Genomic DNA, 1126838 nt, shown 5'->3' on the forward strand with positions numbered 1-1126838 from the left:
AGAATGGGAAGAAAGAAACAACTCAGGCCCTGTGGGTACTGCAGAGTGGAACTGCAGGCAACAAACAATTTCCCTCAATATTAATGGGAATTCATTGGGACAGCTCAGATGGGAGTACTGGTTGAGAATCCATGGTGCTTTGGGATGCCTAAATGACAGTTAAGCCCTAATAGCCAGGAGCACGTCAGTCACCCTGTTGTGTGAAGCCAAAAAAGAGAAAGTGCTTTCTGGTGTCAATTTTTTTATCTAATACTTTTTATCTCCTTCTTATTGGTATTTGCTGACGGCAGCAGAACTGCAGTTGCACATGAGCAGACTTTATTATCAGCCAGAAGATCTCTGCCGTGGTTCAGCCTGAGTGAGAAGTGAGGGCCCTGTATATAAACATAAAGAATTTACAGACAGTTAGAAAATCCTTTTTATTTATCATTTCCACAGTTGCATTGTAACCAAAGGCCTGCAAGCATCTTTGTTTCAATGTGAGTGAGTTCATCTAGAATCTCCTTTTAAGTAGATTTCAACTGTCTAGGCAATCTGGGGATTTATTCTGCAAACTTATTGTGGGGCTGACATGAACAAGCTGCTCTATAGAGACCTGGGAGGAAGGAATATATTACCAATATTAGTCTCCTTTCTTCTCATAGGTTCCCCATTTTGTTATTTTATACCCCTTTTTAATTCCAAAATACCAGTTTTAAAATCCCAATCTATTTTATCATGTAGTGAAAACATCTATAAATGTTTTTATCTGTCAGAAGAAGAAGTCATTGTGGGTTTCTTCATGGCAGAGCAGTGTTCATTGTCAAAGTGGCTCAAGGGGCAGGGATTTAATTCAGTGGCATGTGCAAGGCAAAAGTGAAATGTCAGAAAGCCACGCTGAGCTCATTGCCTAATTACCCACTTATTATCTGTGTGGAAGTCCCAAAGCTTCTAAACAAGAGCTTGGGGAAGTTCTGGCTGATATCCTTTTCTCTTGGACCCTGTGATCTATTCCAATTCAAGAAGGTGCAATGACTGACAGGCCAGAGCACCTGGGGTCCAGGAGTTCCTGGCATCTCACTGGCTTGTTTCCATTTCTGACAGTGGTAGGATCTTCCTCAGCATGTTCCAAATCTGAGACAGGAATCCCAGAGCTCACCCCTATGCTGTCAAGTCACCAAGCTAGAGCTCTGTTAAAGGATTGCATTTCCAGGTGCAGGATGAATGAAGTCTCAGGAATTTCCCTGATATTGCTGACTCCATGATAACCTCTTTATTTTTTCTATGCCACCTTGCCTGCATGCCTCCTACCTTCTTCAGATGGTTTGTGCAAAGAACACATCAAAAGGTGTAGGCATGTCTCTCGTCAACTAAATACCGGCAGCTGGGTTATCTGAAATCTTTTTCTTTCACAGGAAAGAAAGTGCCTTCAGGAGTTTTCACTGTGTACCCTGAAAGTACACAGCAAAACAGCTCTTGAGTAGAGGCAGCAGCAGCACCCCCATCCTGCTCACTGAAACACTGTGTTCACAATAACCCCCCTGCTTTGATCTCTTGCCAAGAATAACACAGACAGTCTATTAAAATATCTTTAATGACATGATATAATTAAAAATATCTAACGTGCAACTCAAAGAAATGAATATGAAGCTTGTTTAAGTCTGTTTCCACAGCCCTCTAAACTTGACTGGCAGGTTCCAAACCTTCATTAATTGGCCTGAAAATGTATGAATATCCCAATATTATGGGGTGTGTGTGTCCCGTATTATCAGTTGGGAGCACAAGGGACGAATAATCAGATTTGAAAGGATTTAGGTGCCATGGTAGTTTTAAAAATCCTACAAGGCTCACCACTTCATCTGTGAGCATTTACATTTCTGTTTAAAGTGGTCTGAAAAGCCTTGGAGACACTCCTCCCTGAGGCTCTTAGCAGTCTGTGTATTTTAAGTCTCTGAAGCAGTTGAGAAGTGAGCTCTAAATGCCTTAGTAAAAGGACTGCTTGTGAATCGATCCCTTTTCTTCACAGTAACACAGAATTTGTACAGCACCTCATCTTTCAGACATGCAGAACAGACCAGAGGAGCTGGAATGACTGCCAGGTCCCAGGGGAATGCTGATTATTAGATCATAAAGTAACTCTGGTCATGTTGAAATATGAAAGTGACAATTAGGAAAGCTTCTGTTCCTGAGTCTGCTCAGGTCTAAAGGGCAGTGTCAGCTGAGACACTTCCAAAGTCAGCAAGAGAAGCAGGTCAGTGCAAATGAACAAACAGTTGAACCTCAGCCCAGTGTGAGACCAGATTTAGCAAATGTGAAATTAAATGTTAATTTGAGTCCTTGCTAAAGAGTTTAAATTGGCAATTTTAACCCTGTGTGGCCATGACTCAGCTGAGAGACAAAAACTCAGCTGTGCATCTGTGCCCTTTGTTTCTCCTTTGATCCTCCGCAATTTTGTAGAGGCCAAGACTAAGAAGGATTGGTTTTGAAGGATTCCTGGTCAGCAGGAGTGTTCATTGAAGAGACACATGGCTGTCATCACTTAGATGGAAGCACAGACAGATCAGGCAGAACATCCTTGCATTTTCCCTAGAACATGGAAGCAGTTGGCTCTTATATTCTGACTGTATTTTAATGCCCTTCCAGTCTTCACTAATGGCAATACTGCAGGTATCATCTCTTGAGAGGCCACAGAAGAGGACAGAGCATGCTTTTTAGACACCACCTTTTCTGATTTGACAGGAGCATACAATATTAGCTTCACAATAGCTAATATTATATTATATATATGTATAATAATAATAGCCTGCCTGCTCAGAGGCATAATTTCGTGTCTGACATGAGTAATCCCAGCTGTAGCCCAAGGAAGAGGCATGCAGGCTGTTCTTGTTTGGAGAATGAATAGCTTGCCATCCACCAGGAATCACAGACTTCCTGTGGAGCAGGATCCATTGTCTCAAAGTACAGTAGTGCAAGTACCAGCAAGTTGCTGGGAGCCCTTCAGGAAAATCACTTGCATCCTGCAGTGACTTACACCTCTGTGATTTCTGTCTGGACCCTGGTGACTGTGCTCTGACAAGAGTCCTGAGTCACAGAAAACCGTCAGTCATCAAAAACACTGCTGTTCCTGTGACTGGAGCTGCTCTCCTTGGCCATCACTCGGTACGAGATGCGCAGGAAGGAGCCCATGAGCAGCACCACGAAGAGGATCAGGAGCAAGGACCAGACCCCCGGCTCGATCCCCTTGAGGAAGCTTGGGCTATCCTGGGGGATGGTGCTGGTCAGACTCAGCAGGTACCCAAGAGTCCAGCCAGATGATCTATCACCCATCTGTTGAAATAAAAAGGAGAGGTCAGAAGAGAAGCAGGCAGCCTGGACCCCAGCTGTGTTTCTGTGCATGGGCCCAAGGCTTTGTATGCATTATCTGAGACTGATGCAAGGATTTGGCTTGCAATGAGGAGCTCTCCCGCTCTCAGTGCCCTGAGTACATCAGCAGGCTTTAATGGCACTTCACCCACACCCCTGCCCACGGGCATGGGCACTCCATGTAAGCTCTGGCCTGGACAGGTCCCTCTCTCCTAAAGCAGACTGTTGTAGGGAGTGCTGTTCTCTGCTTATTGATGGGTTTTTCTAGTGGATCTCAAGTCTGCATTGTGGACAGTTGTCTCTCTGGCCCTGGTTGAACTTCAGATGTATGGTTTAGATTGCTTGTCTCTGTCTTTCCAGGCTGGGCTCCCTGGGTGTCCTGGACCTACCTCATTACCTGCCTTTTCTGATGGTCACTACTTGGCCCCGCTCATGAGACCATGGCTGTGATTGTCAGTTGTGAAGAGGTCTGGGAACAAGCTTTCTTTTGTGAAGGGAATGATCTGAATCAAATCTCCCTGTCCTTAGGGCCTCCAGATCCTGGAGCAATTTCATAACTTATTAGAGATTAGGTTAAATTATTAGATATTAGGAAGAAATTCTTCTCTGGTAGGGTAATGAGGCCCTGGCACAGGGTGCCCAGAGAAGCTGTGACTACCCCTGCACCCCTAGAAGTGTCCAAGGCCAGGCTGGATGGGGCTTGGAGCAATGTAGGATAGTGAAAGGTGTTCCAGTCTATGGCAGGGGATGGAATGAGAGGAGCTTTAAATTTCCTTCCAATCCAAAATCAGTCTAGGATTCTAAGATGATAAGGTATTTATCAACCCTCATGAGTATAAAGGCGGTTGCAAAAAGGTAGGGAAGCACCTTTTGGTTCAGGAAATATTATCAGCAGCTTGTCCTTAGCGTTAAGTGGAGATCAGGCTGTACTTCCTTCCCTGTCAACACAGATTTCTAAAGATGGTGTTGAACCAGACAAGATTTTTGACCCATGTGTTTTTCAGAGAGGACAAGTGTAATCTCTGGCTCTTTGACACTGGTTTTCTTGTTTATAACAACTGTGAATCCATTTTACAAAACTGTCCTGCTGGAGAAGCCCAGCTGGTTAGGGCTTGGCAGTGTGGGAACAGACTGGCTGTACTGGGACCAGCCCTCCTGGTAACTGGGAGCACTGTGCTGTAGGAACTGACCTTCTGGAATGCAGTCCAAGCAGGCCGGTCCAAGTCAAGTGTGTATCCTCTTGTACTGAGATGGAAGATGAAGGCAGACACAGTGCAGTAATCAACAAGTGTATCCAGGCTTGCTTGGGACTCCCTAATCAACTGGTGCCATTTCCAGAACAAAAAAAGACAATGGGGGAGAAAAATAAAAGCAGTAAATACTCAATAGTCGAATTTCAGGCCTGCTACAACCTCTCCTTTCCTGTTCTGAAGCTGACTCTGGGACTGGAGGAGGTGTTTGTCCTATGCAGGCTGCAACCACATTTCATGCATTCACTGGGCTGTGGGGTAGAAATCCATGTCATCTGTTACTGCCTTTGTTCCCATCTTACTACGCCAGATCCAAGAGCAGCAGCACTGACAGCCAGGTTGCCTTGCTGGTGAATTGCTTGGTAGGATTGATTCCCTGCTCTCTAATGAGGTTGAGCTGATGCTGCAGCCTTTCTCCCAACTGGAACTTGGGGATCTTTCTCCTCTTTCCAGAAGAGAATGGTTTAGGGGACTGCTTGTGTCTCATTAACAAACCCTGGAGAAATTGCCCCATTTGAATGTTACTGTGGATGCTCCATTAGTGTAAATGCAAATGAGGGTGACCTCATAACCACCAATTCAGGGGAAGAAGTAACAAACTCCCTCTGGCTTGGGCTCTGTGGACCCAGGTGAAATGGGAGTAACTCTGGAGTCTGAGTGCTCATGTCCCTTGCACTTAAGGACAGAAGGATAACAGAAAGACCAAGGTGATGTGCAGGAGCGAGTAAACAACCTTCCTGTTTACTCCTTAAAATACTGTAAAAGGTGTTTATGGCTTTTTATTTAATTAGGTCCAAGTGTTACCAGCAGCAGCTGGGATTTAAGAGGAAGGAAAATAAGTGGAGCCTGTTTCCTCAAAAAAAAAAACAAAAACAAAAACAACCCCCAAAGAAAAGCCCCACAAAAAAACAAACCCCAAAAAATCCAGACAAATCCAAATTTTTCCCTGAGGGAGTCAGTAAGTTACAGCTCTTTCAGTCTGAGCCCTGAGTGCTTCTGCAGCAAACTGTTCCTTGCTTCCCGCTCTCCCTGCACACCGAGTTACTCCACAATTACCTCTTTGACGGACATCCCACACAGCCTCTTGACAGCCTGGCCCAAGTCAGGAGAAGGTGCAGTTCCTCTCATGAAATCCATGGCCTCAGAAACCACCTACAACAGCAGCAGAAATAATATCAGGTGGGACTGTGCTCTGTGTCCTTGCACTGCACACCAGAAATTACCCCTAGGGAAGTGAGGGGCAGTGGCTGAGCACTGCCAGGGCGCCCTTGGTGTGCAGGGTTGGTTCCAGTGCCTTGGAAAGGGCTCAAAGGGACATGGGCAGAGCTGTTGCTATCTGGAGATGGAAACAGGTCTGTTCCTAGCATGCATCCAGCAGCCTTCCTGGCCCTGCCTGGATAAGTAGACTGGTCATAGAATCAATCATATTGGTTGCAGAAGATGTCTAAAATCAAGTTCAACCATTAACCCAGCACTGCCAAGCCCACCACTAAACAATGTCCCTAGGTGCCGCATCCTACACAGCTTTTAAATCTCTCCAGGGACAGTGATTCCACCACTGCACTGGGCAGCTTGTGCCAGGGCTTGACAACCCTTTTGGTGAAGGAATTTTCCCTAATATCCAGTCTAAACCACCTCTAGCACAGCCTGAGCCTATCCCCTCTCCTCCCGTCCTTGGGAGCAGAGCCTGATACCCCCGGCTGTCCCCTCCTGTCAGGAGCTGTGCAGAGCCACATGGTTACCCCTGAGCCTCCTTTTCTCCAGGCTGAGCCCCTTTCCAGCTCCCTCAGCCACTCCTGGGGTTCAGCCCTGCTCTGTTCCCTTCACTGGACATGCTCCAGGTTCTCAGTGCCGTTCTTGCCCAAAACTGAGCACAATATTCATGGTGTAACTTCACCGGTGCTGAGGACTGAGATCCCGATGCTCCTCAGCACCACGTCCATGGGAGACTCAGGAGCAGGGAGCTGGGGAAATTTCCAATTACCCTCCCTGGAAATGCCCTCTGCTTGTCCTAGGATCTTGAGCTACTCCTGGCCTAAGAGTCCAGTGACTTTGGCCAGGTTCTTAGGTAGAAGGGTGCTTGTGGTGCAGCATGACCAGAATTTTGCTAAGAGAGGGGCAGAGGTCTGTACCACAGACCTTCTGTGGGAAGACCTGCTCAGCACACAGCTCCTGACTGTCCCGTCCCTGCTGGCTCCATGGAGCCCTAGAGTTGGTCTCAGCAGCAGACACTGGGGAGACAGATGAAAAAAGCTCCCCCACAGTCACTGTGGGAAGCCGTGGTCCATGTTTGAACAGCTGTGTGGCAATGACAGGGAGAGGGCAGGACTGTCATGGTCTGGATGTTGCCACTATATTTATTAATGGTCAAACTGGTCCCATTTCACGTGTTCCTCATGCAAATTGCTTACCCCAGTGTAAATGAGAACTCACCAGAAGCCTGGTCTGAAGGGGTTTGAGATCACTGCTGAGGGAATGCTTGAAAAAGCTGCAGGAAGAGGAAGAGTTGAGCAGGCTTTGCACGAGGTTCATGCAGGCTGTGGGATTGCTGGAGCCTGTGATGTTGAAGATCTCCTTGGGGCCAGGGATGTCCCGTGTGTCATCACTGGCAGCACAAGGCCCAGCATGCAGTGACTGCCACTGCACTTCCTGGGAATAGGTGAGGGGCCAGCAGGGATTGGACACGGTTTTAGCACTTCTCTGATCCTGGAGGCAGAATAAAACAAGGACAGAGGCAGCAAGAGAGGACATTGGTGTCCCAGAGCTTCACACAGGAAGAGAGAATGTAACATGGTTAGAAACAGCTTTCCCCAGGCACCACAGTGCTGAGATGGAGCAGGGAGGCTGTGAAAGCTTTGCTAAATCTTATGTCATCAAGTCAACCACGAGGCCCAGCCAGGTCCCAGCTCCTGCTGAGCTCAGGGCCAGTGCAGTGACTGGACCTGCTGAGAGGTGATGAGTCCCAGCCCTACCATCCCCCCTCAGAGCACAAATACAATTTTGTGCATCCTGTGCTCTTTCTAGTTGAAAAAACGAAGCTGTTCTGATCTGCCTTCAAGATGGTTCAACCTCACAAGAATCAGTGTTTCTTATCTCCAGCAATTTAGCACTATAACTGTGGTGAAGTTGGTGTTCAATGTGCAACATTCAGGTCTCAAATAAGGGCAAGTGGGGTTTATAGGGAGGAAAGTGAATGGGTAGGGAGCAATTAATTCCTGAAAAACACAGTTTTGATGAGAACTATGGCAATTCTTGAACTTACACCATCATATGCCACTCTTTTCTTCCCCCCCATCCATTCCCCAAGTGAAATAAAGTTTGGAAGAACCAAAACACTGGCATGTTTTCAAAATAAAATATTGCTCTGTTAAAGTCAGCAAAGGAAATACCCCAAATGGAAGATCCCAGTTGGTTTCTGGGTGCTCCCATTCTTGGATGGAGGAGCAGTTCCTAGGAACTGCCAAGGCAAGGCTTGCCTCTCCTCACCCTGAAGGTGATGTTGACACTTCTGAAGAGCAATTTTTTGCTTGTGTGTATTAAGTAGGAACCAAATAGAACCTGTAAGCAGGAAACCTTTGAATTGGTGCTCATGTGTCTGCTTGGAGGGAAAGTTTTACAAATGCACTGGGTTTTTCTAATATATGCAAACAGCCTCCACTGAGGAGGGATTGACTTTAAAGTGATTGACACTTTGCCCATTACCACACCTTGTGCAGCTGCCATTTGGTGGTGTTGTGCCCCTGAGCAGACACTCACCTGGATGAGCACAGAGGCTGACCTGGATGAGAGCAGAGGCTCACCTGGATGAGCACAGAGGCTCACCTGGATGAGCACCCAGAGCAGAGACTCACCTGGATGAGCACCCAGAGCAGCCTGTGGCGGAGCTGCTCCGTGCCGTGGCAGGGGCACTGGCGGGTGTGCACCCTGCGTGTCTGCCCATAGAGCTGCAGCCTCACTCCCTCCTCTGGGGCCTGCTTCTCTTCTTCCAGCTCAGCAGTGAGCTGTGCTGAGGTTCCTCCCACGGACAGGACTCCTGCCATCCCCTTCTTGGAGGGGACCAACTGTCCTTGCCAGTCATACTGACCCAAAAAGAACAAGAGAGGTCAATCCTTGAGACTTCTCCATCTCAGTCACAGCCAAATGCCAGCATTAGTGCACAGAGAGAGAAAGCAGCTTGAAAGTGCCCATAGCCCAACACTTTTTTGACCACATAGGGATGCTGAACCAGTGGCTTCAGAGGGAACAGAGGAGCCAGTATACAGCCACTGTCACCTGCACAGAGCAGCCTGTGGGGGCAAACAGGTCTGTCCAGCCTGGATGGCTGCACTAGGCAGTGCTCTCAGCAGGCAGGAGAAGGGGACAGTGGTGAGGGTGGTGAGGAGTGGCAGCGACATTTCCAAGAGGGCAGATACGGGTTTCAAGTGCTGCCTTGATGCTAAAGTGATCCTTCTGTCAGAAACCTGTGGCATCATCTCCTGCAGTCCTGCAGAACTCACTTTGGCAATGCTGAAGTTCACAGGACAGGCAGGAGAGTTTACATGGGGTAAACACTTTGAGCCTGGCTGGAGGAAGTCTGAATCTGAACACTCTGAACCTACTGTCAACAGGTCTGACAATTCCCTAACCAGTGTGTGCTTGCTGCTGGCTATCAGAACTGCTTTTCACATCCCTGATGAAGAATAACTCAGTCTGACCCACCTTTCTCTTGCCCTCTGAGTTCTTAGGCTTAAGAAGTGATGGGTGAAACAAGAAAACTGAAATTATTTTCTTTTTGTTTAACAAGTGCCTTCTAAATACAGAACAGGTCTCCCTGCTGTCTCACTGAGAGTGGCTTTTGGTTTGGCAGCAACAGAATCTGCTTCTCTACCACCCACAAGACTCCCAATGGGACAGCTGGACTCCAGTGGCAATCCCACAGCACTCCACAAACAGCAGAAACTCCTGTTTGATGCCCCATGGCCAGGCTATGTAAGGTCATCTACATGAGCATCCTGGATGTGCTGGCCAAAAAGTCTCACGTCTGTTAGGGCAACTGCATGGATGTGTTCATGGAAGGCCAGAGCAGAGATTGGGTTCTTCAGCCTAGTTATGACCATGGAATCCAATAATGGTTTGGGTTGGGAGGGATATTAAAGCTCACCTCATTCCAACCCCCTGCCATGGGCAGGGACACCTTCCACTGTCCCAGGCTGCTCCAAGCCTCGTCCAACCTGGCCTTGGACACTTCCAGGGATGGGGGGATGGGGCAGCCACAGCTGCTCTGGGCACCCTGTGCCACATCACCTCAACCAGCTGGTGCTGGATCTAAGCTGCCTCCTCTGAAAGGCAGTGGAAGTTGTGCTGAAGCATTGTTTTAAGTACAGGGGTTTTCCCATCCCACCACTTGTCTCTGTGGCTGTCTGTTAACAGGAGCTGCTCAGCCCAGCTCTGTGTGCCCCAGGGAGAATCATCCTTTACCTTGAAGAAGTTCTCCAGGACATAGTTAACAGCAACCCAATTGAATGCTTCTTCCTCTGGGCTGGACAGGATTTGTGCTCCTTGAAAGCTGAAGGGAGATGACTTCAGGGTGCCAGTCAGAGCTGCAAGGAGACTGTCAGAGAGGATGGGATGGGTGAGGCTAAACACAAAAGAAAAAGAAGGTACATTTGATGTTACAGGACCCTGCCAGGAGCTGCCTGCAGTGAGGACACACTGCAGGGCTTCTGCTGTGCTCCCTACTTTGGGTAGTAGCCCAGAGACACAGTGACAATCCCACTCCTGCTTCCCTCTCTCCTCGCGTGGCACTGGAGGCAAGAACAGCAGAGGGCTGGTTTGAACAACTGTGCCACTGTTTAAGAATTTAGGACCTTAGTACCCTCTGTCACTGAGGAAATCCTCTGGCCCTATCCCACTGGCCTGGTCCTCTCCTGACCTTAATTTTCCCCAGTGTCTAAAAGGAGATAAAGGTCCCAGTAATGTGGTGACTGAGAAGAAGGTCCACAAGACTGTGTGATAAGGTGAACCTTCCCACCACCATTTCCAATTTGCTGACAAGAAGCACTCCTGCAAGCCCATGTGGGCTGTCACACAAACTGAAACCACTTCAGCTTCCAGACTGATGGGTGTTTTCCCAGGCACTAATTGTGAAAGTGTAATAGTGAAGGAGACACTGTCAACCTGGCAGCAGTTGCAGGACTGTCATCTTCATGGCTGCCTGAGGCAACACATGGAGACACAGCCATGCCATGCTCCTCTCTTCAGGGCCTGAGGAAGGTTTAGCTGGCTAGCAGATTAGGGATGGCTCATACTGCAGAGCAGACAGGGTGAGATGCCTGTTACAGAATGATGCCTTGATGTGTGCTGGTCTCTGGGTGTGGGTTTGAAACATTCACTCACTTCAGCTGCCTCATGCTGGCGGTGGCTCCCAAGTACAGGGGGGTTTGGCTGTGCTGCTCTGCTGGGATCTCGTTCTGGGCCCAGTTCAAACATGGCTCCAAGCTCTTCCCAGCTTTCTGAGGAGAATCTGAGTAGCTGGAGATTCCTGGACCTGAGGACCATGGAACAGAATGGAATTTTAAGGGAAGTTATGGGAGAACTGTGAGAGCTGTTACCCCAGAGATTGCTATCCATGGGTAAGACAGAACCTGTCACAGGTGGGATGAAGGAGGTCTTCCAGGTATCCATCCTGCTAAAATATGGAACTGAGACCAAAACGTGCATAGAAATCCCAAATTACATTAAGACTACCCTTGCTCTGCAGATGAGACATCTCTACCAGCCACATGACTGCTGCAGCAGCTGAGGCTGTCTCAGCCCACAGAGGAAGAAATGTGGCTTTAGTTGCTATAGAAATAAGCAAAGGACACACAGAGGCTGATGTATCACCTCTGTCCTCCCTCCAGCCATCAAGCCCCCTGCCCTAGAGGAAGCCAGTGCTCTGCAGAGGGAAGCTGTGTGCCAGCCTTGACTCATTTTTCCAGCAGTCAGTGGAGTCTTAAATGTTGGTTTTGAACTACTACCCAGGAAGAGTCTCCCTTTGCTGTTCTCCTGATTCCCTCACCACGTGCTTTGCTCTCTGTGGCTGTGCTGCCATGCAGACAGGGCCCCTCAAACTGGGGCTTGAGACCTGCCTGGGCCTCTTGTGCTGCTGCTGGCAGCAAACTGCCTCACAGAGCTGCTGCTTAACCCAGCTGCTGAACGAGGGACATGTACAAGGTTTCAGGGAGCCCTTCTTGCATCTTCTCTGTGTGATTTCAGTTGTTTACAGCCTGCAAGGGCACAAACCCTGTTCCCTGCTTGCTGTGCAGCTGCCCTCCCACAGCACATTGCTGCTGAGGGCTCAGTCCTTCCCAGCATCCCACTATAACCAGGCTTTAACATCAAAGCAAGATTAGGAGATAGGGAAGGAAAACCCCATGCATTAATGCATGAAACCCTCTCAGCTGGCATTGGCAGGGCCAAACTGATTCAAATTAATGAGGAAAACCGCCAAATTCTCTGAAATGGGAACACCTAAAGGCAAGCTGAACTCAGTTTGTGCTGTCAGATGCGATATAGGGAATTGGAGTTTTGCAGCTCTCTTGTCCTGGAGCTACCCCACTTACTGCCCAGGGCACAGTCAGGAGGAGGCCAGGAGTCCTCCTCTTCTCCACAGTCAGGAGAAGATACTAGGAGTCATCCTGCAGTCAGATTTGTCTCCATTGCTGTTCACTGCCTCTCCTGGGTGAGAAGCTCCAGCAACCTTGGCTCTATCACTGATCCATGTGCACATCAAGACAAGCCACATCCTCTCTGCATGTTTCCCTGCCTGCAGCAGCCCCAAAATCCTGACACCTGCTACTGCCAAGGGCCTGATGTGCAACTGTGTGTGGCTAAATCCACCCAGTCGAGAAGAGTCATGCTGAAAATAAGCAACTTGTGCTTTACTATTTCTGTGCACAGCTGGGGGAGCCAAGGAATTTATGGCACTGGTCCATGCACAGGTCTCTGTTTTTCCATCCATCCCATGCCAGTTGCATGGACCATTGAGCAGGAAATGGGCACCTTACCTTGCACAGGGCAGGAGCTGCATCCTCTGATCACCCCGGTCTTGTTTGCCTTGGTGGTTGTCCACTGGTAGATGAACAGGATGGTGCGGGATGGGCCAGCATCCAGAACAATGCCATACTGGAAGAACCCCAGAACATTCTACTGAAAAACACTAGTGAATGCATGCTGACTGATTCTGTAGGGTTACCAAGCATATATAGGTATTCTGGGTCTGCACTGCAGTGCTTGAGTTTGCTTGTGACATTCAAAGAGCAGGTGAAGCCAGAAGATGATGAGGATTTGCAGGGAACCATCTGCGTTTCTGAATATATATGAGGAACAGCAGGAGTGAAGAAACGCCCAGAAATACATCAGCCCTACAGTGGCATGCACTGGAGCTGCTCCTGAAACCAGGCAGAGGGCTTCCCCTGAGAGCTGAGCCACCTGGAGCTCAGGAAAAACAGGTCCTAAAGCAGTGGGAGATGGCACTCTTCTCCACTGATTCTGGGACTCAAACTGCTGCTGGTTGGTTTGCTCAGGTTTTTGTGAAGGAATTGGAGGGCTGCAGCAGACTTGTCCCAGGAAACCCAGGACTCCTGTGTCTCTTTGATGTCCCACTGCAGTGAGGGTGTGACACAGGCTTAGGTTTGTGTGCAGAGCTGTAGGAGCTGCAGCAACCAGCACAGACGCTGTTCAACACAGCAGCCCCTCAGAGACAGAGATGATGTCTTGGCAGGAAGAGCAGCAGCAGTGGACATGATCAGCTCACCCCTTGTCCCCGGGCAGCTCTGCTATTGCCCAAACCAAGGGCTCTCTGTCTTCTTGTCCCCAGTGTTTGTTTGCTGCTGACCAAGCCTTGCTGCTTCCAGAATATGAAGGAGAGCAAGGGGAGGCCACTGGACTACCCTGCAGCACAGGTCTGGCTGTCCCCACACCCAAAATAGCTCCAGAGCTAACCTAGGGCTCCTCTGCTCCTCTTACATGACCCCAGTTTGGGACATCTCCTACACAGACAGGAAGAAAACTCATGAGCTGCATGCTAGTGCGTGGTCAAAGCTGGATCTCACACACAAATAGAGCTGTGACTGAGTGGGAGGAGAAACCTCCTGAGAGGTTGATGTTAATGCCACCAGAAGGGTTTCAGCACCAGCCAGAGCTGGCTGCAGGCTCTGAGTGAGGCTGGCTGCCTGCTGCCCTCCTGGAGCTCCCAGTTGCACCAGTCCTGGCAGCCAGGCCAGGGGCTGGTGGGGCTGGGCTGGAGCAGCAATGCGGAAGGAGGCTGGAGCTCCCTGCCCCAGCCTGCTGGCACCCTCCCACACCAGTGACAGCTCGGATTTCTAGCAGGGACATGTTGGCTGCTGCTGAAGAGGAAGAAAGGAATGGCATTGGTGGAGAAACGTGGAATTTTTTTTCTCCTTCAGAAAATTAGAGGCTGCTGCTGAGACCCCAAGGGAGAAGGGGAGGGATCACCACATTTATGCCCAGCTCAACACCAGGAAAGGACAGAACAAGGAGCAATAAGAGGGGTTTTAACTGAGTTTTGTTTCTGAGAGGAACATGGAGGAGGGGTGCTATTTCTAAACACCCAGGATAGCCTCCTTCTGTTGGGTGGAACCACGATGTGCCACTGAGCTCACCTCAGCAATGGGAGCATCAAGAGACAGAGCAGGTGAGCATTAACCCCCCAAGACCTGACCCAGCTGTGAGGAGCACACCGGCTCTTTGACTGAAATCAAGACAGGACCAAAGAGAAGAAGGCATGAAAGACAATTTGTTTTTAAGACAGAAGCAGCAGTTCAGGGGCACATTCCTACAGACTTTTGAGCGGGACCTAGCTCTTTCCCTGCACTGACACCACTGGTTCCTTGTTGCTCTGGGGCAGCTCCTGACATGGGCTGCCTCCCCTCAGCCTGCCCTGAGCATCTCCACTGATCCATGGACCATATCCAGCCCGCATTCCATGACCAATCAAAGGAGGGGGCTTGTTTCTGGTTTGAAAACCTACAGCGTGTTGAAAGACGCCAATCTGTCCTGACAGTCTTGTTTCAGTTCCCTCCTCGGTTTGTAAGTAGCTCAATAATAAAATAATGTCAAAAGCAACAAAACAGCCCAGCTTAGCTGCCTGTCTCCCCCCTGGAGAGCCCTTACCTTGGTCCTGAGTGGGGCCACGGGCACATCTTTGGTGGAGACACAGAGCAGCACGATGCCCGTCAGCCCCGCTACGATCACCAGCCAGGGGGGAAGCAGCTCTCGCCAAGACATGAAGAGTGTTCTCCTTTCACCAAAGAGGAAGCAGTGGAGCAGCAAACCGGCTGCTTTAATAACCTTTAAAAAGAGCAGAAAGGCGTGGCCAGGGCCCGGCTCTGACTTCAGCCCAGCCCCAAGCCACAGGGACCACAGGGACGCGTGGGCCTGGCTGTGATGTGTCAGGGAGCTCTGCTTTCCCTTCCATCCCTGCTGCCCATAAATAACAGGAGGGCTCTGTGCCCATCCCTGTGCGAGCTGTGCAGCGGCACCGCTGCAACCTCGAAACTGCCCCAGGCAGCGGGGTTGAGGTAAACACAAATGTGGGGTTAACTCAGCAGAAGGCAGGCAAAACTCATCCCTTTGGTATTCCACGTCTGGCAGCGTGAGCTTTCAAATTAGAAGCTGGGGAAACTGCTTGTCATTGGATTTACTTTGTTTCTGAGGGCATGAGCCTCTCTGACAGCCTCCCTGTGGAAAACAACCAAGGCTCAGGCTTCTTGAAACACACGCCTGCTTTCTCCTGACAGTGCCACAAAGTCTCATCCCTGCAAATGGAAATTCAGAAGAAAACTCCATGGCTGCTTGCACTGAGGCATTTGGCTGATTGCTCATGTCCACAGACTGGTCGTAGATCTGAAGGTGAAACCAGGAATAGGGAAAGGCCACATCTCTGTTTTTGGTGGTTTCCTCTTTTCATTGCTGTCTGCCCATGAGGAAGCCTCAGACACCCCCAGGAACTTGGAAGTGACCCATGTAATAAATAAAAAGGTTTAAAAAGGAAAAAAGGACTATTAAAAAAAAGTCAAAGTGGGAGGGCATGCACCATGATAGAGAAGAGACTCCCCAGCTGCCCAGCGCTGCCTTTTGCTTAATACCACTTGCTTAATAAATTCTTGTTAATTAATTTATCTATAATTAGCCTCCCCAATTGAATTTGTCCATAACAACCCACAAGGATCGAGTCCAACCCTTAGCCTTGCATAGGACACTCCCAAGAGTCCCACCATGTGGAAGCTCCTGGAGCAGGGCCTGTGGAGAGCTGCAAAGTTGGCCAAGGCTCTGGAACATTTCCCTTGTGAGGAGAGGCTGAGGGAGCTGGGTCTGTTCAGCCTGGAGAAGAGACAGCCCAGAGGGGACCTCATCAGTGTGTATGGGTATCTAAAGGGTGGTGTCCGAGCATGGACCAGACTCTCCTGGTGCCCAGCAGTGGACAAGAGGCAGCAGCTGACACCCAGGAAGCTCCACCTGAACATGGGGAAGAATTTCTTTGCTGTGGGGGTGACCAAGCTCTGAACAGGCAGCCCAGAGAGGGAGTGGAGTCTCCCTCACTGGAGATATTCCAGAACCATCTGGTTATGTGTAGTAAACATAATTCGCGCCATTCCTTGTATGAAATGTGTAATATTGGATACTTGTTAGATTATGCTCGTTTGTATTAGGCCCCCCACCCTCGCAGGTGAGACCGGGTGTATATTAGAAACTGATTTACAAGTAAAAAGATGTGGCTTGGCCAGGAGATGGGGATGGGCCATGTCTAGAGAGATTTGGGGACCCCAGGTGCTGATCATGGCGTGAACGACCCGGGATGGATCTCATGGAAATCCTCGGGCAGATCCATGGGAATGCAGCGTTCCCGTAAACTTCATCAAGGGATTCACCAACTCCTGACACTGAATTGTTCTTCATCACCAAAAAAGAAAATCTCATTAACCTATGGACTCTGAATGGAAGAAAAGACTGATTGCTGAACTCTTGGCCTCAGGTGGAATTTTCCCTATAAAAACCGCTCGTGCCAGGCTGGAGGTGTGTGGGCACAGAGGAAAACCTCTGCTGGGGCTGACTCCTTGTGGCACACCCAGGGCTGACCCCGGGCTCGGCTCTGTTCTTTCCTTGTGGCTGGCTAGATAGAATTTGATTGCAAAATAAATATTTTATATTTCATTTTAATTTGGCTGGACAAATTTTCATTTATAACAGTCTGAACACAATCCTGCGCCGTGTGCTCTGGGATGACCCTGCTTGGAAAGGAAGGTGGGGCTAGATGACCGTCTATGATCCCTTCCAGCCCGAACCATTCCGTGATCGCATGTGCTGTCCAAAGGCTCCCTGAGCCCCATGCGCCCTGCCTGGCGCTCAGCCGAGCCGCACCGAGCTCCTCGGGCCGCGGGGAGCCCGGGGCAGCCGCCGCGGAACCTTGGTGCGGCGGAACCTCCGTGCTGCGGCGCGGGGCCCGCCCGCGGGGCGGCTTGGGGCGGACCGCGCGGAGCCGGGGCGGGAGCTGAGGCGGGACCGGGAACCGGATCGGCACCGGGACCGGGATCGGGAATAGGGCCGGGAACAGGGCCGGGAACGGCACCTGGAGCGGCCCCCGCGCCCGGCCGGGCCGACATGTACGCGGGGCTGCAGGAGCTGGGAGTGGCCAACGGCGAGGACCTCAAGGAGACCCTGACGAACTGCACGGAGCCGCTGAAGGCCATCGAGCAGTTCCAGGTGCGCTGGGCCCGTGTGGGGCCGGGCCGTGCGGGACAGCGAGCACGGGACGGCCCCCAGCGCCCTCTGGGCTTTTCCTGGCTGTATTTGTAATCCCGAGTGCCGTTGTCATTCCCTCGGCGGGTTGTGTTGCAGACGGAGAACGGGGTGCTGCTGCCCTCGCTGCAGTATGCCCTGCCCTTCCTGGACCTTCACGGCACCCCCCGGCTCGAGTTCCACCAGTCCGTGTTCGATGAGCTGCGGGAGAAGCTGCTGGAGAGAGTCTCTGCCATCGCTTTGGAGGGGAAGGTCGAGGAGAGGTTTGTCAGCAGCCTCCTGGGAGTTCTGTGTGAAAATACAGTGGGTGGGTGACTTCTCTAAAGGAGAGTTGGGCTCTTCAGGGTCCGAGTTCCAGTGGCTTTGAGGTGGCCACTTCGTTCCTTTACTGCTGCGTGGTACCTAGTCTCATGTTTTCCCATGATTTCAGATACAAGAAGCTGGAAGATCTCCTAGAGAAGAGCTTTTCCCTGGTCAAGATGCCCTCGATACAGCCCGTGGTCATGTGTGTCATGAAGCACTTGCCCAAGGTGGGACCACTGCACTGGTTGGCCTGGTGTGATGTGGTATGTCACTGGTGTGACATCTCTGGTGTGACATCTCTGGTGTGACATCTCTGGTGTGACGTCTCTGCTGTGCCTCTGGCAGGGAGGCTCTGCTCCCTCTGCTCCTTCTGCAAGTGTGTTTTTCAGTGTCAAGAACTGACTGAGGATTCAACACATTCTTGTATCTGCTAATAGCTCAGTGGACTAATTCAAAAAGCCTTTCACATTTTCATTATCAGACGAGACTATTTCCCTATTTTCTTCAATCCATGCAGCTTCCTAAAAAGTCAAGTTTGCTGATAGGTGAATTTTTCCACAACTGTTTTGCAAATCTTTGACAAGTGGAAGGTAAGGCTTGAAAAGTGCAATTAAAAGTAGGCAGGAGGGAGAATCAGGTCTGTGAAACAAAAATCCTTACTAAAAGCATCATGTTGCACTCAATGTAATGGACTCAAAACACTGCTGGAACTTCAGTAAATTACTGAGCTTGGAAACATCACCTCAAATCTCAGCACTGGAGATTTAAAGTAGACCTTTTTTCTTCTTTGAAAGAATCAAGGGTGTGTGATTTGGGTGTTGAAGTCTCTTAGGGCTGGTCTACTGCTACACCAGGTGGGTGAATGCCCAGACTGCCTGAGGTGGGGATCACGGCATGGAGAGGATTGCCTCACCTTGAGTCCTGGGGCTGTTTGGGCACAAGATGAAAAAACATCTAAAGCTGTTGGAAAATGTTAAAAGGATGGTGCAGGGTGTGGAGGGGCCCGTGAGGAGCAGCTGAGGGCACTGGGATGGTTCAGCTGGGGCAGGCTGAGGGCAGAGCTCCCCGGGGCTGCAGCTCCTCCTGGGGCAGCTCCAGCTCTGCCCTGGGACAGGGACAGGAGCCAGGGCACGGCTGGAGCTGGGCCAGGGCAGCTCAGGCTGGAGAGCAGGAAAGGTTCTTCCCCCAGAGGTGCTGGCACTGCCCAGGCTGCCCAGGGAATGGGCACGGCCCCGAGGCTGCCAGAGCTCCAGGAGCCTTTGGCCAGCGCTGCCAGGGATGCCCAGGGTGGGATTTTGGGGGTCTGGGCAGGGACAGGGGCTGGGCTGGATAATCCTTGTGGGTCCCTCCCAGCTCAGGAGGTTCTCTGATTCCATGATTTAGATGGTTACATGGACAGGCAGGGAGGTGAGGTGCTGCTCACTCTGTACCTGCTCTGTGGATTGCAGGTCCCTGAGAAGAAGCTGAAGCTGGTGATGGCTGATAAGGACCTGTACAAGGCCTGTGCTGTGGAGGTGAAGAGGCAGATCTGGCAGGACAACCAGGCTCTCTTTGGGGATGAGGTGTCACCCTTGCTGAAGCAATACATCCTGGAGAAGGAGAACATTCTCTTCAGCAATGATATTTCCTTCTTGCAAAATTTCTTCAGTCCATCTCCCAAAACGAGACGTCAAGGAGAGGTAAGGACAAGGAAACCCTCACAATGTGCTGGTGAGGGGAATTACCAGCTTTCAGTCAACCATCACATAAATAACCTGAGCTGTTTTTTTCTGCCCATCTTCACTGCTGCAGTTGTTTAGCTGAACAAACTCTTTGCAGGAAGCACCAGGCCATTTTCTCCTGCACATTTTGATAAAAGCAGGAGGAATTATTTTAATTGTTGTGTAATAAATGATGAATGTTCTAAGTTGTTTATACACTTCAAAAAAAGAAAGGGCAGATTTTTTCTCTGGTGGTCAGTCTGGTTTTAATACACTTCAGCTGTTCTGAAGGCTGAACATCTCTTACCACATCAGTTTGATTATGCTGATATGTTAAATTCGCTTTCTTAGGACTTTTTTTAGTAGATGTATTTCAACTGAAGTTGCTTTTTTTAAAAAAAAACTATGTAGAAAGTTGTAGTTAATTGGCATCCGGAAAAGTTGAATTAAATTAAGGCAGTATAGTTTTAATTTCAGAGAGCACAGCACATCTGTTACATGAGGGTTTGTTTTAGGCTTGTTTTGCTTTCAGAATCATTTGGTGTAAATGCCCTTGTGCAATTTACTCCAGGTTTGCACTGCAGAGTTGTGCTTTAACCCCAGCTGGACATTCAGCACCACACCTCCACTTGGTCACTCTCCTTGAGGGGATGGGGGGAGAATCAGAAGGGTAGAAGAAAGAATCTGTGGGTTGGGACAAAACCAGGTTATGGCAGCTTTTAGTTTTTGAAGATCTGGTGAACATCTCTTGAACAAATGCTCTTGGAAATCTTGGGGTAAACAGTTCCTTTTCAGGACCTCATGTCCCTGCAGATGCTTCAGTCTCGGTAAATCAGATAACATAATTAATTGACATTTGTGTGTGTGTAGAATGAGAGCCTCTCTTGGTGCTGAGCCCACGTGTTCCCTCTGAGCTCAGGTGGTGCAGAAGCTGACGCAGATGATCGGGAAGAACGTGAAGCTCTACGACATGGTGCTGCAGTTCCTCAGGACCCTGTTCCTGCGCACCAGGAACGTCCATTACTGCACGCTGAGGGCAGAGCTCCTGATGTCACTGCATGACCTGGAGATCAGTGACATCTGCACTGTTGATCCCTGTCACAAGGTACCAATCACATGGGACAGACAGGGGTATTTATGGACAATTTTCTGCAAAAAGCCCAGAGAAGATGAATCCTTTCTGTAAAGAGATTTCAGACCTTAAACCTAAATGTCATCTTACACTCCTTGAACTTTTGGGTGAAAACTTCATCTTGGTTAACCAGCAGTTTGCTTTTATCTCATAACCCATGAATCGTTCAAGCTTAGGGTACTTTGGCAGTGTTAAAAGCAATGTCTAATCTGACATCTATTCTATGTAGATGCTGCAGAAATAATAAAAAACACCAGCTGGCCCCAGGTTCTTACTCCAGGCTCCCCTCCCAGTTTTGGATATGCTCCATCTGTCAGTAAACTGTGTGTAACAGTAAATACTTTGGATATTGAATTATAAGAAAACATGAAACTATTCAAATATTAGGAATTACAGATGTGGTAATGTCACAGCAGGATCTTGTTACTGGCCCCTTGTTCATGATAGCATCACTCTGACCTGGAACAAGGCCTTTTCTCTGAGGTAGTTGTTAAGTTTTACATGTATTCTGCTTAAAAAATAGTTCAGTAATACAGCTCTAAAGCAGGGACCCCTCCACTGTCAATATTCCTTTATTTAGAGTGTGGGAGTGCTATTCCAATTACCAAAATAAACCACATTTTTATTTCTAAGTGATGCTGCTTCTTTCTCAGTCCCCTACTTGTATAAATCCACAGGTGTGCAGGACGGTGGTGGATTTAATAACTGCTTCTTAATTGCCAGGGAATGCCTTCCCTGGAAGTGGAGAAAGCGACCCCAGGTTAACTTCCCTGGGCATTCCTAACCTCCTTTTGGGATGTTTGCCTTTCTGGCCTCTGTTAGTCACCAGTGTGGTACTGTGCCCAGGTGCATTAATGAAGCACCTCAATTGGAGATATTTTGAGGTCATTCTGAGCCTGTTTTCTCTGACAGCATGTGTTTTATTGCTGGTTTAATGAGTTCCTAAAGCTCCCTCCATCTGCTGACAGTTCACCTGGTGCCTTGACGCCTGCATTCGGGAGAAGTTCGTGGACAACAAGAGAGCTCGGGAATTGCAAGGATTCCTGGATGGGGTGAAGAAAGGACAAGAACAAGTGTTGGGGTAAGGCACTTGGGCTGCTAATTGGGAAACTGAAAATGGCTTCCTAGCATTCACAACACCTGACAGATGCTGTAGATGTTAATTCTTCCCTAAAGCCAGCCAAACATCCAGCAGCCCCTCTGTGCAGTCACATCCAAACATCCCTCAGTGTGCTGGGGCACAGCCAAGCACATCCTGGTGGTCTCCCCTGTGGCCTCATAACAAAATTCAGGAGCCTTTCTTAAAGAGTCAGAATAACTTATTACTAATGACTTGTCTGGCTTTAAACCCAGAGAAAATGGGCTGGTGATGTTTGTCAGTTAAAATGCTTCATTAGCTTCAAATGACAATCCTGCTGTGATCTGGTACACTTATTCTGGAAGGTTGTCTCACAGTATTTTATTTAGCTGGTACTTTTAAGATTTTGTCCATTGGTATTTTAAGCTACTCAAGAATTCATTTTTACTTGTTGTTTTTCAAAAACCTCTGGGACCTTTTGGTCAAAACCTGCCAGCTCGAAGAGCTGGGCCCACCAGAGCCTCACTATCTGTGGGCTGTCTCCCAGTGGACCTTCAGCTGGCTGTGGGAGATTTTGTGCTTGATCTCAGTGCAGAAGACTTTGAGCAATTGTTATTTGTGTTCTTTCACATCAAAACCACCATGAATGTTACTTCTTTACAAGGCAGGACAAAGTTTATGAGGTGCACACAGCTGGGTTTGGACCTGTACAATGGGGTTGTTGGTTATGTATGACAAGTGTTTGGTTTTTACTTCTTCTCAGGGACTTATCAATGATCCTGTGTGATCCCTTTGCCATTAACACCTTAGCCTTGAGCACCATAAGGCACCTGCAAGACCTGGTTGGGCAGGACACCTTACCCAGGGTAAGTATTGCAGCTTGTGTAGCTAACCTGAATTATTCTCTAGGCTGACTGACAGCCATCAGGGAAGGAATGGCACCATCCAAGTCTCATTAAGTTCCCAAATGTGGCAGTTGAAACAAGGGAAACATGATTCCTGTCCATTTGCAGCACCTGCTGCAGAGCTCTGCAGGAGCTCTTTGGACATGGTGGGCATTTTGGAACTCTGCAAACGTTGCATGGCTCATTCTGCCTGGCAGCTGTGCAAATACAGAATAATATGTAGAATCTGTGCCTCCCTGCTTTGTCCCTCCATCAATTTGTCTGACAGCAGCACCTTTCTCCTGCCATGGTGAATGCCATGGGTTTGCTTGCACAGTTCTGGTCTGGTGGCTGAGATAAAACACAGTTCCTGCAAGTGGAGTCTGCAGGAGGTGCTGAAAGGTTAAAGAAGGGCACCCTGACAGGTGCCTGAACAATGGGAGCCACTTGCTGTTTTATCCCTGAGTTGTTAAATGTTCTTGTTGCATGGAGCAACTTCCTTGTGACAGTTTAAGACTGAAAGTCATTTGGATTTCAGGACACAAACAATCTGTTCTTACACACCCTTTCTCCTCCTTTCTTCTGCTGAAATGACTTGGTTTGTCCTCTCACACATTATATTCTAGTGCACTAATTGGGCTGGACACATTTTAAAAAGATGTGCTCAGGTGGCTGCAGACTTCCTGGTGCATTATAAATTTACTACCCCCCACAAACCCTGAGGTGTGGCAGTTATTTGATGCCCATTTGAGGATCAGTTTTCAATTAACTTGAACTGAATGCCTTTAGCAGTCTTGGACAAAGCTGCTAATCCAGAACAGCTTTGAATATAAACCACTTCTTCCAAATAAATATCTCATGTGAAGATCAAAATAGCTGTTTTTCTTCTCCCCTTAAAATTGGAGGAAAGCCCGGATCTGCTGCTGCTCCTTAGGATGCTGTCTTTGGGACAGGGGGCCTGGGACATGATTGACAGCCAAGTCTTCAAGGAACCAAAAATGGTGAGCCCTTTTGATGTTAAGAATTCAACACAATTAATCAAATTTAGACTTGTTTGTTATTTTATTGCATTCCTGATTAAACATTTGTTCTCCAAATGTCTCAGCTTTCTTGGGGAAAAAACAGTGGTCACAGAGCAGCTGTTCTGGACATGCTGTGAGCTTCCATTACCCACCTTTTTATTTCTATGGATGCCTGGTCCTTACTGTTCTAAAATCAGCCTGTACCTCTGCTAAATGCTCCACTGGTTGCTCATTGCTCTCTCATTTTTCCTGGAGTCTTGCACACAACTGATGTGTTTGTAGAACACATCTTGCATGAGGAAAGCAGGATTTCCAGGACTGGTCTCAAACTCTGGTAGCAGTTCAGAAGCTTTTCATTGACAAGAAAAATGTTTTTTTCCTCCCAGCTCTCTGTTACAGCAGTTTAATGTAGTGCCACATTGAACTGTAATCTTTACATGCTTTGGAAATCCTTTCCCAGTGTTACAGGAATCCCTGGTGTAGTTCAGCTGAGGGTAGGAGGGCCAACCCTGGTGTTGCACAGTGGGGCTGTTCCTTAGGAGGAATTTGCTGTTTCTGTTCTGAACTATAAAGCAGTAAATGTTTTATAAACACCTAGGGGCACATTTGAAGTCTCCAAAATGCATCCACTCCTGGCTGCTAGGATGTTTAAATTCACCCAGGGAGGGTGTGCATAACACCGGGACTGTAGCAGTAAGAGTGACCAGTAATTCTGAAGGTAGTGCTGTGATTTGTGCTACCTCATGAACCTATAAGGGAAAATACTCAGTTTCTTTCCAAAGGGAGTCTCTGAATCAGCTTTTGAAACCTGATTTATTTGTGGTTATGTTACCACAAATAAGCCTGGGCCATGCTGGCAGTGAGTGATTGTTGGTATCAGCAGTTTGATGTCATCCTGAACACATGCCATGCCTGCAGCAGTGCTGGGAAGGGCCTCTCAGAAGAAATGCTACACAGTTGTCCCAAGAAAGGGTTTGAGCAGCAGTGTTTCTGTAGTGACATGAAGTAGAGTTTTCCTAATTACCATGGAACGCATGGAAGTGAATTATTCAGGAATTTTGACTGGAACTGGCTGGTTTTCCTCAGTGTAGGATGAGGCTACTCACACTGCCTTGCAATTGTCACAGCACTTGAGGACGATCAGGTAGCAAGAAGTGACTGATGATGGCTTTGTTCTCTTCCCTCTCTCCAAGGAAGCCGAACTGATCACCAGGTTCCTGCCCCTGCTGATGTCCTTTGTGGTGGATGACCACACCTTCACTGTGGATCAGAAGCTGCCCTCGGAGGAGAAGGGACCAATCCCCTACCCCAGCACCATTCCCGAGGCTTTCACCAAGTAGGTGCCTGGCCATACCCCCTGCAGGGTCTGGCACCAAAGCAGCAAGGAGCCAGCCAGACCTGGCAGGGAAAACTGCCTGTGGTAAAGGCAAGGCTTCCTGGGATAAGATTCAGTGCTAATTAATCAAGTTTGAACTTTCCTTTTAACAAAACAGGTTTCCCTTGTGCCCCTCAAATAAAATCTATCTACACGAAGTAATATTTCTATAATGGGCAATTTTGTCATTGAATCTGAGAGTATTTGGTGTTTCTGTCAGGCAGTGAATGCTGAGTTTTGGGTGATATTTGGGTGCAGCTGGATGAGTGCCCCTGTTGAAGAGCACTGTGTAAATCATAAATTTGGCATTTTTGACACCCACACTCTCTCTGTTGATAACCTGTCACTCCAGGGACATCAGAAAGATAATTAAAACCTCCGTGTGCTCTGCTGTGTTCAGATCTTCCACTGATTTCTAGCACCATTCTTGTCTGTGTGCCAGAATCTGGTATACTGGGTCCTGGTAGCTGTGCTCTCCTCTATCACAGTGTTAATCTTTGACTTTTGGGAGACTAAAACATTATTGGATTTTTATTGGGCTTATTATAAAGCCCATTTTGAACAGCACTTTTATCATGAATACATTATAAATGTTGACAGTTGAATCCAGCTGTTTGCTGAATGTTCAAATTCCAGTTTTTCTGGAGTATGGTAGTGAACATAAGGATGATCCATCTGCTCACTCACTGAATAGCTGCTCTTCAGTGGGTTTGAGGTTAGCCACTGCTATACCTGCTTGATAACTACCCCAAAAGTACTTCAAACCTCTTAAAAATAAATTAAAAAAAGCTTTATTGATGAATAAACTTTGCTTGTGCCATAACAGGTTCATGCAGGAGAACAGAATAGCTTGTGAGATTGGGCTGTATTACATCCTTCACATCACCAAACAGAGGAACAAGAATGCTTTTCTGAGGCTGCTGCCAGCACTAGGTAAGTTTTTGTCTCATCTTCTGTTCTATGGCTGTTTGCCTCGTATTGGATACCCAGGAGGGCACTAAACCTGGAGTGACAGGGATGTCAGAGCCAGGAACATAATGGCTCTTCTGGTCACTTAGTTGTGAGTCCTTGCAGGAGTGTTTGGGTTCTGCAGTTTTCTGCTGATGTGAGAATTTAGGGACAGTGGCTGAGGTCAGTGGTTCCTTACATCAAGGCCTCCACTAACAATGAGATCAGTTGAGAACCATTTGCGTGAATTCGAGGGGTAACAGAGCAGGTGCCCCAATTCTGCTGCTGCCCACACTGGTCGCAGGTGGCCAGAAGTTGCTGGGACTTGGCTTTGTGTGATGGGAAAACTGGTAACAAAATAGGACTGAACAGAGCCATATTTTTTTTCACCAGTAGTATCTTGTTCACTGACTCCTCTGGGATGAGTTGCAGGAGAGCTCTGGAGCAATCTGCTCCTAATCTTTTGTGTCTGAAAGATCAAAGCCACCTGCCTGGGCTGCCTGTTACCAAAGGAAATGAGAAAAAAAATGAAAGGAAGTAGGCTTAGATGAGGTACTGGGAAGAAATTCTTCCCTGTGAGAGGGGGGAGGCCCTGGCACAGGGTGCCCAGAGCAGCTGTGGCTGTCCCTGGATCCCTGGCAGTGCCCAAGGCCAGGCTGGACAGGGCTGGGAGCAGCCTGGGACAGAGAAAGGTGTCCCTGCCCAGGGCAGGGAGTAGCAGTGGATGAGTTTTGAAGTCCTTTCCAATCCAAACCATTCTATGATGAAACCTCACTGCAGGGTTTTCAGCAGGAACAGGAGCTGTGTGGACAGGTTTTGGCACATCTTTCCTTCCCATGTTTTGCAGTTGAGACATTCAGTGACTTGGCCTTCAGTGACATTTTTCTGCACCTGCTCACTGGTAACCTCACCCTGCTCAGTGATGAGTTTGCACTCGAGGAGTTCTGCACCAGTCTTTTTGATGGCTTCTTCCTCACTGCCTGCTCCAGGTAAAGCAGATTTTTCTCACTGGAGAGAAGGAGTTTTCAGAATGCCTGACAGAGTTGAACTGCTTTGAACAATAGTTTAGGAGTTCACCAAATTCTTCACAAGCAGTGGAAATACAAGCCTGATGCCGTTTTCCTTTATAGAAAGGTCTATGTTTGGGAATGAAGTTTTTATCAGCAAAGTGGTTATGTCTTGACTGTGAATTATTATCTAAACTGCTATTCATTATCCCTAAGATGGAGTTGCAAAGGAGAATATCCTTCAGGCTTTGCAGGAGCTCTGGCTATGTAGAGTTAACTTCAGCTCTTTGCAGTATCACCAGTGTGCAAAAATCTGTTGTTACCTCTGGTCAGTCACTCTGGTTTAGCTGGTGGCCTGCAGACAAGTTCAGCCTCCAGAAAGCTTCCCTACAAGTGGCTGAAATTACTGCTGGAGCATAGCAGCATGTGCTGCTGCCTGCTCCACACACTCTATGCTTAAAATCTCCTTCTCCCTCCTCATGGTTGTGCAGGTAATCCACTCCTGTTGAACAATTTCTTTGAATCCTTGAAGGTCTAAGGCAGTGTATAGTGCTTACACTGAGTTAGCCCCTTCCAGAAGCTCAATTTCTCAGGGCTTTTGGCAACTTATAATAAAGTCTGTGGTGGGGTGAATTATTCTGGTGTTGTTGCTGTGGCTTTCTTGCTCTCAAGATTGTGTTTTTTTGTCTTGGTTACTGTCCTTTCAAATTGCTCTTGCAGGAAGGAGAATGTACACAGACATGTGCTCAGGCTGCTGCTGCATCTGCATCACAAAGTGGCCCCAGCCAAACTGGAGTCTCTCCAGAAAGCTTTGGAGCCCACCAAGCAGGTAGGAAGGGAAGCAAGGGAAAGGGAATACTGATTGCAACTGAAAGCAGCTGCTTTTCCAGATGTTGTTTAATGGAACACGAGCTCTGCTTTCCAAGTGTACCAAGCTGTGGCCTAATTACCTTGTGGCTTCCTCCTCCTCTGTTGGTTTGTGCTAAACACCCAGAGTGAAGGCACACTTGGTGTTCTGGCTAGAATGGAGTGTGACTGTCCTGTTTCCCTGTCCTGCAGAGTGGGGAAGCTGTGAAGGAGCTTTACAACCAGCTCAGCGAGAAACTGGAGCTCCACAAGCCCAGCCCAGCTGAAGTGACTGAGACTCCCTCCATGGAGCTGCCCCTGCCCACCGTGCCCACTCCAGCCTCACGCTGAGCTGTGGCTGCAGGGCAGGACTGAGGGGAGAGGAGCTGAGCCTGTGCTGCCTTCTGAGTGTCTCTGCCCACGTGGTGGAAACAGCAACAAAGCCACTGAAGCTCCTTCAGGAAATGCTGCAGTTCACCCGACTCACTGCCTCTGGCCGGGTAGAAAACTGTATGCAGTGCATTGCAAGGTTTACTTTTTTTAAAGATAGCTGAGTGTCTTCTTGTAGATCCACTTAAAATCTGACTGTACATTTAAAAAAAAAAGGAGAAAATGCATATTTTTAAGCTTAGCATCCTATGCTTTTAAGCTCTGCTCAGTGAGTGTGGAGCCCTGGTGTGGCTGAGCAGGTGGTGTAGGCTCTTGAGGCTGATCATGGCTCCCTTTGGCCTTGGTCTGCCCCTTGGGGTCTCTGGACAAGATGCTTAAGAGGAGGAAGAGTCAGAGGAGATGAGCTCCACTGCAACCAGTTCCTGTTTGAGGTTCCAGCTCTTGAGACACTTGGTAAGATGTGCTCCACTATCAGAGGTGTCCAGTGCTGTCACCAACCCAAGCAGCAGTCAGGTAGCCTCTTCTCAGATGGGCTTTCACAAAGAGAGCCAGAAATTGAACCAGTCTCCCCTTTCCTCCCAGCTTTTTCTCCAAAGGAGTAGCTCAAAGTGAGTCCTGGAGCCACTTACAAAGAGCAAGACTGTGATGTTCCTCAGTGACAGTAAGGGTTGAATGTAGGTGGAGGGACATTCAGTTTGTGAAAAAATAGAATTGTAGAAATTTCCTGGGTTGGAAGGGACCTCCCAGCCCCTGCCATGGCAGGGACACCTTCCACTGTCCCAGGTGGCTCCAAACCCTGCCCCAACTGGCCTTGGGCACTGCCAGGGATCCAGGGGCAGCCACAGCTGCTCTGGGCACCTGTGCCAGGGCCTGCCCACCCTCACAGGGAACAATTCCCAATTCCCAATATCCCATCCAACCCTGCTCTCTGGCAGTGGGAGCCATTCCCTGTGTCCTCTCACTCCAGGTCCTTGTAAAGAGTCTCTCCATCTTCCTTGAGGGCTCCCTTCAGGCACTGGAAAGTTGCATTTGGGTCACCCAAAACTCTTCTCCAGGCTGACAGGCCTGTTCTTCATGGCTCGCTTGTGTCACTGTTTCTGTTCCACTTCTGCTTTTGCTTCTGCCTCAGCTGGAGTGTGCAGGGTCCTGTTCAGTACCCAGCCACCCTCTGAGGAAAGAGCCTTGTCCTGATACCCAACCTTAACCTCCTTCCTTTTTTACCCCCATCAGCTCTTGTTTCCTGGGACTTGAGCACTCTGGGTGCCAAGTCATGCTCAGGAGACTCTTCTGTTTCCTGAAGCTGTGTCCAAAAAAACCCAAACAAATATGGTAGTTAACTAGAGGGGTGGAACTCCCTCCTCAGTGCTGCTCCCTCCCCTTCTGTGTGGTTTTCTTCCTCCTGAGCTCAGAAATGCTGTGTGAGGGCAGTGACACCCCTCCCTTCACCACCTTGGTGCTTTATTTCTCCTGTGTGATACCCTGTGGGGAACAGGAAAGGTGGGAGATGTTTATGTTTGACACAGGTGCACTGTCCTGCGTCCCACATTTCCTGTGTTCCTCTTGTCTCCCTTGCAGCTCCTGGAGTCAGGGTTGCCTTTGGGAGCCTCTCAGCAGTTCTGATACTGGATTTGTTGGAAACAGGACCTGGGTGTAACAATTGGGTCTTTCCTGCAGAGTTTTGGTTTCAAACTGTTTAAATTGTCCTGGTAACTTAGACAAAATAACATCCCACACTACTGCCAAACCTTGCCCATGAACCTGCTCGGCCCCATGCTCTGCTCAGACTTTGAGGTTGTTTTAGGATTGTTTTGGGAATTCTCTTGGTCACTTGAGGTTCCCCAAATCCCAAGGCTAATGTGGTGCTCTCCTGCAGCAGGAATTTGAAATCCAGGATGATTATTTTTTTACTGCTTGGTACAAAGCCCTGTACCTGCAGAACTGTCACACATAATGATGATTTTTCCCAGTTTTTTACATCCATGAAGAAACTGAATCCCAGAATACGAACTGACCATTCACAGTGCTGGTGGCAAGTTTAGCTGAGGAGGGGAGAGCTGGGCAGCTGGGAGGGAGTGGCTGCCAGTCCATGCTCTCCTGGCCTGGTGCTGCTCAAGAGTGTGAGAAGAGAGACAATTTCCAGAAAACAGTTTTAGTAGTGAACATCTTCTGCATCCATGTTTTGGTAGTGAAAACCTGCTTCCATGTTTTCAGATGAGAAAGGTTTCTCTCCTGTGCCAGGAATTCCACAGAACCCTGTTGTGCAGGTAAACCCTGCATGGCAGGAGCTGGGCTGGCTGCACTGGGGTGTGGGGTCTGGGATTCCAGGGATCCAGGAGCATGGGGTGTGGGGTCTGGGATTCCAGGGATCCAGGAGCATGGGGTGCAGGGCCTGGGATTCCAGGGATCCAGGGCTGTGGGGTGCAGGGTGCTGGATGTGCAGGGCCTAGGATTCCAGGCATACAGGGGTTTGGGATGCCATGTGCTGGATGTGCTGGGTTTCCAGGGATCTGAGAGTATGGGGTCTGGGATTCCAGGAATCTGAGAGTGTGGGGTCTGGGATTCCAGGGATCTGGGCTGCCAGGGCTATGGGGTGCAGGGTGCTGCATGTGCACAGTGCTGGGGTGCAGCACAGTGGCTTTTCCCTGTGCCAAGGCCAGGATGCCCCTTGGTTCTGCTCTGGGGTTCCCTCTCACAGGAGTTCTCTCCCTTGTGCTCCCGCAGCTGCTGCTGCAGGGCTGGGGCTGGCCCAGCTCCGGGGGAGGTTCAGCAGGGCTGGATTAGGGAATTTTTCCACTTTCAGCACAGGCACTGCTGTGGGTGTGCACTAGAGGGTGGTGCAGCCTTGCGTGCCCTGAAATCCTCCCGGACTGGCACACGGGGAGCTGGAATCGCTCCCTGCTCACACTTAGAGGTGACAATTTGTCTTTATAACACGGGTGTGATCCCTGTGACACGAACAAACCGTGTGTTCTCTCCAAACCCACTGAGCTTGACTGCTGAGAGAGTTTTACAAAGAATTCAGGTCTGTGGGTTTTCCTGAGGGAGCAGAGGTGAGGCCCTTCAGGCTCAGTCGGGCTGTGATTTACAGGATGACAAGAGGTGGGGACCTGACAACTGAAGCCATTGTCAGGCATCCTCACGCTCCTGACTGCTCCAGAGCACCTGCTCCTCGGCAGAACAGCCTGTTCTTGGTGCTGTGGGCACTGCACCCATTGGAAAATGGTTGGGAATAATGAACAGGATGTGGTGCAGGTGGCTGGAGGGAAGATGGACATTGAAAGGAGTGTCTGATAAAGGCTGGAGCAGATGCTGCACAGCAGAAACTAAGTTATGTCTCTCCAAGAGACTTTCCTGGCAGAACTTCTGTAAGATTCAGGCTTTGCAGTCTCCTTTAGGTTAATTCTGGTGAGTTGTGTGTGGTGGGGAATTTGGTTTGTGACTTCTGTAAAAGAGGAGAAGTTCCCCTTATCCAGCTTCTTTGGATGAATGTCTGTCTTCATCTTTGGAAGAGTTGCATCTAGCCCAGAAAATGAAGTGACATGAAAAATCTTGTTCTGTCCTGGTTTCAGCTGGGAGAGAGGTAATTTTTCTTAGTTATTTAATTACTTTTTCAGTATAATTCAGCCATTTGAGGGCAGAGAACATCCCCAGTTTTGCCTGTAGGTGCATTAAAGGTGTTTCTATTTGCTCTAAACGCTATTTGAGCTCTCCTCAGGCTGAGGCTGTCTCAGGAGGTGTGTTTGGAGATGCCACAGCCTGGACCTGCGTGCTCTGGGTCTCTCTGGAGGCAGAGACAGCATGTGGGGCTCTCCAGGCTCTCCAGCCTTTATTCCAGTTTGGATGGGTGACACACAGGTGCTGCTCTCTGTTCCCTTTTGTACAGCAGTGAGAAGCCTGTCCTGCCACACAACTGCCACTGTTCTCCAGCTGTGTCTGTGGATAGGAGCCTTGATGGAGCAGCTTTGCAGGAGGATGAAGTATTTCTGCACTTTCTGTCTGTGCAGCTCAGGTAGATCCTTCTGTGACCTCTCTGCTTTCTCCACTCTCCATTCTCACCTTAATTTCCTCTCCAGGCTGTTTTGTTAACAAGGACCAAGCTCCTTCCCCGTGGCTCTGAACCCCAGGCATGCTCTGGGTGCCCTTGCCAGCACTCCCCTTCCACCAGGGCCAGGCTCAACATTAAAAATGAGGCAAATCAGCATCTCAGAGCTTCAGGTGGGTGCAAAACCTGGATTGAGGGCAGCTCCACCCAGGGTCACTCAGTGCTGAGGACACAGGGCTGCTGCCACATGGTTGTTCCAAATCATGGACATCCTCTGCGTTCCCTGCTCTTTCCCACGTCCCTTCCCTGTTCTTGCCCTCTGTGGTACAAAAAGGACCATCAGCAAATTGAGGAGAATCCAGCAGCATGTGGAGCCCACACAAAAGATAACGAGGTCAGTGCAGCTGGAAAGAGAACTTCACCAAGGCAGCTGAACCATCTGGGTGGGTGGATTTCAGCCTGCTGGACCTGCCAGGGGAGTTGGAGAAGGACGAGGCTGAGCAACTGGAGGCAGTGAAACCTGCTTCCTTTCCTAGCAAAACAATTGCACAAGGGGCAAAGGTGTCTCAGCTGGGCTGACAGAGCTACCTTGGGGTGAGTCTGTGCTCTGCTTCTCACCAGCAGGGTCTGGGCCCAGGGATGGGGAAAAACATCCCTGGGAGATCACAGCTGACATCTGCCTGTGTCTCCCAGGCTGCTCCCAGCCCTGTCCAGCCTGGCCTTGGGCACTGCCAGGGATCCAGGGGCAGCCACAGCTGCTCTGGGCACCCTGTGCCAGGGCCTCAGCACCCTCAGATATTCCTGTGGTAATTCCTGTAACCAGCCCTCCAGCTTGAGCCAGAATAAATCGTGCTGGTTCTTGTGCCATTGTCATAAAAAACCAGTCCAGGACTCAAGAGACAATTGTTATTGTAGTTTTAATATTCATTTTTTTCCCTCAGGCCAGCATCAATTTGCTGTGCCAAAGCTGAGTTGCCTGACGAGGGTTAACAGAACAAAGTGGTAAAATGTGTACAAAATCCTGGTAATGAATCATTACCAATCTGATACAAAGCAACCCAGTGATTAGGAATGCAGTTTCATATTACCACTTTTTCAGGCACAGTGGTAGGTAGAAGCAAGTAAATACCCTCAGAAGAAATGTGTCTCATAGCATCTGTTCTTTCTTCTGTTAATTATTGACTCATGTGAGCTTGTGGAAGGAGCTGTCAGATTCTGCAAAGCCCCTTGTTCTTTTTAACTCTGAAACTCCATTTTCCTCTCTGCTCTGCAGGCTGAGAGCTGCTCTGGCAGTTTGTGTCCCCTCTCTTCTCTGCTCCCAGACATGGAAGGAAGGGAGCCCTGGTGTGCTGAGAGGGGAAAGAGAGCTGTGGCTGCAGTGCTTTATTCCCCTGAGCTCACACCTTGGTCAAGGTGTCATCAGTGACTTGTCAAACCAAGCCTGGGTGCCAGCAGCAATAAAACATCAGCTCCAGTGGGTCACGGGCAGGTTTGTTCCCAGCCCCGTGGTCTCTGCTCAGTCTCCACTGAATAATCACAGAATTGCAGAGGGATTTTTACAGGTTCTTTGAAGAGCAGCTAAATGGCAAGAAAGGGAATCTGTTTTCCATCTCACCTACACGCAGCAGGACAACATGCATGGGCTTTGGCTGTGGAGGTGCAGGAAACAGCCCTGCAACCAACAGGGCCCTGCTTGGGGGATTTGGGGACACCAGGACCTGCAATCCACCTTGGCCAGTGCTGTGTCTGAGCAGAGGACTTGCACTTGCAGGTGTTTGTGGCCTGACTCTGCCTGGGGGGGGTCACTGGACCTTTTTGGATGCCACAGGAATTTTGAGCCATGACCTCGTGGCCTCTTGCAAGAGCTCCTTGTCCTGATGTTTCAGTTTGACCTGTGTGGGAGGTTTGGTGTTTCCAAAACTTGTCTACCCTGGTAGCTGGAGGGGTCCTGCAGCCTTGGGCTCCAAAAGGGAAATGCAGATCATTGTCTATGTAGTGAAACTCAGGAATTCCTTTTAAAAAGCCAAAAATTGCAGCAAGGTTTAGGTCAAGCCTGATTTACTGTAAAATAAAAAAAAAAAACACAACAGTTGTTGCTGCCTTTTGGTGATGCACCTTGGGGATTGTGAGAGTTCTGGGTCAATGGTGAGCCTTAGGAAGGTGGGTTTTCCTGTTTGTAAGTCAGCCACACCACATTCCCAGTGGAAGAATGGGATGGTGGATGCTTCCCAGGAGCCTGGAGGAATGTGACTGTTGGTGTTGCAGAGTGCCCTTGGGGCTGCAATGAATATAAATATTAACTGGCACCTACCACTTCTGGTTCTTAAAATCTCTTTAGGAGTACAGAGGCTTAGACTGACAGCCAAACTGAGGAAAAGAGGCCCTGGGGAGCAGAGGGACACAGTCCTGTTCCTCAGGGCCTTTGCTCCAGCAATGCACAGCCCAAACAGTGGGAATGCTGCAGCTGGGCTTGCAAGGGTGAAGGGCTGGTGACTACTCAGTTATTCTGGCTTTTAATTCCAGCCCAACCAGCTGGACTGAGCCTTGGACAAAGAGGCTTGGCCTCGTGTCCACCCTGGTTTTACAAAGGAATTTCAAACCTGCCCTGGCTGCTGCTTAGGAATGAGATGTTGTCATTGCTGAGGAGCTCAGCTGCATCCCTTCTGTGTCTGCTTCAAGCTTCTCCTCGCATGGCTTTGTGCCCCACCAGAACTGGGGCAGACTGCTTTGTCTCCCAAAGTTTGCTTTTCATTCCAAAGCCTGCCTGAGTTCCAGGCCCCCTGACCCCACCCAGGTCCTGCTTCCCTGCACTTCAGGCTGGGAGCTTTTCTCCTCTCCCACAGGCCCCACGCCGTTCCAGCAGCTCGCCATGGCTGTGGGGCTGGGTGCAAGCAGCAGCAGGGATGGGTGAGGAGTGCTGGCTCTTCACTAAAGCCCTTTGCAGAGCAGGAGAACTGGGGAGCAGCTCAAGGCTCTGCCTGCAGGTGAGCTCTGTTTGGTGCCTGTGTTATGTGATAACGCTGGATACACATTTTATTGGCTTATCTCTGGGCACTGTTGGTTATCAAACAGGGCAAGAGCCCAGCTGTTAATTGCTCCCAACCCTTAGGAATCCACAGGGAGTTGGCAGAGTGCTGCTGGGCTCTGCTGACAGTGGTTGGACACATGAAGGATCTCACAGGTCCTTCTGCTCCCACCAGACTTCAGGAGAACACCGAGGCTGTGCCCTTGGGCTGAAGCTGTGGAATCACAGAATCCCAGACTGGTTTGGGTTAAAAGGGACCTTAAAACTCATCCCATCCCACCCCTGCCATGGCAGGGACATCTTCCACTGTCCCAGGCTGTTCCAAGCCCCATCCAGCCTGGCCTTGGGCACTGCCAGGGATCCAGGGGCAGCCACAGCTGCTCTGGGCACCTGTGCCAGGGTCACCCACCCTCCCAGGGAACAATTCCTTCCTAACATCTCATCTAAATCTACCTTCAGGCTCAAACACCAACATACCAGGGCTCCCCACTGCTGAGGGGGGCCCTGTACCCTCTGTACCCCATGGCCACCACAGGGGTCCCTCAGCAGCACCCTGCCCTCCCAAACTGGGCTTTATTCACTCTAAAATCTACTTTTTTTTTTTTTACTCATTTGTCCAACAACTTACTGCTTGTGGCTAGTCACAGTTTGGGAATCAGCTGCCGTGCTCTCAGCTCACAAATCATTGGCTTTTCCACTTTATGTAGTATTAAGTATTATTTTTGTTCAGATGTTGGAGCATCTCTTACAAATCTGAGTGAGCTGTTAGGAGTTATTCTGCTGCTCCTGCCCTGGTAACATCTCTCCCTGTGGGAAAATCTTCTCTCCCCTGGAACAAAGGAGTCACGTTGGGTTTACTCATCAAAAATTGCATATGTATAAAATATCAGTGTTGTCCTTGGTCTCCAAGCCCCCACCACGTCTGAACTCGTGCCATACATTAAAACCCATCACCTGCAGCCTGGCAACTCTCTCCGTTGCCATGGGAACAGCTCCACTATCCTTTCGTGGAGAACCTCAAATATCCCCATTTTCAGAGCTGCTAGAACTCCTCCAGTCCTGGCTGCTTTCATTCACTTGCTCACTCCCAATTTAGAGTTACTCAGCACTTCTGGGCTCATCGTGAGTCGGCTGAGGGAAAGTCCCTCAGCACTTTGGAGGTGCACGTTTGTCTGGGGCAGTGATGCTGCCCTTGGGTTGATTTCATGTGCAGATCTATCATGGAATTAGCATTCCCCAATGTGTGTTAAATTATCAATAGAAAATTATCAGAGCCCTGGCTACTGCATGCTTGTCTGTGCTTACACACCCAAGGGGAAAAGTTTCTGAGGAACCCCTGACCTCGGGTGGGTGAGCTAAGCTGGGCAGCACCTTCCCCGTGGTGAGTTTGTGGTGGGAGGGTTGTGAGGTGTTTGTCACACCTGAATGGCACTGCCCAGCTCTCCCTGTCTGTGTAGGAGCTGTGGGATGGAGGATCCTGGGGGTCCCTGGGTTTGCCCCTCCTCAGTGCCCCCTTTTCTGCAGTTGGCACAGCTCCATCGGGCACAGGTTTGGTTCTGTATAACCATAAATAGTTATTGAGCACTTATTATTTCACTTATGGAAATATTGCACTGGAAGAGCAGGAATTTTGAGTAAGATGGTTTTAAAAACAATTCTTGGGGGAGCATTTTTTTTTTTTTTTGCATTGTGTCCATGAAGGAAAAAAGGGAGAGGCTGAGGGCATCTCAGGGTGTTCAGATCCTGGCACAGCTGCCCAGAGAAGCTGTGGCTGCCCCTGGATCCCTGGAAGTGTCCAAGGCCAGGCTGGATGGGCTTGGAGCCACCTGAGATAGTGGAAGGTGTCCCTGTCCATGGCAGGGGTGAAACAAGATGAATTTTAAGGTCTCTTCCAACCCAAACCAGTCTGGGATTCTGTGATCTGGTGACACAACCAAATGTCAGCTGGATCCTCCACTCTAAGGGAAGGAGGTCAAGGGGCTGTGGTTTGGGGATCCTGGATGCTGTGGGCACAGCTTTCCTGCACATCAGGAGCCTGTCAGAGCCTCCCACCAGGAAAACAGCAGCTGAAGCTTCAGGTAAGGGATAACAGCGAGGAAAACAAAACAAGAGAGTGAGAAAACAGCAGGAGAAAAAAAAATATCCCAGCTGCAAAATACTCAGTAACACTCCTAAACAAGATTAGCTGGGTGCAGCCCCAAATCCTGAGGCACTGCGAAGAGCCAGCTCGGAGGATCCCCGGGGGTTTGATTTATCCCTGGCAGCCAGGCTGGGCCACGGCAGCCGGGCTCGCTCCAGCCGCGGGAGGAGCGGCCGCGCCCGCGGGCAGCTGCGAGCGGAGCGGGCACGGCCAGAGCCAGAGCCGGGGGATCGGGCTGGATGTGCCCGAACCGGGGGGATCGGGCTGGATGTGCCCGGCCAGAGCCGGGGGGATCGGGGCTGGATGTGCCCGGCCAGAGCCGGGGGATCGGGCTGGATGTGCCCGAACCGGGGAGATCGGGATGGATGTGCCCGGCCCGGGGGGATCGGGCTGGATGTGCTCGAACCGGGGGGATCGGGCTGGATGTGCCCTGCCCGGGGGATCGGGCTGGATGTGCCCTGCCCGGGGGGATCGGGCTGGATGTGCCCTGCCCGAGGGGATCGGGGCTGGATGTGCCCGAACCGGGGGGATCGGGGCTGGATGTGCTCGAACCGGGGGGATCGGGCTGGATGTGCCCGAACCGGGGGGATCGGGCTGGATGTGCCCGAACCGGGGGGATCGGGCTGGATGTGCCCGAACCGGGGGGATCGGGCTGGATGTGCCCGGCCAGAGCCGGGGGATCGGGCTGGATGTGCCCGAACCGGGGGGATCGGGCTGGATGTGCCCGGCCAGAGCCGGGGGATCGGGCTGGATGTGCTCGAACCGGGGGGATCGGGGATGGATGTGCCCTGCCCGGGGGGATCGGGGCTGGATGTGCCCGAACCGGGGGGATCGGGCTGGATGTGCCCGAACCGGGGGGATCGGGCTGGATGTGCCCGAACCGGGGGGATCGGGGCTGGATGTGCTCGAACCGGGGGGATCGGGGCTGGATGTGCCCGGCCCGGGGGGATCGGGCTGGATGTGCCCGAACCGGGGGGATCGGGCTGGATGTGCCCGAACCGGGGGGATCGGGGCTGGATGTGCCCGAACCGGGGGGCTCGGGATGGATGTGCCCGGCCCGGGGGGATCGGGGCTGGATGTGCCCGAACCGGGGGGATCGGGATGGATGTGCCCTGCCCGGGGGGATCGGGATGGATGTGCCCGGCCCGCGGGGGGGCTCCGGGCTGTGCCTGCGCCGTGCTCTGAGCCCCGGGATCTCCGCAGCGCTCCCTCGCCCCGCACGGAGCCCAGCCCGCTCTCAGCGCATCCCTGCGGCTTCCCGCAGCCCCGGCCGCAGCAGCGGCTCGCCCCGAGCAAATGTCACCCGTAGCCGATGGAGCAGACCCCGAGGTGCCGCGAATGGATCCCAGGATTCTCATTTTCCTTCTCTACGTGATGATCCTGCACGAGCTGGTGAGCGGCTGGATGGAGTACCAGAAGCAGATGGCCAAGCCCAAGAAGCAGGCGGGTCCGGTGTGGTCCTCGGGGTGAGTTGTTCCCGATGGGGCACATCGGGGATGTTTGGATGGGGAGGATTGTTTTTGTGTGCATCCACCGGTCCTGAGAGATGTGTCTGTGGCTGTCTCATCTGCTGGGCATTATGCACTGAGGGGGGAATTAAGGTCTGTTAATCCTTTGAGCCTGCATTGTCTGAGCATCCAGTGCATTTGACACACTTGCAGAAAAATACGCCTGTCATTTGCCTGGGGATTTTTTTGGGATTTTTTCCAGTGGAAATGTGCTGTAACTCAGCATATTTGCTGTGACTCAGGTTCCCAATCAGCAGACCTGGAAGAGAAAAATGTGGGTAGCACAAGGAGCTACGCTTCATGCATGATATTCATCAATGAGGCACAAACCTCCAGAGACTGCTTGCAATCAGAGTATTTCATGTTAAATCACTACTGTGCATGTCACTATCTCTCTGTCTCCTCCCACTCCCTGGGCTGTGCCCACTACACCAATCCCTTGTTTTCTGCCCAACAACAAAAATGAGCTGGAGAAATAAGGGCAATTAAGGAAAAATGCTGCATATCTTTAAAATTCAGATCTGTTCCTGCAAACATTATTTACGTGCTGTGCACATGCAACAGTGTTTGGGGTCATGGTTGGCTTGGTTGGGGTCTGATCAGGAAGAGTATCTGGACATCAGATATTCCTTATCTTCCATCAGCCCTGGGATTAGGGAATCACACCCCAAAATCCACCTCAGGCCATGGCACAACAGCCCCTCAGAGCTTTGGACCTAAAAATGTGCCCGTGACCCAGTTTGCTCCAGGTCTGGCTGCTGTGGCTCGAGTGCACAGAGCTCTCGGCTCAGTCCTTATCCTAATCCTCTGATGTGCATCACTCCCAGCCACAATTCCAGCCCTGCTGTGCCTGGTGCTGCACAAACCAACCCCAGAGGTGGCTCCATCGATGGAACCCCCAGGGAAAGCAGTGAGGATGCACCCATGGCTGGCTGGAAATCAGCAGCTCCCAGCCCCTTCACCCACAGCTCAGGAATACAAACCCTGGCTGGATTTCCAGACCAGCAGAGCTCAGCTGCACCTTGTGCAAGTGGAATTATCAGCACTGGGAACACTGCCACGGGTGGAGACAGCACAGAAATAGCTTGAAAGGGATGGGGCTGGCTGGGTTCTGATCGAGGTCAGAGGCAGATTTCCTCTCTGTCTCCAAGGCAGAGTGCAGGGAGGAACTGGGACACAACTTGCACTGAGCTCGGGGCACCCTGATGCCAGAGAGAAAACCTAATGGAGTTATTTGGGTTACTCAAAGCCACCAAACGACTTGCATCAAGCAGCTGGAATAACGTTGCATGGCTGGGGTTTTTTAAAGAGAATTAGGTGCCCCGTCAAAACCAAAAATCCCCAAGAGCTGCCACCTCCCCCAGCCTCCTTTGGGATGTGGCACCACGCTGGGTGATCTGTGCAGGGCTCCACATCCTGGAGACATCCTGGGGACATCCCAGCCCTCTCCATCGGAGCTGGGTGTGCAGCCCACCCTGCTGTCACAGCCCTGCTCCTGCTGCTCCTCCAGCTGCCCCCAGCTTGGGAAGCAGAGCCACCAGGTCTGTGTGGATCACCTGGATAATCCACAGGTGAAGCAGAATCACAGGAGGAACTGGGATCCTTTCAGTGGAATGAGGGCTGTCCCGTGTGGACTCGCTGGTTCTGGCCTAGCCTGGTCTCACACACCCCTGCTGCAATAATGTGAGGTGTTCTTGACTGACGAGCCCACGAGGTTTCCAGTGCCCAGACAGCACAGCTGGAGCCAGATGTTCATCCTTCACTTTGGTCCTGGCCTCAGACAGTGCTCAGGAACAGCTGCCACATCTCCAGCCTGGCTGTCCACGGAGCTCAAGCTGTGGCTCAGCAGTGGGGAAAAGCTTCCTCATGCCTTGCACCAGGCCAGGACCAGCACAGCACCTGCTCCAGTGCGAGAACAGGGAGCTGGGACACCCATCCCATCCCATCCCATCCCATCCCATCCCATCCCATCCCATCCCATCCCATCCCATCCCATCCCATCCCATCCCATCCCATCCCATCCCCAGGGCTGGTGCCATCTCCAGCCAGGAGGGGCTGGTGTGCTCCAGGACTCAGGGGTTGTAGGATTTGCAGAACTGCCAGAACAGCCCCCCAAATCCTTCCTGGAAGAGAACCCTGAGGTGAGAGCAAGGCAGAGCTCCGTGGATGGGCTGGCTGGGAGGGCACTCTGCTCCTGCACAGCCTGGAGCTGGGCCAGCTGGAGAGGTGAGGCTCCATCTCCTGCCCCTGGGCTGAGCGCCACCTCCCCAGCCTGGTGAAGGTAATTAACATCAAAACCAATGAGGAAATCCAGTTATAAACAGCCAGCTAATTAGGAATTAGGACAGGAGAGTGCTCTCTCTCGGCTGTAGCCTCAGCCCAGGCAGATTTCAGGGCTCTTCCTCCTTTCGTGGCTGTTGAATAGTAGCAGGCTCTGTTGTGAGGCAGCTTTTTCTCACATTCACAGCTTTTCCACAGCTCGTCTTCCTCCGCTCCTGGAGTGGCTGGCGGCTCCTCCGCCCCTGCTCCATTCATCAGCCCCGGTCCCTGCTCGCCCTTCCTCCATGGAACCCACCCAGAATCCCGGGCTGGCCTGCGTTGGAAGGGGCTGTAAAGATCATTTCACTGCCCCCACAGTGTCACTGGCCCAGGCTGCTCCAATGCCCAGCCTGGCCTTGGGCACTGCCAGGGATCCAGGGGCAGCCACAGCTGCTCTGGGCACCTGTGCCAGGGCCTGCCCACCCTCCCAGGGAACAATTCCCAATTCCCAACATCCCATCCATCCCTGTCCTCTGGCAGTGGGAGCCATTCCCTGTGTCCTGTCCCTCCATCCCCTGTCCCCAGTCCCTCTCCAGCTCTCCTGGAGCCCCTTCAGGCCCTGGAAGGGCTCTGAGCTCTCCCTGGAGCTTCTCCTCTCCAGGGGAGCACCCCCAGCTCCCAGCCTGGCTCCAGAGCAGAGGGGAGCCCTGGAGCAGCTCCGTGGCCTCCTCTGGACAATGTTTGTTGATGAAGCCACTGGGGATCACAGGACAAGTGCCTGAGCAGGATCTAGAAAGGAGAGAGGTCTCTGATCACCAGAGATCACCGTGGGCAGCCCTTTTGGCAGGGATGGGAAGGGGCTGTGACACCCCGTGTGAATATCACCCCAAATTCCAAGAGACCCTTCTGTGCCCACATCACCCTCTGCGCTGGCAGCACAGGGTTGCACGTCTGCTGTGCCAGTCCTTTGCCAACTTTGCAAATCTAGATGGGAACCTGAAGGTGTTAGCCAAAAGGGAGGGGAGAAAAGCCTGGACACAGTGCCCAGGGAGAGGAGAAATGCTCAGGGCAAGTGGGTCTGAGTGTTCAGCTATCCCAGAGGAGCTCCAGGTGAGCAGAATCCCACTGCTCCTGTGCTCTGTGGCACTGTCCCACCTGCATGTGGGGTGGTGAATCGGGGTGTGCTTGGATCATGGAATGTTGGTTCACTCCCAGATCACCCCCTGAGAGAACCCAGGGTGACAAAAATCCCAAAAAGTGCCAGGAGTGCACATTGTTTGGTTTAGTGGTTTGAAGGAAAGCTGCTCAAGGATACTGGAGCTTTTGAAGGGGGTTGGTTTCTGTGGCCCCCAGCCAGAGGGGACGGTCCTGGGGGCTCTGAGTATTTGTGGGGTTTATGGGGTTGTGTTTAGGGGGTTCTGAGCTGCACCTGTAGCTCAGCAGCTCTTTCCAAGACCTCCAGGAGCCGGGGCAGAGAAGGTTCCCATCACCCAGCAGGGGCACAGCCCTGGGAGAGGCTCAGCCCCGAATCTGCCCACCCTGAGCACCAGGGCAGGATCCAGCACTCCATCCCTCGGCAGCAGCAGTGCTGAACCAAAACTCCCTGTCCTTTTAGGAGCCCCCATGGGTGCAGGTGTGCCCCAGGCAGTAACAATGTCTGCGGGGACGCTGGGCTCCAGGATGGTTTGGGTGGATGGAGACCAGAGATCTCTGAAGCTGCTCTTGGAATATCTGGTTTATTAGAGAGGGTGGAAGGTCCTGCTTGGAGTCACCAGACGTGACCCGTGGCAGGTCCCAGGGCGTGGGGGCAGGGAGAGGCAAGGGGCAGAGGGAGATAAGAGAGGATCCAAGAGGATGCTCCAGGAGAGGGGCAGTTCCAAGAGAACAGAAGTTCCAAGGGAGTGTCTGGCTCCTCAGGACTCCTTGTCAGGGGCTTCAAGGTGGGCTGGAACAAGACTTGGGCCAGGGGTCACAGACTCCTGATGCTTCAGGGGAGGTTACAGGTGTGGATGAAGCACACATTGGGGTGAGATAGAACAGTTCATTTGACCCTTGGACCTCCCTGTAGGTAAGGGGGGATTGTCCTCATCCTGGCTGTACTCTTGTCTTCTACTTGTTCATAACTAAGGTTGGGTATCTCAAAACTTGTTACCATCTCAATCTCTGTATTTTCTAAATCTTTTGCCATGGAATCATATTGATATCATATATAATCATATTCTCTCTTCCCCAACAATGTCTTCTTGCTCTGTTCCTCAGCAGCAGCACCCCCAGGGCAGCCCCCTCGTCCTTCTGCAGGCCGCTGGTGCACTCGGTGCGCCGGGAGCGGCACCGGGACTGGAGGAAGCCGGGCAGGATCATCCGCAAAGCCTGAGCAGGACCTGCTGGGGGCGTGGGGAGGCTGCTGAGGCACAGCCAGCCCCCCTCGGGTCTGCAGCGCCTCCCTCACCGAGAGCATCCTCCGGGCATCCTGCGGCTCAGCCCCTTCCTCCCGGGCATCCATCCCTGCCTGCGCAGCGGCCACCGCGGAGCAGGGGACAGCCCCAGCTGGGACACGGACTTTACCACCCAACACCACCCAAGCGACTTTTCTTTCTTCTTCCTGTTAGAAATGAAAATTTGTCCAGCCAAATTAAAATGAAAAAGTAAAATATTTATTTGCAATCAAATTCTATCTAGCCAGCCACAAGGAAAGAACAGAGCCGAGCCCGGGGTCAGCCCTGGGTGTGCAACAAGGAGTCAGCCTCAGCAGAGGTTTTCCTCTGTGCCCACACACCTCCAGCCTGGCACGAGTGGTTTTTATAGGGAAAATTCCACCTGAGGCCAAGAGTTCAGCAATCAGTCTTTTCTTCCATTCAGAGCCCATAGGTTAATGAGATTTTCTTTTTTGGTGATGAAGAAGAACAATTCAGTGTCAGGAGTTGGTGAATCCCTTGATGAAGTTTACGGGAACGCTGCATTCCCATGGATCTGCCCAAGGATTTCCATGAGATCCATCCCGGGTCATTCATGTCATGATCAGCACCTGAGGTGCCCCCTGTATCTCTCCAGCCATGGCCCATCCCCATCTCCTGGCCAGCTGCACCTTCTTATTTGTAAATCAGTTTAAATATAAACCCAGCCTCGCCTGCAAGGGTGGGGGGAATCCTAATACAAACGTGTATACTCCAACAAATATTCAATATCACACATATCATACTAGAGACAGTGTGAATTATATCTACTACACATAACACTCCCCAAGGGCTGAGTGGATGGAGAGCAGATTTCCCAGGGGAAAATGGAATTTGCAGGGAGGGCAGAAGTCTTCCTGGGAATACTCCCAGTGGTTTCAGGCTCCTCTTCTCCCACTCCAGGACTGCGTGGCCAGTCAGCAGCATTTCCCAAAGTGGCTGCAAAACCTTCAGTGTCCAGTTGGCCACCACTCCCAGGAGGAGCTGCCTCCCCTGGGACACCCAGAAGTCACTTTGGGAATGCTGGCTCCCTGTTAAGTCTCATGCACTAAGAGCCTGCCAATTATTTTCTGCTTTTCCCCACCTTTGTTAAATGAATTGCTCCAGGGAAGAGGAGGGAAAAAGTCCTGAACCGGTGACTCAGAGTTATGTCACCAAATGCAATTTACTGCAATGGCCTTGTAATTAGCATTTTTGGAGCCTTCCCAGCAGCTGAGGCAAATAAATGTTAAGAGCCATTTCTAATGAGCAGATAGGTGGGGAAGGAACACAGTCATGCTCTTTAGACTCTGCTGTTTAGGCATAAAATCAGATTTTCGAGGCAAAAGTCAGTTGTGCATCCTGCAGCCCACAGAGCTGGAATCGTGGAGCACGGAAGGATTCTGACATTGGGCTCTAACAGCAGCTGCCCATGGCAAAACTGCTCCTTATTTGCTGAACATAATGTTTGGCTCAAACACAGCCTGTTTTCCTCGTTGCCAACCATTTGTGAGCCTGACTCAGGCTCAGACACATTATCCAGAAGCAGATAGGAAGGGGAGTCAGAATAGATTATGCATTCATTATCCAGAAGTAGCCATCATGTACATTTGCACATTTGTCTGCTGCTCAGTTGTTTGCAAATCGTTCCTGGTGGTTGATGCTGTGTTTGTTCAGTCACCCAGGGCTGGAAGTTCCCAATCCTCTCTCCCAGGCAGGCTGGGTCAGTGACTTGGATGTAAATCTCTGCTTTCACCTAGAGGAGATGAAGTTTCTACCTTGGAGTTCATGCCTTGTGTTGAGATGGTTTTGAAAAAGGAGGCAGAAACGGCTGTGAACAGTTTCTGCACATTTCAAAGCATAAATTCTGTAAAATTGTGAAATTACATTCTAAAAAATTGTGTAATTCAGCATAAATGTTGAAATTGTGCCTCAGCTCTGGGACACTGGGGCTGTTCCCTTGTCCTGATCCACGCAGGTACGACAGCAGCAGATGGAGATGCCAGGAGGGAAAAAACTCAGGAAGTGTTCCTGTGTGCTGGGGGAGTTTCCTATCCAGGAGCTGAGTGTGTCTGGGGGATGTTCTCCCCACTCTTCTGCCAGAGCCTGGGTGAGTTTGGAGCTCTGGCTGTGGAAAAAGGGTTTGAATGAATTCCTGCAGTGGGGCAGGGTAGGGCTGGCCCCAGGACCACGCTGGGCTCCCAGCCCCAGCAGGACAGACAGCCTGGGCAGGGACAGAGAGATGCACCTTAAAGGTGAAGGGCCAGGGCTGCCTTGCCCCGATGGTCACATGCTGGTTTTATCCCTGCAAATATAATATTGTTTATTCCAAATAAACTCTACATACACAGGACTCACACTGTCTCTGTTCTCATTCAGCCCTTCTGTGTCTCTGCTGGTTTTGCCTTTCCCAGCCTGAGACCCAGTGGAGGTGTTGGCTGGAATCTGGGGGTAACCCAGTATGGATAAAAGCTCAATTTACAGCACAAATGTTCATGTTCTCATCCTTTGTGCAGAGGAACCCAGGACTGCCAACCAGAGCCTGGTTTCGGATGGTTGTAGGTTTGTTTGTTTTTGTTTTTTTTTATATTCAGGTCACTCTGCAGCTCCGTTGGAGAAAGTCCTGCCCAAGGAAGGTGCCCTGGGGTGGCAGCTGGTGGTGGTGGAGAGCCCAGGACCCGTCAGTCTGCAGAGGTGTGGGCCCAGAGCCCTGAGGGAGTGGTGAAACCCAAAGCTGGGTCCAGATCCTGTAAGGACTCACCTTCCCCATGGCATTTGGGCTGACCAGGGTGAGGAGGACACAGCCAAGGGTGGCCAGTGGTCACCTGGCTCTGCACCCCTCAGCACCCCTGGCCACACCTTTCCCCCGAGACTCCTCTGCAAGGACAGCCTGGGCTGCGGTGTCACAATACACAAGGAATGCCTCTGGACAGGAATTCCCAAAACCCCCCTCATGTGCTGTAACCAGCAGTGCCTCTGACCCAAAACCAGCACAGCCACTGCACTGAGCTGGGGTATTTGGTCCAAAAGAAGGCACATGCCCCAAAACACCCCAAAAAGCCCCAAGAACCAGCACTTTATGGAGGTGCAGGTCACGATGTGCAGCTTCCCCTGAGGGGAATGGGGGAAGTTGCCTCGTGTGGCTTCAGCTGGGGCACGAGGCTGTGGGGGCTGTTGGCTCTGCTCAAAATAGACTCTGTGGGTTGCACCCTAAACCACATTTCTGTCAGAAACTTCCCTTTTAGCTTGAATTTCAGTTTGCAGCCCTGTCACTGTGAGCCAGTGAAAGCCCTGGTCACCCTGGAGCTGCTCACGGGAGAGCTCAGGGAGGCTTTAAATCATCAAATTTGGACCATCCATGGACTGACCTTCCTGCAGGGGCTCTTCCCATCAGGTCCCAAAGAGTTCATTGGGATGGAGCACCAGGATTTCACTCTCTGGGTTTCACCCTCAGCTGTGGATGTGTCCTGCCTTGCAGAGCAGAGTTGGTGTCAGTGAAGGTGGAGGCAGTTTCACAGGTTGGGCTTGGATCTGCTGGAGTCCAGACACTGGAGATCATCTTCTGAACATCTCAGCAAAGCCCTCTCTGGATTTCCTTTTGCCTAGGAAGACATTTTCAGAAATTCCCATTTCCTGACCTACCACATGGTGCTTGTTTGGGGCATTTGGTGTGACCTGGAGACACAGCCCTGCATCCACAGCTCGTCCTGGGCAAGCTGCACCCACACCTGCTGGGTTTCGGTGCTGCAGCTGAGCTCGAGCCAGGCAAACCCCTGTTGGTGTCAAATTCTGCCCTGGAGGGCACAGCTGCCACATTGATTGGTGTCTGCAGCAGCTGGCAGCCCTGACTGCCCAGCTCCCCTGGCACTGCTGCTGTGCACGCTCACCTGCGGGCTGGGAAGGGAGGCCAGCCCAGCAGTTTGGGAAGGGAGCTCACCCCAGCAGTTTGGGAAGGGAGGCCAGCCCAGCAGTTTGGGAAGGGAGCTCACCCCAGCCCTGCTGAGCTCTGCCCCCCTCGACGTTTCCCCTGTGGCTGGACCCTGCTCTCAGCAGGGCCAAACATCCCCTTCACCTCCATCCTCAGCTGCGCTCTGCTCCGAGCCCAGAGGCTCCCGAGAGTCCCCGAGCCCAGAGGCTTCTGCTTTTGGGGCATTTTGAGCAAAACCCAGCTGCTGTTTCTGCTGCCTGCAGTTCTCCGAGCTGCTGGAGTTTCACTGCTGCAATCTCCCAGGCACTGGACAGCCCCAGAGCCTCCTCCTGCCCATCCCTTCTTGCCTGGGAGCCTGCAGGAGCTGCTGCTGCCACGCTGCCCTGCAGCCTGGCCCTCGTGGGAGGACAGGGTAAGTGTCCCCCGGGGCTCTCTGTGTGCTTTCTTCACATTCTGCCTTCACAGGAATGATTTCTAAAGGCAAAGCTTTCCGTGGCTCTCACCCCAACGCTGCTGGGGTTCGGAAGGGCTGCAACAGGTGAAGGGTTTTTACATAAAGGGTGAGAAAATCTCTGTCATGCTCAGAGCTCGAGGGCAGGATGTGGGTCTTGATTCCTCCCCTGCACATCCAGATCAGCTCTGATTATAAAATCACAGAATTCCTGACTGGTTTGGGTTGGAAGGGACCTTAAAGCTCCTGTTCCACCTCCTGCCATGTGTAGGGACACCTTCCACTGTCCTAGATTGCTCCAAGCCCTGTCCAACCTGGCCTTGGACATGCCCAGGGATAGGGAATTTCTACTGCTGCTCTCCAGGCAAGTTTGTGGCTAATGGTTTGTGTGATTCCCCTCCAAGTTAAACAAAAAGTAGCTTTTTTTTTTTTTTTCTGCTTTGCTTTGTTAAATCCCATTTCAAATTCTGTAGCAATTCCGAGGTGTTTTCATCTTACCACTCAAAATTCTTCCTCTCTTTCAGAGTACAGATCCTCTGCCTCTTGCATTAAGAAATTATTGTATATATTAAAGCTTGCTTTCTGCAGAGTAGGCATTGAAGCCAGGCTATGGCTGCCAGGGGGGAAATAAAGCTCATGACTTTGGGGATTTTTGTCACCCTCAGCTGGTTGCTGTCACAGTTTTGGGTAGAAAAGCAAGGACCCACTTGCTGCCAGCTCTCTGCTGTGGGCTGGGATTCTGCAGCTTTGGGGATGACGGTGCCAGAAGGCAGCAACAAAAAATTCTCACCAAGCCCTTGATTTAGAAAGGTTCACTTTTTGGGAAGGGCAGTGAAAGACAGAGGAAAGCAAAGGGTTAAAGGCTGCCTGTGTTAGGAGCCACCGTCCTTAGCAAATAATAATCAGCACTGACAGGGCCTCTGGGCCAGACTCCCAAATTTACTGAAGTGAGGGTTAAAGGCTACACTGAGGAAATGCCACCCTGCTTCAGCCAGGCTTCAGGAGGCCCTGCTGGGGACAGAGGGGCTCTCAGCACCTCCTGAGCTGCTCAGGCCAGTTCTGCCACCACCACCAGGAGCACAGGGAGGGGACAGGCTCATCTCAGGTACCTCTGGCTGCCCAAACCAGGAGAGCAAAGGTGCCTCTGTCTGAAAACAGCAGTGTCAAATGCCCTCAGGCTGTTCCCTCCCGGGGATGTGCCCCTCATCCCCGGGGATGTGGTGCAGGGCAGCCTGAGAGCATCTTTACACAGAGCCCTGATCCCACAGCAGCCCTGAGCATTTTGGGGAGGTGCTGGGCTGTGCCACAGCGAGCAGCAATGGGCACAGGAACCAGGCTGGAAATCCCAGTGCTCAAACACAACCACAAAGTGATTTCTGGATCAGCCACAGGTGAATGTGAGGCTGCCCAGTGGCCAGGGAGGTGCTCCCCAGCTGGTGAATGGGCTGAAAATCTGCTTCCCAAAAAAGGGCAGCTGGGTCCCTGCCAGCAGAGCTGGTGCTGCTGTGCCAGCCTCATTCCTCACCCTCTGTCCTGCTGCCAGCAGGAGCCTGGCACAGCCTGGTCACCCCAGGGTTATGAGTGCCCTCCATGCCAAGGGCAGCTTGGAGGATGCTGTGCTCCCAGCCAGCCCCCAGGCCTGCTGGTGCAAACACTTTTGGAGCCCAAATCAGCTCTTTGATCATCCTCCCTCAGCAGTGAGTGCTGGGGAACCTTTCCTGTGCAGCCTTTTCTTCTTCCTTTGCGGCACAATTGTGCTCTGGGGTGGGGCAGCCTCACCTCCAGTGCTGGGGGCAGTTTGGGACACCACAAGATAGGAAAGATATTGAAATGTTGTAAGAGAGATGCTGAAGCATCAGAGTGTCCAAAGGAGGTGGTGAAAGGCCTTGAGGGGAACTGTCATAGCACAGTGTCCCTGGCCAGGTGATGTTTGCCATTGACTCCACGGTTCCAGCAGGCTGATCAATCACTTCATTATAACAAACTCATTAATAAACCATCACCCTCACAGCCAGTCTGACCTAATTGGTCCTTGATTCCAAACATCATCACCGGTGGCCAATTAAGAAATCACCCTTTGGTAAAACAAATCTCCATGGCACATTCCACATGCTCACAACTGCAGGTGCAGCAAGTGGAGATAGGAATTGTTTCTCATCCTTTTCCCAGATCTTCTCCCAGCCTGGGAAAGCTGTGCCTGCTCCCTGTGCCAGGAGCTGCTGCCACAGGGAGCTGTGAGGAGCAGCTGAGGGCACTGAGGGGACAGAGGGGACACTCATCACAGCTAGAATTTCCTCACCAGAGGAAGAGGAGGGGCAGGCACTGATTCCTGCTCTGGGACAGGGACAGGAGCCAGGGCACGGCTGGGGCTGGGCCAGGGCAGCTCAGGCTGGAGAGCAGGAAAGGTTCTTCCCCCAGAGGTGCTGGCACTGCCCAGGCTGCCCAGGGAATGGGCACGGCCCCGAGGCTGCCAGAGCTCCAGGAGCCTTTGGCCAGCGCTGCCAGGGATGCCCAGGGTGGGATTTTGGGGGGTCTGGGCAGGGACAGGGGCTGGGCTGGGTGATCCTTGGGATCCCTCCCAGCTCAGGACATTCCATGGTTCTGTGATGAAAAGCTGAGCACAGCAGATGTGCCACTGACTCCCAAAATTCATGTATTTGCACGTGAAAAGCAAGATTTGGCCCCTTGAGCTGCCAGGGGTCCTGTGGAGGCAGAATGCAGAGAACCAACCTGCCTGTGGCCACAGCTCCTCGGCATCAGGATCCTTGGGAAGATGATGGATAAGGTTCCTGGTGCTTTCTCCTGTGTGCTGTGACCTCCTGCAGGCTCTCTGCTGTCCTGTGCAGTCCTGGGCCATGTCTTGGCACCTCTGGCATTGAGCCATTGCCCTCAGTGTGAGTGGGTGCCCACCCTGGCATCGCCCTTCCCTGGTTTCTGTGTTTGCTGATGACAGCTCTGGGCAGCTCTGCTGTCTCCTTCCACACCTCCTGGGCCCAGGAGCAAGCCCAGACACTCCTGGGAGATCTCATGGGGTGCCTGATGGAGATCCAGACCCCGAGGTTGCTCCTCCTGCTCTGTGCCAGAGCTCCTGGGAGCAGCACTGCAGGATTTTGGGGGTTCTCTCTGTTCCTCCAGTGCTACTGAGGGGTTGTTCCCGTGGGCAGGGACTCCTGGGCTCTAAGGAAGCTCTGACCAGACACCTGCACTGGTGGCTGGATCTCCAAACGTGGGATTTTCACACTGCTGAAGACCCAGACCCTGTTGGATGCAAGGGGTGAGCAGGGGAAGGATTTGCAATTAAAGTCATAAATCATGGGTAAGTCCAGCAAAAATTGCCGTGGATCTCCTGCCCGTGAATATTTTGTGTTCTTTCTCTTCCTCAGGATGAGATTCTGTGCAGGTGTGAATCCAGCACCCCAGCAGAAGGGAAAATCACCCATGTTCAGGTCCCTGGCTGTCCCTTGGCCACCCAGAGCAGCTCAGGTTTTGGTGACCCCAGCTGTGGGAGAGGAGGGAATGAAATGAGGGCTAGAGCAGGAGGCAGAGAGGAAATGCTCCCTAGGCAAGGCAACAGCTTGGGAGTTGGGGTTGATTTTTAGGATTTGCTGTAAACTCAACCCGTGAGCATGGCACAGGATCCACATTTCACTTCTCCATCTCTCAAATCTGTCTGAATTATCCTTCCCCTTTCCATCTTGCCTCTTTCAATGGAAAACCTGTAGTTAGCAGAGAAACTGGGCTTGGCTTTTTGCATCAGCAGAGCTGGGCACAGAGACCTGCCTTTGCTCTGGGCTCCTGGAGAATGCTGTCGTGAGTGCTATCCACATCTGCCAAGAGGAGCTGGGCAGTTGTTGGGATTTGCATCAAGGCTTTTGTTCCCAGTACCCCATTTTGGGTTTGGGGTCTGCTCTAAAGTGACCCTACAAATAACCTGTTAATCCTAGAACCTGGTATTGAGGGCAGGGCAGATAACTGATGGCAGATCTGGTTTCGAACTTGGCTTCTCTCTACTAATTAATTCCTTGATTTATCTCCACCTGTCTGCCTCACTGGGGTTGCTGTGAAGCTTAATTGAATTTGTGTCTCTCATGCACCTGGCAAGCTCAGAGGAAAGGTGTTGTTCCCTGCTGTCAGAACACTCTTGTTGGATAACTCCTGTCACCAGCAAAGTGCACCTGGGATCTGGGCTCTTTCTTAGGTGAGGAAATACTTTTGGATTGCTGATTTGATTAATAAATCAGAGGACATTTGTATATATCTGTGGGATAAATTTCTGTCCCTGTGCCCACATTTGCCAAAGTGGCAGCAAAAAAAAAAAAAAAAAAAAAAAAAAAGCAAAAAGCTTCATATTTCAACATTCAGCTGAGCAAGAGATGAGGAGGAACTGAATCAGGATAATCCCTTTTTATTCCACCAGGGAGCATAACTCTAATGATTTTGGTACTGAATACTTCTGCAGGTCAGCAGTCACATTTTGATTTTAACTAATTGAGCACTGGGAATTCCCTCGGGACTGGCAGCTGTGAAACCCAGACTTGCTCCCAGGCATGGCAAACAACCAGGAATTAAAACCTACCTATAGTCCTGCAAGCATGGTAGCTCAGGCTACATTTAACCCCCAAAATCTACCCTAAGCACCCTCCAAACCCTGTTGTTCTCCTCAGCTGGAGCAGTTACTCAGCATTCAGTAACTCCAGTAAAATCCTTCCATTCCAGACGTGTTTGCTTTAAAGGAGCATTTGGGAATATGGCCCCTATTCCCTTTGAGGAAAATGGTTTTGAGCTTGTAGTATTTTAAGGTGATTTCCTTATGCCTTTCTGAGGTGGATTTGTAAGGATTTGATGGATTTCTTGTCAGGAGCATGACCACCCCATTCCTTGGCTCATCCAGATTATCTCTGCCAGCGGGGAATTAGGAGCAGATCCCGCAGCCAGGGCTGAGGGTTTCAGCAGGAAGTTAGGGCTGCATTCCCTGCCTTCCCCACAACCCTTCCTGCCCAGAAACATCCGCTATTTGCATATTAACCCTGCTAATGAGCGGCTGGGAGCTGCTCATGATGTCAGAGCCCGGTGGGCACCGGGGGAGGAGGCTGGAGGCTGCAGCCCTGGGGCTGGGCAAAGCCCTGGGCAGGGCTCAGGCTGCTCCCAGCCTTGCTGCGGGATGCCAGCGGTGCCAGCCTGGTGTGTGTGGGCAGCCCGGGCTGCCGGAGGCTCCTGCCCAGCAGGAACCGTGGCCATTTACCCTCGTTTTTAGGTGGTGACTTGCAAAGGTGCTTCCTGCTGCTGAGCTGGCAGAGCCTCAGCAGAGCGGGGATGGACGTGCCCTGCCAAAACTCATCCCAGGCTGGGGGAAATGAATCTGTGGGACATTTTGGAAGTTTGATAGGAGGTTTCAATAGTGTGTATTTGCATGTAAACTTTGAGATAAGAAATACTGACTTAGAAATGCCTCTCAGTTGCCCCATCTCTAGGTCAGAAAAGTATATATCTCTATATATGTATATGTATATGTATATGTATATCTATATCTATATCTATATCTATATCTATATCTATATCTATATCTATATCATCTATATCTCTCTATATATATATTATCTATATCTATATCTGTATAATCTATATCTATATCTATATATATAACACCAGGCTGGCTGCACCCATGGGATGCTGCCCTGCCTGGGGGCTCTTGGGAAAGATTTATTCCTTCTCCACAGAGCTGTGGAGGTGGAAGGGACCTCGTGAGGCCACCCAGTCCAAACTCCTGCTCGAGCAGGGTCAGCCAGAGAGGATTGTCACGTCCAGGTGGCTTTTGAGCATCTCTAAGAGTGGAACATCATCTTCATCACCTCCCTCAGCCTCAGGCAGCACCTGGCAGCTCAGGGTGCCATCAGCTTTGTTGGTGGCTCATATTCAGGTCAGAGTGCACCAGGACCCCCAGGTTTTTCCTGCCTTTCCCTGGTCCCTCTCTGAAGCAGAACTTTTTATTTCCTTGCTGTTGAGCTTTGTAAGATTCCTGCCTCCCATTTGTCTTGGACCCTGGCAGGGGTCAGGAACCCCCCTGGACAGAGCCCCCAGAGACACTGGCTGTGATCTCTGCCCATGGAAAAGAGTTTTCAATCTCACAGGATGAATTACCAGCTCTGAGTGTTTGATATCAGTAATAATTAAGTGTGGCATGGGTGCAAAAGTAAAATTTTAGGATTCTAGATGAGGGGTCCAAAGGGGACAAGCTGGAGGAAATTGGGTGTGCCTTGTCCTTTTTCTCCTTCTTCATGCCCTCCATGTCTCACTGTGGTGTTGGCATTTTTCTGTTGGTTCAGGCTGGGGACACACTGTCCAACGTAGGTGACAGATATTGGCACGTTCTTGTAAATCCAGCCCAGGGAGTTTCTGGTATTTAATGTTTGTCACATCCCACTGAGGGCAGAGCCCCACACGCTGCCCTGCAGGACAGAGCTGGGCAGGGCAGCAGAACATGTGAGAGATCAACAGAATAAACAACCTGGAAACCAGCACAGACCAATTATGGCTTCTGCTTTGGCAGTGGGGCTGACAGACAGAGACTTTTACAATCTGGGAATCATCAATAGCTCAGATTCCTGCCTCCCCATTCCCAGCCTGTCCAGGTCCCTCTGGCACATTACCCATCCCTCCCAGTTTGGTGCCAACAGCAAAAAATTGTCAAAAGGACATTCTGCCCCATCATCCTGATCAGTGAATGTTAATCAGGACTGGAGCCAGGATTCCCAGGATTGACCCCTGGGATACAGAATCAGTCACTGGCTGCCAACTGAATTTCGTGCCACCCATCACCACCCAGGCCCTCCCCCAGTTTTCAATCCACTCCCTCTGCTCCTCCAGCCCCAACAGCTCCCACCCCAGGAGTGAGGGCTCCAAATCACCAAATCTGTTTTGCAGTGTTGCAGGGGATGAGCTGCATTTTCAAGTTTATTTTGCACCCAAAACAGCTGGAAAATTGACCTGGGGAAATCTGCAGGTCAGTCAATCATCAAGGATGACTTGCAGGGAGCAGAGGCTGGAAACTTTAAGGCCACATCCCCTGTGACCTGCCAAGCAGGACCTTGGTGGCTTTTCCTGCTCTGAGCACAAACAAAAGCATTTTTTAAAGCTCCTGTCCTGGCAAGAGGCCACTCGAGACTGCCAGCGCCTCCAGGGCTGATGGAGGTGGGAGCAGGAGAAATATTTACAAGATGGATTTGTATGAAAATGTGCCTTTGGACGTCCCAGGCACGAGTTTTGGTTAAAACCCCCATATTCATAGAAATCTGCCCCACTGGCCTCTGTGCAGCCCCATGCTGAGCTGGCTTGTGGCCCCTGCTGGGGTCAGTCCCCCCAAAACCAGCAAAAACCATCCCAAATCCATTTCTGCTGGAAATGAAGTGATCAGTGGCTGTTTTGCACCTCAGTTTACCCCAATGTTCATTTTGGCCCAGCACCTCCCTGCCCCAAGGGGGTACCAGCCCTTCCAAGCCTCACCCAGATAAAAAATGATGAGCCAAAGAAACCCAGTGCCAGCCACGGCCATGAGATTGTCACCCAGGTCCTCCTGGTTTCTCCTCCTGCTCCTCCTCCAGCCAGCTGGCATCGTCCTCGTGCCTCAGTTTCCCTCCCTGCCCCCTGCTGAAGCTCATCCTGAGGAGGGGGAGCAGCATCAGGGCTTTCTCCCTCTGCTCAGGGGCTGGGGGTGCTGATCCCATCCCGCTGCTGGGGCCGTGGGGGTGGCACAGAGGGTGAGCACAGCTGGAGCTGGGAGGTGCCCCAGGGTGGGAGCAGCCCTGGCCAGCCCCAGGGTGCTGCTGGAGCCTTGCTGGGAGCACTGGGAGCTGCCTGGTAAGGGCCAAACACGGTGCTGCTTGGGCTTTCTGCAGAGGTGAGTGCTGGGGACGGGGTCACAGGGTGCCCAGGCGGTGCCAGCGGTGCCCAGGGGACTGGCACTGTCCCAGCAGCAGCTCCAGGTGGTTGCTGAGCTGCCCAGGGCTGCCCAGCACAGACTCTGCTCCTCCTGCAGCCCCGTGACTCTGCCAGGTCCCCAGATGAGGCAGGTGCCAGCAGGGATGTGCCAGCAGGGATGGGGAGTGCTGGCACCTGGGTCAGGGGGCAGGAGGAGGTTCCTGGGCAGGGCTCCCCTTCTCCCTGGCCTCTCAGGACGGGGAGAGCCTGGGCTGGCTACCCCAAAACCTGCTGTGCCCAGGCACGGTGGCACCCGGCTGGCCAGGGGCTGTCCCTCCCCAGCAGGATGCCAAGGCAGTGTCCCCGTGGCTGGTGGAGAGAGGCCACTCCTGGCTGGGATCCCTGGGTGGCACCACACCAAAATTTCCCTGCTTCATGGCTCCTTTTCCTGGGCTCTCCAGTGGGCTGCTCTGGCTCTGCTGCTTCCTTCCCACCTTCCCCCATCCCTCTCCTAATGGAAATGCAGGTGAACCCAGTGGGAAGAAATTACAATGTCTGATTCAATTCAGAAGGCTGAATTATTTCTTTATTATAAATATGCTAAAATATATTAATATACTATATAAAAGGAGGATACTAAAACTACCTACTACTTTCTCTGACTCTATTTTTAACTCTAACACAACTGGTGACTCTCTCTCTTGTCTAGACACAGGTAGATTGGATTGCCATCAGGCTCAAACAGTCTTCACCAAAATCTAATTAAATATTCACTCTAAGTAAACAATTCTCTAAACACATTCCACATAGGAAAAAACAAAGGGTAGAAATAGAAATTATTTTCTCTTTCATTTCTCTCTGTATACCTTTATGAAAAATCCTGAGAGTGAGAGAAATGTGCTTACTACACTCTCCCTCCTGCCCAAAGCTGGCTCAGGTGTGAGCAAACACGTCCAGCCAGGTGTGAGGGATTGGCACTGCCCAGGGCTGGGGTGGGTGGCACAAACCCCAGAGTGGCTGTGGGGGACCAACAAACCTCCCCTGGCTCTGGGTGGTGTCTCCAGTGCTGTCCCCTCCCTCCAGCCTGGGCTTTGTTCTGTTTTGGTGTCTGGGGGGGTTTGGAGCCCAGTGCCACTCCCACTGCGGGGTTGGGGACGTTGGCATCCCTGGAGCTGCCCTGGCTCCTGCATCCATCCCCTGGGGCAGCCTCCTCTTCCTCCTGCCTGGCCCTGGGAGGCTGAGGAGGGGCTGGGCTGCACATGGGGCTGTTCTCTGTGCAGGTGTGGGAATGCAGGGCTTCCCTCTGGCTGCCCTGGCAGGTCTGGGACCCTGGCAGGTCTGGGACCCCCCTGGACAGAGCCCCCAGAGACACTGGCTGTGATCTCTGTCCATGGAAAAGAGTTTTCAACCTTACAGGATGAATTACATGCTCTGAGTGTTTGATATAAGTAATAATTAAGTGTGGCACAGGTGCAAAAGTAAAATTTTAGGATTCTAGATGAGGGGTCCAAAGGGGACAAGATGAAGGAAATTGGGTGTGCCTTGTCCTTTTTCTCCTTCTTCATGCCCTCCATGTCTCACTGTGGTGTTGGCATTTTTCAGTTGGTTCAGGCTGGGGACACACTGTCCAACGTAGGTGACAGATATTGGCACGTTCTTGTAAATCCAGCCCAGGGAGTTTCTGGTATTTAATGTTTGTCACATCCCACTGAGGGCAGAGCCCCACACGCTGCCCTGCAGGACAGAGCTGGGCAGGGCAGCAGAACATGTGAGAGATAAACAGAATAAACAACCTGGAAACCAGCACAGACCAATTATGGCTTCTGCTTTGGCAGCGGGGCTGACAGACAGAGACTTTCTGCAATCTCAGAATCATCAACACCTCAGATTCCAACATACAGGGACCCTCTGTCCCCCTCAGTGCCACCACCCAGCCTGGTCACTCCAGGCAGGACAGCCCAGTCACTACTGACTGATTAAATGAGGAGCTGTGTCCTCCTCCCCCCTGCCCCGGCAGTACCAGGGCCAGGAGACAGCACAGCTGTGGACGTGTCCCTGTCCCCAGCCAAGAGGGACACAGCTCTGCCAGCTGGGGCTGTGTCAGGGCAGGGCTGTCCCCACCGTGCCCCTGGCTGGGGACCAGCAGGGAGATCCCAGGGAGTGCCCTGAGGTGACAGTGACATCCGTGTCCCCGGGCTGTGCCAGCACCATCCTGTCCCTGCTGCTGCTGCTGCTCTCCAGGCAGCCAGAGCTGCTGAAAGCCTGAGCTCCTCGAGGAGGAGTCAGGGTGTCCTGGGGATTTATTTAAAAAAATCTGGATATTGATCTAGTACCGATATCCAACTGTGACGACAAAAACTCTCTAGCAGTTTAAAGTTAGAAAGTGTGTGTTTATTGTGTGTGGGATAACTCCCAAATCCACACCACAGCTTCCAGGTGGTTACAGAGCCCTTTTAGCCATACAAGTATTGAATACCCAAAATACAAATGCATATTCATCATTTTGGTGCACCCCATTCCTTGCTTTGTATGCTAATCACTCCAAAAGCCATTCAGCATGCGTGGTTTGTTCCTTGAAATGGGTCGGTGTCCCTTCCATGGGGAGTGGTCCCAAAATGAGGAAATAAATGAAGTCTTCCTCGTTCTGACCTTTCTGCCTTTTCAATGCCAATATGACAAATGAACTCTTGGTATTACTCCCATACCTTGTCTTCAGTTGGTTTCAGAACAGAGGAGGCCACAATTGTCTGATGTTCCTAAAAGCTCTTTGTCAATTTGTGTATTCTTCATTATAAACCCAGCTAACTCAACATTGTGCTGACAAGCAATCAGTTATTAGTTAACTACAAAATCCTAACTTCATCAAGGCCGTTATTTATTATTATTATTTCAATTAACTCTAGTAAGGCTTATTTCTAACTAAAATCTTAGCTCCTCTAAAATCTCTAAATTCCTTAAAGTTTACGTTTCACTGATCTGGAGGAGGTGGCAGCTGTGGGGAGGGGATGTGGCCCTGCCATGCCCACCCAATGTCCCCGTGTGCCACCAGGCAGAGCAGGGGGCAGCTGGAGAGGGCTCGGTGCAGGAACCTCTGCCTCAGAGGGGCAGAGAAGCACCCCAGGGTTTGCCCAGAGCTGGAACAGGCTCCTGCTCCCACAGAACAGGAAATTTGACTTTGCTCTGTGACTTTTCCTGATTTGTTCTGTGGCCACTTGAGCAAGAGGGCAGCAGAGCCTTCAGCAGCACCTTGGGTGTCAGATCATACTCTTTTCTGGCCCAGAGATGGCACAACTGAGAGGCATTTTAAAAACTTTTATTCCATTTTCAGTCTCATGTGAAAGGTGAGACAATACAGATGTTATAATTCACACCAGAAGCCAGCTATTTCTTAATTACAATAGATTATAAGTGTTTCTTGGCCTATCAGCTTTAATCACACTCTGCTGTAAATGCCTTAGTCACACTCTGTGAGCCTTCTGTCACGTTTTGAGAATTTTCTACAAATCCATTTCCCACATTGAGCACGGGGGAAATGACACCTGTAAGGAGACTGAGCCCATCAGGGACAGCCCAGAGCTGCTTGTGTTCCCTGCCAAGGGTAATTAGTGACTTTGCAGCCTGGAGAGGTGGGAGAGGGTGATGGATTTAAGGTGCCCTGGCTGTGCGAGGAGCAGTGCAGATGCAGGTGAGAGGGGAGCAGGGACAAAGCTGCTCCTTGCAAGGGGATTTCACTGCCAGAATTTGGGCAGCTGAAGGGGGAGTGCTGGGGGGTGCTTTGTTCCATCCTAGGGGGTAAAACAGGAAAGGGGATGGAGGCATTGACTGCTCCAGCTGCACGCAGAGGCTCCCAGGGAGCAGCTCTGGGAATGTTGGGGTCTCCAGCCTTGCTGGGGTGTTGCACCCCACTGGAGGCTCATATTTGGGGGTGCAAAGGGGGCTGCTGTGCCCCTCAGGGCCCATCAGCCCCACGTCACTGGTTTGATGTGTTGGGTTTGGCTGCTGGGCCAGGTAAATCCCCAGGATCAGCCATGTCCCTGCTCTTGCTGGGAGCTCGGGATGAACATCCAGGGAGGGTGAATATCTGGAGTTTCTGCTGCTGTGGCAGGAAAACAAACCTGTGTCAGCTTAATCTCAGCTGGGAAAGGGATGGGAGCCAGCATGGACGGGGATGCCCTGCTGGAAAGTAAAAGGAATTAAACAAGGCCAAAATGAAGTGCTTAAGAGAGTGTTTTCACCCAGAACAAGGGATTTTCTAGGGCTCTGATTTTGTTTAAATCCACATTAAAGCCCCACCAAAGGGAGCTTCTGGTTCTACCTTGGTAGGATCTGGATGGAGTTACAGCCTCTGGAGTTCAAGGCCAGTGCCTGAAGTGCTGAAGCACATCTGCAGCTTTGCTGTGCAGGAACCTGCCAGAATTTACCTTTCCTTTGTGAGGAGCCCTGCAATAAGCTGGCAGCAAGGTGGTTTTCCCTAGAAAACAAACCTTTTTCCCCCAAAATACCCACCCAGTTGCACCAGAGGCCTCAGACGTGGCCCTCCTCAAGGAGCTTGTTCTGTGTGGCAAAGGCCAAACCCTGCAAACTCTAAAGTTGCCTTAAAAATCCTTAATTAATTTTTTTTTTTTACCCTTTAAAAGTCCCAGCTCCTGAAATCATGTGATTGCAAGGAGATGACATTACTGAGGAAAGCACAGGGTTTGGGTAAACACCGAGAAAACAAAAGCCAGCAGCCAGGAGTCTCCTCCTATTTTCTTGGGAAAAATCCCCTCCTGACTGGGACAAACCCCGTGGTGCTGGCCCGGAGACCCTGGCAGCAGCCAGGGCTTGGGGAGGGCAGGGAGGGAAGTGAAAAAGCTTTGCCTTTGTGTGAGCCTGCAAAATGGGGCTGCCAAACAGGATACAGGCTGGGCGAGGAGGCCGTGGCTGCCCGGGTGCATCAATTGCTGGTGCTGATAATTGTATTTACATTAAAAGGAGTTGATCTTTTTGGTGGTTCTCTGCTTGTTTGGACTCTGCTCTGAGCACTCTGCTGCTGTGGGAGCTTTGGTGCACTGAGATTTTTTTGATATTTAGTTTTGCTGAAACAAAAACACTGCTGGTTAAAATTTGCATCCCAGGATTCTGGCTGGAGCCTGGGGAAGGATGTCACAGGGCAGCAACCACAGAATTATAGAATCATTAAGGCTGGAAAAGACCTTTAAGATCATCAGGTCCAGCTGTGAGCCCAGCACCATCACTGTTCACCACTAAGCCACGTCCTCAAGAGCCACATTCTCATTTCTTTGAACACATCCAGGGATGGGTGACTCCATCTGTTCCTTAGGCAGCCTGTGCCAGTGCTTGACAAGTTTTAAATGAATTTTTTTCCGTTAATATCCAACCTCAACCTCCTTTGTTCAACTTTCTTCTCTTTCTGTCACTTGTGCTTTGAGACCAAGAGCCGGGTGGGAGCCCATGGGCTCCTGCCCCAGTGTAAGGAGCCCCAGCTCATGTTTCCTCTCTCTGAAAACATTTTCTTTCCCCCTGCGAGTCAGATCCCAGGGAAATGGGTCCCTTTTGTTGCCCAAGAAGCCCTGGGGTTCCCTGTGAGCTGGGGCAGCCCTGCTTTGTGCCCCACAGGCAGCTTTTCCTCCCTGGCTGTCAGTGACCCCAGGGAAGGTTTGGGTGAAATTCAGCCCAGTGGCTTTTGTGCTCCTGCTCCTGCCTGTGCTGCTTGTCCTGCCCTGGCAATCAGCTCTTTGGCTGGAGGTTGTCCCCTGGCACTTGGGTTTCCTGAGGTGGGGCATGTATCACAGGCCCCCTCCTTTTCACCCAATGTCTTTTCCTGCAGCCTGAAGTGACAGGAAAAGTAAATTCAAATGAAAGGCTGTCAGGGGAAATCTGTTTTGGATTTATTCTGTCTGTGGGCTGCAGGAGTGGGGCTGCCCGAGGATGCTCAGGGCAGCTCTGCTGAGCCCTTTCTGCTGCCTTGAAGCAGAAAAGCCTTACCCTTACAATGTACACACACCCCTGCAGCTGAAAATAACCTCCAAAATGCTGCTCAGCCTGGAGAAAAGGAGGCTCAGGGTCTTTCCCAGCCTCACCGATTCTGTGGCAGTAATTTCTAAGAGCTTTCTGCAAACAGACCCTGCGCTGGGGGGGAGCCTGGCCTGCACTGGGGCTCACAGAGCTGGGAGGCTGCAGGGCAATCCCTGCAGGGAATTTTCAGCTTTACAGAGCTGGTGCTGGGTGCTTTGGAGTCTGCTTGGGTTGGGACTGTGACTTTCCCGGGCGTATTCAAATATGGCATAACATAATCATAAACAATGATGTGTATGTGCATGTATATATGTATTTATAGGTCGTATATTTGTGTATGTATAGGCCATATATGCATATTTATATGCCATATATATGTATTCATATGCCATGTATATGTATTTATAGGTCATATATATGTGTATGTATATATGACTTATAAATACACATATATGTGTATATGTCATATATATGTATTTATATGTCATATATATGCATATTTATATGCCATGTATATGTATTTATATGACATATATGTCTTTATAGGTCATATATTTGTGTATTTAAATGTCATATATATGTGCTTATATGTCATACATATATTTAAATGTCATATATATGTATTTATATGCTATATATATGTATTTAAATGCCATACATATATATGTATTTATACGCCATATATATATTTATGTGCCATAGATATGTATTTAAATGTCATATATATATATGTATTTATATGTGTGTGCACAGAGAAAGGTATGGCAGCACTATTTGAAGGAAAGCAAAGCGGTTTGGGTGCAAATCTAAGGAGACTTGCTGTTGCCTAAACGTGTTTTAATTGTAAAGGAAAGCTGTCCATTCAGCAGCTTCGCAGCAAAGTGTAAAAGCGGGTGAGTACCGGGACGGGGGGTGCCAGCACAGCCCCCCTGGCCCTGGGTGGTCTCTGCGGGACCCCTCAGAGTGGCTCGGACCCACCTTGGCCACCTCCTGCCCCATCCCTGCGCGTTCCCAGCCCGTTCCCGCAGCATCCCCCGGCTCCCTGCGCTGAAGGAAGCTTTCTTCCCTCCCGGAATCCCCACCGGGCTGCCGCAGCCCCTCTAATCCCTTTATGGTGTTTGTGCCGGGCTCCTCCTGCCCATGCTGCTCTTTGCCTTCCCTCTAATCTCCCACCGAACTGTTTGGCAGGACAAAAACCAGCCCGGGGTGGTCACACCGATGCTGGGGAGAGGGAATGCTCTCCTGGGGGCTCCAGGCTCTGGGAGGTGCCCTGGGGGGTTAACGACCAGGGAGGAACTCCCTCAGTTCTGAGCAGCATCCTGAATCCTGGAGGATGATCTAGAGTAAAACCCAAATTCTTCATCCCAAAATCCCTTTGTGCCCAGGGATGATCCTGCTTGGGCAAGTGTGGGGAGGGATGTGGCAGCCAAGGCCCAGCCCCCTGCCCTGCTGCAGCACCAGGGGAAGGTGTAAGAAGCCACCCCATGGGGTAAATTAGTCCATGTTTAACCCATTTGTGGTAAAACAAATTGTGTTACTGAAGATATTCGATCTGAAAATTTTTTTTATTTATTGCTATCCTATCAAAGCAACAAATATCTTTGTTGTCTTTTGGCAAGGCTGGAAAATGCTCAGGCTGATAAAGCCTCGAAGTCAGAGAGATAAAAACTGGAAGAAGTATTTAGGGCTTGGCTAGGTCTCCTAGGATGGGTCTCCAGGATGATAAAAAAAAATACCCTGGGAAGGGGAGCGGCCCTGCTGCACCCTGCATCCCTGTGGGCACCAGAGGCGATGGCTGGGCTGGGCTGGAGCAGCACAGCAGAACCTGCTTCTCTCCCTGCTGCCCTCCATGTGCAGAAACCCCTCTGCTGCAGCTCTGGGCTTCACAAAATCCTCCGGAGATTTATCTGTGACCTTTTCCTTCTCCAAGGACACCCCTGCTCCCTTTCCTGCCCTCGGCTCCGCCGACCTTGGGCCAGTGACTGATTCCCTGAGCCTCGTGGTGGTTAATATTTACTGTACCTGGCGAGGAGGGGAGCAGGCAGGAGCCGCTGATTGCAGAGCCTGGGCTTGTTTGGGGGGCAAATGTTATTCCAGAGCCCCAGGGACCCAAGTGTGAATTGTGCTCGCTGCTGTTGGTGTAACAGGGTTGTTGCTATGGAAAGGGCTGGAATTAGGCTTGGTGAGGCGAGGCTCGATCCCAAGAAAAACTGACTAAGCAGGTGCCCAACTTTATATGGCAGGAACTCTTTTTCCTGCTTACTAAAATCCTTTTTGGTGTGAAATAATTGTGTCTATTTGGTGAGCTGCCAAATAGATGTGATGTTTGGGTGGGATGGTGCCACGGCATTTGGTGTAGTGGTAGCACTGGGGTTACAGCTGGGCTCAGCGACCTTTTCCACCCTTAGGAATTCTGTGATTCCACTCCTGTGCCTCCACAGGCTGCTGTTGTCCCTGCTGTCCCCAAACACCACAAACCCACCGTGTTTGCTCTCCTGGAGCTCTCCTGGTTCTCCTGCACCACTCTGATCAGGTGAGGGATTATTGGTGTTTGTTCTGCCTTCCTCTTTTGGGTGTTTTGATGCTCAGTGATTCCAGCTGCTCACAGAGGAGCTCTGCTTCCCAATCCAGGTTACTGGGTTAACTCAGCCTGGATTTTGGTTCATTTCTCCCTGGATTTGAGCCCACTCAAGCTCTGGGATATTTCTGGCAGGACAAAAACCAGCCCAGGGTGGTCACACCGATCCTGGGGAGAGGGAATGCTCTCCTGGGGAGCATGTGTCTGCAGGTGGGCACATGCAGGAGGGAACCAGAGCTTTAACTGGGAATAAATTGAGCCTCTCCCCACCCAGCTGAGTCAGGAAGGTGCAGGGTCTCGGCAGACCCTCCTGGCACAGCGAGCACACCTGCTGTCTCTGAGGGGCACAGCTCCCCTCTCCTCGGATGCTCTTTGCAATCCTTCCCAAGGGATGCAGATCCATCTCTGTGCCTTCTGCTCAGCATCAGCCGCTGCTTCTCCAGCCCTGAGGCCGATCCCGCGGGCTCCAGCTGCCCGGGCGGGATGGGGATTCAGATGGAGACGGGAGCAGGGAGGGATGGGGATTCAGATGGAGACGGGAGCAGGGAGCGATGGGGATTCACATGGAGACGGGAGCAGGGAGGGATGGGGATTCACATGGAGACGGGAGCAGGGAGGGATGGGGATTCAGATGGAGACGGGAGCAGGGAGGGATGGGGATTCAGATGGAGACGGGAGCAGGGAGGGATGGGGATTCAGATGGAGACGGGAGCAGGGAGCGATGGGGATTCACATGGAGACGGGAGCAGGGAGCGATGGGGATTCACATGGAGACGGGAGCAGGGAGCGATGGGGATTCAGATGGAGACGGGAGCAGGGAGCGATGGGGATTCACATGGAGACGGGAGCAGGGAGCGATGGGGATTCAGATGGAGACGGGAGCAGGGAGGGATGGGGATTCAGATGGAGACGGGAGCAGGGAGCGATGGGGATTCACATGGAGACGGGAGCAGGGAGGGATGGGGATTCAGATGGAGACGGGAGCAGGGAGGGATGGGGATTCAGATGGAGACGGGAGCAGGGAGGGATGGGGATTCAGATGGAGACGGGAGCAGGGAGGGATGGGGATTCACATGGAGACGGGAGCAGGGAGGGATGGGGATTCACATGGAGACGGGAGCAGGGAGCGATGGGGATTCAGATGGAGACGGGAGCAGGGAGCGATGGGGATTCACATGGAGACGGGAGCAGGGAGGGATGGGGATTCAGATGGAGACGGGAGCAGGGAGCGATGGGGATTCACATGGAGACGGGAGCAGGGAGCGATGGGGATTCACATGGAGACGGGAGCAGGGAGCCGAGGATCCGGCGGAGCCGCGGACGCCTCCCCGGCACGGCGCCGGCTCGGTGCTGCAACGCCTCCGGGAAAAGGGCTGCACACCCAGGGGTGCATTTCCTCCTGCCCTGGGACGGTTTCCAAACAAGAACGAGGAAATGCTGAGCTTTGCAGCCACGTGGATGTGTCCCTAAAATACCCCGCAGAGGGAGGTGGCTGCTTTCGAGCTGCACCCCGGCTTCGGTTGTAAAACACCCTGAATGTCACCGGGGCAGCGTCAAGGACACGGGGGAGACCTGCGTGGCTCTGCCACCGCTGCTCCAGGGACCTTGGGCACATCCTCGTGTGCCAGCCTCCCTCCCAGGGCTCTGCTCGGGGCAGCACCCAGCAGTTTTGGGGGGTGACGTCTGGCCCGCCCGCAGCCCGCTGCCGCTGATGTCACCGCCCGGTCACCGAAGTTGCTAATTGAGTTTTGCCTCTGTCGCTGCCAATCTCATTTCCTGGTTCTTGTGCAATCCCAAGTGCTTTCAGGTTTCTTCCCGATTCTTTATCTGCCTGCGGGACCAAAACACCTTCAGAAGAAAAACAGAGCTGATGTCTTGGGTCAGTGCCCGGGGAGGAGATGTCCTGTGGGGGGCAATCAACCGTGAAGCAGTTTTTTTAGCTGCCGTGTTGTTTTGCAGAAAAACATTCCTTGGGGTGAGTCAGGCAGCCACAAACTGTCTTATGAACCGGGGAAATTAGCAAAAACCCAACTGCTTTAGAGCCCAGACATGCCTTAAAGCCTTTTCTCCTTTTATAACATCGGAAAACTGCTTAAAACCCGAGGCTGGAGAGTCAGGCGCGCTCACTCCGCCAGGTTTGCTTGGGGGGGAAGTTGTTTGGAATCTTGCCCTCCTCCCAGACACAAAATCCGGGAGTGTTTGAGATAACCCCCGGCGGCGCCGGCACGGGCTGTGCCCGTGCTGCCTGTGCCCTGGCACGTTTGGGGTCTGTCTGCTCCCACTCGTGGGAGCCTCTCACGCAGCATCTATGGAAAACTGGGAAGGCAGCGAAGCGTTTAATTCACCTAATTGGATCTGCGTTCGGCTCAATAGCTGGAAATTGCTGCTATATTGAAATAATCGACTCAAATTCACACCTGTTGGCTGAGGGTTTTTAGCTGACTTTAAATCACAGCACAGCCTGTGCTAAGCTTGGCTAGATTGGGAGTTTAAAGAGACTCTACTACGCTCTGGTGCTTAAAAATTGTGCTTTAACTCAGCGGTTTATTTGTGGTGTTTCCCCAGCAGCTCTCAGCCTTTCCTCCCTTCCAAGGAAAGCCCTGGGGGCAAACCCAGCCCTGCAGCCACGGGGGGCTGAAGCCGTGTGGGAAGGGGTCGTTCCTGGGGTGTCCAGGGCAGGATGGGGGGAGAGAGGCAATGGAAGGGCTGCCGGGCATCGGTCCCTGTCCCCACGGCTTGGTCTGTCCCTGTCCCGGGAATCTGGCTGCCCCTGTTCCAGGGATCTCGTTGCCACTGATGTCTCCAGGACCATCCAGATCCATCCCATCACACATCCACATGGTCGCAGCCAGGTTTTGGGGTGCTGGGGGACCACAAGCCAGCAGCCTCCCCAGCTCCCCCCTTGACAGCGCTGGGAGTAAAACACCTGCACGCGTGTACGAGGGCACCCCAACACAAACAGGGATGACACACTCAGAGGGGGAACTGGAGGTGGTAAACATAATTTTCAGTGAGTAACACCCGTTTGTTTTAAATAAACAATAAGTTATTGAGCCAACAATCCACTACTTTTTAAATAAAGTGGTGCTTTAGCTGTGCGATAGCCGTCTTTTTAAATAATTAATATTTTAATAAGTAAATAAAACAACACTAAACGTCCTCAATGGGTGTCCCGGAGGTGGGGAGCGGGGCCCGGCCCTGCCGCCCCGGGGCGGAGCCGCGTCCGCGCCGCCCCCGGCCGCGGGCGCCTTTAAAACGCGGGCGGAGCGGGCGGGCAGCGCCGGGGCTGGTGAACCAGGGGGTGGCAGGTTCGAATCCCGCCGGGGGAAACAGCCGGGGTGGTGGTGGTGGGGGAGTTTGGGTGGCTTTTTGTGGGCTGGGAGGTTGGTTTGTAAAACCCCCGTGGGGAGATGGGCAGGGGTGATGTGGCACTCACCTGTGCGCCCTCGCAGGGCCGTCGCCATGTCGGTGTCGCACAGCTCCAGGCTGAACAAGCTGGTGCGGGAGCAGTACATGAGGCTGCCCCAGGATGGGAGGGTTCAGGTCACCTACGTCTGGATCGACGGCAGCGGCGAGGGTGTGCGCTGCAAGAGCAGGACCCTCGAAAAGGAGCCCAAGAGCATCGAAGGTAACGCGGCTGCTTGTCCCTCGGGTGATGGATGGTGTGGTGGAGGGCCCTGAGCATCGCTGGGAAAAGTTTTGGGGTGCCTCGGGCGGTGGGAGTTGGGCCGGGCTCTCCCTGGTTGTGTGGCACCAGGGGTACCTGTTGCAGCTGTCAGGTGGGGTTGCACCCAGCAGCAGGGTGAATATCCAACCTGCGTCCCTGCGCTTTAATCCGCTAATCTCTGCTGTTAGTGCTGGGTGGGAAGGGGAGAATGAGTTCCTCGCCCCTTTCCACAAGGCAAACAGGCATGGAGACGTGTCGGCATCTGGATGGGGTTTTGCAGAGGGAGGTGGAGTGGCTGGGACTGATCCTGCCCGTGCCTGATGGTGCTGGGGTGGGGTGAACACGCTGACGCTCAGGGAGCACCGACGGGCTCCGGGGATGTGCAAGAAAACCTTTGCGGCTGACATCCCATGGAGCTCGGCACCCTTTGGGTGCTCCGTCCTGGGTCTGATCCGCCAGCACTTGGCACAATCCGTATGTGACCCTTTTCCCAACCTCACTCCCACCTCCGTCCCCTCCTGCCTCGCAGATGTCCCCGAGTGGAATTTCGATGGCTCCAGCACGGCACAGGCAGAGGGCTCCAACAGTGACATGTTCCTGGTGCCGGTCTGCATGTTCAGGGACCCTTTCTGCCTGGACCCCAACAAGCTGGTGCTCTGCGAAGTGCTGAAGTACAACAGGAAACCCGCAGGTGAGCACCCCCAGCTCCCGAGGGTCACCCCCTTATTGTTTAGGGTGTCGCCTGCTCCGCACCGCCGGCGCTGGGGCGCAGCGGAGCGCTCGGTCCCGGGCTCCGAAATCCAAGAGCTGCTGGCGGTGGCTGTTTGCAGGAGCCTGGTTTAGTGCACAGAACGAGGAGAAGAGCAGCGAGGTGCGGAGTTCACTCACGGCGCTCGCCAAAAGCGTCTCCCGGCTTGCCCAGCCTCGGGGCGGGGGGGAACAGGAGCTGGAAGTGCGGGGTTCTGACGTGCCGGGGTTGTGGTTGCTCTTCTCGCTGGTGGGAGGCTGCAGAAAAGGAAGGAGGAGATGCTGAGATGGCGTGTGCTGCCTCAGAGTGACCTTTTGCAAACTGCCCCGGAACGCGCGGCTCTCGGTCTTATCGCCGGGTCTGCAGTCGCAGGAGTCTGCAGTCCGTCTTGTCCCCGTGATAAAGCCCCGGACACAGGAAAAGGAGCCCGTCTGCAGGGACGTGCTGAGGGGCTCCCGGAGGGGTTATTTGCCGGTAAATAACCGGATATTTGCCACTCGAGCAGGGCCGTGCGCCGCTGGGTGTGAGGGGGAGGGAGAGGGCATCTGCTGGTGATGCAGCTCTGCTGGGAGAGCGGCGGGCAAGGATGGTGAAAGACGGGGCTGGTTCCTCCTCCGGCAGCGTCCAGACACGGCTGGGGGACGTGTCTTGGGTTGAGATTTCTGCCTGGCAGCTCCTCCACTGCAGTTTGTAAAGGGAGCCTGATCCTGGGGCTCCTGGGGCAGAGAGAGCTCAGCCCAGAGCCCTGATGGTGAGAGGGGTGAACCCTCCAGCCCTTCCCGTGGTGGGTTTCCGTGGACCTCAAGGGCTGTGTGGGCTCAGGGGAAGAAAATCTTACCCTTGCTCCCCATCTGCCACTGCTTCCCTCCAGCCCCACGCTCTTTTGTAGCTGCTCTGGGGTTTTATTGCAAGTTAGGGCAGAATGTGCAGCCTGGAGCCTGCCTGTCCCTGTCACAGCAGTTTTTCAGCCTTTTTCACTGATGTCTTGGTCCAAGCTCTCATTCCCCTTGCCTAGCTGGTTCATGTCTGGACAGTGCTCTGCTCTCTGTATTTTCCTGGCAAAGCCCCAGTTGCCTTGAGCACCTCAAAAGGCCAAGGCAGGGCCAGCCAGTCTGGATGCTAACCAAAACCATGGAGCTGCAGAAAGATGAGGATAATTAGGATGAGGCTGGTAGAAAGGATGGGGGTGAAGGAGTGATGGAAGTCCCTGTTCTCAGGTCTGCTGAATGCCTGTAGGATGGGGTTGGGGTAAGGCTCCTTGTCTCACCGTGAGTAAGAGGAGGAGGATGGACCATCAGCAGTGGTTTGGAGAACGGGGTAATTAAACCCTTTTGACCTGTGGCCTGATGCTCTGGTGATGGAGTAACTGTGAGGAGGAATTTGGTGAGCAGGAAGGGGGATCCACTCATGATTTCCTTAAGGCTTCTGTGGGAAGCCCTTGGCAGTGCTGGAGCCTCTCGGGGTGGGATGGAGCAGAGCCTGGTGGGTGCTGGCTCACAGCACGGCTCTAACCCGGACCTCTCTGCCCCCAGAGACCAACCTGAGACACACGTGCAAGAAAGTCATGGACCTGGTGAAGGACAGCCACCCCTGGTTCGGGATGGAGCAGGAGTACACCTTGCTGGGCATCAATGGCCACCCCTACGGCTGGCCCGACAACGGCTTCCCTGGCCCGCAGGGTAAGAGCTCCCCCCTGCCCCAGCCCCAAATCCCCCTCAGCTCCCAGCGTGCTGCCTGTGGGTGCTGGGAGGTGGCATCAGCCCATCCCAGCTGGGTGCAGCTCTGCTGTCAGGGATGGCCCCAGGTAGGGGCTGTTTGCCGAGAGCACCTGGCGCCCCTGGCTCAGGTGAGCCGCGCCGCTCCCCCGGACCCTGCTTGCACAAACAGCTCAGCTGCACGACTTGTTTGGCAAGGGCTGGGAAACCTCCTCCCCTCGGCTGCTGGGGAAAGGGCTTGGCATGGCGCGCTGTGCCCTCCTGCAGCAGCGAGCCAGCTCCTCGGCTGCCTCCTGGAGAGAGACGGAGTTTCCCCAGCCTGATTTTTGTGCAGACCCGCTGCTTGCAACACCTCCCTTCCCCGAGGCGGGGAGAAGATCTTTGCCTTACCTGCTTGAATGGGGGTGATATCAAACCCCAGCGAATTGGATTTTCTTAGCCGTGAACAATGCCAGCTGTTGTCAGAACAATCTCGGAGGTTTGATGTGCTCAGAGGGTGAGGGAGGTGCCCCTGGGCAGACCAAACTTTCCTTATCTCGAGGTCACCTCCCAGTTGATGTGTTACAAGTATTATTGAGCTGCCAAGATAAGGCTGAGGTTTCACAGATGAACTGCTCACACTGCTAGTCCTGGAGCTGGGCTCGGTGGCCCGATATCCTGTGGAGAGAAACATTTTAATTCCCATGAATCCTCTGCCCATGGCAGCAGGTATCTGGGAGCGTGGGATTATGTTACAGTGCTGTTGTTGCTCCCTGAAGCTTTCCTTGGGTGCTGACTTCTTGTTCTTTCCAGGCCCCTATTACTGCGGGGTTGGAGCAGATAAGGTGTACGGGCGTGATATCGTGGAGTCCCACTACAAGGCTTGTCTCTATGCGGGGGTGAAGATCTGTGGCACCAATGCCGAGGTGATGCCCTCCCAGGTAGGTGTGGATGGCCCCAGGCAGCCCATTCCCAGTGATGGATAGGAGTTATCGTGGGGCTGGAATAAGCCAGCAACTCCCAGCTCCTCTGGAACACCAAATCCAGTGACTCCTCACATCAGTTTTGCTTAGCTGGGAGCAGTTGCAGTGCTGCAATGGAAATGTGCACTTGATTTTCTCCTAACTCACCCTGAGTTGCTTGCACAGCTCAGCCTGAGCTCTGGCTGCCAGAGCAGAGCTGGGAGCTCCTCTGTGGGAACAGGGATGTGGGGACAGCAGGAGCTGGGACAGGCTGCAGGAGCACCATGTGGAGTGATGGGGTCTGAGCCCTGTTCTGGAGCTGGGAACTGGGAATGTGGGGTGGGACATGGCCTTGGGGAGCAGTTGGGAGGATTTGGGTTTATCTAGGCGTGAGCAGCAGGGAGCCCCTGATTGCGTTAGGCAGGTGGCCAGACTGACCGACTGCGGGTCCTGGCTCTCCTGCTGCTGATGTGGTGGTGATAAGCAGGGGCTTATCAGCAGTGGAGCTGAGGCAGGACTTTTACCCACCCCGCTGTTTGCCCCAAATTCTTAAAGGTCCTTCTTGGTTGCCTTCCACATCCTGAGCTCGGGCTCTTCCATGCCAGCAGCCACAAAGACGTCACCCTGTGCTTAGTAACGTGGGTGGTGCAAGCCTGGCTCCAGCCAGGCAGGGAGCAGCCCTGGGAAGGACTAACAGGCTCCTTGTTAATCCTCTGCCTTGTTTGCAGTGTGGGCTGGGGGTCCTGCTCACAGCAGCTCCAGCATCAGGCAGACATGGTGTTTATTTACCTCTGTTTTGATTTAAAAACCCCTCTGTTTTTGCTTTACATAGCAACGAGCAGTTTCTTCCCATTTTTTTTTTGTTTGCCAAAGTTGTCCTGCTGCTTGCCTCAATGCTCCCCATCCTTGTTGCCAATTCCCAAGGGTAACATTCAGCCACGGCCCAGGCTGGGAGTGGCAGGGATGTGGTGGCTGGGGAGGCGCCCACCTGCCCATCCTTACCTGTGCCTCTGCTCGTCCCTTCCAGTGGGAATTCCAGGTGGGCCCGTGTGAAGGCATTGAGATGGGGGATCACCTCTGGATGGCTCGCTTCATCCTGCACCGTGTCTGCGAGGACTTTGGGGTTGTGGCCACTCTGGACCCCAAACCGATGACCGGCAACTGGAACGGCGCTGGGTGTCACACCAACTACAGCACCGAGGAGATGCGCAGAGAGGGGGGTCTCAAGTGAGTCCTGGGGGGTCTCAAGGGGAGGCTCAGGACTCGAGTGAGTCCTTGGGGGCTCCCTGGGATGTACCTGGGAGGTTGGGGGTGTCCTGAGCCATATGGAAGTGTCTCCCCACCTGTGTGGCTGCACCAGGCAGGGTTGGGGTTGTCCCAGCTCATTATTTTAAGAGCAGCTGATTATATGAGGGATCCCCTGAGCTGTCCTTGTCCCTGCACAGGAGGAGGGGGTGACAACCCCCCAGATGGACCTACTGAACCCCCTCTCCTCTCCCACAGGCACATCGAAGCTGCCATCGAGAAGCTGAGCAAGCGGCACGATTACCACATCTGCGTGTACGACCCGCGGGGTGGCAGGGACAACTCCCGGCGCCTCACCGGCCACCACGAGACCTCCAACATCTTCGAGTTCTCCGCCGGCGTGGCCAACCGAGGCGCCAGCATCCGCATCCCGCGCCAGGTCGGCCAGGACGGCTGCGGCTACTTCGAGGACCGGCGGCCGGCGGCCAACTGTGACCCCTACGCCGTCACCGAGGCCATCACGAGGACGACGGTGCTCAACGAGACCGGGGTGGAGACCAAGGACTACGCTGGCCACTGAGGCACCAGGGTGGGTGGAGGTTCTCGTGCCTACAGTGCCTTCTCACCTGTGAGTTGTCTCCAGCTGCAAGCTCAGACTCTTTAGGAACCTCGCTTCTGGTCTTGTGAAACTTCGCCTTAGAAATATGTATTTTATAGCAAGAGGGAGGGGCCCAACCCATTTTCTCAACCACTTTGTTTTTTCTGGTTCCTGGTTTTAGGTCATGAGGTTTTTAAAAAAAAAAAAACAACTTGGATTGAATTTTTTTTCCCCAATGGACTTTACACTCTGATGTACAGAGATTCCAATGTGGATGCTGCAGCTGCTGTTGTTTGCACCTATGGAGGGTGGGTGCTTTTTTTTTCCATATCTCTGTTACAAGGAAATGATAATAAATAATTTTCCTGGCTGCATGGCAGCTGGGTTATGCTGTGGCGAGTGCATTTTCCTGTAACTCCTAAAGCTCCGTGGAGTTTTTAATTTGGGTGATGCTGGTGGGTTGCAGCTACTGAGCAGCCTGGGCAGGAGCTAGAGGAGCAGAGATGCTGGAGGATCCTTGAGGCAGGTGCCTGGAGCTGCCTTGCCTCATTTTCTGGACCAAAGGCCATCTCCTTCCATCGTGATCCCAAAGGCAAACAGAGCAGCGTGGGCTGAGCAAACAGCGGCTGGAGCAGCAGCAGCTGGCGGGCGTTTACACAGGGTGTGTGCTGCTGAGTCAGCACAGCCAGCCCACCCCAGCACAGCCCTCCCCTCTGGGGACATCTTTGGGTGGAGCAGGGGACCCTGGGGACTTCCCCCTGCAGCCTGGGTGAGCCACAGGGTCACGGTGCAGCTCCTTGGGTTGGAGTCTCTCCACAAGGTGGAGGTCAGAGATTTATTGATAGAATCACAGAAGGGTTTGGGTTGGAATGGAACTAGAGGCCCATCCAGCTCCGCTCCCTGCCATGGCAGGGACACCTTCCACTGTCCCAGGAGCTCCACCCCCAGTGTCCAGCCTGGTCTTGGGCACTGCCAGGGATCCAGGGGCAGCCACAGCTGCTCTGGGCACCTGTGCCAGGGCTGCCCACCCTCAGAGGGAAGGATTTCTTCCTAATATGTAATTTGAACCTACGCTCCTTCAGTTTAAAGCCATTCACCCACACCCTATCAAACTCATGTAGTCAAACCCTGAGGAAGGGCATTTCCATGTAGACGGGATGTTAACAGCATCTCCAGTCCCAGACCCTTGGACATCTCCTCAATGCAGCTGTGGGGTGATGGACACAAGCACAGGGGACATCCCTCTAATCCCAGGGACATCTCAGACAGGGATCATCTCATCTCTGGGGCTGACCTGCAGGATGTGACCCAGCTGCAGTCACCTGCAGGGAGTCACTGTAGGTGAGAGGAAGCAGCAGCATGGACAGAGGACATCCAGCGCAGTCATGTGGATTTTGAAGCCGGATTTATGTTTATCCTTGGCTCTGACACAGGTGACAAGCTGGGCTGGAGGGAGGCCTCTGAGTCCCTCCTGCTGGCACAGTGCTGCCAGTGGCACAGGCAGTAAGGGCCATGGGACATGGTCAAGCCCCGGACCACAAGCAGCCAAGAGTCCTCTGAGCTGTTCAAGAATAAATGTAACCCAGTCCTCATCCTAAAGAAGGAAGGTTTTTCCTTTCAGAAGTTTCTGTTTGGGATGTTTAGCATTTTTCATCAAAACCACAAGGCTGTCTTGTTTTCCTCTCATTTCTATGGTATCTCTAATGGGTAATTTTAGCACTGGGACAATGACTGATGGATGCAGCTGGAAAATCAATAAAGAGCTAAATCTGGAGTGAGGAGACTTCTGTTTGCTTCCCTGGCTGTACCAGTGGCTGAAGTACTTCAGTTTTCATCACTGTGCTGTACAGACACTGTTAAATTTGGGAATCATGTGAGTTCATATTCCCAGCATGGGAACGTCTGTGGCTGGACACAGCACTGTGGGACATCCAAACTTTTGTGTCTCTGGCTTTCACCCTGTGCTTCCCCTGCACCAAGCCCCATCCTCTCCAGGGTGGGCTAGTGGGGCTCCAGGGGCTATCCAGGAGCTCTTCCAAAGCCTTTTCTGGGGCTTTGAGCAGGGATCAGTCCTGTCCCTACGTGCCAGGAGCCACTGTGTACTTGGAGGCATTCATGCTATCCTCTGCCAAAACACAGATCTTCTCACTGGTGCTTTTTTGAGGTCAAACTGGGCCAGAAAACACATGTCAGGGTTTTGGTTTTTTCCTAAAGCAGAAGTGATTCCCACCCACAGAGCCTGTAGCACAGGGGAAACAAGGACAACAGCACATTCCCACAAGAGTTTTTTCAATAGTTTTTCTGTGTTTGCCCCTGTTGGATGTGGATTTTTGGGTTCAGTGCAGTGCTGGGGATGGAGCCAGCCATGGGGCTGAGGCTTCAGGCTGTGGCAGGGGTTACAGTGTCCACATCCCCATCCAGGGTTTGGACAATGCTGGGAGGAGACACAGCCAGCATCACCTGGTGCTCCATGCTGGACTGCGATGGGTGGGAGCAGTGCTGGGATCCCAGCTGGTGTCCAGCCTGGAATGGGGCTGCTGAGGCTGGGTCACTTATCCAGGGCTCTCCTGAAGGACTGGCCTGGGTGGCCGGGTCACTGTTATCCAGGGCTCTCCTGAAGCAGCATCCTGAGGTGGCTGGGTCAGTGTCACCAGAGCATTCCCTGGGAGAATCCCTGGGTGGCTGGGTCGGTGTCACTTGGATCATCCCTGGGTGGCTGGGTCAGTGCCACCAGGATCATTCCCCGGTGTCATCCCTGTGTGGCTGCGTCGGTGTCACCAGAGCATCCCCCAGGAGCATCCCTGGGTGGCTGGGTTGGTGTCACCAGAGCATTCCCTGGCAGCATCCCTGGGTGGCTGGGTTGGTGTCACACGGCTCATTCCCCAGGAGCTGGATCAGGAGCTGGATCAGTGTCACTTGGATCATCCCTGGGTGGCTGAGTTGGTGTCACCAGAGCATTCCCCGGAGCATCCCTGGGTGGCTGGGTCGGTGTCACTGGGAGCATTCCCTGGGATCATCCCTGGGTCGGCGTCACTGGGAGCATCCCTGGGTCGGTGTCACTCGGAGCATTCCCTGGGTCGGTGTCACTGGGAGCATTCCCCGGAGCATCCCTGGGTCGGTGTCACTGGGAGCATTCCCCGGAGCATCCCTGGGTCGGTGTCACTCGGAGCATTCCCTGGGTCGGTGTCACTGGGAGCATTCCCCGGAGCATCCCTGGGTCGGTGTCACTGGGAGCATTCCCCGGAGCATCCCTGGGTCGGTGTCACTCGGAGCATTCCCTGGGTCGGTGTCACTGGGAGCATTCCCCGGAGCATCCCTGGGTCCGTGTCACTGGGAGCATTCCCCGGAGCATCCCTGGGTCGGTGTCACTGGGAGCATTCCCGGGAGCATCCCTGGGTGGCTGGGTCGGTGTCACTCGGAGCATTCCCCAGAGCCCTCCCTGGGTCGGTGTCACTCGGATCATTCCCGGGATCATCCCTGGGTGGCTGGGTCGGTGTCACTCGGAGCATTCCCCGGAGCATCCTGGGTCCGTGTCACTGGGAGCATTCCCCGGAGCATTCCCTGGGTCGGTGTCACTCGGAGCATTCCCTGGGTCGGTGTCACTGGGAGCATTCCCCGGAGCATCCCTGGGTCGGTGTCACTGGGAGCATTCCCGGGAGCATCCCTGGGTCGGCGTCACTGGGAGCATTCCCCGGAGCATCCCTGGGTCGGTGTCACTGGGAGCATTCCCGGGAGCATCCCTGGGTCGGTGTCACTCGGAGCATTCCCTGGGTCGGTGTCACTGGGAGCATTCCCCGGAGCCTCCCTGGGTCGGTGTCACTCGGAGCATCCCTGGGTCGGCGTCACTGGGAGCATCCCTGGGTCCGTGTCACTCGGAGCATTCCCCGGAGCATCCCTGGGTCGGTGTCACTCGGAGCATTCCCTGGGTCGGTGTCACTCGGAGCATTCCCGGGAGCATCCCTGGGTCGGTGTCACTCGGAGCATTCCCGGGATCATCCCTGGGCCGGTGTCACTCGGAGCATTCCCCGGAGCATCCCTGGGTCGGTGTCACTCGGAGCATTCCCCGGAGCATCCCTGGGTCGGTGTCACTCGGAGCATTCCCCGGAGCATTCCCTGGGTCGGTGTCACTCGGAGCATTCCCTGGGTCGGTGTCACTCGGAGCATTCCCCGGAGCATCCCTGGGTCGGTGTCACTCGGAGCATCCCTGGGTCGGTGTCACTCGGAGCATTCCCCGGAGCCTCCCGGCTGTCCCGGCGGTGTCGCGCCCGGTCGTGCCGGGGGTGACGGGGACATTTGGGGGGCTGGTGCCCTCTGCAGACGCGGACAGGGATCGCAGGGAGCAGCGCCCGGTTTGTGCTGGGAAAATCCGCCTGGATCACCGAGTCCCTCCATCCCCCAGCGCTGCCGAGGCCACCACGAACCCGTGCCCCAGGCCCCCATGTCCCCACACCCACAGGGCTTTTAAAACCCTCCAGGGACGGTGACTCCACCGCTGTCCTGGGCAGGGCTGGACAATCCTTTCGGTGAGGGAATTTTCCCTGATACCCACCCTGAACCTCCCCTGGCCGGGAGAAGAGCCCGAGCCCTGCGTGCCTCCACCCTCCTTTCAGGTGGCTGTAGAAGGCGCTGCATAAAACATGGATCTCTGCCTTACAATTTTTACTCAAATAAACATATTTGACAGACAGAAACCCAGCAGCTGCCATAATGCCAAGAGAAGTAACTAGGACTAAATGACAATCTGATCCCAGATTTGATTTGGCTTTCTTACACCCTTACAGAAGTACAATGGAATACGAGGAGGTGAAGGAAAATAAATCTGCTTAATTCCCTCCAAATTACTTCTTGCTGCTGTAAAGCAAAATTCAAGTTAGATGGGAGGAGATTGCAACAGAACCTTTACCTGCATCAACCAGAACTGTCAGAAATACTTTTAGGGAGAAAAGCACCACAGCAAGCCAAAACATCAAGCGCCTTTGGTTTAGGCTCTGACCATGCTCATGTGCCTCCAGAACCACCCTCACCCACAAATACAAATCTTCTATTTTCACACAGATAGTGGCAAAGAAAAACCCTGTGGGGCTGCATCCATTCCCCATGCAGGAACCCAGCTGGGTTCTGCTGGGCTCTGCTGAGGGACATGTCACCCCTCAGGAAGGGCTGTCCCCAGGGCTGTGACCCTGCAGATGGATTAAAGACTCCGAGATGTGGCTCCAGCGGGTGACCAAGCTGGGACATCCTCATATCCTCCTCCAGGCATCCCCTGGGCTCCCTTCCTTCACCAAGCACCCCAGGAAGGTGCTGCAGAGAGGCTGCCCAGGGTGGGTGGGCACCGTGGCCACCCCATGACAGGGAGCAACAGTGCAGAGGTTTGCACGTTTCTCCCCTTTCAAGTCTCTTTTTACCACTATAAATTCCATTACTTTGAATTTTGCGAAAGCCTTCAGGATTTATTTTTTTTTCCAAGCCAGTTATAAAAAGGACATTGGAATTACAGTTCCAGTGCTAACAATAGCATTACTCAAAGCTGCTGCCGAGAAGTAGGGAGCTCTGGATAGAATAAAGACCTAAACTAAAATGTCAATATTAACTCCTTTTTTTTCTCTCCCTGTCTTCCAGCCCACACAATCTGCTTGGGTCCCTCTATCTTAATGAGCATTAAAATGGTTTCAAATTAGATCTACAGAAAATTGAATTTTTTTCCCCTCAGAAGCTTAGTCTGGCCTTTCAAGGCCACTGATGATATTTTGGTTTTGTGTAAGAGCATCTTTGATCTCCAAAGCTCTCCGCTCACAGAGAGACACAGCTCATTACCAGCAATTTGTTGCTGTTGAAATGCAAGTGGAGAGAGAGTCAGGGAGAGGTTTGGCTGGGGGGTCTTTGGCCCCAGACCCCACTAGCCCCCTGTGTCTCTCCTGGCCCCCAGGCTGGCAGGTGGGTGGTCGCCAGGCTCGTCCTGGATTTGCAGCCAGCTGCTCTCAGCTTGGTTTTATCCCCAAAAATGTGGGATTGAAGAGCCTCTGAGCCCAACCTGAGCTCCAGGTGAGCTGTTTGGGGAGTCCTTGGGGACACTCCAGGTGACAGCAGTGTCTTGCTGAGATGCAGCAGTGACCTGGCAATGCACAATGGCTTTTCTTGTATTGCTTGTGCTGAATCCCTGTCCACCCCCTCGGTCCCAGGGGCTCTGGGGAAGGGGTCAGGCTGCCTGAGACCTGCTGCTTCCTCAGTGCTGGGAAGATGCAGCAATCAGACCTTCCAGGAAAGCCCGTTACCATGGCAGGGTCTGGCTGCTGCTGCTGCTGCTGCAAGAAGAATAAATCTAGATGGTGCAAAGCTGAGCAATCCTGAGCACTGCAGTGCCCTGGGGCAGCACTCACTGTCTGGGGATGTTTGTGTGGCACAAATGGCCTCAGGGTGAGCAGCTGGGTTAAGTTTGGGCTTGTACCTGGGTGTAAGTGGAGCCACCAGGCCAGTCCTCCTGCTCCCAGGAGAGAAGGCAGCAGAGGCTGTGACAGTGCTGGGCAGACCTGTCCCCACTTGTCTCAGTCACACTGAGATGGGCAGAACCCCTGTGAGGTCACAGCAGCACTTGGTCGTTGGCTTGGTCATTCTACAGCTGCCCCAGGTGCTCCTAGAGCAGCTTCATCAAAGGAATCCTTAATGAGCTGCAGCAGCTCCCTCTGCCCACCCCAGCACCCTCCTGAGCCCTCAGTCCTGCTGCTGGGGGAACAGGGCCAGGAAAGGCAGCACAAGCACCCACCAGCTGAGAGCTGCATGGGGTGGCAGGCCACCAACAGGCATTGATGGCTGTGAGCAGCCTCACCTGGATCCCAGCCCATGGGCCCCGAGATGTTTATTTGAGCTCTGCCAGAACCATCTCTCCCTGCTCCAGTTTGACTGGGGAGTGTGGGTCTCCTGTGTTGGTTGCCCAGACCTTCACCCAAGGACTGCAGAGCTGCCAGGAGATCCCCAAGCTGTGACCTGCAGGTTAATTCTTCTGGCTTTATTTCAGACCTGCTTTATTGTAGGGAAATTTAGTGATGATCTGGACTCCTGGATGAACAATCCTCCCCTCCTGGATGGGTTCCTCGGGAGCAGAGGGACAGGCCTTTGCTGCTGACACTCTGCCCTGTAGCTGTGGGGTCTCTTCTGGTTTCCTGGACCTCTGGGAGCCCCTGGCCTTTGCTGTGCTCTGATGGGTGGGAGAGAGGGTTGTACAAAGATCTACAGGAGAAAATCAAGTGTTGGGTGTGGGGAATTAAATTTCTTCCTCAGTCCTTATTCCTGCAGCTGCTGAGGAGCAATGGCAGTGATGGGATGTGCAGAGGATGATGAGCTGCAATTGCCATAATGCCTTTATCTTTTCACTTTAAGTTCTTTGCAGCTTCTGCAGGTCCTTGGGTTGCAGCAAGGGAGGCCAGCAGTGAAATTTTATCAGCAGAGCTGCCCAAGAGGAGGAGGGAGAGGCTGGGCTGTAGCTGCAGCCAGGCAGGTGTCTAGTGGAGAGATGATCCAAACCCAAATGAAGCTTTCTCCTGGTATTTATAGATGAAGCTATTTCTCCTGGTCTGATAACTGTAATAACACAAATTGAATGCATTTGTTGGCCTTGACTCCCATCAGGGCAGGTGTTTTCAGTGGCTGAAATGTCAATGCAAGGCAGGTTTTAGAAGGACTCTGTAAAAATAGTTGTAATAGGGCTGGGATTGTGGTATTTGCCCATGGCAGGAGTGTGCAAAGGTGGTGGGTGCTGTTGGGAAACAGCTGCTAGTAAAAGAACTGGTTTAATTCTAAACTACATTCAGCTCCCAGCATAAAGGGAGGGTGGGGAAATAGAACTGTGATATTGTAGTTCAGGGAAAGTAAAAGTTTGACAGATTTGGCAGCAACTGATCTAGAAGGAAACTCCAGCCCTGAGGGATAAAATCAGTCTGGGGGAGATGTAGCTGGGGTGACTTTCTTGTCCTGGAGTGAGCTCCATGGAGATGGACCCAGGATGTGCCTGGGATGTTTTCACCTCACCCACATGTTCTCAGGGAGCTGAAGCATGCTGTTAACATTTATCCTGCATTAATTCAGGCATCCCAAGTCCTTTCCTCTCCTTGTCTTCAGACCAACATCCCAAGGCTTACTAACAAGCCTTTCAGTGGTCAGCATGTGTTTTCTAACTGCCACAAAATTTGGGGAAGGGAGAGGCTGTTTGGGTCTTGTACATCCCTCACTGCTGCTCTGTCCTCCTTTGCTTTCTCATGCTGTTGGAACAAGCTGACCAGCTCTTGGTTTCAGATTAATGATGAACCTCTTGGATGTCTGTAAGTGGTCTCCAAGGCTCTGCCCTCCTGGCTGCACCCACTGGGTGTTTCTCTGCCTCCTTCTGCCAGGCTGCACCCTCGTACCTGCCCTGGCTGCTGGAGGCTCTCACTGTTGCCCCTGATGTGCTCCTTTTGAGTCAGGACATGTCCCTGGGGGCAGCACAGTGACTTCAGCTCCCACTTTCCAGTGGGAAAAGCGGGTGGTGGTACCTTGGCAGGCTTCCCCAGAGAGGCAGAGTTGGAGGAGTGGACAGGGATGTGTAGAAACACATCTTGCTCTGCTCCACTCTGGAAGGAGTGGAGGCTGGCAGAGTACTGAGGATGCTCTGATGGCTCTTTCCATCACTGTCCCCATGGTGACAGGTGCTGCCTGACTCCCCAGGGCAGTTTTGCCCTCAGAGCCAGCCCTGGGCCACACCGAAATCACCTGTATTTCAATTGTCACCACCCTGCAGCCCCATTGGACCTGTGAAGGTGGGATAAGCAATTTTCCTCCATGCAGAGAGCTGGGGCTTGCTGGCAGGAGCAGTGTCCCAGGGGCTGCTGATAGAACCTGTCACAAGCTGCTCCATCCTGTGGGGACGGTGGATTTGATTTTTGGCAATTGGCCCAGTACAAGTGCCACAAAGCAAGTGGCTGCAGAGGTGTCATTGCTGCCTGGTGACTGGGTGAGGGCACATTGCAGACCTCCCCTCAGCTGCTTTACCTGCCACCAGCTCAGCTGCAGGTGGCACGGGCTGGGGGTTCTGGCATGGGCAGGGACTCATCTCATGTAAGCAGCACAGTGCCAGGGTGTGGATGAGGTGGGCACCGCTCCTGTCCTGGCAGTGGAGGATGTTTTAGTGCTTCCTCCTGCTCTGGCCAGGGAGGGTTTGTCAGGTGTGACTCACCTGTCCCTCATGCGAGCAGCGCTGTGCCAGGGTGTGGATGAGGTGGGCACAGCTCCTGTCCTGGCAGTGGAGGACATTTTGGTGCTTCCTCCTGCTCTGGCCAGGGAGGGTTTGTCAGGTGTGACTCACCTGTCCCGTGACGGCTCCGGCTGGCCTGGAGCGGTGACCTTTGAGTCTATTAGCTCATGGAAACCCAAATAACCACTTGGGAAACGGAAATACCTGCTGAGGGACAATCCCCGGGCAGCTCCGATGAGCCGGGATAGGAGCAGCAGGGTGCCGTGAGAGGGAACACCTCTGCTCTCCCAGCTTTTTCCCCCAGCATCCCTCTCTGATGCAGCCAGCCAGCAAACTCCTTTGGAAAGCATTACTTCACAAAGAGAGATGTGCCGTGGCTGACGGTGCCCTCGGGCAGAGCCACAGTGCTGCTTCAGCAGCAGCTTGGGCTGAGGCATTAACTCCTTCCCCTGCGTGCCTGGCTCGGTGTGGTTTTCTGCTCCTTGTGTCAGCACTGCTGGGGTGCCATCCTGTCCTTACCCAGGCCCTGGGTGACAGGGAGGGCTCTGCATGAAGCCTAACACCACGAAGGGGTGGTTTTGTTTGGAAGGGGACCCTTGGCTGTGTCACCAGGTGTTGGTTGGGCTGTTCGCTCCACTGGAGCCACTCACATCAGTAGGTGGAGGGGGATCAGTGTCACCCTGAGCCTTGTTCCTCTGGGTGCATCTGCTCCTGCACCAAGCCACGGTTTGGCTCAGACATCCTGCTCCAGGGTGTGCCAAGAGGGATGCTCTCTGCATTCCTGCAGGAGCAGCTGCTGGGACATGTTTCTCTGTACTGGGGTTGCTGTATTTTGCTCTGGACACATGGAGTAACTGGTGAGGAGCAGGAAAATGAAGTGTATTTCTCAGCAGTGGGGTGAGGAGATGTGAGCTGAGAGAGGGAGTGGGATTGTCTGTGAGCTCTCACAGGCAACCAGGTGTGGGCGAGGAGGAAGGGTGCTTGTGGGGACCCCACTCCCCAGGGGTCTCCAGCTGTGTCACTGAGGTAACCCTTGGTGCACCCTCTCCTGTCACCAGACACCTCCTCCTGGGTTTCGTGGAGAGTTGAGGGATTTCTTGATGACTTTTGACCCTGGCATGTAGGTCAGGGGCCATGCCACAGCTTTTTATCAGCTAGAGTTGGGCTGCTCGAATGAATTAATCCTAGCAGGGGGTTGCTGAGCCACACAGAGATCCAGTGCTCTGGCTGGCAGCAGTGGTGGTCTCATATCACCATTGTCATAACTGGCTCTCTGTCACAGGCTGTCCCCCCTACCAACAATTGGGAGTGTTCCTCAGCCACTTCTGGGAAGAATTCAGTGGATTTAGGTGAAAGTGCTGCAGGAGGTGTGATTGTGGACCTTGTCTGGGAGTGACTATTGTGATATCCCTTCCCTGATTATGAGTCTGTGGTGGAGAAGTGACTTCCCCACTGGGAGGGATGGGGTCAAACATCAGGAGTGTGGGAAGAGCTGTGGGCTGGGGCTGTAGTGGATCACTGTCCTGGGCAGCCATGCTGAGATATTGTTACAGGAGAAAAGAGAAGGAGAAAAACTGGGCAGTTAAAGGGGAGGGAAGGCATGAGAGCCAGGTCAAATACAAGATCCAAATGACTTGTACCTCAGGTAGTGTCAGTGATCTCGTGCTGCTGGACCCTCTGCCTGCCCAGGACATCTCTTGGGATGGGAGACAACCAGGGATGGGGCTGCCCTGCTCCCACAGCACAGTGTTTCCCTGGAAGAAACCTCATGATCCATTGACCCCAGCCTGCTCCTACATGTGGAAAAGCCACTGCTGCTTTCCTTGGCCCTCATAAACTTGATACCATTCTTGGTGTGATCCTGTGCAGGGCTGGGAGTTGGACTTTGATAGTCCTTGTGGGTCCCTTCCAATTCAGGATATTCCATGAGTCTATGAAATGTCATTTTGCAGTGAGGGAGAAATGCAAAATCCTGAGTGGTGCTGTAGTATGAGACTTCAGCCTCTGGTTTCAGTTTTTTCTCAGGCAAGGTCCCACTGGGATCACTGAGGTCGAGTGAATCCTCCTATTCCCACACCCTGTAAGTTGTGCAAACAATCTGCCATCCCTACAGATGCTGAACCCCACAGGGAAAGTAGGACAAGTATCCCATCATCCAGTCCTTCTCCCCAGGCCCACACTGAGCAACAGGAACTCTTCCAGCAAAGGAGAGCAAAAATACAGGCAGTACAATTAGAATTATAATAATAGTAATTAATGCCTTGTCTCTCTCTAGGGATTTGCTAGTGAGGCTTGCCAGGTGCTGGCTGGGCATTTACTGATCAAAGCCACAGCACCCACATGAAGGGGATGGGTGCCAGCTGGGCCACGGGACCTGAGTGCCTTGGCTGGGGACTTGCTCTCAGTGCCCTCATCTTTCTCCATGCTTTGGAGGGGAAGACTGGGAGGAGCTGCTTTAAGAATCCCGGGGATGAGGGTTAATGGATGGGAGAGAAGACCAGGTGTCAGCCAGGAGTGCTCATCTGGCCCCAGTGATGTGAGCTGAAGGGCCTGTGTGTGTTTCTGTGTGTGTCTGTGTGCAGGGGCATACATGAGCTCTAATGCATCGACTCCTGTCTGTGCACGTGTCTGTATGTGGGAGGCTGCTCCTGCACACACGTTTCAGTTGACACACAAATGCCAGTCCGTGGGCTTGCACAGGCACAAGCCAGCAAATAACATGGGGGCTGGAGAAAATGCTTTCCAGGGAGAGGCTTGAAGAGCTCAAATTACTTCGTTTACCACAGACATTGAGAGGTGTCTTTATTCCAGTGTGTAAACACTGTCACAAGAGAAGGATGTGGCACTAAAGGACTCTTTAACATCAGAGAACAGCAGAACAAGAAGCAAAGGCTGAAGCTGCCCAAGCTGGCCTGAAGGGCAGGTGTGCATGCTGGCACAAAGGGGATACGCAGTGGAAACAAACTGCTGGGGGGGTATGGCAGGGTTTCTCTAGCCTGGTGAAGGGCAGTCCCTCTGGTGGTGCCTCAGCCAAGTTACTCCATCATCAGGCACTCAGTGTGACGGTAAGCCAATACTATTTGTTATGCTGTTAGAGCCACTCACGTTTCAGCCTCTTTCTTACCCTTTGGGTGAGGCCTGGGCACAGTCTCAGGGTACAGGCTGGTGAGGCATCTGTGGGATGGAGCCCAAAGCAGCTTCCTGGCCTCCCTGCAGAGCCCCTGAGCAGTGCTGCCTCCTGGCTCTGCACTGAGGGTGGTTTCTGATTGCTTCCTGCTCTCATCCTCGCGGGGTTGGGCTGTGGTGAGCTGGTGGCCCTCATGTCTGGGGGGCTTGGTGAGACCAATAGGCTGGTGGACTCCAGCAGCAGTGGGGAGCTGCTGCAGAGTCCCAGGACATTGTGCCAGAGCAGCTGGAAGTGTCAACCAAGGCCTGGTTGAACAGGGCTTGGAGTAACCTGGTCTGGAGGAAGGCATCCCTGCCCGTGGTAGGAGGAGGAATGAGATGGTCTTTAAGGTCCCTTCCAACCCAAACCAGTCTATAATTCTATCATGTATTGATCCCAGAGATTTGTACTCCACTGGTGGGACATCCAGCTCCAGCCTTGAGGAAGCTGCCTGGGAGCTGCCTTGCAGATGAACCCACAGAAGGGGCACAGGGGACTTTGGCTGTGGCCTCCTGCGAGGAGAGAGACTGTGCAGGGAGGTGTGGCTGAACGGTACCACCTCTGCCTGAACTGCTGGAAGGTGTCAGCCTGAAACAAATGAGTAATTGTTGTTGCTGTTGGTATCAGATGACGTAGTTTACCCGCCGGCAAATCAGCTGAGAAGAGATGAGGCACTGAGTGAAGCAGGGAAATTATTTAGAAAGGTAATAAACCTGTGTAATATAAATATATTAAGGTAATGGATTTTATGTACACAGGAATACAGAATGGCTGTCAGTGGTGTAGGTAGCACGGGGAGCCCACCACGACAGTTCACATGTGTCTTTTTTCGTTCAAAGGAAACTTTAGAAACCTAAAGGTCAACTTGCACAAAGCTCTGCTGCTTTACTTCCCCCTCCATCACAGCCGCTCCGGTGCCTGCCCTTATGGGGCGGGGTGGGCTCACGCCAGTCACGCCCTCGCCAAACCAAGTAGGAGTGGGGGGAGAGATTGCAAACGCAAAAGAGAATTTGAGGGCGGAGAGACAGACTCATCTTGTCACAAGAGAGCAGGAGAGGCTCTGGGTGTCCCCGCGGTGCCGCCTGCCAGGCTCGCCCCTGTCCCCTGCAGCCGCGGGGCGGGTGGAAATGACCTGGAGGTACGAAGTGCCCCAGGGGAGCCGCGCCGCTGCCGCCGCCGGTACCGCGGCGTCAGCCACGGCCCGGGTGCGCCCAGGCATTTCCGCGCTGCCTCTCCCGGAGCAGCCCCGGCGCAGGGGAAACTGAGGCACGCTCAGGTGGGGCTGCGCCTCCTCCGTGTCAGCGTCCGCGTCTGGAAACTCCTGGAAAGACAAGAGGGGAACAAACAGAAGTGACAAGCAATGTCTGTGACTTAATGGTGGAGGCTTGTGCGTCTCGCACTTGCGGCCACAGCTGAGCCCTCCGTGGGCACATTTTCCCCACATGTGGCACCACTGACAGCTGCTCTGCCAGCACCTGTGCTTCCAGCTCGTCTGTGCTGCTGGCAAAGCCCGGCTCAGGTGCTGCTGAGAGGGAGTTTATTGATAATTTTTTCCCCTTTTAATAACTACTATGTTCTTTGTCAGAAAATTTCATGTTCCTTGAAGTTAGGGGAATGTGGTGACATCTGAAAGGAAAATTTTATTCTAGAGCTTGTCTTGACATTTTTCTTCTCTCTTTTTAAATTTCCCTTTTAATAAGGGGGAAGGGAAGCAGGGAGAGCACACAGAATGCAGAGGAAGTGAGATTTCCCACCACAACAACAAAACTCTTCAAAACATTTTTTTTTTAAGCAAAACAATAGTCAAAAATATCAGAAAGCAAACCATGGCAGTTTACTAAACATCCTTAGCTTACTTTTTTTTTAACTGCTCTGAGTTTTAACTCCAATGAGTCCTCACACAAGTAGATAAGAGGAATGGCTCTGGGGTGAGCAGGGAGGTAGGAATGTAAATACACGTTTTGACTGCAGTGAGTAAAATCCTCCTGAATATGGCATCACTGGGGGGATGATGGGCGCCCTGGAACTGCAGGCATTGTATACATTGAATTATAGAGTCACAGACTGGTTTGGGAACTTAAAGATCATCTCTCATTGCATCCCCTGCCATGGGCAGGGACACCTTACACTATATCCTAGGATGTTTCAATCTCTGTCCAGCCTGGCCTTGGACAATTCCAGGAATCCAGGGGCAGCCACAGCTCCTCTGGGGGACCTGTGCCAGGGCCTCACCTTCCCCTAAGAAGGATTTTTCTTCCTAACATCCAATCTAACCCTGCTCTCTGTCAGTTTAAAACCACTGTCCCTTGTCTTGTCACTACCTAGCCATATAAAAAGTCCCTCTCTTTCCATTTTTAAAGCCTCCTTAAGATACTAGAAGGCTGTAATGGAGTCTCCCTGAAACCTTTTCTTCTCCATGCTTCAATTATATCAATCCAGTTACATTTTACAGACTGCTCTACCCAGTGTAGCTGTGATCCAGGGGATGGAGCTGTCCTGTGGCATCGCTGCTGGCCATGGCATGACGAGGGACTCTGTGTATCTTAGCACAAATCCTTGCAGAACTGTAGCTGTGCCTGGGTGCTTTTGTTCAGCTCCTGATGCAGGAATCCTTTTTACTCACGTTGTGACCTTGGGCAAGCAACTTTGCTGTGCTTAAAATTATCTTCTCTGCAAACAAAGTGCATAAATCTCCATGTCAGGTGAAGCTGCAGCATGGCACAAGGGGCTTGGGTTTGGTGAAGGGTTTTTCCACCCTGAGTTGTCACATGTGTGGTGTCCCTCTTGGGCAAGGGTGCCAGTGCTGCCCCAGAGATGGTGTAGCCCTAATTGTGCCTCAAAGCATGATCCTTTGGCCACTTTCCATGGGGAAAAAGGGTTCAGTAAAATCTGCTGTAGCTCAGGGTGTTTTCAACCCCCCTCTCTTCTCCTAATTTGCTTGGTTTTGCTGGCAGAGCTAAATAGGGGCTGCAGAGACTGATGAAAGAGGCTGCAGGCTCGTCTTACAAAATAAAAAGGCTGGAGCAAATTGGCGTGCCTAGCCTGGGAAAACAGAAGCTAAGGGCAGCACAAGGAGAGCGGTGTGCGGACGGATCCCAGGGTACGCCCTGCGGGAGGAGATGAGCTGCAGAAAGCCTTGGCACAAGACTGTTGTGTGTCTGTAGCCTGTGACTACACGCAGCCTGGAAACCAGAGGAGGAGGGAGGCCCTGGAAAGGCTTCCCAGCAGGAGCCCTGTGTGCCTGGAGCACACAAACTCCTTTGGTACCCTGTGAGGATTTTCAGGTTGCCACAGCCACCACAAGGCAGCACGGAGAGTCCCACAGCCCCACATCCCCAGGCTGGTGTCACTGTGGGGCCGTGGGAGGATGTCTGTCTGTCCAGCCAGGTCCGGGCTGGGTGTGCTCTGCAGATAAACAGCTCCTTTTACACTTATTCATTCTGCCTGTGTACACAGCCTGCTCGCCAGCGGCCGGGAGGTGCCTTTTCCTGGCGCTGCCTTTGGTGTGGGTTTTACAGATGGTTTTTATTCAATCAGGCAGAGATGAGGGGAGAACATGGCAAATGTATGAAGTGCGCTGGTCATCCCTGGCTTCCTGGAACACTCTGACCTTCACCCACTGATCCACAGAGAGTACGGGGTCATCAATGACTCTTCAGCTCCAGTCCCAGTTTGTTGTCAGGTCCCTTGTATTTGCCTCTTACTGGACACTTAAAGCAACTGGGGTCATACAAACAGGAGCAGGGAGAGGTGACAGCTGGGGCTGGAGAATTACAGGGAGGAAATTAGATTAGAGGGAGCAGGGATCACCAGGAGGCAAGACGGCCCCGTGTTGGGCAGTCAGCTCCTTCCCTCAGAGCCCGACCCCACAACCACTCCTTTCCCTCACATCCGACCCCACAACCCCTTCTTTCCCTCAGAGCCTGCCCCAACCACTTCTCTCCCTCAGAGCCCAGCCCCACAGTGGCTCCTTTCCCTCCCAGCCTGACCCCACAACCTGCTCCTTCCCTCAGAGCAGTCAGGGACCCACCATTCTCTTTCCCTCACAGCTCAGCCCCACAATCTGCTCCTTCCCTCCCAGCCTGACCCCACAGGCAATCCCTTCCCTCCCAGCACAGCCCAGCCCCTGAAGCTGCCCTTTCCTCCACGGCTCCTTCCCTTCTAATAGTCAGGGCTGCATCAGCTACCCCTTACTTCATAGCCCGACCCTACAGCAATGAGGGGTCCATCAGCTACCCTTCCCTCACAGCCTGGCCGCACAATTGCCCCGTTCCCCGGGCACTCGGCACCGCCCCGCTCCCTCAGCGCGGCCGGGGCGGGGCGGGCCGGGGCGGTCCCGCCCGCCGGGGCCGGCACAGCGCGGGCCGCAGGTGCGAGCGGAGCGGAGCGGAGCGGCCGGGCCGGCGCGGCCATGGGCAAGGTGCAGCTCTTCGAGATCCGCCTGGGCGACAGCCGCGTCGTCTACAGCCCCGGCGAGCCGCTGGCCGGCACCGTCACCGTGCGGCTCTCGGGCTCGCTGCAGTACCGAGGTGAGCCCGCGGCCTGCCGTGCCCCGCGGGGCGGATATCCCGGGGAGGGGCTCGCGGGCTGCCCCGGCCCGCGGCCGGGCTTCCTCCCCCGGCTCTGCGGACCGGCGGCTCCGGGGCTGCCCCATCGCTGCCGCCCCCGCTGCCATGCGGCGGCCGGGAGGGGCTGATGGGAGCAACCTGCTGGATTATTTCCTCCTTCCTCCGCTTCCTCCTCTTACTTTTTGCTCCTATCCCATAAAATAAGGAAACATCCTCCCAACCCCCTTCCCACAACGCCCCAGCGCGGGGCTGTGCCACGGCAGCCTCCGGAGCTGGCGGGTGCCCAGGGTGGCAGCGGGAGGTGGCGGAGGGGCTCGCCCGTCTCGTTCGGCTTTCCCGGAGTCCTGCGGCTTCCCAGGGCTGCCGGCATCGCCCCGGCACAGCCCCGAGCCTGGTGCCCTGGGTCGGACGGACGCGAATGTGTTGGGCAGGGAACTGGGCGGAGGTGGGCGATGCCGTGTCCCGGCAGGAGCGGCACCCACCCACCGGCTCGCAGGCACCGTCCGCAGCCAGCAGCCGTGTTGTAAGGTCTCGAATGAACTGGGGCATTGGAGTTGTGGCTCTGCGAGTGTGGGAGATGTCCGCGGTGTGTACGAGGTCCTGTGAGTGCCAGCAGTGGTCTGGAGCAGGAGTTGTTGTTGCTCCACGCAAGGCTCAGGCCATGCTCGTGGCTGGTGCAGTCCGTCGGAGCAGAGGGATGGGGCTGGACTGCAGGGAAATGAGCTGGTTGGGCTCGGATCATCCAAACTGGGAGCTTCCTCCCCCGCCTGAGAGAAGTCATTCGCATTTGCAAGTCAGCTTTGTGCTCAGTGCTGTGGAAATGTGAACCAATTTGCTGTTTTCCCTGAGGTCTTGCTTGCTTCTCGTGTGTGCATGCTGCTTCCTTTGTAACAAATTATTGGAGGGGGGAAAAAAGACCAAGTAATGTAAAATGTGAAGTCTCTGTTCAAGAGCTGTCAGCCTGGATGATGGTGCCTCTGCCTGCCGGTGCCTTGCTTTTGAGAGCACCTCTCCCAGTTGTCTGCAATAGCTTTTGGAAGCTTCTTGTGGAAAAAAAAAGTATCTAGGACAAGTGTAAACTTGTAGCCTGTTAAACTCCTGTCAGAGCAAAACAGTCGCAGATCCAGCGTTTATCTCCTTGGAGAATACTCCTGGATGCACTTCCAGCAAAGATGTTCCTAATGAACTCTGGCTGACTTCCCTCGGCCCATCCCATTGACTTCCATCCATTCCTGAAGGTGCTTCTTGGGAGGGATGAGAGTTTGGCCTTAGAGGGTTTGGTGTGCTGGCCCTTTGTGCTGCCAGCTGGCCAAAGCTACTTGCTGCTGCCTCTACAACTCCCATTTGAGGAGGACCTGCCAGGTTCTATTCTGCACCAGCTCTCCTCTGCTTCCTGGTGTTGTTGTAGGGAAGGAGAAAGGCTTCTCTTTGTTCTAGACCTCCTTTCTGCATCCTTATTGCCTTGATTCGGAGAAGTATCAGGGTCTGGTGTTAAGTACAGGTCCTGAACTCAGGAGGGGTTTTGCTGTGGGATCTGGTGTTTGGGGCTAGTGCAGGGATTTTGGTAAGAGCTGGGTAAGAGCTCTAGGAAAGCTGTCAGATGCATTGAGCCGAAATCTGATGTGGGCTCCATGTGATTGATGCTTCTGTTGTGCTGAGATCACTGAGCAGCTCTTCTAGACTGTTTCATGTACAGTGGCTTCATGAGTTGGGCTAGAAACTTTCCATTACTGGTGTCAGAACTCACCCAGTTAAGTCACATTTGGGTGTGAAACCAACTTCTGCCAAGCACAGGGTGACACTTTGCTGTGTGTTCTCCCTCCTGCTGGTGCTTAAACCTTCCATACTTCATTTCTTGGGCACCCTCTCCTTCTTCCTGGATGAAGGAAGTGTCCCACCCTCAGAGGAAGAGGTTCCTGTGGCTGCTTGAAACATCCTTTTGCTGTAACAGCAAAAGAGATCTTAAAGAGACTTGTGAGCCCTGTTGAGCACTGTGGGCTCGGCACTAGAGGGATCAGACAACCTGACATCCTCTGGCTTCCTACTGGGCTGTGAGGAGAGCTGTGTGGAATCAACTCATTTTACATTGTATATGCCCCCACACACCTTCTGTGGCCAACTGTGACTTTCCAGGCTAATAAACTGCTTCCAGGAGAAGACACAAAGTCTCACCCCTGGCAGGTCTGGCCCTCAGCACCACGATTTGGTGCTTTCCATTTCCTGAGCCAGGCGAGTCTGGCGCGGTGACTTCTCGGTGCTGTGGTGTGTGAGATCACAGCCGGAACCAGCCTGGAGGTGACTCCTCACACGGTAACTTCTGGCTCTTGCAAATTACACCTTCTGAAAGGTGACAGTGCAAACAAACACAGCTCGTTGTGCCTTGCTAAACACGGGGGAAATCTTGGGTCATGGGGCAGCGTAGCTGGGGACACACCTTTTTGGGATCATTGATGTTCCCACTTAGACTGGCGTCAGTGCCAGCCCTGCTGACTGGCACTGAGGGCTGTTCTGGAGCACATCTTCTTCAGCTGACCTTGCAGCAGCATCACAAATACTGACTGGTCCTTGGTGACTCATGTGGACCTTCTGAGGAGCCACATTTCTTCCTGTGCCTGTGCCAGGGTGAGGGACCTGCCCAGAAAACTTCTGAGCCTCAGGGGAGAGCGCTGATGGAAATGGAGAATTCCTGATCATTGTGCCTGGTTTGCTGGGTAAATCATCAAACGTGTGTGCACAAAGAATAATTAATCTTACAGGAAGCTTGCGCAGGGACAGCTGGAGATGGAGTTAATTTGTGGGGAAGGAGGAGGGAAGCCAGTTCATTTGGAGCAGGGCAGGCAGTCCTGGTTGCCGGCAGGAGCATGTGGGAACAAAGGCTTGTGCTGCCTGGAGATGCTGGAGCACTTTCCTCTCAACTCTGTGGCTTCCAGGGCCCATGTGGATTATTTTGGTCGTGCCTGCCATTCAGTGAGGCTTCAACAAGCGTAATGTTAAAATAACAGCCCTCTCTGCCAGGCCACCAAGAGCAAAGAAACAGCAAGTGCTTTCCGGAACAGATTTCAGCACTTTGCTATTCTCCACTCCGTTATTTGGCTGTCCAGGTTTATGCAGGGATAAGTTGACTTTAAAATCACTCCCTTGAACTACAAAGCTCTAGACACTGCTCGTGTTTGTTCATGCTCTAGAAATACACATACATAATTCCCATTTCCACAGAGCAGAGAGCCCATGAATCATAATTTTCTGATCTTAAATGTAGTAAATATTCTCACTTCTCATGTGGAGGACAGAGAAAGCTGGTGGTGAAGGGGAATGAAGAGCAGGGCTCTGAAATTCTGGGTCAGATGTCCAAATTAAAAGGTAACTTCTGTTCCCTAGAAGGGCATTAGGGAGAAATTTGGGTTTGGTTGTTCTGACATGTGTGTAACCTGTGCCCTTCCTGAGGGGAAGGGATGACACCAAAGGGCTTGAATGGCCACAATTCTCCTAGAACTTGACCTCTGGTACAGTGGAAAACATTGTTCTTGCAGGAAGGCTGTGGCTTGGGAAAGTGCTGGGGAAAAGGTGGATTCGGTCCCTGCATAGTGGTCTGGCTTTCTCCTGAGTCAGAAGTTTGTGTGTAAAGGAGGATTGGAAATCCCTGTGCTGGCAGCATGGGTCACCTACTCACCATTGGGGCAGAAGGGACCCCATTGCTGGTCCCTGCTTTGGGGTGCCTTGTGGGGAGGGAGCGTGGTGCCGCAGAGCTGAGCGAGGCCTGGCAGTTTGGAGGGCACTGTCCCTGGTGATCCTGGCAATGTCCCATGAGGTCCTTGAGCTGTCTGGTATCCACCAGCAGTGGTGGGTGGCAGGATGAGGCCAGCTCAGGAATGCTCACGGATGGCTCCACAGCATCACTCCCTCAGGCTGGATGGCTCCTGCTGTAGGGGAGCTGGATTAACTTTCTTTTTTCATTGTGTGAAGAGAGATAACGAGGAGCTGTGTGGCCAAGTCTGTCTGAGGCTGGGGAACAAAAGAGGGATTTTTGCTCTCCTGGCTGGCTTGCTGCTGGAGCTCCAACTCCTCTGGAGTCAATAACTAATCACGAGATGGGTTTGTGTCTCTGTCGCTGCAGCGAGCCGCTCTGCGCTGCTCCCCCCGCCTGCGCACCGCTTGCGCTCGGCTGAAAAACTGCTTTCCTTGGCGAGGAGACATGCCATGGCCTCCCATCCCTTGTTTAACAAAATGGGAGGACAAGTGAAGTGGAGCTCTGTCTGTCTGATTTGCTTCCAAGTGTGACAAACGGGGTGTGAGTGCTTATCCCTTCCCTGGAGCGGTGCAGAGCTGTCAGAGATGTAGCTTGTCTTTCTGGGCTGGAGTCAGGTAGGCGGCAGGGAGGCTCCCTGGCTGGGAGGAAGAAGCCTGTGGGTTTCCATCCCTCTCATCCCGAGGCAGCTCCCTATCCCTGGCTGTGTTGGGAGAGGAGGAGCAGCCAGGGAGTGCATGGACGGGCATGCTCCACTCGGAGCGTGTTGCGGAATGCTTCATGCTGTAAGTCATCCCCAGGGAAGAAGTAGGTGTGTAGAAGACACAGCTGTCACTTGGCTTGGTGGAGTCTTGCTAGAGGCTCTCATAGCCAGTAAGAAGAGGATGGACATGTGGGTCATCCTCTGCTATCCAGAGAGGAGCCCTTTCAAGAGAAGAAGGGGGTAGGGTGGTTGGGTTGTGCTGCAGGGCTGCTGCAGACCTGACCTGTGCCAGAGCATAGAGAAAGGTGCTCTACCAGGCGTTGGGGAAGGTCTTCTCCTGCTTGGGGCAGCTACTCCTGAAATGGCCTGGCAAACATGTCAGGGGCTGGCCTTTGGTTTGGTGCCTCTTTTCTTGAGGGCTGATTGCTAAGATATCCAATGTACAGCCTTTAGGCTACTGGTGTGACCTCTGGAGTCTGGTGACAGGAATTGCTGTGGAAGTTAATTGCCTCTTTGTGCTGCTCTTAAAATCTGTCACTCTTCAAATCTCTTGTGGAGAAATGCAAAGTGCTTAGGAGAGGAGAAAATGAGCAAAGGACCAGACTGTTGCCAGTCAGCATGTTTTATGCCTTGTGCACAGTTGTGCCTGCATGTGCTCAGAGTCCCTGGGCTGTGCTCAGGATTCAAAACAGAGGTGAAATGGATCCATACCACAAAGGTGTTCAGGCTTCTGTCTGCTTGTGATGGCTTTTAAGCAGCAAATCCACATTCCCCACTCTCTCTGATGGTAAATTAAAAGTAAGTGATGGGGTGTACAAGTCAGCTGGGAGTGAGATGTTTTGCTGTCCCTAAGTTTGTGGGTAGAGGCCTTTCACCACAATGTGGGTACCTGTGGCTGGCTATTGCTCTGTGCAGTGGGGTGGCCAGTGCCATGGGTTTGAATTGCTTAGCATGAGTAAATTCTCACAGGTGTATTGGGGTCTCGAGATGCTGGATGATGGCAGTGAAGAGGACATGGGGTGTCCTAAGGTAAGTATCGAGCTGCTTTTGACCCCCTCGACAACATGAGGGCGGCAAGCTAGTGCCAACCTGGAATTAATTAGAAACACCCTGATCTTTGAGCACCTTATCTTGATTAAAAACTGGAGTTTGTCAGATATCCATAGCAAAAGCTGCTTCCAAGAAGCATGAATCATTTCTGGAGCACTAATGCTTATGACTTCCACTCCTTTGTTCTTGCTGACGGCACTCTGCTTTCTGACAGTCGTTCTGGCTCAGGCAGCTCAGACCAGAGGTAACAATGCTGCAGCAATTCACTGTTCATCCCTCCCAAAAACACCCTCCTGATTCCCAAATATTCCCTGCAATAAGAGTGGGATAAAACTGGCTTGTAAGGCAACAACTCTAGGAAGGAATGCTCAGTGTATGGGTAGAAATTGGAGCCTTCTTGATGGAGGATTATCAGCAGGGGTCTGAATGTCAGGGCCAGAGGTTCAGCTCAGGTCCCAGATGTTCCTTTTCTGTCTGCTTGGATCTCTGAGGAGCCCAGCCTGACCATGAGGACTGTCTTACCAACTTGTGGCACTCCCAGCATAGTGAGGATTTGTTATGTATCTGGTGCTCTGGTGATAACAAGAGCATAAGTCATCTTTCCAAACTGATGATCTTGCTATAAATAGAGAATCCAGCTGCTTGTGTTGAATGGCATCAAAGAAAATCATAGGAGCAGCTCTTATCCTTAGTGAAGTGGATTCTGGCTGTTTTCTCTGAAGATGCTGAGGTTGGGAGATTTCTTGACAACTGAGACATGCAAAAGCAGTGCACGAGAGCTCAGTGTGACATGGGGAATCTTCAGCAGGGAGCAGGTGGGGCTGGGATCTCTCATCCCATGCTGGGATCTTCAGCAGGGAGCAGGTGGGGCTGGGATCTCTCATCCCATGCTGGGATCTTCAGCAGGGAGCAGGTGGGGCTGGGATCTCTCATCCCATGCTGGGATCTTCAGCAGGGAGCAGGTGGGGCTGGGATCTCTCATCCCATGCTGTGCCTTCCTGCCTCCCCAACAAGAACCTACCTGTGCTGGTACCCAGCCAGAATGAGGAGGCACTAAATGCAGGCTTGCTTTACTGCTTTTAAATAAGGCTCTTCAGGAAAAAGCCTTTGAAACCTCCCCTTCTAGGAGGAGGGGAGCTGGCTCCTGGCTCGTGCTTGGAAGCTGCAGCAGCACTAAATTATTTGGAGGTGTCTCAGCAGTTCTGTGTGCTGAGTTGTGAGTTCAGTGCCTGGAGTGGCAGGAGGACTGACCCTGATGTGGTTCCATGAGGTTGCCTGAGTCCTTGCTCCTGGCTCCTCTCCCTGTAAGTGGGCTCCAACCCCTCACACCAAAGCTCCTGTTTCCAGGATGGCTGAGCAGGCCTGAGTGTGCTGCTTTAGTTCTTCTCCCACCGTGGAGGCAGAGGCTCGCTCAGGATGCCGGGTTGTGACACTGTGCTCTGGGCTGGGTCCTTGCAGCCCCAGGGGTGTCCAGCCTGTGACAGACCTTCTGCCCCACCAGGTGCTGGGCTGACTTTGCATGTGCTCCTTGTCTGGATAGTGGGTGACGGGGAATTCGTGCCCAGGAGCATCTCTTGAGCCCCAGGAGGGGATGGAGAAGTGTCATCTCTCCTGAACTTTACATCTGCAGGGCTGTCTGTTGCTGAGGCCAGGAGAGCTGTGTCTGGCTGTGTAGTGGGTGGCAGCGAGGGTCTCCCAAAATGAGCACCAGCCAACAGGATTTGTAGCCTTTCCCCTTAGAAAAGGATATCTGAGAGTCTCAGAAGAAAATGAGCGTGACTCAGTCCCACAGCAGAGCCTGGCCCACAGGAGCCTTGGTGCTCTGGTATTACAGTAAGCCTGTTAAGCATGAATTTCCAGAAGTCTTTGAAGCATTTATTTAGAAAGAGTCTGAAAAGGGAGTAGGCTCTGGTGAATCAACCTCTTTGTGGTAAGTAGGGAAACCTGATCAGTCGGCTGTTTCTCTTCTGCAGTGGCTTTTGCACCCAGCGTGGAGGGTGATGCTCCTGCGGCGGGGGCAGAGGGGTTGTCTGGGCAAAGAGCTCGTCAAACCTGCTCCAGGCTGTGGGAAGAGTGGAGCAGGGCTGGCAGGGGTCGCACACAGAGGCGTGCTCCCGGGACAGAGGCGTGTTCCCAGGACATCAGAGAGCTCAGCCTCCCTGGCTGCTCCTTTTCCATAGGAATTGCAATTGTTCTGCCAGCAAGGTGGGAAAAGGTGCCAGGCTTTGCACTTGCTGGGGAAGAACAATTGTGTTTGTTAATGAGTTTAAGGGGCTTTTTCTTACACCAGCATCCAGCACATCCCCCCTGGCACCTGCAGTGCTCTGTGGTAGGCTGTGGTGAAGTTTTTTTGCTCAGCTCTTCCTTTTTTAGACAGCCAAGTCAATTGTACCAGAATATCTTAACTCCTCTGGCTTAAAGTAGTGTTAAGTGCTGGGTGGAAACCTATTTCACTTTGGGCAAGCTATAAAAAAATTTACATTCTTCACTTCTGTTTTAGCACTGCTCAGTCTAAGGAAGGGTGGCTGTGGTCTCTGTCTGGCTGAAGTGCTGAGTGCTGGCAGGTCCTGGTATCTATCAGCATTCCTGTGAGCCAGGGTGAGCTGCTGATTCTGTTCCACTTCTCTGGCTGCATGTTGGGCATCTGGGACTTGCATTCCCTTCCCACGGGGCTGCTGTAGGGGCCAAGTGCTGAAGAGTAAGATGCCCTGAGTGCTTATGTATGTACAGCCTTATTTTGCTTTGAAAAACCCAGTTTACTTAAATTCAGGGCTCACAAAATCTAGCTTATTACCCAGGTCCCCTGAGAAGGATGGAGTAAATTAAATCTACATTAAATTTATTAAAATAAATCTGTCTTGTGCAGGGGATCATGAGTAAAACTTTTCTGCACCCTGCTGAGATCTTAAATATGAAATGTTCCTGTGCCAGGCTGGCAGCTGCAGGCCCTGCCCGGAGCTTGGTCCCATCCCAGTCCATCCCACCTGAGAGCAGCAGAGGCTGTTTCCTCATGGATGGCATGAACAGAAGTGAGCCTCAAATGCAGTTCTAGGAGGGGGCCAGGCACTGCAGTCTCCAAACAGGTCACAGTTTCCCACTCTGAATTTCTGTCCAGAATAGCAGAAAAGAAAGAAATCTTTTGAGACAAAAGTTGGCTTCACACCCTGGAGCAGTAGAAGCTCCACACAAAATGCTGCCTCCATCTCTCCTCCAGCCTTCTGCTCCTCTGCAACCTCTCTGCTTTTCCCCTCCAATACTTGGAAGGATGGATGCTGGGAGAGGAGGAGGCTGTGAGTGCTGGCAGTGTGGCTCAGGTGGGTGGCTGGCATGGAGATATTCCTGGGGAGCTGTGAGATCTGCCTCTCTCTGCCAAGTAGCTTCTCACTGCTGTCTGATCTGGCTGTTCCCAGCACGTAGGGGTGTCTGTGTCTGCCAGCCTGGCCTGGGAGGAAGAGGATGGTGCCTCAGCGTGTTGGGGTGGGACACAGTTGGTCTCCTTGCAGGAGTACCCAAAGAATGACAGCGCTGATCTCAGCCCTGTGTGTGGCACCAGGCACTGTCTGGAGCAGCTCTGCTGGACTGTGCCAGGATGGGATGGGATGAAAGTCTGGGCTCCCAAAACTGGTCTGAGGCACTGCCAGGACATGTCCAGACTCTGCTCTGCCTGGCTGTTATGGTACAACCACCTCTGCCATTGTGGGCTCTCGAGCAGAGCAAGCCCACTTCTCCCCACCTCTTCCCAGTCTGTGTGCCTCAGCTCTGGGCCCTACATCAGTCTGAAGCTTAAAAAAAAATCCCAAACTTGTCCTTGTTTTGCAAGAGGCAGTTTTGGAGGAAGGATTACCCCAACATCCCCTTCTGGAGCGTGTTTGGGGGGCAGTGAGGGGGTTGTAGCAGCAGTAGCATGATGGGGATTGGGGCTGCACCTGACTGCAGGTGCTGTGGTGCTCTGTGCCTGTTGCTAAGGAGCTGCCTCTGGCAGATCCAAGGCACAGACTTTGTGGCACGTATTCATCCCCCTGCCACAGCCTGTGTGGCCTTGCTCACTGGTGAGTTTTCCCCCTGCAGCCCAACATGTGCAGAGCCAGGCTTGTTAAGTGTGCTCAGCTGAGGATTTAATTCCAGATGTTTGAGATGACCCCCTTCCTCTGAGGGCAGCCAGCATGCTGATAAAACACTGTGATGCTATAAATAAACCTGTCTGCTCCACAAGGGAGAAAAGCCTTTGGTTTGAGCAGGAGTTTGTTCTAAACAGGAGCCCAAGAGTTGGCTTTTTTGTCTCAGGATTTATGTTGACCCTTGGTTTTGGGGAGGAGCTGGAAAATGTAGGTTTTCCTGCTGCTCTCAGCCTGATGGAAGAAAATGCTTGCAACAGGGGGAAGAATTGACCTAACTGGGAAAGGACTTAGAAGATTTGTTCTCCTGCTTTTCTGCAGGTACACACCTGCCCAGCCTCCCTTTGCAGGCTTCTGCATTGCTGAAATGAGGACATCCTTGTGTGTCCATACTGCCTGCCCCTCCTTGTGCTGGGCTGGACTCTGGCTGAAATAATTCATGCATAGCCAAAATAATGACTGTGGGTCACTTTGCCCCTGTGGCAGAGCTGGCCCTCCCCTGGGGTTGCTACTGGTGGAGTTTTTCTTGAGGAGCTGCTTCAGCCTTCCTACAGTGTGGGGCTGCTTTTGGAGGGTCTGGGCTTCCTGCAGGTTGGGTGGGACATCCAGGTGGGTCCTCCTGCCTCAGCCTGGCACTGGACACAGTATAACAGTATAACCCGGTTGCCACAGCCAGGGTAACAGGCACTGCTGGCTCTTGGGGTTGCATTTGCTGAGCTTGGATTTGCAGGGCTGGCTCTGCTGCCCTGGAAATCAGCACACTGAAAGGCTGGGGAGGGAGGGACTGCCCCTTGCGTTGCTGTAAGGGGTTTGGCTGGTCCAACCCCTTGCAAGGTGGAGAGGACAAGTGCCAACCTGGGGAAGGAATGGCTGACAGCAGAGGTTGCTCTTGCTCCTAAATGATGCTAAAGTTTGTGCCACTGCAGAGGGGCTGCAGCTGGGCTCATGTGTGGCAGGAGCATTGCCACAGGCAGCAGCACAGGGACAGAGAGGGGGCAGACACAGCAACCATGCAGAATTTCACTGGGAGCCTGTCTGAGCCTCTGAGCAGAGAGCTGCTCTGGCTGTGAGCTTGTGATGGCTGTGGCAGGTGGGATGAGCCCTTGGGTCACGGGAGAAGCAGCCAAGTCCTCCAGGATCTGCAGGCTGCTGGTGCTGTGGGAGATGTGCTGCTCCCTGTGCATCAGCTCCAGACAAGTCCCCTCCCAGGGCCCAGCTACAGGCTTGGATTTGATTTGAGATTGAAAGCATAGACTACTCTTCTAGACACCTCCTTTCCTTCCACGTTAGAGGCCAGATCCCTTTCTTGCTCCTGTGCTGGGTTCTTGTGAAGGAAGAAGATAAAACCTCCTCAGACAATCCTTAACCTTGTTCCAAACCCACCACTGCCTCCAGCACTTGTTGTAAGCTCTGCTCTTGCCTCACTGGCTTGTGAAATGCTCAAGACTATTTGTGTCTCAAGAACTGACAGGATGGACCCAGAAGGATGGGGATAGCTGAGACTTAATTAGGAGCTGTTGGTTTAATTAGTAGTGTCACAATATATTCATGCACGAGGGACTTTTGTATCTCATGAATTTCCAGCCTTCCTGCTCAGTCCTTTTTGTCTGAAACTGTGTGGGCGTGTTTCTGTGTAAAGGCCATCAGTAGAAAAACCTAATCCTGCCCCTCTTGGTGTCCACTTTTCATGGAAATTTTCTAGGAATTACCAGTCTTTACAAACTTAGAGTAATTTGCTCTGCCTATAGGTCTTGCTCTCTCCCTGGCTTTCCATTTTACCAGTGCTATCTGGCAGGGTGGGGAACCTCAAACCCCTCATCTTCACACAGATGCAGGTTGGAGGATCTCGGGGTGTACCCAAATTTGTGATCTTTGCTGAACCCAGAGGTGTCACTCCAAGGTGGAGCTGTGGTGCTGTATGTTGAGGTGACCTCCTGCTGCCCATCCTGTGACAGCCAATCCTTCTGCCAAAACCAGGTCCCTACTACCATGCTTTGGGGAGGGGTTGGGGCTCAGGGGGATCCTTCATCCCCTTTTCCCAAGGCTGCTTCTGTCCCCTGGGATGGAAAATGGCTCATTCCCAGCTCATGGATGCTCTGAGTCCCTGCAGCTCAGAGAGTCCCTGTCAGCTCGAGAGAATCAGTTGAAATGTGGTGATCATGGTCTGCCATGGCTCTGATGGAGAGGGATGCCTTCCTGTGGCTGGTTTCCATGAAATGAAGACTTCTTTGATGCAGACTCACTTGACTCTCCCAACTCCCACAGCACTTTCTCCCACTCTGCTCCCTTGTTAGCTGCATCCAAGCATGCAGGAGTTTTCCAAAGGGTATCTCAGTCCCTGGGTGCCCTCCTATTCTGTCACTAAAGCATGCCCTGCTCCCTTGTGCTGCGGGGGGTCACTGTAGGCACAGTGGCTCTGCCATCCATCTCATCCCAGCTGTGCAGGGCTGGGCCCTCCTTCCCTGCAGCAGGGACGGCTGCAGCCTCTGGGTCCAGCAGACATGGCTGAGGCCACGTGGTGACCCGGCTAAGCTTCAGCTGGCAAAATCCCAGGCTGTTTGTAAGTGCCATTTCAGAGCTCAGTTGCCAGCTCTTCGTCCGTCCTCATGGAGGAAAGAGACTGACAGGAGGGTCTGTTTGTCCTGCCTAAGCTGCTGCCAACTGCAACAGCCACCACCTCCAGCTGTGCCAGGTTGTGCCAGGGGCAGGCTCACGCTGGAGAGCAGGAAAGGTTCTTCCCCCAGAGGTGCTGGCACTGCCCAGGCTGCCCAGGGAATGGGCACGGCCCCGAGGCTGCCAGAGCTCCAGGAGCCTTTGGCCAGCGCTGCCAGGGATGCCCAGGGTGGGATTTTGGGGGTCTGGGCAGGGACAGGAGTTGGGCTGGGTGATCCTGGTGGGTCCCTTCCAACTCAAGGTATTCAATGATTCTCTGAACCGGTTTTACTGCTTCCCCTGCCCAGCCTAGAAAATCCAAGCTGACCAAGAGACAGCAGCCTCTTCCCTCCCCCTCTGCCCATACCTGTTGTAGCAGGTGTGTGACATAGGTGGGACTTAAAAGTCAGAGGCATTCACTTGGGACTGGGTCTGAGTGCAGGGTGACCATTGAGCCTCTGCTTGCTCAGCATGTGGCTGGATTTTGGAAGGAGGGATGTGCACCCACAGCCTGCCCCTGGCAGAGGAGGGGATGTGTGTGCTGGGCTTTCCTCATGCCTGACGTGCCATGCCGGTTCTTCCCCTGAGGAGGGCAATGCACTGGGTCAGGAGGAAAAGCAGTTTGAAATCTACGGCTGCTCTCCTTAAATCACCTTGGAAGAAGGCAGACGTGCCCAGCTCCTGGCATCTCTATTTTTACTTTGTGCAGAGATGGATATGGCTGAGCTGTCTCCTTTTATTTCCAGCATTTGGCACATGCTGCAGCGCATTGCTAAAGATGTGTCTGGCTGGATGTGGAGCTGCCCGCTTCCCTGAGTCCCTGAGGGACTGTGGGGGTGAAGGGCTCTTGCCTTCTGCATGGCTTCATCATTCATTTCTTCTCTTTGCTTCCCCCTTCCACTCTACAGTTTTTGGACTTTGTTTTTTTCTGTATTTATTGAAATCAGTCTGGGTAAACAAGGAGCAGAGCAGGAGGGAGGTGACTGGGGCCACTGGTAGCACTGGATTCCAGAGGCATTTTTAATGGGTCTCTAATAACTGGAACTAGCTTATTCTGATGCAGAAACTATTCTTGTTTCCTCTGTCTGCAGCTTGGCAGTTCCAAGATTTCCTTGGAAAGGTTCAGACTGTGCATTTTGCTTCCTGATAGGCAGGCTGACAAACTCTGTGCTCAGGTGCTCATTTGCAGCAGCTGTGATGGTGCTGATTTTGCCAGGTCCATACTGACCATGCCATTTTTAGGTCCCAGCTGCCCCCAGGGCACGTGCATGAGCTGTGCTTGTCACACATCCCTGTCCTTCCTCCTGTTTGTGGGCAGGAACCTGTACAAAAGAGAGCCAGGCCAGCTCCCAGTATCTCCCTCTGCACATGGGATGTTCATGGAGAGGCTGATTTTATGGTTCACTATTCCAAAACCTGATAAGGAGTGAGATGAATGGTTTGATCTGTTGGACCAGGCACCTCTGAAACATCCCAAGTAACCTGGCCCTGTAGCTGCCAGTCTTTCCTGCTCTGGGCATGAAACTGGAGGGCTCTCTGGCTGTCCTGGACCTGCTGCCCCCAGCATCACCCACCCTGCAGGGGCCTGGGGATCTGCTGGCTCCTCCAGGAGCCTGGGGGATGAGGTGGGTTATGCAATCCCTGTGTCCAACCACACTGACAGCTGTGGGGCAATAGCTCAGAGCTGTTGTCCACCCCATTTTTCCCCAATGAGGTGTGGGGTGCTCAGGTATCTGGAGCAGGTTGGAGAAGATGCTCTGTAACAAAACTCTGCCCCATGAACTGCTCTAAGGCTTGTCCTAAATGTGGTGACTTGGTGTGCCTGGTGAGGGGACACTGGGAGCATAGAGGGAAGGGGAGAATTAAATTCCTTCAAACTTTTCAGCTGAAATGCTGCTTTCTGTTGCTTGGGGCTGGAATGGCAACCCCAGGGTGTGTGTGTGATGGTCAGGGAATGTGGCTGGAGAGGGCTTGTGGTGGGGCTGAAGGACTGGAACCCCTTGGAGGCCTCAGAGCAATCCCTCCAGAGACTGTCCCTCCTCTCTAGGCACAGGCTGGCTGTGACCGTGCCACTTTGGGATGCCAGTGGTTAATTGGGAAGCCTTGGAGCTGACAGCTTCTCTTCTGAAAAACTCCTTAGCAAGCTGTAGAGGGATTTTTGGACACAGTCTGACTTTAGCCCTAGTGCTTGACCATGGCAGCAGGGCCCCAGCCACTGGCTGGCTCTGGGTGTCAGACCAGGCAAACCCACTGCCTTTGCTTGCTGAGCCTGTCTGCTGTGGGAAGGGAGCTGTGCCACAGCGTGTGTTCCTGAGCATTCCCACCCACCTGCCTCCCTGGAACAGGAGAGCCTCCTCACCACAGTGCAGCATTGGGCTGCAATCACAGTTTGTGGGCCCCTTATCTGGGCATTGAACAGATGGTGGTGATCTATAAACTCCTGTGGTGCAGGGGAGCCTGCTCAGGGGCTCTTGCTCCTGAAGGATGTGAACATTCTCCAGTTTTTGGTTGGGCTTCTCTTGCTTGCACTTCCTGTGTGAAAATGAGGGAATGGAGTGGGTGAGTGTGGGCTTGATTTGACTGGATCCATCTGTGTTATGTGGGCTAATTCAGAGTGGGACAGGCTTGTTGTGAGCCCAGAGATGTGGCAGTATGTCCGAGGTGGGAGCACTGATGTGTAGATACACAGGACACCACCCTGTTAAAACCATTCCTGCTCCTGATGCTGAGGGCTCTCTGTGGCTTTGGCTCTGCCATCTGGCAAAAGAGAGTATTGGATGTCACCTGGGGGTATGGGGAAGGTTCATTGTGATGGTTCACCTCAGGAGGCCACCTGTATCAGCTCAGGTGTCCTCTGTGCTGAGGTGGAGGAGTTCCCATCCCAGACCATGCTATCCTGTTCTTTCCCTGCCTTGGAAATGCTGAAGCACATTACGGACACAAGGCAGTGATGTGTCAGCCTTGCTGCTGTATTGATGTTTGGATAATGAGAGTTGGCATCTGGAGCTGCTTATCCTTTTGTCCTTGAGTGTAGAACAACACTTGGACTGCAAGGGGCTCTTCATCTCGTGGTCATGGTCAGCTGTGAGGGTATGGCAGGACATCTGGTGGGGGAGACTGTCCTTCCTTGTGGGATTACAGACTTGAAGCCCTGAGGAGCTCATTCCACCTGACTTCTGACTCCCCTTGCTGTGACTGGGGTATGAGCTATGAGTTGCCCCTGCAAAGAGGGCTGGATTTGCAGTTCTTTCCACCCTGTCTTGAGTCAGTCATATTGGCCAGGCAGATGCTCTGGAGAGCTGTTGGAGGTGGCTGCAAGCAGCAATAACATGCAGCCCTCAGTGTTTGGGTAGGTGGGTGGAGGTGTTGATATCAACAGGGCTGAGAACACTTGGGGAGGAGAGGGGAGAGCTCCTAAGCCAAGGCAAACTGGCCACCTGCTTCCCAGGGAGATGCTTCCTGTGGATGCAGCTGGAATACAGGGGAGCAGATGGGTCAGACAGGCAAAGTGTCTGTCTGGTGGGTCCTGTCACCTTTCTGCCAGCAGAACTATTCACCTGGCAAATGGAGTAAGGGAGTTCTGTGGGCTCCAGCTCTTGCAAAACCTGTTGGGATTCAGGTGGGAGATGTTCAGGCTGGTACAGCCCTGATGGCTGTTTGTGCCACGATAGGTCTGCCTGTGTCCTCCCTGTGTGGGGGTAGCAGTGCAGATCATCTCTTGCTGTGCAGCAAGGCCAGTCTGTCACGTTTGTCTGTCTCTGTGGTCCAATGTCGACATCAGAATCTAATTTCAACCTGCTGAGTACTGGCCAAGACTAACTGAAGATGTCTGTGGGGAGCTCCTCTGAGAGCCACGCTGCAGGCTGAGTGACTTTCTTGGGGTGACTTTCTCCAGGCAAGGCACAAACATAGCTCAAATTACTGTCCTTGCTTTTGGGAGGGTCAGATGACACCTCTGATGCTTCCAGACCTTGCTGTGTGGTTTTGCTGAGTGGTGTGTCTCTAACAGAGGAGGAAACCACTCCCTTAGAACTGGTGTCTGGCTGGGAAGTGATGTGTGGATGGACATTTTGGAGGTCCTGATGCAGGTCAAGTGTTAACAACAAAATGATTTTGCTGCAAGCCATTGAAGCTGAGCTGAGCCCAGCAGCTGGGAGCAGGCTCCCAGGGGCTGGGAATGTCCTCTGAGGGTGACAAGCCTGTGAATTCAAGCAGCAGAGAGCTTGTCCAGGCTGCAGTGGGGGGTCCAGCTGTCTGCTGATGCCTTACACAGGGCTCTCTGAACCCCTCGTTCAGCTGGTTAATGAGCTTGTGCCAAACGTGTCTCTCCTCCCAGGGATGGTGAGACACTTGGTGGGATGCCTGGCTCCTTGTGGGGTAGGAGGCCACAGAGTCTTGGGCTGCTCATCCCTGTCTGGACAGTTACACCCAAGGTTCTGCTCTCAGCCAGAGTGATGAGGCTGGTGCATGTTTTGGGACCCAGTCCTTATTTGGGAGGGAGCACTGCTTCATTTGGGGAGAGGTTTACCTGTCAGGGAGCTGCAGTCGCTGCTGGTAAGGGCTTCCACAGTGCAAGGAAACCAGCCTGAGGGTTTCAAGGGTGATAATACCTTGGCATAGCACTGGGGTAGCAGGGAGTGCTCAGTTGTGCTGGGAGTGCTGGAAAACATAATTTTGGAATGAAAGCATGACCTGATTCCTCTGCTTCATTTTCCCACCCTGTGTGTGTTTTCCTGTATATCCTCCTGCACATACAGTACCTGAGGCAGGTATGAACCTGAGGTTTTTCTTTCTCCCAGTGCTGACATGTGTCCTGTCTCTCCACAGCCATCAAGGTGAGCTGCATTGGATCCTGTGGGGTGTCCAACAAGATCAATGACACAGCATGGACTGTGGAGGAGCAGTACTTCAACAGCACACTGTCCCTGGCAGACAAAGGTACTGTCCACAAAGGCCTGGTGCAGATCTGTGCTCAGAGAAGCTTTACAGAAATGTATCACCAAGACTTCAGCATCCCCTCAATGTGAAATATCCCTCACAGGCTGCCTTGGCCTGTGCACAGAGGATGGGAGCCAGGAGTAGAGACTACAAGAGTTTAGCAGGAGCTGTGCAGGGAAGGATCCTGAGCAGAACTTGGCAGCCACCCTGCAAACACTGCTAGCATCCTCTGGCCCTGGTCTTTGTGAAGCAGAGTTGTCACGGGGCTGCTCCCTGTCTCAAGGTTCTGTGGGTTCACCTTGCTCCACTTCCCACGTGTGTTTATGGTGCTCACAAAACACTGATCAAAGCTGCTCAGCAGAAGCCAGTGGTTTGCTGTGAAAGAGGACGTGGATGTGTCACTTGTGCTTCAGGAGAAGCTCTGGGAGCGTGGCAGGATCAGCCTAGCGCAGTTACCCCTGCTTCCAGTGAGATGGACAGAGATAGCCATGGGGTTGTATTGTCTTGTGGGTAAAGTGACACCAGCAGCCTCTGGGGGATCTGGGCCTGAATGAATGCTGTCTTTCTGCTGTTAAATAGGTCAGCCTTACCACAAATAATTCATGCTGTGCTCTGGCTCCTGTTGAAATCAAGATGTGCCAGTATTCACCTGCTGAAGTCAGTGGCCCTAACATGAATGTGGCAAAAGCCCAGGGTAGCAGGAGCTCAGCCCTCTGGTACTGTTTTATCAAATAACAGGAAATGGGTAAAACAGAAATGGCAGTTTCTGCTAGCTCAGCAATTTTCCAAGCAGAGCTTGTAGCACTGAGGGGAGACTGAACACCATTCTTGCAGCAACTGGTGAGAGGGCTGCTTGCTCTCAGGGCCCTGCCAAGGGAGACAGTTGGCTGGCTGGCTCTTGGCTCACAGCCTGGGGACTGCAGTCAGAGATAAACTGCATGGGAGGGCAGTGGGAAACATTCCTGCCTGATTCTGGATGTGCTGAGCACAGAGAGCCCAGCTCTGGAATGTCAGGGTGGGGGCACAGTCACAGGGGGTCTGTAAGGTGCTGCAGACCATTGAGCTTAGATGAGTTGGGAGTTGTAGGCTGCAAGTGAGTGTGGACTTGTGGAGAGGTTTAAACCTACAACTGCACTGAAAAATGCTCCTTCCAACTTTTGTTTCTAATATTTAATGATTTGAGGGAGAGCTGTGATCTTGTGGTCACATCTGTGTGCTGGGCAAGCTGAGCAGTGGCAAAAGACAGGCAGGAAGGTGGAGTGGGAAGATGTGGGTGTGCTGTTTGTTGGGTTTGCAGCCTCTGGAAAACTTTGATAGCTGCTTTGGCAGTCAGTTCTTGTGAGGTTGCCCTTGGGAGCCATCCTCTTGATAACTAGGACTAGAGAATTGAGAAGGATGGAAAGAAAAGCCATGTGCTGATGTGTGCCCTTTGAAGGCCTGACATCCAAATGTGGCCAAAATTTAGTAGTCCCAGTTCTTAAAGTGTTTGTGGAAAACCCTGGTGTTTTGGCTGTTGGTTTTCTGGAGCCCAGACTGCTCTATCCCTCCCAGTGCAGTGCTGCTGTCTGTCACTCACTGGTGTCACAGACTCTGCCAGCCTTGAGCGGGTGCCTGGGGCTGGCAGCAGGGCTGGGCTGCTGGCTCTGCACTGGAGCTGGTCACAGAGCCACGAGCCTGTGAGTGGGGCTGAACAGGCCAGCTGATGTCTCCCAGAGCTGCAGGCAGCTGAGGCAAGAAACAGCAGTGCATGATTTACCTTAGGTGAAGGGAACTCAAGGGAAAACCTGTCCCTGTGGAGTTGTGTGATTGGAAACTGAGGTGTGTTGTGATGTTGTTCCTGTCCTGCCTTGCAGAGCTGCTGTGAGATTATGATGAAAGCCCAGCCCAGGTATCAGCAGTTGGTCTGGAGCAGTGTGCTGGGTACTCACAGTCACTGACCTCTGCTTTTCAGCTTTTTGTGTCCAAAAAATTGTGCAGACCCAGCTGCTGGGATCTCAGCCCAATTCCCAGCTGCAGGAAGCAGAGGAGGAGAGGGTGGGCAGTCTCTGTCTGGGATTGCAGCCAAGGGGGATTTGCCTTTCATGTTCAGGAATTATTACCCTGGACTTACAGGTTTGTCCCATGTCTGCATCCAGACAGGACAGCTGGGCCCCTGGGAGGATGGGAGGAGAGCAGTGGGATGGAGATGGAAAGCACAGTGTCAATGCTGCCTTTGGACCCGAGTCCACCAGCTTTGAAGCTGACCCTTGCATTTGCAGTGCTGGCTTGCAGGGGTATGGAACAAAAGCCCTGGGGGCTGGCAGTGCTTCAGCCTGCAGCACAGGGACAGAGAGCTGTCTGCTGTCACAGCCCTCCCTGCGACATTGATGTGTGTCTGGGCTGGCAGAGCAGAGGGAGCCGGGCTGCTCCTCCACGTCCCTGCCTCTGTGTCTGCCTGTCTGTCTGCCTCCTCCGAGGGGCTGCTGGCACACAGTGTCCTGGCACAGCTCAGCCCTGCAGTGGGGTGGTGGCAGGGCCGTGCTGGGGGAGCCCTCGATGGCCTTGTGCAGACAGAGCCTCGGCGCTGACTCAGCCGTGGCGTTTTTAGGCTTTCCAGGAATAGCTCTCAGCTGTCCTGGCCTTTCCTAAAAAAAGCATGGAGGAGCTTCAGACAGATGGAGTGTCCCATGTGGGTGTTCCCTGGGTGCCTCCCTGCAGGGCTGACCCGGCTGGGAGGGGAAACTGAGGCAGGCTGGACTGCTGGCTCTTGGAGCATGGGGTGGAGAAGTTGCTGATGGTGATGGCAGGAGACCAGGGTGAGTTAGGGGAGTTGGAAGCATTTCCAAGCTAGGATTCCTAAAGGAGCATGAGGCCAGCCCAGCTGCTGGTCCACACTGCCAGCACCAGCAGCCACCCGTGACAGAGCACCAGAAGCAAAGGTTACTGTGGTGGCACCTGGTATGGTCCTGCAGATGAATAAAACCCACCCCCAGGGTGAATCCATGCCTGCGATTCCAGGTGTGGGCTGGCTGTGCCACCTTCTCCCACCAAAAAGCAAACAGCAGAAGGGAGGGTGGGACTGTGGGAGGCCCTGGTCTCAGGTGGAGGGGCTGCCTTCCTGCCATGCCCCCAGAGGCCTTATCCACACAGGGGATGCCACTGCCTGAAAATGAGTTGAGGAAGGGAGGAATTTGCTTCTGCCTCAGGGATCTCTTCTGTTCCTACCTTGCCCCACTACAGGTAATGCTGTTATCTCTTCTTTTTGAACAAGTGCATTGAAAAAAAAAAGGTAAGGAGGAGCAGCATGTCCCTGCTGGAGGGAAACTGGCAGCAAGGCTGTGCTCTGGGGCAGAGGGTGATTCCAGGCTGTCCTGTGACACCATCCCCAGCTCTCTTGAAAGGGGCTCATCCAGTCTGATGGCATTGCCCTGGATTGAGGAAGGATCCCAGGTGTCCCCAAGGCCACACAGTGAATGGGGCTCTGTCTTGCCCATCCCTGGTGAGTGGCTCAGCTCCAGTGGTGCCACTGCTGTGCTGGCACCAGTGGAAGTGGTGCAGGGAGGCAGGCTCAGCCTGACAAACAGCCCACCTCCCTCTATCCCTTCCCACATCCTGAGCAGTAACTTCCAAAAACACCCATCTGTGCTCTTTGAGGACGTGTGGGGGGAGGGGGAGAGGACGTTTGCAAAACTGTCGAGGCTGAGATTGCTCTTTAAGCCTCTAAGAGTGACTCCACGCTTCTCCTCCCACACACCTTTGCATTGAAATAACTGAGGGGGCAGCTCGTCCTCTGGCATCAGCTGCTGCTTGTATTACACACTGCTCTGGGTTTTTTTTTAGGCTGTATATTACATGAAAAATGAGGTAGGCCCTGAAATAACCCAGATGTCCACTTTGGCACTTATTTAAGGCACTTTCCTATCTGTCCCCACCTTGGAACAGGGTGTGGAGGACCTGTCTGTGCCACTGGAGCAGGTTGGTGAAGAGTGCTGATGCAGAGGACCCTGCTCCCCTCAGGGCTTGTCCCTAGTCAAGCAGGGCATCCTCTGTGCTCTGGGAAAGGCTCTGGTGGGGCTGGGCAGGAGCTGGAGGCAGCAGGCAGCCATGAGGAGCAGGGGATTGTGCTGTAGTCTTGGCAATCACACACAGGCCAATAGTTTAATGAACTCGGGCTCTTTACATCAAAGCTGCTGGGAAGTGCAGAGTGTGCCAGCTGCTCCAGAGCCTCTCGCTGCTCTGTTTGCTGGAGAGGCTGCTGTGCCACAGAGGTCACTCAGCCACCGAGGGCTCCCAGCGGGGCTCCTTACTTGCCTCCTGGACGGGAGCCTAAGAGGGTATTTACTTTTCCCACTTGGATTTGATTACTCGCTGGTGTTGATTTTTCCTTTTGCAAAGAAAGGCAAGAGGGGCGGGGGCTGCAGGGTTTCTGTAGGTGGCAGCGGCGCAGGGGATCGAGTGGCAGCGAGCACAGAATGGCACCGCTTGTACCCGCTGCTCTGGGACACAGAGATGCTTCTCTTGATGCAATATAATGGAGTGATTCAGCTCTGCAGAGCCTCCTGCTCCTCTCCCCCTCCCTGCTGTGGCTCTGCCCTTGTTCAGCCGGAGAGGAGCAGGTCCATCATACCCCCGTGGGGCTGTCCCTTCCCTGCAGCTCCAGCTGCACACACAGCTCTTGCCCTGTGGAAGGGTTGTGCATCCAAAGGTAGACTTCTGTTTTTTTTCATTCCCTCCTTGTACCTGAGTTGAACTCATGCAGGGAGCTGGCTGTAATTTCCAGCTGACCTTTCTTTTGGCAGCTTGTTAGTTAGCTTGAAGGCGCTGCAGGGATTTCCTGGCAGCTCCACATGCTTCCTCTGCTGGAAGATTTCTTGCACAAAGAGCTAAAAAGGGGCAGCTGTGCATCATCTCTTCCCTGGGGTGGCTCTCTGCCGGCCTGGCACAACACCTTCATGGCCAGCAGTTGGCACAGGGTAACAATCCTGACTCCCAGCTGAATTTAAAAATCTTGGTGACCTGACTAAGCAGAATTGTGAGGCTTGTGCAACTTGTTCTGTGAGATCTCAGAGCAGCAGGTGATGCTCATGGACAGCCTCTGCCCAGGTGAGAGCAGCAGGGTGTCTGTGGGCAGTGGTGAGCCACTAAGGATGTTCTGGTGCCAGCTCCTGGCCACACTTTGCTGCTGGGTTCAGGAGCAGTAGCTGCAGGTTCAGCCCAGGAAATCCACACTGAGGGATCTGCAGTTGCCTTGGGTCACAGCTGCTTCCTCAGCACTTCCCAATTTCTTGCCTCAGTAGAGCAGTTAATCCTCTGGGCTTTTTTGCAGCATTGCCATACAGCCAGATCCTGCTAATTCATTGAGAATGTCTCTGGAAACTGCTGACGCAGAGGTTTATGAGCAGTGGAGCCCTCACCTCAGTGCTAGGCACTCTGCTGCACCTCCTGTGTTACAGAAAGGTTGATCTCAGCAGCATTACCTGTGGGGAGGTTGTTCCTGCTGTGTGTTTGTAGAGCTGGAGCAAGCAAGTTGCTGCCTTGAAAGGGAGCGTGGGGCCTGCTGGGGCTGTGCTCCATCACTGCCATACAGAGCAGGAGAGCTCTCCTTGCAGCTGAACACCGAGGCTTTCCTGGCAGCTTTCCCTGTGCTTGCTGGCAGGTTGCTTTTCTGGCTCTTGGCTGCTCCCTCTGTGGCACCTGTGCCTGCTGATGGCATGAGCAAATGTGTGCATTTCCCCTCCTTTGTTGCAGTTTGTAATCCCCTGTATTAACTTCATTCACCAGAGGCTGAGTCCTGTGCTAAAGCTGCAATGGCTCAGCGTCACCTCAAGTGCCCTGGCACAGACTTAATGCTTCCCTTCTGACAGCTCTGACAGAGCTCCTGAGAGCTAAAGAGCTCTGGCCCCTTGCTTATATCTAATATTCAGTTTTCTGGCTGCAAAAATGGATGAGGAGAGAGGGCAGGACAGGGGTGAGTGGAGTGCTGGGACTGCAGTGAGATTGACATCTCTGCCTGTAGCTGGGGACTCGGGGTCTTAGGCACAGTGCAGAGCTGGGGCTGCTCATTTCTCCACCCCAAAGTGGAAAACACAAACCTTCTGCTTTCCTGCTTTCTTCCTGGAGAGGAGTGTACTCAAGCTGTGCTTCAGCAGCACCAGAATTAGTCTAATTCAGCACCTTTGGAGGAGCTTGCCTTCCCCAGAGCTGACTTTAGGCAGGAGGAAGAAAGAGACATATTGGTACAAGCGATGGCACAGGGACCAGCAGGCACCAGGTACCTTTCTGTACTGCTTGAAGTGGCCAACACAGTTAATGCATCACTTGTTAAGTAGCCAGGGAGAAACTGCCATATGGTCTGGCCTGCTGTTGCTCTGCTAGAAGAACCAAAAGAATCTGTGTACTCCAAAGGTGTAGCCTGTTCTCATTCTAGCATCCAGGAGGGAGCAGAGCCTGGCAGGGACAGGGCTTGGGGCAGGAGCCCATTTCAGCCACTCCTTGTCTCCTGTGCCTGGGATGCAGGGACATTTTCCAGGCTCCTAGAGGTGCCTACAGAGCTGATATCATCTGCTGCCCCTTCTCTGTGGGGGCTGGAGGGAGTGACTAACAGAACTATTTACCTCTTTTTCTGTGTGTAGCTGTGGGTGAAGCGTGGTGAGGCAGAGGTGTGTGCTGGGCCACACGCCGTGGTTCCTGGCCTGCTGTGTGTCACACATCTGGGCTGGCTGTCCCAGCACACTGCAGTGTGAGCCTTCACAGGGGAGGAATGAGACTCATCTGAGTCTGTTGTGTGACCAAGGCACCTCCCGACTCCCTTCTGCTGTCCTGGAGGTCGTGGTGGCTGTGACCCTTGTGCAGAATGGCTGTGACCACCCGTGACTTCCAGACAGAGACCCAGGGGCTGGAGCAGCCAGCCTGGGAGGAGGATTTGGCAAGTGGCCCCACAGTGGCACTGGTTGGAACATGCAGCCCAGCAGAATTCCACCGGTGCTGTCAGACTGGGCTGTTTGCACAGAAAGCTGCCAGACAGCCCTGGGAGGGTGGGTGGGACACAACAGGTAGGGCTGTGGGGCTGTGTCCTTGTTCCTGTGGGGTTGGCTCCTCCTGAGCCCCAGCCCAGCCCTGTTCTAGTGCCAGGCAGAGGCTGCTGGAGGACATTTCCCAGCCCTTGGCCAGCTGCAGACAGGGCAGGGTGTGGGCAGGGAGCTTCCCCTTGGTCTGGAGGGATGATGCCTTTGAAGGGCTGGGACTTCTCTGGCAGGGGCCTGGCAGCACCTGCCAGGGAGGCTGCACTATCAGACCAGAGCCCAGACACTTTCAGCAGCTGTGGAGGTGTGAACTTGGATCACTGGTTTAACAGTGTAGATACACACTGGTGGTCATTTCAGCCCCAGTGAGCACGATGGTGGCAGCTTTCCTATGCAGTGGGAAATGTGTGCATTTCCCCTCTTTTGTTGCAGTTTGTAATCCCCTTCAGTGATGCAGCACTGTGCTGGTTTGCAGTGAGTGCAGGGAAGCCTTTGGGTGAGAAGGGACCTTACAGATCACCTTGTTCCACCCCCTGCCATGGGCAGGGACCACTCCCACTGTCCCAGGCTGCTCCAGCCCTGTCCAGCCTGGCCTTGGGCACTGCCAGGGATCCAGGGGCAGCCACAGCTGCTCTGGGCACCCTGTGCCAGGGCCTGCCCACCCTCCCAGGGGAGAATTCCTGCCCAATATCCCATCCATCCCTGTCCTCTGGCAGTGGGAGCCATTCCCTGTGTCCTGTCATTCCATGCTTTGTCCCCAGTCCCTCCCCAGCTCTCCTAGAGCCCCTTTAGACCCTGCAAGAGCTCTGAGCTCTCCCTGGAGCTTCTCCTCTCCAGGTGAGCACCCCCAGCTCTCCCAGCCTGGCTCCAGCCCTGGAGCAGCTCCATGGCCTCCTCTGAATCTCTCCAGCAGCTCCAGCTCCTTCCTGTGCTTCCCAAGGCTGAGGCAGCTCTGCAGGTGGGGTCTCACCTGAGTGTGAGAGGGGCTGAATCCCCCCTTTCCTGCTGCCCACACTGGGGATCAGCCCAGGGAAGGGGCGTTTCTGGGGCCAGCACAGAGGGCTGGGGCACACTGAGCTTCTCATCCACCAACATTCCCAAGCCCTTCTCCTCAGGGCTTTTCTCCATCCATTCTCTGCCCAGCCTGTGTTTGTGCTAAGGATTGCTCTGACCCAGGTGCAGGACCTTGCACTTGGCCTTGTCAAACTTCCCAAGGGTCTCACAAGCCCAGCCCCTTCAGCCTGGCAGGGTCACTGCATGGCAACCAGCATCACCAGGGGATCCAGAAGACTTGGCATCAGCCCTCTGGATCAAGGCATTTATTTTCTGTAAATGAAGTGTTCCAGGACTCCTCCACATCCTATGGTGCAAATGAACAACCCCAGTCCCAGTGTGGAGTGGAGGGGAGCCATGAATGAGAGAGACCAGACCTATCTCTACTGGAGTCAGGGAAATCTCCAAGGTTCTTCTGCCCTATGAATGTGTTGTTACTGCTCCTGCTATCTGGACTTGAGTTTTTCTCCTGGCTATCTGGGGCGGGAGCTTCTTTCCCTCCAGGAATTTTTTGGGAGGAAGTTTCCCAAGGCTGTGTGGGGGTGGCTAATCTCTGCTGGCTTGACTCCTATCAGGGGGACAGGCTGCTGCAGGTATGGCCCCACAGCAGAACCCTGCTAAGCCTGCTGCCTAATGACTTTCCCAAGGTATTTTTAGCTGCACGTAAACTCCAGGAAAAGCTTTTTTGCATCTGAGGACACTGTGGCCTTTGTTCTGGCTTCTGGGAATGGGGAGGTGCTGGCTCGGCGTGGCTGCGGTGGCTGGCACAGCCCTGTCCCCTCACAGTGTTCTGTCAGCTGCCCAGGAGCCCCTGTTTGAGGGGTCTCAATGGCCCCTCGAGCAGTGCTGAACCCCTGCTGACCTCCCTGCTCAGGCTGGGAGTGCCTTGGCAAAGCCTCTGGTTCTGGAGGGGCATGGAAAGGGCTGCTCTTCCCAGGTGTTGGGATGGCCACGGGCCCCCACCATGATTGGAAACCAGCTCACCTCTGCCTGCTGCCAACAAAGATCTCTGTTGCAAAGCCCACTTGCAGGTGGAATTAGCCCTGGATTAACGATTAAATGTCCTGGATTGTTGAAACTCTCTGGGCTGGAGGGACAGGGTGATGAGTGCCTTCCCATGGGCTGGGTGTTCCCCTCACTGCTGGGATGCTGGAATTGCACAGAGGGTGCAGCTGTGGGATGGCTCTGGGCACTCTGCCTGATGCTGCATCTCCCGTGCATGATGTGGGGATCTGTTCAAGGCACGTGTATGCCTGGTGAGACCCACATTGCCCTGTGTCACCAGCACAGTGGCTGTGCTGGACTGACACTGCAAGTGACCCTTGCTGAGGGGGCGTTTGCTCCTGTTTTCCATGGCAGAAGTACCTGGGTGTTGGCTCAAGGTCAGTCTGTGCCCTGCCCATGCTCACAGGGAAGCTGGGACCAGGGAAATTGCAGATTTTCCCTATTATAGCAAGATTAGTCAGCATTTGGTAATGAAAGCTCGGCCTTTTGGAACTAAGTTGACAGCTGGAGAGTTTAAAAGCAGTTGCCACCTCCCTTCCCGCTGTAAGGGTGCTTGGTTTGGGATTTGCCAACTTTCCACCAGGCAGCAGGCAGAAGACAGAAATGGTTTTGTAATTCCAAGTTGCAAATGGAGCCTTTGCTGTGCCCATGCTGGAGGAGCCTCTGCCGTGAGAAGCAAGGAGGAGCCCAGATTACTGCTGAATATTTGCCTCTCCTCCTGGTGCAGTGGGAGGCAGGCAGGACCTGAGCTCACCTGTGGGCTCTGCTGCCTTGTCACTCTGCCAGGCACTCGGGATCAGGCCTGTGCTTTCACAGGAGTCTCCTGTCTCAGTCAGGATCATCAGCTTTTCCTCATCTTAATTTTGTTAACCCTTGTCTGTGAAATAGCCCTGGCGTTGAACTCCTTTCTGCACCAGTGGGTGCCTTGGAATGCCCACTCTGGGATACTGAGGATGCTTGTGCCTCCTGGGGGAAGGAGAGAGTGGGCTGGAAGGAGCAGATCTGAAAACAAGATTTGTTCTTAGTCACCTGCAGCATGTCCCTGCTCCGTGGAGTGGAGAACGGGGCTCACCGTGCTTCCCTGGCTCCCTGCTCAGCCCAGGACTGGGGTCAGGGCTCTGTGGCCACAAGCCAGGCACTGCTGTGATGCCCTTGGTCTGTGTGAACTGTGGCAGCACACAGCTTCAGTCTGGGCTGGCTGGTCTGGGAACTCTTCTCTGGCTGTAAAGAGCAGGAAGGGCCTTTTCCAGGCCTTGTGGGCAGCTTGTTGGAGACAGGAGCTGCAGGAGGGATTTGCAGGCTGTTCAGTGGGTCACAGCCAACAGGTCATTGGGCACTTGGGCTTGGTCAGGACCATCAGGCTGGTCTAGGCTGACCTGTGGGCAGTTCCCATCTGGTGACCTGCTCAGAGCTTGGATTACCTGTGCAGAAACTGCCTCAGTGCCAGCGTGTCCCACGGTGGCTCTGAGAGCCAAACCACATCCTCTGCGGGTGATGCTGCCCACATGTGCTCCTGGGAGGGTTCATGGCCTTGCTCAGTGATGCTGTGGGAGTTAGAAACTGTGAAAGTACTCACAGGTTCACTTCCAGCCCAGCTTTCTGTTGGTGCACCTGAGCTGGGCAGGACTTGGACAGAAATGACTTGTTGGAAATATTCTACATATACATATGTAATACATTACAGAATACCTGTAATGTATTCTACATTACAGGTGCTGCCTGTAATGTAGAATAGGGACTTTTACTTGGTGGAGGCTGTGGGCTCATCCTAAGAGTTCTGGAAAGGCTGTGAGAGACTCAGAATTACTGTCTGCACTTTCATGTGGGGCTCTGCATGTCACACAGCTGGGAATTCTTTGGTGGAAATTCTCATTGGAATTCTCTCAGTGACCACTACCCTCTGGAACTCCTCCCTCCCTTCTGCAGGGCAGGAACAGGATTTGCTTCCACTCCTTGTCAGGTGGAGAGAGTCCCTGTACTGCAATGCAGAAGCTGCACAGGACAGTGGATGTGTTCCAGTTATCCATTTGCTTTCTAAAAGTAGGGATAATGGAACAAGATCAATGTTGAATGGTGCCCGTTAAAAGACAGAAACCCTCAGGGCAGCAAACAAGGGCTGGCTTCATCGGGTCATTCACGTTCACCAGGCTTTATCCAAGCAGCCGAGGCACCTGCTGCACCTCACCTGGCACCTTTACTGGGGCAGGCTGCCCAAGAAGGAGCAGGAGAGGCTGTCCCGGGCCTGCCCAGCTCTGAGCATTGGCGAGGGCAGAGCCTGGCTTGGTGCCTCCACCTGGTGACAGCGCCGGGTGCTGCATTTTAGCCTACATAATTCGGGTTTGTTCGGGAGACAGGAGGGAAACCTCCAGGGAGGGGACGGCAACGAGCAAATCCTGCTCCTCTCTGTGAGGCCAGTGTGTACAAATAGACATCTCTGCTGTTCTCCCTTTGCAGGGATCCCTGATGAGGAGTGTGTTGGATTGTTTATCCCGTTGTCCCTGCACTGCGGGCAGGACACACTCGCTGACATCCCCATGGGGCGGCTGAGCGAGCAGAGAGGCAGAGATCTAGCTTTTCACGGCATGAATGATGCACCAAGTCCTGCCTGGGCTGCTGTGTCAGTGGGGGGGATTTACTCTTCCCTTCCCCACCTCCCCCTTCCCTCTAATCCACTTAATCCCCTGACAACAGGACTCGATTACTGTCAGCTCTGCAGAGCCCGCGTTGCTAACGGGCAAGCTGCCTCCCCCTGTCTTGCAACAACAAAAGCACCAGCCAGAGCTGGGCTTTTGGTACCTCCAGCAATGATCCTACAAAGCAGAACAAACACGGCTCGATTTACTGCACATCCAAGTCTCCTCTCAGCTCTGCCACTTTAAAAACAAAACCTCTTTTGTATGCATGGATTTAACAAATATGGATAAACCTCGGTGGTTTTCTTACTGAAGGCAACTTTAGGAGCTGCTGGATCACACTGTGGGTTCAGTTCAGCTGTCATGCTGCCTTAGAGGGAATCTGGGAGTGATGGAGGGTGGATGGAGTTGGGGAGTAGTAATCTGTTGTTTCAGCCATGCACTGGATCTTGGCTCTGCCCTGTGCCCTCGAGGCTGTTGCAGAGCAGTGGTTGAAGGAAACAAGTGCCAAGGTTAATGTTGTGGCAATATTTCTCTGAGCTCCTGCTGTCTCAGCAGTCTGGCTGAAGTATTGCAGGTCCCTTCTTGGGTCCAGGGGTAAGTGGACCTCTGGTTCCAGCTCCTGAACCCTCTGCAGTTTGTGAAGGGTTTGGTATGTGGCTGGGGATGGACTGGCTTGATGCCCACCAGAACTGCCTACCACTCTCAGACAGTGCCTGTGATTTCTCACATTCCCCCTGTCTGCCTGACAGAGAAAAGACTTGAGGAAAAATAAACCCACAGCAGCCTTGCTCTGTGTCCTGTGTTAATAGGCTGGGATAACCAGTTGCTGTGGCGCTGGGATCCCTTAGAGCCTGCCCTAAATGACCTCATTTACAGGATATCTTCATACAGACCCTCTCCTGTCCCAGGGAGGGATGGGTGGCAGCAGGTGTTCCTGTTGGCTCAAGCACTGCCCGTGGGATCTGGAGCTGTCCAGTGGCTGTAGGCAGCAGAACAGGCAGTGTGTGATTCCCTGGGTGGACGCCTCTCTCCCCCAGAAGATCACACATTCCAAGGTAACAGCCTGTCAGCCTGTGCCATGTTCACTTCCCTCTTGTTTCCACAGGGGTCCTGACTGCTGGAGAGCACAACTTTCCTTTCCAGTTCCTGCTGCCAGGTAAGATGTGGCTGAAGGCCCTTCCCTGTAAACCTTGGATTTTGTATATACTTCCAGTTCAGAAACTGGCCTGGCTAAGCCTTATGACCTCTTCTTTCTCTCTCAACTCCAGCTTCTGCTCCTACATCATTTGAAGGCCCTTTTGGCAAGGTCCTGCATCAGGTGAAAGCTGTGATAGACACACCTCGCTTCTCCAAGGACTACAAATGCAACAAGATCTTCTATGTTCTCTGCCCTCTCAACCTGAACGACATCCCTGACATTGAGGTAAGAACAAGGAGGGGCATGGCTGGGAAATGCCAACACTTCAGCACTGGTCCTTGTCCTGCTGTCTGAGGAGTCACTGAGTGGCTGGACAGCTCTGACTGTGTGCTGTGACTATGCAAGAGCAGGACAAAGACCCCTCATCTCTCGTGCCTACTCCAGGTGATTTCTGACTCTTTTGGGTGTTGCTCTGAAAGATTTATCTGAATTTTCAGCATGCAGAGAGACATGTTGGCCAACAGCTTCAGGTGCTTGGAGACACTTGGGTTTGGGGAACTTGCTGTGGAGGTGAAAGCAACTAATACGACAGTAGAACTGTGGAGCTGGAGAAGTGAGACCTGTTGTCTGTGGCATTGCCATGTTGCTGGTTCTTTGCATCCTCTTAGGAGTAAATATTTCTGCTTGCTTGTTTTGAATCTCTTGAGTGTTTTCCCAGAGGCTCTCTGACTCTCTTGAGCCAACCCCTCTATCTCTGCCGTCCTGCAGCAGCCCAACACCATGTCCATCACCAAGAAGTTCAACTACAAGCTTGTGAAAAGTGGTAACATCATCCTGACAGCCACATCTGACCTGAAGGGCTACATCGTGGGCCAGGCCATCCAGCTCCGCACTGACATAGAGAACAAATCTGGCCGGGACACCGGCGCTGTGGTGGCCAGTCTGCTCCAGGTGGGTGTCCAGTGGGGCCATTCTCTGCCTTGTGCTGCTGCTGCACCCCATGGAGGCCTCTGTGAAACTGGGGCAGCGAGGAGCCAAATCTCCACTTCTGGTCCTCCCTACCTTCCTGGGGAAAGAGGACCTAGAACTTGTCTTGCTTATCCCTGCTCAGTCTGTCACACAGCAAGGGTATTCCTGCTCTGGAACATGCCCATTTGGTCTGTGCTTGTGCCTGTTTGACAAAGCAGTTGGGTGGGGTTGTGTCCTGGCTTACATTTGTGGGAGACAGAAGACCACCTGCAGCCTCTGAGCAAGCTGTGTTTCCTCCTGTCTGTGCAGAAGGTGGCCTATAAATCCAAGCGCTGGATTTACGACCTGAGGACCATCGCCGAGGTGGAAGGCTCAGGGGTGAAAGCCTGGAAACATGCAGAATGGAAGGAGCAGATCCTGGTTCCAGCACTGCCCCAGTCCATCCTGCAGGGCTGCAGCCTCATCCACATTGACTACTACATCCAGGTGAGTTTATCCGGAGTATTGTTGGGCTGGGCCATGGCTCTGTGCCCCTTCCCAGGCTGAGCAGTGTGGCCTGAGTGCTCCAGACATCAGGTGAACCTTCCCACTGCCGTGTATAATGAGGATGCCACTGTTTTCCCTTCTCTTCCAGGTTTCCCTCAAGTCTCCAGAGGTTTCTGTCACCCTCCCCATCTACATCGGAAACATTGCTGTGAACAGGGTCCCGCTGAGCCCCTCCCGCTCCATCCAGCACATCCCATCTGTGGTGGTCCCCAGTGCCCCCCCAGAGGAAGAGGAGGCTGCCAGTGGCTATCACCCCATGGACAATGTCTCCATCCCCACCAAAAGCCATTCCCAGCAGCAGCCCTTTAGCTACGCCCCAGGACTGAGCTTCCAGGAGATACGGGCGGACTCAGAGCAGACGGGCTCCCCAAACCACCCCACACTCTGCCTGTCCACGGGAGCCACTGTCCCCTACTATGCTGAGGGGAACGTGGTGCCTGTCCCCACAGCCAGCTCACTCATCCTGCCCCCGGAGTACAGCACGTGGGGATACCCCTATGGTGAGCAGGATCTGCAGCTGGGGGGAAACAGCTCCTACCAGCAGTCTCTGCTAGCTGTGAACTGCTGGGAATCTGGGGATTCAGTCAGTCTGCTGCAGGCTGCTGTCAGAGGGGATTGTGACATCTCTCTGCCTGCTTTAGCCTTTGGAGGAGTCCCCTCTTCCAGCTGTAAAAGCCAGCTGTCCTTCCCACATCCACGCCCATGCCTGCCCTGGGCTTGTCGTGAGAGGATCTCCCTGTTCTTAAAAGAGCTTTCAGCCTCCCACTGGTAGAAAAACTTCTTGGCTTGTGGTGAGACTGGTGGGAGCACAGCCAGGAAAATGATGTCACTGAAATCTTCTGTCTGACTTGGAGTGGGCCTGCAGCTGGTCTGAAGCTGTGGGGGTGGGAGCTGAGAAAGTGCCCAGGGTGGAACAGCTCAGGGAAATCCCAGCGTGCTGCATTCCTGCAGCCATGCTGGGGTGGCAGGGCCAGCAGTGAGTGCTGCATTCCTGCAGCCATGCTGGGGTGGCAGGGCCAGCAGTGAGTGCTGCATTCCTGCAGCCATGCTGGGGTGGCAGGGCCAGCAGTGAGTGCTGCATTCCTGCAGCCATGCTGAGGTGGCAGGGCCAGCAGTGAGTGTTAGCACAGTTGTATCCACATCACCCCCTCTCTTTGCACTGGGGTAACAGAACACTACATGTGGTACTTCAGCCCTGGGTTTGGGCACACAGAGCATGAGTGATCCGGAGGTGCTGGAAGACAGGAGGATGCTTGGGAAAGAAAGGGAAGAACACAACAGGACTGTGAGGTGGTGATTTTAACCTCCATGGGCATCAGGGCAGGGATGGGACTGGCTGGCTCGAATCCTACAAACCCCCTGTACCTCAGCTGGGCAGGCTGTGGGGCCCTGGCAGGGAGTGTGTGTTGGTGAGCTGCTTCACTCTGCACTGGGTTACACAGACTGGGGTGAAGGGAACCTCCCAAACGCCCACCATAACCTCTCTCATTCTTCCTTTCCCCCACAGAGGCACCTCCATCCTACGAGCAGAGCTGCAGCAGTGCCAACTCCAGCATCAGCAATGGCAATTAGCCCTCCCCTGCTCCGACCCCGCCGGCGCTGCCCACCCTGGCACCGCGGGGCACCCGCCTGTGGCAAAGTCTGGTACAGCACAAGGCGTCCTCTTGTCTCTCTGGCTGCTTTGGGGGGGGAACTGCCACATCCCAGCCTGGGCTTTTTATGTCTCTTTCTAGGGAGGGGGTAAAAATACCAAAAAGGGCAGCCAGAGCAGCCTGCATGCATGTAGGAGAGGTCTGGGAAACTGAACAGTCTCCTGCTGCTGCACCAAGTGCTGGAGGAGCTGGAGGTGCCCCTGGGATGCCCTGGGCAGCAGCCAGTTCCAGTACTGTAGTCAACACTAACTGCTTTACTGTCAAAGCACCTGCGATGCCTTATCTGAAATGCTCCTGACTTGGCACAGCTCCACTCTAGGGGAAGGCTGGGCTGTGTGGACTTGCTCTCCTCTTTTAGGGGCTGTGTGCTCTCTGCAAATGGTTTTGACAGCCCTTCCTCCTTGTCCTCTGAGGTCCTAAAGGTAGCAGGAGGTTTCTTGGAGTAAGCAGGTTTGGAAGGTCAGGGACTTTTAATAAGCCAAAAGCACAAGCCCTTGCTGTACCTGAGCTGTGGGGGGAGTGACTGGCAGTGTGAGTGGCCATGGGCACAGTGGGGGCTTGTGGGGGCACTTGCTGATAAGCCCTGGTGAGCTCTGGGGAAGATGCTATGGGATGGAGTGCCCTTTTCCAGCAGGGGTGGCTTTTCCCCACAGAGCCCTGTGGGACGCAGCCCAGCCTTGCTCACTGCTGGGCCCTGGCACACAGGACAGCAGCACTGCTCACTCTGGAGCAGGGCGACCACAATCCATGTCCCTGCAGGGTGCCCTGTCCTGCCAGGCCGCAGTGACGTGACCATCAATCACAAAAGTCTGTCTGATGCTACCTCTGAGCCTGCCCAGGGGCCCTGCCCGTGGGATCCTTCCCCCTGGGCTGCTCTCGTGGGGCTGTCCCTGGCAGTGGCTGTCCCTGGCAGTGGCTGTCCCTGGCAGTGGCTGTCGCTGGCAGTGGCTGTCCCTGCCCAGGCAGCCCACAAGGGGCTGGGCCAGGGGCCTGCAGTGGCACTGCTTTGCTGTGTGTCCCCTGGGCCTGAGCAGAATGTGACAATGAACACAACCCCAGTGGGAGCTGCTGCGCTCCTCTGCAGCCTCCACTGCACCTGGCGGTCGGGGCAACAAGCTGGGTTTGCTTGCAATTTTTCTTTTGCGCTTTTTCTCCCCCCACCCACACCTTGTTTAGCTTGTTTAGCATTGACTGCCCAAGCTGAGGAAACCACAAGCCACATCCTTCAGAGCCACAGGTGCCCAGCCAGGCTGGAGTTGTGGCCTCCAGACCTTTGGCACCTCAGAGCTGGTCCCCACACGGCCCCAGGCTGGGCAGGCACTACCTGACAGACCTTTAGGAACATTTCCAGCCGCTGCCTCCTTGCTCAGCCACCTCTGCACACCCTTCAGGCAGCTGGGACAGGCCCTGCTTTGCACTCTTTCTTTGCAAATGCTTTTTTATTTTATTTTATTTTATTTTTAAGCATTGAACTGCTTTAAGGGTAGTGTAGCAAAGGTGCCGTTCTGAGCAGTGCTGGCACAACATGCACCGATGATGATAGAGTGATTGTCATTGTCCCTGAATATATATAAATATATATATATATATATGAGATGAAGTTGTTTTTAATGATTGAATTCAGAAATACAAATTTTAATGCTGTATTTAATAAATTATTCTATGAGAAATGCTGTGCTTTTTCATCCATTTCTGATGCTGATCCATGTGCCTGTTCATGCCAAATCAGGAATGCACCTTGCTGATTTTTTACACAATGAAGTGTATTTTTTTTGCCCTCACCAGGAAGGATGGTGAACTCTGCCAAGGCAGCTCGGGGAAAACAAACACGGTGTAGCCTGACCACAGTGCCAGGCTCATAATTCCACATGGCTGGAGGGAATTTGGCACCATGTGGGCTTGGCTCTGGAGAGAGCAGCCACTGCACTGCTGCTTCCCAGGCCCTGTGTCCTGCAGCCTGGATTTGTCCAAGTGGCCCGGGGGTCCTGGGCAGTGCTCACTGCTGGCAGGGGTGGGCTGGTGGGGAGGAGGGGGAGAGCAGACTCTGCCTTTAGGAGGATGGAGATGGCATAGCCAAGGTCTGGCTGGAAGGGCTGGAGACCACCAGCCCCAGCCCTCTCCTAAAGAGCCATTTGCAATAAACTTATTAAAAGTGGAAGAAGGCTCCTCCCCACAACCCCACTTTGGTCATCCCATGTCTGAAGCATGGCAATGTTGCCTAAATGTTGTCACTGCAGGTAGCCCGGGGTGTGATTTGTGTCTCAAGCACAAAGATCTTTCATTCTCTTCTCAGCTTATGCTTCTGCCCAGCTTCCATAGTTCAGACTCTCCTTTGCCAGGTGGTCCAGCCTGCCATGAGCAGCATTCTTCATGCACAATGGGCCAAAGGCAGGTACAGCTCTTCCCCAGTGCTCCTCCTCTTCCTCCCACTTGGCTGAACCTGTCTTGCCTGGCTCAGTCTGCAGCTCCCATTGCCTTCCTTGCTGTTGGCTGTACATATCCTTGAACCCAAATCCTTCCACAGCTCTGGAAGAATTCCTGTGAGCTGTCAATGCTTTCAGTGCTTCTGGACTGCTGGGTTGGGCTGCAGCCTCCTGGCCCAGCCAGGCTCTGGAAGAGGCAGGCAGGGCTGGGACCAGGACTGGTCTCCCAGCTCCGTCTCCATCCCTGGGGCTGAGCTGCTGCTGATGTGTCCAGCCCATGTTCCTTGGCTGGAAGATGGGATTGCTGTTTGGTTGCTGTGGCCAGGGCTGTTTTTCCAGACTCCCAGCCAGCATCTGTCCTTGTTCCACCTCTGTTTTGGGAATGGCCCATCCGTGGTGGAGGCTGTGGGGGAGGGAGCCCTCACCCAGCCCGTGCTGGCCCTGTCTCTGCAGTGCTCCTCAGCTCACTCTCCCAAATTATATTTGCTACAAACAGGTCTTTGGGAGCTCTTGCTGTACCCTTTGCAAAGCAGGGAGCAAATGGGACCACCCTTGTCTGGTGAGGACTGTCCATCACCACCGGCTGCTGTGGAGGCAGCAGGAGCTGCACCTCAGGGTGGTCTTCATCCTTTTGGAGGCCAGGGCTGCTCCACAGCCCAGCTGCTGTGCAGGGGCCCCTCTCAGCCCTGTGTGAGAGGTGGCTCTGGCCAGGCTGCAGCAGGTCTGAGCAGCCTGGTTGTGCAGGAGAATTGACATAACAAGTGACAATCAGTGCTTTCCAACCTCCTGCCCTGCCTTGCCTGTGCCAGGCTGTGCAGGGAAGTGAAGCCTGACAAAAAGAGCCTTGCTGATGTTTTATGGAGCCCTTTGAAATGGGCCAGGACTGCAGGATGGAGGGGTTGGTCCAGCTCTCCTTGAACCCCCTGCTGGGCTGGCCCCAGGGCACTGTCAGCAGGTCTTTGGGGAGGGCTTTGGGTGTGGGGCAAACACTGGTTTTGTTTGGATTTGGGGTTGAGGTTGGACTCACCCTCTCCAGAGAGGGTCAATCCCCCTGTCCTCTGTCCACAACCTCTCTGGCTTCCACCTCTTGAAGTCCTGGGGAGTTCCTTTAGGCCCTTATTCATCCTTCTCTCCTCTTGCTGAACATTGAAATAAAGAGGAAAAAAGCCCATTTTTCTGATCACAGCTCTGAGGAAAGAACTTCAGCACGCAGGGATTCATTCTAATTCCTGGCTCAGATTTTTATAGCAATTGTTTTTGAGTTTGTTTGAAATGGGGAAGCGGAGCAGTGGGGCATGAGAGAAGTTTGTGAGTTGTTTCCAAACTCAGTGTTCAATGGAAAACACCAAAAATATAATTAGTTCTTTTTTTCTTTTTTTTTTTTTCCTGTTGCTTTTATGTCCTTCATGGTTTTGTTCTTTTCCTGCTCTCCATGTGTTTCACCTCTATATCTTTGGTTTTTCAATGTTGTTTGTGTCCTAAACTAAACTCTGCTTTGGCATCTGCTGTCCCATTGCCTACAGGAGATGGGGAAAGGGGAGTTGAGGGATGCAAAGACTCTTTCTTTTGGACAATGATTCTTTTTTAGCTTTCCACTGAACTTCCAGGAGTTTTGTAAAAATAAATATTTTCTGCTAGGACATTTTCCTGTTGAGCCAGCACAAGACAGGAGACACAGGGTGTTCTAGGCTCCATTTGAGTTTTATTCTGTATTTTAAAATATTTGCAACTATCTGCAACAGGAATGTCCCATCCCTCTCCCCAAGAGAGACTGGCAGGGTAAAACCCACAAAACTTGTGCCCGTTCTTGTACCACTACTTGTGGCTGTAATTCTTTATTCCTGTGGGTCTCTTTACAGATTTTGGGGTTTTATACAACTATTTATGATGGCTCTGTACAACCTAAGACTTCTGTGCAATTTATAACCGGGTTTTGAAATGCAAACTCACAGTTTTCCATGTTTACCAGGGCTTCTGGGGAGTATTTTTGTCCTGGGTTTTAACCCCCCAAATGTAAAGAACTGGAAAAATGTAAATAAAGATGATCTTTTTTTTAAGACCAAGGGTGTTTTGTTCTGGGTATGTGACGATCATAAATGATACCTCGGCTGAGACCTGACGGTGAGCAGGGCTGTCAGTGGAGGCATCCCCACTGGAGCTGGAGCTGAGCTTAAAGCAAAGCTACGGCTCCTCCAGCTCGGCGGGGGAATGGGCAGGGACATCCCATCGCTGATGGCTGGAGTCTGCTTGAAGTGGTAAAGTGAATCCAACAGGGAATGAAGAGTTTGGTGTGGCCCTCCTAGCTCTGGGAAGTTCATAAACCCAGAATAAACCATGTTTGGAGGAATGCTCAGTGTGGTATTGCTGTGTCTGAAATAGAAAAGCTTTTCAAAGCTTTGCTGCTTTTAAATAAGACTTTGTAGCATGGCAAAGTATTGAGCACATCCAGCACATCCTCTTTTCAAGTAGGAAATGTTGCTCCAGAAGGATTCCTGTTTCCTTAATGCCCAGCACAATCCCCACCATTGTTTTGCCATTTGCTTCTGTCTCAGCCTGGGTTTCCCTTTGGGATGGTTCAAAGCTGCTGCCTGGCTGATGGCACAGGCAAATCCTGAGCCAGGTGAGCCCACCTGAGCTGCCTGTGTGTACCAGGGGCTCCTTGGGGGTGGGGATGGGCTATTGAATATTGAATCCATCCTTTTCAGTGTCTCCTTCTGGGAATGCCCTGCTGCGCTGAAGGAGCTGTTGCTCGCTCCCATGGTGAATCACAGAATCACGGAATAGCTGAGCTGGAACGGACCCACAAAGATCATCCATCCCAACCTGCCCAGACCCCCAAAATCCCACCCTGGGCATCCCTGGCAGCGCTGGCCAAAGGCTCCTGGAGCTCTGGCAGCCTCGGGGCCGTGCCCATTCCCTGGGCAGCCTGGGCAGTGCCAGCTCCTCTGGGGGAAGAACTTTCCTGCTCTCCAGCCCAAAATCCCCGCAGCACAGCTCCGCGGGCAGGTGCCGCTGGGAGGACGCGGCCGCGGCCGGAGGAAGCGCCGGGGTTGGGCTCTTCCTGCCGGCCGGAATCCCAGGATGTGGAGCTGCGGCTCCGCTCGCCCGGCTCGGGCGGGAGAGGGCGATGTCCGCCCGGCTGCAGCTCGGAGCGGCTGCGAGGCGGCTCCGGCTGCCCGGCCGAGCCCCGAGCCCTGCCCCGGGCCGAGCCCCGAGCCCTGCCCGGGGCCGAGCCCCCAGCCCTGCCCCGGGCCGAGCCCCCAGCCCTGCCCCGGGCCGAGCCCCCAGCCCTGCCCCGGGCCGAGCCCCCAGCCCCGCCCGGCTCCCAGCGGCTGCTCCCGGAACGGGGAGCGCTGGCACAGCACGGCCCGTCCTCACCCCGCTGCCCTTCGCTCGGGATGGCTTTGAGGTGGACAAGAGCCGTAGCCGGTGGTGATGGGCTGCAAAACCTCTGTGTGTTCCTGATTATTTCGGCTTCTTTTGGGAGCCTCTCCCCTCCCTGATGGCTTGGGGAGGTTTGTCCCAGTGGCCGCTGCGTCTCTGTGTCCATCTGGGAAAGACAGAGCTGCAGCAAATGCTGCAGAGGAGCCGCCAGAGCCCGTCCTCAGCCCCCGCCCTCATCCCTGTCCCGGTGCCACCCCTGCGTGGCAGGTCTGGTTTGTAGGAGCAGGGATGAAGGAGGCAATTCCCAATATCCCACGTGGGGCATCCCCAGTGCCGGGTGGGCGATGCTGGGCATCCCCAGTACGGGATGGGCGATGTTTGGCATCCCCAGAGCGACATGGGGAGATGCTGGGCATCCCCAGTGCCGGGTGGGCGATGTTTGGCATCCCCAGTACGGGATGGGCGATGCTGGGCATCCCCAGAGCGGGGTGGGCGAGGCTGGGCATCCCCAGTGCCGGGTGGGCGATGTTTGGCATCCCCAATACGGGATGGGCGATGCTGAGCATCCCCAGAGCGGGATGGGCGATGTCCAGGCTGGCCCAGGCCGTTGCTGGAGCAGAGGTTCCCAGATGTGGCTCTTTGTGCGGGGAGCAGCCGCCCCATCCCGGGGGGATCCCAGGGGAAGGCCACCCACCCCGCCACCGTCCTCCTCCTCCTCCGCTCATCCCCCGGGAGCGATGGGACCCCCGGGGCCCCTCCGTGTCCCCACCGAGCGGGAGGCTCCGGAGGGGCCGCGCCGGGGGCTCCGCGGGGACGCTGCCACGGCCCCGCCGGTGCGCAGGGGGTTCTCCGGGGGGTTGGTTAATTAATTAATTAATTAATTAGCTAGTTCATTAATGAGCTATTGCTGCCAAACGGAGGGAGAGGCTGCTCGGAGGGGATGGAGCGGGCGGGGGCGGGTCCCCAGGCCCGGGGACTCTTATTTTGACCGCGGCGCTGCCGGGCCGCGCTCCGGGGCCGCCGCCTCCTTCCCCCGGCGCTGCTCGCGGTGCCGCGGCGGCTCGGCCGAGGCTCTGCGCGGCTCTGGGAGCCTCTCGGGGTCCCTCACCCACCCCCGGGTGCCCTGCGGGGTCCGGCTGGCCCGGTGGGGACCGGCCCGGGGTGACCGGGGGGACAGTCAGGGTGACCGGGGGGACACTCAGGGTGACCGGGGGGACACACAGCTCGGGATGACCGGGGGGACAGTCAGGGTGACCGGGAGGGACACACAGCCCGGGGTGACCGGGGGGACACTCAGGGTGACCGGGAGGGACACACAGCCCGGGGTGACCGGGGGGACACTCAGGGTGACCGGGAGGGACACACAGCCCGGGGTGACCGGGGGGACACTCAGGGTGACCGGGAGGGACACACAGCCCGGGGTGACCGGGGGGGACACACAACCCGGGGTGACCGGGGGGACACTCGGTGTGACCGGGGGGACAGTCAGGGTGACCGGGGGGACACTCAGAGTGACTGGCGGGGACACACAGCTCGGGATGACCGGGGGGACAGTCAGGGTGACCGGGAGGGACACACAGCCCGGGGTGACCGGGGGGACACAGAGCTCGGGGTGACCGGGGGGACACAGAGCTCGCGGTGACCGGGGAGGACACAGAGCTCGCGGTGACCGGGGGGTACTCTGAGAGTGACCGGGGGGACACTCGGGGTGACCAGGGGACACACAACCCGGGGTGACTGGGGGGGACTCTGAGGGTGACCGGGAGGACACTCAAGAGTGACCAGGGGGGACACTCAGGGTGACCGGAGGGACACACAGCCCGGGGTGACCGGAGGGACACTCAGGGTGATCGGGGAACCGAGGGGACACTCAGGGTGACCGGAGGGACACTCAGGGTGACCGGAGGGACACAGCCGGCAGGGCCCCGCTGCGGATGCTCCGGCGGAGCTGCGGGCTCTGCTGCCCCAGCCTGTCCCGCCCGGGTCACCGCGGTGCCTGCGGGCAGCGGCGGCAGCACCAACCCCCGGGCCGGGCAGTGCATGGAGACAGCGACAGCCCCGGAGCTGGCACGGCTGTGCCAGGAGTGTTCGGGGTCGGAGCTGTGGGTGGGAGCGGGATAACCCCGGCTGTGCCCCGGCCAGGGCTGCCCCCGCCCGCAGCGCTGCAGGGCCGGAGGTTCGCTGTAAGGCACAGTAGGAACCTCCTGAGGGGGAAGGGACCCCCAGGATCATCAATCCCACCCCTGTCCCTGTCCAGACCCCCCAAAATCCCACCCTGGGCATCCCTGGCAGCGCTGGCCAAAGGCTCCTGGAGCTCTGGCAGCCTCGGGGCCGTGCCCATTCCCTGGGCAGTGCCAGCACCTCTGGGGGAAGAACCTTTCCTGCTCTCCAGCCTGAGCTGCCCTGGCCCAGCTCCAGCCGTGCCCTGGCTCCTGTCCCTGTCCCGGAGCAGAGCTGGAGCTGCCCCAGGGAGGAGCTGGAACAGAAATGTCCATTTGTCCACTCAGAAGAGCGAGGTGTCAGCTGGGGCTGCGGGAGAGCGGCCTGAGGACCAAGGGATGGGGTCTGTCCCTTCAGAGAGCAGATAATAAATATGTAAATTGATTTCAGAGAACTCAAAGGCTCCTGTTTCCCTCCAAGAAACATGAACTGTCCTGTCCAGGAGGCTGGTGCAGCAGTACCTGCTCATCCCTGTGTCTCCCTGGGCAGGTGTGACTTCCTCAGGGTGCCTCCTGATACAGCTGTGGGGCCAAGGAACCCTTGCAGGTGTTTTATCTCCCCTCTTGTGCTATTTTCTGCTTTACTGGAGAGCTGTAAAAGGGATAATTGTTTTACAATCATGGGTTTAGGGCCTGGGCACTGGGAGGGGCCCTGTGGGGTTTGGGTGGGCTGCAGCTATTGCGGGTGTTTGAGGTGTGGGAAAGGGAATGAAGAGGCTGCAGGAACCCCTCTGTGGGGCAGAGCCAGGGCGAGCTGCTCCCTCTGCCCCATCCCTGCCTTGAGGTGACACAGACACCAAAAACCTTGCCCAAATTGGGCTGAAACGACCCCAGAGTGGGAGAAACTAAAAAAGGAGGTGGTTTTCCACGGTTAACCTTTTGGCAGTAAAGACAGAGGGACTTTATGACGCTTTCTGTGATTTTTGCAGGGATTTTATTTCATGTAGCTTTTTGGGCAAGCCGTGCTGCTGGGCGCTGCTGGAAGTTTGGGAAGCTCACGGTGCGTTCCGCTGGGAACGGCGGCTGCTCTTCCCCCGCAGCCTCGGGGTGTGGGGCACTCGGGGGCCTCGCCAGGACCAGGGAGGAGCCGCGGTCGGTGGGAGCCGGTGCGGGGAGAGGGGAGCGGGGTCCGTCCCACCGGGCGCTGTCCCCGCGTCCCCGCTCCGCCTGTACGGCACCGCCCGATGGGCGCCGCCATGACGCCGTACGGACAGCGGGACCCCTGGGGGCCGCCATGCTGCCGCGCGCATGCGCAGTGCCCGGCCGAGCGTCTCCATTGAGAAGAATGAGGGGCAAGGGGCGGAGCCAAGGCGCGAGGAGCCGCCGGGGGGGCGGGGCTGCGCTCCGGGGCTCCGGCCATGGCCACAGTGGATGCCGAGGTGAGTGAGAGCGGCGGCGTCCATCTACCCGGGCGGGGGGAAGGAAGATGGGGGAGCGTGGAGTGGTATCGCCCAGGGCCAGGCGGGTTCTGTCGGAGGCCGGGAGGGGGGCCGTGCCCCCGCCGCCCCATGGTTCAGTCCAACTCCTCTGAGGGGAAGAATGTGGGAGCTGCTGCCATTGTGTGTAGGGGGGCCCGGGACTCTGTATAAGTTACACCCCTCCACGGTGAGTCAGTGGTATGTGCCATACAGATTCCGGGGCTCCCCCCAATGGGAGCGAGTGCGTGATGCGGAGGCGGGAGGGGGGAGCGGCGGGGCCGCCATCCATGTTCCGGGGCCGCCCCATGCGGCGGGGCGGCGCTGGTGCGGCTCCATCCAGAGCCCGGGGCCCGGCCGGGCGCGGCGGCGGCGGCGGCGGGCGGGCCGGTGCTATGAGCCATGCAGGGTCCGGGGCGGCGGCGGGCGGGAGCCATGCAGGGTCCGGGGCCCGCGGGCGGGAGGAGCCCCCGGGGGAGCCGGGGCTGCGCGTCACGGGGAGCCCGGCCCGGGAGGCGGCGGTCCCGGGGAGCGCGGCCCGGGAATCTGTGCTGGAGCCCGGCCCGGGAGGCGGCGGTCCCGGGGAGCCCGGCCCGGGAATCTGTGCTGGAGCCCGGCCCGGGGGTCCGTGCTCCCGGCGCTGCCGGCCCGCTCCTCAGGGCAGCGCTTCGTGCCTCCCCTGAGCCCCGCCGACCCGCCGGGGCTGTCCCGAGCGCGGCCGGGGCTGCCCTGCCCGTGCCCTGCCGTCCAGTCACGGATCGGTTCGGGTTGGAAGGGAGCGGAGATCCGGTCCAGCCCTGCCGTGGCACCTGCCGCCATCCGCGGCTGCTCCGAGCGCCGTCCGGCCTGACCCGGGGCGCTGCGGGGATCCGGGAGCAGCCGCCGCATCCCGGGGGTGGCGGTGCCCGCAGAGCCCCTGTCACCCGCCGGGCTCGGGGACACCGGCCCCACAGCCCCGGGAGAAACGCGGGGTGACGGCAGCGGCGCTGCGGCCCTGCCCAGAGATGCGAGGGCACACGGGGCTCCTTGTGCCGGCCCGGCCTCCTGCCCCGGCTGTGCGGAGAATATAAACTTGTCTGTGCCCTCAGGTGAACGCTGGAGAGCAGCTGGGCTGGCTGTGAGCCTTGGTGCACAGAGAGAGCCACCAGGTAATGACACAGGTGTGCATCGTACACAGGCTGTGACACAGGTGTGCAGTTGTACAGAGGCTGTCATACAGGTGTGTATCATACACGGGTTGTCATACAGGTGTGCATTGTGCACAGACTGATACCGGTGTACACTCGTGTATGGACTGTCATACAGGTGTATAGCTATGCAGAGATGTCATACAGGTGTGCATTGTGCACAGGCTGTCACACAGGTGTGCACTTGTACAGAGACTGTCACACAGGTGTGCATTGTGCACAGGCTGTCACACAGGTGTGCACTTGTACAGAGACTGTCATACAGGTGTGCACTTGTACAGAGGCTGTCACACAGGTGTGCATTGTGCACAGGCTGTCACACAGGTGTGCATTGTGCACAGGCTGTCACACAGGTGCGCACTTGTACAGAAACTGTCATACAGGTGTGCACTTGTACAGAGGCTGTCACACAGGTGTGCATTGTGCACAGGCTGTCACACAGGTGTGCACTTGTACAGAGGCTGTCATACAGGTGTACAGTCATTCAGAGACTGTCATACAGGTGTGCATTGTACACGGGCTGTGACACAGGTGTACAGAGGCTGTCATAGAGTTGTGCATTGTGCACAGGTTATAACACAAGTGTACATTTGTACACAGACTGTCATACAGATATGCACTGTACACAGACTATGATCCAGGTGTGCACTCGTGTATAGACTGTAATCCAGGTGTACATCTGTACAGAGGCTGTCATACAGGTGTGCTCTGTACACAGACTAATACAGGTGTACACTCGTATGGACTGTTATACAGGTGTACAGTCGTTCAGAGGCTGTCATAGAGGTGTGCATCGTGCACAGGCTGTCATACAGGTGTGCAGTCATTCAGACTGTCATGCAGGTGTGCATTGTGCACAGGTTATAACACAGATGTGCACTTGTATGCAGACTATGATACAGGTGTGCACTGTACACAGTAATAGAAGTGTACAGTTGTGCATAGGCTATAATACAGGTGCACACATATGTACAGGCCATAGTACAGGTGTGCATCGTTGCCAGACTGTCATACAGCTGTGCATCATACACAGGCTGTCACACAGGTGTGCTCTTGTACAAAGACTGTCATACAGGTGTGCACTGTGCACAGGCTGTCACACAGGTGTGCACTTGTACAGAGATGTCATACAGGTGTGCACTGTGCACAGGCTGTCACACAGGTGTGCACTTGTACAAAGACTGTCATACACGTGTGCACTGTGCACAGGCTGTGATCCAGCTGTGCATCATAGGCTGATCCCGGTGCACACTTGTGTACAGACCAGCTGGAGCTTGTGCCCACAGCCAGGTGTGGTCACTGATGTGGGCCCAGCCAGGTGTGCCAGGCTGGCTGCTGCCTTTCCCAGCTCTCTCTTGTTGACAGGGCTGTGCTCTGGCCCAGAATGTCTGCCCTGTGTGGGGTGAGGTTTGGCACAGCAGGTGACACCGGCAGAGCTTTGGAAGTGCTGCAGACAGCTTGGATTTATCACTCAGGCAGGATTCCCATCATTGTTGCAGGCAGATTGTCCAAGGCTTCCTTTATGTTTTCTGTTCCATCCCAATTGTCCTGATCCTGCTGCCTTTCCCTGGTGCTTTTGCAGAGGATGAGTGTTAATTTTTCCCTGTGACAGAGGAATCAGCCCTTGAGTGCCTCTGTGACTCTGTGGTCCAGTTTTGCTTCCAGGAGAATGGCACGGCTGTAACTGGGGCAGGAGTTGGCTCATAGCTCATCAGCTCCTAATGCACAGGTCAGTCCAAGCCCTGCAGAGGTTTTATTTTGGGAAGCACCTCCCAGGAGCCCTGGCTGGGTCTGCCCTGTGAGCAGAGCGTTAAGAACCACTGCTCTCCGAGTCTGGCAGAGTATCCCCAGATGTTGCTGTGGGTTATGGGAGGGAGCAGTGACTCATTTGGAGTTTAATTCCTCCCCTCCCCCATGAACTCAGTTCTGTCTGAAGCCAGATCTTGCTTATACCCCTCTGAGGCCAGAGGGGCAGAGGGGAGGAAGTTGGTGTAAGTCAGACTGGAATGTGGGGACTGGAGGAGAAGCTCTTTGCTTCCCCAGAGCTGGTGTGGGAGAGCAAGGAAAAACATCCCACATCCACCGTGTTCTGCCAGGTGCAAGATGGAATTGTTTCACTTGGTTAAGAGAGGTGCAGAGCTGTGTTTTTGGGAGGAGATCCTTGCTCCCAGCAAAGTGCTGGGAGGGAGTGGGCAGGTTGGGAAGGTGATGTCTGTGTGTCTGCAGGGAGTGCCCAACTGAACTCCAGACAAAAACTCCCAGTCTAGAACAGCTTCTTGCCAGATATTAGTGTTAATGGGTGAGGGAGGATCTCTTTAAACAACAAGTTCTTGCTAAATCCTGTGACCTTCAGTTGTTTTTCTCTTCTGTTACCTGTCCCAGGTGATCTGTGTTGATGCATGGCTGTGCTGTGGTCCTTTGGTGCAGTAACCACGAGGCTGCAGAAAAATCTGATTTTGCTGTTGGATCTCTAGTAGATATCTTGTATGCAGTCCAGTTTGGAGTTGTTAGGTGCTTCAGACCTACTGCACTAAAGTTTAAACTTTAAGGAACTGAGATTTGAGGAATTGAGCTTTGCTCTGCCAGCATGTTCATCAGATTTAGTGCTGATCCTCCAGTTTGCATCAGTTTGCTGGAGAGCTGCCCTTGTGTTTGTGTGTTTCCCAAAATCCTTGTTGGATGCAAGTTTGAAGTTCAAGCTGTGGTGTTTTTCCTGGGGCTCGTGGTGACCTGGGCAGGCTGGTGCAGGAAGTGAGGTGCGTGTGTGGCTTTGAGTGAAGTGGTTCCCTTAGAAGTCACGCTGCATTTTTCATCATTTTTTTTCCCCTTCTGTCTGTTCAGATCTGTAAAATCTCTCTTCTGGAGGTGCAGCTTTGATCTCTAAAGCGACGAGCTGGCAGAGCGGGCAGAATTCCTGGCTGGGGCTGGATCTGGGATGGACTCAGCACCCAGCAGCTCCCCACGCTGGGGCTGATTTGGGGTGGACTCAGCACCCAGCAGCTCCCCATGCTGGGGCTGGATTTGGGATGGACTCAGCACCCAGCAGCTCCCCATGCTGGGGCTGGATTTGGGATGGACTCAGCACCCAGCAGCTCCCCACGCTGGGGCTGAGCAGTTCTCAGCTCAGCAGTGATGCTGAGGCCTCTCCCTGGCTTTGATCCCAGCTGTCATCCCCTCCAGCCAGCACTGGGAGCTCCCTGAGCCCCCTGCCAGCTCAGTCACCTCCCCACAGCATCAAGGGACAACATTTCCCTGGCTCTGCCTGGACTGAGGCTCCTGCAGCCGGTGCTGAGTGCAGGAGGGATCCCAGGAGCAGCCAGGAGCTGGGAGCAGTGAGCAGGGAGGGAAGAGCTGCAGATTGCCACTCTGTGTCTGCCAGGTGTCTCACCATCCAGCTCTGCTTTCAGGCCTGCCCTCGCTCATTCCCTCCTGCCAGTCAGGAGAGGCCTCTGTGGTTTTTAATTCACATCCCATTTCAGTCACTTCTCTCTCACCTGGTGTGTTTCAAACCCCACCACTCCTCCTCGGAGCTGTGTCCTGCAGGGCAGCTGCTTCCCTGGGGATCCTGAGGGCTCTGAGGTGTGTTCACACCACACTGAGCACACACAGCACACCTGTGTGTCACTTGTGTTGCATTTCTCCTGGGGCACCACGTTAATACATTTTAAGTGTGTCTTTGGACAGAGAAATAAGGTTCCCCCCCGTCGTCCTGATACTCATAAGGAGGTTTTAGAACTTTTTTGAAGTAGGGGGGTTACTTTGTTAACAAGATTATAATTACACACAGCCCTGGCCCTGGCAAAGTCTTACCCTATGTCAAATGGGTGCTAACTTTTATGTTTTACATGAATTCTTACTTGTTGTGGGCTGGCAAAGGCCCGTGGGGAACTCATCCTTTTCTTCCATCTAGAGGAACTTTAATAATAACAGAATGAGCAAATACGACTTGTGAAGCTTTAAGAAAGCCTTAGAAGTGCCCTTCAACTGTGCTAAGCTGATGTGACTGAGCCAATGTGACTGAAGAGAGCATCTGAAGAGCATTTTGTCAGTCGAGGCAGAATCAAAGGCCTGGGTTATACTTTAAATAAACTCTTCCAATATAATTATGCTGGCAGGAGAGAATGATTTTTCATTTCTTCTTGCTGAAATTGTAATAAAAGTCCTTGCTGTGGATGCAGCTTTATTAGTTTAGAGGTGATCCCAGACCAAGGTGGCTTATTTTTTGCTTTTCAAAGCAGAGCCTTGGTCTCCCATTTGAGGAGTTTTGCCCACTTAGTTCTCTGTCAGGAATACAAAGGAATTGCTCTCCCACTGCTGTGTCAGCAGAAGCCCTGGGAGAGATGCAATTACCAGCAAAACCCCAACAGCAACAAGGGGAAGAAGCAGCTCCTCCATGCAGGGAGCCCCTTGGAGTCTCTGGAGAGGGATCCTTTCCCTGGGAGCAGCTGAGTGAGGAGGGCACGAGCATCCCTGAGCCAGTGCTGGAGCCCTGGGTGCCCCATCTCCAAACGTGCACCAGGGCAGCTGGTACTGGGTGTTCAGGGGCTGATCTGGAGTGCCACTCTGAGGCCTTGCTCTTTATCAGCTTGCCTGGCTTTTTGTGCTCTGTCTCTTCCCCTCTCCTCCCCAGAAATGTTCTGCCCTGTGGGAAATGGATTTATAGCAAATTCTCAAAACCTGACAGAAGGTTCACATAGTATCTGTATGCAAACCTTAATATAAGAAATGCTGAAATTTTCTATAAATTCATTTTCCACAATTCCCCTCTTGCTTTTCCCTGGCAAAGCGCTGGTTTGGGCCACTGCATTCCAGAGAAGGAGGAGGTGAGAGGAGGATTGTGTTTTGTGCAGGACTGTGAGAGGTTCAAGGAGTCTGTTTGGGTGCTTCAAGACACATTTTGCTGGAGAGTTCTCTCTTCCTGACTGTTGTGGAAGCCAGAGGTCACCACGGAGCTCAGGCAGCTGTGTGTGGATCAGGTGGAACAGGGAGCAGTCCTCTGAGTCTGTGCTCCCTTGATGTGGGGCTGTGTGAGAAGGGACATCCCATTGCTGATGGCTGGAGTCTGCTTGAAGTGGTAAAGTGAATCCAACAGGGAGTGAAGAGTTTGGTGTGGCCCTCCTAGCTTTGGGAAGTTCATAAACCCAGAATAAACCATGTTTGGAGGAATGCTCAGTGTGGTATTGCTGTGTCTGAAATAGAAAAGCTTTTCAAAGCTTTGCTGCTTTTAAGTAAGACTTTGTAGCATGGCAAAGTATTGAGCACATCCAGCACATCCTCTTTTCAAGTAGGAAATGTTGCTCCAGGAGGATTCCTGTTTCCTTAATGCCCAGCACAATCCCCACCATTGTTTTGCCATTTGCTTCTGCCTCAGCCTGGGTTTCCCTTTGGGATGGTTCAAAGCTGCTGCCTGGCTGATGGCACAGGCAAATCCTGAGCCAGGTGAGCCCACCTGAGCTGCCTGTGTGTACCAGGGGCTCCTTGGGGGTGGGGATGGGCTATTGAATATTAAATCCATCCTTTTCAGTGTCTCCTTCTGGCAGGAGAGCTCTCTGAGGCAGTGTCAGTTCAGGACAGGAAGATGCTGAGTGGCAGAGCAGAAAATTCAGGTCCACTTCTGTTTGCATAAGGCTGATCATCCTGCAGAGCCAGCACATGGACCGGGGGGAAATTTGCAGGTGGTGCAGCTGGGAAGGAAGTAAATAAGGAGCAAGATAACCAGGCTGACATGGAAAAACCCAAAATAAAGCCAGGTAAGTGACTGAACGTTCCAGGGAAATGTGAAATTTTGCGAACAGGGATAAAAATAATGACAGTGATTATATGTCCTTGGGTCAGCTGGGCCAGAACTTGCTCCAGAAGGTGCTGTGAGCTCAGTGCAGCATTTACAGCAGCAGCAGGACCAGGGAGCTGAGCTGAACGGGGATCAGAGGTGCTCAAAGACAGTGCAGATACATTCCTTGTGGTGTGGGAGAGCCAGTCCAGGAGCCCTGGGATGCTGCAGCAGCACTGCCTGCTCCTGCTGCCCTCGGTGGTGAAAAGAAGAGGAATGAGGTGTTTATTGCTTTGGGGGCAGGCAGGGTGAACCTGATGGGCTGAGCCATCCCTAGAGAAGGGAGCAGGGCATGAGGGCACCTCCGTGGAGAGGGAATGGCAGTCCAGGTGTCCGAGCTGCTGCAGGCTGGGCTGGGGCCCTTATTGTGGTGAAAGTTCTTCAGACTGCTGCTTCAGGCTTTTAATTAATTTGGAGCTCAAGTGCAGATGTGGACAGAAGGATTTGAGCATGTTGTCTTGCAAAAGGGAGCCCTGATCTCCCCAGGCTCTTGGCCATGACCTGCAGGTGCATTTGAGTACAACCCTGAGAGCAATTAAATACATATTTCCCTCCTTTTCATTTTTAGAGCATCAGCTCCTGGTTTCTTGAGAATCTGAGCTGCCTTCTTCCTCTCCAGTTGCACATTTCCAATCCTTGCAGTTTCAGAGGAAGTTTTAATAGGTAATTTCTCCCACAGGCTCAAAGCCAGAAAGCAAATTACCCCAGTGCTTTATCCAACTTCAGTGGGAATTGGGGATGTTTCATACTGCTGACCCAGAGCATTCAGAAGCTCTGCTTCTCTCAAAAATCATAATATTGTTTCAAGAAGTGGGAAATTAAACATGCACATGGTAGAAGACTTAGAAAGGATTAATGGGTTTCAAAATTACATGCTTCATCCAGCTGCTGATTTGGGAATTGAAAGCATGCCTGTTGCAGAATTGGGAGGGAGGTACTGAAACGCGGTGTTCCTCAGCATCCAGTGAATGCAAATATCCCAAATCTGTGCTTCCAAAGCCTTGCCCAATTGCCAGACTGACTCCAGGTTTGATGCTGGATTAGCTCAGCCCAGGTGGGAGCAGCTGGGTGGGAAAGCCCTCTGTATATTTTATTTTGTCTTCCCTGCAGTTTAATTTGTCCTCTCTTGATTATCTCAGCTCCTGGGGTGTCACCCAAGGCATGTTTTTAGGCTGCTTTGACTGAAGTTCATTCCCTGTGTGTGAGTTTTGCTTTAGGCACATGGAAGGGACTCATGGAAGGTGCTGGAGGCTCCTCTTGGCTCCTCCTGCCTTGTGAGGATATTTGGGGCAGCACCTCCAGCCTGGAGGTCACTGGGACCTGCACTAAATAGGAGATGGATATTGAAGTCACTTGCATTTTTGGGACCTGGGAAATTATCTTACTGTTTTATTGCATTTCTTATGTCCACTGGGGTTGGCAGCAAATTTACAGCCTGTCAAGTGTGGGTTTGGAGGTGTAAAGTAGAGAATATTTGTGTTTGGGAGATTAAAGCATTAACAATGGGCTGGTAGCTGGTTTGTGTGGTTCCATGTAGGATCCTTGCATTTTGCACATTAACCTCCAGATTATGAGAATCTAAAACATGAGTTTTATTAATTGAAGAGTATTGTTAATATTTGATGGCTTAAATCAACACCCAGAAGGCTCTGCAAAAAGCACCACTGCTGAACTGGTAACCAAGACATGAGGTGCTTTTAATTGCAAACTTGTTTGTGATGGCTCTGTGTTTTAGTGTTAAGGGTCTGTGAATCCCATACATTAGAAATCCTTTTGTTGTTTGGATTAGGAATGGTGTTCTTTAGTTTTGCTAGGCTAGATTCAGATGGGTGCTTTAATGCCTTCTTAATATGCAAAGGTGATTGTTTGTAAGGTGTCCTGTCGGGCCTGGAGGTGACATCTGGAATATTTAATCCTTTTTGCCACACTCCGAGGACAAACAAGGACTGTTCCTTTAAAGATGGCCCTCAGATGAGCTGGAATATTTCCTCTTGCTGTAGTGCCAGCTCCTGTAGCTCCGGGAGAATGTGTGGAGAGGTGAGGTGAAGGTCCTGCCTTTAATTGACATCCCCCTGCACCAGAGCAATGCCACCAGTGAGCAGACAAACTGCAGCTCTGTCTGCTTTGAATTTGGGAATTCACAGTGCCAGGAGCTGCCGGCGTGCAGCGTTGGGAAAGGCCAGCGAGGGGGGATCATATTCTGTCTTTTATTTCCACTCTGCTTTCTAGGAGCTGCAAGTTGTATTTCTCATGGATTTTTTTCCAAGATTTTTAAAAGATTTCTGCCACACACAGTGAACTCCACGCCTATCTCGCATTTCTTCTGGGTTTTTATTGTGAGGTTTGTTGTTTCCTTCCCTGTAGAATGTGCCCTTTGTGCTGGTGATCTGGTTATGTTCTTGTGTTTCTAGGAGTTTGCCTTTGATAAGAGCACGTTGGTATTAATCATTTATGGCTTTTATTAAAACCTTATTGGTTTGATGTTTTCTCAGCCTTCCAGACTGCCCTCACAGAGGCTGCTTTATAGACATCATTTATCTCCTGCCCCTGGCTGACAGCAGCCCCAAATTTTCCCTCCTCCTGCAGATGCTGGTGCTTTGTGCAGGGAGGACGTGCACATTGTGTGGCTGTTGCTGCTGGGATTGTGGCTCGTGTGTGGGCTGGAATTGGGGCTTGAGGCTGTGTCAGTGACATGGGACACACGGATTGTCTCCATGCTTATCCCCATCCCCTCCCCATCCCATGCCATCCCATCCCCATCCCCACTCAGCGTGTAGCTCAGGTTCTGACCCGGTGTGATCCCAGGGCTGTGCAAGAGGAGGAGAAGGGCAGGAGGTGATGAGGATTGAGGCTGATCTGTCAGGTCTGGGCCTTGGCCAGTGATGGCAAGTTTCACCAGCCAACTTGCCTTTCTTCTCCAGGCCTTTGTTCCCAGCCACGCTTCCCATGAAAGGCAGGAGCAGCGGCTGCTCCATTGGCTGCAGGAATCCTCCTCCCCACAGCCCTGCAGGGATGAGCCCCAGGGCTGCCCTGGGGCTGGGAGCCCCGGGCTAGCACTTGTGGGGTGCCCAAGGTGCCTGCTTGTGACAGGGAGGAGAACCAGCTGGGAGGGGGAATTTCCATTGTCTAGGAAATCCTCGGATGAGCCTCAGCACCCTGTGCCTCGTTAGGGTGGGCAGACCCTAAGGAAATGGTTTGGATATTCCCAGTGAGCTCCCAAGAACAGGGAGGTTTGATCTGGTTCCCCCAACTCGTGACCCAGCAGCTTGAGGCCGACGTGGGCAGAGCTGCAGAATTTGCAGACGTGGCCAAAGAGCTGCAGGAGGAGGAGGAGGCCCTGTGTCTGTGTATTTATACTCTGCATGACCAGGGATAGCCAAAACTCTTCTTTAAATGACCAAAACTCCACAAGTGTATGTTGGTGTGGGGCTGCCAAGAGTACCTCCTGATGCAATAGTGTCTGCTGTAAGGAGATGTGAATGTTTGTCCCGGTGACTCAGAGCCCTCCCTGCCCCATGGTGATGCTGATGCAGTTGCTGATGCCTGCCAAAGCAAGCAGTCCACACAAGGAGATTAGACAACACTCCCTGCCCCCCTGCTGGGGGCTCCTTAACATTTCCTTGCCCATGTATTATTAATTAAGCTAATTTTTATTGTCCTGTAAGTGTGGAGGGTTCTTTGCATGCTCAGAGCTTGTGTCCTAGGGTTCCTGAAGCATGGAACCATGTGTGAAACGTGGCTTGGACTGTGTGGTTGAGCATTGAGGAAAGGTAAATCTATGGTTGGGTTTTTTTTTCTCTCTTAGCAGCTGCCTGGCTTCATGTCTGGGGCTGGGGAGTGTGGTGCTGTCTGAGCAGGGGGCTGAGGAAACGCTGTCTCTGCAGAATAGTGCAGACAGACAATGGGACTTAAGTGCAAGCAGAGTTTGCAGCATTGACCCTCCATAAGACAGAAGATTACCCAGGCTGGAGTATTATATTAAAAAGAGTTTTGGGACCTGATCCAAACCTACAGAAGTCGGGGAGGGATTTGCCATCAGCTGCAGTGAGAGCAGCCTCCCTGCAGTGTACCCAGGCAATGGGGCAGGCAGCAGCTTAAACAAAAGAAGTTAAAGAAGTGTCCAGGCAAGGCTGGTTGAGGTTTTGTTGCCTGAGGTGCTTTTCCCAGCTGTAAAACAGAGGTAATTTTTTCTTAAAGTTCAGAGGTTTGACTTGGTGTTGGATGCCTTTAACTAGAATTGTTGAAGAACTGCTGAATGTTAATTTTTAAATGTAGAGATTATCTTTGTTAGGTAAGAGATGGCGAGTTACATAACGGTCACTATTATATATCTGCTTTGGTTTTGGGCTTTGTTCCTTGACATTGTGGCCAGGCCTGATGAAGGGAATAGACAACTTCTAGAAGCACTTTGTAAAGTATGAACTATTTGTGATCAAAGCCAGTGGGACTCTGAAGGTTCAGCTCCTCATCTTGGACTTGTGATAGCAGCCTTGGATTCACCTTGAAAATGGGACCTGTGATCTTTCAAATGTTCTTATTTTGTTCTTAAATTAGGCTAATGCATCCTGTTCCAGCCAGTGCAATTATTAACAAACCTGGGCAATTATGACATTTATTGTACAGACATTCTCTGCTCCTTGCTAGGAAAAATACACTTTTAATAAACAAATCCACTTTGACAACCTGTCGAGGACTTTTCTAAAGCAAAATTGAAAGAGTCACCTCAGTGACCTTTCTTTTCTGTTCTGTTGTGTTTGGATTTTTTGCGTTGTCTTGCAAGAGTGCAGCAGCTGCAGCTGGAGGTTCAGGCCCAGTTTCAGAGGGCAGGGGAGTTCAGGAAAGCAGGGAGGGGATCCCAAGGGCTGTATGCCCCCACCAGCATCCCCTGCCCTGCTGTCTCACAGTGCAGCATCCTCCCAGCCACAGGCTGCATCTGGCCTTGCAGAAACCCTGGGAAAAGCTCTGCTCTCTTGGTTGGTTCAGCTGTCTTACTTTTTATTTTTTTTTAAATGAGGAAAAGCCCTGAATGTTTTGGTACAAATTCTCAGTGCTGACAAAACAATGTGGTTGCTCAGCCTGGGTAGGATCCACTCCATTGTGGGCACCAGGAGTTCAAGGCAGATCTTAAATCATACATTAACCTTCCTCTCCAGCAAATCAGCTTTGTTTGGCTCTGGGCACCCGAGTGGGAAGGAGTGTGTTATATTCAGTACTAGAAATTAAATTGCATAGAGGGAAAATCAGCCAGGATTGTTTTCTCACTGCATTATCAGAACTGTGTGAAGGTTTGGCCAATGGAGGGTTGTGCTAACTGGAAGTATCCCTGTGTGTCACATCACCCAGGGAGGAAGGGCAGGAGGAAAGAGAGGGTTTCCTGCCTCTGCCAGACATTCCCTGCTCCTGAGTATCCCAACAGATTATTCTTCCCTTGGCACACAAGCCACCTCTGCAAGGGAATTCCCAGAAGAATGAGTAACCACAGACTCACTGGATCAATCAGGGTGGAAGGACCACAGTGGCTTATCAGGCCCATTTCTTTCTGTGGGAATACTTGAATCAAAATGGTTGTTAATCTCCATGTGAGTTGAGCAGTGAGTTTTCCCAAGCTGAGTTTCAGAGCTGTAACCACTGCCATTATCTGGGTGCCGTGTCTCCTCCCCTGAGCTCCACAGCTGTGCTGTGGCACTGGCACATCTGTCCCTCCCCACAGAGGCTGTATCACCTCACTGCCTGCTGGGCTGGGCAGCTTCTGGGTGGAGCAGTTAACATCTCTTATCTTTTCTAGTGTCATCCTCTGAGCTGCTGATGTGACAGCAGCAGCTTCTCCAGGGACATGGTGCCCAAAATCAGATTAAAACCCCTTTCCTTGCCCTGACAGCCTCCGGGGGTGTGATGAGGGATCTACCTGTGGCATGGGCTGTTTATATGAACACAGTTCCATGGGGGAATAACCCATGGTCCAGGGCAGACCCCAAGCAGGAGCAGGGCAGTGCTGCTGAGGCCTCTGCTCTGGAATTACCCAACGAGGCCATACAGCTGGGTTTGGGACTTGCAAACATTAATGCATCAGAGCAGTAATTACTAATTATGACAGTAACACTATTCCAGAGCATTCAGCACTGCAGGGAGAGCTGTTTGTGGTGGCACAGTGGCACTGGGAACAGGCTGCAGGTCCAGGCCCTGGCTGTGTGGGCAGGTGTGAGCCATGCCTCCATCCAGGAATGCTGCCTCGGAACGCTGTGTGGGTGTCTTGGATGGCTTGAACGTGGCTGCAGTTTTTGCTGGCAAAATTAGCCTTCCTGAGTGAAGTGAGCTGCTTCCATGGCATAAAGATCCTTCTGGATGGGCTCCTGGGCTCCTCCTCAGCAGAGCAGGAAGAAGCAGATGTGATGTGTTTTCCCCTCAGTTACAGGTTTTAGCTGTTGGATTTGTAGAAATAATTGCCAGGATGATCATGGCAGTTCCTTTGCATGTTGGAAGCAATGAGTATTAATGAAGATTGTGTTTGTATAGTGTTGATACCCAGGTTGAAGCTCCTTGTGAGAAGTTTTGGGGCACAGCTGTGTTGATATCAGAACATTCAGGCAGGAGAGCATTTCTGTTGGTCTAACTTTGACCTGTCTCAACAGAACTGTCATGTATAGAGGTGCCTTTATCAGGAATGCCTAAAAAGATGCCAATGTGGATTGATCAGTCTTCAGATCCTTAGATTAATTTATTTCTTTTTTTACGTGATACAGTTCCAGCATTTGTCATTCTGTCTGTTTGAATTTTTGTATTTTTCTGTGGTTTTTGTTTTAATGGGTCAAATGAGGAAGAAGCTATTTTGGAATTGAGAAGCTGGACTGGAGGTGCTAGTTGAGGTGAAGCTGGAGCACATCCCAGTGCTCTGCTCTGTGTGCCATGGGCAAAGTGCATTGCTGAGCAGAGCTCGGAGGGGACAGAGATTCTCCCAGAGCTGTGAGCAGGCACGAGGAGACATCTGAGCATTGATCCTGGGCTGGTTTGGAAGGTCACAGTCACAGCCATGGGTAGCTGGGCCTTGGATCAAGTTGCAGCAGTTTTCCTCAGGTGTGGAGTCTCCCTGAGCAACCTTGGCTCTGTGTTCCAGGGCCAGGCAGGCTCTGCTGCTGGGATCCTCACAGTTCATGTGACTTCTGCACCTCTGAATTTTAATCCAGAGAGGGGAATAAATACTGTTCATCCTCTTTGCTGCTTGGGTCTGTAACCTGTGCAGGTGGTCACAAGGAGGTGAGGCCAGCTCTGAGCCAGGCTTTGAGCCTCACTTCCCTTGAGCTGGTCCTGCCTTTGCTCATTTTCATAATCCACCCTGAGGATTTTTGTGTCTTCATCAGCTTCACTGATGAAGGATTTGCTTAAGCTTTGAAAAAAATTTTTTTTCTTTGGTGCTTCAAGCCAGACACCTGCAGGACATCTCCTGATGCTGCTGCTTGGTTTGTCTGAGTGGTTTGTAATCCCATGTAGCAAATGTGACTCCTGCAAGGGGCTCCCTTTCCTCTCAGAGCCTTCTGGAAGCTGTTGGCAGAGCCAGGGTTAAAGCCACAGGTGCAGATGACAGGAAGACCAGGCACAGAGAGACAGTTTTTGTTGCATAACAAAGGTTGTCTTTAAACTGTGTTCTTTATGATGAGCTACAAATCACAGTTAGCCAGCTCCTTGTGACCAGTATAGTGCAAAGGAATCCAAGTGTATGTGAAGGATCTTCTGAGCTCTTGCAGGGTTCTCCAGGATCAGGATTGGGCTGCAGACAGCTTGATGCTGCAATCCTCCAAGGATGGATTTTGGCAGTGGGTTGCCACCACAAAACAGCCTGATGTTTGCTGTCTGTCCAGCTCCAGGGGTGACAGTTCCAACCAGGACATCTCCACACATCTTGGGTGCAGTGTCCCCGTGCTGAACATGCCAGAAGGGACAAAGGGAGTCCCTGAATCAGTCTGCTTTGAGGGTTATTTCCTAAAGCATCCATGTTCCTTACAGCAAGGGCCCCTCTGCTAAGCCCTGCAAGGTGCACGGTTGTCTCAGTGAACTTCTGGAATGTCAGCTAATTTGGATTTGTCCAGTGAGAGAAATTCTGACCACGTCTTCTGCTGCAAGGACAACCTGCTGGACACACAAGCAGGGATTTTCTCTGCCTAATGTCCCTAATTGCTGCAAAGTCAGCTGCGAGTGGCAGCCTCATGCTGGGCATGAAAGGATGGATCATGGAGAGAAGCAGGGCTCTGGTCAGTCATGGGGCTCCTGATAAGAAGCAGACATGGGGCTGAGCTGCTGGAATTTCCTACTGGGATGATCTACTTGCTAAATTGTCATTCTGCCCAGCAGAGGATGGGAGATGGCAGTTCCCTGCTCTAAGGGAGGTCTCTTGGTCCTATTTTACATTGTTACTGTCTCCTTGATCACATTCTCGGTGGGGCTGTGGAGTCCTTTTGTTCTCTGCTCTACTTTCCAGCATTTTTGTTGCTCTAGCAACACTTCCAGCCCCAAAGCAGCAGGATCCTGGTGCTAACACAATGCTGCATTTGAAAGAAGGAAGCAGAGCACGACAGGTGATCTCCAGCTTTTGTATGGAATGGCTGTGCCTTCAGATGGGAGGATGAATGGCAGGTTCTGATATCTTATTGTCTTGCAACTGGCATTGCTTTTGTCATAAAAGGTGAGAAATAGTTTTGTGTTCCTGCCACAGCTGTAGTTTGTAAACTTGCTGTATTCTTTTCCTGGTGTGGGATAGGTCAGCACTGGTTTAAGTGGGGCTGTGGGAGCCAGGCCCATGGCAGGCAGCTCCTCTCTGGGCAAATAAATAATGTTTTCCATGCCCAGCAGCTCCAGCAGCTTTGCAGGCTCCTCCCCAGAGATGGGCTGCCACTGGACTGTCCTTACAGTGTGGATCCACTGACCTGCTGGCCATCTGCACATCTGGAGGGGGAAGGAAAAGGGTCCAGATTTTATATCAGAAAACTGCAGGTATTGTGTGAAAATCTTTCTGGTAGGTCTCCTGCAAAACTCAGGAGCCACTGGTGCTCTGCAGTGCGGTTTGTGGGATCCTGTCAGCTGCTCTGGCATTTTGTAGCTTCTCTATATATGGTGAGAGTGATACAGGAAGATGCATTTAACACCTTTTTTTTTCCTCCTGAGTGCTCTCCCATGCTTTGCCACTGTGCTGCAGACAAGGCTGGCAGTGTAAAAGCCACCTGTGGGTAAGAAGAGAAGAAATCTTTTTTAAATTTTGGGCACAACTTCCCACAGCTTCCTGCTGGCCCAGCCACTGCTGCAAGGACCTGAGTGCACTGTGTGTAGATGGAAGTAAAAACCTCAGTAGGCTCCTCAAGAAATCTGTCCCAACTGCCAAGTATAGTTGAAATAATCCATTATCTGCTGCCTTTCAACCTTCCCTCCCAGGCCACTGGAAGGGTTGAAGAAAAGTGTTGAAGACTGAGGGTATTTAGAATGTATCCTCAGATACCTGAATTTTGTGGTGAGTGGAGTGTGAAGTACCAGCTATGGGATTGATCTTGTTTCCAGTGGGTCACCCCTTTTTATTTAGATATTAGGGTCAAAATCTTGGTTTTTCAAGTTGGTAGGACTGCAGATAGTCTGCAAGATTTGATCATCATTATACAAACACTTCCCTTCCTGAGACCAATGGTAGGGTATTCCCAAGTCATTCCTTTTCCTCTCTTGGGTACTTTGCACTTTTTGGGCCCCTTGCAGCCAGCCTAGACTGTGGTGTGGTGGTGGAGCTGCCCCAAACCTGATAAATCTGGGACATTTCTCTAGCACTAAAAGCTTCACAGGCTCCAAGGGGCTTGGATTTACAGTGCTTGGGCAGCTTTTGGGTGTCTTGGTTACATCCTCCTGTGCCTCTGGTGAACTCCTGATGTGGAGGACAGGGCATCCTGCAGGCCACCACCCTCCTCCAGCAGCACAAACAGGATTATTGAAGTGTTGCTGTTCTTTTGGTACTTTTGGGCTGTTTCCATGACTTGTGCAAGAATCCATGGACAAACAGGGAAGTTTCTAGAGTCTTCAGACCTAGATAGAAGGTTGTGTTTGCCCTTGCAGTGATAGATAAGTAGATAGATAGATAGATAGAGATAGATAGATAGATAGATGGATGGATGATAGATAGATAGATAATGCCATTGCACTGGGCTGGCATTCCAGCTTCATGCCCAGTCTTCTGCAAATTAAATGGGCAATTTTTATCTCTTTTCATATAAATGATCCTTTAAAGGGGGTCTGCACTGAGAGCAGAAAATGCCTCCCTGAGTTTTCAGGTGGTTTTCTTTGTTGCACTTTTGGCACTGCTGGGTTTAAAGAGTTGCTTCTGGGTCACACTGAAATGCTCAAGAGGAGCCTATGGCTCCTGTGCTTGTGTCATGTTTAGGCCATGAAAAAGCAAGGAAGTGCATTTCCTGGGATGAAATGATTAATTGTACACCCAGGGTAGAGAGGTCACAGCAGGGGGGTAAGAGAGGTGCCATTAATTTGCTGTCTTGGAGGTGTTGAACACGTTTTTATTGGGGTTTGAGGCTCCCAGTGAGCAGCAAGGTGTGTCCCAGGGACTGGGGAGTGTTTTGGGAAGGCTGCTTTTCCCCTACAAGTCATTGTTCGAAGGAGAAGGGGTTTGCTTCCTCCTCTCCCTCTCATCATCTTCGTCCAGCTGCCAGTCATGTTACTCCTGAGAGATGAGGAGTGTCAGGGGTGGATTTCAGCATATCATCTTCTATCTCCCCGTGCTGTAAATTAGTGATAGCCACCACACTCTTCTGCAGGAAACCCCCTGACCTGGCTGCTCTTCCAGCCAGTTTGAAGGCTGGGTGGGTTTTTAAATGATGATATTTTAAAATTTGAGAACAGCTTTGATTTATTGACCTGCTGCCTCCACAAATCGAGCTGTCTGGGCTGGCATCTGCAGATAAGAGGCTGTCGAGTAATTGCTTATTATTGACTGATTGCCAGCTTGGGCTGTTTGCTTGCAGAAGAATCAATAGTAGTCAATCTTCAAAGTCTAAACTCTCAGGGAGTATGACTGGTTTCCAAATGAGGAATGACAGGTCAGGATAACTCCATAGCTGCTATCCCACCTTCACATGTGGGTGTAATCCTGCCGTGGAGGAGGAAGCGCAGGACGTGATCTTCCTCCGTCGAGGCTTTTTTACATCTGCCTTCTCCAAAGTCTGGGGTTTTCTTTGCTGGGGTTTTCAGGGTCACATCCCACCTGGCTCCAGACCTTCCCTGGAGGAGCTGGGGCAGGCTCAGCAGCACCTGAGATGTGTGGGAGGCGAGGGGAGGATGAAGCGGAGCCATCAGTCATTAAGTCCCCGAAGGATGGAGCAGGGAGGGGTGGCTGAGCAGCCTGTGCTCTGACACATCCAAACCAACCAGTTTGGATGCTTTATAAATAAAACAAAGCCTCTATTTTAATGCATGGTAACAGAGATTCCCTTTCTGGGGGTGATTCTATTTAGGTGGCAACAGAGCAAAATATCCAGTGTCACCATAGGTTTTATAATTTCTTGTGAGGACGGTCGCTATGGTGAGCGTGCATTGACAAATGCAGCCGTAGTCCTTCTTTAACACTCTCCTGGCATCCTGCCTTTTTGTGGACTCACTTGTAGGGCTTCATGGCATCAAAGACAGTCAAGACTTTTTGCAAAATAAATACATGTTTAGGTGGTTGTAATGGCTAGGGTGAAGCCTGGCACTGGATCTAGGAAGTGATCTCACACCTTGGGCTGCATCCCCCTCTGGGTTTTTTCTCCTTGAGCTCAGAGGCTGTGATTCTCCCTGGACTCAGAGGTTGCAGTCTGGTTTCTGCATGTCCTAGACTCAAGCTGGGTTTAAAACTTGAAATAAGAGCCTTTGGGGGGAGGGGGAGGCTTGGATCTCTTTCAGCTACAAAGAGCAATTAAGCAACAGGACATAAAATAGATAAATGGGAAGGGGAAGGGCAGAACCCTGGAATATGAGAAGATGAAAATGGAAGAATCTATTTCTGCAGTGTATTTGTCCTTAATGTTGGAGCTTTATTTTCACCAGGAGGGCTTTGAATTTAGGGTCATCATTTGAGATGAGGGAGAAATATCTCAAATAGAGCAGTTTAATCTACAGTGGTCTAGGAGAGAATGGACAAGATTACTTGAACAGCCTTGTTTAGATACTGGATTTGTTGTCTACCAGCAAATCCTCATTTGCATGGGTCCTTAATCTGTGGAGTTAAGTGTCTCAGGATCTGTTACTGTGATGCAGAGTTGAGAACTAGATTTTTAAAGCTATTCCTTTTTATTTGAATGTTTCCCCTCCCCCTCCCTGCACCCCAAATTATCTTCCTGATTTTTTCTGAAAAGCAAAGATGAGCCAACAAGTGATGCAAAAGGAAAAATGTGCCAGCGAGAAGAAGCTATTTTTGACTCCAGATTCAGTGGATGAACTGTCCACCAGGCTGTAGAGAAAAGCCAAGGTCAGACATTTCAAACGAGTGTCGCAGGGAAACCACCGCCCCCCTCCTTCCTGAAAGGGGCCATGGACGTGAAATCTTCCAAGCTCCTTGGAGCTGGAGGCTTGGGCAGAGATCCTTTGTGGAGCCCTGGGAAGGGCTTTAGCCCTTGGTTTGGGGGCTGCTGGCTCTGCCTGGAGCCCTGAAATGGCATTTCCTCATGTGTGCAGCAGCCCTCACTCATGAAATGGATGCAAGTGCTGAAAAAGCTCCCGCGTGAGCATGCTCACTGGAAGATTAATCCTTTAGAGGGAGTTGGAGAGTTAAGCTACTGTAATTTCTCTGCAGTTGGCTGCAGTAAACAACTGCTCTAAAGACACGAGGAAAAAAATTGACGGAGGTATATGGCATTAATGTACATATCTTTTTGTGTTTCTCCTTTCAGGTTGAGGGATTGAGAAAGATTTTTTCTCTATGAGCCGGGGAAGAGGGAGCTGTGTAATGATTTTATGGGTGACCTTCATGTTGTGGTTTCTTTTTTTCCTCCAGGCCAAAGTAATCCTATTTCCGTGCAAGGCCATACTGAGGCTCGGGCTGGCTTTCTAGAGCTGGGGTAGAGCACCAGGGTGGCTTCGTGTTGAGCTAAATGATTAGAGGAGATGAGGCCTTGCTGCTCGTTGAGCTGTGTTGGCAGAAGGGAGCTGAAACACCTCGTCCTCTTTAGTTGTGAGCAGAACCCAGTGGGACTCGATCTATCTGTTGGGAAGAAAATGTGTAACAGGATTAGCTTTGCCTACAGAAGACTAGTCTTTTGCTTTTGATTATTACTATTATTTTGCTCCCCCTCCTCTCCATGCCTGAGGAGCTGCAATCCCGTGTCAGATGGGGGAAGGAAAACAATCCTTGAGCTATTTTGGCTTTGCTTTGAAGGCTGATGACTCCCGGCGTGTTGAGGAGGGATGCCTTGGCAGCCAGGTAAGTGTTGCAGGCACAGGGATTGTGTCAAGGTGAAACTGAGCCCCTTCCTCCCCAATCCCTGCTTTGTGGGGGCATCCCAGAGGAAGGGAAACCTCGGATGGTTCCTAATAGCGAAGAGTGTTTTCTCTACTCGCCTCCAGAAGCGTGGGTGAAGGAGGATGTGATTTACCATCCCTGGAGCTTTTATCAGCTTCCTCTGAACGCAGCACAAGCCATGGAGGGCCAACCTGGGGCTCCCAGGACATCAAGCAGAAATGCCTGGGTGGCTTGATTTTTGTCAGGCTGCTGGAGCTGCTCGAGTCAGTGCTCCCTGCCCATGGCTCGTGTCTTCACCTCTTACAAACGTCGCTGTAATCCTTGGGGATGGTGAGGAAATGGAGGTGATCTGTCAGCAAAACTTGCCTGCCGTGGGGGCGGGGGTGGGGCAGGGCATTGTTCTGTTCTGTACCTGACTGGAATGAGTGGGAGCTGGAGGGGCTGGAGGTCACCCCTGGGCATCCCCCAGGACTGAGCCAGGGCACACCCTTCCTCCTTGAGGAGGGGATAACCACAGGTGCAACTGCAAATCCCGGGGTTGCCTGGCTCTGGGAGCACTCCTGGTGTGAAATTTATGTCCAACGGCTTTTACTGGAAAATGGCTTCATGTTTCCTTGGAGTGGTGTGAAGAAGGGAATAATAATTCAATAATTTAGCAAATGTCAGTGGCTCCCACTAGGTTCGTCCTGAGGTTGCTGTCAGCTTCCATGTGATACCCAGGTGGATTCTAACACTGCTGGATGAGTTCAGAAGGGCAATTCTATTACAGACTTGGCTGAGCTCGAGATGCTGTGGATTTGAAGAAAATTTTGCCACCCCAACGTTGAGGTTTTTTTGCTTAGTCCCTCCTTTTCCCCTCCTTTCCAGAAGCTCTGGCTAGCACAGACTGTCTGTTCTGTGGATGGTTTTAGGGAACATTGGTGGCTGTGTGCGTAGGGGGAATAAATAGCTACCAAATGCAAATAGATTGTTTCTTGCTGTTTCAAAATCATTGTAATTTCTATTGATGATGGGTTAATTATAACTTCATTTTGATGGGCGTGAGAGAAATTATAGAGATATAGCAATATAAATCTATATAGGGAAGGATGTTGTCAGAATATTGTTTTGGAGATGATTGTGAGAACAAAGACTCGTGTCGAGGAGGACCATGGTTGTGTCAGGATTCGGTGGTGCTGCTTACTTCTCAGTGGTGGATGCGTGTTTTCTCTTTCACATTTTTAACTGATACCAGTGGTGTATCTGTCATCATGACAAGGGGTTTTAGTTCAGAGAAAAAGGATCAAATTCTATTTAAAAGCACGTTTGGTGGAAGAACTGGGAAATAGGTTTTTGGAGAAGCAAAGTTGAAAGCAAGAAAGTTAAAGGAAACTAAAAATCTGTGATCAGGGTATAACAAAAATGCATCCTCAGGCTGAGGTGTGTAGGGGCTGCTTTACCAGCACAGAGCCCAAGGTCCTTGGTCGGAATGAGGTGCTGGGCCCTGGCTGTCCCCCAGTGCAGGTCATTGCTGTCCTTCCCTTTTCCCACAGGGTGACTTTAGGGAGCCTGGATCCATCATCTCATTCTTTATTTCACCCTCACTGGGAAGAATAATCAAGTTCATCCCTGACTTTTCCTCCTGTTTCCAGTCCCATAATGAGGCAAAGGCTCAGCAAAGGGACACAGGTCACACTTTCCTTAGTGCCATGGGTTTTGGCTCAAAGCCAGAGGATAAAGCCCTCCCCCTCTTCTTGTTTTAGGGTAAAATGGGGGAAATGAGCCATTTTCAGTGGCTGAGGAGAGTCCCCAGCACAGGGCACCATTCTTCAGCCTTACCAAGCCTTTGGTGGCCTGGGGACTTGATGCTTCTGGATCAGAGTAGCTTTGGGACACCCTCATCCCACAGCTGCTTCTCTCCTCTCTTCCAGGGAGTCCTGGAACTGATAAGTCTGGAAGGAAAAAAGTAGCTGCAACCAAATCTGATTCAGTTTGTGGGTTTGTTCTTGGGCTGAGCCAGAGGAGTTCTGCAGGTCCCTGCTGGAGGTTCCCATGGAGGGGGCACCTCTCTCTCCTTGCAAACCCTGAGAACTCTGGTGTGGCTGAGCTGAGGGAGATCCTTCATCCCATGAACTGTGGGCAGGGATTCCTGGATGCTTTCTTTGAGATGGGTGACTTGGACTTTATAGGAGGATTCATTGCTTGAATTTGTACATTCCTGTCTTTAGATTTGTATGAAAAATTTTGCCTGTGTGGCAAGTTTTGTCTCTTTCTCCACCAGCAGAGCTTTGTTCAGTGGAGGAACTGAAACCTGAATTTGGGACTTGCTCACTTTTTTTGGTATCATATCAGACCAGGACTGTATTCAAACCAGAAAGAACAAGAGGGAACTGAATCCTACAGGTGTATCTAAAGAACTCTCATGCAACCTTAGCAGTCCCAGGGAGGAGAAGGTAACTCTGCTGAATAAACACAGCATGCAGGTTCCAATCTTTAATAATCTAATGGTGAACCTCTTCAAAGCCTGATGGCTTTGCTTCTCTCTCTCTTCTAACTGCTTCAGCCAACCTGGACTCAACTGGCAATGCCTTTAAGAGCAGATATTATGGCAGGAATTGCAATTATTGTAGTTCTTTGCTGTGGTGAATCCTCTCTGTGGTGACACTGTGTGGGAGCGTTTGCTGTCACGTGCAGCATTTCTCCACCTTCAGAGGAGTTTTACCTCCTGCTCTCCTGCCTTCCTGGCCATTTTGAAATCCAATATATGGCTGAATTTTGGCTTCCTTAGCACCCTGGGCTCAGTCCTTGCTGCTGCATCCTTGTTTTGTGTCCTTTGGCAGTGCTGTCCCCTGCCCAAAGGCTCCTGAGTGAAGCAGGGAAGGGTCTTGGGGCATCCTGTGCTCCTTGGAGTTGATGGAGCCCTGCATGGAGAGAGGACCTGAGGAAGTCTGAAAGCACCAGCTGGCAAAGGGGACTCCTTACCCCCCTTTCCCCTGAGGATTAGTGAGTGAAGTTACAGGCAAAGAGCTGTGATTTTTAACCCAGATGTGAAATTATAGACTAACTCCATTCCCGTGGTGGATGGGGTTTAATGCATCGACCACCACAAAGAACATCCAGGATTCTGAGGGTGAGAGAAGCAGTGCAAGGGGTACCTCATGCTGGGAAAAACATGGCTGTGGCAAGGGGAAGATGGAAGAAAAATCCTGTTTTAAGGACCTGCAGGAGAGAAGTGGAGTTAAACAGCTGGGAGAGAGCAGAAAGGCAGGAGACAGGGCTGTAGGGATGGATGGATGGATGGATGGATGGATGGGGTTTGAAGGTGATGGTGAAGTGATTTGGTGGCTCCTAAAAAATCAAGAAGGCAAAAACAGAGAGAGAAAATGGACTGCAGGTGATTCTTCAGGCACTGTCTAGTCCATGACCTACTTGCTGCCATGGTGCTCTGCAGCTGGAGGAGAAACAGAGGAAATGGGAAATGGCTGTTCCCTGTGGGGAGCACAGGCTGCTGGAATGTGCAGGAGCTCTTCCTTCAGCTGCTGGGATGTGGCTGTGCCAGGGCACCCCAAGTTTGTTACTGAGGAAGGACAGGGAGAGTTTGAGCCATTCCTGCTGGAGGAGACAGTGCTGGATCCTGGAAGCAGGCTCAGATTTGTGAGCTGCCATAAACACACGGGCTCCTGGATGCAGGAGATCCTTCCCTTAGGGATGTGGAGCACTGGAGAACTGTCCTGTGTGGGGACATAGCTCACCCACACCCCCTGGACTGTGGGGGTTATCCATCCCCCACATCCTCATAATCAATTGCAAACTGAAAGTCTGCCTTCTCCTGCTTCTGCTCCTTCAGGAGCCCCCACTAACCTGATCATTCTTAATCTTGTGTTATTTTCCAGATCATCAATTTGATTTTTCAGTACTTCCACAGTCCATAGTGTTCCTGGGAATCTGTGCCTCCATCTATTATCTCTATTTCTTTTTGAGGCTATAGCAACCTTGAACCACAGTTTCCATCCTATTTTTATAACTCATTCTGCTCATTAGAGGAGTCCTGCAGAAAGAACTCTACAGTTCTTACCAAGATACCCCAAATTTTTCTCAGTAAATACTTTCATCTCTTGCTAATATGAACTTGAAGGCTCTCCTCTTCCATTTGTTCCCTTCTCCCTCTGGGGCTTGGGAGTGAAATACCTTTAACTAAATTAATGTATGTAGGTGTACATGTATGTCACAGGGTGTCAGATCCCCCTTTAGCCACATTAATTGTGATGCTGCCAAAGGCTGGTGTCCAGAAGTGGCTGCTTCAGTTTTACCTCTGGTCCAATTGAGATTGGGAAGTGGCCTCTGTATCTTTTTGGAGGGCTGTTCTGATTGTTATAATAAATAAATATATAAAGTGGCTCTAAGAATGAAATGCCAGCCTTCCTCCTGCTGAAGGCATAGAGGCAGTGATTTGTGAGTCAGCAGTCCAAGGTTAACTCCAAAACTTCTGCACTTCCCTTGCAACTGCCATCCCAGGAAATAATTTCTCTGGAAAGGAAAATCAAAGAAATCTGTCCTCTGTTTTTCAGAAGTTGTGAATTGTGCTCTTGTTTAAGCTGATTATTTTATTTATTCCAATAATCCTCTCTTCCAGAATAAAGGAAAATTAATTGTCTTCCTATTTCCATAATGGTTTGCCCTTCAGACAGTTGCCAGGCAAAGTGCTTAAAACTGAAATGAAAAGGTGGTGAATGCTTAAGATCACTGAGCTACTGTAGGAACATGTTTGTATTTAATAGGGTGGTATCACACAGTCCCAGAGTGTTATTTGCTCTGGGTTCTGTAGGATTAGGAGGGTGGTTTTTTTTGTTTTTTTTTTTTTTTTCTTCTGCATATGAAAACGGGGTCAAGCCTGTTGTGGTAGATAGTGCAAGTCTTAGGTAGGATTTTGCTGGGGAGATGGACTGCCTGTAGCTGAGACCCTAAAATTATCCAGCATTAATGGGGAGAGCTGTCATTGGGCTTGGTTGTGTGCATCTGCAGGGACAATGCCTGGAGATGGGCAAGGACTTCCTTCCTTCCAGGTGTGGTGGGACAAGATTTTCCCTGCTGGAGCTTTTCACTGACACCTACCTGGATCTTGGTTATTTTTAATTCTGTCTGGCTTAAAGAAAAGTTACCTGATTAATGTGGGAAAATGCTGGAATGTTTCCTTAAAAGGCTCCAAAGTGATGCAATATTCAGTGATGAATCTCAGAGCTAAATGAGTGCCTTGGTGGGTGCGTTGGGTGGGGAAGGGAGTTCTGTGTTTTATCACCCAACACATTTATTTTTCATCCAGGGCTGCTCTGGGGAAGGTGGTGTAGGAGCACTGACAGAGCTCCAGCTCCAGCTCAGCATCAGGGCAGTGCTGGATCTTCTCTTTGCTGTCCTGTTTTATCCCAGCAAGCTTTGGGAAATAGGTAAAAACCTGAAGCTGAGGATGGCTGTGCTTCCAGTGGGGTTTATCTGAGGGTGGGTGAGGAGAAACCCCAATGTGCTGACCCCAGAGCCTTGTGCAGTGACCAGGGCCTGTTGCCCAGTCATTCATGACCCCACAAGCACGTCCAGATGGGGCTCCCAGGCCTGGGGACAGTGGAGGTGGAGCTCATCTCTCATCTCATCTCCAGGGAGGAGCTGCTGGCACCACCACACCTGGATGTGGCCCTGGCTCGTTGCTCCTCTGGCAGTGTGGCTGCAGGCACAAGGCAGCTCCAGAGTTGTGTGTCCACAGGAGAAACCACATGGGAATGAATTCCTCCTGTGTCTCCTGGGTCTCCCTCTCCCCTTATGTGGAATTGCTCGGAAGGAGCAGAGTGTAATCCATCACAGAAGAGAGAAGGGCAGGAGTTAATTCATTTTCATGATCTCTCTGTAGCACTTAGTCCAGCTAATAGTGAATTGTCGTGCTTGGTCATGCCTAATCTCATAAGGGACCCACTGGGGGAAGGCTGGGCAGGAAGGACCCATGGCCCCTGGGTGTTGGCATTAGCTGAGGAGCACATGAGATCATCTGCTGCATTTCCAGCCAGTTTTGAGCTGCCATCCCAAGCAGGAGAACAGCAGGGACATCTCAACACCACTCAGCTCCAGGAGACCACTGTGGCTCATCACCTGAGTGTCCCTGAGCACAGGGCAGGGAGGGAGCCTCTCCTACTTCGGGGGACCCTAGGGAATATAAAACCAGGTGTGTGAACAACCTCCCCAGGTCTCACCTGCTCTGCCCTGCATGCAGCAATCTTTTTTTTTCCTTTAAGCTTCATAAACCTGGCAAGGGAATTCATTAACACGAGTCCCCACAGACTTTGATTTTGCCAAACATTGATTTCAAATCACTCTCCCTCCATCTAATAGGTGAGATCTCTCTCCTCTCCCTTTTCAGAAGTCTTGGGAAGGTGTAGGAGTGGGCTGCAGCAGAAACCTGCCCAGATTTGTTCATTCTGTAGCTGACAGGGATTGCTTTTTCTTGTTGTTGGTGCCTTTTGCTCGTGCACGGCATGGACGACGTTATCCCAGACAGAGAACACCCGTGTGGCCAGCTCCTGTCTGTCAAAAGCTGCTGTTTATTTCAGTATTTTAGGCTCAGTCTCTTCAATCCCAGATGGAGCTGTATTTCCAGCTAGTACCCACCCATACAGTTCATCGCGGGAGGTGAAAATGCTCCAATTGACAGCAGTCAGGGCCCCGCTCCGTGGGCAGCGCAGCTCCCTGCGCATGACGTGGGGAGAGGAGCCTGGAGGGATCAGTCACGCACTCCTGGAAAACAGCTCCATGCTCCTTGCTGTGGCTGCCAGAAGGGCTTTTGAAATGGCAAAGGTTGTGAAATCATGGCAGGAAACACCAGAGGCCAGAGCTGAGCCAGAGGAGGAGCTGCCCTTCCTACAGCAAGGCCAGGATTGGAAAAGTGAACGCACATGGCTTTGTTCTTGCAAGAGCCTTCCTTGTGCTGCAGCCATGCCATGTGCCAGGCCTGTAGGTCTCTTTCAAATGGCAGGAGCCTCACAGATGCAACCTTTGCTCCTGCTCTTGGATGGCTCTGTGCAGCAGGAGCTGTGTTTGGGACCTGGGGGCTGTTACTGCTCCCGGGAGACAAAGCAGCTTTTGAAAATTATTAACTATTTTCTAGTCCCACCACGGTACTGATAATCTTGTCCTTTTGTCTCCTGCTCCTCCCTGAGTGGGTTTTTGCCTTTTCTGGATCTCATCCTCATCCCTTCTTGCAAAAATAAAACCTGGACTGGTGCTGAATGAGGTCTGATGTGCTGCACTGTCTGTGGCTGTGCAGGGAGGGGAGGAGCTGGTTAATGTTAAACACTTTGTTTTGGCCAAGGGCACCCAGGCTGCCTTTCTGTGTGTCCTGTCTAGCTGAAGGAAAAGAAGCTGATCATATTTGGGCATTGGAAGGGGCTGCTCAGGGCAGTGGTGGAGTCACCATCCCTGTAAGTGTTTAAAAACCGTGTGGATGTGGCACTTGGGGACACGGTTTAGTGTGAACTTGGGGTGGTTGGGCTTGATGAACTTGGAGGTGTTTCTCAGCCTTAATGATTCTGTGATTTTCTCCTGGTCCTGTGGTTAAGATTGATTATTGCACAGCATTTCCATCATCCTGTCCCCTCCCAGCACATCAGGGCAGTGTCACATCTGTGCAGGAGGTGGATTGAAGGGGCTGATAGATCCCCATCATTAACCAGGAGCCTCTAAATGAATGTTCAGCACTGGCGGGATCACTGTGGGTTCTGCTTTCCATCCTCTGCAACTCATGGACAAGGAACATCACAGAATCCCTGACTAGTTTGGGTTGGAAGGGGCATTAAAGCCCATCCAGTGCCACCCCTGCCATGGCAGGGACACCTCCCACTTTCCCAGGCTGCTCCCAGCCCTGTCCAGCCTGGCCTTGGGCACTGCCAGGGATCCAGGGGCAGCCACAGCTGCTCTGGGCACCTGTGCCAGGGCCTGCCCACCCTGCCAGGGAACAATTCCTAATTCTCAATATCCCATCCATCCCTGCTCTTTTCAGTCTGAGGCGATTCCCTCTCATCCTGTTACTCAATAATAAAAATGCTGAGGAGCTGAGGGTGCTCCTTGCTCATGCAGCTCCCTCAGGAAACCCCCTCCAATCCTGCCTTTGGGTGGGAATATCTTCTTCCCACTGTCCATGGCCTGCTCTGACTGTTTTTTTTTTGGGGCACCTTTTTGGTATCCCAGGGTGGCAGCTCCATTCTGACCCTGTGGGGAACTCCAGGAGAAGAGGAATTCACAATATAGGCTGCATCTGTATTAAAAGATACAGTTTTTTTCTCCAAGTTTTGTAAGATCTTCACTGTTGTTTGCTTGGAATGCTGTATTGTGTCTCTTCATAGTTGTGGTTTCCTTTATCTCCTTGCACCTGTAATGTCACAGGGCTGAGGATGAGCTTTAAATATAAAATTTGAGCCATCTGGTAGGTCTGGGACTGGGGGTGGGGAGGAAGGGGAGGAGTTACTTCCAAAAATCTGGTTAAAAATCAAACTGCTGGATTTTGAGTGACAGTTCAGTCATAGCTACCTCTCTCTGTTTCCTTTTCCTTGAGATTTGGAAACACACAGGGCCTGGATGCTGCAGTAGGAGATGGACCCTAAATTTGTGGTGTTTGCTCTTGAGCTTTTCTTTAGAAAGAGATAATACATATTTATATATACATTTAATATATATTTATATATACATTTTATACATCAAATTGATGGAACAAACTCCTCTTACCAAGTCACTGCTGCATTTTGAAGCAGGTGGAAGAGTTGCCATGGCTGCAATGATGGTTATTGAGCTTTTTTGAGGTTTCCACGGCTCAAAAAGAGGGGAAAAAAAAAAAAAAAGATGATTTAGGTTTAGGGAAACACCATCAACAAAACCCCCCAAAACAAACAAATCTTTATCACATTTCCAATCTTCCATCTCCCCCCAGTTCCAAATGTGCTTTTTAAAGAGTTACAAATGCTTGTTGGCATAGAAACTGCAGAATGGAAGTGAAGCATGCAAATGCAAAAGGAGCCATTCTGCTGAGCAACATGGCCTGAGCCTCTGCAAAGCTGACTGAAATCTTTTACGAGGCAAAGAAAATTGTCCAGATGTTGCTTGAATTATAATGGCACTAAATATTTCAGTTTTTCAATTTACATAAATCCAAAGAGGTTTGAAATGTAGGGAATGCAGTTCCATTACCAGTGGGCTTTCTTTTCTTATGAAAGAATTTGTAGTCCAAAAATATTGCTAAAATGTGTTTGGCTCCGAGTAGTGCCAAATCCTCATTAAAACATGTGGATATTTCTGTGGTTTAATCTGTTAGAAATGCATTCAGGATCCAGTTATGTTAAATTAAGCAACAATATTGGCCTGGATGTTGTTTGAAATATTAAATGTGGCAGTCAGAACACCAAGCAAAATGTTTGCACATTTTAATCACTCGATGAGCAATTTTTAAAAATATTTTATTCCAAGGAATGATCAAGAGTGCTTAAAAATCGTCCCTGCTCTTCTCAAGCTGCTTCCTTGCCCCTTTGAGCATCCTGGCTCCTCCATCCCACCATGGGGTGGGGATGGATTTGTGTTGTGCCAGGAGGATGCTGCTCCCTTTGAGCATCCTCCTCACCCCCTTCCACACTGTGGAGCTTATGGATACACCTCTGTAGGCCTCCAAAATCCTTGTTGGGAATGTAAAAACCCAGCCTGGCCACAGGGATTTGTCACCCCAGGTGGGAATCCAGGGCTTCCCTCTGGCTGCCCTGGCAGGTCTGGGACCCTGGCAGGGGTCAGGAACCCCCTGGACAGAGCCCCCAGAGACACTGGCTGTGATCTCTGCCCATGGAAAAGAGTTTTCAATCTTACAGGATGAATTACCAGCTCTTGAGTGTTTGATATAAGTAATAATTAAGTGTGGCACGGGTGCAAAAGTAAAATTTTAGGATTCTAAATTAGGGGTTCAAAGGGGACAAGATGGAGGAAATTGGGTGTGCCTTGTCCTTTTTCTCCTTCTCCATGCCCTCCATGTCTCACTGTGGTGTTGGCATTTTTCTGTTGGTTCAGGCTGGGGACACACTGTCCAACGTAGGTGACAGATATTGGCACGTTCTTGTAAATCCAGCCCAGGGAGTTTCTGGTATTTAATGTTTGTCACATCCCACTGAGGGCAGAGCCCCACACGCTGCCCTGCAGGACAGAGCTGGGCAGGGCAGCAGAACATGTGAGAGATAAACAGAATAAACAACCTGGAAACCAGCACAGACCAATTATGGCTTCTGCTTTGGCAGGGGGCTGACAGACAGAGACTTTCTACAATCTCAGGATCATCAATACCTCAGATTCCAACAACCCCAGACTTGCCCTGAGAGATTTTTCCTACTGATGCTTTGTTCTGTTGGGGTTTCCTGAAGATTTCCTGGGAAAAACACCTCTGAATTTGCCTGGCTCCTGGTTAGTTTATCCCTGTGCTGGTGGCTCTGGCAGGATGGAGCCTCTGTGCTTTATAAGTCTGTGGCAGGAGGGAAAGCCATGGATTGCAAGGACACTTTGGCTTGCTGAGGATTTATTTCCTATTTATTTCCCCCCAGGTGGTTAATTGCCCCATGGTAAGGCAGGTCCTGCTTCCTGCTTTAATGCAGCCTTGCCAAGGAGGGAATTTGCAGTTGGGAATGTGGGAGTGGGTGGCACAGAGAGCCATGAAACTCTGCCTGTGCCCTGGGACACGTTCATAATACATGGGATCTAGAAAATATCCCTGTGGGAGGGTTTCTAATGGGGCAGGAGGGGCTGTTTGATTTGATATCTGACACATTGCCAAAGCAATTCTACACCGGTGCTTTGTAACCCTCATTTAAAGTTCAAAATGAGGGGAGTGGGGTATATGGGCCGGTTTTCTAAAGTCTTTGCTTTTGGGGCTTTTTGAATTGCATGGCAGCTTGTGCTACATCCAAATGAGCCCAGAGCAGGATGGTTCTGCCTGTACCTGTGTGTGATTTGATAGCATTCACACCTCTTTGTTGTCAGACATCAAAAGGGTAGGAGGTTGGTAGGCTCAAAATTCAACCAGGTTTGACTTTCCCTTTTTAGTATAAAGTTTATAATTTTCTGTGGGATAGTTTTGCAGCTTTGTTTTTTTTTTTTTAAACCCCAAAGTTCAGTGCAATTTTCTTTATTCTTTTAATTTCAAGCATATGCAAAGTTTTATATATATATATATATATATATATATATATATATATATATCAAAGTCACACCATATATATATAGATATAACTATCTGATGTTAAATGGGAATGGTTAATGATTCATGATGGAAGAAAGCAAGTGAAAGTAGGAGGCACAGTGGAATGGGGTCATTGCTGAAAATGTCTTCTGCAAAAGTAAATGGGAGTACTGGGGAGAGCAGGCAGAGCTCCAGAGTGGGGAGGGAATCAGCAGCAATCCCAGTCTGGGCTCTGGAATGCACCTTTGGAGGATCCCCCCAACACTGAGGGGCTGGAGCCCCAGGAGGGGCTGAGGGAGCTGGGAAGGGGCTCAGACTGGAGAAAAGGAGGCTCAGGGGGACCTTGTGGCTCTGCACAGCTCCTGACAGGAGGGGACAGCCGGGGGGTCGGGCTCTGCTCCAGGAACAGGGACAGGAGGAGAGGGAACGGCTTCAGGGGGGACATCAGCAGGAATTTCCTCATGGAAATGCTTCAGTGTTGCCAAGCACTGCAACAGGCTGCCCTAGGAGTGTTCAAAACCATGTGCCCCCAAAAACTTGGGGATGTGGGTTAGTGGTGGCTTTGACAGGGCTGGGGGAATGTTGGGACTTGATGATCTTAGAGGGCTTTTCTGACTTTATGATTCTATGAACTTTGGGAGGTTTGATGAAGCAGGAAAGCCTGGGTTTTTTAAAGGGGGGCAGCTGGGGCACTCATTGGGCTGTGGGGAGCAAGGGGAGGTGTCAGTGTCACCCCATTTTACCCACCAGCTTTATTTTTATTATTTGCTGCAATGGGATCTTTATCCTTGTCTTTAGGTTGGGTTCCTGGTTTTGCTACACTAATACTTGCTTAACAGTTAATTCTCCATGTGGGATAGGGGCAACTCCTTCAAAACTGCATTTCCTGACAGGATGCAGTATGTGCTTAATAGAGAAGCATCATTAGTTGGGCAGGACAAGTTAGGCCAAGCTTGTAGAAAAATCTTAAGTCTGAAATTAAGGTATTTAAGCCTTGTTGCTGCCTGTACCTCAAGGTAAGCAGCAGCAGGGTCCTCGTTTTTAAACCTGCCCCATCAGGAGAGTAAGAAAGAATTAGAGAGAAAGAAGTGAGATGGAGAGAATAAATTATTAACAGAAGTGTGAGAAAATACAGGAGTTAAAAATATGGGAAAGAGTTTTGAAACACGAGAGGAAACTTTGAACTCTGAGGAACTGGGCAGCTGTGCAGGTGAACAACTAGAAATAGGAAAAACTTACCCAAAAACTTGGGGATGGAGGTGGGAAACAGGTGTGGATGGCAAAGGGCTGGGAGGCAAATGCTGCTGGTTGTGTCTGCAGCGGCTGCAGGAGATTTCCTTTAATTGTCCTCCAGGCCAAGGACTAAAAAGTGACCCAAGGAAGTTCCCTGAGCCCTGAATGTGAGTGGGTGGGAAGGTCTAACCCTTCCTTTCTCCACGGGGAGCATCTCAGAGAGGACAGGGCTTTACCAGGCTGAGAAACCTGGGTTTGAAGGTCCCCCACAAACCCTGAGAGTGGTTGAAGGGAGAGGAAATGGAGCACAACTGCCTGTAAGTTGGTGTCCCACACTTGTTTTATGGTTTTGTCACAGTCTTGCACTGTCCCCAGTGCCAAAAGTGTTCTGTGCAGGTGGCTATTCCAGCACTGCAGCCCAGTGCAGACAAAACGAAGAATCTTTTGACCTTGAGAGCCAATTAAAGTTAATTTCCAACTTGATCCTTCCTAGCAAATCAAGGTAATGTAATTTCAACCTGCATGTAACCCATCTTCAGGTTGGCCTTTCAGCACAGATGTGGCTTTTGCAGTGAAGACAGAGCCTCCATTTAATTATCAGTTATGTGGCAATAAAGAAATGGATTGTGCGTGGGTAGATTTTGTGTCATGGTAAGTCTGGAAGGCCCGAGCTTGGTGGAATTTGGTTCTTCCCACAGAATTTGGCTTTCACCTCTAGAAAAATACATGAAAAAAAATTTGATTAATTTTTCAATGAGATACAGGCTGAGTTGACCCTAATTGTGGAAGGATCTTGTTGCAATGCAGCTGTGCAAATCAGCACAGCTGGATCCATGGGGAAGTAGCTCTTTAAAACAAAATGATGGCAACAACCTTCCTTCTTCCCAAGCAGACAGACTGAAGGTGAAGTCAACTGCTGAGTGCAAGGCAACTTTGCTGGGATGGAAATGAGGTGTAAGGACCTGGGAAAAACAAACGAATCACTGGAGTGGGTTCCTTCCCTCCCTGCAGAGTTAATCCTGCTGTATAAACACCTGGCAGTTATTTAGGCTGGTGTGTACAGCTGATGCTGTTGCAGGAAGATTTGTGTGTACTTGTGGGTTTTTTGCTTGTGCATTGCAGTGCATGCAGCCTCCAAACTTTGATTTATGATATCCATTCATTCCCCTTGGGAATGGGCCATGTTTAGATTCATAGAGGGATATGCAGGGCTTTACAGGACCTTCTGCAATGCTTTTTTTCTGTGTGGAGAGATGCAGTTTGAAATGACAGGCACTTTGGGCTGCTTTAGAGTTGATCCTTAACTCTGTTCCTTCTAAAAAGGACTTAGGAAAAAAAATATTGGTGCTCCAGGCAGGTGACAGAATATTGACCTGTACATATCCAGCCTTGCAGGTTTTCCACATGTCAGGAAAGGGGAATATCAGAGATAGTGCAGTGGTGATGGCAGTACCTGATATTCCCTTTATATCCACCCGGCTGATGTTGTTACCATGATGTGAATGGGGCTTTTCTTGCTCCTTCCCTAAAGGAGGGAAAATTGCCACGGAGCAATTCCTCTGCTAGGATGGGAATATTGTGCTCAAGGCTTAGAAACATTTGTGTTTATCTCAGGTGCCTGCTGAGAGACCTGACCCAGGAGGGAGGGGACAGGACAGCTGTCCTAGGCTGGCTGGAAGGTCCCTCTGTCCCCTTGGGGCTGCCACTGCCTTGTGGGTGGGAGAACAGGGCAGGGTGCACATGGAGGGAAAAGAGCACGAAGGATTTGACTTCCTCAGGGGTTTTTGCTGTCACACACTCTATCACTCAGCCTAAATGAGGGCACTTCTATTCCAAAGCTTTCCCATGAGTGGGATTGTTCTGGGGTGTCCTGAGCAAGCCCTGTCCATGCCTGTGGCTCCCAGTGCTCTCCCAGTGCTGCCATGGGATCTGTGCTGAGATCTGGACACAGCAGGGAGGTACTGAAAGCTGAGTGATGTTTGCTGGGTGATGCAGCAGCTCTGGGCTCCACTCTCAGTCTGGAGAAGGCTCATCCTGCAGGCTGTGGGTGTAGGGAATGTGCTGTGGTGACCCCATGAAGATCCCCCTCTGCTCCTGAGGCCTGCCTCTGTATCCTCAGCTGCTCACGGGCAGGGGATCCTGGAGTTCTTTTTTGGAGGGCCGTGTTCTGCCTCCCTGGCTGGGTTTTCTTGGCTTTTACATAAAACCACTGCTGCAGCTCCATTGCCCAAGTGCAGCAGAGCCATTATTGAAGCTGCCTTGGTGCACTGCTCTGGGCCTGGCTTTGAGGTCATGATCCAGCTGCTGAAAAGTTCGATGTGAAACTCCAGAGCTTACAGCTACCAAGTTAATGTCCTACAAAACTGCTGGAGGAAGGGAAGCTGACTCCAGCAGTCCTTCAGTTTGTTTAACTGGAGCTCAGGAGTGATCAAGGCTGGCATTTGGCTTCCTGTTGCAGAAGAGAAATACTCAGGATGTATTTTTTATCCTTCTTGCTTATTTTATTTTATTTTATTTTATTTCATTTTATTTTATGTATTATCACTGAACCAGAACCAATAACTTTTGCTTGTTTTACCTCTGGGGTGAGGCTGTATGAGAGTGGAGGAGAAACTTCCAAAGGTCCATCATAATTCTGATGCACATTTGAATTCAGCAGATCAGCATTGGGAGGGAGAGTCTGGGCCCTGTACAGCCCTTTTCTGTTTCTTGTATAACAAAAATAGTGCAAATGGTTTTTTTCTCGGTGTGCAGAACTTCTCCTTGGTAGAATCCTACCTTCCCTTGCTTTGCTTCCCAAACAGATTCTCGTTCCTGTGGCCAAGAGTGGGCAGAGGAGGAGAGGGGCTGCTGGGCAGACGTTCTGCAAAGTTCATCTTTCCCAGCCTCTGGTTCACAGCTCTGAGGGCTGCTTGTTATTGCAGCATTTTGTGGTTTGTTTGGTTTTTTTCTTCCTAGTGTTTCACTGTATTTTGAGTCCTTCAGTTTAAAATGTTAACAGAGTGAAGCTCTGTGCCTCCTTGTGAGGCAAATGAATGGGTTTTATAGAGGGGGGTAGGAAGGGGGGAGAATTGGAGGGAAGTTATTTTTGAAATAGTGTTTCAATTTTTGTTGTGAAACCACTGCCTAATTTTAAAGTGTACTGACCATTTGCCTCTTGCTGTAATGTCTGTACATGGGGAGGAGATGTTCTTCTAGAAGAATAGTGTGGAGCTGGGCCAGGGCAGCTCAGGCTGGAGAGCAGGAAAGGTTCTTCCCCCAGAGGTGCTGGCACTGCCCAGGCTGCCCAGGGAATGGGCACGGCCCCGAGGCTGCCAGAGCTCCAGGAGCCTTTGGCCAGCGCTGCCAGGGATGGACAGGGTGGGATTTTGGGGGTCTGGACAAGGCCAGGAGTGGGATTGATGATCCTGGTGGGTCCCTTCAACTCAAGATATTCTGTGATTCTAAAAATAGATTTGAAAAACTTTACCTGAACTGGCCACCCAACATCATTGTGTGACTCTTGATTTAAAATTTATTTTTTTATTCTGCAGAGCTTTCCTGTGGGGAAACATCACAATGAGCTCGTCAGTCTTAGCCTTGAGCTCCACAGACTGTCCTTGTCTCTGTTCTCCAGAATACAGCAAGGCTGTACTGTTGGGGCTCTGGGAGCACAAGCAAATAGGATGATTTAATACCTTGGATATTAAAATAAATCCCATGAATGTCACCCCAAATTCAAACCTGAGTTCAGAGGTCTCCAGAGACACCTGGGGCTCTCAGCATCCATCAGCTCATTGTCCCTGCCACACCTGCAATAGTTAAATTTGATAGGAAGTGGTGTCATCTCCCTCTATTTCCACATTTCCTTTTGTTTGATCCCATTTTTTCACCCAAGCCTTTGCCAGGTGTTTCATGCATCTGCATTAAAACCCCATAATGGAGCTCATGCCCTTGCCCCAGGGGCTTTGACTTGCAGCCCAGTTATCTGATAAAACATTTCTAAGGAACTTCCCAGAATTTATTTCTCCTGTTGGTTGATTCCAACGTGTCTGACTCCTTTTATGAGTCTGGCCTGTGTCCTGATGTCACAGATTCACCCACATGGCATCCACCCACTTTCAAACTTGGCAATGGGCATAAAGAGCTCCTTAGTGATTGCTAGGTCGCTGTTCTGCATAAATATTTCCCCTCCAAAAACATGTTGGTTAAGGGAATATCAGACAGAGGGAGAAAATACTGATGCATTTGTTACGTACATTATGTGGTTTGGGGTTTTCTGGTTGCTTTTGAATAATGGAAGATTTTATTGAAGGGAGCTTGAGTTGCTCAGACTTCAGTGGAATTTAAATTTGACTCAGCTCATATGGGCTGTCCAAACACATTCCTTGCTGGCCCAGCTTGTTCAGTTGAGGTGACTCAGTAAATCAGCAGCTGAGTATGACTTCACCTCGAGTTCTCCTGTACCCTGTTCCTCTGCTCCATACATTTGTGAAGGCCTGCTCCAGAAATTTTTGGCAGTTAATTCTCCAAACCTTGATTTTCCTATCTGCAAAAGTGGATACATTAATATTGCCTACTCTTCCCATCTTTTATTATAAATTGCTTTATAAAGTCCTAATTATTGTTACAGTATCTCAGAGCAAATCACCATGTATCTATCAAGTTCTTTTTTACCTGGTGATATTTAGAAGTTTTTTCAGTATTTGCTCTGCTTTTCATCAGGAAGAGCTGGATGGCTTTTCTTGGTCTTCCCCCAGAATTCATTCAACTGTCTCCAAAACTCCTTCAGACTGTGGCATTGGTTGGAATAAAATTTAGCAATTACAGTACTTGAGAAAGGGTGCACATTTTTGGTAGTCTGGGAGATTTGTTTCCAGGATTCCTTGACAGCAGCAAGATTGGAACCTTGAGTTGGTGGTGCTGAGAGTCAATGTACTGAAAAAATACTTATTATTTTAAGCTTCAGGGTGAGACCCTGTGGGAGTTCTACTGGACATTTGCAGGGTTTGGGGTTTTTATGGGTGCTTTTTGTTTACAGATTGCCCTCCAGGGGGTTGGTCCTACTGTGGGCAGGTTAAAGAGGAGAGCAAGGCTGCTTTTTGGGAAAGTGGCCTTGCCAAGCTTGGAACCCCTTTGGGATACCTGGAATGCTGGAGTCCAAGGCCTGAAGTATGAAGCATCCACAGTTATATCTGATTTAGTGCTGGCCATTGGCTCCAGTAACAACTCTGGGATTCTCCAGGGACAGGGAATGGTGAGGCTTTGTCCCTTGTGTGGAGGAAGGAGGGTTTTCTTGCTTCTGTCACCTCCTGTCTGTGTAGCTCCTGTGCCTTTTTCTACACAGTGATCCTAACAGGAGCAGGAGAAGTTTGGAGCTCTGTTTCCTTGGATGTGAAGGTCACTTTCTCAGGTAGAAATTGCAACCCAGCCTCAGCCCAAGAGTGCTGGGAATGACCTCTGTGCTGAGCAGGCCTTGGGGAGGGCGTGTTTGAGGAGCCATCATTTTATTTGCTGTTCTCACGTGTCTGTATTTCGCTGTGTCTGAAGGATTTGTGAGAGGTGTTGAGCTCCTGACAGAGGCTCTAGAGGCTGGGGGCTCTGACTCTGTAAATGAGCCTTTGGATAACTCAGCTCTGACACTTTTGCCCTCCCTCCTGTTTCATGCCCTCACAGAGAGGTTGTGTGTCATTGCTTTAGGATTTACTGCCTTCCCTGGGAGGTGGGAGTGGGTCTGGGAGAAGAGTTATGGCTGCACAGAAGGTCTGGATTCCCAACTTCCTTACTGCGTGTCTTGGGGAAAAGTTGGACTTAAAACTGCCAAAACATATCTACAAGATGTTATCACTTTTGGTTTTTTGTGAAGCTTGTGTTGACTCTTCAGCCTGTGTTTGAGGCAGGTGTGTTTGAGCTGTGTGTCCTTTGGAGTGGCGTGGCAGGAGCAGGACAGGATTTCCCTCTTAGATTGCTCCTCCACTGGCCCCAGCATCCCAAGCCCAGAGAAAGGAAATCACTCTGGGTTTTGCTGTTTTCTTCTACCTGTCCTCAAGGGAACAATATAAATGCTATGCTTTGAGTGTGCATCCATTGAGGGAAAACAGGATTTTAAAATAGTAATGTACTCTGGTTTTCCCTTAGTGCAGCAAACCAATGGTTCATTAGTGAAATACATTAATAATTCTCTTATGAACCCTGTTGGTAGGTGAATCTGCTTTAATTCCTTTGTATCAGCAAGAGCTGCAGGTATGGATGTCTTCGTTACATAAAATAAAAAAAAGGGAAGAAAGCAATGCTTGCAAATTGGTCGTTGTTTCCAAGGAAACAAATTTGACATGCTTGAGCTGTGCGAGATGCAAACACCGCTCGATTCAGCAGACATGCCTCGGGATTTTATGGTCTGAATATTATTTTTAAACTACCTCCAATTTCCAGGCAAGGCAGAGGATGGGAATAGAATTTGTTGGCAGGGTTTATCAATCTGTGCTTAATGAAGGCACCGGGCGGTATCTGGGGTTGCCCAGTGTGGCGTGGAAGGAATTGATCTTGTGTTTGGAACAGAGGGCCCGGAGGGAGGTCCCTGGGAGGGGACAGCCTGGGGCCAAATGGCCTTTGGTGACATCCTTCAGCAGGAGGAGAGGTCTGAGCAGAGCTCAGCACACTGAAGTAGTGTGGTTTATCCTGGGTCACTTTACCAAATGTTTTTGTTCTAAAAATATTTTAGTAAAAAGCAGCTCGCCTGCGCTTGGCGTGCCAGGCTGCCTGGCACTCCCGAGGGCCCAAAGAATTTGCTAAAAAGCTGTGGCTTGGTATTGAGGACTGGGCTGAATTTATCAGAGAAGGGATGAGGGAACAACATCGTGAGTTGTTTGTGTAGTGCATCTGGCACTGATGTGCTGGGGCCTGATGAAAACCTTGGCTTGAACTTTGCTTGTGGGGTTGTACAGTACGGCTGTAGCGTTGTTGCGATTCCCTCGGAAGTTTTGTTCAGGAAAAAAGCTGGTTTGGTGTTCAGCTGCCAACCTGGTGTTTCCTGAAACGCTGTGTTGATAAAGTCACTTGTTTTATTTTTGAATTTTCCTCCAGCTCTGGAGCAGACAGTGCTCGTGTTCCACGGGAAGCGAACATCGCTCGGCAGAGCACACACAATTAATGGATTTCAGCATCCAGAGCTGGTTTTGGCCTGGGCCCAACAAGAGGAACAGGATATATATGTTCCAACTTTGTTGGGATTGAATAACCAATTTTTGCCCTGGCAAAGCTTTACTTTTGCACCAACAGTCTTTGCTTTCTGGGATAGTTCAGTGAGCTGGAAAGGATCTGTAGGGGACATGCAAAAGATATGTAGGGAAATAGAAATTTTTAAGGAATAGTCAAGCTCCACATGCACATCATTCAGAGTATGCAGGGCTTTATTCCCCAAGTGTGCTCCAACAATGTGTGTCTTTCATATTTTGTTGTTTGAAAACCTGGGAAGGATTTAAAAAAAAAACCCTAATAATTCTTCATTGAAACATTCCTACTGCATCGAGGGGACAAGGCAATGATGGAGGAATTTCAGTGGAAAACAAACCTCTCTTAAAATTCAGGTCCTTAGGAAAGCATAGCATGAAGTATGTTACACTGCAGTCTCTCTTTCCTTCTCTTTCATCCTGCTGTTTAACTTCCTTGCAAATGGAGTTAAAATAACCTTCAAGGAGTTCAGGGTAGACTGGGGTAGGTTTAGCTTTAAGGTGGCTGGGAAGCACTATTTGCATTGCCAGCTAAAAGCCTTTCTTGAAGCCTGTTGAGGGAAAAAAGAATATTAATGGTATTTCATGAAAATATTGTAATTTGTGGAAGGCCCAGAGTGACAAATTGGCTGGTTGGAATGTCACTGGGAAATGCTCCTTTTGCACAAGGCTTGCCTGAGACAGGATTTTCCTTGCTTTTGTTCTAAAACAAGATGCTTGCTGCCTAAAAATGCCTGCGATCCCCGCAGTGAGAGCTTTGCCTCCTTGACAAGAGGATGGGAAGAGGAAGGTTGGCTGGATCGGGATGAATCCTGCACTTTTTTTTTTTTTCCCTTTTTTTTTTTTTTTTTTTTTGCTAATGACACTTCCTTATGCTTACATTTCATTAAAGCTCTGAAATGGCTGAAGATCAGCCTGTACTGAGCATGCTCCGGGGTGGAGGCTGCACCCATGGAGTGAGATGGATTTGTGGCTGGAGGAGGGATAGGCCTGGAGTCAGGACCTGGAGGCACCCGCAGCCGGGATGGAGGTAGGGCAAATCCATCGGTTCCTTGCCGTGCCCCTGGGCTGGGGCAGCCAGGAGGCCGGATGGAGTGCAAACTGTTGGAATTGATTCAAAAGCAGCGTAGTTAAACCACTGACACGAGATGGCTTCAAACGCTTCCTGCGGATCCGCGGGGAGGGGTTTGGAATCCTGACCTTTGCTGGCTGGCGGGCCTGCCTGGAGAAGGGACCTGTGCAATGTCAGGGTGGTGACATGAGGTGACAGCAGGCAGGGGCTGCAGCCAGGGCTGAGCCTTCATATTGGCACGCACGTGACTGCGGCTCATCGTGGGCTCGGGCACTAATTGTTATTAATGGGGAGCCTGGCAGGGCTCAGAGCTGCTCTGGGAGGTTTGAACCCAGATCCTCTGGGATTGTGGGAGGGTGGAAGAATGTTAAACTCAAACTCCCCTCTTTCAGATTTATTTTGCGTTCCAGTGATGGCAAACAGACCTTGCCACATCAGGTCCTCCAAAGTGGCATGGAGAGGAGGGAATATGCACGTTTGTTCCTTTGGATGAGAGATTTTTCTGTGCTTCTTGCAGGGGTTTAATGTGTTGGTGAGTGGGTTTAGGGGAAGGCAGTGCGAGTTGTGCTCGGTTGGGCTCTTGGATTTCACCCGTAGTTGCCAGCTTTTTACAAGGAATGTGTAAGCACCAGCAGGTATGTGCTGCATGAGCCGATTGACTCCAGTTGTTGTACAAGCACTCTGCGTGGTGAGGTGCCAATAAAACATTTACATTGGCTCTGGATGTTCGTGTTAGTGAGGTGTAGGGGAGCTCTGGGTTGGTGTGGAGCAGGAGGACGTCAGCTCTCTCTGACCTGTCCCCTCACACATGGGGAGACCCACCGGTGTTCTGGCCTGGCTGTAGGTACAGGTAAGGCGAGGGGTTTGCTCTGTCAGCACTGGGAATCCTTGGGTGATACAGCGTTGCTGGGTTTGACTTTCTGAGCAGAAATCTGTGTGCTGTAAGATTGATCAGCTCTTCCTTCAGGGCACCTCTGGCTACTTTTCACAGCACAGTTCAGGGGGTGACTGGCATGGATTTGATTTTATTGCTGTATCCCAGGTGATGGGCATTATGCATGATGAGTCACTTCATTACCTAAAGTAATTTGCCTGTTTATTGCCTGGTTCCATCTTTCTTGTGAACCCAGCTCTTCTTCAGTGCTTTCTGGGCCTGTTTTGCTTCATCAGCCCAGTGCTGAGCTGGTGACCAGCTTGCTTACTGGGCTGGATTTTATGTTCCCTGCATAAAATCCTGCTGGAGCCCAGCTTGCTGGCCAGGCAGAAGTTCTCCCACTCTTTAATGGTCACTGGCTTGTTTATGGCTGGATGAATGCACAAAGAGAAGCATTTCTGTAAAACAAACAGCATTGTGATTGTACAGCGAGAGGGAAAAAGGGTTGATTTTCTTTGGCTCAGATGGGGGCTGCCTTTATGGCTTTGCAGAATTCACCGCCGTGGCTTTTCCTCCTTGTGTGACTCTGGCAGTGGAGGTGATCTCAGCCCCAAGTTTTCATGTAGGGCCTGGTTCTCTTGATGAGGAAATTTGACTTAATTAGTTTCAGCTGCTGGAAACCCACTGGTGTGCTGGCTCCTATTGTGCTGTGGGAAGGTGTAAGGTAGCCTTAAAGACCCACTGCCACCTTATGGCAGTTGCTGAGAAGCAGCGTCTGTGGAGCCAATTCTGTACACACATCATGCTCGCTCTATTTCTCTGCTCCTCTTAACCAGGGATATTTGCATGGAGGCAGGAGCTTTGTTTTCACCGAGTTCATCTGCTCCTTCTGTTCCTTGCAGAAATTTGATAAAGTCAGCAGGATGGCTGGGAGAGCCGTCAACAGGCGCTGTTCCACAGGAGCTCATGATCTGGGGAGAGACACAAAGGCTTCGTGGAGCACTGATTCTCCTCCAGTGAAGAGCTTGCTTATTTTCATGTCAGTGCCTTAATCCTTAAAAAAAATAGGTGTGAGGTCAAAGAACAGGGCCACACTGAACACGTGAGGCGTGTTGGCAGGATCTCCAGCGCTTGTTGCAGCAGGAGGAGGATGGAATGTGCACAGCCATTTTCCCAGCCTGCTGCTGGCAGGGCACTGCAGGATGGCTTTGCACTGACAAATGGGGCCACTGTCCCCAAATAAACCAATAAAACATTGGTCTGTGGAACAGTGAGTGTGCTGGAAACAAGAGCCTGCTTGCTGTGCTGGGGGTAGAGAATGCTAGATTTAGGACCCTTCTCCAGCAAGGCTCTGTTTGTACTGTAGGAGCTCTTGATATGCCATAGCTGAATGAAGGGGAGAAATGGTGGATTTAGAACTCCAAAATAGAAAGAGCTGTGGTTACTGTAAGTTAAAGCTGAAGGAATTTATAATTGGGAACTGTTAGGAATACAGTATGTTCTAAATTACAGCTGTCTGGCCAATATGCTGCTAAATAAAGATCTAGGATTGCCCTGTAAATGAAATATTCAACGCATATTCTTATCAAAACATAGCACCATCTCCCAGAGAGCTCACATCTCAATTGCTGTCCAAGAGGATCTTTATTATGTTCCTTTTTTTTTTTTTCCTTTTTAGCGTGTATGATTTACTCAGTGCAGTATCCCAGGGAACATTTCTGGTTTCCTATTAAGTAAAAACAGTTTTCAACTCTACTGGGGAAAAGAGGAGAGGAAGGGAAATGGCTTGGAAGCTTTAGGGATATAAAACCAGGTTTTAAAAGATGGGGAAAGCTATGATTCCAAAAGATGCATTAATGACTGCCTGTTGACTGCCTGTTCTTTCAAAGCTGTTACCTGAGCCTGGAGGTGGACATTGGAGGGTGCTGAGGATACCCAGTATGTCCTGAGCTATTCTGATTAAGAAATGTTGTATATTATGGTTGAAGAGCAGAAGGAATGTTTGAATAGCTTGTGGTGAAGCTGGAGAATGGTTTATAGCAGTGCAGAAACAATCAGGATTCCAGCAGAAATGCTCATCTCATACCCAAAGTCCCTTCAGCTTTTGGGATTGTTTCTGAGGAGGCTGAAAGGGAGCATCAGATTTGATCAAGGGGAGAGTCTGCAAGAAGAGAAGCCTGATGGAAGAAAGGAAATAAGGAAAACCCTCTGTATTTTGCAGAGCTAAATATTGTTCTTCCTATAAAAAGAAAAACCTCCCTTTGCCTCCCACTTAGGCTTCCCTGCAAGGGAGCTGTGAAAATGCTGGACTTACTGGTGTCATTAAGCAAGGGCCCTGAGGAACCTGGTGTCCTTTGTGAAGGGAGGTGTTTGTGCTGCTCCCTTCCTCCTGAAAATGTGGGATTTCTGAAAGGGGTGTTTGAGCCTTCAGTCAGAGAAGGGAGGCTGGAGAGCTGTGGAGTGAAAATACCCTCTAATCTGTGGGCCCTGGCAGGAATGTTTGGAAAGGGGGGTGTCACTGTGCTGGGAAGGCTGCTGGAGGGCACTTGGGCTAAATAAAGGGCACAGCATCTCAGGGCACAGGCCTGTTCTCATCCTCCATCATCAGCAAAACCTTTTCCTCAGCCAGCCTGGAAAGAGGACTGTGACTGCTGGTGTGCAGCACCTGACCCCTGCCAAGGGGGGACAGGGGGGTCCCGGGCAAGAGACACCTCTCCCAGTGCCAATGGCTGTGCCCTGCAAGCTTCTTGCTGCTTTTGGATGACAGAAATGTGAGGTTTCACTGAGTGACACCCAGGCATCCCCCGTGGCAGAGATGCTGCTACGGCACCGATCGATCACTTTACTCAAGTTGGTTGTTGAGGCATCTGCAGTACCCTGGTGAGCTCTGCTTTCTCCTTTTTGTTTCTAAACAGTGTTTAGTGCTTTCAAGGATGGCCATGAGATGTGAAAAGTGTCTCTGGTAGCATCTGCTCTCAGTGTATATTTAACCTCAGCAGTGAACACGTGTCTGGTGTGGAGATGCAGTGGGGAGGCTGTGGCTGTGCCGCCGTTCTCGGGCGTTATTTTATCTGAGAAAGGGAATGTTGACTGTGGTGGATCATTGACACTGCCTTTGTTAATATCTTAGTTTCTATTTCTGGGCTTTTAATGAAAGCGTGGTAATTTCATGCTGCAAGGAAGGGCAGCAATCAACTGCATCAACTGTTTTAAAGCCATCTTTGGTTTGAAGTACAGTAATCTTTTGATGCGGTGGATAAGGCAACTCCTGTCTACATAGCTGGGGTTTGTTGCTTTTGTTTGAGGATTTTTGAATTTGTCTTTAAATGAGTTACCTCTGCACCTCTCAGTGACTGAGAGAAAGGCCAGGAAAACCTCATTTTGTGTATATTAAAACTTAAGACTCATGTTGGATGAAAACCTGGTGGGTGAAAGTGATCCTTTCTTTATCCTGTCACCTCAAATACTCCTTGCCTATGAATTTCAATCATCTCAATTTAGCCTTGTGTGTTTTAACTGTTTAGTAGTGAAACTTCTCCAGAGTGTGGAGAGGAAACAACATCCTCATAGCCAAGGGAGATCTGTAACAGCTCTTTGCTGCTTTAATTATTGCAGCTCTGCAAACGTGCCTGACCACAGTGGTGAAAGAGCTGCTGGGACTGGAGGAAACGTGGCTTGTGGATGTTTCCAGCCTGGCAGAGCCGGCCATGGCTGTTGTGCTGTGCTGAGGCCTGGACTCACCTGGTGCTGGGGCAGGACAAACTTCATCCCCAGGCTCCCCCAAACCTCCCTAGGGATTTGGATGGCTTGTTCCTCCCTGCAGTGGAGTCTGCTCCCTGCCCTCCCAGCTCACTGTCACACATTGCACTCCACTCATCCTCACTGTAGTTTCTACTCTTAAAGAGAACTCTCTCTTTAGGAGGACGCTCTCCGGTGCTCTCCTCTTTTGGAAAGCTGTTTTTCCTTTGGCCAAGAGCACGCGGGTGGTGCCACGGGGCCATGTCAGAGTTTCCTCTTCTTTCTGGCCTCTTCCTCGAGGTTGCTGGCTGCCCTCCCCCTGCTCGGGGGGAGGTTCTCCAGCCTGACACCCGGCTCCAGCAGCCTCCTGCTCCTGCCTCCAATAAATGCCAGTCTTCCTTGAATCCCTTCCAGCCGAGCTCTGCTTACAGATGTTCCTGCGAGCTGCTCTGGCAGTTTTACTGGGAGCCTGAGCAGATATGAAGGTTGCCAAGAGTTTATGCTTAATTGTGAAGTGGAACAGAGACAAACTACTTTTATTTTGAAGCTAAAATTTCTTCTGTTATCTTGCTGGCTGGGGCCAGCAGTATTGTAGGGTTTGACATAGACTGAGCTTAGAGCTCCTGTGCCTCGTAGTGAACTATCCCTTCATTAGGGTGGGGATGAGGATGGATCCATGAGGATGTCCCTTCATTCTGTTCCCCCCCTGCTTTTCCATGACTGTGTTTGTGATACCCTTTCAAAGTCAGTTGTACCAGGTCAGGTTATTAATCCCCAAAGTGAAAATGATCTCCCCTTCAGATCAGCAGTTCAGATCTCGAAGAGACGCTGTCTTGGGCACTGCTCCCTGCATCAGTTTAACCCATGTGCCTTCATCCCAGCTCTCAGAGGTTGGGCACTTCGTTAAGCACAACAAAATCAGCCCAGGGACATCCCCAAGCCACTCACATCCCTCCCTGTCCTTCCTGCCTCTCCTTTTCCCACGGGCAAGTGCTACTCTTGAAGGCCACGAGACAGCACTCTGGTTTAAAAAGCTTTCTCTTTTTTTCAGGCGAGTGATCAGTTTTGAGGCCTGGCGCCCTGTCAGAAAGTTGACAGATGATCTGCATTACCGGTGCGTCCCGGGGATGCCCGGGATAATCGCGCTCCAATGGACGCCCTGGAGCCGGCAGGTTCTCTGTGAAATGGCTGCAGTGGAGGGAGCAGTGAAATGGGCTCTTCTGGGCATGCTCACTCTGTAGAGGGAGCTTTATCACATGAGCAGAAACTGAATCACTGCTCATGAGGATCTGGAATATGCAACTCTTGGAGTCTTCACCAGAAGAAGACAACAGCTGCCCGCAGGTACCGCAGGGTCCGTCCACCTCCCGTGCCTGGCGAGGCCCTGGCAGGGCAGGGCTGCGTCCTGCCCGGGAAGGAGAAGCCTTGGAGAGGAGAGGAGGAGCAGAGGCCGGGGAAGCATGGCCGGGGCTGTTTGTTCATTTGTTTGGATATTCCTGCACGCAGCTGCCCGGCGCGGGCGGGCATGGCCCATCTGTGGGCATGGCCCATCCTGCTGGCATGGCCCATCCTGCAGGCATGGCCCATCCTGCTGGCATGGCCCATCCTGCTGGCATGGCCCATCCTGCTGGCATGGCCCATCCTGCTGGGATGGCTCTTCCATGGGCTCCGAGGGGCCTCGGCGCCCGGCAGCGCCGCCGGCAAACCTCGGGCTTTGTTTCCTCGTGCCTTTCGTTTGTCTCCTGGGGTGGGGAAGCTCGCTTGGGGTTGGTTTGGTTTTGGGTTTTTGGTTTTTTTTTTTTTTTTTTGGTGTTTTTAGGATTTGTTTGTGCTTTTAAAGTGTGAAGTTTCTGGAAAATTCTCCAAGGAGCTGCTTGTAGCTGTTAGAAGAAAAAGGCACAAAGCCTGGGGTGCCCGAGCTGCTTGAAGACTGAATGTCTAAAGGGGAGGAGAGGGCCTGTGGCCACATGGCACCTCCTCACTGGGTCTCTTTTGACAGCCTCTGCCTATGGCTTGCTGGGGTGGAGGCCAGAGCCAACAGCATTTTACCAGGAAGAAGCAATCCTTTTTATTTTGGGGTCACTTCCTCCCTTCTCTCTTCTTTTTTTTTAATTTTTTTTTCATAATAGCAATCCAAGGAAACATCTGATGCAAAGGAAACATCCGTGGTTGACTTCATGGCAGGAACATGCCTGCAACATATTTTAAAACTCAGCCCCCCGGTTCTGCCCTTGGGATTTTTTTTTTTCCTCTGTGATTTGTGTTACATGCAAGAACTGTTGGCTGCCACAGACCTTGGTGAGATTTGGGATGGACACAGAAGGTCCCAGGCCCCTGGAAGGCACAGACAGCCCTGCAGAACACTGGCCTGAGCTTGCTGTGCTCCAGGGAGACCCTCGAATCTGCAATGTTGACACAATATTGAACTTTCAATCAAGGAGCAAGATGTGAAGATGGCATTTAAAAGATCAGGGAGCTTACATGGGACAATCTGTGATACCTAATCTAAATATCTGTTGTTTCTCCACTGGACGATAAATGTGCTCATTGTTCATCATTCAGAAGAAAAGGAAAAGGCATCAGAAGTCAGGAGGAGAGAGCTGAGATTTCTCTTTAACAGTGAAGAGCTGAGTTCTTGACCTGCTGCCTGAGCAGCTTCACTCAGGGAGAAAATGAGCTTTGGGCTTGATGAAGGCTGAGGAGACAACCAAAAACCCTCTGAGGTGTGGGAGGTGTGCTCCTGTGTGGTGGTGACACCGGCGTGGCTCTGGCTGGAAGTGCCCAACGCTCTGTCCCTGCCGGCTGGGGCCCTTGGGAAGCGTCTGCAGAGACGCAGAAAAGCCTGACCTACTTTGGAGGGAAGAGAGCCGCCGAGGTCTGGGCTTGGCACTGCTTCTCAGCAAGGGTTAAGAGCCCAAAGTGGGGCCTTTGGGTCTTGGTTTTGTTCTGTTTCATGTATTTAACTGCCTGTGTGGTGCCAGCACAAGCTCTTGCCCTCGTCCCAGGACATGTTTGGGTAGGACTAGGCTCTGTGGCACATATGAGGCATATTCCTGCAGCTCAGCCTCTGTGAGACCAGCCCTGGGCAGGGGGCAGAGGCAGCTCCATGACCTGGCTCCTGGGAGCTCTCCCATGTGATGCCATCTCCTGAGGAAAGAGAGTTGTGTGCACCTCATGCAATGGCAGTGAGTTGTTTTATTCAGGTAAACAAGGAGTTTTAAGGAGCTTTGCTCTCCTGGCCAGCTGGTTTGGGGGAGGGCTGACTTGGTTCCTGCTGCTCCTCTTTGTTTTCCTTTTGCTGCTTTTCCCTGAAGTTTTTCCTTCTCGCCTTCCTGCTCCTGAAGCTGAGAGTGGTCGAGGAATGGCCGCAGCGGGAGAGTGACCGTGTGTTGGGGTCAGCCCAAAAGCTCAGGGCACTGATGGCGTGTGCTCCCTGCTTGCAAGCCTTGGAGGACCATATGTTCCTGCAGTGACATGGAATGTCAGTGATTTGGAAACAAATCCCTGAATTAATAATCCTCAACTCCCATTTTCAGCCAGTTATTTTTTCTGACTCCTCCAAACACTAGCTCCCTCTTTGCAGACCCTTATGGCCTCTCATGTTTCCAGTGGGATTTGTCCCTCTTGTGCCCCTGTGAGCTCCTTGGTCTCTTGGGTGGAGGATATGTGTCTGGCTTTGCTGTAGGGTGGTGTTGGTCCTGGAGGGGGGCAGAGGAGGAGGGCAGCCTGCCAGGATTTACAGTAGTCAGGAAAGCAGCAGGAGCGAAGCTCTCAAACTGTACAAGCTAATTGGAAAGCATCCATTAGAAAAAAGAAAAGGGAAATATAAAAGGGGAGAAAATGTTGAGCAAGCTTTTAAAAAACATCCTGGACTGCAACACAACAACTTGCATCCTCCAAAACAGGTGATTTAAATATGTTTTTCCTTCAGTCCCCATCAGGAGGGGGAAGGAGGTGAGAAGGGCCGAGGCAGTGGGGGTTAAGAAGGTCTGACGTGCAAGTGTCCTCCCTGCAACACTGCCATACTGTGCCTGAGCAGCACAGTGGCTCTTGCAAAGGAAGCTTTTCACAACTTGTCCTTGTTCCAAGGATGAGGAAACCTCCAGCTCTTCTGGCATTTTCTCTCTGTCATAAGTCAGAGCTGCTTTCACCTGTGAAGTATGATCAGCACAGACAGGGAGAGGGCTGGAATGGAGCGGGGCTCTGAGCAACCTTAAAAGGCTTTTCATGGAGTTCTTGGTGTTAAATGAAGAACATTTCCCCTCCTCCTCTCCTCGTTTTCCTGTGTGCCTGCAAAAATACTCTGGTTTGCATTTAAAGGAGAAAACTGTATGTGCTGGGACTAAGCCAACTTGTTTATTTAAGGGAAATACCGTATTTCCAACCCCTTCTCTCACAGAGGAAGGCTCAGCAGAGGATGGCAGACTGGGCTGGGGATTGTATTTTTAGGTGTCATTGAAGCACAGTTGTGATTCGAAGAAGCTAAAAATCATGGCTGGCATTTTACATCGAGCCCTGTGAGTTCCTCCTCCCCACAGCCCCCACAGGGATTAACCTCACCCTCCAAAGCAGGTGGATTTTCACCTAAATCAAAGAGCAAAAAAGGAGAAAAAAAGAAACAAAAACCATCAGAAAGAACAACAAACCCATCCCCATCACCCCCCAGGCTTCTGCATTTCCATGCTTTCGCCTTTGCCTGCCCCAGGGGGGTGTTGGTGGCGGGGCTGGGGCAGGGACACGGGCCCTGTGTCCCTGTCAAAAGATGGCAGGTCCTGTGTCCGTAAACAATGCGGTTATGAAATGGCAGCGCGGCCGCGCTGAGCATGCTCGGGAGCTGCCTGTAGGGGGAGGCGAGCCAGAAAGATGATCTAATTCCGTGCAATTCTTGGGATTGAAGGAAAAGACCAGGCTCCACTCTTAATGACAGAGCAGAAAAACCAGGCCCCACGCCGGGGACGAAGCCCGTAGGCCATGGAGGAGAGGGTGTGAGGATCTCCCACCTCCAGGACTTCGGGTGCTGGGCAGCGCTGTGTCGCTTTCTCGCCCTCCAGCAGAGTAAGGCCTTGGTGAGGTTTTGCTGTAGATATTAGAGGGACAGGCCCGAGGGTGCAAGTTTTATGATTATGATTATTTTCATTATTATTTTGTATTTTTTTCTCCCCCCTTCTCCCCATCCGCTTTCCCGGCTCACAGGCACCGCTGTCTCGCTGCTTGGCCGCTCGATGGCCGGAGGTGACCCAGGTGGAGGTGGTGTGGGCAGCTCAGCCAGGTCCTCGTGGTCCCACGGGAACCCACGAGGGGCTTTCCCTCCACTGCTGCCCCATGTGCCCTTTGGCTGGGCACCATGGGGATGGGCAGGGGTACAGGGACTTGTTCTGCTGGCTGCGGTGCTTTGGGGTGGGAGGAAGAGGAGCACAGAGGCTGAAGAGGTACCTGAGCCCCTTTGATGGGGGCAAGCTGCCTCCCAGCTCCCCTGCCCTGGACTGCTGGAATCTGCTTGCTCCAGGCTCCTCTTGATGCTCTGGTTTTGGCCTGGCTTGGCCAGTTCCTGGGGACTGGGTGTTTCTGAAATGGCTGGTTTGCTTTTGCTAGAGATAGTGATGAATCTTGATCTCCATTTTAGGGTTTTCTACCCCCCCTTCCCCTCCCGTGGGCTAGGAGAATGCAGGCAGCTGCTGGACTCCTTGCTACCCTCAGCTCGTGGAAGGAGGGGACGCCTTTGTCTGCTCTGGATTTACATTTGCCTGCACACAAGAGTTGCACTGGCTTTTACTCTACTGGGATGCAGCTAGATGGGCCTGGAAGCAGTGAGGAAGTGTAAATTGATCTCCCCTTTCCAAGAGGGCACGGGCTCTGCAGACCCCCCTTGCCTGAAGCCTGCATGCCGTCGTGGAATGCCTTGTCTTGGGAGAAGTCACTTTAAGTCCTGTTGTGTTTCATGCACGTGTCTCCGTGTTCCCAGCTGTTGCATGCAGGAACTTGCACCTCTTTCTGTGCTCCCCCCCTTCTTGGGGAGTTGATGTGTGCGTCTGGAATAGGAAAGAGGACATGGGGGTTGAGAAGGAAATGTTTCTTTTCTATGGCGAATAGTCTGGATGAAAGGATTTCAGGAGACAAAAGAATTGCAAAGAATTTGATTTGGGAGCAAACTTCAGGCTGAGGGCAGTGCTTGTGAACTGCAGATAAAATTCCATGTTCACATGATTGCATGAGGCTTATAAGGAAGTGGCCTTAGCCTGAAAAGAAGGAGCTTTGAGACTGGTGACTGCTTTGTAGGCCAGGTATGCTGGTGGTTGTGTTTCCTTCCTTCTCCAGATCAAATGCTTCTGTTGTTTCTAATGACAGGCCCGTGGTCAGCGTCCCCGCGAGCCTTGAGCCCAGGCCTTGCCCAACACAGTGCTGAGATCTGAAATGAGCAGCCTCCCCGTGCCTACAAAAGAAGCACTCTCTTTCTACAAACATTCTCTTAATCATTACTTCCTATATAATTAACTACAAAATATTTGTCTTCTCTTCAAGGCAAAGGTTATTATGAGCAGGCTGGTTTGGGTTGCGTTATTTCAATTTATATTTTTTTTTAGGAGAAGGAGGGAAAAAATGAGTGAATAAGAATCTGCTGCTGCTGAGGTTGCATCATTTGTTGAGAGATTTGCCTCTGCCTTGCTCCGGCATTGTGCAGCCCTCATTTTTCTGGCTGGTGGGAGCTTTCCTTGGGGCTGTGTCCTGACTGGGGTCTGGTGTCACCTCGGAGGGGCTGGAGGCTGGATCCTGGCAGGGTCAGTGCTGTCCATCCCACAGAGGTGTTGGTGCATCCTCTGCCCCGGATGGGAACAGGCGCTTTGAGGGGTCTCCTGCTCCCAGCCCTCTACCAGATGGACCTGCTGTCTGTGCACAGCTCTGCTCACAGTAACGCTGCTGCGAGCCTCGGGTTCCCAGACCGTTGATTTTTAAGACATAAAAAAAAAAAAAAAAAGAAAAAAAAAAAAGACCCTGGTGAAGGTAGACATCTTGGCACCTCAGCCTGCGCTCCTTCCCGGGCTGCCGGGAGAGCAGGGAGCTCGGGCTCATGATGTAACTCTGGTCCCTTGGGCTCGGTAAGCTGCAATATGTTGGAGTTTTGCTGTGCATGTGTTGTCTTTGCCTATAAAACCTGTTTGGACCTTTGCGAAGGGCACCCGGATGGCTGATGAAAATACCAAGGAGAGGAGGCTGTGAAAGCTCTTTCTGTGTTTCCCAGCTTTGTTCTTTTTCTCCTTTCTTTCCCCATTTTGTTTTTTTTTTTGATGGGCTTATTTTTTGCTTTTAGGTTTTTTTTTTTTGTTTTATTTGTTTGATTGTTTTAAAGGCACCACTGTAGTTTGTAGTCATCATCTGTTTGGAAATGCTGCAGAGCCTTTCCTTGGCCGGTCTGACCTGTCTTCCATCCCCTCCAAAGACCTCATGGAGGAGAGGAAGCTTGTTTTCTTGTAAACAGAGGCAGAGAGGAAAAAACTAAACCAGCAGTAGCTCCTCTGCTTGGCTCCTCATGGCTCTTAAAACCCTTTCAAAGACCCAATCAGTCTTTCTTCAGATGCACTAATTTTTTCTACCATTTGAAACCTAAAAATTAAGGGTTGGGGCGGGGGGGCAAGAATGCTTCGTGGCTGGTTGTGTGCGCTCTTTATGGAGGTTCTCCAGCCACGGATGGTTAATAATCAGTCTGGGGTGGGCGAGGGAATGGAGGCAGACGGCTGCGGGAAAGGGGGAAAGGAGGAAAAAAAAGAAATGGAGCGAGTGAGACTTTTATTGTGAAGCAGCGTGTGCTTGGCAGTTGGCTTTGTTGGGACTGCTGCAAGAGCAGACATTTCTCGGCGGGGAGGGTGGGTATAGGATTTCCCTGCCAATCGGGAGCGGACGGATGGGGCATGGGGAGGGTGAGCAGAAAGGGAAGTTTGCTATGGATTTAAGGGAGGGGAGGGCAAAAAAACCCAACACACACGCACACACAAAAGCTGGAGGTATTGACACTTGCGGTGAAGTTGGTGCTAAGTTGGCTGGGTGGAGCTGGGTGGGAATGAATGGTGCTGGGTGCCCCATGGGTGCCCCTCGGTGCTGGGTGCTGATGGAGCAAGGATGGGAGAGTGCCGGCCTGGGGGGATGAGGCTTCGAGAGCTTTGCAGGGATTTCCTATAGCTTCCTTCTTCAAAATTCACAGTTGACTTTTGTTTTTATTTTTAATTATTCCTTTATTCTCTACCTCGATGCTGAGCTTTGTTGGGAAGTTGTAACCTTGTCGCCTCGCCTTGTCTCTGAGGAAGGAAGCATGAGAGCCTGGGAGATGCCACCTCAGCCAGCCTTGCCTTGGCACCCAGCTTTTGTACTCTCAAAGGACAAAAGTGATGGTTTCTTCTCTTGGAGTTGGGAATTCTGCTTTGAGAACTGGGCAGGCAGCAATGAGCTGCTGGTGACTGCAGCGAGCAGGGAGGGTGGTCAAGTTCTCATTGACTCCAGGGCTCCTGCACTGGCTTTTCTTCCTGGGCGAGCAGCAGCAACGCCTCTGTGGAAGGGAGAGCGTGAGCAATGTGTGGAGTGAGGGTACTGCTTAGAAAACACAGAAAAACTCATGCTCAGATGGTGAAGAATGGCCCCTGGAAATCCTGGGGCTTCTTGTATGAGTCAGTGGAGTAGCAGGAATATCAAGATCTCTCCTTGTTGCAACAAAGGTTGGGAAAACAACCTGGTCTCTGTTAGAATGACTGAGGCTCTTTATTTGCTGCTGGTGCCTGTGGCCAGGGCCTGGGTGCCCCTGGCTGTGATGGGAGCCAGGGGTGCCCTCGAGCACCCTGAGCTCTCTTTGCAGGATAATCCATGAGAAAAACTGAGGTTATTCCTAGTTTACAAGAGGTCTGGCTAGAGGAGAGGTAGGGTTTGCAAGTTCATGTTTGCAGCAAGGATATGAATTACTGGCTCAGCAAATAAATAAATAAAACAGCTGCTCTATGTTCAGAGTTTGGGCTGTGTTTTTATGATCATTTCTCAATGGAAGCTGTTGGCCAGTGTCTGCTGAAGGTAGGTTCTGTGTCAGGCTGGGCTGAGCTGAGCTTTTGAATGCTCACAGCAGCTTTTTGGTCTGTGACTGGAGATCTGAAGGTGCTGTGCTTGGAGCACAAGTTGCTGGTGCTGAGAGCACAGTGATGTGGCTGGGTTTGTGTCTGATTGTGCTCGGGGCAGGTTGGGGACAGGCAGGGACACGCAGCCACCCACAGCCTCTGTCCTGTGCTGCAAGAGCCATCCTTGAAGTGCCCTTAGCTCTGGGCCTGGCAGGTGGTGGAGGCTTTCCTAGGAATCTGTCTCCCTTCTTCCCTTGGTGTGTCTCTGCCATGGTGGATTTGGGTGCAGGACAGGATGGTCCTGCAGGGATTTTGGGCTGGATGAGCCCTGCATGGGGCTGGGGGCTGCTCTGCAGCACCTGCCAGCACAGGGCATTGCCCTGAGTTCACCAGGCTGGCAGGGTGGCTGGTGACAGCAGCAGCAGCACCAAAGCCCATCTCCCCTGCCAGCTCTGGACAATCCCACACAGGCATGGGCGAGCTGCTGGGAAGGGTTGGGAGCTGCCACACCGGCTCCATCCCCCTCACTTGCTCTAAGGAAGGTGGGCAGGTTGTTTTTCTTTCTTTATCACCCAGTGAGCTTTAAACCCTGTGATTTGCATGGCTGCAGGCACCATCTGCTCCCTGTGCTGGCCTACAACAGTTGGCTTGACCTGGGCTTATTCTTGTTCCGTGGCGCCAGCAGCGCACGCTGAACCCGCACCGACCTCCAGCTCTGCAGGGCACTCCCCATCCCTGCCTCCACCCCAGATCTCTCCTTAAACACAGCTGTGGCAAAGACCCTTTCTAGTTCATTTTTTAAAATACCATTTTCCTTCTGGTTTATTTTGGTCTAGGTTTGTTGTTGTTGTTTTTTTTTTTTTTTTTTTCTGTTTTGGTCTTGCTACTTCAAAATAGAGAACGAGAAGGTATTAAGGCTGCAAACCTGAGCTAACAATGTGATGCCAGGCGTGTGAAAGGCACAGGAGATGAGCAGGTGTTCCCTGTCTACATTTTTTTTTTTAAGAGGGAGAAAAAGAAAAATTGCTTTCTATAGAATTAAAAATAGAGCTCATTAACTTTAATAAACATGGATGTTATGAATGAGGAGGTAGCTGTAGCTGACTGATGGTTTGCATTTTTGGATGTTCATTTGAATGAGCTGCAGAAAAACCCAACCAAGCCGCCAAAAACCCATGGGCTGGAAATGTTGATAAATGAGGTCGTAGTGAGAAGTCTGATAGATCTGCCTCCCCCACCCAAAGGCTGAAAAGTTTTGGGGGAGTCAGAGTCACCTCCTCGAGATGCCTTTCATGCAAGATGGACTTAGCTGGGTTCCCAGGCACGTTGCACTGGGAAAATCTGTCTGGCTGCATCCAACCCTGAGCTGGGAGGTGCCAGCCCTGGGCACAGCTTGGAGCCCCTGTGCTCCTTGGGCTGTCAGCCTGGGCCAGCCTTGCCGTGTTTTATCTGTGACCTGTGCCTTGGTGGCAGCTTCCTGGCAGCCTTTATTTTGCAGAGGGAGGTTTGGCCGTGCTGTAAACAGGATGTGTCCATGATTGTCTCTTCTTTTGAATGCACCGTGTGTCTGAGCACTTAGCTCAACCCTGATATTTCTGTTTTTTCTTCTCCCCCACCACAGCGAGCAGTGCTGAGTAAAGGAGAGCCAAGGAAAGACGGCTGCATGAAGACTGAGCTGCTGAAAGACATCACCAACAACAAAGAGGAAGGTGAGCACCTGCCCTGGTTGAGGGTCAGGGCTGGCTCGTGTGGTGGGCACGTGATGGGGACGAAACTGGGGGTTTGGAGATGTGCTCAGTGCCCCCAGCAACTCAGGTGTGCTCCCATGAGCACAGGCTCCCTTCTCTGTGTTTATCCTCAGCAGGGCTCTTCCACTGGACATGCAGATTTGCTTTTCTGTCCATCCCTCACCGCTCCCGTGAAGAAGGAGATTTAATTTTCACTTCTGCATTGGTGTGAAGGCACAGGAGTTACTTTGAACTTCCTGTGTGTGACTGGTTTTAGCTGAACTCTGATCCCTCCCCACAATGACCTTTTCCTCCCTCCAGGAATATTGACTTTCTGTTTTGCTGTGGGTTTCTCTGTTGCAGCAGAGCAGCTCCAATGGCTGCAGGGTGGCTGGAGGGGTCAGACACCCCACACCTCGTGGCTCCTGTGTGGGTTCTGCAGCTTTTACTGTGCAGGATGCAGCACAGGTTCAATTGACAAAGTCTTCTCCTGCAGGGTTGTCTGCGAGTTACATGCACACAAATCTAAGGGCTTAATAAATGTGTCAGTGGGATTAGGGAAAAAAAGCCCACCACCCTTTATCTTTCCTCTGACTCCCTCCTTTCTTTCCATGGTTTTATTATTCCTGGACTAGTTACTTCTCATAGCTCTTCAGGGATTTGGTGTATTTTTGTTCTCCTTTCCATAATAGAACATTATGAAAGCACTGAACTGGCCCCATCGAAATCCCTACTCTTATCTAGAAGCAAAATTTTGGGCTTAATTCAGTTGTGTGTGAGTACAGCATTGCTTTTTCTTTCTTTTCTGTCCAGCATGATGTATTGTCAAGCTGCTCTAGTTAGAAAGTAAAGCTCAGAACAGGCAGAAATACTGAATTCTGTGTCAGGTGCTTGGATATTAACTGGGAGCACAGGAATCTTGCTGCCAGCAGTGATGGCATAGGGACCTCTGGTCTGGGCAGAGCAGAGACAAAGCCTTAGGTGTCAGGAGGTGCTAATGGGAGATTGTGTTGCTCTGAGGGAAACTCACTTTGATCCCTTGCCTTTCTTAGCTCAGGATTATAAAGCTTGTTTGTGTAGCTCTTGGTTGATGTTAAGGTGTCAAGAATCTGTGGACGTAAAAAATCCAAAAGGAGGGTGGGAAGAGACATTTCTGTGCCTCTTGACTGATTTTGACTTGCAGCAAATGCTGTGTCAGAAGGAAGCTGAGAGCCCTCCCTGTGCAGGGACAGTCTCGAGGCTTCACAAGGTGCAGAAATTCCAACCACTCCAGTCTGTTGTCCAGCTCTATTCCCAGGGAGTGGAGGCTCTTAAATGTGAGTCTCTGTTCTTCTGGAATGTTCAGAACATGTCCTTGCCTCCCCAGGCACACCATGAGTGTCCCAGACCGTGGTGTGTGTGCGTGCTGCTGTGCTGGGACATTGTCCCTGCTGCCCCTGGCTCCCCAGCTGGGATCCTGGGAGGATCATCACCACCAGGACTTTGGTTCAGAGCCCAAAAGCCTGTTAATAACAGTGTTTAGTGCTGGCACAGAATTCACATTTTTAACTGTTGCATGAACATGAAGTCATTCCAGCAGGCTTGCAGGATGGCATGGAATAGTTTCTTTGAGCCCAGTTTCCTGCCTCGGGGATGGAGCTGGGATGTGTGGACTGGAAAAGCACCCTGAAGTCTCAGCTTCCTCTCCAAGTTCTCTTGAGCAGTCATTTCCCTTTAGTGAGGAGGGTGGTGCTGTTAAATATCTTTGTCAGTGGCACAGACTGGGTTGGTTTGGGCTGCTGAGGATGTGTTTGGTGGGAGCCATGGCCTGCAGTGTGTGACTGAATCTGCTCTGGATCGTGTTCCCTTTGGGAAAACCCCTCTGGCAGGTAACCTGTCAATATTAAACCTGGCATCTAAACTTCCAGGGGCTTGTAGCTGCAGATCCAAAGGCTGACTAAAAGTGTTGTTTGGGCTAAAAGCTTACTGTGAATCGCTCTGTTTTCTCCTCTTTCCACTCCCCCCTGACTCAGAAAGGTGCTGGTGCTGAGGGCAGGTCAGGTCCTCATTGGAATTGTGTTGGCACATCCCATAGCTCCACTGCTGCCTCTGAATGGCCTTGCACCAGTTCCACCTCTGTAGAAACTTGAGCTTTGCCTGAGTCCAAGACAAGACAGGAAATTCAGGTAGCTTGAAGCCTTGGCTGATATTTAGGGGTCTGACCCCAAGCAAGGCCTGTCAGCTGCAGTGGTGCCTGTGAGCACTGCCTGCCTCCTGCACTGACAAACATCATCCTGGTGGGGATCTCCACAAAGATCTCTTGCAGGGAAGGTTCCTGCTCTGGTGGGGCAGTAGCTGAGCAGCCCCTGCTCATAATCACAGAATCACAGACTGGGCTGGGCTGGAAGAGACCTCAAAGCTCATCTCATTCCACCCCTTGCCATGGGCAGGGACACCTTCCATAGATCAGGATGCTCCAAGCCCTGTCCAGCCTGGCCCTCACTGATGTGCTGCTTTGAGGCAGTGGACCTTTCCTGGTGGTCCTTAGCCTTCATTTGGGACATCTCAGCAGCTGGGGATGGATTATTGGTGGGTGGGTGGCCCTTGGGTGGGCAGTTGTGGTGTTCTGTTCTCTGTTCCTCAACAATGACGTGTTGCAGAAATGCCCTGTGGTTCCCACCTGGGCTGTCCTCTTCTGCCTTCATTGAGTTCTAAATGTAACATGTATTTGTAGGAACAAGCTCTTTGCATGTTCTAGCACTTTCATTTCCAGTTCTTGGGGTGAGTCCCAGCCTGTGGAGGCTGTTCACTAGGCTCAGTGTCTCTGTCTGTGTAAAATTGCTCAATACAGATAGAAAAAAAGCTGTGGATGAGGCTGTTTTGTGGTCCATGGGAAATGCTCCAGTTCAGTTTTACATGTGGGTGTGAGCTTAGGTCCATACTTCCTTTGACAGGGTGGGGAAGGGGGCAGGGAGAAGGGAGATCAGTGGAAAAAAGCTTTTATTAGGCCATGTTGTCTCTAGTCTGACTCAGAGAGAAACTATTAAAAAGTGGTTTCTTTGCAAGGATTGCAAGTGAATTCAGCTCTCCTCGTGTGCTTTACTCCCAGCTCTGTGTCTCCTTTGACCTTTCAAGGCAAACCACTCCTTTTCTGATTCCCCAAGCCCAGGGGTGGAAAGTTCTGATAAAGCAGCAGCACAAAGGAGCAGGAATGGGTGTTGGGAATGAAATTCTCCATTTGCTCCAGTGTTTCTGAGCCTTCATCCAAGGCAACTCTTTTACAAGAGCCACAGTGCTGGAGCCTAGTGCTGGGTGAGACCTGCACAGTCACTGCTCTCAGATAAACTTCAGCCTGCTTTGAGAGGCTGTCAGGGGATTAAACTCCTGGAGGGGACTTTTTTTTTTCCCTTTTTCTCCCTCTTATTGCAGGTAGGAAGCTGCTGTGAGCACAGGAAGTGCTGCTTTCCACTGAGCAGCTGCAGCCTTTGCAGTCCCAGGTGCAGGGATGGCAGCTTGAAAGGAGGGAAGGACTAAACTGCTCTCCTCAGGTACTTGGCACTGGGATCCCCTGCTGAGGCTGCCAGCAGGAGGCCAGGCAGAGCAAAGTGATGCTTCAGGATTTTACATGTTCACCCAGCTGTGCACCAAGCACTCCCTAGGCTTGGGACCCTTGCTGCAGGAAGGATGTGGCAGCCCTGGAGCATTCCTCAGACACAGCTGGGCTGTGACACCACGGCCCCATCCCGTGGCAAAGGGATGAAGGAGTTTCATGAGGCTCTTAACCTGCTCTGAGTCATTAAACTGTTGAGCCAGATTAACTGTTAATGTTCAAACTGTGCCCTGGGGGCCAGGGGAAGGCTGGAGGGCATTTTGGTGTGGCCAGCAGGTCAGGGGAGATGATCCTTCCCTTCCACTCGACCACATCTGGGGTTTTGGGTTCAGTTCTGGTCTTCATGGTTCAAGAAAGACAAGGAGCTGCTGGAGAGGCTGCAAAGGTGATGAGGGGTCTGGGGCATCTCTCATTTGATAAGAGACTGCAGGAGCTGGGTGTGGTTAGTCAGGAGCAGAGAAGTCTCAGAGGGGATCTGATCAGTGCACATAAATATCTCCAAGGGGTGTCTGAGGATGGTGCCAGACTCTGTTCGGTGGTGCCAGTGACGGGACAGGGAGCAATGGCCATAAACTAAAACACAAGAAGTTCCACCTCAACATGAGGAAGGGAAAAAGAGCTCTGGATCAGGTGCCTGGGGAGGGTGTGGAGTCTCCTTCTCTGGAGACATCCCAAACCCACCTGAACATGTTCCTGTGTCACCTGTTCCAGGTGACCCTGCCTTGGCAGGGACTTGGACTGGGTGGTCTCCAGTGGTCCCTTCCAGTCCCTGTGATTCTGAGTCCCCAGCAGCATCCCCAGCCACTGGCCAGGTGCTGAATCCCAGTAACCCAACCTGTGTAACCTCAGTGCTGAGCACCCACAGCAGAAGTTGATGCTTCCTGTTTTTTACTTTTCCTGTTTTACATCTTGGTGTGCAAGGTCACAGTGCTCCAGGGAGGAGTGACATCTGAGTCTGGAAGTACCTGGACACCAATCCATCTTCACAAGGGCTTGGGGGCAAGAAGAGACCATCAATAACTCACCCCAGAGAGGAACTTTTGCCTGTAAACACATTTGTCTGCATTTCTTGCCTTTGAAATGCTCTGCTTTTTGTCTTCAGTCCCAGAATCCCAGACTGGTTTGGGTTGGAAGGGACCTTAAAGATGATCCAGTTCCAACCCAGTGCCATGGGCAGTGATGCCATCACTGGGTCAGGTTGCTCAGGTTGTTTCCAGCCTTCATTGATGGAGGGGGTGCTTTCCTTCCCAGTGGATTCAGGGTCTCCAGCTGCCCCCTCTCCCTCATCTCTGTGATTTCAGCCCCAACATCTTCATGCTGGGCTCTCTCTGCTTGGCAGTTTTCCTTTTTGTTGGAGTTAGAGGAGGAAGAGGGGAGGGAACTGCTGTAACACAAAGATTAAAAGCAGGTGCTTTTCTCACTTTTATCCAGCAGGACAGTTGGGTATTGAATCAAAGGCTGTGGGATCTGTGGTGTTTTAAGGATGGTTAAGGTAGAACATCTGTGAGATGTATGTGTGTATAAATACAGCTGTATGCACTTCTTGGACTGTAGTTCCAAATCCTGAGCTTTTCCTTTAAGCTCTGTCTTTGCTTAGTTCATTTAAGCTAAGTTCATTTAAGCCCTGTCTTTGATTAAACATTTCTCTTGCAGCAGCTGAAGCCTCTTGGCTGTGCTTGGGCTCTGGAAATGCATGGAAAATCCCACAGGCAGAGAGTGTCTTGCCTCCACCAGTCCTCAGCACCAAGATGCTCAGAAAAATGTGGAAAAGTTCCAGATAAGATAGTATTGCATTTCTTGCAGAATATATTTTTATTTCTGTTTCTTTTCTTTTTCACCCTCTTTTCCCTCAGACCTGGTGGCTGCACTTTGGCCTGGAGTACAAGGGCTAATTTACATATTTTTCTGATTTTGTTTCACCGAGCAGTGAACTCCAAACTTTAAAAATACATTTAAGCCTTTATTTTTTCAGAGCATTGTCCAGGTAGCACTGAGTTTTGAGTTGATAGCTGGCCTCCCTCAGATGAGAAGTTCCTGTGGTGACTGTGTCCCCTCTGGCTGTATCCAGGATGGCTGGTGGGGACACTAACACATCTGTTAGGCAGCCTCTGCCCACAGAAAGTTTTGGCAGGCTGGACCAGCTCTGGGAAGCTCCAGGACAGGACTGCAGCCAGGTCTGGCTCTGCTGAAAGGGCTGGAAACCCCAGCAGGCAAAGACAGCGAAGAGGAACCAATGTCTGGGCTGGGAGAGCAGAGGTGGCTTTAATTTTGCCTAATTTAGGTTTTTTTTTTAAGTTATCATTCTAATTCTGAATTAATCCAGCTAGTTTCTGCTTAGACATGGTAGCAGGCAGGTTAGACATGCCTCCAGGCAGGGGTGAGTTTGTCCAAAGATGTTTAAATCAGCCTGTGCTGCTTTTGAGCTCTGGGTTCTCTCTATTGGTTGCAGCAGTGGCTTAGGGACCCCTGGAGTCTGAGTTGCCTTTTAGACACCTAAAATTAGATGAGGTGGTCTCACCCTGAGTTAGCTTCTCCCCTACTTTCATCAGAGTCTGTTTTCTTTGGGGGAATTTTAATTCCATTTTGAATGACTGTGGTGTTCTGAGATGAAAACTTGAGCTTGACCCTTCTGCCTGAGCCTGGGGAGGGCTGGGAGCTCTGCAGTGCTCTCAGGGAGTTGTTAAATCTGAGCAGGGATTTACATTTATTATTGGGTATTCTTTGCCACGTGGAGTCACAGGGATAGCCCAACTTCCTGAGTCTTAAATTCCTTGTGTTGCTAAAATGTACCCAGCCCCTAAATAATATGTATTTACTGAAGTTTTGCCAACTTGGTATCAACTTCAAATACAGCAGTAAATCTCTTGGGCACGTCACCCAGGTTTTAAATGAATCCAAGCTCAGAAGGGCATTCAGGCAGTGGTGGGGTCCATGGGAGAAGCTTTTCCTGCTGCATCTGGCATGGGGGATGCCTAAAGGAATTTTGAAAAGACTGGGATGCTTCTAATTAATAAGGTTACACTTCATGCATGCAGGCTAGAACTTCCTACCTTTTATTTCTTTTTAATTAAAGAAAGGATGGTTATAGATTAAAAAGCAGTGAGTGAGTTGGAGAGAAAACTGAATGTGGAGAAAATGTTGTTTTGACCTACTTAGAAGGGATGAATGCTGTAAAGTCACAAAGTTTTAGAGAAATAAAAACTTTGGTTTTATAATTCCCTTGCACTTGCAGCACAGGAGTAGAAAAGCTGCTGAACAGCATTTTCAAGGGTAGAACTCACTGCCACGAGGTGTATTTGAAACGAGGATTTTAGCAGGTTTTCAGTGAAGCTTTTTTTGGGGAATGAAAGAGGGGGGATGAAAAGGTCACATCAGGAAGAAGTGTTTCTTTAGGTGTCTGGAGCTGTTGAAGAGCTTCTGGGGGCTGTTTGATTCAGTATTGTCACTGGGAGGCTCCTGCTGGCTCTGGTTTGTGTTCCCATCCCTGTCTGCAGGCCAGAGTTCAGCCAGGGTGTGAAATATGTTGAGTTGTGCCTATTCAGCAGTGCTGTGCAGGTGCCCTTGGTGAGCCTGGGATGGCAATTCCTGTTTTCCTGGTACCAGATCAGGTGTCTTGGTTGGGAAAATCTGACCAGCTCACTTGAGTTGCCATACAAATTGTGATGCAGCTCTTGGCATAAACTGCTTCTCCATGGGCAGCACTTCAATTTGTGTTTGAAATGGGGATGATGGGCTGGAGCCTCTTGCAGGAGCCCAGAGCTGTGCAGGAGCTCTGTGTGTAGGGAACAATGCCATTCCAAACTGTTCAGGGGTTTGTTTAGTGCTGCCAGAAGAGGCAATGGGAGAATGGAGGGGTTTTACCCCAGAGAAAGGGAGGGTTCTGCTTGCAGTGTCTCAGGCTTGTTGGAGGCTGGAGGGAAGCATGGTTTCTCTTCTTGCTCAGTCCTTGGCCTCTGCTGTGAAGTTCCATATCTCTGTTTCTTCAAACCTCTGATGACACAAGGTTTGGAAGGCTGGTCCCACTTCCACAGTCAATCAGGTTGCATTTCACAAAAAGGGAAATTAAGTGTGTGTGTGTGATTTTAATTTTAGCTCCATGGATTTTTCATAAAGCCCATGATGCTTTTTGGGGTAATGCAGTTACTTTTTCCCTTGGGCAGTGCTCTAATTCACATTGTTTTGGTTCCTTTCATGGCAGGTGGAGCAATTCTTGCCCTTTGCTTACTCAGTTTATCTCACAGTCAGCCACTGAAGTTATTTGACTGCTGTGGTGGGAGAACACATCAACAAATCTTGGAGGCTTCATTGCCAGGTGCCTAAAGCTGAGGTCTAGAAACTTCCAGCTGTGGTTAGAGAGCTTACTTTTTGTTGCTTTGCATTTATTTTCCTGGCACTGACTTTGCTGCAATAATTGCTTAAATGGCCTTTTAAAGACCCTGAATGCAGAAAGAGAAACAAGAATTGAAAGAATAAAGGCATAGCTGTGGCTCCCTCTGCCCACAGCTTTTCAAATGGCTAAATAAAACAGTGAAAAAAGGAGCACTTTATCTTCTCCCAGAGTTTTTGCTATCAAAAACAAACCCTTGTGCCTCTTTCTGTACCCAGGGAGGTCTGGGTGGTGTGAGAGGGAGCAGGTGGAGGTGATAACTTTGGATCCTGCTTGGAGAGCCCTCAGTCCTGCTGGTGAGGTTTGTGTCTCTGTGTGCTCCTGCACCGGGGAGCAATTCTTGGATGTTCTGGAGCTCTCTCTGGAGTCTGTGAGCCAGCAGAGCCCACATGGGAGGCAATCCCAGGCTGGGCTGCCTGGAATTAGGGGGAATGGATCTCTTAGTGCAGTGTCTCATCAGGAAAAATGGCCAGAGCTCATTCCCAGGGCAGAGTGACGACTCAGGGTTTGGAGGGACTTTCCAGTACATCAGCAGACATTCTTTGTGTCCAACATTTGTGGCTTTCAGCTGGAAATCAGGGGCATCAGAGGAACTGTCCCCTTCTTAATTGATGGGTAGTCTGAGGCTGGAGGGGTCAGATGCTCCAGGAGGTCTTTGAGACACCCCTGGGCAGAGCCTGGTGTGAGTCCAGCACTGACCCTGTGTCCAGCCAGGGGTTGGATTGGATGCTTCACATGTACTGACCAGGCCTGAGAAGGCTTTCAGTTTGCTGGAAACATCTTTAAATCTCAGATGGGCACCAAAACCCAGGAAGTTTAGGGAAAAATAAGGTTCTTTGAGATACTGGAATGCATCACTTTTAGAATCTAGAGCTGCCAATGCTGTTTGGGCAGGAATTGTACCCAAATCTTTCAGAACAATGCAGTGGGAAGGAGTTATTAAATACCAGGGAAGGTTCTTTCCCCAGAGGTGCTGGCACTGCCCAGGCTCCCCAGGGAATGGGCACGGCCCCAAGGCTGCCAGAGCTTCAGGAGTGTGGGGTTGTTGGGGTGTCTGGGCAGGGCCAGGAGTTGAACTGGATGATCCTGGTAGTCTTCTCCAGCTCAGGATATTCTGTGATTCCATGATTAAGATGGACTAAAAAATGCATTTTAAAAGGGTAGAAAAAGGGGGAGATATTTTTTTTTTCCCAATGGAAATGAAAAGAGAATTTGGGTGGGTTTTGGGAAGAGCTGTTCTGGTGAGCTGGGTGGTGCTGGGTCTCCTCCCTGCTGGCCTTTGAAGGGAGCTGCCTGTGCTTGGAGCTGGTCCAGGCACACTGGACTTGTCACCCCAGGGTCCTGGTGGTCCTTCATGAGCCAGCCTGGCACCACATTCCTGCCAGGTCAGAAGAGACATTTGTCTCCCAGAGGCAGCTGAGGGAGCTGGGAAGGGGCTCAGCCTGGAGCAAAGGAGGCTCAGGGGGACCTTGTGGCTCTGCACAGCTCCTGACAGGAGGGGACAGCCGGGGGGTCGGGCTCTGCTCCAGGAACAGGGACAGGAGGAGAGGGAACGGGCTCAGGGAGGACTCGGGGTGGATATCAGGAGGAATTTCTTCATTGGAAGGAACTGCTCAAGGCAGTTTGGAGTTTCCATCCCTGGAGGTGTCCAAGGAACACCTGGAGGTGGCACTCAGTGCTCTGGGCTGGGTGACGAGGTGGGGATTGGTCACAGGTTGAACTCGATGGTCTTGGGAGTTTTTTCCAGCCTTGATTCTGGGATTCAGAATGTTGTTCAGAATGTTGTTCAGAATGTTGTTCTCCTTGCCCGTTTGTGCTCCGAGGGCAGTGTGAAATGAGATGCTGGTACCCAGCGGTCTGGCTGTTCCTCCAGTGTGACTCCAGCCCCTTTGGATCCTGTAGGTGAAAATTGCTTTGATGGGAGCTGGTTTGAATCAATCCCCCCTGCTCTGACAGAGCTCTCCCTGTACTTCTCGTGTTGCTTTTCATAACTGTCTGCTCTCTGGAGGGAAAACAAGCCAAGGAATCCCTAACAGCAGGTTGATGTAATCATTGCACTGAGCTGCCAGTGAATTGTTATCACTCCTGGCTGCCTGGGGAGCTGCTGGGTTGTCATGTCAGAAAGTTTTTCTGCAAGTACGTGACATTCATAGTCGGATTTTTCAGCTTGGATTTGAAATCTTTGATGGGACAAAGTCATTGATGGAGGAGCAGGGAAATGTTTGGAAGGGGAGGAAAAGGAATGTTTTATATAGGCATTGCTGCGCGTGAGCTTTTTCAGGCTGCAAAGACCTTGCTGCATTTGAATCATAGAATTATTTTAGGTAAAAATGCATTTACTACACTTCACTCCTGTGTTTACTCCTGCTGTTACCTCTGAAATGACACCATGAATCCTGGTCCTGTTGTGACTTGTCGTGCTGAAAGAAACAATTCCCACTGAAGAACATTCCCAGGAGAGCTGGGATAGCCAGGGAGTTATTCCTTGTGATGTTCTCTGCAGCAGCAGAGCCCTGATGTGGACACTGGGCTGCTGGGCTGTGTGTAGGCCATAAAAGCTCACTGGGACAGCCCTACCAGCAAAGCTTTTCCATGTCAGACTTGCTTTGGGAAGGGCTTTGCCAGGGATCCGGATGCAAGATGGGGCAGAGTTTTGTTTGCCAGTTGAGGTGTTGACATATGGTGCAATAAATGCAGTTATTGGAAAAGCCAGAGATAATATTTACCTTGAAAAGTCCATTTTTGGGAATAAATGGCCACATCTGCAGCTGGGACTAGTGGGGGTAAGTGCACTGCTGTCACCTGGGCCACCCACCCCAGATGTCACCGTGTGAGGATCCAGGAGGGCCGGGCAGGTGGGTGAGGGAGCAACCTGACACCCAGTGCTGTGCTTTAGTTGATGTGGTGGTGGTTGATCCATGGTTGGATGATCTTAGAGGCCTTTCCCAACCCTAAATATTCTGGGATTCTGTAATTTACACCAGGCTGGAGGAGAGGGTTGCTCTTACACTGTGAGTAGCTGCACTTGGAGTACACCTTGGGAGTTTCAACACCACTTGTGACCCTTTTCTCCTCTCTTCCTCTCCCTCCAGGGTTTAATGCCATGGCTGCAGATGAAAGCGCTACAGAAAAGCAAGTGGGGGAACCAAAAATGGCAGTAGATGGTGAAACCAATGGTTCCTGTGAGCACAGCGAGGGTGGGGCCCACCCAAACCCAGCGAAAAACACTCAGGACAACACAAAAGTGAGCCAGCAGGACTCTACTACTAAATTAAATAGGATAGCAGAAAATGGCATTTCGGACAGCGAGCCTGGGAAGCAAAACCATCTGAAAGCAAATGACTTCACACAGACTTCTGTCACAGGGAGCAATGGATATATCCTAACCAAGCAGATGGCACAGGAGCAGCCTCTAAGGACTACCAGCTTTGCTTCTCTCACTGGCCATGCTGCAAAAACCCTGCCAGGAGGAGCAGGCAAAGGCAGGACTGTGGGGTCCTTTGCCCAGCTCCAAGCCACCATGCCAAGCAAGCTCGGGGAGGGCAGTAAGGACACGGATGCTAAAAAAGCCCCTGCTGCTAACGCTGAAGTCAAGGTCCACCGAGCACGGAAGACAATGCCTAAGCCCACCCCCAGCCTGGTAATGTACCTGCCCAGCACGGAGCTGCTGCTGGGCTTGCTCTGGGGGTCTGAGGGATACCTGGCTGCATGGCAACACGTGGTGTTTAGAGCTTGCCTGCTGAGTGGATTGGTGTTTTTATTATTTTTTCTTTTTTAATATATATATGTGTGTGTGTGTTTATTTTTATTTTTTTCTCTTCCTACGGACAGAGGTGTTAAAATAGTTGGTCACATGGCCACCATCAGCTCTCGTCCTCAGTGTGTTTCTAAATATATAATTGATCAATTGGCTCCTCCAACAGATCTGTGTGAGACACTAAATGGCCTTTCTCTCATGGCTCTATTGCTCATCAGCCTCTGCTGACAACCAGAGCTGCTTGTGAAACAAATTAAATTTCTCCTAAGGTCAACCCAAAGGAAATTAAGCATAGCATGTAAAGTTGAGGCTCCTCCTAAGCTCAGAAGCTGTCAAGGAGCTGCTGATTTGTGAGGCAGCTTGATTGCATTGCTGTGAGAATCATTACAGGGCTAAAACAGATGATATTTTCACTCCATGTCATTGGGAAATGTTGTCTCCAGAATCCTTAGGGTGGGTTTACCATCACTTAATAGAACAGAGCCCTGCTTTTTTTTTGGAGGCATAACGAGATGTCATTTGGTGCATTCATGTCGTAGTGGGGAGGGCAGAAATGGGCTTTTCCTTGTCATGGGAAAAGTTTGGTTATTTTTTGGTTCTTTGGCAGAGGTAGGGAATAGATCCTGCAACAGGCAGATCTCCACTGTAAGCAGCTGGTTTTCATTCCTGTGATGCTTTATATGACTACAGTGAGCTGTATCCTCTCATTGTGTGTCCGAGGGTGGAGGGACACTGGCCTTTAGGTCAAGGGAAGGGTTCCCAGAAATGCATGGAAGCTGCTGCAGCCTTGTCAAGGTCAGTGCAATGCATTGGTGCTGTGATCCAGCAGATCCACAGGAACCCTCAGATGTCCCCCTCATTTCAGCATAGCAGTGGTGAGGGGTGAAGGGCTCGAAGCTGGGAGTCCCTGTGGTCTGGAGCAGGGAAAGAGAGAGAAAAAAGGGAAAAGAGAGGGTGGCACCTCAGCAAGGCCCACATGGGGGAAGGTCCCGTGGCTGCAGCACCACCTGTGCCTCGGGAAGCAGCTGGGAGTGCAGAGAGCACAGCAGGATCACAGACTGTGGGCACCAGGCTGGGGAGAGGGGCAGAAGCCACAGCTGCCTGCCAGGATTTCCAGCCAGCCCCCCTAACCACTCATTTCCCCTCTGCCTTGCCCTGGCTGTGTTTGAATTCTCTGCTCTCACCCCAGCTGTGTTTCCTGGCTTGCACAGGGAAGCCCAGCTGCCATCAATCTCCCATCAGGGTGTCTCTTACCCAGAGAAAGCTTGGCAGCCCAAACTGCCTCCAGCCCCCAGTTCTGCACTGGAATTAGGCCAGGCAAACCCCCAGACCCTAATGGAATTTATCAGAGAGAGATCCCGTGGGGCTGAGCAATTGAAGGAGGCAATTCCCTCCTAAAAGGCGGCTGCTAGGTGGGGAGGGAGTGCTTCCCTCATTCATATTTTATGATACATCAGAAGAATATTTGTATTCAACCCCTTGGGCTTCGAGGTTTGTCTCTGGGAAGTGGCGTGTGGTGTTTGGGAGTGCTGGGACACAGCTCACTGGGATGGGGCTGCTCACACCACAAAAGCAGCTTCAAAAAAGCAAAGCCTGCACTTGTTGGGCTGCTCTAGAAAGTACATAGACTGTCCTCAGCTCCTCTGGGCATTTGCCTTGGGCTTAAAATAGGGAGAGAAGCAACGTTCCCAGGAAGGGTGGTGAGGAGAGGCTGTTCCCATGTTCTCTGCTCAAGCCTCTGCAGCTGAATGGGAACCCAAGATTTGATCTCAGTTCTACAAGACAATAAAACATCTGTGTGTTCAGCCTTCCTGATAATTACTATCTCATTTTCCCCCATTGTCTCTGGAATTTACATGCTATTTTCTTTGGAGCAGCAGAGTCCTTGCTAGCTGTCATTTTTCTGTCCCAATTATTTCTTTGTTGAGTTGCTTAGAGGAGGCTCCTCAGCTCAGGAGCTTTTCCTGTACCAACCTTCACACTTTTTCCCCTTCAAAGCCTCCATGAAATCAGGTGCTGTATCCCAGGAAATAAATTGTGGAAATCACCCAGGAACTGATATTACAGGACACAGTAGTTTGCTTGGCTAATATTTTTTAGGGCATTGTTGTTTTCTTGGTGAAACTATTCTTGCAGAACTGTTCTGCTTGGGAGGAGGAGGGGAAAAAGGTATTTTGCTGCCTGCAAAGTGTGAACATTTGTTCCCCCTGGCTCCTGCAGAAACCCACTGGGGCCAAAAAATTGTTTTCTGTAATCCAATAGCTGTCAGGGGACCGTGGTAACCTTTTCCTGCACATGTGAATTGGTCTCTGAAAGGAAGAAGAGACTTTTCTCACCAATTTAACCAGCTTTTTCTCTGTTTAGGAGTTGCTTCCTGAATTGGGATCGAAGCTGAATCTGAAACAGGTGACAATTTTAATTGATGTTGTCGCATGTTAAGGTGATTTTTGAACAGAGAGCATCATTCCTGCTCCCCTTCTGAATAGAGCAGTAACACAAGCACTGCCCTTTTGGAAGAAACTTTCTTTCACTCCTAATCCATTTTACAGCCCTGTTAAGAACCTGAAAGTTTCCAGGGCCAGGCAGCAGACTGAAAGGCAAGTGTGTGTCTGTATGTGTGTCCTGTGCTGAGCTTAACTTCAGTAAAACATAAGGATACCTTTACAACATGGTAAAGGTAGTGAGAGCATCCCAGAGTTACCTTTGGAGACAGGAGGAGCAGATGGATGAATTGGAAGTCCCAAGTTGTGTTTCCTTTCCTTGGTGACCACAAGGCTGGAGTTTGGGGTGTGTGTCTTTGGTGGTATTTTTTTCTGCTGTGCAGAGGACTGGGTCAGGAAATAGTGCAAAAATCCTTTAAATGAGTGTTTTGGCCTGATTCACAGTGTGTCCCCAAAATGCCAGGTGCCAGTTTAAGTGGGGGAGGCAATGTGGGCAGGGAGGAAGAGCTTGGAGCAGGAGATGCTTTCCTTATGTTGGTCTTTCTACCAATTTCATTAAACTATTCCCTTAAGTAGCATTGCCATTAAATACCTGATCCCAGAGCTTTTAAACTGCCTCCTTTGTGGTGCTGCTGTGCTGGCCTGGGCTGGGGCTGCTCTGCAGGAGCCTCTGGCTTAGGGAACAGCCTGTGGCCATCTCTTGGGGCCATGCAGGTGGCAGCCAGGGTATTGCAGGGGTCTGGGATAGCTCAGCAAGCTCTGACCCTCCCATGTGCAGGAAACATAAGCAAAGGGGCAGGGCCTGATGGGGGTGATGGTAATGGGGATATTGTGTCCTTGGGGAGGCCTTAGAATGTCCATCCAGGAGGTGTGCTCCACTGGGCTGAAAGTGAAGTCTGTGTGTGTGAACTTGGGCAGAGTTAAATATGGAATCACAGAATATCCTGAGCTGGAGGGACTGACCAAGATCACCCAGTCCAGCCCTGTCCCTGCCCAGACCCCCCAAAATCCCACCTGGGCATCCCTGGCAGCGCTGGCCAAAGGCTCCTGGAGCTCTGGCAGCCTCGGGGCCGTGCCCATTCCCTGGGCAGCCTGGGCAGTGCCAGCACCTCTGGGGGAAGAACCTTTCCTGCTCTCCAGCCTGAGCTGCCCTGGCCCAGCTCCAGCCGTGCCCTGGCTCCTGTCCCTGTCCCAGGGCAGAGCTGGAGCTGCCCCAGGGAGGAGCTGCAGCCCCGGGGAGCTCTGCCCTCAGCCTGCCCCAGCTGAACCATCCCAGTGCCCTCAGCTGCTCCTCACGGGCCCCTCCACACCCTGCCCCATCTTCCCTGGTGGGAAATCTCCTTCAGGAGTGACAGTGCTGCCTTTGGGTTGCTGCAGAGGGAAGTGAGAGTGAAGGCTGTCGTGCAGTACATTTAACCTGATATTTAACTGCTGGTGCTGGAGGCGGCTGTGCTGGCTGGAGGTGCTGCCCCAGCTCTGACCACAGCCCACAGAAATAACAGCCCTGGCCCCAGCAGAGGGGTTGGTTAAAGTCAGGAGCCCTGGTGGCACATCTGCTCTGGGCTCCCCTCTTTCGTTTTGACTGATGTGTGATGCTCCCTTGCCTTGGGGCAGTTTGGTGCAGGAGGGGACAGGGATGAGATCCACACCCTGAGTGCTCTGCTTCAGAAACACGATTAGTGCAGGTTTGGGGCCACATCTACAGTTCAGCTCAGTCTACCTGGCTGCCTAAATCACAGTTTTATGTAGATATGTGACTGCATTCACATCAGTGCAATTGCAATCAAGCCACTGTGGAATCCCCCCTCTACTGGGCACATATTAATCAGCAGTTGAAAGGTGGCTCAGCCATGCAGCTGGTCTGGTCTAGACTAAGACCAAGCCTTGCAGGTTTGTTGCTCCAAGCTGAGGCTTGATTAGGCTCCTGAAATTCAGCAGTGAAAACCACAATCCTGCAGCAGCAGAGAAAAGGCAGAGCAGCACCACCACAGCTCCTACAGACACTATCATCTGCTTGTGATCAATTTTTTATAACAGACTGACATTTCTTGCTTAACTACCACTCACCAGTTGTTAGAGGCAGATGCCCCTGGGAGCTGCTGCTTTGTGCTTTTCAAAGGCAGCACCTTGGTACGAACCTCCTGACCCTGCTCCTGGTGGATGGAGAGGCAGAGCTGCTCCCTGGCAGCTGCCCTGTGGCAGTGCTCTCAGCTCACCCCTCCTGCCCAGCTGGCTCTGGTTTGCAGCTCCTTGTGTGCTGGAGATGAAAGTCCTGCCCAGCAGATAACTAAGAGAGCCCATAATCCAAGCCTGAGGTGGTTTCAGGCATCAAGAGCCCTTCTGCAGAGCTCTTAGAGCTGCCCTGCTCCCAGGCAGGACCTGTGCCTGTGTCCTTCCACCAACACTCTGGTTTCTCTCCCAGCTTGCTGGTTTTAGTGATGGAAAAACCCTTTAAATGCTGGGCAGTGGGAAAAATGTCATGTGGAGTTTATACAGCCAACACAAGGGTCTGTTAGTTTGTTCTGTAGTTTTGCTTTCAGGGAAAAATCCAAAATAACTGAGGATATTCTGTCTTTTGCCATTTTAATAACTTCTCCCTGCTGCTGTGGGGGACTTCTGTGCCAATTATAGAAATGTGGTCGATGACATTAAGATGTAGACAGCACTTGAGTTTTAATTTTTGTAAACACATCAAATATCATGTTCTTGCCCCAGTCTAAGCAGTTTTCTTGGCTGTATTTCTCACAGTGGGGTTAGACATAGTTGTGGTCCCATTTTTGCTGTTTCCAGGCATAGCCATTACTAGAAATGTTGGAATATCTGCCCACCTTCTTCACTATTCCCTACATGAAGTTGTGACTTTCCAGTCTTTTGCATAGGATGAGCTGATAGCACCTGAGAAGCTGCAAGAAGGAAAATGTTGGTGTTGCAGTTCCTTTTTCTCTCTCATTTGCAGTCCTTTCTTGGCCTCCAGTGGCCCATAACATGTGGCCACAGGGAGCTCAAACTGCATCCTGGAGTTTCCTTTGCATGGCATTCTGCTCTCAGTACTTCTCTCAAACTGTGGACAAAACCTGTTTAATAGCAAAGATGTTTTATGTAGCTGAGAACCAGGAAAGGTGGTGAGAAAACTGACTTAAAATTTTTTTGCTGATCCTTTTTATTACAATCCTTAGATGTAATCGTTTTATAAACACAAGAAATCTCTTCACCCCTTTCTGGGAATTCTTGTTTTTTACCATTGCTGCATATGCCTCCAAGTAAATCTTTATAGCACGAGACTTAATTTTATTTAAAAAAAATTTTAGCAGAATTGCCATGAAAAAGTCACATTTAGCTGTTGTCATGCAGCCTGTTGAAGATTTTGAATTTATTTCTGTGTTGTAATTATAGAGACTGAGACAAACCCCAAGCTAATAGCATAATACTTTTAGATTTAAAAATTGGATTGTATTCTTCCACACAGCCTGGCATGACCCAAGTGTGAATTCCTGGTGTTTGGGAGTGACAACACCTTTTATCAGAGACCAGCTGAAAAAAACTGCACTTAAAGGACACAAAATGCAGCCTTTGTTTACACTTGTGCCAGACCTGCCTGTCCCAAGCTCATTTTCCTAATTTTAAGTTAGAATTGGAAAGCATTGGATATATCAGGGGACTTGGGAATTCTCAGAATAATTGTGTAGCCAAGAGTTACTGTTAACCTTTAGATCTATAAACTCAGGACTTTTAAGAGGTATAAATAGTATTGTTGAGACTATTCTTGGCATACTGTGTCCTGCACTCCTGACGTGCATTTTTAAGGGGTAGAACAACTGGGAGCAGACTCGGGAGTGATCCAGAATATGATCCTATGACCACTTCATTTGCTCATTCTATTAAAATTATTGAAGAAAAAGTTTAAAAAAGAAAAAAAGAAGTTGGTCATACTCCATAAGTATCTCCTGGGAGTGAGAGGTTCTGATGAGACAGGGCTTTTTAATTTAGTTGCAAAAACATAATGCATTTAATTATTTGACAGTGAGAGCAATTAAGCATTGGAACAACATATCAAAGGCTGTGGTGGATTTGTCGTCTTTGAAATCGTTAATCCAAGACTTGCTGCCCTTTTAGAAAAGCTGTGGCAATTGAGCCATAAGTTATGGGCTTGATGCAGGAATCATTGGCACTTTGATGGCCTTTTGCTGTGGGTCATTTCTGATTATCATTAGGGCTTTGCTGGGGCTGGCTCTGCCAGCACCACACACGTGGCACAGCCTAATTAGGGGAATCAGCCTCTTCCCTGTTTGTTCCCAAGGTCACATTGCTGGAGAGCAGTGGCTGGGCTGCCTGTCTGAACCTGAGTGCTTTTATTGCTTCCTGCTTTTTATTCCAGCCTTGCTTCCGCCTGCATTCCTCTTTCTGTTTGGGTTTTTCAGCTGTTGCTTCACAAGTCCTGTAAAGAAGAGCTCTCCTTCAAGTAGAGCAGCACTTAAACCTTAGAGTCATGGAATGCTTTGGGCTGGAAGGGGCCTTAAAGATCATCCAGTGCCACCCCTGCCACTGTCCCAGGCTGCTCCAGCCCTGTCCAGCCTGGCCTTGGGCGCTGCCAGGGATCCAGGGGCAGCCACAGCTGCTCTGGGCACCCTGTGCCAGGGCCTGCCACCCTGCCAGGATTCCTAATTCCCAATATCCCATCTAAGCCCATCACTCTTTTTCAGTGTGAAGCCATTCCCCCTTGTTCTGGCACTCTGTGCCCTTGTGAAGAGTTTCTCTCTTTCTTGTAGCTCCTTCAGGTACTGGAAGGCCACTATGGGGTCTCCCCAGAGCCTTCTCTTTTCCAGGCTGAGCAATCCAAATTCTCCCAGTCTTTCCCTGTGTTCTGCTGCTTGGTCTCATGTTTTGCTGGAGCAGCTCTGCCAGACCTGCCTGCTGTACAGCTGGATGCATTGGGATAAATCAGAGGGCAAATCCAGTGTAAAATGGCACAGCAGAGGCAGCTTTCACCCCAATGTCTGCTGGCGCTGTGGGAGAGAAGAACAAGCAGAGACTTTGTTTCATGTTCCTCCATGTGTTTCCTTGTCTCACCAGGTACCTCCTTGCTGGGCTGTGACAGGAAAATCTTTCAGTGAACTGGACTAAGGGGCCTTGCCCTGACCTTGGCTTCCCTTTGCCACACTTGACACAAAAGGCACAGGAATAAAAGCACCATCAAACCAAGCCATGGCTGTTTAAAGAATAAACACAGATGGGAAAAGGAAACACAAACCCAGTCTGGACCTCTCTGTCTGAGGATTTTAGAGTATATAAAATGGAGTTAGACACACAGGAAGGGGATTGTTTCCTAAATTAGAGGAGGAAAACATTGAAATAACATCAAAAGCTGAGAAATGGCACTCAGGGACATGGCTGAGTGGTGGACTTGGTACTGCTGGGTTAATGATTGGACTTGGTGACCTTAAAGGCCTTGTCCAACCTAGATGATTCTCTGTGAGCTGTAGGAACCCTTCCTTCATAAGCAGAGGTGCAGGATTTGACTTTGTCTTGGGAACAGGCTCAAGTCAGAGCAGGTGTGAGTGGCTGTGGTGCCTGGGAGGGGCTGCAAGAGCGACTACAAAATTCCCTTGGTTTGCAGTAGGAGCCTGGAGCCTGCCTGGGGCCTGGAATAGCAGCAGCTGGAGTGGGAATAGGGGGTTAAGGGAAGCCTGGACAGCTCTCTGTGGGTGCACCTCAGTGTCAAGGAAAGAGCTGCTTTGGCTGTGGTTGTTGTGTGCTGGGCTGGAAGGGGGAGCCTTTGCTGAGGTTCTGTGGTGCCAAATGCTGTCCAAAAGGAAAATCCATTTCCTTTGCTGCCTGCTCCTCTAGAGCAGCTCTGCAGGAGTGTTGCTGAGCGTGCTTGGTGTGACAGGGAATAAGTGCTGTGGTTGAGTTGGATCCTCTTCTCCAGAGGCAGCCAGAGCTGTGTGAGCAGGGTCTGCTCCTTGTCACTGCCTCTGTGAGGTCACCTGTCACCTGCACAGCCTTCAGCCCTGGGGGAGTCAGGCTGGGGGTGTTTGGGCAAAGCCCCCTGACGTGCTGGAGGAGGGGCTCTGTGCTCCTGCTGGGAAGGTGGTCCTGCCTTCAGATGAAAGGCATTTTGGTTGAGAGAAAGGAATTATATTAATTTCCTAATTTTTTAAAATTACTTATCCGATGTAAAAACTCAATTTAACTGCCTTTTGTTTTCCAGCATGTAAGTAAAGACCCCAAAGATGGGAGAGACAGCAGAGATCAGAAGGAATCCAAGGAGAAGGAGTTTGAGAACATGCTGGACTTTGTGAAGCCGTTGTCGTTGCCCTCTCTCCCGGGCCTTCACCAGTCACTACCTCAGAACCAGAGCTATGTGGCCACCACCAAGTCGCAGACAGGTAAAAAGGAAAGGGCTGGAATGTTGGAGTCCTGAGCAGCTCTCACCTCCCAAACCTGTGTGTGGGGCTGAGAGGGAGATGAGGAGGTTAACAAGGATTAAAAGTCTGGTAGTACCTTTCTGCCACTCCTCCAGGACTCCCTTCCCTTTTTTCTACTAGAAGCTTTTCTTAGAGGAGACACATTGATCCTTTTTTCCTCTTGGATGTTCTGAAGAGGTTTCTATCAGTTCTGTAGGGCTTTGAATATCTCCGCAGCTGCTTACCAAGAATTGCAACCTTATAAATAAAATTAATTGGGTTCACAGAATTTTTTAGCTGTCTCTTGATAAATTCTGGTGAAATTTCCTTACCATGGAAGATGAAAAAATGCTTCCAAGGAATGGGCTGTGCAAGTGAAAACAGTAACAGTGGTGCTGAAGCTGGCTGTTTCTAAAAGAGCCTGCACAGAGCATCCTTCTGCTGTGCAGTCACCTAAGTCAGCAGCAGGCAGGGAGCTGCGATGTCTGGTTTGATTAGAAGGCCAAGAGGGAGACTTAACAAATTAAAACCCAATCACAGGAGTGAAAGGCATCAAACAGATTTCCATAGTAGGTGTGAAATGAGGTTAAATGGCAAGCAGCTCTTTCTGTAAGGTGTCTTTTCCTGTGTGTTCTCCAGTTATTGTCAGATTGCTTCCATTGTCAGTTGGTATTGTTGGCCTTGCAGTCTCAGTTTGAGCAATTGGATTCCATTCAGCCTCCTACAACATCAGCAGCACTGCCAAATGCAGGATAATTTAAGGATTTGATGCTGTGTGTGCTGATGGAGAGGCAGGAGTGTGCAGAGGGCACTCAGAGTTTGGGCAGCTCTGCAGCTCTGGCAGGAAGCTGTCTGTGTGTCTGCACATCCGTGTGTTGTCTTCTGCTTGACTGGTAAATAATCTGTTGGAGTGGGAAGTTTTCCCAGGTGTGATTTCATAGAATCACAGAAGGTTTGGGTTGAAGGGACCTTAAAGCCCCATCCATGCCACCCCTGCCATGGCAGGGACACCTCCCACTGTCCCAGGCTGCTCCAGCCCCAGTGTCCAACCTGGCCTTGGGCACTGCCAGGCGATCCAGGGGCAGCCACAGCTGCTCTGGGCACCTGTGCCAGGGCCTGCCCACCCTCCCAGGGAACAATTCCCAATTCCCAATATCCCATCCATCCCTGCCCTCTGGCAGTGGGAGCCATTCCCTGGGTCCTGTCACACCAGGCCTTTGTCCAAAATCCCTCTCCAGTGTAGCCCCTACTCTCTATCTCTTCCTTTCATTCCTGAGCAAACTTTGGGTTCCTTCTGCTTCTCTTTTCCAGCTGCTGCAGTATCTCGGAAGAAAAAACGGAGAATGGGAACCTATAGCCTGGTTCCCAAGAAAAAGACCAAAGTGTTAAAACAGAGAACAATGATAGAGATGTTTAAGAGCATAACTCATTCCTCTGTGGGTGCCAAGGTAAGGGCAGCAGTGAGCCCACTGCATGTGTTTGTTGTCACTTACATGTCCCTGTTTTTGGACACCAAACCCTGTGGAGGTGCAGGGATGTGCTGGCTTGTTGGGATCAGCATCTTCCCTTCTGAGTCTCCTCTTCCTTCTGGCAGCAGCTTCCTGCCCAGAGCAGCCTTGCTGCTTTGGGAATCCAGAGAGGCTGTTCAGGTACCAGCTCCTCAACAAACTTTTCCCAATGAATGTTCCCCTTCTGTCCTGTGAATCCTGGGCAACTGGAGAGATTTCAAGCATGCCCCTTTTTGGCTTGGTCCTCAAGGTCTCGTGTTGCTGCCTGAGGCTGTACAGAAAAACACTTGGTTATTTATAAAAGTTTAGACATGGATTCACTCCTGATGAAATTCTGCTTTTGCTGTGACCTGTGTCCTGCAGTTTTGGTCTTAGAATTCAAGGAGAACAGTGCTAGGATTTCAAGGAGTGATATGAAAATCCCAGTGTGATGTAACTTCCCTTTTCATTCCCTAGAAACCTTCCTGCATCCCTGGTGGAGCTGCCCCTCCGTGCTGGAATGGGGCTCTCCCCTAACACCCCATGCAACCATGTGAGTCTGGAATGACTCCTTGTGGTCCCCAGGTCCAGCAGGGTGAGGTGACACATGGCAGGAGCTCTGGAGGGACACAGAACCAAGCTTTAGAGCTCCAAGCACAGAGGAGAATCTGGGATGGATCCAGCTGCTCTGTCCCAGGAATTGATGTTGTCTTTGTGTCTCGTGTGCTTGGGCGACATCCAGAGTGACAAGGACCTGGGGGATGGCAGCCCCCACGTGAACGGGGAAAGCATAGATGTGGACTCTGAGGAGGAGGACTCGGATGAGTTGGAAGAGGAAGATGATCATGGAGCAGATCAGGCAGCCATGTTCCCTGTGGATGACAACAGGACCTCCAAGGACAGCGCGTCGGACGCAGACAACGCCAGGAAGGTGATGCCTGTGCCCTGAGCAGGGCCTGAGGAGCAGGATGGGGTGTCAGGGATAGGAGGGGCATGGATTGAAGCAATTTCTAGGGGTTTTTTCACCTGCAAGATGACAGAAGGATCAGCAATGGTAGAGAGGCTGTTTGTGACCATTTCCTGCTTCCCATTGCACCTGTGAGGGTCTCCCCATCTCCCCACCCAGTTCCAGCCCTACACAGTTCTGGGATCCACTCTGCAGTACCCCCACCACTTGTAGTTCTGGGATTCCCTGAACCAATAGGAGACATCTTCCCAATCTTGCTTGGAAAAGCACTAAAATAATCTAATTGGGTTTTTTTCCCCCAAATTTTGATATGCAATACAGGCATGAGGCTGGTTTGGGATTATCAAAGAAGTTGAAATTTAGTTGGAAGACTTTATTCTGGAGTTGAATTTTCTTTTTCTCTGTCTACCATCCCCTTGGGTGTTCCATGATGTGATTGGAATTCATTGAGCTCAGTGCATGTGCAGGCTGGGGCTGGGGTTGGGTTGCTCTGATGTTTGTGGGGCACAGCAGGATGGTGGGGGTGCTCTGCTGGGATCACCAGGGTGGAGGGGGATGCTCTCTTCTGGGAGACCCGACCTGACTGACCCATTCTGTTCTTGGGCAAATGGTGGCTGCAGATCGATGATGGCGAGTCTGAGGAAGAGCAAGAGTCAGTAGAATCAGGGGAGGAGGAGGAGGATGGAGACGAGTCTGACTTGGTAAGCTGGGCTGCTAAATGTGTTTTTCAGCCCGTGGCCTGTTGATAATAATTTTCCCCCCTTTGCACTGCTGCCAGAAAGAGAGAGAGAGAGAGGGAGCAAAGCCAAAGCCCTGCAGTTTCAAGTCTCCTTGACAAAACTCATGCTCTGAAACCGCCCACACACGGAGTATTGTTTTCCACAAGGTGCTTAACCCTGATCCGTGGCACAATTAATTACTTTCTGATGCTAACTAATGAGCTTTTGTTGTTTTCAATAAGGTGTTGACTGCTTTTAATCATTTGAATGTTAGCAGAGGTGTTTAAGGGTGCCTGAGTTCCTCAGATGCACAGTTGGCACCTGGTAGGAGCCAGCAGAGCTTTCTCACCAGCCCGAAGTTCTGCTGGGGTGGGGTTGTTTCCAGATCCACTGGCCCAGCCCACAGCCTAAATTCACTATTCCTGGTGAGCAGCTCTTACCAGAGAGACAAACAGCACTCAGACAGACAGACAGACACCCTCCTCTCCCTGGGACCTTGGTTGTAAAGCACCAGGTCAAGACTTTCAGCAGCTGCTGGGGATTTCTTCTTTTTATTTTTAGATGGTTGGTGAAGAGAATCTGATGATTTTTTTAATTTAGATTGTTTGTTGAATGTCTCTGTCTGCTTCCTTCCCTTTTCCTTAAAAACTGTCCTTCCACAGCCTCTCAAGTTGAGGAGCCAGCATTTCAGGCACCCAACTCTTCAGTCACCTTGAGAAAATCCTTGATGTTTTGAGCTGAAGGTAGAATCATGCTCAAAAAACACATCAAGAGAATCCCTGAAGCTCTTTAGGGTCTCGTTCCCTGTGCTGTGACACTGCAGCAGCCCAGGAGGAGCAGGGGTGTGCAGCCTGGCTATATTTTGGGTGGCTCAGGCCAGTCTGTTGTGTTAGCCCAGACCAAGACTTGGGCTGGAACTCACATCCAAACTCCCAGGTGGGATCTCCATGTCCTGGACAGAGGTTTGAGCTCTGCTGGGTCACTCAGCTCCCAGACAGGACTGGCTCACACACAAAGCTCTCTCCCACGAGCAGAGTGATGCAGTTGGGGTAAAGCCACGTGCTGAGCCCACACTCAGGGATTTTGGGACAGCCCAGACACCCTGGAGAGCCAGGACTTGGCTCCATGTGTTCCCTCACTGGGACAGCAGAGCCTGGCACAGCTGCTGTGGAGGTGGGGCCTGATCGAGCTGCTGGTGGTGGTACCTGGAGGTTTTTCTAAGGCTTTGCTGACAGCTGGATAAGCATCAGGAGCTGGGAGTTTCAGTCTGAACATGAATTTTATGATTGATATATTAAACCCTGGTAGGGTTGAGGTGCCTGATTCCTGTTCTGATGTTGACTTTGAAACCCCACCCCAGACAACTGAATTTTTTTTAAACCAAAACCCAAAGTCTGTTGAGATTCATACATGTGGCTGAGTATTTGCTGCATGATTGGTCTGTGCTGCCCTGTTCCTGGCTCAGGGAGGGGGCTGCTCTGCTGCTCTGGAGTTCAGTTCCCCTGGGTCCACTCCAGCCCTGCCAGGTGGCCCTTCAAGTGCAAAGTGGGGTATTTTTTGGGAAGAAACATGAATATTTTAGTTTGAAAACCCAACTGCCAGAGCTCAAGAAGCGTTGGAACAACCCTCAGAAGCACAGGGTGGGGTGTTTGTGCAGAACCAGGAGCTGGACTTGGTGGTCTTTGTGGGTCCATTACAGCTCAGGATATTCCGTGATTCTACAATTATTTTTTGGGAGAAGCTGGAAGTGTACACGTGCCTGCCCACTTGCAGTGCTGCTCATGAGCGTGGTGTGAGGGCCTCCATGGAAGAGAAAGTGCAGCCTGCCCTGCTGAACAGACAGGAAATCCACCCACACGTGTGCCTGAGTTTCCTTTTCAGTGCTATAAAGGCATCTTAGCACCCCTTGGTTTCAAAGCCCTGGTCCTTCTCACACAGCTCGAGCTGGGTGAGGGCTGTTCCACAAAGGGACCCTGGTGCCACCATGCCTGACGTGCACGTGGCCTCTCTGGTTCTTCAGAGCTCCGAGTCCAGTGTCAAGAAGAAGCTGCTGAAGAGGAAAGGGAAGACGGACAGTCCATGGCTGAAACCCACCCGCAAGAGGAGGCGGAGGAATAAAAAGAAACAAGGCGGTGTGCTAGGTAATTAAAGGGGTTTTGTTCCTAAATTCCACCCCACTGAGCCTCCCAGGTGCAGGGGGAAGGACCTGAGGCTTGTAAATCTGCAGTTTCACTCTTCCTTCCTGAGGTTGGGCTGTGATAAGCCAGGCTGTGAACTTGCCCCTCACTGGCAGGAGCTGCTGGTGTCACTGTCACAGCAGAACTCGTGGCTTTGTCCTTGGAATGCTGGAGGAACTTCATTTTGTTCAGCAATCCATTTATTTTAGAGTATCCCAAAAAAGGCCCCGTGAGGCTTACAAAAAGGAGGAAGAGGAATTTTATATGGGGAGATAGTGACAGGACAAGGGGGAATGACTTCAGACTGAAAGACAGGAAATTGATGTTATCTATACAGGAGAAATTTTTCCCTCTGAGGGTGGGAAGGCCCTGGCACAGGGGTGGCTGCCCCTGGATGCCTGGCAGTGCCCAAGGCCAGGCTGGACAGGGCTTGGAGCAGCCTGGGACAGTGGGAGGTGTCCCTGCCATGGCAGGGGTGGGAATGGGATGGGCTTTAAGGTCCCTTCCCACCCAGAGCAGTCTGGGCTTGTGTGACGTGTCCATGTGGACTCCTGTCCCATGAGCTCAAGGAGCATGTTTAGATGCAGAAGGAGAAGAAAGAACCATCCTGGAATAGTGCTCCATCGCTGTTGTGTGGGTGCTTGTGCAGCTGACTGGAATGTGCAGCTTGGCTTTGCTCCTTGTGGAAGAACCCAATGTTTGGAAGGAGCTGCCTCGGGCCCATCTCAAGTGTGGGTGTTGTTCAGGGGATCCCTCTTGTTTGTCCCAAGTCACTGAGCACCAGAGAAGGTTTCAGTGAGCTCTGGTGAGAGGCAGGAGTGCAGGTTGGATGTGATGCTTCTTCTTTGGGAAAGGTAACAACATGGGAGAGATAAAGTGGATAGTGCAGCTGTGCCTTCAGCCTCATTGCTGAAGTGTCATACATCCACTGCCACCAAAAGATTTATTTTTATTTTTCTGGGTTGCTAATTCAGTGCAAAAAGGTCATTTTTGTATCAGCAGCTTTTTGGTACTTCTAAGTGAATTGACCATTTTTCAGCCCCTGCTCTGTCACTCACCTGACTCACTCCTCTTCCTCCCAGGGTGCCATGGGGACCCATTATCCCTGTCACAGCAAATATCTAATTCTGCATTTCACATGCAGGCTGGTTTTCTGCCCCTTCAGTAAGGTGGGAGCTGGTCTGGAAGGGTAACCATGCTCTCTTGGCCAGGCTGGACTGGCAGGAGCAAAGCAGGAGAGAAGTGAAGCCAAGGGAGTGCAGAGACACTGTCAGTTCCCTCTCCCACGATCTCTTCCCAGCTCTGCTCACTTTGAGGCACAACTTTACTTTTTTGTGTCCCCCTCCCACTCAGCTGGGTTCACCTGTCTCATCCTCCTCCTGAGCTGCAGCTGGCTCTGCCTGGCCAGCGTGTCCCTGAGCCCTGTGCAGCACCTGGGGGCAGGAGGCTGCTCAAGCCCTGCTTCATCCCTTCCTTGTGCCCTTGCAGAGCCTGAACTCATCTCATTTATTCCCTTTTCTTGGTCCCTGCCCGGGTGGAGGTGGAAGCTCAGTGTGAGCAGAGCAGTGCCCGGCCATGCCCAGGTGTGGTGGTGGCACATTCCGTGTGCTCTGCCCTCATGGCTCCCCGGTGATCCTGCCCGGCCCCACAGCCGTGGGGTGGCTTTTCCTGTGGGGTGTGTGTGAACCCCCTGTTCCCACCCAGGTGCTGAAGCCTACAAACCCTCGCTGGGCAGCAGGGAGGGCCCCAGCCAGGAGAACAGCATGGAGTACATGGAGGTGTCCCTGGATTCCCTGGACCTCCGCGTGAAGGGGATCCTCTCCTCGCCAGCGGGAGGTCAGTGCTCGGCCTGGGCTTGGCTTTGGGGTTGGAGCTGGAGTTGGGGATGGGTTTGAGAGGAGATTGGCTTGGGGTCATCGTTGGGTTTGGGGTTGGGATTGGAGCTGGGTTGGGGGTCAGGGCTGGGTTTGTGTCTGAGTTTGGGTTTGGGGACAGGGCTTGGTTTGGGGTCTGGTTTGAATTTGAATGTGGGGCCAGGTTTGGGGTTGGGACTATGTTTGGGGTTGAAGTTGTGTTTGGGGTCGGGTTTGGATTTGGGTTTGGGGCAGGGTTTGGATTTGGGGTCAGGTTCAGGGTCGGGTTTGGGGTCGGGTTTGGATTTGGGGTCAGGTTTGGGGCAGGGTTTGGATTTGGGGTCAGGTTTGGGTCAGGTTTGGGGCAGGGTTTGGGGTCAGGTTTGGGGCAGGGTTTGGGGCAGGGTTTGGGGTCAGGTTTGGGGCAGGGTTTGGATTTGAGGTCAGGTTTGGATTTGGGTCAGGTTTGGGGCAGGGTTTAGGGTCGGGTTTGGATTTGGGGTCGGGTTTGGGGCAGGGTTTGGGGTCAGGTTTGGGGCAGGGTTTGGGGTCGGCTTTGGGGCAGGGTTTGGGGTCGGGTTTGGATTTGGGGTCGGGTTTGGGGCAGGTTTGGGGTCGGGTTTGGGTCAGGTTTGGGTCAGGTTTGGGTCAGGTTTGGGGTCGGGTTTGGGGCAGGGTTTGGGGTCCCTTTGTTCGGCGGGTGGCGCCGTGCGGGGCCCCGGCTGCCCCCTGGCGGCCACAGAGAGCGCAGAGCAACGGGAATGGGGCGGGATTGGGATGGGATGGGGTTAGGGATCGGGATTAGGGATGGGGTTAGGGATCGACAGTAGGGATGGGATGGGGTTAGGGATCGGTATTAGGGTTGGGATGGGGTTAGGGATTGGGATGGGATGGGGGTTAGGGATCGGGATTGGGATGGGATGGGGTTAGGGGTCGGGATTAGGGATGGGATGGGGTTAGGGGTCGGGATTAGGGATGGGATGGGGTTAGGGATCAGCATTAGGGATGGGATGGGGTTAGGGTTTGGGATCAGGATTAGGGATTGGGATGGGATGGGGGTTAGGGATTTGGATCGGGATGAGGGGGAAGATAGGGCTGGACTGGGGATGAGTGTTGGGATACGGAAGGGGATGGGGATGGGGATGGGTCTGGATTGGGGATAAGGCTGGATATGGGTCTGGGTTGGGGATGAGCATTAGAGATTGGGATGGGGTTGAATGCATCTGGGATGAGAATGAGGAGGTGGGGATGGGGCTGGGCTGGGGGTGAGCATGAGAATAGGGATGGGGCTGGGATGGGGATGAGTGTAGGGATGGGGCTGGGATAGAAATGGGGATGGGTTTGGAATGGGGGTGAGGCTGGGGATGTGGGTGAGGATAGGGGGGGTGCTGGGATGGAATGAGGCTGTAGATGGGATCCCAGTTCCAGTGAGGCACGTTAGCTCAGGGATACTCTCACCAAGGGTCCAAGGTACTGCCCCAGCCCTCCTGTCCCACTCAGCAGCTCCTCTCCATTCCCTGAAATATGCTGATTCAGCATCCCCCCAGAATTGCTGCTGCTGCCCCTCAGGAATGGCTCGTTCAGCCCTTGGAGGAGGAGGGGCTGGTGCTGGGCCCTGGGTGCTGAGCCCCAGCTGCTGCTCCCAGTGCTGAACTCTCCTCAGATCCAGCATCCCCTGGCTGCATCCGCCCGTCTGCCCCACTGCTCCCTCAAAGCTTGTCTGGCTCCTTTGATAGAGGCACATCAAAGAGAGGGTGGGAGCCTTCCCCAGCAAGGGAGGGTCAGGAGGGATGAGGGATGCTTTCACCAGAGCCTCTGGATGTCAAACAGATTAGGGAAATGACAGCTCGGAAGGCAAGGAATGAGCTTTGTGATTTGTGCTCCCAGAGAAAACTCTTAAACCTTTAAGATCTTGACAGGATTTTACATGAAAACAGTGAGGACTTTCCCTGGCCTTGTATGTCTTGAAATATCCCTTTGCTAGGTTTGGGCTTGTAACTTGTTGGCTCAAGGAATTCCTGATGGGATGAAAGGGGTTTGTGCTCGGCTGGCAGGGTCAGAGCCACGGGCAGGATGCTCTGGGGGAAGGCTGCCATTGCCAGGGCAGCTGAAGAGGAATCTCCCTCAGGGATGAAGTTAAATCTGCAAAACCTCCCAGCAAGAGAAGTCTCCATTCCCATTCAAAAGCTTGAAAAATAGCAGCAAGCTTCCTTCTCAGTGTGAGTCAATCCCAGAGCAGTGGGCAAGGAAAGCTCGGGATAAAAGCTTCAGGGTGAACCAGCCCTAAGGCCAGAGGATTCTGTGTTGCAAACATTGCAGAGATGGTTTGGTGCAGGCCTGGAAGAGGAGGGTAGGACTGGAATCAACCCTTTTGTCACTAGGCCAATGTTTGTCAATCCTGGGGAACCCAGTAGTTGATTTGAATCCAGAGGAACCACAGGAATATTCCCACAGTGACCCTCCTTGAAAGCCCTCATCCACCTTTCCATAGGCTTGTAAGTGTTCAACATCTGAGAGATGAGGAAAAGGCAAGAACATTGGAGCATCTTGCTGCTTTCTTTTCACTGGTTTGTTCTCTTTCCAAAATAAGCAATTTGTGCTTGGCTGACACCAAACAGTCCCAGGAATTTTGTTTTCCCATCTGTGTAATAAGCCTTTGCAAATAGGAGTTTGTGCTTTCGTGATCATCTCTATTTATCACTCCACTGCCTATTCAAATTTCTAGCTCTGAGTGGTTTCCTGCAAATTTCCTGGTGCCAGAGCCCAGTGTTGTGGGGAGGGGAGAGAGGCTGATAAAAACCTGCACCTCATTGCTTTGCCTTTTTGAGGTTTTCTCAGAATAAACTGATCTTAACTTATCACTCTTGATCTCAGCACATTCAGCTGAGTGTGGCTGGACTGGGAAAAGTGCAGGAGGCTTTTGCAAACTCCAGCTGGTGTAAAAGGGTCTCTTTTACAGGGTGGTGCTAAAGCCTGGAGAGCATTTCAGGACATGGAATGGGAAGATGTCACGGGACATGGCTGGTGTTGGTGGACTGAATCCTTTCTCCTGGCAGAGAACTGGAGTTAATTCACTTAATTCACTGTTTTTCTGTGCCCCAGGTCTCTCCAATGGCCCTGAAGCAATGGAAGTGGATGGTCTGCAGGAAGTGCCCCTGTGTAGCTGTCGAATGGAAACCCCCAAAAGCAGAGAGATCACCACGTTAGCCAACAACCAGTGCATGGCCACGGAGAGCGTGGATAACGAGGTAGGAGCCTGTCCTTTAGCTCCCCACAGCCTTTCCTGCTGAGGACAAGGCCACAAAGAGTAAAAAGCTGTGCCAGGAGCACGTGTGGGGTCACGCAGGGGCTCTGGGCCTGCTAGACTGGGACCCACTGGTGTGAGGAATGGCAGGACTGTCCCCCTCGCTCAGCTGAGGGTTTCAGCACTCTGTGCCTGTCCCAGCACTGGGGTGAGGCCTCTGGGAAGGGAGCAGCTGCTGTGTCTGCACTGGGAGAGGCTCTGGGTGGTTCTCTCAGGCTGGTCCTGGCCTGTGTGGCTGGATCTGGTTGATGGAACATTCACACTTCAGGCCCTATGGGCTCAAATACAGGAACCTGCATCAGAGAGAGAAAATCCAGTCAAGGATTTGAGCTGGTTTGCCTTGACTGTGAAGGAACTGCTGCAAACCTTTCTGTGGCCGGGTGTTGAGTTCAGGAGCTTGGCATGGCCTCTGCTGCCCCAGCCTTTCTCTCTCCTCCTCTTTCTGTCCCAAAGCTTCCATGTCCTGGCAACTGTGCAGCCCCAGTCTGACTGCCTGGCAGGGATTGCACTCGATGCCTTTGGGTCACAGCTGGGCTGCTTGGGTTCTGCTGGTTCCAGAAGTGTGGAAGGAAGTGGCAGAAGTGACTCCACTCCAAAAATCTGGAAAGTGAGAACTGCAGGACAGGAATGCTCTTGATGGATTCTCCTTTTACTGGGAGGCACTTGGGTTCCTTTTCAGCTCCAGCCTCACTACAGCACTCTCACACTCACCAGTGGTAGAACAAGGAATGAGAATATCCCTAGTTCTCCTCTAGGATTCCAGGAGAAGGGTGGATGGAGGGACAAAGGGATAATCAGGTTTGTAGACCAGCTCTGCTTCTCTTGGTATGTGCTGATACCTGTAGAGAGAGGAATTTCCAAAGAATGGCAAAATTGTTTCATTAAAGAGAAAATGTCCTGGGAGACTCATCATAGACAGGGGGGACCCCAGGGTTTCTAAACAAACACAAGGTGTGTGAAAGAATTCCTGCTCCTGGCTATGGTGAGTTGACAGTTCTGTCCCTGAATAAATCACAGGGAGGAACAGCAAAGACCATGCTTGATGTTGGATTCTTTTTGATAATGGGATAAGTGACTCAGAGATGTTAGAGGAATATTATATGCGTGAATAGTGGCTTCTCCAGACTGTCATGTCCTTGGAGAGTGTTATAAATAGTTCTGAGCACCTGCTGCACTCTCTAATGGTTGCAAAATAGCAATTAATCATGTTGAACTTGTTTTAGGGTTTCTAACAAAAAGTGTGGCATAGCAGTGCAGGGTCTTGCTCACATAGGTAATGCAGCTTTCCACATGTCAATGGAATTTTCTCACCTCAGTAAAATTCCTCCTCAGGAAAAGATCAATGGTCCCCTTGTGCCACCACTGCAGCCCCTGGGCTCGGGGTGGTGACAGGGATCAGTCTGGCCAAGGTGTCCCAACCACAGAAGTCTTTGCAGCTGGAATTTGGGAAAGCTGAACTGGAGATGCTGGGGTAGATGATGAGCCTAGGTTAAAATCCATTCTCTTTTCCTACAGGGGTGTTGCGTCTGCAGGGGTGGAATTAAAATAAATAGAGAGAAAGTTTAGTTTTGTTGAGAAAAAGCAGCAAATCCTTGGCTGGAGCAGAGGGACAGTCTGTGGCACTGAGTCCCTGACTGTCATGAGCACAATTAATTCTACACCTTCCCTCCAAGGGACCCTTCCTTGGAGCAGCCTTTCACCTTGATATTCCTAGTTTATAAATTTCCTTTACCAGGTATTTGGGGAAAGCAAGATTATTATCAAGGGGAGCTTGAAACAGACACAAAGAGTGTTGTGTCCTGCTGGCAGGTGACAGCTGGGCTGGAACAGTGGTGGCTGTAGGAGATGCTGCTCCCTCTTGGTGCAGCAGAGCAAGGAACACTGGCTGGGGACAGAGAGCCCCAATTTTGGAACCTGCTGCCAGTAAAAGGACAAGGTGGACCATAAGAAAGCATGGAATGGTAGGAAAAGGGGGATGGCTTCAAGCTAAGGAGGACAGGTGAAGATTGGGAAGAAATTTTTCCCTGTGAGGGTGGGCAAGCCCTGGCACAGGGTGCCCAGAGCAGCTGTGGCTGCCCCTGGATCCCTGGCAGTGCCCAAGGCCAGGCTGGACAGGGCTGGGAGCAGCTGGGACAGTGGAAGATGTCCCTGCCATGGCAGGGGTGGAAGTGGATGAGCTTTAACGTTCCTTCCAACCCAAACCATTCCATGATTCTGTGATCCTCTGATTTTTAAGCCCAGAGCTGTAGATTGGTGAAATCCTTTGGAAAACCTGCTCCAAACATGACTTTAGCTGAGCTCTCATGAAAGCCTGGCTCTTCATCCCTGTGGTCTGGGCAGGGGCCAGTGCTGGAACCAGTACAGACGATAACTTCGCTGGCAATGAGGAGCAATTATTTCTCCCTTTATCTTCCTGTGACTGGGAGTTTTGAGCAGTAACAAGATTTAGTGTGTATGGTCTCCTTCTCTTGGTCACTGACACCCGCTCTTCCTGGCAAGAGGAGAGTGTGTGTTGTGTGAGTCAGGCCCCTGGGACTGCCCCTTCTGCTGCTTGGCTGTTGCCTATTTCCAGTTATGATTTTGTTGTTGTTGTTGCAAGGAACAAATGACTCGGGGTGCGCATGCATGTTAGTTAGTAAATGATGCATTCCTTCCTGAGAGCAGCTTTCACAGCTTCCTGCTGCACTGCTAATGCTCTCTGGCACACAGCTGAATTCCTGTGAACAAGCCAGGGCTCCTCGAGGCAGTGTGCAAAATCTTCCTCTGCACAAGCACAGGGAGTGTTGTGGTCTGCAGTAATTTCATTGCCTTTAATTTCTCCTGTTCCAGCTGGGCCGATGCACAAACAGTGTGGTTAAGTATGAACTGATGCGCCCGTCTAACAAAGTCCAGCTTTTGGTGCTGTGTGAGGACCATAGAGGGAGGATGGTGAAACACCAGTGTTGCCCTGGCTGTGGATACTTTTGCACTGCAGTAAGTTCGTGCTCTCAATCCAGGGAAGGGGGTACCTGTTGCAACAGCTGGAAGCTGAAGGTGGAGATGGTCCCTAAAGGGGTGTCCTGACTTCCTGGCATCAGCCCCACCTCGTTCCACAGCACATCAGGAGGTGTTTTCAATAGGAATGTGTGTGAGGGCAGCTGAAATCATCACCTTTATCTTCCTGGAGACCCTCAAGGGGTGTTACCAAGGGGATTTCACATGCTGGAAGTCTTGCCTTTGGAATTTCTTTGGAACAAGGGTTTGTTGTTTTTCTTGGTGTACGGATCAATCACATCCAAAAAATGTCTTAGCTTGTTTTGTAGGGGAAACTGTGCCCCCTCCTCTGTGTTCCCTCAGGATGGGGAACCTGAGTGATGGCACTGGACCAAGGCAGTGTTGGAGATCTCAGTTAGATTAGATATTAGAAAGATCAAATATTAGGAAGGAATTCTCCCATCTGAGAGTGACGAGGCCCTGGCACAGGGTGCCCAGAGCAGCCGTGGCTGCCCCTGGATCCCTGGCAGTGCCCAAGGCCAGGTTGGTCAGGGCTTGGAGCAGCCTGGGACAGTGGGAGGTGTCCCTGCCCATGGCAGGGGGATGGAACCAGATGAGATTTAAGGTTCCTTCCAACGCAAATCACTCTGTGATGTCCTGCTGCTTCTTCCACCTGTTCCACTGAGGCTTTTAAGGGACTTGGTGCAGTCCTTTAGTGGTCAGTGCCCTGCTTTCCCTGTGGATAAAGCTGAAGGGCACCAACTGAGGCCTCATGGAGTGATGGTGAGGCTTAATTGTGTGATGCTGGTATTTTTCAAGATGACTCAAGGAAAGATGCTGCAGTTGTCTCAAGCATTATTGTAGTAAGTGGAGCCGTCCTGGGTTTTCTTGCTGAGTCAAAGATCATTTAGAAGATAAAATCCTCAAACCCCTTCAAGGCATTTGCAAAGCTGAAATAGAGTTAATTAGATTGCTTGGGAAGACTGGATTCAGGAGAAGAGGGGGTTTGGCTGGCCTTTCCTTGCACTGTCTTCCATCTCTTAGTGCTGTGTGCTGGTGCACAGAGGTGAACCTGGAGTGTTTGTCTGTGCCACCATCACCAACCCAGAGCACAGCAGGGCTTCAGGCAGCACTGACACCACAGGCAGGACTTCTGGGCTCCTGCACAGCAGTTGCAGGGACTTTGCTAGAAAGGGAAAATAATTTTAAGAGGAATTGCCCAATTTGTTGCATGAGCAGCGAGCTTGTTTGGGTTAATTAGGCTGGTCCAGGCAGAAGAGTCAAATAATTTGGGTTACAGTGGGGTCAGTGACAGATTCATGCAGTTCTTGAATGTTTTGTGTAAGCTGTGTTTCAGGTAGCTTTAATGCTGGCTCAGCACAGGTCTGAAGGTTTCTTTTCCAGTTTTGGGGGCGTCCTTACAGTGCACTGGCACTTCTAGAGACACAAGCGAGAACTTCAAGCGTTAGAGGGAAGAGCTGGAAATCGGGACTTCTTTGTTCTGTTTCCCAAGCACAATTCCAAATCTTGCTTTGCAGTCCTTAACCAAGTGAGTTTTTCCCCCTTTACCTTGGTTTTGTTCTCTTCTAAAGAAGTGGCAGTGCTTGCTTTACTGTACTGGACGCAGCAGGGCCGAGAGAGGTGGTGAGAGGAGTGGCATGGAGCATGTGAAGGGGCGAGGCGCGGGCCGAGCAGGGGCTGAATTCCTTCTCTGTGGTTTTTTAAGGGCACTTTCATGGAGTGTCAGCCCGAGAGCAGCATCTCCCACCGCTTCCACAAGAGCTGTGCCTCGCAGGTGAACGACACCAGCTACTGCCCTCACTGCGGGGAGGAGGCCTCCAAGGCCAAGGAGGTGACAATAGCCAAGGCTGACACCACCTCCACGGTGTCCCTGAGCTACGAGCAGCAGAAACCCGCCGCTGTGGAGGGCAGGGCCGACACCACCACGGGGAGGTGAGCTCGGGGGGATCTCAAACCTCCTGCCAGACCAACATTTGGTTTGAATTGGGCTCAACTTTGAGGAATGGTTGGGCTCCTCCCGATGAGCTGGGTGCTGCCTGGGCTGGCTCAGCTGCGGGAATCTGCAGGGTTGTTTTGGGTCGCTCGCTGCCCCAGAGCTGAGGCAGAGGCTCTGGAGGTTGGGGGGTTCAGGAGTTAAACCATTCCTTCCTCTTACTGTTAGGAATGGAATAATAGTGGAATTAGTTGTTGTTGTGAGGTTTGCTAAGTGACAGCCATTCCCATCTGCAGCTCCTGACTCGCACCCGTGAGAGGAGGAAAACACAAATCAAACCAGCCCTGTGTTGAACTCTGCTCTGACTTCCCATGCCATATGGGCTTGTGTAGGTGGCTTTAAGACTTGCCACATGTGCCTTGGTCTCCTGTAGCATGGAGTACATCAAGATGTAGTCAGAGGGCAGTGCAATTCCGTACTGGGCAAGTTCTTACCAAAAAAGCTGTCAAATATATTGCTTTGGGTTTTGATTTCAGTTACACTTATCTGTGTTTAAAATGCATTTGCTTTTCTTTTTTGGCATAAGAGAAACATTGTTGTGTATTTTTAATGGTTGTGCTTTGGCTATCTCTCATTTCTCCTCTTCAGTGGCACTGGGACGAGGTTGTCAGAGGAAGACAAGCCAGAAAGTTCAGCTGCTGAAGGGTTTGACATCCCTGGGTCTTCAGTTTTTCCAAAGCCTACTACTAGCTTGACCCAGGGACCAGTGAAAGAAACCCTGGAAAGTGCCCTGATTGCCCTGGACTCTGAGAAGTAAGCAAAAGACCACTGGGGTCACTCCAGTTCCCAGCAAAGTTTCTTAGCCTAGTGAAAAGGAGATTTAGCTTTTCTGGATCTTGGTCCAACTCTGAGCTTTTTTTTCTTCACTTCACTCATTAGTCATCCCCAACAGATTTGGGAGAACTGTAACAGCTCTAAATGTCTTATTGATTTCTCTGGAGGATTTCGTTTTCCACTGGCTCTTCAGCTGCAGCTGTAACTTCTGGGCTCCTGTTCACAGTAATGAGACCCAGAATGTGTTGCTGAGCAGCACTGAACAGATCCAGCCCTCACTGGAACAGGACTGCCTCGGGCTGGAGCTGGAAGTTTTAAAGACTCCTTCTGGAAATTTTTTTTCTGGAGCTGTACACTGAAGCTGTATCAGAGAATCACAGAAAGTTTGGGTTGGAAGGGACCTTAAATCTCATCCACTTCCACCCCTGCCATGGCAGGGACACCTCCCACTGTCCCAGGCTGCTCCCAGCCCCATCCAGCCTGGCCTTGGGCACTGCCAGGGATCCAGGGGCAGCCACAGCTGCTCTGGGCACCTGTGCCAGGGCCTGCCCAGCCTCCCAAGGAGGGATTTCTTTCATATATTTAATCCTAAATTTCCTGGCTTTCAGTTTGAAGCCATTCCCCGTGTCTTGTCCCTCCATCCCTTGTCCCCAGTACCTCCCCAGCTTTTTTGGAGCCCCTTCAGGCCCTGCAGGGGCTCTGAGCTCTCCCTGGAGCTTCTCCTCTCCAGGTGAGCACCCCCAGCTCTCCCAGCCTGGCTCCAGAGCAGAGGGGCTCCAGCCCTTGGAGCATCTCTATGGCCTGTCTGGATTCACTCCAGAGCTCCACGTCCTCCCCGTGTTGGGGACCCCAGATTTGGAGGCAGTTCTGCAGGTGGGGTCTCACCTGAGCACAGGGGCAGAGCTCCCCAGCCCTGCTGCCCACGCTGGGGATGAGCCCAGAGCTCTGCCAGGCCCAGGGGTGGCAGTGAGGGGTGACACTCCTGTTCTTCCCTGGGCATTAATTCTGCTCTCTCCCCGCTCCTGCAGGCCCAAGAAGCTGCGGTTCCACCCGAAGCAGCTGTACTTCTCTGCCAGGCAAGGGGAGCTGCAGAAGGTGCTGCTGATGTTGGGTAGGTGCCTCCTGCCCTGGCCTCCTGTCTGGCAGCACTCCCAGCTCCTGCCAGGCAGTGCCAGCGGCCACTTCCCAGCATGGCACCACGTCACCTTCCCATGGGGGGGGACTCGGAGCAGAGGCTCCTGTGGGTGATGTGTCACTGGGAAGGCTTCATCTCTCTGGGAAATGTGCACTGCTCCCCACGTGTGTCTGCATCTGAGCGTGGTTCCTCCACACCAGCTGGTTGTGTCCCCACAATGACCTCCATCTGGTTTGTCCCATCCCCTCTCCATGCCTGGGGTACATACTTGCATCCAGTAGAGAGGGAATAGATTTAATAGATTTCAATTTAAACCAAGACCCATCAGCAAGAAAGCAGAAGGGAAGAGCCTTCAACCATGGGGTTTGTTTTGGGGCACAGAGGTGCCTATCACCTTTGTACTGCTGAATTTGTTTCTAGCATCCAATATTCCCCAGGAACTTCCCCTTCTGAAGGACAAAATGTTTCCTCAGGATGCTTCCTTTTCACTCCAGTACTTTGCTGTACATTTTTGGATGCTCTCTGTTCTCTGTTCTTGCCCTTTATTAGTTCCTTTTCTTTTTTTTTTTTTTGTCTAGCAAGTGTTTGCTCCATTGTTCCTGTTTTCAATAGCACAGAAATGTTATTCATTGATATTTAACTACAGCCTCATCATACACAACATGTTATCATGCCCAGACATCTTTGTCTGGCTGTCAGCATCATCTGTCAGTCTCTGCACAGCTGTGGGAATCTCTGGCCAGATCCTGAGCCTGTGTGAGGAAATTCCATCCATGTCGCAGCTCTGTATTTGCAGGGGTGCAAAAAGGATCACTAATTTTAATTTCAGTTAATAGTGGTGAGACAGAGCCCAGTTGGTACAAACTCTTTGTTGTTCCCAGTTTCTGGGTTGCTTTAAACCAAGCAGCAGTTTTTCTCTTTTTATCCTCGTGTGGTGTTTGTTGTTTTTGGGATGAGTTGTGAAGCTGAGGGATGTGGCCTTTGGAGAGATAGTAATGCCTTAAAAAGGTATTGAATTTCCTGGTGTTTCTAAGCTCTGGGTCTGAGGGCTGTTGCATATTGAATGTGCAGGGGACTGCCCTGAGAGCTTTCTGGTGAAATGTGCAGTGAGACATGAGCAGGCCTGAGGATGGGCTGGGAACCCATCCTTTAAAAGCCTTTAGCTGAGACATGATTCTCCTGTTACACTTCAGTCTCTGAACTGTGCTTGAAAGTGTCTCTGCTCTGTTTTGCAGTGGATGGAATTGACCCTAATTTTAAAATGGAGCATCAGAGTAAGAGAACCCCTCTCCATGCTGCTGCCGAGTCTGGCCACGTGGACATCTGCCACATGCTCATTCAGGTCTGTCTGCACTTCCAGCCCTCAGTACAAACCATTTTCTGTGGGCTTTGATCTGCCCCACATGGAAATCAGCAGTGGAAAATCCGTCCTGTAAAAAACCTCCTCAACCCCAGGGTTTGCTGAGAGAGGAGTGGGGCAGAGTAAGGGGAGGGCACAACTGGAATTGTCCTGCTGGGCTGTTCTCCAGGCAAGGAGCAGGGGAAGATTTGGTGTGGGGCAGGTGGGGATCTGTGCCTAAGCACAGCCAGAGCTGGGCACTGCCAGATGTGCCAGCACAGCCTGATGCATGGCCACATGTGCTGCCAGGCTGCAGGAGATCTCCAAGCTCTTGGTTTTGAGCTCCAAGCCAGGTTGCTCTTGGTGATGAGGGCAGGGAGGCTCTGGAGCCTGGAAGCTGCCAGGCCCTGTCTCCCCTTCTGTCAAAACCTGAGGAGCTCCTGCAGGATTTTCCTCTGCAGCATAAACGTCTCACATGTGGAAAGGAGTGAAGGGAAGATTCAAGTTTGGTTTGTTGTCTGGGATTTGGATTCTAACTGAGGGAAGATGGTCAAAGCTGTAGGGGTGTTGTTGAGCCTGCTCCGAAACGATGTGAAGAAGAAAAATAAGCATTTAAAAAGTTCTCGTTTTTCTTTTTTGTACTGGTGTCCCTGGTCTGGAGGTGTGTTTTGTTTACTCTGTGGGATTGGGAAACCTTAAAGGGCTGCTGAGAAGGCAGCAGTGACTGGCCCTTGGAAATGATCCTGCTGGGCTGGTGCATTTCAGCACCTGGAACTCGAGGCTTTCAGGTACTGTTTGAAGGCAGCAATGGACCTTCCTGGCTGCTCTCACTGAAATTACTGCATGTGAAGACAGTGGAATGAGGAAAAGGAGCAAAACTTGTGAGATATCACAATTTAATTATCTGTAGGGTTGGTTTGTTTCCAAAGTGTTTCATCTTGTCTCTCCCTGAGGTCTGGCTTCTGCAGCAGCCCAGTGTTTGGCTGGGTATGGCCCCAGCTTGTTCCACTTGAAATGCCTCCTCTGCCCTGGTTCAAATTGCTCTGGCTGGGGGAAAGAGTCAAACCAAAGGAATTCAGTGGGAGGCACCTGAAAACAGCTCCTTGTGCCAGGTGAACCTGAGTCAGGTGCTGTGAACAGGTGTGAGCCTCACACACACCCCCTACCAAGAGCTGGGTGTCTGAGAGCTTTTGGGTTTAACTTTGGGTGCTTCCTGAGCTCAGCCCCAACCTGACATTGCCATGGTTTGGAAAGGAGTGAGGTGTTGGTTGGAGGCACTCTGGGTTGAACTGAACAGATGCTCAGAGACCTCTGTGGAACTGGTGCCACTGACTTCCACAGGAATATTTAGCCAACCCCCAGGATACTTTTTACAGCTCCTGCCTTTGTTGTCATCAGCAAGTTGTTCCTACTGCTTGTGACATTGAGAAGAGCTGGTTGTTGTAGGCTAAATGATAGACCAGGGAAAACAAAGCTGCTGGAGAAAGGAGGAGGCTGACTTTTCCAAATTGTTACACAAGCAATATATAGAAAGAAGGAGTACAAAATCTGGTAATAACAGGAGTTATTTAATACCAGCTGTTGGCTTCCTTACAGTTCCTTCCTGGCTGGGGAAGGCAGGCAGTGTGTGCTGTTTCTAGAGCAGGTGGACTTACACTGCCTTCTTTCCTCATTCTATTTCTTCTTTTTCTTCTTCTTCCCCCCTGCTTAATATGGCTAAATTTCAGGAGAAGATCTTGGTATTAAATCTCTACTCCCACATCCTTCCTCTGCTAATTGTCCTTGTCCTTGCCCTGGCCTCCCAACAGGCTGGTGCTAACATTGACACCTGCTCTGAGGACCAGAGGACCCCACTGATGGAAGCAGCAGAAAACAACCACCTGGAAACTGTGAAATACCTGATCAAGGCTGGAGCACTAGTAGATCCCAAGGTAGCAATTTATTCCTTCCCTTTTTCTCCTGAGGAAGCCTCTGTCCAACATTTCTTACGTGAAGTTTTGGGTAAAAGTGCCCAGGCTGAGTACAAATGAACTGGTTTGTCTTGGAGTGAAGGCTGGAGTTGTCATAATCTCATTTTTCTGCTGGCCATGAGCTGTTTGGGACAAGTGTTGCCACTTGTCCCTCTAGTTTGTGGCACCAAATGTCATGGGGATTTCATTTCATAGATCTTAGTGTCACAAATCCACTGCAGTGGAGCTGATTTCAGAGTTCCCTTCTCTGTAGGCTCTCATAATAAGAGTTTTGGGGTGATGTTTTAAAATAGTCTGGTAATTAGGTGTTTGCCAAGCCAGGAAAAATGACAGAGGAAGCTTTCCTTTCCAAAGGACTGATGTGTGAATTCTTGCAGTCATGCTGCAGTGGCAAAATTGAACCCCATCTTTAAACTCTACCCCTTAATTTAAACGAAAACAATAAAATGCAGCTGTCTCTTTGCCTTTAGCATGCTCTGGTTGCTTTGCAATCTTGGAAAATGCACAGACCATTTATTAGTCCCATAAATCAGATGCTGTTTGGAGCGCAGGAAGCCTCCCCATTCAAACTTACTGTCACAACCTGCTGCTCCTGGCTGGGTTTGGGAAGGAACTGGCAGCATTGCACAAGGTATCAGGTGCTGCCCAGTCCAGGCCCCAAATGGATCCTTGGGAGGCTGGTTCTGAGCTGGGAAGGGGAAAGGACAGGACGGGCACGTGTGGCTTTGTGCTGGCCACTGTCCCAGGTACCTTGGAGCAGCCCAGACATCGTCACCCGATTTATTCCTGTGGAAGAGAAAAGAGGGGAGTTTGTGCTTCTGAAGGTCAAGGGAAGGAGATAAATTCTGAGCTTGCAAAGGCAAATTAGAAGCCTCAGATCTTAGCTAGTTTATGATGTTAATTAGTTTCTTGCACCACCTCAGGCTCTGTTTGAAAGCAGCAGCATTGGTCTGGAAGCAGCTCCAGCCCTTAGCTGGGGCAGGTGTGTGCAGAGCCCTGGGACTGCAGGGCAGGGAGCTGGGTGGAGGCTCCCCAGCCCCCAGGGTGAAGCTGTTGGTCCTGTTATTAGCATGGAAAAACCCCACTCAAAACCTGAAGAAACTTTTCAATAAAACCTGCCTGCTCTCCCAGGGCTGAGGAGTTGCACTTGCTTCTTGCCCATCCAAGGGGAAAGCTGTGGAATTATTCAGCTGGAGCAGGCACATATGGGGGTGTAGAAATCTTTCTGTGTCCCCAGGAGCCCTCATGGTGCAATCCCTGACCTGAGATGTCCCTTCCTTGCTCAGAGAGTTGCTCTCTCACCCTGCAACACAATCAGCTCCATCCCAAAGCTCTCACCTCCAGCGTTGCTCCCAGGGATTTAGCTGGAAGGAGTAATTTCATTTTCAGTCTTTCATTTCCTCCTCCTGATTTCCTGCTCTCTGGGCCTTGCTCTGTGCTAAGTTCTTGGGATATGAATGCCTGATAAAAGTCAGGCTGCTGCCAGAGCTTTGGTGTGAGGGTGGGAGCATCTCCTCTCCATCATGACTCACAGCCTGTCCATCTCCTCCAGGCCTTGCATTCCCAGCTCCCAGAGGCATTTTTCCTTTTAACCTTTGGGGTTGCTTTTTATCTCCTGTCTGTGCAGATGGCTGTGAGCAGGCTGAGGACCTGGTCTCTCTGGAGAGAGACACCACAGCCCTGGACCTGCTGCCAGGTGCTGGGATAAGGCCTTGGGCTAACACAACCCAGCAAAAAAGCTGGAGGAATGAGGAATGGAGCATTTCAACTTGAGACAGAGCAATTTTTCTGATGTAAAGTGCCAACTTTGCCTGTGTAAGGGATTTTTGCTTCCCTTTGGCTCTCCAGCAAATGGAGAGGAGTGGGAAATGGGCTGTTGGAGAAGGGGCATCACTGCCAAGGTTTGGGGCTGGTACCTTCCCCAGGCTTTGCAAAGCCCTTTCCTTCTCTGCAGGGTGGCACCTCTTTGGTATAAAGCTCCCAAGCTCTGCTTGGAGCTGGCTCTGGCTCCTGCTCTCTGCCCTCCTGGCAGTGGGGTGGAGACTTTTGGAGTTCTCTGCTCCATCTGGGAACTTCTCTGCTGTTCCTGAGCATCCCTGAGGGTTTGTTCTGTGCTTGTGTGCAGGATGCTGAGGGCTCCACGTGTCTGCACTTGGCAGCCAAGAAGGGGCACTACGACGTGGTGCAGTACCTGCTCTCCAACGGGAAGATGGATGTCAACTGCCAGGTGAGGCCTTCCCTGGGGCAGGAGCTGCTTGCCCAGGTCAGGGACTCCCTCAGCACTGTGCTGTCTGCCCAGTGCTCACTCAGGTACAGTCCTGCTGCTGGGGGACACCTCCAAATCACCACAGGGTGACAATTCCGTGCCCCTCCCGTCTGCCAGGGAATGTGATCCCTCACTGACCTCAGGGAAACTCCCCTTGATTTGCAGTTTCTCCTTGGCCTTGAACTTGCTGTGGAGCCTGTTGCTCCAGGGTGTCTCTGAGCTTTTCCTGCTGGGGAATCATGGACAATGGTGTGGGATGGGCTGAGCTTGGCACTTATCACTGTGGGGTTTGCCCATTGCTGTGGGGTGAGACAGAGCTGCACCTGGGGCAAGAACAGGTCCCCAGGCTTCTCAGGGGGTTTCTGTAAGATATCTTACACACCCTGGGTGTTCCTTGTGCCTTTTGGACAGTCAGTGTACTTGAATAAGCTGGAGAGGCAGTGCCAGCCTGCTGAGCTGGAATAAACTCCAGGCTCAGCTGTGCTGCTCCCAGCCAGGCTGGGCTCTGCAGGACCTGCAGCCGTGCAGGCAGAAGGGGAAGGAGCAGACAGACAGGGGGAGGGCAGGGCTGCCTGGGGGCCACAGGAGCTGTGTGTGTGCTGTGTGTCACCCGCTGTCCCTGCCCAGGACGACGGTGGCTGGACGCCGATGATCTGGGCCACGGAGTACAAACACATCGAGTTGGTGAAGCTGCTGCTGGCCAAGGGCTCGGACATCAACATCCGTGACAACGTAAGGCTCCCCTGGAACCTCCTGCAGAAATTGCAGTCTGTGCTTAAACCCCAGACATGCCAGGTGACAGATTTTGGGCTCAGTCCATTGCCGTGATGTGAGTGAGAAGTGTCTGGTGAGAGTTTTCCTGCATTCTGAGCAGAAGTTTGGCAGCTTGTGGGATGTGCTGTCCCTGCAGCTGCTCTGCCACGACCTGTAAGGATGCTGTGTGAAATCCTCAGGCTGGACTCTGAGCCTCCCTGGTTCCCATCCCACTGTGCTGCCCCTGGACACTGCACCAGGCAGATCCCCTTCAGTCCAGACTTACCAGCTCCGTGTTTGTCAGGCCAGTGACTCTGGCTGTGGGTTAGGGGCACCCTGTGTGCCTTCTGGGGGGAATGAGCTCCTGTTTGTGTTTCTGGATGGGCTGAGCACTCTGCCAGCAGCTATCAAAGCCTGGCTTTTCCTGGGCATCCCTGGCACAAAGCTCTGATGTGTCCAGAGCATGGCCAGGCTAGCAGCTCAGGCTGGATCTGCCCTTCCCCTCCCTAAATCCTGCTCCAGTGGGACAAACTCAGTGCTTGAGTCACTGGAGCTCCGTGGGACCCCCAGCGCTGCCTGTGGGGCTGTGCCAGGTGCTTTCCCAGGGATTTACAGGGAAATAGAGAAGATACAAAGAGATACTGTCTGCTTTATTTCCAAGCCTTCTTCAGGGGAATCATGGTATCAGCACTGCTCCTCTCTTTTCCTTATACTATGTTTATCTTTTGTTTCGTGGAGTCTCTAAGGATTTTGAAGTGAGGTGTCTCGTCCCATTCCTGGAAGTGTCTAAGGCTAGGTTGGACAAGGTTTAGAGCAACCTGGGAATAGTGGAAGGTGTCCCTGTCCATGGCAGGGGGTGGCACAGGATGAGCTTTGAGGTCTCTTCCAAACTGAACCACAGCAAACCCCTCTGAGTTTCTGTGATTGTGTGGTCTAACCCCAGCCAGGCACCAAGCCCCTCACAGCCCCTTGCTCACTCCCCCACCAGTGGGGAGAGAATCAGAAGGGTAAAAAGTATAAAAAGGCTTGTGGGTTGTGATACAGTTTAATGGAAAAGCCAAAGGCACACACACAAGCAGAACAAAACAGGGAATTCATTCCCTGCTTCCCATGGTTGGGCAGGTGTTCAGCACCTGCAGGAGAGCAGGGCCCCACCCATGGAACAGTGATGTGGAAGACAAAAACCATCACTCCAAACATCCCCTTTCATCATTCTTTCCCCACTTTTTATCCTGAACTGATGTCAGGTGGTCTGGAATATCCCTTTGCCTGCCCTGCTGTGTCCTCCCAGCTTTCCATGTCCCCCAGTCTCCTCCCCAGTGTGGCAGCAGGAGGACCAGAACAGGCTCTGTGTCAGCCCTGCTCAGCAGTGACATCTCTGTGTCCCCAGCCCTGGGTTCAGCACAGCCCCACACCAGCCACTGGGAGAAATATTAACTCTATCCCAGCCAAACACAGCACACTTAGATGGTTCCCAGTTCCCAGGCAGGTCTGGATCCAATCTGTTCCTAAAAGGAGAAGTCAAGGTGAGAGGGGGCTTTTTGGGCTGTTACATCTGCTTGCTGACTGAACAAAACTGTCTCTTTGATCTGTCACAGCTTCAAGATCACACATTAATGATGAACATCAAATCAACTCAGTCAACAATTGACTTGAAAGAGAGCTGTGCTCTTAACAGCTGTGTGTGTGACACATCTATCCTGGACCTGCAGCTGGGGTGTCCTGGTGGATGTGGTTAAGGACAAATGTCACTGGTGCTGGGAAACATCCTGCTTTGGGAGAAATGCTTTGATTGTGCTGATGCTGCTTTTTAGGCAGGAGCAATGCAAAGCAGAGACCAGTGCAGGTGTCTGTGACCTGTGTGAGCTGCAGCATGTGGGTGCAACCCACAGGATGGATGTTTTCTGTAGACTGTGTGGGGTTTTGCTAGATGATACTGTAAAGGGAAGCAGGAGCTGGGTAGAAGAGTGTCTCCCTCTCCCTGATGTGTGGCAGTAGCTCCCTATTTAAGGCAGGACCTTAATTTACATGGTAACAGCTCAAACACTCCAGCAGCAGCTTTGTTTTTGCTTTAAAAAGAAGGAAAAAGAGGGAATAGCTGGGTGATCATTACTATCATTTCACTGTTGTCATCGACATCTTTAGAGCCTGTCATGGGGAAGGGATCGACGTGTGCTGCAAATTGCAGTGTAACAGAAAACAGGATCATCCCTTAAAATATCTCCTTCAGAAAGATGAGTGTTCAGCTATTTCCAGTGCTGCTAGTGAGAGATGGGTACATACAGTATTTAAGAGATGCCTGGAGTCAGATTGATTGCTTAGCCCATGGCTTCTGGTTCTCTTTTTGGTGCCTTCACGTACCCTATGTGCTCTTTTTCTCCTTAATTTCATGCTGTGCTCTTTTTCTCCTTAATTTTGCAGCTCTGGGAGGCACAGTGGCTTTCCTGGCTGTTGGACCTGGGGAAACCCAGCATCCAGCCTTTTCCAGCATGTTTGTTCATGTCTGTCACCTCTTTCCTGGATTGATCTAGATTGGTTTGTGGCTCAGAGACTGACGAGCTGTGTGTGTGTAGGGAAGGTGATGGATTGCCTTGTGTGCAGCCTCCCCATCCTTGGTGTGCAGAGGTGGATGGAGTGAGAACTCCCTGTTTGGCTGCTCTGAGGTTTCCCTGTCCATCCTGGCATTCCCAGCCAGCCAGAGCAGGGTGGGGATGGCAGCCACACACTGAACGCTGCAGGTGCAGAGCTGAGGAAGGAACCCCCAAAGCCATGGGGGTTTTGTTTTAAACAATCTCCTCTCCGTTTTCTTTCCCTCCAGGAGGAAAACATTTGTTTGCACTGGGCTGCTTTTTCTGGCTGTGTTGACATAGCTGAGATCCTGCTGGCAGCAAAGTGTGACCTGCACGCCGTGAACATCCACGGGGACTCGCCCCTGCACATCGCGGCACGAGAGAACCGCTACGAGTGTGTGGTGTAAGTGCACTGCTCACCCTCCCTGCCCCCTGGCTGCTGCCTGGCAGGCTCAGGAGAGCCTCTCAAGTGTCTTTGGTCTTTACACACAGCCCAGAATTGGGATGGAGGGCTTGTTTTTCTCCCAGGGGTGAGGGGTGTGAGGTACCAGCTGCTGCCAGAGCTGCTCAGAAAATGTGGCGTGTTTTGGAGTCTGAGGGGCTGTGCTCAGCCTGGGCTTCCCAGCAGGAAGGTGTCAGGCTTCCTTGATTAAAGCTTTTTTTTCCCCACCACTAGCATGGTAACAAGGTGCCCTGTTACCTTTGTTTTATTGCTTCATCCCTGCTCTGAATAAAGCCATCATGTTCTCACCAAAAGCTGGTGAGTATAAACAAGGGCCAAGTCCACCACCAGTTTTCTATGGGGCTCTTCCATTTCCAGCCTGCTCTTCCCACTCCATATCTTTCCCTGCCAGAGAGAGTTTCAAGCCTGCCTGAAGTTAGGCTGGTACCAGCAAGGTACCTGAAGCAAGGCAAGGTTTGCCCAGAGCTCTCATGGGTGCCCAGAGCTTCTGTCAGAAGGATTCACTGAACCATGCTTAATAAAGCAAACTCAGGTGATTATTCACTACTACAGATTCTTCCTCGTCCCTTAAGGGCTGGCTGGAGGATGTGATTCAGCTTGTTTTCCCCTTGCCTGGTTTCTCCTGGGGAATCCTTATCCTTCCTTGCTGTTTTGCAGTCTCTTTCTTTCCCGTGGCTCGGATGTCACTTTAAAGAACAAAGAGGGTGAGACCCCGCTCCAGTGCTCCAGCCTTAACTCTCAGGTCTGGGTGGCCCTACAGATGAACAAGACTCTCAAAGAATCTTCTTCTGAGAAGCCTGCCCAGATAGAGAAGGTGGTGAGCAGGTGAGAATAGGGCTGGCTTTGCTTTTGGGTCATGAAATGGAGCCCTCGCACAGGGAAGGCTGGGGGCCCGGTTTGAGAAAGAACTGTGTACCTTCTTAAACTGGTGTGAAGGTCAGTGTGAGCTCAGCAAGAACTAAGCCCATGCTGATTCAGTCCATGGTTTGCAAATTCATCCTCCAAATGGAAATCCACACAAGCACAAAGAGCCATCTGTAAGGCAGGGTGGGAAAACACAACCTCTGTTCTAGTCTGAATGGCTTTGAGTGCTCAGTGCTCCAAGGCAGTGATTGTGCCCCAGGATGGCATTTGAATGGCCCCTTGTCTGGGGGGCTTTCCTTCTGTGACAATTCTTTCTCCATGACAGAGACATTGCCCGGGGCTACGAGAGGATCCCCATTCCCTGTGTCAATTCCGTGGACAGTGAGCCCTGTCCCAGCAATTACAAATACGTGTCACAGAACTGTGTCACCTCCCCAATGGACATTGACAGGAATATCACTCATTTACAGGTGAGGGATTATGCTTTCTTCTCTTCTGGGCTCTGCAGTGCTCCTCAGAACAGATTTGGCATTCCAGATGGGAATGTTGAGTCCTGATATTGCCATCAAATTCCAGCTAAGGTTGAATGTCTCACCTCCAGCTCTTGTTGTAGGAGATGGGATTTTGATTTTCTTCAGTTTTGAGGCTTAAGCTGAGCTCTGTGTTCAGCTGTAGCATTGGCCATCTGGTGCTGGCTGATGTGGCTCCCATTTACCCTTGTCCTCTCTTCTGAGGCTGCAGAGTTGGATTTGTTGGGAGACCTTCCCCATGCTGCCTTCCCATGGACTGCAGCAGCCAGGCCGAGGTCTTGGCTGTGATCCTGCAGTCCTGGAAGGGCTGGGTGGGAAAGCAGAGAAAGTTCAGGGTGAGGGTGAGGCCACAGCTCTGAGGTGACTGAAGTGACCTTTCCTGGGCCAGTCCCTTCTGTGCAGGAGCCTGGTGGCAGGGCTGTGCTGGCTTGGGGATGCTGGAGAAGCATCAGCTGGAGACAACTGCATCATTTCCCAGCTCTGGTCCCTCCTTGGAGATTTCCTTGTCTTCAGGTGTGGAGAACAGCTCACAGGGCATGGGGGAGGGTTACAACAGGGTTACAACAGGGTTACAACACCCTCCCCTGAGCAGTGAGACTGGCTCAGAATGAGATCCTTCGTGCAAGGCAGAGTCCTTTGGTGCTCATTGCACACAGAAATAAACAATGGAGTAGAACTGGCACTGATTGGTGAAGCTGGTGATCCCTCTGGCCCAGGAGCTGCAGCAGGAGGAGGAGATGTGGTTTCCTGACCCAGTCACCAGTTGCAGTCTCAGTTGTGTGAGTGGTGTGGAATTAACCCTTTGCTTCTCTTGCAGTATTGTGTCTGTATAGACGACTGCTCCTCCAGTAACTGCATGTGTGGCCAGCTCAGCATGCGCTGCTGGTACGACAAGGTGAGGACACACAGCCCCCTCCTGGCTCACACCAGGGCCTGGGAGATGAATTTTGCCTAATTCAGTTCCTTGCACAACTCAAAGCCAGGTTGGACAGGGCTTGGAGCAACCCTGCTCCAGTGGGAGATGTCCATACCCATGGAAGGGGTTGAGATGAGCTGAGCTTTAAGGCCCCTTCCACCCCAAACCATTCCCTGTTTCTGTAAATCCAACTCCTTTCTTCTTGACTTAAAATGCCTGAAGTTATAGTCTCAGCTCTGAGACGTGATAATCCAAACTGCCTGCTCAGGGCAGCTTTTCTTGTGTTATTTATTTGTGTTCCTCTCGTGCCAACTGAGCCATTAATTACATCCATGTGATAGGGAGCATTTAATAATCCAAGCGTGAAATCAGCTTCCATTTCAGAGCAACGTGGAAAGTGCTGTAAGATGTAAACAAAGGGAGGGGAGTAGAAAGAGAATTTTTTTAATCTGCTTTTATTTATTGTTATTCTTCTGGATGAAGGCAGAGTAAAGATGTTTTCACTGCCACGTTGGCAGAAGTCAGGTGTGTTTTGGGTAAATGCTTCCACTCTCCAGGGAGGTTTTGAGATTCGTCTTTGGACAGGTGCTACAAAGATGAGAAGTTCTGTGAATCTCTGCAAGTTTCTCCCAGGAGGAGTGTTGGTATCTTTACTGGTTTTGTAGCCATTTTATTTACACATTAATAGGTGATTGCACCTCTCAAGCCTTAAAAGCCAAATTTGTTAAATATGATAAATTGAATCCATCACTTCCTTAACTCTGTTTGTTGATAAATAACTGAGTTGAAGGTTTTTTTGGGAGTGTTATTTAGGAAGGTAGTGTGATTCACAGAACTTGGGTGTACTGGCCTTGGACTCTGCAAGTTCAGGCTTTATTCCAGAGGCAGACTAAGCAGCCACTCTCCCCTCCAGCACAGCAAATGGCAATAATGATGATGATGCACACCAATTTTCTGCACAGCACTAGGAGTGTTTTTTTAAATGCTGTGTAGGGTGATGGCAGGCAGCAAAAATCAAAATTCTCTGGCTGTTTGTCAGCTGTGGGTGACAGTGGTGACTCTGCTGCTGTCAGGGTAGAGCAAAACCCCTGCAGAACCTGAGCTCTGACGCTGGGTTTGGGGAGCCTGGGGCATCACTTCACCTGGGGCTCTCTGGCCTGTTTTTACCCTGGGGGGAATTTCTGCCTGTGGTTTTGGGGATCCCAGGAGCAGACAAATAACCCAATCTGGGGCGGTTCTCTCCTTCAGGATGGCCGACTCCTGCCTGAGTTCAACATGGCTGAGCCCCCCCTGATCTTCGAGTGCAACCACGCGTGCTCGTGCTGGAGAACCTGCAGGAACCGCGTGGTGCAGAACGGCCTCAGGTGGGCACGAGGGGCAAACACAGCTGCTCTGAAATGTCTGTACCCCAAACCCATGAGCCTTCTGCCTCTCAGCTTCCCCATAATCCCACAAAACCCAGCATGGAAGCTGGAGCTGGTGGGATGGAAGTGGGTTCCTGCATGCTGCCAGTGGGAATGGAGCAGCAGTGGGTTGATGAGCTCAATTAACATCTCAGTTAATATCTGCAGCCTGCCCATGGCACCATCAGGTGGGAACTGCAGTGTTCTTTCATCAGCTGACCATAAAACATACAAATGGCTTGTGGATTTGCATGCACAGCCCAAGTGTGTCTCGGGGAGAGCTGAGAAGGACATGACAGCAACAGAGCTGCAGAATCTGAATTGAGGAGATCTTGTAAACCAGTACTCTAGATTAGAAATACAGGCCAGCATGCCCAGACTTGGCTGCTTAAAATTTACAAGTTCTTGGCACGATTCCCACTGAGTTGGATACCTGAATGCCTGTTGGCCTTGCTGCTCCAGGTTAGGCTGCTGGGATTTTGGTGCTTGGCTAAAAATGTCAATGTTTTGGTTTGGACTGCTATAGAGGAGTTTGCCACTGCACTAAGTTCAAAGGTATCCCACTGGGAAAAAAACCCCAACTTTTTAGAATTTCTTTGTAGTGCTGACAACACTCTTTTTGCAAGCTTTGTAGTTGCAATGACATTTTGCACTGTTAAAAATAAGCAGGGAAGAAACTTGATGTGTTTCTTCAGAACTTTACCTCTCTCTGGTTTTCCCTGCCAAGCTCCGGTGCCTCCGTGGGTGTTTTTTCAGGAGCTGTACAGATAGAGCTGTTGCTTTTGCATTTTTTGCCTTGCTGAAGTTTTTTCTTTTTTTTTTCTGAAAGATGGGAAGGGCTAGGAACCCAACATGAGCTGAGGAGAGCAGCTCTGCTGGGAAGGAGGGTCAGGTGCTGGGCAGAGCTTGTGGTCCCTGGGGTGGCAGTGGGCAAGGCTCCTGCCTTGGGGCTGCAGCTGACACAGGGGTGCTGCTGCTTTGTTTTCAGTGCTTCCTTTATCAGATTGGCTCCAAATTAACTCTGCCTGGCAGAGCACACGTATCCAGCTGGCAGCCTGGCCCAGCTCAGCTGGCAGGCTCAGCTCAGCCACGGCCCCACTGCCGCCGGTGCTGGCTTCAGAGCAGAGCCCAGATCTGAGCTCTGATGGACAAGCCAAAAGCTGGGGGCCTTCCCCAAGCCCCAAACCCAGTGTTAGACCCTGCTTCTCTGAGAGCAATCACTCCCCTGAGGTCATGGTTTGTCCTGGTGAAGCTGTGGGCAAACAGGATAAAATTCACATCCCTTGGTTTGAGCTGACAGTGCAGGAAGGAGTGGGTGTGGGGAAGAGAAGTACTGGGAAAAGCAACAGGGTGAAGTTAAGGTGAGCATCAGATTTCACTTAATTCCAATAACAGCGTTGCTGAGAGTGGGTTTTGGTTCCCTCAGGGATAGAACAAGCTTTTCCTAGCCCTGGAGACTGTTCATCCTGCACTTAACTCAGGTTCTGGCTGAGCAGGAGGCAGAATGACTTACAGGATTGTTTCTCTGCCTATAAGCCCCATCAGTAAAATTCCACAGAGCAGCTATTACACCAAGAAGTCTCAAGTTGCAGCTTTTCTTTCTTGTCTTTCAGCCAGGCAGCTGGATATGATGGAATTGCTGAATGCCCTGGCTTTGGCAGAGGGCAGAGGGGTCAGAGCACTTAGCTCAAGGTGTTCTTTAGTCCCTGGGAGATCCCTGCCTTCCTCCTCAGCTGTAAATCCCCTTCCACCTTCCCTGCTTCCTCCAGGGCTGTGTGGAGGGGAAGGAAATGCTGCTGGTGGGATCCTGATAGCCTCTGTAAATCATCATCACACAGAGCACCCACCCTGTCCCCTCTTCCCCAGCCCCTTGGTGTGCACCTGGGCAGGCAGAAGGGGCTGACTGGCACTTGTCCCTTGTCTCTGGGCTGTTTCCATGCCAGCATCTGTCCACAGCTGGGAGCTGTGGGAGTGGAGCATCCCTGCAGGGTGAGAATGGGAGGGTGAATATTAAAATCCTCTGGGAGTGTGTGCTGATGGAAGGTGCTGGCTTTTTGCTCATCTCTCCATGAAAATTCATTCTTTCTATGGAGTGCTGTCATCAGTGTGGCTTCATTTCCTCTTTTCCTCTTTTCCAGGACTCGGTTGCAGCTTTACAGGACACAAAAGATGGGCTGGGGAGTGCGGACGATGCAGGACATTCCTCTGGGAACCTTTGTCTGCGAGTAAGTTGTGCAGCTTTCACCATCCCAGCAACCCAGCACTTCCCAAATCCTTTACTGAGTGAGTTGTGCAGCTTTCACCATCCCAGCAACCCAGCACTTCCCAAATCCAGCACTGAATTGTGCAGCTTCCATCATCCATTCCCAAACCCAGGAGTAAGGTGTTTAGACTTCACCATCCTAGCAACCCAGCACTTCCCAAATCCAGCCCTGAGTGAGCTGAGCAGCTTTCACCAGCTCCAGCACTTCCCAAATCCAGCCCTGAGTGAGCTGAGCAGCTTTCACCAGCCCAGCAACCCAGCACTTCCCAAATCCAGGAGTAAGTTGTGCAGCTTCCATCATCCCAGCAACCCTAGCACTTCACCAGGTCACACATGGTTTGCTTCCCTTCAAGGAGAGGTTTTCATGTAAATCAGGTTGGCATTGAGCTCAGCTGCCTGCCCTCAGCCAGAGGTTTCCTGACTCCATTTCCTGCTGTCTGTCCTTCTTTTCATAGTGTGGAGCTTTCTCCATTGCCCTCTGTTTTGCTGGGATCTGTGCTCAGCTCTTCTCCGTTTGAAACACAAGTGATGGGGGAAAAACATTTTTGGGTTTTGCTGCAAAATGTGCTCAACTCCCATGTTTGCCACAGATATGGGACACTGCAGGCCAAGGCAGTGGAACAACTTCCTCTGCTTCAATCCTGACTTCTCCAGAGGTTTTCCAGTGTCACAGCTCTGGCTTTAGTCTGATTCAGCAAAACAAGGAAGCACTTGGGGTGAAGCACATGTTTTGGCCCTGAGTCAATAAAGTACTTAGGCACAGAAATGTTCAGATTTATGTCAAGTGAAAAACCTGTCATCAGACCCCACAGTTTGAGGTTCAAGTTGTATATGTACTTTATTAAATAGTTTGGAAAGTGTTTCCTTCATTGCAATATTACAGTGACTGAGCATCTACTAAATTAGGCTGCACTCATGTCCATCCTGGAAATGGGTGCTGGTGGTTTTTAGAACTAGTTATTGATGTGTTATGGAGTTGGGTGGGGGATTGAGGAAGATTATTGCAGTATTTAAAACTAAAAATAAAGAAAAAGATAATTGGCCAAGTATTTCTTCTGTGTCAGGAGCTGCCAGCTGCTAAAATATTTTTTTAGAGATAAAGCCAAAAGCTGCTGTCTCTGGGGCCTGTCCTTATGCAGGGCTGTCCCTAAGTGCCACAGGTCCCAGAGGTGTGGTGCAGGGCCAGGAACAGGCCAGAGCCTGTGAGTAACTGCTCCCAAGGAGAAAAGGCAGTGGCTTCAGCAGGTGCTGCTGGGATGCCAGCACACAGGAGGAGCAGGCAGCGAGGGGGCAGCCCAGGGAGGGGGTGATGAACACAGACACTGCAGAGCACGTGGGGCTGAGGGGGTGCAGATCCCACAGCCTGGCTGCCCCCAGCCTTGCCAGGAGCTGCTGGCACTGCTTCACTGCTGGGTACTATCTCCGTTAGCTAAATGAGCTGCTTACTAAATAGCTGAGCTAATTAATGTCGTGCCCGTGCACATTCCTGCTTTGTCACACACTCATTTTCTCACTCATCAAATTCAAGCCCTCGGCTCCATGGGTCCTTCCTGTGATTCTCTATGAGCATCCCATAGACCTGTTCCTTCCTTTCCTCCTCTCTGGAAAGCAGCCCCAGTGCTGGCAGTGCTTGGGGCTGCCAGGACAGAGCAGATCCCAGCATCAGCTTCTCTGGAAGAGCATTTTGTGTTAAACATTTGGATTAGAGCCCTGGGTGGGCAGTTGCTGTGTCCTGTGGTTATTGCTCAGCTTTGGAAGGATGATTGTATTGGTGTGACCTTTATCTTGTAACTCTTCACAGGCACCAGGAGAGGCTGAGGGAGCTGGGAAGGGGCTCAGCCTGGAGCAAAGGAGGCTCAGGGGGACCTTGTGGCTCTGCACAGCTCCTGACAGGAGGGGACAGCCGGGGGGTCGGGCTCTGCTCCCAGGGAATCAGTGAAAGGACAAGGAAAAATGGCCTCAAGCTGCACCAGGGGAGCTTCAGATCAGAGATGTGAAAATGGCTTTTTGCTGAAGGAGTGATCAGGCACTGGCCAGGGAGCTGTTGGAGTCACCACCTCTGGAAGTGTTCAAAAGGCATCTGGAAGTGGCAGCTGGGGACGTGGTCTGGGTGATGTTGGTGGTGCTGGGTTCATGACTGGACTCAATGGTCCCGAAGGTCTTTCTGAACCGTGATGATTCTGTGACTCTGTAGCTGCCTCCTGTCCCTTCTGCACAGCCCTGGAAGCAGCAGCTTGGCAAGGGTGATGCCTCAGGTTTCAGCTTTTCTATTTTTCACATTCTCTGCTGCTTTAGTCTGTGGGTCTGGGCTTCACATGAGGGGATGCTGAGCTCTGCACAGAGCAGGGAGACAAAACAATTCCTGCTCCAGCTGGGCACCAAGGACAAATGATCCAAATCTCAGCCCAGGAGCACAAACACCGTGGGCTGGAGAGAGAAAAACAAGCAGGATGGGACTGCCTGGGCTGAAGCTGGAATGGGACAATGAACTCCAAGGTGCCAATGGAGCAGAACTGATCCCAGGGAGAGCCCCCGGGAGCACTCGTGCATTTTGGGACCATTTTGGGTCATTTGGGTGCAGCCCTGGCTGGGCTCTGGTGCTGCCCAAGGTGGATCCATGGAGGAGATCCTTTGGATAAATCCCTGCTTTGTTCTGTAGCTCTGTCCAGCCTCTGTTCCAGGGCAGCCCTCACAAGGGGAGGTGTGACAGTGCCACCCTCCTGTCCCACAGGGCTCTCATGGAGCCTCCAGGCTCTGCAGCCCCTCAGGGCTGTGCTCATGGGCAGGTTTCTCCCTGGCCTCAGAATTTGGTGCTGTTCAGAAGCTGCTGTTGCTCACCCTGTGCTGCTGCTGCTGTGGGTTGGGTTGAATCTGTTCTGTTCATGCCTGGTTGGTAGGTGGTGGAGCTGCTCCTTGTGCAAACAGCACAGCTGCTGCTGACTTTTGTTGGAGAGGCTGGGAATTAGTGGGATGCAGAAACCAGAGGATCTGGTCTGTTCCTTTTGCATCCATTTATGGTTTTTGAATACTTGCTTTCTGTTCCAGTGGTGCTTTAGGAAGGTACCAGCTGCATCAAGCCAGGTGTTTGTCTTCAGGCAGAGAAGCCCCAGGCCTCCTGTCTCCCACATCCTGTGGCAAACACTGGAGCCTGTGCTAGGGACTGCTCCTTGCTCTGGGTTTTTGCACAAAGTCCCCTGTGATCACAGAATCATTAAGGTTGGAAAAGCCCTCCAAGATCATCTGTCCCAAGCTCACTCGAGGCTGTTGGAGCAGTGATGGGCAGCCCTGGGAAGCTCTGGGATGGAGTTATTTGCCATCAGTGTGCTGAACATCCTGCTGGGGAGAAAGACACTGCCTTGACCACAGGAGTTCTTAAATGAAGGGGCTCCTGCTGGTTTTTGGGAGGAACATGCACCTCTAGCACACCCTTCCCTAACTTTGGGCCTGGAAAAGCAGGGACCTGTTAGTAACTTTGAACAGCCTGGAAAGGAAATGAGTTACAGGAATAGGCTTGAAAGGAGCATTAAACCAACGATTTTTAATTTGATTGTGGTATTTTATTTCATGGAATTATAAACCTGCAGTGGCTGTCCCTGGGCAAGGGCCTCTTTGAGCAGAATTATTCAGCTGTTCTCAGCTGCTGCTGCCTGCTGGGCCTTTCCACAGCAATTTCCCTTCCTCTCTGGCCACCTTTCTATGCTTTAGGCCTCCAAGGAGTGGGTGATTTCCAGTAGTGGAGCAGTGAGGGCAAACAGGAGGCTCCCAGCCAAAAATCCCTGGTCACAGAGTGCAGAGATCCTCTCCAGGCTCATGTTTCCTGGCTCTCCTCCTCCCCAGCCTGGGAGTTAAATGCTGCCTTGAGCCCTGGAGGATTGGAGGCAGTTGTTTAACACTTGGAATATGCCTGAGGGCTGCAGGAATGCTGTGAGAGCAACTGCTGGCTATGGAAGTTCTGTTGATGCTGCAAAGAATATTTATCCATGTGGTGAATCCTTTGCTTGAAATAATCACTGTTTCACTGCAGGCTTGGAACACTTATATACTAACCTCACAGAAACACAGACTGGGGTGGGTTGGGAGGGACCTTAAATCCCATCTCTGCTATGGGCTGGGACACCTTCCACTATCCCAGATTGCTCCAAACCCTGGCCTTGGACACTTGACAAGCTGTTGTGCTGCTGTTTTTTTCTCAGACCCTCCCTCAGTCCCTCCACTCTGAGTTTCTTCCTTTGACTAAAGCAGCTCAGGGCAGGAAGTGTTGAACCTTGACTGTCGGAATCTGAGGTATTGATGATCCTGAGATTGTAGAAAGTCTCTGTCTGTCAGCCCCTGCCAAAGCAGAAGCCATAATTGGTCTGTGCTGGTTTCCAGGTTGTTTATTCTGTTTATCTCTCACATGTTCTGCTGCCCTGCCCAGCTCTGTCCTGCAGGGCAGCGTGTGGGGCTCTGCCCTCAGTGGGATGTTACAAACATTAAATACCAGAAACTCCCTGGGCTGGATTTACAAGAACGTGCCAATATCTGTCACCTACGTTGGACAGTGTGTCCCCAGCCTGAACCAACAGAAAAATGCCAACACCACAGTGAGACATGGAGGGCATGAAGAAGGAGAAAAAGGACAAGGCACACCCAATTTCCTCCATCTTGTCCCCTTTGGACCCCTAATCTAGAATCCTAAAATTTTACTTTTGCACCCATGCCACACTTAATTATGACTTATATCAAACACTCAGAGCTTGTAATTCATCCTGTAAGGTTGAAAACTCTTTTCCATGGACAGAGATCACAGCCAGTGTCTCTGGGGGCTCTGTCCAGGTTGGTTCCTGACCCCTGCCAGGGTCCCAGACCTGCCAGGGCAGCCAGAAGGAAGCTCTGGATTCCCACAGTTGACAGTCCAAAACCAATTAAAATGGAAACAGGGAGACAGAGGTGGGAACACCAGTGCTGTGGGAACTCCTGCAGCAAGGGGGTTTGCATCAAACCCAGATCTCTCTGGCTGTGTGGTCCTTCTCAGCAAGCCCAGGCCAAGCAGCACCTGCCTCATTCTCCGTGGAGGACCTGCCTGTGTCCTGGTTTTACAACAGGGTGGCTGTGTCTGGGACCACAGCTCACATTTATCCTGGTTCAGGAGGGATTTAGAAGGGATGCAGGGATCCTGCCACGTTAGGTTAGACCTAAGACTTATAAACCAAAACTTTTGAAGTTGTGTAGCCTATAATTGCTCAAAATATCCTGGGAAATGCATGAGGGGCAGACACAAATGTTTTGTTTTAGGGTGTGAACAGCATGAGCACTGCAGTGGCTGTGGGACAGCCTGAGTCTGACCAGGAACTTCAGGAGACTTGGATTCATGTGTTGATCTTGGCCAACAGAGAGATTTGCAAAAGGAAACTTAGTCCTCCGGAGAAAATAAATAAATTTTAATATTAAATAGGTTTTAATATCATTAATGTAATTTAAAATATTATTTAAGTGTTGCTCTGAAGAGGTGGAGTTTGGAGCCGGATTCTCACTGCTGGGAGTTAACAGAGCTCAGTTTGGTGGCTTGGAGCTGGCCAGCACTGTGGCTGTGGCTGTCCATCTGTGCCCGGGCTGCATTTTGGGCTGTTTCTCTCTCCCCAGAAAGAGGTGTTGGAACCTGTGATGACATTGCTGCCTGTCCCTGTGCCCACAGTGTCAGCATTCAGGAGCACACATAATCACAGGATATGATTATCTGCAGGTGCTTTTATTGACAGCTCTGGGATCAGGGGTACAAACCCAAATCTGACTCCAACACAGCTTTCGAGCTGAACATATTTTATATTACATCCTTATATAACTTACATATTATTAAACTCATATTGTTCTATTGTATACATTGACATGAGTTTCTCATGATCTTTCTTAGGCCCCTGACCACAGTTTCTCATGATTATTCTTATGATTAAACAGTAATTATATATAATTACTAAACAATCATCACATCTAACAATTATATCATTTATCATGTACTAGCTACACAGGTGCAGTTCTAGCAAGTACAAGTTCTTCATGTGCTTAGGGTGTTTATTTTTCCAGGGCCTACTAAGCTTATTTTTCCTTTTAACCCTAAATCCCCATGATTTTAAAACCCTTTTACTATCAACAGGTACGTTGGGGAGCTGATCTCCGACTCCGAGGCCGATGTCCGGGAGGAGGACTCCTACCTCTTCGACCTGGACAACAAGGTACTGTCTGCAGTGTCCAACCAGACAAACCCCAGGCCCTGACTCCTCCAAAGAGCCCAGAGGATGATTGTCTCCATCTTGATGTGCAGCAAAACCCTGCAGAGAGCACAGCTGCTGTGCTTTAGTGGAAAGGTGGTTGAGGTGAGAGTTAGGGCTGCTTAAAAGGGCAGCAGAACCAACATGTGCTGCCCACGCCACTTTTGAGCAAGATGCTCTTCTGTCCAACCCCTTGGAGCATCCTGAGGTCAGTTATCCAGATTTTGGTACTCCCAGCCTGGCACCTGTGTGCCTGGCAGCTCTGTGAGTTCTTCATGAAGTGGTGATGAGCTGAAAGATTTAAAAAAAAACCCAACAAACCCTCTTCACTCAGGAAGGATCCATCAGGCACCCTGGCAGGGGCTTGTTCTGCTGTTTGTTCCCCTGCTCTGCTCTGTGAGGGCTCTCAGGGCAGAAATTTTGATTTGCAAAGTACAATCTCAAAGTTTTAAGCAAGGGCATGACTTCAGGCTCCCTCTGGGAAAGGAGAAGTGAGAAAAAGTGAGCTGGGGACTCACAGGAGTGGGGAGGCTTCCAAGGAAGGCTGTAAAACACTCTGTGCCTTGTTTCTGTCATCAGCTTGTGACAAAGAAGCTTTGATTTATTTTTTTTCTTCTTATTTTTTTTAAAGCAACACACATTTCAAGAGCTGAGAAAAGATAAATAATGAGTTTGGTGTGCAAACAGGGGGTCAGACTGTAACTAAGAAGTTGAAAAGGACTTTAGCCTGATTTATCAGGAAGAGCCCACCTGGGCCTTGCCCTGCCTCTTCCTTAGCCCTGACTGGCAACCCTGAGGGAGAACCTCTGTGCTGGCTCCTGGGAATCCTTCAGGGAAGCAGGAAGGGAGACCAAGGTGGAGCATCTGGAGAAAAGCAGGCACCAAATCATTGGGGCTGGTTAAAGCTGCCCATCAGGCTGGACAGAGAGGGGCAGGGCAGAGGCAGCAGGTTTTGTGTCCTCCAGAGTGATGGGGCATTGCAAGGGTGTGAATCCCAACCCTGGGGGGCCTCGAGGTCCTGGTGTGTCTTGGCTTGAGTGGACTTGGGCTGTGGTGAGAGGGGCTGGGCTGTCATTTCTGTTATCTGGGTTGCCATTTCTCTTGTCTGGGTTTTGCTTTCTGTTGTCCCTGTCTCTTAAATTGTCACTCACAGCCCCATGTGAGGTGATCCTGGAGTGTCCCAGGTCCTGCTGTGGGTGTGGGTGCTGTCATCCTGCCCCACCATGGCATTTCTGTGGATGAAACGGAGGGAGTGAAATCACTGATTTATGAAATCAGAGCTGGTGGCACCGTGTGTGCTCGAGGCCCGTTGGGGTGATGCCTCCCCCAGTTCTGGGGATGTTTTCCTGGGCTCCTGCACCCCCAAGTGTGACCTGGCACAGCACATCCATTAACGATCGGAGGTGCTTGTCCAAAAGGGACTTGGAGCACCACTAATGGATCCTTTTGCTTTTGGCCTCTTTGCAACTGAAATTAGCTTCTGTAATTAAAGCCTCTGCTTTGCACAGTCATTCTCTGCTGGAATAAAAAAGCCCTGAGGGGGGTTCTTTTATTTTCAAGGAAAACAAAGTATTACTGCTCTCTGGGCTCTCTGGAAAGGGAATTTTTATGTTCTCACTTTCACTCTTATCTGCAAAACCCTGTGTTTTCTCAAGGCTCTGGCTTTGTGTTTCCAAGCTGTCATGTTCAATTAGAGGACAGAACAGACGCCTGTTCCCCTGTCCAGGGGCTGGTACCAGTAAGGTGCCTGCACTGAGCATCAACCCCATTGTGCCAAACTGGTGCTTGGACTGGGAGAACTGGTGTGCCAGGGTGTTAAAAAACAGCTCTTGGGGTGTGGGGGGTCAGAGTGCTGCGCAGTAAACTCTGGTTTCAGGGTACTCTGGAATATAAATTGCACCTAGAAGTCTGTGTGTGCGTTTTCAGTCCTTTCAGACCCACAGTGAGTGCCCTGCCCTGGCTGTTCCTGGAGCTCTCTGCAGCGCTGATGCAGAGAGCAGCAGCCTGCTCATTTATTTAGGGCAATAAACCCCAGGCCAGCGTGCCTAACGAGCGCTGCCCCGTGTCTCCCCAGGATGGAGAGGTTTACTGCATCGATGCGCGCTTCTACGGCAACATCAGCCGCTTCATCAACCACCTGTGCGAGCCCAACCTCATCCCCGTGCGCGTCTTCATGTCCCACCAGGACCTGCGCTTCCCCCGCATCGCCTTCTTCAGCACCAGGCACATAGAGGCTGGAGAGGAGATCGGGTACGTGCCACCCCGCCTGTGCCGGGCACAGCGAGAGCTCTGCTGCTCCCCAGCTGGGCCGCTCCGTCCCTTTCCTCCGGGGCTTTGTCCCCAGGGTCCCTCGGAAGTTTGCAGAGCTCCGGGATCAACCTGGCCGTGTCCGCTCCCAGCCCTGAACTCCCTGCCCTGGGCTGAGCCCAGCCTGGGCAGTAGAGGAGGGGGGATTCTGCCCCTGTGCTCAGGTGAGACCCCACCTGCAGAGCTGCCCCAGCCCTGGGGAACATCATCAGCAGGAGCTGGAGCTGCTGGAGAGATCCAGAGGAGGCCACGGAGCTGCTCCCAGGGCTGGGGCCAGGCTGGGAGAGCTGGGGGTGCTCACCTGGAGAGGAGAAGCTCCAGCCAGAGCTCAGAGTCCTTCCAGGGCCTGAAGGGGCTCCAGGAGAGCTGGAGAGGGACTGGGGACAGGGGATGGAGGGACAGGACACAGGGAATGGCTTCCCACTGCCAGAGGGCAGGGATGGATGGGATCAGATAAAGGAAGAAGTCTTCAACCATGAGGGCAGTGAGGCCCAGAGCAGCTGTGGCTGCCCCTGGATCCTTGGCAATGTCCAAGGCCAGGCTGGATGTGGCTCTAATGGAAGGTGTCCCTGCCCATGGAACAGGATTATCCTTGAGGCTGCTCCCACCCAAACCATCCCGGGTTCTCTTTAGATGTCCTCCTCACTGACCCCTCCCGTCTCTCTCTTGCAGCTTCGACTACGGGGACAGGTTCTGGGACATCAAAGGCAAATTCTTCAGCTGTCAGTGCGGTTCACCCAAGTGCAAACACTCGAGCTCGGCGCTGGCCCAGCGGCAGGCGAGCACCTCTGCCCAGGACACGCAGGAGAACGGGCTCCCCGACACCAGCTCGGCCGCCGCCGCCGGCCCCTTCTGACACCGACCCCTCCCACCCCCAGACACACCTGCTGTCGGAATTTCCACTTCAAGAGCGAGAAGAGAGAGAAAAAAAAGCGACACAAAACCACGCGGAAAACGAAAAAAAAAAAAGAAAAAAAAAAAAAAAGAAAAAAAACCCGCTCAAGGAAAGCCAAGGGTTTGTGACACTTAGGGCTGTGCCACCGACTGTTACTTGAGGAAGGAGTGAAAGCAAATCCCACCTCCGTGATGTTGTTCTCCCCTCCCTGCTCCTGGAAAGCTGCTGGGTTTCACAGCTGTGTGTGTGCAGGGGTGGCTGTTGCATTTTTTTTTGCCACCCGAGCTGTGCTGGCCTCCTGTCTGAACGTGCTGATGTTGTCAGAGGCAGGGAGAGCCGCCCGTCCTCGAATGTCGCTGCGTGCTGGATCCCTCCCACCACTCACCCCCAGCTCAGCCACAGTGAACTCTGGATACTTGATGGGACTTCCTTTCTGAGAGGGAGCTGGCTCTGGGTTTGCTTGGCACAGCCCCAGGGCAGGTTGTGCTGGTTGGTTTTTTGTTGGTTTGGTTGGTTTTTTGGTTGGTTGGTTGGTTTTTTGGTTGTTGTTGTTTTTTTTTTTTTTAATATATGAATGAATAATTCCTCCCCCATCTCGCAGGACGTTGTGGTGGGGCCCTACAAATACCCTCAATTCTCTCCAAACCCCACGGCTTTTTTCTCATCTGATGAGAAGAATCCCAGAATCTTTCCAGTCCTTGTGATCCCTGGCTCTCTCCTGGATTTTCTCCATCAAACCAGCTCTGGTCCACGCCCTGCTCCTGTCTCAGTGTTGGGTTCCTCCGTGAAGGAATTCCCCTCACCCCGTCCCATGAGTGGTTTTAGAGAAAGAAGGCTGAAGAGGATTTTACAAGACACTAATTCTTAAAGAAAACCAGTTTTCCCCCCCCACTTTTTTTAAAGATAAAATGAATGATATATATATTATAGAGGACCTGGACTGGCTGGGGAGGACAGACGTGTCACGGCGAGAAGATCCCAGATGCCACCAGCTCGTCTATTCCCATCCCTTTGCTCCACGCTGGGCACCTTGGATTGATTTTTAAACCACACGTTATGAGGTTTCAATAAACTGATTTATTTTTTACCATTATTGAAACATCGGGGACAAGCATTAAAAACGTGAGAGAAAAAAAAAAAAGCTTAAAAAAAAAACCCACAAAAAACAACAAAACCTACAAAAAAACCAAAAAAAACCAAAATGACAACAAAAAGAAACCACAAAACAAAACGGTGCTGATTCTGGTGTGATTTTTGCTCACCACGTGAATATAAACTTATCAATTGTATAAAAAGAACAAAGTGATTTTAGTATAAAAATGCAGGAAAAAAAACAAAACTTTTTTTAAATTGTTAGTATTGTAGTGTGAATAAATTTGCCATCACCTTTTGTGTGGTGGCTGGGCAGGTCATTATCTTAATTTTTTTTTTTTTTGCATATATCTTTAAATACTGTAATTAGTGCAGTAACAAGTTTTTTTTTTTGTTGTTCATCTCTTCTAGAACATTCATAATGCCATCATGTTTATTATTATTATTTTTTTCTGTTAATGTTTTTGACAGTTTTAAAGGGGCAGCCTTTTGGCTCTGATCATTTTCTTGTTCTGTTTTCAATGAAATCAATAAAAAATGAAAAAAAAGTTCTTTAAAAGGAGTATGGCTTTTTTTTTGTTTGCTTTGGAGGAAGGATAGCTCAGGGTGGGGCTGAACTGCTCCTTGGTGGGCTTGAAAATGAAGAAAGCAACAACAACAACAAAAAAAAGGAGTCTGAGTGAGTTATTTTGCCATTTATTCTGGGGGTTTGGGGTTGCTTTTTTTAAATTTTGTTATTAAAAGTTTGTGAGCCTGAATTCCAGTCACTGGATGGGCAGCATTGAGGTTTGGGGATCTTGGGATGTCTCCCCACCCCTTGCCAGTGGGGAAATAAAATAAAATTAAATTAAAACTAGCAAGGAAGGAGCTGAGAGGAGAATCTGCCTGGAGCAATCCCTGGGGATGCTCCCAGCATGGAGCTCTGGGGTTTGGGGCTGAGCAGAGCCCTCCATGGCACTGGGGACACACCAGCTCTGAGGCACTGCCAGCAAAAAATCCCAGAAAAAATATTCCTAAAGGGTTAAAAGATTTCTAAAGGCCCAGCCCACCCGGTGCCAGCCAGGATGGGAAGGACACGGAGGGACCTCATCACCCTCCCAAAACGGGGCAGGTGGTGAATAAATTGTGTCTGTGGGCTGGTTTGGGTTGGTTTGGTGAGAAATGATGGATTTTGCTGCTGGAATTGTGAAATATTCCTCCCCCAGAGCTGTGGGGACATGAGGACCCTCAAAGGCACCCCTGACCCCTCACAGCTCCAGACTCTTTAACCACGGGTTAATTACAATATACAGTTCAATGCTGCATAATGAAACATTGTCACTAAAAGAATGTGCTTTAATTGAAAATGAGAAGTGCAAAAACCCCAGAGAAATCTGATTTCTGGGCCTGATTTCCCCAAAGTCAGCATTTCCCTGAGGTGGGTGGAGGGTGGGACGCACACGAGGTTTTGGGGTCACACCAGGGTGGGACCTGGTGGAAGTCACACACAGCCCCAGTGACCCCCCACTACTTTTGGGGGATTCCTGTGCTTTTCTGTGCAAATAACTGCAAATAATTAAATAAACACAGTTTGTATCCCAGCACTTTTCCAGCATTAAGGGTGAGCTGGCAAGGGGGTGTTTATTTTAGCAGGCATTTCTGCAATGCCAGCAGGCCCCAGCTCAGGGACAGGGGAGGCCAAAAGGTTCCTCCCAAAAAAATCTGCTGTGGATTTGAGGGGTCGGGAGCCAGGAAATGTGGGCAAAGCCACCTCAGCCACGCTGCTGACTCCACTCAGCTGGTGGCAGTGGCTTGGTGGGACACCTCACTTGAAGGATGCACAAATTTCAGTGTGAATATTTTGCCCTGGAGCAAAATTTAATTTAACATGAATACTTTGCCCTGACTGCTCTGTGCTCAGCCTGGCTGCCCGAGCTGGTTTTTGTTTTTTTCCTTCCTTTTTAACACATTGGCAGCAGCTGCTGCAGGCTCTGGGGCAGCAGGACTTGCTTTGCTCGTGGCTCCAGATTTTGCTTTTCCTTTTGAGCTGCCTCCCCTCAGCTCTGCTGAAAATGCAAAGATCCTTCAAGCACTCCTTGGCTTTTTCCTGGGGATTTTGGCATCTTTGTGGTGTCCCCGTGGTCCTGCAGCTGTCCCAGGAAGTGGGACCATGGTTGGATGCTGGATCTGGGGTAGGGTGTGGGGGAACATCCCACAACATCCCCCACTCATCCCTGTGGCTGCAGGGAGGGTTTTAGGGCAAACCCCTCATTCCAGAGGCCTGGAGGAGAAGCCACTCTCCTTCCTTCCCCATGGGACATCTCTGAGTTCCTTCCTTCCCCATGGGACATCTCTGATCTCCTTCATTCTCCCTGGGACATCCCTGCTCCTTCTCCCTGGGACATCCCTGCTCTTTCCCTTCTCCCACCAAACCCCCCCAGTGAAGGTCAGGAATGCCCAGGCCAAGGTGGGGCCCCCGTGGGTCTGCCCTGAGCTGCAGGATGGGGTGTGAGGTCCCTTTTTGGGGTTCTGCCCCACCCTCAGAGCTCGGGGGGCACTGAGGGATGGGGTCACTCACCACAGGAGGGGCAGCTGATGGTTTGGGGGTCTCGGGCTCCTCCAGGCACGGCTCCCTGCCCCTTGCACCCCACCAGAGCTACGAGGGAGCAGCACCCGGGGTCTGTCCCCTGCTCCCTGAGGGTTCCTGCTCCAGGGCTCCAGGGATGGGACATGGAGGGGTCAGATCCAGCTCTGGGGGGTCACAGGGCACTGCAGACCCTCTCACACCGAGCTGAGGAGCTGTCCTGGCTCGTGATGGACAGGGGGTGTTAGAAAAGCACCCAAAGGCAGCACCCATCGCCCTGGGCTGACCTGGGCGAGCAAAGCCAGAAAATGATCCTGGATACTGGAGCTAATCTGGCTTCTCCTTATAGACTCCTTCCCTCTCTTTGTGCTGCCGTGACCTCCTGTGACGAGGAAATATGAGCGAGGCTGATGGTTATCCTGCAGCCCAGGTAAGAGTTATAAAATCCCGATAAATGTGGAATTTCACCCCACGTCTCATTTCTGTGCCTTTGCCAGAGCTGGAAGAAATATTCCTTTATCTCCCTGCTAGCACAGAATATTCCCTTGTCTGCTGAAGGAGCTCCCTTATCACCCTTTTAATTTCCTTTCTGCTGCTCCAAGCAGGATGAAAACTTCTGCTGCTGTCACTGGAGGAAGGGCAAGGCCTGTGGGGGAGAGAACCAGCCTGAGGTTCAATTTAAGGCTGCAGGAGGGATGGCAGTGATGGGGGGAAAGGAGCTGGTGCCAGGGGAGGTCAGGCTCAGCCTCCCTGTCCTTTCCTCAGGCCCAGAAATGGCCTGAATGCCCAGAAAAAGCAAATATTGTTGGGTGCTGCCTGTGGGGAAAAGTGTGCTTCACCTGGGAAGGGGAGGCTGGACAAGCTCAACCCCACCCCGGAGTTTTTGCTCATTTAACCCATGTGAGAGTGATTAAAGAAGGCTCAGCCCCTCAGGACTGGGTAAGGATCTGCTGGTGGCACTGGGGACACACACAGGGTCTTGCTGGAGGTACCTGTGTGCCACGGGAGGGGACAGCACCCGGCCAGGGAGTGGCACCTGGGTCACCTCTGCTCTCCCTGCAGCATCAGAGGCACCCCCAGCTCCCAGAGCACGGAAATGCCCCTGTGCCAGGAAGGTTTTCATCCAGAAGTGCTCTCCAGCCCTCTGGGATGGCTGGGGGAGTGCAAGGAAGGAAGTCCAGGCCTGAGGAGAGTCCCCAGCAGTCACAGCCTGACCAGTCCCAGCCAAGGGGGGGTTTGTGAAGCAGCTCCTCTCCCTGCTTGCTCCTGGAGGCTCTGGAGGGATCAAGGTCCCAGCCCGGCCCTGGGGGTTGCCAGTGAAGCCAGCAGAGGCTGGTGCTGAGCTGGGATTAAATTCCCATTACACAATGTCCCAGCTGAGCTGCTGGGAGCCGGGCCTTGGCCAAGCCAGGCTTTGTTTAAACACCTGGAGCTCCGAGCTCCACCAAGGATGACCAGAGATTGCATTAGAAAGGTCTGGTTATGCTGAAATGCATTAACAGGGGTGCATTTGCCAGCTTTGCTGGCTGCAGGGCTGCAGCTCTGCAGGAACAGACAGTGCAGCACGTGTGGATCCTCCCAGCCCCTCTGAGGGGGTTTGCAAAATTCCCAGCAGAGCCTTTGGGATCAGCTAATGCCCAGGAGGTGGCAGGGAGCTGTGGGCATGGCAAATGTTGCATTCTGTGTTTGGGATGCTTTTTCCTTCCCCAAGAAAAGTGGGGACAGGGGAAGTGCCACCCCCTGATCCCCTTTTCAGACCAATTTACCCCATTTCCAGCCCCGCTTCCAGGCCATAAACCCCCACTGCAGGGAGCTGGGGCCTGACCTGGGCTCTGCTGTGTGAACAAAGGCTTGGGGAGATGCTCTGTAGCCTGGAGCAGAGGTAAAATGAGCATTTGTGCTGTTGATCCGATAGAAAACAAAACGATTTTGGGGCTGGATGTTTTCCCTCCTGCAGGTTTGCTTTTTGCTCTGTGCTCATCCCTTGGGAGCCTGGGAGTGTGGAGCCCACTGTGAGGAGGATGGAAAGCACCTGGCTGTGGAGAGCTTCCCCTCTGGAGGAGCCTCCATCTGTGTGCTCAGAATGAGGCTGATTTCAATGGTGATTTATTTCTCTGCAACGTGCAATAAGCTCGGAAAAAAACCCTCAGCAATCCTGGCTTGAAAAGCAAGAAATCATTGAGGTTTTTCTCCCTCCTTTCAGAAGATACAGAGGCAATGAAACAGCAGTGATGGGTGAATAATAAAACTCTTCTGTGGAGCTCACTTGTGCTAGATAAAGTATAAAGCCTCACTGATGCGGGGCTCAGGGTGAGCAGAGAATATTCTACCTGAGCAGCAGCAATTAGTGCACTTGGCTTTGCCTTTGTTGTGCTCTGTAAATACAATTCTGAGCAGCAAATAAGCAGATAAGCTTTACTCAGACATAATAAGACAAATATCCTTTTCTCCTGCCTCTGCTGGGAAGAGAATTTCTCTCTGGTTGTGCAGCTGTTGGGGGAAAATAGCTGGAATAAATTTGTTGGGATCTTGTGAGCAGCAAACACGGCCTGCACCATTAGCAAAGTGACTTTATAAATGAATAAAAGGGGAATGGGGAGAATATTCTCATTTAGATCGTGAAAATCCCTTTGACACAGGCTTGAGCTGGAAGAAGTTGAGGAACTTCTGTGGCATTTTATTCTCCCGATGCCTGCATTTCTCTCCTGCTGCTTTTCTGCCCTGGAGCAAATCCCGGGAGTTCCCGAGGGGAGCAGGAATCCCGAGGATGGAGCTGGGATGGAGCTGGGATGAAGCTGGATGGACCTTGGTGGACCTGGATGGACCTGGGATGGATCTGGGGTGAACCTGGGATGCTCAGGAGCCCACGGGATGCTGGAGCCGGGCTGGGCAAGGAGCAGGAGCTGAGGGATTTGAAGTGTGCCCAGGGACCGAGGGGGGGGGGGGTGGGGAAACTCCAAAATGATGGATTTTAGTGGGAGGCAAAACTGAATTCAGCCTTGCATTTGGGTGTTTAAATTGCTCACTGTGTGCCCCACCCTGGCCTGCCCTGCCCCGGAGCTGGCTGGGGTCCGTGGCGATCAGCAATTCCCTCCCTGGCTCCTCACTCACCTCCAGGAAGGTTTGGGGTGTTTTAGGTGTTCTTGGAGAGCTCTGATTAGTGCTGTGTATCCTCCTAGTCATGCTCTGCACAGCGTATCTCACTAGCTGGGAGATCCCTGCCTCAGTTTCACTAGAGAAATATAAATATAAATTATAAATTACAAATATAATAATATAAATATGAATAATAACAGAAATATAAAATAAAAATTTAAATAAATATATTTGTTTATATTTATATTATGTGTATATAACTATAACTACAACTAAACTATAGCTATAGCTATAAATATAAACATAACATAAACACAAACATAAATATAAATGTAATAATATAAACTTCTCCATGGGTTGTGTGGTGGTCTGGGCTTCTGGCTTTGAAACCCTCACCAAATCATTAACAATTAACGAGGTGCTGGGTCCTGGATGTGCCTGGGAGAGGAGAACTTCCCTACTACACGTGGAGACAGTAGAAAATCAGGGATCTGGGAGAAAAACTTGGGAAGATATGGGGGGAAATAAAGAGCAAGCCTGCTTGAATATTAGTTTGTGAGAGGACCAGGCTGCTGCTGTAAAACTACCTTGGAAAACATTCTTGATTGTTTCAACAGGTATTTATTTTCAGTTGATATTTTTTATGGAAGTGCTGTTGTACTGAGGGAAAAGAAAACCGGATTAGCTGGGAACTTCTCATCCTTTTGTCTGTGCAGTGAGGGGCTGGTGAATGGGCTGTGAAACCCAGGGGCTGCCTGGGTTTGGGGCTCTGGGTGCACCTCAATGGGCCTGGGATGGACATGGATGGACGTGGATGGACCTGGGTGTACCTGGGATGGATCTGGATGGAGCTGGATGGGCCTGGATGGACATGGATGGACCTGGGTGTACCTGGGATGGATCTGGATGGAGCTGGATGGGCCTGGATGGATATGGATGGACATGGATGGACATGGATGGACATGGATGGACTTGGATGGGCCTGGGTGTACCTGGGATGGATCTGGGATGCTCAACACCTCCCAGCTGCTGTGCTGGACCCTCCTGCACCACAGACCCCCCAGTTCAGCTCTCCTGGAGCAGGCCCCCAGGAGAGGGGGATCAGAGGTGAGCCATCTCCTCAAATGTCAGAGGTGAGCCACCTCCTCAAGCAGCATCCTCTGCCTTGGGGCCCGATGTTTGCAGGGTTTCTCTGTGCAAAGCTTTGCCTTTGGCATCTGAAGCACCTCACACTGAGGGTTGTGTCCAGAGCCCTGGGAGGTGACAGCCTCTGGCACTGCACCTCTGCTCTCTGCCAACCCTCTGCTGTTGAGGAGGAGCTGTTTGCTGCCTCTGTGTTTGTCCTTTGAGTGGGAACATCCCCCGAGGGAAAAATCCACTGTGGTTTGGTGTCTGGAGCTCAAGGTCTACTGGCCTAAGCAAAATCTGCTTTCCCCAGATATTTGCAAGTCTTCCATAATTCTTCACAAATTATGTGCACAAAACAAGCCACACAAGGGCTGCGTGGGTTGGTTAAACCTCAAAGGCTGGAGATCAGGAAAAGGTTCTTCCCCCAGAGGTGCTGGCACTGTGTCAGAACTCAAAATGTCCCTCAGACATTTATGGAGGTTCCAGGCCCAGGTCAGAGGCATTTGAGACCCTGGCAGGCAGCTGGAAACAGCTGTGATTTTGGGTTTGAACCATGGGATGATTTACCAACCTTGCAGGAAGAACAAGAAGTCACAAAAGTTTAGATATTAGAGTAGAAGTAGTCACAAAGTAAAGGGAAGAATTTTTGAGTGCTGTACAGGGGGGTTTTGGTTTTGTACATGGGGGTCAGAGGTTTTAAGATGGATTTGGGATCTGGGCCTGTCCTGTCCTCCCTCTTTCTCCTTCCTCACCTCCATGTTCTTGGTGATGTTGGCACTCACAGGTTGGTTTAGAGTAGAAAAGCACCATTTAATATAGGTAATAGGCATTGGGGAAAAACTGTAACCATGTCACACGTAATGTACCATATAAAAGATAGAAAATCCCCATTTAATATAGGTAATAGGCATTGGGAAAAACTGTAACCATGTCACACGTAATGTACCATATAAAAGACAGCAGCAGCTCTGGTGGGGAGAGAAGAAGCAGTCGGGGTCAGAGAGGATGTCAGGGTGTGTGTGTGCCTCTGCCTGAGCTGTGAGCAAACCACAGCAGCCCCAGGAGAAAATCTTTTAGATAACTTACAATAAACTGCCTTGAGACCCAACAACAGAGACTGCTGAGCCTTTCTTTGGAAGCTCGGGCTGGAGGAGAGACTTTCCCAGCACATGGAGCCACCCCTGACCCAGGGTGGGCTCCGGCAGCACTGCCCAGGCTGCCCAGGGAATGGGCACGGCCCCGAGGCTGCCAGAGCTCCAGGAGCCTTTGGCCAGCGCTGCCAGGGATGCCCAGGGTGGGATTTTGGGGGGTCTGGGCAGGGACAGGGGTGGGCTGGGTGATCCTTGGGGTCCCTCCAGCTCAGGTGTTCTGTGGTTCTGCCAGCTCAGCTGCCCAGGGAGCTCCTGGTGCTGACCCGCCCAGCTCTGCTCCCTGAGTGATCCCATCCCACCCCACAGCCCCGCACTGAAGGAAATTCCCCCTGCCATTCCTGGCTCCTGCTGGTGCTGGGCAGAGGAGGGGGACACAAAAGGGGTCCCTGAGCTCCCCCCCCCAAATGAAGCATTTCTCTGGACCAACAGTTTTGCTGTATATTGGATTCTGTTAAAGGAATTCAATTTAGAGAACAACACGCCAGACAGAGGAGCAGGAGAAGGGCAAAACATCATGGCTAAATAATTCCAATTAACCATTGCAGACCTTTCTGGCTAATTCAGTTGGAGTAAGTGTTGCCTGGTGTAGGGATCTGCAGGGCTGAGATCCTCCCACAGCTCCAGGGAATGTCTGGGATGCTGAGGGCTGGGCTGGACCTGAGGAGAGCCTGGTTTGATGTCATGGAGCTTTACTTCTTGGAACAGAACAGAGAAGGAGGAATCTGGGCTGTGAAGCAGAGCTCGGGTACCTCTCCTGCAGCCACCACCCTTGGCACATAAAATGATTTCCAGGCTAATTCCTAAATCAGTGTAAACATCAAAGCAGTGCCTGGAACGGGGCAAATGATCCAGCTCAGCTCTGCTGGGGAAAACCAGCCCAGATCCCGACGTGAAGCTTCACCAGAAGGTTGGAGATCAGCCCTGTGCTTTAAAGCCAGACATTTGTGGTAGAGAAACTCAATTTCACTCTTTAGGTTATTGATTATTCTTCTTTGACTTTCTAAGTAGCTGCCCCTGGTATTGAGACCAACAAGTGCCAGGCTCTTCTCTTTCTCCAGCTGCACTTCAGGGCAGTGCCCAGGTTTGGATGACAGGAATATTTGCTCATCACTGAGTGCTACAAATTCTTGATTTCAGCTCAAAATCAAAGGAAGCTGAAACACGTGGAGGTTTGGGAAGTGCTTTGCAGCTCTGAGCAGCCTGTCTGGGTTTCACCCTGCCCAAATCTCTGCCAGAATCACAGAATATCCTGAGAAAGGGACCCACAAGGGTCAGAAAGTCCTACTCCAGCCCCTGCACAGAGCAGCCCCACAAATCCATGTTCCTGCAGGGAACATCTTCCCTGGCCTTCTAAACCATTCTCATTCCTTCAGTCCCCTCCTGTGACATCCCAAAAAAAGTGACAATAAAGACTCACAAATTGTTGTGGGTTTTTTTTCTCTCCCCTAAATGTTTTAATAGCTCCCCATGCCTCTTGTTGGACATCATCTTCCCTCTTGTTTTCCTTCCTGGTTGAAAAATCTTAATTTTGATTATGAATTCTTTGGGTCACAGCCCCTGTGTCTGTGTAAGTTCATGAGGTTTATGGTCACTGATTCAAAAACCTGAGAGGGTAAAATCTCAAATATTTTGGTTTTCAGCATCATGGAAAACAGTGGTTTTGTGTTTGATTTATCATCTTCTCCTCTTTTCCATTCTGTGTTTTCATTCTCTAATTTGAAATTTCTCTCTCCCTCCTGAGGCTTCTCCCCTCTCTGGGTCTGTCGGGGGAAACACAAAAATCTTGGATTTTCTCTGAGCAGCAAAGGCAGCTCCCACCCAGGGTGATCCAGCCCTGAGCTGCTCAGGCTCTGCTGGGGCTCAGGGCTTAAAAACAAACTGTTGCTACTGTTTAACAACAAAAAAAGATCAACAATTGCCATTAGCTTGGGGGTTTTGCTGTTCTGAGACCTCCAGCTCCCCACCCAGAACTTGGGTTTCTTCAGGGGTTCTGCAGAGGCTTTTTTCCTCTTTCTCTTGGCAAAGTAGCTGAGCTCTTGATGTTGGTTCATGAATCTTCGCTCTGCTGGAGAGATGCAGGTCTGGAAGCTGTCAAGGAGCCTCTTTTATGAGCACTTGAAAGCAAAAAAAATATCAAGAAATGGGTGCTTGAAGAGTAGATGGGACTAATGAAGCTTTTTTATCTTGGCAATTTGTGTCTACACAGAGTGGGGGCAAGGGGAATCCTACAGAGTGTTGCAAACCCATGTAGGGCAAGGCAGTTAATAGGATGAAAATGAAATCAATATCCAGGGCTTAATTAAGGAGCTGTTTTTATTCACAGCCCAGGAAAAAGCTCCTCCACCCCACATCAGAGGTGCCAAACACTTGCTGGGTTGCAGCCTCACATGGGCTGTGTCCTGCAGGTCCCTGGCAGCCCCACGAGCTTGGCAAGGGCTGTTTGTGGCTGTTCCTTCAGGAAATAACAGGGGGAGAGGGCAACGAGGGAAGAAATGAGGATGCAGCCCAGTGGTCCTCCAGCTATGGCTTCAAACTGAAAGAGAGTAAATTTAACTGGATATGAGAAAAAAATCCTTCCCTGGCAGGGTGGGCAGGCCCTGGCACAGGTGCCCAGAGCAGCTGTGGCTGCCCCTGGATCCCTGGCAGTGCCCAAGGCCAGGCTGGACAGGGCTGGAGCAGCCTGGGACAGTGGGAGGTGTCCCTGCCATGGCAGGGGTGGATGAGATGAATTTTTAGGTCCCTTCCATCCCAAAGCACTCTGTCATTCTATGATCCCATGAGATTTGGGATCAGCCCCAAACCCCTGAGCAGGGAGGGGACTTGTAGAGCCCAGGTGGGATGAGAGGGAAGGACTGAGCTCTTCTGCTTTCATGCCACTTGCAGAGCCAGCCTGATGTGTTTATTTCTCAGTGAAGTGAGAAATGCAGATGCTCCCAAGAACTAATCCTCCCATAAACTGTCTGAAATAGGAACACTACAGACCCACTAAAGAGAAATATTCTAAACAGTGACTGGGCTGCTCAGATATGGGGTGTTACTGAATGTTTCAGGACTAGAGCAAGCAACCAATTTCTGATTACAATACTGATTTGTTGTTGTTGTTATTGCTGTTCTGGTTACCTCTAAAATGAACAAGGCACCTGGAAATGTTCAGAACTTGAGGGACGAGGACCACTGGCAGTGTGAGCATGGGCTGGACCTGCTGTTTGTAGGGAAGCTGCTGGAGCTGGGAGTAAATGGAAGAGCAGAACTGTTCACAATATCCTACAGGGCTGTCCCCCATCCCAGCAGCAGGGTGACACCTCAGTGCGGGCAAAAGGGTCACGTTCCTCTCAGATTTCCTCTTCCCAGGCAGTGTAAATCGGTCTCAGGGATGTTTGCTGGTTTATGTGGGATTGGTTTCCCTGGTCACTGCCCCACTTTGTGCCCTTTGCTGCTGCTGGGATTCAATTCACGCTGCTCCCAGCTGTCCCTGCTTTTGGGAACCACCCTTCCTGCAAGGTGAGCTGCTCCCTGGGTGGTTTTTGGACAGCAGAATCGGCCGGTGAGGCTCTGGCTGCCTGTTCCATGCTGTGCTCCCTTTCCCTGCCCTGTTTGTGCTGTGTTCAGGGGGGCTCATCTGGGCTGTGTCACCCCAAATCCTGCCTGAGGGGCTCCTTGGGAGCAGGGAGGGATCCTGGCAGCTTTGGGAGAACAAGGATGTTCCATCCCCCTTTGTTCCCACTCAGCTCAGCCCCCAAAGCCAAGGGGGACTTGTCAGGGGTGTGTTGAGGACACTGCCACGACCCTCTGCCCGTACAGGGGGTGTCACCAGCTTTGCTCAGCTCCCCAAATCCTGCTCCAGCAGGAGCTGCTGTGGCTCTGAGCTCTGTCCTTGTTGCTCTGAATTGTGAAGTGCTCACTCTGCTCCCACCAAACCCTTCTGGTGCTCGACTGACCCCTGCCCCTGGTGGTTTTGGCCTTCATTCCTCACTGGACAAATGACCCGGGGGGGTGGCAGTGCTGGGAGCTGAGCTGACCACTGGCACGAATTCTCATTTCCACTCCACCCAAGTGATGATCCCTCTAATTCTCCCATTCTAGGAGAGGATGTCGAGTGCATTCTGAAATCCCCGTTCCCTGGCAGGGAAGCTGTCCCTCCCCTGAAGAATTGGGAGCTGTAATTATGATTGTGTTTAACTGGCAGAGATGGCAGTGCTGCAAATCCTGGCTGTACATCTGGGTTTCTCCAAGGAACAGCAAACGCCATCACACGACAGGAGCACGGGGAGGGAGAGACAAAAATCCAACCTGAGGAGAGGAGCAGCCCTGGCTGCATCCAAGGCTCACTGAAGGAATATTTGATCTGAGGATCACAGAGGTTTCTTGGATCTTCAAGAAAACATCAGACACTGGGCATGAAAGGCAGAGTGAAAGTGCCCAGCCCACCCTCCCCAGCTGGGCCACAAGCACCAGCTCTCCCTGGATTTTCCAGGTTTCTTCCTCCAGGAAAAGTCCAAGTCCTGCAGCAGATTGAGTTAGGGAAACTGCCAAGGAGAGAGACAGAGGCTGTCACACCATAATAGAGATTTTTGTTATTTTAAGACCGTGGAGAATTTCTGCAATTGCAGAAAACCAAGAGATGGCACAGGAGAAATAATCTAATGGAAATGCTTTGTAATAGAAATAATAATGCAAGCATGGGCTTGAATCGAACCTTTAAAAATGCATGTGACCTCCCTTTGGAATCCCACAGGTTTTCTGCATTACATTAATTTTTGTCCTGTAAAAACTGCAGTCAGATGTAAAAAGCCTTGGAGCTCCAAGCCTTGGGTGCCTCTTGCTGAGGTGCTTGTGGGAATCCCACAGGGCTGCAAACACTTCTTGAAGCTTTGCCTCAATTTTTAAAGATGGAAATACTTGAGGGGCATTGACAGTGTGTTTGTGTTTCCAGAAGCTGGCAGTGGGTTTAGTGAAAAGCTGCCAGATCCCTTCAAGGCCCCTCTCTGACCACTGGGCTCTGCTTGCTGCCAAAGCTGGGACAAGGAAATGGCCCTCCTCGTCCTAAATGTGCTTTGCTTCATTTTATTTCTTGTTTTTAACCCCAGTTCTTGTGCTGTGAAACTGTCAGCTGTGGTTTCTTCATGTAATTTCCCATTTTCTGGCATTGCCAGGCCTCTCCTGTAGCACTCCCTGCAAAAAGCTTGTTCAGCTCTGCTACATTTGGGCAGCATTTCCCTGTTTTGGGGCCTGCCTGTGCAGTTGAGGCACAGGCAGCTGTACCCAGAGAGGCTGGAACACATCAACTCTTCAGCCATCTGAAGAAACAAATGTTTGGTGGTGGCGTGTGCTCTGTTTGCTGATTAAAATGATTTTCTCAGCAATAGAAGCTCTCAGTGTCTCCTCTGATGTGAGGAGGAATAATTAAGTCCTCTCAGTAATGCAGATAAATAATGCCTTTGGAGAGTCCTGAGTGCATCATAAATCAGCAGCCGTGGTCCTGAGGTGCCACCTCCTCGTGTCCTGGTGCTGGGTGGTGGCAGCAGGCTCTGGTCACCTGCTGGCCCCCAGCGCCACCTGTGATGGCACTGCCCGGAGGCTCTGGTGGTGCCCCGGTGTCCCCAGGGCCTGCCTGGCACCCAGCAGGGTTTTATGGAAGCTGTTCCTGGGGATTTGGGGCTGTCCCTCCTCTGAACCATGAGGAGTGCTGCCAGCCCTCCGTCAGTTCTGAGGTGAAACCTGGCCTGGCCTGGCAGAATCCAGGGCTACGAACACATAAATACACATTTGCATGTATGCAGTTTTATATATCTATATGTGTGTGTAAATAGCAACATTGCAGGTTTTTTTCTTTAGTTTTTTTGTTGTTTGAACTTTGGGGGCCCAGACTGAGAATGTACCGGATATAAGGGAAGAGAAGGGTGCCTAAAAATGTGATTATCTGGGGGAAATATGGAGAAAAGTGCAACTTTACCACCAACTACCGAGCAGGACATGGCTGTGCATTCTGAACTGTTCCTATTGTGCTTATTTATTGAATCTTAATTTATTTGCTCTCTGCTTGAGGTTGTTCTCAGATTTTCTGGGTCAGAGGAGATGATGGTGGCTCTGTTTCAGAGCATCAGGAGCTCCTGGCAGGCTGCATGGTGGTGGAAGGGAAATGTCTCATCCCTGTGTGTCCCTGCCTGTGTGGGGGGCTGCGGGCATGAACAGAGGTGGGGGTTTAGAGGTGGAGGAAACATTTCTGCTGGGAACTCGGCGTGCAGATTTGGGTGGGGATGTTCAGAGGTCCCCCCTGCCCAGCTGCTCTCCAGACGTTTCCACCAGAAGTGTTCCTCCAGGAGGAGGAGCTCAGGGTGGGCAGTGCGTGCCCTGCTCCAGCTGCTGCCTCCCGCGGGGCCCTGGGGACGGCAGGGAGGCAGCAAATCCCTCGTGGAGCCGAGGGAGCAGCAAATCCCTCGTGGAGCCGAGGGAGCCGTGCCGGAGCTGGCAGCTCCTCCATCCAGCGCCGCTCCGGGGCTGTGTCCTGCTCCCTGAGCCCTGCAGGCAGCAGAGACACCCCGAAGAGCCGCTGTCCCCCAGCTGGGGAGACCCCTCCACTGGCGATTTCCCTCGCAAATAATTAACCTTTCGAAGTCGAAGCCAGAAAGCTGCCTCGTCGGCGAGGCCGCCCTCCTGGGTGCCAGGCTGGGCGAGGGGAGAGCCGCCGGTGACATTCAGGGTGGCACCGAGGGAAGCCACCCCCGGCCGTGGCTGTGGGGGGTGGCACCCCCGGCCCCTGCCCCACTGCCCCGGTGGGGTGAGCGGAGGTTCAGTTCAGGCCGTGCCGGAGCAGAGGGCGCTGGAGCCCCAGAAAACTCCCGAGGATGCGGCGAGCGGGGCCGCGGGGCGGATGCTGCGGGATGCGGGCGCTCCTCGAGCCCGGGCAGGGATGGGCACTGCTCCGCCCTCGCCGGGGCTGGTCCCTGGCCCGGGGGCAGGGCCGAGGTTGGGGTGATGATTTTCCTCCGAGGCATTTTCCCGTGCGAGGAACCCAGAGCCTCGCTGGGTTTCTGCCCCTCGGCCACCAGCTCAGAGCAGCGTGGGCTACTGGCCCCCCACGGCTCCTCCTGGGTTTCCAGAATCTTTTCTTTGGCATCCTGAAAGCGAAAAGCACCTTAAAATGCGGGTGATCACCTGCTTATGTATTTGGAATGGGCACTAATTAGCAGCCTCTTAGGCCCTCCCTGATGGCTCTATAACTCGTATAAAATCCTCACATTGTTTATTTACCACTTTAATGCGGTGATCTTGGTCCATTGATAGTTTTTCCCTTTGTTCCGGCAGCCTGCGAGCTGGTTTTCGGGCTTACCCACCTTCGTGTTTGGCTGTGCTCTGCTTTCCCCAGGTATCTTGGTAAGAAGGTAGGAAAGGGTCTCAAGTTGCTCCAGGGGAAGTTTAGGTTGGATATGAGGGAAAAACGCTTCTCTCGAGAGGTGTCAAGGACTGGAATAGGCTGCCCAGGGAGGCGGTGAAGGCACCATCTCTGGGGGGATTTAAAAGTCCTGTGGATGCGGCACTTGGGGACATGGTGGCCTTGGCAGTGCTGGGTGAATGTTTGGACTAGTGACTTTAGAGGCATTTTCCAACCTAAAAATCCCCTGATTCCATTTCCTGAGGAGCTCTGGCTCCTTCCCACGCTCCCGTCGGCAGCGAGTGAAAACGTGGCTCCTGCCTGAGGCTCGGGCTGCTCCCATGGCAGTGCCAGGGGTGGCACCCCCGGGTGTCCCTGGGGCTGCAGCTGCCCGAGGGAGGCTGCAGCGGGGGGAAGAGCAGCCCGAGCCCCCCGAGGTGGGGCAGGTCCCTCGTTCCCAGCCAGCGCGGCCGGGGCTGTGCCCTGTCCCCGGCCGGGTGTGCCCGGGTGTGGCCCGGTTGTGCCCCGGGTGTGGCCCGGGTGTGGCCCGGGTGTGGCCCGGGTGTGCCCCGGGTGTGCCCGGGGTGTGGCCCGGGTGTGCCCGGGGTGTGCCCTGGGTGTGCCCCGGGTGTGCCCGGGGTGTGCCCGGGGTGTGCCCGGGTGTGCCCGGGTGTGCCCCGGGTGTGCCCCGGCTCCCAGCGCACCCTGAGCGCTTCTGCTGCCTCCAAATCCCGATTTTCTGCCATCAGCGGGAGGGAGCAGCTCCCCTTCGCCCCTTTCTCCCGTCTGTGCCCTGGGGATCAGCTGAAGGGATTGACTCCTCCTGCTCCTCAGCCTCTCCTCGCGGCGCCGTGTGAGCCAACAGAGAGAGTGATAGAGACTCTGCGTGACCACAAGAGATTAATTAAACAGTAAGCCCTAATTACCGAGGCTAAGGCTGACCGACTTACTGCGTCTGTAAAATAGCTGAATACTTAATTTGGACGGGAGTGTGGACATAACTTTCGCCATTAGCTGAACAAACAAGGAGCACCCGAGCTAAGCGGATCGGCTGCCTGATGGATGTGCGGCTTCCACCGGAGCCGTGGGCGCCCTCCTCCTTCCGTCTGCCTGGCCTCGGGTTTTGGGTAAGGGGGAGCCGCTTTCTAAAGCACGAACCTGCCCCAAGGGATTCCCTGCCTGTTAGTGTTATTCAGATTTCAGGCTGCTCCTCAAAGTCGCTGTCTCCATTTCATTGCAGGTTTGGAAAAAAAAAAAAACCAAAACAACAAAACAAATGGGGGAGAGACTGAAAGGCGTAAAAGCAAACTCAAACCCCAACTCCCAGTGCAAGGCAGTGGAAGTAGGGCAGCCAGCTCCCATTCCTGCCTCTCAATATCTTCCTTTATAACAATAACAGACTCTAGGAAGTGAGGGTTAATCTGTAGCTGCAGAGCTTTTTTTTGTGTTTCTCCCTTTCCGTGTGCATTAACCTTTCAGATTTAGAACGCTGTGCAGTGGGCATTGCTTTTTTTTAAAAAAAATCCTGTTATCTGTGCGTGCTGCATGGCTCCTGACCCAGTCCCAGACAGTGACAGCCATCCCCCATTAACTGCGGCTCATTGAGCACTTCATCAGACCTTGAATTGGTGTTTTAGGTGGACTGGAGGTCCCGGGAGGGTTTGGAGTCTCGCTGAGCTGAGCACTCTGCAGAGGAGGAGAAAGCATCCCAGGATCATGGAACAGCTGAAACAGGGAAAAAGGAATCTTGATTCCGAGCAAAGGAATCTTGATTCCTGTTTTGAGATGAGAAAAATGGTGATTTAAAGGCTGGAGGGGTGGCTGTGTGCCCGGGGGTGTTAAAAGTGCTCGTGACAAAGCCTTGGGGACCCTCAGGTGTCTTGGTTCTGGTTTCAGCACTTGGCCAGCAAACCTCAGCTCTGTGAGAGCACAAACAGCAACACATTGGCCACAACAACTCCTGCTCCTGCAGAAAAAGGGCAGAAGTTACCACTGCCCTGGCTTTGCTTCTGTGTATGCCACATGTGAGTGAAGGCATCTGCAACCGCATCCAGGAAAAGTTAATTAAATACCCAATTTTTAAGGTGCCTTGCCCACATTTTTGCATGCATGATCCATTTTGGTTGTGCCATAATGAACTGAAGATCCCATATGGGAAACTGATCCTTGTTTTCTGCCATCTGACCACGTGGCACTAAACCCTATTTCCTTTCCTGGTTAAAAAGGCCAAAACCAACTTGACAATGGGAGTGTTTGGGATGGCTTCAATGCCAGTCCTGGGAACATTTCCCTGTGGTGTTTTCCTGCAGAGGTGATGATGTGTGAGGTGGGTGCCACCACCCTGGCTCGAGTGTTTTCAAAGGATGAAGGGTGCAGGTGAACTCTCGCTGACTGCAGCTGCAGAAATCAGTGCTGTCACTGCTCTGGGTCATTCTCTGCTCCATGGTGATGCCTTCTGAGCTGGACTTGCCCAGCCAGCTGGTTTCAGCTGCTCCAGAGCAAAGGCTCTCTTTTTTTAGTGCAAGAAAACCATAGAGGTTCTCTGTTCCCCCTCCATGCCCTTCTCAGGTGTGTGGTATAAGCCAGAGCCTGATCACTGATGTTGCAAAGACATTTTGGCCACATTTTTGCAGCTGTTGGGTGCAGAAACCTGCATGAAAGCTGCAGAGCTCTATTTTCTCCCTTAATTCCACAGCAACAGCCATCCTCCAGCTGAGGAAGGGAAGGCTCCGAAATGTGGTGCTCTCCTTGTGTGGTCTTCAGTCCCCAGGTTCTTCAAAACTTCGAGACCTTTGGGAATCTGGGCTCTCCTGCACTTTGGGCATTTCATCCCAAAACGTGGCAGCTGTGAGCATGGAGCTGTTTCCCTGGCTGTTCATTTCTTGTCTATGCCTGAAAGGTTTCCCTTGCCCATCACTGAGAAGACGAAAAGCTCTTGGTCTTTAATCAAGAACAATGCTGAAAACAGCCCAGGCAGGGTGTGACTCCTGCTGCAGTGGGATTTGACACCTGATGCACGGGGAGCTTTGAGCAATGTCCAGCAAACTCCTGTGGGGACAAGCACAGAAGGGCTGGGTTTTGGTCATCAGCTTGCATTAACTTTGGGCGAGTGACTGGTGAAATCCCCAAATTTCTCTGGTGTTTTTGCCCACCTGGCTCTAGATCTGGGCATGGTGCTCTGTCAGTTCCCAGGATGCTTCTGCCTCTTGGATTCCCAGAGTGAAGCTCATGCAGAGCTGAGCCTGTACACGACTCCAGTTCAGATAAAGCTGGATTTGAAAAGCTGTTTTGACATCGAGATGCTGAGAAGCATCCAGGCAAATGTTCAGAAGAGCCTAAGGAGAGGAGAGACCTGAATCTTAAGGAGGATTAGATGTCTAATCATTTACCACAGACAGATATGTACTGAAAGACAGGCAAAACTCCCCAAATCTCCCTCTGCTGGTGATCAAGTCCCCAGTTAAATTGAGGTCTAAATAATGAAAGAGAAGGTGTGAAATTGTCTTTCTCTGCTGGCCAGTCTTGGAGACTAATGGGGTATAAATGATCTTAGAAATACTGTGGAAAATAAAAATATGAGGCTCAATATTCTTTAAAGTCCCTTTTATGTCTCATCTTTTCACAGCTGCCTGCCACAGGCACTGTCTATGTGCAAACATGTTGCTTCCCCACAGACAAAACCCTGTTCTGGTGGTGCTGGAGCTCAGAAGTGAACTCTGAGCCCCACTGAGGTGTCCTGTGCCTCTTCAACCCATGAACAGCTTTGTGTCCCCGTGTCCTGTGATTTCCTGGTTATTTCCTGTGAATTTTCCTGCGTGGTATTGTTCAGACATTGGTCCTGCTTCTTGAAGTCTTTTCTGAGCTGAAAACATCGTTTTTGAGCTCGCTGGGACTGAACTCAGCTGGCTCCTGCCACAGCCAGGGTTTGGAGTCGTGATCCACCTACGGAGGGATTCAGTTTGGGAGGAGCAGCGCGAGCACAAAGCTGCTGCTCCCCTGGGCTCAGCAGGGTGGGGAAGGTGCTGAGCGGGCACTGCCAGCTCCTGATGCTCTCCCTGCCCTGCTCTGGGCCCCAGGCACTCTGCCTCCATTCCCTCAAACCCATCTCCGCTGATCCTTTCAGCACTGCCTTGGTCTGTGGTGGCCTGGAGAGCTGCGTGGGGCTGTGGGATGGGGATGGCTCCAGCCCCCCGTGCCGAGGTGGAATTGCTGTGCCAGCCCGGGGGCTTTGCCAGCACTGCCCCCTCCCCAAACAAGGAGCTCAGGGACTCTCTTGCTCCACATTTGTGCAGCAGCTGAGGGTGATTGGCCCTGGGGGTTTAGGAGACTAAACAATGCCATGATCAGGACTCAAGGAGCTGTATCTTCAAAAGGCTGCTTTTCCCTTTGTTCACTCTCTTATTCTCGAGAAAATGTATCAGAGCACCTTCCTCAAGGATTTTACATAAAGCCATTCTACATCCTCTGGCAGACCTGAGTGCCAGCTTTAACAATTTGCTCTGCCTTCATGGCAGCAGGATTTTCCTCCAGCACAGCTGGTGCAAAATGGGAGTGAGGAGAGCAGGAATTCCTGGCCAGGAGCACCTCGGGAAGCTGCTTTTCTTGGCCTGAAGCTCTGAACCTTCCTGTGGGCTGGAAGGAGATGTGCAGTCTGTGTTGTTTGTTTATTTTTAAAGGAAATGTGCTCCTGGGAGCTGCTCTGTTTGGCATTACCCTGGATCCAGAGCCTTGAGATGGGATTGAAAGTGCTCCTCTGCTCCTCAGCCTTGCAAACTCTGAGTAAATAACAGCCTACCTGCAGTTCCCCGAGCTCACCTGGACAAAAGGTACTCTGGAGAGCTTTGACCTTTCCTCCGAGCTACTCCAGGTGTAGGGCAGGTTCCAGGGAAGTCAGAGCATGGTGGGACTCCTTTCCTCTCTTAAAGGAAGAAATCTCCTGTCCTGCTGCTGTTTTTGCAAACGTCCCCACTCTGTCCTGCTCGGAGGGGGATGTTGGGGGCTGTGTCCCTCAATTTTAGCCGCTGTCCCTCACGCTGGAAGCCTGTGCTGCTGCCTCTGGAGCACAGCAAGCTGGAAATTCACTTTGTGATTTCCCCAGCAACCCCTGCAGAGATGGATCCAGACTGTCCCAGCAGCTCCTGGGGCAGGGCAGACACAGGGCACGGGTGCCTGCCATGGTGCCAGAGTCCCGGGCCCCTGGCAGGAGCATCCTGCCACCCTGGGCCGTTTTCTCTGCCCTGCCTGTGCCTTGCCAGATGGAAGTGCTGCTCCATTGAGCCCAGTCACCTGCCTCAGGCTCGGGATGGAAGTGAAAGTCCAGGGAAATGCTTGGTTGCCTGGCAAAGCTGCTCGGGGAGGAGGAAGGCTCCTTGCTAAGCAGTGCTGGAGAGCAGAGTGATTTACTCACCTCTGTCTCCGGGGCTTGCGAGGAGGGGTCACTCATGACTGAGCCCATTTTTAGAATTTTCCATGGAATGCTCTTTGCCCTCCCGTAATGGGAGATTATGGATGTCTGACCTGTTTCGGTGCTCCAAATTTTTTGCTTTCTCTTAACTCGCCTGCTTTTCTCCTAATCTTAAAAAGCCTGACTAAATCCTGACGCTTCTCCTCTAAAAGCCAAATAATCCTTGCAATTGCAATCTCCTTCTCTTCTTTAAGGCTTTCAATGCTTAAGGTCTGCGTGATCTTCCTTAGGGTGTGAAAAAAAACAATCCAGGAAAAAAGCCCTGAGCATGCAGATTGAGGAAAGGGCAGACTGGTTTTACAGAGCATCCTCATGACACGCTCACATCATTTTCTCACTGTCACGAACACCCCCACTGCCCTGGCTGCTGATTTCACTGCAGTGCTGTGGTGGGGAGTTTGTTCTGGGAGAGGCAGTAGGAGGATAGAAGAGGGTGTGGAGGTCAGGATTTTCCCTGATTCTCAATAAGACCTGATGCAAAAGACAGTTGTTTTTTTTTTCTTTATAATTTTTTGTCTTTTCAGAGCTGTTGTGTCATCCATCCCTCTGATTCTGTAAGCACAGGAGGATGAAGATTTGTGGAAAGCAATGTATTTTTTTTCTCCATATACTGATTTCCATCTGGAGAGGTGAGGGGTTATTGAAAATGACATTTCTTCTTCTAGTCACTGAGAAAAAGTCAGGTTTTTTCACTGAAAAAGGATGTAGGAGATATAGTGGCCAGAAGCACAAAAGTGGAAAATTAAACCACTAAGTAAGTAAATGTAATAAAAATGAAATGAGCAAATATGTCAGCTGGGGGAAACTTGACTTTCAAATGAAAGATAAATCCATCATAGGATACAATGTAGTGAGGATAAAAACGTTTTTTAGGGGAAATTTTAAAGAAATAAGAGTTCCCTGCACCCTCCTTCTCCATCCACAAAATAAGGGAACTTCCCCGTTTGTGTGGATCGGCTCAGCAGCGCTCGGGGGTGAAGATCCTGGGAGGAAACACTCGTCTGAATCTCTGCCCAGGGTCCGTCTGAGCGGAACAGGGATGCTGAGCCACTCCGGCATGTGTCTCCGGGCAAAGTTCTTCCCAAAGCCTCCAGCTCTCAGCTTAATCCGCCAATTACCCAAACCTGGGGAGGGGAAAAGGTCTTTTATTGCACTGCCAGCGAGTGCAGGGGAAGGCAGGGCGCAGCCTGGCGCTGCCCCGGTCCGCAGGGCTCGCAGACCTCAGCCGGTGCCGGGGGCTGGCGGCTCCGCTGCTGCCACCCTGGAGGCAGCGGGCTGTGATTCACGTCCTTCCCTCGCTGCTGCCGTGCTCAGAGCCGCTCCCGGCTCCGCTCGGCTGCCGCTGCCGCCTCCGGGAGCGTCTCCTGCCTGTGCTGCAGTGTGCGGGAGCCCTTCAGACTGCGAGCCCCGGCTCCCTCCGGAGAGTCACCCTTTGCGTCTTGCCTGGCCTTATTTGTGTCACTTGTGGCTGCTGCCAGCCTCTGGCTGGCTCCTGAAGCCAGCAGATGTTACTGCTCCAGGCTTGCCTGGTCGGTGGGTTGGTTTTGCACTGAGCTTGGATGACTAAGGCAAAAAACACATTAGCGGCAGAGTCCAGGCTTTCCTTGCTCTGGAGCAAGTGCAAATGTCCCCCTGTTGACAGCCCCGACTTCTCCGGAGATCCCTTCTCAAAGTTAATAGTTTCTACCCCAAATTTAGCCTAAAATGCAAAAGCATTTCCTCGCCAGCTACTGCAGTGACTGTTGCCGTGCGGCGCTCCAGGAACAAGGAGGAGTTATCTCTCTGACTTGTGCTGGAGGGAAGCAACAGAGGGTGTTGGAATAAACAGGATTAAAGGATTTCGTCCATAAATACAGGATTAAAGATATCCAGCGCTCTGCAGGAGTCATTCAAACCAAGGAGAAACAAAGTAAGTTGTGCAGAAGGGCGCAGCTCTCCTTGCAGCCAGCCCGTGCCGCACATCCCCGCACCGCCCCAGCGCCCCGAGCGCTGCGGGGACCGCATCCCCCGCCCCGCAGCCGCCCGTGCCCCAGCCCCGAGCCCCGGGGGCTGCCAGCGGAGCACCCCGAGCCCCGCACCCCATTTCACACCGTGACAGCCCCGCGGGGTTCAGAGGGCACCGGCGGGGTGACGGGAGCCGCGGCTCGGGGCGCCCGTGCGGGCAGCGGCCGGGCCGTGCGCATCTGGGCAGTGCACATCTGGGCAGCCACATCTGGGCAGCCACATCTGGGCAGCCACATCTGGGCAGCGGCGCGCAGGCGCGGGGGCTGCCTCGCTGTGCCCCCCACCCATCCGAGCGGCGGCACCCCCGGCCGGGGCGCTGCGCAGGGGCGGGGGGGATCGAGCCCTCCTTCCTTCCCCGGGGAGTGGCCGCGGCTCCGCCGTATCTACCGGGGTGGGCGGCGGCGGCCGGGCCGGGCCGGCTCCATCCTCCCTCCTCCCTCCCCGCCCGCCCCCCGGTGCCGGTGACTGGAGCGGGCGGAGCCGCGGCGGCCGATTGGCTCCGGGCATCACATGCGGCGGGGCCGGGCCGTGCCGGAGCCGTGCCGGGCTGGGCTGGGCACGGCGGAGCGCTCCCGCGGCGGGCACGGCAGCAGCGCAGCCCCTTCCCAGCCCAGCGCCCCGGCGCCAAAGGGACCGCGGCCACCCCGCGCCGCCCCGGCCATGAGGTCGGCCCGGAGAGACGCCACCTGTGCGGGGAGGTGAGCGGAGCCCGGCGCCTTCCTCCTACCCCCGGGCAGCCACAGCGGCGGGGAAGCGCAGGGGGTGGAGGAAGGAAAAGGGATATTTTTTGTTTTATTATATATCGATCTATTTTTGCCGCGGTCGATCCCGATCCCGCTGCCGAAGCCCCCGGAGGGAGAAGTGCTGCGCGCTGTGATGCGTCTTCCTCTCGCCTCGGCTGCCAGTTTGGATTGTAGCGCCCGGCTCCGTGCACTGCGAGGATGGCTCGGTTTGGGGATGATCTGCCAACCCGCTATGGAGGTGGAGGGCCGGCCGGGGCTGGAAGAGGGAGCAGCCGGCAAGGTGGCCCCCAAGCCGCCCAAAGGATGTATAAACAGACGATGGCTCAGAGAGCCAGGACTATGGCTCTCTACAACCCCATCCCTGTCAAACAGAACTGCTTCACAGTCAACAGATCCCTCTTCATCTTCAGTGAAGATAATGTTATACGGAAATACGCCAAGCGAATAACAGAGTGGCCATATCCTTTCAGGGAGGCTGTGTGGGCACGGGGGGAAGGTGGGGAGGGGGAGAGGGAGGCTGAGGGGCAGAGACCCCTCCAGGCAGCGCAGGGCGAGCGGCTGCTGCTGCTGCAGACGGTGTGATCGGGCTGTGCCATGGGTGTGTGTGCCGGGAGCCGTGTGCCCGACATGATGCACGGCCATGGCAGTGGAAATATGGGAATCAGAGAATCAGAGAATTGCTTCTGTGGGAGCACCGAGGGTCCTTTCGGTGTGCTTGGTGCCTGGGGTGTATAAGCCATGTCAGGGTGTCTTTAGGGGTGAGATGTACAGGTGCATGGATTGACGTTTCCTACAATTCAAGTCAGGTCTGTGAGATTTGTGCCCGTGAATCCTGATTTTTATTTCCATCTGGGAGCCTTTCAACTCTTCGGTCTTCCTGTGAATAGAAGAAGGAATGTGGGATAAAAATGGTGACACCTTAGCACTGAAGCTGCATTGATAGTAGGGACATTGAGAGCCCAGGTAAATCCCAGGAATGCAATCACTGCAGCTCGGTTTGAGCACATCCTCCCCGGAATCCATTCGAATCAACATGAATCATGGCACTTCGATTAGGTGCATAGCCTAAGCTTAGGCTGCCTGAAAAAAAAAAAAAATTAAAATTAGCAAAACCTTGTGGCAGAAGGAGGCAGTAAGTGGGGAGAGGGATCATCTGCTGTACTGTGAAAGGGGCAGATGCTTTCTGTCTGCGACCCAGCTCCCAGGCCAAGTGAGCTGCGGTGAGAAGGGGGCTTTGCTCAGAATGATTTTGTAAGCCGTGAGCAGAGGGGAGCAGATTTTGTGTGCGTGTACACGAGTGCTTTACACTGGGGGTCTCAGGGGAGCTGGTTGTTTTCATTTCATATCACACCCCTATTGATCCTCATCTAACAGCACCAGGGCCTCCTCCCAGCCTCCTAGCAACACTTTCAGTTGCCACACAGGCCAGCTCCTGCTTAGACTTCCCCAGTTTTCACTTCCTGAGGGGCTAACAGGAAAAATACACCAATGGAGTCAATGCACTTCCCTTCTCTCCGAACGCACACAAACAAGTATTGATCTTTCTGTCTATATTATACAATCCCAGCGATTGCTGCATTTCCTCATCCATTTCTCCTTCCCTTGCGTTTCAGTCTGGATAAACAAGCCCCAAACCCCCGGTGACAGGCAGAGCAGCGCCTTGACTGCGCGGGTAGATTCAGGCTTTCCCTTCCCTGCCTCTTGGGCGATTCGGCCGCATCTTTCCGGGGGATGTGGGGAGGGGACCCCCAGTGCGGCGGGGCCGGCGGGACCGGCGGAGCCACCGGCGCTTCCCCGCGCCCGAGCGGCGGGGCCGGCGGGCGGGGCCGGGCGCTGGCCGCGGCGTTGGGTTCAGCTGAGCACGGCGCTGAAACCCGGCTGAGCACGGTGCTGAAACCAGGCTGAGCACGGTGCTGAGCCGAGCTGAGCACGTTGCTGAAATCAGGCTGAGCACGGTGCTGAGCCGAGCTGAGCACGGTGCTGGGTTGAGCTTATCACGGCGTTGAGCTGAGCTGGCCATGGTTTTGAAGCCAGGCTGACCATAGTGCTGAGCTGAGCTGACCACGGCGCTGAAGCTGGCTTGACCGTGGTGCTAAGCTGAGCTGATCGTGGTGTCGAGCTACCCTGGCCATGGTTCTGGAGCCAGGCTGGCCACAGTGCTGAGCTGAGCTGATCACGGTGCTGGGATGAGCTTATCACGGTGTTGAGCTGTGCTGACCACGGTTCTGAAACCAGGCTGGTCCCAGTGCTGAGCTGAGCCGACCACGATGCTGAGCTGGGCTCCCCGCCGTGCTGAACCAATCTCTCCACGCTGCCAAACCGAGTGCTGAGCTGAGCCCTCCAGCGTGGCTGTGCCTGCGGCGCGGCTCGGCTCTGTCCCTGGTGCTGAGCTGAGCTCTCCGCCGTGCTCAGAGGAGCTCCCCATGGTGCTGAGCCCATCTCCCCGCGGAGCTGGGCCCATCTCCCCGCGGTGCTGGGTCCATCTCCTCACGGTGCTGGGTCCATCTCCTCACGGTGCTGATCCCATCACTCCGTGTTCTTGGATCCATCTCTCTGCAGTGCTGGGTCCATCTTTTCATGGTGCTGGTTCCATTTCCCCATGGTGATGAGCCCATCTCTCCATAGTGATGGTTCCATCTCTCTATGGTGCTGGGTCCATCTCTCCATAGTGCTGGTTCCACCTCTCTATGGTGCTGGGTCCATCTCTCCCTGGTCTGGGTCCATCTCTCTATGGTGCTGGGTCCATCTCTCTATGGTTTGGGTCCCTCTCTCCCTGGTCTGGGTCCATCTCTCCATGGTTTGGTTCCATCTCTCCCTGGTCTGGGTCCATCTCTCCATGGTTTGGGTCCATCTCTCCGTGGTGCTGAGTGGAACCATCGCCCACCCTCGGCCCCTGCTACCGCCTGTGGGACGGCTCCACCCTGGGACAGCTGGGGCTCAGCACAACTCAGGGTGGGAGATGGTGGCAAAAAGCAAGAGGAGACCCGGTGCCAGATTGGGATTCTTTTCCCTCCCCACTTCCCTCCTACATCCCAAAAGGGCGCTGAGGGTTTTATTCTCACTGAGAGCAGGCATTGCAATTGAGCAGTAATTCATGTTTTAGACCTGGGTAGGTACTCTAAATGGAACTTTTTGTGCCCATCACTTATTTGCACTGTGTGCTGAAGTTAAATGTCTCTGAAGAAAAATTCATCAGATGGTGTTTAGTTGTATAATCTGTTAGGAGGCAATTTAGTTTATCAATCTCATTGAAAATCAATACGTATTAATAGTTGTTTATTTCCTTTGGACCTTGCACTTTCTTGCTCCTGGATTCCTTGAGCAGCTCAGATTGTGTGAGTCTCTAACTCTCTTAAAGAAGAGAATTGCCAATTTCCTACTTCTCTTCCAAACACACCCCAGAAAGAACCGAGGAAGTCAAGGAGACCAAATACACGAAATCTTAGAATGCTCAATTAATGCAACTTTGTGGGTAGAAACAGAATTTGAATGCGGTTTTTCTTGTATTGTCCAGTGTCTTCTTTAACTTCTGGTCCCCACTCCATTTGAATATATGATATTAGCTACAATCATAGCCAATTGTATTGTGCTGGCTCTGGAACAACATTTGCCGGATGGAGACAAGACACCAATGTCAGAAAGATTGGTGAGTTGCATTCATTCATTTTCTTTTTTATTTTTTTTCTCCTGGTCTAATACAAAAAGCAGTTGGCCACTGAGTATTGGGAGTGTTTGTATCTATTTTAAAGATCCACACGTAAAAAGACAGGCATTGATCTGACAATCAGAAAAAAATCTGTCGCAGCAAGGTAATGGTCCCCTCCTGATCCCATCTGCACAAGAATGCTTCATCACTCCAGCCAGCCCTGCCCAGCCACGGAGAGAGCTGGACCTTGTGCTATGGTCAGAAGGGCTTCAAACTTAGCTTGTCTCTAAACCAGGACAGGAAGGAGCTGAGGAATGCTTAGAATTATCTTTGGAGTCAAATTAATTTCTTTGTAATTTTAATTTTCCCAGGGAGTGGTAGAACAGAGTAACCTTTTAGGATTTGTGTGTCTCTTCCTGCCACAGCACAGATCCTTCAAAGCAAACTTTGGGCTCAGATGATTACACTTTCTTTCCCCCCAAAAAATGCAACCAGCTTACAGAGAAAAATAATTTACCCGCAGGCTTTATGGTAATGAGACCAATTACCTTATTTCAAAAGAAAATAGAAGAATGGCTTCAAAATAATTCTCCCATTTATCATCCCTGTAGGAAAACTGTGTAATTCTTGGTTTGATTTTTCTCCTACTTTTAATGATCTGGAACGTCTTGCATGCCCAAATGCATTAATCCTGGTGCACGTTCAAAGGATGGATAAATAGGGATCCATATGTGTTTTCCATGTAGATGCTATATTATGCAAACAAAGATAACATTAGGCTTGCTGCCAGAAACAAGAGCCTCTGAATAGTGGTTGCTGCAGTTCCCAAGGACGGCCCATGCCAGTGGGCAACTCTCAGAATCTCATTCTCCAGAAGCAGGAAAAAGTGTGTAAGTGAGCAGTCTGGAGAGTCAGGGTCAGAATTTGGTGCTGGTTTGGAAATGGAGCCACTCCTGCTGGCTATCCTCCTGCATGGAGCTTGTTTTCTCTCTCTGCTGGAATTCTTTTTAATGAAGAAGACATGAGAATAAAATGAATCAATGATTGTATGTAGATCTTTCTGCCATTGAACCTGTCTTTGCGTGCTTTGGGGTGGTTGGCAAGGCCAGCCTGGGGGTGTGAGCAGAGCAGAGGTTCAGAGCCAGGAGTGAGCTGGGAAAGTGCCTTCCGTGGTTATAAACGTAAGGAAAAGCAGTTTCAGGGAGGTTCTGGCTTGGCAATCCTTTGGTTCATGTTGGTTTTATGTTTCTCTCGATTTATAAGGGCATCCCAGAGGCATTTTATTGTCCTTTCCCCAAGTGCATTAATTCCATTTTACAGCGCACACACCTTCAGATCCTGCCTGAAGCATTCCCAAGGGGGGCACTGGCATTGCCACCGAGCATGCGAGAGCTGTGTGAGTTCAATGTGCAATCTCTGCCCTGTTGGCTCTGCCTTGGAGAGGAAGGAAGAATTAACCCCTCATTTTTGTCCCAAGCACTGTTATGTTTGATCCAGATACCCTGAAGCCATTTTAACTACAGCACATTTTTAACTCTGAAGTATAAAGTGATTTTTCATAGAGTAGCACTGAGAATCTTTACAAGTCATCAAATACTTTTTATTTTCAACATAAGCTGGAAAGAATAAGCATTGTGAGTAAGAAAAACTGTCTTCTAGTTTTCAAAGTGGAGCCTCTTTAGAAATCTCCTGTTACTTCTATGAACTGGAAGTTGTTTCATCAAAAATGTTACAAATCCACACTAAACCACAGTGGGGAAACGTTCCCATACATTTCCCATACATTTTCAGGTTTGTTCAGCCAAATTCTAAGTCCATGCAGACAGCAGGTGCTTTACTGCTGGCCATTAGCAGGAATGGAATTTGTCTTTTTTTTGGGCAATGGTTAATGGATATGGCTTTTGTTTTTTTCCTCCTGGATTCATTAAAATCTCATAATTTGAGATAATCAGTGAAGAGTTAATCAGATATTAAAGATATGAGGGGTGCACGTCATAAAACTTTTGTGACTGGGAGATCTTGGCAGAGTTTTTGAAGGAAAACTGAAGTTGCCCAGATAATTTGTTCCATAGAAACAATGAAAAAAAAATATAAAGTTGTCTGTTTGTTAAAGCTGAGGAAAAAAGGGAGGACCCCATGCAAACATTTTAATTATTTTTGTCCTTTAATCAATATTTTATTTTATTTATGTCCCCAAGGCCCAGGATATGATCCTGCAGTGCAATCTCATCGGGCTGTTTTCTGTGCTCCTTTTATTGCCAGACAGGGTTAACTGAGCACATGTCTCAGTACATGCAATATTCCAAGATTTTGAGTGTCTGAGTTAGGAGAATTCTCAGAATGCACAGAAAAGCATTGCTTGGCTCTGGGCTGGAAATTCTGGTCAAAAACAGCGCTCTGAGAAAGCACCAGCCTGGTGACCAGAGGAGTGGCTCAGCTCCTCGATCATCAAACGAGGAACAAACTCATTCTCCTACCAGCAGCAGACTGACCTGCCCCGAGGCCCTTTCCTGCCCTGAGCTGGAAGTCTCACATGCTCTGGATGCTGGGAATGTTTCCCTCCCACCAGGAACTGTCCAGTGCACCAGGCTGGATCCAGGATGGAACAATGTCCATCTCCAGCCTCCCTCAGTCCCACAGAATGTTGCATTGTTTGTGCACACGGGGGTGATGCAGCTGCAGAGAGGCTGAGGGAGCTGTTCTGAGCAGCCCAGAGCCTGCTGGTGAGAGCTCCAAATGTGGGAATGGGAACTTCCCACCCCAGCCCCCCATGGCTTTGTGGTTCCCTTGCTCACCTTGCTCAGCTCTTGGCTGTCCACACTGAGACCTCCTTGTCACCTCATCTCCTTCCTAATTGCTCAGTTTACCATGAGGAGCTCCAGGAGACCTCTCCCAGAAGGACAGGGATGATTTCAGAACTTGCAGGACAGGAAATCTCTTTTCTGCCCTGCCCTGCCCTGGGACAGGCCCTGTTGGAAGGCACCAGAGTGTCATAGTTGAGATGGAGACAATACAAAGCAACACTCCATTTTCAGAAGGCTTCAAACTGTTTTTATTCTAGCATACATGCTTTTTCTACATTCCTACAAACTCATAATTTACACTTTACTCATTGGTCAGGAAATACAAACCAAGTGCTCATTGGAACAGGCAGTGGCAGGTTTCTCTTATTTATCTCTCTTTCTTTCTTGGTTTCTATGTCAACGGCCTTGGTAGAAAATTCTTCCAGGGGTAAACATGGAGCCTCTTATCAAAGTTCTCTCTGGCTCACAGAAGTCGCTGTAAAACCTCTTCCACACCAGAGGGGCTGTGGGATGTGGGCTGCAGGCTCGGGGTGCTCGGCTCCCCCAGGTATTTTGGACGTGAGGACAGAACATCACACTTCTCAGATTTTCAGCTCTGTGACAGCTCTGGCAATTTACTAATGGATTTAATGCTTTCTCCCATCCACAGGCACTTAGAGCAGTAATATGTGAGCTGCTCATACTAACCTTTGCATGAACAAAGCCTTTCACACCCAAACCTCTCCAGGCTCTCACGTCCGAAGGCCAAGGAAAGACACTAGGACGTGAAGTAGGGATGGTAATGACTTTCCAGACTCAGAAGTTGTTTCTGATCAGAAACATATTGATTAAATGTGTGTTTGGCCCAGCCTCAAGCTCTGCTGTGTCCACAGCAAGCAACTTGCTGGCACAGCTCTGGCTGCTGCCCAGATTCACTGCCCTCCTTCCAAGTACACGCAGGGATCCTCACCATCACCTGCTCTGCCCCTCTGGAACCCGAGCAGGGCCCCAGCCTTCGGTCTGAAGGGGCTTCAGGGTGTCCTGGCAGGGTGCCTGGGCTGAGGCAGGGCCATTTCTGTTCTGCACAGGGCATTCACCCCCGTCCTTCCCTCCTTCCATCACACACAGTCAGGCAGATCCTTTTTATTTCCAGCTGCAGGACCTCTCCCCAGTGGGGCATGAATTTTATTTTTCATCTTGTTGCTACTGCCCTGATTCTTGGGCTGAATCAGTGTAAATTTAGGCAGGCTTTAGAAAAGACCCTCTTTCTTTTGCCTCTTATTTCCCCAGCTACTCCCTGCCAACCCTACAGATGAGAGTTTTTCTTTGTAATGAATACCCAAATCCATCTGCGAGCCTTCCTGCTTCCCTAGAAGCTGACAAAAACTCTGACCCACTTCCTAGGAGCTCTGTGTAGCCCTAGCTTTGGGGAGAGCACATCCCATCAAACCCTGGAGTACCTGGAGCCTGGCTCTTTAAAGCTGGGAGCTGTAATCACCAGGCACCTGACCTAGATTGAGCAGAGACTGGAGTAGATACCAGGCTTCAAGGAAGTGAGGGAGTAACGTGGAGGAGTGGATGTGGGTAAAGGTAGCTTTTTTTGTGTGTGTTAGAAGAGCTATTTTTAGAGGCACGCGAGTAGTGGTGGGATGGGGATTTGGGATGGGCTGGGAGGCCTTTGTGTGCAGACATTATCTGGAGCTCTGGAGCCAGGAGCTGTGGATTGGGCTGTCAGAGGGCTCCTGGGTCCGTGAGGAGCTCTAAGGAACTTCTCCTGGAATCACATAGGATGATTTCTGACCCCTTCTCCCTTTTCCCCTCTTTTCTGTACCGGGTCAGAGCCCTGGGATGCCTCCAGCTCTTGCTGTGGAGCAGCTGGTGGAAGAAGATGTTCATTGTAGGATTTCTGCTGAAGGTCATAAAATTGTCTGTGGGTAAAGAGCTCTGAGATGGGCAGCTGGAGGTCTGGCAGTGGTGGCTCCTGAGTGCTCTGAGCAGCACCTGTGAGGGACAGAGGGCTTGGAGGGCTTGCAAACCCCTCCTTGGCTGGAGGGGGAGCCAGTTTGGGGGCTGGGTTTTCATTTTCTGGGCTCCATTTCAGCCAGAGGCCCAGTGTGAGCTTTGCAGACCCCTGCTCTGTTTTGCTGCCTGGCCAGCCAGCACCTGTGAGTGTCTCTGCAGGTGACTGTCACCTCACCACAGGGGCGTGGCAGGTGGAGCTGCTGGGGCTGGGAGGTCAGAGAGGTGGAGGGGAATAGAGGTAACACAGGGTGAAAGATGGAATGTGTGGAAGAGCTGTTCCCCCTGAGGTGTGTAGGGATATGGGGAACAGAACCCGAATTCAGCAGCGGATGGAAAAGCCTCTCCAGGGTTGTGTTTTCCAGCACCTTGGAGGCCTCCTCGGTGGTTGGAGCTCTCTGCTGGATGTGCTGAGCTGGGTCATGTCCAGCCAAGCCTCCTTGGCTGTCGTGTTGCAGATGGGTCAGGAGGAGGGGACCGCAGTGGGGTCACTGCTCCAGCCGGGCCAGCACAGGGCACGGGGCTGATGGTTCTGGAATGTTCCATTCAGGGAGACCCCAGAGCCTCCCTGGGCTCTGCCAGGGCTGGCACTGCCCAGGGCAGCAGTTCTGCCTCCTGGGCAGGGAATTGCTGGGCTCAGCCCTGCCCGGGGCTCTGGGGCCATCGCTGGGCCTGGAGCAGAGCCTGGGGCTGCTCTGAGTGCTGCACACAGGGACAGACTGGGGGACATGGGGACAGACAGACTGGGACACCCATGGACACACAGGGACAGACTGAGGGACATGGGGACAGACAGACTGGGACAGACTGGGACAGACAGGGACAGACAGGAACACCCACAGACAGACAGGGACAGACAGACAGGGACAGCCAGGAACACCCACAGACAGACAGGGACAGACTGGGACAGACAGACATTGATAGACAGGGACAGACAGACAGGGACAGACTGGTGGACACAGGGACAGACACACAGGGACAGACAGGGACAGCCAGAGACACCCAGGGACACAGAGGGACACAGAGGGACACCCAGGGCTGAGGGCCCCTCTCAGTATCACCTCTCAAGACTGAGCAGGCCCAGCTTTAAGGGTGAAAACCTCAATTTCTGGAGCAAGTGCTGTCCTGAGTGTGGGTCTGTGCCGGAGCTGAGCAGGAGTTGCTGTGCTTGTGTCAAACTTGCTTCTTCCCTGGTTCTGGGACCACAAGCCTCGACATTCCTGCTCTTTTCCCATCAGAAAACAAACAATCTCCTATTGTCATTGGGAGAATTGCAAAATACAAACAGCTACGCCTCAAACAGCAGCTCAGCTCTTTGGTTCTGGTGGCCAGAAATGCCAAAGCCACTGGAAAAGGGATTTCTAATCTCTCAGCGTAGAAGTTTGCTTCTTATTTGGGTAGGGCTGCTTTGCTTCCATTGAATTCAACTGAAAACCAGGCTCTAAGGCACATTTGGAAATTGGTTACTGGTGCCAAAGCTGATGAACAAGTTCTTGAAATTGATGCCCATTGCTTTTACATCTTGCTTTATTCTCGTTTCTTGCCCAAAATCTTCCTTCCAAATGTGAATGCTTCCATTTGGCACTGAATTTGTGTTAAAACTCCAGTCAATAAAGTCTAATCCTGAGAGATCTGGTGCAGAGATGGAATAAAAGGTTTGGTAAAACTGTAGAGACCAAGCTTGATTTTCTGTGTAGTGAGCAAGGACACGAATCTGCAGTCCCAAGGGAGGTGCTAGTCTGCACCATGGACCCCAGACACAAATCTTGCTGCTCCTGCTGTTCATGGGAGGGGCTGGGGATTTCTCCCTGAACCAGATCCCCAGTGAAAGGAAAACAAATGAGGCTGCAGCTGTGAAAATTGATAAAATGGAGGAGAAGGAGCAAAGAAAGAACTGATGGAATAAATGATAAATAAATAATTTCCTGTTAGTGCAGTCAGGCTTGCTGTGGCTGACTGTTGCTCCCAAAGACACCCTCTTGTTTCAGGTTTCTGGATGAATTGTGGAACATCTTCCATGCCAATAACTCCAGAAACCTGTCATCTCTAATTTAAATATACACTTAGAGCAAAATTTCTGCATCAAAATTCCCTCCGGAACATTCCATAAAGGTAGAAAGCGTGGCATGAAACCACCAGGATGAAGGCCAATAGGATTGCCAATTTGTACAGAAAATTCATTTCAGAGAAATAACAATGAAATTCCTCTGTGAGCTTAGTTCCAACAAAGTTAAACCTTTTAAACCTTCCATTTCAGCTCTGTTCAAAGAATGGAAAAGGTGTGAATGGCTGCCTGTAGCTGTTCAGGGGACTGGTTATCACAGCAGGAACATGGATATCTCCTTGACTTCTCTAATTTCCCTTTTTTCCAGGACGACACTGAGCCGTACTTTATTGGAATATTTTGTTTTGAAGCTGGTATCAAAATCATCGCTCTGGGCTTTGTTTTCCACAAAGGCTCTTACCTGCGCAACGGCTGGAACGTGATGGATTTTGTCGTGGTCCTCACAGGGTAAGTGACCTCCTCTCCCCCCGAGCTTAACGGGGCTCTCACCCTGATTTGTGGGGTTTGTTTGCTCTGGGTTGGGCTGGGATTGACTGGAGTGGAATAGCACTAAAATCCTGAATTTCTGCCTGTAGCAAATCCAAAGAATGGCTCTTGTGCTGAATGAGTCACTTGCCAAGCATTTGAACCAGCTCAAAAGTGATTTTGAGGATATTTCTTTGTAGATATTTCAGTGTGTATCTGATCCAGACACTTCCTGACATTTCTGTGGCTTTGCAGGTTCTAATTGCCACTGGTACTTGAACCTGATTTAAATCAATTTATTTTCGGACATTACAGGATGACTTTAGAAGTCAACATGGAGCGTGCTAACAAATTAAATGCATCCTGGTTTTAAGCTGTTACAACTTTGATATCAGCCAAGTTTCTGCAAGAATCAATTTATTCCCCTATGAAATAACTTTTCTCAAAAGAATTTGAAGATATTTGAAAATAATTCAAAATGTCTTATTAAGGATGGAGGTGAAAAGGTTACGTGTGCATTTTGTACCCTGGTTTGAGATGATATCACTGATCTATGCCTTGGAAATGCTGACAATATTTTACATTATGCATTGCAGCAGTTTCTGTCTATTTATATAAATAGAGGGTGATGCTGGTGGGTAATGAAAACATAAACATGAACACTTCTAGTCTACAAATTGGGCTTTAAAGCTTCAGAGGAAACGATCCAAAGGTCTGTGTGAGGTCCTGAGCTTGCAGCCTTCATCTTGGAAGGATTTCAGTTCATTTCTCCCCAGAAACTGCAGCCTGGCTCCTGCTATTGATATGCTTCCCATACCCATCCTTTCCCACAGCTTCCCTGCCCGTGTGTGTGCTGAACGTGGATATTCCCTGCTCCTCGTGGTGGTGTGGAGTAGGGAAATGCTTGCATACATATACAAATGTATTCATTAGCTACATGATCACTGTAATTCCATTTGCATTCATGGCACCCTGTGATACAGCACTTGAGAGGCCAAAGGGAATTCTTGATGTATTAAGAGGAAGAGAATAAATATTCAGGGCTGGATTCTCCTGCTGCTGGGGCTGGGTATTTAATCAATATAAACTTCATTGGAGGCACAAGGAGAATCAGATTTCCATACTTAGAAGCAGGGGGTACCAGGATGAAAAGAGAATTAGCACAGTGCTACAATTATTCTCACTGACGCTCTGTTCTGACTCCTAGTTAGCTCCATGCCATTGTTTGTGTTAAAAGAAAAAAAATAAAATCAAGGCCCTGATTCTGGAAAGGACTTTGGCATTGGCTGAATTTATCCTACAGCAAAGCATTGCACTATATGCTGGAATTCAGCTGACTCCAGTGGTTCTCTACTTAAAGTTCAGGCTCCACAGAAAAGCTTTTCTGAATCCCAGCCATATTGCTTAGGCATGGCTTGAATTCCTTTTATTCTTTTTTTCCCTCCATAAACACAAGACTCCAGAGTTGGTTGGTTTTATTTTACACCCGAGACATTCCAAGTATTGCAGCTGAAGCGGCCACGGGATCCTCCCGGAATGAGCGGCGTCTCCCCGGTGCTGTGGGAGCTGCTTGCAGCACTGTTTGATCCTGGAAAAGAATTGTGGAATATCAGCTTGATGAGACAGCTGGAACAAGGACCCCCGGTGCCATCTGCAGCCCCGCGGGTTCCTTTGAAGTGCCATCCTGTTAACGTCACCGCTGCTGTTTCCAATGGTGACACCAACTGGGCCCTGCTGAAATCGTCTTGTACAAGGGCTTCCCACCAGGCAGCAGTGCAGGGGTGGCAAAGGCTGAACTCATCGGCTTCAAGTCCAAGAGTCATCTCCACTGAGGAAATCCAGACCTCTAATCCTGGTAATCCGAGGGCTGGATTTAACAAGGAACTTGAGCTCGTGCCCAATTTTTGGCGTTAGGGGGAAGCTACTGAAAATAACAGAGTTACTCATGCTTGGTTTGATGCTTTTCTGAATATTTCCAGCCCAGGTGGAGGGAGCATTGAAAGCTCTGCAGCTTCACACAGGGGGTTGAATTAGTGTTTTCTCTGTAGCCTGCTGTGTTTTGCTCTGCAACGCCCAGATCATGATGAAGTTCTCAGCTCACTCCTGTGTTGCCATGGGGCTGTGCTGGAAACCTGGAGTTCCTCTTCCTTGGGTTTCCTTCAGTGGCCACAACCCCTTCATGTGCCCACTGCCTCATGGGCTCAGGTCAGAGGGAAAACCTGTGCAGGGCTGTTTATTTGAGAAAAAAATCCTCCTTGTTTCTGCATTGAGACTTCAGAGTCAGCTTGATGAGTGAGAAATTTCCTGCTGACAAACCCTCCAGGGGAGGGCTGTAAGGTGGTGACACGAGTGGGACCTTCACTTTCATTTCTGTGGAAGGCAGACTCGGATCTGTGTGTTTCAAAAAATGATCAAGCTGTAATTTATTAGGGAATAATAAAAAAGGACAGTGCTAAGCCAGTACTTAATGTGTTCTTATAAATATAGATAGGTAGGACATCAGTTTTTGAAATATCATTTTGCTACTCTATCAAAAGCTTTCCTTTGCCATATGTGCAAGATTTCTACTTCATGTTTCCCAGGCAGTGCTCAGCTCCCAAGCTCAGTTTTACATTGATCTTCAATTTTATAGAAGGATTTTGAGTCCTCTTCTTTTATTTTTTTTATTTCTGTGTAAGCATGAAAGATCATGAAAATGTTCCATGATACCCCACACAGAGCTGTGTGCCTGCTAATCCTGCCGAGTGCTTGTTTTTATTAAGGTAAATGGTGAATGTCAGAAAACCTGATCTCATTTTCAGCTTTTAGCTAAGCACCAGAAAAGCGAAGAGCAGCTCTGCTCTCATTCTCTGTTTCCATAGGAAAAAGGCCAGCCAGAGTCTGGGTGTGCTTTGGAGGAGGCTGTGGGGGAAGGCTCTGCATTGATTGAACTTAGCCTTGTGTAAATATTCCAGTGATCACGCAGCAATCCTTCCCACCTGCTTTTTCCAACCCTTTATTTATTTATTTATTTTTTTGGGCTACTCAATGCCTGCACCCTGGAATTATTGATAAATATATTTTTTATCTACTTGCAATGAGGGAGATTTCGTTTGTCAAAAGCAGACAGCAGAACTTGTTAATCAGGAAATACATCAGGGCTGTGTTCCATGCAGCCAGGATCAATATCTTATTGAGCTAAACTCGAGTCTAACAGATAGTGGCCCAAAATGGCTTTGGTTTGTTGTTCCAGAAAACACTCCCTCAGTTTCTTTTCCCAGCAATGCTGTGGTGCCTATTTCTCATTTGCTTCCAAGGAAACCTGTGGATGTGCTGTTAACAAAGGCCTGGGAAAGGAATAAGTTAGTTGCTCTCTTTGGAAGATTTTGTTACCTCTGTGATTTTTTTTTAGTTATTTCTTGTGATCTCCACCAGTTGTAGACTAGTCTCAATGAAAGCTGCCCCTGCTGGGATGGGCCTGTTGCTGCTGGGGACAAAACCACACATTTTATAAATCCTGCTCATTTTATTTCCACGTTTCTGTGAGATTGCACTGGCTCCAGTGGTGACATCACTCATTAGCAGCTCTAAATCACACAAAAATGCAGTTTCTCTTTGGCCTGGGACTGGATGATCTTAATGCACTTTTTCCAAGGTGGAAGCAAAGGGACTTTTTCACTCTGTTGCTGCCACGTGTTTTGGGTTGAATATTTTAGAAATCCACAGTTGTTTTGGGAACAAATTTGTCCTGTTCCCAAATTCCTCAGCTGGAGCCATGAGCTCTGATTCAGGGCCTGGAGGGTTCAGACCTTTTCCTCTTGGAGTTCATGGGAGGTTTTCTCCTGGGTTTTGGATGCAAAGCCTGAAGAACTGCTGGGTTTGCACGGAGCTGGTGTCAAGGGCTGTGTGCTGAGGGGAAGAATGGGGAACAAGGTGTGGACAAAACAAAATTGATCTTTGATTCCCAAAATTCAGATGTCTAGGGGTTTTTCAGGGGGATAAAAGGCTTTTGAACTGTGATATCCAAGGGGTCTGCCCTCAGTTGTGTTTTGGAGCTTGTTTATACTTCTGGTTTCCCATATCATGAATAATGGGCTTTAGGGTTTAATTCCATACCCCAAGAAAGGGGCTGCTTGTCCCTATTTCATCACCAGCTACCTGAGATTCCCCTCGGTGCCTTCTAGTAAGGTTTGAAGAATAATTATTTTTTCTGAATGCCTATGGTTTTATGAAATGTCAGCTTTTCCCCAGGCAGAGATTTATGCTGCTCGACCTCCCTAGACCTGAGGGCTTTTCTGTGCACCACAGCCTTTGCTGCTGCTCTGGTCCTTTCCCAGTTCTGCCACATCCCCATGGAGTGACCACAGCCATGTGGTGTTTGTCCAACACCAAGAGTGGCTAAAGGCCTCTATGAAATAATGGAGAGCTTGACAGGATCGTGCTCTGCCCTTTATGAGCAGAATTAATTTCTTTTGGCTTCAAATCAGCCTGGATTAAACACTCTCGAAGAGTCCTGGTGGCTTCTTGAGCCAGTTGGATCAGCAGCCTGGATCTCTGGGTGGGACTGGCAGAGACAGCGTGTGCCAGGCCCGGAGCTGCCAAATGATGTGCACAAAGTCTCCGTGCGGGTACGGATGTCTCAGGCTGTCTGGAACAAATTACAAAAGCCAGAATTATCTTGATTGTCTGAGAAATGTGCTCCCAGCTCCTCGATGCTGCTAATAATTTGGAAGGCAACTCATTTAGTAACAGCATAAAGGCCTGCTCCTCCTCGATGTGAGCGTTGCTGGTTACCAGGATCATCCTGCTATGTGGGCAGTGGGAGCTGCTATTCCTGGTGCTGTGTTTGAGGAGCAGCAGCCTTGGATGCAGTGATGAGTGACAGAGTGGGAGGCACAGGAACCACCCAGCCTGGGCTGTGCAGCAGGTTTGCACCTTGGATCTGCCCCTTTCAGGTGGATGAACCTCCCAGACAGGTGTGGGGGGAGATGTGACCAGGGAAGTGTTGGAGAAGGAAATGCCTTGGAGAGGGCTGGGATTTCTTAAAGCTGTCAAATACTCATAGAAGCTTTGGCTCCAGCATTTCTTTCTCTCCAAATGCATGTTCCTGTGCTTCAGAAGCCCTTAAATGAGGGTATCTGAGCTCTGGGCTGGCTCTGGTGTCCTTTGTGTACAAGGGTGACAAGATGAGGGGAAATGCCTTCAAACAGAAGGTAGATTGAGATGAGATATTAGGAAAAAAAATCCTTCCCTGTGATGGTGAGGAGGCCTTGTCAGCTGTGGCTGCCCCTGGATCCCTGGAAGTGCCCATGGCCAGGCTGGACAGGGCTGGGAGCAGCCTGGAGATGTCCCTGCCCATGGCAGGGGGTGACACTGGATGATCTTTCAGGTCTCTCCCAACCCAAACCTTTCTGTGATTCCATTGATTCTGTATTCCACCTGCAAATAACCACAGAACTAATTAGAGAAATGAAATTCAAATGAAATCAGCCCCCTTGGCTGCCCTGCAGCACCCCTTTAGGGAGCTGTTCAATGCTTTGTTTACCAGCTCTGGGTGTGGAGATGTGGGGAATGAAGGGGTGGGAGCAGGGAAGTGCAGATGTTGCTCTTCTTTCCCAGTGTGGAAATTTTGGTACTTGTGTGCTAGAAAGCAAAGGAGGGCAAAAACAGGAGCTGGGGAAAGGGAACTGGGAAGGAACAAGCTCAGTCCTGGTTGGCTGTCACAAGGAAAAGGAGCTGTTTGCTTGGGGTGCTGATGGACTCGGGGTGAGTGCTGTCAGCACCGTGCATGAGTCATGAAAGGAGCAAAGCCTTTATGGATTTTAATGCAGCTGATCCTTGTGTTCAATTTCTTTTATGCTCCAGTGATGGATGGACACTTGCTGGCTCAGAAGAGCAAAGGCCACCTTCTGAAATTAAATCAGATAAAGGTGGACAAGACACAGGGAATTTACCTGTCAGGTGTTACCTGGTGTTCTAGCTGGTGTGTGAGGGCAGGAAGGGAGGAAGCCAAGCAACCAGATTTGCATTTTTGAAGCAGAGAGAGTTTGTAGCTGGGAGGGAGGAGGGTGTGTGAGGTCTCAGGTTGAACAGAAGTTGTTCTATCCTCTGGCCCTTGGCTGTCTGGGCTCTTGGGGAGCTGCAGAAGCTGTTCCCTTCAGAGAAGACTGGACAGAGAGGAAGGGTTTGAGGCTTCTAAATCCATCTGGCAGATGTCCCCATTTCCTTTTTTGCCCAGTGGGCAGCAGCTTCCTTGGGACTGGAGCTTGTTTTCTCTCTGGGCTTGTTTCTCTGAGCAAAGGGGCACCCAGGCCGTGCTGAGCCTCTTGCTGTGTTAATTAGGGCTCGTGTCTTTTTTTGTTGCTTGTAGTGGCTTTTCTGCATCGATTTTGGTGGGGGTGGCTGGAGGCAGGTTGAGAGAAGCGGGTGGGTGATAAATTGTGTGGCTGGCTGCTAAATCAGGAGACTTTCCTGGGCAGAGGAGGACTCCGGGCTGTGCTCAGAGGAAGGCTGCAGATGGTCCCACCCCTCAGAGGACCTGCAGGTGGGGACAGCCCTTCCCTGGCAGAAATTATCCTGCTCTGGCTCTGCTCTGGTGGTGGCAAACCAAATGTTTCAGGTCAGAGAACCTCTCAAGGGCAAACAGATAATGAGATTGATGTGCTGCTCTCTTACTTTATTAAAAGGGACCGCAAGGTATGGAATACCTGGGATGAGAAGTGATAATGATGGAACAGCACAGGGAGCCTGGAAGCTGAGGCACAAACAAACCCCTTTCTATTAAAGAGAGAGGAAACAAAGCCATCCAGGTTTCCATCTTGTATCCATTTCCATGTTTTGTGCCTGTTTGTCCTTCCTGGAAGCTTTGTGCTCACAGAGAAGGGCTGCCAGACAATATTTATGGGTGTTTACCTCTCCCTGCAGCTGGGCAGCTGTCAAGTAGAAGTGACCATCCCGAGTGAAAGCAAGGGTTGTTCTCATGGCAGCCAGAGCTTTATCAAAGGCAGGCAGGATCATTAGTCCAGAGTCCAGACAGTATTTTTAGCTTTTTATGGTTCTTGAAGGCAGGTGGGTGGCAAGGAAATATTGTCTCTTGTGAGGGAAGCAGCTGCACAGGCAATTGTGGAGCCTGCAGGTGGGAAGAGGACTCTGGACCTTGGGATCTGCTCCTGATGTGATCCTGCCCTGGCAACCGTGTCCTGTGGGCACCTAGAGGTGGAAAACATTGGTAGCTGCTCTTGGAGCTGGGTGTGGATACTGGGAATTCAACCCCAAACCGGCAAATCAAACTGCAGCTCCAAAGTGCTTAATTATTTTTAATGCTTCCTGGTTTAAAAACAAGCAAACAAACAAACAAAAAAATCACCAAGCCCAAAATACCCAAGTGCTGTGTGTGGTGTTGAGTGCTGTCCCAAAATTAGATGAGGAGGAGGGTGCAGGTTACCTCAGACTCCTGTTTCTCACGTAGGGCTTCTGCTGCTGTGTCCCAGTTCCAAGGGAGCAGCTTTGGATGGCAAAGTGCCTGCTCATCCGAGAGGAGAAGAACCTGCCTGCGACTGTGGAAAAGGGTGAGGATGTGGAAAATCAGCCTGGTTTTACTTGTGATCTAAGTCTGAGTGCCAACAGTGAGTCTGCAACCGTGTCCTTGGATCCACATCTCACCCCAAAGATTTTGGGTGCTCTCAGACCATTCTCTTCCTTGGGGCTATCTGAAAACATCAAGAAAACTTGGATTTTGAAAACTTGCATTTGGAAAACTGGTTTTCCATTCTGTTCTTGCTGAACCACCAAAGAGCTGTGTAGGATGTTCTGGCCAGGGCCAGGCTTCCATACTGGAAGCTGGAGCCAGAGGATGTGTGAATCCCAGGTCAAGCCAAGTCCAGGATCAGCACCTGGACATGCTTTTCCACACAATTCCACAAGATTTTTTGCTTAACTTCAGCTCTCTTGCATCTTCTCTGTGCTGAAGGGTCTGATGGGGTTGGGACAGAGGAAGGGATCCCATGTGAGTGAGGTCAGGCTGCAGGATGACTCCTCTGGATGAACTCCTGACTGTGGAAAGGCCACTCTTCTACCCTGGGCAAGCTCAGGGGGAGAAAGCCCTGCCTCCTGTGGCAAGCATCAAACCTCTGGACTGGTCTTAGAGGCTTTGCAAAACTCCCTCACAAAGGAGCATGGCCACCTGAACAGTACACAGGAGGAACCTTTCCCTCCTGGCATGGTCAGCATCAGCTGAATGCATGTCTGACACAATCGTGTCTCCTCCCTCCTCCATCTCCCCATATTTCAGTGGCCACAAGAGTCACCTGTCATGGGTTTTGGATTGACAAATGAAACAAACTCATTTGCTCCATGATCTCAGGGTGGAGCATTCAGGAAACAGGTCAGGCTTTTCTGGTGGCTATTCTTATTCTGTCAGTGCTCGAGTTGTCTTGGTTTCCGAGCTGGCTGCAGGGCTGGGTGTGTTTGTGTAGGTGATTCTCGTGATCAGCTGCAGAATTTTAAAAGCCTCCCTCTGGAGCAAGAAGTTCAGGTCACTCCTGAGTTAAACCCAATTTTAGACAATAATGGGTTTAGCTCTTGGCTCAGTTCAAGTCAGTTCAGGCTGGGCTGAGTGAGATTTGAGCAAGGAAAGGATCAGAAGTAGAGACTGGAGCAATGCTGGGCTTCCCTGGGAATAGAAATTGTTCCTGGGGCTCTCCAAAGAGGGAGGGCAGCTCTCAGCCAGGAATCTGGGGTTGAAGATTGTTCCTTAGGGAAGTTTCTGAAGAGGGGTTGAAGCTGACTCCCCTCCTTTGTCTCGTTACACAAATTCCCTGTAGGGCTCTGCACAACTGGAAGGGCCCAGAGCCAGACTGAGGCTTTAGGAGAACATTGATGGTCCAGGGATGATGTAGAAGTACAAAAGTGAAGGACAAGGATGAGCTGCTTGGAGAAGACTGAGACTTTTTCAGCTACAAAATGTTCCTGCGCTGAAGAACTCCAATAATCAGAAATGGTTGGATGTAGCTTGCTTCTGGTTCAAAAAGGACATAATCAAACTTAAATTTGGGCTCTCAGCTTATTTTCCAATTAAAAAGAACCAAAAAAAGGAAGACAGCTTAATCTTTCAGCCTTTTGGATCAGTTTCACCCTCTCAAACACCCTGAACCAGCATCCTTAAATAAAGTTTGGGCATGGGAGCTTAGGATGAAGGCTGTGAAAATGATTAAAGCATTGAAAAAATGTCCATTTAAGGAGAAGTGAAAAGGCTGAGAGAGTTAAAATGAAGAGCAAAGTCTCATAAGGGTGAGATAGATAAAGAAAAGCAGAGAGAAAATCATGTTTCCCTATCTATTTTGGTAGGACTCAAAAAGCATCAGTGACAAAACTGAAGTTTTAGAACTTCACTAATGGAAAAGTAATTAACTCATGGAAATCATCACAAGCATTTGCTGGTTTGGGTCTTGAGACCAAAGTAGCCTTAAGATCATCTTCAGATCCACCAGAGTGGAAATGATTTTTTTTGAAGGGGAATAATTAGGTCTTTCCCTGGTGCTCCCTGAAATAAGCTAGGTGGAAATGTGAACAGGCTGTTTCATAATTGTCCTTTTCTTTATCTTGTAATTTCTTCTGAATCCTGTGGAGCCACGGCTTGGGAGCAGGATCCAGCCTGTTCCAGCCTGACCTGGGAATGTGACTTTGCCAGTTTAGACATGAAACAACGTCGATAGGAGTGCTGCTATTTCATCACTTCATGTCTGATTTAAAGATCAAACATCTTCCTGCTCCAGCTCAGAGAGAAACTTCAATGCTCCAGTGCTGAGTGTGCTCTCCAACCCCGCGAGCCTCAGCTGTGGGAAAAGATCTGGGCTTGAAAATTGTCACTCGATTCAGATGAATCCCAGGTGGTTTCTGGTAATGTGGATGTCCCTGTGACAAAGGGGCTTTGGTTTTGTGGAGGAGGCAGGTCTGGCAGGCTCCGACTTGGTGCCTCAGGGATATAACTGCTCCCTTTGCATGGTGGAACATCCCCTTGACCTTGCTTTGGGAGGATCTCATCCAAGCCTCCCACCTTCGCAGGATCTGGAACACAGGAGAAGGTTCTGGCAGGTGAAATTATCTAATCAGAGGGTGGCCCTGTCCTCAATGAGGCTTCAGTCAGAGCTGAGAGCTTGTCCAGCTGCCACAAGTCAGGCATGAAAGCTGTCCTGCTGGGGAGGAGCATTAACAAACCTCCCTCCCAGTGCCAAAGACAAATCTCTGCTGCTTTTCTGGCCTCCAGCGCTGGGAGGAGAGTGGCAGCCAAAGGCTGTGGGAGGTTGCAGGGAGTTATTTCCACACTGGGAAGGGATCTGCACTCTTGGCTGCTGGTAGGTGGGTAAGACCTTTCCTGAGGGTCATTAGAAACAGGCCTGGAGAAAAGATGAGGTGAAGTCTCGGCTTGGATTGCTGAATCCTGGCTGCTCTGCCTATAGGATGAAGACTAGTCTCCAGAAAACTCCTCACATTTCTTTTTAATCCCATTATTTTCAGAAGTTCATATCCATGTGCTCCAAGTAAGTGATGCTGTATCTGTTCAAAAGCATTTAGCTGATAACACAAATAATCTCATCACAGATCTTTGCAGCTTATCTCTGCTCTCTGAGAAATGTGCTGAAATGAAAAATTTTACCTTTCTTCTCTTCTGATGCCAAATCTCAGCCTTATTTACCCACTTCCTGGGCAGAAGCATTCCAAATTCCTGGAGTTCTGTGGCCAAAATTACCTCCTGGACTGGCTGGATGAATCCTGAGCTTCTCTGAATTTCTTGTTTTGCAATAATCAATAAAGTACTAAAATTGGATAGGTACAATAAAAGAGGATTTGGAAATGCTTGGCTTTGTGACCAGTTGTACAGACAGGACCATCCCAAGCCTAGTTTTAAAGAAACACTTAATTTTTTTCACTCTCTGTTCACAACTTTAAAGCCAGTTATAACAGGTACAAAATGATGGTAACCCCTGCCTTTCACGAAGGGTGAATAAAACAAAGGAAGCTCGGCATGATCCAGTTTCTCATTTTAATTTGAAGTATGAAAGAACAGGAGACCATGGGAGCAGTTAGTGCTGTGTCTGAGGCAGATCCAGGATAATGCAGTTCTGGTTCTCTTCTGGAGCAGACTGGGCAGTGGATGGGATTTTGGGTGTTCTGTTTTTCTCTTCTGCTCATGTCTTTGGCTAATAGGGGATTTTAGGCCATTTTCCCCCCCTTTGTTTCCACATTCTCACCTCTTTAAAAATGAAGGCAGTGCTGGTACCTGACTTTGTAACGTACTCGTGAAGGAGGCTGGCTGTCAGCACTGAAAAGTAGTGAGTTTAAAACATCTCAAAAGAAGTAAAAATAAGCCTTTAAAAATGTTGAAATGAAGTGTGGGGAACTTGAATCAGAAGTAAAAGAGATGGTAACGGCATCATCTTTTAGAAATCATCAGCTAGAAAATCTTCTAGCTGCTCAGTCACTGTGAGTGGGAGACTTGCACAGAGCTCAGCGTTCGTGTTCCACGGGGAATGTGTTAAATCCACGACGTGGCACACACAGAACTGCAGCTGTGGGTGTCTGCCAGAGCTCAGCCCGAGGCAGGATTGGACCTTTGGGGGAGGTGGCATGCTCTGAGTCAAAATGTCCACGAGTGCTGTCACTGACCTGCGGTGTGAAAACGAGGGGCTCCACCTTGGATGGAGAGAGGGGAATGTCCTCGGTGGCAAAGCCGGTGCTCGGGATCACGTCCTGGCTTTGAAATGCTGGAATCATGGGTTGATCTTCAAAAGTTGTGGCTGGTGAATAGAAGGGAGGTGTTGGGAATGTTTTCCTGGTGCCTCTCTCCACAGGAGGATGGGGCTGTACAGGTTTCCTGCAGCAGAAGCCTCCCCAGGGTTCCAGCTATGCTGAAGCCACAGCTGTGACCTCAGGCCAGGTTCAGCTCTTTGGGTTTCAAAGGCCACATCTGAGCAATCAGCTGAGGCCTGCTTGGCATGAAGGTGCCCAGGGGACAAAAGCAAACAAAATTTGTATTTATTTTTCCTTTTTCAAACCTGGCAGCCCTCTAGCTCATCAAACAGCACTTCTGCTCCCTCTAGGGCTGCCCTCTGATCTGGCTTGTGTGGGAAGGATGAGAAATCCTTTCCTTGTAACTACAAACCTGTGGTGTCCCTCTGTGAGAGCTGGAAAATGCAGAATTAGCATCCCTTTTCTTCAAATCAACCTTCTTGTCCATTAGCAGGAATGGAATAGCCCCCCTACATCTTTGGAAACCTTTGTTCCACGGGAGGAAGGTTTGGGTGAGGCTTAATTTCCATCTAATAGCCTGTTAAAATCTTCACATGGTTTCTTGGAGAATGCCATTAAGAATCAATTACATTAATGGGGCTCAGTTGGAGCTGTGCTGAAATATGGATGGGATCAAGGAAAGTGACTTTGCAAAACAGGGTCCTTGGTGCTGCAGCCATTTATTCCTCTTGATCTCCCCAGGTTTCTGTGTGGACCAAACCTGCTCTTGCATGTTGTCAGCTCTGCAGAAGCGGAGCTTGTTCAAGGTTGAGCGATTAGTGCCATGAACTGTGGTGTAAAGCCACTGCCAGGGGGAGTAATTCTCTCGCCCTGGTAGAGATGGTGTTGGACTGCTCCACCAAAACCACCTGGCAGCACCAGGAGATCCTCCAGGCCTTGCTCATCCAACTGCACAGCCTGATCCGACACCTTAGAGGTGTCTGGGACTCTGCTGCTGACACTGCAGAGTGTCCACGAGCTTAACATGTGACAAAGGGCCTGGAGATATGAGAGGATGAGAGAAAGAACTTTCTGTCCGTGGCTGCTGGGTTGTTAAACTGATTATAACGGAGGTTGTGAAAGAGGATCCTTATCCATGGAAAGAAAAGAGAAGCTGGATGTCCTTGAAGGAGAGTGCATGGAAAGGTGAGTCCTGAGACTGCTCAGGATCTTGTATAAAGGTGGGACTGAGAGGTCACTGTCCACTGAGAGGTCACTGTCCACCGAGAGGTCACTGTCCACTGCCCCTTCCATGGGGTGGGATTTAATGAGTGCCCCACTGCTCACAGCTGGTGTTGGGCAGTGGTGGCACTGCTTTGGTCCTGCTGCTGGTGCAGGAAGCGTGGCTGGAGCTGGGATTGCAGTGAATATGCTGGGGAAGCTCCACCTGAATGCTCGTGGATTGGGATGAGGGATTCAGGTGGGGTTGGGAAGGAGCCTGTAGTGGCCACAGTGACTCAGGGTGAAAGCTCAAGAGAGGGACAGAGACAAGGCCTTGGTGTCCGTCTGTTGTGTGCTTTCCATCGTACTTTGAGCCTCTTGGATTGTGTTTTTTTGCAGGAATGTTTGTAGAAAGGGATCTGTGGAATCCAGCTGCCTCATGCCATCCACATGCTGCGTGGGCAGCTCAGCTGCCAGCAAGTGGCCTGAGGGACTGAGGCAGAGCCCTGTGGGGTTTGCATCCAGGTGCCAGGCAGTGCATGGGTGTCTGTGAGGTGCAGGGAAAGCCACAAGTGTTGGGTGCTGCCTCTTGTCCACGAGAAATTTGTGATTTACAATGATTTACAAGTGCTCATCTGTTGTAATGTATTTGCAAGGATTAGGCCATAGTGTGCACCAGCCAGCCTGCTTCTAAGTTTGTTATCAAAGCCTCAGGAATTTTTCAAGGCTACTGGAACATAAGTTGTGCTGAATTAACAAAGAAGAGGCTGAGAAACTGAATACCAAGTGAGCAAGAACTGGATAACAGAGGGCTGTGAAACACCTGGATGTAACCAATCACACACTCTGAGAAATGCAGGCAGAAAACGAGGGAACAAGACAGAGGCACCAATCAAGAAGTGTGCACTTAGTAGCTTGTAGAATCTATAAAAATGTGTGTAATACAAACAATAAACGGCTTCTGCTTGATCCTATTGCTCAGTTGTCCAGGAGCCCTGGACTCCCTCAATACTCATTATCCCCAGACTTTCACACCTGGGTTTGTCTTCCTCTTTACAAACGAGGGGCTTGAGTAAAACCAAAGCAAACAAAATCTTTAAAAGATATAAAGTAGAAGTGGGGTGAGCACCCCCCTGGCTCCCCTGCATGCCTTGGCTGAAGGACTGGAGGTGCAGCTGAAGAGCAGCCCTGCTGCCAGAGCCGAGGCACTGATGCAGGCGATGGGTACGAGACTGCTGAGCTGGTACCTGTCGCTGTCGAGGCAGGACAGGAATGAGAAGACTCTGACCAAAAGGCTGCTGAGAGTAAAACTCCAGTTTATTCAAAATACACTGCTCTTTTATACAGAGCTTTGTGAGGACCAACTCCATTGGTTCTGAAGTGAAAACAACCTACACCATTGGTGCAAAGTGCTTGACACACAGTGATCGAATTATTTACATTCTTCTCCAGCTCTTTCCCAGGCTTCTGCCTGGCTAGAAATTCTCAGTTTCTTTCTTGGACTGAATCTGAGACCCACAGGTAGCTGCCAGCAGAGCTGCATCCTGGGCAAGGGCTCCACTCGGTGTCTGATCACCCTGAACAGCCCGGGGCTGGCATCTCAGCTGGCACCGGAGCTCCTGGGGCTGCCCACCCTGCCTTGGCACCGCTGCCCTGTGGAGCAGCCGGGGCTTGGCGCACGCCCGGAGCTGCAGGCCCCATAAAGGTGACTCCATGGAAATGACAACTTGGTGTTAGGAGTTGGAGGCTGGAGAGATGTGCCTTTCTTGAGCTCCTCGTTAGGGAACCGGCTCCTGTGCGCAGCCTGTGCTGGGTGCAGAGCCTGCCCCTGAGCTCTCATCAAATCCCTCAGAACCAAACCCACCCCTCGCCACTTCCCACCTCATCCGGCCCGAGCTGCGCGTGCTGGGAGGATCCGTGAATCCCCGAGCTCAGGCTCGGCGTAACCTTGGAGCAGAGTGATGGAGACCAGCCCCAGCCAGACTTCACAGTGCCTTGTTCTTGGAAATGAGCTGTGTTTCAGGCGAATATCCGGGAGCCGGGGATTTTTTTAGCCTGTCTCTTGCTGTTCATTTTCTCCCTGGCACTGGGACTGCAATTCCAGGAACCCTGGCTATACTTGAAAGTGCCTCTCAGACAGGGATAAAAGAAATTAAACCTCTCAGCTTTCTCTTTTTTTTTTTTTTTTTTTTTTTTTTTTTACTCATTGTAGTTTTTCAAACGTGGATTTAAGATGGGGACAAAATGTACTGGTTGACATCTGCCAGCCTGTTCCAGCCTGGAGCAGGTGAATGGGAGGATGAGGAGGCTCCTCCCTGAAAGGCTCCGAGCTGCTCCTGGAGCAAGCAGAGATGCTTGTCTGCTGCCAGGTGCAGCCTTTCTTACACTTCCCCTCTCCTCCTCATGTAATTAACTCGTTAAATTTAGCTGTCTGAGAGGTATGGAAATGCATGTGGTGCAACTGCTTCGGCTGTGCAAATAACCGTGATTTCAGCTTCCGTGAAAAATCAAGGGAATTGTTTCATGCCATGCAGAAGCACTGAAAGAACTGAGTTTCATACAAAAAGCAGATTAAAAAGGCAAGAAAATTGGGGAAAATGAGGAGTAATGTTTTTGTCTAATCTGGATTGTGATGATTTCGAGCTTTTAATGTTCTCAGTTTTAATTTTTTAACTTCAGTTTTATTTGGGAAATTAAACTGTGACATCCTTTCAAGTAGAAAAGACCAGACTCTCAAGGTTTTCATTTAACAATGTTGGCACACAAAATGTTCTCCGTGCTGCCTTTCTTCAAGGAAAGGTTTTGGCAAACTTGGCTTGAGTTACTGAAGCGTTGTGGTTGACCAAAATCCAGGGGGAATGTGTGTGGGGGAATTCAGTAAAAACTATCCAGCAAAGTGTTTCTCTCCTGCTGCTGTGCTACTCCATCTTTGGGCAGATGGAGCCAGCTGAGAGTCAGAGTATCCTTAAAAATGCACTTTTTGGATGAAATGCTTTCTCTGTTAATAGCTCTTCCTGATTGCTCTGTGCTTACAGATGTGGAGGGATGGCCCAGTCTGCAGAAACTGAATTTGAACATACCTAGGTTAATTTTAGGGTTGCATCCCAAAGTTGTGGCCACTGGAGATTTTTTGATCTATTACAGAGTTATTTAGGTTGGAAAACACCTGTGAGATCATCAAATCCAACCCGTGACTGACCTCCACCTGCTTGTCACCCAGTGAGTGCCTTGGACACCTCCAGGGATGGGGACCCCACCACCTCCCTGGACAGCCCTGTCCAATGTTCAGTCATCCTTTCTGTGAAGAAATTCCTGCTGCTGTCCACCCTGAGCCTGCCCTGCCCCAGCCCGAGCTGTTCCCTCTCCTCCTGTCCCTGTTCCTGGAGCAGAGCCCGACCCCCCGGCTGTCCCCTCCTGTCAGGAGCTGTGCAGAGCCACCAGGTCCCCCTGAGCCTCCTTTTCTCCAGGCTGAGCCCCTTCCCAGCTCCCTCAGGAATTCTCCAGCCCCTTCCCCAGCTCTGTTCCCTTCTCTGAACACGCTCCAGCTCCTCAGTGTCCTTCCTGCAGTGAGGGGCCCAAAACTGGCCACAGCACCCAAGTGCTGAGTCCAGGGGGATTTTTTTGGGTTTCCATCTGCTGAGGAGCTGGGCCAGCCTGCCCTGGCCACCCCTGATGGGAAGCCCTTGGTTGTGCTCATTGTGGAGAGGGTGAGGGGCTGGGGATGGAGCGCAGGAGCAGCTGAGGTCAGCTCAGGTGGGACGAGCCTGGTTCACCCTGTGCTCCCGGGGTGCTCGTGGTCTCCTCACGCTGTCAAACATTAACCTGCCTCTCCACACACAGCTGTTCCCGAGCCTTCACCACCTGTGCATGCAGCACACACCTGATGGATCCTGCCCCAGCTCTGTTTGCTCTCAGGGCTCAGCTCCCGTGGGGATGAAGGCTCCAGGTCTGCCTCATCCTGAGCATGAATTAGAGGAGATGATCTTCCTGGGAGCACAGACATGCTCAGTGGGGACAATCCTGGAGCAGGGAAACCCCACCAGGCACCTGCTCCATCCCCAGAGTGTTTTATCCAGGTGCAAAGCAGACTGGGTGCCCCAAACCCATTTTCTGCTCAGCAGTTTGCTGGCAGTGGGGCAGTGTTGGCATTAACCTGCCTGGCTCTCTTTGGTCACCCCCACACTTCTCCACTGGGCTCCAGCTTTGTTTGAGGTGGCAGAAGGGATTTTTCTAATCTAATTTTCCATTTTTATTGTTCAGTGCACAGCCCTAAGTCTAATTTACAGGCTTATTCAAACTGTGGGCTGAACATGGGAATCTTCATTTCCTTCCAGACCTCTTTTTTATGGACCTCATTGCCACAGTCTGAGAGCTTCACACCAGCATTAACTCAATTTCACAACACCCCTGTGAGACAGACTTTGATGTTTCCTATTTTATGGTGCAAAGGGTGGTATAGGAATATCAAAGACAGAAGTATCCATTAATTTTCCCTTAATACCCTCAAAACCTGTTTTTGGGAACAGCAATACGCTCATTTCTCCTGCATGGGCTCACATCCTGACAAGTTTTAGGGCACCAATCCAAATGGAAAGATTTCTAGGGCTTCTCATGAACTCACACCAGAGTTTTCTTATGATTTTCCTTGATTTAGGGCTCATACAACACCTAGAAAAGTCCACCTTAAGGTAGAAAGCTATAAACAATAAAAAGAGGTGGGAGTGTGTGGCTTTAAGCCTTTTGGTAACTTCACGCTTTTCCTGTCTCATCATGCACACTGGAAACAAAAATCCTGCAGGTGATGGTGACAAAGAATGTCCTAGTGGACATTTTAGCTTAAAGCTGGCAGTTTATGCAACTTGTACTGAATGCTCATGTGAAACTTTCCACCACCCATCCCATCTCTGAACCCCCTTTGCCATCTGTTCGTCCAAAGTGGTTGCTGAAGTTGCTGCTGGTGGAACTATGCTGTGGAGGAACAAACTTTTTGGCATTATTTCTTCCCTTGGTATATCTGTGCTTTAGGAGGAAAATGTCCAAGAAAAATTGAGATGAATCAGGTTTCTATATGTGGCTTTTTTGAATATTTAACATCTTAGATCTTGTGAAGCAAAAGGGGCAAGGAACAAACGCTGTCTATTTTTAGGGCTGGGGAGTGGATGAAGCTGCTGGCCTAGATCCTGAACTCCTTCCAGGAGGAGCAGGGCAGAAAACAACCATAAACTGAGCCCGTCTTTGTGTGCTGGGCAGGATTTCTTGTGCTTATTTGAACTGAGAAAAACCAGTTGGTTTTCATGTTGAGTTGTTTGAGTTGTGGAGGGAAAAAGTAAAAAAGGGATCACGAGAACTTTGAACAAAACCTCTTCCCTATCTGGTTTTATTTCAGTTGTCCAAACTGAGAATTGTCTAAATACTTGAAAAGGATGAAAGTCAATAAATTAAGGGAAGACTTTTTCCCTGTCTCCTCTTCCCCCATTCAACACTGGGGTTATAACTTGCTCAGGAGTTACTCCAGTGTTTTGCTTTTCCCAGCTGCCAAAATATGGAAATTTTGGGAGTTTTGAGGGCTCTTCCTCTTTCCCTCCTCTTCCCTGTGCCAGTCCTGATACTTTGCACTGGTTCCAGTGAAAATTCATCTTAACTACTGACCTGCTCTCAAAAATTCAGCTGGGTTTAAACAGCCCCCAGATAAATCTCAAGTTACAGGCTGGGGAAAGGTCTTTGTTTGCAGTGCGTTTCTTACTGGGAGCTATTGCCGTTACTTTAAAATTAAAAATAAGAGCAAGATACACTGAAAAAAATAGAAATAAGTGGGGTGAAAAACTGTTCTTCAGCTGAGACTGAGAATGGAAAATTTCTACCCAAAAGAAGAATATTTCTGGAAATGACAACTCAATGGAAACATGGTTCTCTAATGCATTCACTGTTAAGTGAACATTATTTATATTGCAGGAGAGAAACACAATGTGGCAGAAGTTATTTGGCTGAAAAAAAAATAGAAAATCCATGAGCAGACATTCATCGTTTGCAAGTAGGGAGCCTGGGATACAGATGAGCTAGAGGATGAAGACTCCAGACTCTTGCTCTTGCAATTTGCATTTTGTTGGTATATATAAAATGAAATGAGGTTTATATTTGTTTCAAGCAGAAGTGCTTAGCAGGCATAGGAAAAGCTGTCTGCAACGTTAAGCATATATTCCAAATTTTCTTGGAACGAGACCATTAGGAGGAAATAGCTACTCTTTTTCTATTCTTGCTGAGGTAGGATCATGTTCTCTACATTGTTTAATAGCAAGTCTAATGCTACTTTGGAGACTCTTTTTTGGAGAGGCAGCACATTCTCAGCCATGTGATCCTGCAATCTGCAGTTGTTTTGGGGTAGAACTTGGATTGCTCCAAAGGGGAGATGCAAATCCCACCTGATTTGGGCTGATTTGTGGGACTGACAGGGGAATTAAATTCTGGGACAAATCTACACAGGGGGTTTATTCTTCCTTCTCTTTATTCATGCCTTCTAGGGCTGTTGGAATGCTTTGGGCCCTGCAGTGGTGTGGTGCTGCTGCTCCTGTAGGCTCTGCTCCGAGGATTTTGGTGTGTCAAATTCTGCATGGAGAGTGTGATGGGAAGCTGAGGGAGCTCCCAGTGCTCCTCCTCTTTCCCATCTCAATAATGTCCTGGTGTGCAAGGGAAGTTTTCCAACACATCCATCCATCCTGCAGTCTCTGGGATGATAATCTGGCCAAACTCCTGAGCAGCTGCCTTTTCAGGTTCACCACCTTTGGAAAGAGCTTTTCCTTTTGCCAGTGGGAAGGGCAGAGGTTTAGGGTTTACATTTTAGCAGTTTGCTGTGGGTGGCAGATCCTTAACCCTCTTACTGCTGATTTCAGTGGGTTTCAGATCAGATCTGAAAATCCTTTAGCCATGTTGCAGGACAGATTTCCCAGCTCAGAGCTCCTGTATCCCCTGGAATTATTCCCTCAGCAATAAAGACAGCCAGATTGACAGCTAGAATACTTTTTCTCTTTGTAATGACTTTTTAACATTCAAAATTTATGGATCTCTTTATGCCATAAAACATAGCAAGTCTATCCTCTGTCCCATTCCAGCATTACTTGCCTAAATTTGAATCCATCACTTTGAAATGATTTCATTGCAAATGGGGTGCATGATGAATAATGGAATATCTTGAACCCTACTAACTTCAAATTAATGTTCTTTTCTGCCAAGTAATTACTGTCCCATAAAGGAATCCTTTGTACCTCTGGATGAGGCTTTCTAGTCCCTCATGCCCCAAAATCCTTTAAACTGTCCCTTTCAAGCTGGTCTGAACCAAAAATATACAAGGACTGTGGGTCCTGATAAGTTTTTATTTCTTTAATTGGTTTTGTGGAACTGTTGGAGCCTGGGAGTGTGTCTGGAGCACATCTCTGGATGACTTTGTCCTGGACACCAGAGTAATTAGCAAGAGCCCTGTTGCTTTTTAAGGCTCAGCCTGGCACTTGTGAAATCAGCTCATTCTTGACCCTCCTGGAGCAAAAAACCAGATTGTTGTTGTCATTGTTTTTTGCAATTATGTTTTACCTTGTCCTTATGGCTGTGAGTGGGTGCTCCAGGAACATCTCAGGACAGGACTTTTGCTGCTGAAGGGAGGGGAAGAACTCCAGCTCTGGGCCAATGTAACTCCTGTCCTTCTGCCTGCCAGGTTCACTTCTGTTCCTCAGTGCTCCAGGCACAAGGATGGAAAATCTGACCCCGCTTATTTCATGTCAGAAACAACTGGTGGCACTGAGCATCAGGAATTTTCAATCTGCTCTCTTCCAGGAAAGCCTGTTCTCCCACTTCACCAGTGCTTTGTGCTTGATCTTGTTGAATTCTAAAATTGCTGTCCTGGCCATAGATGAGGAACTAACTCTGGTGTCTAAAAGAAGCTGAACCAATATGAGTATCTCCCCAGTTTCTAGGATGCTCACTCTGTCTTACACTCTAACAATCAGACTTTCCCCCATTTCTCCTTTTGTGGTTTTCACCACCAGATTTTCAATTTGTTAATTTTTACAGTGCCAAGTCAACCTATTCTGTACAAATCTGAGCTCCATGAGGGGGCTTTTTACACTTTCATATCATTTGATACAGAAAGACCATGAGCAGAAAGTTACACAGACCAGTTCCCTTTATCCCACCCAGGGCATTTAAGGATGCAGAGGGATGGACAAGGTATGTGGAGTGACCTGAACCTGTTTGTGGGCTAATGAATCTGCTCCATCATTACCTCATGTTGTAATGACTACTTGGTGCCAGAATCCTCAAGAAAAGTCCACCCCAACCTGAAGGACCATCAGTCTGTGTCATTAAACATGCCCTGACCCAATCAACCAGAGCTATTTAAAATTTAAATATAAATTTAAATATAATCTCTCGGGTGTCTGTTTCCTCATGAGTCTCTGGAGGCTGCAAATCTGCCTTAGTTCTTCTAACAGAAGATTTCAGAAAGGTTTAACTCCTTTCTCTCATGCTTAGGATCACAAGCGAGATGGCTGTGACAATCTAAATAAATAGATGTGCTGCTGTTGGGTTATTTCATCTTCATAAGGGCCATTTAACCCCCTTCTGCTTTTTCTGCTGGAGCAAGGGAGTTTTCAAAGGAAAGGGTCAAGGAACAGGATGCAGAAAATTGATGTCATCCTCAGAGCTGTCCTTGCCAGCCCCCAGCTTGAAATATCTCGGGTGACACTGAAAGACTCCCTGCAGGGCTCTGAGAACCAGGATGAATGAGGATCCTTGCATTAAATGATGATTAAGTGCCTGATGAAATGGGATGAATGAGGTGCTGCAGGCAAGAACTCCTCCATTATCACAGCTGACCCCGGGCCAAATTCCCTCCGTTTCCCCATCTGTAAAAATGGAAATTTATTGCGTCATCAGTTAAGGATGAAGTTGTGTCTTAGAAACCTTCATGCTCTGGAGAGCAGAGAACACCTTTCTGTTCACAGCTCCTGCCCAAGTAATTATGGGATCATGGGTTGGAAAAAGACTTAAAACCATCTGTTTCCACCCCCTGCCATGGCAGGGACACCTTCCACTGTCCCAGGTTGCTCCAGCCCTGTCCAGCCTGGCCTTGGGCACTGCCAGGGATCCAGGACCAGACACTTCCTGGGTACCCTGTGCCAGTGTTTTTTCCCCCTTATAACAAAAAAACTTCTCCCCAGTATCCCATTTAAACCTACTCTCTGTCAGTATAAAGCCATTCCCTCTTGTCCTGGCACTTCATGCTTTTGGAAACAGTTCCTCTTCGTCTTGTGGGCTCCCTTCAGCCACTGCAAGGTCACAATGAGGTCACTCCAAAGCTTCTCCTCTGCAGGCTGAGCAATCCCAGCTCTCCCAGCCTTTTATCCCAGCAGAGCTGCTCCCTCCAATCAGTGAGAAGACCCATTACACTGTCCTGCTGCTGATGTTTAGTAGAAACTTTCACAAAATGGGCTAAGTCAGGAAGCATTTTTTCCCCTGGACTGAAATCCTCTGTGTGAGCCATGTATTGAATCCAAATGCTCCACAAAGACCCCCTGAGTGAGTCTTCATGAGGCCTGGTGGGGATGGACACACTTCCATCTTCCCTGCATCATCCATCAGGGAGCTTGAAGTAATTGGGAAAGAGATGATTATTGAATATCCCATGAAAGATGAGAGAGAAACAGAACTATTACCCGTCTTTGAGGAGAGGAAATGAAGGAGGGAGTAGTAGAACAGTAATCAAGCAAAGAACAAAACCACAGTGACCGTGGTGTTTGGTTTAGACAGCTGCCTGCTTTGTTAGGGCCAGGAAGAGGAGTAAGTACAGAGCATGTACTTACTTCTCCTCCTCCAGCACTCACTATGAAGTTCACTGCAGATCTTCCTAGTGCAGAGAAGTGGGGCCCTGACCCAGCAGGGTCCTTGAGCCCACTTGGCATTTCCAGCCCCACTGGCTTTTTTAGCCCTGCCACCCTGGCAGTGGCACATCTTAGGATTGGCCTCCCTAAGCCTTCCTTGCACCTTTAATTGTTTGTTTTCTTCCTGGCTGGAGCCTCAAAGCCCCACAGGACATTGGGAAACAGCTCCCTGCCATCCCTCCTGGTGGTTGCATCCATGTGTTATGTAAGGTGACTGTTCCAGCTGGTAAAACATCCTGGGGTCATTTCCTACTGAGGGGCTGAACAGGTCTAGGATCAGGATTGTTAATTCCAGGCTGTTCTACCTGCACGGTTTGGTTTTACATAAAATCAATTACTCTCTGAGTGAATGTTGGGAAAAATGACCGATTGCAGGCTGGATGAAGAATCCCTGGTTCTTAGAAAAGCTCAGTGCTCTCACTGGGAATTTCGTGTTAAGGAACTACACAAATCTGAGAGGTGAAGTCAAGGAGTACAAGTGTGATTTCTGATGAAAAACTGCTTTGCTTCTACTCTGTCTTTGTACAAGTGTTATCTGCGGGTCTCAAACCCTGCAGGAAACATCTCTGATACTTCCTGAAGGAGCTTGCTGATCCCTTCCCCTTTTGTAAAGAGGGAAGACAAAGGAGGGACATAAAAAGCACATTGAAAATGGCTCCATGGCAATGACAGACACCCGTGGTGTTCTTCTGGAGAGTTTGTTTCCTGGAAGGGATTGTTTCTTTCACAACCAGCTGATTCCTGTCCCCTCCTGGATAATCTTGAATGCTGTCCCAGTTAGGCAGAATTATCAGCTGTGACTCTGATCTTGTTCCACGGTGTAAGTCATGGGCATCAAGAGAAACTTGTCCTCCACATGGCTGAGGGCAGAATCACAAGAGCCTGGTGTTTTTGCATTCCAATATATTTTAATTACTTTGGACCAAATATTGAATGATCCTTTATTTTAAAGGAAGCCAGAGATCTCCCTGAGATTGTTCCAAGTGAGCTCTACAAGCTTCTTCATCTAAATTTTACTCTGGGAGCAGCTGAGGTGGCACTTTCTGCCCCTTTTGCACAGATGGATTGTCCAGGAAACCCTCAGGAAAATCTTGGTGAGTCGAAGTGGAAAATGTTGACCTGAAACAGCAAAAGATCACAGCAAAAGGTCACAGATGGGCCCTTCCAGCTCTGTCCTGCCCCTCCCACCACAGCAGCATGGTGGGAGGGACAGGGAGGGATGGACAGGGCTGCTCTGAAGGGCTCCAAATGGTTGGGCCCAGGTGATTTCCTCAGTGCTGTGGAACCTGGCTTCTCCAGAGGGGCTGAAAAGTGGATCTTGGATTGTCTTTGATGTCAGGTTATTCGGCTGGGCCCGGTGGCCGGAGATGGCTCGGGTGAGAAGTGACAGGAGCTCTGGTGGTGGGTGGTTGAGTCGTGTGGTGCTGGGCAAGGCTGAGATCCTCAGGTCAGGTATCCTCTGAAGACAGGGCTTACCTGGGGAAAGGTAATATTGGCTTTTCCAATTTAACCAAAAGTTAACTTGAAACGAGCTGGATTTGCAGGTGATGGTGTTTCACAGGTTTGGGAGTTTGGCACAAGGTTGCTCTAAGGCTGTTGGCTCTCACCAGGGAGAGGCAGCAAAGCTTTCTCAGCTGGGCTGTGACCTTCTGCAGGGGCTGGCCCAGCCCAGGTCTCCTTCATCCTCATTTTCTAAACTCTCCTGTGTTCATTAAGAGCTGTTTGTAATTTGTTCCAGCCCTTCTTTGCTGAACGAAGAGCTCTCCTGAAAGCCAAAGAGCCCATTAAGAGCATACACAGGGAAAAAAATAACACCATGAAGAAAACATGAGATTTCTTTTTTGATCTCTTAATCCATTTGGTGAAATATGGATGTTTCAAGCCAAAAATGGAGAAGGAAGAAAATGTAAAGTGTTTCATTTTGAAATATATTGCTTTTACGTACTTGAAATGTTTCTTTTGACTTTATGCTTGGAAAGAGCACTGATCTAAACTGTAAATAAAAATTAATTAAGTGACTCAGACACCATAAATCTGTTACCTTCAGGTCAAATGAAATATTTGGTTGGCCTGAGGTGGCTTTTCTTGGATGCTTTCTCCCTGGGAAAGCACAATGTTTGCAAATGGGAATTTCCCTGCCCATGGGGTTGGAATAAGATGGGCTTTAAGGTCCCTCTCAACCCAAACCATTCTGTGATTCTATAAAATTATTTTATCCAGTCCATTTGGATCATCCAAGTGAAAAGTTTGTTTGGATCATCCATCTGAAAAGTTCCCTTGCCCAGCTCTAGGTGGCAATGATTGTTTTTTCCTGTTGTTTCTGCACTCAGAGATACGGTTTCCCCCTCAGGAAAGTGCCAGCAATTGGGATTTTCCTTTGCCAATCTCCTCTGAAGAAGGAATCTGCCTTGGGAAGACCTTAGACCTGACAGGGAAACACAACAAAGTAAATAGAGAATCAGGAAATGAAGATTATTTGTAATTGAGATGATTTGTCTCCCTTTCACCAAGCCCTGAAAGGGATTCTGGGGAATATAAAGGCATGATGTAAAAAAGAAGAAGCTTTTATTTTGCTTATCTGGACTGTTTTGAAACCTTTTCTTTTAGGAAGGATATTATTTTATGCAAAGCTTTGTTGTGTCTGTGGCCTGTAATTCCAGCAGAAATACCTGGAATAAACCCAATTCCTCAGTGCAGCATTTGGGCATGCTGGTGGCAGGTCATGGCTGTTCAATTCAGCTGAAAACATCTGAAGGGGCCACTGAGAGAGTTCAGGCCTTGGAAGGAAACAAGAAAGGGATGCTGAAAGGTTATGGATGTCCTGCCAGCATTTTCCTGGAAAACACGGAGCTTTACAGGCAGGTTTTGTGCAATAAGGACAAGATTGAACAGGCTTCAAACACAGGAAATCACAAAGGGCTGCAGCCAAGGAGAGGGTGAACCCAAGGCAGACAAGAGGCAGGAAGATGCATCTCCAAGCAAAATTCCCAGGGGATGGAAGCACAGGTGTCTCTTGCCTCACAGAGACCTTTTATTTTCTCTTTTTCTTTCCTCAGGAAAATGTTTGGAGAAACATGACTCTACGCTGATTATCTCAATTTTGAGATGTTTAGAAAAAAGACAGTTTCTATCCTCAGGTCTCCTTGTTCCTCCCAGGATAGATGAATTGCTGGAGAGGCACTTGAAGATTTCGTTCCATTTTGGCTTTCCTTCATCTTCCTCAGCCTCTGTGCTGATGATCTGGAGGGGCATGGAAGTTCCCCCACCTTTCCTTGGATTTCAGTGAAGTTGTAAGAAAGTTGCCTTCTCTTCATTTTATCCTTCGAAATGCTCTGAAGCTTTCATTCTCTTTCAGAAGCTGTGGCTCATAAAATGGGGCTTTGGTGAGGAAGGGGAGGAACAAAATAACCCATTCAATAACCACCCCCTCTGCCAAACCAAGGATTCACAGGTCCTCTCTGCCTCTCTCTGAGAAGGAAAAGGAGCAGAGTGAAGAATGAGCAGAGTTTTCCAAAAAATTCCTGGCAGGAGTGAGCGTGGCAGCTGCCGATCACCGCCCTGAGCACCATGCTCCCCTCTCCTTCGCTCTGGTGTTTTTTGGGCTCTGAGCTGGGCAGGATTCTCTTAGAGCTTCTTTGTAACTCCTCTACAGAACAATCTGCCCAGGATGGCCCTGGACCAATTGTAGGCCAGTCCTGGAAGCCCTCAGGCAGGAGAGGAGCAGCTGGACTGTCCCTCCTTTTCCAACAGGTCTCTACCTGGGATTTCCTCCACCTGCAATGTGTGCTCAGTCAGTATTTACAATTTTGTTGTTGTTTTGAGCTGGAAGGTTTGATGTGTTCATTGTCTGATTTCTCAGGTTCTCTTCTCTCTGGGTGTTTGTCCCACAGGTTTCATGCAGGACGGATCAGCACAGGTTTCATCTGATTTAGGAGGAGGAATCTAAAATACAGGTTAGGAAGGATGATGAGATGCTCGAGCCTGTCCAGAGGAGGCAACGAGGCTGGAGAGGGGCTGGGAACACAAACCCTGTGAGGAACCACTGAGGGAGCTGGGGGTGCTCAGCCTGGAGAAAAGGAGACTCAGGGGTGACCTTGTCACTCTGTGCAGCTCCTGGAAGGTGGCTGTGCTCAGCTGGGGCTGGGCTCTTTCTCCAGGAACTGACAGAACCAGAGCACACAGTCTCCAGCTGCACCAAGGGAAATGCAGGCTGGATATCAGGAAAAAGTTTTTCCACAGAAATGGTGATAAAGTTCTGGAATGGCTGCCCGGGAAGGTGGTGGAGTCACCATCCCTGGGTGTGTTTAACAAAGTCTGGATGTGGCTCTGGGTGCCAGGGTTTAGTTGAGGGGTTGAGGCTGGGTTGGTCTCTTCCAACCCAGTGATTCTGTGAGTTCTGTGATCTGCATATTGTTGGAAATTTGAGGAGTTTTGCATGGTGGTTTGGTTTTTTTCCCCCCAGGGTTTAATCAGTTGTATTCCCCATCCAGGACCAAGAGTTTTTTTTATTTCACATTGGATATTCCAAAGAGGAGCCATTTCTAGAGCTGTTAAGGTGGCAAAGTATTTTTTTATACAGAGAATCATAGATAGTTTGTGTTTGACTTGTTCCCTCACCTTCCACTACCCCAGGGTGCTCCAAGCCCCATCCAGCCTGGCCTTGGACACTTCCAGGGATCCAGGGACAGCCACAGCTGCTCTGGGCACACACAGTCCCCCTTCCCCTGCACACACCACTGCCTTTGAGTGTTTTCTTTCAGTGTTCCTGAATTCAAAGCATCTGAAAAGGCCTTTGAATTAAAGTGAATTTTTTGTTAAGAGTTCTTCAGCAGAAGCAAGGCTCTGTCCTGGGTAATCTCACCTTCCATCATCACATCCACAATATTTTAATTTAAGAAATTATTACCTAACATTTCATTTTATGAACCTATTTATTCCCATTTGTAAAGAGCCCTCAGATGATCCAGGCCTGTATTTTACTCGGTCCTATACAAGCAGGAATTGGATCTGAAAGCAATTAGAGGCTCAATTGCAACCTGTGGGACAGTTATTAATCTCTGGTTTGCCAGACAATCTAACTAACTCCTTTCTCCTGCACAATGACGTCGCATCTAGATTTTGGGAATGGGATTCAGGAGAAATGAAGCTTTCATGTAAGGCTGTAATTGTTGCATCTCCTCTGGCAGGAAACATCGATTAGCACTGAGGGACAATGTGTTAATGGCCCAGAGAAGTGGCTGTGAAGATGCAAGGGTCAAAATCTTATGGAATTAGTGAGTTTAGCCAAGAATTTCAGGAAGAGGGGACCAGACAGGATGGGAACAGGAGGAACCAGTGGTGACAGCCATAGAAAGACAGCTCATGCCATGGAGGGGATAATTTGAGTTTCTGGATGATAAATGCGCCCACCCTAAGGGAACTGTGGGAAAAGGGTGAGAGATCCAGGTGAAGCTGTGGAGAGCAAGTGGGAAATCTCAATTCCTGGCAGTAGTGAAAATTGTAATGAAATAAGTGAAAATAGTAATAAACCTATTATCATTACATTAGGAAAAAGAAATAGAAGTCAATATATCAGCAAAAGACCCTTTCCTGAGCTGCTCACTGATCCCTGGGTCTAATGGAGTTCATGGAGAGCAGTGGAAGTTGTCAGGATGAGAACCAGTAGCACTGGAGCAATATTAATGAAAATTCAAGGGTCAGTTAATGTAAAAGATGCCTAAAAGGAGACATGAGAGATTAAAAAAGAAGAAACAGTGGGCCAGTGGATCAGCAGCTCCTTTTCTTTCTTGTGAAGCACAAGGAGAAATTGCAGGTAATTCTTGAAAAAAGGAAGGAGAAAGTAACCCCACATGGGAAGAAATGTCATGTTTGTACTCACAGAGGAGCCAAGGACTTCTCCTGAGTCCTGAGTGATGGGAGGGTGGAGCACCTTCCCTGTGAGGACAGGCTGGGAGAACTGGAGCTGTTCAGCCTGGAGAAGAGAACTTCATGGAGACCTAATTGTGACCTTCCCATGCTTGAAGGAACCAACAGGAAAGGTGGAGAGAGACAACTTACAAGGGGTGGAGTGCCAGGACAAGGAGGAAAGGCTTCCCACTGCCAGAGCACAGGGTTAGATGGGATATTATGAAAAAATCCTTCCCTGGGAGGGTGGGCAGGCCCTGGCACAGGTGCCCAGAGCAGCTGTGGCTGCCCCTGGATCCCTGGCAGTGCCCAAGGCCAGGCTGGACAGGGCTGGAGCAGCCTGGGACAGTGGGAGGTGTCCCTGCCATGGCAGGGGTGGGATGAGAGGAGCTTTAAGGTCCCTTCCTGCCCAGAGCATTCCATGATTCCAGGATTCCATGGCACTGGCACAACCCAGGATCTCTGTCTCTAGGTCCTGTCAAGGAGCTGTGTCTGTGATGTCTCCTCAGTCCAGCATCATGGGTGTTGTCATGGCTGTGTTCCACGGCACCTGCAGGCCTGGAAGGGAGGCAAGGAGGTGAATCTGAAACTCTCTGGCATTTCCTGCCTTTGCTTCAAGGAATCTGGGCAAGACCACAGTTGAGGATGGCTTTCCTCAGACATCTCTCTCTCCTGAAAATGCCCTGTCACACACAAAATTGACTCCAGAGTGGGGATGGGTTTCAATTTGTGCTGGAGGTGGAAGGTCCAGGGGCTCTGTGGTGTCATCCCAGGCTGGTTATTCCCTTCCTCCTCTGAAGGAGTGAGAAGGAGAAGGTGTTTGGTGCCTGTGGGTGCAGGGCCAGGCAGCATCCTGGGGGTGCTTCCAGAGGGCTGGTGGGTGGCTGGGGAGGAAACCTGCCTGAGGCTAAAAACACAGCCCAGGGGGAGCGGGGGATCTCCCCACCGGGGCTGCGCTGCTCCAGGTGTGCCCCTCGCCCACCGCAGCCCACCCTGGCCCAGAGGGGCTGGGCTGTGCTTCTGTCACGTTGAAGGGAACTGGGGAGAGCCTCTTCCCCCAGTTCCTCGCCTGGTTTCTATGGTGATGTTGCACTCAACTGTGCTCAGCAGGTCTGGGTTTATTTCCCTGCAGATAAAACAGCCTGTGCTAATACACTGCAGCCTGGGCTCTGGGGCTTGGCAACAAGTCAGCCTCGGTGCCACTGAGCTGGAATGGCTCTGGGTGGAAGGTTTTTCATGCTGGATTTGGCAATGGGTGGAATTAGCTCATAAAATAATATTTGGAGTGTTTGTTGCGGCTGTTTGCTGCCCTGAGGCTGGAAGGCCGGGGTGCACATGGAAATGTGCCTTCTCCTGCTCCTCCTCCAGGTTCCCTGGTGCAGAAAGCTCAGGGACAGCCAGCTCGGGCTTGGCTGGAATGCAGTGCATGGTGTGGGAGGGAAAACGTGTGAGAGAAGGGTGTTGGAAGCAGAGGGAAAGGGGCTGTGCTGGGGGTGTTCAGGCTGGAGCTGTGTGGACTCCAGGTGAGTAATTCACACCCTTTCCCTCCACCAAGGAGCTGCTGCAGTTCCCATCCCCACCCCACACAGGGGTCTCTGGAAGCAGACCCACCCGTCTTCTCCTCCTTCCTCCAAGGCCTGAAGGCTTTGGGTGCTGCTGAGGGAAGGGGATGGCAGGTGATGGATGACTCCATGGGGATGTGGGGTCACTTTGTGCTGCTCCTGGGAATGGACACCTTCCCTTCTGTTGGCTCACATGGCTCCAGCTCATCCCTCCCCACGGGAGCTGCCAGCCAGGGACATCCCCGAGGATCCTGTCCCTCGCTGGGAGCCCAGAGAGCAAGGCTCAGTCCCACTGTGGGGTTGTGCAGCAGCTCAGCTTTGACTGGGGTGTTACTTGGGAACAGAAATGTTTTCTTTAGCTTTCTCCAAAGAAAACAAAGTTCCAAACCTGCCTTTTGCCATGACAGGGAAGTCTCTTCCTTTTGCTGTGTGCAGAGCTTTGATCCTGCCACACACCAAGATGTATTTGCTGAGGTTCTCCCACCTGAATTGTGCTTGTGTATTTGCTGCAGAGGGAAAAGAAATACACCTGGGGAGAAAATAGGACCCCCCCCAGCTCAGCAAACCAGGCTGTGGCCTTTGAAAGGACATGAAAAGTGAATTATTTTAACGATTTAGCATATTTTTCTGCATACCTGGGGGGAAGAGAAAGACTGGGAATATTGCAGCAGAACTCATTGCAAAGAGTGATGCTACTCCTCTGAGCAGGAGAAAGGGGGCAGGCAGTCCCAAATGCTGGGGCTGTGTTCTGGACACCCTGCAATCCCAAATTCTGTGGCTGTGTGTGCCCTGGGGACCCTGCAATCCCAAATGCTGGGGCTGTGTGTATCCTGGACACCCTGCAATCCCAAATGCTGGGGCTGTGTGTATCCTGGGCACCCTGCAATCCCAAATGCTGGGGCTGTGTGTATCCTGGACACCCTGCAATCCCAAATGCTGGGGCTGTGTGAGTCCTGGACACCCTGCAATCCCAAATGCTGGGGCTCTGTGTGCCCTGGGCACCCTGCAGTCCCAAATGCTGTGTGAGCCCTGGGGACCCTGCAGTCCCAAATGCTGGGGCTGTGCTCTGGGCACCCTGCAATCCCAAATGCTGGGGCTGTGCTCTGGACACCCTGCAATCCCAAATGCTGGGGCTGTGCTCTGGGCACCCTGCAATCCCAAATTCTGGGTTCCTGCAGTGCCTGGTGGAGCTGGCAGTGCCAACATCTCGTGAGCCACCCCACCCTGGTGATTATCGGGCTCCCAGCTCCGTCTCTGTCACTGTCACCCCTTCCCCCATGCTCCTGGGCTAAGGCCCGGCTCCAGGGCTGGTTCCCATCCCGGGAGGGCTCTGGGATCCTGGGAATGCTGCCTGGGAGAGGCAGAGGCTCTGCTGTGGGCTCACACGGCGTCTGCGCCTGCAGCAGCGTGGTGGCACAGGCAGGCTCCCGCACGGTGACGCAGGTACTTGGCTGCCTCCCTGCTACACTTCACACCTCTCCCAGGCACGGCTGATCTCACCAGTGGCATTTGAGCATCCCCACCACCGCCACAGCTCCGGGATGACGCTTCCAGCACATTCCATTCCTTCGCAAAGGGCCGCGCTTTGGAGCAGACCTGTGAAAACAAGGCAAGATTTCACTTGGGAAGTTGCAAATTTAAGCTCATCCCAGAGCGCTCCTGGAGCTGCTGCCCACGTCCCACATTCTGAGGGTGGAGCATCATTTTCAAAGCAAGGGCTCAGGAGCAGCCACCTGTGATCAACCCTCAGCTCCTTGGCTAGTTTGGCACCAAGGACCTGGTGGCAAAGAGGTGACAGTGACAGAGACGGAGCTGGGAGCCTGATAATCACCAGGGTGGGGTGGCTCACGAGATGTTGGCACTGCCAGCTCCACCAGGCACTGCAGGGCCCCAGCATTTGGGATTGCAGGGTCCCCAGGGCTCACACAGCCCCAGCATTTGGGATTGCAGGGTGCCCAGGGCACACACAGCCCCAGCATTTGGGATTGCAGGGTCCCCAGGGCTCACACAGCCCCAGCATTTGGGATTGCAGGGTCCCCAGGGCACACACAGCCCCAGAATTTGGGATTGCAGGGTCCCCAGGGCTCACACAGCCCCAGCATTTGGGATTGCAGGGTCCCCAGGGCTCACACAGCCCCAGCATTTGGGATTGCAGGGTCCCCAGGGCTCACACAGCCCCAGAATTTGGGATTGCAGGGTCCCCAGAACACAGCCCCAGCATCTGGGATTTGCAGGGTCTCTGGTCCTCCAGGCCTCAGACTGCAGAAGGGATTGAGGGAAAACCACCCCTGTTTGTGCAGGGCTCAGAGCCAACTTGGAATGACAATCAAGGAGAAAACACAGCACATCTTGAGGAAGCTCCTGAATCCAGAGCAGCTCCCTGAATGTCTGGGTTCCATAAGGAGTATGGGCAGGATGAGGGTGGGCAGGCCCTGGCACAGGTGCCCAGAGCAGCTGTGGCTGCCCCTGGATCCCTGGCAGTGCCCAAGGCCAGGCTGGACAGGACTGGGAGCAATTTGTCACAGTGAAGTTGTCAATACCCATGGCAGGGGTGGCACTGGATGACCTTTCAGGTCCCTTCCACCCCAAACCATTCTGTGATTCCACTGCTATTTTTCCTCTGTGTTTTCAAGACCAAAATGCTGTCTTGGAGGCAAGCTGAGGGTATTGATGTAGCAGGTGGTGTTGGACAGCTCAGAAACCTCCCCAATTTACTGCAGGTCTCCAGGACACTCCTGGATCCCGAGCACTGCCCAACTCCACATTTCCAGAGGAAAGTTCAGCAAGGTTATAGTTCTAGCCAGTAAGAACTCCAGACAAGTGACCTGTGGTGCAGCTAATTGTGCAGCTTTGGTTTATTTTTGTCCACCCCAGACTAACAGCTTGTATGTCTGACAGAAGCCTGCTTTTTCCTTTCCCCTTCCAGTGAAGGATTATTAATAGATGAGGCTTCAACAAAGAAAAGACCATTTGAGAAATAAGATGGGACACTTGCTCTACAGTGGAAAGAAAAAAAAAACCCAAACAACAGCACACACCCACATGAAACATTCTTTTCTTTTTAAAGCACATTGACAATGAAGACCTCTCTCCTTGGGAGGCATTTGTATTCCCCAGAGTTCATGATTCAGCCAGCATTCCTGCCCTCTTCAAATAGATACAAATCTGAAGGACTTTTTTCCTCCCCACCATCGTGCTTGAATGATTTTAACTCAGGTCAGATGCTGACTTGCAAAAGACTGGGCTTGAGCATAATCTCCTTTTATTGCTCCTTTCTGAGACTTCGTGGTCTCTCTTCAGGCTCAAAATAAAATGGGACTAAACATAATAAAATCCCATGCTGCAGGGCAAAATATAATTACCTGAAGGGAGTGGGGAGAAATTGTTTTTCTTTTGTGAATTGCTCTGATTAATACAAAGTGGGCTGATGATGGTATTTCTGACAAGCAGTTATGGGCCATCACTGGAAATGGACTCTGTGTGCCAGAGGTCTTTGCTGCTGATACACTGAAGGCTCACTCCAGGGGGCTGGGAGATGGATTGGGAGGAATAAAGGAACTTTAGGCTCTGGGAAGCTTTTGGATTCAGAGCTGAAGGAGGACTTTGCAGCAGAGTGGTACAAAGTGTCTGTGGAGAAAGACAGGAGGAGCTCAAAGTGTTTGTGGAGAAGGAAGGTGCTGCCTCCACCCAGGCACCAGGCCATTCCCAAGGTGCCACCACCCATGGGATGCTGCGTCCTGGTCACACGTCCTGCCTGGCCACCTGTGAGACCCAAGGGATGTCTTTGTCCTCCAGTCTTGGCCCCTGTGGTGCTCTAACAGCCTTTCCTTCAGCTCAACAAGCAGTCTCCAAAGGCAGGAATTGTTTCAGGGCGGAATTTATTCTGTCAATGCAGCACCTGCCCATTTCCCCAGGGATCCTGGTGAAAGATCCCATTTGTTAGAAAAATGAGAGTGTGGGGAGCACTGATGGAAAAGTGAGAGATCACTGGGTTCAGCAGCAGGGGTTTTGTTTGAAAGCCTTGAAACACCTTTGGCTCAGCTATCAGGTGATGATGGCCTGGAGCTGATCTTGTCCAGGTGGCTCAAACCCTCCTGGAGTCCTGGGAGCAGGGGAGGGAGGGGAAGGTTGAAAAAGGCAGAGGAGGGGCAGCTTCTGCCCTGATTCCAAAGACAGAGCTGATGCTGGCTGAGCTTGGGCACCAAGGCTGAGACCTGGACTCTGGCATCACTTTGAGGCTGAAGAGCTGTTTGCTCCTGAATTCTCCTCTCTGAGAAAAGCAGGCACCAGCAGGTATCTGCCTGTTGTGTCTATTGAGAATGGAATTTGTTGGGGTTTTTTTACATGTCCTTTGCATTTAAAAGTCTCTTTGGGTGAGGTGAGGCAGGGTGTGGGATTATGGGGCTGCTGTGGTGTCCCAGGATGTGCTGTGGGAAGGTGCCCAGTTTTTATCTCAAATGATGCCGTAGCACCCCTTTGAGACTGGATCTTGTTTTCCCACAGAGGGGATTGCTGGATTGACAGGGAAAGCTGCTGAGGCTTCTTTGGAAAGAGGAAAAAAAGGCTCTGCTGTTATCCTTAAAGGTGGGCTGTGAAATTCATGTGCTCCAGGATCCAGGAAGGCAGCCAGGTCTTTCTGCTGACTCTGAGACTTTTAAAGACCTTTCCTCCTGAGTTAAACCCAACAAGAGCTGTATTTCCTTGGAGAACCAGAGCTCCACTTGTTATTTAGGAGTGTGTCTTGGAGAGACTCAGCCCCACGTCAAGTTTTTCTTCCTTTGCTCTGTAGCTGCATCTTTAATGATAATTTACTGAGCCAGGCTTGTCCAGCCCTAATTGTCCTGTTTGTGTGGTGCAAGTGAAAATCAAATTGCCACAAGAGCAGGTTTATATAACTCCTCTGTCCTGCTGGGCTGTGTCCTGTTGGCTGCAGGTAATAGGTGGCTCTGTTGCCATTAAAATTTTTAAAAAGGCTCGAAGAAAGTGATAGAAACTGTTAAAGTTTTGGAACTCAGCTCTGAAATGTGCAGAAAATAAGAAATATAACCTCTCCAGCAGTCCTGTTAGCTCTCCATGTGAAATATAGAGATCTGCTGAGATTCCAACTGTTTTGCCAGAAGTATGGCACCAAAATGAAAAACCTGTGGGCTATATGAGGACATGCACAAACAAGAAGGATATGGAACAGGGACCATGTGATTCATAACTTGGCCAAGTGGGTTTTTTCTTGGAGTTAAATTCTTAATCTTATTAAAATTTTATTTATAAAGTACCTTCTTGGAGTCACTTAAGGTGTTGCACAAGCTATAAAAATGCACTAATAAAGAAAATAGCCTCATAAAAAAGTACAGAAATGAAAAAAAGTACTAAAATGGTGCTATCATACAGATAGCAGCTATTACAAGTCATATATTGATGTCAAAATTGTCCCTCCTTATGTTGTAAAGATTAATAATTTGCCACTGGGAACTCGGGTACCATGGTGACAGGGCCAGGGTTAGACTGGGAGGAGAGCAGGAGAGGTGGAAAAGTTGAAGGGAAAGCAGAGGATGCTTTGTTGGCTTTGGGAAGTGGGGAATGCAGCCTGGATCAAAGCAGGGACTGGGGGACAGGAGAGGAATTGAGCTTCAGCCTGAAGTTTTAATGACCAGAGCAACCTGGGAGAGTGGAAGGTGTCCCTGCCCATGGCAGGGTGTGGAAGGAGAGGAGTTTTAATGTCCCTTCCAGCCCAAACCAGTCTGGGATTCTGTGCACACAAAAACCTGTCCAGTGAATCCTCTTGGTGCTTGTCTTCAACTGGGAGCTCGTGGCTTTGTGCTTATTTAGAGGTAGAAAATCTGCATCACCCACCCATCTTTTGCTGTTCCTATCTGTTCCCATCCTGCAAAGTTTCTGGGCCAGGGAGTTCCCAACCTGTGGCTCCTCAGGTTGGGATGAAGCACCCCGGGGTGATGGCAGGGACGTGCTGGGTGTAGGAGGTTAAAAACTGCATGAAAAGTGACGGATCCAGCTCCCTCTGCTGAGCCTGGAGACAGCCCCCACTATTGTTCAACACTGGTGCTCAGCAAATCATGCCTTTTGTAAGAAAAGTGGGTTTTTTAATCAGTGGCAATTGCTATGTGAGCTCGCAGAAAGAGGAGCAAAACATCCCCCCGCTTCCCTCCCCACCCCCGCTTGCAGCCCCCAGTTTATTCTGCCTGCTCTATTTTTGCCTCCCCAGAGCTACTGGGAGAACAAGATTAGCAACTGATCATTTATGCTGATTTTCCAAGCGCTGAGATGTCTTTCATTAGAACTGTCATTCAAGGGAAAACGTTCAATTGTGCGTTCGCTTTCGCCGCGCGCTACAACTCCGCACGCCGCTCGGATCCACGGCTGGGGACGTCTGGGTGCTGCTGCCTGGGAATTTGCTTTGTCTCGGAAGGAAGAGATGGGTTTGTGGGCAGTTGTGTTTGATTCCATCCCTCAGTGCTCCCTGGAAAGCTGTGCTGTGGCTGCAGGAGCTGGGTTTTGTGTGATCCTGTCGGAATCTGAGGTATTGATGATCCTGAGATTGTAGAAAGTCTCTGTCTGTCAGCCCCGCTGCCAAAGCAGAAGCCATAATTGGTCTGTGCTGGTTTCCAGGTTGTTTATTCTGTTGATCTCTCACATGTTCTGCTGCCCTGTCCAGCTCTGTCCTGCAGGGCAGCGTGTGGGGTTCTGCCCTCAGTGGGATGTGACAAACATTAAATACCAGAAACTCCCTGGGCTGGATTTACAATAACGTGCCAATATCTGTCACCCACGTTGGACAGTGTGTCCCCAGCCTGAACCAACAGAAAAATGCCAACACCACAGTGAAACATGGAGGGCATGAAGAAGGAGAAAAAGGACAAGGCACACCCAATTTCCTCCATCTTGTCCCCTTTGGACGTCTCATCTAGAATCCTAAAATTTTACTTTTGCACCCATGCCACACTTAATTATTACTTCTCTCAAACCCTCAGAGCCGGTAATTGATCCTGTAAGATTGAAAACTCTTTTCCATGGCCAGAGATCACAGCCAGTGTCTCTGGGGGCTCTGTCCAGGGGGGTTCCTGACCCCTGCCAGGGTCCCAGGGCAGCCAGAGGGAAGCCCTGGATTCCCACATGATCCTTGCTTTTATCCAGCCCCAGGTGAGGGTGCTCCTGTGGCCTCAGGAAAGCACAGCCTTGTTTATAGCTGCATCTGCAAGGAAAGCCTGCATTTGCCTCCCAAGGCTGTGGAAAACGCTTCCCAGCCTCTGATTTAGAGGCACTTATGGTCTGAGGCTGGGGGTGTGCTGGCTCCAGGACGGAGGTGGGGTGGAATTGTGCCAGCTCTGTAAAAGCTTTCAGGGCTCCCCCGAGGCACTGCAGCAGCCCTCTCTGCAAGCTGGGGTTGGGAGGCTGGGAAGGGATCTGCCTCAGCTCCTCCAGCTGTTCCCTGCTCCGTGCCAGACCAGGAATTCTGCTCCTGCTCCCTGGCACCTGGAGTTTGCTGAGGGTGTTTCTGTGGCTTTGATATCTCATGGCTTTGATATCCCACAGCTCTGCTGATACCCCACCAGGCTCCCAGCCAGCTCCCCCTGCCCTTCCAGGCTCCAGCACTGGGCTTGCACATGGGGATAATTGGGCCTGGCCTGTGATCACCTCGGTTATTATTCCCTTTGTCACCACAAGCAGCATCCAGCGTGCAGAGGCTGCTGCCTGCCCCCACCTCGCCACCCATCGCTTCTCTCCACCAGCTCCATTTTGATCTACGGCACTCCTGGCAACTTGTAGCGTTACCTACCCAGGCTTTGATGTGCAGAGGCTGAAGTATGTTAGAGGCAGCATAAAAATTGCATGTCATTATCCTTGGTCTAGTTCTATGGGAACAGGGAAACATCAATATTGATGGGTGAGAGCATTTATGTTTTATGTGCGAGCATATATCGCCTCTCCTCCATATTCAGCAGGAGTTTTTGATCCCTGCCCGTGTGCTGCACCATTAGAGCTGCTCTTGTGCTGGTTTCTCTCCCCCTGGGGTTGGGGACCGAGTGCTGAGGTACTTCCAGAGCTCATTACACTGGCTGGAGCCTGGCCCTGGGGGATCTGCAGCTGGGAACGGGGCAACAGCTTCCCAAAGTGAATCGGAGTTCCATCTCTGGCTGTACTTCTGCACCACTGCTGACACCGTGAATAATTCAGGCTGGAGGATGGAAGGGGAGGATGAGTGCTCTCAGGGCTGGGGGAAGGGAGGTGCTGGGAGCAGGGGAGTGGTGACAACCCTGTACATGGGTGGGGCAGGGCGGGGGTCAGGCTCTGGTGAGAGTTCTGGCGTTTGTCCCCTGGTGCAGAGAGGGCAGTGCTGTCCCTGGAGAAGCTGAACTCTCTCCTCACCCCGAGGATGGAGGGGATGTGCTGCAGCAGGAGGATGGGTGGTGCAGGGAGGGGCTGGTGATGCTCAGCAGTGTTTGGGCACACAACACCCACGTGGGAGAGAATCCTCCTCTGCTCTGGTCCTCCCTACTTGACCTAAAATCCCAGCCAGGACCAGGCATTTCCCACCTCACTTTCCCTTCTGCTCCTGCCCTGGCTTTTCTTTCCCAGGGGGATTGTGTTTGGACCACATTGCTTAGTAGGCAGTTGCACTTGAGGAATTTGTGCCCTGAATGTCTTTAAGGGTCTGATCCTTAACAGGAATGGGCTGGGAAAACCCTGGGGGAAGCGTTTGGCCAGGAATGGGGTTATTGGATGCAGCACTCCGGGTCATCCCCAATTTCTGATGTGACCCCTGGGGTGTCTGTGCAGGGCCAGGGGCTGCACACGATGGCCCTGGTGGGTCCCTTTCAGCTCAGGATGCTCTGTGGGGACAGGCCAGTGGCAGCAGCCCCAGGGTGGGACCTTCCCATGGCCAGTGGCGTTTGCTCTGAGCCAAAGCTTAGGAATGAGCCCAGACAAAGCTTTTGAGAGGCTTAAATGACAAAGAGCCACACAGCAGAGGGACACAGTGGGACAGAGGCATCATCCCCTTGGGGACAGAGCACCAGGGACAGTGGGATCTGTCTGTCTGCTCCCAGCCCTGCCCCAAAGCAGGGGCACCCTCAGGCTTCCAAAGCCCCAAACTTTTGCAGCTTGAACAAACATGGACCTTGAATCCTGTGTGCTGGAGCATTGCTGAAATCCATCCAGCACATGGAAACTGCCTGGGGTTTCTGGATGGGGCAGGAGAGAGACAAACTGGTGATGTTACGGGTCTGAGGCATGGACAGACAGAGGCTCTGAGGCTGTGGGGTGGATTTTGGGGTGTCAGTCTAGGGACTGTGTTGCTGTTGGTGTTTTATGGTGCCTTGGGATAAAGAACACATTCCAGCTATGCTGTAAAGACATCAATGCCCCCCTGAGGTTGTGCCTAGCCCACACTTCTGGCCCTGGAGTATCTGTGCTGATGATTCCAGATGTGCCCAAGCCTCCAGGGAGCTGTGCCCGTTCTGCTGGGATGGCTGGAGCGGGTCTGGCTGGGAGCAGCTCCGAGCAGAGCCCTGCAGCTCCCTCCTCCTGCCCCTCATTGCTCCTGCTCTCAGGACGGCTGGATGGGAAATGTCACTGCTCTGGTATTTGTAACTGTGAATGGCTGCTCCCAAGGGAAGCTGCTCATCCTGCATCAAAATGGATTTCCTGCCCAGAGATGGAGGAAAACAGAGACCCAGCAAACAAGGAAAACACTCCCTCCTAGTCACTGTGAAATGTATAATCCTCCATATGTATGGGAAAAACCAGACATTTTCCTGCTATTTTGCTCCTGTGGTCACTTAAAAAAAACATCCTTTGGATGAGATACCTGTATAATTTTGTATAATATTATAATTTGTATAATAATTTTAGTAAATCCCATGTAGTATAGAGTCACAGGATACTCAGAGTGGGAAGGAATCATCCAGTCCCACTCCCAGCCCAGCAATCCCACCCTCTGCATCCCTGAGAGTGCTGCCACAACACTCCTGGAGCTCTGGCAGCCTTGGGAGTGCCAATAGTAGATTCTATCATAGTATCTACTACCTGAATACTCATAATATATTATCTATTATGTAGTGTGTATATATAGACTATTATATATAGCATCTACAGAACATGGTACTCATCAGGCTGTCAGTGTCAGCTCTTCCTTATTTTTAATTTTCTCCCAATTACAACCAAGGCACCCAGAAGCCCTTTTTTTAGCAGTTTGTTCCCCTTGGTTGAAATGAGCTGCTTTGATGAGGAGACTCCATTTCTGCTTCAAAGTGAGGTTGGGTTGTTGTGAGCACTGCTGTAAATTGAGTTTCCCAGGGGCTGCTCATACCAAGCGAGAGTTGAGGATGGAAGTTTTACTCTCCAGTTAAGCACTGGCTCTTCACTGGCCAGTGCTGACATATCTCCTGGAGTGTGTTGGTTCACTGTGACATTTCCAACAAAAATCAGCTCCATCAATTTCACAGCTGTTTTAAAAGCATAATTTTTTTATGTTGGACTTTGATTATTGAGTCCCTGTTTCATGGGAAGATGGTGGACACTTGGGTGAGTGACCTCCAGAGCTTCTCTCTGCTGTCCCTGCTTTGGTGGAGTCCTGTACTCACCAGTCCAATCTGATTAAAAACAGGCTGGTCTTGAATAAATATTATTTTTGTTTTTTTATAAAGCCTTTCTTTGTCTAAATACACTGTTTTAAAGAATATTACAGCTGATATTTGTCTGAGTTGTTTGAATCTCTAAAGAAATAATTATTTTGCTTTAAAAACAAGAGCCAGCTACCCACAGCTTTTATTTCCAGCATATTGTAGCTCCTCAGTACAATTAGAAGCAGTCTCTGTTGCAAGGCACTCATTTAGACTCTGACCTAGGGCTGAGATGAAACAACTCCTTTGCAAGTTTGTCCCTGTGTTGGCAGATTTGATGCATTGCTGATCCAATTAAGTTTTCACACAATGGCTGTATTGTTACTGCAGGACTTTTTTGTTTATTAACCTTTCTTGGGGAGACATTCCTGCCCTAACCTTCAGCAGATTGGACATATGTTAATGTCCCACACCGGGGAAGGAGCAGAGCCAGGAGGAGGGGAGGTGACACGGCTCTAACAGGGCTCAGGTGAGGGGAGTCAGCACTTTGTGGGCTGGAGCAAAATTAAAGATTCCAGCTGGTAATAGAAATATCTTTTACCCATCTGTTCTTCCATTAAAGCTTTCTGTGTTGGGTGGTTTCTGCAACCTTGAATCACCCGTGTTTTTGTGGAAATAGGCTTTGCTCTCCGTGCTGGTGGCATTCCACCCCAGCTGTGTTTGGGCTCTGGTGCTGCAGCCTGATGGAATCACAGAGAGGTTGGGATGGAAATAGAGCTTAAAATGTACCCAGTGCCACCCCTGCCATGGCAGGGACACCTCCCACTGTCCCAGGTGCTCCCAGCCCTGTCCAGCCTGGCCTTGGGCACTGCCAGGGATCCAGGGGCAGCCACAGCTGCTCTGGGCACCTGTGCCAGGGCCTGCCCACTCCCACAGCAATTAATGCCACTTAATCACTTGTAATGCTGTTCCTGCTCCTTCACTGACACGTGTCTGATGTGTAGCGCCAGGATTTTGGCCATGGGAGTTTGCAGGATCACTCTCTGTGAGTTCTTTTTCTCCAGCAACACAATTACAGTGATCCCTCTAAGTGTGGGCACAAAATCCTCTTCTTTTTGTTTCCTGCCACTGCTTTTCCCATGCAAATTCTGGCGGAGTAAGAAGTAAAAACTGTTGTAAAATATTAGTGAAGCAGAGCCTCCTCTTCAGTGCCACAGGAAGAGCAGCAGGAAGGGGTTTCAGGTAACTCAAGCATCTCTTTATTGTAATTCCTGTGCTCCAGGTCTCTGTTCCAAATCCAAAGCACCAGCTTGACTCTGTCCCTACCAGTGAAACATTAATAACACACTGAAGCCAGGCTTTATTCCTGGGGTTCAATGAATGCTTGCCTTGGATGCTTGGTTCAGGCCCTGCACAAACATGAACAGTAAAATTTGCTCTCCGTGAGTTTAAACAAGCCCCAGACTTATTTCCTCTTGGTTCTGTCCTGTAGCCAAAGTTCTCTGGCCCTTTTCCTTTGTCCTACTGCATCAGCTGGAGCAGTTCAGGACACCCCAGGCTGTGCAGCTGGTTTCCCTGCTCGGATATTTGCCACCCTGCCACAACCCCTTCAGGAATTTGGGGTTTAAGGAGCAGCCTGGCTGAGAGTAAGCTGTGGTTAAGGATGTTTGACTCTTGAGGAGCTGCCCCTGACAAAGAACAAAAGCAAATGACTGATTTAGGCTTTACCCCAGTGTTTGCTGTGCTTTGGCTGCTCTCTTTTGGAAATGGCACCTGGTGTGGCCATCGGACCCTTGGGATGCAGGCAGAGCTCCCTAGAGATGAAAAACCTTGGGAAGTGTGACATTCACATTGTCTGGTCAGACACACCATTCTGTGTGGGGACTCAAAATGTCCCTCAGACATTTTTGGAGGTTCCAGGCCCGGGTCAGAAGCATTTGAGACCCTGGCAGGCAGCTGCAAACAGCTGTGATTTTGGGTTTGAACATGGAATGATTTACCAACCTTGCAGGAAGAACAAGAAGTCACAAAAGTTTAGATATTAGAGTAGAAGTAGTCACAAAGTAAAGGGAAGAATTTTTGAGTGCTGTACAGGGGGGTTTTGGTTTTGTACATGGGGGTCAGAGGGTTTAAGATGGATTTGGGATCTGGGCCTGCCCTGTCCTCCCTCTTTCTTCTTCCTTACCTCCATGTTCTTGGTGATGTTGGCACTCACAGATTGGTTTAGAGTAGAAAATCCCCATTTAATATAGGTAATAGGCATTGGGAAAAACTGTAACCATGTAACACATAATGTACCATATAAAAGATAGAAAATTCCCATTTAATATAGGTAATAGGCATTGGGGAAAACTGTAAACATGTAACATGTAATGTACCATATAAAAGATAGAAAATCCCCATTTAATATAGGTAATAGGTATTGGGGAAAACTGTAACCATGTCACATGTAATGTCCATATAAAAGACAGCAGCAGCCCTGGGCGGGGAGAGAAGAAGCAGTCGGGGTCAGAGAGGATGTCAGGGTGTGTGTGTGCCTCTGCCTGAGCTGGGAGCAAACCACAGCAGCCCCAGAAGAAAATCTTTTAGATAACTTGCAATAAACTGCCTTGAGACCCAACAACAGAGACTGCTGAGCCTTTCTTTGGAAGCTCGGGGTGGAGGAGAGACTTTTCCACCACATGGAGCCACCCCCGACCCAGGGTGGTCTTCAACAATTCTTTCTCTTGGAATTTCTTGGAGAAGCACAGAGAGAAGAGGAAACAATCTTTATCTCTTCTACTTGGTTTTCCCCATGTTGAATGTGGTGTGGAGATTGTTTACCTGAGGTTGAATTCTGGTTAAGGGGTTTGGGGTCAATGGATCCAGCTGTGGCTTGGGCTCTCAGCACAGAGTCACAATTTTGAGTAAGATAGGTAAGTAAGAAGTAAGTATGTAGAACAGTACAGTATCTCTTTAAATAGTATATTAATGTAATATAGTATAGTTTTAATAAATCTGTCCTTCAGCCTTCTGATGTGGAGGCAGACATCATCATTTCTTCACACATCTGGGGTTCACCACATTTTACTACAGGAAGGGGCAGGAAAAGAACCAGGCTGGCTCCTAAACTCAACACACAGTTCTGTTCCATCATTTAAAGGGAATTTTCTTTCCTCTAGTGACCTGTTAATCATGGATTATTCATTCCAGCATCCCAGCTCCATTGGTCATCTATTGGGATGCTGAGGAAGTGGAGAAATCTTCAAACACCTTGGGCACTCTTGGCAATCCAACAGTTCCAACAGCAGACAGGCAGCAGCATCCCAATCCCTTCCTTGGATGTTCACCAGCCACAGCTCTTCCAGACATCCCAATCCCAAGAGCACAGAGAACCCCACCTGGAGGGGTTTTGTGCCTCTTGAGGACCTCCAGTTCTCCCAGCAATGCCCTATTTTTTTTTAATGCCTTAGATATTTTTAGCTGTTGAGCGACAAATTTAGTTAATGCATTCAGCTCTGACGTCAAAGGCAGAGCCAGTGGGTAGCTGGAATAGCTAACATTTTATTTAATCATCTTGCTAAGCAATTTTTTTCCCCCTTCCTTTCCTTTTCTAGAGGATCTAGAGAGGCAGTTCAAGCTGGGCCAGACTGTGACTGCAGGGGAAGTTGGTTTGTTTTGGTCTCCATGAGAAGCCTCATTCCCCACCTTGTTGCTCTTCAGGCAATGAGTTTTGTTGGAAAAGTGAGGCTGAGATGCTTTCCTGCGGGTCTGACATCATCAAAAGATTGTTGTTGTTGATAACTGGCCAGTTGTGTTTGTTCCTTTTTGGGCCTGGTCCATGGGGGAGGTGAATTACAGAGCAATACCTGAGTTCTTGTTTTCTTGTTTTGCTCCCTGGTTCATTTGTCCCTTCCTGAATCAGCCAGTGCTGGGTTAAACCATCAACTGTGCCCTGTCCCAAGACATGAGACATGTGGAGAGCTGGTGTGGGAAATAATCCAAGGAATAACTGTGCAAAACTCACTCTCCATGAGCACCAAAATACCATTATCATTATTAGATCTGCATGCAGAGGTTCTGCCTGAAGACACATTCTTGCTAAAAGAGGTGAAGGAACAGAATAAAGAGCTCCACTCATATAGCTCCAGTGAGAGTTCAGGCACATAAACTTAATCTTGGGAAATTTTGAGTACATCTCTTTTTAAATTAGTTTTTCCTGCTCAACTCTCTCTTGGAAGGGAGTTTTTGGAGGAGCTGGGTGTTTGGTTCCATACTTCCACAGGGAAGAGAACCTGTGCTTTGGCCCTTGGCACTGCTGTTGCTGTGGCAAAGTGCTGGATTTCCCTTTCCTACCACATCCCCTAAAGAAAGAGGAAGACGAGGCTGCCTTTGGGGCTGGCTGGAGATGGAGCAGCTGCTGAGGGTGGCTGTTTTGGTTGGAAAAGCCAGGCATCTGCTAAAGAAGTCAGGAGCCTTCAGTGAAATGGAAAAATGTAAACCCCTCCCTCTGAATTATTATAATTTTGAAATTAAGGGGCTCTCAGGTAAAGATGTAAGAATAGGAATAACAGTAATTTACTAGGAAAATTAAAAATACAAATGCAATAGGACAAAAAAAGAAAACAAACCCCTGCCAGAGTCAGAGCAGCCCTGTCCCCTGTGGGTCAGGGAGTGGCTCAGCCCCATCCCAGGGGGGCTCAGCTCTCCTGCAGTGCCAGCTGTGCTTCTGCTGGAGCAGGATCTGCACAAGGGGGGAGTTTTCCTTGGAGCTCCAGGAATGGGGGAGATGGGCCTGGGCTCCTCTGGGAATGCAGGGGGAAGGAAGCTGCTCCTCTGGGAATGCAGAGGGAAGAAAGCTGCTCCTCTGGGAATGCAGGGGAAGGAAGCTGCTCCTCTGGGAATGCAGGGGGAGAAAGCTGCTCCTCTGGGAATGCAGGGGGAAGGAAGCTGCTCCTCTGGGAATGCAGAGGGGAAGAAAGCTGCTCCTCTGGGAATGCAGGGGGAAGAAAGCTGCTCCTCTGGGAATGCAGGGGGAGAAAGCTGCTCCTCTGGGAATGCAGGGGGAAGGAAGCTGCTCCTCTGGGAATGCAGGGGGCAAAGGCTGCTGTGCTGTTCCCAGGTCAGATTGGATCCAGGTAGGAATGTTTGGCTCCTCCCCTGGCAGAGCCTCTCCCCATGGATGCTGGAATTTTCTCAGCCATGCAGGGACACTCAGTGGCGATGAACAGAAGACAATTAATAATTAATAGACCATTAACAGCAGATATCTCCTGAAGGGAGTATTGGTTGTGGGAGAGATAAAGAAAACTGCCCATGAACAGAGGAGAACTGCCCCAGCTCTGACAGATGGCAGTAGAATACACACATATCTTACAACCCAGGACAGGTGTGCTGTGCTGCTGAGGTGGGTTGTGTTCACAAAGGGCTAAACCCCAAATTGCACCCCTTTAGCTCTTAACAGCCTGCTGAAATCTGTGAGCATCTTCCCACTGAGTTAACTCTTGAGGATAATGCAGAGGAGAGGTTCTACAGATGGCTTCAGAGCTGGGTCATTGTTCCCTTAAAGCAGCCCCAGGTCTTGCTGAAGCCTTGGCTGTGCTGAGCGTTTCAGCCCCTGAGCTTGCTGACACTTGTGTAATGCCAAGGGACTGCCCTGTTTGCTGAGGTGACAATATCCATGGGGATCCCAGTGCCAGCTCCTCCCAGAGAGCCAGATGGGGACAAAAACTCTCTGCTGGCTCCAGGTGGCAGTTTGGGCTCAGCTAGTCCTGGTTCTCTGTGGTCCCTGCTCAGCCTTGGCTCTGCTTGTGCCATGGTTGGAACTTTTCTGTTGGTAACACCTTGAGGTTATTTCATCTTCTGTGCCAGAGGAGCAAAGATCTTTTGGAGCACCCACAGGCTCAGCGTGAGGAACACCTCAAATCCTCCTGGGAGCTGGACTTGGTTTCCCTGTTCCCTTGACTTTGCTGCTGCAGGCAAAGCTGAGACAGTCAGCAGCACAGCAGAGCCCTCCAGGTTCTCTCATTTGCAGAGGATATTGGTACAAGAGACTCCAGGGCCCCTCACTGGCAGCTCTGCCTGTGCCTGAGCCTGTCCTGCCTTCTGTGATCCATCCAGTGTTCCATCATTCCAGCTCTTCTCTAGGCTCATTCTCCAGGTAACAATGTTCTTTCTCTGCAACAGTAAACCCAAACATTTTTTTTCTCAGCAGACAGGTCTCTGTGCTATTATGTGATTTTATATCTTTTGGCTTGGTAAATGAGTGCTGCTGAAATCTGATTTATAGAAGATTTTTAGGGGGTCTTGCAGGAACTAAAGGCTTGGGGTCTGGGTCACTGTTATATAGGGTATGTTGGTGCAGAAATGAGGTGGTTTTGTGATTTATGTGCAGCTCAGCCCCACTTTGGCCCTGATCAGCACTGCTTCAGCCACAGAGCAATGACTTTCTCCCCTAAACTGATTCCTGTGAAGGGTTCTGCTGGGATTCCTCCTTTCTCTCTGCCTAGCGAGCACATCAGGCAGGTGAGCTCAGCTGGAGCTTGCCAAATATTTTAATTCTGCCCTGCTCTGGCTGTTGCAGAGCTCAGCACGTTTATACTGAAGTGAAGGTCAGCACCAACTTTCTTCAGCCCAACTTAGACCTCGAATATTTGAGGAAGGACTTTGAGTGTTGTGGTTTCATCCGGGATCTTCCAAGCAGAGTTTATAGTTAAATTCTCCTCAGGACTGGGCTGCCTGCAGGTACCACTGTGGTATAAATACAATTTTCCTGTTTCCCAGGGGAAGGAATTGGGCTTGTTCATAGTTTTCCTGCTCTTTATGGGGCAGAAGATCCAGGCCAAGCTCAGAGCAGCTCAGCACAGCTCTGAGGTTTCAGCCAAGAGCTCTACATGGTAATGAAGCTGCATCTGTGGCTCTGAGCCCGCCATGAAGTCAATGCCTCCAGTTCCTCTGCAGACACCCCCTGCCATGGTATTTATAGAGTACCTGCTGGTGGGTGGTGTGATTCTTTCTTGTATTGCCTTTTTTTTTTTAATTTTTTTTTTTTACATTTTCATTCATGAAGGATGAGGCTGCGCCGCCCACTCGGGAGCGGTGCCGTATCCTGAGATCTGCAGGAGCAGGGCTCCCACCCCTCCCTCAGGGAGCAGCTCTGCAGGGAGCTGCTGAGGGTTTCAGCTGGGGATGGACAAACTCCCACTGCCCTGAGCTGTCTGGGTGCCTCACGGGGCTGTGGTCCTCACCCAGGCTGAGCTGCTTTGGAGTTTTGGACCCCACCTCCTCTGCTCTGTGCTTGCCGCTCTCTGTCCGAATCTCTCCTCTGCTGTTCTCAGATGGGCAGACCAGGATTTTTCTGTTGATTGGCCACATTTTCCCTTCTGCAAATCAAGGCTGCTTTACCAAAGTCCCAAATTTTACACCCAGAATCCCTTTTTGCCTTTTAATTCCCCTCCCCCCCCCCAAATCACTCCACCCCTTCAGCAGCTTCCCCAGCATCTCCAGCACCCACCCCTGCTCGCCTGCAGTCCTTCCTCGCTGGGTGCTCCTCGCCCCCTTCTCCCTGACAGCTTCTCTGCTGTTCCTGATGAACCCTGATGCCTTCCTGGGAGCCTCAGGCCTACGCCACCCTCTTGGTTTCTTTTCCATGCTTTTCCAGGCCTTCCTGGGAAAAAAAGCAACTTCCCTTTGCTAAGGAAAAGGGAAATCTCACTGCTTGAGAGCCCCTCCAAGTGAGGGAAGGGAACTGGGATAATTTTGGGGCTCTGTGCTGTTCCCCTTGGAGCTGGAGCATGGAAAAGGGATAAAGCTGCAGCCCCCAAAGGACAGGAGAAGATTTTTCTGAAGTGCCAGACTTGGAGCACCGTGTCTGAGCACGGGGCAGGTGCCGTGAGGTGCCAGCAGACCTCAGAGGACCCCATCCCGCTCGTGCCTGGCACCCTCCCAGCCCGGTCCTGGCAGGCAGCAGCTCTGAGACACACGGATACCTGCCTGCCAGGACCTGGATCAATCCCACTGGCTTCCCACAAGGCCCCAGGCAGCCATCAGATGGTGGTTGAGCATCCCCACCGCGCTGGGCTGGACTGGGACCAGCAGCTCGTGGGCTGGGCACGTGCTGGCCGGGCTGGGCAGCGGGTGCTGCGTGTGGGGCTGCCCAGCACGGCCGCTGCCTGGTGGCATTTTTAGCCTTGCCCTTCCTCAAGGATAGGGAATGTCAATCCCACCAAATTCACAGAATGTGGGATGAGATATCCTCGGAGGACGGAGATATTCTGTTGGTTTTTCGAGAGGTGCTGAGCACACAAGTGCACTTTGGAGTGAAGCTGGGATGCAAAGGAGAAAAAGGAATTGCCATTAGTTGGAGAAAAACTTGGATTTATCTCAGGTAACTTTAAAACTTCAATGGTGCAGCTGACCCCAGTGGACAGAATTCTTTGAAGGATTAAACTGGTTGCTTGTACCCACATGCCCTTTAAATCAGCAAATCCAGGAATCAGTCTCTCTACTTTTGCATGTGTAACTTCACAGGAGTTTTTTTCCTCTTCTGAAATCTAATAACAGAAAACATTTTGAAGAAATTAAGTCAATTTAAGCAGTAAGCTGGTTCCTCCAGCTCCCAATCCATCTCCATCCCTGCCAGAGTGATGCCTTGTGAGGGCTGCCCTGGAACAGAGGCTGGACAGAGCTAAGGAATAAAGCAGGGATTTATTCAAAGGATCTCCTCCATGGATCCACCTTGGGCAGCACCAGAGCCCAGCCAGGGCTGCATCCAAATGACCCAAAATGGTCCCAAAATGCACGAGCGCTCCCGGGGGCTCTCCCTGGGATCAGTTCTGCTCCATTGGCACCTTGGAGTTCATTGTCCCATTCCAGCTTCAGCCCAGGCAGTCCCATCCTGCTTGTTCTTCTCTCTGCAGCCCACGGTGTTTGTGCTCCTGGGCTGAGGTTTGGATCATTTGTCCTTGGTGCCCAGCTGGAGCAGGAATTGTTTTGTCTCCCTGCTCTGTGCAGAGCTCAGCATCCCCTCATGTGAAGCCCAGACCCACAGACTAAAGCAGCAGAGAATGTGAAAAATAAAAAAAGCTAAAACTTGAGGCATCAAGGGGAAAGCTGAATGGAGCTTCCAGGGAGGCAAAGGTTCAGCAAGGTTGGAGTCCTGCTCAGGGGGTCTCTGCCCCTGTGCCCGGGCACCGGTGGCAGCTGGGTTTGAGCCCTGTCATGCTCTGCAGTGTGGGATTGCTCACAGCTGGGGACACGTCTGAGCTGTTCCCCTTCCAGGGACACTCCATGGTCCTGCTCCATTCCAGGAGGAGCCCTTTGTCTGCAGGGATGAATTTCTGTACCAAGAGCCCCTGAGCACAAGGGATAAGGATGGGAATGGATGCAAGGAGTGGAGGTGGGGCTGAGGCAGGAGGGCTGAAGGGAGACTGTCATTGAGCAGTTACAAACCAAGGCCCTGAGAAAGGATTTTTAGGCAAAAAAATTGAGGAATTGAGGACAAATCCTCCCAAACTTGGGACATCTCAAGCCAAACCAGGTGGTTTTGCCTAACTCAAGGCAGTTACCAGGTCAAGGCAGTTGCTTTCAACCTTTCTGAGATCCTGGCTCCCCAGACAGGAGGGGCAGTTCAGAATGTCCATAATGAACTTGGGGTTTGCATCTCTGGTAGCCCCCCCAGGGATGAACCAGAGACCTTCCTGTGGGTGTTTGGCAACGAGGGGACAGTGGGAAGGGTGGGACACGTGGCAGTGCTGCCCTGTGCTGGGAACACAAATGCTTCAGGGCTGTCCCCAGCCTTTCTGTCTCTGGGACACGTGGGGTGACAGGTTTGTGTGTCACTAAAGAAAACAGCACGAGTTGGCTGATTTTCCCAGGTGCAAGGGCAGAGGGAGGAGCTGGGCTGGCTCAGGAGAGGGGCTGAGAAATGAGAGTTGTGGGGAGGGAGGGGCTGCTGCTCTGAGCTCTCCTGGGGTCTGAGGGCTCTGGATGATGACCCCAAACCTCTTGAGGGTGGGCTCTGCTTCTCTCGGCTCCCTGCTGCAGCACTGCCAGCTCCTGTAACTGTGAGGGCTAAAAACTTTCTGCTGTTTTCTGCTGCTTTTTCTGGGCCATTCTCATAAGAGTTGGACTTGATCCTCATGGGTCTCTTGAACTCAGAATATTCTTTTATTCCATGATGCCCATGAGGTTTTTTTTTGTTTTTTTTTTGGTTTTAAAATAAATGTCTCCTCTCTATCAGTGCTCTTGGCTGCAGAGCAAAGTTTCAAACCACGACTGTACCAGCTTCAAATGTGCAAGAAGAAACCTGATGGGAGCTCCTGTAAACCCCTCCGTGCTCCCCAGGCTGGCTGTGTGCTGAGCTGTGGACACATGGCAATGTCACCAGGGTCTCAGGGACACAGCCCAGCCGCCGAATTTCACTTCAGGTTTGCTGTTGCAAACGTAAGCTGTGAATTGCTGCCTGGAAGTGTCAGGCTGTCCTCCCGTATCGATGGCATTCTGAGCTGGTATCGCCAATCCCACGCTGCAAAACACGATTAGGAGGGAGACAATAAACAGAGCAGCCATCACTGATGCCACAGAACGCATCCTGCCCTTCCAATATCAATTTTTCCATTTCCTTTTCTAATTTCTAGTAATTGAGCTCAATGAGCCTGCTTGGAGCTGATTTCTCGATCTAGTGTTCTTTACATCTATTTCTGATTTTTGGCCTCGCTCCAGCTGCTTGCTTGATGGTGCATTTTATTTCAGCTTCTTAATTTGCTGTTAGAGTTGTCAACACCGCGGGGCCCCCTTGCTGCTCTGCTCTGCTTAAGTGGAGTGGATATATTCCTTAGATTTGTTAACCCCTTGCTTGCTGCTGGTGTCACGACCCTGGCTGGTGTCACCAGGTGAGTTCAGACACCCAGGGTGGGGCTGTGCTGCTGGAAGAGCTGGGAGAGGGAACGAGCCACAGAGGTGGGCATGAATTTACCAAGCTTTTGGGATTTTGGTGATGTCCTGGTACAACTCCCAGCTGCCCACCCTCAAAGGGGCAAAGGGAGAGGGGCTGTTCCCTCTTTCCCCATCCCCTTCCAGGTAATGGTATTTGGGAAGATACGTTTGCCTTGCAGACGGAGCTGATGCAGGGAGGTGAAACCCCTGGCTCAGGCAGTTGGAGGAGTGCTGCAGAGCAGCTCTGCCCCAGCGCTGCTCGGAGCTGGCTCGCTGCCCGTGCAATTCTTTCATGCTGCTTTTTGTTGATGCAACAGAAAGCATTTCCATCTTCTCTTTATCCAAGGAACAGACAGGATCCAATCAGCCTTGTGATGAGGCAAAACAAAAATATGAGGCATAAAGCAGAAGCACAAATGCTTGCCTTCACGATTTCTTTCATCCCCTCAGTGGCTCAGGGTTTTATGGCTTCACAGAACTTCCCCCGGCACATTTTTCTTGCAGTACCCATTTAAATTTTCCAGGGCTTGGTTATGCAGGCAGAAAGGAGTGTTTTGCAGGTGTCCTGCTACATTTTCACTTTTCCAGAAGATCTCTTTTGACACAGCATGTTCTCCTAGGCACTGCCATGCCAGTTGAAATGTCCCAGCTGGTTTGTGTTCGCTGCTGCTTGGATGGAAAGAACTGCTTCTGGAATGTGTGATCCCCTGTGGGCTGGTTTTCTTTTGAATTTTTTTTTTTTTTAAAGTTTGGTGTCAGCCCTTTGGGTTGCTGGTGTGGGGAGCTCTGGGCACTGGGGCTGTGCTGTTGCCCGTGGCTGTTTGAGACATCTTGTTCCATTGCTCACAGGAGAATCGTCACTGGGAGAATGAAGCCCATGCCTGGAGCCTGTTACTCAAATCCTGCTCTGCTGCTTTGGCTGAATCATCACCCCATGCACATAATCACTGTTTATTGTTTACCTTGCTCCCAAATTAATCAGCCACTTTGGAGAGGAGGAAGGAAGAAGCAATTGTTTAACCTTGCTGGTGGCAAAATCTCTTTGGGCTCCTTAATCCTGCAGAGTCACTTCTGCATCTTGGGCAAAACAACTTCCCTTGCATTTCATCCATGGGGCTCATGGTCTGGCGCACTGTTGGGATTATTCTGTGCTGGAAAATGTCTCAGTGGGCTTTGCTTTAGGTAGGAATTAGGGAAAACAAGCTTGATGTCACTGTGTTGTGTGATATAGTGAGCAATGGGGAAGAGCAATAATCTCTTCCATCATTATCTGGGTTTTGGGGACAAAAGGGATGAGCAAGAGAGGTGTGGTTGTGCTTAGGGTAGGGTTCAGAGAGGGCTGTAAAACTAAAGGTACAAACCAGCCCCTCTCAGGCAAAGCTATCAGTGCCACAGCTCCTCTGGCAGCAAAGAACCCAACTGCAATTCCTTTCTGTTAATGAGCCACGAGAGGATTTCAGTGCTGCTGTGTTTTCTCCCCTCGAACACAGACATCTGCAGGAGATGTACAGCAGCCCACTTGTAGCTTGAATAAAGAGTGTTTAGTGCTTGATGGGGATGGAAAAAACCCAGTGATGGTTAATACCTTCTAGCTTTGATTCTCTGCTGGATACTTGTATTGGCAAAGGCTGTCCACCCTTCAGGCAAGTGGGTGGTGATTTGCACAGAAGGAAAGACACAAGATGATGTTGGGATGAAAAATAGAAAAAGAGATTGCCATTAATTGGAGAAAAGGATGGATTCATCCCAATTATCTTTAAGTTCTTGAGTGATGTATCTGCATTGGAAGATTAGGAATCAGAGAGGTGTCTTCACATGGTAGAATTGCCTCAGGGACCACCTCTGTGAATTGAGGAGGGAGAAATTTGGGAAATTGCACAAGGGCAGCTGCTGGGCTGCTTTGCCTGAGGTGTCCTTGTGCAAACCCTCTGTGGCCCTTTGTGCTTCCCTTTCCCCTAGCCCTTCAAATGAGGAAATAAAACTGGATGTGAAAATAGGAGGGACCTGGGTGAGATGGGATCACAAACCCAGTGGAACAAATCCTTGGAAACAGCCTTGGCTCCTTCAGGTGGCTTTTGGAGTTTGCAGTGCAGCCAAGGAGCCTCCAGAGAGCTGCTTGTTTGTAGGACTGGGTCTGATTCCATCCCTGCCCGTCTCCAGCCTGGATGCCGGGATGTGAGGATGGCAGGGTGGCACGGTGCCACGGAGCACGTGAGCCCAGGGCAGGTTTCCATTCCTTATGCAGAGCACACCAACTCCAGCTTTTACAGCCTGAGGTAAAACTTTAATAGTTGTTTGATGGTAAATTTCCATGTCAGCTGCTCTGGAATTCGGCTGCAGGCCGAGCCAGAAGCAGCATATTGCAGCGGGGGGATCCCTGGTTATGTGAGAGCCACAAATGTGACCCGGCAAGGCAGAGATCCAAGCGAAGAATGCAAAGTTTGACTGATAACTGTTGCCTCATTCCAAGATGCAAATGAAACACCAAATGTTCAAGTTCAAGCTGGGGTGGCAGCTTTTTTTTTTCTCTCCCCTCTTGAAGGATCTGGCCACCCCCAGATTGGGTCTGATGCAGCTTCTTTCTTGAACATATTGAAGGCAGAATTCATCATCTTGGTAACTTTTTCCATATGGCTGTTATTCCTCCTGGAAATAGTTCTGTGTTTGGCTTCCTGTTCCCTGGTCCTCCCTTCTCATGTCTGATTTCTTCTTTTTCCTTTTTTTTTAATTTTTTTTTTTTTTTTTTTTTTTTGCCTGCTCAAGTGTGCTTGTGGTTCCTTTGCAATTCATAAGGTGGAAATGAGGCAGGATTTGGGACGAGGGCTGAGCGGGAGCTGTTGGGGACGCGCTGCTGTCGTGGCGCTCACGTCTCCAGCCCACTTGCTCAGACGTACTCGCTCATCCACATGGATACAGGCTCAGTCATCCCAGCCTGCGTGCACACACTCATTCCCCTCCTTTGCCAAGTCCTCAGCTCCCCCTTGGAGTCCAAAAGCAGGAGAATTAAATCCCCATAACTTTCGTTGTGCTGCTCTATTTCATGTCGGAACTGCGTTATGTGGCTGTGTGGTCACTGGTTATTGTAAATGCAGGCAAACCCAATGGGAAGAAATGACAATGTCTGACTCAATTCAGAAGGCTGAATGATTTCTTTATTATAACTGTGCTAAAATACATTAATATACTATATAAAAGGAGAATACTCAAACTACATACTACTTTCTCTGACTCTCACACAACTCGTGACCCTCTCTGAGAGCCCAGCTCCAGGTGGGTTGGATTGGCCACCAGGCTCAAACAATCCTCACCAGAATCCAACCAAGCACTCACCCCAGGTAAACAATTCTCCAAACACATTCCACATGGGAAAAACAAGGAGCATAAATAGAAATTGTTTTCTCTTTCATTTCTCTCTGTGCACCGCTATAAAAAAATCCTGAGAGTGAGAGAAATGTGCTTGCCACAACAGGTCAGATGCTGGAAGGGAGAGAGGTTCCTGGGACTCTGCTTCTCAACAAAACCAAACCTACAGCGTGTTTTGTGCTCCTGTATTAGAGCAGAGCTTCCATCTTTGGGTGCTGGGCCTGGGCAGGGAATTGGGATTCAGGCCCTGTTCTTTGCAGTGATCCAACAGGTGGACCCCAAGCAGGAGACGATTTGTTGACAGCAGTGCATTCCAAGCCTCTCCTTTCCTTGCTTGACAGAATCTGAGCTATTGATGATCCTGAGATTGTAGAAAGTCTCTGTCTGTCAGCCCCCTGCCAAAGCAGAAGCCATAATTGGTCTGTGCTGGTTTCCAGGTTGTTTATTCTGTTTATCTCTAACATGTTCTGCTGCCCTGCCCAGCTCTGTCCTGCAGGGCAGCGTGTGGGGCTCTGCCCTCAGTGGGATGTTACAAACATTAAATACCAGAAACTCCCTGGGCTGCATTTACAAGAACGTGCCAATATCTGTCACCTACGTTGGACAGTGTGTCCCCAGCCTGAACCAACAGAAAAATGCCAACAGCACAGTGAGACATGGAGGGCATGAAGAAGGAGAAAAAGGACAAGGCACACCCAATTTCCTCCATCTTGTCCCCTTTGGACGTCTCATCTAGAATCCTAAAATTTTACTTTTGCGCCCATGCCACACTTAATTATTACTTCTCTCAAACACTCAGAGCTTGTAATTAATCCTGTAGGATTGAAAACTCTTTTCCATGGACAGAGATCACAGCCAGTGTCTCTGGGGGCTCTGTCCAGGGGGGTTCCTGACCCGTGCCAGGGTCCCAGACCTGCCAGGGCAGCCAGAGGGAAGCTCTGGATTCCCACGCTTGCTGTCCCGTGACTCACACCTGATGCTGGAGTAGCCTTTGCTGGAACAACCTTGAGGTGTTCTCTTGCTGCTGAAATCCCTGCATGAGTGCCAAGGCCTGACTCTCCCAGGGAAGCGCTCAGGGCTGAGAGCTGCGGGCTCTGCTCAGCCTGGAGGATTGCAAAGTGACATTTGGCAGCATAAACTGGCTTTCCATGGAAGTGAGGAGCTGCTCCCAGCTCTGGAGAGAGAGGAGTGGAATTTCGGCCACCCTCCCACATGGATATGCCCAACATCCGTGTGGCACAGGAGGGAATCATGTTGGAATGCTTGCTGGGCAGACTGGGGAGATCCATCTGAGAGCTCTGAGGCTCCTTTGATCTGTCTCCAGCCGTGCCAGGCGTGGCAGCGCCAAGCACTGAGCTCATGGGGACGTCTGGCACAGCACAGGTCAAGCTCTCGGTGTCCAGATGGCAGCAAATTGCCCATTAGGTGAATAATTGTGTTTTCTGGAAGGGAACAGGCCCCGGGGCTGACCTGTGTTCCCAGGAGATGCTGCTTAGTAACCTCAGATGTTGTCCTGCAGCCTTTGGGGAACACAGAGTGCTCCTGTCTCTCCTGGCTGCTGGGTGAGGGTGGTACCCTCTGTGCATGTGCAATTCACAGCAGAAAAGGCACTAAAGGATCTTTATTTCTCTATTGGGTGACATTAGAAGGGACTTGGAGACCAAGGAAAGCTTCACTGCTGGAGTTGAAGCTTTCCTGAGCTCCTGACTGGGGGAGCCCTGAAGTTCAGAGGGGTTCTTTGGTATCATGGAGAGCTCATGAGCTCCATTTAGCAAATGATGGTGAATAAAGTCCCTGGGAGCAGGCAGGAAGGGATCAAAGGCCCTGAATGAGGAGTGAGGAATCCCAAACTGAGCTGTCTTGGCCAGGAGCTGGTTCATGTGGCAGATCCCAGACAGGAAGAACTGTAAGAAACACCCAAATTATTGGCACAGGTTTCTTGGGAGATGTTTGCTGAGATCCCCCAGGAATGGGCTGCCATGGACACACCAGGACCGTACAGGAACCACCAGGCTGGCCTAGTAAAGCCGGGCTTAGGGGGTCTCTGAAGGAGCCTCTTTTTAACATCTAACAGGAATTAAATCTTCAGAGACTGGGGGAATTGTTGTGTCCTCACCCAAAGCAGATCTTTAGGAGAAAAAAGAGAAATGGTTTATTTTGCTTTTTCTCTTGCTCTTTGGTAGCATGCTCCCCCTGCAACCATGAAATAATTACAAGATAATCATGAGTTAACAGTGAGAGAACCATGAGTTAACCACAAGATAACCATGAATTAACGACGAGATAACCATGAATTAACCATGAACTAATGACAAGATAACCACATTCTCTCAGAAGAGCTTTGCCCAGGCAGTGCAGCCCCTGTGTTGAGGCCAGTTCTGCCTTCCCAGCTGGGATGTGAAGCACCTGAGAAAGCCTGGGGAGAAGGGGCTAAGGGATGGATGGATGGATGGATGGATGGATGGATGGATGGATGGATGGATGGATGGATGGAAGCCTTTCCTGGCTCTTCCAGCTGACCTGTGCCCAGCCTTCCCAGGTGGAAGTGGCAAAAGCAGTTTCCTTGCCTCCAATGTGTTTTTAATCCCCAGAAGGATGACTCTGGGGCTGTGACAATCTCAATATTTCTTCTTGGAGCAACTCAAGGCATTGCTGAGGTGGCAGCTGCACTGCCAGGATCTTAGATTTGGCATTACCCTTGATATTCAGCACAGTTCTATTACTTTTTCCCATTAAAAGCTGCTGTCCTTGAGTAGGAAGGAGGAGCGAGGACAGACACTGGCAGTGTTGCTTTGCTGTGACCCTACTGCCACCAGGGAGGCACAGACAGGGACAAGGACAGCTCTGTCCCCTACAAACAGCTCTTAGGACACAGCAGACACATGGTAAATTGTGCAAGGGGTAATTGAACAGTGCCAAGTGCTTTTAACTTCCCTTCTGGTGCAGCTGAAGAAATTAATTCAGCCCTGCAAGAATCCCTGGAAGTTGTGAGGCTGCTGTTGCTAATCTCAGTTTGTGCCTGTGGGGAAATCAGGCAGCCACTGTGTGAAAGCCTCCAGGAGCTGAGAAAGGAGCCCCTGGGTCTAAATAGCCGAAGTGCTCTCAGATTACTTTCCCCTTCCCTTCCCTTCCCTTCCCTTCCCTTCCCTTCCCTTCCCTTCCCTTCCCTTCCCTTCCCTTCCCTTCCCTTCCCTTCCCTTCCCTTCCCTTCCCTTCCCTTCCCTTCCCTTCCCTTCCCTTCCCTTCCCTTCCCTTCCCTTCCCTTCCCTTCCCTTCCCTTCCCTTCCCTTCCCTTCCCTTCCCTTCCCTTCCCTTCCCTTCCCTTCCCTTCCCTTCCCTTCCCTTCCCTTCCCTTCCCTTCTTTTCTCCTTTCCCCTTTCCCCTTTCCCTCTTCTTTCCCCTATCCCCCTTTTCCTTTCCCCTTCCCTCTCCTCCCCCAGTAACGCCAAGTTGTCACTTGGTGTCACCCCCATTTGGGGACTGATGCCACTGCTGTGATGGAGCCTGAAGCAATGAACTGTCAAATATTCAAATCTGACCTGGGACTCTGGGTGTTTTTACAGGATCCTCATTTTCTTTTCAATCTCTGCTTGGTACCTCAGGGCTTTCCCTGGCTCACTCATTGCCATTAGGATCATTTGTCTCCAGAAATGTTTTGCTCTCACCCAGTTTTTGTTAAAAGTAATGTTTCATGAACCTGCTAAGATCCTGTGTTCCTCCCTGAAGTGTCAGTCTCAGCCATCTGTGCCCTTCCCACACCAGAGCTGGTGCTTTGCTTTTGTTTTCTTTGAATCTCCCACCCCAAGGCCAGGGCAAAACCATCCACGTTCCAGCCAGGTTCCTGCAGTGGAATCCCACTTTTGAATATGAACATTCCCAGGTTTCTCTTAGAACCCATTGCACTCCCCACCCTGAGCGTAGGTTTACTCTGGGGATGTACCACTGGGGCTGATTTACTACAGATTTACTCATAGGATGCGCATTGGGAGTGGTTTCGTACAGGTTTCCTATATGGTTTGAGTGTGGGGATGCAGAAGTGGGAGGAAACCCAGGGGCTCAGGGTGGAAGGTTGGAAGCCCCACAACTGCACTGGTGTGACAGCCTGCAAGGGCAAGGTGTGGCTGTCACTGGTGGGGACCATTCTGCCCAGGGATGATAATCTGGGTGTCACTGGTGGGAATTCTGTCCAGGGACCACAGTCTGGGTGTCTCCAGAAGGGACATTCTGCTCAGGGACCACAGTGTGAGTGTCACCCCTGTCTGAGGTTCTCCTGCTCCCAGCAGAGGTGGCAGGTGCAGGCAAAGGGCCGATGGAGTTTTTGGATATTAAGGTGTGGCACTGCCAAGGGAAGTGGTGCTCAGCCCCAGCAGGCAGAGCTGCCCCCTCACCATCCCACCCCACTGGATGCTCCTGGGTGATGTGGAAGAAATTCAGCCAGGGCCATGTCTGGGAGGTCTATTCCCAGGTGTCCCTGCAGGTGTTGTGAGCTATGCTGGAAAAGGCTGGATCTTTCCTGGGTGAAACTCCAAACCCTGCTCTGTGCTGAAGAACCCCTGAGTGATGTGCCTTGATTGTCCCCTCTGGCTCAAAGGCTGTGATTGAACTCCTGTGGCATCCAAATTTGGAATTTTAAGCAGTTTCTCAAAGGTTAATGTTGAGGATGATGAATAAGTAACAAGGCAGGCTAGTGGGGTGATGGAGATTCCCAGAAAATCCCCAGGATTCGGTGAATTATCCCTAAAAAACAGCACAGCCTATTGTGTTTAGCAAGTTCTGCTCCATGGTTAAGTGTCCCTGACTCTGTAGGAGTCAGCTCTGGCTGGGAATTTATCAGTGGAGATTTAAATAGTTTTCTTTGCTGACTTTACCTCAATTCCTTGTTCCGGTCAAGGTGGCAGATGCTGTGGGAAAAAAAAAAACATTCCCATTTTGCTGCTCACCTTCACAGACCTGCTCTTTGATCCCATCCCTCTGGGAAGCTCCCAAGAGTTGGACTGAGGGATGTAAGGAAGGGCTCATTGTGTAGAGGTGTATTAGATTTGGAGTTTGGTTATAAAACCACAGAATTTTCAGTTTTGAGGGCTCCCAGGAGCATGGGATTTATAGGATTTTGCTGTTCAATGCACCTTTCTTGCTCTGGTTGTTGGTGCATGAAGAGAACTCTGAATTCCTGAAATATCCTGTGCCCTTATCCTAAAAGATGAGGATTAAATTCCCATTGATGGCTCCTTTGTTGTTATTACCAGCTGAGATAGGAGGCAGGCAAAGCATTCTTTAGGAAGCTAAATTTGCTTGGGAAAGATAAGGAGAAGAAAGGGGATATTCATTAATTTGGCTGCATCATGGTCACTGCCTGACATCTGCCTCCTGTGGACATTGGAGGTGGCCAGAGAGGCTCTTTTGGTCCCAAAGTGGCTGCTTTGGTCCCAAAAGTAGGGACAGCACCTTGAGGGACATCACCTTGAGGGTCCAAGGGAAGCCCCTGCTCTGATCCCCCCCACCACAGGCCTGGCACTGACACCAGAGAACAGAACATGTTGCCATTCCCATCAACACAGGAGCCTCCAAACAACCTCATTTTCTGCCTTTTCCCCTTGCATTCCACGTCCTTCCCAGCTGAGGGCTTCAGGGAAAGCTCTGTTTTATGCTCTGTTTTGCTTTTCCAGGCCCAGTTTGTGTTGGTGGGGCAGAGGGATGTGCTGTGCCCAAGTTCCCCCGCTGCTGTCCCCATGGATGTGCCAGATGGGGACTCCTGCTCAACATGGGACATCTCATGGCCCTTGCAGCTCCTCGTGGGGCTGGGCCAGGGGACAAACCTGGCTCTGGAGCACTTGCATAACGAGCAGAGCATCTCAGTGGGCTCTGCTGAGCTGCAGCAGGGCTCAAATGCTGCCTCTCCTCTATAAATAGAGTGAGTAGGCCAGTTTGCCTTGAGACAAGAATCCTCCCTCCCCCGAGAGCATCCTAAACTTTCATGCCTGATGGAGTCAGAGCTGCTAAAGAAACAAATTCCTCCCTATTAATTGCCCCCTGGTCTTCCCTTCCTTTGGGGTTTTCAGTTCAGCAGCAGGTGGAGGCTCCTGTCCCACCAGCTCTGTCCAGGGGAAGATGAGGATTCTGTGGGATGGATATTGGATATTGGAGGTGTTGATTTCATGGTGGATATTGGAGGACCCTTCCACAGGTTGTTTCCTAGGAAAGAGGAGAATCTGGGCCTCACTTAAAGAACAATTTTGCAGAGTAGCTGTGGGAGGTTTCCTTCTGATAAAGGCAGACACCGTGAAGGGCTGGCTGGGCTGGAGAACTGCTGGAAGCGTTTCCAAAAGGAATTTGAGCTGCCAGGTGCAAACCCCACAGGAGCAGCTCTGTGGGGAGGGCTGTGCTCTGCTTGTCAGTGCTGTCCCTCACTGCCACGTCCCTTTGGATCCAGGCTTTGGTACTTCTGCCCACCAAGGGCTGAGTGAGCCTGGCACAGGCTCTGCCACAGCCTTTGCTTGGCACTGCCTCCTGTCCCATCTCCAGCCCTGCTGTGACCTCGTGGGGCGTTTGTCACAGCCCTCCTGCACTGCCCATTGCTGGAACCCACACTGAGCTGAGCCTTAAATAAGTTCCCATAAATTCTCTTGCTTGCATGTTCCAAGTTCAACCTTTTTTAATTTTTTTAAATTTATTTCATTTTTACTGCTCTGTTAACCCAGCCCCTGAGAACTTGGTGGAAATTTAGAGCAACAGCCCCCTTCCCTCTTCCCAGCTTGAAAATCTTGCAGTGTTAAAGCCTCCGAGTCGCTGTTAAATACCAATTCATTTCCAGTCATTCCTGCTGAAAGGGATAATGCTGAGGAGCTAATTATTTGGGGATGTTTTAGACCATTTCTGCAGCCAGGTGTTCTGGTTCTTATTTCTCACTTGGCCCCAGCTCTGCCTCCTGCCAGCTCTTCCCATCAATGCTGTGTTCTCACAGACCTGGAAAAAAGTTTGGATTATCCAAGCCAGGCTGCCCTGCTGTCCCTGATAAATGTGAGCTGGGGCTCAGCTCCTGTCTGCACTTCCCCAGCAGAACCTCCCCTGGCCCTCCCCTGCCTTTCTGAAAACCATGCTGTGACCTCAAATTTCTGTTTTCTTTACTAAATGATTCCCTTATGGGGATTTTTAAAAATTATTTAAGGGAGGGGGATGCCTTTGCAGATGAAGCACTGCCTGTGTGCAGCTTGGCTCTTGCTGAGCTTCCTGCATGTGCTGGGGAGAGAAATAAAAATAATAAACTGCCTGGTTTGCCCAGGAGCGGAATTAAAAAAATGTAAAAAAAATGGTGTGTCTGTGATATATAGATATATATATATAAATTTTATACATATATATAGGCACACACACATAAAAATCTGATGAACTGAAAATGTGCCTCTTGAACTTAAAACCAATTTTGTTCCTTCCCACTTGGAAGTGCTCAAGGCTAGGCTGATGGAGTTCTGAGCAACCTGGGATAGTGGAAGGTGTCCCAGCCCATGGCAGGGGTGAATCAGATGAGCTTTAAGGTCACTTCCAGCCCAAACCAGTCTGTGATCCTATTATTCTTCTCTTTTCTCTTTATCACGGATCTGTGGCCCTGCCAAGGTTTGTTTTGTCCCTCAGGTGGCTGTGGGAGGACAGGGGTGAGCGTGTCCCTTGTCACCACTGCAGGGGATGCCCCTGTTGGGGACAGGTTTAGCAGAGGTGGTGACAACCCCTGGCCTTTCCTTCTCACGTGCCTTGAGCTGTTTCACGTGTTCATCATTCCTGCAGTGGGGGTGGGCACAGAAAAGCACCACAGATGCTGGTGTGGGCATTTTCAGGGCAGGGAACCTCTCCAGGTGTGGGGATGTTGGACACTGGAGCGTGGTGGTGGATCCAGCAATCCCCAGGCTTGGGCAGAGCCTCCCTCACTTGGGCCAACTGGAAAGAAAGTCCCAGTCAAGGAAAACCATTCTTATTTTTTCCCCTTATACATGCCATGCCACGTGTTTGTTTTTGTTTAACTTGTCCTGCTGCTCCCTTGCTTTCATCCTTATTCCTTATCAGTCAGGGAAGCAAGTCTGGCTGCCCTTTAGGAGTTACTGCTTTGAGTTTGCAGCACAGTTCTCCATGTCCTCCAGACAGAGTATTTAGGGATTAGAGGGTATCTCTATTTATTTCGTGATGCTTTTTCTCTGGCTTGCTGGCTTTAACACCTTTCAATCCCACTGAAACATGTTCCTTGTCCCCAGATTTGGAATGGATCCTGCTTCCTCCTTTTTTGGTGGCTTTCCTCGCTGGCTCATAAATTCCCCCAATAAATCTATGGGTGGCAGCTTTAACGTTGTCAGCTGAAAACAGATTAAAAAAAAAAAATCCCTGCGTAAGGAGCCAACTCGTCCTTAGCTGTGATTCTGATACCTCAATCCTGAAATTATGGCTTTTTCAGTGGGGGGGAAAAAATAGAAGTGACGAAGTGACGAGGTTGGTTTGCTGCTAGTTTTGCTCTGTCATCCCAAGGTGGATCTGCAGCAGTTACCAGAAAAATCCTCAGAAGATGGAGATGAATCATTCCCCGGTCGAGGCGGGCGCTGGTGGAGCCTGTGGAGCCAGGGGAAGCCACGTGCTGTCTTTAGGCTCCTCAAGAATAGGAACCTGAGCCTTCCTTTTGGGCCATTTCCCACGTGGAGACAGCTGCAGCCCACTGGGGACGCAGAGGCTCCAAGGAAACATGGCTTTGCCTCCGAGCCCTGCGTCCTCCCACTGCCCCTGGGAGCAGAGGGGGATCTGTGGGGTGCTGAAGTGTGGGGTGAGCCTTTTAGGGTGGGGCTGGGCTTTGGGGACACCCTCCTGCCCTGGTGGGGCTGCGGGGGGATGCGGGGAATGTAACACGGGCCAGGAGCAGCAGAGGGAGCTTGGAGATGGGTGCAGGATCCAGTGGGGGATTTGAGGCTTTGCCCAGCGAGAGCAGGTGTGGGATCCTCGGAATCCTTCCCCCCGAGGGAAATCCCCAGGGCCTTGCCTTGGAAGAATATATCACAGAGTTTCCCCACTGTCTTGGTTTGAAAAGACAGGAGTTTGTGAAGGAAGGCAAAAGCCTCCTGTGAAATGGAAAGGTAAACCCCCTCCCTCTGAATTACCACAATTTAAAAAAAAAGGCTCTCAGGCAAAGATATGGGAATGGGAATAACAGTTCTTTACTAGGAGAAAAAACTAAATAAAAATAATAATAATAATAAGTATGTAATTAGTACAAACGAAACTAGTGATGGAGTCAGAAACCTGACACCCTGAGGAGTCAGGGTGTTGGTAATAGTCCAGTGAAATGGTGGCTGCTCCTCCTGGAGTGGCAGATGGAATGCTGCTGGAGCAGGGATCTGTAGCAGGGTGGAGTTTTCTCTGAAGGTCTGGGGATGGAGTAGCTGGGCCTGGTCTTCCTCTGGGGATCCAGCAGAGAAGAAGCTGCTCCTCTGGGAATCCAGCAAAGGGGTGCCCTGGTGTCCCAAAAATTGCTGATTTTATGCAGGTAGGAGTGCTTGGCTCCTCCCTCTGGGTGGAGCATCTCCCAATGGGATGATGGAACTTTCCCAGCCATGCAGTGAGACATTCAATGGCCATTAACAGAAGATTCTCCCCGGAGGGAGACATTGTTCTTGGAAGAGATAAGAAAACTGCCCAACCTCCAACAGATGGCAATAGAATACATGCTGATTTTACAAGCCAGGACACCCACCTAGGCTGATAGAAGCACTCAGCCCATGGCAGTCTGCAGCACTATTGCCAATCTACATTAGATCGCCTTCCCCACAGGCCAGCTGACACTGCCCACCCCAATTGCTCATCCCTCACTGCCCCACAGGTTGCTGCCCTGCCCTCTGCCCACCCTGTGCCTCACTGACCCCACAGGTCACTGACCCCATACCCAATCTGTGCACAGCACATGCTTCTGTCTTTGTCCCCGATTTCTTTGGCGTGCTTTGGAACAAACCTCAGTGGAATACATCATACAAAGACCCTTCCTGTCCTTCCTCTGCTGAGCTGATTTATTAAAAAATCTGGATATTGATCTAGTACCGATATCCAACTATGACGGACAAAAGCTCTCTAACAGTTTAAAGTTAGAAAGTGTGTGTTTATTGTGTGTGGGATAACTCCCAAATCCACACCACAGCTTCCAGGTGGTTACAGAGCCCTTTTAGCCATAGAAGTATTGAATACCCAAAGTACAAATGCATATTCATCATTTTGGTACATCCCATTCCTTGCTTCATACACTAATCATTTCAAAAGCCATTCAGCATGCGTGGTTTGTTCCTTGAAATGGGTCGGTGTCCCTTCCATGGGGAGGGGTCCCAAAATGAGGAAATAAATGAAGTCTTCCTTGTTCTGACCTTTCTGCCTTTTCAATGCCAATATGACAAATGAACTCTTGGTAGAACTCCCATACCTTGTCTTCAATTGGTTTCAGAACAGACGAGGCCACAATTGTCTGATGTTCCTAAAAGCTCTTTGTCAGTTTGTGTATTCTTCATTATAAACCCAGCTAACTCAACATTGTGCTGACAAGCAATCAGTTATTAGTTAACTACTAACTCCTAACTTCATCAAGCCTACTCATTTATTTTAATTAACTCTAGTAAGGCTTATTTCTAACTAAAATCTTAACTCCTCTAAAATCTCTAAATTCCTTAAAATTTACATTTCAGAGCTACCCGTGGGGTGTGGGCATGGATTTAAATGGCTGCTCTCATGGCCTCACCCCGAGTGCTTCTGAAGGAGCCACTTGGAAGAAGGCTGCAGCATTTCTACCCCCCCTGCAGGGCTCTTGGAGCGAGCAGGAGCTGTGTGAGACTCGCAGCTCCCCAGTGCTCACGGCCAGCACTGCCCTCCATCTCCTGGTCATTGTGGAACTGGATCTTGGACAAGCCCTTGAGAACCTCCCTGTTAACCTCCCTTGAGAACCACCCTTGAGCCCAAGCTCAGCTCTGAGCACAGGTTGAAGTGTTTTGCAGAGCGGAGCTCCCATCCCAAATCCCTCCTGGGGGACCTCAGTGATGTGGCACCGTGATCCACTGGGCAAACCCATGGAAGGGACCAAGTGGGCTCTTCCTCCCAGGTTTCCAGTGGCTTTTTACATGACCCTGGACAAGGCAATTCATGTCTGCAGGTTTGCCTGGCTGGGGGAGAGGAGCTGATCCTGATCCACTGTCAGGAATGTCGGGTGCTGGGGGAGCTGCTGGTGAAACCCCAACCTCATACTGGGGGCACAAGGGACTGACCCGAGGCCTTGGCAGCATCTGCTGCTCTCCCCCAGCTTGTTTGAGCAGTAGATGGTCCTGGTTTATTGCTAATCATGAAAGCTGGTGGTTGGTGAGAACAAACCTTGCACTGGGGTGTTTGGTGCGGCAGAGAGGGGAAGGATGGATCAGAGGGATGGCTCAGTGCCATGCTGAGCCTGATGAAAACTTTCCTTCAGCAGAGCTCCCCCAGATTGTTCCCAGCTCCTGTGTTTTGGGAGCTCCTTTGTTGTTTTTCTCTGTTAATCACTGCTGATAGTTCTCAGTCTAATGATTTTGGGGGTTGTTTTCTTTTGGTCGGGTGCTTTTTCACTTTAGGATAAAGGCTAAAATAGGCCCTAAATCCCAAAGAAACTGTAAAGCTGCTGGGGTAAGCGAGGGCCAACGGGGCTGTGCAGTTTCTGTGTGTGACTGCACACACGAGGGAGACGCCAGTGCTGAGCAATCCCCTCGGGAAAAGCTGCCTGGTTTGTTGTGTGGATTACACAGGAGCTGTCTGCTTCCCTGGAGCCCTGCTAAGCCGGCTCTTACTCACACCCTGCTCCCGGTGCTGTGGAATTCCTGCTCAGCAATGGGGAGCACAGCCAGGAGGGCTCCGTGGGATCAGTGTTCATGCCCAGAGCATGAACTGCTTGTGGTGTGTGGGGCACAGAATCACAGAATATCCTGAGCTGGAAGGGACCCCAAGGATCACCCAGCCCAGCCCCTGGCCCTGCCCAGAGCCCCCAAAATCCCACCCTGGGCATCCCTGGCAGCGCTGGCCAAAGGCTCCTGGAGCTCTGGCAGCCTCGGGGCCGTGCCCATTCCCTGGGCAGCCTGGGCAGTGCCAGCACCTCTGGGGGAAGAACCTTTCCTGCTCTCCAGCCTGAGCTGCCCTGGCCCAGCTCCAGCCATGCCCTGGCTCCTGTCCCTGTCCCAGAGTGGGATTTTGGGGGTCTGGGCAGGGACAGGAGCTGGGCTGGGTGATCCCTGGGGTCCATTCCAGCTCAGGATATTCTGTGATTCTGTCAAGTAGGGAATGAGGAGAGTTCTGGGCATCACACACAAAATTTTTCCAGCATTTCTGACTCAGGATGGAAGGACTGATAGGAAGTCCCTTCAAAGGCAGAGCCCTTGAGACACAGACGAGGGTGGCAAAAATCTTCAGCCTCTTAAAATCAGCAGTGAATTCCCCAAACTGTAGATGAAGCCAAGACCCTGTGCAGGATTCAGGAAAACTTCAGTGCTGGCAATACCATGGACATTTAAATGGGAACTCAGCCATTTTCTTATCAGTAATTCTTCAATTAATTCATTAATAAGGTGATTCTTGTTGATGCCAGATGAAGAGAAGTCGTAAAGTTTCCATTCCAGCTCAGGGTATTCTTTGATTCCACGATGTTGTGTCAGTCATACCACACTGTTAAAAATCCAGTGCAGGCTCCAGCACTCGTGTCCATCCCTGAATTGCAGGAAGCAGCAGGAGCAGCAGGGTTTGCACCTGGAGCTGTGTCCTCTGCATTCAGCTTTTGAACTTGGAGCGTGCTTAATGCAGGGGGGATTTGAGAGGCAGCTGCTTCCCCCTTTCTCTTGATCCCCGCTGAAGAACAGGCGTGTAACGAGATCAGGCTGGGGTTTTTTCAGTGCAGCTGGGGCTCATTTCACGTGCTGAAGGCACCAGAATTCAAAAGAAATGCTTTTAATGTCTGAAAAAATGGAAATGAAATGAAATGCCTTCAGAGTACCAGAGGGAACAAGGCAAAGGCGCTGGTGAATGAAATCAAGTGTGTGATGACAGGGGAGAGGAGAAATGGAGTGAAAACCAGGGAAAAGAACAGAGAAATAATATCTGCAGCCAGCATCCACAAAAGGCTTGGCTCCTGGATACTTTAAAATCAGGAGAAGTTAGAACATCAACTCTGCTGTGGATCTGCTGCTCAGATTTTTTGCCTAATTTTGGTTGCTCTTCACACTGCAGGGTTTTTGCTCTGTTTTGGTAAGATCAGGAAGAAGAAGCTCCCAGTGCTCCCATGGGGGGCTCCAACCTGGAAAAATCAGGGATGTCACTGCCACCCATCCATGGGGACAGGTCACACTCTGCATCCCAGCTGGGTCTGCTGGAATGGAGGGATTTTTTCCGGTCTCTTGGACCAGGACCCTGATTTGTAGCCAATAACTTAACAAACCCCACCCAAAAAAGAAAAACAAATCCCCAAAACTACCAAATAAAATAATATTTCCACAAAACACACCAAATATTCCCTCAGACTCCCCCATTCTCATTAAGAGGGGTGATTACAACTAATCACAGTTTAAAAATTAAAACAATTATTGCATATAGTTGTATATATAAATGTATATTATTACATATATTATATATAATTTATTCATCCTATTAATCTTCTTGGGTAAAAGTATTCACACAGGTTCAAAGTCAGGGCAGAACCTGGAGATCCCACCATGCCAAAAATATTTTGCAGCATCAAAAAATCTCTCTATGGAAAGCTGAAGTCAGAATTTTCCAAGGAGAAGGGCTTGTTTAGGTGGGGATCAAAATATTTTAATTTTGTTTTTAGAGTTTATTTCTGGTGTGAATCTTGATAAAATGAAAAGAAGCATGTTTTCAAAACAAGAACAAGTGTGTTTAACCCAATCAGACAGATTGAGACTGTTTTCCTAAATGAGCTTTTGCTAAGTTTGACCCCTTCCAGCAGGAAGTTTTGATATGATCAAATTGTCATTTTCTGTCAGAAAACCATTCTTCCAGAAAATCTGCAGCCACTTCCAATCAATATTTTCCTTTCTTGTGCTCTGAGCAACCTTGGGAATGAACGTCCTGTGGTGGCTCATGGTGATGTTTTCCCAGAGCCTGCAGGGGCTGCAGGAGAGCTGGAGAGGGACTGGGGACAGGGGATGGAGGGACAGGACACAGGGAATGGCTCCCAGTGCCAGAGGGCAGGGTTAGATGGGATATTGGGAATTGGGAATTGTTCCCTGGGAGGGTGGGCAGGCCCTGGCACAGGTGCTCAGAGCAGCTGTGGCTGCCCCTGGATCCCTGGCAGTGCCCAAGGCCAGGCTGGACAGGGCTGGGAGCAGCTGGGCCATGCCAGGGGAGGGGTGGGATGAGTTCTGAGATCTCTTCCAACCCAAACCATCCCTGAATTCCACGTGCTGCCCGTTGAGGTGACGGGAACATGAGGAAAGGGGAGCAGGAGATTTTTGGGGAGCAGCAGAGCTCCCTCCACCCTCCCTCTGCCCAGGGATGCCTCGAGGAGCTGCAGCCTCACTCAGGGGCAGAGGATTCAGGTGGGAGCCAGGTTTGGGTCCTCGCACATGGAAGCAGTGGCTGGGTCAGTGGGAGCTCCTGTGCTTGCTGAATTCCCTTCCTGTTGCAGAATTTCCGAGAGAGAGAGGGCATGATTTATGTCTGGAGTGAGAACTGAGCTGCCCCTCACACCAGACCCCTGATGAGCAGCCTTGCTGGGGCCTGGGAGCCTTTGCTGCAGTGAGAATTCAGTTGTGGCGCAGGTAGAAATGATGTTAAGGTAACTACAAAGTAATGAGCTATCTGAGTGTGAATTAGAATAGAGCTGCAGTGTGAAAAGCCTGACCACCTTAAGGCCAAGGTAAACAATGTTAGCGTGCCAATGAGAGTGTCTTTGTAAACTGTAAACTGTACAGAAGTGTATATAAGCTGCCATCTTCTCTCTAATAAAGGGAGAACGTAGCATTAACCATACTGGTTCGATCGTGCATTCTGTCCTGTCCAGCTTTCCTGTTTTATGAGGACCCTGAGTTCACCTTCCTGTCCCTGATCCTGAATTGCAGGAGGGTTTTTGCTGCTGGCCTGGCTGTGTGCACACCCTGGCCCAGTCCCAGCCAGCTGGATCCCAGCTCTGCCTCTGCCCCACCAGGCTGGGACATCCCTGCACAGCCCCCGGGGTGCCAGCGCTGCCTCCCTGCCTCTGTCCTGCTGGGAGAGGCTGGGACATCCTGGATGTGCTGGAGCCCCACACATGGCAGGGCCAGGCAGGCTGTCCCCTCTCCTTGAAGCCATCCCAATCCCAGCTCCTTCCTCAGGGAGCAAAGTCCCCTGTGCATCCAAGCAGTGTTTGAATGTCTCTCCAAGTCCCTGAGCCAGGTGAGGATCAGTCTCTCCTCCCAGGACACGAGTGACAGGATGAGAGGAAATGATCTCTGTCTGCACCAGGGGAGCTTTGGATTGGTACCAGGGAAAGGGAAGGCTCATCCAGCCCTGGCACAGCTGCCCAGGACAGTGGTGGAGTCCCCATTCCTGGAGGGATTTAAAAAATGTGTGGATGTGGCACTTGGGGACATGGTCAGTGGTGGCCTTGGCAGTGCTGTGGCAACAGGACTTAGAGGGTTTCTCCAACCTTAGGGATTCTATGGAATAAGTCCCCAATGTTCTCTGCCACCCAGGAGTGCTGGGGGAGCATCTCCTGAGCTGGTGATAGGATGTAAGGTGATCTGGAAAGGGGACGAGCTTTGAGGGATTCTTATTTGATCCTTAATAATCCTGTTCTGATTAAGGATAAAATACTTCTTTCAATCCTGTTTTGGCCAAAATACAAAACCCAAGCCTGGCGACTCCTGAACCAAAAGCAGGAATTTCCAAGCTGAGCAGTGGGGGCTGTTTAAGCAGTGTTTTGGGAAGGGTAGGACAAATGATATAACTGCAAGAAAACACACAGGATTTTTAATTTTTAATCTTTTTTTTCTTTTACCTCCAAGCAATCACCAAATGGCAAATAAATTCCTGAAAGCTGCTCTGTTTTCCCAGAGGTGCTCACAGGAAACATTCCCTCTCCCAGCAGCCCTGCTGCTCCCACCCATTGCCATCAGGAGCTCAGGAATTGTTCCACAACATGAAAACCACGGCAGTTTGATGGTTTAACCGTGGCCTTAACAGAGGCCTGAGCTCCTGTGCAGGCGCTGAGGGAGAGTTAAACACCCCATGGGGAATTCTGCATGCACCAGGGGGAACTGGAGTGCCAGGGGCAGCACAGTCAGAGCTTCCAAGAGGCAGGACAGGGCCTTTCCCAGGACACTGCAGTCCCAGGGTGGAGATCCATCCCCTAGGGTGGCACATTGGCTTGGTTTGAACAGAGGTGTCTGCTAAGGAAGGCAGGAGCATCCCCTGAAATGGCAAATGTAAATCCCTCCCTCTGAATTATTATAATTTTGGAATTAAGGGGCCCTCAGGTAAAGATATGGGAATTGGAATAACAGTTCTTTAATAGGAAAATTAAAATTACAAATGCAATAGTACAAAAAAGAAACCAAACCACAGCCAGAGTGAGAGCAGCCCTGTCCCCTGTGGGTCAGGGAGTGGCTCAGCCCCATCCCAGGGGGGCTCAGCCCTCCTGCAGTGCCAGCTGTGCTTCTGCTGGAGCAGGATCCTGCACAAGGGGGGAGTTTTCCTCTGGAGCTCCAGGGCTGGGGGAGATGGGCCTGGGCTCCTCTGGGAATGCAGGGGGAAGAAAGCTGCTCCTCTGGGAATGCAGGGGGGAGGAAGCTGCTCCTCTGGGAATGCAGGGGGAAGGAAGCTGCTCCTCTGGGAATGCAGGGGGCAAAGGCTGCTGTGCTGTTCCCAGGTCAGATTGGATCCAGGTAGGAATGTTTGGCTCCTCCCCTGGCAGAGCCTCTCCCCATGGGATGCTGGAATTTTCTCAGCCATGCAGGGACACTCAGTGGCCACAGACGGCAGATAATTAATAATTAATGGCCCATGAACAGCAGAGATCTCCTGGAGGGAGGATTGGCTGTGGGAGAGGTAAAGAAAAAACTGCCCCATGGACAGAGGAGAACTACTCCAGCTCTGACAGACAGGAATTGAATACACACATACCTTACAACGCACATGCTCACAGCTGTGCTAACTTCATTCCCCTGGGATTACAGGGATCCCAGTGCAGCTGTACAGGCACCAGGCTGCAGCTGGGAAGCTGTTGGAGTGTTCCACTTGTGTGCTGCAGCACTTTCTGACCATCTCCAGTGTTACCCAATTATCCCAATGGGGTCAAACCAAGAATCAGCTGGTTCCCTTCTGGTTTTCCTTCTGCTCCTGGTGGGTTTTGTGCTACCTTCTTTAAACTTTTCCTGCTTTTAGAGCAGACATTGCAATTTTTTAATATTATGGTAAATCTCAGGGTTGGTCCTCATTGGTGGCTGCAGCAGAGGATGCTGCAGGATTTTAATGTGATTTTTTCTGTCACTTTTCCCATTGTCAGTGGGCACAGAGGAAGTTTTTCACTGCCCTGTCCCTGGGGATTCCTGATCTCCACTATGGAACCAACCAGGGAAGGTTGATCCTGATTTTGGCTCTGGGAGCTGCAGGGTGAGCAGGGGCTGTAGGATGTCCTTCACCCTGTCCCAAATGCCACGTGCAGGTTCCACCAGGGCTGACTGGGAATGCTGTTACTTACAGGGACATGGAAACCCCTAAAAATGTTTTACAGACACTGACCCAGCCCAAAAATTGATGATGGAGAAGAACAACCTTTCTCCAGTCTGAGGATTCATTCCTGGTTTGGGTGGCCAGATTGGAGAGCTGAGGGATTTTTCTTGCAGGAACAAGATAAGAACATCTTGTCCTGTTTGAAGCCTCTTCCTGGCCTGGTTTGGTGTTTAACCAGACAGGAGTGGGGGTGTCCTGCTGCAGGGTGAGGCTGTAACTGCTTTGATAACCCCCTGATGGTTTGAGGGGATTTATGTCAGAGAGAACAGCTCCAGGGGAAGGGACACAACTTCCCCAGGAGCTTCCTGCAGCTCATGCTCAGATTTTGGAATCAGGAGAGCAAACTTCAGAGCTGAGCTCTGCTGGATTTTAGGGCAGTGCTGCATTTTTAAAGAGGACCTGCTCATCAGTGGCTGGGAGCTTTGAATCCCTTCTAGGGGAGCAGCTCCTCTCCCTCTCCCTCTCCCTCTCCCTCTTTCCCCACTGCCTGAGGTACTTGAGATGTTCAGACTTCCCAAATCACCTAAATACAGACCCCCTTTTTGATATGTACTCCCCATTTTCTTTTCCCTTGTGTCTCTGTTATTTTTCTCTAAATCCAGGGATTTAGCACAGCCTGGGGTGAGGAACAGTCTGTGCCAATCAGTGGCATTCCTCTGGAATTTCTGGTTCCTTCCATTGCTTCTTTCAGCAGCCCCAGTTTATGTGTGAGGTTGCCTCCCTCATTCCTTTCACTCTGCACTCCCTGCAGCCCTTTCAGGAGCAGAGCCCCTTCTCCTGCTCCCCTGGCCCAGCACAAGGAGCCCATTTTGGCAGCAGCGAGCCCAGATGTGCTCCCCAGGGTGGGAATTGTGGCCTCCTGTGCCAGAGTGCCAAGCTGGAGGTCCTGGGGAAGCAGGGAGGGCATCGGTGCTTTGCCCTTCTCTTAGTTTCCTCAAGCTGGGAATTTGCAGCTCCTTTAAAGTGTTTTCTCTGGGTTTAGCTCCCTCATCCCAAGCCCCAGTACCTGAGCTGAGGATCAGCAGACACAGCTGAGCCAACGGGAGGTTCTGAGAGGTGCATTCCTCTGCTTGCTCCAAAGCATCACCCCATCAGCTGCAGGCTTGCTCTGAACGTGCATTTCCCCACCAAATCAAGCTCCTGATGAACTGGACAGCTGAGAGGAACCAGCTCCAAGGAGGAGCAGTGAAAAGGGAGAGATGGGAGCTCCTGGAACAGCTTCTCCAGCCCTCTGGCCTGTTCCAGCTCTGCAGAGGCAGCAGGGTGGGTGTGCAGCCCGCACGGGGCAGCCCTGGGCTTTGGGAGGGATGGCAGCAGTGTCACCCTGATTCTTAGGATTTTCTAAAGCCTTCTGAGTTCACATTCTTGTAGAGAACTTTCTCACACAACTTTCTGTAAAAAAACTATTGTTTTGCATTCCTCCATAGAGGTGGAGAAACTTGATGCACTGGTGGTTTGTCCAACGTCATTGGAGAGGTGGCACATTCACCCTCCAATCCACTGTCACCTTTGGAAAAGTATAAATGCTGGAGTCAGAAAATAAACTTCCTCTTTTTCACCTTGCAATGCCGTGATTTCACGTGTCCTATAGCGACAGTACAGGGCACGGGGATGCAGGGAGGGATCACAGCCTGGGGCTGGGGCCCTGGGGAGGTTCCCAACCCAGGATATCCATCCAAGGGAGGTATTTCCAGTATTGGAAATGCAGGCGAACCCAATGGGAAGAAATGATGACATCTGACTCAATTCAGAAGGCTGAATGATTTCTTTATTATAACTGTGCTAAAATACATTAATATACTATATAAAGGAGGATACTCAAACTACATACTACTTTCTCTGATTCTCACACAACTCGTGCCCCTCTCTGAGAGCCCAGCCCCAGGTGGGTTGGATTGGCCATCAGCTCAAACAATCCTCACCAGAATCCAACCAAGCACTCACCCCAGGTAAACAATTCTCCAAACACATTCCACATGGGAAAAACAAGGAGCAGAAACAGAAATTGTTTCCTCTTTAATTTCTCTCTGTGCACCTCTATGAAAAATCCTGAGAGGGAGAGAAATGTGCTTGCCACACTCCAGGGCTGGGCTGAGCACTCCAGGGGCTTCCAGGTATCCCTCTGATCCTGATTTTTAGAGCTTGGCCTGATATTTTCCACCTCTGCTGAACAACCTGAGGAAAATCAGTTGAGCATGCTCGGTGGACCTGGGTACTTTTCTCATTACTTTTTCTCACAAGGTGTGAAAATCAGCTGTTGCTCCATTTTTCTGGCTTTATATATAAATTTAAAAGCTCATTTTTGCTGACGCATGGAGAATTAGCCAAGATAAAGCACCATTTTGAACCACCTAATTGAGCAAACACTGAAAGGAAATGTTTGATTACTCCTTCCGCTCCTCATTTTTCCTGGCTGAGGCCATTTACTGTATTCAGCTCAAATTAACCAGCACTTTTGGTTTCACTCCACATGCATTTTCCTTTGAGAAAGTATTTTCCAAAAGGAGTTTGCTCAGCTTTCTTCCATTCCCAGTGTTTAGAATGAGAATAAAAATCAGATTTCTCATCCTCCCAGGGTGTTGAATGGGAATCTTGTGTTATTTAGGCTGCACACCAGTGCTTTTGTAAGGGATATTCTATGTGTGGAGGGAAGATGCTGTAAAATATTATAAAGAGATTTTAGTTTCCTCAAGTTGGGAATTTGCACGTGTGCTGGCAGCTCATTTTTATGTGTGCTCTGAACGATTTTTTATATAAATGAGACCTGTCTGGACATCTGGATGTTATTGGGAGCTGACTCTTAAATTTCTTTTTCTAGAAGATGGGTTTCCTGTGTTGCAAATCTTGAGGCAAAACCGTACCGAATTTGTTTTATGTGTGTTTAAATTTTAATGGGGATAATTACTGGGGAATAATTGAGAGTGGTGCTCTGGTTTGACCTGTATCAATTAATTTGTTTTTCCGCTCAGTGGAAGAGGATGGGGCTCTCCACCATCTGAGGTAGAGAGTTTAAAAATAATTTTCCTGCTCCTTCTGATCTGCTGCTGTGATTTTGATGGGAAGAGAGGCCCTGTCTCTTTGTGATGGCTTTAATTGAAATCCACTCGGCACAGAAACGCTGCAGATTTCCAAAGATGCTGCACTGCACTGGGCAGGTTTTGTATTTATCAACTGGTTTGGGCTGGAAGGAGAATAAAACTCACTTTGTTCCACCCCTGGCATGGCAGGGACACCTCCCACTGTCCCGGGCTGCTCCAGCCCTGTCCAGCCTGGCCTTGGACACTGCCAGGGATCCAGGGGCAGCCACAGCTGCTCTGGGCACCTGTGCCAGGGCTGCCCACCCAAAGGGAAGGATTTCTTTCATATGTTTAATCCTAAATTTCCTGGCTTTCAGTTTGAAGCCATTCCCTGTGTCCTGTCCCTCCATCCCCTGTCCCCAGTCCCTCCCCAGCTTTTTTGGAGCCCCTTCAGGCCCTGGCAGGGCTCTGAGCTCTGCCTGGAGCTTCTCCTCTCCAGGTGAGCACCCCCAGCTCCCAGCCTGGCCCCAGCCCTGGAGCAGCTCCATGACCTCCTCTGGATCTCTCCAGCAGCTCCAGCTCCTCCTGTGCCAGGATTTGTCCCCATTGTGTCACCCAGCCCTGGCCGGTGCTTTCTGCCCCAGGGATGGGCGCTGGGCAGGGTGGGCATCCCTCATCCCCCCAGCCTGTGCCCCAGACCATTCCCTGGAATTCCCTGGCTCCCTCCCCCAGCCTCTGGAGCTGCTCTGTGGGTCAGGCACAGCCCCAGCATGGATCCAGCTGCTCCCAAAACACGGGATAACAAATGCTAGAGGGATTTCAGCGGTGCTGAGCTGCCCTCCAGCCCAGGAGCTGCAGTTCTCATTAGCCCTGTGAGATCTGGGTGTGCTGCTCGTGGATTTCTGCCTTTTGTTCCCTTTTATGCCTTTTAACGATGAAAAAGCTCCCTGCGATCCTGGCAGCCGTTTGCCAGCCTGCTGGGAGGGGAAGTGTGTGATGTCCTGAGCTGCTGAGTGCAGGGTTTGAGGCCATGTCCCAAAAGTCTTTCCCCTGCTGTCTTTGGAGGGCTCTCCTGGTTTGGGGGGGTCGGGAGGGGCTTGGCAGTGGTGGGATTTGTGTGAAGCTGGGCTGTGTGGGTCAAAAAAAGGGTTTTTTTAAGGGCTTGTCCCAGATGAAGCAGAAAAATGGAATTTTTAGGGCAGTATTAAAATGCTAGGGACTGACAAGAACTGGCATCACCCCTCTGCCTCTCCTCAGGTGGCTTCTTGCCTTTTCCTGACTCCCCAGCTGATTACTGAGACATGGGGTCACTTTTCTATGCCCTCAACCTCCTCGTGGTGGCCAGGAGAGAGGGGGAGGCAGGATGGCTCCTCCTGGAGAGCAGATCCCTGCCAAAGGCAGAGCCCTTTGGAAGTGAAATAGGAGCAGGCACCAGCAGCTCCTCATTAAATGTCATTTATAGCTGGGGCTGGAGCAAAGGAAACTGCTGCAATGGGGCTCATAGAATTTAGAAGGGAATTTGGTGCCTGGAGCTTGGAGGGGGAAGGCCAGCATGTGGCTCCTGGTGGAAATGCCATGGAGGTCACCCCACGCAGCCCTTTCCACGATCCTTCACACCCTCACCCTTCCTGGGTGCTCCTCTTCTCCTTGGGGGATGTCCTTGGAGGGAGCCTGAAGGAGTAACTGGAATTTTGTCAGCTTGGAGGGTCTTTGAGGCTGGACTGAACGCTGTGCTCAGGCAGTGACAGCCCCTGCCCCGAGAGCCCTGGTGCAGAGCTGAGCTCAGCTTGCTCCTTGTGCCCGAGGCTCTTCAAATCCTTGCTGGCACAGTTCTTAGTGTCTTTCTGGATCCACTCCAGGGCCAGGAGGAGCCAGTGCAGAGTCTCTGCAATTCACTGGAGTAAGAGAGGAGGCGGCTATGGCCACCACTGTCACGGGCCAGCAGGGCAGGTCTGACCTGTAGATATCAATATCATTTACCCAGGGATGGATGGACTCAATCTTAGAGGACTTTTCCAACCAAAATAATTCTGGGATTCTGTATTTGAAGGTTTATACTGTGTTTAATTATTAATTTTTGGGTTGTCACCGGTGATCACCACGGGTCCGGGTTGTCAGGGGTTAATCTCACTAAAGAACAGATGTTAGGCTCAGTTTATTTATTCCAGTGGTGTCAGAGTACTACAGAAATGGCAGCTGGGGATGTCAGGATGACAAGATAGAATGGACACACCTGATGTGGAGCAGGCTGGGAGTGTGGAAAGCAAACCTTGTTTTACCTGGGCAAGGATGGGAATGTGGTGTGGGAGAAAGTTTGGATGATGGCTTTTGTGGCCCTGACCGTGTTTTCTGGGGGAATGTGGTGCTGGTGCCAGGCTGGAGTGTGCAGAGTCTGAGGGCAGTGGGAAATGGAATTGAGAGCTGGTTCTGCTGCCCTGGGGCCTGTGGGTCTGCCTTAGGGTCTGAGGATTCAAACAGCAGCTCAGAGGGGTGAAAAAGCTTTGGGGCAGCCAAGAGATCATTTGGGAGAGAATTGCTGCTGGTTACTGTGCTGGGATGGTGTGCAGGTGTGGGAGGGGGTTTGGATGAATTTTTTGTGATCCTGAGCATTTTGGGATGGGGAATGTGGTGCCTGGTGCCAGAGTCTGAGGGCAGTGGGGTCTGTGAGTAACTGAGAGCTGCTTCTGCTGCCTGTGGGTCTGAGGATTCAAACAGCAGCTTGGAGAGGTGGAAAAGCTTTGGGGGCAGCCAAGAGATCATTTGGGACAGAATTCTTGCTGGTGAAATTCCAGCTTCCACATTCTGGCCACCTCGTGCCACCCTTGCCAGTCAATAATTCCTCCACCCTCACCCTGCAGCTCTGAGATCAGCCTGAGCTCCCCTGGCCATGCCCCCTCTCATCTGTCACACAGCCTCTCAGAAACACCAGCAGCCTTTCACCTGCTTTTATTTATTTATTCCAACAGGAAAGGAGAGGAAAACACCCCCAGCCAGCCTGTGTCAGCAATTAGGAGCATGAGATCTCTGGCGGGAACAGCTTTAGAGGCAGAGCTGTGCCCTGTCCTTGTCCTGTGCCCCGGCCAAGCAGAAACCCCTGAGGATGAGCCTCGGGGTCAGGGAGGCAGGGCTGGCTCCAGGGACAGCAGGACTGCAGGGACCAGCAGCAGTTCTGTCCCATGGGATCTCCTTTGGCTGCCCCAAAGCTTTTCCACCTCTCCAAGCTGCTGTTTGAATCCTCAGACCCACAGGCAGCAGAAGCAGCTCTCAGCTACTCACAGACCCCACTGCCCTCAGACTCTGGCACCAGGCACCACATTCCCCCACAAAAAAATGCTCATGGCCACAAAAAAATTCATCCAACCCCCTCCCACACCTGCACACCATCCCTGCACACCATCCAAGCCATTCCAGGCTTTTCTGGTGTGTTGGGCACTCTCTTTCCTGCATTATTCAGCAGCATCGAAAGACAAAATGACTTTTTATTTTAACATCCCCTCAGCCCCCCTGATGGTTTGGAAAGAGCCCAAAAGATCAGGATCCACGGGGCAGGTGCCTTGACACAAATGTGAATTTGGGTGTGTGCTGCTGTGCTTTGGGCTGAATCCTGGGGGTGCCTTGGGCCCAGCTCTGGGGGGAGCCAGGCACCAGCAGCTGCCAGGAGCTCTGATTTCCTCTCCCCTTCCTCCTCCTCCTCCTCCTCCTCCTCCTCCTCCTCCTCCTCCTCCCAGCCTGGCTCTGCTGGCTCTCCCCTCAGAGCAGACAATCTCTCTCGTGTTTCTAGCAAGGCTGTGATGCCTGCTCCCATGGCTGCAAACATGAGCTGCAAACTTCATTATATGAAGAAAGCTCAAAGTCAGGTGGCAGAAGAGATAATTACCTTTCTAATACAATAATGCCAGGGCTGGTGAGCCTTTTATCTCACTCTGTGCTCCTCTGTACAATCACAGGCAGGGATTAAAATTTCCTGGGTTATTGCTCGCCTGTGGCAGCCAGGGCTGTTTTCTCTGTTTGCTTCGAGGCGATTTCAGGTGGAAGGGAAAGAGGAAGATTGGGCAAGAGGAAGGAGCAGGGGAAGAAGCCCTTTGTGGTTTTAAGCAGCTGGGAGGGAGATGCAGCAGCCTGTGAGCAGGATGGGTTTTGTAGCAGTCCCATCCGATGGGAGTGGGGCTGTGGAGCTGCAGCTCATCAAAGGAGGAGGAAAACAGAAGGCAGAGCTTCAGGGAAGAGCCTGGGGTTGGGACTGGGTCCTGGCTGGGCTTGGTGCTTCTGTGTAAGGCTCAGGACTTCACAGCATCTCCATTTCCCAAAGGGAATCCGTTCTCTGTGCTGTGGGAAGAGCTGACAGTCCTCTCCCCTCTAGCAGCACTGAAGTGTTTCCCCTGCTTTCATCCTCTTTGAAGCACAAAACTCCATCCCTGGGAGTTTCCTGGGGTGCTGTGCCCGTGTTTTCCCCACCCTGGTCCCACCTGGGCAGGGGTTGGTGAGAGCCTCCTGCATCCAGCCCTTGGTTATTCCCGGTATTCCCTCTTGGCTGATCCCTAAATGCTGATGGTGTGGGAGGCATCTCCTTGTTCTTCTCCCACCAGGAAAATCCCATGGCTGATTTCCTCCCAGCAGCAAGGTGCTTTTCCTGGCTGTCCCCTCTCCCCGGGGAGGGAGGGGGTTTCTGGACAGCTGCTGGAATTACAGAGCGCTGCAGAGGTCAGAGCAGTCCCATTTGCTCTGAGCTTTTGCAGAACATTAAAGCCTTAAAATTCTGCTGCCTCATTTGTGTAACAAGGGAGACAAGAGGAGAAAGAGGAAAATGAAAGGGAAAAAAGTCTTGCCTCCTGCAGCTGGGACAGGGGAATCTGCAGGTTTAACTCTTGCACTCAGCTGTGGCTGGCAGGGGTTTGATGCAGCTGCAGATTCAGCCTCTCCTTTCTGTGCAAAGCAGTTACAAACCCTGCTCCAGGGCACTCAGTACTTTAAGGAGTTTGGTGCCTTCAGTTCTCTCCTCTCTTTGGGTTCCTCAGCCTGGTCTTTGGCAGAGCCTGTGCTCAGAGTCCAGGAGGTGCTGGGCATGGGGAGAATCCATCCTGGCAGGTCATTTGTGAGATTTTGGCTGGAACAAAGGCACGTGAGGATGAGTTGTTGGCTCAGGGGAGGTGTGAGGGCTGGGACAGCAAACTCCAGGATACTCCAGGATTCAGCATCCCTCGTGGAAGAAGGGATAGGGTGCCATGGGCAGGGTGGGACAACAGTGGCAGGACACCTTGGCTGGTGTCCCACTGCCAGGAAACTGCAGCTGGGTTAAAGGGAAGGGGGGAGATGTGTCCCTCAAAACCTGCTCATTCCATCTGAGCAACTCCAGAGCGGGTTTGGGGAACTTCCAGGCTAAAATGCTCTTTTTATTTTTTTCCCTGAAGAAAGGCTGTCTCTGAGATAAAATCCAAAGCCTGATTCTATCCCAACCTGTAACTTTTGTCACCTGCAAACCCCAGGTGTCAGCTTTGTCCCTCCAGCTCTTGGCAAAGCCGTGGCATTGATGGTGCTTGGCACCCTCCAGCCTCCCTCCTCTCTGCTCCCTCCCCTTCTCCCCCTCCCACAGCCTGACCTTCCTGGAGCTCTGCATCCTGCACATCCCCAGGACCTGTGCTCCAGGAGAAGGATGTGTCTTGCCAAGTCTCTCTGGGGTGGATCCTGCTTGATCCCATTGATTCATTCCCCACCTTGCTTTGATCCAATCCCCCGGAGCATCTTCTCTTTCTCAGTTTGCATCTGGCTGAGCCTTCCCTTCCCTTCCCTTCCCTTCCCTTCCCTTCCCTTCCCTTCCCTTCCCTTCCCTTCCCTTCCCTTCCCTTCCCTTCCCTTCCCTTCCCTTCCCTTCCCTTCCCTTCCCTTCCCTTCCCTTCCCTTCCCTTCCCTTCCCTTCCCTTCCCTTCCCGGCTCTGGGGGAATGTGACAAGGGAAGGGCCACCATAAATCTCTTTTCCACGAGCTGCAAGGAACTGAAGGAGTTCCCTCTCCTGCCAAGAGTGTGATGTGCTGGAGGCTGCTGTGACAAGCAGGAAATGTCCCAGTGCCATCACTCATGGAGCTGTCACAGCTGAAGGTGAGTGGGATTCCCTGAGCCAGGAGAAAGGAGTGGCAGTGCTGGCTGGGGACCCCTCAGGAGGGTCCTGCTGTCCCCACCTCTCCCTGTGGCTCTGAAGGTGAGCTGGAGTCCAGAGCTTCCCTCTGGCTGCCCTGGCAGGTCTGGGACCCTGGCAGGGGTCAGGAACCCCCCTGGACAGAGCCCCCAGAGACACTGGCTGTGATCTCTGGCCATGGAAGAGTTTTCAATCTTACAGGATGAATTACCAGCTCTGAGTGTTTGATATCAGTAATAATTAAGTGTGGCACAGGTGCAAAAGTAAAATTTTAGGATTCTAGATGAGGGGTCCAAAGGGGACAAGCTGGAGGAAATTGGGTGTGCCTTGTCCTTTTTCTCCTTCTTCATGCCCTCCATGTCTCACTGTGGTGTTGGCATTTTTCTGTTGGTTCAGGCTGGGGACACACTGTCCAACGTAGGTGACAGATATTGGCACGTTCTTGTAAATGCAGCCCAGGGAGTTTCTGGTATTTAATGTTTGTTACATCCCACTGAGGGCAGAGCCCCACACGCTGCCCTGCAGGACAGAGCTGGGCAGGGCAGCAGAACATGTGAGAGATAAACAGAATAACAACCTTGGAACCAGCACAGACCAATTATGGCTTCTGCTTTGGCAGCGGGGCTGACAGACAGAGACTTTCTACAATCTCAGAATCAATACCACAAATTCCAACACTCATTCCCAAAATTTTTGGTTTAGAAAGTAGAGATTCCCCATGGGAGGTTTCAGCCTGATTTTAAGTGGAAATGCTGCTTTCAACCCGCTTTACAATATTGCTGCAGTTAAAAGCAACCAAAAAATATAAAATCTGAAGTCGTATTTGAACTTAAACCAAAACCAAAATGTTTTGTTATTTCCCACTGGAAAACTGAAATTGATGTTTCCCTGAAAACAAACATTTTTGGTGGGGAAAAAAAGGCTTTCTCCAGCTTCCTTTGAGTGCTTTTTCTAAGAACAAGCAACACTTCTTGATTTTCTGGAGTTATTGCCACAGAGATGTCACTTGGCTGAGTGACCTGGAAGGTGTTCCTGCCCTAGGGGAGGGGTTGGAATGAGATGAGCTTTAAGGTCCTTTCCAACTCACAGCAATCTAAAAAATTGAGGTGGGATATTGGGCAGGAATTGTTCCCTGTGAGGGTGGGCAGCCCTGGCACAGGTGCCCAGAGCAGCTGTGGCTGCCCCTGGATCCCTGGCAGTGCTCAAAGCCAGGCTGGACAGGGCTGGAGCACCTGGGACAGTGGGAGGTGTCCATGGAATTAGAGAGACTTTAACATTCCTTCCAACGCAAAGCCTTCTGGAATTCAGTGTTTCTTTTTGCATTTTGCCCGGGCAGCTCCTGATGCTGGAATGGAGGTGCAGAGTTCTGTCCCTGCTGGGTGCTGTTCCCCTGGACATGATGACCTGAGCTCTGAGCTGCTCGGGGAATCTGGGGAAAACAATCAGACAGGGACAAAGCAGCACGAGCTGTGAAGGGTTTGCACTTTTGTAGGACTTGACTGTTTTTAGGCGCTGGTGGATGCAGGAATTGCCCCTTGTGCAGCCTGATGTTCCTTCCACCGCCACTGATCCCTTCTGCTTTGCAAGGCGGCAGTTCTGCACTCACAGAAACCCCTGCCCGACCCTTCCTTTGCCCCACACAGCATTCCCAAGAATTTCCCAGATAAATTTGCCCCGATGGGCTGGGTGGGGGGTGACAAAGCCCGGTGCCCCCGGTGCCCCCGGTGCCCCCGGGCAGGCGCAGCCCACGCGGGCACATCTGGAGCTGCTCCTGCTGCTGTTTCCAGGCTACGGGCGGAGCGCCGGGGATGACTGTGCAAATGTCAGCATCGCTTCCTCTGGAAACCACGCTGAGGCCCCCGCACCTTCCCGGCTCGGAGCTTAGCGCCGTCTAGACGATGGTCTGCTCCGTGCAAATCCCAATTATCACCATGGCAAGCGGCTGGAAAAGCGCTCCCAGCTCCTCCCCTGCCCAGGGATGCTCCTCTGGGGCTTTTTAGTGCTCGGAGAGCAGAATCAGCTGTGTTTGTGGAGAGGGACTGATGGGGCACAGACTGGAGCTGGGCACTACCACCCACCTGAGATTTAAACCCAAAGTCAAACACAAAGCACCTCCTCCCTAAAAATCCCAGTTTAAGCAAGAGCGGTGTGTTTTAGAGTGGAAAACACAACGTATTTTAACAGTACTTTAATTTTAAAGAGGAAAATGCAAAGTATTTTAATAGTATTTTAATTTTAGAGTGGAAAATGCAGTGTATTTTAGAGGGGAAACGGCAGCACAGAGTGGAGCAGTGACTTGTCTCACAGACGATTAAACTCATCAGGTCTTACAGCCCTCCTTGCTGAACCCAGCCTGCACATTCAGGACCCCAGGGACTGCCAGCTCTGCTCTGGGTTTCTTTTTCCCTGCCCGTGCTCTCCTCTGTTGGCTGTAGAGCTGAGCCTGGGCTGATTTAGCTCCAAACACAACACTTAACTCGGCTGCCGAAGAGCTGGGGGGGTTTTCTGGACCATTTCACAGCAATGGGCTGCATCAACAGCGAGCATCTGATGCTGTTGGCCGGCATCCCAAAGCCCTCGGTGCGATGTTCTCCTCATCACAAAGCTGCTCTGGGCCACGGGCTGCTCCTCTCCTGCAGCTGCCTGAGAAATCCCCCACGGATCTCTCTCTCTCTCTCTCTCTCTCTCTCTCCTGCTCCATAAATCCAGGTTTGAATTTGTGATGAGAGGAGAAGTGGCTGCAGCACAGCAGCAGCAGCAGCACATCAGCAGCAGCCCCACACCCGGGGTTATCCCTGCTGTGTTCCTGAGTTTCAGGTGGCTGCAGCACATGGAAAAAATCTCCCTGCCCGGGCTTTGAAACCTTGGAAAACTGCAGCTTCCATCTCTGCCCCATGGGACTGCTCTGGAGATTTGGAAAACACAAACATTTGCTGCTGTGCTGGGAGCTGGGATGGCAGATTTCTGCCCACAGCATGGATTTTTTTAAGGGCTGGAATGTACAGCCCAGAAATGTGGAGTTTATGATGAAAATGCTGCCAGACTTTTATCTGCAGCAATTCCAGGCTTGGTAACAGCCCAGTGGAGAGCGAGAGCCTCTGTTATCTGAACAGCCAATTAATTTAGGCACATTCCCCTCTCCTGCTATAAAGATGTCACTTCCCTGTGCCAGTGACATTGCTCTGGCCCCTGAGGTGCCACCTGCCCATTGCATTGTCCCTTTCACTTGCTGGAACAGGAGCTCAGGGAGCTTTGGAGACTCTTCCCTGGAGGTATCCAAACCCCATCTGGACACAGTCCTGGGTGACAGCTCCAGGGACCCTGCTGGCAGGGAGGTGAGACTGGATTAGGGAATGTTGCAGGTTGGAAAGGACCTTAAAACTCATCCAGTGCCACCCCTGCCATGGCAGGGACATCTCCCACTGTCCCAGGCTGCTCCCAGCTCTGTCCAGCCTGGCCTTGGGCACTGCCAGGGATCCAGGGGCAGCCACAGCTGCTCTGGGCACCTGTGCCAGGGCCTGCCCACCCTCACAGGGAACAATTCCTTCCTATCCCTCTCTAAATTTCCCCTCTCAGATTTTCTTTGATGACCTCCAGTGGTCCCTTCCTGCTTGAGGCACTTTGTCATTCCGTGGTTGCTGCCCAGGGAGTGTCTGGGAGCCTGTGCTGGCTTTGGGAAGGGGATGATGCTGCTGTGCTGGGGGAGAAATGATGGAGAAGGTGGAGAAAAATGGGTGGAAAAGGAGGAAAGCAGGAGAGGCAAACCAATGCCCAGGGAAAATGTGACCATGGGCATGGGCTGTGTTGGTGGTGAGGTGATCCCTGGGGTCATTACAGGTGGCCTTGGGGCACACAGAAGCCATGCTGGGATCTCTGAATATCTGGGTTCTGGCCCGTGTTCACCTGGGTGCATCATCAAGTTCTTTAGATTTCCTTGGCACTGGGCTGTTGTTCCTCCCATTCTCTTTATCCAAAGACTTTTGTGGTTTTGGAATCCTGTGTGAAGTAGTGGAGCACAACTGGTGCCCTACGTCTGCTTTGTCATGTCCTGAAGGATATAAATTCACACCAACATCCTCCTCTTGCTGCACATCTGGCAGCCTGGGCCTGTTAGCACAGCTGGATCCCTCTTTCCCCAGCTTGGCTACTGGGGAGTGGTGTGGTGGCTCTGTTTGGCTGTGGGAGCTCCACTCCACTCCAAACGGGCGAGAACAAGGGTTAAAAATAATAAAATTTGTCTGAGCTGTTGAATTGGTGCAGGCTCTGTTTGGATGGGGATGGGGAGAGAATTCATCACCATGGTGGGGTGGTGCAGGAGCAGGAGTTGCACAGGATGATCCTTGTGGACTCCTTGCAGCTCAGGATATTCTGGGATTTTATTATCCCATGGACTCCCCAGCCACAGAGCAGCTGTGGCTGCCCCTGGACCCCTGGCAGTGCCCAAGGCCAGGCTGGACAGGGCTGGAGCAGCCTGGGACAGTGGGAGGTGTCCCTGCCATGGCAGGGGTGGCACTGGGTGGGATTTAAGGTCCCTTCCAACCTTGCAGGCTGTGATTCTTGCAGCTGAGTGCAGCCAGAAGAGACTTTTTTAATTAAAGAATTGCATTTTCTGGGCGGGTGATCCCCAGCAGGGCCTGTGGGGTGTGAAGGATCTCACGTGGTGGTGGCAGACCCAGCTCCTGGAGGCAGCGCCCACCTGCAGCTGCCCTGCACCTTCTCAGCTGCAAAACTCGACTTTTAGCTACAAAAAACAGGAGAAAAAAAGGGATTTATTTGCCACATTCATGAAATACTGCTCCCCAAGCACCCAGCATGGGAGCTGTCATGGCTAAATTATCCTAAAAAACAGAAGAGGGGGAGTTACAATTTCTGGTTTTGATGCTGAAGGAATAAATTCTGGCTTTTCCCTGTCCACAGCCCAGCTTGCAACAGGTTTAAAGCACAGTACAGATGGCTATGAAATTATTGCCAACAGCTACTCATTATATTAGATAAGGCCCTGGGTTTATTTAGGAGAAGCAGATGGAGGGAATACACAATATTTTAGATGCCTTGGCAAACTGTGTTTTCCTTAGAACAACACTGCATGTTTGGTGTGAGAGTTCTGGCCAAAAATAAAACAACAAAACAGGGGAAGAGGAATAATTATATCCCTTGAGGGGCAATAAGGTGTGTATTTTAAAAAGAAATATTACAGTGCAAGTCAGATTAGGAGGTCTGAGGCCTTATTTTAATCCTTGTGGCAAGAGGAGAGTTTCTGATTTTACTTGAAAAATCCGTATTTTTGTGGCCTGTGGATAAAGCTTGAAAACCTGCCCCCAGCTGCCTCCAAATCTGAGGGATCACAAGGCAAAGAGAGAGTTTAAATGTTATTTTTTTTCAGGATCTCCTGAGTTTTAGTCCAGCCTTGTTGATTTTGGGGCTGCCTCCCTGTGTGAGCACTGGCACAGTGATGGCTGAGCGAGGGGCGGGTGGAAAAGTGCTGGGATTTGGGATCTCTGGGGCAGCAGGCTGGGACAGGAGGTGTTGGAGGAATATCAAATCTGCTGTTTGGGCAATAGCAAACCCGTGCCTGCTCAGGGCACTCACTGGGAAAGGCTCCCCAGAGATCTCGACCGTGGAGACAAAGGGTCCTGTGACTCCAGCCCAGGGAAAGTGCCGGAGCCCACCCTGGGTCGGGGGTGGCTCTGTGAGGTGGAAAAGTCTCTCCTCCAGCCCGAGCTTCCAAAGAAAGGCTCAGCAGTCTCTGTTGTTCGCTCTCAAGGCAGTTTATTGCAAGTTATCTAAAAGATTTTCTGCTGTGGTTTGCTCCCAGCTCAGGCAGAGGCACACACACACCCTGACATCCTCTCTGACCCCGACTGCTTCTTCTCTCCCCGCCAGGGCTGCTGCTGTCTTTTATATGGTACATTACGTGTGACATGGTTACAGTTTTTCCCCAATGCCTATTACCTATATTAAATGGGGATTTTCTATCTTTTATATGGGACATTACGTGTGACATGGTTACAGTTCTCCCCAATGCCTATTACCTATATTAAATGGGGATTTTCTATCTTTTATATGGTACATTACATGTTACATGTTTACAGTTTTTCCCAATGCCTATTACCTATATTAAATGGGGATTTTCTACTCTAAACCAATCTGTGAGTGCCAACATCACCAAGAACATGGAGGTGAGGAAGAAGAAAGAGGGAGGACAGGACAGGCCCAAATCCCAAATCCATCTTAAAACCTCTGACCCCCATGTACAAAACCAAAACCCCCCTGTACAGCACTCAGAAATTCTTCCCTTTACTTTGTGACTACTTCTACTCTAATATCTAAACTTTTGTGACTTCTTGTTCTTCCTGCAAGGTTGGTAAATCATTCCATGGTTCAAATCCAAAATCACAGCTGTTTCCAGCTGCCTGCCAGGGTCTCAAATGCTTCTGACCTGGACCCAGAACATCCAAAAATGTCTGAGGGACAGTTTGAGTTCTGACAGGAAAGCACTGTTCCCACTTGGGAAGTGCCTGGTCCGTCCTGGCTTTGCTTTCTCCAGGAATTGCTCTGTGTCCTTTGGGAGTGCAGTTTTCTTGTTGAGCCCCACTCCAGCTCCCCTCCCTTGCTCCAGCAGTTCCTGGGAAGTCCCAGGGAGAGGAGGCTGTTGGTGATGCCCCCAGGGTGGTTCCTCAGAGCCCCTGAGGGGCGACTGGAGCTGTTCAACATCCACAGGGGGACAGCAACAAACCCTGCTCCTGCCCCGGCCCCTCTAGAGCCTGGTGTTGGTTTTTATCCATGGTTGAAGTCATCCCTGGATGTCCCACGTCCTGTCCCTTGTTCCTCCTTGGATGTCACACATCTCCTGGGTGTCCTTCATCCCTCCCTGGGTTTCTCATGTCCCTCTCTGGGTGTCCTATGTCCCTCCCTACGTGTTCCATATCCCTCCCTGGATGTTCCATGTCAGTCCTTGGATGTCCCACATCCCTCCTTGGATGTCCCACATCCCTCCTTGGATGTCACACATCTCCTGGGTGTCCCACGTCCTGTTTTGGGTGCCCCATGTCCCTCCCTGGATGTCCCATGTCCCTCCTGGGTGTCCCACATCCCCTGGGTGTCCCATGTCCCTCCTGGGTGTCCCACATCCCCTGGGTGTCCCATGTCCCTCCTGGGTGTCCCACATCCCCTGGGTGTCCCATGTCCCTCCTGGGTGTCCCATGTCCCTCCTGGGTGTCCCACGTGTCCCCCAGCCCCACGCTGGCTGAGCACAGTGGGTGCAGCAGGCTCTGGGGTGCTGATGGCAGCAGGGACCCCATGGTTGCTGACGTTGTGTGATACTGCAGGAAAGCAAGGCCAGGAGTGTTTGACATCCTGCTGAATTCTCCACCTTGGCTGAGTTCTGGTGGGTTTGGGTGAAGGGCACAATGCCAGGTGTGGGGATGCTGATGATCCTTTTTTGGCCACTCCTCCCCCTCTGGCTGTGCCCTGAGGCTGGGGAGAGAGCACTGAACAGTGCAAATGTGGCAGCAGGAATCACCTCCCTGTCCCTGCCTGCCTTCCCTTTATCTTGTGGGTGGTTTTAGCTCTCACTCTGCACAAGTGTTGATCTTTCCTCATTATCTGCCCACCCCAGCAGTGATTTGGGGTGGGGGGCTGCACTGGGACATGCCCCAGCCCTCCAGAGTCCAGCTTGCTTCAGCTGTGGCTGGGTGGGCAAAACCCCACAGTGCAGGGCCCAGAAAAGCATCACTGACCCCGAGGTGTGTGGGACTCAGATTCAGTCAGAGAAAGAAACTAAGAGTTTCTAGCCAGGCAGAAGCCTGGGAAGGAGCTGGAGAAGAATGTAAATAATTCTTTATCTCTTTTGTTCACATTGTTCTTAGTTAAGTTCTATCACTGTGCTTCAAGCACTCTGCACCAATGCTGTGGGTTGTTTTCACTTCAGGACCAATGGAGTTGGTCCTCACGAAGCTCTGTATAAAAGAGCAGGGTATTTTAAATAAATCAGAGTTTTACTCTCAGCAGCCTTCTCATCAGTCTTCTTATTCCCGTCCTGCCCCGACAGCGACAGAGGTGTCCCTTCCCTCCTGCCTGGTGTGCCCAGCACTGCAGGTGGTTTTCCTTCCCCTCTCTGGCTGCTGCTCCCATCCCTCTCCTGGCACCAGTGGGGAAGGCTGAGCTCTTCCTCCCAGCCTTTTTTTTTTGCTTTTCCAGCACTGCTGGGATGCGACAGCGCTGACATTTCCTGCCCAGCTCAGAGCAGCTCCTGCTGGGGGCTGGCCAGGTGCAGAGGGTGAGGTGGCTGCGCCTCCAAATAACACAGATCTCGTCACGGCTCCCAGGGCAGCCTGGCAAGGAGCTTCTCCTCCGTGCTGCTGGAGGGAAGGAGGGCTGGGATGTGTTCTGGTGACTCAGAGCTCGCTCCTCCTGCAGTCTGTGCTGCCCTGTTAGCCCACCTGGCAGGAAAATCCATCCCCCACCACCCACCAGCTGGCCTGTGTCCTTTGCTTGGTGCTTGCAGCTCGTGGAGAGCACAGCTCTGCTCCTCCAGCATTGCTGGCACAGCGCTGAAGGGCAGGGCTTGCTTTGGGTGACGTTTTTCACTCGCACTGGGCTCAGGAGTTTGTATTTTTTGGGAAAATGGCAGCATTAAATCAAGGCAAAACTATTTGCAGGCTTGACAAGAATTGCTTCCACTAAAAAGGAAAATGTATTTAAAGCTGGGGATGCTTCATTTTAGAACTTGACAAATGAAACAATCCCCAAATGTTGTTCTGTTGCTCTCTCATTTCCATCCCCTAAAGTAAAAATACTTGAAACGTTTTGCTGATCCCGAAATTCCCCTTGAAGAATCTTGTCTGCTACTGAGACAAAACCCTTTGTATCTTGACTGTGGGGTGGGTGGCACCAGAACTCTCCAGGAAATGCTTTCTGCTCCCAGCCCCTGCCCTCGGGAACCTCTGGAGTGACATTCTGGGGTGGCCATTCCCAAGGACAGCCAGCAGCACCTCTCCTCTGTGCTGGTAGAGGGTGAGGCTCAAGGTGTGCCCTATTTTCTGATCCCCAGAGAAGTGCAGGGTGGTTTTAACTCCTCTGCACTCTGTTTTCCCAGCGTGAGCTCCCTGGAATGGCTTTGGCCGTGTGGTTTTCCTGCCAGCTGTCAGTGCTGATTGCAAACGAGCCTCCTTTGCCACTCTGCAGTGCTGCATGTCCCTGTCTCTCCTGCTTAGCAGCAACAAGGACTCCTTTGAGCAGCTGCCTCGTCGTCAGAACATCTTCCTTCATCCTGCACAACCCAAGCCCTGCAAATCCTCCTTTGGTGGATTTGAGTGGCCCTCCCTGGCTGGCTGCTGTGGCTGGCTGTAGCAGAGGAGGGGCTGGCTCCAGACTCTCCTTCCTGGCTTCTCCCTGGAGCCTGGCTCAGGAATTACACTCACAAAAGTGACTTTCAGGTGCTTTGGGGAGGGGATTCTGCTCCTGTTTTGCTCTGTCTCCCCCCAGGACTTGGGAGCATTTCTGCCATGTGGAAGAGGAGGAGGAGGGAGTTTGTGTTCACATGTGGGCACAGCTGGAGGCTGCTGGTGAATGTAACGCTGGCAACAAAAGGCTCAGAAATGTGCCTGTTTGGGGGGAATCACAGAATCCCAGAACAGGTGGGGTTGGAAGGGGCCTCTGGAGATCATCCAGGCCAACCCCCTGCCAAGGCAGGGTCACCTGGAACAGGTGACCAGGAACGTGTCCAGGTGGGTTTGGGATGTCTCCAGAGAGGGAGACTCCACCTCATCCCTGGGCAGCTGTTCCAGGGCTCTGCCACCCTCAGGGAAAGAATTTCTTCCTCATGTTGAGGTGGAATTTGTGTTTTAGTTTATGGCCACTGCTCCCCATCCTGTCACTGAACAGAATCTGGCACCAACCTCAGACACCCTTGGAGGTATTTTATGGATTGGTGGGAATCTGAATCTGATTTTCCCTTTAAATCTCCTCTTCTGGACAGGCTTTTTGTGCCTCTGTAGCCCTTTGCTGCCAAATATTGTCATTTTCTGGGTGTATTTTACTTTGCCCTCTGTTCCCTTCACGTTAGAGCTGAGGAGAGGTTTATCCCTCACAGCAGGGAGGCTCTTTTGATGGATCCAATCCATCTGGGAACAAACACGTTTATCTGAGCATGGAGATCAGCCTGAGGTGTCTGCTGGAAGGAAAGGGTGGGATCTGTCCACTGTGCTCAGGTCAGGAGCAGGATCAGCTGGAATATGCAGGCTCTGCTGGGATGCTGAGGCCTGGTGTTTGCTGGAGCTCACCCTGGGTCGGGATGGCTCCGTGTGCTGGAAAAGTCTCTCCTCTAGCCCGAGCTTCCAAAGAAAGGCTCAGCAGTCTCTGTTGTTCGCTCTCAAGGCAGTTTATTGCAAGTTATCTAAAAGATTTTCTCCTTGGGCTGCTGTGGTTTGCTCCCAGCTCAGGCAGAGGCACACACACACCCTGACATCCTCTCTGACCCCGACTGCTTCTTCTCTCCCCGCCAGGGCTGCTGCTGTCTTTTATATGGGACATTACGTGTGACATGGTTACAGTTTTTCCCAATGCCTATTACCTATATTAAATGGTGATTTTCTATCTTTTATATGGTACATTACGTGTTACATGGTTACAGTTTTTCCCAATGCCTATTACCTATATTAAATGGGGATTTTCTATCTTTTATATGGTACATTACATGTTACATGTTTACAGTTTTTCCCAATGCCTATTACCTATATTAAATGGTGCTTTTCTACTCTAAACCAATCTGTGAGTGCCAACATCACCAAGAACATGGAGGTGAGGAAGGAGAAAGAGGGAGGACAGGACAGGCCCAAATCCCAAATCCATCTTAAACCCTCTGACCCCCATGTACAAAACCAAAACCCCCCTGTACAGCACTCAAAAATTCTTCCCTTTACTTTGTGACTACTTCTACTCTAATATCTAAACTTTTGTGACTTCTTGTTCTTCCTGCAAGGTTGGTAAACCATTCCATGGTTCAAATCCAAAATCACAGCTGTTTCCAGCTGCCTGTCAGGGTCTCAAATGCTTCTGACCTGGGCCTGGAACCTCCAAAAATGTCTGAGGGACATTTTGAGTTCCCACAGGTATTGGTGATCCAAAGGAGAGGCAGGGACCTGCCAAGCCAGGGACAGGACAGCTGGTGGGGAGTCACCAGCAAAGAACCACCAGCAGAACCTGGCACTGCCATAAATTAAACACTGCAATTAGCACCTCACACGGACTCATCAGCCCAGGCCTGGGCTCCACTCCTTTGGTAGTCAGGATAAAGCTCACAGGCCGTGAAATCAAACTTAGTGGAAAAGGGCACCTTTCCAAGCCCTCCGATCACCGCGTGTCCCCGCTCGGGGCCGTGGCACTGCCAGCGCTGCCAGCGCAGGCCTGGCACGAGCCAGCTGGGCAGAGTGACAGCCACACCCAGGGCATGGCCACGGGCACCCCTTGGCTGGGTGCCTGTGCTGCCCTCAGCTCCTGGCCGGGGCAATCTGCCAGGCCACAACCCGCAGTGACACCGGGCAGTGTCCCCAGCCCGTGCGGGTGGCACAAGGGTGACAACGGCTCCTGCTGCTGTGCCCTGCAGTGATACCTTGTGAGAACAGAGGCTGGACAGAGCTACAGAATAAAGCAGGGATTTAGTCAAAGGATCTCCTCCATGGATCCACCTTGGGCAGCACCAGAGCCCAGCCAGGGCTGCACCCAAATGACCCAAAATGGTCCCAAAATGCACGAGCGCTCCCGGGGCTCTCCCTGGGATCAGTTCTGCTCCATTGGCACCTTGGAGTTCATTGTCCCATTCCAGCTCCAGCCCATCAGTCCCATCCTGCTTGTTTTTCTCTCTCCAGCCCACGGTGTTTGTGCTCCTGGGCTGAGATTTGGATCATTTGTCCTTGGTGCCCAGCTGGAGCAGGAATTGTTTTATCTCCCTGCTCTGTGCAGAGCTCACCATCCCCTCATGTGAAGCCCAGACCCACAGACTAAAGCAGCACAGAATGTGAAAAATAGAAAAGCTCAGACCTGAGGCATCAGCAGCTGAGGGGCTCTGAGCAGAGAGAGCCCCAGGACACTCCTGCAGCCCTCAGGGGGTGCAGCTGGGGGTTTCTCCCTTGGCCGTGGGCTTCATCCTCTCCAAACCTTTGTGATCCACTTGGAACCTTCAGGGAAACAGGGCTGGGCTGCCCTGGTGGCACAAAGGGACAGAGGTTGTGGCACCTCCAGGTGCTGCCTGTCTGCTGGAGTTCAGGGCCATGGTGCCATGTTTCTTTCCCCAGTTTGTTCTGCAGCCTGTGGGTAGCAGAGGAGAGATTGGGAAGGACAGAGGTGACAGTCAGCCTGCAGGAGACCCACAGAGGGGGAAACACCTGAAACTACTCAGCCAGTCTTCATGAAGTTTGTAATTTTGGTTTTCCCACTAGATTCCACTCCCAGGGGTCACTGGGGCCTGTTACCATTGGTGCTCTCTCAGGTTTTGGGAATGGGGGTGCTCCAAGTCAGGTTTAGGGAATGGGGATGATTTACCAGAGGTTTTTTTTCTCTCTGAGGTTTTGGGATTATTTATAGGACTAAAGTTTATAAAAATTAGCAAGGCTACATCAAAATACCCTGAAGTTATTCCAGTGATCCCTCCTCACCAGTGACATCCAGGGGTGAGGTCCCATGGGAAGCATTAATGGCTCTCAGACAAGGTGGGGATGATCCTGAGGAACAGGATTTGCTTTTCCCCACTCTGATCATCAGGATTTGGAGCACTGGGGCTAAACCTGAAGGAACTCCAAGGCATTTTCCTTGCTCAGGGCTTCACTAAGGATGTTCATCCCCGTGTCTGGCAGCCGGGGTCTTGCTGAACCAGAACAAATCAATGCTGAGCTCCCAGCCCCTTACAGGAAAGGATTGCTAATTATTTATGATATCAGAATGTTCAGGGAAGGAACTTTCCCTTTGTTCTCTGCTTTCTTTTATACCCAGAGGAACAAGCTGCTTTCATAATTTATTCCAGGCGTTGCTGGAATAAAAGTTATCAAGCATTTATCCCACAGCTGGGCTGTCTCTGGGAAGAGCTGTCAGTCAGGGCTCCTTAGTGGAGGAGAGAGAGAGAAAAGCAGCATTTAACCAAGTGATGGTGAAATTGGGGAGTGAGTGCCACTGTCCTGAGCCCCCAGGGATGGCAGGGGGGGTGCCCAGGTCCTCCTCAGCAGCACAAAAACAAGAAAGGTTTGGTGTTTGGCCATCACAAAAAGACAATTTCCACGGAGGAATTGATTTTGTTGCACTTAAACCCTTGGAAGTGCAAACCAAGGCAACACCCCAAACATATCCGATCTCTGTGTTCCTGTGCAACCCACTGAGACACAGAAATGGCAGCAGATCACCTGCAGAGCCATTTATCACCTAAAATCTGATTTTTTTCTTCTTGTTTTTGCTTTTCCCAACCGATTTCCTCTTCTGGCACTGGGTCCCCCCCCCAGCACCTCTGCTTTGTTCTCAGCTGCTGGCTGTGCAGCCAGGGGTGCTCCAGCAGGATTTTGGGATGTGCCTGTCAACTGGCTCCTTTGATCTCTCAATTTCTTTTATTTTTAAGGATGATTTCCCACTCCTCCTGACCTAACTCGCAGTGGCTTTTATGAGCTTTCAGAGGGAAAAAGTAAAACAAAGGTGGCACTTTGGCAAAAGCCCCAGATGATGTTAATTAAGGTCTCCCCCTCACTGGTTTCCCCAAGGCACTGGAATCCTGTAAATGAGCTTTGGTTTTGTAGGAGGAAAGGCACCATCCCCACCCTGGCACAGATTCCCCTCCCGAGCTGCTTTGTTGTGCTCCAGCTGCTGCCCCCGGGTCCTTCCTGACATCCTGAGGGTTCCTGGCATGGATGCTGACAACACAACACTTTAAAAAAGCCTCAGGGCCCCCTGTGCCCAGTTCCACTGCTGGCACAGCCTGGCTGGGGCTGCAGAGCCACGGGGGTGGGCATGGAATGCCAGGGGCTGCAGGATGCCCAGCCTGGGCTTTGCCAGCCTCTGCCTCATTCACCTGCAAGGCTCCAAAGGGGATTCAGCCCCCAGGGTCTGCTGGAGAGTCCAGAGGAGCCACGGAGCTGCTCCAGGGCTGGAGCCCCCCTGGAGCCAGGCTGGGGGAGCTGGGGGTGCTCACCTGGAGAGGAGAAGCTCCAGGGAGAGCTCAGAGCCCCTGCAGGGCCTGAAGGAACTTCTGAAAAGGAGGGAGAGGGATTTTTAATATGGGCAGAGTGACAGAACAAGGGGCAATGATTTCAAACTGAGAGAGAGCAGAGTCAAATGGAATATTGGGGGGGATTTGTTCCCTGTGAGGGTGGGCAGGCCCTGGCACAGGTGCCCAGAGCAGCTGTGGCTGCCCCTGGATCCCTGGCAGTGCCCAAGACCAGGCTGGAGGAGCTGGGGGTGCTCACCTGGAGAGGAGAAGTTCCAGGAGAGCTGGAGAGGGACTGGGGACAAGGGATGGAGGGACAGGACCCAGGGAATGGCCCCCAGTGCCAGAGGGCAGGGATGGATGGGATATTGGGAATTGGGAATTTTTCCCTTGGACACCCTGGCACAGGGTGCCCAGAGAAGCCCAAACCATTCCAAGCTTTCTTCCCAGCTTTGTTTAGCCTGCAGCTTTTTATTTTTTCAACCTCTCTAGACAACACCTGAGCTGTTTTGTCTTCCAAGAGTGGTGGATTCATGGGCAGAGGGAGCAGGGCCAGCTCAGCCCTGCTGGCTGGTCTGTGGGGTTTGGGTGGGATGGGATGGAACCCATGGAGCAGCTCTGCAGCCATGGGAGGTGGCTCTAGGATGTCCCATGCAGGTTAACTGGGGAGTGACAGTGAAAATGATGTCAGAATTCATGACTTAAATGGTCAAACCCAGGAGTTTTCCTGGGAAAGGGGCTTTGTGTGTGTTGCCAGAGTTGGAATAGGCTGGATTTGCCTGTTTGGAAGAAAATTCTGGAATGACGGCTTCATCCCATTGGAACATTTTCTGGTACCCATTCCCTCTCAGTTTCTCTCTGGATTTAAAACAGAACAAGAAGGGCTGAAGGACCCTTTCTGTCAGCCTGGTGACAGCACAAATCAGTTCCTGGCTTGTGGGAATCCAGAGCTTCCCTCTGGCTGCCCTGGCAGGTCTGGGACCCCCCTGGACAGAGCCCCCAGAGACACTGGCTGTGATCTCTGCCCATGGAAAAGAGTTTTCAATCCTACAGGATGAATTACCAGCTCTGAGTGTTTGATAGAAGTCATAATTAAGTGTGGCATGGGTGCAAAAGTAAAATTTTAGGATTCTAGATGAGGGGTCCAAAGGGGACAAGATGGAGGAAATTGGGTGTGCCTTGTCCTTTTTCTCCTTCTTCATGCCCTCCATGTCTCACTGTGGTGTTGGCATTTTTCTGTTGGTTCAGGCTGGGGACACACTGTCCAACGTAGGTGACAGATATTGGCACGTTCTTGTAAATCCAGCCCAGGGAGTTTCTGGTATTGAATGTTTGTCACATCCCACTGAGGGCAGAGCCCCACACGCTGCCCTGCAGGACAGAGCTGGGCAGGGCAGCAGAACATGTGAGAGATAAACAGAATAAACAACCTGGAAACCAGCACAGACCAATTATGGCTTCTGCTTTGGCAGCGGGGCTGACAGACAGAGACTTTCTACAATCTCAGAATCATCAATACCTCAGATTCCAACACTGGCTCAGCTCATAGTGACTGTGCTGTTGGGAGCATCAACCAGGGTGGGTGTTCAGGATTATCTCCTCCCTGGGTTATTCCCACCTGCACGGGTCCATAAATGAGCAATTAAACTGTGAGGATGGAGGGAAGGAAGCAGAGGATGAAATCACTGGCCTGGGTGCACAAGATTAAATTAGAAGGCTCTGCATGTGCTGGTTCTTGGTTTAAATTGTCTCCTGTTGCTCGTGCTCCAACTGCATCCACGGAGCTGATGTCATGGGAATTTTAAGGTCGTGAAAATGTGGGAACAGGTGTCCTATAGAATAAACACTCATCTCCTCGGGTCCTGGCTGCCTTCTGCCTCCTGCCATCCAAGATCCCAGCAGGTTTTTTTCCTGATCTCCAGCACCTCCTGCTGATGGAGTCTGGCCCTTTCCGCCCAGCAATGCTGAGCCTGCTCTTCCCCGGGCCAGGCTCAGGCAGTCAGCAAATCCAGGAGAGGGATTTATTGTGGGAGTGCTCCCTGCCCTGCCAGGGCAGCATCCTGCACAGCTCAGAGTGCGAGGTGCAGCTGCTTCCAGAAAACTCTGCTTCGCCTTGGGCTGGTGGCATGGTGGCTGCTCACTGCAGACTGCTCTGCAGCCTGGGGTCGAGAAACTGCAGAGAAAGGCTCCTGTTAGCAAGAAACTGAGGGAAGGGGCTCCTGTTATCAGGAAATTGAGGAAAAATGGTTCCTGTTATCAGGAAACTGAGGGAAATGGGCTTCTGTTATCAGGAAACTGATAGAAAGGGCTCCTGTTATCAAAAAACTGAGGAAAAAGGGCTCCTGTTAACAAGAAACTGCAGAAAAGAGGTTCTTGTTATCAGGAAACTGAGGGAGAATGGGCTTCTGTTATCAGGAAATGGTCCTGTTATCAAAAAACTGAGGAAAAAGGGCTCCTGTTATCAAAAAATGAGGAAAAGGGGCTTCTGTTATCAGGAAACTGAGGAAAAAGGGCTCCTGTTATCAGAAAATGGGGGAAAAATGGCTTCTGTTATCAAAAAACTGGGGAAAAAGGGCTCCTGTTATCAAAAAACTGAGAAAAAAAGGGTTCCTGTTAACAAGAAGCTGCAGAAAAGAGGCTCCTGTTATCAGGAAACTGAGGAAAACGGCTCCTGTTATCAAAAAATGAGGAAAAGGGGCTTCTGTTATCAGGAAACTGAGGAAAAGGGGCTCCTGTTATCAGGAAACGGGTCCTGTTAGCAAGAAACTAAGGAAAAAAGGGCTCCTTTTATCAGGAAACTGAGAGAAAATGGCTCCTATTATCAAAAAAATGAGGAAAAGGGGCTTCTGTTATCAGGAAACTGAGGAAAAAGGGCTCCTGTTATAAAAACACTGAGCAAAAAGGGCTTGTGGTGTCATGAAACGGAGGGAAAAGGGCTCCTGTTTTTAAGAAATGGAGGGGAAAATGCTGTTACCAAAAAAATAAGAAGAAAAGGCTCTTGTTAGTGAGAAACTAAGCAGAAAGGGTTCCTGGTGTCAAGAAGCTGAGGGAAAGGGGCTCTTGTTAGCAATAAAATGGGAAAAAGAGGTCCTGGTGTCAAGGAAATGGGGAAAAAGAGCTCCTGACATGAGGAAAGTGAGGGAAAAGGGTTCTCATGGTCACTGGGAGCGGGGCAGAGGGTGGAGGGCTGCTGGGAGGTTGGGGCTTGCTTTGTGTTAGAACCAGAGTTGTTTGGGCAGGAAAAGCCCCCAGGATCATTAAACCCCAGCTTTAGGTGAGCACGGGCCCAGCTAAAGGATGTTCCTGCTGGAGCAGCCCAGGAGCGCTGCAGGAATTGGTGACGGCGCTGCTCTCGGCGGGGCAGCGCTGGCTTTGGGAGCTCCCATCGCTGCCACTGTGGACACGGGGACAAGATTTCCTGCCTGGCTGTGCCCTAAAGCAGAATCCATTTCAGTTCTGTGCAGAGCATCACACTTCCGAGGCTCTTTCTGCTCTGGGGGCTGCATTTCATGGTGTGGCAGCCCCACAGCCTGCTCTCTGCATGTTCTCCTCCAAGAGGATGCTCTGAGCAAAAATTAATTTTGCACACAGAGAAGAAACTCTGAGCAGAAACTGCTTCAGGTGTTGGGAAAGACCAGACATCGAATGTGGATTTATTATATATATAATTATATATTATATATATAATATATGATTATAATATATAATAAATTTATAAAATAATACATAATATAATATAATATAATATAATATAATATAATATAATATAATATAATTAATATAATATAATATAATATAATATAATATAATATAATATAATAAATATAATAATATAGATATAATTATATATATATAATTTCCAGCAAAACTGAGGGATTCTGCTCCCAGTCTCTGTCCCCTTTTGGGCTGTGCCTTCCTGGGGCACAGGGTGCAGCTCTTTAGTCCTGATGAGGTGCAGTGGCCTCATAAACAGGCAGAAATTTGGGATCATCCTAAAGGAGCCCTGGAGTTTGTGAGAATTAATTCCTGTCACTGAACACAATCCACAATGTGATCACAGAGTTTAAAGCATCTCCAATATTTGCTGGTTTTACACCATATTTAGCCATGTTTTAGAATGAGGAATTTGCATTTAATCTGGAATTTTAGCCATGCTTTGGAAAGAGGAATTTGCATATAATCTGTTTTTTTTTTTTTTTAAAGCAGCTCCAGTATTTGCTGGTCTTTACATCACACTTAGCCATGCTTTGGAAAGAGGAATTTGCATTTAATCTGGAATTTTAGCCATTCTTCAGAAATAGGAATTTGCATTCAATCTGGAATTTTAAACCATGCTTTGGAAAGAGGAATTTGCATTTAATCTGGATTTTTTTTTTTTTTTAAAGCAGCTCCGATATTTGCTGGTTTGACACAACATTTAGCCATGTTTTGGAACAAGGAATTTGCATTTAATGTGGAATTTTAACCATGCTTTGGAAAGAGGAATTTGCATTTAATCTGGAATTTTTTAAAAGCAGCTCAAATTTTTGTTGGTTTTACACCATAATTAGCAATGTTTTAGAAAGAAGAATTTCCATTTAATCTGGAATTTTAGCCATGCTTTGGAATGAGGAATTTGCATTTAATGTGGAATTTTAGCCATGCTTTGGAAAGAGGAATTTGCATTTAATCTGGATTTTTTTTTTTTTTAAAGCAGCTCCACTATTTGCTGGTTTTACATCATACTTAGCCATGTTTTGGAAAGAAGAATTTGCATTTAATCTGGAATTTTAGCCATACTTCAGAAAGAGGAATATGCATTTAATGTGGAATTTTAGCCATGCTTTGGAAAGAGGAATTTGCATTTAATCTGGATTTTTTCCCCCTTTCCCCTCAGGATTCTGGCGACCGCTGGGACTGACTTTGACCTGCGGACGCTGCGCGCCGTGCGGGTGCTGCGGCCCCTGAAACTCGTCTCGGGGATCCCAAGTGAGTGTGGGGCCCATGCGTGTCACAGCCCAGGGGCTCTGTGGCTTTGGGGTGTCGCTGCTTTTCCCAGCAATAATTTCTCCCCCTGCCCTCAGCAGGGCCTGGCTGTCTCTCGTCCCATTTTGTGCTGATTTCAGCTCTGTGCTCCCAAATCTGCAGGTGAGGGGCAGGGATTTGTCTGTGGGAATCCAGGGCATCCCTCTGGCTGCCCTGGGACCCTGGCAGGGGTCAGGAACCCCCTGGACAGAGCCCCCAGAGACACTGGCTGTGATCTCTGCCCATGGAAAAGAGTTTTCAATCTTACAGGATCAATTAAAACCTCTCAGTGCTTGATATAAGTAATAATTAGTGTGGCATGGGTGCAAAAGTAAAATTTTAGGATTCTAGATTAGGAGTCCAAAGGGGACAAGATGGAGGAAATTGGGTGTGCCTTGTCCTTTTTCTCCTTCTTCATGCCCTCCATGTCTCACTGTGGTGTTGGCATTTTTCTGTTGGTTCAGGCTGGGGACACACTGTCCAACGTAGGTGACAGATATTGGCACGTTCTTGTAAATCCAGCCCAGGGAGTTTCTGGTATTTAATGTTTGTAACATCCCACTGAGGGCAGAGCCCCACACGCTGCCCTGCAGGACAGAGCTGGGCAGGGCAGCAGAACATGTGAGAGATAAACAGAATAAACAACCTGGAAACCAGCACAGACCAATTATGGCTTCTGCTTTGGCAGCGGGGCTGACAGACAGAGACTTTCTACAATCTCAGAATCAATACCTCAGATTCCGACATTTGTCCAAGGACCCTTTTGTCTTTGGGGGTGAAGGAATTCTCTGGGGAGAGAAGACCTGAATTTTGTGTTTGAATTTTGTAGCTTTCAGGCTTTGCAGCTTGGATCTTCTGATGGGTTTGATCAGCTGAGCATCCTGTGCTGGGTTTTTACCCTTTTAATAAGGGGGAGAAAATGAAGGGAAAGAGCAGGTGGGATCTGGCCTTGCCTACTGGATTTATGCATTTTACGTGTGAACCTGAAGGATCTGAATGCTCTAGGGATGAATCCATCCCAGTGCCCACACCGTGGCTTTCTGCCTTTTTATGTCACAGGCACAGCTGCTCTGCCCCCAGCAGGAATCATTTCCAGGAGCTCTTTCATTCCTGGATGTGGAATAGAGAGGTTTGTACCCTCCAGCAAGAGCTGCTGGAAGGAGCTGCAGCATTGTGGGATGCTCTGGTGTTCTCTGGATTCACCCAGGGGCAATGACAGCACCAAAAATTCCTGAAATCAGGGTGAATTCACGGGCAGGGCTTCAATCTGAATTCCCAGGCAGGACAGATCCTTGGGAAAGTGGCATTTGGTGGCAGGGTCTCCAACAAGGAGATGCTGCTGCCTGTTTTTCCCTGGACCATGTGCCTGTGCAAGGTGTGACAATGACAGAGGTTGTCCCAGAAGGGAGGTGGCCCCTCAGAGCTGTCCTGCTGTGGGACATGTGTTCCCACCTGGGCATGTGTCCTGGACACAACACTTCCCCACAATAATTGCACTCAGGTTTTTAGTGATGTGGTGAAAGCTGCATATTTTATACTTTTTTCCCTCTGTAATAAATGCATAACCTTGATGTGCAACCACCCACAAACATGGAATATTCTTCCCTTTTATTCCCTCGGTATTTTTCCTGTCAAAGAGACCTTGATGCTTTTTTAAATGTCTGTGCCCATCTCACTGGTGGCAGGACAAGGATGATCCTTCATTCCCCAGCCCTCAGGACAGGCCAGCAAGGCTGCCCGTCACTGCAGGGTTTTGCTGTGAGACGTTATCAGCCACCTCCATCTGCAGCCTCTGTCCTTTTCTCCCTGCCTTTAACTGAAATGGGCTTCAGGGCTGGTGAGGAAGCTGTGGCTGGGCAGCTCTGGGTTTGTTTCTGCAGAGCAGGGACAGCAGTGTCCCTTCTGTGCTGTGGCTGCGGGGGCACAGGAGCTGCCGAGCAGTCCCTGCTCCCTGGCACAGGGGATCACAGCCCATCCATCCATGGGCTCTGCTTCCCTCCTCCACTTTCTAACTCACTGACAATATCAGGGGCTGGGACACTTCAAACTCAGTGACAATATCAAGGGCTGGGACACTTCAAACTCAGTGACAATATGAGGTGTGGGACATTTAAACTCAGTGACAATATCAGGTGTGGGACATTTCAAACTCATTGACAGTATCAGGTGTGGGACACTTCAAACTCAGTGACAATATCAAGGGCTGGGACACTTCAAACTCAGTGACAATATGAGGTGTGGGACATTTAAACTCAGTGACAATATCAGGTATGGGACATTTCAAACTCACTGACAATATCAGGTGTGGGACACTTCAAACTCAGTGACAATATCAAGGGCTGGGACACTTCAAACTCACTGACAATATCAGGTGTGGGACATTTCAAACTCATTGACAGTATCAGGTGTGGGACACTTCAAACTCAGTGACAATATCAGGTGTGGAATATTTCAAACTCACTGATAATATCAGGTATGGGACATTTCAAACTCACTGACAATATCAGGTGTGGGACACTTCAAACTCACTGACAATATCAGGTGTGGGACATTCCAAATTCAGTGACAATGTCAGGTGTGGGATACTTCAAACTCACTGACAATATCAGGTGTGGGACATTCCAAACTCAGTGACAATATCAAGTGTGGGACATGCTCTCTTTGCCCTCACTCTGAGCTCCTCAGGACAGGTTTCTACTGCAGTCCAAATCTCTCCAAGCACCACCATAATCTTCCTTCCAGAGAAACGCTTCAGCCTTGTGTCTATAGACACAAATTGAAATTTATTTTGGCAAATATCTGCAGGAGACCCTGGTGCAGCTAAATAATTGTATTAGCCGAGGTTTAATCTCCTGCTATGGTCTCACTTCCATTTCAGTGCAGTCAGATAATAACAGTAATAACAATTTAGCAGCTATTTCTTAATTTCCACTGAGTCCAGCCACTGTGTGAATTTCGTGGGATAAAGCTGACACTTCCAGCATGTCTGTGGAGAAGAGGGAATAAACTTTTCTTCCCCCTGCTCTACACCAAACTGGCTTGCTTGGCCCTAAGGTGTCCTAGGTAGAGTTCAAAGCTGCACCACAATGCCCAATTCTGTGAATTCTGTGCCCCAAGGACCTGGCTCAGCTCCAGGCTGAGTCTCAGGACTCCAGCAGCTTCAGGAAAAATCCTCTGAGTGCCTCTGAAGCTTAACTAACCACTGGATCTGTCACCTGAAGAAAAGACACCACAAAAGGAGAACCCCCAATTCTCTCTGCTCCTCTCATGGCAGGAAATTGTTCTATTGCACCTTGGGAAGAGCAGCATTTCTTGGTATTGCCAATCCGCAGCTGTCCCTTGGACAGCCCCTCTCTCCCACCTTCTCTCCCCTCCCAAGGCCCCATTTTCCTTCCCTGCCTGAGGTGTTTTTGTGTCCCCACAGGCCTGCAGGTTGTCCTCAAGTCCATCATGAAGGCCATGGTGCCCTTGCTGCAGATTGGGCTGCTCCTCTTCTTCGCCATCGTGATGTTTGCCATCATCGGGCTGGAGTTTTACATGGGCAAGTTCCATAAAACCTGCTTTTCCAACGAGACAGGTGAGCTCTGGCCTTAGGGACCTCCTCTCCTGCTTCTGTGCTCCTTTTCCTTTTGTCTCTTCCACATTCCCTGCATTCTCTCCCTCTTTACTCACATATTCTGAGAATTACACAGAATTTTGCGCCCACCCTGCACAGACTGGGACACATTCTCCTCTCTCTGATGCCACCGTGCTGCTCCCAGTCTGCCCAAGAGTGAGAGGAAAGTTCTTAGGGCCTCCTGTCCCAAAAGAATTTTTTCATAGCAGAAGCACAGAACCAAATTCCTGGTGTTTCTTATTAATTAATTGTGTCTGTCTAATTTCCCTTGGGTTTTGCTTTATGCCCACTGAGTTTCCTGGGGAGGTTTCTGGGGAAACTTTGGTGTGGAATAGTAAAAGATTGAAAAGTCAGGAAGCAACCAAAAAATAAAAGGGCAATAAATGGGAGGAAAGGAGTCCTTTGATAGAGAAAGGATAAAAATGACCTTCAGAGAAGGGAAATTGGGCACTGAAGAGTAAATGATGTGTCTGCCTGTGAGTGAGTGATAGACCCTAGAAGATGGAGGTGGACAAGGATGATCCCAGAGATTCTTGGCTGGGAGCAGCTGAGTCAAATCATGGAATGCTTTGGGCTGGGAAGGACCTTAAAGATCATCTCATTCCTTTATAGCAGTGCTAATATATGTTTATTATCTGATAACACACATTAAAATGTTGTTCTTGTCTCCAAACCATTGCATTTTAAGGTGCAATCGACTTTCTTTAAAACACAGCCTTGTATTTTCAGTCATTATCACTAATAGGTCTTAATATTGATTTATTTCCATGCAATCCAATGGTAATAAAACAACAGCCCTGCCAAATCTCTGGGCATCCCTCACGGTGCTTCCTGATGGGAACAGTTTAATACACTCAGTGTACACAGAGATTTGCAAAGGGAGCTCTTGCTCGTGTTCCTGTGGAATGCTGGAATAACATAACACAGGTTGCGAAGGAGAGTTGGGACTTGTGATTTGTGAAAAAATCCTGGCAATTCCTGGAGGAAAGGAGGTTTTGGGCTGTGTGAAAAATGCCAATCACTTGGTTTTAAAAAATTTTAAAAGTTTAATAATAATAAAATGGTTATAAAAATAATAGAGTAATAAAGTTTAGAGTTAGGACAATTACAAGACAATAAAAAGCAAAGAATTACGGATGTCCGGATGCTCTCAGACACTAAGTCACGAAAAGCATGACTTGTGAATAAAGGAATCACCCTTAAACCAATGCACTTGTTGCATATTCATACATGTTTTATGGTTCTGCATACATTCTATTCTAAACAAGAAACTCTGTCTGTTGTATGTCAAGTGTTTCCTTTAATCCCCTGGCATCTTCGAGTCTGATCAAGGCCTGAAGAAATTAGCTTCTTTTGATAAGAAGCCATAAATTCCTCTCCTTAGACGTTCCTTGAAGCGAGCATCTCATTCCTAAATAAAAACAAGACTTCCCCCACATACATAATCTCTATTTTAACATTATGTTGTAACCTAAAACTACACTTGACACAATACGTAAGAGAATTAATACAGCATAACTTTCTAACATTACACATATAATATTCACTGTAACATTTGCGAAAAGCCAATCAAAATTTGCATTTTTCACAGGCTGGATTTGTAGGAGGAGAGAGTCTCTCTGTGGGTGGGGTGGGCTGTGGCAGTGCTGACCAGGGACAGGGACAGCAGTCACAGGATGGGAGTGGAAGGAGCAGCAGAGTCCGTGCTGAGGTGGTGGGGAGGATGAAATCCTGAGCAGGCTGGGGTTTGCCAGGAGCATTTTTGGGTCTGTCAGACTGCAAACAAGGCAGGGGATGTTTGTGCATCCCTTGTGAGCAGGAGCAGCTGCAGGCAGAGCCCGAGGGTCTGCCTCAGGCTGACACCTGATGAGGGGGGATCTTCTTCCCTCCCCAGAACAGAGAAGAAGGACAACATCACCCACAGGGCCGTGTGCCTCCCTGCACCTCATCTCTGCCCTCGGTGGTGCCCCAGAGATTCTGGGCCAGGTTTGACACCGAGGACAGGTTTTTGTCGTGGGTAATGTCATGTGCAAGCTCCTCTTCCTGGTGGGGTGCATTCCAGCTGGGACTGGGAGCATGTCCAGAGCTCTGCTGCCTCTGCTGCATTTCAGCTCTGCTGTTTGAACTGTATTTCAGCTCTGCTGCCTGGGCTGCTTTTCAGAAGTTTCCACCTCGTTGTGAGCTGTGGCTTCTCGTAGTTGAGATGGTCACAATACAAAGCAACACTCCATTTTCAGAAGGCTTCAAACGGTTTTTATTATGCCATGCATGCTTTTTATACATTCTTACAAACTCAGAAGTTAATGCTTTACTCATTGGTCATGAGAGACAAACCAAGTGCTCATTGGAACAGGCAGTTGCAGGTTTCTCTTATTTATCTTTCTTGGTTTCTATGTCAATGGCCTTGGTAGAAAATTCTTCCAGGGGTGAACATGGAGCTTCATCAAACTTCTCTCTGGCTCACTGAAGTCTCTGTAAAACCTCTTGCACAGTGGCTCAGCTCTCAGAGCCCCTCAGCAGGCAGGGAAGGTGCTGTGGTGTGGGAATCCAGGGCTTCCCTCTGTCCATGGAAAAGAGTTTTCAATTTACAGGATGAATTACAAGCTCTCAGTGTTTGATATCAGTAATAATTGAGTGTGGTACAGGTGCAAAAGTAAAATTTTAGGATTCTAGATTAGGGGTCCAAAGGGCACAAGATGGAGGAAATTGGGTGTGCCTTGTCCTTTTTCTCCTTCTTCATGCCCTCCATGTTTCACTGTGGTGTTGGCATTTTTCTGTTGGTTCAGGCTGGGGACACACTGTCCAATGTAGGTGACAGATATTGGCACGTTCTTGTAAATGCAGCCCAGGGAGTTTCTGGTATTTAATGTTTGTCACATCTCACTGAGGGCAGAGCCCCACACGCTGCCCTGCAGGACAGAGCTGGGCAGGGCAGCAGAACATGTGAGAGATAAACAGAATAAACAACCTGGAAACCAGCACAGACCAATTCTGGCTTCTGCTTTGGCAGGGGGCTGACAGACAGAGACTTTCTACAATCTCAGGATCATCAATACCTCAGATTCTGACACCCTGGGGCTGCTGAGCTGGCTTTGGGTGGGTTCTGAGCATCCATTCCAGCTGCCGGGCTGGAAATGGGGAAATGGAGTTTCTGGAAAGCAAAATGGGGTGAGGTTTCCTGGCACTGCATCCCCTGGGAGCAGAGCAGAGGAGCAACCCACAAAGCTTTTGAAAACCTAAGTGCTCCTCATCTCCACCGAGGTGCATTAAGGAGCCCGGGCAGAGACCACGGGCTCCAAACCGGCCTGAGGGTGGAAATGTGAGCTCATTAAAGAGATGCTGCTGCTAGGGGGTGGGAAATGGGGGCAGGGAAAGCTGCTCGTGCTTCTTTCTGTTCCAATTCCCCAAAGTGAGCAAACCCCTGGGATTATTCCTGGAATCAGGAGCCAGAGGAAGCAACTGTGCATCATGAGGGGACCAAGCAGAGGTGTCAACACCGAGTGTTGCTCTGCTGAGCCAATAGCCTGGGTAGGTCAGTGATGAGCTGCAGCACAAAGGGGTGCTGGGCACCAAAATATGGCCAAAGGGTTACTCAAGGCCTTTTCCCCCTCAGCCTGACTGTTCTGAGCTGGAAACATGCCATTATTGTAATGAAAAATGGGTAAAATTCAGAGGCAGGGCATGCTCCAGTCTTGTTTTCCTCTCCCTGCACGGTCCTTGCTGTCCTGTTCTTCTGACACAGAATTATTTTTAAGCACCTGACTCACTCCAAATGCCCCAAAGCTGCTCTAGGAGAGAAGGGCACCATATTTATTTCCCATTTTTATTGAGATTTCTCCTTTCTCTGTCTTCTCCAGCCACGAGGAGTAAGGACCAGTTCTGGTCATTGCTTTAAAAAGGAAAAAATCCCCCACCCACCCTTTGTGGTAGATGTGTGCTGCATTTTCAGAGAATTCCCTGGCAGCAAAAGGCCAAAGCGAGATGAAACTGGATCCTCTTTTAATGCACACTCACAAACGGTCAGCAGGAGCCAGCTTTGGCATTTTCTTCTCTCACCAAGCCCTTGTGAGAGCCTGTGGTGACCCATCTGGGAGCTGGAGGTGTGCCCTGCGCCGAGGTGTTGCGTCAACAGGAAAGTGTCATATATATATTTATACATATCTACACACACTTATATCCTGCTCCACACTGACAGTTTTGCTTTCCTCCTGCAGGCTTTGCTCTGTGGAATAATTATTACTAATTTTTGTTAGTGCTGCTCCTGCTTTTCCCCCTGGTGAATTGGATTTTGTGCCGTTCGCTGCTCCATTATCATAACGTGTCCCTTTAAAAACCCTTTAATGCTCCCCCAACCCCAGCTCTCTAAACAGGGATATTGCTTGGGTTATTTGCTTACTCTGAACACCCAGCACTGGGGTTTTCCAGCCTGCAGCACTTCCCAGCTGAGCCTGGAAGGTGCTGGGATGGTCCTGGCCATTGCTGGTGGTCCTTCCCAGTCATATTTATCCACCTTGGCCTCCTCTGGGCCTGCAGTGAAACTCAGCAGAGAAGCACCATCCCACATGGATCCTTTCCCTCTGTTTGGAGCAAAAATGTGGAGCTTATGGAGGAGCTGGAGTCCTTCAGTGCTGCCTTGGGGTGACACCAGGAGCTCCTCATGCAGCTGTGCTCGAACATCTGTACCAGGCTGATTTTGGGCAGTCCACACCCCCAAATTGGTATTAGTGCAGAAGGTGCCTTTTGCTTCAATGTTATAAAGTGATATTCAGCACTTTGAGGGTGTTTGAAGTGTGTGCCATTCCCAAAGCCCTGCTTTTATCACACTGTTTGTTTTATTTTTCATGGTGCTGTTTTATTTTGGGGTTTAGTGTTTTGTGTTTTTTTTTGGTTTTTTTTTTTTGTGTGTGTGCGTGTGTGTGTGTGTGTGTGTTTTCATGCTGCTCTTACAGCGTTTCCAGACCTCTCAGATGTACTGGGCTGTCATGAGACAGAAATTATTTACAGCTTGGAAGCCTCTTCTGCCAGGTAGCAAGTGGCAGAACAAGAGGAAATGGCCTCAGGTTGCACCAGGAGAGGTTTAGACTGGAGATTAGGCGAAATTTCCTCACTGAAGGGGTGGTCAGACATTGGAAGGGGCTGCCCAGGGTGGAGTCCCCATCCCTGGAAGGGCTCAAAAACGTGTGGATGTGGCATTTGGGGACATGGGTTAGTGGTGCTGGGTTGATGGTCGCACTTGGTGATCTTAGAGGTCTTTTCCAACCTAAACAATTCCACCAAACTACAAATTTTGGGCACTTCAGGGGTGGCTCTGCTCCACCCCACACTGGCCCACCTCTCACAGCCCAGCAGTGTGGAAATGATTACAGGGGCACAACGACTTTTCCATGTCCCTAGCAGCACAAAGAAACCCAAAATGTGAATTTAATCCTTTCAGTGGTGCCAGGAGGATGCAGCAGCAGCAGCAGACAGGAAATTTTCAGGATGGTTTCAGTCAAGGAACTTCTCAGGGTGGCTCTAATTCAGAACTCTTCAGGATGGTTTCAGTCAGAAATTTCTCAGGATGGTTCCAAGCAGGAACTTCTCAGGATGGTTCCAACAAGCAGAAATTTCTCAGGATGGTTCTAAACAGGAACTTTTCAGCATGGTTCCAAACAGGAACTTCTAAGGATGGTTCCTAGCAGGAACTTCTCAGGATGGTTCCAAACAGGAACTTTTCAGGATGGTTCCAACAAGCAGAAATTTCTCAGGATGGTTCTAAACAAGAACTTTTCAGGATGGTTCCAACAAGCAGGAACTCTTGAAGGTAGTCGCAATCAGTAACTTCTCTTCCTTCTGTGCAGGTGAGGAGGTGGGGGATTTTCCCTGTGGAGAGGAGCCTCCTGCCAGGCAGTGTGAGAGTGGGACCACGTGCAGGGAGTACTGGCAGGGACCCAACTATGGCATCACCAACTTTGACAACATCCTCTTCGCCGTGCTCACCGTCTTCCAGTGCATCACCATGGAGGGCTGGACCGACATCCTCTACAACGTGAGTCCTCTGCTGGGGCTGGGGGGGTTTGGTTGGGAAGAGACGGTTTTGGAAGAAAAAAGTAATTTAGTTTGTGTGGTTTTCACCTCCTGACCCCCTGCTTTTGAGGAGGATGGTTCCTGTCTTCCTGAGGGTCTGTTTCTGGTTGAGTCTGTGGTGCTCAGCTGTGTGTGGGGGCAGTGGGGTGCTGACAGTGCAGGAGGTGGTGTCACCCCAAGGTGCTGCTGTGCTCTGCTGGGTGAGTCGGAGCAGGTTCTCACAATGCCCCACAGAAAATCCAAATTGTGCAAAATTGGGTGGCAAAAGCAGCAGCTCCTTCATATTTTGTACCTGGAGGTTTCCTCTCCTGACTGTGTGATCAAACTTGTAACACTGAGCTCTAGGATTGGTTTTGCTCAGTCCAGTCCAGTTTTACAAAACCCTGTCACCCAACTTCACCCCTGGCATGACTCTGTGGGCTGCAGAGAAGATGCCCCAGACTGAATCCCTCTGCCTCCTGCAAGGCAGGCCCACGACTGGCACAACCTCTTGGCTGTTCTGTTTTGCTCTTCCCAATTTTACAAAGAGCAGGACAATTTCCCCCAGGCTCTGCTGCCTTCCAGTCAGTGCAATGCTCTCATTTGAGGGTGTAGTTTATGTGGAAAAATCCCTAAGTCAGGCATTACTGATGCCCTCAGCTCATTTCTCTGGCTGGAGGGTTGATGCTGTGCTCAGTTTTCTTCATCATAGACTCCAGAGCCAAGCTGGCCCCTTTCAGTCCTTCCTGGGAGGGTTTTTGTAGCAACAGGAAAGGATTATCCTCAGCCACAGTGAATTGCCAGGTACCATTCTGCTGTGTTTGGAGCCAATAAATGTGATTTATTCCCTTCTCCCTTCCTTGCTCAGTTCCTCCATTTATTCCCAGCCTCTGACCACTTAAAGCCATCTCTAGAAAATTTCTCCCCTCACCCTAAAGCTTCACCACACTACCAGTTTCTCCCCTTCTCATTCAGCATTTCTGCTCCTTCCTCCTGGTGCCAAGTGTTGTAAGAAAAGCCCATTAGCATCCTGGCTGGAATTGATTAATCAATATGTGGTGTATGAGATCATCTTCTCCCAACCTGCCTCTCGTGCCACATGCAAAACCCTGAGCTTCCTATGGGGGTATTGATTTTGGGGGTTGCTTTGATGCTGTTGTAGTTTCATTCTGGATACCCATTAATTTACCCATTAGTTGGGAACAGGTGCCTGGAGCAGCTGCAGGGTTGGATTTGTTGTGCCTGAGACCCCAGCTAAGGGTTTGCTGCTTGGATCTGGCAGATCTGAGGGGCTCTGGATGTTCTCACTCAGGGGAGGCTGAGTGGTTTGTGCTGTGCCATGGGACACTCAGCAGAAGTGATGCCAGGAGCCATCCCTGCCACCTGTCCCTTGTCCCCAAGAGCTGTCAGCCCCTCCCTGTGCTGCTCTGCTTGCTGAGGACCTGGCTGTGCTACTGCAGCTTGGAAACAGAGAGAAGCCGTGGGTGGAGAAGATCACTCTGTGCAGCCCTCAGCCTTTTCACAGCTTCACTCATGTGCTGCTGTCTGGCCGCTTGGTTTTTGGTTTGGTGTCTTCTGTGCCTACTCCAAGTTCATCAAATTGAGAAAAGGAGGCAAAAGCCCAGATTATGCTGCAGCAGTGACTGGGACTCCTCCATGGGGTGTCCGTGGGTGCATTTTCAGGCTGTGCACAGGTAACAGCAGAGAAGTCATAGAATTATGGAATGGTCTGGGTTGGAAGGGATAATCCCATTCCAACCCCTACCCTGTGCAGGGACACCTCCCACTGTCCCAGGCTGCTCCCAGCCCTGTCCAGCCTGGCCATGGGCACTGCCAGGGATCCAGGGGCAGCCACAGCTGCTCTGGGCACCTGTGCCAGGGTCACCCACCCTCACAGGGTACAACTCCTTCCCAATGTCCCATCTACCTCTGCTCTCTCTCAGTTTGAAATCATTGCCCCTTGTCCTGTCACTCTGCCTATATAAAAAGTCCCTCTCCCTCCTTTGAAGAAGTTCTTTCAGGCCCTGGAAGGGCTCTGAGCTCTCCCTGGAGCTTCTCCTCTCCAGGTGAGCACCTCCAGCCCTTCCAGCCCTGGAGCAGCTCTGTGGCTTCCTCTGGACTCTCTCCAGCAGCTCCAGCTCCTCCTGATGTTGAGGACGCCAGAGCTGGACACAGAACCCCAAGCAGGGTCCCACAAGGGTGGACTAGAGGGGGGAATCACCTCCCTCATCCTGGCCGCTCCTCTGTAGATGGAATCCATCCACCCAGCTCCAGGCAGTTCAGAAACTTCCAGGGATGCTGCTTGGACCAGCCTGATCCCTACTGGGCCCAGACTGGGAAAAATCTGGAAGATGTTTCCCCTTGAATCCAGAACTGGTAAAGTGAACACATGCTGAGACTTAGACAAAGTGGGGGTGTCAGAGGTTATTCCTTGTTATTCCTTGTTCAGGGAGCTCTGATTCACCGAGTTCTCCACTGGGGAGGAAAATGGCTTTTTGGTAGGAAAATTTTATCAGGAGAAATTTCCCTGTCAGCCCTGGGCTCTGGTCTCCTCAAGGAGAGCAGCATTCCCCTGATGCAGGATACTCATCAGAGCTGAGCTGTGGACCTACTTTTAATCTTTTCCTTAATTAAGATTTGCAAAAGGCTGTGGGACCATGGGAGGCAAGATGTGTAAACTGTGATTAAGCATTAGTAAGAAAAAGGCTGGAGCTTCTTCTCCTGCTAACCCGTGAAAGCAGGGAAAACAGTTCTGGTGCACAGTCCTGGTGCCCCCAGCATAATGAGGACATGGAATGGTGGGAGCAAGTTCAGAGGAGAACACAAAGTTGGGAACAGAGCAGCTCCCCTATGGACACAGAAGAAGACACAGAAGAGTTTGTGTGGAGAGCTCAGAGCCCTTCCAGGTCCTAAAGGGGCTCCAGGAGAGCTGGAGAGGGACTGGGGACAGGGGATGGAGGGACAGGACACAGGGAATGGCTTCAGTCTGACACAGAGCAGGGTTAGATGGGATATGGGGAAGGAATTGTTCCTGGCAGGGTGTAAGGCCCTGGCACAGGGTGCCCAGAGCAGCTGTGGCTGCCCCTGGATCCCTGGCAGTGCCCAAGGCCAGGCTGGATGGGGCTTGGAGCAGCCTGAGACAGTGGAAGTTGTCCCTGCACAGGGTAGGGATTGGACAGGGATGATCTTTAAGGTCTTTTCAACCCAAATCTGTGATTCTATAAAAGCTGCTAATCCTCAGACTGAGCTGAGCCCTTCCTTCAGCCCTTCCCGTGAGTGCCACCAGCACAGGCTGGCCCAGGCTGGGGTAGATTCGTCCCCCTGCTTGTACAAAGCCCTCTCGTGCTGCTGCTGGAGCAGCCAGCCCTGCTGGGACCGAAATCTCCGTGCTGCCAGGCAGTCTGGGACTGAGACCCATTAGGGGAAGCTGAGGTTACAACTTCTGCCTTAATGGCCCATTCATTTCCTGCTGCAAAACGTCTGGATTGATTGTCCTGCATCAATAGGGCTCTGCTCTCACTCCCCTCCTCCTGCTGCTCTGTGGCTGGGGGTGCTCAGGGCAGCCAGGGTTGCACTGGGATGTCAGGGAGCAGTCACTGGGTGGGATGTGCTTCACCAGTGCAGCATTAATTGAAATCTGGGAGGGTTTGCTGTATCCTTGTCTGAGTCCAGGACATCCCTCTGGCTGCCCTGGCTGGCTCCAGACCCTGGCAGGGGTCTTGGAGACCTTGGCAAGAAGTAAAAAACTCCTGTGGCTTCCATTTTAGCCCGTGGAAAAAACTGCCAACTTTGTGTGAGGAATTACAAGCCACAAGGGTTTGAGTAGTGTGGTAGTTGAGTTAACATAGGGTGGCAAATTAGAATTTTGGGTTTTTTTAGAATATAACTCAGGAGGTCAAGGTGGAGGAATTTGGGCATGTCCTAGCCTTCTTTCCTTTCTTCTTGTCCTCCATGTCTTGGTGTGATGGTGGCATTTTCTATTTGTTCAAGGTAGAGATTCAGAGTCTAACATAGGCCATAGGTATTGGTAAAGAAATTATAAACATATAATATGTAGTTTTGAGTATATAATGTGGGAGCTGCCCAGGGCTCAGGGCAAATGACCATGGTGGACTTGCTAGCCAGACCTCAGCAGGTCAGAGAAAGAATGTTATAGATAAGGAAAAATAAACCTTGAAAACGCAATCAGACACATTCCAGGCTCCTTCTTTGGCTGCCCGGGCTGGGAAAAGGAATTTCACACTGGTGGGGTCTCACCAACTGACCCTGACATCTGAAAGCAGATGGGTGGCTGAGAAAGCTGGTCTGTGATGGCATCAGGCAAACTGAGGAGTTTGGTGCCAAGGGTGTTCAGGGGAGAGATACTGGGGTTTGATGGCTTGGCTCAGGTCTGACAAAGTGCAGGGTTTGTTGTGAAGGATTATTCAGTCATTTCCAAAGGATTGAGGTGACTTTAGGGGTGGTCCTGATCCAGTTTTCCTACAGATTAAGAAAGTCACAGCATCAAAGGCTTCAGCACAGCCTTTGCAGTTGGAAACCTACCTTGTAAATATTCACTCCTTGTCCTGTGATAAATTGAGGAATTAGGAGAGCAAGAAAAAAGCAAGTTCACAAATCTCAGCCCATTTTTACCATGCTGATCCACTATTTATACTTCCAGAGACTTTTCCTTTTAATTGGGGCCCATGAAAGCTTTCTAGCAAGGCTTTATCCAGGAGCTGATTTATGCTTGAAGTAAAGAGGCTGAATCATCAGTAGGGTGAAATTCTTCAATAATAAGCTGGGGAAAAGAACTTCCTGCCTCAGCAGCACAAAAGCATTGGAACAATGACTCCAACCAAGCTCCTCTGAGAGCTGCAGGCTTGTCTCAGCTGTTCTTGTTTGTACTCAAAAGTGTCCAAGAAGCAACAGGTGATTTAGGAAAGTTGGTGCTGCTGGGGAAGAACATTTTTTTCCAGCAAATGCAGCACCTGCTGCTAATTCCAAGCTTCAGCACCATTTGGGAATGTATTAAAATAGAGCAACCCAAATGTTTCCCCAGGGTGGGAGCCCAATGCTGTGACCAGGTTTTCAGTCCAAGCCAGTGCAGGCAGGTCAGAGACCCCTCAAGCATGGGCAGAGAATTTTCTTGGGGGGCAATGCTGCTCAGGGGGCCACATGCCCTAGACCTGCCTTAGTGCAGCTGGGCCCAGCCCAGTGCCAGGCTGGGCTGGTGGCAGGAGCTGTGTCTCTCTGCAGTATGGATTCAGCATTAACTGGGCTGGTGCAGATGTTCTGCATCTGGTGTGGTGCTGCCAGGGCAGCCTCTGCTCTGGACTCTCTGGTTCAGGGTGGCCCTTGGAGCTTGTGGTGCCCACCTGGAGTGTCCCACTGGCCTTGGGGTGACATGGGACACCACACGTTGCTGCTGAGGCTGGGTGTCCTGGTTTGAACAGCCAGGTGTCTGCTAAGGAAGGCAGGAGCATTCCTTGAAATGGAAAATGTAAATTCCTCCCTCTGAATTATTATAATTTGGAAATTAAGGGGCTCTCAGACAAAGATATGAGAATAGGAATAACAGTGATTTACTAGGAAAATTAAAAATACAAATGCAATAGTACAAACAAAGAAAACAAACCCCTGCCAGAGTCAGAGCAGCCCTGTCCCCTATGGGTCAGGGAGGTGGCTCAGCCCCATCCCAGGGGGGCTCAGCCCTCCTGCAGTGCCAGCTGTGCTTCTGCTGGAGCAGGATCCTGCACAAGGGGGGAGTTTTCCTCTGGAGCTCCAGGGCTGGGGGAGATGGGCCTGGGCTCCTCTGGGAATGCAGGGGGAAGAAAGCTGCTCCTCTGGGAATGCAGGGGGAAGAAAGCTGCTCCTCTGGGAATGCAGGGGGCAAAGGCTGCTGTGCTGTTCCCAGGTCAGATTGGATCCAGGTAGGAATGTTTGGCTCCTCCCCTGGGCAGAGCCTCTCCCCATGGGATGCTGGAATTTTCTCAGCCATGCAGGGACACTCAGTGGCCATGGACAGACGATAATTAATAATTAGTGGCCCATGAACAGCAGATATCTCCTGGAGGGAGGATTGGCTGTGGGAGAGATAAAGAAAAGTGCCCAGTGAACAGAGGAGAACTGCCCCAGCTCTGACAGATGGGAATTAAATACACACCCCAGCCACATCTTTCAGCCTGAGACACTGGACCAGCAAGGACCCACTTAGCTGGTGCCCGAGGTGAGAGGTAACTGATGCTCAGATCAGCTCTTAGGCCCCTTATGTGAATTTATTCATTATTCCCATGAAGTGTCTGGATGTGCCAAGAATTGCTGCATTTGTTTTCATGGTTTGGGCAGGGCTCTGGCAGTAACCAGGGGCTGCTGGAGCTGGGGGAAGTTGGTGCTGCTGAGGGAGAATATTTCCAGTGATGGACTCCAAGGGCAGAGTCTGGGTGAAGAAATCACTGTGCTGGGGTGGGAGGAAACGATGCCACCGCTCAGAAAGAGAAGCTCTGGTGCCCTGGGATCTGAGTCCTCCTGAGCCCTGTTTTCTCTCCGGATCTAGTTTTCAAATTAAGGTCTTGTGGATCATTTTCGATCCTCTTGTTTACGTGCTTGGTGTCTGTGAATGACAGTGATTCATCTATTGCTAATATGGGCTCTGTGGAGGTGGAAAACCTTTGAAAGAGGCAATAGTACAACTCTGGTTTCCTTTGCTGAGCAGTAATTCCCAGTTTTGCTCATGCAAGAACCTTATTATCCATCATCAAACCCTCTGCTGGTTGCCATGGGAAGATCCATTTTTTTTTTTGTAAAGTGAGAAAAGCCTGAAAACTTCTGGGCCTGAAATGAATTCCTCAATCAAAATAATTCTTTTGCTAGGCTGAGTTTAAGCATTCCTTGCAGAGAGGAGCCAGCTGGGAGCCATCCTGAGGGAGCTGCTGTGGAGCTGGCAGTGATGAGTTTGGAGCTCAGAGCTTTCTGTGGGATCCCCAGTGGATTGGGAAGGGGTTGGGGCTCCTTGCTGTCCTTCAGAGCCAGCACAGTTTGCTGTGCTCTGTTCCCTCTGTGAGGTGCAGTTGTGCCTTTGATGTGCACCAGGAGCTCCCAAAGAATTGAGAATTGTGTTTGCTGTCCCAGAAAATCGTGGCTCAAACATGCTCCATCAGGAGCTGTCAGCAACCTCGGTGCTGACTTTCAGTGAGCTGGGTTTCACCTTTCATCTTTCCTCTCCAGGACTTCAAAGCTCCACAGTGGAATTTGCTTTGCAAAGCAGGGGCTCCTTGCAGGAGAAGAGAAATGTCAAAGTGCACCCTGGCTCTCTCTTGATCTTAATGGCAAGAGATTTTCATGTTTCTTCCATTTCCTACTGACAAATATTAGTGTCCAGTGGGTCTTCCAAGGCTGTGGACTGGGCCTAACCTAATATGCTTGTGAGTAGGGATGAACAGTTCAAACAAGATATAAATCTACCTTAAATTGAATCCCAACTGGAACTTTACCCTCTGAATCAAAATAGCTTATGATTCACTTGATATTTTTCATTCCTTTTTGTGTCTTTGAATTTCTTGAGTCCTAAGATGATACAGAAATGAAAGGCTAGGATGGAATTGTTGCTCCATTTCCAGCTTGTCACTATAGGACACGTGAAAGCACGATGTGAGCTGTTGTTATTGTAAAGGTGAAAAAGATTAAGTTTATTTTTTGACTCCAGCACTTTACTTTTCTAAAGGTGACAGTGGATTGGAGGGTAAACATGTCACCTCTCTAATGACATTGGACAAACTATTAGTGCATCAAATTTCTCCGCCTCTATGGAGGAATGTAAAACAATATGTTGTTTACAGAAAGTTGTGTGAGAAAGTTCTCTACAAGAATGTGAACTCAGAAGGCTTTAGAAAATCTTATGAATCAGGGCAACACCAGCCCAACCCAGAGATGATTTTGTTGGTGGGGTGGTGTTGGGGCTTGTAGGGACAGAAGAGAATGTTGGCACAGTTTGGAGAGCTCACGTGTGTCTTTTTGGGGTGTTTCATAGAATGGTTGGGTTGGAAGGGACCTTAAAGATCCTCTCATTCCACCTCCACCATGGGCAGAGACACCTCCCACTGTCCCAGGCTGCTCCCAACCCTGTCCAACCTGGTCTTGGGCGCTGCCAGGGATCCAGGGGCAGCCACAGCTGCTCTGGGCACCTGTGCCAGGGAAAGGTTTTTTTATGAAGATTTAACCCGTGACTCTTGGCGTCCATCACTCCCAGGTGTGAGCTGGGGGATCCAAGGTTTTGTTCCTCAGGAGGAGTCTGGATGTGATCAGCACTGGTTACCTGGACCATGAGGTGATTTCCTGAGCAAACCCCCCAGGAGGTGGTGTGAGGGTGCACTTTGAATGTGCTACAGAAAACAGAAAGGAAATAAATAACACAGAGCAGATCCCCTCATCTCAGACTTGGATGAAGGTTCCTTTTTGCTCCCTGGCTGCTCGTGAGATTCCTCAGGGCTCAAGAACCTCCACGCTTGAAGCACCTCTGAAACCTGCCGGTTGAGGCTTACAGGTGACTCAAGTGTCTTTTTGCTGGCCCTTTGCTCAGATTTTGGCTTCCTGGAGGGGCTTGCACTTGGTTTTCCTTGTGGGGACTGTCACAGCTGATTTGGTGGCACAGTGACACCTCCAGCAGAGCTGATGGGACTCTGCAGGTGGCACTGGGATTGCTCTGGGTCATTGGTGGCACTGGGATTGCTCTGGGTCACTGGTGGCACTGGGATTGCTCTGGGTCACTGGTGGCACTGGGATTGCTCTGGGTCACTGGGATTGCTCTGGGTCACTGGTGGCACTGGGATTGCTCTGGGTCACTGGTGGCACTGGGGTTGCTCTCCTCGTACAACTGATGAGCAGTTGCTCTGCTCACTCTTAGAAGTGACCTGAAGCCAATGCACTAAATCAAGGATCCATAGTTGCTAAATGTTGAGAGGAGAGAGAAGAAATGTTGTGTTTGCAGTGGTGTCTGTGTGTCCTGGGGCTGGTGGCGGTGGTGTGAGGAGGTTTAGGGTGGGTTCAGTCTCCTGTGAGCACTCTCTGTGCTTGATCAACTCTCCTTGTGAATAAATATTGAGAAGCAAAGCTGTTTAACCAGCAGAAGTGTGAGCAGGCAGCAAAAGGAAAAGCTGCTGAAGGGTTTTCCGTACATTAACAGGGAAAATAAGCACAAGGAGAGGTTTTGTTTTGCCACTCTGAATCCCACAGCACATTTCTGACATGGTTTCTTTGTTGTTGCTGCGGCCAAGGACCAAACTTTGCTGCAGGTGAATGTGGGGTGGCAGGATCCAGGGCTGGAAGTGACCAGCCCTGGGAACACAGAGCAGGGGCTGTGCCAGGCTGGGCACTGAGAGCAACTGAGAGCAAGGGTGCTCTGCTTCCCCTGGGCCACAGCCCAGGATTCAGCTGGGGCTTTGAAGAGGTGCAGATCAGGGAATCACAGCTGAAAGGATGACCAGGAGATCGAGTCCAGGACACCCCAATAATCCCACCCTGGGCACCCCTGGGAGTGTTTTCCAAATGCTCTGGCAGCCTCAGGCTGTGCCCATTCCCTGGGGAGCCTGGGCAGTGCCCAGCACCCTCTGGGGGAAACCTAAAACAGAACACATGTGGGAAGGGAGGAGCCAACAGATGAAAAATGAATGGTGAAACATGCAATGCCCACAGGTGTGTGAAGAAATGTCACCATGGCTTTGTCTGCAGCAGAGCCTGTTCTCATCTCTCAGCTTTTTAGAGCACACAGCATCTGCCTCACAGCTGGGCCACAGATGCAGTGTAAAATCCCCTCCAGCCCTGACCTAGGGAGAGGTTACCCGTGGGACTTGGTGCTCACCAGTGCTGAACTTCTCCTGTCACTGTGCATTTGCTCCTGGTGATGCCCAGGGACCTGCTGGGGACAAAGCCAGCAGGGCACGTGTCACATGCTGGTGTCATGCAGCCGTGATGGGGATGGGAGCTGAGCTCCTGAGCTGTGCCACAGTGTAATTGTGCTCTCTCCTTCTCCCTGCAGCTTCATAAAGAAGAGCAAAAATCTCCTAATGCTGTTAGTGCTCAATTGCACTCGCTATCGAGTTAGGGTGATTTGAATTTGCTAATAAGAACCAGCCACCTTCAGCGAGCACATAAATGATAATTCCCAGCCTGGAGCTGTGGGGTTAATGTTGATTTTGTTGGTTTTGTGGCTCAGTATCACCACTCATCTGCAGGAAAGTAGGGCAGTGATGGCAGAGTTTGGAGCAGGCAGCCAAGAGCCTGGCAGCAGCTCTGAGTGCAGGGCTGGTTTGGAGGGAAAGGCTGGTGGGGAGGGAGGGAAAAACCTCTCCTGTGCACGGGGCTTTTGTAGAAGGGGTCCTGGAAGGTAGGGACACACTTAGGGGTGACCAGTCCCTTGCACAAAAACCCCAAACCAGCTCAGCCTAACTATTGATTTGAGCACAAAACCACAATGGGAGTTCTGGAGGTGTGGAGCCCATCCAAACAGAGAGAGCTCACACGTGGCCTGTGTGTCCCCCAAAACCCCCTGACACCCCTTTTGTCAGTTGAGATGTGCATTTCATCCATGTTTCCTGCTGGATTTAAGCTTCCTCCCTTCCATTATGTTGTTACAACCTGTGGTTTTTTTGAGTATCAGACAGATTTATTATGATGTAGAAAAATCAGCCTTTTAGGTCAACTTTCAATCACTTAGCTGATCGCTGTTGTGTGACAGACATCTCAACATCTCAGATTTCAGAAATTCTCATGTAAAGACTCACCTATCACCCACGTGTGTAAAAATATGCAAATTTCTCCATGCCTTAAACCCCTCCCTGGAGCTCTTGTCCAGGCTGCCCTGAGCAGCAGATGGAGTGGATTTCTCAACTCCATTTCCCCAGGAAGAAGCCTGACTCCAGGCTTTGGAGTAACGAACTTGCTACTAATGACACCTGGTTTGGTGTAGCAGTCCAGGAGTGTAATAAATTGGTGTGCGCATCCGTTGATTTGTAGGAAAAACCCCTTGTGGAGCTCTGAACAAGCAGCACAAGCTTTTGCGTGGAGAAAGCATGTAATGAAAGCAGGAATCTGCACAGCTGATGGATCCTGTGTGAGCTGGCAGTACAAGAATCCTACACCAGTCCCAGTTCTGCCCTCCTGATATCCATTATTGCTGCTTTCCTCCTGGATTCTGGAGGGCTGCAGAATTCCTATTTGAATTCCCAGCTCTTTTAAGGGATGCAGGCTTTGCCTGCCTCCTCCTCTAAAAGGTTTGCAGAAACCCAAAGATGCTGGAATAGTGTCCTGGCTTGTAAGATCAGCATGTATTCTATTGCCATCTGTTGGAGGTTGGGCAGTTTTCTTATCTCTCCCAAGAACAATGTCTCCCTCCAGGGAGAATCTTCTGTTAATGGCCATGGAATGTCTCACTGCATGGCTGGTAAAGTTCCATCATCCCATTGTGAGATGCTCCACCCAGAGGGAGGAGCCAAGCACTCCTACCTGCATAAAATCAGTATTTTTGGGACACCAGGGCAGCCCTTTGCTGGATTCCCAGAGGAGCAGCTTCTTCTCTGCTGGATCCCCAGAGGAAGACCAGGCCCATCTACTCCATCCCCAGACCTTCAGAGAAAACTCCACCCTGCTACAGATCCCTGCTCCAGCAGCATTCCATCTGCCACTCCAGGAGGAGCAGCCACCATTTAACTGGGCTATTACCAACACCCTGACTCCTCAGGGTGTCAGGGTTCTGACTCCATCACTAGTTTCGTTTGTACTAATTACATTTTTTATTATTATTATTATTATTTAGTTTTTTCTCCTAGTAAAGAACTGTTATTCCCATTCCCATATCTTTGCCTGAGAGCCTTTTTTAAAATTGTGGTAATTGGGAGGGAGCGGGTTTACCTTTTCCATTTCACAGGAGGCTTTTGCCTTCCTTCACAGACTCCTGTCTTTTCAAACCAAGACAAATAGGAAATGTGTGGAGCAAGCCTAAGGCTAAAATGGCTTTGGAATATTTAAATGCCAAGAGTGCTGCATGTTTGTGCCCACGCCTGGGTCTCCATCCATCTGGGAACACAGCCTGGCTGACCCCGTGCCCACGTGGGCATTCCCTCCAAGCCTCAGAGGATTGAGACATTTCAACCCTGCTCCAGCAAATTATCCTGCTCACAACAGCCCTTGAGCAAATGTGTCAGGCTGAGCAGGAGCTGAAGCACCTCCCTGAATCTTCTGGGGTTTATTTCATGTCTCAGGGAAGATTTTTTCCCAAATGACTGTGGGGTGGCCACCTCCAGGTTTAATAGGAGACATTTCAGATATGCAGCAGGAGAGTGACATATATCAGACAAACTTCAAGAGTCCCTTCAAGGCAGCAATTGCTCTCTGAAAGCAGTGAAACCTCTCCAAACAGCAGCGTAAGCATGGGGGCTTGCCAAGGAAAAAACCTCCAGCTGAAGAAATCCACTTGCAGCTCAACAGCATGAAAGCAGCCAGGGTACAAACAGCTCTGAGCGTGCCTGACAATTGCTTTCCTGCCCAGGATGAAAAAGGCAGCTGGGTGCTTTCAGATCATGCCAGTGCTCTGCCATCCCTGCTGCATCAGGGGCTGCAGTGGCACAGAGTGACAGAACGGGTCTGAGAAAACAAGTGGAGGGTTCACTTGATTTTGTAGTTGTTTTGGTTTGAAAAGCCAGGTGTCTGCTAAGGAAGGCAGGAGCCTGCTTTGAAATGGAAAATGTAAACCCCCTCCCTCTGGATTTATCATTTTGAAATTAAGGGACTCTCAGGCAAAGATGCAGGAATAGGAATAACAGTTTTTACTGGGAAAATTAAACATACAAATGCAATAGGACAAAAAAAGAAAACAAACACAGCCAGAGTGAGAGCAGCCCTGTCCCCTGTGGGTCAGGGAGGTGGCTCAGCCCCATCCCAGGGGGGCTCAGCCCTCCTGCAGTGCCAGCTGTGCTTCTGCTGGAGCAGGATCCTGCACAAGGGGGGAGTTTTCCTCTGGAGCTCCAGGGCTGGGGGAGATGGGCCTGGGCTCCTCTGGGAATGCAGGGGGAAGGAAGCTGCTCCTCTGGGAATGCAGGGGGAAGGAAGCTGCTCCCCTGGGAATGCAGGGGGAAGGAAGCTGCTCCCATGGGAATGCAGGGGGAAGAAAGCTGCTCCTCTGGGAATGCAGGGGGAAGGAAGCTGCTCCTCTGGGAATGCAGGGGGAAGGAAGCTGCTCCTCTGGGAATGCAGGGGGAAGAAAGCTGCTCCTCTGGGAATGCAGGGGGCAAAGGCTGCTGTGCTGTTCCCAGGTCAGATTGGATCCAGGTAGGAATGTTTGGCTCCTCCCCTGGGCAGAGCCTCTCCCCATGGGATGCTGGAGTTTTCTCAGCCATGCAGGGACACTCAGTGGCCATGAACAGAAGATAATTAATAATTAATAGCCCATTAACATCAGAGATCTCCCAGAGGGAGGATTGGCTGTGGGAGAGATAAAGAAAAAACTGCCCAGTGAACAGAACTGCCCCAGCTCTGGCAGATGGCAGTAGGATACACAGTCCCACTCACATCTTTCAACCTGAGACACTCTGCCGTGACAGGGACACCTTCCACCATCCCAGGTTGCTCCAAGCCCCAGTGTCCAACCTGGCCTTGGACACGGCCAGGGATGGTGTGTGAAAATACAAGAATAAAACTCTTGCTGAAATAAAATAATGGGTTAAGAATTTCCTGTTAAAGGCTCTGTTGTGCCACGAGCTTTAACTCCTGGAGGAGAAACAACAAATTGCCTGAGAGGTGGTGGCTGCCCCATCCCTGGCAGTGTCCAAGTCCAGGTTGGACAGGGCTTGGAGCAAGCTGGGATGGTGGAATGTGTCCCTGCCTATGGCAGGGGGAAGGATGAGATGGGGTTTAAGATCCCTTCCCACCCAAAATATTCTATGATTCTAAAATCCAGCTGGTGGGGGGGGGGGGGTAAAAACACCCAGGAACTGTGGGAAGCAGATCATCACAAAAAAACCCTGGGTGCCCCTGTCCCTTCTGGGCTTGGTTTGTTTAACTGGTCTGTGGCAAAACCTTTTCTGGCCATCCCTGCTCCCAGGTTGTTTCCTCCTCCTGGAATCCAGAGGGGAGAGCTCTGAGCTGGCTCATCAGTTTTTACAGGCTTAATGAATATACACTTGTAGTAAATATTTTCACACTTCAATTTGGAATTTCACAGGCTGTTTTCATTCAAATTTGGAACAGCTTGGCAAAGCTTTTGGTTAGGGAAAACCTTTTTTTCTTTCCTAGAGCAGAGTCCTTTTTATTTAAAATGTCTTCACCAAACCTTGTGAAATGTCTTTAGATGAAGCCGAGAGGATCATGCCCAACTGATTTTTTGTTCTGTTTTGTCTGAAGCAGGGAAATGGGAGGGATAAAAGACCTTTGGAATCTTGTTCTGAGTAGGAATTGAATTGACAAAGGGCTCTTGGGCCTTGGGGCTTTGCTGTGCTCTCAGTTCTGTGGGACTGAGCTCTCAGCTCCAGCTCCTGAGCTGTAGATTTACTTACAAGGATATTTTTTGCTCACAATTAAGGAAAAGCTGAACTGCTGGAGGTGTCTCATTAGAAGATAAGGATGAGAAGGTGGCCTAACCTAAATAAATCAATACTCTGTTCATTCCCACTCTGCTGGAGAATGCAGGTGTGTAACAGCCCTTGGTTATGATTTTATACCATGGAATCAAGGCTTTAATTCATTCAACCAATTTTCTGCTGCTGGAAACTTCTTGGGAATCTCTTCTGGTGATGTTTAGAGGGAAAATGAAGAATCTGGATCTGCATTAGGATGATGAGGAAGCCTGTACATTGTCCTTAAGGCTGTTGTTTTTTGTAAGGATTTTGGGACTTGCCCCACAACTTCCTCTGCTCAAAGCCAGCAAATGTTGGAGTTTTGGATTGCTGTGGTGCTCTGGGAATTGCTCTGTGTCACTGCTGACCAAGGGGCTGCAGGGCCCAGGGACTGCTGAGTGGCAGGAAAAGTTTATTCTGCATCTACTCACTAGACCAGCAAAACTCTGGGTGGGTCTGAATGCATCCTGATCTGAAAATGTCCTGTGTTGTAAGCAGCCAGAGTGAGCAGGGCCCTAAATCTGTGTCTGTGTTTATACATTTATACCCAGGGATATTTCTCCCTTCTCATGACTTTCAGAGCACATTTGGGGACAGCTTTGGCTCTTCAGACACCTGAAGCCTTTGCAGAGTAAGAAAACATGTCCAGAGAGCACTGAATTTGCTCCAAGGGCAGCTGTTGGAATCTGAGGTATTGATGATTCTGGGATTGTAGAAAGTCTCTGTCTGTCAGCCCCCTGCCAAAGCAGAAGCCATAATTGGTCTGTGCTGGTTTCCAGGTTGTTTATTCTGTTTATCTCTCACATGTTCTGCTGCCCTGCCCAGCTCTGTCCTGCAGGGCAGCGTGTGGGGCTCTGCCCTCAGTGGGATGTTACAAACATTAAATACCAGAAACTCCCTGGGCTGCATTTACAAGAACGTGCCAATATCTGTCACCTACGTTGGACAGTGTGTCCCCAGCCTGAACCAACAGAAAAATGCCAACACCACAGTGAGACATGGAGGGCATGAAGAAGGAGAAAAAGGACAAGGCACACCCAATTTCCTCCATCTTGTCCCCTTTGGACCCCTAATCTAGAATCCTAAAATTTTACTTTTGCACCCGTGCCACACTTAATTATTACTTATATCAAACACTCAGAGCTTGTAATTCATCCTGTTAGGTTGAAAACTCTTTTCCATGGACAGAGATCACAGCCAGTGTCTCTGGGGGCTCTGTCCAGGTTGGTTCCTGACCCCTGCCAGGGTCCCAGGGCAGCCAGAGGGAAGCCCTGGATTCCCACAGGCAGCCTGGATCATGCAGGAGTTCTCTCCATGAATGATTTGTGCTGGATAAGAATTCCAAGCTCAGCAGCAGAATTTGTTTTTCGAGGTGCTCCCTCCAACTGCACCACCCAAGCCCAAGAGCTCCTGTGCTCTCCTTGTGCCCCTGCCAGGAAATGCAAGTCCTGTGTGCTCAGAGAAACCTCAGCGTGGGTGACTGAGGCACTGTCGGAACCCCGGCTTGGTTTAGGGGTTCCCTGTGGTGGTAATGTTTCTCTTTTGACTTGTGCTTTTAAAGAAAACTTATTAGCTTCTTGTTGTTTGGTTTTAAGGCAGTTTATTGTAAGCTATCTAAAAGATTGTTTTTTTGGCTATTCTGTTTTGCTTAGTAGCTTAGGCAGAGGCACACACACTCTTGACACCCTCTCTGTCTGTTTTCTTTTTTTCTCTTTTTGCTTAAGGCTGCTGTTATTTTTTATATGATATATTACGTGATACATATTTGTAGTTTTTCTCTAATACTACTTATATTAAATGGGTTTTTTTTATTTAAAACTAATCTATAAGTGCTAATATCATCAAAAACATGGGGGTAAGGAAGAAGAAAGAGGAGAAACAGGACTGGTTTATATTATTTTATTTTAAAACTTTTGACCCTTATGTATAAAGTAAAGCCCCCCCTGTATAGTTGTTAAACCCCCTTTGTATAGTATTAAAAAAAAATTCCCTCTACTTTGTAACTACTTCTACTGTAATATCTAAACTTTTGAGACTTTTTGTTCCACTTTCAAAGTTGGTAAATCATTCCATGGCTCAAACTCAAAATCACAGCTGTTTCCAGCTGCCTGCCAGGGTTTCAAATGCCTCTGACCAGGGCCTGGAACCTCCAAAAATGTCTGAGGGACACTTTGAGTTCCAACAAGGCACTGCTGGTGGGAATCAGAATATTTGGAGTTTTGCTGGATGAACTGGCTGCCCCTGCAGCATCTCAGCTTGATCCCATTTTGTTGAACTGCTGGAATGACGTGGCCTCATGAGCTCTGGGGATTTTAGATTTGTGGTAAAATGTGTAAAACGCATCCTCAGAGAATCACAGAATGGTTTGGGTTGGAAAGGACCTTAAAGATCATCTGGTTCCAGCCTCCCTGCTGAGGACAGGGACAGCTTCCATCAGACCAGGCTGCTCCAAGCCTCATCCAGCCTGGTCTGAAATCCTCCTTATCTTCCAGATAAGTGCCCTGTAGGGCACAGAGAGGGGCTGGGCAGGTGTTTGCTGGGGCAAAACTTCCTCTGGAGAACAGAGGCTGCCCTTCCTCACCCTGAACATGCCCACCTGACCCCACCAGGAACAGTCTGCGCCGAGTTTCCATCCATAATTCAAACCCACGGCTGTTTAAAAATAAAAGAAAGGCAGGAGAGGCGTTGAAATCAAAATAAAAACATTAAAAAGAGGTAGAGCCCCTTGGCCAGCCTGTTATTTTTGACAGTGGCAGAGCTTTCCCAGTGCCAGGCAGGCTCATGAATAAGGCAGCTGAGTGAGTTCATGCTAGCTGGGGAAAGAATGAATTTTTTATCAAGAAACCCTGTTAGCATATTTATGCATTGATATATTGGTGCCATAAGCCTTTGGATCAAGGCAGAAAACAGCAGTGGTTTGGCTTTTTCAGCCTCCCCAGCTCTGCAGAAGGGGAGAAACAAAGGGGAGGATTTGCTTCTATTTAAACTTGGCTGAATTAACATTAATATTGCTTGCAACAACTACAGTTAAAACTTGTTCCTACATCTACTGCTATTGTGCAAAATTAATTGCTGCCAGCTTTGAGGATTTTACCCAGAGTCTTCTCATGTTTGTGTTGTTTTTACGCATTTGGATGCTTTCAGAGGAAAGCCCAGCACTGGACTGGTGTATTTGGGGAATTATAGTTCCCTTCACTCTTCTTTGGCACGTTCTGAGTCCTGTCAGAGGAAATAAAAGGTGGAAAATGACAATCCTAAAGGGAGAGTTTGTCGGAATCTGAGGTATTGATGATTCTGAGATTGCAGAAAGTCTCTGTCTGTCAGCCCCGCTGCCAAAGCAGAAGCCATAATTGGTCTGTGCTGGTTTCCAGGTTGTTTATTCTGTTTATCTCTCACATGTTCTGCTGCCCTGCCCAGCTCTGTCCTGCAGGGCAGCGTGTGGGGCTCTGCCCTCAGTGGGATGTGACAAACATTAAATACCAGAAACTCCCTGGGCTGCATTTACAAGAACGTGCCAATATCTGTCACCTACGTTGGACAGTGTGTCCCCAGCCTGAACCAACAGAAAAATGCCAACACCACAGTGAGACATGGAGGGCATGAAGAAGGAGAAAAAGGACAAGGCACACCCAATTTCCTCCATCTTGTGCCCTTTGGACCCCTCATCTAGAATCCTAAAATTTTACTTTTGCACCCATGCCACAATTAATTATTACTTCTATCAAATACTCAGAGCTGGTAATTGATCCTGTAAGATTGAAAACTCTTTTCCATGGACAGAGATCACAGCCAGTGTCTCTGGGGGCTCTGTCCAGGGGGGTTCCTGACCCCTGCCAGGGTCCCAGGGCAGCCAGAGGGAAGCCCTGGATTCCCAGAGGAGGTGATCTAGGTGTGTGTGAAGGTGAAAAGGAGGAGTGGAGTACTCAAAGACCTCAAAGAGAGAGGATTTTCTGAGGAGCATGGATTTGAGTGTAAATGTGCAGGGTTTGTGGTCTCTTCCCAGGAGCTCAGGCTTTGTCAGGGCTTTGGGGTGAGGGGAGGCCAGAGGCCACTGGGGACTCTCTGAGGGCTTTTCCTGCTTTTCCTACAACTGCTGAGCCCATCCCAAAGTGCTCCAGGAACACTTCTTCTGCCACGGGATCCTTCCTGGTGTCCAACACCCCCATAAAGTCGCAGTTATTCTGTGCTCTCGCAGGAGATGAGATCACAGAACCCCAGAATTGGGTTGGAAAGGACCTTTGGACTTGCTTATCTCAACCTGTGACCTAACAGCACCTTGTCAATGAAACCTGGCCCTGAGTGTCACATCCAGGGTTTTTTAAACACCTCCAGGGACAGTGACTCCATTCTTTCAGTGAAGAGTTTTCCCCTCATTCCTGGCCTAAGCTTCCCCTGGTGCAGTTTAAGGCCGTGTCTCCAGTCTCAGATTGTTGTCTGGACATTGCATGAAGTTTAGAGGCTCCTGAAATCCTGTCCATCCCACTTCCAGCCATGGAAACTTCCAGCTGAGGGGTTTTCCTCACAGAAGACATGAGCAGGTTAAAATCCTAAGCAGTGGTGTTTGGGCTTGGCTCCCAGTCCCCTGCAGCTTGCTGGGGGCTCTTCCACTTTAATTCCCTTCCTCTCTGAACAGTGGCACCTGCTCCAACCCACCTGACCCCAGATGGGGGGAAGCTCTGAACCCCAACCCAACCCCATCTTACTGTACCCAGAGCTCCATTTGGACCAGCTACTAATTTCATTAAACCCTGTCTGGGTTTGAAAAGCCAGGTGTCTGTTAAGGAAGGCAGGAGCCTCCCCTGAAATGGAAAATGTAAACTCCTCCCTCTGCATTGTTATAATTTTGAAACTAAGAGGCTCTCAGGCAAAGATATGGGAATAGAAATAACAGTTCTTTAGTAGGAAAATTAAAAATACAAATAACGTAGTACAAAACCCCACTGCCAGAGTCAGAGCAGCCCTGTCCCCTGTGGGTCAGGGAGGTGGCTCAGCCCCATCCCAGGGGGGCTCAGCCCTCCTGCAGTGCCAGCTGTGCTTCTGCTGGAGCAGGGTCCTGCACAAGGGGGGAGTTTTCCTCTGGAGCTCCAGGAATGGGGGAGATGGGCCTGGGCTCCTCTGGGAATGCAGGGGAAGAAAGCTGCTCCTCTGGGAATGCAGTGGGGAGAAAGCTGCTCCCCTGGGAATGCAGGGGGAAGAAAGCTGCTCCTCTGGGAATGCAGGGGGAAGAAAGCTGCTCCTCTGGGAATGCAGGGGAAGAAAGCTGCTCCTCTGGGAATGCAGGGGGGAGAAAGCTGCTCCCCTGGGAATGCAGGGGGAAGAAAGCTGCTCCTCTGGGAATGCAGGGGGAAGAAAGCTGCTCCTCTGGGAATGCAGGGGAAGGAAGCTGCTCCTCTGGGAATGCAGGGGGAAGAAAGCTGCTCCTCTGGGAATGCAGGGGGAAGGAAGCTGCTCCCCTGGGAATGCAGGGGGCAAAGGCTGCTGTGCTGTTCCCAGGTCAGATTGGATCCAGGTAGGAATGTTTGGCTCCTCCCCTGGCAGAGCCTCTCCCCATGGGATGCTGGAATTTTCTCAGCCATTCAGGGACACTCAGTGGCCATGAACAGAAGATAATTAATAATTAATGGCCCATGAACAGCAGATATCTCCTGGAGGGAGGATTGGCTGTGGGAGAGATAAAGAAAAAACTGCCCATGAACAGAGGAGAACTGCCCCAGCTCTGACAGATAGAATAGAACACACACCCAGCTACTCCTGAGACAAGCCCATTCCAGTTTTATGCTTCCCACAGAGCAGCCCAGGCTCTGCCACGTCCCTCCCGTGGGTGGCACAGTCCCGGGGTGTCCATGGGGGTGTTCCTGTGCCAGCTGAATCTGGCTCTGGAGGCCCTGCAGAGCCGAGCACCAGATGCTCCCTAAAATGGGCTGGAACATCTGAGAGTCAGAATCAGAGACACTGGGCTGGATTTGAGCCAAGGTGGCATTAAAGCTCGGATGGGAAGAGGTTTTCTGCAGATGCTGGTGCTCTCTGTGGAGCAGCAGTGGGCTCAGTGTCGCTGCTGTATTGAGGACAGGTGAATAAAGCAACACACACAGGCTCCAAGGTCTCAGAAGGCAAGATGCATTTTATTAAAAACCACACACTTTTTATAGCCAGCTATGATACAGGTGGACCTGATTGGTCCTCGATCAATATCCCTCACACCACTGGCTAATTAGGAACAACACCCTCTTGTAAACATCTTAGGAGAAACAACACCCGCTGCAAAGAATACTAATTGTTTTAATTCCTTCTCTGAACTTTCACAAAACTTTGCAGAGCAATGCCGGGGAAAGTTTATCTGACTTTCATCTCTGACCAGTTCTCAGCATCCACAGGTCAGCACTTGAGGATTGGGATTTCTCTCTCTGCTCTGCTGGGGAATGTGGGAGCAGCTCACCTTTCACCTGGCTCTGACCCAATGTCACCTCCTGGGAGGCTGGGGTTGCAGCAGAGACCTCCTCAGTGCAGGGCTCGGTGGTGTTCTGGGTCAGAAAGGCTCCAGAAGGTTTAAAAGATTAAGATTTTTTTCTCCTTTTGTTTTCGTCGTAAGGCCGGTTCCAGGTGCTCTTGTACATACTTGTAATATTTCTGATTTTATTCTTAGTAATTTCTGTGTTCAATTAAACGTAAGAATAGGAGCAGATAGAAATAAATCACCCATAAGTAGCTTTGCTAATTATCAGAAATGGTGAGGAAGAGAGTTGGGAAAAATCAGACACAGGATAAAGAGAGTTAATCTCTACAAGACAGCTGAGAGTTCTCAATGCAAAAGCACTTAACTAAGGGAATATTACCCTCTAATTGCCCTGAATAAGTCAGGCTGTGCCATTGATTAGATTCAGTGAGTAAATTTAGGTGTGCTGTATTTTGTATTTTGATTAGAAACGTGGTAAAAGCAAATGGTCTGTGGTGTTTGGCTGTATCTGTCCAATTAAATCCTGTTATTGACCCCCATTCAGGAAACATTTATGTTGCAGCCTCTTAATTGTTTGTCTTTGACATTAAAGGTTATTTTGTCTGATGTTCCTTCTCCCACAGCAGCTCCAGCTCCCTTTGATGGAGTCAGCAGTGGGAGCTGGGATGATCTGGTGAGCCCTGAGGCTCCCTGGGGATGGGGAGCAAGGAGCCAAGAGCAGGCAGAGAGCCTGGGGAGCCAGGGAGGGGATGGGGATGGGCTGGGACAGGGATGCTGGAGCAGGCCAGGCTTTTTTGGCATTTCCTGGTGATGGGATGAGGCTGGAGCAGAGCTGCTGCTGGTCCTGCAGGAACAAAAATGAGAATCCCAGATTGCTTTGGGCTGGAAGAGACCTTAAAGATCACCTCCACTGTGGGCAGGGGCATCTTCCACTGTCCCAGATTGCTCCAAACCCCATTCTAGCAGGCCTTGGGCACTTCCAGGGATGAGGAAATGCCCCTTGGAGCAGCCCTGGGAAGGTGGGTGATGGCCAGGGCTGCAGGAAAGGAAATGAGAGGTGATAAAAGGGAATTTCTGGGCTCTGCAGCACAGTGCAAGCAGCAGTTGGCTGCTTTCAAGTCGATTGTTTCAAAAGGGATCTTGGAATGAATTAATAACCAGACACAGCTGCCACCTTGTTAACACGGGGAAGCAGGGCCTGAGCAGCTCTGTGTGCCTGAGCACAAAGTGAGGATTAACCCTGGCCCTGCTCTGCTCTTGGACACAGCACAAAAGGCTGGTGCTGTGCTGGAGAATGCCCCTTCTGCAGCTCAGGGCATTAATCCCCTGCAGGGGGATGAAAGGACAGCAGCCTTTGGCTTCTGGCTCTGTTACAGCTGCCAAAATTCCCCCACAGGTGCCTGCACCTCAAGGGGTGGCTGTGCTGTCACTGCCTGCGGACACCAGCGCTGAGCACAGAGGGAGGAGAGAGCCCCTGGGTGCTCAGAGCCAATACAGGGATCCCTTAGGATTTGAGCTTTTCTATTTTCCATAGCTTTGTATCCCTGCAGCTCTTTAATGTGTAACTCCAAACTCCACACACAGTGTGAGCTGCTGCTTTCCCAGTTTGGGCAGACACAACAATTCCTCTCCAGGCCTGGGAATCCAGGACCCCTCACTGCCTCAGGCCCCAGAGGTGGAAACAAAAGTGAGTTGGGGGAGCAAATTTGGGGTCAATGACTTCATTAGCTGAAGCTGGAATTGGCAGATGAACATGCAAAATGCAAATGGACCAAACTTATAAAAGTGTGGAACCCGTGACCCATTGTCTATTTTGGGTGTAGCCCCTGGGGGGATTTGTGTGCCCTAAATGTACCTGAAGGCACTTCAATAAATATCCCTGCTTTTTATTCCCTTAATTTTGCCTGGCTTCTGTTTTTAGATACCCCAAAAAGGCATCGGCAGGGAGAGAACAGAGAAACAGCTGTGACAGCCAGCTGTGGGCAGGGACAGCAGCTCCGGGGTGGCTGATGGAGCAGAGGCACCTGGGACAGGCTGGAGGGATGCTTTTGGGGATTTAGGAATTGGGTATTTGGGTATTTTACATGCTGGGTGCATCCTGCTACAAGTGCCATGTCAGGGGTGGGAGCAGCTGGGGGCTGAGCAGAGATCAGAGATTTTGGGAGAGCACTCCACGGCCTGGAGCCTGTGTGGGCTTTAGATGTTTGAGATGGAGCTCATGTGCCCCTCAGCTGCCTCAGTTTCCCTCTGTGCAGCTGTGGGAGCCTTGTGCTGTCACATTTAGGGGATGTGGATGTGTGTGGGCACTGCTCAGGGGGTGCTTGTCAAGAGCCCCATGGGTTTTTAACAGAAGGTTCAGGAGCAGCGCGAGAGCCCCCTGTGAGCCCCCCCTGAATTTCTGGCTGGAATTCTGGCACGTTGTGTTGGGTATTTCATTTCTCTTGCCCTCCTGTTACATCTTTGTGGGCACGAGTGGCACTGACAGACGGCCAGACGTTACAGCACTGAAATGTTGTAGCTGGAACATAAAAATTGATTTGATCTCTTGGCTCCTCCTGCTTAATGAGTGAGCCTGGAGCTCGGTGGCTCTGTGGATGAAGGGCTCAGGGCAGACAGAGCTGCCAGTGAGACTCTGGGGGCTTTCCCTGGGGAAAGGAGTTTGGTTTTCCTGGCACCAAAGAGGTTTTGAGCCATTAAACCTCTCCCTGTGGCAGAGCCAGGGCTGTACCCTGTGCTGAGGTTCCAGCTCGCTTGTGTGAGAAATGTGACTCACTTCCAAAACATTTAAAAGGTTTATTAAAAACTTATCAAAAAATACAGCAGAAGACTGAATAGAGAAAATGTTATGGATTTTTCCCACCGTGGGCTCACCCACACAGTGGAGGTTTCATCTTTTAACCCTTCAGCCCTCCCAAAGTTCTGCCCATGGACTCCTCCTTCACTGCCCAGTGCTGGAGATCACTTCTGACACCTTTTTTGGAGGTCAGCTGCTGCCATGGTAACGAGCCAACCCTCCCAAATGTCCCAAACCCAGGACACCCCTGATAACAACACAAGGGGGTAAAACATAACTCGAAAGCTATAAAACTCCTCACATATCTGCGATATTTGCATTTAATTGTGATAAAACATAACTATAGATTTATAAAAACTCTCCTAACATATATCCATTATATTTACCTTTTAATTGTGATAAAACATAACTATGAATCTATAAAACCTCTCCTAACATATATACAGGATATTTGCATTTAATTGTGATAAAACATAACTATAAATCTGTAAAACTTCTCCTAGCATATACATGATATTTGCCTTTTAATTGTGATAAAACATAACTATAGATCTATAAAATCTCTCCTAACATATATCCATGATATTGAGAGTCAACATAACTATAAATCTATAAAACTTTTCCTAACATATATCCATGATATTTGCATTTTAATTGTGAGAGTCAACCATGGCATTTCTCACCTATCACACTTGGGAGCACTGGGAAAGGTGCTGCACATCCAAGAAGGCTCTGCTTTCTCAGGAGTACTTTGTCACCACTTTGGCCTGGTGTTTGTCACCATATCCAAGTTGTTTGTGATCCAGGTGTTTGTCCTGGATCCTCGTGAGCGAGGCAGAGCAAACAGAGCCAGGCCCTGCCCTGCCCTGAGCAGGAGGTAATCCAGCAAATGCTCAGGGAAGGGTGCTTAATTGGTTGTATTTCAACACATTTAATTTTTAAGGGCTTTGATCGTGGCATGGAATTGTGGATCTGTCGCCAAGTTTGGAGAAATAGAAGATAAATGATCATTTGGCAGCTGAGAACCTGCTGCACTCCCTTTGCATGTTTATGTGGTTTTCCCTTCTCCCATCTGTTCCTTCCTCCAGCTCCCCCCATGGGCTCTGCAGCCCCCCTTGGCTGGCTGACAGCATTCCCAGCTCACAGAACCATGGAATATCTTGAGCTGGAAGGGACCCATCGAGCCCTCCCTGGATGGGATCTGCTTGCTGCAACCAGAGATGTTTGATTGACAAAATGAAAACTGTAGAACAGCCCCTAAATATAAACCCCTAAATATAAAATTGCCCCAGACACTTCCCCAGTCCTCCTTTTTTTCTGTTTCCAGACAAATGATGCTGCAGTCAACACCTGGAATTGGCATTACTTCATCCCTGTCATCATCACTGGCTCCTTTTCCCCTGATGTTGGGAAGGTTACTTCATCCATCCCATCCTCACTGGCTCCTTTTCCCCTGATGTTGGGGAGGGCAAGGAGAGAGCTGAAAGCAAAGAGAGAGAAGAACAGAAAATCAAACTAGGGAATGAAGAATTGGGGTGGGATGTCCAAAGGCCTTCAAAGCCCTAACTGGGCAGCTCAGAGCTTTCCCTGCGTTGTGCTCTGGGCTGTTTCTCCTCAGATCCATTTGTCCCTCATGTGCTGGTTCTGCCTTGAGCAGGGGGTTTGTGGTGAGTGCCCATTCCTCTCCTCTGAGTCACTGATAGCTGACACAGACATTCCTGACTGCTGTTTGCTATTTGGGGAGACGCCGCTCAGTGTTTGATCCTGGAGGAAGGATTTGTGCAGACGTGCACCCTGTTAACAAACCCCGGGCTATTTACTCATGTCAGTGCTATAAACGTTATATAAAAGTGTTATAAATGTTATAAATGTTATCACCTGTGAGAAATACTCTGACAGTTTGGGGTTTGCTGTTCATTGGGTGACTTCTCATACAGAGACTTTTGAGGTGGCACCAAGTACATGCACAGCTGAGGTAAAGCACGTTTAAAGTGCTTCCTTTTCTGAGTCCTGCAGGCAGAATTATTCTTGGAAATATGACTAGGAACACTGGCCAAAAGCATCACAGATAATAAGTTAAAGTTAGAATGAACACAGTTTTTGCCAGGTGGTGTTTGAGTGCAGCTTTCTGTGTGCTCTGCCTTTGGGCAGGGAGCTGAGCTCAGGATTCCTGGTTTTCTTTACCCTCCGCAGGAGGACAAGGAGAATGCAAGAATTTACTTGTATCAGTGCTATAAATGTTATCATCTGTCAGAAATGCTGTGATGTAGGTTTTGCCTGTTCATCGGGTGACTTCTTACACAGAGACTTTTCAGGTGGCACCAAGTACATGCATGCTGAGGTAAAGCACATTTAAAGCATTTCCTTCTGTGAATCCTGCAAGCAAAATTACTCTTGGGAATATGACTGGGAGCAATGACCAAAAAGCATCACAGATACAAAGTTAAAGCACCGATATCAGAATTAATGCAGTTTTTACCAGGTGGTGTTTGAGCTCTGTGGGCTCTGCCTTTGGGCAGGGAGGTGAGCTTGGTGTTCCTGTTTTTCTTTACCCTCTTCAGGAAGAAGGAGAAGGATGAGAAGAATGTGTTTAGGTCTTTACTTTCCTTTTTTCTCTCCTTCTCCCTTGCCTTCCACACAACATCAGATCCTCAGATTGCTGCATCCTTCCCGCACAAGAGAGGAATTTGCATTTTCCTCAGCACTGGTGTTCTGTCAATGGCCATGTGGCATTTTCCTGTTCAGCGCTTCCCCAGAGAGCTCCCTCGTGGCTGATGAATGCAGAAACTTTGTCATAAACTGCACCAGACTTCCCTCCCGTTCATCTCCCACTGCTGCCTGCCCGGGGTGGGTTTGGCTGGCAGGAGCCCGAGGTGCTGAGTGAGCAGATGTGGAATTCCATCACTCCAGAGATCCCGGCTTTCTTGCAGAATCCTTGTCTGGATGTGAGCAGATTCTGGGCTGAAGTGCAGCCCGGCCTTAGGGAAGGCTGTGCCTCCCTGCTGGAGCAGCTCCATGTCCAGGTTTGGAAAGACAGGCATCTGCTAAGGAAGGCAGGAGCATCCCCTGAAATGGAAAAAAAAAATTAGACCCCCCTTCCTTCAAATTGTTATAAATTTGAAATTAAGGGGGGTTCTCAGGCAAAAATATGGGAGCAGGAATAACAGTTCTTTATTAGGGAAGGAAATAAAAAGATAAACTAAACAATGCAGTGAACCAAAACAACACTGACAGAGAATACAACCTGACACCCTGTTGGTCAGGGTGTCGGCAGCAGTCCAATTGGAATTGTGGCTGCAGTCCTCCTGGAGTCTCAGGTGTGGTTCTGGTGGAGCAGTGATCTTGTAGAAAAGGGTGTCTTCTTCTGAAGAGACAGTGGAAGAGGCAGCTGTTCCTCTGGGAAATCCAGTGCAGAAAAAGCTGTGCTGGTGTTCCAGAAACTCCAGATTATATCCAGGTTGAAATTCTTGGCTCCTCCCTCTGGGCTGTACAATGGGATGCTGTAATTTTATCAGTCATGCAGTGATATTCAATAGCCCATTAACAGCAGATGTCTCCCCAGGGGGAGGATTGGTTTGTGGAAGAGATAAAGAAAACTGCCCAATTTAGAGAAGATAACTGCCACACCTCTAACAGGGCAATTGAATACATCTTGCCTTGCAGTCTAGGACACTGTTCAGATGGAAATGTGGTGCTGGGAGTTAGAAACGAGGTGGGGAGGGAGGAGGCTGATGCAGAGAGCCTGCACCAGCCACCTCAAAATGTGTTTTGGTGCTGCAGCAGGGTCAGCCTGGAGCTGTGGAATTGTTTAGGTTGGAAAAGGCCTTTAAGGTCATCGTTCCCCCAGCACTGACCCATGTCCCCCACATGGCTTTTAAATCCCTTCAGGGGTGGGACTCCACCACTGCCCTGGGCAGCTGTGCCAGGGTTGGGCATCATTTCCATGAAGGATTTTCCCTAATGTCCAATCTAAACCTGCCCTGGCCCAGCCTGAGCCATTTCCTCTCCTCCTGTCCCTGTTCCTGGAGCAGAGCCCGACCCCCCGGCTGTCCCCTCCTGTCAGGAGCTGTGCAGAGCCACAAGGGCCCCCCTGAACCTCCTTTTCTCCAGGCTGAGCCCCTTCCCAGCTCCCTCAGGAATTCTCCAGCCCCTTCCCAGCTCCCTCAGCCTCTCCTGGGGCTCCAGCCCCTTCCCAGCTCTGTTCCCTTCCCTGGACACGCTCCAGCCCCTCAGGGTCTTTCTTGAGGAGCCCAGGATGGGACACAGGATTTGAGGTGTCTCCACACAAGGGTGGTCACTGCTCTGGACACACCATGGCTGGGACAGCCCAGGTGCCATTGGCCTCTTGCCTACCTGGGCACACCTGGGCTCATGTCCAGCCACTGTTACAGCACCCCAGGGCCTTTCCCAGCTTTCCAGCCCCAGCCTGGAGCTGTGACCCAAGGACAGGACCCTTGGTGACCCTCAGCCCATTGGTGTGACCCCATGGATCCACCCTGGGCTGACCCCTCTGCAGGGCCTGCTGCCCTCCAGGACACCCACGTCTCACCCAGTGAACTCCATCCCTGTAGGAATGTGCCCCCTGTTGAGTAAACAAGTTACCCTTTGTCTCCTTAAAAGGGAAAAAACCCAGAAGTTTCTCTCCTCAATTTGGTTAAAAGACACCTCATAGGACCTTGGAGACTTCACCTCAAACTAAGGATAGCCAATGGCACAGAAGTCAAAAAGTCCTGCCTAAGCAATTCACTAGAAAAAGAAGAGAACAAAAGAAGTAAATCAGTTTTGTGAAGTGTTTTAGCAGGAGCAAGAACGTCTTGCCTTGACTTGGTTTTTCTCTGTAAAGAGCTTTTTTATTTTGCCTTTTATTAGAACTTTTTTGTTTCCAGCACTGTCACAGGAGCCATCCTGCTGCTTTTATGCCACCTGGGGTAGCTGAGCTATCAAGGGTATAATGCTTATCTCTGAGAATTTATAAGAGCTGCCTCAAAGAGACAAAGTTTGATATTCCCTCATCTGATCATTGGCAGAGATAGCAGAGGGAGGGATAGCCCCACTAGAGCTGAGGAAGAACCATGGTGTGGATGTTGGGACAATCAGTTTTTTGGTTGGAATTTCAGCTGGTGAACACAGCAGAACTGACCAGGACATCAGTGGTAGACACCCCTGTGGAATTCCAAGGGGAATCTCCTGTGCACTGCAGGTTCTGTGTGGTGTTTTTTTTCCGAGATGAAATAATACTTGTGTTTGTCTCTCCCTTTTCCCTTTGTTTCCAGACAAACGACGCTGCAGGGAATACCTGGAATTGGCTTTACTTCATCCCTCTCATCATCATTGGCTCTTTCTTCATGCTCAACTTGGTGCTGGGCGTCTTATCAGGGTAAGGCACTTGTGAATTTCTGTCCCCAGCTGGATATGGAAAGGGAAGATGTGTTGATTTTGGCACTGGGGGGTATTGCTGAGAGAGATGGGTGACACATCACGCTGTGTCCCTGTTGGAACCCAGACCTGGTTCAGGGGCTCCATGTGCTGGAAAAGTCTCTCCTCCAACCCGAGCTTCCAAAGAAAGGCTCAGCAGTCTCTGTTGTTCAGTCTCAAGGCAGTTTATTGCAAGTTATCTAAAAGATTTTCTTCTGGGGCTGCTGTGGTTTGCTCCCAGCTCAGGCAGAGGCACACACACACCCTGACATCCTCTCTGACCCCGACTGCTTCTTCCCTCCCCGCCAGGGCTGCTGCTGTCTTTTATATGGTACATTATGTGTGACATGGTTACAGTTTTTCCCAATGCCTATTACCTATATTAAATGGTGATTTTCTATCTTTTATATGGTACATTACGTGTTCCATGGTTACAGTTTTTCCCAATGCCTATTACCTATATTAAATGGTGATTTTCTATCTTTTATATGGTACATTACATGTTACATGGTTACAGTTTTTCCCCAGTGCCTATTACCTATATTAAATGGTGCTTTTCTACTCGAAACCAATCTGTGAGTGCCAACATCACCAAGAACATGGAGGTAAGGAAGGTGAAAGAGGAGAAACAGGACCGGCCCAAATCCCTCCATCTTAAAACTTCTGACCCCCGTGTACAAAGTAAAAACCCCCTGTACAGGTGCTAAAACCCCCCTGTACAATACTAAAAAAAATCTTCCCTCCACTTTGTGACCACTTCTACTATAATATCTAAACGTTTGTGACTCCTTGTTCCACTTTCAAAGTTGGTAAATCATTCCATGGGTCAAACTCAAAATCACAGCTGTTCCCAGCTGTCTGCCAGGGTCTCAAATGCCTCTGACCTGGGCTTGGAACATCTGAAAATGTCTGAGGGACATTTTGAGTTCCAGCATGTCCCCTTCTCACATATCCCACCCCGTCCTCTCCTTTCAGGGTGATATTTCTGTACAGTCCTAGGATGGGGGGAGGGACAGGCTGGTGAAAAACCCTGTTCTGAGATGGTTCTGGATCCAGAGCCAAGAGTGAACATTTGTGTGGAATTAGACTGATTTGGGGCAGTGCAGCCAACACTTCTGTGCTGCCTTGAAAACTTCCTGTTCCATCAGGAACCTGCTGGTGCCAATAAAATGCTGGAGTGGGATGTGGAAATGTGGACAATGCGTTTGGTGAAGTTGTGCAGCCTGGGGAAAGGAGAACTCAAACTCAAGGCAATTAAAAGATCTCAGGTTTGGGATTATTTTTGTGGTAGTTTTTTGTTTTCTTGCATTTGATTTTTTTGGTTGACTTGTTTTGGTTGTTTGATTTCTGCCTGCTTGAGCCAATTGGCTGGATTTTGGGGAGCAGGTTGGCCCCTTGATGTTCAAACCCAGGGGCCAGCCAGGGATTTGGTGTTTGTTGCAGCTGAGTTTTGGGTTTGGGCCTTTGCAGGAATCAAGGTGCCAAGTCTGAAGCTGGAACATTCCCAGCATCTGGGGAGATGTGATCTGGAATTAACACACTCCAGGACTAGAAAGCTCTCACACTTGGCACCCCATTTTGCACTAAGTTTCTTCTTAGATCATGCAGGCAGTTAAGATCATAGAAATGTATTAAAATCTGGAAATTTTTTGTGCCTCTTGGCAGCAGGGGAAGAAAAAGTGAGTTGTTGCTGCTGTGTGGTAAAAGCCCTTCAGTGCTGCACCTTTCCTCTGCCTTTTAAGAGTGACTGGAGAAGGGAAAATGTTTTCCAAAGAACATATCAATGCTGATTTGTATTATTTTGTTATTATTTTCCTCCTCAAAGCACAGTTGTGGGCAGCAGTGCAGTGGTATTTGAGGAGGGGAGAGGGCTGTGGGTGAGGCTGTATAACACCCTTCAGTGCAGGAATAATCATCACGATCAATAACTGATCAATCCATTTATAACTGATCAACAATTGACCAAACACATTTATAACTGACCAACAAATGATCAAATACATTTATAACTGACCAACAAATGATCAAATACATTTATAACGGATCAAATCCATTTATATGGCACCCAGGTGTATCAGCAGCTTTGTCTGATGGCTGATTTTCAGGGATTACTCCAGCAGGACTGAGTGTGGTTCATTAGGTGCCTCATCTCCCTCGTTTCACAGTGGGATTTAAACCAACCCAAAATCCTGCAGGCTCCTGTTCCTTTGTGCTGGAATCAAAGGGCTTTGGTGAGCTGGAGCTGGAGACCTCTGTCTGGATCTCCTGAAAGCCTCTTGTTGCTTGGGGCAAAATATGAATATTATATAAATGTGTATCTCCTCTTAAAAACAAGCACATCCCTGTGCAGGATTCCCTTTGTTAGTGGTGAGGATACGAAAATCATCCTCACAGAGGGGAGCCTTTAATTTCTGTTTCACAGAGTGGTTTGACATCCTTGCCTGGAATAATTCCTGGGGAGAGGCTGAGGAAATAAACATCACAGGTGTGGAGCAGAGGGCTCCTGGTGGGCTTGGAGCTGCTGAGTAGGGAAGGAAAAAGGTATAAAATGTATAAAAATCTCCTCAGTGAGGGTGGGGAGGCCCAGAGCAGCTGTGGCTGCCCCTGGATCCCTGGCAGTGCCCAAGGCCAGGCTGGACAGGGCTGGGAGCAGACTGGGACAGTGGGAGGTGTCCTTGACATGGTAGGGGTGGAATGGGATGAGCTTTAAAGTCCTTTTAAACCCAGACCATTCCATGATTCTATATCCAAATGAAAGAGTGATAAGAAGACAGCAGAAAAAAGGAAAACCCCTCAGAAAATAGATGCTGTTGTCAATGTGCTCTGCAGCTAAAAGCCCAGACAGCACAATGGAAAAAAGAAAAAAAAAAAAAAAAAGAGAAATATCTTTTGGAGTAATTGTTTGCCTGGGTTTCTGCATGGAGAAGTTGACTTCCATAGGAGAGAGCTTCACTCAAGGACACGAAGCCATCGCATCAGCTCCAGCTCCTGCAACTGAGACTCCTGGCAACACCCCTCTCCCTGTTTCAATAAAACAAAGTGATTGAGGGTTAGGGAATCCACAAACAGCCCCTGAACAGGGTTAGCTCAGCAATCACTCATCTGCTGCTGATTTTCATGACCTGTGCAGCTCATGGCCTTTCATGTGATCCTACAGCATCCTGGGGGAATGCCGTGCTCTGCTCTGCTTCCCTCCCATTCCAGAGAGGGAACAGAGGGCAGGACAAAAGGATGTGATGCCCTATCCTGGTTTGAACAGACATGTGCCTGCTAAGGAAGGCAGGAACCCCCCCTGAAATGGAACATGTAAACCCCTCCCTCTGAATTAGTATAATTCTGAAATTAAAAGGCTCTCAGGTAAAGATATGGCAATAGCAATAACAGTTCTTTAACAGGAAAATTAAAAATACAAATGCAATAGGACAAATAAAAAAAAAACAAACCACAGCCAGAGTCAGAGCAGCCCTGTCCCCTGTGGGTCAGGGAGGTGGCTCAGCCCCATCCCAGGGGGGCTCAGCCCTCCTGCAGTGCCAGCTGTGCTTCTGCTGGAGCAGGATCCTGCACAAGGGGGGAGTTTTCCTCTGGAGCTCCAGGGCTGGGGGAGATGGGCCTGGGCTCCTCTGGGAATGCAGGGGGAAGAAAGCTGCTCCTCTGGGAATGCAGGGGAAGAAAGCTGCTCCTCTGGGAATGCAGGGGGAAGAAAGCTGCTCCTCTGGGAATGCAGGGGGAAGGAAGCTGCTCCTCTGGGAATGCAGGGGGCAAAGGCTGCTGTGCTGTTCCCAGGTCAGATTGGATCCAGGTAGGAATGTTTGGCTCCTCCCCTGGCAGAGCCTCTCCTCATGGATGCTGGAATTTTCTCAGCCATGCAGGGACACTCAGTGGCCGTGAACAGAAGATAATTAATAATTAATGGCCCATGAACAGCAGAGATCTCCTGGAGGGAGGATTGGCTGTGGGAGAGATAAAGAAAAGTGCCCATGAACAGAGGAGAACTGCCCCAGCTGTGGCAGATGGGAATTGAATACACAGCCCCAGCCACATCTTGCATTTCTAGCCTGAGACATGCCCCCAGGAAACAGCTGCAAAGCTGTGGTTGGGTCACTTATGTTTTGAGCTCATGTGGTGTCTTTATTATGTCCTTTTTCACAAAGCCTCTGTTGGAATCACAGAATATCCTGAGTTGGAAGGGAACCCCAGGGATCCTCCAGTCCAAGCGGGTCAGGTTGTGTTTCATTTTCCAACCCTTGGCCACGTACAGCAGGGTGGGGTTAAGCTTAAAAATGTTCCTGCTTGCACCTTTTTAGGATTTACGTGGCAATTTTTCCTTCCTGTTAGCTTTGAGCTCTTATATTTATGCACCTCTGTGGGCAAAGAGGAAGCTGCAAATTTCTGAAAGAGGTGAGCAATTACAATAATTAATATGGCAATAATTAATCTGGCAAGAATCCCAGACTGGGTTGGGTTGGAAGGGACCTTAGAACTCATCTCATTCCACCCCCTCCACACCTGCTCCTATCCTAGGCTGCTCCAAACCCTGTCCAACCTTGCCTAAATCAAAAATGACAACTGATTATTGAGCTTCCTCCTAAATTGTGCAGAATTTTGCCGTAAATCTTGATGGAATTTTCTGCTTTTTTGTAATTATTTGTTAATCCATATCAACACTGAGCAGACACCAGTTATGAGTGGGTTTGGCTCCTGGGTTTGCCTGTTTGAGCAAGTCCTGATAAATTGACCCTGTTGGGATGCCCAGAATCCCCTGCACCCAAAATGTGCAACAAGAGATGAAACCTATGTTGAAATAAAGAGCAAACAACCTTCCCTCTCTGCTGATTCTTCTGGAATCACGGGACAGGATGAGAGGAAATGGCCTCAAGTTGTGCCAGGGGAGGCTTAGGTTGGATGTAAGAAGAGTTTTTCCATGGAAAGACTTGGGGAACATTGGAATGGGCTGCCCAGCGTGTCAGCATCCCTCGAAGTGTTAAAATAAAGTGTGGAAGTGGCACTTGGGGTCACAGCTGATGGTTGGATTTACTGATTTTAGAGGTGTTTTCCAACCTGAAGGATTCCATGATTCTGTAGCAGCAGCAAAGGCAGGGAAGTGATGGGAGATGTGGAAGTTTGGAAAAGACAGAATATAGAAATGAGCCCCAGTTGGGGTCCAGGAAGCTCAGTAACTCCTGGTGGTGCCACAGGCATGTCGGGCTCTCCGTGGATGCTGGGCTGGACCTGCTCACCCCAGTGCCAAGGGTGGGGCTCTGGTTGGGGAAATTTGGATCAGCTCCTCCTTGCCAGGCTGGATAGCACTGGAAAATACAGAAATTGTATCATGGAAATACAGGAAGTGCTGTGCTGTTTTCCAGGGGGTTTCAGAGATTTCCTGGAGTGGTGCAGTGGTCAGAGGTGCACAAGGGAGCTGTGACTGAAGCAGCTCCTGAAATCCTGGGAGTTTGGTTGTTTTTTTTGCGGAATGTCTGGGGTTCTCCAGCAGGACTCAGCATCCTCTGGAGCAGTGGTTTTGTGTCCCTTGTGGGGGATTTTCCTCCCTGCTCCTCACTTTGTACTCCTCCCCTTTCCATTTTCTTTCCCTGGTGCTTGAGTCTTCTGTGAACCAAGAAAACTCAGCAGCCCTGCAGAACCCAATAGAGCAGAAAAATACAGATTATTTCCTTCTGCAGAGCTTTTGCTGAGTGTCACAGCTGATTGGGGAGCTCAGGACTCCACAGGGCCAGGAGAGCAGGAAGAGAAATTCCTCTCCCTTTTGATACCAATAACATCCAGGGGCTCATTTCCTTCTGCTTGTGAACTGTGGAATTCTGGAATTCAGACCATGGCTGTGTTCTGCCCATCCATGTGCTGGGAATTGTGCTGGGGTGACTCCTCAATCACAGACACACACAAGAAAGGGGAAAATATAAATTATAAAAATAAATAATTGAAAACTAGGTGGAATTAGGAGATTTGACACCTGCTTCAAGTTTTGCTGGCCCATTCCTCTGGCCCTTGGGTGATGCTATCCCTGTTTCAAAAGCTGGTGCACTTCCCAAAAACTGAGGTGGCATTTTCTAAGAGAGGAACAACTGCAGTGGTGAAAATATTTAGGAATTTGTATCCATAATGTATTTCCCTTGGAACATCTTTCTGTGCTGACTGCAGTGGGATGTTATTTTTATTAAATGATTTGTAAACTCTTTATTTGTGATCTAGGTAGCAATGCAGGGGAATACAACTTTTCCACAAAAGAACCAAAAAGATTGGCTGCCTCTGGTGGCACCATGAGATAGTTCTGACTGCAAACCATGGCAGGAAGTGCTGACCCCAGCTTCCCTCTTGCATCCGTCAAACACGGGGTCATTTGCTGCTTGGGATGTCATGACTTCCCTTCTGGCCACAAAACACCCTGAGATGATCCCCATGAATTTTTTTGTTGAACTCTGCCCATGGTTTGCAGCGAGCAGGGAAAAATCCCCACATGCAGTTGAGAAGTGCTGCCCCGGAGTGCATCTTTTTCTGATTTAATTCTGGTTTCTTGCCCTGTGCCCCCAAGGGCTGGGCACCCCAACCCCAACCCCACCCCTGTGGCAGCAGCTCTCTGGCCACAGAGAGGAACAGACAACTTTCCAGGCATCGTTCTGGGAAAGGCTGTGAGAAGATCAGAGAAAAGAATGAGAAACAATTCTTATCTTCACTTGCTGCACCTGGTATTGTGAACATTTGGAACATGTTGTGGAGATTTGTTTACCAAAGGGTGGTTTCTTAGTTAGCCAGTGGTGATGGTGTTTTAAGTAAAAGGACTCATGAGGTCCACCTGTAGTGAAGCAGGGTATAAAAGTATGGGTTTCTTAAAAAATATTATTCCTCCTAAAAAAATATAATAACCTTCTGAAATATGTTAAATTGATGTCAGTTATTACCTGGCTGGGGACCCATTGCCCTGACATACCCCAACTCCATCCTCATCCCCATCTCCATCCCAGCCCCATCCTCATCCCCATCCCAACCTCAACTCCATCCTCATCCCCATCTCCATCTCCATCCCAACCCCAGCCCCATCCTCATCCCCATCTCCATCCCAACTCCATCCTCATCCCCATCCCCATCTCAACTCCAACTCCAACCCTAGCCCCCTCTCAACTCCATCTCCATCCCAACCCCATCCTTATCCCCATCCTATCCCCATCTCATCCCCATCCCATCCCATCCCCACTTTTTCTTGCCACTATTCCCTCCATCACCAGCCCCTTCAGTGCTGTTTTCCTCCTCCTGCTGCTGTTTCCCTCCCAGCCCTCAGCCTCTCCTCATCCCAGCTCCCAGCATTTCCCACAGCTTGCTGGGATTATGGGGTTTCCTACAGCTCGGGTATTAATTTTGCCTGCTAATGAGCTGCATGGTGCCACACAATACATTGGTGAACTGTTTTGATGCTTTGGATTACACAATGCAAAGAGGATAAACGTTATCCTGGGATGCTGGGAGGAAGATGATTGAACTTATTTCAAGGCTAAGTGCTTTTTGGCACGGATTCAGGCGGGGGGAGCGCTGAGGGTGGCGAGACAGCCGGAATTCTGGCCAGAGAGGCCACGCTCCCAGAGTGATGCATTGGGATCCTGGGAGTCTGTGCCTCTGAAGTGTGAAAAATGCTGCTTGTCATGTCCTCAAATATTTATGGTGAAGCCTGAGGTGTTTCCAGCCCAGGCAGTGAAGAGTGATGGTTGCTGCCAGGGTTTACTCATCTGCCTGTGAGAGCCGAGCCAGGGCTGCGTTTACCCCAGAAGTGCTTTGTCCTGCATGTGCCATGCCTCTGTTTCATGGGATCAGCTGGGGTGGGTGATGCCTTTTTCAGGCTACCTAAAAACAGAGGCCAGACAAAATTAAGGCAATAAAAAGCAGGAATATTTATTGAAGCCCCTTCAGGTACATTTAGGGCAAAGCCCCCCAGGGGCTATACCCAAAATGGACAATGGACCACACTTTTTCACACTTTCATAAGTTTGGGCCATTTGCATATTGGGGTTCAGCTGCCAATTACAGCTCCAGGTAATGAAGTAATTGACCCCAAGTTTGCTCCCCAAACTCACTTTTGTTTCCATCTCTGGGGCCTGAGGCAGTGAGGGGTCCTGGATTGCCAGGCCTGGAGAGGAATTGTTGTGTCTGCCCAAACTGGGAAAGCAGCAGCTCACACTGTGTGTGGAGTTTGGAGTTACACACTAAAGAGCTGCAGGGTTACAAATCTATGGAAAATAGAAAAGCTCAAATCCTAAGGCATCACAGGAACTCTGGGGAGATGTTTGGAATGGGTGCAGCAGCTTTGTGCCAGCGGGAGCCTGGCGGGGACACAGCTCCACCTGTGCTGGCACCTCGAGGGGACAAGGGGCTGGGAAAAAGGGGCAGGAAAAGGGGTTTAATTGTTTTTCTCACCCTTTTCTGAGCAGTCTGCAGCCTGGATGCTTCATCCCACCAAACACCCTCCCAGTGCTGTGCTCCAGGCTCCCTGGAGGATCTCTGTGTCTCTGCTGTCCTGGGGTCACTGAGGTTTTTGTGGTGTTGGAGCAGCTCCTCGGGAGGCAGCACGGCCCCATCCCCACCTCCCTGAACCCAGCTGCCTCGGGGACTTGCCCTGCTGAATTTCATGACAAGTTTTCCCATCCTGAGGACTCATGCCAGATTGAGATCATAAAACCTCCTCCTGCAAGACGTGCAGAGGCTGGAGGAGAGCAGTGCTGATTAATTTGTCACAATGGCAAAGTGTTCTTCTGTCCTCCTTCCCCTCAGTACAGAGACAATCCTTCATTTCCCTGCACATTTGTTCCCAGTTCACTGGTACCTGCTGCGATCTGACTTTGCCTGGTGTTAATTATTTGCAGCAGAAGAGCTGCATCATGGAAAGAGATGAGATTCTGGCTTTCTCCTTGCTTTTACTCTGTTCCAAGGCTGTGCTTAAAAGGGAGAGGAAAGAGAAGAAAAAAGCAGAATTCTTTTTTCCCTTTTTCTTTGCTCATCAGCTTTTTTAACAAAGCCATCATTGCAAACATGAAATGAGGGAGACATTTTTCTTTCCTGGTTTCTTGCAGGAGGGGGCAGTGACTGATCCTACTGAATGTGGGTCCTTTGCTCCTTCTGTGGTTTTGGTTAGTCCAGGAGAGCTGGACTTCCTTTATTTGCCCTTCTCTTGAGCCACAATGGAAATCAAAGTCTGGAATACAAAAATGATACAGAGGAGACCTAAATTTGAATTTCATGGGGCCTCTGCTTTGTCCTGGGAGTGGAAACTTGAACAGAACCAGAGATTCATCCTGCAATTGCAGCAGGCTGAGGCGAGGAGATAAATGGGGCTTTTGAACTCCTTTTTCTCCCTTTTTCAATGCCTCCTTCCAGCCAGGTTTGCCCAGCTGTGGCACTTGCAGATTTCAGATCAGATATGGGGGAATCAAAGTCAAATTAGCACAAGCTGAATGTAAAGACAAAGGAAAGGAGGGAGGAAGATGCTTTGAAGGCTTCACCTCCGTGCTGTTCCCCTCTCTCCCCAGAAATACAGGACATTTCCCATACCTGGCCTGCATTTGAAGCCTCTTGGTGCTGTGGCAGGGATTGAAGTGGCTCTGGAGCCTGACTGGGTGCTCGGAGATCATTCTGAGATACTCCCATCCCTTATTGGTGCTGTGGCAGGGATTGAAGTGGCTCTGGAGCCTGACTGGATGCTCGGAGATCATTCTGAGATACTCCCATCCCTTATTGGTGCTGTGGCAGGGATTGAAGTGGCTCTGGAGCCTGACTGGGTGTTCAGAGATCATTCTGAGATACTCCCATCCCTTATCAGCTGCTGGAGGAGAGCTGAGTGTTCTCTTTATGAGGAGGAAGCAGGAGCAGCTCTCCCCGTGCAGGATTGATGGATCCAGTGCTAATTCCTCAGCACTGGATATTAGGATGGGTTAAGCAGCTCTTTGGGCTCAGCCTGGACCCTTCCCAGTGGGATCCTGGCTGGCTGCAGCTCCAGGTGAAATAGAAACAAAAATGTTTCTTGGGACAGCCTGGGGTGGGTGAGGAGCCATAGAGCTTTGTCAGCTCGGGCCTCCAGGCTTTCCTTCTTCAATAAACTCTGACTTCTCAGCAAACTGCAGCAAAACTTATCTTAGAGGTGCCAACTGCCACCAGCACAAAGGAATTCTAAAAAGATTCTGGCTTTTCAGGTGAATCCATTGTTTGGTTTCCTCTCGTTCCATCAGTTTTCAGTGTGCTCTCCCTGTGTCCCATGGATAGGCTTCCTTTCACCTCCCTCAGGTTTTTCCTTGCCCAAATGAGGTGCAGTTCCATGCTTTTCCTTCTTTTTCCTTCTTGTTCCATGTGGCCTTTCCAATCAAGATGCTTTGCCTGTGTTCAATGGTGACCCGGTCCTGATTTTTAGAACTATTTGAAAGCAGTGATTTAACAATACACCACATTCATCTCTATTCATGTTTTCAGAGCAGTAAGTCAGAAGCATCAAATTATTTTTAGTTTTCCCTGCAGATTTCTGAGGATTTTGTCTGTGGATGAGAATAATCAAAGTCAGCTCATCCTGAACTTTTCCTGGTCCTTGCTGCGGTAAAGAACTGATGTTATGGAGAAGAAATCTGTGATTTTTCTGCTCTCCTGTCATTCTGTTTGGAGCCCTTGTGGGTGCAAAGTGCCAGCTAAGATTTGTCCTCTTGGGTTTGCATCTTCCCAGCTCTGGGTCATGTCTAGAGAGCTGGAAATTGCACTGATTTTCTGTTTTCTATAAACAAGCTGTGGGTCTGCTGGTAGATAAAACTAGCACTGAGAGATAAAAGAAACAATGGGAAGGATTCCACTGATTGATGAATGGAAAAAGATATTTGCTCTTACAAATAAACTTTATGTTTGCTGATAAATTAAATTAGACATTGAAAGATGAAAGAAACAATGGGGAAAACCCCTAAATTCCATAAGAATTAAAAATTAAAAGGGAGGGCTATACATTAGAAGAAACTCTTCGGTATCAGGGGTATCAGGAAGTCTGAACCTCTCAAGTACCTCAGCCAATGGGGAAAGAGAGAAGCGAAACTGGGATAAAAAGGAGGCTGTGTCCTCTAAAAATTTGAGAGACTCTAGGGAAATGCCCCATGGACTCTCCCTTTATTCAAAAAAAGTAAAAGGACTCTCAGGAATTTGCCAAGGTGATGCTGTTGAGGCAGAACGGGAATGAATAGACTTTGTTCAGAAGGCTGAGAGTATAACTCTAATTTATCTCAAAATGCATCACTCTTTTATACAGTGCTTTGTGCAGACCAACTCTATTGATCCTGAAGTGAAAACACCCCACACTATTGGTGTTCAGTGAATGATGTACAGTAGCAAAAACTAACTATAAACAATGTGAACAAGAGAGATAAAGAACTTATTTACATTCTTTCTCAGCACTTTCTCAGGCTTCTGCCTGGTTAGAAATTTTCCGTTTTCTCTTTGACTGAATCTGAGACCTACACCAGGGCTACAAAAAAATGGTGCTGAATTAACAAAGAAGAGGCTGAGAAACCAAACACCAAGACAGCAAGAACTGGATAGCAGAGGGCTGTGAAACACCTGGATGTAACCAATCACACACTCTGAGAAATGCAGGCAGAAAACGAGGGAACAAGACAGAGGCACCAATCAAGAAGTGTGCACTTAGTAGCTTGTAGAATCTGTAAAAATGTGTGTAATGTAAACAATAAACGGCTTCTGCTTGATCCTATTGCTCAGTTGTCCAGGAGTCCTGGAGTTCCCACATCCAGGCAGGGCTGGCTGTCCCCGTGGCTCCTGAGATGTCACCTGCCATCCACTGCTTTATCAATCCTCGTTTCTCCAGGCAGGGCTGGCTGTCCCCATGGCTCCTGAGGTCTCACCTGCCATCCAGGCCCGGCTTTATGCATTCCTTGGATGTACTCGGGCTGGAGACGAAGCCGGTCCTAAAACTCATTGGATTTTTTTTTAATTTATTTTAATTTGGAGACTTGAATTCCAAAAGGTCTTCACAGCTGCTTTCCAGGAGTGGCTGGCAGAGTCCTTCCAGGATCTGCTGCTTTCTCAGCATCACTTCAGCTCCGTGGATGGTGGCTGCTCTCCTGTGTAGAGTCTGAGATTTCCTGAGATCTGAACGTGGGATCCTTCTCAATGAGGAGCTAATTACCTGTGCTGTAATTACGAGTCGCTAATCACCAGCACTATTAGCGTGGGGGTGACAGCGGTGCTGTCTCATCTCTCTCTGCCTCTTCCCCGCGGTTTCTGGCTGATTTCTGAGCAGCAAACCTGAATTGCAGAGCTTTGAGGATGCCATCAGTCTTGCGCTGCCGCTGCCCTGGGCGTGCGCCATGCAAGCCAAAGCAGGAGGAGAATTTAGGATGCTCCATGCCAGCTCTCTGCTGTCACACAGGAAAGTTAATCACACGCTCAGGGGATGAAGATTGTGGTTTGTTGATTTTTTTCCCTCTTTGATGTGACAGTATTTTTTATTTAAGGCCAGCGTGGATAAAGTAGTTATAAGAATTTCATTGGTTTATTATGTTTGCTGACCCTGGTGGTTATTCAGGAGCTGCTGCTGTCTCTTGTGTGGCTCGGGGGCTTCTGGAATTGCCCTGGAGTGGCTGTCTCAGTGCATATTTCACAGCGAGATTGATTTCCCTTCTCCACCCACCAAGGTGGAAAGCAACAACCATCCATTTCCTGGTGACATTAAGTACCGGCCACTCTCGAGGAGAAAAATGTGACACGTGGAGCCTGACTGGATGTGGTTTCCATGATGGATGCACTGCCTTGGAATCCTGCTTGTTCCTGCTGTCCCTGTGCAACACCTACAACGTGGCCAGGGACACCTTCCACCATCCCAGGCTGCTCCAACACATCCAGCCTGGCCTTGGGCACTGCCAGGGATCCAGGGGCAGCCACAGCTGCTCTGTGCCAAGACCTCTCCACCCTCACGAAAAAACATCATTACACATTCCAGAACTGGCCAAAGGGTGGAAAACCAGCTCTGCAAAAAATCCTGCAGGTAAAGTTGGGCAGGAAGCAGCAAATTCCTGCTCAGGTTTTTTCCTTTCTGGTGATTTGGGAGATTTTTGCAAGTCAAAGGCATAAATGGGAATTATGCTGAATAAAAGAGGAAACCTATTTACTGCTCCCAACCCTTCCCATGGGGCTCTCTGTGTTTTCATTTGGAGCTGGCAGGGAAACTTCAGTTGAAATGTTTTTAGATGAAATACAGCATTTTGATATAATTTCCCCCCTTTCTTTGAATGTGTTCTGAACTCTGTTGAAGAGCTTTCAAAGGGAAATTCTGGGAGTTTTCTAGTTGCAGCAAATGAGGAATATTTCAGTTCCTGAATGGTGATGGATGTAGTGGAAAAGACACACATAATTTATTATTTCATTTCATATAGAAAACCTCTTTTCAACAAGTCCCAGTTTCACCAAACCTCCCTGCCATCTCCTGAAATGAGAAAGAACAAGTGGAGCTCCTTTCACCAGGAAGATCCAAAATCAAAACCCTCCAGTCTTGAACCTGATTGTGCAGCAGCTCTGGATTATTCAGGAGGAATTTCATGGACAGAGACCAAATGAATTGCCTTCTCCTGGAAGTTACATTCCCAGATTCTACAGCAATACCTGGACAAGGCTTGGACAAGCTCAAGCAGTGACCCATGGGAACATCAGGGGTTTCAGCAGTGCTGGAGCTGCCCCTGGGTCAGGAGAACCCCAGGACCAATCCAGGCTGGGAGGAGCAGCTGGAGCAGCCCTGGAGAGGGAGCTGGGGGTGCTGTGGGTGGGAGCTGGAGCTGCCCCAGCCCTGAGCCCCCTGCCCTGGGCTGAGCCCAGCGTGGGCAGCAGGGCAGGGGGATGCTGCCCCTGTGCCCTGTGCTCAGGTCAGACCCCACCTGCAGAGCTGCCCCAGCCCTGCCCAGCACAGGGAGGAGCTGGAGCTGCTGCAGAGACCCAGAGCAGGGCCAGGGGGAGCAGAGGGATGGAGCAGCTCTGCTGGGAGGGAAGGCTGGCACAGCTGGGGTTGTTCACCTGGAGAGGAGAAGTTTGGGGTGACCTCAGTGGCCTTGCAGAGACTGAAGGGGCTGACAGGAGAGATGGAGAGAGACTGTGCAAGGGCCTGGAGGGACAGGACAAGGAACCATGGTTTCAAACTGCCAAAGAGAAGGGATGGATGGGATATTGGGCAGGAATTGTTCCCTGGGAGGGTGGGCAGCCCCTGGCACAGGTGCCCAGAGCAGCTGTGGCTGCCCCTGGATCCCTGGCAGTGCCCAAGGCCAGGCTGGACGGGGCTGGGAGCAGCCTGGGACAGTGGGAGGTGTCCCTGCCATGGCAGGGGTGGCACTGGATGGGATGTGAGGTCCCTTCCAACCCAAACAATTCTGGCATTCTGTGGTGGCCAAAGCTGCCAGTTCCAGGAAGCAGGAGGTGGCTTTAACCCCACAATGTCCCTCACCGGTGCCTTGGGACATCTGTGTTAGGCTGTACAGAAACTGCAAACATGAAGGGTTGCAACTTCCAGCAGTTTCTCCCTCATTTTCTTACACTTTTAAAGTACAGACCTTCCACTTGAGATTTTGGACTCTGATCCTTGTGGGTCCTTTCTGTTTTGTGCTTCTGCAATATAAAGTTGTGATAAAAGGGACAAGTCCTGGGTAACTTTTACTGTCCTCAGGCCAGACAGGACCTGGCAGAGGATGAAAAGCTCTGCAAGGAGAGCTCTGCCTTTGCTGCTCCTGAGGGCTGAGGGGGCAGTGCCGTGGCTCATCTGCTGTCCTTCCTGCCCATGGGGCTCCTCCAGGAACCTTCCCACTGCTGCTGCCTCCTCCTTTGGGAAGCCTGTGCTGACGCCAGCCCCTAACGCCACGGCTGGAAAATAAAATGCGTGTTTCACCCAGTGCCTGATGTCAGCCCTCCTGCTCCAGACACAAATCCAGACTGAGGGAAGGTCCCTGGCCCCAGGCAGCAGGGGCTGAAGCAGGAATGAGAGCATGGAAAGGGAAGAGGGGTGACACAGGTGACACATGCAGGATCTGGGATCCCCCTGGGGATGTGCTGAGTGCCAGGGAGGAGCTGTCAGCCCAGAGCTGAGTTTGGACTCCCTCTGTTCCAAGGATGGAGCCAGGGGCTGTCCTGGCAGGTGGGGACAGGAGAGGGAGTCAGGAGCCTGGGATGTGCTCCAAAATGAAGATTCCAGCTCAGCCCTCCCATCAGTGCCAGGCTCTCCCTCAGTCCCTTCTTTGTGGGTCATATTCCTGTCAAACGAAGCACAGGTGGCACCTTTGAAGGAGCAGCTGCAGATTGTGAATGCAAAGCTGCCCCTGGCACCTGGAGCTCCTTTCCCCCCCATTCTTCCACCCTTCTCTCACTCCTGCTCCTCGCTGGCTTTTGATGAGGACATGTGGGTTGATTAGGTGGGATTTTAGTAAAAATCATTAATTAGCTGATTGATTAATTAATAGTAAACTGAAGGTGTGAAGGACACAGAAGAGTTAAGATGTGCTGAGGGACTGAAGCCTCATGATCCCACATTTTCCCACGCAAAGCTTTTGTGGAGATATTCCAGTGAGTGCTTAAAACAGGGATTGCAGGGGCTGGTCAGAGCTCCATAAATGGCAGCTGGACACCTTCATGTGTCCAGAAAATCAGAAAATTCCAGAGGTGCCAGGAATTACCTTGGGGAAGGCCCCACTGTGGGTTGTCAGGCTGGTGGCTGCCCTTTTTTCTTACCTTCATTTCAAGCTAGACCAGCAGGATATACTTGGATGTGATTTCTGTGATGGTTGGGTGACCTTTCCTTTCTGCCTGCCCTGTTCTAGTGAGGCTACCCAGACCCTTGCTTTCCATGGGATTTCAGCAAACAGCAGCATCATTTTTACCCTCAGCCCAGGACATCTGGGCTATTTCACCTCAACCCATCCCCACTCAGTTCTCATTTGACCTGTGCTTATCACAATCACCAAAAGCCTGGGAAAACTTGAAGAAAGACTGACAGGGAAGAGCAGATCCCTTCAGAAAAGTGCTGATGTCTGTGACCTAATCTTGGTTTCTAGAGGAGATTGTGCTGTGGAGAGAGCTGGAGGATGTTTTTTAGCATTGAGGATGGTAATTTGTGTTTCATGACTGTCTGTGGTGTGTGCACATGGAATTTTTCAGGTCTTTTTCAGGATGAGAGAGGCAGCTGAGGAATAATTTGTTGGACTTATGCCTCAGGTTTCAGCTTTTCTATTTTCACATTCTGTGCTGCTTTAGTCTGTGGGTCTGGGCTTCACATGAGGGGATGGTGAGCTCTGCCCAGAGCAGGGAGACAAAACAATTCCTGCTCCAGCTGGGCACCAAGGACAAATGATCCAAACCTCAGCCCAGGAGCACAAACACCGTGGGCTGGAGAGAGAAAAACAAGCAGGATGGGACTGCCTGGGCTGAAGCTGGAATGGGACAATGAACTCCAAGGTGCCAATGGAGCAGAACTGATCCCAGGGAGAGCCCCGGGAGCGCTCGTGCATTTTGGGACCATTTTGGGTCATTTGGGTGCAGCCCTGGCTGGGCTCTGGTGCTGCCCAAGGTGGATCCATGGAGGAGATGATTTAATAAATCCCTGCTTTATTCCTTAGCTCTGTCCAGTCCCTGTTCTAGGTCAGCTCTCAAGGCATCAGGACAACAATAAGCCCCTTGCTGTGCTTTCCACTCCCTGCTCCCGTGCTGGACTCCACAGGCTCCCTGGAAGGCTGAGGTGGGGCTCTGTGCCTGTCCTGGCTGCCTGTGATGGCTTTTCCCTCTCTTGACAGCGAATTTGCCAAGGAGCGAGAGCGGGTGGAGAACCGCCGCGCGTTCCTGAAGCTCCGCCGGCAGCAGCAAATCGAGCGGGAGCTCAACGGGTACCTGGAGTGGATCTTCAAAGCAGGTAAGGCAGGCAGCTCCTGGGCTTGTCTGGGTGTGTTTTGGGGCAGGTGAGGTCTGGGGATGGCTCCAGAATTAGTCTGTGGTGTGGTCAAGCCTGGGGAGGTCCCGGCCAGCACTCGCTGGTTTTGTTGGAATTCTTTCCGAGTGGTTGCACCAACATTATTGCAAAACTACCTTGGTTTGGTTTAAGCAAAATTAAAGGAGCTGAGCCAGCTTTATTGCTGAGATCAAAGCAATTTCCCTAATACAGGATAATATAAAAAGTGATTGAGTGCCCAAAGCCTGCAGAGAGTGGAACTGCTCCCTCCCATGAGTAATTTCTGTTTTATTTACTCCCTGTCCCAGCTGGTTGATCAGGTTTCTGTGCTGGTAAAACCCACCCAAGTGGCATTTTTTATGAGCTACAAGGATCGCTTGCATGGGACTCCCCCCAGCCCATATTAACATTGATTTATAGCCCCTGGAACTGAACATTGCTCTTTATTGCAAGGCGTGAGCAACTTTAACCAGGACCCAGACACATTAATTTAACAGAAAATAGCATTTTTATCAGACTGCAACGATTACCAATAACCTTCCTGCCTTATGGAGGAGCTGATATTTATATATTGACATAACCACAGTCAATTCTTTCATGCAGCACTGAGAAAATGGGGGGTAATTTCCTCCTTGTTTGCTTTTCAACGTCAGAGCTGAGTGAAAAGGCCTTTTAAAACAATGATGGGGAAGAGAAGAAGTGCTGGTTTCTCAAATGGATTAGTGGGTGCCATTTTAGACAGATGAGCTTCATCTTTGCTCTTTACAACTGAAATGTAAAATAGAAATATCAGCAGTTTATGTGGTGCTTTAAACCCATTATTTCTTGTAGCACTGCACAGGGTGACAATTGAGAGCCACTTGTGTTGTCAGACTTTTATTCACTGTGACTGTTCAGCAGCAACTCAGGCAGCCACTCTTCATTCTGTGCTTCTGGAGGAATGAGAAAATAAAGAATTCCCTTTCCTTTCCATTTAGAATTTGTCTTCTCATTAGTTTACAGCTTTTGTGCAACCTCAAACTCAGATTAATTCCTGGCTTGCCCAGGCTGGAGCAGGGTTCTCCCTTTGTCATCCTGTCTTGCTTTTAAGGCTCTTGGTGATTTTTGGTCTCCTAATCCTGATCTCCATCACTAAAACAGAGCTGAGAATTCCCCTGCAGGGTTGAGGGTGGCTTTGTTTCACTTTGGGGCCTGCTCTGCCCATCACAGGCTGAACTTGTAAGCAACTTGGGATGGAGAAATTATAAAATGTACAGTCAACCTCTGCTCCAATTCCTGTTCTTTTGGGAATTCCTGGCTCTTCCATTTCTTTGTTGCCAGGGCTGAATAAATACCACACCAATCTCGAGTGAAACTGCTGGAAAATGCACATTTTTCAGCCTTATAACACACGATCCAGAAGGTTTTGTGGAACAGGGAAGTGCATGCAAAAGAGCTGAATCAGGGAACGTTAAAAATACTCTGCAAAGGCATTGTTGAGAACACAATAGGAATATAAAAGAGCCTCCTAGTACAGCTGAATAATAACAGTAATTAAAATCAGCTTAGCAGTGTTAATAAAATCTTTGACTAAAAATGCAGCGTGAAGGCAAAGCAGAGCAGAGAATCCAGGCTTTAGGAGTGAGGCACTGAAAATTGGGACTGTGCCGTGGATGGGGATTTCCCAGGTCTGGTTTGGGGATTTCAGCTCTGAAATGATCTGGAATTCCTTCCCCAGGATTCCGAGGGGGACATGCAGCCAGGGAGGACAGACAGAAACCTTGCAGCAGCCCCAGGCAGGAGCTGTTTGCTCAAAGGGCAGAGCAAAGCTCCTGGGATTCTGCTCGAATGGAACTCTGGAGGATTTGGTCATTATTCCTGGGAACAGCTAATTGTTTTTAAGTCCTTCTGCCAGCCTTGGCCTCGTTGACTCTTGGAGCAAAGAGTGCCCCATGTTAAGACTCAGCTGGATTTTAGATATAAACCAACCCCACGGAGCTGTGTCCTGCCCTCACTTTAAATCCATCACCTTTCTGCAGCAAGAGGAAGGATTCAGGAGTTCTTTTAATTACTTTTCTTTCTCTAATCTCCCTCTGCCTTGTTTCATCTTATTTTTTTCCTGCTCTAGAGCACCCAGAACCAATCAGCTCAATCCCCTCTTTTCCCCTGGATGCCTCATCAGGTTTCCAACATTTCTAATATCCTCCCTGAGCATTTGGTTTGTTTGGTATTTTTTCCCTCGTTTATTTTTGATGCAAGGCAGGAAGAGTGGAAAGCTGCATTCCAGTGTTTCATAAAATGATGTCTTATTCCTTAGATGGTTTTTGCTGTGTAGTTTCTAACATATTCTGTGCAGTTACTGGAGCTGGACAGGAGGTGCCCTTGTCCTTTGTAGTGCTCAGGTTTTTACCTCAAGTGTTGTTTTAGGACCAAAGAAAGTGAGAGTGACTAAAATCACTCCTTTACCTGTACCCCAGCCCTCAGTCAACAATAACTTTAATTTAACATTGTGGTTATTGCTCACTGACCATTCTGAAGTGTCATCAATGTTTCTCATTAATGTCAGTAATTTGAATTATCACAGAATCCCAGACTGGTTTAGGGTAGAAGCCCCATCCAGCCTGGCCTTGGGCACTGCCAGGGATCCAGGGGCAGCCACAGCTGCTCTGGGCACCTGTGCCAGGTCTGCCCACCCTCCCAGGGAAGAATTCCTGATTCCCAGTCTCCCACCTGTTGGAATCTGAGGTGTTGATGATTCTGAGATTGTAGAAAGTCTCTGTCTGTCAGCCCCACTGCCAAAGCAGAGCCATAATTGGTCTGTGCTGGTTTCCAGGTTGTTTATTCTGTTTATCTCTCACATGTTCTGCTGCCCTGCCCAGCTCTGTCCTGCAGGGCAGCGTGTGGGGCTCTGCCCTCAGTGGGATGTGACTAACATTAAATACCAGAAACTCCCTGGGCTGGATTTACAATAACGTGCCAATATCTGTCACCCACGTTGGACAGTGTGTCCCCAGCCTGAACCAACAGAAAAATGCCAACACCACAGTGAGACATGGAGGGCATGAAGAAGGAGAAAAAGGACAAGGCACACCCAATTTCCTCCATCTTGTGCCCTTTTGAACCCCTAATCTAGAATCCTAAAATTTTACTTTTGCACCCGTGCCACACTTAATTATTACTGATATCAAACACACAGAGCTGGTAATTCATCCTGTAAGATTGAAAACTCTTTTCCATGGCCAGAGATCACAGCCAGTGTCTCTGAGGGCTCTGTCCAGGGGGGTTCCTGACCCCTGCCAGGGTCCCAGACCTGCCAGGGCAGCCAGAGGGAAGCTCTGGATTCCCACATCTCCCTAAACCTCCCCTCCCTCAGTCTGAAGGCAGTTGAGCTTTCCAGAGGAATTAAAAAGTGGGGAAGCCAAGTGATGCAGTCCATGCAAAGGATTTTGCTCCTGCTGCTTTCTCCACCGAACTCCTCAGAACTGCAGGAACTCCAAGGCTGGAATTTTTGGAGAACAGAGAACTACAAATTCTCCACACTGAGTAAAGAGTTTATAAGCCCACAGATATTCTTTTGATGATGTTTCTCTTAACTTGCTAGGACATGAATCATTTGGAAAACACTTTGCTCAGAGACTCAAAGTCTTCCTGTTCTGGGCTAATCAAGTTTCTCGTGTTTTGCATTTTAATTCTTCCCAAATCCATCTTTTTCAAAGCACAAACTGGAGTGCTTCTGTCCTCCTGGAGTGCCAGGATTTGGGATAGTTTCATCTCTCTCCCAGCCCTCTGTGACTTCAAGGCCATCCCTTGGCAGGGCAGAGCTTTCTGAACTTCAGGTTTCGGTTTTCTTTAGAAGAACAGAGCCCTGAGCCCCCGGGAGAGATGGGAACAGACACCTCCAGCAAAGAGCCCCGGGTGAGATGCCAAGGCAGGGTAATTGCCACAAAGACAAAGCAGAGCTCCCTGGGACAGTGTGACAGCCACTTCTGAGGGCTGCATTTTAATCAGCTTTTCCTATTTACCCAGCCAGAAATTAAATTCGTTTAGTCTTTGATTTTCCTCACCTCTGTGGCCTGTTGAGTGCGAGTTATTTCCAGTAATCTGCTGCTCCTTTGAGCCCCCAATATCCTCTTTTCCCACACCAAAGAGAAGAAGAAGAGGCACCACTTTCTTGGCTGCTTTGCCTTTATTTCCAGCCCAGTCACACCCAGCACTTAATGACCAAAAATTCCTCTTGCTGCTGAGACACCCCTGCCTCTGATACCCTGGCAAAGCCCCTGAGCCTTTGTTTGGGGGCTCAGAATTGCTGCTCTGGTCCCATCTCTCTGCTGAACATTTCTCCTCATGCAGAGGCACGGTTTTGGGGGGGTTTTCAGGTGCCAAATTATCTCCTTCCAGGTTCTGTTAGGGATGAAAAAGGCAAAGCAGCTCCTGAGCCTCTGTTCAGGATGCTGGCTGGTGAAAAACCCCTCCTGGCAGTGCTCAGTGACCTGCTGAGCTCTCCTTTTAGCCTCCAAAACCTCCTGGGGTAGCTGTGATCCTTTGGATTCCCAGAGGACACGAGGCAGACAGGAATAATTATCAAGGGAGAGAACCTGCTGCAGGGGGAGAAGGAGGCTTGAGGGAATTTCAGAGGTGAAACTGGGCCGGGTTATTTTAAAGGAACAGCAAAACTGAGCCCAGCTGTGTTTATGGATTGAGACTTGTTTGAGCACCAATTCAAGACCCTGAATTGTTTGCAGAATTGGTTTGTAAGAGTAATTTGTAGGTGGGACTCCAGTGTAGCAGCAGCCTTTGGGAAAGGTCTCCCATCCCTTCCTGGTGTTTCAGGGCAGCCAGGCTGGGAATTTCCATTTCACTCCTCCCTTATTTTAGCCCCCAAACATCAGTATGGCTTTCCATGGGGAGGACTTCAGAAGAACCTTTTGGTCTGAGGTGCTGGCTGGTCAGAGAAGTCTCTTGAGCTGTCTGAAAAAGCCCATTTCACTCTTCTGACTTGTCTTAAGAAGACTTGAAAACCACCAGAATTGTAGGTGGGGTTTCAGGCACAACTTGTGGGTTTTTGACAGAACTTTACACCTTTTAAAGAGCAGCTTTGACCTCACCTGGCATTTTTACCCCTCTCAGCTCTCCTTTCTTTCACATATCTGGTGCATTACTTTGCACTTTTTGTATTCCCTTCCCCTCTGCTTGGTTTTCCAGCCTTCCTCAGCCCTTGGTATTATTTTTCAGCCTTCTCAATTTGCTGTCTTATTAAAGTATCATTCCCTCTCTCTCCCAGATGATTAATAAAGAGATTATATAAGGCTTGTGTGGCTTATATAGGCTTATATAAGGCTGATCCCTCTGGTATCCTCCTAGACAGCTCTCAGCTACACACTTTGATGTTTGGCCTCTGGTTTGTTTGTATTTATTTTTCTGAAGTTACTCTTCCATCTAGACTGGCTTAAACGGACTTTAAAGCAAAATTTGGTGGGAACACGGTGTCAGATGTTTTAGTAAGGGCCCAAATCACATCAGTGGAATTACAGGCGTGTGAATTTGCCATTTATAAGAATGAAAGGAAGTGTGGAGTTTACCAGCTCAATGTTATGTTTTCTGTGCTTTGGGTTGTCCTTTAGCAGATCCCCACATCAGTTTCCAGCGGCAAAACCAAAATCTGTGGTTCTGAGGGTGGTCTCAAGTATTGGCACAGCACTGCAAACTGGCCAGGGGGGTGGCAGTGCCCTGGGAAACCTCAGGAAATTGGGTTGTCTTTCACACAGATAAAAATGATGTCATTTTGGGAGGTTAGTTTTTAGTGCTTCCTCCTTTTTTTTTTTTTTTTTTTTTTTTTTAATTTAGGACAGTGCAAGGTTGTATTTTGGAGATCAGTTGCAGAGGAATGGAAGGTGGTTGCAGGCACTGTGCCAGGCAGAGCTCCCCCATGGAAAAGTTGCTGTGGATTTTATTTGGAGAAAGATTTGATGGGATGGCTCTGTGGTGACAGCGACTCTCCTGCCATGTGGCCCTGCTGCTCTCACCCTGTGCCACCACTCTGCTCCCCGTGGCTGAATCTTGGTTTTTGGAGACAAAGGAGCAGTGATGGGTGTGGAGCATCTTCTCCAAACCATCTCCAGTGTGGATGGGCTTGAGGGACCTTCCTGGGGCTTGTGGGATTTGTGTTGCTGTCTGGTCTGGAGGAAGGCCCTTGGTCTCCAGAGGTGCCTTGGGGATGAGAGCTGGTGAGGAACCCGGAGCAGGTTTGTGAGGAGGGATCTCATGGAGGAAGTGCTTTGTTTGGAATCCTCCCCCACAGGCTGAGAATGGCACCCTGGCCTGGATCAGGAATGGTGTGGCCAGCAGGAGCAGGGAGCTCATTCTGCCCCTGTGCTGGGCACTGCTGAGGGCTCACCTCGAGTGCTGTGCCCAGCTCTGGCCCCTCAGTTTGGGAAGGATGTTGAGGACCTGGAGCCTGTCCAGAGGAGGCAACGAGGCTGGAGAGGGGCTGGGAACACAAACCCTGTGAGGAACCACTGAGGGAGCTGGGGGTGCTCAGCCTGGAGAAAAGGAGACTCAGGGGTGACCTTGTCACTCTGTGCAGCTCCTGGAAGGTGGCTGTGCTCAGCTGGGGCTGGGCTCTTTCTCCAGGCAGCACTGACAGAACCAGAGCACACAGTCTCAAGCTGCACCAAGGGAAATTTAGGTTGGATATCAGGAAAAAGTTTTGTACAGAATGAGTGATAAAGTTCTGGAATGGCTGACTGGGGAGGTGGTGGAGTCACCATCCCTGGGTGTGTTTGACAAAGCCTGGATGTGGCACTGGGTGGCAGGGCTTAGGTGAGGGGTTGGGGCTGGGTTGGACTCGATGGTCTCTTCCAAGCCAGTGATTCTGTGAATTCTGTGCATCCTGTGAGAAGCACAGCCCTGAGCCATGAGTTGCTCTGCAGACTCTGTCGCAGGGGCAGGGTGGCACTGGGACAGGCTCCTGCTGCCCCACCAGCCGGTGTCGGAGCAGGGCTGTGAGGAACCTGAGGCTGACCCTGGCCGGTTTTCCTTTTCCAGAGGAGGTGATGCTGGCCGAGGAGGACAAGAACGCGGAAGAGAAGTCCCCTCTGGACGGTAGGTGGCTTTGCTGGGCATTTTCCTCCTGTGCCACGGGAGAGGTTCCACTGCTGTCACTGCCACGCCTTCCTCCCGAGCAGGAGGATCCTCCCGCATGCACCCGGCACAAATCCGGCCACAGAGCCCCTTCTCCAGGCTGCAGGTGGCCGAGGAGCAGTTATGGGACACCCCACACCGGCCCGGGATGGGGATGTGCCCTCGGGGTCGGTGCCCACGCCCTGCCGAGGGTGGCTGGCTGTGTGTGCAGGGGGTAGAGGCTGCCAGAAGGATGGAGAAGAGCGAATGCGCTGACCGAGAGGAGGCAGGGCTCCGAACGGATTTGACCAAGGGACTGAGCCCCCTGTTAGCTGTAAGCAGTAAGACATAACAGGGTGTGGTGATCCTTCCTTCCGACGTGCGAGCCCAGCGTGGCAGGACGGCCGGAGGAGCCGAGCAGCGAGGCCGCGGGGATGCTCCCCCTGTGCCTCCAGCCCCGACAGCCCTTAGGATGCGCCAGCCACTCAAAGCTCAGTTAAAGATTCTTCCCTCTCCCTTTTCTGACCATCTTTCGTCCTCCCATGTCTCCTCCTTTCCCCTCCCCTCCCTCCCCCCCCTCTTTTTTTTTCTCCTCCCATTCACTGTCAGGGAGGGCCGCCTCGGAAGGGCCGATTCCTCAAGGCACGGCGCCGGCAGAGACTGGCAGCGGCAGCAGCTACAACAGTGAGTGGATTGCAAATCACCAGGGGCTTAGGTGGCACACAGGGGCAGCTCCCCCCGGCCCGTGCCCAGGTCACCGGTGCCAGCCCGCAGGTGGCTTTGCCCGGCTGCCGGCCGTGCGGCTCTGCGGAGCATCATCCCCGGCCGCGGCCAGCCCGGTGACCTGCGCCGGGAGCAGCCGGGGCTGGAGCAGCTGGGGCCGCAGCAGGTCAGGGCTGAGGTGTGCGTGGCCAGTCCTCGTGTGCGTGTCGGGGGTGTGCGTGAGCTGGGGGAGCCTGCTGCAGCCAGGGCTGCCGGGCTGCAGCTGGACGCGCTGAGGAGCACCTGAGAGGCTGAGTGCTGTGAGAAACTCGAGGTGGGCGCAAGGCGTGGAGTAAAGACCCAGAGATACTCAGGTTACTCTTACCTAAAGCGAAAGGAGCCCGAAAACGTTTCCAGCCTTGGAGCAACTGGCGTGGAGCAGCCCACAGTCTATGGTGGTAAATTCTGAGTCCCCAAAACACAGGGACGTGCCTGGAGAGGTGGCACAACCTCACTGCCAAACACACGGAGGAGTTTTCTCGGGGAGAAGACAAAAAGCTGCTCAGTTCATGCCAGGGAGTGTTGGAAGAAATGAATCCCAGTGCTGGTTGTGCTCCAGTGCTGAGGATGGCCCTGGACACGCTGGATTGTACTGGGACAGACACAGCCTCAGGGACCCCCGAGCTGGCATCGCTCGGACTGAGGATGCAGCCTCGAGCTGGGTGGGGCACAAGGAGCACAAGCAATGCAAAGCAGTGGATCCAGATCACAGGTTCAGAGCATCCTCCCCTCTCCGAGCCTCTCCGAACCCGGGTGTGGCTCTGGGTGTTCCCTTGAAGTGACTCAAGCACAGCCCGTAGGAGGAAGAAGCGCATCCATGTCTCTGTCAGGGCAGGGCAGGGCAATCCGTGTAGTGTGGGAAGTGAATTTGTAGCAAATTAGGGTGAGGGGATGTTGTGGAGGAGCCTCCCCGGGGCAGTCTCTGCAGCGTGAGTGGCTTTGCTGTGTGTGCCCACGGACCAGTCTGTATCACCACACCGTGGGGTGTCTTACTGCTGATAGAAAGTGCTGCTTTAGTTACTGTATGTCTCGAAGCTGTCACCAAACTGTACCAACGTGATTTTTTTTTTCTGCCACTTCTCAAGGTTCTGCAGGTAGGTGGTCCTGGGAGCAGCGTCCTCAGTGCTCCTGCCTCACCCCCCGTGCTCTGGGTGGACAGTGCGGAGCTCTCATTCCCTGTTGGAGTAAATGTAGTCATGTTTGCCCTCTCCACTAAAAGCTGCTTTTGGAGGAAAAAATAAAGTGTTTTCAAAGAATCCCGACATCCCCAGGGGGCAGGGATTGCACACCGGGTGCTGCTCACTGATGTGTGACCGCGTTTTCCACGCGGCATTTCTGCACCTTGAGGCACGGCTGGGTGGTAAAACGGAGCTCTGTAAACGCTGTCAACTCTGTAAACAAACAGCACTGGTGGTTCCAGGGGTGGCAGCACCCATCTCCCAGCCCCGTGGGGCTCAGGAAGCTCCAGAGTCCCTGCCCAGCCTTGGTGCTGTGCCCCCCACCCTCCTGCATCTGCTGCATGAAGTGGAACCTGCAGAGCTGTGCCTGGCAAACCTTCAGGAGCTGGAAGGGCAAAGGAATGAAGCACCCTGGCACTGAGGCGTGCAGAGGCCCTGCAAGGTTGAGGGATGTGCGGTTTGCTCCAGGGTAGCCTGGTGGGAGAGCTTTAAGCTGGCATTGGGAAGGAAATGCTGGCCCCGGAGAGTGAAGGGAGGGGGAGAGAGAATCCACTCTGCATCCTCACGGGGCATTTTCTCTTTAATTTGCACGCAGTGTTGAAAAGAGCCGCAATAAAGAAGAGCAAAAATGACCTGATTCATGCAGAAGAAGGTGAGGACCATTTCACAGACATTTGCTCCGTTGGTGAGTACTGGCTTCGCATCCCCCGAGGTCTCGATCTCCACCTCAACCTGCCCATGTCATGTTTCCTCCTCTGGAGCGGCTCCTGTGCTCCAGAAGCTGTGGTTTCCTGAAGGAGAATGAATTTCCACTGCTGCTGCAGCAGCACTTGACTTCCCAAAGCAGCAAGCTCCGTGGCTTCACCCTCTTCCTGCGCTGCCTGCCTCAGCTCTTGCATGCTGCACCCTTGGGAGAGCCCTGCAAAGCCTTGGGATAGTCCCTGCTGGGCTGGCCATCCCGGGATTCTGCTTGGAACACGCTCATTCATGCTAATGAACCCCAAATCTGCCCAACAGCACTGTTGGAGGGAGGAGAGGAAGTGGCCACAGTCCCATTGTCCACTAATGCCCAGCTGAGGTGTCTCAGCCTTTGCTGTGCGAGTGGTCACTAGGAAGTGCTGGGCAGTGGCCTCAATTCTCTCATTCTCGTCTTAGAGGAAGATCTGAAAGTGATTTTAAAGCCAGATCTGGAGCTCCAGTGCAGAGCAGGGCATCCTGCTGGGGTGAACTTGGCATCCTCAGGCTGAGGAGGTGCTGCCCGTTCTGCAGCTCTCAGAGCTGATTCCCTGCTGAGATCTGCGTGGGTGGGGAGGCAGAGGCAGCTCTGGGCTGCCAGGGGAGGCTCTGGGCACTCAGCACCCACCTCAGGGAGCTGCTGGAGCCAAAACCCTCTGAGCCGTGGGAGAGGCATCTCCTGCTGCTCTGCAGCCGGGCGCTGTGCTCACCCCCGTGCCTGTTGCTGGAGTCTGTTTTGCTGCTGAAGCAGCAGATGTTCTCATTATCTTCCAAAGAAATGTCTTGGCAGCCCAGTCCCCACGAAGCAGCAAATCCTGGATGCACAGGAGGAGCAGCACAAACAGCACATTTGGGAATCCGTGTCCGTGGCTGCTTGCACAGCATGAGTGCCTCAGTTGCCCTTTGGAAAGTTGGCGTTGATGTTTTCAGGGATCACAGCTGCTGCTGGAATTTTTTTCCCCCACTTTAAAGGAAGACCTGGTTGCAGAAAATGAGTGTGGCTTGGCATGTTCCTGACACCAGCACTGAGCTGCCACAGTCCCCTCGGCTTCAGGGTTTGTGGTGAAACCGCTGCCACTTCCAGGAGAGGATTGGTGCTGAAAAAGGGCAAAAATGCAGCAGCCTGTGTGCATTTTTGGTTTGGTTTGCTCTTCTCTCAGATCCCTGCATGGATAACAAGGAATGGTCATTTTTGGAATATTTGCTCATGGTTGCAATAATGATGAGATCTTTGCCTCCAAATCCAAGTCCCTCCAGGCTCTGGGCAGCCAGTGCCACGCCAACAGATCTTGGAGTTCAGCATTTCAGGTGGCAGCGGATGATGGAGCATCTGGGCTTGGGAATAATCCGAGGCAGAGCTGGGAACTGTCTCAGGAGCATATGGCAGGGAAAATAACAGCAGTGCTTTCCACCTTCTGTGAGTGCTTCACCCACTTGGGAAAAGTGGTTTTGATTTTGATTCATGGGACGAGGCAGAAAAGAAGGAATGGATTAAGCAGCCTCTTCTGCAGGCTTGTGAAGAGGCTGAAATGCAGAGCATAAACAATCAGATCACGTGGGCAATTACGCATAAAGGATCTGTTTTGGAGAAAAGGGGTTTTTGGATGGGTTTCTGTAATGTGTTCAGATGGGAGCAGAAGGAGCGTGGAAGAGCTAACAAATAATCCCTGAGTGCCACGTGAAGATGCAGCTCAGGGTGGGGGAGACTTTGCCAGGTCTCTCTCTGGCTATTGGCTGAAAATGTTGCATTTTAATTCAAACACAAGCACCTTTATGAGCTTTATAAGTGCAGTATAAAGCTCTGTAGTGGTAAACACTTCTCAGGGTGTTCTCTGCAGTTGTTCTTAGCTTTTATTCTTTTCTTTGCACTCCCACTGGCTTCACACCCTCTGTGCTGTATCAGGCACTGCCTTGATTCCCAGACACCAAAGCCTGGAGGAGGGGATGTTTTCCATGTTAGAGCAGTTTAAATATCACTGCTTTGCACTTCTGGAAGATCAGCAGACAGGAATGAGAGGGCAGCACTGTTCCTTTGCCAGTCTGGGAGTACAGAGGGGCTTGGATGTCTGAGAGCTCTGTACCTGCTAAGGAGTGCTGTGATATGAAGCAGCCTAAATCCCTAAACTGTGGCTCTTCTTGTTGTCTTAAAGCAGAGCAGAGGAGGAGCACTGTGATTTCTTCTCTTCCAAACTGCCAAAGGCAGGATTTTCAAACCAACAGAAGAACACACTGATTTTTTCAGCATGGAGTTTTTTCAAAGCTTGGTCAAGCCAGCTCTGCTTTTGGAGTGCTGGTGGATGCCAGAAATGTGAAATGGAGAAGAGAGCTCACTTTCCATGGGGGAGCATCACACTTGTGTGGGGCTGTGAGTCTTGAAGAACCCGCTGCTGTCACATCTGGATGCCTCATCCTTTCTCTGGCTGCTGTGGATGATGTTGCAGGATGAGGCTGGGTGACATACCCACCCGTTCCAAGTGTTGACATGGAGGTGATCACACTCCAAGATTTGGCTGCTGAAGCCAGAACTCTTTGTTCATGTCACTGAGCCCAGGAGAGCCACCTGCTCCAGGACAGAACAAGGACATGTCCTGCTCACCCTGCTGGGATGCTCCATCCCAGGGTGGGGAAGGGCAGCAAGGATATCTTGTCACAAACCATTGGTATAGGCAGTGGCCAGCCTAGCACAACCACCATTTCCCCTGCTTATGGCAGCTTCTGTGGCTGCTGCAGAGGAGCCCCAAGGGGTTCCTGTGTTTATTCCCTTATTCCTGATTTCTCCTGCCTCAGCCTTTTCGTCTGAGCAGTGCCTCTGCCCCAGGGGGAGAGCTGACATCAGGAATCATTTCTTCCATCAGCTTCCTATTGTTGAAACCCTTGACTCTTTGCCAGGGTTTCAGCTCAGAGGGGAAATGGAGCTGATAGAGGCAGAATTGAGACAAATGAATGGCTGAGCCCAAAATCTGATGCACGGAGGCAGGTTGAGCCCTCTGCTAAAGAAATAGCTGAGGCTGGAGAGTAAATTAAGGAGAATTTGCTCAATTCCCTAGTGACTGGCCCTTGGAGCAGGACAAACAGGGATGAGCTTTCCTGTGGCACCTGCGAGCTCCATGAGGGCAGAAACACCCTGTGCCTGCTGCTCTTTGTCCCCATCAACCAGGAAAAAGGGATGAGTTTAACTGGGACAATCAGGAGTGCTGCAAAGGTTTGGAAGCCCAGTTTAGATGGTGGAGCTAGGCACTGACCCATGAAGTTTTAAAAGCCCAGCCTTCATCCCTCATTACAAGCGAGACACCCTTGCTCAGCCCATTCTCAACATTCCCAGCTTCCTGCTGAGCTGTTCTGGTGCTTGGAGGGGCTCTGTGTGCCCAGGAACCCCCTCCAGCCTTTTCCCTGCTGGGCTGGGCTGTGGTGACTCTTCTTTCTGTCCCAGGGTCTCCCTTTGCCCGCGCCAGTTTGAAGAGTGGGAAGAACGAGAGCTCGTCCTACTTCAGGAGGAAAGAGAAGATGTTCCGCTTCTTCATCCGCCGCATGGTGAAGGCTCAGAGCTTCTACTGGGTCGTGCTCTGCGTGGTGGCCCTCAACACCCTCTGTGTGGCCATGGTGCACTATGACCAGCCCGAGAAGCTGACCACTGCTCTCTGTGAGTACTGGCCACTCCTGTTCTTCCCCCAGCAGCGCTGGCGTTTCTGGTCCCGCCGTGCCGCGGCTCTCGGCGTCCCGCAGAGCTCGGTTCTCCTGACTCCCACCCCTGGGGTCACAGAATGGTTTGGGTGGGAAGGGAGCTTAAAGCTCAGCTTATTCTACTGCCTGTGCAGGGATACCTTCCACTAGACTCTGTCCAGCCTTGCCTTGGGCTCTTCCAGGGATCCAGAGGCAGCCACAGCTGCTCTGGGAATTCCATTCCGATCCCTATCCTCAGAGGGAAGAATTCCTTCTCAATAGCCCATCTATCCCTGCCCTCTGGCAGTGGGAAACCATTCCCCTTGTCCTGGCACTCCACACCCTTGTAAATTGTCTCTCTTTACCTTTTCTGTCAGCCCTTTCAGGTCCTGAAATGCCACATTTAGGTAATCTCAAAGTTTTCCTTCTCCAGACTGAATCTCAATTCTCTTTCAAATCATATTTCAAATTACTGAATCACACAGTTCAGAAAAAATCCACCAGGGTGTTGGTTTGAGAGGGGAATGTTATCCTAAAGGTTGTTGCAAAACTGAGATTTAGTCAGGTGTAAAGCCTGGAAGAGTGCAGGAAGAATTGCTCTGGAACAGGGCAGGAGGAATTCTCTTGGAATGGGGAAGGAGGAGGAATTGTCCTGGAACAGGACAGGAGAAATTGCTCTGGAACAGGGCAATAGAAATTGTACTGGAATAGGGAAGAAGGAGGAATTGTCCTGGAATGGGGCAGGAGGAATTGTCCTGGAATGAGACAGGAGGAGGAATTGTAGGAAGAATTGTCCTGGAACAGGGCAGGAGGAATTGAACTGGAATGGGGCAGGAGGAATTCTCTTGGAATGGGGAAGGAGAAGGAATTGTCCTGGAATGGGGCAGGAGGAACTGAACTGGAATGGGGCAGGAGGAGAAATTGTCCTAGAATGGGGCAGGAGAAGGAATTGTAGGAGGAATTGTCCTAGGGCAGGATGCTCAAAAGGAAGGGGAATGATGTCTGGGAAAAACGGGATTCTTTGGCTAACCGTGTCCAGAGAATGCAAATTTGTGTCACTTTGCAGCAGATCTGCAGCACCCATGGGTGATTGCTGTTGGGGACACAGAGCTCTGCCAGTTCTGATATTCCTGGGGTACCAGCAGCTGGAATGGTCTGTGAGATAAAAATTCTGCCAGTGCTTATGGAATCAGGCCCTAAGGCCCCACATTGCTGTGATTCCTGTCAGAGCCTTTAAAAGGTTGCACCTTTACAGCTCTTTTTTGGTTCCATGCCCTCCCTCATGGGGCGTGATGGATGGCACGGTGCCCTCCTGTGACATTAAGTGACAGAAATACTCCCAGAGAGATTATTCTGTATTTGTGAAAAGATTTTATTTTAGCCTGTTCCTGTGGTCACCTGGTTTAGCTCAGAGAGTCTAGAAGTGCTTTTGAAACACGAGTTTTGGGTTTTCTAATTGTTCTGATGAATGAGAAATGGTGTCTCCCTGAGGTCACAGACTCGCTGACAAAGCTTGGTTAAAAAAAAAAATGAAAGGTGAGGGATGGAGCTTATTTTGTTTATTGTCATGAAGTTTGGAGGCTGGGACTCCTAGAACTGGAAATGTAGAAATTCATCCTGCTGATAGTGCAAATTTTTCCTTCTGAAGGGATGAGATGAGGTTTGTTCCTGGAAGACAAAGCCATTCCTTTGGCCATTTCTGACCCTGTAAAATGACCAGGAACAAATCTGTTGTTCAGCACTTGACCAGATGAAAATTTAAATAAAACTTCTGAAAAAAGCAAACAGAAGACTGGGAAAAAAACCCTCAGATACTTCCAACAGTCTTAACAATGTTGGCTGAGATCTTTAAAGATCCTTATCTACCTAATTTGCCTTGATTTCTCTATAAATTAGATACTTAAATATTTCTTGCCTCAGATCTTCAGGTCTTACCTTATTACAAGGAAGGCAAACTTTTGAAGTTTTTTTTTTTTTTACTAGACCTAAGAGGTCAGGAATACTGACTGCTCTGACATCAAAAGCTCCTTATTAATATTTGTTGAAATATTTAATGCCACCAGGTAATGGAGCTCTAATGAGAGATGTATAATAAGGACAGAAATTCCTTTCAAGTCTTTTTTTTTTTTTTTTTTTTTTTGGCAAGATTTCAACTGAAAAGAGAGACAGACCATACAGAGAAATCACTCTTGCTTATTCATTACCTCAATTTACCAGAGGAAATAATAAGCTAGATTGGCAGAGTAATTAAAAGTTTGAGGATTAGGATTTCCTCTGGAATTAGGACTAAATGTTTAGGAAACAAACCCTACACTTGAAGTCTTCCAACTCAAAAAAAGGTGACAGATTTACAAAACACAGTTTTGGGAGCACCTTATGCAGTGACTTTTCCAAGGAAACATGGAGAAATCCTCGAGACAGGAACTCCTTAATATTCCAGTGAGGGCTGGAAGGGCTGGTTCTGTCTCTTGGAATTATTCACCTCCAGCTGGGAAACTTAGATAAGGGCTTCCCTCTGGCAGGTCTGGGACCCTGGCAGGGGTCAGGAACCCCCTGGACAGAGCCCCCAGAGACACTGGCTGTGATCTCTGGCCATGCAAAAGAGTTTTCAACCTTACAGGATGAATTAAAAGCTCTGAGTGTTTGATATAAGTAATAATTAAGTGTGGCACGGGTGCAAAAGTAAAATTTTAGGATTCTAGATGAGGGGTCCAAAGGGGACAAGATGGAGGAAATTGGGTGTGCCTTGTCCTTTTTCTCCTTCTTCATGCCCTCCATGTCTCACTGTGGTGTTGGCATTTTTCTGTTGGTTCAGGCTGGGGACACACTGTCCAACGTAGGTGACAGATATTGGCACGTTCTTGTAAATGCAGCCCTGGGAGTTTCTGGTATTTAATGTTTGTCACATCCCACTGAGGGCAGAGCCCCACACGCTGCCCTGCAGGACAGAGCTGGGCAGGCAGCAGAACATGTGAGAGATAAACAGAATAAACAACCTGGAAACCAGCACAGACCAATTATGGCTTCTGCTTTGGCAGCGGGGCAGAAAGACAGAGAATTTCTACAATCTTGGGATCATCAATACCTCAGATTCCCACAGGGGATGACCTAAACCTTCCTACCCCTTTCCTGGGGGATGGCAGAGTTTCCATAGCCTTGTATTTCTACAAATCCCTCATTGAATCCCGAGTTCAGGGAATGTTTGGGAAGGAGCCCAGCTGGGCTGAGCCCTCCAGGAATGCTCCTGGGAAGCCCCGTTCTGCCCAAGGTTGCTGCACAAATCCATTCGATAGAGGCAGAAGGAGAGAGCACAAACCAGGGGATTTCAGACAACTCCTGGAAATACTTGGCAAAATCCTTTCACTGGGAGAGGCAGAGTTTAAAAATGGCTTAAGAGTCAATCCCTGATGAGGGAACATCGCTGCAGAGGAGCAGGACCTGGCTGGTGTGATGCCGAGCAAGAGAGAAATCAAAAATTCCAATGATGTTTCAGGGAAGGGGCTCAGGAATGAACTGAGGAGGCTTTTTGGGAACTGTAGCAGTAGGAGAGGAGCACAGGAAAAGGATCTGCTAAACCCTGCAACTCTACCCAGGCACCTCTAATTCAATTATACCTGTCCCTCTGGGGAGAAGTTTAATTACATTACAAATTAATTTTACTTAAAGAACAGTTGGTAAAAGCCTACGGGTCTGCATTGATTTATTTTTCCCTTGGTCTTTTCTTTTAACTTTTCTGTTTTGAATTGTTCTGATTAGCTTTCTCTGCTTGATGCTCCATATCTGTACAAGTGCTTTGGAAAAAGGACTGCAGGAGCTTTGGGGAGAGGCTTGGGATTTCTTTAGCTTTATTGAAAGCACTGATGAGGAATTCTTTGAATTCTTCTGGTATGATTAATAACAGGTCCTACTTCATGCCCCTGTAATTATCCTCAAATTCAATCAGAGATTCTCCTTCTCTGTGTGGAAGGGACTCCAGGGCCAAATAGGATTTCTCTCATGCTGCAGATGGACACTGCTAAGTGAAGCACAGAACTTTGGTTAAATAAGCTGCAGTTGCCTATAAAAGAATATATTTCAGACATATATTTCATGATTTTATTATCATCTCTTCGCGCTCCTTTCCACTACTGCCAGTATTCTGAGAAAGAAGAGATTTCTGTTAGAAACCAACTCTGGAATGGCATCACTGAGGTCTGGTAGCAGCAAAGATGAATTTTCAGCTGAGGGCTCCTCAAAATCCATGCTGGGGACGCCGTGGAGGAGCAGAGAGACCAGGGCTGTGCCTTTGGCCACGGGCAGCAGCTCCTGCTGTGGGAGAGCTGCAGGCACTGGGGCAGGGCAGGAGCCCAAGGATGAGGCTGGGGTGGGCTCCTCCTCCTCTGGCCAAAGCTGGGGGGTGAAGGAAGGACCTGAGCTCCCTGCCTCTGTGGGATGGGTTTTGGGGCTCTGGGATGGGTTTTGGGGTCTGTAGGATGGGTTTTAGAGACTGTGGGATGGGTTTTAGGGAGTGTGGGATGGGTTTTAGGGAGTGTGGGATGGGTTTTTGGGACTGGGATAGATTTTAGGGACTGTGGGATGGGTTTTAGGGAGTGTGGGATGGGTTTTAGGGAGTGTGGGATGGGTTTAGGGACTGTGGGATGGGTTTTTGGGACTAGGATGAGGTTTTGGGACTGTGGGATGGGTTTTAGGGAGTGTAGAATGGGTTTTAGGGAGTGTGGGATGGGTTTTTGGGAGTGTGGGATAGGTTTTAGGGACTGTGGGATGGGTTTAGGGAGTGTAGGATGGGGTTTTGGGACTGTGGGGAGGGGGTTTTGGGACTGTTGGATGGATTCTAGGGACTGTGGGATGGGTTTTTGGGACTGGGATAGATTTTAGGGAGTGTGGGATGGGTTTTAGGGAGTGTGGGATGGGTTTAGGGACTGTGGGATGGGTTTAGGGACTTTGGGATGGGTTGAGGGACTGTGGGATGGGTTTAAGGACTGTGGGATGGATTTTAGGGACTGTGGGGAGGAGGTTTCAGCACTGGGTCACTCAGGTTTCCCTCAGGGCTGCCCTTCCCAAAGCTCTCTTCTTTCTCCAGCAAATCCTGCAAGGATCCTTCCTGGCTCCTTAATCTGTGTAGGTCTAAACCCCAAATCCACAATGTCTCCTTTTGATAAATCCAGTATCTGAACGCAGCATTTAATCCATTCTAGCCTGAGAGCCTGCCCAGTGCTGAACCTCACATTTGGGGCAGTTTGGCCTTTTTTTGGTGCTGTTGTTGCCTTTGATGTCAAAAACCAGCTCCCTCTGGATATAAATATGCAGCATTTATAAGGAAAAGGCTTTCTGGAGCATATTATTTCTGTCTGTTGAGCATTTCACATCTGCTTGGGCAGAAAGGGGGAAGTTCTGCCCTACTGAAATTCTCCTGCTTGGATTAATATGAGAGGAAAAGGAAGTGTCGAGCTCAGCACCTGCTTCTGATGCCACTGGTCTTGGAAATGGAATTAATCCATAAGTGATTGACAAAAAGGAGCTGGTAACTCTAATTAGGAGCCTAATTCAAAGGTGTGGGGTGAGGAGATGCTTGCACGGCCTTTGCCAACAGCACAGCTTGGAAATGAAATAAAAGTGTTTGTATCAAACTTTTCCTCCTTAAATCACATCACAAAATGCTTTTGAGTAAGGCAAATGAAATTAGGTGAGGTTTGGATACCAGAAGGCCCAAACAACACAATTGCATTTTCAATTATTGAGGCAGGGCCTTCTCAGAAGAAATGGTGTGTTGGGTGCAGCAGCCTCTGCACGGAGCCTGCTCCTTCTGCCTGAGGAGTTCAGGGTCTGAATTCCACTTGCTCCATGCCAGCCTCCCTGGGCTGTGCTTTGTAGCATCTGGTACCTGCTGGGACACAGCTCTTGCTGCCGTGCTGGGCTCTGCTCTGGGATTCATCAGCTGGCAAAGGCCAAGGGTGTCTCTTGCAAGAGCAGCAGAAGGAAGTTGTTTTTTAGATGCTCTCAGTTTTAAACACTTCCTGGCTTTATATATTTTTTTAATATAATTAAATTTTCTTATGCCACTTCCTAGCTTTTTTCTTGGGTGATATTCTGGATTTGCACGTGTGTTTGCAGGATGTGTCAGCCTGATGGTGACACCTTTGCACTTGTGATACCCAGGGTGTGTTCAGCCTCCTGCTGGAGCGGTGGCTGAACGTTAATCCTTGGGCCTTCCTCCTTTTTTGCTCCTTTGGGATGCTGGTGATAGTCTTGGCAAAGAGTCCTGAGGTCTGCTGGTGCAAATTTGCAGTTAAGAAACACTACTGAGGATTTTGTTGTCCTGTGGAAGAATCTGGGGGCCACCTGAGGTGTGACTCGGACAGGTGAGGCTGGGGCAGAGATGAGGGATGAGAATCTCCCTGCTAGAGATATGACACATGTGGGGGGTGGGCACTGCTTCCTGGAGGATCTGCAACCTCTCCCCGTGGTTTTATCAGCTGATTTAACGAAGCTTTCACAGCACTGGCCGAAAATCACCCCTTGGCATAGGGACGCTGTCTCTGGAAGTCGTGCCAGTCAGCACCACCTGCTGAGGGACACCAAAGCCCCTCTGCAGCTCTCCTGGAGCCCCTTCAGGCCCTGGAGGGGCTCTGAGCTCTCCCTGGAGCTTTGGAGCACCCCCAGCTCTCCCAGCCTGGCTCCAGGTCAGGGGCTCCAGCCCTGGAGCAGGTTCAGGTTTGCTCTGGACTGGTTCCGGCAGCTCCAGGTGCTCCTGCTGGTCCCAGAGCTGGAGGCAGCTCTGCAGGTGGGGCCTCACCAGAGCAGAGGGAAGGTGGGATGGATTCCCAGCACCATGGTGGGTATCTCCTTGCTCTGGGATCCTTGGTGCTGGAGACAGAGCTTCCTCACCGAGTCCTTGCACCTCCTGTGAGGAAGGAGAGAAAAGCTGCAGCTTGGTCAGGTGTGAAGAGGCTTCTCCTGGAAAGCCTCAGGGAGAGAGGGAGCTGTGCTGCTCCTGTGCCCCTGCTCCTCCCTGAGCACCGAGATCCAGAGGGTGAATCTGCCTCTTCCTGGGAAAAAAGCTGTGGGTCTCAGATTTTGTCACCTTATTCCTCAGCTGGGAACACGTTGTCCTTGAGAGTCTCCTTGAAGGATCTTGCTGCTGTTTTCAAGGAGAGCAGGTCAGGGGGGAGAATTACTACTCGCCTGAAATTTCCTCTCCTTGTGCAGCTGTTGGCACAGGTGTCCTTGCAGGCTCCTCACCAAGGTGTTAATAAAGCCTCTCTCATCTCATTATTTCTTCCTGGATTTCAGGGAACTTTATGTCCATGGTGTTCCATGACTGGCTTTCATTTAAAATTTAAAACCCCTTTTTTTTTTGGGATAATTGAAACTGCATTTTTCAAAGAATTTCCAAAGACACCCAGAATGGCCCTGGGCCAGCTCTGCTCACTCCCTATGGATGTGCAAGGCCAGGGAAGAACCTTTCCTGATCTCCAGCGTTCCCTGTCCCAGAGCAGAGATTGGAATTGCCCCAGAGTGCAAAGCTCCTGGAATCCAGGATCGTCCTGCTGAAATTTTCCTTGTATCTGTAGCCCCTCTTCTGTCTCTGTGCACCTCTGCATAAAGTTTGGCACCATCTCCTTTTTATCATTCCTGGAATCATAAAATCGAAATTACAGGAGTCTTTCTTGTAGCATCTGTTCTGCTGCAGCCTCTGAGAACCTCCTGTGCTGCACTAAACAAGGTGATTAATCCCCACCTTTTTGAGGTTTGATTCTTTTCCTCATCTTTTCTCCAGAGAGAGAGAGCTTTGCCTTCTGCTGTTTGGTTTTTCTTGGTAGTGTAGGTGGTTTTTGCCTTTTTTTGCTGTTTTTTTTTTCTTTTTGTTTTTAACATTTCACTCTTGCTGTTGCTTATTGGCCTCCAGATCCAAACTTAAAATGCCAAAGGCAGTGTTTGCTGTAGCTTCAAGTCCTCAAAACTTGATGTGGAAATTGAAGCCTCCAGCTCTGTTCCTTCTGCCCTTTGTTTCATCATAGGTGATAAATTTTCCCATCAAAAGCTTCCCAGCCTGTGATATGTGAAGGAAAAGGAAACAGAAGGGGCTCTTCCATAATTACAGGGCTATAATAAAAATAAATGTGGTAACAGGAGACACAACACCTCTGAATATGAGCCCTCAGAGTCAGCACTTCTGTTGGGTAGAAAGGTATTTTTATCATCAGAGGATGGTACAAAAACTTACACCCCACACCCTAAAGTTTCCATCTCTTGCAAGTATGGAAGCCCCAAAACATCTCTGCAATTAAATTTGACCTTTAAAAATATTAGATCCAGGGCTTTATTTTGAAACTCCTTTCTAGAGACAATGAGGATATTATTTAATGCTCCTTCCCCACCCAAGAGTGGAGGTGAGCATGGACTTCACACAGCTTGCGGACACACAGAGAGAATTGTGCCAAACTCTGCCTGGGTCCTGTTTGCCATTGCACAGGGATTTCCTTCTGCCAGCAGGCCCCTGGTGCTGTGAAAAAAGGAACAAAAAGTTCCCCACATTGTGGAACCCAGACCTGGTTCAGGGGTTCCATGTGGTGGAAAAGTCTCTCCTCCAGCCCGAGCTTCCAAAGAAAGTCTCAGCAGTCTCTGTTGTTTGGTCTCAAGGCAGTTTATTGCAAGTTATCTAAAAGATTTTCTTCTGGGGCTGCTGTGGTTTGCTCCCAGCTCAGGCAGAGGCACACACACACCCTGACATCCTCTCTGACCCCGACTGCTTCTTCTCTCCCCGCCAGGGCTGCTGCTGTCTTTTATATGGTACATTACGTGTGACATGGTTACAGTTTTTCCCAATGCCTATTGCCTATATTAAATGGTGATTTTCTATCTTTTATATGGTACATTACGTGTGACATGGTTACAGTTTTCCCCAATGCCTATTACCTATATTAAATGGTGATTTTCTATCTTTTATATGGTACATTACGTGTGACATGGTTACAGTTTTCCCCAATGCCTATTACCTATATTAAATGGTGATTTTCTATCTTTTATATGTACATTACGTGTGACATGGTTACAGTTTTCCCCAATGCCTATTACCTATATTAAATGGTGTTTTCTACTCTAAACCAATCTGTGAGTGCCAACATCACCAAGAACATGGAGGTGAGGAAGGAGAAAGAGGGAGGACAGGGCAGGCCCAGATCCCAAATCCATCTTAAAACCTCTGACCCCCATGTACAAAACCGAAACCCCCCTGTACAGCACTCAAAAATTCTTCCCTCTACTTTGTGACTACTTCTACTCTAATATCTAAACTTTTGTGACTTCTTGTTCTTCCTGCAAGGTTGCTAAATCATCCCATGGTTCAAACCCAAAATCACAGCTGTTTCCAGCTGCCTGCCAGGGTCTCAAATGCCTCTGACCTGGGCCTGGAACCTCCAAAAATGTCTGAGGGACATTTTGAGTTCCAGCACCACATGAAGAGCTCTGCCCACCAAGGGCTCACAGATTAATTTAATCTCTTCTCCTGTTTCCAGATTTCGCAGAGTTCGTTTTCCTGGGGCTGTTCCTCACTGAGATGTCTTTGAAGATGTATGGGCTGGGGCCAAGGAATTACTTCCACTCTTCATTCAACTGCTTTGACTTTGGGGTGAGTAACGTCCAGCAGGGTGGATAAATCATGGAATGGTTTGGGGTGGAAGGAACCTTAAAGTCATCTAATTCCAACCCCCTGCCATGGGCAGGGACACCTTCCATTGTCCCAGGTTGCCCTAACCCCATCCAGCCTGGCCTTGGATGCTGCCAGGAATCCAGGAGCAGCCACAGCTCCTCTGAGAATTCCATTCCAACCCTTCCTCCCCTCACAGGGAAGAATTCCTTCCCAATATCCCATCCAACCCTGCCCTCTGGCAGTGGGAAACCTCCCTCCTGTCACTGCATGTCCTTGAAAGCCCTCCCTGTGCCAAGCAGGAGTCTCTCCTGTCATTCAGGTGTTTAAGGATGAAGTGGTGCTGGGAGCGTCTCCTGTGAGGAGCAGTCCCTGTATAAATTAGCAGTGAGATGCATTAAGCTTCCCTCGTTATCCTCCTTTTGGAAGGGAAGTGACAGCGGGGGGATTCATTTCCTCCAGCCCCAGGCTGTTGGCAGCATCAGCGCCTCTGACTGCCGACTGATTCTGTCCCTCCCGTTGCAATGAGCTGATTGAAAGACAAAAAAAACCCACACATCTTCCTGCTCGTGCCACCCTCTGAGCAGCCCTCACCTGGAGTCACACAGGCAGAGCTTTTCAGACATCACCAGGAGCAGCAGACACCTGAGGAGGTGACAGCAGGGCAATAATTCAAATTTCAGCGCAGAAATCCAGGCTCAAACTGCAGCTCTGGTGCGAATAGCAGGGCTGGGTTTGGCTCCACCTGACAAGAAGCCTGGCATGTGGATGTTAATTTATTCATTAAAAGCTATTAGCTGTAATCTGTGCTTTCAGAGGAGAACTCTTATCTGAGCTGGGCTGAGCAGGACTCGGCTGTTGTAAGAATCCAGATACGGAGCTTTGGATCCAGGGAGAGTGGCTCAGGCCATTGCACTCCTCACCCAGCCTTGCTCTGACATTCAGGCTGCTGTTTCTAGCCTTTATCTGCCAAAATGCTGGGAGTGACTCTTCCTCCATGAAGCCAAATTCCTCTGCTCCCACAAGGGAGGAGGAGCTGTTGTCACCTCCTAAATCCAAGGCTCTGAGTTGAGCCAATTCATTCTCTTTTTGGCCGTGACAGCAGCAAAGCTCAGAGTAAATAGAATTTGAGATTCAATCACTCACCCATGTCCAGCACCCTGAGGTGTTGCACGAGGCTGTCCCAAATGTGGGGCTCTGGTTTTGGGGTGTCCTGGCAGCTGTGGTGGCTCAGAGGGTTGGGATGGGTTGTCCTGCCCAGCCCAAGGGACAGTGCCCAGACCCAGACTATCCATAAATTGTCCTTTAGGAGTGTCACTGATGCCTTGTGAGGGCTGCCCTAGAACAGACTGGGCAGAGCTAAAGAATAAAACAGGGATTTATTCAAAGGCCTCAGTGGATCCACCTTGGGCAGCACAAGGGTCGATGTCCTGCACTGGGTGGGCTCTGAGCTGCCCCCCAGGCTGGCTGCCAATTCCCTTGGATCTCTGAATCCAGGATGCTCCTTCCACAAAGAAAGCTTGTCAGGGACAGGTGATTTAGGAGCCTGCACAAAGCAAAGGCTGAACTCGGGAGGTGTCTGAGCTCTGTGGGCTATGCAGCCCTGGCAGGGAGCTCTGCTGAGGGTGTCCCAGGAGAGAAAACTGTTGATCTGTTGCTAATTCCTCCTCCTTCAGAGAATCCATAGGGATCCTCCTTCTGTCTGTGTTTTTCCCTGCCTCCCCCACCTTCCAGCCCCCAGAACGAATTCAGCAGTGGAGCATCACAGAGCTCTGTCCCCAGTTTTGTCTGACAAACCATCGAGATGGAGCCGTGCTGGCGCACAGGGTGAAACAACAAACCAGAGCAACATCTGCCTGGGGAGCAGCAGCCCAGGGGGAGCCAGGCTCCCAGGAGGGCCTCTGAGGAAATAAATTATCAGTGCTCTGTGCAAGGGCTGAGGAAGGGTTTTTGCTGATTCATGAGTGTGTGGGTTTAAAAAGCCAGGAGTCTGCTAAGGAAGGAAGGAGTGTCCCCCAAAATGGAAAATGTAAACCCTCTCCCTCTGAATTATTGTAATTTTGAAAATAAGAGGCTCTCAGGTAAAGATATGGGAATAGGAATAACAGTTCTTTAATAGGAAAATTAAAAATTCAAATGCAATAGGACAAATAAAAAAAACCAAACCCCTGCTAGAGTCAGAGCAGCCCTGTCCCCTGTGGGTCAGGGAGGTCGCTCAGCCCCATCCCAGGGGGGCTCAGCCCTCCTGCAGTGCCAGCTGTGCTTCTGCTGGAGCAGGATCTGCACAAGGGGGGAGTTTTCCTCTGGAGCTCCAGGGCTGGGGGAGATGGGCCTGGGCTCCTCTGGGAATGCAGGGGGAAGAAAGCTGCTCCTCTGGGAATGCAGGGGGAAGGAAGCTGCTCCTCTGGGAATGCAGGGGGAAGGAAGCTGCTCCTCTGGGAATGCAGGGGGATAAAGCTGCTCCTCTGGGAATGCAGGGGGCAAAGGCTGCTGTGCTGTTCCCAGGTCAGATTGGATCCAGGTAGGAATATTTGGTTCCTCCCCTGGCAGAGCCTCTCCCCATGGGATGCTGGAATTTTCTCAGTCATGCAGGGACACTCAGTGGCCATGGACAGAAGATAATTAATAATTAATGGCCCATGAACAGCAGAGATCTCCTGGAGGGAGGATTGGCTGTGGGAGAGATAAAGAAAAGTGCCCCATGAACAGAGGAGAACTGCCCCAGCTCTGACAGATAGAATAGAACACACACCCAGCTACTCCTGAGACAATGAGGGATTCCCAGTGATGGGAGAGAAGTTTTAGTTCTTCTTCAGATGGGATACAGTGGAATTATCAACCACTGTGGATCTCCCTTTCCTCTGTATTTTCCAGAAGCCCAGGGCACAGTGTGTTGCAGAACACTTAAGCAGTGATGGAATTCTCAGAGACATCCAAGTTTTTGTCATGAAAGTGTGGGAAAAGGAACTGGTGGCATTTGCAGTTGAGCCAGCATTAAAAAATTCTAATTAAGAATTACAGTGTCCTTCAAAAAAAAAAAAAAAAAAAAGCATTTTGAGTTAGTTTGATTACTAGAGAAGAAACAAGCTCCTCTCAGTGTATAAATCACAGAGTGTTCTCCTCCTGGGTATGGAGAAAACTTGGTGAGGTTTTCCAGTTCTCCTGCTAATTTAGGATTCTCCTGAACTTTTTGTAATGATAGGGCTCCCAGTGCTGCTGCCCCCATTAATCCTCCCTCCCACTGCACACACCAGCTGGGCTCTGGTGATAACCAGTTCTAAACTGGTGCTTATGGTGTGCTCTACCCAGCTGGGGCCCACGGGCAGTGGGAGCTCAAAAATGTTGGCTTAATGTGAATTATGCCAGCAATTGGCAGGGAAATGCCTGTTTGATCCTATTAACTCTGCAGAAACCTGTGTGGGTTTAATTGTCCTCCCCAGCTGTGCTGAACCCATCACTGTTTGTCCTTTTCCTAATGAAGGGTTTTTGAGAAGATTTTTTTTCCTTGCTCGAGGTGAATTCTCTGCCATCCTTAAACCAACCAGAAAAACAAAATTGGAAAAGCCCACCTTGATTTGGGAGAATTTTTTCAGTACCTCAAGGCTGAGGGCCAGGCAGATGTTGGGGTGTCCATGCCAGAGGCTTTGCAGAATCTCATAATAATTATTGCTTTAATTGCTCTCCTAAAGACTCTCAGCTGCCAGAAGTTTCTGGTAGATGTCACCCAGAGCTGCTGTTCTGCTGCAGATGAGGAGTTTTAGTCCTTCTGATGGGAAGGGGAGGATGGGGCAATGCCCTCCTGCAGCTCTGCAGGTTGTGTGGGGTGACAAAAGCAATGACAGTGTGATGACAGGAGAATGTCCTTTTTTGCTTTGGTTTTAAGCTTGTTTAAAACAAAAATCTCAGGTTATCACTCGTATTTAATGGTAACAAACCTCAAGTTTTATTTTCTTTCTGAGTCCCATCTACTGCTGGCATTCGCAGTTGAGCCAGCATTAAAAAATCCAATTAAAAATTACAGTGTCTTTCAGAAAAAAAGTATTTTAAGGTATTTTGGCTGTGAAAGAAGAAAGCAACAAGCTCCTCTCAGTGTATAAATGACAGAGTGTTCTCCTCCTGGGTATGGAGAAAGCTGGGTGAGGCTTTCCAGTTCTCCTGCTAATTTAGGATTCTCCTGAAGAGCCTGAACTGGGATTGCTGAGCCTCTCTGGGAGCCCCCGGGGAGCTCAGCAGCTCTGTGCCCTCTCTGAGAGCTCTGTCCCTGCAGGTGATCGTGGGCAGTATTTTTGAGGTCATCTGGGCTGCGGTGAAGCCGGGCACCTCCTTTGGCATCAGCGTCCTGCGAGCCCTGCGGCTGCTGAGGATCTTCAAAGTCACCAAGTGAGTGCAGCTCCCTTGGCTCTGAGCATCCCTGGCCCCAGCCCCAGAGCCAGGAGGAGTCCTTTCCACGTTTATCAACAATAAACTCATCAATAAATTGCTAACAAGTTAAAAATAAACAAAAAAAAAAAAAAAAAAAAACCAATGCCCCGACCTGCTGGGGGAGCTGGCACAAAATCCCTGCCTGCCCCAGGCTCTGCACTGGGGGACAGGAGCAGATTGAACCTGCAGATACAGAATTCCCCTTTCCTTGGCTGGGCAGTTGGAAATTTTGGGGATTGCTGTGCCTGGATTTACACCCACAAGGGATTTTAAAAGCCTTTTCTCTCCTCAGCCTCACGTCCAGGTTTGTCTGCCCTTGGTTCCTCAGGCTGACAGTAGAATGTCCTTCTTTGTTTTATCTTTAGGCTTGTTTGAAACCAAATTTTTGTGCTATCACTTGTAATTTGTGGTAAAAACCCCAAATTTTATTTTCTAAGTCCTGTTGATCTGATGACAATTCCTTAAGTGGGAATGAGTGGGCTGACAGGAGAATGTCCTTTTTTGCTTTGGTTTTAAGCTTGTTTAAAACAAGTATCTCAAGTTGTCACTCATATTTTATGCTAAAATTTTTTTTTTTTCTTTCTAAGTCACATCAACTTAGAATGTCTTTCTTTGCATTATCTTCAGGCTTATTTAAAACAGAAATATTGTGTTATATCTCGTATTTAGTGGTAAAACCCCCAAGTTTTATTTTCTTTCTGAGTCCCATCAACTTCCCACTGATCTGATGACAATTCCTTAAGTATTCAGGCTCTGGAAAAGCAGCTTCCCTGCGGATTGCTGGGTGCTAATCCCAGGGCTGAGCTGCTGTGTTGACACAAATCTGAAATGAGTTCCTGGTGCTGGGGCTGAGATGTTGGAGTTTTTCAGCCTGGAGACTCTGAGGTGGAATTTTCACTCAGGTTTCCACAGCTTTTCTGTTGTTTTCGTGTTCCTGCCTTGAGCTAATGTGTGCTGGCATTAGCAAACAGCTCCTGTGCCATTTCCAAACCCATCCAGAGCTGTTCCTGCAGGATTTCTCTGGAAATTGATGACAAATTTAGGTGCTCCTGCTGTTGTTTTCCACCTTATGTTTTACACCATTACTTCTTCAGTGCTCCCTTGTTTCCATCACTCCCTGAATTCTTCAGAGCTTGGAGGAACAGCCCCTCCCTCCAAAAATACCCCAGCCACCTGAAATAGATAAAGAAAATCTGAGCAAAGCAGTCATTTGAAGTAACCAGGAATGAGTTTTGCAGCTCAGTGGGGCTGATTTGTACCTGCTAATTGTTTACTGCTAATTATTGTTGTTCAGATCCCAGGTTTGTTTGTGGTACTGTGTCATTTGTTGTCCTCTGGGACAAACAGGGTGGAAACTTTAAGTTCTGTAAATGTCCAGCAAAAAAGGTGGGTATCTGTACCAAAAATGTCACTGTGCCTCACCTTTGCACTGATTTATGTGTGGGAAACCCCTGGGTTTGCAGCAAATTCGGAGCAATTTTCACCAGTTCATTTTACCCAGAGCTGCTGAGATCTGCTCTTGCTGATTGGGTGCTGTGCTTTGTAAAAATTCTGGATGTTTTTGCAAATTACAATTTTATTTTGGTGAGTTCTGACCACTGATTGCAGTCAGCATGCTAAAGAGATGAAACATGGAATTATTTAGGTTGGAAAAGGCCTTCAAGGCCATCATATCCAGCCAGTCTTTCCAAGGCCACCCATGTCCCCAAGTGCCACATCTGCAGGACTTTAAATCCCTGCAGGGATGGTGACCCCACCACTCCCTGGGCAGCCTGGCCAGGGCTCGACAAAGCTTTTAATGAAGATTTTTTTTAGGAATACCCAACCTAAATCTGTCTGGGACAATTTGAGGCCATTCCCTCTTGTTACTGCTCATTCCTTGGGAGGAGAGATTTAACTTCACAAACCAAGCTGAGGGCTCTGTCCCTTCTCAGGACAGCAAGTGACACTCTCAAGCTGCTGATGCTGAAGTTCCCCTGCCCTAATTAAGTGGATTTCTCATCCCACACAACAGAATTTATCTCATTGCATGACCAGAGCCAGGTCCCTGCAGCTCCCAGGGGAAATCCTGAATTACCCCAGTGCCTGAGTGCCCAGCTCAGAGTTTGCCTGGCTCAGGAGAGCCCTACAAGTGCTGGCAGCAGGCACAGATCGCTGCCCACCCCCTCTCAGTGCAGTTTTGCTGGAAAAACTTCCTGATCCTCAGCAGTTTTCTCCTTTTTCCATCTCTCTTGTAGCAACTTTTGTCTGAAACTCACTGGCCTGGTTTGTTTTTCCTTTATGTTTAGCAGGAGAGACTGCAGTGCTTCTGCTCTGAATAATCAGTGGGATTATTCAAATTATGATTGAATTGATTGGGTTATGATTGGGATTTTGGTTCCCATGTCCCAAATCAGTGTGGCCATGGACAGCAGAGTTAAATGGGTAAGAGATGACAGCAGGACAAGGAGACAGAGCCCAAGAGGAGCTAAAATTCAGTGAGGAGAACAAGGACCAAAGAGCTCCCCACGTTTTCTTCATTGTCCTGACAGACTGAGCAGGGTCTGGCTTCTGCAGGAATCAGCTCCTGGTGCCTTGGGAGCACCAAATCCTTCCCCTCCTCCAAGGAGAGCAGCTCAGCCCCTTTAAACCCTGAGCAGGCTTGGTTCAACTTACTCAAAGTTGAAGTTATTCTCCCAAGAGATAAGATTTCCCCCTGAAACTTTGTCACTGTGTTATGGATGTAATTTTGCCTTGGAATGGGTGCAATGGGATGCAAGGTCCTTGGGATGGACATCAGAGAAAGCTGGGGTGGGTCAGTGCTCCCAGCTAGGCCTGGCGGAAGGAAGAGGGGGAAACCAGAGGCAAAAAGACAGGATGGTGTTTCTCCTCATCTGACTCCAAGCTCTGACCTTCTCAGACAAATCCAGGGAATTTCCTCCTGCTGGAAGGCCACTGTGGGCAGGAGCTCAGAGTGGGGGTCTGGAGGGCACTCGGGGGGGAAGGAATCGTGTGCTGCTGCTGGGAATTGGCTCTGGATGGCAGCTCCCAGTGTCAGGAGCTGGGAAGGAGAAAAAAAGAGGGAGAAATCCTCCCCATGGCTCTAAATCCCTCTTCTCCTTCTGCTTGCTCCAGCCTCATTGTTCCAGGCTCCCGTGTGTCAAAGCTTGGTAGCTGCTCCTGCATTTCCTGATCCATTGGTTTCCCTCCTACAAACACTGCCCTGTTCCCAGCAGGGAAAGAAATCCAGGGAAGAATTGTTCCAAAGTTTTGGAACCCTCTTGGAATGTGCCAGGAGCCGTCCCAGGGGATGGGGAGATAAAACCAAACCAAGTTCAGCCCCTGGCCAGGTGTGCTGGGACGGGTCACTCAGGGCTGGGCTGAGCCAGTCCCTCCTGCCAGGCTGGAATCCACATTCTGGATTTGCTTCCACACCCTGAGGCCACTGCTGGGTCCTGGATGCCTGGAGGGGAGATTCCCCTCAGGAATGTTTAAACTGTGGGGATTTCATCCCCTGCTGGATACTTGCAGTGGATGGGATCGGAGGTCACCCTGCAAAGATGTCCAGGTGGGAATGAGGTATTGATTCCTGATTTTATTCCTGATTTGTGTCTAATGGAGGCTGAGGCTTGCTGTTCCTTTCTCCAATCTCACCTTCATTGATAAACCCCTGTTCCTGACACCCCTCCTGACTGCTGTGCCAGGCGAGAGGATGCCAAAAGGAGGAAAATTCCCAGGAAAAGGTTCCTAAGGAACTAATCCAGACATTCTCTGGCTGTTGTGTGTGGGTGCTCACACACCAAGTGCCCATCTCTGCTCTCTGGTTCTCAGGAGATTTTGCCACTCTCTGAGCTGTATTACCCAACATTACAGGAGAGTTTAAAGACTCTGATATCCCTTGTCATTATTTTCCTTTATGAAATAAGGAATAATTAAAGCAGTAATAATAATAACAAAACCCATGAGGTGGAAAAATACTTCAGGATCTTTGCATCCAACCATTCCCAGCACAGCCAAGGCCACCACTGACCATGTCACCAAGTGCCACATCTTTTAAATCCCTGCAGGGATGGGGACTCCCCCAGTGCCCTGGGCAGGTTTTTCCAATGCCTGACCATCGTTTCTATGAAAAATATCCAACCCCAACCTCCCCCAGTGCAACTTCAGGCTGTTTCCCCTTGTTCCATGGTGTCCTGCTTAGAAAAGCCAAGTGTCTGCTAAGGAAGGCAGGAGCCTGCTTTGAAATGGAAAATACAAACTCCCTTCCTCTGAATTATTGTAATTTTGAAATTAAGGGGATCTCAGGCAAAGATGTAGGAATAGTGATAAAAGCTCTTTAATAGGAAAATTAAAAATACAAATGCAATAGGACAAATAAAAAAAAAGAAACCCCTGCCAGAGTGAGAGCAGCCCTGTCCCCTGTGGGTCAGGGAGGTGGCTCAGCCCCATCCCAGGGGGGCTCAGCCCTTCTGCAGTGCCAGCTGTGCTTCTGCTGGAGCAGGATCCTGCACAAGGGGGGAGTTTTCCTCTGGAGCTCCAGGGCTGGGGGAGATGGGCCTGGGCTCCTCTGGGAATGAGGGGGAAGGAAGCTGCTCCTCTGGGAATGCAGGGAAAGAAAGCTGCTCCTCTGGGAATGCAGGGGGAAGAAAGCTGCTCCTCTGGGAATGCAGGGGGAAGAAAGCTGCTCCCCTGGGAATGCAGAGGGAAGAAAGCTGCTCCTCTGGGAATGCAGGGGGCAAAGGCTGCTGTGCTGTTCCCAGGTCAGATTGGATCCAGGTAGGAATGTTTGGCTCCTCCCCTGGCAGAGCCTCTCCCCATGGGATGCTGGAATTTTCTCAGCCATGCAGGGACACTCAGTGGCCATGGACAGAAGATAATTAATAATTAATGGCCCATGAACAGCAGAGATCTCCTGGAGAGAGGATTGGCTGTGGGAGAGATAAAGCAAAGTGCCCATGAGCAGAGGAGAACTGCCCAGCTGTGGCAGATGGTGACAGAGCACACACCCAGCTGCACCTGAGACTCGTGGGAAATAATTTCCTGTTAATTTCTCCCCAAAGGCTCTTCCCCACTCATGTTCTCCCCTGGCTGCTCTGATCCACCACAGGTACTGGAATTCCCTGAGGAATCTGGTGGTCTCCTTGCTGAACTCCATGAAATCCATCATCAGCTTGCTTTTCCTGCTGTTCCTCTTCATCGTGGTCTTTGCTCTGCTGGGGATGCAGCTCTTCGGAGGGCAGTAAGTTCGTGATTTTTTTTGTTTTTTTTTTTTTTCCTTAAAGTGAGGATTAAATTGCGAGATGGTATTTTTTGTTTGGACTTAGATGTTTATTACTTTTTATTTATGTTACAGTTTTATAAGTTGCAAGTTCTATAGTACTTTTCTTTAACAACCTAAAAAATAGAGTTGTGTCTCTTTTTTACAAGATGTTTTAAGGATAAACTCTAATTCAGAAATGACACTTAAATTATTTTTAACTCAATAATTAACTGTGTTTTGTAACGTGGATTTTTTAATTTAATGACACAATACTACTTAAAGTTATGAAGAAGAAGGTGAAGAAGGACTCACTTCTGTCTTAAAATTTTCATTTTATATATGAAATATAATATAATATAATATAATATACTTTTATTTTATATATATTCTTTTATTCTAAAACTTTAAACTCTAACTTTTTTACTTTGTGATATTACACATTTTATTTAAACTACACACTCACAATCTTCATTTTATTATTTAATTTTGGTAGTTTTTTTACGGCTTTAGGTCAAATGTAGTGTTCTCTTGGGGGTTAGTGTCTGTTAGTACAGAAAGTTGAAAATGTTCGTAACTAGGGTTCTAGCAGGAAGTCTGAGGAATCTTTGTTTAACCTGGAAGGGTTCACATCCCTGATTTCAGGGCTGGGGACAGGGAAATCATTCCTGTTCTGGTGTTTTCCCTGGAGCTGGGTTCTTTCCTAAGGGAGAATTTCCCCAATTTCAAGCTCCCCCATCATGCCCAGGACACCCAGAGCTGGGCAGGACTGGGGGCAGAACTTTCTGTCCTCTTCTTTCCCTGGAAACCAGAGTGCCATTGTATTTATCCACTATAAAATAGAATATCCAAATATAAAATATAATGGCACCCTGGAATATTTTCCTGCTGGAAAACACAGTTTTGCTGGATCTGATTATTCTCACTAGAAATGCCAGCAGTGGTGAATTTTGCAGTAAGAACCATCACAGTGTTACCGTTTCAACTCCAGGATATAAATATAAATATATATAAAATATAATATAAAATATGTATAATATAAAATATAAATATAATATATAAAAATATAAAATATAATGGCACTCTGGAATATTTTCCTGCTGGAAAACACAGTTTTGTTGGATCTGATTATTCTCATTAGAAATGCCAGCAGTGGTGAATTTTGCAGTAAGAACCATCACAGTGTTACCATTTCAACTCCAGCCTCACTTCTGAACTGAAATAATGAAATGGTTTTGTTTGGTCTTTTATTTTCCCAGTCAATACCTATTTTATCTTTAAAATAGTAAAAAAGAAATTACCTGCTAAGAGAGTAATTTCAATTTGGGCTTTTACACTTGAGGATGAAAACTACTTGGAATGGCTCATTCTGCAAAATGATTGGAGATTTTTGATTGTTCATTTTAATTGGGGATGAAAATGAATTTCAAAGCATCAGCATTTTCTCTGGGAATGAAATTGAGATTTTGCTGATGGTTCTGTTAAGCACCTTCTGAGATGTTCCCCAGCGAGCTTGCCTGGGGTGTTAGAGCCAGGTGGAACAAATGTTGCTCCCTGACTTGGTTTATGGGGTGTTAGGGGGTGTTCCAGGGCTGCCTGGAGTTTCCTGTCCCTCCCCACTCGGATTTTTATTTCTCCCTTCTCTCCAGGTTCAATTTCCAAGATGAAACTCCAACCACGAATTTTGATACCTTCCCTGCTGCCATCCTCACAGTGTTCCAGGTAAAGCCATTCCTTGTCCTGGGGCAGGGTTAGAATTGGAATTCCTGGGTATTTCTCCCTGCTTAGGGAGGGCAAACAAGTCCCCAAAATCCTGTGGAATTTAGGAAAGGGGGACTCTTTCCTTCTCATATGTTTTACGTTGCTGACCAATCCATGCATCACTAAAAATCAAATTAAAAATCAATGCTGTGGTATTAAGGAAAACTAGGACAAAAGATTTATTGCTAGGAGGGGAAATGCTGATAAAACAGATATTTCTGTGCTAAATTAAAATCATTAAATTAAAATGCCCAGGCTGTGCCACATCTGAGTATGCCCTTTGTGTTCACCAGCCCCTGCCCACGGAGTTGCAGCTCTGGCACATGAAATGCTTGGATTTATAGCCAAATTATGCAGCTGTTCTCTACCTGTCTTTTTTAAAAACAATAATTTTAGACGGTTTAAAATAATTTAAAATAATTAGAAAAGAATGTTTTCAGGTGTTTCCCAGCTCAGGAGCAGGTGACCCTCACAGATCCAGCATTTCCAGTCTTCTCCTGCACAATGTGGGCTGCCCCTGATCCAAAATTCCCCAGATCTCAGCAAGGTCTGGCTGATGTATTTCAGTGTCACGACCCCAAAAGGAGATAAAAAGGAAGGGGCGGGGGGGTGATGATAATTCCTGGATTAAGACAGAAAAAGGATCTCAAGGAAAACGTGTCCTGGGAGCTCTGCAGGAGCCACTGCCCAGATGTGAGGCAGGTTCGGTGCTCACCTCACAGGATATTGCCCATCACGGGGAATTAAGATTTGCATAAGATTTTCCTGCTGATCAAAGGGAGGGCTCAGGGACAGGTATTGCCAAGGAGCAGCTCCGGATATGAGCCATGGGAAGGTTGGTTTTGGTTTGCTTTGGGACTGGAGCTGCCTGTGGAATACTCAGCTGGAATATTTCCTGTTAGTCCTGAGATAAATATGCTGCAATGAGGGGTGAAGGAAAGCACGTGGGTTTAAGGTATTTGTCTGGAATGTCAGAGGTTGTTTATCTCTCTGCAAAAGCCCCATAAAACATCTCTTTTTTTTTCATTGAACTTTTTTTGTTCCACTCCTATATAATCCAAAAGCTAAACCCAGCAAAAGCCATCAGCCCTGGATGAACTGTGGTCTCCCAGAGATGCCCTCTGCTCTCCTTGCATCCCACTCCTTCCCTGAACTGCAAACTCCAGCTCGGTGTTTCTTCACTCTGGGGTTGGGATCCCTTCCCAAGGTTTTCTTTCATGACCTCAGCCAGGCTGAGCAGAGCAGCATCAGTCAGAGACAGCATTCAGTGTGCTGAATAAATAAAGTTAGATACACCCTGCCCACCCCTGTACCTCTGGAGATTCTCTGTGCAGGAAACTTCTCAAACAAACCTTTCTGCCCTCTGCTTTAGCCCATTTTTATCCCAGCAGCCCTGGCTGGGTCACTGGACAGCCAGGATGGGTTTTGTCCACCTGGCAGCTGGCTGGGCTCAGCCTAAATTCCCTCAGAGGAGCATCAACCTTCATCTCCAGCTCCCGAGGAAGTCTGTGAGCTGAATGTCCAGCTGTGAATAATCCAAATACACACACAAACAACACCCATGAGCACAGAGCCTCTGGAGAGTAGAGCTCTGTGTCAGGTACCTGTGCCCTGCTCCCTGATTTCCTCTGGAAATCCTCCCAGGTTGCTGGGGGCAGAGCAGAGCAGCAGTGACAGCTGGAAATGAGGAGTGGCAGTGGCAGGATGGGAGCAGAGCTCTGCCTGCCTGTGTCACACAGAACCTCTGGGTTGGAAGAGACCTTCCAGACCATCGAGTCCAACCCAGCCCCTCACCTAAACCCTGGCACCCAGTGCCACATCCAGGCTTTGTTAAACACACCCAGGGATGGTGACTCCACCACCTCCCCAGGCAGCCATTCCAGAACTTTATCACTCTTTCCATGAAAAACTTTTCCCTAATATCCAACCTAAATTTCCCTTGGTGCAGCTTGAGACTGTGTGCTCTGGTTCTGTCAGTGCTGCCTGGAGAAAGAGCCCAGCCCCAGCTGAGCACAGCCACCTTTCAGGAGCTGCACAGAGTGACAAGGTCACCCCTGAGTCTCCTTTTCTCCAGGCTGAGCACCCCCAGCTCCCTCAGGGGTTCCTCACAGGGTTTGTGTTCCCAGCCCCTCTCCAGCCTCGTTGCCTCCTCTGGACAGGCTCCAGGTCCTCAACATCCTCCCCAAACTGAGGGGCCAGAGCTGGGCACAGCACTCGAGGTGAGCCCTCAGCAGTGCCAGTGTCTGGCTGTGGGTGGATGTCAGAGCACCCTGGCTGTGGGATGGAGCTGCAGGAACTCAGCCTTCCCTCAGGCATCTCCCTTTCACTGCAGTCCCTGGAAGCAGCACGGTCCTGTTCCTGTTCCTGTTCCTCTCCCACCCTTAACCTGCTCATTATTCCATTAACATTTCACAGCAGCTCTTGATGGCTGTTTTATTCCATCCTCTGCTGGCTCCTCAGTGTTAAACAGTGTGATGCACTCCAAATGGTCATTTGGGGCAGCTGAAGGCAGTTTGGAGTCCAGGGAATAACAAAACTAATCAAAACACACACAGAAACAGCACCCATGAGCACAGAGCCTCTGGAGAGCAGAGTTCTGTGTCAGGTACCTGTGCCCTTGCTCCCGAGTCCTCATTGCCTGTGCCTCTCCCTCTGCAGTGCTGTCCTTCCCTCTGCTCAGCAAAAATTCCTTACAGCATCCCTAAAGAGACCTGAGAGAGCAGAAGGAATTTCATTAACTGCTTGAGGACAGAGCCAGCAGATCCTGGATCCTTCAGGCTGCTCCCTAATTACTTAAGTAGTTCCTGCAGCTGACAATGGGAAGGACAGTGGCTCCTCTTTCCAGGGCCTCAGGGAGCATCCTCAGCTTCTCCAGGCAGGCTGCTCAGTTTAGATTATTTATCTCTCTGCAAAAGCCCCATAAAACATCTCTCTTTTTTTTTTTTTTCCTTGAACTTTTTATTCCACTCCTAAATAATCCAAAAGTTGGATTTTGAATCCAGACCCTGCTGGATTTTGTCATACCTGCAAATCCTGGTCTTCTCCTTGGGAATAGAAAAGTTCCCAATGGTTTCCCTTTTCATGAATATTTGTGTGATCAGAAATCACTTTATGGCTATTCCCAGAAAGCAGGAGCAGCTGTGAATTCATGGAAATTCTATAAATGCACATTTGTGGACAATACTTTGCATAACTGAGTGGCAGGCTGGAAAGCCCAAAGCCCTGTTCCATATTCTGTGGTGCAAATCCAGAGTAGCTCCAGCAGTGTTGGGTCTGAATCCTGATTTTGGAATCATTTGAGGTTGAATTGTGCATTTGGGAGAGGAGTTGGTGTCTGCACTGGGTGTCCTTGTGTCTGGACTCGCTCTTGCCCAGTGCTGTCATCAGCACCATCCCTGCAGCCAGAAATTTCCTTACTCTCAGCAGCTGACAGCCAGGCTGGAATTTGCAAGCTGGAGTTTTCAGGCTGGAGTTTTCAGGCTGGAGTTTGCAGGCAGGAGTTTTCAGTCATTCCAAGCATCCTGTGTGCACATGGAAGTCCATTACTACAGCATGCATCAGGCTTAGGGCTTTCTATCTTCTTTTTTTTGTTGTTGTTGTTGTTTTTTGGTTATTTTTTTTTCACCTCCTAAACCCAAAGACAGCTTTCTGTTTAGGAGCTGGATCTTCACATCCCAGTGTTTTAATGCACTAAAAGTGGTCATTGTTTGACTCTGCCAGGGCAGGCAGAGGATGTGCTGATGTGCCCAGATTTTGGGAAGAAAGGAATGCCAGACAATTCAGACGGGTGCAAAATGAGCATTTAGCATGGCAGGGCTTGTTGGAGTCTTGCAGACTGATTAGTTTTCCTATTATTCCTGTATTTGTTAATTAGCTCTGGGTCGATAATCAGAGGTGCAGCTCTGTGCTTGTCCCTGCCCAAGGACAAGGAGGACCAGAGTCCCCTTCAAGCTGTCCCCTGCTCTGTCCTCACTCACACACGAGGTTGTTGTTTCTATTTAGGGAATTTTTTGGGGCTTTGTGGCCCTCTGGGTCAAACCTGGGCAAACTGAAGATGAACCCGTGGTGTGCAGCCCCTGCAGTGGTCGTGGTGCCCGGCAGAGATGCCCAGGCACATTCCAGCTGCAGGAAGGCTCTGCCAGCCCCGAGGGGCAGAGGAGGGTGGCAGGAGGTGACAGAGCTCCTGGGGACAGGGAGTGAGGGCTGGGGGAGCTGAGCAAACCCAGCCCTGCCTGCAGGAAGGGCATGAGAGGGGCTGGCACTGGCAGGGATCCCACTCAGGGCACTGCTCTGGGAGCTCAGGGCTTTCTTGGGGATGTGGGAAGTGCCCTGCATGGGTCTGGTGGGATCTGGGATCTCTGCATGGCTTAGAAAGGGAGAGGGGCAGAAAGAAGGGTCAGAACGTGGATTTTGTTTCCTCTGCCTGTGCGAGAGCCCCTGGTCAAGGTGGGCAGTGGGCAGGTGACCCAGAGGGGCAGGGCAGGGTCACCCAGCCCCAAAATCCCACCCTGGGCATCCCTGGCAGCGCTGGCCAAAGGCTCCTGGAGCTCTGGCAGCCTCGGGGCCGTGCCCATTCCCTGGGCAGCCTGGGCAGTGCCAGCACCTCTGAGAGAAGAACCTTTCCTGCTCTCCAGCCTGAGCTGCCCTGGCCCAGCTCCAGCCGTGCCCTGGCTCCTGTCCCTGTCCCAGGGCAGAGCTGGAGCTGCCCCAGGGAGGAGCTGCAGCCCTGGGGAGCTCTGCCCTCAGCCTGCCCCAGCTGGACCATCCCAGTGCCCTCAGCTGCTCCTCACGGGCCCCTCCACACCCTGCCCCATCCCCGCCCTCCTTGGATGCTCTCTCACAGCTTTAGATCTTTTTCTGATATTGAGACACCCAAAACTCCCCAGCACTGGGGGTGAGGCTGCCCCAGCCTAGAGCAGAGCAGGACAATCTCTCCCTCCCCCATGTGGTGATGCTGTGCTTGGTGTCCCCCATGTGCTCCTCATTTCCCAGGGATGTTCCTTGGTAGCTTTGCTCCGCTGGGCTCCCCCAAAACTTCCTTTCACAGAATTCACAGAATCACTGGCTTGGAAGAAACCTTCAAGACCATCAAGTCCAACCCAGCCCCAGCCCCTCAACTCAACCCTGGCACCCAGTGCCACATCCAGGCTTTGTTAAACACACCCAGGGATGGGGACTCCACCACCACTCCAGTCAGCCATTCCAGAACTTTATCACTCATTCTGTACAAAACTTTCTAATATCCAACCTAAATTTCCCTTGGTGCAGCCTGAGACTGTGTGCTCTGGTTCTGTCAGTTCCTGGAGAAAGAGCCCAACCCCAGCTGAGCACAGCCACCTTCCAGGAGCTGCAGAGAGTGACAAGGTCACCCTTCCCTGTGAGTGAAACTGAGTTTCTCTCTGTGCCTCCCTGCTCTGTGCAGATCCTGACGGGGGAGGACTGGAATGCTGTGATGTACCACGGGATAGAGTCGCAGGGCGGCGTCCACTCGGGAATGTTCTCCTCCATCTACTTCATCGTCCTCACCCTCTTTGGTAACTGTATCCTTCCACGGGCACCCTTGGTGGCACAGTCCTACCCATGCTGCTAGAAATCCCCAGTTTTCCCTAAATTCTCACAGCCTCATCCTTTTGAAGGCAAATTGTTGCTGTGGCTTTGCTCCTGACAGCACTGAAGGTGAGTTGTCCAACTTGGTGTCGCTTTTCTTACAGCAACGTAAGAATTTTTTCATTTAATTTAAAGGAATTTTGTTTTCATTATTGTGTTTTGCCTTGAAAATGTTCTATTAAGAGTTAATTTAGATTGTGGGAGAAATAATTAAGGGCAGGTCAGAGCAGGACTTTGAATATCTTCACAAACAGTTTGTTTTTAGTCAGGGGAGGATTGAGATGGGTTTGGTGGAGGTGAGTAGATGATGGTGGAGATGAGGATCCATTCTCTTGGTGCCTTTCTCTAGGGCACCCTAACCAGCTGTGTCCCAAATGCTCAGAATTATCTCATCTCCACATAATGCTTAAAATTTAATTCTGGGTCTTGGGTTTCAGGTTCTGGGAGCATTCAGTGCTCCAAGCCTTGGCACATGACGTGTCTGCTTTGTTCTGAGAGATGAAATCTCTTGAGGGTAACAAGAAACTGGGAACTTCCATCCCCCCAGTGTCCCAGGGGAAGGGGTGGTGTGTCCCAGAGGAGGCAGGGACAGAGTGGCACCGGGATGGGATTTGGGAAGGGAGGCTGTATTTTATATTTTATACACAAACCAGCAGAGCAGCTCCCTGATGGAGCAGCTGGGTGTGAGGAGAGCTGGGAGGGCAGAGGGGCTGTGGTGGCCCTGTCCCTGTGCCAGTGGTGGCTGATGCTCTGTGACAGTGCCAGGGGAGGTTTAGGCTGGACCTTAGGGAGAAGTTCTTCCCTGAAGGAGCAGTTGGGCATTGGAAGGGGCTGCCCAGGGAGGTTTGGAGTCCCCATCCCTGGAGTGTTTAAGGGGAAATTGAGTGTGACTCTGGGTGATAAGGCGGTGTCAGGTCTAGGTTGGACTTAGTCTCAAAGGGCTTTTCCAGCCTAGTTAATTCTGAGGTTGTGTGATTCTGTGACTTTGTGATTGATTCTGTGATTGTGTGGTTCTGTGATTGTGTGATTGATTCTGTAATCCTGTGATTGATTCTGTGATTCCATGACCGATTCTGTGATTCTGTGACTTGTTCTGTGGTTGATCCTGTGATCCTGTGATTCTGTGACTGATTCTGTGGCTGCAGCCACGAGCTGTGTGGAGCAAGAGGAAGCATCCCTAAAATAGGAAACCTAGAAACTGTGGTAGAGCCAAGGCAGCCCTGGCTGCTTTGTTTATTCTGCAAAGTGGGATGGGAATGTCCCAAGGTGGGATGGGAACATCCCAAAGTGGGATGGGAACGTCCCAAAGTGGGATGAGAACTCTCAGTGCTGCTGCTCCACCTGAAGCTCCCGTGAGGATTTCTTGACCTTCTCACTGGTTACAGTCCCATCATTCCCCTTTTCCTGGGAGTCTTGTTTGGGCTGGAGATGTAGGAGAAAGGGAGAGGAGAACTGGGGGAAATACTGGGGCTAAAGACAGAGTTCCTGCAGAAATGGGCTGCTGCAGCTGCAGTGGAGGTGACAGAACGTGCCATCCATGACATTGGTGCCTGTGGGTGGCACAGCAGCGCTCCAGCCCTTTGGCTTGGCTGGAATTCTGTCCTTCAGGATGAGCAGGGACAGGGAAGAGCAGAGCAGGCAGTGGGAGCTGTGCCTGTCACACAAGTGTCCTGCGGATTTATCCCGTTCCTGGAGCCATGGCAGTGATGCTCAGACATCTCCCAGAGCCAGCACAGCCCCTCCAGAAACACCAGGCTCTGCAAAACTGGGTCAGAGGAGAGCAGGGAGGGAGGGAGAGCCCTAAATCCTCCGGGCTTGGCGTTTGGAAATGAGCTTAAGCTGTAATCAGGCTTGACAGCACAGCTGAGGGAGGGACTTTTCACCTCCGAGCTGCCAAGATCCAGCGTTTTTCAGGAATTCATTCCCTTCCTCACCTTTAATCCAGAGGGGACTTCTCCCTGCTCCTTCGGCTTTCATTACCAGGGAAAGAGCAGGGGATGTTCAAGAGGAGGGGATCTGCTGCCCCTGCCATGGATTTGGGATTTGGAGAGTGGAAACCTTACCCACCTTCTCCCTAAATCCCATCCTGGCAGGTGCAGCTGTCTTGTTCTCCCTTCTGCTGCTGAGGTGATCCAGGAGGGTTTTTCCTGATCCAGGGGGGTTTTTCCTGAATTCCACCAAACATCTCCAGTGCCTCTTCCTTGCTCTTTGCCCACATCCCCGTGCTGGTGGGTCCTTGAGCTCCTTGGGACATCACTGGGGCATTTAGGAAGGAAGGAGGATGTGCCAGGTGGGATTCTTTGATCCTCCCTGAGTTCTACAGGTTGGGGTGAGTTTGCTGCAGGTGAGGCTCTGTGAGCACAGAGAGGGAGGGAAGAATTTGCTTTTTAATGGATCATGGCAAGGAAAAGTTCGTTTTTCTAAGTGGGGAGTGTCTCATGTTGCGTTTCCATTTCCAGAGTGTCTGTGTGGAACCAGAAATGGTTTAATGAAAGTTTTATGATTAAAGTAACAACAGGATTTGGCCCATTTTCCAGGAAATTACACCATGCCTGCGTTCCTTGCTATCCACATAATTGATAAATTGAGGCATCTGTTGAGACAATTAAAAAAAAGGAAAAAAACCTCCAGGAAAAACTTTAGAGGGGCCTGAAAAGAAAAGCAGGAACTGCCTGGAGGATGCTGCCCTTCCCTGGCCCTCAAGTGCCAGGCAGGAGATGACTCCAGGCTCCAGGCACTGCCTCATCCAGGTTGCATAGCCTGAGCCAGAGCCTGCAGCTTGGGAGAAATTTGGGGATCCCCCAGCCCCGCAGAGAGGACTGAGGGACCTTTTTTGGGGCAGAAACACCCAAGTCTGGGAGACTGTGTCTGCTTGGAAATGGATCAGGCCAGGCTGATCTGATAAAAAGAAATTAATTTTGTTTCCAGGGGTTGCCTGTGTTACATGAGCCATTTCCAGCGGGTAGGGAGGCAGTTGTACTGCTGCAACATTTAATCCCTGAGAGGAGGCTTGGAAGTGTTTCCAGCCTGTTGGAAACACCCCAGAGGAAAAACCCCAAACACTCAGCATAGCCCAGGGGTGCCCTCAACCTCCCACCCTCAGAGAAAATGGGGGAATTAATGTCTTTGTAAAGGACAAATCTGGCTCTTTGTGGGAGGGGGGATGATTCCAGCAGTGTTTTTTCCTGTTCTGTATCCACTGGCTTCACTGGGTTCAAGGTGTTCTCAGGCACTCCTCGCTGTCCTGCTGGGATGGAGAAAGGAGCAGGTGATGGGCATCACATTCCAAACCTCCCTCTGGCCTGAGGAATCATCTCCCAAGGGTAAAAAACAGGAAAAGTGCTGGTTCCTGGCTGGAGAAACCCCAGGGCTCTGTGTCCATGCCCAGCAGGGCTTGGCAGTCAGGGAGGATGGAGAAACATCCCAAGGGATGAATCCAACTCCTGCTGGGGCCAGAGCTGATGGGCACCAGGCTCTGGGCGATGCCTGTGAGGGCTGCCCTAGAACAGGGACTGCACAGAGCTAAGGAATAGAACAGGGATTTATTAAAGGATCTCCTCCATGGATCCACCTTGGGCAGCACCAGAGTCCAGCCAGGGCTGCACCCAAATGACCCAAAATGGTCCCAAAATGCACGAGCGCTCCCGGGGGCTCTCCCTGGGATCAGTTCTGCTCCATTGGCACCTTGGAGTTCATTGTCCCATTCCAGCTCCAGCCCAGGCAGTCCCATCCTGCTTGTTCTTCTCTCTCCAGCCCACGGTGTTTGTGCTCCTGGGCTGAGATTTGGATCATTTGTCCTTGGTGCCCAGCTGGAGCAGGAATTGTTTTGTCTCCCTGCTCTGTGCAGAGCTCAGCATCCCCTCATGTGAAGCCCAGACCCACAGACTAAAGCAGCAGAGAATGTGAAAAATAGAAAAGCTAAACCTGAGGCATTATTTCCCACCTTTATAGGATCAACAAGGCCTTATTGGGTCTCTATTCTAAATATTTACTAATAATACTTATTTAAAAAGAGATAAATATCTAACAACAACAAACAACTATCAATATAAACATCTAATAACAGATAAATATCCAATAGTAAATAAACATCTAATACTGGATAAATATCTAATAACAGTAAATATCTAGTAGATGTCTGACTGTTCCTCAGTGGGAATTGGAGCTGGGAATGCCTGGTTCTGCAGTCTGGACTGAATTGTTTGGTAAAACCCTGGAGGAGGGAAGCAGAAGGGCTTTGAGCTGCTGGTTTGGGCCAGCTTTGGTCCCTGCCTGCCTTGGGAAGTTTCCTGATGTGGGACCCGAGGCAGGCTGGAGCTGCAGGGACACTGGGGTGGCTCTCTGGGACAGGGGGATCAGCCCTGCAGCCCTCCTGGCTCCTCTGCTCTCAGCAGCTCCCAGGTGCTCCTCCAGACAGCCTCTGAGGGATGGGGAACCACAGGAAGGGCTCTGGGTTCCCAAAATCCCACCGCAGGCTGGAGCTCATCCCTCACTTGTCCTGCCCTGCCAGCAGGGGTTTCTGCCTTCCCCTCTCACCATCCTCACCCCAGTCCTGCCCTTGCTCTTCCACCCCACAGCTCAAGGCAGGGAACATGGACCTGGCAGGTTTGGGTTGGAGGGGACGTCAGAGATCACCCCTGCCATGGCAGGGACACCTCCCACTGGCCCAGGCTGCTCCCAGCCCTGTCCAGCCTGGCCTTGGGCACTGCCAGGGATCCAGGGGCAGCCACAGCTGCTCTGGGCACCTGTGCCAGGGCCTGCCCACCCGCCCAGGGAACAATTCCCCCCCAATATTCCATCCATCCCTGCCCTCTGGCACTGGGAGCCATTCCCTGTGTCCTGTCCCTCCATCCCTTGTCCCCTGGAGCCTCCTGCAAATACCTGGATTCCCATCTGGAGGAGCAGACACAGCTCTGCAATGAGTGACTCTCCTGTCCCCAGGTGATGTGCAAGAGCCAAATGCATTTTCTCCTTGGGAGAGAGGTGTTGCTGTGGTTTTGCTCTGCTTGCCCTCCTCCCCTGTGCAAAGGTAGCTGATTTATGGCTGCTCTGGGGCTGTTCTGCAGCCACAAGGCTGAAATAACAACAACAACCTCAGCCAAAGCTGAAATCATTAAGTGGAAAAATGGAAGTACAGTAGGAATAAATAATTCCAGGGCAGTGTTTTGTGTCAAGGATGGGATGCAGAGCTCTGCTGAGAGGCCTGGGCTGCCGTGGGCACTGCCCTGGCTTAGCTGGGCTCTGGGCTGGCCTTAGGGGCTGTTTTACAACCAGGGACCTCATAAATTGGGAAAGCTGGACAGGACAGAACGCACTTCCAGCCAATATGATTAATGCAACCTTCTCAGTTTATTCCAGAGAAGATGGCAGTTTATATACACTTCTATGTAGTTTACAGTTTACAAAGGCACTCTGATTGGCAAGCAAACATTGTTTGTCTTTGTCTTAAGGTGGCCTAAACCTCACACTATAAACCTGTACTGCTTCACACCCAGACAGCCCAGTGCTCCCCATCACACCTGAATACAATTTCTAACTGCAACACAAACTCTGAATTTCTAACTGTGTCACAAACTCTGAATTTCTAACTGCATCACAAACTCTGAATTTCTAACTGCATCACAAACTCTGAATTTCTAACTGTGTCACAAACTCTGAATTTCTAACTGAGCCACAAACTCTGAATTTCTGTGTCACAAACTCTGAATTTCTAACTGCGTCACAAACTCTGAATTTCTAACTGCGTCACAAACTCTGAATTTCTAACTGCGCCACAAACTCTGAATTTCTAACTGCGCCACAAACTCTGAATTTCTAACTGCGCCACAAACTCTGAATTTCTAACTCTGCCACAAACTCTGAATTTCTGTATCAGAGGCTGGAAGGCGTCACACGGCCCAAATCTGAGGCCTAGGTTGGAGTAGCTCAAATCTCATTCCAGACATAAATTATGCCCTCAGAAGTGCTGCAGCAGTTTTACCAGCGGAGCTCATTAATGGGGCTGGTGTGCTGCTCTGGGGGAGCTGAGCTCGGCGTGGGGCTCTCCCTGACTCCAGTGAGATAAGCCAGGATCCTTTCCTCCCAGCAGCAATGCCTGAGATTCATTTTGCCATGCTCTCCATGACTTTATACAGCTCTGTGTATATAAACATGCAAATGTTGGCTTGAAATGACCCATTTCCTGCAGCTCTGCTGGTCGTCCTTTTAAACAAGAGGGGAAAACGAGGCTGAAATCTGCATTTCTGGGCTGCAGGGGTGGAAAAGCAGGGGCTGGGGTGCCTCTGGGAGCAGCAGGAGGTCCCAGCCTGCCCCTCTGGTGGGGTGACACCCCTCTGGTCCTGTCCCCTCTCCGGACAGCTGCTGGGGACACAAATGTGTGTCCAGCCCTGCTGGGCTGCAGGGCCAGCTCCGGGCAGGGTGGGTGAGCTGGGAATGGTGGCAAAGCTTCCAGGGATCAGTCCGTGAAACACCGAGGGGGAAAGAGGGGCAGCAGGAAGGGAATGCTTGCTGCCTGTGCTGTGTGAAGCGTTTTTCCTTAGCTGCTCCCCAAGATACTCTCCTGAACGTCTTCTTGGCCATCGCTGTGGACAACCTGGCCAACGCCCAGGAGCTGACCAAGGTAGGTGGGACCTTCCTGTGCCTTCCAAAGCACCCTGAGCTGTCCCCTGGAGCCCTGGGGTGCCTTAAGGAGCTGGAGCAGAGGCTAGGTGGTGTTAAGGAGAATAAAAAGGAGATTTATTGAAAGGCATTCAAAGGCCACATCCTGGCAGTGCCGGAGTCGCTGCTGTGGTTCTGCCCCGATGGAGCCAAGATGGAACCAAAGAGAGCTTGGCACAAGATCTCTCATCTTTATCAGTTCTGCTCCATTGGCACCTTGGAGTTCATTGTCCCATTCCAGCTTCAGCCCAGGCAGTCCCATCCTGCTTGTTTTTCTCTCTCCAGCCCACGGTGTTTGTGCTCCTGGGCTGAGATTTGGATCATTTGTCCTTGGTGCCCAGCTGGAGCAGGAATTGTTTTGTCTCCCTGCTCTGTGCAGAGCTCAGCATCCCCTCATGTGAAGCCCAGACCCACAGACTAAAGCAGCACAGAATGTGAAAAATAGAAAAGCTGAAACCTGAGGCATCTCCTGCTGCACCTCTGGTGACCAGCTTGCACTGCAGAGAGTTTCATTCCCCTGCAGGTTTCTTTATTTCAGGTTGCAGGGAATATTTTGTATTTGCTTTATCCCAAAGTGGGCATTGCTCATCTCACATTTTCTGTTTCCAAGAGCAGATGAGAAGCAATTAACAGGTTTTTTTGGCTGATTGGAAGCTCAGACAGGAGCAAATTCAGGCATTGTGGTGCTGTTTTTGCCCCTCTGGTGACCAGCTTGCACTGCAGAGAGGTTTATTCCTCTGCAGGTTTCTTTATTTCAGATTGCAGGGAATATTTTGTGTTTTGTTTGGTCTCACACTTTGTGTCCCTTACCTTGCTGAGGTTGGTGATGGATTAAAGAATTAAAATTTTCCAATCAGCTCCAGGCAAAACAATTTGCAGAGGCTGTTGTGAACACTCAGGGGAGGTGTTGGGATGTTCCTGCCTCTCCCCAGGTGTAAGAGAGCTCAGAGGCAGAAAGCCAGGTCCTGGCAGGGGATGGGAGTGACACTGATGTGACTTTTCTGGATGCAGGGAGCTGAACACAGATTTCTGTTGGAAAATGTTTACATTGGAGCATTCCCAGGGAGAACAGCTCAGCCCCAGGGTTGGGCAGAGAGGATTGTGACTGTTGCCCTTGGTATTTGGGTTATTGCACCGTTTTGATTTCTTGGTGCACTCTGGTGGATTTATGAGGAGAATTAATGGGGTTTTTGCACCTTTTTCGCTTTTCTCCCCCATCCCTGTGCTGCTGCCACCAGCAGCAGTCACAGTGACCTGCTGGGGTGGTTGTTTTAGAACTTCCATTTCTTTGCTCTCTGCCCACATGCTGAGGCAGCAGCAGGCAAAGGTGGTTTTCATTTTAGGGAAAGGTGCAGCATTCATGGCCCTGGATCCCTGCAAGGCCAGGCTGGATGGAGCTGGAGCAGCCTGGGGTGGTGGAAGGTGTCCTGGGTGGCCTTTGAGGTCCTCCCACCCCAAAGCCAACCACGGAATTGCTCGAAAGCCACGGAGATGTGGTGCTCAGGGTTAGTGCTGAGCTCTGGGGTGGGTCTGGCACTGCTGGACTCGATCTTTCCCAACATTTATGGCTTTTGGATCCCCTCGGCAGCTCCACACTTCAGGGACACGGAGATTTCCCAAAATTTCCCACCCTCCTCCAACTGCTGAAGACCAAACCAGCCAAAGATTCCCAGTCAAAAACCACATCCCTGCTGGAGCTGAGCTGCTCTTTGCCCTCTCCCCTTTTCCTGCAGGACTGGCTCCAGCTCCCAGCTTTTCTGGAGCTGTTTCCCAGCATACCCTCCAAACAGCCTGGTGGCTTCTAGGTGAAAAATATTTTTTATTACTACAAATAATTGTTAATTATAACCAATTCCTTATTATTATAAACATGTTTTTATTATAAATAAATAATTTTATTATTATTCTAAATTAAATTCTATAAATTTTTATTATTTTAATTTTGTTCCAATTCTGTGTTCTGCATCCCTCCTCCCCTAAAATGCTGCTGATGGCTGTATTTAATGGCTCTCTGTTGTTTTGGAGCTTTTCATTTTTAAAATATTTTTTTTTTTTTAATGGGAGTTGTTTTCCCCTTTCAGCAGCTCAGCTGTTTCTGTGCTCACAGAAATCTCCAGCCTGGAGGCAAAGATCCTCCCAGATTTATGGGCATCCCTTGCATGTGCTAAGAGGGGAGATGAGGCCCAGCACAATTGTTGGATAATGAAGCTCATCCTCCTTCTTTCTTAATCCTTTAAGTACTTTCTTGTGAATATTTCAGCAGCTGGCAGGGATGGTTAGAAACCTGACTTTGGGGATGTTTATAAAGTCTAATTAAATATTGATGGATTCAACAGCATTGCCAAATCATAAAGCTTCTCCAAAAACTCTCTTGGGGATTTTTTTTTTTAAGTTTGATTTTATTTATGATCCACCCCCCTCCAACCCCCCCTCCCCCCAAAATCACTGGGGCTCTCTAAAGAAGAGGGAAAAAGCTAAAATTCAATTAGACACATACCTGGAGAATGAAGATTTCCTGCTGAGTAAATATGCTCATGCAAGCCCCAAAAATGGCCCAGAGATACAAGGAAGTTCCTCAGGAGTCTGTTGGTCCCAGGAGACTTTCCTGACATTTATTCTGTGGAATTAATTGAGATCAGTACTGAATTTAATGTGGGAGAACCAGGAGCAATTGAAATTGCCTCTGTTTAGGGAAGACACAAAACTTTCCTGCCTCATGTCTGGAAGATCTCAACTTTCCCCACTTCTGGGTGCTTATTTGGATTTCTTTATGTGGAATTTTGACCATTTCTGGGCTTTGTGACCTGTAAGAGAAGCTCTTTGAGCTGGGACTAAATTTAACTGCAGCTTGATCATCCTGTGGCTCTTACAGAACTCTCCAGTGCTTAGGAATGACTCATTTTGGGGGAAAAAAAATAAAGAATCACCACCTTTGCTTTCAGTCTGTAAAAAAAACCTGCTCCCACCTCCCTCTCCTGCTCTTCCTCTTCTGGCCTGACTCAAACTCTGCCAACCCAATTTTTAGTCATTCCTGAGAACTCTCCTGAATCCCTTTGGGTTCTCTCACCTTTAGGATTTTTTCTTCAATACATTAACAGGTTTTTTCTTCTGTTCACTTACTCAGAGAGGAATCTACAACTGCCCCCAAAATTTGCTTTTCAAGTCTCTCTGCTGATCATCCAGAATGTCCCTGCTGACATCCAGCAGCTCCTGCTTCATCCTCATTAAACTGGAGTGTAAACCACTGCAGCTGAGGCTTTATTTTCCTAAATAGCTTCAAGCAGGAAGAGTTTTCTCATCTCTGTCCACTGCCAGTGACCCCTGAAAAAGCAGGATAAACACATGTACGAGGGATGTGGGAATTTGATATCAATTTGTATAAAATTCTTGAGGAATGCCCAGAAATTTTGGACTGAAGGGAGTGGCCAAACCAAGAGCTGAACATCCATAAATCCCCCTCCTTTTGCTCCCTATGGAAAAGGCTTTAACTGGATGAATGTATTGAAGAAAATTCAGTGTTAATGATGCACATAATGATGGGTAGCACCAAAAATGGGTTTTACCCCGTGAGAAATTGATTTAAATTAAGATTTAGAGCTCCAGAAAAGAGAAAGGGACATAAACCAGGGATGTCCTTATGGGCAAGAGCTTTATCTCTGAAATGAAAGGGACAGTTTGAGCTGTTCAGAGCTTCAGTGTGAGCTGGAATTTTAAATATCAGGTAAAAAATTAATGAATTTTTGGAGTTATCTGCAATATCTGCATGGAAGGAACTACAGAGATATTATAAAGCAAACATCTGCTGAGGGCTGAGCTCGCTGTGAGTGAGGAACAGCTGTGTTTGCTGCTCCTTCAGGATGTAAATCCAGCAGAATTACAGAGGCACCCGGGAGAATGGAGCAGAAGCCACAAATTTAAAAGAGGTTTTAATACCTGCACCTGGTGCTTTAGGGGCAGAGAAAGAAAAATCAGCAGCATTTGCTTTTTAAGGCTGCTGGAGATCCCTCAAAGGAAGAAATAATTTGAGTTTACCTGGAGGATGAAAGGAAAACCCAAAAGATTTTTTTTATTGGGGTTTTATTCCTTTTAAAACCTGTGTCCTGAGGATAACATTTCTGCTGCATTGGGATGGGCACAGTTAATTTTTCTTCCCAGGACCTGCTGTGGGATTTATGTGGGAACCATCTGGGATGTTTTGTTCTTGCAAACAAGGCCAGGGGGCAAAGCTGGGGGGCACAGGGACTTGGGGACACACAGCTGGGACAGCTGAGCCCAGGGACATTCCAGCAGGGTGACAACATCTGTCTGTCCCAGTCCATGCAGGGAGCTCTGCTGTGCTGGGATGGCAGAACCCAGGGTGGGAAATGTGGAATTCATTCCTTTCTCTGCCTGTCTCCGTGGCTTTTTCTTTCCCAAATACACTGAATTTATGCCAGGCCGTGGGTATTTGCTGTTTTCCCACCCAAGCAGGGTGAAAGGACACGTGCCTGGGGCTGAACTGCAGGCCAGGATTAAACCAAACACCCTTGATTTGCAACGAGCTCCCAAGGCTTTGATAAATTTACTGGAATTCGGCAGCTGAGAAATATTGACTTTGTATAATTGCTCAGCCGGTCTTTTATTTAGCCTTGGTTATAGATGTGCAAATATTTGCAAAGGGAAAAAAAAAAAAAAGAAAAAGAAAAAAATGAAGACATTTATATGGTAACAATTTTTAAAATCAATTTCCATTTTTTTTTTCCCTTCTGAAGGAGAAAAGGAAAGCAGTTTCCAAATGAGTTCAGTTGAAGCAAATAGCACCAAAGGCAGAGCGAGGAGCTGTTTATGCAGATGGAATTCAGGGTGGATAAATCTCTATAATTTCCTATTCCAAAGCTGGAGATCTGTCTGCTCTCATTATTTTAATCATGACTCCTTCCAGCACCACCCTGGGAGAGCAGAGGCAGACCCCTGCCATTCCATAAAGTCTGACAGAAGGGCCTGTGACTGCTCTCAGTGTGGTTTTCCCTGGATTTGTGAGATGCTGGTGTTGCTAGCAGAGCTCTGTGCTTACCCTGCCATGATTTGACTTTATTTTGGTTAGAAAATTCCAGCAAAGTTGCTCTTGGTGACCACTGAAGGGGAACCAGGATGTTTCCTTGGGTTTTGCTCTCACCTCAATGTTTAAGATCGTTAAATTTTGAATTTTTGAAATGAATTTTTTGTAATTATTATTATTTTTTTTTAATCAGGATCCTTAATTTTGAGTTTTAGTGCTGCTTTTCATGTTGGGTAGGAAGAGAGAAATCCCGGGTACAGTCTTCAGAGGTTAAAAATCCTCGTGATCCAGAACCCTTTGCTCCACCAACTTCATTTGATATGGTTCTTTTTTTGTTTTCTGAGTCCTCAGGGATCTGAGGTGGGTGTGAACAACTGATGGGAGCAGGGCCAGTCCCAAATCCATGGTTTTTATTGCTGTTTCAGAAAAGTCCTCTTGGCAGGAGGTCAGGGAGGATTTAGGAGCCCATCCGGGTGTTTCAGCAGGACATTGGCTTTAGAGAGTTGTTACACACACAGCTCTGGGATAAATGGGGAATTCCACCTGGAACTGTCCCATTCCTGCTCCCCCAGAGTCTCCTTCCCCAGTGCAGAGTGCTGAGAGGAGACCCAGCAGAATCAAGAAAGTTTCTGAGGGCAAAAAACCCTCTTGACCAAACCTTGCCATTCTCACCTCAACCAAACCTGGTCTCAGGGTCTGGGTGTTGCGATGACCCCAAGAGTGTAAAAGTCCTCGTTCCCAGCCCCTGCAGCCAAAGGAGGAGTCTGAAATGTGTAGGATCAGCTCTTCAAGGTTGTTTATTTTCCCTTATCTAGAACATTCTTTCTCTGACCTGCTGAGCTCCATCTAGCAAGGAGGCCATGGCATTCTGTGTGCCACCTCGGGCAGAAGTTATATTTTGTGTCAAAAGTTAGGTACAGTCCGTTTACAATAACGTGCCAATATCTATCATATATGCCGGACAGCGTGTCTCTACCTTAAACCAACAGAAAAATGTCACCATCACACCAAGGCATGGAGGGCAAGGAGAAGGAGAAGAAGGTCAGGACACGTCCAAATCCCTTCATCTTGTCCCCTTGAACCCCATTCTAAAAACCCCAAAAATTCTACTTTTTCACCCTGTGTTAATTCAGCTGCCACACCACTCAAACCCTTGTGGCTTGTAATTCCTCACACAGAGTTGGCAGCTTTTTCCACGGGCTAAAATGGAAGCCACAGGTGGTTTTGACTTCTAGGTCTCTGAGCTCTCTGCCAGGGTCTGGAGCCAGCCAGGGCAGCCAGAGGGATGAACTGGATTCCAACACCTGGGGCTCCTTGCAAGAAAACCTGCCCAAAATTAAAATTCCTGTGTCCTTGCAATTCACCAGTGGCAGCCACCACACCCCGGGGCAGCTTTGCTTGTTGTTATTCCATGATTTATTCCCTGATGTTTTTTCTCCTGTTTTTGTGCCCCAGGACGAGGAGGAGATGGAGGAAGCCACCAACCAGAAGCTGGCCCTGCAGAAGGCCAAGGAGGTGGCCGAAGTGAGCCCCATGTCGGCGGCCAACATCTCCATAGCAGCGTAAGCACCTCGGGTTCCTCGGGAGAACGTTCCCCCTTCGCAGTGTCTGTCTGTCTGTCCAGCTGGGGCATCCCATGCTGCCCTCTGGGAGCCCTCCTGCACCACCTCTGGCCAAATACTTCAGTGCTGAGCACTTAATTAGGAGTCTAATGAAGGATTTCTTTCAGTTTGGTGCTCTGTGTAAGGCCTCATCTTTGAATAATTGTGTTTTAGGAGGATTATTTTTTTTTAAGCTGTCCCAGGATAGATTTCACCAGGTGAAGTGTTAATGTCCCACTTTGGATTTTTAATGAGGAGATGATTTTATTGATTTTTAATGAGTTATTTCTGTGTGTGCACAGAAAGAACTATTTTTTAGTAATCTTGAGAATTCAAGTGCAAAGGCATCCTCTTAAATAGATGAAAAATGTGCTTAAATTCCCTCGCTGTTTGAAAGAGCTGGGTGTAATAAGATGATCTGGTTTGGAGGAAGGAACATCCATTTGGGATTCTCGGATGCCTGGATGTGGACAAGCACAGGCTCTGCGATACCAAAACCCTTGGAAAGCTTTGCCTTGGGCTCAACATTTCCTGGATCCTAGAGTTGCAAAAATGAGGTGTAGATGGAAATATTTGTCCAGGTTCCTGTGTTTGAGACATTCCTGGAAATATCCAAGTGTTGGATGGACTTGGAGCAGGCTGGGATGGTGGAGGGTGTCCCTGCAGAGGTTGGAATGGGACTTAAGGTCCTTCCGACCCAAACTATTCCATGATTCTGTTCTGGATCCTCGCAGGGATTTGCTGAAAAGGTTCCTTGAACTCTTCTGGAATTTTATCATCCACACCAAAACATTTTGTTCTGCATGTTACTGTGAGCTGCTGATGTTCTCCAGACCCCTTTTACAGGGGAGACCTCCAAGGGCTGGAGAAGCTCAAGTATAAAAAAAAAAAAGGAATTTCCTGCTCAATTTATTGGAAAAAAATCTGAACTGCAGCTGGATTCCTTTGGTGGAAATCTCTTTTTACTGGGGGTTTAATCCACTTTAGCAAAGACAAAAGGCCAAGTGGAGCCCATTTGTTCTATGTGAAGGAAAAGAATATTATTAATTTGCCTATTTTATTCTTCTTACCATTTTATTTTGTCATTACTGCTGTAATCAGTTCCTATTTATGCTCTGGCTGTTTGATAGTTTTAAATACCATTTTTTCCTTACAATTATTTTCTGGCCAGCCTTGAAAAGAAGTCAAATGAGGATAATTGCTCCTGCTCTTTGATGAATTTCTTGGTTCTGGTATTTGAAAATGCAAGATGATGATGGGGCTTATTTGCTTTTGTTTGAATCAAAGCGTTTTGCATGGGAAGATTTCTTAGAAATCAGCAGGAAAAAACCATCTCACTTCCATGGGCCTAAGGTTGAAATTGCTTAAAATCACCTTTTCCCATCATTTTTCACCAGGTTTCCAAAAGCACAAGGAGACTTTTGTGACAACAATTCGAAGTGAGGACAAATTTGTGTATTTTTGCCAATTTTGCCTCCAACCGAGTCTGCCCTGTCTCACGTGTGTGAAAATTCACATGAGCACAGGTGGAAGGGGGGTTTTCCACATCTCCTGACCTGTGACACCCTGTCACATCTCCTTGGCCCTGCTGCAGGGCCACGCTGAGCCTGCCACGGCCACTCACAAAGCTTGGCTTTGGGGGAAAAAAGCAGCATTTAGGTCCAGAGGTTGATGCCCAAAGGGATGAAGCCCTGGAGGAACAGGCAAGGGAGGAGTCAGGTTCTGGGAGATGGGAAGAGAGGCCTGGATGGATTGGTGGCTCGTGACCCATGAGATTTAATGAATCCATCTCAAAGCAATTTGTTTTATATATAAATTCCGGAATATTCTGAGAGTTGGGAGAGACCCACAAGGATCAATCCGGCTCTCAAGAACCCATACAGGGATGGAATGTCCATCCTTGGGGAGCTCCAGAGGGGCTTTGCAGCCCCTAAATCTTGGACAGGGGGTGGTTTGCTGCCACCAACCCTTGGATACCCCTGTCCAGTACAGTAGGGCTGATTTGGTGACCTTTTGGTGCCCAAATCCACTCCAACACTTCATTTCTCCTGCTCTTATTCCCCACTGTGCTCTGAGGGTGGAGCAGATGTCGTGACCATGGCAAGTCCTGGCAGATCAGATCCAGAGCTGGACATGCCAAAAGTGCTGGGTATTCTTAAAAATGGGATTTTTGGGAAATGAAAATATCAGCATAACCCAAAACTTGGGTACAAAGAACTGAGAATCCAGTCCCTGTAAGATTCAGTGAGCAAGGCCTGGGGAAAACTGGGATTGAGCTCCTGCAAAGGTGGCTCTACCCAATCAATTTCTATTTGTACTTTCCCCTAAGGAATATTTTTCTAGTTTAATATTATTTTCCCAACATGTGAAAATGGATTTCTACTACAGCAGCCATCGATAGCATGGATGGATGTGCTGAAAACATTGATATTTTCCCTCCCTGCGTCAGTCCAAACAGGTGGTGGCAGAGAACACCATGACTTGGATTTTCTGAATCACGATGTTCATGTTCCCAGCGTTCCCACAGAGGTGACAAAGCTGTCCCTGGGCTGAGCCTGGTGAGAAGTCACGTTGGTTGTGCTGTCTCAAGGCTGAGGTGCTTCTTCCCTGCCCTTGCTGGTCCTGCTCCTAGCACTGACTGCAGCTCCCCCTAAAGCTCCCTCCAGCCCTTCCCATGCTGTTGGATCCTCCACCTCTGGCATTTTTCCCGTGGTGAAAATTTTTCACAGGGTGAGCTGTGCCTGAAGAGGAATTTTTTGCACTCTGTGACCTACGAGGTTTGGGGTGTTTTGTAATTCCATGAGGTAATGGATTACAGCTGCAGCCAGATCCAAGGGAATCCTTTTATCACCCACCCCGGCCTCCCCTCCTAACCAAGCTCCATCAAATTTGCACATTCAGTGCCTTGGAATTGTCCCCTTGCCCCCCTCCTCAGCTCTGAGCTCCATTTATTGTGCTGATTACTGAACACCATTCCCTGAGCTTAAGGAACTGGTTATTATCCAGCGTCATCCAGGCTCTGAAGAGGCACCTTCACCTCCCCACCTGGAATTGGATGCTGTGGGAGCTGGGAATTGGTTTGTGATTGATGGGGATCTCCTTTAATAACAGGCTCATCATTGCAGTGCTGGGAGGGATCGTTTATCATCGGCCTCACGACATCCTGCACTGCTTTGGAGCTCCCAGACATTTCCTCCCTCACCAAGGGCATTCACCTGAACAGATCTGTCTGACCACGGTTGGTTTTTCACCTGGTGAGCTCTGTCCTGCAGGATTTGTTTTGTGGATTTTTATTTCTCTGGATGAAAAGCGAGGCTGGTTTGGAGCTCTTGCTTCATCCAGCTCCCAGCATTTCTCTGCTCCACCAGACCTGAGCAGATTTGTCTGACTGACCACAGTTCCTTTTCCACCTGGTGAAATCTAGCCTGAAGGATTTATTTAAGATGAAAAGTGAGGGTGGTGCGTTGGTTCTGTGACTGTTTGCAATGTTTGGCTGAAAACAGGAGATATGTTTAATTTGAGCCCAATGTTTCACTCTTATTTTTTTGTGATTTTTTGTTTGTTTGTTTTGTTTGTTTTCCGTTTAGCATTTTCCTTGCTTTGTTGTTTCTGGAGGTGAGTTCTGGGTTTGTTCAGCCCCTCTGTGTCGTTTACCCTGCTCAGCCTCTGCACCTGAGGGACTTCACAGAGCCAGGGGACTTTAGGGCAAACCATTGGTGCAGCTTCCCTGGCAGCCAGACCGGAGGATGGGGGACAAGGGGACAATTCCAAGGCATTGGATGTCCAAAGCACTTTTTGGTGCCACTGCCAGTGGAAGGAAGAGCCCTCAGGCTCATCCCTGTGGGTAACACAAAGACCCCAAAGCAAACCTGGGGTTTTTTTCCTGGTTTTGCCTGAATTCCCCATGTTTGGGTTCCTCCTCTGCCTTCCCCATCCCAGCCAGAGCTGCACCAATGGCCCGTACAAAAGGGGCTGCCACAAGCACACCCTGCCCCAGGCAGGGCATGACCTGGGGCTCACAGCATTCCCCAGCGCCCTCTCCTCACCTTTTCTTGGGGAAAGCCTTGAAATAGCAATTTTTCAGCACCTCTAAATTTGTAGGAGCCTGCCAGGTAGTCAGCCACACTTGGAAGAACTTTTTGCACTCTGTGATTTACAAGGTTTGGGGTTTTATTAATGCCATGAGGTAATGGATTAGAGTTGTAGCCAGGTCCAAGGGAATCATTTAATCACAGGTGTGAGGTGTGAGTTTTGGGTGGGAGCAGAACTTGGGTGATGGATGAAATGTGATGGGCAGTGCAGAGACAGCTCCTGGATGTAGGCACCAGACCTAAGCACGGTTTGTCACATTGCCCACTGCTGTCCCAGAGTTACTTGTGCTTCCCAGGACAACTTTCCAGCCTCCAAGGACCTCCCTTGTCTCCAGGACTGGTTTCTGCTGGTCCCACTGGGGTTGTTCACAGAATTGGCGCTGTAATTGCAGTCCCGCAGGGGACAGTGCCTGTCAGTGTGAGCGAGGCAGAAAATCCACCAGAGGTGGCACTTCAGTCACTTCATCCCTCTCACCCTTTTGTACAGGTCTGGGGATGCAGGGAGGGGGGAACTGCTCTGTTTCTCCAGGTTTTCCATCTCGGAGGTTCCATGTTTTCCTCTGTTGGGCTGTGGGGACCCAACAGGACCCAGCAAGGAGCTGCCTGAACACCCAGCCCGTGCCCCGTGCTGTGCTGGGGGGTGTAGATTAGAAGAGGTGTTCTTTTTCTCTTGCTGGTTGTGATTTCTTCCCTCTCCTCCTCCCCTGGAGTGTGTCAGTGTGTGAGGTTCTGATTCCTCCCGTGGGTTTTCCTCTCTGTCCTCACTGTTGGTGTCACCCAAAGCCACTCTGGGCTCTGTCCCTCCTTCCTGGTAAGTAGCATCTGGTGAAAATCAACTCCTGCTGTGGTTTTGCCCTGGAAAAGGAGGCTGGGCTGGCCCTGTGGTTTCACACACGGTGGTTCCAGGCAAATTTATGGTTTCAAAAAGGCAGATCCAGCCACGGGAGCAGAGCAGTGAGCCTGGAGCGCTGCAGGACTTGTGCCACATTCCCTGCACAGGTGACAAGGACAAAGCATGGCTTTCATCCTGCCCAGCACCAAACGAGGCAGGGAGACACACAGAGGTTCATCCCAGCCTCCCACTGAGGGAAGTTTATCTGCTTTCAACAATTTCCAACAACTAAACCCAAAATCTCCACACGTATTGCATGGTGCTGACTCCCAGGTGAATCAGGGCAGCCCTGTGCATTCTCCTCCATCCCAAGTTTTCCCAAAGGAATTTCTTGGTTATGCCCTGCAGTCAGGGGCTTGTCCTTTGCAAGATTTTGGTGCCAAAGAGTAAAAAGGTCCCCAGCTTGAACAAGCTGGAAATAATAATTTCCTTGGCCAGCACGTCCTGACATGCCACCCCCACTCTGCCTCTGCTCCTGTTTCATTTGGCACCAGACAAATACAGAAATCCTGGGGTTTAGGTAAAATACTTCACCTGGCTGCTCAGCAGATTATTTGCTTCAAGCACAACTTTTATAATGCCTTTCATAATTTTTCTTATATTCACTCCAGGTTGCTGAATTTTCTGGATTTTGTGTTATATGCAGTAGCTGAGCCAACATTTCTGTTTAGAACAATCCATTAATTTTAATAAATGTATATTTAAAACTCTATTTCTATGATACCCAAAGAACATTAGATTTTAACTGGGCCTTCTGGTTGGCTATAATTGATTGTTAACAGATTTAAATGCTCGTGAAAGGAGGAGGAAAAATGCTGTAACTGAAAAGGCAAAATCAGGAGGTGAAGGGATTTTATTTTCACTCTTGAGGGAGGGTTTTTGGAATGCTGTAGGTTGATAAAAATGATCATTTAGAGCTAGGAAAAAATTAATGCTTCCAGCCAGGATCAATCAGGATATTTAGAATCCTGGTTTTCTGTGGATTCCCTGCCTTTTCTGTGTGATTCAGTGATTTCCATATTTAGAACCCTCCACATAAATGGTGTGGAGGAGATGGAGCAGAATCTACAAAATTCCTTGAGCAGCCCTGGGCCCTGCTCCACTGCAGCTGCAGCAGAGCTGATGTTTTTAGGCCCAGTGACCCAATTTTGGGCAGTCTGAGCCATGCCCATCCCAAGGAGAGAGGTAGGTGCCTCCAAAGAGCCAGTCTGAGGCAGGGACTGAGGAGAAGTTGCCTGGCACCAGCTGCTGGAGCTCAGGTGGATTTTGGAGCCCTCTCTCCAGCCCTTGCTCCATGCTAAAGCTTCCTCCTGGTGCCAAGAGCAGGAATTAGCATCCTGCTCCTCTTGGAAAGGAGGATTTGCAGCACAGTCCTCCCCAGGGTCGCAGAGGTGGCTCCTGCAGCGCTTTTGGCGGTGTGAGTACCAGGGAGCCGCGGAGCGCCGCGGTCATCGTCTGCCTCTTGGTCACCTTTTCCTTTTGGCTCCCTTTTGGTTCCGTTTTGGACTCTCTGGTTGTGTCCCCGTTCTCCAGAGGGTGGTGTGTCCGTGGCTTCCACAATCCTGGAGCTTGCCCGGTCTCCTCCCCGTCTGCATCCGACAGGACACGGCCTGTACGAGTCTCCTCCCGATGTCTTTTATGGTTTCTCTGCTCCTTTGGTTTGGTTTGATTTTTTTTTGTTGTTGTTGTTGTTTTGGTTTTGGTTTGGTTTTTTTTTGGCTTTTTCTTTTCTCACTTTTTGTTTTCTTTGTTTGTTTTGTTTTTTTGCATGTGCAGTTTTGTAAAGCAAACTCGAGGTACTGTATCTCGCAGCTCGTCAGTCTCCAGCGTAAATTCACCGTGAGTTGCTCTCTGTTACGATATTCACTAAGTGGATTTCTCATTTAGAGCTCTATCAACCTTCCCCTTCTCCTGGTGCCTTTGCTCGCCCTGTGTTCTTTTTCCCCAAAAAATCATTCCCATCATTGTGGAAAGCCTCCAGACCAACATCCAGGGAAAGGACTGGAAGGTGTCATTGTCATTTGATGCTTGTGATTTGTGAGCAACTCTTGTGTTCCATACATTGACTGTGACATTTCCCCCTCTTCCTTCCTCCATTTTTCTCCCATAATTCCTTTCCATCATTTCTCCTGAACTCTTCTCCTCTCTTCTCCTGTCTCCCCTCATTTGTTGGTTTGTCTTGTTCTCACTTGTATTTCTTTCTGTTCTCTGTGTTTATTCTGTGCTGGGCTGTTGCTTTGATGTTCCACCAGTGTTTGCACTCTGGGTTCCGTGGGAGAACCAGGAGAGCTCTCTTGGAGGGAAAACTGGAGGAGGACTTCAAAAGAATTCTGGAAACGGGGTCCAAGTGAGACTAAATTTGAAAACTCTTGAAAAGCTGGTTATGTCTTTGCTCTCTGACCTTCTTGAGCTGGAGCTTAAAGCAACAGATTTTGTCCTAATGAGGCTCTTGGCAACTCCTCTGGAGCTGGAGTTGGGCAAACACAGTGGAAAACTCACTCGTGTGCTTCCTCCCAATCCAATCCTGCTGGCTGTGCTGTGGGTCAGGGTGTGCTTTGACACCAACAGGTTGGTAAAAACATCATTCCTGCTGCTGACTAACCTCAAAACTCCTCATCAGCTCCTGCCTCACTCCTACAAGTGTCCCTTGGGTTATCCTTTAACTGTGTGACCTTGTCTTTCTCCTTTAATGCTTTTGGAGACTCAAGTAAGTGCAATTCCAGCCTGGGGGTTTGTCCTGGCCCCACAGCAGGCACCAAGGTACTGTGAAGCCAAGGAGGTTTTCCAGCAGCTTTTCCAGCAGCTTTTCCTCCCCGATACTTCCCTGGCTGTTTGGGGGCTCCTTGTGCACTGGTGGATCTTGGACAAGTTGGGATTTAAAATATGTTGATACTTTATGTGAATTTAATTTCTGTGATCGAGCCTGAGCTGTTGTGACTGCCCAAAGTAGGTGTGACTTGTCTGTGCCCAGGTCTGATGGCTCACGGGGAAATTTTGAGGAATAAATTAGATTTAGTCATCTTTTGGATAATTTATTCCAGTGTATTTCCTGGCTGCTGGGAGTTTTGACAGGCAGGAAGGTGCAGAGAGGGCTCAGCTGCACTTTGGGTGCCTCCCACCCTGACAGAGGGGCCAGGATGGAGAAAGGGAGGTGCTGGGAGCTGCCTTCAACCCAAAATTCCAATTTCTCTCAGCAGAAGTTACCCCAAACTGCTCCCAATCCATGTTTTCCCAACTAGCTTTAAAAAAAATAAAAATACAGATTTTGTCCCCTTTTCCAAATTTCCAGAGGCAGAGTTGCCTTCTATAAAAGGAGGAAATCAAAGTGCAGATACCAAAATCCTTTCGGAAGGAGGATTTGGCCACATTTTTCATCAGGGTTTGTTGTACTCCCCACCAGAATAGAGACCCTGGAATTTAACTGCTGTGACCAAGGCTGAGCTTCTGTGACTGCCCAAAGTAGGTGTGACCCGTCTGTGCCCAGGTCTGGTGGCTCACGGGGTTGGGACAGTGAAAATTAGGGAATAAATTAGATTTAGTCATCTCTTGGATCATTTAGTTCAGTGTATTTCCTGGCTGTTGGGAGTTTTGACAGACAGAAAGGTGCAGAGATGGATGAGCTGAATGTGCTTTTTTTTTCTCAGTGAGTATTAAGGAGCATTTCCCCAAAAACCCTCAGAGAGATAAAACTTTGTGCACACCAACCCCCAAGTGGAATATCCCATTGTATTTTCCAAGTGGAAAATGGAAATGTCAAGTTTATGAACCCTGAGTTCAAGTTCATGAACAGAAAATAGGATTTGAGTAGAAAGGTTTTGTTGTATTTTAACAACAAATTCCCTTTTATCTGAAACACAGAATTTCACTGCCAGTGTGTAATGTGTGGTTATTTTTAACACTGAATTATTATCTTTCCATGGGCTGATTTCATTCATTATTTACTGCAGCAAATTTTTAAGGATTTCCATGAAGTGCAGCAGTGATTTCAAAGGTTATGGGAACAAAATCTTGAATCATTAAGGAGCACCCTAAGATTAGAATCTGACTAAAAATACACTTCCCTTTCTTGAACAAACCACACAGTGCTTGCAGTTTTTATTTATACCAATATTAGTCATTGATTCATTAATATGAATTTTATTTGATTCTCCAGGAATTGAGGGTTTTTTTTCCCAGCCACAGGCAGGAGTTGTTGGTGTCTTAACCCAACCAGTGGTGCTGGTACCAGCAGTGATATTTACAACATTTCCAGCCTGGAGGATCTGGGATGGAGCAGAGCCTTCAAAGAGTTCCAAATATTCCTGAAAATAGGGATGGGGAGTAAAGCAATGAATTACCAGCAGTGTTTGTAGGATGTTGGCAAGTCAGGAGTGATTTACAGGGCAATTTCCTTAATGGCTTCAGGAACATTTTAAGCAGCCAGCAATGAGCAGGGTTCAGATAAGCAGTTGGCTTTATGTTTTTTTGTGGAATTTTATGGATTTTTGTGGATTTTTTTTTTTTGTGAAGTAAATATTTGTTCTCACAAATCCTCTCTTTTTGATCAGTTTAGACAAGTCCTGCCCTGCTCGTGCTGTAGCTGGGCTGTGCCTGCCCCGAATTGAGCAGAACTCACTGCCCCAAACGAGGGGGGAAAGCAGAGGAATTAATTTTTGCCCTGTTGATGTTTTTCCATCTCCTCTAAACCCCTTCTGTTGCTGCATCTCCTCCCGGGCAGGCAGCTGGGCTGACACCCTGCTTGGTTTTAAGGGGTGCCATAAATCAGCTCCCAGGCTGTCCCCATGCCCAGAGAGCACCAGGAGAGGAGGAGTGCCACAAATCCCGACCTGTGGGGACTCAGAGAGAGCCAGGGCTGGAGAAATCCAGCTGGACAAGCAGCTGCCACTTCCTGCTGCTATTCTGGCTCTGGAATTCCCAGGGTTGGATAAATCCAACTGGACAAGCAGCTGCCACTTCCTGCTGCTGCTCTGGCTCTGGAATTCCCAGCGCTGTCCCCACAGGGCCCATGTACTCAGGTGCTTTGCCCCCACTCCCAGAGCAGCCCCTGTGCCCTGACCCTGGCTCCTGAGTGGTGTTTTTGGGATGACAGGATTTGAGATGACACGATTTGGGATGATGGGATTTGGGATGCTCCTCACTGCTCTGGAGATGGAATTGAGCTCATATGTGCTGCGTTTTCCTGCTTGGGTTTTTATTGCACTTTGTAAATATCCCAATTTGCCATTTTAAACTTTTTTTTTTTCGGAGTGTTTTCCTCGTGGAAAGAGGAATGGCTGCGCAGGCATTGCCTCTGCAGCTCCTGCTCTGGAGGTGTTGGTGCCCAGAGCCAGCGGGTGGCTTTGTGCTGGGGTTTTTGGCACTTGCCTCCGTGACTTGTGTCAGCATTAAGGATGCAGCTCATTTCCAGGTGCTGGGAAACTCCAGCTCGGAATGTCACTGCCTGTTTTACCCAGGGATCTGAGCTGGGTTGATGTGTGCACTGCCTGGCTCCTGCAGGTTCTCAGGGGTGCAGTTCCCTGGCAGCACCTCTCACTCAGCCCTGAGTGATGGGTAGTGGCAACAGCTCAGAGATCATTTAAAAGCTGATTTATGTTCTTGGTGGAACTGAAACACAAGTGCAAAACCCCTCCTGCAGTGGCACAGCTCGTGTCAGAGCTGGGCTGAGGATCAGCCCTCAATCCCAACCTTCCTCCTCCCCACATCCATCCTGATTGAGGGGATTGTCTTTCCTTCTCGGCTGGTGTCTTGGTTTGAACAGACAGGTGCCTGCTAAGGAAGGCAGGAGCCTTCTTTGAAATGGAAAATGTAAACCCCCACCCTCTGAATTATTGTAATTTCGAAATTAATGGGCTCTCAGGCCAAGATACGGGAATAACAGTTCTTTACTAGGAAAATTAAAATACAAATGCAATAGTACAAAAAAAAAAAAAAAAAAAAAAACAACCAACAACCAAAATCACAAAAAACTCCACTGCAGAGTCAGAGCAGCCCTGTCCCCTGTGGGTCAGGGAGTGGCTCAGCCCCATCCCAGGGGGGCTCAGCCCTCCTGCAGTGCCAGCTGTGCTTCTGCTGGAGCAGGATCTGCACAAGGGGGGAGTTTTCCTTGGAGCTCCAGGGCTGGGGGAGATGGGCCTGGGCTCCTCTGGGAATGCAGGGGGAAGGAAGCTGCTCCTCTGGGAATGCAGGGGGAAGAAAGCTGTTCCTCTGGGAATGCAGGGGGGAGAAAGCTGCTCCTCTGGGAATGCAGGGGGCAAAGGCTGCTGTGCTGTTCCCAGGTCAGATTGGATCCAGGTAGGAATGTTTGGCTCCTCCCCTGGCAGAGCCTCTCCCCATGGGATGCTGGAATTTTCTCAGCCATGCAGGGACACTCAGTGGCCATGGACAGAAGATAATTAATAATTAATGGACCATTAACAGCAGAGATCTCCCAGAGGGAGGATTGGCTGTGGGAGAGATAAAGCAAAGTGCCCCTGAACAGAGAACTGCCCAGCTGTGGCAGATGGGAATTGAATAACACCCCAGCCACATCTTGCATTTCCAGCCTAGGGCAGCTGGGATGGGCTCAGCACAGCAGCGAGCACAGGATGTGTCCATGGGAGCTGCCTGATGATTTCCTCTGTGTTTTGCTCTGGAGAGTCACTGCAGGGACACTGAGGCTTTGTGTCCCAGCCCTGCTGGTTCCTGTCCCATGGCAACGGAGCACAGGATGGAGCGGGCTGTGCTCCTCCCTCTGCTCTTGTGTTTTAGGTAAACTGGAGGTTTCAGCACAAAGTCACTTTTCTAATTAATCATTAAGGCTGATGATCAGCTCAGTGCTGCCCAAAGCGCAGGACATAGGCTGGTCCCCACCCCAGCACTTTAAATACGGAGTGAGGAATATTCCCTAAGAACAGAGGTGCCAGCATTTCATGTCAGCTCAGAAAATCCCTGAGCTTCCCCTGAGCCTGGCTTTGAAGAGATTTATACCCAGTTTGGTTTAGCAGAGCTAAAACCTGGAGTGTGGCAGAGCAAGGCACCCAGCCATCCCAGAGGATGTGCAGGACACCCCGGGATGCCCATCCCAGGCAGCTCCTGCCTGTGAGAACTGTGCAGAGCTTTCCTGTGGCTTCCACAGGAAATCCTTGGACAGGGAATCAGGGCTGGGCAGTCAGAGGCTCTGCACTTTCCTCATTCCTTCTCAGACCAAGGAAAGCTGCTGATGAGTGAAAATATTTTAAATTTTCATCATTTTGAGCTAAAGAAGGCACAGAGTACCCACTGTGATGGGGCTGTTCATCCTTGTGCCAGCTTGGAGGGGGCTCTGCCTCAGGAGGAGCTTGTTCTCCCTTGAATGTGGGATTTGGGGTGAGCAGGGCCCTCGGCCATGTCTCCAGGACCTTCTGGTGTTATTTACATTTAGAACTGTGATTTTTATCACTTGTTCTCCTGCCATGGTGCAAATGGGGGACTTGGCTGCTGGATAATGAGTCCAGAACTTGGCAACAGAGCATAGATATCTAATTTTGGTGATCAGCACTGATTTTGAGACTAAATGAGGTTTCTTCACATCTGCCTGGGTGCTCTCATGAGGGCTTTTAGTGAATTTTTTCCTCTTCAGCAGCACCAGCAGCAACCTTGGTAAAGAAGCAATTCCCCAGCAGAGCCCAGCGACACAAAACCCTTCTGACAGCTCCCACTGTGCCACATGAGCGTGGCTGGACGTCACCTCCTCGGGGTCTGTGCACGGTGACAGAGCCAGACAGTCCCAACCAGCAGCAGAACACGCAAAAGCTGCTTTTTTTCCACTGCCAGGGGAGCCCAGAAAATGCGTAAGGAAGTTGTGTTGCCTCCATGTGGGCTCTGCTCCCTCCAGCTGCACAGCTCAGGCTGAGGTGTGGGGCTGCCAGAGCTCCAGGAGCCTTTGGGCAGCGCTGCCAGGGATGCCCAGGGTGGGATTTTGGGGGTCTGGGCAGGGACAGGAGCTGGGCTGGGTCATCCTTGGGGTCCCTTCCAGCTCAGGGTAGTCTATGGATGTGTGTGTGACTCTCCCACTCTCTGGGCTCGTTTCCTGGTGCACAGGACAGTTTCCCTTTCCTCGTTGTACTTTTCCATTCTCCAGTGATGTGTCCATGCTCAGCTGGAAGGATGTTGTGGATTTAGAGCAGTTCCATTTAGACCTGTTCCATGAGCCAGCAGGGCAGCACAGCTGGAAAACAACCCCTGGGGCTGGCTGGAAGGGGAAGGGGCTGGTGGCAGGCTCGGATCCTCTGGGACAGGTTCATTTTCCCTGCTCCTCCTGCTGATCTAACTTCTCTTGCTCACTGCTAATTTCCTCATCCAGATATTTCCAGGTGGGGAGTAAAGCGCTGCTAATTTGGGGAAGCTTTGTGGGCTGTTCCAAAGCTCTGGCTGAGGTGTGTGATTTTTGTGTGCTGATGTTTTAATCCTTCAGACTACTCCCGAGGCTTCCACATTTCTGAAATGCAGAATAACTCCTTTCCAGAGGGCTGATCTCATAGTGTGTGGGCAAACTAACACGGATGATCCTGCTGGCTTTCTCTGCTTATGTTCTCTCTCCATCCCTGTTACTCCTTTGGTTCGACCCTCTAATTTCCCACCTCAGCTGAAAAATTCCTCTTTTTTTTTTAATTTTTGGTTGGCATTTAGGGAATTGGAGTGAAATCGGGTGCTGACTTCTCACGTTTCTCCCGCCCTTAGCAAGCAGCAGAATTCCTCCAAATCCAAGTCGGTTTGGGAGCAGAGGACGAGCCAGATCCGGATGCACAACTTCCGAGCCAGCTGCGAGGCGCTGTACAACGAGCTGGACCCCGAGGAGCGGGTCCGCTACGCCACCACCCTGCACATCCGACCCGACATGAAAACCCACCTGGACCGGCCGCTGGTCGTGGAGCCCCGCGGCGAAGGCAGGAACAACATCACCAAGCTGAGCCCCGCGGATGTCCAGGAGGTGGTGGAGCACCCCAAACCCACCTCCGCCGATGGGGCAGAAGCGCCACGGAAGCACCACAGGCATCGGGAGAAGGAGAAGCTGGGAGAGCAGGAGAAGGGAGACGTGACCAAGGAGGAGAGCGGCGAAGCCGGGGCCGGCAACAAGGAGGAGCGGCACCGACAGCACCGGAGCCGCAGCAAGGAGGTGGAAGGGGCTAGCAAGGAAGGGAAAAGCGACCGCAACAGGGGGCAGGAAGGGGGGAAGAGGCACCACCGGCGGGGCTCGGTGGAGGAAGGGGCCGAGAAGGAGCACCGCAGGCACCGCAGCCACCGGCACTCGTCCGACCGGCCGGCCAAGGAGGGCAACGGCACCGCCAACGGTGCCCGCGGCGAGCGGCGCTCCCGGCACCGCGGCGGGTCCCGCTCCGGGAACAGGGACGGAGAGCCCGGCGCCAAGGGCGACAGCGGAGAGGAGCCCCACCGGCGGCACCGGCTCAGGAACAGGGCCCTGGCCACCTACGAGTCCGTGGAGAAGGACGGCGGGGAGAAGGAGGGGGAGGCTGGCGAGAAGGAGCGCCGGAATCACCAGCCCAAGTGAGTGAGTGCTGCCACGCCGTGCCCGGGTGGGTTCGGGGGTCACAAAGCACCAGATGTGTTCCAGAAAATCCCATCTCGCCCTCCCCGTGGCGTTCCCTGCTGTCCCTGTCCCCACACCAGCTCCCACCACAACCTGCAGCTCTGTCTTGCCTCAATCAGCGGTGACAGAGGCTCCCAAAGACAATTTTGGTTCATAAAACGGCTCAGGTTTAAGGCAGGAAATATCCTTGCTGTAAACACTAACAGACCCCGTAGGACACCAAGTGGAGCAGAGAATTTCCCAGCTTCTGAAGGAAGCTCCTGAGGGACATCGATTTAAACTTCAGCCAGCCTTGCTTACAGCCCTTTGATTTTCATTTTTAATGGGGAGCCTTCAGCTGCACCGTCAGTTGTTCCAGCACATGGCCTCTTCCATTAAGAGCAACGATGGCCCCCATTTGCTTTAATTCTTACGTAAGTCAAGTGAGAAAAGCAGCCCTGGTGAAGCATTTGGAGTAGTTAATAAAGAAGGATAGATTGGCTTTTCAGCTTTATTAGTCTGATGGAAAAGAAATTGCATGGGGATTCTTTAGAATAGAGTTCATGTCACCATGGAGAGCCATGAGTGGCACTGAGATAATAATTTTCCTGTCCAAATTATCTTCCTTTCAGCTGAATTTCCAAACACTCTGCCTGCTGCTCAGCGTGCTCATGTGCATGGGCTCGCTTTCCTCCTCACTGGAGCAGAGCTGCTGCTGCTGCAGAGGAGAGCAGGAGCCATTTAGCTGCTGATTGCCACGGTCCAGAAAGGTTCCAAAACTGTTCCAAACCGTTCCAAAATCTGGAAAAGAGAATCAGCACATTTAAATAAGGCCTGGGGAGAGCGTTAGGGAGCAGTGTGTGAGGATTCATCCAGCAGCTGCCCTGGGGAGTGGCTCATGGTGCTGCTCCATGGTCCTGGCTTAGGAGCATCATTAAAGTGACCTCAGGGATATCCAGTGCCACAGTCCCCTCCTAACGTTGGGATTGGGGTTTGGCTTGTGAGGTCTCAGAGAAAAAGATCCCAAATTTTGCTGTCAGAGGTTGTCCTGCAAAGGATTTCCATGGAGGAAACAAGCCCAGCACGAGGTGCAGCATCAGGAGTGTGTTCTCTGAACCCTTCCCGGGCCATATTGAACAAATCCTGCTTTTTCCTAGGGAGAATCAGTGTGAGCTGGAGGCCAGTGGCAGTGGCAGTGGCCCTGGGGGTGTCCCTGTGCACACCCTGCCCAGCACTTACCTGCAGAAGGTGCCCGAGCAGCCCGAGGATGCCGACAACCAGAAGAACGTGACCAGGATGATCCAGCCCCCCCTGGACAAAACCACCACTGTGAACATCCCTGTCACCATCACTGCCCCTCCAGGGGAGACCACTGTCATTCCAAGTGAGTGCCTTTGTCCCCTCTTTTCCTGCTGTGGAATTGCCAGGAAATGCGGATTTCCAAGGAGGGAGGGGGGAGAGGCAGCCAGGGAACTTGTTGACTGAGGATCTGTAACTGCCACACAGACTGCAGGGACTCAGCAAGGGTTCCTGGCTGCCTGCTGGCTCTGGAAAACACCTGAGATTCCCTGGAGATTCCCCAGGCCACACCCTTTGTGTAGGGGAGAGGTGAAGGAGCAGGGGGAGCACCATCCATGTGTGACCCTGCTGCTTTGGGACCCTGTGACATTCCAGAGCTTTTTACAATCTTCTGCATCACACTTGGAGCACATCCACCCTCCCTGTCCTTCTCCAGAGCTCTCTGCCTAGGGTCTGTCAGCGCAGATCTACAGATGGTCCCAAGATCCTTGTGCCCAGCCACCACCAGCCTGTTCCCACCACCTGGGTGCTGATCCCTGCCAGGCTGGGAACAACCTGGAGGAGTCTGGAGAGCTGAGGAGAATCCCACTGGGAAATCCAAGAGGTCCACATTAAGCTTCAGACTGCCAGGACTCTGCTTTCCAAGAGGCACAGACAAGATCTGGCAGGGTCTCTGTGCTTTTTCACCCTGTTGTCAGCCACAAGATTTTTATATATATATTTTTTAATTTCTTTTTCCTTCTTTCTCCTTTTCTTTGTCCCCCTCTTCAATGGTAATTTTCCTATATTGCAATGCTGAGTTCCTGTCAATCACAATTTATCAGCCTCTCCCTTTCTTGGCCCTTTCCTCTGGATCTGACTGGAGATCCAATAAGCAGTTTATTGAACATGTCACTCAAACACAAAGAAATGTCATTTTCTTGCAAAATAAAATAAAAAGTAATAACAGCCCTTCACTGAATGCATTCCAAAGGGTGGGATTGTTGGACTTCAGGTCCTGGGAATTGATGCAAGAGCCGTTATATTTGTCTAAGAAGAGAATTTGCAGCATAAAATGTTACCCAGCTCATAGATGGGAAGTTATCTTCAGTAAATTATCCCATAAACCCCCTGCAAGTAAAGTCAGGGTGAGAACTGGAGAATTTCCAACCTTTGGGAGGGAGGCTGGGAACAGTCTCAGAGAAGGAGATCCCAAAACCTGCTGCAGGATGGAGCTGCTCTCCTTGGCACGTGGGGAACTCTGACCAAACCGAGGTGCATGATGCAGGCACAGCTCCGGGGGTCGAAGATGTCCTTTCCACATCTCTTTTCCTATTTCTGGGAAGTTCAGCAGTCTCAGTCCCCCGATTATTAAACCTCACCCGTGAATCTGCTCTTTTATGTGTTCCAAAGCCAGTTGTGCTCCTGCTCCGTGGGAGCAAACACCAAATTACGAGGCTGCTCAGACTTCCTTTTGATTTTCTTTGAAGGATCCTGAGCTGATCCCTCTCCCTAAGCATTTGTGCTCTTTGGGATGGGTTTTCCAGCCCCAGTTTGGCAGCTCTGGGATAAATCAGCTCATGGTTTCATTTCCTGGCTGTTCCTGCTCATGGCTCACCGGCAGTGGAAGGGCAGAGTGATAACAGTGATTGTTCATCCCATTTCATCAGCACTTCCCAAGGCTCTTTGCTCTCCCAGCTGCACTCTTTCCATTGAGGATCCATTTTTAACCCTCTCCTTTGTGTTCTCCCTGAATTCCCATTTCCAGTGAACAACGTGGAGTTTGAGAGCAAGCCAGAGGAGAAGAAAGACGTCGATGACTTGACAAAGAATGGGCCTAAACCAATCCTGCCTTACAGTTCCATGTTCATCCTCAGCCCCACAAATCCGTAAGTTCCTGTAACACCAATTATAAGTTCCAGGTGCTTCAAAGCAGTAACATGAGTGGGATTTTCATCTCTGAAAACACACTGGGACATGAAACAAAAGCTTATTTCTGTGGGCTGGATGCTGTTGATCAGTTAGTTTTCCTGGGGTGATAAATTATCAGCACAGGGAAAAGAAAATGCTTTGGGCAGACCTTGCTGATTTAGATCCCAAAAAGTGGGAGCACAGGTACTGTTGGGAAAAGATTTCATCAGGAGTAAGAGGTTGAGGACTGTTTGGATAGCAGCAAATTCCTGCATGTTCCTCAGCTGGAATTCCTGTTCTTTCCACAAAATGGCTTTGCATCACTGCAAACTTTGAACTTCTGGGAAAACCTGGATATTTTTTATTTGCCAAGGCTGGGAGTGAGATCTGCTGGGATTGGGGCATTTCTTCTCCTTCAGGCAGCGCTGCCTCCTGGGGAGCTTTGGACTCAAACCTGAGAATTCTGAATCTGTTCCTGTGCAGGGCTGCAGGGGAGAGGGGTTGGAATTATTGTGGCATGAAGGGCTTTGAGTCAGTTTGGAACTTCTGGAGATCCCCTCGGAGCAGAGGTTTCTCTCTAGCTCAGGTGAACTGGTACTTCTCAGAATTTCTCTCTGCCCAGATACCAAAGGGGAGCTCAGGCCCTTCTTTGGCAGCTGGATTTAAGGGAAGGATGAGTTCTCCTCCTGATGCTGGGGGCTGTGACATCCTGGGCAGTCCTGGAGCAAAACAAGCTCTGGGTTCTCAGATTTTACAACCAAAAAGCCCCTGTGGTACCCCTGGACCCTGGGCAGGCTGAACAGCATCCCAGAATCCCAGAATCTCCTGGTTGAGCTGTGAGGGACTCACCAGGATCATTGATCTGGCTCCTGGCCCTGCACAGACACCCCAACAATCCCATCCTGGCCATCCCAGATTGTCCAAACACTCCTGGAGCTCTGGCAGCCTTGGGACCATGACCTGGGATGCCAAATTAGGATTTATGGAGTTTGGCCTCTGTCTGGATGGATAAGGAGATGGTATTTCCCTAATATTTGGTCTTTTTGCTGTGAAGTGACCACCAAAAATGTGCTGGGAAAGATCAGCCAAGGCAGCATTGCTGGGTGGGGAGTGAGGGGTGCTGAGCCCAGGGCTCTGAGCTGAGGGCTGGGCTGGGCAGGCAGAGAAGCAGCAAAATTTCTTTGTTTCCCATGGCTCCTTCTTTTCTCTCCCCTCATCCCAGTTAGGACCTTCTGAGCCTCAGAGTCCAGCATCTGGGGGTTCTTTCAGTTGCTTTGTTGTTTCAGCTTCCTCCAGCTTTCACTTCCTCCCAGGAAAAAAAGCTGTGCTGAAGAACCATTGGAAAAACAAAGTTCACTGGCAGAAAAAGCGTGTTACAAGCAAGCCAAGGGGGAATAACAAGACAAAGCCCAAAGTGCAGGGATGTCAGCAGCTTGTTTGTCCTCCTCTGGGCAAGGTGCAGAGCCAGCTGCATCCCCCCAGGTGTTCTGGCTGCTGGGAGCAGAGCTGAGAGCCCTTTCTGGGGTCAGAAGCTTTTCCCACTCCAGTGCTGCCATCTCCCTTCCAAGCCCTGCTGGGGATCCATGACCCGGGTGCTGCCAGAGGGGAAAACAGTTCAGGGAAGCAGAAATAAATTCCTTTTGTCCCCAAGTGCCAGCACCCTCTTGGAGCACGCAGGGCTGTGAAGTGATTTCTCAAGCCCCACTGGCGGTTCACAAATGCTCCCACATCTCACTGCTGGTTATGAATGATGAGGGGCTAAAAATAGGGGTTTGTTATTGCTTTGATGAATTGAGTTTGATGCAGGAATTATGGCTACAAATGTTATTGGAAATGTTGCCTTTCACTTCTGTGGCTTCTCGGGGCATGGAGATGATCATCTTCTCCTGGCAGATTGAAAACCACAGTTAAGGGGTCCACAAAAGCACTTTTCTCCAGGTTATTTTCTATCACATTTGATTCCCTGGTATTTGTAACTCTTTTCCACTCTGAATCCATTAGCAAGCCAAAGAAAAGGAGTATGTAAGTAGATGTGAAAAATAGACTTTCATTCCAACTGTTCAGATATTTGCTTAGAGAAAATGGGATAGAGGAGCCGAAATACATTCTCAGATAACAAAGTTGTTGGCAAGTTAAATCTATAATTTGATTCTCAGGCTAAGTCCTTTATTCAGCTGACAAATATGGTGCAAATGCAGAGCTCAGTGTGCAATTAAGGATTTGGGAATTGTGGTCAGAAGGAATTATTAGCTGCAATTTGTGAAGAGTTTTGGATTGCTTAGAAATGGGAGCATTTGCCGTTTTCCTCGGACACAATTTGTGAATAAAAAGATTAGGTGGAAGTAATCAAATCTATTCCTGTAAAGTATTTGTGCTGTAAAGTGTGAGTTGGAGTAAAGTGCAGGCAGAGGGAGATTGGTGGGAGGATCACTCAGAGCCACAAAGGCAGATTGAGCTGAGAGTCTCAGCATTTTAAAGGGATTAGTTGACACTAAAAGGATTTCAAACCTTGTTTTGAGCTCACAGGGCGTTAGCCTGGCAGTTCAGAGGGAGAAGGACGGGGGAGTGCCATAAACATAATTTGTAGAATTGAGTGTGAATGCTTGAAAGCTCTCAGTGCTCTTTTTGACAGATGGGTAGAGAGATAAATAGATAGGGAAATAAATAGATAGGGAGATAAATAGATGAAGAGATAAAGATATGAATGGATGTTGTTTCTTTGCAGAGGGAGCAGAGATCAGTGCAAAGATGCTGAACTCCCTTATTTAACTGTCACCACAGATCCGCTGCGAACTGGAATTTAAAGCCTGGTTTTTAATTTCCTTCCCATGATTACAGCAGGAATCCCAGAGGTGCTGCTCCTGCTGGGTTTGTGCCAGTCTGTGCCTCTGCCAGCCCCGTGACCCCTCCTGTGCTCCTGTCCCACAGGATCCGGCGCCTGTTCCACTACATCGTCAACCTGCGCTACTTCGAGATGGTGATCCTGATCGTCATCGCCCTCAGCAGCATCGCCCTGGCTGCAGAGGACCCTGTCCAAGCTGAGTCTCCCAGGAACGATGTGAGTGCCACCCAAAATTCCCAGAATTCAGGTGCTCTGCTCCTCCCAGCTCCCGCGTGGCTGTTCCCATCTCCGCAGGGTAACGCACGGTGCTGGCGATGCAGAATTAGAGGTGCCTTTGAGAACACACCCCAGTTAGTTTTGTTTTCTGCCAAAATGCTCCAATTCCTGTCCCTTTCTGCTGCTTCAACCACATCTGAGCTTGAGAGCTTGGAAATCAGGGGCTGTGTGGCTGATGTGGCTTTGGTGGAGGGGCTGCCAAGCTGGCACCTCATTCCACATTGGGAGAGGCTGGATCCTTAGGAAAGGATGTTCAAACATTTCAATTTGAAATACCCCTTTTTGCCTTGGTAAACCTGCCAGAAATGCAGGTGCATTGGAGCCAGCCTTGGGTGCAGTGTGGCAAGGACTGGGAAAATGCTGCTTTAAATCAGTTAATTCAGGCTTGTGCCTAAATAATCTGAAAGTCTCCCAGCAGCTGATTTTTGTCCATCCCAGCAGACAGACCATTGCTGGATGAGGTATTTTACTCCTTGCTCATGTGCTGGTTATTTCAGTATGTGGCCTTCCATAACACACATTTCCCCTTCCCACTTAGGCTCTGAAATACCTGGATTATATATTTACAGGAGTCTTCACCTTTGAGATGGTGATTAAGGTAAGAACTTTTCCAAGCAGAAAGATTCACTTCCTCTTTCAGATTTATTTGTGAGAAGCTGGAGCGGGACAGAGGTGGGGAGGATGGAGAGCTTGAAGTTGGGAAAGCTCTCCTAGCTTCAAACTCATATTTTATGGAGGAAAACCAGGATATCTTTAGGAGCTGTGGCTGTGTAAGAGGATAAGAACTGGGAAGAAACGAGCTGACAGACCGTGCTGAGACACTCCTGATTCTTCCCTTTTCCTTGGGCGCTGAGCAGGAATTTTAATAACCACTGATTCTTGGTTTGTCATGTTTCAAAAAGCTGAGAATTTATCTTTTTACTCAGTAGGGTGACAGGTTTTGCCAGGACTGTGGGGCAGTAACTTCCCAGAGAGCACAATTCCATAAGATCAGGATTCAGTGTTGGGGTAAGGCAGGAGTTGGGTTTTCCAGTCAGAGCAAGATACAAAAGAGATGCAGAATAAAATCAGGATTAATGCAAGTGTGTGGAAAAAAATCCTAGGGAGCAGTGAGAGATCTCATTTCTACAGCTTTTGGTTGTGGTTTGTTGATCTGAGATTCATTTTTGGGAGAGTTTTTCTGCCTGTTAGAGAGGAGCAGCTTGGATGAGTATCTCAGCAATTTGTGAAGGTGCTTTGATCCAGAACCTTCTCCTGCCCCTTGGCAGGGTGGATTTGGGCCATATTTTATTAAAACTCTTCCTTTTTCTGGGTTTTCTCTGCAGATGATTGATTTGGGGCTGCTGCTCCACCCTGGCTCCTACTTCCGTGACCTGTGGAACATCCTGGACTTCATTGTGGTCAGTGGGGCCTTGGTGGCTTTTGCCTTCTCGTAAGTTCATTTTCCTCCTCCTCCCAAATCCCAGGGAATAGGTGACAGAGGGGGCAGGAGGCTGGCACAGGGACAGTGGCTGTGTGATGTTCGTGGCTCCATTTCTCAGTGAAATGTTCCGTTCCTGCCCTTTTCCCTCTCGTAGCTAGCAGGCAGGGGATGGGAAGAAAAGAATAAACCCAATTAAATTTGTGTTGTGGAATCTCGTGAAAATCCTCCCAGCTTTAGGCTGAGTCCATTCACTGCTCATTCACACACAAGCCAGGATTTTTGTGACTCTTTGGCCAATTCTTTTCAGGAACTCACCGTAACACTTTGTGGCAGTCCAGTGTCTCCAGTCAGTGACTGTGAGAATCGCTCTCATTTTGAGAAAACAGTTCAAGAAATCAGCTGATAACTCTGTGAACTCTTGGCAAACCCTTATTTCCAGAGTTATGGATATTTATTCTGGTTCACAAACCTTTGCTATTTCTCTCCTTTTCTCTCCTCTCTCTGTACTTCCACTCTTAGTGCTCCCTCCCCCAAACCCAGATCTGTATTTATGTCTTTAAATAATACCCCACCTTCTTCTTTCATGTCATGGAGGATTTTCAGCAACAAACACGGAGAAATAACTCCTTAAAAATTAAGATTAGCTTCTCATCCGAGCTTTTTTCCTTGGAAGCAACCAGAGGAAGAGCAATGCAGCTCCTTCCAACCTTCAGGAGCTGAGCTGGAGAATGGAAAGAAATTTTCCACTCGGATTGTTGTTTGCAAATCCTTTCCTGAGAAACACTGGGAGACACCTGGAACAGGCAGCGTGACTTGACCGGTTTAATCTTCTGCTAAATTAGCCCCGAGTAATTAGGGGAATATTCATCAGCCCCGAACTCCCCAGTTTGTGACACCGTGATTAGAGGAGAGGAAATTGTTTCACTTGCTAAAGAGAATTAGCAGCTAATGAGAAAAGCATCCACCTTTGTCAGGGAGCCTCGAGCGTGGCTGGGCTGCTTTAGAGTGGCAGAAATTTTTCTTAGCTGAGCCAAATCCCTGCTCCTCCCTTAGCTCTGCACAAAAAATGCACAAAATGTTGCTTTCCTGGTAAAATGTTCCTCAGCAATTTTTTGTTTTCTGAGCTGTCAAAACTCCTCTTGAGGCTGTGAGATTTGTGGTTTAGCTCTGCTTTTCTTCAGTGCAAATGCAAATAAATACAAATACAAATATGAATGTAAATACAAATACAAATACAAATGCAAATGCAAATACAAATACATACAAATAAATACAAATAAACCCTCCAAGTTAAATTAACCAAAAAGTGGATGGAGAGAATCGATATTTTAAGTGTGATTTTTGGCGATATTGAAAGCTGGGCTGTGCCTGATCCTTCACCAAATTAGTCAGGTATTGGAGAAAATCATACCCAACATAATGTTTGCAAAGGAATGCTCTTTAAACATTTTGTCCCTCATTAAAAATCAGATTTTTTGAGGTGCTGACTGCTCTGTCCTAAGCAAAATTATATTGGTGAATGTCCTGCTCACTTAAAATTTAATATTCAAAACCAAGGTGCTTTTTAAGCTTGACTAGACATGTGTGGGGTTTTATTTCCCTGCACATGAAATGTATCTGTGGAACATCTTTCAGAATTTGATTTACTTAAGCCAGACTGAGTTAATAAAAAATTTAACTAAAGAAAGCCATGTAACAACATTAGAATTCAACAAAGCTCCTCTGAATTGAAGAGAGGTAGAGAAGTAAAATAATCACATAAAACAACACAACCCAAAGTCTGGATTTCCCTGAGAATTTCCCTTTTCCATCAGGAATTCAAACTTCCAAGCCTGGTGGGGAAAGGGGCATTTTGGGAGCCCTTCAGAGCAGCTCCCTGTGCTGTGAGAACAAACCTCAGGCTCTGCCTTTAAAACATCTTCACTTTGAACACCATTTTCTTTTGAGGGAGATTTTCCTTGCTCGAGTTATGGATTAAAATGAATAATTTTTAATCTTTCTGAGGCTTTTCATGCTCAGGTTTTCTTCTATTGCTCATGTTGGGCCATGAATATCTAACAGCACCTCATCAGCCTCTAAATAAATTACTTTTACATCCCCTGCCTGTGCTTTATAATAGGTGCCCCAAGCTGCTTTTATTTTCCACTGTGAGTGAGTCTTGAGCAGGGTTTTACAGCCAGGGACTGCATAAACCCTGCCTAGTTACTGTCTCCCAGATTAAAGTCAGACAAGCTTATTTGTGTGACTCGGGAAAATTTGAATTTCTTCTGTGATTTTTCTGCTTTCTGTAAGCCCTGCTCCCCATCCCCCTCCCAGTAGGCAGCATCCAATCCAGGGAATGCCTGCAGCCTCCCTGCTGGAGCCCAAAAGCAGGAAAATCAGTCATTCCTAGGAAATTACTTTCCCCAAACAATTCTGAGTCCTGACAGGGTAGAGAGCCATGATTTATGCCCAGCTCCTGGTTTGGTTAAACCAGATGGACACTCAGAGCCAGCTGAATGTTGATAATCCCAAAAAGGAGCTCCTGGAGTCTCTTTGTTGTTCAATCAGTTGGATTTTTCCAGCGAATCCTACAGCCCTGTCACCCTCCTCAGTGTCACTAAAAATGGGATTTGATGTGGCTGTCACCACTTTGTTTGCAAGAACTCACAACTACCACGTGCAAGGTGGGATTTAATTCATGTTTTTGGCCTCCTTGTTGTCCACTGACGGTGATGTGAACCAACTTCTTGCTGAATTAACCCATCCCTAAAAACCTGGGAATAACAGAGCTCCCTGAAACGCTCCCATCTGGAATATTGCAGCAGCCTGTGTTAATTTAAGCATTTGAGATGGTATCAGTCACTGGTACAAGATTGATAAAATCCAGCTCTCAAAGCAGCTATGGGTTTTCTTTCTGCCTGCAGCTCTTTAGAAGCAGCTCTGTGGTTAGAAAAATAAAAAATAAATTTCTAACAACACCCCTGGGGATATGCTGGGAACAATAATATGATGCTGATAATAATAAACTAATGTCTTCCATTTAGGAAAGCATTTCAAAGAGAAATCCCTTTCTTTTTCCGCAGATAAACATGCCACAAACACCCAGACACATTTGAGTCCTTAGGGAAACAGAAGCAAACAAAAGAAACATGGAAACTTGTCACCAAAATCTCTCAGCCCCAGGTGCAAAATGTACTTGGGAGGAACAGCTGAGGGAGAGCAGCAAAGATTTGGCCTGGAAAAATTTGGAACAGAGATGCCCAGAATTTTGAGATGCTCTTGGAGAAAAACAAATAGTTGAGGTTATCCCATGCAAAGTGGGAGAGATGTGGAGGTGTTTTTCCCAGTGGAAGGGCTGATCCAGCAGGGAATGTGGGATTTCTGTGCAGAGCCCTCCCTTCCCCGCTGGTTTATCCTGTGGGGCTGCCGGGAGTGGGCCAGGGGCTGGGGGATCTCTCTGATGTTTCTGTTTGTCATTGACTCTGCTCTTTCTTTGTCTTCTCCTCGCTGGAATCTCTCTCTAGGAGTTTCATGGGGTAATATGTTCTTCCTGTCTCTTGCTGCTCTGTTTTGCCTGTCCAACCTGTGTCCACACACTTTGCCACTGTGGAGACAACCCAGCCATGTTCCACCCATCCCATCGACCCCTCTGTCCCTTTACTGCTCATTATCCAGTGAAATGTATTATTTTTCCTCATCCATCCTGATTGTCCTTCAGCAGAGATAGCAGCAGACTAGAAATCCAAGCCAGAGAGTCAAAAAACCACATGGAAATATATCTGTACCAGAAAGATTTGAGGGGCTGCCTCAGTGGGCATTGAAGGCTGAGGTACAATTCATGGAAATCTTAATAACCAGGTTTAAAGAAGCAGTTTGAGTCTCTTTTGGAGGATTCCACCTCCAAACAGCCAAGCTGGGAGCTCCAGGACTGATTGAGTGTAGCGTGGGCAATGTGACCCAGCCGGGATCCAGGCTCTGATACTGGGGAAAGTCTCTGCCATGGGAGCTTTTTGCAGGGGTGATTTGTGAAGAAGGAGGTTCCAAAAATTGTATTTAACACTGTGCGAGTGGCGGTTTTGCTGTCAGTGCAGAGGCAGGGTGGGAGGCAGAGCCGTGTCCTCTATCCCCACATTCCAGGAGCTCCAGGGGGATCCTCCACAGAAAGAAGGATGCCAAGTAAAACCTTTGATGGGATCCAGGAAATTTGGTACTTGGTTCTTTCTTCTCTCTAGGAAAGCAGGGGATTTAGGGCAGGAAAAGGATGGCTTTGTGCGTGGGCAGGGTGGGGTGACCTCATTTACTCTTCCAGGGAAGAATTCACCCTGCCAGGAGGATTCCAGGCAATCACAGAAGGCAGAGGCTCCACCTCACCCTGAATTTTTGATGCCCTGACTCTGAGAAGTGCATGTCACCTGAAATCAGAGCTGCTGGCAGCAGCAACAGGAACAAGCAGCTTCCATTTGAAAGAACCATTAAATTTTTAAAGGTTCCTTTATTTATTAAAGGGAGAAAAGGCTCTGCAAAGCTGTTTTAAAATATTTTTAATGTTTTAAATAAACAGGCAGCAAACTGGCACAGAAAACAACAACAAAACAGCACTGGCCTAATGCACCCAAAATTGATCTAATGCAATTTTTTTTGTGGTATTATCTTTTTTTCTTTTTCTTTCTTTCTTTTTTTTTTTTTCTGTCTGCCTTTATCCTATACTTTTCTTTAGCTCTTATTCAAGATTCAACTCTCCTGAATGTTGCAGTTGTTATTCTGCAGTCAATTAAAACCTTGTTCTTCCATGGCAATTTATTTTTGTTGTGAGGAATATTCAGGTCAGATGTGTGCTTGGATACACCTTTTGACTAAATCCCAGCTCCATCTGGACCTTTTATTTTCTGAGACATCTGGCTTTGTATGGAAGCAGGGGAAAAAACACCAATATTGGCAGAGAGGGTTTTTAAAAACGCCCAAACCCAGCCCTGAGGGTTTTAGTTGACAGAAGAGTTGCAGAGGATCCTTTTAATTAAAATTCAATTTGCATCACCCTGGGTCAGAGCACAAGGAAAAGCTTTTCCTGTAGTAGGGACCTTACTGTGACAAGAAATAGGATTTTTTTTTTTTTCCTCAGGATTCTTTATATGGCTCAGAACATAAATCCCATTAAGATTTAATTGGCTCACGCTCTTTATTTGCTTAAGTGCCTGAATGGAAAAAAATCAGTCAGCCCTTCTTAGTGTCCTCTGCTGAGGCAGAAGGAATTCCGTGTGACTGGAGCTGTCTGCCCTCCACCTCTGAGCTCACTCATCCGCACCCCTCCCATTCCAGGGAAAAGCAGGAGCCAGGATTTGCTCTGCCCCACGTCTCTTTAACCTCCCTGGAAATATTAAATCCACAGAAACTCTTGCTTCAGGCGTGGAGCCCGCCCTGGGAGAGCAGAGCAGGGAAATGGTCTCTGTGTTTGCACGAGGCCTCGTTAGTGCAGTTGTTAATTGGCACAAGAGCAGCGTGGTCCGTTCGGGTCTCCAGGTGTCAGGAGAAAGCACCACAGAAACCAGACCATTCTGGGGTTCTGAGTGAGCCCAGGAGAGCAGAGCTGAGCTGGGCTGGGCTGGGGGTGTGACGTGCTCAGCAGGAGCGTGCCTGTGGCTGGGATGGAGCAGAGCTCTGGGCTCCGTGTCCCCGTGTCCCACCCCTTCCCTGTCCTGCTGCCCCAAATGCCACCCTGAAGGGTCTGCCCTTGGCTCCTGCCCTCCCCAGCTCCCACCTCCCCTGGCTTTCCCCAGGAGCAGTGCAGGATTGGCCTGGCAGAGGGGAGAGGTGCAGGGAGCAGAGGGGGCAGCCCAGGGGATGGGCATGGGGTGGCCCCAGCCCTGGGGACAGGTGGCATTTGCTGTGGCATCTCCTTGGCCATGACCCATTTCTTCTTTTGCTTCTCTGCTGCCATTCCCATCCTCCTGGAGAGGCTGAACAAACTGTTCTGCAGCCAGGGCACTGCTGAGAGTCACAGTGGGGAGCTGCAGGTCAGCTGGTGGCTCTGGTGACACCGAGGTGACCATGGCAGGGACAGTGAGCTGAAAGCAAATCTGCAAAGCCAAGCCTAGGCCAGACCTTCAGCCCTGCTGAAACCTGACAAGAAAGGCAGAAAAAACTCTGCTGGCAGTGCCTGTTTCATCTGGAGCAGATCAAAGATCTCTAATGAGAATCAAATATTATTTTTAAAAATATTTAATAGTTGTTTTGAGGCTTTAAATTGGTCTTATTGATCTGGGAGTAAATCCAATGCCTGGGTTTAGAGCCATGTCAGTGATGAGGGTCCAGCTGGGATGGATTAAAATGGTCCTGAAACAGCCCTGGAGGATGAGAGAGGGAGAAGATAGGGACCTGTCCATCCTGTTCCCCCTCTCCCCCACTTCGACTAAATCTTGTGGAAAGGAAATTTCTCCTCAAGTTGTACATCCCTGGGATACAACCCACAGCCCTCCAAAAATTCCTGTGTCTCCCTCTTACTGCATTTCCAGACAACTGCAATGCCTGGTAATGGGACAAAGGGACTGGAGCTGAGGCAGGGGTGTGGGTTTGGGTTGGAGGTTCTGGTCCAGGTTACTGTTGAGTAGTACGGGGTTAGGAGTGAATTCTTCACCCTTTGGAAGTGGATGGATTTCCAAAAAGACCCTTTCCAGGCTCAGCCAGCCACAAAACTGGGTGACTTCCTCCACTCTTGGTGCTCCTCCCTCAGCACAGGATGTAGGGCAGGGTGGGGGAAGCTTTGCAGTCCTTCCCAAACCTCCATGGGTCTCTCGGGCCTCTCGTACTTCCATTATTTCCCTCTTGGGAGAAGAGGAGAGTTCAGCAGCTTGCAGAGCACAGAATAGGTGTGTCAGCATCTGTCTCACACGTTCTTCATTCCCACCTGTGTTCCCTCAGCGCAGTCCCAGACCCAAATCTCCAGCCATGAATAAAACTCTGTTCCAGATTTCCATCCCATTTTCCACTCCATATGAAACAAAGGGAATGTCGTTGTTTTGCCGTGGGGTTGGGAGAAGATGTACCTGTTGTCTTCTTGTGTTCCTTTATTTTGGAAGTGCACGAGGAAAGGAACTCTGTCCTTCCCCTCAAACCCCTCTTGATGTTAACAAGAGGAATGTTCTCGACCTTGCACTCGGTTTTAATAAAACCTAAACCCCAAATGTGATTGACAGCACCTGCATGCCTGAGTGGGGAGCTGCCCCAGCACTGTTCCAGGCATGTAATATATTGCCATATTACATGTTCCTGCATGGGATTGGTGGCATGTCCTCCATGGGAGACTCAGGGATGAGGGAACAGGCTCTGACCCCCAGGAGAGCTCTGTCCCTCACCAGGAAGGCTCCCAAACCCTCTTGGCACAATGTTCCTGCCAGAGAAGTGCACGGAGAAACACCCCCTGCCTCATCCAGAAACAACCCCTGCCTCATCCAGCTGGGAGGGAAGAGCCTCCTGTGGCTTTGTCCCTTCTCCTGCCGGGAATGGGATGGAGGAGCTGAGCCTCCTGTCCCGGTGCTGCTGCCCTGGCTGGGAGCGTTGTCCAGGTGTGGAGTGGGGGCAGGAAGGTCCCCACGTCCTGGTAAGTGGCTGAGAGGTGACAAAGCCTGGCCAGCCCGTGTGGCTGAGCCCTGCCAGGACCCTGTCCTGCCCCAGCCTTCTCCTCTGTGCTGCTGGAGACATCCCAGGTGAGGTTGGGTCATCCTGCCTGCAGCCCTGGTGAGGATGGACACACAACCTGTCAAAACATCCCCAAACCCAACCAGTTCCACCACCAAAGCCACCCTGGATACCCACAAATATCCCAGTGAGTGGCCTGGGGAGCAAACGATTCCCTCTGTTGTTCTTGTGCCTTTTTCTCCCTTGCAGAGGAACCAAAGGCAAGGACATCAACACCATCAAGTCCCTGCGAGTCCTGCGCGTGCTCAGGCCTCTGAAGACCATTAAACGTCTGCCAAAACTAAAGGTTAGAAAATAACCCAAATTTTTCCTTCTCTGGAGGTTTCTGGCTGATCTGAGTGGAAGCTGGTGGACTCCACTTAATCCAAGTTGTTTCTGTTGCTTTTATTTCATTGCAATGAATCTTTTTGCCAGATGAGCACAAGCAGCTGGGCAGGTGTTGAGCAAATGTCAAACACTGGGGTGCTTCTGCAAACATCGTGGATAATGTTGGGGATTCTTGTCCTGAAAGAAAATTTTAAAAATAAAAAGATTTTTTTATTTATACCTGAAAATAAAACCTCTACAAATAGAAAAAAACACACAATTAAATTAAATTACAGTTCATAAGTGGGATGGTCTTTGATGTGATAAAGGAGAAAATGGGGTTGGAAGGGTTTGGCTTTCCCTAGAGAATTTAACATGAATATTGCAAGGTTTTCCACAGGCTGTCCAAAGATATTTGTCATTGCTATGGAAGCAGCTTTAATTTATTCATCTTTCTATTAAAGAATCCATAGTACAGGGGTTTATCCCTAGAGCACAGATCTAAAAACTAAAATAAATTTAATTGCCTGTGATTACTCATCTAGCACCAACAGTCTGAGGTACAGCCAGGCCCTGCAAAGAGAGAATGGAAGGAGTTAACAAAACCCAGTAATTTCTGAGGTTTAGGGACTCCTCAATACCTCTTGTGGGCTGTTCTCTGTGAGAGCTGGAGAAAAAAACCAATATTTTGGAAGGGTGAAAATGTGTTTGACAATTCCTGTTTTCACATCAAAATAAGGGTCAGCTGTTCTGTAGATTTGCTTTTGTCTGAGCCTACTATTCATGCTTAAATAATTTTAGTTTTATGCTCACTAAATTCATCTAAAAAGGAGCATTAATGTTGAAGCATGTAGAAATTTTATGTAGGATTTCTGGGCTGATCAGAGGGATTTCCATCAGGATTTCTGGGCCAATCAGAGATATTTCCATCAGGATTTCTGGGTTGATCAGAGGGATTTCCATCAGGATTCCTGGGTTGCTGTCTTGGTTTGAAAAGCCAAGTATCTGCTAAGGAGAGCAGGAGCCTCTCTTGAAATGGAAAATGTAAACCCCCTCCTTCGGAATTATAATAATTTTGAAATTAAGAGGCTCTCAGGTAAAGATATAGGAGTAAGAATAACAGTTCTTCAATAGGAAAATTAAAAATGCAGGAGTAAAAAACAACACTTCCAGAGCCAGAACAGGCCCTGACACCCTGTGGCTCAGCCCTCCTGCAGTGCCAGCTGTGCTTCTGCTGGAGCAGGATCCTGCACAAGGGGGGAGTTTTCCTCTGGAGCTGCAGGGCTGGGGGAGATGGGCCTGGGCTCCTCTGGGAATGCAGGGGGAAGAAAGCTGCTCCTCTGGGAATGCAGGGGGAAGAAAGCTGCTCCTCTGGGAATGCAGGGGGAAGGAAGCTGCTCCTCTGGGAATGCAGGGGGAAGAAAGCTGCTCCTCTGGGAATGCAGGGGGCAAAGGCTGCTGTGCTGTTCCCAGGTCAGATTGGATCCAGGTAGGAATGCTTGGCTCCTCCCCTGGGTGGAGCATCTCGCAGTGGGATGATGGAATTTTCTCAGCCATGCAGGGACACTCAGTGGCCATGGACAGCAGATTCCTCCCCTCGCCTCTCTCCTGGAGGGAGGATGGTTGCTGGAAGAGATAAAGAAAACTGCCCCACCTGGTTTTAAGGGCTGACCCATTACCAGAAGATAACAGTACAATACACACCTCTAGCCACTCTCACATTTACAACCTAAGGCAGTTGCATCAGGAGTAATTCTGTGAAGGATTCACTTCCATTCAGAGGAACAGAAGCAGGATTGTACAAACCCTGTGCTTGGTCAGGGACTGCTCAATTTCTGGTTTTATGAGAAACTTCTGACTAAAATGAAACTGCAAATTACTTGTAATGAATCAGGGCCTCATACCCACGTAGGAAATGGATTTGAGGAGTTCTTTGCAGGAAGTTTGGGAATGCACATGCTGACTACATTAGTCACACCTCATTTTGACAGACAGCTCTCTAGAAAAATATTTATTCAAAGCATTTGGTTGTTTTGTTTCTGGTATTTTTTCCTTATTATTCCAACAGTTGTTACGCAGCCACTGGAATTAAAATAAGTGCAATTTTAATTTAATAATGAAATGTTGGCTCAGGACTAATATTGTCTTGACAAGCTGTGATTGTCTTTATAAATGTTATGAGCAGCATCAGAAAATTCAGTGTCACAGCCAAAGTTGTGGATAAAGCAGGAGATAAAGGAAGCTGCAGTTATTTCTCACAGCTTTGGGAAGTGTTTGGGGAGCAAAAATCCATTGAAGCATCCATGGGTGGTGGGATGGGTAATGAGTCCCAGAGGAGAGAGATTTAGGTGGGATATTGGGAAGGAATTGTTCCCTGTGAGGGAGGTGAGAGACCCTGGCACAGGTGTCCAGAGCAGCTGTGGCTGCCCCTGGATCCCTGGAAGTGTCCAAGGCCAGACTGGATGGGGCTTGGAGCAGCCTGGGACAGTGGAAGGTGGGAGCAAGATGATCTTCAAGGTCCCTTCCAGCCCAAACACTTCTGTCATTCCCTGAGTGTGGTTAAATTGTGGTGCCAAGATTTTGCATGAACTTTTCCTTTCTTCCCACCCCTTGACCTTGTCCTCCTGCACCCTCAGGCTGTCTTTGACTGCGTGGTGAACTCCCTGAAGAACGTCCTCAATATCCTCATTGTTTACATGCTCTTCATGTTCATCTTCGCTGTCATCGCTGTGCAGCTCTTCAAGGGCCGCTTCTTCTACTGCACAGACGAGTCCAAGGAGCTGGAGAAGGACTGCAGGTACAGCTGGGAGCAGGGGATGTGGCAGGGAGCAGTTTCCTCCAGCTCCCCAGGCTGGCCCAAAGTCAGGGATTTGCTGAATGGGAAGAGTCTCCTGTAAATAACAGCAATAATTCAGCTCAGGTACCCCGGAGGTGAATTTTTTCTTCTTTTTCTTTAACAGCTGTGTAATTCCTGGCTCTGATATTCAGGATACAGGGGAGGCAGCTTCTTTCCTGGGAAAGCTGAGTGTGATGTTTGAGAAGGGATTGTGATAGTGTGACTCCACTTTCCACCTGTTGCCTCCATTCTTAGAGCTCTTATCAATTAGAAAAACACACTGAATAAATAATCAGGAGCGTGGGACATTAAAGAGCTACTAATTAGCGAGGAGAGGGACAAGATGAGAATATCTTAAAAGCCCTGTCATGCTTTGTCCTTCCCAGCAGGCTGGCAAGGTGTGTGCATCTCATTAGCTTTATTCTTGGCACCCAAAGCACCTCCTCAGCACTGCCCTGCTCTGCCCGTCCCTCTCCTGCAGGGCTCGTCCCTGCTGGGGTCCTAGAGGCCATCACTGCAGTTCTTCCTTGGAAAAATGTAGCTAAATTATGGAAAGGAATGTGAAATTACAGAGTAGGGTGGGTTGGAGAGGGTTCTCCACATGCCAGGCCCCTCAAAGAGGGACACATTTAGGAATTAGATCCAACCCTGCAGTAGGAGGCAGAGATGTTTCCCCATCAAGCAGAAGTTTTCTGTGGAGTCAGACAATTGAGGGGCAGGCATGGTGTTAATGGCTGGCTTTGCCTAATGAATGAATGAATCCCCTGATTAAAATCTTTCATTTTCAGACTTAAAGTCCAGTTCCCATGGCCAGAGCTGGCTCAAAAATTGGCCTTTATTTCTGTCATGGACTTTGAGGGAGTCCCTTTGTCTTTAACCCACAGCACAGTCCGGACTGTGCTGCTGGGGCTTTCCAATACTCCTGAGTGCTAAGAAATGCCTAATCTAATTTAATTCTCTCATTGGCTCCAAATCTCTTTTTCCTAGGGGTCAGTACCTCGATTATGAAAAAAATGAGGTGGAGGCACAGCCCAGGGAATGGAAAAAATACGAGTTCCACTACGACAACGTGCTCTGGGCTCTGCTCACGCTCTTCACCGTGTCCACAGGGGAAGGGTGGCCAACGTGAGTAAACGGCACAGGCAGGGGCTGATGGTGCAGGTAAAGCAGGTCCCCAGAGCTCTGAGGGACAGCAGGTGACCTGGGAAATGAGAAAAGTCTTTTATCAGCTAAGTTTTGTGTGATTATTGTGTGAACCAGCAGGTTCTGCGTTTTCCTTGGTGCTCTCCCGATCTTGCACAGGGATGCTCAGAAAGTTTTCAATTCTTGCTTCAGGCTTTTGGACTCACACACCTTTCTCAGGGGTAAAACTGATAATGGAAATGGTAGAAAATGCAGGGGGAAAACTGTTGTGAGCTCTGCTGAAAGTCTGCTGGGCATGACAGACCCCAAATGACGTTTCCTGTTCAGCACATGACTTTATTTTGGCACACGTGGAGTGCAGTGTGTGGCCAGGGCTTCTCCACCTCCACGTTTGACTCTTTCATAAAATAAAGACTAGAACAGTATCATCTCCCTTTTCCAGTCCCTCACTGTGGTCCCCTACTTGGATGTCATCAACACCTCTCTTTTCCCACTCTTGCTCCATCCCTGTTGACCAGAGAAGAGAAGCCAGATCCAGCTGGATCCTCTCCCCTTTGGGAGATCAGGGGGGATCGGTGGATCTGGGCACAGCAAATCTCCACCATTCTGCAAAATGGTGACAACAAAGGGTTTCCCTAAAAATATCCTCAAGGAAAACTTCTTCCCAGCCTCATGGATGGGAGCAAGCTTCTCTTGAGCATATGTGGAAAACCCTGCATGTGAGGGAGTGATTCTCAGAGGGTCCTTGGTGCTTCCCAGGGATTGTGTTGACCTTTCCTCTCTCTTTGCATTTGCTTGCAGTGTGCTGAAGCACTCGGTGGATGCCACCTACGAGGAACAGGGGCCCAGCCCTGGCTACCGGATGGAAATGTCCATCTTTTACGTGGTCTATTTTGTTGTCTTCCCTTTTTTCTTTGTCAACATCTTTGTGGCGTTAATCATCATCACCTTCCAGGAGCAAGGAGATAAAGTGATGTCAGAGTGCAGCCTTGAGAAAAACGAGGTACCAACCTCTTCTGACTCCAGAGTTGGTGTTCCAGGGGCTTAGAGCACCTGGATACTGGTGGAAGGCCACTCCCCGTTCCCCCTGTGCTGGGAGGACTGGAGAGCAGTGGTTATTGGAGGGTGTGTGGTGTAGAGTGAAATGAGTGGCTGTTTCAGCTTTCGCATTAAAAAAAAACAAAACAGGGAGAGCTCCCAAATGCTTCCTGTTGGGAGCCACTGCCACACATCCCCCTGGACCAGACCAAAGTGAGGATGGTGAGGCCCTGGCACACCTGGTGAGGCCCTGGCACAGGCTGCCCACAGAGCTTCCCATCCCTGGCAGTGTCCAAGGCCAGGTTGGACACTGGGGCTTGGAGCAGCCTTGGACAGTGGAAGGTGTCCCTGCCATGGGATGGGCTTTAAGGTCCTCTCCAGCCCAAACCATTCCATGATTTTATGTTTGCTCGTGTTTGGAGGAGTAGAAGGAGGCAAACCTTGAGGCCAGACCTCAGAAGCCAAACTGAGGTTGAACTGCTGTGGCTGCCCAGAGGAAAACTCTCTCCAGGCTGGTTTTGTGCCTGGCTGGGATTTTTCCTCCTGGCAGCAGCCAAAAGGAGATGCCTTGACAAGTGTGTAAGACCAGGGTAGAAGAAGCTGTGAGGCTTTTCTTTAAAGCCCCCAAAAATACCCTTGTTTTCCACTCAGGGACCTCCTGAGCTGTTTTTTCTTTAGTTACTGGCATCTGTGTATCTTCCTGCCGTGGGTGTATCCAGTTTCCTTCTCAATCCATGCAGATTTTTAGCATCTGCAGCATCCTTCCTCCAGGGTCCCACAGTCTCAATGACCTCTTTTGGGAAGAACCATCTCTTTTCATATATTTTGAAACTTGAACCTGATTTTTGATGAAAAGAGATGAAATTTTAAGTGATTTTTAATTAGTTTCTTGTTTGTCTAAATGAAAAAAGTCCAAAATAAAGCAGAATATAGAGAGCTTTACCCATGTTACTTTCCAACTGAGCAGAAAGTGATTTCAGACTTGCAATTCTTATGTCAATTCAAAACGCTTCAGAATCAAAAACTCTTGTAGAAAGCAATTTTTATCATAGTTTTATATTCATAATAAAGTGAACAGAAATAGCCAGTGAAGGGGAACTCTTGAGAGTTGCCCCAAGTGCTTTTGGTGGATTGTTTATTGGTAAATTCAGTTCTCATTTTATGAAATATTCTGAGCTGTTCAGGTATTGTTGTGTGTGAGGACACATCTGAGTTCCACAATACTTTTTATAAACCACAAATAACATCTTTACCAATCCCCTGGTTCCTGCAATCGCCCATCAGGAGGAATTGGAAGTGTTTTTAGAAGTGAGAAGGGATCAAGACCGAGCAGGAGCTGGGCTCTCATAGGATGTGGTAGGACTGCAAGGGGCATAGGGTAAATATTCCAGGAAAATTGATCAGGATTTGGGGATCCTGTGCTGCATTTTCAGGAACAGTCAGTACTCACTTGGTGTAAATGCTCTGCTCGCTCTCCCAACCACATTGTGATGGATAAAGACTTCCAGCCCTTTTTGTGGCATCTTTTCATCCCCTTTTTGTTTTGTAGAGGGCCTGCATAGACTTTGCCATAAGTGCCAAGCCCCTGACCCGCTACATGCCTCAGAACAAGCAATCCTTCCAGTACAAGATGTGGAAATTCGTGGTGTCCCCTCCCTTTGAGTATTTTATCATGGTCATGATTGCTCTCAACACCATCGTCCTCATGATGAAGGTGAGTGGGATCTCCCTGAATCTTGGAATTTTGGGCTGTTGGCTGGAGAGACTCTGAGAGCTGGGGGGTCTCAGCAGAGCAGCCAGCACTCCCCGTGTGCCTGGTGGGATTCCTTTGGCTCCCGAGGGAGGTGGATTAGCTGGGATGAGATCCCACCAGTGGGGTTCCCTGCAGAGTGGTGGTTGGGCTCAGCCCCTTTGCTGTGTGAACATGGGATGGGAGCTGGGATCTGCAGGTCCTGATCTCCAGCCCAGCCCGAGCTTTCTCCTGCAGAGCAGGGTCTTGGGGCTGCTCAAAGTCCAGTCAGGCTATGGAAATTCAAACTGAAACAGAGTAGGTCTAAATGGGATATTGGGAAGGAATCCTTCCCTGGGAGGGTGGGCAGGCCCTGGCACAGGGTGCCCAGAGCAGCTGGGGCTGCCCCTGGATCCCTGGCAGTGCCCAAGGCCAGGCTGGACAGGGCTGGGAGCAGCCTGGGACAGTGGAAGGTGTCCCTGCCTGTGACAGAAGGTGGACTGGCTGATGTTTAAAATCCCTTCCAACCTAAACCACCCCATGATTCTGTGAAATTACTCAACTTTGGAACAGCATCAGGCTCCTGGGATGTGATCCAGAGTGGGGGAAGAGACACAGGTGGATGATGTCCCCTCCTATCTCTTGCCTGTCTTTGCAGTCAAGGGGTCCCCATATTCTTAGTGGAAGAAACAGTTCTGCACTTGTCCTCTGGGTTTGAAAATGCCCTTTGTCCCTCCTGGTCCATGCTGTACTTACAGGGAGGTGTCCCTCAGCAACAGTATCCACTGCTGGGGATATTCCAGCTGCCCCCTCAGTATGGCATGGAGCAAGAGAGACAGGAATAATTGTGTTGTAACCCCAAATCCCACTTAAAGTGAGCACAGAATCCTGACAAAAATGAGCAGGAATCAGTGATCTTCCAGTAACAGCCTTTCTTCCATCCCACTTTAGTTCTATGATGCTCCAGAAGCATACGAAGAAATGCTGAAATGCCTGAATATTGTGTTTACATCCATGTTTTCCATGGAATGTGTGCTGAAGATCATTGCCTTTGGTGTGCTGGTAGGTGCCCTCCCCGTTCCCTTCCACCTCTTTCCTCTCTCGATGAAATGCTCGCGTCTCGTGATGTGAGTTTAAAACCAAGCAAACAAAAACCCCCTGACCTGTGCTGGCAAAAAGAAAATAACCCCTGGATCCTTCTATTCCCCTTGTGTTCTCGTTTGGCAGAATTATTTCCGAGATGCCTGGAATGTCTTTGATTTTGTAACAGTGTTGGGAAGTATTACTGATATTTTAGTAACAGAGATTGCGGTAAGTACAGTTTGCTCAATTTATTTCATTTATAAACAAAGCTGTGCCCTGTCAAGACACTGAACCTTCTCCCTACCAGTCTTATTCCCTGGAGCTGCCACTGGGAGTCATGATGGCCTTGGCTGACCTGTTCCATGAGTTCTGCTTTTCCATGGAGCTGAGCACAGCTGTCTGCCCCAAAGAGGGAAGGCTCTGATGAGAAGCACAGTGCTCATGACTCTGCCAGGAAGCAGCTCCCTCTCTCCTGCAGCAAACAACTCTATCCCCGGGCCTTTTCTGCCTATTCATGGAAAAATCCTGATGAATTTAGAGAGGGAAAAGACCAAAGGGATTCTGCTGTGTTCATGTTTTAACATAATGGGAGGTTTTTTGCAGGGCATGTGTCTGACCCTCGGGGTTCCTGCCCAGTCTGGGTCACGGGGCAGGGTGAGGGTGAAAGCAAGTGACAGGGACACAGGGAAGGGAAGAGGTGAAGAGTCTGGACTGGGGGAGTGTTCTGTCACAAAAGCTCTGTGGGGCAATGAATAAACAAGCAGCTTTCCCATAGGACTCCTGGCCAGCCCTACAAGAGCTGCTGTCTCCCTGCTAACAAGCCTTGTATATCTCACAAAGTGGCTGGACTTCAGAATTATTAAATTCTAAAGGATTTTTCCATAAAGGGCAGACAATGTCTGTCTCAATTCCTGACAGTCTGATATTACCTGATGTATAAATTTCTCCTTTCCTCTCCCAGTGCATGTTGTAGCTGATTATGTATCAGAGTGTGATGAATTTGAACTTGACCATAACTTTTCTCCTCAGTCCCAGGAATTTGCCTGTAGATCTCTTTTGTGTTTGCTTAGAACTCCCCACGTTCCTTTACAGGTGGTAGTGAAGACTATGTGACAGCTTCTAACAAAATGCTATTTAACTTCCTTGGTACAAAATAATGCACAAACCCCCAGGTTTTCCTCCCCGTACAAATGGTATTCATTTATCTGCTGGTGGATCCTATGTTGTAGAGTTTGGATTTTGTTTTCAGTGCAGCCAGGCTGAAGTTACTCAGCTCACCCTCTCTGAGTGCTGTGGGACGCCACAGGGTGCTTGTCCCCACTCCCTCTGCCATGGGATGTGTTTTCTTGCCAAGGGCAACCAGACTTTTGCCATGGTTTGAAAATTTGTGAAAACATTTGCAAGTCACCATAGACAGACTGAAACTTTTCCAGCCCTGCTTTGGTCACTTTTCCTGGGAGAAAGCATCACTGACAGCTCAAACAGGGTAAGGGAGCTTCTGGTTGCTCCCAGATTGGTGTCTTCTCCTTCAGGAAGGTTTCTACTTCTCAACACCAAGCCCACATGCTGCTAAAATCCTCAATTTTGGAGCTATTTCACAGTCATGGAGCATCCACAGTGTTGCCCTTCCCTGCTCAGTTAAATGGGATGTTGCCTATCCTTCCAGCTCCCACAGGATGGCCCAGCCAGGGAATTGGATCAGGCTGGGCTCTGAGACATTTCCAGCATCAAAACCTTTGCAGAGTTGTGGGAATTATCCCTGAAACTCCAACAGGGCTAAGCCCCCAGGGACTCATGTGCCTTTCCCTTCTCCTCCCAGGTGGGAAAGAAGAGTTTTTTTTGGTTTACGAGCAACTGGATCCATTCAGTCTTTAAGAGAGGATTTTCTAAATGAGGTTACCAGATTCCCCTGGCAGTGTCCAACATGGAGCTGATCACAAACATCTCTCATCTAAAAGCCAGATGTCCCCAGGACCACTCCAGCCCTGAGCTCTCGGTCCTTTGTGCCTCTGCTCTCTAAAATTCTCTCCCTTCAGCAGCACCCAGAGGGGTAGATCTCTTCTCCCAAGTAAGAAGCAGAAAGGCAAGAGGAAGCAGCCTCAGGTTGCTCCAGAGGAAGTTGAGGGTGGATATTAGGAATAATTGCTTCATGGAAGGGGTGGTCAGGCACTGAAATCCCCATCCCTGCAGGGATTTGAAAGCTGTGTGCATGTGGCACTTGGGGACAGTGTTTAATGGTGGCCTTGGCAGTGGTGTGGGAATGGTTGGACTCTATGATCTCTGAGATCTTTTCCAACTTGAACAATTCCTTGATTTCTGTGTGTAGCCACCAGATCTCCTTCTCTGCTTTTCCCTTCAGACAGAGATTGCCCAGGGGCCACCACCTGCCACTTTTCTTTCTAAACTTGTTTTTCAACACTTCTTTGATGCAGCTCCAGCAGCCCTCCATCCCCACAGGACAGCCACCAGCACACGCTTCCTTAAGCCACACTCATCCCTGCCAGCCTCCCACAGGGACAATGGGCAGGGATCAGAGGGATCTCACAGTGCCCTGAAGATCACACTGATAACGGAATTGATAACGGGATTGATATCAGGATTGATAATGGGATTGATAACAAGATTGATAATGGGATTGATAACAGGATTGATAACAGAATCGATAACGGAATTGACAACAGGATTGGTAATGGCAGCTGGCCACGAGGGAAGCCCCTCGTGGAATTCATTCCACTTCAGCCAGTGGAATGTGGTGGATGTGGTCTTGTACCAGGCTCTCCACTGTCACTTAAACCTTCCTGCCCTCAAAGCCAGGTTGGACACGGCTTGGAGCAACCTGGGACAGTGGCAGGTCCCTGCCCGTGGCAGGGGGAGAAGGAGATGAGCTTCAAGGTCCCTTCCAACCCAAACCATTCCATGATTTTGGGATTCTTCCCTTCCAGTCCTGAGGATGGAAAAGCAGCAGAAGGATGCAGCCCTCTGTTCCTGCCCCATTTGGCCAGTTTTGGGACATTTTGTTAAACTGCTACTTTACCTGATTTAAATACTTCTGGTATTGAGAACCAATGTGGGAAAATGAACCAACAGAACCAGTTTGATCCAATCTTGAACCAATAGTTCCAAAATAGAACCAAGTTTAGAAGAATGTCAGAAAAAAGGGCTGAAAGAGCTGATGCAGAGATGTGAACGTGCAGGGATGGAGGTGAGGAGCAGGAGGTGCCTCATTCACAGAGCACAGCTCAGGTGTAGCCTCTGCCCAACCTCTTTCCCTTTGCAGTTCCAGGTAGGGCAGAGCAGGAAATGAAAGAAATCAAATCCACTCAGCTGCTGCTGAACCAGCCCCAGCTCAGCTTCCTCAGGGCACTCTCCTGGAGCAGGGAATAAGCAGAGAGGAGAGCAGTTCCTGGATCACCAGTCCCACAGCTGTGTCCCCGCAGGGAATGGCCCTTTCTCCATGGCCTTCCTCAGCTCCAGCCTCCCCTCCTCAGCTGGGCAGAGCTTGGCACAGCCCCTTCAGTCCCTCCAACCCTCCTGGCAGCCATTCCCACGGAGTTTCCTCAGCTGGGAAGTCCAGGTGACAGCCACAAGGTGACCTTGACTGCCAACCTGCAGCTGTCCCTGTCCCACCACCCTCCAGGTCCCCGTGGAGATGTTTTCTAGGTGTGACACTGAGATCAGGCTCACAAATAGTTGCCACAGCACCGTTTTCCTCCATGTTTTCCAGCTAGAAGTGTTTTCCAAAGGTAAATAATCCTGAGTGGCCTCACCTGGAGAGACTTGAATTCCACCAGCCTTGTTTGGTACCTTTAACCCTCTGAGAAGTAAAGACAAAAGGAAAAGAAATTAACAGTGTGGATTAATTGCTTTGTTTTAATTTTTCTGGTCATGTCACATGTAATTTACTTTGTGATTATAGTGGAATATCTATTTTTTTATTTCCTCAGGCAAAAGCATGAATGTCAGTTTTTTACCCTCAGTAATTGAAGGAAAGGAGGTGGGATTAAGGGAAAGGTGTCCTTGTGGACACAGTCAGCCTGGGGAGGCTGAGTGGGTGTTTAGCAAACTGACATCTATTTCTATGCCTGGAAATATAAAAAGCCATCCTGAGAAGTGTTTGTGAATTGTCTCCAAATTTGCATTACAAACTGAAATGCAAATAACAACTGCACTGTCTGTGTTACCTCAAGGATCTCCGAATCTGTTTTGGTTCGAAGCATTTTTTATTTCTGGAGTTCCCATAAAATAACACCTCCCCTGATAGCCCAACAGTTTTCTTCCAGTGAAATTTTTCAGAGTTTCCTTTTTGCTTGTCCTGATTACTCATTTTCTCTTTTGTTTCCTGTTTTTGTTCCTTATTTTCCTTATCTACCTGCTGAATCACGCCATCCAATCAACATACAATGCGAAAACCATGTCTCCGTCTGTATGTTGTGCACCTGCTGCTCAAAAAAAATATAAAACTTTGTAAATAACCTTGCAAATATCCATCCATGACAACATCACATATAGGACACGGTTGGTTTCATTGAATTTAAACAATTCTTTAAATTCTCTGCTTTGATTTTCTCTCGTTTTTCTTTGATTTGATACGTTTTTGGTTTCTTTCTTTTTTTTGATGAGAGTTCCGATTGCACTGGTGGAAAAGCCTCACTGCAGCGTGCCCCAAAGTGGCTTCTGCCCTGCACCTCCCTCCCTGGGCTCATTGGTGACCTGAGCAGTTGCCAATAGCCCGTCCCTGCTCCCTGTGCCACCCCCTGTGCCAAAGGGGACGCTGCCACTTGCTTTATTTCTATGGGAAATGGAGGAGATGGCCAGGGAAGGATGTTCTGCACCTGGAAACGCTGGGGTTTGGAGGTGCTGGTACCAAATTCAGCTCTCTCTAAGTGGGTTTGGCTTCTTTTCAGAGCTTTCTGCTGTAGGAGGCACCTGTCAGCCTAACAGGTGCTTTAAGCTGTAATGCAGAATTATTATTGGGGTGGTGGCAGACTTGCATCCCTCAAATCAAAAATTATGGGAAAGAAGGATCTTAAATTTGGAAATTCTCTATGACACCAACCCAAAGAAGAACTCATTTTGCCACCATTGTGGGCACAGAGTCACTGGATACAAACCCAAAACCCCAAGTAAAATGCATAAATCTGTTATGACCAGAGCTGAAAAGTACCAGGAACCAGATCCCACTGGGAATTCAGTGCCAAAGTGCAAATTTATTCCAAAAATGCCTTCAGAAATATTGACCTTTATCTTTAATAATCACCATTAAACAAAAGAGAATACATAAAGGAAAATGCAATCAGAAATATATATCTATATGTATTTCCATTCTTAATTATCTTAGATATGGTTGATAACACAAGACCAAAAGTTTCTCAAAAATCCTTGCTCAGCCACCTGACACCAGCTCTTGAATCTGTGAACATCTGCGTTTCCTGTTGCACAGTTGCTGTTCAGAAAGAAATCAGGGTGAATTTTTATTTCCAGGCTGCACAGTAACTCCATGATTGTTCATGAAGGGTCCTGGGGGGAATTTTCTGCTGGCATGCAGCAGAGAAAAAGACAATGTGTAAGTTCAAAGCTTGCCCAGTGCAAGCCAAGAAGGGAATCCTCCATGGTGCTGGATCCCTTCCAGATGCGTAGGAGATAAATTTGGAGACTTTGCTGCACACCTGGCCCAGGCAGCACAGAAAAGGGCTCTGGCATTAGCTGTGAACATAAAAATATATTGGGGAAAAATCAGTTTGCTAAATTTTGGCTGCTGTCCCTGTTACAGGTTAAAGATTGAAAAACTCATCCTGCACTTTTTTAGGATTGGGGTTGTTAGAAATAGGTCCAGGCTCCTTCAACCACTTGGAATTCAGGTGAGGTCTTTGGAGCAGCAGGGTGTCCTCTGGAGCTGCTGCAGTGCCACAGCAGGAGCAGCAAAGCTGAGAGGGATCCTGGAGAGGAGTCGAGGGCAGAGCTCCCCGGGGCTGCAGCTCCTCCTGGGGCAGCTCCAGCTCTGCCCTGGGACAGGGACAGGAGCCAGGGCACGGCTGGAGCTGGGCCAGGGCAGCTCAGGCTGGAGAGCAGGAAAGGTTCTTCCCCCAGAGGTGCTGGCACTGCCCAGGCTGCCCAGGGAATGGGCACGGCCCCGAGGCTGCCAGAGCTCCAGGAGCCTTTGGCCAGCGCTGCCAGGGATGCCCAGGGTGGGATTTTGGGGGTCTGGGCAGGGACAGGAGCTGGGCTGGGTGATCCCTGGGGTCCTTTCCAGCTCAGGATATTCTGTGATTCTGTCAAGTAGGGAATGAGGAGAGTTCTGGGTATCACACACAAAATTTTTCCAGCATTTCTGACTCAGGATGGAAGGACTGATAGGAAGTCCCTCCAAAGGCAGAGCCCTTGAGACACAGATGAGGGTGGCAAAAGTCTTCAGCCTCTTAAAATCAGCAGTGGATTCCCCAAACTGTAGATGAAGCCAAGACCCTGTGCAGGATTCAGGAAAACTTCAGTGCTGGCAATAGCATGGACATTTAAATGGGAACTCAGCCATTTTCTTATTAGTAATTCCTTAATTAATTCATTAATAAGGTGATTCTTGTTGATGCCAGATGAAGAGAAGTCATAAAGTTTCCTGAGTGATGCCATTATTGGCTTGGTGAGATTCCTGCACCTCCTTCTGTGTCCCTCTGGACAGAGGGAGCAGCTCCTGTGCTGGGCAGGAAACCTCTCTGCTGCTGAAGGCACTGGGGAACAGATCCAGGCAGTGCCTGCGCCCTGCTCTTCATGCCTTTTCTGCTTTTCAGTGTGGAAAACTCTGGAGCTCCCAGAAGAAGCAGGACATGGAGATCCTGGAGTTCAGAGGAGGCCGTGGAGCTGCTCCAAGGAGCCAGGCTGGGAGAGCTGGGGGTGCTCACCTGGAGAGGAGAAGCTCCAGGGAGAGCTCAGAGCTCTTCCAGGGCCTGAAGGGACTCCAGGAGAGCTGGAGAGGGACTGGGGACAAGGGATGGAGGGACAGGACACAGGGAATGGCTCCCACTGCCAGAGGACAGGGATGGATGGGAGATTGGGCAGGAATTGTTCCCTGGGAGGGTGGGCAGGCCCTGGCACAGGGTGCCCAGAGCAGCTGTGGCTGCCCCTGGATCCCTGGCAGCGCCCAAGGTCAGGCTGGACAGGGCTGGAGCAGCCTGGGACAGTGGGAGGTGTCCCTGCCATGGCAGGGGTGTACTGGATGATCTTTAAGGTTTCTTCCAACTCAAAACATTCTGGGATTCTATCAAAACAATCTTTAAAAGGGCATCAGAGCAGTCTCCCATGGTGCGACAGCCTTCAAGGGCAGCTCTTTATCAATGCTGTTTATTCTCCCTGTTTACCCACTCTTCCCAGTTTTCTTCAGGAATGCATCTCCCATCTCCTGTTGTGGGAGGTGGTGGCAGGACCTGGCCATGCCCAGATCCCCAGGCTCCCTTCAGTACCAGACCTTCCTTTTTCAGGAATATAGTGACAGGCCATAGGAAAATGATTTTCCAAACATAATTTGTTATTCCTCCGATGGATTATAAAATCCTAAAGCTCTGGTGCCTGTTGTGAGCACCGTGAGCATCTGTGCAACAGGAAAGCAAAAAAAAAAAAAAACCTGGAAAGGATGGCTTTGATAACCCAGATATCAGATCTGTGCATGGCACAGAGGTGGCTCAGTGGAAGGAGAATTGATGCCAAAAACTGTTTTACCCGAGAAATACAGCAGTGTGGAGTTTCCCCTTTGGCTGCATGCCATCCCAATTCCTGCCTGGAGAGTTGAGGTGTGGGAGGATGGGTTTTGTCTGTGGGGTGCTGAGGGTGCCACACACGTGGAGCCCTTGCAGCCACCACCAGAGTGGGGAATTGCCTCTCTCCGGGCAGTGCTGAGATCGGTCCTTCCAACAGTGCCAGGGTGTCGCTGCTGGGGGATTTTCCTGGGTTGGGAGTGATTCCACATGGAGCTGAGGCTTTCACTGCTCTTTAGGAAGTGGCAATGTCAGAGTTACGTAGGGGAAAAAAAAAAAATCTATGGATTATTTGTTCATCTAAATCCCAGGGAATTGGGGGTCACAGATGTAACTGCACACTTTTAAACCCTTTTCCCCTTTAATCCCTTTTCCATGGGTAGCACTGGGGTAAGCTCAGCTTGCAGGGAGCCCAGCCCAAAGCAGGTGTTAAACATCCTGTCAGCTGTGATGATGAGGTTTTAGCAAAGCCTGAGCAGGACAACATCGCTGCTGCTGGGCTGCCGTTATGTGGGAAGAGGGAGATCCCACAGGATCCCACAGAGATGGATCCTGTGCCCCTGCTCCTCCTTGGAGCCTAGGGATTGTGCACAGGAAAGATCTGGCTTGAGCATTGCTCTGAAGTTCAAATCAGACTTTCAGGCCTAAGTGCTGCCAGCATTACACTGAGGGCTGATCCAGTTCCCACTGGTGGGGAGATTTTCCTGATTTAAAGGGCTCATGGTTAAACTCTGCCCTGCCCTGGGACCGGCTCACAGTGGGAAGAAGAACCCCATTAGTGATGGTCCCCATTACCCAGCTGGGTTCCAGCTCTGCCCCAGGGCCCCTCCCCAGCCCTGCCCTGCTCAGGTGAGTGCAGCTGGACTGTTGTGAAGGGAAGGTAAGCGCTGTGAAAGCAAACCTGGAGCTGATGCTGAGACAAACTGGACATTTTCAGTGCCTGTTCTACTGCCCAACCCAGGGGAATCCTCGCTCGTGCTTTGCCTGCCAGAGGTGGCTTCTGTTGCTGGCTTGAATGAGCTCAGTGTTGTCTGCTCCTTCATTGAACATTCCTGTGCTTTTCTCTTTTCTCTTTATTTGAAGATCGAGTCTGGTTTTCGGTCTGTGCCTAACTCTGAGCTGCTTGTGTTTTTAACCTGAGAGAAACCAAGTGCATGCCTGAGACTGAGTTCTGGAACTCATTGATGGGATTGGTGGAATGCAATGCTAATGGCCCCAAAACTGAGCTGGCATTGAACGAATCCATAGATCCAACAAGCCCCCCAATTTCAGCATGAGCTCTGTAGCCAAATGAGCAAGAAATGTGGGTCAGTTCAAAGTGACTTCTGGTAAAACAATAATCCAAGGGAAATAAAATTTTTGCTCATCTTTACCAAGCAGAGCTCCTTATGATTATATTTGCTGCTTCACTGCTCAATAGTTTAAAGTGGGATGTTTTCTCTCTTTAGCTCACTCAGTCAAATAAGTGGCTGTAATCAGAGATCCACAAAAAAGTGAATTATGGAAAGGGGGAATATTTTTTCATCTCCTTAAAATAGGAGGGCAAGAGGGATCTGGCTTTTGCATGTTTTGTTTTGGAAAGAACCCTCTCTAGATTAGCTCATTGGGGCGAGAATCCTCTTTTCCCCAAAGGAAAGAACCAAAAAAAAAAAAAAAAAAAAAAGGGTGAGGGGTGGGGAAAATCCCAGAAAACAAACGGAAATCAGAACCTGCCTCCAGCAGTTCTTTGATCCACTTGTGCAGACACACTTACTGAGAATTTGGAAAACCAGCAGGTTCCTAAGGCCTCTTCCTGCTGGTGAAAGCTCAACCTCCCCAATTGACTCGCTGCCCTTGATCCATCTTCCAAACCATCTTCTGGTGCCGTTTCTCCTTGGCAAACCTGTCCAGTTACACGCTGCACAACCACTGAAAACCTCCAGGTTTGAAAACATCCTCATTCTTCCCAGGATGTTCGAATCTTCACTGGACAATGCCTTTCTTTGTCCCTTGCGAGTGTCTTGGCTTAAGTTCAATTCCCTGTCGAAACTGCGTTGACCAAGACTTTCAACCAACCTCATTCCTTTTCAAAATGAAAATCCGGCACCATCCCCCTCTCCCTGAGTCTTGACGGGGAGAAAATCTGTCTTGCTCTAAGCAAATCAGCCCTCCAAGGACAGCGTGACAGGGCTTTTTCCTTTTCTCTCATTGACCCAGTAGCAGAGGGGAGGGCTCTTGTGGAGAGGGGTTTTCTCATTCTTGCTGCATGTGGAGTGATCTGCACTGACGAATGTTTCTTTTGGAAGGTTTTCTGGTGGCCGATTTGCTGCTTAGATCGTGAAGCTGGTAATTTTAATTTCTTTTTTGCGGGCTGTGGTTTCGGATCGCGGTCGTTTCTGAAGGACACAAAACCTTTACTTTCCACAGGACAACTTCATCAACCTCAGCTTCCTGCGGCTCTTCAGGGCAGCCAGGCTCATCAAGCTCCTCCGCCAGGGCTACACCATCCGCATCCTACTCTGGACATTCGTGCAGTCCTTCAAGGTGAGCCTTGGCAATGTGGGGAGGGATTTGGGGAGAGGGTCGTGCTTGGCGCCCATGGAACATCTTCCAGTGAGGATCCAGCAGCTTCCCTTGTCTTGGAATGGCCTCTCTCACCTCTACAGAGGGATTACAGGAAATCGAAATTCAGGAATTCTTCTGAAAAGAGGATTGGTGAGCACTGCCCAGCCATGTCTTAAAGGTGTAGAACTCATTATTCAGTATAAATAGAAGAGATGATTTGGGATAAAAGTATCATGCAGTTAACTTAGGACATTCTGCTCTTTATCTCCATTTTGTCAGCTTATTACTAATATATATATTCTATCTACAAACACATACATTCTACATCTAGTATACAGCTATACACAGATGGTGGTAGTAACATTCAGCAAATAGCGATATTTACACATAGTTTTTACTTAACAATTAGATTTTCTGGAGGTGTACATTGTGTTCTTCTATTTTTCTGCATTATTTACTATGTGCAACTTGGTTTCTGAGCAAAGACAATCCCATGAATGGGTTTGTCTGTACTCAAGGCAGAATTGATTTACACTTAAGACAAATTTTTAACATGTACTACTGTGACTTTGTCTTTATTTACTATATGTAAAGGTTTAGATTGGGCAGGGCTCACTTGATTGGTAGAGTTTTGGGTGTTAACTAGGTGGCTTTTGCTAGATGTTGTTCTTAACTTTTGAAAGATCGTTTACTCAATGCATTATTTGCACAGGAATATTAATTCTGCAGAAAATCCAACTGGTCAGCACCAAAAATATTAATTATTAATTCAACTGGTTAGCATAACAAGGGATATTAATTCTGCTGAAAGTGAACTGGTTCACACTGACCATTTGTAGAATGTTAATTCTGTTAAAAATGACTGGTGAGCACTGCCCAGCCCCAGGAATATTAATTTTCTGCAGAAAAGAGAACAGGTTAGCACTGACCATCCCCGGAATGCTGCATTTTGGAGGAGGAGGCTGAAGGGCTGCTTGCTCATGCATGCTCCAGCAAGTGCTCAACACTCAGGCTGCCCTTGAAATAACCCCAAATTCCCTCTGCAAAGTCTGGACACTCGGGAATTTGCATAAAGCAGCAATGGCCTGACTGATGAGTGCCTTGTTCTTCACCTGCAGTGAGTGTAAGGTTGAATTACCTGCCCCAGGATTTGAGTGTGGTGGGATCTGGTAGAGGTGAAACCAGCCCCTTGAGCTTTGGTAACACAAAGTGTGAAGCTGTAGAGACACAGGCCTGGGTTTGATGATGTGGAGGATTAAAATAATGAGGTTTTGTTGGGGTTTTGTTGTGAAGCTGAGGCAGTTGCTTTGCTTGGTTTCCTTTACCTCTGCTCTTCCTCCTGCCAATCCTCAGCACGTTGAGTTAGCTGATTTCTAGAGCTAAACAAAAGCCCACATGCCCCAAAACGGGTTACTTTTACAGCTTTCGGCTGGTTTGCAGCCTATTTTTCATTGTTTGATGCTTTATCTCTGGTCCTGGGGCTTGCTCAGGTTCTGCAGTGAGGGCAGGAGAACACAAACGTGCAGGCAGGATTTGTGGCAGCGATCCTGGGCTCTGACACACCAGCATTGGTGGGCTGGGAGCTGTGGGAGAGAGCCCCGGCCCCTCGGTGGGGACTGCAGGTGTGGGGTGCTCCCAGCCGAACAATTATTTTATAGATGGATCTCGGGAGAAGGGGCTCAGCCTTTCCCAGCACCATCCCGACCCTTCAGGGCCCTGAGCGTGACCTGAGGTGGAGCCTAGGCTTCGTGAGGAGCTGTCTGTCTGTCTGTCCCCCGGCTCAGAGCTCTCAGGCCGTGTCCCTCATGCACAGGTGTCCATCAGTCCCTTTTCTCCAGGTTTCCTCCAGGTTTTGTCCCAGGGGTGCCTCAGGCCCAGCGATGGCAGCCGGGCCAAGGATGGGATTGCCTCGCTCTGCTCTGGGCTGGGGCGGCATCAAGTGCTGGGAGAGTTTTGGGCACCACAACATAAAAAAAGATCTAAAGCTGTGAGAGAGCGTCCAAAGGAGGGCGGGGATGGGGCAGGGTGTGGAGGGGCCCGTGAGGAGCAGCTGAGGGCACTGGGATGGTTCAGCTGGGGCAGGCTGAGGGCAGAGCTCCCCGGGGCTGCAGCTCCTCCTGGGGCAGCTCCAGCTCTGCCCTGGGACAGGGACAGGAGCCAGGGCACGGCTGGAGCTGGGCCAGGGCAGCTCAGGCTGGAGAGCAGGAAAGGTTCTTCCCCCAGAGGTGCTGGCACTGCCCAGGCTGCCCAGGGAATGGGCACGGCCCCGAGGCTGCCAGAGCTCCAGGAGCCTTTGGCCAGCGCTGCCAGGGATGCCCAGGGTGGGATTTTGGGGGGTCTGGACAGGGACAGGGGTGGGCTGGGTGATCCTTGGGTGTCTTTTCCAACTCGGGATATTTCATGATTCTACAATTCCTGCTGGGCTCCCTTGGCCTGCAGAACTCCTGCCCCAGGCACCACAGGGGCTGGCCCGAGGGCAAGTCTTCTCCATTTTTGAGCTATTACTAATTAAGAGACATTAATTACCCATTAATTTAACCCAAGTGGAACATAGCTGTCACTCTCAGCCTGAGTGACATAATTACATTGCAGCCTTCACTGATTTCTTGCTAAAACTCTGAATCTTTTTGTCCTCCTGGGATCCCAAACTGGGTCTGTTTCAGAGCCAGAACTCATTCTGGGATGGAGATTTATTTTTTTTGCTCAGAGTGATTTTACAGCAAGGTCATTAACAATTAATGTTCATACAATTATGCACACAAAGTGCCAGTGCCTGCTGATAGCTCCAATATTTTGTGTGTTTTCCATGCTTGCTGCTTCCAAGGATACAGAGAGAGCCCTTGGAAAGCCCTGCCTGCTGATGAATACCTGGCTCCAGGGAATTGTCTCCTGAGGCCTGCCAGAATTCTTCATATCCTCTTCCCAGTCCATACACCTGAAGGACAAATGCCACAAAACTCAGTTCGTATACCTGAAGGACAAATGCCACAAAACTCAGTCCTACCAGGCAATTCAATGTTTGCATTTGCTGTCAATAATCCCACTTTTTTCCTTTCCCACAGGCCTTGCCTTATGTGTGTCTCCTCATTGCAATGCTCTTCTTCATCTATGCCATTATTGGCATGCAGGTAAAATATTTAATTCTTATATTCTGGCCATAAGCAGCCTGGGTTTGTTCAGGGTGCAGATGGTTGTTGCATCCACAGCAGGAGCAGCACTGATTTGGGATGAGGCAAAAGCTCTTTTTGTCTGGTGTCAGGTAAATTAGAAATGAAAAATAGACCTCTTTTCCTACTTTAATTGTCAGCTTTTATGTTGAAGTGTCCCCACTGAGCTGTGGGCATGAGCCTGGATCACATTTCAGCACTGTGGACATTTCAGCACTGGATATCCATGAATCCCACAGGAAAAGACATCCCTTCCCCTGGCTTTGGACACATCAGGAGGCTGAGAGGAGGGAGCAGCCCAGGCACTGCACCTTCCTGAGAAGAAATAATAAACTTGGCCTGGGATGGAGCTGAACTGCTGGAAAGGACCTCTGTGAACACAAAGCACATTAATCTTGTGTTTGATCTCCATAACATGTTTTTATCTCCATTTTCAGCACAGAAATTATTCCAGTTTTTGAGAGCCTTTAAATGAGGACAAATTCTTTCCCTGCCTTACTTTCCAACTCCATTTGATGTGCCTGGCTGAATCCCTTCTGTTTTCCCTGGCAGGTATTTGGGAACATTGCCTTAGATGATGAAACCTCCATTAATCGGCACAACAACTTCCGCACTTTCCTTCAAGCCCTGATGCTCCTGTTCAGGTAAGGAGAGAATAAAACATTCTCTGTTTTGTGTGTGAACAGCAAAAACATCTTTGTGCAGGTGCCAGTTGAGCTGCTCAGACTTGGACATCCTTTAAAATAGGTATTTGTGTAAATTATCCATTCCTGCTTCCTCCTCCTCAGCAGATCGGATTCAACCCGTCCAGAAAGTGTCACCTAGAGCTGTGACCCCCCAGGGCAACTCAGGCTGAATATAGAGCAGAGCCCCACTGGTGTAACTGATTGATGAGTTTCCTGTCTTGAAACTTGGTTAATTTTTATTTTTTTAAGTGAGAATTGCTTTAATTGGCAATTTTTGCATAACCAGAAGTCAACAGCTCCTACACCAGCCCCACTTCTGCTTCAGAATTCAGGTGTTTCCCTCTGGGTTCATCTTGCCTGGAAATGATGCGTTTTCAAGTGAAAAAAAATCAATTAAATAACAGATTTTTATTTTAAGACCTGACAAAACAGGCCCTGCTCCAGCCTGGGACAGTTTGGGGGAGATGTTCCTCATCCAGCTGTGGAGACCCAGTGAACACCAGTCCCTTCCAGGCCTGCCAAGGCTCAGCTCCAAGGATGCTGTGGTGCTTGGTACTGGATGCCTTGCCTGGGAGTTTCTGTGAAGACAGACAGAAATGGAATTAGCCCTCTCTAGCTCAGAATAATCACTGGGCTCAGAACTCTGAATTTAAATAAAACTGGGTCATTATTCAGCCTCGTGGTCCATTACCAGCCACACAGCAGAGGGAGTGAGGAGCAGAGGCAGCAGGAGTGGGGTGGGAGTTGGTTTCTGCACAATTCCCCACAAAGGGAATGGGCCTCTAGCACCCAGGCACCAGTGGGGGAATCTGCTATCATTCAGAGGAGCCTGGAAATTATTGCAGGTTAGATGGAGTGCTGAGTTCTCCCAAAGTTTGTGTGCTGGCTGTGGGGATACAAGGCAAAAGAACATTGAGGGAAGCAGGAATTCAGAGCAGGTGCATGTGGAGAATCCCTGACTTCCAAACCAAGGGTGCACTTGGATGGAGCTCACCCTTGGTCAGGGGTGGCTCCATGTGCTGGAAAAGTCTCTCCTCCACCCCGAGCTTCCAAAGAAAGGCTCAGCAATCTGTGTTGTTGGGTCTCAAGGCAGTTTATTGCAAGTTATCTAAAAGATTTTCTTCTGGGGCTGCTGTGGTTTGCTCCCAGCTCAGGCAGAGGCACACACACACCCTGACATCCTCTCTGACCCCGACTGCTTCTTCTCTCCCCGCCAGGGCTGCTGCTGTCTTTTATATGGTACATTACGTGTGACATGGTTACAGTTTTTCCCAATGCCTGTTACCTATATTAAATGGGGATTTTCTATCTTTTATATGGTACATTACATGTTACATGGTTACAGTTTTTCCCAATGCCTATTACCTATATTAAATGGTGCTTTTCTACTCTAAACCAATCTGTGAGTGCCAACATCACCAAGAACATGGAGGTGAGGAAGAAGAAAGGGAGGACAGGACAGGCCCAGATCCCAAATCCATCTTAAAACCTCTGACCCCCATGTACAAAACCAAAACCCCCCTGTACAGCACTCAAAAATTCTTCCCTTTACTTTGTGACTACTTCTACTCTAATATCTAAACTTTTGTGACTTCTTGCTCTTCCTGCAAGGTTGGTAAATCATTCCATGGTTCAAACCCAAAATCACAGCTGTTTCCAGCTGCCTGTCAGGGTCTCAAATGCTTCTGACCTGGACCCGGAACCTCCAAAAATGTCTGAGGGACATTTTGAGTTCCTACAGCACTTCACAGGGACTGCTTTATTTTGAGGATCAACTCTCTGGAACTCCAAAGTTTTTCCTTTTAGCTCTTTTCTCTCAACAGTAGAAGTTAGAGAGGGAGGAGGGAATTTCATCACAGGAGACTGTGATGAAAAAGAGACCCAAGTCCAACCAGCCCATGCTGGAATTTATCTGCCAGATAAAGGAGATAAGAATTCCAGTGGAGAAGCCTGGTTTAATTTCCCATCCTCTGCACTGGCTTTAGAGCCAGCACTAAGTTCAAAAGGCAACAATCTAAACTCTGTTTACTCAGATTTGTACTGTTTAAATCAATCAGGTTTTATTCTCCACAGAAACAATAAACTTTTAGCCTACCTGAGCCTGCCTGTTTTCTTTTACCCCCTGTAACAGAGGGAAATGTTCTTTCTCCTTTCTTTTTCATGAGTAGTTCCAATTCCCAGTATAAATACAGTCTCTGCTCCTGGGCACAACCTTCCACCTCATTAATTTCGTTAATTGGGTGTAGCATTATTGCAGGGTGGCTGTCATGGGGAGGGGTGGATAAACCCAGCCTCTGCTCTGGTGTTGCAGGAGCGCTACAGGGGAAGCCTGGCATGAGATCATGTTGTCCTGCTTGAGCAACAGAGCCTGTGACCCCCTCTCTGGCCTCACCAAAAAGGAATGTGGCAGTGATTTTGCCTATTTCTACTTCGTGTCATTCATTTTCCTCTGCTCCTTCCTGGTAAGTCAGCCTGATCCCACAAAGGGGGGGTGCTGGTGTGGATCCCCCAAACCCTTCCCTCCCCACCCCTGTGCCTCCCCCTCATCCCTAATTATAATTTAGACACCACCAAGCCAGCTTTTCTAACCCCATTTATCATCCTGCTGATAAAATCCCCAAAGACATCATTTAGTCATTAAAGGGAAAGGGTTTATCTTCCTTCTCACAGGAAGCCCTAACATTAGGAATTAAGCATTAATCGGGTTTGTCTTGATTTATACCATCCCTTTGAAGAAGGGCAGTGGGGAGGGCATGGGGACGATGTCCAAGTTCAGCAGCATCACACTCATGTCACAGAACCCCAGGATCTGCTGAGATGGAAGTGACCCACAGGGATCATCATCATTTGTTTGCCAAACAAATGCAGAAATCACTTTTTTTTTTTCCTGCCAGAAAAGCTTTAGACATGAAAACAGAGCTGCTGGGCTTGGTTTGTGCCTGTGGTTATTGTGGGGCTGAGCTTTTTGAGGTGTTGATGCCTTTTTCAAGCTACCTAAAAACAGAGGCCAGACAAGAGGAAGGGAATAAAAAGCAGGAATATTTATTGAAGGTGTGGCTGCTGTTGTTCCTTTGACCACCCATGGATTGTTTCTCGTGCATGTATTGAAAAACCTGCAGCCCTGAAAGCTTATCCAAAGTTAATGCTCCATTTACTGATTCCTTCAGCATTCTGGGCTTTAAACCCAAATTTTCCCTCATATAAATCTCTAACCCAGTATCAGCCATTCTCATTGTTGTTTTCAGGGGCATTATTGCTTTTGAAGCTTATAAAAAACAAAACAAAACAAAAAAAAAAAAACCCAAACCAATAAAAACAAAAACAAAAACCCCAAAACAAAACAAAAGAAAAAAACACAAAACCATAAAAACCTAAATAAACAAACAAAACTCCCCAAAAACCCCAAAAAGAAACAAAACAATATCACCTCCTCCCCAGAGTCCCCTCCCTGGGTTTGTCAGTTGTCCCACTCAAGATGTGGCAGCAGAATTGGAGGCTAGAGCAGCTCTGTGCAAATCCAGCTCTGTGTGAGCTTTTCCCTAAGTCAGCACTCCCAGAAAATCCTGGGAAATGGGACCAGGAGAGGGGAGAGCCCTTGAAGGAGCAAAATCCCAAAACCAAGCAGCTGAACTGCTATAGGACAGGGCTGTAACTGATATTTAAAAATATATTCAGCACTTCATTGCTTCCCCATGAGCAATTAAAGCTTTGCAGAGCCCCAGCCTTGCCAGGAAGGCACATTTTTAGGATTTGTTCAACATCACCCCATAGATTTAGGGGGTTTGGATCATATATTTGGGTTCAAATGGTGTTTCTGGCTCTTTGTGGATGTGCAGCTTGACAGAATTTTCCTCCTGTCATTTGCTGGAGAAAAATATAAATTGAAACTTAGGTTGAGAAATATCAAATGGAAGTTAAGAATATACAGGAGGGAGAAAAATATAAATTGAAATGTATATTAAAAAAACAAATTGAAAGTTTGAGATCCTGGGGCTTTATCCAGCGTCTATTCCCTGCTGTCCTCCTGCTCTTGAGTCTGCACATTGATCTTTTCCCATGGAAATCCTTGTGATTTTTTCCTTTTCTTTAATAACAGGAGAATTCCTTGTGCCAGAAGCATTTCCAGGCTCTTGTTGGTGGCCGTTAGGGACAGGAGCCTTTTGTGTGTCCTGCCCCTCGCCTTTCTGGGGACCTTGGCAGGCTGGAATTGTTGTGAATCTAAAATAGCACCTTTAGGCTGGAGAATGGGATTTCCTCCAGCTGTTCTGTGTTGGTGTGCCTTGATCTGGACATGCTGGACGAGTTCCCATCTCCTGGCTGGAGCAGCAGTGGCTGCAGCCCCTGGAGGGCAGAAGGGAAGGGGAGGGGCTGATCCAGCTGGAATCCAGGCTGGACCATGCTGGAGGCAGCACCAGTGATGGGGATGTGGAAAAATGGGCAGGAGAGGGGGAAGCAGCAGTGGCATTCCCAGGGATCCAAGGCTCTGTTGGAAAGTTTCTTCTTGGGCTGAGGCTGCTCCTTGTAGAAACATCCAGTTATGGGAATCATGCATGCTTCCCTTCCAGGTTTTAATTTTTAAAATTCCCTTCCCATTCCCCTTCCTCTTTACCTTCCCTTCTTCTTCCCTTCCCATTTTCCTTTCCTTCACTTTTCCTTTCCCCTTTCCTTTTTTCTCCCTTCCCGCTTCTTTCCCTTCTTTCCCCATTCTCTCTTCTCCTTTCTCCCTTCCCTGCTCTGTCCCTCTCTTTCTTCTCCTTTCCCTTCCTTTCTCCTTTCTCTTTTTCTCCCTTCCCCTTCTCCTTTCTCCCCTTCCTTCTCTCTTCTCCTTTCCGTTCCTTTCTGCTTTCCCTTTTTCTGCTTTCCCCTTCTCCCTTCTCTCCTCCCTTCTCTGCTCCCCTCTTCCTTCTTTCCCTTTTCTACTCTTCCCCCTTTCTCCTTTCCTTTCTCTGTTCTCCTTTCTCTTCTCCTTTCCATTCCTTTCTCCTTTCTCCTTTCCTTTCTCTGTTCTCCTTTCTCTTCTCCTTTCCATTCCTTTCTCCTTTCTCCTTTCTCCTTTCTCCTTTCTTTCTCCTTTCTCCTTTCTCCTTTCTTTCTCCTTTCTCCTTTCTCCTTTCTCCTTTCTTTCTCCTTTCTCCTTCCTTTCTCCTTTCTCCTTTCTTTCTCCTTTCTCCTTTCTCCTTTCTTTCTCCTTTCTCCTTTCTTTCTCCTTTCTCCTTTCTTTCTCCTTTCTCCTTCCTTTCTCCTTTCTCCTTTCTTTCTCCTTTCTCCTTCCTTTCTCCTTTCTCCTTCCTTTCTCCTTTCTCCTTCCTTTCTCCTTTCTCCTTCCTTTCTCCTTTCTCCTTCCTTTCTCCTTTCTCCTTCCTTTCTCCTTTCTCCTTCCTCCTTCCTCCTTCCTCCTTTCTCCTTTCTCCTTCCTCCTTTCTCCTTTCTTTCTCCTTCCTCCTTTCTCCTTTCTTTCTCCTTTCTCCTTCCTCCTTCCTTTCTCCTTTCTCCTTCCTTTCTCCTTTCTCCTTCCTCCTTTCTCCTTTCTCCTTCCTCCTTCCTCCTTTCTCCTTTCTCCTTTCTTTCTCCTTTCCCTTCCTTTCCCCTTTCCCTTTCTCCTTCCCCTCTCCCCGCCCTCCCGGGCCCATCCCGCTCCCCCCCGCAGATGCTGAACCTGTTCGTGGCAGTGATCATGGACAATTTCGAGTACCTGACCCGGGACTCCTCCATCCTCGGGCCCCATCACCTGGACGAGTTTGTCCGGGTGTGGGCAGAGTACGACCCCGCAGCCTGGTACGTGCTGGGACACCGGGGCGGGACAGGGGGACACCAGGGTGGGGACAGAAGGGACAGAATTTGTAGGGCACATCCTTACAAATGTCAAAAACACTCCATACAACATTAAAAAACTTTCATTACCAACACCCAACTGAACGATTTTAAAATACCAAAAACATAAAGAAAGAAAATATCAAAAAATGTGATCCAAATTATAATAATACTGTTCACAGGTAAAACAAAACTCAAAAAATTACAACTACAATATTCTCACCACAAACAACATCAAAAATAACCTTAACTCAATTAAACCAAAGTGTTAGTTAAACAAACACACTCATACCATCTCTTACACTAAGTAACATATTAACAAACGTCAACAGTATAAAGCAAGTAACTCTTCAAAACAAAACAACAATTAATTATTTGTTACTACCACATAAACACAAATATAAATAATTTAAAAACATGTACTACATAAAGTTATCTAATAATTGAAAATCAATTCATAAAGACATAAAACAATTACAAATGACTTAATCTACAGAGGGGACACCGCAGCTGCAATGCTGCACCTGAGCCCGTTTTAACGGGAACAACTCCAGCATTTGAGGTAACACCTCTGCTAAATGCTGCAATTTTCTGAGCTCTGGAGAGGGACAAATCTGCTGTCACTTCAAGGGCGTTTCCTTCACGCACACCCAACCCCTGACAGCAAAGCACGGCCAAAAATGCACAGATGAACAGCTCCAGTTCCACTGAGCCTGCCTAAACGGCTGTGCAGAAAAGCTATTTAGCACTTCCAAAAGGAGCTTTTGCTGCCTGCATCCCATCCGGAGATGCAAATCCGCAAATCTCCGGCTGTTGGCAGCACTTGAGGGAGTGGGAGAGGTTCACACCGCATTTGTTAATTGGGATCCACCTTGGTGGCTTCCCAAGTGCTGTGCAGACAGCATCTGAGTCAGGTCCTGCGGGCTCTGCTTCCATCCTCCCGCCCGCTCCCGGAGGGAATGATGTGATGTTCCTCTGCCTTAGGGTGGTTTCCTGAAAAGATGGGATTTTTTTCAAACAGCCATTCCTCATTAAACACAACATTTTTCTCCTGGAAGCCTCCTTGTAATGGCATCAAACTCTACGTAAGAATTTTGGCCTTTTGAGTAATATTTAGCTCTGGAGTTGCAGTTGAGGTTGTAAGATGTGCAAAATGATCAGGATGAAATGAAATGGGCCAAAGTTTGGAAGAGTTTAATTCTTATATCATATTTAATTCTCTGATAAAATAGTCCTGATTTATGAGGGGGTTAAAGAAGGGGATGGTTTTCACACACTGGATAATGAGATGTTTATTTTAGGGGTTTATTTTTTAAATTTTATTTTTTTCCAAGACACAGGGAGACCTGTACACTGGGCTTAGGCAGTGGAGCAGCAGCACAGACCCCAGATTAAGGGATTTTTTTTAAATTGAGGGAATGGCCCTGCCCAATGACCACTTCTAGAGCAGGACAGATTTAATAAATTGCTTTTCTGTATTGCTGCACCACAGCCCTGGTGATGGGGTTATTCTCATTTCTGGATGCTCTGTCCCAGGTCCCAATAATTCCCTTGATATTTTATTTGGGAATTTTCCTGTTGGGAGACTCTTCATTAATTTAAAGCTCTGCTAATTTTGGATCCCTTTTTTCCTCCCTGTGAGTTCCTGTGCCATGAATCTCCTCTGGATTTTTGATGCCTCCAGCTCTTCCAATCTTTTCTTTCTTTTTTGTTTCCCTTCAGCAGAGACAGAGGCAGGCAATGTTTGGATAATCAACATCTCAAACTCCCTGCTAGGATGCAATTAAACTGCTTTAAAATCTTGCTTCAAATGATTTAGCCTAACTTTAAATGGAAACTCATTTCAAAAACCTGCATTTCTCTGAACTGTGGGGGATTTTAAGTGCTCCAAGCCACCCCTACTACCAACCTGAGTATTTACTCCACACTTACTACCAGCTTGTAATCTCCAGGCAGATTTTCATCCCCATGAGCTTTTTGACACAGCAAATCCTTTGTGGGGATCTAGCAGGCATAAATAGCTTTTCTCTTTCCCTTTTTCCAATCCTATCTTGTCTCTTCCCACTAGAAAATCTCAATGAGGCTGAAAACTCAGCAGTGCCTGGTTGCTCCTTAGAAAAACAGCCTTGGCTCCGTGGGAGGAGGAACACACCTGCAAGGGGGAAAAATGGGATCAATGTGGATTTTTAATGTTTATATTCAGGAAGCTTCCACCCAGAAAAGCACCAGCACTGAGTTTACAGGAACATTTCTCGCTGTATTAACTCTGAGTCACTCAGGGGCCAAACCTTTCCACTCCCAGACCTGCTAATGCAGAAAATGGCAGATAGTAAGATGCTAATTCTAGGATTTTTTTTTTTTTTTTTTTCTCTAACCCAGTTCCCTTTTCACTCTGGTGGGAAGTTATTGAGTGTGAATAGTTCCACTGAGATCACATTTTCAGAAGTGCAGCTAAAATCTCCACAAGTCTGAAATCCTTTCACACTTTAAGCCTGAACTGAGCTTTCAGTAATTTTAAGAACTTTCTGATCTTAGAGGTCTTTTTCAGCCCAAGTGATTTTCTGATTTGATTATTCCACGATTTGAGCTGATTGTCCTCACTTCTCCCAAGGTCTCTTCCTTGATTATCCACTTTCCTTAGCTTGAGACCCCCAGTGAAAAGATGCTCCACGATTGTTATATTTTTATTATCTACATCATATTTGAAACACAACTTAATGTGTATTTTACCCCTAGTTCTGAAATCACCTTTGGTTTTATTACAAAATGTAACTCCCTGGAAACTTTTCTAAGAAAAAACATTCAAATTGAAGTAAAAAAGGCAGCTAGGAGCTGTTATTCCAGCTGTGCCACCTTCCCCAGGGGTGAGTATGGGAATGTGAGTATGAGCTGGATTTAGGGGTGGCAAAAAGCCTTGAGCTCACCAAAAAAAAAAAAAAAAAAAGCAACTGAGAGAAATGGGGAGCACAGGGTGGTTTGGTGGAAGTTAATTAAGAAAAGAGGGCAAACAGGATTTAAGGATGAACAGGGAAAGAAAACAATTAGATTTCTAGCAGCTTTTTTCAACATATAGAAAGTGAGTTAATCTGTTTTATTCCTCTCCCAGTGCCCACCCCATGGAGATACTGGTGATGTTGCTCTGGCCACCCCACTGCCATCAGTTGTGCCCAGGACCCTCAGGAGGAGCTGCAGGTGCTCCCAAGGGAGCTCTGGGATAATGGGATGCTGAGGAAAATCAGATTTAAAGAAAAATTGTGGCTGCTCCATCCATCCCTGGGAGTGTCCAAGGCCAGGCTGGAGGGGCTTGGAGCACCCTGGGATAGTGGAAGGTGTCCCTATGGAATGGGATGGACTTTAAGGTCCTTCCACCCCAAACCATTCTGGAATTCTCTGAACCTGGGAAAGGATCCCTGTTTGTCCTGGGTTTGTGCCATGATCTCCCAATGCAAAGCATCTGTTGGTTTTCCAGCCTTCCACGGACTCTTGGAGAGCTCAGGGAACTGTTCAGCCATGTTTTCCACACCCTGACTTTCCAGAATCCTTCTAAAATTGTAAGAAAAGTGTGAATTCTGTGCCTCAGTTAAACCAAAACCTTTTTAGACCCACATTTAGGTCTGGAGTCAAGACTTGCATGGTTCCATTTGCTCTCAAATTCATAGTTTGGACTTGGTTGGAGAAAGCTTTGAATACTTTAATTCTTCACAGCCCAAATAGCAGCAACACTGAAGGAGTTCTCCCAAAACATTCCAGCCTTCTTTACAGAGTGCACCAAAATAAATACAGGGAGGCCAAAGCATCCCAGTTTTTTTCAGAGGTAATTTTGAAGTTTGGCTCTTCTCATCTATGAGTTGGTTGTACAAAAAAAGATTGAGAAATATAATCCTGCTGTTTAATTAGCTGAAATTATTGTGGGGAGTTAATGAGAGTGACCATAAAGCTTCCAGGAGGTGTCTGATTTCTCCTTTTGCTATGGAAAGCTGCATTTTCCCAGTGCCAATGCCCAGCACGGCTCTGGAGGTGACACTTTCTGCTCTCCCAGCAAATTCCTCATTGCCCAGGAATGGCCCTGCTGGGGTTATGTAGGAGGTGCCAGTGGCAGGGAGAGGTTCCCAAGGTTTTAAAGCAGCTAATTTGAATCCTGGCAAGAATCTGTTGAAGAGCTGTAATAAAATCCCAGGAATTATCCACTGAAGGCTCTTTGTGGCCTGCAGGCTCCGGGTGTTGGGCAGCAGAGTCTGGAGGCTGATGCTCAGGCACAGGGAATTAAAACATGAGTGGGAAGGGAAACCAAATATTTGGGAAGCTTTGCACATGGCATGAGGATTTCCCAGAGGAAAATCCAAGGAGATAAGGTTGGGTGAGCAGTTGGAAGTTCTCTCTGTGTTAAAGTGGCTCCTTCCTTTCCAGACTAACCTTTCTTTCCAGCGTGTTTTGCCCTTCCAGCTTGTCCCATTGGCCTGTGGAAAAGCTGATTCTTCCCTGTTTGCCTGTGGAAAAGCTGATTTCTCCCTGTTTGCCTGTGGAAAAGCTGATTCCTGTTGGATTTTGCTGTCATAACCTCTGGTGTTTCCTTTCCAGTTGCCGCATTCATTATAAGGATATGTACAATTTGTTACGTGTAATTGCTCCACCCCTGGGCTTAGGAAAGAAGTGCCCTCATAGGGTGGCTTACAAGGTTTGGAATTTCAGAGATCCCTCCAGCATCTCTAGTCCTGGTTCTGTTTCTTTTTATCCTTTCTTCCCTCCCCTGAGTGCAAATGCAACCAGTAGAGAAAAGAAACTGTACCGTAACCAATCCCTCGCCTGAAAAGAGGAATGATTGACTGACTGCCTCCTTTTTCCTCCATGCATCCCTTCCCTGTCTCCTCCCACACTCCAGCTGCCTGGGGACAGTTTTATGGGACAGGAACCCTCCAGCTTCCATCCTGCCAGCTCCAGGTTGGAAGTCCTGGGGAAAATTATTCCAGCACTTCAATATATTCCAGAGAAATGGCATCCCAAGGCTTCCAGGGAGCAGCAAGTTTGGTTTGGCTTTGTAGCATTGTTGAGTGATCGACTTGTCCTTTCCTGAGCTGGAAAACCATTGGATCTGGCCAGAGATGATGAGGGATGAGCTTTCCATAGTGCCAGAGCCAGAGATGGCCTGGGGGTTAAATGGTGTCTCTAAGCTGTGGTGGACACCCAGGGAAAGCTCCTGCTCATGGCACAGGGAGAGTTCACTGTACTTGGGAGCCCAGGTGGGGAATCTGAGACAGATCTTGCTGAGAAATCAGCATAGGATGGGCAGCAGGGGGGACCCAGTTCCAGGCAGGGAATTTACTGGAAAACAGAAGATGAAGGAGAAGGCTGGAAGCAGCCAGCCCAGAGCTTCCTCTTCTTCTCCACTCCAGCCCAGGTGTTTCCCACACCTGACTGAGGGTTAAGAGCTCAGAAGTTCTGCAGAGGAAGAGGAGACCCCACTCCCCAGCCTGGAGGACACTGGCTCCAGTTCCCATCGGTGTCTCTCAGCAGCCTCTAACTCAGCTCTGGGCTCGGGGAGGTGGGTGGGATTTTATCTCAGCAGTTACCAGGGTCAGCAGTAGATGGTTTGGCTTGGGTGAGTTCTTTCCTCCTCCTCCCCCTCCTCCATCAAAGCTTTACACAGGAACTGAGACCTATGTCAGGGCTTTGGGCTGGTGGGAAGGTTCCTGCTCAGAAAGGGGGGTTTAAGTGGGTGCTTAGGTTTTCCCTGCTGGTCTAGAGATGATAACTTTAATTAATAACATCTCTGGGTCTCCTCAGATGCCAGGCAGCAGAGGTTTGCACACTATATAAGCAGGCAGCTCGCTGGGAAAACAAAAGGAGATTGGCACAGATCTGCTCCCAGTTCCAACAGGCACAAAAAGGTGAAGCAGGAATTTCCTGCTGTTTTGCACCCCTTGTTTTTCGAGCCAGGATTCATCCACCACCACCACCATGTGCTGAAGGGAGATGCCCTCAGCATTGGCTGCTCTGAGGGACTTTTCCCAAATTTTCTGCAATTCCCAGCTGAGGCTGTCTTGGTGAAAAACAAGCGCCACCAAAAGTGTGGGAGGAGCAGGTTCCCTTCCCACCTCCTGCCAAGGCAAAAGCTGGGCTCTGCTTTTGCTGGATCAGGAATTTGCAGAATCCCAACCTCAGCTGGGAGTGGGAGTAGTCCCAGTCCATCTCTCAGAAAACACCCCACGATTGACTTCTCCCTCATGCCATCACCCAAACCCAAAGTGCTGCTTCCTGGAAGGAAAGCTGGGCTGTGTTCCCCCAGCCCTGTCCCATAACTCTGCCCCCAGCTCTCCCTGGCATGGTGACCTGACTGGTTTGGGGGCTGATGGGGACCTTCATCCCCCACCCCAGCCAAACCCAGCCCTGCCACCCCTTCTCCCCCGGGGGACATCAGGCATTCCCCAGGGGACATCAATCATTCCCAGGGCCACCACGGGCCACCCCTGCAGGAGGAGGAGACGTTGGGCGCCGAAACAGCAACGGAAGCGGAGCCTTCTTTCTCCTGCCCTTCTTGAGTTTGGTTTTGTTTCCTGGAGAAATCTGATTAACCAGATCTCTGTTTTCTTGTCTGCTTTCCCTTCTCTCTCTCTCTCCTCCTTTTCATTTGCTCCATTGTGTTGCCCTTCCCCCCAACCCCTTCCCCATGTTCCCCGCCTCAATCCGATGGGATTTCTGTGTCCTGGTGCTTTTGCCTCATCCCTGTGGTCCCAGCGGGCGCATCAGTTACACAGACATGTATGAGATGCTGAGACACATGTCCCCACCTCTAGGCCTTGGGAAGAAATGCCCAGCTCGTGTTGCCTATAAGGTAGAAAACCTCCCCAGGAGCTCCAGCCCAACCACCAGCTTTCTGTGCCATGGCTGAAGTGGGGTTTCTGTGGCATTGGTGTTGTTCTTCTGGACTTTTCTGGTGCTTTCTCTGCTTTCTAAGCGAGATTTTGGATCTTCTGATTTTTTTTTTTCTTTTTCATTTTTATATATATATATTTTTTTTTTTTGGGTAACTTTTTTTCCTGTCTTTGAAACTCTGGCACATCAATTTGTCTTTCTGTCTTTGCTCTCTCCCTATATCAGTGTTTCTCTTTCCTCTCATTCTGCTTCCATTTAGGTTAATTTGGGGAGGGACCATGCTAATAAGCAAATTACCCCCAATTAGATCCCCAGTTTTCTTCCTGGGGCTCTTTGTCTCACTAACCCTTCAGTAGAATGTTGTTTTTTCCTCCTCTTAATTAGATTGGAGTCATTAGAGTAGGCAGTACTGTAGGAGTGAGCAAGGAATTAAACAGAGACTACACCAGAAGGGCTTCTTAAACACCCCCGTGGAAGAAATTACTTTGTTTTAACAGAAAACATTTAGGACAGGGAGATGGAGAAATCACTCCAGCTTATTGCTGATTTGGCAAAACTTTTTAATTGAGCCACCAGAATGAATTCTATCCCAAATCCTGCCTGATGAAATCTATCCCAAAGGCTCCTGCCTGGGTGGAAATTCAGATGGAAATGGAGCAGACCCAGGCTGCCCTCCCAAAAACTCTCAGGGTGCTTGGAAACTTCCATTTCAAGGCTATTCCTTGGAAGTTTCACCACTGAACCTCACAGTTTAGAGGGAGAGGTTGCTCAGAACCATTTCTCATTGGTGTGGTTGAGGATCCATCAAACCCAGCAGGAATTTTTGGCTGCTGGTGTCACTCCAGGCACTCCCAAACACCAAAACTCAGTCCAGTGGATCCACATCACAACATCCCCTCCTGTACTGAGGGACTTTCCACTGAGACCAAATAAACACAAGATTTTTGTGAAGAGGCTCAGGCTAAACCCAAACCTGAGGCCGATTTATTCAGGCAAGAAGAAATTCAGATAAATCTTCCTACAAGATCCTTCCTCAGTGTGCCAGAATTTAAAATAAAAGGAAAACAAAACATAACCTTAAATCTCTCCACTTAGGTGGCTTTGCTGTATTTGATTTGTTTCTGGCCACCCTAACTGAGCTTGAGGAACCCAACTAGATCAAAATTCCAGGTCTCAGCTATTTTAGACACCAATTATCCACAGAAATCCAAGGATTTGCCACCTGTGAGTTTCCATTGGTTTAGGAGAGCTGTGTCCTGCTGAAAGGAGGTGTTTGTAGGTGGGCAACCAGATCTGCTCTGGGGCTGTACCAAAAGGATAAAACAATTTTTTTCCACTAAATCTTGTAGAATTCAAAAACGAAGAAAACAAAAGGGGAAAAGAGAACATGTGTTAAAATAGGCATTTAAAATAAGATTTTGGGCTGGTTTTCATAGAGGACTTTGTGCCCACAGGCATTTCTTCAGCCTGAGGATTTCCTGAGATCTCCTTTGATTTATCTGTCCCTACAGGACAAACCCACAGAACCAGGGTACATAGGAATGGCTTCTTTTTATAACCCAGACTCCTGATTTTTAAAGATATCATTAATTTTTCCCCATCTCAGAAGAAACCTCTGGATTGTGTCTGTGTGTCACAAGCACAGGCGGGTTCAAACAGCTCCAGTGGGATGAACATCAGATTTCTCTGAGTTTGGAGATGATCACATTCATCTTCCCCCTTATCACAGAGCCCTGAACTACAAAATACGGATTTAAGACAAGATCAGGATTTCCCCCATGGATTAAAGCTGCACTTTGGGCTGATCTCTCACCCAGTTATTGCTGATAAAATTAACCCCTCATGGGGTAGGACTGGTTTTTGCTCCTTCCCTCCTGCACTTCTCCATGCAGCACATCCATGGGTTGGTGCTGGCATCCCCCATGACTGTGGTGGGATGTGGCACCCCCTGCCCTGCTCCTGCCAGGTGTCCCCCGTGGTGCCACTCGTGTGACAGCCACTCCCAAGTGGATGAGAGACTCAGGAGGACACTGGAATCCCCCTGGGCACTGACGCCTCCCCAGAGCCTGGAGAGGGACCTCGACCCCCTGCTCCTGCAGGTGTAGCTCAGTCAGTGCCAACAGCAGCCAGGGCTTCGTCTCTGCCCTATTTTCACCCTCTCCCTCTGGTTTTTAAAACCCCTGACTATTCTGTCCAGCAAAAGCTCTTTTGCCCCACATATCCCCCCTTTTTCTTTCCATGTCTACTTTCCCCAGTCCTCGTCAGAGGTTTTGTGTGTTTTCCCCACGCCTTTGTTGCCTTCTCAGTACGTCCACACTGGTTTTTGTTTGGATTTTTCCCTTCTTTGCAGCCTCCTTGGCTGCTGTCCTTCCTTTCTGCTGTTTTCTGGTTCCCCTTTCTCAACTGTTCTCCTTGGTCAGCCCGACCAGCCTCTGCAGTTCCGTGTGCGTGGCTTTGCTGCTCCCCCGAGGTGCATGGGATCCTCGGGCATCAGGGAGCTCTATCCTGCCCCGGGCTGGGGGAGGAGGCTGGAACCCCCAAATTCCTGTGATCAGTTCTGGGCCACCCGCAGTGAGTAGGGCATGGAGGGGCTGGAGCGTGTCCAGGGAAGGGAACGGAGCTGGGAAGGGGCTGGAGCCCCAGGAGAGGCTGAGGGAGCTGGGAAGGGGCTGGAGAATTCCTGAGGGAGCTGGGAAGGGGCTCAGCCTGGAGAAAAGGAGGCTCAGGGGGACCTTGTGGCTCTGCACAGCTCCTGACAGGAGGGGACAGCCGGGGGGTCGGGCTCTGCTCCAGGAACAGGGACAGGAGGAGAGGGAACAGCTCAGGCTGGGCCAGGGCAGGCTCAGGGTGGACAGCAGGAGGAATTTCTTCACAAAGAGTTTTCACATAGAGTTTTCAGGCCCTGGAAGAGGCTGCCAGGGCAGTGGTGGAATCACCACTGCTGGAGGGATTTAAAACCATACAGAAATGGATGTGGCACTTGGGGACATGGGTCAGAGTGGCCTTGCAGTGCTGGATCAGTGGACTCGATGATCTTGGAGGTCTTCTCCATCCTACATGATTCTGTGATTCCAGGAATTTTAGTCTTTTCTATCCCATCAAATGAAAAAGGGGAAGAAAACCTCTTTGATTTCACTCTGCTGTCTTAGGATTTGCTCACTGTTCTTGCCCATGGCAGAGGGTGGAAGTGGATGAGCTTTGAGGTCCCTTCCAACCCAAACCACCCCAGGATTCTGTGATTCCTGGGATGATCTCAGAGCTGGGCTGCTCCAGCAGGATGCAGCGAGAGGGATGAAAGCCATGGAGAGCCAGCAGAACTAAACCAGAGTCGAATCATTCCAACTAGGTCGGGGTGAATTATTCATAGCAAATAATTTATTCATCGAACTCGACCTCATTTCCCACAGCAGCGCTCCACTGTCCCAAATTTATTCCTGTCTGGGGATCATTCCCAGAGCAGCTCCTGTCCCAGAGGCTGATGGGGTGCTCTTAATAATTCAAATCTGTCGGGGTGCCAGTAGTTTTCCAGGCACTGTGTGCTCCCCTTCCTGCTGCCTCTGGATAAATGTGCCAGGGAAGAGGATTTAGGGTCTTATAACCTTTGCTGGCTCAGGCTGGAATCCAGCAAGACACCTTGGATCCAGGGATGAATTTTCCCATTATTCCTCCAACGCTTTCCCTGCCTTTGGGTCCATTGTCCGAGCAGCTCCCGAGCAAAGCTGAACGGGAATTTATTCCTGTCACAGAGATGTGATTCCTCGTTAGCGCTGCCTTTGTTAATTGGCAATTAAACAGCGCCGGTGCCGCCTCCTGCCCGCGCCCGGACCCCGCGCACCGAGCGCTGCCTCCCGACCCCGTCTCTAATCAGCCGCTCGTTATCAGCGTTAATTAGCAGGCTCCGGAGACCGCGGCGCCGCTCCTGCCTCTGGGGCCCTCTCCTGCAGAAGCATTAACGAGCCCAAATCCGCCTAATTAAATCGGGGGGCTGCGGGAGGGATCCCCCCGTGCGGCCGGGAGAGCGGAGCGGGGACTCCACCTGCTGCTGGCGGAGCACCGCGGCTGGGAATTCCTCTCCCGGCAGCTCAGGGCTACTGGGAGGCGATTCCATCTTTTTTTCCTGCTGCCCATCATTAATTCACCCGGGTTTTTCCACTTTTTTTTCCCTGCTGCCCATCATCAATTCACCCGCGTTGTGGCTGCAGATTCCCAAGTGATGCACATTCTTTATCAGTGCAAGGAAGGAGCAGCAGGCTCCTAAAATTTCCTTCTGGGTTCCAGAAAGATGGGAAATGATCCAAATTAGAGTTGGGATTTTTTTTATGTTTGTTTTGATTCTGTTATTTTTGGTTTTGTTGGGGTTTTTTTCGTTGGTTCTTTCTTTTCCCCCACTTTTTCCCATCTTTTCCCCCTTTTTCCCTCCTCCTGACTCTTTTCCCTTCCCCTCACCCCTTTCCCTCTCAAATTTTTTCATCCTGTTTCAAACCATGAGCTGCAGTTCTGACACAGCCTTGAAGCACAAATTCAGGCAGAAGAAACAGCAAAAAATTGGGGAAAAGTTCATTTTTTAAAAACTGAGTACACTCTAAGCAACTTGTTCCATTTTTTTAAAAACGTATATTCTTATCCCTAAGTCTTTGAGAAAATTTGAGGTTTCCTCTTCTAGCCTGGTTCAAGATGAAAATCAAAAGTTCTTGATTAAGTTTTTCAAGGAGAAATTTTGGGTCAAGCAGAATATTTTGACTTTGAAAAATGTTGCCAATTTCAATTGGATTCCTTTTAAATGGATCTTCTAGAAATGGAGGGGAATTCAATTCAGATAAAATTAGAAAATAGCCTGGAAAGGCTTGAAATTTCAGTCTGCACAAGGAGATATTTTTATGTATAAGGTTATTTTGTAATGTTGAAAAAAGTTAATATAACTTTTGTTTGCAGTTTCAGCCTTTTGGCTGCATTTTTAGCATTGGGAAAACACACCAGGCAACGCTCAAGGATCAAATCCCTCCTGGCTGTGCCCATGTCTGGCCGAGTCCTGGCTCCTCTGGGTGCCCACGGTGATTTGGGGCATTGATTTGGGATGTGGGGTGAGCAGTGGCTCACCCAGCCCTGCCTCAGCACCCAGCTGTGGTGGCAGAGCTATTTTGGATCCAAGCTGAATCAATTCCTTTCTTCCAACTGCTCCATCCTCAGCAGGAGCTCTCCAGACATGCCAGATATTCATTTTAAAAAGAGATTTTCTCAAGCCAGGGGCTTCCAGGGCAGGAATTTTCCCTGTGTTTGGGAGGATCTCGGGTGGTTTTAGCTGAGGTCTGTTGGCTTTGGCTGCTGCAGGTTCTGAGGCATTTCTATCTTATTTTATGGCTTTTTTTTTTTTTTTTTTTTTTGGCCAAGAAATGGGCAGTTGGAAGGTACAACCTGCAGGGCAAGAACTCCTCAAGTGCTGTCCAAAGGGAGGTGAATCCAAACTTGGCACCCTGAGGGGACACAGACTCCCATCCCAGCTTCCCTCTCCAGTGCTGCCCATCCCTGATGGAAGAGCAACTCAACCCCCACTTTCTGCTCCTTGCTGGGTTCTCACATTGGGAATTCCCATGGCCTGGAGGTGTCTGAGTTACCTGCTTGACCAGTTTGGATACTGGGATGGACAAAAAGGCAGTGCAGAGGGAAATGCAGGGAGGAGAGAAGGATGTGGGGTAGGGAGAGCCTCTTCCAGGTGCCTGTTTGCAGCAAAATGTGGGGTTTGCTCAGCCAGATTTCAAAAAGTGGGAATCCCCTGGGAAAATCTTGTCTAAATCCTCTGTCCCTGGCTAAAATTGAGGAGGAGAGCACTGCTCATACAGCTGTGGGTGGCCTGTGTTCTGCATCCGTATCCTTTGGGAATTCACCTGGGAAATCAGCTGGGGAGACCTGGGATGTGCCAGTCACCAAGTGGTTTTTGGTGGTGGTTTTTTGGGAGGATAGAGCTCTCCTGTGGGGAATTGTTCCTCGTTTGCCTGTTCTTCACTTGCATGCATCTTCTCTCTGCATCCCTTACCTCTCCCACTCCAGTGGGATTCTGGGACTGTGATTGTTAACTGTGGGCTCTCATTGATGTTTTTTTTTTGCAGCTTTTTGTGTGCTGAGGGCAGAATTGGAATGAAATCCCATTTCATTTGACATGAACGAACAGAAAAAAACCCGGTGGTGTTGCCAGCACTTGATACTGTCACTGAGAGAGAGGCTGGACTTTGGTTTCCCTGTTTCTGGGGCTGGGCAGACACAGGATAAGCTCTGGGCCTGCTGTGAGGGAGATCACAATGGTTTGTCCCAGACTTCAGGTGACAGGGACATTATTACAGTGGTCTCTTGTCCCTGCAGGGTGCAGTGAGATCTGAAAATGTGTAAATAGGTAAACAAGGAGATTTCAGCTCCTCTGAGCAGATTTTACACTGGACCAGCACTTTGTGCCCTTTGTCTGTTCATATCAACACCTACAAGTGTCCCCTTGGGGGGGAAATTGTCTCCTTGGCTGGCAGAAGGTGCCAGGGTTGGGGTCTGCCCTCCCTGAGGGCATGGAAGTGTCCAGGGCCGGGTTGGATGGAGCTTGGAGCAACCTGGGCTAGGGAAAGGTCCCTGCCCATGGCGGGGGGTGGGATGGGATGATTTGAGGTCTTTTCCAACTTGAAGCAGTCTGGGATTCCAAGGAAGCTCAGTCCATACATTGTGGAAGTTGGAAGTGGGAAGTTGGAGGTGGGAAGTGGAAGAAGTTGGAAGTTTCTCACAGCTGGAAGTTTATCCCAGAGAAGGAAAACTTGGCCAAGTCTTTGTGCCCCAGCCAGGGCTTGGTTTGGGGAAAACCCAGGAGCAGCACTCGGGGCTCCCCCTGAGCCTCTCGCCTCGCCTGAGGCTCCAGCAGGTCCCTGCTCTCACCTGCACCTCGCTGCCTTCCCCAGCAGGAAAATGTCCATCAGCAGAGGAGTTTCAGAGCAAAATCTGCATCTCTGACAACAGTGCCAGGCTTGTGCCCACTGCTGCAGTGCCCAGAGCCCTGGGGTGAGTGCAGCTGGCATCTCTGGCAGCCTTTAGGAGCTGTTGTTTAACAAAGAGCAGGTTTCTGGGCAGAGAGAGGATGGAAATAACAGCCCAAGCAGCTTTCAGAAGGGATGGAATCTCTCCCAGCAAGGGGTCCAGGCCAAGCTGCCTCTGTGTTTTTGAGGCTGTGCTCAGGCAGATCAACACCCAGTGACTTCACTGGGCTGCAAATCCCTCTGGAGAAGAGAAACCCTGAGGTTTGTCTGATACAGATCCAGACAGGGATGTTTTCAAGCAGCTCCTGAAAGCTGAGGAGTCATCAGGCTGCTGAAGGAGGAGAATTCCATCCTTTAAATGTGTGCTGAGGTTATCAGCAAGGCTTGGGGCATGGAGCTGCTCTGCTGCAAGCAGGTCAAAGCTTTCCAAAGCAATTTCAGGTGCTTCCTGCTCAGGAGAATGGTGGGTTTGCCCTGCCAGAGGTGCTGGTGATGGGGAATGAGTCGCTCCCAGCTCTGAAGATCGTGGAAAATACTGATCCTGAGGGGTGGTTCCATGTTTGGATTGGAAGAACAGGGTGGGAATTACAGACCTGGCCATGTTAATCCAGCCTCTCCTCTCTGGGAAGGTGTGGAGGGACTGTGCAGCTCAGTGACTTGAAGGGAAGGAGACAGGATCCAGAATCCAGGTGTCCCCAGCAGGAAGGACATTGTCACCTTTACCTGTCCCCAACCATTCCACAGCTTGAGCCACATTCTAGGGCTCAGCAGCTTCAGGCTGGGACCAAAATACACCATCCCAGCCCCTGCAGGGACAGCAGAGCTCCTGCACAGAGCCCTCACCCTGTCATTGTCACTGGGAGTGCCTTCCTCACGTCCTGCTCCCAGCAGGGACAGCTGGCAGGGGCACAGCCACACTCCGGGTGGAGCTGCAGCCTCGGGTGGCAGATGCAAACTTTCCATCATCCATTCATCAGTGGTGCCAGACCCCATTTTGTCCCATTTTGGGATTTAGGTGAAGGATGTAGCGAGGCCAGCTGGTGTAGGGAAGGGTGGAGAAGGTGGATTTATGATTTTTATCTCCTCACCATGCTGCTTTGGCACGTGTCTGGTGCTGATTCTTTTGCTTCCTTTCTGCCAGGGTCAGGATTAAATCAGAAGATGTTTCTTGTTGGGACTCAGATATTTATGAGTTCTTATCTATGTTACAGTCTCACAGACCATGAGTTCTACAGCACTTCACTCTAACAAACTAAAAAAATGGAGCCCCATCTCTCTCTGTAAGACCTTTTAAGGATAAACTAAGCAATTAAGCAATGACACCTAAATTATTTTTACTTTTAACCCAATAACCAACCACCCATGCCCTCAATGTGGATTTTTCTATCCAATTACACAAAACCACCAAAACCTGTGAAGAAGAAGGTGAAGAAGAAAGTGAAGAAGAAGAAGCAGCAGCCTCTGCCCTAAAACCTCCATCTTTCTTTATATATCTGTTACTATCTAAACCCTTAAACTCTGAGTTTTACACCCTGTGGTATCACACACTTCTATCCAAACTCCACCCCCACAATCCCAGTTCTGTCATTCCATTCTGGAATCTTCCCCACGGCCTCAGGTCAATGCAGTGTTCTCCTGGGAGTCAGTGCCAGAAAGTCTGAAATTCTCAGTGACCAGGGTTCCAACAGCCTGGGTGGTGCAGACACCACTGGAGACACTCAGGAAATGGGATGAGAGCCTCCCACCTGGCTTCTTTTGGGGGAGCTCTGTAGGATTGCAGGGCAGTGCTGGCAAATCACTCATTAAACCTCTGAAGTTCCACCCCAAACCTGCTCCTGGACAGGAGCTGGCATCCTTGTGCAGAAGAATTTCAGCTCAGCACACAAGAAGTTCCTTCCTGTTTGTATCTGGGGGGTTCAGAGTGGGTTCAGGGTGGGGGGAGGAGTCCTGGCCCCCACTCACAGCCAGTCCTGTCTGTCCCCAGCGCCTGGTGAGGATGAACATGCCCATCTCCCCCGAGGATTTAACTGTGCACTTCACCTCCACGCTGATGGCCCTGATCCGCACGGCCCTGGAGATCAAACTGGCCTCAGGTGAGAGGGACGGGGTGGCTGGGTCACCTGGAGATCAAACTGGCCTCAGGTGACAGGGACGGGGTGGCTGGGTCACCTGGAGATCAAACTGGCCTCAGGTGACAGGGATGGGGTGGCTGGGTCACCTGGAGATCAAACTGGCCTCAGGTGAGAGGGACGGGGTGGCTGGGTCACCTGGAGATCAAACTGGCCTCAGGCGACAGGGACGGGGTGGCTGGGTCACCTGGAGATCAAACTGGCCTCAGGTGAGAGGGACGGGGTGGCTGGGTCACCTGGAGATCAAACTGGCCTCAGGTGAGAGGGACGGGGTGGCTGGGTCACCTGGAGATCAAACTGGCCTCAGGTGACAGGGATGGGGTGGCTGGGTCACCTGGAGATCAAACTGGCCTCAGGTGACAGGGACGGGGTGGCTGGGTCACCTGGAGATCAAACTGGCCTCAGGTGAGAGGGATGGGGTGGCTGGGTCACCTGGAGATCAAACTGGCCTCAGGTGACAGGGATGGGGTGGCTGGGTCACCTGGAGATCAAACTGGCCTCAGGTGACAGGGAGGGGAGGCTGAGGGGTGGCTGGGTCACCTGGAGGATGCAGCAAACACACCAAGGGCAGCTCAGCTCTGTGGAATCCTCTGTGACTGTGGCACGGTCCCACAGGGATGAGGGAAGCTGAAGTCTCCTCTAGGTGTGGATTTCACAATGCTGCAGGTTTCCTGTATGTGGAAAAAACCCCAAAACAGCACCAATAAGAGACCAGTCCCCTCCCTGGCCTCTTCCAGAGCTTTTCCCAGCCTCCAGCCTGTGCCTTGTAGGATGGGAGAGCATTTGCTGCCATCTGAGCTCCAGAAAACCAGGAGAAAATTAAGAGTTTTCTCAGAGCACATGGGCTCACAGCCCAGCTCCTGACCTTGAGATGGGCCTGGTTGGTCACAGCAAGGTGCCAGGAACACCAAGGACACAGATTTATCCCTGGATGAGCCATTCACTGAAGAACTTGACTTAATCCTTGTGGGTCCCATCCAGCTCAGAGTATTCAGTGAAATCTGTGGGCTTGGTTTCCTCCCAAAACCATGGAATTTGCCCCAGGTGGGAATCCCATCTTCCCGTGCCAACACCTGAGGACAGGGGAGCTTGGGAAGAGGACAGAGGGGTCCTGAGCATCCCTGGCAGTGAAATGTGGGAATTTTTGCCCACTCCAGCTGAGAACCCTACGAGGGGAAGCCCAGGATGTGTCCTCCTTGCTCTTAATCAGAAATGAGCTTCCACACCTCCGTTCTGAGCTGTTCCAGCCCCGCTCTGTGCTGGCAGCAAGGAAGGAACTCCAGGTGCCCTGCAGCACATTCCACCTTGAGATAAAATGTAATTATGGAGTGGTTAATCAGGCGTTCCCTCGCCTCCCAATTAACCTTTGCAGTGTAACAAAATGCATCGGCCTTTTCTCTGGGTCGTTGCCCCATCTCATCAGCCTGCCTGGGGTGCCTGGCCTGAGCACCCTGACACCCAATTTCAAAGTCAACAGGAGCAGGGAGCGAGGCAGGGCTGGGCTGCTGGGCTTTCCTGAGCGGTTTTAGGCCAGCACAAACATCTGAGTTACTCTTCTCCCTCCTGTGCCGCTTAAACTTTACCTGCCATGCTCTGGGCAGGCATTGCTGGAAGAAGACAACATTTTGAGGTGCTCCCCAGAGGAGTGGGATCAAGACAAGGATTGACCATTCATTCCTACAGATGCTTTTAGGACTTGCTGTGATTTTTAAGAGCCAGCACCTTGTTTGAGGAGTAACTCCTACATAGGGATGCTGAGAGTTTGTTTAATTTTCAGTTTCTGGTTACCTGTCAGCCTTTTTCAACTGAAAAAGCTCCCCCCATGCTTTTGAAAGCTGGAAGGCAGCCAAGAGGAGAACTCAGCTGATCCTCTGGATTATTTCTGTTGTTTAGCTCTGCTCTGGGGTGTGAGGTTCTGACCTGTTTTGTTGTTATGAGCTCCCTTTGAATAGGTTCCATGTGCTACATTTAATTGAGTCTTTAGTGAACTTAACAGGCCCTTAATAAACCTCCCTAATGAGTTCCCGTGTGGGAGTTCAAACCACGGTGTAACGGAGTACCCAGAGCCTCCTCCCTTACTCTGCGCTTAGAAAATAATCTCTGTCATTCAGATGAACTCTTTAATTGCCTGCTGTGTGGGGAATTCAGCTGGGAGCTGGCCTGGGGCTCCCCCAGCCCTTAATCACTTTCCACGTGTGCATTTAGGCCCGGCTTTGGCCCTTGGGGCAGAGTTTGGCTCTGCTCTACCCTTAGGATGAGGCGCTGGGGCAGAACTCTGAATTTGTGTCATTGCCTGGGGGTTTGGAAGAGCTGGTGGCAAAGGGTTTGTCATCCATCAGGACATTGGAGGGAGAACCTGATCATGGCAGAGGGGGTGGGTTAGAAGATCTTTGAGGTCTTTTCCAAGCCAAACCAATCTGTGGTTATGGGATTTTGTGATTCATGTCCAGGCCCTTTGCATCCCACCTGGGAGGTGCTGCTGCCTCCACGGGAAGGGGCAAAGGAAGAGGCAGCTATGGTTTAAGCATGGAATGAGTTTGAGCTCATGTTTAAACCCCAGCTCAGGGTGCCCAGGGCGAGGCAAGGCCGGTCCTGCTGAGTTCCTGCACTTCTGTCATGGAGAATTCACAGATTCCCTGGGCAGGGAAGGGCTGTGCTGGCTCACCCTTCCCAGGGAACGGGATGAGGGGATGCAAACAGTGGGATGTGCTCCAGGACAGGGGCTCACTCCTCTCCTGTCCCTCCCTGGCTGCAGGTGGTGTGAAGCAGCACCAGTGTGATGCTGAGCTGAGGAAGGAGATCTCGCTGGTCTGGCCCAACCTGTCGCAGAAGACTCTGGATTTGCTGGTGCCTCCTCACAAACGTAAGTGCTGCAAGCACTGGGTCCATCCAGACACCCAGGAACCCCAGATTAGGTTTGTCCCTTATTGCCTGCTCTATCCAACCCAGATTAGGTTTGTCCCTCCTCATCTGCTCTATCCAACCCCAGATTGGATTTTTCCCTCCTTGCCTGCTCTATCCAGCCCCAGACTGGGTTTCTCCCTCCTCATCTGCTCTATTCAACCCCAGATTGTGTTTCTCCCTCCTCATCTGCTCTATCCAGCCCCATATTAGGTTTCTCCCTCCTCATCTGCTCTATCCAACCCCAGATTAAATTTCTCCCTCCTCATCTGCTCTCTCCAACCCCAGATTGGGTTCTTCCCTCCTTGCCTGCCCTGTCCCAAACCCCATCTGGGTCACCTGGAGGATGCAGCAAAGACACCACAGGCAGCTGGGTGAGAGCTGCCCTGGCTCTGTCACACAGGGATGGGGCAGCTGAGCTCACCTCTGGGCATGGACCTCATAGTGCTGCAGGGATTCCCTGTGCATGGAAAACCCCAAATCCCAAACTGTGCTCAGAAGAGACCAAAGCTCTCTCTGCCAGAGCTTTTCCCCATTTCTGTCAGCCTCCAGTCTGTGCCTTGCAGGGTGGGAGAGCAATTTCTGCCATTTGAGCTCCAGAAAAATGGGAGAAGAAAAGTTAAAGCTTGCTGAGGGCTTAGACAATCAGATGCGAGGTGTTTGGGGGTTAAAGATGTTTGTTTTACTTGGTGATGTCCTGGGCAAAAGTGCTGAGAAAATGGGGAGTTTGCTGTTCTCTTGATTAGCTCTGGGTTCCTGATTAATGAGAAGCAGTGTAGACTAATAAAGGCATTGTTAATTAAGAAAAATGAGGGAGCTGAGGAGGTGGAAATCAGTGGGTAGTGACTGCTGAAGTCTTTCCCTCCATGCCTCTCTTGATTCCTCTATATCTGCTGCTCCAGTTTTTCTCCATGGTGAGTGCTCCAGTGCTGGGCAGGGAAGGGCTGTCCCATGGCTTTGAGGGTGAAAAAAAAATCTGGAAAAAATGAAATATTCCTTAAAAGTGTTACTAGCCCATTATACTCCATTGACTGCAATTCAGAGAAGCAGGAGTAAGGCTGCTTTGTTGTTAAAGGCTGCCTGGGGGTCTGGGATGAATTTAGGAATTCTCTCAGCAATGCTGACAGTGCCACTGAGTTTTCCTGCCTGGTTTTTCCTACACAATCCCTGTGTTTTCCACAGAAAGCACCAAAGCAAGGCAAGGCAACATCAGGCAAAGAGTTTAAGAATCTGTTGTAACCTTTCCTTTGTTTTTATTTTTCTTTCCCTACTTTTCTATGTCTGTTTTTCCTTGTTATTCCCATAAAATAAAATTTTATTTTATTAATAAAATAATAATATTAATATTATTAATAAAATAAAATATTTTACTAATAATTATTTATATTATTAATAAGTAATTTTATTAATAAAGCAACGAATTTATTATTAATAATTATTATTTATATTATTCATAAAATAAAACAATTTCTTAATAATTATTATTATTTATTTTATGCATAACTTTTTTTTCCCCTCAAAATTTTCATGTTGTTTTCTCTCCTCGTTTTTCACCATTTGCTGTTTTTTCTTTTTCCTGTCTTGTCTTCATCCTTGGAATGGCTCTGCTGTGTTTTCCCCATGCTCTGGCAGCTGATGAAATGACTGTGGGGAAGGTCTATGCAGCCCTGATGATATTTGACTTCTACAAGCAGAACAAGAACAGCAGGGAGCAAGTCCAGCCCCCCGGGGGCCTGTGCCAGGTACAAAAGGGGCTTTTCCATCCTCCCTCTTGGGCAGCTTTAACAAGAATCACCAGCAGGATTCATCCAGGAGGTCTGGCTGCTCTTCCAGGCAGGGTTTTAAAGTGCTGGCTCAAACCTCTCCTGAAAGTCGCTCTAAAAAAATACATTTTAAAAAATTGTTGCAGTTACCTTTTTTGAAAAGAAATATCTTTAAAAAAAAAAAAGACAACTGATCTTTGAAAGTCTGAATGCTGTGTTTAAAAGTGGCCTAAAGCACACCAAAAGATTTCCTTGGGAGACCAAAGAACTATTGGAAGCTGCTGGGAGTTTGGTTATAGAAGCCTTGAGTTATTTTTGAAAATACAAATTATTCCAAGTTGTTTTGGCTCTAATAGGTTTGCAGGTTTTTTTACAAATTCTAGAAAATATTTCCACAAAACTGGCATTGAAAGCCCAATCTCTTCCAGTAGGACAAACAACTTGTTTTTAGGATGAGCATCCAGCTGGTCTCCAGCAGGGTGGAGGTGTGTCCCACACATGGATGGCCCCACCAGATCCATCCAGAGCCACTGGAATTGCACTGCCCCTCTGGCCACGTCCACGGGGGAAATCCCTGCTCTGGTGGCTGGGAGAGCATCCAGAGGGAAGGGGGATTGCAGGATGACTTGGGAGAATATTTGGAGGGAAGGGGGATTGCAGCAGGGCTTGGGAGAACGTTCAGGGGGAAAGGGGATTGCAGGAGGACTTGGGAGAACATCCAGAGGGAAAGGGGATTGCAGAATGACTTGGGAGAACATTTGGAGGGAAAGGGGATTGCAGGAGGACTTGGGAGAACATCCAGAGGAAAAGGGGATTGCAGGAGGGCTTGACTTGTACCAGGTGTCCCTCAGAGCCTCTCCCCGCTGTGCCCAGGCTGGTGTGGCCTTTCTGCTGTCCTAGGGTGGCAAGGTGGACTTTTCATGGAGTAGGAAAAGCCCTGCAGCCCATCCCAGCTCTGACCCTCTCCCTTGTGCTTGGCAGCCCGGGCCAGTGTCCCTCTTCCACCCCTTGAAGGCCACCCTGGAGCAGACCCAGCCCGCAGCCTTCAGCAACGCCAAGGCCTTCCTGCGCCAGAAGAGCTCGGCCTCCCTCAACAACGGGGGAGCCTTGTGAGTATCCCCGAGCCCCCTCAGAGCCACCCCACCTTGGGGTCACCCATCCACCACTGCTGCTCTGGTGGCACCAAAGCCACCACGGCTGGGACAATTCGCGCGGGTGGCTCCGCTCCCACTGCGGTTATCCCGGTGCTGGTGGCATTGGGATCTCAGTGTTTCCTTCATGAATCCTCACTGGAGAGCTTCCCAGGGTGAGTTGGCTCACAGGAATTTGGGACTATTGCAAAACAACCCAAAAAAACCAGTTCCAATGAGTTCTGGGAGGCTCTAGATCTGTTGGAATCTGAGGTATTGATGATTCCAAGATTGTAAAAAGTCTTAATCTTTCTGCCCCGCTGCCAAAGCAGAAGCCATAATTGGTCTGTGCTGGTTTCCAGGTTGTTTATTCTGTTTATCTCTCACATGTTCTGCTGCCCTGCCCAGCTCTGTCCTGCAGGGCAGCGTGTGGGGCTCTGCCCTCAGTGGGATGTGACAAACATTCAATACCAGAAACTCCCTGGGCTGGATTTACAAGAACGTGCCAATATCTGTCACCTACGTTGGACAGTGTGTCCCCAGCCTGAACCAACAGAAAAATGCCAACACCACAGTGAAACATGGAGGGCATGAAGAAGGAGAAAAAGGACAAGGCACACCCAATTTCCTCCATCTTGTCCCCTTTGGACTCCTAATCTAGAATCCTAAAATTTTACTTTTGCACCCGTGCCACACTTAATTATTACTTATATCAAACACTCAGCGCTTGTAATTCATCCTGTTAGATTGAAAACTCTTTTCCATGGCCAGAGATCACAGGCAGTGTCTCTGGGGGCTCTGTCCAGGGGGGTTCCTGACCCCTGCCAGGGTCCCAGACCTGCCAGGGCAGCCAGAGGGAAGCCCTGGATTCCCACATAGATCCTTGGGAATAAATTCATCCTTTGAGCTTGTAGTGCTTGCCACAACATAATTTCAGAAAATGATGCCTTCATTGAGAGCTTTCCAAACACTCCTAGTGACAGTGACAATTCTCCATTTCCTGCTCTCCAGGTGATTTTCCTCTGGATGATGAGCACTGTGGAATTTTAGTGACAGACAGCTGAGGTTTAAACATCCCAAATAATCCTGATGGGGAAACCAACACTAGATTCAAGCTGAAGGGACTTCAGCATGGTTGAGGTGTTTGACCAGTGTCCAGCTGGTCCTGCACACAAAATTGGCCTGAACTCCCAAATTCTTCATTGTCCACCAGGATTTAAGTGGCAGAAGTTTTTTAATTATTGAAAAAAAAAAAAATCAGAGTTGGTTTGATTTCCTCGTTCTCATGGGATCTTCAGGTTCTACAGGAGAAAAACGCAGGACACCTTAGAGCTTCACCAGCCCATCCTACAAGTGATTTTCACATGTGAAACCCCAGCAGGTGTTCAAGTTTGGTTTGCCAAATTTAGCAAAACATCTCTTGGCAAAAGGATGACTCTTTTCCCCTCTTTTTCTTCGGACAGGCCACCCCCAGAGGGAGGGATCAAAGAGTCCAGTTCTTGGGGGACCCAGCGCACCCAGGACGTGTTTTATGAAACCAGGAGCCCAGCTTTTGAGCGAGGCCACTCCGAGGAGATCCCCATTGAGAGGGTGAGCAAATTGGGGGGAGGTGGGAAGGGAGAGGGGCAGATTTTAGAGCTGTGGGAGAACTTGACAAATTTAAGAAAATGTGTAGAAAAAGGAGGTGAAGAGGGGGTGAAATGCAGGATATTTTAGAGGTGTTATAAAACTCCAGAAAGTTAAGAAAATCTGTAGAAAAAGCAGGTGAGATGCAGTAGATTTTAGAAGTGTGGTAGAATTTAAGAAATTTTAGAAAATACTTAGAAAAAGCAGGTGAAGACAGGGTGAGATGCAGGAGACTTCAGAGCCATGGTGGATTTTCAGAAGTTTCAGAAACTGTTTAGAAAAACCAGGTGAAGACAGGGGGACCTGCATTAGCAGATCTGTCCCTTGAGTCAAGCATTGTTGTGTCTCTTGTTTGCTCGAGTATTGTGGAGAAACCCCAAACCTGGTAGCTCCCACAGCCTGATCTGGATATGCTTTTTCTGGAATTCTGTCTTGTTGCCATAGGTTACCTCAGGCTTTCTCTTCCTATTTCCCAATCCCATTGTCCCAGCTCAGGTGAGGGGTTTCTGGTTAGAATGACCTGAGGGGTTTCCAGGGTCACAGCTGGGGTTCCTGGCTGGTGGAAGAGCTCATCCCACTGCTTGTGGGATGTCCTTGCTGAGGACAGAATAACCTGGGCACTCCACTATGGGAATAAATCACACAGACTCCATTTTCTTCATGGTGGAAAAGCCCATTCTTTGTTCACATAACTCCTTTTTATACAGTTTTACAGAGCTCATGTGGGACTTCCATTGGTCAGCAGCTTTCTTAACAATTGCTTATTGGTCATTAACAAGTTGTTATTCTGTATTAATTGGTCACTCAAACCCATGGTGTGTACATGCAGGGACAGTTGTTTGTGAGAGATAAATTTTGATTTTTCTATTTAACAGTATAAAACCAGTTTATACAGGAGTAAGATGTTTTTCACCCAGGAATAGATTGTTGTGCTAATGAAGTGCTCACACCAGGGTTGCTTTCACATGGGAACTTGCACAGTGCTGGATTGACTTAGAAGAAATGACAGGCCAGCCAGAGGAGGCCTGATTTTATAGAGCTTTTTAAAATAATTTTGCTACCTTACTGTAACACTCCACAGCTCTTCAGTTGCTCTGTTTGCCACGCCAGCATCTCTTCCCAGTCAAATCAAACTTCAAGAAGCTGATGGTGGCTTCAAAGCTGATGCTCCTGTTCTTGCTACTGAAACCATTCCATGTTTTGATCAGGTGGTAGAAATGAAGGAGATCAGCCCCACAGTTGCCAACGGGGAGCCCCAGCCAGGCCTGGAGAGCCAGGGCAGGGCGGCCTCCATGCCACGCCTGGCTGCTGAAACCCAGGTGAGCCATGGGGACTGGATGGTGGGAGACTGAGAGCTGGCCAAAATCTCAGCTTCCCATCTCTGCTTGTCATGGGTTGGGAATGCTGGTTTTAAAAGATGTGGAGACAGGAATCCAGGTCTTGTGCTGGGATGGCTGGGGATTCCCTGCAGGAATGGCTGGGGTTCCTGCAGGAATGGCTGGGATTCCCTGCAGGGTGAGGCTGGGATTCCCTGCAGGGTGTGGCTGGGATTCCCTGCAGGGTGAGGCTGGGATTCCCTGCAGGGTGAGGCTGGGATTCCCTATAGGGTGTGGCTGGGATTCCCTGCAGGGTGAGGCTGGGATTCCCTGCAGGAATGGCTGGGATTCCCTGCAGGGTGTGGCTGGGATTCCCTGCAGGGTGAGGCTGGGATTCCCTGCAGGGTGTGGCCGGGATTCCCTGCAGGGTGAGGCTGGGATTCCCTGCAGGAATGGCTGGGATTCCCTGCAGGATGAGGCTGGGGTTCCCTGCAGGGTGTGGCTGGGATTCCCTGCAGGAATGGCTGGGATTCCCTGCAGGGTGTGGCTGGGATTCCCTGCAGGGTGTGGCCAGGGTTCCCTGCAGGAACGGCTGGGGTTCCCTGCAGGGTGTGGCAGCTATCCTGTGCAATCACAACACTGTCCCCAGTTTTACTCCTCCCTGCTTGCAGCACCAAGCAGCCCAGGAATATCCCCTGGCTCGGCCACCCCAGAGTGTCTGGGTCCCTTTTTGGGGACAAGGCCATGTGCAGGCTGTATTCCTGGAAGACACTTTTTCCCATTAGTTGTGTTGTTTATCCAGCCAGCCAAGCCGTGTTCCTGTGCCCTATCCTTCCAAAAAGCTGCAGATGTGCTGTGACACACACAGCTGGATGCAGCAGGCACAGGGACTACCTGGAAGCTGCTTGGGACACTGAGTGTGTTCCTTGTATTTTCCTGTACTGTGACCTTGGCCAGTAATTTTGTGTTGAGGATTTCCCTTGTTGATTTATTTAACTTATTTTCCAAAGAAATCTCCTCATTGGAGTTGACTTTCACAGCAACCTGTGGGCACTGCTGTGTGTGTAGGATGTCACAGATCATTTTTGGCCATTTCACATGTTCGTTGCTGTTTGTCCCCAGTGCTGCCCAGCCACCAGCCTGCCTCCTGTGTCACAACATCTCACCACTCGTGTCCTACCTCATTCCCAGGGCCTGATTCACACAGCCAGGAGGGAGCAGCCTGGCCTTGGGCTGTTTCCATGGCTTTCTGGGGGAAACAGAATGTGAAGGATCTGCTGCACCCCAAAGTGAAAGCCTGTGTTGTGCACACACAGCAATAGCTCCAACGGATAGAATTGTTGTGCCAAAATGCTGGAGGTGCCCCTTGCCAGCCAGAGGATTTCCCACCTGGCTCCAGAAACTGCAGCCTTTGTGTGAGCCCTTGGGATTCTCTGAATTATCAGGAGTGCTCCTCACTGTGCTTAATAAAAGCAACAGCCCACAAAGCAAAGCTCTTCCCAGAAATTGTCCTTTATCCTAGACCACAGGTAACCTCTTCCCTTCCTTGGCAGTGCAGCTGGCAGAGCTTTCCCTTGGGAAGCTCCTCTCCATGGCATTCATTTATGTGCAGGAGTGTCCCTGACAGAAGCGTGGCTTGTGTCCCCAGGCTGTCACTGCCCCTTGTGCCACACCTGGTTGTGAATCAGGCCCGGAATCTCCGATCTAACCTCATTTAACAGTACAATGTTCAGTGGTTGTAGCTTGGTGAATAACTGATGTCCTTTCTGTGTGTGTCTCCCCCTCCACGCCCCCCACCCTCCCTCTCATGTGCTGCTCTGCCCCTCCCCAAACTTTGAGTTCTTTCTAACTCTTATTTACAACGCTTTTTGCTCCTGGACACCTTCCTTTCTGTTTGCCTCTCGTTTTTTTATGTTCCACTTATTTAAAAAAAACCCTCCTCCTGAGTTTCCACCCTCCCTCGTTGCTGTCCTGCCCTCATCACCTCCCTCCCTGGTCGTCATCGTGTCTGCTGCACATCTGATGTCTGACACTGGCTGTACTGTGGGGCTGCTTCCAATAATGTCCCTCACCTTGTCCGAAATGTTTGCAGAGGAGCAAAGCACGGTCACCTGGGAGTTACCTGGCAGTATGTAGTTTGCACTAAATTGTATCCTATTAAATTCATCTTAAGAATTAATTAACCTTCCTTTAACCCTTGACTTTTCTCCCCTCTCATCTGGAGTCGCTCCGGCACAGTCTCTTCCCCCTTTTCCCTCTGCACGCTGCTCGCTCTGGTAGCAGGGGTTGGGTGGGTGGGTTGCTTTATTTTGATTTGTTTGTTTTCATGCCTCGTTGCTCCGGAATTTAGGCAGTGAAAACAGTCGGGTTGGTAATGAAGAAGCAATTAGGAGCTCTCTGCAGGGATGCATGCAGTCTCCCGAGGCTTTCTGGGAGCCTGTGGCTCCCATAACAAGAGCCTTGCCAGGATTTATGGAAAAAGGATTGATTGCTTTGCCACTGATTTGTGTCAGTGGGACTTCTGGCCCTGGAATAAGCGTGGAAGCAGGACTAAAGCTCAAAAAGGAATCTTCATTTTTTGTCAATCTTTGTGGAGTTTTTTTGTTGGTGGTGGTGGGTTTTTCGTTTTTGTTTTTTTTTTGTTTTTTTTTTTTCCCTTTTGCTTTCTTTCTTTCTGGCAGCCCCTCTATGGATTTTGAAAATCTGGTATCTGGATGTGTTTTTTTAGTGAGAAATACTTTCACTTCCCATATTTTTGCCCACCAGACTGTCCAGTTTACAGCCCCCCCTGCCTTCCCCCAGCTGCAGGCTCAGCACTGAACAAGGACAGATACGAAGCTCCTGAGTATAATTTCTTGCCCACACAAGTGAGGGCCACAAGAGGTGACACTAACGTGGTCCTGCTGATGGAATTGGTGCTTCCAGGCCCACACCACAAGCTGTGCTGGGCTCCCTCATCCCAGCCTTGTGCCTCTGATAAACCTTCCAGCACCAGGATCCCAGCTGCCCTTCAATGGGAAGCACCAAAATGTGGGTAACTGCCCAGATCGTGCCTTCACACCAGGATAATCTGCCCTCAAGGGGAGGGAGAGTGGTTTTTCCACTCAAAATAATGAGCAGAGCTGTGAAACAGTTGGCTTTGCCTTGGGTAAATATCACAGGGAGGCAGAGATCTGGGTTTCAGGATAAGCAAACAAAAGAGAGCAGACAGTAAAAATAATACAGAGCTCTTAGGAAAGGTTACAGTGAGTAGAGTAAATGTTCCCTGAGAGTTGGTGTTGGAGGCACTTATTGAATTGGGAATTCAAACAAGTGTAATGCTGAGGGGCTGGGGAACATCCTGAATTTCTCTGTCGAGCTGGGACACCATGCTCTGAGATGTCTCCTCTGGCACGTGGCTCGGATGCAGTGACAGACCCAGGGGAGCATCCAGAGGCTGGATGAGGTGTTGTCTCCACACAGAGCCAACCAGAGGCTAGCAGAGAAGGAAATATGGGAACTGTCCCTGTTTTCTGAGCGTTATCCCTGGGCAGAGGGAGGGCAGAGGCTGTGAGAGGAGCTGTCCTGCAGGACATTGTCTGGGGTTCTGCAGAATCTTTGTACCTAAAGGGAAGGGAGCAGGGTCTGGAGCTGCCACTGGCACAGGGAGGAGGTCCAGAAATGCTGTTACAGCTCTCAGTGCCCAGATGTTTGGACACAAATCTTTTAAAAACAGCAATAGTAAACCCAGGTATTCCATTCTGGAGATGTCCTGGTGGCATTGCAGGATGTACACACTATTCTTGCCCCTGGCAAAGGGCTTCAGGGAGAGATGGTGGGACAAGAGAGGTTTAAATGTTTGATGGGAGTTGTGTTCACTTCAGGGAGATAGAAGGAATTTCCTGGTGGCTTGGCCTGTACCTCCTCCCGATTCCTGATTTTTCTCACCCTCCATGTGGTGCTCAGCAATGCTACCTGCTTTCCTCTTTGGAGCTGCTTTGGGATGCAGGCCCTGGAGCAGCTGTGGGTGCCCCTGGTGTTGGAGAACTCCCCTTGTGAGGTGCTTGGCTGCTGCTCTGCCCCGTGTCCCTGCTGAGCTCCCCGCTGGGTGTGCTGTGCAGTGCTGCCTGTGCCTCTGCTCCCGTGGTCCCCATGGATTGGCACCCGGAGGTCACATTCACTCCCCAAATTCCACACTCAATCCACATCCCACAGATCCTCCGGTTGTCTCCAATTATCCATTTCTCTCCTTCCCCTCCTTGCCCCTTTCTCTGGCTGTTTAACCCCCTCCATGCTGGGAGCCAGGCCGCCGAGCGGGGCGCGGCCGTCCCTCACGGCGCTCCGTGTCCCTGCCTGTTCCCCGCAGCCCATCCCGGACACGAGCCCCATGAAGCGCTCGGTCTCCACGCTGGCCCCGCAGCGCCCTCACGCCATGCACCTCTACGAGTATTCCCTGGAGCGGATGCCTCCGGAGCAGGGCCACCACCACCACCACCACCGCTGCCACCGGCGGAAAGAGAAGAAGCAGAAGTCCGTGGATAGGGCCGCCCATCACTTGGCCGATGGACAAGCTGGTGAGTGCTTTGCCGACGAGGATTTGTCCCTGAGAGGTCAGGGAGGAGGTGTACATCCCCTGTCCCCCTCTTTTCTGGTGGGGTTTGGGGTCCCATGTGTGTGGAAGGACCTCCGCACCCCACACACGCTGGTGACCCAACGTTCTCCTTTCAGTAGCCCAGTCTGGAGAGTCTTCTTCCAAGGACAAGAAGCAGGAGCGTGGCCGCTCCCAGGAGAGGAAGCAGCACTCCTCCTCCTCCTCCGAAAAGCAGCGCTTCTACTCCTGCGACCGCTACGGCAGCCGGGACCGTGCCCAGCCCAAATCTGCTGACCAGAGCAGGCCCACCTCCCCCAACGGGGGCCCAGAGCACGGCCCACACAGACAGGTGAGGAGAGGCAGGGTGGGGAAGCAGCCCTGAGGTCTGCCAGGGATCTGGGCACCTTTTCCATTTTTAAATTCCTTAAACTGGAGGAGGTGGAAAGGGCAAGGAAGGTCAGGCAGTTGCAGATAAAACCATCGAGGTCCTGCTTGGGGACTCACACCAAGGTTGGAAAAATCCTTCAAGTCCAAGCTGTGCGCAGTCCCACCTTGTCACCAGCCCACAGTGCCACGTCCAGGCCTTTCTTGGACACCTCCAGGGATGGGGACACCAAACCTCCCTGGGCAGCCCCTTCCAAAGCCTGTCCACCCTTTCCAGGAAGACATTCCTCCTGATGTCCAACCTGAACCTCCCCTGGCACAACTTGAGGCTGTTTCCTCTTGTCCTGCTTCCTCTTACATGGGAGCAGAGCCTGACCCCCACCTGGCTCCATGCTTCTGTCAGGGAGTAGTAGAAACCAAAAGGGTCCTCCCTGGGCTTCCTTTTCTCCAGGCTAAAATTTAGTTCTCCTTTCTCCTGTAACTGTGAGATGCTCAGGCCCTTGGGAGAAGCTGGGCAATTTCCCCAGGGTGCTGGAATGTTGCTGGTCACTGGGAGAGCCAGGCAGGGCAGAACAAGCAGTGACTGACAGCCTGATGAGTTGATAGGAAGGAAAAAGTGCTCTTTAAAAATTAAAGGTCTGGTCTCAAAATGTTAGGTTGGGAAGGGCTGAGGGGATTGTTCAATGTGCTCATGTCCTGCCTTGGAAGAATATAAACAGAAATGGGAAGACAGGCCCTTTCCTCTCACTCGTGGCATTTGTGTAAATCCAGCTTAGTTCACTCTCACAAGGCATTATTAGGAACCCAGGAAGCTGCCAGACTCTTCTACCACTCCAAAATCAAATGTGTAATATTAGAGAGGAGAATGTGAACACATTTCTGTTAAAGGGACTTGTTAAAGCCTGTCCAAAAAGCTTTTGGTTGTTATTTTTTCAGAAATTGGCTTTTTAATCCAAAGGCACTTCATTCCCACCCTGCAAAAAGCAGTCACCCAGATCCTCCTCCCATGCAGAATCCATAATAATAACAACCCATAATCCAGTTTTGGCAACAGAAAGAGATTCATGGAATCTCTAAGTGGTTTGATTTGGAGGGGACCTTAAAGCCCATCTCTTTCCAACCCCCTGCTGTGGCCAGGGTCATCTCCCACAAACCCAGCATGCACAACTGCGGGGTGACGTTCTGCAGAAACCCACCCCAAAGCAAAACTGCAAAAAAGCCAGCAATAATTTGTAAAAATGCCCAATAACTCGGGTTTTTGAGCTGCTCCCAGGCCAGGTAAGGCGCATGTCGAGCCCTGTATGCTGTGGGTGCCTCCCCTGGGCAGTGTCCCCTCTGTTGGAGCCGTGTGCCAGTTCGCGTCCTACCGATGCTCTGCCCCTCTCTGTTCCTACTGCTCCCAGACTTGAATTCTCCAGCTCTTCACATCTCGTGTTGAATTATCTCTCGAGAACCTCCCGCCCCGACTGTGCTTGTCTAAACTCTCTCTTTTTTTTGCTTTTCTTTCCTCTTGTGACTCGTCTCCGCCTTCTGTTGCTTCTCCTTCTGTTTGATACCTGCCTGCCTTTGTGTTTGTCCGGCGTTTCCCTTTTTTTATTTTTTGATTTGCTCTGTTCCAATTTTGATGTAGGGCAGTGGTTCAGTTAATGGGAGCCCCTTGCTGTCGACATCTGGTGCTAGTACCCCCTGCCGGGGTCGGAGGCAGCTCCCACAGACTCCACTGACCCCACGCCCCAGCATCACTTACAAGACCGCTAACTCCTCGCCCGTGCACTTCACCACTTTCCAAACCCCCACGTTCTCCCCGGGCCGCCTGAGCCGCGGGCTGTCCGAGCACAACGCGCTGCTGCGGGGGGAGCAGCAGCCGCCCCCGCCCGCCGTGGCCCGCATCGGCTCCGACCCCTACCTGGGCCACCGCGCCGCCGCCAGCCCGCAGCGCGCCGCGCCCGAGGACACGCTCACCTTCGAGGAGGCCGTGGCCACCAACTCGGGCCGCTCCTCAAGGACTTCCTACGTCTCCTCGCTGACCTCGCAGTCGCACCAAATCCGCCGGGTGCCCAACGGGTACCACTACACGCTGGGGCTCAACACGGGCCCCGGCGCCCGAGGACGCAGTTACTACCACGAAGCCGATGAGGATGACTGGTGCTAGCGGCTCGGCGGAACCCTGCGAGGTGTGCGTGCTTAATAAGGATGAGTTTTATCATCTGGAGGGCTGGGAGCTCCCCTGGGGGCCCGGGGCCAGAGGCGGCCGGGGGGGCAGCCCTGAGAACTGCTCAGTGCCCGGGGCCGGAGATGCCCCTGCAGCCTCTCTCTCCTCTGTTGTTCTTTAGTTTTTTCCTTTTTGATTTGTTTTTTTTTTTTTTTGCACTAGACAGATGGAGGAAGAAGGCTCCCTCCTTCTGGGGAAGGCAGCGGGGGGAGCACATCCCTCTCTGCCCCCTCCCCACTGCCTTGTCTAGTCCTGAGACACGCACCAGGTGCCAACCCGGCCACGGAGGCGAGGAGCCGGGAGAAGAGAGATCCTCACCTTCCACGGTGGAAAAGCAGAACTGTGGGTCCTTCTCATGATTGGCACAGTTTTGTTGGGCTATTTCTTAACTAATTTTCCATCATAATTCCCCCCTTCTCAGGGTGGGAGCCGGGGGCCGCAAAGGGACTCGCGCAAACAACGCTCGCCCCCCGCGTTTTGTCTCGTTGAGTGCCGAGAAGGAAGAGATGCACCCGAGAAACTGGGAGAGGAGAAACACAGCCCAGAACAAAGGACAGTCCTTTGGGACTTGATGTTCAGCCACTGCAATCCTTTAGGGCAGAGCTGGTGCCACCCTGAGGTGACCCTGCTGTGACACCACTGCCCCGGGGCTCTCTAATGTCACTCACCACATCGGGTCCTTCACACTGACACACGGTAAAGCCACAAGAGAGCTCCTTTGTAAGGACTGTTTCCTTGCTGCTGAGACTTTTCAATCCATCCCTCTCTCCTGTTGACTGCAACACACCCTCACTGTTTTGTCTTGTTTACAATATAAGCTTGATTTAGCAAAAAACAACTTAAAAAAAAAAGTCCACAAAAAAAAGACCAACCCAAACAAAAAGAGGAAAAAAAAGCGTAAGGGTGAGAAGAAGAAATGTTATTGGTTTTATATCAAGCTATTAGATAGAACTTTAACTTTTCATTGTGTGCATTTTTGTAAATTGTACAGTAAAAAAAAAAAAAAGAAAAAGAAAAGAAAATTTCCTCTTTCTGTAGAGAATTAGTCCAATTGTCATTCCAGGTCCCACCGTTTCTACCGAATGCTCCAGTTGTTCACTAACTAAGTGCCTAACCTTTGAAATCTTTCACAGTGATGATGCAACCTCTTGCTTCGAGGCATCAGAGCTTGGGCGAGCATGGGGAGGGCGGAGGGAGCGGGGGCCGAGCGGCCGGAGCCTCGGAGGGGCCCTGGGGTCACTGAGCCCCAGGCTGGGAGCTTCCAGTGGGGAAGGCAAACGTGCTTTGGGTTTGGTTTGGGTTTTGTTGGCCTTTTATTTTTATTTTTTTTTTAGAATATATAAATATATATATATATATAGATAGATATACTTTTATGGGTGAGAGGGGAGTGATTGCAGCAAACAAAGCCAGCCTTGTCTCATTGCCCAGTGGAGGAAATGTAGGTGGGAAAGGGCAGCATCTGCAGGGGTGCTCCTGCAGGAGAAGCAGCATCTCCCACGGGCCAGCTGAGAGAGCTCTGGCCGTGCATCATTGATGTGGAGGGCAGCTGGAGTGAGTTGTTTTTATTGCCTGATAAGAGAAGGTTAAAAAAAAAAGTGATGATGATAATAATAATAATCCAAACCTCTAACTCTGATTCTCAGGGATGAGATTTCTGCGTTCTTGCAACGACTCTTGTGTTGGCTGGTTTCTTTCTTTTGTGCCCGTGTGGATTCCTGCACTGTGAGCCTGGGAAAAGGGCAAATGCTGTGCTGGCGGGGAGGGAGGCTGGGGACAAAGCTCGGCCAGGACCTCATGCCTGGGGCTCTGCTCAGCCCTTGTAGGGCTGGTTCGGGGCACAGGGCAGCCAGAGGATGTGGAGAGGCTAAAAGGTGAAAGGATGGGTGGGAGGTGCTGGGCACATCCCTAAAAATGCCACTAGGAAAGAGGATAGGGTTGGAGAGTTGAATTTTTTCAGAGGATCTGCCAAGCCCTGTGGAACTTCTCCAGGCGCAGCGGTTGCGTGGGGTGGGTGGAAATCCCGCTGGCCCTGGCGACCTGTTCTGTCCCTGGGTTGCTTGGAGGGGATCAGATGCCACCAAAACGCTCAGGAGGTCTCTCATGCTCCCAGCAAAGTCTGTCAGCCTCAGGCAGGAGCAGTCTGCTCTAGGGTGGTTCTTCACATCTCCTGTAGCTCTTCTCTTGAGGAAACTCAACCCGGTTTTGTTCCCTCCGGTGTTTTGTTTTAATTTTGTTCTGTTCAGTAGCAATCTCTGGCCGATCTCATCCCTGGATTCTGCTAAAGGATAACTCCTGTCTGTATCTCTGTCTCTGTACTCGTGTGCACTCGGAATAAAGGCAGTGTGGTAGCCAGAGGTCACGGCTGGCATTCCTGGCATTCCCAAACGGAGGGCTATGCAACCAGATGACACGTCCGGACACACACCCACCCCACCACCACTCTGAGACCTTCATCCATCTGTAGCTTTAGCTGCTGGATTTTCCTGTTTCAGGCTTCAGCACGATTGTGACCAAATGTTTTATACATTTTCCTGAAATGAAGGCACAAACACTTTATTTGAAATTTTCCAAGGGAACGTTCCTATTTTACTCCAGGAAGTCGAGGGGAAGGGACAACACCATCTCTCTGCCCGTGCATGCAAACACTGTACCCACACTGGAAAGCAACAGAGATGTCTTTCTTTATGGAATAATTCTGTCTTTTCCCCCTTTTCCTCTCCCATTTTTCATCCCCAACCCCCCAGCCCTGCGCTTACACAGCCTTGGGTCACCCCAGTTCGTAGGCAGAACACAAAGAAGAATCTCAAGTTGTCCAAATCCTCCACCCACCTCATAGGGGTCGATGACAGTGACAGACAAGCCTGACCACAATTATCCATAACCTTTCCCGACGTTTTTTTACAGCCTCTCTGCTGTCTCTCCATCTTTCCAAGAATCCTCATAGTGAGTTGCCAAACTTGAATTGCACCAATCAGTTTTCTGCATCCAGAACCAGTCTCGTAGTGGCTGTACTTTGAATAAGTAATGTTTGCATGTAATATATATACATATATACATATCTATAAAAAGTATGTGCATGGAAAAATGTTTATCTTCGTACTTTTTTGATACAATGTATTCATCAGTTGTTAATTTTTAATTATATTTGATATAAATTTGGGGGTTTGTTGCAAAACTTTATATTTAAAAAACAGTGTGAAAAACGATCAAAGTTCCAACCATGCAACACAAGTGGAACTTTACCCAAAAAAAATAAGAGGGAAAAAAATCGAGAAAAAAAAAGGTTCTGTGATTGCCTAGTTTGCTGCCTGAGTAATATTTATCAGCCAAACTTTGAATTCTGCAGTTGTTTCTACAATTCCATTTTGTATGAAGCAAAGTCCTTGAATTAAAATAAAAACTTAGCAAAAAAAAAAAAAACAACCTGAGCAATTCCCAGACGGTGTGTGCGGTGTGCCTGCTGAGCGGGAGGCTGGAGTGACCTCCAGGAGTGACAGCCCGGGAGAAACTGCATCCCAAACTGGGATTTTGCAAGGAATTGGCCACGTCTGTGGGGATTTTTTTTGTCCATAGAGGCTTCACAGATGCTCGGTTTGAGTAGGGAGCTGTTTGGAAATTTGTGGTGTAAATCCAGCATGAAGATGGCAGTTCCTGGAGTACAAAACAGGCAGCAGAACTGTAAAGTTGAGGGTTAAAATCCTCCAGCTGTAAAGTTGAGGGTTAAAATCCCCCAGCTGTAAAGCTGAGGGTTAAAATCCCCCAGCAGCGATCCTGCCAGGTTTTTAACAGCCCTGTAAAACTGGCACAGGTTGCCCAGAGAAGCTGTGGATGTCCCATCCCTGGAAACATTCCAGGTCAGGTTGGATGTGGCTCTGAGCAAGCTGAAGGTGCCCTGCTCATCCCAGAAGGATTGGACTTGAGACCTTTTAAGGGTCTAACCCAAAATCCAACCCAGCCTATTCGATGTGCTCCTTTTGGCTCTAACCCTGATTAAACCCCAGCCCCACTCCCAGCTGGAGTTCCTGGGGCTCCCTCAGAAGTCAGCAGCATGAGGAGTTGGATTGGTGTCAGAGTCTGTCACCAGGCCCTGCTGTAGCACCTGGGAAAAACAGAATTAATCTTAATCATACTTGTGGAATTAATTGGAAGTTGGTGCTTCCAAGTCTTGCACTGAGCAGAAAAACCCAAGGGCTGTCGGGACAGAAGGAAAGAACTTCTCATTTCTCTGGATAATTGGAGACTCCCCCTCATTCCTTTCCAGGGACAGAAATCCACTGTGTTCCTCCTTCATCAGGGTCTTCTGGTGTCACACAACACCAAGGACTCTCCAAGAATTCTTGGATGCTGTAGAGCACTTTTTAGAGCACAAGGACTTGACTCTTCTTCTCTCTGGTTTCTGAGATGAGACCACCCAAGGTGCCACCTGAGGTTTGGTGTGGAATGAAAGGAAAAGGTCCTCAAGGCCCTGATCTCCAGGTCAGGCTGGAGCTTGGGCAGATGTTTGGCTTGAGGTCACACACTTCATGGTTAGTGAGGTTGGGGCAGGAGAAATTTCCTTGGCTTGCAGCCAGGTCTGTGCAGGGTTAGGGGCTCTTGGCTGGACGACACTGAAGAGCAGGATTTTTATTTTCTGAAATATCCCAAATAAACATAAAATGGAGATTTCTGAGCAGGGTACAAAGGAAGGTTTGAAGTGGAGGATTTTGGAATCAGTGTCCACCCCGACCACTGAGGGTATCCTGCAGGATTTGCTTCACCACAACCACCCGAGGAGCTGGAATCTGCCTGGGGGACCAGCTGAGCACCCTCTCCCCTTCACACCTGGATCACAGAGACCTCCAAACCCACTTTACAACCCCATATGAGTTTTAACACCCTAAAAGTGTTTTGGTGACTCTTTGCCCTTTTAAAGTATTTTTTTTTTTCCTTTCTTTTTCCTTGTTCCACTTGTGCTCATTAGGTCCAAAGCAGCAATCAGCTTCTCCAGGGCCTGTCTGAGCCCCGGGCTGAGGGAGCTGGAACAGGCAGAATCCCTGATCCCACACTCAGAGCATCTCCCACAGCCGAGATGCTGGAGCTGGAACCTCTGGGTTTGAGTTCAGCTGAATCCCAAAAATGGCTTTATTTTTGTTTCTCATCCCATTCCTGGTGAAATGTTTTGCTGTCAGGGTGTTTGCTCCCCAGGGGCACATCTTTCTAGCACAGACCACACGATTTCCATTCTCTTTGTTCTCTGTGGATAAAACCTGGATCAGTTTTTCCTAGGTCAGCACCCCACACCCGGTTGTGCCATTAGGGGGTAGCATTTTCAGGCTTTTTCTACTTTCTAGGGAAACAGAAAAAAAATAAAAAACCACTGATTCAAAAGGCTTGAGAGTCATTCCCTGGAATATTTGTCTTAGGATGCAGAAGACTCAGGGTGAGATGCTGAGCACACCTGAGTTCAAGGTGCTCAGGGAATTTGGCTTTTTTAATTCTCTGGAGCATGAAAAGCTGGGTTCATCCGCTGATTCCTCATTCCAGCCACATTTCAGACAGCACCCACAGACTCCTACGTCCCCTCCAAGGTGACAGATTACTCATCCCAGTATTCACCCCTCTTTATCAAGCCTAAGCAGATCTCCTGATACTTTCCAGGCTGTGAAAACACCATTTTCAGAAAGTGCCTGATCGTGATAACAACCCTCAACTCAACAATGTCACTCAGCACATTCCAAAATATTTTGCACAAGAGGCAAATTTTGCATTTTTATGTAATTTTAAAAAAAGTCACTTGAGACCCTTGAAAGGGGCTAAATTGCCTGGGGTCACCCAGCAAGTAGGACAAGGTTCAGGCTGTTCTGTGCCTCCTTCATGCTTGAAGTCACTGGCGTGTGCAGGATTTTCTTTACATCCACAGGTTTTTAGTAGGATCCTGGTGAGGAGGAGTCACTGGGAATTTGGCATCTCCCTAGGAGGGAATTTACCCAGGGAGAATTTAAAGGGGAGAGCAGTAAGAGAACTGCTGTAAGGTTGGAGACTGAGGGATGGCAGCAGCTGATGCACTGGGGGCTTGGATTAGGGTGTGCAGATGTTTGGGGGTGAAGTTTGGGGGGGGCTGAGTCAGCAGGAGAACGGAGATCTGAGCAAACCAACCCTGAGAAAAGGGATGGAAATCCAGAATGGAGCCCCTCCATCCAAGGAGGAAGGCAGGAACAAGCTGGAGGAGCAGAGCTGTTAATTCAAAACAAACAGTATCAAAACCTGGAGTTTATTCACTTCAGCCTCACCTCCACTTTCTGTCATTGCTCTGAAACAGAATATCCCAGCCCTGGCTTTGTCTGTGTCTGTTTTTAGTATTTCTTGGGTTCTGGAAGCCTTCTTCTCTGCCCAGCACGACACAGAGGAGGAGGAGGAGGAGGAGGAGGAGGCGTGGTCCGAACTACTCCTGCACAAAAGGCTGGCACACCTGCAGGGCTGGAAACCCGAATTTTCTGTTCGAGGGTTGAGGAGGGCGTGGATGTGGTTGTGTCACTGGATACAGCAAAAGAGAGGGTGGTTAAAGAGAGGATGCTGAGCTGAGAGACAGGACTGTGGCACAGGAATCCTGGGAATTTGACCAGGGGATTTTCCTCCTCGTGGGTTGGAGAGTGTTGGAAAAACCTGGTTCTGCAGGTGGTTACCCTAAAAAAGGCCTGGTTCTTCAGGTGATCCACCTAAACCAGACCTGGTTCTGCAGGTGAGCCACTGAAAGCAGACCTGGTGGGATGTACAAAGAGCAGAGGGCAGCATCCCACGGGTCCCCCAGCAGGGATGGGGTGCAGGACATGCCAAGGGATGGGACATGTGCTGCTGGGACAGATGGTCACATCCAAGGGAATCAATCCGTGAGATTCCAGAAGGAAAGGCCAACCCGTGTCACATGTTCTTGACAAATAAAATCCTCTCCATGGCAAAACAAAGGCTCCTGGAGCGTCTCTGACCTTCTTTTCCTTGGCAAGCTGAGCCAGAGTGACAGGGGAAGCACCTGGGAAGGGGCAGAGGGAGGTGGGCACAGCACTGAGCTTGGCTCATGTCGCAAGCAGCACTCAGGATTTCAGGTGGGGATTCCAGAATCTCTTTTCCAATGCCATGGTGTGGCATTCACCAGCGAAATGACAGCTGGGTGTCCTCCCTGAGCATCTGCTGCTCCCTGGCTGGGATGTCCAGCTGGAGTTTGGCTGCCTGTCTCTTGCTGAAAGTTCCCAAATCTTTTGTGTCTCTTCATGATTGCTGAAGGGAAAATATCGTGGATTGGGAATGAGGCTGCCCATGGGTCTGAGCCAAAACCCCCCAGGGCACCTGTGAGCACGCAGGGCTTTGTCACACACTGGGGCACGGTGGGGCTCCAGCTGCAGGGTCTGTGCCACTGGAGAGCTGAGCAGGTGGGGTCTGCTGTGGGGTCAGGAGGGGGGACTGGGGGTACTCCCTTTTGGGGTGAGCTCCGAGCTGTTGGTGTTCCTGGTGTCCACTGGGATGGGGACATGGCTGGGCAGGACCTGGCCTGCCTCAATTTACCCCCTGTGGTCTTAGTAAGGGGCTGGACTGGCCCAGACCCTAAGGAAAAAGGGGTCGTGCTCAGTCCAGCTCTCATGGCAGAGCTGGGGTGCCTCGCTCACCCCAAAATGCCAGGGCAGGAGCTGCTCTGTCCTCCCCGCTGCAGGAGCAGGGCCGGGTACCCCAGGGGGAGCTGTGCACGGCTGGAGGGGCGAAGCACCCCAAGAAACACCTGCAGTGAGTTTTTGGGAGAGGGAGGATGTGCGATGGTCCTTTACCTGCGGAGGGCAAACCAGCACAAATCAGCATCCCCTGCGGAACCCGCTGGGGCACAGCCGCGTGTGCGCGCCTGGGCTGTGTCCGTCCGTCCGTCCGTCCGTCTCCCGCTTGGGCGGGGGGAAGGACGACCCCCACCCCCAGCTCCTCATCCCCGGGGGGCTCTGGCAGCGCGGCTGATTTTGGGGAGGGGGCGATGTGGGCCGTGAACGCCGGGGCTGCCCCGGCCCGCGCGGTGCGGGCAGGGCGGGGAGCGGGGCGGGGCCGGGATGCGGCGGGGCCGGAGCCGGGCACGATGCGCGGCGGGGCGCTGGCGCTGCTCTGCGCCCTGTCCGTGTCCCTGTCCCTGTCCCTGTCCCTGTCCCTGTCCCTGTCCCTGTCCCTGTCCCTGTCCCTGTCCCTGTCCCTGTCCCTGTCCCTGTGCCCGGCGGCGCTGGCGGCCCCCGAGCCGGGCTCCGGGCTGGACTCAGGTAGGACCGGCGGTCGGGGGTCCCGGGGGTCCCGGGGGTCCCGGGGGGTTCCCGGGGGTCAGCGGGGGTGGTGGGCGGCCGGGACATCCCGGGCAGGGATGCGGGCGGTCCCCAGGGGGATGCGCCGGGAGCCCGGCCCCGCGGAGCGGCGAAGGGGCTCGGGGCTCGGCGGGACCCCCGGGTTCAGCCGGGATGCGGACGGGGTGAAGGGACTCCCCAGGCGCTCCGGCGTCCCGGCCACGGGGCGGCCAAAAACGTTACGGGGCAAAAAGGCTCTGCCCACGGCGAGGGGCGTCCCCCGTGAGCTGCGGGCAGGGACGGAGCCTCTTGCGGGGTCCCCGTGTCCCGGGGATACCTGGAGGGGTCCCTCCCTGCGGGGCAGAGCAGCCGGGTGTGCTGGGGTTTGTGTGTGGCTTCTTGGATGTCTCACATCGTAGAGTCACGGAATCCTGAAGTGGTTTGGGTTGGAAGGGAAGCTCAGCTTGGTTCACCCCTGCCATGGCAGGGACACCTCCCACTGTCCCAGGCTGCTCCCAGCCCATCCAGCCTGGCCTTGGGCACTGCCAGGGATCCAGGGGCAGCCACAGCTGCTCTGGGCACCTGTGCCAAGGCCTGCCCACCCTCTCCTTTGCCTGAGCATCATCCAGGTGTGAGGCTTTGCCCTTTGGTCGCTGCTGCCCGGGCTGGGGAAGGTCCTGAGCTCAGGAAGGTTTTCAGGTTTTATTGTAGATCTGACTGGTGCATGGTGCAATCCTCCAAATGTGGGGTTTTCCTGGGCTGTGGCCTAAACCAGGACACTTCTTTGGGGTTGAGACTCTTGTTCCCAGCAGGTCCCTGCTGATGGAGCAGTTCTGCTCCAGGCAAGGCTGTCTGGTGGTGGCACAGCTCCAGGAAACTCCCTGGAGGAGCAGGGTGGGAGTGAGGGGCAGAGGCTGCTGGGCTTGGCTGGATTCCTGCCCTGGGAGCTGGGCTTGGCTCGGGGAGCTGCAGCAGTGACCCGTGGCACTGCTGTGCCTAGCTGGGTGCCCTGGGTGCTGATCCTGAGGCAGGTGGGCAATAATTGAAGTGTGGAGAGAGTGCCAGAGGAGAGCAGCTCATGACTGGAGCCAGGACTTGGTGTTCAGGCCTGTGAGACCTTGTGGGTTCTGTGTCCCCTTTGCTCCAGCAGTGGCAGAGAACTGGGCACAGCACAGCTTGGAAGGAAACTGGGGTCATTTCTCAGGAAGGAAGGATCCCAGCTGTTCTTCCCTGTGTTCTTTCCTCCCTCCAGCTCAGTCAGGACAGGGTGATTTGTTGCTCCAGTTCTCTGGGTTGGGCAGGAAGCTGTTGATGCTCCTGGTGTCCTGTCCTCTGTGCCCACAGCTCACCCGTGTCCCTCAGCACTGGATCAGATCCATCCCATGGATGCAATTTAGAGCTGATGCTCTAAATTGCATCAGCTGCAGCACCAGGTTGGCCTGGGAGTGGTGCAGAGGATGATTTTTAAGGGAGCAGTTACTGAACTTGCATCTATTTTTGGTGGTTTCACAGAAACCTGGAGGGGTCTGGGTTGGAAGGGACCTTGAAACCCACCCAGTGCCACCCCTGCCATGGCAGGGACACCTCCCACTGTCCCAGGCTGCTCCCAGCCCTGTCCAGCCTGGCCTTGGGCACTGCCAGGGATCCAGGGGCAGCCACAGCTGCTCTGGGCACCTGTGCCAGGGCCTGCCCACCCTCACAGGGAACAATTCCCAATTCCCAATCTCCCATCCATCCCTGCCCTCTGGCACTGGGAGCCATTCCCTGTGTCCTGTCCCTCCATCCCCTGTCCCCAGTCCCTCTCCAGCTCTCCTGGAGCCCCTTCAGGCCCTGGAAGGGCTCTGAGCTCTCCCTGGAGCTTCTCCTGTCCAGGTGAGCACCCCCAGCTCTCCCAGCCTGGCTCCTTGGAGCAGCTCCGTGGCCCCTCTGGTTATTTTACTGAAATTCCCAAGAATTCCCATGCAGTGCTGTGGGTCTGGGATGGGGCTAGCACTGGCAGGGGTTTTTGCATTTGGGATGCTGTGGGGTGGGATGAGCCCCAGCTGCCCCTTCCTGCCCTCACAACCTGGGGGTCTCCAGGGCTTTGCTGAGCTCCTGCCACCATTCCTGGTTGAGGAGGAGGACAAAGTGGGAATCTCCTTGGTTCACTGGGAGCCCAGCAGCTCCCAAGCTCCTGGGAGCCACTTTTCCCTCACAAATGCAATAAATGCTGATTGCAACCCCACTCTGCAAGGCACAAAACTCCCCCAAATCGACCCAGAAAATCCTGTCTGGGAATGAGATCCAGAAAGGAAAGTGCACAAACAATTGGCCATTAATTAAAGCTGGAGTCATCCAATTAAAATCTGCTTAATTGAGGGATGCATCCAAAAATGCAGGGCTTGGCTCCTGCAGATGACATTTCTTGCTTGAGGTTTTAGGGAAAAATAGGTTTTCAGGAAATTATCCTGCTGGAGGCCTGAGACTCCGAAATGTCAAATCCAGCATTGTGCAAGGTCCTCAAAGCTGGAGTCTTTTGGGAATCTGCACACAGACTTGGTAAATGAAACATTGAACCTGATGAAAATATGGAAAATTATATATAAGTTGTGTTGTATTAGTGCTATCTATGTACAGTTGCATATGTTTTATATATACTTTTATATCAAAATAGATTTATTTTTAGTAAATCATGTTTGTGTCTGGGCCTGATGCTGATAATCTTAAGTAGTTTCAAGTCCAACTTCTTAAAAATCCAGAAATCCCAGATTTGTACTCTTTGTATCATTTCCACTTGACTCTCCATTCTATGGAGTGTCGTGACATCCTTAATTAGGCAATTATATGGAATTACCAATTTTTTTCCCCTTGACAAGACCCTAAATTGTGCATTTAAAGTGGAATAAACACAGGGGTCACTGCCTGTGCCCCAGCTCAGAGAGCAGCTGGGAGCCTTCCCCTGAGGCTCTGCCCCCGGGAGGGCAGGGCATGGAAAACCAAACCCTGGGGGCTCCAAGAATTCTGGGAACCCCAGACAGAGCCCCCCAGGAGATTTGTACAATCCAGCTTTTATCCCTGAGCGCCTTTGTGGGTTCTTCTTTGTGCTCCAGAGGGAGGAGGAAAAAAACCTGCCTGGGTTTGTGCTTCTGATCCATTTGAAGGATTCCCTTATGTGAACTCTGCATTTGCTGAGCATTGTTTTCCAGCATTTTCTGATGGATGAAAGAGCCTTTTCCCTAAAATCATTTTAATTGGGAACAGGGAGGGGGTGAGTTCCTGCTGCCCCTCAAATGCCTTCTCTGGATCCCTGGGGGTTGTGTGGTTGTACCCCCCCTTGCACTGCCCTTGGCACACCCAGGTGCCTCTGGAATTTGGGAATTCCAGCCTGGAAGTGGCCCTTGGACACAGGGAACAAGAACAGCAGCTGCTCTGCTGGTTATCCTGAAGTTAAGTTTCAAATCCCCTTTGCAAAACACAGAGATGCAATCATAGAATTTATTTATCATACTTTGAGGATAAGAGCCTGGGAGACGAGGGTGGGGTTTTAGCAGTATTTTTGGAGGTGAATTGTTGTTTCAGGTGGCAGTGACACTGCTAGCCAGCTGTCCAAAGTTCTGAGGACAGGAAACCCCCAAAGAATGATTTTCCTTCTCTGGAGAGACCCAGGAGCTGGCCCTGCATTCGGGATGTGGCACACTGGGACATTCTCCTGCTGTCCCAGCTGTCACTGCCTCCTCCCAAGGTGGCAGGAGACACAACACTCATGGCACAGCCCCAAGGGATGGGGTTTGGGGTGCAGGGATGTGAGTTTGTGGGCCCCAACTCCCTGAGGGCTCCCCTGGCAGGGGGAAACCCTCCTGGAGCAGTTCTGTGTCAGGAAAAGCAGACACACAGGACTTTTATGGTGTTCCGGTTCTTGTTTCATTGTTATCAAAACTTCAGCACACTGTCTGCACCCAGACCTTGCACGTGTGAAAGCAGCACAAAAATGGCCAAAACCCTCGTGCTGCAAGGTCTTTTTATGTCTAAACAAAAACTAAACTACCCAGTTAAGAAGTGACACCTAAATTATTTTCCTTTCTGACCCAATAACTGACCCTAAAGACCCGCAATGCGGATTTTTCTACCCAGTTACTAGATAACACCCAAACCCAAGAAGAAGAAAGGAGTTAAACACCCTATATCCCCCCATCTTGAACCCATCTATAACACACTAAAAATCCCAAAACCTAAATTTCTCCCCCATGTGACACACCACACCACTCTCTACAATCTCCATGATCCATTTCACACTTTTGTGGTTTCTAGTTTACCTTGAGGCTTTGGAAGTTTTCTCCATGGATGAGGGTCAAAGTCAGAGTTTTCCTGGGAGTCAGAGCACCCCAGGGCACACAGGGGGATATTCCCCAGGGGAATATTCCAGACAGGGGATATTCCACTTGCCCTGGGCTCCCACACAGGGACACACAGGAGGGGTGGGTGCCCATCCACTCTGGGCTGCCAGATCCAGCTGCTGGCATGGTGCTTTTTGCTCTGTGTAACTTTGCCCAGCTGCAGCTGTTTGGATTGAAAAATCTCTCTCTGTTTTAAGTCTGTCTCGTGCTGGATTATTTGAAAACTTCCAGCCCAAGCTTCCCAGCTGTTCCTAGAATCCCTGTCTTCCAAATGTTTTGGTGTCCCTGGAAGCAGAGCTGGTGTTTGGCTGCATCCCCACGAGATCCCTCCAGATTGGACCAAATTAAAAACCTGAAACTTCTCCACAAGCCTCACTTCCTAAAGCCTCTTTCCCTCCAGATCCAGGCCTTGCTGTGAGCTGCCTCTGGCACTCACAGCCCGTGTCCCCTGTACCACCAGAGAGCACAGAAAGGTGCCAGAGCTGCTTTCACCTCTATTTTCTGCACCTTAGTAGGTGGGAATCGTTCCAAATCAATCCATTTAAACTCTGGGGTGCTGGGGAAGGGTTTCAAGTGCTGTTCCTTAGGGGAAGATTTTCCAGAGAAGTGGAATGGACCATCCTGCAGGCTTGGGATCAGATCAGCTCCCCAGGAGCTGGGCTGGAGCATACAAACATCATTCCCATGGCAAAATGAACAGTCTGGGCTGAGTCACACCTAAACCTTGTCCAAACCCCGGCAGCTCCTGATGTCAAGCCCAAAGTGAGCCAGGCTGGGCTTAGGTGGAAGATTTTGGGGACAAACACAGAGTTTGGTGTGAGAAGCAGCTTGGAGTGTCTGCCCACACCTCCTTCCTCTGGGCAGGCTCCCAAAAAGCTCCTAATTCCTTGCAGGAGGAGCAGCCATCTGCTCCTGGTTGAGGTCCTGGCCGTGGGTGACGTAACGTCAGTGCAGCTCTGTGAGCTCTGGGCAGGGTGTGCTGTATTTATATTATTTCTGTGTTTATATACACATGACACGGCTCTCACAGCCAGCCCGGGGCTGGCACTGCCTGTGTGGGCCAGGAATTCTGCCTGTGCTGCCCTGGCAGGAGCTGGGAATGGTTTTACAGCTCAGCTCCGAGGAGGGGCCGTTCCCTGGACGCTGCAGGTTGTGGGTCTGGTGCTCCTCAGGGGGTTTGGGTGCCTGGGGCTTGTCTGGGAGGGAAAGCTGGGGGATATCAATGGATCTTGGGTGCTGGGATGGGTCCTCATGGCCCTGCTGGGTGCAGGGTCAGGGCTCGGCTCTGCAGAGAGTGAGGGAGGATCACAGAACCACAGAGTCACACAATCAATCACAGAATCAAAAAACCACAGTCAGAATCAATCACAGAACCTATCAGAGTCAGAGAATCAATCATGGAATCAATCACAGAGTCACAGAGTGACAGAGTCACAGAATCAGTCACAGAACCACAGAATCACAGTCACAGAATCAATCACAGAGTCACAGACTCAGAGTCACAGAATCAATCACAGAGTCACAGACTCAGAGTCACAGACTCAATCAGAGAACCACAGAATCAATCACAGAATCAATCACAAAGTCACAGAATCAATCACAGAATCACAGGATCAACCACTGAATCAACCACAAAATTACAGAATCACAGAATCAATTACAGAATCACAGAATCATTCACAGAATTAATCACAGAATCAACCACAAAATCACAGAATCAGAGTCACAGACTCAGAGTCACAGAATCAATCACAGAACCACCGAATCAACCACAAAATTACAGAATCACAGAATCACAGAATCAATCACAGAATTAATCACAGAATCAGCCACAAAATCGCAGAATCAATCACGGAATCAATCACAGAATCAATCACAGAGTCACAGACTCACAGAGTCACAGAATCAATCACAGAACCACAGAACCAACCACAGAATCACAGGATCAACCACCGAATCAACCACAAAATTACAGAATCACAGAATCAATCACAGAATCAATCACAGAATTAATCACAAAATCAGCCACAGAATCACAGAATCTGACTTGGGAGTGACCCAGGAGGATCCCTCCTCCCTGGCAAGCTCTGGAATGAGGCAGGGGCTGTGCAGGTGCTGCAGCTCTTTCCAGGCTGGTTGAGAGGGGCTCTGCCTGCTCCTCTCGGCCCTGGCAGAGCGCTGGGGGACAGATTTGAGCACAGACACCCCATTTCCTTCCCTAAAAAGGGGCTGCTCCCCCAACCCACCACCCCATTTCAGGGTTAGCAGGGTTTTTTGGTGCTTTGCTGCCTGTTTTTAGACACACCCGGCTGCCAAGGCGGGCTGTGTCCCCTGAGCATCCCCGGCTCCGCGGGATGCAGCAGCTCGGGGGCACCGCGGGCTCTGCCGTGCCGGGGGCACCTGGGGACACTGGCAGAGGGACACGCGTCCTGCTGCCGCTGGGGCAAAGCGATTCGTGTCCCCGCTGCTCCTGCTTTGTGCACAGCCTTCGCTCACCCGCTGGGCTGGAAAGCTTTGCTCTCCCGGGCTCATCAATTAAGGGAAAAACCCTCCCCGGGAATGAAGCGCCCTCCTCCCGTGCCTTTGCCGCTGCAGGAGCTCAAGAGAGCAACGAAATGACAAAGAGCAGCTTCTGTTCAGCGCGCCTCCAGCCGCAGTGCCGGCAGCGGCATCCCTGCGGGGGTAAAGGGAGCCGGGAGACACCGCGCTGAGCCCGGGCTGCCGGGGACAGGGGACACTCGGGGGACACGGGGGACACGGGGGACAGGGGGGACACGGGGGGATGGAGGGACAGGGGGAGACACGGGGGACACGGGGGACACGGGGGACACGGGGGGACACGGGGGACACGGGGGACACGGGGGGACAGAGGGACAGGGGGGTACAGAGGGACAGGGGGGGACAGAGGGACACAGGGGACAGAGGGACACAGGGGACAGAGGGACACGGGGGGACACGGGGGACACGGGGGGACACGGGGGACACGGGGGGATGGAGGTACACGGGGAGACACGGGGGACACGGGGGACACGGGGGGACAGAGGGACAGGGGGGGACAGAGGGACACAGGGGACAGAGGGACACGGGGGGACAGAGGGACACAGGGGACAGAGGGACACGGGGGGACACGGGGGGATGGAGGGACACGGGGGGACACGGGGGGATGGAGGGACACGGGGGGACACGGGGGACACGGGGGGACACGGGGGACACGAGGGGACAGAGGGACAGGGGGGGACAGAGGGACACGGGGGGACACGGGGGGATGGAGGGACACGGAGGGACAGAGGGACACGGGGGGATACAGGGACACGGAGGGACAGAGGGACATGGAGGGGCAGAGGGACATGGAGGGACAGAGGGACAGGGAGGGATGGAGGGACACGGAGGGACACAGGGACACGGCGGGATGGAGGGACACGGGGGGATACGGGGACACGGAGGGACAGAGGGACACGGAGGGACAGAGGGACACGGAGGGATGGAGGGACAGAGGGTCACGGGGGGACACAGGGACACGGCGGGATGGAGGGACACGGAGGGACACAGGGACACGAAGGGACAGAGGGACACGGAGGGACACAGGGACACAAAGAAAAAAGATGTTTTTCACCAAGTAGAAATAGGTCTTAGGAAAAGCAGAAGAGAACATAGGAAACAAACATGTTGATGTGGCAAGTAGAAAAAGGGTCTAAGAATTTTCCACTGCAAGAAAACAGAAAAACAACTTTTAAGCTTAAAGTGTAACATGTGGTTGTAACTCATGTGGTTGGGCAGTAATGACCATAATAAGTAATGATAGTTATGACAGGCTGTAGGTAATGTAAAGGTGTTGATTGGTTCTTAGGTATTAAAATGCTCAGCAAAGAAAAGTATCTAATGCAATGTAACCAGAACTAAAGGGGTTTCAGGTTTGCCTAGAGCTGGAAGCTTTAGGCATGGCTCTGTTACCCGCAACCCTGGGCTGCTGTAAAATACAAAAAACAGTATTTTGTATACAACAAACAGCATTTTGTATACAACAAACAGCATTTTGAAGAGCCCCCCGAAGTCCCCCATCTCTCCTGACAGCCTCGTACTCCTCCTCCTGCTGGGGGCAGGATGCAGCTGGTGCTCCCAGCTGCAAAACCTTCAGAGAATGGAAGGAGCGTGGGGCAGAGCAGGGAAATCCTGGGATCTTCCACACCGGCTCCCCTGGAGGGTTTTGATGGGAGCAGCTCCCCAAAATCCCTGATAATTTCATTTTTTGGGACGGGGAGAGGTCTGGTTGTGAGATGCCCGGTGTCACTGCAGAGGTGACACACTTAGAACAGGTGATCCTTAAGGTTCTGTGGATGTTGTGTGTAAGATTGAGGTAAAATTGTATTGAGATGTTGTATTTTTGTTTAAGGTGTGATTTGGAGTGGTATTTGCAATTTTGTTTTTATTTTGATTTAGGAAAATTAAATATTATGTAAAAATTTATTTTTGTTGAGTTAAGGATTTTTAATTTTTGAGGTTTATAGGGTGTTTGAGGGAGAAATTTTGTTTAGACATTTTATTTTTTAGTGGGATTGATAATAAATTGTGAAATATTTGGAGAGATATTTTGTGGTGTTGGTAAATTGGTTAAATAGGTTGAGATTTTTTTTTTTATTTGAATAAGTTAAATAAATGGTACTTAATTAACATTTAATCAAATGTTGAACTAATATTAAATTTAAAATGTTAAACTAATATTGTAAATGCAGGTGAACCCAGTGGGAAGAAATGCTGATGTCTGACTCAGTTCAGAAGGCTGAATGATTTCTTTATTATAACTATGCTAAAATAAATTAATATACTATTTAAAGGAGATCCTAAAACTACAAAACAACTTTTTCTAACTCCCACATTTAACTCCCTCACAATGCCTGGCTCTCTCTCCAGAGTCCAGCCCCAGGTGGGTTGGATTGGCCACCAGGCTCAAACAATCCTCACCAGAATCCAACCAAGCACTCACCCCAGGTAAACAATTCTCCAAACACATTCCACATAGGAAAAACAAGGAGCAGAAATAGAAATTGTTTTCTCTTTCATTTCTCTCTGTGCACCTCTATGAAAAATCCTGAGAGAGAGAAGAATGTGCCTGTCACAAACTAATATTAAATAAATTAACATTTAATTAAATGGTATTGGTTAAGATTATTTAGATATTGGTTTTTGGTTGATTTATGGGTAGGATTGTGTTATGTAAGGTAAATAATTCTTAAGGTTCCTTCTGAGGATTCCTCCCAAAGCTTCCTAGGACGGTGGGTGTTGAAGACCACCCTCGGTCAGGGGTTCTGTGTGCTGGAAAAGTCTCTCCTCCAGCCCGAGCTTCCAAAGAAAGGCTCAGCAGTCTCTGTTGTTCGGTCTCAAGGCAGTTTATTGCAAGTTATCTAAAAGATTTTCTCCTTGGGCTGCTGTGGTTTGCTCAGAGCTCAGGCAGAGGCACACACACACCCTGACATCCTCTCTGACCCCGACTGCTTCTTCTCTCCCCGCCCAGGGCTGCTGCTGTCTTTTATATGGTACATTACGTGTGACATGGTTACAGTTTTTCCCAATGCCTATTACCTATATTAAATGGTGATTTTCTATCTTTTATATGGTACATTACGTGTGACATGGTTACAGTTTTTCCCCAATGCCTATTACCTATATTAAATGGTGCTTTTCTACTCTAAACCAATCTGTGAGTGCCAACATCACCAAGAACATGGAGGTGAGGAAGGAGAAAGAGGGAGGACAGGACAGGCCCAGATCCCAAATCCATCTTAAAACCTCTGACCCCCATGTACAAAACCAAAACCCCCCTGTACAGCACTCAAAAATTCTTCCCTTTACTTTGTGACCACTTCTACTCTAATATCTAAACTTTTGTGACTTCTTGTTCTTCCTGCAAGGTTGGTAAATTGTTCCATGGTTCAAACCCAAAATCACAGCTGTTTCCAGCTGCCTGCCAGGGTCTCAAATGCCTCTGACCTGGACCTGGAACCTCCAAAATTGTCTGAGGGACATTTTGAGTTCCCACAGGTGGGGATGTGTGGCTGGGGGGAGCAGCACCAGCGTGGGCTCCTGGCAGGGAGCAGCCCAGCCTGGGGAGCACAGGGGGCTGGGCTGGCTCGGGCAGGCTGCAGCTCCCTGGTGCCCCAGCCTGGGTATTTTTGGTGCCCTCTCAGGGTCTGGGTGTCAGGATGACCCCAAGAGTGTAAAAGTCATCATTTCCCAGCCCACGCAGCCAAAGAAGAAATCCAAAATGCATAGGATCAGCTCCTCAAGGTTGTTTATTTTTCCTTATCTAGAACATTCTTTCTCTGACCTGCCGTGCTCCATCTAGCAAGGAGTCCATGGCATTCTGTCTGCTCCCCATGGTGGTGTTTACCTTTCATTCTAGAAATTACATGTACTGTATTTACAATAATGTGCCACTATCTATCATTTATGTTGGACAGTGTGTCTCTACCTTAAACCAATAGAAAAGTGTCACCATCACACCAAGACATGGAGGAAGAGAAAAGGAGAAGGTCATGACATACCCAAATCCCTTCATCCCTCCATCTTGTACCCCTGAACCCCATTCTAAAACCCCCAAAATTCTACTTTTTCACCCTGTGTTAATTCAACTACCACACTACTCAAACCCTTGTGGCTTGTAATTCCTCACACAGAGTTGGCAGCTTTTTCCATGGGTTAAAATGGAAGCCACAGGTGTTTTGGACTTCGTGCCAAGGTGTCGGAGCCCCCTGCCAGGGTCTGGGGACAGCCAGGGCAGCCAGAGGGATGTGCTGGGCTCCGACAGTGCCCCTCAGCCCGTCCAGCCGGGCATGGGGTGGCACAGCCGCCTCCCCTCCTCCTGCAGTGCCTCCCAGCAGGATCTGAGTGAGGAAACGCAGCCAGGCAGGGATTTGCTTCCATTAGCTCCTCTCGTTTTCCTTTTTGAACCTGCCAGACGTGTTTGGAGCAGGGCTGGGGTGCTGCCAGTGTTCTCGGTGTGACACTGCAGCGTTCCCTGCCCAGCACCCCTGGCAGGGCCAGCTTTGTGCCCTCCTGCTCCAGCAGGGACCTGAAGAACTGGTGGATTCCTTGGGGCAGGTCCCAGCAGGGGAAGGGGCATGATCTGTCCCTAAAGGGTCCCTAAATCCAAGGAGGGAGTGGAAGAAATTCCAGGCATGGAGACCAGAGGGTTGTGGGGTGAGGAGGATTGACTGGGATGTTCTCCATGTGCTCAGCACCCCGTGGGACCCAGAGCTGAGGGGTTTGGGGTGTGGAGAGGAGAAGCTCCAGGGAGAGCCCAGAGCCCTTCCAGGGCCTGAAGGGGCTCCAGGAGAGCTGGAGAGGGACTGGGGACAGGGGATGGAGGGACAGGACACAGGGAATGGCTCCCAGTGCCAGAGGGCAGGGATGGATGGGAGATTGGGAATTGGGAATTGTTCCCTGGGAGGGTGGGCAGGCCCTGGCACAGGTGCCCAGAGCAGCTGTGGCTGCCCCTGGATCCCTGGCAGTGCCCAAGGCCAGGCTGGACAGGGCTGGGAGCAGCCTGGGACAGTGGGAGGTGTCCCTGCCATGGCAGGGGTGGGATGGGATGAGCTTTAAGTTCCCTTCCAACCTCTTCCATCATTCTCTGATTTCCACTCTAAACAATGAAATGTGTTTATACTGAAGATTAGGAGTACATGAGACAGGTAATTTCTGCTCAGAGTGCATGAGATACATTTTATTTATTACTTTCTCTGCTCCCCTGCTGCTGAACCATCATTTCAAAGGCACATTTTCCACGGCAGCTCCCGCAGGGAGTGGGAAATGCTTGATGAAAGAGGCAGGTTAAAGGAGCTGCCATCCAAGGAAGGCAGCAGCAGCCAGGAGTGGCACCTCTGGTTTGGCAGAGCTGTGTTATTCATCCTTGTTTGAAGTCCTGGGATGGATCAATGGAGCAGCTTTGCCTGTGGAAATGCTGGGCTCTGTTTCAGCAGGGCTGAGGGAGATGTTCTTTAATGAGAGCTATTAAAAGGTCGTTAGAGATGCGGAGGAGTTTTGAAGTCAAATCTCAGTTTCTGGCAATGACTTTTGTGTGAGCAGATTTTTAATCAAATGAAAGACAGGGGTGGGACTCATGTCAGGAGACAGGACATGGTGCCAGTGTGGTCCCCCTTGGCCTGGCTGGTGGCATTTTGAGGAGTGTGGAGTTAAAGTGAGCTGCAAAGAAAAGAGAGAAAGAGAGAAAACCAGAAGGGTTCATACTTGTCTGAGTCTGAGGTATTGATGATTCTGAGATTGTAGAAAGTCTCTGTCTGTCAGCCCCGCTGCCAAAGCAGAAGCCATAATTGGTCTGTGCTGGTTTCCAGGTTGTTTATTCTGTTTATCTCTCACATGTTCTGCTGCCCTGCCCAGCTCTGTCCTGCAGGGCAGCGTGTGGGGCTCTGCCCTCAGTGGGATGTGACAAACATTAAATACCAGAAACTCCCTGGGCTGGATTTACAATAACGTGCCAATATCTGTCACCTACGTTGGACAGTGTGTCCCCAGCCTGAACCAACAGAAAAATGCCAACACCACAGTGAGACATGGAGGGCATGAAGAAGGAGAAAAAGGACAAGGCACACCCAATTTCCTCCATCTTGTGCCCTTTGGACCCCTCATCTAGAATCCTAAAATTTTACTTTTGCATCCGTGCCACACTTAATTATGACTTATATCAAACACTCAGAGCTTGTAATTCATCCTGTAAGATTGAAAACTCTTTTCCATGGACAGAGATCACAGCCAGTGTCTCTGGGGGCTCTGTCCAGGGGGGTTCCTGACCCCTGCCAGGGTCCCAGGCCAGCCAGGGCAGCCAGAGGGAAGCTCTGGATTTCCACACATACTCCGCATGTGGAGTTTGGGTGAAAAAGTCCCCCAGAGGTGCTGGCACTGCCCAGACTGCCCAGGGAATGGGCACGGCCCCGAGGCTGCCAGAGCTCCAGGAGCCTTTGGCCAGCGCTGCCAGGGATGCCCAGGGTGGGATTTTGGGGGTCTGGGCAGGGACAGGGGCTGGGCTGGGTCATCCTTGGGGTCCCTTCCAGATCAGGATATTCTGTGATTCCACAGCTGCTCTGGGCACCCCGTGCCAGGGAACAATTCCCAACACCCCATCCACCCCTGCCCTCTGGCACTGGGAGCCATCCCCTGTGTCCTGCCCCCCCAGCCTTGTCCCCTTGCAGCTGTGGGGAGCAGAAGCCACCCCGCTCCCACTGGGCAGGTCCTGGAAGATCACAGACCCCGCAGAGGCCTGTGGTGGTTCCCTCTTTGCCAGGGAAAACCTTTAAGCTGTTAAAAAGGCTCTGAGCAACACCTTCCTCAGTGGCTCTTCCTAAAGCAGAGTTCAGGCTCCTGCCCAGGGCACACAGAGCTCTGAATCCACATTAATTCATCCTGTAATGCCTCACTTGTGGTTTTCCTCTCCATTTGAGGAGACTTTGGGGAATCCTGCAAACCCTACACCTCCTGCAGTAAAAGTGCTGTTAATTTTCTCCCCCAGCTCTGCTGGTTTTAATTGTGACTCCCACGCCAGCTCTAACAACCCACATGTTTCATGTTTTTATTCTTTCATCTGCTCCTGGCCTACCCCAAGGCTGGGCTGTGGTAGCTTCAGCTGCTGGCAAGGCTTTAAATCCAGATGAGATGTTTTTCCTAAAGGGAAGGATGTTTTTATATATTCAGCCACAACTGTTGGTCTGAAAGTAGGAATTGAGCCAGAGATCTTCTTTGTGGGACAGCAGACCACAGAATCATGGAATTACAGAATGGTTTGGATTTGAAGGGACCTCAAAGCCCACCCAGTGCCACCCCTGCCATGGCAGGGACCCCTCCCACTGTCCCAGGCTGCTCCCAGCCCATCCAGCCTGGCCTTGGGCACTGCCAGGGATCCAGGGGCAGCCACAGCTGCTCTGGGCCAGATCTCAGTGGGAGATTTTTCCTGCAGGAACAGGAGCAGATCCCACACTCAGTGATTGCTCTATCACCATTTTTTGAGTGCTGCTTGAGAAAAAGGGACCCAAAATGAAAGTAAAGCAGGAAAAACGCTGTGCCTCGCTGTTGACCCCAGGCAGTGCTTAAATGTCATATTTGGGGTTGTTGTCATTTAGTGGTTCAGATTTTGTATTTTTCTGTCTTAAATGTACCAGGTGGTCATGGCTTTTGGTGGGCAGGGGGTGATGGTGCTCCAGCAGCACTGACTGGTGTTACTGGTGTAGTTCCTGCTGGTCTCTGGAAGAGCTGGGCTGATATAAAACCCAGTTTCATGGCTCTTGGGACATTGCAAGTGTGTTTGTGCAGTGGCCGGAGGGGTAGGAGGTGTTTTAGGGACATTTTCAGGGCATAATTCACCTTGCAAGAGACTTCTGGAGATGGTGCAGCTGCTCTGGGCAGCTCCATCCTCATCCAGGGTCCTGGATCTGGCTCCACTGTTTGCCTGTGGGTCAGGGTTAAATGTTTAAAACAGTATTTCTTGTTTGGGCTCAAATGTTTATTAGTTCTTATTTATATTACAGTCTCACAAGTTGTGAGCTCTACAACACTTCACTTACAAACTAAAAAATAAAGCTGTATATCTCCTTCTACAAAGTCTTTTAAGGATAAACTGACTAATTAAGAAATGATACTTAAATTATTTTTACTTTTAACTTAACAACCAACCACTCATACCTCACAACATAGAATTTTTATCTAATTACACAGCACTACCTAAACCTATAAAGAAAAAAAATAAGGAAGCAAGACTCGTTACTACTCTAAAACCTCCGTTTTACCTTATATATATTACTATATTATAAAACTTTAAAATTTAAGTTTTCTACCATGTGATATTACACACTTCTATTCAAGCTACACACTCATCATCTTAGTTCTGTTACTCAGTTTTAGAAGTTTTCTCTACAGCCTCAAGCCAAATGTAATGTTCTTTTAAGAATCAGTGCCTAGCAGTACAGAAAGTCTAAAATTCTCAGCGACCAGGGTTGCAGCGTGTGGGGACAGCAGTGGCAGTTCCAAAGCTGCTCCTTTTGTGTCTGGGCTCTTGTTCCCGGGATTTGCAGAGTCTGGCTTTGTTTAACTTGGTCTCGAGCCTGGCGGAGAAGGTCTGGGGTTACATCAGAGGCTGCAGCTCCCTCCTGTCGAGGCACGGAGCCAAAGGAGACAGGGCTGCCACACTCCGGGAGCTCCCGGGCCACGGAGACGGCTCCAAACCGCTCAAATTGGTGGGAATTTTTGAAATTCCCACAAAAAAAAAAAAAAAAAAAAAATTGAAAATCCCAGTGCAGCGTTTCACCGTGACAAAGGGGAGGAGGCAGAGCCCAGAGCAGCTCCCCAGGGCAGGACAGGGATGCAGGAAGGAGCATCCCCGGCTGTCCCGGCTCGGGGGGCTGCTCTGCCTCCTCTTCCTCCCCATCCCTGCAGCTTCCTGCCCCTCCTGTTATGAGTGAGCCAGACGTGTGCAAACGTGACCGCGAATCCACCCGGGATGGCTTTTCCTCCCGCAGGCTGGTATTTCCTCCCGGCTGCCTCTCCCCCTGCACGGCCCCTTCTCCCCCAAGCCCAGGAGGCATCGCTGGTGACCCCGAGCCCCGCAGCTCCCTCCCCATCCCCGCTGCAGAACGGGCAGCATCTGGCACGCACGTGCTGCCCACACCCTCCCAGGCCCCTTTTTTGGGATGTGTTCCCTCTCCAGCCCTGGTGTGCAGGTGGGGACACCCCTCAAAGGGACCCCTCCAAGGACAGGGCTGGCCCCAGCATCGCTGCTCCTTTCAGGTGCTCGGGGGAAGGTTCCTCCAGCAGAAGGGTTTGGGGGTGTGCTGGAGGTTTGGGGGTGAGGAGTGATCCTGGATGGCTCCAACCTGATCCCCTCCTGGCTTCCAGGAGTGCTTTTTTGGAGGAATATTTTGAAGAGGAAACCTTCTGGTTGTGGTTAATCCCTTCCTGATGCCTGCAGGAGCTGGGATGCTCCACGGGCTGGGCTGCAGACCAACAGGAGGACACCCCAAGCCTCATTGCCACGGTCTTCTCCTGACCATGAAGGGGAAAACCTTTTCCATGGGTGACCCTGGGTGTCAGGTCCTGCAGGCCCCCAGCTGGGGAATAATTAGCATTGGCTCCATGATTGCAGAAGGCTGATCATGGAGCCAATCTATTACATCATTATAATCAATTATACCAAGGCTTTATTATATCATCTATACTATATTATCCTGTAGTTATTAAGAAACTCAGTAACCCTCACAGCCAGTCCCATCCAGCTTTGACCTAATTGCTCAATCCATCCCAACACCATCCAGTGTCCAATTAAAAAATCACCCTTTTTAAACAGATCTCCATGGCACATTCCACATGTGCACACCAGCAGGTGCAAGTGGAGATAAGAGTTGTTTCTCATTCTTTTCTCTGATCTTCTCACTTCCTTCCCTGGGAAAATTGTGCCTCCTCTCTGTGCCAGGAGCTGCTGCCACAGCCAGGGAGGATTCAGCCATGCCAAGAGGTGCCTGAGGTGTTTGGCACGGCCAGGGGTGACACAATGGGCAGGGGGAGGATGGATCAGGACCTCAGCGACTCCTGGGAGCTGGGAAGACTCTCCCTGGGGCTGTTCCTTGCCCAGAGCCTCTCTGGAGGTGTCTCTGTGGAGGAAGGGGATGAGTTTCTCCATAGGATGGGGCACTGCAGGGTGAATTCCCCACCTGGCACCAGTGGGGCCATCCCTGGGTGTGGTGTGCAGCCAGGGAGGGGGTGTGGGGCTGGGCAGGAGCAGGACAGGCACTGCTCAGACCAGCCTGCTCTTGGAATTAATGAGGAGATGGAAGCTTTCATCAGGGCTGGGGTGTGGTGGATGGACACTGGCATCCTCCTGAGCATGGAGAGGGGCTGGATGATTTTCCAGAGGGGATCATAAGATCCTGGTTTAAAGAAAAAAGCCTTTAAAAAAACCCCAAAAAGCAACCAACCAACCAAAAACAAGAAAAAACCCACAAAATAAAAAGAAACAAAAAACCTCCCACAACCCCACAAAGAAAAAACAAACCAAAAATAACAAAACCAGAAAACTGAAGACAAAAAACAAAACAAAACAACTCCCCCCAAAAAAGCCCCTCAAGACCGCCCTCAACCCCTCCCCAGAATAAAAACCAAAAAAAGTTTTAAAATATATAATAATAAATTGCCTATGAGCTTTTTGTGTTCAGTTGTTTTGAACCATGAGCACTCAGGTTTGCTGTGCTTTTCCCCATGGCTGTGAGGCTCAGGAAGTTTAATTAAAGAGAGGTTTAGGGCTGTTAATGAGTCCAGCAGCTGGAGCTTTAAGTCTTTGTCTACATCAGCAAGTGGGGAGCGCTCCCAAAAGCAGCTCCAAGGCCCACTCTGAGGGCTCTGTGATTTTTATCCTGAACTGGGCTTGGATTTTCAGCCCAGAGGATCCTGCCTGTCAGAATCTGAGGTGTTGATCATTCTGAGATTGTAGAAAGTCTCTGTCTGTCAGCCCCGCTGCCAAAGCAGAAGCCATAATTGGTCTGTGCTGGTTTCCAGGTTGTTTATTCTGTTTATCTCTAACATGTTCTGCTGCCCTGCCCAGCTCTGTCCTGCAGGGCAGCGTGTGGGGCTCTGCCCTCAGTGGGATGTTACAAACATTAAATACCAGAAACTCCCTGGGCTGCATTTACAAGAACGTGCCAATATCTGTCACCTACATTGGACAGTGTGTCCCCAGCCTGAAGCAACAGAAAAATGCCAACACCACAGTGAGACATGGAGGGCATGAAGAAGGAGAAAAAGGACAAGGCACACCCAATTTCCTCCATCTTGTCCCTTTGAACCCCTAATCTAGAATCCTAAATTTTACTTTTGCACCTGTGCCACACTTAATTATTACTCATATCAAACACTCAGAGCTTGTAATTCATCCTGTGAGATTGAAAACTCTTTTCCATGGGCAGAGATCACAGCCAGTGTCTCTGGGGGCTCTGTCCGGGGGGTTCCTGACCCCTGCCAGGGTCCCAGACCTGCCAGGGCAGCCAGAGGGATTCCCTGGATTCCCACACCTGCCCATGCTGGAGAACATTAAATCTCCTCCTCAGCACTTCTGGTTTCTCCTCCCCAGCAAGGTGTGTTGTTGGAACCCTGGATGCTGAGAATTTTAAACTTTCTGTGCTGAAAGGCACAAACTCACAAGAGAACACTGCATTTGACCTGATATGGTGGAACAGGCTTTTAAAATGGATTTACAGCACTGGGATTACAGGTGTGGAGTTGGTTAGAAGTCTGTAACATCACAGGGTGCAAAACTTAGAGTTTGGGGTTTTAGAATATAGAAATAAATATGAAACAAGAAAGAGGTTTTAGCGTGGAGACAGGTTGATCTTCTTCACCTTCTTCTTTAAGGGTTTGGGTGATGTTTTGTGACTGGATAGAAAAGTCCACATTGTGGGCTTTGGGGGCTCAGTTACTGGGTTAAAAGGGAAAATAATCTAGGTGTCCTTTCTTAATTGGATAATTTAGCCGTAAAAAGACCTTGTAACAAGAGTTAGTTAGCCATTTTGTGCCTTGCTAATGAAAAAGGTGCCAAACTCACGGTAGTGAGGCTGTAACATAGATAAGAATAAGAAATAAGAAATAAAAGCCACCTGAGTCTGACATGAAACACCATCTCAAGTGCCTTTAATCCCGACCCAGAGAAATCAACAGAGTGTGAGCAGCAGGACAGGGAGAGGGCACGGCTGGGAATGCACTCTGGAATGACCTCCTGATGCTAATTAAAACAATTTGTGTGGTGTTGGTTTTAATTTGCTGTGTTTATTTTCCCCCCTTGCAGAAGCAGGTTGTGAACATGGCCCTGCTGCAGCTTGGTAGGGATTGGATCCATGTTGACCCAAGGGAGGCTTTTTCATGGAATCCTGGAAAGATTTGAGTGGGAAGGGAACTTAAACTCATCCCACTCCACCCCTGCCATGGCAGGGACACCTCCCACTGTCCCAGGCTGCTCCCAGCCCTGTCCAGCCTGGCCTTGGGTACTGCCAGGGATCCAGGGGCAGCCACAGCTGCTCTGGGCACCTGTGCCAGGGCTTCACACCCTCACAGGGAACAATTCCCAATTCCCAATCTCCCATCCATCCCTGCCCTCTGGCACTGGGAGCCATTCCCTGTGTCCTGTCCCTCCATCCCCTGTCCCCAGTCCCTCTCCAGCTCTCCTGGAGCCCCTTCAGGCCCTGGAAGGGCTCTGGGCTCTCCCTGGAGCTTCTCCTCTCCAGGTGAGCACCCCCAGCTCCCAGCCTGGCTCCAGCCCTGGAGCAACTCCATGATCTCCTCTGGATCTCTCCTGCAGCTCCAGCTCCTTCCAGAGGGGACCCCCTGTAATGGATGGGGTCTCATGGGAAGGGCAAAATCACCTCCCTTGCTGCTCTGCCACTCTGCTGGTGATTTTTGGTTTATTTATCCTTGCCCTCCTCCTCTCTGAAGGCAGTGAGGGAGCTGCTCTCCTCACTTCTGTGCCTTTCAGGGATGGCCCAGCTGATTTCCAAGGAGCTGCTGACCCAGTTAACATTTGCTCCCCACTTGGGACCCTTTACTGGCCCTGGGCTCCCTCCCACCTGTGACTGTGCCTCAGGAGTGGGGACAGAGCTGCTGTGGCATGTGGAGGAGCCCTGGGCAGGGCAGCACCTGTGGGGCTCACACAGAGCTCCCTGAGGAGAACAATTCCCAAACCTGGCTGTGGGGCTCACACACAGCTCCCTGAACAGGGAAACAATTCCCAAACCTGGCTGTGGGGCTCACACAGAGCTCCCTGAACAGGGAAACAATTCCCAAACCTGGCTGTGGGGCTCACACAGAGCTCCCTGAGATGGGGAAGAATTCCCAAATCTGGCTGTGGGGAGCACACAATGCTCCTTGAGGAGAACAATTCCCAAACCTGGCTGTGGGGCACACACAGAGCTCCCTGAGCTGGGGGACAATTCCTGCACTCAATTCCCAAATCTGGCTGTGGGGTGCCCCTTCCCCAGGCTCAGCACCCCCAGCTCTGCTTCCAGTGTGATGTGAGAACGTGAACCCTGCTCCTTTTCACAGCACATGCTTAGTTGCCTTTTCCCATTTAACCTCCCTGAATGTGTTTTTGTTTCATTATCATACTCCTTCCAGGCTTTTACAGGAATTCCCACAGGCCAGAGTGGGTAGGAGATGCTGATTGGAAACAGAATAGGGCTGGAAGTAGCTGAGATAAATGGGGCTGATAAAGCAGCCAGAGCCTGGCTGGTGTGGGACTGTCCTCAGCCCTTCTCCCTGCTCCAAGGGGCTTGAGGCAGCCAGGAATGCCCCACTGCTGGGAATTGCTGCTTCACAAGGAAGGGAATGGAGATGGGCTGAGGGAGCTGGGAAGGGGCTCAGCCTGGATCAAAGGAGGCTCAGGGGGACCTTGTGGCTCTGCACAGCTCCTGACAGGAGGGGACAGCCGGGGGGTCGGGCTCTGCTCCAGGAACAGGGACAGGAGGAGAGGGAACAGCTCAGGCTGGGCCAGGGGAGGGACAGGGTGGACACCAGCAGGAATTTTCTCATGGAAAACACTGTTAAACATTGGCAGGGGCTGCCCAGGGAGGTTTGGAGTCCCCATCTCTGGATGTGGCACTTGGGGACCTGCGTTAGTGGTGGCCTTGGCAGTGCTGTGGGGACAGCTGGGCTCAGTGACTTCAGAGGGCTTTTCCAGCCTGAACAATTCCATGATTCCACATTTGCTGCTGCTTTACAGCCCTGCCCGTGCTGGAGAGCTGAGTGCCAGGGAGCAAGGGCCAGGAATTACCCCAGCTTGGAGATGGATGCTCCTCTGCTTGGATAAACGAGCGGGTTTTTCTCAGCTCACACCTAGCAGTGGGTTAAGCCTGCAGTTGTCATCTCCAAAACATCCCACCCTGCTGGCTCTGAGCAGGGGGCAGGAACGAGGGGAGGACTGATGGCTGATGTGTTTAAAACCATGTCCTGAATTCCTCATCTTTGGAGCTCCTTCTGCAGTGGGGCAGAACAGAACCTCCCCTGCAGCTCCTCAGGATCCCCCAGAGCCCAGCTGGGGTTTGTCCTCCTTGTGACCCACACAGAATTCACAGAATCACTGGGTGCCAAAGACCACCCTGGGTCAGGTGTGCTGGAAAAGTCTCTCCTCTAGCCCGAGCTTCCAAAGAAAGGCTCAGCAGTCTCTGTTGTTTGGTCTCAAGGCAGTTTATTGCAAGTTATCTAAAAGATTTTCTTCTGGGGCTGCTGTGGTTTGCTCCCAGCTCAGGCAGAGGCACACACACACCCTGACATCCTCTCTGACCCCGACTGCTTCTTCTCTCCCCGCCCAGGGCTGCTGCTGTCTTTTATATGGTACATTACGTGTGACATGGTTACAGTTTTCCCCAATGCCTATTACCTATATTAAATGGGGATTTTCTATCTTTTATATGGTACATTACGTGTTACATGGTTACAGTTTTCCTCAATGCCTATTACCTATATTAAATGGGGATTTTCTATCTTTTATATGGTACATTACGTGTTACATGGTTACAGTTTTTCCCAATGCCTATTACCTATATTAAAGGTGCTTTTCTACTCTAAACCAATCTGTGAGTGCCAACATCACCAAGAACATGGAGGTGAGGAAGGAGAAAGAGGGAGGACAGGGCAGGCCCAGATCCCAAATCCATCTTAAAACCTCTGACCCCCATGTACAAAACCAAAACCCCCCTGTACAACACTCAAAAATTCTTCCCTCTACTTTGTGACTATTTCTACTCTAATATCTAAACTTTTGTGACTTCTTGTTCTTCCTGCAAGGTTGGTAAATCATCCCATGGTTCAAATCCAAAATCACAGCTATTTCCAGCTGCCTGACAGGGTCTCAAATGCTTCTGACCTGGACCCGGAACCTCCAAAAATGTCTGAGGGACATTTTGAGTTCCAACAAGTGGGTTGGAAGAGACCTTCAAGATCATCAAGTCCAGCCCAGCCCCAACCCCTCAACCCAATCCTGGCACCCAGTGCCACATCCTGGTTTGTTTTAAACACACCCAGGGATGGGGACTCCACCACGTCCCCAGGCAGACATTCCAAACTTTTGTTGCAAACACCATCACAAGGGACTCCCTGGTTCTCACCCAGGACTGGAAATCTTATTTCCTTCTCTGTGGATTCCCTCTGGGAATAAATCACACAGACTCCATTTTTTTCATGGTGGGAAAAGCCTATTCTTTGTTCATATGACTCCTTTTTATACAGTTTTATGACCTCCTGTGGGACTCCCATTGGTTAGGAGCTTTCTTAACAATTACTTATTGGTCATTAACAAGTTGTTATTCTGTATTAATTGGTCACTCAAACCCCTGGTGTGTACATGCAGGGACAGTTGTTTGTGAGAGATAGTTTTGATTTTTCTATCTAACAATATGAAACAAGTTTATACAGGTGTAAGATTTTTTCACCCAGGAATAGATTGTTGTGCTGATGAACTTCTCACACCAAGATTATTTCACATGGGAACTTGCACAGTGAAAAGGCCAGCCACTGATTTTAGGAGAGCAGGCTTGATTTTATGAAGCCTTTCTTTATGGTTTTTCTACCTTACTGCAACATTTCCCTACAAAAGAAAGTGCTCCTTGCTCTTTCTAGGACAAGAGGAAACAGCCTCAGGTTGCACCAGGGCAGGTTCAGATTGGAAATGAGGAAAAATTCCTTCCTGGGAAGGGTTTTAAGCCCAGGCTGCCCAGGGCAGTGGTGGAGTCCCGTCCCTGGAGGGATTCAGAAGCTGTGGATGTGGCACTTGGGGACATGGCTCAGTGGTGGCCTTGGCAGAGCTGGGGGGATGGTTGGATTCTAGAGGGCTGGGCAGGCTCTTGAAATGCAGGAATCCAATATTTTAGGGAGAAGAGATGTTTGAGCCTGCCCACATCCTGCAGCAGTGTCCTTCCTGGCCTCTGGCTGTAGCAGAGAGGGAACAACCCCATGGCTTTGTGCGATTTAACCTTGTTCTGTCAGATTTTACAGTGAATTAAAACAATTCACTATTTAGGGCTGGGCTGATCCCTTGGAGTCTTTCTTTTACTGCAGGATTGATGGGAATGCCACAGCAGTTCAAGGCAACTCCACTTTTTACATTATTTTTCTTCATTTGCTTCACTTCCAAACCAAGAAAAAAGCAGCTGAGCCATTCCTTCACGTGGTCCAGCTGCTCCCAGAGCACTGGAGTGTGCTGGAGAGGCTGGAACACTGCTCCAGCCCAGCAGGAGAGCTGCTGCAGCAATCTCCAGGACATTTAATCTGATGACTGCAAAACAAACCCAGCCCGGTGGGTTTGGAGGAGCCCTGCTCGCTGCTGGCTGGATAAATCCTGCAGGAATCGCTGGAGTTGGACAGGAAAGTGAGGTTCTGTGCCCTCAGGAAATGCAGGTGTGGAGCAGGAACTGTCATCCCCTGCTGTCTGCAGCACTCCAGGCTCTCGGGAGCTTTGTCAAGTGGTTCATTTTTTAGAGATATTTTTGGGAGAGCCCCGAGGAGCAGAGCTGTGCAGCAGCAGGGGCTTGGCCACGTCTGAGAGCTCCCAAGTGAGATGTGCAGAGGGATTTTGGGATTTATATCCACTGGGATCTCAGTTCCTCCACCCCCTCCTTCCTTGGGACCACGCTCACTGCAAAGTCACTTCTGCTGTCCCCTGCTCTGGTTTGTGCCTGCACCTCACACCTGTCCTGGGGATACCTGGGATGTTCCTGGTGGGAAAAGTGGTGGAGCCCAAGGTTAGGGAATAGGGGGTGCCTTTCCAAGCAGTGGATGCTGCACATTGACATTGGGACAGGGGTTTGCTGGTCCCACAGGGATGGTGGAGGTGTCACCTCCAGTGCAACTCCTCCAGGCTGTGCCAGTGCTGATGGTCCCAGCAGATTGTCCTGCCCAGCCCTGATGCAGCAGCTTTTCCCTCCTGAGCGGGGACAGGAGCCAGGGTGTGGGAATCCAGAGCTTCCCTCTGGCTGCCCTGGCAGGTCTGGGACCCTGGCAGGGGTCAGGAACCCCCCTGGACAGAGCCCCCAGAGACACTGGCTGTGATCTCTGCCCATGGAAAAGACTTTTCAATCTTACAGGATGAATTACCAGCTCTGAGTGTTTCATATAAGCAATAATTAAGTGTGGCATGGGTGCAAAAGTAAAATTTTAGGATTCTAGATGAGGGGTCCAAAGGGCACAAGATGGAGGAAATTGGGTGTGCCTTGTCCTTTTTCTCCTTCTTCATGCCCTCCATGTCTCACTGTGGTGTTGGCATTTTTCTGTTGGTTCAGGCTGGGGACACACTGTCCAACATAGGTGACAGATATTGGCACGTTCTTGTAAATCCAGCCCAGGGAGTTTCTGGTATTGAATGTTTGTCACATCCCACTGAGGGCAGAGCCCCACACGCTGCCCTGCAGGACAGAGCTGGGCAGGGCAGCAGAACATGTGAGAGATAAACAGAATAAACAACCTGGAAACCAGCACAGACCAATTATGGCTTCTGCTTTGGCAGCGGGGCTGAGAGACAGAGACTTTCTACAATCTCAGAATCATCAATACCTCAGATTCTGACACCGGGGAACAGCTGGGGCAGTTTTGAGCACCACAATATGAAAAATGACATTGAGTTATCAGAGAGTGTTCAGAGGAGGCCACAAGGGCAGGGTGTGGAGGGGCCCGTGAGGAGCAGCTGAGGGCACTGGGATGGTTCAGCTGGGGCAGGCTGAGGGCAGAGCTCCCCGGGGCTGCAGCTCCTCCTGGGGCAGCTCCAGCTCTGCCCTGGGACAGGGACAGGAGCCAGGGCACGGCTGGAGCTGGGCCAGGGCAGCTCAGGTTGGAGAGCAGGAAAGGTTCTTCCCCCAGAGGTGCTGGCACTGCCCAGGCTGCCCAGGGAATGGGCACGGCCCCGAGGCTGCCAGAGCTCCAGGAGCCTTTGGCCAGCGCTGCCAGGGATGCCCAGGGTGGCATCCTACCCTTTGGGACATCCAGGTGTTGCAGCATTTCTGAGAGAGAGAGGGCATGATTTACGTTTGGAATGAGATTTGAGCTACTCCAGTCTAGGCCTCAGATTTGGGCCTTGCGAGGCCTTCCAGCCTCTGACACAGTTAGAAATTCAGAGTTTGTGGCACAGTTAGAAATTCAGAGTTTGTGATGCAGTTAGAAATTCAGAGTTTGTGGCTCAGTTAGAAATTGTATTCAGGTGTGATGGGGAGCACTGGGCTGTCTGGGTGTGAAGCAGTACAGGTTTATAGTGTGAGGTTTAGGCCACCTTAAGACAAAGACAAACAATGTTGGCTTGCCAATGAGAGTGCCTTTGTAAACTGTAAACTACATAGAAGTGTACATAAATTGCCATCTTCTCTGGAATAAACGGAGAACATTGCATTAATCATATTGGCTGGATGTGCGTTCTGTCCTGTCCAGTTTTCCCAATTTATGAGGTCCCTGGCTTTGTCCAGGATCCATGGAAAACCCTCCTGAGCCCCACATGGCATGGTTCTCTTCCTTCCTGGCACCGAGAGGCAAAGCCAGGTGCCCAGGATTGCTTTTCACCAGCTGGGAATGTTTTATTGCCTTGGAAAGAGAAACCTTGAAATCTTCCACCAGGAGGAGGATTTCTCCCACCGTGATATTGGATACAGGATATAGCTTAAAAAATAATTCCTGGCACTCTGGGGAGACAATGTGAAATACTGTTTTTGTTGAAGAAATCCTACTTTTCCAGTCAGGATGGCTTGTTCATGGATTTAGGTTTTTTCCTTCTTTTTAAACATTCCAGAGTGGGTTATAGGTGATGTCCTGGTTTTCCAGCCCATGTGTGCCCATAAAGGTGGGAATTCCAGGGGTCCTCTTCCCTGCTCTACATTTTTTTGTTCTGGAGGTGGCTTGAAAATGAAGTGGAATGGAGATGCAGCAAAATATTGGCTGCATTGTCAGACATGGGAGAATCCAGAGGATTCTCGGGCACTGGAACAGAAGATGTGGAATAGAAGAATCTAGAGGAATTAGAGAAAATAGAATAATATAGAGGAAATCTCTGCTTGGGGATGTTCCTGAGGCTGGCTGCTTCCAGGTGAAGGAACAGGGAATTGAGGGAGGGTGGGCTCGGGAGTCTGGAGCTCAGTGGACTTGGTGGAGGCTGAAGCAGGGCTGGTGAAACTGGGTCTGATCAGGGTGAAAATTTCCAGTCAGGAAGAGGGAGTTAAACTCCAGCTCGTTAAAGCTGTTGGGTTTCCTGGGGTTTGTGAAAAGAAAAAAAAATTAAAAAACCTAAAACGTGGTTTCCTGGGGGAGGAAGGAAATGTCCTGTCAACTCCAGGGGTTAAAAATAATACTGAATTTTCACTTTCAAAGAGTTTCAGTTTAATTAAAGTGAACTTGCACTGAATAAAAGAAAACAAGAAAGAGGCAGCTCATCCACAGAGGTGCAACCTTTCATTTCTGGGCTGACTCAAACTGACTTATTTTCTTTTTTTTTTTTCCTTACTCAAATATTGGGAAAGTTTTCTATATGACACATGATTTCTTTCCAGCAATTCCCTTTTAACCCTGAGAGCTCCCCCACATCCCAAATCCATCCTTTCCTCAGTTTGGGCTGCTCAGGGAAGTGATGAATCACTAACAAATGTTTTCCCTTGCTCAAAGGCAGAGGGAGGAATGAAGAGCAGATTTTATATTTATATATATTTTTTTTTTTTTTTTTTTTTTTTGCAAGGCAGAGACATCTCTGCTGTTCAAACAAGACTTGTCAGCTCTGTCTGAGACTCTCCCCAAATCCACCCAATTCACTGCAGAAGCAGCAGGATGGGGGAGCATGTCTGACCTGGGCCTTTCACTGCTTCACTTGTGATAAATAATCCAGGCTCAAAAACTGCAAGTTTGAGGGGGAAAAAATTAGATTTTCCTCCGGGTTCTACTGCATAAAAAAACCTGAGGGAAATTCTTTAGGTTAGTGAAGAAATAGAGAGAAAGGAAGATTGGTGTGAGCTGGGAAATCATTACTGCTGGTGGGATGCTCTGATGCAGCCTTTGAAGCAGAAAACACAGGAATGGGCATGAGCCAGGACTTGGATAGGAAGTTTTTCATGGGAACATGAAGATTTTGAACCCTGGAGAGGAAAAAGGGCTGGAGGAGCCCACATCCAGCAAGAGGCTTTTGCATAAAGCTTGGCCCAGGCCCTCCTGCTGAGCATGTCCTCTGCTGGATCTCATCCACACTGGAAGTTGCTGGAAGCTTCTTCAGCCCCATCCCTGCTCATCCTCACCCACACTTCCAGCTGTGGAACCTCCCCAGCCAAAATCTGGCCCTGGGAGCTCCAGAGGGTTCAGCCCCTCCTGGGGCTTGGCCAAGTGGTGCCTCCAGCACCGTTTTTGGGGTTTGGCAGCTTCTGTGCACATGAATAAAATCCTGATTTATGTTTATTTGCCCAGAGGCTCCTGAGCTCTGGTTCCAGCATTGTGGGCTCGACCTGAGCGGGTGAAAGGAGTTTACAAGAGGAAATCTTTTGGCTGGGGCTCTCAGTGACTCCCACACCCGGGGAAGCAGCAGCTCCTGCCTTGGAGCAGCTCTTCAGGGAACCTGAAGGCTCCCAGGCAGCCAAAGATAATTTGGGTGTAAAAATACCAGTGGTGGGTTAGAGGTGGGAGGTGATGAGCTCTGTCAGAGGAGCTTGGAGGAGCATTTGGGAGTTGAGTCAAGGTTGAAACTGCAGCAATTCAATCGTTTGTACAGAAACCTGGCAGCCGCCGGCGTGGAATGAATCACAAATGTGCACATGTTTTGCCTGGGGTGAAAATCTGAGCTCTGTTTGGCTGTGAAATGGCAGCTTGTTAGGCTGGGAAACACTCCTTTTTAATTTATTTTTCTTATTCTTGGGAGCTGTGTTTAAGGGAGCAGGAGGGGAAGGCCAGGGCTGGTGCTGCTGCCCTGCTCTGCCCCAGGTGTCCTGGTTGGAAAAGCCAGGTGTCTGTTAGAGAAGGCAGGAGCCTCCCCTGAAATGGAAAATGCAAACCCCTCCCTCTGAATTATTATAATTTTGGAATTAAGGGGCTCTCAGGTAAAGATATGGGAATAGGAATAACAGTGCTTTAATAGGAAAATTAAAAATACAAATGCAATAGGACAAAAAAAGAAAACAAACCCCTGCCAGAGTCAGAGCAGCCCTGTCCCCTGTGGGTCAGGGAGTGGCTCAGCCCCATCCCAGGGGGGCTCAGCCCTCCTGCAGTGCCAGCTGTGCTTCTGCTGGAGCAGGATCTGCACAAGGGGGGAGTTTTCCTCTGGAGCTCCAGGGCTGGGGGAGATGGGCCTGGGCTCCTCTGGGAATGCAGGGGGAAGGAAGCTGCTCCTCTGGGAATGCAGGGGAAGAAAGCTGCTCCTCTGGGAATGCAGGGGGAAGGAAGCTGCTCCTCTGGGAATGCAGGGGGAAGAAAGCTGCTCCCCTGGGAATGCAGGGGGAAGGAAGCTGCTCCTCTGGGAATGCAGGGGGCAAAGGCTGCTGTGCTGTTCCCAGGTCAGATTGGATCCAGGTAGGAATGTTTGGCTCCTCCCCTGGGCAGAGCCTCTCCCCATGGAATGCTGGAATTTTCTCAGCCATGCAGGGACACTCAGTGGCCATGGACAGAAGATAATTAATAATTAATGGCCCATGAACAGCAGAGATCTCCTGAAGGGAGGATTGGCTGTGGGAGAGATAAAGAAAAAACTGCCCATGAACAGAGGAGAACTGCCCCAGCTCTGGCAGATGGGAATTGAACACACACTTAACCCAGGACAGCTGGGATGAGGTTCTGGTGCCTCTCCTCTCACTCCTGCAGGATGTGTTCCTGCACATCCCCCAGGGAAAAAGATGCCCAGGAGCCCAATGCACCCACCACACACTGACCCAGGTGCAGAATTTTAATACCAGGCCCTCGGAACAGCAGCTCCTGGAGCCAAGGAAGCAGAACTGGGTCCCTGTGAGGCTCTGGGGGCTTTGCTGTCCTGCAGTCAAAACTCTCCCTTAATGAAGTTCCGTGCTGCTAATTTGGAATGACAATTTGTCACACCAGAGTGACAGGAGCTGGGAGGCACCTGTAGGTGTAAAGCTCAGCTCAGGCAGGTCCAGCTTCCCCATGGGCTCCATGAGCAGGGTCTGTCTTTCCTCTGTCCCTCAGCACAGGGCCTTGGTGCTCCTCAGGGAATGTCATTGTCCCCAGAGTGGAGATTGCAGCTTGGAGTGGCTGCATTTCAGTTAAAATCAACCCCTGGCCATCCTGTAAAGGGACAATCGTCCTGGCTGAAGGAAGGGTGTCCCTGAGTTGGGATGGCTTGGGACAGAGGTGCAGTGGGGCCAGTCCTGGAACAAACCCCACGCTCCTGAGAGGATCACACAGGAACTGCCTTTCCCTGCCAGCCCTTGGGAGCTGGAGTGTCCCACAAGCTCCCCCGAGCTCCCATCGCTGCTGGCAGGCAGCAGAGCGTGCCAGGAGCCCAGCACGGCTGGGCACTGGCTCTGTGCCCGCTGGCACAGCACAGGAGCCTGTCCCGGGCACATCCCCTGGCTTTTGGCCTCAAGCTCTTTCCCCAGTGCCAGCTCAGGGAAGGGCACTGCTGGCTGCACCCAGCTTTGTCACGTTTGCCCTCTGCTTTTGGGTCCCAGATCACCCCACAGCGATGTTTTCCAGGGTTTCTCTGCAGGCTGGCAGGAAAGCCAAGGTTAAATGTGAAAGCCCCCGAGGGGTTTCTGGGTCTCCCATCACCAACTCTGGGGTCCTGCTCACCGCAGGGTTTGAGTTAAATCCCCTCAGTTTCCTTCTCTGACCTCCAATCTCCCCTAAGCCTGTGAGTCTGAGTCCAAGCAGGCCTGAGTGGGAATTTGGCAGCTCTGTGCTGGGTGCAGGGTGTGTGATGGGGCTGGGGGCACGAGGCCAAGGGCACAGGAAATTCCAGGTGGGATTTCTGCCCGTTCTCTCCTGCTGGGATGTGATAAGTCAGTGTTCCCTCAGCCAGAGGAGCTGAGCCAGACCTTCCCAGGGCATTCTCTGGTTTCTGCCTGGCTGAAGTCACTGGCTCTTATCAAGGCTGGAAAATGGATCTGTCTGACTCCCTTGCCTGCCCCCGGGCAATTTGTCACCTGGGCCACTGCAGGGCGCTTGATAAAACATGTTTGTCATCAATCTCCTGAGAGAGAGGGCTGGGATTGGCAGGATGGATGGCAGGGATGAAATCGGGATATCTCTGGCTCATCTGGAGGTTGCTCTGAGCCTCTCTGGCTCAGCTGAGCCAGATCTGCTGGGTTAGGGAACCAGCCAGGTGAGGGAAAACACACTCTGCTTTTGTGGCTGCCATGAATAAAACAGCAGCCAGTTTAGAATCCCAGAATCATTTAGGTTGGAAAAGGCTTCCACGATCATCGAGTCGGAGCTGTGCCCAATCCCCACCTTGTCCCCAGCCCAGAGCACTGAGTGCCACCTCCAGCCCTTCCTGGGACACCTCCAGGGATGGGCACTCCAAACCTCCCAATCCCTGACCACCTTTTCAGTGAAGAAATTCCTCTTGCTGTCCACCCTGAGCCTGCCCTGGCCCAGCCTGAGCTGTTCCCTCTCCTCCTGTCCCTGTTCCTGGAGCAGAGCCCGACCCCCCGGCTGTCCCCTCCTGTCAGGAGCTGTGCAGAGCCACAAGGTCCCCCTGATCCCCCTTTGCTCCAGGCTGAGCCCCTTCCCAGCTCCCTCAGGAATTCTCCAGCCCCTTCCCAGCTCCCTCAGCCTCTCCTGGGGCTCCAGCCCCTTCCCATCTCTGTTCCCTTCCCTGGACACACTCCAGCCCCTCAGGCTCCTCCTTGAAGTCAGGGGCACAAACAGACCCAATTTGGTCAATGCAAGGCCTGGATTTTGGGGTTGCTGGAGTTCAAAGCTGCAGCATTGATTGCTCTGCTGGGTGTGAGAAATCCCCTCTAGGCACAGCCCATTCACCCAGGATGCTGCAGGAATGGCAGAGCCACTGCATCACCAGGATGAGCCTCTCCAAGGCTGGGAGGCAACATCCCTTTGGATATTTCACAAATTCCATTGTGTCCATGTGTCTTTTCTCCCCGGGGTGTACCTGAGGCTTCTTTTACACCACATTTCCTCCAGCTGGTCCCTCCAGCTGTGACCAGCCCTGGAGTGAAGCTGCTCTTGTCAGTGTGTGTGTGTCCATCCCACCCCATCTCCAGTGTCTGAGCACAAAGTTCCTGAAGGCTCTGAAGCTACAAAGGACCTTCCACCGCTTCCCTGCTGCTGCTTTGCCACAGGGTTGGGATACTTTGATTCTGTTGGTGTGCACAGATACCCCCAGAACTCCCAGGAATTGTCTGGATTTTAAAAGATTCCAAAGTCAGGACCACCACGAGGTGCTTCCAGCCCCCAGCCCTGGCTCCAACAGCAGGAGAGGAGCAGGAACAGAGCAAATCTTTCCTGCTGGTTCCTCCCAGCTCCCTCCAGGCTGAGGATTTGACAATCCAAAGGCAAAATTTGCATTATCAGGAAGTGGAGCTCAAGTCCCTCCTGTGCTGGGAAGCTCTGGAGATTCCCTGCAAGGAATCCCTGGGAACACAGAGCTTCCATTCCCCTCCTCTTGAGCTTTCCTGATGTTTTGTGGAGCCTCAAAGTCCTCCTGAGGCAGGCTGGGGTGCGTTTGTACAGCCTGAGCCGCGTGCTGAGTATCAGGACAAGGAGCTGTGGCCCCTCTGCCCATCAGCTCTGGGAAGGGAAGCAGCTGGAAGGGTTTGATTTAACTCCCAACTCTCCTTTGTTCACCAAAAACCAGCAGGAACAGCAAAACCAACACCAGAAATTACAAAAGGTAGAGGTGAGTGAGGTAGAAATATTTCTTCCAGCAGGAAATGCAATGTCAGGGCTCTGGAATTAAACTACAATTTGATGGGAAGTCCTGACTTTTGGGATACCCTGGTCCCCTTCTTCTCCATTCCAAGCTGATCTGCATGAATGTTTCTCCAGCTTATTACAACCTGCCATTGTCTCAGAGAAGTTATTTTAAAGCCTGGCAGCGGCTCAGTCTGGGCTTTTATTGCAACAACATGAAAAGTGTCCTGAGAGAGCAGGGAAATGCTGGGGTTGGTGTTATCTGCTGCTGCAGACACATGTCTGGGAGAGATTACAGCCTGAGAAAATCCAAATAAATACATCCAGGGAGCCTGTCCTGGGAATTTCCTCTCATTTCAGCAAATGCAGACAGGCTGCACCCCAAAACTCTCCTGCCCCTGCTCCTGGTGCCCAGTGGGTTCCTTTGGCAGTGTCAGAGGAGGCTGGGGAGCTGCAGATAAACCTGACATCCCTGGAGATGTGCAAGGCAGGGATGAAGCAGTGCTGAAAGGTGGCCAGGGAGGGTGGCACCTGTGCCAGGAGCCATATGTCACCTGAGAACGGGCACACCTTGGCTCAGCATCGCTGCTCCTCCTCTTTGCCTGGCCTCAGCACGTGGCTCAGGCTGTACAAACGCACCCCAGCCTGCCTCAGGAGGAGTTTGAGGCTCCACAAAACTTCAGGAAAGCTCAAGAGGAGGGGAATGGAAGCTCTGTGTGCCCAGGGATTCCTCGCAGGGAATCTCCAGAGCTTCCCAGGACAGGAGGGACTTGAGCTCCACTTCCTGATAATGCAAATTTTGCCTTTGGATTGTCAAATCCTCAGCCTGGAGGGAGCTGGGAGGAACCAGCAGGAAAGATTTGCTCTGTTCCTGCTCCTCTCCTGCTGTTGGAGCCAGGGCTGGGGGCTGGAAGCACCTCGTGGTGGTGCTGACTTTGGAATCTTTCAAATCCAGACAATTCCTGGGAGTTTTGGGGGTGTTTGCACACCACCATCCATGTGCTCTCCAGGAGGAGAGGGAACGGCCTCAGGCTGGGCCAGGGGAGGCTCAGGTTGGACATCAGCAGGGATTTCTCCATGGAAAACACTGCTAAACATCAGAAGGGGCTGCCCAGGGAGGTTTGGGGTGCCCATCCCTGGAGGTGTCCCAGGAAGGGCTGGAGCTGGCACTCAGTGCTTTGGGCTGGGGACAAGGTGGGGACTGGGCACAGCTCAGACTCGATGATCCTGGAAGTTTTTCCAACCTAAATGCTCCTGGGGTTCAGTGATCAGAGTGAGAGGATAATGAAAATCAGGGCTGCAAACCCTGGCTGGGTGTTCTTCCCAGCCTGGGGTGTCCAACCCACCCAGAGCAGCTTTTTGGGATCATCCCTTCACAGCTTTGTGTTTATTTCCATTTGTCTTCCAAGCTATAAAACATGGGGTTGTGTTTTATAAAACCACAGAGAGGGAGGCTCTTGGAAAGCTGGTGCTGGAAACAAGGCCCTGGAGTGGGAGAGACTGGAGAACTTGCTGCTAATTACTTTGACAATGGAGCAATAAAAAAAGTTTATTTACTAGCGAGGGCCAATGTTTATGGCACTTGTCCCCACTCAGTGTCACACAAATTTTATTGTGATGTTTTTATTTCTTTTTTTAAGGAATCCCACAGAATCCGCTGGATAGGCTTTGTGCACCAATTCCAATGCTGACTCCCTGTAATTCAGTAATTAATTTAATTGCTGCGAGGCCAACTTGAACAGGTTGAAGAGCAGTTGTGTGGGAATTTAAATGAAAACCGTGTAAAGATGCCCCTCCAGCTAAAGCTTTTAAGCCCTGAATGTGCATAAAACATCATTTCCATGGTGTTTGACTTGAGATAAGTGAGGGTTTGAGTTCAGCCCAGGAGCTGTCAGCGCTCCAGGAGGGGCAGGAGGAGAATGCACAGAGCAGGGGCAGGAGGATCTGGAGGGGCAATGAGAGCAGGGGATGGAAGATGCACCAAAGTGTGAGTGTGGCCTGGGGGAGCTGGGCAAGGCTAGGGTGACACCAGAGCACCTCCCCAGGGACCAGGAGCTCTGGGTGGGGTTGTTAGGAAGGAGATGGGTGAGGAGCTCTGAGAGGTCTGGGGGGTGGGATGAGGTGACCTTTAAAGGTCCCTTCCAACCCAAACTGTGTCATGATTCTGTGATCTCTCAGCACTTCTTGGAAAGGTTGGAAATGGCTTCTTTTTAAATTTCCTATTAAAAAAAATCCCAAACCAAGCGAGGCCACCAAACCCTGCAGAGCAGCTGGTCCTTGTGGGCCTCCCTCCCACCTTTCCCTCCTTCAGAGGGGTCTCCTTGCTCATCTTCCAGGATATCCATTCCCAAACCCTTCCCACAGCCCCATAGGGCAGCAGACACCTCCCAGACCTCTTCCCCTCGGTGACTGGGATGAGATTTTTATGCTGGCTCATGGCTTGGAGAGATTTGTCCTGCCCTGAGCAGTACAAAGCTGAAAGCTGAGCTGCCCCTTCCACACTCCTGTTATAAACAAAAATTTGTCCAGCCAAATTAAAATGAAAAAATAAAATATTTATTTGCAATCAAATTCTATCTAGCCAGCCATAAGGAAAGAACAGAGCCGAGCCCGGGGTCAGCCCTGGGTGTGCAACAAGGAGTCAGCCTCAGCAGAGGTTTTCCTCTGTGCCCACACACCTCCAGCCTGGCACGAGCGGTTTTTAGAGGGAAAATTCCACCTGAGGCCAAGAGTTCAGCAATCAGTCTTTTCTTCCATTCAGAGCCCATAGGTTAATGAGATTTTCTTTTTTGGGGATGAGAGAGAACAATTCAGTGTCAGGAGTTGGTGAATCCCTTGATGAAGTTTATGGGAATGCTGCATTCCCATGGATCTGCCCGAGGATTTCCATGAGATCCATCCCAGGTCGTTCACGCCATGATCAGCGCCTGGGTCCCCAGATCTCTCCAGCCATGGCCCATCCCCATCTCCTGGACAGCCACATCCTTTTACCTGTAAATCGGGTTTCAACATACACCAGGTTTCGCCTGCAAGGGTGGGGGGACTCCTAATACAAACGTGTATACTCCAACAAATATCCAATATCACATATATCATACTAGAAATGGCACAAATTATATCTCCTACACATAACACTCCTGTGCCCACTCTGGCTTCAGCAGCTCTGAAACTCTTCCCTGCTCCCAAAGCTCTCTTCCTTTCCTGCCACTTGCCCTACTTTTCCCAGCTTATCCTTACTGGGGGTCATCCCTCCTTCCAGCAGCCCTTCCTCCTGCCTGGCTTTGTCCCCAGGAGCCCCATCCCCATCCCGCAGAGCCCCCCGTGCTGGGCGGGCACAAAGGAGCAGCAGCACAGCTGCAGCTCCGGGTCATGAGCTCCAGGAGAACCTGTGCTCCCAGTTTTCCTGCCCAGACAATGCGTGCAGCCGAGCTCTTTCTTCCGAGAAGGTTTCTCTTCCCTGGAATTTGCTGTCCTCTCTGTGGGTGGGTGGCTGCATTCACTCTTCCATAATGGGTCCAGCGTGCTCCATGAGAAATGCCCTTGTTCCTTTTCTTCCTGCTTTGGCTCTGGCCCCTCTGGACCTGCAGCCACGGGGTCAAACCCAAATTATCCCTGCTCTCCGGAGCAGGGAGGAGGAGGAAGAGGTTGAAATCCTGTTGCATAACCAGCCCTGGGAGCCGTGAGTGCTGCAGCTCAAAGCTCACCTCAGGTGCCTTCTGGAGCCTCCTCAGAAAGGGATGGTTGGATGGGAGGGAAATGGGAACGGTAGGGAAATGGATGTGGCACTGGCAGTGACACGGGTGGCTGCCACGGGCATTGGCATCAGAAATTCTGGGATGGAAGGAGAAGCAGGAAGAGCTGCCTACAAAAAACTTCACATCAAGCAAAGCCAGGGACCTCATAAAACAGGAAAGCTGGACAGGACAGAATGCACGATCGAACCAGTATGGTTAATGCTACGTTCTCCCTTTATTAAAGAGAAGATGGCAGCTTATATACACTTCTGTACAGTTTACAGTTTACAAAGACACTCTCATTGGCACGCTAACATTGTTTACCTTGGCCTTAAGGTGGTCAGGCTTTTCACACTGCAGCTCTATTCTAATTCACACTCGGATAGCTCATTACTTTGTAGTTAACATAATTTCTACCTGCGCCACAACTGAATTCTCACTGCAGCAAAGGCTCCCAGGCCCCAGCAAGGCTGCTCATCAGGGGTCTGGTGTGAGGGGCAGCTCAATTCTCACTCCAGACATAAATCATTCCCTCTCTCTCTCAGAAATTCTGTAATGTCAAGGAGTCCTTGAGCTTGTCCAGCCAGCATGCAGAGCCACCAGGCAATTCCAAACAAGTGGGAAGTTGGCATTTTTGCTGCCCTTGCTCCAGAGAAAGTCAGGCACAACCTCCAACATCTTCCCACAGCTGTTAGATGCCAAGGGGAGGCGGAGGAGCACTGGGGTGCGGGGAGGGCTCTGCTGGTTTGGATGCTCAGTGCTGGTGTCACTGGTGTGAGCCTCCAGCATGGAGCCCTGGTTTTCCATCACCTAATGCAGGGAACTGTGGGAATCCAGGGCTTCCCTCTGGCTGCCCTGGCAGGTCTGGGACCCTGGCCGGGGTCAGGAACCCCCCTGGACAGAGCCCCCAGAGACACTGGCTGTGATCTCTGGCCATGGAAAAGAGTTTTCAATCCTACAGGATGAATTACCAGCTCTGAGTGTTTGATAGAAGTCATAATTAAGTGTGGCACGGGTGCAAAAGTAAAATTTTAGGATTCTAGATGAGGGGTCTAAAGGGGACAAGATGGAGGAAATTGGGTGTGTCTTGTCCTTTTTCTCCTTCTTCATGCCCTCCATGTCTCACTGTGGTGTTGGCATTTTTCTGTGGGTTCAGGCTGGGGACACACTGTCCAACGTAGGTGACAGATATTGGCACGTTCTTGTAAATGCAGCCCAGGGAGTTTCTGGTATTGAATGTTTGTCACATCCCACTGAGGGCAGAGCCCCACACGCTGCCCTGCAGGACAGAGCTGGGCAGGGCAGCAGAACATGTGAGAGATAAACAGAATAAACAACCTGGAAACCAGCACAGACCAATTATGGCTTCTGCTTTGGCAGCAGGGCTGACAGACAGAGACTTTCTACAACCTCGGGATCATCAATACCTCAGATTCTGACAGGGAACCTTCCTGATTAAATTCTGGAGCTGTGATGTCCCAGCCCCTCTGATGCAGTTTGGAGTGATCCTAAGCAGGCTCCTGGCAGGACATTTCCATCAGGCACTCAGGAGTTGGAGGGAGGAAAGGCCCATGAGGTCACAGGCTCCATTCCCCAGCCAGGCTGTCCCCAGGGCTTGTCCAGCCCTGTTATTTCAGGTTCCAGCCAGTGCCACATCCAGGGGAAATGACTCAGCCTGACAGACCCTGCTAGGAGCTCTCCAAGGCCCCAGTTTTTGGCTGTTTAATATAATTTTCCCTAATTTTCCTCTTTTGGGGAGAACGTAAAGCTCAGTGGAAGTTTCACACATTGAAATGAGCCAAAGGAGAATATGGGTGGTCACTTTGCTGTGTCTGCAGCTGGGGGTGCCCCTCAGGGAACACCTGAGGGGATGGGATGGTAGAGAAAAAACCCCTCTGATTCCCGAGAGCACTAATGGGCCTTAATGACCCCAACCAGCCTCACCTGGGACCCCCCCAGCAGCCTCATTTAAGCTCAGCCCTGTGCCCTCAGCCCTGTCTTGAGCTCTGGTGGGGATCTTTGCCTCCTGGATGGGCCATGGACCTTCTCTCTCCTTGTCCTTTTGCTCTCTGTCCTATCTCTGCCCTTGGATGGACTTCACCCCTCACTGCAGCCTGGTTTCCACACCAGCTGCTGTCTGTGTTCCCTTTAGCACTGCCTGTGCTCCAGGAGGGATCTGCACCTAATTCCTGACTGCCTGGGGCTGCCTGTGGAGCATCTCCCCCGGGGCTGGCACTGCCCGGGCTGTTTCCCCTTGGAATCTGTGCCTGTTAACAAGGCTCTGTCTGTCCCAGCTCCTGGCAGCTGCTGCTCCCTCCCAGCTTCTCTCCCTGACTGCCCCTGCACCAGTCTCCCTGGCACTGGCATGCCTGGGAAGATTCCTGAGCTGCTTTTAGGAGCAAGTTGGATTTGGCAGCTGCAGTCCAGGAATTTCCTTCCCAGTGCAGGAATAGCCATTCTGGAGGTGTTAGGGCAGAGGTTGAATAGCAGAGGGGTTGGGCTGGGGTGCTGGATGTGCTCTGTGGGCAGTGGGAGGAACAAGGAGAGCCCAAGGTGGGCACAGCTGGGCTGTGAGCTCTGTTTTGGGGCCCAGGATGGAGGCTGGGGAGGTGCTGGGGGTGCAGGATGCTCAGCAGGTGTACAAAGAGTGTTTGTGGGCAGAGCTACTCCCTGATGGCCCCTGGAAGGAGAAGGCAAGCCTGGCTGTGGAGGTAAAGCAACTTAGCCCTGGGAATGCTGAAAACTCCAGAGAAAGTGGGATTTTTGTAAAGGAAACAGATTTCCTGTAGCAGATGTACAGCCTGGGCTGTTCCTGCCTCTGGCTGCTGCAGCTACTGCACTCGGCAGCCTCAGCATCCCCTGCCTGGGATGAGTGTGCTCTCAGGATGGTGTGACCCCCTCTCTGGGCTGCTGACAGCCCCTGCAGCTGGGAATCTCTTCCCAGGAAATCTGTGTCCTTGGGAAGCAGCCTGTGTGCTCCCAGAGCTCAAGGCAAAGGGAGACAATCGCCCTGCTTGGAAATGTCCAGCAAATCTGTGATGTTCTCGTAGGAACCATGAATGCAGCTGTGCCAGGAGGGAGAGGTCAACTCTGGGGAGAAGCAGCAAGGAAAGGCTTTGGTGTTGAGGCTGGCTGAGCCCTGAGTCAGTGTCCTGAACAGCCCCATTGTGCAGCACTGCGGGACAATGAGCTCAGAGAGTGCAGGAACCTACTCTTGGAATCCTGGTACAGTTCGGGTTGGAAGGGACCTTAAAACCCATCCCATTCTACCCCTGCCATGGCAGGGACACCTCCCACTGTCCCAGGCTGCTCCAGCCCTGTCCAGCCTGGCCTTGGGCACTGCCAGGGATCCAGGGGCAGCCACAGCTGCTCTGGGCACCTGTGCCAGGGTTTAACTTCCCTGGAAAAAAAAAAACTGGAAAAAACAAAACAAAACTTCTTACCTCAAATCTAAATTGATCTTTTAGTTTAAAACCATTCCCCCTCTGTTCCCTGCCATCAGAGCCTAACCAGGGAGTGGTGCCCTGCCCAGGGAATATTCCCTGTGTGTTCATTCCAGGGTTGTTCTGATGCCTCAAGTTTTGGCTTTTCTATTTTTCACATTCTGTGCTGCTTTAGTCTGTGGGTCTGGGCTTCACATGAGGGGATGCTGAGCTCTGCACAGAGCAGGGAGACAAAACAATTCCTGCTCCAGCTGGGCACCAAGGACAAATGATCCAAATCTCAGCCCAGGAGCACAAACAGCGTGGGCTGGAGAGAGAAGAACAAGCAGGATGGGACTGCCTGGGCTGAAGCTGGAATGGGACAATGAACTCCAAGGTGCCAATGGAGCAGAACTGATCCCAGGGAGAGCCCCTGGGAGCGCTCGTGCATTTTGGGACCATTTTGGGTCATTTGGGTGCAGCCCTGGCTGGGCTCTGGTGCTGCCCAAGGTGGATCCATGGAGGAGATCCTTTAATAAATCCCTGCTTTATTCCTTAGCTCTGTCCAGTCCCTGTTCTAGGGCAGCCCTCACAAGCATCAATTCCAGCTGCAGCAAATGTGGGAATCACATCCCTGACAGGATCCACTGAGCTCTCAGTGTTCAGCAAAGCTCAACCCTGGTGGGGGCTGCAGCCCCTGGAGATGGAATTTTGGAGGTCTTGGCACATCATTTGATGCCACCAGTGAGGGAATCGCTCCCAAAAATGGTTGGGACTGAGAGGGACAAACACTCCTGACAGTTTCCTCTCTGGGAGCTCCTTGGTCTTGGATTAATTCCCATGCCGTGCTGATAAACTCTGCTGGCTCTGCCTCTGGGGGTTTTTGGTTGGTTAGGGCTCCCAGGGGCTCAACCCTGCACCCTCTGGCTTGCTCACAGTTTTTTTGGTGTTCCTGCTGCCAAAAGCTGCTGCACCTTCATTTTACAGAGCTTTAGAGATTGCCTGGAAACCAGTGGATGCTGTGCCCATGTGGAGAGCTGGGAAAATCCCAGGTGAAGTCACAAATCCCCACAAAAAGCCTCATCTCCTCCATTCCTTCCCCTCTTTCCCATGCAAAATCTTCCAAGGAGGTGATGTCAGGAGTGACCCACGAGTGTCTGAAGCAGATCAAAGCTGCTTTCTGCTTGATTGATTTGTTATTTTGCCTCTCTGGCACGTGGATATCACCTGGCAGGTCGCAGCGTGCCCGGGGCTGTTTGTCTGCCCTCAAATCAATCTCACAGCTCATCCACAGCGGGAATTCCAGGGAGTGAAGGGGCCGGATGCTTCCCAAGCCATGGCAGATGCTCATGCAGATGGTGCTGGCACAATTCCCACTGACAAATCATCGAGTGGGATTGTCCAGACCCTCCCAGGAAAGGGACTGTGGGGTCTGGAGTGATCCTGCAGGGCTGGCCCAAGGGTGCTGATCTGTCCCTTGTCCCCTCTCCATGCTGGTGGCAGCGTTGTTGCCACACTGGGGGGATCTGGTTTTAGATATCTGAGGTCTGCAAGTCTTTGCTAATGGATAGGAAGAAGAAACCTTGAGGTTTAAAGCACATTTTTCCTCAGGTATTCCTGTAGCTCAAAGATTCTTTAGTTAAAGATGCACTTGGGAAGAGAAAGTTTGTTCACCAAGGGAGTGAAAAGCTTCTGATGGTGATGCCAAACAGCCCAGGGCAGGGGCTCTCCCCTGTTCAAACCATCTCAAAAATTCACAGCACATTCTGAGGATGGATCCTTTCCTTCCTGGGAATTCCCCCAGGAATTCCTGACCCTGTGATAGGGCTGAACCTGGCTTTGGGGGTGTCCCCACCCTCTGCTCAGGACATGCTGAGGGACACAGCAATTTCTTTCCACTCCTTGGTCCAATTCTTTATTTACAGTATCAACAAGGGAGTTTGGGAAAGGATGAGCAGGATCCCTGTACCAGCTGCTCCAGGACTTGTGGTTTGGGGCATTTGTGTCCCAGGCTCTGCTTTACAGCCCTGAGCATCCCAACTCGGTGGTTGTGAGGGTACCACCACAGCTGGGGAAGGAATGGCCCGTCCCACCTTTGGGACAGTGGCCTCAAAACTCATATTGTGGTTCAAAAATCTCACCTGGCTTCTAGTGAAGTTGTCTGAATGGTTTTTGTGATCTGAGTCTACTGAATTTGTGCACTGGATTTTAATTTTCCCAAACTGACACTCTTCTTCCTGCAGGTTTTATCTGTTGTCCAATTTGTCTGGTTTTCTCTCGCTGGAGAATGAACAGAGCAGAGCCCTGTAGTGGAGGTTTCTCAGCCTTCTGAGCATCTCTCTCTTCTCCCCCAATGCAGATGAGGTGAACCTGCTGGACAAAATCACTCTCCATGCCCAGGAGCTCAGCAATGTTTCCTTTGGCTACGACCACAGCAAGTGCAGGATCCTGGAGATCGGGCAGTACGCGACCCTCAGCATCCCCACCAGAGAGGCCTTTGGGGACAGGTAACCTCCCTTCAGGGGTGGGAATGGGCTGCTGGGGCTCAAAAATCATCTAAGGCGTGGCTGTTGGTTTGAGGGGTGTCGGAATCTGAGGTATTGATGACTCTGAGATTGTAGAAAGTCTCTGTCTGTCAGCCCCCCTGCCAAAGCAAAAGCCATAATTGGTCTGTGCTGGTTTCCAGGTTGTTTATTCTGTTGATCTCTCACATGTTCTGCTGCCCTGCCCAGCTCTGTCCTGCAGGGCAGCGTGTGGGGCTCTGCCCTCAGTGGGATGTGACAAACATTAAATACCAGAAACTCCCTGGGCTGGATTTACAATAAGGTGCCAATATCTGTCACCGGCGTTGGACAGTGTGTCCCCAGCCTGAACCAACAGAAAAATGCCAACACCACAGTGAGACATGGAGGGCATGAAGAAGGAGAAAAAGGACAAGACACACCCAATTTCCTCCATCTTGTCCCCTTTAGACCCCTCATCTAGAATCCTAAAATTTTACTTTTGCACCCGTGCCACACTTAATTATTACTGATATCAAACACTCAGAGCTTGTAATTGATCCTGTAAGATTGAAAACTCTTTTCCATGGCCAGAGATCACAGATAGTGTCTTTGGGTGCTCTGTCCAGGGGGGTTCCTGACCCGTGCCAGGGTCCCAGACCTGCCAGGGCAGCCAGAGGGAAGCTCTGGATTCCCACAGAGGGGCTCCTTGGAGAGCCCATTCCATGATGACAGGGAGATAACTCAGCCCCTCTGTGCTCTGTGCACAGGGCTTCCTTCATTTCTTACATTTTAGAACAGTTTGTCCTGTCCCCTGAAGTGCCCAAGGCCAGGTTGGGTGGGGCTTGGAGCAGCCTGGGACAGTGGAAAGTGTCCCTGTCATGGCAGGGGGTGGGATGAGATGAGCTTGATGGTTTCCTACAACCCAAATCATTCTGGGGCTCTTTGATCATTTTTGGTTGGGTGCAGGAAGGACACCTTGGCATGGCCCCATCATGCTGAGGTTGTGTGGGCAGTGCTAATCTAGGCCTGGCTGCTTCTCTTTGAACCTCCCAACTGGAACAATTGTTGGCCTTTTTTTCCCTTTATTTTTTTTTCCTTCGCACTCATTCATTTGTGCCGTGACTGGAATTTTTTTATCCTAAGAGCTCAGTTGATGGTGACACTGCAGCAGCTGCACAATGGCACGTGTCCCCTCTTTCCACCAGGTTTGCAGACGAGCTGAGCGTGCTGCTGAAGCTCAGGTACTCCCTGAAGGAGGACACCAGCCTGGTGACCATCCTCAGCCACCGCAGCCACGTGCTCTTCCAGATCAGGATTAACCCCCACGCCCTGGTCTTCGTCACCACGAGGAGGAGACACTATGAGTAAGTCCTGGCCCAGGCAATGTTTTCCTGCCTTTCCTTCCTTCCTTTTCTCCTCCCAAGGCCAAGGGTCAGGCTTTCCCTCTCTGGTGGGCTTTGGGCAGTGCTGAACTCACCTCAGCTGAAGGAAGGTGACGTCCCTCAGACCTCGTGCAGGTTGTCACTGCCAAACTCCACTCTGCCAAAGTGTTGCAGCTCTGAGAAACAAAGCAAGGAACAAAAAGGTTCAGGTGCCTGGGGATAAATCAAGACCCAAACCTCAGTCGTTTCTCATATGCCTCGCGTGGTTGCAGACATCCCCAAATCCATGGGAAACAAGTGATGGTGGTGTAACAATTCTCAGATTGTTCCTCGTGTCTGCACTGAGGATGGATACATGAGGGACCCGGGAGCTGCTAAGGGGTGAAGCCTGCTCCTGGGTCAGGTGTGGGATGAAGTTTCCTGCTGTGCCTCCTCCCTTTCCCTCAGGTTCCCAGTGTCCTTCCTGGGCGATGGGCACTGGCACCAGGTGGCTCTCAGCATCTCCCTGGAGAGGCTGGAGCTGCACGTGGACTGCCGGCTGGTGGACAGAGTGAGCTGGTCCAACTATTTTGGGATGGGAGTGAACACCGAGGGGCTGATCATCATCGGAGGCCTCATCGAGTCCTTCGAGATCCCCTTTAAGGTGAGAGCTGGGCAGGGTCTGCTCTAGCTGTGTGAATGAGGCTGCAAGTTCCCTCTGATGGAATCCTTTTCCATCACCTTCTCTTCCCAAAACAACATTTATTTTCGTGCTTGGGCAGGATAAACTTAGCAAAGGCTTGGAATTGTGCAGAGAGCTTGGGTTTGGGTCAGGTCACCTCTGGGCTTGATTTCCACTCATCCTCTGGTGGTGGCCATGACTTGGAGCATGCAGAGAAGTCTCTGTGCAGTCCACATGGAAAGATCTGGTTGGGGAAGTGTCTCCAATGGCTTCAAACTTCCAAAGGGCGGGGATACATGGGATATGGGGAAGGAATTGTTCCCTGGGAGGGTGGGCAGGCCCTGGCACAGGGTGCCCAGAGCAGCTGTGGCTGCCCCTGGATCCCTGGCAGTGCCCAAGGCCAGGCTGGAGCAGTGTGGGACAGGGGGAGGTGTCCCTGCCCTTGGCATTTTGCATGGAATGCCTGAAGCTGGAGGGGTTCATTGCCCAAACCATCCTGTAAAGAAACCCCTGGCTATGAGAAGCTGGAGATGACCTCCCCTGCAGGCCCTTCCAGACCTTTCCCTCTCCTCTGGAAGAAGCAGGAGCACAAACTCTGGTCTCTGTCTCTTCCAGGGCGCTCTCCAGCAGCTGACCTTCGTGATGGGAGACCCAGCAGCTGCTGCTGAGCAGTGCCACAGCTACAACTCAACCTGCCCAGGCTCCTCCAGCCTCCACAGGGCCCCGTGGGAGCTCCCAACAGCCTGGCCAGAGGTGTGGCTGGGGACAGCTGACAAATTTAGGGACTGCTGGGCCAAGCTTTTTCTCGGTGTCACACGATTCCAAGGAAAAGCCCAACCCAGGGCGTTGCCTGGAATTGCTGGGATCTCCGGTTTGGGATGGGATATGAGGAGGTGGGGTGGTTCTTTTCCATCCCCTCGAGTCACAGATGGGTTTGGTGCCAAGGAGAGTGAGTTAAAGGGAGAGTTTGGGATCCAGGGAAAGCCTGGGGGTGGCTATGGCTGGATGTGCTCCTGTGTGTGGCACAGGAAAGCTCTGAGCAATGCTGCAGCTGGAGCTGTGCTTCTGAGAGGAGGTGCAAGCTGTCCTTGGGATTTGGACACCACTCTGCAATTCCTGCCCACTGCCAGCAGCATTGCATCCTTTGGTACTTCATCCTTCCACAAGCTGTCCTTCAGTTCTGCCAGCATTACTGGAAAATGTAAATGTGGGGGACTTTGCTCTCGTTGTTGCATTCAACATTTTTTTTAAGAACTGTATCTGCATCCAAAAGCCCAGATCACATCATAAACCCCCCAAAACATGAAGCACCCAGGCTTTCCTCAGGAGCTGGAGCTGGCCCAGGGAAATTGCTCACATCTTAGGCCAGGTACCTTCACAGGAAGTGCTTCATAGGAGTCTGGAAAAAGCTGGAGAGAGGCAAGTGCTGGACGTCAGCACCTGGCACGAGCCTCCCCATGGTGTGTAACCCATGTCTGTGGGCTGGGGAGGAGCTGGGACAGCTGCTGGGAAAGGGCAGTGCCAAGGGTGTGCCGTGGGGCACCTGCCCTGTCTGGCTCCTGCCCAGGGGTTCCTCTGGGATGCTGGAGCCAGCACGTCCAGGCAGGGAACAGGGCGTGGTGGTGGCACCTGGGACAGCCCTGCAGTGGCTGCTGCACTCCCAGGGCTGCTTTGGTTTGTGCTGGTTGTTTGGAGAGGAGGATTTGTGGGAATGCCCTGCTGATGAGGGATTGAGGAGCTGGCAGTGTGGAGCTGGCTGAGTCTGACACTGAGCTGCTTCCCTCCTGCTCTGGGGGTGACAGGAGTGGCCAGTGCAGCCCCTGGTCATCCCAAAATGAAACCTCCATTGTCCCAAGCTCTGGAGGCCTGGAGCTCTTCCATGAATGGCTCTGGGGTCCCGCCCATCAAGCAGAAAATTTCACTTGAAGCATCACTTTAAGGAAGTTGCCTGCAGGTTACCCCTGGGATAATTCTGCCCCACATCCCCCCCCTTGCTGGCCCTCCTCAGGACTGAGGAGCTTCCAGATGAACAGAAACTGCAAAAAACCCACTCAAACTCTTGAGAGGTTTGATCAGAAGCCATTCCCTGATGTTGCTGGGAAGGATTGGCTCCCACTGTGCATTCCCTGGATGTTTCCTGTGCTGGCAGAGGCAGCTCCTCAGTCCTGGAGCCAACAACAAACACATGCTGAAGTCAGTGCTGGTCCTTGGGCAGTGACGTTTTTCCTCTTGTCTCTCTCCAACTCTCCAGGTGCCAAAGGAAACCAATGAAATCCAGGATTCATCTACTCAGGTATGGCTCCTGCCCTGTCCTGCCTCATGTCCCTGTGCTGTCATCCCCAGGCTGTCTCCTGGGGACAGGAGTTGCTCTAATAAGCAATAAGGCAAAGCTGAAATACCCAGACAATGCCACTAATTACGATTTTCTTGGCTCTTTTTGTTAATTTCTTTGCTGCCACCTCTCTCTTTAATGGTTTGAACGTTCCTTACTGTGTCCCAGACCTGGTGGAGGTCATGGTGAGTGCTCAGGTGACCTTCCTGAGCGTTTGCATGGAGCCAGAGGGGTGGTGGTGGGGCAGGGAATGAGGTGGATCAGCCATGGGGATTTGTGGATCTGCCTGGGAGCTGAGCCAGGCTGGATTAGCCCGGAAGGAAGGAGGTGAGGTCAGCAGGGGGGCAGGATTTGGGATAAAGCAGGATGACCACTGCTCCTGCCCACAGTGGGATGTGCTGCCTGCCTGGGGAGGTGCCCCCAGGATGTCTCTGAGGAGCTGGGAAAGGCTGGAGCTCTGTGGGAGGGGGTGGTTGTGGTTCTGGGGCCCTCCTTGGCATGGTTTCCTGGGATCTGGTGCTGGGAGAGGGATGGGTGCCCCCCAGCCCCACTGGAGCTCTGGTGCTGAGCTCTTTGGTGGAGCTGCTGTCCCCCAGCTGGAGTTGGGAGCGTCCCCAGCTCTTGTGCATGTGCTGGGGACAGAAGGGAGTGCTCTGACAGAGGCTGGCTTTATGCTCCTGCTTTATTTGGGGTTTTTAGCTAAGCTTTGTTGTTCAAGTCCACGCAAACCCGACAGAAATGCAAACTGAGATTTGTGTGTGTGTGACTGAGCAGTTCAAGTTCTTCATTCCCCTCCTGGCTGCTGTTAACTCTTTGGGGACAGGCTCTCTTCTCTCAGCTGGCTTTCACTGCCTGGCTACACCTGGATAATTCCAAACTGGACCTGGCCAAGTGGCCTTTGGCAGCTGGGTCCATCCCTCTGCTCCGGGCTCAGCAGCTCAGCAGGGACGTGCTGTGGGTTTGGAATGAACTGAGGTGGCAAAAATCACCTTTCCTGGGCACTTATGGAAGATGGGCTCTGCCATCCTGCTGGATCCTGTTTGGGGTGTGATTCCCACCTGGGGGTTCTTCCAGACCCTGGCAAGGCGTTGCCATAACAAGGAAAGTGGTGAAATTCATAGGTCTGCAGGGGAAAACTAACAATATTCTGGATTTGGAACATGTTTATTTTTCGAGCACTTAATAAGGAGCAGAGACGCCTTGGAATATTTGGCGTTAAGATTTATTCGGAATAAAAAAGGGGTTTGGCAGTGATGAGGAGCAGCCCAGCTCTGCTGCAGGCACAGGCCACAGCTCTGCTTCCTAGTCCCTTTGTTCATTTAGAAGTAAATCAGCACATTGGTGGATTCCTTAATTGCTAATTAGAACTAAATAATTATGGAGGCTCAGGGTGATGGCAGAGGAAGATGTAATGGGGGAAGGCAATAGATGGGTTTGTTACTGGCACTGACACCTGAATTGCAGCCCACTCCTTTTGGCAATTTTTTTTTTTTGAGGAATAAATTGCCATTTCTGAGCAATCTCTGGGGTATGCATGGTGTTGAGCCACTTCTGCTGTATTTTGTTTTCTCTTAGACTGCCTGTTCTAAACGTGACAGGAGGGCTGAGCTGGCTCCTGAGCTGAATGGCTTTTCCAAGGCAGCTTAACCTGATATCCTACAGGCATTCACCACACAGTCAAAGCTTACATCCCACAGATTTCCAAAGAGACAAAACTTCACAGGTTTAATGTTCTGGGCAGTCCAGCTAGTTGGGAAATTCCTTCTTGATTTAAAAATGCTGTGAAAGCTCTGTGGAAGCACTTGGTTGGGTCGTGGCACTTCTGTTCTCTCATGCTTAGGTTTGTCAGTGGGCACAGCTGCTATGGGAATCGCTCCTTCAGGCTCGCTCAATCCTAAAATTCCATCCTTCCTGTCCAGCCAGAGCAGCCTGGAGCCTGTGGAAATTGGGACTTGCACATACTCCTGGTGCTGGGCTTCCAAACACCCGTCACAAAAGGCCCATCCTGACTAAGACAAACCCTCATGAGGGAGCTGTCCCTCCTCCACCCCACCGCTTCTGGAGCTCTGGGGCCGCTGGTTCCTTGGATAAGGTGGGATAACACCAAATATCCCTGTGGGAAATGTGACTGGCAGCTGGAGCCCAGCTCTGTCTCCTGCTCTCAGGCCTTATCTCGAGCTGCTGTTCCTGATAGCTCTGGTGTCTCAGCTCCTGCAGAGCTCACAGTCCAGTTTCTCCAGCAGGATAAGATCTGTGGATGATTTATTATCCTACAAACCCACTGTGGGATAAATGTAATGATAAATTTATTATTGATTATTTTGGTGTATTCCCTTCCCAAATCCAGCACCCAGGTGTGATATGGGCTGAAGTTCTGGGGCATGGCCCCATCCCCTCCCAGGAATGAGGGCAGAGCAGAGGGGCTGTGCTGAGCTCCAGGAGGGGTTTATCCCCTCCAGAGCCTTGCTGTGGGGGCTGCAGCTCCTCGGGTACAACTGGTACCTGATCTGCTGCTGGCCACAGCCCATGGCATTTCCTGGTACTTATTCCTTCTTTAAATCAGTCCAACCTTGATTTTTGATTTTTTTTTTCTATGATGCAGCCTCTCCTAGGGGCTTGATGCTAAAAAATGCTGGAAAAACTAGTTTAAAATAGTCTATCTCTGATCTTGAGTGACTCACCTTGTACCTTTGGTTGTTGGATGGAAGAGGCTTCTATTAAAAAAAAAATCTGTTTCCTGGGAGAAGACCCTGAGCTTTGAACTCTGTTTTACCCAGCCCAACCCAGCTGAAAATTAGGGCAGAATGTTATGCTGGTTGTCTGAGCTGCTGAAAACAGGGAAGCTCCAAGCTGGGCTTTAACCCCTTTGCCACTGAGGAGTTTTTGGAGTCTGGCACAAGCTGAAAAGCCCTCCAGAGGTCCAGCAGTGTCGGAATCCAGGGCTTCACTCTGGCTGCCCTGGCAGGTCTGGGACCCTGGCTGGGGTCAGGAACCCCCTGGACAGAGCCCCCAGAGACACTGGCTGTGATCTCTGGCCATGGAAAAGAGTTTTCAACCTTACAGGATGAATTACAAGCTCTGAGTGTTTGATATCAGTAATAATTAAGTGTGGCACGGGTGCAAACATAAAATTTTAGGATTCTAGATAAGGGGTCTAAAGGGGACAAGATGGAGGAAATTGGGTGTGCCTTGTACTTTTTCTCCTTCTTCATGCCCTCCATGTCTCACTGTGGTGTTGGCATTTTTCTGTTGGTTCAGGCTGGGGACACACTGTCCAACGTAGGTGACAGATATTGGCACGTTCTTGTAAATCCAGCCCAGGGAGTTTCTGGTATTTAATGTTTGTAACATCCCACTGAGGGCAGAGCCCCACACGCTGCCCTGCAGGACAGAGCTGGGCAGGGCAGCAGAACATGTGAGAGATAAACAGAATAAACAACCTGGAAACCAGCACAGACCAATTATGGCTTCTGCTTTGGCAGGGGGCTGACAGACAGAGACTTTCTACAATCTCAGAATCATCATTGCCACAGATTCTGACACAGCAGCACTGTTATCTTTGTCAATAAAACACTCTTAGGCTCCTCAGGCAAGATACCAAGTTAGAAACTCTTTCCAAAAGCATGGCATTAATTGCATAGCTGTGCTTTCTTTATTAATGAGCCTTGTATCAGTTCTGTTATTTCACTTGTGCTCAGCTTGAGGGAAGAGGTCTGTAATTACTCAAAGCTTCCCGTTTGCCTTTTTTTTGCCTTTCTTTTTTTAAGTTCCATATTGGCACAACACAAAGCCTTTTCCCAGTCAGTCCCCTGGAGCTTCCCCAGCTCTCTGAGCCAAATTGAGAATTCAGTGCTCATCTTGGGGAGAGCCTGAGGTTTTAATGCTTTTGGGGTGGAATTCTTGGACTGGGATTGAGAAACCTCTGCTCCTTGTCCCTCTGGAATGGGAAGTATTTTTTTGTTATTTGGTTATGTCATCTGTATTTTCCAAGTGTGGGCAGAACTGGGCTTCTCCAGCTCTTCCCATGTGGTTGCTGTGGTTGTGTCAGTGCCACCTGGCAGGTGACAGTGGGGACCCAACCTGTGGCTGGGGCAGAGACTTCTGCCTTTATTTTCTTTCTTTAATCCAATTTTCTGCAAGTCACAGACCCTGCCTTGCATGTCACGTGCCAGTTCCTTCTTTTTTTCCCTTCTGTTTTGTCATCCTTAATGGCTGCTTTCAATCTGGGCTCCTTCCCCACTTCCCAGCTGGAATTTCTGGGAGTTCAAACACACATGCCTCACTCAACTCTCACGCTTTTGGACAGGCTCAGAGCTGTTCCCAATTTGTCCCTCTCAGCTGGTTCTCCTCTAAATTTGGCCAGTTTGGAGGAGCAAGGATGGATTCTATTGATTTTGGCTTTTCGTTGTGTTGACACAAACCAACATAATTCAGCCTTGTGCCTCAGTAATTTTTCCTTAGAGCCCCTTTTCCCCTGAGCCTTGCCAGATGGGAGTTTCCAGGGTGGACCTTTCCCATGTCAAGTGTTGAAGCTGAATTAAAACCTCCTTTCCTTTACTGTGTGGGAATTCTGGGCTCCCAGTGCCAGCTGCCAGGCCTGGATGTGGCTTCCCACTGGGATTCTCAGGCTGGCACATCCTATGGGGCTGTTCTGCACCAGCATCACCTCGTGGGAACCTGAACACTTCAGCTCCTGCAGCGCCTCTCAGCTCGTGGCTCATTCCATTGGGGGATTCTCACCACACTTTTCCTCACCTGCTGGTCCAGTTGTGTGGAAATCTGAGCAACCTGGCCTGTGGAAGGTGTCCCTGCCCTTGGCAAGGGTGGTGTGAGATGGGATTTGAGGTCTTTTCCAACCCAAACCATTCCCTGACAACATCTGCCACAGCTATCCACAGGTAACTGTCCTTTGAGGGACTTGTTTTTAAATTTCTGGCTGCTGTTGCCCCTGGGGTTAATCTGCCAGTCCCATGGAGCAGAGAGGTGCTGCTGCCTTCCATTCATTTTTCACTTCAAGGTGTATAAAATGAGGCACCAAGCTGCTGTAGCTGAAACTTTCCAGTCCTGGGGATTGCAAAAATGTGTTTTAAGGAAATTACTGCTTTGGATCAAAACTAGAAAAATTGGTTGGAGGGAGAAGTACAGATCAAGTTGGGAAGCTGAAATACATTGATTTATTTTTTTCACCATTAAAGGTGTATTTCAAAACCTGCTTTTAATCAGAAACCCCACAAAGCACCAAAATATAACGTCAAAACTGCACTGCTGCAAGGTTTAATTTCTGAAAGAAAAATTCTTTGTTTCAACTCTTTTTTTCAGTTCCCCGCTTCAGGTGTTTATGAAAGAAACTCTTCAAACCTAAAAGTTGAAAATTTAAAAGTGAAAATTTCCTTTTCTCCTGCACTTGGGATAGGAAGAGTTTGGACATCTCCAATGTGATGGTAGCAGAGTCAAAGCTTCAGCAGCTCCTGCTGCCTTTGGAGCTCCTCTGCCTCCCGTGGTCACCCCAAATGGGGCTTGGTTGGGCTCTCACCTGAAGGATCACCCCTTCAGGCAGGAAAATTGTTGTTTTTCCTGTGTGCTGCTCCTGCACATCCCCCTTGGTGCTCCCAAGCCAGTGGAGCAGAGCAGAATGGTGTCAGAGTTGAGACAGGCACAACACAAAGCAACACTGAATTTTCAGAAGGCTTCAAGCTGTTTTTATTCTAGATTCTACATTTTCTACATTCTTACAAACACATTTTTTCTGCATTCTTACAAACTCATAACTTACACTTTAGTCATTGGTCAGGAAAGACAAACCAAGTGCTCATTGGAACAGGCAGTGGCAGGTTTCTCGTATTTCTCTTTCTTCCTGGGTTTCTATGTCAACAACCTTGGTAGAAAATTCTTCCAGGGGTGAACGTGGATCCTCTTCTCAAACTTCTCTAGCTCACAGAATTCTCTGTAAAATCTCTTGCACAGAACGGGAGCCAGGTGAGCCCATGGAATGTGGGAAGAAGGAAGGGAAGAACTCCCCAGGTTTCCTTCCCAGCCCTGCAAGGCAAGCGTGGGGCTGCATCTCCCTCTAGTGACTCCTCTCAGCTGGTTCCTCCAGCAGCTCCTCCAGCAGGAGCCACCAGGCAGGGCTGGTGCCACCAGCTCCAGGTGCCACCAGCTCCAGGTGCCACACACTGTCCCTGTCCCCACGGAGCCTTGTGGGAGCACGGAGCAGGCTCCAGGCAGGGCTGGGGGCAATGTGGGGCTGCTGGAAATGCTGCAGCTGCTCCAGGAGTATTGCAAAATGAACCTGGGGGAAGAAATGGTGATGTCTGGCTCCAGTTCAGAAGGCTGAATGATTTTTTTTATTATAACTGTACTGTAATATATTAATATTCTATTTTAAGGAGATACTAAAAACTACATATGTACTCTAACTACCATGTTTAACTAACAACTTGTGAGCCTCTCTGAGAGCCCAGCCCCAGGTGGGTTGGATTGGCCACCAGGCTCAAACAATCCTCACCAGAATCCAACCCAGCAATCACCCCAGGTAAACAATTCCCCAAACACATTCCACATGGGAAAACAAGGAGCAGAAATAGAAATTGTTTTCTCTTTATTCTCTCTGTGCTGCTCTATGAAAAATCCTGAAAGAAAGAAGGATGTCCTTGCAGCACAGGAGAGCAGCTCCAGGACCTCCACATCCACCCACAAGCCCAGCCTGAGGTGCTTTCACTGGTGCTGGGTGGGATTTTGAAATGCAGGGAACTCTGAAGTTTCATTCCTTTTCCACAGTGGGTGTTTGTGTGTTGAATGTGGAGATTCCTCCCAGTGTTGGAGTTTTCCCCCCTCCAAGGGCAGTGGCTGGGCTCTGCTGTGGATTCCAGGGCTGACAGAGCCCTTGAGACCTGCAGGGACCGTTCAAGGTGACAGCTGAGGACAGAGGGAGCCCTGTGCAAGTCACTGCCCTAAATGAAATTGCTGGAAACATCCAGGAGGCTGCTCCTGGACTGTGCCTGTCTCCCCTTCCCAGCCCTTGGAGGTTTGCAGCTGCTCCAGTGGGAAGTTGTGTGCTGGGGGCTCCGAGCTCCCCTCTGACCGGCTGGCACCATTCCCCCAGGAGAACACCAGGGACTGGAATGTGCAGGAGCAGCAGAATCCAGAGGCTGAAGGGACACATCGATCCCTGCTGTAACTCTGTGATTGCTCTGAAGATTGGATCTCTGTCCTTAGGCTGTGGGCTCCAGGCAGAGCTCAGAGCCCTTCCAGGGCCTGAAGGGGCTCCAGGAGAGCTGGAGAGGGACTGGGGACAGGGGATGGAGGGACAGGACACAGGGAATGGCTCCCACTGCCAGAGGGCAGGGATGGATGGGAGATTGGGAATTGGGAATTGTTCCCTGGGAGGGTGGGCAGGCCCTGGCACAGGGTGCCCAGGTGTCCCTGGTGGAAGGTGAGTCTTGGTTTGTAGCTGGGTGCAGTCTCCTGCTCGTTCTGGATGAACTGTCCCAGAATTTGAGGGCTCCTGCCTGGGGCTCACAAACTGTGCCCTGCATTGTTCCCCCAGCAGCATTCCTACATGTGGGAAATGAGGAATTATAGAATCATAAGGTCAGAAATGACCTCCAAGGCCATTGAGTCCAGCCTGTGACCTTGTCACCCAGAGCAGAGCACTGAGTGCCACGTCCAGTCATGCCCTGGACTCTCCCAGTGCTGGTGACTCCACCACCTCCCTGGGCAGGCCACTGAGCAGGAAAGGGGGAAAAAAATCAGTTAACCCTTCAAATTTCATTTTTTCCCTTCTCTCTTTTCAGGATTCCAGACTCACCAGTTCAGATTCGGCCCCGGGGTCACCTTGGCCATGGGAGGATGCCCAGGGGACCCTCAGCCTCCAGCCTGATGGGAGTGCCCTGGCTTCCCTCTCTGCTCACGAGTTGCCATCAGCTGAGGAGGAGGAGGAGGAGGAGGGCAGCCTTTCCATTGAGGATGAAGGTTTTGAGCTGCTGAACTCCACCTACAATAAAATCACCGGTCCCGGCAGGCCAGCGCTCAGGAGAAGCTCAGGTGAGTCCACAATTCTCCTCCTTTTTTCCAGCACAATTTCTGGGAATCTGACAGTGCTTCATCCACCCAGCAGCCTCCATCAAACCCCCCCGAGCAGCCAAGAAGGAGCGTGGCTCTGATCCCCGTGAGGAGAACGTCACCACGGAGAAGCTGTCGGGGGACGCCGGCGCGCGGTGGCGGCTCCCACCTGGCAAACCTCACCTGGACCCCGTCCCCAAGGTGTCCCCACCTGCTCATCGGGGGGCTGCTCCCAAAGGAAACGTCCCCAAAGGTCCCCTGAGGGCAGGGGCAGCGCTGGGTGTCCCAAAGCCTCCTCTTGGAGCGGGACACCCCGGATGGTGGGTGGCACCTGGAGGCCAGGGCTGTGTGAAGCCGGGACCACCGGGGCTGCCGGGACCTCCCGGGCTGCCGGTGAGTGGAGCACGGCAGGAGGGGTGGGTGGTGGGCAGAGGCTGCTGAGATGGGGGAAACAGCACAGGGAAGGCTCCTCCAGGGTGGGAAATGTTCCCAAGAGTGGAGAACCTTCCCCAGGGTGGGAAATGTTCCCAAGGGTGGGAAACTTTCCCCAGGTCGGGAAACCTTCTCCAGGGTGGGAAATGTTCCCAAGGGTGGGAAACCTTCTCCAGGGTGGGGAAACTTACCCAGTGCGAGAAATGTTCCCCAGGATGGGGAAGCCTTCTCCAGGGTGGGAAATGTTTCCCAGGGTGGGAAACCTTCCCCAGGATCTGGAAACTTCCTCAGGGTGCAAAACCTTCTCCAGGATGGGGAAACCTCCAGCATGGGGAAACCTTCTCCAAGATGGGGAAATATTCCCCAGGGTGGGAAATGTTCCCCAGGGTGGCGAAACTTCTCCAGTATGGAGAACCCTTCTACAGGGTGGGAAACCTTCCCCACAATCTGGAAACTTCCCCAGGGTGCAAAATGTTCTCCAGGATGGGGAGACTTCCCCAGGATGGAGAAACCTTCTCCAGGATGGAGAAACCTTCTCCAGGGTGGGGAAACCTTCTCCAAGATGGGAAATCTTCTCCAGGGAGGGAAATGTTCCCCAGAATGGGGTATCTTCTCTAGGGTGGTGAAACTTCCCCAAGTGGGGAACCTTCCCCAGTGTTGGAAATGTTCCCCAGGGTGGGGAACCTTCCCCAGGATCGGGAAACTTCCCCAGGATGGGAAACCTTCCCCAGGATGGGAAATGTTCCCCAGGGTGGAGAAACTTCTCCAGGGTGGGGAACCCTCCCCATGCAGGCACAGTGGGGCTGTGCATTGAGCTTGTGAAAAGGTTTTTGATATTCCTGGAGAGTTCTTCAGAAACATCACTGCAAACTGGAGAGAAGATGATTGCCTTGTCCTCCTTGCTCTAAAGATGATCTCAAATAATTTAGCCACTCTGTGAGTTTTTATTTCACACTGGTCCAGCCCAGAATTAGGTTGAGGGGACCAGAGTGGACCAAACCATCTCCTCCAGTCCCCACACAAACCCCTGCACCCACCCACAGACCCAGCTGGCATCGTTGGCTTTGGCTTCTTCACCCCCAGAATGGTGCCAGGTTCAAAGCAGAGCACTGACTTTATCTTTTCATAAGTACTCACTGTTTTTCAAGTCATTCGGTCATTGCAGAGGATGAAAAAAGGGAAATTTAGGGGAAAAAAAGGTAAACTTAGACTAGAGAAATGTTTAGAGGAGTCACGTCTTCATTGAGGATGAAAACAATGAAAATTGTAAAAAAAAGGTAAACTTGAAATATAAAAAGCTTTAGAGGAGTCTTGTCTTCATTGAGGAGTAACTTAAAAATGGTTTTAAATATTTTTCCATGTTTGTTTATTCTGCCAAAATTGTTCCCCTGATTTGGTTCAACTTTCTTAACAATTTCTTTAGGAAATTTTATTTTATTTTATTTTATTTTATTTTATTTTATTTTATTTTATTTTATTTTATATTTCAAAGTGACCCTGAGCACCTTCTCTTCCCCTTTCCTTCCATCCCTGTGGAAGCTGTGTGCTCTGCCCTGGGGCTCGGGTGGATCCTGCAGGGCCATTTCCATGGCTGACACTAAATCCATCATCCCCGAGCCAGGCTTGGTTTAAATTTAGGACTGCTAAATTCCCCCTCAAGCCACCTCCTTGCTGCTGCAGCTCCTGCCTGCAAAAATAGAAGAAAATGGCAAAAGGAACAGATGCTGGAGGCTGAAAAAATCCCAGGAGCAGAGGAAACGTCACGACGTGTGACAGCCCTGCTGTCCCCCAGCAGCGGGGGAACTGCTTTCCTCTCCTGGAGAAAGGCTGGGCATGGGATTTTTGTCCTTGGTGCTGATGTCCTGGACGGCACCAGAGCTCCAGCCCAGCTTTAGGAGCTGACAGGAAAGATGGAAAAGGGCTCTGGAGGGCATGGAGTGACAGGACAAGGGGAGTGGAAAAAGAGCTTGGAAAAACAAAGAGCAGGTTTAGATGGAATATTAGGAATTAAATCTTTTCTCTGAGGGTGGGCAGGCCCTGGCACAGGTGCCCAGAGCAGCTGTGGCTGCCCCTGGATGCCTGGCAGTGCCCAAGGCCAGGCTGGACAGGGCTGGGAGCAGCCTGGGACAGTGGGAGGTGTCCCTGCCATGGCAGGGGTGGCACAGGGTGAATTTAAGGTCACTTCCAGCCCAAACCAGGCTGGGATTCCGTGTAGGACTGAAGCTCAGTGGTGGCACGTGCCAGCCATGGCCAAAGCCATGTGTTCCCATCCTGGCAGCCTTCCCTGAGGACTGAGGGCAGGGGGGCTCTGGGGCCTCCATGGAGAGGGAACCGAGCCTGGAGCTCTGTGGGCTCTGATCTGGTGACTTCAGGCTCGGAACAAAGCTGGTGTCTGGAACTGAAGCTGTCAGAGCTGCAGCAGACACAGGCAGAGGCTGTCAGGTAACACCTTACAGGGAGCTGTTGTCACCCCAAAAGGCCAGGCTCTCCCACCTGGCTGCTTCTGCCTTGGTGAGCCCTGAAGTGGGGTCAGCCCTTGGCCAAAATGTGCATTTTTACCCAGATCACATCTCCCACCAGTTAAAAGCAGCAGATATTTTAGTCCTTGTCCAAACACCTATTGGAGTGTGGATATGATTCCATTTTAGGGGATTTTTTTTTTTTCCTAACACATTGCCTGTCCTCCCCAGGCGTCAGGAGATGTTCTGGGCTGTTTCTGTGGTTATGCAGGGTGGCACAGCTCAGCTGCTGGTGCCAGGGCAGGAGCAGCCAAACCAGGGGGCTCCCCCCACCCCACACTGGGTTTTTGGGTATTTCTTGGGGACTGGTTTGCTCTGAATCAGCCATTTCAGTCCTTGTTTCCCCGGGGCTGTGGCCCTGCTCACTCCGTCCCTGTGGGATGTCCCTTTTGGGGTCCAGCTCTGCTCCTTTGCCTTTCAGGGCTGTCCTGGCAGACGGGGGCTGGTGGGACCCAAAGGAGACAAAGTGAGTACCCACAAAAGCAGTGTCCAGTGTGGGCTGTGGGGCTGGCACCACCATGGTTTGGGTTGGTTTGGGGGTTTTTCATCCAGAGGCAGTGGGAGCTCCTGAAGCTGCAGGGCAGTGACCTGTCTGTGGGTTTGGAAGAGGAAGGAACTGGATTTAGTTAAGCCCAGGATCAGGATTAAGCCGTGCTTGAGTTCTGGGGGGTTTTGAGCACCACAATATGAAAAATGAGTTATCAGAGAGTGTTCAGAGGAGGCCACAAGGGCAGGGTGTGGAGGGGCCCGTGAGGAGCAGCTGAGGGCACTGGGATGGTTCAGCTGGGGCAGGCTGAGGGCAGAGCTCCCCGGGGCTGCAGCTCCTCCTGGGGCAGCTCCAGCTCTGCCCTGGGACAGGGACAGGAGCCAGGGCACGGCTGGAGCTGGGCCAGGGCAGCTCAGGCTGGAGAGCAGGAAAGGTTCTTCCCCCAGAGGTGCTGGCACTGCCCAGGCTGCCCAGGGAATGGGCACGGCCCCGAGGCTGCCAGAGCTCCAGGAGCCTTTGGCCAGCGCTGCCAGGGATGCCCAGGGTGGGATTTTGGGGGTCTGGGCAGGGACAGGAGCTGGGCTGGGTGATCCCTGGGGTCCCTTCCAGCTCAGGATATTCTGTGATTCTGTGACTGAGCTGCCTGGACAAGCTGCTCCCTTCCCTTTGGGCTCTCAATGGGAGATGGAGCAGCTTCAGCTCAGCTCACCTGGAGGAGGGACACTGGTGTGTCCCAAAGCCCAGCCCCAGTTCATATCCATGAAATCACCTTGCAGGGACTGCATTTGTCCTGCAGCCCCAGGCTGCCCTCCTTGCCCAGCCCCTGGCACTGCCCTGGCTCAGAGCCTGTGCCCAGCCTGTGCTGAGGCCCAAACCCCTGCTGGTTTTAAGGAGCTGCCCTTGTCTCTGCAGGGATTCCCGGGGGCCATGGGGAGGACGGGCCCCCCAGGTGAGCCTGGCCCTGCTGGCACCCCCGGTGTGCCCACCATTGTCCTCTGGAGGAACTCCAGGGAGGACTGGCAGTCGTTCATGGTGAGTTACAGGCACAGGGGACAAGTGCTGCACCCACACCTCCCCAGCAGCTCCCTGCATCCCTGGGATGGGATGGGATGGGATGGGATGGGATGGGATGGGATGGGATGGGATGGGATGGGATGGGATGGCACGAAGGGTTTGCTGTGGCTGAGGTTCCTCATTGCTGGGTGGGAGGTGCGGGCAGAGGGGACATGCCAAGGAGGGAGGTGCAGCTGACTGGGGGTGGCTCTGTGGGTGGAATGGGATCAGTGTGTGCCCTGTCCCTCTGTCCCCTGGACCCCCACGGTCCATCCATCACCTCGCTGGGATGGTTCTGCAGGACAGGGCCCAGGGAAGATCCGAGCCAGGCACGATCAGCCCTTCTCCTGCTCTGTGCTGCTGATTACAAACTCCCTGTCCTGTTTTCCACCCTGTCCCAGCTCCCTGCTGTGCCCCAGCCTTTGGCTCATGGAGTTTGTGCCCGTCCAGCTCTCTCTGAGGTGTTTTCTCACCTGACCCACGGGAGCAGGACGGGGTCTGTGGGGAGGCAGGAGTGCCTCAGGCACTGCACAGCTGCATGCAAAGCTCCATGGGATGACTCCAAAACTCACTGAACAGCCCAGCCAGGCTCCTCGAGAATTCCCAACTCCTCACAGCACAGCCACTGCTGTGATTAAGCTTAATTTTAAACTCCTTGTGGAGCCTGGCCTGGGCAGGGCAGCAGCTGAAGGCATTGGGTTTTGAGTGCCCCAGGTGCTTTTCTTGGGGTTGGGAATGCTCTTTGCTTTATCTCTGCTGTCCCTCTGGGCCCTGCCGTGTGGCATGGTGCTACCAGCAGCTTCAGGGGCAGAGCAAGGGGCTGGTGAGAGCTCATATTCACCCTCCAGCTCTCCACAATGGCCCTGGGCAGGATATTTGAGTTCTCTGGGACTCCTTCACTGGGGAAGAGCCTCAATGCATCCTCTGCTCTGGGGCAAATGCCCAGGATTCCGGGCAGAGGATGCAGGGAGGATCTCTGCTCTGCCAGCACAGCACACCCGGGTGGGGATGGTGCTGCACGAGGAGGAGGATGGTGCTCTGCTGGTCTGGGTCTGAGCTTGGATGGACCTGCTGGGAATCCTTGTGCCAGAGCTCTGTGGTTTTGGGTTGGACTGGATGGAAGCAAAGATCAGATTCCTGCTGGGAAGTGCAGGAGAGTTGATCATCTGCTGAAATTTTGCTTCACCTGGAGAACCTCCTTGTTCTCCCACCCTCCTGCTGCCCAGGGCAGGAGCCGTGCAGCTCCCAGTGCTGCCAGGATCCATTGCAGGCACACAGCGTGGGCAGGAGCAAACAGGGGGAGCTGGGTGTCCCCATGCCAGGGATCCCCTTCCAGCAGGGCAGGGCCCTCCCTGATGGAGTCCTTCTCTCAGGCCACACTTACAGCACTTGGCAGAGCTGCTCCCATCCTCTGCCCTGCAGTCAGAATTCCCTTTATTTTCCCCTTGCCTGTGTTTGCAAAGAGCCCTCAGGCCTTGCCATTCCTGCAGGCAGAAGCAGCCACACCTGTGGATGATGCTGGGAGCTCCTTGGTGTCCCCACCTGGGAGTGCTGGAGGGAACATGTCCCCTCTGTGCTCAGGAACCAGGGCTGGGGCGATGCTGGCTCCTGCCTGTGGGCTCTGCTGCTGTCCCCTGGCCCTGTGCTGTCCCCTGGCCTCTGGGCCCTGTGCTGTCCCCTGGCCCTGTGCTGTCCCCTGGCTCTGCTGCTGTCCCTTGTCTCCTGGCTCTAGTGATGTCCTTTGTCCCCTGGGCTCTGGGTACACTGTCCCTGTCCCCTGGCCCTGTGCTGTCCCCTCTGCTCTCTGCTATCCCCTGTGCTGTCCCTGTCCCCTGTCCCCTGTGCTGTCCCCTGGCTCTGTGCTGTCCCTGTCCCCTGTCCCCGTGCTGGCCCTGTCCCCACAGGGCTGGCCTGGTGCCGGTCTCAGGGGAAGGCAGTGGCTGCCGAGGGGACCCTGGGGACCCCAGAGCCACCAGGGCCATTGTGTCTGTGGCCAGTGACCCTGGCAGACACAAAGCCTGGGCTGGGATTTGCCAGTCTCAGCTGGGATACGGCCGGGATGGGACTGGCTGCTCTGGGACGGGGCTCTGGGGCCGTGCTGCTCGCACGTGGGCATTTGGGGTGTCCTGGGTTTGCTCCTGGCTCAGCCCATGGAAATGCAGGGAGGGAAGGTGTCCCGCAGGCTCAGGGCCACAGCAGGAGGATGGGCTGGGAAAACAAGGGATGTGCTGTGATTTATTAAAAAAATCTGGATATTGATCTAGTACCGATATCCAGCTGTGACAGACAAAAACTCTCTAGCAGTTTAAAGTTAGAAAGTGTGTGTTTATTGTGTGTGGGATCGCTCCCAAATCCACACCGCAGCTTCCAGGTGATTACAGAGCCCTTTTAGCCATACAAGTATTGAATACCCAAAATACAAATGCATATTCATCATTTTGGTACATCACATCCCTCACTTCCTATGCTAATCACTCCAAAAGCCATTCAGCATGCGTGGTTTGTTCCTTGAAATGGGTCGGTGTCCCTTTCATGGGAGGGGTCCCAAGGTGAGGAAGTAAATAAAGTCTTCCTGGTTCTGACCTTTCTACCTTTTCAATGCCAATATGACAAATGAACTCTTGGTAGAACTCCCATTTCTTGTCTTCAGTTGGTTTCAGAACAGAGGAGGCCCAAATTGTCTTATGTTCCTAAAAGCTCTTTGTCAGTTTGTGTATTCTTCATTATAAACCCAGCTAACTCAACATTGTGCTGACAAGCAATCAGTTATTAGTTAACTACTAACTCCTAACTTCATCAAGGCCTACTAATTTATTTTAATTAACTCTAGTAAAGCTTATTTCTAACTAAAATCTTAGCTCCTCTAAAATCTCTAAATCCCTTAAAGTTTACGTTTCATGCTGGCTGTGCAGAGCAGCTGGGCTGCTGTGCTGCTCTCAGCCTCTCCCGCTCCTTTCCCCTGGAAAAAGCCTTTGTTGGTAACAGGAGAAAAGGAAAAGCAGCTCAAGGCCACTGTGATTCCAAGCCCGTGCCTGTGTTTGTGCTCCCGATGTGCTGACAGATGTTGGCTGTGCCAAGGAGTTTATTCAGTGTGGCTGGAGGGCAGGAACTGCTGCTGGCTCGTTCTGGAGCTGGCTGCAGCAGTGGGGAAGTCCCAGAATCCTGGGCAGGAGAACTGGAGCTCCCACAGGTACTGCAGAGCTTCGTCTGCAGCACCAGGCTCCTTTCCTTTGATCCAGCCCCTTAAAAACAGCGGCCAGGCTGGGCAGTGGTGCCTGGGAAGCTCGGAGGGAAAGGAAAAACTGATTCTTGAGAAAAAGAGGGAACTTTTAGGGATGTGCTGCTACTGCAGGGTTGGCATCTGCCATGGTGGGGGTGGCACAGGGTGAGGATGGCCATGGGGTGACTGCAGAGGGTGGCACAGGGGGGGCAGCCAAAGCTGCTCTGCCAGGCCTGAGCTGCTTCCCCCAGGGCTGCTGAAGGATTCCTCTGCCCCCAAAGGTTCCTCTGCCCCAAAGGTTCCTCTGCCCCCAAAGGTTCCTCTGCCCCCAAAGGTTCCTCTGCCCCCAAAGGTTTCTCTGCCCCCAAAGGTTCCTCTGCCCCCAAAGGTTCCTCTGCCCCCAAAGGTTTCTCTGCCCTGCTCCCAGGAGTTCCCCAGGAGCCCAGATCCTTGCAGTTGCTGCTCCCCATCCTCCCTCCCCTCCTGTTGTGCTGCTCCCCCCTCCAGAGCTGCAGCAGCAGAGCTCCGACTGTTTCCTGCTGGAATTGCAGAGCCCATTAACTGCTCTCCCCCTCCCTGGCATCTGCTGCTCCGAAATCCGAGTCCGTGTCTCACGGGGGATTTTGTCTTCCCTCTTTTTAAAAGGTTGGATGAAATAATATCCTGTCCTGGGCAAATCGGAGTTCACCGATTCCTGAGACAAGGCAAAAGTGTTGGCTGTGCTCCAGCCTCCTCCAGAAAGGCTTTGGGAGTGGATTTTGAGGGGAATGAGAACTGGTGGACAGGAGGAGCATGGTCCTGCCAGGGGCTGCACCGTTCACCCACAGAAATCAATTTGGGAACAGCCTGAAAGGAGCAGGAATGGCATCCATCACCTGCCCCAGAGTGCTGGTCACTGCTAGGAATATTTTCATTTCTTGAAAGCTCTGGGTTGATTTTCCTTCATGAGTTCCTTGGCTTTTCCCCTCTCTCCCCACTGGTAGTGGGGGACAGATCCTTGGAGCAGTGTTGGAACCTGAGGTATTGATGATTCCCAGATTATAGAAATTCTCTGTCAGCCCCGCTGCCAAAGCAGAAGCCATAATTGGTCTGTGCTGGTTTCCAGGTTGTTTATTCTGTTTATCTCTCACATGTTCTGCTGCCCTGCCCAGCTCTGTCCTGCAGGGCAGCGTGTGGGGCTCTGCCCTCAGTGGGATGTGACAAACATTCAATACCAGAAACTCCCTGGGCTGGATTTACAAGAACGTGCCAATATCTGTCACCTACGTTGGACAGTGTGTCCCCAGCCTGAGCCAACAGAAAAATGCCAACACCACAGTGAGACATGGAGGGCATGAAGAAGGAGAAAAAGGACAAGACACACCCAATTTCCTCCATCTTGTCCCCTTTGGACCCCTATTCTAGAATCCTAGAATTTTACTTTTGCACCCGTGCCACACTTAATTATTACTTATATCAAACACTCAGAGCTGGTAATTCATCCTGTAAGGTTGAAAACTCTTTTCCATGGCCAGAGATCACAGCCAGTGTCTCTGGGGGCTCTGTCCAGGGGGGTTCCTGACCCCTGCCAGGGCAGCCAGAGGGAAGCCCTGGATTCCCACAGAGCAGGGGACAGGAGGGGTTTCCCCGTGCCCTTGAGGTTGAAACTGGGGAGAACAGAGGAATGCTGCCCCTCCAGCTGCTGGGATTGGGATGCTGGATCAGGAAAGGGATTTCTGAGCCATTGATGTGAGCCAGGATTTGGAGGAGCTGTCTGTACCATAAGTGTGGGGTCACCGTGGGAAGGAGGAGGAGGAAAGATGGGGTTTGCCTCCCTGTGCTGCTGGTAGCTGGAGATGGACATTTTATTTCCTGGACACCTCCCAAAATTTGGGAAAACCTGGCTTGGAAGTGTGCAGAGAGGAGGCTGCACCAGGTGGTTTTAGGACCTTTATTTGGGGATGGGATGAACTGGTTGGGATGGGATGAATCCACCCTGGGCCTTTCAGGTGGGTTTTCTCCTCTCTGAGCTCATCTGATCTTCACAAAAATTGGACATGCATCCAAGAACTGGCTGCTGGGAGTAGCAAGAGGAAAACCTACTTGGGATCTGCTCCTCTGGGTTTTCCAGGGGCCGGAAAGAAGATTCCCCACCTGGAGTAGCCTCAGGGTCAAATCAGCTGGTTTTAGTTTAAAATCTGGCAGTCCCTGTGCTCACCACCACCACATTTCTGGCCTTTCCATATTCCAAACATTTCTGGCTGCAGGGCACCATGGAGGAGCTGAATTTCACCAAACTCAGGAGAAATGGGTTCTCTGCCTAATTTTCCACTGAAGTAGTTCCTTATTTCCCACACCTTATCCTCAGATTGTCCTTCCTCCCATGCCTTGCATGCACAGAGTCTGAAATAAATAAATTAAAGGAGTGGTTCATTGCTGCATCTTCCCAAGACAAGGAGAAAGACAGCAAAAAGGGATTTGGGATGATTTTTTTTTAACATTTTGCTTTTCTCCCCTCATTTTTCTTCCAGCAATCATCATTTTACCAACTCCTGCACGCGGGCTGGCCGGTGAGTGCTGCTTTGGTCATATCGAGTTTGGATTTTTCCTCCTTGGCAGCTGAGTTCTCCTTGCTCCAAGCACTTGATGGGTTTTACCAATGTTTGTTTTTTGTATTTTTTTTAATCCAGAGAAAACCTGGAGCTCCTGGGCCCCCAGGACACCCTGGGAGAACAGGAGCACCTGTAAGTACCAAAGCCCTGCTGTCCCTTTGGTGGCCTTGCTGCCACCCTGGCTGCCCTGGGGACATTTTCAGGGTGGATGTCCCCAAGCACTCGGGCTGGGGCTGCTGCTGTGCTGTAATTAGGGGCTTTGGGATTGGCTTTCAAAGCAGCCTCATGGATTTCCCACTGAAACCTGGGATGTTTGATATCCAACCCCCAGGGTTGTCCTGGCACCTGCAGCCCCTCCGATCTGCCAGCTGAGCAGGGCTGGCTGAGGTTCCTGGGGCATCAGGTTCCAGCCCTTGTTTTTGGGGAAGGGACCATGTGGGTCCCTCCCAGAGGCACAAAAACAAGGCAGGGAAGGGCTGGGGCAGGATTTGTGTGGGGCCAGCCTGTGCTGGGGGGTCTCAGCCCCGTGCCCACGAGCTTGGCATTGCTGGGTGATGCTTCCCCCCCATCTGGCCATAAGGCAAAGGGAAAGAAGGCAAAATTCTCTGTCCTGTCCTGACAAAATTCCTTTGTCCTAAGAAATTATGAGGGGTGGGATGTGGGGGGTGCATTTTGGAGTCAAACAAAGTCCTCCTCCTCATCTCAGGGGCAGCCTTGGGAGGGTTTGTGGCTTCTGGTCCCTTTTTGGGGGACAAATCCCACTGGGGCATCTCAGGAGCAGCCCTGCAGAGCCAAACTGGTGCCCCCATTTCCAGCCCAGCCCATCCCTGTGCTGTGGGGAGGTTGTCACCTCCAGGAACACACACAATATTGTCCTAAGGCAAAATTCTCATCCTGTCAGGAGCCAAAGCAGTGGACAAATGGATCCGCTGCTGGCTCCAAACCCGCCCTGGGCACGGTGGGCAGGGTGGAGGTGCCAGGGATGTGAATTCTCCCACTCTGCCCTTCCCAGGGTCACCTCTGGGCACTGCTGCTTGTCCTGGCAGCCTGCACAGGGCTGGGGCAGGGTGGGGGGACACCTTGGGTGACTCAGTCCCTGCCTGTGCACAGGGAGCCTGCGGAGCACCGGGAGAGCCGGGGCAGAAAGGCCAGCGGGGGTACACGGTGAGTGAGGGCTGGGGGGCGTGGGGACACTGGGGACAGGTTCAGGGACCTGCCCTGGGACCCTCAGCAGCCCTGCCCCTCTTGGATCAGCCCCTGCCAGCGTGAGGGAGAGCCGTGATGGGCTTGGGGACAGCTTGGGAATGGCGAGCCTGGTTTGGAGGGGTGGGGTGGCTGCCCTGTCCCCTCCCTGCTGTGCCAGCTGGGGTGGCTCTGCACAAAGTCACCCTCCTGCTGCTCCTCCTGTGCTGCAGCCGCAGGGATGGCTCAGCCACAGCTCAGCACAGCCCCTTTGGGTGCTGCACTCCTCCGGGTGACACCCCCCAGAGTCCTTCTGTCACCCTCTAGAACCCCCCAGCTCTGCAGGGGACGGGTGAGCTCTGCCTGTGCCCTCCATGGGGATCCCTCGTGGGATCCCATCTCCCCTGGGGTGCCCAGCTCGGCTCCCTGTGGGATTTAGGTGCCCTGTGGGTACCAGGAAAGGAGAGCAATGCCCCACTCTCCCACATCACTGCAGCTTTGCTCCACTCTGCTCTGCAGCCTGCCTGAATTCAGAACTGCGCCCAGCTCAATATAATATATTATATTATATATAATATAATATATTAAATAGAATAGAATAGAATAGAATAGAATAGAATAGAATAGAATAGAAAGAATATATATAATATGTAATTATATTCAATTATATTAATGGCATATAATTTAGCCCAATAAAGCTTCAGCTGCTAATGGATCCTGGGCGGGTCTGCTCTGACTCCTGCACGTGGGAAAGCGACAGGAGTGGCTTTGAGACAAATTTCACTCGACCTTCTCTCTCTGCATTTCTTTTCCCTGCCCTCCGTGTTGCTTCCTGCTGTGCAGCCCCTGCCTCCAGCTATCCCAGGGATTTGGAGGAAAACCTGGAAAGATCCACCTGCCCAATGCTTGTAGCTCCTTGATACACAGAGCTTTTCCCCAGCTCCACAGCCAGAGGCAGGCAGAGCTCAGAGTTTCTTTATTGCTTTCATAATGTGGATATTTTAATTTTCCATGCTTGGATTTTTTCTCCCCAGGGGGAACCCGGGCTCCAGGGCTTGCCAGGACGTGTGGGATACCCTGGCTCTGATGGTTTCCCTGGCTTGGATGGCAAACCTGGGCCCTGGGGGCTGCCAGGGGAGCAGGTGAGCCAGGGAAGGCTCAGGATCAGGGGGAAGCTGGAGATCCAAACCCTGGGCTGGAGACAGGGAGTTCCTGAAGCTGCCCTTCCTTCTCTTGCCTCCTTTAGAATCTTTCTCCTCAGCCCCCAAACCAGGCAGGCCTGGATTAGTGCCTCGAGGTTTAGGTTTGGCAGGAATAAAAGGGTTGTGGGGCATCCCACATGGGCATTAAGGGGCTGGGATATCCAGAGCTGCAGCCCCTGGGTGTGGTGGGTCTGAGCAGCAGGGCTGGGCTGCTGCGCCTGGACCTCCCCGTGGAAAATAACTGCAAATCCTGGGATGGCTTGGGTTGGAAGAGACCTTTAAAATCATCTCATTTCACTCATTCCACCCCGTGCCATGGGCTGGGACACCTTCCACTAGATTCCACTTGACCAGTGGCCTTGAGGGCTCAGAACTGGGAGGGTGATGAGAAAATTAGAGTAATTCCAGAATGCCTGGATCATGTCCAATCCAGGAATTTGGTTCCTTGGTGCCTGCCCTTGTCCAGAGCCTGGCAACAATCCCTGGGGAACACAGGCAACGCCCCTGGGCTCGGGAGCTTTCTCAGGGGGGTTTAGAGGACAGGGACTGGGGGGTGCTGGAAAGTTTGGGGCTCTCAGCAGCTGCTGGGGAGCGGGGTGGACACGGGTGGCAGCCCCTCAGTGCCTGCCCTGCTCCTTCCTCCCCTTCCCAGGGCCTCCAGGGCTTCCAGGGTGACCGAGGGCTGGCTGGGGACAAGGGAGACGAGGTGAGTTGGCTCTTGGCCATGGGCACGATGAGGTGCCAGCCCCAGTCCCAGCAGTGCCAGCTCCAGCACGTGCTCCCGGTGCCTGGGGCATTGGGGACATCAAGACACCTTTCATACTGGTTGCACTGGTAGCAGCAGTGCTCCTGCAGCTTTGTCAGCCAGGATGGAAAATGTCCATCAAACAGTGAATGCTGGTGGTTTGTCACCCTTTAATTTTTTTAATTTTCCATCACTTAGTCTTCTTTGGGTCAACATTTTTAGAGCTGCCCAAGAGATTTTTGGACTCCTCCAGTCTGATCATCCTAGTGGGTTTAAGACCTAATTTTTTCTTTTTGCAGCAGCAGCAGTCCCACGTGGGTTATCAGATCCCTGTTCTGGGCCACGCTTTGTGCCCTCGTGCCTGTGCAGAGCCCTGTGCCAGCCCTGTGTCACTGCTGTGGGTGACACGGTGCCCCAGGAGCTGCAGGGAGGTGACACCACGCTGGGCACCAGCAGCCAGGCTTTGCCCCATGTAGCACAACCTTGAGGGTCCCTGTTGTCCTGTCCCACCCTGATTGTGTCCTCTGAGGCACAGCAGCCCCAGTTTAACTCCTGGTGGCCCAGCTGGGGCTCATCCTTGCTCCCATTTCATCCTTGTTCCTTTGCAGGGTTTCTTGGGAGACCCTGGAGCAGCTGGGGACAAAGGAGAGAAGGGAGTGAAGGTAAGGGTGGCTGTCCCTGCCCCTCACAGCCCTGCCAGGGTGGGCAGGGGTCTCTCCTTCCCCACCACAGCCCCCCAGCCCCAGCTCTTGCTCTCCTCCATCACTCAGGCTGCTCTTGGCTTTTTCAGGGTGTGAAGGGAGAGAACGGGCTGCCAGGTCCTGCAGGGCTCCAGGTGAGTTTCCTGGGGAGCTGGAGGTGTCCCACACCCTTCCCTCCATGCCCTTTGCTGGCCTGTCCCCTGTCCCTCTCTGCGATGTCCCCAAGCCCCAGCCCACGCTCTCCTGGCTTTGGCAAAGCCCCCGTGGTCTCTGTGTGTCCCTGCCCCTCCTGTGAGGGAGGGGACAAAGGCAGTGTCACCTCAGGGTGCTGACACCTCATTCCTGGCTTCTCTCCCAGGGGCTGGCGGGGCTGAAGGGTGCCATGGGCTTCCAGGGCCCTGCAGGGCCGGTGGTGAGTGCATTTCCCTTCTCTGTGCCCTCCCCAGAGGGGTGCAGGAGTGGGGAATTCCCACTGGGAAGAGGGGTCTGAGCAGGGATTTGCACCCAGGCACGTTGGGGCCTTGCTTCCAGCATTTCCCAGCCCTGTTCTGGCTGGGAACGAGGAGAAATGAAGAGAAATGAGCAGTTCAGAGCACACTGGGATTTATTTTAGGTGGCCACCTCCAGCTGAGATGAATCCCAGGCTGGCAGCACCTGGTTTTTCCAGCATGTGGATAACTCAGTGCTCCCACACAACTGGGAGACATCCTGTCCAGGAGAGGGTTGGAAAAGGCTTTGAAAGGAAAGCTGAAGGCGTTTGGTGCTGAATGGATGAATTCTGCAGCATGAAAGGGAGCTGGGGTTGGCCAGCAAATGTCTGAGGGGACATCAAGCAGCTGATGTGAAGAAATGTGAAAAATGATGTGAAGGAAAAGGGGGATTTGGGCTGAAGGAGAGTGTCAAAGCAAAAAATGACTTTTTTTTTTCTCTCCTGTGCAGGGAGAAGGTGGCTCAGTGGGTCCCCCGGGCCCTGCTGGTCCCATGGTGAGTCTCAGGGTTTGGTCCAGACGGAAGCTGAGGCAGCAGAGCTGCTGCTGCCCGGAGTGCCACCTTCTTCATCCCTTGTTCTAATCCACTTGCTCTAAAATCCCTTGTTCTAAAAACGCTGCATTTGGTTAAAACCATCCCTGGCAGCTGGGAGAGGATTGCAAAAGGACCAGTGGTGTTAAAACTCAGCAGCAAAGCCCTGCGGCATCCCCGGGATGCTGAGGAGTGCCTGTGGGGCTGAGCAGGCTCTTGCCTTGCAGGGAGAGCCGGGCCAGCCGGGATCCCTGGGGTGCCGAGGCATCAATGGCTCTCAGGTGGGTGTGCCCCGCTGCCCATCCTTTGTGTCTGGGATTTTGCCGTCGCTGCTGCGCTCACCCCACCCCTGCCCTGCTCTCTCCGCAGGGGGAAATGGGCCCTCCCGGGATGGCCGGACCCCCCGGCCCCAAGGTAGGGGACCCCCGGGATGGGTGCCAAACCCACCCCAAAGCTGGCTCGGGGCTGGGAATCCTCTCTGTAGCCCCCAGTGTGCCATATCTGGGAGCTCCGGGGCTCCTGAGCGCTGGGAGTTCCCAGGAGAGGTTTTGGTGCTGATGGCAGCTCCCTGTGCCCCTCTGCAGGGACCCCAGGGCTTGCAGGGCAGGCGTGGCCCCCCCGGCCCCAGGGGCTCTCAGGTGAGTGCTGCTGTCCTGGGGGGGTGCGTCCCCCCAGTTCTCCTCCAGGAGCTGCTGGGATCTGTCCCCCATGGATTTGGGCAGTGGATGTGAAATCCTTGCCCTTCGGGGTCCCTGTGGTCCCCCAGGGTGGGTGGTGTGGTATTCACATTCTCTGAACAGAGGGAGACATGATTCTCTCTCCCAGGATTTTTCCTGGGAAAAATGCAGTGAGAAAGCTCAGAGAAGGAAGAAAACAATTCTTACCTCTATTGGCTGCTGTTGCTGGCACATGTGGAATGTGTGATGGAGATTGTTCACCCAAGAGTGATTTGTTAATTGTGTGGACTGTTTGGTCAGTAGGGTCTGGGTTTTTTTCTTTAGTATCTTTTTAGTATGATATAGTTCTAGTATAGTATTAATTGAATATAATTTAGCCCAATAAAAGCAATTTATTCAGCCTTTTGCAACGTGGAGTCAGAGCACGTTCTTCCCCCTTCAAGGGTCACTGCTTCAACAGAAGGGCTGTGTCCCCTGGGGGGACATTGGCCCTGAGGTGTGAGGCAGCTCCTGGGCAGGTTCCTGTGGGCTGGGGTCTCACCCACACAGCAGGACAGGGAGCCACATCCCTCTGCTCCCAACATCTCCCTGCCTTTGCTTTTCCCAGGGTGCAGCAGGGCTGGAGGGATCCGCAGGTCCCAAAGGAGACAGAGTAAGAGCGTTTTCCTGGACCTTGCTGGGGCTGAACCCCAGCTTGGAGGGATTTCCCTGGAAGGACCTGATGTATGGGGTTGAGGGGATCCGTGTTCCCATTTTTGGAGGGGAGAGGGGGCAACACTTCCAGCTGACCTCCCAAATGCCACCTGGTCACCCTGGGGAGGGGACAGGGAGGGGCTGGGTGCTGGAATGAGAGCCCTCTGCACTTTGGGACAGGGACAGGAGCCAGGAAGGGCTGGAGCTGGGCCAGGGCAGCTCAGGCTGGAGAGCAGGAAAGGTTCTTCCCCCAGAGGTGCTGGCACTGCCCAGGCTGCCCAGGGAATGGGCACGGCCCCGAGGCTGCCAGAGCTCCAGGAGCCTTTGGCCAGCGCTGCCAGGGATGCCCAGGGTGGGATTTTGGGGGGTCTGGGCAGGGACAGGGGTGGGCTGGGTGATCTTTGGGGTCCCTTCCAGCCTAGGACAGTCTGTGATTCCAGGATTCCTCTTGCAGGGTGCAGATGGAGCCCCTGGCGTGAGGGGACAGCTGGGGCAGGAGGGCCCTGGGGTAAGTGCATGGGAAGGGGGTGGCTGGATGTGGGGCGCTCTCCTCCTCCCCCTGGCAGACCCCCAAAATCCTGCAGGGAATGCTCTGTTTCCCCAGCTTCCCACAGGGCTGGTGGGGATGCCAGCCACGTCCCTGTGGCTCCAGTCCTCATCCCAAAAGCTCTTCTTTTTATTCCCAATTTTATTCTTTCCCTGTGGATTTATCAGCAGACATGGGCCAGCCCTGCTGATCCCTTCCCTTTTCCCAAGGGATTTGGGTGCTCAGGTGCCCTTTCCAGAGGCTCAGGACAGCCTGACCTTCCTCCTGCTTGGCCCAGGTGTCCCTTTCTGTGTCCCGGGACCCCAACCCACAGAGCTGAGAACTGGGGATGGATGGGATGAGAATGGGATGAGAAACTGAGAATGGGATGTGGGATGAGGGGTGGGATGTGGGGGGTGCATTTTGGAGTCAAACAAAGTCCTCATCCTCATCTCAGGGGCAGCCTTGGGAGGGTTTGTGGCTTCTGGTCCCTTTTTGGGGGACAAATCCCACTGGGGCATCTCAGAGGCAGCCCTGCAGAGCCAAACTGGTGCCCCCATTTCCAGCCCAGCCCATCCCTGTGCTGTGGGGAGGTTGTCACCTCCAGGAACACACACAATATTTTCCTGTGTGTTTTTCTTTTTAACTTGCATTCTCTGTCTCTCTGAAGGGTTTTCTTGGCCTGCCGGGTGCAAAAGGCTCCCAAGGAGAGCAGGTGGGTGATGGCATCCATGGGATCCTGCTCTGGAAGCAGGGGAGCCGAGGCAGAGCAGTCCAAAGCTGCAGCTCTGTGTTTTCGTGTGTGCTTGGACTTGATGTTTGAGCAGGTGCCAGCTGGAGCTGTTTGGGAAGGCAGAGCTGAGCCTGGGCTGCTTTTGCTGTAATAAGAGGAGCTTTCAGACTGGGGGGTGTCCTGAGGGGTCACCTGCCTTTGGGAGCTCCGGGAGGTGGCAATGCTTTGGCCTAGCTAAGGAACACAGCAGTGAGGAGAAGACACTTAGCATTGTTTTGATGGTGCCAGAGATGCTACCACCAGCCGGGAGCTGGCACTGGCACTGCCATGGGCTGCTGGGCTTGCTTTGGTGGGGAGTGAACCCAAAAGTCCTGCAGGCAGATCCAGCAGGTCCCTGCTCCCAGCTCAGGAAGGCCCATCCAGAGGAAAGCCCTGACTGGAACAGGGCAAAATTCTCTTTATTTGGTGCCAGGGTCAGAGCACAGCTTGCCCAGGGGTTCCTCAGGGTAACCTCCACTGCTGCTGCTCTTGCAGGGCTGCCGAGGTCCGGGTGGAGCCAAGGGAGATTTGGGAGCCAAAGGATGCAAGGTACCAATTCCCAACCTGTGGTGCCTCCAAATGTCACCTGGAGGTCCCTGGTCACCCTGGGGAGGGGACAGGGAGGGGCTGGGTGCTGGAATGAGAGCCCTCTGCACTCTGGGACAGGGACAGGAGCCAGGGAGTGGCTGGAGCTGGGCCAGGGCAGCTCAGGCTGGAGAGCAGGAAAGGTTCTTCCCCCAGAGGTGCTGGCACTGCCCAGGCTGCCCAGGGAATGGGCACGGCTCACAGAGCTGCTCCAGTGTTGCTCAGATGTGCTTTACCCAGCTGTGGGTGGGTGTGGCTGCCCAAGGACCCTGAGCCTGGCTGGGTTTTGGGGTCTGTGCCAGCCAGGCAGCTCATTTTGCACTGATCCCACCCCCTGATCCATCCTTCCCCGCTCCATCTTGCTTTGCCTGTTTAAAAAAATGTATTTTCCCATTTCAGGTGCCCCAGGGATGCTGGGGAAGGAGGGTTTGGGGTGCCCACCCGTGCCAGTGATGGGTTCTACAGGGGAATTCCTGCCTGTGGATCAGGGAATTGGTGTCCCTGCTTTGTGACACTCTGTGTTTTGTTCCTCCAAGGGCCCACGAGGAGCACAAGGAGCAAAAGGCCCTCCAGGAACCCGGGGCCAGGGGGGCTTGCAGGGCTTCCCTGGCCCCCGAGGGGCTGCAGGGCCACAGGGACCAGACGTGAGTGCCACTGCTGGGATGGCGTGTTACTGTGGGGGGAGCACACGTGTGACCTGTGTCACAGGTGGGGACAGCCTGAGTGGGGCAGGCACTGCTGATTTATGGGATCTGTCCTAAGGGATCCCTTGAACAGCATCAGCCACGGGGAGTTTGGCCCAGAGCCCCCAACCTTGGGGCTGCAGGTGCTCCCAGCACCCAAACCGAGCTGTGCTCTGCCTGCTCCACACCTCTGCACCCCAAAATTCGCTGCTGGCTTCGCTGAAGGCAGAGCAGGCTCAGGCAGAGGATTGCCAGCCCTCCCCAGGCGCCCCAGCCCGAGCAGCCCTGCAGGATCCTGCTGAGTCCTGCTCTGGCCCAGCTCCTTTGCAGGATTTTGGGGGCAGAGGGTTCGGGATTGCTCATTTTGTGCCCCTCTCTGACCCCTGCCAGGCTCCCTGCTCCTGGAGCCTGTGGGGCTTTGGGAATTCTTCTTCCTGCAGTGTGTGCTCTGAGGGCTGGCTGGGAGGCTGAACCCACCTCCAGATCCGTGCTTGAGGCTGGCTGCTGATCCCCAGTGATTCCCAGCTCCTCAGAAAAAGGGGGATTACTTCCCCACCCACCTTTCCAGTCTCTAGTGGTCACCCTCCCACTCCCAAGGCTTTTGGGATACCCTCCTGGATCTGCTCTCCAGGATGAGTGGCAGCTGCTCCCACCTCTCCAGGAGCTGGGGATGCAGCAGGAATCCTCTCCTGCCTTGTCCACCCTCCTGGGCAGCGCTGCTGGCACAGGGGCTGGAGTCTTGGCACAGCAGTCCATGGAACTGCCTTTAATTTGTCCACCAGGAAACAAAAATATCCAAATGTGTCACTTTGGGCCACACCCAACTGCTGAGATTTTTCTCTCTGTCTGGTTTTTTAGCCCTGGGGGATGGGGAAGTCCCCATTCCCACCAAAGCTCAGCTGGTGCCATTTATGAATGTCACCTCTGGTCACACTCGCAGTGTTTTTCCCTACACCAGCAGCCAGCTGGTGACTCCCCCGGGATCAGGGGCTGTGTTTTCCCTGGATCAGTCCTCCCCTCTCTCCTGGCAGGGGGAAGAAGGTCAGATTGGCCCTGCAGGGCTAAACAGCAGCGAGGGACCCAAGGTCAGTGCCAGAATTTGCTGCTTTCCCATGGGCTGCTCAATTCCAGGGATGTGCCCACCCTGCCAGGGTCCCAGCACCCAGGGGCACCATCCTGGGGGGGTTTCTTGTCCCCCTCCCCGTGCATGGCTTCCCCTTGACCTGCCCCTGTAGATTTGCAATGTCTGTGTTTCCCTTTCTGTGGATTTTAGGGATGCCAAGGACCTGATGGCCCCAAGGGAACCCCAGGACCGCGGGGAGCCCGGGTAACTAACGGGGTGCTGGAATTTGGGGCTGGATCTTGGCGCATCTTTGGCTGTGGGGATTGAAACAGCCCTGGATTGAAACATGCCTTGCTTGGCTTGGGATGTGCTGGGGCAGAGCACATCCTTCAGGCACAAGATTTTCCTCCAGATCCGCAGCTTTGCCGCTGTTTTGTGATTCCTGCTGTTTTCCAGGGCCGTGTGGGGCAGCGTGGGTTGGCTGGAGTCCCTGGGTTGCCTGTGAGTAGAGGATATCCCACATCCCTGGGCTGCCATGGGAAGCTGCTGGCTCTGGGACGTGGGAGCAGCATCCTGGGATGTGGCCCAGCACAGAGGGTCAGGCATTTGAGAAGGAAAAGTTGAGGATGAGCATCTCAGGCTGTGGCACGTTGCATTTTGACAAACCACCTGCCCATTACCCCAGAATGCTGAGGACAGAAGATTCCAGGAAAGAACCTTATAAGGAAGGTCATGAGGCTGGTGAAGGAATCAGGAATAAATAGCTGGGGCAGGAGGAGGAAAACGCCAACTGAGGTGTTCCTGGTGGGAACAGCTTCCCTCCCACGTGGGATGTTATTTCCTATCCCAATGGATGGAGCAGGGAGGAGCTGTGTGGGATGAGCTGTGCATGGAGGAATGCACAGCTCCACAGGCAGTGCCACCACTGCTGTCCCACACTGTCACCCTGCAGGGTGGCTCTGGGGCTGGGGGAGCCCTTGGTGGGGCCACCCTGAGGCAAAACTCTCCTTGCAGGGCTCGCGGGGCGTGCCGGGAGCGGAGGGCGCAGAAGGAAAGCCTGGTACACAGGTTCCCATCCTACATCTGTACTTGCCTGGGGACGGGGTGCTGGGATGTGTGGGCAGGGGCAGCTGAGCCCATGGGGGCACTTCCAAACCTCCCATCCCATGGCCATGAGGGACAAAAGTTAATACCATCAGTGGGGACACTTCCAACCTCCCATCCTTGTGGCTGTGTGGGACAAGAGCTGATATCATCCGTGGGTGCCGGAGCTCTAGGTCAGGGGTAGCTCGGTGTGGTGGAAAAGTCTCTCCTTCACCCCGAGCTTCCAAAGAAAGGCTCAGCAGTCTCTGTTGTTGGGTCTCAAGGCAGTTTATTGCAAGTTATCTAAAAGATTTTCTCCTGGGGCTGCTGTGGTTTGCTCCCAGCTCAGGCAGAGGCACACACACACCCTGACATCCTCTCTGACCCCGACTGCTTCTTCTCTCCCCGCCCAGGGCTGCTGCTGTCTTTTATATGGTACATTACGTGTGACATGGTTACAGTTTTTCCCAATGCCTATTACCTATATTAAATGGTGATTTTCTATCTTTTATATGGTACATTACGTGTTACATGGTTACAGTTTTCCCCAATGCCTATTACCTATATTAAATGGTGATTTTCTATCTTTTATATGGTACATCACGTGTGACATGGTTACAGTTTTCCCCCAATGCCTATTACCTATATTAAATGGGGATTTTCTATCTTTTATATGGTACATTATGTGTGACATGGTTACAGTTTTTCCCAATGCCTATTACCTATATTAAATGGGGATTTTCTACTCTAAACCAATCTGTGAGTGCCAACATCACCAAGAACATGGAGGTAAGGAAGGAGAAAGAGGGAGGACAGGGCAGGCCCAAATCCCAAATCCATCTTAAAACCTCTGACCCCCATGTACAAAACCAAAACCCCCCTGTACAGCACTCAGAAATTCTTCCCTTTACTTTGTGACCACTTCTACTCTAATATCTAAACTTTTGTGACTTCTTGTTCTTCCTGCAAGGTTGGTAAATCATCCCATGGCTCAAACCCAAAATCACAGCTGTTTGCAGCTGCCTGCCAGGGTCTCAAATGCCTCTGACCTGGGCCTGGAGCCTCTAAAAATGTCTGAGGGACATTTTGAGTTCCAACAAGTGGGGACATTTCCCAACCTTCCATCCCATGGCCATGAGGACAAGACCTTGGTACTGTGGACTTTGCCATGATGGGGCCTGGGAGAGGCTGTTCTGCTTCCTCATCCTCATCCTGATCCTTCTGCTCATCCTGCAGGGCCACGCAGGGATCGTGGGCAGCCCAGGCAGGAGGGGACCACTGGTGAGTAGAGCTGATTTCTGGCTTTCCATCCCTCTGCTCAGCTTTATCCCTTTGGGAATGTGCCTCCAAAGCATGTCCATGGGCAGCTGGAGGGTGCTCCTCTGGGAATCCTGCTCAGGGATGAAGAATCGGGAACAGGGCAGTGGGATTTCCCACCCCTGGCACCGCTAGCCTAAACAAAGCCAGCAGCAAGACTGAGGCTGGCAGCAGGTTTTCCCTTCTGCAGGATATCAGATATTTATCTTTGTTCTGAAAAAAAAAAAAAATTAAAAAATAAAGATCTGGCACTTCCCTCAAAAAAAGAGGATGAAAACTGGGTCAGAGACACACCTGAGTGCTGCCAGCATCACACTGAGTGTCTCGGACACGAGTGGTGTTGTGTCTGTCCCCACACAGCTGTAGTGATTCCATGAGGAATCCAGGAGAGGATTTGAAGGAAAATCCCCAGTGCTGCCTTGACCAGGCTGGGCCCTTCACCTGTGCTTTGGGTGGGGCTCAAACCCGGGGCTGAATCTCTCCATCCTCCTCTCCTGCCTTCCCTCCATGGCTCCTCTGCTGCCCTTCCCTCCAGGGATTTGCTGGTTTGCCAGGGGGCCGTGGCCACGCTGGAACTCCTGGATCCATAGTAAGGAAAAAAAATGTTCCTCTGCATGAACTGTGTGTTTTTCCATGGGGGCTGTCAGTGGGGCTGGTGCTGCTGGTGGGGAATGTGGGACTTTCCTTGGAATCAGGGCATCCGTAGGACCTGATCTTGGCTGGTTGATAAAACACATTTAAAAGCCTCAGTGGTGGAAATAACTGGGGCTAGAGAGGAACAGAATCATTCCTCCAAGGAATCAGCCTGCTCCAGGAACTGTGAGCCTCCCTGAGCCTGGCAGGGTGTCCATGGGGAATGGCAGCTGATGGAAGCCCTCCATGGCCGAGCAGGAGCTGGCTCTGGGTCCTGGGAGGAGACCCCCATGGCAGAGGGTGGCACGGGTTCAGGGGGAGGGTGCTGGCACTGCCCAGGCTGCCCAGGGAATGGGCACGGCCCCGAGGCTGCCAGAGCTCCAGGAGCCTTTGGCCAGCGCTGCCAGGGATGCCCAGGGTGGGATTTTGGGGGGTCTGGGCAGGGACAGGGGCTGGACTCGATCCTGGTGGGTCCCTTCCAGCTCAGTGACCTAGGATGGAGACCTGGAACAGCTCCTGCAGCTGGAACAGCTCCTCCCTGAGAGCTTGCACTCAGCTGGGCTTGGTGGTGATGTTGAGAGCAAGATTGGCACCTGCCCTGGTGGCAGCGCTGCCAGCCATGGGGGTCGGTGTGCAGGAGCCACCAGCACCAGCCACAGTGGCCGAGTTTGCCCCCTGTGACCCTGCCGGGTCCAGGTGGCCCCTGGCCATGAGCTCCGGGCAGCAGTGAGGGCTCGGAGGGCTCCTCTCAGCTTTGACTGACACCTCCTCCCCAAATAATCCCAAAGGGCTCTCCAGGAAAGCCTGGACCTGATGGAGAGCCAGGTTGCTTGGGCCCAAAGGTGAGAGTGGGTTTGGGGGGGCTGGCTGGGGAGTGATGGTGGTGCACAGCCCCCAGAGGCTCTGTGGAGACCTGGGGAATCCCATGGGCCCAGCCCAAGGGCTCCTCACATCCCGTGGGATCACTGAGGAAGGGAGGGTGCCGGACTGTATCCCCAGGGTGGGGGTTGGCTCATTCTCTCGTTTTGCCTGCCAGGGGCTGCCTGGGAAGCCTGGCTTGGAGGGGCCACAAGGACCTGTGGGCACCTATGTAAGTGATGGAGCTGCCCACGGAGGGGGCACGGCGGTGGCCGGACTGGGAGGAGGCTGAGCAGCCTCCAGCTGGGCACTCGCCATCCTCCCAGGGCTCCTGCCTCTCCTCAGCCACCTTCTCCCAAAACCACAGAGATGCCAGGCAGCCCCAGCTGCCTCCTAACCCCGAGCTCTTCCCAGGGCTACCCAGGACCTGCTGGAGACCGCGGGAGGCTGGGACGCAGGGGAGACAAGGTAGGGATGGGACACCCACTCCAGCACTGGAAGCATTTTTGGGATGAGTTTTGAAGCCAGTGGATGGGTTTGGAGGTGTCCACAGTCTCCACCAGCCATGGTGGGAGGAGAAGAGCTGGATCTGTCTCCCACAGCAGGTGAACCATTGGCACTCCAGCACCTCCTCTGCCCCAACACCTCTGGATTATTCTCAGAGCTGTTTTTTGTTCGTTTTGCTGTGCTTTTTTTTATGAGGTTTTTGCATTAAAACATACAGAGGAAAGGAAATCTTTCTTGCCTCTTAACAGGGAGAAAGGGGAGCTCAAGGTCCACCAGGATTTCCAGGAAAAGCTGGTCCAAAGGTGAGGATAAGGACTGTTTGCTGCTGTTCTGGGCAGCCCCAGCCCCAGGAGAGCAGGAGGCAAGTTCTGTGTGCTGGGCTGGGAAGGGGAGATGGGAAAGCTTTGCCGTGGGGAGCTTCTGCCAGGGTTGCAGTTCAGTGGGCAGGGGGCTCAGCCAGGGCTGTGTCACCGATAGTGCTCTTGTCCCCCAGGCCCTGCCAGGTCCCCCTGGTCCTCGTGGTGCTCCAGGCTCCCAGGTAGGGCTCTCCTTGCTCCCTGTGTTCCTGGCTGCTCCGATCCCTCTGCAGCACGGATCCATCCCAGAGCCCTTTCTGGGAGTAGGCAGGGCCCTGCTCCCACTCCCTGCTGGCTGGGCTCTGTCCTGATGTGGCACAGATGCTGTTGAGATGGGGACAATCCCCAAGGACGTGGGGATTTCTCTGAGCAAAGCCTCACCCTGATCCCAGTTCCCTGGTCCCCCGTTCCATGGACACACTGCTGAAGATCCTTCTTTTCCCAGGGCAGGACAGGTGACCCAGGTCCTCGAGGGCTCCCAGGGCTGCCTGTAAGTGCAGAGCTGCACCTTGCTGGGTGGGGTCATGTCCCACAGGGTGGGCATCTGTAGGAACCCTGGTCACTGAGAATTTCAGACTTTCTGTGCTGCCAGGCACTGACCCCCAGGAGAACACTGCATTGACCTGAGGCCATGGGGAAGCTTCCAGAATGGAATGGCAGAACTGGGATTGTGGGGGTGGAGTTTGGATAGAAGTGTCTAATATCACAGGGTGGGAAACTTAAAGTTTTAGAATATTGTAATATATATAAAGCAAGATGGAGGTTTTAGGGCAGAGGCTGCTCCTTCTTCTTCACCTTCTTCTTCTTCACCTTCTTCTTCTTCACCTTCTTCTTCACCTTCTTCTTCTTCACCTTCTTCTTCTTCACCTTCTTCTTCACCTTCTTCTTCACCTTCTTCTTCACCTTCCTCTTCACCTTCTTCTTCACCTTCTTCACCTTCTTCACCTTCTTCACCTTCTTCACCTTCTTTACCTTCTTCTTCATAGGTATAAGTAGTAGTGTGTAATTAGATGAACAAGTCTACATTGCAGGCCACAGGTGGTTGGTTATTGGGTTAAAAGTAAAAATAATTTAAGTGTCATTTCTTAATTAGACAGTTTATCCTTAAAAAACCTTGTAGAAAGAGAAATACAGTTCAATTTTTAATTTGTTAGAGTGAAGTACTACAGAGCTCACAGTTTGTGAGACTATAATATAGATAAGAACTAATAAACATCTGAATCCAAACAAAAAATACTGCCTCACACATTTAATCCCAACCCTAGAGCAAGAAAACCCAAAAAACTCAACTGACATGGGTGCCACTCCAGGGTGTTTTTATCCCTGGTGTGGCTGTGGGGCAGGGAACCCCAAACCCTGTGTGTGGGTGGTGACAAGTGGGGTATGGGGACAGCAATGTCCTACACCTGGAGCAGGTGGCACCTTTGGACCCCGAGGTGACCCAGCTGCATCAGCCACGGGGCTTTCCCTGGCTTAGCCCCCCCAGACCTGTGTTTTGGGGAGTCTGAGGGGCTTTTCTGGCCTTGCAGGGCGTTCCTGGCACGAGAGGGCTGGCTGGCATTCCTGGGAAGCCTGGCATGGGCGGGGAAAGAGGCGCTCCTGGAGCTGCTGGTGCTGCTGGCCCGCCTGGCTACCCGGTGAGTGCTGCTGGCAGCCTCTCAGGACAGCGTTATGAACGAAAATTTGTCCAGCCAAATTAAAATGAAAAAGTAAAATATTTATTTGCAATCAAATTCTATCTAGCCAGCCACAAGGAAAGAACAGAGCCGAGCCCGGGGTCAGCCCTGGCTGTGCAACAAGGAGTCAGCCTCAGCAGAGGTTTTCCTCTGTGCCCACACACCTCCAGCCTGGCACGAGTGGTTTTTATAGGGAAAATTCCGCCTGAGGCCAAGATTTCAGCAATCAGTCTTTTCTTCCATTCAGAGCCCATAGGTTAATAAGATTTTGTTTTTTGGTGATGAAGAAGAACAATTCAGTGTCAGGAGTTGGTGAATCCCTTGATGAAGTTTATGGGAACGCTGCATTCCCATGGATCTGCCCGAGGATTTCCATGAGATCCATCCCGGGTCGTTCACGCCATGATCAGCACCTGGGGTCCCCAAATCTCTCCAGCCATGGCCCATCCCCATCTCCTGGCCAGCCACATCCTTTTACCTGTAAATTGGGTTTCAACATACACCAGGTTTCACCTGTGAGGGTGGGGGCACTCCTAATACAAACGTGTATACTCCAACAAATATTCAATATCACATATATCATATTAGAAATGGCACGAATTATATCTACTACACATAACAACAGGAATTCGGAATTTTGCTGCAGCAACTCCTGTGGGGAGCTCCCTGAAGCAGCTGCAGGAAGGGAAGGGAAAGGGAAGCTGCTGCAGGGGGCTTGAGGAGCTGGAGCAGGGATTCCCTGGGTGGTGTGTCAGGACATCCCAGACCCTGCTCGCCCCCTGCACAGGCTCCTGAGCTCGGGCCAAGCCCCTCTGCTGATGTGGGGTGTTTGTTCTCAGGGCCGGGAAGGTCCAAAGGGACGTGAAGGGCCTGCAGGGATGAGAGGAGAGAAGGTGAGGACAAAGGAGAGGATTTGGTTTCCTTGAGAGCTGCCCAGAGCCTTGGGCTCACCCCACTGACCTCCCCAGGGCTGTGGGGGCCAGCACTGCTCCCAGTTTGGCCCCACGGCTGTGGGATGGGGGTTTCCATCTCGGGGAGCTGCAGAGCCAGAGAACCAGCACGGCTGCTTGTCCTGACTTTGTGTCCTCTGCAGGGTGAGGTGGGACATCCCGGGGCAGCCAGAGTCCGCGGGCTGGATGGGGAGCAGGTACAACAGCTGGAAACTCTGCTCCAGCCTCCCCCCCTCAATTCCCTGTTCCAAGGGTGGGAAAGGATGGGAGCAGGCTGCTGAGCCTCAAAAAAGCCAGAAGGTTAAAGCTGGGCCCGTGAGCTGTGCTAGGGCTGGGCTTTTCTTCCCCCAACAGGGACCACCAGGACCAGCAGGAGCAGAGGGTCAGCTGGGGCCCAAGGGTGAGCAGGTGGGTGCTGGGGGTGATGCTGGGCTCACCCCACTCCTGCAGGGTCACACAGGCACCTGAATCCCCCCCAGCATCCTCGTGCCTGGGGATTGATGTTGCTGGGCATGGCAGGGGTGTCCCCATAAGAAAACTGGGGTTTTCCCAGTATGGGAAAAGGCTCAGCTGGAAAAGGCAGCCAAGAATCATCCTGGTCATCTTCATCCTGTCCAGGGAGAGGCAGGAACCTGTGGAGCTCCAGGCATCAGAGGGAGCCCTGGGGAGCCAGGGGACGAGGGGACAGAGGGGCCACCAGGACGGCCTGGGAAGCAAGGCAAGGAGGTATGTGTGGGATTGGCCCCACAGGGAATGGGAAAGGGAAAGGTGCTGCCTCTGCACCCTGCCCAAGCCATGGCTTTGCCCCACAGAGCCTGGGATGCTCCCATGGAACAGGGGGTTGGTGCTTTGGGGTTCCCATGCTGGGCAAGGTGTGCTCAGCATTTTGTCCCCACTCACTTTTGGGTAGCGGGGTCACAGCTGGGGTGGTCTCCCAGCACAGGAGGTGAGGCCGTGCCTTACCCAGCATCAAAATCCCAGCCAGGGGAGGGTGGAGAAGCCCATGGAAATCAAATCCCAGCTTTTATCCCACCATGGCATGGGGCTGGGAAGCAGCTGCTGTGTCTGATGTGGGCATTTCCCCCCGGGCAGGGTGACACTGGTGACACTGGAGACCCTGGTGAACCAGGACCACGGGGACAGAAGGTGAGGGGTGTCTCTAACCCTGTCCCTCTTTCCAGCACCTCAGGAACACCCCATGCCTGCTCAACCTCTGCTGCTCCATGGTGGGACAGAGCAGGACAGAGGTGTCCCATGGGTGTCCCCATGGCTGAGGAGCAGCCCAGGGTGACCTGCCAGAGGGTGACACAGCTCACCTCCACGCAGAAGCTCATTTATTGCTGTTCTTTTCCCTCTTTGTGGTGACACTTGCCTCCATCCCTGAGCAGGGCAATGCTGGTCCCAGGGGCATTCCTGGAATTCCCGGTCCAGGAGCTGCCACAGGTGAAATTGGAGGGAAAGGCCAGAAGGGAGAGAAGGGCCGAGAAGGTTTGCTGGCAAGTAGAGCTGGGGCTGGGCTACCTCACCCTGCAATGTCCCCAAAGGCTGGCTGATGGTGCCAAGGAGGCCACTCACCCCTGCTGGAAACCTTGGCCTCTGGGAGCTGCAGAAACCCTAGGAATTGTCAAATCTCCATAACTGGGGAGTTTCATGTCTCACAGGCATGACACCAAAGCTGGGTCCTGCTGGCACAGAAGGATGGTTTGGGTTTGTGGGGCAGTTTGGGGTAATGCTGCCTCCAGCCAAGTTCCTGCCAGGCTGGGAACATTCCCCTCTGTGTGCCAGGGCCAGGGCGGTGTCACCGGAGCTGCAGGACCTGCCGGAGCCAGAGGATGGTTGGTAAGTCAGATCATGTCCCCTGTCCCCTTTCAACCTGTCCAGACCTGCTGGGGGGGATGTTTGTGTGACTGGGAACACTGGCAGGGGATATTTGTGTCACCAGGAGCACTGGGCAGGGCCCATCTCTGTCACTGACCTGGTGAGGGGACATTTTTGTGACTTGGGAGCACTGGTAGGGCTATATTTCTGTCCCAGACCTGCTGAAGGGACATTTTTGTGATCAGGAGCGCTGGCAGGGCTCCATTTCTGTCATGGGTCTGGTGAGGGGACATTTGTGTGACTGGGAGCGCTGGCAGGGGACATTTGTGTGACCAGGAGTGCTGGCAAGGGACATTTATGTCACCAGGAGCACTGGGCAGGGCCCATTTCTGTCATGGGTCTGGTGAGGGGACATTTGTGTGACCGGGAGCACTGGGCAGGGCCCTGCCTCTGTCCCAGAGCTGCCAGGGGACATCTGTGTGACTGGCAGGGCTGTGACCTGTGTCCCTCTGCTTGTGCCCTGAACAGGGGCCACCAGGACTCCGAGGTCCTCCCGGGCTCGACGGTCCCGAGGGAGAGAAGGTACAGAGAGATGATGGCTCCAACCCTTCATCTCCGGGTGAAACTCCCTTTTCTGGCCTCTTCCCAAGGAATTCCCATGTGGGAAATCCCCACATTTCCCAGTGGGAACATGCTGGGACTGGTGCATGGATGTCCTGGGCAGGCTGGTGACAGGGGTCCTGCCATGGGACACCCCTTCCCTTGCTGCCTGAGGTGCAGAGCCAGCAGGGCAGGTGAGGGTTTTCCATGGACAGAGCTGTTTCCTCTCCTTTCCCAGGGAGATGCAGGGCCACGAGGCGTGGATGGACCTGCTGGGGCTGCAGGATTCCAGGTACTGATGCAGGAATGTTGCAGAGCTGGGAATTGCCAAAGGCTTCTCCAGCTCTTCCCTATTTCCAGTACAACCCAAAGGATTTATTGCCCCTTCACTGGCCAGGCTGGGGGGCTCAGAAATGAGGAGGGGGTTTAACACCTCATACCTCAGCACTGGCTCCCAGGACCCTAAAAACCCCAAACTCCCAGTACCTAAACCCCCAAAATCAGACCTTTTCCAGCACCCAGTGGTGCCTCATGGAAAACCTGTTCCTGCTGCCGAATTCTGTTCACTCCCACGTGGTTCCCAGTGCTGTCATGGCCTCTTGAGCATGGGATGTGGGACAGGATGCTCCAAGTCCCCACAGAGGTGAAGGACATGGTGGTGAGGAGCTTTTTCTGAGCCCCCATGTCCCCACAGGGACAGGCTGGAGATGATGGAGTAAAGGGAGATGATGGCAAGGCTGGCCCGGTGGTGAGTACCAGCTCTGCCCCCAAAAATTCCCTTGGGAAAGAGGTTTGGTGGCATTTTGGGATGTGTCTCACCCTGGGGGTGGCTGCAAAGTGAACTCTGCCCCACTCGGGGACTGAGTCACTGCTTCCTTGAGATTCCAAAGCTAAAGCTCCCCAAAGGAATTTTAATAGAGCTGTTAAAAGCCGTGCCAAGGTGCCAGGGCTGCAGTCTGCCTGAGGAAGCTCCAGGGCTCTGAATTTCCCTCTCCTTGGAGCAGATCCACAGGTGTCCCTGCGGCTCTGGGAGCTGCCCCGTGCCTGGAACACCTGAGGTGCCCCAGGATGGGGATTATGGTCACGACAGAGAGCCCAGATGTGTTATGGATGCCCTGAGCTCAGCTGCAGCATAAATCCCACTTGCATCCAGGTTTTCCCATTTTGCAGTGCTGCTTTGCCCAGGCAAAACGTGCATGTACAGAACCCCAGAATTGGGTTGGAAGGGACCTCAAAGCTCATTAGATTCTATCCCCTGCCATGGCCAGGGACACCTTCCACAGACCAGGTTGTTCCAAGGCTTTAGCTTGGGTGATTGGCTGGGAGAGGTCAGGCTCTGGAATGAACTCTGGGTGGACTTGCTGTGGAGTAAACTGCAGGGGGATTTGCTGTGGAGTAAACTACAGGGGGATTTGATGAGGAGTAAACTACAGGTGAATTTGCTATGGAATAAACTCCAGGTGGACTTGCTGTGGAGTAAACTGCAGGGGGATTTGCTGTGGAATAAACTCTGGGTGGATTTGCTGTGGAATAAACCCCAGGTGAATTTGTTGTGGAATAAATCCCAGGTCGATTTGCAAAGCTCAGTGCAGATGAAGTCCCTTGTTGGTGGCTGCTCGGGCCCTGCTGAGGATGGGGCTGAGCCGTGTCCCCGTCTCTGTGCCCTGCAGGGCTCGCAGGGGGCTCAGGGACTGGCAGGTGCCCCCGGGCTCCGGGGCTACAGCGGGCACGAGGGAGCCAGAGGAGTGGTGGGCACCAAGGGCCAGCCAGGCCGGCAGGTAACGCCTGTGCTCCAGGGGGACGGGCAGGGGACACCCCTGGGGACAACAGCCCCAGCTGTGCCCTCCTGCCTTCCCCTGGTGCCAGCCTCTTGTTTTGTCCCCAAATGAACTCAGGGGATTCTCGGGCCACCGGGCGAAGCTGGAGCCACCGGGCTGAGTGGCACTGAGGTGAGCAGGCTCCTCTCTGCCCCATTCCCTGCTCCAGCTTTTCCAGCTTCCCAGATCTGTGTCCCTCACAGAATAACCCAAATATCTGAATAACCCAAAGTTCTGGATTTGCTTTGAACTCTGGTTTCCTTCATAGGGCCTGGTGGGTGCAAAAGGGGAGCCAGGCGAGCCGGGAAAACCAGGACAAATGGTGAGGAGTGGGATGGAGCTGTGGTGGCTCTTCCTGAAAGAGGCTGTGGGATGCTGGATCAAAAGTCCAATGCAGGCAGCATCTCCTGCTCCTGTTGCACCCTCCCACAGCCCCTTCTGCCCAGCCTGCTCCACAGAGAGGGAAAATCCCAAAGGGAAGATTCCAGCTTACAGCATCCTCCTGTGCACACTGGAAGCCAGGAGGGGCATCCCTGGCACAGCGCCCTCACAGTGGGGTTTCCTTCTCCTTTGGGATTTTAGGGGTCTCCTGGACAAGCTGGTCCTAAAGGACGGAAAGGCTGCAAAGGAGATAAGGTACCCCCAAAATGCACCCCTGGGATGGCACTTAGGGGGCTGCCCAGTGGGTGTGGGGTGGGCAAGCCTGAGCTGGTCAATCCTTTTGGGAACCATGGAGAGAAAACTGGGAATTGCCCAGGAGGACCTGCTTTTCCCCACCTGGCGAACACAGGATGGTTTTGGGCTGCCTTAGGCTGGTTTTTGGGTGAGGGGCTGGCAGATCCTGCCTCCAGCCTGGCTCAGGTGGTACCTGGGGGGCCTCCCAAGCTCTTGGTGCCCATCTCCAGAATCCCTCCGTGCCTGCTGGGCTCTGTCCCCATCTCCTCCTCCCCACTCCTGGGATGTGGCTGAGCTGTTGGAGACTCACATCCCGCCTCTCTTCTTCCTCTAGGGTGACACGGGGCAGGAAGGGGACAGAGGGGTCCCAGGAGAAGCTGGCAGACGGGTAAATGGCACTGCTGTCCCCACCAGGGTGGCAGGGAGCTGCTCCTTGGAGCCCGTGCAGGCTCTGCAGGGTGGTCCCAGTTTTCTGGGTGCTCAGAATCCCTGGAGAAGGGATCCTGGAGGGATGAGGGGTGTCTGGATCAGTTTGGAGCTACCTGTGAGTCTTTCATCTGTGGTCCCCAGGGCAAGCGAGGCAAGACGGGCCAGCAGCCCCCGCGGGGTCCCGGGGGACACAAGGTAGGTGGCTTTGTCAGGCTGCCTTGCCCCCTGGAAGTTTGGGGGTGCTCCCACCTGCCTGAGCCCCGGGTTAGAAAAGAATAAACCATGATAACAGAGGGCTCTGTCCCCCCAGAGCTCCCAGCCCAACAGGGGCATCTCCCACACCCACAGCCCCCGTGGGCTGCTCTCCCTGCCCTGGAGCATCACCCTGGGCACTGCCAGGGCTTCTCCCTTTGCATTTCAGGGCTACCCAGGTGACAAAGGACTTCCAGGGCCCCAGGGACCCCAGGGACCCTACGTGAGTATCAGTGTGGGGTTCTGGGGTGCTGCCTGCTCCCTGTTTGACCCCACGGTGTGACCCAGCTCTGCAGGGCCCTGAAGCAGGGATCTGTTTAAAATGAGATGAGGGAAGTTTTTAAATGGTTCATCCATCTCCTCCTGTCTTCTCCTCCCAAATTAACATCCCAGGAGGGTGTGTGCAGTCAGACAAATCACATCATCCCAAAAATGTGGTTCTGGAAGCCAAATCCTTCTTTTAGGCATGTGTCTGATGCCAGGCAGTGCTGAGCACTGGTGGGACTGTACCCACATTCCCAGTGAGCTGTCATGGCTGGAGGGACAAACTGCAGCCAGCAAAAAGCACCCAAATACTCATTTTAATTACTAGAAATTGATTTTCCTCTGCTTAAAATAAAAAAAAAGCCCAACTTTGGCAACTTCACAAAAAACAAGCTGGATATTCTCAGCCATCCAAGGCACCTCTAGTGCATTTTTAATGGGCTTTGCTGAGGGATCCTCCTGAAAGAAAAAATTGAAAGAAACAATGAGAAAATACCTCAAAGCTGCTAAAACTGCCTGAAATGCTCAGAATCCTCAGGTGTCGGGAGGGCCCTGCTGCTGACAGGAGCAGCTGCAGGGTGAGGCAGTTCCACGTTTCTCTCTTAGGGCATCCCAGGGCTGAAGGGCATCAAAGGAGAGCCTGGACCGAAAGGACACAAGGTAGGGGACACGTGCCAGGCACAGCAGGGATGCTGGGTGGCATTTAATTTGCTGAATGCCATCCCTTGTTCTCCTCTTTTTGAGCCCTGATGGCTGCACCATCTTTCTCTGAGGGTTGGCCACCATGTCTCCGAGTGCTGGGAGATAGAACCTTTAGATTTTCCCCCAGATTCAGTCCTTTCGCAGTTTTTTCCTTCCTCCTGGGGTTGCAAGCAGCAGTGTGGAGCTTTTTAATCCCTGCTCTCAGCATTGATGCTGATCACCACGAGCTGAACCTCCTTTGTGCCATTCCTGATGGATCCTTGGCTGGAAAAACTGAGCACATCCCATCCCATCTCTGGCAATGGGGACTTGCTCAGAGCCTTCAGGAAAACAAAACCTTGGGAATCATTAAAACTTTAAATTTATTGTCTGCTCAATGATCAGCTCCAGGGAGAGCAGGCAGAGGGGTGGCTGTGCTGGGATTTTTCCCTTTTTGGTTTCAGCACACCAAGAGTCTTCTTTATTCTAAGTGCTTCCTGGCAACTTCCAAGGCTTCCCTGTGAGATATTTTAGTCTGGGATGATCCTTTCAGTTTGGAGCTGATCACCCCTCCTGCTGCCTCCGTCCCCAGCAATGTGGGTGCAGTGAATTCTCTGGAACCAAAAGGATGGGTGCTGGGGGGGTTTTTGCTCCAGAAGTTTTGCAGTCAGCCATAACTGGGAATTTCCCCACCCACCCTGCTGTCCTGGGGGTTCTGTCCTTCCCTGTGCCACCAAAGCTCTCCCTGACTCTCTCCTAGGGCGAGAAGGGCAGCAGGGGTGACCTGGGCCAGCAAGGGGATGATGGCTTCAAGGTGTGTGACAGGTTTTGCTCTTTCCTTCCCCCCTGGCCCCTTGTCACCCTGTGTGACATCCTGCCACATTTCCCAGGGCAAGCCAGGACCCCACGGTGTCCCTGGGAGGCCAGGACCCAAGGGAAAGCAGGTAAGGGCAGGCTGGAGAGGGATGTCAGGGACTGAAATGAATTTGGGGTGAATTTCCTGTTTTTCTATATAAAATCCACCTGGGGAAAGGGCTGGGTTGTAGAAGATGCAGGGCTGGGGGATGGTCCTGAGCTCCTCTGTTGTCCTTGCAGGGTGACACTGGCCCCCCTGGCCCACAGGGACACCCTGGAATTCCTGGAACACCGGTGAGTCCTTCCCCCTCCCACAGGTTTGGGGTTCACTCCTCACCCCGCAGGGATGCAGCTTTGATCCCACCTGCCTCCCTCTTACCCTGGTCTGGTCCTTTCCTTCCAGGGCTCATCTGGACCCAAAGTAAGCAGTGGGGAGCAGCTGGAGTGGGATCAGCCCTGCCACGGGATCCCTTCCCTCCTTCCCACTCCAGGGGTGCAGGGGGCCCGTGGGGGTGCAGCTCAGCACAGCAGCATCTCCCACCTTGCTTTCCTTCCCTTCTCCACCTCCTCCCTTGGCAGGGGCTGAGAGGCTTCCCGGGCCTGCCAGGCCCCCGGGGCACACCAGGATTGCCAGTAAGCAGAGCCACAAACACCCCTCAGCCCAAAATTTGGGTCACTCACTCCCCTAAGCGTGGCAGTGAGGCTCTGCCGTGCCATGCTGTCATTCCATGGGGATGTCCAGCTGCTGGCACTGGTGGAGGAGCTGCTGAGGTGCTCGTGGGCAGCAGCCAGTGCCACCAGCACTGTCATTGTCCCCCAGGGTCTGGCTGGCCCCCCTGGTCCCAGCGGGCCTGCACTGATGCTGTCCCAGGAGGAGCTGCAGGTGAGTGACCCTTGCCCAGAAGGGAAGGAGCTGCCAGCGATGCTGTCCCATGTCCTGCTGCTTCTGAAGTCGCCTGTGCACGAGGACCATGAAGATCCAGCTACTCCCTCTCCCCCCTCTAGTCCTTGCCCCCTGCATGTGCCATCCCCTTCCTCAACACCTGATGATGTTCCTGGCGGGGGGATCTGTGGTCAGCTTGGTGATATCCCCTCCTTTTTCTTTCAGCACCTTATTTACTCCTCCAACCACCTGAATTACACCGTGGTCTGGGCTCTGCTGGACTCCCTGAGCCGGGAGCTCCAAGCCCTCGTGGAGCATCCCAATGGCACCAAAACCAACCCAGCCACCACCTGCAAGGAGCTGCTGCTGGCTCACCCCGGCCTGCCCGACGGTACCAGGGGCATGGGGGCCCCCTGGACCTGGCCTGGTCTCCAGAGCCTGTGAAGGGACAGGCAGCTCTTTGAAATAAAGAGGGAATGAGGATTTTGGGGAATGAGGTCAGATGGGCTTTGTGGGCATCCCTGGAGAAACGGGCTGGCAGCCAGGCCCCCAGCTGGGGTGGGATGGCACTGTGTGGCACCCTCCCTGTGCCAAACCTGGGTGCCAGGGCTCTCCTCTCCTCCCTCCAGGGCAATACTACATCGACCCCAACCAGGGCAGCCCCCAGGACGCGCTGAGGGCCTTCTGCAACTTCACAGCTGGGGGGGAGACCTGCATCGCTCCCGTCCACAACCAGGTACGGGGGGGCTTTCATGGGTTAGCTTCAGCCCCGAGGGACCCCTCAGGGTGGGTGGGGAAAAGGACTGGTGGGGTGGAGAGGGACAGGGTGCCCAGTCCCTTGCTGTGGTGCCCCCTGCCCTGGCAGGGAGCTGTCGGAGCACTCTGGAGTGAGGATCCTGGTCACAGCGTGTGCCAGGCTGCAGGGACACACGGGGGCTCTGTGCTGGCTCCTTGTCCTGTCAGTGCCACTATCCCCCACGGGGACAGCGTGACAATTGTCCCCGCTCCCCTCAGGTCCCCATCAAGGCTTGGCTGAGCACCTACAGCTCTGAGAACACCTTTGAGTGGTTCAGCACCCTGCCCGGGGGCTTCCTGGTGAGTGCCCGGCTGGAGCAGCAAGGGGACACAGAGCTGAGCTCGGGGGTCTCCAAGCGCCACCCCGCAGTGCTGGGCCAGCACTCGGGTCCCCTGCCTGTGCACAGAGGGATGTGGCACCTCCTTCTGCGAGGAGCAGCGGCTGGACCCTGCCGGGGTTTAGCCCTGGGGGGAGCGCAGCCCCTATCCCGGGTTTCCCTCCCGCTGTCCCTGCAGCTGGAATACGCCGGGGCCAGCCCGGTGCAGCTGCGCTTCCTGCGCCTGCACAGCCACCGCGCCACGCAGAAGGTCTCGTACTCCTGCGGAGCGGCCCCGGAGCGCGGCCGGCCCCAGCCCCGCAGGGAAATCCGCTTCCTGGCCGACTCCCGGGACCACAGCTATGCGGCCAGCCTGCAGGGCTGCCTGGTGAGCCCGGCCCTGCGCAGCCTGTGTGCCTGGAAAAGGCTCCCGACATTTGGAGAGCCCTTAGGAGAGTGTTTGACCCCCTGCAGCTGGATGAGCCTGCACACGGTGGGGTGGGATGGGGATGGAGAACATCTCCTCCCCGGGCCCAAGGAGTTACCGGTCTTGGGATGGGGTGGGGGACGTGGGGGAGGTCACCACCCTGGAAAAGCCAGGAAGGGCTGGGGATGGAGACTGGCTGCAACAAGGAGCAGCCAAGGCAGCTCCAGCTGAGGGGTTTGGTGCCACTCACCTGTCCCTGGTGGTCGTTTCAGCTGGACAACGAGTCCTCCATCACCGACACCATCTTCCAGTTCAGCACGGAGCAGCTGTGGCTGCTGCCCCTGCGGGACCTGGCTGTCTTCCACAACGGCGACGCCTCGCACCAGTTTGGTTTCACAGTCGGACCAGTTTGCTTCAGCTGAAAGTGGTGCCACCCACACCGAGCCAGCTGGTTCTGTCCCCACCCAAGAGCCATCCCAATGGGGACAAGTGGATGCTGGGGGTGGCACAGGGCTCCCACCTGCTCCACAGAGCTGCCGGTTCCGAGCTCCGTGTTTGGAGCTGTGTTATGTCCCGGACTCCACTTCCTTCTGGAGTAGAGGAGTATTGTTTACAAAAGTCATTTCTCTATAAATTATATATTATATATGTATATATTATATATGAGAAGGTGCTGATTTAATGAGTGCTTGGGGGAGGTTTGTGTAATTATAGTCACTGGGAACTGTCTGTAAGGAAAAAAAAAAAAAAAACGAGGAGCAAAACTAGTGCCAGCTTGGGAAAAGGGGAAGAAAAGGGCTTTTCTTTGCCAGGGTCAAGTGCACAAATATTTGGAGCACTGATTGACCAGGACTGGGCTGGGAAGTGGCCCTGGAGCCTGGGAGAGCCCAGTGTGGTGCTGCTCCTGCATCTCCCTCCCAGCCAGGCACCAAGTGCTGCCAAGGGGTTAAAATGTTAATCTCCCCCAAATTCTGCCTCTGTTTTGAGTCTCCACCTCACTGCAAGGGATTTGTGTAGTGTAGAGCCAGGCACTGTAGCACTGGGTGCCTTTGTGGGCATCTGCACCTGCTGGCACTTGGGGAAACTGAGGCAGGGCCAGCTGATCACACTAATGGGGATGGTTGGAATGTCCCAGCATGGAACCAACATCTGTGTGCTTCTAGTCACAGCTGGAAGGAAAGTTCTCCTTTGTCCTGCCTGTCTATAGAAAAAATAAAATCACAGAATCCTAAATGGTTTGGGTTGGAATAGAACATGAATCCCATCCAGTGCCACCCCTGCCATGGGCAGGGACACCTCCCACTGTCCCAGGCCGCTCCAAGATCCATCCAAACTGACCTTGGGCACTGCCAGGGATCCAGGGGCAGCCACAGCTGCTCTGGGCACCCTGTGCCAGGGCCTGCCCACCCTCCCAGGGAACAATTCCCAATTCCCAATCTCCCATCCATCCCTGCCCTCTGGCACTGGGAGCCATTCCCTGTGTCCTGTCCCTCCATCCCTTGTCCCCAGTCCCTCTCCAGCTCTCCTGGAGCCCCTTCAGGCCCTGGAAGGACTCTGAGCTCTCCCTGGAGCTTCTCCTCTCCAAGCTGAACACCCCCAAAACATCCTTCCGCGTTTTTGGGGTGCAAACCCCGGCTGCCAGCAGCAGAAAGCCCCCGGCGCGCTGCAGAGCGAAGGGAAAGCGAAAGCCGGGCGGCGGAGCCCGGGCGGGGCCGCGGGAGGAGGGCGCGGGCGAGGGCCCGCCCGCACTACGGGAGCCGGGCAGGGCCGGGCAGAGCCGGGACAGCGACAGCAGCGCCGGGACAGCGCCGGGACAGCGCCGGGACAGCGGGGGTGGCAGCGGGGGTGGCATCGGCCTGGCAGCGCCGCGACATCGGCGGGACATCGGCGGGACAGCGGCGGGACAGCGGCGCCGGGGGAGCCGCCGGGCCCCGCGCCCGCTGCCGCCGCCACCATGCAGGTGAGCCCCGGGACGGGACGGGCAGGGCGCCGGAGACCTCCCTGGAACCACGGAAACCCCCCTGGATCCCCGTGATTCCGCCCTGGAACAACGGGAATCCCCCCTGGAACCACGGAAACCCCCCTGGAACCACGGAAACCCCCCTGGAACCACGGAAACCCCCCTGGAAGCACGGAAACCCCCCTAGATCCCCGTGATTCCACCCTGGAACCCCAGAAATCCCCCCTGGGTCCCCGTGATTCCACCCTGGAACCCCAGAAATCCCCCCTGGAACCCCGTGATTCCACCCTGGAACAACGGGAATCCCCCCTGGAACCCCGTGATTCCGCCCTGGAACCACGGAAATCCCTCCTGGAACCCCGTGAATCCCCCCTTGAGCCCCAAAAATCCCCTCGGAACCCCGTCATTGCACCCTGCAACCCTGTGAATCCCCCTGGAACCCCGTGATTCCACCCTGGAACAACGGGAATCCCCCCTGGATCCCTGTGATTCCACCCTGGAACCCCAGAAATCCCCCCTGGAACCCCGTGATTCCGCCCTGGAACCACGGAAAGCCCTCCTGGAACTCTGTGAATCCCCTCCTGGAGCCCCAGAAATCCCCTCGGAACCCCGTCATTGCACCCTGGAACCTTGTGAATCCCCATGGAACCCTATGATTCCACCCTGGAACAACGGGAATACCCCCTGGATCCCCGTGGTTCCACCCTGGAACCCCAGAAATCCCCCCTGGATCCCCGTGATTCCACCCTGGAACCCTGTGAATCCCCCTGGAACCCCACAATTCCACCCCAGAACCCCGTGAATCCACCCTGGAACCCCACAATTCCACCCTGGAACCCCATAATTTCACCCTGGAACCCCGTGAATCCACCCTGGAATCCTGTGAATCCCCCTGGAACCCCGTAATTCCACTCTGGAACCCTGTGAATCCACCCTGGAACCCCAGAAATCCCCCCTGGAACCCTATGATTCCACCCCAGAACCCCTTAAATATCCCTGGAACCTTGTGATCATCCCCTGTGGCCACATGAATCCCTGTCTGGAACCCCATGAATTCCCCAGATCCCCTTAAATCCCCTCTGGAGCCCCAAGATTCCACTCTGGAACCCCTTAAATCTCCCTGGAACCCCATGAATCCTCCCATAACTCCTTAAATCTCCCTGTTTCCAGGCTCAGGCTGGACAGGGCTTGGAGCAGCCTGGGATGGTGGAAGGTGTCCCTGTCCATGGCAGGGATAAGATGAGCTTTAGGATCCCTTCCAACCCAAACCATTCCATGGTTCTATTTGATGTTTAGGGCTCCCAGCCCCCTTGGTTTGCTGGCAGCAGCCCCCTGAGGCAGCAAGGCCTGGAAGGTGACACCAGTCCCGAGGAGGACCCCAGTTTGGGGACACCCACGTGGCCAGGGTGTCCCCAGTGTGGGGCTGCAGCTGGGACCGTGCAGCTTTATCCCAAAGTGTGGGATCAGACATCCCAGTCGGACTGGAGCAGCAGGCTGGGATGCAGCGTGGCACTGCTCTGTGCAGGCACCACTGGTTTTGCTAGAACAACCCCAAAACTGCAGCAGATCCAGCCCCAAGTGCACTCTGATTTCCCAACAGCTTTTTTTCCCAGTGTGAATTCCTGCAGGGGAGGAGCTGGGCGCAGCCTCACCTGGGAGCCTCAATCCCTGCTGCGTGGGCAGGTGGGGGAGGACAGGATCCCCTCCCTCTCAACAACATCCCTCAGCCTGGGACATCTCCCTGCCAGCAGAGGCTCTTCCCTCTTGGAAGGAATGCAGGGGTTTTTAGGATTTTGCCCTCTTGACCTTCACCCACCAAGAAATCTCTCTGTGGCATCGCTGTTGGCCCAATGAACATTATTTTGGTGTCACACCCGTGCTGGGCACCCAAAAACATGTGGCTCCACTCTAGGCTGGGGCAGCAAAGGGATCTTCTGGATCTCTGGAACAGGCTGCCAGGGAAGGGGTGGAATCACCATCCCTGGAATTGTTCAAAGAACTCAGAGAGGTGGCACCTGGGGACAAGATTTAGTGGAGGCCTTGGCAGTGCTGGGATAATGTTTGGATTTCATGATCTTAGATGGCTTTTCCAAAGTTAATGACTCTGATTCTGCCCATCACTTCTGTCCCCCATCCCTGAAACTGTCACCTGCTCCTTCCACCACCTGTGGGTAAAGCCTGTGAAGGAGAAATAGCTCAATTTAAAGGCTAATTATCATTAATCTGTGGTCAAAGCAGGCTTAAAAGGGTGAGCCAATTACATGTGCTAATGTGCTGTGGGTAAGGAGGGCCGAGGGCTGTAATTGGAGCCAGGCTGTGGCCTGAACACCCACGGGGTATTGGATGGTATTTCTGGCTGAGGCTGGTCCTGCTCCTGTCAGTCAGCTCTGCTGGTGTTGGAAAAGGCAGGAAAGAGCAGCCAGACACGGATCCAAACATGGATCTGTGCAGCAGAGGAGCAGCTGTGACTCCACAGACACCTCCTAGGGAGATTCACCAAAGGGAGCACGAGAAGCCCAGCAAAACTCCACCTTTTGAGCAAGATGTGGCAGCTGGGTATGAGCTCTGCAGCTGATGTTACACAAGAGCAATTCCTGCTCCTCCTGTTTCAGCAGGGTGAAGGAGGAGGGGTGGTGCCTGTGCAGGTCCTGGCAGTGTTGGGATTGATGCTCCTCTGCCAGGGAGGCACCCCTGGACCTGGTCCCCATCGTTGGGTGGTCACACTTGTGGCTCTGGGTGCCTTGGTGCTTGAGTTTTTGGGTGTCCTGGCAGTGCAGGAGGTTTCTCTGCCCTGGGAGGCAGAGGGGAGCAGAGGCTCTGCCTACCAGCTTCCCCTCAGCCTCCACCTGTCCCCAGGGACCTCCCCTCCTCAGATCCACATGGATGGAGTCCTGGATTCATCTCTCTTTGTCACAGGGGTAAACTGGCTTTTTGTCAGAGCCCACACACAGGAGCTGCTGCTGGGGGGAATATTCTCCTGCTGGAGGTCACGGGGAGAGTTCAGCCCCGCAGCGTGACTGTGATTGTCTGTGCCAGTTCCTCTTCCTATTTCAGAATTGGGGAAAAACTTGTACCGTCTGGTGAATCCCCAGATGAGCATCCCAGGGTGGGGGTGCAGGGACCTGCTGGCAGTGTGAGCACCCATCACCCCGAGGGGCTCCTGCACTGCCCCTTCCCCGGCCTCTTTTCCAGATGACCTTCTACTTCTCGGACACAGTGGTGCTGCTCTTTGACTTCTGGAATGTCCACAGCCCCACAGGTAGGCTGCCAGCACTGGGACATCCATCATCCATCCATCTATCCATCCGTCATCCATCATCCATCATCCATCCATCCATTATCCATCATCCATCCATCATCCATCCATCCATCCATCTATCCATCATCCATCCATCCATCCATCCATCCATCCATCCATCCATCCATCCATTATCCATCTATCCATCCATTATCCATCATCCATCCATCCATCCATCATCCATCCATCCATTATCCATCATCCATCCATCCATCCATCCATCCATCCATCCATCCATCCATCCATCATCCATCCGTCATCCATCCATCCATCATCCATCCATCCATTATCCATCCATCCATCCATCCATCATCCATCCATCCATCCGTCATCCATCCATCCATCATCCATCCATCCATCCATCATCCATCCATCCATCCATCATCCATCCATCCATCATCCATCCATCATCCATCCATCCATCCATCATCCATCCATCCATCCATCATCCATCCATCATCCATCCATCCATCCATCCGTCATCCATCCATCCATCCATCCATCCATCTATCATCCATCCATCATCCATCCATCCATCCATCCATCATCCATCCCTGTCCCTGCTCACTGCAGAGCTCTGGTGGTTCCTGGAGCAGTTTTTGGCAGGACCTGCCGAGCTGTGCTGTGCCCTGGGCCTGCCCCAGGCCAGGGTTGATCCTCCCAAGCCAAGAGCAGCAGGCAGGGAGCTGTGTGAAGCGCCCCTCAGCCTGCCAATGCCCTAGATCACTCAAGAATGGCTCAGCTTTCCACTTCCACGCTTTTCTGTCTGTTTTTGATTATTCTCCCAACATCATAATTTAACTCCAGGTTTTTTGTGGAGTTGATACAAAGCTGCGTATTTGTTTTGCAGCCTCTCTCTAGGACGAGAGACACAGCTTTAAGCTGAGCCAGGAGAAGTTTAGGAAGGGGCTGCCCGGGGCGGTGGTGGAGTCACTGTCCTTGGAGGTGTTTAAGGAAGGACTGAGGGGGCACTCAGTGCCATGGTCTGGGTGACATGGTGCTGTTAGGTGAGGTCACAGGTTGGGCTTCATGATCTCAAACGGCTTTTCCAACCTAATTCTGTGAATTCAAAAGCTAAATACACCATTTCCTGACATTTAACAGCCCTGCTGCCCAACCCCAGTGCCGGGAGCCCTCCCTGTTCCCCCTGGATATTCCCAAACACCCCATGCCAGGGTGGCCCCGTCAGCCCCTCCCCGTGCGTGGGCAGTGTCGGGTGTCTCTCCTGCAGGGATGGTGCTCTCGGTGCTGCTGATCCTGCTGCTGGCCGTGCTCTACGAGGCCGTGAAGATGGGCAAGGCCGTGCTGCTGCGGCGGGCGCTGCTGGCCCTGCCCCGCAGCCTCAGCCAGGAGGCCCTGACCGAGCCCCGGGAGGGGGACAGCGACCCCGCGCAGGGCAGGTACCACGAGACCCCCCCTGCACCCTCCTGCCAGCTCCGGGATGGCTCTGTGGCCCTGTGAGCACACAGGGGAGCAGGGCAGGTACCATGAGACCCCCTGCACCCTCCTGCCGGCTCAGGGATGGCTCTGTGGCCCTGTGAGCACACAGGGGAGCAGGGCAGGTACCATGAGACCCCCTGCACCCTCCTGCCGGCTCAGGGATGGCTCTGTGGCCCTGTGAGCACACAGGGGAGCAGGGCAGGTACCATGAGACCCCCTGCACCCTCCTGCCAGCTCAGGGATGGCTCTGTGGCCCTGTGAGCACACAGGGAGCAGGGCAGGTACCACGGCACCCCTGCACCCTCCTGCCGGCTCCGGGATGGCTCTGTGGCCCTGTGAGCACACAGGGGAGCAGGGCAGGTACCATGAGACCCCCTGCATCCTCCTGCCAGCTCCGGGATGGCTCTGTGTCCCCGTGGCCAGCACACAGGGGATGTAAGGAGGAGTTGTAGGCTGCCAGGGAAGGGGAGTGTGTACAGCCTGAGGAGGTGGCTCCAGGGACAGCCCAGCCCCTCCAGATCCTCTGGGAGATGTCCAGGGTGGTGGCTAGAGGCTCACGTTCCCCACCAGGAGCTGTTGTGGGTGCAGGAGGGTGCTGCTGGTTTGGGGATGGGCACAAAGGACCAACTCAGTCCCCACAAGCCTGGCCCTAGCAGTTCCTTCCTTTGGAGCCAAGCCCTGGATTTTTCCTCTTGTATTTAATCCCAGATCATTCCTGAGGTTGCTCTTACTGCCAGCCTCATTGATTTTGGAGCAGGATTTCCCCCTGAGCTGCCGTCTGTAGCCCCCACCCCCTCCCTGCTGCCCAAACTCCCCTTCCAGGCTCCAGGTGGGAGGCGATTCCAGCTGCCCCAGCCCCTCGGTGATGGCATTTCCCATCTCTTCCCCAGGTGGTTTTGGTTCCACGTGGGCCAGACGCTGTTCCACGTGGTGCAGGTGGTGCTGGGCTATATGGTGATGCTAGCTGTCATGTCCTACAACGCCTGGATCTTCCTGGGGGCCATCGCGGGCTCCACCCTGGGCTACTTCATGGTGTACCCCCTGCTGGGCCGGGGCTAGAGCCCCCAGGGTGGTGGCACATGTGTCCCACCTCCTGCTCTTTGTCTGGAAAAGCTGCTGTCACTTCTGCTGGGTCTGCCTCTGTCCCCGAGCTCTGTGGGATGCAGAACCCCAAGGACTTGCTGGGGGCCCTCGGGGCTGGCCCCGCTCTGGGGACGGGGAGCCCACGGCCAGCACTCGCCACGCTGCCACTGGCCTCGGCTGGTGGCTGTCCCCGGCTCTCAGGGACCTTTGTCCGGGTGGTGACAGTGGGGAGGTGCTGGCATTTCCTCCCCTCCCTGCTTTTGGAGGAGGTTCATCCTGGCTGGAACGGGAATGATCCGGTGACTTGCTGGGGGAGGGGACATGCTGGGGACAAGGACCCCCGCCCTCCTGCCCAGAGCTGCTCTGTACCAAGCCCCTCTTCACACAGTGCCTTTGGGGACACCGGGGGGTCCTGCCACCCCCACCCCGCTCCTGCGCAGCGCTTCAGGGATGGGGCTGGAGCAGCCCCTGAGCCGCTGCTGTGGCTGTGCCAGGGGGGAAATGCTGCTCCAGGTGCCTCTTGCTGCTTCCTCAGGACACCCCTTTACTAAAAACCATCTCAGCTCCGCTCCTGGTTCATGTCACTGCTGGGTGGGCTCAGGATGTGACACCCCTGGGTCACAGTGGGACTGGGGAGCCCCAGCCCTGCCCAGGGAGGCGGTTCAGGAATAAGGAGAGTCTCCTCTGGCTTTAAATAAAGCTTTTCCATTTTATTAATTATTATAAGCATATCTTTAAACATTTGTATAACTTTCTTAATAAAATATCCTGGAAGAGACAGGTTTGAAGTTCACAGAGAAAGGCACTTTGAGGGGGGCCTCCCAAGGCACTTTGGGGGCCCCCCAAGTGGGTTAGGCTGGGCACCCCCCTTCTGAGGCAGGAACGGTGGCACAGGTGGGTGTCAGGGTGCTGGTCCCTGCTCCAGGTGGCACACCCAGGAGTCCTGCAGACCCCCAGCACCTCCAGGGCTTTCGGCATCACTGTGGGGGCTGCAGCACAGCAGTCTGGCCCCACGACACACAGGGGGGGGTCAGCAAACCCCTGCTCTTTGCTCAGCCATCACAGCAGATGCCAAAATCTGCAAAGCTGGAGAAACCATCCGTGGAAGGTGCTGAGATCTGGAGGGCAAGGGCTGGGATCTCTCACTGCACAGCAAGCTGAGCCTGGCATTATCCCAGTCCTGCCAGGCTCAGCTGGGACACGGCATGAGTGCCACCTTCCCCCAGAGACTGAACTCTGAACTTAAAATAGCTCCTAGAATAGCTCCTAGGGATGGGGATGGCTGGGGGTGGGCTCTGGGTACTGTGAGCCCAGCCTGGGTAGCTGGAATTCAGCCTGCATGCTGTGAGCTCAGTCTGGGTATCAGATTACCATGAGCTCAGTCTGGATGCTGTGAGCCCAGCCTGGGTGCTGTGAGCCCAGCCTGGATGATGTGAACCCAGTCTGGATGCTGTGAGCTCAGTCTGGATGCTGTGAGCCCAGTCTGGATGCTGTGAGCCCAGCCTGGGTGCTGTGAGCCCAGCCTGGGTGCTGTGAGCCCAGTCTGGATGCTGTGAGCCCAGTCTGGATGCTGTGAGCCCAGTCTGGATGCTGTGAGCCCAGCCTGGGTGCTGTGAACCCAGTCTGGATGCTGTGATCTCAGTCTGGATGCTGTGAGCCCAGCCTGGGTGCTGTGAGCCCAGTCTGGATGCTGTGAGCCCAGTCTGGATGCTGTGAGCCCAGCCTGGATGCTGTGAGCCCAGCCTGGATGCTGTGAGCCCAGTCTGGATGCTGTGAGCCCAGCCTGGGTGCTGTGAACCCAGTCTGGATGCTGTGATCTCAGTCTGGATGCTGTGAGCCCAGCCTGGGTGCTGTGAGCCCAGTCTGGATGCTGTGAGCCCAGTCTGGATGCTGTGAGCCCAGCCTGGATGCTGTGAGCCCAGTCTGGATGCTGTGATCTCAGTCTGGATGCTGTGAGCCCAGTCTGGATGCTGTGAGCCCAGTCTGGATGCTGTGATCTCAGTCTGGATGCTGTGATCTCAGTCTGGATGCTGTGAGCCCAGTCTGGGTATCAGGTTACCAGGAGCCCAGTCTGGATGGTGTGAGCCCAACCTGGGTGCTGTGAGCTCCACCTGGGTGCTGTGAGCCCAGTCTGGGCACCAGCAGCCCACACTTGTCCCAGCGCTCTCCCCCTCAGCAGTGGCTCAAACCCCCAGCTGTCCCTGTTGTGTCCCTGTTGTGCCATCATCCCCTGCAGCTCCTGCTCCCACTGGTGCTCCTGGAGCTGGCCGGGGTGGGTGGCAGTGGGCAGGCTCCAAGGAAATGCCCCAGACTGGGGCAGGGAAAACCCAGGGGACAGCCAGGAGTGTCCTGCACACCCACCCTCAGCAGGGCTAGTGCCAGCCCCCCCCAGCACCCCAGGCACTGATGTGGGGGGCAGATAAAGCTCTTCAGTAAAGCATCTCCTCAGCAGGAAAGAAAATAAGGCAGAAGAAGGACAGAGCAGAGCGCAGGGGATGCCCCATGCGGGGGCTGTGGCTGTGGGCAGCCCCCACGGCAGCGGGACCCCCGTTAGGCAGTAAGGTCTCGGTGTCCCCGTCCCCTCCCTCTCCCGCAGTGCTGCTCTCCATCCCAGGGGTCCTCTCCCCCTCCCCCAGCCCCAGCCTCACCAGGGCCAGTCCTTGGTGGGGAGCTGGGGCTAGAACTCAGTCTGCACCCCCTCACCGCTCTCTGTGGTGCCCCGGGGCTGTGGGGGGCCACGCTCCCCATGCTGGCCTGTCTCCTTGTCACTGTGCTGGTGACACGCTGCCGATGGGCACTGGGCTCCGGGTGGTGCTGCCGTGACGTGGGGCACGCTGGCCTCTGCTGGGACATCGGCTCGGGGGCTGGGTGGTGCTGCTGTGACGTGGGGCACGCTGGACACTGATGATGGGTCAGCTCTGGGCACGGGGGAAGCTGGCACCGATGATCTTGGTGTGACGTGTGGCACCTCAGCCCCTGATGGGACATCAGCTCCAGACATGGGGGAAGCTGGCACTGATGATCTTGGTGTGACGTGTGGCACCTCAGCCCCTGATGGGGCATCAGCTCTGGGCACAGGTGATGCTGGTCCAGGACGTTGTCTTCCAGTCCCTGATGGGACCTCAGCTCCAGGGACAGGTGACGATGCTGGTGTGGCACGCTGCCCCCCTGATGACACCTCAGCTCCAGGCACAGGCGGTGCTGGTGCAGCCCGGCGTGTCCCAGCTCCTGACAGGACCTCGGCCCCAGGGACAGGTGATGATGCTGGTGTGACAGGTTCTCTCCCAGTCCCTGGTGGGATCTCGGCTCCAGGGACAGGGGACGATGCTGGTGTGACACGTTCTCTCCCAGTCCCTGGTGGGATCTCGGCTCCAGGGACAGGGGACGATGCTGGTGTGACACGTTCTCTCCCAGTCCCTGGTGGGATCTCGGCTCCAGGGACAGGTGATGATGCTGGTGTGACACGTTCTCTCCCAGTCCCTGGTGGGATCTCGGCTCCAGGGACAGGGGACGATGCTGGTGTGACATGTTCTCTCCCAGTCCCTGGTGGGATCTCGGCTCCAGGTGCTGGTGATGTCACCATGGCACAGTGCACCCCGTCTCCATCACGGGCTGGACCTTGCTGTGTGGCATTCCCTGGGGCAGCCCCTGCCAGCAGCACGCCCTCCTCGCTGGCACCGCTGCCGTCGGTGCCGTTCATCAGCCGCTCCTCAGCCCTGGTGCCATCCCCGAGGTTCTCCTGTGCCAACGCCTCCCGGATCTCCTTCACCGCATCCGGGGGGCTCGGGGGCACCCCGGGATGTGCCTGCCCTGGCTCCTGTGGCTCGGGGGAGCCGGGCTGCAGCAGCGCCTCGGCCCCGTAGGGCAGGGCCCCCTCGTCGTCCTGGATGACCGACACCACCTGCTTGGCCCTGCGGCGCCGCTCGGCCGCCGGCTCGGCCTCGGGCTGCCCGCTGTACTCCTCGCTCCAGTCGATGGGCAGGCCCTCTCCCAGCAGGTGCAGGTTGGGATCGCTGTTGTGCATCACCATGCTGTCCCTGTACAGGTTGTGCTTCCGCTGCACGGCCGCCTCCTTCACAGCTGGGGACAGGGAGGGACAGGTCACGGCACCGCCGGGCTGGGGCAGCTCGCCCAGCCCTCCCCGTGGGTGATGGGAGAGGTGGCTGGAGCTGGGCACGGGGTCAGCATCCCACCCACTGCTCAGCCCTGCCAGGGGGCAAGCCAGGCGGGAAAGCTGCTTCTGGGGCAGCCCCAGCACCCTGCATGGGGTCACCCCTCCTTAGAGAGTCCCCAGCACCCTGCACAGGGTCACCCCTCCTTAGACACCCTGCACAGGGTCACCCCTCCTTAGAGAGTCCCCAACACCCTGCACAGGGTCACCCCTCCTTAGAGAGTCCCCAACACCCTGCACAGGGTCACCCCTCCTTAGAGAGTCCCAGCACCCTATATGGCTTCACCCCTTCTTACGAAGACCCCAACACCCTGCACAGGGTCACCCCTCCTTACAGAGTCCCCAGCACCCTGCACGGGGTCACCCCTCCTTAGAGAGTCCCCAGCACCCTATATGGGGTCACCCCTTCTTACAGAGTCCCCAACACCATATATGGGGTCACTCCACCTTGTACAGCCCCAAGCTGATCCCCTGAATGGGATCACCCCTCCTCAGAGACCCCCTAGCACCCTGCAGAGGTCACCCCCTCCTCACACAGGGCCCTACCTTGCATGATGTCTTTCATCACCGACTGCAGCACCACCTCCTCGTAGGTGTTCTCCACCAGGATGAAGCTGGCAAAGTCCTCGAAGATCAGCTCCTGAAACTTGGCTAATTCCTGCCAGGGGAGAGGCGGCTCAGCCCGGCAGGTTGGGGGGAGTGGATGCTCCAGCCCCTCCACAGGTGTGGACAGTCCTTCCCTGCACCCCAAACCTTCCCCTCTTACCCCCTTGCAGGTGGGTGCCAGCTTTTTCAGCAGGAAGGGGATGGTGATCTGCAGCAGGGCCTCCCTGAAGAACTTCTTCCTCACGGTGCTGCTGTCATAGTCAAATTTCTGCAGGGTGGGAGGGTGCCCCAGGTCACCCAGGGCTGTGGGCTGGCTGCCCCTGCCCACGGGCACAAACCCCTGAGTTTTGTCCCCCAACCCATTCACACAGACCCCTCTGGCCTTACATCCCTCTCTCCAGCTGCTGCCCAGTGTTTCTGAGCCTGGGTAGGAACCAGCTCTTCCACTGCTGGCTGCAGGACGGTTTGGGGGCCAGTCTGAACCCTGGGGGGCTTTTACAGATGTGGTCAGATGGGACCTGGCTGCTGCAGGTGATTTCCCACTTGCCTGCCCCCAGCAATATCCACAAAACCCCCAAAAGACTTTTGTTGAAATGGATTGCATCACTGCTAGCCTCTTCCCTGGCCACGGAACAAGGCCACCAAAGGCCAGCAAAGGCCTGACCCCCTGCCTCACCTTGAGCACCCTCTCGAGGATGCGCTGGATGGACTTGCAGAGGTCGTCCTTGCCCTGCAGCTTGCCCAGCTCCTGGTGCAGCAGGGTCTCGAAGGTGTACACGGCATCGTCCATTTGCTGCCACCAGAGACACGTGGTCAGTGTGGGGGGCACCCAAAGGGTGGGCAGGGGGCTCTTGGGGCACTGCCACACCGAAATGAGCCTTAGCACAGAGCCCCACACTGATTTAGGGTGCAAGGGACCCTAAATTCATCCAGTGTCACCCCTGCCATGGGCAAGGACATCTTCCACTATCCCAGTTTGTTCCAAGCCCCGTCCAGCCTGGCCTTGGGCACTGCCAGGGATCCAAGGGCAGCCACAGCTACTCCGGGTACCCTGTGCCAGGGAAGAAATCCTCCCCAGTATCCAACAGGCAAAGAGCCTTCACTGTGCACAAATCCCTGACCTCCCAGCATGGCATCCACAGCCCTCGCCCCGAGGATCAAGGTGTTGGGAGAGAAGGTTGCTCAGAGCTGGTGTTGCACCCCTCATCCTCCTATACCCCACGCCAGGTTAGGCTGGGGCAGACCCCAGAATTGGCTTACTGGCCTTGCTGGTGCCCGTGGGCTCGGTGGCAAAGGGGCAGCTGTACCAGGATGGCCAAGCCCACCATGGGCTCCAGACCAAAGGGGCTGCATCATCCACCCTTCAAGACAGCACAGACACCCCAGCCTGGACCAGCCTGGGCTCCCCAGACCTCTGTTCCCAGCCCAGGGGGACAGGGGAGGACCCTGGTCCCCATCCCACCTGTCTCATGTGGATCTGGGCCCTCTGCTTGAAGACAGATGTGCTGGAGACATCGAATCGCTGCTGAAGACCCTCTAGTTTCAGCTGGTCCATCTTCTCATAGCACGACTGCATCTTCACGGGGTGGAAGGCCAGGTGGGACAGCTTCTCCATGTACTGGGGACAAAGCCAAGCTCAGCCTCTCAGGACAGGGACATTCCACCCCACATGGGTGGAATCTTCTCAGCCTGGGGTCTCCCAGTGCTGTCCACACTAGGGATGGAAGCAGGACTGGCCCTGTCAGCCCTATGGTGGCAAGGAGCACCACCAGGTCTCACCTCCACCAGCTTCTCCAGGCCGCCCTCGTTGACAACGTTCATGTTCATGTCGGTGACCTCCTTGAAGAACACCTCCCGTGCCTCGGCGAAGCCCTGGCTCGTGGGGGTCATCAGGGCCTCCAGGATGGAGGAGATGTAGGGCTGGACGTGGTTACGGACACAGACCTCTGCCTTGGGCAGGACGAAGGCTGGGAAGGAGCAGGGTAAGGATGGTGAGGCTCCTCTGTCCTCCCAGCCCTTCACATCACATCCTAAACCCACCCCAGGGAGGAGGAGCTGCCCCTGCTCCCAAACCCCTCCGGGAGTCTCCCCCTTCCACAACAACACAAGGAACTCCTGCAGAGTGCCCCTGGTCTGTCCTGAACCCACTCCTGCCCTGCTGCCACGCCAGGGGGGTGTCTGCCCACCTTGTCCCTGACCCCCTGGGACAATGCCAGTGAGGACAGGCACCCATGGGCTGTGCTGCACCCCAGGAACAGCCCCCAGGGGCTGTGGGCACACCCCCACATCCCAGAGCACCCCTGCAGGGCCGCACCTCGGATCTTGCTGGCCAGGTGCTCCTTGGAGGTGATGATCTGGTCCATGTCTGTGCGGATGGTGCTCTCCAGCTGCGGCCGCTCCTGCTCACACCTGGCCACGGCTGCGTCGTACTGCGCCTTGGCCAGCTCATAGACCATCCTATAGACAGCATCCGACACCTGGGGGCACAGTGGGGTGGTCAGAGCCCCCCACGCCTCCAGCTGCACCCCCAACCATCGCCTGCAGCTCCAGCTGGCTGCAGGACCTGCTGAGCCATCCCCAGAGCCCTGACAGGACCCTTCCCCACAGCCTGCCAGGGGCTTCCACACCAGGGACCCCCCAGCTGGGTGAGATGGAGCTCCTGCAGTGCAGAAACTGCTTCCAAGTGGTGCTGGAGGGGCAGAGAGGTGAGTGCTGCCTCCATCAGGCATCCTGCCCCAAGTAGGGCTGGGGATGCAGCAGGTCCGGGAATGCTGCAGGTCTGGGAATGCAGCAGGTCTGAGGATGCTGCATGTCCAGGAACAGTGCAGGTCTGGGAATTCTGCAGGTCTGGAAATGCTGCAGGTCTGGGGATGCTGCAAGTCTGGGAATGTTTCATATCCAGGAATGCTGCAGGTCTGGGGATGCTGCAAGTCTGGGAATGTTTCATGTCCAGGAATGCAGCAGGTCTGGGAATGCTGCAGGTCTGAGGATGCAGCAGGTCTGGGGATACTGGTGGTCCAGGGACAGTGGTGGTCCAAGCAGGAGAGCCCCAGCCCACCCTGAAATCAGTTCCCTGCCCTGTTCCCCCTCCCTGGGGTCCCAGAGCCAACCTCCTGAGCAGGATGGAGCCGCTGGCTGAGGCTTCACGCTCACTTTGCAGCCAAAGGCTGGATTTTGGGACTGGCAGGATGCAGAGCCCTCCCCCTCCTCCCTCCCCGGGCTTCCCAGCCACCGCAGCTCCTGGAAAAGCAGTTTGTGTGTTTTCAGGCCGCTCAAGTGGCCCATTAGGAGCCTGGTGGTAATTATCGGGGTTTAAGGTTTTAACAGGCAGTTCTGAAGAGCCCTCAGTCTTTCGCAAGGGTTTGGGCTGGATTTAGCCCTCGCTGTCCTAAAAATGGCTCGCTAAATTTAGCCGGGACAAGCTTGGCTCCGGGGCTGGGCTTCTTCCTGTTTGTGGGGCTGGGCAGGGCTGGGCAGGGACACAGAAGGAGCTTGAAAAATCCACTCTGGAGAAAGGACGGATTCTTGGGAAGGGGCCGGGAGAAGGGGGCAGCGAAGGCGGTGGGCACCGAGCCCAGCGGGGAAGGGAGGCTCCCCAGGCCGGCTCTGCGGGCAGGGGGAGGGCAGGCGGTGGGGACCCCCCCGGGCAGCCCCAGCCCCACACCTGGATCCAGGTCCGCTGGCGCTCCGGGGCTTTTCCCTTCAGCCGGGGGCCGATGGTGCTCCTCAGCTCGGGGAGCAGCTCCTCCATCACCAGGTTGCTGAGGACCTGCGGAGGCAGGAGGTTTTTGGGGAGCCCGCTCAGCCGCACCCAGCCCCGGCAGCCCGGTTTGGGGGTGCGGGTCCCACCTGGGTCTCGTTGCCGCAGAGCATGTCCCAGGTGCCGTACTGCTCCTTGGACTGCCGGTACATGCGGATGGCGTCCGTGAAGGCTGGAGCCTCCACTCTGGACTCCTCGGAGATCCCTGCCGAGGGGACACGAGTGAGCAGCCTGGAGCTGGCAATGAGGGCAGCCCTGCACCCCCAGAGCACCTTTGGGTGCTTCCCGTGCGAGCCCCCAGGGCTGTCAGCAGGACTGGGGGATCCTGTCCCAAGGCACTGGCCCTGACAGGGTGGGGGCAGCAGGGATTGGGGGGCTCCCGATACATCCAGAGTGATCCCCTCCAGAGCCACCCTGAGGGCAGGGAGGCTGGGCAGGATGGGGGCTCATTGACCCCCAAAAGGTGCATGGGGACCTGGGGGCTCATGATCCCAAAAGGTGCATGGGGACCTCGGGGCTCAGTGACCCCCAAAGGCACAGCACGAGCAGAGGCTCAGCAGGATGGGGGGTTCAGTGACCCCAAAGTGGTGCATGGGGACCTGGGGGCTCAGTGACCCCAAATGGTGCATGGGGACCTGGGGGCTCAATGACCCCCAAAGGCACCCAGGAGCAGGAACTTGGCAGGATGAGGGCTCAGTGACCCCCAAAGTGGTGCATGGGCACCTGGGGCTCAGTGACCCCAAATGGTGCACGGGCACCTGGGGGCTCAGTGACTCTAAATGGTGCACAGGGACTTGGGGGCTTAGTGACCCCCAAAAAGTGCATGGGGACCTGGGGGCACAGTGACCCCAAATGGTGCATGGGGACAATGGGGGCTCAGTGACCCCCAAAGGCACAGCAGGGGCTCAGCAGGATGGGGGTTCAGTGACCCCCAACAGCACTCAGCACCCAGTGAGCCCCCAGCAGTGGGGATGGGCCAGCTGGGGGGGGCTGGAGGCAGAGGGGCCCTGTGGGGAGCAGCTTGGAAGGAAGAGGAAAGTGGCCAAGAGGCTTCAGGAGTGAGTCAGGGCCAGGCTGTCCCCACCTGAGTCACTGCAGCACGAGGGCTCAGGTGTCACCCCCACCCTGCCACTGCACCCACCAGGAGGGGCAGGGCTGGGAGCGAGAAGATGGGGACAGCAGGCAGGCAGGGCAGCCTGGGAGCTGTCCCACACGTCCCATGCGTGTCCCTGCCTTGTCCCAGCCTGTCCCTGCCGACAGGGAAACACCCCTGGGAGAGAACCCTCCACCCCAGCTCCCCTCCCCATGGCCACAGGAGGGGATCAGGATGGGATGTGAGCCAGGGTGACCCTGCTGGGAGGCTCCAGGGGATCATCCCTGCAGTGCTGACACGTCCCACAGCACCTGGCAGGGCTGGGGACATGGCCAGGTGCCCAAGAGGGACAGCCTGGGGCACTGAGCAGATCTCTCCCAGTGCACACAGACTTTTCTAAGGTGATTACAATTAACTCCAAGCCTAAGCAGCTTTTGCTAAGGGGCAGCTTAATAATCATGGGGGGAAACCACTTAGAAAGTAAAATCTGCTCTTTTCTCTGTCTTTGGTGGGAGCCAGAGCTGGGCTGAGCTTCCAGGGGCTGGAGCTGCTCCATCCACAGCTCCTGGGAGCTCAGATCCCCTCCCAGGTGGGACAATTCTCATCTTCTGTCCCTGCCAGGCCTGGGGCAGGATTTGCCTCCCAAGAGCCTTCCCAAGGTCACTCCCTCCAGGCTGAGCCTGGGGACATCCTTGAGTCTGTCCCCAGCCCTGTGCCCTTCCAGGCTGGGTTGGTGCCAGAAACTCCCGTGCCACTTCCCAGGGCAAATCTAATGAGTTGCCTTCATTAATGAGTGGTTTAGGGCCTGGAGGGGCAGGACACAGGGAATGGCTCCCAGTGCCAGAGGGCAGGGATGGATGGGAGATTGGGAATTGGGAATTGTTCCCTGGGAGGGTGGACAGGCCCTGGCACAGGTGCCCAGAGCAGCTGTGGCTGCCCCTGGATCCCTGGCAGTGCCCAAGGCCAGGCTGGACAGGGCTGGAGCAGCCTGGGACAGAGGAAGGTGTCCCTGCCATGGCAGGGGTGGCATTGGATGGGATTTAAGATCCCTTTTAACTCAAACCATCCTACAACAAGGGGCAGGAACCCTCAGGGAGGGCACTGCCCAGCCCCAGGTGACATCAGATTGGACAAGGGACAGTTTTGGAGCAGCCACAGGCTGCAGGGACACCAATCTGACTCACAGTGTGAGGAACAGAGCTGCACATCCCCAGCCCTTACAGAGGAGCTGCTGTTGCACAAACACAGTCTGAGACAGGGAGCTGAAAATTCCCACACTGATCACAACCAGCGGCAGAAACAGAGCCTCTAATTTAGGGAGGAAAAAAAAACCCCAACAACCTAAAGTGCTTTCCAACAACAAAAGAGCCTTCATGGAATATGAAACAGGATCCTGGAGCTCCCAGGGGCAGAGAGGGGCAGGAAGAACAATGTCACAGACAAATCCGGGCTGGAGGAATGCACCGAGCCCTCCTTGGCCACTGCCCGCTTGGGAAGGCTTCTCCATCACATGCTGAGGAGAAGGAGAGGGAGGAGAGGATTTTCTGGCATTTTCAGCCATTTTCATGGCTGGCAGAGGGGGTGGTGGAGAGGCTCACACCTCCCCTGTGTTCCACAGCAGCGCCCAGCAGGTGGGAGGGGAATCAGAGATGAAAATTGCGGGTTTGTTAGCAGGAGATCAATTCCTCTTTTATCCAGAGCTGGGGTTGCTCACAGCTGCTGGCCCAGCCAGCACAGGGGGTGCTGAGATCATCCAGCAATGCTCCTCAGGGGGATGGGGGGTCACAGCACCCAGCCCCACACAGAGGAGGGGGCACATTCAGCCCAAGGAGCTCCGAGACCCCCAGCACAAAATAAAAATTAAAAGAGCAGTTTTTCAGGAGATTTAATGCAACGTGGGGGGATGGAAACCCTTGGTGAAACCCAAGCTCCAGATCTCACCCTGTTACAGCAGCCCTGGCAAAACTGAGGCAAAATTGAGGCTACCCAGAGTTCCCAGGAATGAAAGAAGCATTTAGAAATTGAGCAGCATCTAAAATGCCCACTAAAACACCTGATTCTAAGCAGGTTTCAGCTCTGGCACTGCCTTCCTCAGGAAATTTCTCACCATCCCAAGCACAGCCAGGACTTGAAGCTCAGCCCAGGAGTGCCCAGGCCACAGCCAAGCAGGAAAATCGTGTTTTCCTGCCAGAGTATCACTGATGTGGGAGGCAGGTCCTGCCTCCACCCAGCTGCATGGCCCTGCACCCCTGCCACAGCCCTGCACCCCTGCCACAGCCCTGCACCCCGCCACAGCCCTGCACCCCTGCCACAGCCCTGCACCCCGCCACAGCCCTGCACCCCTGCCACAGCCCTGCAGCCCCTGCCACAGCCCTGCACCCCGCCACAGCCCTGCACCCCGCCACAGCCCTGCAGCCCCTGCCACAGCCCTGCACCCCGCCACAGCCCTGCACCCCTGCCACAGCCCTGCACCCACACTTCCAGTAGCCCTCAGGGGGAGGTTTGGGGTTTGGTGACTTTAATTAACAAATATTTTCTCCCTCAGGGTGGGAAATAAGACATCAGGGCAGCTCTGGAGCCAGGCTCTGTGCTGACCCCTGGAAACACTTCCTCCTGGGCAGAGGATGGAGCTGGGCACAGGGGTGCTCCAGGGAGCTGGGGGTGGTGCTGGCATTGATGAGATGTTCAGACATGGAATCCCACACTGGTTTAGGTTGGAGGGGACCTTAAAATCATCCTGTTCCACCCCCTGCTGTGGGCAGGGGTATGTCCCACTATCCCAGGGTGCTTCCAGCCTGGCCTTGAGCACTGCCAGGGATCCAGGGGCAGCCCCAGCTGTGCCAGGGTCTGCCCACCCTCCCAGGGAACAATTCCTAATTCCCAGTATCCCATCCATCCCTGCCCTCTGGCAGTGGAAGCCATTCCCTGTGTCCTGTCCCTCCATCCCTTGTCCAAAATCCCTCTCCAGCTCTCCTGGAGCCCCTCTAGGCACTGGAAGGATCTCCCCAGACCCTTCCCTTCTCCAAAGTTCCTCAACAACTCACACCCCTCTCCTCCTCCTGAGCTCCAGCCCATCCCCTGTGCCCACAGAGGCCAGCCTGGCTGTGCAGGGTGGCTCTGTGGGGCAGGAGGTCACCGCTGTGTCCCCGGGTGTCACTCACCGTTGTTGCAGTGCCGCACACAGTCCTGGAACACCGCCCGCCACTTCTCCTGCTCCTTGCCCGTCATCACACAGAAATAATAGTGCCGGGCATAGGGGTGCCACAGGATCAGCGGGAAATCCGTGGGGCACTTCAGGATGGGGGAGTGCCCAGATTTGGGGGTCACACCTGCGGGAAAGCGAGCGTGGTTGGAGGGGGAGATGCAGGGTTGGGGGTATCCAGCAGGGACACACAGAGCCTTCATCTCCCTCCCAGGGCCTTTCCTGGGAGTTGTTCCAGAAAACAATGCAAAAAGAGCCTCATTTTCCCCAAAAGGAGATGAGAATGAAAATGGAAAGGTAAAATTAAAAGTAATTAAAAATCATGTGGTTCTCATGGAGACATAGACAAGTTTTCCTTGCCATTTCCTTTCTTATTTCCCCCTTCCCCTCCCTTCCCTTCCCTTCCCTTCCCTTCCCTTCCCTTCCCTTCCCTTCCCTTCCCTTCCCTTCCCTTCCCTTCCCTTCCCTTCCCTTCCCTTCCCTTCCCTTCCCTTCCCTTCCCTTCCCTTCCCTTCCCTTCCCTTCCCTTCCCTTCCCTTCCCTTCCCTTCCCTTCCCTTCCCTTCCCTTCCCTTTTTTCCATTTTTCCATTCCTTTTTCTTTTCCTTTCCTTCCACCACCATTTCCCAAAGGTGCCCAGCAACAATACATCCCCAAAAAAAAAACCCATTCCTGAAGGTTTTCAAGGCTGCTACACCCAAACCCCACTTTTTCCAGAAGGCCCTCAGGGATTCTACACCCCAAAATGTTCCCTTCCAGCATCCCTGGGAGGCTGCACCTTACAACAACCCCTTCCCAAAGATCCCCAGGAATGCCACACCCAAATCTACCCTTCCAGAAGCTCTTCAAGGATGCTACATCCCAACCCCAGCCTTTCCAAAAGGTCCTCAGGGTTACTACACCCCAAAATCATCCTCAGGGATGCTACACCCTAAGACCACCCCTTTCTGAGGGTCTTCAAGGATACAATGCCCCACACCCACCTTTTTTCGAGAAGGTCCTAAGGAATTCTACACCCCAAAATTACCATTTTCTGAAGGTTCCTAGGAATCCTACATCCCAAAATCATCCTTTTTTTAATGTCCCCAGGAATCCTACACCCCAAACTCACCCTTTCCAGATGGTTCTCAGGGATGCTACATCCCAAACCTACTCCTTCTAGAAGATCTTTAAGGATGCTACACCCCAAACCTTTTCCAGAAGATCCTCAGGAATTCTACACCCCAAACCACCCTTTCCAGTAGGTTCCCACAGATATAACACCCCAAACCTGCCCCTTCTAGAATGTCTTTAAGGATGCCACATCCCAAACCTTTTCCAAAAGGTCCTCAGGAAAGTTACACCCCAAACTCACCTTTTCCAGAAGGTTCTCAGGGATGCTACACCCCAAACCCACCCTTTCCAGTAGCTTCTCAGGGATGCTACACCCCAAACCTGCCCCTTCCAGAAGGTCTTTAAAGATGGCACACCTCAAACCTTTTCTAGAAGGTCCTCAGGGACGCTACAATCCAAACTCTCCCTCTTCTGAAGGTTCCCAAGGATACAACACCCCACAATCACCCTTTTCTAGAAGGCCCTCAGGGATCACACACCCCAAACTCACCCAAAGGTCCCCAAGGGCTGCCCAGCGGCACGAAGGCTCTCACCTGGCAGGCTGTTGTTGACCAGCTCCAGGTACTGCTCCACAGAGGTGAGGACCTTGTAGCCAGCGCTGTTGACCAACACTCGGGGCGGCAGCTCCCGCTCATAGGCCTGAGCAGGAGAAATGGTCATGGATGGGCTGTCCCCTGGGGAATGACCCCTCTGGAGATGGGTGTGTTATGAACAAAACAGCCTTGCTGGAACACTTGGCTCGAACTAAGTACTGACACTGAAATGTTAATTAGCTAATTGCTCCTGGGAATCACCTATACCCCCACCCACACTGCCATTCTAGGACTGGGATGCAAAATAGGGAGACCAATGGAATCATGGGAGGGGGTTTTGGGGTGAAAACAGCCCTAAATGGAAGGCTGGGCACAGTGGAGGGGGCTGGATGGGTGCGCTGGTTGGGGAAAAGGGAACCACATCCCTGGTCTGTGTCTGACCTGTCACCAGAGCCTGCAGGGGACCAGACTGGACTGGGCTGTGGGAAGCAGGAACAAAGGAACAACTCTTCCTGGTGTTCTCAGGAGGGAAGGAGAGGGACAGCTGCTGCTGGAGCTTGGCAGCAGGGTCTGCACATCCCCTCACCCTGCGGCTACCGGTGTGCCACGGACACTCCAGGGACAAACTCTGCACAGAGACCCCAGGGACAGACTCTGCACGGAGACTCCAAGGACAGACCCTGCAGCCTTCTCCGGGGAGAGCTCTGTGTCAAGCCCCCTGCCCAGCTAATCCTTTTAATAAAGAGCTGAACATTAATAAAGGCATAGGCCCTGTTCATTACAGGTGAGGGGGGATTGTCCTCACCAGTTTGTTCTCATAGAGGACCAGCCCGTAGTTGTGTGGCACCACGCAGAAGCGGTTCCTCCACTTCTTGTTCTCCTCGATGTACTGGAAGATGTTGCCTGAGTAGATGACGTGGTCCTCCAGTGGAACCTGCAGGGAAGGGACAGGCACAGGGGATCAGGAGGGGACAGCTCTGCCCTGGGGAGCTCAGCGAGGTCCAGCCATGGTGGCTTGGGTGGGTGTTTCTTCTCTAGGGCCGTGCTGAGGGTCTCCACTGCATTACCTCCCATGGCGGCGCAAATTTTGGTGCCTGAATTTGCATTTGGGCAATGCTTTGAGAGGCACCACAGGCACAGCCCCAGAAAAGTTCTGAGGGGCGGCTCATCCAGCATGTGGTCACACCTCTGTCCCTGTGTCCTGGCTTGTAAGATCAGCATGTATTCTATTGCCATCTGTTAGAGGTTGGGCAGTTTTCTTATCTCTCCCAAGAACAATGACTCCCTCCAGGGAGAATCTTCTCTTAATGGCCATTGAATGTCTCACTGCATGGCTGGTAAAGTTCCATCATCCCATTGGGAGATGCTCCACCCAGAGGGAGGAGCCAAGCACTCCTACCTGCATAAAATCATCAATTTTTGGGACACCAGGGCAGTCCTTCGCTGGATCCCCAGAGGAGCAGCTTCTTCCCTGTGGAAGACCAGGCCCAACTACTCCATCCCCAGACCTTCAGAGAAAACTCCACCCTGCTACAGATCCCTGCTCCAGCAGCATTCCATTCTGCCACTCCAGGAGGAGCAGCCACCATTTCACTGGACTATTACCAACACCCTGACTCCTCAGGGTGTCAGGTTTTGTTTGTACTAATTACATATTTTTTTATTTAGGTTTTTTTTTCCTAGTAAAGAACTTTTATTCCCATTCCTGTATCTTTACCTGGGAGCCTTTTAATTTTGAAATTGTGGTAATTTGGAGGGAGGGAGTTTACCTTTCCATTTCACAGGAGGCTGTTGCCTTCCTTCACAGACTCCTGTCTTTTCAAACCCAGACACCCTGGCATCTCCTCCTGGGACACACCAAGCTCAGCTGAGCCCCTCCAGCCCCTCTGGCTGAGTGGAAGGTTGGAGCAGAGCTCTCCAGCAACTCTTCCCAGCTACTGCAATTCGGGTGTGTGCCACTGCTGCCAGAAGGTCCTGCCAGGGCATCTGCATGTGGCAGGAACCAAACCCTTCCAGCAGGGTCTCCTGGTGGGACAGGGCAGAGGAAAAGCACGAAGCCACCCCACAGAGCCCAGCACCAGATGATGCTCAGATGTTCTGGACTTCACTGGGACCAGTGACAGCCTTTTTAAACTAGGGGAGATTTTGAGTGGATTTTGGGCAGGAATTGTTCCCTGAGAGGAATAACACAGGGTGCCCAGAGCAGCTGTGGCTGCCCCTGGATCCCTGGCAGTGTCTAAGGCCAGGCTGGACAAGGCTTGGAGGAACCTGGGACAGTGGGAGGTGTCCCTGCCATGGCAGGGATGGCACTGGATGGGCTTTGAGGTCCCTTTCATGATTCCATGGCAGGATTCCATGACAGGAACAGGCCAAGGCCACCCCATGCCTCCCCAGCTGTGCAGCACCTCTTGGCCAACAGCGTTTCCACCATCCCAAACACAGCCTGCCTGACGGAGCCAGCAGTTTGTCCCAGGAATTTTGATGATCCCAGGAACATAAACAAGAGCTGAGAGCTCTCATGAGGGCTGAAGCGTGTGGCAGCCGCCTCTCCTGCTGTGGCCACCCACCCTCCACCATGGTGGCCACCAGGAGGGACCAGCCAGGGCTTGGATCCCAGCCTGCCCCAGCAGCAGGACCCTTCTGGAGGAACTTTTCCCACTCTTCTCCTGGCTCACAGGAACCTCTCTGCCTTTCCCAAGCCCTGACCACACACCCCCGTGGGCTGGGGGAGGTCTGACAGCAGCTTGGCTGCTCCTCACTCTCCTCACTGCTTCCCAAAGCCTTTGGAAGAGGGAAAAGAAAGCCCAAAGCAAGGCCTGCAGGGCTGGGGGCCAGCAGGAGGAATGAGAACCCGAACCCCACGGCCAGCAGCAGGGATGGGGACAGGAGGGACGTGCCAGCTCTGGGGAGTCCCCAGCAGTGACTCATCCAAGGGGAATGAACCCCCCTAAACTGGCTGCAAGGCCTCTGCCCAGGGCAGAGAGCTGGACAGAGCAGCTGCTGATGGACTAGAACCCAGGCTGAGCCTGGCACGGCTCTGGGCACCCTGCAGAGCCACCAGCACCCCGGGAGCCCCAGCACAGCTGTCCCCTGCTCACACACCCTCCCCAGCCCAGGGAGGCACCCAGGGGACTCCTCCCAGCTCCAGGAAATATTTGGAACAGGCAGGTGTGTGCCAAACGGTGGGGCTGGGCAGGGAGGGGCCAGGGAGCCCCTGGGCTGCCCAAATCCCTGCCACAGGGACAGGGACGGAGGATGGCAGGGATGAGTTTTCAGGATTGTCAGAGAGACCAAAGGCTGATGTGTTTATTCCATATTCTCATTGCTGTTGTATCTTGCTGGTCTTTCAGGTGCCTGAGTCATCCTTCACACCCCATTCCTGCCATCCCCCTCTGCCCAGGAGGCCACCAGTGTCACCCCTGGTGTCACTGCTCCAAGCACCACAAAGCTCACACTAAAAGGGGGATAAACAAAGAACATTTAAAAATCCCAAGTGCCACATCCCAGCTGAGGCCGGGCAGGATGACACCCTCCATCCTTCTGCCATCCACAACTTTTTGGGGCATGTTTGGGGGGCACAGAGTACACCTGGAGATGGCCATCCCTCACTGTTGTGGTGTCTGGAGTATTGGGACATGTCCCAGTGGCACTGCCAGGACCCTGGGAAGGGCTGGGCAGCACCTGGGACATCCCAGTGGCACTGCCAGGACCCTGGGAGGGGCTGGAGAGCACATGGGATATGTCCCAGTGGCACTGCCAGGACCCTGAGAGGGGCTGGGCAGCAGACAGGACACTGAGCAGGAGGAATTCCTATTTTTACACGGGGTTTTTCCAAGCCTTGCAGCGTCCCTGACCTCCCGACCTCGCTGCTGTCCCTCAGACATTCCTGGGCTGCTTGCTGGAGCTTTTGGATGAAGCAACCAACCTGGGGATGGAGGCACCTCCCAGGGGGGCTGAAGGCATCCCAGGAACCCAAGGGTGCTGAGGACACCAGGCCCAGGAACCTCCACTCCTTTGTTTTTTCTGGCACACCCAGTGCCCAGGCAGGTCCCTGAGGAGATGGGGCACGTCCTGTGCCTGGGCCAGGTGTCACCTCCATGGGTGGGTCGAGGACACAGCCTCTGTGAGCGCCCAGGGCTTGAGGCTGAGCTCACGGAGGCATTTCCCAGATTCTTGGCCAGAGCTGTTCATTTCAGAGCCACCCCTTCAAGCCCCAGACAAAAGCAGAAGCCTGTAGCCATGGGCCATCACATCTCGTCCTGCTCTCAAGGACAGCAGCTCCCCAGCCTGGCCAGGCAGGACCCCAAGAAAACCATCGCAGGGAGGTCCCCAAGCCTTGTCAGCTTGTGAGCAGCCCCAGCTGAGGTGCATCTGCCTTAGGAGGAGGAGGGAAAGAGGAAGAATGAGGGAAAGAGGATCCTGCGGGCAGCATCCCTGCAGAAGCCACAGCACCAATCCCACCCCTTTAGCCAGCCAGGGCACATGTGGTGCTGCAGTGGGACTCAGCCACCTCTGGGCTCACCTGCCAGGGGTTTCCTATTCATCCCGAGGGATTTGCCCAGGTGGGAGCAGCACTCACACCCAGGAGCAGCAGAACACTGCCAGGCACATCTGCTCAGGGCTCTCTGGGCGCTGAGAGCTCCCTGGGCTCCTCCCCGAGCACAGACACCCCCAGCCAGCTTTACCCTGCTGTGTGCTCCTTCCATGGGCTGGGACAAGCCATCCCAGGGAGCCCTGGAGTGCACAGGGCCCCAGGGATGGGCTGGAGCAGAAGCAGGGGAACCGAGCCCCACGGCCAGCAGCAGGGATGGGGACAGGAGGGATGTTACAGTGTGCTTGGGATATGCTTTTCCCCATTTCCAGGGACCCCTGAGACTCTGATCAGAGAAGTGTGGTCCCTTCCTTCCTGCTCTGACAGGTTGGCAGAGAGCCAGAACACCCTCCCTGTCCAGAGCCTAGATAAGGCCATGACCCTTCCTGTTCTCTCTCTTTCCCCCCTCATCCCATGGAATAAAGAATCTGAACAACCGGCATTAGATCCTCTTTTAAATCTTTGCCCATCTCCTAACATTTCTCCCCTCAAGGCCTCGTATATCTAGGCTAGCCTAATAATTCAGGGGCTGAGAGAGGTAGGAGCATCAGAGGGATGTGCCAGCTCCGGGGAGTCCCCAGCAGTGCCTCATCCAAGTGAAATGATCCCCCTAAAGTGTCTCCAGGAGCAGTCCCAGGGCTCTGGGAGGACGGGGAGGGGGGATGGAGCCCTTACCTTGCGGTGCAGCAGCTGGGCCTGCGGGCCCCCCGCGCCCTCGATCTCATAGCGGACGCTGTTGAACAGAGCGACTCCAAACTGCTCCTTGTAGCACTGGCAGAACTCGCCCAGCACCTTCCCCGTCTTCTCTGCAACAGAACAGCAGAGCCACGTCAGAGCCACCGCTCCCCCGGGCTGGGTTTGGGGTCTGAACCCCCCAGAGCCCACCCAGACCCCTCCCCAGTCACCCCCCTGCCCGCTGGAACAGCCTCTGGTGCAGAACCCGCTGCCTTCCGCCCTCCCTGCCCAGCCCAGGGCCTGATTCAGGGTCAGGATGATCTCTTTCTTTTTGGCCTTTCACATTAATTTCATGGATTCCTCTCCCCGGCAGGAAATTCCTGACATTGAGCTGATTCCGGCGCTGCTGCCGGGGTTTCCTGTGCCTTGTGCAGCTCCTGGCCCTGCTCTGGCCACCTCAGCTGGGGGCAGCCCCCCATTCCCCAGCCCGAACATCACTGACACCCCCGACCCCACTGTGCCCCCACAGGGCCATCCCACAAAGGGGCTCCCAGCCTGTGCTGCAGCAGGGCTGGGATGGGGTTGGGGTGAGGGAAAAAGACAGCCTGGACCCCCACACTCACTCATGTGAGGCAGAGACCCCCACCAGCACCCCAAACTCCAATCTGGGATGAGCCCAAGGTGCTGGGAAAGCCTGTACTCCGAGGTGTCCCCTGCACCCCACACTGGGGGAGATCCCCTCCATCCCACAGGCAGCCCCTTCCTCAGCACCCCTTTGATGCAGGGGGTGGGGGCACACTGCAAACCCACTCCCAGCAGTGGGGATGGGGCTTTGCCAGCCCCAGTGTGGCCACAGGAGCCCCGTGGGTACCCTGACCCACCCAGCACCCTCCCCACCCCCGCCCCAGACCCCACACAGGGGTCCCACACCAAAACCCCTTCCTGCAGCATCCCAAGGCTGGAGAAACAACTCCCCCACCCCGAGCTGCTTTTGGCACACAGAGCCTCGACTTTGAACTCCCCAGTCAACTCTGCCCCAGAGCCTGTGAAAAATGAAGAATTTGAGTCTCCTCCAACAATTCCTGACAGCTCAGGCTTTGCCAGAGCACTGGCGATGGTGTGGGGAGGAGGATCCTGGCTCTGCATCCCAGAGCTGGAGCCAGCACGATGCTGGGGGCACAAACCCAGACAAAACAGCCCCCACGCCGGCTTGGCACAGCCTGGCAGCAGCCAAAACCTCCAGCAGGAGCCAGAATCTCCAACAGCAGCCAAAATCTCCAAGAGCAGCCAGAATCTCCAGCAGGAGCCAGCCCGGAGCTGTGCTGCCAGCCAAGGCAGCACAAGGAGCAGCTTTGCTGCAGGTGCTGCAAATCCCCACGGGATGAGCAGCTCCAGAGGAAAATGCTGCCTGAAGAGAGATAAACCCATCCCTGAGGAGATGCCAGCACTGCCAGGCATGGGAGCAAACCACAGAGCAGCAGCAGCACACTGCGCCAGGCGAAACCCCCCAAAATTGAAGAAATTCACAGCAAAGGATGGGATGCCCCAGCTCATCCCAGCACAGAATTCCTCAGGCTGGATTTTGGCCTCTCCTCCTGTCCTCCACGCACCACCTCTGTTGCAATTCCTGCCCAAGCTGTGTGATTCTGGCCAGGGCTCTGGGCAGCCATGCAGACAGCTGAGATTTAAAAGGATGTTTTGAGGTTTCATTTCCTTTCAGTCCATGGGAAAAAAGGAGCCCCCAGTCCCCGGGCAGGCGAGACAGCTTAGTCACTCATTCTTCCCTGATTAACAGCAGGGCCAATTAGGAGGGTTGAAGTAAATGGAAAAGCAAAAGTCAATAATTTGCAGAGGTTGGGAACAAGAGTTGCAGTCAAACATCTGAGGTGACTAAATCTGCCCAGGCTTGGCAGGACTCTCTGGGGTGCTGGGGGCCACTGCTGCTCCCTGCCTGGTAGCCCTGGTGGCAAGCCCAGGGGAGCAAGAGGGACAAAGACCTCTGGGGATCAGGAGTGACATAAGAGTGGAGTGTTAGAGGGGGACTGTGCCTGAGTAGAGGGTGGGTCATGCCAGAGGGTGCCCTGACCCCTCACATCCGGACACCCTCGCAGGGCTGATGTGTCACCCTCAGGAACTGCCTCAGCCACCCCCGGCTCCTCCATCAGGCTGAGAAAAGCCTCCAGGCAGAGCTGGGGGCTGTGCAGAACATTCCCTGCCAGCACAATGGAGCACCGAGGGCTGCAGAGAGCACTGAGGGCTCCCAGAGCACTGAGGGATCTGAGAGCACTGAGGGCTCCGAGAGCACTGAGGGCTCCAGAGCACTGAGGGCTCCAGAGCACTGAGGGCTGCAGAGCACTGAGGGCTCCAGAGCACTGAGGGATCTGAGAGCACTGAGGGCTCCTGAGCACTGAGGGCTCCAGAGCACTGAGGGCTGCAGAGCACTGAGGGCTGCAGAGATCACTGAGGGCTCCAGAGCACTGAGGGCTCCAGAGCACTGAGGGATCTGAGAACACTGAGGGATCTGAGAACACTGAGGGCTCAGAGAGCACTGAGGGCTCCGAGAGCACTGAGGGCTCCAGAGCACTGAGGGATCTGAGAGCACTGAGGGCTCCGAGAGCACTGAGGGCTCCAGAGCACCGAGGGCTCCAGAGCACTGAGGGCTCCAGAGCACTGAGGGCTCCAGAGCACTGAGGGATCTGAGAGCAATGAGGGCTCCAGAGCACTGAGGGCTCCAGAGCACTGAGGGCTCCAGAGCACTGAGGGCTGCAGAGCACTGAGGGCTCCAGAGCACTGAGGGATCTGAGAGCACTGAGGGCTGCAGAGATCACTGAGGGCTCCTAGAGCACTGAGGGCTCCGAGAGCACTGAGGGCTGCAGAGCACTGAGGGCTCCAAGAGCACTGAGGGCTGCAGAGATCACTGAGGGCTCCAAGAGCACTGAGGGCTGCAGAGCACTGAGGGCTCCAAGAGCACTGAGGGCTCCAAGAGCACTGAGGGCTGCAGAGATCACTGAGGGCTCCAAGAGCACTGAGGGCTGCAGCTCCACCACCAAAGTCACCCACCAGTGGCTGTCCCTCCACCAGCAGCTTTGGCTGCACGGCCAGCCAAGAGCTGGAGGGGTCTGGGGACAGAGGACACAACCCCCTAGATTGTCCTCAGACCCTTCTGTCATGGCAGAGGAGGGAAGGGACACACTGGGTGTGGGCTCAGACACCCACAAAGCACTTTGGCAAACAGAAGCACCCACAGGAACCTCCCAGGGACGGGTGTCCCCAGCCAGCCAGCCACCCCCAGCGCTTCCCCAATGCCACTTCTTGCTCTGGGACCGGCACCCGCACCCTCCCCTGTTGGAATTGGTGGTATTGATGATTTTGACATTGTAGAAAGTCTTTGTCTTTTTGCCTTGTTGTTAAAGAAGAAGTTATAATTTGTGTTGGTTTTTAAGGTTGTTTATTCTGTTTATCTCTAACATGTTCTGCTGCTCTGCCCAGCTCTGTCCTGCAGGGCAGCGTGTGGGGCTCTGCCCCTTAGTGGGATGTTACAAACAGTATATACCAGAAACTACCTGTGCTATATTTACAATAATGTGTTAATATTTATTATTTATGTTGAATAGTGTGTCCTTAGCCAAAATAATAGAAAAATGTCAATATTACAGTGAAACATGGAGGGCATGAAGGAGAAAAAGGACAAGACACAATTTTTTCTTTTTTGTTCTTTTTGAACCTCTAATTTAGAATCCTAAAATTTTACTTTTGCACCCATGCCACACTTAATTATTACTTATATCAAACACTCAGAGCTTGTAATTCATCCTGTAAGACTGAAAACTCTTTCCCATGGACAGAGATCACAGCCAGTGTCTCTGGGGGCTCTGTCCAGGGGGGTTCCTGACCACCTGCCAGGGTTCTAGGCTTTCTATGGCAGCCAGAGGGAAGCTCTGGATCCACACCCTCCCCCTGCCACCACCCCATCCCTGGCACACCCAGAGGGGTGGCTGGGCTGGCACAGGCCCTGGCACATCCCGCTGGCTCCTGGCAGGGGGAAGCCACTGTGGGGTTCCAAGAGCAGCGGCAACAGCAACGCCCGGCTGGCGGATCCCTGTGTCAGCACCTCTGGTCACAGAGCTGCTCTGTCCCCAGCCCCAGCTCCCTCCTTCCTCTCTGTGACTCAGGCACACGTGGTGGCTCCAGCAGGAGGGATGTGAAGGGGCTGCACAGCCCACAGGGCACAGAGAGGGCTCTGGGCACCCAAACCCCAGCCCAGGCTGGGATGCTGGCAGCAAGGACAGGGCTCAGCCAGGACAGGGCTCAGCCAGGCCACAGCAGCTCCCAGCCACGCTCCTGCCGGGTCCCCAGGGCCCCCACCCCGTGCTGGCATCACCAGCCTGTGCTGTGGGCACAGCAGGGCACAGGGACGGGCAGGGCAGCACAGGTGTGTCCACAGGTGAGCCCCAGGCTCCTGTGGTTGAAACCAGCTGGGAGAGGAGGCTCCTCTCCTGCCCAGCCCCCTGACGGACCGGGAGTGCCACCAGAGCTGTCACCCAGCCCAGGTGACAGGCAGGGCACAGCCCTGGAGCAGTCGGTGCCCCAAGGGCTCAGAGGTCACAGCCCGGCCAGGGCAGCCCTGGCTGGCTCCTGTTCCCTCTGAGCCAGGGCAGGAGGTGGATTTTGCCTTCAGGATTCCAAAGGCAAACTGTCCAAGCTGGTCCAGCAGCCTGGGCTGGCTGTGTCCTGCCCTTGGGAGCATCTCCAGCCCCATAATCAGCCCCACACACGGAATCATGGATGGCTGTGGGCTGGAAGGGACCTTACATGTCATCTCCTTCCACCCTGCCATGGCAGGGACACCTCCCACTGTCCCAGGCTGCTCCAAGAATCATCCAAACTGACCTTGGGCACTGCCAGGTATCCAGAGGCAGCCACAGCTGCTCTGGGCACCCTGTGCCAGGGCCTGCCCACCCTCACAGGGAAGGATTCTTCCTAGTACCCCATCTACCCCCACTCAGTCTGCTGGAAACAGTGTCAGACTGAAGCCATTCCCTGTGTCCTGTCCCTCCATCCCCTGTCCCCAGTCCCTCTCCAGCTCTCCTGGAGCCCCTTCAGGCCCTGGAAGGACTCTGAGCTCTGCCTGGAGCTTCTCCTCTCCAGGTGAGCACCCCCAGCTCTCCCAGCCTGGCCCCAGCCCTGGAGCAGCTCCGTGGCCCCTCTGGACTCTGTCCATCACTGACACACCCCGGGGCAGCCACAGACACACTTCCAGCTCTGATCCCAACCTCCCAGCAGAGCAGAGCCAGCCCCAGCTCTGGGAGGTAGGGAGAAGCCCCCCATGAGCTGCAGCCCTGGTCCCCTGCAGCCCAGCCCTGACCTTGCCCTTCCCTCCTGCTGCTGCCTGTGCTGCCTGCAGGTTGCTGCAGCACGGTGGGAAGAGCAGAGCTCCAGGAATCCACCCCACAGCCCCAGGCTCACAGAGAGCCCTCCCAGCACCAGTGTGTGTCCACAGCTTGTTTTCCTCATTGCCCTTGAGATCATGTGAAAATGGGAGTGCTGCTGGAAATAGCCCAGGCCCTGGGCAGCCCAGTCAGCAGATCCAGCCACGGGGAGGTCAGTCCTGCACAGGTTTGCTCCAATTTTTCCTTGTCCTTCCTGCCCCTCCTCATTCTTGCTCAGCTCAGCATACCCAGGACCTCCAGGAGTATCTGCGTGTCCCTGGTGGGGCAGAGCCTGATGGGGACAGGAACGTGGCTCAGGTGTGTCCCCAAAGGCAATGGGAGCAGAGCCCTGGGGCTCAGGGGCTGCAGCAGCACAGGCACACCACCAGTGGGGAATCAGGGAATGGTTTGGGTTGGAAGGACCTTACAGTTCATCCAGTGACCTCCTACTGTCCCAGGGTGCTTCAAGCCCCATCCATCCTGGCCTTGGACATTTCCAGGGATCCAGGGGCAGCCACGGCTGCTCTGGGCACCCTGTGCCAGGGTCTCTCACCCTCCCAGGCAGCAATTCCTTCCCTATATAACACCTAGTTTCCCTTCTTTCCATTTGAAACCATTCCCCCTTGTCCTGTCACTACAATCCCTGATTAAAATCCCTCTCTGGCTTCCTTGTGGCCCCTCCAGAGGCCCTGTGGAAACCTCCCAGCCCTTCTCTTCTCCAACACCCACACCCCTGTGCTCACACACCCACACCCCTGTGCTCACACACCCTCGGAGGGGCTGCAGCTGGAAACCCCAGAGGAACTTCTGCATCCTCCTCCAAGGCCACATCCCATCTGGCAGCCACAGTCCTCACGTGCCCACTGCCCCTCACATCTGTGCAGGAGCTGAGTACCTCTGCAGGAGCCCAGCCCTCCGCAGACGGCCCCTGGCATGATGCAGAATCATGGAATAACAGATTGGTTTGGGTTGGGAGCTCAAAGCTCATCCCTTCCCAACCCCTGCCACAGGCAGAGACTCCTTCCACTATCCCAGGAGTGGAGTGACAGCAGGGGCTGGAGCAGGGTGCCCAAACCCCTGTGGATGCCACAGGGATGCCTCACCCCAGGCAGGGAATTCTCCTCTTGGTCCAGAAAAAATTAAGAAAAACAAAAAGGCCAAAGCAGCTCATTGAAGCAGAACCCTTGGGCTGGGAGGGCAGGGCCTGACCTGGCTCCTTTCCTGGCTCTGTGGGACAGCTGGGCTCAGGCCAGCTCCCCTGTCCCTCTGCAGTGTTCCCTGTCCCCTGCAGTGTCCCCTGGCCCCTGCAGTGTCCCCTGGTCCCTGCAGTGTCCCCTGGCCCCTGCAGTGTCCCCTGGCCGCTGCAGCGTCCCCCATTCCCCTGCAGTGTCCCCTGTCCCCCTGCCAGGTGGTGACGGGGATGTGGCTGCAGGGCAGTCAGGAACAGACACCTCACGTCCCTTTGCTGTGCTCCCTGCCCTGGGGACAGTCCCTCTGTGCCTGGGGACAGTCCCTCCCTGGTGGGACAGGTGGCCCGTGGGCAGTGTGTGCTGGCCTGGCCAGTTTGCCCAGGCTGCTGGGGGAGGAGTTAATTACTCATTTAGCCCATAAATGATTAGTAAATGATTAGTGAGCGGGGGTGGGCTGCTGGGGGGAGCACAGGCTCAAACCCAGCTCTGGAGCAGTGGCACTGACAGGGACAAGCACCACGGTGGCACTGACAGAGCCAGCAGTGGCCTGGGTGGCTCTTCCAGCAAGGCAAACAAAGCCACCGCAGGCAGGCTGATGCCACTGCTTGTCCCCAGGTCACCCCTCGCAGTGGGGATGCTCCAGCCAGCCCACTCTGCTGCCGGCTCCAGGCACACCCAGGGGCTGTTCCCGCTGTCCCTTGGCCATCCTCCTGTCCCAAATCCTGCCATTATGCACACAGAGTGTGTGGGCATCCCCCTGAGGGCACTGCACGCTGAGGATGGGGGGCACACGTGGATGGGAGGCACAGGATGCCATGGATGAGGTGCCCAGGGCACCCCACAAGCAGTACCCAGACATGAGGACCCACGGCCAGGGGCTGTCCTGGCTCATCCCAAGCTCATCCCAGCAGGAATTTGGGAAGGACTGACAGCAGGAGATGGCTCCAGGCAGACTGAGCAGCAGCAGTGCAGTGACAGCCAGCACAAGGGACACTGCCACTGTGGATGGGGCACAGGAATCCTGCAGAGCCAACGGGGCACCCAAAGGGTTAAGCCCCAGCGGCAGTTTAGGGTTTCGGGAATTTGGATGTGAGCTCATTTCCAGCCAGAAACACAAATTCATTCACAGGGGCCTGACTCAGCCCGGCTGAGCATCCAGGGGAGATGCCAGCGCTGGGGGAAGTTGGGCACCAGTTCCTCACCCGGGGCACTGGGACAGAGCAGGGGCTGGAGGAGGTTTTGTTCCTGGGCACACAGAGCAGGGGCTGGAGGAGGTTTTGTTCCTGGGCACAGCCAAACCCGGGGGCTGACCCAGCAGCTCTGTATTTCCCCCTCTCATCCAAACCAGGAGAGGCTGAACAGGGAAAGCAAAGTGGGGAGAGCAAAAACTGGGAGAGTTTTCTCCCCTCTGACCTCCTTGAACCCAAATGCACCCTTCACCCAAACCCACCCCAGGTGTTCCAGCTCTGGGCTGCTGTCGGGACTGAGTTGGACTGGCACAAGTGGGGAGCAGAGTCTGTCCTGATGCCAGGCACTGCTCAGCACCAGGGATGGGGCAGGACAGGGGCACTGCCAGGCTCCAGCACCTCTCCAAAATCCACGGGGAATATTTTCAGAGTTGAAATTATTGCCCGAAAGCAGCTGAGAAGGGCGGTGGGGGTGGGAGGGGAGCGCTCGGTGCCTCCCCAGGCAGCAGCCCAGAGCAGCCCTGTGACTCAGCCGCGGTGGGAAGGCTGGGCTGAGCCGCAGGAAGGCATGAGGCAGCGGAGCCTCGCTGGAGAAACCAGCTGGGGCCAGGCCTGAACCGGTTGATCCTCTGAGCCGTGCCGGGCTCTGCCCCCGGATGAGTCAGATGCGCCCGTGGTGCCAGCGCAGGGCTGGGGCACCCGCCGGGGACACCGCTCTGCCATCCCTGCCACCTGCGGTGTCCCCCCGCCAGCCGGGACCCCGGGGGTGCCCCAGGGCTCTGTGCCCACCCTGCAGCTCCCAGCCCATCTCCCAGCACCTCGCCCAGCCTGCACAGCACCGCTGCCCTCCCGGCCCAGCCCAACCTGCAAGGACACGGCCGTGCTGCCCTGGGTGGCCCTGCGAGGCTCCGGAGCCAACTGTGGGGCTGAACTCGAAGCAGCACACTCCACAGTAACTCCTCGAGTTCTGAACAGCTGAAAGAAACACTCTCGGGAGACCTTTGCACACCTTCTGCTGTTTCTGCGGGCACCGCTGCTCCCGCTGCACAGTGCCAGCCATGCCCCCGCAGCATCACCCTTCCCGGGGCTGGGGTGATGCCCAGCCCGGCAGGACAGGGATGAGAGCCCACGGGTGTTTTACCGTGGCGTGGATGCTGCTGTCCCACTGCCCCTGGGAACAAGGCAGCGCGGGGCTGCTGCGTGCAAGGAATGTGCCCGTGAGTAACGAAGAGCAAACAGCAGCGGGGCTCCCGGCGCCTCTGGGGCTGGCCAGGATGCATGGAGATGCCTGCCCTAAGCTTCCCTGCCCTGCCTCCCTGCCCTGAGCCCCCTGCCCTGATCCCCCCTGCCCTGAGCCCCCCTGCCCTGAGCCCCCTGCCCTGAGCCCCCTGCCCTGATCCTCCCTGCCCTGATCCTCCCTGCCCTGAGCCCCCTACGCTGAGCCCCCCTGCTCTGATCATTCCTGCCTGGAGCCCCCCTGCCCTGATCCTCCCTGCCCTGAGCCCCCTGTCCTGATCCCCCCTGCCCTGATCCTCCCTGTCCTGATCCTCCCTGCCCTGAGCCCCCCAGCTCTGATCCTCCCTGCCCTGCCTCCCTGCCCTGAGCCCCCTGCCCTGATCCCCCCTGCCCTGCCTCCCTGCCCTGAGCCCCCTGCCCTGAGCCCCCCTGCCTGAACACATCCCAGGCATGGGGCAGGAGGAGATCCCTGCCCCCATCCAACCCGCAAGCCCCTTTCCCCTTGGAGCAGTGCTCCAAATCTGTGGGGCACAGGTGCCCCCACGCCTGGGTTAAAGCAACCCCAGCCCAGAGTGCCACCTGGCACAGGCACAGCCACCAGCAGAGGTGACTGCACTCCCAGGAATGCCAGGATGTGTCCCACGGACAGGCAGGTGGCTGGGGAAGGATGGAGCATCCCTGGCTTGGCTCAAGCTGAACCCCAAACCCTGAGCTAGACCAGCATCCTGGCTGCAGCCACATCACCCCACACATCCCTTTTCCTCCTGAGTGCCACCAGCACCCGGGCAGGGTGGAGAAGAACTGCCACCCCTCTGGCTGTCCCCACAGCAGGGTGGGACCCAGCACCACCCCAGATAAGGCCCGGCTGATCCCCCAGCACCGGCCGGGCTGCATTGCATCCATCCCTCGGGAATGGCGCAATCCCGCCCAGCCCGGCCCGGCCCAGCCCAGCCCAGCCGGGTGTGCACGGGCATCCACAACCTCCAGCCCTGCCAGCTGGGGACAGGCAGCTGAGGTTCCCACGGCAAAGGGGACACAGCAAATGTGGTCATCTCCTGTGCTGGGGGCAGCTGGGGTGGGCAGTCCTTGCTCCAGGATGTCCCGGGACCTGTGTCCCTTGTGTCCCCTCCTGCCCAGCCCCAGGGAGAGGAGCTGAACCTGGCACACTGTCCCTGTGCCCAGCTGGACAGTGCCAGGGGGAAACCAAATCCAGCCCCAGGGGAGGAGACCAAACAAAGATTTTTATGTGCATGTGAAAAAACAACCCAGCCAAGAGGGATTTGAAGAAAACAGACCTGAACCTGTCCTGGAGCTGTCCTGGAGCTCCCTCCCCTGCTGCTGGCCAGGCTCCTGCGTCCAGCTCCTCCCCACCCATCCCACAGGATGCTGAGCCACCACAGTTTTGGGGTCTGGGAGCTGGCTCACCCCAGCTTTGGGCACATCCCTTCATGCAGAAAAATCTCTCCAGGGGCTGAGCAGAGCTGGCAGAAGGAGAACAGAAGCCAGGACAAGTGACCTGTGCCCAGGAGCCACCAGCACAGTGGGAGAAGGCTGAGATCCTGCCCCAGGCCTCGGTCACCTCCAGGGCAGTGTCCCATCCATCCTGCTGTGTGGGAATGTCCCATCCAGAGACACTCTAGTGAAGGGGTCCGAGCTCCCAAGAGGAATTCCCCAGAGAGATCCCTGGCAGGGAAGGGCAGAAGGGGACAAAGAAGGGCAGGAGGCCATGGCAAAGGGCAGGAAGGCAGGGAGAAGGGCACTGTGCTCTACCAGAGCTGGGACCTGTGTCAAATGTCACTGCTCTTTCCCTTTGAAAAGGGGGAAAAGGTGGAGTTTTATTCCTTCCTCCCCCGCCGGTCCAAGAGACTGGGAGGAAGCAAGGACTGCTCTGCTCTGCCCCTTCCTCCCCTCCTGGCCCCAGCCATGGCCTCTCCACGGAGCCACTGCAGGCACGTCCAGGCACAGGACAAGGCTCCAAGGCTGGGGAGGGGGCACAGCCCCTGCCTGGGGACCTCAGCAGATGGGCTCTGGGGGCTGCAGTTCCAGGAGGAGCCGACATCTGTGGGAATCCAGAGCTTCCCTCTGGCTGCCCTGGCAGGTCTGGGACCCTGGCAGGGGTCAGGAACCCCCCTGGACAGAGCCCCCAGAGACACTGGCTGTGATCTCTGGCCATGGAAAAGAGTTTTCAACCTTACAGGATGAATTACCAGCTCTCAGTGTTTGATATAAGTAATAATTAAGTGTGGCACAGATGCAAAAGTAAAATTTTAGGATTCTAGATGAGGGGTCCAAAGGGCACAAGATGGAGGAAATTGGGTGTGCCTTGTCCTTTTTCTCCTTCTTCATGCCCTCCATGTCTCACTGTGGTGTTGGCATTTTTCTGTTGGTTCAGGCTGGGGACACACTGTCCAACGTAGGTGACAGATATTGGCACATTATTGTAAATCCAGCCCAGGGAGTTTCTGGTATTTAATGTTTGTCACATCCCACTGAGGGCAGAGCCCCACACGCTGCCCTGCAGGACAGAGCTGGGCAGGGCAGCAGAACATGTGAGAGAGAAACAGAATAAACAACCTGGAAACCAGCACAGACCAATTATGGCTTCTGCTTTGGCAGGGGGCTGACAGACAGAGACTTTCTACAATCTCAGAATCATCAATACCACAGATTCTGACAGACATCCCCACAAGTTGGGTGGTGGGAGCAGAGCTGGGTCCTGCAGGGGCAGAGCAGCTCCTGGAGAGCTGCTGCTCACCTGCCTTCACACCTGGTCCCATGAAGTGCCCGTGGATGAACATCCCTGCATCCCTCCAGCCCTGCTTCCTGCTGGAAAGCTCGGAGGCACAGGAGCCTGGCAGTGCCAAGGGGCACCGAGCCCCTCAGAGCTCTGAGCCAGCCTCTGCAGTGATTTGGGGAGGAGGAGAGGCAAAGGCTTGCGAAATCCCAGCTCCTGGCTGTGTCCCTGTGTGGGAAATGAATTTGTAGAGCTTTAAGGCATTTACAGCATGGTGTGGCTAAAGGTGATAGGCAAGAAACACTTTTAATGTATTGTAATTAAGAAATAGTTGGCTTCTGATTGTAATAGCATGAATTATAACATCTGTATTGTGTCACCCTTCACATGAGACTGAAAACTGAATAAAGGCTTTTAAAACGCCTCTCGGTTGCCCCATCTCTGAGTCAGAAAAGGGCCTCATCCAACATCCATGGGTTTCGGGGTGTCTGTATGCTGCGGAGGTGTCCTGGTCTGGGGGTGCTTTTCTCTCCCTGGGCTGGCTCTGAGCTGCCAGCCTGGCTCTGTTCCTGCTGTGCCAGCCCTGCTGCTCCCAGGCAGAGCAGGGATGCCCTCCCTGCGTGCCGCAGCTCGCTCCAGCCGAGCCTCTGGCTACAACCCCGGCCGGGGGAGGCAGGGAAAGCCCTCCCCGAGGGCAGGCGGGCTGTGCCCGGGGCTGAGCACGGCCGGGAGGGCTCCGAGCCGTGTCCCCTGCCCCGACACGCTGGCTCGGAGCGAGCCCCGTGCCCCGACACGACGGCTGCAGGTAAAGCCCCGGCTTGCCAGAACCAGTCCTCGCCGCTGGCAGCCAGCCCCGACGTGCCAGGGGAGTTATTTATTTGGCGATGAAAGACACGCGTTTCGTTGGGAGAAACCACTCCGCGGCCTCGGAGCCTCCCTGCACGGCTCCCCCGGGGCAGGGTGAGGGCTGCAGCCTCAAGACCAACCCCAGAGCCCGGCAGCCTCCACCTCCCACGCCGGCTGGGGCTGAGCTGCGGCAAAGGCTGGGAAATGAGTGTCACGCTTAGGGAAGCCACAGCGAACCTCCTCCTGCTGCCAGCAGCCTCCATCCCCGGGGCATGCCACAGCCGGGTGCCTTCTGGCGTTTCCAGGCACCTCTGGAGCCGAGCCCTGCCATGCCATGCCATGCCATGCCATCCCCCTGCTGGGATCGGGGATATGCACACACCGATGCCCGACAAGGGAGCCTGCAGGTCCCGCCCCAGGGATGAGGCTCGGTGTCACCTCTGCCACCTCCGCGTGGGCTGCTGCTGCCTGTGGAAGTCCTACCCCGAAATTAGCAGCTGCTTCACTCTGTAATTAACGGGCTGGCGACTCCCCGGAGATGCCAGAGCAAGGTGGGAGCTCCCAGGGACCCTCCCTGTGCTGCCACACACCCCCACATCCCTCTGGCTGTGGAGACATCCAGCGGCTCCCGCTGAACCCTGGCCTCTGCCACTCACCCAGGAGCTCCTGCTGCATCCCTGGCCTCTGCCACTCACCCAGGAGCTCCTGCTGCATCCCTGGGTGCTGGCACCCCTGGGCTCAGGACCAGCAGCTGCACCCAGAGCTCCTGCCAGGCACGCTTCAGCTCAGCCCCCACGAGAAGGGGTCCATGGGATGCTCCAGGGAAGCATCATGACCCCAGCACGAGGGAAGAGCTTCATTCAGTCCCATGCTGAGAGCACCCCCTGCACTGGGCACGAGAGGACATCGTGCAAAACTCCACCCAGTGACATCCTGGTTTCCCAGGACACCCCATCCCTGCCCCCCTGGTGTGCCCAGGTGATGGTGCCCATGCTGGGTATCCTTGCACAAGGAGGATGAGCCAGTCCCTCCTCCAGCCCACAAAGCAGCTTGGAAACAACTCCCAGCCCACATCTGGAAGGAAGAGGAGGAGGAGGAGGAGGAGAGCAGCCAAAGGGTGTTGACAAACAAACTGGATGAGTCAGGCAGGAAGATGCCCAAAGCAGGGTGGCAGGAGGAGGCACCGGTCCGAGAGACCCTGCACAACGGAATGCAGGATCACACCTGTGGATCACACCTGGCTGCCCTGACAGCCCCAAAGCTGGCAGGGAGCTGCCTCTGTGACTGCCTGGGGTCCTCCAGCCCCAGCTGGGAGGAAAGACCCTGCTCCTGAGCCACCCATGTCACACATGTCTGGGAGACATTGGCACGAGCCTCACACAGCCACCATCAAATGGGCTGGGACAGGGCATGGCACCTGCACAGCCTGGGCACCGTGGGCATGGCAGGGCATCTCCCACCTGCCTCCTGCCTTTTCCCATTCCCAGGAGGGGTCTAGGCTGGGCTCTCCTCAGCAGCTCTGCTGGTCTAAGTGGCTGCAACCTCGAGAAGCACTGCCAAGCCCAAAGAGCTCCTGTGCCTCCAGCAACCAGGGTCATCGTGGCCTGGGCAGCAAATCCAAACACCCCAAATTTGGGAGGACAACCGGGAAAAGCTGCTTGGAGAAGGGCTGGATCCTTCCTGGGACAACAGCAGCGGAGAACAGGCCGAGCTAGGCAGGAAAACCTGGAGTTTTCCCCGCCACGTTGCTTTGCATGCCTGACAGCAAGTCGTGCCTTGCCTGTTGGGCTCCAGCCCCTCCCAGCTCCGGGGGCTCCTCAGCCAGCCAGGAGCCCTGGCAGGAGCAGAGAGGTGCTCCAGGAGCCCAGTTTGCCCCAGTGTCTCCCAGGGAGGTGTCCCAGTGCAGGTGTGTGTCCCCTCTACTCACCCCAGAATAGCACGGGACACGTCTCCAAAATCCTATTCCACAGGAATCTTTTTTTCCCTCAGTAAATATTTTTCCCATGAAGAGCCCTCTGCAGTCCCCAAGCATGGGTTTAACCCATGCTTGGGGACTGCAGAGGGCTCTTCATGGGAACCCTGGGCTAACAGGCCTTGCAAACACCCAACCCCTGATCCAGCAGAGCCAGATTCCTGCACAGGAAACCCAGCCAGGCTTCTCCTTGTTATTCTTCAGGATTAAGATCACAGGGGCTTGCACGGGGAGCTATCTGTGCCCAGACAATCTCAGCAAGTTCCAGAGAAACTCAGGATGTGCTTTGGATCCAAACACGCCACGGGCAGCCCTGACCCGGCGCTCAGCCGGCGCTGAGCTTTAACTAATGCAAGATGAAAACCCCAGAGCGAGTTCCAAGCTCTCCTTCAAAGCTCAGAAACCTGCTGGCGTCCTGCTGAGCCGCATACCACGTAAGCATTCCTGCCAGGACGGGGCCTGGCAGGGCGGATGGGCTGCACGGCGAGACAGCCGCCCCTGTGCCAGCCCCACGGCAGCTCCGGCGCGGCTGCAGCTCTGCCCGCAGAGCCCTCCCTTGGGGACAAAAGGACTTCAGAGCCACTCCCGCGGCTTTATGGCCGCGACAGAGGAGTGATACGGCGGAGTCACCTCCAAAACACGGGCGCTCCCCAGCCCTTGAGCTGCCGGAGAGGCGCACAGGGTCCAGCACGAAGCTGTGCCACCCGCTCAGGTGTGGCCCCGCTGCTGCGGGGGTGGCTTCACCCACCGGAGACGAGGTTATGCCAGCCTGGGGAGCTGAAACCAAAGCTGGGAGACGAAAAGGCTCCGAGGTCACGTCCTGCCCGCTCACAAGCCTCGGGGAGCCGAGAGCCCGCATCACGAGTGACGCAAAGTGGCTTGGGGGAGCCAAGCACTGCCACGGGGGGGTGACCCCACTTAGAGGGGTCAGAAGTGTCACCACAGACCCCAATTAGCAGCGCTGAACCCCCAGCCACGGCTTGACACGATGCGTGCCCGAGCAGAGCCGTCACTGAGCTCTGGGCAGACGCCCCGAGCCGCCCCGGGACAGCCGGGCTCTCAATGGCCACATTGTCACCCTGCCTGTCGCACCGAGCTGGCGGGGGCACCGCTGTGTCCTGCCTGGAGCCAGCCAGGGGTGCAGGCAGCCCTTCCCTCCGCCCCACAGCCTCAGGGGGGTTTGCTAAGGATCCCCCAGCGCTGTGAAGGGGGATGAGACTCATCTGGCAGGCAGCGCCGGCAGTGCCGTGCTGACAGCGGTGTCCCTGCGCTTCCAGCATCCCCCTGGAGCCAGCTCCCCTCTCACCTCCCCGAATCCCGAGGGGTCCCCGAGCCCCGCTGCCAACGCAAACACCCCCGGCACAACGCAGCCTTTCATTTGGGAGGCACACGGGCACCTCGGGTACCCCCCAGAGCTGTGCCGAGGCAAAACCACGGGGAAACTAAAACCTAAAAAGTTTGAAGAGCGAAAGAGAGGCGAAGGGCAGGCGTGGGGGTCCCGGGAAGACTGAGCGGGGGGGTTCCCAAAGGGATTGAAGGACGGATGGGGAGATCCCGGGGGTGTGCCCGGGATGAGCGGAGCGGGGGGCGCGCCGGGGGCTCACCCGCGATGTGCTGGCGGCGACCCTCGTCCAGGTGCGTGGAGACCACATCGCCCATGGCGAGCGGAGCCGGGCCGGGCCGGGCGGCGGGAGGAGCGGCAGGAGGAGGGGGGAAGAGGGAGGAGGAGGAGAAGGAGGAGGAGGAGAAGGAAGAAGGCAGAGCTCAGGGCGGCCCGGCAGCACGGCGCCCCACGGCCCCCCCGGCCACTCCTCCCGCACCGCCCCGCGTCCCGCCCGCCGCCTCGGGGAGAGGCTGTGAGTGTCCCCCCGCTGGGTAATTAGCCGCGCTAATTGCCGCGGGGGGATGGGTAGATGGAGGAGGGGCCGTGCCCCCCAGCCGGGAGCCGGGCAGTGCTCGGTGTGTCCCGAATTCCCAGCGGGAGAAGCGGCTCCGCGCCGGCCCCGCGCTGCTCCGTCCTACCTGCGCCCACGCCCCGCAGCCGCCAGCCGTGACCTTGGTGCCAAACGGGACAGCGGGCGTGGGAGCCGGCGGGCAGCGGGCACAGCCAGGGGCCCCTCGCCCTGCCCAGCCCGGGATGGGAACGCTTGAGGTGTTTAAAACCCGCCCCAGCCACAGGTTTCGGCTGCGCCGGGACGGGGGCTGGCATCTCCCGGGTGAGGAGGGCACACTCAGAGCGGGACACTGGCACCGGGAATGTGCGAGCGTGCGAAGGCTCCTCGCACACAGCCGGGGAGGAAGCGCTGGGAAAAAGCTCCTCCTTCCTCTTCGCTGCTGCTGCCGCTCCTTTCCGAGCGCAACAGGCGGAAACAGCCCTGCAGGATGCCTGGCGCTGCCCGGGCACGATCCGCGGGGAGGAAAGGCCTCGCCGCCCTCGTTCCCAGAGCCCGGGCACCGCCAGCAGCTCGGGCTGTGACCGAGGGAGGAAGAGGAGGAGGAGGAGGAAGGAGGACGTGGTGGCGTGACCAGAAAGTTCAAGCTGTTCCCAGCTGCGGGGAGTCGCTGCCGAGGTGGATGCACGCCTTGGGATCGCTCTGGGTCCCTGGATGCTTCCAGAGCTCTGGAAGCCGGGCGAAGCTCGGCTCAGCTGCTTGGCTCGGTGTGGGGCAGCCAGCGTGGAAACGGCTCCGGGAAGGCTTTTCCTGGGCTGGCCTTGTTTACCCGGGAGCAGTGGGAGGGAGGGTTGGAAGTGGCCGGGCTGGGAGCGAGGCATCCTGTTTATCCTCCTGAAATAGCTGCCCTTGGCCGCCGGGGCTGGGCAGGGGGCGGCAGGATGCGCACAGCCCTCCCCGCCTGCTGCCACCACCCCGGGGGACGCCAGCGGGTCCTGCCCCCTCGCCGTGCCGGGGGGATGCCACCCCGGAGCCAAAAATTCTCCTTTTTGGGCAGGGATGCGTCCGTGCCACGCTCTGCCCAAGCAGAACATTCCTCACGTGGCCAAAAAACGTCAGGACATCGAGTGGCACCCAGGTGCCACCTGCGTTTGTCCCAGCACCCTCTTCCCCCAGGAATGCCCACAGTGCATCAGCATTTTCCATCCTGATACACTTCTCACCCCTCCGACTCATTCCAATGGGAAAATAGTCCCAAAGCTGGAATTTCTTCCTCTGAGATGTCCCATAAGAAGGTTTACCCTTAGCACGGGGCTTGTTTGCAGCTTGTTTGCCTGGCCAGAATGCTGCTGGTATCAAGGGATTCTCGTGCGAAATTCATCTGCAGCAAAATCTCCTTTCCAATAGAAAATCCTTCCACTGGAGGCTTTTAAATACTTTCCCCAGTGCTGATCCCCAAGAAGTCTGGCTGTGAATTAATTTGAAATTCTGTCTTAGTGTGGTGGTGGTATTTAAGAGGCGATGAAAATGCATCCAATCCCCTTCAAACTGAAAAGAAATGGGAGTATCTATCCATGTAAATAACTTCATAATTAGAAACCAAGCTTCATCCCTTCCAAAAAAGCAATGTATGGAATATGATTTAGGCAGTGCCCACAGAATTCTGCTAAATAAACCTTAATAAAAGCCTTTTTTTGAAAAATTAATCCACACAAGCACCGAAGCACTGAGTCATCCCTGACTCTTTTGCCCGCTGGTGTGTTTCTTAAGTAAAAAAAAAAAATAAAACCTGAATGAAGAGGTAAAAAATGGACAGCATTGATATTGTTGATTTGCAAACAGGAAGGGGAGGTTTGTGGCACACAGAAATAGCCTGGAGGCTGTCACACAGACACACAGGCTGCTTTTGGGGCCCCCAAAACCACCTGAGGATGGGCACGATGTCCTGGCAGCGTCAGACAGCGCCACGTGGTGACACAGCATGAGCTTTTGGCACGGGCTGGCTGGTGCCAGAGATGGGCTCAGCTGCTAAAGCGTGGCACAGGAAAGCAAAGAAGTTCTTTGAAGGCTTTTATTGTGACTGGAGACATTTGGGAGCTCAAAACTCAACAGGTGAGCACATTTTGGTTTGTTCCTACAGGGTCATGTGCAGAGGGGATTGTCCCCAGTGTGCTCCTGCTCAGGGTTTCCTTCATCCCCACCAGCCCAGTGGCTGGCCCAGGATGATGAGGATGAGGATGGGGATGGGGATGGGGATGGGGATGGGGATGGGGATGGGGATGGGGATGGGGATGGGGATGGGGATGGGGATGGGAATGGTTTGTCCTTCCTCTGCAGCACATTTTGGTGCATACCCACATGGTCATGTGCAGAGGGGATTGTCTCCATGCTCCTGGTCCGGTTCCTTCATCCCTGCTACCCTGATGGGTGTCTGAGGAGGATGGGATGGGGATGGGGTTGAAATGGGGGTGGGGATGGGGATAGGAATGGTTTGTCCTTCCTTTCCAGCTGCAGTTTCTGGGAGCCCAGCCTGGCCCTGCCCAGGCATAAGCCTGTCCTGTTGAGCACCAGGGGTGTAGACACAGCCCCCCACTGCCCTCCTGCCTCCCCTCCTGGCTCCATCCATCCCAAGGATGTCTTTAAATCCATCCCAACTCCCTCCTCAGCTGAGTTGGGGCTCAGCTCCCAACTCCCTGCTCTGCTTCCCCATATCCCTCTGTAAAGGCTCCAGGTAAAGCCCCTGGGTTCAGGAAAACAAACCACCAGTTCCAGCAGCACAAGTGATGCTCAAATGGTTTTGTCACACCCTGGCCTGGGCCTGTCCCACGTGCTGGGGCTCCCAGGGACCCAGCACAGACGTCCCTCCCATCAGAGGCTGTGCAGTGTTGGAGTTGTACAGAATTGCAGCCTGATAAAGTCTAATCATGCCAGCTAATTACATCTCTCTGAAGAGATGGAAATAATGCTTATCTGCCTAAAGCTGATGAATTATCTACCCCAGCTTGGAAATGAAGGATTTCCCTGTGAATACAGCCGAGGAGAATAAACACTCTCGTGATTTCAGGCAGCTCCTGGGATGGTGGTGATGGCAGCAGCGAGGTGAGGTAGTTCCCAAATTATTAAAGCCTTCAAAGCCTTCAGTGTATTAGTCCATCATGATGAGCAAAGTGTTCCATACCTGTCTTTCACCCTCCCAGGATGATTCTGGATGATTCTGATGTCACAGTCCATGGCTGTGGCAAGGCTTTTTTTTTTAAAGTTGATTATGTGGGATATTTTTTCTGCTCACAGCAGTCAAAGCAAGCCTGGCAGGGGCTGTGTGCTCAGCTCCCTGCCCTCCTGTCCCTCAGCTGATCCTCTGGATTGGGTGCCTGTGGGGGGATCATCCCACCGTGCTCCCGTTGGGTTTTCCATGAGGCATTAGCACGGTTAGAGCCTGACCTCTCAGCAGCAGAGGTGGATGCACCTGCAGAGCCCAGAACAGGCTGTTCCCGAGCGCTCCCACCTCCCGATCCTGCGGGATTCCTGCAGCCGCCGAGCGCTCCCACCTCCCGATCCTGCGGGATTCCTGCAGCCGCTGAGCGCTGCGGGATAAAGCTCCAGCCCAGGAAATGGTTATTTCCCTGTCACCGACACCAGGAGCAGTCAGTGGAGTTTTCCTCCCGCTCTCAATGACCCTGGCACAGGGATCTATTTCCACCTCACCAGATCACCGGGAAACCCGATCGCGGTGCGGGAAGAGCCGGGGGGATGGGGGGCTGGTGGGGTTTGAGGGTAGGAGCTGCAGCCAAGGGGAGGTCGGGGTGTCCTTCCCTCGCACTGGGCTCGGGTCCCCGTCCTCAGGGTGGGGGGTGGAAACCCACCTGGGGTCACCTCTGAGGCCCCGAGGTGCTGGGACGTGTCCTGGTTAAGGAACCTGCTGTGCCCTGGGGTCCGAGCCAGCCCCAGCACATGGCATATGGAACATGGGACATGGCACATGGCACACGGCACATGGCACATGGCACACGGCACATGGCACACGGCACATGGCACACGGCACATGGCACATGGTTTATGGCACATGACACTGGCACAGAACATGGCACATGGGATGGACACTGGCACACGGGACATGGGATGGGCACTGGCATGGGACATGAGACACATGGCACACGGGACACAGGACACGAGACATGGGACATGGGACAGGCACAGGCAGGACAGCCTGGGCACTGGGATGAGCACAGGGAACGGGCATGGGCACCGGCCTGGCATGGACGTGACCCTGGCTCTGCTCCTGGCTGTGGGATGTCGGGAAGAGTTTTATATTGGGATTTTTATTGGGGTTTTCTGCCCCACTCCCAAACCCTGGGCAGGTGCAGGGGCTGAGGCTGGGTCACAGCTCTGGCATGGGCAGGAGGGAGAAGCAGCGGCAGAGAAGGGGCTGGAGGTGCCCTCCTGCGCCGGGGGCTGCTCACCTTCCCCAGAACTGCTCTCGCTGCAATTAACAGCGGCGTAATTGCCGCAATAGAACTTTGCAGTGCTGATTAAGGCCAGGGCAGCTCTGCCCAGCCCCGCGAGCGGTGCTGCACCCTCCGTCCCGCTGCTGACCCAGCGCTGCGCTCCAGAGAGCAGCGGCATCAAACACTGCTGAATCAGGCCTGCCTCCAGCGGCTCCTGCTCAATCAGGGCGCGTCCATCAGCTCCAGCCCCAGCTCCAGCCTGGGAACTGAGCGGGATCCATCAGCTCCAGCTCGGGCACGGAGCTCTGAGCAGGATCCATCAGCTCCAGCCTGGGAACGGAGCTCTGAGCGGGATCCATCAGCTCCAGCCCCAGCTCCAGCCTGGGAACTGAGCTCTGAGCGGGATCCATCAGCTCCAGCCTGGGAACGGAGCTCTGAGCGGGATCCATCAGCTCCAGCTCGGAGCTCTGAGCAGAGGGGTGACACTGACTGAGGGGCACATGGGGACCCGAAAAACCCCCAGGCCGGTGCCAGGGGGCTGTGACAGGCAGCACAGGGACGGGGGTGTCACCTCACCCTCTCCCCCGGTGGGTGAGCACCCATCGCCCACCAGCGCCCCGGGGCTTGGAGGGGCCGGCGGGGCCGGGGGAGCGCAGCCCGCGGAGCGGTGGGCACGGGGGCAGGAGGAGGAGGAGGAGGAGGGAGGCTCCTGCGGACCGGCATTCCCCTCTGCTGGTCGGCACTGGGATAACTGGTGGCGCCAGCCCGGCGCTGGCAGGGAGCCGGGCTCGGCTCGGTGCAGCCTGCGGAGGGTGCGACAGACTGGCGACATTGGCACCGGCGTGGCACGGGGCGTGGGGTGCGGGCACCGGCGTGGGCACCGGAATGAGCACGGGGACACGGGACATGGGACATGGCGCATGCACTGGCACGGCACATGGCACATGGCACATGGCACATGGCACATGGCACATGGCACATGGTACATGGCACATGGCACACGGTACATGGCACATGGGACATGGCACACGGCACATGGGACATGGCCCATGGCACACGGGACATGGCACATGGCACATGGGACATGGCACACGGCACATGACACATGGCACATGGGACCCGGGACATGGGAAATGGCACATGGCACATGGGACAGGCACATGGGACATGGCATGGGAAATGAGACACCGGACACGAGACATGGGACATGGGACAGGCACAGGCAGGACAGCCTGGGCACTGGGATGAGCACAAGGAACGGGCATAGGCACCAGCCTGGCATGGATGTGCCCCTGGCTCTGCTCCTGGCTGTGGGATGTCGGGAAGAGTTTTATATTGGGGGTTTTATTGGGGTTTTCTGCCCCACTCCCAAACCCTGGGCAGGTGCAGGGGCTGGGGCTGGGTCACAGCTCTGGCATTTGCACCAGGGAAAGGAAAAATTCCATGTTTGAGCAATGCTGAGGAGCTGGAAATGGGGAAATCCCAAAGCACCAGGCTGGCCCTGCCTGCACCAGAGCAGGGTCTGCCCAGCCCTCACTGCCCCCAGCAGGAACACCAGGCTCCTGGAGATGATTAACCCCGAGCAGCTGTGCCCCGGGCAGCTCATGGGGACACAAACAACGGGTGACACTGTGCCCCTGCTGTCCCTACAGGCACCTTCCCCTGGGACACGTCCCCAGCCCCGGGCCAGGCGTTCAGCAGCCAGCATTGCCTCTGCCTGCACTCAGGGCGGGTGGAAGTGCCTCCCCATCCCACATCCCCAGACCATGGATGCATTCCCCAGTGGATACTGGATACTCTCACACCCTCCCACAGTGTCCTGAAATCCCAAATATTCCGGGGGAGCCCCCCGGGAAGATGGTCAGCAGATCAGCAGGAGCTGCCAGTGTTTCTCCCTTCAGCCCAGGGCTCAGATGATTGTGGGGCACCCCCATTTCTGCCAGTTAAACACATGTCCAGCATCTGAGCAGTTTTTAACGGGATTTTTGGGGCTGAAAGAGCCCAGAGTGAGGCCTCCTGGCCTAGACTCCTTAGGAGAGGACCAGGAAGGAGGGATCAGGATGTGGCCCCAGGGCTGCTGGGGGAAGCATCTCGACATCAACTTCCCCTTGTACCACAGGCATCCTTACACTTGTCTGTCAGGAAAACCAGCCTGAGCCAGCTCTGACCATAAGACCAGTCCCTCCTCTGGCCTCCCAGCTCCCTGTTGCTTCCCAGAGTTCCATCCCACACCAATAGCCTCTGGTGGAGGGCCCAGTTGCCAGATTTGGCCATCCCAATTTCCCTGATTTGGATCAAAACAGCACAGGATGGAATGAGGGGAGCAGCCACCACCTCCCCCCATCCACTCTGATGCTTCTTCCCAGCCCTATGTGTGGAAAGGGGGAAAAGCTCCTTCCCTTCCCTTCCCTTCCCTTCCCTTCCCTTCCCTTCCCTTCCCTTCCCTTCCCTTCCCTTCCCTTCCCTTCCCTTCCCTTCCCTTCCCTTCCCTTCCCTTCCCTTCCCTTCCCTTCCCTTCCCTTCCCTTCCCTTCCCTTCCCTTCCCTTCCCTTCCCTTCCCTTCCCTTCCCTTCCCTTCCCTTCCCTTCCCTTCCCTTCCCTTCCCTTCCCTTCCCTTCCCTTCCCTTCCCTTCCCTTCCCTTCCCTTCCCTTCCCTTCCCTTCCCTTCCCTTCCCTTCCCTTCCCTTCCCTTCCCTTCCCTTCCCTTCCCTTCCCATTTTTGGGTCCCAATTTTTCCAGTGAGACAAAAGCCACGTTTGTAGTCACACATCTGAACAACCCAACCCCAGTGTGCACCAGTCAGACTGCTTGTAACTGTTCTAGCAGAATTTTCTCAAAATATTGTAGAATTCATCAAAGTTACTAAAACATAAACTGTGCTAAAATAAGAACGAAGAAGCTCAGAAACTGAATACCAAGATCACAAGAACTAAATAGCAGAAGACTATGAAACACCTAAAATATAATGAATTACAGATACTAAGAAATAGAAACAGAAAACAAGACAGCAAGACAAAAACACCGATCAAGAAGTGTATATTTAGCAGTTTGTAAAATCTATAAAAGTGTGTGCAACATAAACAAAAAACAGCTTCTGCTTAACCATATTAATCAGTTATTCAATAATCCTAGATTTCCCACACACTTTTTCCTTATTTATATTTTCTACCAGGTGTGATGGATGCAAGAGAACCACCGGGCTGCCAGGACTGTCCCCAAGGGCGAGGGGACACACCCTGGGGACCCCTCCAGCTGGGTCTGTGGGAACCCAGGGCTTCCCTCTGGCTGCCCTGGCAGGGGTCAGGAACTCCCCTGGACAGAGCCCCCAGAGACACTGGCTGTGATCTCTGCCCATGGAAAAGAGTTTTCAATCTTACAGGATCAATTACAAGCTCTGAGTGTTTGATAGAAGTAATAATTAAGAGTGGCATGGATGCAAAAGTAAAATTTTAGGATTCTAGATGAGGGGTCCAAAGGGGACAAGATGGAGGAAATTGGATGTATATTGTCCTTTTTCTCCTTCTTCATGCCCTCCATGTCTCACTGTGGTGTTGGCATTTTTCTGTTGGTTCAGGCTGGGGACACACTGTCCAACGTAGGTGACAGATATTGGCACGTTCTTGTAAATCCAGCCCAGGGAGTTTCTGGTATTTAATGTTTGTAACATCCCACTGAGGGCAGAGCCCCACACGCTGCCCTGCAGGACAGAGCTGGGCAGGGCAGCAGAACATGTGAGAGATAAACAGAATAAACAACCTGGAAACCAGCACAGACCAATTATGGCTTCTGCTTTGGCAGCGGGGCTGACAGACAGAGACTTTCTACAATCTCGGGATCATCAATACCTCAGATTCCCACAGGGTCCAGCTCTCCTGCAGCTCCCTACCCACGCTGGGGCTTTTCCTGCAGACAAGTGATGCTCGGCCTGCCTGGGCAGGCTGGCAGGGAGCTGGAGCAGCAGTATAAATACCTCACTCCTAAATAGCCTGCTGGTATTTATAGCCTGCGCTTGGCACCGAGTCCGCGGCTCTGACAAACTCAACTCGGGATTATTTTGAAGGAAGCGTCGAGGAGAGCAGGTTTTGTAGGGAAGGACTGGCGCTGGCGGCTGCCTGGGGCTGCTGGAGCTGGATGGAGCTCAGGGTTGTCACTCCGCTGTCCCTGCGGGCGCTGCTTTGCTGTCCCGTGTCCCCAGGCAGGGTGACCGGGTGAAGCTCTCAGTGTGAATGTGTCCATGGGCACACACCTGCGGGCACAGCCTGCCTCGCATCGCTGCTCGCTCCGGCTCCAGCACCGCTCCGGCCCCACCTCCCTTCCCATTCCCCCGTCACAGCCAGCCCAGGCTCCGAGGGGAGCCCAGGAGCGCCCAAATCTCCTGGGCACAGCCCGGACACAGCCTGGCAGCCCTGGCAGCCGGCCCGCAGGGAAAGCTCACCGGGTACCCCCGACTGCAGCCCTGCCGTGCCCAGCACTGATCCCCCTGCGTTTGTACTGGGATTGCACTGGGATTGGACTGGGATTGGACTGGCATTGGACTGGGAAATGAACCCGGCTGACCCCAGGGACCCCTCCCCACTGCAGCCCCGGGGCCGGGAGGGGTCCGGGAGGGGGTGGGGGGCGATGCTTGGCTTTGGCAGAGCTTTGGTGACAGAGCTGAGCCCTGGGGTTGTGCAGGGTGTGGGGGATACTGGGTGCGGGTCTTGGGGTGATGCTGGGGCCCTGTGGGGTGATGCTGTGGGTCTGTGAATGATGCTGGGGGCCTGTGGGTGATGCTGGGGGCCTGTGGGGTGATGCTAGGTACCTGTTGGTGATGCTGGGTGCAGGGGTGATTTTGGATCTGGGGGGCTACTGGGGGTGTGCCTGTGTTAATTCTGGTTGCGGGGCGTGCTGGGTGTGTGACCATGGTGACTCTAGCTGTGGAGGGTCTGTCCGTGTCCCCCTGTCCCTCCGTGTCCCTCTGTCCATCCCTTCATGTCCCTCTGTCCATCCCTGTGTCCCCCTGTCCCTGTGTCCCCCCGTCCCTGTGTCCCCCTGTCCATCCATGTCCCCCTGTCCATCCCTGTGTCCCCTTGTCCCTGTGTCCCCTTGTCCCTGTGTCCCCCTGTCCGTCCGTGTCCCTCTGTACGTCCGTGTCCCTCTGTCCATCCCTGTGTCCCCCTGTGTCCCTCTGTCCATTCCTGTGTCCCCTTGTCCCTGTGTCCCCCTGTCCCCTTGTCCCTGTGTCCATCCGTGTCCCCCTGTCCCTCCGTGTCCCTCTGTCCGTCTGTGTCCCTCTGTCCATCCCTGTGTCCCCCTGTCCCTCCGTGTCCCTCTGTACATCCCTTCATATCCCCCTGTCCATCCCTGTGTCCCCCTGTCCGTCCATGTCCCTCTGTCCATCTCTGTGTCCCCCTGTCCATCCATGTCCCCCTGTCCACCCCTGTGTCCCCCTGTCCCTGTGTCCCCCTGTCCCTGTGTCCCCCTGTCCGTCTGTGTCCCTCTGTCCTTCCCTGTGTCCCTCTGTCCATCCCCGTGTCCCTCTGTCCATTCCGGTGTCCCCCTGTCCTTCCGTGTCCCTCTGTCCGTCCCCGTGTCCCCCTGTCCATCCCCGTGTCCCCCTGTCCCTGTGTTCCTCTGTCCATCCATGTCCCCCTGTCCATCCCCGTGTCCCCCTGTTCCTGTGTCCCCCTGTCCCTGTGTCCCCCTGTCCATCCGTGTCCCCCTGTCCCTCCGTGTCCCTCTGTCCGTCTGTGTCCCTCTGTCCATCCCTTTGTCCCACTGTCCATCCATGTCCCTCTGTCCATCCCTGTGTCCCCCCGTCCCTGTGTCCCCCTGTCCATCCATGTCCTTCTGTCCATCCCTGTGTCCCCCTGTCCCTGTGTCCCCCTGTCCCTCCGTGTCCCTCTGTCCATCCATGTCCCCCTGTTCATCCCTGTGTCCCCCTGTTCCTGTGTCCCCCTGTCCCTGTGTCCCCCTGTCCATCCATGTGCCTCTGTCCGTCCCTGTGTCCCCCTGTCCCTGTGTCCCCCTGTCCATCCATGTCCCCCTGTCCACCCCTGTGTCCCCCTGTCCCTGTGTCCCCCTGTCCATCCATGTCCTTCTGTCCATCCCTGTGTCCCCCTGTCCGTCTGTGTCCCCCTGTCCCTGTGTCCCCCTGTCCGTCTGTGTCCCCCTGTCCCTGTGTCCCCCTGTCCGTCTGTGTCCCCCCGTCCCTCCGTGTCCCTGTCCGCGGCGCTGCAGTACCGCTCCCCGCCTGGCAGGGGGCGCTGCGGGCGGGGCGTGTCGGGTGACGCGGGCCGAGCCCCGCCCCGTCAGCTGAGCGCGCGCGCCGCCCCCCGCGCCCCCCGACCCCCCCGGCCTTCCTCCTCCTCCTCCTCCTCCTCCTCTTCCTCCCCCTGCTCCCTCCGCATCCCTGCGCCGCCGCCCGCAGCCTCGCCCGGCCGTGCGCGCCCAGGGAGCCCCCCTGCACCCCCCGGCGCGGAGACATGGCCCCCATCGGACTCAAGGCTGTGGTGGGAGAGAGTAAGCTGGGCTCTGGGCTCTGGGCGCTGGGGGCGCGGGGGATGCTGCGGTGCGCAGGACGGAGCCTCGGGGACCCCCCCGTGGGGACACGCGGGCCTTGTGCGATGCGGGGTCGGGGCTGCCGGCCCTTCCGGGCTGTGTTTGGTGGATTTTTGCGGGTGTTTGGGGTTTTTCTGCAGTGCTGCGGGCGGGGAGGGGGGGGATTGCTGACGGGGCGACGGTGGAAAAGCGGGGGGGGGACGGGACAAGGAAGACGGAGACGTTCGAGCCCCCCTCGGTTTTATTCCCCCGTGGCCTCCAGCCCCCCAAAGGGCCCGGGGGTCTCCCCCCAGCATGAGGCGGGGCACAGAGGGGTGCAGACCCCCCCAAACCCTCCCCCAGCGCAGTGCCAGGCCGGGCCCTCCCGCTTTGTCTGCAGCAAATCCCGCTCAAACGCTGGCCTTCATTGCACTGTTATTCCTGTTGTTGTTATTATTATTATTATTATTATTATTATTATTATTATTATTATTATTATTATTATTATTATTATTATTATTATTTCCGCGGGTGTGCCTTCGCTCCCGCAATCCGGGGGTGCCCCTGTGTGTGTCCCCCCCATCCCCGGGCATCCCGGGTCCCGCTCCCCCTCGCTATTCCCGGCCGGGAATATTCCCGGGAGCCGCGGGCGGGGGCACGGCGCGATCGTCCCCGGCTCCGCTTCCTCCTTCCCGGCTGTTGCAAGGCGATATTTTCCCGGGGGGGTTTGTTCTCCAAAAACACCCGAAGCTGGACGAGGAAGGAGGGGCGCTTCTTTCCTAGGGGCGGAATTAAGGTGAAAAAACTCCGCATTATGGAAAAAAAAAAAAAAAAAAAAGAAAATAAAGAAAACGAAAGGGCAGGAACCGGTGGGAACTTCCCCCCGCAGCCATGAGCCTTCCTCCTCCTCCTCCTCCCCGCCTCTCGCAGGGTTTATTTCCGTGGCATCGTGGCCGGCCGCGGCCGGATCTTGGTGGTTTTTTTGGGGGGGTTTTCGATGGTTTTGGGGGCTGTTTTTGGCGTGCCGGCCGTGCCCGGGGCCATCCCCGCCCTCCCGCGGCCGCTGCGGATGGCGCGGCCGGGGCCGGTGGTGTGATGGGGTGGGTGGTGATGGCGAGGGGGGGAACACGGGGGGATCCCCACGGATGTCGCAGCATCCCCCATCCCCGCGGGGATGGGGGGCTCGGACCCCCTGGCAGGGCCAGATGCGGTGCCCTCGCTGGAGAAGGGGACAGAGAGCAGCGCCACTGCGTGTCCCTTATTTTCATTCATTGTCTCTGCGCCGGATTGGGCTGGGAGAGAGCACAGACAACACACGGAGGTTCCAGGCAGCATCAGGGAAATCTGACTTAATCCTCCCCTTCAGGGTTTAGTGACAAACCGCTCGGTTCTTTTCCCCCGAAAAGAAAAAACATCATTCCCGACGGAAAATGATAATGTGGAGCCCGGCTGGCAGGGACGCGTGGGTGGCTGCGAGGGGGGAGCAGGCTTTGTGCGGGCAGAATGCTGCAGAGCAGCGAGGGGTGGCACCCGGGGGACACCCCGGGGTCCCCGCAGGGTCGGGGTGCTCCTGGGCTGGGTGCATCAGCTTGTCTTGGGGGGCTGTTCCAGGGGGAGCTGCTCCCCCAGAGTTGGGAGCAGCCTGCAGGGTCCCCAGGCCCCTGTCCCTGGGTGCTGGCGTGAGATTTCCTGGGCTGCGCCAGCCTGGCACTGCCCGGAGGTTTTCCTGCAGGAGATGTTTGCTCCTGAGGAGCAGGAGGGCCGAGCTTGGGGCTGACCCCGAGGCAGAACATCTGCTGTGGGCCCCTTCTCCAGGAGGAAGGGATGGATGGATGGATGGATGGATGGATGGATGGATGGATGGATGGGGAGGATGCTGCCGTGTTGCCATGGCTCACTCCGCCAGCCCCCCCTCCCGAGCTGCATTGTGCCCTGGCTTCCCTCCAGACCCGGATTATTCCTCTGACCAGCTGGTGCCATAACAAGACGGGGTTTGGAGGCCTCTGAAGAGGTGGCAGGCGGTGGACAGGGGGAGAAGTGGGCCAGAGCTGCAGGAGGAGAAGGGCAGAAGCAGATAGTCACCCCCAGAGCTGTGGGAGTGTGCTGGGGGCTGTCTCTGTGCCTTCCCGAGGTGTCCAGGTATGGTGACTGCATCGTCCTGGACTTGCTGTTTTGTGGACAGGGTTGGAGCTGAGTGTGCTTGTCCCCAGAGGTGATGCCTGAGGACCAGGTCCTCCTGCTGTGTCTGCCCCTTCCCAGGGAGAGCTGCCCCCTCTGCCCTGGAGCTGGTTGGGAAAATCTCACCTGAGAGTGGCAGCTCTGAGGACACCCATCCCCAAATGTTCACCTGACCCCCAGCTGCATGGACACCATCCCTAAATCTTCACCTGACTCCCAAATGCATGGACATCACCCCCAAATGTTCACCTGACCCCCAGCTGCTCAGACATCATCACCAGATGTTCACCTGACCCCCAGCTGCATGGACAGCATCCCCAAATGTTCACCTGACCCCCAGCTGCATGGACACCATCCCCAAATGCTTACCTGACCCCCAGCTGCATGGACATCACCCCCAAATGTTCACCTGACCCCCAACTGCATGGACATCACCCCCAAATGTTCACCTGACCCCCAGCTGCATGGACAGCATCCCCAAATGTTCACCTGACCCCCAGCTGCATGGACACCATCCCCAAATGTTCACCTGACCCCCAGCTGCATGGACACCATCCTCTCTGCCCCTTGGATCTTCTCAGGGCCACCTTCCCTGAGCTTCCCCTGCCCAGCGCAGTGGTGGCTCTCCTGCAGCAGCCTGCAGTGGGGAGGAGGAGGAGGAGGCTGGTTTTACTTCACTGAACTGTCAGCAGCCAGGAGAGACGGGCCCTGCTGCAGGGGTGACACCTGTGCAGCCACCACGCTGGGCTGGCACAGGACAGCAGGACATGCAGCTGGAGCATGTGGATGTGATTCCATGGCAGATCCAAAAACCCTGCACCCCTTCAGCCTCCCCAAAGGCTTCCTTTTGCTGCTGGCGCTGTCACGGGCGGGCGGGAGAGGCGGAGGAGCCCTGGGATAAGGAAGCACCTTGCAGAGACAGCAGGAAAACACCTTTGCCCCAGGCCAGCAGGTGATCCTCCCCCGGAGCAGCCTGGCCTGCACTGCCTCCCCCAGAGCTGACCCGTGCCCGCTGCCTCCTGCCAGGCCATGCCCAGGAGCCCCACGGCCAAATCCTGCCTGGACACGGTCTGACACTGCCCAGTGTCACTCCGTGTCCCCAGCTGGGCCTCTCCAGGGCCCACCCCTGCCTGGGCATGACTCAGGGACTCGGGCTTGGGTTGTGCTGCACCTGCAAGGGCAGGGCTGGGGCAGCTGCCAGCCCGGGGCACGGCCTGGGCACCTGCTGGTACCTGCCTCAGCCTGGCTGTTTGGGGCACCTTGCACTGCCACCAGCCCCTGCTGGGCACAGGGAGCCCTGGAGGGTCAGATGTGCTCCTGGAGGATGTTCTGAGCTTGTCTCAGTGCCCAGGGGACGTGGCTGGTGTGCTGCCCGTGCTAGGCTTGGCGAGGGCTGTGCCAGGCAGAGAGGAAGAGGAGGCAGCGAAGGGCATGGGGACCATTGGAGGGGTGCCCATGGCATCCTCCTGCCTGCACAGGGCTCAGCTGTGACCTCAGCCTGCTGCAGAAGTGGGTGGGTGAGGAGCAGGAGCTCTCTGCCCCCTGTCCCCAGCAGGGGTGGGAGCAGACCCTGAACCCAGTGGCTCCCTGAGCAGCCCATCCTCCCAATCCCCGCGTCCCAGGAGCCCCCGTGGTGCCACCAGCCTGGTGTGTGGGTGCAGGAATGGGCACAGCTGGGCTGTGGCTCTGTCACCAGGCTGTGTCTCACCTCCGCTGTTGGCTTGAAGTTGGAAAAGCTTGAAAAAACCGTTGTAAAATTCAGCGTTCACCATCTCAGGCATTGCAGAACAATTTCAGTCTCCAGACCACAGTCTGCAGCAGGGGCTGAGAAACTCCTGCCCATATGTGACCATGGAAGGTGACCAAGAGTGACAAACCTCAGTTTGGCAGCACTGCATCCTCTCACCAGTGTCTGCATGTGCAAGAAGGCTAAAAAAGCCACCAATGGAGAGGATTTCGTCTCTTTCCTTTTAGAAAAAAAAAAGGAAAAAGTAAGGTCTGTGTCTGATTCCTCTGCACCTCTTGGAAAAGGTGTCCCAGAAGAGATTCCTTCCTTCTTCCCACAGAATCAACACTTTCCAAAGAGAATCATCACCATCACAGGGCTTTTGGTCTCATGCTGAGGAGCAGATGCTGCTCCCTCCAACTCGCCGTGCGGGGAAGGAGCTTGGCTCTGGAGAGTGCAAAAATAGAGCAGGGCTGAAGGAGCTTTAATCTGTGGGCTCCCACATCCCCCAGGATGTGAGAGAGCCCGGCAGTGTGCACACACCTGTGGGCACCTGTGCTAGAGGGCGTTTTGTGGAGCCCATCAGAAGGTTTGGCCTTGGAGCAGGGAGCAGCAAGGACCCCTTGGGCACATGCCAGCTGCCCTGCAGCCTGTCCTGGTGTCCCTGAGGGACAGCCCAGCCTGGATTCCCACCGAAGAAGCACAATTTGTTGGTGTTTTCCTCTGTTTTGGTTCAAGGCAGTGAAGAATGAGCTCAGGAAGTTGTGGCCACATGTAGGAATGTGGAGGTCCCTCCCCTCAGGGACACTGTGACACTGTGTGAGTGCTGTCCACCTCTGGGCACTGAAGCACCACAGCCAGGGACAACATCTGCTGGGGATGGAAACATCTGGAGCAAGAGGACAAGTGTTGGTGAAGGGTGGTGCCTTCAGCAGGGACATTGATTGTACCCAAACCGGGAAACTCTGCTCAGCTCCCAGATCCTTGTGCAGACCCAAGGAAATTGTCTGGAGTTACCACAGAACATCCTGAGCTGGAAGGGACCCTCAAGGATCGCCACAGCTCAGCTGCTGTCCCTGCAGGACACCCTGTGCCTGATGCTGCAGTGACACCCTCCTGAATTTCCCTCTGTTTCCCCAGAGGGCTCATGGGTGTGAGCATGCATTTCATTTCCCTTTTTCACTTCTGGTTGTGTTACTCAACTTCTGCAGAGTTCAAGAGCTCCAGGTCTCCATCCTCCTCCTCCCTAGGCTGTGCAGCTCTCCCAAGGCTTTGCCCAGCAGGGATAAATGTGGGTATCCTTCATGAGAGCAGTGCAAACAGGAAAAGGAGAATTAAACACGGGTTACCACAATGGCTGGGACTAATCCCTGCGTTCCTGGGTGAGAAATGTGTCCTCCAGCAAGGCTGAGGGCTTCCAGGTGGGCATAATCCAGTGGGAAAAACTTGTGTTCAGGACTTGGGCTGCTGAAGGGGAGGTGTTTGAGACTTGTTGGGTTTTGGGCACAGCAGTGGCCAGACTCGGGTTGCCCTTGGACGGTTTTTAGCCGTGCTGAGGAACATCAGCTGGGCTTTGTCTCCTCGCAGTGATGTCCACGTGCTGGGTGGTGCTGGTGGCCGTGGAGGGCTATTGCTGCCACCCTCAGCTCTGTGCTGCCTGTTTCATGTGGGATGGCACCTGCAGAGCCCCACCTGGGGCTGTTTGGAGGTGGGGACGTGCTCCACTGCTGCTTGGACCAGTGCAACATTCACACTGGCTTGAGCAATTAGTTAATGAACCAGCACAAATGCAGTTGCCAGGCCAACCCAAAGCCAAACGTGTCCGTCTGGGAGATGCAGCCTGACAGCTTTTTAGGAGAAGTGGGACTCCAGCAAACCTCACCGTGGATTTCTGTGATCCAGCTCATGGAGCTGCCCAGGGATTTGGGATCCCGAGACACAGGAGAGTGAAAAGCTCAATTTGTGCCCATCCATAAAGCAGCTTCATCTTCTGGGCCACTTCAGGCCACCAGGATGTGGAAGGGGCATTTCTGAGCACAGGAATCTCCAGGAGGGAAGGGCTTGGCCATGGCTGCTGGCACTGGGGTCAGCACTGCAGCTGGAGTGTCCCTGCTGCATCCCCAGCCTGGTGGCCAGCGTGGGGTGGTGGCCAGGACAAGGCTTTAGCACGTCCATCAGGGGAGGTCAGGGCTGCTCATCAGCTTCCAGCCTTGTTCTGGAGCAGGATAATGGGCTTGAGGAGCCCCAAAAAGGGTCCATCTCTTGGGGAACCCCAAAATGGGTCCATCTCTTGGGCCATCATAAAAAAGGTTCATCTCTTGGAGAATCCCAAAATGGATCCATCTCTTGGGGAACCCCAAAATAGGTCCGTCTCTTGGGGCATCATAAAAAGGGTTCATCTCTTGGGGATCCCAAAATGGGTCCAGTTTTTGGGGAACTCCAAAATGGTTTGTGTCATGGGGCATCCCAAAATGGGTCCATCTCTTGGCGCATCATAAAAAGGGTCTGTCTCTTGGAGAATTCCAAAATGGGTCCATTTCTTGGGGCATCCCAAAATGGGTCCATCTCTTGGGGAACCCCTAAATGGGTCCATTTCTTGGGGCATTATAAAAAGGGTCCATCTCTTGGGGCATCCCAGAATGGGTCCATTCTTTGGGGAACCCCAAAATGGTCCATCTCTTGAGTAACCCCAAAAAGGGTCCATCCCTTGGGGAACCCCAAAAAGGATCCATCTCTTCAGACATCATAAAAAAGGTCCATCTCTTGGGGAACCCCTAAATGGGTCCATCTCATGGGGCATCCCAAAATGGGTTCATCTCTTGGGGCATCATAAAAAGGGTCCATCCCTTGGGGAACCCCAAAAAGGGTCAATCTCTTCAGGCATCATAAAAAAGGTCCATCCCTTGGAGAACTCCTAAACGGGTCCATCTCATGGGGAACCCCAAAATGGGTGCATCCCTTGGGGACAGAGCTTTGTTGGTGTGGCAGGGATGCTCCCTCCTTCCCCAGCTCCAGAGGGACCGTGGGGCTGGCTCTGTGTCCCTGCCTGGGGGAAGGCCAGGGTGTAATAACGTGGGATAAGCCTCTTGGAGGGATGGATGGGCTCAAGTCCTACTAGGCCAGCGTGTCACCTGCTTGGAAATGATGGAGGGGTCACGTCCATGCCATGTGTCACCTGAGAAGAACCTGGCTGCGGGTGCTGGGCTGGGTCTCCAACATGACACTGGCCTGGTGGCACTTTTAGGGCCATACTGCTCATGGGCTCTGATGCTGGAGGAGGATCCAGAGCTGTCTGGATTCCCTGTTCTTGGGAGAAATTGTCATTAAAATTCTTCCAGCCTGATGAAACAGATGTGGCGTGGTAGGTCCACACAAGCCAAGTGTGGGAGGCACTGGATGAGATGCTCATACTGATTTTTTTTTCCGCCCCTGAAACCTGGTTTTATCTCCAAGATGAAAAACTTGTCTGTGAGCATCACCAACTGATGTTAGATCCTAAAAACTCTCTCTGGCCAGATGTTTGAGGGCATGGACAGCAACATCTGGCCTGCTGATGTGGAGTGAGGGAGCACCACTTCTGGGACGGGGCTGGGCGTGACTTGAGGACCTTGGGACCTCAGGACTCTCATTTCCCCTGGGAGTCCAGAGCTTTCTTCCCTCAGCTGGGGTTTAGTGGCTGCTGCAGGGACACCAGGAGGGGAGATTCATGGCCACATCCCCCTGAATGTGACACCAGTCTCCAGCTCTGCTCAGGTTTGTGCCCTTTGGCAGGACCCTGGAGATCTCTGTGGATCTTCCCTGACCCTGCCTGGGCTCTGAGCTGGCTCTGGCAGCTGTGGAAGAGCCAAAATTTGGAGTCAGACCCATAGTCAGGGCAGGAGAGGACATCAGTGTAGGGAATGACAGTGCCTGGGGAGCAGGAATTTAGGGATTGACACCCTAAACCTACAAAGCTCACAGAAATTACCCTTTGAAGTGCCCAGTTCCTGCTGCGAGAGGCCCACCTTGGTTCTGGGGTCGGGCTGGGGATGTGACAGCACTTTCTGCAGCCAGGCAGATGCTCCCCCCACCCCAGGCACCCTCCCTCCAGCCCGAGCCATCCCTGTGCAGGAGGGACACGGCGTTCCCACAGAGCCACAGTGTCCCCTGCAGCTGCTGCCGCAGCGAGGACACGCTCGGGGGGGCTGAGGCAGCAATTTGGGAGCCCTTTTTGGGATCTCATGCCCTTGGGCCCACTTTCCCCACGGGAACACCATGCCCTGGGCCACAGGATGCTCTTGCCAGCCTCCTCCTGTCCTTCCTTCCCTGTCCTTCCTTCCCCAGCCAGATTTTCATTGCAGGGGCAGGAATTCCTCCTGGCTGCTGCTTTTTGCTGACCGTGGTGCCCCACCATGGACCCTGTGCTTCACTGTGATGGAGCCTGTGGGGTGGGATGGGATCATGGAACATGTGGGGTGGGATCATGGACCCTGTAGGATGGGATCATGGAGCCTGGGGGATGGGATGGGATCATGGAACCTGTGGGGTGGGATCATGGACCCTGTAGGATGGGATCATGGAGCCTGTGGGGGGGGATCATGGAGCCTGGGGGCTGGGATGAGGATAGAGCCTATGGAATGGGATGATGAAGCCTGTGGGGTGGGATGGGGTGAGGATGGAGCTGATGGGATGGGATAGGGTGGGATGGGATGGGATGAGGCTGGAGCCTGTGGGATGGGATTGGGATTGGGATGGGATGGAATCCATGGGATGGGATGGAGCCTATGGGATGGGATGTGGATGGGATGGGATTGGGTGGGATGGGATTGGGATGGGGATGGAATCCATGGGATGGAATCCATGGGATAGGATGGAGCTCGGTGCTGCCCTGCAGACAGTGCTGTTGTTGCTGCATCCTCACCCTGGGGCAGGAGCCAAGTAGTGATGGCAGGAGGAGCAGGGATGCTGGCACAGCTCCTCCCCAGCTGTCAGTGCAGGAGCAGGGAGCAGCACTGGCATGCACGGGCAGCCCTTGCTGCCAGCTCCTGCCCACAGAGGATGATTCCTGCTGCACTTGGTGGGTGCAGGTGGGCAGCACCCGTGGGCACAGGCAGCAGCTTTGCCTGCCCAGTTCAGGTACCCAGGTGCCCTCCATCCCTCTTCCCAGCCCGGAGCTGCCCTGCTCTCCCCATGGAGAGGCCAAAGGATGTGACCAAGGGCAAGCAGGACACTGAGGGCAAGGCCAGTGTCCTCCTGGGGCTCCCTGCAGCCAGATTAATTAATTGATTAAATTATTTATCCATTTATTTATTAAAGGCGCCTTTAGGCAGGAAAGGTGATGGATGTGCAGTGGTAGGAATGTTTTTTCCAGGTTTTCTCCAGGTTTTGCAGCAGGACAGACACACAGCAGCACTCAGAGGCTCCTGTTTTATCCCTGTTGGCACCAGTGCCAGCTCTGGACCCTGCTGGGCTTTACCCAGGGAACCAGCACCCTTGGGCTGACCCACAGGGAAGGCTCCCAGGGCTGAGGGGTGACATCCTCACACCTCTGCTTTCTAATTTAGAGACGTTCCTTAACTGGCTTTTCACTGGGCATTTCCATCCCTCTCCCTGGGATGAGGGGCTCAGAGCAAAACCCTGCAGGGGTGAAATCCAGGGAAAAATGCTGTGTGAGACTTGGCACAGACTCCTTTCCTCAGGCTCAGCTCTGAGGGACAGTGGGACGCACACCAGGCCCAGAGGGGATTTCAGGGTTTGGGGGGCACCTCTCTCCCCCAAAACAGATGTTTGGGCAGCACTGGCAGCAGGGCAAGGCTTGAACCCCCTTTCCTGCAACCCCACCCCAAAGGTTGTCCCACTGCCACCTTCTCATGTCCCTGAGCTGCATCTCCCAGGGAGCGGGGCAGGAGCAGGGGATTTGGGGTGGGTGCTCCTGGGTGCTGCTGTCCTGCCTGGTTGCATAAGCCAGCAGCCACGGGAGGTGAAATGGGATTGTGAGGGATTACAAGGAACAGGCTGCTTGATTCTTGTTTCTAAAAGGAGCTCTTAAGCTGCTGTTGTTGTCCCAGCACTTTGGATTAGGGCTGAACCCCGTGGGGCAGCCCCAGGCTCCCCAGAGGGACCCCCCAGCCAGCCTGGGCTCTGTCTGTGAGAGCCAAGCACAAGAGGAAAACAGGGCTGGGGGTGACCACCCCTCCCTGGGTACCCCAAAACCACCCCCTTCCCTCCTTCATCCCCAGTTAAGGCACAGGGTGCGTGGGGCTCAGCGTGACCCTGCACGTGGTGGGGGTTTGGTGCAGCACCACTGCAGCCCCAATGCAGCCCTGCTGCTGCCAGCAGGCCCTGGGGTGCTGCAGGAGGTGCACTGGGCTCTCACCATTGCCCTCACCTCCTTTCTTGCAGAGATCATGCACGATGTGATCCGGAAGGTGAAGAAGAAGGGGGAATGGAAGGTGAGCCCCAAAGCCAGGGAGGGCCAGGAGGGGAAGGAGCAGGGAAGGGGGCAGGGTGGGGAAGGTCCTGCTGTGCTCACAGGGTGCGCCTTGGGTGCTCCTGGGTGCTCACGGGTGCTCCTGGGGTGCTCATGGGTGCTCATGGGTGCTCCTGGGGTGCTCATGGGTGCTCACCTGCCCCCAGGTGCTGGTGGTGGACCAGCTGAGCATGCGCATGCTCTCGTCCTGCTGCAAGATGACCGACATCATGACAGAGGGCATCACCAGTGAGTTCCCCTTCCCTGCCTCCACCTTCCCTGCGGGAAGGGCCAAATCTCCCTTTGCTCCAGGACACCCGCAAAGGCATCTCCAGGCTGGCACAGGGTGGTTGGCACAGCCCCCACCCAGCCCTGTCCCACTTGGGATGGAGCCACTCCTCCTCCCTCTGCCCATGGACGGCTCCTGGTGCCAGGCTGGAGTTCCCCAGGGCCCTCCTTGCCTGCTGGGGCTGCAGCAGCAGAACTTTGTGTCCTGGCAGTCCTTCAGCTCCAGGAGAGGACCAGGGGTTGGTTTTTATCAGCCTGAGAATTAAATATCTCCCTGCAACGCTTGGGAAGGAGAAGGAAATGCCAGGCTGGATCCTGGGAGGTGTTGGAATAGTGGGGTTTTCGCTGGGACAGCCGAGCTTCGTGCTCAGCTGGAGGGGGATGTGGGGATAAACCAAGGGAACAGCAGCTAAGACAGATCCATGGCCTCTGGGACCTGGCCAGGTGCCCACACCCACAGCTCCAGCCGGGACCCGGGAGCTGGGATGGGGTGGGCAGGGGTGCCCCAGCTCCTGGGTGGGCAAGGACGAGTGGCTGGGGGTGTTTTGGATATGGAGGTGCTGCCATGGGATGTCCAATGGCCATGGGGTATCCAATGGCCATGAGATGTCCAATGGCCATGGGATGTCCAATGGCCATGGGGTATCCAATGGCCATGAGATGTCCAATGGCCATGGGATGTCCAATGGCCATGGGGTATCCAACGGCCATGGGATGTCCAATGGCCATGGGATGTCCAACGGCCATGGGGTATCCAGTGGCCATGGGGTATCCAATGGCCATGGGGTATCCAATGGCCATGGGATGTCCAGCCACCACGGGGTGTCCACCAGCCCAGCGTGGCTGAGTGCCCTGCCCACAGCCCTCCCTGCCACGGTCCCTGTTTTCCCCCCAAGTTGTGGAAGACATCAACAAGCGCCGGGAGCCGCTGCCCAGCCTGGAGGCCGTGTATCTCATCACCCCCTCCGAGAAGGTGAGTGCATGAGGGCACAGGGCTCAGGTGCTGCCATGGGAAGCATCCTGGCTCCAGTGGTGCCAGCAGGGTGGTGGGGTGGAGGTGCAGAGCTCGCCCTGAGCAGGAGGGAGGCTCACAGTGCCATCCTGCCCAGCCCAGCTGCCCCCTCTCTCTTCCAGTCCATCCACTCCCTCATCAACGACTTCAAGGATCCCCCCACCTCCAAGTACAGAGCTGCCCACGTCTTCTTCACTGACTGTGAGTACCTGAGCGGGGACAGTCACTGAAACTGTGCCCGCAGGTGGGGAGGGATGGAGAGATGCTGAGCACCACCCTCCTCCTCCCCCCACAGCCTGTCCTGACGCCCTCTTCAACGAGCTGGTGAAATCCCGGGCTGCCAAGGTCATCAAAACCCTGACGGAGATCAACATTGCCTTCCTCCCTTCGGAGTCCCAGGTGAGCCTGGGCTGGGCTGGGACAGGGTGTGGGGCAGCCAGGGGGTGTTGCAGGTCCCTCTGCAGCCCACCAGGGTTTGTGTGACAGCCTTGCACCCCCAGCTGCCTCCTTGCTCTGCTCCCTGTCTCCTCAGATGACTTCCCGGGCTGATCCCGCGGGGGATTTAGCGGGTGCTGTGCCTTGGCCCCGTGCCCACAGCTGTGCTGGCCAGCTCTGCCACCAGCCAAGGACACCAGGGAGCTGGCCCTGGGCCATCTGCCCCTGCTGGGGACAAAGGGACCAGGGGGCAGGTGGTGCCAGACCTGCTGGGTGACATTAACCCTTCAATGCTCAGCATTCTTAGGGAGTGGCCTCTTGGCATCCTCACTGGGGGCACAGCTGGGGAACAGTGTGTTTCTGCTTGTCCCCAGGTCTCTGTTTCCCTGTCTGGAAGCAGGTGACTGCTGAGGTCAGGGGTGTTCTGCCTCCTCTGCTCAGCTGGGAAGGACACATGGATAGGGATCTTACCATGGAGCTGGTGCTGCTCCTAGGAGCTGGAAGTTCTGAGGGATGCCCTGAACATTGCTGAGCTCCAGCTGCCTGGTTCTAGGCTTGGCTGGGTGCATCTGGGCATGAATCTGGTTTCCAAACCCAGCTGGGCTGGGGCAGCTCTCCTGCAGACATCCCCTGTGACCTCCCTGCCTCTGCACCCCCAGGTCTATTCTCTGGATTCGGCCGACTCCTTCCAAAGCTTTTACAGCCCACACAAGGCCCAGATGAAGAACCCGATCCTGGAGCGCCTGGCAGAGCAGATTGCCACGCTCTGTGCCACCCTGAAGGAGTACCCAGCCGTACGGTACCGCGGGTAAGGCCAGCGGGGATCTGGGGCAGGGATGGGGCTGCTGTGCCCAGCGCTGGTCAGAGCGTGGGGTGGCATGGACAGACAGCCATGCTCAGTGTGACCAGGCTCAGACTCGAGCTGGGGAGCTGGGGTGGGGGGTTGGAAGTCTGAAATCTGAGTGGCACCAAGGCAGAGTGGAGCTCGTTGAGGAGAGGTGGGAGTGGGCAGCAAAACCTGCTCGGGGCCTTGCTCTCCCATGAGCCAAGGGTGTTGCACAGGCAAACCAACATCTCGTCCCCATGCCGTGCTCTGTGGGGCTGACCTGTCCCCCTGCCTCCCCCAGGGATTACAAGGACAATGCCATGCTGGCACAGCTCATCCAGGACAAGCTGGACGCCTACAAGGCCGATGACCCCACCATGGGCGAGGTGAGCGGGGCTGGCGGTGCAGGGGAGGGTGCTGCGGGTGCTGCTTCACTCCTGCAGTCCAGCCCTGCCCTGTGGCAGCCACAGAGCCTGGTGGGGACCCCAGGGCAGCCGTGGGGCTGAGGGAGCCCCCAGCCCAGTGCTGATGGCTCTGCTGTGCCCGCAGGGCCCGGACAAGGCTCGCTCCCAGCTGCTGATCCTGGACCGTGGCTTCGACCCCGCGTCCCCGGTGCTGCACGAGCTGACCTTCCAGGCCATGAGCTACGACCTGCTGCCCATCGAGAACGATGTCTACAAGTGAGTGCAGTGTGACAGCCCCCCGTGACACCCTGAGGCCAGTCCTAGAGCAGCAGCTGGGAGCTCAGCATCCCTCCAGCCATCACAAGGCCTCCACCGGGAGACACCAGTGCTGCACTCAGGCAGTGACTGGGACTGAAAGAGCTTTCCCAGCCTTCAGCCCTCAGCCCCTTCCCAACACTGAGGAGTTGAAGGGGTTCGAGAAGAGAAGAGAAAAGGTGAATCCCAGCTGAAATCACTTTGGGCACAGCCAAGAAGAGCCCTCATGTCCCCCCAGCTCCCTAACCCCAGCAGTGAGGGGCTGTGTGTGCCTTCAGCCCCATCTCCCCTGTGACATCCCTCTGACGCTGTTGAGGCAGGACGGGAATGAAGAGGCTGAGTCAGAAGGCTGAGAGAGTCAAACTCTGTTTTATTTCAAAATGCATTGCTCTTCATACAGAGTTTTGGCTAAGCCAATTCTGTTGGTCCTGAAGTAAAAATAACTCACACTACTGGTGTACAGTGCATGATGCACAGTGGTAGAACTCAACTATAAACAACCTGAACAACAACAGAGATAAAAAACCTTATTTACATTCTTTCCCAACAAATTTCCAGGCTTCTGCCTGGTTAGAAACTTTCCTTTTCTCTCTTTGAATCTGAGACCTACATCCCTCCCCTCTCCCCAGGTACGAGACCAGTGGCATTGGGGAGGCCCGGATCAAGGAGGTTCTCCTGGACGAGGACGACGACCTGTGGGTCACCCTGCGCCACAAACACATCGCCGAGGTGTCCCAGTGAGTGGCCCTGGGGCTGGTCTGCAGGCTGGCTGGGACACTGGCTTGGCATTGCCACCCAGCCCGCTGGGAGTGTCCCCTCCCCGCTCACAGCTCTACCCTCCTCCTCTCTCCAGGGAGGTGACCCGGTCCCTGAAGGAGTTTTCTTCCAGCAAGAGGATGAACACGGGTGACAAGGTGACCTGATGCACCCACCGAGCTGGGGATGGGCTCAGCCAGGGGTTGGCACGTGGTGGGGTCTCCTGGGGACACTGTGCCAAGGAAGAAGGGTGGTCAGGTTCCTGGTGGGGGGGGGATGGCTGTGGGGTGCCAGCCCTACCCCTGGGGCTGGAAAACGGGGTGCTGTGGGAGAGCTCTGCAGCCAGGATCAGTCTGCCCCCAGCACAGGGTCCGTGCACCTCCTCAGCAGCTGCTCTGGCCCCAGTCCCTGAGTTGGTGGCAGTGAGGGGACCCTGGTGGCTGTAAAGGTGGCCAGGAGCTGAAAGGACCATCTGAGCCCCAGCCAGGCACACGAGGCTCCCAGAAGGAGATCCTGCTGCACACCCGTCCTGCCTCTCAGCTACAGAGGAGGAGACCTGGCAGTGACACACCAGGTGTCACCAAACCCCCACGGGGGCTCACGTGGGGACAGAAGTCCTTGGCAGGGTCATCCCCTCTCTGCTGGTGGCCCTCAGGTCCCTGAGGGTGACTGACCGTGTCCCCTTCCCTCACAGACCACCATGAGGGACCTGTCCCAGATGCTGAAGAAGATGCCACAGTACCAGAAGGAGCTCAGCAAGGTAAAGGAGGGGACATTGTGTGTTCAGTGACCCGGGAGCAGGAGGTGGCAGCTCTCCCCTGGCCACGGGTGGTGGCACAGGGACCCTCAGCTGCTGCCAGCCCTGCAGAGGTGACCACTCTTGTGTCCCCAGTACTCCACCCACCTGCACCTGGCTGAGGACTGCATGAAGCACTACCAGGGCACTGTGGACAAGCTGTGCCGAGTTGAGCAGGTACCAAACAACTCCCCTCGTTGCCACAGGAGCACGGGGTGCTGCAGCTCCACCCTCCCAGCATGGGTTGGTGCTGAGCACGTGTTCCCTGCAGGACCTGGCCATGGGCACCGATGCTGAAGGCGAGAAGATCAAGGACCCCATGAGGGCCATTGTCCCCATCCTGCTGGATGGCAACGTCAGCACCTATGACAAGATCCGCATCATCTTGCTCTACATCTTCCTGAAGAACGGTGAGGAGCACGCCTGGGCAGGGGTGTGGGCAGGCAGATCCAGGTTTGGCCAGGACAATCCCGCTGGCAAAACCCAGCCCTGCCTCCCTGAGCAGGCTGAGTGTCCTAAGGTGGCAGCAGAGGGGCTGTGTCCCCTCGGTGAGACATTCCTGAGAACACCCCCTGTGGCATCCCCAGGAATCACCGAGGAGAACCTGAACAAGCTGATCCAGCACGCTCAGATCCCGGCAGAGGACAGCGAGATCATCACCAACATGGCCCACCTCGGGGTGCCCATCATCACAGACGTGAGTGTCCTGCTCCCTGCCCTGCCCCTGTGCTCTGGCAGCCCTGGGGTGGCCCGGGGGGTGGCCCTGGTGCCGCTGTGGCTCAGGGTGTCCCTGTGCTCCTGCCCAGTCCACGCTGCGCCGCCGGAGCAAGCCGGAGCGCAAGGAGCGCATCAGTGAGCAGACCTACCAGCTGTCCCGGTGGACCCCCGTCATCAAGGACATCATGGAGGTGAGCCAGCAACCAGGACAGGCCCGGGAGACAGGGCAGGGAATTCCAGAGCCACCCAGGAAGGGACCTGCACACAGCTGGGTGCTCCCAGCCCAGACCCTGACAGCTCTCTGAGCTGGCTGCTCCCTGCCTGGGGTTGGGATGTTTTGGGAGGTTTTCCTGGCCCCAGGTGGGTGCACAGAATCACAGAGTGTGATGAGTTGGAAGGGATGCTAAGGATCATCAAATCCAACTCCTGTCCCTGCCCAGACCCCCCCAAAATCCCACCCTGGGCATCCCTGGCAGCGCTGGCCAAAGGCTCCTGGAGCTCTGGCAGCCTCGGGGCCGTGCCCATTGCCTGGGCAGTGCCAGCACCTCTGGGGAAGAACCTTTCCTGCTCTCCAGCCTGAGCTGCCCTGGCCCAGCTCCAGCCCTTCCTGGCTCCTGTCCCTGTCCCAGGGCAGAGATAAATGCCTGCCCCTCCTTTTTCCCTCCTGAGAAACTTTAGACTGCAGTGAGGTCTCCCCTCAGTCTGCACAGCCCAAACCAGGCTTGCCCAGCATCCCTGAATTACAAATGCACTAACAATGTGACTGGTTGTGTATGTGCCACCATGGCCACCAAGGCCACCAAGGTTGGATGGCCTTGTCAAAGCCTTGCCCATGTCCCAGCAGAGCCAGGGGACAGGCATGGCTCTGTACAGCTGTGTCTGTGTCCTCAGGAGCTGTCCCAGGAGCTCTGCACCGGGATAGCCCTGGCTGAGACCAGCAGGGCTGCACCTCCCTCGTGTCCCAAAAGCACAGAGCTCATGTTTTCCTTTGCCACAACCGCCCCCAAACAGGGTGGCTTCACCCCCAGGACACCCCTGAGCCTCACCCCAGGGCAGAGGAGCCTGCCCAGGGCAGCAGCAGCTCAGCAAGATGTCCCAGGTGGCCCTGGGTGACAGTGACACTGGCAGAGGGTGCCTGGTGCTGCAGGGGGATCCCAGGGCTGGAACCTCCAGCTCAGCTCCTCCTGAGCCTCTCGGGAGGGGAATCCTGGGCTCAGCCCTGCAGAGGGGCTGTGGGGCCCGGGGCTGTGCCTGGCTGAGCCCGGCCTGTGGCTCTCTGCCCTCAGGATGCCATCGATGACAAGCTGGACACCAAGCACTACCCGTACATCTCCACCCGCTCCTCCGCCTCCTTCAGCACCACTGCCGTCAGGTGGGTGCCCCTCCTGCCCCGCCCGTGCCCACCTGGGCCACTGGCAGCATCCATCCCACCCCCGCAGGGGCTGCAGCCAGCAGCAGGGCTGGGAGCTGCTCGGAGGCCATTCAGGCATCTCGTGCCTCAGTTTCCCCTCAGGCACTTCATGTCTCCATTCCTTTGAGGCACCCCACGTCTCAATTTCCCTCCAGACAGCCTGTGCCTCTGTATCCCTTTAGGAATCCCTTGTCTCAGTTTCCCTTCAGGCACCCTGTATCTCCATTTTTCTTTAGGCATCCTGTGCTCCAGTTTCCCTACAGATATCTTGTGTTTGCGTTTCCCTTTAGGAGTCCTGTGCCTTCACTTCCCTTCAGGCATCCCATTCCTCAGTTTCCCTTCAGGCATCCCATTCCTCAGTTTCCCTCCAGACATCCTGTGCCTCTATTTTCCTTTAGGAATCCCATTCCTCAGTTTCCCTCCAGGCACCCGATTCCTCAGTTTCCCTCCAGACATTCTGTGCCTCAGTTTCCCTTCAGGCATCTGATTCCTCAGTTTCCCTCCAGACATCTTGTGCCTCCATTTTCCTTTAGGAATCCTATGCCTCAGTTTCCCTTTAGACACCCTATGCACTCACCTTCCCTTCATGCATCCCATGCCTCCATTTCCCCCATGGCATCCTCTGCCTCAGTTTCCCTTTAGGAATCCCATTCCTCACTTTCCTTTTGGATGCAACAGTGCCTCAGTTTCCCTCCAGGCATCCTGTGCCTCAGTTTCCCTCCGTGTAACAGCGAGCAGCACTCGTGGCTGGAATGCTGGACTTGCCCTGCTGTAACAGCAATGTCGGTGTGATTTAACTGAGATGTGGTGCCCGTCCTTCACCCTCCTCTTCCTCTCCTCAGTGCCCGCTACGGCCACTGGCACAAGAACAAGGCCCCTGGCGAGTACCGGAGCGGCCCCCGCCTCATCATCTTCATCCTGGGCGGGGTGAGCATGAACGAGATGCGCTGCGCCTACGAGGTGACACAAGCCAGCGGCAAGTGGGAGGTGCTAATAGGTGAGTGCTGGCCCCGGGGCTGGCCCGTCCTGCTGTCCTGCTGGCTGCTCATCCCACGCCCCAGCCCGCAAATTCCGGCCTCCAGACGCTGCGGGGCTGGAACTCTGCGGAAAGGTTTTCCCCGGACATCTCTTGGCACCCCGTGTGTCCTCCCCTGTTCCCCATCTGGGTTGTGTCACTCCAAACATCCTCGTTTTTGCTTCCATTTTTTCACGTCTCCTGGCTGGTTTTGTCCGAGCGGGGATGGGTGAGAGGGGAGGAGGTTTGGCAGCTTGGATTGCTCCTCGGTTTTGGGGTCATTATAGGAAGAGAAGTGCAAAATAAAGAGGGGTGCAAACGGGAACCAGGTTTTTCAGGTCAGCTCCCATCTCTGCTCCCAGGGGAGCTGTCAGTCAGGCACAGAGGACACAGTGGATGCTCTAGCAGGTGGTAGCAAGGAGCCGTTAGGTCCCCAAAATTCCTCTGGGAAGCACAGCTGGATGCACAGCTTGGATACACACCTTGTAGGGCACAGGCAGGTGTCCTTCACCATCTGATCTGATGCCTGGTGGAGCCTGTCCCCAGCATCTCTTTGCTCCTTGGGAGCACCATCCCAGTGTCCATCACCTCCTGCTGCCCCAGACACCCATCCCAGCTCCATCCTGCCTGTCACCATCTCATCCTGCCTCTCTCCAGGGTCCATCCCCTGCATGTGCCTCCGAAGCTCCGGGCTCCACCTGCCTCCTTCCTCTTCCTCTTCCTCCCCCAGAAGCAGCTGCTGGTGGTGGTGGGGGGGGGAGCCTCGGCGCAGCCGTCAGCCCCGCTCTGTTCTCCTGCAGGTTCTACTCACATTCTCACTCCCACCAAATTTCTCATGGACCTGAGGCACCCCGACTTCAGGGACTCCACTAGGGTATCATTTGAGGATCAGGCTCCAGCAATGGAGTGAGCCAAAGAAACCAAGTAAAGGCAGCTTACTAATGAAAAAGAAACTCTTCCTCCCCGAAGGGTTTTCTTTGATTCTTCCGTTCCTCCTTTTTTTAATTGTTGTTTTGGGGTTCGTTGGGTTCTCCGATTAGAAAATGCTTGCGGTTCCTCCGACCAGGTGGAAAAGCATCCATCACCCCTCAGCCATGTCCCCTGGCCAGCTCCTTCATGCCATGAGCTCCTCCTCACCAGGGCTGGAGGGGTCAGGGTCCTGCCTGCCCCATGGAGGTGTTCCAGGGCCGGGCAGGGGGACAGAGCTCCTGGATTCTGCCCTGGGAGTGGCTGGAGCAGGGCTGGGGGAGAGGGGCAGCAGTGGAGAGCCCAGCACTCATCCTGGTCCATCCCCACGGGCTGGGCACTGCTGGGAGCCCCAGCTCTGGGGTGCCCTGGGGCTAGAATCCCACTTAGCTCAGGTTTGCTGATGGATAGGCAGGAGCCTCATGACGTTTTGGACCCCCAGACCCTGCTCTGGGGTTCAGCTCCTGCCGGTTTCACCAGTGAGTGCCACCCCAGCATCCCCCGTGTGCTGGTTCCTGCAGGGCCAGGGTGGCTGTGGGGCTGAGCTGGTGTGGGCAGCATGGTGGGACCCCCACTGGCACCGTGCTGGGGGCCCCCCGAGCCAGGGGCAGCCGAAGGCAAGAGCCTTTTGTTCTCCTTGTGCCGTCCCACCCCTCCCGGCCTCCTCTCTGTCCCCAGGATGCTCCGTGCAGGTTGGGGGACCTGGGGAAGGTCCCTCCACGCTGGCTGTTCCCTGCATCTCCACCCCTGCACCCATAGTGCCTCCTGCATTCCCCGTGGGTCCTGCAGTGACCCCACTGCCACAATCCCCCTGCACCGGCACCTCCTGGCCCTTGCCTCATCCCGCCAGCTCCATCCCTCGCCTCCGTTCCTCCTCCTCGTCCTTTTCCCGTTCTCCCTGCCCCCACAGCCCACCCCGTGCCCATAGGCTGCATTTCCTCGCAAGCATTTCCAGCGGCGTGGGGCCAGCGCCGCCAGGTAAGGGGGACCCGGGACAGCGGGGACGGCGGCCGGGTCCCAGAGCCATCACTGATCCCCTTGCACCCCTTCTCCTCTGCTCCCACAGGCTCCACGCACATCCTCACCCCACAGAAACTGCTGGACACGCTGAAGAAACTCAATAAAACAGAGGAAGAGAGCAGCAGTTAAAAGGAAACGCTGTCACCACTCGATGCCGACCCACGTCCCCGCCGGGCGCCCGGCCCCGGGTGCCACCCTGCACCCAGTGGGCCCAGCTTCTCTCTTGTTCTTGTGTTGACCCCCCCTTCTCCCCTCCCAGCGCCTCCCCCATCTCATTTTATCCACAGGGAGGGGATAACAGCCAAAAAAAAAAAATAATATATATATATATATTAAGAAAATGGATGCATTGTGTTTAAGAGAAAAAGGAAAAAAAAAATTCTATATATTTGTAGCTGCAGCTGTGGGAAGCACCCAGGAGCTCATTGCTGAGTAACCATCTGCCCATTGCTATTGAATATGGTGGGGAAAATGACAGAAAACACTTTTTTTTGGGGAATGCTCCTCACTGGGGTCTTGTTTGGACGGGAGGACAGATGGATGGACACCCCACACCGCTCCAGCCACTGCTCAGGCTGGCAGCACCACCTGTCCCATGGCTTTTGGGGCAGTGGGTGCTCCTGCCAGGTGTGCACGCCAACATCTGGATGGGAATTTGGGATGGGGGTGGTGTGGGAGTGCAGCCAGGACGCCTAACACCGTGGTAATTCCCATGTGAAAAGGGACCAAACCGGTCAAAACTGGGAGCTGGGGCCTGTCTGCTTGCACAGCCCTGCCTCCCTCAATGGGAATTCCTTCCAAAAAAAAAAAAAAATATATATATATATATATATATAAAATAAAAATCTATTTTATATATATATATATATATATATATATATATATATATATCTGTGCTATCTCTCCATGGATACCTCTCTCCATCCATCCCCACGGGAGCTCGGTGCCCGTGCCCAGCTCCGCTCGTGTCGTCCCGTGGTGAAGCGTTTCTGAGCGTGCCGTCACCCTGAGACCCCCCAAAAACCCTCTGGGCCCTCCCCAAAAACCCTCTGGGGCCCTCCAAACCCCCCAGGCCCCCCCCAAACCCTCTGGACTCTGTGTATATTAATGACTGTGTCTTGTGACGTTCTTACGAGCTTGGTGTATAGTGATTTCCCCAAACCTCTGATTTTAGTTGGGTTTTTATTTGACGCCCCTGGATTGCCCCCTGTCCCTTGCCTTTAGATGCACTGCAATATTTTGGGGTCTATGGTTTTGTTCTCTTCCCCCTGAAGGCTGTGACCCCCCTTTTCCTACCCTAAAATTGCTCTTTCTTGCCTTGTTGGTGGTTAGCCCCCCCCTTTCCCTTCTCTTCCCGTCTGCTCCTTGCCCATAAAGTTAAATATATATTTTTAGGGCAAAGGCTGTATCATTGCACTGATATTTGTTGGTTCCCCTTTGGTCTCCCAGCCCGTTTCTGTTCCTCTTTGGTTTAGCAATGCAAATGCTTCAGGATCTTGTATGTTGGACATTATTATTATTATTATTTTTTCTGTTACAGTTATTTATATAAAAAATAATTTATCAAAAAGGAAAACTTTAAAAAAAATAATCTAGTCTGTCTTGGAACTTGTTTACCTTGAAATTACTGGAATCTAAATGTTTGAAAGTGTTGAAGCACAAACATGTATCATCTCTGTATATCTGTTCTTCTGTACTAAAGCACTCGAGTGACTAAATAAAAGCGATCTCCATCCCTAGTGCAACTGGGGCCGTGTTGTGCTGCTCCCTCAGGGCCAGGAAAACAGGGAAAAGGCATGGGAAAATATTCCTTCCAACCCCAAGGGAGGGCTCCTGGTGTGGTGATGCCAAACCTCCCCCTAGGAGTGGCTTTGGGAAGGAAAATCAGCACACGAGTCATCTAACTGCATTTATTTCCTTTAAAAATAGGTGATTTCTTCATACAAAATACCACCCCAGTGGCTCTGCTGGGCGTTAAAAAATAGGAGATAGGGAAAAAAACCCATCATTTGGTCCTGGCTACTGCATTTGGGATAATTACCCACACTTTCCACACGCTTCCATCACGCCCTGCCTGGGCTGGGGGAGTCACAGCTTCCAGCTTGGGGCACAGGCATGAGCAGAGGCAACCAGAGACAATAAAACCTCTTTAAAATCCCCCAAACCTCTTTAAAATCCCCCAAACCCAGCCCTCTCACCCCAACAAAGGAACAGGGGACAGCCCCATTCCCAACCCCTCTGGGCTTATGTCAGGATCAGGCTCAGGAGGAGCTTGGAAAGCTCCAGCCCTGAGTCCCTCACTGATCCCCCCCTCCAAATGTGGGTATTTGTACAACAAATAAAAGATAAATAAATACATTTGACACTGGCACTTCAGGTAGGTCCTACACATAAACACAGGGAGCAGGGGGTTTAGCTGGACCCATCCCAGGAAAAGCTGCCCCAACCACATCATTTTCCCTAAAAAATAGGCATTAACCCCTTAGAAACCCAGCTGGGAGGAACAGGGGCTCCACAGACCTGCTCTGGTCTCAGCAGGTGACTTTTCCTCCACCAGCCCAGCTTCCCTGAGGATCCCAGAGGGAAAACCTCAAATCCTTCATTTTATTTTCAGCCTGGCTGATGCTGTGGGTGGCCACATCCAGGGATGACCAGAAAAAAACCCCACAAATGCCCTAAGGGCTGTGCTGGAAATGCAAACCAGAATATTTATATATATGTATCTGTAGAAAGATATATCTATAGAATCAGATACAGATCTGTACATACACAGATCCGTTTATAGCTGTCTCTCTAGATCTAGACATATAACTAAATACAGATATGCCTATATCTAGATATATCCATTTATAGATACACATATATCACACACACACATTACAGATCATCAATCAACACTCAAAAGAGTGATTTAGCTGCTTACTAGCTAAAAAATTCACATAAAAACCATAAAAAAAATTAAATTTCCCCAGGGAGGATCGTGCTGGGTTGAAGTCCAAGGGCACAGGGCACAGGCTCCTGAGGAGGCCTGCGGGTGGGGAAGGGGTGGGATGGGGGATCCCAGGGGATCCCGGGGATTTCTGCCCATACAGGCACAGAGGTAAACACAGCTGCCAAGGGGGCTCGACCCACACGGGGTCAGAGCATCCCCACAAGTGCTCAGGGTGGGGTGGCCACTGCCCTGGGGGGACACAGGGCCACCCCGCTGCTCCCACGCCTTCCCCCCTCCTGCAGCCTGGGGGGGCCTGCAGAGGGACAGACAGACGGACAGACAAGCCATGCAGGGAGTGCAGGGAGAGCGGGAGCGGGCTGGGAGCCAGGGCAGCACCCCCGGGAGGCACCTCCAGCCCTGCTGCCCCCAGGAGCTGAGGGGCTCATCCTCCGCTCCCGCTGGCACGGAGGGGCTGGAGCTGCCAGCAGGGCCCTCAGAAGACGCTGGAGGTGCCAGCGGGGCTCTCAGAAGAGGCTGGAGGTGCCCTCAGAAGAGGCTGGAGGTTCAGCAGGGCTTTCAGAAGAGGTTGGAGGTGCCAGCGGGGCTCTCAGAAGAGGCTGGAGGTGCCAGTGTGGCCCTCAGAAGAGGCTGGAGGTTCAGCAGGGCTTTCAGAAGAGGCAGGAGGTGCCAGCAGGGCTTTCAGAAGAGGTTGGAGGTGCCAGCGGGGCTCTCAGAAGAGGCTGGAGGTGCCAGTGTGGCCCTCAGAAGAGGCTGGAGGTGCCCTCAGAAGAGGCAGGAGGTGCCAGCAGGTGTTGGGAAGGATAGATAAATATAATTGCCTGGCAGAAGATTCACAGTAGTACAGCCAGGATGAAAACAATCCTCCCTACTGGCTGGACAATGCCCTTACCTACTGATAGGTCCAAAAGTCAAATGGACTGTTCCATCTCAACCCCCAAAATGTACAGTTCATCCCACACCTGTAACCCTCCGCTGAAGCATCAGGTGTCTGTGACCCCATTGGCCCAAGTCTTGTTCCAGCCCACCTTGAAGCCCCCTGATAAGGGGTCTCTGAGGAGCCAGACGCTCTCTTGGATCTTCCCCTCTCTTGGAACTTCCCCCCTCTTGGATCTTCCCCTCTCTTGGAACTTCCACCCTCTCCTGGAGCATGCTCTCTACCCCTTGCCTCTCCCCTCTCCCATCCCCTCAGGCCTTGCCCCGTGCTGCGTCTGGCAGCTCCAAGCAAGACCTTTCACCATCCCTAATAAACCTGATATTCTAGGAGCAGCCTCCAGAGATCTCTCATCTCCATTCATCTAAACCATCCTTGAGCCCAGCGTTCCCTACAAGCAGGGCTTTCAGAAGAGGCAGGAGGTGCCCTCAGAGGAGGCAGGAGCTGCCCTCAGGAGAGGCAGGAGCTGCCCCCAGAGGAGGCAGGAGCTGCCCTCAGGAGAGGCAGGAGCTGCCCTCAGAGGAGGCAGGAGCTGCCCTCAGGAGAGGCAGGAGCTGCCCTCAGAGGAGGCAGGAGCTGCCCTCAGGAGAGGCAGGAGGTGCCCTCAGAGGAGGCAGGAGGTGCCCCCAGAGGAGGCAGGAGGTGCCCTCAGAGGAGGCAGGAGCTGCCCTCAGGAGAGGCAGGAGCTGCCCTCAGAGGAGGCAGGAGCTGCCCTCAGGAGAGGCAGGAGGTGCCCTCAGAGGAGGCAGGAGGTGCCCCCAGAGGAGGCAGGAGGTGCCCTCAGAGGAGGCAGGAGGTGCCCCCAGAGGAGGCAGGAGCTGCCCTCAGAGGAGGCAGGAGGTGCCCCCAGAGGAGGCAGGAGGTGCCCTCAGAGGAGGCAGGAGGTGCCCCCAGAGGAGGCAGGAGGTGCCCTCAGGAGAGGCAGGAGGTGCCCTCAGAGGAGGCAGGAGCTGCCCTCAGAGGAGGCAGGAGCTGCCCTCAGGAGAGGCAGGAGCTGCCCTCAGGAGAGGCAGGAGGTGCCCTCAGAGGAGGCAGGAGCTGCCCCCAGAGGAGGCAGGAGGTGCCCTCAGGAGAGGCAGGAGGTGCCCTCAGAGGAGGCAGGAGCTGCCCTCAGAGGAGGCAGGAGCTGCCCTCAGGAGAGGCAGGAGCTGCCCTCAGGAGAGGCAGGAGGTGCCCTCAGAGGAGGCAGGAGGTGCCCCCAGAGGAGGCAGGAGCTGTCCTCAGGAGAGGCAGGAGCTGCCCCCAGAGGAGGCAGGAGCCGCCCTCAGAGGAGGCAGGAGCTGCCCTCAGAGGAGGCAGGAGCTGCCCTCAGAGGAGGCAGGAGGTGCCCTCAGAGGAGGCAGGAGCTGCCCTCAGAGGAGGCAGGAGCTGCCCTCAGAGGAGGCAGGAGGTGCCCTCAGAGGAGGCAGGAGCTGCCCTCAGAGGAGGCAGGAGGTGCCCTCAGAGGAGGCAGGAGCCGCCCTCAGAGGAGGCAGGAGCTGCCCTCAGAGGAGGCAGGAGCTGCCCTCAGAGGAGGCAGGAGGTGCCCTCAGAGGAGGCAGGAGCTGCCCTCAGAGGAGGCAGGAGCTGCCCTCAGAGGAGGCAGGAGGTGCCCTCAGAGGAGGCAGGAGCTGCCCTCAGAGGAGGCAGGAGCCGCGCAGGCCCCGCGGCCGGCCCAGCTCGGCGGCCAGCGCCCGGCTGATGCGGCTCGTGGCCAGCCGCGCGCTCCGGGCAGCCTGCACAGCCCGGCTGAGGGACCAGTCCAGCTCCTCCAGCTCCTCCAGGCGCAGGCTCAGGCAGCGCTGCTGGCCCCGGGGCCGGGGGGGACGCTCTGCCCGCCGGGGCCCCGCGGGGACAGCCAGGGGGACCCCGGCCAGGGCTGGGGCTGAGGTAGGAGCTGCTGGGGAGCAGTAGCTGGGAGGAAGAAGGGACACGGGCTCAGTGATGGGTTCTATGCCACCACTACACCCAATTCCCATCCCTCTTCCCCATCTCCCCCATGCCCACCCCACAGCACCACCCCCTAAACACAGCCCCAGAGGAGCTGGTGGCCGTGTCACCCCACAATGGATCCCTGGGGTGGGGACAGCCCCTCCTGGGTTCCCCTCCACCCCTGGGGGATGCTGACCCTCCCCGAGCCCCCTCCCAGCCCCATGGCATCCTTACAGCATGGAGGGCACGTAAGGCACAAGGGGGACGGGTGCCAGGCAGACGGTGGCAGCGGTGGCAGCAGGAGCGGCTGCCAAGTACCAAATTCCAGGTTGCTCTGGTTTCTCGGCTCCTGGGGGACAGGAGCCACCAGGACCACGCTCTGCTGCGGGGAGGAAGGTGGTTAGATGTCCCCATGGGTGTTCGGTGTCCCCAGGGGTGCGCATGGTGTGGCAGCCCCAGTGCCATCACCCCCTGTGCCACACTGGGTGGGCACAGTCCCCAGGCACTGTCCGGGGGCTGAGGTTGTTCCTCGTCCCCCCACACAGGGAGGAGCTGTGCCAGGCACGTGTCACCCGTGTCACCCACCGTGTGTGGCTGTGTCCCTGCTGCCCGGCACAGAGGGGCCCATGGGTGCCCGGCAGCTGGGGCAGGACGTTCTCCTGGGGGTGCTGTGCTGGGGCTGCCGGGGGGTGTCACCTCCCCCAGATGCAGCTGTGGAGAGAGGACATCAGGAACATCCCGTGCAGAGCCAGCCAGGGACGTTTGGGAAGAGCTGAGGGGTTTGGGGGGCTGATGAGATGGGTGGAGGGGGTTTCCCTGCAGGGAAAGAGGGGTCTGCAAAGGTGGGATCTGCACTGGCACCTGCAACAGGGCTGGGGACAGGTGACAGTGCTGTCGGTGACACCAGGAAACCCAGGGAATCCCAGAATTTCTGCCCACACTGACACAGATGCCAAGGGGGGCTTGACCCGTGCAGGACCCCCGTGAGGCCATGGCATCCCCAGAGCTGCCCAGGTTGGTGCCCCTGGGGGACAGTGGGGTCTGGCCAAGGGACAGTGAGGGGAGCTCAGGCCATGAGCAACGGGTTTGTCTGTCCCCTCCCTAAGCTTCTCCAGTTAATTAATGAAGGTCATTAGCAGCTGTTAGGGGTGGTAGGGAAGGATGGAAGGGGCTGGGCACCACTCACCTGATGCCATCCTGCCCCTGTGACACCGGGGACACCCCGAGGTGCCCGGCTCTTCTCGGGGTGCTGGGGTGGCACGTGTTGTCCCCGCCTGGTACCGTGTCCCTGCCAAACCCCAGCGTGAGCATGGCCAGGGTCCCCAAGGTGAGGGTGGCCACCTTCAGCCCCACCACGGACCTCCACCAGCACCCACCTGTGTCACCCGTGTGCTGTCCCCGGGATGTCACCGGCCCCGGTGACTTCCCAAGGTGCTTCCGCAGGGCGGGGGGTGCCCGGGGCCTGGCAGGCGAGGGCTCTGACTCGGAGGCGGCGGCGGAGGACAGGGAAGAGGGGTGGCATCCACTGGCACCCAGCTCCAGGCCTGCAGGACCCACCCTGGGCTGAGCACTGCGGGCTCCGTGGGACCACCAGGACCTGGTCCCCACGGTCCTGCAGCCCCACACCATCCTGCTGCCCTGGGGAGGGCGAGTGGCGTGCAGGAAGGAGCGTGTCCCCTCTGTCCCCACGGTCCTGCAGCCCCACACCATCCTGCCGCCCTGGGGAGGGCGAGTGGCATGCAGGGAGGAGCATGTCCCCTCTGTCCCCATGGTCCTGCAGCCCCACACCATCCTGCTGCCCTGGGGAGGGCGAGTGGCGTGCAGGGAGGAGCGTGTCCCCTCTGTCCCCACGCCAGTGGGGTCCCCCTTACCGAGGTCCAGCTCTGGCCTGTCCCGTGGCAGCGATGCTGACCTCTCCCTCCGCGTGGGTGTGAGCCCGGGGGCCACTCTGCCCCGCACCGGGGGGCTCGGGTCCCTGCAGAGGGGACAGAAACACTGTCACCACCTCCACAGGCTGAGGCTGTCCCCACGCTGCCCCCCACACCCCCCAGGTGCCCCCTGCCACCTACCCCGAGGGTGCCGCGTCCTGCGGGGCCGATGTTCCGCTGGCCAGCGGCTGCCTCCCAGCCGGGGTGAGGCAGGAAGGGGCTTTTCCCCCGGGATGGCTGCGGGAGCGCAGCAGGCTCTCCTCCAGCCGCAGCCGCAGCCGCCACACCTCGTCCTGCAGCGCCCGGATGGCCCGGCTGCCCCAGGACACACGGCCCAGTGAAGGGAGCTGCAGCCAGCAGGGACCCCAGCGGTGCCGGGGGCCCTGGGGGAGCACCAGCAACCCCCTCCCACATCCCCCATCCCCACCCAGCAGCTGTGACCCTCCCCAGAACCAAGCCTGGGGTTGGGCTGGCGTCCAGTGCCCAGTGGGTGCCTCCGGGGGGGGTCCCGGTGTCACCCCAAGGGGGTCTGGCCTGGTTTGGGGCGGGGGGACACAGCCACTCACTCGCGCTCCAGACGGGAGCCCAGCAGGTCACAGGCAGCCGGGTCGGGGGACGGCAGGTCGGGGGACAGGAGGGTGGGGGATGGCGTTTCAGGGGATGGCAGGGGGCTGCTTGGGCTCCGGGCCATGGCTATGGGGTGGCCACCGGCACTGGCACAGCTCCTGTCTCCCACCTCCGAGTCCGTGCGAGCTGGGGAGGAAGGGGAGCAGTGAGCTGGGATCAGACAGCAGAGATTGGGACACACCTCCCTCCAGGGAGGGTGACACCAGCACACCGGTGACACCAGCACCAGGAGGAGGTCCAGGAATCCCAAAAACCAGAGCCACAAAGCCAGGGCCCCCCAGATCTCCGTCCCTCGCCGAGTCCTGTGTACTCACTGCCATCACCGTCGGGGTCCGGCCCCACCTCGCTGCCCGCGCTCTCAGCCCAGCGAGGGGGGGAGCTGCTCTGAGAGGGGCTGCTGGGGGGCAGCCGGGGCCCCCCTGTGCCCCCCGGCGGGTAGATGCCCATCAGTGCTGTCTCGGAGGGAAGCGGGCTCGTCTCTCTCTTCCGCGGGGTACGGAGGCTGCTGGGGATGGGGACGGAAGGTCCCAGCGAGCCCGGAGTCCTGGGGAAGGGACGGGTCATGCGGGCAGCCCCCAGGGCTCCCCCCGGCCACGGGCACTCTGCACATCTCCAGCCCCGCCAGAACCCTGCTCCCCACACCCTCAGCGCCTCTCCCTCCATCCCTGCTCCTCTTCAATCCCCCAGACCCCGCAGGCACAGCCGAATTCCCGCAGCAGGGCCGTGGGCCGTACCCCGGGCCAGGGGGAGGATGCTCGGGGGTGTGCACGGGGGGTGACACCCTGCTGGCCTCCGAGCCCACGAAGCCGCTGTCGGTCTCTGGGGACACGATGCGCTGCTCCTGCAGAGGCACGGGGACAGCAGGGTCGGTGTCCAGCAGCCCGGGAGGCTCTGGGGTGATCTCAGGTGGGGACCCGCAGTCCCAGGGACTCACCGTGCGGGGCCCGTGCCGGGTGGCACTGCTGCCTGTCCCACGGAGGGACAGGGGCACCCGTGGTGGCCCAGGGACCTCCAGAGGCTTGGCAGAGGCTGGCGGCTCCTCAGCAGTGACAGGGGAGGGCTGGCCCCGTGTCTCCTCCAGGTTTGGGGGTCCTCTGGGGGGAAGCGTCGCAGCTCTTCTCTGCTGGAGGTGCCTGCGGGGAGGGGATGGAGCAGCAGTGATGGGGCAGAGCAACCCCAGGCACGGGGAAATGTCCTGGTCCAGCTCTGCCGTGGAGGCCGTTAAAGGTAAAACTGGAGACCTGATGTCAAAGCTCCTGCTCACCCTCCCTGGGGACCCGACCTCCCTCAGCACTTACAAGGGCAAGGAGTCGAGGTTGGGCTCCTCCTCCAGCGACCGTGTCCTGCAGGGGACCTTGCTGGGGCCACCGTCCCCCGCCGCGGGTGCATCCACCTCCTCCTGGGACCCGCTCCCCGCCAGGCTCAGCTGCTCCAGGCTCAGCGACTCTGGCAAGGACTTGAAGTGCTTGTACCTGGGGGGACCCACAGGCAGGAGCGAGTGGCTTTGGGACATGCTCTGTGCCCGTGTCCCCCCTGCCCCGCTGTGAGGGCACTCACTGCTCCAGCAGGTCCCCGAAATCCTCCTCCACTTGGCGCTGTTTGTGCCAGAGGGGCCAGGGCAGCCCCCCTGCCACCCCGTCGCTGTCCCCTGCTGTCCCTCGAGGACCCTCCACCAGCGCAGGGCTCTGTGGGCACAGCACAAGGGGGTGAGAGGGGCAACCCCCATAAATGCAGTGGGATGAGGAACCTTTGCACCCCCAGCTCACCTCGGGGTGCGGGGAGTGGGCGGCCGGTGGTGGGGATGGGGCTGGGGGGCAGCGGGGCTGCGGGGAGGGGTGAGGGAGGGACTGCGGGGAGGGGTGAGGGAGGGACTGCGGGGAGGGGTGAGGGAGGGGCTGCCGCCTGCCCCCCGGCTCCAGCCGCTCCTTCAGCCCCTCCAGGCGCAGCCCCAGGCGGTAAATCTCCCCTTCCACTGCCCTGCAAGACACCAGCAATCAGTGCAGGGGGGACAGCGACCCCCGGGGGCTCTGGGGAGGGGGTGGCAGGAGGATCGAGCACGTACCGGTCAGGATCAAACCCCCCCGCCGCTGCCGGGAGCTGCTGCCGGCCCCTCAGGTATTCCCGCTCCAGCGCATCCTGCGCGTCCTTCAGCATCCTCATCCTCTGCTGCACAGGGTGCGGGGTCCGAGCCTGCCCACTGGGCCGCGGGCACCCCCCGTGGCCCTGCCGCCCCCCAGGCTGGGGTTCGGGAAGGGACAGACGCACCTGGAGCTGTTCCGAGGGGGTGGGGGTCCCTGCACGCAGCCAGCTTTCGAAGGATTCCACCTGGCCGGGGTTGTACGGGCTAAGCCCGGCCCTGCTGTGCCCCCGCTCCGCACCCTCTAGACCCCCCCATGTGAAACATCCCCAGGGACTGCTCCAGCGCGATCCCCCACTGCAGCCCCCTCCCCAGCTTTCCTTCCTTCCCGGCACCCCACAACACTTCCCCTCCCCACAGCCCCTCCAATCCAGACCCCCTCTGCAGCTGCGCCTCCCCATCCCTATCCCTACAGTCCGTCCCAGAACTCCCTCAAATCCCCTCTCTGCTCCCTTGTAGCCCCCAAAACCCCTTCTCCGTGCAGCCCCCCGAAGCCCCCCTGCTCACAGCTCCCCGTTCCTGCACCTCTCCTCGCCCCGGCCCTTACCTGTGCCTGCAGCCGGCGGCTCTGCCCCGCCAGGGCCCGGGTGAGCCGGGGCCCGGGGCAGCAGCACGGCCCGGGGCAGGTGGGGCAGCCCCCCCCGGGCACAGGAGGGGACCGAGGTTGGGGTGAACCCCCCTGCTCTGATGGTGCCGGGGCTGCAGCTGCTGGAAAACACAAGTGGAGGACAAGTGACACCGCAGCGCCGGTGACACCGGCGTGGGGAAGGGGCTGTGGAGAGAATCCCCCCAGAGCCGGGGCAGGAGCGCGGTAAGGCGGGCAGGGAACACGGACCAACACACCTGCCAGGTGTGCGGCTGTGGGATAAGGATCAACACACCTGCACCTGGCGAGGCCGGGGCTGTGGCCACGCCGAGAGCCGTTGTCCGTGCCTGCGGGATGCTCAGGGTCACCACGCGGCTCCCGGTGCCCACGGTGCCCATGGCGAGGCTGCGGCTGGGCTGCGGCGGGTCGGAGAACAGGCTCACCTGGGCAGGGAGAGCGGGTTTGGGCAGCCAGCCTGCACCCCGATCCACCCACCGTGCCCCGGGGCACCCTGGAGCACCTCACGGGCTCAGCAGTGGGTGCGGTGAAGGTGGCGACACGTGTGCGGGGGGCGGTTGGCACAGCCCTGCCTCAGTTTCCCCACCCACGCGGTGGCAGAGGTGACACGGGGACGCGCTTCCGCCCGTGGCCCTGCCATCTCAGAGATGTGCCCCGCCATCCCGGGGACAATCCGGCTCAGCCACCGCCCTGGCACGGAGGGAACCCCGCCAGCTCCCCGGGCTGCTGCGGGCTCTGCCGTGTTCTCCACCCCCCCGGGCTGGGACCGCTCAACCGCAGCTCCCCGGGAGGAGGAAGAGGAGGAAGGCACAACACATAACCTCAGGGAGGGGAACCCCCCCAGGCATGCTGAGCCCCCACCCACCCTGGCGCCCAGGCGCAGCTGGTCGATGGTGTTCTCAGCCTCGGCGTACTTGGTCAGCAGCTTGTGATAGTCGTCCTGAGGGGAGGGGACACCATGGGGGACAGCACCGGCACGGGGGGTGCCCGAGGGCTGGGTGCTGCAGCTCTGTGCGGGGACAGCACGGAGCGGGAGTCCCACGGGTGGGGTGCAGAGACCGCCTCTCCAAAACACCCCATCCCTCTGTGCAGATGGGGAGAGCCCCCTCTCCTCCCAGCGGGACGAACATCCTGAGGGTCACAAGCTCTGTGGGGGTGACCGGCATCCCGGGGGGACATGAGCATCCTGTCCCCAGCCTGAGCACTGCCCACATCCCTGCTCTTTCCCTCCTCGCCAGCTCCAGGCAGGACCGGGAAGGACTGACCGGCTCCGAACCCCTATGGGCGTCCCAGAGATAGTGACACCCATTTCCCCCGCACGCCCTGCTCCCCCCACCCTGGAGACCCTCCCGGTAGGGCCCTGTGGCTGAACGGGGGGTGCTGGGCGTTACCTGCAGCTGCTGCACCAGCGCCGTGGCTTGTCTGGGCGACCTGAACTCCTGCGGCAGCCCGGCCGTGCTGGGGGGCTGCGGGGACACCCCCTCCCCGCTGCTCAGCAGCACCTCCCGGACGATTTCGGCCGGGGATTTGAAGCCGATGGGACCCCCGGGGCCGCGGGGGCGGGCGGGCAGCACCCGGCCCCGGGGCGGGCGGTAGCTCTGGTCGAACTTCACCCGAGCCTCCACCTTGGAGAGGTCGGGCAGGGGGTGGTTGAGCCGCCCTCGGCCGTACTGGGTGCCCTCGGTGCCCGTTCCCGAGGGATCCCTCGTCCCCTTGGCACCCGTTCGCCTCCGGGGGCTCAGGGACCGCGACTGCCGGGCGGGCTTGGGGGGCACCACCGCGGGCGCTGCTTTCTTGGGCGCTCGGGATCTGCCGTGCCCTTGGGGTGCCCGGACATTCCCGGCGCCCTGGGGCTGCCCGGCGGGTGCCAAGCCAGCGGTGCCGGGGGCTGGCATCCCTGTGCCAGCTCTCTGCGGCTCGGGGACACGCTCGGGGCTGGGGCCATCGGCGGAGAGCTGCAGGGGGAGGCTCCGTCTCGGGCTCCACTCCTGCCTGTGCCCCCCGATGGTGTCCGCGGCCGTGCCCCAGCCCTGGTGCTGGCGGGACGGGGTGCCAGGGCCAGGGCTGGTGTCCGAGAGCCCTGAGGTGTCCCCCCGGTCCGTGCTGCAGCCCCGGGGCTGGCAGAGAGCCCGGCCGTCCCTCACCGCCTCGGGGCTGCCGCTGGAGCCCGAGCCCCAGCAGCCCCCAGGGGACAGCTCGGGGTAGGGGTCCCCATCGCTCTCTGCCCCCCAGGGCCCCTCGTCCTCCCCGGAGCTGCCCCGCTCCTCATCCTCCTCGGCCGGGTCCTGCCGCGGGTGCCAGCGTCCCTCCTCTGCCGGGAACCCCTCCTCCAGGTCCTCACTGTCACCTGCAAAACACCGGCACCGCGGGGCTGTCACCACCCAGCCCCAGCCGGTGTCCCCGGCCCCCGGGCTCCAGCAGCTCCTGGGACATTTGGGACCAAGCCTTTCGGGCAGGACTCACCCCACGGTGGGCTCCTGGCACCCTCCCCCAGGCCAATCACCCCATCCTCGTCCATCCGCCTTTCAAAGTCGTCTTCCTCCTCCTCCTCCTCCTCCTCCTCCTCCTGGCCGGGCCAGCGCGTCAGCTCTGTTTGTGTCCAGCGCAGCCATGGTGCCGGGCTGGCCATGGCCGCGGCCGCCCAGCCCTGTCACTTGTGTCGCTTCATGGCCCGGCGGCGGTGGCGGCGGGCTGGGGACCTCCTTGTCGCGAATGTAGGTCACAGCATCGCCGCCGCGTCCTGGGGGGGCCGGGGGAGAGGGAGGGATGCTCAGCGGGATATGGTGGGCTCTGTTTGAGGTGTCTCACCCACGCTGGCAGGGTCTTCCCTGTCCCCCAAATCCCGGGGACAAGATCCCCAGGACAGGGGGGACACCCTCAGAACAGACCTCCCCACTCTGCACCCCACTGTGGCTGCGACATCTCTGCCAGCCGTGAGATCCTCGTGGGGAAGGAGCCCCTCAGGGCCACCCCAAAGGTTTCCCCCCACCCCAGGAATATCCAGCCCATGCTGGCACCCTGTGGATGTCACCCCCGCTGGGCAGCCACACCTGGGGACCACCAACAGTGCTGGGGAGGCAGGAGCACCCCAAAGACCCCTCTGGATGTGGGGTCACAGCAGAGACCCAACACACAAATGCCCCTGATGATCCCAAAGCATGAGCTCCCCCCTCGCCCCCACCCGGGGATTCCACCAGCAGCTGGAGAAACACCGGATGCCAAAGCCCCAAATGTGGGGTGTGGCAAGAAAGGCCACGGGGTTTTCCGACCCGTGTCCCCTCTGCTGGATTTGAGCCCCAAAAGCCCAAATTTTGGCGTGGGGTGGCCAAACCAGGCACCACCAGCCCCATGCAGGGGACACTCACCCTGCACCAGCAGCCTCAGGACATCCCCATCACCGTGACCCCACGGGGAGGCCTGCCAAGCCCCCGAAACCTTCCTGTGCCTGTGGGGCAGCTGAGCTTTTGCAGAAGGAGGAAATGAAGTTTCCTGCAAGTTTGCAGGTGGCCACAAAAGTTTTAACCCCATCCGGCCCTGCGCAGTGGGGACTGAACCCTCCTCCCACAGCATTTTCCATCAAAACCTTTATTTTTTAATCCAGTTCAGAGCAAAATGCTGTAGGAAGAGAGGGGAGGGAGATTCCTGGGACCACCAGCAGTTGGTCCAAGAAATATCAGCATGAGGATCTTCTAGGAGACCTAAAATTAAGCTTTAAAGCCCCAAAATTCAGCCATCCTTGGAAATTCCTCCAGATTTCCAAAGGGAGGGTCCAGCTGGCCCCATCCTGGGATGCTGCTCACACTCCCAGGGATGCTGTGGCTGCATCCAGCCACTGTGGCCTGTCTTGGCACATTCACAGGCAGTCAATTAAGCCAGCTCGTTAATGTGTAATTAGTGACATGCAGAGGACAGCTTGACGAGCTAATGAAACCACAGCACCATCCCTGGGGTGGCTGCTCGTAGCCAGAGGGTGCTGTGGTGATTTTGGGGTGCTGTTGGCTCAGGGATGGTGGTGATGAGGCATAAACCTATCCACACAGCTACATGCTATGGGAAAAGTCCTCTCATCCCCTCCCAAGCCTCACATCTGCAAATTCCTCAGGTGTTTGTGAGGTTTGAGGTTATTTTCCAGCACCACTCAGCATCAAGGGCATCATCCTTGCATCAACCTTTCCCCCAGCCCTCCCTGCATCCTTGGGGCATTCGGAGCAGGAGCAAACCCCAAAGCATCCTGTAGGGTCTTGCAAACTTCCTGGGGGGTTTACATGAGGTTTTCTCCCCCACACTGAGTTGGGGAATGGATAATTCCATTCTCCACACCTGGGGATGCTCCACAGCTTCTCCTGCCACCGGGAAGGACAGGGCTGCCCATGGGATTCTTCAGACCTGGAGCTACTGAAACCAAAGTAGGATTTTGGCTTTAGCTCCTCCCTGAGCCGGGATGTTTCCAGCCCCAAGTCCTTACACATAGCCCAGAGATCCCCACCAAAGTTCCTCCCATCCCACCTGGAGCCCTGCAGGATCCCAGAGCCATGAGGAGCCCCAAACACCATGCCCAGGATTCCCAGATGGAGAGTGCTGGGTGAGAGGAGCCTGGGGGTCCTGTTCTCTTGGGATGAGGGGGGTTAAACCATTCCCAACCCATTTCTGGTGTTTCTTTAACCCCATCCTGCGCAAGGGATGGGAATTTTGCATCTCTTGAAGGAGGCTATGTCTAACCCACATGCTGTCACCCCATTTCTGAGCAGTGCACAGCCCCACAGCAGCTGCAGTCTGCAGGAGCCACTTCCAAACCCAGCCACAGGCATTGCTTTCCCAGAAAATCCCTCTGCTGATGGTCATGGTGGCAAGAGCAAAAATTCTCAGATTCTTTTCCTCCCCTCTAAGTGATTTTCTCACTGTTATGGGAGCACAGAAAAGCTTGAAAAATGATGTGGCTTCGTGCTCAGCAGCCACAAATCAAACAGAAACATTCCCAAATGAGTGTGCAGAAATATATCCATACATTTTAATTTTCCTCTTGGAAAGCCAGGATTTTTGCAACATGTAACTGGAAGAAGAGCTAAAAAGAAATTTAAAAGCCCCAGCTAAAAAAGCCTGAACTCTGCTCTGCCCCAGCCCCTCAGCCTCTCTCCTGCCCTACAAAGCCCAGCCAGGGCTGTCCCAAATTGTGGCTGAGGGGCTCAGCTGAGGGAGGGATGCTCCCAGCAGGGCTGGGGGCTCTGTCTGCCCCTCCAAAGCCCCGATCCTTTCGGCAGGCAGCGATCCCATCCCTGTCCCACTCCCGGCCCCGCGGCAGAGCCGGAGGCGAGGCTGAGCCCGCCCAGCCCATCCCGCGGGTGGCCGGGGAAGCAGCAGCCATCAGGGCCAGCACGAAGCCATCGTGGCTCCTGGGTTTATCAGCGGTGACAGCAGAGGAGACAGGAGCATCCTCCGCCCCAGGGCTCGCTCGGTGGCAGGGAAGGGGGGGGACAGGGCTGCTGTCACTCTGCCTTCACTGCCTTGTCAACCCCGGGCGGAGCAGGGGGATGGAGGGGAGCTAAACCCCCCGCCTCCGTCCCCACATTCTCTGAGTGATGTGGAATTGCCCAGTGTCCCAAAACCACTTGCCAGGAGGGGTTAAAGCCCCTCCTGCACATCTGTGTTCGTCTGGGATGCAGGGGGGGCTCAAGCCTGTCCCAGGCAAGGGATGGATGTTTTGCATCTCTTTTTAGGAGGCCAGAACGGCCTCGGGCTGAAACTTGGCAAGGGATGTCTGCGCTCCAGGAGGGAGAAATTCCTGATGTATAAACCCTTTTTTAAAGCCCACAGAGCCCCGTTTTTATAGGCATGAAAGAGGGCAGAGAAGCGGAAACGCTGCGTTCTTAGTTTGCATTATTTCTTACTAGAACAAGGGAGGGACCATCACAGCGAGGAAGAGCCTGACAAATCTCCTTGGCCCCTTGAAAGCACACACCTGTCACCATCACCACAAAACCCGCGTGTCACCCCAATTCCAGCAGCTGGAGGAGCCATGTCCTACCCCCCCCAGCCCCCCTTACTGGCACACCCCCACGGAGAGGCACCAAAACCCCGTGGAAATGTCATTTTCCCATCACTTGCACCGAAGCAAAGCCCCACGGCAGGACAGCGCCTCTTTCCTCCCTCCTCGCTGGCACTCCTGTCCCCGCTGGGGACACCCCGGGGCTGAATCCCCGCAGGGATGGCCGCAATGCCCTGAAGGACAGCCTTAATCCCCGTCTGGAGAGCGCTGTCCCCGCGCCACAGCCGGTGCCACCGATCCCTTCTTAGCACGGGGCAGCGGGCGGGGACACGGCAGGGGAGATTGCGCTGGGATGAACCAGCCACAGCTTCTCTGTGCCACGGCCTCAACCTCCCACAGCAAAGAATTTCTGCCCAGTATCGCATCCAGCCCTGCTCTTTGTCAGTTTGAAGCCATTCCCCGTGTCCTGTCCCTCCATCCCTTGTCCCAAGTCCCCCTCCTGTTCTCCTGGAGCATTTTTAGGCGGCTCTGAGCTCTCCCTGGAGCTTTTCCATCCCCATCTCTCCCAGCCCGTACGGACAGCGCCTGCCGTGCCGCGCTCCCCGGCTGCCCTTGAACTTTAAGAAGCGATTTGAGCCCTGCCCGGAAGGCGCCGAAAGGCTGCGGCTGAGCACGGGACACCCGCGGGCACCACCGGCTGCCATGAACACGGCTGCCCTTTAAATGACAACACGGAACTGAAGCTGATCGCTGCCCCGGCGACTTCCTCGGAGCAGCCGCCGGCAGCTCCCGGCCCCGCAGCCTCCGCCGAGCCCCGGCCGTGCCTCCGAGCCGCCTCCGCAGCCCCTGACGAAACTCTCCCGGAATCCTCCGGCCCCGGCGGGGAGGAGGCACCGCCAGAAAAAAAGTTCTGACAAGTTTCCTCGGAGCCACGAAGGCTGCGATGGCGTGGGGAGGACACGCCTCGGCCAGGAGCGGCGTGTCCCGCATCCTCCCGGCGTGTCCCGCATCCTCCCGATGTGTCCCATGGCCTCGGCCGCAGGGACCCCGCCGGGACTGGGGGTGTCCCCGCTCCGCCCAGGGACCCCAGGCAGCTCCCGGCTGCGAGCCAGCCCTGCCCGAGCCGGGCTCAGCGGAGCCGGGAGCTCTGGAGGCGGCCCCGGGATGGGGCCCGCGGGCTGCGCCTCCAGCTGTGCCTCCAGCGGCGCCCCGGGGGCCCTCTCCTTCCCTCCAGCTGTGCAGGCGGCTGGCGGGGAGCAGCGAGCCATTCCCGGCCCCCCGGCACAGCTGGGGCACATCTGGCCCGAGGGCACCGCTGGAGAGGCGCCCTGAGCCCCGCGAGCGCCGCGCTGCCCACCTGTAGGCAGGGCCCGGCCGGCGCTGGGCGGCTCCGGTGCCGATCCCGATGCCAGCACCGATCCCGGTCCCGGTCCCGGCTCCGATCCCGGCTCCGATCCCGGTCCCGGTTCCGATCCTCCCCGGCCCCGCCGGACAAAAGCGCGGCCCGCGGCGCTAGGGGGCGTGGCCTCCCTCATTAGCATACCGCAGCACTCCGCCAATCCGCGCGCGGAGCGGGAAGTCGTCAGCATAACCCCGCCCACCTTTTATTTGCATAGCCGGCGGCTGGCGGCCAATCAGAACGCGGCTGGGGGAATATCATTGGCATAATTTATGCAGCGCGGGCACCCCCTGGCGAGGCGCTGCCCATTCCCGGGATGCCATGGGATGGAATCCATGGGATCCGTGGGATCGATGGGATCCGTGGGATCCGTGGGATCCATGGGATGCGATCCATGGGATCCGTGGGATCCATGGGATGCATGGGATGGATGGGAGGGGATCCATGGAATGGAATCCATAGGATGGGAATGAGATTCATGGGATGGGATGGAATCCATGGGATGGGATGGGATCCATGGGATAGAATAGGATGGAATCCAGAGGATGGGATGGGATCCATGGGATGGGATGGGATGGGATTCATGGAATGGGATGGAATCCAAAGGACAGGATGGGATACATGAGACAGGATCCATGGGATGGGATGGAATCCATAGGATGGGATGGGATCCAGGGATGGCCAATCCCAGAGATCCTTGGAAAGGATTGAGATGAAAGTGGGAAAGGGATGGGGTAGGAATGAGGAGTGATTGAGATGGGAAAGAATGAGGTAGGATGGAATGAAATGGGGATAGGTCTGGGCATGGTATAGGATGGGAAAAAGGACTGGATGGGTCAAGGATGGGATGGGGCTGACATAGAGCATCCCCTCACCACCACCACCACTGCACTCCCACCCACCCTGCCACCCTGGGAAGCTCCCAGGATACCAGGGAAAATATCCTGGCATCCCTATCCCTTCCTACCCCCTCATCCCACCCCAAAGCACCCCCCAAGCGCAGCCTTTTTTCTACCCTGATAGATTTATTGAAAAATTAAAAGCACAAGCTCTGTATATATAAATACAACAACATTGCCAGCAATTTACAAGGCCTCCGGTCGCTCTCTCTGCATCCCCCCCGTGGCTGGTACCACGCACCTGGGCACCTTGGGGACCACCCAAAGGAGCAGCAACCCCCTGACGCTCCCTCCATCCCGAGCCACGGGCCCCCCTTGCTCTGTGTGTGGCACTCAAATGACAGCAGGGACACCCAGACCGTGCCGCCCTCCTGCCCCGCTCGCAGCCTGGCTGAGGGGGAGAGGATATTCTCACCCCGGAGAGGACAGGGATGGAAACTGGGAGGGATGTGCCCGTTCTCAGCCTGCCCTACCCAGGCAGGGAGCCTGCAGCGGGCGTGGGGACATTTGGGGACAAGCTGGGGGTGTCTGCATGTGCGGGGCGGCGCGGGCTGTCCCACCTGGGGCCATCCCTCATCCCCATCCCCGGCGCTGCCCGAACCCCGCTCCTAAAGGGCCACGTTGAATTCTGTGACCAGGAAATCGATGTAGTCCTTGTCCTTCAGCTTAAAGGCCTCGGCGATGATGCGGGCGGCTTCCCGGTGCTCCTTGCCCCGCAGCCCTGTGCCGTTCACCTCCAAAATGACGTGTCCCACCTTCAGCTTCCCGCAGTTGTGCGCCGAGCCCCCCCGCTGCAGGAGAGAGAGGCGTCAGCTCGTGTTCCCCTCATGTTCCCACCACTCCCTGCATCAAGCAGGAGGGAAAAAACTGGGAGATATTTCATATCTGACGTGATGGATGTGAAATAGTTCACTTTTTTGGAGAGAGGGGATGAAGCTGGCTTGCCCCCTGCTTGCTCCTGGAGCATGACGCCAGCTGAGATGGCCAAGAATAACCAAGGCAGAGTTGGCTCTGCTTTTTTTTGTTGTAAATAACTTGAATTTTGCCCCAAGTAAACAGCAAACAGGGAGACAGCTCCAGAGGGCTCAGTCCCCTGGCTTCCATCCACCATCCCCCCTCCTCAATCCTCTGTCTGGCAGTTTCCAGACATCTGGAGCCAGCAGCCAAGCTTTCAGGGCTGCCCTGATCCCCTCGGAGATGTCTGGAGCACACAGCCGGCTCCCAGGAGGTGTGTTCTGGGATGGGATCATCCACGGGACACAGACACCGTGGAACGGTGCCTGGGGAGGTGCAGGCCCCCAAAATCCCCCTGGCCACAGCTGCAGGGCTTTCCCCAGCCTGCCCAGGGAGGAGAGGGCTGGGAGTGCCCGGAGCTGCCCCCTGCCAGCCCGCCCTACCTGGATGGTGACGATGCGGGGCAGCGGCTGCCGCGTGTTCGCGCCGCCCTCGATGGCGATGCCCAAGGTGGGAGCGCTCTTGGACACCCGGATCAGACACGACGTGGGCTCCAGGAGCCCAGGCTGTGGGGACAGATGGCAGCACTGCCAAAGGGGCCTGGACACCGTGTGCCAGCTGTGCTCCCTCGGCCAGGGCCCCACAGCAGGCAGGGACACTGGCTGCCACCACAGAGGGACACACACAGCCCTGCAGGTGCTTTCTGACTCCTGACAGGTCTAAAATCCCAACTCTGGGCAGGTCTGGAAGGGTTTGGGAAGGAGAAGAGCAGCTCTCTGCCTGCCTGCTTGTGTCCCTCAGCTTCACCACCACCAGAAAGCCTCTGAGTTATGTCTGACACCCACTGCCACCTTCCCTTTGGGTGACTTCACTCATGCAGCTTGTGGATGTCCCTTTAGAGCCAGGAATTCTCCCATGCCCCAGGTAGCTGCTGGCTGGCCTTGGGAGGGATGGGATTTACCCAGGATGGAGTCAATCAGCCTTACAGTGCTCCTCTCAGCCACTCCTGACCCCTTTCCCCACAGCTCAGCCCCCCAGAGAACTGACTGGCCTCAGCAGAGAGGAGACACAGCCCAGCTGAGCACAGACAGCGGTCGCTGCCTGCGGGCAGAGGGGGGGAACGGGCTGGCCAAGGCAGCGGGGCACAGAGCAGCACCCCAGGCTCCCCTCACCGGCTTGGAGGCCCCTTCTGCCGCCCCCTCGCTCCTCACGGCCTCCTTGGGGCTCCGGCTTTTCCCGGGGCCTGGCTGCCGGCTCTTGTCCTTGCCGCTCGTCTCGGCCTCCCCGATGTCCACCCCGCTGTCCTCGCTGAGGGTCTGCCCGCTGTCCGACAGCTGGGAGAGCGTGGAGGCTGGGGAGAGACGCGGCGTTAGCGGCCCCTCTCCATCTCTGCTGGGCACGGCAGCTCCCGCCGCCAGCGCTGGGCAGCCTCCCTGGGATTCACTCCGGGGCTGCACAGCAGCGTTGCCAATCACAGCCCTGCAGAGCCATGGAACTGCTGGGGTGGGAAAAGGCCTCTCAGAGCAGCGAGTCCAACCACAAGACCAGCACTGTCAAGGTCACTTCAAAGCCATGTCCCCAAGTGCCACATCTACCCAGCTTTTAGATTCTTTCTGGGACAGGATCTCCACCGCTGCTGTGGGAGCCTCTCCCAATGCCTGACCACTCTTTCAGTGAAGAGATTTTCCCAATATCCATCGTGAATCTGCCCTGGCACAGCCTGAGGCCATCTCCTCTTATCCTGTCCCTGTTTCCCGGGAGAAGGGATTGACCCCAACCTCGCTGCACCCCACTGTCAGAAGAGCAGAGCTGTGCACAGGCAGCATCCAGAGACAAATGGCCTCAAACTTTGGTCTGGAATCCAAACCAGATCCCAAACTGGGATGGAGGGAGAGAGTGATGGAGGCCAGTTTATGCAGCCCACACTCCACAGCAGAGTCTGGGAGGAGACAAGGACCAAGCCAAGTGAAGAGGTGCTGCCATGTAGAAGCTTTCTGCCCTTTGAGGATGAAGAACAAGTGCAGATGGAGGCTGGAATTGTCAGGAGCAGCGGCGACGCTGCATTTAATGCACCCAGGGCGCGGCATTTTAATGCATCCGCGGCGCTGCATTTACTGCATCCGCGGCGCTGCATTTACTGCACCCGCGGCGCTGCATTTACTGCAACGCATCAACCTGCGGGCAACGGGCTGGCTGCAGTGACAGCGCTGTGCCACACGAGGGCGACATGACCACTCGTGTCGCTGCCCCGCGCGGGGGGGCCGGGAACGCTCCGGGACCCGGGACTGCCCGGGATCCCCATTACCTATCCTCCAGGAACCCCTGGATCCCCATTACCTATCCTCCATGACCCCCTGGATCCCCATTACCTATCCTCCATGACCCCCTGGATCCCCCTTCCCTCTCCTCCAGGAACCCCTGGATCCCCCTTCCCTCTCCTCCAGGAACCCCTGGATCCCCCTTCCCTCTCCTCCAGGAACCCCCTGGATCCCCCTTCCCTCTCCAGGAGCCCCCCTGGATCCCCCTTCCCTCTCCATGTCCCAGACACCCCCTTTTAATCCCTCTTTTCTTTCCATCTCCAAGGGATCCTGAGATTCCCCTGGGGCCCCTCTTCCCTCTCCATGTCCAAGATTCCCGTGGATCCTCCTCCCCTCTCCACCTCTGAAAGCTCCCGGGACCCCCTGGGACCCCTCCTCCCTCCCCATGTCCAAGGGACCCATGGGCCCCACACACTGCTCCCTCACCTCCACTTCTTTTACCTGGGATAAACGGGATTCCCTAGCTAAATGTGGGCATAATTAGATTTTTTTTCCCTCCCAAAATGCACAGTTAATGGGAAAAGGCCAGAGTTATTTCTGGTCCTTGAGGTCACAGAATGGCCTGGGTTAGAAAGGACCTTGAATCCCATCCAGTGCCACCCCTGCCATGGCAGGGACACCTCCCGCTGTCCCAGGCTGCTCCCAGCCCTGTCCAGCCTGGCCTTGGGCACTGCCAGGGATCCAGGGGCAGCCACAGCTGCTCTGGGCACCCTGTGCCAGGGCCTGCCCACCCTCCCAGGGAACAATTCCCAATTCCCAATCTCCCATCCATCCCTGCCCTCTGGCACTGGGAGCCATTCCCTGTGTCCTGTCCCTCCATCCCTAGTCCCCAGTCCCTCTCCAGCTCTCCTGGAGCCCCTTCAGGCCCTGCAAGGGCTCTGAGCTCTGCCTGGAGCTTCTCCTGTCCAGGTGAGCACCCCCAGCTCCCCCACTCTCCATAAGAGAGATGCTCCAACTTTTGGCCCCAGAGATCCATCACGAGACCTGTAACCTCGAGATCAGTGTCCTGTCCCGTTTTTCTCCCTCCCAACACCGCAGGGACGGTTTTCTCCAGCTGCTCAGGTGCCACCCACCTCTGGCCTGGGGCAGGGGCCTCACTTCGTTGACATCGGGCTCGCTGTTGGGCTGGTGCACCTCCACCATGATGAAATGCTGGTTGGCCTGGGGGCTGCCCTTGTCCGGGGGAGGGGGCGCGGGGTGCGCGGGCGGAGGGGGAGGGCAGGGGGACGGGGGGCTCTGAGGCCCCTCTGGGGATGGGCTCTTCAGCCTGGTGGGCGACTGCACCCTGGGGAAGGGCCCGATGGGGTGCTGGCCCAGCAGGGAGAGCGGGGTGTCGGCCGGCCGGCGGGAGCCGCGCGCCGACGACGGGGAGATGGTGGCGTAGATGGCGCCGGGGGCTGAGTCCTCGGTGGACGTGGAGGCCGTGGAGGTGACGCTGACCGTGTCCTTCTCAGGGGGGTTGGCAGGGGGAGAGGGGTTTCGGGGGGCCACGAAGAAAAGGCCGGACTGGGAGGACTCGGAGGAGGGGCGCTTGGGCTTGTCCTTCCCCGGCAGCCGGTGCTGGGCAGAGGAGGGGTCCAGGGTCTGGGGGGCTGATGGAGGAGGAGGGGGCTTGAAGTTGGGTGGTTCCTCTGGGAAGGAGGAGAGATCATCCTGCCAAAGCAAGCACAAGTTTGTAGGAGACCACGGCCAGGTTCAGTGCATCTTCATCTCCTCACAGTGACCATGGCTAAAGGAGCTGTGTCCTAGGTTATAATATTGGGGTGTATTCCATTACCACCTCCAGCTGCAATCCCTTCCTTTCTTTATCTCGTGACTCGGAGATGAGTCCCTCCAGGAGGACCTGTTCTTTCAGCCACATGGCTGAGAAGATCACAGCATTCTCTTGTGAGATGCTCCGCCCAGAGGGAGGAGCCAAACGATGCCATCAAGGATATAACGGGGTTGTGCAGACAGCAAGGAGATCCCCTCTTCCAAGAGGAACAGCTGAGAACTTCTCTGCACTGGACCTCCAGAGGGAAACTCCATCAGTCTACAGGGGCACTGCTGGGACAGAACCACATCTGCCACCACCGTCCCAGCCAGCAAGTGTCAGGTTGTATCTCTGACTCTGTCAGTGGTTCTTCTTTTGTGCTATTGTATATATTTGGTTCTTTGTTCCCTTTTCTTAATAAATTGTACTTCTGACTTGGAGCTTCTCACTGGTTTTCCTTTTCAAACCAAGACAAGCTGATTGTTATAGAAACACCTTCCTGACCTGAGAGTGCCACACAAACACCTTCCTGACCTTCTGACAGTGAGACTACAACTCACAAATGAGCACAGCTGCAGAGCACCTGACAGGCCAAGAAATGCTTATAATCTATTGTAATTAGGAAATAATTGGTGATGGCATGAATTATAACATCTGTATTGTGTCACCCTTCACATGAGCCTGAAAATGGAATAAAAGTTTTTAAAATGCCTCTCAGTTGCCCCACATGTGGGCCAGAAAAGGGCATAATCCAACACAGAACAACCCACCCAAGCTTTGCTCTGCTTTGCACAAGGCTGCTCCTATCCAGCCAGCCAGAATAATCCTCCTGGACCCACCAGCAGAGCTGTGGTCAGTGACTGCCCTGGGAACAACAATATCCCCTGGGGGTTGGTACAGCCCCGCTGCTGCAGCTGGGGCACGACCCAGCACCCCCAGTTTGCCTCCTGCTCCCACCCAGCTCGTGCAGGGCCTTACCAGGGACACATCTGGCAGGGTGTTGATGCTGCTCTGGTGGCAGTCCCCAGCTCCCTCCAGCTCTGACGTGTTCTGGGGGCACAGAAGGAAGAGAGAACCATGGCACAGCAGCAGCAGCAGCCAGCACAGTGCCAGGGGATGGGCAGAGGGGTGCCCCAAACCCTCCCCACGCAGGGCCAGCCTGACCCAGAGGTTTTTGCCTCCTTGGGGTGCCTTTGCTGGGATACAGGCTCTCCCAAGCTAAGGAATGTGCTCAGAGCATGCTGAGGACCTGACACACTGGGCTGAGCTCCTCTAGGCCCAAATCAGCTGGAAGGAGGGAAGGAGGGAAGGAGCCAGCCCTGAGGGCTGCAGGTTCAATACCATATTTTTTTCTCCCCCAGAGGAAGGACAATAGAAATTTAAAACTCTCCTCCCCCACAACCCAGAGCAGCGGGTCTCAGATGCAAGGAGAAGATGCTGCCACTGTTTTATGAGTCCAAAAACGTCACCAGGAAATGCCACAGCACAGTTCTGAGGAGATCACAGCTCCAGGAATCCAGAAGGGATTTCCTGTGGGAATCTGCCAGTGGGGATGGGCACAGGGAGAGGCCACGGGTGCAGCCAAGCAGAGCAAACCTGGCCAAGTCAGGAGTGGGGCACGGCGGGGCTGGGGGTGCAGCTCTGCCCCGGGGAGCTGTGCCCAGCCCTGCTGAGGGAATCCTCTGCCAGGGGGGACCCTGCCCAGCTTCCCTGGGGGCAAACCCAGCCTCAGCCTCCTCTCCCTGGTGGCTGCTGCTGCCCAGGGAGGCTGAGCTCGGCTCCTGGCACGCTGGCAGGGCTGTTGGGATGGGGCAGGCACAGTTTGTGTTTAAGTGCCTGCTATTTATTGCAGGGTAAACAGCTGATTAGCTGAAACGCTGGTGCATCTGCGTCTCCCCCAGCTGCTGGAGGCTGCTGCTGTGCCTGGGAGATGTTCGAATCCCAAAATAGACACGGGAGACAATTAAGACCATTAGAGATGCAGCAAAAACATTGATGTAAAGTGCTTTTATCCCTGTGGCTTCTGAAGGAGCTCTGGAGAATGAGAACACAAAGAAACAGCTTGTTTAGGCAGTGACAGGTAAAGGGCTGGCTTGGGAAACCTTCCTGTGGCACGGGGTGGTTTCATCCTCCATTATTCCAACATAAGGGCAGGGGGCTTTTCAAAGAGAATCACAGAAGAATTTGGGTTGGAAAGGACTTTAAAACCCATCCAATGCCATGGCAGGGACACCTCCCACTGTCCCAGGCTGCTCCCAGCCCCATCCAGCCTGCCAGGGATCCAGGGCAGCCCCAGCTGCTCTGGGAGCTTTGCCTGGCAGCAGCCAGACTGTCACAGCTGTGTCACTCCTGAAATGGGAATAATCTGCCTGATGCCCCCCAAAACCTGCCAGGGCCATTTCCCCCAGCCCTGTGCCCTTCACAGGCCATGTCCCAGCCCTGGCCTCGCTGCAAGGTCCAATCTATCCTGAGCTGTGGCTCTGCAGACACTGGGGGGGCACAGCAGCTGTCCCTGTGCCCCCCAGTGCCACTCCAGCTCTGTGCCCCCAGCCAGGGACACTGATGCTGCTGCTCCTCCTCAGGGCACCTCTGGCTGCAGATTTGCTTTACTCAAGCTCACTTCTTCAGAGGGCAAAGGCAATTAAACAGTGATTGCTCTGGGCCATAAAACATGATGACTTTTAAGCACATTTGCTTTCAGGAATTGGCTATTTCGAGGCTGTGCCTTCCTAGATTTCCCTTGAAAGACTCACAGAAGCTACTGCCCTGAAAAGTGAGTATTGTGAAGGCTGATCCCTCCTGCTCCTCTACCCAATCTATTTTCCAGTTCCTCATGGTAAGTGGGGCCAGGTGAGGCCCTTCCAGCCCCTCCTCAGAGCAGCTGGGAAATGTTTGTCCTTCTTATCCGAAACAGAGTCCCCAGCAGGAGTGATGGAGCTGCAGAGCATCCTTCAGCCATGAAGACAGTTTTCATTTGCAGATTAAAGAGTGGAGAAACTGCCACCCCCCTGGGGAACACAGCCCAACTTCTAATTAACCTCTCAGCTCCAAATCAGTGCCTAATTTCCAGTCAGTGCTAATGAGAGCTTCGCTGAGATACTCCTGTCAGTTTTGAACAACTGCCCCAGCCTGGGATAAGCCTGACTTCCCTCCTCTCTTCCCTTCCATTGCCCACTCTGGAATGCAGCCACAGGGATGGAGGAGCCACAGGCCTCTGCCCCAGATTTTAGGGGCTCTAAGCATGCAGAATGACATCCACACGGTGGTTTCACTCTGTGCTTACCCTCAGCCTCTGAGAGGAGCATTTCCCAGCACGTGGGAATGCTCCACGTGGGATATCCCAGGGAGCTGGACCAGCCCTGGGAGGAGAAGGCACCTCTGGATGGCAGCAGCTTTGCAAGGAGGTGGTGGAGAGGAGAGCCCACAGGGATATCCACTCCTTCATCCCAACACTGAGGGCTGGGCAGGAGGCAGGGACAAAGGGAAGGGCAGAACAATCAGGAGTCCCCACTGCTCTGGTCAGACAGGCTGCAGCTGATTATTGCAGTCTGCAGCTGATCTCTGCCCTGCAGCACTCACCCCGGGTCCCAGCGGTTCCAGGAGGTGCTGGTGACACCCAGACAGTGCCTGAGCACCAGCAAACACGGGCTCATTGCCAAGCATCCCTCAAGCATTCCTTCATGGAATTACAGCCCCACCCTGCTGGTTTTTGGTGAAGTCCCCTCACCAAGCCATGGGACAGGTGGCCTGCTCTGGTGTCACTGCAGTCCCAAAGCCAGAGGATCTGTGTCCCACGGGCTGGGACAAACTCCAGCTGGGAAAGCCATGGCATCCTCTGCTGGGTAAGAGCCATTCCCCCAGGGATGCAGCCCCTGGGTCCCATCCTTGGCTCTCTGGGCTCTCCTGACCCTGGGATTTCCTCCAGGACAGCAGCAGGGAATGAGCTCCACACCCTGGAGCTGCAGCTTCCCTCAGCCTGCCCCAGCCAGGGGCTCTGGGATGGCACAGGGGCTCCTGGGGCTGTCCCACAGCCCTGCCCAGCCCCTCCACGGCTGGGTGAGCATTTCTCACACACAGTCCACGTGCACTGACCCCCTGAACTGCAGCACACCCAAGGCCCATGAGGAAAATTCTCCCCCATGCTGAGGATGTGTGCAGGGATGTGAGCAGCCGTGAGAGGGCTGGGGCTGCTCAGCCTGGACAAGGGGAGGCTCTGCAAGGACCTTGTTGTGCCATTTCGTGAAATTGTGAACATGAACATTTTCATGTCCACCATTTCACAACAGATTTTTTAACTGATCTTGTTGTGATAACATGAAGGGGAATGATTTTAAACTAAGAGAGGGTCAGTTTACATCAGATAGAAGGAAGATGTGTTTTATAACAAGGGTAGGGAGGCCCTGGCTCAGGGTGTCCAGAGAAGCTGTGGCTGTCCCTCCTGGAAACATCCAAGGCCAGCTTGGACAGGGCTCTGAGCACCTTGGTCTAGCTGAAGATGTCTCTGCTCACTGCAGGGCAGCTGAATTAGATGAGCTTTAAAGGTCCCTCAACCCAAACCACTCCATGATTTTCTACTGGTGTTTAGCCAGGGTGCCCACACCCACACAGCCCAGCAGCAGGCAGGACAGGGAGGGCAGTGTGGGGTCTGCCAGGCTCCAGCTCTGCTGCTCCCTCCAAAACCCCATCCCTGAGGTGTCCCTGGCACTCAGCTCCAGCTGGGATGGTTTGAACTGAGCCTTGTGTGCCCTGCAGCACCAAGGACTGCGGGAAGGAGCTGCTCTGTGCAGAGACAGCAGCAGAGGTGGGTGAGAGGAGGTGGCATGCAGGAGCTGTGTCCCTCCCCTGCCACAGCCCTGCCCCAGGCACTGCAGCCCCTACCTCCATCAGGTCGATGAGCCACAGCAGCCGCTCCTGGGGAAAACAAGCACAAAAGTGAAAAGGCACCCTCAGGGAGGGTGCAGGACAAAGCAGAGAGCTGAGCAAACCCCCTCCCCAAACCCAACCCAGAACCCACATCCACTGCAGCCAGGGAGGGGTGGGGGGGCTACAGGGAGCCCCTCCTGCCAGGGGTGCTGGGGAGGGCACAGCAGCAGGGCCTGAGGGGACAGTTTGGGAGCCCTGCCCACATCTCTGTCCTGCCACCCAAGCACCCATCCACCATGAGCTGGTGCTCTTTGCTTGGCAGCTGTTCCAGCAAGACGGCACAACCACCTCCAGAGGCAGCATTCCCATCATCCTGGATGGGCTCATCTCCATTCCCTGAGCAGGGCGTGCTCTCCCACCCCTGGGGACAGCTGCCACATGGCCAGGGAGGCCCTGCAGTGGCACAAGATGTGGGAGTCCAGAGCTTCCCTCTGGCTGCCCTGGCAGGTCTGGGACCCTGGCAGGGGTCAGGAACCCCCCTGGACAGAGCCCCCAGAGACACTGTCTGTGATCTCTGGCCATGGAAAAGAGTTTTCAACCTTACAGGATGAATTACCAGCTCTGAGGGCTTGATATGAGTAACAATTAAGTGTAGCACGGGTGCAAAAGTAAAATTTTAGGATTCTAGATTAGGAGTTCAAAGGGGATAAAATGAAGGAAATTGGGTGTGCCTTGTCCTTTTTCTCCTTCTTCATGCCCTCCATGTCTCACTGTGGTGTTGGCATTTTTCTGTTGGTTCAGGCTGGGGACACACTGTCCAACGTAGGTGACAGATATTGGCACGTTCTTGTAAATGCAGCCCAGGGAGTTTCTGGTATTTAATGTTTGTCACATCCCACTGAGGGCAGAGCCCCACACGCTGCCCTGCAGGACAGAGCTGGGCAGGGCAGCAGAACATGTGAGAGATAAACAGAATAAACAACCTGGAAACCAGCACAGACCAATTATGGCTTCTGCTTTGGCAGCGGGGCTGACAGACAGAGACTTTCTACAATCTGGGAATTATCAATACCTCAGATTCCGACACAAGGGACACGTGCTCTTGAAGGAAGCTTTGAAAGCAGTGGTGCCCACTCTGTGCCACAGCAGCAGCCTGGTGTCCCTCTGTGCCACTGCTCACACCCTGGCCTGGGCAGCCACGCTTGGCACGTGTTGAGGAGCACGAGGCACCCCTGGAACACGTGGCACAGCCCCAGGCATGGGCACAGCATGACAGCAGGGTGTCACACTCACCACAAAATGCTGGCAGACCTGTGCCAGCCCTCAGAAAAATTTTCCCAGCAGCTCCCTGGAGAGCAGAGCAAAACTCACTTTGTTTATGCAGATCCAGAAAGGATCTCGCTGAAATCCCTCCCAACCTGAGCACAGGTTGCCTGTGCCTGTGGGCACTTCTGCATTTAACAGGACAAAAGCACAGCTCTGATGCTCTGACACTCTCTGAGGTCTCTCACAGGCAGGCAGAGCCCCAGGAAAGCCCCCTCCCCTCTCCCCCACAGGCTGTGCTGGGGGGACCCTCCACAGCCCCATCCCAGCAGCGTGGGCTGCTTTCCTCGCTGAGCACAGAGCCCATTGTTCCTGCTTCTTTCCATGAAGGGTTTAATTTCCAGGGTTACTAATGCATTTATGATGAAAGGCATTTTATGGCGAGGAAATGAATTTGGGGGCTGTGTGCCTGCACAGTCTGAGGTGATTACAGTAACTTAATTAGACGGTGCGTGCGACAGGGGCCTGGCAGAGACGTGGGAGTGCTGCTGCTGCTGCTGAGTGCTGAGAGTGGGTGGGATTGGGATGCAGCTGCCTGGCCACTGTGGCTCCCACTGGGATGGGGAGCAGGCAGCCAGCATCCTTAGGAGCTGATTTAAGAGCTGGTGAACAGCAGCAGGCATGGCACGGCAGTGGGTATCGCTGGGATTTCTGCAGGGATGCAGCTCCAGTGGATTTCTGGAAGCAAGGCAGGCTCTGTCCCTCACTGGGATGAAGGTGATGCCTCAGGTTTTGGCTTTTATATTTTCAGATTCTGTGCTGCTTTAGTCCGTGGGTCTGGGATTTATATCAGGGGCTGAGCTCTGTGCACAGAGTAGGGAGACAAAACAATTCCTGCTCCAGCTGGGCACCAAGGACAAATGATCCAAATCTCAGCCCAGGAGCACAAACAGCGTGGGCTGGAGAGAGAAAAACAAGCAGGATGGGACTGCCTGGGCTGGAGCTGGAATGGGACAATGAACTCCAAGGTGCCAATGGAGCAGAACTGATCCCAGGGAGAGCCCCGGGAGCGCTCGTGCATTTTGGGACCATTTTGGGTCATTTGCGTGCAGCCCTGGCTGGGCTCTGGTGCTGCTCAATGTGGATCTATCGAGGCCTTTTAATCAATCTCTACTTTCTTCTTTAACTCCATTTAGTCTCTGTTCTAGGGCAGCCCTCACAAGGCATCCAAGGGACACGCAGCACCCCAGTGTCAGCGGCACAGACACCCAGCACCCCATGGCATCACCCACAAACCACCCAGAGCACCCAGAAAAATCTCAGCTCTGGGGGAGCCGTGGGGGAAGCTGGGCAGGGCTGGCTGTGGGGTGAGATGGCTTTCCAGCACTCCAGGGAAAGCAGCTTGCTGTAGGGTTGCCAGGAGGAGGTGCTGAAAGGAAGGGCTGGGGCAGGAGGGACCTACCCGGGCCGAGCTGACGGTGGTGGCAGTGAAGTGGCTGCTGGAGGACGAGACGGTGTCGCTGTAGGACATCATGGAGTAGGAGTCGGGGCTGGGCCCCGCGGGCTGCCGGGCCTTCATGGACTCGATCTCCCTCTTCAGCACCAGGTTGTCGAAACGGTCGAGGTCTTGTGGGGAGATCACCCCCCGCACCTCGGAGAGCAGCGAGAACTGGCCAGGCACACAGAGCCAGAGCCGGGTTGGAGCACAGTCACATTCCCGGGAAGCTGGGGGTCTCCCTCCCACCACCATCAGCAGTGGCAATGGGATGTACTGGCAGGTGATGCAGGAATTTGGTCCTAAATGTTACCAGACACACCAGCCTGCATCCCCCAGAATGGCCCTGGATCCCTGGCAGTGCCCAAGGCCAGGCTGGACAGGGCTGGGAGCAGCCTGGGACAGTGGGAGGTGTCCTTGCCATGGCAGGGGTGGAACAAGGTGATTTTTAAAGTCCCTTCCAACACAAACCAAGGGTGGAATTCCGAGCTGGTTCCATGATAATGTGGATTTGGCTCCCATGCCCTCCCCATTCCCTGAGCAGATCACCTTGGAGGCACCAGGCCACAGGGTGACAATGCCTGCAGCGTGGTAGTGACTCTGCTCAGCCCAGCAGCCCCAAGGAGCTGTCCCTGCCCTGCTCAGGGCCTCACCTTGGCGTGTGTGTTGAGCAGCTCGAAGAGGGCCATGACCAGAGCATCCACGGAGATGTTGCCCTCCTTGTACTCGTCCAGGTAGTAGCCCATGGTGGCCCGCTCCTGCTCGTTGAGCAGGTGCCGTGCCTGCTCCTCCAGCATCACTCGGCTCTGGTTCACCATGGTGCTCAGGGTCACCTGCGAGCCGGCCAGCCCCCGGTAGAACACGGGCTGCAGGGGACAGGGGACAGGCTTGGGGCACCGAGGGGGTGGCAGTGGGAAGGAGGGCAGAGCTCTGCTGAGCCAGCCTGGCTGTGCAGGCTGGACCAAGGAGCGCCCTGCTCCGGGCTGTGCCACCAGCCCACAGTGTGCCTGTGTGCCACCCTGCCTGCAGGGGAGCTGGCAGCCAGACTGGAAGGAGGATTTTGGGAATGACAGGAGGAAAGTACCCCCAGGTACCCCCCATCAGCCTTTGAATGTCACCATTTGCTGGGGTAACTCCAGAGCCAAGAACAGAGGAGCTGAGCTTTGCTCTCTGGGACAGGGACAGGGAACAGCTGGAGCTGAACCAGGGCAGGAAATCAGGAAAGCTGCTGGCACTGTTCAGGCTCCCCAGGGAATGGGCACAGCCCCAAGGCTGCCAGAGCTCCAGGAGCCTTTGGCCAGCGCTGCCAGGGATGCTCAGGGTGGGATTTTGGGGGTCTGGGTAGGGACAGGAGCAGCACTGGATGATCCTTGGGGTCCCTTCCAGATCAGGATATTCTGTGATACTCTGATTCTCTGAGTTCATGCATCACCAGTCGAATTTCCCATCCCTTTTCAGCAAGTGGAGACCCTGTCCCCCACCAGGCAGTGATTTAATCCCAGGCTGTGCTCCTCCCTGGCAGAACTGGGGCCACAGGAGACAGGCCAGCTCCCCATCCTGTGGAAAAGGCACATTTGCCCCCAGTGCCAGCTTGAAGCAGACCCTAGTGAAGAAAGAGCCACTGGCAACCAAAGGAGCCCCAGGGAGAGACAAGCCTGGCTGCAGATGAAAGACTTGTTCCCTTTGAGAGGGATTTCTGATGGGAGGTCCTTAGTGTTTCCTCTCAGGCAGAGCTGGCACAGGGATGTGGAACCAGACAAGACCCTGACTATCCCAGAGACAGAGAGGAGTTGAGGCTGGGGAACATGTTTTGCCAGCAAAGAGTACAAAGCTGTTATCAGCGAGAGCCACCTGTGAAACCTCCCTGCTTCATTTCCATTTAAAAGCAATGTGCTTTGCAAGGAGAAGATGCTGGCACAGGGCTGCAGGCACAGCACGGGGTGAATCCCTGTGCCTGGTGAGGTGGGGAGGGCTGGCTCAGCTCTGCCCCGGGCTGGGACAGATCCCTGCAGCTCTCAGGGCTCACAGACAGCCACCCTGAGGCCAGGCATGGTCACCTCTGTAGGGTGGAGGGACCCCCATGGTCCTAGTCCGTGGGTGGTCATTGCCCCTTGCCCATGAAGGCTGCAGGGCACCAGAGGTGCTTAGAAGTGGCACAGGAGAGGGGACACCACTGTGTCACAGCTGCCAACAGAGCATGGGGAGGAGAAAGGCCCATTAAAATCCCAAACCAGCATCCCTGCTGTGACCAGGAGCACAGGTCCCTCCCTCCCACGGAAAATAAACCACATCAGCAGGGATAGTTTCACAAGGAATGTCTTACCCTGGCTGCCACGTCTATTGCATGGTCACCCACTGCCCTGTGAAGAGGGAGAAGATCAGTTAGCACTGAGTGCCTGTCACTTGTCACCTGGCACAGCACCTGGCACCTTCTCCCCTCCCTGAAGAACCAAAAGCTTCTGGCAGGGGAGAAGGGGAAGGGACTGTGGATGTGACAAGTTGGTCAGAGAATGAAATAGATAACTTCCCTAGGCATGGTTCTGGGAAAAGCTATAAGGAGCTCAGAGAAAAGAATTAAAACAATTCTTATTGTAAGTCTCTGCACCTGGTGTTTGTGAACATGTGGAACATGTTCTACGTGATGTTTATGGAAAGATGGTGTTGTTCCTAATTAACCAGTTGGGTGACAGGTGTTATTAAGAACCAATCAGGTTCTGGGTGAACGATGTTGCTTATAAAAATGTGAAGTTTTGTAATAAAGGAGCTTTTATGCCTTCTGAAAATGCATGGAGTTGTGTTGCCTTCATTCCTGTTCCTGACTCAACAGTGATATTGGACAGCACAGCATTGTCCACAGCTGCTCCACCCTACAGACCAGAGCTGCTTCCCTGACTCAGCCAGACCCCAGAACGGGGAGCTCCATGGGGGTCCCACCCTCCCAGGGGCTCTGAGCTGGCAGACCTCCCCAAAAAGCCCCTGTTTTGGGTTGGAAATGGGGGTGTGTGCTCTACTGCCATCTGTCAGAGCTGGGGCAGTTCTCCTCTGCTCACTGGGCTCTTTTCTTTATCTCTCCCACAGCCAATCCTCCCTTCAGGAGATCTCTGCTGTTCATGGGCCATTAATTATTAATTATCTGCTGTCCATGGCCACTGAGTGTCCCTGCATGGCTGAGAAAATTCCAGCATCCCATGGGGAGAGGCTCTGCCCAGGGGAGGAGCCAAACATTCCTACCTGGATCCAATCTGACCTGGGAACAGCACAGCAGCCTTTGCCCCCTGCATTCCCAGAGGAGCAGCTTTCTTCCCCCTGCATTCCCAGAGGAGCAGCTTTCTCCCCCCTGCATTCCCAGAGGAGCAGCTTTCTTCCCCCTGCATTCCCAGAGGAGCAGCTTCCTTCCCCTGCATTCCCAGAGGAGCAGCTTCCTTCCCCCTGCATTCCCAGAGGAGCCCAGGCCCATCTCCCCCAGCCCTGGAGCTCCAAGGAAAACTCCCCCCTTGTGCAGGATCCTGCTCCAGCAGAAGCACAGCTGGCACTGCAGGAGGGCTGAGCCCCCCTGGGATGGGGCTGAGCCACTCCCTGACCCACAGGGGACAGGGCTGCTCTGACTCTGGCAATGGTTTGGGTTTTTTTGTTTGTCATATTGCATTTGTATTTTTAATTTTCGTGTTAAAGAACTGTTATTCGTATTCCTACATCTTTACCTGAGAGCCCCTTAATTTCAAAATTATAATAATTCAGAGGGAGGGGGTTTACATTTTCCATTTCAGGGGAGGCTCCTGCCTTCCCTAGCAGACACCTGGCTTTTCCAACCAAAACAACACCCCAGGCACGTACCCTGCTGAGCTGACCAGGGTCTCCCCGAGCTGGGAGCTGCTGATCCAGCGGGTTTCATCCACGGTGGTGCGGGCGTGTGGCAGGCGCCCGATGTCCTTCACCGTCATGATCAGGTGGCGCGAGGACTTGAGCAGCTTCACGGCCTCGTCGTGGGGGATGCTCAGGAAGCTCCGGCCGTTCACCTCCAGGATCTGGTCTCCCACCTGTGGAATCAGGGCGGACTGAGCCTGGCACGTCCATGGAGCTTTCCAGTTGGGAATAACGCTTTCCTGTCCTGGCAGGGAGGTGCTGCCCACTCTAAACCAGCTCCAAATTGGGATGCAGCAACTGGAGGGACCAGGGACAATGCTGTTGGATGGAGATCATCCCTCAAGCTGGCAGCCAGTGACTATTGTAAATGCAGGCAAACCCAATGGGAAGAAATGCTGATGTCTGACTCAGTTCAGAAGGCTGAATGATTTCTTTATTATAACTATGCTATAATACATTAATATACTATATAAAAAGGAAGATACTAAAACTACATACTACTTTCTCTAGTTCTATCTCTAACTCAACTCGTGACCCTCTCTGAGAGCCCAGCTCCAGGTGGGTTGGATTGGCCACCAGGCTCAAACAATGCTCACCAGAATCCAACCAAGCCATCACCCCAGTTAAACAATTATCCAAACACATTCCACATAGAAAAAACAAGGGTCAGAAGTAGAAATAGTTTTCTCTTTCATTTCTCTCTGTGCACCTCTATGAAAAATCTTGAGAGGGAGAGAAATGTGCTTGCCACAAGTGAGGAGCAGTCTGTGACTGATCTGCCCAGACTCCTCCACCAACCAGACCAACCCCAAAGAGCATCAAGGCCTCCATCAGTCCCTGCTGATGCTCTGGGAGGCCAGGAGCCATCTGTGGTGGCCCCAACCCTCAGATCTCTGCATGCAGCAGGGAGGGTCTCACCACAGCCTCCAGCACCCAGCAGCATCTGGGACAGCTGCATTCCATCTCTCCTATTTCCTCCCCTAAGAAATTTCATTCTGTGGGCAAGGCCTTTGCTGGAACCTGGAGCTTCCCTGACAGCCTGGCCTTGTTTGAGACACAGCACCGAGCTGGTGTTTCACCCTTCATCCCAAATCCTCTTCCTCTGTGCTCCCAGGGCATCCAGGGCTCCTCCTCCTTCCCATATCACAATTCGCCCTGTTCCTGATAAATCACATTTTTGAAACTGCCCTTTCCTATCTTTGCTTAACCCCAGCTCAGCTCTACCAAAACACAGCGTGGATTTTCTTCTCTGCCTGGCCAGCAAGGAGACACAGGGAGAGAAAAGTTCCAGAGAAGTGAAACAAATGATCAGTGGCAGATGAAGGTGCCTGTGAGAGGACAGATGGAAGAGATTAGGCCTGTTAAATTTAGAGAGGAGATCATGTGGGGGGCTGGATGGAGCTGTACAAAATAATGCTGGCAATAATGAGAAGCCAGAGAAGGGCTCCTGTTTGCCCTTCCCTCTGCTCAAAGGACAGAGGAGGCTCAGGGAGGCTGGAAGGATGCTCAGAGTGGTGCTGAGGGGAAAAAGCAAGAGCATCATGGAGTCATTTGGGTTGGAAAATGCCTTTAGGATCACTGAATCCAGATCCATGTTCAGTTTCATCCAGGGACCCTGAGGGGATTTGCCTCATTCTTCACCATAAAGTTCAATAGTTTATGTTGGAAGTGACTTAAAATATCCCAGAAGTATGAAGGGAGGAATCCCAGGGGAAGGCAAATGACACAAATTACCACATTTCCAACCATGGGGCTCCAGAAATATCTCAGGCTCCCTTTGAGCTCCGTCAGCTTTAAATCCACTGTCAGAAAATTGCTGGCTATTCTTTGCTTCCTTTCTGCCAGGGTCAGGATTAAAGCAGGAGATGATATTTCTTGTTGGGACTCAGATATTTATGAGTTCTTATCTACGTTAAAGTCTCACAGACCATGAGTTCTGCAGTACTTCACTCCAACAAACTAAAAAATGAAGCCCCATCTCTCGCTACAAGGCCTTTTAAGGATAAACTGTCTAAGTAAGAAATGACATTAAATTATTTTTACTTTTAACCCAATAACCAACCACCCATGCCCTCAATGTGGATTTTTTCATCTAATTACACAAAACCACCAAAACCAATGGAGAGGAAGGTGAAGAAGAAGGACCAGCCTCCACCCTAAAACCTCCATCTTGCTTTATATATCTGTTACTATATTCTAAACCCTTAAACTCTGAGTTTTACACCCTGTGGTATCACACACTTCTATCCAAACTCCACCCCCACAATCCCAGTTCTGTCATTCCATTCTGGAAGCTTCCCCACGGCCTCAGGTCAATGCAGTGTTCTCCTGGGGGTCAGTGCCAGAAAGTCTGAAATTCTCAGTGACCAGGGTTCCTACAGCTACCAAGGAAACAGGGGAGGGCAATTATGCCAGGGCCTAAAGTGCCAGGAGAAACACCCACTCAGGTGCACAAATATCATCTCCCAGACCTTTCTGATCCATCAGGAGTCCCCTGGAGTGGATTTTGCTGCTCAAACAAGGAGCACAGAGTTCCCTGCAGCACCAAAACAATAAAAATTCAAATTTGATTAGGCAGTTTTATTGCAGTTATGAATCTTTAATGGTTTTCCATACCAGGGATTAAATTTGCATGATTTTTTTGGTTCAGGACAGCTACACAGGTTTAATAATCTTTAATTTCTCAATTTAAGAGTGAACCAAGAGGAGCCTGGCATGCTCTTGTAACATCAGGGAGACCAGAGGGACCCTGGATTTTTTGCTAATTAACATCGATAATAATTATATTTTTTTCCCCCCAATGTCAAGGATAAGTGGGAAAGTAACAAAAAAAACCTGCAGAGATGCAAAAGAACCATCTACTAAAACAAAAGCTGACCCTGAGAAATGATTTGCTGTATTCACAGCTCCAAATTGGCACAGAATAAAAGAATAAGACACACACACACACAAAAAGTTATAATAAAACACAGGAAAATTATTGCCCTGGATATTTCAGGAGCTACTTTTCAGTTGTGCTCAGCTAATGGTGGGTGGATGCCCAGGATGTGCTGAATGCATGAACACCTCTGAAAATGTGGATTACTCTCATTTCCTAGGGAAAATTGTAGCCTGAAATGCAGGGGCTGAACACACACGCAAAAGGTGACAGACCATGAGAAAAAAGAGTTTGGAAATTACACCTCGATGACAGCCCTGGCTCCTTCTCCTTCTGGAGACAGTGGGGAAGGGGAGGTGCAGTCAAGAGAAATGTAATGGGCTTCAGACAAGGGTTCTGAGCAGCAGAAATAACATTCTCTGAAAAATACTCTTAAAAAATAATCAGAATTTGCTGTGAAAAATTCTCTTAAAATAATCAGAATTTGCTCTGGGAGAAATTGGATCACACAGACAGAAAAAGAGGCAAGAGATTTTAAATGTGAGTTAAGGTTAAAAGACACCACACTGAGCTGGGAATAACAGGGCCAAGGGGGTGATGCCAAATGTTGGCACTGGCACCAGTCCTGTTTAATGCCACTGAAGTGCCAGCAGAGAGGCTAAAGGACACTGGAGATACCACTAAAGTAGAGGGAGCCTCTCTCCAGCACAAATAATTACTAAAAGCCCTTAAGAAATTAAAGATACTGACAGAAAAATGTATGGATCAGTTTGGAAGTGAGCAAATGAAGGCTCGCAGTAAATAAGGAAGTGCTCAGCTTCTCCAGGAGGGAAACGGCTCAGGGCAGATGGTCCATGTGGGAAGGATTCAGGACAGGGAATGAGGAGACCATGGCTGGCTGAAAATGGGTCCTTTCCTGTCCTGGCTTGTAAGATCAGCATGGATTCTATTGCCATCTGTTGGAGGTTGGGCAGTTTTCTTATCTCTCCCAAGAACAATGTCTCCCTCCGGGGAGAATCTTCTGTTAATGGCCATTGAATGTCTCACTGCATGGCTGGGAAAGTTCCATCATCCATGGTGAGATGCTCCACCCAGAGGGAGGAGCCCAGCACTCCTACCTGCATAAAATCAGCAATTTTTGGGACACCAGGGCAGCCATTTCAATGGATTCCCAGAGGAGCAGCTTCTTCTCTGCTGAATTCCCAGAGGAAGACCAGGCCCATCTACTCCATCACCAGACCTTCAGAGAAAACTCCACCCTGCTCCAGATCCCTGCTCCAGCAGCATTCCATCTGCCACTCCAGGAGGAGCAGCCACCATTTCACTGGACTATTACCAACACCCTGACTCCTCAGGGTGTCAGGTTTCTGACTCCATCACTAGTTTTGTTTGCACTAATTACATTTTTTTATTTTTATTTAGTTTTTCTCCTAGTAAAGAATTGTTATTGCCATTCCCATATATTTGCCTGAGAGCCTTTTAATTTTGAAATTGTGGTAATTTGGAGGGAGGGGGTTTACCTTTTCCATTTCACAGGAGGCTGTTGCCTTCCTCACAGACTCCTGTCTTTTCAAACCCAGACATTTCCCCAGACACTGCAGCCAAGGAGGGGAGATGAAAGCCCAGGGAGGGAAGGGGCTCTCTGGGATGGAGGAAGGTTTTTGGTGTCCTCCCAGGAGAGGAGATTTCTGTCCCCATCAAGGTGACATCACTGGAAGGACCAGGAGAAACATTACATCTTGGCTACCACAACCACAATCTCCTGAGTGACTTTGTCACTTTGCAGCTCATGCCAAAACTGTGAGGGAGCCACAAGGTTTTTACTTCATCTCCCTTTTTTTCCAGGATATTTGTCTGTGTCCAGACTTCAAAGTCTACTGCAGCTTTCAAGGGGTGGCTTTGGTTTGCAGATGACACCGAATTGTGTCCAGAAAAGGGAACAGAGCTGGGAAGGGGCTGGAGCCCCAGGAGAGGCTGAGAGAGCTGGGAAGGGGCTCAGCCTGGAGCAAAGGAGGCTCAGGGGGACCTTGTGGCTCTGCACAGCTCCTGACAGGAGGGGACAGCCGGGGGGTTGGGCTCTGCTCCAGGGACAGGGACAGGAGGAGAGGGAACAGCTCAGGCTGGGCCAGGGCAGGCTCAGGGTGGAAATTTAAGAAAAATTCTTCAGCAAATATCTTGAAGAGACTCCAAAGTCCCCATCCCTTGAAGGATTTAAAAGCCATGTGGATGTGGCACCTGAGGACATGGGGCAGTGGTGGCCTTGCAGTGCTGGAGGAATGCTTGGACATGATAGTCTTGGAGATCTTCTTCAGCCTAAATTACTCTTTGTTCTGTGACAGCAAATGCTGAGGTAAAATCATTCAGCTCTTCCTATTTACAGTCTCCCTTTCCCTCTCTTCTCATATCTGGATAAATGTGGATCGTGATTTTCACACAGCCCTCATTCTGGAAACTCAATATTCAGTTGTTTGCTCAAAGCAAGCTCCCTGGAATCTGCTATTTCTGATTTAAAGGTCAAGGAGAGAAAACAAAAATGGCTTAAGGAGGAAAAAGAACCCCAATCCTGACAAAATACAGCAGCAGGAAAAATGAGCAAGGAAGAAATGAGGGCCAGCAGAGCCAGGAACAGCATCAGGAGCTCAGCTCGTGCTGGGCGCCGCTGGGGACAGCAGGAAGGAGGCAGGAAGGACAGAAGCTGAAAGCAAACAAGGCTGACTCACTCCCCCCTCTGCTAACCCTCACATTTTCACTCTCAGAACTTCCTCAGAGGCAGCAAATTTTCAAACATGCCCAAAGAGCACATTGTCAGAAGTTTCATAAATGAATAAACATCAAGGAGGCCAAGGCCAAGCCTATGAATATTTAGTTATTGACTGACTGCAGAGCTCCAGCCTGGCTTCTGCTGGAATTCTGCCTGCTGAGGGAGCAGAACAGCAGCACCTGAACCAGCACCAGCAGGGATGGAGCTCCTCTGGGATTCTCTTGGTCTCTGTTTCTGGAGCTGGCAAAAGTTTCTGGGCCTCAGAGAAACTTGCTTGGTTTTGCCTGGCTGTCAGTAGCATTTGTTTTTCCTTAGATCAAAATTTAAGGGAAGTGTAAAACATTATTTATTTTAGTTATTATTTAAAGAGTCCAAAATTCTGATTTGGTGCCACAGATACAAGGAGGTAAAAATGAAATGTCTGACAAAATTACAGATTGGTTTGGGTTTAAAGGGACTTGAAAGCCCACCCAGTGCCACCCCTGCCATGGCAGGGACACCTTCCACTGTCCCAGGCTGCTCCAGCCCTGTCCAGCCTGGCCTTGGGCACTGCCAGAGATCCAGGGGCAGCCACAGCTGCTCTGGGCACCTGTGCCAGGGTCACCCACCCTCCCAGGGAAGGATTTCTGCCTTGTCTCTCATCTAAACATCACCTCAGAATCAGGTCGACTCTGGTAACAAATCGGTGAAAGCAGCAAACCCCACAGAAGGATCCACTCTGGGAAGCCAGCAGGAACCTTCCCATCAACCCAGCCAGGATTTTGTTGAGCCCACATTGAGCAATCCAACAATATTTCCATTTTAGAGAGCAACAAACTACCTGGAAACCACATTTATCCACCAGTTCTTGCTTCCTTGTGGCATCACATCCCTTCCGCCACCACCTGGATCAGCAATCTACACCCAACCATGTCTAACAGCAGGACATAAAAGACCTTTTCTACCTCCAAACCTCCAGGCAGCACTGAATTTACAGCCTGTAGCATACACAGATCAGGGTGGGAAGTGCCTGTGAGGATCTGAAATCACACCAAGCCTGACTTTCAGCACAGCACGAGCCTGCTGGACACACAGATCACTGCCTGGAGAGCAGAGCAGTGACAGGGCAGATCTCCAGAATCAACAAGCAGAGGCTCAGGTGTGCAAACAGCAGCGGCAGGACCTGGGGGGACATGGCAGGGAGCTGGCACTGCTCTGGGCTGTTTGGTGGTTATTTCCTGGCATTCCAAGCAGGCATGGAGGGATTCAGCCAGGTGTCCTCCTGCTGGGACTGTCCCTGTGACATCTCTGCTGAGCTCACTGCCAGGGGGATGCAAAACAAGAAAAGCAGAGATTTCCCCTGTGCAAAACCAGAAAAAAAACACCAAGGAAAACAATGCAGCTTCTTCTTTCTCATCCTGTATTTAAACTTTCAGGCTTCGGGGGTTTAGGGGATGATCCTGACCCTGGCACAGGGAACAATCATTACCAAGGGTGATCCTGCTGGTCCTGCTGGTTAACACAGGATCCTGGGAATGCCAGGAGGAGCCAGCACACCCCAGCTGAGAGCTGGCCCCTAAAATGCTGCCCTGGAGACAGCTGGGAGCACCTCGTGCACAGCCAGCCAGGGGCTTTGGGTGAGAGATGCAGGAAGAGGGCACAGGACCAGGATCTTTAATGGAAAACTCTTCCCTGCCAGCCCAGGGAGGTGAGATGCCTTGGAGAGCTACCTAGAACAGAGACTAGACCAGATAAAGATAATAAAAGTATTTATTAAAGGCCCTCAATCATTATACCTTGGGCAATCAAAGCCTCCCAGAGGCTGCACCCAAGCTGGATGATGGTCATGAGGGTTTCAGACAGATAAAAGTTCAGTTCATTTACATATCAGGGGTTAATTCTCCAAGCTCCAGGTAATAAAGTGATTTACCCTCCGTTTCCTCCCCCCAATTCACTTTTGTTGGTACTTTTTGGGGCCTGAGGCAGCGAAGTAGCCTTGGGTTTCAGGCCTAGAGGAATTGTTGTGTCTGCCCAAAATGTGGAGACAATTCACTAACACTTTATATGGAGTTTAGAGTTAGGCACTGATGCAGCACAGGGTTTGAAAAACATAAAGGGTAAAATCTTAAGGCATCAGGTGAGAGGGGCTTTCTGATAAGGAGACTGTGGGAGCTGATTTGTCTGGAGAAGACTGAGAGGGGATCTCACCAATCCATAAAATACCTCCAAGGGTGTCAGAGGATGGTGCCAGACTCTGTTCAGTGACAGGATGGGGAGCAGTGGCCATAAACTAAAACACAAATTCCACCTCAACATGTGGAAGAAATTCTTTCCCTGAGGGTGGCAGAGCCCTGGAACAGCTGCCCAGGGATGAGTTGGAGTCTCCCTCTCTGGAGACACCTCAAACCCACCTGGACACGTTCCTGGTCACCTCCCGCCCTCTCTGGGATCACTCTCACCTTCAAGCCAGTGCTCTCTGCCTCGGAGCCCTTGTCCACACCCGTGATGTAGATGCCCAGGGAATATTCTGCCCCTCCTCGGATCATGAGGCCCAGGGATTTCCCTTCATTCAGGACCAGATTCACCTGCAGAGGAAGAGGAGGAGACGTTTATGGGGTGCCCAAGTGCTCCCAGAAACAGAGGTGGGCCACAGGCACAGAGCCATGCCCTGGGTGGGACAGCAGCTCCTGTGGGATCGAGGAGGCAGGGGGAACCAGGAGGAAAAGCTCTGGAGGCTGAGAGGTTCAGCCACATGGGTGGATTTTGAGCCACAAATCAGCTGATCCACAGCAGTTTTCCACTCTCTCCTTTTACAGGTGCATCCCTGGGGTAGAGACCTGAGAACAAGCCCCAAAGCCCCACGAGCACCAGCGGGGTGGTGCCAGCCAGCCCTGGCTGTGAATTCCCCCCCTGGCATTGCTGCCCTGGGCAAACAGAGCCACGATCCCCCTGCACCCAGACTGAAGTGAGCTCCAGCCCTCTGCCCACAGGGATAATCATCTGCCTGATTAGCTCCAATTAACAACTCCAGGACAAACTTTCCATAGATCCTGCACATATTGCAGAAGCCATTTCCTATTTCCCACAGCCTGGGAACAAATGTTTTCCCCACCAAATGCTGATTTGCAAACCCAGCTTTTACCTGCCTTCATCCACCCTCTTCTCCTCACAGGGCCTGACAATATTTGGATGTGGGAATTTGGAGTGTGTGAGCAATACTGTGCTCAGCTCCCTCGAGGACTCTCCATTTAAATTTGCCTTTGTTCACTCGCTGCATGACACTTTTTAAATTAATAACTCCAGGGTTATTTTTTTTTTTTTTGCTTTGCTCCCAAGTTTTGAGTCACTTCTGGAGAAAAGCAGACAGCAGGAATAAAAACAAATGAGAAAAGCCAAAATGTGTTTCACACTGATAGAAACAACCAGAAGCAAGCTGTTTGTGAAGGACTTTTATATTTAAACCCCTTCGCTGCAGTCACACCAAAATCTTGCACATTTACCTGGACGGGTAAATAATTCCCAGCTTCAAGGCAGTAATTAATCCATCTTTCTAGAGGACACGGCATCACAGAGGGAATTCAGGCCAGCCTTAGAGGGGCTGGTATTGAAAACCCATTTTCTGTCTTGGTGATAGAAACACAGAAATCACCAGCAGGACACAAATCCACCTAAGGTTCCACATTTTTGATTTAGAGAAATGGATGCGAAGCTGGAATAAGAATTGTAAAACATCAACTACCTGTACCAGCATCCTTCTCTGAAAAACCTGGTGTTCCCTGGGTTTCCTTTCCCTGCTTTAAAGGGCAGAAAGTGCTGGAAACAATTTTGGCATTGAAGGATTATGAAGGAATTATAGAGACCTTCACGCTTCAGGCTGGAGAGATGAGCTGGGCACTGAACCCACCCAAAGGAGCAGCTGCCTGTCACATCCAAGGGCACTTTGCTTTTCTCTTCACAGGGAAACCTTGGTCTGGACCACAGCACACCTGGCTGAGTGTTTTTGAAAATGAGGAAAATATTCAACTTTTCTGAAGTGCTGTTATTTCCCGTGTTGTCTGATGGTATTTAGGATTTCCCTGCTGTAAGCTTTTCACTCCACCATGGATGTGCCTCTCAAAAAATCCCCCAGTTTGGGGAAAAAAATACAAATTGGAGAAATGCAGCAAAGTGCCTGGAATCACAGATCACGTCAGAACGGACTGGGAATGCCAAAATTCCCTCTGTAAGTCCCTGAATGACATTTATATGTGCTGGGGTTAGCTCCAGGAGGGGCAGCTCTGCACGCAGACATTTCCATTTGCCTTTAACACTATCCTGGTAAGCTGAGAAGCTGCTCCCCCCACGTGGGGAGAGCATCAGATGGAGTAAGAGATACCCCCAGAGATGTCCCTCTGCTCATGAGGTGCTGCCACGTGAGCTGCTCTGTTTTGTCTGACCAAAATGTGGAAACAATTCACTAGCACTTTATATGGAGTTTAGAGTTAGGCAGTGATCCAGCACAGGGTTTGAAAAATATAAAGGCTAAAATCTTAAGCCATCAGGTGAGAGGAACTTTCTGATGAGACTGTGGGAGCTGATTTGTCTGGAGAAGACTGAGAGGGGATCCCACCAATCCATAAAATACCTCCAAGGGGTGTCAGGGGATGTCTGCAGTTCCAGAGGCAGGAAAGGCACAGATCCAGAAACCCCAGAGCCAAAAAAACCAGCAAACCCAAGCTGTGTGTGCAAACCTGGAAAATGCATCGCTGCTGGCAGCCCAGAAAGTTGGATTGCTCAGAGCTTAATTGCATCTCTTAATCAGCTAATAGCTGCAGCTCCCTGAAAGAACCCTGCAGCAGGAGCTGCTGGGAACAGCGTGGCAGACGCAGGGAAGAGCAGGGAACTGTTGGAATCTGTGGTATTGATGATCCTGAGATTGTAGAAAGTCTCTGTCTGTCAGCCCCACTGCCAAAGCAGAAGCCATAATTGGTCTGTGCTGGTTTCCAGGTTGTTTATTCTGTTTATCTCTCACATGTTCTGCTGCCCTGCCCAGCTCTGTCCTGCAGGGCAGCGTGTGGGGCTCTGCCCTCAGTGGGATGTTACAAACATTAAATACCAGAAACTCCCTGGGCTGGATTTACAAGAACGTGCCAATATCTGTCACCTACGTTGGACAGTGTGTCCCCAGCCTGAACCAACAGAAAAATGCCAACACCACAGTGAGACATGGAGGGCATGAAGAAGGAGAAAAAGGACAAGGCACACCCAATTTCCTCCATCTTGTGCCCTTTGGACCCCTTATCTAGAATCCTAAAATTTTACTTTTGCACCCGTACCACACTTAATTATTACTGATATCAAACACTCAGAGCTGGTAATTCATCCTGTAAGACTGAAAACTCTTTTCCATGGCCAGAGATCACAGCCAGTGTCTCTGTGGAGTTTGGAGTTCTACACTGAAGAACTGCAGGGTTACAAATCTGTGGAAAATAGAAAAGCCCAAATCCCAAGGGATGCAAGGAGCAATGGAGGGACAGCTGATTGCCAGGCTCCCAGGGGTGACCCAGGGCCCCTCTGGGAACCCACCCTCAACACAGCATTCCCTGGGCCAAGCCCTTCTGCTGGGGCTCTCCCACTGAGGCTGGCACGTGTGTGACTAACACTCCAGAGCCAAGGCTTGGCCCAACGAGGGCATTTTGGTGCCACTTCCACTTTATGCTTCTACTATCCCCCCGGCTGAAGCTCCCTCAGGGAGAGCTGGGATCATTCTGAGCTCCTAAACCCAGATTGTCCTGACACCATCCTAAACCAGGCAGCAAACAAGGGCAGCTGTTCTGTGGGGGAAGCTGAGGACATCCCAGATAATAGAATAGTTTGGGTTGGAAAGGACCTTAAAATCCATCCAGTGCCACTCCTGCCATGGCAGGGACACCTCCCACTGTCCCAGGCTGCTCCCAGCCCTGTCCAGCCTGGCCTTGGGCACTGCCAGGGATCCAGGGGCAGCCACAGCTGCTCTGGGCACCTGTGCCAGGGCCTGCCCACCCTCCCAGGGAAGAATTTCTCCCCAGTATCCCATCTAATTCTATCATCCTTCAGCTTAAAGCCATTCCCTGTGTCCTGTCATTCCATGTCCTTGTCCCCAGTCCCTCTCCAGCTCTCCTGGAGCCCCATCAGGTCCTGGAGGCACAGTAACACCCAGGTCAACCATCCCCTACACCCTGCCAGGCATTCCCACAGCACATCACTGCCCAGTGCCCTCCTCCTTCCCTGTGCCATCCCAGGCTGTGCCCAGCCCCAGGCGACTCCTGCGTGCATCACACAGAACCATTGGGAAGTCCAAGGTCACAGTTTTAATTTCTGTTTCAGTGCTGAAACATTTGCCATCTCCTGTAGCAGGAAATTAAGGGAAAAAAAAAAAAAAAAGCCATCATCAATGAGGCACTTGCTCCAAGCTGATTCCTGCACAGGATTTCTTCTGCCTGGCTTTATGGAATTACCTGTTGACAGATTCCATTTTGCCATTAGAAGAAGGCCTCTCAGACAGGAATGAGCCTGCCCCAGCAGGGCTCAGCACGCAGCTGTGTGGCTGAGGAGGTCCCAGCCATGCTGGCAGATATTTCCAGGCCATTACTGCTGCCACACAACGCAAAGAACACCTCGGGAGGCTGGCAGGGCTCATCCTCCTCCTGCTTCCCAAGGAAACCCCACAGTCTGCGTCTAGCCATCCTGCACACAGCGAGTGTGGGGAGGCAGAGCTGGCTCACAGCCTTTAGCTGAGTCCTGGGGGCAGCTGGGGGGTGCCAGGGCCACCTGAGCTGTCCCGGTGTCACCCCTGCCCAGGGCAGCTCCCTACGGCCACGCCAGGGCTGGGCTGACACCAACATCCAGCACTGGGGACAGGGAGCAGCTCCCAGGGCTGGGAGGTGGCACAGAGCACAGGGCAGGGACCAAACCAGGTCCTTGCCCATCCCATCCCAGCCCATCCCATCCCAGCCCAGCCCATCCCATCCCATCCCAGCCCATCCCATCCCATCCCATCCCATCCCATCCCATCCCATCCCATCCCATCCCATCCCATCCCATCCCATCCCATCCCATCCCAGCCCATCCCATCCCAGCCCATCCCATCCCATCCCATCCCATCCCATCCCATCCCATCCCATCCCATCCCATCCCATCCCATCCCATCCCATCCCATCCCATCCCAGCCCATCCCAGCCCATCCCATCCCATCCCATCCCATCCCAGCCCATCCCATCCCATCCCATCCCATCCCATCCCAGCCCAGCCCAGCCCAGCCCAGCCCAGCTCCTGCTGCGCCAGCGCTGCCTCCCGTGGGGCAGGGCTGGGCTCACACACCAGCTGCCACTTCTGCTCCAAGTGATGCCTCAGGTTTTAGTTTTCTATTTTCACATTCTGTGCTGCTTTAGTCTGTGGGTCTGATCTTCACATGAGGGGATGCTGAGCTCTGCACAGAGCAGGGAGACAAAACAATTCCTGCTCCAGCTGGGCACCAAGGACAAATGATCCAAATCTCAGCCCAGGAGCACAAACAGCGTGGGCTGGAGAGAGAAAAACAAGCAGGATGGGACTGCCTGGGCTGGAGCTGGAATGGGACAATGAACTCCAAGGTGCCAATGGAGCAGAACTGATCCCAGGGAGAGCCCCGGGAGCGCTCGTGCATTTTGGGACCATTTTGGGTCATTTGGGTGCAGCCCTGGCTGGGCTCTGGTGCTGCCCAAGGTGGATCCATGGAGGAGATGCTTTAATAAATCCATGCTTTATTCCTTAGCTCTGTCCAGTCCCTGTTCCAGCCCTCACAAGACATCAAAAGTGCCTAAAATAACCAAGAGGTGGAACTGCTGCCCTCAGGGTGGGCTGGGCTGTGACACAACGGACATTTCAGGGTAATTTTGCTGGGACAGAGCTAGAGCATGCCCGAGGCAGAAGGGTGACTCCTGGAAACACTGAAGGGCAGCTGGATGTGGCTCAGGACAGCCTGATGTAGCTGAAGATGCCCCCACTCACTGCAGGGGCTGGATTAGATGGGATTTAAAGGTTCTTTCCAACCCAAATCGTTGCCTGCCTTTAATTCCCAGGACACTGGTGCACCAGTGGCTCCCATCCCATATTCCAGTCCCACAGGGAACTAAACCAGCCCCCACGAGCCTGGATACCCTTCAAGCTGTAAACAAAATCAAACCCCAGCAAGGTCAGAGCAAGCAAACAGTGAGAGACGTGGGGAGCTGGATATTCACACTGCAAATGTCATTACAGACTAATAGAGAGAAATCCTTCCTTCCCTCTCCTGCATCTCTTATCCTTCATGCTCAAGTAGTCATCAGCAGTGTCTCAAACATTCAAGCCACGCAATATCAGCACAGATATTTTATTTTATTTTAAATAATAATTACTGCTACTTTTGGCTCCAGAACTGCCTGAAGCCAAGGAGATGTTCACACTCTCTTTATTATGTGTTTTTTTTTTCTTCTGCTGCACCAAAAGCTTGCAGGAATAAGCAGCTCCCCTGGCAATAAGCACATTAAGGCACCAATTCAGCTGATGGAATGCTGCTTCTCAGAGAACTCATAGTCCAGCACTGCCAGAGCGCTTTGCACACTTCATCTTCCTCCCAGCTCAGCAGCACCTCCGAGTTTTCACTGTCTGAGGGTTTCCAAAGTGCTTTTAATGAAATAAGCTGTCAATCCCAGTCCATCAATGACAATTCACGGCACAAACGGCTTTGCTGCTGCTGTGACAAGTCCAGAGGACTCTAAGGCTGGGCAGGCAATAAAAATCCAAGTGCTCTGGAGCAGAAGGTGACATGGGAAGCAGGTCCCAGCTTTCCAGCGGGCTGGGACATCCTGGCATGGGGCTGGGCTGCTGTTCTGTCTGGCCTGGCTCCAGCCACATTTCCCAGAGCTCTGCACTATTGCAAACCCTTCCTTGCACACTTCCTGGCCACTGGGGACTCCCCCTGCGGGCACAGGGCTCTGAGGAGACACTGCATTCACCTATTACAGCTCCAGGAAAATGCTAAATTTGGGAAATACAGCACCTGCCCCGCAGCCATGGAAAGCAAAGATCTATAAGAGCTTGCACAATCACAGGCTGAAGCTGCCAGCAGCTCCTTCAGCCCAACATTCCCTTCACCCTCAGCTCCCTTCTCCAGTGCCAGGTCAGGTCTTCACAAAAAACCTGACCCAGATCTCAGCACCCCCTCTGCTCACCCAGAACAGCCCCTGACCCCAGCTCAGGGCAGGCTGGATTCTGCCTGGGAGGGAATGGGGAAAGACAAGCCAGCTGCCAAATCCCAATCCCCAAATCCCTTTGGTGGGGATTCTTCCACAGCTGGAAGTGGAGGAATCCCAGCGCCCACAGGAAGACGTGGCCAAGGTGCCAGGCTGGGAACGCTGCCTCTGGAGCTGCAGCACACTGCCCAAAGGTCAGCCAGAGCCCACCCAGCCTGGCCCACACCTCATCCCCCCAGGATGACCCCACAGACCCCTGGGTGGGTCAGTTATACCATCACACCTCACTGCTGCTTTCCATTCCATGCCTTTGGATCACAAATCCTTCAGCCTGGGGATAACCAACCCCTTAAACTCAGTGGCAAACCCGTCCTTGCAGGCATGCAGCAGTGCTGGAGGAAGAGGCAGCCAGGCAGGGATATTCCAGTGCCTGAAGAATTCCAGATGCCTCCAGCAGCCTTGAATTGAACCTTGGGAAGGCTCAGAATGTCCCTTTGACTCCAGAGGTGTTGCAGCTGAGCTGTGGCAGTGGATTTGCTTGTGGGGCTGCATCACTCCAGCCTCCAGCTGCAGGCCTGGAGCTGCTCTGCTTCCTCAAAGCCTGGTTGAAAGCTTTGCCACATTCATTCCAGGACATTCAGATCGATTAGAAATAGGAGAGAGTGGGATTAAAAAAACCCCAACTAATTCTCCTCTCAGAATGTAAAACCACCCACAAATCAAACAGTGCCTGTCAATTTTGACTGACTGGGCTGAATGAACCAGGGATGTGTTGCATTTATTTGTATTTTTGTGAACAGAATAACCCCACTTTCAGCAGTTAATTATTTATCTGTAGCTACCTATAAATCTACACATACAAATACAAAGGGGGTGTTGGAACTCAAAATGTCCCTCAGACATTTTTGGAGGCTCCAGGCCCAGGTCAGAAGCATTTGAGACCCTGGCAGGCAGCTGCAAACAGCTGTGATTTTGGGTTTGAACTATGGAACAATTTACCAACCTTGCAGGAAGAACAAGAAGTCACAAAAGTTTAGATATTAAAGTAGAAGTAGTCACAAAGTAGAGGGAAGAATTTTTGAGTGCTGTACAGGGGAGTTTTGGTTTTGTACATGGGGGTCAGAGGTTTTAAGATGGATTTGGGATCTGGGCCTGTCCTGTCCTCCCTCTTTCTCCTTCTTCACCTCCCTGTTCTTGGTGATGTTGGCACTCACAGATTGGTTTAGAGTAGAAAAGCACCATTTAATATAGGTAATAGGCATTGGGAAAAACTGTGAACATGGAACACGTAATGTACCATATAAAAGATAGAAAATCCCCATTTAATATAGGTAATAGGCATTGGGGAAAACTGTAACCATGTCACACGTAATGTACCATATAAAAGACAGCAGCAGCCCTGGCGGGGAGAGAAGAAGCAGTCGGGGTCAGAGAGGATGTCAGGGTGTGTGTGTGCCTCTGCCTGAGCTGGGAGCAAACCACAGCAGCCCCAGAAGAAAATCTTTTAGATAACTTGCAATAAACTGCCTTGAGACCCAACAACAGAGACTGCTGAGCCTTTTTTTGGAAGCTCGGGCTGGAGGAGAGACTTTTCCAGCACATGGAGCCACCCTGCAACCTAGGGTGTTCTTTGGTGGGGGAAAACTGGAGGCAGGTTGTTCCCCTGTTCTGGGACACATTTTCACCCCTCCACAGTGCTCAGTAACTCAGGCCACAGCAGCTCAGCTCATCCATGCTCTGCAGCCTGGGTGCAGAAATGTCCCACCAGACAATCCCTGTCCAACACAGCCAGGGCAGGCTCTGCTCGCTGCCAGAGCCTCGGATCAGGGGAATTGTTCCCAGCACCAGCTGGCACAGCAAGGCACCCCTGGACACAGAGGAGTCTGGGCAGCTTTGAGCATTTCAGAGTGCTAGCAGCCAGTCATTTTCCTTTTTTCTGCTCTTACGGACGGGAAATCAGGAGTGCAGGCTACTGCAAAGTGCAAGCCAAGCCTTGTGCACTTGAAGCAGTGACCAATGTCCCTGCTGGCGTGTTACCAGGGAGTGGGGCCAGGAGGAGGCTGAACACTCCCTCTCCATCACTGAGAGCTTCAAAGATTCCCTGCAGTGGTCACGGATTCTCCCCAGGTTAACAGAGGGGCCTCAGGCCCCTGTCCTGGGCTCAGAGTGGAGAGATTCAGAGGATCCAGGGGGATCAGAGGGATGGAGCAGCTCTGCTGGGAGGGAAGGCTGGCACAGCTGGGATTGTTCACCTGGAGAGGAGAAGCTCTGGGGTGACCTCAGTGGCCTTGCAGTGCATGAAGGGGCTGACAGGAAATGTGGAGAGACAATTTACAGGGATCTGAGTGCCAGGATACAAGGAGTGGCTTCCCACTGCCAGAGGACAGGGATGGATGGGATACTGGGAATCAGGAATTGTTCCCTGGCAGGGTGGGCAGGCCCTGGCACAGGTGCCCAGAGCAGCTGTGGCTGCCCCTGGATCCCTGGCAGTGCCCAAGGCCAGGGTGGAAGCACTCTGGGACAGTGGAAGGTGTCCCTGCCCATGGCAGGAGGAGCTTTAAGGTCCTTTCCAACCCAAAGGGATCCCCTGAAGAAGCCAAAGGGCTGCTTGACCCTGTGGAGCAGCACCAAGGAATGGAAGGACACAGATTTGGGAGGAGCCACTCCTCACACCTGGGCAAAGATGCCCACAGCAGGAAGGGCAGGAGCACAGCAGGGCTGGCACACCTTCCCAGGGCTCAGGAGTCACCAGGACCACACGAGGCTGAGCTGGGGCAGGGGACACTCAGCTCCAGCTTCCTGAGCCTTTCACATCCACACACAGCGAGGGGTGAAGGAAGGATGTGCACAGAAACAACTCCCCACAGCTGCCCAGAGCTGCTGCTGCTCTCTCAAGGTGACACTGGGTGGCAGGGGGTGGGGACAGCAGCCAGCACAGCCTGCTTTTCTCCTCTCCTCTCCTTAAAATAAAAATAATAGGCCCTTTTCCCTTGTGGCCCACATGAATATTTCATCAGCAAACTGCCTCATCCTGTATTAGATTTTTCTCTCCCACTGGCTGAGATGGGAAGCTTACAGACCCTTCCACAGCATTTCCAGGAGCTGAGGACACTTTGGGCACAGACAGAGTGATATCAGGATAAAAAAGGATAGAAACAGTCAAGGCTGCAAGCAATTCTGTGTCTTTGGGAAGGCACTGCTGATTCCTAGGACAGTACTTTGATATTCCATGGGTGGAATTCCAATGTGGTGGAAACACCACATCCTGCTTGTATAGGGTGAGGTTCCCTGTCCCTCTGTCCCTTGCTCTATGGGCACCTGAGCATGGTTGTCAGAATCTGAGCTATTGATGATCCTGAGATTGTAGAAAGTCTCTGTCTGTCAGCCCCGCTGCCAAAGCAGAAGCCATAATTGGTCTGTGCTGGTTTCCAGGTTGTTTATTCTGTTGATCTCTCACATGTTCTGCTGCCCTGCCCAGCTCTGTCCTGCAGGGCAGCGTGTGGGGCTCTGCCCTCAGTGGGATGTGACAAACATTAAATACCAGAAACTCCCTGGGCTGGATTTACAAGAACGTGCCAATATCTGTCACCTACGTTGGACAGTGTGTCCCCAGCCTGAACCAACAGAAAAATGCCAACACCACAGTGAGACATGGAGGGCATGAAGAAGGAGAAAAAGGACAAGGCACACCCAATTTCCTCCATCTTGTCCCCTTTGGACCCTGTGGGTCTCAGATTCAGTCAAAGAAAGAAACTGAGAATTTCTAGCCAGGCAGAAGCCTGGGAAAGAGTTGGAAAAGAATGTAAATAATTCTTTATCTCTCTTGTTATTCACATGGTTTATAGTTAAGCGTCAAGCACTTTGCACCAATGGTCTGAGTTGTTTTCACTTCAGGACCAATGGAGTTGGGTCTCACGAAGCTCTGTATAAAAGAGCAGTGCATTTTGAATAAACCGGAGTTCTCCTCTCAGCAGCCTTCTGGTCAAAATCTCTTCATTCCCATCCTGCCTTGACAGCGACAGGACCCCTCATCTAGAATCCTAAAATTTTACTTTTGCACCCATGACACACTTAATTAGTACTCATATCAAACACACAGAGCTTGTAATTCATCCTGTAAGATTGGAAATTCTTTTCCATGGGCAGAGATCACAGCCAGTGTCTCTGGGGGCTCTGTCCAGGGGGGTTCCTGACCCCTGCCAGGGTCCCAGAGCTGCCAGGGCAGCCAGAGGGAAGCTCTGGATTCCCACACACGGTGACTCTGCAGTGACACCTCTGCAGGCCTGGCTGCCCTGGGAAGAGTGAGGGAGAGGAGATACCAAATCCCTGAGATCAAATACTGCAGCTCCAACAGGCTGTGCTGGCTTCCCTTACACCAGGGCTGGTTAAAGGAGGGCAGCTCACAGCAAGGGAGCAGGGCTGGAAATTCGATGTGCTGGTGGTTTCCTCCTGTCAGAGGCCTGGGATCCAGGACCAGCACTGGCCACACTGCCCTGGTGTCATACAGGAGCCATTCCCTTCCATGCTCCTTTTTCCCTCACCTGGGTTTTCACTCAGGCTGCGTCTCCCCAGAAAGAAATGGAAAATTATCTGGTTTATTTTAGAGTATTTGTAGAAGAGAACAACTGGTGTGGGGGGGGAAGTTATCTTTTTCCTAAGACAGAACTGCCAAGAGACCCAGGAAAGCTTCACAGGAACACCTGAGGAAAGATCTGAACTGCAGGAATTCAGAAAGATCTGAACTGTCACCACAGGTGACACAGATTAGAAGAGACCTTAAAGCCCACCCAGTGCCACCCCTGCCAGGGCTCCCAGCCCTGTCCAGCCTGGCCTTGGGCACTGCCAGGGATCCAGGGGCAGCCACAGCTGCTCTGGGCACCTGTGCCAGGGCTGCCCACCCTCCCAGGGAACAATTCCCAATTCCCAACATCCCATCCATCCCTGTCCTCTGGCAGTGGGAGCCATTCCCTGTGTCCTGTCCCTCCATCCCCTGTCCCCAGTCCCTCTCCAGCTCTCCTAGAGCCCCTTCAGGCCCTGCAGGGGCTCTGAGCTCTGCCTGGAGCTTTTCTCCAGGCTGGACACGGATTTCAGTCCCTCAATGTCCAGCCGAAAAAACTGTTAGGAAAAGCCTTCAAACCCACTCCTGCTTTGGTGGCTGGACGTTCCTGGCAGGACATTCCCTGGACAATTCCTGCCCTTCAGCCCAGCTCCTCCCTCCTGTGCCAAACGGGAACAAAGCCAACCTATCCCATCCTCCAGGGCTCCTGGGGACAAAGCTACACCCAAGGGAGAAAAGCAGACTGCCACACACAGGTGACAAGGCCAGAGGGACAGAGAGGGCTGGGACCTGCATGGGGAGAGGCCCCAGGGCTGTGTCCAATCTCCCTTTGCTCACCTGTAGCAAGCACATTCTTCTCTCTCTCAGGATTTTTCATAGAGGTGCACAGAGAGAAATGAAAGAGAAAACAATTTCTTTTTCGGCTCCTGGTTGTTCCCATGTGGAATGTGTTTGGAGAATTGTTTACCTGGGGTGAGTGCTTGGTTGGATTCTGGTGAGGGTTGTTTGAGCCTGGTGGCCAATCCAACCCACCTGGACTCTGGAGAGGAGGGTCACGAGCTGGGAGTGACTTAGATATGATAGTTAGAAAAGTAGGTATATAGTTTGATATCTCTTTTAAATAGTATATTAATGTATTATAGCATAGTTATAATAAAGAAATCATTCAGCCTTCTGAACTGAGTCAGACATCATCATTTCTCCCCCCAGTTTCACCTGCATTTTACAATACTCACCTTCTTCTCATCGCCCTCCTGCAGGAGCTGCAGGTGGCTCCTCTTCTCGCTGTCCCTGCGCAGGGAGCTGTTCTGGTGGTGGGGCAGCCCCGTGGGGGGGGACACGCTGCGGCCCTGGGGGTCCACCCAGGTGTAGATGTGGTTGGTGACGTAGCCCCCCGGGATGCGCCCCACCGAGTGCACCGCCAGGTTCAGCTTCTTGCAGCCCTTCAGCACCTGGGAGACAAGGCAAGGACAAGGGGTTAATGGCCACAGGGCCACCTGGGCTCCAGGCAGACACAGCTTTGAGGTTGCAGCATCTCCAGCTCCTCTGAAGCCATCGGCTGAACGATGGAGCTGCATGACAAGCTGGGATTGTTCTGTTCTCTCCTGGCTGCAACAGAGTGAAGGCACAGCTGCTGCTGCTGAGAAAACACAGAGAAAAGTTTTCCCATCAGCCAGGAAAGAGCAGAGTGGGGAGGTGAGGTGGGCAGAGTCATGGCCAGGATGGGCTAATCCTCTCCCGCAGCTCTGGAGAGGAGTCAGAGCAGGACAGGGAGCAGTGCTGGGGGACAGCAGCACTGACCCTTGTCCAGGTCCTCTCCAGCTCTCTGCAGCCCCTTTAGGCACTGCAAAGTGCTCCAAGGTCTCTCTGAAGCCTTCCCCTGCAGGCTGAATATGGATATCAGCCTCTCACTGACCGTGCTGGCAGCAAACAGGACCAGTGTGGGAAAAGCCTCGGCTCAGCCCCAGCTCTGTCCCCACAGCTCCAGCCTCCGCCACTGGAAAAGCTCCTGGTGCCTCCAGGGAACATGGACAGCACTCCCAGAAATTCAGCCACTGAGGTACCACTGCCTGCCCCAGCACAAGCAGTCAATTAATGGGAGGAATAATTACTAAATACATACTCACGCTCAAACCAGCACGCACAGAGATGACCTTGGGGGCCAGAGGAGGTGATTTGCAATCCTGCCCCCTCCAGCTTCCACCGTGAGAGGCTGACACAGAAACTTCAGTTAACATGGAGGAGCTCTCCCTGGGGACAGCTGTAAGTGCTGATCCCTCCAGAGGCCTCAGGGACCTCAGCACTGCAGATCTGCTTGCACAAAGGAGGTGTTTGGGGTTTTTCTCCCATATATACATCATTTTGATGAGCTGCCCTGCAAGGTCTCCTGTCCCCACTGAGCAGAGAAGCTGCTGAGCAAAGCTTGTGGCTGGAAGAACTAAAACCAGCAGCTCCTTAGGAAAGGGTAAAATTGTCAGTAATAGGGGGCTGGCTGCATCCCAGCCCTGAGCTGGCAGCACTGCTGCTCCTCCCTGCCAGAGCCACAGAGAATCCAGCTCAAAGCCCAGCTCAGCATCTCCATCACACACAGCAACTTGGCTGCAAACTTGTCACATGCTCCCAAGGTCACCATGTGCCTGAGGGCTGGCACAAGGACTGCCAAAGCAGTGGGGACACCCGCAGAGCATTCACCCCCCTGGGCTGTTCCCCAGCTCCTGTCCCCGTTCCTGCAGCTTCCCGGGCCCCCAGACACGTCCCTGCTGGGGTCTCCTCCCTCCCTGCAGAGAGGCTGTCAGAGCTGCTCCCCACGCTCCATCCTGCCCAGGTCTCTCTGGGATGATGGGGCAGGTTCTGAGCCCTCTGCCCACCCCAGGGGACCTGTCTCCCATGGGCACCGTGGCTGTGCCAGGCTTCAGGGCACAGAGCAGCTTCCTGAGCCAAAGCTGCCACACAGCCAGGCTCAGCATGGGCTGAAGTCCGTGGAAATCAATGAGCTGGGGGTGGCAGGGACCCTTCTCACCTACCCCAGAGCTACCAGGGCAAGGGAGCTCTGTCAGATGGGGAACAGGACCCCCTGAAATGTTTTTTGTTTGGAGCTGTCTCTACAAAACCTCTTTGGAGTCTGCAGATCATCACTGTACCCCTGTACCTGTGTCCAGCTCTGGGCCCTTCAAAGGAAGAACTGGAGCGTGTCCAGGGAAGGGAACGGAGCTGGGAAGGGGCTGGAGCCCCAGGAGAGGCTGAGGGAGCTGGGAAGGGGCTGGAGAATTCCTGAGGGAGCTGGGAAGGGGCTCAGCCTGGAGAAAAGGAGGCTCAGGGGGACCTTGTGGCTCTGCACAGCTCCTGACAGGAGGGGACAGCCAGGGGGTCAAGCTCTGCTCCAGGAACAGGGACAGGAGGAGAGGGAACAGCTCAGGCTGGGCCAGGGCAGGCTCAGCTGGGACGGCAGCAGGAATTTCCCCATGGAAAGGGAGCTCAGGCCCTGGCAGGGGTTGCCCAGGGAGGTTTGGGGTGCCCATCCCTGGAGGTGTTTAGGGAAACACTGGACATGGCACAGGGATCCCCTTCCCTCCCCTCCCCAGAGAATTCATCCTGGCAGGGAGGAGAAGGAGCAAAGGAAACCCTTGGGATTGTACCCCACAGGAGAGACTCGAGGCACGAGGGCAGGGACCGGGCACAGGAGCAGGGAGCAGGCACAGGAACAGGGACTGGGCACAGGAAAAGGGACTAGGCACAGGAAAAGGGATTGGGCACAGGAACAGGGACCGGGCACAGGAAAAGGGACCAGGCACAGGAGCAGGGACTGGGCACAGGAGAAGGGATGGGGCACAGGCTAGCTCCACCCCAGGCACCCTGAGTGTCACAGCTGCCCCAGGGACAGGGCAGGGTGGCTGCTGAAGCCTGGCAGAGCCATTTAGCCTCAGCCAAATGTCACCCCCTGGCAGGGCAGGCAGGGCAGCAGAGCTGCTCTCTGGAGGCACAGGGAGATTAGCAGGGATCAGAGGCCAGAGATTTACATGGGGATTTGTATGTCCCCCTGCGGCTCCCTTGACAAGGCCACCAGGAGCGGGGATCTGGGCTCAGGGAGATGTTTTATGCATGGAGGTGACAGCAGGAGCCCAAAGGGAGGGGAGCAGCTGCACAGAGCCAGGGCTCCCTGGCAGCCTCCATCCAAGAGGGGAGTGAGCAGAAGCTGGGAATGCCCAGCAGGACACAGCTGCTGACAGTGACTCCCAGAGAGGCAGGCTGGTGACACTCTGCAGAGCCCTTTCTACATTTCCTGAGGTCCCTCCTGCACTCAGTGAGAAGCAGTTCCCTGTCCAGCACAGTTTCCTTCCCAAAAAACCCTCCCTGCTCATGCCCAGGGCAGGCTGCAAGAGGAGCCCATCAGAGACCCTCCCTCACTGAGGAGCCCTTCAGGACACACCTTTTGGACCTTCTGACCTGCACCTTTTGGAGACCCTTTGGGTGGTCACAGATGAGGGAGGACAGCGACACCCACAAAAGATTTTTAAGGACTTTTAGAGGGATAATGTAGTAATAGGACAAGGGGGAATGGCTTCACACTGAGGGATGGTAGGATTAGATTGCAGATTGAGAGGAAACTCTTCCCTGTGAGGCTGCCCACCCCTTCCTCAACCTGATGACCACCAAAGTCAGTTCTGCTCAAACATCTGAGCTTCCAGGAAGCTTTGTGTCCATCAGGCAGCAGCTCTTTAAACTGCAGCTGCCACGGCTGTGAGAGGAGATGAGAGGGAAGCGGCTTTCCCTCAGTTTCCCTGGGAAACTGCAGCACAGCTGCTGATCCACACTGAAGGACAGCAGGCCTGGGGACAGGATCTGGCACACATCTACAAAACCTTTGTGCAGCCACACTCTGAACCAGGCTTTAACAAAGCGCTTGGCACCAGGAGCTGCAGAGTGACGAGGCACCAGGTGAGCCAAGTGGGAGAAGCTTCCACCTGCATCCAAAACAGGGCAGAATCCACCAGCAGCTGCCGTGCTGAGCTCCAGGAGAGCAGAGTTTCCATCCATCTCCCTGCATAGTGAGAAATGCTGCACTTCCCCTCTATTTTGGGTTTTTTCCCCCCTTCCCAGGTTTTACTGAGGCCAGACCTCAGCCCTGTGTGCAGGGAGGGCTCAGAGCAGGGCCCAGCTTCTGCTCCAGGGGCCCAGCAATGGGACAAGAGCAATGGGCAGGAACTGATGCCAGGAAGTTCCACCTGGACACGAGGAAGAACTTCTTCCAGTGCAGAGACTGAGCACTGGGACAGGAGCCCAGAGAAGGTTCCCCAGCTGTGTCCTCCTCCCTTGGAAGCCTTTTTCCTGCTGCTCCCTGTGCCCAGCTGCTGCCATGCTTTGGGCACTTCGCTGTCCCCATTCCCAGCGAGGTGCCACAGTGCCACCAGGCTGGCAGCAGCCCTCCCATGTGGATTTTGCTGCCAGCCCTGCTTGTGAAGGCACCACAGCAGGGCCAGAGCCTGCCCACACAGGCAACACAGATCATCCCAGCTCCCTGGCACAAAAGGAGAAGCTTTTCAGCAGAGTTCTAATCACACAATTCCAGAGTCACTGAGGTTGGAAAAGACCTCCCAGACCATCAAATCCAAGCTGTGATCAATCCCCACCTTGTCCCCAGCTGAGAGCACTGAGTGCCACCTCCAGCCCTTCCTGGGACTCCTCCAGGATGGGCACCCCAAACCTCCCTGGGCAGCTCCTGCCAATGTTTAACCACCCTTTCCATGGGGAAATTCCTGTTGATGTCCACCCCGAGCCTCCCCTGAGGCCATTCCCTCTCCTCCTGTCCCCCCGGCTGTCCCCTCCTGTCAGGAGCTGTGCAGAGCTACAAGGTCCCCCCTGAGCCTCCTTTTCTCCAGGCTGAGCCCCTTCCCAGCTCCCTCAGCCTCTCCTGGGGCTCCAGCCCCTTCCCAGCTCCATTCCCTTCCCTGGACACGCTCCAGCCCCTCCATGTCCTTCCCAAACTGACGGGCCCAGAGCAGGACAGAGGATTTGAGGCAGCCCCAGCAGTGCCCAGCACAGGGGGACTTCACAAAGGACAGGCTCTGTGTGGGAATTCCACAAGGGAAAACTTTTTCCTCCCTGGCACACAAACTGTCCTGTGTGCACTGACTGCAGAGATACCCCCCAGAGCCACAGCAGAACTCATCCTGAGTGAGTTTTTGGGACATGAGGGGCCCACTGAACCTCACCCAGCCACCCCTAAATAACAAATCCCACCTCCTTAATGCCCTGGGCAGAATCAGACAGTGTGGGCTGCATTTCCACCTCTTTCCTCAAGCCATTGCAGGGATTTGCAGCCTCAGAAAAGATTTGGCTTTGCCCCATCTCTGATATGTTTGAGGACCATGGGGTGGGAGGTTTAGGGCTGGCAGCACTGTGTGCAAGCTCACCTGCCAGCAGCCCAGCTTAAAGAAATCATTGATGTGAATCTGGGAATTAGTGCCAAAACCTTTAGCAGGAAACAGTCACCAACTGCCCAGAAATGTCAGCAGAAGCAGTGAGTGCCAGAGAGAGGGGCAGATTGATTCCATGAGGCCCCTGATCCCCTAACAACACTCTATTTAATTATCTGTCAAGCCCTCTGAGAGGGAAGGAGATCGTTTAAACTGATCAAAAAAGGATACACACATTTCATGTGCCTTCAAAAACCCCCATAAAACCCAAACAGCTCCCAGTACATCATGTTCTTTCCGAGGATCCAGAGAGACAGCTACCACCCTTCTGAAACCCTGCAGGTCTCACATCACTGAGGACTCTCCTCTCTCATTTTTACCATTTCCCCCCTCTTATGCCCCACTTCCCAACGGCCCTGATTTGTAAAAACACCTCCAGAGATCCCCCCAGAAGGAGCAGAGATGCCAGAAATACCGGCAGTGGATCACCAGGATGCTCCTGGCAGCCTGCCCGAAGCCACCTCTGCCAGGGACACCCCTCACATCACCTTCCCTGAATAAAGGAGCATCGTGGAGGTTGGAGTGGGAAGGTCCCAGCTGGATACTGGGAGCATTAACCATGAGCCATGCTTCCCCTCGGCACAGCCCCCAGCTGCTTTTCCTCCCAGCAGGACAGGAGCTGGTTCGGCTTTGGGATAATGGGCACGGGATAATGGGCACGGGATAATGGGCACGGGATAATGGGCACGGGATAATGGGCACGTGTTGAATAATCTTCTCACAGGCACAGGATAATGGGCACGAGATAATCGATATAGGATAATGGGCACGGGATAATAGGCACGGGATAATGGCTATGGGATAATGGGCACGGGATAATGGGCACGAGATAATGGGCACGGGATAATGGGCATAGCTCTGCTGGTGAGCTCCAAAGGTCAGTGCAGAGGTTATCAACCAGCAAAGCACCAGGAATTTGGCAACACGTCCCCAGAAAGTAAGGCAGCTTTGGCAATAAAGCTGCAAAGGGAAAGCTGAGATGCTGATGCCTCAGGTTTGAGCTTTTCTATTTTTCACATTCTCTGCTGCTTTAGTCTGTGGGTCTGATCTTCACATGAGAGGATGGTGAGCTCTGCACAGAGCACGGACACAAAACAATTCCTGCTCCAGCTGGGCACCAAGGACAAATGATCCAAACCTCAGCCCAGGAGCACAAACACCGTGGGCTGGAGAGAGAAAAACAAGCAGGATGGGACTGCCTGGGCTGAAGCTGGAATGGGACAATGAACTCCAAGGTGCCAATGGAGCAGAACTGATCCCAGGGAGAGCCCCGGGAGCGCTCGTGCATTTTGGGACCATTTTGGGTCATTTGGGTGCAGCCCTGGCTGGGCTCTGGTGCTGCCCAAGGTGGATCCATGGAGGAGATGCTTTAATAAATCCCTGCTTTATTCTGTAGCTCTGTCCAGTCCCTGTTCCAGCCCTCACAAGGCACCAGTTCCGCAGGAGGGAGGCAGGGGGAGCTTTTACAGCGCGTTCTGCAGCGTGCAGGGAGCGACGGCAGAAATTTGTGCAGCCGCTGTTCCCTGCTCCGTGCCAGGGTGTTCCTGCTGGCCTCAGGTGGGTTTAAGCTTGTGGGATCAGATGGACTGAGCAAAACAATCCTGCTGCTAGGGGGAATGAAGCATCTCCCTGTGGCTGCTGGGGAGGGGAGCAGGATGAGCCACATCAGCTAAAAAGCTCCTCTGCTGAGCCAGGACAGCAGGCACAGGATTTCCTGCCCCCAAAATGTTTGTTCTAGGGATCAGCTGCAGGCAGGATGGATAAAAGGCTATTGCAGCTCCCACTGCACATTGGTTATGGCCAAATTTGCCAGGTGAAGCAAGGAGAAACTGTCCCTGTCCTGGACTGCAGAGAGATATTTTGGAACAAGTGTTGCCCAGAGCAGCTGTGGCTGCCCCTGCATCCCTGGCAGTGCCCAAGACCAGGCTGGATGGGGCTTGGAGCAGCCTGGGACAGTGGGAGGTGTCCCTATGTATGGAACTGGATGAGCTTTAAGGTCCCTTCCAACCCAAACCAGTCTGGGATTCCATGATTTTGAGTCTCCCAGCCCCACGATGCCTGACACAGCACAGGGGGCTGGATGTGAGCAGAGGCACCGGCACCTGGAGTGCTCTGACCTGGCAGGAACCGAGAGAACTGGAACGGGAGGAGGTGACCCGAGGCAGGAGGAGAGAGCAGGACATGGAAGGAGGCTGAGGGAAGCACAGGTGGAGGGACAGCAGCGGGCACCAGGGTCCAGGGGATGCAGGGGTGACAGAGGTGACACCGGGGTGACCTGCAGGAGGACAAACGGAGCTGCAGGAGGCACAGTCCAACCTCTCCCCCTCTCCCAAGGCAAAGGACAGCAGTTGGGCTTTCAAGTAGAGGCACTTATGCAAATCAATGCAAATCGATGGATAATTATGGTGATTGCACACATTTAGCCCCAAGGCATCGGGAAGCCCACGTCCCTTGCACCGGGAAAGGTCAAGTGAAATCTTAGCTCCAGCACCTTCTCCCCAAGCCCTCCAAGGGCTGGCACCTCCCCGTCCCCACTCTGCAACCTCCCACCCCTGCACGCTGCTCCCTGCCCAGTGCAGCCCTCGGGCAACTCTACAAACAACAGAAAACACCACATAACTGTGGAAACAAAGCACAACCAAAGCTGTTTGGGTGCTTTCAGGGGAGGCATAAGGGAAATGCAGATTAAAGCACTGCCTCCTGCTTCCTCGGGTCTTCTCATGCTGCTCCACACCAAGCAGGGCTGAAAGGAGCGGTGTGAAGCATCATATTGTCTAAATATGACAGTGCCATAATTCCTGGGTGGAAAAATTTTGGAAGAATCATTGTGGGGTGTCGCTGTCGAGGCAGGGCAGGAATAAGACTGACCCGAAGGCTGCGGAGAGTAAAACTCTGGTTTATTCAAAATGCACTGCTCTTTTGTACAGAAATTCTCCATTTCTTTCTTTGACTGAATCTGAGTCCCACGGTGGGGAAGTGAGGAGGATGCTGGATGAAGCACCGAGGACATCCAGGCAGAGCCTGCCCAGAGCAGAGCCCCCTCCAGCCTCTCCCAGCCCGAGGGGCTCCGAGGCAATCCCTGAGCCCGGCAGCTCCTGCAGGCTCTGCTCCACCTGTGCTCCCGGCAGGGAGAACACCCAGAGCATCCAGTCCAAGGAACCCAAGGTAAATCACATCAGCAGCTGCTTTGTCTCTTTAACTGAGGGCATTGAGAGCTGAATAATTCTCCGTGGCATCGGGGAAAGTGTCAAGAAAATCCATCCTCTTCCCTGAGGACAGGGGGACTGGGTAAAGGATATTTTAATTCACCAGTTCTGACGCTTTTGTTTTCTTCCAAAGGCCACTAGAAGGAAATAAGCTTTTATCCTCCAGGTTATCTTATCAATTTCTCTGCTGAGGCAAAACTGTTTATTTACAAGGAGCCCCCTAAATAACACTGATGCTGCAAGAGCTCCAGGATGCCCTGACAATGCTAACCCTGATGAACACCCAGTCCTGGTGCCAAGTCCTATCATCCCTGCATTATGAGGAGAGGAGAGATTAAGGCCCTCATTCCAGTCTTTTGCATCACTATAAAGTCGTTTGATTTCATTAGGGCTGATTGTGATTTGCTGGTGAAATGAAGGGAAGCAGATGACTCAGGAACTTACCCACGGAGGGAAACCAGCGGCAGAGCAGCAAACACAAGCGACTCCTCGGGCAGGTGGAGCAGCCAAGCCCACGGCCCCGGGCTGGGTGTGCAGCTCCACCCCAGCCCAAGCGGCACCAGGAATTCCTTTGGAGCTCCCGGTGCCAGCGGAGCAGCTCCAGGTGAGCTCCAGTGCTCCAACCTGCTCCACCACAGCTCCAGATCTGCCCCCGGAGCCAGGAGCAGCCCTTCCACCGCCCTCAGCCCTCCCCCTCGAGGAGCTTTAAAAGTCAGTTTAAACGCAGATGCCTCCAAGCTCCAGAGTGACCTGGTGCCTTCTTTCCTTATTTTCCCTCCTGGTGCCTTCACACTTTCCACCCTCTCCCTGCCCATCCTGCTGACTGCAGGAGCTGACATGGAAACTGTTTGCAGGGCAGAGGGGCACAGCAGGAGCCCCTGGCATCACACAGCACCTGCCTTTTAAGCTGTGAGTGCTTTTTTTTGGTGCAGTTTTGGGTTTTTGTGTTCCTGAGCCGATGCAGAGATGCAGGAAGTGATTACCACTCTAACTATTGGGGTGGATGCTAGTCACATCCTCCTTTTCCATGCTCCAGCTCCCCCAGCTCCCTCGGGAAGGGGAGAAGTTCCAAGCCTCTTTCTTCAGCACCTTCTAAAAACACAGAGCCTGCGATAAGCACGCAGCAGTTAAAGGAACAGGGCTGAAATCATCACAGAATCAGGGATCAGTGGATTGCCTTCACCCCTCAGCCAGCCCAGCCTGGCTCTGGCTGCTCATCCACAGCTCCGAGCACTTGGAAGGGTCAAAACCCAACCAGAGCAAGCTGCACTCATTGCTCTGAGCCGTGCCCCCAGTGCTGTGGGGATTGAATCAGCAGTGTCAGGTCGGTGATCAATTAATTTGGCACCACAAGAAACAATGACATGAAATTTGCTTTATTGGAAGCTGGCTGGAAAGAAAAATGGCTCTAAATATGTCTGAGGCTCAGGACTGCACATCTCTGCTGTCATTTCTCAGAGGTCTTTTAGCAATCCCACACCTGAGGTCCTTTCTTATGAAGTATTACAGTCTTTGAAGAGATCACTTTGTTTGCCAGCAGGAAAACCCACAGTAATGGGATATAGAAGGAATTTTAATATCTTTTTAATTATTTTTAGATGCACACTTACACTTCCATCAGAGCAGGAGATGGAAAGGCTGGAGGGAGTGAAAAGCCCTGCTGGAGCAGAGAGATGGTGGTGGCTGGGGATGAGATCCCCCTCTCTCCCAGGCTGAGGTGTGACCCTGATGCAGTCCCCTTCTCTCACAGGCCAGGGAGAGGATGAGACCCCCTGGGTGTGACCCCCTCCCTCCTGCCCTGTGTCACAGGGACACAGGACAGGCTGGCAGTGCCATCCTGGACCCCTCTGCCTTGCCAGCCTCATCCCAGGCTTTCCCCAGCCCCTTCCAGCCTCTCTCCACGGGTGAAAAACCCAAGGCAGGGCACTTGAACTACTCCAGTTCCTCCAGAATCAACTCAATTCCAGCCCAGTGACTTCAGCAAAGCCATCACAGATTTACACCAGCACCAAAGAACCAAACTCCCCAAGCCCAGCACATCCAAATTTTAGTGGAGTTTCGGGCATTTTGCTCAAGCTGATCCAGATCTGCCCAGCTGTCAGCAGGAACAGCTGGGCCAGTGCAGCTCTTTGGGGTTGGTGTAGCTCATTAAGCAAAATCCTAAATCAGGAACTTTTCCATTTTTCATCCCCTCTCTCCCTAAACGTCTTTTTATTCAAAGAACATAAAATCCTAGAGCAAAACAAGAAAGGCAAGGAGTGGGGAGAAAGGAGTGTGAATTTAATGCCAGCCCCAGAGCATTGGGGAAACACCTCCCTGGTAAAATTTTGATGGTCTAAAGCCACAAGCACCTTGATTTTAAATCCTCTGGATAACATGTGACAGCTCATCAATACTAACTTTCAGCACAACTGCTAAAATATAGCAGCATATACACCATAAATAATAATAATAATAATATATATATATAGTGTATAGACAGAATATAATGTCCTAAATAGCAAGGCTGATAAAAGCCAAGTGAACTCTAAAAATATGGGAGACAACACAAACTTCTCCACTTACCCCATAATTCAAATGCTGGCGATCTTTTGCTAAAGTGCACTCATGAATGCTGCAATGATGGAGCTGTAATTGTAATGGAGTCATTTAATTTGGATTTGGATGGAGCAGCCGAGCTCAGAGCAGACAAGGCATAAAACTCCCGTGCTCACGCAAAGGTTAAGGAGCTGGTCATTAAGGGAATTGATTTGGAGTGCTGGGCTAATCTTGTGGTTGAAGTCAGAATGCCACTTTTTATCTAATTTACGCTGCAAACATCTGCAAACACCAGTGCAGTGGTGACAGGCCAGCAGCGGGTTTTGAGCTGGGACATCACACGGGTCACTTAGCCCAGTGTTGTGGCAGTTCTCATCTGCTGCATCACTGAGTGACGCCTGGAAATCCCAGGAGTGAACAGAAATTGCTGCTACCATGCTGCCAGCATCCTCGAGAGAAGGGATAAAAGCAGCTGGGCTGCTCCTGCACAGCCACACGCTCACGGAAAGGCAACAGAGCCACCACGACTTGAAAAAGGAACGCAGCGGCTGCCGTGGGAACGCTCATCCAAGGCTGCACAAACAAATCCAGACACTGCATTAATTCCCTGCTCTGCCTGGGCAGCTGCCCCAGCCGGGCACCTCGAGCACCCCGGGGCACCGAGCGGCTCCGCGGCTCGGGAAGTTTGTCACGCTCAGCCCGGAGCCTTCCCGAGCCCCAGGAGGGAGCTGTGACAGGTTGTGCGAGCGCAGCACGCCGTGCCTGTGACGGGCAGCAGGGCTCCCTGCTCGGCCGGCTCCGGCTGCAGGACAGCGCCGGGCAGCGCCGCAGGACCGGAGCATCGCTGCGCACGCAGGGACCGGAGCCGAGCTCCCACCAGACCATTCTGGCCCGGGGAGCCGAGAGTGTCTGAGAGATCAGCCACACGGCCAGGGGCTTGTGTTAGCAAAGCTAACTCTCAGCTCTCTCTGTTTGATCCCAAATACGGCGTGTGCACGAGTTCCAGGACCAAAGCCAGCTCTGGTTTATCACAGAATGTTCTGAGTCGGAAGGCATCACAAAGATCATGGAGTGCAACTCTTAAATGAACAGCCAAGAGAGGGATCAAATCCCCAATTCTGGGGTTGTGAGCACCAAGCTCTGACCAGCAGAGCTGATGTTTGATGTTCCCTCTCCACTGCCCCACTGCAGGGCAGGCCAGGAGCTGCTGGTGGGGAGGGCAGGACACAGCGAGCTTGATCTGCCTCAGGAGACCAGAGCACAGCCAGGGGCCTTTGCAGAGCTGCCACTGCCCCAGATCCCAGGTTTCAAGGGGAAGCAGAGAGCACAAAATGAAGCCACCCATCACCACCTCTCATCCCTGCAGCTCTGACACTCTGAATGACACCCAAAACATCACACCGAAGTATTTGTACCTCAAACCTTCAAATGCTGCCCTTGAGTATCGCTGAAGGTGATCTCTTCATTTTCCCCTTCCCAAATGCAGCATCTGAGGGCAAATTAACACTTGGTTCATTTTAGAATCTCCCAAGGGTTTATTGGAGCCATACTGTAAATCACTCTGTCACTCTTCCCAAGCAAAAATGTTTCCACCACCACGACGTGGGTCATAAAAACCCTTCCCAGACATGAAAAGAACCCAGGAGCTCAAGAAGGTGCCAGCACAGGGCAAGTGATGAATTTGTTGCTGAAAGAAGTTCAGCTCACAAGACGACAATTTCTAAGCTGCTTTTTCCTATCAGGAGCATATTAACAAAATATAGCTCTTGGCAAGCCACGTCCTCCAGGAATTATTTCTGTGCAGGAAGCACTTAGTTTCACTCAAAATTAATAATGTCTAAAAGGCATCAATTACATTATATTAGAGAACAAATAGAAAGTGATGTGAATTACCCAGCAGAGTGGAATGAATTGGAGATGAAGTCATGGAGTAGAGCATTCCTGACACCTGGTTCCTCTCCATCCCAATGCCACAACAAAATATGTGGGGGTTGCAATCTCCAAGCCACGAAATTGCACACTAACAACTGCAAGCCTACCCTGCTGTTGTCCTATCATTAGGAACAAGAGGAAAATAATTCCTACAAACCTTTCCTCTGCTCTCAGAATTACCAGGCACTCATTTCCAGCCTGGAAGTCGTGCCCTTGCCCAGGGCACTGATTTAAAGCCGGGGCAGGGAACACACAGGTCGGCAGGGGAGAAGTGTTCAAAGCTGTGCAAGATTAATGTGCTGTCAGAGGAAGGCTCCACATGGAACAGGCTCCCAACAGAACCACTTTAGCTTATTATGGAAAAATTAAAGCACAAACAGCTGGAAAGCAGCCTTGTCACGCCAGATCCCAGCTCTCCATACGCTGCCTACAAATTGCTGCTCTAAAAGTCGATTCTCCAGCTCGATAGGTTCGTGCCTCGGGAACATTCCGAGCAGAGCCCACCAGCCACGAGATCAGCTCTAGGGATGGTTTGGGACACTCAGACCTGGATTTGCATGAGAACCCCGTATTTCAGGTGAAAACCCCACAGTTTATGGAGCTCTCTCTCCACATTAAAGCTTTTATCGATAGCCCCCGTGCTGTTATGGGCTACAACAGGTTTCCGGGGCATGTGGAGCTGTGCTGGGAGAGCAGGAGCCCCCAGTTCAGTTGTGTAACCTTCTCCTTCTCCCCCTGGAACATTCAGAGGGCAGTCGGGGATCTGCTCCTGCCTCGGGCACGATGCACCCCTTGGTGTGGGCGGGGGTCTGTTCTGCTTCTCCGTGCCTCAGTTTCCCCATCTTTGCGAGGAGAAACCCACTAGAGCGGCTGGAGTACATCCCTTAAAACCCGGCTCACGCAGATTTGCATCTTCCACGAGCTTCCCAGGCTGCAGGCGAGCCACGAGCGGGCACCGCCGCGTTTCAGAGGCGCGACAAAAGCGCAGGACGAGCCTGCCGTGCCCGGAGCCACCCCGGCAGCCCGGTCCCTGCCGTGGGTGGCACCGCTATTGCCACCGCAAACTTCCCGGCCGGGCTCCGCGCACGGCTGGTCCCCATGTCGCCGGCGCGATGCAAACGCGGAGCGGCTCCGCTCCGCCGAGGGCTGCGGGCTCCCGGCGCCGCGTCCCGGAGAGCGGCACCGGGGGGCTCCGGTCCCACCGGCTGGCGGGGAGGGACGCGGATGGACGGGGCGCACGGGGATGAGACCCAGGGAGGGGAAGAGGGAAAGGAGGAGCGGGGCGACACGGACACGCACCAAGAGGCAGAGCGAGACGGGGCGCGCAGCGGAGCTCGGGACAAGGCGGGATGGAGGAAACATCCCCCGGAGCGGAGCCGCCTTACCTTGACCGCCTCGGCGTGGGTCACCCTGTCCAGGGACTTGCCGTTGACCCCCAGGATCTGATCGCCGACGCGCAGCCCCTCCCGCTCGGCCAGGGAGCCGGGTTCCACCAGCGACACGTAGATGCCCACGCCGTGCTCGGCGCCGCCGCGGATGCTGAAGCCCAGACCCTCGTGGGCTTTGCTCCGGCGCAGCGTCACCTGCCGCAGCTCGCCCGGGACCACCGGCGGCGGGGCGGGGGGCGGCGGGGGGCGGCCGGGCGGCGGCAGGTAGGGCCCCTCGGCCGTGTACTGATCGAAGAGGAGCTGGTCGGAGCGCGGCAGGACCAGGCGCAGCAGCGGCAGCAGCTGCCGGCGGCGGGGCCCGTCGAGGAGGGCGCGCAGGGAGCGCACCAGGTCGCAGACGTTGCGGCGGCCGTGGTAGGCGTTGAGGCAGAGGATGAAGCGCTCCCGCTCCGCCTCGCTCAGCAGCGCCGTGAGCGCCTGGTGCAGCCGCCGCACGTTCGCCGAGAGCGGCCGCGGCGCCGGCCCCGCCGCCGAGCCCAGCGAGCCCGACGAGGAGGAGGAGGAGTGCACGGACACGCCGTCCAGCTCCGCGCTCATCGCCGCGGCACCGCAACCGCACTGGGGATGGAGCGGAGCCGAGGCGGGAGGAGCGGAGCCGGGCGGGGCAGGAGCGCAGCCCCCGGGCAGCGCCGGTGCCGGCCGCCGCCGCTCCACCTGGCCGTGCCCCGCCGCTCCACCTGGCCGTGCCCCGCCGCTCCACCTGGCCGTGCGCTCGCCCGCGGCTCCCCAGGAAATGACGCGGCCGCCGTTGCCGGGAGACCGGTTATACAGAGCGGCCCCGGCGGCGGGACCGGACCCCCCCGCCCCGCCCCAGCGCCCGCCCCCGCGGGACCCGCAATTAGCGTGCCCGCTCATCAGCGCTCATCGGCGCGCCGAGCCCTGCCCGCGGCGCAGGCGGGAGCTGCGCAGGGTGGACAGTCCTGGCAGCTCTCCTCAGCCCTCCCGGGATGGATCGCGTCCATCCCAGAGTTCCGCAGCTTCCCTCCGTCCCGGCGTGGGAGCGCGCTCGGGGTGAGGACACACGGCAGAGGACACGGGGCAGGGATCGCTTTACACCTGAGGACGGCGCACGGAGCCGTTACCTGACCCGCGGGTTGTTTTTCCATTGCCCGGCGTGCCAGGTGTGGGATTGTTGTTACCTCACAGTGCTGGGCACGGTAACTGCTGAGTTGTGGTGCTGGGGACGCACCCGTTCAGCTCAGCACAGGCTTTGTTTTCATCACACCTAAACGAAATTCACACACATCTGCTACTGACGGGGTGTTGAAAAAATCTATGATTGGGGGAGCAGCTTTTAAAAAGGAGAAATTTAGATTAGATCTTAGAAAGAAATTGTTCTTAAGAATTGAGTGAAGGTGGCAGGCCCTGGCACAGGTGCCCAGAGCAGCTGTGGCTGCCCCTGGATCCCTGGCAGTGCCCAAGGCTAGGCTGGACAGGGCTGGGAGCAGCCTGGGACAGTGGGAGGTGTCCCTGCCATGGCAGGGGGTGGGATGAGATGATCTGTAAGGTCCCTTCCAACCACAAGCACTCTGTGATGTCGGGTTTGGAATCCACCCCAAACTCCCAGCAATTAACTCCTCATTTAGCAAACACAAGCAGGACAGAGAAGCCCTACCTGTGAGGGATCCTGGTGGTCCAGATCCGATGATCAAGAAGCTGGCAGGGCCTCAGGCACACAGTATTGCAAACCTGGATAGGTGGGATTCAGGGAATCACATTCCCACCTCCTGCACAGGTAGCCACCCTCTTCTCTGCCTCCACATCCAGAACTTGTGACCTCAGACCCAAAATAGAAGCATCAGGAATGAGTGCAGAGATCCAGGAACTGCTTTTCTGGTTGCTGGATTAATTATTTCTTACTACGTGAGCTTTGCGTTTCTTGTCTATCTCTGGAACACCTGAGCAAGACCATTTTCCATCTCAGTCATTTGAAATCTTTCTGTCTTTGTTGAAGTGCCTTCCATCTGCTACAGTAGAGGAGGATTAAACTTAATTCATCAGATGAATCTTGATAGCAGTAGGATTCATTTTGTTCATGGATATGATGGAAGAGCTTAAACAGCTGCATTACAAGTAGCTTTATGTATTATAGCTTTGTTGGAGCTCTCAATGCCTTGTTTAAAACAAAACTAAACAAAGCAGATTGCTAATTGAAATTCGCGTTCAAACTGTGGCTGATAAATAAGCAGATGGAGCAGTCAACATTACTGGAAAGAAAAAGGGACAATATAGGACAGAGAAATGAGTAAAAACAAAAATACGCCTACATCAGCCAAACCAAGTGAGAGAAGGGCAAGCAAGGTACTGCAAGCCTTTGAATTGCACCCAGACACGATGTGAGTGCTCAGTCCCGCTCAGACTCCTCTATTTAAAGCACTGCTGTTCCACCAGCGCCGTGTCTGAGCTCCTCCAGCCTTTCTTCATCCTACACGAAGCCTCCCAAAGTGTGAACACGAGCAGATGCAGGGAGAGCTGCCCCTGCTCTGCGCTAGCTCCAGCCTGGAGCAGCACATCCATCCCTTTGATAGTAAAAGGGTTTTAAAATCATGGGGATTTAGGGTTAAAAGGAAAAATAAGCTTAGTAGGCCCTGGAAAAAAATAAATACCTTACGTACATGAAGGCCTTGTTCCTTGCTAGAACTGCACCTGTGTAGCTAGTACTTGATAAATGATATAATTGTTAGATGTGATGATTGTTTAGTAATTAAATATGATTACTGTTTAATTGTAAGAATAATCATGAGAAACTGTGGTCAGGGGCCTAAGAAAGATCACGAGAAACTCATGTCAATGCATACAATAGAAAAATATGAGTTTAATAATATGTAAGTTATATAAGGATGTAATATAAAATATGTTCAGCTCGAAAGCTGTGTTGGAGTCAGATTTGGGTCTGTACCCCTGATTCCCAGAGCTCTCAATAAAAGCACCTGCATGGAATTCTATATCCCATGATGATGTGTGCTCCTGAACGCTGACTCCTTCCCTCTGCAGCAGAGCCACCAGGGCTGCTCCATGGCCACCACTGCCTGGTGGGGGCACTTGGTCCCTGATCTTTTGATCTCTACTCCAAAACATCACAAAGTCGGTTTCCCAGTCCCGGAACAACTCCAGTCCAGTGCTACCCAGCAGAAACACACGGTGTAGCTGCATTTGGGAATGATTCTGTTCTCTTGCTGTCACTACAGCCCTGGCAGCAGACACTGCTCGTCCTTGGGGTGCCCCATCCACTTGCTGCTGCCACAGGACAGCTCCGAGCCTTCCCTTTGGATGTGCTCCCTGTTTTAGTTTCTCCTCAGAGAAGTTTGACATTTAGATTGCTCACACGTTGGCAAGCTGGATCGTTACCCTACGCTCCAGACAGGGGCTCCCACTGCCTTCCCTTTGGAGAAGAAAATGATTGAGGTCTTCTCATGGAGCCTCAGCTTTGACGTGGATCTGATGGATTTCTGGGGGCTTTATGCTTTCCACTGCTGAAAACACTAAAGCCAGGCAGCTGAGAGGGAGCAGCAAATGGCCTTGGGCCAGAGGGGAAAGAGCAGCTTTTCAGAAGCAGAATCATTCCCAAATGCAGAGCCAGAGGGCTCATGCAGCTCTTGTTCCCACACCTGAGCAAAGCCTCTCCAAACTTCCTCAGCCCAGGTGATGCTGCTGAATAAAATCAGTGTGCAATACCCTGCAGGGCTGCAGGGCTCCAAGGACCAGAGTCTCACCACATCAAAGTGAACCTACAGCATTGCTTAGGAAGAAATTGTTCCCTTTGAAGGTGGAGATGCCCTGGCACAGGGTGTCCAGAGTGGCTGTGGCTCTCCCATCCCTGCAAGTGTTTGAGATCAGCTTGAAAGGGCTTGGAGCAACCTGGGCTGGTGGAAGGTGTCCCTGCTCACAGGGTGGTAGGACAGGGTGATCTTTATGGACCTCCTAACCCCAACCATTGGTGGTGAAGCCCCATCCCTTGAGGTGTCTGGGGAAGGCCTGGATGTGGCACTCAGTGCTCTGGGCTGGTGACAAGGTGGGGATCAGTCAAAGGTTGGACTTGATGATCATGGTGGTCTTTTCCAACCTCAGTGACTCTGTGATGATTTGGAATGGGAGCTCTGCCGGGCGGAGTTGGCAGCAAGTGCTCAGAGCAGAGGATCAATGCCAGGTACAGACAGCATCACCTACAAACATCCTCTGGAGACAAGATTCATGGACGCTGAGAGTCCACAATAATTCCTGGGACAGCTCCTGGCTGAACTGAGCCTCTGGTAACGGTGGGGACCTGACAGGGACCTCAGCACCCACTCACAGTGGAGGGCTCCAGAGCAGCGGGCACTGCTCATTCCCAGCTTTCAGCTCCACCACCTGCCTTGCCCAGCAGAGTCTCTCAAGGCCAGTGGGAGCCCTAAAGGTGTTATTCTTGTGAGTTTTTAAATCATCCTTGCAGCACAAAATAATCCAATGCGTTTGCTAAGTGCCACCTGAATAAATTGCCTAACCTTTCTGCTTTAATCCGCTGTAATCACTTTCCAGAGGCACTCTGTGAAAAGTGAGCTCCGTGTTTCCAGAGCAGCTGTGCTCCTAATTAAAAGGCACTGTAGCAAGAAGCCAACAAAACCTAATTCTGCTTGGAAATGCCTTGCTGCAGTTGGAGGACTGAGGTGAACTGTGAGGAGGGCCAGGGAGGAAGAAGCAGCTGCCTGTGCTGCTTAAGAGAGTATTAGGAGAGGGCTGGCACTCGGGGCTGCCTCTTGGCTAAATCCCTGTTTAGCAGATTGGCTCCCAATCCTCTGCCCTGGCCAGGCTGGTTTGCACAGCCTGGACATGTGCAGGAATCAGCTGAGTGCTGCAGCTGAGTGCTCACAGGAGGAGCCAGAGCAGAGGGAAAAGCATCCAGAGGGTTTTCCAGCAGAACTCCTGGGTGCTTTGCTTCCAGCACCATCCCTCCTGCAGCAAAGCTGAATCCAGCACGGTTCAGGCTCACAAGTTCCCCACGGTGCAGGGAGCAGGCTCAGGCTCCATCTCGTCAGCTCCAGCTATAACAGGCAGAAGTTGGATTTGAAGGAAAACCATAGGAGCCGTGAGAAATCATCTTTTCAATTGAGATTTTTTGAGATCTGCATTATGAGCATAAACCACGTTTCCAACAAATGGAGGTTGCTGTGCTTCATCAGACCAAGTTCAGTTTGACAGATCCCAGCTGGGGCAGGTCCTGAATAGCAGGGTCCAAGCAGACAGAGGGGGTAGGAAACTCTGACACTCCTTAAATCCTTCTGTGTCTGCATATCTACAAATCTCCTAAAGCTCAGGGCCACACTCAGACTGTACCTGAGCAGAGCCAGCCCCAAACAGCTTCATTTGAGTAGGAATTGGTGGTTTCCATTGTGCAAGAGAACATCAACGTTGAGAATTTTAGTACCAAACCCTAATGTTTCCATGGGGTGGACACTACAGAGTTTATCAGTCATTTAGATAGTGTGGATTAAAAACTGAATCAAATCAAACAGACAGCAATAGTTTCACCTGTATTCCCAGCCACATTTTCAACTGAAGCCGTTGGAATGCTGTGACACTTACTAAAACCCTAAGTCAAAGCAACTCACATTCCAACAAACCTACATTTTCTCCATTTTCTGATGAAAAGGCTGTTCAAGGAGCAGAAGCTCCCCCCTGATTTGCCTGCAGTGATCTCTCCACAGTGCCAACACCACTGAGTGTAACCCTGCATGGCAGAGCCAGATGATTTAAGAGCTGCAGTCCTCCTCCCCTCTCCAGCAATTTCTTGCACTTATGCACTCTCCAGTCCTGCTTGAAATGCCTGAAAGAAAAAGCCACTTGCGTCATCAGCTTTTTTTTTTTTTCCTTTTAATGCTCAGCACAAATCACAGCTAAGTCACGACGTGGGCCTGGGTGTCACAGACAGGCAGAGCTGCCACTGGCACAGGATCAGGTCCGTGCCACTCTCTGATTTGGGCACCTTGGCTGTTCAATTTGGTGTTTAAGGCCACAGAGCCTGTTCCTGAGGGCTGACTGTCCTTGGATGGGACAACTGAGTTTAGTGAGCCTGGTTGGTGGCAGGGGGTTGGAGCTGGATGAGCTTTAAGGTCCCTTCCAAACCAACCCATTTTGTGATTCCATGATTCTAAGGCCATTTTAGGATTGGAGAGCTCTGCCATAGGGAGCACCTGCAGAAGGAGGCAGCCTTGGGCTGTGAATAATTTGCTGCACAGGACTGGGTTTATTCACTCTGTAGAAATTGTCAAACAAGTCCAATATTGCCACAGAGGAGCTGCATGGCACAGGACTGGCTGGGACGTTGCAGCATGGAGGGGAAGCACAGAGTCTTTGTCCTCAGTGGTGCCTTGCTGCACGATTTGGGGTTGACCTTGTACACAGGGGGTCACCAAGTGCAAATTTATGCCCCCAATCCTGAATTCTCCTCCTGTTGGGCCCACCACTGCCCCAGCCCAGTGTCCACCCTTCAGGCAGGGACTTCACCCTGCTGGAGGTCTTGGCTACTCTTGGAGCGCAGCACCTGACACACAGGCTGGGATGCTTTACTGACAGAACCACGGAATGGTTTGGGTTGACCTTAAAGATCATCTTGGTTCCACCCCCTGCCATGGCAGAGACACCTCAGGGACACCTCCCACTGTCCCAGGCTGCTCCCAGCCCTGTCCAGCCTGGCCTTGGGCACTGCCAGGGATCCAGGGGCAGCCACAGCTGCTCTGGGCACCTGTGCCAGGGCCTGCCCACCCTCCCAGGGAACAATTCCCAATTCCCAACATCCCATCCATCCCTGCCCTCTGGCAGTGGGAGCCATTCCCTGTGTCCTGTCCCTCCATCCCCTGTCCCCAGTCCCTCTCCAGTTCCCCTGGAGCCCCTTCAGGCCCTGGAAGGACTCTGAGCTCTCCCTGGTGTGAATATCTCTGTTCTTTCTTCAACTGAATTGAGAATATCCACACCCTAGAGCCTTCTCTTGTCCAGGCTGAGCAGCTCCATCTCTCTCCATCTCCAGAGCAGAGGGGCTCAGCTCCCAGAGCACCTTCAGAGTCCTCTCTGGACTCACTTCAGCAGCTCCACATCCTTCTTATGTCAGGGGCTGGCTGGGAAGTCCCAAATGAATTTGGGAGAAGCGCAGTCCCTTTCTGAAGAGCTCTGTTAATACATCCACCAATTTCACATCAGACCTGAGCTCTGCAGAGCTCATTTGCACAAGTTCAGCCTCCCAGCAGGTGGGGAAATCAGGGGCTTCACTCACACTGGGAATTGACAAACTCATACAGAGCTAATCTAATTGGAAGGTATTTATCTCATTTGAAAACATTTACCTAATTCAAATACATTTATCAGTCTGGTTGTGAAAGCCTGTCAGTCTGGCAGGATTTATGGGCCAGCTTCCCAAGCATTTCTGCATCGGTGGAAGTGACTGCAGTGGTACAAACTATCCCTGCATCAGGTTTGCACCAGGAGCACAACTCAGCCCTGCCAGCAGGAGAGCTCAGCTGCAAGGAGTGATTGCACATTTTGGGGGACAAACTCCAGGGCAGAAAGGGGGGTGCTCCTTACAGCTCCTGACTGAGACTGTTCCTTTCCCTGTGTGTCAGAATCTGAGGTATTGATGATCCTGAGATTTTAGAAAGTCTCTGTCTGTCAGCCCCCTGCCAAAGCAGAAGCCATAATTGGTCTGTGCTGTTTCCAGGTTGTTTATTCTGTTTATCTCTCACATGTTCTGCTGCCCTGCCCAGCTCTGTCCTGCAGGGCAGCGTGTGGGGCTCTGCCCTCAGTGGGATGTTACAAACATTAAATACCAGAAACTCCCTGGGCTGCATTTACAAGAACGTGCCAATATCTGTCACCTACGTTGGACAGTGTGTCCCCAGCCTGAACCAACAGAAAAATGCCAACACCACAGTGAGACATGGAGGGTGTGAAGAAGGAGAAAAAGGACAAGGCACACCCAATTTCCTCCATCTTGTCCCCTTTGGACCCCTCATCTAGAATCCTAAAATTTTACTTTTGCATCCGTGCCACACTTAATTATTACTTATATCAAACACTGAGAGCTTGTAATTCATCCTGTAAGATTGAAAACTCTTTTCCATGGGCAGAGATCACAGCCAGTGTCTCTGGGGGCTCTGTCCAGGGGGGTTTCTGACCCCTGCCAGAGTCCCAGACCTGCCAGGGCAGCCAGAGGGAAGCTCTGGATTGCCACACCTGTGCATCTATCTGTGCCCCGCGGGAAGCACAACACCAAAAATTCCTGTGGAGCAGCTCACTCCTGCTGTGACAGCCCTGGAATGCTGCCAGAGCACCGGGAAATTCATCCTCAATTCCCCACCCCAGCATTGAGATCCTGGTGGCCTGGAGCCTCCAATGAGCATCTCTCCTGGTGCGGGTGATTTACACCGAGATTCCTCCACTCACTCAGAGGGTAATGGAGCTACAGGGTCGCACTCTTCATCCAAAGCATCGCTCTCATCTCCTCCAGCCTGCAAACCCATCCCTGCCAGGCTGGAGGGGCGTGCAGAGCTCTGGGCTCCCTTACTGCAGCACTGCAGGAAGACAATCAAAAGATAAAGTTAATGAGGTACTAATCATTATAGATTTGTAGTACATAATGCCATAAATACCCACTGCCATCGATTAAATGTAGTGGGGCAAAGACATCTAATCCATCATATCGGCCATTTGATTTTTCAAAATTCATTTCCTACCATCAGGGAGATTCCAGTGGCCCAATCTCCTGCCCAAGAAGCTGGCACCATTCCCTCCCTGCACCCATCACACCGTGGCCAGCCCAGACCTTCTGAAAGGGCTCTGTGAGGTTCCACTGAGAATCCCACCGTGAGGAATTGGGAGCTTGGGGAGAGAGTAATAATAGGCAGGACAAGCTTGAATCCAGGGTCCTTTCTCTGTTTCTCTGCAGGTTTTTATTTGTTTGTTTCTAGCCCAACCCATCTGGTTTTCTTGCAGAGATGAGGCTTTTGGGAGAACAAATATTAGTTCAAACAAACAAACAAATCAAAAGAAGGAAAATCTGTTCTTGATGTTAAAATCTGTTCTGAATGCCTTAAGTTCTCCTAAAGTGACAAATGGCCAAGAGAAAACAGATCAAAAACCCCTCTCAGAGGTGTCATCACAGTTCCGACACTTGCCAGAAGGCAGGAAAAAAGCGCTCTGGCATCTCTTAGGGAGACAAAGGTGACAAGACCCAGCTACAACCAGGTGTAGGTGACGGGCAGTGCTGTGGTAAAGCCTGAGTAGCTCCAGAGCGGCGGGCAGGCACAGTGGCAGCGCTGGCAGCCGAGGATGAGGCTCATTAGGGCTGCGATCCGCTGCCCCCAGGCGCTAATGCCGCGGATAGATCGCTAATGCTCTCAATTCTTGCTCATTAGCACCGGCAGCAAAGACAAGACAAGCGCGTTATGTCATCGTTTAAAGCCCGTCACATTTCCCCAGTGACTCTGATTCCGTTTTGAAGTATTCATTCTCCTCCCCCGAGGCAGGACTGCCTTGCCCTGCGAGCTCCAGATCCCGGAGGTTTGCTCCAAGCAAAGCTCTGGCACCCGCCCTGAGCCCCGGCTCTTCCCCGTGTCCTCACAGAGAGAAATCCCCTGGTGGGAACATTCAAGGCATCAGCTCACGCTCCCCTAATTTTCCACAGGACTTTACACACCTCAGACTGGAGTTAAACTGAGTATTTTCCAGTCAGCTTTGCACGAGGAGGGAGTTTGGGGCCATGCATCTCTCCATGAGCAGGCACACTCTGGTTCCATCAGCACAAAACACGTTTGCAACACGAGGAGCTGATGGTTCTTGAGTCAACTGGCAGGAGTGAAAAGAATAAATATTTACAGACATATTTCTGCCCTGATCTGTGCCAAATGGATTTATAGCAGCTCTCACTCAAAGGGGGGTTTCAGTCTTCTGCCCTCACTGCTGGTGGTGGGGTTGGGGGTGTTGGAAGGGCTGGAACTCCTTCCACAGGGACCCTGACCAGGGAATACCCAGGAACACCCAGCACAGAGAGCAGCAGGGGTGGGAGGGCTGTGGAATCTGCCTTGAAACCCAGGGCAGGACACATAGAAATGGTCACAAACACACCCTGTCCGGGATGGGGGAGCATTTCCTCCGGAGTTCAGCACAGGCTGCATCAGGCCTATTCACTCTTCCTTGCAGCAAACCATTTCCACAACCATTTTGCATATGCCACAGAGGGAGGAGACCTGTCCAGGGGCACGTGGGACAGCCCAGAGAAGCTGTGCCATCCGCCAGCCACAGACTGAACCCCCCATCCCATCCCATCCCATCCCATCCCATCCCATCCCATCCCGTCCCGTCCCGTCCCGTCCCGTCCCGTCCTGTCCCGTCCCGTCCCGTCCCATCCCATCCCATCCCATCCCATCCCATCCCATCCCATCCCATCCCATCCCATCCCATCCCATCCCATCCCATCCCATCCCTGCATGGTTTCCCAAGGTGGGGGATCTGTAGGGATCTGGGCTGCTGTTGCTGTAGGATCTCTCTCCTACCTTCCCTTTAGCACTGCAGACAGCACCAGGAGGACTTGGTGAGGTTTTTTGCTGCAGAATCTCCTGGGAAAAGGCTGAATTGCTTTTATTCCAGCAGCTGAGTGTTTCAGAGCTTGCTTATGAAAGCAGGGAAAGGAAGAAATAACAGAAATAAGTGGTTGGAGTCAGATGTGCATTAAGAGGAAGGGTTTACACTAGATGGCACCTGATCTCACCACTTTAGATGCAGAAGGTAAAGCCAGCAGGATTACTGTAGGGAATGATGTTATTCCTTCCCCAGGAGCTGCCTTTGCGGCCCTGCCTGAGCTCTGGGCCATGCAGGAGCAGCAGCTCACCCTGCAGCCAGCACTGCTGGGAGTGTTAAACACCCTTTGCACAGCCCCACTCGCAATCTCTTTGCAGGTGCTGGAGTTCCCTGCTTTGCTCAGCCCAAGCTCTTCCAGAGCCACTTCCAGAGGCTAAAGGTGCCCAGCCTGTTTCCTGCCAGGTTTCTCTCAGTGGAAGCACAACCTCCCTCCGTGGAGGCAAAGGCAGTAGGAAGGGTTCTGTCCCCCAGGGACTTAACTCAAAGAGGCAGCAAAGCTGCTGCAGGGCCGTGACGTGGATAATCCACAGATCCTCCCAAGTGCTGCACAAGTGGCACAGCAGCCACTTGGGCACGTGGGGACACTCCAGCTCTGCCACAGGTGTGGCACAGACACCAGAGCCCAGATCCCACAGCAGGGGATGTGGGACTCCATCCCTGTGAGCACATGGAAGGTGCTGGAGACACAAAATAAATGGCCACGATTTTGGCAGCCCGCAGAGGATGAAGGGTTTGCAGGAGCCACTGCTCCACACATCCACAACACATGGAATGAGTCAGGGAATTGCTGTGGGAGAAGAGGGAAGAGCTGCCAACTGGGAAGAGGGGCTGAGCCTCAGGCTTGCTCTGGTGCAGCACATCCTTTCTCCTGCTGCCATCAGGAGTCAGACACTGCAGGAGAAAGCTGGCCTCAGTCTGTGGGCACAGTGGCCATTCCTGAATTACCAGCCTGAGCCTGGATCTAGGCTGGATGGATGGGGCTTGGAGCAAGCTTGTCTAGGGGAAGGTGTCTCTAGAGGGTGGAATGAGATGGTTTCTAAGGTCTCTTCCAACCCAAACCAGTCTGTGATTGTATAACCTGAGCTAGAGCTGCCACCCCATCATCCACTTTCTGCCCCTAAGTACCATGAACAAGATTCCCATTAAAAAAAAAAAAAAAGCTGGTAAATAAATAAAATCTAAATCACGAGTGAGGAAATTATTTCTCTACAGAAGCAGAGCCAGCAACAAGTCTCAGCCCTCTCCTGATTTATTTTGCCTCTTCTTGGATCCTCCCTGGACTGGGGAAGGGGTTTCTGCTCCTGGCAGCCCCACAGCACCTCTGTCACATGTCTCAGAGCGTCAAGTCACAGTCCTGCTGCTCTGAAGACATTTGCAGGCAAATTACTCTGCCTCTCCCAAGCACAGACACTCATTGCTTCAGCAGGAGGCAGCCAGCAGATTACATGACGTAATTTAGTAGCTGACATTAAAAACACCTCATTTAGCCTGGAATAAAAATATCTTCATTCAACCTAAACTGTATGAATTAACTATATGAGGATAACTGAATTCATAGTAGGTTTTGAGTAGCTGCTCACCTGGGTAGCTGAATGAAGACTCCAAGTCAGCATCTCCCTGTGCCTGTGTCCCTGCTGGAAAGGAGGAATGCCAGCAGGGCCTTTGGGAATAGAGGGATTATCATGGGGTCTAAATCTCCCTCCCTGGTACAGCAGATCGAATTTTCCAGCTTTCCTGGATGAATTGCTTTTTACCTTCTCCCTGGTGTGGGCCAAGGCCTCCAGCTAAGAGAGCAGAGGGATACATTTTGCTGCATCTCAAGCAGCTGTTGCTCTGTTTGGTTTGATGCTGTGCTGTGAGCCATGGCTACAGAGAGAGAGTTAATAATGTCCTGAATGAGACAAGATCCAGGAAGAGGAGATGGAATGGGATGCAGGGAGGAGGGATACTTTAAACACTGCTTTATCTGACAAATTCTGCAGTTATACATCCTCTATTCTGCTTTCCAGCTGACAGATGGAAACAATTTTTACATGGCACAAACAGAGGAGAAGCAAATGAACTCTTGCTTCCAGTGCAAGACCCAGCTGCACAGGTGCCACCTCTGCAACCTTTGGAGACCTCCATAATTAAGGAATTACCACAAAAAAGGAAAATATAATCATTGCCTGACCCCATTTTGGGGGCAGCAGGTGCTCTGAGGTGTTTGGGATTTACTCAGACCCCAGTTCAGGAGAATCTTCCTCCAGCAGCTCTAAGATCCTGCCTTTCAGCAGCAGAAGCCAGTGCTGTTACCACCCCTGCTCTCCCAGTAGCCCTCAAAAACACCACTGGCAATGCCTAGAGTGCTTTAATTTGGGATTCTCCATCTCAGTACTACTTCTCCTATTATCCAGAAGAGGCAGAATTTGCCATTCCCCCTGCCACTGCTAGAGGCTGCCAGCAGTTCAAGGTGCTGTGCTCCCTGTACCTGCCCAGGTAGGAAGGATTCCCTGGAGGCGCACAGGTGCTGTCCCAGCCCTCTGCTCTCACCACACCATCAGCACAACCCTTTTCAGAGAAAAACAATCCAATCAAAGCCCTGTGGCACCCTGGTCCCTTGGATCCCTTCCAGAGGTACCCCAATCTCTAACCAACCTGGGTACCCAGCTCATGGCTGGGGATACTCCAGTTCCCATCCTATCTCTGAACATAACACAGAGTCATCTGCCACAGGGATTTGGTCTGAGCTGACAATTTGTGGGTCAGATGCTCCTGAAAGTGATGGACAGAGGAAGTTCCAGCCATGAGGAATTGTAGGATGAACTCACCCAGTAGCAATTGCAGCAGCACCTTTGGCTGCCTGATTGAAAATCTTAGGATATCCTGAGCTGAAAGGGACCCACAAGGATCATCAAAGTCCAACTCCTGGTCCTGCACAGGGCAACCCCAACAATCCCACCCTGTGCCCGAGGGCATTGTCCAAACACCTCCTGAACCCCTGAGGACCAGACTCTAAGGAATCCCTCCCAAGGCTGCATGGATGGGGCTTGGAGCATGAAACGAAGCTCTGCCTGTCCATGGACTGCAGGAAATGCTGCTAAACCAGAGGAGATGTCACTGTCCTTCTGGATTTGCTCCCTGGAGCTCTGTCAGGGAAGTCAGAAGGCATTTGGCATGTGCAGATGAATATCAGACTTACAATGAGGATGTCTGGGCTTGTTTCCCAACTCTGAGACTGACACATTTTGCAAGCTCAGTCAGTTCTCCTTCCTCCCCAGGCCGGATTTCATCCCACTCTGCACCTTCCCAAATCATTTTGTACCTGCACAAAGCATTAACCCAGCCAGAACATTTTGCTCACTTAGATGGGTGTCACATCTGACACCAAGAGGGGAGTGCTTCCAGCATCACTTAATGAGGCTTCTCTGCTTTGCATAAAAATTTGGCAATGAGCTGGGCAGGGTGATAAAGGAGGAGGAGAGCTGCCAGCTGCCAGGCAGGAGAGACAGACAACTCCTGTCACCCCCCTCCTCCTTGGACACAAGCAGGATGGGCTGGGAAGGCAACCAGGCTGCTGTTTTGGGGCTCCAGCTGTTTTGGGATCTGTGTTCACATCCCAGCCCACAGGGGCTGTGTTAACCTCTCATCCCTGCTCTCCCAGCAGTCCCAGATCCCAGCGTTTCCCTACTGCTTTGTGAAGTTATTCTTCTCTATTATTGCTCCCTGCAAACCTCCAGCTCTTCCAATCCACACAACTCAAAGCTGGTGCAGCCAAATTCTCCTCCCTGAGCTCTGCCAGGAGCACCTGGCTCCTGCCTTCCCCTCTCACAGCCTCCAGCCCCCTTCTCTTGCCATCAAGAAACACCCCCTGGGTTTCAAGTTTTCCTCCTCCAAGTTCCTTTTCCTATTCTTTGCAGGATTTCTATGGAGGAAGATGCAGCTGGGTGATGTCTGTTCTGTTGCTTAATGGAAATGATTATTTTTCCATTTTTCCCTTTTTCCCTTTGCTTCCTTAGCACAGAGAGGCTCTCAGAGCTGCAGAGGAACCTCAGGCTGGGCGGGTCCCATCTGCAGCTCTCTCTGGGCTACTGGGGACACCAAAGGGTAGAGTCCCCAATGCCACCTCAGCTTCCCACCCCTCCTGCTGCCTCCTTGCACTGCCCACAGCCTTCCTGGCTCAGGACAAACCTTTCCTTCCCAAGAAAAGGGAGATTTTTTGTGGCAAGCACATTTCTCTCCCTCTCAGGATTTTCATAGAGGTGCACAGAGAGAAATGAAAGAGAAAACAATTTCTATTTCTGCTCCTTGTTTTTCCTATGTGGAATGTGTTTGGAGAATTGTTTACCTGGGGTGAGTGCTTGGTTGGATTCTGGTGAGGATTGTTTGAGCTGATGGCCAATCCAACCCACCTGGGGCTGGACTCTCAGAGAGGGTCACGAGTTGGGTGAGAGTCAGAGAAAGTAGTATGTAGTTTGAGTATCCTCCTTTTATATAGCATATTAATGTATTTTAGCATAGTTATAATAAAGAAATCATTCAGCCTTCTGAATTGAGTCAGACATTGTCATTTCTTCCCATTGGGTTCACCTGCATTTACAATAATTTAGTTTCAAACAAGTTTCAGGACATTTACTGAGTTTTGGCACGAGGAATTAGTGTTGGAATTAATTTGTCTCTGTGAGTGGTGAGTGCTGGGGCTGAGGCTGCAGCTCTGTTTGCTCCTCACAGGCTGTTCCCGAGCTCCTGGAGCTGCTCTCCCTGCAGGATGAGCCCTGCTCCACAGCATCTTAGCAGAGTTTATTAGGAGACACTGCCTACCGTTTGATCTCGGAAGCTTTTCTCCCCCTGGTACAACCCAGAGCATTTAAGTGGCAAATTAGATGCATTTGGGATATGTATAAAAATGCAGACCCATAGGCCAGGAGTCTGCTAGCATTGCTAACATTGGAAATTATGAATTACCCTTTAGGCAGGGGATTTGGCAGGGATTTTAACAAGAAATGCTAGAAAAAGCAAGGCTTGTTCTCACATGGGTGACTATGCAGCCTGCAGCAAATTGTAAAGGACTTTTTTCTTTGCAAACACCACAGATCTTCCTTTGGCTTTCTAAGAACCAAATAATTTCCCTGATCTGGGGTACAGGGACACATCCTCCCAAACCAGGACTGTCTGTAGTGTTGCACATTTAACTATCAACCTGCTACACCAAAGATGCTCATTCCCCAAGCACCAGACTCTGGTTACCTTCTCCTGAAGGTGCAGAAAACCCCAAATTTTAATAGGCTGAGTGCTCACTGTTGCTATAAACAGCAACACAGGGCAGACAGGAGCTCAAGTCTAAGTGTCACATCAGGACACTGCAAAAATCCCCAGCACTGGGGGGTTGTGGCACCAGAACAGCAACTGAGACCTTTTATTTGATAAATAACAGGATTCTTTAGAACAGCTTGGAGAGAGAAAACACTTAAAGTCCAGATTTAAGTGGAAAATAGCATGAAAGCCGATGTGGCTAATGATCTGACAAGGAACACGCAAGGCTAATTTAGGACTTCTTTAAGTAGAATGCTTGATTAGGCACCAGAAAGGCATTAAATCATGTAGGTGCTCCTTGGGAAAAGCATCTGTAATGAGGCTGTGGTGGGAAAGTTTGAGTGAGGTTGGGGAAAACAGAGATGAAGAGAACAGAGATGATCTGATGAAAGAAGAGATGGCAGCAGCCACTGGCACTACTGATTGCAAGGAACACAGGGAAGACAGTACCACAGCCAGGGAAGACACTTCATCTGCACATCCTACCCTTTTGTCAGGGTAATTTAGGAGTTCTTAAACAAAATCCCTCCTTAAAGGAGCTCCATCCATGTGTTCCACCTGGCTCTGGTTGCCCTGGGCAGCCCCACTGGGATGTCACTCCCCTGGCTCTCACTGGAGGGCTCAGGGGATGAATTTCAGCTCAGCCTTGGCTCAGGTTCTGCTCTGTCATGTGTTTGCCGTGGGTTTGTGCCTTGGGCTCCTTGGAACATATCTGGAAATTAGATTTCTGGATGTCTGGAAATGATTCCTGACCAACCTAGAGCTCCTCTCCTTCTCACACAGGTGCTGTGCTCTCCTTGGTGAGGTCTTAGGTTGGAAATGGGAGTGTGTGTTCAATTCCCATCTGTCAGAGCTGGGGCAGTTCTCCTCTGTTCATTGGGCACTTTTCTTTATCTATCCCACAGCCAATCCTCCCTCCAGGAGATCTCTGCTGTCCATGGCCACTGAGTGTCCCTGCATGGCTGAGAAAATTCCATCATCCATGGGGAGAGGCTCTGCCCAGGGGAGGAGCCAAGCATTCCTACCTGGATCCAATCTGACCTGGGAACAGCACAGCAGCCTTTGCCCCCTGCATTCCCAGAGGAGCAGCTTCCTTCCCCCTGCATTCCCAGAGGAGCAGCTTTCTTCCCCCTGCATTCCCAGAGGAGCCCAGGCCCATCTCCCCCAGCCCTGGAGCTCCAGAGGAAAACTCCCCCCTTGTGCAGGATCCTGCTCCAGCAGAAGCACAGCTGGCACTGCAGGAGGGCTGAGCCCCCCTGGGATGGGGCTGAGCCACTCCCTGACCCACAGGGGACAGGGCTGATCTGACTCTGGCAATGGTTTGGGTTTTTTTTTTTTTTTTTGTTTCTAGAATTGCATTTGTATTTTTAATTTTCCTATTAAAGCACTGTTATTCCTATTCTCATATCTTTACCAGAGGGCCCCTTAATTTCAAAATTACAATAATTCAGAGGGAGGGGGTTTACATTTTCCATTTCAGGGGAGGCTCCTGCCTTCCTTAGCAGACACCTGGCTTTTTAAACCAAGACAGTGAGGATGCTGCCCTTGGTTCTCTGTTCATTCTCCCTGGCACAACAACTCCTTTCTGCTGCTCCCAGCAGAGCTGCAGCAGGAACCTCATGCCCTGGGGAGCTGTGATGCTGTGCCCAGGCTGTGGGGTCGTGTATGTGATATGATATGGCATAAAAAGGGTGAGGAGTGACCATTGATGAGTTGTGTTGTCACATTCCAGTTCTGGAGCCTTGGCAGCAGCAGTCACTGGATTAGAAGAGGCAAGTTTAAAAAGGCATGAAAATGAGGTGTTTACCAGGTTCAGTTTTGAAGAGGAAACTCCTGACCTCTGATTTAGATGAGAGGCTGCTCAGTCTGCTGGCTGCTATTTTTGCTTTGCTGTGCAGGCACCTGATGCCAGGGACTGCCTCCTCTCTTGTTTCTGGTGGTGAGATGTTTTGTGGGAGGTGTGGGATCTGGCTTTTCCTGCTCTGCCTTTTGCCCAGGAGAGGTCAGGAGCCAGCTCTGCCTGGAGCATCCCCACCACTGCCCTCTGCAGTCATGGGATTGTGACAAAGCCCTCCCACAGCAGCGTTTGCTCTTCTTTGATGCCATTTGGGCACTTTTGGGTGCTCCTTTTGAATAGCCAACAGCTGATGAATAATCTGGTGTTTCACACGTGATTATGGTCCTCACAATCTCAATCAATAAATACAATAAGCTTGAACAGCCTGGTGTTGTGAGCTCTTTAAAATCATATCCTCTATGAGAGACAGCAATCGATGGTGCTTATTCCAGTTTAGCAGTGATTATGTGCTGGTTACTGCAAAAAGCCACCTGCAACCCAAAGTGGGGATTGTAACTTCCTGCTGGTGTACAGCACACCTGTCCTGCTCTATAAATACTGAGTTTTTAATTAAAGTGGATAAACTGCTTCACAAAATGTGATGTGCTTGTTTAAATACCAACCATCACTCATGGCAAAGGGATTTAAATAGGGAAGTTTAGGCTTTTTGCATAGAAATGTGTATCTAGTGTCTCTCTTAGCTCAGTGTAATCCATCCTGAGTGTCAGCCCTGAATTCCATGTGCTCTCTAAATGAGAAGGAGAGGAGGAAAGGGATGTTCTGTGTGTATATACAGGCTGCAGATATGAAATGTTTGGGTTTGGTGACAAACATCTTTATTGAAATGGTGGAAATCCCACAGAAAACAAACAAAGCTGGGGGTTAACCTCAGCACATTGACATGAGGAACACCAGAGAGCTGGAGCTGGCCACTGGGGAAGAAAATTCCAGATGTGGATGTGGCAGATAAATGCACACCTGCTGCTTTGGATCTTATCTGCTGGAGCATTGGAGAGAGACAAGCTGAATTCCTCTTGAGCAAAATCCCAGGATTTAGGCCTTCTGTAGCACTAAACCAGGATCCAAATTGGAGAGGGAATTTTACCTGTCATAAATGTGTTTTTCTGTATGACAACAGTAAAAGCATTTTTCCTAGATTAATGGTCAATATGTCTGTGGTAGGAACAAGCAAAACTGATCCCATTCCCACTGCCAGGCTGGCTGGAATAGAGCTGGAGTCTGGACACTGCAGAGTCTACCCAGGAGCAGAATGAGATGGCAAACTCCACAGGTTTTTTTTTTTTTTTTTTTTTTTTTTTTTTTTTCCTTTTTACTGCAAATTCACTGTATTTTATTTTGTGATGGGCAGAACAACTGAGGCAGTGAGGCAGCAGCTGTGTTGCTGGTGCCAGGTGAACCTTGGGCTGCTCCCAGAGGTGGGGCATGGCATCAGAGTGAGTACAGGGGGACAGGATGGGATCCTGATGGGCTCTTCCCATGGGAGGGAATTCAAGGCTCCTGCAGCACTCAGGGCTCACTTTGCCCTTGCCTGGGGCTCTGCAGGGAAGGGCTGGAAGGGACGTGGACCTTCTGAGCTGTAGAAATACCTGAGCACCTTCCTACAGCTGAACTGCACTTCAGAGTACCCAGGAGACACCTGGAAGTAAAAAGAGCCCTGGCACTGGTGTGCTCCAAGCCTTGCTGGTTTGGATGGGGACTGGGTGTAACAGAGGACTCCAATCCCAAACCAAATGTCTCTTTTTCTGCTTCCATGCCTGTGGAATATTTTAAAATTATCCCCTGAAATGTTCCTTGATGTTATAAATAGCTTGCCTCAGAGGCTGAGGCCCATCCTTTTTCCCTCTCAGCCATGCTCCTCCCCAGCTCCGTGGATGTGCATTTGCCATGGCAGTGCCACAGGTGATGGTCAAGGAATCTGCCCCAATGCCAGGAATAATTCAGCTCCCTGGGTGTGAGCAGGGCCCTTCCCAGGCTCACTCAGTGTTTCCTGTCTGGATCACGAGTTGGGAGCAGATGACTCAGCCCACGTGCAGGAGTTATTCACTTGTGCCTCCATGGAAATGACAGTTCACATTCCAGCTGTGGATTTTGTGGGGTGGATTTGTGTATTTGGTGCTTCAGGGTCCTTCAAACACTGCAGCTCCATTGGATCCCTGCTCCTGTGTGGGGAAGGCAGCTGGACTCAGTGGGCTGGGCCTTTAGCAGTAGCTCTTCTGCATCCCAGGGGTTGTGTATGGAAAACTGCAGGAGCAAATCCAGGGAGCTCAGGGCTCTGGGATGCAGCGGGAGCAGGCCATCACTCACCTGCTGGATGCTGAAGTAGCCACACTCCTTCCCATGTCCTTCATGCCCAGAGCAGCCACATCTTGTCCTGGCTCCAGGCCCTGCAAAGTCATTCCCAAAGTCTTCTGGAAAGAACTGGTCAGCAGGTAGAGGTGGGGAGGGGCAGAAAAAGAAGTCACATTACTTGTGTCTGTGTCTTAGAGCTGTAAAATCCAGCAGCCTTCTCCTCCTTTGCCTTCTGCATTCCCAAAATAGTTAAATCATATTTTGGTTGTCTTTTTCCTAGATATTGCTCTGTTCTGGAGGAGTTACAGTCCTGTAGAGAAACTCCTGGCTTTGCAATGCAAAAAACCCCCAGGCTACCTGCATGTGTGAGATGATTTATTGTTCTTGGTAATCAATTTTTTACTGTAGCTGTTTCAGGTTAATCCCGCTATTAATATCCCAAAACCACTGAAGTGCAATCCCATTACACAGCCCAAACTCTGCTCCTGAGCCTGTGGCACAGTCAGGCAGTTCATTGCAGGCCCTGCTCCAGCAGCTCTGAAACTCGGTGACCAATGGCTCTGGGCTGCTTTGGTGGTGGCCACTTGCTGGGGAACTCATCCTGCCAGCATGAGGCTCGATGCTGTGCAGAGCATGAAGCTGCTGGATGAGGGAGTGGAAAAAGAGATTGATTTTATTTTTCCCTGCAGCTGAGAGCTGTCTGGCAAATTGCAATGGAAATCAAGCAGGATGGAGCAGGGGTTTGATCGAGGGAGGGGAGAGCAGTGGGTGAACCAGGGGGTAATTCAGGTAAACCGAGTGGACTTGATTTTGTAATGAGCTGGGTAACTAAAAGCCCAAACTGGACAGTAACCTTTGGGTTGGTTTTGACAAAATCAGAACCATGGGAGGGTTGTGTTGGCTCTGGGTTTATTTTTGGCTTTTTCCCATAGTCCTGCAGGAGTGGATGGGGACAGTGAGCACAGGGATGGAGAGCTTGGATTTTCAAAGGCATTAAGGCTAAATATAGAAATTGGTTATTAAGATTTTTCCGTGAATGTTGTAAACAAATTAGTTCCACTAGGTAGCTATCTGCATGCCTAGGTGCTTGTGTACCTCTGAAAAACCTTCCTGGAGGAGCTATTTGTTGTCTGGCTTCAGTCTCCAAACTTTCTGAGCTGGGAGAGAGGGAAGTTCACCTTCCTGGGGTAATTCTGAGCATTTGGTTGAACTTGTGCAGTGAAGAGTCTATTGCTCCACTGCCTTTATGGAGAAAAATCTGCTTCATTTAGCAGGCAGGAGCCCTGCAGCTGAGTGATGTGAACAGTCCCACGAGGAAGCTGCACACCAGCAGCTCTTGTTCTACATCTCCTCAGGCCCCAGAGGCCGCAGGGATATTTGCTGGAGCTCCAGACATTGTCACTTCCCAGCATCACTTTTGTTTGAACAAGTGTTGGAGAAGAATCCCCAGCACCCGCAGATCCATCCCTCGTGGCCTAGAAATTCATCAGCTGCTCGAGGCTGCTTGGCATCACTGCTGCAGTGTTTTGTTATTGTCACACATTTACATTTCTCCCGAGCTTATGATAAGCATCCAAATTAAACTGCGGCCTCCGATGTTTTTGATATTTCCAGGCAATATTGATAATGAAGCTTGTGCTGTGCTGTGTCATTTACTCCAAGAGCTCCGAGCAGCAAACAATCTCCGTGCACAGGGATTGTCTCATCCATCACTGGGAGTCAGCGTGCCTGTACCACGGTGCACAGTGACATTACTCAGTAATCTGGGGCAGAGAAAGCGGAACTGAGAAGCCAAAAGATCTTTTATGGTGGGGAAAAAAAACCAAGATTTTCTGTGTGTTTCTTCCCTGTGGAGTGGGAGTAACGCTCTCGTGAAGAACTGGAATTTGCCTTCAGCAGCTAAAACTTTGGTGCTGCTTGTTACAGGACATGCTATTTATTGCTGTATTTACAGAATCACAGAATAATGAGGTTGGAAGAGACCTCTAAGATCGTCAAGTCCAACCCATGCCCTAACACCACAACTAGACCATAGCAACAAGTGCCAAGTCCAGTCTTTTTTTAAACATATGCTCTTTACTCCAGGAGCTGCTTTGCTTTGCTGTCACATCCAAAAATCCTGGTCCAGACAGACTGTGGTGAGCCCATGAGGGCCCTCCCAGGATGTTCCCTGAAGGAGGAATCCCAGTGGATGGGACACACGGATACCTCATGGGGAGCACTGTCTTGTGTCCATTTATCTTCCCAGGACAAAGGACGCCTGACCTCTGATTAAGGATGGAGGCCAGGAGGTGCCAAGAAAACAGGAATGGAGATTTCCTTTGGTGGACAAAGAATTTATAAGGCCTGCTGACACTTCATCCCAACAGAAGAACATATAAACAGAGCTCCCACGCTGGCTCTTATGGAAGATCCTGATTTATATAAAACTGAGCCTGGTGGGTGATGTCAGGCACTGGCACAGCCAAGCATCACTCCAAAGCAGCTCTCTTATCTTGGAGGAGGATAACAGGGGCTGACACAGAAATATGGCTTCTTAAACTGCTTTTAAAAAAATCAATTCTTACAATATCACTGTAAGTCCATTCTGGTGTAATTCCATCACTGCAATCGGGTTACTCTGGGCTTTAAATCATCCTTGATCACAGAGCAACTCCAGATGATAAATGGAGCTTGCTTTCTCATTTTGGGATATTTGGGCCAAATTCTTGGCACAGGTCAGGTACAGACAAATGACACCAACTTGTGCATTTCAGGGTTTAATTGAATTTTCTATGTAAATTCTGCTGCTATGCTGTACTTTGATTTTTAATACTCTGTTTATAAATGAAAAATTAATCCAAAATATGAATGCTAGTTAATAATCATTCACTGACCATCTTTTAATAATCAACCAATGATATTTTATCAACATCCAGCAGCTGCATCACCTTAGTGCATTTCTGTGAATGAATTAAACCTCAAAAGAGAGAAATCATCTCAGTTCCCAGGGGCGAAGACAAAACCTCTTTGAAGGAACAGACAATTGCACAGTTTAACTTGGGGAATGGAGAATAATAATGGATCCAATTGAAACTGCAAGGGAATTTAGAGAGGAAAAATGTAATTACCTTCTCTGGAAAGGGACCAGACACTGTTTAAAATCTTGTTCTTCCCAAATATGTCTGGGAATCCTTAATGACAGCAGGATCATGAGATATGGCACGGGTTACCTGAGCTTGGAAATGAAAAGAAAAGCCAAAACAAGCTGTATTTTTTTTTTCCTAGATTCTAGAAATATCTGCTGGTATTTTGGGAACCTGAGTGACACATGCTTGGAGTTGTGACCCATTGTAGAACAAAAGAAGAGTGAGGAGAGATGCAGCTCCAAAATGAAAATAAGTATTTAATGCTTGCAGGAAAATAAAAAAGCTTTTGGAAAAAGAATGAAAATTAATTAAGAGATGTGTTTAATTATCATTATTGTGATCTGTGGAAACAGCTAAAAGAAAAACCTTTTATTTGTTTATTTTGATAATTTGTTTTCTCATCCTAGAGAGCAGGACCAGCCTCAGCCTCCTATAAATATCCTTCCTTCAGTCTCTGTTGAATGTGAGGTGCATGGAATTTAGGATTGCTGAAGTTTCTCATCCTCAGATGTCTTTTGCCCAGTGCTGGACAAATAAAGGGATGCCAATGTCAGTGTCAGCAAGAGCTGCCTGCTCTAATAGCAAGTGACAAGCTCATGTTCCCTGAGTCTGAGGGAATACAAGCCAAGCTCAGAAGTACTCCTGATGCTAATTAATTACCAACCAATTTCTGGTAAAATTCAAGTGCTTCCAGCAGCTTTTATTTATAACTCTGCAAGTCTGAGGATTGGAAATGATGGGTTTTGGTTTGTTTTTGTTTTTGCAACCAGCAAGAAGTGATTTTTTCAAACGTTAAGTGAATGGGGAACTTGTTCCACCAGCTTTTGGATTCACATGTGTTTCATGTGACACACACCATGAGTTTTCAATTAGCTTTTGGACAATTGTAAACTAGAAAGCAATACAACCAAGCAAAAGATTGTTTTAAATATGAACTGTTATTGTCTCATTTGTTAACTGTCAAAGTGAAATAGCTAAAAACTCAACGTGGGTTTGTTTTTTTTTAAGCAACCTAGAACTGAAATTCAGAGGGATTTTTGTCTGAAAATTTAGTGTGATCAGTGCCAAAGTATTTCAGGGGGCAGAAAAGGGCAGTGTTCTTATTATCACCTTACAGACAGAAGCTGTGAGTCCAAAAATCACCATCACCCAGGAGAAAAACAACATCCCAGTGCTGCCTGTGACTTCAGGGCAGAGCCAGGCCCCTTTGGACTCCTTTTCTCCAAACCCTGTTTGATCCCTGGTATCCCCTTCAGAGCATCCTGCTTTGGGGTCACCTCTGGGTTCAGCTCAAGTGATTTAATTAACAGGGAACATTCCTGGAAACACGGGAACAGCTAATGAGCATGGTGGGTCTCTAGATGGGACTGGGGCTCAGGGGCATCGTCTGAGGGCCGTGGGGGTCAGAGGGAGAGTTTAATGATTTTGTGGCTTTGGTGTGAGGGGAGAGGAGGACAGGAACTCCTTGGGCTTGGGGCCAGATAAGAAGAACCTAATTTCGGGGTTGTTGCTGCTGGAAAGGAGCCTGGTTCTGCCCCAGCTGACCCCACCAGTTTTTTTTCGGCTGTGACATATTTTGGAATAGAGACAGCATGTCAGTAAATGAGGCCCCTTCCAGCCCAAACCGTTCTGTGATTTCCTGTGCCAACCAGCACAGCAGCTGAGCGTGTCCCTTGCTGGAGCTGCCCCATGTGTGCCAGGTGATGCAGGACCACATCTCCTGGGTTTTCCTTCTGCCAGCACAGCCCGGCTGTGATGCCACAGCTCATCCTTTTACTGTCAGTGCCCCATCCCAGCACCCGAGCCTTCCTTCAAAGCCCAGAATTATGGTCCAAGCTCTTCTCCTCATCTTTCCTTTTATCTTTCACTGAAGCAAATATCCCCCTGAATGGATAAGCCCATTCACTTAATCGCTGGGCCCAGCTGAAGGTCACCCTGAAAACGCTCACGACTCCTATTCAGCACTATAAATATGTATTTGATTCATTGTCTCCTGTCCTTTCCATCACGGGGGATGGAGGAGGCGGACCGGCAGCCCCCTGCCTCTCCCGGCAGCGATGAGTCACTCTCCTGGCTCCAAGGCTTCATCAGAGCGATATTATTTGACAATAATTGTAATTTATGCTCTGAAAGCACCGGGGGAGCTGTGTTCAGGGCTTTCAGTGGCCCCTGGGATGTAATAGGCGAGGTTGGGTGGTGTGAAAAATGCATATTTTGATTGGCTTTTCGCAAATGTTACAATGAATATTATATGTGTAGTGTTAAAAAGTTATGCTGTATTAATTCTCTTACGCGGTGTGTTAAATGTAGTTTTAGGCTACAACATAATGTTAAAATAGAGACTATGTATGTGGGGGAGGTTTTGTTTTTTTTTTAGGAATGAGATACTCGCTTGGAGGAACACCTAAATCTTCCAAAGGAGAGGAATTTATGGCTTCTTATCAAAAGAAGCTAATTTCTTCAGGCCTTGCTCAGACTCGAAGATGCCAGGGGATTAAAGGAAACACTTGACATACAACAGACAGAGTTTCTTGTTTAGAATAGAATGTATGCAGAACCATAAAACATGCATGAATATGCAACAAGTGCATTGGTTTAAGGGTGATTCCTTTATTCACAAGTCATGCTTTTCCTGACTTAGTGTCTGAGAGTCTGTAATTCTTTGCTTTTTATTGTCTTGTAATTGTCCTAACTCTAAACTTTATTACTCTAATTGTATTATTATTTTTATAACCGTTTTATTGTTATTAAACTTTTAAAAATTTAAAAAACCAAGCGACTGGCGCTTTTCGCAGGTGGGATGGGGACGCTTGGCTCTGTGGGAGCCGCTGTTGTCCAGGATGATTGCAAAGCCCTCTGAGCACCGCTGGCTGTGTGCTGGGGGTGACACTGGCGAGGAGATGCCACAGCCCTCGAGGGACCAAAGCACCCCTGGACCTTCGCTCCTCTGGAGTGCCGCAGTTCCAGCGATTAGAAACCAGGACAGAAACAAAACCAAACCCACCAGCGCCTTTCTGCCGGCGTTTAAATGGATTTTGGGTGCTGAAAGGGCTCAGGAGAGAGGCAGAGAGGCACGAACAGGCCTTGGCGGGTTTGTGAAGGGTTTGTGAGGGGTTTGTGAGGGGTTTGTGAGGGGTCTTGTGAGGGTTTTGTGAGGGGTTTGTGAGGGGTTTGTGAGGGGTTTGTGAGGGGTTTGTGAGGGGTTTGTGAGGGGTTTTGTGAGGGGTTTGTGAGGGGTTTCGTGAGGGGTTTGTGAGGGGTTTGTGAGGGGTTTCGTGAGGGGTTTGTGAGGGGTTTGTGAGGGGTTTCGTGAGGGGTTTTGTGAGGGGTTTCGTGAGGGGTTTTGTGAGGGGTTTCGTGAGGGGTTTGTGAGGGGGTTTTGTGAAGGGTTTGTGAGGGGTTTCGTGAGGGGTTTGTGAGGGTTTTGTGAGGGGTTTTGTGAGGGGTTTGTGAGGGGTTTGTGAAGGGTTTGTGAGGGGTTTGTGAGGGGTTTGTGAGGGGTTTGTGAGGGGTTTTGTGAGGGGTTTGTGAGGGGTTTGTGAGGGATTTGTGAGGGGTTTGTGAGGGGTTTTGTGAGGAGTTTGTGAGGGGTTTTGTGAGGGGTTTGTGAGGGGTTTGTGAGGGGTTTGTGAGGGGTCTTGTGAGGGGTTTGTGAGGGGTTTCGTGAGGGGTTTTGTGAGGGGTTTGTGAGGGGTTTTGTGAGGGGTTTGTGAGGAGTTTGTGAGGGGTTTGTGAGGGGGTTTTGTGAGGGGTTTGTGAGGGGTTTGTGAGGGGTTTTGTGAGGGGTTTGTGAGGGGTTTGTGAGGGATTTGTGAGGGGTTTTGTGAGGGGTTTGTGAGGAGTTTGTGAGGGGTTTGTGAGGGGTTTGTGAGGGGTTTTGTGAGGGGTTTGTGAGGGATTTGTGAGGGGTTTGTGAGGGGTTTCGTGAGGAGTTTGTGAGGGGTTTTGTGAGGGGTTTGTGAGGGGTTTGTGAAGGGTTTTGTGAGGGGGTTTGTGAGGGGTTTGTGAGGGGTTTCGTGAGGGGTTTCGTGAGGGGGTTTCGTGAGGGGTTTGTGAGGGGGTTTTGTGAAGGGTTTGTGAGGGGTTTGTGAGGGGTTTGTGAGGAGTTTGTGAGGGGTTTGTGAGGGGGTTTTGTGAGGGGTTTGTGAGGGGTTTGTGAAAGGTTTGTGAAGGGTTTGTGAGGGGTTTTGTGAGGGGTTTTGTGAGGGGCTCCCCTCACACGCCGCGGGGCGGGGCCTGACGGGCGGGGGCGTGGCCAACCAATCAGGGGCGGGGCCAATGTGCTGGGTCGGCCAATGGGCGTGGCCGAGCAGCGGGGGCGGGGATGTGGGACTAGCCCCATGAGGGGGCGTGCCCGGCGCGTGCCCGGGGCGTGCCCGAGGCGTGCCCGGGGCGTGTCCGGGGCGTGCCCGGGGCGTGGCCCGCGCGGTGGGCGTGGCCCCGCGCGGTGACGCAGTGACGCTGCGGCGGCCGGACGGAGCGGCCGCCATGGCGAGCCAGTCGCAGGGCATCCAGCAGCTGCTGCAGGCCGAGAAACGCGCCGCGGAGAAGGTGGCCGAGGCCCGCAAGAGTGAGTACGGCACGGCCCGGCTCCGCCAGGCCTCGCCGCGAGGGGTGTGATGGCGGCACAGCCTGGCCCGGCCCCGTCTGGCCTGGCCCCGCGCGGCCGCCTCAAGGCCTTGCGGCCCGGCGCTGAGGGCAGCGGGGATCCCCCAGCCCTGCCCCGGGGGTGCTCGGGGCTCGGTGGGGCCCGCTCCCCACCAAGGCTCGGTGCACTGCGAGGGGTCGGAGCCGCACTGGGACCCTCCTGGCAGAGCCCAGCCCAGGAGCTCGGGGGGTCGTAGCTCTCTGCACCATAACCTGGCCTTCGCTTGGGGCATGGCTGAGCCTCTTTCTGTCCTTCCTGCCTTCAGCTGGTGCAGACGGTGTGTCTCCATGTCGGTAATTATAGAGCTATTCCTAATGGAACCAAGGTAGCTTCTCCTGTTGTGCAAGAGAAATTCTGGTTGCAAAGACCCCCAAGTTTGCAAATCTTCTATGCTCCAAACAAATGTATATCAGTATTTATATACCTGCCCCGGTTTGCAGTTCAACCCCCTGTGACAATGTTGCAAGAGGCAGATTTCTGTAGTTCACTCCAGTGATGATAATCTTGGAGGGGAGAATGTGGTGGGAAGTGCAGGAGGGGAAGTTGAGACAGTGGCCAGGACTGCTCCTGGTTTCACAGCTGGTCTGGCAAAACTAAGATTTAATGCTCTTTCTATTGGGCTGTTTTTTGGGATCTCACAGAAGCTGCACACTCACATGCGTTGGGGCAGTTCTAAACATGGGTACAGACTTGGAGAATTTATTGGGAGGAGCCCTGCAGAGAGGAACTTGGGGGTTCTGGTGGATGGGGCTGGACATGAGCCTGCAGTGCATTTACAGATTTTAGGGCCAAACACATCCTGGGCTGAGCCCAGCGTGGGCAGCAGGGGAGGGGGATCCTGCCCCTGTGCTCAGGTCAGACCCCACCTGCAGAGCTGCCCCAGCCCTGCCCAGCACAGGGAGGAGCTGGAGCTGCTGCAGAGACCCAGAGCAGGGACCATGGAGGTGCTCCAAGGACTGGAGCCAGGCTAGGAGAGCTGGGGTTGTTAATCTGGAGAAGAGAAGGCTCCAGGGAGAACTCTGAGCCTCTTCTAGAGCCTTAAAGAGGTTTTGGAGAAGGAGGGAGAGGCACTTTTTATATGGAAGGTTACAGAGGGCAGAGTTAGGTGTGATTTTGGGCAGGAATTGTTCCCTGGGTGGGTGACCAGGCCCTGGCACAGGTGCCCAGAGCAGCTGTGGCTGCCCCTGGATCCCTGGCAGTGCCCAAGGCCAGGCTGGACAGGGCTGGGAGCAGCTGGGACAGCGGGAGGTGTTCCTGCCATGGGATGGGGATGATCTTTAAGTCAGGGACTCATTGTGTGAATCAGCCAGGCCTGCATGTTGCCTGCTGTGCCCATGTGCTCTGCACTGCTCCGTGGTGGGAGCTCGTGGCTCGGTGACCTTGGCCAGGCTTTGTTGGGCTCCTCCTGAGATCAGCACACTCGGGGAGGGGGCTTGGCTGGTGCCTCCTGCACAGGGAGCAAACACTGTGCTGGTGGCTGTGCACGAGGAAAACATGCTCTCAGTGCTTTCTCCTCTTTCTTTGCCTTGGTTTGTCCCGGGAGCAGGGAAGAACCGGAGGCTGAAGCAGGCCAAGGAGGAGGCCCAGGCAGAGATCGAGCAGTACCGCCTGCAGCGGGAGAAGGAGTTCAAGGCCAAGGAGGCAGCGGTTAGTTTTCTCCATCCACTCACTTATTTCCAGCCCTTTGCCTTGTCCTGGGGCTGCCTTGTCCTGGCAGCACCCTCAGGGTGGAGTGAGTTGCAGCAGGAGCACTTCCCCAAGTGCCTTCCTGTGAGACACAGCCACGTGTCCCAGAAAAACCCGTGGAAGTGGCTCAGGACATGGTGTGTTGTATCTCAGCTGGCAGGAAAAGAGCTTAACGAGCTCCTGGGTGCCCTGAGGGGTGACAGCCTCCCAAAGCTGCTGTGTGTAGCAGTGTCCAAAAGAGACTGGGCTCATTTCCTATGGTGCTGACATAGCAAAGACCACTTGCTGTGTCCCTGGTCACCAGGAGGGAAGGCTGAGATTTTTATAAAGATTCTCTAAGGGTAGGAGGAATGAGATGATGGGAATTGTGCTTAAAGTGACTCCTGGGTGTTGCTTTTATTGCACTCTCTAGTGCAGTTGTGCCCAGAAATTCTGTCTGTACAGCAGGACCTGTCTTTTGGGCACTCCTTAGAAACTCATGTTCTAAACTTGTGGATAATGGATAAATTGCAGGGAGTTGGAACAAGGTGATCTCTAAGGTCCCATCCAACCCAAACCATTTGATGATACCATAAAAGAGGCTAAAAGGATGAAATATGCAGGCTAAGGATGAAATATGTGGAGAAGTGTAAGGTGAAATCTGAGCAAAAAATGCAGCAGCACTTTTTTTAACATGAACACTAATCTTCCCTCAAAAAAGATTAATGTCTGAGATGATCCAGAACAACAAAATGCAGAGCTTGGCATGGTGATCCCTCTTTCCTTTGCTGTTTGCAGGCCCTTGGCTCCCATGGCAGCTGCACCACTGAGGTGGAGAAGGAGACTCAGGAAAAGATGAGTGTAATCCAGCAGAACTTCCAGAAGAACCGGGAGGTGGTGATGTCCCAGCTGCTGTCCCTGGTGTGTGACATCAAACCCGAGATCCACGTGAATTACCGCATCAATGGCTAGTGCTGGGAGGAGGGAGCAGTGTCCTGGCAGTGCTGGGAGTCAACTCTGAGCTTCAGGTGCAATGTACAGCTCTTAGCCATACCTTACCTGTCCTCCTTGTACATGTGTTAAATTATTTCAGTGAGCTCTTGGAGTTCTCTTAGTTTCTCTTTTGACATGGATTCAGAGCTTATTCAAACATGAAGTGGCCATGTCTCAGATGTGTGCTAAGTTATTAAATAGATCGTGCAGCTGGCACAGGAATGTTCCCTTCCCAGGGTGATAGTATGCAGTGAGAGGCTTCTCTCTGTGGAACAGACAAGGGAGAGAGCTGCTGGCCTGTGTCAGTAATTGTTAAACCTGTGTACCTGTATTCTTGTTGACCAAACTGCATTTCTCAGTGTGTTGTTAAACCTCTGCACAGGGTTTAAACCCTGTAAGAAGAATTCTCTTGCTGTGCAAATCTTGGCTGATCATTTTCAGGTGCTTGAGTTTCTGTGTATTGAATCCTCTGTATATTCTGCTGTTAGCTTGAGGTACAAGTCTGGCACTATGACACCTGAAAGTAAAAACACTTCACTCCAAAGCCTCTGCTCAGTCTGGTTCTTTCTGCTGACTTGTTCTGGGAATGCTGGCAGGTCTCTCTGGGCACCTTGGAAGTCTGGACTCTGCAGAGTGACCATCAGGTATCGATAAAAGAAAGTTTGAGAGAGACAGCCGATATCTGAAGGTCACAGCAGGTAAGTTAAAACCCATTACAGAGCTCCTCCTCTTGGCTCCAGTCTGATGCTTTACCTGCCAGATCATTCTGAAAACCTTCAGGAACAAATGTTCTTGTGACCATTAGGGGAAATAAAATGGTGCCAGTTAATTGGAATAGTTTGATAGCCAGGTGCTGCACAGTAATTACCCTTCCTTGGGTCCAGTGCTGGTCACTGCGTGTTTATACCAAGGTCATCCTGAATCCTGCATCATCCTGTGCCTGGGAGCAGTGTGACAGAAGAGTTCTGGGGTTCTCTGCTTCACTTTCCAGCTCTTTAATCAAAGATGGACACAAATACATTGAGAGGTTTCATCTTTCAGTGGCTTCTTTCTTTTACCAGCAGAATATTAAATGCAACTTTGCTTTTTTGTTGAGTTCAAATTCCAGGCTTTTTGTGGAAAAGGAACCTCAGCATGTCCCTTATCTGGCCCAGGAGTTGTGCAGTTTGGGATCTTTGCAAAGAGCCTCATGGATGCTGTTCTGTTCCTCAGTCAGAACCTCTTGATTTCCACAGCTCCTCAGTGAGGCATTGCAAAGCCTCTTGGACCTCTAGAATTGTGATGGGGAGGGAAAAAAGCAGGATGGATGTGGGTGTGAGTCCTGCAGGCAGGAGCAGACAGCTCTGGGGTCTCCTCTTGTCATATTTTATGGTGGCGCATTGTACTCCTGGAAAGATCTCTTCAGGAATTCAAGCTATTAAACGGGTTGTAAAATTGAAACAAAAGCTTCTTGCAAAGTCAAATGTGCCAGGCTGAGGGAGAAGCCAGGTGGGTACAAGCAGAACAGGATCAAAGCAGTTTTAATCCATGTGCTGTAATGTGGAGAGGTGTTATGGCCTCATAAAAGGTTGCAGCCATGGTAATTTCACTCTGTCCTTTGGAGATGAGACATTTCTCCCTGTTGAGAGCAGGTGCTCAGGCTCCAGCAGGATGCTCCTCAAAGCCCTCCTTGCTCCAGGCTGTAATTAACAATTTAATCCCTTCTCTTATCAGTGAGACTGTCCAGAAAAAATGAAATGTGTGCTCCACTTTCTTGTATTGGTTCATAAGTTTCCCTTGGTTAATGAGGACGTTTATCCTTCTTTAGAACAGAAGCAGGGGGAAAAAATCTTCCATGATTATTTCTCCTTGGCAAATGTGCTGTGAAGAAGCTCTCTTTAGAACATGCAGAAGTGTTAATGTCTTCTAAGAATAATAATTTTCTGTAATACTTCCCTGAAACTTAACAGTTGAGAATGACTCCAACTTTGCACTGAAGGAAGCATTTCCAATTACTGCTCTCCGGGAAGGCTGCCTTACTTTGTGCAGTGCAGAGATTTTATTTGCAGTTGAGATTCTTTCATCTTGCCCTTTCCCAAAGGAAAGGGGAGTTTGCCTAAGCCAGGGAAATGCTCTGCAGGGAACAGTCCTGACACAGATATGGAGTGGGACACACTGCTTCTTGCCCCTGACATCTGATTTTTGGGGCATTTTGCAGGAAATTTGAGGAGTAGGAGTGAAGCCCACAGCAGCTGTTAGAACAAATCTGTATCTGAATTCTCCCTGCTGCTCCTCTACCCAGATAAGCTGTGGCTGTTCCATCCCTGCAAGTGTCCAGGGCTGGGTTGGATGGGCTTGGAGCAGCCTGGGATAGCGAGAGGTGTCCCTACAAGCAGGGAGAAGGGAGGATGATCTCTGGAGGTTCCTTCCAACCCAAGCCACTCTGAGAGTCTGTGACAATCCCTCAGGACTGAGCCACAGGCTGCTCATGTACCACAGAAAGAGCAGAAACTGCTTTGGGCCCACATACCACTGTGAGATTCCCTTTATTTGGGCTCCCATCCCTGGAAATACCACCTGGCATTGAGCAGTTGTGCTCTTTGGGCACTACAGTGTGAGAGAGTGTCCAAGGAGGGGCAGGGATTGTCCTGCTCTGGGCTGGGGCGGCATCAAGTGCTGGGGGAGTTTTGGGCACCACAACATAAAAAAAGATCTAAAGCTGTGAGAGAGCGTCCAAAGGAGGGCAGGGATGGGGCAGGGTGTGGAGGGGCCCGTGAGGAGCAGCTGAGGGCACTGGGATGGTTCAGCTGGGGCAGGCTGAGGGCAGAGCTCCCCGGGGCTGCAGCTCCTCCTGGGGCAGCTCCAGCTCTGCCCTGGGACAGGGACAGGAGCCAGGGCACGGCTGGAGCTGGGCCAGGGCAGCTCAGGCTGGAGAGCAGGAAAGGTTCTTCCCCCAGAGGTGCTGGCACTGCCCAGGCTGCCCAGGGAATGGGCACGGCCCCGAGGCTGCCAGAGCTCCAGGAGCCTTTGGCCAGCGCTGCCAGGGATGCCTAGGGTGGGATTTTGGGGGTCTGGGCAGGGACAGGGGCTGGGCTGGGGTCATCCTTGGGGTCCCTTCCAGCTCAGGATATTCTGTGATCCTGTGATCCTATGAAATAAAGGAAGGGAATCACCTCTAACCGCGGATCTGGAGTCCAGAGAGCTCTCATGAGTGGGGCAGCAATTCTGGCTGGCAGTGCTTTAGCGGGAGCTCCCCTGGCAGCTGGATTTGGGCACTTTTAGAAGCAGGGAGAGGAACCTACATTTTCCTGCTGCTGGACATCCAGGAGCCCTCCCCCTCCCTGCCTCGAGCTGCCAGGCTGGCTGTGCTGGATGGCAACATCAGGGAATTCAGGGTATTCCAGGGGGCAACCCCGCATTTGGTAAGCTTCAATTCCTCATTTTTCTGCTTTTGTGAGGTCACTGCACACTTCCTGATGAACTTTATTAAATCTGGAGCTGTTTTAATGGCAGATCAGCCCAGTGAGCTGCAGCACTCCCTCTATCCCTTTCCTGCCATCCCAGCTCTGTGCTCCTGCTGTTTTCTCCCGCCCTGGAGCCCAGCAGACATGAGAGAAGGCAGAATTTGGTAACCCTACAGAAAATGCAGCAGTTCCTGGCCCGTGGGGCACACCGTGGGAGGTGTGAGCAGCAGGATGGGGTATCCCAGGTGCTGTCCTGCTGCTGTGGGGTGGGACCACCCTGCCGTGTCCCCTGGAGGTGACAGATGACTGTGTGAACAACGCAGCTCCTCTCCCTTCTCTCTGCCTGCACTAAACCTGCTCTGTTTTCCCTCTTTGCCTCTGTTTTCCTCACCTGGAATCTCTTTCCCCTTTACCTCTCTTCACTAGTTCTTGCATTAATGCATCATGGGAGAGACAAGGCAAGAACCTGCTGATCCCAGCTGAGGTCTTGGCTTTAAAGTCTTAAAGAAAATACTGTTGAGAACCCTCTAGATCAATGTTCTGCTGAAAAAGTTTTCCCAAATTTATCCAAGGAAGGAGCACAGTGTAATGTTTCTTTGAGGTTGAAAGGAGAAAGTGCTAATTTCATGCAGAAAAGATTCTATCTTGGACTACCATAGGAATAGAAAATAAATTGGTATTAAATTACATTCTTCTGCCTCAAAATAATCTAATAAAGCATCTTCTGGATCAATAGCTGAATCATTATCCCAGGCACATAGCGAGCTTTGCCTCTTTTAATTTGAGATCCGAGAAAAGAGATTTTTTTGCATTACCATAGTAAAAAGAATAATACTTTAAGTCTTCATAGGAAAAAGGCAGAAGTAGGACAAAAAGATAAGAACCACACTCAGTGCCTTAAGCAAGTGTCATTCTTCATTTGAAACTTGTAATTTATGGGTAGTGTGAAATAAATTTTTATATTTAATGACTGTCAATCTGTCAGCTTTGCTGACAAAAAAATCCAACAACGCAAAGTGAAAGGACTTTGTGTGCAGGAAGGGAGGAGAAAGGCAATACAAGGCGTTCAACAACTTTGTTCTCCTAATTAAGGCTCACTAGGGAAAACATAAGAAAGAGATGGCACAGTTCTCCCCTGAAAATGCAGTTTCATCAAAAGAAAATGAGATGTGCCAGTGTTGGCTGCAGTGTGCACAGTCCAAACAAGGCTGACGTGGGGAGAAACTGCAACCACATGCAGACTGTGATCAAAAAAGCTGGAATAATGGGGGTGTGAATTCCAAATATTGCAAAGCAGCTGAATTTATCAAAGCATGGAGTAAACGCAGAGAGAACGTGGTCAGAAAAGGCAAAACCACACTAAATGTGTGTGTCTGGTTGTTTAAAGCATTGAGATTTCAAACAGGTGCTGAAGAGTGACCTCAGAAATGACATGAAGGATGTGAAGAAGGGTGAGGTTATTCCTGAGGCTGGGTGGGGTGGGTGGGCACTGTCAGCCTGGGACAGTCCTCAAATATCTATCTTGAAAAAGCAGATTTTTTTCATTTCCCTGCAATCAGTTTTCCTGTAATATATTCATTAATGCAGCAGGTGGAACAGGGAGTACAATATAAGTCCAGGGCACCAAGCTGGTAAAAGATACAAACAGTACAGAGCACTGAATGACAGCTCCAAATGATCTTGATAAGTGGGAGAAATGATCTGAAACCAATATGCTGAGCCTCCCTGCAGGGAGGAGTAACTGAGAAAGGTGAAACCAAATACATCAACTCTGAGCAATCCACGAGCAGCTGCCCAGCACTGCAGGAATTTGGGAAAACGGGGTGGGGGACTCCCCCAGAGGCAGCAAAGGGGAGGGTTAGGCCAGGCTGGACAGGGTTGGAGCAGCCTGGGCTGGTGGAAGGGTGGGATCAGATGGGATTTAAGGTCCTTCCAAGCCAAACCATCCTGGCATTCCCAGCCTCTGGTGATCCCAACACTCCCGTGAAATGAGCAGGAGTTTCCTGCTGGAGGTGCTGATGCCAAGACCTTTTGTGTCTTGCCAAACAAGAGAGGCACAGGGGCTGTGCTGCAGCTCCTTATCCACGCTGCTTTCAAGTTATTGCCCCACAGGGATCTGCCTGGAGCGTTCTGCTGGGGAGAGCTGGCAGTGCTCTTGGCTTCTCGTGTTCCCTGTCAGCATCTCTGTGTGGGTGAGGAGCAAACACAGCCAAAACTTTTGATGAGGAACGTTTGCAAAAGAGTTCAAAGCTTCCCATGGCCCTGTCTTGGGTGGGGATTGGAGCTGGGCCTTGAGCTGGTGACAGATTTATGGGATTTTCCCCCGTACCTGGGTGGTGGTGCCAGTTTCCAGTGTAACAAGATCCCATGAGGGTGAGTGGCTTTGGAGTTGTTCCTGTTGCGTGTGGAGCCACGTGATGGGATGAACCCACAGCTCGGGAGCAGCAGGGCTGCAGAACCCATCCCTCCAGGAGAGCGTCCTTTGCTCCAGGAAGTGCACACAGACACTGCAAGAGCTGATTTTTCCTTTTCTTTCAACCATCCACCCCTGGATTTGCTTTGTTCCAACCCTCCATGGATCCTGCAGCTTTTGGGCAGCTCTGACGCCACGATTCCCAGGCTAAGGAGCTTTGTTTTCATGGTGCCTCAGCATTGTCAGGCAAACACCTCCAGCATGTGCAGTGCTCTGGAGGATCCATCTGACTGTGCCTGAGCCTTCCTCTGGAGCTGCTGGAGGGGAATCTTGCATCAGCACAGCCTGGTTTGGGGAGGGCTACAACTCCTGCTTGTCATGCCTGCTCCTGTGTGCTTTCCATGACCCTTTGATGAACAGTGACCTCTTGTCAGCCTTGAGATCTGCCTTCCCCTCTTCTGATGTCTCCAGCCCTGTCTTGGGTGTTTGGTTTTGACTGAAACACTCACAGGAACTGATGTGGTGCAACTGTGGGATTTGTAGTTCCTCAATCCTGCCTGGCTGATCCAGGAGGAGAAGGAGGAAGGGGAGAGCCTCCTGTCTGTGCCACTCTTCATCTCTTCACATTCCTCAGGCTCCAGCTCCAGCTCTGGACCCCCACACTGCTGAAGGTGAGGAGGAGAATCTCCCGCTGTGGCTGTGCCTTCTCCGTGGGAACACTTTTGAGGAACTACAGAGGGTTAAACCCACAATTGTGAATGCAGCCCAGGGGGAGAGTCACATGCACCAGGGAGATTTTGCAAGTCGGTGCCTGCAGCTCAGGGTGGGGAGGGGGAGGCAGGGGCACAGGCCTGGGTAATCCCTGCTCCCAGGAGGCACAGGGGACACAGGGACCTCATCCAGCACAAGCTGGCACCTTCCTGCTTGGGGGTGGCACAGTGTGGCACCTGTGCAGTGCAGAGTGGGACAGTGGCACGTAAAGGACAGGCAGCAGCAGGAGGAGGTGGCTGAGCTGCATTCCCAGCACCAGGAGTGAGCTGGAGCAGGTAAGGCTCTGCTGGCTGCACTGGGAACAAGGCAGAAGGACCTGCTGGGTGTTTCTCTGCTGTTTAGTGAGAGCTTGGAGGTGTCCAAAAAAGAAGGAAGTCAATTCACCAGAGGGATGTTGGCATTGCAGAAAGAATAAGAAGAAATGTAGACAACACAAACCTGGGAGTGCAGGAGAGGAGAGGCTGCTCCTCAAGGTGCCTCAGGAGGGATCAGAGGGAGGTTTGGGGGGACCCAAATCCCCAAATGGGCAGTTCTGCAGGGAAAGGCAGCAGAGCCAAACTTTTACCTGTCAGAGGTAAAAGCAAAGCTGCTTTGGCTGAAGAGCTCCCAGCATTTTGGGAAGGTTGTTTCCCTCCTGAGGATGGCTGAGCTGCTGCACCTTCACTGTCACCTCCTGGGGACTGTCCTCCAGAGACCCCAAATTCTCATCATCTGAGCCAGAGAGCCTTGATTCATCTCCAAATGGATGTGCCAGCAGCAGCTACAGGGTGGTTGGTTTTAATCAGGTTTTTCTTCAGTTTGTTTAGTTTCCTCTGTATTTTCACTCTTTACTTCTGTCTTCTGTGGGCTTTTCTGTCTTGATTTTCCACTCCCTTTTGTTGGAAGGCAAAAGAGGGAAAGGAGTGAGAAAATCCAGTCTGAATGCACCTTTTGGTGCTGGGATGTGCCCTGTGACACGTGGTGCCCATGATCCTCATGGCAGAGCTGTGCCCAGGGGATCCCCTCCTGCAAGTGAAGAGCAGGTGCTGTGCCCATCCTGTGTGCACACACTCACTGCCTTGATCCTTTAAGTTTTCAGGGATCCTTTAAGTTCAGATCCTTTAAGTTTCAGCTTTTTAAGGGAGTTTTCAGCCCTTTTTGTTTTTTTCCCCTGTGATCAGAAAAATTTTGCATGTTGTTTCTCTTGCCTCAGTTCCCTTTCTGACATTCTTCAACCAGAGACTGTCCTGGCTTTGTGCAAGGGGGTAAATACAGCCCCACCATCAGAAAAAAAAAAACAAAAACAAAACAAAAAACCAAACAAAACCCAACAAAACAAAACAAAACCAAAAAACCCAAAACAAACCAACAGAAAAAAAGTCAGAAACAGAACAATCCCTTTTGGAAGGAGAGTGGGTGAGATCTGTGAGGGATCCTCCCACCAGGAGACAGCAACAGGCTCCTGGTTTGAGCAGAGGTTAAAGAGTAAGTGGGGTTTTGGAGAGCTGGAGTGGAAGGTAATTGAAAAGTAAACTCCAGAGTCTTCCAAGCATTTAACAGCCGCCCACAGGTGCGGAGGAGGTTGGAGAGCTGTGTCAGCAGGGAAAAAAGCACCTGGGAAACCCTGGGCACTGTGCCTGCTGGGAGAACTTCCCTGAGGAGAGGGGAGGGGAAAGGAAAGGAGTGGAGAAATGAAAGTAGAGGAGAGGGAAAAGAAAAACTGAGGAACAGAGAAAGGAAAAGAGAGGGGAAAGGAAAGTAGAGAAGAGGAAGAAGGAACACTGAGGAGAGGAGAAAGGAAAAGAGAGGGGAAAGCAAAGCAGAGGAGAGGGAAAAGGAAAACAGAGGAAAGGAGAAACAGAAAAAAAGAAAAGAAAAAAGAAAAGAAAAGCAAAGAAAAGAGAGAGGAGAGGAGAGGAGAGGAGAGGAGAGGAGAGGAGAGGAGAGGAGAGGAGAGGAGAGGAGAGGAGAGGAGAGGAGAGGAGAGGAGAGGAGAGGAGAGGAAGAAGGAAAACTGAGGAGAGGATAAAGGAAGAGAGGGGAAGGGAAAGCAGAGGAGAGGAACAAGGGAAAGAGAGGAGAGGGAAAAGGAAAAGAACAGAGAGGGGAGAGGAAAGCAGAGGAGAAAGGAAGGGAAAGCAGAGGAGAAAGGAAGGGAAAGCAAACACCCTCAAAGGCTTCACTGCTGCTGGGTGGGAGCTCCTGCTTGACTCTGCCTTCAGCAGATGCATTTTCTGCCTTATCTGCACTTCTCCCATCCTGTGGTGAGGATCTGTCCCAGTGTCACTTCCAGGGAGGGACATTTCCACCAGCTCCAGGTTCTTCTGTAAGTGATGGCAAAGAGGCTTGTCAAGGAGAAACCCTGACTGTTCCTTGGCAATTGCTTACAAAATGTGAATGCTGATGGATGTCAGGGTAATTTAAGGATTATTTAAAGGTTACTTTTCCACCTCTCAACAAAAGCCAAACATACAAAGTGAGTCTGTGTGTACTGAACTCACGCTGGCCAACACCAGGTGCTGACGTCCCCAAGGAGCACAGTCACTGCTGTTATCCTTTATTTGCTGTCTCTGCAGGATTTGGGATTTTTTTTTTTTTTTTTTTTCTTTTCAGGGCTCAAAAATGCCTCGTGGCTCATGGGAAGCAGGATCCTGAGGAAGGCAGCAGTGGGAGTGAGGGTTTCACAGTCTGCTCCCCACTCAGCTACTGTGGGGCTGGTTGGTGCTTCCCAGCAGGGAGAGAAAGAAATGCTGAATTTCTGACCAGAAAACAGAGAATCCTTCAAGGAGACACACCTCCAGCATGGCCCAGAAAAGCCAAGTCGGTGGAAGTGAGAAAAATGGCTCCTCCCTCCTGTACAGCAAGAGTGATTTCAAGGAAGGAGCCCTGCAGTGGGTGACAGGTAAGGGAGCAGCTCATTGCAAACAGGAGAGGCAGATCTGAGCTCAGTGTCCTTAAAATAACCACTGACAGATTTTACCAAAGATGCTCTTTAACAGAATCTCACTTGTGAAAGTACCAAAACACTGTGGATGTTTCAGCAGTTTGGGAAGGGGATGGAGATGCTTTGGGGCTTTTTTTAGGAAGACCTGATATGCAGGAATGAAGAAATCAAATTATTGAAAAGCAGCCCGCTGCAAGGCCTCTCCTCTTGGCCTTTGAAACTGAGAAATCTTTGGGAAACTTGACCTGTGCTGGGGGCAGCAGGGCAGGGGGATGCTGCCCCTGTGCCCTGTGCTCAGGTGAGACCCCACCTGCAGAGCTGCCCCAGCACAGGGAGGAGCTGGAGCTGCTGCAGAGACCCAGAGGATCCAGGGGGAGCAGAGGGATGGAGCAGCTCTGCTGGGAGGGAAGGCTGGCACAGCTGGGGTTGTTCACCTGGAGAGGAGAAGCTTTGGGGTGAGCTCAGTGGCCTTCAGAGCCTGAAGGGGCTGACAGGAGAGATGGAGAGAGACAGGACGCAGGGAATAACTCCCACTGCCAGAGGGCAAGGCTGGATGGGATATTGGGAAGAAATTCCTTCTATGAGGGAGGTGAGGCCCTGGCACAGGGTGCCCAGAGCAGCTGTGGCTGCCCCTGATCCCTGGCAGTGCCCAAGACCAGGCTGGACAGGGCTGGGAGCACTCTGGCAGCAGGCAGAGCCATGGATGGTCACTCACACCCCCCTGCACCCTCCAGCAGGGCCCCCTTTTTGTTCTAATGTCCCCAGGAGCAGCCCAGGGACACCTGGCTGACCCTGGAGCTGCAAAGGGGAAGGAAATTTGGGTGGGACCTTTCAGCAAAGCAGGACCTCAGCTGAACCAGCCACTTCCTTAGCTCCAAACTCTTCCTCTCTCTGTGGCACAGCTTGTGTAAGCTCTCGGGGGATGCCAGATGGGCTGCCTGGAGATCACAGCTCTCCCGTGCTGCTCCTCAAATCTAGGACAGGCTGTCCTGACACGTTTGAGGCTCCTGACTTGAGTCTCTAGGATGCATCTCTGATCCTGCCCCGGGCTGACACTGAAAGCCTCGAGCAGAGCCACGCTGCTGCAGGAGCTGGGGTGCTCCAGGGCAGCCCTGCCACATTCCCGAGCGATGGGATTGCTGGGCAGCACTTGAATTCAGTGCTCAAGTTGGTTTTCATGGTGGGTGGGCAGTGGGAGGGTCTCCAAGAGGGAAGTGAGCCTCGGTGCCACCGAGCAGCCTGAGCCCATTGTGGTGGTGAAGCAGCAGGCCAAAGTCCTACACACCAATTCCTGACTCCAGCTGACAGAAGCCATGAGAAAGCCCAAACTGGCTTTTCTACAGCTCCAGGGGCTTCCGGATTGCCATGGCTGTGCTGAGGGCACCACGGGCTGCCCAGCCTGGCACCGGGGCTCTTGTGCCCAGGGAGGGAGCGGGGTTGGGCTGAGCAGCAAGTCCTGGTTCTAACACGTTCCTGCTGGCTTCTCTTGGCAATTCCAGCTCACAAAACAACTTGTTTTCCCTGAGAAAGAGCTCTAAGACTGTGGAAAACAAGTTGTTTGAGTCAGGATTCTTTGGCCTGCTGTTTCACCCTGACCTCCAGGCAGGACATGGTTGTGCTGCAGATCAGAGCATCCTCTTATCTCCTCATCTCTGGCTACTCACTCCTGGGATGTTTTGGGGGTTTCCTCCCTTTCTGCAGTCTGTTTCCTTCCAGGGGGTCTCAGGCTGCTTGCAGAGCTCCTTAGCAATGGCCAAGGAGGGGAATCTGGATCAGTTTAAATCACATCCGGGTGGTTTGTGTTCTCAGCCTCCCTTTTGCCAGGTGCTGCTTGGCTGTGGGATAAAACTGACAGAACAACAGGACACAGTCTCAAGCTACCTCAAGGAAGGTATAGGTTGGATATTAGGGAAAAAAATTTCATTGAAAGAATAATAAATACTGGAATTGTTTTCCTAGGGAGGCAGTGGAATCGCCATCTCTGGGTGTGTTTAAAAAAGACTGGACATTGCACTTGGTGCTGTAGTTTAGTTGAGGTGTTAGGGCACAGGTTGGACTTGATCTCAGAGGCCCCTTCCATGATTCTGTGATTCTGTGAAAACCCCCCTAGTGCTGTGCTCATGACTCTTTTGGGTTCTTGCAGAGCCCCCCCAGGGCCGGGTGCTGCTGGTGCTCAGCATGGACAATACCTGCCCCACCTCCTCCTTCGACATGGACCTATGTGCTGACAAACTGCAGTCCCTCGGCATCCAGGTGAGCTCTCCTGGGAGTTAATTCCAGCTGCATTTGCATAATTTGCATTTACACCTACGTCCCAGATGGCTTTGGGGTTTTTTTTGGTTTGAGAGTTGCTTGTGTCAGTCTGACTTCAGTCTATTCCCTGTAGGCTGGAAGTCAACTGTGATGAACTTGGCTTAAACCTCAGTGAAGAAACTCTTTAAAGTTTATTTGGAATGAATTTTGTTTAAAATTCACTCTGATAGGGCAGAGCATTCCTGGGATATCTGCCTTGTCTTGTCCTTCATCACAAAAAGGGGTTTTCTTCCCTTGTGACTTCCCCTGCCCTTCCCAGGCAGGTTTTACTCATTGCAGCTGAGGCAGGAACACAAGTTTTGGGTCTGTGGCAGCTCTGTGGGTGGGATTGGAGATGCTCCCTGTGGGAGGCAGCTCTGGGACACAGATTTGGGTTGCAGTACTGCACAAGGAGTGGTAGTGAAATGTGAGAAAAGAATTTGTAGAAAATTTACACACTAAATTTATACACACTATATAAACCTTCTATCAAACTTTAAAAATTTTCTACAAATTCATTTCTCACAGTGAAACAGCAGGCCAAAGGTCTACAAACCCAATCCTGACTCGAGCTGACAGAAGCCATGAGAAAGCCGACAGCTCTTTGTGAGAACAGAGTCCTGCAGCAGTGAAAAACAACTTGTTTTTCCTGAGAAAGGGCTCTAGGACTGTGGAAAACACTAGCCACTTGTATAAACTGTTTTTGTACTGAAAACTATCTCTCACAAACAACTTTCCCTTCATGTACACACCTGGGGTTTGAGTGACCAATCAATACAGAATAACAACTTGTTACTGACAAATTTGGGATAGACAGGGGATGCTCTTAAAAGCCCTATAAAAGGGGACACACAAAATAAACTGGGATGGATCCTTTCTTTTTGCACCATAAAATGTGTTCTACATTGTTGGGAAAGAGGAAAATTTGACAAAGAACTCTCACAGATGTGTGTGCTTGGAATAAAGATATCTGAATGTAGAACCTAAGAGCAGAACAGAGATGGAAGCAAGTTTTGCTATAGAAGAATAAGAGATGTGTCAGTTGACAATTGCTGAGCCATTGCTGGACAGCTAAGAAAGCAAAGGTTAAGTCGAGCTGGAAGGAGGTTTCATGACTAGAGCAAAGGATATGTTGACCACAAAGAAAAAAGATGTTTTTCACCAAGTAGAAATAGGTCTTAGGAAAAGCAGAAGAGAACATAGGAAACAAACATGTTGATGTGGCAAGTAGAAAAAGGGTCTAAGAATTTTCCACTGCAAGAAAACAGAAAAACAACTTTTAAGCTTAAAGTGTAACATGTGGTTGTAACTCATGTGGTTGGGCAGTAATGACCATAATAAGTAATGATAGTTATGACAGGCTGTAGGTAATGTAAAGGTGTTGATTGGTTCTTAGGTATTAAAATGCTCAGCAAAGAAAAGTATCCAATGCAATGTAACCAGAACTAAAGGGGTTTCAGGTTTGCCTAGAGCTGGAGCTGACACCTGTAAGTGTGGCGCTGTCACCCACAACCCATGGCTGCTGTAAAATACATCAAACAGCATTTTGTATACAACAAACAGCATTTTGAAGAGCTGTAATATACAATAAATAGGACTTTGAAGAGCCACTTGACCTCCCACATCTCGCATCCCAGGCTCTTCCTCATCTTTCTGTATCGAGGTTTGCCCTGCCTGGTTCTGCTGGGAACTGGAGTCCAGGCTGGAGGGTGGCTGTTGCAGCATTTCTGAGAGAGAGAGGGCATGATTTATGTTTGGAATGAGATTTGAGCTACTCCAGCCTAGGCCTCGGATTTGGGCCTTGTGAGGCCTTCCAGCCTCTAACACAGTTAGAAATTCAGAGTTTGTGGCGCAGTTAGAAATTCAGAGTTTGTGGCACAGTTAGAAATTCAGAGTTTGTGTTGCAGTTAGAAATTGTATTCAGGTGTGATGGGGAGCACTGGGCTGTCTGGGTGTGAAGCAGTACAGGTTTATAGTGTGAGGTTTAGGCCACCTTAAGACAAAGACAAACAATGTTGGCTTGCCAATCAGAGTGCCTTTGTAATCTGTAAACTATATAGAAATGTTGTCCTGGCTTGTAAGATCAGCATGGATTCTATTGCCATCTGTTGGAGGTTGGGCAGTTTTCTTATCTCTCCCAAGAACAATGTCTCCCTCCAGGGAGAATCTTCTGTTAATGGCCATTGAATGTCTCACTGCATGACTGGTAAAGTTCCATCATCCCATTGGGAGATGCTCCACCCAGAGGGAGGAGCCAAGCACTCCTACCTGCATAAAATCAGCAATTTTTGGGACACCAGGGCAGCCCTTCGCTGGATTCCCAGAGGAGCAGCTTCTTCTCTTCTGGATCCCCAGAGGAAGACCAGGCCCAGCTACTCCATCCCCAGACCTTCAGAGAAAACTCCACCCTGCTCCAGATCCCCGCTCCAGCAGCATTCCATCTGCCACTGCAGGAGGAGCAGCCACCATTTAACTGGACTATTCCCAACACCCTGACTCCTCAGGGTGTCAGGTTTCTGACTCCATCACTAGTTTCATTTGTACTAATTACATTTTTTTAATTTATTTTTTTACATTTATTTAGTTTTTCTCCTAGTAAAGAACTGTTATTCCCATTCCCATATCTTTACCTGAGAGCCTTTTTAAAGTTATGGTAATTCGGAGGGAGGGAGTTTACCTTTCCATTTCACAGGAGGCTTTTGCCTTCCTTCACAGACTCCTGTCTTTTCAAACCAAGACAAGTGTATAAAAGCTGCCATCTTCTCTGGAATAAACAGGGAGCGTTGCATTAATCATATTGGTTGGATGTGCGTTCTGCCCTGTCCAGCTTTCCCATTTTATGAGGTCCCTGGCAGCAGCTGGCTCTGGTTTTGTGTTTGCTCCCGTGCAGGTGCCCATGGATCCCTGGAGGAGGCTGATCCAGGAGGGTGTCCTGAGGCCCGAAGTCAGGCGCTACCTCTTCTACAGCTCCAGGGGTTTCCAGATTGCCATGGCCATGGTGAGGGCACCACGGGCTGCCCAGCCTGGCACGGGGTGCTTGTGCCCAGGGAGGGAGTGGGGTTGGGCTGGGCAGCAAATCCTGCTTCTAACACGTTCCTGCTGGCTTCTCTTGGCAATTCCAGCTCACAGAATTCCTGCAGATGGAGGGCAGGGCTCTCTCTCCACCCTGTTGCTGGCAGTCCCACCAAAGCAGGCTGTCCATGGGTTCCCAGCACATGCTGAGGTGACAGCACCTACAACACGCTTGGTTTAGAGCTTGATTTTAAAGATCTGAAGGCATTCTGGTCCTAATGCTAATTTAGAGCAATGAATCAGCCAGCTTTTGGTAATGTTTGTCTTCTTCTGGTGAAAGAAACTCCTCCAGAGACTCAACCATGAGCATCTGCTGTGAGGCTGGTGCTTTGCAGCTGCAAAGGGTGTGATCAAACCCAAATCATTGTTTTAATTACTTTTTTTTTAAATTTTAGGATAGCCATTATACAAATCTTCTCCTTTCACTGATACTGTAGGAATTGGTGCTCAGTGTTTTGGGGGTTTGGTGCGTGTTTAGTGCACCTGAGTTTTGTCATTAAGAGAAGATGCCGTGCCCTTCATATCACCTGCTCCTAGGCAATGTCCTGCCCAAATCCATGCTCTGTGAGGTGAAGGAATCCAGTTGTCCCTGCCTTTAACACAACCTTTTAGCCCTGTGTCAGTGAACACTGGTTGAGCATTACTGTAATGGAGTGGTCTCTGCACACCTTGAAATAGGAACTTTCTAAATCCAGGGACTCTGAGAATTATTATTAATATGCCTCAGTGAGTGCATTCCTCATCTAAATGGAAGAACTCTGTTGAAATCCTTCCTAGGGATGAATCATCATTAATAATTCACACTTTGTCTTTGGTGAGTGGTGATTTTTAAAAATAAACTAGGGCTCACTCAGTCCTTCCCGTCCTTTCTTTTCTCTGTTTATTATTGGAAAGAAGTTTTGTCCTTTCTCACCCTGTGAAAAATCTCAGGGGACTTAATTTATAAGGGAGAAGAGACTGTTATTTTCTTCTTCGTGTGACTTTTCTCACTTTCATGGTTTGTGACTCTCACCAGGCTCTCTATTTTTCCCCAGGTATTCTACATCTCTCTTTGGACAAACCTTTACTCCACCCTCCAGCTGTGTTCCCTGGGCCATTCCTGGGGGGCTGGCGTGCTGGTGACCCTGGTGGCCCTGGCTCTCACTGCCCTGGTGATCCTGGTCATTGATGGGCACCAGAGGAAGGTGAGAGGAGGCTCCTGGTGTGGGTATGTGGAGAGAGGGGAGCAGGATTCCTCCTGCTGGGCATTCCCTAGCTGCAGGCAAAGAATACAAGGATCCAGGGAGGAGGGAATAATTTTACAGCACTCAGGGAAGGCAAGGGGTGTTCTGCAGCCAAGGGAGGGGATGGAAGGCTTGGAAGGAAGTGTTGGAGCTGCTCAGGCTGGCTCACAGAATCCCAGAATAATGAGGTTGGAAGAGACCTCTAAGATCATCAAGTCCAACCTATGCCCTAACACCACAACTAAACTATAGCACCATGTGCCAAGTCCAGTCTTATTTTAAACATATCCATAGATGGTGATTCCACCACCTCCCTAGGAAGACAATTCCAGTATTTTATTATTCTTTCAGTGAAATTTTTTTTCCTAATATCCAACCTAAACCTTCCCTGACGTAGCTTGAGGCTGTGTCCTCTTGTTCTGTCAGTGCTGCCCGGTGGAAGAGATGGACCCCACCTGTCCACAACCTCCCTTCAGGAGCTGTGGAGAGCAATGAGATCACCTCTGAGCCTCCTTTTCCCCAGGCTGAACAACCCCAACTCCCTCAGACGTTCCTCGTAGGGCTTGTGTTCCAAGCCCCTCACTAGCCTTGTTGCCTCCTCTGGATGTGCTCAAGCATCAGACCTCCTGCTGCTGGAGATCAGAGGCTCAGAGAATCCCAGGCTGGTTTGGGTTGGAAGGGACCTTAAATCCCATCCCACCCCACCCCTGCCATGGCAGGGACACCTCCCGCTGTCCCAGGCTGCTCCCAGCCCTGCCCAGCCTGACCTTGGGCACTGCCAGGGATCCAGGGGCAGCCACAGCTGCTCTGGGCACCTGTGCCAGGGCCTGCCCACTCTCACAGGGAACAATTCCTGCCCAATATCCCATCCATCCCTGTCCTCTGGCAGTGGGAGCCATTCCCTGTGTCCTGTCCCTCCATCCCCTGTCCCCAGTCCCTCTCCAGCTCTCTCGAAGCTTCTCTGAGCACTGAGAGGCCACAGCAGGGTCACCCTGCAGACCAGCCCTTGCAGAGTGTGGATTGTGCTCCCACAGCAGCTCTGGCTCCTGCCCTGCTCCTGGGGATTCCTCCTTGCATTCCCTGCTGCCTCTGGCATTACTGGCACCATTTATTTGGCTGAAGAATAATATTGGAAAGTCTTGATTCAAAATCCAGAGGGGGTTTCAGAGCAAATGATTCTTCCAAGAGGAAAACAGGCAAATGTGAGAGTTCACAGAGGTTCAGGAAAGGAGATTGCTGGGGGATGGAAGGGAGAACATGACACTGGAATTCAATCCCACTGTTTTCCTTTCAGAGCTGCAGTATATGGGATTATCCAGCTGCAGTTTGTTGATTTTTGCTGTGGATTGTGTTATTTTTCCTTGCATTCTTTAACAGCTAAACGTGAACACAGATGTGAGGCTGGCAGCTGTCAATGAAATCTTCATCAAACACAGCATAATCCTGGGGATTACAGATGTCCTGGATGGGCCACACAACACCCTACAAGTATCCTTGGTGGGAATTGGTCAGATCCCTCCTGGATAAATGCCTCCTGCTGGGGGCATTTATCAATTACACAAATTACATTTATGAATTAATCACAACATCAATTATTATTGGTGCTGTGATCCAGAGGGTGGCATTCCTAGGATTTGCTTTGGGATAGTATGAGAAATTGGGATGGTTTTATTTCTCCTGTAGGTGGGGATTGAGATATACCCAAAGGTGATTGGAAATAATGAGTCTAAAGGATTGAAGTGGGATTCATTAGGGCAGATAATTATTCCTAAAAATAATTATAATTATTTGCCACTGATGATTCTGCCTATAGGCAGAGGGATAGCAAAACTCCTATGGCACAAAAAACCCCCAAAACCACTAAAAAACAACAGGAAGAAAACCAAGCAGTCCCCCAAAAACTCTTAACATGGAGAAAAACAAAATCCCCATCCTTGGGCTCATTTGCTGCTTTTCAGAGTTTATTTTTCGGCACTAGACAGGGATCTGGGGGAATGGAGAGTTTTAAGGCTCCATGAAGGTGTTAAAGGAAGGTGAGAGAGACAAAGAGAGGCTTGAAATACAAATGGAGAGGGAAGCCAGGCTGAAGCAGGGAAGGGGACAGTGAGCACTGCAGGAGGGCAAAGTCATTCAGGAGAAAGAGGAAACCCTGAAAAACCTGAATTCCACATTTGTAAACCTGAATTCCATGTCTGTAAATCTGAATTCCATGTTTATTCAGGCCAGCATAGTCCATTAGAGCACTAATCCAGGGAGCCTTCACCTTGACCTACCTGTCCCAAAACTGCCTGAGAGCAGCAAATAACCCAGAGATTTACAATGGCTCTGTCTGTACCAATGTCAGATCCATTTAAACCCTCTGGATTTTACATTTTCCTGCATCCCCGTGCTGCTGGCAGGTGCAGCAGATGCACAAGGACAGAGCTCTGGCTGCCTCAGAGCTGGCAGGACTCACATCCCCAAAACCTCTTGGAAAACTCTTCTCAACAGCGTCCTCATGGCAGCACTGAGAATGGGCAATTTGGTAAAGAAGAAATGGAGTGAATCCCTAGAAACAACGGTGAGACAGCAGGAAGGGGTTTAGGGCAGCTGAGTCTCTGTGCCCCAGAGTTTATTTAGTGTGGGGTCACTGAGATGAGTGATGGGAAATGACCCTGGGTCATCCCAGGCTGCAGGGGGTGAGGGAAGACTGGCTCTGCTTCCCCATTAGCTTGGAGTTTTGTCTTAAAACCCTCCAGGCTTCAAACCAGCCCTGGGCTGTGTTATTTGGGTCCTGGCTGCCCTGAGGGCATCACCTGCCTCATCTCTGCTCCCTGTGAGCCCATCCCAGCATCCACATGGATGGGAGGGGAGGCTTGGAGAGGATCTTTCCTTAACCTGCCCCTTGCAGCTGTGGTTTGTGCACTTCAGTCCCGAGCCCTGCCTCCAGGCCCTGGCAGCCCACATCACTCACCTGCAGGGGACACAGGTAAGGGACACTGGGGACAGCCTGGGGACACAGGCAGGTCCTGCCCTAAGCCCTGGATTTGCTGGGGTGGAGGTGGGCAAGGAGAAATGAGTGTTTGAGTGCCCTGCTGGTATTCCCCTGCTGTGCACTGGGAGCTGGGCAGACTGGGAGGTGAATAAAGTGAACCTGTCCCTGCCCAGTTCAGCAGGAATTTGTCCAGGCCCCATGGAATGTGCATGTCTGGATAATTAACTGTGCAGCTTTAATGATGGAAAGCCATCAGGAACGAAAGGCAAATTTTGGAAGCATGTGGCACACCTTGAAACAGCTGCCACCTTGAGCTGTCCTCCTGGAATAAATGGGATAGCCTGGAGGAGTAGGAATTGCTGGGTTGAGTTAATTATAGACAAACTTTGTCCTCTTGGCCTTCAGAAAACGTTTTGCTCTCTGTGGGTGTGTAAATAGCCACTGAACTGCCTTTGTGGGGTGAGAGGTGAGAGCTCTCTGAAATCTCCAGGCTGCTCATCTCCCTGCAAGCTGCAGGGATGGAAGCAGTTCCCTGACTCACACAGGGGATGAGAGAACTCTGTTTTTAAAGGCAGGGCTCTCCATGCCAGGCTGTGCCCGTGGTGCTGGGGGCACTCACTGGCAGCTGAGGGCAGCCAGGCCATGGCATGGACACCCAGCTCCAAGTGCTGGGCACAGCTCTTGGCATGGGAAATCCCAGGAGTGAAAAATGTGCAAAAAAGGAGAAAACTGCACCTTTTAAACTCTGTCCTCAAGCCACCACTGCTGCCTGGGGTGGGAAATCCCAGGAATAAATCCATGCAGGAGGAAATGGTGCCCTGTAAAGTCTCTCCACAGGACACCACTGCTGCCTGCCTTTGGAAAGCCCCAAAATTTCCTTCTCTCCCAGGCAGGCTTGAGGCAGAGACTGAACAAGCTCTGGGTGGTCCTGGATGTGGCAGTTCAGCCTGAGCTGAGGGTGGAGGAGGAGGCTCCAAGTGAAGAATCCCCTCTTTTATCCAGCAAGGTGACCCTGAATAAAGATCCTGTGACCTGCAGTGAGCTCTTGCACCTCATCCCCGAGGGCCCACCCCAGGTGAGGAGAAATATCCCCCACAGTGGCACCAAATCACCCCCCAAGGCATCTCAGCTCCAAGACTCATCCCAGCCATGGGGGACACCACTTTTTTCTCCAGCAGAAGCACCTGGAAATCCACACAGACCTTCTCCAGCCCTGGTGCTGCAAGGAGCAGGAGGAGGAAACCCTTAAAAACCTGAATTCCACGCTTGTAAACCTACATTCAAAGCTGTCTGAGCAGCTGGTGATAATCCTTGAGGAATTAATGGATTGGGCTTTTCCTTGCTGGTCCCAAGTGTCCTGTTTCGAAGAAAACCTCTCCCCAGGGACCTGATGCCCCTGCCCAGGCTGAGCTGAGCCATGGATGAGCCCAGCCTTTGTCTCCTCCATGGAAGGTGCCTTCAAAGACTTGTGCCACGCTGAGCAACAAATGTGCCCTGATTCCTGCTCAGCACGGAGCTACCAAAGGGATTATTTTGATTTCCTTTGCAGTTTTCCTGTCACTGTCACTAAGTGAATTCTGTGCAGGTGATATCCCTGCAGATTGAGGCTCTCTGGATGTCTACAGGCCAAAACAAGCCCCAGGAGGCAGGGACAGAGTGGGCAGGTCCCCAGGGCCAGCAGTCACTTGGTGTCACCCCCCTGTGGGGACAGCACTGCTGGCCACAAGGGCACACAGTTCTCTGTGCCATTGGCTGCTGTCCTGCTCCTGTCAGAGTAGGACAGTCCTTGAAGCGGGGAGAAAATGGGGTTTGGTGGATGCTCTGCTCAGGGATGCCCTGCTCTGACACCTCTCTTGTTCCCTGCAGGCCATGGCCCAGCAGCTCCTGGTGATCTTCAGCGCCTGCTACGTCCGGCTGCTGGTCACAGGCCGGCTCCCTCGGGCCAGCCCAGGGGGACACCTGGGCCACAGCAGCGCTCCCTGTCCCTGCCAGTTCATCCAGAGCACCGTGCTGCACCCCCAGCACTGCTGGGGCAGGGGCAGCTGAGCAGAGGGAGCTGAAAACACCAAAATAGAGCTGTCCCCATGACGGAGCCCAACCTGGTTCAGGGGCTCCGTGTGCTGGAAAGGTCTCTCCTCCAGCCCGAGCTTCCAAAGAAAGGCTCAGCAGTCTCTGTTGTTGGGTCTCAAGGCAGTTTATTGCAAGTTATCTAAAAGATTTTCTCCTGGGGCTGCTGTGGTTTGCTCAGAGCTCAGGCAGAGGCACACACACACCCTGACATCCTCTCTGACCCCGACTGCTTCTTCTCTCCCCGCCAGGGCTGCTGCTGTCTTTTATATGGTACATTACGTGTGACATGGTTACAGTTTTCCCCAATGCCTATTACCTATATTAAATGGTGCTTTTCTATCTTTTATATGGTACATTACATGTTACATGTTCACAGTTTTTCCCAATGCCTATTACCTATATTAAATGGGGATTTTCTATCTTTTATATGGTACATTACGTGTTACATGGTTACAGTTTTTCCCAATGCCTATTACCTATATTAAATGGTGCTTTTCTATCTTTTATATGGTACATTACATGTTACATGGTTACAGTTTTTCCCAATGCCTATTACCTATATTAAATGGTGTTTTCTACTCTAAACCAATCTGTGAGTGCCAACATCACCAAGAACATGGAGGTGAGGAAGGAGAAAGAGGGAGGACAGGACAGGCCCAAATCCCAAATCCATCTTAAAACCTCTGACCCCCATGTACAAAACCAAAACCCCCCTGTACAGCACTCAAAAATTCTTCCCTTTACTTTGTGACTACTTCTTCTATAATATCTAAACTTTTGTGACTTCTTGTTCTTCCTGCATGGTTGGTAAATCATTCCATGGCTCAAATCCAAAATCACAGCTGTTTCCAGCTGCCTGCCAGGGTCTCAAATGCTTCTGACCTGGGCTTGGAACATCTGAAAATGTCTGAGGGACATTTTGAGTTTCAACAGTGGCCCACACTCCAGTGTGGAGGAGCTGTGGGGCAGAGAAGGGAGCTGTAATTGCTTGTCCTGGATGAATGATTGAAAATAGGATTCTAATAAAAGATGCAGGAAAGCTGCTCACCTTAGAGAGCTCCTGCCCAGCAGCTCGGGGTGGAGGAGCTGCCCCAGGGGTCAGAAACAACCCAGGGACGGCCAGGGACTCCTTTGTGTCCAAAACCTCGTGCCAAGAACCATCACCCCCTCACACAACCTCGTACCAGCAAAGGCCAGACCATCACTCGGGGTGGCAGCAGGAGGCTGAGCCCTGGAGCACCAGGATTTGGCACTTCCCATGGTGCAGGATGGATCTGCTCCTTCTCCCCTTGTTTCTGCCCCAGGAATGGTGACATCCATCTCCTCCTAGACGCCCTAGCACCTTTCCCTCAGCAATGAGGCCCTAACACATGATCCTCTTATCAGTGATCTCCACAAAGGATCCCCTTATCAGTGATCCCCCATAAAGGATCCCCTTATTAGTGAGCCCCCAACACAATCCCCTTATCAGTGACCCCCAAAGAAAGGATCCCCTTATCAATAACCCCTCATAAAGGATCCCCTTATCAGTGACCCCCCTCAAAATACAATTCCCTTATCAGTGACCTCCCAACAAAGGATCCTCTTATCAGTGACCCCTCCCATAAAGGATCCCCTTATTAATGAGTCTCCAACACACAATCCCCTCATCAGTGACCCCCCCAACAAAGGATCCCCTTATCAGTGACCTCCCCACATGACTCCCTTATCAGTGAGCCCCCCAAAACACACATAATAACCTTATCAGTGACCTCCCATGTGATCCCCTTATCGCCCCACGCTGCCAGTGCACGATCCCAAGCACTGCAGTGACACCAAACTCCTTCCAGAAGAAAAACCACCACACTGCCAAGCAGCTGATTTTCATCCACCTTTACTTCTGGCTGAGCTGTCACAGGAGGGGTCAGGCAGAATCCCCCCCACACCGCTGGGGTTTGGGGCTCTGCTGTCATTGCCCTGTGACAGGGCAGGGCTGGGGGCACATCCTGCTGGCATCCCTGCAGCCTCTGCTCTGGGGGTGCTGCACACCACTGGCCATGGGCAAAGGGAGTCCCACACACCCAAATTCCTTATTCCAGCTCAGGAACTGCTTTGGGACCTTTATGGATATGGTCAGAATTTGTACCAATATCACCAGGAGCATAACTTAGTTTCACAGTATAAAAATCTACTTCCCTGCTAGGATGAAACGGTTCCTGCTCTTCCCCTGGTATTCCATGGCCCACGGGTGCCAGGAGCATCTGACACACATTGGGAATCTTCTTTTTTTTTCCTGCCAACTAGAAATTTCTGGTCGTGAGACACTGATCAGGACGTTTTCTATCAATGTGCTTCTGTGCCGAGAGCAGATCCAGCAGGGATTTGCTGATATTTTCCAATCCCTGGGATACAGGATTTCCAGCAAAAATCAGTGGGAAGAAATCTTGTGGCCTTCACAGGAGGACCATGAGGGTTTTATTGTCAGGACCTGCACTGGATGGGTTTGATGTTGCTGGGGGGTGAGGCTGGTGCTTCAGGGGGTGCTGGTAGCTCTGGTTTTACATCTGCGAATGATAAGGATGGGAGAAAAGAGAGGGGTTTGGGATTAACCAAGGAGAAAGGTCCTGGAAGGGACAGTAAGTTCCTCTGAAAACCTCAGCTATCCTGACTGCAATTAAACACCCAGCAATTAACTGCAGAAAGGAGCTTTGCTCAAGAGAGGAGTTTGATTCCTCTCCCTGATACATCCAAGTGCTTGCCCTGATCTTCCTGGAGCCTCAGCAAAGTCCTGGCTCCCACTGCAGGATGGCAGCTGCTCCTCCCTTCTGCTTCCCCTTCACACACCCTTGATCAAGGCAGCAGTGAAGGGACACATCCCCTTTCCCTTCCCTGATCAGGATCCAGCTGTTAATTTAGGAGACAGGTGAAATTCTGACATATTTGAGGTCCCCCTGTGCACACAACTCCCTCCCCTCCCACACAGCTCATGGGGGCAGAGGGGAGGGAATGGCTCAGCCCTGCGCCTTCCCCGGAGTCTCCAGGGACAGCTCCAAGCTCCTGGCAGAGGCAGGAGGTGACAGGCATGTGGCAGCTGCCGGGAATGTGCTCCTGCTCTGGAATGTTTGCTCAGGAGCCAGCAGGAGCCACTCAGCCAAACCAGTGAAACCAGTACGGGTGGGGCAGATCCCTGCCGTGCTGGGATTCCTCTGCCCGCTGCTCAAAGCTGAGTTCACTTTGCCAGGGAGCTCTGACACCCGAGCAGCGCAGTCAGGTGATTCTGGAGAACTTTCCATGCCTTGGCTGGGGCAGGGAGAGGAGCCAGGATGGTCCTTGCTGCAGTCACCGTGCCAAATTGGGGCTGTGCTTTACCTGCAAAATCATTGTGGTTCAGGTGTGTGCTTTAAACGGACCAGGGAGGGCAGACTGGGAAGGAATCTCTCATTGCCAGTTCAGTGTATGGTGTTTTGGTGTTTGGCAGGGTTCTGGGTTACAGTGTCCCAGGGACACACAGCTCTGTGGGAGCAGGTGACATCTCTTGTCCCCCTAATCCCACCCCAAAGCACGTTTGTCCCCTTTTCCAAAGGCTGCTATTTACTCCTCCCCTCTGCTGGGGTTGGAATGACATTTAACAACAAAACCCAAGAGAAATAAAGCAGGGGAGGAGAGAAACTTTTGCAGCTTGGTCCTGGGAGCACAGAGAGTGTGGAGGTGCCTCCCACCCCTGGCTGAGCCCAGCTGAGCCCTGCCCCCCATCCCAGCAGGTTTGGGATGAGGAGGGTCCATGTCTGTGTCCCCTGAGCCCACACTTTGGTGCTGGCTTTGGGGCATGGGGGTGCCCCTGTCCGCTGAACCCACACTTACTCTGGTGCTGGCTTTGGGACATGTGTCCCTGTTCCCTGTCCCCACACTTACCCTGCTGCTGGTTTTGGGACATGGGGGTGTCCTAGTCCTCTGTCCCCACACTTACTCTGCTGCTGGCTTTGGGACATGTGTCCCAGTCCCCTGTCCCCACACTTACCCTGCTGCTGGTTTTTGGACATGGGGGTGTCCCTGTTCCCTGTCCCCACACTTACCCTGCTGCTGGTTTTTGGACATGGGGGTGTCCCTGTTCCCTGTCCCCACACTTACTCTGCTCCTGGCTTTGGGACATGGGGGTGTCCTAGTCCTCTGTCCCCACACTTACTCTGCTGCTGGTTTTTGGACATGGGGGTGTCCCAGTCCCCTGTCCCCACAATTACCCTGCTGCTGGCTTTGGGACATGTGTCCCAGTCCCCTGTCCCCACACTTACCCTGCTGCTGGTTTTTGGACATGGGGGTGTCCCAGTCCCCTGTCCCCACACTTACCCTACTAATGGTTTTGGGACATGGGGGTGTCCCAGTCCTCTGTCCCCACAATTACCCTGCTGCTGGCTTTGGGACATGTTTCCCAGTCCCCTGTCCCCCCACTTACTCTGCTGCTGTTTTTGGGGCGCTGTCTGCGCCGGGCAGGGCGGTGGCTCCGGGGGCTCCCGGCTGCACAGGCTCCTCATCCTGCTGGCCACATAGCGGCAGGCTGGGGGGACAGGGGACACCTTTGTGGCACTGGGAAACAGCAGCTCCCCCAACCCAGCCTCCCCAGCCCGCCGGACCCCAGCACGGAGAGGGAGGGACTGGATTCACCGGGACAAACGGGACTCGTTTCCCTGCCTGCCGTCCTGGCTGTGTTCCAAGCCCCTCCAGCACCAGCCTGGCTCCCCCCACCAGCCAAGGCGTGAAAAACGCAGAGTATTTCCCCTCTAAGCTCTCTCCCCAAGGCAGAGGTTTCCTTACCGTTGATTATTACTCAAACCATTTTCCCGTGGGCTCGGCGAGCGCGTCCTTCGCAGCCGACCCGGCTGTGCCGCTCTCTGCGGTGCTGACTCGGCAGCTCGGCTTCCTCCTCCTCCTCCTCCTCCTCCTCCTCCTCCTCCTCCTCCTCCTCCTCCTCCTCCTCCCCTCCTCGCTGCCTGGCTCTCTCCCACGGGATGCTGCTGTCGGTCACACGCGGGGACGGGCTCAGCACCTGGGATGCCTGCCCGGGAATTCACAGAATCACTTGGAAGGGACCTTCAAGATCATTGATCTCGACCTTCCAATCACTTGGAAGAGACCTTCGAGATCGAGTCCAACCCAGCCCCGACCGCTCACCTAAGCCCTGGCACCCAGTGCCACATCCAGGCTTTGTTAAACACACACCAGGGATGGTGACTCCACCACCTCCCCGGCCAGCCATTCCAGAACTTTATCACTCATTCTGTACAAAACTTATTCCTAATATCCAACCTAAATTTCCCTTGGTGCAGCTGGAGGCTGTGTGCTCTGGTTCTGTCAGTGCTGCCTGGAGAAAGAGCCCAGCCCCTGCCCCTCCCGGGAAGTTTAAAGCTCTCAGTGCTGGCTCAGGGCAGCTGCTCCAAGGTTTGAGGGAAGGAAAAAAGAGAAGTGACCTGGCCTTGGCTGGAGGGGTTGTTGCTCTTTCTTTGTGGCTGTTGAAGCTGGGTTTGGGATGCGGGAGGTGAACCTTGTGCTGTGATCCCAAACTCAGCTGGAGGGGGTCCCTGCAGTGAGCACTGAGCTTGTGTGGGGCAGGAGTGAGGAAAGGAACCTTCCCTCTCCTTTGCTGCTGCTCTCTCAGCGCTGCAGGGACTGTTTGAGGATCACAGGATGGTTTGGGTTGGAAGGGACCTAAAAGATCATCCAGTTTCAACCCCTCTGCCATGGGTAGGAACACCTTCTACTGTCTTTCTGTCCCCTAGGGACACCTCCCACTGTCCTTCTGTCCTCCCCAGAGGCCCTCAAGCCCTCTGATACCCATTGCATGGTGGGGGGCGGGTAGGGGTGACAATCCCTAAGAGACAAAACATAGGCAGAGGATTGTCCATGGTTTTCCCAGGGTGTTTACCCCATTCCACCTGCAGAGCACTGATTTAGCCCTGACTAAAGCCAGCTGAAGAAATGTAACTTTTGTGCATCCTTTGCCAGACCTTGCTGCTGATTGTGCTTTTCTGTGCTCTTTAGTCCCAGTCAGGTGAATTCTGAAAGCTCCTGCTTCCCTCTCTGGCCAGGGCAATGTGCTTCCCTTCCTGTCTCTGCACCAAGCAGACATTGATCCAGGCAGGTCAGACTTTGGTTTCCACAGCCTTGCACTTTGTGGTTTTTTGCATCAGGCTGCTCGAGCCCATGGTTTCTGTGGAGCAGCACCCAGAGCTCCAGGATTTTGGAAAAAGCACGGCAGTTCTCCCAGTGCTGATGTAAAGCCAGTTTTACTGACAAGTAGACTCCCCATCCTCTTGATTCTACTGCAGATGTGCAAAAATCTCTAAAAAATGAGTTGTCCCATTAATCCATGTGCTCCAAACAACCTGTCATCCATTCCAAATCTACTGCCCCTATGTGAGGCTGGTTGGAGATGGACCTGGAGTGCAGGAATTGCCTCTGACAGTGGAATATTCCCAGTCACAGAGACCCCAGAGCCTCCCTGGGCTCTGCCAGGGCTGGCACTGCCCAGGGCAGCAGTTCTGCCTCCTGGGCAGGGAATTGCTGGGCTCAGCCCTGCCCGGGGCTCTGGGGCCATCGCTGGGCCTGGAGCAGAGCCTGGGGCTGCTCTGAGTGCTGCACACAGGGACAGACTGGGGGACAGGGGGACAGACAGACAGGGACACCCATGGACACACAGGAACAGCCAGGAACACCCACAGACAGACAGGGACAGACTGGGGGACAGGGGGACAGACAGACAGGGACACCCATGGACACACAGGGACAGCCAGGAACACCCACAGACAGACAGGGACAGACTGGGACAGACTGGGGGACACAGGGACAGACTGGGGGACACAGGGACAGACAGACAGAGACTCCCAGGGACACAGAGGGACACCCAGGAACACTCAGGGACACCCAGGGACACACAGGAACACACAGGGACAGCCAGCCAGGGACAGATAGACAGGGACAGACAGACAAGGACACCCAGGGACAGACAGGGACAGATAGACAGGGACAGACAGGGACAGACAGGGACACCCAGGGACACCCAGGGTCACCCAGGGACACCCAGGACAGCCAGGGCTGAGGCCCCTCTCCCTGGGGCTCCTCTCCAGGCTGAGCAGCCCCAGCTCCCTCAGCCTTTCCTGGGCACTGAGATGCTCCAGCCCCTTGCTCATCTCTGCAGCCTCTGCTGGTTCCATTCCAGGAGCTCCCTGTCCCTGCTGTGCTGAGGAGCCCAAGTGGACATGGCACTCCAGATGTGGACTCTGTTGAGACCTGCAAGATCTGTAGGTGTTAAAAAATATCAAGAAAAAAAAACCCAAACCCTGAACAAGACCCCCCAGACCTCCCCCTTGCACCTCCCCACCTCCAGTCCCTCTGGAGGACCCACTGTTCCAGTTCCCAGATGAGCTCGGCAGCACAAGGGGGATGACTGAGCCTTGTGAAGGTGCCTGGAGGGGTGCAGTGCTCCTCTGAGGTTTGGCTTCCCCAGACTCCACACCCTGTGCGTGGGTGCTCTCCTCTGGGGTGTGCAGACACATCCCTCTAGATGGTGCTAAGATAAAGAGAAAAGGTGGGTGGTGAGAGGCCAGGGAGGACGGGCTGCCCCTCTGGGCACTGCCCGAGGTCTCCTGGGTGAGGAGATCATCTCCCTCTCCCTTTTCCACCACTCCTGCAGGTGCTCGTTGTGTCTACTGGCAGCAAACACATCTCAGATTCTTCTTCTACTTCTAATTTCCCTTGCTGGTGTGTGAGACTCCACAAATCCATCGTGACTAATCAGTGCATCTGCTCCCATCCATGCACGAGACCAGACAAGTGGGTTTTTAATGGCAAAAATCCATCTTGGCTGTTTTTCCCTCTTCCACCAGGTTTTACTGAGCAGCGCAACCATCAGCTAAGTCCTTTTCTATCTCATGGAACATTAACCAGAATCTTCACCAAATTCAAGCATAGATTATGTATGATTTATTGATGTGGGCAATCAAGAGAGAATCCAGCCTGGCTGCCAGAGAACAGCAAGGATCGTGAGGATTAGTGTGAAGGGAAGTCTTTTAGATCCACGGCCGAGCAGATTTCACTTTGGAGTCTCACATGGGCCGTAAATGAGCTGTTGAGAGAGAGCTGCCGTTTGAAGAGACTTTAAAAAGGAATAGCCCTGTTCAGGTCTGGTTTCTTTTCCCATTAAATATAAAACGTGGAGAACAACTCTGTGAAGCTGTGAAGCAGGAGAATGGAGCTCCTCTCCCCTCTGCAGAGGGAGATGATTTCCTGCACCTTGATGGCCCCAGGGAACAGCCTGCAGTGGTGGGAATGGCTGTGGCACCATGGCAGGAATCTCCTTGGCACCAGCAGGGCTGGAATTGAGGAGCCTCCAGCTGCCCTCCAGGTGTGTGAGCAAAGCCCAGCCTGCAGGTGGGTTTTGGTGCCAGTCCAGCCTCCAGGTGGGTTTTGGTGCCAATCCTGTTGCTGTGCACTCAGCCCTGGCAGCTGCCCCACTGTCCCCACTTCCCTCACCCACAGACAGAGGCTGTGACATGTTTTAATTACTCCCCCATCTAGATTGGTTGGCCTGAGCTTTGTATGTGGTTTCTATTGATATGCTGCAGAAAGATTCCTTTTGCCAAGTTTTCTTTCCAAGAATGGCTCAGCTCCATTTGTGATGAACCCATAAACTGGATTAAGAGCTCAGGGACCGATTTTCTAGCATTTGAAACCCATAATCTGGGCTGGGTTTCCAGAACAGCTCAGTCCCCTTGTAAGCAGCAAATTACAGCCAGAAGTGCTCAGCATTTTGTGGTTTGTGTCAGGCAGGCTGCTCGAGCCCATGGTTTCTGTGGAGCAGCACCCAGAGCTCCAGGATTTTGGAAAAAGCAGGGCAGTTCTCCCAGTGCTGATGTAAAAACAGAATTTTACTGACAAGACTTTCCAGCCTCTTGATTCTACTGCAGATGTGCAAAAATCTCTAAAAAATGAGTTGTCCCATTAATCCATGTGCTGCAAACAACCTGTCATCCATTCCAGTTCCTACTGCCCATGAGCAGTATCAACATTCACAATATCACCTGAACTTCCTGAGGGATCTCATCTCCAGCCACCAGCCAGCCTGATGCCATTTCAGACCCTCTCCATGACCTGTGGCTTCTGCACAAAGCTGAATTAATCCAGAGATGTTCCAAGGAGTGTTGTGGAGCTAAATCACAGACTTACAGTTTTGGGTTGGAAGGAACCTCAAAGCCCATCCATGCCACCCCTGCCATGGCAGGGACACCTCCCACTGTCCCAGGCTGCTCCAAGCCCTGTCCAGCCTGGCCTTGGACACCTCCAATGATCCAGAGGAAGCCCCAACTTCTCTGGGCACTCTGTGCCAGGGCCTTCCCACCCTCACAGGGAAAAATTTCTTTCTAAAATCCAACCTCTCCCTACTTCTCTGTCATTTTACAACCATTTCTCCTTGTCCCATCACTCCAGACCCCCTTCCAAAGCCCCTCTCCAGCTCCCTCAGAGCCCTTTAAGAGAAATGCCCCAAATTTCCCCAGTTTGTTGGTGGATTTTACCCTCACCACTGCTACACCAGAACTCCAGCTCAGCTCCATGGTGAACCTTTCATGAAACACCAGCTTGCTGAAGAGGGAATAACCAGGGGAGGTGCAGTTGGGGATCTGATGCAGTTCAGAAGAAAGTCCAGTGTCCCCACAGGGTTTCCTGCAGAGGCCTGGCATGAGGGGCAGAGGGGTCTCAGTGCCCAGGAGCCCCTTGCAATGGCAATCCATGACTGTGGATGACAGGACATGGAGAAGGATTGGTTTGGGAGCCAAAGCTGGCACTGTGCTTCTCTGGATGCTTTGTTCTTGGCATGGATGGTGGGGGATTTCTGTTGAATCAAAGATTCCTCAGGTGGTTGTGGCTCTTGTCACCTTGGTGGCCTCTTCGTGCCACTGGCCCAGCCTGGCTCTTCCTTTCCAGTTCTTGGAAACAAGATATTTCTGAGTAATCCATCCCAATATGCACAAATCGAGGAGTGATCAAGGTGACTCTGAGGTTTTATGGCAAAATCCCCAAAATCCTTTCCCTTCCGCAGCCCTTGGCAAGGTGACATCCTTGCTGAGGGGGAAGAGAGACACCAGCACAGCTCAGAGCAGCCAGCCACGACACGGAAAATGCCCAGCCCAGCGAGCTTTCAGGAGGAGGGGCAGACGTGGCCGAGCCCTGGGGTGTGCCAGCAGATTGGTTTGTCCCCTCTGGGGCACGGGCAGGTGTTGGCAGTGATGCCAGCCAGGTTTGGCACATTCCCAGGCACCTGGGCCAAGGCAGGAGCTCCCTCGGGGTGTATTCCATCCCTGCTGCTTGCCAATCATTCCAACGCTGTGAGCCAATCATTCCAACGCTGTGAGCCAACCATTCCAATGCCATGTCAGCCATCTCCCTGCCCAGCCTCCCTGCTGCTGCCATCCTTGGCAGGGCACCTCCAGCAATTACTGGCACCCTGGAAAGGAAGAGTATTTTGGGATGATTTGCCTGCAGAACACCGGATAAAAAATTCCAACGCCCTGCAGCTCCTCTGGAAGGACCTCCTCTCCTCCCAGAAATAACAAACAGCTCAGAGCTTCAAGGACTTGTGTGTGTGTTCTTCAGCAGCCTGTGCCATGTAGGGTGGCAATAAAAACCCAGGCAAACCAGGTCTTACAAGGAAAACCCAAAAAGCCAGGCCTACATGGAAAACAGCGCCCAAATCCCTAATAAATTGGGATATGTCATCTTTCTTCTTATCCCCACAGCCAGATGGGTGTCAGAAAGAATTTTATGTGGCACAGTTTAGTCTTGAGAAAGATCATTTGGGTGTCCCTTGCCATTGCACCATCTCAGGGCTCATGGACAGGGTGTTCTTTGGATGTTCCTGACCATCCCTGTTCCACTTCCCTCTGGGTGCCCAGCTCGTCACTGCCCTTCCTCTATCCCCCCTTTCACTGTCTGCAAGGAGGTTTGGGGTGCCTGGGAGCCCTTGGAGCCTTTCACCCTTTAAATACCAGAGTATTCAATGCCAGAGTATTTGATGCTTTTAAAAATAAATAGATAAATAAATAAATGTATTACAGACAGCCTTTATTTTTTAGTTTATTCCTGCCTTGTTGTTGGGCACATGGGGAGAATGAAGAGTGGGTTTTTCTCTCAGAAAACTGAAACAAGAAGGATTTTTAATACTGTAGCTTTCCCCAGGTTTCCTTTTCTTCTCTTAGTTCAGATGAATGCAGAACACCTTTTTCTGGCATATCTCTTAACCCTTTATCTACATCTCATGTTACATCTTGACATTTGTCACTAAATCTTTGTTTCACTCTTGGATGGCATTTACTGTGATATCCTCATTTCTAGGTGTTGTATTCTCATTCTGATTTTCTGAAAGTCTTCTTTTGCCACTCTGCTGCTTCTTCCTAGCACTTTCTATTTTTCTGAATGGGGAGGTTTTGCTGCTGAGCCTGTCTTTTCTCTTGCAAGCTGCCCACTCTTCTGCTTCTCTCTGATTTCTTTCTGGTTTCAGGTTTCAGTCCGTTCACATAATGAACAGAAACTAAAACTGACTGTTCACATGATCTGAAACAATTCAAAAGCCAAAATTTGTCTGTAAAAGCTGTGGTTGTGTTTTTCACTCGGCGTGGGCAGCAGTGCAATCACACCAGTACAAACCAGTGGCCAGGCTGGGTTTAGTGGGACATGGGACAGAGAGGCAGCTGGCAAGAAATTCCCTCTGGCTCAGGGTTCTCTGCTTAAATAGTTATTATTTACATGAAATTCTAATAGTTATAAATTACATGAAATTGTGTTTAATTTCTCCTCCTCACCTCGGTAAAACCATTGCTTTGGGATTGGTCTGGGACGTGGTTAATCACGGAAATTTTAAAGTTTGAGCTGTGCCTTACAGAGCTCAGCTTGTATGCAGCCACAGGGAAATCTGTGCCAAAGAATTTATTAGGGGCAGGATGGACCAGGGTTGTGCTTGGCTGCTGCTACATTTATTTCAGGAAAAAAGGTCTTTCCTTACTATTAAAAAGTGAATATTGCCTGGTGTACCTCATTTTTTTGGGCACAGCTTGAGGATTGATGCATCATCTCCAGGGTGTGTTTTACTTAAAGCTCTTCCTCATGGTGGGAGATTTCTAGAAAGCCTCAAAAATAATTTCTTGAAGGAGAAAATAACCCAGTAGTTTTCATACTGCCAAGGAATTTTTCTTTACGTGACATTTAGGTGAAAATTTGAAGGAGAAGTTGTAGGACTTGGTGGTTTTCATTCAGATTCTCCTGTGCCTGGAAAAGGGATGGAGCAAAAGGTTGTTTCTCAGCCAGGCCAGTGTTTATACCCCTGTTAGAGACAGAAATAAATGTGATTAATTCCAGGGGAGCTATATCAGCGTGCAGCCACTGCTGCTGTGGTCTGGCAGCCTTTGAATCAAATTAAATCAGAACTCTTGCTGCTAACTTAGGTGGGGCTGGGGGTTTTAAGGGAGGCCAGGGATTTAGCTGTTAATATTAATGGAACATTTATAGAGAAATTTCTCTGGGCTGCTTTGTAAAGCAGCCCAGGGTGGCCTCAGGCCAGGCTGTTGGCTGCACACACCTGAGGTGACTTTTCCTCCTGGTGGTTTTAAGTCTCTGGCATCAGCTTCTCTGTGTTTAATATGGTTAGCCTGGATTTACAGCATTGTAAGTGGGCCTGAAGTCAAGTTTGCTGTGCTTATTAGAGGATGAAATTGATGTCTTTGCAAAGAGCCCAGGCAGCCAAAACTTCTGCAATGCTGAAATCTCAGCGAGGGGTTTGAGAACCACCCGACAGATTTGCAGTGGGACTCGTGGTGTGGGTTGTGAAGCTTGGAAAACCCCAAACAAGAGCCTGAGCCACCCCTCCGAGGCAAACTGATTTCATCATCCAGGGGAGATCACAGAACCCAGAACAGTCTGAGGTGGAAGGATCTCCAGGAGCAGGGAATGTGGGGTAAGAGCTGTGTGGGAGTCACCCCTGGAAGGGGCAGGGGATGTCTCCTCCTGTGCCCTGGGCAGCTGGCAATGCACAGTCCCCCTGGGCCACCCTGCCATCCCCTGGGCTACCCTGCCATCCCCCTGGAGCCACCCTGCCATCCCTCTGGGGACACCCTGCCATCCTCTGGGGCCACCCTGCTATCCCCTGGGGCCACACTGCCATCCCCCTGGAGCCACCCTGCCATCCCCTGGGCCACCCTGCCATCCCCCTGAGGCCACCCTGCCATCCCCTGGGCCACCCTGCTATCCCCTGGGGCCACCCTGCCATCCTCTGGGGCCACCCTGCCATCCCTCTGGGGCCACCCTGCCATCCCTCTGGGGCCACCCTGCCATCCCCCTGGAACCACCCTGCCATCCCTCTGGGGCCACCCTGCTATCCCCCTGAGGCCACCCTGCTATCCCCTGGGGCCACCCTGCCATCCCCCTGGAACCAGGGAGCCTCCTGAGGGTCCATCCCTCCCTCTCAATCCTCCCTCTCCCTGGCAGATGTGAAGATGTGACAATTGTCTGGGACATTTCCAAAGCAGAACCAGGTCGGGTGCCCAGGGTGGAGCAGGAGGCACCAGCTCTGCTCCAGACTCTGCTCTCCTGTGCTCCTCACTCCTCATTTTCCCACCTCCTGCTCAGCCCAGGCATTTTCCTCCCATCTCAGGGCCTGCCCCTTGTGCTGTTTGTTGCACATCTCCTGCAGGGATCAGAGCCACGGCCATGGCCCTGACCTCTGAAACCTGGCACAGCAAGAGGGGGTGACCCAGGAGCTGCTGTTGGACACAAACCCACCCCAAAGCCCCTTTTTGGGGCAGGGGAGCTCTGGGGAAGGGCTGGTGCTGTGCAGGCTTGGTCCAGATGTGCTGGCAGCTGGCAGGGAGGGTGGGAGGTGTGGAGGTTTCCCAGATGTGCAGCTGGTTTGGAGGATGCTGCTGGCTGGATCCCTGTGCAGATTTTTCCTCGGTTGCCAGCTGGCAGCACCTTTGTTTACTCTGGTTGGGAAAAGGGAAACAAATCCTCTGAGCAACCTTTGTTGTGGGAATACTTTTATTATTTTATTTTTGTAGTCTTTAGCTCTAGCAAGGTTATTTTATGTAACACAGCAAGAATAAATTTGTTTAGACAATGATAAATACTGTGGGAATACAGACCTTTTGGGAAAAAAACCCCAAAAACCTGGAATTTGGTGATTCTCTTGTAGCCATTGGCTTGACATTTCTATTAAAGCAGCCCTGGGAGAGAGGCGGGATGGGATGGGATGGGATGGGATGGGATGGGATGGGATGGGATGGGATGGGATGGGATGGGATGGATCCCACAGCACAGCACAGCTCACCCCAGGGCATGTAGCACTGCCCTGAGACCCCAAATACCAGGATTTTGGGGGTTTTGGGGTGCTGCTGCTGCTCCCTGTGCAGCCCTGCCACCCTCCCCATGCCCTGGATATTGCCAGGGATAATAACTGGGGCAGGATTTGGGTGGGTTATAGGAAGAGGATTCAGCTGGGCGTTAAATGGCTGAAGGGGTTGGGCCATTATGATTTTTTTCTAAAGAGAGATCTCAAAAATTGTTCATTTCATTTCTAACTCAGAAGCAGATGCACTGATTGCAGGAAAATGTTATTTCCTCCTAGGTATAAATCTAAATAAAAAATCCCCTAAAAGACAATTAATCATCTCCTTCCTGACTCTGGATTATTGAATATTAACCTGTTAAGAATTATGGTCTCATCTGATCACCCTGGATGTTCAAACCCATTGCTCTTAAGTGCCTCTTAGAAACAGCCCCAGCCAGATCCACCCCAGCCAGCTCATATTTCCCCTTGGCCACTGTTCTTATTCTTCTTTTGTAAGAACCATATTTTAAAAAACAAACAAACAAACAAAAAAACTAAACAAAAAACCCAAACAAAAAACCAAACTAAACAAAAAAATCCCCACAAAAAAAAAAACAAAAAAACAAAAAAACCAAAAAACCCCACCTGAGAAATAGGGTAAAAAAGAAAATGAGAAAAAGACAAAGTACCAGGGAGATTAAATGTTCTCTGATGAATTTTGCCAGAGATGTTATTTTCCTGGAGAATGGTTTGGAATTCATTTCCTCTGATAGGCTGTGAGATAAAGGGGGGTTTATAAATTAGCATTCATCCATATTTCTGTTGGCAAAAGCTCTGTCCCTAATCCATCCCAGCAGCTCTGTGCTGCCACATCCATTGGCACGGCAGCAGGAGCTCCTGGAGAAGATGGAAAATCTGTATTACAAATTACTGTGGCAAAAATCTGCTGCTGGGGAACTCAGTCCTGTGGCTGCAGAGGTTGGGATGAGCTGGGCTTAATCCCAGGCTTCCCCTTGACTGGGAGCCAGCCTTTCTCAAAGCCCTTCCTGTGTTTTAGGGCTCTGTATCCCCCCAAAAAGCATTTAAGGCAATGATCCCCCCCTTTTAAACTATTTAAAATATTTTAAACTATTTTAAACTATTAGCCTTATTATGATTTATTGTTAACTCCTACTGATTTATTGTTCACTCCCACTGTTTTACTGTTAACTATTTTGAACCAGAATTCTCTGTGCAGCCCCTTCCCTAAAGCTGATTGTGCTGGGCTGGGAGATGCCAGTTCAAAGAAGAACTGTTCAAAGAAGAGGCTGCTCCTTCGAAGCTCAAATCATTTGTCCAGAAGGAATAAAACCAATCCAGCTCTGGACAATCCTGCAGGGATCAGAGCCACGGCCATGGCCCTGACCTCTGAAACCTGGCACAGCAAGAGGGGGTGACCCCGGAGCTGCTGTTGGACACAAACACACCCCAAAGCCCCTTTTTGGGGCAGGGGAGCTCTGGGGAAGGGCTGGTGCTGTGCAGGCTTGGTCCAGATGTGCTGGCAGCTGGCAGGGAGGGTGGGAGGTGTGGAGGTTTCCCAGATGTGCAGCTGGTTTGGAGGATGCTGCTGGCTGGATCCCTGTGCAGACTTTTCCTCAGTTGCCAGCTGGCAGCACCTTTGTTTACTCTGGTTGGGAAAAGGGAAACAAAGCCTCTGAGCAACCTTTGTTGTGGGAATGGCCAGGCCTTTTGGGAAAAAGCTGGAATTTGGTGACTCTTGTAGTCATTGGCCTGATATTTATATACCTGATATAAAATATATTGTATGGAAAGGCTGGGAGAGCTGGGGGTGCTCCCCTGGACAGGAGAAGCTCCAGGCAGAGCTCAGAGCCCTTCCAGGGCCTGAAGGGGCTCCAGGAGAGCTGGAGAGGGACTGGGGACAGGGGATGGAGGGACAGGACACAGGGAATGGCTCCCAGTGCCAGAGGGCAGGGATGGATGGGATATTGGGAATTGGGAATTGTTCCCTGTGAGGGTGGGCAGGCCCTGGCACAGGTGCCCAGAGCAGCTGTGGCTGCCCCTGGATCCCTGGCAGTGCCCAAGGCCAGGCTGGACAGGGCTGGGAACAGCCTGGGACAGCGGGAGGTGTCCCTGCCATGGCAGGGGTGGGATGGGATGAGATTTAAGGTCCCTTCCAGCCTAAACCTGTGAGTCTATGATTTAGCTCCACAACACTCCTTGGAACAGGATTCTAGGATTATATTTGTATAGAAACACATATTTTTAATGTATTATATAAGGTACTATATATTTTCTTCCCCATGCTTGGCACTACCTTTTGGATTATATTTCCTCACACCATCCCTTTCCCTGTGTATCCGTGACCAGGGAAGTCACCCCATTTTAGCAGCCAAGGGTGCCCATTCCCTCTCAGTGGGATACTGGGAACCAAAGGAGCTTGGAGCAGCCACCGAGCAGACTCTGCTGTAAGCACCATCCTTCTCTTCCCACAGTGAGTGCCAAGCTGTGTGTGGGATGAGTTCCCAGGTCTCTTTTTGTCCTGGGTAAAACATTTTTTCCTTATTTAGAGTGACTTCATCTCAGTTGTTCTGTGAGCAGAGCCAAAGCTGGCCACGTTCCTGGTGACGTCTGGGTCCTTCCTCCCCTGACGGGCTGCTAGGAGCAAGGGCTGCAGGCAGATAACAGTGACCAGGGCTGGATTAATTTCTATTTATATCCCACATCCAGCACGGGGCTAGTGTGGAAATTCAGCTACCTTAAATAAAACAAGAGACTTAAAAATAGCCTGGGTTACTGGATCTGAGTTCCCTGCCCTGGAACAGCTCATTCAAAAGCTTGACATTTCCAGATAAGCACCTTACTGCTCAAACAGCTGCTTCCACTTGGCAGTCTGGGAAATGAGGGTTATTTACAGGGTGGAAAAGCAAACCAGCCGAGTTTTGTGCAGCTTGTGATCTTTAGTGGGAATTCCCAGTGTAAAAATGGAGCCAGGGGAAAGGGCGGAAGGAAAACACGGAGCAGCAGCTTGGAAAGGGATCTGGGGGTCCTGGTCACTGAGTCAGCAGTGCCCTGAGCCAGGAGGGACATCCCTGTCCTGGGGACATCAGGGACACATCACTGGGCAGGCTGGGAGGGATTGTCCTGCTCTGGGCTGGGGCGGCCTCAAGTGCTGGGGGAGTTTTGGGCACCACAACATAAAAAAAGATCTAAAGCTGTGAGAGAGCGTCCAAAGGAGGGCAGGGATGGGGCAGGGTGTGGAGGGGCCCGTGAGGAGCAGCTGAGGGCACTGGGATGGTCCAGCTGGGGCAGGCTGAGGGCAGAGCTCCCCGGGGCTGCAGCTCCTCCTGGGGCAGCTCCAGCTCTGCCCTGGGACAGGGACAGGAGCCAGGGCACGGCTGGAGCTGGGCCAGGGCAGCTCAGGCTGGAGATCAGGGAAAGGTTCTTCCCCCAGAGGTGCTGGCACTGCCCAGGCTGCCCAGGGAATGGGCACGGCCCCGAGGCTGCCAGAGCTCCAGGAGCCTTTGGCCAGCGCTGCCAGGGGTGCCCAGGGTGGGATTTTGGGGGGTCTGGGCAGGGACAGGGGCTGGGCTGGGTGATCCTTGGGGTCCCTCCAGCTCAGGATTTCCCATGCTCTGCTCTGTACCAGCAGGACAAAGCCATCCTTTAGGTTTGTTCCCTCAGGCCTTGGCTCTGAGGGGTGGCTGGCTGGAGCAATGTGTGTCCCCAGGGATCGGTGACACTTCCCTGGGTGCTCTCAGTGACTCATGCACGTGCTGTCACAAATAACTCTGTTTATTTATGAGCTGCAGTCACTGCTCAGACAGGGCACACTCAGGGAGGGGTGAGGCCCTGGGGTTTCAGCGCAGGCCGGGTTTATTTGTCTTACAGCTCCTTATCTGTAGGAAATGGCTGATAAAGCATCCCTGGTGTGTGCAGCTCGGGAGGGATCTGTGACAGCCTCAGGCCGTGCAGGGAGCAGTGCTGTGACACGGATCAGGGTGTGCTGATAAAGCTGCTCAAAGTCCTTCCCTGACTCCTCTGGAGCAGCTGCATTTGCAGAAAATCCTGGGTGTGGGAACCCATGGCTTCCCTCTGGCTGCCCTGGCTGCCCTGGGACCCTGGCAGGGGTCAGGAACCCCCTGGACAGAGCCCCCAGAGACACTGTCTGTGATCTCTGGCCATGGAAAAAAAATTTCAATCTTACAAGATATATTACAAACTCTGTTTAATATAAGTAATAATTAAGTGTAACACAAGCACAAAAGTAAAATTTTAAAATTCTAAATTAGGGATCCAAAAAAGACAAAATAAAAGAAATTGAGTATGTCTTGTCCTTTTTCTCCTTCCTACCCTCCATATTTCACTGTAATATTGACATTTTTCTATTAGTTTAAGCTAGGGACACACTGTTTAACAGCAGTAATAAATATTAACACATTATTATAAATACAACACACATAATTTCTAATATATAATGTTTATAACATCCCACCAAAAGACAAAACCCCACACACTACCTGACAAAACAGACCTGTAGCAAAACAGGAAAACATGTTATAAATAAGCAAAAATAACCTTAAACACCAACACAAACAAATTATGACTTCTCCTTTAACAACAGAGCAAAAAACCAAAAACTTTCTACAATCTCAAAATCATCAATACCACAAATTCCAACACGTGGAATCATCTTGAAATCACAGCGTGCCCCATCCCTGGAAGTGCCCAAGGCCAGATCTGAGCAACCTGGTGTAGTGGAAGGTGTCCCTGACCATGGTAGGAGGTGGGGTGAGATGGTTTTTAAGGTCATTTGCAATCCCCCAAAAAGGTATAATACAAAAAGAGGATGTTTTTTTGTTAGGTACAGGTGCTGGGATGGATTTCAGGCATGGAAAAGCTTTTGGCCTGAAGGGTCTGCCATGTTTCCAGGCCTTCAGGAGATGACCCTGATGGTTCCCTTGGTCCTCCTTGGGCTGATCAAATTCCAATTTCCACTGCCCTGAGCCCTTGAGACTATCAGGAGGCAGGACAGCAACCTTGCTCCCTGGTGCTGGTGACAAGCGCAGGGAGCTGTGGGGACCGTGGGCAGCCCTGCTCCCAGCCCAGGCAGGGCTGCAGGAGTCCCCAGTGCCCTGCCAGCAAGAAGAGCTCCCTCACCACCTGTGAATCACCCAAGTGACAAAACCAGAGCCCTCCTCCCAGCCGTGGGCACGGCCAGGACACAGAGTGCCAGGACACAGAGTGCCAGGACACAGAGTGCCAGACGTGGTTTGTGCTCACAGAGGAAGTTGGTGATGAAAGCAGGAGCTCGGGCCTGGCCCACAGTGAGCTGCAGGATTTTCGAGCATCTCTGCTTTTCAACAGCAGCTTTCCGGTCCTTTCTGGGTGTTTGAGTGGGTTCTGCTTGATATGGCAGCCCCTGAGGATGGGGAAAAGCCCAAATTAGGGAAGGCAGACATGAAGTTTCTCAAAGCTTGCAGAGGATGCAGAAGAACGCAGGTGAATGTGTGAACAAGTTTATCAGGTTAAAATCAGGGTTAAGAACTCTACTGGAGTTCATGCTGGATGAGTGATCCTGCCCCTCAGCATGTTAGACAAGTCACATTCATGCCTAGAGCTAATTGTACCAACAGGAAGTTATTTAAGAAGGTGATTAGCATAATTGATCTTCTGATGGATAGAGCTGCCACCGTCAGGTACCAGAGCACAGAGAATCACAGATGTGTGATTTATAGCTGAGATCACGAATTATTGGTGTATCCAGCTTTCAGCTGTCTCCTGTGCAAAAATCCAGCCACCTCTGGCTCATGTCAAAGTGCTGGGGGAGTAAAGAGTCTGAGCCAGCACTCACAGCCAAATAAAACAGTCTATCAAGTCTCTTGGGGTGGTTCCAAATCTCAGCAAAATTAGGAAAATCTTGTGGGTGATGAAGCAAACTGGCAGGATCATCCTGATCATCCCTTCTGCTTGAAAAGCTGCCTTGAAAAAAGCCCATGGATGGGGAATATAGGTGATGAAGGAAGGTGTGTGGAAAAGAGAGGAGAGACACAAGGTTGCTGTGATTCTGTCGGGTATCAGGGGACAGATTTGTGCAGGTCCCTCCCTGGCCTATGAGAGATGCTTGGAGGAAGTCAGAATTTAAGGCAGGTTTGATTTGTTTGGTGCAGGCTGGTGGGATATTGGTGCCAGAGGGGGATGACAGGGACCAGGGATGGAGCTGAAATACACACAGGGAAAGAGGAATTTGCCCCTGTGGGGGGATGAATTCCCCACCCTGCCCTGGGGTGGGGCTGGAGCCTCCTCCAGACATCCCTGTGCAGGCAGGGGAGGGTGGAGGGCAGGTGGGGAGGGGTCTGTAGAGCTCCTCAGGGGATGTGATCCCCCAGAGGTGCTGCTTTGGGAGACAGGATGTCTCTGCTGCGCTCAGCACTGAATCAACACAATTCCTTTAAGAGCTTGAAGGTTGAGTGAGAGGAAAATTCTGGGCTGCAGGACTGCAGAGCTGGCTCAGGGGCAGCATGAATTAATTATGGCTTTGTGCACAATCTTGCCAAGAGGTTACCGTGGGCACCTGTGGGAGTGAAACCCTTTGGCTGCATCTTCAGAAATGCTTTTCAGCCTCTCTGAAACCCTTCCAGCAGGAGGGTCACTCATGGCACAGCAGTGACAGGAGGGAAAACAAGAACCCAAAGAGAAGGTTTGGAAGAGATAATTAATTTACTGAAGCAGTCATGGCTGGTTGATTGGAAAGTACTTTCCTGGAAGAAAGGGTTCTGCTAGAAATCAAACAGTGGTGAGGGGAAGGGAGGTGCCAGGGCCAGCAGAGCACTGAGTGTCCCAGAGCAAGGACAGCACTGGGGCTCCCAAGGAGAGGGACCTCAGTGACAGGAGGCTCCTTTGTCAAGCAGGAGAAGCTCTGGGGCTCACAGTGGTGTGAGAGGAACATCCATCAAAACCCCAGATGAGCTCAACAGCCGGCAGCTCACTCAGACTGGGGAATTCCCAGGTGGCAAGGGAATTCCCCACGGTGTCCTGGTGAGTCCCGGGCAAGGTCCATGAAGTGGTTTGGGCTCAGTGCCAAGGATGGGTTGGGATGTTTGATGAAAAGCTCATTTCTGCTCTTCCACCCCATTCCCCATCCTCCAAGCCCTGGCCTTCCTTCTCCATGCCAGAGGGACTCACATGTCACAGGGGTGCAGAAGAGACAAATTTATTGGCAGTTATTGCAGGGCCCATGGGTACCTCTCTGACCAGGTGGATTTTTGGCAAAGGATAAATGCTCAGAGTTGTTAAGGACAGTCAGGAAAACAAAAAAAAAAACCATCTTTACAAAAATCCCCCATATGAGCCAACACAGATTGTCCTGCAAATGAGAGATGCTTGGAGGAAGTAATGATTCAAGGCAGGCTCGATTTGTTTGGTGCAGGCTGGTGGGATGTGATGGGATATTTGTTTTGGGAGTTTGGGCTCAATCCCGTGTCCCCTGTGGCAGGAGCAGCTGGTGATGAAGGCACAGACCCAGAGGTGCCTGGCAGGGCCTGGCAGGGAGGAGGAGAGCAGAGAAAGCAGCAGGAGGGACAGAGTGAGTAATGGTGCCTGAGTCAGCAGCCAGTGCTGGGGCAGGCTGTGGGGTGTGAAAAGCCCTTTCTCATGTGGTTGGCGTGAAGATCGCAGCGGTGCTGGGAGCGGTCCCGACCTCAGCACAACCATCAGGCCTCGTTGGTTGAATTTCCCTTCCACCCGAGATTTTGTTTCCTGATCAAGCTTTGTCCCCTGTACCTGTTCTCTGTGAACTTTAACTGAGAGAGGCCAGCAGGAGCCGTGGGACTTTTCCGGGGACCACAGAGCTGCGGATGACGCTTTAAGCCGTCGTTGTTTGCTTTTATTTCAGCCCAAAAGGTGTTTGTAAATGGGTATCTGACTGAATGGAAAGATGGGGTGGGATTTTTTGTTGTTGTTGCTAAATATTTCCATGCATTTTCTGAGATGATTTAAGAGGTGGCTGCTGAAGTCATTTGCAGTAAGTGGAGTCAGGGTCAGAAACTCAAGGTCCCAACTCCGTTGTTGTGGATGCATAAATGAAGTGTCCTTGAGCTTAATTTTTTTTTCCCTCCCCAGCTCAGAACTGTTTAAAAAAATGAGAAAAGGTTGGAAAAACTTCAGGATCTGCACATCAATCTAACCTTATCCACTCTTTTCTTTCCCAGCAATCTGCCCATCCTGTCCCAAGGGAATGCTCAGCTCCATGTTCTCCCTGCTACAGATACCACAAGATACTGGAGAATCTTTTTTAGTCATCTGAGGTATGAAATATAATTACTGTTGCTAGACATTGGAAGGGTTTTAAATTATCAACGCCCATGAAATCTCTGCAGTGGGAGCTGAACCTTATCTCCTTCCAGCATGTGACAACACAGCCCACGAAGCCTTGTTCCCGTTTAGTGGAAGGAATTTGCCTGTCACCTCATTGCCTCAGCTCTCACCCTCCTGTCACACAGTGCAGAGCAATAAACTCTCACTGAAATGCTCATTAGAGACTGATAACCCAGTCCTGTTCAGGCACATTCCTTCTGTTCGATCTAAATTTACAGCAGCAGGTCCACACCCAAACCAGACACCGGTGTAAGCTGAGGTTTCTGGTACTGCTCTGCTTTCTGAGCTTGGCTGTGGCACCAGAATAACCATTAAACCTCTTGGCTGAAGCTCTGAGCTCCAAAGCCAGCATTTTGGTGGTTTCACCTTTTTTTTTAAAGCAGAAGGAAGGCAGATACTTGCTCCAAGCCAGGTAAGATTTAGCCTACATTTATTAACAGCAACAGGTTCTGCTGTGTTAGAAACTGCCCACAGCTGATTCCTTTTGCTCATGTTAGATATTTCCATGGCCCTGGGAATGGCTCAGCAGGGAACCTCCAGGAATGCAGCCAGGACCATCCTGATTGTTTGAGCCACTCCCTCAGCTGGCCCTGGGCAGATCAAGGCTGATCTGGGGCAGGTGGAAAAGGGAGACCCAAACCTCCTCTTTGCCAAACCTATCCCTCACCTGGCAGGAGGTGGAGAGGTTTGTGTTCACAGTGGGCTGGAGTGGTGCTGTGCAGGGACAGGGTTCTGTTTTGCAGGGCTCAGAGATGTCTCTGTCAGCATGGCAGTGGCTGTGGACGAAGCTGTGGATGTCAAACCATGCTGGAATGTGACATTTCCATGGGAGCAGCTTCTCCTGCATGTGGCAAGAGCAGGAGGGCTCTGAAAGGTCTGTTTTTGAAGTGGATCTGCCAGGTTTTGTGTTTGAGTGCAGCCCTCTGGCATCCCTCAGACGTACCCTGGAGGGTGGGAGGCAGCACAGGGGAGGTGGGAAGTTCACAGGATGCTCCAAAGGAAGAGCCACGTCCTGGCTCAGGGCCATTCACAAGCAGTTCCTCAAAGGCACTTGGGACTTGCTGGTTTCTAAACCCCCAAACTGGGCCCTGTTCCCTCCTCCCCTCGCAGCAGTGACGTGGCCACCTTGCATCACTACAGACTCAGGAGGTACCTCGGGTCATCCCGTGGCTTCTGCAACGTCCTCAGCTGCTGTGTGGGACAGCCAGACCTGCCCTGTGCTGCCCAGCTCCTGTTCCCAGCACAGCCAGAGTTGATGTCACCTTCCTATCGCTGTCTGTGGACCTGGGACTTCCCCATGAGGGCAGACACGGATCTGTGACACTGGCAAGTGACAGAGCACAGTGAGGGCAGGCTGGAGCTGGGCCAGGGCAGCTCAGGCTGGAGAGCAGGAAAGGTTCTTCCCCCAGAGGTGCTGGCACTGCCCAGGCTGCCCAGGGAATGGGCACGGCCCCGAGGCTGCCAGAGCTCCAGGAGCCTTTGGCCAGCGCTGCCAGGGATGCCCAGGGTGGGATTTTGGGGGTCTGGGCAGGGACAGGGGCTGGGCTGGGTGATCCTTGGGGTCCATTCCAGCTCAGGATTTCCCATGCTCTGCTCTGTACCAGCACCTGCCCGCCCTGCATCAACCACGAGGCACTTTGCACACACAAGGACAAAGCCATCCTTTAGGTTTGTTCCCTCAGGCCTTGGCTCTGAGGGGTGGCTGGCTGGAGCAATGTGTGTCCCCAGGGATCGGTGACACTTCCCTGGGTGCTGTCAGTGACTCATGCACATGCTGTCATAAATAACTCTCTCTTTTACAGAATTATTTATGAGCTGCAGTCATTGCTCAGACAGGGCAGCCGCACACTCAGGGAGGGGTGCTGGGGGGTCTGGGCTGGGTCACCCTTGGGGTCCCTTCCAGCTCAGGATATTCAGTAACCTGCTACAGCAGAATGTCCCCATGCTGTGGGCTTTGTCCCTCCCCTGAGCTCAGCTGGGGGGTGATGCTGGGATGGGCATTCAGGTGCAAAAATACCCTGTGTGGGAGCTCGGTGTTCAGGCATGGGGAAATACCTGGCAAAAGCATGTCCAGCCAGAAACCCGGTGTCTTGGCTGTATCCCATGTTCCTGTCTCCTAGCACCTCGTTGGGATGTCAGGAATTCCATGAACAGCACTCACTCGGTCCCACCTGCAGCTGTGACCCTGCTGGGGTGGAAGCACAGGCCATTTGTCCATCAGGTTGGTCAATGCTCCTTCTCACCCTTGGTGAAACAACAAATTGTTTTCACCACTCTTCACGGGACTTCCAGGAGAAATGCATCATCTGCAGCCAAACAAAACCAAAATGAGAGGCCAATTTTGTAAAGATGGGGAAGAGCAAGACTATAAGAGCTTCGAACCTCCTTAAGGTGCACCCAGCCCCTGCCTAAACTTTACAGGAGTGGGATTGAGCTGGGTCTTGCCCCAGTTCCCTCCTAAGGAGGGAACTAAAAGCTGCCTTACAGACACCTTGTTGGTGCTGAGCAGGGAAGGTGAGGTGGATTTTGGGGAGCTGCTGGTGGTGAGGAGCCCAGGGGAGCAGTGCTGGGCTGCCTCACCCACCACTGGTTTCCGTTCCCCTGCTCTGGCTGTGACTGGAAGTTGCACTGCTGAAAAACAACATGGTAAAGGCCCATCCTCACCCCCATTAACTCCGCTGAGATGAATGTGGTTGCAGCAGAAATGAGCCTGGCACAAGGGCTTTATTTTATTTTTAGCCTGTCTGGAAGGAGAAAGAATAGAAATTTTGTCATTGGGCAATTTCCGGCCTGGTTTTTGCAAACTCCCGAAGATTCTGGTGCTCAGGTAAACACACAAAGTGCTCAGAGCTTTGCAGCTCTTCATCACTTCCCATCGCCTCTGCCAGCCTTCAGGCACAGCAAAGAGAGGTGGAAGGCTGAGGGTTTGGGATGGAGGTGGCTGGAATGAAAATAACCAGCTTCCTGCAGTGCCTCCATCCCTGATGGAGCTGCAGGGATGGGATTGGCACTCGGGGAGTGGCAGGTGTGAAATGCCAGCTTAAAACCTGGTGTGGGCACAGCAAACTGGAGCCCTCACGGTGAGCATGAGGCTGTGGCTTGACTGTAAAGCTGACACACTGAGAAATCATCTTCCAGTTACGTCAGAGCCAGGAAACTCGGTGAGAGAAGCGTCCTTTCCATTACACTGTTCACTTGACTCAGAACTCCCCATCCAAGGGGCAGTGCAAATATGCCTGAGGCTGGGAGCAGAGCTGTGCCCAGGCTGTGGCTGTGCAGGGTCACTGGGAGCTGCTTTGGAGCAGCAAGGCTGCTGTGGGATTTGCACTCTGGGACTGGATGTTTGCTGCCTCAGCATCCCCAGCAGCCACTGCTGCTTCTGCTGGGCTGGTCCGGGTGCTACCATCGATGCCTCGGGATTTGGGCTTTTCTATTTTCCATAGATTTGTAACCCTGCAGCTCTTTAGTGTGTAACTCCAAACTCCACACACAGTGTGAGCTGCTGCTTTCCCAGTTTGGGCAGACACAACAATTCCTCTCCAGGCCTGGCAAACAGGGACCCCTCACTGCCTCAGGCCCCAGAGATGGAAACAAAAGTGAGTTTGGGGAGCAAACTTGGTGTCAATGACTTCATTACCTGAACCTGGAATTGGCAGATGAACCCCCACTATGCAAATAGCCCAAACTTACAAAAGTGTGAAAACCCATTGTCCATTTTGGGTATAGCCCCTGGGGGGCTTCATCTGCCCAAAATGTACATGAAGGGCCTTCAATAAATATTCCTACTTTTTATTCCTTTCATCTTGTCTGGCCTCTGTTTTTAGGTAGTCCCAAAAGGCATCACTATGGAGCAGGATTCAAGGAAAAAATCCCATCCTAATAAAGCTCAAAACTTAATTAGTTCTGTCTCATTGTTTCTGCTAGCTGGTGCTCTGTCTCTCTAGAATATAAGGAAATAAATCTTCCAGGTTTCTTCTGAAGGAAAGAGAACCCCTGAAACAGCACTGGATTGCTCCCACTTGGCTATGCCCAAGCTGTAGAACAGGAAGGTGGGGGGAAATTTGTTTAAAATGCACTTTTCTACAGAGAATAAAACAAAGTGAATTTTTTTGGGGGGGGCACACCAACCTCCTCTCCATGCCTAGAAACAGCATGGAAGAATCCTGAACTGCACAAACCCTACCTGCCCTGTCCCAGAGGAAAACATCCATTTCTTGTGATAGGATTCTGGGAGCTCCTGTGGGCTGGAAGTGCTTTACAAATATTAGCACAAGAACTGTTTCAGAGCCTTTTTCTTATGTGCTTCAGTCATTTCTTCAGGGAAAAAAAAGCACTTACTCACCCAGCCATCCACACCGCACAAGGCACGAGCCCTAGACAGGTTTGCAGGTGAGTTTTGAACCCTACAGGGAAAACTAAACCTGATTTCAGCCCTTTGCTAATCTGCCCTGTGTAAGAGAGATGTGGGACATCAGGTGGCTCTTCAAAACGCTGTTTATTGTATACAAAATGTTGTTTGTTGTATAAATTATGTTACAGCAGCCCAGAGTTGTGGGTAACAGAGCCATGCCTAAAGCTTCCAGCTCTAGGCAAACCTGAAACCCCTTTAGTTCTGGTTACATTGCATTAGATACTTTTCTTTGCTGAGCATTTTAATACCTAAGAACCAATCAACACCTTTACATTACCTACAGCCTATCATAACTATCATTACTTATTATGGTCATTACTGCCCAACCACATGAGTTACAACCACATGTTACACTTTAAGCTTAAAAGTTGTTTTTCTGTTTTCTTGCAGTGGAAAATTCTTAGACCCTTTTTCTACTTGCCACATCAACATGTTTGTTTGTCTATGGTCTCTTCTGCTTTTCCTAAGACCTATTTCTACTTGGTAAAACATCTTTTTTCTTTGTGGTCAACATATCCTTTGCTCTAGTCATGAAACCTCCTTCCAGCTCGACTTAACCTTTGCTTTCTTAGCTGTCCAGCAATGGCTCAGCAATTGTCAACTGACACATCTCTTATTCTTCTATAGCAAAACTTGCTTCCATCTCTGTTCTGCTCTTAGGTTCTACATTCAGATATCTTTATTCCAAGCACACACATCTGTGAGAGTTCTCCCAAAGGTGTTCTCAGCCTCAGAGAGGAGCAGGAGTTTAACTTCCACAAAGCCAGCAGTGAAGTGGGGACAGGGATGCCACTGCAGTGTCCTCCCCGTGTGCCCTGGTGCTGTGCAGGCACAGGGAGCCCTTCAGGACTGGCTCTCTGTTCTGTAATCACCCCTCTGGCACATCACCTCCCTCCCTACAGGCTGCTGCTCCAGCAGAGCTGTGTTCCCCCGGGTGCCCAGCAGCTCCTGCCTCCATCAGGATGAAGGGAACAGGAAATCCAGCAGGAAATCCAGAGAGGGATTTTGCTCTGTGCTGAGGAGGCAGCAGCTACTGGGGCATGAGCTCCCACAGCCACTACAGGGAACAGGCACCAGCTCTGCTTTCCCTTCTCACCCACAAAAACAAGTGGGAGAGCCAATTCTCCCACTTTGAAATGTCTGGCTTTGTCAGCTGGAACAAAACCCAGGTGTGAAGCAGATTTTCCCAGGGTGAGACTCACCTGGGTGAGTGTGAACAGGTGTCCAGGCTGGACTTTGCACCCCAAATTCCGGCTTCCTTTTACACCTTTACTGCTTAAATGCAAACCACACTGGTTTGACTGTTTAAGCAGAAAAGGGTTTTTTCCCCACCAGGAAATGGGACAGCTGAGCTTGTTAGCATTCAGGAACACACATAATCAGGGGATATGATTTTCTGCAGGTGCTTTTATTGAGAGCTCTGGGAATCAGGGGTGCAGACCCAAATCTGACTCTGACATGGCTTTCTAGTTGAACATATTTTATATTCTATCATGATATAACTTACATATTAATTATTAAACTCATATTTTTCTATTGTATACATTGACATGAGTTTCTCGTGATCTTTATTAGGCCCCTGACTACAGTTTCTCATGATTATTCTTATGATTAAACAGTAATTATATTTAATTACTAAAAAATCATCACATCTAACAATTATATAATTTATCATGTACTAGCTACACAGGTGCAGTTCTAGCAAGGTACAAAGTCTTCATGTACTTAGGATATTTATTTTTCTTTTCAGGGCCTACTAAGCTTAATTTCCTTTTAACCCTAAATCCCCATGATTTTAAAACCTTTTACTATCAAGCTGGATTTATTCTTTTTAACAAAAGAAATTTTGATGTGGGTGTGTGAGGGGTGTGTGTCCACCTCTCTGGTATGATCATGTTAGAATTGGCAAGACTAAAGAGGTTCCATTTCTACTAAGATACGGAAGTTTTCATCATCACAACAAGAATTTATTCTCCTGGTGTTACATGCCAATTAGCTGAGGTAATTTTCCTTTATGACATTGCCTATTTAATTTCCATTACAAATAAATCAAAAGCTAAATTGCCCAAAGGTCAATCAGGGAAACACTTTGCCATGGATGGTTGGCATGGAGCGCTGGGGGTTTCCTTCCCTTGGCACATCCCTGCATGGGAACATGCCTGGCGTGTTTGCAGAGTGAAAATTCAGGAATATTTCACCTGAACAGCTCCCTCATGTCTGCACACATCTCAGTGTGGATGGGATGAGTCCATGCATTTCCTGGCATTTGAGGAATGAAAGGCAGCATCTCCAGGACTGCCTGATTTATTCCCAGGCATACCCAGCACTTTTTCCTGGAGGAAATCCAACCTGGCTGGTGTCCCATCTGTTCCCAGATGTGCTGGGATAAGGATCAGCCTGTGATCTCTCACAGGAGGCTGAGCAGATGCAGAGGTTGGAGGGCTCCTGTTGCTGCAGGAGGGGTTGGGAACAGCCTGGAAGAACCATGGAGGGACTTTTGGGACTGGCACAGGGCTGAGCTGAATCCTTCGTCTCCCTCAAGCCCAGAGCAAGCAGCATTACAAAGCACTGAGGGGGATAAGAGTCTCATGTGTTAATTTGTGTCCAGATTAATTAGTTTAGAGAGAGGATGGACCTGGAGAGCTTTGCTTTGGCAAGGAAAATCTCCTCATTGTCCCTGGGAGTGATCCCAAGGTTGTCCTGCCCATCCAAGGGGGTTTCTCTCAGGATTTGGTGCTGCCATCTCACAATGCCCCCCTTGGTACATCCCCCCTGAACTTGAATTTGTTTTAATTAGCCAAGTTCATTAAGCAGCCCTCGCAGCCATCCTTACAGGTGTAAAAATATGAGTCAATGAACTCTGAGCGCTTCCAGACAGCTGCAATTTTTCAGCAGAGACAGCTCCCCACCCCCTGTTTCTATGGCTTGCTTGGGTATCACTGATTCACAGAATTCACAGAATCACTGGGTTGGAAGAGACCTTCAAGATCATTGAGTCCAACCCAACCCTGACACCTCACCTCAACCCTGGCACCCAGTGCCACATCCAGGCTTTGTTAAACACACCCAGGGATGGGGACTCCACCACCTCCCCAGACAGCCATTCCAGAACTTTATCATCCTTTGTGTAAAATACTTTTTCCTGATAGCAAATATAAATTTCCCTTGGCACAGCTGGAGACTGTGTGCTCTGGTTCTGTCAGTTCCTAGAGAAAGAGCCCAGCCCCAGCTGAGCACAGCCACCTTTCAGGAGCTGCACAGAGTGACAAGGTCACCCCTGAGTCTCCTTTTCTCCAGGCTGAGCACCCCCAGCTCCCTCAGGGGTTCCTCACAGGGTTTGTGTTCCCAGCCCCTCTCCAGCCTCGTTGCCTCCTCTGGACAGGCCCCAGGTCCTCAACATCCTTCCCAAACTGAGAGGCCAGAGCTGGGCACAGCACTCAAGGTGAGCCCTCAGCAGCTGAGGTTTGTGGCAAGCACATTTCTCTCACTCTCAGAATTTTTTATAGAGGTGCACAGAGAGAAATGAAAGAGAAAACAATTTCTACTTCTGACCCTTGTTTTTCCTATGTGGAATGTGTTTGGAGAATTGTTTACCTGGGGTGAGTGCTTGGTTGGATTCTGGTGAGGATTGTTTGAGCCTGATGGCCAATCCAACCCACCTGGGGCTGGACTCTCAGAGAGGGGCACGAGTTGTGTGAGAATCAGAGAAAGTAGTATGTAGTTTGAGTATCCTCCTTTATATAGTATATTAATGTATTTTAGCATAGTTATAGTAAATAAATCATTCAGCCTTCTGAATTGAGTCAGACATTGTCATTTCTTCCCACTGATTTCACCTACATTTACAATAGAGGTTTAACAAAATTTGCCTAAATTAAGAGACACAAGACTGATTAAATTGAAAGAGTGAGCACACACTGTGTGTTGTGAGCACTTTGAGCTGACAACCACTTCCCCTTGTCCAGGGGCTCTGCTCTCATCCCTCCCTCTGTGAGCAAAACAGGAAAAACCTCAGATGTGTGTCCTTCTTCATGTCTTCATCAAGTCTGGAGAATTGTGTTGCTTTTTGTTGCCTTTACAGCCTTTTCTCTTACTCTGGGAATGCAAGAAATGATGGAGAATTACGGAAACTGTGACATCCTAGGAAGGAGACTGCATTTTGCATTTGGGGTTATTTCACTCTTACTTTTTATTCAGAGCCCAAGACCATAGTGATGGCCCCTGGCTGACGGTGATGGTGCTAATTAGGACTGGACAAGATATTTATATCAACAGCTTATCCATTGAAATTTGAAATTGAGGACAATCAAGATAATCTGTCAAATTCTGCATTGATTTTCAATTTTTTGCTTTGAAGCCCAGAGTGCTGCATTTCAGCATTTTTCAGTATGGAATGTTTCAATGTTACATTTCAAAATGAGGCCCTGCTGTTAAATTTAGATACCTTTTCATTAAAAAAGAAGAAAAAAAAAAAAAAAAGCTTAATCTCCATGAGAAGATTTAATTTTACACCATGACCTTCCCCTGCCATTTTTTTACTCTATGTTCAGGAAGAAAAAAGTTTTTAATGGGTTTGACCTTAATTTTATGACGAATGGGAAACAGAAACTTATTCAGTGAGTGACAAATGCAGTTGTTTCTCAGTTCCATCTAAGGCTACAAAATAAAGGTGTAAAACCAGAGGTTTCTCGTGGGTTTTTATAATTCTGGCTAAACCAGAGGGGCAGGGAAAGGAGGGCACCCTGGCTCAGTCCTGGCAGGGACAGGAGTGACCCCCTGCTCCTGCTGCCATCAGGGATGGGAGGGAAAGAGCTGATTTTGGAGCAGGGGGAGTGGATCCAGTCTGTGGTCAGAGACAGAGGGATAGATAAAGGGTCCAGGATTTGTATGATCCAGTCTGGAAGAGGAGGTGAAGGTGCTGGAATCTGGATGCAGTGCCCAACCTTGCAGGGCAGGGAGCAGAGCGATGGTCGTGTGCCCAAAGTGGCTTTGCCAGGGAGGAAAACAGGGAAGAGCAAATGGATCCTCTTGGTCTGAGAAACCTCAGAGCCAGCCTGAGAGAATTCAGTGTGAGAGTGATGGTTGTGTGCCCAAAGTGGCTTTGCCAGGGAGGAAAATAGGGAAGAGCAAATGGATCCTCCATTCCTTGGTCTGAGAAACCTCAGAGCCAGCCTGAGAGAATTCATCCTGCCCACACAGCAGTACCAGCACATCCCAGGATGTTTTCCAGAGCCCAGCTCACACCTCCCTGCTGGAGTTTAACTCTGTTATCCCCTGTTTCATCCCAGGGAGAGGTGATGAACAAGGTCTGAGTGCCACAGGACAAGTTTTCACTCGGTGTTAATTGGCAAAACTCCCGGGAACAGCAGCAAAAAGCATCCAGGGAGGGCGCAGAGCAGGGGAATTACACCAGGAATGAGAGCTGAAGTCATCTCCTGTGCTGGATGCACAGATGTAGGGCTGAGCCAGGATTGCACAGCTTGGCTGGGTTTGCTCTTGCCCCAAGGGCAGGAAGATCTCAGAGCCTGGGTCTCAGCACAGTCCCCACTGCTGCTGGGCTGGCACCTGGCCCTGTGGGGAGAGGCCCAGCCCCTGCTGACCCAAACAGGGGCTGATTTTCAAGCTTTGGCAGCTCTTTTATTACCTCAGTCTCTTTTCAGGTGCCTGAGGAAGGGCTGATCCCCAGAATCCCCCAAAAATTCTTCCCTTGAACATTGTTTTCCCCTCCCTTCCTCCCCCTTCTCTTCATTTCTCCTACAGACCCATGGAGGTTCACTTCTAGCCTCTCCTCCTCCCATCCTTCCCCACTCCTCACTCCACCTCCCCTTGCAGGAGTCTGCTCGCCCAATTTCTATCAATATTAATGGCTCGGTTTTCTCAGGCCTGGGACTTTGCTTTTACCAACAAAATTTATCTTCATCACAAATATTGACATCAGGAGCTTCATCCATGCATCTCTGGTGATTGTTTTTCCCTTTTTGCTCAGTGGCAGACTTAAGCAAAACTCAGTTTGCTGCTTAGAAAAGCGGTGCTGAGATCAATGGCAAAGCTTTATTTTTTCTTCTTTTTTATAACTGAAATATTATTGCAGCCAGTTTGTAAGCTGAGCTTCAGGAGCAGGAGTTGCAGCAACTCCTGTTTTTCTCTGGCCACCTGAGTTGTTTCAGAGGTTTGTGCTGGAGTTAAATCAGGGAAGAGATGAAATAAAATATTGTACCAACTGTGATGGACGTGCTGTGCCCCACACTGAGTTGGGAGCTGGCTGGAGCATCACAAATGTCTGGGAAGAGGGAGGGGGTAATAAAGGGCTCCAGGATTTATAGGATCCAGAGAGGGATAGATAAAGGATGCTAGGATTTATATGGTCTAGAGGAAAAAAAGAGATATTAAAGGTTCCAGGATTTATATGATCCAGAGAGGGAGTAAATAAAGGGCTGCAGGATTTATAGGATCCAGAGAAGGATAGATAAAGGATGCCAAGTTTTATATGGCCCAGAGAAAAAGAGATGTAAAAGGTTCCATGATTTATAGGATCCAGAGAAGGACAGATAAGGATGCCAGGTTTTATATGGTCCAGAGAAAAAAGAGATGTAAAAGGTTCCAGGATTTATAGGCTCTAGAGAGGGAGGGATATAAAAGGCTCCAGGATTTATATGATTGATCTGGGAAGAAAGTAGATAAAGGGCTCCAGGATTTATATGATCCAGAGAGGGAATAAATGAAAGGCTTCATGATTTATAGGGTCCAGAGAGGAAAGGATATAAAAAGCTCCAGGATTTCCGTGGTCCAGAGAAGGAGGGATAGGTAGAGGGTTCCAGGATTTCCATGGTCCAGAGTACTTCAATGTGGTTCTCCCTGCAGTTTTTGCCTGGAGATCTCCCCAGGAGGGTCCCTGTGCTCTGTCACCTGCCCCAGGTGTGACAATAGGGAGAGCACTGAGCAGCACTCCTGCCATTAACATTCCCAACATTCCAGAGCTGGAAAGCTCTGCTGGAAATGCCTGACCGGGGAAGGTTCCTGGCACATTCCTCTTCCTACCAACTCCTCCCAGGTCAGATCAACACTGCTGGAACCTCCAGCCTGTCCTACTAACTCAGGAAGTCATTTGACATGTAAGAAGATGACTTAATTTAGCTTTCCCTAGTCTGCAGAACATCCAGCTCCATCAGCTTCCTGAGCCCTGGAGCTGATGTGGCTGATGGCATCTCCTGCTGAACCTTTCTCCTCTGCTGTGGGTGACTGTGAGGGCACCACATTTTCCATATTTGCATCATGTGTTGGACCAGTCCAGTGAAACTCAGCTCAATCCTGGCTGGATTAACCCTCTCCTTGGCTGCAAGCTCATCCAGCTGTGCTGTTCTTCCTCCCCAGAGCAGGACACTGACAGTAAGGGTGGCTGTGGCCCAGCCTCACCTCCTCCCCCTCCCTGTGGCATTTCTGTGCTTGCCAGGTTCCTGCTCTCGCCGGGTTCCCCTTTCTGTGCCAGCTGCCTGGCGGATGCATTTGGGAAAAGAGCAGTTCCCCTTCAGGGGTTTTGCAACCCTGCAGCTCAGGGCTGTTCCTTCCTGCAGGCAGGGACAAGGTGCAGCTGCTGGGCAGCCAGCGTGGCTAGCACCAGCCCTTGTCTGGGAGCCTTTATTCCCATTGCAGATCCCACCCACCAACCCTGGCCTTGGGCTGGGGGGACCTTCTGTGCCAGGGGGTACAAGTGGTGCTGTGTCACACGGACATTTCTCTCTCTCAGGATTTTTCACAGAGGTGCACAGAGAGAAAGAAAGAGAAAACAATTGCTATTTCTGCTCTTTGTTTTTCCCATGTGGAATGTGTTTGGAGAATTGTTTACCTGGGGTATTTACTTAATTAGATTCTGGTGAGGATTGTTTGAGCCTGATGGCCAATCCAACCCACCTGTGGCTTGACTCTCCAGAGAGGGTCATGAGTTGTGAGTGAGTTAGATATGGTAGTTAGAAAAGTAGGTTTGTAGTTTTAGTATCTTCCTTTATATAGTATATTAATGTATTTTAGCATAGTTATAATAAAGAAATCATTCAGCCTTCTGAACCGAGTCAGACATCAGCATTTTTTCCCATTGATTTCTCCTGCATTTACAATAGTGCTGCAGAGGGTTAAACACAGTGAAACTCCCCAAGATGATGCTGACAGGCCAGGGGGAGACATGGCTGAGCAGTGTCTGTGGGGTCCAGCCCAAAGTGAATGGACTGAGGTGGAGAACAAGGGGGACAAAGCAACCCTGCCATGCCCTGGTGATGCCTGTGACAAGGCAGTGCCTCTGTCACCTCTTGTGTGCTGCCCGAGCAGCCTGGGAAATTCCTGCCCACAGCAATCTGTGGGCACAGTCCAATATCAGTAATTGCACAAATCTGGTGTCTGTTAAACACACTCAAATTGACTCAGTTGAAGGTGATTTCCTAGCATGGCTGTGGCTGCCTGGATCTGCCACGCATCCCAGCTTCAGGATGCTTCTGAATCACTTGATCTGGCACTTCCAAGGCAAGGTATGTCCCCGCTCTGGGAATTAATCACACCAAAGGCTGGGAACCTCTCCAGCCTCCTCTTTCCAACCCCATGAGGGGGAAAGTGGGAGCCACTTGCCACTGGCAGCTGGGTCAGACAGGAGCAGCTAATCCCCTTGGTACTGCAGGGTGTCTGTGAGGTGGATCCCTGGCTGGGATCCCTCCTGAGGAAACACAGGCTGTGGCCAAAAATCCTGCATCATCCACGCCTCTTCCCAGATGTCAGGGCACAAGGCCAGCGCGTGCACAGCTCCTGCAAAGCCCACGCTCTGCCTTCCTCCTCCAGCCAGGATGAAAGGTTAAGGACCAGCTGGGCTGTTTTGTAATCTCATTACAGTAATGACCTCTCCACGAGATTTATCCCTTCTATCATGCCGTGCTTCCTCCTTTCCTGAGGTCCTGCAGGAACAGCTCTGTTGTGTCTGGATGCTGTCTGGACCACACAAAATTAGCCCTTTATTACTCAGAGCCATGACAGCAGCTGGATCCCCATGAAAGCCTCTCCAGCTCAGCTCCAGAGGCAGCCCACGGCCAGCAGGATTCATGGAAGGAGCAGACAAGAACTGGCACTGGCTGGATCTGCATCAGAGGCTCCAGCTCTCCAAATTCCCCGAGCCAGGAGCACTGCTGTGTTTCCCAGGACTGCCTTCCTGGGACACCTGAGAGGTCTCTGCTCAGTGTGGGAAATGGATTTGTTGAGAGTTTTCAGGGCTTGACAGAAAGCTCACATAGTGTGCATCTGTATGCAGACTTTGAGATAAGAAATGCTGCCTTAGAAATGCCATGGAATAGGACAGATATTGCTGAGAGAGAAATGGAGCTAGAAATGAGTTTTGAGGGATGGCCTTGCAAATAAGACTGGATACTTTGGAGAAATAGAACTATGAAAGATGCATTGTATTGGGAGCCATGAGGAGTAATTTTAGATGATTGGCTTTAAGGCATTTACAGCATGGGGTGGCAAAAAGCTGATAGGCCAAGAAATGTTTATGGTGTATTGTAATTAGGAAATAATTGGCTTCTGATTGTGATGGTGTGAATTATAACATCTGTATTGTGTCACCCTTCACATGAGCCTGAAAATTGAATAAAAGCTTTTAAAACACCCCACAGCTGCCCCATCTCTGGGTCAGAAAAGGGCTTTGTTCCACACACCCCTCTGTTCTTCTGCCACCAATTGCTAACTCAAAAGGCCAGAGAGCACCCAGTTATTTGGGCTGAAAGGGAAGGAAAATGTGACTTTTTTGGGAAATGCTGATTCCTTACATTTTCTGGATGCTCCCTGTTGGTTTTTTTCTTCATGCATGACCTGATGCTACATCTATAACCCTGGGCTTTGCTGGCTGCTCAGGGCACACCTGAGGTTTGGGAATACACCCCTGGCAAAGGAGCAGCTCCTGGGCAGTGCAGAGAGCAGCAGGGTGGTGACCCCACTGCTGAGGGAAGCTGGTGTCACACCAGCACAGGGAAATGGTTTGGAGGGCTCAGGGATGAGGTGGGGCTGAGCAGAACGATCTGCAGGAGTCACTGAGGGGCTCACAGGCTGGGAGAGGTCCTTGATCTGCCTCTTTCCCATGGTTTATTCACCTTTCGGACCTCTGTGGTACTTTTGCAGTTGGGGCTGCCTGTGGCTGAGGGGGGTCACACCCAGCCAACTCTCCCCATCTCCCCAAAAATCTGGGTGGAAAGGGGGATTGCAGAGAGAGGGGCTTTGGCTCTGGCCCAGCACCACCCTGCCAGTGATCTCTGTGCTTTGGAACACACCAATTTTGTATCCTCTCAGTGCCCTCACATCTCTGCATCACCTTCAATAACAGGCCCTGGCTCCACGTGGCAACAAACAGAGGGTGTCCCCCTGAAAAGCACAATTTCCTCATGCAGAAGGAACAAACCACACCATTTCTGCCTTACGTCATGTGAAAATAATTCAAATAGCACACTAGAAAGCCACCTCATTTCAAATGTATCATTTTCCTTCCAATCTTCCCCTGCTTTTCCTCTTTGAGAAACTCCAAATATTTGTCTCTTTATACCCTCTTTATCACTCAGTGCTTATCTGCTTCCCACCCTGCTTCCTTGAACAAGTATTTTCTTCCTTGTGGGCAAGAAACTCAGATTTTCCATGAGCTTTCTCCTGCAGACTCAGCCCTGGGGGTGCAAATCCCAGCTTGGTCTGGGAGGAACATGGAAATCACAGCACAGGGTGTGGATGTCCCTGTGGCAAGATAAAGGGCAAGGCAGCTTTTGGATGACAATATCAGCAGCTCTGGTGCTGATGCACCTCCTCTGTACCCATCTCCCCTTCATTCTGTGGGTTCTGGGAAGGGGAATCTGATTCCTCTCAACCCCAAATCAAATATTCCTCCTCCTTTCTTCCTCCATTTCTCTGCTGAGGAAGAGCCACGGAGCTCCCTCTGCTATGGGGATTCCCAGCACTGCTGATCTCATGCCCAAATTCCTCCCAGAAGGGGCTGTTTACAAAAGGGACCTGCAGGAAGGATCTGGGCAGGTTTGCATTGGCATCTGTTGCCATTTGTGAGGCATTTAGGGAACAAAATCTGCGTGGAGCTTGGCTTCCTTTTCACTCCAGGACTGAAACAGGAACATCTGTCAATGACAAAGGAACAGATATGAGACACATGTTTGGTTATTTAGTGCTGCTTTTCATTTAATTATGGAGAATTCCCCTGAAGAGGGTGAGAAATGTGATTTTTCACTCTTATGCTAGAGCAGAACTGAGCTCGAGCCTTTATCCAGCACAGGGGGGAACATTCCCAGGGATTGGAGTCCATGAGCCAGGGGTTCTGTGCCTGCTCCATCCCGGGCTGGCTGTGGGACCCTTCTGCAGTGAATTCCAGCTACTGCAAACAGAATTTTCCTTGTTAAAGGAAACCCACTGGTTACATGCGGATATGAACAGGAAAAGCAAATTTATTTGAGATTCTCCAGCAGGATGGAGTCAATAGCTGCAGGATTTATGGAATCACAGGGTCATGGAATGGTTTGGGTTGGAAGGACTTTAAAGCCCATCCAGTGCCACCCCTGCCATGGCAGGGACACCTCCCACTGTCCCAGGGTGCTCCAAACCCTGTCCAGCCTGGCCTTGGGCACTGCCAGGGATCCAGGGGCAGCCACAGCTGTGCCAGGGCCTGCCCACCCTCCCAGGGAACAATTCCCAATATCCCACCTAAACCTCCCCTGGTTCAGTTGGAACCCATTTCCCCTTGTCTTATTACAGCATTTCCTGATGAGTTACAAGCATTGAACAAAGAAAAGGACATTAAATCAGCACTTAATCCATGGGGTTTTCAAAGATGAATAACATTTTAGGAGAGGATAGAATGATTTCAGTTCCTGCATCTGCCACTGGAAATCTTTCCCAGTTTAAAAGCCCATTGCAGGTCTTTAGTGATGTGGGAATAAGGATGTGTATTTTAGTTGCTCATTTGTTGAAGTCCATCATCATTGTAGAATATTTTAAATCTGTGCAACTGAGCTGAACAGCTTTATGAAAATAAAATGTGCTTTTGGCACTGAATTTAAAACAAAATGTGCCCCACAGAGTATCAGATGGGAGACCACAGGTAGAAATGCTCTGCTGCCATAACTGACATAACACACATGTTACATGTATGAAAAGAGCTTGTTCTTGGTGATGTAGTTAAAGAAACCACAAAGCCTCTCAGTTTGGGGCTGGAAAGCTGCATTTAGTGATGTTCTGAGACATCCTTAAAGTGGGATGACCGGGCAGTGCTGCAGGGCTCTGCTGGAATCCCTGAGCTGAGCTCTTGGCAGGAATAGATGGAAATCCTGAGCAGACCATCAGTGCTGCTGAAATTTCTTTCAGAGCCTGATACTCTTAAAGACTCTGAGAGAAGTCTTTATCACTTCCAAATGAGCTTTATTTGGGTGTTCTAGAGAAGGACACAAGGAATTTTCCACACCCCTTGGAAACATATTCAAGTTCATTGAGTTGCTTTAGCCCATCTCCCTCTCTAAGTTTCAGTACAGAACTTCAAGTCCCTGCAGGTGCAATAAAGACTAAATCCTTTGCTTCAGAGCTGATAGAGCTTTCATTATCCTCAGATTTATATAATTTCAGCTGGAAGTGATTCAAGCTGTTGCCTCATGAATAACTGCAGCAATGCCAAGGCAAGGGAAAAATTGTCATTCCATTCAGTTAATGCTGGGGATGAGCAGACACAAACTTACTTTGAGAAATTCTTGCTTGTACAAGGCAGCTTTAAAATTTCCCACCACCCTTGGAAATTAAAAGTGCCACCAGAAAGAATTTTCATCATGATAGATGCTGATTTAGGATATGGATGTGAGCAGAAGTTTGGGTGCCTGAGCTGAATCCCTGTTTGTGTCTTGGTACCTTTGATTCTCTTTCATGGCCGAATCATTGGTGGAGTTTCACTGAGGGCAGCACTCAAATTCCTTTCTCACCTTTAATTTTTATTCACAGCTGCTCTGGATCTGATTTCAGCTGTGCAATTGTTGTCACCTGACCCTGAAGGAAAAGCCTCACGTGTTTTCTTCCAGTGCCATCAGTTTGGAGGCTTGTATGGGAATTTAACTGGCTTCAAAATGTTGGGAACATCCAGCTCATGTAAGGCTGAGGGACAAATCAGTGAGCAACGATAGATTCATCTGCCCAAGCACCTTGATTACTTAACAGAACAACATCTGGGTCCCGACCTGGTCTAGGTCTCAGTTCCTGGTTTGATTCTGCACAGAAAAGTGGATTTTTTTGGTTAATATTGTGTTGAACATCAGGTGGCTCCAGGAGCTGCTGAAACCTTATTTAATTAATCCTCCCTTTTGCTGGATTGTGTTTCCCTCTTTTTCGGCACCTTGCTAGGATGCAAACAAAAACCAGTTTTGCATCAGAAGAAAAGAAAATAGGTGGTGAATTTACACCATTTTCATTGTAAATGTGGCATTTTTGAAACAAGTTTTGGCCTGAACTGTTCTGCACATGAGAATTTCCAAGTGCAACTCCTGGGCAAGGGCAGTGCTGCTGCTTCAGGGGTGTTTTGTCACTTCCCTCCTGGCAAGTTCATATCCAAAATGGACAGGGAGGCCAGAAAAATGTTTTATTTAATAGGGGAATTCTCAGAAAGGAGATTTTGTGCTAAAAAAGGAATGTGAGTTCTGCCAGTGATCTGATTTTGTTGTGGTTTTTTTTTTTTTTTCCTGGTTTTATTTTTGGTATTCTTACTCTTAAATGCTGAAGAATATTGCTAAACTCCAGAGAATGGGAGAACAAATCAAATTTGCTATCACAGCAAAAGAGAGCTAATAAATTTGTTCATCTGTGCCCTGGTCAGCTCTCCAGCTTGGGGTGGGGTGAGGTTTGCACTCAGCCAGTGCCAGCTGTTTTCCTTCTCTTCAGGAGATTTGATTTGGCCCAGACTGGAGAAGTGAAAGTGCTGGGAGCTGAAAATCAAGAGTCTGCTCACCTGGGAGGTGATGAGTACAGGCTTGAAGAGAGCTCCTGGGAAGATGACTCAAGGAGGGTCGAGTTCCCTGCTCTGGAGGAGGTGGGAGAGGTGCCAGCCACTCGAAAATCAGTGGTGCTATTCCTGAGGAATGATTAATCCCCGTGTGGGATGCTGTTTGCACAGGAAGGGAGAGGCTGTGGAGCCTTTTGACTGCAGATGTTGTGCCCTTGGATGGGGAAATGTTTCATTTCAAGGTTTCTGTGTGTAATTCCCTTGTTTGTACTGTTGAGGAAACAGGAGGGCCCCCGGGGCCTGTCAGAATCTGAGGTATTGATGATTCTGAGATTGTAGAAAGTCTCTGTCTGTCAGCCCCGCTGCCAAAGAAGAAGCCATAATTGGTCTGTGCTGGTTTCCAGGTTGTTTATTCTGTTTATCTCTCACATGTTCTGCTGCCCTGCCCAGCTCTGTCCTGCAGGGCAGCGTGTGGGGCTCTGCCCTCAGTGGGATGTGACAAACATTAAATACCAGAAACTCCCTGGGCTGCATTTACAAGAACGTGCCAATATCTGTCACCTCCGTTGGACAGTGTGTCCCCAGCCTGAACCAACAGAAAAATGCCAACACCACAGTGAGACATGGAGGGCATGAAGAAGGAGAAAAAGGACAAGGCACACCCAATTTCCTCCATCTTGTCCCCTTTGGACCCCTCATCTAGAACCCTAAAATTTTACTTTTGCACCCGTGCCACACTTAATTATGACTTATATCAAACACTCAGAGCTTGTAATTCATCCTGTAAGGTTGAAAACTCTTTTCCATGGACAGAGATCACAGGCAGTGTCTCTGGGGGCTCTGTCCAGGGGGGTTCCTGACCCCTGCCAGGGTCCCAGACCTGCCAGGGCAGCCAGAGGGAAGCTCTGGATTTCCACAGGGGCCAGGTGTACTTGGGGCTCCCCACACCTCAGGATTTAGAAGGGGCCATGGAAATAATTCCCAAAGGATGATGAAATCCCTGTTTATGAAGTCGTGGAGGTCGGTTCTCCAGAGGAACAGAGTCATGGAACCACTGAGGTTGGAAAAGACCTCCAGGATCATCGAGTCTGAGCTGTGCCCAACACTCACCTTGTCCCCAGCCCAGAGCACTGAGTGCCACCTCCAGCCCTTCCTGGGACACCTCCAGGGATGGGCACTCCAAACCTCTCTGGGCAGCCCCTGCCGATGTTTAATCACCCTTTCCATGGAGAAATCCCTGCTGGTGTGCACCCTGAGCCTGCCTGACCCAGCCTGAGGCTGTTCCCTTTCCTCCTCTAAACTCAGCACCTGGCACTGCAAGCTGGGCATTTTGGAGTTGGATGAGACTTTTGAATCAAAAGGGAAATCCACTGATTTTCCTGGCATTTAAACTAGAAATGGAATTAGATTTTTTCATTATTACAACATTGGGTCACCTGCTCCCACCCAGCTCTAACAGAAACACTCGAGGTAAACCCAGTCTGCTCCTGGAATGGATGAAGGAGAGCTGGGCATCACCCACCTGAGATAGGAACAATCTCTGCTGATCACTTCTGTGAGCCATGAAAAGCCATTTTCTGTCCAGGAAGGGTTTTCTCCTGCCTGGGCCACAGGCAGTCACAGCTGTTGGGGTCGTTTTCTCACAAACTGGACACCCCAGGCAGAAAATTCTACTCGATCCTTGAGTCAGGTGGCACTGAGCAAGCGTTCAGTTCTTTGCAGACCTTGTTCTGTGCCTTTTTCCCCTCAGCAGACACGGGCTGAGCCCAGGACAGGCTGTGCCACCCTGTGCAGCCAGGGGCTGTGCCAGGGGACAGGGCACTGGGAGGTTCTGGCGCTGCTGTCCTGCAGCAGCCCTGCTCAGGGATGTCATTTCATGACTCGGCTTCAAGGCACAGGGATGTTGTTTCATGACTCAGCTTTGTTCTGATGAGATTTTTCAATCGAAATTGGCATCCAAAAGAGGCAGCAGGGAGGGAACCCTCTCTTTGTTCCCTTTAATCCGCAGCCAGCATCCTCCTGCTTTCCTTCCATGCACTGTCAACTCCCAGGCAGGTTTGCTTCACTGATTTGCATCACAGAGTTACAAACTCTGCTGGAAGGGCTGCTGGAGAGCTGCTTTGACCTCTCCTAGCAAAGAAAACATTTGCTTCCTGCCCTCCTGAGGGAGAGCCAGTGCTTTTGTGTGTTCTCATATTTCCATGTGTGGTTTCCTTATTGCCTGATTCCATGCTCCAGGCCAAATTTAGTCACATTTTGCAATATTCCTGAAGCTGCTTAAAACTTCTCATCCTCCCTTGTCTCTGTCAAGTCTTCTTGGGAGCTTTTTGCTGTTCCTTCATGGCATCAGCTCCAGGAAGTTCATCCTCACTGTTGGGAGTGGGGGCTCAGGACCAGCTGCAGATAGGCAGAAAAAAGGATATTTTAAAAAGGATATTTTAAAAAGGAATATTTTAAAAAGAGATATTTTAAAAAGTGAAGAGCTGGAAAGTGGCACTGGAAATTGAACCTGCAAATCATGAGCTCTCACTGCTGATGCCTTGTGAAGGCTGACCTAGAACAGAGACAGAACTAAAGAATAAAGCAGGGATTTATTCAAAGGATCTCCTCCATGGATCCACCTTGGGCAGCACCAGAGCCCAGCCAGGGCTGCACCCAAATGACCCAAAATGGTCCCAAAATGCATGAGCGCTCCCGGGGCTCTCCCTGGGATCAGTTCTGCTCCATTGGCACCTTGGAGTTCATTGTCCCATTCCAGCTCCAGCCCAGGCAGTCCCATCCTGCTTGTTTTTCTCTCTCCAGCCCACGCTGTTTGTGCTCCTGGGCTGAGATTTGGATCATTTGTCCTTGGTGCCCAGCTGGAGCAGGAATTGTTTTGTCTCCCTGCTCTGTGCAGAGCTCACCATCCCATAATGTGAATCCTAGACTTATACACCAAAACAGCAGAGAATGTGAAAAATATAAATACTAAAACCTGAGGCATCAAGTTCCAGCCCAGCTTTGGTATGGATGAGTTCCATGGATTGGTTGTTCCCCACCTCTTTGACTCCTCAGGCTCTGAACAAGTCACTGGCAATTAGGGAGAGAGCTCAGCAGGCCCTGAAAATGTGGCTGAGGGTGAGAAAGGGTTGAGTGTTTATTTTCTTAAAACCAGATTGTCACTACAGCACACGTGAAGGCACAATGCGAGCCGCTGCTATTGCAAAGGTGAAAAAGAGGAAGTTTATTTTCTGATTCCAGCATTTATACTTTTCCAAAGGTGACAGTGGATAGGAGGGTGAATGTGCCACTTCTCCAAAGACTCCAAAGACATTGGACAAACCACCAGTACATCAAATTTCTCCGCCTCTATTAAGGAATGTAAAACAATAGGTTGTTTACAGAAAGTTGTGTGAGAAAGTTCTCTACAAGAATGTGAACTCAGAAAGCTTTAGAAAATCTTAAGAATCGGGGCAACACGAGATGTCTCCAGAGGTGCCGCAGATCGGATGTGCAACACTGGCAGAATTTGAAATTGAGGATTTATTTTCCAGAGTCTTAAGGGTAGTCATAGAATGGGATTTTTTAAGTTGGAAGGGACCTTAAAAATCACTCAGTGCCACCCCTGCCATGGCAGGGACACCTCCCACTGTCCCAGGCTGCTCCCAGCCCCATCCAGCCTGGCCTTGGGCACTGCCAGGGACCCAGGGGCAGCCACAGCTGCTCTGGGCCTCCTTGCTCTGCCAGACAGGTTTCCTTCTTGTTATATAACTTAAATTTCCCCTCTTTCTATCTGATCCCATTCCCCCTTGTGCTGTCACTCCAGTTCCTGATGAGGAATCCCTCTCTGGCAGCCCCTTCAGACACTGGCAGGTACTGGGGGGTCTCCTCTCCTCCAGGCTGAGCAGCCCCCAGGTTATGTCCCTGCTCTGAATTCCCCTGGCTGTGCCTGGCAAATGTCCTGGCACCTTCCCTCTGAGTGCCCCTGGCACCGTGCTGTGCTGCCCACGGCTCTGCTTTCAGGGACAGAGGAGAGAAAACAAGAATCATAGTAGTAAAAAAGCTCCATGTGTTCCCTCTGCTTCACATCATGAGCCAAATTTGTAACCTGAGATGTTTTTGTTCAGTGGAACTCCTCTTTTGAGGAGTTTCTGAGGTGCCTCTGTCTCCAGCAAACTCTGGCAGCTCCAGGTGGAGATTGCAGAGGACTTTCAGAGGTGGGGAAGATGTGGGATTCCTGTGATACCTTGAGGTTTAACCTTTTCTGTTCTGTTTTGGTGTGCAGCTTTTGGCTTTATATTAAATGTGACTGGGATCTTTTCACAGGGTGGTGGAGACAAAACAATCCTGTTCTAGCTGGAGACTCAAGGACAATCTCTTCCAGGCCCAAAGCATGAACAACGTGAAAAGCAGAGGGAGGGCAAGGAAGCAAGGAGGATGAAACTTCATAATTTGAAGCTGTTAATTGGACAATTAACTCCTGTATGCAAATGGATTAAAACTTATCAAAATGTGAGATCTCCTGATCAAGCTCTTTCGCTTCCATCTTGGAGCCATCTGGGCACTGCCAGGGTGTGGCTTTTGAAGGCTGCTCAATAAAAATCCACTTTATTCCTCTGAACTCCATCGAGCCTTCTGTTCCAGCTCCTTAAGGCATCACCTGAGCTCAGCACAGTGAGATTTTTCACTCTTTGTTCATGAACAGCTCATTTTCCCTGCCTCTGGTGTCCCTGGAGCTCCGTGGCCCTGCCTGAAGGTGCCAAAACCGAAGTGAGAGTGTGTCCAGGGATGTTCCCAGCTCCCTGTGCCAGAGCTCCATCCTGGCCCCTGAGAGGACAGCAGGGGACACTTGTCCTTGGCATCAGTCAGGTCCTGAGTGCCTCAGGCTTTGCTGTCATGGGCAGAGGAGAAAAAAATAAAATAAAATAAAATAAAATAAAATAAAATAAAATAAAATAAAATAAAATAAAATAAAATAAAATAAAATAAAATAAAATAAAATAAAATAAAATAATATAATATAATAATATAATATAATATAATATAATATAATATAATATAATATAATATAATATAATAATAATAGCACCCCATAATAATTATAGTAATGTTAGCATTCAGGAACACACATAATCACAGGATATGATTATCTGCAGGTGCTTTATTGAGAGCTCTGGGAATCAGGGGTACAGACCCAAATCTGACTCCAATGCGGCTTTCGAGCTGAGTGTATTTTATATTCTATCATGATATAACTTACATATTAATTATTAAACTCATTTTTTCTATTGTATACATTGACATGAGTTTCTCGTGATCTTTCTTAGGCCCCTGACCACAGTTTATCATGATTATTCTTATGATTAAACAGGAATTATATTTAATTACTAAACAATCATCACATCTAACAATTATATCATTTATCATGTACTAGCTACACAGGTGCAGTTCTAGCAAGGTACAAAGTCTTCATGTACTTAGGATATTTATTTTTTTTTTCAGGGCCTACTAAGCTTAATTTTCCTTTTAACCGTAAATCCCCATGATTTTAAACTCTTTTACTATCAGCAATAGTAATAGCAATAGTAATAATAACAACAATAATAGCAATAGTAATAATAATAACAATAATAGCAATAGTAATAGTAATAGTAATAGTAATAGTAATAGTAATAGCAATAGTAATAGTAATAAAAATAAAAGCTCCATGTCTCCCCTCTGAGCCAGCTTTGTAACCTCAGGAGATTTTATTCACTAGCTCCTCTGCTGAAGCCCTGCTCTGTGGTGACTGTCTCCTGGCCCCGCTGGGCTGGCACACCCCACTTCTGCCTTTCAGCACCCCAAAATTTGGCTCCTGCTGCTGCAGGACTTCCCTGGTGTGTTCTGGCAGGGTGTGACACCAAGGGCTCTGCCAGACTCCCCTGTGCCCCTGATGGAAACCATCTGAGGGATGTGCTCTTATCTCCCCTAATAAAAGCACCATAAATACACCCCCTGCTCCATCTCATCGATGAGATAAGAGGAGAAGAGTAAATAGCAGAAAACCCCCAAATTTCCCAGATTTTTACTAAAGTCCCGTCACCTCCAGCAATCTTTCCACAGAAATATCTCATTGAAGGAAAAAACCCTCAGCCAGGAGGGATGGAATGAGCATCGTGTCCTTTGCGAGCCAAAGGCAATTAGGGATGGAAAATGCAACGTGAGACAAGTTTGTTATTTATGGTCCTGTCAGGGCTTCAATCCAGGGAGCACCTCTGGCTTACAGGCTTCAAAGAACCCCCCAAAAAAGGAAGAAAATAAATTTGCTGGTGACACTGGGCGGTCCCTGCAGGTTGGGAGGCTGCTGGAGATGTTTTCTGGGAAAGGTCAAAGGAAACATTAATTTTGCTGTTCAAAAATAGGGAGGAAAAGCTCCCGATTTTACAGGCAATGTCAATAATTTGTTGTGCTTGGAATCAATCCAGCTGTCACTATCTGCAAGTCTTGGCTTGGTTTGCCTCATTTTTTTTAAACCAAAATTTCGCCCTGTGGAACGTTTACAGCTGTGAGATGTGATGTTGTTTTATGCAAATCAAACAGAAAGACAAAACAAGGAATTTTGTGGCTGACTTTCCCTCTGTCCATTCACCTTTCCAAAGTTTTTTTTTTCCCTTTTTTTTGACCTTTTTGATGATCTAAAAGATATTCTGGGGGAATACACCTTGTGTAAAATTTGGAGGGTTTTCTGAGTTTTTAATTTATTTCTTTGCTTGCTGCTACATTTCCCATTCTCTCATTTCATATTTCATGTGTTCAAGGCTCTCAGCTGCGAATTTTCTCCTCTGACAAACTGTCTGAGTAATTTTTTTGGCTTCTTGTCAGTGACAAAAGTATGTGCAAAGTTCAGAAATATTTCCTGCACGATGCAATGCCTTTGCCTTCGAGGGTTGTAGTGCTCATTCCTTGTCCTTCCACTGTGGTTCCAAAACAAAAACACATTTTGAGGCAAGCAAAATAATCATAATTCTAGATTTCCTTCCTCTGTGGCATGTTAGGTGTTTCTGTGCAGTGGTTTGAAAATGTTTATTAAAAGAAAGCCGTTAATAAGGGTTCAGGATCTGCTGTTGAACTGGAGATTGGATAAAACCTTTTTACTTAAAACAATAATTCAATGAGTGATAGACTGAATTGGGTATTTTCAATGGGAATTGGGTATTTTTAATGGGAGCTTTATGTTATAGAGGAAAACCTCATTTAAAGACAAAGAAATATTAGCAGGGAGGCATTTTGAGGCATTGGAGAGGACAATAGATTTCTTCAGAAATGACAAAAGTTTTGGTTTCACCTTTTTCCCCAGAAAAAGAAAAATTTTGGGTGTCTTTATGCAGTAAATTTCTGTTTTTCTGGTTTTCATCTCACTTTAAAGTAAAGAAAATCCAACCCAAATGTCAGAAATTGCCCTGGGGGGCAAGTTCTGTTTTCGGCTGTGATAGACCAGGACTTTAAAGCCACAAATCTCTCCAAGTTCTCATCATCAAACTTGCTTAGGGAAAATCCTTAAACTTCAGAGAAATCAACGTTTCATTCCCTCCCTGTTAAAAGAGCTTTGTGTGTTCGAAGGTTAAAGGTTCCAAAGATTTTTACCTGAGGAGTAAATACTGAAAAATTGGGTTAATTTGATTTTTTTCTTTTTCCCTCCTGTATTTTTCAGAGTTGGGTTTGGAAGAGGAGCAGCAAACTCTGGGAGCTCCAGGTAGAGATTGCACAGGACTTTCAGAGGTGGGGAAGGATGTGGGATTCCTGAGCTCAGCACGGTCAAACTTTCACTCTGTTCATGAAAAGCACATTTTCCCAAGCCTCAACATCTGAGATGTCAGGTTTGGATTAAAAACACCCCAGAAGCAGCTCCGAGCATGAGAGGGATAGTCAGAGGTGACTTCCTGGGAGAAAAAGCTGCTCTGGAACTCTGGCTACAGAACTGACCAGGGTCCAGCAGTTTGTGCCTCCAGGGATGTAATTCAGGACCCTGCCCTGCTCAGGTGGGGTCTTGAGGTGCTCCAGGCACAAAGGGATCCCAAAATCTGCCCCCCCACAGGTTTCCAGAGGCTTTAGTTGATAAGAAACCTCAGGATTTGGGCTTTTCACCAGCTCAGTGACCTGAGCAGTGCCACAGGTGCAAAGTCTGATGCAGCTGTTCACCACGTGTTTGGAGCTGGGTGAAGTTGCTCATCTCGAAGAACCAAATGAAAATCCCCAACAAAGGCCAGAACAATCACACTTTGCTCAGGGATACTGGTCTGGAAGGAGAAGCCTGAACTCAGATTCAACTTTTGGTTTTGCTTTGTGTTTGTTTTGTGGAGCAGAAGCAGTTTCAATCTCCAGCTCCCAGCTCCTGCCCCAGTTCTGCTTTTCCTCATATTTCCATGTTTCTGTGCTGGGCTCAACCTGTCTCTCCTCCTCCTTTGCTTGTCTTGACCCCAAATTTCCCCAATGACTCCTTAATTTTGCTTTAGGCAAGGGCAGTGCTCAAAAGGACACACTGGGGTCCTGGGTGAGAGGTTCTGGTGACATCTGGAGTGTTCAATCCTTGGAATAACTGCAGGGAGTCAGCCTCTGTCTGTCTGGACAGGCACAGCCCCAGAGTTTTCATGTCCTTGGCTTTTTGGAGCATCCTCAACACAATTTGTTTGTTTAGTGGCTGAGTTAAAACTCAGATATCCTAGGGATGAATGCCTGAAGATGTTTTATCCCTTAGAAAAACACTTTTGAGGATGAAACTGAGAGGAAGGAGATGCTCAAGAAGAGGTCTTACATAACAGGAGAAGGCTTCAAGGAGATATTTTTGTGGCTTTAAAGGGGACTTGTAAGAAAGAAGGGGACAGACTTCTGAGATGACAAGGGGTGATGGGTTTTAGCTTTTAAACTAAAGTAGGAACAGTTTAGATTAGCTATAAGGAGTTTTTCACAACGAAGGAGGTGAGGCCCTGGCACAGGTGCCCAGAGCAGCTGTGGCTGCCCCTGGATCCCTGGCAGTGCCCAAGGCCAGGCTGGACAGGGCTGGGAGCAGCCTGGGACAGTGGGAGGTGTCCCTGCCATGGCAGGGGTTGGGATGAGGATGACTTAAAAAATCCCTTCCAACCCAAACCCTTCCATATTCTATGACCCTCTGTGAGTGAACTCTTGGGGAGCTTAGGCTAAATCCAGGAGGAAAACAGGAATTCTGCCCATGTCCTCACCTCTCCTACAGCACCAGCAGTGAGCCAGTCCATCACCTGGCAGCTTTTGCACATCAGTTTTACCCTGGAGGCTCGGCAATGCTCTCTTTAGAGCAAAATTCACTGATGGACCTTCTCTGTTGGTCCATTTTGCATCTCCCCCAGCATCAGGGCAGATGCTGCTGTGCAGGGTTTTTTTTGGATGGCCCAGGGCCACCAGCTGTGCTGTCCCACCCCCCCAGCAGCCATCCAGGCTTTACTCCCTGCACACCACAGTCTGGCCTGATGCAAACCTGTGCCAGAGGTTTTTCTGTGACTTCTGTGAGCCAGAGAAGTTTGATAAGAAGCTCCATGTTCACCCCTGGAAGAATTTTCTACCAAGGCCGTTGACATAGAAACCAAGAAAGAAAGAGGGATAAATAAGAGAAACCTGCCACTGCCTGTTCCAATGAGCACTTGGTTTGTATTTCCTGACCAATGAGTAAAGTGTAAATTATGAGTTTGTAAGAATGTAGAAAAAGCATGTATGCTAGAATAAAAACAGTTTGAAGCCTTCTGAAAATGGAGTGTTGCTTTGTGTTGTGCCTGTCTCAACTCTGACACAAATCTTGCCCAACAGAGAGCTTCAGCCCAACATCCCAAACTCCCAAAAGCCTTAACACCATGCTGAATACCTGCAGGACTTATGGCTTTGCCAGGTAATGTCCAGGTAGTTTCTGTTTTAAGGGAGGTTGGGCAAATAAAAGAAGATCAACAACAAAAATTCTTCAGACACTTAATCCCAAAGCTTCTTATGAAAAAAGAAATCACTTGGAAAATTCAGAGCACAGTCTGCATAAAACTCCTAGGAGACAGGAGATGAGTCTGACCTTCCATAAGCTCAGCCCTGAAGTCAGGCTCTCCGCAGTGATTTTCCTTCTCCTGTTCCTGATGGTGCTTGGAGAAGGCAAATTCTTCTCCTGGCATGGTGAATCAGCAGCAGAGTGTCTGCAGGAGCTGCTCTCCTGGGAGAGTTTATTGCAGAATCATGGAATGTTTTGGCTTGGAAGGGACCTTAAAATGACCTTGCTCCAAGCCCTCTTTGTGAGCAAAACCAGCCAAACATGGATTTTCCTGCTTGGTTTGGCAGGCTGCAGGATCTGGGGTGCTCAGTCAGCTCCTCTCCCTGAGTGCACGCGTTGCCAAAACTTCCCTTGCCTCCAAAGCCTCACAGGGCTGACCTTTTGCCACATGACAACATTTCCTGTCCCATCAGCTTTGTCTAATTAATGGGTCGGAGGGTGTAACTGAGTCATGCCTTGAGATCATTCCAGCCCAGTGCAGCCAGGAATAAACACTCCTTGTGGCTGTTCAAAAGCACCTTGCTTCCCTCGATGGAGAAACAGCAGCAGCAGCACCTGGGGCTTGTGCCTCCCAGATGAGGGGAAGAGTGGGATGTCATCAGGTGTCCCACTAAAGCCACAGTGGGTCCTGTGAAGTCTGGGAGGGGATTTGGGTTTCTCTGCACCCTGTGTGGGCTCTGGCAGCACTCTGGGTGAGGGTGGAACTCAGAATACTCATGGGAATGACACTTAGGGGACTTCACTCGGCTTTCTTGAACAGCCCCTGGTGTTCATGCCCTGGCACCCATCTCTCCTACATGTTACAGCAAGCTGGAGGTGGTTCCCACCAGTGACTTTCTCCTTGGAGGCCCTGCCTTGGCACAGCAACCTGGCCTGGTGTCTCCTGCTGTGCCAAGGGAAATACAGGTTGGATATGAGGAAGAATTTTTCATGGAAAGAGTGATAAAGTTCTGGAATGGCTGCCTGGGGAGGTGGTGGAGTCCCCATCCCTGGGTGTGTTTAACAAAGCCTGGATGTGGCTCTGGGTGCCAGGGTTTAGGTGAGGGGCTGGGGCTGGGTTGGACTCTGTGATCTGGAAGGTCTCTTCCAAACCAGTGGCTCTGTGAATTCTGTGATTCTGTGAATTCTGTGATTCAGTGAATTCTGTGAATTCCTGGCTCTGTGCTGCTCCCAGGTCACCCCCGTGGCCAGCCCTGGATAACCAGCATTCCCAAAAGCAAATCCAAGCCACTTTGCTAGACAATAAACACTTCCAAAAACTCCCTCCCATCACAAGCAGAGTTGCCTCTGGGACAGATATTTATTACTAAGAAACTGCAAGTGGGGTTTATTGACTGAGTAACCACTGAGCACTGACTCCAGTGGTTTTGCAGGAACCTCTGGGGAATGCTGGGGAAGCCCTGACCCAGGGGAGGCTCACTCTCCCTGCAGGCTCTGGGAGCTGCCACAGCTCCCTCCACCTGCAGGCTCCCAAGGGCTGCTGCTCCCTGGCACTGCCAGCTGCCATCTGATGCCATCTTCCTGATGGGTGTCTGGAGTAAGACCATAAATCAGAGACTTTCACCCTGCATGGATGATAACAAGTCCAAGAACAAAGACAGATAACAGTAATCAAGGGATGGATCAATAACTTTAATCCTAGAACACAGACAGCCCCTATTAATTCAAAGTAAAACATTCCAGACTGAGAATTTAGTAGTCAGAAACAAAATGGTTTTGAAAATTCATTTGTTTTCTTTCATTTCCCCATCCCTTCTCTAATCAGGAGGTGCAGCAGGGGGTGGATTTCTTCCTGCAAGTAGGAACATTGCCAGCCTTGTCTCCAGTTTCCCTCTGGAGACAGCCAACAGAACAGGCAGGAGTGTGGGGAGAGGCAGCACAGCTTTCCTGAGCACAGAGCATCCTCCCAGCAGGGCCTTTTCCATGGACAACAGACAATTCCAGGATTTTGGCCTAGGGGCTGTGCAATGCTGCAGATCCAGCTGGTCCCAGCCCCATGCTGGTGCCTGGGAGCTGGGCTGGAGATTTCCCTGTGCCAAGGAAATGTTCCATATCCTGCTGGTGGCTCCCATATCCTGGGAGGGACCCCAGGGGACAGCCCAGGCTCTGTGCTGACCCCATAAGAGATTGGGGTTGCTGTTCCTGGGCTCCTTCACCCCCTGCCCCTGTGTCCTGCTCGGGGGATGCTGTGGGTGGCCAGAGGAGGTGGATGGGCAGGCGGGGCGGGGTGACAGCAGTGACAGCAGTGGCAGCAGTGGCAGCAGTGACAGCAGTGACAATAGTGACAGCAGTGACAGCAGTGACTGACAGCAGTGACAGCAGTGGCAGCAGTGACAATAGTGACAGCAGTGACAGCAGTGGAAGCAGTGACTGACAGCAGTGACAATAGTGACAGCAGTGACAATAGTGGCAGCAGTGACAATAGTGACAGCAGTGACAGCAGTGACAGCAGTGACTGACAGCAGTGACAGCAGTGGCAGCAGTGCCAGCAGTGCCAGCAGTGACAGCAGTGACTGACAGCAGTGACAGCAGTGACAGCAGTGGCAGCAGTGACAATAGTGGCAGCAGTGACTGACAGCAGTGGCAGCAGTGCCAGCAGTGACTGACAGCAGTGACAGCAGTGGCAGCAGTGGCAGCAGTGCCAGCAGTGACAATAGTGACAGCAGTGACAGCAGTGACAGCAGTGCCAGCAGTGCCAGCAGTGACAGCAGTGGCAGCAGTGACAATAGTGGCAGCAGTGGCAGCAGTGTCCAATGACCCTCTGGAGGAGGGGGACTTCACAGGGAATTCCACAGCGGGGCTCTCACTGTGCCCCGACCAGCAGCCCACAGCAGGGGACGGGTGACAGGGGGACCTTGGAAGACCTCTCAGGTTCCCTTTTCTGTCCCCACCACAAGTTTGCTGTGTGACTCCAGCAAGTCATTTAACGTCCCCGAGGTTCCCCATTTGCAGAAATGGACTTTCCCACTCTCCCAGGAATGCTGCAGGGATAAATACACCAGTGAGCCTCCAACACTTTGTTGATGCAGCCTGCCTGAGGCTGGTTCCATCAGGATCTCCCCTGAGCAGACAGACAGGAAAGGTCCTGATTTTCTGGGAACACATCAGTTATTGCTATAAAAAACAGGAGTATTTTGTGTGGCTGCATCAGGGATGTTTGGAAGATGCTCTTGATAACGAATTCCATTTATCATGGACAAGACATTGGACTAAAGGCTGCTGCTTTGGGTCCTCGAATAGCTAAAGGGAAGGCTGGAACGGCAGAGAAAATGAGGAGAAAAGTCCAAAATGTTCTCAGTGTTAAGTAGGAAATATTCCTGGTGAGGTCACTTGAGCAGGGAGAACCTTCTGCCATCCGTGGATGGGATCAGGGCATCACTCCCAAGGTGCAGAGGTCTCCTGGCAGTAGCAGAGGTCTCTCTCTTCTCCATCTCACCCAAAGCAGAGCCAATGTGGGAGGAGAAAAGCAATGAGGGTGATGCCTCAGGTTTCAGCTTTTCTATTTTTCACATTCTGTGCTGCTTTAGTCTGTGGGTCTGGGCTTCACATGAGGGGATGCTGAGCTCTGCACAGAGCAGGGAGACAAAACAATTCCTGCTCCAGCTGGGCACCAAGGACAAATGATCCAAATCTCAGCCCAGGAGCACAAACACCGTGGGCTGCAGAGAGAAAAACAAGCAGGATGGGACTGCCTGGGCTGAAGCTGGAATGGGACAATGAACTCCAAGGTGCCAATGGAGCAGAACTGATCCCAGGGAGAGCCCCCGGGAGCGCTCGTGCATTTTGGGACCATTTTGGGTCATTTGGGTGCAGCCCTGGCTGGGCTCTGGTGCTGCCCAGGGTGGATCCATGGAGGAGATCCTTTGACTAAATCCCTGCTTTATTCTTTGTATCTGTCCAGCCTCTGTTCCAGGTCACCTTCCCAAGGCATCAGGGGGAATGGGAGCTGGCTGGTGTGGCCTGGAACAAGCTCCTGGTGGCAGAGAACAACCCTGGGTGCTCAGCAGAGCAGGGGAGGCTGTATTTGAGCGATTCACTGGGGGTTTGCCACTGGTGCATTTTCCTGCAGAGGAGGGTGCAGAGCAGAGATCTGAGGTGATCCTGCCAGGGCAGGGACACACCTCAGGGGTCTGACAGGGGGTAGCAGCTGCTCTGGTCAAGAAGGTGTTAATGAGAGTTAATTGACCCCATTAATGAGAACTAATTGAGCCAATTGGCCTTGCCCTGCTCATGCAGATGCAATGGAGGGGAATTAGAAGGGGAGAGTGGTTTGGGGTTACATCCCAGGGAGTGTTTTAGGGTGGATGGTGATTTGGGTGTGAAGATACAGAGGGAAACTGAGGCAAAACATCTCTGCTTTGGAGCCAGGCTGGGAGAGCTGGGGGTGCTCACCTGGACAGGAGAAGCTCCAGGGAGAGCTCAGAGCCCTTCCAGGGCCTGAAGGGGCTCCAGGAGAGCTGGAGAGGGACTGGGGACAAGGATGGAGGGACAGGACACAGGGAATGGCTCCCAGTGCCAGAGGGCAGGGATGGATGGGAGATTGGGAATTGGGAATTGTTCCCTGTGAGGGTGGGCAGGCCCTGGCACAGGTGCCCGGAGCAGCTGTGGCTGCCCCTGGATCCCTGGCAGTGCCCAAGGCCAGGCTGGACAGGGCTGGGAGCAGCCTGGGACAGTGGGAGGTGTCCCTGCCATGGCAGGGGGTGGGATGGGATGGGATTTAAGATCCCATCCAACCCAAACCAATGTGTGTTAATGTCCTATTTGGGATGGTTGTGAGGGAAGCTGAGGCACTCTGAGTCCTTGTGATAATTTATTTTTAATTTTTTTTTTTTAACAGCTCAGTTAATTTTGGCTCCTTCAAATACCCAGACAAAACCCCTTCAGCCATACAACATTTCAGGCTCATGACTGGGATATTTCCTGTCTCCCGTGCCTCTGAATGGACTGAGGGCTTTGCTGCTGCAGCCAAAGAGTTTCCCTGGTCCATTGCCAGTTAAATTTCATTGGGGTGAGGAGTTGTGGCTCTATTCCTTGAGCCAGCTGCTGGCACTGCTGGAGTTCCCTGTAAATCCCTGCTGTGGGAAGCTGGGCTGGGAGCAGCCCCTGCCATGCTCCTCCCTAATCCTTGGAGCTGCCTCTCCGACAGCTGGGTGGGCTCCTGGCTCTGTGAATGGGAAAAAGGGAAAGCAAGTAAGAAATATTGATTTTTGCTGCAGAGCCAGCTGGGGAAGCCACCAAAGGGGAAAAGAGTGACAGGGTAGCAATGTCCTGGCTGCTCTGTTTTCTCTCTGTCTCACAGAGCAGAGATTAATGATGTTACAATGGGGGATATCTCATTCAGTGTCATTTACCCGAGTCTGGAACTGGCTGTGCTGTCCCTTACTCATCCCCAAGTCTAAGGGTGTTCCCTTGACCCAGGGCCAGGGAGCCAGGTCTGTGGGTTATTGGCATCCCTGCTGATTCCTGTGGCTCCAGGATGGCTCTGGCAGCCAAGAAGACAAATAGGGTGGCCCCTGTGTGTGCCTGGGAGGGAGAGAAGATTCCTTGGGGCTCTGCTGAGGTTTCTTTCATGTGGCACAGGCTGCTGAGTGATGAGCAGCTGGGAACACAGGTGCTGACACTCAGCTGTTGTGTTCCAGAGCTCCAGCCAAGAGGGAGAACCCATCCCAGACTGATCCCAAGTGCTCCAGGTGAGGGCTGTACCTCCAGGGCTCTTCCCATCTTCAGGCTGAAACAGGTGAGAGTGTTCTCATGCGGTGGGCAAAGAATTAAAGGAATCTGTTAGAGGAAGCTGGAGGAACAAATGATAATAACCAGCTTGGTTGAGGCTGTTGGCTGTGAGTTTAATACTGGGGGAGAGGTGTGGATGCACCTCTGGAATCGCTGCTGGGGCAGAGGTGGAGCAGCAGGACAGGAGGGAAAGGAGGCAAGCAGCCCTCAGCCCCTCCTGTGCTCCTTCAACAGCATCTCCCAGCACTGCTGGTCAGCTCCTGGCCTCCATGCTGCCCTGGCCTGGTCTTTCAGGGTGTTTTCCATCCCTGTAAGGGTCTGCAGCCCCTGATGCCCTGGGGGAATGCTCAGGCTGGCAGCCTGGCTTGTGTCAGGGGACTGGGGGGAGCAGGGATACCAGCTCTGCGGGATCCTTCTCTCAGGGATGCTGAAAACAAACCTTGTTTTGGGGCAGAAAAACATGGCCCAGGTAATATTTTTCCATTAAACCTGCTCTCTCCTCACACCAACCTGGATTTTGCCCAGCTGGTGTCTTCGGAGGAGAACCCTGAGCTGAGTGTGCTCCTGACTGGACTGTGCTTGTAGTAGATTAAAATATTCTTGGAGGTTTTTTGGCTCCAAATGGCAGAAAGTTGCTTGCTCCCAAACTGGGAGAGAAGCCACTGGAGGTGAAATATTCCCAGATGCTGGGTAGTGATTCTGAGGCTGGTGAGGGCTCTTGGAGAGGACTGGGTGTGTTTAGTGAAGCTTCAGCTGAAATAATTAACCTTCTGCTGATTTCCAAGCCGTGTAAAAATCAACCTAAATGAATGAGCCTTGAGTAGTTTCCACCACCTCTGACATCAGACAGGCCCCAATGTAAGATGAAGGTAAAATAATCTAATTTTTATCATCTACTGCAAAAGAGGGGAGCAGAGGGACACCTGGGGATGCTGTTCCTTCTGTAGGGATAGCAGAGGGAAAACTGAGCAGAGATTATCTTGAGGAGCCACAGCTCCAACACAGAAATTATTGGTCTTACCCTACCAGAGGATGGGCATAAACCCATTAATTGTGAAATCAAGACACTGAACTTTAGCATTTGGAGCTTTGCTTTGATGCCTGGAGGAGGACTACCTAGAAACAGAGGCCAGAAAAAATTAAAAATATGAAAGTGGATCTACTTCATGAAGGACATTCAGGTACATTAAGGACAGATGAGGCCTCCCAAGGGGCTACACGGATGGACAATGGTCACAAGTTTTTCTGACAATTATAAGTTTGGTCCATTTACATATCAGGGGTTAATCCTCCAATTGCAGCTTCAGGCAATTAAGTAATTTACCAGTTTGCTCCCCCAAATTCACTTTTGTTTGTACTTTTTGAGGTTTGAGGCAGAGGTGTCCTTGGTTTTCAGGCTTAGGATTGTTTTGTCTCATCAAAATGTGACAGGAGCTTACTACCACTGTCTGGGACTCAGAGTTATGAACTAAAGCACTACAGGATCTGAAAAATAAAAAAGCTCAAATGTCAAGGCGTCATCTTGCACCTGCTTAAAGGGCAAAAAGAGAAGTGGCACAGCTCAGAACCTCCTGGGATGGCCCATGAGCCTTCCTGGTGTCTCCTTCCTTTGTCTGGGGGTGAGCAGAGGTGTGCCCCGGGGTCTGGAAGTGGAGGAAAGGGGAGTGCAGCTGGAGCAGTCCCTGGTGGTGCTGTGCTCAGCCTGGAGTCTCCTGCTGGGATTTTCCAGGATGAGCAGGGCAGGAGCTGGTGTGGCAGGACAGTTTGCCTCATGCCTTGGGAGATCCACCCAGAGATGCTGTCAGACCTCTCTGGGAAGGAAGGACGTGGAAATTCCCTGTTGCAAGTCTGAGAGCAGCTCTTCTTTACCCAGCAGTTTTCCTCAAAATAGCAAGGCTTTGCTCAGCTACATCTTGGGAACGTGCCAGAGGCACAAATAAAGTCAAAGCTCTTTGAAAAACTGTGGTGTCATTGCTACAATTCCAGCCCAAAAGCCTGACCCCACGGAATCCCACTGAGGCAGGAAAATCATCCCAGAGTCAGCTGTTCTTGCCAAACAAATGTTTGGGGTCACACACATTTGGCTTTGGATGGGTGTGTTAAATGTCATCTGGAAACTGGGATTGAGATTTAGAAGCTGGAGTAAGGAATAACAGATTTGCTCAACAGAATCTGATAATGAATGAATATTTAAGTGTGGTTTATGGCCATAGAGGGTCAGGAATCGCAGAATTGTTATTGTTGGGAAAGACTTCATCGAGTCCAAGCTGTGCCTGATCCCCACCTTGTCCCCAGCCCAGAGCTCTGAGCACCATGTCCAGGAATTCCTGAAACACCTCCAGGGATTGTGCGTTCATCATTGCCCTGGGCTGCCCCTTCCTATCCCTGAGCTCCCTTTCCATGAAGAAATTCCTCCTGCTGTCCCCCCTGAGCCTGCCCTGGCCCAGCCCGAGCTGTTCCCTCTCCTCCTGTCCCTGTTCCTGGAGCAGAGCCCGACCCCCCGGCTGTCCCCTCCTGTCAGGAGCTGTGCAGAGCCACAAGGTCCCCCTGATCCTCCTTTTCTCCAGGCTGAGCCCCTTCCCAGCTCCCTCAGGAATTCTCCAGCCCCTTCCCAGCTTCCTCAGCCTCTCCTGGGGCTCCAGCCCCTTCCCAGCTCCGTTCCCTTCCCTGGACACGCTCCAGCCCCTCAGGGTCCCCCTTGCCAGGAGGGCTCAGGACTGGACACAGCACCTGAGGTGTCCCAGCTATGCTCAGGAAGGGGACAATGACTCTCCTGGTCCTTCTGGCCACTCTACTCTTCATACAGGCCAGGATAAGACTGGCCAAGTGTGACACACTGATGGCTCCAAAGCTTTTAACTCATGTGAGAATTGGCTGCAGCCAGTGGGTGAATCCATCCTCCTTAGCCCATCTCCTCCATTAAAGAGTTATAAAGGGAAACATTCTAAAGGGAAACCAATGAGCTGCCACCATGTGTGAGGCAGTGAGAGCTCCAGGGACTGTGCTTCCAGATTTGCACACAGATCCCGGAGTTTTAACCATGCTGTGACACCTTTCCTGCTCTCTCACCATATAATCTGGCAGCAGACAGGAACAGCCCCGCTTCTAGAACAAAAAGCTGTTTCATATCTCCTTGGTTTTGCTCTAGAGATTCCCCTGATTTCCATACAGATGCCCCACTTCCTTTTCTTCACCCAGTGAAGTCATCTTGCTGAAGGGCCACGAGCAGTGCCCCTCTGGAAGGATTTCCCTGCTGGGAGAAGGGGACAAGCTCTGGGCTGTGTGATTTCCCAGCTGGCAGAGGTTTGCTGGTGATGGATCCCTTCCCCTGCAGGCAGGACTGTGCCTCCGGGTCCTGTCTGCAGGATGAACCCAGCCCTGGCGAGGTGCTGCCCTGCCTGCGCAGCCTGGGCCACTGTCGGAACTCAAAATGTCCCTCAGACATTTTTGGAGGTTCTGGGCCCAGGTCAGAAGCATTTGAGACCCTGACAGGCAGCTGGAAACAGCTGTGATTTTGGGTTTGAGCCATGGAATGATTTACCAACCTTGCAGGAAGTACAGGAAGTCACAAAAGTTTAGATATTAGAGTAGAAGTAGTCACAAAGTAGAGGGAAGAATTTTTGAGTGCTGTACAGGGGGGTTTTGGTTTTGTACATGGGGGTCAGAGGGTTTAAGATGGAGGGATCTGGGCCTGCCCTGTCCTCCCTCTTTCTCCTTCCTCACCTTCATGTTCTTGGTGATGTTGGCACTCACAGATTGGTTTAGAGTAGAAAAGCACCATTTAATATAGGTAATAGGCATTGGGAAAAAACTGTAACCATGTCACACGTAATGTACCATATAAAAGATAGAAAATCCCCATTTAATATAGGTAATAGGCATTGGGGAAAAACTGTAACCATGTAACATGTAATGTACCATATAAAAGATAGAAAATCCCCATTTAATATAGGTAATAGGCATTGGGAAAAACTGTAACCATGTCACACGTAATGTGCCATATAAAAGATAGAAAATCCCCATTTAATATAGGTAATAGGCATTGGGAAAACTGTAACCATGTCACACGTAATGTACCATATAAAAGACAGCAGCAGCCCTGGGTGGGAGAGAAGAAGCAGTCGGGGTCAGAGAGGATGTCAGGGTGTGTGTGTGCCTCTGCCTGAGCTGTGAGCAAACCACAGCAGCCCCAGAAGAAAATCTTTTAGATAACTTGCAATAAACTGCCTTGAGACCCAACAACAGAGACTGCTGAGCCTTTCTTTGGAAGCTCGGGCTGGAGGAGAGACTTTTCCCCCACACGGAGCCACCCCGACCCAGGGTGAGCTCCAGCAAACACCAGCATGGAATGCTGAGCCCCTTCTCCTGGCAGTGCTCCAACTCTGAATTAATGAGTTTATTCTCATCAAAAGGGGAGGAGGGGCGGGAGCTTTGTGCCAGCTGTTGAAAGGAGACAGCCCTGAGGGCTGGTGCAGGAGCCAACCTCGGGCTCTGCTGCTGGGAAATGCTACAAACATCTTCCCACCCCAGCAGGGTCTGGCTTGGCTCAGAAATGAGGGTCAGGGTGAGATTCCTGCTTTGAGCCCTCTGCAATCAGCTGGTCCCTGACAGCCAGCCCATCGCTGTCAGGCTCTGCAAGAAGCCATGCAACACCCAAAACTCAGACTGCAGCTTGCAGCCATCCCTGCTCCTCTGGCTGACGTCCATCAGCCAAATCTGCTACTGCAGAAAACAGAATTAATTTGTCCCTTTGGTGTTTTTTTGTTTCTGTTTACAGAAATAGCAGTTGATGGTCTCGGTCCAATGGAACCTATTGTGAGAATTAGCAATTTGGCTAATCCCCATAAAGGCCTATTTTGTGAATCATAAATCCTGTTCTGTTCCAGTGTTCTGAAATTCTAAAGAAATCCCAAAACACAGCATGGTTTTACTAAATAATCTCCTTATTGTTGAGTAAAAAGCAGTTAAATGGGAGTTTTTCATTCAAAAGCAGGGTGTTTATCTTTGGGGTTTGTTCTGGTTTTTTTGAGGGGGTACCCTTAGAAATATAGGTGAGATTCAGTTGTGTCTAGAGACTGAAAAAGGAACCTGTGGAATTGAAAATTATCAGATGAGACAGGAACAGAATTCTCTAAGGCCCTCAAAGGGTCATGGAAATGTCTGAACCTTGTCCTTGCATGAATAGGGTTTAATTTCACTGCTCTGGAAATGCCAGGATTACTCATTTTCTGTGTGTATTCTGAATGGAATTAATAGTTTATATAAAAACCCCCAACCCTACACCTTTATAACACATGATAAACTTTGACATGGGGAAATATTTGCCCTTCCCAGCTGTGAATAGAGCACTTGGTGGGTGCTTATTAGAATAAAAAAAATCACACAGGAATAAATATGAATCCAATTTATTTTATTTTTTTAAGACATAAAGAACATTTTAAAGAACTATCTGTAAATTTAATTTCCCAAAGAAATTGCATCAAGTAGAATAGATATAAACTTTATACCATGAATATTACAATTTATCTTCCATAAAATTAAGACATCTTTATGTACAGTACCAATAAATATGCAGCAAACCTTTTCAGTGCCTTTTTTTTGACGTTTTAATATAAAACTCTAAAATCAATGGCAGAACATAAGGAGATTTGTGCAAGAATGAGAGCAGCTGGAAAGCTATTTTAGTTCATAATTCAGCAAAAAACCCGAACACTGCTGACTTATGTTGCTTAATAAACTGGGTTATGATCTCCCAGACAATGATTTTTGTGTTGTTCCAAAGGATTTAACAATCAGGAAATGGGAATTTGGAAGTGTCACTGCAAAGTTCATAATCTGTGAGAGAATTGCACCCAGGGCTGGCACCAGGACTCACCAAGGAGTGGAAGTGGAGTAACAATATGGCAAATGGGAGAACGTGGGAATTTTATAGGGTTGGACCTTTCCCAGGAGGGAAAATAATTTCCAGTTCATCTCAGCTCACGCTGCACCATCCACGGGGATAAAATCCTCACCAGAGGGAACCCCAAAGCTGGATGTGCTCCCTGGGATCTTGTCCCCAGCCGGGAAAAGGGGACAGGGCTGAGAGGGATCGATCCAGCTGAGGTTGGATCACAGCTGGCAGGAGAGCTGGGAATGTCCAGCTCCCGTGGATGGGTTTCCTGCAGTGACATTCCAGCACCACCCTCCCCTCAGGATCCGTGCCCAGGTCTGTATTTGGCATTAAACCCTCCCCAAAGATTTACCCACAGTGACAGCAGCGGGGTTTTCCCTTTCACCAGCTGCTCGGGTCATCTTCACCCAGAGAAACACCACAAAAATCCCTCTCCAGCCTGGCAGAGAAGCACCTCAGCCATCCCCACCTTCCCTAGGATGTGCAGCCTTCCAGGGATGTGCTTTTCTCCCCCTCCACTCTCAAGAGGCAGCCTGGATTTATTGAGAGCAGACACCTTTGATATGATTAAAGGAAGCCAAAATGCAGCACAGTGCTCACACTCAGTGTGTTTAGGCCATGAAGAATCTCAAATTATGACCCTAAATGTGCAAAGCACGGAGTAAAATGACAGTGAAATTGAATTCTGCTCTGCTCAAGTTAAAAGAGAAAATAGTAATAATAAAATTCTGTTTTGCTTTTGCTAAATGTGAGGTAGTTATTGGATTAAAAAGGAAAAAAACCCAACATAACAGGAAGTAACATCTTTTTGGAGGCACAGGGGAAAGCAGCCTGATTCCCACTGTCTAATCAACTCCTGGCTGATCTACAGAGGCTGCTAACAAAACCTCTCAGGGATCTGCAGGTGGGTGGAAAGCAGAGGAAAAATAAAATTCCTCCCTCAGAGTATTCCAGTGAAAACCTTCCTGGTGCAGACCACAGAGCCCTTCCCCAGAAACCTCTTCTGAAGCAATTTGGATGTGATACTCTGAGTTCAAGCCAGGAAAACAAAACAAATTTTGAGAATAAGAAATAATATAGTAACACTATGGCAAATGGGAGAACGTGCGTCAGTTCTGCTGGTGGAAAGAAAGGAATCTGCATTCTTGGCAGCAGAGGAATTGAAGATAGCAGCCAGGCTGAGCAATAAATAGCCAGGGGATGCTGCTGCTCTGCTGGGAGATAAGGAGAGCCAAGCTGGAGCTGGAACAGGGTTAGGGGTGCCCAGGGCTCTGCTGCCTTCACTTGGACTCTCATTTGGCCAGAAATCCCTGGTTGGGTTGTGCCTGCCAGCCAGGAGCTGAGCAATTTGGAACATGGAATTCCCAACATGCTGAGGTGTTTCTGTGTGTGGTTTTTGCCTTATGAAGTGCAAGTGTCTCTAAATTCCCAGGGGAAAGTCTGGGCCTGATTTTGCTCTGCTGAGGGACCTCTAACTGCATAAAATAATGATTATTCACACATTTACACACAATCAAACTGGTTTCTTATACATCAGCACTTCCTGGCTGCATTAACTAGTCACTCTTAATTATGATTAGTGTTTTAGGAAGGGACTGGCATCAAAAAATGGTCACATTTGTTAAGTTGCATTTTTATTATCATAAAACTTGGGAAAATATAAGGAAGTTAAGTCAGTTCTTGTGGTAAAGATACATCTCAGTGCTGAGGCACAAGACAAAAGACAATCCCTTCTAGAGAATCCCTTACAATAGCAAAATGCTATTACTGGTGTGTAACACCCACATTGGGGCAAAGATCCTTGACATTTTCTGATTCTTCTAAAGAACGAATTCTCTCCTCATTTCTCACCTGAAATGATGGGCCACTCACAAGATAAATAAAACAAAGGACGGGGTGGTCAGTTGTGCCATAGAGGGGTGAAAAAAAACAAGATTCCTTCAAAATTCTGGAACATTGTATTGCAATTTTCAAGCAAATTGTTGGGGTCCCCCTTTGTAGAGATGTTTGCTGATCACATCCCCTGACAAAAATCATCTCAGCAGCATCTTTTTGGGTGATGTTTGACACCCTTTGGACACTGATCCTGCCAACTGTGCTGGACAGTCCCTGCAGTCACTCCTTGATTTGGCAGATTGCTCCAAACCATGATGGAGCTGAGGCTAAACGCAATTAAAACTTTCTATTCCCTTTTAATCTGAGGCATGCAGGTTTTACTCCTCCCATCCACCAACCAGGAGCTGGTTTTTACCATGATCCCCTTCATAATCCCCTCGGGGCTATGCTCAGCACAAATAAAAGTTGGCAGGATTGGAGCTGTTTTATTTCTACCTTAATTAAAATTTCCTAGATTTACTTCTGCGTGTAGATGGAGAGAAAGTTAATGCTTATTTATCAATATTCAGTTTCTAAGAGGAAAGGAAGTGGTAGGTAAGGAACTCTTTGATGAATTTGGGTTGTGCTTAGTGTTAGCTTTTTTTTGGGGATGAAAAAGATTAGGGAAGAAGACAACTCCTAAGATCTAGAATAATTCGAGCAGTTAAATAATAGTAATAATTTGATACTTCTTCTTTCAGTGGCTTTGTTCTGAAAAGTGCTTTCAGGTTCTTTTTTGTAAGAAACGGAAGGGTCAAAACCTAAAATCATATGTTTTACCTCATTTAGCCCAAGCTGCCTATTTCACCCTTTTTTCTCCAGATTCCATTTTTTTTTTACTGATAATGGTTTTAGTTTCACAGCCCCTCCGAAAACAAAGCACATGTTCAGCTTGACCACAGACTTTAAGGTCAGTGCATCCCATGACCAGATCTCATCAGCTTCTCATTTAATTGAAAATGCTGATGCCTGGGCATTTTCACATCTCTAGAAATGCTTTACATTTTCTAACTCAACAAACACAAGTTTCTGAGAATACTTGTGTCCTTATTTAACTTAAAAAAAAAAAGATTAAAAATCTGAGAATCCACAGTTTAGTTTCAGTCTGTTGGAGATATTTCCCTTTAAGCTTGACTTTGGTCTCACTAAAGTGGCTTCACCTCGTGCCTTTGACTTCTGTGGAGGAATATCTAATATAAAACAGGGCCAGAATCAGCCCCTGAACACTTATTTTATGTGCTGGTCACTGTTACAGTAACATTATTAGCACTGAAAAGGGGGGAAAAAGGGAATATAGAGAATTTCCATCAGGATACATGTAGGGATCAATATGCCTGCACCACTTTAAAACAAGTAATGCCACATATATTGTTATATATCCTATAAAATATGTGATAAATGTGCTCAAAGCTGGTGTGGGTAATGGGGTGCAAAAGCTCTAACTGGACTAAAATAAATATTTCTGTGGGTTATGGATCAGGAGAATCACACCTGGAATGCAGCTGCAGCAGGCAAAGTTTTGCTGGTGAAATTTGTGTTTAGTGTGCAGTGGACACAGATTATGTGCTAGAAAAGGCTCATTATTGCCAATGGAACTTCTGGAGATTTCTATGGAATATCCACCAGAAAAAAACCCAAAAACCAGTGTGTGTATATCCCACAGAAGGCTCTCTGAATGCCAAATGTTGCATTCCCCACTCCTCTGCCCCAGCCCTCACAATTCCCATTGTTCAGCACACCAGGATTGGGTGATGATGCCTTGGGATAGAGTTTCCCTGGAAATCTGCTGTCCCAGCCTGTCAGGATTGCCTTGTGCCCTCAGAATGATAGAAAAGAGAAGCTTTCTGAATTACTGTAATTATTTCAGAATAGAGAGAATTTCCCCTCCAAGTTCCTCCAAGGATAAACCAAATTCACCCTAGTTTGCCCTATTTGCCAAATTCACCCTATTTGCCAAATTCACCCTATTTGCAGAAGCTCTCCTGCCTAATTGCTGGGAATCACCTGTCTTGGAAAGATGATTTCAAATCCTCCTTTATGAGACTGACCATGTTGTTTTGTGTGCTGGTCACCTAAAGTGCTCTACGTGTTCCAAATGCTGAAGATTTTGTGTTTTCCTGAGGTCAGGTCCTGTTTTGGGCACACAACCAAGTGATCAAAGACTCAACGTGAGGTGTTGAGGGAACACTTCACAAAATTTGGGATCTGGAAAGTCTCAGGGTTTCACTGGGAGTAATTTTGTCTAGAAGTGCCAAGCGTGGGGGACTTCACCAGATTTTACTCTGGTAGAGGGGGTCTCTGAGCAGGAGGAAGAGCCCTGAAAAGGAGCTGGGTCACCAGAACAAGGCTGAGGTCGTGTGTGCTAATCACTAAATGGATAATTGGGGAATTAGTGCTCCAGACCCAGCTTAAAAAACTCGGCTGAGCAGGTGGAGATAAAACAGGAATAAGGGCTCAAAGATGGAAGTGACCTGGGTCATAAAGACATAAGAGGATCCCTTGTCTCAGAGTGTTTCCATCTGCCTGAAGGATAATTAAATTCACTTTCTCCAATCCAAACCTATTTTGAGATGCCAGTTTTCTTTGTGGGCTGGAGAAATTGAGGGTAAAAAATGGTATTTGGACAAAGAAGTGTCCCTGCACCTGATGGACAGGGCCAGGAAGGCAGGAGGGAGCAAAGGCTCAAGAGGACAGCTGAGATGGGGATGTGGGGAAGGTGAAGGATAAGTCAAACAAAGGATGGGAAGCCAAACCGGGATGAGGTTTTGATGCAGGAAATTTCTCAAGCTCCCCAAATAGGCAGAGTTGTGCCAGGGGCCAACACTCAGTGATGAGACTCAAGGAAAATCTGGAAGGAGGAAAAGAGGGCAGGGCAGGGTCCTGGCTGTCATGATGTGCCTAAACAGGGAAGGACTGAGACTGTGGGATCCAGGAATTGCAGGATAGGGAGGAATGGGCAAAAAGGCACAATTTTGAGATGATTTACCACAAAAGACCTGGCAGTTTTCATGTCAGCAGGAAGGTCCTTACACCAAGACATGAAGAGGTCCTGGTGTTGCCTCCTCCTGCTCTGCTCCTCTGCTCCCTTCCCAATCTCCTCGGCCTCTCTCCCTGCTCCAGCTGCCCCACTGACTTCTTGTCAGCTCAAGCAGATCTTCCCAGAGCAGTAAAAGGTCTCCTGGTGGGAAGGGGCTTGCCAGGGACAAAGCTGCAGGACCTCACACGGGGTTGTCCCCACTACAAACCAGTGCCCAGTTCAGCTCTCCAGACACAGCCCCTCGCCCCCAGGGCTGCAATTCTCCACCACTGATGGGGGGACTTTGGGCTCCACCACGGCTTGGAGGGGAAACATCAGCTCAGGCAACAAAGCCTTGATGTAATTTTTGGGCAAGAATTGGAGAAATGGAGGAAATCCAAGGAGTGAGGCAGGGAAGAGCTGCAGAGAGGGGAGCCTGGAGGTTGGGGACGGGTGCTTGGCTGTGAGACCTCGGGGCTGTTCAGGGTGTAAACTCCAAATCCACCAGGGTCCTGAGAGATGTGTTTGCTGCAGGAGGGGAGGGGAAAATGGGAGTTTCCCTGAGAGGCAGAAAGGTCTGTGGAAATGAGTAAGTGCAAGGTGGGAAGTTAAACACCCTGAGCTCCACCAGAGTCGTGTCTTTGGATCTTTTCACCTTGTGTGGGGACAAGTGGTGGCCACCTTTCAACCAGGGCAAGGCTGGGTGTCCCTTGGGGACAGAGGCCACCACCAGCTGTGGCTGGAGCCCAAGCAGTGATTTGTTCAGTTGCATTTGCTTTGCATTATGTATAATGGAAAGCAAAACATTGCAGAGGTTTTCTCCCAAAATTTCGGTGACTGATTTAAAGATGTACAAAATTTTTTGCTCTCTCTCTCTACCCTGTTTTTTTGTTTGTTTGTTTGTTTCTGGGTTTTTTTTGTTTGTTTGTTTTTTATTTTTTGGGGTTTTTTTTCTGTTATCCTAAAGTTAGGACCTGGAGGGGACATTCCACTTCCATGCTGAAACAAAAGTGTCTTGTGTGTTCCCTAGATCTTTTCCAGAATATTTTGAGGCTGTATATGGGCTTAGAGAACTGTAAACAATTTTTTGGAAAAACCAAAAATCTCAAGTAGCTGCTGCAAGCACAAGATATAATTTTAATCTACTTTGCAGGGAAATTGGAAGGGATTAATTAGGCAGTTAATTGTTAACCTGAGCTTTATGTTAGTGCAAAGTACTGAGTAAATGTGTTCATAAGGAAATGATGAGAAGTAAATTATGTTTTAGAACGGAGAATCCAAAGAAGGTCATGCAAAACTATACTGGAAGTGCTAGGGAAAGCTCAAAAACCCTTTTTTTGTTTGGAGTTGAGGAAATTGTACATTGAAGGAGGAATTAGGGACATAGCCTAGCTCAATATTCAAGAGGAAACTTCCTACCCACAAATTTCAAATGTTCCTCCTTAGCTTACAAAGTTTTGAAGAACTTTCAAATTTTGCTTTCAAAAATACATTTTTTCCCCCCTTCAATATAGCTTTCATTTTTCTGTTTTGGCTTTTCTTTCTTTGTTTTTGGATATTTTTGAGTGGTTTTTTTTTTTTTGGTTTCTTTTGTTTTGTTTGTTTATTTGTTTGTTTGTTTTTGTTATTTTGGGGCGGTGTTTTTTGTTGTTGTTTATTTGGGGTTTTTTGGAGTTAGTTTTTGGTTGTTTTTTGTTTGGTTGTGGTTTTTTTTTGGGAGGTTATTTCACTTCAACCTGCAGCTTGACCTTTCCCTACCCATTAAATTAAGGCTCTAGCAAGCTGCAGGGGAGTGATGGCACAGAAGAAGAAGAAGAAGAAGGAAAACAGCAGAGATCTCACCCCAACACGCGCCCACAAAACCAAAATCCATCAAGATGTCCTCGATGACCCCGCAGGGATCTCCCACCAGCTGCTTCCAGAGCCCTACAGCAGAAATGCCCCAAAGAAAGTTTTGTGCTCCTTGGTGTAATCCACCAGCTTGATGTCACTCACGTTGACCATCAGCTTGTCTCCCACCTCCAAGGAGACAACAGCGCCCAAATAAATGGGCTGGAACCAACCATTGCCGTTCTCACTGAGGGTCTTGGTGCCCGTCAGCAGCTGGGTGGGCTCGGGGTAGCTGTCGGTGACCTTGGTGATGATCTCAGTGACAGAGCTGGCCTTGTGGCTGCTCTCAACGGGCCCTCGGAAGGTGACCTGGGCGTACACGTAGTAGTCCCCAGAGACAGGAATCACCAGGGCGTTGCTGGAATAACTCAGGTTGTTCTTGGTGAAGGCCAAGCCTCGCTTGTCTTCCCACTGCAGGATGGGCAGGTGGCTCCCCACGGCGCTGGCCAGGTCCTGCTTCTTCACTGAGGGAGAGAGAGGGAGAGGAGGGTGGGTGAGGTTGCCACGGCCAGGGGTGTGGATGTAGAAATCTCTGCTCCAAAAGGGGAAGAATTTAAATAATTTGAGCAAAATGCTGGGGCAGCAATGTTGTTGCCCTGATTCTTAAGATTTTCTAAAGCCTTCTGAGTTAAGATTCTCATAAAAAACTGTCTCACACAACCTTCTGTAAACTATCTATTGTTTTGCATTCCTCCATAAAGGCAGAAAAACTTAATGTGCTAGTAGTTTGTCCAACATCATTGGAGAGGTGGCACATTCACCCTCCAATCCACTGTCACCTTTAAAAAAGTATAAATACTACAGTCAAAAAATAAACTTCTTCTTTTTCACCTTTGCAATAGCAGCGGCTCATGTCGTGCTTTCACGTGTCCTGTAGTGACACAATGTTCTTATTTCACAGCTTGATAACTGAGCTGGATGGGCTGCAGGACAAGTGTCCAGTGGTATTTTCACACTGGGTGTCCAGGTCTGAGCTGCCAGGGCTAAAAGCCAAGGGTGCTCCAAGAAGATCTTGACAGTGTAAGCTGTGCCTGGGGGTCCTGGTTGTGGGTCAGACCCCAAAGGATGAGCTGTCCCTCCTCAAGGCTGAGTCTGTGGAAATCCAGGGAATCCTTCTGGCTGCCCTGGCAGGCCTAGGACCCTGGCAGGGGTCAGGAACCCCCCTGGACAGCCCCCAGAGACACTGCCTGTGATCTCTGTCCATGGAAAAGAGTTTTCAACCTTACAGGATGAATTACCAGCTCTGAGTGTTTGATATAAGTCATAATTAAGTGTGGCATGGGTGTAAAAGTAAAATTTTAGGATTCTAGATTAGGGGTCCAAAGGGGACAAGATGGAGGAAATTGGGTGTGCCTTGTCCTTTTTCTCCTTCTTCATGCCCTCCATGTTTCACTGTGGTGTTGGCATTTTTCTGTTGGTTCAGGCTGGGGACACACTGTCCAACGTAGGTGACAGATATTGGCACGTTCTTGTAAATCCAGCCCAGGGAGTTTCTGGTATTTAATGTTTGTCACATCCCACTGAGGGCAGAGCCCCACACGCTGCCCTGCAGGACAGAGCTGGGCAGGGCAGCAGAACATGTGAGAGATAAACAGAATAAACAACCTGGAAACCAGCACAGACCAATTATGGCTTCTGCTTTGGCAGGGGGCTGACAGACAGAGACTTTCTACAATCTCAGAGTCATCAATACCACAGATTCCAACAAGTCTCCTGGCACTGGGAAGCAATGGAGATGGCTTTGCCTTCCCATCTCACCCATCTCCAGAGTGAAAACCTTGTCCTTAAGTGACACCAGCACTGGGACACTTGTCCTAAGGGTTGGGGACCTAAGGGCTGTACCTAAGGGTGGGGGACAGGACGAGGACACTCTAAACCACCTTATCCTTCAGAAGGGGTGGATTGAAATTCTCTTTCTTAGAAAGACACTGCTGAGCTTGCAAAATGCCCACAGTGGTCACCACGATGCGTCACCAAGCACTCAGACACTTGGACTTCTCTTCCTGCCAAGCTTCTTAAGAGGCTTGGGGCACCTCAGCCCTTCTCCTCCTGAGTGCTCTCAAGGACAACTTTTGTAGAATTGCTTTTGCTTTACCAAGGTCACTGGATTTTAGCAAAAACCCCAAAGACCCCACCGTGCCTCAAGAGGCCTAATTCCAAACCAACACATTGTATTTTAAACCATTTTTATCCCCATCTTTCCCTTTTTTCTTTCTTTAATGCTTTCATGGAACAAAATGCTACATTTGGAGTCAGCCCCAGCATTCCTCCAGGCTTTTTTCCCCCAATCTTGTGGTGAGCTGATTACAAGCACAGCTCCAGTCCTGACCCCAGCATCAGTCTGACCCAAGCTGAGGATGCTTCCCAGCCTGCAGGGAAAAAAATTAGGGAATTGCTGTCCTTTTGCCTTCACCACTTTGATTTCTCACACACAACAGAGAGGACAATAAACCTCAGCCTTTGCATGCTTTTCTGCAGGGAATCAAGAGTTGTCTCTGCTCTTTACTGACTGCCACATGGAATCATTGTGCTAAAGCAGCAGCAGTGGGGAGAAGAGGATAAAAACCATCCAGATTATCTCAGGTATTAAAATGAGCCTGGAAAATGAATGATGAATGCTTAGAAAAGATTGAGGGAACAGAGTTTGAAAAGAGACCTTTTCAATGAGTTTGTGTTCATGTTTAAAGTTGATTTTTATTCAGTATTTGGGGCAGGGGGGCAAATAGGATGCAGGTGAGGGAAGGCTTTGGAATTCCCTTGGCAATAACCATTAGGTCCATCCTGGGTGAAATGAGACTCAGAAAAAAGAATGTGCTCATGTCCCAGTGGCATCTGATTCCCTCTTTTCCAACCATAAATAATCCATGAGGAGACAGGAAGCTGTTAGGAGTGCGATTCCTTTTATATTCTCTGAGTAGCACAACAAAATAAGGACTTTTTTTTTTTTTTTTTTTTTTTTTTTAGTGCTGCTGAAATATCAAATCTTTTCCCAGGAGGCAAAGTGGATGAGAAAAGTATTTCAGGGAAGGGAAGACAGACAGGGATTATGGCAGCAAGGAAAGCTAAATTATAGAAATATTATAAAGGTTAGAGGCAATGGAGCTTTGACACTGAGAGAGGAATAAAAGAAAGTGAAAGTGCTGCCTTCATCTGCATCCACCTTTTGGTTTTGGGACTGTCTGAATCCTGGGAAAAGCTCAGCCAGCTTTGGATCCCTCTAAGGTTTGCATCAGCTTGGAGGAATTCATCTCAGAGAGCAGAGGAAATCTTGTTTGAGGTGGGAAAGATGAAGAAAGATCAGAATATTTCCAGAAAATGTCCTAAGCTCTATTCCATCTCTGGAATTTTGGGGGAAACTTGAAGAGAAGCTGCCTGTGAAATGTTCTTATCTTGTAGAATGATGCATTTAAAATGTTAATGACACTCAATTCCACAATGAATTTTTATATTAGTTATAATTAAATTTTATTAGTTATAGAATATCTCAAATGAACTACATGACTTCCTAACTTTTAGAATTAGTCAGGTTTCACAACTTTAACCTCCCTTTTAGGATGAATCTCCCTCTATTGATGTTCTCTATTTTCAAGATAATTACTTTTCCCCATGCTTTCAGTAACAGGAGAATAAAATGAATGCTCAAGTGCTTTTTAATACAGCACAGCTCATTTTCTAGCAGCAGCTGTATTTTGTACTTGTCATTTATTTATTTATTTCCTAATTTCTGGAGCTCTGCTTCCTGCAAATGTACCTATGATGCTAATTCTTAAAGGAATTAAAATGTGCTTTTAATAAGAGATTCATTGCCACAGCTCCTTCTGTTTCCTCACTATAAATTTCTGGCGTCCCTTAATTCTCCTGTCCCCTGGACAGGTTCAGTCCCTTGCTGGAGAATCCCTGTTGCCTGTCAGATTTGGGATATATTTTGTGCTGAATTGGTGGGGTTTCTGCAGTTCTTAGCAGCAATGGCAGAGCCTAATCCTGAGCTCTGAGTCTCAGCAAGAGGCTGGAGCCTGTGCTGAAGCCCTTGTGGGGCAGGCTCCTGTGTCCTCTGGTGCTCCAGCCATGCCCTGAGGATTTAATAAAGATCATTTGGAAGCAGAAATGAAACTCTGCCCAGGTTTAGAGGGGGTTTGGGACCACTGCAGCACGAGGAGCACGAGCCAGGTCCTGCAGCATTGGTCACTGCCACAGGCTGGTGGAACAGGCACTGCCCTGAATTCTGACCCCAAATCCAACCAAGTAAGTGGGGAGGGGATGATGGCAAGGCAAGGAGAAGCCCCAAATGAACATTAATGCACAGGAGAAAATGGGCTTGGAGGGAGCTCTGAGCTGGGAATTGGCACATCTCAAAATGGGCTTGGAGGGAGCTCTGAGCTGGGCATTGGCACATCTCAGTAGGTAAAGTCCTTAGGGAAGAGAGATCTCTATTCCAGTCTGGATGAATAAAAATTCTCAGTGTGAGTTATAAAGACCAAGAGCAGCTGGAAGACTTATCATAAAGGAACAGACATCAAAACATGGAGTTATTCTGCTACTGCCAATTAATCAGTGCATTCCCAAAGAACCCCATCTAATTCTCATTCCTCTCCCTCCTCTGCTCTCACCTTCACAACAGATGTGCCTAAAGCTAGAAAAAGACAGAATAAAGGTGTGGAAAAGATTTCCTACAATTTAGGATTTGTAGTCTGCCACCTTCACATTGAACAAGGCACCTGAGGTGGGGGAATGTAACAAAGATCAGGAGAATAATTATTCCTTTTACACTTTCTATGCACAAGTCGTGGTTTCTGAGAAGAGAAAACCGGGGTGGAACCCAAAATAGTATTATGCACAGAGCTGAAAACAACAGGAAATATTTTCTGCCTGCAAAGTGCTGTTGAGCTGGGAAAGTCATTGCCATAGGGAGAAGCACCAGGAATGTGTTCAGGCTAAAAAGGTCAAAGATAATTCACAGATATTGTGTTCCTTGATGACTACACAGCACAGCACAGAAAGGAGAGAGAAAATTCCCTTAAGTTTCTCCTTTTCTTGCTCCTTTCCATGGCCAGCAGTGACTGGCCCTCAGTGGAATGCCAGAGAGGATGGACACAGTCCCAGGGAGGCCTGGGAGTGATGGCAAAGGAATTTTTGTAACTATGGGGGCTGAAGAAATTTGGAGAAAGCTGCTGGGTGTTTCCCTGTGGCAGCTGGGGTTTTATGCAACCCAGGGAAGTTCCCAACAGCAGAGCAGAGCTTTGGCTGCTCCTCTGAGTCACTGGAGCCTCTGGCTCTCTCTGCCATGGGGGATTTAAAAAACCAAAACCTCACAGCAGCAGACATGGTCCTCTTGCTCCTTAGAACTTGCACTGAGCAAAGATGTGATTGTGGACAAGGCCAGGTCAGGTTTGGAGCTCCAGAAACCCCCGTGCCAAAGGGAAAGGCACCAAGGATGGGCACCAGGGAGGAGCTGGTGGGTCAAGGAAAGGAAATTCTGCTGGGAAATGCATCAGCCCTGAGCTGCAGGTGGATGGGACCCTGGGGGTGGATTTGGATCTGTGCAGGAGAATTTGAGAGAAACATCCCAGCACTTCCTGCAGTTTTCAAGTTATAAATTTCACCCTGGGACAGCACTCGGGGTGTTGGGGAAGCCTCTGCAGTGAGCTGTACTTTGGAGAGGGATAAATGGCCTCAGGCCAGCTGGAAACCCTTTGCCACTCACTCCATCCACACTGGAGCCAGACAGGAGCTTTTCTCTAGGAATACCTAAATTTTCCATGTGGGTGGAGCTTCAAGGCTGAGGTGGTGATATGGGGACCTTGGAGATGCTGGCAGCCCCTTGGAAAGGCAAGGAAACCTCTTGGAAAGGCATGGAAACTCTTTGGAAAGGCATGGAAACATCTTGGAAAGGCCTGGAAACCTCTTGGAAAGGCCTGGAAACCTCTTGGAAAGGCATAGAAAGCTCTTGGAAAGGCATGGAAACTCTTCGGAAAGGCATGGAAACCTCTTGGAAAGGCCTGGAAGCCCACCCTGTGATGGGATTTGTGATGGCACCTTCCTAAGACAACATAAAAACTTGGAGGGTTCAGTTTGGAGTTACCCTTTCCCTTCTTGCTCTGAAATGTGTTAGAGATTATCTCACTGAAAACAGGAGGGAGGATTTATAGGAATATGGTGTGTGTAGTCTGAGTCAGGCCTTGCAGAAAAATAAAATAAAACCAGCCTGATTTGACCTGAGTTTGCTCCAGAACTTGCAATTCTTGCCAATTCACTGCTCCACAAGGGCTCACATGAGCTCCTTCCCTGTCTTTTCTGGAGGATTCAGCAGATCACTGAGACACTGGGTACCTGTTCCAGTTCAGTTACAAAAGCTGGTCATTCAATAAAAAGAAACAGCTTGGAAAAGTGACATTTCTGTCAGCTGTCCCTTCGTGGGCCCTTTCCTACAGACACACTGTACTCAGTCTGGCATGCTCCACAAGGCAAAGCTGATTATTCTGCTCCCCATGTTTCCTGCAACACCTGCTCCTATCAGATCCACGCAGACCAAGGTTACTGAACCACAACATTGGCTGTAAAAAGGATTTAGTTGTGAACGAGGATTACCTGTCAGGTGAGCTCGTGGCTTCTCTGTGCTGGAAAGTGTGTCTGTAACTGAGGGAAAAGGGAAAAACATGGTGTGAGGATGTTTGCTGCTGTTCAAGAATAAAATTACAGAATATCCTCAGCTGGAAGGGACCCCAAGGATGACCCAGCCCAGCTCCCATACCCCCCAAAATCCCACCCTGGGCATCCCTGGCAGCGCTGGCCAAAGGCTCCTGGAGCTCTGGCAGCCTCGGGGCCGTGCCCATTCCCTGGGCAGCCTGGGCAGTGCCAGCACCTCTGGGGGAAGAACCTTCCCTAAGTCAGCAAAATACGAGTGGTGACTGATGTCCAGCAGGAAATGTGCAGCTCTCTCCCTTCTGCAGAGTCCGAGTGGGGAATGATTCTCTGTGATCTCTCAGGACACCCCTGAGGTAACAAACTGCAAAGGGGGAGTTTGTCAGAGCTGCTGCAGCACCAGCAGGGCACACTGCGGCTGTGCCCTGAACTGATGGAGGGCAAACAGAGGGGAAGCGTGAGGAGCAAGGGCTCCCAAATCCCTGCTCGTGCTTGTTCAGGGAGTCCCCCTTGATAGTAAAAGGGTTTTAAAATCATGGGGATTTAGGGTTAAAAGGAAAAATAAGCTTAGTAGGCCCTGGAAAAATAAACACCCTAAGCACATGAAGAACTTGTACTTGCTAGAACTGCACCTGTGTAGCTAGTACATGATAAATGATATAATTGTTAGATGTGATGATTGTTTAGTAATTAAATATAATTACTGTTTAATCATAAGAGTAATCATGAGAAACTGTGGTCAGGGGCCTAAGAAAGATCACAGGAAACTCATGTCAATGTATACAATAGAACAATATAAGTTTAATAATTAATATGTAAGTTATATAAGGATAGAATATAAAATACGTTCAGCTCGAAAGCCACGTCGGAGTCAGATTTGGGTCTGCACCCTGATTCCCAGAGCTCTCAATAAAAGCACCTGCATGGGATCATATCCTGTGATTATGAGTGTTCCTGAAGGCTGACACTCTGACCCTGCAGAGTTGTGGGGAAGCCTGTGCCTGCCCAGCTGGGAGAGCCTGGGGTTGGAAATGCTCCCATTTCACCCTGCCCACGGTTATCCCCCTGCATCCCCCCAGTGTGGCCTGGCTGGTTTGGCTGGGCAGGGGCTGGGGTGGGCAGGGCAGAGGGTGGTGGGGAGGGTGCTGGGGCTGCAGCTCCGGAGGGGAAGGGGTGGCAAACTCACCAGCAGCCACTGCTCGTTGCTTCAGAAAGTGAGAGCCCCTCTCCTCGGTGACCTGCAGGGAACAGGGACAGCAGTCAGCTCAGAGGGTCTCGCAGGAATTATCCCAGAACATGAACAGCTGCAGTGACATCAGTGCATTCAGAGGGAGCATTTTGGCAAAAAGGTGAGCCCTGACACATCTTTGCTTCACTGCAAGACATTTCTGCTGTTGGTTTAGAGCTGCCTTCACCTCTGCCAGGGTTCCAGGACCCGGGGGGAGGTTTGTGAGATTCGGAGCTGGACAAGCCCTTGGCACACCTGGGGGAGCAGCAGCAGAGTGGCCAGGGTGACCCAGCCATGCAGGGATGGGACCAGCACTGCTGCTTGGAGCTGCCCTCGACCCAGGCACAGCACGCAGAGCAGAGGGAGAGGTTCTCCTCAAGGCAGGGCAGGTCTGAGCCTTTACAGGAGCAAAGGCTCTCCACAACAGGAGGAAAGGTTCTCCACAACAAGAGCAAAGGCTCTCCACAACAGGAGGAAAGGTTATTCACAACAGGAGGAAAGGTTATTCACAAGAGGAGCAAAGGTTCTCCACAACAGGAGCAAAGCTCTCCACAAGAGGAGCAAAGGTTCTCCACAACAGGAGCAAAGCTCTCCACAACAGGAGGAAAGGCTCTCCACAACAGGAGGAAAGGTTATTCACAACAGGAGCAAAGCTCTCCACAGCAGGAGCAAAGGCTCTCCACAACCAGCAGATAGGCTGAGGTGGATCAGCTCCACCTGCCTTTTGTCCTGCACCCAGGCTAAGCCTGTTCCTGAGGTCAGTGTGGAATTTTGGTGACCTCCCGGGGAGGCAGGAGCCGAGCAGAGCCGAGGGAGCAGCTGCAGGGTGAGCTCTGCTGCTCGGATCCTGCCCTGGAGAAGGCTCACCTTCCTCTCCTCTGCAATTCCCCTCTGGAGCTGGGCAGGACACGGCCCTGGGCACTGCCCTGCAGCAGCTCCGAGGGATGGGCTGTGCCTGTCACCCGTGCCCTGAGCCACCTCAGCCTCCTGAGCCACCTCATCCTCCTGCTGCTCCTCCCGAGCCACCCGGCACAGCACGGCCAGGGCTGCTCACCCTGGCAGCTTCAGAGACAGCATGCTGGGGGTGCTGGGGGTGCTGTGAGATGTTGTGGGATGCTGGGGGATGCTTTGGAATGCTGAAGGATGCTTTGGGATGCTGGGGGTGCTGGGGGGTGCTGGGGGATGCTTTGGGATGCTGGTGGGTGCTGAGGGATGCCAGGAGATGCTGGAGAATGCTTTGGGGTTCTGGGGGATGCTGTGGGGTGCTGGGAGATGCTGGGGGCTGCTGGGGGTGCTGGGGTGTGCTGGGGGGTGTTCTGGGGTGCTGTGGGGTGCTGGGGGATGCTGTAGGGTGCTGTGGGGCGCTGGGGGGTGCTGGGGAGTGCTGGGGGTGTTGGGGGTGTTGGGGGGTGCTGGGGGGTGCTGGGGGATGCTGGGGGGTGCTGGAGGGTGCTGGGGGATGCTGGGGGATACTGTGGGGTTCTGGGGGGTGCTGTGGGGCGCTGGGGGGTGCTGGGGGATGCTGGGGGATGCTGGGGGTGTTGGGGGTGTTGGGGGGTGCTGTGGGGTGCTGGGGGGTGCTGGGGGATACTGGGGGTGCTGGGGGGTGCTGGAGGGTGCTGGGGGATGCTGCCTCTGCATCCGGCCTCACGGGGCTGTGAGGAGCAGCCCTGGGGGAAGCCTGGGCTGTGCCCAGCCTCAGGGCTGACCTCAGAGCTGTCAGGAACCTCCATCCCAAACACCATCCAGGAGCACACAGGTGTTTTTTATGGGCAGACGCCAAAACCACACTGAATAAAATGAATAAAACGAATAAACCACCCCAGGTCAGCTCATAGCAAAGTATTTGAAGCAGTTTGCCCAGAAAAAGGAACCAATATCAATATCTAGATGCTGAAGCTGGCTCCTGTTGGCTGTGTCTCACACAGCTTCAAACACTGCAGAAGGAGAAGATAGATAATTTATATTGGCTGGGGAAGGGGAATGTTTGTGGAAGGAGAGTCAGCCTGCCTGGGGTTGGGGGCTGCTGGCTGCTCCAGGAAACCCAAAAATAGTTAAATGTTTTACTGGAAGTAAACATCTGTGTGCTCCTGCAGCAAGAAGTCATTTCTAAAATAGCTGCTCCAGTCTGGTGGGAAAAAATAGAGAAGGAAAACAGTAGGAATTTTTTTTTTTTTTTTTTTATTCCCTTGCCCACCTGTACACAAAGGTATGGCCCAGCCCCAGCAGCCTCCTGGCAGAGACTGGTGTGAGCTTGCAGTGTGGGGCTGAGGGAAAACTGGTGCTGTGCTGCCCAGGAGATTTCTGAGCCCTTCAGTATGTGTGAGGGGTTTCAAAGTGCTGCTTTCTAACCACGAGTGCCCTGTTGATGTGACTCAGGCACAGCCTGGGGACTTTGTCCCTGCCCTGGTGGGAAGCACAAGGTCAGAATTAAGGCTTTCCCTCACACTCCCCTGGCTTCCAGCCAGCTGCATTCACCTAGGAGTATATTTACACATTCCTTGTGTGACATTTCCTACCTATTTCCCAAGTGACTAATTCTCATTAGTGATCCCATTCTCTAAGGATTCTGCAGCCAGGGAAATAATCAGTCCCAAACCTATATTTAAGAATGTAACTTCTGTGGAACTCTTTACACACTTGAAGCTTAACTTCTGCTGAAGTTCCTTGTATAAACTTGGATGTTGCAATCCAAACAGAGGTGGCAGGAAAATGGGAAGGAGAGCAAGAAGAATTCTGCTTCTTTATAAAAGATAGCAAAAAGGTTTTGTTTAAACCTAAATTTATTTGTGTCCTAAGAAATCCAGCTGGAAACTCCAGGTGCAGGAGCTGCATTCAGAGATGCTGAAGGACAGAGCAGATAGAGCAGGGGGACACAGCAAGGTGTGAAATTGTTCTGTTGCTTGGCAAAGGTATGGCTGTTATTTTTTTTTTCCCTAATTGTGCTATCTCATAAAGGTGTAAATATAAATACAAATCACCCACAGAAGACGTTTTAGCATAATGACCAGGTGTCAGAAATACTTGTCCTGAATAGGCAGAGATGTTGTGCATTGATGGGGAGGGAGAACTGAGACAACAGAGAGAACATTCACACAATCACTGCTTTTCTCTCTTTTCCTTTCACTGCTTTTCTCTCTTTTCCTTTTCCTGCTCAGCTGTGGTTCTGAAAAGTTCACAGCTTCAATTTTCCCTTGGGTTGCTGTGGAGAGCCCAACCACTGCGTGATGTTGAAAATCCCACCTTGAGCTGCCTCAAGGACAGGCAGCTCTACTGATCCTGGGGATTGCTGTGTGCTGAACACTTCTGGTACCAGAAATGTCCAAACAGCCCCAGTGCATTTATATCCAGGTATTGCCTGACCCCAAAAGAGGGGCTGCTATCCAATGGCATGGCAAGAGCAGCTGGCACTGCAGCAGAGGGGCTGATAAGCAGAAAATCCCCAGCTCCTCCAGGCACTCCACTTCAGCACTGCTTCACAGGGAGGATCTCTGCAGGCCATCTACATAAAACCCCATTTTTTCTAACTCCTGAGATGCTGCATGGCCTGGGCTGGGAATTTTTGGCAGGAATTGGTCTTTGCCAGTAAAACCTGGCTTCAACCAGAACATTTTGCTGCTCAGTGGAATGCTGTACCCAAGGCATGTGCTCACAAGGAATATCTGCATCCAGCAGCAGTGGCCAGGCAGGGATTTACCTGGTGCTGGCTTTGGAAGGGGAATCCCAACACCTGGGCCCATCCAGGTGTGCTGCTGCTCCTCCCCAGGCATTTCTCCTTCCCCAAAGATCAGGAAGTCTTTTGAGGTTGTCCTGGCTTTGTGGGCAGGCCACGAGGGCAGATCTCTCCTGGGATTTGTTGCCAGCTTTCTGGCAGGATCCAGGTGGAGCCCCTGGGATTTTCCAGTTCCTCCTGCCCTGCAGCAGGTCCCTTCTCCACTGCCAGCTGGCATGGCACAGGCCTGGCACACGGCTGCATGTCCAACCCGTGGGACAGGGTTTGGAATTCCTCTTTATGCTGCTTGTGGCCCTGACGTGCTGAGGATGCCATGAAAAATAAACCCAAATGCCAACTTCTCCAGGCCACAGGACTTGATGCTCTGCTGGGTGGGATACTGAGGCAGCCAGAGCTGCTCTCCTGTGTCATTCCATTGATGGTTTTGGGAACTCAGCCTGAAACTTGGCTTCCCTTTGAGGAGGGATGTCCCTTCCTCCAGCAGGGCACCACTATGGGCTTAATATAGATTTTCTGCTAGCAACACAAGCCACGTGTTCTGGTTTGAAAAACTCTTTTTCCTCTCCTCACTCTGGACTGAAGCACAAAAGAAAGTGATTTCTCTTTCCCAAAGGAGCAGCGGAGGGAGCCTGGAAGGTGTCCAGGGAAAATCATCGCCAGACTGGAATTATTCATTCAACATGCACCGCACCATGACACACAAGGTGGCCCACACATGCTGCTGCAATGACATAACTTGCTCTCCTTTTTCCTGAAAGGGACATTTCCAGTGAAAGAGATGAGTTTGCATCCCTTCAGAGGCACCAGGTGACACCACGTGCACCCACGGCGAGGCAGGGATGACCAACGCGCCTCACCCTGCGGGCACCGTGCCCAGGGACACTCCCCTGTTGCACAAACCTTCCCGGGTTTCCCTTCTCCTCTTGCTCCAGGAAGGACTCAGGAATTCACTGCAGCTGCTCCTCGCCTGCTGAGTCCCTCCCTCCCTCCCAGCACTGTCCCCAGAGCACTCGAAGGTGACAATCGTGTCTGGGCAGAGCTCTGTGGGGCAACCAGAGGACTCCTCCCATGGGCTGCAGGGGTCAGGAGGCCAATACCCATCAACTCAGGGCTGCCCAGTCATCCCACAGTGCCCAGGGCACCCACACCCCAAAACCAGTGCCCCAGCGAGCTCTGCCACACATGGCTTCTCCCAAAAGACCCCATCCGATGGGGCACATGAGGACGGAGCCATTTAGCAAACTTTGACTGCAGAAGGAGATGCAGAAAGACATTTTCCTGAGAGCTTTTATGCCCAGAAATATTCCCAGGGACCGAACCACCCTGAACCTGCAGGCTCCTGGGGGATATGGCTCCTTGGGGCATTCAGAGCCAGCCTCACAGGCAGAGACACCCAGCCCTCTGTGCTGCCCTGCTGGACAGCACCCATGGGCACAGAGAGCAGCAGGGTCAATGGTGAGCACAGACAGCAGCAGGGTCAATGATGAGCAGGGAGAGCAGCAGGGTCAATGGTGAGCACAGACAGCAGCAGGGTCAATGATGAGCAGAGAGAGCAGCGGAGTCAATGAAAAGTTGGGAACAGGCAGGGCCCAGCTGAGGTGCAGCTCCTCCCACAGCACCCAGGGCACCCCGCCAGCCCCAGTGACCTTCCTCTTCCTCCCTGGGACTCGCAGAGGTTGTAACTCGTCTGATCACCTTGTAACATCATTGTGGAGAGATGACGTGTTCCTAACTGGGAGCAGGTGCATGGGAATGCACACCAGAGTTGCAATTCCGACCGTTTGCATTGTGCTCTTCTTCTTAAGAAGCCAAACCCACTCATTAAAAAACCTTTTCTCTGCTAACGCTGCCAACAGGGTCACTTACGATCCAGGAACGCATTGGATTGGCTAAAGAAGTTAACATTTGATTATTCTTCCACTCCAAAGTTTCAAGACTGTTCTTCTCTCGTGGGACACAAACCTAGAGCAGTAGCAGAGGCTGCCCAAAGCACCTCGTGAATTTTACCCTCAACCTCAAGTAGCACCCAGCTTTCCAAGCTCCTCCACGTTCAGCCTCTGCTCTGCTGTAATTCCACATTTCCAGAACTGAAGGCCCCCAAATCCTCTCAGATCATGCCCAGCCCCTGAAGAAAGCTGTGCTTTGGCACCTGCAGGTAGGGCAGCCTGGGTTTCTACAGCTGGGACAGACGGCAGTCACAAAGTCAGGGCAGCATCACAGCTCACAGCCTGAAGGAATTGCCAGATTTAACAGCCCCAGGTTAGAGGCAGGTCAGGCGGAGGATGCTGCACCCTGAGCTCGGCATCACTCGGGCAGAGCAGCTTCGGGGTCACAGCGGGGCCAGCGCAGCCCTGGGAGCCACCAGCAGAGGCGCGGCCGCGGCTCTCACCCTCCCGAAACATCCCCGGGCTAAACGTGAGCCAGGTGACAAACCTGCCTTCGAGGCCACTGGAAACCAACCCCCTTTCCTAGGGCCCTTAACGCTGCTGATTAACTGAGGATTTGCAGAGCTGAAGCTAAAATTCAAAGCTTAATTCACCAGACCTAGAGCATGGGGTGCTCCTGCTGAACTCAGCCTCCCGTGGGAACAGGACTTGCAGGAGGAGTGGAGCAGCGTGGAAGAGGGTTGGAAGCAGCAGAGCAAAGTTTGTACGGCTGGGAGCAAAGTGAGAGTAGCTGTCTGGCAAAGGAGAAGAGCTGAGACTGAGCCCTGGACTGAGAGAAAGTTTTAATGGGGAATTAAAACCAGGATGCAAAGTTCAGGGTCAGATGCTCTTTAACTGTCTCAAATCGGATCTCTGCAGAAGTTCACATTAATAATAATTAATTATCCACCAGAGCTGTAGCTGTCAGCCCACGGGTGACTGACCCAGTGACATCAGCAAATCTTCCTGAAATCAGACACTGAGAGGGGAAGCCACAGATTTAACCCAAAAAAAAGGGAGGGAAATGAGCTATAGCATCAAAAATCTGGCAGAAATCAGTGCACAGTGATTTCCACCAAGTAGTGTTTTTTTTTTTTTTTTTTTTTTTAAGCATCCCCTGTGGCACAGAAATAAAAGTTTCAAAGTCATGTACTCCTGAAACCAGACACTGAGAGGGGAAGACACAGATTTAACCCAAAAGAAAGGAAATAACCCGTAGCAAAAATCTGGCAGAAATCAGTGCAGAGACAGTGATTTCCACCCAACAGTGATTTTTTTTTTTTAAGCATTCCCTATGTCACAGCAATAAAAGTTTTAAAGTCATGTACTCCTGAGACAGACACAGCGAGGGGAAGCCAGAGATTTAACCCAAAAGAAGGGAGGAAAATGCAACACAGTGTCAAAAATCCGGCAGAAATCAGTGTTTTTAAAGCATTCCCTGCAGCCCAGCAATAAAACTTTCAAAGCCATGTACTCTGCTTGAAAGTGAGGAACCGTTAGTTAAAAAGAACAAGCCATAATCAGATTTATCCTCAGGGTGAGGAAGAAGGAATGCCACAGCGAGCCTCGTGCGTGCCATCGAACGCGAGAAATCACAGAATCCCAGAATCCCAGAATAATGAGGTTGGAAGAGACCTCTGAGATCATCAATCCAACCCATGCCCTGACACCACAACTGGACTATAGCACCAAGTGCCAAATCCAGTCTTTTTATAGACATATCCAGAGATGGTGATTCCACCACCTCCCTAGGAAGACAATTCCGGTATTTTATTGTTCTTTCAGTGATTTTTTTTTTTTTTCCCAGTATCCAACCTCAACCTTCCCTGATTCATCAAGAGCATGAGAAGCGCTCCAGAGCGGCTCCGTCGGGAGGCGCGGACGGGGCTCGGGCGCGCTCCCGGTGCCTTCCTTACCTGGCTGCCGCAGGAGCTGGGCGCCCGCAGGTTCCCGAGCAGCAGGTAGGCTGTGGGCAGCATCAGCAGCAGCACGGCCAGCAGGCAGAGCAGCAGCGCGCAGCGGATCCTCCGCAGGTCCTGGCGGAGGCGCATCCCGGCGCCGTGCGCGCTGCCCGCAGCCTCCGCGCCCATCTCCGCCGCGCTCTCCATGCCAGCAGCGCCGGGCTCGTCCTGCCGGGGAGCCGGGCACCGCCAAACCTCCTGTGGCGCCTGCCCTGCATGGAGACCCCCATTAAATAAGAGCTGTCGCGAGTGTGGGAAGGCACCGGCGCGCACACCCTCCCTCCCTCCCGAGGAATGCACCGCCTACAGTAGAAACCCGGCAGGAACAGCGGGAGCGCTCCCCGCGCCGCCGGGGCCGGCTCCTGCCTCCGACCGCTCCTGCTCCCCCCGCTCCCTGCAGGAGGAAGCCAGGAAAGTCCCGGTGGGCGGAACCAGGATCAACCCTGCTGCTGCTGGTCCTGCTGCTGCTGCTGCTGGTCCTGCTGCTGCCCGGCCGCATCAGCTCCGCAAGATTTTCCGCCTGGCAGAGGGAACGTGAAACCCATGGGAGTGAAAGTGGGAAGCAGGGGGAGAGACAGAGGCAGAGGCGAGCGGAGCCCGGCAGTTTCTTCTTTCCCAGAGAAAGGGGAAGAGGCTTTTGGGGAAGGTGAGGTGACAGGAAGCAAGTGACCCCAAAGAAGGGGTCCGGTTCTCTGAAGTGTTGCTTCATCCCTCCCACTTTAGCAGAATTCACAAGAGGCTTCCCGTTGCTCAATGTTCACCTTTTTGCACCAAACCGTGGGGTTTAGGCCCAAACTCGGATGTTTGTCTGCTCTGGGGCTCATCTTCTTCCAAATCATCGTAATTAAAAATCTTAACAAAACGTTGTGCTCTCACAGGAGTCTGTTGTTGCCACTAGGACAAGGGTGATTTGACTGTACTTGGGGGAAAATGATGTCAGTGTTACTTGGCTGCCAGCCGCTATCCCTGGCAGCAGAGATGGGCTGCAGCCTGTGGAGATCCTCTGGAGCTGGTCAGCAGCACAGCCGGGAGGAACGAGCTCTGCTGGCAGCTGATGTCCAGCTGGAAGGGTTCCTGTATCCCAGGAAAGTTCCTTCCTTTCTCCCTGCCACTTTGCAGCAGCCCACCCTCCCCAGGGAAAGCCACTCATTTAAGAAGTGCTTGGCATGCAGATGTTGCCATTTAGACTTGCCCAGACTGTTGAAAATGGATTTTTTTTTGTCCCCAGGAAAGTTTTCATTAAAACAGAAACTTTTGTTGAGGTGTACGTGCACACGCAGTGATGTGCAGGGACTTCTCCTTTTTCCCTGGGTAGAGAAACAAGCTGGAAACTTCAACACTATTTTTAGTGAGAGAGATTTGGTTCCCCCCACCTCCCCATGAAAAGCTTTTCAGATTTGGGCTTTTAAAAAATAAGATCAAAGAAAGAAAACTATTTTTTCATGTCCCAGGCTGTCTATAACATCCCTTTCCCTCATAAAAATTCAGCCAACTCTTCTCACTTCAATGACATGGAATAGATCTTCCTATTGCAATGGTTGGGTGCAGCTCTTGATGTTCTGGAGAGCTCCAAGTCGTGCTCTGAGCAGAACATGGGATTCATGGGATTTGGTCAGCGAGGCTGATTGAGGCTGCCAGCAGCACGAGGGGGATCCTTGCCAGCAGAGCAGAGAGGGAAGAGACCAGGGAAAGAGAAAGTGGGAAAGAGTAAGCAAGAAATAGTGAAAAGCAGGAGGTTTAGGGAGATAAGAGAGAATCCTGGAATGGTTTGGGTTGGAAGGGATCTTAAATCTCATCCCGTTCCACCCCCGCCATGGCAGGGACACCTCCCACTGTCCCAGGCTGCTCCCAGCCCCATCCAGCCTGGCCTTGGGCACTGCCAGGGATCCAGGGGCAGCCACAGCTGCTCTGGGCACCTGTGCCAGGGCCTGCCCAGTCTCACAGGGAACAATTCCTGCCCAATATCCCATCCATCCCTGCCCTCTGGCACTTTGAAACCATTGTTTCTTGTCCTGTCCCTCCAGGTCCTTGGACAGTCTCTCTCCATCTTTCCTGTACCTTCAGGCTCTGCAAGGCCAGGTGTCCCTGGGCTGCTCCTGGGGACATTTAGAACAAAAAGGGGGCCCTGCTGGAGGGTGCAGGGGGGTGTGAGTGACCATCCATGTCTCTGCCTGCTGCCAGAGTGCTCCCAGCCCTGTCCAACCTGGCCTTGGGCACTGCCAGGGATCAGGGGCAGCCACAGCTGCTCTGGGCACCTGTGCCAGGGCCTCACCTCCCTCACAGGGTGGAATTTCTTCCCAACATCCCATCCATCCCTGCCCTCTGGCACTGGGAGTCATTCCCTGTGTCCTGTCTCTCTCCATCTCTCCTGTCAGCCCCTTCAGGCTCTGCAAGGCCACTGAGCTCACCCCAAAGCTTCTCCTCTCCAGGTGAACAACCCCAGCTGTGCCAGCCTTCCCTCCCAGCAGAGCTGCTCCATCCCTCTGCTCCCCCTGGCCCTGCTCTGGGTCTCTGCAGCAGCTCCAGCTCCTCCCTGTGCTGGGCAGGGCTGGGGCAGCTCCAGCTCTCAGCCAGCACAGCTCTGTAAAACGCCAAAGGCTGCGTGCTCCAATCCCAGCCAAACCCCATCGCTCCTGCCAGACCTTAGACAAGTGACTGACTCTGTTCCCTTCCTTAATTCACTGTTTGTTTTCCTTTTGGCTGTAAAGCCTTGGGGACAAGGGCTGCTCTCTGCTTTTATAGAGATCAGATCTCATTTCAGGGTAGGTGTGGCTCCATTTATCCTCAAATAAAACTCTTCTGTGTATTTTTGTGAAGTGCTGTGTAGACAAGTGATTTTTTATCTTTTTTTTTTTTTTTTTCCTTTGGGGTCCCAGTTGCATATTCTAGGGAAAAATACTAAAAAAAAACAATATTCATATTTTGACCACAAGTGTCAAAGCTAATTTTCTCTTCACTGTGAATGCTACAAAAAGCTGAAAATATATTCAAGGCATGAGTCTTGCCAGCAGATGGACACAGATATCTCTGGGGAACACCAGGAGTTTATTTTTATTTTATTTGGCAAGGATTTACAGGGCAGCCAGCTCTGAGTTACAACAGCTTGTGAGAACTTTTATTGGCCTCAGCCTTCTTGCAGCAGTGCCCTGCAAATCTTTGGCTGGAAGAGGAGGAGCAGCTGGAGCCTCCTGAGATGAGCTGGGAACAGGCTGATGCTCTGCCCCTGGCACGGAGGCTGGGCTGAGAATTTGCTCTTAAAGATCCCAGGAGAGGGAGGAGAAATTTCTTTTTTCCTGTGCAAACAAGCGTGCCTGGCAGAGAGGAGCCTGGCACTTGCCAGGAAAGGACTCAGCGAGGCAGATCTGGAGCTGCCAGGAGAAACCCAGCACTGGGATGGGCTGGGATGCTCTGGGATGAACTGGGATGCACTGGGATGTTCTGGGATGCACTGGGATGTTCTGGGATGAACTGGGATGAACTGGGATGAACTGGGATGTACCAGGCTGCTCTGAGATTCTTTGGGATGGTCTGGGATGCACTGGGATGCTCTGGAATACTCTGGGATGCACTGGGATTCTTTGAGATTTTCTGGGATGCACTGGGATGCTCTGGGCTGCTCTAGGATTCTTTGGGATATTCTGGGCTGCACTGGGATTCTCAGAGATGCACTGTGATACTCTGGGATGCACTGGGATGTACTGGGATGCACTGGGATGCTCGGGGATGTTCCCCAGCCATCCCTGGCTGCACGACAGGGAACGGGGACCCTGGGGAAGCACCGTGGTCTCATCCTTCCTGTGAAGGGCTCTGGATCAGGGCAGTCAGGACACAGACAGGGAGGGTCCTGCTCGGCTGTCAGTCATGTCACATCATGCCACCCTTCACATGTCTCCTGCTGCTCCCCATTTGTCCCCAGCTCCTCTCTCAGCCCAGGCTGTTGTGCAAATCCTCCCGCTCTTGTCAGACATGTCCCAGCCTGTGTTCCTTGAGAAGTTTCTACTGATCACAGAAATCTGCAGGGGTTATCAACTGCTGCTGCAGCTCAGCGAGCTTTGAAGTGGGCAGATGTTCTGCTGGGAAGTTACTGTGGGACTCGGAGATGTTTTGGAAGAGCTGAAAAAGTATGAAAGGAATTAGGGTTTCAAAGAAAACAGCTTGGCACTGGGGCATGTCACCGCCGTGCTGCTGAGTTTTCTCTGCTGCCTGAAGTGCTTTTTGTTCTCCCTGCGTGTTTGTGCCTGATGTGTCTGAGGGCATTTTGTCTGAGGACAAGCTGGATCACATCTCGAGTGAGGAGAGAGAAGTGCACAGGGATGGTCTGACAGCTGTTCCTGTCTTTAGCATGGAAAATTCTCATTATACTGAAACTTTATTAATTCCTTATGTACATCAAGTACTGGCCGTGCTCAGTTTTTGGGCTCATCATGACAAGAAGGACATTGGAACATGTCCAGGGAAGGGAACGGAGCTGGGGAAGGGGCTGGAGCCCCAGGAGAGGCTGAGGGAGCTGGGAAGGGGCTCAGCCTGGAGCAAAGGAGGCTCAGGGGGGACCTTGTGGCTCTGCACAGCTCCTGACAGGAGGGGACAGCTGGGGGGTCGGGCTCCAGTCCCTTGATAATAAATGACAGAAGAAGAGGAAAACCCCCTGACAGGGGAGGCTTAGGTTGGATATTAGGATTAATTTCTTCACTGAAAAGATGATCAAGCCCTGGCACAGACTTCTTCAGGGCTGTGGTGGTGCCACCATCTCTGGAGGGATTTAAAAGCCATGTGGATGTGGCACTTGGGGACATGGGGCAGCGGTGGCCTTTGCAGTGCTGGGGAAATGGTTGGACTCAGTGACCTTGGAGGTCTTCTCCAAGCTGAACAGTTTTATAGTTGGATGACTCTATGTCTGTCTTTTAAGTTTTGAAGCTTGCACTGAGCGTGGAGAAAAAAAATACTTGAGCATTCAAAGCCCATTTCACAGATTTTCTAAGGGTTTTCAAAGTGATTTTTGTTCACTGTGTAGGGAATGCTTCATGTTTTATTTGCATCACCATTTCTGCTGAATCCTGAGAGACTGCCCACGGAAAGACAAAGCAGAGAGAATCCCTCAGCTGGGAGGACAGGGGAAATCAGGGCGTGAATTTGCTCCCCTTGATCTCATCATTTCCTTCCTGCTTGGCATTTGGTTGGATCATCTGGAGTCTCCCACCAGAGGCTTCATGTGCCAGAGGGGCAGCAGGACTGGAGGGGAGCAGAGGGATGGGAGGGCTCCTCTTGGTGTGACCAGCTCTGGGATGTCTATGGAAGGCTGTTGGAATCTGAGGTGTTGATGATTCTGAGATTGTAGAAAGTCTCTGTCTGTCAGCCCCGCTGCCAAAGCAGAAGCCATAATTGGTCTGTGCTGGTTCCAAGGTTGTTTATTCTGTTTATCTCTCACATGTTCTGCTGCCCTGCCCAGCTCTGTCCTGCAGGGCAGCGTGTGGGGCTCTGCCCTCAGTGGGATGTGACAAACATTAAATACCAGAAACTCCCTGGGCTGCATTTACAAGAACGTGCCAATATCTGTCACCTACGTTGGACAGTGCGTCCCCAGCCTGAACCAACAGAAAAATGCCAACACCACAGTGAGACATGGAGGGCATGAAGAAGGAGAAAAAGGACAAGGCACACCCAATTTCCTCCATCTTGTCCCCTTTGGACCCCTAATCTAGAATCCTAAAATTTTACTTTTGCACCCGTGCCACACTTAATTATTACTTATATCAAACACTCAGAGGTGGTAATTGATCCTGTAAGATTGAAAACTCTTTTCCATGGACAGAGATCACAGACAGTGTCTCTGGGGGGTCTGTCCAGGGGGGTTCCTGACCCCTGCCAGGGTCCCAGACCTGCCAGGGCAGCCAGAGGGAAGCTCTGGATTCCCACAGAAGGGTTTTCTTGTGGGCACAGGCAGGGGAGGGACTGTGTCCCGAGGAGCTTTCCAGGGCATTTCTGGCCCTTGCACAACTCCTGACCACCCGTGAGCAGAAGCAGGTCAAACCCTGCTGCTGTGTGGAAACATCACCCAGTCAGACTGGATTTGGCAGCCAGCAGGAGATGGGGACCAGCTCCTCAAATGCCACGATATGTCATCCCTCGTCCCATCTTATGTCATCCACGCAGGACGGGAAGGAGTGGGAGGTGCGGGACGGTTCCCACCTCGCCGCCGTGTCCCTCCGGTGACCTCCCAGCTCCGAGCTGCTGCACGGCTCCTCCTGCCACCGCTCTGCTCTCCCACGCACCCGACTGAGCCCTGGGCTGGGCTGGGCGCTGCCGAGGTGGCAGGAGCTGGCAGGAATGTCATGGCCCAAAGGGATGCTGCTCCCACGTGTCCCTGGCTCTGGCTGTGGAGGAGGCAGGGGCTGTGGGATGGCAGCTGAGCCATCCCAGGGACTCCAGGGGAGCCTGGCAGGATCAGTCCTGGCCTGCCCCTCACGTGTGCTGTGGGGAGGGAGAATGACATGGCCAGCCTGGAGTTCCAGGGTTTGGAGTGGTGCACTGGACACCGCTTTTGCTTTTGCTGGAGCTTTGCAAGGGAGTTTTGTGCTGTCAGGCCCACCTTGGTTGAACATTTCCCCATCCGTTCCAGCTCCAGGAAGCTGGCTCTGTAAGTGTTCCCTCCATGGGCTTTGTTCCCCTCCTGGCTGTCCCCAGCCAGGTGGAGCCTTGACTCTGCCCCAGCCTCCCTGCTCTGCGTGCCTGGGTGTCCATCACAGCAAATATTTATTGCTGTGATGTCCAGGGGTGCTGAGGATGCACACAACAGCATCAGGGAGCCGTGGTTCTGCGTGACCAACGCAGACAGAAAATCTGGTTGTACGAAGCAGTGAGTGGTGATTGCCTAGAAAGGATTGTGTGAAGTGGAAGAATGACTTTCTCACTGCCTTCCTTGCACACGACACAGCTGGACACAGCTGGACTTTCCCTTTCCCTTCTTTGGGAGCGATGCAGCCCAGAGCTGGCCTGAGTGAGCAATGGGATCTTGCAGCTTGCTAGCTCCAGACTCCGAATTTCCCAAGCAGGGCAGTGTTGATATAGTCTGAGCTCATGGTCAGACTTAGAGCACAGCCTGCAGTGCTGCAAAACACTTCAGCTCTTGAGCTCAGTCTGCCAAAGCTTTGTTTCCCTTTTAGCTTCGGCCTTCAATGTCAGGCTGCTGTTGCCTCGTGAAGTGAATGCTGTAAAACCCCAGAGAGTGGGAATTGTGTTCTTTCCCTGAAGGGATGCCCCATGCTCTCCCAGACAAAGCCTGCTGCTCCCATAGGCACAAAGTCTGCCAAAACATCCCCAGGCATGCTGGAGTGCCAAGAGGCACAGCCGTGTGCTGGCTGGGCAAAGGAGCCAGAGCTGAGCACAGCCAGGGTGCCATCCTTGTGTTCCTGCCCACCAAAACCACAGGACATCCAACCAGGGTTCCATCTCCATGTTCCTGCTTCCCAAAACCACAGGGCATCCAGCCACTCCTGTGCCATTCCTGTGCCCGTACTCTCCTGAGCCAAAAGACATTCATCCAGGGTGCCATTCCTGTGCTCCTGCTCTCCTGAACCAAAGGGCATCCAGCCATTCCTGTGCCATTCCTGTTCCATTCCTGTGTTCCTTCTCCCCAAAACCACAGGGCATTGATCCAGGGTGCCATCTCCGTGTTCCTGCTCCTCAAAACTACAGGGCATTCAGCCATTCCTGTGCCATTCCTGTGTTCCTGATCTCCTGAACCACAGGGCATCGATCCAGGGTGCCATCTCCGTGTTCCTGCTCCCCAAAAACCACAGGACATCCAGCCAGGGTGCCATCACCGTGTTCCTGCTCCCCACACCACAGGGCATCACCAAATCCTGCAGTAACCTTTTTACAGGAGACCCAAAATTCAGAAGCAAACCCCAGATGGTTCCTCCCAGCTCAATGAGAAAGGATTGTTTGCATGTCGAAATGGAGATTTATGGATTTTCTCAAGTACATCATGGAAGATTTGTGTCAGACCCGAACCTTTTCCACTGTATTTCTGATTTAGCTGCAGCCTTTGTTCAGTGGGTTTGAAAACCCACTCGCAAAGGAAAAGGTTGACACGTCAGGCTTTGCTTGGGAAGCAGCGAGGTGGCTGTGGAGGCACAGAGGGAGTGACTTGCTAAAGCAGAGCCTTCTGACGAAGTGCACGGACTGTGAAATCCAGGCAATTAATCCCTGTGCTCTGGCTAACACATAATTGTCTGTGGCGAAAAGGAGGGCTCCCACTGCGTCAGTCACGCTGGTCACACCTGGCCACATTCCAGATCTGGGGCCTGGCCAAGGACAGAATCAGGAAAGAGAAATCAGCACAATTTTTTTGTCAGGACCTCGCTGTCCTTCCGTGCATGTGAAAAGACAGCAAACTTTGGTTTTCACATCTGGGAGTAATTCATGATTTCCCATGATTTCCTGGCACTGATCAGGCTGTGATTTTCCCTTGAAATGAGCATTTTAATGGGTTTATTCCTCGTTCAGCCATCCCTTGCCACACTTCTGCTATCACGTCATTTGCCCTTTTGTGCTGTTCTGTGATAGCTTTATGGCTTGCATTGTCAGAGGCTTTATGGATCATTTCCCATTGGGTAAATAAACAAAGATGGGGCCAGCGGCCTCCACTGGGATTGATTTCAGAGTTCTCCTTCCCAACAGCTCGCCCAGGAGAAGCACCTGACCTCTTGTGAGCCTTGTGATGTGCTGATCTGTCTACAAAAGTTGTTTGTGAACGTGGTGATACCAACAAAGTCCTTGTTGAGTGGGGAGAATCCTGAATACTGAATAACTGAATAATTCAGTTAATTGCAATTAATTAATGCAATTAATAGCTGTACAGGAAGAAATTCAGTGTCCTCCTGCTCTTTCTGGTTCTGGGGAGGATGCCCAACTCTGAGAAAACCAGGATTTTACATCTGATATTACAGTTTGATTAACACTGAATCAGAGGAACTCACACAGAAATTTTTTCATCAGACTTCACTGCCAGGTGTTTATGGCCACCATCACATGAACCAATTAAATTCATATAATCAAAGAATTCCAGACTTGTTTTGTTTGAGGAACCTTAAATATCATCAAATTCTACCCCCTGCCATGGCCAGGGACACCTTACACAACTTCAGATTGCTCCAAGCCCCATCCCACACTTCCTGAGATGGGACAGCCACAACTTCTCTGTTCCAGTGATGCCTTGTGAGGGCTGCCCTAGAACAGACAGAGCTACAGAATAAAGCAGGATTTATTAAAGGATCTCCTCCATGGATCCACCTTGGGCAGCACCAGAGCCCAGCCAGGGCTGCACCCAAATGACCCAAAATGGTCCCAAAATGCACGAGCGCTCCCGGGGGCTCTCCCTGGGATCAGTTCTGCTCCATTGGCACCTTGGAGTTCATTGTCCCATTCCAGCTCCAGCCCAGGCAGTCCCATCCTGCTTGTTTTTCTCTCTGCAGCCCACGGTGTTTGTGCTCCTGGGCTGAGATTTGGATCATTTGTCCTTGGTGCCCAGCTGGAGCAGGAATTGTTTTGTCTCCCTGCTCTGTGCAGAGCTCAGCATCCCCTCAGATGAAGCCTAGACTTACACAGTAAAGCAGCAGAGAATGTGAAAAATATAAATACTAAAACCTGAGGCATCACCAGTGCCTCATCACCCTCATAGTAAAGAATTTCTTCCTAAAAATAATGCATTAAATAAACAAATTTATTGCCAGGATTGGTTGAATTAATGCTAGGTTTAATTCTGGAGGTGTCCAGCTGCAGTTATCAGACAACAGGCAGGGCTGGGACATTTCTGGAAATTACTCCCTGATATTGTCAGCTTGTCACGGCTCCAGTGGGAGGAGATGGATGGAATCTCTGCTGGATCTGGAGGCTGGAGATCAGAGTGGGATGGGGGCCGCCTGTGCCCAGCAGAGAATGAGGTAGCTATGCTCAGCCTGCTGGCCTTTTGATCAGGATTTTAAGTGACAATCATGTAATTTTCTGAGCTGGAAAGGACCCACCAGGATGATCCAGTGCCACCCCTGTCCCTGCCCAGACCCCCAAAATCCCACCCTGGGCATCCCTGGCAGCGCTGGCCAAAGGCTCCTGGAGCTCTGGCAGCCTCGGGGCCGTGCCCATTCCCTGGGCAGCCTGGGCAGTGCCAGCACCTCTGGGGGAAGAACCTTTCCTGCTCTCCAGCCTGAGCTGCCCTGGCCCAGCTCCAGCCGTGCCCTGGCTCCTGTCCCTGTCCCAGGGCAGAGCTGGAGCTGCCCCAGGGAGGAGCTGCAGCCCTCGGGGAGCTCTGCCCCAGATGAACCAGCTTCTCCTCCAGGCCCTTCCCTGTGTAATAATTACACATTTCCTGCTCTCAGCCTTTCAGCCCACTTCATGTCCTCTACAGAAACCTGATCCTTTGGGTTCCCAGCGGGATGGGGCAGAGCATCCCCTTTGGGCTGTGGCCGCCGTCCCGTCCCGTGCGCCCGGCGTGGGAGACTCCTCACTTGTATCGCCCTTCCCCTCCCTCCAACACACCCTTTCTGTTGGCTGCAGTTCTGAAGAAGCTGCTTGCCCACACAAAACTCTTACTGAAATGAGCGATTAAGAAATAAATGCACTTAGCCGAGGCTGGCGAGTCCTCCTGCTGAACGTACAGTTCTTCAGGAGCTGAGCTTCAAACCGGTGTTCTCAGAAATGTGAAAATGTGATCATGAGAATTTCAGTGATCCAGGTGGAAACACCACAGGAAAGTACTCCAAGGCTAGTCTGGAATTTCTAGATCTTTGAAGCCAATCTATGTATCAGAAACAAAGCAGGCTGGGAAGGGCATATGGTTTGTCCATGAAGTTTTTCTCAGGTTGATCTTATTGTTTCAACCTCTCTCAGGGGCTCTGGATGAAACATTGTCAGTTTGGGTCTTTTCATTATTTCAGGGGGATTTTACTTCTGTTGACACTGAGATTATAAACCCATCACAGGTCATTTTCGTGGAATGTGAAGTACAGATAAAGAACTGTGGTTTGTTATTCTGACCCTGAAATGAAGCAGGCACTAATCCCAGCTGGGGTAGAGCTGGGATAATGCAGTGGGATAATGGCTTATTGTTTATTGATCCTCCTCCTGTACAAAGTATCCTCATTTGTTTATGAAAGCAAATATTTCATGGAAGTGGAGCCCAAATCTTTGCAGAGATGGGAAAAACCAGATTGTTGGGCAGACAACAAAGCACAATAAATTTCTTTGTCCTTCGAAATCTTTTGTCTTTCCCTATTTTTCCTGGAGAACAATGGATAACCACTGGAAATGTTGCCAGGCTTGCAGGAGATGCTCAGCTCTGGGGGGACAGAGACCTCTCAGGGCCATCCTTTTGCCAGGTATGTTCATATGTATTTTCAGGGTATCAGTATGTATTTAGATTATGAAGGATTATGTTTCTCTTTAGCCAAACCAGCTTTAAATTGAGCTTCTGTGACCTGGTGTTTGACTTGAGAGCAGTTGTCAGGCAGCATTAAGGCTCTTCCCATCCATCCATCCATCCATCCATCCATCCATCCATCCATCCATCCATCCACAAAGTGCTGACCTTATCCCTGGAAGTTGCAATGTATGTGTCAGACAATGTGTGATTATGTTCACTGGGGTTTGGGAGGCTGGTTCAGCCGAGAGCATACAGCCTGTGCAATTAAAAAAGAGACACTGTCAACATTCTGTGAGGTCTCATGAGTTGAGTGGGCAAATTCTACTCACGGTGAGCAAAGAAAACCACAACTTCCTGGGCTGTGAAAACCACAGCCTGCTGGCATGAGAGGTGAGGGCATGGAAATTACAAAGGGGAAAAGGAAATTATCTTCATCTTCCACAAAATGTGTTGTTGTGCCTTTGAATGCAGAAGTGACATAAGTGTGAATGAAGAGGGACAGATTCCCTCAAGCATTGTGGTTTTTAATACTGAACAGATTCAGGGATGATTAAAACACCTGTGGAAGCTGCACAGAACTGCAGAACCCTCTCAGTTTTACAGAAATACAGAAGAATCTCACTAGCTCTAGGCAGCAGTCTGTGTGGCTTCTTCCTGTGAAGCGCTGGGCCAAAATTATCTCAACACCTGGGAAATTATTGTCCAGAGAAGCTCCTGGATCCCTGGCAGTGTCCAAGGCCAGGTTGGACAGGGTTTGGAGCACCCTGGGATGGTGGAAGGTGTCCCTGCCCATGGAATGGTGGGGAATGGAACTGGATTTTCTTCAAAGTCCCTTCCAACCCAAAGAAGTCTATGGTTCTATGAAAAGCAGCTATTTTAGGCACAGTTCCTGAGATATGCTTTTCTTGGGCAGATCAGGCCTATTGAGCTGATGCCCAAAAGAAGTTGAAGAAAACTGCAGCTTTCCCAAAGTAAAACCAGTGCATTCCTGAGATTCCCCATTTGGGCAGGAGCAAAGCTGGGAACCTCCTCTTGGTTATTTGAGATGCAAGAAGTCTCCTACCAGGACAAAATGTGTTTGAATTCATGTCTTCCAAAGGAATTGCTTTAGAATTCATATTTTGGTTTTGATTTTGATTTGGGGTTTATAATTCAAACTGTTTGAAGAATGGGGATTTGTTGGAAGAGTTAATCAAGTGAATAGATAAGAATGTGCCTTCAGCTTACTCTGCCTAACTACTGACCTGGGACAACAGAGAGCTGCACTTGCAGAGGGTTCACCTCCCAAATACTGACCAGGGAGAAAATAACTGCACCAAGCATCAGTGCAGACCACAAAAATGAATAACAATAAGATGGGACCTCTCCAGGGAAGTGCCTGACACCCAGGTCGTTGTGTAGAGGGGCTGCATGACCCAGCTGCTGCCACAAGCTGCTCAGTGAGGTTCCCATCCCTGGAGGAGCATGGCCAAGGAGTGGAAGAAGTTTTTTACAGCGGCTTCAGTGAGCCAGAGAGAAGTTTGATTAGAAGCTCCATGTTCACCCCTGGAAGAATTTTCTACCAAGGTCATTGACATAGAAACCCAGAAAGAAAGAAGCAGAAATAAGAGAAACCTGCCACTGCCTGTTCCAATGACACTTGGTTTGTCTTTCCTGACCAATGAGTAAAGTGTAAACTTATGAGTTTGTAACAATGTATAAAAAGCATGTATGCTATAATAAAAACAGCTTGAAGCCGTCTGAAAATGGAATGTAACTTTGTGCTGTGACCATCTCAACTATGACAGGCAGGAGACAGGCTTGGACTGGGAACACAGCTGGCTTTGTGGGTGGATGTGGCAGCAGGATGAGAGAGCAGCAGGGAAAGAGCAGAACTGGGGAAGAAAAAATGGCCAAATGTCTTGGTCAGCCTGTGCAGAAGGACCTGCTGGAGGTTTGGAATTGGTTTTACACTTAGAGGGGCTGAGGTGTGAAAATGGGACTGTCACATCCAAGGAAGATGCTCGCAGCAGCTTGAATGCACCTGGATGAAGCCTGCTCTGATACCACCGTGTTTTGGTGAAAGCCCTGGTGGAATGAGGATGGATTTGCAGCTTTGAAGGCACACGAGGATGGTGCTGAGAGGAGCTGGCGGGTGTGGCTGTGAGGCAATCCTGCCAGGCATTATTGCTCTGTCAGCTCCATGGGGGCAGGGACATCCTGAGTGGGGGAGGAAGGAGACTTGTTGCGACAGCCCTGCCTGGGATGCAGGATCTGGGTAGGAGTCTGTGCAGGCTCCTCTTCCTGGCTGCCTTCTGAGGTCAGGAGTTTGCTGCTTCTTAATTAGGCCTTTCTCGCACGCCGAGGAAGTTAATTAGTCAATTCCTGAAACTTTCCAACGGGGCTGTGCTCCCTCACTTCTTCCTGTGGGCTCTCCTGGCACAGTCTCGCTGTGGGATGAGGAGCCCTGTGCATTACGCACGGGCTTTGTGGGTGAGCCCTCACCCAGCCCATGACCACGCTGCAGGACATGACAGGGGTGTGCCAGCGTGGACATGCAAACCAGGGAACACAGACATCATCTTCTCCAGCGGGTCCACGAGACTGGAAAAGTGATGTAACAGCCCTCAGCTCCCAGCCCTGTTGTTTGGACAAAGACAGTTGTGGGAATCCAGGGCTTCCCTCTGGCTGTCCTGGCAGGTCTGGGACCCTGGCAGGGGTCAGGAACCCCCTGGACAGAGCCCCCAGAGACACTGCCTGTGATCTCTGCCCATGGAAAAGAGTTTTCAATCTTACAGGATCAATTACCAGCTCTGAGTGTTTGATATAAGTAATAATTAAGTGTGGCACGGGTGCAAAAGTAAAATTTTAGGATTCTAGCTGAGGGGTCCAAAGGGGACAAGATGGAGGAAATTGGGTGTGCCTTGTCCTTTTTCTCCTTCTTCATGCCCTCCATGTTTCACTGTGGTGTTGGCATTTTTCTGTTGGTTCAGGCTGGGGACACACTGTCCAACGTAGGTGACAGATATTGGCACGTTCTTGTAAATCCAGCCCAGGGAGTTTCTGGTATTTAATGTTTGTCACATCCCACTGAGGGCAGAGCCCCACACGCTGCCCTGCAGGACAGAGCTGGGCAGGGCAGCAGAACATGTGAGAGATAAACAGAATAAACAACCTGGAAACCAGCACAGACCAATTATGGCTTCTGCTTTGGCAGCGGGGCAGAAAGACAGAGACTTTCTACAATCTCAGAATCATCAATACCACAGATTCCAACACCAGTGAGTCAGGGAACTCTGGGGAAGAGCAGAAATGTTTTGTACCCAGCATTGTAGCTGAGATTTCTGGTGGGTGAAAAAATGGGAGTATTGCTAGAGTACAGCAGTGGCTCCTGGAAGGATCTCGTGACACAGGATGTGACTCTGCCTCCATCCAGATGTGTTTTGACTACCTGATAAGGCTGATTGCTGCTAATTAAAGCTCATGACTTTTGTGGAGGTGAACTCTGGGCTGTAGTATGCAGTAGAAGTTATAGGTTGACCTATAGATAAAACAAGCAATAAAACATTTTTTTTTTTTTAATGGAATCAAAGAATTAATTGAAAAGCAAAATTCTCTAAAAGCTTTATAATTTTTTCCCACTTGCAGCCTCTCTGGTATGGCACAATAAAAGGACAGTGTTGAAGTGAAAGGTGTTGTTTCATGGGGAAAATGCTGAGAAACAGATGCTCAGCTTAATGGCTCAGTCTGTGCTTTATCACAGAATTATACCTAATCCTATACCTAATTATACCTGCAGGTTTTATCTTCGAGTGCTTATCATTTCCCAGGTTAAACATCAGCTTGTTTCTGTAATGCCATCTAAACCAATTGTTACTTACACACAGATGTCAGAACATAATGCTTGGCAAAATGTCCTGCCTCCGGAATGTTCTATCAGCTGATCTGGTGGGATTTGAACCCCACAAATTAACACACAGCCATTGACAATGGGAAGAATTTTCATGGTTTTGAATCTATTAGAGTAGACGATCCAGGAATGTTATGGATAACTGAACATCTCTTGTAGAGAAAGGTTGTTCTCTCCCCCATTCAGTTATTTAAGGCAAATCACTTCTGGTTTTACACTGATCACTAAAAATCTGGTTTTGGTAGTCTAAGAACAGAAGGAAGGTGAGAATTCAGGCTGGGGGAGACAATAATTCTATTAGACCAAAAATCCTGGGTCATCCTGGGGAAATAACAGAAATACTTGATGTTCCTTATCTAATTTCCCCTTGCCACACACACCTGTCCTATAGCTCCCACAGAAACACTCCCAGTTTTGGCCAGACTATGGCAATGACGTGGCCTTACAGGGCCACTCCAGCCCCAAAACTGTCCTGCTCCTCCAGGCACACTGTGACTCCCCAGTGACAATCAATTTCCTGTTCCACCCAGCTCCATGGGTGGGAAGGGGACAGGGAAGATTGGAAGGAAGTGCTGGAATGCTGCCATGGTAAATGAAACAAAATGCAGAAGGGTTTTAACTTCTTTTCCTCATCCACTTCTTTTCTATCTTTCAGTGTCCTTACTACCAAGGTGAAGAATGAGGACCAGGACATTCAGAAACACCTGGGGAATCTGAGCAACACATCTAGAGGATCAATTTGGAGCACTGGGAGAGGCTCTGTGCTGTAAGACTGAACAATGAGAGCAGGGACACATTATCACACCCTGTCTCCTTCCCTTCTGCTGTCATAGGTGGATCAAACAAGAACAGCATGATTTCTTAATCTGTAGAATAATTTTACACTGTGTTCTCACTTCTTTGTCAGGTACAAGATGGTATCAACTATAGCTGAAGGACTAATGACTGTTTCTTTGTAATTAATATTGATTAAAGTCTCCTCTCCTGTTGCTGGAAGATGAGTTATTGTGGAAGGCTTTAACATCTCTCTGTGCTGTGTAATAAAACTCTGCCATTTGCAGAAATTCCATGTAGGCTGCCATGCCATTGCCAGAAATTTTACCTATTATCTGAAATTGTGAAGAATAGCAAGAGGGGAAAACATCCTAAATAATCTCATTTCCTTGAATAAGCAATGGTGTCGAGAAAATGAAGCCGCAGAAAAACCACAGGAGGATCATCACAGTGACTTCTACAACCTTCAGCAAAGCAGTTTTGATAAATAAAGACAAATGATTAGTCTCTGTGTGTTCATTTGGAGTGGACACTGGATGAAAGATGCCCCTGTGCTTCCTTTATCCTGTTCCACTGAGCCTTCCCCACCTGATAGGAAGAAAAGAAGGAGCTCAAATCAGGAAGCTGTTCCTGCCTCCCTACCTAATTGAGAGTCTCTTCTGTTTTGTTTTTCCATCAATTTGTAGAGACCAAATTTCCCTCATCTTCCCAAGTTCCACTCCCCTCTTGTTCTCTGGGTCATTCCAGTAACACATTATTACAACGATGAATATTCTTCCAAATTCCCAGTGGGATGTCTGAGCCCTCTGGATTTTAAGGGTGCTACCTCAAGTCTTGGGCATTCATGGGGTAAATCTCCCTCACTGAATGACCTAGGACTGGTGTTTGGAAAGAGTAATGGAAGGGCATTTGGGGTCATGTCGTATCAGTAATGCTGGAAATTAAACACAATTTAATTTTAATTTAATTAAACATGACCTTCCAAGAAGATTGGAAGAGAATTGTATTACTAAAAAATTGTTCTTTTCTCACTGAAACTGTCTCATGGTATGACAGCCACATGTTTGATCTTGCCACTGCTAAAACAGAGATGATATTTGAAATTTCCTTTCTCTGGGCCACCTTCAGATGTTTCACTTTGTTTTATTTCAGTACAGAATGAAACGAAAGAAAGAAGAGAGGAGAGGAGAGGAGAGGAGAGGAGAGGAGAGGAGAGGAGAGGAGAGGAGAGGAGAGGAGAGGAGAGGAGAGGAGAGGAGAGGAGAGGAGAGGAGAGGAGAGGAGAGGAGAGGAGAGGAGAGGAGAGGAGAGGAGAGGAGAGGAGAGGAGAGGAGAGGAGAGGAGAGGAGAGGAGAGGAGAGGAGAGGAGAGGAGAGGAGAGGAGAGGAGAGGAGAGGAGAGGAGAGGAGAGGAGAGGAGAGGAGAAAAAAACTAGGGAATGGAAGTGAAAAACTAGGGAACCAGGCAGGAAGGCTTCTCCTTCATCTAGATCTATATTCTTCTTTTATTTTCTCCCACGCCTTTCTCGAACTGGGCTTGATCCAGGAGGCTGCAGCACCTCTGCTGTGCCTCACGGCACGTCCTCACCCTGCAGAACCCTTCCTGTGTGTGCCAAGCCGTCAGTGCCACCCCTGGGTGACACTGCAGCTGTGCCCAGCTGCTGCTAGCGGGACAGCAGCTCTCATGGGGTGGCTGCTCTCCTGGCAGGAAAGTCACCTGGAAATCACCAGCACCCCTTGCACAATCCCTGGCATGCACGGCCCGTGTGCTCTTCTTCTCTGGGCTTTGAATTTACAGCAGGAAAACACAGGCTGGGATTCTGGGCTGCTTATTTCACATAACCATTCGTGTTGGATTAACCATTAATGTTCCAAGGTCACTGAGCCCAGCCTTTGTGAAGCACTTGATGATTTAATCAGAGATCGTTATTACTAATATTACTGCTCTTAATATTACTACTGGTATTGTTATTATTGTTACTATTATTAAATAAATTTCCTTAATGGAAAATATTATTTAAATGCTAATAATATTTTCACCTGTAATATCAGTGTTGTTTAGATCAGTCTCTGCTCTTTAGGATTGCAGATCTAGTATGAAAATACTTTTAAAATCTTCCCTGATTGCATAACACAAAAGTTCTGCTGTTTAAAATAATGGCTGGGAAGAAAAGAAAGGCAGAACTCAATGTGCGAAGAGAGTGAGATGCAAAACCTCAATCCCAAAGTTCATCCACCCCTTGGCACCTCACATTGAGCCATGTCAGAGTTAACAGAGCCTTTCTGCTAGAAATGTTTTTCCTCTGGAAAGAAATTTAACTTGAATCAAGTGAAAACTTGGAGGAATGATGCTGTCAAGAGCAAACATCAACAGTTTTCATTTCAATTATATTGGATTGTCTTGTTTCAACTTAGCTTGACTTAATTTCAAAATAATCCCTATTTTCTCTGTTTTGGTAAAAATTAAAAAAAAAACATCATTACTCTACTGCAGTTAAATATTGGACAAATCAAGAGATTATATTCAGGGAATAATTTTTGGTTTTTCATTCTGTACTGAAAGAAAACAAAGTGAAAACTCTGAAGATGGCCCAGAGAAATGTCAAGTATCATCTCTGTTTAGCAGTGGCAAGATCAAACCTGTGGCTGTCACACCATGAGACAGTTCCAGTGAGAAAATAACAATTTTTTAGTAATACAAACAGTATTTTCGCAGAACATGGACAAGCACATGTCCAGAGCTGACTATGTTCTGATTTCACTGGTCAGAAACAATTGTTGCAATATTTCCCTCTGCAGAGTCTTTATTTATCTATTTGTTCATTTAGAAAAAGGATGTACTAAAAAATGGCAGCAGAATTTTGAGCTGTTTAGTGATGAAATGGTGCAATCAGCAGTGTGTTTGTGAGAGGAGCCCAATGGCACAGTCACATCCCCATCCTTGTGGCGTTACTTCAAGGGTGTCTATCCGTGTTTGTCAGAGTTTCTGCTATTAGCTCATGTTCCAAATGTTGTTTGAGGTTACCAGAAGGAGTTCACTGGAGGTTCTCTGATCCTCATCACTTCTCAGCTGGCCTTCCTCACCTTTTTTTGGAGGAGCCTGGGAGTGACTAAATGCAGAAATACCAAAATTCGGGTCTGAGGTCAGACTTAGGCCTGACACACGTTGGATTTCACCCAGCTGGGTCCATGGATTGTTTTACCTTTTGATACTTCCCCCTGTGCCATGTCAAGTTCTCCTTGAGAAGCTGCAGGAGCACGAGGAGCCAGAGGAGCTGGGGACAAACTCCTAAGCCCAGCTGTGTCCTCAGAGCCACACTGAGCTGTCCCTGTGTCTGCTGGGACCTGCTGGTGTTGTTTGGTCCCCCTGTGCCCTGTGCTCAGGTGAGACCCCACCTGCAGAGCTGCCCCAGCACAGGGAGGAGCTGGAGCTGCTGCAGAGACCCAGAGGATCCAGGGGGAGCAGAGGGATGGAGCAGCTCTGCTGGGAGGGAAGGCTGGCACAGCTGGGGTTGTTCACCTGGAGAGGAGAAGTTTGGGGTGAGCTCAGTGTGGCCTTGCAGAGCCTGAAGGAGCCAACAAAATGGAGAGAGACTGTCCAAGGGCCTGTGATGCTACTGCCCTCTCAGCCCCAGATTATCAGGCTAGCCCAGAGATATGAGGCCCTGAGGGGAGGAACATCAGGAGATGGACTAAGACTCAAAAGAGGCTCTCACCCCGATGTGGTTGTCCAGCTTCTTTATTCCATGAGATACCAGGGGAAGAGAGGGGAAATAGAGAGACCAGGAAGGGGCATCACCTTATCATTGCCATCACCTTAGGCTCTGGACAGGGAGGCTTCTTGGCTCTCCACCAACCCCATCTGGGCAGGAAGGAGGGGACCAGGCTTATCTGATCAGAGTCACAGGAGTCCCGGGAAATGGGAAAAGCATGGCCAAGCACAATGTAACACCTCTGGAGTGCCAGGACAAGGGGCAATGCCTTCAAACTGAAAGAGAGTGGGTTTGGATTGGAGATTAGGAAGAAATTCTCCCCTGTGAGGGTATGAAGCCCTGGCACAGGGTGCCCAGAGCAGCTGTGGCTGCCCCTGGATCTCTGAAGTGTCCAAGGCCAGGCTGGACAGGGCTGGGAGCAGCCTGGGAGTGGAATCCAATCCAAGCCATTCTCTGACTCTGTGACTATGAGAACAAGCTGTTGTTTTCTGATCCTGTGGGGGTTATCTCCCTTCTTTCCCAGCTGGCAGCTCCTAAAGAAGCCCAGGATTTTCAAGACCTTTGGTCAGAGTTTTGTGTTGCAACAAGTCCCATCTGCTCACTCCAGCTCGGAGGCCTTTTGAGGCTTTGTGGTGGCAGCATCACATCTCCTCCACGTGAGTTCCCACCAACTCTCTTTCCCCACCATCCTGCATGTGTGAGAGGTGGGCAATCATGAATCAGCAGCTTTTGTGCATCACAAATTTTCCTGTGGTCACTTTGAACACTTACCAGGAAGGACACTTGGTGACAGCTGCCCATTGCACATTTCCTGAGGGGAATGTTCTGGGGACGAAGTTGATGGGCACAACATGCCTGGACTCCATGTGGCCCATGGTGAGGATGTGGTCCATGATTAACACAGATCAGAGGATTAAGCTGGAAAATAGTTAAGGAAAATTTCAGTTTTTTGTTTTGCTTGAAAGACGAAATTCACTTTGCTCACTTTGCTGGTCAATCAGAGCAGCCCTGCTTAATTCAGGAAACTCTTCAGCCATGATGTCAAAATTCCCAAGGATGAGAGAAAAGTTCCAGAAATAATGCAAAGCTTGATATTCACACACTATTATTCACATTTCCAGTGAAAAATACCTGCTTCTATCTCTGGATGTGATTTACATAAAGATGCTGATGGAAAAAAAAAAAAAAAGAAAAAGGTGTTTGAATCCCACGCATGTGACCACAGGGGCTGAAAATCCCATTGCTTGCCTCAACACACCCTCTACAAAGTGTTTCCTCTCCTCCGCTGTGACTGGGGGTGGCCTTCTCAGCCACCTCCACGCAGAGAAACTGCTCTGCAGCTCCTTGACGAGTGAGGCACCGAGGAATGACGTGGGCGGATCAGCTCCAGGGAAACCCGGGCCTGCCAGAGGGAAAAGGGATTGAAAACAAATTTTTTTTTTTTTTTTTTTTCCCTTCCAAGTACTTGTGCTCGAAAGGAATGCAGTGAGAGTCACCAGAGTTGTGGCGGGGTGACACTGTTTGGCCCAGGGAGGGGAAAACACCAAAATCCAGGGAAGAGGAATTCCAGCTTGTGAAAAATGCATATTTTATGATTGGGTTTTCGCAAATGTTACAATGAATATTATATGTGTAATGTTAGAAAGTTACGCTGTATTAATTCTCTTACATAGTGTATTAAATGTAGTTTTAAGTTACAACATAAGGTTAAAATAGAAACTCTGCGGTATAGGATTTGTTACAAGCTCAAGCAGGAAGATGAGATAATCAAGAAACTCTTCACACAGAGATGTCAGTGAAGGGGGCCCATAAAAAGTTACAGCCTCTTATCAGAAAAGACAAACATTCTTCCACCTTCTCTCCGTCTTTGTAAAACCAACAAAATTAAAGAGAAGAAGTTGCAAATAATCAGGAAAGTTCTTAATTTGCAAAGAATTTATGCATCATATATGAGACATATGAATATGCAACAGGCTACTGTTTTAAGGGTTATTCCTTTGTTCACAAGTCATGCTTTTCATAACTTAGTATCCGAGAGCATCCGGACGTCCGTAATTCTTTGCTTTTTATTGTCTTATAATTGTCCTAACTCTAAACTTTGTTACTCTAATTATATTATTATTTTTATAACCATTTTATTATTATTAAACTTTTAAAATTTTAAAAACCAAGTAATTAGCGTTTTTCACACAGCTCGTGCTCTGTGTGCAGCTGGCAGTGCTGTTGGGTTTGTGGCAGTGCTGGGAAAATTGAGACTGCTTGTTCCCAATCCAGGGAAACCAGTGCAAGGAACTCTACAGCTTTTGGTAAAGATTTGGGACAGGCCTCATTGCACCATAATGATGGCAAAACCAGGTGTTTTCTTTTTATCTTGTTAAAAAGTCGGGAGAAGAGAGGCCAGAAAACCAAGGGGCGAGGTTAGGGCTCTCCACCTGGTGAAAGTGAGACTGTGTTGGGGATGTAATGTTCATTTCTGGATCAGGAGACTGGAATAGAATAGAATAGAATAGAATAGAATAGAATAGAATAGAATAGAATAGAATAGAATAGAATAGAATAGAATAGAATAGAATAGAATAGAATAATCTCAGTTGAAAAACAGCTACAAGGATCGTCTCATCCAACTGCCAGACCCTGGCAGGGCTGACCAAATGCTAAAGCAGATTCTGAAGGCATTGTCCCAAAGCCTCTCAAACCCAGCCAGGCCATTCCTCTCCAGGAATTCTGGTCCAGCCTTTGACCACACTTTCTGTGAATAAAGGTGGAGTCTGAACCTGCCCTGATGCAGCTTTGGACCATTCCTGTCCCATCCCAGGGAGCAGAGATCAGCACGTGCCTCTCCACTTCCTAAAGATGCTCAGCACAACCTGGGAGATGTTGAGGGACCTGGGCTGGTTTTTTTTTTGGCAAAAGGGAGCCAAAAAGTCCTGGCAGTGCCAGATAATGCACCCAGGGTGCCACCAGTGCCTTTTAGGAGATGGATGATGGAAGCTGGGATAACCTTTTTCACTCAGAGGGTGATAGAGCTCAGGAACAGGCCCTCAGAGAAGTGTCTGAAACCCTGCCTGGGGAGATGTCAGGACTTGGCCAGAGAAAGCCATGAGCAAAGTGATCTTGTGCCAGTCTTGCTTTGAGCATGAGGCCAGGCTACAGATCCCCAGAATCTGGTCTAGCCAAAATACATATTTATATCCACATGTAACTCTTTCAGCCAAGGACTTTGATTAATTAAAGCTGACAATGTTAGTAATTATCATTTAAATAGCACCCTTGTAGTGTCAAGTTTCTCATGTCTCAGATATTGTGCAAAGTGAAACAATCATTGATTATGCAGCCAAATTTCTGCTGTTTCCTGAGCTAACTTCTCCAGCTTTGCTTAACTGGGATAGTGACTGGAAAGATGCTTTTCCAGCACATAATTCAGGTTGGGGATGGGTCCAGTTATTGTTGCATGAAAGTTTACATAGCAGAGAAGTTGCTTTTTCTGTGATTTTTCTGGGGAAATGCTTGGGTGCCTTTGGAGGTAACAATTGCTCCCTGCAAGGGGAGAGATGGCCACGTGCCCCTGCGAGGATCAGGATGAGGCAACACTGGCCAGCAGAGCAGGCAGCACTGCGGATTTTATCTACGTCATTGCTTTGTTTTCCTAATTGTGAGATGATGACCACGATGACCACGAGGTGGAAAAAGCAGAAGGAAGACTAAAGCAACTGCTGTGAGTCAGCAGGGCCAGAGGTTTGTGGAGCCCTGCCTGTGCAGCTGCCTGGCAGACCTTCCCTGGTATGGAACCTGCCCAGCGCACAGCCAGGGCTCTGCTGAGGTTTCTCTGCCTTTGGGGTGTGTGTGGGGCAGGGTGCTGGCAAGGCAGGGGGCACCTCACCCTCCTTTTGGCCTCTTCTGGGTCAGAGAGAAGACATGTTCACCTCATGGATCCTGAGCAGATGTGGAGCACACTCAGCCTTCCCAGGGGATGTGCAGGTCCAGGAGGGCAGGAGGCTTCACCTGGCTCTGTGGTGGCCACTGGACACCCTGCCACGGGAGCCCACGTGCCACAGATGGCTGGCAGCAGCCCAGGGAGGAGAGGAATCACAGGAAATGTGTGGGAATGGGCTGTCCCTGACAGCACAGAGGAGCTGTAGGAGAGGGATGTTCTCTGGGGCAGGGGAAGCCCAGTCCTTCCCACAGCACTTCCAGGTCTGTGGTTGCCCACAAGTCAACAGCAAAGGAAGCTGTTGGAAAAGGCTGACCACTTTTTGGAAGCTCAGCCAAGGCCACTGGGTCAGACAAAGTAGAAAAACCGAGTCTCCAGAGCTGAAATATCCTTTTGTTTTTCCCTCTCTCCCTTTCTGTGGTGAGAGAACATCCCAAGCTGCAGCCAAGGCCTCTGATGAGTAATTCATTTAACTCTGTTCAGCTTTTCTTTTCTAAAAGTTTTTCTCCCCAAAGCCAGTCTTCCCTTCCTGCCAAGTGCAGGTTAATTGTTGACTGGATTGGCCCAAGTCCTGGAGTCATTCAGCTCCTAGCACGATCCCACTGATTTTGCAATGTCTGCTAGGGCCTGCTCACATGTTGTCTTCCTGATTAAAGAGCCCTTTATCTGTGTGCTTCAGAAGAAAACCAAGAGCAGCAGAAAACATGTGCAGGGCTCCTTAACATGCCCAGTGCAGAGTTAGGCAAGAAGGAAAGAAATTAGGATGGGAAATGTAATAGGACCTTGAGGTCGTGCAGTGACGTTAATGAAAATAACAAGGTAAAAAGGTGCCCGGTGGGCTGCTGGTTATTGTGTCTTTGATTAAAGTTAAATTGATGTCCACTGAATAGAATTGATGTCCATTTAATATGCAAGGCTCTTGAGGCAGGGGAGAGGCAGTTTCAGGGCACTGTGGCTGCGGTGGCAGGAGCAGCAGCTGGATGCTCACGGGCAGGTCTGAACACATGTGAGTGGGGATGTCCCACATCCCACATGGGACCAGCCCCGTCAGGACGTCACCGTGCCCTCGGCAGCTTATGTAACTTGTTTTGTTCCATCCTCAGCGAGAGGCCAGGAGTGAAAGGGGAGCATGGAAAACAGGAGGCAAATTGGTTTAGCTCCTGGGCTTGTGGTTTTCGCCCTGCTGCTTCTCCTCCCCCCTCCTTACTGGAGCTCCTTGTGCAGTTTCAGGAGCAAGTGGCAAAAATGGGATCACTGCCTGTGCTGTCCCAGGATAAAGTCTAGCAGTGAACACATTTAACCAAGCAGTTATCAGCCTGAGCAGCACTTGCTGCCTCCTGTCTGCAGCACTCGATCTCAGGTCACTTTTGCTTTTAGCAGGACAGTACCTGCTAACATCAAATATTACCACAGGGTTTTGCATCGCCTGTGATCAACCACATCTTCCACTTGCACAAGACTTGTGTGTGGGCCTCTTTCCATGACTGAGATAATCCCAGATTCTGCAGATTCACAGTGGCCTCTCCTGCATGCTGAGCAAGCTGCCAACAAAGCCTTGCTGTTGAAATGTGATGGGTGCTGACTGCCTCAATGCTTGACAAAATATCTATAAAATCACTGCTCTTTGCTCTGCCTTGAGTGATTTCCTCCCATTCCCCACCAAAATGAGTTGCTGGATGAATCAGAGCATGGGGATTTTGTTGATTTATTCAGGAACCTGCAGGAGCTCTTTGGTTGGATAAAGATTTGCCTCTTAACCTTGCACCTTTATTTGTCACTCTGCTCCTGCTGGTTGGGAAGGGGCACAATGCTGAAAGTCTTTTCTTTGAGCCACAACAGCAGAAGTGTCAGAGGTCCCAAAGAAATTCTCTGGGAAAGAGAATTCACAGGGAAAGAAGGAAGGGAAAAGTACAGTTCCAGGGGTTTTCCCTGACTCACCGTGGCCATGGGCTGCCCAGGCCTGGCTTTATGAAAATCAGTCTGTATGACTTCATGAATGCCTTGGCCCAAACAAAATGTGCTAGGTTGGTGCCTCAGCCCAGGATGGGCTGGGAATGCTGCTCTGCCAGCCTGGATGGGGGCTGGGCTGGGCTGGCTCCACAGGGAATGTGGCAGCTCCATCCCAGGGCACAGCTCGGGGGGCTGAGGGGGTGTGGAACTCACAAAGCTTCTTCTGGGCAACTCTGCTCAGTATCTGGGAGCAGGGAAAGGAGGGGAATTTGTCCATTTTCATCCTAAAAATGAAAGTAGTGAGAGCAAATGCATGCGAATAAATGCCTAAATATCATTTCAAGATGAAATCCAGCATCCAGCAAAGATGCTTCCCTTGGAAGCTGGAAAATTCCAAGGGAAGTTGAGGAGAGTCTATGATTGCTTACAGCCTGTGATTAATTTTTCTTACTATTTTGTAGAAAATAATTAGAAAGGGATTTGACTTTCCATTATATGAGACAGACAGTTATTTTCCACCATAAGCTCACTTTTTTTTTTTTTTTTGACCATTCCTTTTATCTCAATATAATGAGTCCTAAACTCTACTATCCCACATGTTAAGATCAAATTATTTCAAGTAAACTGAAATATCCTGAAAACAGAAATCATGATTAAACAGCAACATTTTGGACAGAGGAATGCACTGAAATTTCACTTTCAGAGAACTGAAGAGTGTAGCAGAATTAAACTTCTTTGGAAGACATCTCTCTGCTTGAAGTAGATAACCCAATATGTGATGTACAGTTGAAATGCCTCCAAACTATTTTGAGTCTGTGCTTCCAAGCTGGATTGATTGTGCTTCCATGGCATTTGGATGCTGGTCAGGAGCACTGGGGGAGCTGTCTTGGATCCCTTTGTCCCAGGGCTGATCCCACAGGGGTAGCTTGTCCATATGCAATAGTGAAAACTCGTCTGTGAAAGCTTCTGGGCTCTCTAGAAATGCACCTGTCAGTGTTTGCAGTTTCCCTGAGAACATTCATCCCCAGGTTTTCAGCACACATTTGTGAGGAGTTGGAGTAGTGTTTGGTGTGTTTTATTGTGGATCAGGAAGCAAACCTCAGACAGGATATGGGCAGATATTTTCTGGGATCATTTTGTGCAAGTGCCTTTGGAGGGTGGCGAGAGCAGGGATACACCTTGAAATGAAGACATCTCATTGTCCCTGACTTACCAGAGCTTCCAAAGCATCCTGAACCCAGCTTTGGTGTCCCTTTGCTGTGCTGTGCTGCCAGTGCAGGGACTGGCACAGCCAGGAGCAGGCAGTGAGGTTGATAAGGGGTCTGAGGGAAAAGTGACCCTCACTGGGGGCCAGGAAAGCACCTGCCTGCAGGTGAGCCAGGCCAGCCTCTCTGTCTGCCCTGGAGCAGCACCTCAGCTCCAGGATCATTCCTGGATGGTCCCAGCCTCATGCTGCTGTGGGATTTGTCACACCCAACCCACCAGCATCCCACACTGGCATTGCCCCATGCCAGCACCACACCTGAGACAAACTCTGCTCTCAGGCTGCTGTGGCACAGCCATCCTGAGCGGTGGCAGAGCTGGGGATGATCAGAAATGCTGTCAGTTCAAGTATCTGCTGTCCAAATCTCAGTGGGTTTCTAAGCAAGCTGTACATTCACTCTTTCAGACTCCTTGGAAAACCCCAGGCAAAATCCACTCGGAGCTCTGGCAAGATGACAGATCATTCTCTGCAACTTGCAAAACAGTCTTTTTCTTTCTCCAACTCCCACAAGAGTTTCTTGTGAGAAGAGGAAGCAGGCAGTGGTGTCCCAGTGCTGTTCCACTACAGAGTTTGTGTCTGACTGTGTTTGAAGGACACCTCCCAGTGACGTGACCCTCCCTGAGGTGCTGGAGGGAAGGTCATAGAGTGCAGCTGGAACACAGAAAGTCAACGTAGGAGAGAAAAGAACTCGAGGAAATGGAAAGAGGGAGAACTGGCCAATGCCTTGCAATTCCTGTTTTTCTTTGTGGTGAGAGGAAATACCAAAGAAAAGGCCTAGCACACATTTTCCAGGGATTCGCTTGTTTTTAAAAGAGAGATGTAAGAGCCTGATGGCAACAAGACAGTGAGGCAGAGCTGGAAAATCAGTGAGGGAGAGTGAGCACTCTTGTGATGCCTTGTGATGGCTGATGTAGAACAGAGGCTGCACAGAACTAAAGAATAAAACAGGGATTTATTCAAAGGATCTCCTCCATGGATCCACCTTGGGCAGCACCAGAGCCCAGCCAGGGCTGCACCCAAATGAACCAAAATGGTCCCAAAATGCACGAGCGCTCCCGGGGGCTCTCCTTGGGATCAGTTCTGCTCCATTGGCACCTTGGAGTTCATTGTCCCATTCCAGCTTCAGCCCAGGCAGTCCCATCCTGCTTGTTTTTCTCTCTCCAGCCCACGCTGTTTGTGCTCCTGGGCTGAGGTTTGGATCATTTGTCCTTGGTGCCCAGCTGGAGCAGGAATTGTTTTGTCTCCCTGCTCTGTGCAGAGCTCAGCATCCCCTCATGTGAAGCCCAGACTCACAGACTAAAGCAGCAGAGAATGTGAAAAATAGAAAAGCTGAAACCTGAGGCATCACTTGGCTGCCCAGTGCTGTTCCAGGTGCTGCTCCAAGGGTGTGTTTGGAGGAACATGGTAGGATGGCACAACCTCCTCTGGGGAGTGATGGGCATTTCCAGAAGGCTCCAACAACTATGGACTGTAAATTCTGTGCTTTTCTCTCAAACCCACAAAACAAACAACTGACACTAATTTATCAGACCTCTGACACAGGATAAGGCATTCCAGTTCCCTAGGGGAAATTGGGCATTTTTGAACCACCAACTCTTCCAGCAGAGGAGTTTTACTGGACCATCCCCAGCAGCAGCTCCCAGATTCAGTTTTCAGCATTGAGGTTCTTCCTTAGCATTTCTGGGACTTTTAAAAATCTGTTATTATCAAGGAAGCACCAACACTGCAGTCAAGGAGAGGGACACCCCACCAGGATGTTCTTAACCACAGGCACATCCCTGTGTTGATTATCAGGAATTTGAGCAGGGCTGGGCCTGGTGTAAAGCTCTGCAGCCCCTCCTGGCTCTGGGAAGAGCCAGATCCCCTGGATATTTTATATTAATGCCTTGGTCTTTCTGTGGTTTTGATCAGAAATTCCAGCGATGCTCTTAGCAACCCCTGTTGATACAAGATCCAGTGAAACTGGTACTTTCCAGAAAAAGTGAGAAACTGTTGTGTCTTGGTGGAAACATCCATGGCTTACACTTTCTGAGACATTGGTTTTTCTTATGGGGTAAGTCCTGAAACTTAGGGAAAAACAAACAAAACTTTTGGGTTCAGTTTCTTTTCTGTGATACTTCCTTTTGTTTTCAACATAAACTTCATTTTCATTCTCTAGTGGGTAATTCCTAGTGAAGAGTGGACAAACAAGTGTTTTTTTTTTCCCTCTGGACTCTGAGCTTCTTGGGAAGAAAAAAACCAAGAATTATAAGAGTTTATGTATTCAGTAATACAGGTCCCCATTAAACAGGGAAGAATCAGGTTATTTGCTCTGAGTAGGCTCAGATTATTTTAGAACCCTGGAATGTAAACAAACTGCAGCCTATAAACTTAGATAAATGATCAGGGGAAAAATGTCCTTCCTGTTAGGAGCTGGGATTCCTGCTAATGGATGGGAGTGGATTTTTCTTTCCTGGATTACATGTTGCAGTGACTGATGTTCAACACACTCATTTTGCCTCATTTTAATAGGATTTGGAGAGAATGTTAAAAATAGACAGTTTCTAGAACCCTTTGAGATGTATGAAACCAGATTAGCTGAGTTATCTCCCAGTTATGCAGGGGATTCTGTGACTGGGCTGCTTTTCACTCTCAGTTTCATTGTTTTCTCTTTTATCCTCGAGCTTCCTCTCTGGGTGGTTTGGTGACAGATCCCTGGATTTATGCATTTTCCCTTGGTTTTTTTTGGATGGCTCAGGTAGCAGCAGAAGGGAAAAGTTGCAAAACTGGACAAAATCAGTGAAGTTACCTCAAGAAAGGGCCGTGAGTTGTTGGAACTCAAAATGTCCCTCAGACATTTTTGGAGGTTCCAGGCCCTGGTCAGAAGCATTTGGGACCCTGGCAGGCAGCTGGAAACAGCTGTGATTTTGGGTTTGAACCATGGAATGATTTACCAACCTTGCAGGAAGAACAAGAAGTCACAAAAGTTTAGATATTATAGTAGAAGTAGTCACAAAGTAGAGGGAAGAATTTTTGAGTGCTGTACAGGGGGGTTTTGGTTTTGTACATGGGGGTCAGAGGTTTTAAGATGGGTTTGGGATCTGGGCCTGCCCTGTCCTCCCTCTTTCTTCTTCCTCACCTCCATGTTCTTGGTGATGTTGGCACTCACAGATTGGTTTAGAGTAGAAAAACACCATTTAATATAGGTAATAGGCATTGGGAAAAACTGTAACCATGTAACACGTAATGTACCATATAAAAGATAGAAAATCCCCATTTAATATAGGTAATAGGCATTGGGAAAAACTGCAAACATGTAACACGTAATGTACCATATAAAAGATAGAAAATCCCCATTTAATATAGGTAATAGGCATTGGGGAAAACTGTAACCATGTCACACGTAATGTACCATATAAAAGACAGCAGCAGCCCTGGCGGGGAGAGAAGAAGCAGTCGGGGTCAGAGAGGATGTCAGGGTGTGTGTGTGCCTCTGCCTGAGCTGTGAGCAAACCACAACAGCCCAAGGAGAAAATCTTTTACATAACTCGCAATAAACTGCCTGGAGAGCGAACAACAGATACTGCTGAGCCTTTCTTTGGAAGCTCGGGCTGGAGGAGAGATTTTTTCCAGCACACAGAGTCCCTGACCCAGGTGAGCTCTGGCAGTGAGTGATTTCTGGCTGGGGACACGGTGAGGAAAGCCGAGCAGCGATGGCTCACCCTGACTGAAAGGTGCTTAATTCAAAATAACCCAGAGGAGTGATTCTCCCCTGCACATTGCTGAATAATTAATTAGTCTGTGCTTGCTGCACCTCAGGAGGTTGCCGTGGTGGGACTTTAATGTGATTTTGATCCAGCATGTCCAGAAGAGCTGAGACATCTGTCAGACCAGGGGATCTCCTGGCGGGATGGGATGGGGCGTGGGACAGGCCTTGCCCTTCTACCTGCTGGGTGCTCCTGGTTTTGACTCAAGACCCGCAGGTTTTGTCTTCCCCTGCAGGGTTTAAACCAGATTTACTTCACTTTTAAAAGTCTCATGTTGCAGTAAGGTAGAAAAGTTATAAAGAAAAGCCATATAAAATCAGGCCTGCTCTGGCTGGCCTGTCATTTCTTCTAAGTCAATCCAGCACTGTGCAAGTTCCCATGTGAAAGCAACCCTGGTGTGAGCACTTCATTAGCACAACAATCTATTCCTGGATGAAAAACATCTTACTCTTGTATAAACTGTTTATCTGCTAGATTTTTTTAATCTGTTTTACACAGTTAGATAAAAAAATGAAAACTATCTCTCACAAAGAACATTTCCTGCACGTACACACCGAGGGTTTGAGTGACCAATTAATACAGAATAACTTGTTAATGACCAATGAAGTAATTGTTAAGAAAGCTCCTGACCAATGTGAGTCCCACACGAGGTCTGTAAAGCTGTATAAAAAGGAGTTATGTTCATAAAGAGTAAAGAGAATGGAGTTCCATGTGATTTACTCCTTTAGCCTCAGCCTTCAGTGGCAGTACTGCTGCTGAAGTGCACCCTTGACAGTAACATCCTAATGAAACTGCTTCCATAAATCACATCCTTCCTTCATGAAACCAAATCTCTGACTGCAGACTTAAAAAAAAATCCAAAATTTGGAATTGTACATGGCACGTACCTCACGGGGCAGATAATGAATAAAGTTATTTTCTACTTTCTTTATCTTTTACAAGAAGGAAGTTACTTTGTCTAATCTTCATGGAATTTAACATAAGAGATGTAAGAGATGTGGGATTAATCAAGTCTCTTGTATTTTCTTCTGAATAGTTACTGTAGTTTTCATTTTTCTAAATTTTTTTTCAACTAAAGTCAGCTTAAGATTTTTTTTTTCTCTTGTCCTGTTATCCTTTGAGTGAACTTATGTAACACCTTAACAAAATGCATGCTGAAGTCCTTGTTGCTTAGTGAGCTTTACACCTTTTAAATTTATGTTAGTGAGTTTACATCCTTTAAATTAAATTTATTTGGACCTTACAACACCCCCTAATGTGTTTTATAGTGAAAGATCAGCACAGGGTGGCCAGAGCAGCTGTGGCTGCCCCATCCCTGGAAGTGTCCCAGGCCAGGTTGGAACAGCCTGCGATAGTGGAAGGTGTCCCTTTCCATGGAATGCTGTGGAATTAGATGACCTTTAAGGTCTTTTTCAACCCAAAAAGTTCAGTGATTCCATGATTAAAGCTGCAGGGAAAGACCAAGTGAGTCATTAAAAATACTGGCACTAAACAGAGATATCTTACTCACTTGTTGATACAACGCTGTGACCCCGAGCTGCTCTGGCACCTGAACTGCTGCGCTGTGACTGTTCCTGCTTAAAACCACTCCAGAATTTAAGTGGCTGTGTATTTTCAGAGCCTCTTGGTTGCCATTCAACACCTGCTGGGAGTGAGGGCTGCCCTGGAGTGTTCCTCTGCGTCAGGGCACAGGCACGAGCCCTCTCCAGGCCTGAATTCCAAAACTCCGACTAGCGTTCGGCTAAGCTTGAATCATTCCGTCTTCACACAGACATTTCACCCTCGTGGGAGAAAACCAAAAAACCTGCCAAGCACTGGGACATCCTGCAGACATCTCTGCAGCTCTGGAATGAATCAGAGAACCACAGGGAATGCCAGAGTCAATTGGGTTGGAAAAGACCTCTGAGATCATTGAGTCTGACCTGATTGTGGGGTGACAGGACGGGGAAATGATTTTAAGCTGGCAGAGGGGAAATTTGGCTTGGATATTAGGAAGAAATTCTTCCCCATGAGGGTGGTGAGGCCCTGGCACAGGTTGCCCAGAGAAGCTGTGGCTGCCCCATCCCGGAATTCTCAAGGCCAGGCTGGATGGGGCTTGGAGCAAACTGGGATAAGGGAAGGTGCTCCTATTTTCCTGTCTTTATTTTTGCATAAAAGTGGATGGAAAAAGGAAATCGAACATAAGTTAAGGAGAGAAAAAGGAAATAAAGCAAAGTGTGGATAATTTGGGAAAACACCCCAGCTGTTTGAACAGTTAAATGAGCTCTATGAAGCTCTGACTCCAAGGATGGAGGGAATGTGGCTCCAAAGCCAGGCTGGACAGGGCTTGGAGCAACCTGGGATAGTAGAAGTTCCCTGGAATGGGGGGAATGAGATGAGCTTTAAGGTCCCTTCCAACCCAAACCATTCTGGGATTCTCTCCCAGCTTTATGGGAGAAGGGCAGATCCCCCCTGCAGCCCTCAGCCCAAGCAGTTCTCCAAAGAGCTTTGTGCTCCAGCACCAGGAATTCCTTTCCCATAAGGAATATTTGTGTTTCTTGGCCTGCAGGACCAGCCTGTGCCCATCTCTACCCTAAATGCTGCTCTGTAATTTGTCTGAAGATGGTTAAAGACACTCTCAGCGCTGTGCTCTGAAGCAGGTGTGTTTATTCAGGAAAACACCTGTGCGCCCCAATAGTTAAACTGAAATAATTAGCACAACACAATTCCATTTTGCGTGGGAGAGTTGTTTTGTCATTTCATAGGTGTCATTGCTAAAGCCCCCAGTGAACACTCACAGCACAGTTGGGTTTATACAGGAAAAAAAAACTCTTTAAATATAAAGGCTCTTCAATACTGCTCATAATTCTGCCTGCCAGAGGCAAAAGTCCTGCTGTCCCACCACTGTCCAGGTTGAGGAACTTGGTTAAGGCCCCTGGAGTTACATTCATCAATTGTTTCAAAATTGCATAAAATTTAGCATTTTCACCATAAAACTTCTTTTTCCTCTACAGCATAAGATGTATAAATTGCTGGTTTCAAGTTGTGCTTGATGTGAATATTGGAATCAAAGGATCCCAGACTGGTTTGGGTTGGAAGGGACCTTAAAGCTCATCTCATTCCCCCCATTCCACGGGCAGGAACACCTTCCATTATCCCAGGTTGCTCCAAGCCCTGTCCAGCCTGGCTTTGGAGCCAATTCTCTCACATCCTTGGAGCCAGAACTTCTTAGAGCTCATTTAACTGTTCAAACAGCTGGGGTATTTCCCCCAGTCCTCACACTCTGCTTTCCTTCCTTTTCCCCCTTTACCTTATGTTTGATTTTCTTTCCCATCCGCTTTTGTAAAAAATATAGAAAAAAAAAAAAATAGAAGCAAAGAGAAGAAGAAGCAGAATGAAAAAAACCTAAAGAAATTTAAAAAATGTAAAAACTGAAGGAATGAAAAAATTGTCAAATATTTACTACACAGTTTTCTATGAGAAAAGTAGCTTCAAAAGTGACTTTCAGTTCTGAGTTAGTGCTTAATTCCAAAATATGGCTTTCCCTCTGTCAGGTCTGGACAAGACCAAGGAATAAGTGGAATAAAAATGACCTAAACAGGCAAATCTTATTCTTCTGTGACCATAAATCTACCAACTTGCTCAATTGTCATTGTGTTTTACCTCACAAATGTGTCCTGCTTGGAGGCCTCAGTCCATAAATTACCCCTGGAAAGTGGCCATAAAATATCAAACCACGTATTAAATAATCTTTTCTTTATCTGGAACTGCATGAGTCTGTTGAGTTTGAGGTGGCTGGACAGAGTAAAGAAAGACTCAGTCAGCAGCTGAGCCTGGCTTTTCTAGGCAGCTATTTTGGGTGCTCTGACTCACCTGGAGCTTCCTGTTTCACATTAGCTCTAAGAAGGAATTAAGGAGCCTAAATTTAGAAATTGTTGACGTGAAGGAAGTGGAATGTCAGGACTGCAGGATATGGCAGCTCAGGAAAAACTGATGGCTTCACTCCTGGGGTGCAGCATCCCTGACTGACACCAGAGCACAGAGGTTGCTGCAATCCCTGGGAATGCTGAGAGTGGAGAAGGCTCTGATCCCATGGAAATGTCCAGCTCTGGGGTCTCACAACCTTCCCTCTCCTTGGAAAAACCTGAATTTCTCCTTCAGCCTGAATTTCACACAGGGCCAAGCTGTCCTTGGGGCTTGGAAGTGGACAAGAATGAAGTGGCTTGGAGTGTGCCTGCCTCAGGGCCTTGCTTCAGTTAAAGCTATTTAAGATTTTAAATAGCTTTAAAATAGGGGAAATTGTTCACTATTCCTTCTCCATCCCAAACCTTTAAGCTCCTGGGATCAGCAGTGAAAAGAAAAACTGGGAATTTAAACCATGGGGGCTGGGGGTGGGGGGGTTCCAGGTCTGACTGCAGAATGTGCTCTTCCAAAACATTTATCCAGTTTTTCTATCCTTACATTCTTTGAAACTGAGCCAAGTAAAACCATCAAAAGCTGAGCCTGGAGGAGGTTTTGAGGTCACTACATCAGCTCCTGCTGCCCCAAGTGTTGCTCATCAGAATTTGCATTTGTTTCAGTCGTTTTCCCTCCAGAAGCTGCCTTTGCTCTGTGGTTTTCTCTTGCTGTTTGCACCAAACACCAATTGTATCACTTCCACTTTCTAAAGACCTGTTGTAAGGTCCTAAATATAAAAGTTTCTTATTTATTTTGCTTTTTAGGTTGCTTATTTGTGTTGAGTAGTCCCTTTCTTATGTTATCTTCAGGATTGGGTGCTTGAAAACAGTGGAGCTGCTTTGAATTCTTCTGTCTAGTAACATTATGAATAATGATAATAATAATAATAATAATAATAATAATAATAATAATTTAAGAGCATGAGCAATTAGCCAAGAATTTTGCAGAATGCTGCTTGTTCTCCCAAGGGATCTGTGTGGCTCAGAGCAGTGCAGAGTCAGGCAGTTCCTGCACAGAAGGTCAGGGCCCTACTGACCCAGGTGGGATCTTTAAATAGGCATTTTTAGGTTGCCAACATCCCCTGGCTGGCCCTTGGCACAGGAAGGGGTTTCTCTCTAAGTGACTGTGATGTTTTCTTCTCGTGCTGAACAAAAAACGAAACAAACCCTGAAGTGAATGTGAAAGTCCCTCCATGAATAATTAATCTGTGTCACATAAGCCATGGCTTAATTTTCAGAGCTGAGCTTTGAAGAGTTTGGGTTGGGGCCAATTTCATGGGAGGTGTCATGGAGCCTTGTGAAATCTGATTGCTCTTGTGCTTTCAAAGTCTTCACGGCTCCAGCAGAGCTCAGATCCAGCTCTGTGATCTCTGATCTTAAACCTGATCAGATTTTGGGCTGCTGCCCCGGGGTGAGCTGGGATGGAAATGTGTTACATCAGCTTGACTGCTATTGAAATCCCTGTTAAAGATTTCTCCAGCAATTAACAATAGGCAGAATTAAGCCAATAATAGGAACTTTTTTCTCTATCAACCAAGATTATGAATAAATCCTCTAGATGCCCGTGGCCAGGCAGATATGAGATTGAGAGTGCAGCTTTATCAGTGACTGGGGAGGGCCCAAACCCCTTTAGAGAGCAGAGCTGTGGGATTGTTGCTGCCCCCAGTGTCTGCTGGAGCTGGCAATCACACGGGCACAGAAAACTCCACGTTTGCCCCATCTGAGGACTAGGGGAGGAATTTGTACAATTTCTCCATGACTTTGATGCCTTAGGATTTGAGTTTTTCTATTTTCCATAGCTTTGTAACCCTGCAGTTCTTTAGTGTAGAACTCCAAACTCCACACACAGTGTGAGCTGCTGCTTTCCCATTTTGGGCAGACACAACAATTCCTCTCCAGGCCTGGCAATCCAGGACCCCTCACTGCCTCAGGCCCCAGAGGTGGAAACAAAAGTGAGAGGGGGGAGCAAACTTGGGGTCAATGACTTCATTAGCTGAAGCTGAAATTGGCAGATGAACCCCCAATATGCAAATGGCCCAAACTTATGAAAGTGTGAAAACCCATTGTCCATTTTGGGTGCAGCCCCTGGGGGGCTTTGTCTGCCTGAAATGTACCTGAAGGGCCTTCAATAAATATTTCTGCTTTTTATTCCCTTAATTTTGTCTGGCCTCTGTTTTTAGGTAGCCCCAAAAGGCATCAACTTCAGTGCATTTAGGATTGCTCCTCCCTCCTGGGCGGGGAACCAGAGCAAGGTGTGGTTCCTCAGAAGATGCTCCTGGGCAGATCCAGGACCCTGCTGCTGCAAACAGGGCAGGGAATTCCCCACAGGGAATTGCTGATGATGCTGCTGGAGAGACACATCCTTGTGGGACGGACCAGCCTGGGGATATTTTTAAATACAGGGCTGTTTTCAAAATGAGTCGCTTAAAAAACTTAGGGAAAAAATAAATGAAGGAAAAGGGATAAAAGAATGAAGTGGCTTGGAGTGTACCTGCCTCAGGGCCTTGCTTCAGTTAAAGCTATTTAAGATTTTAAATAGCTTTAAAATAGGGGAAATTGTTCACTATTAATGGCCTTTCTTTCTGTCTATAATTTATTCTTATTTCTCAGAAGCAATAGGGTAGAGGCCAGATTTCTTTATCCAAAGGTATTAAAATGCCTGGGGCTGAGCAGTTTAGCATTGCCTTGTCAGGATTTTTTTCCATCTGGCAAAATAATAGGATAAAATCACCCTGTGGAGGGAGAGCTGCTTTATTTTTAAAAGACTGCCCTTTCTCTTTCAATTCAAAGGCTCCAGCGAGAGGAGGAGTGGTGGGATGTGTGAGGAGATGCATGTTTTCATTCACTGAATGCTTCTATGCTCAGGAGCTATGATCCCTCACTGCCAGGCTTGCTTTAACTTCTCTGGAAACTGGTTGTGTGGATCAAAGTGGAGGCAAAGAGAAGTTAAAAACTCTATTCAGAGACATGAGGTATTTTTAGGGCCCAGAGGGGTAAGGACAGCCCATAGGGGTTCCAAAGTCATAGACAGGGTCAGCTGACTCTTATAAAAATAAATTTCTCTCTGGTAAGAGAAAAAGAAAGAAAACTAAATCCTTGGTTTTTGTTTTTTTTTTCTTTTGATTTAGTTTTCTTTTTTTTTTTTTTTCCCCTGAGTCATTTACAGCAAAAGGAATTTTTGTTTGCATCAATGTTCATCAGAACAGAAATTGGGTACCTCTAGCAGTGAATCATATCAGTTGTTCCTGACTTTTGGAAAGTGTCTGGTGTAATTTGAAGTCACCTGGTAGACAAGACAAAACCTCATTGATATGCACCATCAGTTTCTGGTGATGTAAAACAAGAAACAAATTACTGCTCTGAGGAATATTTGGAGTGTGCTCACACAAACTGAGCCATATCAGTCACCAGCATCCACTGAGTTTGGATGATAAACCACCGGGTTTCTGGAGCCAGAAACTCAATCTATTACTAAATGTTTGCTGTGGAGAGTTTGCCAAGCTGCAGTCAGAGAAAAATGTCAATTGTGCAAGGGGAAAAACTCCAATAATGGTGAAAATAGACTTTCCTGAGTTCCCAGAGATGAAGGGAAAAGGAGAAGGACTGAACTGGGACCAGCTTTGGGAACATCTTGGTCCTTTCCCTCCCCATACTGTAAGAATGAAATTGCAAATAAATGTCTGGGTTACTGCATTTCATGGAATAAAAGGGCCTGAGATTCTTCTTTTATCCTGCATTCTCTAAATAATCCAGGCATCCAAAGAAGCTCAAATACCACCACCCATCCTCTGGCCTGCTCAAACATCTCAGCTCTCAGCTGAGGGCCAGTCTGAAACTGTCTTTCGGCAAGTCTGGACTTTGGGGAAGTCTGGAGCTCTGGCTTTCCAGGAAGTGATGCTGTTGGAGGAAGATTCCCAGCCCAGTGTGGTCTGTGTCACACAGGGACTGCCAAACTGGCAGAGCAGCACTTGAGGAAAATGCATCCTCATGAACTTTGCTATCTGCCAGAATGGCAACTCCATTGCTGTTTTAATGTTTAATGTGAAAAGGTCTGAGAACCCCAGGGGAGAACAGAGGCTGAGGACTCTGCTTAGACAAAGTCTCTGTCCCAAAAAGCTTTATATTTAAATAGAAAAGATGGATAAATAGTGACAAGGAAGACACTTGAAAGGAACGACATAAAGTCCATAGCAGAATGCAGCACAGAAATATCCTGTAAATCCCAAATCTCCTTTGTCCTGCCCCAGAGTTTCAGCTGCCAGCCCGAGAGTCGAGAATTTCATCATTTCTGCTGTTGTACAATGAATCTACTCCAGAGTTCTCATTGAGTGCCCATGGTAAAGAAAAGCTTTGACTACAAGCTTTGGCTGTTGGGTTTTTGGAAAGACCAGGTTAAAACACTACTCCATACAATAGAGTTAAACAGATTTCCCCATGTCCTGAGCACAAGCATTGTGCCAGCAGTTTATGACCTTAAAAATCTCCGTATTGTGGATTCTTGCCATGACCTGGCTGGGTTTAGTCTGTGTTTGCACAGATTATTTCGAGGAACCCTTGGTGGGTTAAATGCTGGATAGTCCAACTTTCCCACCCGGAGCCAAGCCAGGGATCCTGGCAGGTGTGGCTCTTGCAGTGTTTTTTTCTGGGACACTCACGAAGTTCCTTGTTCACCATAGGGATGAGGTGAGGTGTGAAATTTAAACCAAGGTGGTCCCTAGTAAAAGCAGGCTGCTGGTGTTCAGAGGAAGGGTCTGGCAGCAGTGGGAGATCGGGGAGCTGCTCACTTTCAATCGCTGCACTTCAAGACCCCGAGAATGTTTTCATTGGGAAGAGAAATGTCATTCAGGAATTCAGGATGGTTCAGTGTTACTGATATTCGGTCCTCCACCTTCAGTTCTGTCAAGTGCAGCTGGAGCAAAGTCTTAAAAGTCTTGTCTTGGCACGTTTCCGACGCACACAGTGTGGACAACGTCTGCCTGTCCACCCTGTCGTTCACCAGGAGCTCAATCTTGAGGTCGATGGGGCTCTTGGAGCAGTTGGGAAAGAGAAAGTTCAAGTGGCAGAAGATCAAGTAGAGGCCTTGTTCCCTGATCACCAGCTCCTGGCTCAAGCACTTCATGGCCTCACAGGTCCCCTTCTCCACCAGGCTCAGCTTGGAGCTGTTCACTGCTCTGGACACTGGAGGGAAAGCAAAGGGCTGTTAGCTCTGAGCTCCGTGAGCTCCCTGCAGCCCCACCACACTGCCAGCAGTGTTTCCTGCTGAAAGGAGACGCCTGCTCAGTGGTTTCCTGCAGGAAACTCCAGGAAAAATCCTGGAATGACTGCTGGGAGCTCAAACATGGAGGTGGGGCACTAAAAATTCCAAGGATTTACTCAGCCCTGGGGGAACCCAGGACAGCGAAATGCAGGAGTGTTCATTATTTCGCCACTTGGCATTTGAAGAGAATTCATAGAGATGTACATTCATGTACTTTCCATATTCATGGAGATTGTACAGTTCATGGAGGTGTACATTCCTCTGTGCATGTGCAGAAAATAAATCTTTATTTCTATTTATATTTATCAAGTTGAAAAAAAGGGTTCTAGGATTAGATAGGGGTTTTCCAATCACATTCCAGGAGAACTAAGGAATATTTTTCCTATAAAATGCCCATTTGGACGAAAGTTCTATTTGCTACTAAACCCAGTGTGAATGACATGAGCAGCTTTTCAGACAGCTCTGAAATTTCCCTTTCCCACCCCTCTTCTCCCACCCTGGACTCCCCACTGACCTCTCATGTAGGCAGCAGCCCCCTTGGCTGGGACACTCTGTTGTATTTTCAAATAGTCTTCAAAGGTGTTACCTGAAGAAAACAACAGATTATCTCATTGCTCCTGAATATTTTTTTTTTTTTTGGTACTGTAAAATGCAACCAGCACTTGGTACCCCACTTCCAGCACAGTTCTTACTCCTTGGCTGGGAATATCTGATCTGCCCAGGGAATTCAGAGCAGTGTCACTCAACAGGTAAATCTATAAAAACCTAAAACTCTGGCAGATTGCAGCTCTCAACTGTGAAAAATTAAATTCCTTACCCTGCTTCTTGAAAATAGGAGTGGTGGTTTTAAATTAAAAGAGGGTGAATTTGGAATAGATATAAGGAGGAATTACAGTGAGGGTGGGCAGGCCCTGGCACAGGGTGCCCAGAGCAGCTGTGGCTGTTCCTGGGTCCCTGGCAGTGCCCAAGGCCAGGGTGGACAAGGTTTGGAATAATCTGGGATAGTGGGAGGTGTCCCTGCCCATGGCAGGGGTGGAACAAGATGAGATTTAAGGTCCCTTCCAGCCCAAACCTGTTTGGGGTTCTCTGATTCTGTGAAACAGAAGTTATGTGCAGGTAAGCTTAATTTAACCAAGTTGCTTTTGTGGTGCAATTACAGTAAGCTTTTAAACATTTGAGTGGGACATAGTTCTGAAAATGTCTCTTTGGGTGCTTCTGGAATGTTGCATTATTCCCTCATGGTTAAAACGTGGATTTCACCAGGACTTTAAGTTCTTCATGTAATCCTAGAGTGTTTTAGGTTGGCAGGGACCTTAAAGCTCATCCAGTGCCTCCGCTGCCATGGGCAGGGACACCTCCCACTGTCCCAGGCTGCTTCAAGCCCCGCCAGAGCCGCGCGGGGACGGCTCCATCCCTCGGAACTGCTCCATCCCATGGGAACTGCTCCATCCCTCGGGAACTGCTCCATCCCATGGGAACTGCTCCATCCCTCGGGAACTGCTCCATCCCTCGGGAACTGCTCCATCCCTCGGGAACTGCTCCATCCCTCGGGAACTGCCCCATCCCTCGGGAACTGCTCCATCCCTCGGGAACTGCTCCATCCCTCGGGAACTGCTCCATCCCTCGGGAACTGCCCCATCCCTCGGGAACTGCTCCATCCCATGGGAACTGCTCCATCCCTCGGGAACTGCTCCATCCCATAGGAACAGCTCCATCCCACGGGACGTGAGAACTGCTCCATCCCACGGGATACAGGAACTGCTCCGTCCCACGGCCGCGGGATCTGTTCCCTTCCACGGCATGCTAGAACTGCTCCATCCCACGCGACGCTGGGATGGCTCCATCCCACGGGATGCAGGGATTGTTCCGTCCCACTGCCTCGCGGACTGCTCCGTCCCACGGCCGCGGGGACGGCTCCATCCCACGGCCGTGCCCGGCACTGCAGGCGGCCGCGGCGCACCGAGCAGCCGAGTCCCATCCCCGCATCCCGGCACCGCATCCCGGCACCGCATCCCGGTGTCCCATCCCCGCATCCCGGCACCCCATCCCGGTGATCCAGTTCCTGCATCCCAGACCCTCTTCTCCCCCTTGCATTTCACCTCCTTTCCCTCCATATTCCTGCCTTCCATCTCCTCTCTGGAAGCTTTTCCTTCTCTCACCACACTGGATGTTCAGTTAATGGCACTGAATACCCATTCCTGGAAGTGTCCAAGGCCAGGCTGGACAATTGCAGCAGCCTGGGGTAGTGGAAGGTGTCGTGCCCTTGGCAGGGGTTTGGAATGAGATGACATTTATGGTCCTTTCAAACCCAAACCATTCTAGGATTCTGTCAATGATTCTGTGATTGTAGTGTCTTTATTCTGCGTGACACAGAATTGTCCCCTCAGTCCACAGGTGGATGGACACACAGACAAGGTATGGATTCAGGAAAACCATGCATATCCCAGTGCAACCTGGCAGGTGAATTGCTATTTCTCCTTGCATTTACTCTCCTTTACATCTCCTGTCTCTCTGCTGTGGCTGTGGAAGTGCACAGGAGCTCAGATGGCAAATTGGGAATTTTATGTGTTTTTATTCCACAGCTGAACACCAAGAATAAAGCAGGAAGGAGTTTCAGTTTCGCTCTCCCAGTGTACACAAATCTCTGAAGTTTTCCTGCGACTAGGTTTGTAAAACTGATATCACAATCCCCAACCCTACAAGGGTCTCTGAAGGGCCAGTTAATGCAGTTAATATCACAAAACTAACTCCTACTAAGACCTGGCATCAGATGTTTGTCATGATCCTCACATGTCCACAGTGCTGCTGTGGCCTCACCTCAATCCCTGGGAGCGCTTTGGAGAACCACAATAAAAGAAAGATCTAAAGCTGTGAGAGAGCGTCCAAAGGAGGGCAGGGATGGGGCAGGGTGTGGAGGGGCCCGTGAGGAGCAGCTGAGGGCACTGGGATGGTTCAGCTGGGGCAGGCTGAGGGCAGAGCTCCCCGGGGCTGCAGCTCCTCCCTGGGGCAGCTCCAGCTCTGCCCTGGGACAGGGACAGGAGCCAGGGCACGGCTGGAGCTGGGCCAGGGCAGCTCAGGCTGGAGAGCAGGAAAGGTTCTTCCCCCAGAGGTGCTGGCACTGCCCAGGCTGCCCAGGGAATGGGCACGGCCCCGAGGCTGCCAGAGCTCCAGGAGCCTTTGGCCAGCGCTGCCAGGGATGCCCAGGGTGGGATTTTGGGGGTCTGGGTAGGGACAGGGGTGGGCTGAATGATCTCTTCAGTCCCTTCCAGCTCAGGATGTTCTGTGCTTCCATGATTCTAACAAGAGCTCTGTTTATATGCAGAGTGGGATAAGGATCTTAGATTTCATAGGATTCCTGAAACTGGGGGTGATGATAAGAGATTCAAATCTCCAGACCCTTGCTGTATCTGCATAACCTTCTTTCTAAGGGAGTTTTGATAACAGGGATGGACAAATCAGGGAGAAGCTGGTCCCACAGCCAAGTTCCCCTGGCTGGAGGGGCTTGGTGTGGTGCGTATTGCAGGCTTTGCACTCTCCATTGGAGACAGGAACTCTGGATATTTTGAAAAAAAATGCAATATTTTTCTGATTACAGTAGTTTAAAAACTTTTGTGGTGAGCAGGAGCTCACTGCTCTCCAAGAATGAGTAAGTTATTTACCAGCGTTCCTTCACCATTCTGGAAATCCCCAGAGAAAAACCAAAGCCTACTTTGCTGGTGTTAGTCATGTCAATTTGGTGTTTTAGTGAGGGCAGAGATGTGGAGATATGGCTTAGGATGGGCAAAAACCCTTCTGGCCTTTACTTCAGCTAAAGCTGTTGTGGTGATAACAAGAGTCTGGTAACAGAATCAGCATCCTAACCCCACTCTCTCTCCGTGTGTCTGCAGGAAGGGGGAGATTATTTACAGAAACTCAGTGACATTTAGGGGGTTTACCCTCCAAAGGCTGAAAATCCCCTGCTGCACAAGCAGCCCTCAGAGGCTGCAGCCCTGCAAGCTGTGCCAAGCCAAGTGCTGAGCCTGCCCAGAGCTGCCCCACCTGGCTGGGCCTCAGCTGCTCAGGGTGTCCGTGGATTCTCTCAGGATCTCCCCTCTCTGACATGGCTGCACTGTGCATTTCCAGAGCTGTATTTAACATTTATTGCTGACAGCAACTTTGGTGTGCCTGCGTTTGAATTTGGTGACATCAGCTGCATTAGTCAGAAGGGAAATTGTGGAAAAAAAATTTGTTTTAGAGAGACAGGTCTGGTCCTCACTCTGCTGAGACAGCTTTTATAACCGTTTTCTACTTTTATTTCTCAAGTTAATTATTTTCTTTGAAACATTTCAGCTCAAGCCAAGAGAGGCTGAAATTACCAGAGCTGCAGGACTGATCCGATGGATGTGCTCACATTCCTAATTGCCTTTGCACGAGTCATGGTGTAAATCAGAGGTAATCCCTCTGCAATCAGTGGGATTAGATCAGCTTAAAAATACTGCGAGGAGGAGGAAAAACAAAGCCACACCTGGGGCTAAGGACGAAGGAGAACACACTGGTTTCACTGCATGCTGTGAGGCACAGGCACTGCAGGTTTGCTGCTTCAAGGAGACCTGCTGGGAGAGGGAGGGGTCTCAGGGGGAAACCCTAAAGAAATATCTGGAGATCACTTAGTTTTGTCTTTTTGACCCCTTTTAGGGTATGATGGGCATCCAGAGGGTGCAGCCCTGAGGAAAAGAACCTGGTTGTTTCCAGGAGCTCCGTGCAACTTTTCCCCACTTAGCCAAAAGGGACTGGGAAATGGGACTGGAAAATGGGACTGGGAAATGGGACTGGGAAATAGGACTGGGAAATAGGACTGGGAAATGGGACTGGAAAATGGGACTGGGAAATGGGATTAGGAATCAGGACTGGGAAACGGGACTGGGAAATGGGACTGGGAATCAGGACTGGGAAATGGGACTGGGAAACGGGACTGGGAAATGGGACTGGGAAACGGGACTGGGAATCAGGACTGGGAAATGAGATTGGGAATCAGGACTGGGAAACAGGACTGGGAAACGGGACTGGGAAATGGATCTCAGAGAAGCTGCAATTTTGCAATTTCACTGAGCCCCCTGGATTTCCCCCTGAGGTGCAAAATGAACCCCTGAGGTTCTCTCAGAGCATCAAAACACAGCAGCACCTTGTCCAGCCAGGAGGAAGCCGGGGCTCAGGGACATGAGGACACATGGGCTGCTGCCAGACAGGTCCAAGAGGATGTGACTGTGCTGGGGAAAGTTCTCTCTGCTGCCTGCCTCAATTTCCCCACCTCTGAGATGGGTCTGACAGGAGCACCAGCAAAGGGCACTGAAACCACGAGCTGAAAGTGGCTCTGTCAGCATGGAAGGTGCTTCTACTCAGACATGGAAAGCCCCTCTAGTGGGGTTCCTGGGTCTTGTCCTGGTCCCAGATATCCCTGGTGACATTCCACTGCCACGGGGGTGGCATCACCTCTGGCTGGGGGCTGAGTGTGGGCAGGCACAGGAGCAGGGCAAAACTGAATTATTCTATGAGGTAAAGAAGTAAAAGCAGGCAACAAACAGCTTTTGCTTCCTCTGTAACCCCTGTGGATTTAAGTGCTTATGGAATTGGGCGAGGTGATGTCACACATCTCTGTCAGCAAGCCAGAGTTAGCATAATTTACCTTGTTTTGTTTCTCAGCAGCCACTCCCTGAAGTCCCTGTGGCTAATTTTAACTCTCCCCTGCCAGTTCAGTGTCCTGCAAACAGCAGCCAAAGGACTGGCCCGGCCTGTGGTGCTGTGACAAGTGGCAGCTGGGTGACATCCCCTTGTGGGCTCCGTGACAGAGCTCTGGGCTCAGCTCCTGGCTGTGCTTGTCACACATACCCCGACAGCCTTTGGTCCTCAGGAGCCCCAGAACTGCCACTCAGCTCTGAGGGGGACTGAACTCAGCTGCCAAACTTCCTTCTAAAACCAGAAATTAAAGAAATATCCCTTTTTCACCCACCAAATTTAGGAAGAACCTCTGATGAATTCCTCCTCACTGCACACCTGAGTACTGCCAAACCTGTGGAATTTTAGGTCACAACTCTTCAACTCTCTGCCTGCTTGTCAGTGTAGCAAAGGTCACATAATATCATGAGTTATTCACATATATATATATATATGTGTGTGTGTGTTTATTCATACATACTGATATATATTCACATATAGCTGTGTTTTAGGTGTTGGAGAGAGGGCAGACCCAACACTGAGCATCCTGAGCAATACCAATCAGCCCAGCTGTGATGACCTCAGCCAGCAGCCCACCCTGCATGTGTGTGCTGCATTTCCCCCCGTGCTGGCCTGCAGGAAGACTCTGCACTCTTTCTAGCATTTGCAAACCCAGGCTTGCCCCTGAGAAACACAACTCCTCTGCCCTGGCCTCAGCCTGGGTCACATTTATGCACCCAGACGCCTCCCTGGACTGAGGGGGCAAACCTTTATGGCCCCAGTGTGAAATACCCATTTCTGAGGAGCCCACTGCTGTGGGATTGGTGCTGCTGCCCTGAAGCATCATCACACACAGCCACAGGGTCATCGAGCTTGGAAAAGACCTCCAGGATCATCAAATCCAGCCTGTGCCTGGTCCCCACCTCGTCCCCAGCCCAGAGCTCTGAGTGCCACCTCCAGGTGACACCTGCAGGGATGGGGACTCCAAAACTCCCTGGGCAGCCCCTGCCAAGGCCTGAATTTCCCCTTTCCATGGGGAAATTCCTGCTGGTGTCCCCCCTGAGCCTGCCCTGGCCCAGCCCGAGCTGTTCCCTCTCCTCCTGTCCCTGTTCCTGGAGCAGAGCCCGACCCCCCGGCTGTCCCCTCCTGGCAGGAGCTGTGCAGAGCCACAAGGTCCCCCTGAGCCTCCTTTTCTCCAGGCTGAGCCCCTTCCCAGCTCCCTCAGGAATTCTCCAGCCCCTTCCCAGCTCCCTCAGCTGCCTCTCATAGTGCTGGGATCAGATTAAGTTGCAGAAGGCCAAACTGCCCTCCGAGACATGGCTGCAAATCTGAAAAGGCTCCTTGGCCCATTGGCTTCAGCCTGATTTTCTCTACAGTAGCAGGTTTGTGACTGTCACCTGTATTATATTAATTTCTCAGAGCCACGTTTTTATTTGGGAACATATTGCCCATTGAAACTGAGAGCAGGGTGCTGGATTTCTTTTCCTGGTTTGTTGAGTGTCAGAGAAAAATACCTACAAATTGTGTGTGTGTGTGTGCTCATTTGTATCTGCAGGGTTTTTGGGCTTTTTTTTTGGTTTTGTTTTTCTCTTTTGTAAAAGAGAAGAGATTTTGATAACAAATCTTTGCAGCTCAAATAACAAGAAAAGCCATCAGCCCAGATTATACAATTCCCAGTGAAATGAGGCTCGGAGAGGCCAGCAAGGAGATGATGAGGGCTGTACCTTTCCAGGTCATCAATTTGTCTGTGGGTTCATTTTCCCTCTAAAAAATGAACATAACAATACTCCTCAGATTCACACTAATGGATGATTTGTTATTTGTGAAATGGGAATGAGTTTCTGCAGAGAAATGCTTCCACAGAAAGAACATTTCCCAAACACTTAGTGATGGATTTAATTCTTTCCCTCTGTTGCTCAGGTACTGCACCGACAGTGGCAGGGAAGATTGGAGGAGCCTGATCCCATTTTTCACACAAACATTTAATGAGCTGCATTGCATCGCTCTCAGCCTGTGCCTGTGCATTCCTGCAGCCCATCCATTGGGGCCTGACAGCTGAGTCAGGGCTGGAAAACTCCCATAAATCTGCTTTAGTGCCCACTGGTGTTTAGCTAACAGCAGAACATAATCTCATTGGAGATTCAAATTAAATCATTGCATTTCCCTGCTTTAATAAGACACAATGAACCCGTGTTGTGGCTGGGTCTGGGCTGCTGCCCGTTGGCAGCTCAGTGAAGTCTCTGCCTGAGCGACCTCGGCCGGACCCAGCACACAACTGTTGTGTCACAGGATCATGGAATGGTTTGGACTGGGAGGGATAAAGCTCATCCATGGCCAGGGACACCTCCCACTGTCCCAGGCTGCTCCAAGCCCTGTCCAGCCTGGTCCTGGGCACTGCCAGGGGTGGGGCTGTGTCCCCCAGAGCACCCCTGAGACGCTGGTGCTGACACAGGGCAGGAGCCAGGCTGAGCACCCTGCTGCCAGCTGGGCAGCGCTGGCTTTTCACTCCCTTGCCCAATTTTAACAGTGCAGGAGCCCTGGTTCATGGCTACAAACCACACCCAATTTCCACCTGGGAAAATGGATCTAAATCCAAATCCACAGCAACTCCAGCCTCAGCTCAGTCCCTTTCCTGAGTGTTTCTCCTGCTCCTGTCTCTGGGTGGGACCCGGCAGCAGTTGCCACAAGTCCCTGCTTGGTTGCCAGCAGGCAGCAGCTGAGAGCTCCCTGTGAGGGGCCTCAGTCAATTACCCATTAATTAATTAATTACCCACCCATTAATTAGTTGTTTGGGTACACACAACAGACGGTGCTTTGGCCCTTATTAGCATATGAGATTTTATAAACAAAATATGTCAGCAAGAGCAAACAGGACTTTGAGGATTAAATCAAGATTGCAAGAAGATTCAATCTGAGGGGTTTACTGGAAAAAGAAAATTACATCAGACTTCTGCAAGCAAGAGATGTTTAAAATGTATATGTTTCTTTATGTGATCTTTAATGCAGTTATTTTAGTAAAACATTACTAGTCTCCCTAAAATAGTATATAAGCATTTGTATCCCACAGTAAAATTGGATTCTTTGACCACCTCAAAGTCTTCCCTGTCTCTCTTTGCTGATAATTAAGAAGCTCTGCTTTATGTATTTGAAGAGGAAAATAAAAGGCCCTGACAATTTGCTCACACTTGAGTGCTCTGTTACCCTCCAACAGAGACTGATGGCTGGGAGAGCATTTCCCTGCACTAAACCAGCTTGCAGCAGCCCTGCCTGATGTGGGCTCTCACTCGCAGCCCCTTCGCTCCTTCACGAGTGGCATCACCTCAGAGCAGCGAATTGGGAAACTCAGAGCCAGAGGCTGCTGGATTGGTATGGACCGACAAAAAATGTTCTGGCTGGTGAGACAGCACCCTGGCCATCCCTGGGGAGAGCACACTGCTCCTCCCGGGCACCTGCCAGCTGCTGCTGAGGAGCACAAACAACTGCATGAGTTGCTTGAGCCGAAAAAACCATCTTGGGTATATATATATATATATATACACACAATAAATATAAATATATATGGTTTATATAGAGTATATATGTATATATGTGATTTTATTTCATATAAATATAAATAAATAATATAAATGTATGGGGTTTTAAATTTTATATATATATACATATTTTATACATATATAAAAATATATATATATGTAATAAATATGTATACACATATACATATTTTATATATGTATATGTATATATGCATATACCTATATGTATATTTTATATATATATGATTTTATTACATATACATATAAATAAATAATATAAATTTATGTTTTTATATTTTAAATAATTTTTCAATATATGCATAAATTTATATATAATAATATTCTTTTATTTCGAATTTTATATTTATACATTTATATAACTATATAATATATCATATACATAATCTTTATATAATTATATAAACATGAAATTAGGATTAATATTCTATAAATTAACATCAACATTATATGAATTCTTGATTAATAATAATTATTTTTATATTATTATAAGAATATTTAAAAAAAACCAAAATATATTTTATTATTATTTTAAAATATTGTTTTTAAAATATTATTATATTATTTTTATGTTTTTTATAATTAAATTTTATTTTATATAATTAATATAAATAAAAATATATATAAACAATACAAATATAACTATAAATGGACTTTTGGACTGGTGACATCTCTCTCCCTGCCCTGGGAATGCCCCTACCCCTTGTGCTTTGCTTTGGAAAGCGCTGAGCTCCAGGTACAACCTCTGGGGCTCCTCCTTTGTGGATCATAAGGCTCCACACTTCAGATCCTGCTCTATTTCTGAGCCTCTTCAGATACAAAATAAAGCACAAAAAGGCTTGAGAAAGGCTTAAGAAGATTTAAGGGGATGCTTAGGTTGCTGGGAAGAAAGCAGTGTGTGTGTTTAGGGAGAGCCTATGGGGAAAAGAAAATTCCTCCAGGTTATAGGAATGTTAGAACTTCCCAAAAGTGAGGGTCAGGTAAGATGGGAGCTCTCAGGAGGACACGGGGACACGCAGGGACTGCCTGGGCAGCTGTGGGAGCACGGGAGAGTCAGGGATTCCAATTTACCCAAAACGGAGTGGGGGGGCCCAAACACTGCAAAAATGCAGCTGCAGAAAAGGTGATTGTGGGACTGGGACTCTCCAGAACTTGGGCACCTCTTACTTAGAATTCTGGAAGCACAAAATATCCTGAGCTGGAAGGGACCCCAAGGATGACCCAGTGCCACCCCTGTCCCTGCCCAGACCCCCAAAATCCCACCTGGGCATCCCTGGCAGCGCTGGCCAAAGGCTCCTGGAGCTCTGGCAGCCTCGGGGCCGTGCCCATTCCCTGGGCAGCCTGGGCAGTGCCAGCACCTCTGGGGGAAGAACCTTTCCTGCTCTCCAGCCTGAGCTGCCCTGGCCCAGCTCCAGCCGTGCCCTGGCTCCTGTCCCTGTCCCAGGGCAGAGCTGGAGCTGCCCCAGGGAGGAGCTGCAGCCCCAGGGAGCTCTGCCCTCAGCCTGCCCCAGCTGAACCATCCCAATTTCCTCCAATCTCCCCTTCTGCTCCAGCTTTGGATGAACTCGGGGCTTCCTTTCCCCACTGGGGTGGAGGCAGCGGCACCTCCTGCCCGCTGGGACTGGGCACAAACTTGGTTTTACAAGGAGTCAAATATTGGTGCTGAGATCTGTGTGAGGCTCATGTCACAGTGTCACTGACATGAGCAGTGTCACTGACATGAGCAGTGCTCCTGATTCGCGCTAAGGCAAAGCAGAATCTTGCTAAATTGTCTCTCTTAGATAGATTTTCTTATTTCAGTCTCTCTGTGCTCACACTCTGCCTGTTCCAATTCCTTGCTCTGTGCCTTTTGCTGCTGGTCCCCCTTGTCCCTGATTGACCCACCCACTCCCTTCTCCCTTTTCCCCTCAAACCAGGAGCTGTTTTGGGACATGTGGAACACATTTTCACCCCTCCCTCGTGAAGATGAGGACTTGATACACATTTACAAGAGCCAGCACTTAAAATAAGACATTAAAATCAGAATGATGTTCACATCTCCTGGCAAAAATCTCTTTGGAACAGACACTCCAGGGCACATTCAGAAATATTTATTATTTCCTCAGCCATGCACTGGTTCCTGGATGTACTAAGTAATTTGAAAGCTTTTTCTCATTTTCATTTTTTCCCCACTACTTTAGCTCTTCACCAAGAGAAGCCTTTATTGGAAATGTTAAGATGTGCACAATTGACTTATTTGTGACCCTGGGCAATATTTGCATTACAGATATGACAAATTGCCTGTGTTGTTTAGGGGGTCTTACCTGTCCTGATGGGTTTTTTGATGCCCTCCATGGCAGGATCAGCTTCCTGAAAGAGAAGAAAGAGTAGAGATGATTATTCTGGGAATAGGAAATACCCATTTCAGGTACAACAGTGGATCTGAAACATTTCTGGTTTTTTTCTAGTATAGAAAACCGACATTTCTGACACAGCCAGATTCTCTCAGTGCAGTAAGAAAAATGTGTGGCTTCTGTTGGGGCTGTTTCAGAAGTCCAAGTCCTAAAAATCCTTCTCTGTGTCTTGCAAGGCTTGGAGAGAGTAGGACAGACTGGGACTGGACAGCCTGGAGAGCCAAGTGCCTGGGAAAGATCATTAAAGCCCCAAACAGGTCTGAGCGTGACAGTGATGTCCTGTCCCACTTCTACTTCTTGCTGAGATGTAAAACCAAGGGTGAAAATGGCACAGGAAATTGTCCTCAATCAGCACGACATGAGAAATTCCCAAAAAACCAACTTCAGGGGTGAAATGCAGCAGGATTCCTCTGATGACATCTTTGTCACCCAAACACACATCCCAGAGCTCCTGGCAGCTCAAAAAGGAGCAAAATGCTCTCCCAACATCTGAGCAGAGCACTGGGAGTTCCTTGTGCAATAAGGTAGAAAAATTATTTTAAAAAGCTGTATAAAATCAGGCCTGCTCTGGCTGGCCTGTCATTTCTTCTAAGTCAATCCAGCACTGTGCAAGTTCCCATGTGAAAGCAACCCTGGTGTGAGCAGTTCATTAGCATAACAATCTATTCCCGGGTAAAAAAAAAAAAAAAAAACAACTTACACCTGTATAAACTTGTTTTACACTGTTAGATAGAAAAATGAAAACTATCTCTCACAAACTGTCCCTGCATGTACACACCAGGGGTTTGAGTGACCAATTAATACAGAATAACAGCTCATTAATGACCAATAAGTAATTGTTAAGAAAGCTCCTGGCCAATGGGAGTCCCACACGAGGTCTGTAAAACTGTATAAAAAGGAGTTATGTGAACAAAGAATGGGCTTTTCCACCATGAAGAAAATGAAGTTCCATGTGATTTATTGCCATAGAACCTCACTGTGTGTCACATCCCTTCAGTGCCACCCTGGGTGATCCCACAGGGACCCCAGTGGCAGGGAGTGGGCTTTGCTCAGGCTGGGCTGAACCACCTCCTCTTACCTGGATGCAAATTACCTGGGCTAATTGTGCAGGCTAATCAGGCCAGGTCCAGCTTGGCACATTAAATTAAACCATAGAACCATTACCTAAAACCACAGAACCATAAACCATTACCTAAAATTAAACCATGGAACCTAAAACCTCTCCCAGCTGCTCCTTGAGCCCTGTCAGACCCGGTGCCCTGAGCACTTCCCTGCTCAGTGACCCATCAGGATGTCCAGAAAGGAGAAATTTAGGAAGCTCCACCAGCTTTAAGACAATATCTGATATCTCCTGGGAGAAATTTGGCACTGCTGTGGTGGGAACAGCTTCATCCATAGTGGTGTTACAGCACAAACATCTCATGTGTGTTAGGTTGGATCTGTTTGTGGTGCTTGATGTTCTAATCTTAAATGTTTAGGAAGGTTTTTAATAAGATTTTGGCTCCACGTGGCTAGGTTTTGAACAGCAGTGGAGTGTGGAGCTGCATCTGCTCCCAGCAAAGAGTTGCTGTGCTTTGGTCTGATGGCAAATGCTGTGTCCTGCAAAGAAGGCAGAGCTGCTCCCAGGGGCCTGGGCAGTGACAAGTTAACGGTTTGACTCTCAGATCTTTGGGCTCTTTCCCAGTTTGAATGATTCTGTGATTCTCCAGGAGTTTGGAGAGCTGTAATTTGTTCATTTTCTCTCCCCACACCTGTGTAAGGTGGGGCAGAGTTGTTGGAATCTGAGGTATTGATGATCCCGAGGTTGTAGAAAGTCTCTGTCTGTCAGCCCCGCTGCCAAAGAAGAAGCCATAATTGGTCTGTGCTGGTTTCCAGGTTGTTTATTCTGTTTATCTCTCACATGTTCTGTTGCCCTGCCCAGCTCTGTCCTGCAGGGCAGCGTGTGGGGCTCTGCCCTCAGTGGGATGTGACAAACATTAAATACCAGAAACTCCCTGGGCTGCATTTACAAGAACGTGCCAATATCTGTCACCCACGTTGGACAGTGTGTCCCCAGCCTGAACCAACAGAAAAATGCCAACACCACAGTGAAACATGGAGGGCATGAAGAAGGAGAAAAAGGACAAGGCACACCCAATTTCCTCCATATTGTCCCCTTTGGACCCCTGATCTAGAATCCTAAAATTTTACTTTTGCACCCATGCCACACTTAATTATTGCTTATATCAAACACTCAGAGCTGGTAATTGATCCTGTAAGGTTGAAAACTCTTTTGCATGGCCAGAGATCACAGCCAGTGTCTCTGGGGGCTCTGTCCAGGGGGTTCCTGACCCCTGCCAGGGTCCCAGACCTGCCAGGGCAGCCAGAGGGAAGCTCTGGATTCCCACCCAGAGTCACCTGTTGAGCCAGTATTTCTCCAGGTGAAATTCCTGAGCTGTGCAGGGAGGTGCTGGGCAGCAGAACAAGAACCCAGAGATGGAATTTGAAAAAATTGATGTTTCCAAGCTTTTTGGTGCTGAGACAACACCCTCTCTTTGGAACTCTGATGGATCTCATCACATATGTTAAACTGAGCAGGGTTTGGGTTGAAAACATTCCCAGGAATCTCTGCCAGGACCTCTCAGCCCCTTTCCTTGCCCCTGCTCTGGGCTGTTGTCTCACACACACTCAGGGCACAGGGAGGTGTTGCTGTTCAATGCAATATCTGAATAGTCCTGCTCTCTGTGCAGAATTCAGGATGTTTTAGGTGACAGAAAAAGAATGCTCTGCCCCCAGTGAGATTGCACTCAATGAAATCAGGCAGCCAGGGAGGTGTTTGCCTTGCTGGTGGCTCAGAGCCTGCTCTGCACTCAGGGCATAAAACCTAAATTAAAATGGACTAAAGCATTTTGTTCTCACCTGGGAAGGCTCTGAGCAAGTAAAATCAGCACAGACCAAAGCAATTTATTTTAGTGACAATTGAGTAGATACTGAAATAAACCTTTAGGACTTCCTTTGAAATATCACTGGTATTATTTCTTTCTTTTCCAGCAGCAAGAATATTGCATGTAATGCTGTCATTTGGAATCTAAAGAGGCGCACAGGAGGAGCCCAAACAGATTAAATTCTACAGTCCCAGCTCAGAAAAATTTCAAGACAACAAATTTCTCCCTGTCTGGAGTGATCTAGGGGCTGGTGATGAAGGAGCTCAGTCTTTCCTCAGCAAGCAGAATAATTTGAGTTTGCTTTATTAGAGAAAATGATAATCAGGTGCCAGGGAAAGTGATTTATTTCTTCTTTCCCTTAATCATTTTACAAGAAACTTTCTCAAGCTGAGACAGAATAAAGGGTCATTTTCAATTCCTGGGTCACAACAGTGAATACTCATTGAAGCAGATACCTCTTACCCCTGTGAGGGTGTGAGGCCCTGGCACAGGTGCCCAGAGCAGCTGTGGCTGCCCCTGGATCCCTGGCAGTGCCCAAGGCCAGGCTGGACAGGGCTGGGAGCAGCCTGGGACAGTGGGAGGTGTCCCTGCCATGGCAGGGGTGGGGTGGGATGAGATTTAAGGTCCCTTCCAGCTCAAACCAGTCTGGGATTCTGTGAAGTCTTTATCTGCCTCTAGAAATTCCGTGGAAATTCCCCCAGACCCGAGTCCCCACAAAGGGCTGGGGCTCAGGGTGGCCTGGGAGCATCTCCTCCCTGCAGCTCTGTGGGGAGGAGCTCCTTGGTCCCCTGCCCTCAAAGGAAATGCTTCAACTTAAAAAGAAGCCCCAAGGCTCTCCTGTGTTTCTGCTCAGCCTCAAACCACCATGATTTCAGGAGGAATTTCCTCATGGAAAGGGTGGTTAAACATTGGCAGGGGTTGCCCAGGGAGGTTTGGGGTGCCCATCCCTGGAGGTGCCCCAGGAAGGGCTGGAGGTGGCACTCAGTGCTCTGGGCTGGGGACAGGGTGGGGATTGGGTGCAGCTTGGATTTGATGATCCTGGAAGAATTTTCAATGATTTTGGGATTTATTCTATGACCCAGCTCGGGCTGGGGAAGGAGATGGGGGCACTTCCTCCCGAGGTGCCAGGAGGCAAAGGCTGAAGCTGGACATGAGAAGTGCAGGAAGCAGAGCACTGTCCCCACTGTCCCTCACTGATAACGAGCCTCACAGGAAAGAGTGAAAATCAGTTTCTCCTGTGCTGACCAAAGCTGTCAAAGTGGCACTTCCAGACAGCAGGTGACTGTCACTGCACAGAACATTCACAGCCAGGGCAGTTTTCCCCTAAAATGCCTCAGTGGATATTTCCTGTAGTGCTCAACAAATGGGAAATTTGCATTTAGAGGAATTTTCAGTATTTTTATTTTATCTTTAAAATTTTATTACTTTAATTTTTTTTTTTTTTTAAATTTTAAAATTTTCCTGTGAGGGTTACCACAAGAGGGGGCCAACAAGCCCTGAGTGGGGCACCTGGGGCCAAAATGAGTTTTTAGGAGACATAAAACCACAATAAATAGTGCAGGGTTCTGCTGGCTGCTGTATGAGTCATTCACAAATCTACTGCTAAAGGTTCTTAACAGCCTTAAAGAGCAGATCAGCAAATAGAAAAACCTGCTCTGACCTTTAGTATTTGCTGGTGATAAAAAGGTTTTCCTCAAACAATTTAGAGGTTCAATAGATGAAGTCTACAAAAGCCAGAGCAGTGATGGACTAACCCGGATCATGGACTCTGGACATCCACACAATTTTTAATGGGAGGCCCAGGTGTCTGACGAACCTTTCTGTAGAGCAGCAGACTTGTGAGAGTCTGTGTGCCTTAAAATGACATTTTCCAGCCCTTCCTGTCCCATTCTCTGCCACTGGTTTGCCATGTCTCTCTCTAAACACACAAGTATCTCCAGAGGTGGGTACATACACATAAATCCAGCAGTGAATGCAGCAGGCACAAGGGTGGGGTGCCCAACTCCACAGTGGGGGGTTTGACACACTTACAGTGTTAAGAAGAAAAATGATGGCTCCAGACCACCTTACAGAGATTATGTTCATTCCAGAGGAAAATCGAGTCACTTGTGAAAGATCAACAATGGCCTGAAGCCAAGTGGTTCTGCAGGTGAAAGCTGAAGAATTGATCTGACTTCAGCACTGCAAATACTTCCAAAAATCCAATTTAGCTCTAAAATTGACCCTCCCCAGATAGGGCACTAATGTGCTGCACTACCCTTCTTAAAAACAAGGCGTAAAGGAAATTTCTTGGGGTGCTGGAAAGTGGGGAGGTGTGATAATGTTTGTTAGAGGTGCTGTAGGATTCAGAGAAGCAGCTTTGAATCATAGTTGCCTTTTTCATTCAGCCTTTCATGTTGTGTTTGCATTCTTTGGAGCACCCAGATTGTGGGGGTTGCAAGTGCCTGGTTTCTGCAGAGTTTGATTTTCCTTTTTCAATCTGTCTTCCTTCAACTTAAATTAGGCAATTATGAATTCATCAAAAGGCAGCCTGTGACGGGGGCAGGGACAGTGTGTTCTTGTCACCACAAGCCTCTTAATGTTGTGGCACCCAAGGGTCCAACACCAGCACCCCAAACACCCCTTGGAAAGGAAGAAAATAAAAGTTTCTCTCTCAGCTCAGCATGAGCAGGGTGGGAAGCTGCTCCTGAACTCAGGGACCACTCACACAACCAGCTGGGAACATCTGGAGGGAAAACCTCATTGTCCCAAGGAGATGATGACACAAAATGTTGGTCCTTTTGTCAGAGTTCTAGAGAAAATGATGAAGTCAGCTGGTGGTGCTCCGATCCCTCGAGCAGCTCAGGGCTCCAAGGGCTCCCCAGCCCCTCAGGTGCTGGCAGTCAGTGCTGGAGATGCTCAGATCCCCAAAAGAGTCTGGGCCCAGCCTGACTCCGACAGTGCAGCCAGGAGCTGAGGAGTTCTGGAGCAGTTCCCTGTGGAACCTGTCCCACAGAACCAACACTTGTTCTCTGCTCTGGGAGAGGATTTGTTCTCTCCTCAGGACAGATGGGGGAAGGCTGTTCTGCTTCTGAACTTCCTGAGAGCAAAACACAATTTGTGCTTCACTGCCAAATTCTCCTCTGAGTGTAAAATTGCTGCTTGATTTTATTTGTTTCTCACACCCTTCAGCTTCGTATTTCCTCCTTCAGCCAAGCTCGTTTTCAAAGCAGCTGCAATGGTGTCATTACTCTTTTAAGTCAAAACCTTGGCTCTTTCAGCAATCTTGTTCCTCTGGCAACTCCTGTAACTGCTTTCTCCTGATGGAGAGGTGATTTAATGCTTGCTTCCATAATCAGTACAAATGAAAGCTTCATTATACAGCAAAGCTGTGGCAAGTCTGTAATTACCTAGACTGTTATTTTAAAGATCTCCCCTGATAGCCCACTATTTCTCACTTAAAAAGCCCCATGTCTCATGGTAACTGTCCTCAAAGTGCTTCTCTTTTGGGAGAACACTGATTACAGGTAAATGATTCCTCTCTTGAAGGAGTATCAGTCAAGCCTTCCTGCTTTAATTTCTGGGTAATGTGCGTACACGGGCACACAAATTGCACAGGGTAAATTTAGCAAGAGAAAATATTGAGTCAAAGGATCATATTTTCTTTTCCATGGCCAGTTCCTCCAACAGCTCTGTGCTGGAACTTTCCTTCTATGAACAGTAGTGGGGGTACCTCAGCACTTTGATTTTTGCAATAAGATTTCGGAGACTATAAAACTTCTAACCTGGCACTTTACCTTGGTAAAGTTGATGGTAATGCCCCTACAAGGTCAGAAATTCACTTTTTATCCTCACAACCATCTATCTCTGCTCTGGCTGTCACTGGTTCCCCATCAAGCCCAGATCCATTTGAAAGCAATCTTTTATTTCAAGAAGCTGAAGTGGCTGTTGGTAGAGGGAAGAGTTGTGTGTGTGACCTTTCTACAACTCTGGTTGTGCATTAAAAATCACACTCAAGGCAGGACTGAGGGGACAGGGGGCACAAGGAGCTTCCTTGGCCCCCAGCACTGCTCTGGGTGCTTCGGGACAGCTCTGCCTCACCACATCAGCAGGCAGCAGCACAGGGTGTCACACAGAGCTGTGCCATGTCCCCTGCTGCAATCCACTTCAGAGGACCAGACCAAACCTTCTCAAGCACTGGTTGCTCTCCAAAGAGCCAACAGGAGACACACATCAAACCAGGTGGCACAGAGGCTGCTTGGCACCTTGGATCAGGAGCCTTCTCTTTCCATTTACAGAGTAGGGACTGCGTGCCAAGAACAAATGTTGTCTATGGAGAAAGGTCCTCTCTTTCTGAAGGTCTTTTATCTGTGTTTCATCTTTCCCCTAATTCATGGGTGTGTGCATTTATAACAGAGGTAGGAACTGTTCTTCTGGCCACAGAATGAAGGAGGGAAGAGAAGAGAAGAGAAGAGAAGAGAAGAGAAGAGAAGAGAAGAGAAGAGAAGAGAAGAGAAGAGAAGAGAAGAGAAGAGAAGAGAAGAGAAGAGAAGAGAAGAGAAGAGAAGAGAAGAGAAGAGAAGAGAAGAGAAAGAAGAGAAGAGAAGAGAAGAGAAGAGAAGAGAAGAGAAGAGAAGAGAAGAGAAGAGAAGAGAAGAGAAGAGAAGAGAAGAGAGAAGAGCAATTAATCAATCTCTTACCGTCCTCTGGACGACCAGGACCATGATCGTGGCCAAGGCAAAAACGAGCAACACACCCAGGATGGCGATGATGAAATACAAACAGACTTTGTTAGTGGCTCCAAGCCTCCTGGAAACAGTGTCTTCATTCACATTCATGGCTGATTCATGTGAGTCCTTCACCTGAGAAAGTGTTTGCTCCTGTTCCTGGCACATTCTTATATAGCTCTCCAGGCACTGCTGTGTGTCTCCCCTCGGTCAGGTTCAAGTTGCAGCCCATCTCTGCTCCTGGCAGGATTTTCCCCCTTCATCCTGGCTCATGTGATCTGGAAAAAAAACTTCATCACTTGCTCTACAAAGAGAGAGGGCCCCGGGGGCGTGAGGCAGGACGCAGCTGCCAGCAGGGGAAGGAGCTTCATGTTCTTGCTCAGGGATTTCTCCGCCGAGGTCCTGCGCTGCAGCCGAGGTTTCTGATGTCACAAGGTGCACAGACAGCAGATCCCCCGCCCCAGGCTCTGTGAAATGGGGAGATATGCAAATTCTCTTTCATTTTATACTCCCTGCAGCTGCAGTTGTGTTCAGGGAGTCTGTCTCGAGCTCTGCCTTCCTGTTGTGCACTGAAAGCTCTGCTGCCCCCCAACAGGGAGCCACCTCCAGAGCTCTGCATCCACACGTGGCCTTTGGGCAGCCCCACTGTGCCCTGGGGTGCTCCAGGCACAGCATCACTGTGGGTCTCAGATTCAGTCAAAGAGAGAAACTGAGAGTTTCTATCCAGGCAGAAGCCTGGGAAAGAGCTGGAGAAGAATGTAAATAATTCTTTATCTCTCTTGTTGTTCACATTGTTTATAGTTAAGTTCTATCACTGTGTGTCAAGCACTCTGCACCAATGCTGTGAGTTGTTTTCACTTCAGGACCAATGGAGTTGGTCCTCACAAAGCTCTGTATAAAAGAGCAGTGTATTTTGAATAAACTGGAGTTTTACTCTCAGCAGCTTCTGAGTCAGTCTTCTCATTCCCGTCCTGCCTCGACAGTGACACATCAGCAGCCAGGGGACAAAGGAAGGAGATGGACCTGCTCTGCCCCTCACCTGGGGTGCTGGGAGCAGTTTTGGGCACCTCAGCAGGACAAGGACATTGGGCTCTGAGGGTGTGTCCAGGGAGGGCAACCAAGGTGGTGAAAAAGGCACCGTGGGCAGGACTTATGAGGAACATCTGAGGGGAGTTGGTTTGTTCAGGCTGGAGAAGAGATGGTTGAGGAGGGGACCTCATGGCAGTCCAGAGCTTCCTCACAAGAGGAGCAGGGCAGGAGCTGCTGATCCCCTCAGGTGGCACAGGAGGAAAGGGAGTGGAGCTGCACCAGGGGAAGTTCAAAGTGGACATCATGGAAAGGCTCTTCCCTGAGAGGGTGCCTGATCACTCCAATAGGCTCCCCACAGCACTAACCCTGTCCAGGGAACCTCTGGCTGATCCTCTTTGTTATAGGAGCTTGTGTTGGGCACTCCTGGGAGGAGCAGGGAGTTGGACTCAGTCCTTATGGATCCCTTCCAGATCAAAATATTCTGTAATTCTATGACTATCCTTGTCTGTGGAGGTCTGGAGATACCTGGGTGAGATTTTCATTGAAGAATTACACAGAAATGTGTCAGAAATAAATTCTGATGCAGGGTGCAAGTTCTGGGCAGAAAGGAAGTGGTGACACTGAAGTAGCTGAATGCAGAGGTTGGGATGTGCTCACAGAGGGTGTCAATAATCACAGTTTTATCTGCAATAAGGGAATTACTGCTCACTTCTATCTCATCCTGGCCTGGGGCTATCACCCTGGCTTTGCACAGAACTCAAGTGAGATTTATCTGGAAACATTCCTACTCTATTCCAGTGTTAAAGGACCCTGCATGTGTTTTGTGGGATGACTCCTGACTTTCTGGCCAGCCCAAGTCAAAAGACACCTGAGTTTTTCCATCAGTGTGTCCCAGCTGGTTGTGTGTCCCCTTTTGAATCACGTCCATTCAAACCAGTTAATTTATTTAACAAGGAAATAAATCCTGGGTTATTTGTCTCAGCTAATCCCGATTTGGTATTACAAGGACATCAGAGAGGGCAAAGAGGATTTTACCAATGGTCCATCCAGCTCAGAACCTTGTCTTCAGTAGAGAGCAAAAAGAAATTCCTTGGGAAGAATACCAGAACAAAAAACCCAGACATTTTTTGAGTGCATTCTCCAGTTTCCTCTGATTTGGGCTCGTGGCCTCCTAGATAAAAGGTAGAACATTTCAATTTTAATCCAATTGTTCTTTACACCCCTGACATGGCCGAGTTGTGGCATTTCCCTATCATTACCACTATCTTTAATAGAATCACCGGAGCACAGCACTACAAAGCTTGTACAGATTTGCAAAGCTGTGTTTTTCACAGCATCCCTTATCACCATGGGAACAGGCACAACCTGTTTTAAGCAGAGACAAAGGGATGAGAAAATGGTCAGACCTGGCAGGTTGGATGAGGTAGATCCTCACCTTCTTGGTGGATGCAAAACTTCTGAACAGCCATGAGCAGCAGAGGTTTCTAGTTCTGGAAATTAATCTTTATTATAATGGAAAGATTTACAAATCCTTGCCTGTGAAAGTTCATTTGACCCCTTAACGCATCAAGTGCAGAGCAGGAAATCCACTCTTTGGGAAGCAGCACATGGAGATCTCCTACCAAAGTAATTTCTCCCCAGCCCTCCTCAACAACGTGACAGTTCTGAAATGAAGGAAAATCCAAATTCCCAATGTATTGCAGTGACTCTAGAGCAGGCAGTCAGCAACTCCTGCTTGTGACTGATCAATCCCTCAGTGGGGCAGATGATATTCCAGAGGATAATGGAGGTATAGTTTGTGGGATGTAATTTTGTGTGGTGTCATGAGGAGAGCCCATTTCTCAGCGAGCTCTTAGGCTTTTACATTCACACCTGGATTTCAGGTCACCTCTTCAAACAGAAAAAACCCTGTGCTAAACTCACGTAGGAACAGCCAGGTAGTGGTGATGGCTGTAAAAGGAAAAGAGATCAGTGAATATCAGTGAGAAAAAACGGGATAAATTTGTGCAAACAAGTGCAATCCAGGTTAAACTAGACCTGGTGCTTTCTGAGATAAACCTGGTCAGCCCATGAGCACAGCACTGCAAACCCACAGGGTGAGCTGGAAAGCTGGAATCTGCTGGGAAGGTCCTATAATCACAGAATCCCAGACTGGTTTGGGCTGGAAGGGACCTTAAACTCATCCTGTCCCACTCCCTGCTATGGCAGGGACACCTCCCACTGTCCCAGGCTGCTCCCAGCCCTGTCCAGCCTGGCCTTGGGCACTGCCAGGGATCCAGGGGCACCCCCCATTAAATAGGGTTTTGGGGTACTCTGTCTGTGTGTTCTGGCTTAGAGGTGGTGTTGGGTTTTCAAACATAATAACATCACCCTGCACACCTTTCACACTCTCGCCTGCGGTACGATGCTGATTCCCAGAGCACAGTTCACTATTTCATGTCTTCTGACCAGTGTTGTTCTGGTTCAAGAGGTTAACTAGTTAAATTTGCCCCAAATTTGCATTGGCATGAGCTGTGTCCTCTGGAGTAAAGAGCTTTGCATAAAAGGGCAAGGAGGCAGAAAACAAGCCAACCACAAAACCAGCAGCTCTAATTATTTCTTGGTAAATATTGCAAGTGATTGCCTTTGTCAGGAGAAGTACAAAACATCCCAGCCCATTGTTAGTACTTATTGTTCTGCTCCTGGGCTGAAAGGAAATGAACTCACTGAGAGCTGAGAACCCATCCATGGGGTCACTGGAAATTCACCCTTGACTGAAGTTGTGACAACTGAAACCTTTATCAAAGACAATAATGCCCCACTTTTGAGAGATGTGTGGGCATCCAGCTGCCACTGAAATCCAGGGGGTGAAGAGTGTAGGTACCTTTGGAGATTCTTGGGTTTATATGAACTGTGTCCATTTCTTGGCAAAGCCATCAGCCATGTTTACATCCATGTGGTTGACTCCTAGAACCTCGCCAAGATCTAAGAGACAAAATGAGCCATTATATGAGGTTTATTACCCTGAGTGATTCCTGCCATCACCCTAATTGAGGGCCATTGACAGCAGGGATGCTGTCAGGCTTCTTATGGAATCAGGGAATCACAGAGGGTTTTGGGGAAGAATGGAACTTAAGGATTATCCCATCTCCCCCGCTGCCATGAGCAGGGACACCTTCCACTACCCCAGGTTGCTCAGAGCTCCATCCAGCCTGGAATGAGATGATTTCCAAGATCCTTTATGTTCAATGAGAGACCCCAGTGGCTGCAGGGTTCTCCAGCCCCCTCTGAGCCGCAGCTGATTGCCCACACATGAACATGTGAGCACATGTGGAGAGCATTTGATATGGAAATGCAAAATCAGTAAATTGAGGTGGCTGCAAAACACCCTGAGCGCCGTGAGGATGAATCACCTCGCTGGAGGCTTCGTTTCCTCCATGAATCACTGCGGGGTTGTGCTTGAACTCCACATCCCAGCCCTTGGCCAAGCTGAAAAAGTTGTTTGGGTTTATTTTTTAACGGCATTTCATAGAATCCCTGGGTGATCTTGAATCTGATCTCTGGGTGATCCTGAATGCTGATTGGAATCTCTGTCCATTCACGTGGTCCTGAGCCAAGCTGATTTCTGTCTGAAGGAAATGACACTCCAATATCTCATTCCCAGCCCTGCTGTGAGGATAACTTTGGCTGTCAGCACAAAACTCTCTTTTGAGGGAGATGCTGCCTATCTCCCATCTCTCATCCCAGCCTCTTGGAGGGTTTCCAAGAATAGCAACGTTCTTTACTCATTTTGTTTCTCAAATAAGATCGCTGGATAAAAATAGACATCAGACAGGGGGAAAATGAGGGGGAAAAGAAAGGTTAAAGCTGCCACTGAGCAGTATTATCTCCTTGGGAAGCTGCAGAGGGTTTATTCATGCTGTGCTGCTGCCTCCTTGTTCAAAAGAATTATATCACTCAGTCTTGTAAGAATATGGAAAATCAGGTGTATTAAATTAGCTGAAAATTGGTTATGGGAAAGAAAACACCTCTTGATACTGCAGTGGATGTGCATCATCCATCTCCTTTGGAGCACAGGTAGAAAGCAGAGGTGTTAGGAGAGATAATAAAATGCACTAATAAAACAATACAAATGGAACAGTTATAAAAGTGCAATAACTTCCACGAATTTGTCAGAGACAGAGTTTGCTCAGTGGGAATTATCATCTGCTCAAACACATCCAGAGTCCTTCCCATGTGGCATCCCCCAAACTGGGGAGCTGGGAAGCCTGTGGTGCCTTTCAGCAGCACTTGAGAGAGTCAATCCAAATGAAAAACTCATTTCTGGGTATTAAACTCCTCTGTGTTCTGCTTAATGACCAGGAGAAAATAATGCATGAATTTCAAAGCTGGTAGAAACTGAATAATTAACATAGTTTAAATTAAAAAAAAAATACGCAGAGCTATTCAGAATGAGATTTTCAGGCACATCTAGAGATTTCAAATCACTGAAATTCCACTTATTCTGTTATGGAACACCAGAAGAACATTCATTTCCCATAAGGATCTCATAATTTCTTGAAAACCAGGCTATTTCTCTGTGATTTCAGCAGCATAATAAAAATATTGAGTCATACAGAAGAACATTCAGACTCTCCTGCATACTCTGGGATCTAATTAATTTTTAAAAAATAGAAGAGGATTGTATTCATTTTAAGTTAATTAAGAGAGAGAAAAAGAACATTTACACTTGCTGGTGTGAGTGTGGCTCTTAAAGTGTCTGGAAATCTTGGCCTGACAAAGTCCATGAGGTGGATTTGGGTCAGGAGGAGGAAGTGCTAATGTAAGGATTTGGGAGCAGGAGGAAACAACCACTGGAGCTCATGGGTGTGAAGGGAAAATCCCCATTTTCACTGTGCTGAACAGGGGCAGTGACACTGGCACAGTGCCACACACACCCAAAACGGGCACAGAGAGGCAGCACCACCACAAGAGCCTTACCCGCAAAATCTGCAGAGAATTTCAGAATTTAACCCAGAAAGGGTTTTTTTAGATCATATAATTTGACACACTATTCAGGAAAAGGCACAGAGTTTTATCCCAAATGCTGGAAAAGGAGAATTCTGCTGAGCATCAGGTGGGGGCTGAGCCGTGGGCAGGATCAGACTGGAGCAGCACCCTGCACCTGCACATGGCCCTGTCACCCACCTAAGGGACAGTGTGAGGCTGGTGGGCACCCAGGGGTGGGGATGAGCAGTGGTTTTGGAAGTGATGACACTGGGCAGCTATGAGTTTGTGGGCCCCAAGTTGGGCAACTCCCTGGGGGCTCCCCTGGCAGGGGAGACCCTCCTGGAGCAGTTCTGTGTCAGGAAAAGCAGACACACAGGACTTCGTCTATCTTCAGCTTCTGTTTATTGTTATCTTATCAAAACTTCAGCACACTGTCTGCACCCAGACCTTGCATGTATGAAAACAGCACAAAATGGCCAAAACCCTCGTGCTGCCAGGTCTTTTTAATCTAATCAAAAACTAAACTACCCAATTAAGAAGTGACACCTAAACTATTTTCCTTTCTAACCCCAATAAACTGACCCTAAAGACCCGCAATGCAGATTTTTCTACCCAATTACAAGATAACACCCAGACCCAAGAAGAAGAAGAAGAGAGAAGAAAGGAATTAGAGACAACACCCTATATCCTCCATTTGAACCCATTTACAAATACTAAAAATCCCAAAACCTAAATTTCTCCCCCATGTGACACACCACACCACTCTCTACAATCTCCACGATCCATTTCACACTTTTGTGGTTTCTAGTTTACCTTGAGGCTTTGGAAGTTTTCTCCATAGATGAGGGTCAAAGTCAGAGTTTTCCTGGGAGTCAGAGCACCCCAGGGCACACAGGGGGATATTCCCCAGGGGAATATTCCAGACAGGGGGATATTCCCCTTGCCCTGGGTTCCCACAGGCAGGGCAGCTTGGGTGTCTTTGAGACACAGATCTGAGGGTCTGGGTTAGGACAGGCAGGGCTCTGGAATGGTTCAGCTGTAATAATCAGAATTTTCCCCTGTGTGAGTATGAAATATTCATCATTGGCCATGGACAGAAGTGGAACTATGGACTAAAAGCTGGTAATTCTGATTTAGGGAAGAAGCTGTTATTTGTGTTCTCCGTGTGTGTGTTGAAAGCTTTTGATAAAAGAGAGGTGAGAGATCTGAGGTCAGATTGAAAACAACCAAACCTTTCTAGGGACCACATCATCTCTGGTTAGACTTCCCTGGCAGAGCAACTGAATTCACCTGGCAGCATAAGGTACCCAGATTAGAAATAAAACCCCTCAAAGGCTGGCATTCAGCATCTGACAGCTCTTAAATCTCCCTGTGTCCTACAGAGTCTGCTCAGCATGGCATTCATACACTGAACCCTACTGGGCAATAATTTGAGAACCACTGAAAAATCAAAGTTCCACTAGCTTGAGATGCAGTCTGTACATGAAGGGAAGTGCAGGAATGTGGGGTGAAAGTCTATTTATAATTCTGGCAGGTTGAAAGGCTTTGTTAGTTTACCTTTCTCAAAATAAGAAAGCTCCATCACTCTTCTGCTCAGGCAAGAAACTGTGAAGTTGTTTATTTTTTCCATCCCTGTAAGGCAAATAAGGAAAAATATTGCAAAATTCCCACTGTAGAGTGCCTTAGGTGCCAGGGCCACCTTCTGTTCCTCAGTCTGGGGTGGATTTATCCCCACAGCAGCTGCTGAAGTGGGGATAAATAGAGGTGTTCCTCCTCTACCTCCCCATTAAAAGGCTGAAATGAAGCATCAGAAGGTGGAAGTGCCTCTGTTTCACCTCGGGGTTAAACACAGCTGTGCCCTCCACTCTGAGGACCCTCTTTAGGTGTTTGTGCCCCTAAAGGCCCCCTGAAGCAGTCCCCAGAGTCTTGGGGATGCCAAGATTGGCAGACATGCCAGGAACAGCCATGGTTGCAGGGCAGCACCACTGCCTGTTCATTTACACAAGCCACAGAATGTATAAATCACAGGACAATGGAAAAGGAAAATTAAAGTTTGATGCAAATGACTCAGGAGCATGGGCACACATGGAAAAGCTGCAGCAAAGGATGGAGTGCTGTCAAAATACCCCCAAAACATCAATGTTAAAAACAAAAACTCAATATTAAATGAACGCAATATAACCTGTCTCCTCAGGGGGACAGGAGCTTTCTCTCCAGATGTGAAACTGGTAAAAGTCTTAACAATGATGTTCTAAAATGCCTGAAAGGATGGAAGTCACCTGGAGCTTTTTATTCGTGGTGGTTGGAACAAGTTCAGCTTGAAGCTGCTGGGAGATTTTGGTCACCAGCTGAGACCTGGGACACCTTCAGGCTGGAGCTGCTTTGGGCTCCCATCAACACAGTTAAAGAGAGAAATCACCAGAAAAGGCAAAAGAGAAGCTGGAAGTTCCCTCCTGGGAGCAGCACTTGGCTGACCAACATCTCCAAACAGAGCTGTGGAGATGCCAGCCCTCAACAATTAATGAGCCTGCTAATTGGGGTGTGCCAATGCACAGCTCTGGATCTGCAAGGCTGGGCTTCTCACAGGCTCTGCTCATTCACAAGGGGCAAGATTCTCAAAAATCTGTAGGATTAAATTATTATTAAATGATTCTGGGCTCCCCAGGCCAGTTCTGAAGGTGGCATCTGTGTGAATAGACAGTGCTTTCTTGGTGAGTGGTTCATCCTGGCTTATCTGGGAGATCACTTTGGTTATGTTTGTAATTAGCAATACCAGGGCTGATTACAGAAACAGCCCAGGCAAGTTCTTTGGTCTATATATCTCTGAGATAGATAAAGGCAGGGAAAATTACTGAGGGCATTTGAGAGAAGGAGCTCATTTGGGAGCAGGAGCCTCATTAACAGGCAGAGGGTGGGAGGTTAATTATTATTGTTCTTGTGAAAAATCACCCCCAACGTTTGTCATCACCCTTCTGAGGGTGGCAGTTATCAAATAAGCATAATGCACCCTGCCTGGGAATGAAATTGTGGAAGGCTGTCGTGGAATAGGGATGATCCAGGGCTTGGGAGCCAACACAGTCAGGTACATCCAGGGGGGCAGTGACAGTGGGGTAAGGGAATTGGGGCATCCCTGTGATTGCCAGGGCATCACCACTGCCTGTTCATTTACATAAGCCACAAAATCTGTAAATCACAGGAGAATGGAAAAGGAAAATTAAAATACTCAGCCTTGAGTGACAGCCTTTGTTTGTCCATACAAAGGTATTTGTCAGGTAAAATCCTGCATCTGCCAGCATTTTCTCTGGAACAGTTACCCTGAAATTATCCAAAGCCTTTTCAGAGCTATTTTTCCTCACCACAAGAAGGACTTATCCACTTTGAATCCTGTTTGGTTTGCCCTCTGTGGAATTAAGTTTGGCATTTTTCTCTGATTCCAATCAAGGCATACAAAAGCTCTGTGCATTCCCATTGATATTCACATCATTTCTACTCCAGCTTCTTTTGAATTAATGAAACCCCAGAATCTTTGCAATGTCACTCTCAGTTTATGCAGGCTGAACAATTTAATCTTGCCCGTTCTTGAATTCTGCCTCCCTTTTATTCCTTTCTTTGATGCCTTTGTGCAAATCTCTTGGGGCTTCTTGAGCACACCACACACAGCAGGTTTTGCTGTGGAAAAGCAGGATTTTGCCTTGTCCAGAAGAGCTGGGCACTGAGATGCCTGAAGGACAGTCAAGAGAACCCATCAACACGAGCCACTTTAACAAAAAGCGTTTTATTTGGCAGTTCTACTTTTCCAAACCTTTTCCTTAGATTTTCCACAGTGGAGCCCTGCCAGCCTACATAGATCACAGAATGGTTTGGGTTGGAAGGGATCTTAAAAATCACCTGGTCCCACCCCCTGTCATAGGCAGGGACATCTTTCACTAGCCCAAGTTCTCCCAGCCCTGTCCAGCCTGGCCTTGGGCACTGCCAGGGATCCAGGGGCAGCCACGGCTGCTCTGGGCACCTGTGCCAGGGCCTGCCCACGCTCCCAGGGAAGGATTTATTCCCATTACCCCATCTACCCCTGCCCACATTCATCTTAAGGCCAGTCCCCCTTGTCTCATCACTACCCATCCTCATGAAAGTCTCTTCCCAACCTTCTCATAAATCCCCTCGAGCACTGGAAGTTGCTCTAAGATCTCCCCAGAGCCTTCTCTTCTCCCAGAAGAAGGAATGCCACAAGGGCAAGCTCAGCCACACCTGCAGAGGTGCCACCAAGAGCACTGGGGACCTGTGTGTTCCCAGAGCTGGCTGACAATTCCCCAGGAGCTGAAGCCCTGTGGGATCCAGGAGCTGTGGTTTGGTGAGTCAGCAGCAAACAGCTCCCAGAGCAACTCAAGAACTCGGTGAGCAAACCTGGCCTGCGGTTTCATGCAAAGCCTTTTTCCTTCTTTTAGTCTGCGTGGGTTCGTGCCCCCTAAATTTCGCTCTCAGTTTCAGGTGTGAATGAATTCAACATCTTCAGGTTGTATTCAGTTAAGAGAAACTCCCCAGTTTGGACTGGTTTCAGTACAAACCTAAGCAAAACCACAGAATTGCTCATGGTCTCCAGACCAAACCATGCAGTTTACCTTTTTTTTAGGGTTTCATTATGAAAATTTCATGGAGTCTGAAATAGAATAGACACAAAGCTTTGAATTGTGGCCTGTCCACTTCTGCCTACTGGGAATATAATGGTTGGTGATGGAAATCTTTGCTGCCAAGAGACATTTCTGTGCTCCCCAGATGGTTTTAAGTGAAAATTGATTGATTTATTTGCCCTGCTTGGGTCTTGGGCCTTAAGCTTCATTTTGGCCCTTGCTTTGGTCTCCTTAGCATGGATTACATCCATGTCTGGAAGACCAAAAGTCATGGATTCTTCCTCATGGTGGGAAATCAGTGCAGGCATGGCATAGATAAACCTAGATCTTCTATATCTCAGGGTTTAAAGAGATGTAGAAAATGCTGAGACTCTGCTATTGTTCTCTCTTACTGACTAACAGGGGATTCTTCCAGGGGAGATTAAAACTTGGATAATTTCTAAGTCACAGAAACGATCAAGCACTTGGTAACTTAGAATTTCACACATATGTGCGTGTGGTGCACGTAAAAGACACCTTCAGCGTTGAATTTGTGACAATTAAATAGCAGAGAAATGAAAACATGAGCGAGATGGAGGGTGGGCAATACTGGAGAAAATTTGTAGAAAATTTGTCTTGAAATATATCTCATTTTTAGTGATACACAAGCAGATGTGTGTGTTTTTCCTGGGTGCACTTCCAAAGGCTGTGTCTCACCTACTGAGCCAATTCTGTCATCCAGGATACATCAGTACTGATCCATTCTGCTGAATTCTTTAGGAATTACCCTACACAACTGAACCAAGAAACAACTAGGCTGGAAGATTTCATTTTAGAAGACAGCCAGCTTTCAGCTCAAAGGCTTCCAGTCAGGATGGACTTGCCTCTTCTTTCAAGGAGTCACGACAGTGTTTAACTCACTCCAGTCTGATGGATTTGCTTCTCTTTTCTGTTGGATTGACAGAGCCAGAAAGAAAAGAGGAAAATCTTGTGGATTATTTTCCCTCAGTTTTCATTAGCTCACATTTCCATTGGTCAAAACTTTCTTTATTTTAACCTCAATTTACACAAACCCTTCTTTCCCCAACTGGAATAAACAAACAAACAAACAAACAACCCAAATTTGTCAAATTTATCTTAGTAAAGATTTTCTAGACCCCAAACCATTTGTTCACTCTTGCTCCTGTTGAGCAGGGAAAATCTGTACCAAATTTCCCCTGTTCAACAGAGAGAGTGACTTCTGAAAACACACAGGATGGGAAAATGTAGCTTCAAACAGTGTTTTGAATGAATGAAATAAAAACACAGCAAACAATTGAAACATTTGAGGCATCCACTCAAATGCAAAAAATATCCCCTCCGTCTGTGGCCACTGCTAAATGTAACGAGGCAGTTTCAGGATGTGTCTTGGTGAGCTGCTTTTGGTTGGTTTGGTTGGGTTTGAACTATTTTTGAGATGAGGTTGGCCCATGGGAAAAGCCCAGACTGGGAGGAAATCTAGTTTCTCATCTGGTGTCTGCCCAGGGCTGTGTCACGATGCTGTCCCACGCTGGTGGCTCTGGGAGAAAGGAGCATGGCATGAACTGAGAGGGTGTCAGTGTCCCATGGAAGTGGAGCATCATTTTAGAGGAGATATTCAGGACTTTGCCTCGAGTTTCTTAGGTCAGAAGACTGAGGGAAAAGAGTGGGAGAGGAGCAGTGAGCACTCTGCAAGGAGAGCCACCAAGATGTGCTCTGAACTTTCCTGCTGCTCCATGAACACCTTGGGAAGGGAGACATTTGAGACCAGCTCTGAGCAGAAGCACCTCATTGTGATAATATCTACATGTCTAAATCCAGCTATTTTCACCACGCAGCTCAGATCTTGTTAGAAGCAAAATCTTGATTTTTACCATTTTATAGACAGAAAACCTCAGGCAGGGGGTGGAGAAGTGAGAAATGGAGCAGAGACTCTTCAAAAGCTTTGCTGGATGAATTGTGCAAATGAGGTTTATGGAGCTGCAGTGGGGTTCTTCCCTGAATTCCACCAGGATTCTTGGCCAGAGAAAAGCTCCACGAGCACTTGTGACAGGGGGTTGTCCCTGTTGTCCCAGCTGAGCCTGAGCTGGGCAAGGCAAGGAATGAGGGAGGGATGTGGTGAAGATTGTGAGGAGGTGGTGGTGTAGGTTGTGAGAAAGCATGAAGCAGCTTTGACATGAGCAGAGGAAACTTCACATTTGGAATTTCAAAAGTCAACTCGACATTTCTGCTGTAGCAGATAAACATCTCAGTCTCTTTTATGGCTGGGAATGGTCTTTTTCTGTTTATAAATAGAAAAAAAAAACACAACAAGTTACCCGGTGTTATTTCCTCTGGGGCTTTTTGGGGGTGGATATCTGTGGGTAGTAAACAGCCCACAAAGAGGTTGTTGTGATTAATAATCAATGTGAAGCAGGGGAGGGCAGGGGCTGAGGCTGAGATGAGCCAGGTTTGGGCTCACCACAAACCAAATATAGGTGAGGGAGGGACAGCACAGCCACACTGCTGCTCTGGGACTGTGATTATTGGACACAGTCTCAAGCGACATCAAGGGAACTATAGGTTGGATATTAGGAGAAAGTCTTTCACTGAAAGAGTGATAAAGTTCTGGAATGCTGCCTGGAGTGGTGGTGGAGTCACCATCCCTGGGTGTGTTTAAAAAGCCTGGATGTGGCACTGGGTGCCAGGGTTGAGTTGAGGGGTTGGGGCTGGGTTGGACCTGATGATCTTGAAGATCTCTTCCAAGCCAATGATTCTATGAATTGCTGCTTTATGATATTATTTCTATACCTAACAACATTTTTCTTGCCAAAAGACAATTTAGGCAGACACACAGAGACCTGAAAGCCTCAAAACTAGAAATGAGACATAAAGGCACTGACAATCAGCTGGAGAGGGTGAGCAGAACATTTGAGGCAGTGTTTTAGCCTTGGCAAAGACTTGCTGGTGTCGTGGTGCCAGCCAGAATGGACACCTGTGTTCTGCACAAACACACTCTGAGACAGTCTGGTGAGTGCAGCCTGGGCAGGTGGTGCAGAGGCTGTTGAGGAGGAGAATCACAGGACATATTTCAGTGTTTTGAGGCTCTGTGTCCCAGTCTGGAGTACAGGAACTGCCCTTGTTCTCCTGGAGCATCCCCGTGGTGGGCAGCAAAGCCTTCAGTGCTGGTCCTACAGGGGATGGATCTGCCTTTAGGGAAAGGGCAAGAGAAAACCTTTGGAGTTGGGGATCTGAGGTACGCTAGACATCTCTGCATGCCCAGGTAAGCTCTTGTGGGTGTCCAGGGCATCCCTCTGGCTGCCCTGGAAGGTCTGGGACCCTGGAAGGGGTCAGGAACCCCCTGGACAGAGCCCCCAGAGACACTGGCTGTGATCTCTGTCCATGGAAAGAGTTTTCAATCTTACAGGATGAATTACAAGCTCTGAGTCTTTGATATAAGTAATAATTAAGTGTGGCACGGGTGCAAAAGTAAAATTTTAGGATTCTAGATGAGGGGTCCAAAGGGGACAAGATGGAGGAAATTGGGTGTGCCTTGTCCTTTTTCTCCTTCTTCATGCCCTCCATGTCTCACTGTGGTGTTGGCATTTTTCTGTTGGTTCAGGCTGGGGACACACTGTCCAACGCAGGTGACAGATCTTGGCACGTTCTTGTAAATGCAGCCCAGGGAGTTTCTGGTATTTAATGTTTGTAACATCCCACTGAGGGCAGAGCCCCACACGCTGCCCTGCAGGACAGAGCTGGGCAGGGCAGCAGAACATGTGAGAGATAAACAGAATAAACAACCTGGAAACCAGCACAGACCAATTATGGCTTCTGCTTTGGCAGCAGGGCAGAAAGACAGAGACTTTCTGCAATCTCAGAATCATCAATACCTCAGATTCTGACAGGGTCTGGCCATGGGGGACAATCCCAGCAGGTGCCAGCTGGTAAATCTGTAAATCTGTGCCAGCTACATCAGCAAACCCGAGACACCCCAAATCCTGTGGGTGCCGTGACATTTGGGATGTACTGGGGATACACCTGGCCTGTGAGGCTTTAGAGTGACCTTCAGGCCAACCTCAACCATCAAATCTGAAACCAGCTGGAGCTTCTCAAGGTGCCCAGAGCAGCTGTGGCTGCCCCTGGATCCCTGGCAGTGCCCAAGGCCAGGCTGGACAGGGCTGGGAGCAGCCTGGGACAGTGGGAGGTGTCCCTGCCATGGCAGGGGTGGCACTGGATGAGCTGTAAGGTCCTTCCAGCCCAAACCATTCTGGGATTCTGTGAAATATTGCAGTGGATTCCCCTCCTCTCAGAAATGCCATTTCACTAAAAGCAAAACTGGATTTTGGAAAGGTAATCATTCTGATAAATCTATTCAGAAATAATAAAAAAAACCCCGTTTATTTTAATAAGCTGAAAGACACAAGTTCAGCATTCAGGGAATAGAATGATTTCATTTTTCTATAAAATGACATTTTGTTTTGGAACTCGCTGCTTGTTATTAATTTATTTATTCAATATGTTTATTCAGCTTGAAACTATGGGGAAAATTAAGCCTTTTGATCTATGTTTGCTACATTTTAGTGGTGGAGAAAGGGACTTTTTTCTTGTGATGCGTTTCTAGGATTTTTTTTTTCTTTTGTAAATAGGATTTATTCTTAAGCTACCTCATTACAAACTAAGCACAACAGCTAATTAATTCCTGATTAAATATTTGCACCACTGGCAGTTTTTCAGTGATAGCAAACTCTGTCAGCACTTCTATTCAGCAGTTCAGGAAGCCTTCCCTTACTGCCAATCTAATGGATTCTGTAGCACTTTAGAAAAGGATCAGTTTTGTTTTATTTCCTGAAGAAACAAAGAATTTCTCAGTGCAACAAGGACTGGATGATGATGCACAAGAGGGGACAGGGACTTGCAGGCAGGAAAAATAGGTGATTATAGGAAGATGTGGAGAAGGAAGGAGCTGTAGGGATAAGTGAGGATTAGGTTGTGGGACTTAGATTCAGTCAAAGAGAGAAACTGAGAGTTTCTAGCCAGGCAGAAGCCTGGGAAAGAGCTGGAGAAGAATGTAAATAATTCTTTATCTCTCTTGTTTTCCACATTGTTTATAGTTAAGTTCTATCACTGTGCGTCAAGCACTTTGCACCAATGGTGTAGGTTGTTTTCACTTCAGAACCAATGGAGTTGGTCCTCACAAAGCTCTGTATAAAAGAGCAGTGTATTTTGAATAAACTGGAGTTTTACTCTCAGCAGCCTTCTGGTCAAAATCTCTTCATTCCCGTCCTGCCTCGACAGTGACATTAGGTGGCTGAAAGATTAAACTTGTGTGTAAAAGGGAACGGGAAGGATGTTGTCATGAAGTTTTCATGGGAGCTGGGCACAAGAAAAGGTGTCCATCCTTGCAGGGCACTGTGCCAGGGGATGGAGCCAGGCAGAGGTCAGTCAGCTCCAGCAGAACAGTAGGCAAACACTGGTGACTACACTGAATTTCTTTAGGAAATTCATTTGGGCACTGTTTTTCTGATTAAAGCCAGCAGTTGGATCAGGGATTCTCCACACAAAGAGGAATTTTCTATAGGCAGCCTTTGAGACTTCTATATCTCTGTTCTTTTAATGTCATAATCTAAATATTTAGCCTGGCTTCCAGCTGAGTGTGAATCACAAAGGGAAGGAAAGCAGCCAGGTAGAAACCAAAATGACAGAGCACATTGTGGACCTGCAAGTCAGAGCAAATCCCAGTCAGAAGCAGAGTCTGGTGACCTCAACCAGAAGTTCACTGGGTGCAGCCATTGAAAGGCAATTAATCTGTGGGATTAATTGAAAGGTAGAGGAGGAAGTGCCCCAAGAGCTCAGGTTAGCACAGGATACAGTCCTAGACGGCTGCACAGCCCACAGCCCAAGCTTTCAACACTCCTGTGGTGGAATGGGCTGTGATAGCCATCTCCGTGAGCAAACTGCCTGCCATGAGATGCTGGGGCTCTAAAACTGGGAGAAAATCGTTCAGTGACTCATCAATTCATTAGAAAAGGAACTTTCAGGTTGACCAAGCCTGTTCATGCATTTGAGTTGGGTTTTGCTGAATGGTTGAGGTGAAACCACAAGTTTTGGAAGGGCTGAAACATCAGCATTAGACAAGATAAAGCAGTGGTTTAGATCCAAGATTGCTTCCTTGGTTTGGCTCTTGCCAAAACCTGAGACCGATGATGCAGGTATTTTTCCTCATCCATTACTAGGCTGATTAATTTACCAACGGATGCCATAATAACAGATGTAATCTCTCTGAGTAATTCAGAGCACAGATTTGCGCAATCTTACCCCATCTTCAAGAAATCATGACTGTGACAGCATGTACAAATTAGAATACCATAACCTGAATGAAAGCATAGGAAAATACATTATAATAATTCCATGAAAACTGCAAATTAAAATTCCCTCCCTGGGACTTCCAGAATGAGTATGTATTACAGGAGTCTGAATTTAACCACTGATGACCTTGACTCAACAGGAGATCAACAACCCTTTCAGTATTAGCTGAGTAAATATGAAACTCCATTTTGGCTTAAAGTTCTACCTTTATTTCTATGCCAGGAGCAGCGATAGACACAGAAAGGTGAATTCCGTACATTCTTAATAAATAAATAAATAAATGAATACATACATAAATAAATACCTATATAAATAAATAAAACCATTCTGGAGCCTGGCAGGGACAGATTGTCCAGAGCCACCTAACCAATGGAATCACAGAATGGTTTGGAAAGAACCTGCCATGGGCAGGGACACCTTCAGTGGAGCAGGGGGCTCAGAGCTCCATGCAGCCTGGCCCTGGACACTTCCAGGGTCACCACCTGCTGTCTTTGGTCCCTGCAATGAGCACAGAGCAGCCCAAATGCCCATCCAGCCCAGTGCATCATCAGCAATAAATGAGTACAAGATGCTTTGGGAGAGAGGGAAAGCAACAGCTAAAATACAGCAGGCATTCACCTGACTGAATTCCTGCTTGAGTCCAGTTACACCCTGTGGCAGTGATATCCAGGATTTAATTGTGCAATGTAGAAAACAAGCATTCTTTTCATTTATTTTAAGTGCTGAAGAGTTTGTTTTCCTGGCATGCTCCCTAGGTTTGTTGGGTTGTGGCCTGGATTCATCTCTGGCTCGCTGCCTCCCCTCAGTCAAGATTGGGATCTTTGAAATCTCTTTATTTTGAAATCAAGAGAGAGAAATGGAACTTTTCCAAAGGGGATTTTTCAGTTTATTTTATGCCTCTGTTTCAGGAGAGTATGGCTCATGTCCTGTCCCTCCCCAGAGACTCCGTTGCCGTCGGCTTCAGCTGAGAGAGCTCCATCCCTGGGACACTTCAGTGTCTGGGCAAACACAGCCTGGCTGGAGAGGACAGCACTGCCTGAAGTCTCAGACAAGGGAAAGAAGGAGGAAAATCAAAAGCAAAGTGTGGTCTTGGTAGGAATCCTGCAGGGCAGCCAGACCCAGAGGGCTGTGACCCCTGTGGGACAACTCAGAAAGTGCCTGAGTTTCATCTTGGAGCAAAAGCCATTAACAATGAGCTGGGTGAAAAGGGAAAGTGTCTCTGCTGGTTTCTAGGATGAAGCAGCTGCAGGGCCCTGCCCCATGGGGAACCAGAGCTGCACCCCCTCCCCTGCAAGAAGAGCCAGCAGGGATGCAGCCCTTCCCCAGGCCAGCCCAGCTGGGAGGCACTGAGCAGCTCTGCTTGGCCTTGAGAGGTTTACCTGAGAGCAGAAGACTCCAAAATCATGAAGAAAAACTGAAATGAAACAGTATTTGCTCGTTAAAAGAGCTGAGGCAGCTTTTTAGGTTTGTTTTCATTTCAGCGGATGCCAGGTCATTTTTAATTTTGATGTGTGTTCGTTCTCCCATCCCTACAGATGCAGGCACAGTAAGAACACACCTCAGGCTGCCTGACAGATTTCTGGTGTGGTTTTGTAAGGTTTCCTGAGAATCAGGGGACATTTCTTGTTTTGCAGCATTACAAAAACCCACAAGTGCCTGAGTGCTCGAACAAACAGGTCAGTGTGGGGAGAGGTTACCCAGGGGCACAAATTGTGTCCCTGCCCTGGTCAGCTCCTCTGCTGGCCCTTGGCACAAAGCCACGCTGGGGCTCCTGGTGGCCCCTCGGGGGTTGGGATGTGCCAGTGAGGTCCTGGAGCCGCAGGGAGATGTGGTTTGTATTTACCAGCACCTGTGGCAAATTCATCTCAGAGCCTCCCACAGGGAACCCTGTGTGCACACGGTGATGCAGAAAGAACAGGAGGAGGCAGCTGCTTGTGTCAGATGTTCCCCTGGTGCTGGAGAGTTTAGTTTTGAAAGAAGAAGAAAAAAAAAAGCTTTAAGGTACTTTCTGTTGTTTTTTTAGTTGTTTCTTTTTTTTTTTTTTCTTTCACTGAGGACATAGGGTGGAAATTATTACAGCAGGAGCCAGGCAAGCTCTGTCTGTGAGCTGAGCTCTGCCCGGCGCTGTGCCCCGAGGAGGATGTGCAGGGATGGGGACGGCAGAGCAGGGAGGATTTCTCAGTGAGAAGAAAAATTTAATGGAAGAAGAGGAAAGATTTGGAATGTTTATTTTGCTTTCACTGCTATGCTCACATGGACACCTCCATCTGTCTGTGCCAGATAATTTAAATATATAATTATTATATATATAATTATTTAATATCTATAATTATATATAATCAACATTTTATTATATTATTATATTTATTATATTTATTATATCAACAATATACTATTATAATATAAAAAATAATAAATAAATATTATTATTAACATATAACTATATATAATTAGATAATTTAAATATGATTATTTAAATATATCAATATTATATCAATTATTGATTATATCAATTATATCAATTATATCAATATTGATACATTTATTAGATAAATATATGATTATTAGATAATTGGATAAATATATAATTATTATATAATTCTAATAATTATAATTAATGAAAATATAAATATTAAAATATTAAACAATAAAAATAATAATAATTATTAATATATTATAATAGTTTTGTAGTAATGCAAGCAAAGCTTTAAGTAAGGGCTTTTTCCATGAAGAAAACGCTCTTCCCTAGGTGGGAGACAGCAAGGAGAATGCAAAATTACAGGAAGGTGTAGAGCCAGCGACACTGGGTGATTAATGAACCAACCCATCTGTCTTGCCCCGACCACAGCACCACACAATGGACTTTCACTTTCTCCCAGGGGCCTCCAAACATCCTCATCCTGAGGGCCAGGCAGCCTCGAGCTGATGTCTCTGCACTCAGAAAGGGACTGGGCTCTCACAGGGGCAGGCACTGCTGCAGAATTTCTGGTATTTCTGTGTCCTGAATGATATTTATGCCAAGAACAACAATAGACACAGAAAAGTGTGTTCCATACATACTTAAAAGAATAAATAAATGCATAAATTAATAAATAAATACATATCTAAATAAATAAAACCATTCTGGAGCTCAGCAGGGGCAGATTGTTCAGACCCACCTAATCAGTGGAATCACAGAATGGTTTGGAAGGTGCCTTAAAGGATCCTTGAGCAGCTTGGAAACACTGCAGTGTCTCTTACACTGCAACATGGGAAACAACTCTTGAAAGGATGAAGATATGAAAAATAATCTTGTGACTCTTGCAAGGACTAAGAGTGTAGCCTCAAATTATTAAAATATAAATCACACCGGTGTAATTCATTGCTCTCCACTCCCTAGAAGCAACGAGAGCAGAGAAATGAGAACTGCCAGATGTGAAAACTGCCCAAAAATGATCTGATTTTGACAACAGCTCTATATATTCTGCTGGTTGAAGTCCAGTAAACCTTATAATAATGGGCTGACTACCTTCAGCCCCACTGGAAGTCAAAGTCTAGGTCCTGTGTCTAAGAATAAGCCCTGGAAATATCTCACCTTGGCCAAGTGGAAATGAAAGCTCCCAAAATGCCAGGTGTGGTCACAGGGGCTGAATGAGAGCCCCTTGTGCCAGACTTGGGCCTCCCCCATAGATCTGTAGGCTTAGAGCTGTATGCAGTTTGGAATAATGAAAAAAGGAAAGAGTAATAGAATAGTAGAATAATATAATAAAAAAATCCCAGAATGGTTTGGGTTGGAAGGGATATTAAAGACCATCCACCACCATGGCAGGGACACCTCCCACTGTCCCAGGCTGCTCCCAGCCCTGTCCAGCCTGGCCTTGGGCACTGCCAGGGATCCAGGGGCAGCCACAGCTGCTCTGGGCACCTGTGCCAGGGCCTGCCCACCCTCCCAGGGAGCAATTTCCTCCCAAATATCTAACTTAAATTTCCCCTCTTTCAGTTTGGACCCATTTTCCCTTGTCCCATCTCTGCCAGTCCTGGTGAAGGGTCCCTCTCTGGCTTCCAGCTGCTGTGAGGTGTCCACACACCCCTCTTGTCTCCAGGATGAACATTCCCAGCTCTCCCAGCCTGTCCATAGGGGAGGTGCTCCAGTCCCCTCACCAATGTCATGCCATCCCTGAGAGGATTTTGGTGCCAAGACTGCACTGTGGCTGCCTGTGCCTCAAAGGATGTTTGCAGCACCTCCAGTAAAACAAGCTGTGGCAATTTGAGGGCAGGAACTTTTCTTTCTGCTGAGGCCCATTGGGCAGCTCACCCACAAACACAGCCTTTGGGACCATGGTGCCAAAAGGCACCATGAAAAATCAGTGGTGCCTGTTGGTGAGAAAAACCAGTGGGCCAACTCACAGCCCTGGATCACTGGAATTTCTGATTGATCAAAACCACAGAAAGACCAAGGCATTAACATAAAATATCCAGGGGATCTGGCTCTTCCCAGAGCCAGGAGGGGCTGCAGAGCTTTACACCAGGCCCAGCCCTGCTCAAATTCCTGATAATCAACACAGGGATGTGCCTGTGGTTAAGAACATCCTGGTGGGGTGTCCCTCTCCTTGACTGCAGTGTTGGTGCTTCCTTGATAATAACAGATTTTTAAAAGTCCCAGAAATGCTAAGGAAGAACCTCAGTGCTGAAAACTGAATCTGGGAGCTGCTGCTGGGGATGGTCCAGTAAAACTCCTCTGCTGGAAGAGTTGGTGGTTCAAAAATGCCCAATTTCCCCTAGGGAACTGGAATGCCTTATCTCCTTGTTGGAGGTGCAAAGCTTTCGTTAGAAATAAATGTGCCAGTGGATTTTTTTTCTACTTAAAGAGTGTTTGTTTTCTGTGCTTTAATTTTTTCCAGGAAGAGATAACTGAATCTCAGAACTGATGCACTCCCAACTCTTACATGCTGGCACTGCTTATTAGCTGCTTGCTCAGTGGAGAATATTCTTCCTTATATAGGTCTTTCAGAAAGTAGGTCAGGGGATTAACGTGAGTGCTGCGTACTTAAAATCCTCTTTGACAGCCTGCCTTCCTTTATTATTTTCTCACTCTGCCCACTGCAGATGCCAACACCTGCCAGCTCCTCTGCTGTTTTCGCCTGGGGTCAGTGGGGATGACCACAAACGGTTTCTCCACTCGGATCTCACAACCAATCTTGGCCCACTCATTTTTCTGGCGTGTTTGATCCCTGACAGCACTGAGCTTTGAAGAAGGAGAGGTTGTTTTCCAAAGAAACGTGGCAGTGCCACATCAGCCCAGGCACTGGGGTGATTTGTCAGTGGAAAAACACCTGGGCGGAGATGGCCTTGGCCACTGAAGGATGGAACTCAGATCCTTTTTGGGAGCTGCTGTTCTGAGAAAAGAGCAGCCGGGCCCAGTGCCAGGCAGGGTGTGAGGAGCTCCCACAGCAGCCCAGCAAGCAGCTTCATCTTCTCGATGGCAAGTGCTTCTAGGAAGTTCTGCAGGGCACATAACAACGATCGCCACCAAAGCCTTCTGTGAAATGTTTGCTCTCCACACGATGTCCTCGGTTCCGTGGCTGCTGCTGGTGCTGATCGTGTTTGTGCTGATGGGGCATTTCTTGGGCTGTTTACAGGAGATACAGAACAGCTCTCTGTGACATCCTTACAGTCACACAATGGCCTGGGTGAGCAGGGACATTAAAGATCATTTCATCCCACCTTCCACTGCCCCAGGCTGCTCCAAGTCCAGTCCTTGGACACTTCCAAGGGTCCAGGGGCAGTCACAGCCTCTCTGGGCACCCTGTGCCAGGGCCTCACCATACATACAGGGAAGGATTTATTCCTAATATCTGACTTTAATTTCCCATCTGCTAGTTTAAAGCCATTCCCCTTTGTCCTGTCACTACTTGCTCTTGTAGTTTCTCATATATATATATATATATATATATATATATATATATATATATATACACAAAATTATATCCCCATACATATCCACATAATCATGCCACCAATAAAAGATTTAAAACCCATATTTAGAAACTAATTTATTTGAAATATAAATGATTTATGAGACAAAACAAAACACTATTATCATATATTCACTTCACAGACACTCTTAACCTGAGTCCGTGTCTGCGTGCACATCCACGCCTATCTCAGGAGATGTCTGAGGGGCCCTCAGCCCTGGGTGTCCCTGGGTGTTTCATGTCTGTCCCTGTGGTCCCTGGGTGTCTCTGGGGGTCCTTGGGTGTCCCTGGGGGTCCCTGGGTGTCCCTGTCTGTCCCTGTCTGTCCCTGAGTGTTCTGTCTGTCCCTGGGTGTCCCTGAGTGTTTCTGGGTATCCCTGTCTGTCCCTGTCTGTTCCTGGGTATCCTTCTGTGCCCCTGGCTGTTCCTGGCTGTCCCTGGGTGTCCATGGGGGTCCCTGGGTGTCCCTGAGTGTTCCTTGGTGTCCCTCTGTGTCCCTGGGAGTGCCTGTCTGTCTGTCCCAGTCTGTCCCTGTCTGTCTGTCCCCCTGTCCCCCAGTCTGTCCCTGTGTGTCCATGGGTGTCCCTGTCTGTCTGTCCCCATGTCCCCCAGTCTGTCCCTGTGTGCAGCACTCAGAGCAGCCCCAGGCTCTGCTCCAGGCCCAGCGATGGCCCCAGAGCCCCGGGCAGGGCTGAGCCCAGCAATTCCCTGCCCAGGAGGCAGAACTGCTGCCCTGGGCAGTGCCAGCCCTGGCAGAGCCCAGGGAGGCTCTGGGGTCTCCCTGACTGGAACATTCCAGAACCATCATCCCCGTGCCCTGTGCTGGCCCGGCTGGAGCAGTGACCCCACTGTGGTCCCCTCCTCCTGACCCACGCTGGGATCTGTGGATCTGGGATTCTGTGAACTAAGACAAACGAAGATTCTCAGTGAAGGTTTTCAAATCTCCACATGGCCAGTCAGTGTACACTCAACGGGGTGATCTTTCTGCAGAAATGCCAAGAGCAGAGCAGCCCCCAGCAACCTGCTGTGCCAGCAGTACCCGGGCAGCGAGAGCACGCGGGAGGGAGCAAAGCCCTGGCAAAGACCCTGCTTTGTAGCTGGTCATGCAGCCTTGAAATGAAAAACAAAGCAGCTGAACTTTCTTTGGCCAAGGACAGATGCAAAGCTCAGTGTTGTCCTAATTCTTAAGATTTTCTAAAACCTTCTGAGTTCACATTCTTCTAGAGAACTTTCTCACACAACTTTCTGTAAACAACCTATTGTTTTACATTCCTCTGTAGAGGCAGAGAAACTTGATGCACTGGTAGTTTGTCCAATGTCACTGGAGAGGTGGCACATTCACCCTCCAATCCACTGTCACCTTTGGAAAAGTATAAATGCTGGAGTCAGAAAATAAACTTCCTCTTTTTCACCTTTGCAATAGCAGCAGCTCACGTCGTGCCTTCACGTGTCCTGTAGTGACAGCTCAGAGCTTTTTTTGCTGCAGAAACGTTGAACTCTCGCTGTGTGCTGTCACTTTGCAGTTGCAATAAAAGCCCCTTGCCAGCCACTGCATCCTTGCTGCTATTTCTTCTCCAGACCATGGCCTGGCAAGGTGGGCATGGAGTTACCCCCTTCACGTGAGCCCCTGCTGCTCACACAGCTGAGGGTGCCCCCAGTGTGCCCCATTTGCTTTCCTGCTCTGCTCCAGCTCCAGACAGCCCAGCTTTTTCTTGTGCTACCTTTGGGATGGAGCTGAGGGAAATTCTTATTTTTACTGCAGATGAAAATTGCTCTTTTCCTGTCCCAGAGGTGCTGTGTGTCCCCAGTTTTGTTGCACTGCAGCATTCCCTGGGTACTCACAGAGGTACCCTGATCAGGGGGTGATTATTCAGTGTTCAGCTCAGAGGAGGAAAATAGATTTTTTCCAAGCAGCCTGAGTGTCACAAAGCCTCCAAAACCAATGTTCTGTTGAGGTGGGAAATCTGTTGAGAAGTGCCAAACTGTAGCAAGGAAAGAAGCTCTGAGGGCACAGACTGATGATTTTTTTTCCGTGAGAGATGCAGAACTTTCCAGATAGGATCACTAAAGCTGGAAGTACACCATTACTGTTCCTTTATTTCAATTTTGTTCACCACCTGTCGAGCCTGAGGCACACGACACAAAAGCTCTGATCTGGGCTGAATCCCTCTCAGGACACAGACACCCTTTGGCTCTCCCCTTCTTTTCCTCTCATGCCCTTTGAAGCACAGACATCAGTGATTTTACAGGAATCACAGAACTCCTACTCATAATCACACCTTAACAAGAAAGAACTCTGCTTTATTCACTCACTAGAATGGAGTGGAAGAGGGAGATCCATCCCAATATTTGGGAGTGCTGGTGATGCCTGAGTGCCTCAGTGCGGGGCTGAGGGCCACAGCAGCCCCAGGCAGTGCTGCCAGCTCTGAGATCAGCACCTGCTGCCACCTGAAACCTCGGTGGTTTCCTCTCGCTTTCTAAGCTGCAGGAAACACTGACATTTCTGCTGAGCAGGCAGCACCCTGGGGTCTGAGTCCCAGCGGTGCTCCCAGCCTGGAAATCATAATGTTTTTATAATTCTTGTATCTATTAATATGTAGTTTTATAGTTATATGTGGATGTTTGTGGGCAAACACAGACATGGATAGTTTTTATAGGTATATACACACCTCTGTATCCATATCCTTTAGAGTTATGCACTAAAGAATTGCAGGATTACAAATAGAAGAAAAATAGAAAAGCTGAAAGCATTCAGTGATGCCGGGGGGCTCTGTCCTTGTTTCCAGGGAGCAGGATTGCTGTGAGTGCCCCACAGCAGAGCTGCCACAGGGGTGTCTGTGTGTGCCAGGGTCCCTCAGCTGTGCCCTCCTGCCCCCAGACCGAGGGCAGGGCTCGGCAGGGAGCTGCCCTGGTGAAACCCCGTGTGCTGGAAGATGTCCCAGCCCGGTCACTCCTGTTCCATCCTGCTGCAGAACACTCCCTTTGGGCTGTTTTCTTCCAGCCTGCCTTGGGAGAGCTGCTGTGGGTTGGGAGAGCCTCTGGTGATGCCTCAGGATTTGAGCTTTTCTATTTTCAATAGATTTGTAACCCTGCAGCTCTTTAGTGTGTAACTCCAAACTCCACACACAGTGTGAGCTGCTGCTTTCCCATTTTGGGCAGACACAGCAATTCCTCTCCAGGCCTGGCAATCCAGGACCCCTCACTGCCTCAGGCCCCAGAGATGGAAACAAAAGTGAGTTTGGGGAGCAAACTTGGGGTCAATGACTTCATTAGCTGAAGCTGAAATTGGCAGATGAACCCCCAATATGCAAATGGCCCAAACTTATGAAAGTGTGAAAGCCCATTGTCCATTTTGGGTGCAGCCCCTGGGGGGCTTTGTCTGCCTGAAATGTACCTGAAGGGCCTTCAATAAATATTCCTGCTTTTTATTCCCTTAATTTTGTCTGTTTTTAGGTAGTCCCAAAAAGGCATCATCACATCCAAGAGCTGCATTTCCCTCCAAGGCCAAGTGAGATGAGAAGGGTTTGCCATGGGGGAGATGGTTTGGGCTCAGTATTGCTCAGGGACACTGAAATTTTGGTGGTTGAGAGGCTTTTCCCCATTTCAGTGAGAAGAGTTCAGAGCAGTGGCTGGAGCTGTGAGTGCTTGGAAAGGCAAGAGCAGCAACCATGAACGCAGGTGTAGCCAGGGTTGGGATATATTCACACAAAGGGCTTCAAAAGAGACTCCTCAGGGCTGATGTGAGACTGCCAAAACACTGAGCTGCCACCTGTATGTACTTTTTATCATGAAAAAATTGCAATTAATTTGACTGCTGTGCCAGTGCTGCATTGTTTGTGGGGGTAATTTCCAGGTAGTCTGGCTACAATAAAGCAGAGGATACACATAGATTACACTGAAAACAAATTAAAATTAAAATTAAAATTAAAATCTCAGGGGTCCAATCTAATTTTTACTATTTATTTCCTAGGGAAAAGTCAAGTGGTTCAGCATATAAGGCAATTCAGATTATGATTTTTTAACTTTTGTTTCCAGTTTCTCTCAGCCATTTACACTCCTTTGGTTAGTCATAATGAGTTGAAACAATCAAAAATGTCTTTTAAAACTTTTTTTTAAACTTTTTTATAGGGAAGACCTGTTGAACTTATTTTTGCTGACTACCTTCTTTGCAAGCAGCATTCTATTTGCATGAAAGCCTAGAATAACTTGTTAATAAAGTCCCAGCTCTTCCTAAAGCTGTGACTTTTGCAATTGGTGTGATGACAAAGTGGGAATTATCTCTCAGACTAAATCTGAATGCTTGTGCTCTCTAGTGACACAGCCAGGCATTTTTTCTTTCACTTGGACAAAACCCAGCCTTTTTCATATTATTTCTCCTCTCACTTTCACAGAATCACAGAACTAGAAGGACAAGGCACCAAGTAAAGTAAAAGTAAAGAGGCAGAGGAAGGGTGGGGAGGAAATGAGCACTTTGAGTCCTGAAAGTAGTTTCAGTTTAAGCAAGGGACCAATTTTCAGGTTGTTGCTTTTAACCCTCTCTGCTGCTCGAAAACAGGGGGATGCCTCTGGCAGAGGGAGCCATGAAAGTGGGAGTGAAAAGGATTATCTGGATTATCTGCACCGAAACCACCGTGTGTTGGATTTCCCCCCACCCCAATTTCTCTATCTGTATTGGTCTCTTTCTCTCTTTCCTCTTTGCAGCACAGAATTTACAGTAAAAACACAGGAAGCTGAATGATTTCCTCTGAGGAAAGTACCTGATCGAGAGGTGAAGGAGCAGAGTCATCATCAGGCCCTCTGAGCCATCCCTGCCCCTGCACTCAGGGGTGGTTTCAGGAGGTGCTGCCTTGGAACAAGATGCCTTGAAGGTGTTTTTTGCCAGGTCAGGCAGGCTGGCACAGGAGAATTGTTTTTTCCCCCTCTGGCAATCCCAGAAAAGGGAGTCCTGAATTTGTGAGTAACAGCAGCAGTTGTTGATTTGTGAATAACAGCAGATATTTATTTATTTATTGGTGATGCTGCGCCCTGTGCACCAGAAACCACTTAACCACAGTCACTCTGCCCACAGTGGTGTGGAGGAGCCTCTGTGCCTCCAGGGAGTGTGAGATGGCCCTGGGGAGAGACAAAGAAGGCACTTGGGGAGGGACAGACACATTTTTAGCTGCCATTCCAAACCTGTCCCTGCCCAAGGAGCCAAGATGGGAAAGCCAAACAGCAGCGCTGAGGAAGGAGACCTGTGCCCCCTTCCATTGCAAGACCCCTTGGGAAAGCTCAGCGCAGACTTCCGAAGTTTCAGAGGTCTTGAAAGGGGACTTTTGCCCTAAAAATACCCAAACCCTTATCCTCAGTGTCAGCTGAAAGGGCACGAGTGAGTAACCCTGCAGATACCATCTCAGAGAGACTGTGATCTCCCCACACTTCACGAGTGACTAAAGCTGAAGTGGATTTTTCAGCTGAGTGGGCCTAAATGTAGGAGTGGAAGGGATCCAGAGATGGGTACAGCACCAGCCTCTTTATTTTGCAATAACTTCTCCTGTCCAATAACTCCTGCCCCCTCCAGGAAACTTTCCTTTAGCTTGCAGAGCTGTTGAAATGCCTGTGTGTGGTTACATTTTCCTGCTCCAGCCTCCACTTGGGATCTCACTGCCGCTGCAGAATGCAACTGGCCTGATTCATTTTGCAGCAGGAACGTGATTGATGCAAGCCCGGATGGAGACTCATTCTCAGCCCTGTGGAAATTCCTCACCAAGGCTGCAAGTCAAGTGAAAACCTCACTGTACAATCATCAGGTTGTGTTTCTACTCCTAAACCTTTTGGGATGGAGCCAGGAACAGCTTGTGAGCAGGCGAGGCTGACCCAGAAAGTTCTTACATCATCTTTTATTCTGGTTTTGTTTTTTTCTTTTTTTTTTATTATTTCTTTTTGCTGAGGATTGTCTTTCTCTCTCACCTACACCAACTCCTTCACCTTTAGATTGAAGGCCTGATTAAGATGTGTGTTTTTCCAAGGCCCTCCAAGAATAAAGATCATCCGTGCAGTTCTGGCTGAGCTTTGCTCGCAGTCTCCTGCTGACAAACCACACCTTGTTTATCAGGACCAACATTTGTTGTACACACACAGAGCTGCTGGAGCTCTGAGGGCTGAGATTTCTGTACCTGCCAGGGAAATCAGTGGGGAAAAGGTGGAGGAACAAAAGCTGGAGCAGAAAAGAAAATGCTCAGGCTGTGCTGAACAGGGACTCGAAAGCTGCTGGGGGGTTCATGTCTCCTTTATTTTAATTTTACATTATTTTTCCCCACTTCCCAGTAAATAAATGGTATTATTTTATCAATTCCCTGTGTTTGTAACACTCTGTGAAGAATTCCACTTTGCCTTGAGCTCCTGATGGAGTGCAGAGAACCAGCAGGAACCAGCCAAGTACCACCTCAGCAATCCCAGCTCTATTCCTGGGCCATCTTGTCCTCATCCCTGGCAGTCAGAAATAAAAAGTGGCAAGGTACCTGTGAGGCTGATGCCACCTCCTTGCCATTTTCTGGGATCAAGCTGCTGCTTGTTGATGACACCTAAACATTTCTATTCTGCTTTCCTTTCTAATCAAATTCTGGTAGAGAATGTTCAGTGGGTCAAGCACGAAGAGTGCTGAGAAGAAGAAGAAGGAGAAGAAGAAGAAGACAAAGACGAAGAATATGAAAAGAAGAAGAGAAGGAGAAGGAGAAGGAGAAGGAGAAGGAGAAGGAGAAGGAGGAGAAGGAGAAGGAGAGGGTTAAGGAGAAAAGGAAGAGAAAAAACCAAAGGAAAACAGGTACTGCCCCTTCAGAGTGTAACAGGATTAACATGGCAGCTGCAAGAAGGTTTTTCAAGGATGCAGTTTTGGATTCAGGTTGTGAAGACTGATACCTAATGAGTATCAGGCAGCCACTGGATCACTGTGTACTCAATTTCTTGTTTTTCATTCTCTCTGACCCTCAGTTATGCTCAACTGCTTTTAAAGCAAACCAAGCCAAACCTGTAATTTTGATTGAAGGGACATCCTTGGGCAGGAAAGATGGGAAAATTGTGTTTTCTGTCACAAATCACTGGGCTGTTTATTCACTACTGCAGGCTCAGGTGAGATTCCCTGGCTTTCTGGTGCCATTTAGCGCAGCAATGGGTGAGATCAGTTCCCTTGGCTGGAATTGCATCAGGAGAGGAGGTGAGGCAGCTGCACCCAGAGGTGATGCAGCAGATGTGGGTGCTCCAGCTGAGCTGACACTAAGGTATTACTGTGGCAGAGGAAAGAATTTAAGGTATCTGCCATCTCCCACATCATCCTGGAGTTCTCTAATCACTGCACGCTCATGCCTGGAGTCAGAAACCACATCACTTAGCAGTCCAAGTCTCACAAAAAGCCAGGGGCCTGAATCACTTGAAAGTGATTCCATCACTTTCAGCCATCAGCCTCACTCCTCCAAATTATGCATCCAGCTGACTTTTGCCCACATGGCTTGAAGCTTTCACCTCACCCGGACTAAAGTATGAAATCCAAGCCTGAAGTCTTGCTCAGACTGTAGTTAAGGTTAGGACAGTAACACTGGAAAAGGAGTTTTCCCTTCACTTGTCTCAATAATACCTCATGGATGCAGTCCTAACCCTATAAACCCCTCTCATGCCCCCAGATATCCCCTTCAGTGCCTTTAGGACCTTAAATGTGGCTGAGGAAATAATTTCGAAGCCCTTCCTCTCCTGCCCCCTTGAGGTTCCCAAACTGCTTCATCACGTTAAGGATGAACAGCAGCAGTGAGCCTTGGCAGGTTCATGAACAGATTTCAAATCTTAGCGTGTTATTAAACTCTTCTCACGAGTTACAAACAGGAAAGGGGGGAAAACCAGTGAATTTCTCTTCCAGGAGCCCGTGGTGGAGCTGCTGGTCCCAAATCAAGCTCGTGTCAGCTCTGAAGGGTTTTGGCAGGTCTGAGTCCAAGGATTTGCCAGCTTCCCTCTCACAGTCGGGATCACAGAGAATACCAAGCAGGGCATCTGTCAGTGAGTAATTACAGGAAATATCGGCTTCCTTTTGTGCAGCGTGTTTGAGTCTTGTCTGGGGCGAGCCACAAACCTGAGCCTGTCTCCAGGAGCTCTTTGGAGCTGCCAAGGTAAATGACACCAGAGGCAGAGCCAGGCAGCTCTGGGATGTTACCAGAAATGAGGAAATCATTCCATAAATGTCACTTCTTCCCCTGACTGTCTGCAAACAGACTGCCAGAGCTCTCCAGCGCCCAGAAACACGGATCCAGTGCCATTTCCTAATAGCTTGGAAAGCATCTGGAGAGCAGAGCATATTTCTGCATTACTGGATCTGTTCTCCTTTATGCTGCCTATCATTTACTGTGATAAACACCTAGGAAGGGCGGTTAATTACAGAGAATTAATTTAATGTAGTGCTGCCAGTGCCCTGGAGGGTCAAAGGAAATTTATGTTCCCCATGCAACACAAACAATGTTCAGGAGTGTAACTTCAGTCAGGAGGGAGGCAAGAAACATTTACAAAATGTTTGCAAAACGTTTGTGAAATGCAACCTTGAAGTAGGGCAGAGAGACTGGATTAAAACAAGAGATCGTTTATTGTCTTGAACTGCAGAGTGTGATACAGAGGAACTACATGGATTTTCATTCATAGAAAAAAAAAAAAAAGAGAGCCCTTTATTTACACAAGTGTTCAAACTGCCCATGGTACCTACAACAACTCTGGGTTCTCTTAATTTTGCTTTGTTAGTTATTCCCACCTAGTGGAGTAAGCATTGGTCAGTAACACTTAGAAAAACATGGAAGAAGCTTTTGGGCAGGAAAAAAAATTCTATTCTGAAAGAACCCAAATCTCCATGGGCATTTCACTGTAACAAACCCACCAGAATAATTACAACCAGTCACTGACAAAAGGAACAGTTTTCAGTAGGGTCTCAGCAGCCTAATTAATCTCAGTCTGTCTTTATTTCCCCATCTAAGTAAACATATCCTGGACATGCACAAACTCCACATGGATGAAAAAAAAAGGTAGAAATTTATTTAAAAGTAATTGTGCTTTTATTTATAAAAAAAAATTTACAATCAGACACTGTCCTGCTGTGTTTCCAAAAGCATGGTTCTCTTAAAAATGACAAAATGTAGCTTATTATTATTATCATTATTATTATTATTACTTTGTCTTTATATTAATAATATTAATCTTATGCTTAACTTTAAAAACATACTGCTTTCCCTTCCCATTCCTTCCTTCTCTGTGGTACTTGATATATATAAAAAAGGCATTCAAGCCACAAATTATTTTCACTTATAACTAATAATAATAATAATAATAATAATAATGACAATTAATCTTACACATTTCTGTGTGTAAAATATGGCTGGTTCTAAAACAAACTACCAATGTACAAAGCTGTTCTCCCTCCCCTCCCCTGGGCCACCCAAGAGATCGTCAGATGTTGGAAGAACTTTATCCCAGACGTTTTCTGGCAAAAAAATTAAAAAAAAAAAATTAATAAAACAACACAGAACCCTTGAGATCGTTGTCTTTGGTGTGGAGGACGCTCCTGGTGGGCAGCTGGAGCTGCTCTGCTGGAAGCTCTGGGATGCTTTAAGGCTTTTTTTTTATTTGTTTGTTTGGAATGCTGCAAAGCCTCTGCCGGGCCACGGTGCTTTGGTGCCAGTCCCAGCTCCTCACACCCCCAGGCCAGCGATGCCAGAGGGTCTCTCCCCACACCCCCCTCTCCATCCCCTCCCCAGCCCTGCCCGCAGCCCCCGGGGCTCTACGCTCGCTTCCGACGCCCCTCCAGGTTCCGGAAGCTGGAGGGTCTCAGCTTCATCTCTGCAAACTGGATGGAATACTCGTGGCCCTTCCAGTGGAACCAGTTGACGCCCTGTGAAGGCAAAGAGGAGAGGTTGGAGGTCACACCTTCATTTGTTGCCCCTGGGTCAGACTGGGGGTGTTTCTGGTTTGGGCACAGAGGCACCACAAAGTGGAGGAGCTTTGGGAAGCACAGGAGCTGTGGAATGTCCAATCCATACAAACCCACCCATGTGAGGTCACAGAATCATGGAAATACACAATGGATTGGGCTGGAAGGGGCCTTAAAGATCATCTTATTCCAACCCTGATGTGGGCAGGGACACCTCTCCCTGTCCAGCCTGGCCTTGGGCACTTCCAGGGATTCAGGGGCAGCCACAGCTGCTCTGGGCACCTGTGCCAGGGCCTGCCCACCCTGCCAGGAAAGGTTTCCTCCCACTATCTCATCTAAACCTATTCTCTGTCAGTGTGAGGCCATTCCCCATTGTCTTGGCATTCCAGGCCCTTGTAAATCTTCTCTCTCCATCTTTCCTGTCAGCCCCTTCAGGCTCTGCAAGGCCACTGAGCTCACCCCAAAGCTTCTCCTCTCCAGGTGAACAACCCCAGCTGTGCCAGCCTTCCCTCCCAGCAGAGCTGCTCCATCCCTCTGCTCCCCCTGGCCCTGCTCTGGGTCTCTGCAGCAGCTCCAGCTCCTCCCTGTGCTGGGCAGGGCTGGGGCAGCTCTGCAGGTGGGGTCTGACCTGAGCACAGGGCACAGGGGCAGCATCCCCCTGCCCTGCTGCCCACGCTGGGCTCAGCCCAGGGCAGGGGGCTCAGGGCTGGGGCAGCTCCAGCTCCCACCCACAGCACCCCCAGCTCCCTCTCCAGGGCTGCTCCAGCTGCTCCTCCCAGCCTGGACTAATCCTGGGGGTTGCCCCAACCCAGGTGCAGCACCTTGAGCTTGGTCTTTTTAAACCTCTGTCCCTCAGAGCTGTCTCTCTTTGCCTGGCTTTCATGGCAGGAAAAATATTTTTGTTTCACATGTTGAAAACTACAATTATTCCCTGGACGCTTGGGATATTCCCTTTGAAAATCAGACAAAGCCAACAAGATTCCAGCAGCGGATATTAAATTCTTGGTTTGTGATTGCCTTTACATTTCTCTATGTTCCTGGAGAGTAGAAGGAGGAGATGCTGTGATCTTTTGCTCTATGAACCATCAGAAAAACCCACAATTGCAATTCCCCTTCCTCCCATGCATTAGAGAAGCCTTCAGAGCCAAACTCACCTGGCTGTGGCTGTTGTCACCATATCTGCCCATCAGGTTGACTCGGTGGCAGTTCTTGTACCAGAAGGCTCCTTTGTATGACAGAGCACAATTGGTGATGGCAGAATCGTGGTCCTTGTCGAAGGTGGAGAAGGACCTTCCATTGTGGTAGGTCATGGAGTCACCTGGATGGGGGGACAAAAGAAAGAGCGAGGTCAGTGACTTGACTGGTTTAGATTGCATGTGTGTGCCCATCCTGCAGAAAATATTTGGACTGTGCCTGTCTGCATCTACATTTTTAAAAATTGACTTGTTTTAATACAGAAGGAAACGCACAATTTTTGGTTTTGCAGGCAGGTCAAACTATTTTTTCAGGTGGTCTCTAATCCCCAATATATGAGGTGGTTTTTTTCATGCAGCTCAATTTCTGTACTTCTTTCTAAAAGCTGGGTTTTACAGTGTGGAGAAGCCAAGACCAAAGAGGTGTTCACAAGGAAGGAATCAAGTCTAAAAGAATCTCCACGCTGACTGAATCCTACTCAAGGTAGCAGCTACTACTACTCTGCACTAGACAATTTGCCTTTAATCACAGAATCATGGAATCGTTTGGGCTGGAAGGGACCTTAAAACTCATCTTATTCTACCCCTGCCATGGGCAGGGTCACCTTCCACTATCCCAGAGTGTTCTCAGCCCTGTCCAGCCTGGCCTTTGGCACTGCCAGGGATCCAGGGGCAGCCACAGCTGCTCTGGGAACCCTGTGCCAGGGCCTCCCCACCCTTACAGGGAAAAATTTCTTCCCAATATCCCATCTAAATTAAATAGACATTAATTCTGCTGCTGCATTTCCTGTCTATCTCTATAGTCTGTGTAAAAGCTCTTGTGCTGGTCACAGAGCCCACACCTCTTCTCTGGTTTATGCACCCAGCAGTATGAAATGATCTCCTTTTAAGACATATTGTTAAACTGGATTTATCTGTTAATCCTGTGAAGCCCTGAAGAGGACTCACCAAGGGCTGCAGGGTTTGCCCCAGTGTGACTACAAAAGGCAGATGATTTGTTCAGCAAAATCATAAATCACATTACAGCAGGGCTTTGCTGCAAATTCTACTGACAAGAGAAGAAGCTGTGCCAGGTTATTATTGGCTGTATAAATGACAGCCAAGATTGGCCAAATGAGATATATTGTGGTTTAATACACTTGTTTCATTGCTGCCATAAGCAGGCCATAAAATATGGCATGAAAATGCCTGGAGGATATAAAACAGAAACATAAATACAATGATATGTTTGGTTTTTGAACACCTCACTGTCCTGAATTGTAAGATATGGTCTGGGGGTATGTATTTCCCATCTGTTAGAGGTGGAGCAGTTCTCCTCTGTTCATTGGGCACTTTTCTTTATCTCTCCCTCCAGGAGATCTCTGCTGTTCATGGGCCATTAATTATTAATTATCTTCTGTCCATGGCCACTGAGTGTCCCTGCATGGCTGAGAAAATTCCAGCATCCATGGGGAGAGGCTCTGCCAGGGGAGGAGCCAAGCATTCCTACCTGGATCCAATCTGACCTGGGAACAGCACAGCAGCCTTTGCCCCCTGCATTCCCAGAGGAGCAGCTTTCTTCCCCCTGCATTCCCAGAGGAGCAGCTTCCTTCCCCCTGCATTCCCAGAGGAGCAGCTTTCTTCCCCCTGCATTCCCAGAGGAGCAGCTTTCTTCCCCTGCATTCCCAGAGGAGCCCAGGCCCATCTCCCCCAGCCCTGGAGCTCCAGAGGAAAACTCCCCCCTTGTGCAGGATCCTGCTCCAGCAGAAGCACAGCTGGCACTGCAGGAGGGCTGAGCCCCCCTGGGATGGGGCTGAGCCACCTCCCTGACCCACAGGGGACAGGGCTGCTCTGACTCTGGCACTGGTTTGGGGTTTATTTGTACTATTGCATTTATATTTTTAATTTCCCTAATAAATGCTATTCCTATTCCCATATCTTTCACTGAGAGCCCCTTAATTTCAAAATTACAATAATTCAGAGGGGGGTGTTGACATTTTCCATTTCAGGGAAGGCTCCTGCCTTTCTTAGCAGGCACTTGGTTTTTCAAACCAAGACACTCACAGAGGAGAGGCAGCTGCTGATCTGCAATATTCACACAGTTACCTTGAGTTAGCGGGGAGGAAATGGGTCCTTTGAAGGAGGGAAATTCAGATTTTGCCCACCTGCAGTGCCGCTGTAGCCATCCACGCGCAGGCGGTAGCGGCTCTTGGCGTCGCCCACGCTGAAGCGGTCGTACACGGCGTAGGCCGTGTCCCCCTTGTCCCTCAGGTCCACCCGCAGCTCGTACTGGCCCTGAGAAGTGATTTTGTGCAGGTTCTCCAGACCTGTGGGCAGGAAGGAATGTTTGTCTTGATGCCGAATTTTTTTTGTCTTTTTCCTTTTCTTTACACATGTATTTGGAGCTCTGTAGCCTATTGTTGCATTCCTACTTGGTTTTCCCAGTGCTTTTCCCTACCTTTTCCCTAGGCAGAAAGATAAAACACATTCCAAAGCCCCTATCCCATCTTGGTTCTCCCTGGCAACCAAGGCCAAAAGAAAGCTCTTTGAGACCCATTTTCATCAACAAAGCTCAGTTCTATCTGAGGGGGGAGGATTTAGAGGGGGCTCAAACTGTGGGGAGATTTCATCACCACTTGTGCTCCTAATTGGTAATTTTGTCAATTATGATAATTTGTTAAACTTGTAAAAACTGTGTTCATCTCATGGAGGAGGGGCTTTTGTGGACATTTTCCATATTCACCTCTAGAGGACTCCAATAAATATCAACCTTTACATTACTCCTATACTAATCTTATCTCAAAAATGTGTTGTTTGATTTCCAGGCTCCTTAAGGCATCAGTCTCTCCATGTTTTTTTCTCTGTCTGTGGTGGGTTAGGTGCTGGTCACTGAACCCAAAGCCATTCAGCTGCCCCTGGACATTGCTGAAAGAGAGAAGTGGCCAAAGCTCTCCCTCCCATGCAAAACCAGGGCATTGGCCACACCATTATTCCATAAATGGGGCCATACTGGACTGTTCAGATACAGCAGGACACGAGCACTGGTGGGGACACTGAGCTGGACCAGCTCTAGGGTGATGTCAGCACAAAAGTAAATAAATAGTCCCAGGCTGACTGGGAGAGATCTTTACATCAAATCATAGAAACAAGTTGGGCAAAACCACCAAAGCTATGCTGTGAGATCGTCATCCTCAATATCATCATCATCTTTCATTTACAACCAGAAAAAATGCAGCACAACCTTTGAAAATGTGGAAGGTTTACTTGTATTTTAGCAAAATGTGAGTTTATGACTTCTCTTTGCCCTGCTTTTCCTCTGTGGATCATAAACCTTTGCTGCTGGGGGTGTCCCAGGAGGACAGGAAGCAGAACCTGCTTCCCAGGTCACCTCTGACTTATCCCAGAGCCCCAGTGAGCATTGGTGGGTTCATTTGACAGCCTTTGACTGCAGCAGGGACTGTCTGAGCCTGGTCCTTTCAGTCTCCCTCACGTGGGATGTCCCTGGCTCCTTTTCTCCTGTTCCTCTTTACAAATACTCCTTCCAGCCAAATGGAGGCCTCTCTGTGGCTCCTGGACTTTTGGGCTGTGTTTCTGTTTTGTTTTGTTTTGTTTTGTTTTGTTTTTTAAATACAATTCTTCAGCACTTACCTATCCAGAATTCATCCTTAGGATCTCCAAATCCTGCCACGTAAGAATTCCAGTTCTTGTAGAAATCTTGTTTTCCATTCTGACGCCTCAGGAACACCTAAAAGCAGGAAATGTTATGGACAGACTGCCCTAGCCAGAGGAAATTGCTTTTACAGACACAGAGCTCAGCGTTGCAACTGCCCTGCCTCTACCCCTCCCAGCAGAGCCTCACTGCAAGGACTGAGTTACACCCAGGCTGTTGGATGCTCCATGGAGTTTTTAAGTCTCCAGTTTCTCTGTTGGGATCCCAGGCTCCTCTGCATGATGTGGCCTCTCAGTTGCAGCTCTCTGCCCTTTTAAGCCCATCCTACAGTTCTGGATTTCTCAGCCAAGGGTTTTTCCACCCCTCATCTCCCAGCCAAGCATTCCTCCAGCACCTCCTGCCTTTCTGTGCCATGGGTCCCTTTGGCATGTTCAAATTTGGGGATGCCGGTGTGGGGAGGTGGCATTTACTGCCATTCCTTTGTTGGCTGGGTGGGACGTGTCCCTTGCACAGTGGCCTTGGAAGCCGCTATACCCCATGGCTGCTGAACAAATGCTTCCCTTGGGCTGTGCTTTACCCTCCCTCACTCCCCCTCTCATTCAAACAGAGTCAGTTTGTGAGAATCCAGGGCATCCCTCTGGCTGGCAGGGGTTCAGGAACCTCCCTGGACAGAGCCCCCAGAGACACTGTCTGTGATCTCTGTCCATGGAAAAGAGTTTTCAATCTTACAGCATGAATTACATGCTCTGAGTGTTTGATATAAGTAATAATTAAGTGTGGCAGGGGTGCAAAAGTAAAATTTTAGGATTCTAGATTAGAGGTCCAAAGGGAACAAGATGGAGGAAATTGGGTGTGCCTTGTCCTTTTTCTCCTTCTTCATGCCCTCCATGTCTCACTGTGGTATTGGCATTTTTCTGTTGGTTCAGGCTGGGGACACATTGTCCAACGTAGGTGACAGATATTGGCATGTTATTGTAAATCCAGCCCAGGGAGTTTCTGGTATTTAATGTTTGTCACATCCCACTGAGGGCAGAGCCCCACACGCTGCCCTGCAGGACAGAGCTGGGCAGGGCAGCAGAACATGTTAGAGATAAACAGAATAAACAACCTTGAAACCAGCACAGACCAATTATGGCTTCTTCTTTGGCAGTGGGGCTGACAGACAGAGACTTTCTACAATCTCAGGATCATCAATAGCACAGATTCTGAGAAATTCACCTTCCTCTATCCTTGTTGATTAGAAGATGTGTTGTGCAATATGGTCATTTCAGAAGCCCTTTACACCAGTGGAGAAGGATCAGGGTTGAAACCAGGGATGTGACCCATCCTTTGGAGACACCTCTCTCTCCTCCAACTCAAAGTAGAATTCTGGGCACTGGAGTGTCCTACCCAGGATAAAACTCCCCAGATGTATAGATCAGACAGCCCCACTGTGCTGCTGAGCCCCTGAGGGTGCCTGGGATGAGCAGGAAGGATGGGGTGTGCTGCCCCTGCCCCGTACTCACGATCCAGCCGCCGCCGTCCTCGCCCATGTCACAGAACACCTGCAGAGGCTGAGCCTTGTCCCCGTTCAGGTAAATCGTGTAGAGCCCAGAGGTGGCTTCTCCATTCAGCAGGGCCTGGGAGCAGTCCTTGGGGTAGGGATAGAGGAGCCCAGCTGCACACACAGGGAAGGGAAAGCATTCCTTAGGAAATCAGCAGTTACAAGGAACGTGCCAAATGCAATGGCTCAGGAAAATCCCTTGTGGGACAGCTCCAGATCCCAGTAACAGGTTTGGAATTGCATCTTGCATACAGAACATCCACAGGATACAGCTGGTGAGGTGAATTCCTCTTTTAAATGTGGTTTTTTACATCTGTCTACACTTCTGGAAGCGTTGGGAATGTGAGATAACTACTCCCTCCTAGGATGAGAGTGCATCCTCCAGCTAAAGGCTGAAATTCAGGAGCTGTGTTACAGGGGAAAAACAAATCTACCAATCTCTGATCATGTGACAGAAAAGGGGGGGATACAAGGACAGGACTTCAATCAAAAATAAATTAATTTTGAGTGTTTTGCTAGCAAGGACAATATTAAATGTGTTATAAAGCTACACTCATAAAAATAAATCCAATAGCAATAGCTGAAACTGCAGGAAAATGTTGTTAAACTTTTCTTTCTTACAAGCCAATGAAATCATTGCAGTCAGAATAATTTCTAACCTCCCTAAAAGATTTTATTTTTTTTCTTTTTATTCACTCAGGTCATTAACTTTTTCAGCCAATTAAGTGTTGTTCCAGGTGTGTCCATAGGAGAGTTTTTATCTGCAGCTTCTCACAGAGTGGCTGCTGGTCCTTGCCAGTGTTACACATCCCTGCCTGTGCTTCAGCTCCAGAGAATTTCACAGAATCACGGCATTGTTAAGGTTGGAAAAGACCCTTAAAATCAAGTCCAATCATTAACACAGTCCCACCATCATGTTCACCACCGTGTCCCCAAGTGCCACCTCCGCAGGTATTTTGAATATTTGCAGGGATGGGAACTCCAACACACCTTATTCCAATTCTTGCAACTCTTTCCATGGAGAATTTTTTCCTGATATTGAATCTAAACCTCTCCTGGTATGATTTAAGGCCATGCAAGTTTCCACCAGCTTTGGGATTTGGAGAAAAGTGACTCTACATTCACTTTAGTGTTCCCCTGTCACTAAATAGACACAAATGTATTTTTAGAGTTAAGGCCAGGCTTAAGCCTCTGCCTTAATGAGTCTGACTGTTCACATGGCTGAAGGCACCTGGTCAGTCCCTGCTCATGGTCAATTTGCCAAACATCACCTAAATGCACCCAGATTTAATTGCTCTGCTGTTTCTGGATGTGTGGGTGAGTTCACCCTGCTCTGCATGAGCAGTGTCAGGGCAGACTCGGGGCTGGGTGACTGCTGGCAGTCCTTGGGCTGGAGCTGGTGCCAGCAGCAGGAGGGGGAATGGGCATGACTGAAGGTCCTGCTGGGCCTGAAAGGCAGAAAACTGGGAAAAGTGAGACAAATGACAGGCAAAGTGTCACAGCTAGTACAGAACAACTCCTTTTTTTAATGTCATCTTTGAAGTGACCTTCAGAGAAGCCAATTTATCCTTGCAGAGCTGTCCTGTTGGGCTGGAGCTGACGTGCAGAGGGACTTTGAGACAGCCCATCTCAGAGAGAGGAGAAAAACCTGCCCAGAAATCCATCTCCTCAGCCCCCAGCACTGATCTATGTGTGCCTTTGTGGTTTGCTTCTTTTCAGCTCCAAACTCTGATTTGTTTTCCCTGCTCGCTAGGATTGATACAGGGAGAAATCAAGGTGTCAGCTGGATTTTAAAGAATTCCTGCTGATATTTCACATGGGAAAGGCAGGATGTTTCACCAGAAAAAGGACTGTGAGGGTGATGTGGATGGATGGATATTGGAATTTCATCCTGCCAAGGGAGAACAGTTCTGGGGGAACGGACTTTGTACCAACACTTGAAATGGATTAAAATCTTGTGTGGCGTGTGTGTGTCCTCACAGCAGAGCTTAGCAGAATTTAGATTATTTTAGCTGTGTTTTAATGTCCTTACTGGTGGTGAAAATGGTCTGGATGGTTTTGCTCCTCAGAGCCCCACTCAGGGCCTGCAGTTTCACCGTGTACTGCGTGGAGGGGCTCAGCTCTGTCAGGCTGTAGGAAGTTGTCTCGGGGTTTAGGATGACTTCCTATGGAGAAAAGAAATAATACAGGGAAATCTCAGGGAAATAAATCATAATGACCAGAATGGTTACATATTTTAGTCTGTCACATTACTTTTTGCCATAATTATTGATGGCATATTCAACCATCTAGATTAATTAATATAAAGCTACTCCTCCAAGAATTTTACCAAGCTAATCTTTAGAAGTTCAAAAAGCCTGCCTGGAAATGAGTGTTTACCATCATAATGTACAAGCTGGGAGGTTTGAAAGCAAGGCAGCATAAATGTTTACATGTCCTGAATATACAGATTGTGAAATTCATAAAGAACTGGGAAACTCATCCTTTAGAACAAGGAAATGTTGCACTCCAGGCTTTAAAGGGCCATTTTTCTGTGACATTGAAAGACTGATTTTCAGTGTGCTTGGGGAATTTGCCTTCCTGAAAATTAGAATCCTCTCCATTGATCCAGGCTGGGCATCCAAAATTTTATTTTTTCTGGGATTCACCTGATTCATATCTAAGCATTTAGTGTAATCTAATTATGTAGGAACAAAATAAAATTATAGAAGAATAAGAGGTACTTCCACAGGCAGTTCATCCTTCCTTAGACACCCCTTTGTGCAGGGATTCCCCTGAATTTACAAAAGTGAATCACATCCTTTGGGGGTGTGAGTTTACTCCATGGTACAGGTCTGGAATGAAGGAAAATGTTTGTGCTTTTATCTGTATTGTGGAGGGATGAAAGGCAAAATTCATTCTTCAATGGAACTTCTGTTTCAGGGTATAATGTATGAAAGTCCTTTAACAGCTTTTAAATGCATTTATATTCAGTCTAGCACTGAAAAAGGCAGCGAGTATTTTTAAATTTAGTGTTTAAATTAAGGCACATGATTATGTTGCATTTCTGAACACTTCAGAGCATCTCCACTGCCCAGATTTGAGGCACAGCCCATCAGGTTTATTTACCTTGACTCTGCCATCGATGGATTCATAGATCAGGAGATATCCAGTGACTGGAGCTCGGGGAGGCCTCCAGCTTATCACAGCTGCTTCTGACTGCACCTCAGTGGTACTCAAATCCCTTGGAGCATCCAGCCCTGCAGGAGACACCACAGCAATTACAACCACATCCATACAAAGTGAATTCCACTGGTTATCTTGTGGGCCATATATTAAAACAAGCCAGGAAAACAAACCTTTTCTCCAGAGAAATTTGAAATGAAAAAACACTTCAACCTTAACTTTTGTGGTTAAGAATTAATTTACCCATTGGTAGTTTAAAACAAAGGTGTTAACTTTAGCTAAGTTAAAATATGGGCTTATTCCAGGCACCTTATTTTATGAGCATTTGCACTGAAATGTCTTTTGAGACAAAATTGTGCATTTCATTATTTCTCTCAAGGAGACAGATCGGTATTTACATATTCCCAGGAAATAAAACTGTGGTTCCAATTATGCTTTTTTTAGAATAGGGAACCTTTATAGAATAGGAAAACTTTTCCTGCTTGGTCTGGATCCAATCTCCAGCTTCTCTTCCTCTCTGTGATTATAGGACTGGATTGGTGTGGCTCCCTAATTAATACCCTGGGACAAGCCAAGGCAGGAAAATGAGAACCATCCCTGTTCCCACTGATGCTCATGGAAAGCCACAAGTGTGAAACCAGCTGGGCACCTTTACGAGCCAAAGAAGAGCTCCTGCTCCTGCTCTGTGTGAGACTCCGCAGAGCTGGTGATCTCATATTTTTATAATTTCTGCTCCATTTGCATATTGGAGTTCATTGTGCAATTACAACTCCAGCCCAGGCAGTCCCATCCTGCTTGTTTTTCTCTCTCCAGCCCACGGTGTTTGTGTTTTTGGGCTGAGATTTGGATAATTTGTCCTTGGTGCCCAGCTGGAGAAGGAATTGTTTTGTCTCCCTGCTCTGTGCAGAGCTCAGCATCCCCTCATGTGAAGCTCAGACCCACAGACTAAAGCAGCACAGAATGTGAAAAATAGAAAAGCTGAAACCTGAGGCATCAGTGACAGAAAACCACCTCTGGTCAGCCACACCAGGCTCCCACCAGAGAAAGATTGATGCAAGCGCTATCAAAATCCAGGTTTCCCGTGAAAAAGGCACCAGAGGAACACAGAGCAGGTGGGACAGAAGGGCTGCAGGGTGGGGTGGGACAGCACCTGTGGTGAAGTGGGTGGAGAGGGTCTCGCTGCTCTGCGCGTCCTTCTGCGCGTGGACGCTCAGCGTGTACTCCGTGGCAGGCTGCAGCCCCTTCAGGTCATACTCCACCGTGTTCCCTGAGACCAGCTGGGTCACTTCTGCCTCTGAGAACAGAACACAGCAGAAAAGAGATGTTGATGCCATTCGGACACATCATGATGTGGCTCAACTCCGTGCTCCACTCACTGATTTATTTTATTCCTACTTGGTGCAAGTGCAGAATGATAAAAGCTCGGAGCCCTTGGCTGTGCTGGGACCTCTGCTGAGTCTGGGTTCCACCAGAGCCCTTTCTCTAAAAGTGTGAGCTCTCTCTAGTGTTCACAGGAATTATAACACCGCCTCTGCTTCCCAGGAATCTCACTTATCTCTGTTTATGAATCGAGAGTGCTGAATTAAGATGATCAATTTTTAAATGCTTCCAGCAAAGCCCCTTCTCTAAATAACATCCCCGAGGCTGCCAGAGCTCCAGGAGCCTTTGGCCAGCGCTGCCAGGGATGCCCAGGGTGGGATTTTGGGGGGTCTGGGCAGGGACAGGGGCTGAACTCGGTTATCCTGGTGGGTCCCTCCAGCTCTGGATATTCTGTGATTTTCCTGGAGTTAAAATCAGCACCTCCTGAGAGCTTTAACCCTTCAGCTCCCCAAGCCATTCCCAGCTCCTCTCACCTTTCTCAGATGAGTAGGACACCACGTAGTTATCCACAGCAGCAATTGCTGGCTGCCAGGTTGCCAGAGCCTCAGAGTCTGTGATGTTCACCACTACCAGGCCTGATGGACTGTCCAGAGCTGGAAGAAAAACAGATTGAAGGAATTTGACAAACAGTCTCAGCTCGGTGCAATGCTCTGCTGTAAATTCATGAGAGAAAATGCCCGAAACTCAGTGCAGCTTTTATGACTCCCTTTGGAATAGTGGAGTTCTGCAGGAAAGACGTCAGTGCCTGTGGAGAGGCACCAAAACCTCCACTGGAAAGGGAGGTCAGTGCTGGAAGAGATGAAAGTCTGGGAACAAACAGAACTAACCATGTTCTCAGATGACTCTTGGTACCATTGATCTCAACAGCTCTGTCAAAGCTGACATATTTCTCTCAACACCCTCAAATCTGGGTTGTTTTTTAGAACAAATTCAGTAGACAGAGCTGGGAAAAATAACCAAAGTGACAGCAGCTGATGGCCACTGTGACCTTCCAGCAGCTTCTTTGGAATAAATCAATCCCACATCCAGCCAGACTCCAAAATCCCCCCGTGTCCTGCTTTGCCTCCTCACAGCACTCCACTTTTCACACAGGTTTATGCTCTCCCTGAATTAAGATGGATCTTTGACTCCAGAATAGCTGGAATGGGTTATAAATCTCCTGTCATTATCCAGCACTCATCATCTTGTTCTTTGCCTCAGCTCTCTGAATGTTTGTTAGCCCCCAAAAAGAATACAAGGATGGATCAGCAGGATCAGAGTGAACTCTCATTTCCTGCAGGGATATTTAAAGAAAAAATCAGGAGACAGAATGCTGAGAAAAATATTGAGACAATATTGAAGAAAAAAACAGGCAAGAGAATGTTTTTATGCTTAGGACAGTCTGGAACCTGGGACATGTGAAACCCACAACTGGTCTGAGCTGCTCAGCTGAGCTTGGTCTTTGCTCCCTCATCTCAAAAACAGCATTAATTACAAAAAGAACCAAACAAACTTCTGTTTTTTTTTTTTTTTTTTTTTTTTTTTCTGGTGAATTAGAACTGTAAATACATTAATTGTCTCCACCTCACAGGTTTACTTAGCATTTTGCAAATGGGAGCCTGACTAAATTCACCAGTTCCATCCTCATGTAAAATGCAAAGACAAAGGAGTGGGAAAAAGATCTTCCTACAGTTTGTGTAGGCAGCAAAAATGGGATCTTGGTGGGTCTGCAACTCCAGTCTCTGAGTCAGATGATCCATTTAAAGAGCTGCTATTTCCTGCTTTTATATTATTACCTGTTTTCAGGATGCCAGAGACGGGCTCGCTTTCTTCAAAACCTTTCACAGAGATGACACTGACATTGTAGTCCACACCTGGGACCAGCTTCACCAGCTTGGTCCTTGTCTTGCTTCCTTCAACTGTGACAACATTTGGGGTACCTAGGATGAGGCCAAATGCCAAGGGATGAGTGACACAAGACTCCAGGAAATGCTTGAAGGGTGTTTTTCAAGTTAAAGGCATTATGGCCACCATGGATGTGCTTCTACAGCAGGAGAGGAATTTTCTCCAGTTAGTTACAACCACTGGTGTCAAATTTTGTTGCCAGAACACCTAAATGTAAATAATTGTTTTGTACTCAGTAAGAAAAATTAACATTTTTAGTGGAAGGTGTCCCTGTCTGTGACAGGGAGTTGCAATAAGATCAGCTTTAAGTCCCTTCCTATGCAAACCATTCCGTGATTTCTGTTCAGAAAAATACAATTTCCCAGACAAGGTGTAAGCAGAAACCCCAGCAGTCTCTACCTGTGAGGACAGGACTTTAGATCTGCCTTGTATGTGCTGAGGGCTGGAAGATTCTCCTTTACCCTCCTCATTTAGAATAAAAATACAGTGTATGTTATTTTAAAAGGTGCTTTGTGTGTGGCTGATGACTTAGCACCCATATTTACTGCAAATCCTGGGTTTATTCCAGGAAAGCACTTAGACAAATGCCTAACTTCATGACTGGATTCCTTTTCTTCTGTGGGACCACTGTATTTAAAGCTGCATGTGTGCTTCCAGGCTATATTGTCTAAAGATCTAAATCTTTCCTTGTCTCAGTCAACAGCAGCACTTTTGTTGGTGCTGATGTCTTTAGTGTTTGTTCTTTAGCTGTTTCCCTTCAGAGATGTCCCTAAATTAGGTTAAATTAGGTTGAAGTAGAGGAAATTTTTGAAGTTGGACACTAAACCAGAATGAGACAACAATGGGGAGCACTGAGTAAATCACTGACTTGAAACTTTATTATAACCATGGATTAGGATTATTATTTCCAAGGGCCATCTTTTCCAGTGTGCTCAGCTCATGAAGTACCTACAAAATAATGACACTTTGGAAACTAATCCTTGCTGAGGAGGTTCAGAGACTTTTTAGGAGTCCAACCACTCCAGCATTCGCCTGGCTGCCATGTCCACATCCCATGGCAGTCAAGCAAAGGTTGGCTGCACACCCTTGTTCCTGAAGAAGAATAAGAGAAAATCTGTGCAAGATCACCTGGATCAGCACTGAAAGGAGGGATGACAGCCCAGCAAACCCTTCCTGCTCTCCCTAGCACCCCCTGGCCCAGCTCACCTCCCGTGACGGGGACGTAGGAGATGCGGAAGTTTTCCACGCGGGAGCGGGGCGGGGTCCAGCTGACTGTGGCAGCATTTTCCGTGATGTCAGAGAAAGAAATTCCCTTGGGCGAGCCCACCGCTGTCAGGGGAGAACAGAGAACACACCACACAGGAAGAAAAGGTGAATTGTTTGTTTATCAGTCCTTAATGCTGGAAAACCGATTTGTTTTCTCACCCTAAACCACGAGCTGGTGCTGTCAATGTTCTGCCCTGAACAACATTAATTAATGCAGGGGGTGAAAAACTGAAGGGTTTTTATTACAGCAACAACCTGTTTGGTCCAAATTTTCCTTTTTTTCAGGACTATTTCAGGATTGCATAGGTTAAAAATACCCAACATGTATATACATATAGAAATAACGGAGATTTCAGTGCTGTAGAAAAGCAGGAGGAAAATGCGCAGAAATGACTTTCTGCTACCCATGGGATGCTGTATTTAAGATTTTTTTCTATTCCAGTTTCACTTGGAGGATTTTTAGACCTTCCACTGAGTTGCAGAGGCCTCTGTGACACACAGCAATGACAGCCATGGACAGATCTCTCTTCCTGAGCATGAAGTTCCTAATGCAGGGTGCTCCAAGGAGACTTGGACTCGGGTGTGGGAGCCCATCAAGGCTCCTCTCAAGAACTCCCTCCTGGAACTTCTGTTGGCTTCAAACCAGAAGAAACAAGATTTTCTTCCTGGAATCTCGCTCTGAGCCCATGATTTTTCTTTCAAGCATATCCATCCAGAGAACATCGAAGTACAACCATCACAGGAAAGGCACCTGTGGCTCCACTGCAGCTCTTTGTCATAAAACTCGGCCTTTCCCTATCAAAACCTGATCACTGCACTTGCCCACATAAATTAAATCAGTAAGCTGGGCAAACAAAGCCCAAATTTTACCAAAAATAACCCAAACTTAAACCAAACATGTATCTGAAACATTCCAGTTGGAGGCTTAATTAAGATCCTTCAGAACAAGCATGGAAAGGGCTTTGGAAGAACGTGTTAAAGAGATTTTACATTGAGATTTACACTGAGCATCCCACTTCCAATCTTTCCAGCTTTTTTTTGGCTATAACCAAAAGAGCCCTGAGGTATTACAAAATAAACAGCACACACAGAGCAGGCAAAGAGCACATAAAGAGGAGAGATCCCAAAGATCAGCCACGTGAAGAGGAGTGGAGACAGGCTGAGTGCAGGGGAAGGGGGGCAGAGGGGGGAAAAACAACAGGGACTGGGCCTGAAATAGCTTGGAAAGAACGTGCCTGCGGGAAAGGAGTCAGAGGCTGTTTGTTCCATGTGTCCCCAAAGCAGCAGGGCACTAAATCAACTGAGAGGCAAGGAAAGAAAAACAACTGAGCTCTCAAGAGAAATGTAAATTATGTCTCTGGAGCTCACTAGAAGTGTTGTGTTGGTGGGGTTTGCTCACACAGACAAGCCAAGGGAAGAAAAGAATTACAGATAAGAAAGGAAGAGAGGTGGGGTTGGAATAGCTACGTGGCACAAAAAGGTGTTGCTGGTTTGGGTACAGGCTGAAGGAAATCAGAGAATATAAAGAAAATGTAGGAAAGATGGAGAATTGAAAATTAGATTGGTTTTGCTTTATATTATAGGTAGCCTGGGAGGCTTAAGAAAAAGGGAGGTGGTGATTTTGGAGACCAAACAGATGGACGAGCACTTGGTTTGCATACACATTGAGAATTTCAGCCTTTCCCAGAAAATAAAATCCCCAATCCGTCCCACTTGGACTCTGCTGTGCACATTTTCACAGGCCTCAGGCTTGTTTTCTGCACCAGGTGAGCTGCATGACAAAGAGCAGTAAGAAGAGCTTTGATGTGAGTTTTCCACATCCCCAAGTCCCCCAGCTGCATTCCTGGGAGAGAACCTGGCAGGAAATATAATGGACCATCAGAGCATCTGTCCTGGAATGAGTCCGAGAGATGGGAGAGATCTGCACCTTTGAGCACAGGGAAATGAAAAAGAAGTGAATGAAATCATCTTCTTGGGCTACCTGAAAGCCAGAATGAAGCAGGCACAGAAAGCAGCCAGCATGCTCCTGACCTGGCACTCACAGGGAGCCTCAGGTCATCTGTAGGGCAGGCACAGGTGAATTGTCTTTATCCTCCAGCATCATCCCCAAAGAGGTGTATGCGAGACAGGGAACTCTCCTGAGGGGCTGCTAAAGCACCCATGGTACCTGACACAGGCTCTTTTTTAGGGATGCTTTTTGCTAATTGTTCTTTCCTTTCTAGCAGACTAGAGGAAGATATTCCTTGGCTTTCTTCTCCCAGTCAACAGGAAGCAGCAGGTTGCATTAATCACAAATCAAGAGCATGTGAAGTGTTTTGTGATCATCTCAGGAAAAAACTGCTGTCACAATGTGGCAAAACACCACTGGAAGAAGAGGAAAGGAGCAGCATGAGACTCACACCTCCCACAAGGATATTAATTGGACCACAAATGTGTTGTGATCTCCCAGTGGGGGTTAAATTGCACCTTTACTGAGGTATTACAGATAAAATTCTGAAAGACACCAACTCTGAGAGCAGCAGTGGATAAATTCCCTCTTCAGGGATAGAAATATTTCCTTGCAACCACACTGGAAATGCTATAAATATCCATATGTTTGTGCAATAATCCACTCCTAAAAAAGAAATTAGTTGGCTGCCACAACTACCTTAGCAGCCACCCACCCAGCGTGGTGTAACCTGCAGCCCAAATTATTTAGGTGGCTTTTTGAGGCTCTAGTGTCCATTATTCATGGGCTATTTCCAGCTGACAAACATCTCTTGGGCTATTGGCTCCAGTGACATGTGCTAAATCTCCCTGCAAGGACTGCACAGGGCTTAATCATGAGGAAAATGACAACTCTCAGTGGCTTCCCATAACTATCCTGGGAGTCACTGAGGATGGGGACCTGCTACTGACAAGGGCAGTGGCCTGTAAACATCCCTCTCCACTGGGAGTCAACGTGAGGAGCCTGGCCAAGGGGGGCTGCTGGTGCTCATTCTGCTTCGTGGAAGTGTCTGGTGGACTGTGAGGGTGGCCTGGCTGTTTGTGCAGGGATGTGATGGCAGGAGTGCAGCTGGGAAAGCCTTTCTGTGCTTGCAGCTGAGCCCGCAGGCAGCAGGGTGGAGGATGAGGGCTCGGAGGCTGCCTCAGGAGAAGTTGTTCAACGCTGAGTTGTTGTTGCCTGGCAAATGCCTCCTTTAGGCATTCCTGTTGCTTTGCTCACTCATGGAGCTTAGAATCATACCCTGAGCTGGAGGGACCCCAAGGATGACCCAGCCCACCCCTGTCCCTGCCCAGACCCCCCAAAATCCCACCCTGGGCATCCCTGGCAGCGCTGGCCAAAGGCTCCTGGAGCTCTGGCAGCCTCGGGGCCGTGCCCATTCCCTGGGCAGCCTGGGCAGTGCCAGCACCTCTGGGGGAAGAACCTTTCCTGCTCTCCAGCCTGAGCTGCCCTGGCCCAGCTCCAGCCGTGCCCTGGCTCCTGTCCCTGTCCCAGGGCAGAGCTGGAGCTGCCCCAGGGAGGAGCTGCACTCCTGGTGTGCTCTCCTGTCTCATCATTTTCCTCCCATAATTAATTTGATTTCAAATTACCACATTTTAGCATCAGCAAGCTCAAAAATTTTTAAAGAAGAAATTTGGCTCATGAGACATTGCATCACGTGCTTCAGGTTTGAATGTGTTTCAGAATGGAATCACGATTTTGGTGTGAAAAGAATGATTGAAACACTTCATTCAAAAGTGCCAAAATGAAATGCTTCAATTATGAACCTCAATCAAAGCTTTGATTTTGTAAAGAAACTCAAGTCAATTTGAGTTACCCAGAACATGTTGCTCCTGGTAAGATCAGTTGAAATTAATGGTGCTTAGGCCTTTGCTGGTCAAGCCATAAATAAACTTCTCAATGGCCCTGGTAAATTCATTTTGTCATAACTCTTTCCTAGGGAGGTAAACTGTTGTGCAGAGCTGAGATGTAATTAGTCACAGAAAATCACTGAAAAAGGCTGATGCACAGACAATATTTCTTGGCCCTCAAAGACAGTGTTTTAATTGCCACACTCTGCTGCCTAATTCCTGATCATTAAAGTAATTCAATTAAACCGTATTAAATAGACAGTGATGAATCTTGGGAAGCTGGGACTGATTACAAATAACCACACCACACTGAACCAGTGACTTGGACAAGGGACATGCAGGAGACAGCTCAGGACACCTCTGGAACAGCACGAGCTGGCTGTGAAAAGGGAGCTGCTGAAAGGAGCAGGGAATGTCACACTTTTCCCACTGCAAAGACAATACCTGTGGATGCTACTGTGTTTACGGGCTGGGAACGTTGTCCACTGCCAATTCCATAGAGCTCAATCTCATATTCAGTGCCCTCTTTCAGCCCTGTTATATCCTGGGTGCGCTCATGGCCTGGCACTATCAGCTCCAGGGGGTCAGATTTCCTTTTGGTGTCCCTGATTTTTAGAACAAAACTGTTGAAAACCCCATCATCTGCAGTCCAGGAGAGACGGAATCCATCTGGGGTTGCGTCTGAAACCAGAAGGTTGTCGACCTCGGGCTCTGCTTCTAAAAAAGGAGAAGATAGCAGTGGGGAAAAAAAATGATTTTTTTAATCAGTTGATCAGAGACCTGCCTGAGGTCTGGCTATAGCACACTGCAAGAATCCGACCACAGTTCAAAGCAAGGGGAACAATCTGCCAGCTATTAAAAAAAATAAAAAGATTAGTGTTACACAGAACAGGATAAATGTGAGTGTGTGCAGGCCCATTCTAACTTCCACTCTCGGACAGCAAACCACTGCATGGACACACAGGTTTGTCTCCCACATGCAGAGTTACACATGCTAAAGGTGAGTTTCCTGGGCATTTATCCCTCCCTACCTGTGTCACGCATTTATGGCCAATAAAAACAAGCTCTTGTTGCAGAACTGCATGTCTGGAACATTGTCAGACCTTTCTGCTAGGAGGACAACAGAGAAGCCACTGAAAATTCTTTTACTCCATGCAAACCCCTTATTTCATGCTCTTCTGGCATCTGTGATGATTGTGATCTGATTAATCCTTTACTGTGCTCTTAAACAGGAAAGGGGAGTCATGAAAATTCCTCTCTTAAACAGCACCCTTCAATCTAAATGCAAGAGCTGCTGCCTCTGGTTAATGAACCCATTCAAAAGGATCCCAAGGGCTCGAAGTTATTAATTACCTGCAAATCACCTCTAACTCATATGGTCAGGCACCATTAGTTAGAGAAATGCTGCTGGAGTGGTTATGTCCTACAGCACCTCCAGAGCAATCCTTCCTTCCACATAGAGCCATTCCTATTTCTTTCCTCTCAAACTTCCCACCAAATGAAATCCTTCCTTCCTCACACAGAGCCATTCCTATTTCTTTCCTCTCAAACCTCCCACCAAATGCAATCCTTCCTTCCACACACAGCCGTTCCTATTTCTTTCCTCTCAAACTTCCCACCAGATCCCACCCCCAGCTTCACTGCTGCCCAGACAGGAATGTCAGATAAGAACTGATGGTTCTGGGGCTGGAGAACCAGCCTGCAACCATTTCCCAAGAAAGCCCAAGTGCTGCGGGAAGACAGCAGCTCTGATATGGTTGGAAGCATGAGCTGGTTTGAGGAGAGAGGTGCCAACTTCGGGGTGGCAATGATCCCACTGTGGGTGGAACCCACATAGAGAGGAAAGAGAGGAGGCCATGGGAAGGAGTCCATGGCTCTTCCTGAAGGTCCTGATGGCTGGAACATGGGAGAATGATGCTGTTGGAGAATGCTGATGTGCCCAGCTGTTAACAAGACGAGCTCTGCATGCAGCCATTCTTCTTTCAAGACTTTGTTAGAGGTACCTGCAAGACCACAAGGAACTTTCACCCCTCAGGCCCCCACATGCTGCTCCACAGGATCCCTCAGAGGGAAACATCCAGTTAAAGGGAACAGAATTCCACTGGTGAACCCATCAGTCACGAGGAGTTACGTGGAGCCACGATGCAGAGAAGGATGCAAAAGCCAAGGTTTGCACGAAAATGCCTTCCGTGTGAGAAGGAAAGTGAGAGAGAAAAGGGTGGAAGGGAACAATTTGCTCACATTGAAATACCTGTAACAGCCAGAGCGCTCAGGGGCTTTGTTTGGTGCCCCTTGGCAAACCCATAAAGCAAAACCTCATAGCCAATGCCAGTAATTAGGCCTTTAAGCTTCAGCTCCCTCTGGGCTCCCGAAAGGAGGAACTCTTGTGGGTCCAGCAGCTTGCCAGAATCCACCACGACTACTAGAAAGTTGTCAAAGGCATTCTCCGATGCCATCCAGGACACTGTGAACCCATAGGGGTTCATATCAGACACTGTTAGGTTTTCCAGTGGGGGCATGGCCTCTAAAAGAAGGGAAGGTGCAAGAACACACACACACACACAAAAAAAAAAAAAAGAAAGAAAAAAAAAAAGTGAAAAACATTGCAAATTAGAAGGTGTCACAGATTCCATCAAACAAAAATCACATTTTTCCCCCTAGTGTGGATTTAATAGCCAGGACAATGAGGATTTTCAGTGGAGCTCAATTTTGAATTTTTCTCAGGGCTGTCTCAGCACCTTCTCTCACTTTTCTCTCAGAGAGAGAAACCCCTCCCAGTGAGAGGTTTCAGCTCCACTGAAACCCCTCCCAGCTCCCTGTGTAAGCATATTCCTACTGCTACCCTTGCACTATAAGAAAGTTATAACCAAAACTGCTCTAGAAATGCTGCACATAAAGCTTTCAATTATTTTTACTTCTCTCCACCATCAGTGCTTTAGGGACAAGCCTCAGTCTGGGCATTCACAACTCCTGTATTTCGCTTCTTTACCTATTCCACATGAATATCTCCAGCTTTAGTTTTCAGTGCTGGAGGGGTCAGAGGTGCCAGAACAGGAACATTAATCACCCAGGGTCACAGCCAGTGCAAATCAGCTGCTGCTGTGCTCTGTTGACAACTTAAAGAAATTCCACTGAGGGCTTCTTTTTCACATCAGTGTGACATTTGTCAAAGCAAAAAGATGTGGAAAATGCTTCAAAATTCACCACTAAGTCTCAGCAAAAAAAAAAAAAAAAAACAAACCGAAAAAAAAGCCAACATTTCACAAGACTCTCAGTGTATTTTGCTCACTCAAATCCTGACAAGTCAAATAGGAAGATCAAGTGGCTCTGCTAAGCCCTGGCCTTGATCCTGGAGCCCAGGCACTGCTTGTATTTCTCCACAGGATTTGTCCAGCCTCACTCTGTTGGCTCAGGAGCTGATTCAGCCAATCTCACAACCACTCAAAATCCCACTCACCTCAGAAAACACCAGTTAGTTAAAGGCAGAACCTTCTCCTGAAAAGGGCTTTGGGTTTGCTTTTGACATTTCACAAACACTGGAATGAATTTTGTTAGAACTTGCCATAAAAATCCCCCCTGCAGAGTTATAATTTGGAATTCCTTATGTATTAATATTTACACATTTGAATACTCATTTTAGAGATATTTTTGCCTCATATTTACTTCTAATCCAGCAATCCCCAAGATTCACATCTTGGGTAGGTCTCTGGAAGGGAACGTCCTGGGACAGGAGGTGTTCCACGAGCCAGTCCTGTCTGATGAACTCCTAAGCAGCAGGCAAATTTCTCCCTCAAACTTCAGGAGTTATAAATGATTATTAGATGTGGGAGAAAGGCTCCAGAGGGGTCTTAATGACAGAATCATGAAATCACAGAATTACTTGGGTTGGAAAAGACCTTAAATTTCTCCAGTTCCATGGGCATAAATACCTTTCACTATCCCAGCTTGCTCAGAGCCCCATCCAACCTGGCCTTTTAACTCCCTTTAAACTAATCCTGCTCCCAGGAATTTTTTTAAGGTCAACATTCCTGCTCTGACCCCTCTTTGCACCAGGTTTTCAGACAAACCCATCGCTGCTGGGGAGATCCTTTTTGGGGACACGTGTTTCCCTGAGCCAAGAAAAGGACTGCAGAGCTTGGAGGTACCTGTGGTGACAAAGGCAGTGAGGGGCTCTGTGGGGACACCTGCCCTGGTGGTGCCCTGAATGTGAATGTCATAGGCAGTGTGATCTGTGAGGCCTGAGATGTGGGCGCTGCGGGTGCCCCCCGGCACTGTCAGCTCCTGGGCTTCCTGTGCCGCCAGGGAATCTTGGATTTTGATAACAAACGTGGCAAAGGGCCCGTCTCGGGTGGTCCAGGACAGGTTGAAGCTGTCAGGGGTAACGTTTGTGAGGGCGAGCGTGCCCAGCTGTGGCTCAGCCTCTGGGGGAGAAAGGAACACAGGTCTTGTGTCTTGTTTTGCTGTGGTTGAATTAAAAAAATTAAAATAAAATAATATTTTTTTTAAAAAGCAGCATTGTAAGAGCCATTTTCTCAGGTTTTGGAAAGAAGCCATGAAATTAGTGCTGACTTTTATATTTTTTCATTAAATTTTCTTAAGTAAACTCAACTTACCTAATGAAATCTGGGCCTGGTTTACAGAAGCACCAACAACATAGACATAAAAATTGCGGGAGTTCCACACTGGGAATTTGATGGGATTACAGACCCACAGCAATTCCAAAATAGAGAGAATAGGATTCAGGCAGGAATCCTTGAAATCCCAGTCCAGGTTCTGTTTGGTGTTTCTGTTGCCTGGAGTTGTAGATACTTCTATTTTTGGACTCTGAGGTTTTTGAGGGATTTCAGGGATTATCTCAGCACTAATCTCAGGCCAAAACCTCCCTGGACTCCACGGATAAGGTGTTCCTCATCCTCTGATTAGGCACAATCAGAGAATGTCTAATAAACAATAAACCTCACAATACTGCTCTTGCTCCCCTTCCTGACTGTTCAGTGGTCAGGGCACCTCCTTAAGAAGCCAAGACATTCCTTTTCTGCTGGAGAAAATTCAAATTCACATATTCACATCTCTACCCTGCCAGAAGAGGGAGAGCTCCTTACCCATTGTCTTTTAAAACTCTTACACTTAGTACAAAAATCATGAAAGCTTCATTAAAGCCCAGAGAGAGAACAAACACAACCCAACAGAGGGTCAGAGAATCCTGTGTTTGCTCTCTGGGCTGATTTTACAATTTTTATGTTGTCAATTGAGTAGGAACCAAGAACACCTTGGGAAATGCAGCCAGTGAGAAACAGAACACAGAAAAATAATGATGGAAGAGTGATCCATGCTGGGAGAAAAGTCAGAGAGAGGATCCCACCGACAGAGAGTGGTGAAAGAGTGAAATCTTTTTCTTTGCTAAAACAAGTACTGCTGCAAGATGTTCCAACTTTTACTCCTGTCCCCCATTGCAAGACTTTTAAATAATAATCCACCTCATTCTCTGGAATTGTCTGGGAAGAGGTGAATGGAAGTGGCCCCGATTAAGGACACAGATGTCACAGATGTCATGCTGTCAACCAGTGAGCATGGATGCCTTCATGGCCAGCAGGGAAGGTACCACCATGGTGCTCTTGAAGACAGGCAAGGAGATGAGAAAGTATCCACAAAGCAAATAGGTTTGGGTGGAAAACCCAGGAAAACTGAGCCCTCAGCCCCACATGCAGCTCAGAGAGGGCAAAGGGAGCCTTTCCAACCTCATCCTGGAATGGCCACATTCCTTCACATGCCACCTGCATCCATGGTCAGGCACATTCCCATCATGACAGCCTGACTCCCAGGAATGTTACATGCAAAATGAGCTGGAATCATATCCTCAGGCATGTCTTAGTGATCTCCTGCCATCCTGGAATCACCACCACCCAGGGAAACAAGACAGGCTCTGGAGACTCAGAGGGAGCAATGCAAGGGACGGAGTGGTGAGCTGACCACCAAGAAAAGGGGGATTTGCTTTTTGAGCCCTGCTCTGTGCTGAGAACCTAAAAATCCTGGGCAGAGAAAATATCAGGACCAGCAGAAGGTGGCCAGACCACTCCATGCAGTTTGGGTTGATCATTTCACATGCGGCACAAAACTCCCACCAGAGATGGAAATGCCTTGGGAGACATTTGGGTTCAAGGAGGACAAAACTGACATGCAGGTGCCTCTCCAGGCTGAGAACCACATGAAGGCATCTCTCCCACCCCCAGCAAAGCAAGTGAGGGTGGGATGAACAACTTCATTCAAGATCAAGTGCAAAGATGCTGAGTGAAACACATCAACCATCTGGAGCAAGGCAATTATATATACACTGAGCTTGCAGAGAGGTGTGTATATATAAGGAAACCATCATGGTTTACTACTGCCTCTCTTAATGCTGGGGACACTTTTTCAGCCTTTTCCATTGCCAAAGATCTTTTTCCAAGCTCTCTCAGTGCCTTTCAGCCTCCCCTCATGGTGATCTCCCTATAATTCCCCAAGGGAACAACGATGAGCTGGAGCCACATTTTAGAGCATTTTGGTGGATAGCAAGAGAAAGGAGAATAAAAAGCAAACCTGGAAGGTGAAACAGTGAAATACCTGTAGTTGCCATGGCTGTCAAGGTCTGCCCACCTTGCCCATCAATTACCCCATGGAGCTGGACTGTGTAATTAGTGGCAGCTTTGAGGTTGGTCACTACAGACTGCCGGGAGTCCCCTGGCACTGTGAGCACCAGGGAGTCCAAGGGGAAGTCAGAGTTCCTGACTTCCAGAATAAAGTGATCAAAGGCCTTGTCCTGTGCCTCCCAGGTGAGTGACAGGCTGTCTGAGGTAGCGTTTGATACACTGAGTTTGCTAAGGAGAAGTTCCTCTACTACGGGAAGAAAAACAAATGGAAACGCATCACAGTTATTAAAAGCCAAAGCAATAAAATAAATTAATAGAGAAGTTTGAATTCACCCAACCACAGGCCACAAGGGTCACCCAGCCTTGTGTTTTCCTATGTTTCCCATACCCCTGCTGTTACCCTGACCTTGCCACTCATCATCAAATGAGGATATTCACAGTCTGCTGCTGCTGGAAATTGGTATTATATTATCTGATAGCTGAGATTTGATATTTTGTTTTCAGTGACCACAATACTCCATTCCTGTGACAAATCACTATGGCAACTTTTCCTAGAGGGGCAAAATTTGGTGGAGGTGTTAAACGATCACAACATGAACCATCATCTGCCTACAATAACAACCCCATGTTCTGTTTCTGTAGTCCAGTCCTCACTTCCCACTCTCATCCTGAGCATTTGACTTCCCTGTCTTTTCTGGGAAAACTGTCAACTGTAAAACCTTGAAATGCTCAACGTGCCAACAACTCAGTGCCTGCCTATTCCCTTCTCTGACATCAACTCAAATGGACTTTTCAATCTCTCACCTAACACAACCTGAATAATTGAAGCTGAATTCAAGCAGTGAATGTGCCTTGCAGGATTGTGCTGGCACAGACTAAAACGTGCCTGACATCTTTTGGGAGAATCGGGGTAAATCTGTGTCTAGAAATCAGCTTATCTGAGAGAAACTGTGTCCTCTCTGAGCTGTGGGACAGGTGCACGCACAGGTTGAAAGGTGACCATAAGGAGTTATCTCCCATTAGTTCTTGGGATATTTGCTTTGCTTCTCTCCTGCCTCAGAGGCTGCCCCAGCCTTGATGCCTAGCCTCATTGTGTGAATGAAATCCCAGCACGATGTGATTGCCTGACTTTGCTGCTGGGATGGTGGCTCAGCATTCACAGCTCACAATGTCCCAGGTCGGTCTTCCGCGGAAGGCGTAGAGGATTGGGAAATGGGTGGGCTGTGGGGTAGCTGAGGGCAGGGAAGGGGGCACAACCTGCAAGGAAGAGTTCAAAAAAGCAAAGTTAGCACCGAGGCAGGCTTTGTGTACCTGTGGTAGCTGCAGCACTGATTGCCTGTGTGCGGAACCCGCGAGAGATCCCGGAGAGGTAGACAATGAAATCAGTGCTGGGAGAAAGCCCTGAGATATGAGCAGTCCTTGAGTTGCCTGAGAGGTTGAACTCCATGGGCTCCAGCAACCTGTTAGAATCAATAATTTCAATCGTAAAGGCATCGAAGTCCCCGTTGGAGGCTGTCCAGGAGAGGTTGAAACTTTCGGGGGTAATGTCGGAAACCGCGAGCTCAGCAACGCCGGGCTGCTCTCCTGGGGAGGGAAACAACACCGGTCAGAATGGCCCCAGCCTCCTCTAAGGCTCCTCTCTGCCAGGCTGGCAGCACTGCCAGCTGGGGAAGGCGGTGTGAGTAAAAGCTTGCTACAATCAGACAGTTACTAACGGGAGGAAATCAAATTAAAGCATCGCAAAATGTTAGATAAGAAAAAAAAAATTAAAATAACATTAAAACTATGGTTATTTTCCTTTCCCTTTGGGAGCAGCCACGTCTTTGAGGCCTGAGCGTGAAAGCAGATGCAAAAGGACTTTCTTCCATGCCCCTGGGGCATTTGGAAAAGATAGCTTCCAGTTTTAGGAGAAGCTAAAAGCAAAGCTGTTGCTTTATCCAAAGGAAAATCTTGTGTTTTGTTTACTCTTCTACTTTCCCTTTCAGCTTAAGTCTGTGAAAGCTGGCTTGTAATTTTGGAGCTGGAGCCAAAATGCAAAACAGGGAGAGATGCCTTGGGGTTTCTTCCTCTCTGCAGACATCCCCGTAGTGTTACAGGAAGGTTCAGATATTTTTTTAACAATTGGAAGTCCCCAGAAAGGAAGGTTTTGAAAAGCCGGGCGCTGGGCTTGACCCAGAAAGGGAAGGGAAACCCTCAGCAGGGCATTTTCTGCTGCTTTCACGAGGGTAAAGGAAGGGAGCACATCGCATATTGAGGCAGGACACCCGTGATGTGTTTCCTGCTTTGTCTCTTTGTCCAGCACATTGCTCTGTTCTCCACGGGCATCTGCTCCCAGCTCCTGGGGAGGACTCTCAAAGCTCAGCACTTTCACTGGGACACAGCACAGGCATTCCTGCCCAAGCCAGGCTGCTCGAAGCACTACAGAAACAAGCAAGCTCTGCTGCACTTCTTGCTTTAATTCTGATTAGTTCTCACAGGTGCTTTCATCCCTTTCTGTGCTGGGTGCTGTGTGCTTGGGGGAGCCTGGCATGAGCCAGCTCTGGCTATCTCACAGAGACAGGAGGTCACAAAGGGCTGGAGGGGAGCCCAGAGGCAGCAGAAATTGTCTGCAAGAAATTGTCTGAAGGAAAGGCCACTGGTGCCCCTTTAGTGCCAATTAATTCACACTGTTCATTACAGTTATCAAAACAACTGGGAGGATCAGGGAGCCACAGAGCAGAGATGTAAATATACATTTATCTCTCATGGTCAAGGCCTGTGATAAGCTTTTACTTCAAACTGATGCGTTTCACATGATCAACCAGAAAATTATTTTGGTGTCCTTGATGAGCTTCATGCAAACTCCTGATAGCAGAGAGCTCACCTGCCTCCTTTCAGGCCAGTTTTATCCCAGGGTAGTTCTGCTGAATTTGATCTTTTGCATTATATCTTTTTCAGGCCAGTCTCCTGATCTTAGATGGCTTAATGCATTTTATTTTTCTTATTAGGAATTAATTTATGTCCTTTCCTATATGAGAACATATGGAAGGTGTTTGTCCTTGCCCTGAGTCAGGTACACACAGCTTTACCACTTTGAGTCTGAATTCACACAGAAGCTACTGCAGAATTTCAGAGGCAGCTTCTGAAGGTAAAAACTCTCAGGCTTTGAGTATCTGGGCTAATAAATGAAATATTTTTATAATTTTACCAGGCAACCTGGCCTTTCCCATGCAGGTACAACATCCAGCTGGGTTTTGCTGTTAGTGTCAGCCATGTAAGTGAGGAAAGGGAACAAAAAAAAAGCTGTTCTGAGGCGGGGTGGGAGAAAGCAAGGAGGGAAGGGCACTGAAACTCTGGCTAGGAAGCCTGACCATGAGGCATTGCCATGCCAGAGATGTTCAGCCAAGCTTTAAGGAGCTCAGGGCACCCCGTGCAAGGCTGCCCCAGCGGGCAGGATTTGCCCAGCACTCGCAGGAGCTCCGGCTCACATCTCTGTCAGCAAGAACGTGGGGCTGCAGGAAAGGTACCTGTGGCAGTCTCAAGAGAAAGGGGCTTGCTCCTGTAGCCCCGAGTGACCCCCTGAAGGGTGATGGTGTAAGGAGTGTTGGCCTTGAGGCCGGTGACATTCACAGAGCTCAGTGTCCCTGGGACTGTGACATTCCGGGTCTCCTCGGGCTTGCCAGGCTCCTGCACCTGGAGGACAAAGTTCTCATAGGCGCCGTCGGCTGCTGTCCAGGTGAGCTGGAAACCATCCCAGCCAGGCTCTGACACTGACAATTCCCCCAGCTCAGGTTCCTCCTCTGGATAAGGACAGAGAGTCAATCTGTTACTTGGGTTGCAGAGGGGTGCTGATGCTGGATTATTTAATGAGGTTCTGTGTTAATGAATTTCACATTTAATCAAGGCCACAGAGATGCTCCCCCACTGCCCTACATTTACACTATCAGCTGCCTCAGATAACTTCAATAGAGCCTCTTTGGAGACATGGCAAAACAGAACAGTCAGAGAAGGACTCTAATAATTAATAAATATTTGGAGGCTGCCCACAGAAAGCAGCTCATAGAGAATCTTACAGCTATAAGTGTTTTATCAACATTAATCACAACTCTCTATGAGATAATAGGTATTACGGTGACAACTTTACTCAGTGTGATACACTGAGTTGTGAAACAACTTGGCTTCAGTGCCATTCTGAAGTAACTGTGTTGTAAGAGTAGGAAAAGGTACAGTTTAAAGTAGTTGGGATTCAGATATTTATGCTTTTAATTGCATCCACTTGAAGGATGCTGCTTAAGCTTCCAAACTATTTCTAATACAAAACAACAAAGAAGAGAAAAATGCCTCCATGTCTGCATGTCTTTAATGGATTTTTCTTCTTTTGTCACATTATTCTACCCACAGACCCTTCCTGTTGGTGTAGACAGGACTTTCAGAGTTACTGATATTAATTTAAATCAAAATGTTGACTCACAGAAATTAACATTCTTGCAAACCCCCATAGGGGTAGCCAAGGAAGCTGGGAGCCATCAGAGGTAACTCTGCTGTTAAATCTGAAAGTTGAGGTCATTTGCTCAGCAAGAATGGAAATTTCTTTGTTACAAAGGGGATACAACTGATTCCTTAATATTAACAGTCAGAGGAGAAAATGAGAGAGCACTGCCTGTTTTTTCTACCTGGAAACTCCTGTGTGCTCTATCACTGACCTGTGGCCTGGGATGATTTTCTAGCACCCTTCTGATTTATTTGAATTATTGCACATAAGTGTTATAGTAAGAACAGAGTGTCTCTGAATAATCCCATTCTGCATGACTGAGAATTCATAAGAGACATTGCATGAAGGGAAATGTAAGTTGTCAATTGTAAACTTCAACTTTATACATATTTTAATACAGAATTTAAGGGGGCCTTGGAATAAATGAAATTTAGGCTTAGCAGCATCACTCATATGGAGTTTCTCCCAGTAAAACAAAAGTGATTGTTGCATGTCTGCTCAAAGCCCTAGGCAGGCAGCTGGGGCGGAATTTCAGAGGTTGAGTGCTCATAGATCATAATGATCTTCAGTAAAATTCATTCATGAATCAGTAAATTGCTGCAATTAAGGAACAGAAGTTATGTTGAACTTTTCCCATCCTGTAAGAAGGAAAGAGACTGTTTATGACATGATGATGATATTCAACAATAAAAGAAATGCATTCATACAGAGTTGTCTTCCCTTATGAGGAACAGAAAGGAGATTCATTGAGGTAAAATAGGAGTTGTGTCAAAATAGGAGTGTTATCTGGAAAAGAGAAAGCAGAACAGGAAGGGAACTGGCTGTATCAGAGATCACAATCTGTTAGTGGCAACAGAAACAAATAAAACAAATACATTTCCTTAAAATGAAAGTGAAACTAAAGTTACAATGAAGTTAAATCTTTTAAATAGAAGCTTGGTTATAACACGTAATGCAGGAGCCATCACAGGTTAAAAGCAATTCTGATTTCTCTGAAAATGCTCAGCTTCATTCTCCTCCACGATGCAGAACCACTTTTCCTGCCATTTGTTTCTCATGCATGTCGGAGACAGAAAAGCAAACAACCCTCTCATGCTCTCCGGGGACCAAGGGGTTCTCCTGTGGAATCATGCACCAAACAGGATTGCTGGGGAGCTCCAAAATCCTCAGCCATCCAGCACCCAAACAGATGGCACAGCAACCACAGTGTCATGGTAAAGATCAAGGATGTTGTTTCTTATTTAAAAAATCCCAAACAAACAACATCAGAGAGAGCAAACCATGGAGAGGTGAGACTGTTCTGGCTCTGTGGAACAATCTTTGTGTCTCTGCATAAGTAGTTTACCTGGTGTTGGGAATTTGGTTTTGAGGGATGGACAAGCACAGTCCTTAGTCTCCAGACCTGAGCTCACACCTGGTACTTTGGTCATTATTGAGCTCAGCCCTCATGAAATTCATGGAACAGGGGTAAGAGGTGGGAATTTTTGGAAAGGTGTCAAAATCTTTTTTTTTTCTCTGACAGCACCACTCCCATGCCAAACTCCTCCTGTGTTTAAGCACAATCCAGACAAGCACATGCAGCATCTCTGTGCTCCCACATCCCTTATCAGCAGCAGATGCATCAATGTCTCTCTTTGCAAGCAATTTGAAGAGAGATTTGATGCTGCATCACCTTCAAACTGCACAGGGCATTGTCCATGCTGCACCACCCGAGGCTCTCATTCCATAGCTGAAAGAGTTTCATCCCATGCAAAAGTTAGAATAAACCAGCCAAGACGAAAAGCATCACTCACAAGCCTAAAATCCATACCAAAGCCATATAGAAATGAAGTTCTGGATTTTGAAGCAGAAAAGGAACACGTGGCTGTGAATCCATGGGAAATACCTGCAGCAGCTAGAGCTTCAGGGATCAAGAGAGCTGGCTTTGAGTAGCTCCACAGAGGTTACTCTGGAATTGTGTGCCAGCTGGGAGACTGGGAAGTTCTGTTTCTCAAAGATTTCCCAGCAGAAATATTTCCTGTTTTCTGTTTAAAATGGACAGGCCTTTCAGAGTGATAGGGAGCTAACCAAATACCTCATCTTGTGCTGCCCAGGACAGGGTGAAACTACTGGAAGTCCTGTGGGTCATGTTAAGGTCATGAAAAGCCCCAGTGGCTCTGGGCTGGGCAGGTGAGGAGGCACTAAAAGCAGAGCAGGAGGTTCAGGGCTGGGGGATGTTAAATAACTGAGCTGGGGAGGATCAAATGGTGTTTCACTGATTGATTGTCCAGGTGTGGTGACCAGAAGTGCTAAAAAGTGCTAAAATTTATAACCCTCCAAACAACAGCTAACACCAGCTCCAACACACTCTGTTTCCAGAGCTCCCAATGCACAGCCCACAAAGCAAACAGAGGGGTTCTCCTGGTTTTGGAGACTGAGTCCAGGCCTCGAGCAAAGGGAGCATCAGCACACCCAGCCAGGTTCTCACAGAGCCACCCTGAGCAGCAGCAACCAACCAGCAGAGATGAGCTGGAATGCTTCCAGCAGGGAGCTGGCACATCCTCAGCTGATGGAAATCAGTTCTCTTTGATTACTTCCAAAGAACTTTGCTCATTTACATCACATTGCAACCCTGAGTATCCAAATGTGCCCTTTTCCTACACCCATCAGGGAATACTCCTCATACAAACCATGAAGGGAATTCATGCCAAAATTCACAAACACATCCAAACCCAGGCTGGGAAATCACATCAGAAACATGCTAAATCTCCTCATATCCTACCAAAAACAGGCCTGGAGAAGTTCTCCATTGTGATACATGCAGAAGAAAGTGGAGGGGACACACATTCTTGCCTGAAAACTAGGATGGGAAAAGCTTTAAAAATATTTCTTATAGGAGATCCAGGAATGGAAAGGGGAAAGGCCTGGCTTTCATCATGCTGAATGATCTATGGATATATCCTGTAGAACAGTCAGATTCTGGAAATCTGAGAGCTGTGGAGGTCACAAGCAACGTGTTTCTGATCCCAGCCACAAGACACCAGGCAGGGGATTTCTCTGACATGCAGAATTATCTCCTCATTAGTGGGAACCCACATCATTTCACACCTCGGTGACTTCCTTGCTTTCATGCTCCTCTAGCATTCCATAAGAGAAAGCAAGTCATCGAGCACCATCCAGCAGCTCAGCACAAATATGTACTCAGGATTCATTACATGTCTCCAAATTCACACATTCATCACAAAGATATACATTTTCAGAGGGGCAAAATCAATTAGAAATGTTTTCAAATAGATGCAGAAATGTTATCTTGTAAATATGCTCTCAGGTCAACTACAGGTGTGAAAACATTGTTTTCACAGTGTGAGTTTTCTGCTCACCTCTGGGAAGGAGAGAAACCTGTAAAGCAAAGACTGATTCATATTTATATATAATATAAATATTTGTATTTACATATGACATTGATATTCTTGATTTAGGTAAGAACTGTCCTTAAATCACCCCAGACATGATCTGAGCAGGCTCTGCCTATGCTTGAAACACAGTAAAAATTTAACAGAGTAGAAATCCATTTAAATTTAGGTAAAATGTGCCATTTTGAACCTGCTAAATATGCTGTTTAGTCTAGCCCTAGCAAAACTACCCCAGCTAAGAAAAAGAATGTGAATTTCCAGGTAGAAAGGTAGAAATAAAAAAGACTCTTCAGACCTTGAAACAGCGCAGAGTAACCCAAGAGTTCTTTCTGTACTTTCTGACAGAAACTGAGTACAAGTATAACTAGCTATAAGTATAATGTGAAATCAGCAGAATAAATATGCATTAACCTATTGTAAAATTCTATGCATATAGGAATTAATAAAAATAATAAAAAAATATCAAAAGCTCATAAAAGTACGCATGTCCATTAAAGAGCAATGAGTCCCCACATGCGTCCACAGCGCTGTAAATAAACATACCCATTCCCTACAAATCTTTATTAAAATTGTAGAGTTTAATTTTTCATCCGCATTTCATGCTGCAGCCTGGAGATAACCATGTTTCCATCACACCAGCACAGCTACAATGCTCACCACTGCCTTCATCCCCTCTTGCCCAGTAAACCACTGTCAGCACTGTTGTGTGGCTGCTGCAGGGCTGCTGAGCTCCTGGAACAAAGCAGGAAGGTTTGGAACCATTCTGCAACTCCCAGCTGCTTGTGCATCAGCAGGTGCCAAACAAGTCTTTCTTATTCTGGGAACAGGCAAAAAATTACAGCATCAGGAGCACCGGCACTTGTTTAGTCTAAAAGTTGGTAATTTAACAGCCCAGAGGTGGCTGGGCTTTGCTGAAGACAAGAGTGGGCAGCCCAGTGGGGAGGAGAGGGCAGCAGTGCATCCTGCAGGGACAGCTCGCCCTGGGAAACGGAACCCTGAACTGGAAACTGAAGATAAAACGTTCAAAAATACAAGAGGCAACATAAAATTAGGGTGGAATTACACTCCTGATGTACCGAGGGTGTGTGAGAGAACCCTGTGTAAGATCATGAAAACTGGCTTCTCATTTTCCCTGACCACCCCACGTTTTCCCCACATCCCTGCCTGTTCTAGCACAGCCACACAAGGATTTGGTTACTCCAGTCTAGGTGGAAAATGCAGCAGCAGTTTAAGTATATTATAAAAAACCTGAGGGACCAACAACCTGTGTGAGATTTGAATCCAGAAATATGCTGGATTCACAAGTGGATTTATTTTATTGTGCCAACTTTGGGAGCTACATGGAGGTTGCCAGGTACAGGTTGTTCCATGGAACATAGGGAATGTAATTCTGAATATTACCTTGGACTTAATGACTCCACAAATGAATTGAGAAAGAATTGTTTTCATCTACCACAGATATTAACACTCATATATCCTACATTCAATTCATGTGTATCAGGGGAATATGTGGCTTTGTGTACAAACAGGAGATGGACAAATTTAAATTATATGAATACATGGAAAATACTCTGATACCACAGAAATATCAGTGTTCTTTGTTTAGCAGGCAGAATGCTGTAACAGATAATGGAAAATCTGGAAAATCAAACTGTAGAATAACAAGAGTGGTGGAGCTCAAACACTTGATTTAACAATGAGGGGAATAGATGTGCAGAAAAAAGAGTTCTGGGAGGTTCAGGTTGGTGGGTGACAGCCAGAAAATGATTCACAGTGGTGAGATGAATGAGCAGAGATTGAATCTGTGTAAAAGGGAAACTGGATAGATAACAAGCATAAACTCCTTCCCAGGCTGGAATTCTTCTTACTGTCAGCTTAGGAATTAGCTCAATATCTCCTGGTAAACTCTCCAGGCTGAGCCTGGCCTGGATATGTCTGTGATGTGGTGTTGGCCTTTTGAGGAATGCCACTGGAATGTTTCTCTGGTGGTTTTACTAAAAAGGATGCTCATGACATTTCCCCAACTCCTTGGGATAGAGCAAGAAGTATTCTGTATTACTTCTTGCTTCTGAATCTGGGATTTTAAATGATTCCTCAAGAGGTGCTCTCAGCCACTTCTCCAATCTCCTGTGTGAGACATGATGACCCAGCAAAGGTTTTCTTTTTTAGCCCCCTTTGGCCAAACCAGTTTTCCCTCTCTTAAACAGCTGATTAAACTGGGCTTGCAGTGCCTGTGCACCTCAGAATTTCATGAAGAAACCACTGCAGCACATCACAAGCCAGAAACACTCCAGAAATGGAGTAGTTATCTCTAAAAACCCTCATCTTGAACTCAGGAGCCAGGTGCTCTCAGAGGAGGAGCCAGCTGAACAAATGGACAATCTTCCCTGGCAAATTTAGTTTCCCAGTGCTCAGCACTGCACTTTCCCATGGAACTGGCTCACCTCATCATTCTTGCTGATGTTTCTTTGAGTTTGTGTAAAAAAGGGTGGCGCAATCTGAGCCTTGGAGAAGCCAGGAGAGGAAGAGGGGCTGACGCACACCACGGACAAGGGCCTTTGGTAAACAGCATAAATCTTGTGAAAAACATTCAGCAGAATGGAAAAGTCACTTCTCCAAGCCATGCTCTGCTGTACAAACTCACTTCCAGAGGCAAGACAGTATCACATCCACCATTCATCAACAGTTGCTGCACAGTCTGGGTCCTTCAGCAGAGGAATTTGGGCTTGGCTCTTGGTTTCTCTAATGCTCACTCATTTATGTCCCCAGGCCTCTCATGCCTGATGTATTGCCATCCATCCTGCTCCAGGCCCCACACTGTGCTCTGCAGGCAGGGTTCCAGAGGCAGAGCAGGAGGGAACAAAGCTGCAGTCTGAGTGCTGGGCTGCTCAGAGCTGGCTACGTGCTCACCCTACAGATGAGCTGCTCATCTGCTGGGACATGCTAAAGGCAAGGTCCCTCCAAGGAGTAAAATGGCTCATTATATTTAATTTCTGAGTCAAACCTTCGTGCAATGGCAGGTGGGAGCCTGGTGATACCTTCACTAATAACAGAGTTTCCTGTGGTAGCCACAGCTTCCAGAGGAGCAGAGTGCTGCTCTCCAGCCTATGCACACACCTTGGTTTTATAGAAGTGTTGGTTTGGAGACTGTCAATCCCAGCTCCCCGGGGTTCTCTGGGCAGGAAGGGCTCTGCTGTGACACTTCCATGTACTCCAGCACAAAACTGCTGTGGGTTCCTGTATTCACACACCACAAGACACTAAAGCTGTGTGGTCTGTTCCCCTTAGGACCACGAAGTCCCTCATGGAATTCTCCTGCATTCCTAAAGCCTCTGGAGCAAAAAAACTTATTTCAGGGAGCTCCTCTGGGTCAGGACTCAATGCTTGCATTAGGGTTACAATACGTGGAGCTACAAATAAGCAAACAGAAATGTGAAATATTCAGCCTTTCCTTTTCAGCAAAATTTAGCAAACTTCACCCTATTATCTTTGCCATCCCTTGAGTGCAAGATCAGGGACATCAATTAAAAAAAATACTTTGTCACTTGAGCTGCACTTCATCCCTGTGAAGAGACAGAAGCAACAGTGGCTTCCATCCTGTGTTATGGAAGATTTTGTGATGTGTCCTTTGCTCTAGGTTCATGAGTTCTGAATATTTCAGCTTGCCTCCACAAGAGAGGGCAAAACAAGATTGTTTGGCTTTAGCCTGAGGACTTGGGACCTCCCAAGTGCTGGAACGTGGATAAAGAGGAGTGTCTTGAGGGTAGATGGAAAAGCAAACTGAAGAGACCACTTGTCTTGTACCGCCCAGGCTTCCAGAGAATTTCTGCTCCCTGTGCTCTGTGTTTGGATTTGTCCATTCCTACCCAGGAGAAAGGTCATAGAGCCAGGTTATGTCAACTGCTGCTCCCAGGAGCCCACTGCAGAGCCCTCTGTGTTTACTGGTGCTCTGAGTAAAGACATAAAATAAATACAGCAGCCAGACAAAGGTATTTCTAAAGGAAAAAAAAAAAAAAAAGAAAGAAAAAAAAAAAAAAAAAAAAAGGCAAACATTGAAAAAGAAGCCACCCTGTGAAGCTTTGGAAGCTGTGAGATTCCACAGCACATTGTTTCTGCGTCTTCACCAGCACTGCAGACTTCCTTGAAGCCTCTCAGTCTTCCAACAGAGAGAGTTGGAAAATTGAGGCTTGCTCACACCTGCCACACAAACCAACAGCTTCCTTTTTTCTGTATGTGCCTCAAGGTTTCCCAGTTTTTTTCTGCACTGGATGCAGGCCTGACTTAGGCATCAAACAACTTGTTCTGGACCAATGGTTTCCAGACTATGTAACTCTCTGATGGATTGCTAACCTCACAGATGGTCTTTGGGGAGAAAAGGATAAAAACCTTGGTATCTGCTAAGGCAAATAACTGTAGCCCAGCTGATTGTGATTTCACCATCTCTGCTTGTTTAGAGCAGTTAAGGCTTTGCCTCACAGAATTTAGGCTGAGAAACCTAAAGATTTAGGATTTATTTGTGTTCTATACTGAGATATAATTCCCTATGCAACAAACCTTGGCTCACAATGTTTCACAAAGGATAAAACCTTGTTCAAGAAGTCATCTGATACTGGTCAGAGGGAGTGGTGTGCACAAATGGAGATGGCAGAAACAGACAAATATAAGTCACAGTACCCAGTGGAAATGGTGGCTTGGACCAGATTGGGAAAGGAGCATTTTTGGATGAGAAAACTGAAATAAGGCAACGTAAGAGCTCCATTGGCCCTGCTGAGGGATGATGGCCTGCTGTGAAGAGAATAAATTAGGCAGGAACAAACAAAGTTAAACACATTCTGGTTGCTCTTCCTCTAAGGTTTTTCGCTGTAGAAAGCAAAACATGTTAAAAGACATGATGTACAAAAATACCCAGCCTCACCTAAAGCAAAGAATGAGTTCTACATCCATGCAGGACCCGTGGATGAGCTCTTTGTGAGGCCTCTCAAAGCAAGAAATCATTGGGAGCATGGAGGTGAGCACAGCAGGGAGGGACATACAGAGCTACCCTTCACTCTCTGATGCTGGCAGAGCTGTCTGCTCTGCAGGAGGTTCCCCAGATATGCATTAGGAAATCGGGTGAAGTCATCCCTGGGCTAATCCCTGTCCAGTGACCACCAAAAGCTGTCACTCACCCGTGGAGCCCTTGACAGTGGTGGGTTTGCTTTTGTGCCGTCCCTTCTCTGCCAGCAGGCTGATGGTGTACTCGGTGCCTGGCTCCAGCCCCCGCAGCAGGAAGGAGGTGCTGTCCACAGGGATCTCCACCTCGCTCTTCTTCCCGGAGGGACTGGTGGAAACCAGGCGGTAGTGGTCAAACTTGGCCACCGGCCTTCTCCAGCGCAGGGACAAGGTGGTCTCAGTGGGCTCGCTGACTTCCAAGTCCTTGGGGTTATCAAGATCTACATGGTGAAAAACAAGCAAAGTTGAGGCGTCTTTGAACGGCTCTGAGAGAGTTTTTCAGGCATCTGTAGAGGAACATCTCCACTGGGGATCTGGCAGCAGCTCAGGGTTTGCTCACCTTTGGGACTTTTTGTCCTAGGTTATAATATTGGGGTGTATTCCATTACCACCTCCAGCTGCAATTCCTTTTTTTTTCCCTTATCTCGTGACTCAGAGATGAGTCCCTCCAGGAGGACCTGTTCTTTTAGCCACATGGCTGAGAAGATCACAGCATTCTCTTGTGAGATGCTCCGCCCAGAGGGAGGAGCCAAACGATGCCATCAAGGATATCAGCGGGGCTGTGCAGACAGCAAGGAGATCCCCTCTTCCAAGAGGAACAGCTGAGATCTTCCCTGCACTGGACCTCCAGAGGGAAACTCCATCAGTCTACAGGAGCACTGCTGGGACAGAACCACATCTGCCACCACCGCCCCAGCCAGCAAGTGTCAGGTTGTATCTCTGACTCTGTCAGCAGTTCTTCTTTTGTGCTATTGTATATATTTGGTTCTTTGTTCCCTTTTCCTAATAAACTGTACTTCTGACTTAGAGCCTCTCACTGGTTTTGCTTTTCAAACCAGGACACCTTTTGAAATTGGTTGAGGATGATGATATTCTCCTTTACAGACAAAACTAAAACAAATTTCCCCCCTTATACTTGAGAGGCAGAAATAAAGCCTTCAGATAATTCAGCTGGGAAAAGGGTGAAAAATTCTGCATTGGAAGGTCAATCAGGAGTACTGCAACCTCTCTTTGTCACATCAACATTTTGGCCACCACCATTCCTGCCAGAAACCCTCACAGATAGAGGAGGATGGCCAGAGAGATCAGCGCAAGCATTATTATCATTAGGGAGCTCACCTGGAGATGAAGCTCCCAGAACATTAAGAGGAACAGGAAAAAGAAGTCTGATTCAGAAGTCATGACCTTTGTGGGATTTTTTTTTTTTCCTTGAGGGGTAACGTAGCAAAATGAAAGGAAGAACTTTCTAAAATATCTCTTCAGCATCTCTTAGAAATGAAGGAGTGGCTCCACCTGAGTTGCCTCCTGCAGAGCTCAAATGGATCAGGACACTCACCAGTGCCAGCATTGATGGTAGCAGGAGCACTTTCCCTGTCGTTCCTCACTGCTGTCACTCCAATGCCATATTCAGTTCCAGGCCTCAGACCTATGAGATGAGGAGAAGAAATGTGAGTTCCTGTCCATGGAATATGCCTGCATGCATTTGTTGGAATAAGGAAGGCTGAATGGATGCAAAGTAAGAGATCTGCTTTCCTCTCTGCAGAGAATTGAGGTTTCTGTTGACTCTCCAGCTGACAAGCTGCAGACTGGCACCAGTGAATCCCACCCCTAGCACATGAAAATACCTTTTGAGCTCAGGATGTGAAGCCACTTCCACAAAACTGTTTAGTATTAGTCAAACTGATTAGTTGGATTCAGGGATGTATGTGGGAGTGAAATGGTTACGTATCTTCTGCTGGCTGGAAATCCATTTCACATGGCTTTCAATTCAATTTGGTCTACTCAAATTATAGAATCATTGAATAGTTTGAGTTGGAAGGGATATTAAAGATCATCTTGTTTGACCCCTGCCATGGCCAGCGACAACTTCCACTGTCCCAGACTGCTCCAAGCCCTGTCCAGCCTGGCCTTGGGCACTGCCAGGGATCCAGGGGCAGCCACAGCTGCTCTGGGCACCCTGTGCCAGGGCCTGCCCACCCTCTCATGGAACAATTCCTTCCTAATATCTCATCTAATTTCAAATTTGTAACTTCCTGTCCCAAAAAAATGTGCTTGAGATAACTCAAATTTGTTTTCACCTCTAATGTATAGTGCCCACAAGCACATTTTTTCTCCATGTCCTGTGCCCTGGGGTGACAAAAACAATGTGACATTAGTGACACTCTCCATCCCCCTACCTGTGAGTGTAGCTCTGGTTGTGGCCTGGTTGCCCTTGGGCACTGTGATCTCCACGTGGTCCCCACCAGAGATGGGGGCAAACTTAATTCGGTAATTATCGACATTGGCGTGGCTGTTCTTCCACTCCAGGGTGATGCTGCTGTCAGTCTGGGACACCCGCTTCAGGTTCCTTGGAGCATCCAGGTCTGGAATCAACCAAGCAATAAATAAATAATTAGGAATATTTCTCTTCTGACAGCAGTCTCTTGTGACAGGGCTTTTTAGAAGGTGAAATGACCCATAAAGCCTCCTCTCACATGATCCTGTTATGGCTTAACTACAAAAAACAGAGGTTATTAGTAAGAAAAGCAGAGTTCACCAGCTTCAGTTCAAGAAATTTAACTTCTATCTCCTGTGACAAAAATAACATTTTCACTTGCAATAATTAGTTTTTATTACAAAACAGGTTTGGGGGAAAATGTATTTGGATGAAAATATTGTTTTCCTTTACAATTATCTCAGCTTTCAAAAGGATAAAAGGGCAAAAAATTGGACATCTCTAGAATTTCTATTCAGTAACATCTTGCATTCATGCCTGGAAGGAACTCTAAGTCTCAAAAAAAGGTGAATATTATAGAGAAATTTAATGAGCTTTCATTTTTCACACCTATAGTAGCCTCAAATCCTGCTCCAAAATAACAACTGTATTTTAGGATGAAAAGGGATGTAATTCACAGCTCTCTGCATGCATCAAGCCTTGATAACCCGCTAAAGGACCCACACTTTCCAGAAACATTCCCAGAATCACTGAGAAGCACAGTAAATTTATAAAAGAATGGCAGGAAATATTTGCAGAACTGAAGAAGAAGAAGAAAAAAAAAAGAGTTCTCTGCTTCTAATTAGGCAAAGAGAAATAAGATGGAATAGAAGCTACAGAAGATATTTAGCTCATCAGACAGACAGGCTAAAAGACACAATAACCTAATTCCCATTTTAAAAATACATTTAGATTCTTGTGGGGGCAGGTCTAAATATTTTGGTGGGCCAACATGACATAAAAGGCACAGGAAATTATTCTCTACTTCCATGTACCTCTAAAACTGGGCTGATTTTGTGTTGATCAGAAACTATGATTCTTGGTTTTTGGAGGGTATTAGGGTGTTTGTTTCTATTGTTGTTCATTTTTTTGGGTTGGGGTTTTTTGTTTCTTTGTTTGGGGTTTTTTGAGTATGTGCTCCATGTAAGAATTTTGTGCAGTTAGTCAGGTAATGCATTTTAAAATCGATAAAACCTAACTTATAAATAATAAACCTAACTTCTACAGCTGTGGACAACGCCACTGATTTTTACACATTAGAGTAGTTGTTGATCAGCAGCTACTGATTTTGTGTTGAATAGCAACTCCAGCAACAAGACATAAATGGCACAGGAGGATGGTGGTCCCTGTGGCACCTTCCCAGCCCCTCACCTGTGACAAAGACTTCCTTCACAGGGTCGCTTTCCATGTCCCCTCGACGAGAGACGAGCGTCACCTCGTACTCCGTGTGTGGCCTCAGGTTGCCAATGGAATATTGGTTCTCATCTTCAGAGAGGTCAATGGTCGTCCTGTCCCCTGGAATGTCCTTGGGGCCATAAGTGAGCTCCACACCTTCAACTTCAGCCAAGGGTTTGGACCATGTGATGAGAGCCGTGGTGTCGGTGACGTCTTTGGCCTCCACCTGGCTGGGGGCATCAAGCTCTGTCACCAAGCAAAAAGAGAGGGGAAAATGGGCTTTAAAAAGAAACCTTGCCATGAAAAACACCCATTCAGGACAAAGTTAAAATTAGTAAATCCTCATTTACACTCTTCCTTTAGTTCCTAGTTTTAGACTCCAAATGGATTCAATCCATCAGAAGCAAATCCATCGAAACTCCTTCAAACCAGGAGATGCCCAAAGAAAGACAAGCAGGAACCCTAAAGATTTCCCTACCTTCACACATTCTTAATGCAAACATGACCAGGATGAAACAAATTCTAGCAAGAAATTCTAGTTTCTGCTGATGTACATCTTGAAAAAGGAATAAAAGTGCATACTGCCTGCTCCTTTCTAGCTGGACATAAATTTCCCTTCTGCTTCAAACAGGGAATTGTTTTTTCCTCATGTATTCATTAGCAACTCCACTATTTCCTTTTCTCCCCCTATTAACTCACAGTGTAGAGCTTTAATTTCTCTTTGCTTACAAACCCCCAAACAGCAGATGTTTTGTTGGTGGCCAGCTGAAACCAGACCAAACACAGGTTGTGCTTACTTGTGGTGATGACTTTGGACAGTCCTGGTCCTCTGGTGTTGTTCTTCACTATATGGATGGACACATTGTACTGCTGCCCAGGTGCCAAACCTGGTTGCATGTAGGATGTCTCTGGCCTTTTCAAGCTGCTGGTTATGTCACCATTATCATCCTTTTTCTGGAACACATTGGAAAATCGGTGAGTACAAACATAAAAATCCAGGATTTTTCACTCTATACGTGAAACTTCTTCCTTACCATATTATGAAAGACCAGCTCCCAGCCATCAAAAGAGAAGTTCAGAGGGTCCCACTCCACCTGGACGGATGTTTCCCGAACAGATTTGAATCTCAGACCTTCTGGAGCAGGCAGATCTATGGCAGAAGAAGGTGATATTCTCACATGAGCAGCAAATTCCCATAAATAGGGCACTGGGGTAGGACATCTTTCCACTTCTAAAATATCTGCCAGATGGGGATCTGCAGATGAGGTGTTAAACTCTCCTCAGATCCAGTTATTGTGACTTTGGGGAGACTTTCCTGAGCTGGTCAAATGTCACCTTAGAATAAAAAAGAATTTTACCCTTGAAATCTCTTTTTTATGCCCTCTTGAACAAAACCTGGTGTTGACTTTGGAAGTCAGGAGAGCTGAATCCTGCCCCAGCTCTCCAGAAATGAGCTCAGTGACAGAAATCAAAGAACACCTTTTGATATTGGGATGTTTAGATATGACAGTGATGTGTACAAATAAAAAAAAACATGAACAACAGAAGTATAGGCAGGCAGATAAAAGGTTAGATATAGTAAATCACAGCAAAGATACAAAAAAAATATAGCCTCTACTTTAGCCAAAATAGTTTGAATTCAAGTGATTTCTTGTACATCTGCTAAATTTTAAATTTTTTTATCAGGAAGAATTACCAGATTTTTTTAAATGAACATTATAATAAAGAAATGTACATTATAATAAAGAAATGTACATTATAATAAGGAAGCCAAGGTTCTTAATTCACTAAGACCCTACACTGGGAGACATTGAGAGCAGAAGAACTTGTGAACTGTGCTTCTAACAAAGTCCCTGGTATTGGAAAAAACTAGAAAATGGAAGTGTAGAAGGCTGTTTTTTCTAGGCCAACATTTGAATTGGAAGTAGAAAATACAAAAGAAATGAGATCTCAAAACTGGAATGTAAATCAATACATCTGAACTGAAAATAAAAAATGCAGAATAAATACCCCCAAGAAAGGGATGCAAGTCAACACATACAAAGTGAAAACAGAAAATACAAAATAAACAGCATCCCTAAAAGAGAGATGCAAATGGAGTAGACAAAAGGATGAATACAGGGAATATTAAACTCACATGTGGCTACCCTGGCACTGACTGGAATACTCTTCTTGTTTTTCAGGATTGCAAAGACACGGATAAAGTACTCCACCCCCGGCTCCAGCTCGTGGATGGTGGCAGCTGTGTGGTTTCCTGGCACGGTGAACTGCATGTCCAAGCCCCCACTGCTGGTGGGGACGTAGGTGACGAGATACTCATTGACCAAGTTCTCGTGCTTCCACTCCAGATTGACAGTTTTATCTGTCACGTTGGTCACAGTCAGCTCAGTTGGAGGAGACACTGGAATGGGGGGGAAAATAAAGCCAAACCAAAATTATAAGAATTTCTCAAGGCTCAGGAAATAATGACTTGCCCAGTTTCACATTTTCCCAGGAGCAGTTCCTAAGGCTCATCTCACACGCAGGGAATGGAGAAGGCATGTCCCACAAATTAGCTGCCGAGGAAAGGAATGCTCAGCTGATGGAGACTACAGACATTTCCAGAAGCCATGGGCCAATTTCTGCTCTCACACTTGCACACAACCTCTGGCTGACTGTGTTCCAGCTGCTTCTCTCATGGCTGCAGCACAAGACTGCTATAGCTGGGTCCCAAAGGATTGAGATGTTTAATTCAACTGCCAGCATCATGTGATTGTAGAGCTAGAAGTCGTGGGATTTGCACAGATTTTCCAAAGTAAAATAAAACACTATTATTTGAGTAAATTCTTGCAATAGATGTGCCTGTGTGAGATCATAAAGTGGAATTTAGGCACCTTCCAGAAGGAGGAGATGAACAATGGGAATTTCTTTTAAAGGGTATTCATTGTCATTTATAGTGTTCCCAACCCCAAAGTACTCTTTGATTACCAAAATTTAGTTTCACAATTTCTCCCCCAGGATCTACTAAAAAAAACTACCTCATTTATGGTGTATTGCCTGTCATTATCAGGCTGCCAAAATTTTCTATCAATTTCCATAGAGTCAGTGGTCCTGGGAAACCAAGCATGTGACTTTATAGCTAAGTTTCCACTCCAGCTGATCCTATGATTTTCCTCTAAACTTCTGTGAGATCTAATATACACACATCCATATATATATACACACACATACATATATGCATATGTATACATATAAAAATACACACACACACACACACACACACATGTGGAGAAGACTCTGGAACATTTCCCTTTTCTCCTTAGCTAGAACAGCTTCTTTCAGCTTTTTTTTTCTGGCATCAAGAGGTACTGTGAGAAACTGAAGGGTCATGGTGACAAATCCCAGCCGGTGCTGGCTACAGCACCAGTGACATTGTGGTGGGAGCAGAAATGGAGGTGACAAAGGTACTGCAACACCATCAGCTACCTGTTGTACTGGTGACCATCAAAAGCCACCAGAAACTGTTACACTACTTAGCCCTGATATTTCAGGATGTCAAGAACTACTGGTGTTGTTTCATCTCCGATCCTGCTGTTTGGACTATGTTGGAAAAGCAGCAACGGGGCACAGCTCTATGGGAAAGCTTTGTGGAATGTCCATGGCTGTTGGCTGGCCCAGGGAGAAGCAGTTCAGAGGGACACTGCACCTACCATCGGAGCAGTCATCCCCGATGTAGCCATCCTCGCAGACACAGCGCCCGTCCACGCAGCGCCCCGCGTTGTTGCAGTTGTTGGGGCAGGAGCGTTCCCGGCAGTCCTCGCCCACGAAGCCCTCGTGGCACACGCAGCGCCCGTTCTCGCAGCGCCCACGCCCGTGGCAGCTGTTGGGACAGGCCAGCTCGCCACAGTCGTCACCCGTGAAGCCGTTGTCACACTCGCAGCGCCCCTCCACGCAGCGCCCGCGGTTGTGGCAGTCATTGGGGCAGCGCAGCTCGGCGCAGTCCTCACCCGTGTACCCCTCGTCGCACACGCACTGCCCGTTGACACACAGCCCGCGGTTGTGGCAGTCGCTGGGACACCGCAGCTGGCCACAGTCATCCCCGGTGAACCCCTCGTGGCACACGCACTGCCCGTTCTCGCAGCGCCCGCGGTTGTTGCAGTCATTGGGGCAGCGCAGCTCGGCACAGTCCTCGCCCAGGTACCCCTCGTGGCACACGCAGCGCCCACCCACGCAGCGCCCGCGGTTGTGGCAGTCGTTGGGGCACCTCCTCTCGCTGCAGTCGTCGCCCACGAATCCCTCGTGGCACACGCACAGCCCGTTCTCGCAGCGCCCGTTGCCGTGGCAGTCGTTGGGGCAGGTGAGCTCCCCGCAGTCCTCGCCGGCGAAGCCCTCCTCGCAGAAGCAGGTGCCGTTCACGCAGCGCCCGCGGTCGAAGCAGTCGTTGGGGCAGATGAGCTCGCTGCAGTCCTCGCCGGTGTAGCCCTCCTCGCACACGCACTCGCTGTCCACGCAGCGCCCGCGGCCGTGGCAGTTGTGGGGGCACAGGGGCACGCTGCAGTCGTCGCCCACAAAGCCCTCGTGGCACAGGCATTGCCCGCCCACGCAGTGCCCGTGGGCGCCGCAGCCCTGGGCGCAGAGCTCCTGGCCGCAGTCCGGGCCCGTGTAGCCCTCGAAGCACACGCACAGCCCGTCCACGCACTTGCCCTGGTCGTTGCAGTCGGAGGGACACGAGGCCTGGCTGCAGTTGGGGCCCTTCCAGCCGGGCTCGCAGACGCAGCCGCAGATCTCGATGCTGTAGTTGCCGTGCCCGCTGCAGTAGGGTGTGGTGTCCAGGCGACCTGTACCAATGATCCCAAATTTCATTATCCCCAATGGCACTAGGATGCCTTAGGCCAACGTAGCACATATGACCCAAAAGGGCTCTGATTTTCCTAGTTGCCTACAGGACATCGGTTTCTAAAGTTTTTAAATGAGAATCTTTCTTTCTTTCTCCAGCTAGATTTACTTTACCAGGAAAGCTTTAATTCGCTATAATGCCAGGGAAGATCCCCTGCCAACAACTTGGTAATTGAGCATTCCACCTCCCTTCTCAAAGTCCTCTCCCACTGACTGAGCAGCTTTCCTGACTGCTTCATTAGGGCATGCACGATGGAACATCATTCATCCATTCACCCCAGAACACAAAAAGTCAGGCAGCACATTGTGTCATGAGCTGTGTCAGCAACTAGGAGGCTGAGCTCAGCTCAGAGGGACACATCGCTCCAAAGAAGACTTGTATTTCTTATATGACCAACCCCGTTACTCAATTTAAAAATTAACCAGACAGACACAATTTTTCCCTCTTCTATAACTATTTATGCTTGTCTATTGCCTTATGTCCTGCTGTATTTTTATTGGTCTCTACTAAAGAAAACTTGGAAGTGAAAATGGTTACATTGGCAGCTTCTTCAAGGGGACAGAAAGTGGAGCCAAGAGCTTGGACTGTGAGTTTTAATCTTAACTCCGACACAGATTTACCATGTCCAAGTGTTGTCCATGCTCAATGCCACAGCTACAAAGGGTCCCAGGTCAACTCCTGACCCACAGATCCATAAAGCCTGGAACTGTGAATGAATGTACCTTGCACACTGGCCAAACACTTTCCCAGTTTTGATTATGTTTCAAATGTGAGAGGTTGATTTGTGTTCATTCTTGAAAGAGATTGGAGTATCACTCTAAACCATATCTACAGCCAGCACAAGAATTTCCCCCAAGAGCAGCTCCCCAGCCTGCCTTACCTTCTGCTGCCTGGGAATTAGGACAGCATCCAGCCCCACTGGCACACTGCTCCCGCAGGGAGGAGACCAGCCCCTCCAGCTCCTCTAGTCTGCTCAGCAGATCCTTAATGTCTGGGGCAGCTGCACAGCCACAGGCCCGGCGGGGAATGTTAATCCTGTGAGTGAAGACAATCTGGTTCCCCTCATTCACCGTGTGCTCCTCGTAGTTCTTGACGGGTTCAATTTCTGCCTTCAGGTCAGCATCGCCGCTCGCCGTGTCCAGGTCCACGGAGCAGAGGGAGCCAACAGGCAGCTTGATGTTGTAGACATGGTTGAAAACCACAGGCTGGTTATCCTCTGGCAAGGTCACATTCAGCCCAGCCTCCCTCTTCTGCCGGATAATTCTCTTGATGAGTCCCCCAGTGACGTGCTGGGACAGCAAAGCGAGGATGGCACAGGCCAAGACCTGGCTGGGGAGTCCCATTGTGGTGCCCAGTTCTCTTTTGAGGCTGAAAGAGTCTTAGGTCTTCTTGGCCTTTGTAATCTGCAGCAGAAATTGGAGAGCCAAGCCAAACCAAGCTGGAGATCCTTTTCTTTCCTGGTGTGTTTTTTCCCTAAAAGAAGAAGGAGCAGTGTAAGGGATAAACAGGAGCTACACAACCCAGCAAAGTTGTGATACTGCTCGTGTGCTGTATCCTCAGAGAACAGAACCATCACAATTCACTCAAGCTGCTGAGCTTGCTCTGTTGTATAATAACAGTGGTTTTCCTGGATCTCAGTGTGATTCTGAAGGAAATGCCACCTGACATGAAGAAAACTGCTGTTATTTCCAGTTCAGAGCAAATACAGCGGGTTGTAGAAAGTTTAATTCTCTCAAGCAGAAGACTGGGGAAGAGATGGCTGCTGAGTCAGAGGTAAATAAAATAAATATGTGTTGTGCTATTATTTAACCAATGTTAAATTCTGTATTTCCTTCACCCCTCCACTGCTTGAAGGCTGCTCAGTGTTCGACTATGCAAGAAACTCAAGACATTGTCAAAAGGTGCATCAGCACCCCCAAGCTCATTCTATCTCTTTTCTATATGTTTTAAATTACTCCAAGATTGCTGTGGAATCTGAACTCCAGGGCTTGTAGCTTCATAGTAAGTTCCACTATATGATGATTTTTTAAGAGCTTGAAGATAAATGGAACTCTGCAGGTGGAAGGTTCTGGTGTCAGTCCTTGTGTCGCAGGGATATTTTAGTATAAAAGTAGTGAGACACAAGAGAAGCAGAGACTCCAACAAGAGATAGCAATAAAACTACATGTGTAAAAATGCCTTTTTAGCAGCCAATATCCCTTTCCATCAGGCAGCATCTCCCACTGTCTGATCTTTCCTCAGCTATAGCACAATAACTCGTGTACAGTTACAAGCACCTGGCTGGGCTCTACAGCTCCTCCTGAAACTCATTCCTTTCAATTAGCTCCACTATTTCCTCTTCCTCCGCAGTCTGTGCATGTTCCTTTTCAATGGAGTGAGCCAAGGGAGTGCAAAGACATCCATTGACTTCCATGCAGGACCAGCCCCTCAGCACGTAGAGTGAGGAGCCAAAGCAGTAATGGACTGCCTGAGCAAGCACACCTAATAAATGTCATCTCAGCATTTGTTTTCCTTCCCACTCCCAGAAGAGCTTGGTTTAATGGCTAGATCAGTGACTGTGCTTTCAGTGGTTGCAAGCTACGAAATGCCAGTAATGGAGGAAACAGCAATTTATTCTCTAAACATCATAGTTTTGATGCTAATTTATTTGTCAGATGAGAAACCGACCTCTTCCACCCTTCTGATTGCCCCAAAGTGGAGGGATGTTTTTTCCCATGCTATCCCAGCTGCTTTTGTGAGAGAATGACAATAACACATCAGACACTTCACTGAAGTTTAGTGGGTTTTTTAGGGAATGTAGAGCTCACAAAGGGCAAACTTCACCCCTTTTTACTGGGGAATAAATCAGAAGTAAACAAGCTGCAGGGAAGGCCTTTTCCTTGTTACGGAAAACCATTCAGCTTTAAGGCATTTCTAACACTTACCCCATTTGTTCAAATATTTTTGCAAACCCTGCCTGCACCAGAAGAGATCACAAGGTTGTTAATAAAGAATAACAGGGAGAGATACGATCCACATCTCATTTCTGACTCAATCCCTAAACTGGGTTGCCAGTTCATGAAATGTGTTCAGGACTGTATTTGAAGTAGGATTTCAGTCTTGAGCACTCCCACTTGGGCTTTGCAAAGTGCTTCCCATGCAATTCCATGTGCTGCTATGCACTTTTTGCCCCAGGAAAAGGTCATACAACTAAAACTGGTGCCTAACCCTCAAGCACTCATTGAAGGGACAGGCTGCTTGACAGATGGATCACCAATGGAAAATGGAACAAACTGGAGGCAGCTCTGCATCTCATTCTCACTGAATTTTAGTGAAAGTTGAGCATCCATTTCCTTATGGCTTCTGTAAATCCCAACCCACTGGGAAACTGGCCTTGCCCAAACCAAGGAAGTTGCACTTTTTTCTGCTGACCAATGTGAGTTGACAAATCACTTAATCATGGTACAAACTGTGATTTCTTTAACATGCCTGGAAAATGACAAACCCACTCTGGCAAGAGCCACTGTAACTGTCACCTTCACTACTGATGAAAGCCACATGGACACCAGGACTCTGAGAGGACACTTGCTGCATTAGAGGCAGCCAAACCTCTCAGCTCATAGGTGATCCTGGAAGAATTGACACGTCTTGGCTGACATCCTTTTGAAGTTTCTGGGGAAACATTGTGGTGGTCTAGGAGCAGCATTCCATGCCTGCTCTTTGACCCCTGTGCTTTGACACCTTGTGTGATGTCTGAGCTAATTCATCCCCATCTGCCAAGGGCCCAGCACAGTCAGCTGAGCTCCACTCCTGGATCTGACATCTACAAAACAAGACACCTTCCTCCAGTTCTTTATACATTAGCCATGGTCTTGGCTGGGAGAACAAAGAGGACATCCTTCTCTCCAACCCCAGCTCCTCAAACACATCCAAACAACAGCTCTGACCACAATCGACCACCCGGGAGAAGGAGAGAAATGAAGAAAAATTAACTGCCAGGCTCTGTTGTGCCTTTGTTTTCCCTCCTCTTCCCTTCAGAGCAGCTTGTGTAGGTTGAATTTTAAACCTTCCTCTTGGAGAAATCCTCTTGATATTTTCTTTGCAGACATCAGCTGCTGGATTATTTAGGGGCACCTAAAAGTCTCGCAGCAAAAGTTGGCAAAAAATGACCCTTCCCAGCATGAATTTGGCCTTGTGGTCTGTAAGAGGACCTGGTGATGTCTGACATCTCCCAGGTACTTTGAGAGGTCTATATGACCCAGAGTGAGTTTATTTTTACAAATATTTTGTCTAATAGGGAACCTCTCTCATCCTAATGAGCTATGCCCTCAGGTCTCCCTGCCACCCTGACTACAAAAATCCTGGACACGATGATGTGGATGATCTGCAAAATGTTCTGTTTGTCATGCAGGACAATAATTCTAGAGCTTGTGTTCTCCCCATCTGGTCACTGCCACCTTCCCATCCTCCTTGGACAAGAATTATCTCCTGCTCCCCGAGACACAACCTCAATATAAATAAAATGTGTTGTGGCCTCTCACACATTTTAAATATCTGATTAAAAAATAGAGATTATGAATTAAGAAGCAAATCACAGCATCACCTGCTGGGGCAAAGGGAGATTCAGGTAAGAAAAGAATTTTCTTATATGAACATTAACTTTAAAAGTTCAATTTTAACCAAAGAGCAGAAAAGGGCTATTTATAGAAAATACTTCTTAAAAACCTGATCACTGCCTGGTGATACACTTAATAATATGTGGTGGAGGTAAAGTGGACTGTCAATAGCACAAAGGGAAGGAATAATTTTCATTTCCACTGTAGCCCTTTCATCTGAAGATCTGAAAGCATGTCACAGTCTGGCTGTCAAAAGCTGAAAAAATGTTATTAAAAAGGGTTATTTCTTTGTTTAGACATCCCCCCTCCCTCTCGCCCCCTCATGGCATCAGAACTTTTTCAGGACCTTTCCATTTAATTAGAAATTTTTTTCTTAATAGGAAATTTTCAATCAATCTTGAAAAAAACCCCAGGAATCCTGACTCCTGGGGAATACTAAGCAAAAGTAATGCATGAATATTTCCCTTACCCAAAGCCATATTTGCTGGAAAGCAGCAGGTGTGAGAAACTAAATTAATGTCTGCATGCTTTAAAGTCCTGGTGTAGCACTCTAGTCTCTCCTGAACGTTCAGGAGTGGCAGAATTGTAAGATGATTTGTGGGTATGTGGAATGATAAATATGCAGATGAGAGCCCTGTGAATTTTAATCAAAACAGATTGCAGCAAGGAAGGGATGGAGGTGTTAAAAGCTATCTCAGCTGTCCTTCCTAACGAAAGCAGAAGGCTGATTAGATTTGCTCAGACACCCTCTACATGTCATGACTTGGAAATTAGACATGTAAATGGCAGGGAAAAAAGAAAGGGGAAAAAAAAAAAAAAGGAAACAATTCCTGTCTAAGAAGATACTTCCTACATTTCAGCAGGAGGGGATCAAATATTGTCAGCACCATATTGGATTCAAGCACATCATGCTAAAAGCTGGGTAAAAGTGCAGAAGGCTGGATTGTGACAGGGAGGAAGACTCAGCTGGAGAAGAGCCAAAGCCCTCTCCAGGGAGCACAACAAGGAGCATTTTGAGGTTTGTGAATTGCTAACCCCGAAACAGATTGCTGTGATCTGTTAACTGCAGGAAGTTCATGTTTCCAGACTTTCCTCCAAGGTGTGATCCGTGTGTTCCCTGCAGCCTGGAGTGCCCAGCAGGGCACTGTGGAGGCACTGACACCACGGTATCACTGCCCCCTCTCCTCAGCGACCGCCAAAAACACAGTGAAGAGTTATGTTCTGTGTAGTAAATATAATTTGCACCATTTCTAGTATGATATGTGTAATATTGAATATTTGTTGGAGTATACACGTTTGTATTAGGAGTCCCCCCACCCTCGCAGGCGAAATCTGGTGTATGTTGAAACCCGATTTACAGGTAAAAGGATGTGGCTGGCCAGGAGATGGGGATGGGCCATGGCTGGAGAGATTTGGGGACCCCAGGTGCTGATCATGGCGTGAACGACCCAGGATGGATCTCATGGAAATCCTCGGGCAGATCCATGGGAATGCAGCGTTCCCGTAAACTTCATCAAGGGATTCACCAACTCCTGACACTGAATTGTTCTTCTTCATCACCAAAAAAGAAAATCTCATTAACCTATGGACTCTGAATGGAAGAAAAGACTGATTGCTGAACTCTTGGCCTCAGGTGGAATTTTCCCTATAAAAACCACTTGTGCCAGGATGGAGGTGTGTGGGCACAGAGGAAAACCTCTGCTGGGGCTGACTCCTTGTGGCACACCCAGGGCTGACCCCGGGCTCGGCTCTGTTCTTTCCTTGTGGCTGGCTAGATAAAATTTGATTGCAAAATAAATATTTTATTTTTTTTAGTTTAATTTGGCTGGACAAATTTTCATTTATAACAGTTATCTCCTGGGGATATTGATCTGACCTGGACCATTCCCTGTCTGCAGAAATGGGGAATTGGGGCATTTTCTGCAAGGAATAGAAGCAGTGCTGTTCTACAGGACTCATAAATCCAGATCATCTGCCAGAGGGCATTTTCACAAGGCAAGGCCTCAAAAGATGCAACCTCTGAAAGCCAGAGGGCTGGGCTGCTTTTACCAAGAGCCTGTGACTCCTGAGGCTCTGGGAATCTTCTCCAGAAAAACTGGATTAAATCTGAAGTCACTTGAAATGTTCTCAAAGCAAGGGACTGGGGGGGACCTGCAAGTTTTGACGTATCAGGCCAAAACATGAATGGCTCTGACTTCATGATCTTCCACTGCTGTTTCCACACATTCATAACTGCAGAAAATAATTTTCTTTCCTTTCCAATTCCAACAGGGTGAAGGAATCAGCATGGATGCTCAGTGTAGGTAAACTACATTAAATCACAGTGGAGAGCAGAAATTCATAACAGTCCTAAGCCATCAGGCTTGAATCTTTTCAGCAGAAATGATCAAAGCCAAATTGTCGCCTTTATTTTTTTCTCCCCACCTCTTCTTTATTTACATTTTATTCATGCTAGGGAGAGGAATTTTAAGGCAGCCGAATTTAGAATAATTCAGAAAATCCACTGTGTTCCCCAAGGCTCCCAGAGAACGTGTGTGCAAAGAAGTGTGGCAATTGTTTCAACCCCAATTAGACCCCACAGATACGAGCAAGCCCTGAGGGTGTGAAGCTCCAAAGGGAAATTTTCATAATTCAGGAATTTTCTTCAAAGTCTTAAATTGGCTGCACAAAGAGGTGAAAGGAGGGTCATAACTTTCATAGGAGACAAGAGGAAGCTGATTGCCTTTTTCTCAATGGTTCTAACAGATAAAAGTGCAGAGTGATAAGCAGGAATCCATCCAAGCTGCAAGGTGAGAACTTACCTTGAAGTTATAGTCAAACAACTTCACTTCTACCTCCATGGCCAGGTCACAAAGAATAAACACTCTGCAAATGCTCTACAGTTTTCTAGATGAGAAATCCCACTTCTGGGAAGCCCACACAAAATTATAGATGCAGGCTCAGTGACCTCCCATTAATAAATAGCACTAAAAAAAAGCCTTTGGCACCTCACCTATGCCAGATTTTCAGGCTAAAGCTCTTCCTGGAAATAAAAAAAAGGGAGATAAGCATTAACCAAAAACTCTCCCTGGAAATGACAAAAGGAGATAAGCATTAACCAAAATGATCTGGCTGGCTGTGGGAGTGCAATGAGAGTGAAAAGAGGGGAAAAAGCAAGAAAGCCTCCTCTGGAAAAAACTCCATGGAGAAAGGGGCAGAGAGGAAACAACTGGAAGAAAGTTTTAAAAGTTGTTTAACTGGAGGAGTTGAAGTGTAGGGATACAAGTGAAACAAATCCACATTTCAGTCACAGAAGGGAATCAGTGATGTTCACAGCCCCACAAGAGGAGCCTCGTGGCATCCAGATGTGCTGGAGGAAGGCAAAGAGCCTTTTCTCTGAAAGCTTTTTTAATTACAGAGGATAAACAAAGCACACTCCTCTACTTTAAATACAGACAACTGGGACGTGGAGAGGCTGACACTGAGACTCCCAAGCTCCCCAGCTCCTCTGACTTTTTGCTGAGGTATTTTACCCACTGCAAACCAGAGGAAGCTGATCCAGCTTTGCTGAGTCCCACCACAGTGGTTCCAACACCTCCCAGAAGGCATTTATGGCCCTTAAAGCACATAAAAGCACATCTTCCTCTGGATGTGCCTGCCTTTGTGACTTGAATCCTTCCCATTTCAGGACACAGCAGCAGTTTGTCTTTGATGTGGGTGAGCAGTCACAGCTCAGGGCTCTGGATGCCCCCGGAGCCACCTGTGTCCCATCTGGTGCTGGCACTGCACATTTCAGAGCAGAAACTGAGGACAGACACAACCAAGAGCACTCTGAATGCAGAGATGGGAATGGCTCTGCACAGTTAATTCAGGATTGACTCCTGAGCTGTCACAAAGGAGAGTTTTCAAGCCCAGAATGCTTCCATCATCCATTCCAAAGGTTTGCCCATGCCACTGGAATTAGTCATAACAACAAGAGGAATTTTAGATTATCTTAAATCCTATGAGAGGTCCTGTGATCACGTCAGTCTCTTTCAAAGAACTGCAATTAAAACAATGCATGGGTACTTTTTGCCCCCTACAGCCCCTGAGATCCTGAATTAAATGTCACTTAGCTAAGCTGAGCTCTTCACTCCAGCTCAGTTTTCAACTTTGGCTCTTAGATGATGTTCCTGTTTTGGGGAAGCTGTAGGGTCTCTGTTTCACAGATGCTACTGCACAGCATTTCGAAATGAAACAACTTGGATGCATTTTAGCCTCCACCCATTCTACCTTGGCTGGAAAGCAGCACTGCCAGGGCTTTGCCAGGGCTGTTTTGGAAGGAATTTTAATTAATTGCTTTGTGTACAATTTAGAATTTAGCAAAGGCTCATATTTCAAAGCCATCAGCATGACAGTGCCACAAAGGGGAAGGAGAAATAATCCACTGAAGCCAACATCCATAAAATGTGAAAGAGCTCTGGTAAATTCTGAATGATAAGCATAAAAGTAAACCCATGAGAGACTAAACCTTCTGTTGTACAGTTACTGTTTTGAGGTAAATGGGCATGATTATTCCAGTATAAACTACTTTTGTTTCAGAAGTTTTGTCCTCTTAGCCATGGAAAATCTCTCCAGGTCTATCCTTGTTCAGGATCTCAGAGAGAGAGCAGAACTTTCCAAACTAAACAATGAGTTTGGCTCTTTTTCAAAGCAGAGTAAAAATTCAGGGAGGTGGTATTATTCCAGTATTACTGGAATAAACTTTGATCAATGAAATACTGAATATATTGAGCAAATCTCATGAATTAAAATAAAAATTAAATCAGCTGGCAGAGATATAGCTGGGAGAAAATGACTGCTGAAAACATGCAATTATTAAAGAGAAGTGAAAAACAGATTATGTGACGAGGTGCCTACAATAACAGGATATGGAACCCAGCAATCAAGAGGTGCCTTCCAGTTTCTGGGTCCTACAGCCTTCGCTGATTTATGTTTCTTAGGAATTACCTGGCTGATGATGAGAAAAGCAAAGAGATGCTGCCTGAACATACCATTGCTATAGCTATTCCATCAGGATCAAAGGAGCAAGAGCTCAGGAGAGAGCCAGGAATGTGGGAATGGCACCAAGCTGGGACTTGGGAGAGCTGAGATCATCCCTCACTTCTGCCACTTCAGCCCAGTCAGTTCTCACCCTGATTTCTAGTAAGTCTAAATAAAGTACAAATAACTAAACTTCCTAATTCTATGTTTCCACCTGTTCTAGAAAGATTCTTCAGTTTACCCCTAATAAAAAGTCTTCCTCTGCTATCAATTTTTCTGCATAAACTCTATGCTCTTCATGCTAGAATGTCTTAATTCTTTCAATACACCACCTGGATTAGAGGTTGCCCCAAGTGTGTTAAATAACAGGAGCCAAGTGCCTACAGCTCTTAATAAGGTTTAATCACTGCCACCCTCTACATAGGTCACAGGTGGGGACAAGATTGATGGTGAAAAGGACAAAAGAGTCCTTTGGAAATGGTACAACCTGGCAGGAGCAGAGCTGCTCTGACACCACCACCATGGTGTTTAGGGCAGTACTTACTCTTCAGGCCAATTATTTGTAGAAAAAACTCAAACCTCGAGGCTTTTCAACATCACTCTTCAACAGGTATCCCAAGCACGATGAGGAATTCACATTTACAGGAGCAGAGCCCAAGGAAATGGCATCTGCTGAGCCCTGTGATATCCCAGCTTGCCTTGGCTCATGTCAGAGCCTTGCAGCTATTTAAGCTGTTGTTTAAATGAGAAGCATCCAACGTGGCATTATGCAATGATTATATATAGGCAGCCAGCCTCGGGAAGAGACCACACTAAAAGCAGGAATCCAAAGCTCTTAACTCATTTTTGGTAGCACCAGATTTAATAAAATTATCTGCATTAAAAGTGAGTGAAGGTAATTGCTGAGTGACTTAGAAGCATGGTGCAGAATTAATCAGACCACACTCATAACGTGGTGTTTAATCTTTCATGTAATTTGCTGCTAAATGTGCATAATTAGAAACAAATAAATGATACATCTCAGTGTGAGCCACAGATGTGCTGCCTTTCAGCATGGTTATGAGCTTCTGACTAGGGGTAATGGGGCTTAAATGAGGTCTCCAGCTTGGGACTTGACAGTGATGGCTCGGGTTTCAACTTTTCTATTTTTCACATTCTGTGCTGCTTTAGTCTGTGGGTCTGGGCTTCACATGAGGGGATGCTGAGCTCTGCACAGAACAGGGAGACAAAACAATTCCTGCTCCAGCTGGGCACCAAGGACAAATGATCCAAATCTCAGCCCAGGAGCACAAACACCGTGGGCTGCAGAGAGAAAAACAAGCAGGATGGGACTGATGGGCTGGAGCTGGAATGGGACAATGAACTCCAAGGTGCCAATGGAGCAGAACTGATCCCAGGGAGAGCCCCGGGAGTGCTCGTGCATTTTGGGACCATTTTGGGTCATTTGGGTGCAGCCCTGGCTGGGCTCTGGTGCTGCCCAAGGTGGATCCATGGAGGAGATGCTTTAATAAATCCCTGCTTTATTCTGTAGCTCTGTCCAGCCTCTGTTCTAGGACAGCCTTCTCAAGGCGTCAAGAGGATATTGCCTTTTGGTTCATTTTACTTCAAGAACTGCAGGAGTCCTTCCTGCATTTCCTTGGAGACCTCCAGCAAAAGTGTGCCAGGCTGGGGAGCTGCTCACCACATCCTCCTCTTCATCACAGGGGCAACAGGAGCGAAGTCTTGCCATCCACACTGAGATCCCAAAGCACCTGGCTGGACACCCACCAGCAGGGATGATATACTTGGCATATTGGTGCCATCCAGTATTAGGTGCTAAAGGCCTTGAGAGCCCCAAGACACCGCAATGGAGTCACTTCTCACCCATCAGGGAGGGATTTGTGCCATGTTTTGGCAGAGGGGGAGTTTGGGGAGCACTGTGGGTGACCCCACAGAGCCGCTCCCAGCTGCCAGGGCTCCGAGCATCCAACAAAGCCCCAACACACAAAGGGAGCTTGGACTGAAAACCAGCCCTGCTCCATGAGTGCATCCCTGTGCCAGGGCAGCAGCCCAAAGGCAGCTCCAGCCAGCGGGGCAGGCTGCTTGGTAGCAGAAAATCTGAATTTCCATACGTGTTTCCACCCAGACACTGAGGAGGACATTGGCAAAGTGTATGCCTGGCCAAGGGGAGGTGGATAAAGCACTTCCCTGCAAAGGTTTATTTTGGGTGTGCTGGAGGCTGAATTCCTGTGCTGGAGTAATCCTGGGGATGAGGTCATGTGTTCCCTGAAGCGGCTGCTTTGTAGCCCATGTTAGCAACGCTTTTTCTCTTATCAAGCATCTGATTAAACTCACAAAAGAAGGGTCTTTAAAAAACAGGCTCAGGCAGAATTAAGAAGTGAATAAATAAATTGAATTTGGTTTCTTTTCTCTTTTTCCCCCCCCTTTTTTATTTTTTTTAAATTTTATTTTGCTCGCCAGGAAAAGTGGAGAGGAATAAGATGGGAAAGGGGGAAAAGACACTGATTCCTTGTTCTGAGATGACATAACAAAGATCTTAATATATATTCAAGATTTCTACAGAGCCAGCCCTGTGGCAGACATCACACCCACCCATGTGGCAAATGTCACCTGGGAGGGTCACAGGGCAGCACCCAAACAGCACAAACCATCCCACACCTCTCCCTGCCAGGGTGATCCAGCAGGCACCTTCTGCAGCAGTGAAACCCTTCAGAACTGGGCTTGTTCCATTATGGAGGAGGTAAACTCAATTTTTATTTGACTTGAAGAAAGACTTGGCTGATTTGCACTGATCTCTCTGTAAGCACTCAAGGATAATTATAAATTATATCTACTGTACTTATTGGAATGAAAGTGTTTCATATCAGTTATTTGGTGGCATCAGTGGTCCCCTATATTAGAAGAAACTATTTCTGTTTGTTCCTCTCATTTTGTATAATTTCATTCAGTATTTCCCTCCATTGTCCTCTCCATTGGATGTCAAAAAATAAAAGGTGTAAAAGTTGTCTCTGTAAAAGAACTGGAGCCAAGTGGTGATAAATTAACAGTACAAGTGCTTGAACGTTTTTCAAAACACATATTTGGTCATTAAAAGGTGCCATTTTTCATTTGATTCTGAAGATTCAGTAAGAAAGAAACTAAGAGGGAGTCAGCAGCATTTCAGGAGTTCCTATCCTTGAGAAAAAATTCCCTGACAAACCTTTTTTGTAAATCTTTGAAACCAGTAATGGCTTGCTTTGAACCAAATGGTCTGTTGGAAAGAATAACCACCTCAATAATTTCTTCAAAGGATTCCTGCTCCTTTTTCTAATAGAAGCCGAAGCAGCCTGGCCTTCAATTACTAAGTGAAAATTTATCAAAGTGAACCCACAATGCTCGTGCTCTCCTGCACCCCAGGACAGAAAAAAGAGAATTAATTTCATGTTCACTCCCACCTCTAAAAGATCAGAGTTGCGCCCATCAGGGAGCAAAACATGTCAGTGCATCTTCAAACACCAAACTGAATTTTCAGGCAGCAAAATACTTCAAAAATACTGGTTCAGGAGCCAGAGGGCTCCTTATTGCTGGCTGCTCTGCCCAATTACCTTCAGCTTGTTCCATCTCCAAGCACAGGGATTCTTCTTTTCCCAATACAAATTCTGCTTGTTACCCACCAAAGGACTGTAACCACGGATAAATAACACTCTCCTGCCCCCCAGGATGTTTGGCTGGGAGTCAGCTTGGCTGGAGATGTAAAACAAACAGCTTGGAAGAGTGGGCAAAGAGAAGAGAGCAGGGCTGGGGAGGGGCAGCAGAGGAGACAGACACTGAGGTTTCTCAGTTTTGGGATTTGATGGTGCTGCTCTGGTGTCTCAGACAGCTTTTGCCTCCAAAACCTGTCAGAGCAGCTGGTGGATTTGACCCGTTGGCACTGCAGGATTCACAGCAGCTAAAAATATGTCTGTGTATTACATTTTTAAAAATCCTGATTTTGTTTGAGGCAAAAAAAAAAAAAAAAAGGATAAGACCATGCAAAAAGGATGCTGCTGAATGAGTACAAGGGAATAATGCAGCCTGGAGAAGATTTGCTGAAGTAATGTCTCACTCATGGTTTATGTTGCTCTTTCTTAGAGGTGCAAAGCCCAGGAAATGAAAAAGCTGCATCTATAAAAAGCAAAGGGTTTTTCTTACAAATTAGATCTATTCCCGTTAGGATATGAGGAGGTGAAACTCGGAATGCTGAGCTGGAAAAGCCAAACAAATGCTCATTTGGACTAATCTTATTTTTTAGAACATATTTCAGCTAACATTTCCAACAGTGGTACATATGCAGGTGAGATTTTGATCCTGGTTCTCATGCAGCATAAGGAAAGGAACAAATTCCTTCTGGATCTGTCTTGCAGGGACCTGTGGAAGGTGATGGATGAGAAAAGAGGCACAGAGCTCACCTGTGCTTTACCACAAAGCCTTGGCTTGTGGTGCTGTGACCTTTCTGGAGAAGATAAAATCTCCTTTATGGAATCTGGGAATACAAATTGCCAGATTGGTTTACCAGGGAATCAGCTGAATGATGGGGAAATCTAAACTGGAATTAAGTTTGAGGTGAACCAATAGGGCTGCCAAGGAACACGTTCACATTGGAATTAGAGTTTAGTGGAATGGTGAGGAACAGAATTAAGGTGACTTTGCAAAGTGGGAATGAACAGGTTCTCCCAGTGAATGGATTCCCCAGGCTTGGAAAGATTACATCTCAGCAATAGAGGCTGAGATAAAACCTTCCTGACTGCGGGTCTGCCATCCCCAAGTCTTTTCCACAAAAGAGAAATGGACCCATGTGATTGCCACAAAACCCTGTGCTCTCAGAGATTCCAGAAAGTGCCCACAGCTTTGGGGTTAAAGGTGTGGTCCCCTGGTTAGACCTAAGGACTGAAACTCCGGCATCCTGCTCTGAAATGATTCCATAAATGATCTTCTGTGCCTCTGTTTAACCTCTGGTAAAACCTCACAGGGGCAATGTGTGTCCCTGTGAATTAAATGTTCTAAGGACCACACAGGAAAGATGCTGTTAGATCCTCATTTCCATAATGCAACATCTTCCTGAGGAGTGCTGTAAAGTTGTCAGAAAATGCATCATTAAAAAGCAAAGAGCTGGAGTGTTATCCCTGCAGTGTAGGAGAGAAAGGGGAAATCTGCAGAGCTGCCCCAGCACAGGGAGGAGCTGGAGCTGCTGCAGAGACCCAGAGCAGGGCCAGGGGGAGCAGAGGGATGGAGCAGCTCTGCTGGGAGGGAAGGCTGGCACAGCTGGGGTTGTTCACCTGGAGAGGAGAAGCTTTTGGGTAATTGCAGCTTTCCAGGACGTGAAGGAGCCAACAAGAAAGATGAAGAGAAACTTTTTACAAGGGCTTGGAGTGGCAGGACAAGGGGGAATGGTTTTAGACTGACAGAGGACAGGGTGAAATAGGATATTGGGAAGCAATTCTGCCCTGGGAGGGTGGGCAGGCTCTGGCACAGGTGCCCAGAGCAGCTGTGGCTGCCCCTGGATCCCTGGCAGTGCCCAAGGCCAGGATGGACAGGGCTGACACCACCCTGGGACGGTGGAAGGTGTCCCTCCCATGGCAGGTGTGGTAGAATAGGATGAGTTTTAAGGTCCATTTCAAACTATGCCATTCTGTCATTTGATTCTCTGAAATTTTTTGTTCTGAAGAAGAAAGTCTGACCCATGTGCAGCACAAATGCACAGAGCCACAGGAGTGCCTGAAATTCTGGGTAACAATAGAAAACTTCACCTTACTCTGAAGCCAAGGGGTTGTGCCAGGCCAATTACCAGAATGAGAAGATGAATCCATGGAAATAAATTGTAAGGTTACCAAGACCCACAAAGAAAGACACCAGAGAATTTGAGAAAAATTTGCAACTGACCCAAAATGCACAGGTCCAGCTCATTCTCCCTTTCATCTCTGGAAATTTTATGGGATCTGAGGGATCATTCCCACACATGTGGGATCCTCCTGCACCTTGGTGTGCCAATGTTTGCTGCTGTTACACAACCCAAGAGATTCACCCCTGTGGATGGGAAGTGCAGGAGAATCCTTCATCCAGCTCTGACCACTGAAGGAATTTTACACCAGCCACAAGAAAAAGCCTGGTTATTTTATAGAGGAGATAATTGAAACGTGTTGCATATAAAGTAAAAAAAAAAAAAAAAAAGAGAAGCAGCATTGCAAGAGGTAACCATGGGAGAACTCACACCAAACCCAGCTGGTCTAACTCACAGGGACTGGGATGAGGCACAAGTTAACAGAGAATTCAGTTTGCCCTTGGAACTCAGTTTTTGTTAAGGGTTCGGACACTTGAGCATCAGTTTCTGGAAATGGGAGCTCAGAAAAGAGAAACAAAACGAGCAGGTCAGTGGGGAGCTCTGGAGCTGCATTCAGGCTCCTGGCAGGGGACACAGCAATCAGCCAAGTGGAGCAATTTGCTACAAACTCGGAGGAGGGGGGAAAAAGCCATCTGCTAAATACTTTTTTCTCACATCTGCAAAGAAACTTCTGTTCTTGTGGTTGCTGTCAGAGGGGGAAGAACAAGCCCGTGGCAGACACAGCCTGGACAAAAACTGTGGATTAGAAGCAGCAGGGCACACCAGAGATGGGAACAGCAAAGACAACAAAAGATTCAGAAAAACTGGCGCTGTTATAAAAACAGAGGCAGGGCTGTAGAAATGGGTCACATCCAAGGGACTTGTGGAAATCAGAGTGGATGGGTCACAGCTTCCTTTTGCCTGGTTTTTAATCACCTGGCTATCATGGCCAGACACATTTTCTAAATGCAGGTACTGAAAAGGGAATACCTTTCTTACACCTTTGCATCTGGGTTTGAGTTCAGAGCAGCAATTCTTGGCACTTCTGCTGAAAATGTTTTTCCACTCTAGGACTGATTTACAAATATAAAGAATTACTTAATCCTTCACTGCTCTATGAAACATGTATACTACTGATTTCATTGCTGGGTAAATAAACCAGGAGCATATTAAGGCCACATGAAAGGAGGGTGTGCTGCAGCTTCCTTTTCCTTCACATGAAATTACGTGCGGAGCATTTTCAAAACCAGGGCTGCAGAAACACCTGGTTGCTGCCTGAACTCCCTGCTTGCATTTCCAGCACAGGAGTGACTTTTACCCATCCCTCTCTGAGGACACAAGCAGAACTCTGGGCTGCTGAACCGGGAATTGAATGCAGGCCATGGCAGAGCTGCCACAGACACAGAAGCCTCAATTAGTGCCTTTTCCAATATTAAAAAAAAGAACCCTTTCACAGCAAAAGCAGCTCCTGTGCATAACCTCCCAGCAGAAACCACTCCTGCCTTTTAAGTATGTCCTGTACCTTTTAATAAAGCCTTTGCTAATAGCAAAAGCATTTGCTTGGGCTCTTGGCTTTTCCCTGCTCGCAGCAAAGACGCGGAGCTGGAAAAGATCTACGGTTTTCTAAACTTGTCTTTGGAAAGTTTCTCTGCCAAGTTACACTTTGTCAGGAGCTCATTATTTTCTGGAGGCTTCGCTTTGAAATAGTTTGAGGGCTTTGCTGATGCAGTTTCAGACCATGAGGTTCATGTGCTCGCTCGCATGAATCACAGCAACTCGTGTTCCTTCCACACACACAGCTCTGCTTCATTTCCAGGCCCTTCTCCATGCTGTTGCTTCCAAAACCACCTATAAATTTTCCAGAGCCCATTTCACAAAGTTCTAGGTGGTTTTGGGATGAGATGGGAAGATCAGAAATTCAAGACTTCTGAATTTTCTTCCCACTCCTTTCATGCCAAGCAGGAGTGGCTGAGAACAAAGGAGCAGCTGGTCCTGGAGATGGGAACTTGGCCAGTGTAATTTGTCTCCCAGATTCATGATTTAGGTATCAAGCACAATTTTTTTTTACTGAAAATGAGAGGTAGGAAATAAGCCATCAATAGAAATCAATAAATATAATAACAATAGGCAAAGTAGTGGCTGGTCTGCTATAAAAAAACAGATGCCAATTTAATACATAAA

The 1126838-nt window shown here is 50.9% G+C and overlaps 18 protein-coding genes and 3 long non-coding RNA genes across 96 annotated transcripts in view; 11 read left to right on the plus strand and 10 right to left on the minus strand.

Annotated features, from left to right (window-relative positions):
• Positions 1 to 1555: 1555 nt before the first annotated feature.
• LOC116184217 (ectonucleoside triphosphate diphosphohydrolase 2-like) lies at positions 1556 to 15044 on the minus strand. Of its 2 annotated transcripts, none has more exons than XM_085593795.1 (9): positions 14748 to 15044; positions 12620 to 12737; positions 10968 to 11118; positions 10050 to 10182; positions 8444 to 8671; positions 7026 to 7298; positions 5649 to 5744; positions 4533 to 4664; positions 1556 to 3306 (listed from the first exon to the last, which is right to left on the minus strand). In XM_085593795.1, exons 1-9 carry the CDS (start codon positions 14859 to 14861, stop codon positions 3079 to 3081), a joined length of 1473 nt encoding a protein of 490 aa, XP_085449921.1. In that variant the 5' UTR covers positions 14862 to 15044; the 3' UTR covers positions 1556 to 3078. The 2 variants fall into 2 exon arrangements, with proteins under 2 accessions (XP_085449921.1, XP_031362169.3); XM_031506309.3 differs by having other exon boundaries at positions 10050 to 10209; positions 14748 to 15041.
• A 2075-nt stretch (positions 15045 to 17119) lies between these two features.
• NELFB (negative elongation factor complex member B) lies at positions 17120 to 45816 on the plus strand. Of its 4 annotated transcripts, none has more exons than XM_085593794.1 (15): positions 17120 to 17336; positions 17472 to 17679; positions 17803 to 17902; positions 19124 to 19354; positions 20295 to 20480; positions 21476 to 21588; positions 22349 to 22451; positions 23375 to 23470; positions 24685 to 24827; positions 25693 to 25799; positions 26662 to 26803; positions 27542 to 27650; positions 27881 to 37202; positions 38468 to 38730; positions 43291 to 45816. In XM_085593794.1, exons 3-13 carry the CDS (start codon positions 17852 to 17854, stop codon positions 28016 to 28018), a joined length of 1419 nt encoding a protein of 472 aa, XP_085449920.1. In that variant the 5' UTR covers positions 17120 to 17336; positions 17472 to 17679; positions 17803 to 17851; the 3' UTR covers positions 28019 to 37202; positions 38468 to 38730; positions 43291 to 45816. The 4 variants fall into 4 exon arrangements, with proteins under 4 accessions (XP_085449920.1, XP_085449918.1, XP_021397953.1 ...); XM_085593792.1 differs by having other exon boundaries at positions 17472 to 17635; XM_021542278.3 differs by having other exon boundaries at positions 17472 to 17635; positions 43294 to 45816.
• A 933-nt stretch (positions 45817 to 46749) lies between these two features.
• LOC110476953 (glutamine synthetase) lies at positions 46750 to 73659 on the plus strand. Of its 4 annotated transcripts, none has more exons than XM_085593806.1 (7): positions 46750 to 47803; positions 67805 to 67980; positions 68549 to 68710; positions 70300 to 70446; positions 71275 to 71402; positions 72451 to 72650; positions 72927 to 73659. In XM_085593806.1, the coding sequence occupies exons 2-7, from the start codon at positions 67815 to 67817 to the stop codon at positions 73246 to 73248; spliced, it is 1125 nt and encodes a 374-aa protein (XP_085449932.1). In that variant the 5' UTR covers positions 46750 to 47803; positions 67805 to 67814; the 3' UTR covers positions 73249 to 73659. The 4 variants fall into 4 exon arrangements, with proteins under 4 accessions (XP_085449932.1, XP_085449933.1, XP_021397934.1 ...); XM_085593807.1 differs by lacking the exon at positions 46750 to 47803 and adding an exon at positions 64144 to 64307; XM_021542259.3 differs by lacking the exon at positions 46750 to 47803 and adding an exon at positions 67632 to 67660.
• Positions 73660 to 89162: 15503 nt separating this feature from the next.
• LOC116184228 (uncharacterized) lies at positions 89163 to 89970 on the minus strand. Its single transcript, XR_004148985.3, has 2 exons — positions 89847 to 89970; positions 89163 to 89415 (listed from the first exon to the last, which is right to left on the minus strand). It is a non-coding gene; the product is annotated as an uncharacterized LOC116184228 (long non-coding RNA).
• A 6-nt stretch (positions 89971 to 89976) lies between these two features.
• ARRDC1 (arrestin domain containing 1) lies at positions 89977 to 127909 on the plus strand. Its single transcript, XM_021542277.3, has 8 exons — positions 89977 to 90181; positions 107313 to 107423; positions 120224 to 120274; positions 120387 to 120541; positions 121025 to 121207; positions 121535 to 121711; positions 121860 to 122271; positions 123279 to 127909. Exons 1-8 carry the CDS (start codon positions 90064 to 90066, stop codon positions 123341 to 123343), a joined length of 1272 nt encoding a protein of 423 aa, XP_021397952.1. The 5' UTR covers positions 89977 to 90063; the 3' UTR covers positions 123344 to 127909.
• Positions 127910 to 132668: 4759 nt separating this feature from the next.
• Positions 132669 to 253927, plus strand: EHMT1 (euchromatic histone lysine methyltransferase 1). Of its 39 annotated transcripts, none has more exons than XM_085593761.1 (29): positions 132669 to 132828; positions 133953 to 134083; positions 189403 to 189490; positions 200577 to 201124; positions 203606 to 203647; positions 209891 to 210068; positions 211398 to 211534; positions 212316 to 212504; positions 213161 to 213241; positions 215280 to 215400; positions 217141 to 217272; positions 220392 to 220537; positions 223423 to 223566; positions 225293 to 225519; positions 226169 to 226333; positions 227383 to 227465; positions 228725 to 228831; positions 230637 to 230759; positions 232924 to 233025; positions 233692 to 233796; positions 236636 to 236790; positions 237508 to 237675; positions 238040 to 238184; positions 239062 to 239139; positions 240409 to 240524; positions 242702 to 242788; positions 248957 to 249035; positions 251146 to 251321; positions 252051 to 253927. In XM_085593761.1, the coding sequence occupies exons 1-29, from the start codon at positions 132684 to 132686 to the stop codon at positions 252232 to 252234; spliced, it is 4182 nt and encodes a 1393-aa protein (XP_085449887.1). In that variant the 5' UTR covers positions 132669 to 132683; the 3' UTR covers positions 252235 to 253927. The 39 variants fall into 39 exon arrangements, with proteins under 39 accessions (XP_085449887.1, XP_085449889.1, XP_085449888.1 ...); XM_077787828.2 differs by having other exon boundaries at positions 132775 to 132828; positions 133953 to 134012; XM_085593772.1 differs by lacking the exon at positions 133953 to 134083 and adding an exon at positions 179744 to 180046 and having other exon boundaries at positions 132775 to 132828.
• A 23157-nt stretch (positions 253928 to 277084) lies between these two features.
• On the plus strand, positions 277085 to 590649 carry CACNA1B (calcium voltage-gated channel subunit alpha1 B). 11 transcript variants are annotated; one of them, XM_085593746.1, is made up of 50 exons: positions 277085 to 277343; positions 280426 to 280532; positions 287707 to 287846; positions 388986 to 389077; positions 392538 to 392690; positions 398570 to 398757; positions 427878 to 427981; positions 444819 to 444934; positions 451994 to 452050; positions 452678 to 452752; positions 454604 to 454693; positions 458174 to 458383; positions 467919 to 468031; positions 472317 to 472429; positions 477558 to 477689; positions 479357 to 479429; positions 484891 to 485008; positions 491627 to 491694; positions 498226 to 498332; positions 505131 to 505193; positions 512052 to 512876; positions 514056 to 514282; positions 515945 to 516065; positions 519016 to 519145; positions 519744 to 519803; positions 520531 to 520637; positions 528492 to 528588; positions 531245 to 531405; positions 532432 to 532569; positions 533389 to 533590; positions 535175 to 535339; positions 536306 to 536416; positions 536582 to 536665; positions 546586 to 546702; positions 549786 to 549851; positions 550443 to 550534; positions 552888 to 553038; positions 556224 to 556351; positions 563120 to 563216; positions 572246 to 572354; positions 575146 to 575253; positions 576924 to 577033; positions 578036 to 578163; positions 579648 to 579774; positions 581019 to 581129; positions 583219 to 583254; positions 585472 to 585679; positions 585834 to 586045; positions 587711 to 588254; positions 588455 to 590649. In XM_085593746.1, exons 1-49 carry the CDS (start codon positions 277085 to 277087, stop codon positions 588230 to 588232), a joined length of 7128 nt encoding a protein of 2375 aa, XP_085449872.1. In that variant the 3' UTR covers positions 588233 to 588254; positions 588455 to 590649. The 11 variants fall into 11 exon arrangements, with proteins under 11 accessions (XP_085449872.1, XP_085449873.1, XP_085449874.1 ...); XM_085593747.1 differs by having other exon boundaries at positions 588459 to 590649; XM_085593748.1 differs by having other exon boundaries at positions 585837 to 586045.
• A 5700-nt stretch (positions 590650 to 596349) lies between these two features.
• On the plus strand, positions 596350 to 689478 carry LOC146765852 (uncharacterized). Of its 4 annotated transcripts, none has more exons than XM_085593757.1 (69): positions 596350 to 596556; positions 638321 to 638468; positions 639671 to 639829; positions 640295 to 640490; positions 641124 to 641261; positions 642760 to 642801; positions 650634 to 650883; positions 650954 to 651294; positions 654274 to 654318; positions 655252 to 655371; positions 661123 to 661161; positions 661282 to 661335; positions 662314 to 662367; positions 663420 to 663527; positions 664240 to 664293; positions 664941 to 664994; positions 665123 to 665167; positions 665392 to 665445; positions 665973 to 666017; positions 666281 to 666334; positions 666423 to 666467; positions 666638 to 666691; positions 667338 to 667382; positions 667878 to 667931; positions 668620 to 668664; positions 669217 to 669270; positions 669843 to 669950; positions 671021 to 671074; positions 671263 to 671316; positions 671509 to 671553; positions 672067 to 672120; positions 673372 to 673416; positions 673988 to 674041; positions 674874 to 674927; positions 675122 to 675175; positions 675358 to 675411; positions 675699 to 675752; positions 675944 to 675988; positions 676252 to 676296; positions 677336 to 677443; positions 678322 to 678375; positions 678576 to 678629; positions 678787 to 678840; positions 679051 to 679158; positions 679525 to 679578; positions 679821 to 679928; positions 680218 to 680271; positions 680779 to 680832; positions 681089 to 681142; positions 681545 to 681598; positions 682521 to 682628; positions 682746 to 682799; positions 682936 to 682989; positions 683250 to 683303; positions 683677 to 683730; positions 683913 to 683966; positions 684193 to 684246; positions 684894 to 684947; positions 685729 to 685782; positions 685859 to 685912; positions 686064 to 686117; positions 686227 to 686244; positions 686403 to 686456; positions 686644 to 686706; positions 686932 to 687097; positions 687336 to 687442; positions 687721 to 687801; positions 688018 to 688206; positions 688518 to 689478. In XM_085593757.1, the coding sequence occupies exons 1-69, from the start codon at positions 596382 to 596384 to the stop codon at positions 688665 to 688667; spliced, it is 5424 nt and encodes a 1807-aa protein (XP_085449883.1). In that variant the 5' UTR covers positions 596350 to 596381; the 3' UTR covers positions 688668 to 689478. The 4 variants fall into 4 exon arrangements, with proteins under 4 accessions (XP_085449883.1, XP_085449884.1, XP_085449886.1 ...); XM_085593758.1 differs by having other exon boundaries at positions 650957 to 651294; XM_085593760.1 differs by lacking the exon at positions 688018 to 688206.
• LOC110480267 (uncharacterized) lies at positions 672412 to 891423 on the minus strand. The gene is made up of 5 exons (XR_014958770.1): positions 891354 to 891423; positions 890862 to 891102; positions 890503 to 890604; positions 886470 to 888616; positions 672412 to 672616 (listed from the first exon to the last, which is right to left on the minus strand). It is a non-coding gene; the product is annotated as an uncharacterized LOC110480267 (long non-coding RNA).
• On the plus strand, positions 690006 to 696755 carry SLC31A2 (solute carrier family 31 member 2). The gene is made up of 4 exons (XM_085593808.1): positions 690006 to 690205; positions 693398 to 693464; positions 694735 to 694903; positions 695834 to 696755. Exons 1-4 carry the CDS (start codon positions 690200 to 690202, stop codon positions 696000 to 696002), a joined length of 411 nt encoding a protein of 136 aa, XP_085449934.1. The 5' UTR covers positions 690006 to 690199; the 3' UTR covers positions 696003 to 696755.
• On the minus strand, positions 696712 to 734021 carry NIBAN2 (niban apoptosis regulator 2). 2 transcript variants are annotated; one of them, XR_014958769.1, is made up of 15 exons: positions 732386 to 734021; positions 715770 to 715900; positions 711309 to 711437; positions 710504 to 710609; positions 708818 to 708985; positions 704653 to 704768; positions 704468 to 704572; positions 703118 to 703280; positions 702583 to 702770; positions 702266 to 702421; positions 701480 to 701596; positions 700964 to 701071; positions 700744 to 700855; positions 698138 to 700106; positions 696712 to 697489 (listed from the first exon to the last, which is right to left on the minus strand). XR_014958769.1 is itself a non-coding variant. In XM_021548092.3 (14 exons), exons 1-14 carry the CDS (start codon positions 732020 to 732022, stop codon positions 698704 to 698706), a joined length of 3057 nt encoding a protein of 1018 aa, XP_021403767.3. In that variant the 5' UTR covers positions 732023 to 732129; the 3' UTR covers positions 698344 to 698703. The 2 variants fall into 2 exon arrangements, 1 of the variants encoding a protein (XP_021403767.3); XM_021548092.3 differs by lacking the exons at positions 696712 to 697489; positions 732386 to 734021 and adding an exon at positions 731968 to 732129 and having other exon boundaries at positions 698344 to 700106.
• On the plus strand, positions 743042 to 765277 carry STXBP1 (syntaxin binding protein 1). 2 transcript variants are annotated; one of them, XM_021548098.3, is made up of 20 exons: positions 743042 to 743201; positions 753505 to 753554; positions 753739 to 753820; positions 754756 to 754832; positions 754994 to 755072; positions 755167 to 755270; positions 755966 to 756114; positions 756434 to 756518; positions 756682 to 756812; positions 757481 to 757588; positions 757705 to 757765; positions 758302 to 758367; positions 758500 to 758580; positions 758675 to 758813; positions 758991 to 759100; positions 759210 to 759311; positions 760407 to 760492; positions 761374 to 761528; positions 762347 to 762470; positions 763579 to 765277. In XM_021548098.3, exons 1-19 carry the CDS (start codon positions 743165 to 743167, stop codon positions 762454 to 762456), a joined length of 1812 nt encoding a protein of 603 aa, XP_021403773.1. In that variant the 5' UTR covers positions 743042 to 743164; the 3' UTR covers positions 762457 to 762470; positions 763579 to 765277. The 2 variants fall into 2 exon arrangements, with proteins under 2 accessions (XP_021403773.1, XP_021403774.1); XM_021548099.4 differs by lacking the exon at positions 762347 to 762470 and having other exon boundaries at positions 743043 to 743201.
• On the minus strand, positions 768927 to 782099 carry AKNA (AT-hook transcription factor). 4 transcript variants are annotated; one of them, XM_085594026.1, is made up of 22 exons: positions 777989 to 781589; positions 777087 to 777363; positions 776015 to 776970; positions 775489 to 775563; positions 774901 to 775048; positions 774567 to 774727; positions 774148 to 774207; positions 773945 to 774048; positions 773649 to 773859; positions 773440 to 773567; positions 773181 to 773354; positions 772817 to 773015; positions 772617 to 772723; positions 772197 to 772426; positions 771822 to 772008; positions 771397 to 771570; positions 771199 to 771302; positions 770704 to 770871; positions 770514 to 770615; positions 769913 to 770038; positions 769562 to 769706; positions 768928 to 769309 (listed from the first exon to the last, which is right to left on the minus strand). In XM_085594026.1, exons 2-22 carry the CDS (start codon positions 777250 to 777252, stop codon positions 769033 to 769035), a joined length of 4002 nt encoding a protein of 1333 aa, XP_085450152.1. In that variant the 5' UTR covers positions 777253 to 777363; positions 777989 to 781589; the 3' UTR covers positions 768928 to 769032. The 4 variants fall into 4 exon arrangements, with proteins under 4 accessions (XP_085450153.1, XP_085450152.1, XP_085450151.1 ...); XM_085594025.1 differs by lacking the exon at positions 777989 to 781589 and adding an exon at positions 781964 to 782099 and having other exon boundaries at positions 768929 to 769309; positions 769562 to 769709; XM_085594023.1 differs by having other exon boundaries at positions 768929 to 769309; positions 769562 to 769709.
• WHRN (whirlin) lies at positions 783008 to 835144 on the minus strand. 4 transcript variants are annotated; one of them, XM_021548085.3, is made up of 13 exons: positions 834355 to 835142; positions 820056 to 820271; positions 807492 to 807617; positions 799385 to 799587; positions 797874 to 797910; positions 796204 to 796416; positions 795518 to 795724; positions 792808 to 792840; positions 788908 to 788979; positions 787250 to 787829; positions 785031 to 785209; positions 784302 to 784424; positions 783008 to 783695 (listed from the first exon to the last, which is right to left on the minus strand). In XM_021548085.3, exons 1-13 carry the CDS (start codon positions 834952 to 834954, stop codon positions 783513 to 783515), a joined length of 2772 nt encoding a protein of 923 aa, XP_021403760.2. In that variant the 5' UTR covers positions 834955 to 835142; the 3' UTR covers positions 783008 to 783512. The 4 variants fall into 4 exon arrangements, with proteins under 4 accessions (XP_021403760.2, XP_077643944.2, XP_077643942.2 ...); XM_077787818.2 differs by lacking the exon at positions 834355 to 835142 and adding an exon at positions 820947 to 821721; XM_077787816.2 differs by lacking the exon at positions 820056 to 820271 and having other exon boundaries at positions 834355 to 835144.
• On the plus strand, positions 862044 to 865436 carry ATP6V1G1 (ATPase H+ transporting V1 subunit G1). Its single transcript, XM_021548088.3, has 3 exons — positions 862044 to 862156; positions 863781 to 863881; positions 864698 to 865436. Exons 1-3 carry the CDS (start codon positions 862075 to 862077, stop codon positions 864869 to 864871), a joined length of 357 nt encoding a protein of 118 aa, XP_021403763.1. The 5' UTR covers positions 862044 to 862074; the 3' UTR covers positions 864872 to 865436.
• TMEM268 (transmembrane protein 268) lies at positions 867734 to 887735 on the plus strand. Of its 8 annotated transcripts, none has more exons than XM_085593798.1 (10): positions 867734 to 871794; positions 874112 to 874400; positions 876586 to 876695; positions 879035 to 879274; positions 879625 to 879732; positions 880841 to 880990; positions 882407 to 882517; positions 883920 to 883997; positions 884893 to 885078; positions 885179 to 885836. In XM_085593798.1, exons 2-10 carry the CDS (start codon positions 874301 to 874303, stop codon positions 885392 to 885394), a joined length of 1299 nt encoding a protein of 432 aa, XP_085449924.1. In that variant the 5' UTR covers positions 867734 to 871794; positions 874112 to 874300; the 3' UTR covers positions 885395 to 885836. The 8 variants fall into 8 exon arrangements, with proteins under 8 accessions (XP_085449924.1, XP_085449923.1, XP_085449927.1 ...); XM_085593797.1 differs by having other exon boundaries at positions 867734 to 871419; XM_085593799.1 differs by lacking the exon at positions 885179 to 885836 and adding an exon at positions 885870 to 887735 and having other exon boundaries at positions 867966 to 871419.
• Positions 891424 to 954834: 63411 nt separating the features above from the next.
• TNFSF15 (TNF superfamily member 15) lies at positions 954835 to 971499 on the minus strand. The gene is made up of 4 exons (XM_021551402.4): positions 971052 to 971499; positions 963436 to 963487; positions 962196 to 962243; positions 954835 to 956074 (listed from the first exon to the last, which is right to left on the minus strand). The coding sequence occupies exons 1-4, from the start codon at positions 971241 to 971243 to the stop codon at positions 955647 to 955649; spliced, it is 720 nt and encodes a 239-aa protein (XP_021407077.2). The 5' UTR covers positions 971244 to 971499; the 3' UTR covers positions 954835 to 955646.
• Positions 971500 to 1009814: 38315 nt separating this feature from the next.
• On the minus strand, positions 1009815 to 1031629 carry TNFSF8 (TNF superfamily member 8). The gene is made up of 4 exons (XM_021551458.3): positions 1030209 to 1031629; positions 1022516 to 1022561; positions 1011485 to 1011556; positions 1009815 to 1010891 (listed from the first exon to the last, which is right to left on the minus strand). Exons 1-4 carry the CDS (start codon positions 1030401 to 1030403, stop codon positions 1010500 to 1010502), a joined length of 705 nt encoding a protein of 234 aa, XP_021407133.2. The 5' UTR covers positions 1030404 to 1031629; the 3' UTR covers positions 1009815 to 1010499.
• On the plus strand, positions 1012613 to 1017894 carry LOC146765854 (uncharacterized). The gene is made up of 3 exons (XR_014958793.1): positions 1012613 to 1013430; positions 1013553 to 1013635; positions 1015300 to 1017894. It is a non-coding gene; the product is annotated as an uncharacterized LOC146765854 (long non-coding RNA).
• A 31163-nt stretch (positions 1031630 to 1062792) lies between the features above and the next one.
• LOC110482254 (tenascin) overlaps positions 1062793 to 1126838 on the minus strand; it is a 72718-nt gene continuing 8672 nt past the window's right edge. The window contains exons 2-24 of one of the 3 annotated variants that reach the window (XM_021551384.4): positions 1110106 to 1110698; positions 1108039 to 1109166; positions 1106487 to 1106750; positions 1105384 to 1105499; positions 1105147 to 1105303; positions 1104326 to 1104595; positions 1102878 to 1103063; positions 1102037 to 1102126; positions 1100658 to 1100921; positions 1091133 to 1091405; positions 1088938 to 1089210; positions 1081445 to 1081717; positions 1077107 to 1077229; positions 1075792 to 1075935; positions 1074490 to 1074609; positions 1073787 to 1073930; positions 1072580 to 1072710; positions 1071504 to 1071636; positions 1069434 to 1069585; positions 1067907 to 1068003; positions 1066424 to 1066585; positions 1064241 to 1064404; positions 1062793 to 1063047 (exon numbers count right to left, since the gene is read on the minus strand). In XM_021551384.4, the coding sequence (XP_021407059.3) occupies positions 1062937 to 1063047; positions 1064241 to 1064404; positions 1066424 to 1066585; positions 1067907 to 1068003; positions 1069434 to 1069585; positions 1071504 to 1071636; positions 1072580 to 1072710; positions 1073787 to 1073930; positions 1074490 to 1074609; positions 1075792 to 1075935; positions 1077107 to 1077229; positions 1081445 to 1081717; positions 1088938 to 1089210; positions 1091133 to 1091405; positions 1100658 to 1100921; positions 1102037 to 1102126; positions 1102878 to 1103063; positions 1104326 to 1104595; positions 1105147 to 1105303; positions 1105384 to 1105499; positions 1106487 to 1106750; positions 1108039 to 1109166; positions 1110106 to 1110568 (5238 nt within the window). In that variant the 5' untranslated portion in view covers positions 1110569 to 1110698 and the 3' untranslated portion in view covers positions 1062793 to 1062936. Of the gene's footprint in view, positions 1063048 to 1064240; positions 1064405 to 1066423; positions 1066586 to 1067906; positions 1068004 to 1069433; positions 1069586 to 1071503; positions 1071637 to 1072579; positions 1072711 to 1073786; positions 1073931 to 1074489; positions 1074610 to 1075791; positions 1075936 to 1077106; positions 1077230 to 1081444; positions 1081718 to 1088937; positions 1089211 to 1091132; positions 1091406 to 1100657; positions 1100922 to 1102036; positions 1102127 to 1102877; positions 1103064 to 1104325; positions 1104596 to 1105146; positions 1105304 to 1105383; positions 1105500 to 1106486; positions 1106751 to 1108038; positions 1109167 to 1110105; positions 1110699 to 1126838 lie in introns of those variants that run through there. The other 2 variants (XM_085594028.1, XM_085594029.1) reach the window with 2 other exon arrangements.
• LOC146765855 (tenascin-like) lies at positions 1084837 to 1087931 on the minus strand (the record flags this gene model as incomplete). The annotated part of the gene is made up of 2 exons (XM_085593938.1): positions 1084837 to 1085421; positions 1087601 to 1087931. Coding segments are annotated over 2 exons (768 nt in total), but the record flags the coding sequence as incomplete, so codon positions are not given.

This window comes from Lonchura striata, chromosome 17 (genome assembly GCF_050655825.1).
Source record: "Lonchura striata isolate lonStrDom1 chromosome 17, ASM5065582v1, whole genome shotgun sequence".
Taxonomy (NCBI): Eukaryota; Metazoa; Chordata; class Aves; order Passeriformes; family Estrildidae; genus Lonchura; species Lonchura striata.

Bases quoted from the DNA above. Each gene is read 5' to 3' on its own strand.
- LOC116184217 (XM_031506309.3), bottom strand. From the start codon at position 14,861: ATGTCTTGGCGAGAGCTGCTTCCCCCCTGGCTGGTGATCGTAGCGGGG. The intron at 10,210-10,967 runs GTGAGTGAATGT...TTTTGTGTTTAG, and splicing joins GCCAGCATGAGGCAGCTGAA to CCTCACCCATCCCATCCTCT. The intron at 3,307-4,532 runs GTCAGTTCCTAC...TTATTTCAACAG, and splicing joins CTTGGACTGCATTCCAGAAG to ATGGGTGATAGATCATCTGG.
- NELFB (XM_085593792.1), top strand. From the start codon at position 17,235: ATGTACGCGGGGCTGCAGGAGCTGGGAGTGGCCAACGGCGAGGACCTC. The intron at 17,337-17,471 runs GTGCGCTGGGCC...GTTGTGTTGCAG, and splicing joins AGGCCATCGAGCAGTTCCAG to ACGGAGAACGGGGTGCTGCT. The intron at 21,589-22,348 runs GTAAGGCACTTG...ACTTCTTCTCAG, and splicing joins GGACAAGAACAAGTGTTGGG to GGACTTATCAATGATCCTGT.
- LOC110476953 (XM_031506298.3), top strand. From the start codon at position 67,776: ATGTGGCACTCACCTGTGCGCCCTCGCAGGGCCGTCGCCATGTCGGTG. The intron at 67,981-68,548 runs GTAACGCGGCTG...CCTGCCTCGCAG, and splicing joins GGAGCCCAAGAGCATCGAAG to ATGTCCCCGAGTGGAATTTC. The intron at 71,403-72,450 runs GTAGGTGTGGAT...CGTCCCTTCCAG, and splicing joins CCGAGGTGATGCCCTCCCAG to TGGGAATTCCAGGTGGGCCC.
- ARRDC1 (XM_021542277.3), top strand. From the start codon at position 90,064: ATGGGCAAGGTGCAGCTCTTCGAGATCCGCCTGGGCGACAGCCGCGTC. The intron at 107,424-120,223 runs GTACTGTCCACA...TTGTTTCCACAG, and splicing joins ACTGTCCCTGGCAGACAAAG to GGGTCCTGACTGCTGGAGAG. The intron at 120,275-120,386 runs GTAAGATGTGGC...TCTCAACTCCAG, and splicing joins TTTCCAGTTCCTGCTGCCAG to CTTCTGCTCCTACATCATTT.
- EHMT1 (XM_085593761.1), top strand. From the start codon at position 132,684: ATGCTGCCGCGCGCATGCGCAGTGCCCGGCCGAGCGTCTCCATTGAGA. The intron at 217,273-220,391 runs GTCAGTGCTCGG...TCTGTGCCCCAG, and splicing joins CCTCTCCTCGCCAGCGGGAG to GTCTCTCCAATGGCCCTGAA. The intron at 249,036-251,145 runs GTACTGTCTGCA...GTGTCTCCCCAG, and splicing joins TCTTCGACCTGGACAACAAG to GATGGAGAGGTTTACTGCAT.
- CACNA1B (XM_085593746.1), top strand. From the start codon at position 277,085: ATGGCTCGGTTTGGGGATGATCTGCCAACCCGCTATGGAGGTGGAGGG. The intron at 479,430-484,890 runs GTAAAGCCATTC...TGCTCTGTGCAG, and splicing joins CCATCCTCACAGTGTTCCAG to ATCCTGACGGGGGAGGACTG. The intron at 485,009-491,626 runs GTATCCTTCCAC...CTGCTCCCCAAG, and splicing joins CCTCACCCTCTTTGGTAACT to ATACTCTCCTGAACGTCTTC.
- LOC146765852 (XM_085593757.1), top strand. From the start codon at position 596,382: ATGCGCGGCGGGGCGCTGGCGCTGCTCTGCGCCCTGTCCGTGTCCCTG. The intron at 661,336-662,313 runs GTAAGTACCAAA...GCCTGTGCACAG, and splicing joins CTGGGAGAACAGGAGCACCT to GGAGCCTGCGGAGCACCGGG. The intron at 666,692-667,337 runs GTGAGTGCTGCT...TGCTTTTCCCAG, and splicing joins CCGGCCCCAGGGGCTCTCAG to GGTGCAGCAGGGCTGGAGGG.
- SLC31A2 (XM_085593808.1), top strand. The intron at 693,465-694,734 runs GTAGGCTGCCAG...TCTCTCCTGCAG, and splicing joins GAATGTCCACAGCCCCACAG to GGATGGTGCTCTCGGTGCTG. The intron at 694,904-695,833 runs GTACCACGAGAC...TCTCTTCCCCAG, and splicing joins AGCGACCCCGCGCAGGGCAG to GTGGTTTTGGTTCCACGTGG.
- NIBAN2 (XM_021548092.3), bottom strand. From the start codon at position 732,022: ATGGGCGATGTGGTCTCCACGCACCTGGACGAGGGTCGCCGCCAGCAC. The intron at 708,986-710,503 runs GTGAGAGCCTTC...GCTTTCCCGCAG, and splicing joins GGTCAACAACAGCCTGCCAG to GTGTGACCCCCAAATCTGGG. The intron at 702,771-703,117 runs GTGCGGCCCTGC...GCTCCTTCCCAG, and splicing joins CCTGGCCAGCAAGATCCGAG to CCTTCGTCCTGCCCAAGGCA.
- STXBP1 (XM_021548098.3), top strand. From the start codon at position 743,165: ATGGCCCCCATCGGACTCAAGGCTGTGGTGGGAGAGA. The intron at 756,115-756,433 runs GTAAGGCCAGCG...TGCCTCCCCCAG, and splicing joins CCAGCCGTACGGTACCGCGG to GGATTACAAGGACAATGCCA. The intron at 759,101-759,209 runs GTGAGTGTCCTG...GCTCCTGCCCAG, and splicing joins GGGTGCCCATCATCACAGAC to TCCACGCTGCGCCGCCGGAG.
- AKNA (XM_085594025.1), bottom strand. From the start codon at position 777,252: ATGGCCAGCCCGGCACCATGGCTGCGCTGGACACAAACAGAGCTGACG. The intron at 774,049-774,147 runs GTGCGTCTGTCC...CACCCTGTGCAG, and splicing joins CCCCCTCGGAACAGCTCCAG to CAGAGGATGAGGATGCTGAA. The intron at 772,009-772,196 runs GTGAGTACACAG...CTTCCTCCCCAG, and splicing joins GGACCCCGACGGTGATGGCA to CTCGCACGGACTCGGAGGTG.
- WHRN (XM_021548085.3), bottom strand. From the start codon at position 834,954: ATGAGCGCGGAGCTGGACGGCGTGTCCGTGCACTCCTCCTCCTCCTCG. The intron at 807,618-820,055 runs GTGAGTATTGTA...CTTCCTCTGCAG, and splicing joins AGGAGGGCGATGAGAAGAAG to GTGAATCTGGTCCTGAATGA. The intron at 785,210-787,249 runs GTGGGTGGCACC...GTCTCTCCCCAG, and splicing joins GCCCCTGCCCCAGGCCAGAG to CCTCCACGCTCTCCCAGCTG.
- ATP6V1G1 (XM_021548088.3), top strand. From the start codon at position 862,075: ATGGCGAGCCAGTCGCAGGGCATCCAGCAGCTGCTGCAGGCCGAGAAA. The intron at 862,157-863,780 runs GTGAGTACGGCA...TCCCGGGAGCAG, and splicing joins GGTGGCCGAGGCCCGCAAGA to GGAAGAACCGGAGGCTGAAG. The intron at 863,882-864,697 runs GTTAGTTTTCTC...TGCTGTTTGCAG, and splicing joins TCAAGGCCAAGGAGGCAGCG to GCCCTTGGCTCCCATGGCAG.
- TMEM268 (XM_085593798.1), top strand. From the start codon at position 874,301: ATGGCCCAGAAAAGCCAAGTCGGTGGAAGTGAGAAAAATGGCTCCTCC. The intron at 879,275-879,624 runs GTACTAATTACA...GCTCCCGTGCAG, and splicing joins CTCCATCACTAGTTTCATTT to GTGCCCATGGATCCCTGGAG. The intron at 882,518-883,919 runs GTATCCTTGGTG...TGCCCCTTGCAG, and splicing joins GGCCACACAACACCCTACAA to CTGTGGTTTGTGCACTTCAG.
- TNFSF15 (XM_021551402.4), bottom strand. From the start codon at position 971,243: ATGGAGAGCGCGGCGGAGATGGGCGCGGAGGCTGCGGGCAGCGCGCAC. The intron at 963,488-971,051 runs GTAAGGAAGGCA...TGTTCCCTGCAG, and splicing joins CCAGCTCCTGCGGCAGCCAG to GTCACCGAGGAGAGGGGCTC. The intron at 956,075-962,195 runs GTAATCCTCGTT...TCTCTCCCTCAG, and splicing joins GCCACGAGCTCACCTGACAG to TGAAGAAGCAGGACCTGGCC.
- TNFSF8 (XM_021551458.3), bottom strand. From the start codon at position 1,030,403: ATGTGCCAGGAACAGGAGCAAACACTTTCTCAGGTGAAGGACTCACAT. The intron at 1,022,562-1,030,208 runs GTAAGAGATTGA...CTTCTCTTTCAG, and splicing joins TCCTGGTCGTCCAGAGGACG to GAAGCTGATCCTGCCATGGA. The intron at 1,011,557-1,022,515 runs GTAAGACCCCCT...TGTTTTCTTCAG, and splicing joins CAAAAAACCCATCAGGACAG to GTAACACCTTTGAAGACTAT.